The following is a 1,026,389-nucleotide window of genomic DNA, read 5'->3' as shown; positions in this document are numbered from 1 at the left end:
AAGCAAGTCATAAGTCTGGCTAAATGCAAGAAAGAAGGGAATTATGCAAATCTATGACTGTCAGGAGGCAAGATCTTGGGAGCTTAAAATTTACCTGCCAAGCATGGTAAGTTCACCCCAAGCTGGACCCAAATAGTTCCCCATATTGGCATTCCTTTGCCTCATTTCATTTCAAAACCTTTTAAGGACTTCTTGCCTAGTCTTGTCTTTAGGCCTCTGAAAATTGCTCTGTTTAATTTCATCTGCCTTGTTTCAGGAGATTTTGTCTGACCTCTCATTGGTGACCATTAGCATTTGGTTAGGCTCAGGCAGATGAAGTTACCCAAACACTAGCACTACCTTCTTCTTCTTCTTTTTTTTTTTTAATGTATTTACTTGAGAGAACAGTGGCTGGGAGAGGAGCAGACAGAGAGAAAAAAACCTTAAACAGACTACTTGCTGAACATGGAACCCGACATGGGGCTTGATCTTAGGACTCTGAGCTCATGACCTGAGCTAGACACTCCACCAACTGAGTTACCCAGGTGCCCCTACCACTACTTTTGAGGACCATACCAGTTCTGGGGCATCTGGGTGGCTTGGTGGTTGAGCATCTGCCTTTGGCTCAGGTCATGATCAAGTCCTGGGGTAAGTGCCACATCAGGCTCCTTGCATGGAGCCTGCTTCTCCCTCTGCCTATGTCTCTGCCTCTCCCTCTGTGTCCCTCATGAATAAATAAATAAATTAATTAAATAAAATAAAAAAAGACCCTACCAGTTCTCACAAGATCTCAATCTAAAACTGTGCTTTTTCCAGGAGTATCTTTTCTCTACAATACAAATACTGTAACTGGCACAGTTTCACCAAGAACAATTTGGAATTGCACTGACCTTTTGGGGGGGCTTTTAACATGAACAAAGTTGTGCATTTAGGAAGAACCTAAAACAAAAAGTGAAGAAATCTTATGAGGAGATTCTTTGTCTTGTTTTTCTAAAAAAGAAATATCTTAATATAGGTGGTATCCTGTTGTTCCTTCCCATACTTCAAAGAATAGCAAGTATGGGCTTTTTTTTTTTCTTTTTTAAGATTTATTTATTTATGATAGAGAGAGGCAGAGACACAGGAGGAGGGAGAAGCAGGCTCCGTGTTGGGAGCCCGACATGGGACTCGAACCCGGGACTCCAGGATCATGCCCTGGGCCAAAGGCAGGCGCCAAACCGCTGAGCCACCCAGGGATCCCCAAGTATGGGCTTTTTTTTTTTATTAGCTAGCTTGATAAAATTTTAAAGCCTCAAGTTGCTGTCTAAATCATCTGTCCTTCTTTATAAGTGTATACATGTCAAAATTTGTTAACTGCATTTAAATTTTTCTCTCAATTGATCTTATGTAAATAAGTTAATAAAGAATCTTTGGAAATCTAGACAGTTTCTAAATAACGCCTAAATAGACAAGGCGTTAGTCACTAAAATTTTTACTTTTATTTCTTAAAATGTCAATCAATTAACAAACACTACCTTTGGATAATATCTGTTTATTTTTGCCTCAAAATTAGAGAAATGATATGAAATAAGTGTTATGGAGAAAAAATAGCTAATCATTTCACTTTCTGTTCTCTAATTTTCTTTATTGTGTGGAGAAAAGAAAATTCCTTTGATCACTAAAGTTAAAGCTAATATAAACAGTGTTAACAATGTTACATAATGGAGGAGCTAAGATGGCAGAGTAGTAGGAGGACTGTAGGCTTGCCTCATCCGTTCGTTGAACACAGCTAGATAGATACCAAATCATTTTGAATACCCAGGAAATCAGTATAAGGACTGACAGAACAAACTGCACAACTAGGAGAGAGATGGCCACATTGTGGAAGGTAGGTGGGGCAGAGATGTGGTTTGGGGAAAAAGATGCTTGTGGGTGCTTTGAAGGGGAGGAGTCAAGATGGCAAAAAGAAAACACTTTCCCCAAAGCCACTGGCTGAGAGAACTCAAGGGACAACCAGCAGGACTGAAGTTTTAGATGTCTGCAGCATGGCAGCTGTGAAGACCTGAGGGTACTTCAGTGTTCCTATTGAGAAGGAGGGCAAGGGCCTAGGGATAGATGGGCCAATCTGAGGATTCTCCTGGGACACACTGGGAAAGACAGGAGCGGATCTGAGACCAGCAGCATTGCCTCTCTGGGGACAAAGGAGCTGATGGGCACCATTATCTTCCCCCACCCCTCAGCATTGGTACAGATACCTGCTGAGGACAGCTAACCTGGACACTGGCTCTTTAGTGCTTTTTGCTCCAGACCCCACGCTCCTGCACTCTAGTACAACTGCCATACAGAGTCAAGCCTGTATCCATCCCAGTGCAGGGAGACCCTTCCCCAGAGGATCAGCGTGGGTCCCCACCATGCCAGGTCCCTAAAGTTAGGAGTTTTAAAGCACTCAGCCAGCCTGGCTGGGATAGAGCCCAAAGTGCACTGTCCTGCTCCAGGTGAGCAAGCAACTCAGACACAGTGAAAACAGCAATCTGAAAAACACCTATGATACATAAGGATAAATTATTTGCTCAATGAGGGCTTCCCTGACAGTAGCAAGCATGAACTCCTCTCTCCAGGGACAAAAGAGCTGGCTAGTACCATCTTCCCTGCTCCTAAGTAAACAACACAGCACCAACACTGGCTGTTTTGGCTTACACCAAAACCTGCTGTGCTGTGCTCTGCTGGCACAGCTTTCCTTGAGCAGGTGTGCCTGAGAACCAACACAGTGGACCCCTCCCTCTGAAGACCAGCACAAACCTCCACATACACAAGTCTACCGGCCATAGAGTGCTGCAGAGCTTCAGCTCTAGTGGAAATTGCTTCAAGTCTATTCTAACAACAACAACAACAAAAAGTCTATTCTAACAAGCAGACCAGAGCATACCTAATTAAAACTTGCCACACTCTGGCCAAAGTCTAATCACTCCCACTGCAGGCAAGGAGAAACCCTGCAGAGGACCGACCTGAGGAAGAGAGGAGCCATAACACAGCTGCAGAGTGCACACAGCATATACCAGAGACATTTCCTGAAGCACCACATCCTGGACAGTGTATGACCTCATTGATAAAACCATTACCTTCAGGAGCAGGAAACAAGAGGTTTCCTAACACCTCTTGTTAGAGGTGAAAAGAAGACAGAGACCTAGACAAAATGCCAAGATGGAGGAATTCATCCCAAAAGAAAGAACAAGAATAGGTCATGGCCAGAGATCTAACGGAAACATAAAAGTAATATGCCTGATCCAGAACCTAAAACAATTATAAGGATACTAGCTTAGCTTGAGAAAAGCATGGAAGACATCAAAAGATCAAGGTGTCCCTTACAAAGATTAAAAAAAAAAAAAAAAAAAAAAACTGAAGACCAATCAGACCAAAATTAAAAATGCAGTATCTTAGATTCAAAACTGACTGGATGCAATCATCACAAGGATGGAAGAAGCAGAAGAATGAATAAATGATATAGAAGATAGAATTATGGAAAATAATGAAGCTGATCAAAAGAGGGTAAGAAAAATCTCAGATCAGAAAGTAGAATTAGGGAACTCCATGATTCCATGAAACATAATAACATTCCTATCATAGGAGACCCAGAAAAAGAAAATAGAAAAAAGGACAGAATGTTTATTTGAGGAAATTATAGCTGAAAATTTCCCCTAATGTGTGTGTGTGAGGGAGGGGGAGGCAGGGAGAAGGGAGACAGACTTCCAAATCCAGGAAGCACAGAGAACTCCCATCAAAATCAACAAAAGTAAGCCAATGCCAAGACATATTATCGTTCAATTTGCAAAATGTAGAGATAAAAAATCCTAAAAGATGCAAGACAAAACAAATCCCTAACTTACAAGGGAAGACAAAGGTAGCAGCAGGGCATCCCTGGTGGCCCAGCGGTTTAGCACTGCCTTCAGCCCGGAGTGTGATTCTGGAGCCTCAGGCTCGAGTCCCATGTTGGGTTCCATGCATGGAGCCTGCTTCTCCCTCTGCCTGTGTCTCTGCCTCTCTCTCTGTCTCTTTCTCTCTATGAATAAATAAAGTTTTTTTAAAAAAAAGAAAAATAAAAAAATAAAGGTAGCAGCAGATTTCTCCACAGAAACTTGGCAGGCCAGAGAGGAGTAGCATGATATGTTCGAGGTGCTGAATAGGAAAAATCTACAGCCAAGAATACTCTATCTAGGAAGCTATCATTCACGATTGAGGGAGAGATAAAGAGTTTCTCAAACTAAAACTAAAGGAGTTTTTGTGCACTAAAGAAGCCCTGCAGGAAATATTAAGGGGTAAAAGACTAGAAAGAAACAAAATCTACAGAAAAAAAATGACAAAATAAGCAATAAAATGGTAGTAAATTCATATCTATTAATAATTACCCTGAATGTAAATGGCCTAATACTCTGATAAAAAAAACTTAAGGAGTCAAATGGATTAAAAAACAAGAGCCATCTATATGCTGCCTATAACAGACTCATCTTAGACCTAAAGACACCTCTAGATTGGAAGTGAGGAGAAGGAGAAATATTTTTCATGGTGATGGATGTCAAAAGAAATCCAGATAGGAATACTTGTTATCAGACAAACAAGATTTTAAACCAAAGACTAACAAGAGGCATTACTTAGTTCAGGGCCTTGCAGCAACTCGGTTTTTCCTTCTGCACGGGAGACCTCTGCCGCAACCATGTTATGCCAGATCATCAGTCAGGCCAAGAAACATCCAAGCCTGATCCCCCTCTTCATATTTATTGGGGCAGGAGGTACTGGAGCAGCGCTGTATGTGTTGCACTTGGCATTGTTCAATCCAGATGTTAATTGGGATAGGAAGAATAACCCAGAACCTTGGAACAAACTGGGTCCCAATGATCAATACAAGTTCTACTCAGTTAATGTAGATTACAGCAAACTGAAGAAAGAAGGTCCAGACTTCTAAATGAAATGTTTCACTATAAAGCTGCTTAGAATGAAGGTCTTCCAGAAACCATCTGCACAATTTTCCACTTATCCAGGAAATATTTACCCTCTAAATGCACGAAATCATGCTGGTGTATGTGTTGGGGTTTACACTGAATAATAAATATCTGAAACTTGAGGGGGAAAAAAAAAGACTGTAACAAGAGATAAAGAAGGGCACTATATCATAATAAAGGGGTCTATCCAACAAGAAGATCTAATAATTGTAAATATGCCCCCAACTTGGGAGCAGCCAAGTATATAAAATAAGAACAAACAAGTAATTCATTGATAATGATACAATAATAGGGGATGTTAACACCCCATTTACATCAATGAACAGATCATCTAAGCAGAAAATCAACAAGGAAACAATGGCTTTGAATGACACACTAGCCCAGATGGACTTAATAGATTTATTCAGATCATTTCATCCTAAAGCAGTAGAATACACATTCTTTTCAAGTGCACATGGGACATTCTCCAGAATAGATCACATATTAGGTCACAAATCAGGTCTCAACAAGTACAAAAATATTAAGATCATACCATGCATATTTTCCAAACCACAACACTATGAATCTTGAAGTTAACTGCAAGAAAAAGTTTGGAAAGACCACAAATACATGAAGGCTAAAGAATATCCTACTAAAAAATAAATGAGTCAACCAGGAAATTAAAGAAGAAATAAAAAAAATACATGGAATCAAAGGAATGAGACACAATAATCCAAAACCTTTGGGATGCAGCAAACACAGTCCTAAGAGAGAGTGTATAGCAATACAGGCCTAGCTCCAGAAACAAGAAAAATCTCATATACGTAATCAACCTTACACCTAAAGGAGCTAGAAAAAGAACAACAAATGAAACCTAAAGCCAGCAAAGAAAGGAAAAGCAAAGCTGCAAGCATCACAATTCTGGACTTCAAGTTATATTACAAAGCTACAGTTATCAAGACAGAATGGTATCAGCACAAAAACAGACACATAGATCAATGGAACAGAATAGAAAACATAGAAGTAGACACACAACTATACAATCAGCCAATCTTAAAAAAAAAAAAAACAATCAGCTAATCTTTGACAAAGTAGGAAAAAATATCCAATGGAAAAATAAATTCAAAATGAATGAAAGACCTAAATGTGACATAAAAAACCATTAAAATCCTAGAAGAGAACACAGGCAATAATCTCTTTGACATCAGCCATAGCAACTTCTTACTAAGTCCCCTGAGGCAAGGGAAACAAAAGCAAAAATGAAGATAAAGGTCAAAAGCTTCTGCACAGTGAAGGAAACAATCAACAAAACTGAAAGGCAACACTCAGAATAGGAGAAGATATTTGCAAGTGACATATCTGGTAGAGGATGGGTATCCAAAATGTATAAAGAACTTAACCAAATTCAACACCCCCAAAAAATAAATAATCCAGTTAAAAAATCGGCAGAAGACACGAGTAGACATCTTTCTGAAGATGACATCCAGATGGTTAATAGACACACGAAGAGATACTCAACATCACTCATCATCAGGGGAATACAAATCAAAACTACAATGAGATATCACCTCACACCAGGCAGAAAGGCTAAAATTAACAATACAGTAAAGAGATGTTGGCAAAGATGCAGAGAATGGGGAACGCTTGTGCATTGTTGATGGGAATGCTAACTGGAACAGTCACTCTGAAAAAGTGTTGAGGTTCCTCAAAAAAATTAAAAATAGAACTACCCTCTGATCTAGCAATTGTACTACTAGATTTACCTGGAGGATACAAAAATATTGATTCAAAGGGATATGTGGACCCCAATGTTTATAGGAACATCATCAACAAAAGCCAAATTATGGGAAGAACCCAAATACCCATTAGGAGATAAAAGGAAAAGAAGTAGTATGTATATTCAAAGGAATATTACTCAGCCATAAAGAAGTATGAAATCTTCCCATTTGCAATGACATGGATGGAGCTAGAGAGTATTGTGCAAAACAAAATAAGTCAATCAGAGGAAGACAAATACTATGGTGTTTCACTCATATGTGGTATTTAAGAAACAAAATAGATGAACATGGGAGCGGGGGCAAGGAGAGACAGGCAAACGAGAAAATAGACTCTATGGAAAACAAACTGAAGGTTGCTGAAGGGGAGGTGAGCAGGGGAATGGGATAAATGGGTGATGGGTATTAAGGAGGGCATTTGTGATGAGCACCGGGTGTGGTATGTATGCAATAAATCACTAAATTCTACACTGTACTAATATTACACTATATATTAACTAACTGCGATTTAAGCAAAAACTTGAAACTAAAACAAAAAACAAACCCAGGGATGCCTGGGTGGCTCAGCAGTTGAGCATCTGCCTTTGGCTCAGGGCATGATCCCGGAGTCCTGGGATCGAGTACTGCATCAGGCTCTCTGCATGGAGCCTGCTTCTCCCTCTTCCTACGTCTCTGCCTCTCTCTGTGTGTCTCTCATGAATAAATAAATAAATTCTTTAAACCCCCCCACAATGTTATATACTGTTCTACTAACTGTTAACACTATTTATATATTATTAACAATTTAAACCAGATATCATAATTACAGAGAAACAAAAATGTATACAGCATAATGAATATGATTTTTGATTATTGAGATGGTAAATTTAGTACGATATATACATCTTCTAATATACTGATAAATTCTATTTTAGTGCTATAGATATAAGCTTTAAGTTCATTAAGTATAGATCATGCCTAAATACATACAAAAGCATATTAATAAATTACCACAATCTGTGCATCAGTAATGTAAAATAAAGGTAAAAATAGAATTTGAATAGACCAAGGTATTCTTGCCTAGAGACTCATCATTTCCTATTTTGGATACTTATCTCATATCTTGTCTTCTCTAAAAACTATTTTTAACTGCCTTTCTCAAGATCATACCCAAATTTGAAAGAGTAAAATTATTTATATTTTATTCTTAATCTATGGGTTTTCTAAAATGACTATCAGATAACAAAGATTTGCTATTCACCACATAAAAGCATAGGAATGGGAATGACTGATTGTCTAAAAATTCTCCAACCATTAATTCAAAATAATTATAAACATTTTTGTCTACCAAACTTAATCAGACAACCCCAAAAGAAGAATGTTTTAAATTATGCTGGGAATTTCCAAGGTAGCAGAATGAAGTTGGAGGACAAGGTTTTTGGAGGTAATAAAAACTAGTTTTTTAAGTTTTACTTTTTATTATAGTTAGTTAACATACACTGTTATATTAGTTTCAGATGTACCATATAGTGATTCAATTATTCCATACATCACCTGGTTAAGCTGTTGTATTTTGCATTTCAAAATTAGCTACAACATTGTACATGTGTGAAAATGAGTAGGGGTTTTTTGTTTGTTTTAACATACAAAGTATGGGGCATATAAGGGAGGGAAACTTCAGAGAAGGAGATAATTTCCAATTAACATTTGATTGATACCTTGCCTTGCTGCAGACCCTTTAATCAACTATATACCTTATGAGGTCAACTAGAAATTCCAAGGGAAAAGGTAGGAAGCGGCAAATTCAAGATGCAGACAGAATGTTACTATTGCACACACAGGGCATTATAGAGATTAGGGGCACATGCTCTAAATCCTAGCCCTGTTACTAGCTATGGGACTTTGGCAAATAATTTAACCTCTCTGGGTTTCAGTTTTCTCATCCATACGATGAAGATGATAAGTAGCACCTTTATCATAGGAATTGAATAAGAAAATAAATATAAAGTAACTGATCTAGTGCCTAGAACACAGTAACTATCATTGCTTTTATTAGTAGTATGGTAGTAGTATGTTTCCTTCAGAAAGAAGCATGATCATTATCCTTTTTATATCATTTCACCTCTGCCCCCCAACATACTAAGGCCTAAGGCTATCAAGAACACCAGCCTACCGGAGAGAATCTTAGGCCCCTACTTTGGCCAAAGTTTTGAAGGAAGGAGGTAAATTTTGAGGTTCCTTGAAGTTCTAGCTTAGGATGTCAGCCTTTTCATTCTCCAGATAATTAGAACCTGCTAGCACTGCACTTGTCTCCAGAGTAGGGGTCATTTCCTAAGTGTTTATGTGATTGAGTTCCATAACCCTGCCATGTCCATAAGAATTTGAGTTCATAGGACAGAATTGGTTTGAAATTTTTGAAAAGTAGATTCATATTTATGTGCTGATGTGAGAATGTCCAGTGCCTAAAATGTGTATGCCCTTTTTAGACATGGTAGTTACTATGCTTACCTGGGATCATCAGTGCCTCTGGGAGGTTATCAGTAAAGCTTACATGTAGGTAGGTCAACAAAACACCCATGCAGTTTCCTCCTTCTTAAAACACGATCTGAAAATGAGGTTTGTATGAGGGCAGAGAAATGAGAATGTTGGCCAGGACAGAGTTGCTATTATCAAAGGGCTGAACTTGCCTTTTGGAAATTCTGGCAAAGTGGTCATGTGGACATATCCACCCAGTTCCTCATTCCCACATTGTACCAGAGGGAATGAGCAAAATCTGCTGTTAAGGCCTGGCCTGGAAAAGGAAAAAGCAACATATGAAACAAAGAGCTTCTAAGGGAAATGGTCCATATTGTATCTATGATGACTATGGATCAATTTTCTTCATTATCTTGAGTTCTAATAATTGAATATACTTTGACATTATGGAAATCTTCCATCATTCTCCCTTCAATAAACAGCTTTGTATGCAAAAGGATCTTATTAGTAAAGGTACTCAGACAGATCTATTTATTGACTCTTCATCAATGTTGGCAAATTAATCTTATTCTCTATAATGAACTCCATACTCTGATTCAATCCATGTCCTTCTGACCACCTTCCCCTCTAGTACTGTGCAACCTCCCATAGAGCACTCACTCAGGTATACCTTCACCTTTTTTGTCTTCTTTTATAAGAATACTTCTCTCAGACCATCCACCATATTCTGAAGATATCTGTGGCTCTCACAACCTCCCCCCCACCCCCCAGCTCCACTGTCACTTTAGGTATGGGACCTGGCCTCAGGGACTTACAGAGGGTTTCACTGGTAAGGACAATGAAGACTCAGCTGAAAACCACCAAGACCCAGAAACATCAGAGAAGCCACAGCCTCAGGATGCTGAGAATATGAGACAAAATGAGAATAGGACCTATCTCTTAGCACCATTCTATAAGTATATAAGCACTGCACATAGAGCAAATGTTTGCAAGCATGGTATTGAACAGTTATGAGGAAAGTAGTATTTCTCCACCTTATAAACAACACAGCATTCAAACTGTATTGAGTTTAAGTTGCATCTTTCCTTAAGGTACTCTGACCAACATTCTAGAATCCACAACAATCTCAAGTTCAGTTAATTATACTCTTACCAAAAAATCAAAGTAAAAATGTGTGTACATAAAATATAACTTTAATTTTTATGTTTTTAGGACTTTTAATAAAGTATAAAGTCACATATTGGAACAAATTTCTTATCTGATTGTTTTGAGCATGGGCACAAAGCTCAAAGGACAGCTGAGCATAGAACTCTTTATTTAAAAAAACTCCAAAAAATCCTCAGAGATATAAATGATATAGAATTAATGTATTCTTTACTAAGATGTGCTAATCCAGACTCTCTGGCTCCAATTACTTAAGTTTGAAATAACACGTGATAAAAATACCTCCACTGAGTTCACTTTGTAAAAGTCTTTGTTTTACAGTTCAGGGAAGAAGCAGGAAGTAGGGACAGAAGAGCTGGGAAATGGAGGAAAGGGGATGCCAAACCCATGACAGACTCTTAGCAAAGGGAGGAGGTTCGTGCAGATCCAAGGATTCAGGAGGGGAAGATGATGTGGGGAACAGATGGTAGAGCATAGATCCTGGAGAGGGAAGGCCATGTGTGTGAGATATGGAGTGAAGGACATGGTGGGAAAGAGAATTATGCTGGAGAGGAGAGGATGCGTATATATAGAGAACTGAGGAAGCCAAACACAGCTTTCATGGCATTGACTTGGGATGATCAAACAGCTAAAATGTGATGCTCACAGTCATGACTCTTCGAACATTCCATACATTTTTGCTAGTTTCAAATTACAACAAATAGCCTACAGTGACTTATTTCATTCTTTAAAAATTAGAAAAGCTATTTGGAGTAGATTTGGCAAAGCTAAGCCCTAGTTGGGGTGGTTATTCTTTGTGGATATTCGAGTTCATTCCCAGAAAACCAACAAAGAAAGTAAAACAAGTGGAAGAGAAATGAAGAGCAAATACATCATTATCCAGATTTCAATAACTCTGTGTGTGTGCAGCTCTTCTTAGGATGCTGGAGCTTGCAGGTCCTTATAAAGTATTCAAACACTCCGCCATCAAAGGCACAATTAGTAACCACATCCTCTCTCATCCCTTTCTTCATTTCACTTTTTTCAAAGCTTCATTCATGTTTTAGTCTTTTATCTTCTTAAAAGTAAACAACTTAGCTTTTTTGAGGAACATATTAAATGAACCCAAACAACATGTTCATGTGGCATGATAATTTAAGACTCTAATCTCTGTTTTGTCCCTTATTGACCAGGACTTTGTGTTCCTTTGATTGAGGTCACCCTCTATTCCAGGTATCTGTTTTTCAAAACATGAAGTTATTAAGGGGCATTAGACTAAAAGGAAGGGAGAGACATATTTTGGAGGATTGAAAGAAATGAAATTCTGCATCCTGCGTCTAAGTAGGGACTCAGAGCGACAGAGCCCAGAGAGGAACATCTCCAAAGCACCTCAAACAAGTCTGACTCCAGGCACAGGAGGTGTCAGACTTTTACAGAGAATCCTGTGTGCTAGCTGGACCCTGAAGCAGCTGAGCTGTTTGTTCTAGAGGGGCCTTGGAGATTTTAATTTATTTTGGCTAGGACCACTAGTAATTATTGGTATTTGAGTCTTGCTTTTAAAAATCCAATCTAATAATTCTGTCTTCTAATTATAGTGTTCTGTCCACTTACATTTAGTATAATTGCTAATGTGGTTGGATTTAGATCTGCTATTTTACGTATCTTTTATATTTTTCTTGTCTGTGTTTAATTTTTTAAAACTCTAGTTTTTTTTATGCCTTCTTTTTTGGTTAATTTTTTTTAGCATTTTGTTTTTTATTTTTCTATTGACTGTATTTCTTTTTTTTTTTAATTTATTTATTTATGATAGTCACACAGAGAGAGAGAGAGAGAGAGAGGGGCAGAGACATAGGCAGAGGGAGAAGCAGGCTCCATGCACCGGAAGCCCGACGTGGGATTCGATCCCGGATCTCCAGGATCGCGCCCTGGGCCAAAGGCAGGCGCTAAACCGCTGCGCCACCCAGGGATCCCCTATTGACTGTATTTCTTACATTATTTTTAAATGGTTGTCTTAGGATTACAATGCACTTTAACTTACTCCAAACTGCTTGGAGATAATACTTCATAATGAATATAGAAACATTGCAATAGTATAATTCCATTCACACCCCACATTCATTCTGATATTATTGCCATGTATAATAAACATACCTGGTAAACTCCACAATACATTATTATAAATATTGCTTTGACCATTCATATATCTTTTAAAGAACTAAAAGAAAAAATATAGTCATATATTCACAATTTCTGATAATATTTTTTTTTCCTGTAAATTTGAGTACTGCGTGGTTACTCAGTGTCATTTCCCTTCAGCCTGAAGAAGTTCCTTTAGGATTTCTTGAGTACAGGTCAATTTTCTCAGGTTTTGTGTATCTTAAAATAATTTTTATTTAGTATTTTATTTTATCTTATTTTTTGGAAGTTAGTTTCCTGGACATAGCATCTTAAATTGTTTTTTGTGGTTTTTTAAATTTCAGCACTTTTTTTAAAAAGATTTTATTTATTTATTTATTTACTTATTTATTTGAGAAAGAGAGAGCAATAGAGAGACAGAGCAAGCACAAGTTGGGGGCCAAAGGGGAAGGAGAAGCAGGGTCCCCACTGAACAAGGAGACTGATGTGGGCTTCCAAGCCAAACGCAGATGCCCAACCGACTGAGCCACCCAGGCACCTCTAAAGCACTTTAAAGGTATCATATAATTTGTCTTCTGGCCTCCAGAAGTGCAAAGTTCACAATCTTTAAGTAGTTCTCCTGTATCTGATGTTTCATTTTTCTCTTGTTGCTTTAATATCTGCTGCATCTCTGGATTTCAGCAGGTTGTTCTATGCCTGTTTTGGTTTTCTTTATATTTTTGCTATTTGGGGTCCATTGACCTTCTACAATCTATAAGTCAATGTCTTTCAGTACCTTTGCTGAGTACATTACATCCATCATCTCATTGTGCTACTTATATAGCACTCAAAATCTCACTTAATTCTCATGACATTATGATTTAATATAAACTATTTTATCCATTTTTTTTATAGAAAAGCAAGCTAATGTTCAGAGTGAAGAAGAAACTTGCCCAAGACCAAAGATCTGTTTAATGATAAAGTAAGATTTTAACCTACATCAGTCTGACCACATTCAGAGGCCTTGTTTGGTGTTGGTGAAGTCCAGCATTAAAAATGACTAATTCTGCTTAAGAGGTCCATGAAGATTTCAAAGGTAGAGCAGCTCTTTTTTTTTTTTTTTTAAAGATTTTATTTATTTATTCATGAGAGACACAGAGGGAGAGAGGCAGAGACACAAGCAGAGGGAGAAGCAGGCTCCTCACAGGGAGCCTGATGTGGGACTCTATCCCAGGGCTCCAAGATCATGCCCTGAGCCAAAGGCAGACACCCAACTGCTGAGCCACCCAGGCGTCCCGGTAGGGCAGCTCTAAATCTGAGTTTTGAAGTATGAGTAGAGAGAGGGGGGAGAAAAGAGCATGTTTTTTTCTACTTTATCCCCTGTTTAATCTTTCTTTTCCTCCTTTCCTCAGTTATATTCCTTCTGATCCACCCCCCAACTTGGAGTTGCTTGTTTAGCAAAATAACCTGTTTGACCATTTCCTTTAGTCTTACTTCCTTTCTTCCTCAACCTCTTCTTCCTTTAGTATTACCTCTTTTTGGATGGCTCTCAAGCTTTATAATAGCCACTTCTCTAGGAAGTAGGAGTTCCTTGAAGTTCTATAACTTGTCCATTTTAAAAAAATATTTTATTTATTCATTTATGAGAGACACAGAGAGAGGTAGAGACATAGGCAGAGGGAGAAGCAGGCTCCATGCAGGAAGCCCAATGTGGGACTAGATCCCAGAACTCCAGGATCATGCCTTGAGCCAAAAGCCAGGCCACCCAGGTGTCCTGCTTCTTGTCTATTTTGGATGGGAATTCCAGCAGAGGTAAGAAACACTTTTTGTCTCCACAGCATTCCAAAGCTATGTACTACTCTAAAAGCATACTTGCTATCTGTAATATGTTTACTCCCTAGGCTTTGGATAGTTGATACACTCTCATTGGTATAATACGTTTTGCTGATTTTACCTGATGAGGCATTATTTTCTGAAGGAGAGCTTACATTAGTTGTAACATACCTTGTTTAATGACTTCCAGTGTTGGTTGAGGTGAGATCAATCAACAAATCATAATGGGTCAATGTTCTCAATGGGAGTAAGATACAGGAAGTTTCCTAACTGGAAAAGGACTATCATGAGATTCCTCTTCTGATTGGGGCAAAAAAGTGGCAGCATTAGAGGGGTTGTAGTGCTAAATAGTAATGTGAGAGGGAGAAAGTAACAATCTCAATAGAAGTTGATCAACTGGCTGGAATGTGTTTTGTTTTCTCAGCCAGATGTAATTATACTGCAAGCAAGCCATGAGCTTAAGCAAGCAATTTAGAATTAGTTCAGCAAAACATCAAGTTTTTCAGTGACAGCTATTGCCGTAAGATAAAGAAAATAAGCCTTCGAAACTAAGAGTGAGACTTTAGTAAGAGATGATGTGATAGTTCCCATGAAATTGAGTTAAAACCTCATGGGGTTGTTCAGATAACTAACACACATATAAACAAAAGAACTTTTTGTAGTTGGGGATAGGTAGGGAAGAGGGAGAGAAGAGTCCTCTTATAAGAGAATTTTGGCATCCATTGTTGGCAATACCAATACCAACTTGGCAATACCAAGTTAAAGCTAGAAATCCTTTCAACTGTCATTTTGTAAGTGGTCTAGGTACATTTAGATGGTCTTTAGTGAATCAGGAGAGAACTTTTTTGTCCCCTTAATAGGTCATGCCCCACACATACTGTGGTTTCACAAAATTGTAAATTATCTTTTGAAAATTTATGCCTCCTTCCTGTTAATTCTGAGAGGAAGTAAAGGGAATCTTTTTTTGTAAGCTTCCTTGTTCTCTGAAGAAAGTGAAGGGGTTTCAGTGAACCCCTGGGACATGACTGTCCAGGTATATTGTTGATCTCTGCAAGTCAAGGCAAGAACGTACTGGCTTTTCTGATCTAGAGGCACACTGAAAGAGGCAGAGTAAGATCCAGTATTGTAAAGGAAGTAGCTTCAGCCAGAAGTGATGACAGGATATTTGGATTAGGTACTACTGTGAAGTAAGGAATAAAATTTTTGTTGATTGTCTTGAGGTTTTTAAATATTTTTAAATTGAAGTATAATTGACATATAACATTGTATAATTTTAAGGTGTATAATGTGTTGATTTGATACATTTATATATTGTCATATGATTACCACTGTAGCCTTAGCTAACACCTATGTTATGTCACATAAGTATCATTTTTTTAAAAAGATTTTATCTATTTATTCATGAGAAACAGAGAGACAGAGAGGTAGAGACACAGGCAGAGGGAGAAGCTGACTCCATGCAGGGAGCCCAACATGGGATTCGATCCTAGGTCTCCAGGATCATGCCCTGGGCCAAAGGCAGCACTAAACCACTGAGCCACTCAGGCTGCCCATTTTGTGTGTGTGGTGAGAACAATAAAGATCTAGAACTCTAAGCAACTTTGAAGTTTATAACACAATATTGTTGACTCTAATTCCCTAGGCTGTGCATTTGTTCTTCAGAATTTACTCATCTGTTTCCAGTTTGTATGCTTACATAATATATTCCCAACTCCTCCACCACCCCCAGCATGTAACCATCATGCTACACTCTGTTCTTATGAGTTTGGCTTTTTTAGGTTTCACATATAAAAGATAGTATTTGTCTTTCCTGCCTGACTTATCTCACTTAGTATAATGCCCCCAGGGTCCATCCTTGTTGTTGTAAATGGCAGGATTTCCTTTTTTTCCCCTCATGGCTGAATAATATTCCATCACATATATACACCACAAATTCTTTATCCACTCATCTGTTGATAAACAATTAGGTTGTTTACATATCTTGACTACTGTGATTCATGCTACACTAAACAGAAGAGTGCATATATCTTTGATATCCTGCTTCCAGTTCCTCTGGATACATATTCAGAAGTGGGATTTATGGTAGTTTTATTTTTAACTTTTTTTAGGAACATCCATATCATTTTCCATAGTAGCTGAACAATTTACATTCCCCTTTCTTGAGTAATAAGGTGCGTTGTCAATGAGTAGTAATATTTTGTGGGATTTTTAAAAGATTTTATTTTTAAATAATCTCTACAGCCAATGTGGGGCTCAAACAACCCCAAGATAAAGAGTCGCATGCTCTACAGACTGAAGCAGGCAGGATCCCCAGTAGTTAGATTTTGAAAGGAATCTTTTTTTTCCCAACCAGTAGGTCTCAATAGTGGGCTTAGTATATTCAGTAAACTGTATTGTAAACAGATGCACTGTCATTCAGGCTTTGTTGCTCCATTTATAGAGCATAGGAAGAGTAGATTTAGCATAATTCCTAAGGGCCCTTAAGAACTTCAGATTTTCAGAATGATAAATATTAGCAAGTAAAATCCAACAATGTATAAAAAGAATTGTACACCATAACCAGGTAGGATTTATCCAGGTACACAAGGCTGGTTCAACATTTCAAAACTGATTGATGTAATTCATCACATCACAAGTTAAAGAAGAAAAACCACACAATCATATTGATAGATGCAACAAAATCCAACAGCAACAACAACAACAACAAAAACCATCCAATAAAATCTAACACTCATCATGATAAAGATTCTCAGCAAACTAGGAATAGAGGGAAACTTTCTCAATTTGATAAAGAACATCCACGAAAAAACCTACATGCTTAAAAAAAAAACCCTACATGCTTAATGTTAAATCTAAAAAAATATGTATCATATATTTATGAGAAAAACTACAAAAAGCTGGTTAAAACAGAGAGGACCTAAATTAGTGAAGAGATATTTCATGTCTATCAATGGGAGACTCAGTTTGTCAAGATGTCAGTTCTTCTCAATTTGATTTATAGATTCAAAGCAATCCCAATCAAAATCCCAGCAAATGATTTATTGTATATCAACAAATTGATTCTAAAGTTTAAATGAAGAGGCAAACAGACAGAATGGTCAACTGAACAAAGAACAAAGGCCAAACTACCAAGAACAAAGTTGGAGGGATTGGTATTACCTGGCTATGATACTCAAGACAATGTGGTATTTGAGAAAGAATAGACAAATAGATCAATGGAACAGTATAAATAGCCCAGAAATGGACAAATACAAAAATAGTCATTTGATCTTTGACAAAGAAACATAGACAATACAATGGAGCAAAGATCATGTCTTCAACTGGTGCTGAACAACTGGATATCCACAACCAAATAAATAAATAAATAAATAATTCTAGACACAGACCATATACTCTTCATAAAAATTAAGTCCAAATGAATCTATACCTAATTTCAAAATGCAAAACTAAAACTCCCAGAAATAACATAGGAAAAGACTACATGACCTTAGGTATGTTGGTGACTTTTTAGATACAACATCAAAGACACAATCCATGAAATAAAAAAATGGTAAGAAAGATTTCATTAAAACTAAAAACTTCTGCTCTGTGAAAGATAGTGTCAAGAGAATGAGAGGACAAAGAGCAGTCTGGGAGAAAATATTTGTAAGATACACGTCAGATAAAGAACTATTATCCAAAATACACAAAGAATTCTTAAAACTCAACAACAGGAAAACAACCTGATTAAAAGATAGATCAAAGGAGATATACGATGGCAAGTAAACATCTGAAAAGATGTCCAACATTATATGTCATTATGGAATTGCAAGTTAAAATGACAAGGTCTCTGTATACATATTAGAATGGCTTAAATCCAGAACACTAACAATTCCAAATGCTGACAAAGAGCAACAACAACAAAAAAATCTCATTTATTGCTAATGGGGAGAAAATGGTACAGCCAGCCACTTTAGAAGATAGTGTGGTGGTTTCTTACAAAACTTACATTTCTTTCTATGTGATCCATCAATCATGTTCCTGGTATTTACCCAGATAAATTGAAAACTACGTCCACACGAAAACCTGCACACAGATGTTTATAACAGCTCTATTCATAATTGCCAAAAATTGGGAGCCACCAAGATGTCTTCAGCAGTTGATTGAAAAATGAATTGTGGTGTTTTCAGATAATGCAGTATTATTCAGTGCTAAAAAGAAATGAGTTATAAAGCCTTGAAAAGGTATGGAGGAAACTTAAATGCATACTAGTAAGTGAAAGAAGCCAATCTGAAAAGACTACACACTATATGATTCTAAGTATGTGACATTCAGGAAAATGCAAAGCTGTTGAAAAAGTGAAATGATCAGTGGCTGGGGGAAGAGGGAAGGGATGAGTAGGCTGAGCTCAGAAGGTTTTTAGGATAGTGAAACTATTTTGTATGATACTCTAATGATGGATATATGTCATTATACATTTGTCAAAACCCATAAAATGTACAACATGAACCCTAATATAAACTATGGGCTTCAGATGAAAATGATGTGTCAATGTAGGTTCATTGATTATAACAAATATACCACTGTGGTATTGGATATCGATACTGGGGGAGGCTGTGAATATGTGGAGATAGGGAGTATATGGGAACTCTTGGTACTTTTTCTGCTCAATTTTGTTGTGAATCTAAAAGTTCTCTGAAAGCTGAAGTTTTTTAATTAAAAAAAAAACTTAACTGCTATTTTTTGCGGAACTTGACAAGCTAATTGAAAGTTTATATAAAAAATGCAAGGAGAAAAACAAAGTTGTAGGATTTGCTTTACCAGGAATCAAGACTCACAATAAAGCTATACTAAATCAGATAGTTTGGTTTGGTAGAAATAAGTAAACAATGAGCAGAAGAGAGATCAGAAATAGAGATGACACTGCAGGGCAGTGAGGGAAAGATGATCTTTACAATAAATGTTTTTGAGACAATTTTAGGTATCCATACAGAAAAACATTTAATTGGATCTCTATACCACGCCACACCAAAAATCCAGTGCTTCATCAACCCACATGTGAAATACAAAACAATAAGACATTTGGAAGTAATGTAGGAGAATAGCTTCATAATCTGATGATGGAAAATATTCCTTATCTCATTCATTTGGGGAATATAAAAAGTAGTGAAAGGGAATAAAGGGAAAGGAGATAAAATGAGTGAATATATCAGTGAGGGTGACAAAACATGAGAGACACCTAACTCTGGGAAATGAACAAGGGGTAGTGGAAGGGGAGGTGGGCGTGGGGTTGGGGTGACTGGGTAATGGGCACTGAGGGGAGTACTTGGCGGGATGAGCACTGGGTGTTATGGTATATGTTGGCAAAATAAAAAAAAATTTTAAAAAGGAAAATATTCCTTAAATGAGGCATGAGAAACATTAAGAATAAGGTAATATTTACAGAAGGTACTTAGATTAGTCAAAATTATAGAGACAGAAAACAGAATGGTAGTTGCCAGGGGCTGGGCAGGTCGGAGGGAGGAATAGGGTTATTACTTAATGAGTATAGATTTTATAAGATGAAACGAATTATGGAATTGGATGGTGGTAACAAATGCACAACATTATGAGTGTTATTAATACCACTGAGCTGTACACTTAAAAATGGTTACAATGATGAATTTTGTGTTATATATTTTACCAAAATTTAAAAATTGAAGAAAAATTCAAAGAAAAAATTATGCAGCACAATAAATGCATAACTTAGCAATATAAATTGTAGGGGTTTTTTTCTTCATAAGACTTGGAATAAAATATTAATAAAACTTCATCAAAAAGTTTATAAAAATTAATTAAAATACCACTTTAGGTCCCCAAGAAAGGGAATAGATCAAGGCATTAGACCACAATATTTACTTATTTGTTGAAATGTCTTTTCCTGTTCTGTGACTAGTCTTTTTTGACATTGTTAATAGTTTATTTTCTAAACAGTTTTCTTACTACGTGTACTTTTCTGTATGTGTATTTTTTCACAATTTAAAAAAACTTTTTTAAAGAGGGTATTTTAGGGGCACCTGGATAATACAGTTTAGTGTTTGACTCTTGGTTTTAGCTCAGGTCATGATCTCAGGTTTGTGAGATTGAGCCCAAGTGTTGGGCACTATGCCCAGCGTGGAGTCTGCTTGAGATTCTCTCCCTCTCCTTCTGCCCCTCCCACTTGTGTCTATGCTCGCTCTCTCTAAAATAAATAAATCTTTAAAAAAATAAACAGTGTATTTTAAATTCAATGCAAATAAATATTGAGATGGCAACTAAAAAGAAGGTGAGAGATAACTCCACTCCCTTTTGTATTCACCAGGCAGACAAACTAAGGGCTGCTTCAAAGGCTACACCCAATGGGGCAGGCAAGGAGGTGTATTGCAGTCACTTTACCTTTACAGTCTTTTAGCTTTCAGAGCTCTCACTCTCCCAGGAATCCTGTGTCCTTGTGAGCCCCCAGATTTGCAGTCTCTCACTCTGGAGATGCTGCCACCACACCACCACCAATGATTGCTTAGTAATTTCTCAAGTACATTTTCCTTTAGTCTCTACAATACCCAAGATTGGTCTTCTCATTGTAGTTCTTTAGCATTATGCAGAAGAAGTAAGGGAATGAAGTGCTTCCATATCTGTGACCTCTAACAATGTTCTCAGCACTGATGCTGAAAGTCCTGTGAGGTATTGATTGCCAAGAAAGAGAAAGGATGAGAATGTAACCATGAACAAGTCCAGCTCAGGAAATAGTTTTAGATTTTTTTATTGTTGTTGCTTTCAAAACTATTTATAAGACAAACTTTCTTCATTTTCCAAAGAGAGCTTAGTTTTTAGACAACAAAAAGAGGTGACATTGTACACACCTAAACATGGAGCCATTCATTATCCCTGAAGAGGACACAGGCAAAAAAAAAAAAAAAGAAAGAAAGAAAAGAAGAAGAAAGAAAGAAAGAAAGAAAGAAAGAAAGAAAGAAAGAAAGAAAATTGGAGATTATTGAAAGAATAATGGAGTCACATTTGAGTCTAACATCTTTAATATTGTTCTCAATATCAACTGGAAAAATAGAGTGAGACAGTTCTATCATTTCTAATTAGTAATTCTAATAGATTATGGAAGAACTTGGCCTGGAAATCATGAGGAATAATGAGGCTTGTATTTATTTCCATATTCTTAATGTGTTGTTGGGTCATGGAGGAAAGCAAACAGTATTGGAGAGATTTCCTCAACCTCCAGGTATACCTAAGCTTTGTGAAGTGATGCTGTCAGTGCCCTTCCCATATCCCTAGACATTCCGGGATTCTCAAGTGATTTCCAGCTGCTAGTATCTGCATCTGTGCCTACAATCTCCTTTCCTTGGAACTGCAGAAAAGTGTGCTGCCTATTTGCATGGCAGAGCAGAGGAGCACAGAAGTAACAGGCTCTCCCCAGCCCCCAACAGGAAGATCCCTCAATTAATGGCTCTTAAAGTAGATGTATAAATGCCCCAGCTCCTTATCCCATGTGTAGATAATTCTGACTTGTGCATTTTGTACCATTCCTTAATGTTTGCTTGGGGGGTGGGGGTGAGCTCCAGTGCCCATCATGTTAGCTGGTTTAATGACACACATTTTGCTGGCTTTCTTCCTTTCCCGGTATCACCAAGCCAGTTCATACCAGTGTTCCTTGTACCTCTCAAATAAGCTACCTGGACCCGACTCCTTGTCTCAGGGTCTGTTTCTATGGGAACCAAACTAAGACACCTTAAATATGGACTTTCCTATAGAACATCACCTTTGGTATCCCAGTCATAAAGAGACTACTGGGGGAATCAATTCAGAATCTAAGTCAGCAAACTATTTGTTGTTTTTCAAATTACTTGAAAATTATCTTACCTGACATACTTTATTGCTTCAGGTAGTGACATTGAAGGGGCTGGCAATTAAGTGGAGTACATGCTTTTGGGGGAACCCGGAAGAAATCATTCTTAAGTAAACATCTAAAGAACATTCTGGATTGCCCACATGCAGGGCTGATAATCAAAATATTTAACAACTGGTACAGTATGGTTTTCAACCAATTATAAAGGATGCTGGACTGTATGCTGCTGGGCTGCCATCATAGCTGACCATTGGCTCCGCCCAGTGAAACACAGGGTCCCAGTTCTGCCTGGGTCAAATCTTCAGGCTAGGGTAAGGGGTTGTTGGGCAGAGAAGGGTTTACCTGGCTTTCTCCAGGGGCACTCAGAGATAGATGTGTTTAATTTTGATTCCTTCTCATAAAGAGAAGTAATGGGTAGAAACTTTTATCAAATATTCCCCTCAAAAAAAAAATATTCCCCTCAAAAGCTAAAGGCCCAGCAGGAGCCATGTCAGTAGGGACTTTGAGGGCTTTATACTCTGACATTATTATTTGTGTTCTCTCCTGAGGATGACTGTAAAGCTACAAACTATACCAGGCTTTTCATTCTAGGGATCTCTTTTCCATTATGGGTGGTCTGAACCAGACCAAAGAGCAAAGTAGCCAAGGAGTAAGAATGTATATATAACCCAAGATAAGCTCATCAGAATATCTCTTATGGAACTATGAAAGTGAAGCAGAATGATAAAAGGATGGATGAAAAATATCTGGAGTACATTTATGCAAGGAGAGTGCTAATTCATTCATGCAGTGGGAATGCTATCAAGAATGGTCAACTGGTTCCTGCTGCACAGAGCTGCCTGGTTTCTCTTTATGTCCTTGACCTAGTTTCTATGAGCCTTTTGACAGCCTTCTTCTCATAATTGCTTTTGTTCCTTAAATTTTCCAGAATTGGTTACTTTTGCTCGCAACTGAAGAACCATATCTCATTCAGGTCCTATATGCTTATCTTCTGCCATGTTTTGTGGAGAGTGGACTCTTTGAACATATATGTGGCAGGAATTACTGAAAGTAGAAGCCAGTCCCTGGATCTTCAGCAAACAAAAGGAAGAATACACAGAAGGTTGGTGTGAGCCAGGGACATAGTATATAACACTTTTAGAAGATCAGCTTCACCACAGTCAGCTCTCAGTTACTTGTGAAACTAGAATTCCATCTCTAGCTTCTCCATTGTCCCACAGGTTGACTGGCTTTTGAGTTAAGCATATCTCACAATCAAAGCCTTAGTGGCTTGGACAGATACTTGGAAAGGGAGAAAGGTTCAGATCAGGCTCTCTTGTTAACAATTCTGGTAAAACAGAGGGTCAGTGGGCTTTGAAATCATGGAATAAAATAAGGCCTCACTGAAATATGTAGATGTCACTTACCATGATAATCAAGTTTACTATGAAATAATTATGCATATATGTCTGTGAACATTTCATGGGAATTATATTATGAACTGAGTGGGTTTCCTTTTCCTTTTCTTTTGTAATGCTTATTTGCATTAAGAAAACTGAGAAATGAATTTTCTGTCATAATTGCAACCATTTCTTTGTGTTGAGTACAACACATCAATATCAAACTCTCTATGAGGGGCCATCTGAACACCTGCCAACCCAGCCCACCCACAGAGCTTTGCCTAGAAGCCATGTCTTTTATAGAATTTAGCTCGAGCGAGAAGATCATTGACCAAGTCATTGTCTATATCCACTGGGGTGACAATGGCATCGATTCCTGACTTATAGGCCGAGAGACCACCTGAAATGAAACAGAGGTTCAGATTGAAATATTAACTTTCAGCAGAAATAAGATATGAGCATTCCCAGGATGTAAGCCCTCTAGGCAAATGTTCCAAAGCAGACAGTCCCAGATTCTCTTTCCCCCTTCCTCCCCTCCTGAAAGGAACAATTACCCTAAGAATCTCTGGAAAAATTCCAGATTGCTTTCCTTCTCTCTTCCTTCAAAAAACTTTGGGTTTTTGTTGTTGTTGTTGTTGTTGTTGTTGCAAAAGCCATATTTGCTTCTTATGTAGCCCAGGACTACATAGTCCAAAACTTGATCCCCAGCAAATCTTCAGTCTGGCAATATTTATAGCATTCTCCCAGTCACTAACTTATTCATTTTTTAAAAAGTTTACTTATTTATTCACTCCCTCATTCAGTCATTCAATAAATGTTTTTACACACCTACTATGTGCCAGGATGGGTGCCATACTGAATGCTGGATGCACAGTGATACCCAAGACATAATTATTTCTTTGTAGGGATATGTGTGTGTATGCATGTGTGTGTATGGTATTTTACCCAAGAATTTTAATCTTCAGGAGTTATTTATGTGTTTAACATAACTGTGCTCTGCTCTGATATGTAGAGAAAAAGACCCCAGTCCTGATCCCTGACTTCAGGGACCCTGAAATAGAAAACAGAAATTGTTTATTCTAAAATAAGGACATTAAAATGTGGGAGGAGAAAGGTATATGCACACCATAGGTCTATAAAAGGTAGACTCGATAGGACTTGATGTGGTTGGATGTGAAAACAGAAGGACCAGAGAACCTAAGAAAACAATCTGATGTTCTGGCTGGAATGACTAGACATATTATGGGGCCTTTCATGAAGACAGAAAAAAAGAGAAGAGACAGAAAAACAGAAGAAAGAGCAAATTTTTGGTGGGAGGCTAGTTATTTAATTCAGCCTAGAAGATGCTGAACTTAAGGAGATCTGGGATCAACTAAGCAGAGATCTCCACTTAAATATAGTATCTAAGCCCTAATGTCACTGAGAATGCTCAGAGTAAACATTTGTTCAAACAAAGAAAATGGTTAAGTTTCTTGCATTAAGAAAAAGCCTATCAGAAGAAGGCAAACATATTCTTTTAAACTATTGCATTAATCCTTATGGCATCACTCAATGGCTCAGTTACCAATAAGACATGTAATATGAACACCAACATATGGCAGAAGAGGAAAAGGAAGTTGGGAAGAAAGACTATTCAAAGTAACTCAGTGGTTCAGAGACCACTAGTGAAACCTTTTGGCAGATCCTCCCAGGCCCACTGCTGACTCCAGGAGAATGCTCCCAGAGAGGCCCAGGGCACATATGGCCTTCAGAGGTCTCACTCACTGCTCTTTTAAACAAGCTCCACAAATATGGCCTACCTTTGAGGTGTTGAGCCACATTCCACGTGGGGAATTTTTTCTGGATTGCCTTAATTTTGTCTGTGAGAATCCCAACAGCCTGCAGAAGGTGTTCTTTGCTGTCCCAGGTACCAACAGGGTGATGAATTTTTTTATCAAGCTAGAAAAATCAGATAATCATGTCAGCATCTGGATGAAGCAACACATTTTTCAGCTATTCCCAATATCTCTTCCTTGTGTTCAAGGACACAGACGCTGCCATCAGCCCCCTTACTTTATCCCCACAGAATCCATTCTACCTTCTCTCACAGAAAAGAGAGTCAGAGAAATAAAGTATGATTTGAGAGATGTGGATGTGGCATAGTTTTAGTTAAGATCTCAAATATAAATAAACATATGAAAAAGTTGTTTCAAAATAAATAATTAGTACTCAATGTCTAGACATTTACAGTAAAAAAAATTGTTTCTAACTGGGACAGTTTGAAGCTTGGATTTCTATAGAGAATTTAAAATAAAGATTGGATACAAACATTCAGATAATTTGGGTCCCCTTCCTCCAATTTGCCTAAAGAACAATTTAGGTCAAGTAGAGCTTAATCCTAGTGTTTTGAACTACATGGATAAAACTACTTTATAAATCCCAAATGGGTACCTCTAATAGTGCCCTTTATAAGGTTTTCTCAATTGAAGTGCATTGCCCATTATTAATTACAAATTGTAGTTATAAAACTCATAAAATCCTTTTTCTAAAGATACCCCAAAACTGATAAATCTGGAATGAAATACCAAAGGTGTGTTACAGAAATACCTAAGTCCAAATTATGCTGAAATACCAAGGTGTGTTGAAGCCTGGAAGTACTGCAAATGGCCATCCAGTTTGGATCGAGCTCCCATAAAGAAAGATACAGTGAGGAAAACTGAAAGCATCTTGCCAAGTACCTGCATCAAGCCAAATTTAAGTCCCCTGTGGTCCCAACCATCTTTCAGGACGGCTCCACCATGGCTTTCTCTGGAGATGATGGCAGCAATGAGTGCAGGGTCTACACAATGCCTCAGCCCAACTTCTTTGATCAGAATCTGGTAAGTCTTTAAGGCTCTCAAATCCATCTCAGCAAACATTTCAGAACCACGGATCCCTATGTCAATAAAAAATAAACTATTTACTTCAAAAGAGAACCCTTTTCCAAGTTTAATAAGTTAATCACAGCCCCTGACCACAACCTGCAGCCCAGGAATAACTATTCTAGGACTTTTGTTTTAAATCTCTAATTGCATAAACCCTGAAATGTCCATAAGCCCAGGCAGATACCACTTCTGCTGTCTTTCTTGGTCTTCTGTTACCTGCCACATTGGTGCAATGGGAAGACTCTTGGACTAGAAGTCAGCCAACCTAAATTTGAGTCTGGTTCTGCCACTACCTAGCTCTAGGGCCATGAGAAGTCTCTTCTTGCTGAGCCTCAGTTTTCAGATCTATAAATTGGGGAGGCAGGATTAGATTGACTTTGTAGTTGCATCCAGCACTGGTGTTCTAATACTGGGATAACATGAAGAAGGCTTTGGAACAGGATTACAAAAGACAGGATGTACAAAGAGCAAGAGACTTGCTTAAAATGCTCATGCTGTAATATAAAGTAAACACATAACAAAAAAAAGATAGAATTTAATATTTTATGTAAGCAATCATTTCATTATGTAGAAAAAAACATGTGGATAAGGTTTGGAAAGAATAGGGGGAAAATGAAAAGAAGCAGTTTGTTAGGATGGTTGGGATTCTGCTTTCTTCTAATTTTTAATTTTGATCTTATTGCTATAACATTGATTATGCTTTTTCAAAATTAAGCTACTTCCTAAAAAAGAATATGAAAATGCCAAAGGGGAAAGCCAAATGTTTACATTGCTTCTCACTTACCACAGTTCATCAACCTGGTTATATCACAGGCGGCACCAGAGGTCTCCATGGTCATGATGTCACCATAGCAGCCATGGTATAGGCGGGGATGCAGGTGGGGCTTCATTGAGTGAGTGAAAGGGTACGAGCCCCTAGAAGTGCCTGGGGGACAGAATGATAATTCTCATGAAACCTGTGAGAAATATTGCTCAAGTTACTATAATGAGCATACTAAACCAAAGAGGAAGCCATATACCTACTTTTTCCCAATTCTCTCCCCAAGACCCCTAGAATGGCTCATCAGACAAAAAAGAAGATTCCCCCTTTCCACTTTACTCCAACCTTAAAATTTTTGTCCATATCCAACGTGAGGCTTAAACTCACGACCTAGAGATCAAAAATCACATGTTCTACTAACTGCGCCAGCCAGGTGCTCCCTGCCACCCTACCAAATTTTAATGAAGTACTTAATTCTAAACATGTACAAAGTATTATGAAAATCAGTTTTTATAGGTCTCAAAAATATTTGCTACAATCTTGATCAGAATTAAAATTGCCACTAGAGTTTTAAGCAGGAACTTTGAGAGAAATTTTCAGATACTTCTGACACAAATACTTCTGGGGATGTAAATATCTGGATTAACAATTACCTCTGTTTAAGAAAACAAGAAAGAAGGGTACCAATACCACTTAAGATAAAAAGGAAGGGTACCATTAACTTAAAATATTCATTTTCTATCATGTTCCTGTGGCATTTCTAAGTATAATTAGTAAAATTGGAAATAAAATTAAACTTTCCATAGAAACTTAAGTTATATCCTATTCCTATACTTTTTTATTTTGTCATTATGAAGTGACTTCCTGTCCAAGTCTATTTACTAAAGGAGATAAAGAGTTTTTCTCTAAGTTGAAAAGTTTGTTTTAATAGTTCCTAGGACTGTTGGCTTATATTTTAAGACTACAAATACTTGTTCTAAGAAATTATATTTGTTGTTTCACTTAGTGTTGTAAATGGTGTTTTTTAATAGAGACATGGATTTTACCCATTCACTATAGATCTAGTTCTGATTAACTTAATAATATAAAGAGACTCTTAGAATTAGGCACACTACCAATGGAACTATTCCTTATAAATATTTATTTTAAAAGGAAAACAAAGCAGCTCTAAATATTAACTTTTTAAAAAGCAATACTCATCAAAACAAATAAAATACAGGCATAATCTACTCTCTCCCAACTACAAACAGGCCAAAAAAAAAGGTATTATAAATGTACCAAAAAGTCAGACAGTGAAACTATCAAGTAAACTCAGAATACATAGAAAGCCTATTTAGATAATAAAAACCAATAGAAACCAGTAAAGCCATTAAGCTTCTCTAAGCAGTGGTGCATTTTCATGTGATGCAAAGGGCATGGTATTGGCACTCTCCATGGCCCTCAGTGTAGAATTTTGTGCCTACAATATGTGTAGGAAATACACACAAGTGAATGAATGGATGAATTTTCATGACACAGATCATATGTGAGACAGAGGTGTAGAAGCAGTGACTGAGGGTGCAGACCAACAACATATACCATATTTGACCACTCTTCACCACCAGGTCCAAACCACCACTAGTGCTCATCTAGATTATTTTAAGAGCCTCCTAACTGACCTCCCTTCTCTGCCCTTGCAGTCTATTCCCCAGAAGCCAGAGTGGTTTGTGGAAACATGCATGGGGTCATATCAGTCTTTTCTCTTAATCTTCCAGTGCCTTTCCAATCATTTGATTGTGACCTTCAAGCCCTACCTGATCTAGCCTTTGCTCACTTTCTGACTTCTCTTTCCCTTCCCTCCCTCTTCTATAGTCACATTCTTCTCCTCGCTTATCCTCCAACATGCCAGGCAGGTTCCTGCCTCAAGACCTTTATATTAAGAAAAAAAAAAAAAAAGACCTTTATATTTATAGATCCTTTTGCCTAGAATGCCTCTTCTCCAGGTATCTACATGATTTGCTGCTTCACTGCCTTCAGGACTGTTCAAATCCCACCTTATCAAGCAAAAGATATGAATAAATAGTTTATAAACAAAGAAAAGAAAAGAATACTTAAATATATAAAAAAGTGCTCACACACACTCAAAAGAGAACGCCACTGAGACACTATTTTTTACATATTTAATTGGCAAGAATCCAAAAGCTTGACAATGTATTCTGATGATGAGGCTGTGAGGGAATAAGCAGTTTTATACATTGCTGTGGAAGGAAATTTTGCAATAGGCTGTTGCTTAACAGCAAAGATCTGGGAACAATTCAAGTGTCATTCATATAGAGATTGAATAAGCTAAGCCACTTCCACACAACAGATTACTATGTAGCTGTAAAAAAGGAAAGAGGAAGAACTCTATATGATTCTATAACATTATCTCCAGGTAAAGAATAGTATTTATAGAATTGTATTCTTTGTTTGAAAAAGGGAAAAATATGATTTTGTGTTTGTGTGTGTGTGATTTCCTTATATAACCATAAAAAACAATACAAGGATGAACCAAAAACTAATAAAAATTGTTAGTTATCAGGGAAGGGAAGGAGAGGTAAAAGGGACAGGGATAGAGGCTAGACTTCTCTAAATGTACTTTTTTTATAGTTTTTATTTTGGAGCCATGTAAATGTTTCTACAATTAAAAATAAATAAATCAAATAGAAAAAAATCCTAAAAAGTGAAAGACAAATATTATGTCAAATTAAAAATTTAATTAACACATAGAAGAGAATTATTTCTAGTGACTTAAAAACAGGTCAATGTAAGTAAATACAACTAGTGAAATACACCCTATGAACATAAAGAATCATAAGAAAATCTTAATCTATATGCACAGGATTGTTGTTGTTTGGTAATACTGCCATAGTTATTTTGAAACTATTATATATAAATAAGTAATCATGTTAATGTTTTTAGGAACCAGGATTTTTAATAAATACTTTGTATTCATAAATACTAATATGAAATATCAGTATGAATGCATAATTATTTTTCTCTTAAAAAAATACTTTCTAAGTTCTCTCCACTGAGAAGAACTGGAAGGAATAATGGCCTAATAGCAATGGAGAACCCCTGGTACTCATCTTGTGATCTCCAAACACTATTTTCCACTCAGAGGAATCAGCGCTTCTCAGAAAAAAGGCTCATTCCTGGTCTAGGGCAGGAAATGTTTAAGGTGAGCTAGGAACATTTTGCCAGAGCTGGTCCTTATACATTTTAAATGCATACTAAGACATTTACAGGTAAAATGGTTTGATGTTTTGGGTTGCTTTACAATATTTTAGCCTCCCCCTCTACCCAAAAAATGCAAAGATGAGGGATAGATAAAATAAGAATAGTAAAGTGTTGAAAACCATATAGATGCTTGATGAAGGGTACATGGGAGTTATTTACATTATTCCCTCCCCCATTTTATGTGTTTGGAATATTCTACAACAATTTTTTTAAAATTACCTTATTAAAGAGTCTTTTTATCCTACTTATATTAAAAAGGCAACACAGTCATGCCTCATTCCTTATCATCCATTACCTTACATTATTTTATTTATATCAGTTATCACCACCTAACATGTCTTCCTTCTTTCCTTATTTTATTTGTTCCTCTCCTTTTTTCTGTCTATTCCTCTCATAGAACATTTTTTCCCCTCTACTATATCCTCCTCAGCACCTAGAACAATGCCTGGCACAAAGTGGACAGTCAGTAAATATTTGTGAACGGATACATGAATGGATGGGTGAATGGATGAATGAGTGAATAAATGAAAAGTAAAGGAATTATCTAAATTATCTGGATCAAGTGTCCATATGTCAAAAATTTCAATTTCTTCTGACTGGAGAGCCAGCCTTTGCTATGCTCAATGTGTGGACCACAGACCACAGGTATCAAAGCGATCTGGATGCCTATTAAAAATGCATATTTCTGGGCAGTCCGGGTGGCTCAGCGGTTTAGCGTCACCTTCAGCCCAGGGCCTGATTCTGGAGTCCTGGGATCGAGTCCCACATCGGGCTCCCAGCATGGAGCCTGCTTCTCCCTCTGCCTGTGTCTCTGCCTCTCTCTCTCTCTCTCTCTCTCTCTCTCTGTCTCTCATGAATAAACAGTAAAATAAAACATTTTTTTAAAAAATGCTTATTTCTGGGCTTCTCATACTAGGTCTATTGAACCTAGTATGACTCTATTGAGTTTGAGTCTTTAGGTCTAAGGTCAAAGAATCTGCACTTTAACCAGGATTCCCAGCAGGCTCATGCATCCCTAAAATTGCTTTAAGAGGATTAGAATATGACCAAAACTTTACACTACTTGTGTTGACATCATAAACACACAGGTCCTTCTTAATTATAGTTACCTTTCAGTCAAACATAGCTAGTAGAGTAGCTCATAATTAGTCTACTGGCTATAGAACTCTGCTCCCACCTGGACATTAAAGAAGGAATAAAAATTTAAAACTATGTTCCCCTACCTTTGACCATATAAATAATTGGAAATTATCACTTTTCTGTAGCTTCACTTTTCACATTTAGAATTAAACATTTTAGAAACATTTTTTTCCTCAATTCTCAATCTTCACTCTATTCTTTTTATTTTTTTTAAGATTTTATTTATTTATTTATTTATTTATTTATTTATTTATTTATTTATTTATGAGAGAGAGGCAGAGGGAGAAGCAGGCTCCATGCAGGGAGCCCAATGTGGGACTCGATCCTGAGACTGCGGAATCACGCCCTGAACCAAGGTTCAACCACTGAGCCACCCTGGCACCCCACTTCACTCTATTCTTAAAGACAACTCAAACATGGTTTACAAGGGCTTTACATTTTTCCTAAGCCAAATTTTCTATCTTTTCTTATTCAAAGTCCCTCACCATCTCACCAGCTTACCTTTCTAGGAGTCCCCTCAGAAATCCTCACTTCTGTTCTGGTCACACTGATCTGTTTACTATACCCCCAATACTTTCCATGCATTTCTGCCTTGCTATATATACTAAAGGCATTCAACCATCCAGCATAGACTCTTTTCTTCTCTTATCAAAACACAAACATTCTTCAAGTATCACATCCTCCAAGAAAACCTTTCTGGTCTCAACATCCTGACTAGATGTGAACTCTATTCTAAACCTCTCCTAGACTAGTGTCTTTTTCTGACTATACTCCTTTAACTCTTATTTACTACCTGGTATTAATAATTTTATCTTTATATGTCTTGCCTCCCAAGGTACTGTTCCATAAATTCCCACTGATAGTGACTTCACATGCTTGGCAAGCAGAATACACTTAATTAGAGATGTAAGCAGTTGATTGACAGCCAAGCTGATTAGAAGAAGAGCCCACCCCTCCATTACATGTGATCATTGCTTTTTTTGATTCACAACTATGCTAAATGTTTTTGTGGACACCCTGCAAACAATGCTACATGTCAATCAATGACTTACCAATGAGGGCAATAAGTCCCCAAAGCAGGATAGAGGATAGCATGGTGGTGAATCTTATCCTACAACACCTATTATGATTTGAAAGAGAAACTGGTTAATTTTAAAACTTGAAAGTTTCCTTAAGGAAATTTGTTTTAATTAAAAGCAAGTTTAGAATCATTTCCAGTATAATACTTTTTTGCCACTTCCAAGATATTATTCTCATAGGCTTAGTATTATGGGTCATTGGATCACTCCCCTTCATGAGTATAACTTCCCAACTCATTTTTTTTTAAAAGATTTTATTTATTTATTCATGAGAGACACAGAGAGAGAGACAGAGACATAGGCAGAGGAAGAAGCAGGCTCCATGCAAGGAGCCAAAGTGGGATTCGAACCCGGGAATCCAGGATTACGCTCTGAGCCAAAGGCAGGCGTTCAACCTCTGAGCCACTTAGGCGTCCCCCCAACTCATTTTAATCCAATTTAATTTTGACATGAGCCTACAAATATTTTAAATATGTTACGCCAACACACTCCCATTTCGTCTCCAAGTTTGCTCATATTATAATTTTGTTCCCATTCTTCTATTATAGTCTCCTTAGAAAACCAAAAGAAGCCACTGAGAGGAGCATTAGAGATCATGACTCAGAATAGGTTTGCTGTGCTCCCTACGTTCCTCCATCAACTCTATTTTTGGCTTCATTCAAAAGACAGCTTAAGTATTCTACAAGATACAAGAAGACAGGCACTAACCTGGTTTGTGACCTTGCAGAGAAAGTCTCTCCTCTTGGTTTGGGAAGGTCCCCCGTCCTCAGCACTACCCTGTATGCCAGGATTTAACAAAGCAGTGGCCCTTGTCCTAAAAGACAGGTTAAACAATTTTAGAATCCTTTAGTTGATAGATCTATGATTACCTGGCTTCAATCCAAGTAGACTTCATTGTGACTCTGCCACTGTGGAGGAGGTCCTAAACGCCAGCATGTAGACTCACCTGTCTCTTCTTACCTTCATCCTGTACCACTGATAGTTGGGGGAGCTTTATATATGGTTTAAAACCCTCTCTTTAAATCACTGACCTCCTTAGACCTGATTATAATAATACTTTGGACTTAGGTGGCCCTTTTAATAAAAAGATTTCAAAGCATTTATTAACCACTATTAATTAATTAATCTAATGAACCCCCAAGTTATATTGGAGGCATATATTTGGTGGATAGTTTCTGGGTATCTAAAATTGAGCTAGGTCAACAGCTTCTAAATCTGAGAACAAGAAACAGATAATTAGCATTAAAAAGATAAATAAACAAGAGATACTAGCAGGTCTCATTCCTGGATTGGTCATTTGCCTGAAGGTTGAGCCTCCTGCTCTTTGTTCCTCATTCCATTGTCACATGATCTGCATACCAATATGTCACATGGCTCCTTGCTCCAATTCTACTCTGACCAAAAGAGCCAAGAATAGCTACCTGCTCTGAGATCAGTACAAAACCAGAGTAGCAACCTGGCTGTTCATTTTCCAAACTATATGAGGAAATAGGAAAAAAAAAAGATTTGGCCAGGAATGAAAATTTTTTTGAGGATAGGATATCTTTCTTCACACTTATGTCCGAAGGAAGAGATAAAGCACTTTGTGCAGCCCCGGGAATAGGAAATGTTAGGGACATTCTTGAAATGGGCAAAGCTCAATTTCCAAAGAGGAGCAAGTCTGACACAGGTCCTTCCACAAGTGTGAGAAGTTTCTAAGACTGTATACAATCCTTCCATAAAGCCACCAGGTGAACACAGGTGTGAGAGAGACTGAAAAGGAGATGGGGAAGGCTAATACCCTAAGTCAAACAACTTGTCAGGCTCCCTGGCAATGAATAAACTACAACTTTTAGGAGATCATGCCCTCACAAAGCTGATCTCTGCACTACCTCATTGCATTTACTTTTGCCCTGCCTTCCTGGGCAGGGCATTTAAGTGGCTTCCATTTAAGTGGCTTCCAGCCTCCCATTCCAGGGAAGAAGGGCGGGGATATTCTGAACCAATGATGATTCCTGCCTTGGCTATCATGAAAATGATTCATGGCAGGGACCAGCTTTACTAGCACAATCAATGCTTGCAGTCAGGGCTACTCTTTAATAAGGGGTTTTGCATGGGTCCAGCTTCTCTAGCATGGCCCTTAGGAACATATGGGCTATCACCAATGCAGGGTAAGGTGGAAGAAAGAAGAAAGGAAGAAGAACGAGTGGAGGAAGAATTAAAAGTTAGGTAAAAGATTCTAGGTAGAGGCTGAAGCTGTCTCTAGATGCCCCCAGAAAACAAAAGTAAAAACAAAACATTGAAAGTACAGTTAAATGTGAAGCCTATTTTATTCCTCTCCCTGTTTTCCTATTGTGGAGCTATAAGTCCTTATAGGTATGAAACTCTCAATGTCTAGGCCCTTGGAAATTTAAGTAAATGCTTTCAAACTGAGGTGGATTACTAAGTTTTGCTCAAAGTGTGAAAATACAAATAAACATTTATTTGACAGCCATGATACGTTAGGTTCCTATGTACATTATATCATCCAATCCTCCAAGGTTTGGATAATATACCTATAAGGTATGATAATACCTGTAAGATAGGTATTATCCCTATTTTAGGGATGAGGAAACTGAGACTCAGAGAAGTTAAGCAACTTGCCAACACTGGCATAGTCAGGACATGGCAAAGCTGGGATTTGAGCCCGGATCTATAAGATTACAAAATCCATACTCTTCTACTATGTCTGAAGTACTAGTGCTGTAGAGCAATGACCCTGCAGAATAATTATTACAACAGTTTCAAATCAATCAATTGGCACACAAAGCATTGTCTGTGGTCTGAATAAATCATTCCAGTTGCAGATATTTAGCAGTCATTTGTAGATGCTGTTGTAATTTTGGGTGTTTTGTTTTTGTTTTTTTTTTAAGAGAGAGAAGGGAAGGGTGAGGAGGGCTGAGGGAGAGAGAAAGAGAGAGAGAATTTTAAGCAGGCTCCACCCTCAGAGCAGAACCCCAGGCAGGGCTTGATCTCTCAACCCTAAAGTCATGCTCTGAGCCAAAATCAAGAGCTGAATGCTTCCCCAACTGAGCCACCAGGTGCCCCTAGGCTGTTGTAATTTTTAAACACAAATATGAGTCAACTGAATCCACAGTGACTTTTTGTCTCTTTGTATCTTCTCCACCAATAGCATGCATTGAGTCTCTATAGCAGGCCTGGCAGAGCAGTAGTAAGGGGCGTGGCCTAGGGCTGCACTCAGGTTTGTTGCCCCCTAAGGCCTAGATTTTAACTACTTTAATCTACAACCCAGTAGATGGTTAAGTATGGGTGCTATCCAAAAAAAATTTTGACATAAAAAAGTAATTTACTAAGTGATTCCCCATCTCTTCCCAAGGGTGCCAACAGTGACTATGCATGTGAGTTGTAGTAATGATGCCAGGAGGAGCTTGAGAGGACCAGTCACCTGCTATAATCTCCACCAGCCCCCTGGTTTCCCAAAGTAAAAATATCATCCATTTACAAAAAATGTCCTTGCTGTCCTTGCTAGGGCCACCTGGGTGGCTCAGTCTGTTTTGATTCTTGTCATGATCTCAGGTCATGGGACCAAGCCCAGCATCTGACTCTGCACTCCACATGAAGTCTGCTTGGGAGTCTCTCTCTCTCTCTCTCTTCCCCTCACCACCCCTCTCATAGTCTCTCTCTTTAAATGAATAAATAAAATCTTATTTTAAAATGTCCTTGGGGCACCTGAGTGGAGTCGGTTAAGCATCACTCAGCTCATGTCATGATCTCAGGGTAGAGCGATCAAGACTCACATCAGGCTCTGCACTCAGCTGGGAGTCTGCTTGAGATTCTCTCTCCCTCTCCCTTTGCCCCTCCTGCTCTTTCTTTCTTTCAAAATAAACAAATAAATAGGTTTTTTTTTTTTTAATGTGGAACCCTGTGACCAGTCCCCTGACCTCCTGCAACCTCCCAGTTGTCTACCTTTAAGACTTTTCAATCTAGCAATATTCTGGTAATATATTTGTGGTTCCTAGCCTTAGGGGTGAGGGCTCCAATCAACCCTAACATTGAAATGACCTCATCAAGAGACCTTAAACCAAAATTTATGTAGTTTCCACAAAAACAACTGGTTTCCATCAAAGTACGTTGTGGCAGGAAGAGCTCTGGCCAGGAAGTCTAGAGATCCAGCTTGCAGTCTCAGATCTGCCTCCCAAAAGCTGAGAATCCTTTGGTAGGTCACCAAGCTAGACATCATTTTCCCATTTATAGAGACAGCAGATGATCTCCAAGCCCTTCTCTGGCTCCAACAATCTACTGGATTCAGAAGAGGGAATAAATGTGGGAGGTCAGGCAGAGTGGCTTAAATATGAATTATGTCTATATTACACTTTTTACTGGTTTTCAGAGAAACTTAGACTGCATTTTAGTTCTTTTTTAAATTTAATTTAATTTATTTATTTATAGAGACACAGAGAGGGAGAGAGGCAGAGACACAGGTAGAGGGAGAAGCAGACTCCCCGCGGGGAGCCAGTGCGGTACTTGGTCCCCAGGTCCTCGGGATCACACCATGAACCCAAGGCAGATGCTCAACCTCTGAGCCATTCAGGCATCACATTAGGTCTCATCAAAATCACAAGTCCCATGCAAGTCATTCTGTGTCTTAGGGTGACTTTCAAAGTAAATTTTCTTCTCAATCTTGCAACTGACAAATAGTAAAACTTTATCATATGAAGGTCCAGAAATCAAGTTCAGGATCCTGATCATCAGCCTTATTCATATTAAGAGCAGTAAGAAAGAGGTGTTGTTTGTTTGCTTGCTTGCTTGCTTGCTAGTCTCAGCCACAGTTACAGATTTCCCTGTCAGGCTGGGTGAGTTGCAGAAGATATGAGCAAGGCTAATGAAAGTTTTAACTTTACATATGTCAAGAGTAGCCTCAAAATTGCCCAAAATGATGTAATGATTGAAAAGTATAGTTAATTGAAAAATCAAGATTCTTTTTTGTCATAATTGTCAAGAGACTCTTAGATCTAGGCTCTGATTGCTGTTGCTCATAGTTTGAGCTAGGCGAGAATCACAGTCTGGGGAATCATTATTCCTGTCACAATGCCTATCACTGTGACATTGAGGCCCAAGACAAGAATCAAATCCTCCAACAATTCCACAGGATTTTTAATCTTTTTGCTGTTTCTCTACTTCCTAAGCCAATATCCTGCTCCCCCTTAGGTTAATCTGATAACAGAGTTGTATTAATTAATAACAGAAACTTAAAGGAATATCATTTTCAGGTGCAATCTAATTTTAAATTTTAACCAGGGTTTTAAATACTTGAAGTCTTGTTTTTTCAGAGTAAGAAATGAGTCAGTCTGCCAAGGGGATACAGAAACCAGAGGGCAGTCATCACACACACACACACACACGTCTCTCTTTGCAAAAGGATCATTATTTTCATAATAAAATACATGCATTTTTAAGATACACACCTTTATTGTGAGGAAAAATGTGAAATCTGCATTAATTTTTAAGATAAAACACTAAATTCAGAAAGGTCTCTCTTTCAACTCCCACTTGGAACTCTGTTCCAAACCACCACCTACCCAGGGTAGCCTTTATGCGTCTCTGCCATAGAGAGAGCTTCAGTGGAAAAGTTTAAGAAGTACTGTCCTAACAATAGAAGGAGAGGAATGATGTTGGAATCTGAAACACTGTGCATGCCCAAGGAAGTAGTTTTTTTTTTTAAGATTTTATTTATTTATTCACAAGAATACACACAGAGAGAGAGAGAGACAGAGACAGAGACAAAGGCAGAGGGAGAAGCAGGCTCCATGCAGGGAGCCCAACAGGGGACTCGATCCTGGGTCTCCAGGATCACCCCTCGGCTGCAGGAGGCGCTAAACTGCTGAGCCACCGGGGCTGCCCAGGAAGTAGGTTTTGGTGACAGTTCCTTTGGGGACTCCTCAGAACACATCATAGAAAAAGCTGCACTTGTACCCTGAGCTAGCCTCGGACAGCACCTTTGGGGTGCTGTCAATATCTCAAGCTGACTTGGTCCCCTTTACTTCTTCATCCCCATCTACCTCCCTCCCAGCATTGGTCTGTGGTTTTAAAGAGTAGGTTGCCTCCACCATGTTGCCATTTGGAAATCCCAGTCACAGCTCTCCTTCCTCAAGAACAACCAAGGATGATTACCATGGGCAACTCATTTAACCCCTCTGAGCCTTAGTTTGCCTCATCTGTAAAATGGAGATGATAATGATGCCCCACAACTGTTTTGAAGATAAAAATAAATTATATATGTGAAAACATGTTATAACCTGCAATGCTTCATATACATCCCAATTATTACTATGATGGCGTTGCACACAAATCCTGATGGTTTAGCTTCTTGTTGATTTATTCATTTGTTTGTTTATTTGTCTATGGGACACAAGGAAACATAATGAAGAGTTGACTTATAGGACAGGAAGTAACAAGTGAAGCTTCACTTCAACCAGGAAGGACATATGGCAAGGCAAGCAAAGGCTATTGCTGGGACTCTACAGCCAGCCTGGTGGGACTGAAGGAATGACAATATCAGAAATAGTCATGTACAGCCTAAGCACCCACTGCACAGCTTAGAAACTGCAGAATGAAAGGGCTGCCCAAGAACACATGGCATCGGTACTTTGGAAACAATGGCTGGTGGGAAGGCAGAAGGAGAACCATTATACAAAATTTCTCTAAAAAGCTGAATTTAAGGGGATCCCTGGGTGGCCCAGCAGTTTAGCGCCTGCCTTTGGCCCAGGTCGTGATCCTGGAGTCCTGGGATCAAGTCCCATGTCGGGCTCCCTGCATGGAGTCTGCTTCTCGCTCTGCCTGTGTCTCTGCCTTTCTCTCTCTCTCTCTCTCTCTCTCTGTCTCTCATGAATAAATAAATAAAATCTTAAAAAAAAAAAAAAGCTCAATTTAACCTCAAGATATTTCAATGCCTGGCCTGAACTGCTGAGTGCTTTTCTTCCCCCCCTCCTTTTTTTTTTGCCTTGAGTTTATTCTACTCTATGGTAAATAAAATACCATACCCTGCTGAAGGTACAGGTCTTCCAGTGTCAAATATTTGACCAGTAGTTCAGAAAAGCTATAAAATTGGTCAAAGGGTCATGAAAAGGTGCTCAAGATCATTAGGCATCAGGAAAATACAATTAAGACCACAATGTGATAGCATTTCACACACTTAAAAAGGCTAACATAAGAGTGGTTATATCAAATATTGGTGGAAATATGAAGCAAATGGAACTCTTGTACACTCCTGGTTAGAATGTAAAATGGTAGGATTGCTTTGGAGAACTGTTTAGCAGTTTTGTATAAAGCTAAACATATGTAAAGTCAGAAAATTTTTTTCTCCATCCTTCAGAGTTATTCTAGCTATCTAAGAATTATATTGACATAAAACAGATTAACAGAAGAAAAAAATAAAGTTTAATTATGTGAACGAGGAGACCCCATAATGAAAATGAGACCTGAAGAACTGACCAAGGCAGGCAGTTTTTATATTTTTTAGACAAAGAGACAATAACTGTGAGGAATTGATAGGACAAAGATAATTTATGTTCAGGAGCTTTAGTTAGTAAGGAATTCTGAACAGAATTTGGGTTGGGGTAGGAAATTAGTAAAAAGTACAAGGTTTGTTGATACAGCCTTCTTAGCCTGAATTCCCAATCTCTGTTGATAAGGAGGTCTCTTGGAACAGAGAGGGTACCTTTCACATGGGAGATTTCTCTCCTGCTTTCTGAAGACAACGGGGAGCCAGAATGTTCTTCTTGCACTGGCTTCTTTTAACTATCTTTAATTTAAAATAATTAATAAGCCAAAGTGGCACACTTTGGGATGGCCTGCTTTTGGCTTCTATACATACATCTAATATATGACCCAGCAATTCTATTCCTGGGTATTTATCTAAGAGAAATGGAAACAAATGTCTCCCAAAAGACTTGCACTAGAATGTTCATAGTAGCTTTATTTATAACAGCCCAAATACTGGAAACATTCCAAAAATTCAACAAGGGAATGAATTAACAATCATGGAATAGCCATATAATAGAATAATATCCAGATTAATAAACAAACAAATTAGGGAAGAACTCCAATTAACCTAGATTGGGTGAAGTGCCCAACTCTAGACTATTCAACTACATCTAGGAGTAGATTTGTTTGAAAAAGAGAAAGGAGAAGTCTGATTTTTTTTTTTAATGTGCCATAGTTGTTCACTATACCTGTGTTGGAGAGAAGAGCTATGGCAGTATGTGGAGGAAGGCTTGAACCAAGGCCACTTCACTATGGTTTATCCTGGGAATGACTTGAAATATTTAAGTGCTATAGAAAATATTGAGGATATGGAAATAGAAGCATTATGTGATCCAGTAAAATTAAAGGTATGAGTTCAAAAGCCTATGTAGGAATAGACATTGGCCTGAGGCAGGAGTGGGAACACTTCTTCTCTTGAAACAAAGAAAAGAGAACAGAATCAGATAGTAATGCAGTTCAATTTATAGAGTCGATTGGAGAAAATCATTATCTCATGATTCCTAATTCCCCAGTGAAATAGAAGATCAGATCATGTGCTGAGAGTAAAAATTATGTAGAATTAGAGACTTAAGGAAATGGAGAAAATGGAGAAAAGCTACTCTGGAGAATTAAAAGACCTGACAAGAGAGCCAAAAAGATTAGTAGAGTCTGGATATGGACTGGTTGATGTCAGATGTCATAAATGTTTTAGAAGCACCAAAATGCTAGCCATCCCCAAAGTGCAGAGAGAGGAAGCATGGGTTAGGTGCCTTTGCTGGAGGCTTTTTAATAATAAGTTTTCTTGTTTAACGACAGAAAAATGTTCGTGATATATCTTTAAGCTCTTAACCAGGTTATTAAATAGTATTAATGAATGGTTCCAATTTTATTTTAAGTGTATGTATATGCAGTCATGGAAAATAAGCTGAATTGCATCTTCACCTGTACCAGATGTTAAGGAATTTTCTTCAAAGAGACTACACCACACTTACCCTCTAAAGTAGGATATGAATGTTCCTGATGTCCCACATCTCCACCAAACTTTACTATTATTGAACTTTTTAACTGGGTGGGAAAAGTCTCATTGCCCTGATTTTTTTTTAAAGATTTTATTTATTTATTCATAGAGATGCAGAGAGAGAGAGAAAGAGGCAGAGACAGAAGCAGGCTCCATGCAGAGAGCCCGACGTGGGACCCAATCCAGGGTCTCCAGATCACGCCCTGGGCTGCAGGCAGCGCTAAACCGCCGCACCACGGGGCTGCCCTCATTGCCCTGATTGATACTGGGTGTCTTTTCATCTATGCATATTCACCATTCCACTTACAGCTTCTCTAAACTATCTGCTTATATCTTTTATAATCTTTTACTGGATCTTTTGCTTTTTTTCTTATTTTTAAAAGTAGGAATCCTTAGTACATTCTAGTCTAGGTCCAAAACTTTTGTTTTTATTTTGGGGTAGGGTCTTTTTTTCCTTTTATTAATTATATGAAATATAAAGAGAGGAATTACAGAACATAAAGCAAAATAATAATTTATGGGGTTGTAATCACAGTACCTTACAGTAACTTCCAAGTATTCTACAAAGAATATGTTTTAATTTAGTTATCAGAAAGAAGCACTATTTTAAAATCTTAGAATTTTAAAGAGTCCTATGTGTTCTCAAGGGTGTAGTTAAGTCTAATCCTACAGGTGAATACTGTGTAGGTATTTCCTTTAGATGGCCCTGGGCCCCTGGGGTTTTATGAAAACTGCAAGGGCACCTTCCAGAATTCCAGCCCCTGGGGCCTTACCTCAAAAGGTGACTGGGGAGGTGGAATCGTCAGAGGTCATTTACATTTGTCCACTGTTCTTAGTGTCAAATTAAGGGCTGTGGGAATAGAGCCTGAGTTTTAGTTCCAGATGTGTACAACAACAGAGAGGCCCAGGAGAACATTGACCTCCCTGAGGGTCCAGTACAGCAACAAGCAATGTCTGAGGAGTCAAAGCTGTCAGCAGTCACCCTTCAGGTTGACCCAACCTCAGCCAGTATTCCTGAGTCTGGCACAGAAGTGAGAATGCCTCAGGTATCCCTGGCTTCTCCTGGCTCCTCTGACAAGCCTGGGGCTGGGGAACTGACTGTTCAAGAAAAATAGGGAAATGGCCCTAGCTGGTCATGCCACACTGTTAACAACAGAGCGCAGCATTGTGCTGCCTTTGCTTCTGAAAAGAGCCAACCCTGGAAGGGGCCAGCTTGGGCAGAGTAGCTCAGCCCAAAACGTCATCCTACAGCAACTTGTTCTATTCATTATCTCAGCCTGATTTACTTGATTTTGCCAGGTTCCAGAATTCTCATCCAAAATTCCTTAGGGATTTGTAACTATGATAGAAAAAAGAAGAAGGAAAAAATGGGAGTCACTGTCTTTCTTCATCTTTGCTTCTTTTTGCTTCTCTGCGTAGATATAAGCATGAACACACCAATATGTTCAGTGCCAAATTGTGTTTAAAGTAAATATCCACTTTGAAAATTATCTACAACTCTCTACAGCTGGACTGAGCCAGGATTCTAACATAGGCAATGTCTTTTTAATATCATATTTGCACAGTGCTTCAGAAATTTAAATGGACTTTTGAATAAGTTAAGATACCTGAATTAACCCTCTGAGAAAGGTCAAGCAGATTTATCTCCTTCATTATACATACAAGAAAAGAGATTAAATGATTTTCCCAAGATCTCCTAGCTAATAAATGGTGGAGCTGAGACTGGAACCCAAACATTCAGACACCGAGTTCAAGGCATTTCCTTCCCATCATTTCCTGGACCAGATGACCCACAAGGCACTTATTTCTTAAATCATGAAATGTCAAGATTCCGTGATTTATTTGTCATTTCCCAAAACCAAGCATTAATGACTTCAATTACCACTAGCTGCACAAAGACCTCTGTTCAGAGCCATCTACATCCATCTTAATTTCAACACTGCCCAGCACCTGTCTACCGTCTCTGATATACTCACTCCCATTGGAAAATATGCCTCCCATTGGAAAAATATGGAGTTCTATAAGCAGAAATTTTCCAGACCAGCACTGTCCAATAGGAATGGGCCATGAATTTGATTTTAAATTTTCAATTAGCCACATTGAGAAAGGGAAAAAGAAAGTGATAGGATTAATTTTAATAGTATATTTTATTTAACATTTTAATACATCTAAAATATGATTTCAGTATAAATATTGAGATATTTTACGATCTTCTTTTTCATCCTAAGTCTGTGTATTTTAGAATCACAGCACAGACTTGTTCAACTAAACCACATTTGAAGTGCTCAGTAGTCACATACAGTTAGTGGTTACCATATCAGATGACACAGTTCTAAATGATGACTGTTTATATGAGCTGTGATGCCCTAAGACAAATGAGTTCAGAATTTTTTACATCTATAGAGGAGATATTTTGAGGTATTTCAAGTTGCACTGTACAGGTCATGCCAGCCCCAGGCTTCCTTGAAGTATTTATAGTGATAAAGTCTTGGACCTTAGATCAAACCCTGATCTGCCCTTACTGACCATTCCACCTTGAAAAACTAATTTAATCTCCCTGGTTAACTAACTTAACCAGAATATTATTATTTAATTATGGTGTTGTAAGAATTATATTTTATTCTATATAAAGCACCTATTATGATGCCTATCATACAGAGCAATCATTCAACCAATGGTAATTTTTTACCATTATTACCATTATTGCTTCTCCTATGCTGCTGCTCAGTTGTGTTGGACTTTCTATGATTAGATCGGGTCAGTAGATCAGAGAGAAGGGGAGTAAGTGTCCTCCTTGGAGCATTCTACTCCCCCAACCAATGTAGTCTTTACCATCCATGCTTGAACAGGATCATCCATTATTGAATAGGATCACCTCAAAATTCACATCCACCAAGAACCAGTGAATGAATGTAATCTTATTTAGAAATAGGATCCTCACAGGGCACCTGGGTGGCTCAGTTGGTTAAATGTCTGCCTTCAGCACAGGTCATGATCCCAGGGTCTCAGAATTAAGCCCCACATCAGGCTACCCACTCAGTGGGGAGTCTGCCTCTCCCTTTGACCCTCCCCCATCTGGTGCTCTCTCTGCCACTCTCCCTCTCAAATAAATAAATAAAATCTTAAAAAAAAAAAAGAAATAGGATCTTTTCAGATGTGATCCTATTAGATTAGGGTGCATCCTAAATCCAATGACTAGTGTCTCTAAAGGAAGGCCATGTGAAGACACAGAGGGATATGCAGGGAGTACACCATGTGAAATCTGAGGCAGAGATTGGAGTGATATGTCTACAAACCAAGTATTGCCAAGGATTGCAGGCAACCACCATAAGCTAGGGGGAGCATGGCCCCACTGACACCTTGATTTTAGACTTCTAGCCTCCAGAACTGTTAGAGATTAATTTCTGTTGTTTTAAGCCACCGATTTTGTGGCAATTTGTCACAGCAATCCCAGAAAACACATACATCACTGAATTTATTTTTCTTTTTTTTTTCAAGATTTTATTTATTTATTCATGAGAGACACACAGAGAGAGGCAGAGACATAGGCAGAGGGAGAAGCAGGCTCCCCGCGGGGGAGCCAGATGCAGGACTCGATCCCAGGACCCCGGGATCACGATCTGAGCCAGAAGTAGATGCTCAACCCCTGAGCCACCCAGGTGCCACAACATCACTGAATTTCAATTGTCTCTTTTCTGGGTTGTCTCTCTCATAGTCTGTTAATTCATCTTCTATCATCTTGCTCTCCTCAGTACTTGGCATAGTATTTGTCTTATCATAGGTACTCTATACATGTTTGTGGACCAGGAGTGAAGTAAGAACGCACATGGGGAAAACCAAGTCTGATAAACAGGTGTCATTCTACTCCTGATAAATCTCTAAGAACTATTAACATGAGCCAGGGGAAAAGGCAAGTTTGGAAAAATCTGTGGGTAATTGTACTGGAGAGCAATCAATGAAACTCTGATTGGAGAGTTTTTGCTGTGAGGCACAGAGAGTAGGGTAGCAAGAAGCAGAAAAATCCACAGAAAAAAGGCAGGAAGCAGAAGCCATGAGACAGGAGAAGCCTTAAGTGAGCAGATGGAGACCAGAGATTAATCAGAAAAATCACTTTGGTGTCAGAAGTAGTAGCTGTTGATACAGAGATGGAGGGTTCCTGAATCCCAAGAACAGACCACCAAGAGCTGCTACTGGGCAACTAGGAGGCTGTGGTCTTCTGGAGAACATTCTAGTTCTCCATGCCACCTACTCATCCTCTGCTGAACCAGCTTCCTCTGCTTTCTACTTTGTTACTTCCCTGTGAATTTCTGCAACAGAGCACCATCATCTGAAGTAACCTGAGCATTTTCCTCAACTGCAGGCCTAAATACATATATATGTGTACATATATGTGTCCATATATATATTTAAAGATTTGTTTATTTATTAGAGAGAGAGAGTGTGGGAGCATGAGTCGGGGAAGGAATAGAGGGAGAGGGAAAGAATCTCCAGCAGACTTCTCGCTGAGCACAGAGCAAGACCAGGACTCTGGGCTCAATCCCAGGACCCTGAGACTGTGATCTGAGCTGAAATTATAAGTCAGATGCTTAACCGACTGAGCACCCCAGGCCTAAATATATTCCAATTCAGTTTGACTGTTTCTGGCATTATTTTTACTTTATACATGAGGACATTGCAACTTATATGAGCACATTGATGGGTTTAAATCTGCCTCCTTCTCTTTCTCCCTTCTCTCTCCTGCTATCTTTCCTACTCTCTTTAATTAGTTAGAAAGCAAAGACCAAGAGATAGAGAAGATAGGCAATAGGAGAAGTACATTTTGATGAAACAAGGTAGGGGTTCATATGAGAAATCATTAGGGGGCTAACTGATTCTTGGGTGGAGGCAGCAGGGTAGCAGGTCACCCACAGGAAAGAAATTCCTGAGGATTAACTTCCAAGTTTTGCTTAGGAATAAATTTTTTAAAAATCATGGACTATAAACTATTTCCCACAGAAGTCAAAGAGAACATCAGAGTAACAAAGGCCTTTTAAAAAAATATTTTAATTTAAATGTTTAAATGTTTCATCACTGTATTTACACTCTGCTGAGCTTCAAAGGTCATCTTATAGAAGCAACTCTGAGCAGAGTCCTGTTTACTTGCCATGCTCTAATCAGTGTTGCTACCTTAAGCTATAAGGAAGCTTTCTCTCTTGGGATGTTTCAAATAATGTCCCACTGCAGCTTCATCAGATAAGGCAGCAAGCAGACTCTGAGACCATGTAAACACTGTTTTTTGGAAGATTAGGTTGCATAATTCCAGAGCCTTGGACATCTGTGGTCTCAGGGAGATGAAAGAACAAGAGATGACGTTATATGGCAATGAGCAAAGAGGAGGCGGCAGGTGGTAGAGACAATCTTTCAGCTGAGGAACAAAGAAAAAAAAAAAAAAGCTTGCCTTCAGGACTGACACATTGTGCACCCTGCTCCCCAAGAAATGGAAACCACAGCTGCAGCTCTGAGAGTAAGTTGGGCTGGGAGCGGAGCGATCTCCCTGATAAACAAGCTTCCCAAGGGCAGGGCAGGCATTTTACTCTTTATACAACTTTAGGGTTTTTATTTTCTTTCAGAACATAGAAATGAAATCACAGCAGTGCTAGCAAAAACAATTGTCTTTATTTCCACCCTTCCCCAACCCCCTCAAACTCTTAGTAAATAATGCCATCCCAAGTCCTAGGTAATGATTTCTGTATGACAGCATTCAACCCAAGAGGAAAACCTGTCTGGGGTTACAGTGCCATAGTTGATCAGTGCAGACTTGGGCATTCATATTGATCTCATTAAAATGAGAGCCTAAGAATATCCTATTTCCCCCAAGAGCTCTGCTCTGACTTCCTCGGACAGGCTTCTATGTGAATGAATACATGTGAACTCCAACACGTTCAATCTTGACTTCTTGTTACCAGGGAGTTAATGCACATCTATCATATATAATAATACTTATTTTTGTCATTAATTGAATCCTACCTGTGCCAGGAACTGTAATCAGCTTTTTACCACATTATTTCCTTTAATTCTCATTCCACAGATGGGGAAATTCATGCACAGACATGGAGTGCCTTCCAAAGGTCTTATGTGAAGACACCTCTCTCTCTCTCTCTCTCTCTCTTAAAGATGTGTTTATTTATTTTAGAGAGGCAGAGAGCATGGGGGTGGGGCAGAGGCAGAGGAAGAGAGAATCTCAAACAGACTCCTCACTGAGCATGGAGCCCAATACTGGGCTTCATCTCATAGCTCTGTGATCATGACCTGAGCCAAAAATCAAGAGTCAGGCGCTTAACCAGATGAGTCACCCAGGCACCCGATATCTCTGTTGCTGCTTAAGGGCCGCTGCCTTTGTTAAACTGGCATCCAAAAGAATTTCCCAATATACATTAAGTTTAGCTGAAATGGCTATGCCATATGAGCAAATATTTAGCATAACAGTCAGTGAAAACAATTACCTGGAAACAGTATAATTATATTAAAAGACATGGGGATCCCTGGGTGGCTCAGCGGTTTGGCGCCTGCCTTTGGCCCAGGGCGCGATCCTGGAGTCCCGGGATCGAGTCGCACGTCGGGCTCCCGGCATAGAGCCTGCTTCTCCCTCTGCCTGTGTCTCTGCCTCTCTCTCATTCTCACTCTCTGTGTCTATCATAAATAAATAAATAAATAAATAAATAAATAAATAAATAAATAAATAAAATAATTAATTAAAAAATAAAAAATAAAAGACATTCACACCTGGTGGGAAATATAGAGCATCAACCTGTCAAAGCTCCATAATTTATAAATAAGGAAGCTGAGGCTCAGAAAATTTAAATTACTATAAAAGTGTACACAATAAATAGAAGCAGAGTCTAGACTTCTGACCTAAGGTACATTGTGACCATCTACCTTCTTCCTTTAAGACAAAATACACCTCCCTCTTCCTGTCAGCTTCCTTATCAGCTCAGGGCTGATAAGAGGCAGGGAGCTTTGGTGCTAAGAATTCATCACTGCTTTGCACATAAGCTGCATGACACCATGTCAGTCACTGAGCTTTCATGTTTCTTTTTTGTAAGATGGGAATAGCATGATTCTACCTGTCTCACAGAGCTTCTATAGAATATGAAGGCATTTGAAAAAGGAAAATGTTGTATTGGATGTATGACACAATTACCATCAGTGATTCAACAAAGTAGAAGTTTATTTCTCTCTCACGAATCAGATCCTTCTCCTATGTTGCTGCTCCACCATCTATAAGTGTTTGCCTTTTCCTCATGGTCCAAGTTGGGTTATTTCCATGCTCAGGAAGATGAAAAGGCAATCCACAAAATGGGAGAAAATACTTATCAATCATAAACCTGATCAGGAGCTTGTACCTAGAATATGTAAAGAATCCTTACAACTTAAAAATGAGACAAGAAACTCAATGAAAAATAAGCAAGGTATTTGAATAGACATTTCATATCCAAAGAAGATACACAAAAGGCCAATAAGAGGATGCTCAGTATTATTAGTCATCAGGAAAGGCAAATCAAAACCACAATGAGCTACCACTTCACCCTTATTAGATGGCTAAAATCACAAAGATGGACAATAATAAGGACTGATAGGGATGTGGAGACAGGAACTCTCACTCATTTTTGGTGGGAATGTAAAATGGTATAGCCCATTTAGAAAACTGTCATCACCTCCAAAAGTTATCCATAAAGTAACCATATGACCCAGGACCACCACTCCTAGGTGTACACCAAGGAGAACTGAAAATATATATGTCCATGCAAAAAGCCCTGTACATAATTTTTTATAACACTATTATTCACAGTAGCCAAACGTAGGAAACACTCAAAATGTCCCTCACCTGAGGAATAGATAAAATGTATATATCCATATAATGGACTATTATCCAGCTACAAAAAGAAATTAAGTGCTGATACACACTCAGCAGGAATGTACCTGAAAACATTATGCTGGGTGAAAAAAAATCCAGACACAAAAACCACATATTATTTTTTTAAAGATTTTATTTTTATTTTTATTCATTTATTTTAGAGATACAGAGAGAATGTGCATGCATGGCCTGAGGGGAGGCACAAGGGGCAGGGAAAGGGAGACAGAATCTTGAGCTGACTCCAGGCTGGCAGGGAGTCCAACTCAGAGCTTATTCCCATGACCCCAAGACCATGATCTAAGCCTAAACCAAGAATCAGATGCCCAACTGACTGACCCAGGGGCTCTACAAAAAACACATATTATTTAATTTCATTTATGTGAAATGCCCATTAGGCAAATCCATAAGGAAAAAAGTAGATTAGTGGCAGCTGGGGTGGGGCATTTGGGGGAATGAGGAGTGACTGCTTAATAAATATAGGGTTTATTTGGAGGATAATGAAAATGTTCTGGAATTATTTTTTTAATTAATTAATTATTTATTTATAAATACATTTATTTATTTATATGAGAGACACAGACTGAGAGAGAGAGGGAGAGACAAAGGCAGAGGGAGAAGCAGGTTCCTCACAGGGAGCCTGATGCAGGACTCGATCCCAGATGCCGGGGATCACAACCTGATCTGAAGGCAGGCGCCCAACCGCTGAGCCACCCAAGTGTCCCAATGTTCTGGAATTAGATAGTGGTGATGGTCACACATGAATATGCTAAAAATCACTAATTCTATATTTTAAAAGAGTAAATTCTATGATTTGTGAATTATATCTCAATAAAGCTGCTATTAAAAATAAAGCTGCTATTAAAAAAGACTAAGCAATACACATATCATACATTATGTATAAGACTAAGCATATACAGTATATTGATAAGAAAGGAATTATGAATATAAAATACAGGAAAATGGGGGAAAGCAGAGGATGGAATAGGAGAAGAACACATAGGTTGCTGTCAAGTTTTGGGGTTGATGCAGGTCCACAGTGTTCATCATATTTTTTACATAAACAAATAATAAAAGAAGGTCATGAAAGGACTAATGATAATGTGTCAGAGACCAAGATTTATGATTCATCTGATTTTATACATCTGATGTCAATGGAAAATATATACAAGTTAATTATATTTGCTAACTGCAGCAACAACAAAATGTAATTCTAAAATGCTATTTGGGTTTTGCTTCTTACTCAGACTGCATGAGTTCAATACAGCATATCTCACCCCCAGATTACCAGAAAAACTCTGAACAAATGCTGCCAGATAGCATTTCCTTAATAACTATTTTGGATTGTTGTGATGTAGGAGAATGTCCTTGTTTGTAAAAACAACACACAGAAGTATTCATAGGTTAAAAAAAAAAAAAAAGAAGTATTCATAGGTAATGGGACATCATATTGGCAGCTTACTCTCAAGGGGAAAATTTATTTGTAGTATACAAGTAAACTTTTTTTTAAAGATTTATTTATTTTTTATTCAGAGAGAGAGAGAGACTGAAAGGCAGACACAGGCAGAGGGAGAAGCAGGCTCCATTCAGGGAGCCCGACGTGGGACTCAGTCCCGGGACTCCAGGATCAGGCCCTGGGCTGAAGGCGGTGCTAAACCCCTGAGCCCCTGGGGCTTCCCTATACAAGTAAACTTTTTTGTAACAGAGATTTTTCTGTAACTTTGAGTTTGCCTCAAAACCAAAGGTTTTCACTAAAAAGAGTGAAAAAAAGTAAGTTATAAGCCAAAAAAGATATTTGCATGACACATAAATGATAGTATTCAGTATAAATAATTCCTATCAATCAATAAAAAAGAGATACATTGAAATAGGGAATGAGAGAGCCATAAGGAAAACACAGAAGAAAAAATATAAGTGAACATATGACAAAATGTCAAATGACATATTTATCCATTCCTAGAACAGATAAAGAAGATGTGGTACACACACACACACACACACACACACACACACACACACGAATATTACACAGCAATAAAAAAGGACAAGATCTTGCCATTTGCAACATGGATGGGCCTAGAGGGTATTATGCTAGGTGAAATAAATTAGACTGATAAAAACAAATATCATATGATTTCACTCATATTTGGAATCTAAGAAACAAAACAAATGAATAAACAACAAAAAGCAGAATCACACCTTTAAAGACAGAAGACAAACTGATGGTTGCCAGAGGGGAGGTGGGTAGTGGGATGGGAAAAATGGATGAGGGGGGTCGGAGATGCAGGCTTCTGGTTACAGAATGAGTAAGTCACAGGGATGAAAGGCACAGCATAGGGAATATAGTCAGAGCTATTGTCATAGCAATGTATGGTGACAGATGACAGCTACACTTGTGGTGAGCAGAGCATAACATATAGAGATGTTGAATCACTACGTTGTACACCCAAAACTAATGTAACATCGTGTGTCAATTATACTTAAGTAAAAACCAACTTTTTAAATATTGTATTTATTTGTTTGAGAGAGAGAGCATGAGCAGAGAGAGAGGGAGAAGCAGACTCCCCACTGAGCAGGTAACCTGACACAAGGCCAATATCCCAGGACCCTGGGATGGTGACCTGAGCTGAAGGCAGATACTTAATTGACTGAGCCACCGAGGTATCATAAAAACAAATTTTTTAAAGATCTATTTATTTATTCATGAAAGACATAGGGAGAGAGGCAGAAACACAGACAGAGGGAGAAGCAGGCTCCCTGCAGGAGCCCGATGTGGGACTCGATCTAGGAACTCCAGGATCACACCCTAAGCTGAAGGCAGATTCTCAACTGCTGAGCCACCCGGGCATCCCTAAGAACAATTTTTTAAAGTCACGTATGGCACTCAGCCTAGTGCCTGAAAAAAAAAATTCTCAACATTTTTAGTAATGAGGTAAATGTACATTGCAAACCACAGTGCAATAACGTTCAACATCTACCAGATTGGCAAAAATTTTAAATCTGGGCAATGCTGATGGGTATGGCAAGAGGAGCATTCATATGTTGCTAGTAAAAGTGTAAAGGTTATAACCACTTTGCAAAACACTTAGGTGTTACCAAATATTAGACCCAATAATTCCACAATGAGGTACTTTATTGAACAGCACTGTCTTATGGAAATAGAATGCAAGCTGTATGTGTACTTTTAAATTTTCTTTTTTTTTTACTTTTAAATTTTCTAATAGCTCATTTAAAAAAAGTAAAAAGAATTAGTGAAATTAATTTTAATAATATTTTAACTTACACCAATGTATCTAAAGTTTTTCATTTCAATATATATTAAATATAAAAACATTGATAGTGAGATATTTTACATTTCTTTTTCATACTAAGTCTTCAAAATTCAGTCTATATTCTAGACTTGCTGCACTTGGACTGGCTATATTTTAGGTGCTCAATAGCCACATATGGCTAATGGCTACTGTATTGGACAGCATAGCTCCTGAAACTTGGTGACGTGGGTGACGGGAGGCTTGCACAACCAACTCTATAACAGCATTGTTGACAGTAGCAAAATCAGTGACAATTCAAAAGTCAATCAACAGTGGAATTGATAAATACACTGTGTCACTGGAGTGCCTGTGTGGCTCAGTCAGTTGAGCATCTGCCTTCAACTCGGGTCATGGTCCCAGGTTCCTGGAATCAAGCCCCACATTGGGCTCCCTACTTGGCAGGGAGCCTGCTTCTCCCTTTCCCTTTGCCTGCAGCTCCTCCTGCTTGTGCTCTCTCTCTGTCCAATAAACAAATAAAATCTTAAAAAAAAAACAAACCTGTGTTACATACATACAAAATGGGATATCAGACACCAGTGAAAATAAATGCATTACAATTATAGGCATCAACTGTTTGTTCCTCAAAAACAATATTGAGTAAAAGAAACAACTTACTAATTAACATATGCAAAATGACTCCATTGATATAAATTTCATAAATAGGCCCAGCTAAATGCTATATTATTTAAGAATACATGTATAGTTGGTAAACATGAAAAGCTAAGCAAAATATGGTTAAGGCAAAAATTCAGTCCAGGTTTCCCCTGGTGGTGATGGAGGAGAAGCACCTTGCCGATATCTCAGGGTAGCAGTGATGTTCTAGTTCTTAACCTGAGAGATGGGTGTATGGGTGTTCATTTTAGTGTTCTTTAAACTGTACATAAACATTTTATATATAAGTCATATTTAAATATAAATAATGTGCATAAAAATGTGTATAGTATGCCTCTGTGGAGGAAGTAGTAAAGCACAAGAATATTACACGCATATTTATTCATTTGTGGACCATATCTCTGGAAAAAAAAACAAAAACAAAATGACTGGTGAAATTAGTTGCCCCTAGAGAAACAAGCTGACTGGCTAGAGGACATAAAAGGGAAGGAAAATGTCATGGCATACCCTTTTTTTTTTTTAAGATTTTATTTATTCATGGGAGACACAGAGAGAGGCAGAGACAGAGGCAGAGGGAGAAGCAGGCTCCCTGTGGGGAGCCTGATGCAGGACTCGATCTCAGGACCCCAGGATCACGACCTGAGCCAAAGGCAGACACTTAACCACTGAGTCACCCAGATGCCCCAACATATCTTTTGTATCTTTTGGATCCTGAAGCTCTTGAATATATTACCTAGTCAATTAATCAATCAATTTCTATAATTCTATTGCTTGGATCCCATCCCTGGAAATCTGATTTAATAGGTCAGGGTTGAGGGCCTGAGAACTGCAGGGAGACAGGGCATTGTGAGGCTGTAGGTCAAAGGACTACACTTTAAAAATCACCATGGTGGGCTTATTTATTCACAAATACTCATTGCATGTTTATTATGTGTTGGTCACTGTTCACCCATAAAGATAAAATTAACCTGGGCACAGTTGCCTATAGGAGCTTTTAGAGATTCTCTTCTGATTGCTTCTATTTTCTCATAGAAATGAGGAGTCAATTCAGACTGTTTTGAGGACTGAGAAATAACATATAACATGGATGCACCTTGAAAACACTGTTGGTAAGTGAAAGAAGCCAGTCACAGAGGACCACATAGTGTATGATTCCATTTATATGGAATGTCTAGACTAGGCAGATAGAGATAGAAAGTAGATCAATGGTTGCCAGGGGCTGAGATTAGTGAAGTAATGAGGGAGGGGGGGGTCACTGCCAATGTTTACCAAGTTTCTTTTGGGGGTGTTGGAAATTTTCTGAAATTAGTTGGTAGTGGTTATACAACTCTATTGAGTATATCAGAAAACCACCAAATTGTGCACTTTAACTGGGTGATTTTTACGGTATTGAAAATAAATCTCAGTAAAGCTATTTTGGAAGAAAGAACATAAAATTCCCAGTACAGGTTGGAGCCTAATACCAACTGTTATTATTTTTGTCAATAGCAGTTGTGGGATCTCTAAGATATCAATATTATCATGTTGTGTAGTAACTACTTGTCAAGTTCACCCCTCTAGCAGGCTATTTTCCAAAGATGGACATACCATTGTATATCCCATCTCAAGGGCTCATCTTATTTTGTGACATTGACACTCCTGCACTGAGAGGTCAGGTCTATGCTTTCTGTCTTCAAAGCTGAGTGGACCCCCTGTAACTGCCTCAACCAACAGAATGCAGCAGAAGGGATGCCATGTGGTTTCCAAGGCTAGTGCATGAATAGCAATATAGCTACCTCTTGGCTCATCTCTTGGGATGCTTGGCATTAGACCCCAGCCACCTCGTTGTGAGGAAGCTCAGACCACACAGAGAAGCTACATGTGGGTATTTCAGTGGCAGCTAGCCCCTCAGCCTAGAGCAAACAGCCTAGATCAACCACCAGACATGTGAATGGACAAGACTTCAAATGTCTCAGCTGTTTTCAGGAAGAGCAGGTATTAAAGGAAGGGCAAGTGTGTTTTTTTACAGTGCCTGAATGATGAGCTAGCTCATTGGTGCCCAGGGTGTTCCAGCCAGGACTCATTCTCTTCTACACGACCTGAACACATGGTGATATTTGAAGTTTTGCTTGTTTATGATCTCACACACTGGAGCAAAACATTTGTAAGGCCTAGTTCTTACTGCTTTTTCAAAGAGCTTTTACTCAGAGTCTTAAGAATTCTCCTTTTTAATTCCCCACGAGAAATGTAAATATATTATTGGAAGTATAAAGTGTCTATTATGCCTGTGCTAGAAAAATAGATTCGGGTCACATAGGGAAGTTGAACATAAGGGAAATTAAATTGCTTTGATCTGACATTGCCTCTATATCTGTTTGGTAAAGAAACTCATGAGTCTGTGTTACCAGAAGACCAAGCAAGCCTCTGGGCCCAGGGGTCCCAAACAGACCAGGTTCGGCCACTCACCACTGATAAAGTCCAAAGGCAGAGAGACTTGTGGTGAAACAAGAAAGGAATTTATTCCAGTGAGGCCAACACTGGGAAGATAGCAGACTAGTGCCTCAAAGCCTGTCTCCAAAGTGCTGAAAATACCTTTAGGTTTATCTAAGGGAAAATGTGGGACAAAGGTCATTAGGTACATACAGGCAGGTGGGTAGTAAAGGTCAGGTCAATCATTCTCTTGGGGTCAATCACTCAGGGTCTTGCTGGCATTAGGAGGTCCCTATTGTTCCAAGGGGTAGTTTCCATTTCCATCACAGGATGCTTTGTCCACAGGATGCTTTTGCTTGAGTTAAAAGATAAGCTGGAAAGAAGAACTTAATCAGAAAATACAGACTGAGGTCAAAATGAAGGCAATAATAAGTGGGTCATGTTTCAGTTGTCTAAGGCAGCATGGGAAAGAGATTGGAGAAGGATGCAGGAGAAGCTGACAGAGCAGGAGGTAACGTGGACTCACAATGGCTGGATAGGCTATCTCAGCAAGTCAAAAAGTGCTTTGGTTCCATCTGCCAGCTAAGCTAGAAGCTTTGCACATATAGTTGAGGAATCTGGATTTTGAATAGTCCTGAAAAACAAGAAAAGGCTTTAGAGTGTGCAGATAGCCATATAAAACTGCTCATCAACTTTCTATTTATTCCAGGGGATGCTGAAGAATTTGAAAGGCAATAATTCTCAACTGTGGCTACACATCAGAATCACTTGGGAATGGAATCTGGTTTTTTAAAAACACCCATACTCCGGCCACACCCCAAACCAATTACATCAGAAATCTCAGGGTGGGATGCCAGCAGTTTGAAAGCTTACCAAGGTGGTCCATTGTGTAGCCAGAGTGGAGAACTCTGGTGTAAGGGAAGACAATCTTTTTTTTTTTTTTTTTTTTTAAGATTTTATCCATTTATTCATGAAAGACACAGGGAGAGAGGCAGAGACATAAGCAGAGAGAGAAGCGGGCTCCCTGCGGGGAACCCAATGCAGCACTCAATCCCAGGGTCCTGGAATCACACCCTGAGCCAAAGGCAGACGCTCAAACACGAGCCACCCAGGTGCCCCAGTGGAGAAATTTTAATATGAAGAAGGAACAATGATAATTGGAGTCTCAAGGCCTCCTTCAGCCCAATCCCCTCTTCCACAAATCTTTCACCTCCTGCTCACACAGCTCACACAGCTCACTCCCAGCCCTAAAGACCTGAGCCCTGGGGTCTTTACACAGGAGACTATGAGCACTGTTTAATAATTACTCCATAGGGACTCCTGTGTGGCTCAGTGGTTGAGCATCCGCCTTTGGCTCAGAGCATGATCCTGGGATCCTAGGACTGAGTCCCACATCAGGCTCCCTTTGGGGAGCCTGCTTCTCCCTTTGCCTATGTCTCTGCCTCTCTCTGTGTGTGTCTCATGAATAAATAAAACCTTTAAAAAAGTCTTTTAAAAAATCATTACTCCATAAATTGATTTGAGATCACTGGCCTTATTTTTAATCATTAAGAACAGATTGAGTCCTTTCCAGTGGCCAGTGGCAGGAAACCTCTGAAAAGTAAGCGCAGTGAGGAAGAACCAGACTACAAGAAAATAAAATATAGTGTTAAAGAACAAAAACTCAACCAATTAAATTTGAAGACTTAATTTGCTTTATTATGTTATTCATGAATCAGGCAGCCCCCTCATCTGGCAGATAGAGAAGAGCTCCAAGGAGTTGTACAAAATGGAAGGTTTTTATAGGAAGGAGGGTGGGGCAAGAAAGTTATTTACAGAAGAAAAGAAAGGATTGTTCCAGGCAAAGTCAAGTTCACTTTCCCTTCAGGAGAAGGATAGGGAGGCAGTCGTTTTAGGTAGATTACCCCATCTTCCCTTGTGGGATGAAAAGGGCCCATGTGACAGATGACATCATTGGTATTTACCAGAAATTTTCTGATTGACAAGTTAAGGCTTTTATTTCTAGGGGAGTTTGAAACTACATTTAGGTTAGATATTATTAGCTAATTTGACCTGGCCTAAGTGATGCCATTTTAGGCCTATGGATTTCTTCTTAAAAATAATATGAAGATTCAATAGTTAAAACAAGTTAGTATTGCCCCATGTGTAGCTAGACAACTGATGGGAAACGACAGTCCAAAACCAGACCAAAAATATGGGAATTTAGATTGTGATAATGTGACACTTCAAACCAATGGAAAAACTATGGACTATTTTATAAATGATGTTGGGACAACCAGGTAGCCAACTAGGAAAAATTAAGTTTGACCAATACCTTATACTGTAACTGGAACAAACTCTAAGTAAAAAAAAAAAAAATTAAATGTAAGACATGAACTAAAAAAATAATTTTCTACATAGTGAAAAAAATTAACATGAGACAAGTGAAACTCAAGATAAAATGGTCAAAATTCGTGTTCAGAGGGCTAACCTACAGATTTATAAAAAGCTTCTACAAATTACCTAGATAAGAAAAATGGACAAAAATATAAGCAATTTCCAGAAAATAAATGGAATTGGATTTTAGACATGAAAAGATGTTCAACCTCATTTAAAATAAAAAAAAAATAATAAAAGTAAATTGGAGTACAACTTTCCACTAACATTGAATTAGTGAAAAAATTAGAAAATTGTCTGTGGGAAAATAAACTCATATATTGCTGGTAAGAATGAAATTCACACAATCATTATAGAGAAAGTGCATTAATATCTTTCAATATCATAAAATCATGAATCATACCATAAAGAATATCCATCAATAAAAAGTAATGAAGTACTGATGCATGCATGCTATAATATGGATGAAACTTGAAGGCATTATGGTAGTGAAAGAAGCTAGTCTTGAAAACCACATTATGTGATTCCAATTATGTGAAATGTCCACAATAGGGAAATCTATAGAGACAGAAGGTAGATTACTGGTTGCCTATGGCTAGGGAATAGGAAGAAAATGAGAGAATGTTAGTAGGTATAGGGTTTCTTTTGGGGTGATGTAAATGCTCTGGATTTAAATAGTGGCGATGGTTGCACAACTTTGGGAACATAGTGAGATGATGAATATAAAAATGGACAATGGCCTGACTGTATATAAAAATAGAATTCTGGGGTGCCTTGGTAGCTCAGTGGTTGAGCATCTGCCTTTGGCTCAGGCCATGATCCCAGAGTCCTGGGATTGAGTCCTGCCTCAGGTTGCTGCAGGGAGCCTGCTTCTCTCTCTCTGTCTCTACCTCTCTCTGTGTCTGTCATGAATAAATAAATAAAATCTTAAAAAAAAAAAAAAAAAGAATTCGGACCTGCTATTTGCAGCAATCAGCCCAGGAAACCAACCCATTATCTGCAGTAACCAGCCCAGGAAGCCAGCTTGCTATGTGTAAGTCAGACTTGTAAGAAGTCAGACCACTATCTCTCTAACAACTGGTTCAAGAAGCCAAATGAAAATACTTGTAAAAACCGGTCCCAAATAGCCAGCATTTGATTAATAACTGGTACCTTCTCTAGTTTTTGTCTCTGCTATCAGCTTAGGACCAACCAGAGAAAGACAAATGTGCATTCCTAACTTCTGGAGATGAAATTCCTCTGTGAGAAAGGTTTTCCCTTGTCAAGATAACCCTTCTTTCTGCTGGCTATGGGAGCTGCCAGGAGTGGTGCGTGCAAGAGCTCCCCCTTTAGGGCTTCCTGGCTCCATTTTCAATGAGATTTCTTTTAATTTTACAAGGATCTCTTCTCATAATAGTGAGGAAAGGAGAAATAACAGGATTAACATAGTTTTATTTATTTTTAAAGATTTTATTTATTTATTCATGAGAGACACAGAAAGAGAGAGGCAGAGACACAGGCAGAGGGAGAAGCAGGCTCCACGCAGGGAGCCTGACATGGGACTTGATCCCAGGTCTCCAGGATCACAATCTGAGCTGAAGGCAGCGCTAAACTGCTGAGCCACCTGGGCTGCCCAACATAGTTTTAAAGTTACAGAGATATCATGGTATAATAGAAAATATATATATATTGGTCTCTGCCCCCAGGTCCTGATGCAGAGTTCCTACAACTCTTGTAATTTCTAAGTGATGAGAACACTAGGAGCATCTTTTGTTCTAATGATGTGAGTCTGGGTGAGTTCCTGGACAGCTTCTGGATGGGGGACCTGGTCACCATGAAGACCTGAGACCAAGCCATGATTAGAAACTTAGAATTTTCAGCTCCACCTCCTCCCCATACTCCTGAGAGGGCAGAGGCGCTAGAAATGTACTTAACACTTGATCATGCCTCCATGAGGAAGCTTTCAAAAAAATCCTGATATAAAAGGGTGCAGAGAGCTTTCAGACAGATGAACACTTCCACACTGGGAGGGTGAGGCATGGCACCCCTACAGGGACAGAAACTTCCATACTTGGGACCCTCCCAGGCTTCACCCTATGTAGCTCTTCATCTGGCTGTTCATCTTTCATCCTTTAAAAAACTGGTAAATATAAGTATTTCCCCGAGTTCTGTGAGCTGCTCTCACAAATTAACAGAACCCAACGAGAGGGTTGTTGGAATCTCTGATCTAGAGCTGGCTGGTCAGAAGCACAGGTGACAACCTGGACTTTCCATTGTTATCTGAGGTTTGTGGGCACTGTCAGGGGTAGTGGGACAGTCTTGTGGGACTAACCTGCAGGATCTAACTCAGAATTGAGTTAAATTGTAGGACGCTCATCTGGAATCAAGGAGAATTGCTTGGTGTGGGGAGAAAACCTCCACAAACATTTGGTGATCAGATGTATGGCACATGCAGATAGCTAGTTTGTGCAAACATGCCCCACATGTTTGCTATCTTAAAGAGGTAGAGATCCTGTCTATCCTCCCTCTATATTCCCATCAAGCGGAATGTGCAGCAGAATGTGTTGCTTAGAGTTCAAAGTTAGGGCTTCTAGGGGTGGCCAACCCAGAGTGGCAGGACTTGATCTCCTTAGAAATGCTGGCCTTGCAAGGAGAGGGAGGGCCACTGATAGTTACTACGTTAAGTTGCTATGATATAAAAACTTGCTGCACATACATGCCAGCAGCAGATGCTTTGACCAGTTGGCTGCCCCTGGAGTTCCTATACGTAAGTTCCCCTCAATAAATCCATGTCTCAGTTACTGTCTCAGGTCTTGTCTTCAGCCTCACTGGACCATTACCCACCCAAGGCTTAGAGTCTGCTGGGGTGCAGCTGCACACTTGAAGTAACATGTTCTGTGTGAGTAGTAAAGTTGACTCCCGGAGAGCAAACAGTAGGGAAGAGTTGGGTTCTCCCTAGTAGGAGGGAAAAGGAAAGAGTTCTTCTCTTACAGGATTCCTTCAGGAAAGCTATAAAAAGAAAGGATTAAAGTACTCCCAGGAAGTGTGACTGGGAAAGGGGTGGGGTAGAGCGGAAGGCCCTGCTTTTTATTATAAATTCTAGTCTCTTTTTTTAACCACATATGTGTAATTGATTCTTTAAAGAGTAGGGGCTACAAAACATATATGACAGAGACACTCTCCAGGGTCCCCCTCCAGGGTCAAGTATGATCCCCCCAGGTGAAGTGGGACTGTTTTTAATTGTTATATGTTCAGGTGCGGCCTGTACTGGAGACAGCCACGCTGATTGGAGAGTAACATAGGAGGGAACTATTGGAGTTTTGATCTTGCTTCAGGCCCATTCTGTGTTACGGTGGAAAAAAAACAGGGCCTGCTAATACCTGCAGCCTAGTTCAGGTGTCCCCAGGTATCAAATTAAGCCAGCACAGAATCCCTGGGCTTTGGAGGAAGAGAAGCAGGTGGAGACCAACTAACTAACTTTCCCTTACCCTCTTCCTCCTGGAGCAAATGGTGTCCAGGGCTCTCTCCTCAGGCCCATTCCCACCTCTTGCCTTCCTTAGCCTCAGTGTCAATTGGGGCAAACTCTGTGCTTCTGCAGCTGCCTGCAGAGACAATACCCCAGGGCAAACGGATTCACAAGCTAGGATTACTAGACCTTTGAGGAAGCATTTCAAAAGGAAAATAAAGGGATCCCTGGGTGGTGCAGCGGTTTGGCGCCTGCCTTTGGCCCAGGGCGCGATCCTGGAGTCCGGGGATCGAATCCCACGTCAGGCTCCTGGTGCATGGAGCCTGCTTCTCCCTCTGCCTCTGTCTCTGCCTCTCTCTCTCTCTGTATGACTATCATAAATAAATAAAAAAATTTAAAAAAAAGGAAAATAAACACATAGATTCCATAAAAAGTGAAAATATTAACAGAGACCAACAAATAATTTTAAATTAGCCTAATTTTAAATTTAGGGAAAAGTGAAAGATATGATGTATAGAAACAGAAGTATTACCCAAATATTAAATCTATATAGCAGGTATCCTAGAAAGAGAAAAAATTAAAATGAAGAAGAGGGGGCACCTGGCTTGCTCAGTTAACAATTTTTGCCTTAAAAGGGCAGGGAGGGGTAAAAATAAATCCATAATAACTCAAAACTGAAAATCTAGAAAATGTCAACTTGACAAGGTTGCAATAGGGAGAGACCAATGAATGTGAGGGCCTTCTAGTTTCTTGTGTCATTTAAGGAGAGATCTAAATATCAATTTTTTAATTTTTTTGAATTATAAGAGAATATAAAGAAATGTAAAATGAGTAGGCAAATCAAAATAATAAGATGGTAAAAGTAGATCCAAATTCATGATTAATTATACTAAGCATAAATAGAATAAACTTACTATTCATTGAATTTGTTGACAAATTAGACTTTAAAAAAGGTCCAGATATATTGTTTACAAGAGCTATATCTAAAACTCTAAGGATATATGAAGATTGAGGTTAAAGGAATGAAAATGACAGTTATGGCAAATATTAGCTAAATAAAACTGGTTAGGTTAGATAGTTCATCTTGATTTACTGACTTGGGGCTTTAACCTATATGATGCCAATTTTGGCCTGTGGTTTTCTTTTTAACAATGATTTATAAGCCATCTATATATATCCTTCTTTGGAGCAATGTCTATACAAGTCCTTGGTCCATTTTTTAAATTGGATTGCTTTTTGTTCTTTATTGTTGATTTTCTAAGTCACTATAATGGGTATGAGGTGGTGCCTCATTGTGATTTTGCTTTGCATTTCCCTAATGACTAGTGAAGATGAACATCTTTTCATATGCTTAGTGGGGTTGTTTGTTTTTTTGTTGTTGAGTTTTGGGAGTTCTCTAAATATTCTGGATATTAATCTCTTACCAGATATGTGATTCGAAAATATTTTCTCCCATTCTGTGAATTGCATTTCTACTTTTTTGACTGTGTCTTTTGATGCACGATTTTAAAAATTTTTAAAGGATTTTTTTAAATTATTTATTTATTTATTTTGGAGGGAGAGAAAGAGAGTGAGCATGCACAGGTTTGTGAGCAGGAGGAGGGGCAGAAGCAGAGGGAGGGAGAGAATCTCAAGCAGCCTCCACTCTGAGCACAGAGCCCAAGTCGGGGTTCCATCTCACGAGCCTGAGATCATGACCTGAGCCAAAATGAAGAGTCAGATGCTCAACTAACTGAGCCACCTAAACATCCCATAATTTTCAAAATTTTGATGAAGTCCAATTTATCTATTTTTCTTTTGTTTCCTGGCATTTGACAAGAAAGCATTGCCAAATCCAATTATCATCAAGATTTCTTCCTATCTTCTGAGAGTTTTATGGTTTTATCTCTTGATCACAGAACCCCAGGATCATGACCTGAGCCGAAGGCAGACACTTAAATAAGCCACTTAGATGCTCCCAATTTTCTTCTTTTTCAATATTATTTTGACTATCCAGGGTCCCTTGAGATTCCATTTGATTTTTTAAATGGGTTTTTCATTTCTGCAAGAAAAAAAAGTCTTTGGGATTTTGATAAGGATTTCATTAAATCTGTAGATCACTTTGGATAGTATTGACATCCTAACAGTATTAAGTTTCCTAATCTATGAACATGGGATGTTGCTCCATTTATTTGTATTTTCTTTCATTTCAATGATGTTTTATAGCTTTCAGTGTTTTTCCTACTTGGCTAAGTTCCTTAGCATTTTATTCCTTTTGATGCCGTTACAAATGGAATTGTTTTCTTAATTTCCTTTTTGGATTGTTTATATATTATTTGGATTGTTTATTGTTGGTGCATAGAAATAAAACTGATTCTTAGGTGTTGATTTTGTAACCTGCAACTTTACTGAATTCATTTATTAGTTCTAACAGGTTTTATGCATATGTGTGCATGTGAGTATATGTATAATCTTTAGGGTTTTCAACATATAAGATCATATCATCTGCAAACAGAGATAATTTTATTTCTTCCTTTACAATTTGAATGTCTTTCATTTCCTTTTCTGATTGCTGCAACTAAGACTTCTAGTACTTTGTTGAACATATGTGGCAAAAGTAGGCACACTTGTTTTGTTCCTGATCTTAGAGGAAAAGCTTTCAGGTTTTTATCACTGAGTATATTGATAGCTGTGGGTTTTTCATATATGGCTTTAATTATGTTGAGCTTGTGGATCCTGGGTGGCTCAGTGGTTTAGCACCTGCCTTTGGTTCAGGGTGTGATCCTGGAGTCCCAGGATCGAGTCCCACATCAGGCTCCCTGCATGGGGCCTGCTTCTCCCTCTGCCTGTGTCTCTGTGTGCCTCTCATGAATAAGTAAATAAAATCTTTTTAAAAAATTATGTTGAGCTAATTTTCTTTTGTTCCTAGTTTGTTGAGCGTTCTTATCATAAAAGGGTATTGAATTTTGTCAAACTGTTTTTCTGTATCAATTAAGAAGCTCATGTGGCTTTTTCCCCCATCATATCCTTTTTATAATGCTAAAAACTAAAATAAGAATGAGAAACTATATATAAAGGAAAGCAAGGGGGATGCCTAGGTGGCTTAGTCTGTTAAGCATATGCCTTAGGCTCAGGTCATGATCTCAGGGTCCTGGGATAGAGCCCTGTGTTAGGCTCCCTGCTCAGCGAGGAGTCTGCTTCTCCCTCTCCCTCTGCACCTCCCCCTGCTCATGCTTTCTCTCTCAAATAAACAAATAAAATCTTAAAGAAAAAAGAAAAGGAAAGCAAGAGTATGATGAACACAGGATTCATGTTGATAGTTACCCTGGGTGGAGAGCTGCAAGGAGATAGGATGGTGAAGGACAAGGAACAATATATTTAAATGTATCTTATTAGAATCCTAGGTTTTATTTGGGTGTCAGGGTGAGCCTGTGTGATTATTGAATTGCTAAAAACATCTAACTGTATAATCAACTATATCTAACTGTAATAATAAAATAAAGCCATATTTGGGCTATTTGATAAGAGAGTGTCATTAACCAGTATTTATGAATTACTATAATTCTGTTTCCTGAGGTCTGGGAAAAATTATAATTAAAAGTGATAGATAATGAGAAATGCATATTATTTAGCATTAAGAAGTTTACCACAAGGACTATAAAGGAAAGAATTAAAAGTGTTTGCTTTGACTAAAAATTCTACTCTTGGGAGCACCTGGGTGGCTTAGTCAGTTAAGCGTCCAATTTCTTGATTTCACCTCCGGTCATGATCTCAGGGTTGTGAGATTGAGCCCCATGTTGGGCTCCTCACTGGATGTGCAGCCTGCTTAGGATTCACTCTCTCCCCTTCTCCCTCGGCTCCTCCCCGAGGAGGATTTTTTTTCTCAAAAAAAAATCCACTCTTAGGTATTTACTTAAAAAATGTGAAGAAGATATGCTCGCAAAAAGAGTTGTACAAGAATATTCATGGCAACTTTATTCCATAATAGCCCAAAACTAGAAACAACCCAGGTGCCCATCGACAGGAGCATGCATAAACATAGTGTGACAGTTATACAACAGAATACTAGACAACAAGGAAAAGGTAAGAATTACTGGTAAATGCAATGATGTAGATGAACTTCAAAAACATTTTACTGAGTGAAAGAAACCTTATAGGAAAAGAACACGTGCTATTTATTCCACTTAAGTGAAATTCTAAAGCAGGAAAAATTATGGTTGTGAAGACTGAGCAGTAGTTGCCTTTGTGGGAGGAAATTGGTAAAGATCATGAGAGGGTTTTTGGAGTGATGGCAGTGTTCCATACTTGGATCAGGATATAGGTTGTATAGGAGTAAGCATTTGCTGTAACTCATCAAATGGTGCCCTTAAGATTTGTGTATGTAAATCTTACCTCAAAAGAATAACAGCAAAAAAGAATCATGGACAAATGGTGAACTCCTGTTAATTTTATACTGACTGAAGCATCTGGGAAGAAGTATAAATAATATCTCTAAATTAGTCTGAAATGCATCCAAAAAAATAGGTGGATTGATGGGTGGGTAGAAGATGGATAGTTGAAGAGATATGTAATAAAGCGAGTACAGAATTACATTCAGGCATATAATCTAGGTAGTGGGAAGATGAGTGCCCACTATAAAAGTTTCCAACCTTCCTATTTGTTTGAAAATTTCTACAATAAAATTTAGGCATGGAGAAAGATGTCAATGATCCAAACTTCCATTAGGAAATTTATTAAGTAATGGTACATCCACATAATGGAATGAAATAAATAATAATAAAAAAGAATTTTGTTGCTTTGAGACTGTCTGAGGAGGGATGGAGTGGGGCTACTTCTGCTTTTTAGTATTTGCACAATTCTATATTTTTCTACATGTTTATATTGCACTGATAAAAATCAAAAGGGAGCAACATGGAAACTTTTCAAAATGAAAGATAATTGATTTTTTTTGTTTGAGAAGCAATCATATTTCCTAATATTTATCTAATTATGTAAGTTTCTTGATTCTGCACTGATTACCCTTCCAAAATATAACCAGGTCTTGTTTGGCGATAGGGCAGACCAGCCATTATTTTGATAGTGGTGGTATTAGTTGCTGCCTGACACATGACCACAAACTTAGTGGCTTAAAAAATGCATTTATTGTCTCCGTTTCTGTGGAATCCAGGCACAGCTCAGCTAGATCCTTTGCTTCAGTATCTCTCATAAGGCTGTAATCAACCAGGGCTAGACTCTCATCTGAAAGCTCAACTATGGAAGGACCCACTGCAAAGCTCACTCATATGGTTGTTGGTAGGATTCAGTTCCTTTGGGTTGTTGAAACAAGGTCCTTAGTACCTTGCTGACTATTAGCCAGAGGCCACCCTCAGTTCTATCCCACTTTGGCTTCCCTAACATGGCAACTTGCTTCATCAAGGCTGGCTAAACAGAGAGTTTGCTAACAGATGGAAGTTACAATCTTATGTAATGTCATCACAGAAGTAACATCCCATCTTCTTTGCCATATTTTATTTGTTAGAAGCAAGTCCCAGTTACCACTCAGAGTGAAGGGAAGGGAATTTCACAAGAGCATGAACAGCAGGAGGAGGGGACCATAGGGGGCATCTTAGAGTCTGTGACACTGCCACAGTAATCTACTTGGATCTACCACAGCATAAATCCACAGCATGAGGAATCTACAAACTTTTTGCTCTAAGTGTGATATAGAGAAAGTGCAGAAATTCTGGTTGAAAACCCCTAGTCTTTGGAGACATTCCTAGACTCTGATAGATAAAAGCATCAAAATTGTGAAAGCTGGAAAACATTTGGAAAAATGGTCACTGATAAAATAAGTGTAAGAAGTAAAATCCTAGCCTGGCAGTGGGGAAGCAAAAAACCAATGTGATTTATGTTGAAAATCCTCAGAAGATTCAGAAATTGATGGCATTGACCACTTCTGGAAGTGAGGGAAACTTGGGATAAGAAAAGATGTTTATGTTTGAAAGATGATTAAGTAGCAGCTGAAACCCTGGATCTCTTCCCTGATCCCAGCAGAGATTTTTGTCTCTGGAAAGGGAAATACAGACTGTCTCTGGGTAGGAAAATATCTGGCATACCTGGGAAGGGGTTCACATAGAATAGAGGAAAACTAAGTGAAATGCACATTTTAAAAAAGATTTTTAAAATTTATTTGACACAGAGAGAGAGAGTACAAGCAGGGGGAGTGGCAGGCAGAGGGAGAGGGACAAGCTGGCTCCCTGCTGAGCAGGGAGCCTGACTTAGGGCTTGATCCTAGGACCCCTGAGATCATGACCTGAGCTGAAGGCAGATGTTCAACTGACTGAACCACCCAGGCACCCCTGAAATGCATATTGAATGCTGAGTTCCTCAGTTTGCTACCTCCATTTGGATTCCAGAACACTGGCAGCCAGGTCTTTACTCTAGAGAAGTCTAAAATCTATATGGTTTTTTCTTCCAGGCATAAGAACAGCCAAAAGAAATATGTAAAGATATACGAATATAGAGGATTTCCCAACAAATAGCCCAGGAGGATCACTTTATGGAGTTGCTCACATAAGCCCCATCCATATGCTCAGAGTTTCTGACAAACTTTCTAGTTCCTGCATTCTTAAGTATGTCCAGATAACAAATAATTCCTGATATTTGAAGAAAGCCTCCAACAGGAAATAGAGATGTCAGAGCAAATGAAAAAAAGGCACCCAGGAAGAAATAGAGATTGTGCAAGAAGAAGACTTGGGGGAGTGGGGAGGACTCTCAATAATACACCCAAAGAAATAAGAGAAAACATTGCATTGATGTTGATAAAGAGAAACACTTGGAGGACAGAAAGGAAACAAACAAAACAAAACAAAAGATAAAAACGTGATAGCAGAAATGAAAACCTTATTGGAAACTTTAGGAGAGAAAGAAAATTTCTAGAAAGCAAAAGGACAGAAGTTAAAATTAGGAGAGAAATACATCAGAAATTTAGAAGACCAGTCCGGGAGCTTCATGCTGAATAAAAGAAGAGAGGATGGAGAACAATTGAGGGAAGGAAAATATCAGCAAAATTTTTTAATTTTGAAATTAAATTTGAAAGGACTGACTGAATGCCTAGCACTCAGATTCTGGATAAAGCCAGAATCTTACTAAAGCACATCATTGTGAAATGTCAAACATGTGACAAGAAAAAATTCTCCAATCTTCTAGAAGGAAGGAGGGGATATATTATATTACAAAAGATTAAAATTGAAATGACCTCAGGCTTCTCAAGAGCAACCCCAGAAGCCAGAAGGCCAAGGGAGCAACGCTTTCAGAATTTTAAAGGAAAATTATCTCCAAACTATAATTTTTTACCAGGCCAAATCACCAATTCACATGACAGTAGAAAAAAATGGTATTTTGGACATGAGAGATCTCAAAAAATTTTACCTTCCACTCAGTTTTCTCAGAAAGCTGATGGAGAATGTGTTCCATCAAAACAAAGGAGTAAGCTAAGAAGGATGCAAAAAATAGAAGGGGAACATAGGACAGCTGCAAAGGGCTGATGGTGGAGGGGATCCCCGGATGCTCTCAGAGCTTTCTGACTTACTTCTGAGAGCAGTAGGTCAGAAGCCTTCAGAAAAGATTTCCTGAGAGATTTAGAATTCATGAATAAAAATAAACTGGAGCATGGACATGGTTGATCATCCGCAAAGAGATGATAAAGTTAAAAATTCTATCCTATTTATGCAGCCAAGAAGTTATAATCCTTTCATGCTGCTCTATTTTTTGCCATTACATACATACAAGAAAACAGCACAATTTGCTGCATATTCTTTAGTAGTTTGCCCTAAATTCACCTTTATCAGAAGAAGTAATAAAATTTTTCTTATTTTTTTGATAAGCAAATGCCTAGAGGCTAAACTATCACAGTGACAGGAACAAAAAGGTAAGCTATCTTCCTGGATGTTTACATTTCCAAGAGATGTCTTCCAGACCTCTTAAAAAAAATTCTGAGTTATGAAGTTGATAAAAGGCTAACTCAGAAAGAAGTTTTTAAAAAATGTACACACACACACATACGTATACACACCCCTTCATTTATATACATTCGTTACTGGAGGGGACCATCCTACTCAGTGTGAACTGCAAAATGTTTAGCATCCTTTTGCATCACTATGAAACACCAGCAATGTCCAATCCCCCTTCCCTCTCCCCACCCTAAGTACTGTGGCAATAACAAAACAAAGAGTATGAGGAGGAGGGCGGGAAGAAGAAAACTGCTCTTACACATTTTCAAATACCTCCTGCAAGGGATAAGGCCATACCGAGGTGACCAACTCATCTGGATTTGCCTGGGACCTTTCTTCTTTAACCTTCCCTTTTTTAGCACAGATGGTTGGCACCCGAAAACCCCACCACACAGACAGACACACACACATCATACATATTAATAATCATCTAATTACAGGGGCACCTGGTTGACTCAGTCAGTTAAGTGTCCAACTCTTAGTTTTGGCTCAGGTCATGATCTCAGGGTCATGGGATCCAAGCTCAGAGTGGAATCTGCTTGAGATTCTCTTTCTCAAATACATAAATAAATAGTCTTTAAAAATATAATCATCCGATTACGTGCACGTGTCACTTAGGGAAAAATAAAAAGGCCTTAAATGGAAGAAATCTGGGTTTGAATTCTGCTTTTGTAACTAAGACAAGTGCCTTAACAGTTCCAGTGGGTAGTTCTTTCTGTTCGGTTGAATAAAAATGGTGTATCCTGTCAGGGCCAGTGTGAGAATTCAGCATCTAATAAACAGCTTAACCACTTGTTTGAATTCAGGCCTCAGTTCTTCACCAAAATTCCCACATCAATTTTTATTTATTTCTTTTTTAGAGAAATTTTTACTGTGTCTCAAGTGTTAGTATATCTGTATCCCAACTAGAACAGGAGCCTTTGTGAGCATGGATTTCACCTTTACAGTTTTTAAGACAGTGATTGGCAGATAGAAGTTTTTGTTCTACGAATTCGTTAATGGCTATATGATGAATACCCTATACTTTTACCAACCATTCCCACAGTGGCACCTTTTACAGAGCTCCTATTGTCACATCATGGTGCTCCGTGTTGGCTTTGTTGGGCTGGATATTTCCTTAGGAAAGACACTATCATCAGCATGTACATGAGTTATCCCCACTTACTGGGCATATGTGTCTGTAGTGGGGGCTGCATGAGGCTGCCCTGGTGGTATGACTTCAGGAAGATTTCATTCACCCAAATGTTTCCCCTGTGGGCCCATCACTAGTGCCTCACAATCTATTTTCCTTGTGCCAGTGCAATGTGAATCCACAAAGAGGGTATGTTCAAGAGGTTTCCTTAGTCATTTTTCTGTGGTGGGAATCCCTTAAGTGCAGTCAGCCTTGACAGTAGGTCTGGGAAAGCTCAAGGGGTGGGGAGACTAAGAAGGAAGTGGCCTGGAGGAAGTCAAGGGCACCAACGGTCATGAGCAGGTTCCACAGGCCCCCAATGCAGAAGATGAGCACCTCCTTCTGCTACCTGAAACCAGCCCTGAGTCTGTACCTTGTGCACACATGTGGTGGGCTATTATCCCCAGCTAAATTTTATGACTGAACAGTTTCTGAGGCCACAGACTCTGATACATAGTGCTTCATGCAGTGCTGAGCACACAGCAGTTGCTTAAAAACACTTCTGCTTAAAATGATGATTATTGTTCTAAAATGACACCCTGCAGAGTGTTGACAGCATACAATTGATAGAATGGGACAGACATTTATTACATTTATAGAACATACAACCCCTCGAATTAAATAATTTACCAGTATAATGCTGGTCGATGTCCTTGAGGTCAATTCGGATAGATGACTCACTATCCTACACCCTGGCCAAACCAGGGAATAATTTAGCTGAGCTGGGGGGAGTACGGGTGCAGGAGAAGGTTCTGTGGCCCAGGGTCCAAGAAAGGAGGAGGTAAAATTAGAAACAGGGAGACCGTCCTAGGGCTAAGCTAATGCTACAGAGTTAATAGGTGACTCTCTGGGATGTCTGGGTGGCTCAGGCAGGTAAGCAGCGGCCTCCAGCTCAGGTCATGATCTCAGGGTCCTGGGATGGAGCCTCACATTGGGCTCCCTGCCCAGCGGGGTATCTGCTTCTCCCTCTCCTTCTATTCCCCCCAACACACACACACACACACACACACACTCATGCTCTCTCTCACTCTCACTCTCTCAAATAAATAAATAAAATATTTTTCAAACTTTTTAATTAAAATTTGAAACTATGATTCTTATTTTAAAAAATCAGTGATGGAGTTTGCCAGATAAAATACCAGGTACTCAGATAAATTTGAATTTCAGATAAACTATGAATAATTTTTTAGGATAATGTGTTCTAAATATTGCATGGGATTTACATTAAAAATTCATTCATCATTTACCTGGAATTCAAATTTAACTGGGCCTCCTGTGTTTTTATTTGCCAAATCTGACAGTGCTAGTCAATGAGGTATAGGAAATCCACATTAGAGCTAACTTCCATGGAAGTACCTTTAAGGGGACACAGTTTTTCATTTACATACTCAACCAAACCACAAAATGCAGACAATTCCTCCTTTAATGTGATTCAATTATTTTGGTGACCTTCAGGTCAAATTCAGATTCACAGTTACAAGCCCCATTGGCTAGTTTTTTCTGTGTTACAGTTGAGGTCTCCTGTGTTTGGTAATGATCTTAGGTTTGCTCCGATGTGTTAGAAGCCATGTCTCTTGAAGTATTTGGCTCGTGCAAGGACGTCATTGCAGAAGTCACAGCTCAGGTCCTGGCTGCTTCTGATGTAGCCAGGACCTCCAGCATAGGCACAGAGTCCACCTGGAATTTGTGAGATGGGTTAATGCTGACCTTACAGTCCCTCATTGCTTCAGGGTCTCCGCAGTTGACTTAGATTCTCTTTCCTGATGGCTCAACAGCAGGTTGAGTAATCTTGGGGAATCTTGTGCAATGTCTTATATTTGTTCTTATTAATTCCATGCCCTGAAACCCCAATCCAGGGTTACACTTACCTTTCAGGTGCTGGTCAGAGGTCCAAGTTGGAAACCTCCTTTGAATTTCTTTGATCCTAACAGTAAGGACCTCAGTTATCTGAGAAACTTGAGACTCGCTGATCCAGGATGTGGGAGCATAAAAACCAGGGTCCTAGAGGGAGAGAGGCAGAGGAAAAACTAGGTAAGCCATGTGGGAGGGTGACAGGACTTCATGGGACCAGTGCTGCTTTTTCATTTCCTTCCTTTTTCTCTCCTCCTCCTTTGGGCGAACTAATTAATGCCACCTTTGATCTCTCTGAGGATAAACAGTAAAGCTATAAGGTTTGGTCAAAGAAAGAATGAGCAGACATTTCACAGCTGCCTCATTGTAATAGTGAAAGGCAGAGCTGGGTGCCCAAGGTGACAGAGGTAGTGGAGGTACCAGTCCCTCCTTCAGTGGTGCAAACACAAGCCTTCCAAACAGATCAAAAAGGGTTTTTCTATCTGTACCTGTAATCCTCCTTCCAAATAATCTTCTCTTTTTTTTTTTTAAGATTTTATTTGTTTATTCATGAGAGACACGAAAGAGAGGCAAAGACACAGGCAGAAGGAGAAGCAGGCTCCCTGCAGTGAGCTCAGTGTGGGACTCATTCCAAGACCCCAAGATCACACCCTGAGCCAAAGGTGGATGCTCAACCGCTGAGCCACCCAGGCGTCCCTTCTTCCAGGTAATCTGAATGTCTAAAAGTACTTCTAATTTTTCTTATAGACCTTAGGTTACCGTTTCACATGATTTTCAACATGTTTAGGAGAAATGTCTGGATCTAGAGAATTCTTTCATCTTCAAAGAAGATGGACACATGCTTTTCCCAAGAGCAAGATTTTACAAAGGAGGCAGAGCAGAATATTAGAGTTGACGCTGACCCTAACATCACCCATGTTGTTCTTGGTCTTGGTTCTTCATTTTCCAACTGCCGTGTGACTTTGCAGCATTGACCCTCTCTTTGTAAAACCACTTCCTCACCAGGAAAGGATGTATTATATGCCTTCCCCTTCACCCCATCCTCATTAGATTTTCGGATGGGTCCCCAGATCAAAATAAGATAAAGTATTTGAAAGTACTTTTAAATTGCAAAGTGTCGTTCCAAGTACTAATGGGAAGCCAGTTTCAAGATCACTGAGGAATACATTTTCCTAAAAGCTTAAAAAGTGACTGCACTACGTAAAGGCTTCTCAACAACTACAACAACAACGTGAAATGCAATAGAAAAGAAATTACAGCTCCATTGTCTCCTTGCCATCACCGATTCCCCCAGTGTGCAATTAATTCGATTGTGGAGTTAATGGCCAGTTCCCTGGGAGACTCTGAGACAAGTGAAACCAGGAAAAATTCGTGCAAAAATAAAACTGGATCTTCAGAACTAAGAATTGTGTAGAAAGAAGACAAAAGAGAAGGAGTCCAGTATTTGCTGAAAATCTGCCAGATATTAAGCATATTTTCACATCATTGCATTGAGTCTTCATAATAATTCTGAGGCTGGTGTTTTATAGATGAGGAAACAGAGTCATAGGGAGATTGAATGAGGTCATGTGGCTACAAAATAACAGAGCAAAGGTCCAGAATAGAGTACAATGGATGATATCCTGGAAACACAGCACAGTTGATTTTGAAAGGAAACCATGGCTCACAATGAAGCAGTGATGTTGCCGCTTGTATCAGGCAGAGAGCTGTGGCTCTCACAGCTCCAGGGAGCACCTTTCACTCGGTGTCCCATGGAGCTGTGCTCCAGGGTGTCAACAACAACAAATGTGACGATGCCCCCTTAGTGTTGTGCCATGCAGCACAACAGCCATATGTCATAACTGACGAGGGTTACCTGCACAACCCCGATGCCGTTGCCCGTGTTGCCCACATTGACCATAGCGTTGCTGCCATGAGACTCCCTGGACAAGACACCAGCGATCACTGCAGGATCCACACAGTACTTCTGGCCAACAGTGTGAATCACCGGCTGGTATCTCAGGAGGTAGGGCATGTCTATTTCAGCCAGCCTTTCAGAAGCACGAACTCCTAACGCAAACACAGAAGGAAGGATGTGGTTTGTGTGACTTATGCTGATGTGGGGGCTCAAAAGGAGAGAAATCACACTCCAAGGATCTGGGCAGTGGTCTAGTACTGAGAAGCCCATGTCTCAGTCTGAACTCCCTAGCTGCCATTTCTAGACCTGAGAGTATGATTCTCTTCCTTTGAGCTTGAGTTGGCATCCACTGAGGCAATGTCCTTTGTGGCTTCCAGCACCCCCTCGCTGGGCTCTCAGGGGCTGCTCTGGCCCACGGAGGATGATTCTCCGAGCATAGCACACTGGCTCCATCCTAAGCACCCCAAACAGAGGTACCCAGTAAAATGCGCCTGTCCATCAGCTACAATGAGCACCAGATATGAAAGAGTCTCCCAACCCCTTCAAGAAGTCCATGGAGAGTTTCCCTAACAGATTTGTTCACTCTTGCCCACCTTTCCACCCTAAAGTGACACCCAGAAATTGCTATGAGCTTAAACCTTTATAAAAATAACAATGATGCTGGGAAAAATGAAAACCAGTATTAATGTACCTGGCTAGCCGGCTTACTTTGTAAGCATTTTTAGTGATTTCAAATGCACTCTCATTCACATTCTATTGACCAGAGTTTACAGCAAAATTATAAAGTGAGTACTTTTAACCCCTTTCAGTGGAGGCAGAGGGGAACTAAGTGACTTGAAGAATCAGAGCCCACATTCAGACAAGATCTTTGGACTCCATGTCCAGCACTCATCCTGCCACCTGGTAGTGTAGGGCTATGGGAAATAGCGGGAACCAAACAGATATGTTGAGAGGATCAAAATTTGTGGGGAAGGACAAGGAGATGTGGGTGCGGGGTATCAAGGGAAAGGACAAAATCCTGTTGAAGCCACCCCTGCCAAAAAGAGGCACTTTCTGAGATAAAGCAGAAGAGCGGAGGTGGACAATGAGCTCGTAACCTACCACAGTAGTTCAGGCCATGACGCTTGCCAATCCCACAGGACGCCCCAGGGGTCTCAACGTTTCGGATGTTTCCATAGCATCCCCAGTTGCTGCTTTCAGATGAATCTACAAATTTGAGAAATTTTCAGCTTTAGGCATTGAATTAGACTACTTTTGATCATCTTTTGTCCACGAATGAAACGCCATCAAAGCAATTTACCAAAATCCATAAGAACAAGAACTTCATTCTAACTGAAACACTTTTAAAATTTATGGTACAGTGAGTAGGAAATTATCATAGAAACCTCCTCCAAACTAAGTTGTCACCTCCTATCCTGAAGATATGAGCACTGTTGGAGCAGCTATACTCCTCACAGAGCCCTGGGCTGTCCAGTATCATTGAGTTGATGTCTTAGAATCAAACTAGATTATCTGTTCCATATAACTAGTCTTCATCCTTTATCTTGATAAAGGAACTCTTGATATTGAACTCTTGATATTTGAACTCTTGATATTTCTCCCTCAAATATTTCTGCCTGGCTGGTCTGGTGAGATATTTATGGTTATTCTGGAGAAACATGTATAAAGCTTGGGCCTCCATGGGGTCTCAACCCAGACTCAAAGTAAAGATACTTGGACTTAGACGTGGCTTTATGTGGTGTTCTGGATGGTATGCTCTTCTAGGTGGGGGGTCTCTATGACAACAAAGAGGGGAAGACATGTAGTGGGACACAGGACCAGGTCTCCATGTGCAGGCTCCCTCTTTCTACTTCTTCCCTTTTTGTCTTTGCCTCTCTCTCTCTCTCTCTCTCTCTCTCTACCTACTGCCTACCAGTGTGTCCTTTTTTATTTTTTAATCAGTACAGTTTTTTTCTTTATAATTAGTAACAAATACCCTTAATATTGTAATGGGTTATGTCATTCATTGCTCCCTGCCCTGTAGCCACTCCCTGAGTCACATTAAATGCTCCTTAAAGTTCCTTATATTCCCCCAAATATCTTTTAGAAATTTAAAAATACTTCTTAAATAAATGGATCAATCAGTGAATGAATGTAAGACCTCATCTTAGAAATTGTTAAAATTTAGAGCCAGGGGATCCCTGGGTGGCTCAGCCGCTTGGCGCCTGCCTTTGGCCCAGGACATGATCCCGGAGTCCCAGGATCGAGTCCAACGTCGGGCTCCCTGCATGGAGCCTGCTTCTCCGTCTGCTTCTGTCTCTGCTTCTCTCTCTCTGTGTCTCTCATGAATAAATAAATAAAATCTTAAAAAAAAAAAAAAAAAAAAGGGCAGCGCCGGTGGCGCAGCGATTTAACGCCACCTGCAGCCCAGGGCATGATCCTGGGGACCCTGGATGGAGTCCCACCTCAGGCTCTCTGTATGGAGCCTGCTTCTCCCTCTGCCTGTGTCTCTGCCTCTCTCTCTTTCTCTCTCTCTCTCTCTCTCTCTCTCTCTGTCTCTATGAATAAATAAATAAAATCTTTAAAAAAAAAAGAATTTAGAACCAGGAAAATGTTTTCTTCTTTTATTTATCAAAAAACATGTACTTTTCCCTTTTGGTCTGCAAGAAACCTTAAAACCAAATCTGAAATTCAAGCATAGCAACTATCTCAGTCTCAGTGGCTGGCTTCATCACATATCCTTGATCCCCTCCATGCTAGTTTCCTATTTGAAATTACATTAGTCTTTTTTTTACATAGTAAAACATCTCAATCCTCCTCCGGAAATACATGATCTATTAATAGCTTCAATAATTACTTTTGGTGAGATGGTTCTTATAGAGGTAAAATAAGTACTTATTGATGATGTATATTTAAAGTTCAGCCTCCAGCAATGCTGGTATAAGGCCACTCCGCATTCTGGAGAGCCCCCTCCTTTTGTGGGGCATCTGGAAAAAGGCCATTTGTCAGTGGCTGTTACTAAATCCAGTATTTATTGGCCAACATAGAAGAAAAACAACATTTTTATACCACAGTCTTTTTTTTTAATTTTTATTTATTTATGATAGTTACAGAGAGAGAGAGGGAGGCAGAGACACAGGCAGAGGGAGAAGCAGGCTCCATGCACCGGGAGCCCGACGTGGGATTCGATCCTGGGTCTCCGGGATCACGCCCTGGGCCAAAGGCAGGCGCCAAACCTCTGCGCCACCCAGGGATCCCTATACCACAGTCTTAAGTACCAGAAATATCATTCTGTTCCTATGCTTATCCTTCCCATCTCCAAGGTCATGTGGAAAAAATTAAACACTCACCAGTAAGGGCCAGAAGCCCCAGAAGCAGCCACAGCACAGACATACTGATAAGCTGGCTCTATGGGTCCTAAAATGATGTTAGAATAAGTATTAGCTCAAAGATGTGAGAACACCAATTATCATCATAACAATATTCAATATTTCTATGGAAAGAGGTTAAAAAAAGAAAGGAATAAGTTTTCCCATGGCTGAATGAAGAAAAGATAGTGATTTGAATCATAAGGAAGAAAGCAAAAGTAAGCCTTTGGCTCCATCCATCCTTTCAATTAATTTTAAAATGACGAGACTTCTGCTTGGCCCACAGGGACACACCATACCATCGAATTACCGGATAGTAATTAGTTCAGGAAGCCAGGATACTTTGATTCTCAACACTGAGAAACATAGTGACCTGAGTCCAGATCCTGAAAAGCAAATTTTTGATGCCTATGCCTTATCTCAGTAATAGCCTTTTCATTATCAAAAGATAATGTGGAAAAGGAGAATATTGTGTTACTGTTTATCTTCATTTGGGTTCTTTTTCTTTCACTGTAGGGAAGTCCAAGCTCCTTGGGGCTGGGTCATCTGCTCACAATCCAAATTCAGGAAACATAACATTTTTGCAGACCATCTAACTCGGCCGAAGAGTGAGTTCAGAAGGAGCCTTACATTTGAAGCTAAAAAGTGAGATTCTTCTCCAGAAAATATGATCATAGTGGCAGAAACATTTGATATCTGTGACTGTCACTGCTACTATTTTAATTTAGGGCCTGTTGGTGCATAGCCATTGGCAGGACAATGGGTGGGGTATTGCTGTGTGCGAGGAAAGAAGGAAGGGACAGGCAGCAAGAGGGTGGATGACTAAGACGAGATGCTGCTGGAAAGGCCTATCAGCCCCCAGGGAGCAAGCAGATGGAGAGACCAGTTATCTGTAAAAGCCGAGTGGCCAGACAGTGAGGAGTGAAGAGACCTGTCTAACTGCACGTGTAGAGCAGCCCTCAGTTTTCCAGGATCCAGTAGGAGGCCATGATAGGGCAGGACACCTTCCTGGCCGGCACCTCAGGGTGCTACTACAGCACATCTTCCAGGCTGGTTGGAGGGCCCCAAGGATGTGGATTGGCTGTAGTTTAAGAGTTCTGGTGAAGACCTGGGAGAGCATTCCCAGGAAGGGAACAGGAGTTCTGTGGTGAGAGAACTGCAAAGACCAAAAAAGACCTTTATTTCCACTTTTTCCAGGAAAATGGTTTAAGGGATGAGTAAACAGTCTATTATGTCTTATAAATCTAAACAATGCTTTGGGAATTACGAAGCACTCGGTGGAGGGAAGATAGGTAGAGACCTCCAGGAACTTGAACTGGCCCCAAGGGATGCTCGGGTTGTCTATTTCCCTGTGCCCTGCCAGCAGGCTACTGCTCCAGCTTGTTGGCACCCCTGTGCTGCTTGTCACTGCTTTGCTCTCCAGGAAGGGAGAAGGGGGATGCCACCAAAGATACTGCGCTTGGCATTATGAGCACTGCACTGTCTAGGCCTTGACATTCCTTTTTAAAAAAATTTTTTTAAATTAATTAATTAATTAATTTATTTATTTATTTAAGACACACACAGAGAGAGAGGCAGAGACATGGGCAGAGGGAGAAGCAGACTCCCTCTTGGGAGCCTGACGCGGGACTCGATCCCAGTACCCTGGGATCACGACCTGAGCCAAAGGCAGATGCTCAGCCACTGAGCTACCCAGGTGCCCCTTGGCCTTGACATTCTAATAGTGGTTTAGAGTGCACAGAGCCACAGGGGCATTAAGATTAATCATAGGTAACCAATGGACGCTCCCTGACCACACTCCCGCAATGCCTCAACGGTCCCTTCTAATCACAAATGTTTTGTGGCATCTATAAAGTTGGGTCACAGAGTTGGAGTTGCTTCAATGTGCTGTGTCTATTTCCACTGTCACTTAATGCTTTTTTCCCCGATGTAACTAAAACATGACAAAAAGTAACTCTGCTTTTCTAATTAATTACACAGACTCTTTTCAACCAAACTTTTAGTTCCCTAGTTGGAACCACGAGGTAGCTTTCATGTTGCAATGAAAACAGAGTCCTTTTCCCCTGGAAGTTTCCAAGAGGAAGTATTTTTGTTCCCTAGAAAAGCAGGAGCGGAGTGAAAGACCCTCGGTTTAGCATCTGGATGCCAGTCATGCTCTTTTCTGCAGGGCTTTTCCCCTAAAGCCAGTAAGAAGCCTCCATAAAGATAAACTTTCTTGAGACTATATGAGAGTTTCCTGTACCTACATGGCTCTTTCTCCAGTCTTTTTCCTGGGCCTGAGCATCCCAGTGTAGGGGGGTTGGGGGGGTGGCGCTCAGTAGACGTTGAATAAATTATTCCTCTCCGGTGCCTGAACCTGAGAATGTCTGCAGACCCAGCTACAACTCCACGTTCCTGTACCTTTCAGGTGTTGGCACTGAGCCTGTCATTTTCTGCTCAACTAAGGGAAACCACCTCACGTTGTAGGGAAGGAAAACAAAAAACATCACCATATCCGTGGAGCATGTGACTGCTTGGTAGAAGACACAATTAAATGACATCCTTAACATCTCTCCTTTATCTTGAGACATAATCTTTTCCTGGGTGTTTGAAAGGAAACACTCAAGAATAACCCAGAAGCAAAAGAGATGAGAAAGTGTCAAGTCTCCTATTTATATGCAAACTCCTACTTATAATGATAGTAATAATTTAAAATGACAGGTAGCCAGGCTCATTGGACCCAGAGAAAGGATGGGAACACCCTGCAGAGGGTTGGGGGTGGAGGCCTTGGGGGCAGGAGACCAGGTCCTCCAGCATTGCCTGAGGTCAACTGCGACCTATTCTAGGAGGCATTTGTGTATTTACTTGGTAGCTAGTGGGAGAACCAAGCCTCTTTGTACCAGTGGAAGGTGGTTAGAGGAATGGTTGGATAAGAAAGTGGGTGAGCTCAAGAGCATATTGATAACCAGTTACCACTTCTCCCATCTAGTGAGCAACATATGTGTTTAATACTGCCCAGGACCTGGCTTTTAGGGATTTGACTTGGTTTTCTCTCTTACACAGGAGTTTGGCACAAAGGTAATGGGGAGCATGGCTCAAGGTGGCTAAAGGGTTCTGAGATTCCCAGGCTTCAAGGTTAGAGTAGTGGAAAAGGTGTACTAGTCCTTCCTCCAACCAAAGCAGAGTATGTTCCAAGGCTCACTGAGGAATGTGTAATATCTCTACCTCTCTGTGTGTGTGTCTCAAATAAATAAATAAATAAATAAATAAATAAATAAATAAATAAAATATTTTTTTTAAAAAGGAATGTCAAGGCCTTGACAGTGCAGTGCTCATAATGCCAAGCGCAGTATCTTTGGTGGCATCCCCCTTCTCCCTTCCTGGAGAGCAAAGCAGTGACAAGCAGCACAGGGGTGCCAACAAGCTGGAGCAGTAGCCTGCTGGCAGGGCAAAGGGAAATAGACAACCCGAGCATCCCTTGGGGCCAGTTCAAGTTCCTGATGGTCTCTACCCATCTTCCCTCCACCGAGTGCTTCGTAATTCCCAAAGCATTGTTTAGATTTATAAGACATAATAGACTATTTACTCATCCCTTAAACCATTTTCCTGGAAAAAGTGGAAATAAAGGTCTTTGGTCTTTGCAGTTCTCTCACCACAGAACTCCTGTTCCCTTCCTGGGAATGCTCTCCCAGGTCTTCACCAGAACTCTTAAACTACAGCCAATCCACATCCTTGGGGCCCTCCAACCAGCCTGGAAGATGTGCTGTAGTAGCACCCTGAGGTGCCGGCCAGGAAGGTGTCCTGCCCTATCATGGCCTCCTACTGGATCCTGGAAAACTGAGGGCTGCTCTACACGTGCAGTTAGACAGGTCTCTTCACTCCTCACTGTCTGGCCACTCGGCTTTTACAGATAACTGGTCTCTCCATCTGCTTGCTCCCTGGGGGCTGATAGGCCTTTCCAGCAGCATCTCGTCTTAGTCATCCACCCTCTTGCTGCCTGTCCCTTCCTTCTTTCCTCGCACACAGCAATACCCCACCCATTGTCCTGCCAATGGCTATGCACCAACAGGCCCTAAATTAAAATAGTAGCAGTGACAGTCACAGATATCAAATGTTTCTGCCACTATGATCATATTTTCTGGAGAAGAATCTCACTTTTTAGCTTCAAATGTAAGGCTCCTTCTGAACTCACTCTTCGGCCGAGTTAGATGGTCTGCAAAAATGTTATGTTTCCTGAATTTGGATTGTGAGCAGATGACCAGCCCCAAGGAGCTTGGAGTTGTGATGGCTTCTCTTGACTTTCTGCAGGCAAATCCTTTCCTTCTGTCCATAAGGTCTCTGTGCCCATCTGGGATTCCAGAGTTGAGAACTCCAGGAAGTCTCCTTTTCTAATGCTAGGACCTATCCTGGGAATATCCCATTATAAACAAAGATCAAATCAAAGAGATCATGGCCTCTGTGTTCCAGCCAAGACTCCTGAAGCTCTCTACGCTTTTACTCTGTCAGGCTTCAGCCTAATCAGTTAGACCATTGGCCTTTGTCCTTTCACAGCTTCCAGAGAAAATAGGGCTCTGTTATACAGCCATCATGCAATGTATATGGGGTTAATGTAACGCTGGCAGGAGGGTAAGGCTGGGGGACAGATTGCTATCTGACAAAATGTCAACATCTCAATCCTTTGGCTCTGGATTCACAGCAAAGACATCCCATTCAGCCTATCACAGCTTCTGTTAAATGCACATATAGTTCTGTTCTTTTGCACTTGCTCACAAATCCAAAAGTAACTATACACTTGCATTACCAGAAATCTAGGTTTTTATAAGAATTACAATGAACAGGGGGGAAAAGTCATCCCACCATCTACATAATCTTTTATAACTTGGGCTGTCCTTGCAAAGTCCTTAAGTTTTATCCTACTCCAAACTGTCTTGTTTACTTAGCAGCAAAGTGACGCAATCATTACCAATCCATCACCATAGACTGGATCTTTCCTTCTAAATAAGTCTGAATGTAAGGGCCTCTAGTCCGACATATACTCACCTGTCTTCTGTTACCTCTTGTCCTTAGAGGCAGGCAGTCCATGACGCTTTATATAGAGTCTCTGTCCTGCTTCTTCTTTTTAAAAGTGTTGACTTCATCCTCTTATGAAAATATTTATGGCTAAGTCTCACAAGTTATAGTAATAATCACAATAATTACAAATACTTTGAACTTATATAGGGCCTTTTATTCAAGAATGTCCTGCCATTTTGCAGACATTAACCAATTAGTTCCCTACCATACCTCAGAAGGCGGATCATAGTATGTGGATTTATATTGGTACTTTCAGGCCAACACTTGCTTTTATTTGCACCAGCTTCTAGGAATAAAGGCAAATAAGAAAAGAAGAGGGAAAGAAGGGAAGGAGGGAGGGAAGAAAGGAAGGAGGGAAGGAGGGAAACAAGGGAAGAAGGAAAGAGGAAAAGAAAGAAGGAAAGAAGAAATTGAATTTGGAATGTCAAAAATTCATTCTTGATCTTTATTTCAGTCAAGCAGAATCACACCTTAGACAGGCTGAATGATGCCCTTTTATATACGTCTAGTACATAGAGTTTGTTCCCAAATGTCTACCTCAATAAATACTTTAAAAGGTTTTATATGAAGTTTCCAGGAAGGACTCTTTGGCCTAGATTGCCCAAGGGATGAGTTTCATAACTAAAAGAGGGAACCCTTTCTATCACCAACCACACCCTTTGCCCCATCTCTACTGAATGACTTGATTTTCCTCCAACACAGCCCAGCATTTGCTGTATGCCTTCTTCTTACAGGCTCTTCCCCCCATCTGATATGCCCTTAGAGACAGGGACTGTGTCTCATTTGTCTTTATAACCCCACCACCTGGGGCATCTGGGTGGTTCAGTCAGTTAAGCGTCTGCCTTTCATGATCCCAGGCTCCTGGGATCAAACCCCATGTCTGTAACTGCCCCTTCCCCCGGCTTGTGCTCTCTTGTGTGCTCTCTCTCTCAAGTAAATAAATATAACCCTACCACCTAACACTGTACCTGACACATAGGAGATAATAAAACCTGTGGAATAAATGGCTTGCTCATTACTAACTTGTTTATCATCTGTGTCCTCTGCATCTCCTGCCTTCTCCCCTAGCCACCACCCTGCCACAACCAGAATGTAAGCCCTGGGCAATGACCTCAGCTGTTTCATTATGACTGAGTCTGCAGAGCTCAGATCAGAGCCTGGCACATTATGGGTGTTCGGTAAATATCTGTTGAATCAGTCAGGGCATGAAGAATTCCCACAAACTCACCCAGCAAGATTCAGATTGGGCCCCCAGTGCTGGATCCCAGGGTAAGCTTGCGTTGCTCATGTCTCATGCAGCCCTGTGAATATTTCTATCAGTGGGCCCATGACACTTTTTGTTTGCTTGTTTGGTTAGCCTGGAAACAGCTTGAGAGCAAAGATTGGGTCTTTTCCAGTATCCCCCAAATGGAATGTAGGAGATAGCCAATAAAAGTATATGGAAAGAATAAACAAATGAATTAAAGGATACTTATGAGTTGGGAAATAGCAGACTGGGCATTTGCAGCTCAGATTTGGGGGATTAGGATTTTGTTGTTCTCTATCAATGGCTGAGATGATGATCCAGACCTGGACTCCCAGGGAGTTCCTGACATTTAAGTCTAGGGAGGAGAATATGAGGATGCTGGTCTCCTCTCTGTTGTTGGCAGAGTTGCAATAAAAAACAGAGCAATAATGAACCCTGTTAAGAACCATATCCCTACCAACAACTGAAACCCTTTCTCTTTATTTTGTCTAGCACACACCAACAACTAAAATGTATTATAGCATGAGGAAATGTGGGAATGTCCTGACACCATGTGCAAAAGCACCAAGTCACCAAGGCTGATCTCACCCAGTACCCACGTTCCTGTGCTAAAAGGTTCTCCCTGGTGGGTAGCCAGCATGTTGCCAAGCCACAGCTCCTCAGACATGACGCCCACCTAAGCCTCAGGGTTGTTCAGTCCTCAGCCAGTCCCCATATGAACACTTCCTTCCGAAAGCCTGTATATCAAGAGAGAAGGCAGTGGGGTATCAGAAAAGCTTACTGCACTTAGACTTAAGTGAGACTAAATGGAAACAGCTCAAAATATTCCATGTCCTGCCCCCAGACCCAGGTGAGCAATGAGTGCCCTTACAGTTCTGATGCCAGCTATGACCTGCCTTTTTTCTTTCCCATACCAGGCAATTCTTTGACACCAGCTGTGTGTTCTATGGTTCAACTCAATTCTGACACTACCTACCCAGAGACAACATCAGATCTCAGGTTAATGTCTCAGTCCTACAATACTGCCCCTACCCCACATCAGACACCAATCGCAAGACCAGGTTGTCACCTGTGTTTCTAATCAATAGGCTTTAAATCTGAGGATCTGAAGACCTCTCCTTAGGGTCAATTTGCTCACAGAACTCAGAGAAACATTTTATAGTGACTACGTTACTGGTTTGTTACAAAAGGATATAACTCAGGAACAGCCAGATGGAAGAGATTCACAGGGCAAGGTATGGGTACATGGTATAGACCTTCTATATTCTCTCCAGATGCACTACTGTCTCTGAATCTCCATGTTCACCAACCTGGAAGCTCTCCCAACCTCCTCCTCTTGGGTTCTTACGGAAGCATTACTTAACCACAACTGATTAAATCACTGGCCATGTAGCTTGAACTCAAGCTCAATCTCTCTCTCCTCCCCAGAGGTTGAAAATTCCAACGCTTTAATCACAAATTAGTGTCTTCCACTCCCCAACGCAGGCCCTATCCTCCATCCTCTGGAGCATCTAAAAGCCACTTCATTAACATAATAAAAGTCACCTTTATTGTCCTTATCCCTATGAAATTCCAAGGATTTTAGAAGCTCTGTACCAGGAATAGAGATAAAGACCAAATAGATATTTGTTGTTGTTGTTGTTTTAATAATCCAATGGTGTCTTTATAAGAATTGGAAGAGATACCAAGATGCATCCGCATAGAGAAAAGACCATTTGAGGACACAGCAAGAGGGTAGCCATCTGCAAGCCGGGAAGCAAGGGCTCCAGAGAATCCCAACCAGCCAACACCTCGATCTTAGACTTTCACCTTCCAAAATGTGACAAATAAATGTATGTTCCAACAACATATGGAACCCAAATATATATTTCTTATTACATATCACAATAGCTGACTCCCTCACCTCACTTCCACCCCAGCCTACTTCACAGACACAAGATCTTCCCAGCTTGAGTTTGTGTCTTAAATGAATTTAGCTTTCTTACTCTTACCTTAAGGCTGGGTTCTGCATAGTATCCCTCCAAAGGAACACAAATCATTGACAAAATCCCCCAAAACAAATAGATAGCTTTACAGAAAATTATATTGAGAGGTACCAAGACAAGAATCATTCTGCACATCATCAAACTTCCTAAAAATCCTCTTTGCCCATCTATCTCTCCAAAGTTTCAGAAAGTATCTGCTCCCAACCACATTATTTCTTATCTAAAATGTCTCCTAAACAATATCTTTTCCCCCATCCTTCTCTCCTCCTGGTACCCCTTGGCATTTCCTAATACCTCCCTAAAGTAATAAATATTACAAGATTCTGCTACATATAGGTTGAAAGCATTTATTGAGCATATTGTGGAGATGTCCTGATTAAGTGCAGGCCAGCAGTGTGGACAGTAAAAGAATTCACTCAAGGTAGAACAAAGGAGATACAAATTTATTGAATACACTGCAAGGGAGCTCAGGGAGGACAGCAAAGAAGAGACTGTCTGCCGGGAGGAGGTGGTTGGGGGCCACAGTTTAGGACGGGGTGAGGAGGTATGAGGGCATATGGAATTTCTCCTTTTTTGATAATCTTAGGAACTGTGCCTTGTTGTAATTGACCACTTACGGCCTCTGGCTATTCCGAGGTTGCATCAGTTCCGTCACTGTGGGGCCTTTTGCCTTGATTAGGTTTCCATTGCTCAAGTCTTTTGCCTAAAAGTGGCCTCTAAACATCCCAGAATCTGTTGCAAATGTCATCTCTTTTACAACTTATTTAAACATCTGAGTTGACAGATGAGGAAAGTATCTTGCTTGGGAATAGAGGAGCTGAATTAAGAACCCAGCTTCTCTCTTCCCCTGGATGCTGGCAAAGGAGCATTAGCTCTTAAATTCTGGGCTGTTTCTTTTAGGCAGGTGCTTCCTGGACTACAGTTTTTTCAGCCTCCTGCCCTACTCAACCTTTCAACCACTGTCAGTCCTGAGTGGAGTTACTGTTTTTGGTTGCTATTAGTGTCTCTGAGAAATGGCTTCTCATGGACCCTGTAGATCCTATGATGAACTTTCAACTCCTCTCCACTGTACCTGCTTCCTCTAATCCTTTTTTTTTTTTAAGATTTATTTATTTATTTATGATAGAGAGAGAGAGAAGCAGAGACACAGGAGGAGGGAGAAGCAGGCTCCATGCCAGGAGCCTGACATGGGACTCGATCCCGGGACTCCAGGATTGCATCCTGGGCCAAAGGCAGGCACTAAACCGCTGAGCCACCCAGGGATCCCCTAATCCTAAGAATCCTAGTGGTCTAAGGGGACATTGTCCATAAAGCCTCCGGGACACTGCAGAAAAATGACAGTTATGTTTTATTTTATTTATTTTATTTATTTTTTAATTTTTATTTACTTATTATAGTCAGAGAGAGAGAGAGAGGCAGAGACACAGGCAGAGGGAGAAGCAGGCTCCATGCACCAGGAGCCCGACGTGGGACTCGATCCTGGGTCTCCAGGATCATGCCCTGGGCCAAAGGCAGGCGCCAAACCGCTGCGCCACCCAGGGATCCCGACAGTTATGTTTTAAAAGCATCCTCTGGCTGGCAATTAGATTGGAGGTGAACAAGAGTTGAGATATTGCAGAAGACCAAGTGAGAGATGGTGGTTGCACGAGGATGTGAGTAAGAGACACGACTAGATGAAGGAGATGAGGGAAAGAGAGAGGGCATAAGCAACAAGCAGAATGGTGCTGAGTCTGGAATGTTAGAGGTGGAGAAGTTCTGCAAAAGAAAACTAAGAATTGGGTTTTAGATACTGGAATATTGCAGCATGACTTTTCCCAGGAACTGCCTCCATCTTCAATTCTCCTAAAACACAAGGGAGTAGCATGAGAGTAGTCATCTGCAACTTGACCCTGCCTCTTAGCCATAGTCTCTTGGGCCAGGGATGGGAAGATAATCTGAGCTGGACCAGGAGACACATGGAACCAATTTCTCTCCTAATTACTGAAACAAAAGACATGTAGATTTGATTATCTGTTGGTAGTTGACATCTAACTTGATATCAGATTTGATATCTGTTAGTAGACCAGGAGTGGGTAAACAGCAGCCCAAGGGCTATCACTTGTTTTGTGAATAATATTTTATTGGAATATAGCCATGGACATTCATTTGCATATTGTCTATGACTGTTTTTTTTTTTAAGATTTTATTTATTTATTCATGACAGAGAGAGAGAGAGAGAGAGGCAGAGACAAAGGCAGAGGGAGAAGCAGGCTCCATGCTGGGAGCCCGACGTGGGACTCGATCCCGGGTCTCTAGGATCGTACCCCGGGCTTAAGGTGGCACCAAACTGCTGGACCATCAGGGCTGCCCTCTATGACTGTTTTCACACTACAAGGTAGAGGTATTTGTGATAGAGACCACATGGTCACAAGTCTACCTGAGCCTTTAAGAAAAAGCTTACTGGGATCCCTGGGTGGCTCAGCAGTTTAGCGCCTGCCTTTGGCCCAGGGCATGATCCTGGAGACCCGGGATCGAGTCCCACATTGGGCTCCCTGCATGGAGCCTGCTTCTCCCTCTGCCTGTGTCTCTGCCTCTCTCTCTCTCTGTGTCTCTCATGAATAAATAAATAGAATCTTTAAAAAAAGAAAAAGCTTACCAACCCCTGTTCTAAAGTCTCCATTTTGTCTGAGGAATTAAAACAAGAAAAGCAGCTAGAGAGAAAAATGAAGTAGCTAGCTGCATAGGAGGAATGAAGAAGTAATAATTGAAGAGAGTTCTGACCACATCCTAACCACAGTTCCAAATGACCTTGAGGTCTAACCACATTTCTGTTCTCAAGTTCAGTAGAGACACTTCAATTGAATTATATTAAGTTCCTCTTATTATTTAAAATAATTTGAGTTAAGATAATGATATCTGCAAATAACAGTACTATCATTTAATTTACCCACTTATTAATCTCTCATTCATTCATTCATTTACAAATTTTAGAAAAAGCTTATTCTGTGTCAGGCACAATGCTAGGAATGGGCCATACAGGGGTGAGCAGCACAGCTATGGCCCTAGCCCTTGTGGAGCTTATATTCTAATATAATGAGTTAGGTTTCAGGTGGCTGTGAGACATCCTAGCAGACATGTCACAGTGGCATTTGAAGCTCAGAAGCGAGGTCTGGATTGATGACTATAAATTTGGGAGTCAGTGCTATACAGAGGGAAGTAAAGGCGGGAAAATAGAAGGCATTGCCTAGGAAGAAAGTGTCAGGTGAGAATTGAAGTATGCTCTTTAGCAGTCCCTGAGGAACCTCAATATTTAGGGATTAAGTAGAGGAAAAACAGCTGGAAAAGAAGCCCAAATAAGAGAGACTATAAAGGAGGGGAAAACCAGTAGAATATCATTAAAAAGAAACAACAGTTCCAAAATGAAGTCACTTATGTTAAGCTCCCCCAGCATTTACCACCTAACCTAACCACTCCATTCCCAGGAGTGGAGTTTTAAACCAAGCAGTCAGGAACTTCCCTGATCAGCACTAGCAAGGTCATTTGCTATTTTTCATCAGGGAAAGTAACATGGCTTCCCCCCCCCCCCTTTTGCTTGTAATCTCCTTGTCCCATGCCTTTCTGCCTATAAAAGCCTTTCATTTTAGGCAACTCCTCAGAGCATCCTTCTGTTGTCAGAGGGAACATTGCCAGATTCACGAATTGTTGAATAAAGCCAGTTAGATCTTTAAATTTACTCAGTTGAATTTTTGTTCAACAGTATGATATCACAGAAGCCAAGGAGTTAGTGTTATCTTTGTCAAATGCTGTTGAGAAGATGAGACTGAAAAGAGATTAATTGCATTTAGCTACACAGAATTCACTCAATACCAGGCAGGAGTAATCGTGATACAGGAGTATCAGGATTCATTCTATTGTAAGTAACTGATAATTTGACTCAATAAATATTTATTAATTTACATACGAGGACGCTCAGAGGTAGGCTAAGTTTCAGAGATGGTTTTTTTTTTCAGAGATGGTTTGATTCAACAATTCAACAATGTCGTTGTGCACCTTAGAATTCTTTTGCTCCTTCATTCTGCTTTCTTTCCTTTTTTTTTATTGCAATAGAGTTGACAATAATGTTACATTAGTGTCAAGTGTACAACATAGTGATTCTCTACGTGATGCTCTGCTCACCACAAGTGCACCTACCATTGTCACCACACAACACTATTACAATGTTAATGACTATATTCCCTATGCTGTGCTTTCAACCCTGTGACTCACTCATTCCATAGTTGGAAGCCTGTACCTCCCACTCTTCTTCACCCATTTTGCGCATCCCTCCACTCCCCTCCCTTCTGACAACCACCAGTTTTTTCTCTCTATTTATGGTTCTGTTTCTGCATTTTTGTTTGTTCATTTGTTTTGTTTTTTAGATTCCACATGTAAGTGAAATCATACAGTATTTTTCTTTCTCTGTCTGACTTATTTCACTTAGCATAATACCCTCTAGATCCACCCATGTTGTCACAAATGGCAAGATCTCGTTCTTGTTATGGCTCAGTAATACTCCATTGTGTGTGTATACACACACACAAATACACACACCACGTCTTCTTTTTCCATTCATTTATCAGTGAACACTTAGGTTGCTTTCATGTCTTGGCTATTATAAATAATGCATATCTTTACAAATTAGTGTTTCATTTTCTTTGGGCAAATACCCAGTACTCCACTCTGCTTTAAGTATCAACCTTATCCTAATGCTTTCTGCCCCCTATTCATCACTTAAGATGGCTTCCAACAATTCCCAGGGTTTATACTTTCTTATTCAAATCTAGAGGAGAGAGAGAATCACTTTTGCAACTTTCTCAGGAAAGTGAGATGAGGTGCTAACTAGACTGAGAGGCAAGGAGGAGTATTTATTATTTACTTGTACAGCAGAGACTATGAAGACATCTCTGAACAGTAGTAGGAGGAATCCAGCAGAGGAAATGCTTGAAAATGCATCAAGGGAGTAAAAAATGGAGCAGTTGCCTCAAAGATGACAAAGGATCAGGTCCTGAGTTCATGCCTGGAGTTGGTTGGTTTTTGCTGGGAAAGGAAAGCAGAGTGGCTGAGAGCAAGGACTTTGAGATCCCAGGGATCTGGGTGACCTTTGGACAGTTGATCTCTTTGAGCCTGTATCCTTGGCTATAAAAATGGTGGTAACCTCACAGGGAAGTTTTAAGGATTAAATGAGAAAATGCTTGTAAATGACCATGGTATTTTTAGCATTCTTCAGACCTTCTCCTTTCCAGCTCCAATCAACATTATCAACTAATTTTAAGCTAGGGGCAAACATTTAGACACAGCAACCCACTAAAGGAAAGGAGGAGGAAAGAGTAGGAAAGCCTGATATAAACTTATATTTGTAAAGCCTTTTCATCTAAGAGCCTCCAAATTACTTACCAAAGAATCTTCAGCTAAGTCCTGTGGAACTTTTCAAGGTGGCAATTAAACAAGCCATACTCACAAGGAGATTGCTGCCAGCAATGCTGTCAGCAGCGTCCTCTTCCCAGATAAAGGAAGGGTGAAGATGCCATTATTCTTCAATCATTTTTGACAGCTTTACTAGACCGCGGGCAGTTTTGGCCACAGATGCCAGGGAAGAAAGACGCCAGACAGAAGAAACAAAATCAGAAAAAAGGAACTGAAAAAGGGCCATTAGAGCTGGCTTTGGACACAACTGACTTGCTATAGTTTATTGTGGAAATCACAAAACTTTTTGCATACTTAGGTTTCTTTTGGTAAAACAAGAAAAAAACCTACAAAACAAGACAAATGAACCAAAACCTTCCTCCTACTTAGCTCACTGAAATGAGCTAAATTGTTTTTAAGTAGGAGTATATGGAAATATGGTGTGGTATTTTTTTAGTTATCTCAGGTCTAGGGTGTTTCTACTGGCATTCAGTGCCCCCCTGAGAAATGCTGTTGACTTCATTCAGTAGGAGCTTCAGCTGTACCAGTCCTTTTGAGTTTTATGCTACTGTACATGTTCAAGTCCAGGAATGCTCCTGGTGGCCTTCTATAATAAGTAGCTTGATGGGGCAGATGCTGCGGTGTGTTCTGCTGCTTCCTAGGGAAAAATTGGCAGCTCTTCTTGCCCTCCCCTGAGGCTGGTCCTAGACATAGGCTTGGGGTGCAGTCTCACAGCATGTGCTCAGTACATACAATATGACATACACTCACTTGGTAGGCAGGCTCAAGAGGGCTTTTCTGTTTCCATATCCTGGAAACATATTGTAGTATTTTAATGAGAACAAAGAACAAAACTCATCTGATTTGATATGTACCTATAGAACCTTTATATTCATTTGAAGGGACCTTAGGATCATATGAACCTTACCATTGCTCCTGACCATAGATTAGCTGAAACATCAGGAACAATAAAGCTATGCAATTTCTTTTCATACATTGAATACAGAATTTATGGATTTTTTAAAATTTTTATTTATGATAGTCACACAGTGAGAGAGAGAGAGAGGCAGAGACACAGGCAGAGGGAGAAGCAGGCTCCATGCACCGGGAGCCCGACGTGGGATTCGATCCCGGGTCTCTAGGATCACGCCCCGGGCCAAAGGCAGGCTCTAAACCGCTGCGCCACCCAGGGATCCCTATGGATTTTTTTCTATTTCTTTTCACATTGTATGATGCCACCCTTAGAAACCAAGGTCTATATGTCACACCAAGCATTTTCATTGCAAAAGACCACATCTTCCAGTTTTCATTAAAGTCAGTGAAGGGGGGTGGGCACATGGGTGGCTAAGTCAGTTAAGTACCTGCCTTTGGCTCAGGTCATGATCTCAGGGTCCTGGGATCAAGCCCCATGTAGGGCTCCTTGCTCAGTGGGGAGTCTGCTTCTCCCTCTCCCTTTGCCCTTCCCCCATTGCTCATGCTCTCTCTCTCTCTCTCTCAAATAAATAAAATCTTTAAAATAAATTAAGTCAATGAAGGAAAACAATGATTGAAATTTCAGTGTAAGAGAAGTTTGACTACCTAAAACTGTCTGGTGGGAAAAAGGTGCCATGTCTAAATACACTGCTGGTTGCTGCAAAGACCTATTAAAAATCTTGCTGCTATTCTTGTGTGGGATTGTTCGAGGAGTAGATTGATAACTCCTGCTCATGAGAAACCTCCTGCCAGATCTGGGCTTCAGAGAATGTTGACTGGTTCTTAATAGTCAAACCCCAATTCATTGAGAGATTCTATCTTGTTTGTCTTTTTGTGGGGAAAAAAATCCTCTATTTTGCACTCCTATTTTTTATCTTTGGCTTGGCACATTCCTAAAATTGTGAAATTCCCTTATGTATTGAGAGCAATGATCAAATGCCAATTTATAAATGTGTGATTAATTATACAAATTGAGACATGTAAACACACATTTTTTTATTGGATTTCCCCTTACAACTAATAAAATCTCTAACAGAAATACTTTTCAGTTGTCACATGAGCCTGAAACTACTTTTGCCCAAAAGCATCGGGGAGATCATCTGTGAATGAAGGGTGGCTCTTTAATGTGTTTTTCGTTTCTTCTGGTTTATGAAGAAAAAGAATGGACATTTGAATTATGAACCTGATACGAGTTTTTTGTGTATTTTCAGTTTATCTAATAAGTCTGAAATAAAATATTGACCCCATGTAACAACAACAAAATGCAACACAAAATCACGGCAAAAGATAAATGCCTAGGCTAGCTTTGGAGATAGGCAATTCCAGGAAGCAAGTGACAACCTTATTCCTTCCAAAATAATTCTGTCCATGGATTAAATAAATGTTTACTTAGTGCTCGCAATGTGCCAACCACTGGGCTACCTGCCAGGAATAGAAATAAGACAGCCCCTGCCCTCAAGAAGCTCACTGATGGATAATTAACATTCATTTTTCTGATTTCTGTTGTGCAAAGGGACTAAATTGATGGTTCCTTCAGAAGCCACATTAAACCTTTCATGTGCTGATCATAAAACTCCAGAGAACCCATCAACCAGCCGGCAACAAAATGATGAGGTAATGCTAAGTAAATTCTTTATTGTCCACAAGCATGGAAGAGTGAGACAAATTGTCTTATCCAGGAACCAATAAAACTCTTAGATGCTATGACTCATGCAATTTGTTTAAAATATCCCAAATAGGGGGAAATGCCCAAGGGATCATTCAGTCATACCTCACAGTTGTGGATTACTTCCCAGGGTATACAGTACTTTCACATGTGCAGGCCTGACAATTACCCATATTTTACAGATGAGCAAACTATGAAATTCAGCAACTAAATGACTTACCCAAGTTACCATATTAGCAAGGGGTCAATGGTCTATTAAGATAGACTTGTTTGCCTTCAGTCTTTTTGTCCTGTATCTCCCCAGAGAACATAGGGTTCCTCTCTTAAATTTAGTGCGATCTCCAGGGAGTGCCATGATTTGGGAACCAGCATCAGTCAAGGCCACAAAAGGTTGCCTTTTGGCAAAAAAGGCTCACCATGATATAGAGGTGATTGTCCTCAGGTGGTGACTAGGATCCCAGAATAGGATGCATCCCTAACAAGGCTGGAGAAATTGCCATTGCCTCAGGTCAGAAAATGTAGCTGTGTGTCCCATAACTTGGCGATTTGCATTCAGGACTGGAGCAGATTGGATGCTCTGTACAGCTTCTGTAGAAGAGTATGGTGCTTCTATGGTTATTAACCAAAATCAGATGATGAGAGAAGCCTAGATCATCAATTTCCAGGTCATGGATGACTCTGGAAATTCTGAAATGGAGGCTTAACTCAGTAGTTGCCTTGGGAAGCAAAAGCCTGAGTCTCAGGAGCTCATTAGCAGCCAATAATTCCAAGCCATTTAGGGCCTCCTTAATAACGGACACTTGACTAATCAAAAGGAATAAGGAAATCCAATAATTCATAGATAGTCCTTTGAGAAATAACTGCCTGATGTCTATGTCAGAAGGAGCCTGTTCAAGGCTGGTTAGGGGTCCTATCCCACCGGCTCTGAAATAACTTTAATTTAGGATGAGACGTGCCAATTGGCCATTATGTCTTATGATCCTCAAATTAATAATTTATTATGGGATCCACTACACTTGTGATAATGAGTGTAATTATGTTGCTTAATTCTATTTGGCTCCCCTTTATTTTATTTTTTTAAGATTTTATTTATTTATTCATGACAGACACACATAGAGAGAGAGAGAGGCAGAGACACAGGCAGAGGGAGAAGCAGGCTCCATGCAGGGAGCCCAACATGGGACTGGATCCCGGGTCTCCAGGATCACACCCCAGGCCAAAGGCGGTGCTAAACTGCTGAGCCACCGGGGCTGCCCTTGGCTCCCCTTTATATGTTTTTTTTTTTCTTTTGCTGAGACTCTTCATTTTTTTTAAGTAGGTTCCATGCCCAGCATGGAGCTCAACATGGAACTTGAACTCAAAACCCTGAGATCAAGATGCTTAACTGATTGAGCCACCCAGGTGCCCTAGACTCTGTATTTGTTTTAGATGTGTTTGTAATTGGTGAAGCGTTTAGAAATCTTTGTCAGAGAAATCTAACATCTCTACTGTATATTGGCATCAGTTGATTGTCTTTTTGCATTGGAGATATTACTGGTTCTTGGACTCATGAGTGGTTTTCAAATTAAACCTGGACATTTGAGGTACTATGGATGAGACTGGATTTTATTTAAACCTGTTTTTTTTTTTTTAAAGATTTTATTTATTTATTCGTGAGAGACAGAAAGAGAGAGAGGCAGAGACAGGCAGAGGGAGAAGCAGGCTCCATGCAGGGAGCCTGATGTGGGACTCGATCCCAGGTCTCCAGGATCACGCCCTGGGCTGCAGAGACAGAAAGAGAGAGAGAGAGAGGCAGAGACACAGGCAGAGGGAGAAGCAGGCTCCATGCAGGGAGCCTGATGTGGGACTCGATCCCAGGTGTCCAGGATCACGCCCTGGACGCTAAACCACTGCGCCACCGGGGCTCCTTTAAACCTGTTTTAACTGGCTTCCTCTGACATTGCTCCAAAAGGCAAAGGGGGAGGTGCCATGTTATTACCAGTAGGTGGTAATAGATGTCTAGGCCCCCACTGTCAGCTTAAGGTTGTGAAGTCTTGTTAGCCAATTACGTTGCTCAGCGCTCACACCCATGTGCCCTCTAGAGATGATCCATGACCACACAGTACAATTCCCATTGGTGGTATTTGTGTGGTCACTCATTCCCCCAATACTCGCAAAGATGGAAATCCAGGGAACTTTAGGTGCCAAAAAATAAAGTTTGTAGTAAGTCACAAATGTGGTCATGGAGGTGTTTAGAAATCACTTAGAAGAGGTTGGGGCTTCCCTGTAAGGCTTAGAGAATCTTCCTAATTCCTTACAAGAAAACTGCCAAAAGCCAATGAGTGGTGCTTGACTGGGAGATTATGCTATGTTTGGCTGACTTTATGATATGAATCCCTAGCAAAAATCAGATGTTCTGTTTAAAAACTATATATATATATAGTTTCATTTTAAATGCACAAAAAAATTAGTTAACCTCTATATTGGCTTATAAATCATGAAATGTAGCCTGTGCCACACAAACTAAAGACCATTTTAAAGTTCCTGGTTATGATCTTAGTACTACTACTCTAAACATTGACTCCCTGTACTGGAACTCCCCAAGCCAAAGCTACAGCTTCTAGCGCTCATCATAGTTTATATTCCTTCTGGAATTTAGACATTAAATATCTAATTAAGGGGCACCTGGGTGACTCAGCTAAGCGTCAGCTCAGGTCATGATCCTAGATTCCTGGGATCCAGCCTCACGTGGGGCTCCTTGCTCAGCGGGGAGTCTGCTTCTCTCTCTCTCTGCCTCTGCTCCTCCCCCTACCTGTGCTCTCTCTCATTCTCCGTCAAATAAATAAACAAACAAAATCTTTTAAAAATATATATCTAATTAACACCTCTTTTGCTTCTAAGTCTAAACTCTAAATGCTCTTGTAGCTCTACTATCAAGAAGCAAAGAACCAGTATCTTTTTTTAACAGCTTACCACACATGATCTTGGGCAAATTTCTGATTCTCTTCCCTTTTCTGTAAAATAGGAATAAAAACAGCACCTATTGCACAGAATTGTTGTGGGAATTACTTGAGAGAAAATACTTGTAAAATGTCAGCACAATATTAGCACAGTTAACTTATCACAATGCCTGGCATAACTAACATTTGCTAGTTGTATTTGAAAAAATAAGAAAAAAAAAGAATCTAACAATCGTAAGTTTTGCAAAGATCTAATTGGCTTTATTCAGCAATTCATGAATCAGGCAGCATGCAATCTAACAGATGGGAAAGGAAGGGGTGCCAGAGAGCTGTACCAGATGAGAGATTTTTATGGACCAAAGTGAGTAGAAACAAGGAAGTTATATTGGGTATTTGCTGGCTGATTAAAGCAGGGTTATACCTTGCGTGGAGGAAAGGGAAGTCTTGGATCTGGGTCCAGTAACTTGTGCCAAGCAGGCACTCTGTGGTTGATCAATACCTACCTTTCCTGTGTGAGCTGAGCATAGAAACTTAGTTAAGTTGTTTTTTTTTTTTAATTTATTTTCTTATTTATTTATTCATGAGAGACACACACACACAGAGGCAGAGACATAGGCAGAGACAGAATCAGGCTCCCTGAGGAGAACCTGATGCGGGACTTGATCCCAGGACCTCAGGACCCCAGGATCATGCCTGGAGTCAAAGGCAGATCCTCAACCACTGAGCCACCCCGGTGCCCCAAAAACTTAGCTTTGACTTGCTGATATTGGGCTTAGCATGAGTGATTCCATCTTGGACCTAATCTAATTACTTTAACAATTGTTATGTAAAATACATTGTTGGAAAGGCTAAATGGTATGTAGATAATAAAAGCAGAGCAGGGCACAATATATATATTCTATTTCTTTACAACAGTGGTTTTCAGCAGCTGCTCATTAGAATAGCCTGGAGAGCTTAACATCTGGATGCCCCTGCCACATTCTAGGTCAATGACATGGGCCCAGGCATCAGGACATTTTGAAGTTCCCCAGCTGTGGTAGGCAGAATAATGGTCTCCCAAAGAGGTCCAGGTCCTCATCCCCGGAACCTGGAACCTGTTTTTGGCAGGTGTGTTACACAGCAGAAGGCATCAAGGTAGCAGATGGAATTAAGGTTGCTAATCAACTGACCTTAAAATAGGTAGATGATCCTGAATTATCCAGGTGGGCCCAATGTCATCACAAAGCCCTTTTAACGTGGAAGAGGGAGGGGGAAGGTGTCAGAGCACTGTGATATGAGGCTCCACAGGCTATGGATGCTTTAGAAGATGGAGGAAGGGTCCATGAATGAGTCAATCTTGAGATGCTGGAATAGGCAAGAAAATGGATTCTTTATAGGGCCCCCAGAAGGGCCTGGTCGACACTTGGCTTGTAGCTCAGTGAGTGCCATCTCTAACTTCTGACCTCCAGAACAGGAAGGGAATAAACTTGTTGTTTTAGGTCACCATGTCTGGGATAACATTTACAGCAACAACAGAAGCAGATACGTGCCGTCAAGGGTAAGACCCACAGCTGCAGGTTCTGTGGCTTTCTGCCATCATTGGCCAAAATCTTTCCTCCAATCTTTATAGATGTGGCTTTGTCTAAGCAAAAGGGACTTGTGTCAGCTGTTTCCAGTTCTCCTTTTCTTTCTTTTGTTTGTTTCTAAATTTTTAAAATTGAGATCTAATTTACGCATGACATTGTCCAAGCTCGGGTATAGGTGTTGATAGGTGTATAGATAGCCGTATGGTTGCCACCAGAGTTTTAGTTAAAATTGCTGTGATGTCACATACTTATCACTTCTTTTTGTGGTGAGAATAATTAAGGTCTAGTCTCTTAGCAATGTTGAAATATATAATATAATATAATATATTAGTGACTATAATTGCTATGCTGTGCATTGGATCTTCAAACGTACTCATCTTCTGGTTGCAGGTTTGTCCCCATTAACGACATCTCTCAAATTCCCCTGCCCCCTAGTCCTGGTAACCACCATTCTATTCTCTGTTTCTAGGAGTTTGGGGTTTTTTTTTTAGATTCCATGTATAAGTGATATCAGACAATATCTGATATGTCTTTGTCTGACTTATTTCAGTAAGCATAATGTGTTCAAGATATCCACGTTGTCCAAATGGCAGAATTTCCTTCTTTCTAATAGCTAAATAGTATTTGTGTGTGTGTGATATCTAATTTATCCATTTATCTATTGACAGAACTTAGGTTGTTTCTGTATCTTGGCTATTGTGAATAATTTTGCAATAAACATGGAAGTCTTTCTTTTATTTACTCTGCCTCCTTTTAAAATGGATTGTTTTTTGTTACTGAGTTGTATGAGTTTTTAAAACCTATTTTGGATGTTAACCCCTTGTCCAATATATTTGCAAATATTTTCTCCCATTCCATAAGTTGCCTTTTCATCTTATTGATAATTGTCTTTGCTGTGCAGAAGCCTTTGAATTTGATGTGATCCCACTTGTTGACTTTTGCTTTTGTTGCTTCTATTTTTGGTGTCCTATTCAAATAAATTATTGTCAAGACCAAGGTCAAGACATTTTTTTCCTATTTTCTTGGAGTTTATAGTACCAGGTCTTACATTTAAGACTTTAATCTGTTTTGGGTGTGGGGTTTTTGTTTTGTTTTGTTTGTTTGTTTGTTTGTTTGTGGGTTTTTTGGTGTGTGATATAAGATAAGGGTGCAGTTTCCTTTTTCTGCATATGGTTGTCTAGTTTTCCCAATACCAATTGTTGAAGAGCTTGTTCTTTTCCCCACTGAGCATTCTTGGCTCTTATGTCCAATATTTGATCACACACGCAGGGTTTTACTTCTTGGCTTTCTATTTGGTTCTTTTCTATTTGGTTCTATTGGTCCAGTTGTTTATTTTTATGCCAGTACCATACTGATGTAATTACTAAAGCTTTGTAGTATAGTTTGAAATAAGGAAATATGATGCATTTAGCTTTGTTCTTCTTTCTCAAGATTGCTTTGCCTATGTGGAGCCTTTGTGGCTTCATACAAATTTTAAGGTTTTTTTTTTTTTCTGTTTCTGTGAAATATGCCATTGGTATTTTGATAGGAATTGCATTAATTGCAATTAACTAATTACAATTAGATGGTATGAACATTTTTAAAAAGTAATCTCTACACTCAATATGGGGCTCAAACTCATGATCCTAAGATTAAGAATCAACGTGCTTTACTAATTGAGCCCACCAGGTGCCCTGGGTGGTATGACTATTTTGACAATTCTCCTAATTCATGAACATGGGATATCTTTTCATCTGTTCATATCTCCAGTTTTTCTCATCAAAGTCTTGTAGTTTTCATTGTATAGATTTTTCACTTCCCTGGTTAAATTTATTCCTAATGTATTTGTTTTTGATGCTATTGTGATGGGATAATTTTGTTTTTCAGAAATTTCATTGTTACAGAAACATAACTAATGTCTCTGTTGGTTTTTTTTTTTTATATCCTGCTATGTTACTGAATTCATTGCATAGTTACAATAGTTTTTTGATTGACTTCAGGATTTTTTAAAAATAAGAGATAGTATCACCTATAAATGATAATAATTTTGCTTATTCCTTTCTGAATAGATGTTTTTTATTTCTTTACCTTGCCTAATTGTTCTAGCTAGGACTTCCAGTATTAAGTTAAATAAGAGTGGTGATAGTGGGCATCTTTGTCTCGTTCCTAATGTTAGAGGAAAAACCTTAAATCTTTCACTGTTGAGTATGTTAGCCATAGGATTGTCAAAAATGGCTTTTATTAAAATGTTGAGATACATTCCTTCTGTAGACAATTTGTTAAGAGTTCTTATCTTGAAAGATGTTGTGTTCTATCCAATGTCTTTTCTCATCTATTGAGATGATCATATGATTTTTATTCATTCCATTAATGTAATGTGTCACATTTATTGATCTGCATATGTTGACCAATCCTTAGTTCCCTGAGATAAATTCCATTTAATCATGGTGTATGATCCTTTTAATGTGTTATTGAATTAGATTTGTTAATATTTTGTTGAGAATTTTTTTTTTTTTTTTTTTTTTGCAAGTACATTCATCAGGGATGTTGGTCTATAGTTTCCTTATAATGCCCTAATTGGGCTTTGGTGTGAGTTTGGTAGTATTCTCTCTTAAATTTTTTGAAAGAGTTTGAGAAGGATCGGCTTTAATTAATTTTTCAAATATTTGATAGAATTTACCAGTGAAGCTAGGCTTTTCTGGTTGGAATGTTTTTGATTAGAGTCATTCTCTTTATTTGTTTATTGGTCTGTTCAGATCTTTTATTTCTCTTGATTGTCTTGCTAAGTTGTATGTTTCTAGGAATTTATCCATTTTTCTAAGTTACCCAATTTGTTATCAAGTGTTCATAAGCCTTATGACCATATGTATTTCTATAGTAGTGTTTGTAATGCATCCTCTCTTATCTGATTTTACTGATTTGACTATTTTTTTTAGTCTAGCTAAAAGTTTATCAGATTTGCTTTTTGAAAAAAAAAAAAAAGCTCTTAGTTTTGTTGACCTCTTCTATTATTTTTCTGGTCTCTATTTCATTTATTTCCACTCTGATCTTTCTTACTTCCTTTGTTCTGCTAACTTTGGGCTTCATCTGCTCTTCTTTTTCTAGTTCCTTGAGGTATAAAGTTAAGTTGTTTGAGATCTTCGTATTTTCTTTTTTTTTTTTTTTTAAGGTTTTATTTATTTATTCATGAGCGACACAGAGAAAGGCAGAGACATAGGCAGAGAGAGAAACAGGCTCCTTGCAGGGAGCCTGATGTGGGACTCGATCCCAGGACCCTGGGATCATGCCCTGAGCCAAAGGCAGATACTCAACCACTGAGCCACCCAGGCATCCCAGAGATCTTCGTATTTTCTTAATACATCTTACTATAAACTTTTTATACCATTGTTGTTGGAAAAGATACTTGGTATGATTTTAATCTTCTTAAATTTTCTAAGATTTGTTTTGTGGCCTAATATATGATCTATCCTGGACAATATTCCTTGCACCCTTGAGAAGAATATGTATTCTTTTGCTGTTGGATGAGATGTTCCATAAATGTCTTATAGGCCCATTAGTCTAATATATGGCTAGAGTCCAATGTTTTCTTGTTGATTTTTCTGTGTGGATGATCTAGCTGCTGCTGAAAATGGGGTACCGAAGTTCTCTACTATTATTATATAGTTGCCTATTTCTCCCTGAAGATTTGTTAATATTTGCATAATATATTTCGGTGTTCCAGTGTTGGGTCCATATATACTTATGATCTTTATGAGTTGATCCCCTTATTATATAATAACACTCTTTATCTCATGTTACCTTTTTTGGATTAAAATCTATTTTGTGTAATACAAATACAGCTATCCTTGTCTTCTTTTGGTTTCCACTTTAACGGAATATCTTTTTCCATGTCTTTATTTCAAGTCTATGCATGTTCTTAAATCTGAAGTCTCTTATAGATAGCATGTAGTTAGGTCTTGTTTTGTGTTTTTGTTTTTTGTTTTTTGTTTATTTTTTTTTTTACATATCCAGATTTTTGATCAGTGAATTCAATCCATTTAAATCTGGAGTAATTACTGACATGTAAGGACTTTTGAATACCATCTTATTAATTGATTTATAGCTGTCTTGTAGTTTCATTGAATCTTTTTTTTTCCCCCCTCTTGTTTCTGCCTATCTTTGTAAACCGAAGATTCCATGGCGGTATATTGTTTCTCCTTTTTTTTTTTTTTTTTTTTAATCTTTAATGAATCTACTCTAGGTTTTCGTTTTGTGGTTACTATTATTAATCTTAAAAATAAAACTTCCAGTTACTTTACTAGCAAAAAGAGGTTTATTGGGGAGTAGAAGAAAATCACAATCTAGGACAAGCAAACTATAGTAATCCATAGGCAAGCCCACAGAACAAAGTAGAGAAAATGCTCTTGTAGACATAAGGGGGAAGCTTGGAGTGCTGTTATAAAAATAAAAAGTCCATTGGAGTAAACTGGGAACGTGAAATATCGTGGTTTTTCAAAGGCTGAGTTGGGATTGGCTGGCGTATTGCTGTGGGAGGAGAACATTTCTTCCTCAGGCTAGAATACAGTAGTATCTGAAATAAATCTCTGGGAGGTCTACAATGAGTGGTAGGGTGTGAGAGCTCCCCCTGCTGGCCTCCCTACTACTTTTTTTTTTTTTTTTTTTTTTTTTTTTAAGATTTTTAAAATTTATTTATTCATGAGAGAGAGGGACAGGCAGAGGGAGAAGCAGGCTCCATGCCGAGATCCTGATGTGGGACTCGATCCCGGGACCCAGGATGACGCCCTGGGCCGAAGACAGGCGCTAAACCACAGAGCCACCCAGGGATCCCCCTTAACAAGGTATCTTAATTTTCACACTGTGAGGCTTACATAAAACATCCTACAAGTAACCATCTATTTTAAGCTGATAGTAACTTAACTTTAATTACATATGAAAGGTCCACCCTTTTATTTCCCCTCTATACATTTTTTATGTCACAATCTATCTTTTTGTATTGTGTATTTGTTAACTAGTAATAGTAGCTACAGTACTTTCTTAAAAGATTTATTTATTTATTTTAGAGACAGCATAAGCACAGGTAGGGTGGGGGGTGGGTGGAGCAGAGGGAGAGAAAGTCTTAAGCAGAGTCCTAGCTGAACCCCGAGCCTGATGCTGGGCTAGATCTCCCAACCCCAAGATCATAACCTAAGCAGAAACCGAGAGTCAGAGGCTTACCTGATTGTACCACCCAGGTGCCCCAATTATAGTCCTTTAATATTCTTTTGCTTTAACCTCTAAACTGTTGGAAACTTGTTATCACATGATCCTATCACAAAATTAGTTTTCTAAATATGACTGCATATTTACTTTTACCAGTGTGTTGTGTATATTCATGTTTTCATGTCACTAGAATCTTTTCATTTCAGCTTAAAGAACTTTCAGCATTTCTTGTAAAACAGGTCTAATAGTGATGAACTGCTTTAATTTTTGTTTGGGAAAGGCCATCATTTTTTCTTATTGAAGTAGCTGACCTATGATGTTATATTAGTTTCAGGTATACAACATAGTGATTAAATAATTCTATATATTACTCAGTGCTCAATAAGTGTAGTCCCCACCATCTGTCACCATATAAAGTTATTACAATATTTTCAACTATATTCCTGGTGTGGCACTTTTTCATCCCTGTGACCTTTTTTCTAACTGGAAGTTTGTATCTCTTACTTTCTTTCACCTATTTGGCCCATTTGCCCATTCCGCTCCCCTCTGGCAACCACCAATTTGTTCTTCATATCTAGAAGTCTGTTTTTGTTGTTTGTTCATTTGCTTTGTTTTGTTTTTAGGTTCCATGTATAAATGAAATTATATATTTGGGGATCCCTGGGTGGCGCAGTGGTTTGGCGCCTGCCTTTGGCCCAGGGCGCGATCCTGGAGACCCGGGATCGAATCCCACGTCGGGCTCCCGGTGCATGGAGCCTGCTTCTCCCTCTGCCTGTGTCTCTGCCTCTCTCTCTCTCACTGTGTGCCTATCATAAATAAATTTAAAAAATTAAAAAAAAAAGAAATCATATATTTGTTCCTCTCTGAGTTTTTTCAATTAGCATAATCCCTTTAGGTCCATTCATATTATCACAAATGTTGGCCAATGTCCAAGGGATTAGTGTCTGTTTTCTTCTAGAAGTCTTATGGTTTCAGACTTCACAGGTAGGTGTTTAATCCATTTTGAGTTTATGTTTGTGTATGGTATAAGAAAGTAGTCCAGTTTTTTTCTTCTGCATGTAGCTGTCCAGTTTTCCTATCACCATTTATTGAAAAGACTGTCTTTTCCTCATTGTATATTCTTTCCTCCTTTATCATAGATTAATTGACCATATAAGTGCAGGTTCATTTCTGGGCTCTCTATCCTCTTTCATTGTGTGTATTTTTGTGTTAGTGCCATATTTTTATTGCTATAACTTTGTATTATAGCTTCAAATCAGGAATTTTGATACTTCAGATTTGTTCTTTCTTAAGAATGCTTTGGCTATTTTAAGGGTCTTTTGTAGTTCCATACAAATTTTAGGATTATATGCTGTAGTTCTGCAAAAAATGCTATTGGTATTTTGATGGAAATTGCATTGAACCTGTAGATTGCTTTGAGTAGTATATCCATTTTAACAATATTCTTCCAATCTGTGAGTGTGGTCTATCTTTTCATTTGTTTTTGTCATCTTCCATTTCTTTCATCGATGTCTTAGGGTTTTCAGGGTATAGGTTTTTCACCTTCTTGGTTAAATTTATTCCTAGGTATTTTAGTCTTGTACAATTTTAAATGGGATAGTTTTAATTTCTCTTTCTGTTATTAATGTATAGAAGTGCAAGAGAGGTCTGCATACAAATTTTGTATCCTCCAACTTTTCTGAATTCTTTTGGTCTAATAATTTTTTGGTGGAGTCTTTAGCTTTTCTACATATAGTATCCTGTCATGCACAAATAGTGACAGTTTTACCTCTTCCTTACCAGTTTGGATGCTTTTTATTTCTTGTCTGATTGCTGTGGCCAGGACTTCCTGTGCTATGTTGAATAAAAGTAGGAAGAGTATACATTCTTGCCTTGTTGTTGATCTTAGAGGAGAAGCTCACTGTGTTTGAATAATGAGTATGATATTAACTGTGGGTTTGTCATATATGTTTTTACTATCTTGAGGTATGTTCTGTCAACACCTACACGTTGAGGGGTTGTGTGTGTGTGTGTGTGTGTGTGTGTGTTTGTTTTGTTTTTGTTTTAAGAGAGAAAGAGAGAGCTGGGGAGGGGATTTTAGGGAAGATAGAGGGAGAGAGACAATCTTAAGCAGACTCCCTGCCCAATGTGGAGCCTGTCAAAAGGCTCAATCTCACAACTCTGAGATCATGACCTTAGCCAAAATCAAGAGTCAGATGCCTAACTGACTGAGCCACCCAGGCACCCCAAGAGAGTTTTTTAAAATCATGAATGGATATTTAATTTTGTCAAATGCTTTTTCTGTATAAAATGAGTTTAGAAGATTTTTTTTTTTCTATTTTGGGGGGGAGGGGATAGTTTGAGAAGGATAGGTATTAATTTTTTAAAAAAATATTTTATTATTTGAGAGAGTAAAAGAATGGGAGAGCACAGAGGGAGAGGGAGAAGCAGACTTCTCACCAAGCAGGGAGCCTGATGCGGAGCTCGATCCCAGGGCCCTGAGATCATGACCTGAGCCAAAGGCAGATGCTTAACCAACTGAGCCACCCAGGTGCCTCTTAACTCTTCTTTAATGTTTGGTAGAATTCACCTGTGAAGACATCTGGTTCTGAACTTTTGTTCATTGGAAGTATATTACCAATTCAGTTTTTTTTACCAGTAATCAATCTGTTTCTATTTTTTAAAGATTTTATTTATTTACTCATGAGAGATGCAGAGAGAGAGAGGGAGACGGAGACATAGGCAGAGACAGAGGCAGAGGGAGAAGCAGGCTCCGTGCAAGGAGCCCAATGCAGGACTCGATCCCGGGACTCCAGGATCACACCCTGGGCTAAAGGCAGGCGCCAAACCACTGAGCCACCCAGGGATTCCCTGTTTCAATTTTCTATTTATTCCTAATTCTGTCTTGGAAGATTGTATGTTTCTAATTTATCTATTTCTTCTAGATTGTCCAATTTGTTAGCAAACAATTTTTTGTGGTATTGGTTGTTCTCCTCTTTCATTTCTGACTTTGTTTGAATCTTCTCTTTGAGTGTTGCTAAGGGTTTATCATTTTGTTTATCTTGTTTTTTTATCTTTTGAAACCAGCTCTTGGTTTCATTGATCTTTTCTATTGTTTTTAGCCTTTACTTCATTTATTTCTACTTTGGTTTCTATTTTTCCCCCTTCTACTAATTTGGGGCTTTGTTTGTTCTTTTCCAGTTCCTTTAGGCAGAGAGTTAGATTGTTGAGGTTTCTCTTGTTGCCTTAGGAAGGCCTATATCAATATAAACTTCCCTATTAGCACTGCTTTTGCTGTGGTCCAAAGATTTTGGACTATTGTTTCCATTTTAATTAATCTCCAGATATTTTTTTAATTTCCTCTTTTGATTTCTTTGACTTACTGGTCGTTTAGTAGCCTGTTTTTTTGTTTTTAGTAACCTGGTGTTTAGCCTTCACATGTTTGTGTTTTTTTTTTTTTTTTTTTCCAAGTTCTTTTTTCCTGTAATTGATTTCTAGTTTCATACCACTGTGGGCAGAAGAGCTGTTGGATATGATTTCAGTCTTATATTTATTGAGATTGGTTTTGTGGTCTGCCATGTGATCTGTCTTAGAAGCATTCCATGTACACTTGAAAAGAATGTGTTTTCTGTGTTTGGGTAAAATATTCTGTATGTATCTGTGAAATCCTTCTACTCTAATGTGTTATTCAAAGGCACGGTTTCCTTTTTTTTTTTTTCTAAAGATTTTATTTATTCATGAGAGACACAGAGAGAATGGCAGAGACACAGGCAGAGGGAGAAGCAGGCTTCATGCAGGGAGCCCGATGTGGGACTTGATCCTGGGGCTCCATGATCGCACCCTGGGCTGAAGGCAGGCGCTAAACCGCTGAGCCACCCTGGGATCCCCAAAGGCACTGTTTCTTTACTTATTTTCTGTCCTGATGATTTATCCATTGATATATGTAGGGTGTAAAATTATCCTACTGTTACTGTCAAGTTCTCCTTTTATGTCTGTTAATATTTGTTTTGTATATCTAAGTACTTCTATGCTAGTGCATAAATACTTACAATTATTATACCCTCTTGTTGGATTAATCCCTTTATCCTTATGTAATAAACTTTTTGTCTCTTGTTGCAGCCTTTGTCTTAAAGTCTATTTTGTCCGATATAAGTATTACTATCCTGGCTTTTTTTTTTTTTTTTTCACATCCATTTGCATGGAATATTTTTCTCCATCCTTTCTCTTTTAATCTCTTTTGTGTCCTTAGGTCTGAAATAAGTCTCTTGTAGTCAGCATATAGATGGGACTTGGTTTTTTGTTTTTGTTCAATCCATTCAGTTACTGTGTGTCTTTTGATGGGAGTGTTTAGTCTCTTTACACTTTAATTATTGATAAGTATGTGCTTATTGCCATTTTTTAAATTGTTTTCTAATTTTTGGAGCTCTCTTCCTTATTTTGCTCTTTTCCTTTGCAACTGATGCCTTCCTTTGGTATTTATACTTGGATTCCTTTCTCTTGATTTTCTGTGCATCTATTATAGGTTTTGGGTTTCTAGTTACCATGAGGCTTATCTATAACATCTTAAGTATAATATTTTAGATATAACTGATTTTACTACATATGCCTTTTAAATATTTTTTTTTAATTTTTATTTATTTATGATAGTCACAGAGAGAGAGAGAGAAGCAGAGACACAGGCCGAGGGAGAAGCAGGCTCCATGCACCGGGAGCCTGACGTGGGATTCGATCCCGGGTCTCCAGGATCGCGCCCTGGGCCAAAGGCAGGCGCCAAACCGCTGCGCCACCCAGGGATCCCTACATATGCCTTTTAATCCTCATACTAGCTTTATAAGTGATTGATCTACTACCTTTACTATAGGTTTACTTTTACCCAAGAACCTTTTGTCTTTCACAGTTTTCTTCTAATAATGGCCTTTTCTACTTAAAGAAGTCCCTTTTTGAGTTTTTCTTGTTTGAGGCTCTCTTTGCTTTCTGCACCTGAGTATCTGTTTCCTTCCCAGGTTAGGGGAGTTTTCACCTATTGTTTCTTCAAATAGGTTTATTGTCCCTTTCTCTCTCCCTTCTTCTGCGTCCCTTATAATGCAAATGTTACATTAGTATGCTTGAAGAAAAGCCTTTATTTCTCCATATAGAAAGATAACTTTGCTGGATACATTATTCTTGGTTGGCAATTTTCTTTCAACACTTTGAGTAGTTATTTCATTCTCTCTTGCTCTGTAGAGTTTCTGCTGAAAAATATGTTGATGGTCTAATTGGGGGTTCCTTTTTAGGTTACAATCTTTTCTCCCTACCCTTTCCCCTGGCTCTGGTTGCTTTTAGCATTTTCTGTTTATCTTTGATTTTTGACATGTTCATTATAATTAGAGTAGGTCTCTCTTTTAAGTTTTCAGTTAAATTTGTTAGTGTTAATATACAGTGAATATTAGTTTCAGGTGTACAACGTAGTGATTCAACGCTTCCATAGAATATACAGTGCTCATCACAACAAGAGCACTCTATAATCTCCATCACCTATTTAACCCATTCCCCAACCCACTCTCCTTCTGGTAACCATCAGTTTAACTTAACAACCTTTTAAGAGCAAAAATGCCTTTATTAGCTGTCAAAATCCCTGCAGAGGTTTCAGTACTCCAAACAAGCACAAAGCAGAAAAGAACAACATTGAATTGGGTTATAAGATCTGGTGAACTTTGCTCTTATCTGCCTTTAACCCTAGCCAGCACCACTCAGTGCCAAGAATACACTAGTCTGTGATTTTTTTTTTTTTTTTTCCTTCAAGAAGAAAAAAATAGCATGGTATGCCTTTAATATTCTGAACTTTTAGTATGCTTCTCTATAGATTGGGTTTTTTCTTTTTTCAAGTTTTTCTTTAAATTCCAGTTAACAATCAGGAACAAGACAGGGATGTCCACTCTCACCACTGCTATTCAACATAGTACTGGAAGTCCTAGCCTCAGCAATCAGACAACAAAAAGACATTAAAGGCATTCAAATTGGCAAAGAAGAAGTCAAACTCTCCCTCTTCGCCGATGACATGATACTCTACATAGAAAACCCAAAAGTCTCCACCCCAAGATTGCTAGAACTCATACAGCAATTCGGTAGCGTGGCAGGATACAAAATCAATGCCCAGAAGTCAGTGGCATTTCTATACACTAACAATGAGACTGAAGAAAGAGAAATTAAGGAGTCAATCCCATTTACAATTGCACCCAAAAGCATAAGATACCTAGGAATAAACCTCACCAAAGATGTAAAGGATCTATACCCTCAAAACTATAGAACACTTCTGATAGAAATTGAGGAAGACACAAAGAGATGGAAAAATATTCCATGCTCATGGATTGGCAGAATTAATATTGTGAAAATGTCAATGTTACCCAGGGCAATATACACGTTTAATGCAATCCCTATCAAAATACCATGGACTTTCTTCAGAGAGTTAGAACAAATTATTTTAAGATTTGTGTGGAATCAGAAAAGACCCCGAATAGCCAGGGGAATTTTAAAAAAGAAAACCATATCTGGGGGCATCACAATGCCAGATTTCAGGTTGTACTACAAAGCTGTGGTCATCAAGACAGTGTGGTACTGGCACAAAAACAGACACATAGATCAGTGGAACAGAATAGAGAATCCAGAAGTGGACCCTGAACTTTATGGGCAACTAATATTCGATAAAGGAGGAAAGACTATCCATTGGAAGAAAGACAGTCTCTTCAATAAATGGTGCTGGGAAAATTGGACATCCACATGCAGAAGAATGAAACTAGACCACTCTCTTTCACCATACACAAAGATAAACTCAAAATGGATGAAAGATCTAAATGTGAGACAAGATTCCATCAAAATCCTAGAGAAGAACACAGGCAACACCCTTTTTGAACTCGGCCATAGTAACTTCTTGCAAGATACATCCACGAAGGCAAAAGAAACAAAAGCAAAAATGAACTATTGGGACTTCATCAAGATAAGAAGCTTTTGCACAGCAAAGGATACAGTCAACAAAACTCAAAGACAACCTACAGAATGGGAGAAGATATTTGCAAATGACATATCAGATAAAGGGCTAGTTTCCAAGATCTATAAAGAACTTCTTAAACTCAACACCAAAGAAACAAACAATCCAATCATGAAATGGGCAAAAGACATGAACAGAAATCTCACAGAGGAAGACATAGACATGGCCAACATGCATATGAGAAAATGCTCTGCATCACTTGCCATCAGGGAAATACAAATGAAAACTACAATGAGATACCACCTCACACCAGTGAGAATGGGGAAAATTAACAAGGCAGGAAACAACAAATGTTGGAGAGGATGCGGAGAAAAGGGAACCCTCTTACACTGTTGGTGGGAATGTGAACTGGTGCAGCCACTCTGGAAAACTGTGTGGAGGTTCCTCAAACAGTTAAAAATATACCTGCCCTACGACCCAGCAATTGCACTGTTGGGGATTTACCCCAAAGATACAAATGCAATGAAACGCCGGGACACCTGCACCCCAATGTTTCTAGCAGCAATGGCCACGATAGCCAAACTGTGGAAGGAGCCTCGGTGTCCAACGAAAGATGAATGGATAAAGAAGATGTGGTTTATGTATACAATGGAATATTACTCGGCTATTAGAAATGACAAATACCCACCATTTGCTTCAACGTGGATGGAACTGGAGGGTATTATGCTGAGTGAAGTAAGTCAGTCGGAGAAGGACAAACATTATATGTTCTCATTCATTTGGGGAATATAAATAATAGTGAAAGGGAAAATAAGGGAAGGGAGAAGAAATGTGTGGGAAATATCAGAAAGGGAGACAGAACGTAAAGACTGCTAACTCTGGGAAATGAACTAGGGGTGGTAGAAGGGGAGGAGGGCGGGGGGTGGGAGTGAATGGGTGACGGGCACTGGGTGTTATTCTGTATGTTAGTAAATTGAACACCAATAAAAAAATAAAAATAAAATAAAATAAAAAATAAATAAATTCCAGTTAACATATAGTGTATTGGTCTCAGGTGTAGAATTTATTTATTTATTTATTTATTTATTTATTTATTTATTTATTTATTTAAAAGATTTTATTTATTCATGAAAGACACACACACACATAGAGAGGCATAGACACACAGAGAGAGAAGCAGGCTCCATGCAGGGAGGCCAACGTGGGACTCGGTCCCAGGAATCCAGGATCATGCCCTGGGCCAAAGGCAGGCGATAAATCACTGAGCCACCCAGGGATCTCCCTCAGGTGTAAAATTTAGCTATTCATCACTTACATAAAAGACCTACTGCTTATCACAAATGCCTTCCTTATTACCTATTACCCATTTAACCCATCCCACTGCCCTCATTTTGTTCTCTATAGTTGAGAGTCTGTTCTCTGGTTTGCCTCTCTTTCCCGTCACCCCATATTCTATGTGTTTTGTTTCTTAGATTCCACATATGAGTGAAATAATATGGTATTTAGCTTTCTCTGACTTATTTCACTTAGCATAATACTTCCTAGATCCAACCATGTCACTGCAAATAGGAAGATTTCAATCTTTTTTATGGCTAAGTAATTATATATATATACACACACACATATACACACACACACACACACACACACACACACAAAATCACATCTTTATCCATTCATCAGTTGATAGACATTTGGGCTCTTCCTATAATTTGGCTATTTGCTGATAATGCGCTATAAACATCCAGATGCATGTATCCCTTTGAATCAGTATTTGTGTATCCTTTGGGTAAATATCTAGTAGTGTGATTCCTGGATTGTAGGATAGTTCTATTTTTAACTTTCTGAGGAACCTCCATACTGTTTTCCAGAGTGGCTGTACCAGTTTGCATTCCCACCAACAGTGCATGAAGGTTCCTTCTGCTCCACATCCTTGCCTGTTTCCTGTGTTGTTAATTTTAGCCATTCTGACAGGTGTGAGGTGATCTCTCATTGTTGTTTTTATTTGTATTTCCCTGATGGTAAGTTATGTTGAGCATCTTTTCATGTGTCTTTTAGCCATCTGGATGTCTTCTTTGGAAATAATGTTTTCTGCCCATTTTTAAACTGGATTATTTGTTTTTCAGGTGCTGAGTTTGAATAGTTCTTTTTTTTTAATAATAAATTTATTTTTTATTGGTGTTCAATTTGCCAACATACAGAATAACACCCAGTGCTCATCCCGTCAAGTGCCCACCTCAGTGCCTGCCACCCAGTCACGCCCACCCCCCACTCTCTTCCCCTTCCACCACCCCTAGTTCATTTCCCAGAGTTAGGAGTCTTCCATGTTCTGTCTCCCTTTCTGATATTTGAATAGTTCTTTATAGATTTTTGAATACTAACCCTTTATCAGATATGTCATTTGCAAATATCTTCTCCCATTCCATAGGTTACCCATTAGTTTTGTTGACTGTTTCATTTTCAGTGCAGAAACTTTTTATCTTTATGATATCCCAATAGTTTATTTTTATTTTTGTTTCCCTTTCCTCAGGAGATATATCTATAAGAAGTTGCTGCAGCCAATGTCAGAGGTTACTGCCTGTGTTCTCCTCTAGGATTTTGATGTTTCCTATCTCACATTTAGGTCTTTGATCCATTTTGAATTTATTTTTGCGTATGTTGTAAGAAAGAGGTCTAGTTTCATCCTTTTTACATGTTCAGTTTTCCCAACACCATTTGTTGAAGAAATGGTCTTTTTTTTCCTTTGGATATTCCTTCCTGCTTTGTCAATGACTAGTTGACCCTATGGTTACAGAGTAGGTCTCTTTTTTTCATTGAGAATATAGAGTGATCTATTAGCTTGGTAAACTTGGATATCTAAGTCTTTCCCAGGTTTGGGAAATTTTTAGCTATATAAGGAAACTCCTGTACTTTTTTCCCTTTCTTCTCCCTCTCTAGTACTAATTACTCTAATGTCTGTGTGGTTGATGGATTCCCATAGATCACCTGGGCTTTCTTTGCTCTTTTTCATTCTTTTCTTTGCTTTCCTCTGATTTGGTTATTTGGAAGTTCCTATCCTCTTGCTTATTTATTCTGTTATCCTATTTTGTTTTTGTTTTTTGTTTTTTTTAAATTTTTATTTATTTACGATAGTCAGAGAGAGAGAGAGAGAGAGAGAGAGAGAGAGAGAGAGAGAGAGGCAGAGACATAGGCAGAGGGAGAAGCAGGCTCCATGCACCGGGAGCCCGACGTGGGATTTGATCCCGGGTCTCCAGGATTGCGCCCTGAGCCAAAGGCAGGCGCTAAACCGTTGCGCCACCCAGGGATCCTCTCTGTTATCCTTTTTGTTTTTTGAAAATTTTTCCCATTTCATTCATTGAATTCTTCAACTCTAGATTTTCTATTCGGTCCTTTTTTTTTTTTTTTTTTTATGATTCCTCTTTATTAAATGCCTCATTCTGTTTATGTATTCCTGATTTCATTAGGTTATTTTTCTGAGTTTTCTTATAGCTCATAGAATATCTCAAAACAGCTATTTTGAATTATTTATGAGCTAGATTATGAAATTCTATGTCACTGAGTTCTTTTATTAGAGGATTATTATCTTTATATGATGACTTGTTTCCCTCATTTATCATGCCCTTCAGAGCTTTGCATTGATGTTTTTACAATTGAAGTAGCAGAAGTCCTCAAATCTTTACTAGTTAGCTTCAGAAGGGATATATTGTCTGTTGAACCTGTTATACCTGGAATTTTCTCTAACCTTGTTTGAATACACCTGCTCTATACTTCTTAGTCCCACTTATAGCAGAATTCTTAAGCTTTTTGGTCTTCTCTGGTTCTTAAAACTCACCAGGTTAGCTGTTGGAAACCTCCCCTGTGTTTGCCAGAAGGTGGCACTACCACTCAAGTTTGTGGTTTTTCCCTTGTCCACAAAATGGTCTTATTTTTCTGAGTCTCCATTTACTGGAGCTCACTCTGATGACTGCACTCAGGAGTACACACAAAGAGCTGGCTTCAGAGTGAAGTTTAGCACTCTGGGTGTTGGGGGTTGCCTGTGGACTGAGTTGGAAATCCTCAAGTGAGATTCTTCCGGAGGGTTATTCTCTTTTTAGCCTCCTTTGATGTCCTTTTCAAAGAACATCTGGATACAAAGAGTCTCTTTCTTGATCTCTTGCTTTCCCCCAATTATGGAGGTTGCATCTCAGTACTCTTGGTGCTGCTGGAGAGAAATGGGTTTTTCCATCAGTGTGCTGCCCAGCTAGGGTACCTGGACACTCCCCACTCTCCTTTACAGTTGACGGAGAAGTCACCACTAGCTAGTTTAGCCCCATGCTGTATTGCCTTGGGAGGCCTGCACTGGCAAAATTCTTATCTTCTTCAGCTCATTCAAATTTATAATTAAAAAAAAATCCAGTAGTATGTTAGAATCTTACCCTTAGGAAAGCTGGACTTCTACAGAGTCTCTTGCCTGAGGGCATCTGTCCTGCCAGCACTCTCCAAATTTTACCTGAGAGGAGTTGGGGGCAGTTTCTCCAGCTCCTGCTGGCACCACAGCCTATACTGATCCTGCGGGTTCCACAGCCTGTACAAAATAGCTTGTTTGTCTATTACCAGATGGAATGAGATTTCTCCCAGGTCCTTTGGCATTTGGTGCCAGATCCTACAACTTGCAAATGGCACTTTTGTTCACAGATGGATGCCTAATTAGTTGTTTTTAAAAGGACAAAGGTGAGGGACCTCTTATACCACTACATTGCTGATGTCACTCCTGTTTCCAGTTTTGTGGGTTTTTTTTTTTTTTTAAGATTTTATTATTCATGAGAGACACAGAGAGAGAGGCAGAAACACAGGCAGAGGGAGAAGCAGGCTCCCTCCAGGGAGCCTGATGCAGGATTTGATCTCAAGGCCCTGGGATCAGGATCTGGGCCAAAGGCAGATGCACAACCATTGAGCCCCTCAGGTGCCCCCCTGTTTCTAGTTTTCTTGATCAGGATTTTCCCCTTATGAGAGTCAGCCTGCTTTATTTTTAGTTTTGTTTTTATAAGAGATTAAATTTTTATTTTTGTGTAATTTAAAACATAGAAAACAATCTTAAAAGGAATTTCACAAGGAAGCTAAGAACTAGCACAAATTTAAGTCAGTTGGTTTAAACATACATGAAAAAGAATTTATATCATGAATAAGAAAAAAGGGCAAAAGAACACTCTCCCCCAATACATTTAATGGAAGAAAAGTAGATAGTTTCATGAAAGAGGTATCTTAACTCATTTGCTTGGAGGGACCTGGGAGGAGGAGGCTAAGGAGTGTGGCGCCACTCCGAAGGAGTGAAAAGTAGAGAGGAAAGACCCTGTCAGTGGTCTCTGAGGGAAGGGAAGCCACCTGAAAGATCTGCACCACCAAAGAAATAGCAAAGGGAGCCATATGTCCTCTCTAGCCTAGCCAACTCCTTCCCACCAAGCAAAGTCATATCCTTTATTCTGTGGGATGGCTTCCCAATTAATCCTTTTACTTGGAACATACTTTAAAACTGGAAGCACTGAAGAATTTTTATCCCTAGCCTCAGACATTTCAGTGGGAGTGATATATTCAGTGATATTTTTTATCATACAATTAAATTTAAGAGAGCTCTTCAAGCCATTTCCTAATGTGTAATATATGCTTTACATTTTATGATCACACAAAATCTGGTACTTGTTCAAGATTTTTTTTTTTCTTTACCCAGAGATCTTTATTTAGAGACTTGGCCACCTCCTCTTTTGTGAAAGAGAAGAAAGGCATTGCCAAGCTTGCTAGCTCAGAGCAGTCCACATTTTACTTCTGTGGAGCCGAAAACACAGGACAAGTTCTTCATAAAATATTTGAGGTATGCTAAAAAGAAAAGTCCAGAGACTTTTCTCCTTCACACTTGCCTTATTAGGAAATATTTTTCTTTTTTTTTTTTAAACATTTTATTTATTTATTCATGAGAGAGAGAGAGAGAGAGAGAGAGAGAGAATGAGAGAGGAAGAGACACAGGCAGAGGGAGAAGCAGGCTCCATGCAGGGAGTCCGACATGGGACTCGACCCTGGGTCTCCAGGATCAAGCCCTGGGCCAAAGGCAGGCACTAAACCGCTGAGCCACCCAGGGATCCCCAGGAAATATTTTTCATACATAGTAGCAGTACAATAAAATACTTCGCAATCATTAGAGAGGTAGCTCTACAGATACTGATGTGGAAAAATGTGCAAGCTATATAGCTAAATGGGGTGAAATGAGAGTTGCAAAATAGAATGTACTGAAGTATCCCATTTTTATATAAACTTAGTTTATGTTTAGATAATAAAAATTGGGGGGAAATGCACCAAATCTTGAAAGAGGTAATCACTGAAAGATGAGATTACATGACATTCCTACTTGTCATGTTTCCTATTTTTATGATTGACTGTTACTTACCTTTTTCTTAAAACCAGAAAAATAACAATAAAAATAGCCAATCAAGTCTTCCTCCCACTGTCTACTTTCCCCTAGCTCTTTAGGATATAGTAATCAGGTCATAGAAATTCAATCATTTCAATATTACCTTCAAATGTCTATTTTCAAAACCATATTCCCTCAGCAGATCAACCATCAAAATCATTGTTAGTCTGATGAAAAGTATGCAGTTTATTTATTAACAGCATATTCCATTAAAAAAAAAAAAATCCAGAGACTGTCCTGGTCTCTGCAGGGTACCTCAGATCCTCCTCAGCAAGAGCAGTTCCAGCCTGCCTCTGACAACCTAAGCAGTGGTTTCTCCTGTCCCTTCTAAATTTCTCTGAAATTATTCATATCCCTTACCTATTCCCTTCTTATGCCTCAGTTCATTCCTATAACCATCCAATATTTGGTTTCTCTCCCAAAGACCATCATGACAGTACATGATGGGTTTTCCGGAGCAGTTCCATTTTATTATATATTTTTATTCAATAATGGTGATTCATCAAACAGGTGATTTACTTTTGGACCATTAAAAGACTGCATATAAATAAGTTCATAACTCAACCAAAATCCATCATATGATTGTGTTTTTCAATTACAGGTAATGAAAGTAGGGTTTTAGTACTGAGGGCACTATGGAATTGGTTCCCTTGATAATTGTTAATGACCTTTGCATTGTCTCTTCTTATCTTCATTCACCTTTAACTCCTTTACAGCATTTAGAACTGCTAATATTTTTTTTTCTTAATTCCTCTTGTATTCTCTTCTCTCCATCATCCCCCCCCCCCACACACACACACACACTACCACTTCTTTCCTTGGATCTCCTAGATTGGTTAAGGAAAGGTACTCAGGTTAGTTATTTTCAACTACCCCTTCTACCCACCTCCAGCACCTGAGCACCACATCCAGTCAATCCTCAAACCCTACCCTTTCCCCAAATATGTCTAGCAACTTTCTTTGCTTTCTTCCATCTTATCTGGTACTGCCCTTGCTCAGACCCACATTCCTTGCCACTGTGCCTCCAGTCTTTCTTTGGTGAGTCCTAAAATTGTGTCATTCAATAAGTCAGAATAGTTATTTAACACTCAGAGAAAGTGGTACCTCTCATCTAGAGCTGAACAGAGTAAGTAGAAAGACAGTCAAGTAGACAGGTGAGTTATCCAATCTCAACAATTATATAAAGATTGAAGATTTGGGTCAATAGGCAGAACTGGTTTGAGCAGTAAGGAATATATGACAAGTTTCCCAGAGGCCGGTTCCAGAACCTCACAGCAACCAGCCTTTCTGGCGTGCTAATTGGACTGACCCATGAGGTACCCCCCCCTCTTTTTTTTTTTTTCAATGGATATGACTGAACAAGTTAGAGTTAAGTCATTATTAGAACTGTCCTATGGCCTTTGTTTGGACTGAGAAGCAACTCTTGTTTCCTCAGAATTGGGTAATACTCTTACGAAACATATTTAGAAAATAATATTTTAGATGGCAATACATACTGTCTCCACAATTGTAGCAAACATTGTCCAACTGTCTCTGTCAGTGTCATTCAGACAGGACACTTAACATAAACAAACTGGGGTAAGGGTTGAGGTGCAGGGGAACAATGTGCATTTCCTCATCTGGTCTGTGAAAGGTTCACTAGTCAGTTGTCTGCATTCTCAGTATGCTACTTTCTTTTATTTAGCCACACCGTTAATTGAGTTGGTCATGAGGGGAGTAGGGAATAACTTCTCTACCCTATAACTTCTCTACCCTCTACCCTGCGTTCCACAATACACAGGACAGTCAACTCCCATATAACAAAGGATTATCTAATCCAAAATATAAATAGTGACAACGTTGAAAAACCCTGACTCAAGCGTTAATTAGTAATCCTGTATCTAAAACTGTATGAACACTTCTCTAAGGTTGCTCTGGCATCGAGTAAATTTTGATCTGCATGGCTACTTTGAATATTGGAGTAGAATAACTAAACCCTAACATCTTAATTTTTTTAAACCTTAACATATTTAAAGGAAAGAAGCTTAAAGATCATAGAACTTCCACCCTGCCACCCACCTGCTTATAGATGAGCAACCCTATAGGGTAAAAAGATTTAATTTCTTGGCACTTCAGTTTTCTCATTTGCAAAATGGGGGTGCTAACTTTTGCACTAATTACGCAACACTTTTTGAGGCCCAAACAGGAAAACTTAGGTGAAAGTATTTTTTTTTATTTTTTTAAATTTATTTATGATAGTCACACACACACAGAGAGAGAGAGAGAGAGAGAGAGAGAGAGAGAGGCAGAGACACCGGCAGAGGGAGAAGCAGGCTCCATGCACCGGGAGCCCGACGTGGGATTTGATCCCGGGTCTCCAGGATCGCGCCCCGGGCCAAAGGCAGGCGCCAAACCGCTGTGCCACCCAGGGATCCCAGGTGAAAGTATTTTGTAAAATGAAAAGATATCTAGATATCTATATCTATATATGTATGTAGGGTTTATTACTCTGACCACAAAGACGCATATCAAGCCAAGATTAAATTCATTATTGGAATAGGTTTTCTGTTTTTGTTGTTGCTGTTGTTGTTTTACTCAAATTCCATACAAATCTTTTAAGCTCTTTTTTAACCTAAATACCAGGCTACACAGTAAGAAGGAAATTGAAAACCTGAAGAAAACTTAGTCCCCACCCTCAAGGTGTTCACAGTCAAGTTGATACAATATAGAGTAATTAACTCATTCTATTCAAAATATATACTGAAGTAAAAAGAAGTTCTACAACCATAAAGACGGTAATTTTATCACAATAATCTTAAATATGAGGATAGCCTATATTTGCACAATCCAAAATGAACAATTAACAAAATCATCTTTAATAATATGCAGAGATAATTAGTGTTCATAGTAATGACCAAAGGAACAAAAATCCCAAACTCTTGGAATTATAAATGTAAACATTAGATGATCAGTATAATTTTGGTATAGTCTCTTCATTGATTTCTGAAATAGTTGAAAATGGGAATCTAACAATTAAATGGGTCAGTTCATTTTCAGAAGAAAATAGATGATCATCTCAAAAGGGTAGATGTTCTTTTTCTTAGCACAAGGCTAAATCCTTTCATAACTGCTTCCATTACAACTCGTGGCATATAGTACAATCTCTTGGAAGCATTGTTGAAATTCAGAATGCCATCTCCTTGAAATTTGGATTCAGTAAGTCTATGGTGGGGCTTGAGCATTTGTATTTCTAACAAGCTCGCAAGTGATGCTGATGCTGCCTGTCTTGGCTCACACTGAGTAGCGGCATTGGCTTAAATCACTTGACAAAACCAGAGAGCCAGGACAAAGGCAAATATTGTGTAAAAATAGTTCCAAACCCAAAATAGCATGCAATTACATCATGTTCTTAGAGTGCAGTTACCAAGGAACAGAATGGAAATATTTATCCTCGGAGAGCAGAAACCTATCACAAAAGCAAATGAGTCCCTTTCTAAGCAAGAAAAATAGAAGGAGGAAGTTTAAAAGTAGAACTGAGCTGTGGCAAACCTGAAGCATGGCCTTTAAATGTTACAATGAGACAGAAGATGTACTATAATTTCATTTTGTTACCTGTTAGATGTCTGAATTTTTAGATAGTTTCTGCATAGCTTTTTTCCTTTGAGTCCTATCACTCTTTTGATGAAGTTTCTCTGAAAATGTCCCCCATTGGCCCTTTATCAAAGATTAAAATGCTAGAGCTTAATCAATTGGTCTTTTTAAATCTTAGCTTACTTTTTATTAAGGAGGAAGTGGTTAGCTACATTATGAAATGACATGAATACAACTTTCAGGAACGCAGAGGACTCTGTTCATAGGAATTAATTAGAATCGAGTTTGGGGCATCCCCGGTGGCCCAGCGGTTTAGCGCCACCTTCAGCCCGGGGTGTGATCCTGGAGACCCAGGATCTAGTCTCACATTGGGCTCTCTGCATGGGACCTGCTTCTCCCTCTGCCTGTGTCTGTCTCTCATTAATAAATAAATAAAATCTTTAAAAGAAAAAAATTGAGTTTGTGCCATAGGCATTAGAGGCTGCTTAGTTCAGAAAATCATGTTTTGACTTCATATTCTATAACTTACACACAAAATGACACAGGAACACCCTGCTGGGGCTAATGAGCTGGGGAAATGGAACACTGATGGAGATTTTCTGAGATCACCGAGAGTGACCAAAAGAGAAACAAGCTCTTGCTCTGAGCAAGGATTCTCACCAGATAGAGGTGGAGATGGGGAAGATAAGAATTGCCCTATTGTTGAGTTTTTCAATCTCAACTTCTAAGCCTAAAATGATGTCCTAGGCAGTGGTTCTCAAACTTGAGCTTGAAGACCGAGGGCTATTGTTAAAGGGATTGACTCCCTGGTTTCAACCCTACGGACTGATCCAGTACATTTGAGGGGAGGCCTTAAGTCTTTGAACAATTGAGTGCAATACTGTCCAAAGGCTTGTCTAAGATTCTACTGCATGTAAGCATCAGTAGAACACACCTTGAGAAACTGGGAGCTTGCGATTAAGAATCCCTGTAACAGCAAATGTGCTGACAGATGTGGCACATCGCTCAGATGTGTGGGAATTGAGAACTATAGCTGTTAAGAGAAAATAGAGCTCGAAAATAGGAAAGGTGTTAGATTTAACATTTTTTTCAACTGAGATCAAGTAAAAGTCTGGACTACTAGTCTGTGTTAAATAGTTAGGCCTGTTCCTGGCTGCATTCCTCACTACACACTTCAGTACTATGAAAGGCCTTCGACACTTGGTGTTAAGATTTATCCTGGACACCATTAGGTAGTGATATAGGAGACAGTGAAGAAGGGACTTTAGCTGTTGTGGAGGTATCAGTACTTAAATCAAGTCGGCTCATTGTTCCCCAGCTGAGTGTTACAATTAATCTACCTAGTATGATTATTATTTTTATTTTTAAAAATCTGAACTAAGCACAAAACCAACTTATCTTGGCTTCATTCATCTATAGTGCAAATAGAATGTTATAAATGGGTACGATAAAACACACATGATCCAAAATTTTAAAGATTTGGGACACCTGGGTGGACCAGTCAGTTAAGTGTTTGACACTTGACCTCAGCTCAGGTCTTGATCTCAGGGTAGTAAGTTCAGGCCTCATGTTTGGCTCCACAGAGGGTGTGCAGCCTACTAAAAAAAATATCTTAAATGCCTTAAAAAATTTTTTTATAGAAATGAAGATTATGCAGCAGCATCTTTTGGGAATGACTTGCACACAGGACCTCTGTATGTCATGTAGGAAAATGCCTAGCATGGGTGGCAAAACATCTGGTGGGAAAACCCAACCACCCTGGCGTCACCCTGACTTAGTCTGCTACCAGAAAGATGTGGAAGAGGCAAAGGGTGAATGACACACTGAAACTGTGTGCAGGAGGCAAAGCAACCTGGGCCAGAGACTCTGTATTGTCCCACCATGAGGGACACTAATCTCTTATGGCTGGGAGAATGGAAAGTGAAAATATGTCCTTCACACATACCATCCTGTGTTGTAAGGGATTTCCTGCTAGCCTGAAACCCAGTACTAGCCTCTTCCAAAACTCCTGCAAAGGACAATTTCAAGAATAATTCTTCTCATTTAAAAGTAATTGTTGAAAAAATAAATAAATAAATAAAATTAAAAATTAAAAAATAAAAATAAATAAAAAGTAATTGTTGGTCAGAAAGGAATCAACAGTTTCAAAAAAAGATAAAAGAAAAAAAGCATGAACAACAAATCACAGATGAAGATCTCTCATCAGAAAAAAGTCACCCAAAACATAAAAATTTAGGGGCATCCTATTCTCACATATTTTAAATATTTTAATAAGTTATTAGAACTTGGTTACAAGTTACTACTTATTCTCACATATTTTAAATATTTTAATAAGTTATTAGAACTTGGTTACAAGTTACTACTCACAAAACAAGTGGCCAAAACAGAGAAAGGCTCAGGAACATAAGTTCTGGTTTAAAAAAAATGAGATCTCTGTCAAAAGTGAGGTGACACACAGAAGAGCAAAATCAAAGAAGGGTGTTTCAGCTGTTTCTGTAGGACAAAGCAACCCAAATCTCTGAAGCTTAGAACCACAACAAAATAATGCTTTTGTGAATCTGCAGTTTTGGCTGGGCTCAAGAGAGATGGCTTCTCTCTTCTCAATGAGGCTCAGACACTCGAACTGGAGAATCCACCTCCAAGTGGGTCACTCACTCACGTGGCTGGCAAGCTGGTACTAGCTGGAGGTAGAAAACTAAGCCAGGGCTGTTGGCTGTTGGCTGCATGTGTCTCTCCACAGGACTGCTCGGACCTACAGACTACAGGTGTCCACCTCTGAGTAGCCATGTTCTAAAGGCAAGTACTTGGATGCCTGGGTGGCTCAGTGGTTGCGTGTCTGCCTTTGGGTCAGGTTGTGATCCCAAGGTCCTAGGATGGAGTCCTGCATTGGGCTCCCCACAGGGAGCCTGCTTCTCCCTCTGCTTATGTCTCTGCCTCTCTGTGTCTCTCATGAATAAATGAATGAAATTAAAAAAAATAAAATTTAAAAATAATAACAAAAATTTTTAAAATAAAAGCAAGTAGTTGAGGGTCAGAAAGTGGAAGCTGTTGGTCGCTTAAGGCAGGGTCCTAAAACTTGCAGTGTTACTTCTTAATCTTTTATTGGTCAAAATACAGCTACCCCATGAACAGCAGGGGTTTGGACTACATGGGTCCATTTACATGTGGATTTTTTTGATACAGTATAGTATTGTAAATGCATTTTCTCCCACTCATGAATTTTTTTTAAATATTTTATTTATTTATTCACAAGAGACATAGAGGGAGAAGCAGACTCCATGCAGGGAGCCTGAGGTGGGACTCGATCCTGGGTCTCCAGGATAACTCCCTGGGCTAAAGGCGCTAAACCGCTGAGCCACGTGGGCTACCCCACTTATGAGTTTTTAAATATTTTCTTTCCTCTAGCTTACTTTGTCATAAGAATACAGGATATAGTACAAATACGTTATTGGTAAGGAGCCTGATAAAGAGTAGGCTGTTAGTAGTTAAGTTTTGGGGGAGTCAAGAGTAACATGTGAATCTTCTACTGTGTGGGAGGTTGGTGTCAGAGCATGTAATTATTATAAACTATTCTGTAACCCTTATTTCCACAACTTGAATTTACATTTTTTTAAAATTCAAGTGAAATTCAGATAACATAAAAATGATTTTAAAGTATATGAGTTAGTAACATTGAGTACATTCAAAATGTTGTACAACCAACTCCTCTATCTAGTTCTTTTTTTTTTTATTTTAAAGATTTTATTTATTCATTAGAGACCCACACAGAGAGAGAGGCAGAGATACAGGCAGAGGGAGAAGCAAGCTCCCTGCAGGGAGCCCGACGTGGGTCACGTCCTGAGCTGAAGGTGGTGCTAAACCGCTGAGCCACTTGGGCTGCCCTCTATCTAGTTCTAATATGTTTTCATCACCCCAAAAGGAAACCCTGTACTCACGACACACACCGTCTTCCCCCAGCCCTCTGCAACCACCAGTCTGCTCTATGGATTTACCTATTCTGGATATTTCCTGTAAAAGGAATCCTACAGTATGTGACCTTTGTGTCTGCTTTCATGTGGAATAATGCTTTTGAGATTCATTCATGCTGTAGTTTGTATTAGTACTTCATTATTTTCTGTTACTGAATAATATTCTACTGTATATCACAATGTTTATCCATTCATCCATTGATGGATTTTTAGTTGTTTCCATCTTTTGGCTATTATGAATAATGCTGCTGTGAACATGCATATACACACTTGTCTGAGTAGCTGTTTTCAGTTAGAATTCAATTGCTGAGTCACATGGTAATTCTATGTTTAACTCTTTAAGGAACTACCCAATTATTTTCCACCGCAGCTGTACCATTTTACGTTTCACCAATAATGTACAAGCAATGTAATGTAATCTACATTCATACTAACACTTGTTCTTTGCTTTTTTAAAAAAATGTATAGTCATTCTAGTGGGAATGAAGTGGTACCTCACTGTGATTTTGATTTGCATTTACCTATGACTAATGCTGTTAAGCGTCTTTCATATGATTGTTGGCTATCACGTACCTTCTTTGAGAAAATAGCTATTCAAGTCATTTGCTCATTTTTGTTGTTGAATTGTAATTCATATGGATTATATTGAGGATTAGTTTTTCCCATTTTTGCCAAAAAAGGGGCATTGGAATTTTGATAGGGATTGTATTGAGTCTGTAGATTGTTTTTCACAGTACTGCTATCCTAAAAGATTATATCTGCCAATTCATGAATATAATTTCAATTTTTTTGTCTTCATTTCAGTGATGTTGTATAGTTTTCAGTGTACAAATATTTCATTTAAGTTTATTCCTAGGTATTCTATTCTTTGGATGCTATTGTACATTTAATTGTTTTCTTAATTTTCTTTTCTGATTGTTCTTTACTAGTGTATTGTCAGCACACGGCAGATTTCTTTTTGTGTTAATCTTATACACTGCAACTTTGCTAAATTTATTTATTAGTTCTAATACTAATTTTTTTCTGGCTGTTTGTGTATTCTTTGGGATTTTCCATTCATAGGATCATGTCATCTGCAAATAGAGATAAATTGATTCTTCCCAATTTGGATGCCTTTCCACTCTTTTTCTTGCCTAATTGTTCTTGGCAAGAACTACCAGTACAATGTTGAATAACAGTGGTGAAATCATGCATCCTTGTCTTGTTCCTGATCTTAGGGGGAAACTTCAGTCTTTGACCATTGAGTATGAATAGCTTTGATGTTTTACATAAATCATCATGAGGAAGTTCTTTCCCATCCCAGTTTTCTGAGTGTTATTATGCAAGTGCATTAGATATGTTCAAAAGCTTTTTCTGCACCAATTGAGATGATTGTGTTAGGTAATTTTTTTCTACTAAATTGATTTTTTTTTTTTTTTGTAATGTTGAACCATCTTTGCATCCTGGAATAAATCCTATTTGGTACTGCAAAATCCTTTTATTATGCTGTTGGATTACTGTGCAAGTACTTCGTGGAGAATTTGTGCATCTATACTTTATTATTTATTTATTTATTTATTTATTTATTTATTTATTTATTTATTAAAAGATTTTTGTTTATTCATGAGAGACACAGAGAGAGGGAGAGGCAGAGACACAGGCAGAGGGAGAAGCAGGCTCCATGCAGGGAGCCCGATGTGGGACTCAATCCCAGATCTCCAGTATCACATCCTGGGCTGAAGGCGGCGCTAAACCGCTGAGCCACCCGGGCTGCCCTGCATCTATACTTTAAAAGAAAAAGATTTTATTTATTTATTTATTTATTTATTTATTTATTTATTTATTTGAGAGAGAGAGAGAGCACATGAGTGGGGACGGGGCAAAGGAAGGAGAAGCAGGCTCCTCTTGGAGCAGGGGGCTGGACCCAGGACCATGGGATCATGACCTGAGCCATAAGCAGATGCTTAACTGACTGAGCCACCCAGGTGCCCCCATATACCTATAAGTGACATTGGTTTCTTGTTCTTACTGTGTCTGGCTTTGTACCTGGGTAATATGGCCTCATAGAATATATTAGAAGTTGTTTCCTTCTTTTCTATTTTTTGGAAGGGTTTTTGAAGGATTAGTTCTTTAAATGTTTGATAGAATTCACTGGTAAACCAGATGGTGCTGGATTTTTTTGCTGTTGTTGGAAGATTTTATTACTAATTCAATCTGTCTCTTTTTTAAAATGGACTAACTCAATCTCTACCCAATTCAGGTCTGTTTAGATTTTCCAGACCTTCTTGAGTCAGTTTTGGTAAGTTGTATATTTTCTAGGAATTTGTCCATTTCATCTGTGTTACCTTGTCTCTTGGTGTATAATTCATAATATTCTCTTATAATATTGCTTTTAATTTCAGTAATGTCCTAATGTTCATTTCTGATATTATTTATTCACATCTTTTCTCTTTCTTTATTGGTCTAGCTATCAGTTCACCAATTTCGTTGATCTTTTCAACGAACCACTTTCGGTTTCATCAATATCAATTTCTATTTCATTTATCTCTGCTTTAATATTTAGTATCTCCTGCTAGATTTCAGTTTCATTTGCTCTTCCTTTATGACTTAACATGTAATGTTAGCTTATTAATTTGAGATACTCTCTTTTTAAAAAATATAAGTTATTTTTTAAAGATTTACTTATTTATTTTAATAGAGAGAGACACGGAGAGGGGCAGAGGGACAGGGGGACAGGCTTAAGCGACTCCAAACTGAGCATGGAGCCAGATGTGGGGTTTGATCTCATGACCCTGAGATCACAACCTGAGCTGAAACTTAGAGTCAGACGTTTAATTAACTGTACCACCCAGGCACCCCCAAAATAGAAATTATTATTTTTAAAGATTTTATTTATTTATTTATTTATTTATTTATTTATTTATTTATTTGAGAGAGAGAGTATATGTGTACAAGTAGAGGTAGGGGCAGAAGGAGGAGGAGAGGGATAAGCAGACTCCCTGCTGAGTGCAAAGCCCCATTCAGGGCTTGATCCCAGGACCTTGAGATGCTCAACTGACTGAACCATCTAGGCACCTCAGAAATTATTTTTTAGAGTAGTTTTAAATGTTACAGGAAAATTGAGTGGAAGGTACATATTCTATGTTCCCACTTATGCACAGCCTCCCCCATTATTAGCACTCTCTACCAGAGTAGTACATTTGTTACAACTGATGACCTACATTGACACATCATTATTACCCAAAATCCATAATTTATATTAGGGCTCATTCTTGGTGTTGACTTTTCTATGGGTTTGGACAAGTGTATAATGACATGTATTCATTATTGTAGTATCATACAGAGTAGTTTCACTGCCCTAAAAATCCTCTCTGCTGTACCTTTTCATACCTCCCTCTCCTTTAGCCCCTGGTAATCACTCTTCTTATTGTCTCCATCATACTGTCTTTTCCAGAATGTCCTGTAGTTGTAGCCTTTTCAGACTAGTTTCTTTCACTTTGTAATATGCACTTAAATTTCCTTCATGTTTTTTTATTGCTCAATAGCTCATTTCTCCAATGTAAAAAAAAAAAAAAAAAAAAAAAAAAAAAGGTCATTTCTTTCTGGGACTGAATACTACTTGTTGTCTGGATATACCACAGTTTTTATTCATTCACTTACTAAAGACATTCATGACAGCTCATAAGTTTTAGCAAGTATGAATAAAGCTGCTGTAAATATTCATGTGTTAGATTTTGTATGGAAATAAGTTTTCAGCTCCTTTTGGTAAATAGTGAGCTCCTTTTGGTAAATTCCTGGGTTGTATGGCAAGAGCATGTATAGTTTTCTAAAAAGTTGCTGGGCTGTCGCCTAAGCTGGCTGTACCAATTTGCATTCTTACCAGCAATGAATGCATGTTCCTGTTGCTCCACCTCCTCACCAGAGTTTGGTGTTGTGTTTTGGATTTTGGCCATTCTAATAAGGATGTAGTGGTTTATCACTGTTTCAATTTGCATTTCCCTGATGACACTTGAGGAGCAACATCTTTTCATGTGCTTATTTATCATATGTATATGTTTTTTGGTGAGGTGCCTGTTCAGCTCTTTGGCCCATCTTTTAATTGGGTTGTTTGTTTTCTTATTGCTGAGTTTTAAGAGTTTTTGTATATTTTGGATAATGGTCTTTTGTCAGATGTGTATTTTTGAAAAATTTTCTCCCAGTTTTAATTTGTCTCCTCATTCTCTTGACATTTGTTTTCACAGAGCAGAAACTTTTAATTGTGGGGCACCTGGGTGGCTCAGTGGTTGAGTGTCTGCCTTTTAACTCAAGTCGTGATCCCGGGGTCCTGGGATTGAGTCCTACATCGGGCTCTATGCAGGGAGCCTGCTTCTCCTTCTGCCTATGTCTCTGCCCCTCCTCTTTGTGTCTCTCATGAATAAATAAATTTTTTAAAAAAATAAACTTTTAATTGTAATGAAGTCCAGCTTATTAATTCTTTCATTCATGGACTCTTTGATGGCATGTCTAAAAACTCATCACCATACCCAAGGTCATCTGATTTTCTCTTACATTATCTTTTAGGAGTTTTATAGTTTTGTGTTTTGCCTTTAGTTCTGTGATACATTTTGAGTTAATTTTTGTGAAGGGTGTGAAGTCTGGTCTAGATTTTTTTCTTTTCTTTTTTTCTTTTCTTTTCTTTTCTTTTCTTTTCTTTTCTTTTCTTTTCTTTTTTCTTTTCCTTTCTTTTCTTTTCTTTTTGTTTTTGCATGTAGATATCCAGTTTTTCCAGCATCATTTATTGAAGAGCCCTATCTTTGCTCCACTGTATTGCCTTTGCTCCTTTGTTGAGATCAGTGGACTAAACTTATGTGGGTTCATTTCTGGGCTTTTCATTCTGTTCCATTGATCTATTTGTCTATTCTTTATCCAACACTACACTATCTTGATTACTGTGGCTCTATCATAGGTCTTGAAGTTGGGTAGTGTCATTCTTCCAACTTAGTAATGAACAGCCTTAGACCTTTAAGAATGTGCTAAGATGTGGGAGGAGGCAAAGTGTTTTGTTCCTATGGTTATTTCTCTAAGTTCTAGTGAGACTGTACTTCTGGACTGTGAACATCACACATGCTTCCCCCCTCTCTGAGGTGGGACGAGATGGCAAGAGGGAGCTGGAGTTGAGGATATCCTTTTCCCAGGGCCATTAAGCCCTGATAAAAGCCCAGCAGGTTAGGCTTTGGTAATAGTTTTTCCTGAGGGCAAGTCTTGTTAAGAACAGAATGCTCGGGATCGCTGGGTGGCGCAGCGGTTTGGCGCCTGCCTTTGGCCCAGGGCGTGATCCTGGAGACCCAGGATCGAATCCCACGTCGGGCTCCCGGTGCATGGAGCCTGCTTCTCCCTCTGCCTGTGTCTCTACCTGTGTCTCTGCCTCTCTCTCTCACTGTGTGCCTATCATAAAAAAAATAAAATAAAATAAAAAGAAAAAAAAGAACAGAATGCTCTAGAGCCCCCGGGTGGCTCAGGGGTTTAGCGCAGCCTTCAGCTCAGGGCATGATCCTGGAGACCCCAGTCCAGTCCCATGTCGGGCTCCCTGCATGGAGCCATGGAGCCGGTTTCTCCCTCTGCCTGTGTCTCTGCCCGCCCCCCCCCCCCCCATGAATAAATAAATAAAATCTTAAAAAAATAAAGTTATCCCAAATATAAACTTCCTTCCTTGTTGATATTTTTTCTGTCATTACTTTAAAAATGTCACTCCACTTTGTCTCCATGGTTTTTTAGGAGAAATTTGTTAACATTATTGAGGATTCCTTGTACATGGTAAGTTGATTCTCTGACTGCTTTCAAGTTTCTCTCTTTGTCCTTGGTTTTCAACAATTCGATTGTAATGGGGATTTCTTTGTGTTTATCCTTCTTGAAGGTGTTAAGTTTCTTAAATATAGATTTGTGTCTTTTATCAAAATTGGGACCAGCCACTGTTTTTTTTTTTTTTTTTTCCCCCAGCCACTGTTTAAATTTTTTTTGTTCTTCTTTGGAATTCTCATTTTGCATATCATGGTGGGGTTGAACTAGGTGCCACGGGTCTTTTAGGCTCTGTTCATTTTTCTTCATTGTTTTTTCCTGTTACTCAGACTTGATAATAGAAATTGACTCATCTTTACATCCACCAGTTCGTTCTTCTGCTTGCTAAAATCTGCAATGGAAACACTCTGGTGAATTTTTCATTTTAGTTATTGTACTTTTCAGCTGCAGAATTTCCTACATAGTTCCTTTTTATAATTTTTATCATTTAAAAAAAATTTATTTATTTATGAGAGACAGAGAGAGAGAGAGAGAGAGAGAGAGGCAGAGACACACACAGGCAGAGGGAGAAGCAGGCTCCATTCAGGAAGCCTGACGTGGGACTCAATCCCAGGTCTCCAGGATCGCGCCCTGAGCTGAAGGTAGCACTGAACTGCCCTATTTTTTTTTATCTTTTTATTGATATCCTGTTTATAATTTGTTCTTCTGGTTTCCTATAGCTTTTGTCCATGTTTTTCGTAAAAGCATTTTAATATATTTAAAACAGTTGACTTAAAGTTTGTCTAGCTAGTCCAATGTGTGTGTTCCTCATAGAGAGTTTCTGTTAATTTCTGCTGTGAATGGGCCAGTCATATGTTGTTTACATGCTTCATTATTTTTTGTTGTTGTTGTACACTGGATATTTTTATATTATAATGTGTTAACTCAGGAAACCAGGTTCTTTACCCTCCCTACAGCCTTTCTTTTTTTTATTTATTTTTTTATTGAATGATGTTGGTATAGCTGTTCAGTGACTTTTTTGAACAATTTTTGTAAAGTCTGTATTTTCTTGTCCTTCATGCTTTGAAGTGTCTGTACATTTAGCTTGTGTTCAGCTTTTAATAGAAATTTCCTTGAACACCAAAAGAGAGAGAGGGAGGAGGGAAATAGGCAGAATAAAAGCCCCTGTCACTCTGGACTGGGATACTTGGTCAGGGTATCTACACCTCTGCCTTCACCTTCATTTCTTGCTTTCACTGAACATAGAGATCAGCTTGAAGTGAAAGCTTCGAGTCTTCTCTGATCGTTTCAGACCATGCATCCTATCTTGGATATTCACGTAACTTTTGAAATTCCTCAGTGTAAAAGTGTCGCTTTGAATATAGCAAAGAAACTCTCTCCCCAGGTTATCCTCACAGGCTCTGGTGCTCTATTGTATACTTTAACCATAATCTTTTGCCCCGAGTGGCTGCATGTTGCTTATTGACCTTAAAAAGTTTTTAAGGAATGCCTGCTGCTTTTCTTCTTAGGCAAAACAGAAATGAATTCCCTGTTTCAGTTCTTCAAGTAATGCCCAGACAGGTAAGAACAAACAGTTCTCTGCAAATAGTCTATTCTGCTCTCTCCAGTATCTGAGAGTAGGATTCCTCCACTGGGAAAGCAGGCTGCTGTTTTTAAGACTACCACACACTCAGGAAGGGGGCAGGACAAAGGCAAATAAAAATGGCAAAAAGATTTCCTACTGTTCTTAAATTCTTTTCTTGATTCAGTATTTCCTTGGTTGTTAACTTTTGACTTTTCCATAATTTTCCATAATTATGAAAAAGTTGACAGTTTATGCTTGATTTTTTTTTTTTTTTCCAATTGTGTGTGTAGGGGATGGCGGGGGTTGCAGAATGTGCCCTTGGAACTGCCTATTCTATAATTTTTTTTGCTGACCAGAATTGGATTTAGTTTTTTTTTTTTTTTTAAAGATTTATTTTTATTTATGATAGCGAGAGAGAGAGAGAGACAGGCAGAGGGAGAAGCAGGCTCCACGCCAGGAGCCCAACGCGGGACTCAATCCCAGGACTCCAGGATCGCGCCCTGGGCCAAAGGCAGGCGCGAAACCGCTGAGCCACCCAGGGATCTCCTGGATTTAGTTTTAAGGGTAAATATATTACATACTTCCAAAAGCCTCATATTGGAAATTCTCCAATCATTTCCTGGTGTATGCAGCTTGTTGTTCAATAGATTACTCATTACAATATTCTCTAATATTTTACATAATCATAACTTTATATATAGTCTTATTTCTGGAAGTTCAGTTGGCTGAATATAAAATCCTTGGTTCACATTTCCACTCTTTAAATATATTAAATACACCACTTCATTTCTTCATTTCTTCTTCATTATCCACAAAGTGTAATGGATAAAATCCCAATACTACCTCAATTTTCTTTCCCATACAGATGACCTGGAGTTTTTGCCTGAATGACCAAAACCTTACTTTCTTCTTCTCCTTTAAAAGTCAGTAGTTTAAATAGAGTATTTCTCAGTAGTGGCTATTACGGGTCAATTGTACAAGTATTTGGGATGCCTCTCCAATATGTAAGTTCAAATCTTATTATTTCAGTAGTTGTATTGAATTATCACTTTAGGACTATCTTCCTATTCAATTCCTTTGGTTTTATTCTTCACAGATTCTTATTATAAATATACTGGATCTTCTTTGCCTAGCTTCCCATAGTTAACATTTTTTTTCCTAAAGAGTCCTTTTAACTCTTCCTGTTGTCTCTTTCCTCCTGTAATTTTTTTCTCCTTTAAACTTCATTTGTGAAATGTTTCTATTATTTCTTTCCTGAGCTCTATTGGCTTTTTCATATTCCTATTGTCTTGTTATTTACTTTTATATTTGTTGTTCCTTTATAGATGATAGAAATACCATCTATAAAATGCTTTATTGAGATGTATACTTTAAATGGATAAATTGTATATTTTGTGAATTATAATTTAGTATATTCACTGAGTTCTGCAACCATCACCAAATCAAGTTTAGGACATTTTCACCATACCAAAAGAAACCCCGTACAAACATCTATCACTCCCAGTCCCTGGAAACATTCTGTCTTATCCAACCACTAATTTACTTTCTGTTCCTATAGATAGAAGTTTTCTGGACATTTCATATATAAATATGAATATCATACATGCAGTCTTTTGTGACTGGCTTCTTTAACTTAGCATAATGTTTTTAAGGTTCATCCATATTATAGCACACATCAGTTACCTTATTCAGTACCATAGAGGTCTCTGATCCCTGTTAAGTTAAATTTTGTATATTGTGCAAGATAGAGGTTCAACTTCCTTTCAAACCATATTTAGTTGTTCCAGTGCCATTTGTTGAAGAGATTCTTTCCCATTTGAATTCTCTTCACACCTCTGCCAAACATTAATTGACCACAAGTTGTTATTTTTGGACCCAATCAATTACGTTGATTTATGTTTGTCTTTTATGTCTGCTGCGGCACAGTCTAGATTATTGTGGCTTTAAAAAGTTTTACCTCTCCTGCTTGTTTCAGGTTTATTCTTTTCCCAAGGTTTTAAGGTGAAGTTTGATTTCTTTGTATCTTTCACAGGGGTGTTTACTGCTATGATTTCCCTTTAAGTACTGCTTTAGTCGCATTCCATAAGCTTTGGTATGTTGCATTTTTATTTTCAAATATCTCTACAGATTTCCTAATTTATCTTGTGATTTTCTCTTTGATCCATTGGTCAAATTTTGGTGTGCATTAATTTCTATACATTTTTGAATTTTCCAGATTTCTGTTACTTATTTGAAATTTCATTCCATTGTGACCAGAGAACAGATTTTTTTATTTCAATAACTTTTGCATTTACTGAGGCTTGTTTTGTGTTCTGGCATATGATCTGTCTTGGAGAATGTTCCATGTGGTCTTGAGAATTGTGCTGTTGGTATATGAATGCTCTGTAGATATGTTAGGTGTAGTTGGTTTATAGTGCTGTTCATGTCTTCTATTTCCTTGTTGACTCTGCCTTTTTCTATTCATTGTTGAAAGTTGGGTCATGTCTCTATTATTGTTGAATTGTCTACTTTCCTGTCACTTCTGTCAAGTTTTGCTTCAGAATTCTGACAGCAAAATACAGAGTTGTTAAGAATTTATGGGCTGTGTTGTGAGGTGCAGAATGTTTACTATTGTTAATAGCTTCTTGATGGATTCTCTTTTATCTCACTATAAAATGAGCCTCTTTCTGTAGGAAGTTTTTATTTTCAAATCTTTGTTTAGCCACTTCAGCTCTCTGATGGTTGCTGTTTGCATGGTAGTTTTTTCATTGTATTTTCATTTTTGAATCCAAAATGTGTCTCCCATGGACAGTATATATTTAAATCTTGTTTTGGTAATCCACTCTGATAATATTTGTTTAATCCACTCACATGTAATGTTGCTGTTTATATGGTTGGATTTATGTGTTTTGCTTTGTTTCCTATATATGTCATACACCTTTTTTTTTTCCCTTTGTTCAACTGTTTTATTTTTAATTAAAAAAAAATTAAATGTAGGCTTTACACCCAGTTGGGGCCTAACACAGGGCTTGAACTCATGACCCTGAAATCAAGACCTGCGCTGAAATTAAAAGACACCTAACCGAGTCACCCAGGTGCCCCACAACTGAATACTTTCTAGTGTAATATTTTGATTCCTTTTATTAATCATTTTTTGTATTTTAAAAATTTTCTCAGTGGTTACTATAGGCCTTACAAGTATATAGCTTGTCAAAATCTACTTTAGCTTTATAGTAACTCAATTCCAGTGAAATACAGAAATGTTACTCCTATAAAGCTTTTTTTTTGTTATACATGTTGTATCTCTCTATATTAAAAATTTATCAATACATTGTTGTAATATTTTTAATTTTGTTTTAAAAGTTGGGAGAATGGGTATATATTTATAGTTTTTATATTAACCTTTTAATTTACCTTTTCATGTTCTCATTTCTTCCTGTGGCTTCATTATTGAAATACAGCTTTACGGGCAGCCTGGGTGGCTCAGTGGTTTAGTGACACCTTCAGCCCAGGGCCTGATCCTGGAGACCTGGGATCAAGTCCCATGTCAGGCTTCCTGCATGGAGCCTGCTTCTCCCTCTGCCTGTTTCTGCCTCTCTCTCTCTCATGAATAAATAAATAAAATCTTAAAAAAGAAATACAGCTTTGCTTCTACCACCTGCTTTATGGTGTCACAAATATATATTTCTATGCTATAGATAATGTCACAATTATATATTGTCTTATAGAATGTTTTTAAATCAGCTGAGGGAAGAATAGGACATTACAATGCCTTTTGTAATTTCTTACATAATTACCTTTATTGGAAGTTTTTTTCATTAGGACTTAAATTATTGTATTGTCTCATTTCCTTTCAGCCTGAAAAAACTTCAGTATTTCTTCTAAGATTGGCTTCCTAGGAATTCTTAAAATGTGGGAATTTCATTTCCTCATTGCCTTCATTTCTGAAGGATAGTTTAGATAGAAAATTCTTGGTTGATAGTTTTTTCCTTTCCAGCACTCTACATGTTATCCTACTGCCTTCAAGTCTCATATTTCTGATAAATCAGTTGTTAATGGGGTTTTCTTGTACATGATGGTATTTTTTTCAAGATCTTTCAACATTTGTAGTCTGACATGTGTGTGAATGTAGACCATTCTACTTTATGTAAGAACTTACTCTTTTCAGATTTTTCCCCCCAAAATTTGGTATTTTTAAGCATTATTTCTTCTAACAATTTTTCCGCTTCTCTTCTCCTCTAGGTACTTTCCTTACACGTATTTGAGGATTCATGTTTCTCTGAAGCTATTTTTCATTTCCTTTTCTCCTACTCTCCAGATTGTATTATTTGCATTATTTAGTTCTTTTAAAATACTTCCTTTGATCTTTTTTTTTTTGATAGATTTTATTTATTCATGAGACACAGAGAGAGAGAGAGAGAGAGAGAGAGAGAGAGAGAGAGAAGCAGAGATACAGGCAGAGGGAGCAGGCTCCATGCAGGGAATCTGACATGGGACTCGATCCTGGGTCTCCAGGATCACACTCTGGGCTGAAGGTGGCACTAAACCACTGAGCCACCTGGGCTGCCCCTTTGTTCTCTATTTGATGGAATATTATATACCTTTACTTCCAAGCATGGTTTCTTTCAGTTTTTTTTTTTTTTTTTTTTTTTAATATGAAAGCTGGTTTGAAGTCTTTTTTCTGCTTCCAACATCTGGTTCCACTAAAAGTTTCTTTTTACTGTTTTCAAATCTTGTTTATGGACACCCTTTACTGTTTCTCCACAGATTTTTTAAGTTTTTGTTGAAAAGTGGACAGTTTAGATAATATAGCAGCTCTGGAGACTCATCTTCCCAGCACTTACTTGTTTAGTGACTTCGCTGGACTATTTAATTTACCCTGCACTGTATAGCCTCTGATGCTCCTCTGCAGATTTCCTCATGCTGCCATTCCAGTTGTGCTTAATTATTATTATTATTATTTTTAAAGAGTGCACATGAAGGGGAGCGGGCTGCAGAGGGAGAGAATCTTAAGTAGATCATCCACTGAGCACAGAGCCAGATGCAGGGCTCAATCCCAAGGGCCTGAGCTCCTGATCTGAGCTGAAATCAAGAGTCGGACATTTAACTGACTGAGCCACCCGGCTGCCCCTTCCTATTTTTAAATGCATGTCTTAAAATACAAGCAATCAGAACCCTTTAAATAAGGCAATGTGCTCAAAACCCGAAAAAGCTTTCTGCTGCCATTAGTTGATTCATCATCAACACACAGCCTACAGAATAAATAAGCAGTTCTTTAATAGTTAAATATATTCCAGAAGAGTGTTTATAATTCATTTACAAGTGAGTCTGTTACACCAGTAAATGTTGTTTGACCTGTTGTATAAAGTAAATAGTGCTGTGTTAAGAATTAGTCCTGGAATAGTCTGTTGAGTTCCTATTTCCAATGTAGTAGATTAAAAACACAACTGTGAATGGTATAAAGACTTAAGAATCATATTGTGATAAAATCAATCTCAAAAATAGAGAATCCAGACTCTTGTTGGATAATTTAAGAACGCAGACGTTGTCTTCAACTTAAACATGTGTGCCACACAGAAAATACTGAAGATGTCTTTCAATGTGATGAAACTGTACAAAACCCTAGAACATGACCATCAAATGACCAATGTATCAAAACCAACGGGATTTAGAAAACACATAAATTCTGAAGTAAGCAGAAATAAAAAGACAATTTACAAAGAATTACAACTAATTTCTAATCATCATCAGAGTCTGAATCATATTTCTTCCCTCGGATAGTTTTCTTTTCCAGCTTTGTGAAGTTTGTTCCAAATTTCTTTTGGCTCTGAAATGGTGGCTCCATTAAATTTCCACTAAAAATAAAACAAATTTGAAAAGCATTTATTCTTTATGATTTAGTATAGTTGGTATGTTAACTTACACAAAAATCTCTTTTCTTACTAACCTATTTTAAAGAAAATCCTGGTGTCAAGGAAGATATATACATATTATTTACACTGCTGGTTAAGAGTTTTAAACCTTATTTTGTATTATTAAATGTTTTAGATCAATGTTTTCTTTTATCATTAATCACTGACTAATTATCTCATAGGATGTACCTACTGAATTTTGACTGAAAAGCACAGAAAGAAATGAAACAGTTTTTCCACCTGTTTTGGATGTGTTCAACTTGGATTAGATTCTTTTCACTGTAAGAATGACATAGGAAAATGATGCTCTATTTTTGACAACTTATTATGGCTGGTATGATCCTGTTTCACATCTTTCAATGTTTAGACAAACATCAATAAAACTTATGGAACTCTTTATCATTAACCTGTAATTGGTATAAAAATTTTCAATGATGCTTAAGAAATAAATGAGACAACTTCTTCTTTAAAAATATCTAGGAAGATTCCTGGCACCTAGATTCTGGTTTTGAAATATCATTTGCTACGGAAAGGAACCTTGGTTCCTTGGAGAAATAGCCAATCTTAGGGAGAGTTCCTCTAAGACTACTTATTTGCATCAGAAAGAGTGCTTGGGCAGCCCAGGTGGCTCAGTGGTTTAGCACCGCCTTCAGCGGAGTGATCCTAGAGACCGGGTTGAGTCCCACCCATTGGGCTCCCTGCATGGCGCCTGCTTCTCCCTGTGCCTGTGTCTCTGCCTCTCTCTCTCTCCTGTGTATTCTCATGAATAAATAAATAAAATCTTAAAAAAAAAAAAGTGCTTAAAGAACTACGGGGCCATGTAAAAAGAACACTGAAGTCTGCATGAGAGGGCCTCTCACTGGCCAAATCTGGGGCAATTTAGGTTTCAAAATAAGTATTAGTAACTAACTACAACCCATTGGCTAAGATAAGCCGCTGCCCATTCTAATAGAAATAAATGAAAAAGGAAATTAATGTGGGATATGGAAAAGACGTTCTTAAATCACCATATGGCTTGGTAGATAACTTATTAACCAGGGCTCAGTTATCAGCAGAAATAAAACATCCTATACCTCTTGCTGTGGTATACTGAGAAGAATACAACATCGCTTTTATTATGTACCCATGAGAACATGCATAGTCTACACCTAATCTTGAAACAGTAGACAAACCCAAATTGAAGGATGCTCTACAAAATAACTAGCTTGTACTCTTCAGAAATGTCAAAGTACTGAAAAATAAGACAAGGTTAGTGGAAACTAAAAATACATGGTAACTACATGCAACATTTTAGTATGTAGGACATTATTTGGGACAGTGGTAGAATTTGAAATATATAATATTACATAATATTATGATATAATAACTTAACAACTGTACTATGGTTACATAAGAAAAAGCCCTTATTGTTGGAAAATACACAAGGAGATATTTAGCAGTAAAGGGATAATACATCTCCACTTAAATGGTTTAAAAAAAAATCGTGTATTCAGGAAAAGAATGATAAAGCAAATGTAAAATGTTTAGAACTGAGACATATGGGCAATAGGTATATGAGAATTCTTTGTGCTAGTTTCCAGCTTGTTTAAAGTTTGAAATTATTTCAAAATTCATTTAATAGATATTAATATTTTATTTGTTATTAAGTAAAACCTAAAACTCCGAAATCAAGTTCTACAATATAGGGGAGATTCAGAGAAAAAGGGACAGGGAAAAGAGGAGAGAACTTTCTACTTACTGAAAGGTGCTATGACAATAGAATAATTGTATAATTTTATCTGTTAATTCTATAAATCAAAAACAGGCACAGATGACAAGATGATATGCTCTGATTTGTGGGATCAGGTAAACTATCTGGCAAAGTGGACAAGGAGATGAATGAAAAATGGAAATTGGATTTTAGATTGTTTTCAAATTAAGACTGTTTCCACAGTAAGTAATTTAAGCTGATTACATGACTGAGATTATACATTTTACCAGATTCTACAAAACAGGAATAGCTACATTAAAAAAATCTGATGTTCAAAGATAACTCATTATCAATTTGAGTAATCTGGTCTAAATCAGGGAAGAGTCAATTCTGAAGTGTCATTTTGGGTTTCCAGACTATTAGAAAATTAGATTCAATAGTATCTGTTAGGATGAAAGTTTTTATAATAGCTAGGTATACTCCAAAACTCAATTTTATCTGTAACTCTGATTTTGTTGTAAGATCATGCTTAATGTACACTTTAAGAAATATGCTTTTCATTTGTGAAACATTTTCTACATCTCAGCCAGAAGACCTTACTTAGCTTCATAAAATGAATGTTAACATAAAAAAATTCTCTACAAATATCAACTGAATATGGAATTAAAATCAATTGTTTTGCTAAAAATTACCTGTAATTGAGAATATCGGAACAACCCAGCCTCCATTCTAAAGTTTCTGTGGTGAAGTCATCTGTATTTCCTAGGTCAGTAAATCCAACAACATAATCTTGTGTTTTTCCATCTTTTACCAGTGCTAGTGTGGGAATGACTTTGATACGTAGTCTCTCACAAAGGAAAGGTGCTTTTTCCACATTCAGCTTCAGAAATTTGGTCTCAAGATGTTTCTTAGACAGTATCACCAAATGTCGGTCTAATATTTTACACCTGTAAATAATAGCATATAGAGAATCAAAAGCTAAAAAACAGATATTTCATTTTAAAAATAAGTATCCTAAAGATACATCTAATTTTCTGTTTGAGTCTCATAATTTGGCAGCCAACCCATGCTTGCATTGGATGACCTCATTTCATTTCACAGGTTAGCTAAACTGATTATAAGAGGCAGGAAAATAATCCAATATTCTAGAAAGTCAGTTGTGCCTCATGATACTTACACTAAATATATGCTTTCAGTCCTAAGTAGTTCATGAAGTTGTCATGTTCATGGTAAGAACAAAAAAAACTGGGCAGCCTCAGGTGGCTCAGTGGTTTGGCGCTGCCTTCAGCCCAGGGCGTGATCCTGGAGACCCGGGATCGAGTCCCAAGTCAGGCTCCCTGTGTGGAGCCTGCTTCTCCCTCTGCCTGTGCTCTGCCTCTCTCTCTCTGGGTCTCATGAATAAATAAAAAAAATCTTAAAAAAAAAAAACTATCATTTCTCTTATGTATGTTTGTTTCCTGTTGTCTCATACACGGAGCTTGAAGGGTGACCAATCTGATAGAACTCAGAAGTGACTTTTCAGAATTAGAAATGTATACACAATGCCATATTTGGAAGTCATTAAGACCAAAGGACGTCACCAAGAAGGAACTCTTCTAATTGTGCAACTATCATTAAGAAGCATAAGGGTAAGGATTATAAATATACTCATATGGTTCTGAAGAAATGAAAAATACCAGTAGTACATTAAGTCACTTTCTATTGAAAAGAAATATGGAAATGGCATTTTCTGTAAGTTAAAATGTACTTTAAACTGGTTGATCCTTTAGTGTTCCTGAAACCGACTACTGTAATAATCTTTTTGACTTCTTCATCACAGTGTTCATTAAAGTCAGCTTTTATTTATTTATTTTTTAAATTTTATTTATTTATTCATGAGAGACAGAGGGTGAGAGAGAGAGAGAGAGAGAGAGAGGGAGAGGCAAAGACACATGCAGAGGGAGAAGCAGGCTCCCCCTAGGGAGCCAGATGTGGGACTTGATCCTGGGACTCCAGTATCACGCCCTGGGCTGAAGGCAGGCACTGAATCGCTGGTACAAGAAAAAATGAATGGTACAAGAGAACAAACTAACAAATGGTTCCTGAATGAAGCTAAAACAAATGATAGATGAGCCATTATGAGAGAAATATGTTCTCAAAAACCAGTAGATAAATCAACTCCATGTTTCACTGGAGTTGTATGCAACCTATTTTAAGTGAATCTATGATTGTACCATTTGTTAATTAATCCACTTTTTTAAAACCCAGAAGCAGCAGTCGCAGTGTAGTTCAAACAGCTTAGGCTTAAATTCTGGTTTTGAATCCTCTTCTATCATTTACTAGATGAATGACATTAGGTGAGACACCTAATCTCTCCAAGTCTTGGTCGACCATCCATACATGAAGCACTGGAATTATATCTACCTCAAAGGGTCATTATGAATGTTCCAGGGTTTGTTTTTTTTTTTTTAAAGATTTTTTTTTAATTGTCTATACTTTCATTTACCAAGAAATTATCAAATAGAGTATAATAAAGTTTACTTACTTTGGATACTTTAAGGCTTATGAAGAAAAAAATCATTAATAATAACATGTGCAAACAACCTGCAAGGCCAAAATATAGAGAGATGGAAATCAAGTAGGCAGGGGAGAGCAGGTTGTCAGTTCACTTTAGGCTGCAGGCTCATTGCTAGATAACTTCCTCCCTTTGCAATATACCTGTGACTTCAGGAGTTGATGGAAATGATCATCTATGTCTGTGTTTTCTGTTGGAAGGTGTTTGATGGTTGGATTCTGAAGGGGGAGAAATTCCCCAGTTCCTAGGATCATCCTCTCCCCACCACAATAATTAAAAGATGTAATTATTTATTCAGTCATGAGAGACACAGAGAGAGAGGCAGAGACACAGGCAGAGGAAGAAGCAGGCTCCATGCAGGGAGCCCAATGTGGGACTTGATCCCAGGACTCCAGGATCACACCCTGGGCTGAAGGTAGTGCTAAACTGCTGAGCCACCCGGGCTGCCCTGTTCCAGGGTTTTATACACGGAATATCCAGTCTACTATATGCCAAGAATTCTGAAATCTGTATTAGACTTGTATATGAAATTTTCTAATGATTTTTTTTGTTTTCCTTTTTTCTATTTTTTAAGCAATCCCTATACCCAACAAGGGGCTCAAGAGTCAGATGTTCTACTGGCTGAGCCAGCCAGGTACCTCTTGAGTTTTCATTTTTGCTTGAAGGTAAGTATTCCTGGAGTTGCACTGTTTTGCACTGTTTATACATCCATCAAATATATTTACTGAGCACCTACTATGTGTCAGCCATTGCTGCTCCTGGGAGCATGGTGAACCATGATACAGGCAAATTCTCTGCTGTCACAAAACTATCTAGTGGTCAAAAACATCTAATAAACATCAAATGGTATCAATCTTAGAGACTAATAGTAACGTATCACCTCACCATGTATGTCAGAAGTTGGCAACTTGAGAAATGTGTGCCAATAGGAGAGGATAGAGTACCACAGTGACAGAGGGTTTCTCTAATACCCTTTTCTTCCCTTTTAAAGATTTATTTATTCATTGGGGGGGGAGGGGAGAGGCAGAGGGAGAAGCAGGCTCCATGCGGGGACCCTGACGTGGGACTCGATCCTGGGTCTCCAGGATCAGGCCCTGGACTGAAGACGGCGCTAAACTGCTGAGCCACCCAGGCTGCCCCTACCCTTTTCTTTCCTAATCCATTCCCATACCTTCCTTTACAGGGATTTCACCATCTCAACATTTTCTTTCATTTAAAAAAAATTTTTTTTAAATTGTTTTTTCTTCTTTCATTTATATTACCTTAATCAGTAAATCTCAGGCAGGCAATCCTTGAAAGATGTTAATTAGTAACCATGTTACTGGATGGTGAGTTAAAGACAAAGGCTGAGCAGGTTATGGAAATGGGAGGAGAGGGCAGGGTGGAGACAACAGTGAATGATGGAGACTCTACACTGGAATATGTGTCTGTCTAGGGAGGCAGCTACTATTCAGTATCAGCAAACTGCTTTCCTACTGAATTCTAGGCCTCCTATTAAGTTATTTGATTTTTTAAAAAATCTGAAATCTGGATTTTTTTTTTTAATTGTATCTCTCAATTTTTCAAAGTTGGCAACTAATCAAATTTGAGAGTTAAAGAAAGGGTTGAGTTAAGATATAACCTTTTCTAGGGGTATTTTTATTTTACAAGGACTCTGCCTCCATAGAGAGGCTTGTAGATCTGGGCTATCCAAAAGAAATCACTTTTCTCTCCTCCAGCCAAGTCTGGCACTCCCAACGATGCTTCTAATGAAAGGCTTGGCCAAACTATGGTCTCCCCATGAGCTGCATGCTGAGAAAGAGTGTAATGGGTTTTAAGTTAATCTTCAACATAGCAACTGTTTAACAGACTTTTACAGAAGTACCAAGAAACAACTTAAAAAGTAGTCCCTCTAATTTCTGAAAATTTTCTATTAAATTAGTGTATTTCTACTCAAAGATCTCATCATTTTAAACAACTCACTGGTGGAAACAAAGTTACCTGAATGTGGAGTCTCTGTAGAAATGGCAAACCACTTTTTTACTCTCCTTGACTTCTTGAAAAAAGTCTCTCTCACTAGGGATTTCTCTGTATTCCCCATGTCCTTTTGAAAGCCATTCCTAATTTGGAGAAAAGGGAAATATTACATACTTGACATATTTTTCAGTACTTTACATTTTGTCTCTAAATCACTATAATATCCTGTAATGAAGTTGATTTTATCTTGTAGAGAAATCAATTCCTCTTATTTACTCTCCTATGCCTCTACTGTCAAGTGCAAACAGTCTCTGAGCAGGGACTATCTCTCAGCATGGTTTGTGTTTAAGACAATCCATGGTAACTTCATACATGTTTTCTTAGAACTTTAAAAATTTAGATTCAGGAGACTTAAAATGTAAATATCCATTTAATTTCTCTGCACTCAACTAAAGTCAGAAGCATTAGGTCTAAGTTACTGCAAAGCTTTGAAAAATTATGCTCATCAGATAAAGCTACTTGGTCTTTGTAGGGGAGAAGGGGGGTTGGTTACTGCAGCTCTGCAGCTCAAAAGCCCTGTTTGCTCAGAGCAGTAGGAGCTTCTATTCTGGCCACCAATGGGATAGTATCATAGGAAGAAAATATTGTCTTCTCACATGATGTCCAGAAACAATACAGATCCCATGAGTCATCTAACTCAACTTCTCAACCCAATGTACCAACCATGCCTGACAGACCTTTGATTCTCAAGCTTCCTGCTACTGGAAAGGTTCATCATCTCAATTGGAAGCTTGCTTCCTTTTTTTTAGGCAGCTGGTTTTAATAAAAAGAGCATTGGGCTTGCAGGTAGAAGGCATGGGTTTGAGTAATTATTCTACCACTTATTAGGCTAAGAATTTTAATAGTCTTTTGAGTCTCCATTTCCTCATTTGTAAAGTGGAGATCACAAAGCAACTATCTCACTGAGTTGTGAAAGTAAGACTGTCTACATGAAAATATCTCTAACAGTGTCTGGCACAGGTGCTTCAAAACCAGTTGCATGTATACTCTCTCATTTTTTGAAGGGTCTTCTCACACTGAACTGCAATATATCTGTAACTTTGGTCTGTGGATGCCAGCTTGGACCTAAGATTAGAGAGAAAAGTTCTAATGTCTTTTATATGTTAGCCCTTCAGACATTCTGTCTCACCTATGTCCTTTCTTTTCTACCTCTCCATTTTCTTTTGGCTGTTTCTCGTATGAAATGATTGCTACATCTCTTACTCTTTTTTTTTTTTTTTTTACATCTCTTACTCTTATTGATTATCCTCCTCTGAACTAATTTCCCACTTTCCCTTTAAAAGGTGGCAGAAGTCTATAGGCAGCCCTCCAGAAATGGTCCACCGAGAAGGTGGCAGGAGTGCCATCTCCTTTCTTCCTCTGGACTTAAGCTAATACAGGCTGTATTAAGAACTTTGGAATCCCTTTCACATGGACTTATGCTAAGCTGATGCTCACAGGAAGCCCTGGTGTTTTCTCCTTATGTGACATTTCTTTGGTCAAGCTTTTATAAACAATTTAAACTCTCAAATACAATTCGTTAATGGCATGTAATATTTCATGACTTTTCTTGACTTACCAATAACATTACCCTTAAAAAAAAAAGAGTGTTTCTTTGTTTTTTAAAAAGCTCTTTTTATTAATTCTCATATGTTTAACCAACAGGTGGAAAACTTGAACCTTTTGAAGTTCCCTCGGAGGCAAGCCTACTCTGAACCTCCAACACAGGGCATCTTTCCCAAGACACTCAGCACACCCCTGTACTCTTTTAAAGAGTTCATGCAAAAAAAAAAAAAAAAAAAGAGTTCATGCTCCACAGGGCATCTGCCGAATGGAATTTAGCAGGATGAGCAGAGATCACAGTGCAGACTGAAGCTACCCAAGGGCTGGCAGCTGAGCATCTAGCTCTCACTTAGTGGCTATAACCCAAGCTTTTGGATAGGCTCTTCCTATATCTCACCTGTCCTTCTGCTCACTACCTAAGTCCTATGTCACAAGCTGCCATAACAGTAAGAGGGTGCTTGGTTGAGGAATATTGATTGGCACAGGCCTATTAAGTAGTGTTACTTAACTGTGATCATGAAATAGGAGTTTGTAGCAGAATCTCATCATACATTACCTTAATTATTAGCATTATATTTAAAAAAGTCTCCTGGCTTCAAAACCATATATAGACACACACACAACCCCTATTCTAGAAAACTCAAGATATAAAAATAGAAACTCAGGCACACTATAGACGATTCTTTCCTTTTAGCAATTCTTATAAATACCGAGTATAAACATTATCAAACAGATGCTACAGGGAGCACAAAGAAGCCCTGTTTCTTTAGAAAAGTTAGAAAGTTTTTTTATTCACAGCCAACTGAAGAGGAATAAGAACTGATAATAATCTATTACAGTGTAACATAAAGCAATGCAAACATTTTTAAATCAAAAACAGAATTTAACCCAATGTTTTGATTAGAGTCTTTTCCACACTCATACTCTAAGAGACCAACAAGAATAGAGTTGTGGCCACCCTTCTTTGGTGACCCAGCATGCATTCTTTTGAACAAATAAGCCATGTAAATGTTACAATGGAAATGCCTGAAATAATTTCCACCATGTCAATGGCCTTACAGCTCTCGCCTCACTTACAATGAGTACAGCTAAATTATAACTGGCTTTACAATTAATCACCTAAAAGGAAAACCACTGACAGTGCTTCCTATGCTCTACCTAGGCCACTCTCTCCTCAACCAACCAATCTGAGCTCAAAACACGATCTTGGGTGCATGTTTCTTTTACTCGACTGTAGATTAACATACTGAACAAACTAATTTTTAATGCGCTTTAAAACTATTTTTTTTCCCAGCACATTTTTAACAGTGATAGTACTCTGAAGCAAAAAATGAAAACAACTCTAGAAATGAGGACTGAAATATAAAAGTACTTCAGCACATGTATATATAAGTTGTTAGGAGCATACTGTTAAAGTAATTTCAGAAAGCAGGGCAGAGAGGTTACTTGTTTCTGCTGTTGAGCTTTCCTTAACGCCTCAAGTCTCTTTTCTTTGAGGCGTTCCAATTCATCCTCGTCCATCTGATCCAGTTTCTGAATTTCAGAATCCAAATGTTCTTCTACTAGTTTGGTGGTCTGAAGCAATTGATTTTCCAGGACTTTTGAAAACATGTCAACAGATGCATTAGCTTCCATTCTTCTAAATGGTACAGTTCAGCCTTGGTGCTAGGGAGAAAGTTTGCAAAGTTGGGGGGAGAAAAAAGGTAAAGTTTCTTCTCTCATTTTAAAAAATTCTAGCAAGTGTATAATTTGTACTCTACAAAGAGTTCTGACAACCAAACATTTTGTGTTACACTTAAGAATTTTTACTTAAGGCAGCCCTGGTGGCTTAGCGGTTTGGTGCTGCCTTCAGCCCACGCGTGATCCTAGAGACCGGGGATTGAGTCCCACATCGGTCTCCCTGCATGGAGCCTGCTTCTCCCTCTGCCTCTCTGTCTCTAATAAATTAAATCTTTAAAAAAAAAAGAATTTTTACTTAAATGTTTTTATTGATTGATTGATTGAGGGAGGGAGGGGAGGGGATGGCAGAGAGGGAGAATATTAAGCAGGCTGTGTGTTCGGTGAGAGCCCGACTCAGGGCTCTGTCTCACAATCCTGGGATCATAAACCTGGGCTGAAATCAAGAGTTGGACGTTTTAACTGACTAAGCCACCAAGACATCCCTTATTGAAATCTTTTAAAATTGAATTTTCAATAGGTTATAGTCACACCACTCAAATATTACTTAGAACAAAGGTTAGGTGCTTCTGATTTAGTTTGTGCTTCACTACAACAAAGCAAAAACAAGTTTAAGACCAGAGAGTAATGAGTAGTTGGAGTTCTACCTAGTGACATAAATTGATAGTGCTTCTTTGTTTAAACCAGAAGAGAAATAAAGCAGGAACGACTGAATAATGATGTGGTAAAGTTTAAGTGCAGTGAGGTTTTACATATACATCTACAAAACAAACTTTGCTTCAGTATAGAACAGAGTTGAGCCAACAACGTATTTTTCAAGGTCTCTACCTAAATGATTTTCATTTAACCTCTGAGAAACTGCATCACAATTTATGTACAAATTAGGTAAAGAACAATTTACGCCTGGTGTTCCCCAAACTTTAGTTTCACTACTTTTCTCCAATGCCCTAACAAAAGATCAATACTGGTACGGATCTACTGACAGTGTTCTTAACTTTGATGTGAAACAGTATCACTCCAAGTGTTAAAAATACTGATTTTTTAACACTCCTTTATGTAAGGTAGGAGTTTAAAAACAATCTAATTCAGATAGGAAAGGAAATTCTATCTTAATTACACATTCTATAAGATGTAATATTTTCTGTCAGCAACAGATGGAAATTTTATGTGTACCCATGGGTTATTACCACAGAAATATAATTTATAACTTGCTTATGAAAGCAGGAAGCTGTTGATCTCAACTATGACACGATTGCAAATACTACTGAAGAAAATCTTAATAAACCGTGAACTCACTGACCAAGTTACTGACATATAGCCTGGCCCACGCAAACTCTCTACAACTGTTGAAATCAAAAGTAGTAGTCTTGCAAACTTCACTTTTCTTTTTTCTTCGCAGGAAAAGCAGATGAAAAGCACAATTGATTTCATTTTTGTATCCCCAGAGCTAGCAATGCTTGGAACACAGCTGGTGCTCAAAAAAAACTTTTGAATGAACATGTGCCTACTTTTTGTTCAAATTATCCTTAAGTTTCAAAAGTATCTGACTTAAAAAAAACCAAACTGGGCAGCCTGCGTGGCTTAACGGTTTAGCGCCGCCTTCAGTCCAAGGCCTGATCCTGGAGACCCGGGATCGAGTCCTACGTCGGGCTCCCTGCATGGAGCCTGCTTCTCCCTCTGCCTGTGTCTCTGCCTCTCTCTCTCTCTCTCGTGAATAAATAAAATAAAAAAAAAATAAACAAACTGTAAGCTCCTCATAAATGCTATGTATTTTTAAGGAATTGCATTTCAAATATGGTAAAAATAATCTCACACTTCCTACCTCCAAAGAAAAACGTCAGTACGACTGTTTCCCTTAGGGCTGGGGCCGGATGAGGCAGAAAACTGGTTATCAAAACACTAAGTTATATGTCAGAACCTGTTCTTACTAAAGCTACAGCGGATGCTTATCCCTGAAGTTTTAGGAGACTGAACTCAGAATTTAATTCTGGGATAACTGGGGACAGAAGCCAGTAACACGAGCTGTTCTGGGGACAGGTGACGGTGGTCACCACATTCACAAAAGGGAAGGGAGATGGTGTAGCGATCCTGATGACTTTTCATCCTTCAAACCACAAACCCGATTCCTTTTTACTGTTCATCGGGAACGGTCGGAAGGGGCTTGTCTTCAAATCACCTAACCGTTTCCTTGACTCCCTTACACGCACCCGTCCAAACAACCTTCACTGCACCCGAGGAACCGCCCCCCCCCGAGGCTTCCCCGCCACTCCCAGAGCCCCAGGGACAGCCGAAGGCTGAGGGCAGGTGGCCCCGACTTCAACACCTCCCGCGGCGCATGCGCCGAAGCCGCCTCCGCCTCACCGACACCGACGTCTGGGCCGCGCCCCTCCCCCGCCCGGGCCGGATGTTGAGTGGCGAAGTGTCCATCAGCACGGGGAGGCGGTGGCCGGTTTTTTTTAACACCATCCTCTGCCTCACCTGAGCTCTCGGTGACACCGGAGAAGTGAGGAACCAGCCGCTCCAGGAAGGCAGTCCAGTCTGGCTTCACCCTCGCAGCAGCTGCCCGTGACTGCGAACCGGCCGTCACTTCCGCCTCCCCTTTGGCTGCGGCCCTCACGCGATACAACCTGAGACGCCCGAGGAAGTGGGGCGGGGGAGGAGGGCGTGCGTGCGGGGAGCGCCTCTGCGCGTGCGCAGCTCCCTTCCTCCCCTCCCCCCGCCCCGGAGGTTTCCGATTTTTAGCCTGGCTCTTGGTCTACCGCCCACGCGCCGGGGAGCAAAGTATGCTGGAGGTTGTAGTTCGTCAGTGCTCAGCCTGGCCGCGTCGGACTTTCTTAGGCTCGGAGCCTCAGGACACGTCATGTTACATCAGAAACGGGATGGCTACGATCTTGCTCCGGAGTGACATCCCAACTTCACTTCCTTTGTGTTTAATGAACTTTTTTTTTTTTTTTTTTTAAGTTGAGGTATAACTTCCAGAGCACGGTTAGTTTTTACATAGTTAACACCGTCCAGATCCAGACATTGAACGTGTTTTCTATCCTAGTAGGTTCCCTTTTGACTTCCCTAACAAATTCTTAGATATTGCTGTCGCTTTGAGCGTTAAGACTAAGATCTAGTTCGGGGAACTAACGGTGTGTCCTTGTTTCGTTCGCGGTCATTGTTTTTTAGTGACCGAACGGACTTGATAATTCATGGACGTTATCGAGAGGCCCAATGTGTCCTCGATGTATGACCTAGAGTGCCTATCACCGGCTCATCGCGGTTCTTTAGTGACCCGCGTGCGGTTGAGAATACGAAGATAGAGAGGTGGAAGCAAAGCGCAAGGCTGACTTCGGAACAGAGCTCCAAACTCCAAGTCTGCGTTCCGCCGCTGAGCTGGAGCTAACGAGGGGGATTTTCAGCCTCATTGTCTCCGAGTTCTAGAACCAGGAGACGCAGCTGTTACCCGCGCGCGGCGGACGCTTGCGGAAAGGGGGCGCTCGGGTCCCGCCTGGCGGCGGGTCTGCCGGAGACGCTCTACCCGAAGCGCAGCTCTCGATGAGCCGCGCCCTGCGTCCCCACGCCGAGGCGGCGGGGCGATGCGCTTGCGCACTGAGCGCTCACACCATATGTGCCCTGTCCCAGTGCGCGGGGCTGTGGAGAGCCGGGTGCGAGAGGCGGCAGCGCGAGGGGAGCCGAGCCGCGGAGCGACCGAAGTCGGCTGGGGGACAGCGGGTCTGTGAGAGACCGAAGAGAGGGGCTGGGGCCGCGAGCGCCGCTGACACACGATGGGGAAGAAGCAGAAAAACAAGAGCGAAGACAGGTAGCCAGTGACTGGGTCCGCACGGCGGCGTCCGGCGCAGCTCAGGGGTTCGCGCGGGTTCCGCCGGCGCGGGGCGGCCGGGGGGCGAGGCTCGCGCCCGGCCCCGCGGGGCCCCGGGCCTGGGTCCCGCATGGGCGGCACGGGGCCGCGACCGCAGTTGCGGACGGGCGCGGAGGGCCTCGGCGGCGGCGGCGGGTTCTTCAGTCGAGACTCGGTCCGGTCGCTGCTCCTCGTCCGGCCTGGAGGGAGGGATCTGGTACCTCAGGGGCGGGGCGGTGGTCTGGGGGGTCCCCTGCCCCGCGGGGAGGGGCTCCGGTGGCCTCGCTGGCCCAGGGACTGCCCGGCCAGCGTGGCCGCGGCCAGCCTCAGAGTTGTTTTTGCGGCGCTACTACTGGCGAGGGTCAGGAAGAGTTCTTTCCGTGCCTTTGTACCGGCGAATACTTGAGGAGAGGCGAGTTGGAGTGTGGCTGTACCTTCAGCCAGGTTGGTAAAGTCTGAGCCGCTCAGGTGAGTTGGGGTTACAGGGAGGTGTTTAACAGGTAACTCCCTCCTAACTTCCTATCATTTGGTTATAGTTCTCAGTTACTTAACGTCTAGTTGTGCAGACTCCATGCTTTTCGCTTTCCTTCTTCCGGCCTGTCTTTTGGTGATTTCTTTGCTCTTTAGCACCTCCCCCTAAGAAAGGAGGAGGAGACAAAACCAACCAACCGGGGTCTCTCCTTTCTAACCAGTTAAAAGGCTTTTTTTGGGGGGGGGGGGATGGGGTGGGAGGGGAGGGGGTGGAGGGAGTGTAAGGGCGTATGGAGAGTTACGTACCCCGAGACTTTTGCAACATTTCTGCGTGTCGCATTCGATTGAATTCTTTGACTCTTACTCAGAGTTTACTAGCTGGGGGGGGGGGGGGGGCGGTGAACGTCTGTTATATTTCACCTTTTATACCACTGACCAAATTTAGTTCGGATACTAAGGGGAGAGTAAAGTTAAAAAAAAGAAAAAAACAACCCACCAAAAGCAACAACTTCTGGTAGTTCGTTTTGACTCAAAGTGGGTATCAGGTCTTGAGGTTAAAATAAGATTACTAATGATAAATTCCTGTATTGTTTGCTCACCTGGCACTCACCTAGCTGATGAGTAGAATTAAAAGACAGCAAGATGAATCTTGTATTTCAGCTACAGGTCTGTTGGAGGCGTTAATTGGCTTGCAGACTAGAACTTGTTAATCAGGTAAATGAGAGAAAATAAGCAGAATTCTGGGTGATTTAGTGGGACGAAAATTTCTCTTTTGACTGACGTTTTGACGCATAGGTTACATTTTTTTTCCTTCAACTGTGTACAAAAAATAGATTAATATAATGAAGCTTCGTATAGCAATTAGCCAGCTTCAGTCATAGTTCTCACATGATTATTCCTGTTCTATCTACTAGACATTTTTTTTTAAGATTTTTTATTTATTTATTCATAGAGACACACACACACAGAGAGAGAGACAGAGACACAGGCAGAGGGAGAAGCAGGCTCCATGCAGGGAGCCCGATGTGGGACTCTATCCCTGGTCTCCAGGATCACACCCCAGGCTGCAGGCGGCGCTAAACCGCTGCGGCACGGGGGCTGCCCTGTACTAGATATTTTAAAGCCATCTCAATTTTCATGTGTTAATCCTTTAGGTGTATCTGAAAGATAAATACTTGAGGAAAGAAAGAACTGTAATGCTATCATTAAGCCCAAGGAATAGTAAGAAGGACTTCTTAAATATTATTGAGTATTCGCTCAGTTTAATTTCATTATTTAAAAAAAATTTTTTTTTGTGCTTCCATTTGTTTGGTTCAGAATTACAGAACTCCATTCTGTAGATTAAAAAAATACATATCTGTGTTATTTCTTTATTTACATCTTTTACTTTCTAAGCTCTTTCATAATGGAAAAAAGCTGTTCAGAGGGTAGAAACTTATTGTTTATTTTTAGGAAAAAGTGTTTCTTACTGATTAATAAAGTTTTTGATAAGTGATATAAAGTGCAGACGCTGGAGCCTGTTGAATGATTGATTTGGTAGTGTAGAAATAATGCTGCTACTGATTTTCCTCCCTCAGACTAATCTGTGGTCTTATATTTTGGCTCATTTTTAAGGGAAAGTGGTGGCAATGTAATTGAAAAACTTATTTTCTCATATGCCAGTATCAAGTTTTGGTGGTTTTCAAATGCTAAATGGACTCCTTTGCTTGAATGCTTTTCAAATATCTAAGAAATCCCAGGTTTTGCAGAGGTCCTCCTTTGACTTGGAACTACTTGGCCTTTTTACTTTGGCATGCTTTGTAAGGTATTTTGGAGGGAAGGAGAACAGCGAAGATACGCGGCAGGGGTTGGACAGGGAAGTTCCACTACTTGTGAATTAGATTGCTTTGACCTGTTTGTTTAAATACAGTTTTCTTCAAGGATATTTTGCATATTTGTAAAAGAAACAAAGACCTAGTTTGGGAAGAAAGTCTAGGAGAGAGCTCTATTTTAGGATTAATATTTTTGTTTGTGTAAAATAAGATACTTCTCTGGTTTTACTCTCTTGAATAAAGATCCCCACATTTCGTTTTTAAAGATTTATTTATTTATTCATGAGAGAGAGACAGAGAGAGGCAGAGACATAGGCAGAGGGAGAAGCAGGCTCTTCGCAGGAGCCGCATGCGGGTCTCGATCCTGGATCCCGGGATCATGACCTGAACCGAAGGCAGCCGACCAACCGCTGAGCCACGCAGGTGTCCCAAGATCCCCACTTTAAAGATTTTGCATTCATCCTACCACCCCTTCCCTTTCAAGCTGTGCTAAGTTGAGCATATTTCTGGGTAGAAACTAGGTGAGAAATGAGCAGCTGCTTATTAGTTACCAAGATAGGGCATCGAGTCACTTTTCGGATTGGAAAGAACAAAAAATACTTTGTTTTAATCCTTAAATTTAATCCTTATTTTACCTTCTCAACCACTTGGAGTTCATTTAAAATTAGGCTTTATTTCATCTGAGTATCTAATTTTATTTGAGGAACATATGTTTTGTTATATCAGTGACTTTTGTTTAAAGACTGAATTCTCGGGATGCCTGGATGGCTCAGTGGTTGAGCCTCTGCCTTTGGCTCAGGGCGTGATCCTGGAGTCCCAAGATTGAGTCCCACATCGGGCTTCCTGCATGGAACCCGTTTCTCCCTCTGCCTATGTCTCTGCCTCTCTTTCTGTGTGTCTCGTGAATAAATAAAAAAAATTCTCAAATTTACTCCAGCTTGTGTAATCTGAGAATGAGATTTTATTATTTATTTATTTATTTATTTATTTATTTTTAAAGGTTTTATTTTTTCATGAGAGATACAGAGAAGAGAAAGAGAGAGGCAGAGACACAAGCAGAGGGAGAAGCAGGCTCCATGCAGAGAGCCTGATGTGGGACTCGATCCTGCGACTCCAGGATCACGTCCTGGGCAGAAGGCAGGCACTAAACCGCTGAACCACCCAGGCATTCCCCACAAATGAGATTTTTTTTTTTTTTTTTTTTTTTTTTTTTTTTTTTTTATTTATGATAGTCAGAGAGAGAGAGAGAGGCAGAGACATAGGCAGAGGGAGAAGCAGGCTCCATGTACCGGGAGCCCGACATGGGATTCGATCCCGGGTCTCCAGGATCACGCCCTGGGCCAAAGGCAGGCGCCAAACCACTGCGCCACCCAGGGATCCCCACGAATGAGATTTTTAATAAGATATTCTGCAAGTTTTCTTGACCTCTCAGTAGACTGGAGAAACTCTTGGTGAAATAAGGGCTAAGATTCAATATCTATAGATCGTATAAAATATATGTATGGCCAATATACGTTATGAGGTCTTGTATGTTCTAGTGATGTTCTCTTTCTGTTTGCACAGTATGACTGACGTTCTCTTATCAGGATCTAGGTTAGTTTTTCACAGCCTCCAGTTCTTTATTCTGGTCCCTTTTTTGTTTGATCCCCTAAGTGTGGTAGTTATATTTTTCAGACTATAAGGAAGTTGGTATGTCACCTTTATAGGATTAATACCCCCCAAAAGGATACAGGAGGAAGATAATTATTTCATTTGTCTCACCATCAGATATGAAGGTGGGAATGTTACTCAGGAACTACAAGGCCTTGAAGTATTTCATAGAGTTCTAGGGTATGTTCAGCATCTGGTTATTTCTTGCTGTGGTTCTGTACACTAGCAGTGAACCAATATAGTGACTCCTCTATTTGTTTTAACTTAGTGTTCTTATCATTACTGGCAAATTAAATTCCCTGGTTTCTTGAGTGCTAGCTATCTATGAAACAGTTGCCTAACCTTTATTTTATTTTTATTTTTTAAAGATTTGTATTTATTTATTCATGAGAGAGACACAGAGAGAGGCAGAGACACAGGCAGAGGGAGAAGCAAGCTCCATTCAGAGAGTCCGACGCGGGACTCGATCCTGGGTCCCCAGGATCACGCCCTGGGCCAAAGGCAGCGGCGCTAAACCGCTGAGCCACCCAGGCTGCCCAGTTGCCTAACCTTTAGATGGTTGCCCTAATGGTAGACATTTATTCTAGTCAGGTATGATTGGGGTACCAGGGTCCCTCCCCTGTGATTAAAAAAAAAAAAAAAAAAAAGACATGGTGCTCTACTTAAAGAACCTCCCCAGAAGGATCTCTGAGTATAGCTGGTAGTCAAGAGCTTTCCAGAGAGGGAGTCGGCCAAGTGGCAAACAGTCCAAATGGTCTAGCTCAACAAAGAAATTTATTTCTCATTTGTATATACCTGAATTAATAATAAAAAAAAATCCCTCTACATATCAGATCAAAAAAGAAAAAAAGATCTATAATCCAAGAGTTTTCTTGGCTTAACTTGTACTGATACTTTAGGAAATTGCTATGTGGAAGGAGAAGTCCTACTTTGCCATAAATGCATAAGAAAGCAGATGACAGGGAATCCCTGGGTGGCTCAGCGGTTTAGCGCCTGCCTTTGGCCCAGGGCGCGATCCTGGAGTCCCGGGATCGAGTCCCACGTCGGGCTCCTGGCATGGAGCCTGCTTCTCCCTCCTCCTGTGTCTCTTCCTCTCTCTCTCTCTCTCTGTCTACAATAAATAAATAAATAAATAAATAAATAAATAAACAAATAAATAAATAGAAAGCAGATGACAAACTTTCATTGTTAGCTTATAGTAACTTTAGCCTTCTTTAATGGTGATCTCTGGGGAACTGATGCAGCTGTTTTTGATGTTGCTTGCCCACTAATTGTGCTTTATTTATCTAAGTTTCTTCCATTCTTGGATTTGATCTCTAAGGTAAGCAAAACATTGTTTAACTGAAGAACTGAGTGTCAGTGGTTGGGTTAGAACAGCAGTTCTCAAACTTTTTGGTCCTTGTACCCCTCTAACCTCTTAAGTTACTAAGGACCTGAAAAGATTTTTGCTATGTAGGTAAGTTATATGGAATACTTACTATATTACAAGTTAAAAGGTCTTAGAATAGTTATACATTTATTATTTTTTAAAAATGTTTTATTTATTTATTCATGAGAGACACAGAAAGAGAGAGGCAGAGACCTAGGCAGAGGGAGAAGCAGGCTCCATGCAGGAAGCCTGATGTGGGACTCGATCCTGGGACTCTGGGATCACGCCCTGAGCCAAAGGCAGAGGCTCAACTGCTGAGCCACCCAGGCGTCCCAAATAGTTATAAATTTAAAAATAAAATGAGGTGGCGCCTGGCTGGTTAAGTTGTTAGAGCGTGCAACTCTTGATCTTGGGGTTGTAAGTTCAGGCCCCACCTTGGGCAAAGAGTTTACTAAAAAAAAAAAACAAAAACATAATAGACACATTACATATTAACGTAAGTAGCATTGTTAAGTAATTGTTTTCAAAAAATAATGAGAAGACTGATATTGAACATTTTTGCAAACCACCTGTCTGGCTTAGTAGTAGAAGAGAGCTTGGTTATCATCTGCTCCTGCATTCAGTGTTGTAGCAATATTGCACATCATGTGACCTCTGGAAAACTCCACTGTACACTTGTGAAAAAATGAGAATGAAAAAGACTAATAGCCTCTTAGTATTATTTCGAAAATACTTTTGATCTCTTGAATTAGTTTAAACCCCCTGAACAGATCTTGGGGACTACTTTAAGGACAGCTGATTTGGGGATTCCTAAACTATATTTGGGGCTTTGTGAGACATTTTCCAAGCTTTTTGACCATCATTAATGTTTGTCTAACAGAAAATAAAAATGCTTAAGAATTACTCAAGGGCAACTTAAGACATCTGTAGTCAAGTTCATACTCTTGAAAGTTCACCCATTTATGATTTTTCTTTTTTAATGTAATAGGTGAATTTATCAAGTTCTATTAAAAATCTGTTGGGATTGGTTTTAATTGAGAGTCCCATTATGTTTTTAGAATATTTAGTACACTTGACATCTTTTTGGTATTAAATCATCTCATTCAAGAAATTGTCTAATTAATTACTTAAGTGCCAAGTGTTCTAGGTGCTCCAAATATAGTGGTAAACAAATTACTAGTAAGACATGCTTCTCTATTTGGTTAATTGTATACCAGTAAAAAAAAATTTTTTTTAAAATATGAGTCTTTAGACTATTTCTTGTTTGGCTTATTTCTAGATATCCTATGATTTGATGGCTGTTAATGTAGTAATTTTTTTATTCTTTTTTTTTTTTTTAATTTTTTTATTCTTAATAAGAAAACTTTTAAGATGGTTATCTTGTGTTTGACCAGCCTACTGGCCGGCCAATTAATTAGAATTAATTCTAATTCTATTAGACTTAGCTTTGTAAAGGGTGAGGACTACATTGTGATTAGGTTATTACTTTGTGATAATAGGTAAATAGTAAAGAAGGGGAGGAGTAGAGAGTTAAAGACAGTACAGCAGCTTTCAAATGTTTTAGTCACCCCCAAATGACTCCTTTTCTCACCCTTTCTAATTTATGCTCTGTGACAAATAAGAACTATTGAAAAGTTATAGTACAAAATACATGGGTATTTTGAACCTTATTAAACAGTATTAATCACAATAATGCAGCTTGTCCTAGCAATAACCACAGTATTTATGTAATTTTAATGAAAGTATTTAATGTAGAACCAATAACCATGTTATAACAAGTTTGAGAATCTGGGAGGAATGGAGAAATACAGAGATTTAAAAGCTATTATATATAGATTTAAGAGCTATATAATATACAGAAGAGGAAAGTGAAATTTAATATAATAATGTGCTAGAGGTTTATAACCTCAGCTATTAAGCCAAATCTGACTCCAGAACCTGTAGCTTTTTACTGTGGTGTGGTAGCTGATTTAAGAAATCTTGATATTCCGAAATATAGACTCTCCAAAGAAAAATTAATATCTGCGTAGGATCTTTACTGGTGAAACAACTATTAAAGATTAAGAACTCAAAAAGAAGGGCAAAGAGAAAAATGACAGCCATTGTCTGTAGGTCAATCAGTGCCAAAATCTCTTTAAAGAATTTCTTTCTCCTGTAACCAATTTAATTATGTAACTGCTTCTCTTGTTGTCTATATGTTTAAAGTGAAAGCAATGACAATTTAATGTTTTAGTTCTTCCCATTTCAGATATGTTCTTTCAGAGGAATCCCTATTTTTCACTGGGTAGCAGTTATTTTTTGGAATAATGGATTTTCAGTCCTCCTTTTGGTGATAGAAACATACTTTTCTCCTGAGGTTTAAAATCTTGGTTTGGCTTTTCTATTTCTGAAGCTTTATTCAAACTGTAAACTTTATATAGTAGTCCTTAAAAATACAATTGAGTACTGTTTTAACTCAAATTTATATCATTAGGCTTCAGGTACTGAGCTTTGGTGAAGCTAATAGATATGACTGATGATAACTGTAGTTGGCATTTCTTCTGAGTCTAGAATCACATTCTAAGATTATATGAATAGACTGCATTTGATTTACCCATTCATCTGTTGATGGACATTGGGGTTCCACATTTGGGGCTATTATGAATCATACTGCTATAAAAATACCTATACAAGTTTTTGTGTGGACATATGTCTTCAGTTTGGGGGTTTATACCTAGGAGTGAAATTGTTGGGTGATAGGTAACTGTGTTTAACTTCTTCAGAAACTGCTAGGCAGTTAACTTTTTTCAGGAGCTGCCAAAGTTCCTGCTCGATTTTACATTCCAATCAACAGTGTATTAAAATTCCAATTTCTCTGCATCTTCATCAATACTTGTTATCAGCTGACTTTGTGATTTATAGCCATTCTAGTGGGTGTTAAGTGGTGTCTTACTGGGATTTTAGTTTGCATTCCATGATGGCTTAAGATGTTGAGTATGTCCTCATGCACTTATTGGACACTGGTAAACTGGTTTGGAGAATTGTCTATTCAGATTCTTTGCCTGTTTTTAAATTATCTTCTTTATTCTTGAAGAATATGAGTTCATATATTTTAGATACAGATCCTTTATCAGATATGGTTTGCAAATATTTTATCCCATTCTGTGGAGTATTTTCTCCTTTAGGAGGTTGTCGTTCCCACCCCCCTTTTTAAAAAGATTTTAAGTAATATTTACACACAGTGTGGGGCTCAGACTCAACCCTGAGATCAAGAGTTGCATACTCTACTGATTCAATCAGCCACGTGCCCCTGTCCTTTCACATTCTCTCTCTCTCTCTCTCTTTTTTTTTTTTTTTTTAAGATTTTATTTATTCATGAGAGAGAGAGAGGCAGAGATATAGACAGAGGGAGAAGCAGGCTCCATGCTGGAAGCCTGGGACCCTGGGATCACGCTCAGAGGCAGGCAGACGCTCAGCCGGTGAGCCACCCAGGCGTCCCTGTCCTTTCACATTCTTGATGGTGGTCTTTGTAGCACAAAGGTTAATTTTGATGAAGTCTGATTTATCTACTTTTTCTTTGGTTGCATGTGCTTTTTGTGTTAGAGCTAAGAAACTATCACCAAATCCTAAGTCATGCAGACTATGTTTTCTTTCCAGTAGCTTTATAGTTTTAGCTTTTATGTTTAGATGTTTGAGTATTCTAATTCCTTGTCGAAATCAACCATGTGTAGGGGTTTATTTCTGGACTCAATATTGTTCCATAGGTCTTTTGTCTTTATGGCAGTACCACACTGTCTTGATTGCTGTAGTTTTGTAGTAAGTTTACAAATTGGAAATTGTGATTTTTCTAACTTCTTTTTGAAATGGTTTTGGCTATTCTGTGTCCCTTACATTTCCATACAAACGTTAGGAATAACATTTCAACAAAATGTTGACTTCAGTTTCTGCAACAAAAAAGAAGGCATCTAGAATTTTGACTGGATTGATTGCATATCCTTAGTAGATTAATTTTGAGAGTATTGCCAATATTATGCCTTCTGATCCATGAACCAAGGATGTCTTTCCACCTATTTAGGTCTTCAGTTTCAGTGATTGATTTTTAGTTTTCAGAGTACAACATTTGCCGTTCTTTTAAAAAATTATTCCTAAGCATTTAGTTCATTTTTTACACTATTGCTAATGGAATTATTTTAAGTTCATTTTCAGATTGTTCATTACTAGTGCCTAACTTAAATACAATTAATTTTAGTATATTGATCTTCTATCCTCCAGTCATACTGAGCTCATTTATTAGCTCAAATGGTCTTGTGTGTGTGTGGATTCTATGCACGTGGTCATGTCATCTGCAAGTTCAAATAGTTTCTACTTTTTCTAGTCTAAGTGTCTTTTGCTTCTCTGTCTTGCTTAATGCTTTGGCTAGATTCTGCAGTACAATGTCGACTAGAAGTGGGGAGAGTAGACATCCTTGTCTTGTTTCTGATCTTAAGGGGGAAAAGCTTTCAGTATTTACTCATTAGGTATGATGTTAACTGTGTTTTGCATGGATGCCCTTTTCCAGGTTGAGGAATTTCCATTCTATTCCTAGCTCGTAGGATGTTTTTACCATGAAAAAGTGTTGGATTTTGTTAAATGCTGTTTCTTCATTTGAGATGATCATGTACTTTTCTCTCTCTCTCTCTCTCTCTTTTTTTTTTTAACATGTTCTACCCATTCTTCTGTCCTTTCCCCTCTGGCAATCGTCAGTTTGGTCTCCATGTTTATAGATCTAATTCTGCTTTTTATTTATTCATGGTTATTTTTTTAGATTCCACATGGGTGAAATTATATGGTATTTGTCTTTGTAAATCTCACTTTTTTCACTTACCATAATACCTTCTCAGTCTATTCATGTCATAAATGGTAAGATCTCGTCCTTTTTTATGGCTGCATGATATTTCATTTTAAACACATACCACATTTTCCTAATTAATTTGTCTATCGTTGGGACACTTGGATTACTTCCATATCTTGACTATTATAAAGTTGCAGTAAATATTGGGGTGCATATATCTTTTTGAATTCGTGTTTTCATTTAGCTTGAGTAAGTAGCTAGTGAAATTACTGGATCATATCGTATTTCTATTTTTTTTAAAGATTTATTTATTCATGATAGACACACAGAGAGAGAGAGAGGCAGACACATAAGCAGAGGGAGAAGCAGGCTCCTCGCAGGGAGTCCATGTGGGACTCGATCCTGCATCCTGGGATCAGACCTGAACCGAAGGCAGGTGCCCAACCGCTGAGCCACCCAGGTGTCCCATCATATTTCTGTTTTTAAGTTTTTGAGGAACCTCCATACTGTTTTCCACAGTGGCTGCACCGATTTACTTTCCCACTAACAATGCACGAGGGTTCTTTTTTCCTCTACATCCTCACCAACACTTCATGTGTTTTTGATACTATCCATTTTGACAGTTGTAAGGTGATAACTCCTTGTGCTTTTGATTTGCATTTCCCTGATGATGAATGATGTTGAGCATTTTTTCCTATGTCTGTTTGCCATCTAGATGTCTTTGGAAAAAAGTCTATTCAGGTCCTCTGCCTATTTTTAATCATTATTTGGGGTTTTTTTTTGCATTGGATTGTAGAAGTTCTGTATTCATTTTGAATATTAATTCCTTATTGGATATATCATTTGCAGATATTTTCTTCCATTCAATAGGTTTTCTTTAGGTTATGTTGATGGTTTCCTTCACTGCACAAAAGTTTATTTCAATATAGTCCAATATATTCTTGCCTTAGGAGACATCTAGAAAAATGTTGCTACAGCTGATGTCAGGGAAATTACTACCTGTGTTCTCTTCTAGGAATTTTATGGTTTCAGGTCTTACATTTAGGTCTTTAATCTGTTTTGAGTTTATTTTTGTGTGTGATGTTAGAAAGTGGTCCAGTTTTGTTCTTTACATGTCCAGGTTTCCCAGGACTATTGAATAGACTGTCTTTTCCCCATTTTATATCTTGCCTGCTTTGTCATAGATTAATTAATCATATAATTCAATTAATTTAGGGCTCTCTGTTCTGTATGCCTATTTTTGTGCCAGTATCGTACTGTTTTGATTACTACAGCTTTGTATGTCATGAAATCAGGGATTGTGAATACTATAGCTTTTTCCCCCCTTTCAAGCTTGCTTTGGCTAGTTGTAGTCTTTTGTGGTTCCATTTAAGTTTCAGTATTATTTGTTCTAGTTTTGTGAAAAATGTTGTTGGAAGAATCACCAGACTTCTTACAATGGCAACACCATTTTACATTTCCACCAGCAATGTAAAAGGGTTCTTATTTCTTCATACCTTTGCCAGTGCATTTGTCCCGCTCCCTTTTTTTAATAGCCATCCTAGTAATTGTGAAGCGGTATTGATTTGCATTTCCCTGGTTACTAATGATGAACATTTTTTTAATGTATTCACTAACAATTTGTATGTCTTGTTTGGACAAATTCTGTGTAAGTTGTTTACTCATTTTTAAGTTGTATTTTTAAGGTTGAGTTTTAAGAATTCTTTGTATATTCTGGATACTTGACCCTTATTAGATGTGGGGCTGGATCCCAGGACCCTGGGATCATGACCTGAGCCTAAAGCAGATGCTTAACTGACTGAGCCACCCAGGATCCCCTGAACAATTATTTTAGAGCATAAATTATGTCCTTTCTTAAGATACTAATTCAGAGTGTTAGCCTAAATTATCAATAGCATCTATATATAACTACAGGCATAATGCTAAATATAAACTTGTATTTCTTATGCAAATGTGAGACCTCAAATACTCGTATCAAATAGTAAGAACTATAAGTTTTTTTTTAAGTTTAAATTTGCAGCATTGACATGAAAGACGATTCCGTTATGTTGTTCTTTTTTTTAAGATTTTATTTATTTATTTGACAGAGCACAACCAGGGGGAGCAGCAGGCAGAGGGAGAGGGAGAAGCAGGCTCTCCACTGAGCAGAGCGTCTTATTTGGGGCTCTGATCCCAGGACGCTGGGATCATGGTCCTAGCTGATGGCAGATGTTTAACTTACTGAGACACCCAGGCGCCCTTGTGTTACTGCTTTAAATTAGTGCTTCGCAAACTTTAATGTGATTCACTTGTGGATCTCGTTAAAATGGATATTTTGATTCATTGAGTCTGGGGTGGGACCTGAGGTTTTGGATTTCTAATGAGATGATATTGTTGCTGCTTATCATGGAGTAATTTTTTGAGTAGCAGGATCTAAATTGACCATTTTATTGTGAATATACTGCCTCCTGTAATGGACTTCTTTTGAGTTCAGCAAGCACTCAATTTTTCTAATAACTTTTTCAATTCGAACTAATGATTTTAAGTTTTGTTTTATAACCTCTTTTGTTGGTAAAATGTTTACATATTAAGTTTGCTCCTGATCTCTTTCATCTTAAGTCAAGTGGAGGTTTGCAAACAGAAGCTTGGGTTGATATTCTGTGACAGTACAGTGTGATAAATTGGCATCTGTATGGTTTGTGGTATGTTTATCTTAAATCTTTAATAATCAAATTGAAATTAACAGATAAAACAAGAGAATTTTTAGACTTCTGAAATTATCCATAATCCTGCATCCCATTTCTCCCCTTGTACTCCCTCACTCACATTGAGAGTACTCCAGTTTGAAAAAAAAAAAAATGCCTTAGAGTGATTTTTATAGTTAGACATGTTAGAATCTATACTATGAATGAACTTACTAGGTTATGTGTATTTGAGGGTCTGCAATATTATACTTGTGCTTGTTCTTGCACTGTCACTTTAACATAGGTATTTAGAAAGTGATGAATTAGGCTGAATTTTGTGGAAGGCAGTAAGATACATTCTGTTTGCATTGTACAATGAAAGTAGCAGTATGGTTTCCTATACCTTTTAAAGATGTCAGAACTTAGTTCATAAAAAAAATAGTAAGCTGGGAGGGCTTTTTTCCCCCTTCCTAAGGTATGTATAGGTAGCTCTGAATTAATGGGTTGTATAAGATAGAACTCCATTGAGGGAGTAGGAAGTGAGTACTTCTGGTAGTTACTGGTTATGCCAGTGATGGGAGCTAGTGAGGAGCAATGATTATTGAGGCTTTTCCTTCTTTTGTCTTATTTTCCTTCTTTGCACATGTAACTGTTGATGATCAAGGAATGCTGGGTAAGAAGAGATGGAGATTGGAGAAATACTAAAAGGCATATAGGCAGGTCTGTTTCTTTGCTTCCCTTATTGTTACTAATATTAGTAGGATAGAGTTAGGAGTAAAGAATGGGATTTCTCATTATGCTTTTCCTCTTGTTTGTTACTGTTGGTAAGAGTTGGGGAGATGAGGGGCACCCAGGTGGTTTAGTCAGTTAAGTATGTCAGACCCTTGATTTCAGCTCAGGTCATGATTTTAGGGTCCTGGAGTCAAGCCTGAGTTGGGCTCTGCCCTCAGCCAAAGTCTGTTTCAGATTTTCTCTCTCTCCCTCTTTCCCCTCTGCTCCTCCACCCCAAACCTGCTCATGTGTATGCACATGCACTGTCTTTCTCTCAAATAAAAAAAAAAAAAAAATATATATATATATATTTAAGATTTTATTTATTTATGAGAGAGAGAGAGAGGCAGAGACACAGGCAAAGGGAGAAGCAGGCTCCATGCAAGGAGCCCGATGTGGGACTCGATCCTGGGACTCCGGGATCATTCCCTGAGCCGAAGGCAGACGCTCAACCACGGAGCCACCCAGGCATCCCAAAATCTTAATAAAAGTTAGGGGGATGAGTGGAAACCGAAGTAAAGTGAAAAGAGGTAGTAACAGGGTTATCCATGACTGTTCTTTCTCTCAGTGCTTTGAGATTATGGTTAATTTATATTTTTCATCATGGGTGAGTAGAGAGGAAGGAGTGTTGTGTTTTGGATTTTATCTCTTTCTGTAGAAGTGCTTTCCATTTTTTATAGGCCTTGGTATTGATTAGGAATAGGAAGAAATATATAGGTGCTCCATTTATTTTTACATCATAAGTCATTCTAAACTAAGTGGCTTAAAATAATAAAAATCATTATCTCTTGGTTCTGACTGGGCTCAGGTGCATCTCACTTGGGGTCTCTCATGTGATTGCAGATAAATGGTGGCTGTAAGGGAGTCATCTTAAAGACTACCTCATTTGGCACTTCACTTCCGGTGTATGATGATAGTAACTCTTGGTTGGGACTTCAGCTGGAACATCTTTGATCTCTCTGTGGTCTGGACATCTTCATTAATTTGTCAGTGAATATCTCAAAAGTCGTGAAGTAGATGCTGCCAGGGAAAGGTGTGGGTCCAGGAACTGTAACATCATTTATGCCATAGTCTATAGATCATTTACACAGCTCCATGTTAAAGTGAAGGTGACAGACCCCCATTTCTCAGTGTCAGAGACCTTTTGAGCCAGATTGTAAAAGATCCACAGGGGGTAGTGAGGCACTGGAGAAGGGGGTTGATAGGGGAAAGTCTTAGGAAGCTTGAAGACTTTTTATGGAATAGTTTGGCAAGAGTTGCATTTTCTATGTTCTTGTCTAACTTTATATTAGACTTTTTAGTGGAAAATGCCTGTCATTATTAAATTTGCCAAATTTGGAATTGAGAGGAGATTTGCACATAGGTTAATTTTTCTTTTACTTGTTTTCAGTGAACTTTTTTTTGGGTAAAGTTTTGTGTCTTCAAAAGGCTTTACTCTGTTGATCTGAAAATGAAGTATGTTTTTATCTATGATTTTTATTTAATTCTGAGAAGCCCAAAACAAAGTTGAGTATATGCCTGAATACAGTTAATAAAGAAATAGCCTGTTTTTAAAGATTTATTTTAGAGAGAGAAAATGAGTGAGCATGAGCAAGAAGGACAAGGGAGAGAGAATCTCAGGCAGACTGTGCTGAGTGCAGAGTCCAGTGCCCGGCTTGATCTCATAACTCTGAGATCATGACATGAGCCAAAACCAAGAGTCAGACACTTAACCGACTGAGCCACCCAGGAACCCCAAGAAATACCATGTTTGTAAAAGATTACTTCATAGTAAGATTATTTTAGTTATACATTATATCATGTTAATAGAAATTAAGGTGTTAGGAGATACAGGTTTATATTTATTTTTCATAACTTATAAAAATGGGATAAAAAATTTGGTTTTACATGCTTTTAACCATAAGTGTTTAAACTGATAAAAATGCACTCTGTAACTTCTCAGCTGTTTTTATAGTATTACTAGAAATTCAAATTAACACTTTTTTTTTGAGGTGTAATTGACATAAAATTCACGAATTTTAAGGGTGCAGTTGATAAGTTTTGATAAATGTGTACAGTTCTGTATCCCTCACTGTAGTCATGATACAGGAATATTTCCATTAGCCCAAAAAGTTTCTTTATGATCCTTTGTAGGCGGTTCTTTTTCCCCTACAACTGGCTTTTGGCCAGAAGTCACTGGAGTTTTTTGCTTTTGTATTGTTGTTGTTGTTGTTGTTGTTCTCCTCTTTTTTTTGGGGGGGGGGGGGTTCACCATAGTTTTCCCTTTTCCAGAAATCCATAAAAGTAGAATCAGTATATAGCCTTTATTGGCTGGCAGAGTTTCACTTAATGTAATACTTCTGAGATTATCCATGTTGGTATATGTAACACTAATTCTTTTATTGTTAAGTAGTAGTGCAGTATGTGGATAGATGACAATTTGTTTATAATTATCTGGTAGATATTTGCGTTGTTTGCAGCTTCTTGTGATTATGAATAAACCTGTGAATATTTAAGTACAAGTCTTTGTGTGGACATATGTTTTCATTTCTCTTAGGTAAATACCTAGGAGTGGGATTGCTGGGTCATATGGTAAGTGTGTATGTTTAACTTTAAAAAACTGCCAAACTGTCTCTTCCAAAGTAGCTGTGCCAATTTTGCATTCCCTCTAAGGATGTGTTCCAGTTGCTTCACATCCTCTCTCAATACTAGTATTATCAGTCTTTTTTTAGTCATCTTGTTGGCTGTGTAGTGGCATCTCATTGTGGCTTTAATTGACATTTTCTTACGTTGACCATCTTGTTATGTGCTTATTTGCCATTTTTGAATCTCATTTGGTTAACTGTTCAAATCATTCATCCATTTAAAAAATTACATTGTTTCATATTGGCTTGTAGTTTTTTTTTATGTATTACAGACAAATCCTGTATCAGGTTTATGTATTGCAAAAATTTTTTCCTCAATTTGACTTGCCATTTTAATACTGTATTTTTTAAATGAAACTTTTAAGATAATTATAGATTCACATGTAGTTGTAAAAAGATAATACAGAGAGATCTTTATACCTTTTACCCAGTTTCCCCACCATGGTAACATCTTGCAAGACTATATTACAATACTGGAACTTGGATATTAACATTGATACAATTCACTGACCATATTCAAATTGCTCAGCTTCATTTGTGTTTAGTGCTATACAGTATTTTCACCTGTGTATTTGTGTATTCACTACCCTAGTCAAAATACAGAACATCACTGTAGGAATCCCTCATGTTGTTCATGCGTGACTGTATTCATCTCCTTCCTATGTGCCTCCCCTTCCTTGCCCATCCCAACCTTTGGTAACCTCGAATCTGTTCTACATTTGTAAAATTTTTTCTTTTTAAAATGTTGTATAAATGGAATCTTGTATATACGTGACCTTTGGGGATTGGCTTCTTTCCAGTCAGCCTAATTCTTTTGTGATTTCATCCAAGTTGTTGCATGTACTGATAGTTTTTTACATTTTATTGCTTAATGGTATTCCATGGAATGGGGATGAGCCACAGTTTATTTAACCAGTCACTCATTAAAGGACATTTGAATTATTTTTTATTTTTGGCTATTGCAAATAAAACCACTACAAACATTTGTGTACAAGATTCTGCATGAGATAAGTTTTCATTGCTAAGGGATAAATGCACAAGAGTACAGTTGCTGGGTCATATGGTAAGTACATTTTTAGTTTTATAAGAACATTACAGACTATTTTTCAAAGTGGCTGTATACCAGTTTACATTTCCACCAACAATGTGTGAATAATTCAGATCCTGTATATCCTCACCAACATTGGTTATTATCACTTTTTTGTCAAGAGGTGTGTAGTGATATCATTTTGTATTTCCCAAATGCCTGATGATGTGGAACATTTTTATTTGCCATATGTAAGTGCTCTTCAGTGAAATGTCTTTTCATGCCTTTGCCCATTTTCTAAATCACATTGTTAGTTTTTTTACTGTTGAGTTTTATTTATGTATTCTAGATACCAGTCCTTTTCTAGAATGTGGCTCACAAATATTTTCTCCTTCTCTGTGGTTTGTTTTCTCATTCTCTTCAGATGGTCTCGTGCATATCCAAAGTTTATTTATTTTTATTTTTTATTTTTTTAAATATTTCATTTTTTAATTAGAGAGGAGCTAGCATGAACAGGGGCGAGGAATAGAGGGAGAGGGAGAAGCAGATTCCCTGCTCAGGAGAAAGCAAGATGTGGTGGACCCTGGGATCATGACCTGAGCTGAAGGCAGATGCTTAAGTGACTGAGCCACTGAGGCACCCTAAAGTTTTTGATTTTGATAAGGCCCCAGGTTTGTTTTTTTTGTTTGTTTGTTTTTTTTTTTTTTTTTTTTTTTTTTTGATGAGGTCCCAGTTTATTTTGGATTGTACCTTTAATTTCAGGAAGTCTTAAAAACTGCTTAGTGCTGATCCCAAATGTTGTGTCATCCCTGTCCCCATCTCACTTCTACCCCCACCCCCACCCCACTAAATTATACTTTTTGTGTTTTACATTTAGGTCTGTTCTGTATCTTGAGTTCATTTTTGTATAAGTACTGAGATTAGAGTTAATTTTTTTTTTGTATGAATAGATGTCCATTTGCTCCAGCATCATTTGTTGAAAGGCTGTCATTCTTCATTTGCTTTCTGCACCTTTTTCAGTTGAGATTCCCTCTTCTGTTCTGTTGATACTTGTTTCTTTACGTCTGAAAAACCACTGTCTTGGTTATTCTAGCTATAGATTTAGTCTCAAAATTTGCTGAAGTCATCTTTTATTTAGCCCTTTTCCAAAATGTTTTAGCAATTCTGGTTGTTTTAGTTTTCCATATAAATTTTATGGTAGTCTTGTGTATATTGGCAATGTCCCACAAATCTTGTTGAGATTTTTGTTGGAATTGCTAAAACTTGAATGTCATTTTTGGGCAGAACTGACATCTTGATATCTTTACTGTGTTGAGTCTCCTAGTTCATGAACTTGGTGTATCTCTTCATTTTAGTAAGATTGTCTTGAATTTCTTTTATTAACATTTTGTAATTTTCAGCATACAAATTCTGTACATGTTTTCTTAGATTTACAGCAAAATATTTTCTGTGGAGTGTTTGTAAATGATTGTCATTTTTCCTTGGACCCTCTTATCTTTGAGAAGATGTCAACATATTACTATTCTGACCTTGATCGTTTGGCTGTATTTGTCAGGCTTTTCAGTTGTAAGTTACTCTTTTCTTCCTTTTTCCATACGGTACTCTTTGGAAGTAAACCACTGTATGTTGCTTATACTTAGGTGGGAAACTATCCATTTCCTTGATGATGGTATGACTTAGAATTCTTCTGCATCGGAGACTTGTCTCTCCACTTATTCATTTACCTCTTAATAGTATGGACTTGGGGATAATATTTTATACTTTGGCTTATAATCTAATGCTATATTTGTTGCTCTAATTAAGAAATTAATTTTTTCCTCTTGTTGGCCATCTCGTGCTCTTTCACTTGGTTTCTACATTCCTTTGGTTACACACTCATTGTTTTTGGTAGGGATGGGAGGGGTAGGTAGGGAGGAGATGTTAATCACTTACTTTCTGGTATTACAAGATGCTCCATGCTCACCCGAAGCCTAGAATCAGCTATTTTGCATTGTCACCAGCAATTGATACTGCCAGTTTCTTGGATTTCAGTCATTCTGGTAGGTATGAAGTGCTATCTCTTTGTTTTAATTTGCATTTCCTAATGACAAATGATGAGCATTTTATCTCTTTTTTTCTTTTGCCACTTATGTATCTTTTTTGTCAAGTGACTATGAAGATCTTTATTCATATTTTAATTGGGTTCTTTTTTTTATTGTTTTAAAAATTTCCCCCCCCACATTTTGGATACAAGTACTTCAGCCAGTAGTGTTCTGCAAATACAGGCATACCTCAGAGAGATTACAAATTTGATTCTAGACCAATAAACCAAGTCAAATCAGTTCTCTGGTTTCCTAGTGCATAAGAAAATTATGTTTATAATATACTGTAGTCTAACTGTGGTCTATTGTGTGCAAAAAATAATTATGTCTAAAAGGATGTACATTAACATAAAAGTACTTTATTGCTAGAAAATGCTAAGCAGTTCATAATTGTTGGAGTAGGGTCTTGCCTCAGTATTAATGACTGCTGATTGATCACACTGGTTGCTAGTTTCTGAAGTTGGAGTGGCTGTGGCAGTTTCTTAAAAGAGGACAGCAATAAACTTTATCAGTTGACTTTTTCATGAATATTTCTGTGGCGTGCGATGCTGTTTGATAGCATTTGTGTTTTTACTCACAGCAGAACTTCTTTGAAAATTGCAACAAATCCCATTGCTGCTTTATCAGTTAAGTTTATGTAATATTTTAAATCCATTGTCATTTCAACAGTCTTCACAGCATTTTCACCTAGAGTAAATTCCATCTCAAGAAATCATTTCTTTGCTCATCCATAAGCAGCAACTCCATCTGTTAAAATTTTATCATGAGATTGCATTTCAGTTATATCTTCAGGTTCCACTTCTAATTTTCTTGCTGTTTCCAACCACATCTACAGTTACTTCCTCCACTGAAGTCTTGAACCCCTCAAAATGACCCATGAGGGTTTGAATCAACTGACTTCCAAATTTTTGTTAATGTTGATATTTTTGATCCCTACACGTGAATCATAAATGTTTTTATGATACCTAGAATGGTGAATCCTTTCCAGAAGGTTTTCAGTTTTCTGTGCTCAGATCCATCAGAGGAATCACTATCTATGGCAGCTATAGCCTAACAAAATATATTTCTTACATAATGAGACTTGGTAAACCAAAATTACTTTCATCCATGAGCTGCTATGAAAGTTGTATATGGCATCTTCCATTGTGAGGCTGTTCTGTCTACACTTGAAAACCTGTTGTTCACTGTAGCCACTTTCAGTCATGGTTTGAGCTAGATCTCCTGGATGACTTGCCAGTTTCTACATCTTCTCACCCTGTATCTCGATGTTATGGAATGTTATGGAAGATGGCTTCTTTCCTTCATCCTCATGAACCAAACCTCTGCTAGCTTCATACTTCTCTTTTGCAGTTTCCTCACTTCTCTGAGCCTTCATTGAATTGAAGAGAGTTAGGGCATTCTTGATTAGTCTTTGGCTTAAGGAAATGTGTGGCTGATTTGATCATCTATCTAGGCCACTAAAACTTTCTCCATAAGATAAGGTTGTTTCACTTTATTATTTGTGTGTTCACTGGAGAAGCACTTTTAATTTTCTTTAAGAGCTTATCCTTTGCATTCACAGTTAGGCTGGCTGGTTGGTAAAAGGGGCCTAATTTTCAGCCTGTCTCAGCTTTCAACATACTTTTTTTCACTGAGCTTACTCATTTCCAGCTTTCGATTTAAAGTGAGAGGTGTATAACACTTCCTTGAACACCTAAGAGGCCAGTGTAGGGTTATCAGTTGGCTTAATTTCAATACTGATGCATCTCAGAATAGGGAGTCCTGAGGAGAAGGAGATACATGGTGGAAATGGCTGGTTGGTGGGACAGTCTGAACACACACAACATTTATTAAGTTTGCTGTCTTATGTGGGTGTGATTTGTGGTGCTTGAAAGCAATTACAATAGTGACATCAAAGATCACTGATCACAGATCACCATAACGAGTATAATAATGTAAACATTTGTGACCTTTACCAAAATGTGACACAGAGGCGCAATATGAGCAAGTGCTCTTGGAAAAATACCCCATGCAGGCTTGCCACAAATCTTTAGTTTGTAAACAGAGTATCCATGAAGCACAATAAAGGAAGGTATGCCTGTGTTTTCTCTTTCTCTTACTGTGCAGTTTGTTTTCATTTTCTTATCAGTATTCTTCTCAGGAAAAGTTTTAAATAGAGTTCAGATTACCATTTTTTCTCTTAAGGGTTCTGCTTTTGGTTTATATTTTATCTTAAACCTCATTGCCAAACCCATTGTCAACAGAATTTGCTTCTTTTTTACTCCATTGTCTTGATAATAAGCTTTGTAGTAAGTCTTGAAATAGGGTGGAGTCCTCCAACTTTGTTTTGAAGTATTGTTTTGACTATTCAGAGTCTTTTGCTTTTTCATTTAATGTGTCAAATCAGTTTGTTGATATTTGCAAAGTGTTGAATAGATCATGAGAGCAAGAATTGACAACTATATTATCTTCAGTTCATGATCATGGAATATCCTTCTGTTTAGGTCTTGATCTCTATTATTTGCTGAGTATTTTTATATGAATAGGTGTTGGTTTTATAAAATTTATAAAATTGGTTGGTTTTTATAAAATTTTGTGTGGCAGTTAGTATAATTATAGGTTTGTTTTTTTTCCCCATAGCCTGTTGATGTGGTTGGTAGTACTGCTTTTATGTATATTAAATCCAACCTTACATTCCTGAATTCTGCTTGTTTGTGATATGTTGTCTTTTTTTTATGTGGCTGGATTTGGTTTGGTAGTATTTGGTTGAGAATATTTGTACATACCAATACTCATCTGTACCTTATGTCTTTGTCTAGTTTTGTTATCTGGATAATATTGACCTCAGTGTTCTCTTTTCCCTCCCACCTCCTCCCCCCTTCTCTTTTTCTCTGAGCAAAAAGAGTTTGTGAAGGATCGAAGTTAATTCTTTAATGTACCCTAGAATTCACCAGTGAAGCTATCTGGGCCTGGGCTTTTCTTAGTAGGAAACTTTTAGATTAATGATTCAGTTATTTGTTAAGGTTTATTCAGATTTTTTCTTTTCTTTTTTCTTTTCTTTTCTTTTTTTTTTACTTATTTATTCACGAGAGGCAGAGAGAGAGAGAGAGAGAGAGAGGCAGAGACAGGCAGAGGGAGAAGCAGGCTCCATGCAGGGAGCCCAACGTGGGACTCGACCCCGGGTCCTCAGGATCACACCCCAGGCTGCAGGAGATGCTAAACTGCTGTACCACCGGGGCTGCCCTTATTCAGATTTTCTGCTTTTTTGAATCTATTTTAGTAGTTTGTCTAGGAATTGGTCCATTTCCTCTTAAGTTATTGAATCTGTTGGTATATAGTAGTTCACAGTATTTCTTGTATTTAAATCTTGCATATCTGAAATAAATTCCAGTTGGTCGTAGTGTAAAATTCATTTTATACATTGTGGGTTTCAGTTTCCTAATTTTTTTGAGGGCGTTGACATCTTTGTTGTTCAGTGATATTTGTAGTTTTCCTTACCCTGTTTTTGATTTTGGTATTGGGTAATGCCTCCCAGAATGAGTTAAGACTGCTTTTATTTTTTTCAAGTGCTATAATTCACCAGTAAAATTACTTGGGCCTAGAGCTTTCTTTTGGAAGGTTACAAATTAGTGACTCAACTTGTTTACTAGATACAGGCCTTTAAGGATGAAATAGGGGATGGTATTATAGCCACACATCAAAAGGATTAAAAAAAAAAAAAAGGTACTTTGAATAACTCTATACACATGACTTTGATAACTTTGATGAAATAGATTAACTTCTCAAACTATTGAAACTCACCAAAATGAAATAGACAAGTTGTTGTTGTTGTTTTAAACATTGTATTTATTCATTCATTCATGAGAGACAGAGAGAGAGAGGCAGAGAACACAGGCAGAGGGAAAAGCAGGCTCCATCCAGGGAGCCTGATGTGGGACTCGATCCCGGACTCCAGGATCACGCCCTGGGTGGAAGGCAGGCGCTAAACTGCTGAGCCACCCAGGTGTCCCGAAATAGACAATATGAAGAGCCTTATGCATTTTAAGGAAGTTGAATACATAATTTAAAATGTTCTGAGAAACATATCTCCAGAGTGTGGCTGTTTTACTGGGGATTTCTACCAAATGTTTAAAGAATTAATATCAATTCTATACAATCATTTCTGGAAAATGGGAGAGGAGACCCTTCCAAGATCTTTTTATGAAACTAGTATTACCCTGATACAAAAGCCAGTCAAGTGGTATGCACAAAAAGAAAACTACAAGCTGATATCCTTATAAATCTAGATCGCAAAAGTTGCTAGTGATATTATATTAACAAATAGAATTGAGTATAAATATATCTTGGCATTATATAAGAAGAAATACCATGAACAAGTGAATTCAATTGATGCAAGACTGGTTCATTATTCAGAAACCAATCAACATAAACATGCCCCATTGACAGGTTAAAGAAGAAAAATTATTTATGATTATACTAATCCAGAAAACTTTAAAAAATTCTTTTGTTTTTGATACAGAAAGTTTTAGCCAAAATATATCACCCATTCATAATAAACTCAGAAAACTAGAAATGGAGGGAAACCTTTTTATATTGAAAAAGAATATGAAAAACCTGTAGCTCACATATTTAGAGGTGAAAAACTTGTTTTTCTCTGAGATTGGGAACAAGGCAAGGATGTTTGCTTTCACCACTGTCAACATAGCACTAGTTCTAGTCAGTGCAATAAAGAAAGAAAAATAAAGAGTGCAGATCAGAAAGGATTAAAACTGTTCTTATATGCAAATGAATGATGTTTCTAGAAAATCTCAATCCATTTTAAAACTCTTAGAACTAATATGTGAGTTCAGCAAGGTTGCAGTATACCAGATCAACATAAGGATCTAATCATATTTTTACACATTCGTAATGTGTACGTAGAAATTGAATTTTAAAATTTCCCATTATTTAAAAAAATACTAGCTTTGTGAAAATGTTAAAACACTGATGAAAGAAATCAATGATCTAAATTAATGGAGAAACCTATTGTCTTCCACTGTATAAACTTAACGAAGATGTTCTCTTCAGATCTTTGTATATAGTTAACACAATTTCTATTAAAATTTTAGCAAGATTGTGTATATATATTGTGTATATATATATATATACACACACACACACAAGATTATTCTAAACTATATTTGAAAAGTTAAAGTTGAAAATAGATAAAACACAGTTCTTACAGTGAATAATAAAGGGAGGGAGTCATTCCACCTGATTTCAAAACTTACTGTGTAGTTCCATTAATCATGACTGTTGATGTCAGAGGGAGAGAGACACATAGATCAGTAGAGCAGAATAAAGAGCTCAGGAATAGCCCTGTACAAATACAGCTAAGCGATTTTTGACAAAAGTGCAAAAGCAGTTCAGTATAGGATGGATAATTTAAAATGTTGCTGGAATAACTTGAGTACCCATGGGTACTAGATTAAAATGGATCCTAGATTTAAATATAAAACATTAAGGTACACAACTTTTTGAAGATAACAGGTTTTAAGACCTAGGGCATAGTGAAACATTCTTAGTTATGACACCGAAAGCATGATTCATAAAGGGAATTTTGTTAAAGGATGTCTCATGAAAATTAAAATTTTTTTGCTTTGATAAAAATTTTACCCTGTTGAAAGATGAGCTACAGGCTGGAAGAAAATATATATAAACCATATTTAACCAATGACTCAGAACATAAAAAGAGTTCTCAAAACTCAACATTAAATCAGCCCAAGTCCAATTACAAAATAGGCAAAAGATATGAACAGACAATTCATTGACTAGTATGTATAAATGATAACACATGATGAGATGTTTAATTACCCTAGCCTTTAAGGAAATGCAACTGAAAACTATGAGGAGGTATCACCATATAATCTATTAGAGTATCTTAAAGGAATAGTAGCCATAATATCAAATACTGATTGGGATGTTCAAAAAGAATGGAAATCTCCACACAGTGCTGATGTGAATATTAAATGATAAACCCACTTTAGAAAATACTTTGTTTCTTGAAAATCTACACATAACTTTTTAATAACTTTATTTTTTAAGGCCACTAAGTTTAACATTTTTATTGTCTTAGTGGAGGAATGTGGCCTGTGAAAACATGAGTACAGTAGGAAATTGCCTTTTATTTCTTTTTTTTTCTTTCTTTTTTTTTTTTTAAAGGGTTATTTATTTATGATAGACATAGAGAGAGAGAGAGGCAGAGACACAGGAGGAGGGAGAAGCAGGCTCCATGCTGGGAGCCCGACGTGGGACTCAATCCCGGGACTCCAGGATCACATCCTGGGCCAAAGGCAGGCGCTAAACCTCTGAGCCACCCAGGGATCCCCCTTGTCTTTTATTTCTGTGAAACAGTGGTAAATTTAGAGTAAAGAATTGAGGGCTGTCACAGGAAACAATAGAAATGTTACAGCTTTGTTAAGGGGGAAAATAAGTGGTTTGCAGAAAGACATACCTACAGAAAAATGCTTTTACAGAATTCTTAAAGGTTTTAAAGCTTTTATTATCAACATGACTGGATTTTAGATTTGACTCTCTAAGTTTATTGAAATCTTAAAGCTGTAGTTTGTAGTGGGTGGATATAGGAGTATCACTGAAAATGTAGGTATACAGTTTCAACTTATATCACTGATATGATACGTATGTCACTTTCATGTCCAGTCATTGTAGTATGGTTGACTTTTTAGGACCTCTTCCTGAGACTGGGGCAGAAAGTTCAGTGCATATTGAAGGAACACTTTAGAAACCATCGTGGTTAAGACTTAAGTTGTGTTGTGTATTACTGATGTATTTTGTAGCTATGTTTGAATTTTTCAAACAATTTCAGAAACTTGATATATCCCCTCTTTTTAAAATTATTTATTTATTTATTCATGAGAGACAGAGAGAAGGTCAGAAACCTAGGGAGAGAAAGATTCCCTGTGGGGAACCCGATACAGGACTCAATCCCAGGACCCCAAGATCACGACCTGAGCCGAAGGCAGACACTCAACCGCTGAGCCACCTAGGTGCCTCATGATTTCCCATTTTTTTTATAGTCCCCCCACCCCACCCCCAGGCTGGCTGGCCAGCCTCCTGATTTCCCATTTTTAAGGAAGGTAGTACAATTCTGGTGTCAGACTTGTGCTTGAGTTCTTGGTTTGCTATTTTCTATCCTTGTGTAAGTTCTAGCATCTTTAAGCTTTAACTTCATAAAGTTGGAGTAAATGATATATAGTATATCTAGCAGTTGATCAGCACAATGCTTTAGTATACGATAAGCACTCAAAAACTGTCAGTCTTTCATTACTAGGCAGAGGAAGCCTTTCAGACTCAACAGCATACAACGGTAGTCCTATATACTGTTACTCTGGAGATGTTTGTTTCAGTAATACTTGTCATAAAGCTAAATTATACCAAGTAAATGCTCTGGAAATATAGCTTAGTCACAAGCTATTCTGATAAGATGAATGTAGTTCAGCTGAGATCTGGCAAATTTTTGGAGGTGAGGTGTCAAGCTTTAGTCATTAACCATCTTCCCATCTCACCCTATTTTTAGAAGGTTTTATGGTATGAAATACTGACAGAAATGCCTTTGAGATACTGCTGGTTGATGCTTGGCCAGGCTTAAGTTTCTGTTACTTAATGAGACCTAAGGATGGTTCTTGATTTTTTTTTTCTTCTGTATACAGTCCATCCAGTTGGTTGCTTACATGCTGATTGATCCCCTCAATAGTTATCTTACATCATCTTGCCTGCTACTGCTGCAGGTCTGGTGTTCATTATTTCTCATTATAATTAACTATAAAAACTCCATAACTGGTCTTCCTGCTTCCTAACTAGTTGGGATTCTACGTCATACTAGAGGTAGCTTTCTAAAATGCGAATTTGGTTATGTAAGCAGAGTTCAGACTCTTACTGTGGAGTCAGAACTTCTGGGTTCAAATCTCCTCTCTGCCTTGATCCTGGGTGAATTCTCTGTGCCTTGGTTTTTATATTTATTAAAAAAGAAGAATAACTATTTATATTGGGCCCATTATTATCTGGGAAGATTGCTAAATATAACTTGTCTAGTTCCCACCCTTTTACTGGATCTCTTGATCTTGGGTCAAGAAATATATAACTTATGAGAAACATTTCAGTTGGTTCAGGTACTCTTTTATGAATCTTCTTAAGACATCATGCACTTTGTCTTTAGGTTTTTGTACTTCTTGTGTCTGATACGCACATCTGCTTTGTCCAGCCAACTCTTGTTACTCTTTCAGTACTTGGTTCTAGGCCTGTCCTCTGCCAGGAAATGTCTGACTTTCTGATTGTGGATTTCATGCTTCAGGAAGATGACTTCCAATGCAGCAGTTCAGTGTTATATAATCTTCCTCAAACACATTGTCTAAAATATAGGAAAGAAGAGAATATATTTCAGTCTGGACAACTATTATGAAAGCATAAATTCCATCACTTGGCATTTGGCCTTTTGCAATTCCTGGTTTATTGATTTGCTATCTGTCTCTTCCAAGATCCTTGAAAGTAAATTTTATATCCTCAATGTCTTATTAATCTTAAATTATAATTATTGATAGAGCTAAAACTTATTCTTAAGAAATTTTCTTTGCTGAAATGAAGCACTTTTATAATAAGGTGTGTAAAAGTAGGGGGTCATGTTGCATGAAGTCTTTGTTTTCTTATTGTATCGTTTATTTGGATTCATCTACCTTTCATATTTGTAGGTCTCAGGCTGACTGACCTCCTTAGTTTTTTGTAGTTTTTAATGGAAACTTAGTTTGATTTATTCCAATATTTGTAGGTGAGGACATTGTGGGACAGAACCAGAAATGAAACCAAGAATGTAAAAGATTGTGAGCAGATTTGGTTCTGGGTTTTTGGATGTTACATGTTTTATTTAGTAAACCATTCCTAATTCATTTAGATTAGATGTATGGTCACGTTTTGCTCAAGGCATTCAGACTTTGTGCATCTTAGTTTTTTTGTTTGTAAAATGAGATAATAGACTAGATGGTCTCTAAAGTTCTTTCCAGTGCTAAAATAACTGTTCAAATAGTTAGGTGTTGTTATTAGTAAAGTAATAAGACTCATTTTATCTTTTAAGCTCTCTATTTTATAAATAATTCGTTTCAGACACACATTAAAAAAATTTGGTATCAACCAAAGTTTATTTCCTTCTCTTGTTACCTAGATTTACTTGGAGCTATTTATTATAGTTCTGAGTGTAACCATATTGAAACAGACACAGGGAGGCTGATTGATAAGTAGATACTACTCAAGTATTGTCTTGAAAGAACTTGCTGAGTGATTTAAAAGTTCACTGTTAATGTGATAGATTATTTTGCTCTCGAGTAACATTTTGGTCTTTTTTGTTTTCATTTAAGTGCCAAGGATGACATTGATCTTGATGCCTTGGCTGCAGAAATAGAAGGAGCTGGTGCTGCCAAGGAACAGGAACCTCAAAAATCAAAGGGGAAAAAGAAAAAGGAGAAAAAAAGGCAAGACTTTGAGTAAGTATATATTTCAAAGTTTCAAGACTTTGATTTTTATTAGCTTTGGTACTAGATTGACTGATTAAACTAAATCTGTGCCTCAAAATATATTTTAATCATTTTCTAGTGAAGATGATATCCTGAAAGAACTGGAAGAATTGTCTTGGGAAGCTCAAGGCATCAAAGCTGACAGAGAAAGTGCTGCAGTAAAGGTGAAAAACAGACCATTGTTACCTATTCTGTGTGCTAGTGCCAGTTTTAGGGAGCTGTTTTTGAAGCTTTTGAGCAGTGTGAATATGTTAGTTAAAGGTTTCTATAAATTCTGATGCCAAAGAGGGAAAACAATTTTTAGGGAAGAAATAATGTGTTTTAAAACCTTTCACAGATACAATATTTGGAGATAGAACATTTCCCATATCCAATAGTCTTTATTTTCATTCTTTGAATTTGGATAGCTTCAAAGTAAAGGGAAAGTGATAGGCATATTTTTTTTTTCTTTTAATTTCCTCATAGGTTTTGTATGCCATTTGAAGAAGGTAGTAAATGCAGAGTCATGAGTCTTGCTTCATAGCACCTGGATTCTGAAATTTACAGTGAATATGAAATGTGCCTGAGGCCTAGGCTAGCTTCTGGTGCTTAGTCTGGGCAAGTTTTATATTCTTATAAAAAGGACCTTATTTTGAAGTTATTTTGAGAATATTTTCTCTGTGTACTTAGTAAAGTACATGATTGAGGAGTCTCAGTTATCTTAAAAAAATAAAATATGACATAATTTTTAACAATGGAATTTTTTTAGCCAACAGAAAATAATGAAGAAGAGTCCACCTCAAAACAAGATAAAAAAAAGAAAGGACAAAAAGGCAAAAAACAAAGTTTTGATGATAATGATAGTGAAGAATGGGAAGATAAAGATTCAAAATCAAAAAAGACTGCAAAGTCAAAAGTGGAAATGTACTCTGGGAGTGATGATGATGATGATGATTTTAATAAACTTTCTAAAAAAACTAAAGGGAAAGTGCAGAAATCAAATAAAAGGGGGGATGGGTCAGAAGAAGATGAGGATAACAGTAAAAGAGTTAAAGAGCGTTCCCGAGTAAATTCTTCAGGTGAAAGTGGTGATGAATCAGATGAATTTTTACAGTCCAGAAAAGGACAGAAAAAAAATCAAAAAAATAAGCCAAGTCCTAATGTGGAGAGTGGGAATGAAGATGATGATTCCTCCTTCAAAATTAAGACGGTGGCCCAAAAGAAGGCAGAAAAGAAAGAGCGTGAAAGAAAAAAGAGAGATGAAGAAAAAGCAAAACTACGGAAGCTGAAAGAAAAAGAAGAGCTAGAGACTGGGAAAAAGGATCAGATTAAACAATCTCAAAAGAAATCTGAAGAAGAAGCTGTAAAATCCAAAGTGACTCTTGATACCGGAGCAGTCCCTGCCTCTGAAGAGAAAGGAGAGACTCCCACAGCTGCTGAAGGTTGGTAATATTATCGAGGAAAGGGCTGAAGGCCTGAGTTTTACCCCAGACTATGAATCCAAGTCATGTTGGTTTCTGTCCTTGGCTGTAAAGAGACTTAAATTTTAAGAAGAGGACTTTTAAAAATTACATCTAAGTACTTTTGACTTTCATTGTTAAACGTTTAAATAGCATAAAATATCTTCAAATGGTTTGTGTACATTAGGATTTTTATAGAATTTCACTGTGAAAATAATTTTGTTGATGATAAGGACTGGAAGTTGCTTATTTATAAATTTATTCCTTTTGATATATCTGTCAAATAATTACTTTCCTATTAAAATTTTTTTCTTATTTTTGCAAATTTTTTCTGATTTTAAATACCCATTTTGATTTATGAAGTAGAAGTCTTAAAATTAGTTAACATTTTTAAACCAACAGTGAGAAGTTTTCGTGCCAGAACCAATTAACAAAAAAAAAGCTTTCTAGCTAAAATTCTCCTCCTGAGTCTCAGAAGGAGAATAAAGACCAAATGATTCACACGAAGTTTTTTCTTTTTTTTCTTTCTTTTCTTTTCTTTTTTTTTTTTAAATTGACCTATCTTTTTTAACCAAATTTTTATTATCTGGACATCTTTGAGGAGTAAAATAACAAAAGTAGCATAAAATTTAATGCTGTAGAGCTCTTAGAATATAATTATATATTTTATTTTGTCCTCCTAATATCCCCTTAAGGTAGGCATCATTCCTATCCCTATCCTAGAGAGGAAAAATTAGCTACAGAATTTGGGCAGGAATTCAGGTATACCATGAATTAAGAGATACATTACATATAGACTATATCTTCTTCCTGCTGTAAGGATCCTCCTGTTTTTTGGATCCCCCAGGACCATTTAAAGTAACACCAGCTTGTGGGCTTCTAAAGGAGGCTACTGCGCAGTTCTGAGCTATTCTGGGTACCCTTTGATACAGCTACCGATCTTACCTTGTTGCTGGCATCAGCCTTAGGCCAATATGGTCCTTGAATTCTGGGGTTTGCTTATCACTGCTTCAGGAAACAACTTTTTAAAAAACACTTTGCCTCTGTTCTTTTTTGAAGATGACAATGAAGGAGACAAAAAGAAAAAAGATAAGAAGAAAAAGAAAGGAGAAAAGGAAGAAAAAGAGAAAGAGAAGAAAAAAGGACCTAGCAAAGCAACAGTAAAAGCTATGCAAGAAGCTCTGGCTAAGCTTAAAGAAGAAGAAGAACGGCAGAAGAGAGAAGAGGAGGAACGCATAAAACGACTTGAAGAGTTAGAAGCCAAGCGTAAAGAAGAGGTATGTTTTCATGAAGTTTAACTTAGAAGTGTTTAATTTAAAAGTCTCTGCTCTGTAAGATACCTTATTCTAATATCTAATACTATTCTGATATTCTGTTACTAATTCTAAAAATGTCGTAGTTATATAGTAATTATGTTAATATTCTGATATAACAAGGTGAAGCAATACAAAAAATCCTACCTTTATTTCCTCAGATGCAGAAATTGGTTATGTATCCTTGCCAATACCTAGTCTACTTTCATGTGATATTAATAATTATTATGTACAACTGTTAAAGTATTTTCTTTTGGGTATTCCAATGTAATACTTTGTGTGTATCTTCAGAGCTTTACATTTGAGTGTGCGTTCTTTACATTTAAATTTTATAATTATGCCAATACAATTTTTATCTTATTTATGTACTCTAATGCAGGAAAGACTAGAACAAGAAAAGAGAGAAAGGAAAAAGCAAAAAGAGAAAGAAAGAAAAGAACGCTTAAAAAAAGAAGGGAAACTTTTAACTAAATCCCAGAGAGAAGCCAGAGCCAGAGCTGAAGCTACCCTTAAACTTCTACAAGCTCAGGGTAAGTAGTAAGTTAATTTTTAATTAACTGAACAGTATGGAAGCTTCTGTCATACAGTTAATAGATCTGTAATGATTGAAAGGAGAACTGAATTAAGTCATAAAATTCCTATGAAAGTGCTGTGGAAAAAGTAAAATACAAATGTAAAGCATAGGGTCATCTGGCTGGCTCAGTTGGTAGTACATGTAACTCTTGGTTTCAGGGTCATGAGTTCAAGTCCCACGCTGGGTGTAGGGCTTACTTTAAAAAAATAATAAATAAATATGTAAGATAATTACATTATTCTGGGCAATGACTTCTATGTAATGATGAAAATTTATGTGTAAATGATAGTATGTCTATAAGTTTTTTTGTCCCCCAAAATAAAAATAGAGAACATGGTAAAATGAAACCCAAGTACCTGTCACTCAGTTTCAACAGTTGCCAACATTGATGGGTTTTTTGTTTGTTTGTTTGTTTTTAAAGATTTTATTTATTTATTTATTCGTGAGAGACAGAGAGAGAGAGAGAGAGAGAGGCAGAGACACAGGCAGAGAGAGAAGCAGGCTCCACGTAGGGAGCCTGATGTGGGACTCGATCCCAGGTCTCCAGGATCAGGCCCTGGGCCGAAGGTGGCACTAAACCACTGAGCCACCAGGGCTGCCCCATTTATGGTTTTTGTTTGCTCTCTCTCAATTCACACCATTTTTTTTTTCCTGGAGTATTTTAAAGTGAATTCTAAACACCATAGTGTTTTTCTTGTATTTTCCTTTAGTATATATCTTTAACAAGTAAGGATTTTTTTTAACATTAAGTAGAATTCATATTATTACATAGAACAAAATTAATTCCTTGACAGCATCTAATTTTCTATGTTTTGCCCCTTATCTCCAGAATGTTTTTAATAATTGATTTGTTCAAATCAGGATCCAGATTAGATCCACCCCATTGCATTTGGTTGATATGTCTGTCTCTCACTGATACCACTACCCATCCTTGTTTTTAGCAGGCCATTTGTTAGTCGCAGATACTGGATTATTCTTTAGAATTTCTCGTATTCTGGATTTATCTAATGGCATTCTCCTGTTGTTGACTGATATACTTCTCTGTCCCTTATAATTTCTTAGGTCTAGCAACCTAGCTTTTTTCGAATGGTATTATGTACTTCTTTTGCCTCATGTCAGTAGGCATGCAATCTGTTTGTCTCACTTCTAGTGAGGTCAAGACTGATCATTGGGTTTAGGTATTGGCAGCTTTGTCCATTATATAAGTATTGCACTGACTTCTCCTAATAATAATTTAATATCTAGCCTAATAATTTAATATCCACCTGGTGATCATTGCCTATATCCAGTATTTCCCTGAGAATTGCAGAGTTGTGATAGTTATTCCTTCTGAATTTATTAGCTACAATCTTCCCTTTTTTTTTTTTTTGGATTTTATTTATTTATTCGAGAGAGAGAGAGGCAGAGACACAGGCAGAGGGAGAAGCAGGCTCCATGCAGGGAGCTTGACACGGGACTTGTCCCGGGTCTCCAGGATCACGTCCTGGGCTGAAGGCGGCGCTAAACCGCTGAGCCACCTAGGCTGCCCTACAATCTTCCTTTTAAAGAAAAGCTTTCCCCGAAAGGTAGTTCATGCAGGAAAGCCAGAATAACTGCTTAACTCTTTTCCTTTATTAATTTTCAGAATAGTAAATTTGTGTCTTAGCAGCTTCCAAAGGTGATCAAGAGTGTAATTTTGTTTTTCAGATGTGTATCATTTTCTTTTAGTGGGGTTTTAGATAATATGTTTATATCTCATGAAGTTATGTTTTTTATATTCAAATTGTCCCATCTTTGGCCAGCAGGGGACTAGTGGGCTCATTTAGGTTGGTCCCTGTGAGTTTTTCCACAAGACCACAGTATTCTTTGACCTCTTTCTCTCTTTCTTTCTTTTTATTTTTTTTTTAAAGAATTTATTTATTTATTCATGAGAGACACACAGAGAGAGGCAAAGACACTGGAAGAGGGAGGAGAAGCAGGCTCCATGCAGAGAGCCCGATATGGAACTTGATCCTGGTACCCCAGAATCACACCCTGAGCCAAAAGGCAGACACTCCACCATAGAGCTTATGCTATAATTACAGTAATAGGTCCTATATATTGTGTATTTATTATGTAACTGATGCTGTCATAAACCTTTAACGTCTATTTCCTCATAAAAATTTTTTTTTTAAAGATTTGATTTATTTATTCATGAGAGCCACAGAGAAAAAGAGAATGGGAGAGACATAGGCAGAGAGAGAAGCAGGCTCCCCAAAAGGAGCCTGATGCGGAACTTGAGCCTGGATCCCAGGGATCCACCCTGAGCCAAAGGCAGATGCTCAACCGCTGAGCCACCCAGGCATCCCTCCTCATAAAAATATTATAGATATTTTCATTCCCATGATATAAATGAAGAAATGAAGACTCCTCTGAGTTGTAACAGTTTGCCCAAAATTGTGGAGCTGTGATTTAAACTGATCTGTGTGATCACCTTTTAACTATACATTGTATGTTCAGCTGAGAGTAGTAAATATAGAGAAACACAGTACTTAGATTTCAGATAGTTTTATTCTTAATTGGGGATATAATATTAAGATGAAATTAGAGAACAATTATGAGTATAACTAGCATCCAGTTATTAGATTTGACTGGTGACTATCTGGAAAGCTAAAAGCAGTCATGAAGAAATTGGTATGAGAGTAATTTGCCAGTCTTAGTAATGTTTTATGTAGTAGTTTGACTTGTACTTATGAGATTAGATGAAAATTATTTAAGTAAAAACTACCCCCCCCAGTGAAGTGTTTGGACTCAGGACTCCAAGATCAGCAGATGCATGTTCCACCAACTGAGCCAGTCAGGTGCTGCCCTCCCCTATAATTTAAAATGATGATCATTAGGACAGGCTTGGAAGAGATAGTCTCTCTAGTGGCATCTCTGCTCTTAATCTCTTCTTGTTTTTTCATAGTGTTGCTCAGTGTTTACTCTCTGATTCCCTATTGTCCATTGATAAGAAGTCCAAACTTCTTAGCTTTATATTAAAGGCCCTCTACAGTCTGCTCATTGAATCATCTTATAAAATGAAGTTAGATTGTTCTGTTTCATCATATGTTTCAAAGCTACCTTGTTGGATAAAGATCAGGTGCCACATTCATTACCTAGGATAATATAAAACTTGTTTATTGAGCCCAGAATGTGTTCTTTGAGAGTGTAGGTTTCTGCAGTTGTTTTCAGGTAATTAATGTGAATTGTATAGCAGATTACCTTTTCAGTTAGTTCTGTAACCTTTATTTAGCCTATAGCTACTCAGCGTATAGAAAGTACTTTACAAATAATTTGAAATCAACTCATTTCAGGCAAAGAGTTTCTATGTGAATTTTTTTTCTATGAGAATTTGATTGTAATGTCTCAGTTGGCGAAGTGAATGGTGAATCAGAACACACAAGTCTTGGTATTGACTGTAAATACAAGAGTTTATTAAACATCCCTAACTAGAGCAATTTAAGTCTGCAGTGTTGTTGGGACCACCCTTCTCAGGTCATCTAGCCTATAGTTTCCATCCAAGGTCCATACTTTGACTTAGTAGGTAGAGGCTACTGGGCAGGGAAAACTCTGGTCAACTTGATTATCTCCACATTGTCAGCTGGCTTTATGTTTTTACTTTAGTTTGTCTTACCAGACTGATAGCTCTAGTTTTATAATTCTAACCAATCTCAGTTCTCACATATATACATACGTACATACATACGTTCATGCTTTATTTTTATTTTTTTAAAATAATTTATTTATTCATGAGAGACACACAGAGAGAGGCAGGGACACAGGCAGAGGGAGAAGCAGGCTCCATGCAGGGAGCCCAACGTGGGACTCGATCCTGGATCTCCAGGATCAGGCCCTTGGTTGGAGGCGGCACTAAACTGCTGAGCCAGCCGGGCTGCCCACATTCATACTTTAAAGTTAAGAACATTTTAAGTAATTTCTGTCTAGTAACAATGTCATTCAAACCCCATAGTAAATAGTTTTTACTGTTGTCTTATAAAATTTCTGCCCTGTGAGAAACTGTCAGTAATTCAGCAGGTGGTGGGGAACCTCTCTTAAGAGTTTGTTATAGGAATGGAGAGGAAGGATTGTAATAGGGAACCATTCTATTTCTGGGATTCACTACTAACTGTTGATAGATAAAGATGTATTCTCTTCAGACTCAATAAGTTTATTTGCAAATCAGATTTGACATTGATTTTTACTACCATGTCTTAATTTGATAAAATTTGTTTGCTTTAAGAGAAAATGTGAAATGTTCAAAACTGGATAGTAAGAACCATGGATTCAGACAAAAACAAATTAGTGATCTGATACTAACCTTTTCATTTTGGATAAGTCAGTTTGTAATTGAATCTTACTTTACTTGCTTTTAACCAGCTATGAAGCTGGCCTTAGTTGAAAAAAAGTAGACATTAACTTTGTTTTGTAGTGGTAATGGAAACTTGTTACACTTAATATAAGTTTTCTATTTGTGCTGTAACAAATTACCACAAATTTAGTGGTTTAAAGAAAATTATTACTTTAGAATTCTCTGGATCAGAAGTCTGACATAGGTGTCATTGGGTTAAGTAAGGTTTTGGTAGGCCTGCATTCCTTTCTGGAGTTTCTAGGATAGAATTCATTCCCTTGTCTTCTAGAAGCATTCACGTTACTTGGCTCATGACCCCTTCTTTGATCTTTAGAGCTGTCAGTGTTGCATAGGCTGTTTTTCCATAGGTACATCTTCCTCTGACCTCAGCCTGTACTTTAGTGAAAAGTTCTTCACTTTTAAGGGACTCATGTGATTAGGCTGGGTTCACCTGGGTAATCCAGAATAATCTCTCTAATCTCAGGATCCTTAGCCTTATTCACATCTTTTTTGGCATGTTAGGTAACATATTCACATGTTTTGTAGATTAGGACATGGATGGCAGGGGGCTGGGGGAGGCATTATTTACTACATAATTTCATTTTAGAGTTCACTACAAAGATAACATTTTGTGAATGTCATGTTTTCATTTTATCTTTCAAAGACTAAAACCTCTTGTTTAAATACAGATCAGGGCAGCCCCGGTGGCTCAGCCATTTAGCGCCGCCTTCGGCCCAGGGCGTGATCCTGGAGACCCGGGATCGAGTCCCACACATCGGGCTCCCTGCATGGAGCCTGCTTCTCCCTCTGTGTCTCTGCCTCTCTCTCTCTCTGTCTCTCATAAATAAATAAAAATCTTTCAAGAAAAATATCAGTGACCATATTACTCTGAAATGTGCAGATTACCTGATGCTGTTTATTTGCTATGTCATGCCACTTTCATGTTTAAATTTGCGAGTTCAATTTAAACATGGCTGATAAATTATAATTATGATCAAAAGATATATAAATAGTGACAAATTTTTCATTACTATTAAAGTATTAGGAAGAATAGGTGTTAAATTAAGATCTACTTTTAAATTTCTGCTGTTCCTGTCAGATTGCTAGAGGCATTTATTATAAAGTGAAAAGGATAGGTTAAAGGTAGAATTTACCTTCTTTCAACTGTGGCTTCTTTTTGGCTTTTCTACTTTTTTTGTTTTCTGTTTCAGTTCATAGCCCAATATGTATGGAATAAATAGAGATAGTGGAAGTTTTGTGGACCTTTTGGGGGATGTGGGAAAAAGAATTCCAAAATTTCTGCCCTTTCAAATGTAAATGTAAAGTTCTTATTCTGTTTATTTTGAATTGAATACATTGTTCATTGATGTTTTAATAACAGAATGGCGCACTCATATGGTTACTTCTTTTTGACCAGAAGAATCAGGGAAGGGGGTCTGTGATGTCTGAGGAGTTTGAAAGGACTACCTATTATTTTTTCCCTTTTTTCTCTTGGGGCCAAATTGCAGCTCCACTTACGTGGAATATGATGACATATAAAGGATAAAATTCCTGAAGGAATTCCTCTTTTTGGCCCCCAGAGAAGGGGGCTCCTGGGAGTTGGAGAGCATAGAGGAAACTGGAGAGGTGAGAAGTGGTTGAAGAATCTTATAATCTTACTGATAAATAAATATAAATCCCAGGGTTTTATAATATAGCTCTGTGTGTTTAGAACAGACCCAAAAAAGGATAGTACTTTAAGGACTGAACCATAATATAAACCACTGCCCAAGACCCAGATATACCTCTGAATGACTCCTGTACCACGTAAAATACTCATTCGAAGCATACTGTGGAAAGTAATAATATGTTGTAATTTCTGCAGCAGCCATTAAATAAAATTAAACCTCAAAATCAGTAGATGAGAGGAATTTTTTTTTTTTAAGATTTTATTTACTTTTTTATTCATGAGAAACACAGTGAGAGAGTCAGAGACATAGGCAGAGGGAGAAGCAGACTCCTCGCAGGGAGCCTGATGTGAGATTTGATCCCAGGACCATGCCCTGAGCTGAAGGCAGACACTCAACAGCTGAGCCACCCAGGCATCCCTTATAATCCAGAAGAAAGCGGGAGAAGGTGAAAAGGGAAGTGGAAAACAGGGAACAAACCAATCAAATAATAAAATGATAGGGCTAAAACTAACCATAATAATTAAAATATAGTAATCTAAATATGTCAGTTAAAACAGATTGTCGGAAAACAAGAGCCAGCTTGCTATGTGTTATCTACAATGAATCCACTTTAAGTATACTGATTTTTTTAAATATTTTATTTATTTGAGAGAACATGTGAGAGAGAGAGAGAGAGAACATGAGTTGAGGGGAGAAGCAGGCTCCCTGCTGAACAGGGAGTCCAATGTGGGGCTCAGTCTCAAGACTGGGATCATGTCTGGGCCTAGGGCAGATACTTAGCCAACTGAGCTCCCCAATTGCCCTTTAAGTATACTGTTTTTTTTTTTTTTTTAAGATTTTATTTATTTATTCATGACAGACACACACACACAGAGAGGCAGAGACACACACACAGGGAGAAGCAGGCTCCATGCAGGGAGCCTGATGTGGGACTTGATCCCAGGTCTCCAGGATCACAGCCCAGGCCGAAGGCGGCACTAAACCGCTGAGCCACCAGGGCTGCCCAAGTATACTGATTTAGACAGAATGGTAAAAACAGATGTCAGATGAAAACTGGAGTTGTTACATTAGTCTGAAGTACTTCAGAACAAGTAAAATTACCAAAAATAGCTGTATTGCATAATAAAAAGTGAATTCATCAAAAAATAAAACAGTCCTGAAGCACCTGGGTGGCTTAGTCAGTTAAGCTTCTGAGTCTTGATTTTGGCTCAGGTCATGATCTCAGAATTGTAGGATCCGTGCTGAGCTTGGAGCCTGCTTAAGATTCTCTCTGCCTGGGGATCCCTGGGTGGCTCAGCGGTTTCGCGCCTGCCTTTGGCCCAGGGTGTGCGGTCCTGGAGTCCCAGGATCGAGTCCCGCGTCGGGCTCCTGGCATGGAGCCTGCTTCTCCCTCTGCCTGTCTCTATCATAAAATAAAAATAAATCTTAAAAAAAAAAAAAAAAAAAGATTCTCTGTCTTTTCCTTTGCCGCTCCACCACTGCTCCTATTCTCCCTTTCTCTTGAAAGAAAGGAAGGGGGGAAGAGAGAGAGAGAGAGAGAGAGAGAACGAACACCTAACCACAAGTTCACAAACATTCACCAAGATAAGCCATTTTGGGGGCCATAAAATAAACATTAAAAGATTTAAAAGAATTGAAATCACACAGTACTTTTTTTGGGGGCGGGGGGGACCAAAAAGAATTAAACTAGAAGTGAATAATAGAAATATGTCTAAAAAATCAATAACTATTTGGAAATTAAATGACACTTCTTACTAAGCTATGAGTCCAGGAGGAAGTCTTAGTGAAAATTAGAAAATATCTTGAATTCGGCGGGTAAATACAGCATATCAAAGTTTGTGGGCTGTAGCTAAAGCAGTGCTTAGAGTGGAATTCATAGTAATTCTTGCTTTAGAAATAGTAATGCTTGCTTTAGAAAAAGTCAAATCGATAGTCTAAGCTTCCATCTTAAACTAAAAAAATAGAAGAGCATAGTCAGTGGAAAGAAACAAAATGCAGAAAGCAACAGAATGTAAAACAAGACTAAGAGAATCATTGAAGCCAGAAGTTAGTACTTTGAAAATATCAATAAAATTAATAAACTTCTAGAATGCCTGAGAAAAAAAAGACACAAATTACTGATACCAGGAGAGTAGCATGGGGAGGGATATCGTTACAGATCTAAGATATTAAAATGATAAGGCAATACTATGAACAACTCTATGCTAATAGATTCAAAAGCTTAGGTAATGGGCCGCCCCAATGACTCAGCGGTTTAGCACCGCCTTCAGCGTGGGTATGATCCTGGAGACCCAGGATCGAGTCCCACGTCAGGCTCCCTGCATGGAGCCTGCCTCTCCCTCTGCCTGTGTCTCTGCCTCTCTGTCTGTGTCTCTCATGAATAAATAAACAACAACAACAACAAAAAACTCTTAAATTAAAAGAAAAAAAAAGCTTAGGTAAAAATAGGGGTATTCTTTAAAAGATAAAAAGTATCAAAACTCATATAATTTATCATGATGAGCTGGGTTTTACCCTGGGAATGAAGTCTGGTTCAGTTTTGAAAATCAGTAAATGTATTTAAAGAAGAAAAACTACATGGTCATCTTATGAATGGAGAAAAATCATCTGACAATTCAATATCCATGTATTCTAGGAATTCACAAACTGGAAATAGAAAAGTTTCTTATTTTGCTAAAAGAGATCTACAAAAAAGTATACAACCATTGCACTTAAGGATGAATTGTAGCTGCTAAACTCTAATACTGTAATTAAGGCAAGGATGTCAACTCTTAACCACAATCATGGGCAGCCTGGGTGGCTCAGTGGTTTAGCACCTGCCTTCAGCCCAGGGTGTGATCTTGGAGACCCGGGATCGAGTCCCACATCAGGCTCCCTGCATGAAGCCTGCTTCTCCCTCTGCCTGTGTTTCTGCCTCTTTCTCTCTCTGTGTCTGTCTCAAATAAATAAATAAATAAATAAAGACAATCTAAAAAAAAAACCCACAATCATTCCATGTTGTACTAGAACATCTTAGCGTAGGCAATTAGAGAAAAAAAAAAAAAAAACAAGTGAAAGGTATACAGATTGGAAGAAGTAAAACTCTATTCACACATAATAGGGGTCTACCTAGAAAATACCACTAAATCTAGAACTGAAAAAACACAAAACCTACAACTAATAAGTGAGATTAACAAGGTTACAGATAGGGCCAATATGCAAATACCAATTGTATATCTGTATGCTAGTAATTAACAGCTGAAAATCAAGACAGTATTATTTGTAGTAGCATCCACCCAAATAAATTTTGAAATCCTTCCTTACAATTCTAATATTTGTGGGATCTATATGCTGAAAACTCTAAAATATTGATGAAAATAATCAAAAGCCTTTGTGAATGGAGAAATGTTGCATTCACAATTGGAAAACTTAGTACTGTTGAGATTATCAGTTCTCCAAAGTGATCTCTAAATTCAGTGTAGTCCCAGTCAAATTTGCAGCAGGATATTTTGTATCTATAAGCTGTTTCTAAAATGTGTATGAAAAGGTGAAGGAGTTAGAATGGCCAGAATATTTTTGAAAATAATATACATGGAGGACTCAAAATACCTGATTTCAAGACTTACTATAAAGCTGTGGTAATCAGTGCAATGTGATAATGCCAAAAGCAGCAATAAAGCAGATCAGTAGAGTCATCAGAATATGGTCAGTTTGGGTATTTTGTTTTTAATTTTTCTGTCATAGGTAAAAGGCAATTTAGTAAGTAAAGTATGATATTTGCAACAACTGATGCTGGAACCTTTGGGTATCTAGATGCAAAAACAAAAACTCAAGCGCAAAAGCCTCGTCCTAAATATTACACATTGTATAAAAATTAACTCAAAGATTGTAAACCTAAATATGAAATGTACAACTATAAAATTAGAGGGGAAAACTTAGTAGAAAATCTTTGTGATCTTGTGTCAGTGCTTAATTTAACTTCAAAGCATAATTCATAAAAGTAACAAATTTGGGAAAATCCAGTCAAAAATTTGCTCTGCCTGCAAAAGTCACCACTGAGAGAATTCAAAGACAATACCTGAAAATCACTTATCTGACAAGGATTAATATGCAAAATATGTGAAGATAAATGAATCTTCAACAATAAGAAAAGTAACTCCATTTAAAAATGGGCAAAAGATTTGAACAGACGCTTCAAGAAAATATAAGCAATGAAAAGAATGTTTAACAGTCATTAGGGAAATTCAAATTAAGACCACAATGAGGGCAGCCCTGGTGGCTCAGTGGTTTAGCGCCACTTTCGGTCCAGTGTGTGATCCTGGAGACGCAGGATCGAGTCCCATGTCGGGCTCCCTGCATGGAGCCTGCTTCTCCTTCTGCCTGTGTCTCTGCCTCTCACCTTCTCTCGCTCGCTCGCTCTCTCTGTCTGTCTCTCATGAATAAATAAATAAAATCTTAAAAAAAAAAGAGACCACAATGAGATAGCACTACATATTTATTGAAATACATGAATTTAAATATGCTCTTTTTCTGGCAAGCGGGCAAAACAGTTGGAACTCACCTGTCGTACTGGTTGGAATGCAAAGCTGTAAAGTCAATTTGGAAAACAGTTGGCAGTTTCTTTTTTTTTTTTTTTAAGATTTTTAAAATTTTTATTATTTTTTATTTATTCATGAGGGACACAGAGAGAGGCAGAGACACACGCAGAAGGAGAAGCAGGCTCCATGCAGAGAGCCTGATGTGGGCCTTGATCCTGGGTCTCCAGGATCATGCCCTGGGCTGAAGGTGGCGCTAAACTGCTGAGCCACTGGGGCTTCCCCAGTTGACAGTTTCTTACAAAACTAAATACATATTTATCTAATGTCCCATCGTTCTCCAAAATATTTACTCCAGAGAAATGTTTACACAGAAACCTGCATATAAATGTTCATAGCAGCTTTATTCATAATTGTCAAAAACTGGAAATGATTCCGATGTCCTTCAGTTGTCTACAGAATAATGGAACTATAGTATATCCATACAGTGGAATGCAATAAAAAGAAATGAAGTGGTAGTAAATACAATAATTAGTACATACAACCATGAGGATTACTCTAAAATCCATCATGGTGACAACAGCCCAGACTGTAAGGTTTTGTTTCTGTGACATTTGTAAAAAGCAAATCTTTGGAGGTAGAGAACAGGTAAGTGTTTGCCAGGGCCTAAGGATGTGAGTAGGGTTTGACTACATAGAACAACACAGGGCGATGGAACGGTTTTGCATCTTTGTTGCGTATAATAACTCGATACATTAGTCAAAAGTCCTAGAATTGGACATTAAGAAAGTAGAATTTAAGTTTGTGTAAATTTAAAAACTTTATATAGAAAAGAGATTTTTCTATCAATGTGCATTTATATTTCAGGGTATGTATCTCTGAGGTAAATGTTACCTTAAAGTATTTCTTAGATGATACACAAATAGCATAAATCTAGAGTTTTTTGTTCTTATCCCTTAGGTGTTGAAGTGCCATCAAAAGACTCTTTGCCAAAGAAAAGGCCAATTTATGAAGATAAAAAGAAGAAAAAAACATTACAGCAGCTAGAAAATAAAGAAGGTTTGTATACAAAATGACCTGTGATTTAAAAACAGTTTTGTTTGCCTTTTTTCTACAACCTTCAAAACAATCTTTTAAAAAGAAAAATCACAAATCCGAATTACATGTTAAAACTTATTTCCTGTACCTTATTTTCTTTTGTTAATCATTCTCAACTGATTTAAATGACAGGTTAAAGGAAAAGTGCTTTTGTTTGTAAAACCTAGATCCTACCCAGAAACAACTGTTCTTCCCTATCATTATTTTTCTTGTTTCCATTGAGCCTTTTGTAATTTTACATTGTTCTTTGAGCAGAAAGAAAAATTGCTATTTCCTGTGAAATATATGACTGGTATTTAAACAGTTTTTAAACTTGCTAAAGAACTTAGGTTTGTATTACTGGATTTTACTCATGACTTAACAAAGTATCCTAACAGAAATTATGCACTGAAAAAGTATTAACTTGGTTTCTGCCATTTTTTTCAGTATCTGAACCAATAGAATTAAGTGCTGCTGTAGAAGTTGTGGAACAAGGAGTTCCAGAAAAGGAAGAGACACCACCTCCTGTTGAACCAGGCCAGTAGCACTAATTGTTTCCTATTAAATAGCACTGATATGTCAGAAATTGTCTTAGTCCTCATTAATTTAAGGAAAGCAAATATCTAGCAGGATGGTATTCTTCATACTCTAAACCATTTCTTTCCATTTCCATTTTGAAAAAGTGTAGGGGCACCTGGGAGGCTCAGTTGGTTGAGTATTTGACTCTGGTCATGGCTCAGGTTATGATCTCATGATTGTGAGTTTGAGCGCTCGTGAGTTTCAGACTCCATGCTGGGCTCCACTTAAAAAGAAAAAGTGTAGGAGTGAGACTTGAGTTCGTTTTTAGTAGTGTCAGTAAAATGTAGAGAAGGATAGTAGAAGTTTTTGAAATTTTTTTTCTGATGCTTTTATTTATGGGCCAGAAGTCTTAGGTGGTGCCAAGAAGATTTAAAGTTCTTCTTCTTCTTCTTCTTTTTCTTTTTTTTTAAGATTTTATTTTTTTGAGAGAGATCGAGCACATGTGCTCAAGAGCAGGGCAGAGGGAGAGGGACAAGCCTGCGCAGGCCCAGTATGGGTCTTGATCCCATGACCTGAGCCAAAGGCAGACACTTGAGCCATCCAGACGCCCCCTGATGTTCTTTATTTAATCCTTTGGAAACTGGAAACGTTTTATTTTATTTATTTATTTATTTATTATTTTTTTTATTTATTTATGATAGTCACACAGAGAGAGAGAGAGAGAGAGGCAGAGACATAGGCAGAGGGAGAAGCAGGCTCTATGCACCGGGAGCCCGACGTGGGATTCGATCCCGGGTCTCCAGGATTGCGCCCTGGGCCAAAGGCAGGCGCTAAACCGCTGCACCACCCAGGGACCCCTGGAAACGTTTTAATGAGAACTTTTTAAGAGTGCTGTAAAATTTGGCATTTTTAAACCTCATTAGAGGTCAGCTTCTATTTACTAAATCAGCAAGAGGATTCAGTTTATTCAGTTTGTGTGTATGTGTTTTGAAGTTGGAGAAAGTCTTTGGCTTTTTTTTTTTTTTTTTTTTAAAGATAAACATTGTTTTAACTCATTGGACTAGATATTGACAGGCGAGCCAGTGGCTAGCTAATTTTGGTAACAAAATCAAGAGAATCTCCACTGTTTAAAGTTCGGAGTGAGAATAAATAGCAAGAGAATATCAAGACTGACCCACACTGGTGAAAGGTATCATTGATAGTTCCTTTCCTTCTTTCTCCCCTTCTATTCTTAGTGTAAAAAGGATGGTTCACCTGGCACAACTCAGCTTAACATGATGTCATTAGAGAAATTCAGGTTGATAGCTTGATGGCAGTCCATGATTTTAGAGGACATTTGTAGCAGTAAAAAGAATTGCTAATGTGGAAAGATATTTTGGGTACATGTACCTGCCTCATTTCCTCAAGATGACTTATCCAAATTTGTTGGCAAATAATAATTAGTACAGGGAAGTAAATACCACTTGTGGCACCTTCATCTTTAATTTGAGAATAGTTTTGCTTTATTGGATGTCAGTAAAATGAGCCATTAATGTTGAGTATTAAGTTTTAAATATTCAAAATTATACCTTTCTGGATATTTTTGGATTGTCAGCAAATACTCTTGTTCTTATTTTCAACTGGAGTAGAGGTGTAGCTTTGTACCTACAACTATGTGATTTAAGTAGTACTTGTATGTATCTGTAGAAGTTAAAGCAATAAAATAAGTAGTGAATTCTTAGGTGTGAGGTATGAGTTTGAAAGACCAAAATGAAGATATGGTAAATAGTCCTCTCTTCTCTTTCAGGCATCCAGTGGCTGCCTGAAACTGCATATAGTTCTAACTCTTTATACTGCTTTTTCCTATATATACATAATTATGATAGTTTAACTTACAAATTCAGCACAGTAGGAGATGAACAGCAATAAATAATAATATGAACATTTAGAACAACATACTATAAGAAGTTATGTGAATATAGTCTCTGTTAAAATACCTTATTTTACTATACTCTTCTTGTTATGATGTGAGATGATACATATCCCTATGACAAGATGAAGTAAGATGAATGATGTAGGCAATGTGATGTAATGTTAGACTACCATTGACCTGATGATATGTTGGAAGGAAAGGCTTCCAGACCATAGTTCATTTTGGGTAACAAACTGCAGAAAGCAAGACCATAGATGAGGTTAGGAGGACTATTGTGAAATTTCATTTCTCCTCAAGAACTGAGTGTAATCGTCTATCCTTTTCAAATCTAACAGAACATTTCAGTGTCTGAGTTTCTAATACTTTAATTATGTCAAATATGAAATCTGAGTTGAGTTTTAATTTGGTATATTCCAAATTCTAAAAAACTATATAGCATTTGGTAATACTAAATTATAACATGCTAGCTATATTAAGAAAATAGTTCCAAAGATGACAAAATAGTATATATTTTTGCATAATTAAAACATTTTTAATGTCAGCATAATTTTCTACTTTTATCTAAAAGTAAACCCGGGATCCCTGGGTGGCGCAGTGGGTTTGGCGCCTGCCTTTGGCCCAGGGCGTGATCCTGGAGACTCAGGATCAAATCCCACATCGGGCTCCCGGTGCATGGAGCCTGCTTCTCCCTCTGCCTGTGTCTCTGCCTCTCTCTCTCTCTCTCTCTCTCTGTGTGACTATCATGAATAAATAAATTTAAAAAAAATAAAAAAATAAAAAAATAAAAGTAAACCCAATTTCTGGATGATTTCTATGTCTTTAACACAAACCTTTATTTACAGAAGAGGAAGAAGAAACTGAAGATACTGGATTGGATGATTGGGAAGCTATGGCCAGTGATGAAGAGAGAGAAAAAGGTGAATAGCTCATAAGTACACGTTGATATATCTAATAGTTATTAGAGGTGGTTTTTTTTTAATTATTAAGATTTTATTTACTTGAGAGAGAGAGTGTGAGAAAGAGAGCATGAGCCAGAGGTGGGAGGGCAGAGGGAAAGGGAGAAGCCAACTCCTAACTGAGCATATGCTTAACCGACTGAGCCACCCAGGTGCCTCTAGACATTTGTATAATTAAAGGAAGTGTCTTCTGATTATGAAAGCTCTGTGAACGTTTCTGGGAATAAAAATTAGTCTTGGATCTCTCCACTGCCATGCTTCCCAAATCCTCATGTGGATCCTCATTTCATGAATAAATGATTTTTTAGGGACTCCTAGGATTTAAAATACATTTTTTGAAGCAGATGGCTTCAGCTGCAGTCATGATCCCAGGGGTCTGGGATCAAGCCCTGCATCTGGCTTCCTGCTTGGTGGGGAGTCTGCTTTTCTTTTCCCTCTGCCCTTTCCTTCAGCTTGTGCTCTCTGTTGTTATCTCTCTCAAATTAATAAACAAAATCTTTTTAAAAATACATTTTTTTCAGAATGATGTTGTAGATGGGATTGGATTATTAAAGCTAGCCTATAAGAAGCACTTTAACTTAAAATATAATACAAAGGCAATACAAGTAAATAGTGCCTAATCTATATGAATAAGTAATTTTTGTCTTTTCTTTATGTCCTATATTAAATCTACTTTCTTTGGTTTTAACTTGCTTGGGGTTTTCCAAGCATCTTGAGGTAGATATTTGTTTTTTTTTTGTTTGTTTTTTCAGGTTTTTTTCCTAATATATATTTTTTCTTCTAAGTTTTAATTGTTAACATGCAATGTTATGTTAGTTTCAGGTGTATGATATAGTGATTCAACAATTCCATGTATTTCCCTGTGCTCATCAGAACAACTATACTCTTTAATTCCCATCACCCATTTAACCCACCCCCACCCCCCACCCCCCCTCCGCCACCATTACCCCAGGCCCTACCTTGCCCCAGACTTCTATCCTGTGGTAACCATCAGTTTGTTCTCTGTAGTTAAGAGTCCATTTCTTAATATGTCTCTTTCTGGTTTTTTTGCCCTTTGCTCATTTGATTTGTTTCTTAAATCCCATGAGTGAAATCATGTATTTGTCTTTCTCTGACAGATGTATTTCGTTTAGCATTATACTCTCTAGCTTCATGCCTGTTGTTGCAAGTGACTGGATTTCATTCTTTTTTATGGCTGCATAGTATTCCATTGCATACATACACCACATCTTGTCTATCCATTCATCTGTCACTGGACATTTGAGTTGCTTCCATATCTTGGTTATTATAAGTAATGCTACTATAAACATTGGGGTGCATGTATTAGTGTTTTTGTATTTTTTGAATAGATACCTGGTAATGTGTTTTGAATTAGTGTTTTTGTATTTTTTGAATAAATACCTGGTAATGTGACTACTACGTCATAAGGTAGTTCTATTTTTAATTTTTTTTTAAAGATTTTCTTTATGAGAGAGAGAGAGAGAAGAAAAGACATAGGCGGAGAGAGAAGCAGGCTCCATGGAGGGAGCCCGATGCAGGACCCGATCCCAGGACTCTAGGATCACTTCCTGGGCTGAAGGCAGGTGCTCAACTGCTGGGCCACCCAGGTGTCCTCTATTTTTAATTTTTTGAAGAACCTCCATACTGTTTCCACAGTGGCTGCACCAGGTTGCATTCCCACCACTAGCACAAGGGGGTTCCTTTTCTTCCATATCCTGGTCCCTAAAACATTTTTTAAAAACTAAATTTTTCTTTTTAGTATTGCTTTAGCAAAATTTCACAAATTCTGATGTTACTTTTTAATTTCCATTTTAATATATATTACTTGATTAATGGAAGTGTAGTTCTTAATTTATAAAAGTGGGATTTTCTAATTATTTTCTTGTTACTTCATTGAGATCAGAAAACCTACATGGTTCTATATTTTGAAATACGTCGAGACTTAATTTACAACCCAACACATGGTTAGTTATTGTGTTTAATATCTGCTTGGAAGGAATTTATATTCTGTGGTAGTTGTGTGCCTTGTTCTCTGTAGAGGTAACCCTTGAACAACATGGATTTCAAATGCAGGAGTCAAGGCACCTGGGTAGCGTAGTGCTTGAATGTCTGCCTTTGGCTCAGGTTGTGATCCCTGGGTCCTGGGATTGAGTCCCACATCAGGCTTCCCCAGAGAGCCCGTTTCTCCCTCTGCCTGTGTCTCTTCCTCTCTCTGTGTGTGTCTCATGGATAAACAAATAAAATCTTAAAAAAAAAAAAAAAACTGCAGGAGTCTATTTACATGCAGATTTTTTTAAAAATACAGTGCTATAAATTTTTCTTTAAGATTTTCTTTACAACATTTTAATTTGCTTGGTTTCATTTATTATAAGAATACAGTGTGTAATACACATACAAAATATGTATCAGTCAACTGTTTATGTTATTAAAAAGTATTATGGTCAGTAATAGGCTGTTAGTAGTTCGTTTTCGAGGAGTCAAAAATTATACATGGATTTCTGACTGCACAGGGGGGCATCAACATGCCTAATCCCCATATTGTTAAAGGGTAAACTGTATTTCATCCATGTTGCTCATCATTTTGTTCAACTCTTTTTTATTCTGAGATTTTTTTTTTTTATTCTGGGCTACCTTTTCTTTCTGTTACTGAGAGTAGTGGGTTAAAATATACGATAAAGTAGATTGTCCATTTCTCCCTGAGTTCTGTTAATTTTGTTTGATACATTTTAGTCCTATATTATTGGGCAAATACATTCTCATATTTTTTTGATGAAGTGACTCATTGATTTGTTACTCTGTTGTTTTATTTATGTTTTATTTTTAGCAGTGCTTTTTGCCTTATAGCTTACTTCATCTGATACTGATCTAGCGATATAGCTTTGATTTACATGATCTTTTTTTTTTTCTGTATTTATTACTTTCTCTGTCTCCTTAAATCACACATAGTTGAGAGTTTTAAATCTAGTTTATCAATCGTATTTTACCTAGGCTACTTAGCCCATTACATTTAACTCTTGATGTGATTAATGAAAAATATTTATCTTTATTTTTTTTTGTCCTGTATAACCATCTTTGAGACTGTTGTTTTGTTTTATAAATTCCATGTTTTCCTCCTTTCATGAGCTTGGAAGTGGTATACTTTTCTGCTTACTTTTAGTTGTTACTCTAGAGACTTTTAACGTGGATCTTTAACTATCACTTTTTTTTTTTAATTAATTTATTTATTTATGATAGTCACACAGAGAGAGAGAGAGAGAGGCAGAGACATAGGCAGAGGGAGAAGCAGGCTCCATGCACCGGGAGCCCGATGTGGGATTCGATCCTGGGTCTCCAGGATCGCGCCCTGGGCCAAAGGCAGGCGCTAAACCGCAGCGCCACCCAGGGATCCCTTTAACTATCACTGTTTAATGTTACCCTCTTTCTGTACAATTCAAAGACCACAGAATACATGAATAAATTTATGCACTTCTCAGTTTTTTTTGTTTGTTTGTTTGTTTTTTTTAATTTTTATTTATTTATGATAGTCACACAGAGAGAGAGAGAGAGGCAGAGACATAGGCAGAGGGAGAAGCAGGCTCCATGCACCGGGAGCCCGATGTGGGATTCGATCCTGGGTCTCCAGGATCGCGCCCTGGGCCAAAGGCAGGCGCTAAACCGCTGCGCCACCCAGGGATCCCCACTTCTCAGTTTATATATCATCATTCCCATATTTTAATTCTTTATTAAATCCAATCATAGGTTAAGTTTACTCATATTGTCTGTTCTTTGTTGTAGTTCATTTCTTTTTGCATCTCTCATCTTCCATTTGAAATCATTTGTCTTTGTCTGAAGAATACCTTTTAGAGTTTCCTTTAGTATGAATCTGTTAGTGAGGCATTCCATTTTTGCTTTTCTAAAAAATACCTTTATCTCATCTTTATTCTTGAAGGGTGTATTTACTGAGTGAGGAATTTTTTGTTGAAATTCTGTTTAACATTTTGAAGGTACTATTCCCTTGTGTTAGCTTTCATTGTTTCTGTTGAGAAGTCAACCTAACGTTAGGTATCAACCTAAAGTTTTCATGTGTCTTTGGTTTTCAGCAGTTTTAGTATGAGGTGGCCTAGGTCAATTCTCTTTTACTAATTCTGCCTGTAGAGATTTATCAGTGTATGGTTTTATAATGTTATGAGCCATTATTTCTCCTCAGGAATTCTAGTTATTCCTATTATGTACCTTCTTGTATCAATGTATCATTTCTGTTTTATCCACCTAATTGAGTGTCCATGGTTCATTCTAGAGTGTTTCTTATCTGTCTTCTGGTTCACTAATTTTCTCTTTCGCTGTTTACACTCCTGTTAAATCCATCTTTTGGGTTCTTACTTTTGTCCCCAGTACCTTCTAGTTTTAGATAATCCATTTAACTATTTTTATAGTTTTTTTACTTTCTATATTTTTTTAATCTTCTGCTTCCTAGATGATAGAGTCATGAAAAAAAATATTTTTTAAAGATTTTATTTATTTATTCATGACAGACAGAGAGAGAGAGAGAGGCAGAGTCCCAGGGAGAGGGAGAAAGCAGGCTCCATGCAGGGAGCCCGATGTGGGACTTGATCCCGGGTGTCCAGGATCACACTACGGGCTTAAGGCACCAAACTGCTAGGCCACTGGGGCTACCTAATTTTTAAAATTTTTGAATAGGTTTATTCATTTATTTTAGAGAGTGAAAGCAGGGCAGGGGCAGAGAGAGCCTGTCAAGCAGCCCCACCATGAGGCTCAATCTCATGACCTGAGCCAAAACCAAGAGTTGGACGCTCAACCAACTGAGCCACCCAGGTGCCCCTCAATTTTGGTTTTATAACTTTGGCATATAGAAGTCCTCTGAGTTTGTGTATGCTAGCTTCTATTGTGTGAAATGTTTTTTTCACATGGCTTGTTATTTTCATATATCGTGTTGGACATTATACTTGTAAAGCTGTAGGAATAATTTGACATCAAGGACAGTATTTTTCTCCAGAGAAAATTTATGTGTACATTCACCAGGAGTCTAAATGAATTAGCAATATGGAATCATTTTATTCCAGATTTAGAATTGATAAGAATAGAATCTGAAGGTGATTGGCCAATAACAGGGAAGTCCTATTTATTTCCTATTCATTCTGTTAGTGTTCAGTTCTCCGAGATTTCATTCCATAAAAAGAGTATTTACCCAATGTCTGTCCACCTTGTGCACCGCCCCTCATTAATAGGCTAAGCACTGTTTAGCTTTTAAGTTGCCTCCTCCAGAATCAACAAATGACCATTGCTTCTTTGCCTTTTGGCTAAGATCAAGGACAGAATCGGTAGATGACCCCAACAGAAAGAATAAGCGTTGTGTTCCCTTCCCTTCATTTTTTTTTTTAAAGATTATTTATTCATGAGAGACACAGAGAGGCAGAGATGTAGATAGATGGAGAAGCATGCTTCCCTGTGGGGAACCTGATGCAGAACTCGATTCCAGGACCCTGGGATCATGCCCTGAGCCAAAGGTAGATAGATGCTCAACCCCTGAGCCACCCAGGCACCCCTGCTCCCTTGATTCTTATTCTGCTTATAGTCTGGCTCAGTAACATTAAGTTTTTACTGTTAAATGGCAGTCTTCATTGTAGCAAATGTGTGATCAGTACTTTGAATTTATGATGCATAAAAACAAGTTAGCATTCATGATGTTTTATAATGTTACTGCCAGATTTAGTGCACCCTTACTAGTATTTTCCCTTTAAGGTTTATAATGTTGATCTCCATTTTTAACTTTCGTTTATTTTAAAATCTTTGTTTCCTGAAAGAAGAAAATACTGTGCATATAGAAGTAAAAGAAAACCCTGAGGAGGAAGAGGAAGAGGAGGAAGAAGAGAGTGAAGAAGAAGAGAGTGAAGAGGAAGAGGAAGAGGAAGGAGAAAGTGAAGGCAGTGAAGGTGATGAAGAAGATGAAAAGGTGTCCGATGAGAAGGATGCAGGGAAAATGTTAGATAAAAAACCAAGTAAAGAAATGAGTTCAGAATCTGAATACGACTCTGATGATGATCGAACTAAAGAAGAACGGGCTTATGACAAAGCCAAACGGAGGATTGAGGTATTTATTTTCCCCTTTCTCTTATTTCCTTTCCTCACTGTTCCTCATCTGGGATCATCAGAATTGTTCTCTGAACTAAAGAGAGTGTGGTACTAGCATAAGAACAGAAAATACACATGAGTGAAACAGAACTGAGAGTCCAGAAATAGATCCTCCTATTTCTGACCTGTTGATTTGTCAAAGATGCCAGATCAATTCAGTGGGAAAAGGATAGCTTTTTCAACCAATGGTGCTAGTTAAATTAATAAAAAATGAGTTTGTCTCTGACTCCAAATCATATATAAAAGTTATTAAAACAGATCAGGGAGAGCTAAAGATTTGACAAACTAAAGATATATAATTAGAAAAAAACAAGACAAAATATTCATGACTGTGGGTTAGACAGTGGGTCTCTGACAGTGATCTAACCCAAGAACCTTACTCCCTCACCTAATCCAGAATGGTATACTGTTTCATCGTTTTTTTTTTTTCTTGTTCTCTCCAAAATTTGATGTGCTCTTTAAATGATGGCTTAAAGGTGTACAGGGATACTCTGATCATATACCCTCTAGTCATAAACACTAGTTAGACTAGTATTTGCCTTGCCTATTTTAGGTTAGTCACTGTGGGGGCATCTGCTCATGTTAATTGTTGAAATTTGGTGAGTTAATGAGGCATCTATTTATTAAAGTGCACATTACCTAGCAGGCTTACTCTATTTTTCCACTTATACAATAGACTTGAGAGTTTTTGTTAATTATGTCAGCTTAGCATAAGCTTAGCATAAACAATATACTAAAAACTAGTTTGCTTGAGGATGCTAAAGAATTTTAAAGCTAAACACAATTTTAGCTTTTTAAAATTTTCATTTATAATTTTAATTTTCCAGTTTTGTAATTAGATTTTTAAAAAATAACTTGTATATCAGTATTTGCCTCATCCTTCTATAAAGTCTATTAAAGGGATACATTTTTTGAATTTCTGAGGGACTAAGGTCTGTTATTGTAAGTTGGGATTTCTCACCCCTGTCACTATTGACATCATTAGGCCATATAATTCTGTTGTGGGGGACAGACTTCTTAATTTAGAATGTTAAGCAGCATCCCTGCCCTCCATCCACTAGATACTAGTGGCGTTCCCCTCCCTTCGCACTTATAATTGCTGCTTCTCATAGCACCTACTCAAGCCAATTCCTTTGCTCTGTACCCATGTGTGAGAGACAGTTTGTAATGTGTTTGATGATTTAAAGACCATGGATATAAGCAGAAAAAAAAGGTTTCTCCATTATCTCACTTCCAGACTTGTTCATAGTTCTGTACTTGAGGTTCAAGTTTTTAAAAATGTTTAATTAAAGCTAAAATAATAAATTTTATAGATATATCTTTGTTTCACATATCAATATGCTATGGACCTCTTCACCCAACAATTTTTTAAGCACTTTTGTTGAGATATGATTTATATACCAAAGAATTGATCCATTCTAAGTGTACAGTTTAATGATATTTTGTAAATTTGTAGAATTGTGCATCTGTTATCGTAAGTCAACTTCAGAATATTTTCATCACCCTAAAAAGATTTCATGTGCCAATTTGTAATCATTCCTTATTCCTCACTCCCACCTTTGGAGTCCCACCATCCAGTTTTGCTTTACATGGTTTCAGTTACCTGTGGTCAACTGCACTCTGGAAGCAGATGATACTCCTTCTCATGTATTGTCAGAAAGTCAGTAGTAGCCTAACACTGTCATTCACCTCACTTCATCTCATTATGTACGCATTTTATAATCTTATATCAGAAGGGTGAGTACAGTTACTTTGAGAGAGATCATATTCACATAACTTTTTTCCAGTATATTCTGTTTTATTACTAGTTACTGGTAATCTCTTACTGTGCCTAATTTATAAATTTAATTTATTTTGGGGGGGGAGGGGAGCACACAGGGAGGGGGGGGAGAGAGAATGTTAAGCAGGTTCCATGCCCACCACAGAGCCTGATGCACGGCTCCATCTCACAACCCTGAGATCATGACCCGATCTGAAATTAAGAGTCAGATGCTTAACCAACTGAGCCACCAGGCATCCCTAAATTTAACTTCATCATAGATATATATATGAGAAAACATAGTACGTATGGGGTTTGGTACTATCCACAGTTTCAGGCATCCATTGGGGGTCTTGGAATGTATCACCCCCTGCATAAGGAGGGACTACTATAAATTCAATCATATAATATGTGATATTTTGTTGTCTAGCTTATTTCACTTACCCTGTTTATTTATGTGGTAGCTGTATCAGTTTTGTTAATTTTTATTGCCAAATAGTGCTCTATAAGTATACCATATTCTCTATTCACTAATAACAGAACATTTGAGTTTCCAGTTTTTTAGCTATTATAAATGGTATACATTTGCATGTAAGTCTTTATATAGAAATGTGTCTTGTCTTTTTTCCTTTCTTTCTTTGATATATTCCTAATAATAAAATTGCTAGATCATAAATTTGCATTTAACTTTTTCAGAAACTATTTTCTAGAGTGGCTGCACAATTACAGATTCCTACCAGTTGAAGGTTCTAGTAGTTTCTCTCCATCCTAATACTTTTTAATATCTGTCTTTTCAATTATAGCCATTCTAGTGGATATGAAATAGTATATCTTATTGTGATTTTAATTTGTATTTCTGTGATGTTTAACATTTCTCAATGTGCTTATTGACCATTACTGTATCTTCATTGGTGAAACATTCAAATTTTTGTTCATTTTTAAAAGTTTTATAATTTGTCTTTTTATTATTGAGTTGTAAGAGTTTTAAGTTTCTTTTGAGGTGAATAAGTTTTTAATTTTGTTAACATCTAGTTTATCAAAATTTCCTTCTAGTGTTGTTTTAGATAAATCATTGTCTGACTCAAGGTCATGAATATTTTGTCCTATTTTTTCCCTAAATTTATGCCTTTAGTTTCTTCTGTCTTTAGCTCTATCTCTGATCTGTTTTAAGATCAGTTTTATGTATGATGGGTCAGAGACTAAACTCATTTTTTTATTAATTTAACTAGCACTATTGGTTGAAAAAGCAATCCTTTTCCTATTGAATTGTTTTGGCCATCTTTGACAAGTCAATGGGTCAGAAATATGAGGATTTATTTCTGGACTTTCAGTTCTGTTTCACTCATGTGTATTATCTGTTCTTATGCCAGTACCACACTGTCTTGATTACTGTAGTTTTATAGTAAGTTTTGAGGTAGGGAAATGTAACTCTTCCAATATTATTATTCCTTTTTAAGATTGTTTTGGCTATTGTAACTTGCTTTTCAATACAAATTTTGTGGTCACCTTGTCAATTCCTGCAGAAGGCTTGCTCAGATTTAGATGGAGATTGTGTTGAAATTATAGATCGATTTTAGGGAGAATTATCATCTATTTTAACAATATTGAATCTTCCAGTCTATGTAAATAGGCTGATTCTCTATTCATTTGGATCTTTTACAGTTTCTTCCAGTAGTGTCTTATACTTTTCACAGTTTAAGATTTGCGATTCTTTTATTAAATTTATTACTAGGTATTTTATTGTTTTCAATGCTATTGCAAATGGGTTCACAATTTTAAAAAAATACTTAAATTAAAAAAAAAAATTAAATTCAGTTTGCCAGCATATAGTATAACACCCAGTGCATAGCTCATCTTTTGCCTTCCTTAGTGCCTATCACCAATTACCCCATCCCCCACCCACCTCCCCTTCCACAACCCTTTGTTTGTTTCCCAGAGTTAGGAGTCTCTCATGGTTTGCCTTTCTCTCTAATTTTTTCCCCACTCAGTTTCTCTCCTTTCCTTATGGTCCCTTTCACCATGTCTTACGTTCCACGTATGAGTAAAACCATATGATAATTGTCTTTCTCTGATTGACTTATTTCACTCAGCATAATATCCTTCAGTTCCATCCACGTCGAAATAAATGGTATATATTCATCCTTTGTGATGGCTGAGAAATATTCCATTCTCTGTCTGTGTGTACCACATCTTCTTTATCCATTCATCTAAGGACATTGTGGCTTGTTCCACAGTTTGGCTATTGTGGACATTGCTGCTATGAACATTGGGGTGCAGGTGTCCTGTTGGTTTCACTACATCTGTATCTTTGGGGTGAATACCCAGTAGTGCAGTTGCTGGGCCTTAGAGTAGCTCTATTTTTAACTTCTTAAGGAACCTCTACACTGCTTTCCAGAGTGGTTGCACCAGCTTGCATTCCCACCAACAGTGCTAGAGGGTTCCCCTTTCTCTACATGCTCGCCAACATTTGTTGTTTCCGGTCTTGTTAGCCACTCTCACTGGTGTAAAGGGGTATCTCATTGTGGTTTTGATTTATATTTCCCTGGTGGCAAGTGATGTGAAGCATTTTTTAATGTGCTTGTTGGCCGTGTATAGGTCTTCTTTGGAGAAATGTCTGTTCATGTCTTCTGCCCATTTCATGCCTGGATTATTTGTTTCTTGGGTGTTAAGTTTGATACATTCTTTATAGATCTTGGATACTAGCCCTTTATCTGATATGTCATTTGCAATTATCTTCTATTCTGTAGGTTACCTTTTAGTTTTTTTTACTGTTTCTTTTGTTGTGCAGAAGCTTTTTATCTTGAAGTCCCAATAGTCCATTTTTGATTTTGTTTCCCTTGCTTTCATAGATATGTCTTGCAAGAAGTTGGCTGTGGCCAAGTTCAAAGAGGTTGTTGCCGGTGTTCTCCTCTAGGATTTTGATGGAATCTTGTCTCACATTTAGATTTTTCAACCATTTTGAGTTTCTTTGTGTATGGTGTAAGAGAATGGTCCGGTTTCATTCATCTGCATGTGGCTGTCCAATTGCCCAATACCATTTATTGAAGAGACGTCTTTTTTCCATTGGATATTCTTTCCTGCTGTGTTGAAGATGAGTTGATCAGGGATCCCCGGGTGGCGCAGCGGTTTGGCACCTGCCTTTGGCCCAGGGCGCGATCCTGGAGACCCGGGATCGACTCCCACGTCGGGCTCCCGGTGCATGGAGCCTGCTTCTCCCTCTGCCTGTGTCTCTGCCTCTCTCTCTCTCTGTGTGTGTGTGACTATCATAAATAAATAAAAATTTATAAAAAAAAAAAAGATGAGTTGATCATAGAGTTGAGGCTTCATTTCTGGGTTTTCTGTTCCATTGATCTTTGCATCTGTTTTTGTGCCAGTACCATACAGCTTTGTATGATCTTGATCACAGCTTTGTAATACAGTGTGAAGTCAGGTATAGTAATGCCCCCAGCTTTAGTTTTCTTTTTCAACATTCCTCTGTCTATTCGGGGTCTTTTCTGGTTCCATATAAATCTTAGGCTTATTTGTTTCAGCTCTGTGAAGAAAGTCCATGGTATTTTGATAGGGATTGCATTGAATAAGTAAATTGCTCTGGTAGCATAGACATTTTCACAGTATTTATTCTTCCAGTCCATGAACATGGAATGTTTTTCCATCTCTTTGTGTCTTTTTCGATTTCTTTCATAAGTGTTCTGTAGATTTGGGAGAATAGATCCTTTACCTCTTTGGTTAGGTTTATTCGTAAGTATCTTATGGTTTTGAGTGCAATTGTAAATGGAATTGATTCCCTAATTTCTCTTTCTTTAGTCTCGTTGTTAATGTATAGAAATGTAACTGATTTCTGTGCACTGATTTCTGTGATCTTGCCACCTTACTAAATTGCTATATGAGTTGTAGCAATTTTGGGGTAGAGTCTTTTGTGTTTTCTATATACAGTATCATGTCATCTGCAAGAGGGAGAGTTTGAGGACTTCTTTGCCCATTTGAATGCCTTTTCTTTCTTTCTGCTGTCTGATTGCTGAGGCTAGGACTTTTTAGTACTATGTTGAATAACAGTGGCGAGAGTGGGCATCCCTGTCATGTTCCTGACCTTAGGGGAAAAGCTCTGTTTTTCCCCATTGAGAATGATACTCACTGTGGGCTTTTCATAAATGGTTTTATGATCTTGAGATATGTTCCCTCTGTCTTTACACTTTGAAGAATTTTAATCAGGAATGCATACTGTATTTTGTCAGATGCTTTAGAGAAAGCATCTGTTGAGAGGATCATATGGTTCTTTTCTTTTATTGATGTGATCTACCATACTGATTGTTTTACAAATGTCGAACCCACCCTTTCATCCCAGGGATAAGTCCCACTTGGTCTTGGTGAATCTTAATGTACTGTTGGATCCTATTGGTTGGTATCTTGGTGAGAATTTTTGCATCCATTTTCATCAGGGATACTGGTTTGTAATTCTCCTTTTTGGTGAGGTCTTTGGTTTTGGGATTAAGGTAATGGCTGCCTCAATAGAAAGAGCTTGGAAGTATTCCTTCCATTTCTATCCTTTTGAAATAGCTTTAGTAGGATAGGTATTATTTCTTCTTTAAATGTTTGGTAGAATCCCCCTGGGAAGACATCTGACCCTGGACTTTTGTTTCTTAGGTTTTTGATGATTGCTTCAGTTTCCTCACTTTAGATTTTCTATTTCTTCCTGTTTCAGTTTTGATAATTTGTAGGTTTTGAGGAATGCATCCGTTTCTTCCAGATTGCCAAATTTGTTGGCATATAGTTGCTCATAATACATTTTTAAAATTGTTTGTATTTCTTTGGCATTGGTTGTGATCGCTCCTCTTTCATTCATGATTTTAATTTGAGTCTTTTTTCTTTTTTTTTTTTAATATTTTATTTATTTATTCACGAGAGATACAGAGAGGCAGAGACATAGGCAGAGAGAGAAGCAGGCTCCTTGTAGGAAGCCTGATGGGGCACTCGATCCCAGGAACCCAGTATCACAACCTGAGCCGAAGGCAGACACTCCGTCACTGAGCCACCCAGGTGTTCCTCTCTTTTCTTTTTAATAAATCTGGCTAGAGGTTTATCTAATTAATTCATCCAGAGACCAGCTGATGCTTTCATTGATCTGTTCTACATTTCTCTTGGTCTCTAATTCGTTGAGTTATGCTCTAATCTTTATTATTTCTCTTCTTCTGTTTGGTTTAGAATTTGTTTGCTCTTCTTTGTACAGTTCCTTTAGGTATAAGGTTAGCTTGTGTATTTGAAATTTTTCCTGTTTTTCGATGAGGCTTGTATTGAGATATATTTCTCTCTTACATGACTGCCTTTGCTGTATCCCAAAGATTTTGAACAGTTGTGCTTTCATTTTCATTAGTTCCATGAATCTTTTTAATTCTTCTCTAATTTCTTGGTTGATCTATTCATCTTTTAGTAGGATGCTCTTTAAACTCCAAGTAAAAAAAAAATAAAAATAAAAAAAAAAATAAACTCCAAGTAAGTGTTTGAATTCATTCCAGATTTCTTCCTGTGATTGAGTTCTAGTTTCAAAGCATTGTGCTCTGAAAATATGCGGGGAATAATCCCAGTCTTTTGGTATTGGTTGAGACCTGTTTTGTGACCCAGTATGTGGTGTATTCTGGAGAAAGTTCCCTGTGCACTTGAGAAGAATGTCTATTCAGTTGCATTAGGATGGAATGTTCTGTGAAATGCATTTGGTCCAGTGTGTCATTCAGAGCCCTTGTTTCTTTGGTGATGTTCTGCTTAGAAGCTCTGTCCTTTGCCTAGAGTATCATGTTGAAATTTCCTACTTAATGTATTATTATCTATGCATCTCTTAACTTTATTAGTTGGTTGATATACTTGGCTGCTCCCACATTAGGGGCATAAATATTCCTCATTTTTAGGTCTTCTTGTTGGATAGACCTGTTTAGTATGATACAATGTCTCTCTTCATCTCTTATTACAGTATTTGGTTTACAATCTAATTTATCTAATCTGAGGATTGCTACCCCAGCTTTCTTTTGAAAACCATTTGAATGGTAAATGGTTCTCTACCCCTTCATTTTCTGTCTGTGTGTGTCCTTAGGTCTAAAATTAGTCTCTTGTAGACAGCATTTGGATGGGTCTTACTTTTTTATCCAGTCTAATACCCTGTGTCTTTTGTTTGGATCATTTAGCCCATTTAAGTTCAGAGTAACTATTGAAAGATATGAATTTAGTGTCATAGTATTACTTATACAGCCCCTGTTTTTGCAGATTGTTTCCTTGGCCTTCCTCCTTCACTTATAGGGTCCCCCTTAATATTTCTTGCAGAGCTTGTTTGGTGATCACATATTCTTTCAGTTTCTGTCTATCCTGGAAGCTCCCTATCTCTCCTTTTATTCTGAATGACAGCCTTTCTGGATAAAGTATTCTTGGCTACATGTTTTTATTATTTAGTACCCTGAATATATCATGCTAGCCCTTTCTGGCCTGCCAGGTTTCTGTGGATAGGTCTGCTGTTAATCTGATATTTCTCCCCATATAAGTTAGGAATCTTGTCTCGAGCTGCTTTTAGGATTTTCTCTTTATTTCTGATATTTGCAAGCTTCACTATTATATGTCATGGTGTTGATCAGTTTTTGTTGATTTTGTGTGTCGAGGGGGTCTTCTCTATCTCTTAGATATGAATGCCTCTTTTCTTCCTCAGATTAGGGAAGTTCTTAGCTGTGATTTGTTCAAATACACTTTGTGGACCTCTCTCTCTCTCTCTCTCTCTCTCTCTCTCCACATACTCTGGAATCCAAGAAGACGAATATTATTCCTTCTCAAACTGTCACTTATTTTCCAGAATCTCTCCTCATGGGCTCTTAATTGTTTTTCCCTTTTTCCTCAGCATCCTTCCTTTCCATCAATTTGTCTTCTATGTCGCTCACTCTCTTTTAGTTCATTAACTTTGGCTGTAAGAGCATCCAGGTTTTTTATTTTTATTAAAAAAATTTTTTTTTAAGATTTTATTTATTCATAAGAGACACACAGAGGCCGAGATAGAGCCAGAGGGAGAAGCAGGCTCCCTGCAAGGAGCCCGATTTGGGACTTGATCCTGGACCCCGGAATCATGCCCTGAGCTGAAGGCAGATACTCAATCACTGAGATACACAGGCATCCCTAGAGTATCCAGGTTAGACTGAATTTCAGTTAAAGTATTTTTAATTTTGGTCTGATTAGATCTCAGTTCTGCAGTAAGAGAATCTCTAGAGTCATGCATTTTCCAAGAGCACCAATAATTTTATAATTGTAATCCTGAATTATATCTCTGACATTTTACATAAATCCATATCCATTAGATCTGTGGCAGAGACTATTACTTCTGGTTCTTTCTTTTGTGGTAAATTCTTCCTTCTAGTCATTTTGTTCAGTACAGAATGGCTGTAGGAATGGGCAGAGTCAAGAGCATCAGCCATGACCTAAGTAAAATACACCCTAGAAAATTCCAAAGAGGTCAAGGACCAGAAAACAAAAAGGCCATGAAAGTGAAAAACAAACAAAAAAAGTAAAAATTTAAAAAGGGGAAGGAAGTGGTGGGGGAGAGAATATAGTCTCAAGTAGGCCAAGAAGGTGATCTACTTGGTTTTGAGTGTATTTTGTTCCATATTTTAGACAGTACTAAATTCCGAAGTTATAAAGCAAAACACAATAAAACCCCAAAACTTTTATATCTACAAAGATTAAATTGAATACATTGAAAGGAAGCCAAAAATGAAGGATGTATCCTTGACATGAATGTCAAAAAGGGAAAAACTTAAAAGGGAAGAATTGATAAAATATTACAGTTAAGACAGGAAAAAAGAAAATAATGGAAATTTTTAACCTGAAAGATAAGTGAATTATAAGGAAAAAACCTTGAAATCTGTATAATACTATTTTCCCTCAGTCCTGGAGTTTCCCAGTGCTGCTTGATCAGTAGACTTGATATTCCCCTGTTCTTCCAGCTGTTCTTTTGGGGGATGGGCCTGCTATGCTAATTCTTAAGTGTCTGTGCCTGGGCAGAGATGCCCCACCCCTTGCCAGGTGGCTGGGCTCCTCATGAGCTGTTTATCCTATGAGACCTTTGTTCTCTAGAAGCCGTGCCTCTCCAGGGTGAAAGAAAAAAAGCTGGCGGTTGACAGATCTCCAGCCGGCAGTCTCTTAGTGCACACTGGCTCAGATCCTCCTTGGAAAGCTTGTGGGCACTGATTCCTACAATTTGGAGAGTTCTGGGAGAGGTATTGCCATCTTGTGCACTCCCCAGCTCTGCCTCTCCCAGAGGGAACGTGGATAGCCCACTTCTGTCTGCTGCCAGACCCTGGGGCAGAGAGCACTCACCCATTGGAGTGTGCATCTGCTCTGCCTCTCCCAGGTGCCCGTGGAGGGTTGCTGCGTTCCAGTCCTTTACTGGGACTTAGGACAACATCAGTCCCACCATCTGACCTCAGTTTATGGTTTATGGCACAAGTTGAGCTTTCTCCCTGGCACCTCCATTCATTCTGTGTCTCTGGGAATATTGAGACTTCACTGCCCCTCCTGCGATTCTGCTCTCTTTCACTACTGAGCATTTTTTCAGGCAGGAAGACTTGGGAACAAATTTCTAAAGGTCCTGATTGTGCACTGTATGGCTGTCCTGCAGCCAGCTTATAAAGGCTCCCCTTCTGCTTTTCTCCACACTCCTACCTTGTAAGAAGGAATCACTTTTTTTCTTTCTGTAGCATTCCAGCTGTTCTTTTTTTACATCTCAGGTTTATAGAATGTTATAGATGTTTATAGAATGTTATAGAATTATAGAATTTATAGATGTTCAGGATGGTTTGAAGGTTATCTAGCTAAATTTGGTGGACCAGATGAAACTTAGATCCTTACTCTTCTGCCATCTTGCCTCCTCTCTAGGTTCACAGTTTTTAAATTTTTTTTCATTTCTAGTATAAAGAAATACAGTTGAATTTTATAAATCCCATGTTCTGTAACTGTATTGAAATAGTTTTTCTAATAATTTTTTTGTGAATTCCTTAGTATTTCCTATATCAGTGGCATGTTCTCTATCAAGGACAATTTTAATTCTTCCAGTCTCATTGTACTTTTTCTTGCCTGATTTCACTAGCTAGAACAATACATTATTGAATAGAAGTGGTGAGAGCAATACTTGCCTTGTTTTTAGTCTTTGTGGGGAAAGCATTCAGATTTTCATCATTAACTATGATGTTAATGGTAGTGCCCTTTATCAGTTTGAGGATCTTCCCTTTTCCTAATTTGTTAAAAGTTCATATCATGAGTGGAGATGGGTACCTTTTCTATGTTTATTGAGATTCTTTTTTCTTTTTTGTATTAATATATATTATGTTGTTTTTCAAATTTAATCCCAACCTTGCATTCCTAGAATAAATCCCACTTGATCCTGGTATATAATCCTCTGTAATATGTTACTGGATTTGGTTTGTAATATTTTGTTGACGTTTTTGTGATCTCTACCCATGAGGGATGTTAATTAGTAGGTTTCTTTTCGTACGATTTGTCTGGCTTTGGTGTCAGTTTAAAATTAGCTTCCTAGGATTAGTCAGGATGTGTTCCTTCTTCCTCTTTTCTGCAAGAATTTGTGAAAGATTGTTTTTCCTGTTTTAAGTGTTTGGCAAAATTTACTAACAAAAAGTTTTTCTTTGGGAAGACTTTTTTTTTTTTTAAGATTTTATTTATATTTATTCATGAGACACAGAGAGAGAGAGGCAGATACCTGGGCAGAGGGTGAAGCAGACTCCCTGTGGGTAGCCTGATGCAGGACTGGATCCCAGGACCCAGTGATCACAACCTGAGCCAAAGGCAGATGTTCAACCCCTGAGCTACCCTGGTGCCCCACGACTAGATTTCTGATTCAGTTTTCTTTACATGTTACGTTTTTACCTTTTTGTCATATTTTCTTTTTCATCTTGAGTCGTTCTCAGTAATTTTTGTCTTTTTCACTATTGTGTTTCATCTAAGTTGTGAGCGTAAAGTTGTTTATGTTATCCTTTTATAATCCTTTGTGTAAAGTTAGTAATCGTGTCTTTTGACTCTGATTTTCGTGATTTGTGTCTCTTTTTTTTTTCTTTGCTTCCTCGTCAAACTAGTGAAAGGTTTCTATCTTTTTGATCTTCTTGGACTAGGTGCCTTCAACCTAGTTGAAAAATTCTGAGCACTCTTGAGGCTAAAAATTCAAGATGAAAGGGTCAGCAGGGTTTTTTCCTGGTGAAAGCTCTCTTCTTGGTTTGTGATGGATGCCTTCTCACTGAGTGATATGGTCTTTATTCTGAGCATGTGCAGAGAGATTTTTCTTGTTTCTTCTCTTGTTAAGGATACCTGTTTTATTGGATTAGGACTCTACCCATTTAACTTTAATTACTCCTTAAAGGGCCTGTCTCTAAATGCAGTCACATTGGTAGTTAGGGATTGGATGTATGAATTTGGAAGAGATAAAATTAAGTCTATAATAAATTTCATGGTTCCAAAACATTTCTACATATAATTTTCTAAAATCTATACCAGATGTCCTAAGAATCTCCATTGTTGATAGGAATTTCTAAGGTTTTTTTTTTTTTTTTTTTTTTTGGATTTTATTTATTTATTCATGAGAGAGAGAGACACAGGCAGAGGGAGAAGCAGGCTCCATGCAAGGAGCCCGATGTGGGACTCAAACCCGGGAATCCGGGATCATACCCTCAGCCAAAGGCAGATGCTCAACTGCTGAGCCACCCAGGCATCCCTGTAAGTGATTCTATGCAGCCAGATAGGGTTCAGCCCTGGGATTGAGGAAACACTCATTAAGAAATCCCCCCCCCCCAAAAAAAAAAATCCCCAGCTACAGATGATTAAGTGCTTATTAATTTTTGCTGTTACAGACAATGCTGCAGTGAACAAACACTGTTGTACACATGTATTTCTCTATGCTTATGTCATTGCTTCAGGACAAATACTTATAGATATAATTTTTGAGTTAAAGTCTATACTGCACTGTGCTTCAGAAAATTTTAATGCTATACCAAGTGTGGGAGAAAAAGGTAAACCATATCAAATTCTAACTAAAGTTATGATGTTTGCATTTGAGTCATAGAGAGTATAAAACTCTTGTGTAGTATTCCTTGTTAGTAAATGCATCTGATTTTTGACATTCCAAAATCTTTTTTCATTCTATTTTCTATAGAAATATCCAGTGTTAAGTGGTAGAAATGAAAATAAAGAACTTTTACAAAAATGGTTTTTAGATGGAAAATGTTTTGTAAATTACTTCATATTTTTTTATACTTCATAATTTTGATGAAAGTCTTATCTTACTCATTTGAATGTCAGCTTTACTGTACATGAAAGTTGGCATTTCAAAGAGCTGCTGTCATGTGTGTTTTTGTTTGGTTCTTTGAAAGCTGAAGTATCTAGGTAAATGCTACAAGAGAAATACATTGTGATGCAAGGACATGGTTCTCATGCCTAATGAGTGGTATCTTAGGAAGGTAGGAAATACCATTGGACATCTTAGGCTGAAGATGAAATCAACCCTCTCAATTGAAAGGTTTTATCGGGTTTGTACACTGGATGGATAAAGTTTAAAAATAAATTGCTTTAAGATATTTTATAGTTTTGAAGTTCTCATGAAATTGTTTGAATGCAAAAATATATCACCTTTTATGTAAACCCCCACGTAAGCTAGAGTGAGTACTGTATGTATACTGAATTGAATATAAGATCAATTTCTTGTATTCTATTAAATAAGCAATGTATAAAAGTGTTCAGAGTTTCGGAGCCAAAATTTTACATTATTTCTACTCATATTTGACAGTGTTGCCCTGAAATTTATTTAAACAGGTTTTTCTTTGTCCAGAGGTACTGTGATGGGAATTAAATTGAAAAGTTTATAAGTGAAAAGCAATAATTATGTGTAGTTAAATAAACGAAGAACTTGGATGAAGGTTGTGGCATCCCCTTGCTAAGACCAACATAGTTTAAAGAACAGTAATGATAGGGTTTGAAATAATAATTTTGTGATTTTTTTTTTTTCATTCCTAGAAACGGCGACTTGAACATAGTAAAAATGTAAATACAGAAAAGCTAAGAGCTCCTGTTATTTGTGTACTTGGACATGTGGACACAGGGAAGACAAAGATTCTAGATAAAGTAAGAAAGTATTGTTAGCCTCGATATAACTTTTTAAGTTAAGTGAATTATACCTTGTAAAAAACTAATAGAAACCAAAGCACATACAGGTAGTTCTTTTACATTAAATAGGTTGCTACTTTCTTAATGCTTTTGCTGCTTTTTATATTTTGAAATACAATTCTCAATCTGCTGTCTTATCCTAGCTTCGTCACACACATGTACAAGATGGTGAAGCAGGTGGCATTACTCAACAAATTGGGGCCACCAATGTTCCCCTTGAAGCTATTAATGAACAGACTAAGATGATTAAAAATGTAAGTATACTCTATTTGGTGTGTTTTAATCTCTAACAGAAATTAAGGAATAAATTATTTCAGATGTAGAAAAGAAAGAATATTATAAAGATCCATATGTTTCCTATTCATAATTAACACTTGTGCCACTTTGTTGGATTTTCCTTTAGGTTTTTTTTTTTTAACAAAAAACATTAGATGTTATAGGAGCCCTCACTTTTCATTTCCTTTCCTCTTGCTCCCAAAGGCAATTGCTATTTTTGAAGTTAGAGTATATTGTACCCCTGCATGTTTTAACGCTTTTACTGTAGATTTCCATGTTGAAAAACTTTTCTTCCTCCACCCTTTTTTCTTCTATCAAATTGATTGTATTTTCTTTATCTCTCTAATGTTTTCTACTTTGAAGATACTCAGTTTAAATATCCAAAATATAACACAATAAAGAAAATCCTATAAGCTTAAGGTAAAGCTTAATGAATCATAAAGCAAACACTTTTATGGTCACCTATGTTAGGAGATAGAACCTTGGCCTTTACCTCAGAAGACCTCTATTACGTCCCTTTCCAATCAAAACACTCTTCTTCTACTTAGGAGGAGCTTTTAAAGTATCTCTACCTTTTAATGTGTTAGAGGTTGCAAGCCCATCATCCATATTTATTTATTGAATTATATCTACAGAGAAACTACTTAGTCTATTGTTAGGTTACTCAGGACAGTATGTATAGTGAAGGTAGAATAAATGCCTGATCCTCTACTTTTATTTACCAGCTTTAAAATAAAGAATGGTTTGGTTTTGTCTTATTATAAGCTCCTGGGTTTAAACATACTTACTGTTTTAATTCACTTATTCATCTGGTGAGATAGTCTCCTCTTTGTCCAGGGATTGACTCCTGAGTCTTTTTTGATTCAGTTTTAGTAGTCTTTGGCTGCATCCATGCTGTTTGATAGAGCAGGATATTTTAGGCTCATCTTCTACACACCTTGCCTCTAGGCTTGGAACTGAGCCTTGTAAAACTTCCCTAGTTCCATTATCACAGAGCAGGTGAAATAAGCAAATTTGGAACTGAGAAGTAACAAAACAGTTAACTGACACCCAGAGCATAAATAATTACATACTGATGCCTCCCTCTTCTTTCTTTGTTTTTAATTATTATAAGAGAAAGGGTCTACAAGTTTGTCTCTAGTTTGTGGAGGGTTTTGTTTTTTTGTTTGAGATTTATGTTTTATGAAGCTTGTTTTCTGGTAGATTCCTATGGAAAGAAGAAGAGGAATAATATTCTTTGAGTTTTTGAATATCCCATAGTTACTTTGTGGCTTTCTTCCTGGAAAGTCAGTTGGCTACATAGAAAATCCTTATTCACGTTTTCTTTCCTTAAATGTCTCAACTGTTACTCTAGTTTCTTCTCACATAAAATATTGCCTTTCAAGTTTGATCTTAAGTTGGTTTTCATCTTTTAGAAGTAGTGTGGTCTTTCTGCATCTTGGCTTTGATTGATTTGGATTATTTTTCCAATTATATGGAAATTTTCCAGTTCCATTTCAGTATGTTTAAAAATCTTTATTTTAGGACAGTTTTCTTGAATTAGTTTTTCAAATTCATAATTTAAAATTTATCTTCTAAATTTATAATTTATCTGGTATTTCTATGAGTTAGTCATTGGGGATTTTATATCAGCTTTTTCTGCCGCTTGCCAGAATTTGAAATCTGGTGTTACTTTAGGTTTGTATTAAAGTTTTCAGGATAACTTTTATATGAGAATTATATTGTTTGTATTCCAGACACTGAAGTGGAAGTAATTACAGTGATCAGTGAATTCATTGATTTAAGATCACCAGAATACAAATATGAGATGTTTTACATTTGAATCATTTTGACCTAGATCAGGAGATAAGATTTTGAAAAACCATTTGAAGATTGAGAAAAAGTATAGATAAGCAAGTAAAAAAAATGTGTGTAAGAATTTTGTTGGTCAGTAGAGAAAGAGAAAGAGAAAGTCCTTATTGGGCATGTTATAATTTTTTTTCCATTCATTAAAGAACTTTGTCCAGAAAATCAAATGCTTATGATGTTATTTAAATAAAGCAGTCTTTCTTTAATATTTTAGGTTGATGTAGCAAATTTTCTTTAAAACATACTTTGAGATACTTTTCAAAGTTAGAATTGCTTTAAAGTTGGACCAGATATATTTTTCAGGTAGTCAGAATTTCTTCTTGCTTGTCACCTTTTTTTTTTTTTTTTTTTTTTTTTAAGATTTTATTTATTTATTGGAGAAAGAGAGAGAGAGAGAGAAAGAAACACAGGCAGAGGGAGAAGCAGGCTCCATGCAGGGAGCCTGACGTTGGACTCGATCGCGGGTCTCCAGGATCATGCCCTGGGCTGAAGGTGGCGCTAAACTGCTAAGCCACCGGGGCTGCACGCCTGTCACCTTTATATAGATAAGCCACTCCTGCATGGCTGCTGTCATTTGTTACTTATTGATAATCTGCTCAAAATTAGAATACACCATGGTTTTATGACCTTAACAAAGAGAATGTTTTCTCATTTCATATTTTCCCCCTGCAAACTCCTTTTGATTAATGAAAATACTGTTGTGCTTTGCTGGTTGATTCGCTGACTGTTAAAACCATTTATTTAGAGAAGGAAGTGGTGATGTTTTTCAGTTTCCATGGCAGAATAATTGTTTTTATAAAGAAACTGCCATTGTTTTGACTTCCTTAATTAAGCTCTCCACTTTTCCCCATCTTTCCTAGTTTGATAGAGAGAACGTACGAATTCCAGGAATGCTCATTATTGATACTCCTGGGCATGAGTCTTTCAGGTAAGAGCAACTTGGGTTATTTGTTGTCAAGCAGACTGCTAGAAACCATTAAGTCTTAAAGTTTAGTGAGTGAGAAAGTCTGATTAGTTAATTTTAGGGTAGTATTTTAAAATCTGTAGTCCCTAAACTACCAATCATTATATGTGCCTTACTGAATAAGTAGTAACTTATTTGGATACTTGTTTTTTATGGATATCTTTTCTCTTTTGAAAGACTAAGTCCTAATAAATACTTGGTCTGTCTTCTGTGAAATCCATTATATGTGGAACTTATTCTGTTGTCTCTTGGCTATATTCCTTAGCACAAAAAACTTGGCCAGTACAATTTGCAGAAATAGTGGAGTAACTTCTGGAACTAACTTATTCCAGCTGATGTCAGTTCACTGTCTGATAAGCATTTGACAAGTTAAGGACTAACAGCATTTAAATTTTAATGCATGCACTTCATTTTGCTTTTTTGATTCAGATTTTACAAAAAATTAATTACTTGTTTCTTTAGGTAAAAATAATTTCAAGATTTTCTATTTATGCATTTTTTTCCCTCTTTTCAACAGTAATCTGAGAAACAGAGGAAGCTCTCTTTGTGATATTGCTATTTTAGTTGTTGACATTATGCATGGTTTGGAGCCTCAGACAATTGAATCTATTAATCTTCTGAAATCTAAAAAATGCCCCTTCATTGTTGCACTCAATAAGGTAAGCCCCCCTGAAGAATTAAATGTGAATACATGCTTCTTAAATTTTTGTGATTAAACAAATGTGTCATAGTATAACTTTTTTTTTTTTAATTTTTATTTATTTATGATAGTCACAGAGAGAGAAAGAGAGAGAGGCAGAGACATAGGAAGAGGGAGAAGCAGGCTCCATGCACCGGGAGCCCGATGTGGGATTCGATCCCGGGTCTCCAGGATCGCACCCTGGGCCAAAGGCAGGCGCCAAACCACTGCGCCACCCAGGGATCCCATAGTATAACTTTCATATAAGAATATGTACTCAGGCTAAGTTCAATGTATTTTAACTAATTTATACATACATATAACCACCACCATCAGAATATAGATCATCTCCATATTCCCAGAATGTTCATTCATGTTCCTTATTAGTAAGCCTACCCCCTTTTCAACTCCAAGAACTGATCTATTACTATAGACTAATTTTGTCTGTTTTATATTTTCATAATAATGAAATTATGTAGCGTGTACTCTTTTGGGTCTGGCATTTTCTTCTACTCTTGTTATTTTATATTTATCCATGTTGCATATACTATTGGTGGTTCCTTTTCACTGATGAGTGATAGTTCATCATCTTGATTAATACTACACTTCATTTACACACTGAAGAATATTTGGGTTGATTCTACTTTAGGTTATTAACAAAGCAGCTATCAACATTCCTACACATCTTTGGGTTGAAATTTCTTACTTACTTTGAGTAAATATTTAAAAAGAAAGTTGGTGGTTCAAGTAAGTTGTATATGTTCCATTTAATGAGAAAATGACATTTTCTCAAAGAGTTTATACGATTTTATATTTTAAGATTTCAATTCTGCACATTCTTGGCAACATCTGTTTTACATACAGCAAGTGTAATAAGTGTGTAATACTAAATTTTATTGTGGTTTAATTTGCATTTCTTTGATGCCTAATGGCCTCAAAAATCTTTTCATGCATTTACCACTTTTTGTGAAGTAACTATTTTAAAATCTTTGCTCATTTTTTTTACTGGATTGTTGTCTTACTATTGAATTTAAGAGTTCTTTATTGTTGATATAAGTCCTTTGTCAGTGGTTTGTATTGTGGGTACATACTTGTAGTCAAGGACTTGGTTTTTCATTTTCTTAGTGATGTGTTTTGAAAAGCACAGATTTCTAATTTTGGTGAAGTCCAGTGTATGAGAAATTTTTTTTATAATTTGTGTTTTTTAGATTCTCTGTAAGTAATCTTTAACCACCCCAATTTATGAAAAAAATTTCAGTGTTTCTAGATATTTAACAATTAAGTCTGTGGTATTTTCAGTTAATTTTTGTTCATGGTAGAAATGTGATAACCAACACTTTGTTCTGTTTATGAACTGTTTCTACTTGTTTGCTTGTTTTAGTTTTGTTTTCTTTTTAATTCCACATTATTAGTGAAATCATATAGTATTTGTCTTTCTCTGTCAGGCTAATTTCACTTAGCATAATATCCTCTGGGTCTATCAATATTGTAAATGACAAGCTCTCATTCATTTTTATGGCTGAGTGTGTGTGTGTGTGTACACATATGTACCACATCTTTATCCATTTAACTATCAGTGATCACTTAGGTTGCTTCCATATCTTGGCTGTTGTAAATAATGATGCAATAAACATAGGGGTGCATCTTCTTTTTTAATTAATGTTTTCATTTTCTTTAGATAAATATCTAGTAGTGGGATTACTCGATCATGATGGTATTTCTATTTTTAATATTTTGAGGAGTCTCCATACTGTTTTTTCACATTGATTGGTTGCACCAATTTACATTCCCACCAATAGTGCACCAGAGTTCCCTTTTCTGCACATCCTCACCAACACTTGTTATTTATTGTCTTTTTTAAACTAGCCACTCTGACTTTATAATAAGGTGACGTTTCATTGTGGTTTTATTTCCCTGATGATTAGTGACATTGAGCATCTTTTCATGTGTCCGTTAGCCATCTCTATGTCTTTGGAGAAATGTCTAGGTTCTCTGCCCATTGTTTTATTTGGATCATTTGTGTTTTGAGATGTTGCTGTGTATATGTTCTTTATATATGTCTGATATTAACTCTTTATTGGATATATCCTTTGCAAATATCTTCTGTCATTCAGTAGATTATGTTTTTGGTTTGTTGATGGGTTTCCATCACTTTACAAAACGTTTTTATTTCGGTGTAGTCCCAATGGTTTATTTCTGTTTACCTTGCCTTTGGAGACACTTGGGTGTCTGACTTTTGGTTTCAGCCTAGGTTGTGATTTCAGGGTTGTGAAATTGAGCCCCACATCAGGCTCTGTGCCCCTCTGCCCCTCCTGCTCATTTATTTATTTATTTCAAATAAATAAATAAATGAATCTTAAAACAAAAAAAGGAAACGAAAAATATTGATATAGTCAACGTCAGAAATTACTGTGTTCTTTTCTAGGAGTTTTATGGTTTCAGGTCTTACATTTAGGTCTTTATTGCATTTTGAGTTTATTTTGTGTATGATGTTAGAAAGTGGTTCAGTTTTACTCTTTTACATGTAGTTGTCCAGATTTCCTAGCATCATTTATTTAAGAGACTGTCTTTTCCCCATTGTATATTCCTTTCTCCTTTGTAATAGATAGACCCTATAAGCATTGGTTTATTTCTGGGCTCTCCGTTCCGTTGAATTGTGTCTGTTTTTTGTGCCAGTATCACTGTTTTCATTGCTGTAGTTTTGTAACATTGCTTGAAATCCAAGATTGTGCTAACTCCAGCTTTGTTTGTTTGTTTGTTTGTTTTCCAAGAATGCTTTAGCTATTTGGAGCCTTTCTGATTCTGTATACATTTTTAGTATTATTGGTTGCAGTTCTGTGAAAATGGCTATTGGTACTTTGATAGGGATTGCATTGAATCTGTAAATTGCTTTGGGTAGAATGAACATTATAACAGTATTCTTCCATCCATGAGTGTGGTATATCTTTCCATTTGTTTGTGTCATTTTCCCTTTATAAGTGTCCTAGAGTTTTCAGAGTACCAGTTTTTCACCTTCTGGGTTAAATTTGTTCCTAGATACTTTATTCTTTCTGGTACAACTGTAAATGGGATGATTTTCTTGCCTTTCTCCTACTTGATTATTAGTGTATAGAAATGTAAGAGATTTTTGTATGTTAATTTTGTATTCCCCAACTTTACTGAATTCATGCATTCTAATAATTTGTTTTAGCAGAATCTCTGTATATTATCCTGTCGTGCACTAACAGTGATGGTTTTATCCCTTTCTTACCAACTTGGGTGCCTTTTATTTCTTGTGTGTCTGCTACTATTGGGACTTCCTGTGTTATATTGAATAAAAGTGGCAAGAATGGACATTCTTGCTCTGTTCCTGATCTTAGAGGAAAAGCTTTCAGTTTTTCACCATTGAATATGATGTTAGCTGTGGGTTTGTTATATATGGCCTTTATCATGTTGAGGTATGTTCCCTCTAAACCCACTTTGTTGAGTTTTTATCATGAACAGATGTTGGTGTTTGTCAGATGTATTTTCTGAACCTGTTGAGATTTTATGATTTTTGTCCTTTATTTTGTTCATGTGGTATATCACCTTGACTGATTTTGGATATTGAACCATCTTTGCATCCCCAGAATAAATCCCACTTGATTGTGGTGAATGATCATTTTCAGTGTATTGTTGAATTTGGCTTGCTAATATCTTGTTGAGGACTTTTGCATCTGTGTTCATCAGAGGCATTAGCCTGCAGTTTTCTTTTCTTTTTTCTTTTCTTTTCTTTTCTTTTCTTTTCTTTTCTTTTCTTTTCTTTTCTTTTCTTTTCTTTCTTTCTTTCTTTCTTTCTTTCTTTTTTTTTTTTTTGTAGTGTCTTTGTCTTGTTTTGGAATTGGGTTAATACTGGCATCATGGAATGTATTTGGAAATTATCCTTCCTTATCTGTTTTTGGAATAGTACAAGAGGAAAATTGGTATTAACTATTCTTTAAATGTTAGGTAGAGGGATCTCTTGGTAGCTTAGCGGTTTAGCACCTGTGTTTGGCCCAGGGCGTGATCCTGGAGACCCGGGATCGAGTCCCACATCGGGCTCCCTGCATGGAGCTGCTTCACCCTCTGCCTGTGTCTCTGCCTCTCTGTGTGTGTCTCTCATGAATAAATAAATAAATAAAATCTTTTAAAAATAAAATAAATAAATGTTAGGTAGAATTCACCTGTGAAGCCATTTGGTTTCAGAAGTCCTGGACTTTTGTTTGTTGGGATCGTTTTGATTATTGGTTCAATTTTGTTACTGGTAACTGGTCTGTTTGGGTTTTGTTTTATTGATTTTCTGGTTTATTCATTTCTTCTAAGTTGTTAAAGTTGTTGGCATATAATTTTTTTTGAAGATTTGTGAGAGAGAGAGAGAGAGAGAGAGCACCAGCAGGGGGAGGGGCAGAGGGAGAAGTAGACTCTCCACTAAGCAGGGGCCTTGATCCCAGGATTCGGGGATCATGACCTGAGCTGAAGGCAGATGCTTAATGGACTAAGTCATCCAGTTGCTCCTGCATATCATTTTTATGTAACAGATTCATGGTCCTTTGTATTTCTGTGGTGTCAGTTACTTGTTTCTGATTTTGAGTCCTCTTTTTTTCTCAAAGAGTCTAAAGGTTTATTAATTTTTATTTCTTTGCAAAAAACTGTCTCTTGGTTCCACTGATCTATTGTTTTTATAGTCTCTTTCATTTATTTCTTCTCTGATGTGTATTATTCTCTTCCTTTTACTAACTTTAGGCTTTTTTGTTGTTGTTGTTTTCCCCCAGTCCCTTTAAGTATAAGGTTAGATTGTTTATTTGAGATTTTTCTTTCTTGAGATAAGCCTGAATTGCTATGAGTTTTTTCTTATAACTGTTTTCACTGTATCACAAAGATTTTGGATTGTTGTATTTTCATTTTTATTTGTCTCAAGGTGTTTTTTTAAATTTCCTCTTTGAATACTTCATTGACCCACTGGTTGTTCAGTACCATGTTGTTTAGCCCTCACGTTTTTTCCGGTTTTTCTCTTGTCATTTATTTATTTTTTATTCTGTTTTGGTTGGAAAGGATTGATGTGATTTCATTCTTAAGTTTATTGAAACTTGTTTTGTGACCTAATGATCTTTCCTGAAGAATGTTCATGTGCGCTTGAAAAGAATGTATTCTTTTGTTTCACGGCATGTACTGTTAAGTCCATTTGGTCAGATGTGTCATTCAGTTACACTTTATTTTTATTGATTTTTTTTTTTTTATACCTGGATGATCTATCCATAGAGATAAATGGGGTATTAAAGCCCCTTACTATTCTCGTATTACTTGCAGTTTTTCCCTTTATGTCTGTTAATAATGGCTTTATGTATTTAGGTGCTCTTTTAGGTGCGTAAGTATTTACAGTTGTATCATCTTATTGGATTGATTTCTTTATTATGTAGCACCGTTCTTTGTCTCTTGTAATAATCTTTGTGTGGTGGGTTTTTTTTTTGTTTTTTTGTTTTTTTTTTTAAAGATTTAGTTATTCATGAGAGACACAGGCAGAGGGAAGAGCAGGTTCCCCACAGGGAGCCCAATGTGATACTCAATCCCAGGTCCCTAGAACCATGTGCTGAGTTTTACAAAGGCAGACACTTAACCGCTGAGCCACCCAGGCACCCCAGTAGTCTTTGTTTTAAAGTCCTTTGTCTGATTTAAGCATTGCTGCCCCGTGTTTTGTTTTGTTGTTGTTGTTGTTGTTGTTTTCATTTCCACTTCCATTCACGTTGTATAGCTTTTTCTTTCCCTTCTCTTTCACTCTGCATGTGTTTTTAGGGCTAAAGTGGGTTTCTGGTAAGCAGCAAATAAATGGGTTCTATTTTCTTAACCATTGTGTCACCCTTTGTTTTTTTGAAAGGAGCATTCAGACCATTTACATTTAAAGTAATTATGAATAGGTATGTACTTATTGCCATTTTGTCAATTGTTTTCTGGTTGTTTTTGTAGTTCTCTTTTCCTTTCTTCTCTTGCTCTTTTTTTTTGTGATTAATGATTTTCTTTAGTGTCACAATTGGAGCTCTTTTGTATGTCTATTACGGTTTTGGTTTGTTGTTACCATGAGTTTCATCTATAACATCCAAAGTATATAGTAGTCTATATTAATTTGGTGGTCACACTCATTCGAACATAGTCCAGAAGAACTTCATTTTTATTTTATTTGAGAGAGAGACAGAGACAGAGAGATTGAAGCAGGCTCCATGCTGGCAGCCCGACGTGGGACTCGATCCCGGGTCTCCAGGATCACACCCCGGGCTGAAGGCGGCGCTAAACCACCAAGCCACCGTGGCTGCCCGCCTTTTCTTTTCCACCTACAGAAATCTCTTTGGCATTTCTTGTAAGGCTGGTATAGTGGTGAAGAAGTCCTTTAACTTTTCTTTTGCCTGGAAAACTTTTTTTTTCTTTGTAAGATTTTATTTACTTCGGAGAAAGAGTGCAAGCATGATGGTGGGAGGGGCAGAGGGAGAAGCAAGGAGCCCAACATGGGGCTGGATCCCAGGAACCTGAGATCTTGACCTGAGCCAAAGAGAGATGCTTAACCAGCACTTAACCAGCCTAGCCACCCAGGCACCTCTGTCTGGGAAACTCTGTCCTTCAGTTCTGAATGATCTTGCTGGGTATAATGTTCTTGGTTGTAGTTCTTTTCTGCTCCTTTGTGGCCTGCAAATTTCTGCTGAAAAATCAGCTGATAGTAGTAGCCTTATAAGATTCTTTTGCATATAACTAGTTGTTTCATTTGTTGCTTTTAAAATTCCTTCTTTTTCATCTTTTATATTTTAACTATGTGTTACAATATGGACCTCCTTGGGGTCATCTTGTTTGGAACTTTGAGTGTTTCCTGGACCTGGATGTTTGTTTCCTTCCAAGGGCTAGGGAAGTTTTCAGGTATTACTTCCTGAAGTAAGTTTTCTGTCCCTTTCTGTCCTCTCCTTATGGGATCGCTATAAAGAGAATGTTTGTTTGCCTGATAGTAGATAGATCTCTCATCTATCCTCATTTTTTAATTCTTTGTTTTTTTCTGTTCAGCTTTGGTGCTTTCCATTTCCCTGTTTTCTAGATCACTAAACAATTCTTATGCATCCTTAAATCTGTTGATTCTCTCTAATGTATTTTTTAAAATATTTATTTATTTAAGAGGGAGAGAGACTGTGCACACAAGCAGGGAGGAGGGGCAGAGGGAGAGGGAAAAGCAGACCCCTTGCTGAGTAGGGAGCCTGATGCAGGACTCAGTCCTAGGGCTCTGGGATCGTGACCTGAGCCAAAGGCATATGGCTAACCAACTGAGCCATCTAGGTGCCCTTCTATTGTATTTTCATTCTAGTTACTATATTTTTCAACTCTGATTTTTTAAAAAAATATTTTCTATGTCTTTTTTGAAATTCTGAGTTCATTCATGGTTCTCTTCAGTACGGTTAGCATCTTCATTACCATTAATTGGAACTCTTTATCAGGCATATTGCTCACCTCCATTTCATTTAATTCTTTCTGAGGTTTTTGTCTTGTTCTTTTGTTTTGCATATATTCTTTTGTCATTTTGTTTTGATTTCTTCCTCTGTTTGTATGAATTAGGTGGAACAGCTAACTAGAGGGAATGATCTTGTGTATGGGTTCCTGTGCTTATTGAGTTTGGGTGGCTGGCTAGAACTGTGGTGTTCGTGAGCTGTGGGTCTTGGCACACTCCCATGTTGGGGCTACCCCGGTATGATAATCAGAACTGAAGTGCATTCAAGCTAGGTATTCCTGCAGCTCTCCACCCAGAGGACAGCACAACTGGAGGTGAAATGGGTGAAAGCTAGGGTGTCCCAGGACTATCTTCTCAGAGGGTTCCCTAGCATCACAGAGCTGAAGTGGATGTTAGACACAGGATTCTGGGGCTCTATGCAGAGAGTACTCTGATGGGACAGCTGAAACTGAGTGGGCACAGGCTGGGACAGTCCTGCACTAACGGCACCCAGGGAGTACAGCTGAACTTGAAGTACATGCAAGCTAGGGGTCTTCCACGGCTCTCCATGTGGGGGCACCCCAGTAGGGTGGCTGAAGCCAAGGTGGGAGTGGGCAAGGGTGGTTCTTGGGTATTCTGTGCAGGAGGTTCTCTGGCGATTTGTCTGGAGTCTAAGCTGATAACGGGGTGGGAGCATGTTACCGGGTTCTGACATGCTCTATACCAGAGGTGCCCTGGCAAGTTGTCTGGATCTGAGGTGGTGTGGTCTTGGAGTGTTCTAGGGTGTTTTGTTTGTGTCACCTTGACAAGACTGCTGGAGCTGTAGTGTGGGCTGGCCAAGCATGTCCTGGTATGCATTGCACTGTAGCTACCTTGATGGGATGGCTTGGGCTAGTGTGGGCTAGGGATTCTGGGCTCACTGAGGTGTTAGGCCAGCTAGAATGCCTGGACCATGCCCCTGTTTGTGCTGTCAGGGTGGAGGGGAATGTAGACTGGCACTAGAAAGTTCCTCTTGACAGTACTGGGAGAGGGTTTCAGCAGTTCCTCTGCTGTTAGGCAAGGTTCTAGAACTGATTTATGTTCTAATTGTCCTTTCAAGCCATAGCTTTTTTTTTCTGTACCTCAGGGTAGACAAACCTGCTCACAGTCCCTCAATACTGTCCCTCCATTCAGCAGTTCGCAGTGTTGTGGATGGGGGTTCTCTTTGTTTAGTGTCTTGGTCTGTTTTGCCGTTCTCCTTGTGGTCTTTGTTTGTAGAAGCTGTTTAGTCAGCTCTTAGTTCTTCAGGATGAATTGCTCTGTAAATAGGTTAGATTTGGTGTATCCATTGAGGTGGTGAGTTCATTGTCTTCCTATATCTTGTCATCTTGGACCAGAAGTTCTCCATTGAATTATTTTTGAATCTTTGTTGAAAATTAATTAAGCCATGCATATAATATATGTCCCTTTTTGGTATTTATCTTCTCTCTCCCACTGACCTTATGCCACTACTACCCTATCTTGATTATTATAGTTTTATAGTAATGTCTTGGAAGCAGATAGTGGTCATTTAACTTTTTGTTTCTCAAAATTGTTTTGGTTATTTTAGGGTCCTTGAATTTTCATATAAAGTTTGGGATCTTCCTCTTAGTTTTTACAGAAAGCCTTCTAGAATTTTGATTTGAATTGTAGATAAATTCTGTAAGAACTGACATTTTATCAAAATTGAGTCCTCTGATAAGTGAACATATTTCTACATCTACTTAATTATTTTCTTTTGGTGATATTTGGTGTCCATGTGTTAGACATATTTTTCTAAATTTATCTCATAGTATGCCATGGTTTTGGTGCTATTGTAAATACCATTTTAAAATTTTAGATTTCTAGTTTTAAATTTATATAGGAACATATTTGAGTTTTATGTATTCATTTTTAATTTTGTGATCTTATTGAATTCACTGATTAGGCCTACTAGCTTCTTTTGTAGATCATGTGGGATTTTCCATCTATACAATTATATTATCTGCAAATAGCTATTTTATTTTTTCCCTTCATGTGTGTGCTCTGTAAATTTTCCCCTTTCTTACTGCTCTAACTTCTAGAACAATGTTGAAGAGAAATAATGACAGACACTTTGCTTTCTGCTCCATCTTGGGGGAAGTCCTTGGTCTTCCACCAATTATATATAATGTCAGCCGTAGGTTGTTTAAAGTGCTATTTGTGGTTTTTTTAAGTCATGAGTTTTGATTTTTTGTCAGATGGCTCTTCTCCATCTCTTGAGATATTTATGTGGCTTTTCCTCTTCCATAAGATGAACTAATGTTGCTGTTTTGAGGGGACTTTACTTTTTATTATCAAGACTTTATTATTTTTAGAGCCATTTAACATATACAGCAATTTTGAAGAGAAGGTACAGAGATTTCCCACATACCTTTCCTCCCCCAGAAACAGTCTCCCCCATTTTCTGTACACTCCCTCCCACACCAGGGTGTGATATGTTATAATTGATGAAAATTCATTGACTTATAATCAACCAAAGTCCATAGTTTACTTCTTGGTGTTGTACGTTCTATGGGTTTAGACAAATGTATAATGACCTGTATCCATCATTTTGGTGTCATAAAGTATTACCACGACCTTGAAAATCTTACTGCTCTGCTGTTTGTTCTCCCACCTCCCAGTCCCCCCGCTAAAGATCCTTGATCTTTTTACTATCTGCATAGTTTTGCCTTTTCCAGAGTGTCATATAGTTGGGATTGTACAGCGTTCTGGAATAAGCTTTATCAGATCACCTTCTTTCACTTAAAAATAGGAATTAAACTTTCCTCTATGTATTTTCATGGCCTCATGGCTCTTTTTTTTTTTTTTTTTTTTTTTTTTTTACTTTTAGCTCATTCATTTTGTTTAATAATTCCATTGTCTGGATGCACTACAGTTTTATTCATTCATCCATTGAAGGGCATCTTGGTTGCTTGCAAGTTTGGCAGTTAGTAATGAAGCTGCTGTAAACCTCTGTTTACAGAGGTGCGGATTTGTGCATGGACATGTTTTTTAGCTCCTCTGGGTAAATACCCAGGAGTGTGATGGTGGATTGTATGGTAAGCATGTTTAGTTTTGCAAGCAACTGCTGAACTCTTCTCAAGTGATTGTAAGTGTAATTGCAAGCCTACCAGCAACGAATAAGAATTCCTGTTGCTCTACATCTTGACCAGCATTTGGTATTGTGTTTTGGACTACATCTAATAGGTATATAGTGGTATTCATTGTTGTTTTAATATGTTTCCTGAAGATGTTCTCTGAGATGTGGAATGTCTTTTCACGTGCTTATTTGCCATTTCTGAGGTGTCAAATTCATTGGTACATTTTTTTAAAAGATGTATTTATTTATTCAGGAGAGACACAGAGAGAGAGAGGGGCAGACACACAGGCAGAAGGAGAAGCAGGCTCCATGGAGGGAGCCTGACATGGCACTCGATCCCGGGTCTCCAGGATCATGTCCTGGGCTGAAGGCAGGTGCCAAACTGCTGAGCCAACCAGGCGTCCGTCCCATTGGTGCATTTTTAAATTGGATTCTTTGTTTTCTTACTTTTGAGTTTTAAGAGTTAATATATTTTGGAAACAGTTTCTTTATCAGATGACTTTTGCACATGTTTTCTCCCAGTCTGGCTTCTTATTTCACTTTCTAGACTCACTCTCTGTTTCACAGAAGTTTTTAATTTTAATAAAGTTTAGCTTATCTTTCTTTCATGGATCATGCCTTTAGTGTAGTATCTAAAGAGTCAAGGCCATCACATTTTCTTCTGTGTTTTGTAGGAGTTTGAGTTTTGTAGGTTACATTTAGGTCTGTGATTATTCTGAGTTAATTTTTGTTACATGGAAGACCTGTGTTGTGTCCAGATTGTTTTTTTTGCATGTGGATGATACTCAGTTATTCCAGCACTATTTTTAAATGTTAAACCAACCTTATATCACTAGAATAAACCTACTTGGTCATGATGTAGTATCCCTTTCATATATTGCCAGGTTTGATTTGATAAGTTGTTGCTGATCATTTTTGTGTCCATATTCATGAATGATTTTGCTATATAATTTTCCTTTCCTGTAGTGTCTTTTGTCTGATTTTGATATCAGAGTAATGTTGCTTTGTAAGATGAATTGAGAAATATTTCCTCCTTCATTTTCTGAAAGAGTTTGTGTGTGTGTGTGTGTGTGTATAAATGATAAAATGTTTGGTAGAATTCACCAGGAACCAGATCTGCATAGAATCTCTTTAAACAAGTACAGGTTATTTTAGTTTTTATTTTTCTCTAATTAGTATAGAAATTTGTTTCCAAGAACCAGCTCATTGTTTTTTAATCTCCTTGATTTCCAGTGTTAATTTCATCATTTTTCTTTCTTTCTGTTTTAGTTGTCATGTCTTCTTCTAACTTCTTAAGGTAGAATCTTAGATTTTTGATTTCAGATATTTTTTCTTGTCTAATAGAAGTATTGAAGGGTATGTTTTACACACTGTTAAAAGCATTGCTGAGAGGTTCCTGGGTGACTCAGTCGGTTAAGCATCCAACTATTGATTTTGACTCAGGTTGTGCTCTCAGGGTCATGGGATTGAGCACCGTATTGGGTTCTGTGCTAAGGGCAGAGTCCATTTGTCCATTTCCCTTTGCTCCTCCCCTCACTTGTGCTTACTCGCTATCTCTAGGAATAAATAAAATCTTAAAAAAAAAAAAAAAAAACACTGCTTAGGTGTATTGTGCTTTTATTATCATTTGAATCAAATTATTTCCTGAATATTTTTACTTGATACAGACTTCTAGGTTTAAAATTTTTTTCCTTCTATAAAAAAAAATTTTCCTTCATCATTGCTTTATGGTTTTTATGTCTAGTTGTCTTTGTTTCCCTGTATGTAATATGTCTTCCTTTTTCTTTGATTGCTTTTAAGAACCTTTAATGGTTCACAATTGAGATTATGTAATAATTTGTTTTTCCTACTTTGGTTTGTTTTTCTTAGATCTACGAACTTGTAGTCTTCATCAGTTAAAAAATTTTTTGGTTATATATTTTTCATAAGTGAGGTTTTCTTTCATCTTTTTTCATATGCTTCAGTTGGGATAGTATTTATTGCTACATCTTCAAGGCCTCCAGTCTTTTGTATCAGTAGTTTGCTATTAAGCTTATCCAGTGAATTTTTATTTTAAATTATATATATATTTTTAGGTCCACAGGTTTCATGTTTTTCCTTTAAAGTCACATATTTTATAATAACTATTTTAAGGACCTCATATGCTAATTACAACATCTTTGTCATTTCTGGGGCTATTTCTACTTACTAATTTTTCTCTTCTGTAGCATTCAGATTTGGGCAGACTCTTGTGGTTCTAGACTGAGGAAATAGATTTTGTTTTTACTACTAAATAGTTTTTCTTCTCTATACCCATTTATCACACTTGAAAAGTGAAGGAAAATACGTGATTTTTTTAACAGCAAATATAATTTGAGCAATAAAAATTCAGATGGGCTGTTCTCTAAAATAGGATGTAATTATCTTTTATTTTCTATTTTTTTTGGTGTATAATTTTCCTGATGATACTTGCTATTATTCTGACTACTAAACAAAGCCATTTTGGAATTCTAAAAAAAAATACACTAATAAGTATATTATCCTAAGATAATTCTAGGATCTCATCTTTTGCAAACAAATGACAGCCTTTCATAAATTGGTTTGGAAGCTGATGGGCAGCATGTTACCTCAGAAGTTTCTAATTTAAGAGGGGATGCAGTTAAGCAGGTTATTATACAGGCTTTTTGGTATAATAAAATATTTGAGTAATTCACACTCTCCTGAATATATTTAATATACATTAGGAATTTTTAGAAGCTTTAGCCTTAATTAAATTCCTAAGTGTTTTGAATGTTTTAAAGATGTTTCTCATGAAATATTTTTTTTTTTCCAGATTGATAGGTTGTATGATTGGAAAAAGAGCCCTGACTCTGATGTGGCTGCTACTTTAAAGAAGCAGAAAAAGAATACAAAAGATGAATTTGAGGAGCGAGCAAAGGCTATTATTGTGGAATTTGCACAGCAGGTAAGAAAACTTTTCCTTCTTGATGAAGAGTCTATATCATAGAATATTTTTACTTTTGTTCTATTGTCCTTATACTAAAGCCAACATTTTCACTAATGTTGGTTCTGTTCCCTTATCAATGCCAAGGAGTGTTCTCCATTCTTTTCCCTATCCCTTTTTCTTTTTAAATTAGCTAATACTTCAAAGATCTATTTTTATAATCTGAATGTTTATTTTTAAAAATAAAGTTGATTTGAAGGGGTGCCTGGATCACTCTGTTAAGTGTCTGTCTCTAGATTTCAGTTCAGGTCAATGATCTCAGGGTTGTGAGATCAAGCCCTGCATCTGGCTTTTTGCTTGAGATTCATTCTCTCTCTCTCTCTCTCTCTCCCCCCCCCTCCCTCCCTCCCTCCCTCCCTCTCCCCCCCCTTTCCTCCTCTCTTTCCCCTTCCCTCTCCCTCCGCCTCCCCTTCTGCTCTTCCCTCCCAATCGATCAAAAAAAAAAAAAAAAAAGAAAGAAAGAAAACCTGGAAAGAAATTACTTTTTTGTGAAAGAACTACATAATATGCATGATCTCTTGAGTGTTTTTGAGGAATTTCAGAAAGACGAGCTACTTGCCTGTCATCTAATCAGTCATACTGTTCTGGATGTTTCCTTCCACAGCTTGGCCTTTTGGAATGATTTTTGCTTTTTATGTTTCTAGGGTTTGAATGCAGCTTTGTTTTATGAGAATAAGGATCCCCGTACTTTTGTGTCCTTGGTACCTACCTCTGCGCATACTGGTGATGGTATGGGAAGTCTGATCTACCTTCTTGTTGAGTTAACTCAGACCATGTTAAGCAAGAGACTTGCACACTGTGAGGAGCTAAGAGCACAGGTTATGGAGGTACTGATGAGTTTTTCAGTTTATTTTCTTTTATTCCTTTAACAGTGAGTTCTTGGGTGGGGATGTCTTCTGCTTTTAGATTCAGTCAGCATAGTATATCATATCTCATTCCCTTTACACTTATGTCTCTCAGGTTAAGGCTCTACCAGGAATGGGCACCACTATAGATGTGATACTGATCAATGGGCGTTTGAAGGAAGGAGATACAATTATTGTTCCTGGAGTAGAAGGGCCCATTGTAACTCAGATTCGAGGCCTCCTATTACCTCCTCCTATGAAGGAATTAAGGGTGAAGGTAAGCCTAGGTGGTAAATGTTGACACATGGGGGACATATACAGTGTAAGTTCTGTTGAGGTCACTTCCTCACTTCAAGAGCTGCCTGGCCTAATATGCCCTCGCTCCTTGTCCTATATTAGGTATCTTCATGCGGAAGGGATCATCCATCAGGATGGAGATGTATGCATGTTCTTATTTTTCATCTGAGCTTTCCATGAGAACTGAAGTATATTGTTTTGGTTCTACCCTGACTAGTTTTTAAACATTTTTTATCATGAAATAAATACAGAAAACTACACAAAACATAGAAAAGTTCAACAGATTTTTAAAAAGCAGACAAACAGATGAAGAATAGATCATTGCTGACACCCTGGAAGCCTGTGTGCCTCTCATGGGTGTTAGCCACCCCCACACCTTCCTAAAAGTTAACCATGTTTCCATTTTTATGGTAGTAATTAATAGCCTTTAAAAATAGTTTTTTAATACCTGAGTGTGTGCCCCTAAAAATTGTGTATGGACTTCATATAAGTGGGATCATTCTCATTTCCATTGTATCTGGCTTCTTCTAGTCAAAGAACCAAAACAAAACACCTGTAAGATTTACCCATGTTTTTGCATATAACTATAGGTCATTTTTTTGTGGGATATTCTACTGCATAAATATATCATGGTTGGGACGCCTGGCTGACTTAGCGGTTAATCGTCTGCCTCTTGCTCAGGGCATGATCCTGGAGACCCGGGATCGAGTCCCGCATTGGGCTCCCTGCATGGAGCCTGCTTCTTCCTCTGCCTGTGTCTCTGCTCTCTCTGTGTCTCTCATGAATAAATAAATAAAATCTTTAAAAAAAATGTGTATGTATGTATGTGTGTATATATATATAAAATCATGGTTTATTTATCTGTCCTCCTGTTGGTGGCAACTGTAGGCTATCTCCAGGTTTTAAATTTTTGCTATTACAAACAGTATTGTTGCTACAAACATAATTGTATTATCTCTTGGTGCAACTGTGCAAGATTCTGCAGGGTATATGCCTAGGAGTGAATTGCTGAGTCCTCACTTATGCTCAGCTCCAGTTTTACTGGATAAGGCCACACTGTTGTCTACAGTGAGTCCAACAAGTTGCACTTTCATCTGCAGTATATTAGAGTTTTCATTATTTCACTTCTGTCAGCTCTTTGATGCTGTCAGATTTTTAAATGTTCACTTCTGGTAGCTTGTTGTTTCATTTGGTACTTGCCTGATTGAAATATGGTTGGGCATTTTGTATGTTTATTAACCATTGAAGTTCATTCCTTTGTGAAATGTCTCTGTGCTCCAGCATTGTCTGACTTGATTAATTAGGGAATAGTCTGTATAGTCAGGAGACTAGTTTGTTAGTGGCTTGTATGCATCACAGCATCTTCTCCTACTCTGTGACTTGTCTTTTCACCTTTTCTATGGTATCTTAAGAAACAGAAATCTTTCATTTTAGTGTGAATTTATCAATCTTTTGTGTTTATTGCTTTCTGTGTCTAAGAAAAATTTCCCTACCCCATGATCCTAAAAATATTATCTCTCACATCATCTCCTACTGCCAGCCACTTTGCAAATAAATGTGGTAACAAATGTTTTGATCTCTACAGAACCAGTATGAAAAGCATAAAGAAGTAGAAGCAGCTCAGGGGGTAAAGATTCTTGGAAAAGACCTAGAGAAGACATTGGCTGGTTTACCCCTCCTGGTGGCTTATAAAGAAGATGAAATCCCAGTTCTTAAAGTAAGTTACTTAAAAATTTTTTTCCCCCCTAGAGTTATTGGAGTCCTGCTGGTGTGTCCGCAGGACACATCCTAGTAATGATGGATGAAGTGGGCACCTTTGTCTTTGTGAAGCTTTACCTGGAGGCTCATAGCAAATAGTTGATGCTTTTAGATTACTTCAGTTTGCACAGTCCTGTGAATTAACATAAGTAATATTTATATACACTAGAATTCTAAAATATACACTTTATTTAAATAAAAAATGAATCTAAGACCAGAAGTAGTTATTCATGTTTTTAGATGTCAGAATACGCAGACAAAACTCAAAATATTACAAGGAAGTAGGAGTCGTTTTAAAGCTTGTGTATGTGTCTGTAGGAGTAGATGCCCACTGGAGTCTAGCATAGTTTCCCAAAAGCAAACTTTGAGTTGATATACTCACTTGCCAAAGAGAAGATGGCTCTCTGTTCCTAGCATATTGGCTTATCTTGTGTCCTGGCAGCATCAAGTCACCGCCATCAGGGAATCAGTCCACCTTAGGGCCAGTGAGAAGAGGGCCAGCCTTCCTCTGCGGCCAGTCCCAGCTGTGGCATGGACTGCTGCATCCTTCATGGCTTGGATGTGACTGTCCTTATTCCTGGGGAAAATCTCTAAAGGAGCAGTGACAGAGGAAGAGGATGCTGAGGCATTTCAGGAAAGACATTCAAGCAGACTCTGTGGGCTTCCATAACACATTATATTTATAAAGTGCTTTTAACTTTGAAAAGATTATTTTTGTTTCATTCTGCTCACCTAGTCTACCTTATTTGCGAAGCACAGCAGAAGCTCAATAGATCTCAGTACTAGGAAGTGTAAGATAAAGGTGAAGTGTGGGACACAGCTCAGATTTGGCCCCCGAATCGCTGCCTCTTTTCTAGCACAGGTTCTGCTACGTCTTACTTTTTCTTAGCTTTGGTTTCCTATTTTCAGGTGAATACTTAATTTAAAAAAACAGAAATGTGGGCAGCCTGAGTGGCTCAGCAGTTTAGCGCCACCTTGGGCCCAGGGCGTGATTCTGGAGACCCGGGATCGAGTCCCACGTCGGGCTCCCTGCATGGAGCCTGCTTCTCCCTCTGCCTGTGTCTCTGCCTCTCTCTCTCTCTCTCCAATGAATAAATAAATAAAATCTTTAAAAAAAATGCAGCTTAATTCTAAGGCATTGCTGATAGAGATGCATTCACAACCTTGTCAAATTTAATTTCTTTTCAAGGATGAGTTGATCCATGAGTTAAAGCAGACGCTAAATGCTATCAAGTTGGAAGAAAAAGGAGTCTATGTTCAAGCATCTACACTGGGATCTTTGGAAGCTCTACTTGAATTTCTAAAAACATCAGAAGTGCCCGTAAGTAATCCTACCTGACTCTATAGGAGTCTGTGGTGGTTGTGGTTGGTGGTTCTGTTTCTTTTACTGGACACAGGCATTTAAGCTCAGAAATTCCCTTTCTACAGTATGCAGGAATTAACATTGGTCCAGTCCATAAAAAAGATGTTATGAAGGCTTCAGTGATGCTAGAACATGATCCCCAGTAAGTAATTTCTCTTCTGCTGTGAAGGCTTTCATATTACTCGTTGTCTTCAAACAGTCCTTCGTGACATACTCTGTGTTTCACCAAATGATCTTTATTGTGTTTGAACCTTTCAGGTATGCAGTAATTTTGGCCTTTGATGTGAGAATTGAACGGGATGCACAAGAAATGGCTGATAGTTTAGGAGTTAGAATTTTTAGTGCAGAAATTATTTATCATTTATTTGATGCCTTTACGAAATATAGACAAGACTACAAGAAACAGAAACAAGAAGAATTTAAGTAAGTTGGTGATTTTACTTACTTTGGGTCTTTGGCAATGAAGTGGTTAAGAATTACCAAATGCAGGCTGCTTCCACTATCCTGAAAGAGCATTCCTGTGAAACCTTCCATAAGCCAAAATGGCATAAAGGGAAGAAGCAATTACCATTAATTCATATGGGAAATTTTTGAACACTCCTAGGCTCAAACTATAATCTCTCTCATGCTTTTCTGCTATCTTAGGACACATCTTGATAGCAGATTTAAAAAAAAAAATTGAGGTGAAGGCCAATTGCTCATAGACAGACACAGCTCCGGCAGCATGATAGTGAGATGCTGAGTGTGGTCCCTGTGAACAAGCTCAGCGGGGCCACTCTCTTTGGGGTACCCACTGACTCTTAATGGCTCACTGTAAAACAAATGCTAAGTGTTTTTGCTTTTTGCCTTTTTTCATAAAAGCAAAATTCTTCTCAGAGGTTAGAGAAAGCAGGTACTAATGTAGGTCTTAAAAGCAAGGTGGCAATAGGCAAACTTCAGACCCGTGGGGGACATCTGTGCAAGAAAGGTACGTGGACAGTAGAAGCGCATGGCATTTGCTCAAACAGAAGAGGCTGCATCCTGATGGAATGTATTAAAAATCATAAATTCTGCCCATCTGAGGCATTCCAGCAGTGTGTTAACAAAGCTCTGTAGCCTTTAAGTTTTTAGTTTTCAAATTGGCAGACGTGGGTCTCATCAATTGGTGAGTAGTTGCTAAAATCCTCTTGTTTGGAGTTCCTTATTTGGTATTACACAGGAAGGAAGGAACAATATGAGAATGTGGAAGGTGAGGGACTGAACTGAAGGGAAGTATTCTATCGGAAGAGAGCTTGCTTCTCCAGCTGACCTCACAGCTTGCCCCATGTAACATGGTGGCTCACTGCAGGTGCTGGACGAGTCAGCAGTGACCCTGACCAGGTCCCCCCCTCCTCTTGCAGCTCAGGGGATACAAGTAGTGAACACATGAGAAGTAGGGTAAGTGCCAAAGAGGGGAGGAGGAAAACCCTAATTCAGGGAAGAGACGTGACCAGCAGTGTGGCAGGGGGCAGCAGCTCAGCTCTGTAGGTCTCCCCTTCAAATAGGGATCTGGAGGGAATGAAGTGAGGTGTCCAGGCAGCAGGGCAGCCCTTGGGAGCAGCCACGTTGAGAATGATGGGGAGCAGTAGGAGATGGGGTCAGAGAAGTTGGTGGGACTCTGTATGGCCTTTAAGGAGGATCTCAGCGAGTCCATGAAGGCCCTTGTTGAGCTCCCAGTGTTCCAAGTAAGACAGAGGGTGGCTCAATTTGGGCTACATATTTAAAGTAGAATTGCCAGGTGAGTGTTAGGAGATTGAGATATGCTCACTTGAAATCATGAAACTGGGACACCTGGGTGGCTCAGCGGTTGAGCGTTTGCCTTCGGCTCGGGGTATGATCCTAGAGTACCAGGATAGAGTCCCACATCGGGCTTCCTGCATGGGGCCTGCTTCTCCCTCTGCCTCTCTTTGGGGTGTATCTCATGAATAAATAAAATCTTTAAAAAAAAATCATGAAACTGGAAACGAAAAGACTTGGTTAGAGAAGACTGCTAGACACTGAAAGTATTCTGAGCACATGCTTGCTAATAAGCAGGAAAATAGTGGCCTTTTGGATCACCTGATTGGGGGACATGGTATGGAGAAAGTGCTGTTGTCTGTGGTCCCCAGGAGACTGCCTGTGGGTTCCATCAAGGTCTAAACTCCCATCTAAATTTAGGGGCAGGGCTCAGTGCTCCAGGGAGGCAGCTTTTTTAAGACTTGGGAAGCAACAGCATGGAGGGAGGGAAGGGAAGAAGATGGTGAGGGGATGAAGCATTCCAGGCAGGTGGCCTGGACCAGAACAGACACCACTGACCACTGTCAGCAGCGTCTTTCTTGCTCCTCTGGCACCCCCTGGGGGGTATTGCTTTTATCCAACAGAAGCCTCATACTTACTTGTATTTGTTTTTAATGTTTAAGTGGTTTTGTCAGCTTCATAATTTTTGGGTTTTCTTTTTTCCTTTTAGGCATATAGCAGTATTTCCCTGCAAGATGAAAATCCTCCCCCAGTATATTTTTAATTCTCGAGACCCAATAGTGATGGGAGTGACTGTGGAAGCAGGTCAGGTGAAACAGGGGACACCCATGTGCGTCCCTAGCAAAAATGTAAGTTCTCATTGTACTTTGAAAACAAGTATGGTCTCTTAAAGGCGTAAAACGGGGAGTCCAGGATTGGCGACAAGCTCAGCTTGTCACCGTCTGTTTTATACCTCAGTACAAGTGCCACTGTTGATTCCTAGCACCAAGTATTATTGCTTCAGCAAATGAAAGTTGCAAGGTACTTTGAATTATTGCCCTTGTAAAAAATGTTTTAAAGTTTCAAGCCTGGGGAAAAGTTTATAGAATAACCAACACTCATTCCTTCCCTTGAGATTAGCGTCATACCTAAGAAAAATTGAGTTAATGTCCTGTAGTTTATAGTTCTCACATTTCCCCAGTTGTCCCAAATGTCTTTCCTAATGCCACCTGCCCATCTGGTCCCAGATCCCTTCAAGGGGCTTTGCTTTTGGTTATTACAGGTTTTAGTCCCAGGTTTTAGTCCCAACTGTAGAGTCCAGTTGTTTTGCAGATTATTTCTCAACTTGGATTTGTCTGATGGTTTCCTCCTCACTAGACAGAAGTTACAGTTGTTGGAACAGATACTGTATGCGCAGGTGTTCCCAAGCACCTCCTGCCCTGTCACACAGGCTTTCTTACTGTGGTGATGCCATCTTCCTTTCCTGGGGAAGGTGCTGTTGCCTCAGCACTGCCAATAGAAACACATCTGTCTCCCTTTGTAATCACTAAGTAATCTCTGGGGCACTTTGAGTACCTGTGAATATCCTGTTTCAACAGTCTGTATCCTGGTAGATTTAGTGATTGGTAATCCTTGCCTAAGGCAGTTATACAATGTTTGTAACATTGTGATCCCCACCCTCCACCTCCACCCCCACCCCCAACTTTTCATTAGGTACCTTATACACAGTCACTTTTTAAAAATAAAATTTGATGTTACCATCCAGTACTAGTATTTTTGAAACCCCAGTTCTCCATTCTGGTCAGCGGGAGCCCATTCAAGCTGGTTACTTCAGCACTTAACACACAGCACGTGGAGCATCTTCCTTTATGGTGCAAGCTGTTCTGGGCTCATCTAGTACTTTCACTGCCCCACACCTGGTTCCTTTAGTGGGAAATGGCACTTAGAAGTCATCTGAGCACTAGGACTTACTTCCAGGAGCCATTGCTTTTATACCATTTCAGTGGACTAAGGACATTTGCTTGCAGCAATTATTTGTGGCTTTGTCCACATCAAAGCTCTTGGTTTCACTCTTACTCTCCTTTATCTCTTCACAAGGCAGGCAATGGAGTGGTTTTCTCCTGCATGGTCACTAAGCTCAGACCACTCACAACTTTGATCCTCTAACCTCAGCCTATGGGACCCCATGTGATGTGTCCCTGGCTGCCACCCTGACGTAATCCCCAATCCCCTTGCTCATCATACTGCCCGCTCCAAGTTCATTTCTAATTGAGAAGTGTTGTGCCTGCCATTCTCTCGCAATATGGCACCTGTAGTGTGAAAGGATAGGCAGTAGTAGTAAGCCACACTGGACTGACAGGGCACTTCCCAGGTTGTCTAAAGCACATGATCTTCACAGCCATCTTGTGAAGGCCAGGGGGGATGTGGTGGTGTCATTGCCTAGTTTCCCAGTGAGAAAACTGCAGTGATGAGTGCTAGAGAAGGTCACAGAGCCAGGGCTTTTAAACTGGCTCTTTTGCTCCAGTTTTTATTTCAGCTGTCCAGTTGCAGTGCCTGTGACTGGCAGGATTCCTCTGCTTACACTGCAGTTCTTATTTTACAGTTTGTTGACATTGGAATAGTAACAAGTATTGAAATAAACCATAAACAAGTGGATGTCGCAAAAAAAGGACAAGAAGTCTGTGTCAAAATAGAACCTATCCCTGGTGAATCTCCCAAAATGTATGGAAGACATTTTGAAGCTACAGACATTCTTGTCAGTAAGGTAAGTGTCTTCCTCAAAGTGGCCCATTTTAGGAAAGGGGTGGGGAAGAGGGGGGCGGTCAACTCTTCTCTGGCTACCTTTATGCACTAGCTGTGAGGGCTGGAAGTTTGGACCTGTGCACTCTGAGAGGATTAGCTGCTTGGGGCAGGTCTGTGAGGGGTCCCTGGCTTTGTTGAGGAAGGGGCCGCCTCAGTCCACTACTCCAAATAGGCAGACGAGCACTGCATTTAATCTTAGCTAAGGTTTCTTTTTAATGGGCAGTATCTGGTGACAGGCCCCGTGCTTGTCCTCGGCATGTAACGGTTACCCTGTTCCTGACCCTGTCTGTGCCTCGGGCTTGCAGATCAGCCGGCAGTCCATCGATGCCCTCAAGGACTGGTTCAGAGATGAGATGCAGAAGAGTGACTGGCAGCTTATTGTGGAGCTGAAGAAAGTATTTGAAATCATCTAATTTTTCCACATGGGGCAGGAAATTGGAATAAATGCAATATTATGTTGTAAAATCACCAAGAAAAACAAGACGGATGTATCTGGACACTGACGAACTTAAGTACGGAAGGAAAAAAATAGGTGTATAAAATGTTTTCCATGAGAAACCAAGAAACTTACACTGGTTTGACAGTGGTCGATTACATGTCCCCACAGTTCCAACGTGCCTGTTCACCTGCCCCCTCCTTTCCCGACCCTTCTCTACTGGCTGCTGTTTTAAAGTTTGCCCTAACCCAAATTTGGATTTTTATTACAGATCTAAAGCTCTTTCGATTTTATACTGATTAAATCAGTACTGCAGTATTTGATTAACCAAGCTTCTGCAGATTTTGTGATTCATGGGACTTTTTTGATGTAAGAAATACTTCTTTATTTATGCATATCCCTTCCCACGGTGATTTTTTTTTCCAGCATTCTTCTGCCATATGCCCTTAGGAATTTTTTAAAATAGAAAATTAGGCACTCTGATATCTCTTTATCTGCTTTGTGTGAAACCATGGTGTAAAGCGTAGCTGGCTGCTATTTACTGCTTGTATAGTCCTGAGAGTCCACTGTAATCAGCACAATTCTGAACTACCAATAAAGAAAACAGACATCCACCAGTGAGCTGTTAGGCTTCCATGCTAGCATAGCTTCTCTCCACGAGTCATCAGCTTTGGTGTATGTAATACCTTGTGTGCCAGCACACGTCAGTGTTAGAATTTTTGTACATCAATCTTGGTCTAGTTTGTCCTAGAAAATCCTATCATGCATACGTTCCCTGATGGGGCAGTCAGTAGGGAGCTGATGGGACTGTTGGGGCTTGCTTAGTGCTCCTAAGCTGTTGCGGAGACATCATGATTTGTTGATAGCAGTAATTGGATTTAGCTAGTTTTCCCGAAGAGTGTGGCAAGTCCACATGAAATTTTCCCCACGGCAAGAAATCTGTTAGTGGGGGGATGAATTTTGGTCACAGATCTCTCATATTGGACTACCTATGTATATAGCACAGTGCTAAGGGCAGTGTGGGGTGTTTTGAAGAAATGTCCCCACGTATTCACTGGCACAGGATTATAAATTATATTTTTCAAGTATTATGGTATAGCATAATCTAGAAAATCTGTACCACTCTTCACTACTACTGAAGCTTCTCCAGGGATGGTAGAAGCAGAGATGAGACCGCTCAAACATCTGTGGGACATCATTTTCCCAGGAAAACCTTATTATTCAATTATGTGTGTGTTCTAATTTAAAATGTGTAAATCCCTCCACTTGGAAGAAGTAAAGAAGATTTTCTTAACATGCTCCTGTGTTCATGCTTGGGGACAAGAGTGATAAGATTATTTAGAGGCTTTACCCGGAACAAGTAGAATCCCAGTCTGGGACCTCTCAGGAATTTCAAAGCTTACTACGGAGCCTGTAACAATGGTCTGCTTGTAGGTTTCCTCAGCCTTTAAATAGAATTAGCAGTGCAGGATTTGCTTCCTAAAGGATTCACAAAAAGGAGCCTGTACAAAATATACATACAGTTCTTTATTAAACAACTGTAAACACTTCACTGTAAAAATCCATAAAACTTTATAAACAAACATTTTGTAAATAGAATCTATACTACAGTAAAAGAATTAACACAATTATTTACATGCAATACTGACAAATTTGGCACTTATTGAAAAGAAATGTACAAAACACTTGCTTAAAAACAAAATTTTAAAATTATAAAAACTCCAAGCATTACTATCATGCACTTTGCAAATACCTCACAAGCACTTATGGCACAGCTAGCAGAGAGCACCAGGCTCCCTGGTGATATTTATGTAACTTTTAATGTGCTTCCATAAGTTTGTTGTAAAACCACCTGAACGTTGTCAAGAATAAAGTCAAATGCCATGTTCCAAACCGATTCCACCGACTGCTGCATCAACCTAAAAGGTGGGTTAAGAAAAGACATCAGGTAAGATGATGGATTCCTCCTCCCACAAGAATCAGCTGAACATAAATCTTTAGGGTTTTAATGTTTTTATGTAAGAACCAATTTTGGCCAAACCCCTAGAATGCTCCAAAAGTACCTACTATGGTTTTAAGCCATATAAATCTCCAGGGGAACAATCTTTTGATTGTATTATGGCATTTCTTTGGGATCCAAAACAGAGTATCCCGCCCAGAAGTGTAAAAGCTACTCTGCTTCCCCTCGAGTAGCTGTGTGAGATGCCTGATTTTCTTGTTCTGATAAAAATATCGAATAATTACCTTTTCATGTATTTTATAACTAGGTCCAGTTTTTCCAAATCTTTTTCCTCTATTAGATCAGTACAATATTTCACAACTTGCAGAATGTCTTCTTCCATTGGATCTAGAGAGGGGGGAAAAACTTCAAGTAAGGACCAGCCTCCTTTTAAAGACAGCTAGCTGCAGGCATAAAGGAGACTCGCATTTCTATTAAGCTCTCCCACTGACTTAGAGCCGTCAAACAAATGGTCTATAGTTAAGGCACTTTTCAAAGTCGGCCCCAGAGTTTGAAAGGTTAGAGGGTGGCTGGTTTTAGCCTACCAGATTTAGAAAAATGAGTTCCATTTCTACAGTCGAGTCTGTTCATGTTCTAAAATCTAGAACTGTTGTTATATCTCAGTCTGCGGCTGTCCCGCCGGCCAAGCCAACCTGAAATGGTAGTTATCCATTCTTTGAGCAAGGTCTTCACATCACTGAATTCAACAGCTCCTGCCAGGTTTGGTGCTGGGGGTCTCCCACAGCCAACCGGCTCAGGCTGCAAACCAGAGAGGCCTGGCACACCTGAAGTGGAACCAGAGAGTTCTCCCTGTTAAAGAAAACAAACGATAAAAAGTGCTGTATTTACGTAACAGCAAATACAACATTAAAATCTGGTAAAAGAAGAGGTCAAAGTTTAAAGAGTATGAAAACTATTACCAGAGGTTTCTCAGAAGCAGGACCTTCATGTTTTAGAATCCCATCAATTAACTTCTGAGGACTCCCACAGGCCCCAGGCAGAGTTTTCACAGGACTATTAAGCAACTTGTTTTTCAAAGGACTCTGGATCTTTTTGGGGGGACTGATGGGATTTTTCTTCTTGTTTCGTTTCTTTTCTTTCACTGCTGCCGGTTTTAGCTGACGTAATGGATTCTTTGGCACTGTAAGAATACGAACGTGAGATTGTCAACAAAATATGTTCAGACAATACAAGTTCTTGTTCCTCCTTAAATATAGCCCCTATGCATGCGCGCACACATCCCAACACAGGCCCCTTAGCAAGACTGTGGGATGCAGTACCTGGCGATAAGCGCAGGCTCTAGGGCTCCCACTACCTGTGCTCGTCACCTATTAAAATCTAGTCTACAGAGGGGCCCATCAGGATTAAGTGGAAATTCAACAGGTGAAGGATAACAGTTCAGGCCATACTATAATGCTTGTTCAGACACTTCCACATTTTTTGTTTTAAACCTACACTGCTGGGATCCCTGGGTGGCTCAGCGGTTTAGTGCCTGCCTTTGGCACAGGGCATGATCCTGGAGTCCCGGGATCGAGTCCACGTCGGGCTCCCTGCATGGAGCCTGCTTCTCCCTCTGCCTGTGTCTCTCTGCCTCTCTCTATGTCTATCATGAATAAATTAAAAAAAAAAATTTAAACCTACACTCTTTGATATATCAACCTATTTCTGGTAATAATTCAGACTTTTTCTGAAATGAAGGTGTTTTCCAGTCAAGAAGTTAGATACAAATCCAGCCAGGACTGTGACAACACTTGGCACATCATGTACTCGTTCCCTTCAATACAAAGAGCTCTTAGCTGGACCAGCAGCTCAGACTCCGGCTGTTACCTGCTGCAGTAACCACACCCTATGATCTCTTTTCTTGTCTTCAGTTGTTTCAGGTCCCTTCCCGGGCTTACCTGACGCGGTGGCCGGCTGCTGCTGAGCGGTGTTCTCCCCCTGCCTTTGTCTTTGATCATAAGCTGCCTTCAGCTCCTTCTGAAGCTCTGCAGGAAGTGCCGCAAACACCTCAGGGTCCACCTAGTGAGAAAGAGAAGGTTCAAAGTCAAACTGGAGTCGATGCTCTATTTTTCACAAAACAGATTTTGTTTTCAAATCATATTTCTCTGATCTGTGTGAATTCTTGAAAGGTCCTCAATATTGAAGCTCACTGTATCCTGGTTTTAGGGTGAGAATAAAAAAACTTACAGCTAAGAACTGACTTGAATAAAACCAAACCACAGCAGAACCATCCGGATAAGTAGCATTACTAGAAAACGAAAGGCAAAACACAAGAAGACAGGCTCACGGGCAGTATCTTTTTAAACACTAAACTTAAGACTGTCTTAGTGTCTCTAGTCTACAATTACAGATCTCTACCCAGATATTTCAAGTGTGGCCCAATGGTCACCACTGGGCAAGAAAGTAGAAACAATGTGTTGTACGTCTGGGTGGAGATTGTAAGCATCCACATACCACATGCTCCCTCTTCTCTGCCAGTCTGTCCTTTAGATGATGTAGCAGTGGATATGGTGTAAGCTACGGGGAGTGTAGGATCCAAAGGAAAAGCGGAAGTGAGACAGGTCCTGGGCTGCAGTAGGAAGGGTGAGCATAGTCAGGGTAGAAGGTCTGTAGTTTGACTTACCTGTGAAAATGCTGGAAGGGCTATGACATTAATTCCCGCATCACTGTTAGATTCTTGAGGTTCTGGTATTTGTAACAAAACCGTCCCAACTGGTTGTGGCAAAATTCCTGTATTGCAGCCGTTTACTGGCTCTTTCCTTTTGTCGCCATGCAGCTCTCCTTGCTGAACAGCACAGACCTGCTCTACTTGCTCCCGGAGATCAGGCGGAAGTGCTTCTAGAACAGACTGGTCGAGCTGTAAGATCCCACACGAGTCTGGAGTCACAGCATGCTCAGAGAGGAGGTTAGGACTGAATGCTAGCACATTCTGGATAATAAGCAAGAGGCTCAGCGGAGCAGGCTAGGAAAGCAAACCCTCCAAAGCAGCACACTTTCGGAAGGTTGCTGGCCTCTTGCTATCGCAGCCTGAGTAGTAGCAACACGTGAAGTCTGGGGAGGCAGCACCGCCAATCAGGCAAGTCCACACACAAGCCCAGACCCCACAAACCCGTGTCAACCTCGTATCTTGGACCCCACCCAGGGGGCAAGGGCCAACACCTAGGAGTGGGATCGCGGAGCCGTGGGTGAGAAGTTTACCTCTCACACAGTAGACTATCTGCCCCCAAATACAAATAAATCTGGTTCTGACAATACTGTGTTAGATAAGAGAGATTGTGGAAATCGCCCTTTCTCTAGCCTACATACCAGATTCCTCTGTGCACCTGTGCACTTCCATTTAGAAACCTGGAATCCCATTAAGCTGGCTAGGCCAACGTTCTACTTTGCCAGGAACAACTACTTTCGGATGACTCACTAGCATCCGGGACCCAGTGCAAAAGTATCAAGTGTCCCTTTCTGAGCCTTACAGCCAGCATGTGTGTTTCCTTCAGCCTCCTACTACGAAGTGGAGCAGGGAAATGGACTTTCCCGATATAGCTTAAAGTGCTATCTTACCGTGCAAGAAGCAAAAGTTCCAACAGTGTTCCACACTTACAGCACACACCAACAGAATTACTAGCTTACGTTAGGAAAATCGTTCACCCTACAGACAACCATTTGCAAATGCTGCAAGAAAAACCTTGGGCAGAGGCCCCTACAACTCACCACCAAAGCTGTATTGCTGAATAGAGTTAAATCCACATGATTACTGCCGCTACAAAGAGGTAAAGTGGTTACTGACTGGCAGTCTGCAGAACTGGCTTGCAACCATGTTCTACAACTTCCAAGAGTCACAGATCTTTGCCAAAAGCACCACCTTTCTCCTACCTTGATATTTCTCATTTGGAATTTGGTAACACTGTGATCTGCCCTTGATCTATCCTAACAGGTAGCCCTCTCCCCTTCTTGCCTATACTAACTAAAAATGTCTGCTTTTGCACTTAAATCATACGTAAAACTATAAAAATATACCTGGGAAGGTGACGGAACCTCTATACTCAGGTTAATTCTTGATTTTAAACTGATGGGAGAATGTAGACCATTCCATTTCCCTGAAGACTCGGCTTTGCTAGTAACTGGACTGACACTTGATGTCAGATGTGTAGAAAAAGATGGCAAGAAAGTGCAATTTCTAGAGGCGGAGGATATTTCCAGATCCATAGCAGCCAGAAATACTGAAAGTATAGAAAATACATAAAATAGCTTCCTCAGATCCTTAGGTATGGGATAATATGGATTACTTTAATACACTAAGTAAAATGAACTTATACTATTGATTCATCATAATCCAGAATGTCAATGTGTTCTTTAAGAGTCACATAGAGCCATGCCAGACAACTCTTGAATTAACTTATTAGCCCGCCTAAGGATAAAAGCAGCACCAAAACAAGAACCACACTGATGACCACTGACCTTCTTTGTGCTCCTCTTCGGTAGATTTCTTAGCTTTCTGAACTTGGAAGAGATCCAGGACAGAGTGTGACCCACCAGGAAAGTGGCCTGACTGAACTGATGGGCGACTGGGGCATGCAGAAGGGTTTGGATTGGTGGGAACCAACTGATTGACATGAATCCCAACCTAGAACCAGAAGTGAAAATGTGTTCCAGGAAAAGTGAAGCTAGAATATGAATTCAACTAAGCAAACTTCTCAGCTCTTTTTAAAAAGATCTTCTAGATCCTATTTCTAGAATAAAAGATTAGTGGAAACATTCAAACAGCCTTCTGTAGGATTTTTTACCAAAACTACTAACTAGCTAGTGAGCAGTTATTCACCTCAATCTTGGGGTATCCAATTCTATCCAAGTATATTGCAATCTCTTCAAAATAAAAAATCCAAAAAAGTTTAGTACTTTTATATCCCACTGAAGTTCTAATCAACTACATTTTTAACATTAAAAAAACCACAAGACCTCTATAAGAGGTGGTCTACTTGCAGTCTTCATTTATCATTTTTCTGTTTAAAATACTTTTCAAATAAATGGGTGTGGGTAGGGTGGGATGGGCAGTGCCCCAGGCATAGATAACTGTGCCCCCACACCACCAGAAAGCCTTATTATAACAGTATTTCAGGGAGAAGTTTTAATCGTGTCTGGCTTAGTAATTCTTTAATTCTTCCAAAAATGCCACACCAAGCCAGTGAGTTGATGAAATAACAAATGAAAGCCTTTCATTCACGTACATCTACACACACGGAACCTACTACAAAGGTTCATCCTTAAGAAAATTAAGGTTTTTACATTTTTGATACCCTCTCAACGTGTCCCAAAGGCATGTTTGTGTGCCTGTGGTAAATACTTCCTTCTGGAGCACCAAGAGACATAAGAATGAATTTGATTAAAAAAGACCTTAAAGGTATAAGATTTATTTGTAGTTCTACACTCCTCAGTCCCATCTACTTCTAGGGGAGTGAGAACAGAAAGCAGATAATATATGTAAAATAAGCCCTTGGTTAATTAAAAGATCTGTAAAAGTTCAAGGTACAAAATTATTCTAGGCAGGAAACAAAACGAGCTTTCAGAACAAATTTGAAAAATATCAGGTCAGGGATCCCTGGGTGGCGCAGCGGTTTGGCGCCTGCCTTTGGCCCAGGGCGCGATCCTGGAGACCCGGGATCGAATCCCACATCGGGCTTCCGGTGCATGGAGCCTGCTTCTCCCTCTGCCTATGTCTCTGCCTCTCTCTCTTTCTCTCTCTGTGACTATCATAAATAAATAAAAATTAAAAAAAAAAAAAAAAAAGGTCAGATGATAAAGTCAAGAATTTTTCAGTTTCTATCTTCCTGGTATTACTCTAAAGGAGCTGAAAATATGCACATAAACCGTCTGCCTCCCCCCCCCCCCAGCCATTCTTAGTTCAAGCCCTAAATGAGAAAAACATTATAGAAAGAAAGTCAGAATTTTAAAGTTATATACTTACCCCTCTCATATCCGATATATTTAGTTTCATTGTATGAAACATATTTAGTGTAGCTTTTCCAATTATCTTTGCACTATCTGTGGCCTGGTCAAGAGTTACGGTCCTGTAAGTGATAGAATTCACTTTTTTAAAGGAACAAAAGCTACCTCCTATATATTCACTGGTACCTCACAAGTACTGCATGGTTTAAAGATGTATAGGAAAGTCATAAAGAAAGTAACAAAGTTTAAATAATTAAGTACCAATATATAATCCTTAAAAATGAATGAGATGAGATAGTCTTCCTTCAAGGAAGCCAATAATCACAAATTAACTACACTGACAGCAAGGAGTAAAAGAAAAATCATATAGAACATTGGGACTTTGAAATAGAGACAAAAAAGACCTGGCCAACTAAAAACAAATTGGAAAAAAAGTTTTTAAAAAGATGTAGTTAATGCCTATATATACAAATAACAATATTATGTTGCTACTAAAACATAAATGTAAATAGTGTTTTGAGATTGCTATGAAAGAATGATGAATCCCCCTGTCTTTATTTCACACAAATAAATACAGAAGAACTTTACTGAAAGCAAGATTTTTAGTAGACCATGGTGGTTTAATGCATTTATCTTCATATCCTTTCAGAACACCACTAAACTATCTTAAAATGACTTTTAAATAGCATAAACTCTTAAACAATAAAAATAAATAGCATAAACTCAAAAAATTGATTTAAAAATGGTCTTAAAATACAAGTAGGAGAGGAGACAAGATAGAGGAAAAATGTTAATCATAGTTTACATACTGAAAGCAAATCCGTAAATACTAAGTTACCAAATATGTCTGCTATGCCTAAAGCAAAGAGCCAACTTGAAATAAGCCAATTTATGCTACAGAACCTCAAAAACACTCAGTGATTAGAGATATCAGGTACCAGGGGAGGGATGGAGAATGTGCATGTGTGGCCAACCCCCTCCTTTGTAGGATGCACTATACACTGGATGATGTCGATGCTGAGAGCTAGGAGACCTCATGCGTGGCCAAGGGAGGTGGGAGGCACCTCACTCAAAAGATGTACACTCTTCTCACTCAGACGGCTCTTCCTATTAAGTAACTGGAATGCTAGCTGCCGTCTTCACATCTGCTCACCAACTACAGGCAGCAAATGGGAAGATCCCACAAGGGGCCTATTGATAAGCCTTAACAGCAAAGACCACAGATACAGCTGGTTGTGGTAACCAAAGATCAAGCCCTTCAACCACTCATCTATGATGACGCCCATTGGTCCATGTGTCCCACTGTGAATCTAGAGGTTCCAAATAAAACTTGAGGAGTTCACATATGAACAGTCAGCCACGAACTATCAGACAGATGGTGGAAGAAAAACGGCTAATATAAAAGCAGTCAAAAGAGAAGAATTGGGAGAAAAAATTACACAGGAAATAGAAGAATATTTAAGAGATAAGAGAATGTGGCATCTGTGAAGTAACATATTTAAATGTCCAAAGAATTAAGAAAAAAGTTTAAAATGTTAGAAATAAACTAATATTGACGAAGTTACCTGGCACAGTAAGGCCAAATAAAATTTAAGAGCCCCTGAATTAGAGTTCTGAAAGTTCCAGAAAAAACAATCTGTACAGAATAGGCAATCAAAAGAGCACTAAACGGGCAGCCCGGGTGGCTCAGCGGTTTGGCGCCACCTTCAGCTCGGGGCCTGATCCTGGAGACCCGGGATCCATTCCTGAGTTGGGCTCCTGCGTGGAGCCTGCTTCTCTCTCTGCCTCTGTCTCTGCCTCTCTCTCCCTCATGAATAGATAAATAAAAATCTTAAAAAAAAGAAAAAAAAAAAAGCACTAAGCTTCTCAAGAGTAATCCTGAGAAAAAGGTGACAATGGAGTCTAAGCAAATGTAACTTCAGAACTACTGAGCATGCAGATAGGCAGATTCAAAACAATTCACACCCATGCATTCATTCATTCTCACTAGGTACTAGCAGAATGACACCAGGAATCCAGGAAACAAGGGTCTTGTGGCAATCACAGAAAAGGGATACCCTGTGCCCCCCACTCTGCAGTATGGTTTGAACTAATCTAGATCGCACTGGCATGCTGGGGGCCCCAAGAGAGCAGTCCAAGAATAAAGATCAAGCCAGTTGATTAACTTGTGCTGAAACACAAGAGAAGGGAATGTGGGGACACAGTGGGGAGTTCACAAAAAAGCCAACAAACCAAAACAAGATGCTCAGTAAGTGCAGAACAAACAAGTTCCACAAAGAAGGGAATGTGGTTGTAGCGGACATGTGGTCAGCCCCAGGAGGTGTGCAAACAGGAACAGGCAATGGAAGAGAAGCCGTGCAAGGGACTGTGTGTGTGTGTGTAAAAGAAAACTTTCCCTATGTAATAAGCCACAGATCTCAGTGTACCTGTGGCTCTTTGATAAGCAATTAAAAATGTGTCCTTAAAAAAAAAAAAATGTGTCCTTCCTCTACAGTATTAGAACATCAGAGTCTAGGCAGCACATGACTGCCACGTAGCTTTGACAAGAGGTCACAGAATCATGGAATGTGGAGTACCACTTAATAGGGACTATAGCAGAGGCTTGGAACTTTTTCTGTTAAGGGCCAGGAGTAAACTGCCTATGCTTTATGGTCCCTCTCACAGTCTTCACTTTTCACAAACTACTATAAAAATATCATTCTTGGCTCATGAAAACCACATGAAAAGAGGTCCAAGGCTGGATATGGCCCACAGGAAACAGTGTGTCAACCAGGGAAGTAGAGGAAATATATGGTCAGTGTTAGCATATTTCATAATCCCTCACCTAAAGCATTCCTCATACAGTTAAAACACCACGAAATGTTAGGTTGAAGTTAATGGTTTAACAAATGATCTGTATGTTGGTAACATTTATAAAACTACACCTGTTTTGATTAATCATGTGCTCTTTTTTATCATGTTCTCTAAAGTAAGTATTTTAAGGGCACAGCAAAATGTACACTTGGCCACTAGCTATGCATTGTAGATGGTGAACTGTCCTGTGGTGACTAAACAATGAGTCCTCACCATATTACAGATGAATGCTGAAATATTTATGGAAGAAATAAGATGGGATCAGAGATCTGCTTCAAAATTATCGGGAAAAAGGGGAGGAAGGATGGTATCAGAGAAGCTGACAGCAACTACTGGAATCAAGTGATGGGTTCGTTCAGTCTACTGTTCTTTCTACTATTACATATGTTTTAAATTTTCCTAATAAAACTTTTTAAGTTTAGGACAAAAATGGAACTAATACCAACAACAGCAAGCAGATAATGTGCTTATAAAAAGGCTGAAAATTATCCTTCAACTGGGGGCAGGCAGGATAAAGTATAATTAATTTTAGTTTTTTTTAATGTAAAAATTACATTTTTAGAGTACCTGGATTCTCCAAAAAGGACCAAATGAAGGTTCATTATCTTATTAAGGGTAGAGAGAGAGTGAACCCCCAAAATACACAATGCTAAGTAACTATAAGATATTTAAAAACACATACACAACAAAAAAATAATAATAAAATAAAAATAAATAAAAACACATATACAAAAAGAAGAAACTCTACTGCCAGTTCTCTTTTCAAAGAAAAATCATTTAATTTTTGGATGATCTTTTTCCCATGTACCTTGAACATATCAAGTTCCAGGTTACATTTCCAAAAAAGTATTAATAAAGTAGATCTGATTTTCCAATAGAAACCACGTGTAAAGAGATCATTCTATTCCAGAGTTAGGGCTAACAACCAACTTATTATAGAAATGATCACTAACACAATTTATCACTTGAAATACAGGTATATCAAAATGTTCATTAAAATAGGAAAACAGGGGATCCCTGGGTGGCGCAGCGGTTTGGCGCCTGCCTTTGGCCCAGGGCGCGATCCTGGAGACCCGGGATCGAGTCCCACATCGGGCTCCTGGTGCATGGAGCCTGCTTCTCCCTCTGCCTGTGTCTCTGCCTCTCTCTCTCTGTGACTATCATAAATAAATAAAAGTTAAAAAAAAATAGGAAAATAAACAGTTAAAGATTACCAACTACAGGGGCAGCCTGGGTGGCCCAGTGGTTTAGCGCTGCCTTCAGCCCAGGGCCTGATCCTGGAGTCCTGGGATCGAGTCCCACCATCAGACTTCCTGCATGGAGCCTGCTTCTCCCTCTGCCTGTGTCTGCCCCTCTCTCTCTCTCTCTCTCTCTCTCATGAATAAATAATAAAATCTTAAAAAAAAAAGATTACCAACTACATAAAAACATATTTTATAAATATGTTGTCTCAGGTATAATTTATGAACCTTGTTTTCATGGTGAATACATGCGTGAATGACAAAGCTGGACACTGCCTGTGAACAGTCCTCTTGTGACTGGCCAACAGCACCATACACACAAATATTATTTCCACAGTTGGCATAAGCTACACTTAACAAAACTGGTTTTTTGCTTTTGTTTTTTGGGTTTTTTGTTTTTTTTTTTTTAAATACAATTCCTTACGTGTAGCTTTCAGGGTCAGAAATTTCAAAGCTTTGGTGGATCTGACAGATAAAATACAGTGTACCGTTGGTATATAAAATGGCACGCAAAATTATTTTCATATTGGTCACAAGCTTTACATGAAGTTATTTTCTTTTTTTAAGATTTTATTTATTTGGGATGTCTGGGTGGCTCAGTGGTTGAGCGCCTGCCTTTGGCCTAGGGTGTGATCCCGGGATGCTGGATCGAGTCCCACATTGGGCTCCTTGTGGGGAGCCTGTTTCTCCCTCTGCCTGTGTCTCTGTTTCTCTCTCTCTCTGTGTCTCTCATGAATAAATAAATAAAATCTTTAAAAAAAAAAAGATTTTATTTATTTGAGAGAGAGTGTGAGAGAACACAAGCAGAGGGCACAGAGCATAAGCAGGGGGAAAGGCAGAGGAAAAGAAAGAAGCAGACTCCCCACTGAGCAGGGACGCTGACACAGGGCTTGATCCCAGGACCCTAGGATGTCCTAGGGTCAGATGTCCAACTGACTGAGCCACCCAGGTGCCCTGACATGGGTGGCTCATGGGTGGCTCAGAACATGAAGTTCTGTATTAACAGTCCTCACATTTAAAAAAAAACAAAACAAAACAAAAACAACAAAAAAAAAAACTTTTAAATGCTTTCTACCAGTTTGTAGAGACTATAATAATTATTCATTTCAGAAACAGAAACTATACCTCCCTAAGTAAAGTAAATGTCTCATTAAAATCATTTTCTGAATCACCATACTGTCCTTTCCCTCCAGACCCTGGCGCCACTCACAACTGTTGCCACCCTTTTCTTCTGTCTGTGCACAGAAGTTCACGGCCAAAAGACTCCCTCTGAAGGTCAGGCATACAGGTTCCTATGACTAACGGAACCTGAAGGCAGTGAACAATGGCAATGGCCTTGGGCTAAATATCTGGTAACAGATCTTTTATTCAGACTCTTCCTTGCTTTTCTTCTTTTTCTATTAATTATAATAAACTAACCAAAATATCAATTAGCCAAACTCCTTTTATACATAAGCTTACCTGGTGATGTTGTCACAAATCCCATGGCCTCCAAATTTTGCAGTTTCTACTGGGGCCCCAGACTTTCGCACCATGACCTTGAGCGTCAGGCGTTTACCCTTTACATGGGCAGCCTCAAGTCGTCGCTGAATTTCTTCTGAAAGATTCAGAAGAAAAGCTTCCGCTTCTTTTGGCTATGGAAAGAAAAACAGAAAAACTTCCACGCTATTTTCCTACACACTGAACAATTCTCAAGTACTTTCACTTTCAAAATCAAACATGTATACTATTTAAATCCCACTAGGGGTCTACTAAAAACAAACATTCTGCAAGCTGCAGGAATAACAGAGTAAAGTCTTAACTTCAAGCATCCAGAGTCTATGGGCTGGAGAAATGGGACTATGTGAAAAGATAAATAACAGGAAATAAATAGATAAAACTTGTGAAGAGTTAAGTTTTACCTGGGTAAACCTTATTCCATAGTTGATCTCAGCTGAAATAGATTTTCTTTCCTTTTCCGTTCGAACTGGTCTATCATCCAAACCTCGGCAGAACCGATAAAGCATCTGACCTGTTTTGGGACCAAATTCTTTTTGGAGTTTTGCCATTGTCATATATTGCAAGTCTCCACAAGTTTTAATTCCCAAAGAGTTCAACTTAGATTCCATCGAACGTCCAACTCCTAGAAAAAGGGATACATATAGTTCTTTAATTCTGCACAAAAACCATTAAAAACAATTTAGCAATGTGAAATAATGATCATTCATAGACAAAACAACTAGTTTAAAATAATCTCCCTTAAAATTTTTTTTTTTTTAATATTTTATTTATTTATTTAGGATAGTCACAGAGAGAGAGAGAGAGGCAGAGACACAGGCAGAGGGAGAAGCAGGCTCCATGCACCGGGAGCCTGACGTGGGATTCGATCCTGGGTCTCCAGGATCGCGCCCTGGGCCAAAGGCAGGCGCCAAACCGCTGCGCCACCCAGGGATCCCTCCCTTAAAATTTTTAAGTGACATACTGAAGCAGCTCATAGACTAAAGAATTTTTTAGTGCAAATGCTAGCAAAGTTATTTCTAGGATCTACTCAATTTGAGCTCCACATATAGGTGAACCTTCTCAAATATGTGTAACTGACTTAAGTTCATCAGTTACACTGACTATATACACTGACTATATAATAAAGAATGCCATCTTTATTACTGAGTAATATCAAGATTTCCATCTTATTTGAAAAATCAACTAATGAACTTACAGACTTCTTTAAACGGGCCTACAGTATGACCTACATGTGAGGGGACTCACAACTGTTAGGGATTCTACTACAATTTCGGTGATGGCCAAACTTTACAATAGTTTCAGCCTCATTTTCTATGAATGGAAACTACACAAGAACTTATGACACAGATCCAAACCCAAAAACGTTACTGCTGTCATAACTGGACAAAGTGACCTGGGAATAAAGATTCCTAAGCAGAGGGTGGGTAGAGGGAGCAAGACAGATTCCTTTTATCAATGAAGTTTATCTCCTTGATGAGGTCTCAACCCTCCTACAGCTGGGCCAGCATGCAGCACATTCCCTGTGATCTTCTCTTCCAGATGCCAGGTTTGAGCCTCACCTAGAGGGTACTGATGAGTTCTGTCACCCTCAATTTGCCCAAAATCTTAACAAAGGTACACATATCTAGAAGAGATACTGAAAAGTAACCCAGGGAAACTCAAATTCTTATCAAAATGGTCTTGCACACTATCAAACCAGTAATTTCCACCAATGAGGAAGAGTGTTTCCAGTCTTCCACAGGATCGTGAGAAAGAGCTCAGAGTAAAGTCGGCTATATTCTGCTAATCACTCGATTATCATTCTTCTAATGGCTGTTCTCTGAATGGTCTTCAGTAGAAGGACACTACACTAGTCCAGGTTCTGCCAGGACAACCTCTTGAAGCACTTACGTATGACACAAGGTTGGGAGACTATCAACTTTACACAGAAGATGTATGGCCCTAGAGGTGGACAAGACAAGTTTAAACCAAGAAAAGCTATTCCCTCATGGATCTAGATGAATGGTATTAAGGGCACTGCCTCCCATGTGTGCCATTTTAAAGTTCAAGTAAGAACAGAGAATAAGAAAGAATACCACAGTCGGCTTTAACATCAAAATTGGTCAGAGGAATACCATTTACAAAAAGGTGAAATTCTAAGTGAAATCCATCTGAATATTTTTCAAGGCAGAGAGGAGAAACATAAGGTAAGAAGCAAATCATAGGCTGGCCAAAGTCAGACACTCTACACACTATTTATGTTCAGGAAAGGTGGGGTATTTTTTTTGGGGGGGGGGGGGTCTCTGTTGCCCCACTCTCAAACTGTGATCACGATATCTCCTTTAGAGATCTGGAGAACTCATACATCTCATGGACTTGAAAAATCAGCAAGAGACAACAATCCTGGATTGATTCTATGTGTGCTGGGGTGGGGCAGGAGAAAAACCTAATGTTTTTAAGAGTATCTTCAACACAGTGGAAGAGAATTATTATTTGCTAGTAGGTACAAAAGGCTATCATACTAAATAACACCAAATGAACCTAATCAACCTAATCTAAGTAAACTGTCCCTCTAGGGAGGACAGAAAGACCCCGTCCACTGCAAGCTCACCTAACAAAATGAAATGGGCCTGAAGTCGAGCAGCAGAGGGAGGCACGTGGGCGGAGGGGGGTCTACCTCTAATCCGTACTATGCTGGGGGCGGGGGGGGAGGAAAAATTCATCAGCAGCAAAACAGGGGTCACTGGTTTAACTGACTGCATCATGTAAGCATTTATTAGAGACAGTGGCACCTCTAAAGACAAAGTAACAGGGTCTTTACCGTCAACTTGAGTGCATCGACGGAAAAAGGAAAAAGTGAAGGAAAATATGTTAGCTTAGGACCCAGTCTCTGAGAAGGAGAGGAGGAAAAAAAATAAAAGATGTGGAAGCTCTGGTCAAGCCACTGGGACAGACTTTGTCCTTGAAGGGGAACTATTACACTAAATCAAAAATAGCCAGAAATGTCTCCCCTGGCAAGCAGACTTGACAGTACAGCGGACACAGAAGAATAAAATTTCAAAGAATCAGGTTTTCACCATCTAAATTAGCACTGCCCAGAACTTTCTGTGATGATAAAAATGTTCTCCATCTGTGCTGTCCAATCCAGTAGGCACTTGCTATGTGTGGCTGTTGAGCACCAAAATGGGGCTAGTGCAAATGAGGAACCAAATTTTAATTTTATTTGACTGTAATTAATTTAACTTTAAATTTTACTAGCTTCACTTAAAGATCAAGGCAGATCTTTATGTAGGGCTACATGGCCGTGGTGTTTCTTTGAGATGGCTAAAGAGATGGCAACCACAGGCTAAGAGCCCAAACTCAGGGTTGGCTGAACCAGATGCAGAAGGGCCTCAAGGTAAGGGCATATGCATGAGTTGAAAGGCCAGGCAAAGAACCAAAACTCCCAGGAACAGTTATTGTATTTAAATAGTAGGGAGGATCCTTTCTTTCATTAAACAGATCTCCTCACATAATTTGTTACAATATATAATCATCATTCTGTAGAGTCCCCTAAAACATAAACTTACTAGTAATGCGTTTTCTACTTCTCATGTAGCTACAATCATTGTGAATATTGTCCTAGACACACTGTGTGCCAAGTAAAGATTTATGGGCACAGAGGGCCAGAGAGAGCTTGTAGAGGACAACAGGTCAGGTGTATTCATCCTGAGTTTCTTCTGGCTATTGGTTAGAGAGCAAAATTTCCCTAAAGCATGTTTTACAAGATGTTAACAGGCACTATATATTCATCTTCAAATATTTGGGAAATTGCTACTTTTTAACAAAGATAAATAGGTTACTTTATATTTTAAAAATTCTCAACTTTTACTTTGTGGGCCCTCCACCAGGGATGCTTCCCTTATGCACGTGAAATCTTTTTTTAATGGAACAGCCTGCATTCTATAAGAGCACACTTTGGAAAAAGATGGTTACACTGCCATCTTCAATACAGGCCTAACAATAGCAAAAGGTGACATTGTGTGTGCCTGAAAGGTTCGAAATCTGATTAAGAATTTGGGAATTTGATAAAAGTCAATAGACATCACATGAAGAATTTTGGGGTGATACAATCTGGTTTTGAAGGAGAGAGGAGGCCACACAGGAAGGTGGCTTGCCAGAGGGAACTAATCTGGCTGCCTTCCCACCATATTCCAGGCATCCCTTAGGGAATTCAAGGCTTAAGAATCTGACCAGGACACAGAATTTCACATTTGCCCTTCAAGAAATAAAGCCCCTCTAGCCAGCAAGCAAACTAAAGTGAAAGGTTAAGATTACTAGGTTCAGGAACTAAACACTGTGTGTAAAAACAACAAACACACCACCAAACCAAACAAAAATGATTCAGTTTAAAGACGGGGTTACAGACTGAATTGAGTCTTCTTAAAATTCGTATGTTGAAATTCTAATACTCGATACCTCAGAATGTGACAACTGTAACTAGAGATAGGGCCTTGAAAGAGGTAAGCAAGGTAATGAGGTCATATACAAGTGGGTCCTAATCCAGTCTGACCCTTTAAGAAGAGGTTAGGTCATAGACACATAAAGAAAAAAGACTACGTGACAACACAGGGAGTAGACATACAACCCTGCTGACAGGGCTGGACTTCCAGCTCTAGGAATCTTGAGAAAATAAATTTCTGTTACTTAAGACACCAAGTCGGTGCCATTTTGTTATGGCAGCCTTAGGAAACTAACAGAGATGGCTAGAAGAGGAAGTCTAAATGTGGATTTCACATGCGGCTTTAAATACACTTACTATACTAGTTCCTTCTTACATAAGCCTGCAGTAACATGTGTTATTAAAACAAACTGTACTGTCTAATGAGGCAATTTGCTAGCTTGATTTTATAAGGTTAATTATTCTTCCAATTCAATCTCTATCAAAATGTACTATTTCAGATTTCCAACACTAATACATTTTTTTAAGTTATTTACTAGGGGGTCAGGAAGCTTTCAAAATAATCTACCATAAAGTGGCATTTTGGTCATTTAATATTTGATAGCCTGTAATAGAACCTTCTAGGTTGCTTCAGATATACTTTTATTAAGCTTAAGAATATACATCTAAAAATATCACTAAATCCACTTTTGTAAGCAAATGGATTTAAAAAACATCAAAAATGCATCGTCTTGAACTCTCTCCACCATAAATACACAGGAGCTTTGTGAAACTAACAGTGTGTTTTTAACAAATAGGATTATCTGAAACAGTATCAAGGATTACTGCATGGTTTAGAGAAATTTCCTAGAAAGAGCTATCTACCAGAGCAAATAAATCTAAATATTTAGTAACTGTGACAGGAACTGTCCTATAATTATTGTGAAATGAATTGTACTACACAAAAAACCTGCATCTCTTCAAGGTCCCAAAAGAGCAACTGATTTTCAGTTATAATTAATTAAATTTGATGATTTCTCTATGGAAAGATTTTTACAAGCTAAGTTAGCCATGCAGTAACTACACACGATATAAAATAACAAAGCATCCTGGCCCTTAGCGGAGAAAGGTGAAGATGGACATTTTAATTTTACTTCTACCTCTGAGTTACCAAAATGTAATCACTTCATCTTTAGGTTTTATTCTTCCTGATAGGATTCATATATTTTCTACTTTTAAAGCAATTTGTTTACTAAACTCAGAAACCTGTCACGAGTCCATTAATATAATTTTATAAACAGGGGAACCAATTCTCAAAACTTTCTATTTAACCTAGAAGTACAATTTTAATTATGATTTAAAGGATCAGAAGTCAATTTTATCATATTCTCCTTAAAATGATTTCTAGGAATTCCCTGATCTTGCCACGTGAGAAATATTTAAAGTAAAATACTTGAGAAATAGAAGTAAAAGATAACATTCAGGTCCTAATTAGTCAACTGAGGGGATTAATAATTGAGGAATTTCAAATTCTGTTTCTCTTGGCACTCAATCACGGATAAAAAAAATTGATTCCTGTTGTGGAAAAAAGAATAATGTCATAAAACTATGAAAAGCATTAATAGATGTTTACAATAAACCAAAGTTAAAAAGCAAAGATCTGTATTTACCTGGTAGATTACTAACTAGCTGACCTCTGATAAAATCATCTACCTCTTCTGGTTTTAAGTGGTACTGGCCATCTGGTTTTGCTTTTCTAGTTGCCATTCTAGCAAGGAGAATATTAGAACCTATAAAGTAAAAAAAAAAAAAAGTTTTAAAAAAATATTCACCATTATTTTTTAATTTCTTAACAAAGACATCTACAGATAGGTTACCTATCAAATTTCTTTCAAAAACAATGAAAAATAATTTTGCAATTCTGATCATTTCAAATACAGTAAAACTGGCAGAATTTTGTTAAATATGACAGATTATAGCCCACATGGTTACTGGATAGAGATTTCCCTTGTTCCCAAATAAGTGTCATTTCAATATCTCCTACTCTGGTAAAGGAATGGTAAAAGCAGTCCCTAACTTTATGATGGGAGATGCAGGCAACAAGGATAATGATCAGAAATTTAATCATCCTGCCAATCAGTGAGTCCAGGGTGAGCAGGAAAATAAAGCCAAAGGAATGCTACTGGATAGGGGGGAAAAGTGAGCCTGAAGAACCCAAAGTCTCACTATATAATCAGAACATGTGCAGTGGAAACTGCGGGTGTGAGAGTCTTAAAAACAGATAGTGACAGTATGGTGTGGACATGGAGAAGTAAAGCAGAGCAGAGGAAAAGGGTACAGGAGACAGAGATGGTGTCAGGGGTCTCAGAGAGGAGGATGTTGGAATTTATGGAAGACGTAAAAATGGACATGCCTCAGTTTTATGGGAGCCTTATGTAACAGTGTTTTCCCAGGGTAAATATGTAAATATTCATGAAGAGAAAAAGTTCTGCAAAGTGACACCAAAATGGTAACAGTGGTGAGTCGTGGAGAGGCAAAAGGGGGTGAGGAGTGGAAATATTGTATCACATGGGATTTTCATTTTAATTGCTTGATTGAATCTAAAAGAATGTAGTACTCATATTGTCACACCTATAAATTAAAAAGTATAATTTAAACAACTACACCCATGCCAGATACTGGAAAACAGAAAATAAGCCCTAAATGAATGCTGGGAAGGATGTGAAGGCCAAACAGGGGAGCAGAAAGGTTGCTAGCTAGGAAATAGAGGAATGCTATGAATGTATTAATCATCTATTTTATTTTCTGTATCTTATGTTTTGATATCTTAAAACTCTTGCTGGCTGGGGAGAGATGACCCTCCCAGTGCTAGCTACTTTCTAAGAATAGCAAACAACTAACTCCTTTGGGAGCCCTCCTCGCATATGCAAGCCAGCCACCGTCAACCTTCTCCTTACCAAGGTCACACACAAAGATGGTATTTTCTTGCCCTAACTCATCCAGGCAGGGTACAAGGCAACTACAGATCCCAGCTTACAAAGGCCTAAGGGGAATACAGGATTATCCAAAACAGTGAATCCAAAGCTTTTATTCCACTCAGCCCAACTTTTCCCACAGAAATCCCAATATAGGCTCTGGTCTAGGATTTCCCGTCATTCCTGCTTCTGCCTCCTGACCAAAACTGGGGGTTCCTCACGTGGCCCTGCATGGTGCAGCATGCCTTCTCCTCCCACCTTGGGAAGTGTAAGTAATAAAAATCTTTCCACAGTATTGGCTTCTCTGTGTCATTACTCAGTTCTCTCCAGAAATTAAAACCCCAAGGGTACAAATGACACCAAGAACTTCAGAGGAATAAGAATGGAAGAGGAGTGGTTGGAAATAACAACGACAAGCTAAAAGGAAGTTCTATCTACCTCCCATGCCTGGAACTACAGAATACTGGAGAGAACACGAGTAAAGAGGCATCCTGGTAGGAGCTATTCAATAGAGTATGTTCTGAGAGAAGGAGGGGACTCAGGGAAGCTGAGGTGTCAGAGACGGCTCCACCAAACAAGGACAAACGGTGGAAGTGGCTGAGGAAACTAAGCACAAGGGTTAAAGACAAAACAAGGGGTGGGGAGAGACAGGACAATCATCGAGGGCCAACAGTTGATAAGGATGACTTCTGGAATTGACAGTGAAGACAGGACTGGTGGAGTACTCCAGGAAGCTAAAGTTCATAAAGTAACTTAATTACAACAAGACTCACAATAACACTTAACTCCCAATCACCCCCAACCACATTGCTTTAAAGAAGGCTTTTGGTTCATTTAAAAAGAGTATGTTTACAAATACTGAATTCACTTCTCCCCATTTTTGAAAAACTAGAAATATTCCAACTTGTTTAACCCAAAGACAGTATCATCATCATCCATTTACTTACCTTTCTAACACTTCTACCTCACGTATTGCACAAATGTGACCAATGCTAAGAATGGTCTTAGAAGTCAGAGGCCTATGCAGTACAGTAAAAAAAAAACAACCTGAACAATTACTCCAAAAAATTAAATGATATTCAATGATCATTTAGCAATGCTTTGAGTACAATAAATAATACAAGATAAGCTAGATACTAACCAATTCCAACAGAGGCCGCACATTTGGTCTGGTCTTTGATTTCTGTGCGGACAGCATTTGCAAATTCATCAGGTGTAAGTCTGGTCTCTGCAAGGATTTCAGTGATATCTACCAGTGCTTCATCACAACTGACAGCTTCGATGTTATGTGTGTAGCTGTTGACACAAAGCAAAGGCAATGAATCACCTGGCAGCTTGCCCTCTAGTAGACACAAATGTGGCAGGGTCGAGTCTTCCCCTGGCATCTTTCTTCATTTCCTTTTAAGACTTTTTAAAATGCTAAAAAAAAAAAAGTATTAGCATTTTAGCATTTTAATTAAAGTGGCCTAAGTGCCATTATTTAGTCACCTAATTTTTAACTGCAAAACCTATTGATTAGTATTTTCTCATTTTCCGTATTAACTACCAAAAATGCAGCAGATATTACCATTCCTATTTCTCTATGCTGAGGATACCTTTGTAAAGCTCTGAATAGTTGAAAAGTAGTGTGCAAATTAAAACTATCGTAACATTTAACCTAAGAAGTATTTAAACATGGTTTACCAGAATCCTAAACAGATAGAAAAATCGCATAAATCAAAATAATTGATGATCTCCTAAACAAAAACACCACAACTGAATATCTTTTACTGTAGCAGGCCTAGGATACAGGATATAAAGACCAATCACCCCCAAATACCTGTCTGAAAGGACACAAACTACATTCCCTTAATGTGGAAATACTTTGGGTTTTGGTCATGATCAACTGACACAAAAGACTTGTTTTAATTAGCTAGAGAGGAAGAAAAGAAAAAGCAGAGTTATCCTATGGCTCCAAAGGTAATTAAATATGCAGACCACAAATGGAAAGCAACCAGAAAGGCCTCAAGGTCAAAAACGTACCTTCAATAACTTACTAGTTAACATATACTATGCCTTATCTCACCACCTTACTGCAGGTTACAAATCAGAATTGGCTGTATTCATTTAAGAAATGAGTATTTGGTTTACACCTAAGGGTGAAATCTCCAAGAGCAGAAGGGTATACCTGATAGCAATTCTGCTTCCCAGTGAAAGCTGCCCTGAGGCAGAAATAATATGAAGCCGAGGTAGCATTTCCAAAGGGTGGCAGGAGAATGACACTGTACATTTCCCCCCCCCCCAAGCATAGCCACGTGCCACTGACAATGTCTCCAAAGACTAAAATGATCTCAGAACCAGTATGTGTCACAGCTCTCTTTCAAATCTCCCTGATGTGAGACTCAGGCTGGTAGGTAGGTAGCTGCCTGAATGCCTCAATGCTCATAACACAGAACAGAGGAGTACCACTCCCCAGCTCAATCATCCATTCCCAGCCCTCATCTGGATGCTTCTATCGACCTCAGCGCTGGAACAGGAATTTTTTTTTTAAAGATTTTATTTATTTATTCACGAGAGACAGAGAGAGAGAGAGAGAGAGGCAGAGACACAGGCAGAGGGAGAAGCAGGCTCCATGCAGGGAGCCCGATGTGGGACTCGATCCCGGGACTCCAGGATCACGCCCTGGGATGAAGGTGGCACTAAACCACTGAGCCACCCGGGCTGCCCTGTGGAACCGGATTTAAAAACACACTTTCGGGATCCCTGGGTGGCGCAGCGGTTTGGCGCCTGCCTTTGGCCCAGGGCACGATCCTGGAGACCCGGGATCGAATCCCACATCAGGCTCCCAGTGCATGGAGCCTGCTTCTCCCTCTGCCTATGTCTCTGCTTCTCTCTCTCTCTCTCTCTCTCTCTCTCTGTGTGTGTGACTATCATAAATAAATAAAAAATTTAAAAAAAAAAAAAAAACACACTTTCCCCTGGTAACACCAACATTCCCATATGTGGGATCTTAAAGACAGCTGTGATTATAAATGGCTTATCATTCAGCACTCAGAGCTACAAACTAATGCCAGATAATTTCATCTGGTCCTTTTATTTTCTTTTTCCTGCTCAAGTAGACACTGGATTTCGTTTCTCTATACGGGATCAGCAGTCATCAACAGTTATTTGTATTTAATAGATATTCAATAAATATTCAAAATAATGCAAAGGAGAGAGGAAGAAGTGAAGACAGAGGTGCAAGAATTATCTTTCAGAACATTAATACCCTCCAAAGGTTGATGAACCTTGGCCTACTGTCCAGATGCCTGTTTTGGTAAGTATTTAATGGAACACAGTAACACCCACTCACTAATATATGTGTCTGTGGCTTTCACTTTATACAGCAGAGTTGAGCAGTTGGAACACAGACCTTATCTAGTCCTTTACAGAAAAAATATGCCGACTCCTGCTTTGGAGCATACGTTGCCTGCCATGAACTTATTTTAAATTTTGAGTTTTGAATCAATGTTAAGTATATCTATCTGAGGACACTTGAGTGGGTCAGAGGCTGAGTGTCTGCCTTCAACTCAGGTTGTGATCCTGGATCCCAGGATTGAGTCCTGTATTAGGCTCCTAACAGGGAGCCTGCTTCTCTCTCTGCCTAGGTCTCTGCCTCTTTGTCTCTCTCAAGAATAAAATCTTAAAATCAATCAATCAATCATCCTATACTGTATATAAAAGTTAATCTCCTTTTCTCAAGCCAACTATCAACCACCCTAAAACTATTACTAAAAACTTTTATAAAAACTAACTTTTGGCAAACCTAATGATTTTAGAATATAAATGGTTTTAGAATCTCTACTTGTTAATCCATCAGTTCTGATTATAAACAAAACTATAATTCAAATGTAATAAAAGAAAATAACTAGATTAAAAAAATGCCAATCCTTCATCTGTCTGGTTCCAGAGGAAGAAAACGAGAGCCACTGAGTTGAAGTTATATAGGCAGAGAATCAGTTTACACCGACATCAAGAATCATCTGAACAGTCTGAGCAGTGCAAACATGTATCTTAAGATTGAGCTACTGACTGCTGGAGTTGCTGACGATAGGGTTCCTGAAAGAAAGAAGAGTCCACCAAAAGTGGCCCTGACAACCCTAAAGAACACCAGACTCTCTTCAGTATCAGATACAGAAGCAAAAGAACAGACACGGAAGTGACTGCAGCATACGATGTACCTTGCCAGTGTTTCATACATTGTTCGTGCAACTTCTTTATATGCATGAAAATCATATGGAACGGCCTGAAGATTAGGACAAAGTTGTTTAGCTTGCCCAAAAAACATTCCATTCTTGATGCCAACTTGTCTAGAGAAAGAATAAAACACAAGGGAGGTTATACTAGGAATAACTTTCAAATGCAAAACCAAATACCAAATGTTGACAGTATCTCCCCATGCCACTAATACATAATTTTCACTTAATTCTCATTAGGGATAAACAACAAGCATTAAAAAAAAACTTACAAGTTTGTTTCCCCCCCAAAGGAAAATTGCACAATTGCCTGATTAGTGTAAATGACATGTGTAGATGTGCAAAAATATGTTATTAAAAGACCAGGTTTGGCGCTTGTCTGTCTCTGAAGATTTCTCCTAAGACTCAGACCTCTGGCCCCTTTGCAGAGATGCCAGCATGCCATATGCTGGTGATATCACAACCACCACAGAGCAGGAATGTGCTGTCAAAAAGAGGTTTTCTTCCCCTAACACATGGCACAGTTTGGCCAGGGTTCATCCCCCAAAGACAAAGAATATAAACGAAAGAACTACACAAAACAGTGCTATGTGACAAACAGACAAAATGTACTCATCCTATTACCACCCAATTCCCAATTGACCAATTCCATGCTCCTGAAGTGGCTCCACAGTGGTTGAGATGCCAACAGCATTGTATATGGTAGGACATCACTCTGGGCAGGAGCCAGGGTTCCAGAACTTTGAGGGACCTAATTGAAAATGGTAAATTTTAAATCTTTTGCGTGTCTTAATGCCCCACATTACCTCTGATATTTGGAGCATTCAGCACAAAACTATAATTATGGAATTATACATAATTAAGTAAAATTCCATTTGACCACTCTGCAACGAATCAAGAAAAATACTTTAAAGTAAAAACAAGCAAAATAACAAGCACTAGTTTCACCAGATTACTTATTACTATGTAGATACATCAAATAGTTATTCTAGACATTCATTCAATAAATATTTACCAAGTGCTTACTTAGTATGGGGGTATAGCCACACTAAGTTTGGAGAATCAATATACAAATACTAGGCTTCAATTACTCAGAGGTCTCTGGCACCCTCCCCATCTCAGACCACCACTGAGAGCCAAGAAGGAAAAGAATCTTCCAAGTTACTCAGAAGTAAATGCAAAATCATATCCATTTCTTATGGACACGAAGACAGTAATAAATTATCTGACTGCAAAGTTCCCAGTAGACGAGAAACATCTAATAGGAAGGAAAAGTGACAGTAAAAGAAGCGATGAATAACAAACAGCATGGTAAAGATTTTTTCATTAATTCAACAAAAATTTATGTCTCAGGCATTTTGTGGGATAGTGGGCAAAAAGATGGTAAACAAAACAGATCGCATGATGTTCACAAGGATGATTCTGCACTCACCCAACAAAGGATAGATTATATATAGTCAATGGACCTTGTTCAGTAAGGCAGGGAAGTATAATAGTTCTGAAGTCTATACAGAAGTACATACAATTTAAGACATTTTTAATAATGCTGGTTATATAGCTTCGGCATGCAAAGGCTAAGCTTACAAATTAAAGGTAATTCATTTTTTTAAAAAAATGTGTTATGTAATTGCTATAAATACCATATTCTTTTATTTACAATAATTTCATTTCATTTTTTACGTATTCAAAAATTCTCAGGGACGTATTACTTAGCAAAACATAATATATCTACTTAATGTATTCATGCACATACTTGTCTTGGAGAGAAATGTTTAGGTGCCACTAGACACCATAAGGAAGTTACAAACAAACAAGGAAGACTAAGAGGTTTCCTATATTATTAAAGGAAGCAAAATACTCTGAGTTGGTAGTTGGGAAACTGGATTTGGTTCATATAAAATAAATGAGTAAAGGCAAATACACAACAGTCTGAAGTGACTCTCTGCTACAGTGACTTATCTATTCCTGTCACCAGGTCCCACGCAGGATAAACTATAAACTACCAATACTTCATCAGTGTGTGATGCAAAAAAAGATTATTTGCAGGTTCACACTGCACATGTACGCTGCTGTCCATTCAATATGTTAATAGGTATCCATATCACTAAGAACAGTAAAGCGTCCTTACAAAAACATTCAAAAATGATTTGATCTTAAAAAATACGTGATTCTATTACCCATTCATCCGTGTATCTACCTTCTCACTTATGTATAAAGCTTACGCCTTCTGGTGAATAAAACTACTAACAATAATGCATATTCTAATGCATCCTACCTTTCCAGGATTTCTACCATCTCATGTGCACACACCATCCTTTGCAGACCCATTATTAGTCTGTGTCTACTGGAAACTCACCAATGTATAGAACTGGGATGATCATCCCCACAATCCAGTCCCCACTCCAATCCTAGAAACATTTCTCTGATACAATTGTGAATATATGTATTTTTTTAAAAATCTTTTCACCTAAGGAAAATACAATTATTGGACCACCACAAGAAAAGAATATCAAGAATTGTTTTCTAGACTTTCATTATCAACAGCTTTCTACAAAATGAAAATCACAAGTAAGAAACAAAACCGAATTGCTGTGGATCTTGTGGGCCAATTTCCCAACTTACACTCAAATTCATTTTCATCACTTTATGAATCTCCTTAAAATAATTGCCACCTAAGTGGCTTGCTGCATAGTATTTGGCCCATGTATCGTCACCCCAATTATTTTCTAATACATTCAGCTTGAAATAGCTAATGCAATAGGACTGCAATATCCAAACACCAAAAAAAGCCTAGAGCCTAGACAGGAGTCCAAAGCCAGCAGGAACAGGAAAACACTTTTACCCCCGAAGTAGACTTGCTATCCCCTACTCCCCACATCCAGCCAGAACTCAGCTTGTAGGCAGTACAGAGAGGGTAGGGCTTTCATCTCATCACCAGTTGAGCAGAACTCAAATGCTGACAGAGCATGTCTGAGCTTCACCATACTCTCCACATATGAACACAAATTCAGCTCTAAACTGCCTGGGCTAATAAAAATACGGTAATCCAGAATGCATCTGTATTTGACTTACTGTTTTTATTAAGTTTTTGACTCTTGGGCTACATTATCAACTAACAATTAAAAGATTAAAACATAATTCTGTTGGTAAGAAAGGCAAAGTTAGTCTAGGACTAAAAGTTTCACATGTCGTAAATGAAAAATAATTTAAATATTTTATGATTATGCTTATTTGATTACAAAGTTTTCTTGAATATCTTTTAAATAAAATAATTGGCAAGATTTTAAACTATTTCAGTTAGATGATGTTGAGATATTTTATGTTCCTTTTAGACAATCCCAACTTTTAATCAGCACTGAAAAATGTTAAATATATCAAATCATGATGCTGTACACCTGAAAGTACTGTAATGTATGTCAACTATACCTCAATAAAAAGAAAAGTATGCATGACAAAGCCGTAAGTAAAAAAGACCAAAAAATAGAATTGATAGAGGACTCTGTTTTTAATTAAATACTTGAATACTTGCCAACAACGTGTAAATACCTGCTGTGTTATAAAGGTAAAAATGTCTGCTCAGTTACCAGGAAAGAAAAAAATAGACTGTTCTTTTAAATTAATTCATTACCTCTAGTACAACTAAATTTGTACTAGATTTTGTACTAGATTATCTTACAACTAGTACAACTGATTATTTTTAAATGACTGATTCTTTTTTTAAGTATGACGAACTTGTATATAGGCCTGTTTCTTCTTCTACTGAACCAGCCCACTGTGAAGAGAGTTTATGCTTACTGCAATATAAAGTTATACATACAAAGCTGGTACTAATGAGTTGACAACACTACAATTTTAAGTGTGGAGATTACTGCATATGCCAATATGGAATTATTATCTTATAATTTAATAGGTGATCAGTTTTAACATTATTTTGAATACTATTAGAGTTTTAAATTACAAGGGATTTTTCTTAGCTATAAAAAAGAATGACTAAATCAGAAGACCATGAAGTCCCTTTCCCATGACAAAACATCTAATTCTTTGGGGCACCTGGGTGGCTCATTCATTTGAGCGTCTGACCCTTGGTTTCAGCTCAGGTCATGATCTTGGTGGGGGGGATGGGGGTGGGTCGTGGGATCAAGCCCCATGTAGGGCTCTGCCCTCAGTGTAGAGTTGGCTTGGGATTCTTTCCCTTTCTCTCCCTCCCCCTCTGCCTGCCTCTCTCCTCATGTGTGTACTCTCTCTAATAAATAAATAAAATCTTTTAAATTTTTTAAAAAATATTCAATTCTTTAATTACATGTTTCAAAAGACAATGGTTTAAAAATGACATTGTCTAATTTCTGTTGGTTTCCACTGTCAGACCTACCGATTCATCAGTAAACTGAGGTATTTATTTAAAGTTATCTAGCATTTGTGAAAGGAAAAAAGGAATGAAGGGGATTAAGCCTTGAAATATTTCTTCCCATAACATGTGTAACATAGGCCTGACTGGCACATCTAATCTACTTCAAAAGAATCTCTAGGGGCGCCTGGGTGGCTCAGTTGGGTTAGGTGCCTGCCTTCGGCTTGGGTCATGATCAGGTCCTGGAATCAGGTCCCATGTCGGGCTCCCTGCTCAGCAGGGAGTCTGCTTCTCCCTCTCTCCCTCCCTCATAAATAAATAAACTTTAAAAAAAAAAACCAAAAGAATCTCTAAAAATGATTAAGTTAACTATTCGTAAAGATTACAACACACTTAATTTCCACATACCTGGCTTCATAACTACAAGAGGCAATCTCAGCCTTTGACAAAACAGAATCAATCCCATTTGCTTGTGCAGAATCTTGGTTCTCCCACATTGATGAATCTGGTATCTCTGCTTTAAAAATAACAAAATTTAATGATTATACGTTAAAAATTCATTTTCCTTTTCACTCAAATATATTTTCCATTCCTCTCATACACAAATGTTTAATAAGTTCCGGATATAGTTGTATCCATTAGTACTGGTCTCCTAACTCAATAAAAGAAAAAAACTAGAGTTCTAAAATGGTTTGCTTCCATTCTATACTTCACCATTCTATACTTCATCATATAACACATATAATACATTCAAAGTGTTCCATTTTAGCAAAGATTTGTTTACAAAATGTACCAAAAGATAAATATAAACTATCCCTTTAACAGTCTCTTGAGATGAAAAAGGATGAAAAGTTATCAGGAAGATGAACCCCCTCCTATATTCTTGAAAAGATCACACAGCTCCCTGTAATGGGAAACAGTTAATGGAAAATACACATTTCTCTGAATGTTCTTTGCCGTTTCCTAAATAAACTACCTGCAAAACCGGAGGCTACTTAACAACACACTCAACAAACATCAATTTCCTACAAGTCATTCGATCAAACAATTCATTAGGTCACATATCATAAAGAGGTTTCATCCTACACTTAAGATTTTTTTTCTGAACACACATCAGGAAAAAGAACTTCACAACACTGCCCCCCTTCCAGTAAATTCTACTTAATGGATTAACAATGCATGTTCAATTAAAAACATTAAGTGTGATCAGAATATCAACTGCTTTACAGAAAACAACTCTAGCCTAAACAGTACCACTAACTAGTATCTCTCAATATCCAAACCAAATGTACAGTTTCTCATAAGATTATAAAAGCACATATCTAGAGAGTACTGACTGCATGCCACTTTCCTTCCTTTACCATTAGCTTCACTAGCAATTGAGAAAGATTAAAACACAACTTCAGTTCTTGGTCTCTTGGGATACTACTATGTTCTAAGAATATGCTTTAAAAATATATATTCTTGAAACACAATCTCCTCAGCCATAGTTCTAATGCTATTAACAAAAATACCACTAATTAGTGAAACAAGCCAAGATGGGCCATTTCAATAAAGTCTAGACAAACCTATTTTGAGTACATTGTAATAATATGTAACCAGCAAACCCAGTATTTCCTTTCTGCTTATTTCAGAGACCTAATGTTCCCTGAAAAATCAGTCAAGTTAAAGCACCATGGCAAAGTGTCTGGCTTTGTGGTCTAAAACAACTGTTCCAGGTCTGACTCCAGAAATTGTCAACATCTTTTACCCAACTATGCAACCAAAATAAGCATTTTTGGATTCCAGCACCCATACACACAAAGCATAAATGCAAATCAAGCCATAAGGTATCTTAATGGGCTCAAATCCCACTTGCCTCTAAAATTAAAACAGCAGAGAATATAATTTGAGCCATGACTCCTGATATATTATGATAAACATATGTTATACCATGAAAAATTAAAAACAGAATGAGGAGCAGATTTCCCTGTTTTACTGAAGCATCTCAGAAGGCTAAATATCAGCTTTCATAGTCCTTATTCTACGCTGAAAATCTGCAAGAATTTCAAGATTGTCAGCATCACAGTTCAAGAGAGGCTGCTACTAAACCAAACAACAACAAAGAGAGTTGAAGCTTGAAGAGCCACAACCAGCTGCATTTCACAGGTATCACTATGACCTTATTATGCTTTAAAAGCTGTGGAGTTAGGGGACTTCTATTTGAAGGTGTAGTTAAATAATCTACGATACTTGTCTTGAAAATTACAGAAAAATCATGCTTGGGGTGAGAAAACTGTCTGTAGTCCTTGGGCTCCCAATGCCCTGCCTGAGAGGCACCACCTCATGGTTCTCTTCACTGGGCTGGCTGACCTTTTCCACAGTGCAGCAGAGAGCGTGGATCCCTCCACGAGCGCAGTGAGTTGCTTCAAGGGAGATTCAGGGAAATTCAGGGACACACTGTCCTCAGTGGAGGGCAAAGTAGAGAACTGCTCATCAAAACTTGACAAACTAGACGGGCACATGGAGAATGTGGAGGAACGGTTGGAGAAATCAGAGGCCAGGACCCAAGTCTGTGAAAAAGAAATCGCTGAGAATAAATCTATGACTAACACGATTTTAAAAACTGTTGTTCTTTAGAATGAACACTGAAGTTGTTGAAGGGATAAGAAAACATCTGCATCCTGGAATCCAAGAAGGGGTAAAAGGCCCCAACCACAAAATCTTGAGTATAAATGGATTCCAAATGAGGTCATCAATGAGAAGCATCACTGCTGAGTACAGCTGAGGAAGCAGCTTCCAAAGGAAGTCATGGATGGAGAGCCCCTGGTTATGCTGGTCCGTTTAGACAAAGAGTTCTTGAATATGACGAACAAGAAACTCAAGTTTCTATCTATAAAGGGCTGAAGATGCTATTTGTTCTAATGCTTTGCCTAGACACACAAGCTGAAACATCTGAACTGAGTTTTTTTAAAAGTTAGTGTGCAGAAGCCAAAGACTCTAATTCCTAAATAGATCCTCGATATTTTAAAATTTTTGTGTCATGTCTGATAAGGACCCAGAGAAAGAAAGATCAGGGAATAATAAGGAAAGAAGAAAAAAGGCACTGAAAAAACAAGTTCTAAGTACAAGGTTAGCTGCAACCAAACTTTATAATAAAGGACAATCTGTTCATTTTATGTTACAAATATTTTGTTAAGTTCCTAATGGGTCAAAGGCTTAGGAAATAAAAGTGAATGACATCAAGTTAAAGAAAGAATATAAAATGCAAAGTATCAAATTCACCTTTTCTAGTGACAGAAAACTCTATTTTTGACAGTTTTCAGTGGCAAGTGAATTTTCAATATTTCTCCTAATATTTACCTTCTAATTTACCACCCACATTTAGAGTGGAGGGGATGTGAATTATAAAAGGTCATTACAATGTTATGAAAATCCAGTGGTTAAACTGGTGAAGATAATCAAGTAACCAATGACTGTATTCTGTTAATAAACTGCATATGGTCAGATCACTTGTGAAGGAAGGAAAGATATAAGAGGACTAGTTCTCTACTACTCCTAAGGAACGTACGCTTGCCACGGCCAAACTTCTTGATGGAGACTACCAGACTACAGACGTGTGTAGCAAACACAAGATTCTACCCACTGTAGGAACTGAGTGCTGGGTAACTGACCGACGTTACTGAATGCTAAGTCCACGGTATTTTTCCTTCTTTCAATGTTCATTGATTTTTTTTTTTTTTTTTTTTTTTTTACTGAGTGCCCAATAGGTGACAAGTATTATGCATTTCCTTAAGCTACTTATTTGTTTTCTAGAAACTTAAGATTTCATCTTTTAAATGCCACACCGAAAATACAAAAAGAAAAACCAATCTACCACAAAACCATACTACCAATACTTAAGAAACTACCCATATTGTCACATACCTCAAACAACTAAATATGAACAAACTCAATACTGGCTACTCCAAGATCTTCTCATGACACACAAAATGTTAGAATCTCAAAAATCTCTTAAAAGATTTAAAAACCAAGAAAACCTTTAGGAAATTGGGAAAATACAGATACACATGAAACAAAAATTTATCTCCTATCATTACTGTCTTTTGCACTCACACTATGTAAACAGATAATCACAACCAACAAAAACACTGTAATCCCATAAAGGTCCTCAGAAATGTCCAGTGGTTTTCCTTTTGCCTTAATTTCAGTGAAATCATTTCTAAAATAATCCCAAGTTTTCATAACTGAAAACTAGGAACCAGAAATAATCAGGATGAAATTTCACTGCTTGCCTTCCCATTTCACTGTACCTAAATTTCTGGATACTCTCTGATTAATATTTTTCTGGAAAACTAATTTAAAAAATGTTTTGGCTCTGCAGACAACCATGAGAAAACTGATCAATGACAAAGAATTTAATTTCTAACCAAATATTTCTCAGAGAATTTACTCAGGGGGGAAAACAGATATAAAAATCTTAGTAGTATTGTAAATCATCTAAGTTATGATTTTATTTAATTAATAGCAAAAATATAAAAGCCAGTGAGGCAAGAAAATATTGAAGCAGGTTCAGTAAAGACATGGGGAATGATTTCTGGTATTTATCTTTATTCCAATAAGTGAAATCCTATTGTTTTTTATTCCACTGCTGCATGTAAATCTTTAGCAATATGAACTTTCATTCATGTCTTTACTGTGATCAGTGACCAAACAACTAGTAATTAACTCTCCAGTCTAGAGGCTTCCACAAAATGATGTTCATGATTTTATTTTCATCCCCAATCTAAATGTATACAAAGCAAACTAATCAAACCTTATAACATTCTTCACTCTCTGTCCCAGGAAAATGTCATCATCCAACTCAACAAAGCAGGACTATAAACCAGTCATTTGTACTGCATACAGATTTTTGCCTTAAGATGTCACTGACACCTTTAAAACCCTTGAATGAAAAAGCTAATTATTTCAACTCTTTCATTTCTATAACAACAATACCAGCAGCAAAATCCAGACGTCTTCAACAGGAGCATTATGACTTCAAAGAGAGCTCATTTGTACCTGCTTTGCCTTTCAGGATTTTATTCTGATAATACTGCCACTCCAGCTGGGGGTTAGCACCGGGACGTAAAGGTGCCCTTCCTGTGCCTCTGTTACTTGTAACAGCCACTGGTTTTCCTGGTAGGAAAAGAAAAAAATTATTTTTAAATCGAAGTACATGAATATTAACAACACTGATAACATGTAAGGGAAAATTTTTCACAAGATTTAAAAAATACAGTTTTTCCTTAGGCATTCATCCATAAAGAAGCTTAACATCTCTAAACATTATTAATTACCATGCAAAGATCATCTAAATTTATCAATACCCCCCTAAAAGTAAGCTATTTATGTCAATTTTGATACATGTATTCAACTTAAAAGCAACGCTATCACTTTGCTTCCCCTTGTTTTTGTTTGGCTTTTTGCAGTAGAAAAAAGTCAACTCTGATTCCAGATTTGAATTGGAGAGGTGGGAAAGGAAAAGAAAAACCAACTCTTATCTCAATTTTTTATATTTCATATCAGAAAAGGTAACATTTAAACTAATCTTTCAATTTTACAAAGCAAAAGGAACAAATCAACCACAATCTGACCTACTATGTAACCCAATGTGAGAACACAGTCCCCCTTCAATTTTTGGTTTAGTTATAAAATCTTTCATTTATCATTTCTTTGTATGTGCATTCAATTACAAGAGATTCTTAAAGCAACAGCACAGATAATTAATATATATGTTACTGAATGCATGTGTTGTACGAATAAAAAAAAATAATGCATCAGAGTGACTCATCAGGCTAAGCTCAATTCTTCAACATTCTAAGCTCCTTTCAAAGCTGAAGCAGTAGCTGCTACTGACAAAAATAAAGCCCTGGTATTAACCGAGCAGCTTCTGTGCTTTCCTTAAAGGAAGAACAAACTAGACTCTCAAAAGAAAACACTAATAGTTACATCTTTAAGCACAGAAAGAACTACTGAAAAATCCAGAATAAATATTTTTAAAAGTACTGCCTCACTCACAAATACCTGAAATTCTATTAAAACTAAGATGACAGCATATCTTAGCAATAATCAATAATGTAAAATTATTCTCTAACCAAAAGGTGGGAATGTGCAGTAGCATCAGGACAGTTAATCAAGTTTATTCAAGAGAGAGAAAGCACAGTGACCCAAGTAGCAGCCATATGCTACCACAAAATTTCCATTTAATAACAAAGTAATAGTATATATATAAAAATACAGAAAATGCCCAGTACCAATCTACATTAGTCTTAGAATGACAGATCCTTCAGCTGAAGAATATTATTCCCTAGACCTGAACTCTATAGGAAGAAAAAAATGTTTCTAATTTCCTTTTATCTTTCTTGATAATTGAGTCCAGAAAAGTTGGAAGCAGAAATTTATTTTGCCAAGGAAAACCAGAATAAGTATTTCTTAAAGCAGATTTTTAGATCCTTTAGAACATATATTTACAATAATGTTAATTTTCTTAAAATATAAACAAGAATACAGACCTTTGAGATCTGGTCTATTTCGTATACCCACTGATACAAAGAAGCAATCCATATCAACATGCATTATACAGCTCTGATGCCTGGGTGAACTCAATACTGACATATTTCCTAGAAGGAAAAAGAGAATGTTCAAACCCCAAACTAATTTTTAGTATTCCAAAAAATCAGGTCTAGTTAATTTTAGAAACTGTATTTTTAAAGTGCCTATAATTAGAATGAAGTTTCCAAAAATATATAGACTCTATTACAGATTATTTTCAAGAGAGGTCAAATTTGTTTCTTTGGTTCTAAAAGTAATTCAGAGATAGACAGTTTCCAAACATAATTTGAAACCAATTATGAAGATACCATATTTTCCTAATCTGAATTCTAATAATTAAGTTTTTAATCGAACGTATAGCTAAATACTTATCTTAAAGTTATTTCTGTGTGCTCAATATTTTATTAAAGTGTATAAAGGTGTTTTCATATATTTAGTTACACTTGGAGCTAAGTAACTTTAAATGACCAGTATTCCATGTAGTCTACAAACATTCCTTGATTAAAAACAAAAACAAAAACAAAACAGTATAATTTCCCACTGTTATTGTTTGGTAGGTATCATGCACTGTTTTAAGACGTGTATTTAAATTCCCACACCAATGCTGAGATAAGTAATCTTATTATGCCCATTTCACAGATTACTATTATGATTTGTTAATAATTATGTTATGCAGCCAGTAAGAGGCTGAGCTGGTAATCAACCCCAGGCAGTCTGATTTGAGCTCTCAAGCCATCACACTGATATCCTAGATGTATTTAGAAAAGTCTATAAAACAAAAATCTACATATGAATTTGTATATATACATAATGTATATAAACTTTCCTCCTTAAGCCATTAAACATTATTAAAAGTCAGGTCTGAAGTATATATGCCACTTTCAAGAAGATAAAGGTGAGTGTCCTCTCCTAAGGACCCTACCTTCTAATCAATCACCCTGGGCTGCGTATTTTGATTTAGCAGGGTTATTTTAACCAATCCAGCCACAACTAGAGCTTTCCTCTTTATCAGTTTCATCCTTAGCCCTATTCACTGGCCCTCCAGGGTACACAAGTCTTGGAATTAGAACCCTGAGCTTATATAAAGTTCTAATCTCATAAAGGAATTTTTCGCTGATAAAGAATACTAGTACTGAAGGTAGATCTTCATAATAAGCTTCCAAAAACTTATCCTTACTCCCCAAAGGCCCAGACTATTCCATTTTGACTGTGAAAGCTTTTACCAAGTTCTCACTATGTGCAAGGCACCAAGCCTTTGTTCATGTTATCTTCCCTAAGCTTAGAAGCCCATGAGGTGAGCAGCAGGGACTACCTACCACTCTACCGTGAAGAGGAAACTGAGACCCAGAGAGGTGAACTAACTGGCCCATGGTCCTGCAGGATAAGAGCGGCAGAGCCAGGATTTAGATTCAGGCTATGTTATCAAGCTCCAAAACCATGAACTTCCTTGCTACCCTCTACATTATCTCAAGAAATGATCTGTAAAATAAATCTTATAATTCTTCTGAAGTATTATATACACATAATGTAAACAACCCAAAATAACTGCTTTAAACATTCAAATAGTACAGAACATATATACCATATACCTACTGAATGCTTTCATTCAATATAAAATTAATCACTTTATTCCCACTCATGAAACTAATTTGTAATAGTTCTTTGAAGCTTTCAAAATTAAATGACCTTTACCATGTAAGGTCAAGGGATGATGTGTGGATAATCAAATACCTATAACATCATTCTAAAATATTTCATAAGTAACAAAGCATTTAGGAATACATCAAACACAACAAACATAACAGAAAAACACCACATGGAGAAGATCTATCACTTTCTAGGACAAAACCATGAGCTTCCCTCTGTACCTCAGTTTCCATGGCTGTTAAGGTAAAGGGTAGTATTAGATAATCTCTGAGATCTCTCTCTAAAAAACAAAACAAAACTGTATATTCTGTAAAAAACATCTAAAACCTCAAAGCAGATACTCTTGATAATGACTGCACAGAAATATAGCCTGTCATTGGTTTTGTTCGCTTTTGAAAACAAGTATTAAAAAAAAACCAAAATACAATAACCCATCTACTTTTATGTGAAAATACTTAATCTCACTACAAGTTTACCACTATAATTACAATAGCTATTATGTCAGTTATTTAATAATTTAAAAATCATTAAGATGCCAGCTTCTGGAATTAACAGTTATTCTTGCCAAACCAATTTATTCTTACAGGAGTTTATGCACTGAATATAATACATGTAATACTTCACACATTTCAAAACTTCCACAACTGAAAAGGTCTACATATGAATGCTCAGAATCTCAACCTTGTTACTGTTTAAATTACCTAAAAATATTCAGTTAGCCACATTTAAATCTAAATTTGTAAGAAAATACTTTAATAAGAAAGCTTTCTATAATCTGCTATGCTTACTATAACTTACATAACCCGATATTCCTAAAGACTTATATGAGAGCTTAGTATTGATCAGAATACCAATGACAGCTCAAGAACAAAATGGTCAAGCATGATTGTTTCTTAAGAAAACAATTTTAGTAAGTATCTACCTGTGTCAGTTACAACAAGTGTAGACCTGCCTGTTTTCATTTTTTTTAATTTTTCCCTTCCTGGAAAGACACCACTACTTTGTCTTTGCAGGGTATTGACAAATTCAGTCAATTCACACTTCCACATTGATATGTGATGCAGTCTTGAGCGGGAATAGAAGTCTGAAATAAAATTGCAATCTGAGGGTTTGGATGGCACTAAAGGTGCTGCCTTGCTAAGAGTAGGTACTGAAGAAGTGCTTTTTGTGCTTGAAGGCCCCTGAACAGCAGAGTGGTGAGCACCGTTTATTTTAGTGTTACTGTGCAAAGATGATAAGGAGAAGGAATTAGTTCTGTGTGGATTCCGCACGGTATCTGTGTTTCTAGTGCTTTGTTGGAACTGCTGCACGATGCAGTCTCTGAAGTCAGTGCTATTCTTCTCAGCCTGCTCCTCCTCCTGGGTGAAGTCTGAAGAAAGCCTGCTGGCAACACTGTTGCCCATGGGCACCAAGCAATCCTGCGTCTTTAAGGCACCATTAGAGCTAGGAGTGTGTCCATTAAAAATGGCAGCGCTGTCTCTGTGATGCGGAATTCCATTTTGTTTCCTTCCTGGAAAGATCTGCTCTAGCTCTGTTAAACTAAAATCATTATTTGCATCTTCTTCATTCCAACTGTTCATTCCATTGACTTTGACTTCATTTTCTGTCTCAATCTTCTTAATTATGTGATTTCTACAGCAGGAAAGAAGATTTAATTTCAATTAATGTGTGACTTTCAGGCTAAAACAATTTTTAATGTAAACATGGTCTTAGTGATATGCACTTCAAGATTTCTCTGAAAAATTAAACCATGAATTTTATATTCTTTCTCTTTCAACAAAAGATAATTCTTAGCTAAACCAAAGTAGCAAGGTAACTAGGAAAATTCTAGAATATAAACAGTCTTTTAAGGGTTTACTCCCAAAGAAGAAATACAATGGAATCTTAGACTGAAGAAAAATAAGAACTATTTTTAATTATTTTTCCCACTAAAAATTAAATGGAATCTGTAATCTCTAAATATCCAGTTGGAGGCACAGTGTCTGCCATTTCCTAGGGAGTTAATAAATTATGGGACTCAGTATAAATAGCTCCCATAAAAATGGATTAAGAAACTTTATTTGAATTATTATTCCTAGTTTTAGTTTTATGTAAGGCACTGTTCAACACATTAAATCCAATACTGCTACAATCCTAGGGCCAGTTAAGTTTCATTCAGGAAGACTGACAGACTCTATGTACTAATCCATTAATGGGGCCAATTGTTGCATTAGTAAATAAAAAGTAAGGACCAGGTTAATGTGTATGGGTAATTCAGGAAAAAAAATACCTAGAAAAATGAGGACACTCACTTATTAACCAAGAAAATGGCATTTAATCTCTAAGAAAAGTGTATTCAGATGCTAAGGTGGTCCAAGGCAATCTGGACCAAGATCCCTGATGACAAATTTATAAATGCAGGGCCTATGACAAAATTTAGCTAAATTCACATTGTGACTCCTCTAGATGTTTGCTATAAAGACAAAATTCATTTGCATTCAAAAAAGTCATCTCACAAATACAAAAACCTGATTTACAGAACTGTAATTCAGTCCACTTAGAAAAATACCCACATCATTAATCCAGTTAGTAGTTCAGGCTCCAGAGAAAGTTGCCTGATATATGGTCCCCAGGCATTGGTGAGGTTACCACAGTATTAGCAGGTTTAATCTAAAGTCCAACATGATATATTAGTAATAGCAACCTGAACACACAGAGAAGTCACAAACATGAGTAGAATGCAAAACATTACCACCCATTTCTGGGTTGGCTCTGTCTGTTTGAACCATCTTATGGAATATGACAGCCAACTCTGATTAGGTCCAGTCCTCACAGATGATCATGCCAGTGAAAGGGAAAGAGACGACCAACAGGAAACGATTAAAAGAGGAAGGAAAGAAAACCTAATTTGTTATATGTCTGGCCCTTGAGATAAAGAGAAAACAAGGGAACAAGAAGTCACATAAAAGAATTTCAAAGGAATTTATAAAATGTATTAAATATACCAAACAATAATGATCACAGAGAGCAACAAAAGTGAAGTAAATCAGAAAAGCCTGACATCTAGTTTTCTGTGTCACAAACAGTAAAGATTCTTTCCAAGTATACTAGCAACATATGCAACAGAATTGCATATATTGGCAAGAAACACACTGCTAATATATATTCTTACTGTGTACTGCGGTTCGGTTTTTCAGCCTAGACAAATGGATATTCATAAAGTAGGTGTAGTGGAAATATATCACTGGTAGATACATGTTAATTAGGCAACAGTGTATATGGATTAAAAGTGAAATCTAGGGAAGCCTGGGTCGCTCATTTGGTTGGGCATCTGCCTTTGGCTCTGGTTGTGATTCTGGGATCCTGGGATTGAGCCCTGCATGAGGCTCCTCACTCAGTGGGGAGTCTGCTTCTCCCTCTCCCCCTGCTTGTGCTCACTCTCACTCTCTCTCAAATAAATAACATCTCTTAAAAAAAAAAAAAAAGTACAATCTATCAGGATAAATTCTTGCTAAAACTGGCACAAAGAATTTAAAAAAAAAAAACACACCTACTTTCTATTTTTATTAGTGCAGGTAAGAAAAAAGATATCAAGTACGTTCAGAAACATTTTCTGATATTATTTGTTGTGCATCTTGATGTTACTAAAAAAATCAAAAGTATCATGTAATGTGAAAAATGTGAATATGCTTATAAGTGAACACACGCTAAAAAACAACAACAAAAACTATGGAAGGTGGTGACACTGGATATCCACAGCTTAATTAGACTCCTGGCCTTTTAAAAAATATATATATATCCAACTCCCAAAGCAAGCAATTTAATAAATAAGGGGAAGGCTAATGATAATGAACCACCTGACATATATGTTAAGTCAACACACCAATTAATCATGAAACCACTTTACCCAAGATTATTGCAATTAAAGCTTAATATTTTTTAAAAACCTGTCACATGGACTCAAGTCTAGACTCAAGTCTAAAGTTACCTCTAACTCTCTAACTGTAAATTTTTACCATTATAAAAATATTTACATATGTAAAATGGCTATGAATTTGGAATTTTTCAAAAACCACCTAGAAATGTTAACATTTTCCATATGTTTAGACCACACAACAAAAGTATACCCGGCATAGTTAGTTCAGTTTTTTGAGAAAGCAACATTCCACAGCAAATTACTTCCGTAGAAATAATTACTTTCAGGAAAATCCATGGGAAATTTTACTTCTAATAACTTCAGATTCATTAGTTTATTTTTAAAAAAACTATTTTATTTATTCATAAATAAATAAGAGAGACACAGAGAGAGAAGCAGACACACATGCAGGGGGAGAAGCGGGCTCCTGGCAGGGAGCCCGATGTGGGACTTGATCCCCAGACCCATGATCACGACCTGAGCAGAAGGCAGACGCTCAACTGCTGAGCCACCCAGGCATCCCAAGATTCATTAGTTTACATGGGAATCTACAACAACTGGAAAAGCCTTCTTTTTTTTTTTTTTTTTTTTAAGATTTTATTTATTTATTCATGAGACACACAGAGGGAGAGGCAGAGACACAGGCAGAGGGAGAAGCAGCCTTCCTGTGGGGAACCTGATGCAGGACTCAATCCCGAGACCCTGGGATCACACCCTGAGCCAAAGGCAGATGATCAACCACTGAACCACCCAGGTGCCCCTGGAAAAGCTTTCTTTTTTTTTTTTTTTTAAGATTTTATTTATTTATTCATGAGAGATACAGGGAGAGAGAGAAGCAGAGACACAGGCAGAGGGAGAAGCAGGCTCCATGCAGGGAGCCTGATGTGGGACTCCATCCCAGGTCTCCAGGATCACGCCCTGGGCTGACGGCAGCGCTAACCACTGAGCCACCCAAGGATCCCTGGAAAAGCTTTCTTATTTACATTTTGTTTATGAAACTTTCACAGTAAAAATAATTTTTTGACAAGATACCTACACACATATTTTAAACATGTTTAATACACATGAATGGCCAGGTTTTTGTGTTTGTTTCTATCTCAGCAAAGCAGAGGCTATACCCACTGCTAAAACCCAGCTTTGCAACACTCTCCAATGTAGACAAACTTACACCCTGTTGTTGAGCTGTTTGGCTACACTGCTTGGACCTGGCACAGGTTCCTCAGCTTTGCATGCAGGATTAAAGTTGAGACCTTTCTGCATGTTGGACTGCTTGCTGTACAGCTGATAGGGAATGCAGGACAGCAGTCGTCCAGCCTTGATGCTGAAACAAAAAAGTAACACTAATTTAAGAGTTCAATACTTTGGGAAAATAAGCTTCATGAAAATAATTTTTGTTCTGAATAATAGGAGCTTTTCACCAAAAACGAGCCACCTATTTTCCTAGTTTAGTTCATCGCCCTCCGTGTTTGTGGCTCTAAGAATAAGACATTCTACTCATGCAGAGACATACATGTGAACTTCTAAAAGTTAGTGGCCAAAAATCTGAGGGGAAAATAAGTAACTGCAGAGTAGGATGACAAAACTGCATGCATGGAGTCTTATGACTAGTCAATATTTTAACCATCATGCTTTTAATATTTACCACAGTTCCCAAACAATTCACATAGAATTATCAAGACTTTCTCAAAGCTCATCTTACATACTAAGTATTTCCAGAATAACTAAAATGGATGAGGATTTCCAATTTCTACACTATGAGCTCAGGAAAGGAAATAAACAAGTATGAAAAAATGTATACAACTTCTTGCCCTTTCTCCTACAGAGTATGGAATGTTTGTTTACTATGAAAAAATGTATACAACTTCTTGCCCTTTCTCCTACAGAGTATGGAATGTTTGTTTACTACAGATACTGAGAGTAAACTATTCATTCTTGAGAACCTGAAGACAGAAAATACACTTTCTGATACAGTATTACCTACAAGTAACCTGGGGGAAAGTCTGAAATGTGTCTGTTGGCTAGCTAGTCGAGTAAAAATAGTTTTAGAAGAACTCTATAGCACTGTGAGAGAGAAATGTAAATAACACCAATTTAAAAATAAAAGCCAAATCTATACTAGAAACTAGAATCAAACATATTTTCTATGAAGAATAATTGAGGCAAGATATAAAAAACACAAGAGAAATGAAAAAAAAAAAGAGATGAAATCACAACTTTTACTTAAGTGAGTTGAATAAGCACTGATCTTAGTAGTAAATGTAATTAGAAACAACATTTTAGCCCATATGAAGTATGAGCTCTTTGTAGTATCATAAGTACCTAACAAACGTACTAACATATTATAGTTTGGGAGCTTAAAAAGAAAGGGCAGATCTGATTGGGAACCAGGCACCCCCACCAGGAGATCCCGATGAGCCGGCCATGGAACTGCAACAATCATCAACTCACGCTGCCAATAGACCCGTGTGGGAACCTAACCATAGGAGGCAGGGTCCCCTGCTATAAAACACTCAACACAAAACAAACAAAATCAGCCTTTAATAACTGAGGACAGTGTTTTTAAACTGTGCTCCATGGCATTGCCAGGCTTGATGAGGCAGTGGTGTGAATCACTGCAGCTCCTCATTAACTATTCTATCGTTCAAATGTCATTAAATTATCTGAAGAAAAGGATTATGACAAAAATTTTAAAATCCCTGACTTACAATACACAAGGCAAAATTTTTAGTAAAATAATCCCATACCTAAACCTAATGCACACAGGCTTCTCCCTTAAAGGACTTCCCCCCACATTAACTCTGGTCTAATGATACACAGACAGACATCAGGGAATTCTAATCAAAGCAAAGCTATCACCCTACACACTCAAAAGTGGTATAGCTGCTTTTTAAACTGCTCTAACTAAAAACAGGAAAAACAAAGAAAAGAATGTCATGTATCATCCATTAAGTAACTAAAATAATGTTTATTTTTTAATTTTTTATTTTTTTTAGATTTTATTTATTCATGAGAGACACACAGAGAGAGGCAGAGACATAGGCAGAGGGAGAAGCAGGCTCCATGCAGGGAGCCCGATGTGGGACTCAATCCTGGGACTCCAGGACCTCGCCCTGGGCCAAAGGCAGGCGCTAAACTGCTAACCCACCCAGGCGTCCCTAAAATTTTAAGTATAATAAAATCTCATCAAAACACTACTAAGACAAGATGAACAAGATTGGGATTAGAGTATGAAAGAAAACAGTACTGTGGTTTCCCAAAAGGACTCCATGCTAAGACGTGTAGACATTAGGCATTTGTTTTATATATTAAGATGTATGCCCAGGCTGATCCATTTCCACATAGACCAATTCATCTATAATAAGCTTAATTAAATGGCAAAGAGCAGACCCAAACAGGAGTCAGGAAAATCTGGATTCTGAATCCTGATGTTTCTGGGCAAGTCAGCCTTAGTAGCTTTGCCTTCTCATATATAAAATGAAGCAAACAGGCCATATAATCAGGATGTCCAAAATCACGTCAGTTATTTAAAAATAAATGATTAAGCCTGACTTCAATCTGAAATAAAATCCATTCAGGTAAACTTTAAAACTTATAACTACCTTAAGTTGCTTTTTCAATTGTATTCTCTAATTGCATTCAGGGTAAGAAGGAAAAGCAAGTATTAAAACGAAAAACAAAACAAAACAAAAACAGCTATAATGAAAACTACATTTTCTAAGTAAATCAAGTTCTACCCACCGAGCACCCTTTTCAGTCCACTTTCCTACTATCTTTGAATCTCCACCATTCCCTCCAAAGTCAGATTAATATTTTCAGATCCAATGCTAGCCCTAACATGATGATAGGATTGTCTGTACATGACAATACACACACAGCCCAACTCTGGAATGATACTAACTTCTTATACTGAAAACTGCACACTTCCCTTTTTAAGGAGATACATAGCTAAAAGTCATATTCATTGGTCCTACGTAATGAAAGGATAAATCACAAGAAAACAGCAAAAGGAAATCAGTAAGATGTTCCAGGGATGAACTGTCAACTTAATCCCCCAAGGTTTCAAAAACCCTTAATCTGTAAGATACATTTGGTTTTCTGAAAGCCAAATGCACTTTTTAAAAATGCAGTTTTGTCATTTTGGAATTAATTTTCTAATACTTGATAATGTTCATAGAATAAAAATAAAATTAGAAAAGAACTTCTTATATATTATGTATCTAACAATGTGCCAGGCACTGTGCTGGATAGTTTGTACAAATTAACAGTTCTCACCTAATCACAGCATATCAATATTAAGCCTTCTTTTAAAAATGAGAATTTTAATATCTTCACTTTGAACTTTCGTAAATCTATCAATTACTTATATGTATTATGTATCACTTAAAATATAAATCACTTAAGTTATGGCTCATCAGATGACAAATTAAATTTAGAGAGTTAGTATGAATCACCTCTGATTTATGACATCAGTTCTAAACCAACAACAAAGAACAATAATGTAACTGAAAAACAGATATTAATAATACTGCAAATTGCTCTTCCTCTCTGTCCCTTCTCTTCTAGTACACCAGGTCCAATACCCTGGCTCTTCTTTTTTTCCCTTAGCATGTATTAACTCTTAACATATAATTTACTTATATACTAAGAATATTACTTTATGTTTTCTTCAGTAGTACATAAACTCCAAGAGGTAGGGAAAGGATCTTTATTTACTTTACTGATATTTCCCAAGTACAGAGCCCATCAGAGATGTATAAACATTTTCTGAACGAACACCATGTTTAGCCAATCCCTTCCCATCACTGCTTCCTGCTGCTTACCTGAGTCATCGCCCCTAACTCCTGGTAGCTGAGGATGCAAGAACACTAACATATTAGGTTACCTAAATTATCAATGTGAGGTTAAAGAGTACAACAGTTTAAGACATTATTTTTCAACCTTAAGAGGCAATGTAAGTGAGGTGTTTATAATATAAATAAAAAGCATTCCAATTTTAAAAACTTTTTAAAATTTAATTAAAAAATTAAACTTACCTTTCCACAATCCATTCTGGCCGAATTACTTTTTCCCCCTTTAATTCTTTAATTTTGGCATTGGGAAGATTTGTGGCAATAATGTGTGTTGTTTTGGATCTGGAATAATACACATGGTATTGGCCTCCATGCAACATCATTAGCTTTCTCAATTCCTCAGCAGAAGGATCTGTAAAATTAATATTAAAATAATGTTAAGAGTTTTATATATGTTAAGCCCTAACTGAATAACCCCTTATAAAGCCCAACTTAAAGAATCTATCACTGATCCACTTCCTCCTGGGCTGTGTTCCCAGTAAACAAAATTGAGAGGTAAATCACAAAGTGATAAATAAGGCTATGCTGCTTTAGCACATCCTCTTGCCTGCTAGAGACACTCCACCAACAAAAAAAACCTACTGCTAAGAGATGCCCAGAGCAGACAGGGACCTCAAGTAATGAAACAAATATTAATAACAGAGATGTTTTAAAACTTCTGACCATATTTAGCTACATGACCTAGACATTGGTATCTTATGTTTTAAAAAATTAATTACCATAAAATCATTTATAGATCAGTTTGCAGAGATTCCAATTAATCCTACACCTCCTTCAGAATAATACAATAGTAGATAGATAAACCACTCATAACTTACTATGAACAAACAGACTTACTGTAGGGCTACTAAAAGACTTTACTCTTATGAAGCTTAATAATTTTTATTTTTATTTAAGAAAATATAAGAAAGGGATCCCTGGGTGGCGCAGCGGTTTGGCGCCTGCCTTTGGCCCAGAGCGCGATCCTGGAGACTCGGGATCGAATCCCACGTCGGGCTCCCGGTGCATGGAGCCTGCTTCTCCCTCTGCCTATGTCTCTGCCTCTATCTCTCTCTCTGTGACTATCATAAATATATAAAAATTAAAAAAATAAATTCTTTAAAAAAAAAAAAAAAAGAAAATATAAGAAGATAATCTTACTCAGTTTCTCAATATGAACTTGCACCAAAGCCAAAAAATAAAGTTCACCAATTAAAAAAAAAAAAATCACAGAAAAAGAAACATCTTTTTTGGTTTTGTTTCAAATCATTCCTCCCCCCCCCCCCAAAAAAAATTATTTTTCCCTGCTCCCATCTCTGAAATTATTTTTTAATAAAACTATAGAAAAATATCTTAAACAACAATCAGTATGGTTTATGCTTTTGCATAAAAAGTCTGACTCACTGAAGTTATGACCAGTATTACTAACATCACATTAAACTAATTATTTTCAATAGTTTGTTTCTTCCAACCTAATTATTCTAATGAAAGCTCTAAATTACACCTTCCTCAAAACAGCTATACCCTGGGGGGACATCACAGGAGGATACTTTGTTATCCAACCAACAGATTTATCTTAAGTCTAAGCAATACAGGTCTAAGTATTTAAATAAACACTTTTATTATAGTAACTATGTAACTAGGGGAGTTTTAGTTTTTAGAATCAGAAAAAAAACTAACTATGTAACTAGGGGAGTTTTAGTTTTTAGAATCAGAAAAAAACTAACAAGATATATTTAGAACATTTAGACAATGTTGACAGGTTGGTCGAGTCTTGGTAAATTCTTATGGTATACAATTCATTTGATGTTACTGATTGCACTGGCACTGCTCAATACAAATATAATGTGAACCATAAATACAAGTCACTGTAATTTAAAATTTTCTAGTAAACTCACAAAACAGAATAAAAGGTAAAATTAATTTTAATAATATTTTTAATCTCACAGATCCAAATCATCACTTCAACATCTTCAACATGTAAGCAACACAAAAACCTGGGATATTTCACATTACTCTGTTTATACTCCAGCGTGTATTTTACATTTACAACATTTGTCAATTTAGACCAGCCACATTTCAAGTGCTTATTAACACATGCGGCTAGTGTTTACCAAACTCAACAGTGGACTAAAAAGGGGAATGAAAACAACTTTTAAATAAAATTAACTCAGAATTCATAAGGTTTCCAGGAGTTAGGGAATCACAAAAACTTGAGCATCACAATGATTTAATGTAAAACTGTGGAAATTAAACAGCTAGCCAGTCGAAAATCTATAGTTTACTTATTTTCTTACCCTAAAGATTACAAAATTTGGCTGACACAATAGTATTAAGTACCAATTCAAAGGCTAGATACAACATAATATGAACAGACGCCAAATCCAATAAAAAGCAAGGAAACGCAAAAAAAAGTATTTACAAGTTAATCCACAACTTTCCTCAACCAATTCTAATTGTATTCAATGATTTAAATAGGAAACAGGCTGACAGAAAACATTACCTTTGTTTACGCATACTTGTAAAAGCACTGTCCCCTCTACTACTTGCTCTCTGAAATCAAATTACTGCAGAAATTTGGAACTGGAAAACCTGGACAATTTACTGGCCTACTGGATGAAATTAAGGAGGCTCCTTGAAGTTCACTTTGCAAACTCGTACATATTCTTCAGTGTGAAGTGGACCATAAAAACCAATCTAGTTAAAAGGTAAGATTACATGAAATCTGGTGTCAGACCAACCTGGATTTAATCTTGGCTTTAACATTCTTTGGATGTATTACTTTGAAAAAGGACTTAACTCCTTAAAGCTTTCTCCTCTTTACAAATAAATAAGCCTGGCACATAGAAAGTACTCAATGTAAAAACTGTTGTTATTATAAATTATAATGACAGCAGAACTCCTTTAAAGCATTGTATGACTTGAGGATCCAGCCCTATACAAAAAATGGTAGAAGACAACACATATGCTGACACATGGTAGCCCTAACTTTTCAAACACAGAACTGCCATTTAATGCGCCAAGGACAGCAGCCAGGAACCACTCCACCAGCCCCAACAGCCTGGCGTGCATGGTGGCTGGTGGCTGCCCTCACTTTTATAGCTTTTTGATATTTTTAAAACAGTATTTCTCTCTGGCTCTATTTCTTCAAGCAACAGAACATACTTCCACATTACAAGTTCAAAAGAATATAAACAACAGCTCTGAAGATTTGCACAATAAATTCATTTTTGTGTTTAACACGCTCCTTAAATTCAGCAGATGTGGGCTAAGTAGAGAAAAATGTTTGGGAGACAGTATCCAACCTCATGAAACCTCTATGACACTAAGCTTTGTGTAACCCCATCCCTCCAATCTACTACACCAGGTAATTTTCTTCGTACTACCAGTAACAACTTGAAATTACCCTATTTGTTTGTTGTTAGATTTCCCCCTTGAGCACGTGCTCCTGGAGGGCAGGAACCTTGTCTGTTTTATTCACTTACATTATGTCTGCCACAAAGCAGGTGTTCAGTACACATTTACTGAATTTACTGGTATCTCCCATGCATCAAAGCCTCCTGCCTGGGGTTTTCACCCCTCTAGTAAAAGTGGAGTGTGAGTCGTATTACCATGTCTATTTTCAAAACATTTACTCAGTAACTCAACATATTAGGCCATATAGCACAGGGTCCAGAGCAAGATCGAGGATCGAGTGGGCACAAATCCTAGCTCAATCCCTTGCTAAATTGTGGACCTCAAGCAAGTTACTTAACTTTCCAGGGCCTCACTTTTCTCATATGTAAACTGATAATAATAGTGTCTCAGAGGGCTGTTATGGGATTAAGAGCTAAAATTATAAATTGCTAAGAAAAGTGCCATGCTCAAAGTAAGAATTATGTGTCACCTATTACCAGCATTATTATGTTATCATCTCTTACCCCAAAAGCAGAAAGAAGGTAAAAACTCCATGTCTGAGGCTTTTCTCTACCTATAAATCATTACATTTTTCAATTCATAATCCCACCTTTAAATCATCTTGTTGCCCACCCTCCAGTACCTTTTCCTTCAAGAAAGTCCTTAATGTATTAGCAAGAACAAAAGAAGAAAATGAAAAATCCAACAAAACAAAAAACTATTCAGAGACATTTTATCCCCCAAATCTTTACAACTGATGTTACCCTCTAGAGAATGTCAGAACTAAAAGAGCCTGTAGAGATTTAATAACCATTTCATTTTCCATATTGGTATAAATAAACTTAAACCAACTAGACCAATTCAAACAGTAAATAAATTATCTCTCAACCCTCATTATACATCCTCACTGAACATATTATTTTTAAATACATTAGAATATTTAAAAAGTAACTTAATCACCAACAAAAATCATCACCATAGGTTACCAATGACATCTTGGGGAAGATCCTTTAAGTAAGAGTGTCTCAGAGGCTCAGCGGCTCCCAAAAACAACTTTACCAGAAGAAAAAACAAAAACAAAAGCAGCAGTTCTAACAAAAGATTTTTTTAAAGGTACATGTGCCAATCAAATTATTTCTCTGGAGATTTACTGAATTTTTCAACAAGTAAATTATTATTCATCAATGCACTTAAGGTTTCTTATAAATAACATCAACTTTAGGTAGATTAATTATTAGAAAAACTAAAAGATCAAAGAGAATAAGGTAACTTCCCAAAGTTACATACAGCTAGTGGGATAGCTACAATTCAGGTCCAGGTTTCTGTCTCCAAAAACTCTTGATCAGCCTTAACATGTTGCTAACCGGGATAGAAAAGCATGGTTTTGGGACACTTGGGTGGCTTCAGTGGTTGAGCATCTGCCTTCAGCTCAGGGCTGATCCCAGGGTCTGGGATCAAGTCCTGCATCAGGTTCCCCACAGGAAGGGTGCTTCTCTCTTGCCTAGGTCTCTGCCTCTCTGTGTCTTATGAATTTTTCTTTTCTTAAAAAAAGAAAAAAGCATGGTTTCCAGCTGAAAAGTTGTAATATCCTGAAAAGTTGTAATACCTTGGGCAACTGACCCATCCCATTTAGCCTCAGTTTCCTCTTTACAAAAGGAGAGGCTAAACTAGATGATCCTTAAGATTCTTTACAAAGCTATTTATTATATAATTCTATCTATGTACTAAAACCATTATGTCCAGCAAACAAAACTTGAAGACTATTTTACAAGTTTGTGAGAGAAAAGCAAACCAGGTCACTCAATTTTATGGATGAAGGAACTAAAGCAGAAAAATGTAAATGAGTTAAAAAATACATATATATGTTAGCAAGACATTGGAAAAGGTAGGTCAATAATTCACATATCTTGATTATCTAATAAACACCAATGTCTTGTACACACATGATAGGTATAAAATTCAGTACGTTTAAGGTCGAGTAATACAAAGTACTTAAAAGCAAATACTGTCTTTACAAGATAAAATATGTAGTATAAGGGAAACACAGTGAACTGGAGACCAAAAGTCCTGAGTTCAGTCTAGCTCTGTCAAAATTAACAACTATCTACTATCTTTATGCTTTAGTGTGACAGAGGTCAAATGGGATGACTAGAGCAAATGATTCCTAAGGTTCCTTTCAGACCTAAACTATTATGAATCTGTTTGGCTTCCAGATAAGTTTTCTATCACTGCTTCATATTCAATTACCAACAGCTTCCATCACATTAAATACCATCACAGAAAAAAAAAAAAAGTATTATACAACCAACCTGACTATCCATCAAAAAGTCGGTAATAGGGATCCCTGGGTGGCGCAGCAATTTGGCGCCTGCCTTTGGCCCAGGGCACGATCCTGGAGACCTGGGATCAAATCCCACATCGGGCTCCCAGTGCATGGAGCCTGCTTCTCCCTCTGCCTCTCTCTCTCTCTCTCTGTGATTATCATAAATAAATAAATTAATTAATTAAAAAAATTATTAAAAAAAAAAGTCGGTAATAGTGCTTTGATGACCTGGTTAAAATAAACTATCTTTTATGTGTATTTTACCAGATTCCCTGCTCAACTAAGTTTATCCTCTGTAACTGAAGTTCTATACCTGATCCTATCATATGCTAACAAAATCTGTAAACAGAAGGCAAAATTTATGGGGTCTTCACTTCTAATCTCTCAACAAGCAATACTGTCAGTGCTTTCATTTACTCATATATCCTACAACGTCTATATCAACTCCCAAACTGTCCATTAAAATACAGGCACAGAAGATCCAAGACATTTGAAAAAAAAAGTGAAACTAGTCTACTCTTTTCATCTACAGCTTTCCTACTGAGGAAACACAGCAGTGGTTTGAAACATGATACAGAATCAATATTCTCAGAAAATTTCCTCTATGACAAAACAATCTGACAGCTATTTTTACTAGCAATAATCCTAAATATCCGATACAGAAATTTAAGATTAGATGTCAGTTTCCCTAAGCCATTATATTTAACAAAATATGTTTTTTAAGAGATGCATTAATACTTGGCATATCCTCTTTATAGAGTAAGTGCTATTAATATATTTTTACTAAACAAAATAACAAGTGTAAATTTTTATACATGATAATAAAACTTGAAAATGTCATTTTTTTCCTTTCCCATGGTCAGTAGACACATGTCCATTCTAGTAGCACCAATATATATGTCAAATTTATTAAAAACATCCATCTCTATGCAGAGCAGAATAAAAGTGTCATTAGCTGGTTTATAAACAAAAGCAGGTAAAAAACTGAGGACAGAAAATCAACATGAATTTAGGGCCTATTCTAGTCAGGTCCTTGACATACCTTATCTCACTCCTCACCACCAGTGATTCCAACACTGGAAACTGACAGTTAAGTCTTGGCATCACAAGTCCTGTGTGAGATTATTAAATTCATTTCAATACTATTCTTACCAGAAAACATACATCTGGGGAGGATTATTTGGATAATCATTTCCTAACTAAAGCACTGTCACAAGATGTTAATACCCAGGTTTTGTTATGAAGGTACTAGTGCTGTTGTCATGGACAGCTTTAAATGTTACATACTAATATGGTACATACATACAATGATATATAATTCAGCCTTAAAAAGGAAGGTTCTAATACATGCTACAACCTGAACCTTGAACCTCTTATTACACTAAATAAAATAGTGACCAAAAAAAAAATACTGAATGATTCTACTTCTTTGAGGTATCTCAAATAGTCAAATTCACAGCCAACAGAAAAGTAGAATGGTGGTTGCGGGTGGAGGGGGGGAATGGAGGGTCATTTAATGTGTATAGGGTTTCAGTTCTGTAACATAAAGAAGCTCTAGGGAACAGTTGTATAATAAGGTGGCTATACTTAACACTACCAAACTATACACTTTAAGAATAAAGTGGTAAACTTTGTTATGTATAATATGCCATAATTCAAAAATTTTTTAAAAAAGCAAACCACATTTTGACAGCCATGCTAAACACAAAGGAATATGCTACGTACCAGTTAGTACCACATCTATATTGTAAACAGGAATTTAGTTTCAGCAAAACAACACCATTCATATAATAATATTAACTTGAATTTTATTATGTCTGTCATTTTATCCACATTTAATTTTCAATTCTGCAAAATCAGTAATTGTAAGAGCTTGGGAGAACATTATTATTACTACTAACACTTTAAAGATGCTTGTGAAAATCTCACTGCTCTAAGAGACAGGATTAGCTAATAAGTGAAAAAAATCTAGAATTAAAATCCAAGCCTTGATTTCTGTTCCCATGCTCCTTTTCCAACTTATTGCATCTCAATATATATTCTAAACCTCAGAAAAGTTGCAGAGAAAGATTAATGAAGATAATGGGAGCCACCTGCAGATTAAAAATTTCTATATTAATCCTAGAGTCAGTGCACATGCAATCAACTTTCCGATACTTTTTTAAAAAGATTTATTTACTGGGGGTGAAGGGAGCAGAAGAAGAGTGAATCCTCAAGCTGACTGTCTGCTGAGCGCAAAGCCTGATGTGGAGTGCAATCTCAGGACTCTGAGATCATGACCTGTGCTGAAATCAAGAGTTGGACACTGAACTGACTGAGCCACCCAGGAACCCTCAACTTTTCCAAACTTTTTAAAGCTTTGCCATTTTATTTGGAGAACTGGTACACAAAAACTAGAAATACTTCAACCAAAGCAAAACCATGAAGGTTTCCTATTACATACTTTAAAGCCAAAATTCAACATCTTGAAGGAGGCTCTTTTTTTTTTTTTTTTTTTAAGGAGGCTCTTTTATAAAGCATACAAAATTCAAATAATATTTTCAAGTTTTAATAAATCTAAAAACAGGTTCTAAAACTTATAGCTTAAAAAAATAAAATAAAAAATAAAACTTATAGCTTGAACATACACTCCTTTCTTTTCTATGTGCATTTATATGTCCTTTCTTGACAAAACACAAGATCCATCAAAGAGTAACTGATCAACAAGAGACTTCTTCACCTAAACTGTATTTCTCAGGAATAGGACTGTACAATTTAATAATTTTACAAATATCTTAGAAAGAAAGCTTTGCAAACATATAACAATGTATCTCCTAAGGACAATGTTGGGAACTCAGCAAACAGTACCAAGAGTAGTGACTGTAGAGGCAGTGTTTACCTACAGGAAGATTAATGAGTTCTCAGCTTTATACTGCACAGTATTTCAACTCAGGATGTGACTAAGAACACAGGTGGTGACACTTCTGAGTGACAGAAAGTAGACAGTTAACTTAAGAGACAAAGTAATCTTGGCCAAAAAAATATCTCAATGAGAAAAATTTGACAGTGAAAACTGAGGTTCCACATTTTATTTTAAAACAACAGCACCATTTAGTATGTAGGAGAACTGATACACAACACAGGACAAAGATGTCTCACATGACTAAACCAAGTTAAGTCTCTGCCTTTTTTTAATTAGCTTTACCTCCTCCTCTCCCTCAAAATAATGAACTCAAACAATGCAAACATACAGAGGGCAGACCACGAGTGGGATGGTTCTGCTTTACCTCACTTGGGTCAAACTACATGCCTAGAACACATCTGATTCTATTTATGATACAATATATGCTAGACCCTGACCAACTTCATTAGAGAAGTACAGTAAAACTCAATCAGGAGGAGTCCTCTATAGATCTCAAAATCAAGTCATACTGGCTAATAAGCATTAAGTGATGTTTCAGTCATGTATAAAACACCAAAGGAAACAAATTAAGAAACTGCTTTGCCTTAATTAAGAAGATGGAGACATTTAAATTAGTGATTTTCAATTTTTTATAAATAGCAGAACCCTATTTCAAATGAACCGTTACCAAAAAATCCCCCAATACCAAACAAAGTAGTATTATATAAAACTTTATTTTGAAAGTTCAATTTGTAACATAAACTATTACCATTTTGCCTTTTAACATAGGAGTGAGAAAATCCGGAGTCACACACATTAGAACTATTAGCATTTTCAACTATTTAAAAGAAGTTCTATTCCAAAGCCTATGTAAAAACTACTTAACCTAACAACAAAAGGTAAAAAAACATCCCAAGTAAATAACATATATGTTTCATTTATCTCTTCTTGGTGTACTTAAAAATACATATAATTTTAAGATTGCAAAACCTTTCAGGTATTTTGGAATTTAATAATTCAAAACAACCAGCAGCTTTAATCAGCCATCCAATAGCACTTATGGTATTACTTATAACTTAAGGAGGCAGGAACCTTACTTAATCATGAGTGTATCCTCAGTATCCATATTTTCAAGCATCTCACTTAGACTTCAGTAAGGATTCCACAAATGCTTTTTTTAAACACAAGATATTCTATCAGAAAAAAAGTTCTGTGGGAACAGAGAGCCAATAAACATTTGATTGAGCTGAACCTGGAAACTAAATAGGATTTTGACATTCCAGGAAGCTGAGGAAAAGATGATGAGAAAAGCTGTTAAGGAACTGGAGAGAAGTGTGGCCACAGGGTTGAAAGCACACTTTTAAAGAACTAGGAATAATCGAGTTTAAGAGCTGAGGGGTGAATTAGTATGAAGAGCACACTGAGAGGACATGACACGGTTTGAATTTATGCTCTGGAGTCCTAGAGAAAGAACTACAGGATCCACATTTTGGATGGAAGCTATAGGGATCCACATTTTAGCTCACTGAAACAATCAGACCTACTGGAAAATGAACTTGCTTGCCTCCCAGGACAGTATACCATCACACTGGAGTCACTGCAAGAGGCTGAGTGGTAGCCTGTCAGTAACTAAGCAAGATTGAAGGAGAATTCTCACATAGACAAGGACTAATTTGAAGATTTAAATTTTCCTCTAATCCCAAGATTCTGAGTCTGTGGTCTAAAAAAAAGGTCAGCAAATTAAGGCCCTTGGGCGCACCTGTTTTTGTAAATAAGTGTTTTTTTGGAACACAGCCACTCTCATTCATTTATATATTGTCTATGGCTCTCGGGCTACAACAGCAGAGCTGAGTAGTTCCAAAAGAGAGTTGCATGGCCCACAAAGCTCTGGCCCTTTACAGAAAAAGTTTGCCAACCCCTGATCTAAAATCTAGCCAGAGGAGCACCTGGGTGGCTCAGTTGGTTAAGCAGCCAACTCTTGATTTCAGCTCCAGTCATAATCCCAGGGTGGTGAGATCAAGCCAGTGTTGGGCTTTGTGCTCAGCAGGGAGTCTGCTTGAGATTCTCTCCCTCTCCTCTGCCCCTCCTCTTGCTTGTGTGGGTGCTCTCTCTCTAAAATTAGTAAATAAATCTTTAAAAAATAAAATAAAAAAAGCCAAAGATGACTACTTTAACCTAAAACCTAAAATATAATATTTGTTCTAGATATTTCTCCTATCCACTATTTTAGATACTGCTTAGAGAGGAGAGGGTAGATTATGCTGCATAATACATGACCTCAAAAATCACAGTGACTTAAAACAAAGGTTTATTTTTCACTCATGAAACATGCTTATCCCACGTTCCATTATGTCCATGGAGCTGTGGCTCCAGGTCATCTTTACTCAGATCCAGACTGATGGAGCAACCTCTATTTAGAATGCTGTCAGTCATTGTGGCAAAAGAAAAAGAGGATATAATGAAGCACAAAATAATTTTTAAAGCTTTATCCCCAAGCTGATATATACCATTTCTTCTCACATTTTGTGAACATGACCAAACCTGACTTCATCAAGTAGGGAAGTAAAATCCTCCCCTAGAGTGGGGAAGCAGATTTCAGTGAACAAAAATACAATCCACCATATAGTATATTTGGAAATATTTACATAAATCATTTGTTTTTTGTTTCTATAAACTATCTTATCAGTAACATATTCCTATACCTAAATGTTCAGCCTAAAAGCCAAAAAAAAAAGCAAAGGTACTATAATAATTTCATGCTTCCCAAAATAAATAACATTAAAGTTCAGAATTAAAGATTATTTTCTAGTCTAATAAAATCATGCCTAGAATAAAAAATCTAGAAAAAAGAAGGAAATATACCATTCTTAGTTCTATGCCCAAAGAAAGCTACCACTGTGATGATTTGCTTCTAAAATTTTTTCCTCTGCATTTCTAACAGTTTGATCATCCCCTACTTCTCATTTTATATCCTACCCTTTTTCACTTACCAAAAATTATTCTGTATTATTACAAATTATCCAGTTTTTTAATGAAGTCATCTTATAGATAGTACAATTTATAACTAAATTTCTATTCTTATACAATGCTTTTTGCTTTCAAGCAGAGCTTTTCTTTCAAATAAAAACAAGGTGATAAGATCATCTTTTCTATAAACCTATACTGGGAGGCCAAATCAGGATCATGGGCTTAGAAGAGACTCTTATTTTAAGAATTACTAAGCCAAAGGTTATAAGCATATTAAAGTCCCTTTACGTGTTTCATTATGTCATTTTCCAAAACAAGTCTACCAACTCACACTCTTGCTCCAGCAATGAATGGAGCAGTTATTTTCTTTCATCCATACCTGCACTGCATATATTCACGTAATAATTTTTTAAATTAAATAACTTTGCAGAAACTTATTCTGCTTCATTATACATTTATCTAACAGTAAAGGTGAATATATTTCCATATTTGTGACGCAGGTCTATTTCCTGAAATAAACTGTTTTTGAAACCTGCCTTTAATCTATTGGGATGTTAGTGTTTTATTTCCTATTACTTTGATGTATAAGCTTATTCGCAGTCATCCGATTTGTTGCAACAAATTATACTGAATAATCTGACCCTCTCCTCCACTCATCTGTGAATCTTTCTAACTTAGAATATTTTTTTTTTTAACTTAGAATATTTTAAATAGTGCTGAAGGACTAGGCTGTTTGGTTTAATAAACACAATGCATGTAACTTATAATAAATCATACATATATATGTATAAAGATGATATCTAATTTACATAACATATAATTTCTTTTTCTTTTTAAGTAGGCTCCATGCCCAGTGTGGAGCCCAATGTGGGGCCTGAGCTTACAACCCTGAAATCATAACCTGAGCTGAAATCAAGAGTTGGACACTTAATCAACTTAGCCACCCAGAAGCCCCCACAAAATACATGTCTGAGCAACTCTAAACAACTTATCTGCCTGTTCTTATACCAGTTACACAAAGTTTTAAATGCTTACAGCCTTCTATAATAGTTTTTGAGATGTCAGAGCTAGTTCTTCTCTTCTCATTGTTCTTTTTCATCATTATCTTAAGGTACACTACTGTGGGGTGGGGGTGGGGGAATAAAATGTAAGTCAGGTAATTTGCTGTAGCAGGTCGGCTAAAAGTTAATAGCATTAACAAGGATAAAAGCGTTGGGTTTGAAAAAGTATTGCTACTGCAATAAAAGGATTTCTGGCATTGTAAAAACTCAAACTATTTAGCAGAACTACTTATGTAAAATAATAATGGTTGTTCTTAGTAACAATGAAGGCACTCTAGGATCCTAAAGTATCTTCTCAAAGTTTAAAATTATATTCCACAATACTCCTACAGTTAATTTTAAAGAATATTCTGAATGCAACTAAAGTTTAGAACTAAAACCAACCATAGTAAGAAACAATCACACACAGTAAAGTAAAAGGCATGTATCACAGGACCACAATTTAGGCCTAAAGCTCTGCAGGTGAAATCCCATCACAGCAAATGTCATTACAGAACAGGAAAAGAGCCACATGAAGACCACTTTCATGTTTCTAAGCACAGTTTATAAGAACAGTTTTGATCATCTGGTTAAAACAAATTCTATAAACAAAAACTTAAAATCTTGTACAGAAGTTTTCCTTGATAAATCTCTAATGAGAAAATATTCATTATGCGCACCATTTCATTCTGTATATGCAAAGAACTTGATTAAATGTTGGTTGTGCTACATACATGGTAGAAAGAAGTAAACCAAATGGCTGCTTACACCTCCTTTGGTTCTACAGTAGTAATATCCTTCATTATTTCATTATTTCATTTGAGTCTCACAATCCTACAAATTAGAAAAGATAATTTAGCACAGTTACTGACGAGGAAATAGAAAAAACTTAGGTGATTTGTCCATAATCACACAGCCATTGTGCAGACCCTTTTGTGTTCTGACTCCCACCCACTACTCTTCCTCCAGTAGCCATGCTTATTTCGCCCTTGACTCCTTTCCTCCCTAACTACCTTAGACTTATCACATTCAACTGAAAGCCACATACACTTAACCAAACAAAAACTGAAGAAGTTTCAAACAACTACAGAACAGTTTTGAGTAACTACTAGGTGAAAACACCTATTAGATACTGGCAAAAATACAGTGGGTGGCATAAATTATAAGTCTCTCCCACGTTATAAGTGAAATGCCTACATCTCTGATTTACAAGATTAGAGTCTCACTGAAAATGAAAGAAGATACAAATATACAGGAAGAAAATAATTTCTGGGAAGCATACATTTCTGAAAAACTTGGTTTGTCACCATTAAATGGACTCTTCCTAAACCATGACATTGACATGTTCAGAAAACAATGTAAGGTTGATAAAGTTTTCAAACAAATCCTTATCACTTGAATTCTAAATATGCCATACTTACATACTACCTTGTTCATTTTGCAATTAATGCCAAAGAATCTGCCTGTTCATTTGTTTTTTTTTGTTTTGTTTTGTTTTGTTTTGTTTTGTTTTGTTTTCACAAACTTCAGCAGTACCAAAGCCATTGGACCTGGTCTTTTATCCACATATTGAAAAAAGTTCAAAATAACCAAAACACCTCTTGCCATAGTAACTGTCCTAATCCCACTCCACAGAAGATAACAATTACACTTCACTAGATTTGAAGCACTAGCTCACCTGGGAGCTTTCACCAAAATAAACATATTCAAGACCTATCTCCCAGAGATTATAATTCAGTAAAAGCCTAGGATGTAGCCTATTTCTTAATTAAAACCTAAAGATTTAAGAAGACAATCGAAATAGCATGAGTGAAAATATTTTAACATTCTGATGAACAAATACAAAATCCTGTTGTTCACTCATTTACTTAGCTAATATTTACTGAGCATTTTACAATGTGACAGGCAAGGTTCTAGCCCCTGGGATATGGCAATGATCAAGATTCCTGTCTGTGCTTCATGGTACTTCTATTTCACTGGGCACACAGAAGATTAATAAGATAAATGATACCAGTTCAGGTACAAATAAATTCTATGAAGAGAATAAAGCTGGACAAGGGGTTAGGAAAGAAACTGGAGGGCAAGGTACACTTATCTTAGATAAGGATGGTCAGGGAAAAGTCTCAGAGGAGGTGACATTTGATCAGAGATGAGAATGGTTAAGACCCAAGGACATCAGATGGAATAGCAAATTTAAGGCCCTACAGTGCTACCTCTGATCTACATTTGGCTAGGTGCTATGACATAAAATGAGCTTTCTGATTCCAAAAAACATAATACACAATAAGGCCTGACAACTTAAGACTTAGGTGTCAAATATTTCTAGCAATGATACTATGAAATTTAAATACTATGGACTGGTTTAGCAATGGAGACAAAAATCTAATGTAATCTGAGTCTTAATGGATGAATATAATTTCAATTCACAGAAGTGAGGAAAGAAGCTTATCACAAGAGGCAAAAGCACAAACAGAAGTTCAAAAGCAAGAAAAAATAAAGAAAAAACCAAAAATATCAGAATAAGCCCAATGACCAAAATTAGAGAATATAAAGGGGGAAATGTACGTCAGGATCCTATTTATCCAAGACCCCGCTTAAAGGGTTAATTCCTCTATGAATGACTTAGACTAACTCTCAAAGGCAATAACTTCTCTCCTGTGTTGCCACCTATCTTCCTCTCTACCAAACTCTGAGATTACTTACTCATCACAAAACCCACATTCTCCAGCAATCATCATCTCTGTTTATAGTTCCTAACACACAAGCAGCATAGAAAATACAATTGTTGACAATCAACTAAAGCAGAGTAAAATGGGATGGAGGGTCCACAGATTGGAAAACTCAACATAGTAAACATGTCAATTCTCCTTAAATTGATCTACAGGCTTAATGTAATTCCTATCACAATCTCAGCAAGGTATTTATTTTATAAACACAGACAACCTTATTATAAAATTTATATGGAAAGGCACCGGCCTTAGAATAGTTAAAATAATCCTGCCAAAGAAGAAAATGGAAATAGTCATTCTGCCTGGTATTAAGTCCTATAGGCACAGTAATCAAAACCATGTGGTTGGTATTGGTGAAGAGAGACACATGCACTAATATAATAAAACAGAGAACCAGATAGGTCCAACTGATTTTTGACAAAAGTGCAAAAGTAATCCATTGGAAGAAAATTTTTTAAGAAGCAGAGCTAGAACAACTGGATATCCACAGGCCACCAAAAAAATAAATTTAATAAAAATTAACTGAAAATGCATCATGAACTTATTAAATGTAAAACATAAAACCATGAAAATAAAATAAATAAAATAAAATAAAATAAAATAAAATAAAATAAAATACCATGAAAATATTTTGGGAAAAAATTGGTGAGATCTAGTATTAAACAAAGATTACTGAATTGAAAGCACAAAAAAGAAAAAGAAAAAAAAGCACAATTCATAAAGGTAAAGATAGATAAACTAGATCTCAAGAAAATTAACTTTGTTCTGCAAAAGACCATGAGAAAACGATGAAAGATAAGCAACAGACTGACAAAAAATATCTGACAAAGGAGTAACATGTTGAATATATAAAGAACTCTCAAAACTCTAAAGTATATAAAACAATCCAACTAGAAAATGGGCAAAAGACATGTATAGACATTTCACTGAAGAGGACATACGGATGGCAAATAAACACAGCAAAAGATGTTCAGTATCATTAGACGTTGGGGAAATACAAAATAAAATCACAATGAGACACCACTACACATCTAGGAGAATATATAAATTAATTGAAAAAAAAAACAATTTGTCTTCATCAAATGCTGGTGAAGATGCAGAACAATTACAACACAAAAACCACAATGAGATATCAGAACACATATATCAAAATGTTTTTAAAAACGCTCAAAACAAGAATACAGAGAAACTGGGTCACTCACAAACTGCTAATGGGAATGTACAATAAAATAGTACAGTTATGAAGAAACAGTTTAGCAGTCTCTTAAAAAAAATTAAACAGGAAGGACACCTGGGTGGCTCAGCAGTTGAGCATCTGCCTTCAGCTCAGGGCCTGATCCCAGGATCCGGGATCGAGTCCTGCATCCAGCTCCTTGTGGGGAGCCTGCTGCTCCTCCCTCTGCCTAGGGCTCTGCCTCTCTCTCTCTCTCTCTCTCTCTCATGAATAAATAAATAAAATCTAAAAAAAAAAAAAAAAAAAAAAACTAAACAGGCAAGTACCATATGCATGACCCAACAATAGCACACTTAGGTTCACACAAAACCTATACACAAATGTTCTGAGCCAAAATCGTATGTTTTGAAAATAACCCGTATGTTCTTAAACAGGTAAATGGTTAACAAATTGTGGAACACCGATACAATGGAATACAACTCAGGAATAAAAAGGAAAAAACTACTGATATATACAACTTGGATGACTCTCCAGAATATTACACTGAACTTAAAAAGCCAATCCTAAAATATTATATGCATATATTCTATATATGTAACATTCTTGAAATGAAAAAAGTATAGAAGTGGAGACCAGGTTAGTAGTTAAAGGGATTAAAAAGGGGCTAAGAGCAAAAGGGAAGCAGGTGTGGCTATAAAAGTGTAGCATAAAGAATCTTTGTGGTATGGAAACATTCTCTATCTTGACTGTTTCAAAGTCCATTTCCTGATTGATATCTTACTATGGTTTATAAGATGTTACCAACAAGACAAACCAGGCAAATAGTTCATAGTATGTCTCAGTATTATTTCTTACTATGGCATATGAATTTACAATTATCTTAGAAAAAAAAGTTAAATTAAAAAAACAGGATGGGGGGGGGGCACCTGGATGGTTCAATAAGTTAAGCATCTGTCTTCAGCTCAGTTCATGACCCCCAGGTTCTGAGATTGAACGCCATGTCGGACTCCCTGCTCCTTGTGAGGAGTCTGCTTATCTCTCACCCTCTGCTCCTACCCCACTCATATGCTCTCTCTCTCTCTCTAATAAATTAAATCCTAAAACACACAAATAAACAAAAAACCAGGATGGGGAGCCTGGGTGGCCAAGTCAATTAAGCATCCAACTCTTGATTTCAGCTCAGGTCATGATCGAGCCCCGTGTCAAGCTCCACTCAGCAGAGAGCCTGCCTGAGATTTTCTCTCTGTCCACTTCCTAACATATGCACACACATGCTCTCTCTCAAATTAATAAATGAATCGTAAAACACACACACACACACACACACACACACACACACACACACACACACACACAACGGGATGGAAGGCCAAGAGGTTAACCTTAGCAGGGAAAAGATCTTTTGGGGGGAAAAAAATGGGTTGACAGACACACAATATCCAAAAGATGCAGAATCTTTTCTTAATCTCAAGTTCACTGCTACTTGGGTTGCAAAGGATGGGAGTCACCAAAGAGAAGTTCAGTTGGTAGAACTGGAAACTTTAAAGGAATCAAGAAAACTTGAAGTGTTAAAGTCTATGGGGAGCATGATTAAGAATCAACAATAATATAGCATTTCCACTAGTCTTACTGCATCTAAAGCACTAATTGACTACTGCTAATTCATTACACAGAGGTTGTCAATTCTTTTATCTACAAACTGACAGAATACTCATTAAAACTCAAAATTTTTCCAAAAAAAAAAAAACTGTATCATCACAGTTTGCATGTCCCTATGAAATTCAACAAAATGGAACTTTACTTGTAGAATTATGATGTAAATCCTAAGAGCAAAAATTAGTATTATCCCTATCCTAAAGAAAAGGACAGGGAAAATAATGAAAAGGACAGGGTTAATAATGAAAAGGATGGGGATAAAATGGGTCTGAATAAAATGTGTCCACAGAGAAAATGTCTTATGGTCACACAAAAATTGGTGACAAAAGTAGAATTAGAATTTCAAATTCCCAACCATAGTAGTGATCGCTATTGTTTTTTTCCTCCCTCACACAAGGTTATCTCTCTTTCTTCTTATATGAATAAGTGCACCCCCATTAACTGGGGACTTCCATTACTGGCTAATATAACACACAATGTTTCCTTTCTTTCCTTTTTTTTTTTTTTTTTTAAACACTTTTAATCTTTATAATGCATCTCAGGAAAGTCTGTGAAGCTTGAATATTCCAGGATACCTAAGTAGAAAAGTTGCATTTACCAACTTTCCCAAAGCTGCACCAGCATTCATTTTGAGATAACATTCTTAGATGAAATTCATGGTCAATAATGCCTGAAAAAACTTAACCAGGAAAATGTATCTGTTAATTAAAACTTAACATTAATTCAACAAATATTTCCTGAGTAGTTAATGCCCAGTCACTGAAGAGACACCAAGGATACAACAGTAATGAAAATGAAAATGTAGCTCTTCCTCTTATCTAGTACACAAGCAACTACAATAAGATCCAATAAATGCTAAGATACTAAAGAGCCATTAGCTCCACAGGAGCATTAGAAGTCACCTACACCAGTAGGAAGATAATCAGACAAGTGAGGGGAAGTGATGTAGAAAGAGACCTTAAAGATAAGCAAGTACAGCCAGCTGAGAAGCAGAGAGGGATAAATATAACAGAATGACACAAATACTTACAGCCATTCACTTAAAAAAAAAAAAAAAACCACTACAATGATCTCAAGAGGAAAGGAATTCTCAAGAGAATGAAAATTTTAGTAATAAAAGCTGAGAGCCAACAGACAAGTGATAACTGACTTTATAGATTAGAGAAAGGTAAAATCTAAGCTGGCTATGTGGAAACAAGAAGAGTCAGCTTGGTGCCAGTGAAAGCAAGAGAAACTCAGTGCCCAGAAAAAGCACTGGGCACCTTCAAAAGTGGCCACGTGAAAAGGTCATGAAACAAGGAATTTATGGCTGAAATGTCTAAGAGACAAATCAGAAATCCAGATCTCCACTCCGACTCACAAAGAAGACCATCCTGTCCCTTCCAGAGAATGGACTCAATGACAACAGGTATACAGGAGGGGAGAAGTGGATAGAGGGGATAAAAAATGAAGAGGAATATTAAAGGAAATTCTATTTTCTAAACTGTGAGAACTGTGCCACCATCTCTCCCCCGTGACAACCAAAATGCTGGCAGCTAGGTTTATACCTTCTCTAAGTAAGATTCTGGGAAACCCAACACACTCCCCACCCTCTACCCCAATCAGCTCAAAAAGACCTATGGATAATTACAGTTCACCAATGAAATGGCCCTACCAGACCCCACTATACTGAAGCTTACAGTGTACATGCCTCACACATGTGTGATGAGTTTCCAGTCAGATGATTATGAAAGACGACTACTGTTTTCCATTTTCAACCTCCTTTGGCTTTTTAAAACTATGGTAATTCAAAAAAATTAAAATGAAAAACACAATGGCAGGTACAGGGGGTACAAAAAAGGAAAAGTGAAAGACTTTAAGCAGAGGATTTTATCATTTTTATATAGAAGATAAATAAAAACAGAATTTAAAACAAATCACTCTCAATCCTAATAACACTACATGCCAAAATAGGATACCTAAAAAGTTAAAAGGACTCAACCTGTATATCCATTAACGTAAATGGCGACTCCACTAAAAATCGTAGATGAAGTTCCATCCTTCTGTATAGTAGCATCTGATCGAAATTGTTCTTCCAATTTCTGGACCTTGGCAGCCATATACCCACCCTAGAATTTAAAAAAAGGTAAACCAATCACAAAGGTTATATTTTCTTCAGCCCCTTTCCTTAAGGAAACTTACATTTAAACAAACAAACAAATAAATAAATAAACTGGACCCTATTCTATGCTAGTGACCAAGATATGATGACAACATAAGGTATAATTATAAACATTAACCATAAGGCAAGGCAATAAAACAGGCAGGTCAAGGAAGACTTTCCCCTCTATCAACTCAATTTTTATTTTTTTTCAGTTTTTAATTATTTTATCACATTCTTATAACAGTTACTTTAAAATCAGAGAAAGGTAGGTCAAAAATAATGTTTAATGCCATAAAATCTTGTTCTTATCTACAAAGTCCAGCAGAAGTTACACTGAAATTTAAACCAATTAAAAAGTTGACAAGTGATCAGTAAGAGTACTGGCTTCCACTATCTTCTGAATACAGGAAGCTTAAAATTAGTAACTTAAAGTAAAATGAAACAGTTCAACAAACCAGTACAGCCCTCCATACATGTAGATACTAAAATAAATGATTCAGTGGCCAAATTCTGGAGCTAATCAATCTACTTGGAAAGCTTATTACTATGTCTCAGAATATAGAGGTTTTAGAACAACAGGCTCATATATAATAGTCCTTTATATCATACCTTTTAGTCAAGGCCATCTTGCCATGTTTAAATATAAAGGTAAGGGGCACCTGGGTGGCTCAGTTGGTTAAGCACCCAACTCTTGCTTTCAGCTCAGGTCATGATCTCAGGGTTGTGAGATCAAGCCCCACACTGAGCTCCACACTAGGCATGGAGCCTGCTTAAGATCCTCTCCCTTTCAATCTGCCCCTCACCCCACTCTCTCAGGAAGGAAGGAAAGAGGAAAGGAAGGAAGGGAGGGGGGAGGGGAAGGGGGACGGGAAGGGGAGAGGGAGGGGAAAGGGGAGAGGAAGGGGGAGGAGAGAAAGAAAGAAGAAAAAGCTAAATAATAGTTGAACAAAGGTAATTTATTTGACCAATCCCCTACCTACAATATATCTTATGTTTTCCTGTTTTTCAGTACTACTAGCAATGCTGCAATAAAATTATCAAAATTATTATCTGTGTACCAGAACATTTATTTCCTTAGGATAAAATAAAGTTCAAGTGTTAAAAAGTTTAAACAAACTTTCAATACGTTGTGAAACCTCAGAAGAGTTGATATCTAAAGTGATTTATACTTTTAAAAAATATAATATATAATCTACAAGAAGAATGAAAAATACCTAGACAATTAAATATAAGTATTTTTATTCTTTTAAAACACACCCATTTTTCCCAGCCATCATTTTCAGCTCGCCTCCTCCATCCACCTCGTCTCATGGTGGAGCTTCTGTATTAAGGGAAAAAAACAAAACAAAACTGTAAATTTTATATTATAATGTCTAATTATTGACATTTTATTTCAAATCAAGAAAAATGAGAATTTAAAAGAAACTCAAATATTTCACAAATATTCAATTTGTGAAAGCTAAAACTTTTTCCAAAACATATATTCTCCTGCTTCATACATGAAAATGTTCCTAAAACACTCTGATAGATAAGTATCAGGTTTAAATTATAACTTTTATAAATTTAATTTTATAGTAAAAACTTTTATGTATTCCTAAGCACCAAACCTAATATACATATGCATAAAGAATCACCAAATCAGACTAATGTGGCCATGCTTACTCATTAACATTAATTAGTATTAACAGAACCCAAGAAAACATTTTCCTTCATGAATTGCCCTCTGAAATGGCTATTAAACTGCCTTTGCTATTACATACTAGACACTTAAGAATGCAGTCACATAATAGATGTAATTCATATATTATGCAAAAACCCTTAAAAGAAATCAATTAAAACAACACATCTAGGGGAAATAATGTAGAAAGATTATCACTTATAATAAACTATTAAGTCTGGCATTCTCCTTAAGGCTACACTTGACCCACTATCCTATTAAACCACCAAACTGACCAAATGATGGCTTATCTCCAGTGTCAGCTGGCTTAGTGGTTAGCAAGATATAAATTGTTCAGAAGTCAAAGCAGACACTTAATGACACTCCTTATGGAATTCTTCTAGCTATATGGCTACATCTTGAGACATGACTGCATTGCCCTTCACAAAATTAACATGCCCTCTATTTAGGTTATTTTTCTTCTACTAACAATGTAAAAGTTAGTACCAATTAATAAGCTACTGGAGAAGCTCTGTTACTTTATCCAAGTCAAATCAGATTATAAGAATCTGTTACTGAGTGCACCTTAAAATACGACACTTTAGCCAAAAACAACAGCAGATATTTTCTTTCGAATATTTATTTGATATATTGCATGGTTTATAGTTTTCCCTTGCTGACATTCGTATTAATTATGAATTTTTACTGTCTACTCTTAAAAGAGGCCTAAAAGTTATGTATAGACAGTCTCTTAAAATAAGTCCAATAGAGAGAAAAGGCGCATGAGCAAGAGCTCTGCAAATAGGAGGCAAGGGGATTAACCCAGATTAGGGGTCGTGGATGCTTGTGGAGAGAAGAGACGGTGTTGTTTTCAGTCTGACAAATGTAGGGGCATGGCTATACAATGTGTTCATTTGAGTCCCAGAACTACCATATTTGCTCTGCTAAATAGTTCTGTTTTTAAGAGACTCAAGACTTCTCTAAAAGGAGTCTGGGAAATATGTTAGCACATAGTTCTTGATTCATATAAACTCAATCTATACTTCTCTCCTTACAAGTAAAAAATTTGGGAGTTCTGGCCATTATATGTTAAGGATGCATACTCACAAAAATTAAAGGCAACAATTCACTGGCTAAATGAAGGTAAATTAAAAAATGAAATATATTTTAAAAGTTTAATTCAGTTGGCTAATCACTTATTTAAAAGTGTTATTCAGGGATCCCTGAGTGGCGCAGCGGTTTGGCGCCTGCCTTTGGCCCAAGGCGCAATCCTGAAGACTCGGGATCGAATCCCACGTCGGGCTCCCTGCCTGGAGCCTGCTTCTCCCTCTGCCTGTGTCTCTGCCTCTCTCTCTCTCTGTGACTATCATGAATAAATAAATAAAATCTTAAAAAATAAAATAAAATATTTCCTAATTAAAATCTATTTATAAAAAAAAAAAGTGTTATTCATTTATGATCTACTGGGTAACTATTGCAAAAGGCCAATATGAAAAAAATCCTTAACAGTGGTTTAATGAGGGTAGAAAAGTATGAAACAAACTTGCAATAAATTTTTTTACAAAATAAATAAATTTTAAAGGTTCTTCCTCTATTCCAAAGTAATACAGCTATTCCAGACAAACGTTTAAGCTTTGAAAAGGAAAAGGAATGAGACACTGAAATTAGTAATTTCTTCATTTCCACTAACTTGACCAAGCACAGCAAACTCATATTGGTTCAGGATTCAAATAATAAGACCAAAAAAGGGGGGGAAAAAAAACAAGAAACATATTTTATTTTATACATTCAAATTCTGCTTTTGAGAAATCCCATAACAAATTGTAAACTAGGTTATTTGGATCAACCTTCCTGCTAAGGAAAAGGAAATCTAGACAAAACATTATTTAAAAAAAAAAAAAAAAAAAAAAAGGCATAGAAGGTGCAGAAAATAAAGAAAAATTACTGGGTCAAGATTTAGAAGATGAAAAAGAAAACCTGCCACCTCACCTGGCCTTCCCAGATTGGGACAGCTTTTTCCTCTGAGGGCATGTGGCAATTATAAAAGTGTGGTTGAAAAGCTGGACCAGGTTTTGGGGGAAAAAAACAACAAGGGAACAAAAATAGTAAGGGAACAAAAATTGGAATTTAAGGATCCTCCAAGACTATAAATCTCCACACTTGGGAGTAGGATCCTAGGAGTAAGTAAACTGGAAGTACACCCAATTTTGCCAAAAAACATATCTTGCCTTGGATTATTTCAATCTCTGAAGGTAATTTAAGATGATCCTAAAGAACACAAATATATGGAAGTAACATGCTACTAAACAATGAATGACTCAACCAAGAAACCAAGAAGGAAATAAAAAAATACCTAAAGACAAATGAAAATGAAAACACAATGGCCCGAAATCTTTGGAAGGCACCAAAGCTGTTCTAAGAGGGAAGTTTATACCAATACAGGCCTATCTCAAGAAGAAAAATCTCAAATGAAGAACCTAACCTTACACCTAAAGGATGTAGAAAAAAAAGAAAAAACAAAATCCTAAAGCAGTAGAGAAAGAAGGAAATAATAACGATTATTTATTTAGAAATAAGCAAAACAGAAATTTAAAAAACAACAGAACAGATCAATGAAACCATGAGCTGGTTCTTTGAAACAAAAAAAATCAACGAAACTGATAAACTTTTAGCCAGACTCATTTAAAAAAAATTAAGAAAAAAGAGGATTCAAATCAATAAAATCAGAATAAAAGAGAAGAAATAACAAACACCACCACAGAAATATAAAAGATTATAAGAGAATATATTTTCCTTTTTAGATTTTATGAGAGTATACGCATGCACAAGCAGGGGGGAGGGGCAGAGGGAGACGCCAACTCCCCACTGAGCTGGAACTGGATGCAGGGCTCAATCCCAGGACCCTGGGATCATGACCTGAGCTGAAGGCAGCCACTTAACCAACTGAGCCACCAAGGTACCCCAGATTATAAAAGACTATGAAAAATTATATACCAACAAATTGGACAATCTAGAAGAAATAAATTCCTAGAAAGAATAATTTCCCAAAACTCAATCAGGAAGAAATAGAAAATCTGAACAAACCAATTAATAGCAATGAAATTGAATCAGTAATTAAAAAACTCCCAACAAAACAAAGTCCAGGACCAGATGGCTTCACAGGTGAATTTTAGAACACATTTAAATTAGAGATGACACCTGTTCTTCTCAAACTATCCCAAAAACATGAAGAGGAAGGAAAGCTTTCAAACTCATTCTATGAGCATTACCTGGATATCAAAACCCAGATAAAGACACTACTAAAAAAAGGGAACTACAGGCCATTATCTGATGAACATTAATTCAAAAATCCTCAAAAAAATATTAGCAAACTAAATCCAACAATATACTAAAAAAAATCATTCATTATGATCAAGTGGGATGCAGGTATGCAAGGTGGTTCAATATTCACATCAACAAAAAAAAAAAAGGGAAAAATCCTATGATCATTTCAATAGATGGAGAAAATGCATTTGACAAAGTACAACAGCCACTCATGACAAAAAACCCTCAACAAAATAGGTTTAGAGAGAACATAACAAAGTCATATTCAAAAAACCCACAGGTAACACCATATTCAATGATGAAAAAAAAAAAACTGAGTGCTTTTTTTCCTAAGATCAGGAACAAGACAAGGATGTCCATTCTCACAACTTTTATTTAATAGTACTGGAAGTTCCAGCCACAACAATTAGATAACAGAAAGAATAAAAGGCATCCAAATTGGTAAAGAAGAAAACTTTCATTATTTACAGATGACATGATACTGTATGCAGAAAACCCTAGAGACTCCACCAAAAAACTACTGAAACTGATAAAACGAATTTGTTAAGGTTGCAGGGTAGAAAATCAATATTCAAGAATCTGCTGCATTTCTATACACCAATAATAACGGAACAGAGATATTAATAAAACAATCCCATTTATAATTACACCAAATAAATAACTAAATAACCTAGGAATAAACTTAACCAAGGATGGGAAAAGCCTGTACTCTGAAAACTATAAAACAGGGATGAAAGAAACTGAAGATGAAAAACAAATGGAAAGATATTCCTCGCTTATGGATGGTAGAACCAATATTGTTAAAGCAATACTACCTGAAGCAATATACACATTTGATACAATCTCTATTAAAATACCAACAGCGTATTTCACAGAATTAGAACAAATAACCCTAAAATCTGTATGGAACCACAAAAGATCCCAAAGAGCCAAAGCAATCTTGAAAAAACAAACAAACAAAACAAACAAAACTATCACAATTTCAGGTTTCAAGATACACTATAAAGCTGTAGTAATCAAAACAGTATGGTACTGGCCCAAAAACAGACACAAACATCAATGGAACAGAAGAGAGCCCAGAAATAAGCCCACCATTATATGGTTAATTAATCTTTGGCAAAGAAAGCAAGAATACACAATGGGAAAAAGACAATCTCTTTAACAAATAGTGTTGGGAAAAATAGCTACATGCAAAAGAATGGAACTAGGTCAGTTTCTTAAACCATGTAACAAAAATAAACTGGATTAAGGAACTAAATGTGAGACCTGAAACCATAAAAATCCTAGAAGAGAGCATCAGCTCTGGCAAGATTTTTCTAGATATGTCTCCTGAGGCAAGAAAAAGTAAAGCAAAAATAAACTACTGAGACTACATCAAAATTAAAGGCTTCTGCAGAGCAAAGGAAACAATCAACAAAACAAATGACAACCGACTGAGTGGGAGAATATATCTGCAAATGACATATCTCATAAAGAGCTAGTATCCAAAATATACAAAGAGCTTATAAAACCCAATACCAAAAAAACAAATAATCCAATTAAAAATGGCCAGAAGACACAGACATTCTCCAAAGACATACAGATGGCCAAGAGACACATGAAAAGTTGCCTAACACCACTTGTCATCAGGGAAATGCAAATGAAAACTACAATGAGCTATCACTTCACACCTGCCAGAATGGCTAAAATCAAAAACACAAGAAACAAGTGTTGGTGAGGATATAGAGAAAAAGGAATCCTCTTGCACTGTTGGTGGGAATGCAAACAGGTAGAGCTACTGTGGAAAATATATACAGGTCCTCAAAAAACTAAATGATTTTTAAAATAAATTATATTATTTCTAATAAGTAAATTATATGATCCAGTAATTTCACTCCTGGGTATTTACCCAAAGATATGAAAACACTAATTTGAAAAGATGTTTATTGTAGCATTATTTCCAATAGCCAAATTATGGAAACAGCCCAAGTATTCACTGATAAATGAAAGGATAAAGAGGTGGTGTGTGTGTGTGTGTGTGTACACACTACAATGGAATATTATTCAGCCATTACAAAAATAAAATTTTGCCATTTGCAACAACCTGGATGCATCTAGAGTATAATGCTAAGTGAAATAAGCCAGTTAGAAAAAGACAAATACCATATGATTTCACTCATAAGTGGAATATAAGGAACAAAACAGAGACAAGCCAAAAAACAGACTGAGAACAAACTGATAGTTACTAGAAAGGTGGTGAGAGGGGGGATGGATGAAATAGGTGAAGGGGATAAAAGAGTACACTAATGATGAGCATTGAGTGATGTACAGAATTGCTGAATCACTATATTGTACATCTGAAACTAATACTGTATGTGAACTATACTGGAATTATAATGGAAAAAGAAAATCAAAAAGATGATCCCAGACTCCTCAGTGCTCCAAAGCATCTGGCTGAAGCAATGTATACCTTCTATGGAAGATGACAACATCCCAACCTTCCCATGTTTCTGAAAATCATCTTGAAAATATAAAGTCTGGCATACAAATATAACAAGGCACACTAAGTAGTAAGATCACAAGAGTGAGAACCAACAGAAACAAAACAGACCTACACAGACTCCAGATACTGACTTTAACCCAGATTAAAAATTAAACTATGCTTACTATGTTCAATGAAATAAATAAGTAGCTGTCATGGGTGTGGAAGGCAGAGAATCCATTCAAAATATTCAAAGGAAAAAAAAAAACAAAATATTCAAAGGAGCACCAATTAAACAACAGCTGTCTTTTCAGTAGAAACAATAGTGTCAAAAGACAGGAGTGCTGAAAGAAAAGAATTACTTAGAATTCTATACCCAGAGAAAAGCTGTCAAGAAAGATGAAATAAAGGTATTTTGGGCAAATAAAAACAGAAGCTAATGCCACAAGCACATTTGCAAAAGAACTCTGAAAATACATCCCTCAGGTAGAAGAAAAATTATCTTGGAAGGTCAAAATTACAGGAAAAAATGCAGCAAGGAAAACAATAAATATCTGGATTAACCATTGTTAAATACTGACTGAATGACAGTCAATTTGATTTTTTTTTTTTTGGTACCATAATATAAAGCACAAGTCAATCAAAAGATTATAAATAAAAGAGTAAGGATGTGTATGAGGAACCATTTCTAATCCAGGCTCTGCCACTAACTGGTTTCGTTGATCTCTGGGACATTTCCATTTCTCTGAGTTTCAATTATTATATTGTCTGGGTCTTTTACCGTAAGAGGTTTGGGTAGTTGACTACTAGATTTCTGTCAACCTAAATAAAGAGGAAAACTGAGGAAAGCTCTTATTACCAGAAATTGAATTTATTTGACAAAAGCAGAGGAATTCTAATTTGGGAAATGTATGCTCTACCAAGCTATAGGCAAGTTTGGGATAAGACAAGTTGAGGATTTGGGATGGACTGTATTTATGGGCAAGGACTGCCAAGGGGGGAAGCTCAGCTAGAGTCCAAGCAGTAAGTTCAAAGGCATGAGGATGAGGAGAGATTCTTGGCAGCTCTTCATTGGTCAAGAGAGAAAACTCCATCTTCTGTACATCAGGCATGTACAGGAAATCAGTCCCTAAGTTTTTAAGTTTATTCCTCTGAGGGCATATGCTTAAGATTCTTCATTTCATATCCTCTGGCTCCATTTTAGATTAAAATTATTTCACAATTCCCTTTTGTATTCTATGCAAGACACACTAAAGAACTATTTTCAGAAATCAAATATAAAAAATACTATATCCATATACTTTAGCAACAAATTTTAGAATCTGATTATGTAACAGTTGTGATGCTCTATGTTTATTTATGCACATCTCCTTTACTTACTCCAGAAAAGACTTAAGGTAATTTGTCCTATCAAATTCATTTCAATAATCTACGTATAGACTAAGATGGCCTATGACAGTGGATTGGGATAAAAACCTAACTACAGGGCAGCCCCAGTGACACAGCGGTTTAGCACTGCCTGCAGCCCAGGGTGGGATTCTGGAGACCCAGGACTGAGTCCCACGTCAGGCTTCCTTCATGGAGCCTGCTTCTCCCTCTGCCCCCCCCCCCCCGAATAAATAAATAAATCTTAAAAAAAAAAAAAAACAAAAAAAAAACCTAACTGCAAATCTGGCATATGCTGAATATCAGGAGTGGCAATTTATCACTGTCACTCTTGTATGACATCAGTTGTGTAACTCTCTTCTGTCAAACAATAGATGCTAGATAGTTCAGCAGACAACTATAGATTACTTCTCATAGCATACACAATTATAGCATCTAAGAAATAATTCAGATAATGTGTATAAGGGACATCACATTAAACTACCCATAGATCAAAGCTAATGGAATATTACTGTGTATAAAGCACCATATTATCACAGGCAATACTGAAATAAATAAAATTATAGACATTTTTGTTTGAGTTCAAATATTTTACAATCTAAAAAGAAATGAGCACCAATTAAGGAAATACTAACTAGCTCTACAAATGAACTGAAGGGAAAGATTTTAGGCAAGAAGGGTAGGGAGGAAAAAAAAACTAACTCTGGACGCAAAGAAAACTACATAACCCACATCTATGATGCTGGCAAAGAGTAGTAACAGACCAATCTGGCATGCAGCAAAGCTACCTGACAACCTAAACTGTAAGGTCAATAAAAGAGAAACCCAGATGACAGGAAGCAAGTAATAAGTAGGCTTATCACACTTCTGTTCATATGTACACAGCATCAAAGATTATTCATACTTCACTTACTTCAGTTAGACCCACACTTTTTTCCTTTCTCATACTCGAAACATTATAAAATAAAAATATGAAGAACATACTTTATATATAAAAGTCATTAATTTTGCATATGATAGAAAGTCAATAAATTCTTGCTGAATAAAGAAAATGAATGCATATGAAAGAAATAAAGGAAGGTAGCAAGAGTAATGTCTCAGTACGGTGTACCCCAGTGTATCTGTATTTGAAACTGTACCTTGTATATTTAACCTTACCTATTTTTTAATTTCTCTATTTTCTTTTTTACATCCAATGTGGGGCTCAAACTCACAACCCCGGGCAGCCCCGGTGGCTCACCGGTTTAGTGCCACCTTCTGCCCAGGGCGTGATCCTGGAGTCCCGGGATCGAGTCCCATGTTAGGCTCCCTGCATGGAGCCTGCTTCTCCCTCTGCTTCTCTCTTTGCATCTCTCATGAATAAATAAAATCTTAAAAAACAAACAAAAAAAAAAAAACACCTCACAACCCCAAGATCACGAAGGACGTGCTCACCTGGCTGAGCCAGCAGGGTGCCCCTATTTCTCTTATTTTAAAACAACTTTCCAAAGATTGACACATTCTGTGCTGTTTAATAAACAGAAATAAGATACACTTCCTCCTCCCAAAATGGTACACAGACAAGATTAGTCAATGATACATGCTTTTGATGCTATCAAGAACCACACAACAGGTGGGATTAAGTATAAATCATTTAGGGGGTTCTGAAGACTACAGTGCTTCCTTTGTAGTGTGAAATCAGGAAACAGCTAACATAAAAACCTATTATTCTTACAAAGTGGTAAGTCAAGGTTTATGTTTCTGCAAACCAGTATGGAGCTTCAAAAAAGAGGCTCCCAAGCCATATTCAAGACAAGAGTTCTTCACTCTAGATGACTGGTTTACTTTTTCAAATCGGACTTACCATAGAAGGGAAAAGAGCAGTTAAGTCAGGATACCAAAGCTTGATAGAAATAATCCTCAAAAATAACTCACACAGTTCTCATCTTCTCTGTTCTAAGCAACCTCTGACTTACGTGTCCTCTTGACTAACTCTGCTAACCCTTTATCAACAAGCCATCCAATTATCAGACTTGTAAATAAAAATTGTCTTCTTGATAAAATTCTTGCAGACTGGATTCCCAGTCTAGTCCCACAGTGCTTGATGACCTTGAGGAAAGTGATAAATGTTTCTAAAACCGTAATAAACTACCTAGAATAATCTATGGACATCTTATGCAGCATCGACAGAAGTCAACTGCTAAGGTTTTAAAAAACTAGTTAAAAAATGGATAAAAAATGACTCATCTATGCAAAAGTAACTTTATCCCTAGCATTTAGGTTATACCTTCAATAAACATTAGCTGTTATTATACTAATCTACCCCACCAAGTCACAGAGTGAAAATCAAATGAGACCACATGTGTGGTAACCCTTTGAAGATTATAAAGCACACACAACATTATTTTAAATGCATTATCCATGGTGTACAACATAATGGAAAGAGTAATAGATTTACTGACACAAGATCTGGGCTTTAATCAGTTTTACCATTGCCTAGCTATATGACTTGGGATGAATCCAAGAGCACTGAGCTTCATATCTCTTCACCTACAAAGCAAAGTCTGACTGACTAGTGCTCAGTAGAATCCCTATGGAACCATGAACTCAATATATAGGATGAATGTGGCACAGAGGAAACAGAATTTGGGTAAAGAGCAAGCAGGTAAGAGTCCACTCTCTAAATCCACTTCAATTTTAACAACCTGCTCTGTAAAGTTTTAAGTGATCTGAGGTCTGAATAAGAAAAAGCTCAAATGGGGGACACCTGGGTGGCTCAGTAGTTAAGCATCTGCCTTCGGCTCAGGGCATGATCCCAGAGTCCCAGGATTGAGTCCCATATCGGGCTCCCTGCATGGAGTGTGCTTCTCCCTCTGCCTATGTCTCTGCCCCTCTCTCTCTGTCTCTCATATAAATAAATAAAATCTAAAAAAAAAAAGAAAGAAAGAAAGAAAAAGCTCAATGGAAAAAGACCAAAACCAAAATGAATGAACTAAAAACTTCTGGCTGTGTTCTGTGTTCCCATATATGACTACAAAAGGTGCTGAAAATGGAATAGTTCCACCCCTTGAAAGACTCACCTATTAACCAGTCCTCAAGTAATGAAATTATTAAGACCAACAAAATGAGAAGCTGTCAGTGCAGTCATGCCCAGCCCCCAGTGTCAACAAAGAATAACAGCTAACCAGCTGAGCCCGAACAGGACAGCAGCTGTATTTATGAGCCCAGGGACCCTAAATTCCTTGCAATGCTAAAGACTGCCTCTTTCATTCTCTTAACAGGGATATTCAAAACCCTATGAAGAGTCTTATGAAGGATCTGCTTATTAAAAAGTATATCAAAATTACTTATTCATACTTTTCCCCTAACTTTATTTCATCTTTTGCTGGAGCACACAGTTATCAGTTCCCTCTGGACTTCCAATGTGCTGCTTCTCAAAAGCAGCTACTCAAATCCTACTAAAAAACAAAACAAAACCCACAAAACTTCTGTCTGCTTTATTATGATTAATGGTGGCTTTTAACACCTACCCACCAGGAGGAATAATTTTCATGCAAAAGTGGTATTCCATCTATTTCCTGAAGAATTATTAATATAGGGTTCTAAACAGTTTATACACCAGCAAAACTCCCACTACATATCCAGAAACTGCCCAAATACATATTCATTGGTGTTAATCTGTTAGTTACAGATCTGTAACTCAAAAATATATAGGCTAGGGGTGCCTGGATGGTTCAGTCGGTTAAGTCTGCCTATGGCTCAGGTCATCATCTCAGGGTCCTGGAATAGAGCTCTGTATTGGGCTTCCTTGCTCAGTGGGGAGTCTGTTTCTCCCTCTCCCTCTGCGCCTCCTCCCTGATCATTCTCTCTCACTCAAATAAATAAATTCTTTAAAATAAAATAAAACAAAACAAAATATACTTTCTTTGAATGGCTTTTATGCAGTTTTATTAGTCTAGTTGTGTACATGTACGGGTTTATCTTATCTTCATTTAATAGTTAAGAAACAGCTGCAGAATTGGAATATACAAATGAATATGCAATGGATGAATGAATGTGCATATATTACAGTAATATACTAATTCATGCATATGACACAAATGCAAAGAAAGTAGCCTGTGGCCACCCAGATCATCACTAGGCAAGTCTGAAGTAAAGTAAGTTTACCTTTGGTTCTCTACTATATTGATACTCAACATCTTTCTTTTCTTCTTCAAGGTCTCTTTCTTTACCTTAGCTTGTCAATTCTAACATTTAAGGACCTAGTTATTAATAACTGGTTTATGGTATGATACACCCCAGAGACATGTATTTAAGAAGACTTCCCCATGACCATTCACTGGAGAAAAGCAGTCTTTTTGCCAAAGGAAATGGGAAAACTGGATATCCACATGCAACAGAATTAAGTTGCATCCTTATGATACACCACACAAAAAGTTACCTCAAAATGAATCAAAAACCTAAACAATAAAACTTCTAGAAGAAAATACAGGAGAAAAACTTCATGACATTAACTATGGCATAGGTATGACATCAAAAGCACAGTCAACAAAAAGAAAAACAGATAAACTGGACTATATCAGAATTTAAATTTTTTTTTAATTTTTATTTATATTTATGATAGTCACAGAGAGAGAGAGAGAGGCAGAGACACAGGCAGAGGAAGAAGCAGGCTCCATGCACAGGGAGCCCGATGTGGGATTCAATCCCGGGTCTCCAGGATCGCGCCCTGGACCAAAGGCAGGCGCCAAACCGCTGCGCCACCCAGGGATCCCTATATCAGAATTTAAAACTGTGCAGCAAAAGGACACAATCAACTGAAAAGGCAACCCACAAGAGAAAAGATTTTAGAATCATCAATCTGATAAGAGATTTAATATCCTGAATATATAAAGAACTCCTATAATTTAACAATAAAAACAAACTGGGGCACCTGGGCGGCTCAGTTGGTTGAGCATCCAAATCTTGATTTCAGCTCAGGTCATGATCTCAGGGTCATGAAGTCAAGCTCCATATCAGGTTCCAAGTTGGGCATGGAGCCTGGTTGATAGTCTCTCCCTCCCCCCACCTTCCCACTGCTTACATGCTCTCTCTTAAAAAAAATACGGATTTTAAAATGAGCAAATGATTTCAATGGACATTTCTCTAAAAATATACAAATGGCCAAGCAGCACATGAAAAAATGCTCAATATCACCAATCATTAGGTAAATGCAAATCAGAACCACAGTGTGATATCAGTTCCTATCTATTAGGATGGATACTATCAAAAACCAGAAGAGACCCCTGGGTAGCTGAGTGGTGGAACATCTGGGTGGCTCAGTGGTTGAATGTCTGCCTTTGGCTTAGGGCATGATCCCAGAGTCCCAGGACTGAGTCCCATATCAGGCTCCCTGCATGGAGCCTGCTTCTCCCTCTGCCTGTGTCTCTGCCTCTCTCTGTCTCTCATGAATAAATAAATACAATCTTAAAAAAAAAAAAAGCAGAAAATAAGTGTTGGCAAGGATGTGGAGAAATTGGAACCCTTGTACACTGTTGGTAAGAATGTAAAATGATGTAGCTGTTACAGAAAACAGTATGGTGGTTCCTCAAAAAATTAAAAATAGAATTACCCTAGGATCCAGCAATTACACTTCTGAGTATATACCCCAAACAACTGAAAGCACAGTCTCAAAGAGATATTTGTACACCCATGTTCACAGCAGTATTATTCACAATAGGCAAAAGGTAGAAGTGAGAAGATATTTGCAAATGAGGTATCTGATAAAGTGTTAGTATCCAAAATCTACAAAGAATGTTTCAAACTTAACACCCAGAAACAAATAATCCAGTTAAAAAATGGGCAGAAAACATGAATAGACTTTTTTCCAAAGAAGACATACAGAAGACTAACAGACACATGAAAAGATGCTCAACATCACTCACCATCAAGGAAATACAAATCAAAACCACAATGAGATACCATCTCACACCTGTAAGAACAGCTAAAATTAACAACAGAGCAAACAACAGATGTTGGTGAGGATGAGGAGAAAAGGGAACTCACTTATACTGTTGGTGGGAGTGCAAGCTGGTACACCTACTCTGGAAAACAATATGTAGGTTCCTGAAAAAGCTAAAAATAGAACTACACTATGACCCAGCAACTGCACTACTGGGTATTTAAACAAAAGAGAGAAAAAAAAAATACAGATTTGAAGGGGCACATGCACCCCGATGTTTACAGCAACATTATCAACAATACCCAAACTAAAGATCCCAAATGTCCATTGACTTATGAATGGATAAAGATACACACATACACACATACACACACACAGGAATACTTACTACTCAGCCATCAAAAAGAATGAAATCCTGCCATTTGCAACACTGTGGGGTAGAATTAGAGTATATTACACTAAGTGAAATAAGTCAAAGACAAATACCGTATGATTTCACTCCTGGAATTTAAGAAACAAAATATGAACATATGGGAAGAAAAAAAAAAGGAGAGACGTAAACCATAAGAGACTCTTAACTATAGAGAAAAAAAATGAGGGTTGACGGAGGGAGGTGGGTAAATGAGTGATAAGTATTAAGGAGGGCACTTGTGATGAGCACTGGGTGTTGTATGTAAGTGATGAATCACTAAACTCTACCCCTGTAACCAATATTATTACACTATATGTTAAGTAACTAGAATTCAAATAAAAATTTGAAACAACAACAAAAAAAAGCAACTTAAGTGTCCACTGATGGATAAATGGATAAAGAAAATGTGACATATACATACAATGGAATATAATTCAGCCTTAAAAAGGAAGAAAATTCTGACAAACACTGCAACATGGATGAACCTTGAAGACACTATGCCAGTCATAAAAAGAGAAACACTGCTATGATTCCATTTTTATGAGGTACCTAAAGTAGTCAGACAGAAAGTAAAACAAGAGTAGCCAGGGGCTTTGAGGGGAATGGGAATGGAGAGCTACAGTTTAATGGGTAGAGTTTTAGCTATTGAATGAAAAGCATTCTGGAGATGGATGGTAGTGACAGTTATATAACACAGTGTGAATGTACTAACGCCACTGAATAGTCCACCTAAAGATGGTTAAAAATGGGGTGCCTGGGTGGCTCAGTCGGTTAAGTGTCTGCCTCCGGGTCAGATCATGATCTTGGGGAACCTGGGATGGATCCCATCTCAGCAGGGAGATGCATCTCCCTCTCCCTCCGCCCCTTCCCCTCTACTTGTGCTCTACCTCAAATAAACCTTTAAAAAAAATTTTTTTTTTAGGATTTATTTGACCGAGGAAACTAGAGAGCACAAGTGAGAACAGCAGAGGGCATGGGAGAAGCAGGCTCCCCGCTGAGCAGGGAGCCTGATGTGGGGCTTGATCACAGCACCCTGGGATCTTGACCCGAGCCAAAGGCAGACACCCAATGACTGAGCCACCCGGGTGCCCCTAAAAAGATTTTTTTAATGGTTAAAATGGTAACTTTTACATGTGACTTTCCCTCAATTAAAAATTTAAAAATAAAATTTTAAAAAATAAGCAAAGAAAAAAAGGACTTCTGACCCTAGAAACATTCCATAGGCAGCTGGGATCACAGAGACCAGCAAGCTACAGAGAAGAGGGTAACTGTAATGTTCATTTGGAGTACAACACTGGGAAAAAGGCTATTCCTCCAAGAACCTATATAGCAATATGTAGGACTTTTTTTTTCTTGGAGAAGACAGTGGGAAGCCATTTGCAGAACTAATTTATGAGGACCAAGTACTGCCCACAGAAGTGACTAAGTAAACGAAGTGCTAGCACATAGTCACTAACATGATTGGACAATGACTGCTCCAACATGCTCTTATTTGTCCTTACATGGTAAAGGTTTTAAAATCAGATAAACAAATTTTTATGTAATATTTAAATAGAAAAATACAGCTGTTCTGAGGTTTTAGGTTGATTCAACCATAGAAACCATCATGATCTATATAGTTCCCACACTGCTGAAATTACAAGGGCACAGAGATTCTTGAATTTCATAACCCAGAGAAGTAGAATCTTCTAGACATATCCACACACTAGTCAGGCTTTAACTTTGAAGACTCTCATCAATCTATTAAAAACAAAAATCAGACACCTAGGTGATGGACATTAGGCCCTTGTAACTTTTTTTTTTTAAAGATTTTATTTATTTATTCATGAGAGCCAGAGAGAGAGTATTTATTTATTCATGAGAGAGAGAGAGAGAGAGAGAGAGGCAGAGAGACACAGGCAGAGGGAGAAGCAGGTTCCATGTAGGGAGCCTGATGTGGGACTTGATCCTGGGACTCCAGGATCACACCTTGGGCCAAAGGCAGGCGCTAAACCGCTGAGCCACCCAGGGATCCCCAGGCCCTTGTAACTATTACCAAGAAGCACAAAAAGCAGCTCTAGACTTTACCATGTATTTGCTTTTAGAGATTCAAAACCAAACTGACAGTTTACATCCTAAGAATACTGTATATATTTAAAATACCTTTGAAAAATATATAAAATTTCTAGAGATTTCAACCAAGTATTCTTCCTAACCTAACAGGACTCGTAAAGTTTTTAACCTGGTTCCCTCACCTTCAGTATACTGAGACATTTTCCTATGACCAACTGTTTCTGGTGCAATGAAAGAATCCCTAAACTATAGGAGATAACTTCTTGATCAACACCAAAATACACACAGAAATCAGAGAACTTTAAACCACCAAATAAAAGTGGCTATAGCATACACAGCACTGTCTAAACAACAGCTGATAGACTTGGGTACATAAACCTTTCTAGAAGTGAGTCTGATCTTTCCATCTTTTCTTGAGAAATTTTCTATTATCCACCGATTCATGATTTATCACACAAAGATACACTGCTTTGTCATATTGCCAGTATTTGGTCTTGATGGGGTCCTTTTTTAAAGTTTGCTTCACTCTATTTATAAAAGAACTGCATGTTTACTGCAGAAAATGGAGAAAATACAGGAGAGAAAAAAATGAAAGAGAAAATTACCATATTTCCACCATCTTTTAAAAATTTCACCTTTTGGGAGGGCTGGGTGGCTCAGTCAGTTGAACATCTGCCTTTGGCTCAGGTCATGATCTCAGAGTCTGCTTCTCCTTCTGCCCACCCCCCTACCGTAGGCTCACTTCTGCTCACTCACTCTCTTTCAAATAAATAAAATCTTTAAAAAAATTCACCTTTTGACTGACAGTTTATATTTCCTTCAAGTATGAAATTTTTAACATTTAAGTTCTTTAGATTTAAACATACTAGTAGTATTTTAAACTTTTTTTTTTTTTTTTGTATTTTAAACTTCTCTAGTACTTTTATTTTTTCAAAGAGGTCTTTACATTTACTATTTATGTTCACAAATATCTGTGGAGTATGTAGGCCAAATACTAGTTATTTTGTACCTGGCTGCCTGCTAGAGTAGAAAGACTAAAGGCTTTCAATAAGGCTGCATTGCTGGTTTGTGGTACAAAATCACACTTAACTTGTAACAGTCCCCAATCTTCAGTGGAAAAACTAACAATATTACCAACATAATAAACTTCTGAAAAGTAAGAATATTCATCTTGAATTGAACCAGCCTCACACAATTTATCAAAACAGATGCTTTGAATCTAGCATCTGTGTGCGTCAGATACAGTAGTTCACAGACACGCACGGACAAAGGAAGAAAATAGGTCCTACAGATAAGGTTCCATCTAGACTCCAAATGTAAGAAGTCCATACTCATAAGAAGTTGAGATCCAAATACAGTATCAACTTTGTTAAATGGGTTCTCTGAACTTAAGCAAATCACACAGATTCAGTTCTTTTTGTGGATAGAGTTGAACCTGACAAAACCCAGTCTCTTTCAGTTTTTAAAATGTACATGATTCTATATATCTATTCACTTAAGAAGAAAAAGCTTTTAGAATGAAGGCATATATACTATGCAATGCTGTCTATGCTTCTGGAAAACAAGATGTACCTATCTGCAGAAGCAGCTATCTAGTAAAAAATTAACCTTACTCAAAAAGAGGACTAGCCATTGCCCTTGGTTTCTGGAAGGTGATCTCTAAGCCCCTGGAATGTCCTGCTTCATAAATGTCTTTCTTTACCTAGGGACTATGAGCCACTGCAAACAGTCAAACAATGTGATTTATGGTGGAAGTTTTGGGTCAAGCATCATCAACCTCCTGAAAGACTAGAGACTAAAGGTCAGGCACATAGGTAGCCAACCATAACCACATGACCAAACTCCAATAAAAACTCTGGACAATAAGGCTTGGGTAAGCTTCCCTGGTTAGCAATACTTTGTGTGTACTGTCACTCGCTGCCAGAAGTTAGTGCTGTCCCAGACTCCAGTGAGAGAGGACAAGTGGAAGTTCCACCTGTGCCTTATGTGCCTTTTCCCTTGGCTGGTTTTAATCTATGCCTTTCACTGAATAAATCATAATCATGAGCACAACAGCTTTCAAGAGTTCTGAGTCCTTCTAATGAATTATTGAACCTGGGCACCTGGGTGGCTCAGTGGTTGAGCATCTGCCTTTGGCTCAGGTTGTGATCCTGGGATCCTGAGATGAAGCCCCACATAAGGCTCCCTGCATGGAGCCTGCTTCTCCCTCTGCCTATGTCTCTGCCTCTCTGTGTCTCTATGAATAAATAATTTAAAATTTAAAAAAAAAAGAATTCTTGAACCTGAGTACCTGAGTGAGGGTGGTCCTGAGGATCCCCAAACTTGCACTTGGTACAAGAGTGGTCTTGGTACTCTCAAACTCTGGAGTGGGAGAATGACAACTGTCCTCCAGTATTCATTCTCCTTTTCTTTCTTTTAGTAATAAAACATTTTTCCCCCTCCCTACCCCCAGTGGGAAACACAGTTACCAACTAGAGACTACACTTCCTAAGCTCCTTTAAAATCAGGAGCAACCATGTGACTAAGTTCTGGATAGTGAGATATCAACAGAATAATACTGTTAAAAAAAAAAAATCTGTGCCATCTTCTTAAAGGAAGGGATTTATTTCTCTTTCTGGTATGTAGCTATGAGGTAACTTGGCTTCAACCTGAAAATTAGAACAATACCACAGGGGATGGCTAAGCAAACAGAAGGAACCCAAGACCATGAATAACCTTAAAAATAAAATGCAGTCCCTCATCCACTGTGGACTGCCTACCTACTACTACATGAAAAAGAAAAATTTCATTATTTTTTGCATCATTGTGTTTGTAAGTTTCTGTTATAGCAGGTTACCTTGTACTCTAATGAATAGAAGTACATTTCAGCATTTTAATATTATGTCAGTATTTAATATAGTGACATTAACACAATGTCAGTATTTAAATAAACTACAGAGAAAAATGAGATGTGTAAGAAAAATATTTGGATATATTACAAATAAAAACATATAACAAATGTTTGTAATGTCCCAGTCTGAGGCTGATCTTATTAAAAGAAAAGTTTTTATCCCAAATGATTCAATACAACAAAAAATTTTCTCTCATCTTCTTTGTTGTAACAACAAAAATTAAAAATATGATTGATTTCATAAAATCAGTCATCTGAATACAAGTTGAAAGAGGCATTCTAAAAGAATTACTAAAATTTTCTTCTGTGTAATTACAGACTTCCATAGAAGGGGAAAAAAAAATGAAGACCGCTATTTTAATAAAGTACAAAGAACCGCCTTCTCTGATTCTCCAGGGTACAGTGAAATCAACTAATTTCTAAACACCTTCCCTCAATTTTCCTGACTTTCTGAAAAAAACTCCAAACCATGGACCCAATTGCTTATTAAACATCTCTACGAGGGGCACATGGGTGGCTTAGTTAGTTAAGCATCTGCCTTCAGCTCATGTCATGATGCCAGAGTCCTAGGATTAAGCCCCACGTCTGACTCCTTGTTCAGCAGGGACTCCGGTTTCTCCCTCTCCCTCTGCCTGCTGCACCCATTCCTCCCCCCACACCCGGTAGTTCTTGCTCTGTGTGTCAAATAAGTACATTAAAAAAAAAAAAAAAAAAGAAAGAAATCTCCACCAGGATGTCCCACATGCATCTCAAAGTAAGCATGGCCAAAAGCAGGCTCAAGCTACAAAGTAAAGAAAACAAAGGTATGTTCTTCTGCAGAAGACATGATTTAAAAATGAGTCTAGAAGGAATAAAAAGCCAGTGATCTTCATTAAGAAGTGGTATAGGGATGCCTGGGTGGCTCACTGGTTGAGCATCTGCCTTTGGCTCAGGGCTTTATCCCAGATTCTTGGGATTGAGTCCCACGTCAGGCTCCTTGCATGGAGCCTGCTTCTCCCTCTGCCTGTGTCTCTGCCTCTTTCCGTGTCTCTTGTGAATAAATAAATAAAACCTTAAAAAAAAAAAAAGTGGTATATTCTCACAGGGAAGCCAAATAATTATCCATAGGAAAGTTCAAGGTTGCAGTAAATCAAGGATTCCAAAGGCCACAGAAGTTTAGTAACAAGGACAGAGCATATCTGGAGAATAAAGGAGATAATATCAAAGAAGAGAGGACTGCATCTTCAGTAGTTCGCATACTTGAGCATGTACCACAATATTTTTTAACAAAGATTGCTGAGCCCCAACTCCAAAATTTCTCATTCAGTAGGTCTGGAGTGGAACCAGGCATCTCCATTTCTAAAAAGTAAATGCTGATGTGGCAGGTCTGGGGCACACAATGAGAGAACCACCGATTTTGCCTGCAGTGTATCTAGAGTGGTAATTGCAAACAGAGACAAGTAAAGGAGGAGTTCAGAGGAGATCAAGTATACATCAAATAGAAAGAAGGCTGCAATAATGTACACCAAAGAGAAAGAATTTCAAAATAACAGGAGTAAATGCAACTCACCAGATCAAAATGCTGATTAGATTATAGGTAAGATCTCTTCCATCCAGTGCCTTGCACTCCCTCTCCCCAAATTCCAGGTCTGATCTAACCGTTTACTCCATATTCACAGAACATTTACTATAATTTATTTTCAAAGTGAGTGAAGTAAAGTATAAACCAAAATCCAACGTTATCTATTAGAGCAAAAAGATCTGTGTAAAACTACACTACAAAGGCAGTGACAAGAAGGAATAAACAAACACACAGAGAAAACAGCAACAAATTTCATGTTGGAGAAGCCATCCAAGAGGACTTCACTCAAGAGGCAGATATGCGCCAAGAACAAGGAGTAGGATTTTAATGGGCACAAGAGGGTGAGGCGGGATTTCAGGAAGAAGGAAATTCATGACCAAAAGCAAGAAAGAAAAAAGAAATTCAAGGCAACATTCTGGATTGACACATGGACAGAGGTAGTGATAACTTGTAAGGTAGTTGAGGAAATAAAACTCAAGGCTCTGAATGTCATACTAAGGAGTTTGAACCTTTGTAAAAGTTAGGAAATGAAGAATAAATTTGTGTATGTAAACGCTGGAGGGTGGGGGTGGCTTGCACGTGGACCAGGAGAAGTTCTGTCTCCTGAGCCTAATCTACAAACCTGTCTATAAACCCGTCTTAGCAGAGGTCCTCATCCTGTGTCTTCTATCCCTAAATAAATTAGAACTCCAAACTCAGAAGATAAGGCTGGCACACATAATGACATACAACTAAAAACAAATTCCTCTGAATAACTGAAATTTAAAAATATGGTCAAACTCACTATTTCGTAGATACGCTATCAGTTCCACCTGCTACAAATCTCTTTTCTTGCAAGTCCTTATACTAAATGTACCTGCAACTGAAAATAAAGGAAGTAGAATGTTTAAGAAATCGCCTTTGTTTTAACTTTCTAGCCTCTCTTCCCTTTGTTTTTTGCCAAGAACTCCCTATCAGGTATTCAAAACACCAACAACAGAACTCACTAATTTTTAAGATGATATGACATTCCAAATAGGATACTGCATTCCACAAAAAACATTAGGGGTCTTACTCAATGAAACAGTTTGTTTAGCTAATAGATTATTTCTGAGAAGCATTCAGTGAGTTCCAACAGAATGTAATACAACCTTTAAACATAACAATCAGCAATAAGATTTCCTATTGGGCATAAACAATACGCAAAAGAACATTATCAACCTTCAATACTGTAAACCTGAACAGCTACTAACTTGAGAGCTCAAATTCAAAATGGCAATTAAGTTACTAAAAACACTTTACAACACTAACAACCAATCAATAAATTATCAACACCTCTACCTCACTAACAAAATCTCACCTCATATTTAGATTTATTCTCACTTAACACTAATAACCTAAGTCTAAAATTACAAATTCAAAAATGCCAAAAACGAAACTTTCACAGCCAACATTACTGAGCTTTTGAAACACTAAAAAGTATGTAGTTTATAAACTCACAACACAATTTATGTAAGTATATAACTCAAATGAACATGGACCCAGGTTTTAAACACAATTTTAGCAATAAAAGAAAATGTTACAATTTTCACCAGAAAGCAATCTTTCTACCTACATAAATATATTCAAATGCAACCTGTTATAATTTTTAGTAATGGAGATCACTGGGCTACTACTACAGAAATATGTTCTAGTTTCAACTGTCACAAACTGGGCAAATGTCTGTTCACACTTCTTCAGCTATTATTGTACAATATAAAATTTGGCTGGCATTTGTCCCTGATTCCTGGGATGGTGAATCTAAATCTTTTGAATTTCACAACTGATAGAAGTGTCTTTGTTATCCTTGGTGGGCCCCTAAGATATCTTTTTATATTAACATACAACTCTTAGCGGGCCCTTAGTTTCAAGACAGGGCTAGCCACACTTGAAAGGCCGTCAAGCAAAGGGCACCTGGATGGCTCAAAAACAAACTCTTGGTTTTGGCTCATATCATGAGATCATGATATTGCAGTTGTGTGATCAAGCCCAGAGTGTGGCTCTGTGCTCAGCGCAGAGTTGGCTTCAGATACGCTCTCCCTCGCTCTCAAGTGAATAAATAAAAAATCTTAAGAATGAAAGAAAAAAAAGACCAGTCAAGTGATTGGAGGGCTGAGCCTTTGAGCCACATGGTATCAACCTGACCTCCTGGAAGAGGAAAAGGCTGGAGACTGATTCACCACATGGCCAATAATTCAATTAATCATGCCTATGTAATAAAACTCCAATAAAAACTCTGGACACCAAGGCTTAGGTGAGTTTCCCTGGTTGATAATCACTTTTCAATGTAGCAGGAGGATAACACATCCTGATGACATGGAAGCTTCATATTTGGGACCTTTCTGGACCTCTTTCTAGGGATCTCTTCATTTGGCTTGCCCTGATTTGTATCATTTATAATAAAAATATTATTTCAAGTACAGTTCATGCAAGCACTTTCCTGAGTTCCGAGCCACTCTAGCAAATTATCAAATCTGAAGTAGTGGGAACTCCCAAATTTGTAGCCAGTTGGTCATAAGTACAGGTGGCCTGGAAACCCTTGAGCTTAGAGTGGGTAATCTAATGTCTGCCCTAACCGTGGGTAGTTAATGCCAGAATCATATGGCAGCTGTACAACAGGATACAGTTTCATCTCTCTCCTATACGGACTGAATGAGAAAAAGCCAAGGGAAAGCACTTTTTAAGGCATAAACCATTACAAAGAGTAAAGGACTTTTTTGGTTATGCTCTCAAAAATATTAAGGAAGAGGGACACCTGGGTAGCTGAGCCTTCAGCTCAGGTTGTGATCCCAAGGTCCCAGGATCGAGTCCCACACTGGGCTCCCCACAGGGAGCCTGCTTCTCCCTCTGCCTGTGTCTCTGCCTCTCTGCGTGTCTGTCATGAATAAATAAAATAAAATCTTTTTAAAAATAAAAAAATATTAAGGAAGAAACTTAAAATATTTTTTAAATTCAGGATTGTCCGATTTAATTTTTTGGAAAAATGCTTAAATAGAACTTATTTTAAGATAAAATTCAGAAGTCTGGTGAAAAACATTTAAAAGGGAAAGGAATATAAATAATAAGACAAATGCCTAAATGATAAAAATATATCAAGTTCATTCTTAGTAATCTCAAGTGTAGAAATGATGGAGTTTAGAAAAATATAAGATTCAGCTATTTTCTGACTAAATCTTCAAAAAGTTCATTTTAGCCTTGGTTATAATCAGGAATAACTGAAGCCACTAAGAAACATTTTGGTTACTCAGACACTGGATTCAAATAATCATTCACATGACAATCAACTTTCCCCCACCCTACCTAATCTTTAATTCAACCATAAAGCCACAACACCAGAATGGACTTTTAAAAAGTTACTCAAGGGGGGATCCCTGGATGGCGCAGCGGTTTGGCGCCTGCCTTTGGCCCAGGGCACGATCCTGGAGACCCGGGATCGAATCCCACATCGGGCTCCCGGTGCATGGAGCCTGCTTCTCCCTCTGCCTGTGTCTCTGCCTCTCTGTGTGTGTGTGTGTGACTATCATAAAAAAAAAAAAAAAAAAAAAAAAAAAAAAAAAATTAAAAATTAAAAAAAAATTTAAAAAAAAATTAAAAATTAAAAAAAAATCCACTCAAGGGGATCCCTGGGTGGCTCAGTGGTTTGGCACCTGCCTTTGGCCCAGGGCCTGATCCTGGAGACCCCGGATCAAGTCCCACATCGGGCTCCACATCGGGCAGCATGGAGCCTGCTTCTCCCTCTGCCTGGGCCTGATCCTGGAGACCCCGGATCAAGTCCCACATCAGGCTCCACATCGGGCAGCATGGAGCCTGCTTCTCCCTCTGCCTGTGTCTCTGCCTCCCTCTTTGTGTCTTTCATGAATAAATAAATAAAAATTTTTAAAAAATAAAATTAAAATTAAAAAGTTACTCAAGCTAGGGGTGCCTGGGCGGCTCAGTAAAGTGTTTGCCATGGGCTGAGGTCATGATCCTGGGGTCTTGGGATCAAGCCCGCTCCCCTACCTCAGCAGGGAGTCTGCTTCCTCCTCTGGTTCTTCTCCTCCTCCTGCTCAGCGCCCTAAAACACAGACACTCACTCTTGGTCTCTCAAAATAAGGAAATAAAATATTTTTTAGAAGTTACTCTAACTAGGAGCATCTGTGTGGCTCAGTTAAGCGCATGACTCTTGGTTTCAGCTCACATCATGATCTCAGGGGCCTGAGATAGAGTCCACTTGGGGAATCTGCGCTTAGCTAGAGGTCTGCTGAAGTTCCTCTCTGCCCCTTCCCCTGCTTGTGTGTATGCAAGCTTTCTCTCTCTTAAAACAAACAAACTTAAAAAAATTACTCAAACTATCCTGTGTGCGTAGGCAACTACCTGACTACCTGAGAAAACATATTCTGACTGAATATCCTCCTTATTAAAATGATAAAGATCTACTTCATAATCATTAACTTTACTGTTTACTTGCCATCTGAAATTTTAGCCTTAAGCAAATTGAAAAATATCCATGTTTTCTTAAATCACATCTATTATATGCAAAACTTTTCAAACTATTTATAAAGCTGACCTTCCACAACACAGATGCTTTGACTTGTTTCAGTAACTCTGTAATGAAAAAGAAAATGATTTTGCCTATCAAAACATTCTTCACTTATAATAAAATATATAGGTATTTAAGTATGGGTTAATTTCAAAAACAAAAAAACTTAGCCACAAACAATGAAACTACTTGTAGTTAGAGCAACACCACACACAAACTAACATGATAAAACATAATAACAAGTTTCCAAACAGAAACTTTGTTTTAATATGCTTCAGAAAAAAAAAAGTGCTTCAGAGCAAACTGGTTATGACCCTGGGTTACAGAATGAGGTAGGAATAGATTGATATCCTAGCTCCTTTCTTACCTGTGTGTCTGGCTCCAAGGAACATTGTCTGTTTCTTTGTAACTGTGCCTACCTTAGAGTGGTTATGGATATTAAATGAGACACTGGCTTAGCAAAGGGCCTGACACAATGTTTAGTAACTTAGCAATTATTAAATTTTCGAACAAATGTTACACAGAGAAGCAACATTTTGATTTTTTCCCATAAGTTTAGGGCCCACAGATAGCATCCTACTGGTTAAAGTTCAGACTAAGAAATTAAACATGTTCCTATAAAGAGGCACTTTACTAAAGATATGTGGCCTAAGTAGAAATAACTGGAAGCAAGCAAGTGCGGTTACTACAGGGACACTTAGTTTCTAAGAATTCCGAGTTGCATTAGATCAAAGTATCAATTGTTATATCTAGTGTCTGTCCCCATTAATTCTTTCTTCTCAATTTCTATAAAACATTAAGGAAAAAACTAAATCACATTTTGAAAAGATAAAAAGAAAAGGGGAAAAAAAAAAGATGCAATGTCAGAGCACCTGGGTGGCGCAATTGGTTGAGGTGCCCCTTTTTTGGTTTTGGCTTCAGTCATGACCTCAGGGTTGTGATCTCAGAATCATGAGATTGGGCCCATGTCAGTCTGCTTGGGATTCTCTCTATCCCTCTCCCCCACTCGCACACACTTTCTTTCTCTCAAAATAAATCTTAAATATATATATGTATATATATATATATAAAGTATAGTTGGATCACTATAAGCTCTAATTAAGAACCAAATGCAATTTTGGGGGGAAAACCCATAAAGAAAAATAACAGAAACTGAACACAAAAGATGATAAAACACTTCCCCTTTCCCAAATACTCTGGGACTCATCCTTCAACCGGATCTTCAAGGGTTTTCCATCTTCAGCCTCCAGCAAGTCCTTTCATTGCCACAGTCCTATCTCCAGCAGAACTTCAAAGGGAAATATGTAAAAGCTACTCTGGTGGGCAGCTGCTAAGATAATCTCTCCTAGCATCTTCCACAGATCTGAAAATGAAAAAACTGAGTTCCACATTAAGACCAATACTAGTTGCCATCCTCAACAGTTAATTTTTTTTTTTAAGATTTATTTATTTATTCATGAGAGACACACAGAGAGAGAGGCAGAGACACAGCCAGAGGGAGGAGCAGGCTCCTCGCAGGGAGCCCAATGTGGGACTCAATCCCAGATCCTGGGATCACGCCCTGAGCCAAAGGCAGGCGCTCAACCGCTGAGCCACGCAGGCGTCCCAACAGTTTATTTTTTAATCCATTCTAGGCATCCACAAAATGTTTTTAAATAGGTCCATACATATGACTTTGGTGGCCAAAAATAACACCAAAATACAAATTTCAATGATTATGCCTTTGTCTCCTGCAAAAACACAAAATCCTAAGTGATTCCAAGCTAATTTCAAATACTGTTTCTAAAAACTACAAAATAACCCTGTTCTAAGCACCAAACGTATATTAACTCAATTATTACTCACCACAATCCTAAAAGGTACATATGGTCCCCATCTCACAGAGAAGCAAACCGAAGCACCAAAAGATATTAACTTGCCCAAGACTACAGAATGAGTAAATAGTAGGAGATAGGACGCTGACCCAGCCTGTCTGATTCCATAACAGAGTTTAAACTCTGCATACCATTCTTTCATGTAACAAGCTTTGCTGAGCACCTACTGTGTGCCAGGAAGAATTCTGAGCTTTGGGGACACAACGGTGAGAACAAGTCATACAAGGCCCCCGCCCTCTAGTGGGAGAGAGGCCTTGGAGCAAACAAGTCTATGGGGAAAAGTAGTAAATAAGTAAACAGTGTATCTTCACCTAGCAATAAGTTCTATGAACAAAAATAAAAATGAAAGCATCAAAAGTGGCAGACGAAAGGGATCAGGGAAGGCCTGAGGTGATGACATCTGACCAGAAAACAGAAGATATAAAGGCAAGATAACCACGAGGAGGAAGGGGTAGCTCAACTAAGAGAACAGCCAAGTTTTACACCCCTAATGTAGGAACAGCTTGATAGTTCAAAAAATGGCAAAAGGATCAGGGGGCTGGGGCAGGGTGATTAAAAATCACACAGTAAGAGGTCCACTTAGGATTGGTAGCTGCCAAATCACGTAATGTCCCGAGAGGCTGCAGCAAAGAGTTCTGATTCAATACTTAGGGTACAGGAAGCTTTCAGAGGCTTTTGAGCACAAGAATGACAGTATGATTTATGTAGCTAAAAAAATAGCTGCGGGGGCGCCTGGGTGGCTCCTCAGTTAAGCAGCTGCTTTGGGCTCAGGTTAGGATTTCAGGGTCCTAGGACCCAGCCCTCCCTTTTTCCTTTTCGTGCTCACCGGGAAGTCTGCGTGTCCCTCTCCTTCTCTCTGCCCCTTACCGTGCTCATCCTTGAGGGCACACGTGAGTGCTGTCAAATAAAATAAAAAAACAAATAAATAAATAAATTACTCTTTTATGTGGGGATCAGTCAGGAAGAAAAGCAAGAGAAACGGGGATATCAGGGAGGCACTGTTACAACAGCCTAAGGAAGAAGTACTGGAACTCAGACTAGGATTCATGGTTTTCAAGCAGATGAGACACTAAAAGAAGACCATGGACTCAATTGTTTCTAAAAGAGTGTTTTTAAAATATGCTTCCTCCCGTCATCTTCATCCCCTCTTCCTGACTTGACTGGGAAAAAATCAGATTCTTTTTTAATATCCAAGTTAATGGTTCAGTTGGCGCTTATATATAGGGGGGTAAAGATTAGAACATATTTTCTTCAGGAGGGACTTGGGCGGCTCAGTTAAGTGTCCCACTCTTAATTTCAGCTCAGGTCACAATCTCAGGGTAGTGAGATCAAACCCTGAGTGGAACCTGCTTAATACTCTCTCCCTCTCCCTCTGCTACCCTACCCAGCCCTGCTCACTCTCTAAAAAAAAAAAAAAAAAAAAAAAAAAAAACCACCAGACTTCCTTCATTTATGTGTCCTGTTCAATATTCTATAATGTATAACATGCCACATACATGCCTACATTCTTGAGAAGCAGAAAGAGCTTTACTAATGTTTAGCTTAGAGCTCACTCATTTACCTGGAGACAAGAAGTACCTAGCACCTCTTCTAATCAACTCTCTTCTCATGTTTTGTTTCCAGCATATGCTGGCTCATTCTAGATTGTGAATTGCAGTAAAAAAAAAAGTATACCAAAGGGAATATGTATTTATCGAGCATCACTGTGTACCAAGTACTCATTGGATGCCTTACATTTTTTAAAGACTCGTTTAATCCTTAGCTACTCAAGGTAGAAAATAATGTCTTCATACTACACCTAAGGAAAAAAATCAAATATTAATAACCTAAATTGTCCAAGGTCACACAGCCAATAAACCAGAATTTAAGTCTACGTGTATCTCTAAAGTGATCTTTCCACTACAGCAACTGTCAAAGAACTATCAAATATATGAAGTATTCCCAACTTATTAATGACGAACTTGTTGCTCGTGAGGACGGGGGTTCTTTTTCTTCAGCAAAACGGAGTTTGCATGGAGTGATCCTACCAACTCAAACACATTAATTTGGAAAAATTATTTTCCACTTGGGGTATCATAAGCATTAATCCTAAAAGAGTGATTCCTGTCTTTTTAGGAAAAAAAAAAAATCTTAACCACATTGTTTACTATAAAATGAAAGTTCAATGACAAAAGACGAGTTTGGAATGGATGGAGAGAAAAAGAGGACACCGACAAAAAGATAATCATCACGACATGACACATGTAGAATCTGAGTGGCAGATAAACAAGAGCTGAGTGGAGGTCCTCCTAGGGACTTGGGGTCCTTGCGAGGTGAACCTCCAAGAGTCCAGCATAGGAAACCTAAGGGGGGAACCGCTGCTCGCAGCACCTGCACCGGCTAAGACAAGGCTCGTGGGGAAGCAGAGATGGGAAATCTGGAGAGCAGGTGGACCGGACCGCCGCAGGATGCACCTCTGCGTACTCCCAGCAAGAACCAGCGTCACGGTGTGCCCAATCCTAAAGAAGAAACGGCCAATTCCCCGAGACTGAAGTGGGGAGGCCAGAGAGACCAGACACACAGAATTAAGAACCGTTACATAAAAGTCCTTAAAAGTTAGTTACAGGTCCTTTTACAGGAGGTGCCCGTCTAAACGATACCATTGCCAAATCTCTGTACATGCCCTGCGAAGGTGTAACCGACAGAAATCATAAACTTACACCATCTGTAATTATTTTATTTTAAACAAGGGGCGGGGGGGGGGGGCTCAACTGAGGTGTGATATATTCAGGTATTTTATTTCCTCACAGACCGGGTTTGGGTAGTAAGAGCAGCGAAATACACAGGGAAAGGCCCCCTTGGGTCCACACAGGGGCTCGCTCGGTCATCTCAATGCCGAGGGAAGTGTGGAAAGGGCACTTGTAAGGACAGCTGGGGAAGGGTGCCCTGCACGCTAAGGGAACAGGGAAAACTAAGTGAATAAAAACCGCCGTCGGAGAGTCCAACGCCGAGGTCGGGACCCCCGGGGGGGCGGGGAGGCCCGGCGCGGCGGGCGGCGGGAGGCGGGAGGCGGGAGGCGGGCGGGGGACCCCGGCGACGCTCGACGAACCCGCGGCCGAACGCGCGCACGAATGAATGGCGCGGCGCTCAATGGCCGGCCCAGGCGCCGCCGCAGGGGAAGGAGTTTGCGGCGCGGTGTGAGCGGGGCCGGGGTGGCGTCCGCCGGCGGGGCCCCGGGAGCACCCGGGAAGGGCCGCCGGGCAGCTCGCGGGCGCGGGGCGGCCGCGGGCGGGCGGCGGGCGGCGGGCGGCGGGGTCGGCGGCGCCCGGCCGGCCGCGCCATGGCGGAGGGGGAAGGGGAGGTCACGCGTTACATAACCCGGCGGCTGCCGCGCTCGGGGACGCCGCGGGCCGCCCAGGCCGCGAGAGGACGGCCTGCGGCGCCCGGGCCGGCGCGCCCTCCCCAGCCCCGCCTCGGGCCGTCCGCGCTCGGGCCGCCGCCGGGCGGGTCTGCGGCGCCTCCGGGCGACGCGTGTCCGGTCCCACCCCTCCCCCACCCCGCCGCCGGCCCGGGGGTCGCTCACCTTCCGCGTTGCCCCGGGCCACCATGCCCGGGCACGGCCGCCCGTTGGGCCTCGCGGGCTCCGGCGCCGCTGCGGCCGCCGCACCGCGCCCCCGCCGGGGGCCGAGAAGAGGGTCGCGGGAAGGAGTCACCCAGCCGCGCCGCGGCCCACGCTCGCCCCACGCTCACGGCGGCCGGCCCTGCGCGCGCTCCGCCGCGGCTCCCGCCCCTCCCTCCCTCGGGCGGGCGCGCGCGCCGCAGCCCCGCAGCTCCGCCCCGCCCCTCCCCCTCCGCGCCCGCGCGCCCTGGCTCCGCCCCCTGCCCCGCCCCCCCGCGCGCGCCGGCCGGCCCGAGGCGCGCGGCTGGCGGCCGCTGTCCCCGCCCCGGCTCGCGCTCACCCCGCGCCGCGCCCCGGGCCGCCCTGCCCCGCGGCCGCCGCGCCTCGGAGCTCCGCGGCGGCCGGCCCCGCCCCCCCGGCCCCCCGGCCTCCTGCCCTCCCGCCCTCCCGCCGCCGCCGCCGCCGCCGCCGCCCGCTGGGGGCAGCGCCTCCGCGGCACGTGACCGTCTCGCTCGCGGAGGCGGAGAGGAGCGCGGCGCGGAGGGCGGCCCTGCAACCGCGCAGCCTGCTGGCCTCCCGCTCGGGCCGCCGCGCCCCGGTCGCCTCGGGCCGCCGAGGGGGCGCTGCCTGCGCTTCCGAGGGTCGCCCCCGCCCCCGCCCCGCGAGGCACTCCCCAGCCCGGGAGGAGACCGACCACGCTTAAAACCCTGTAGTGCCTCAAGACGACCTGAAACCCGGTGCCCCTCTCCGCTAGCGACTGATTTGCAGTGACATCTAGCGGAGAAGGGGACGCTCGCGAGCCGACACTTCGCTGTGTCGGGGAGCGACCGAGAACCACGGCCCTCGCAGGTTAGCGGGAACGGACACTGCGCCACGGAGTTGAGGCGGTGTCGCCGGCGCCCGCAGGGACGCCAGCGCGGTCTCTGGCGCTGTGAGTTTCCGCCCGGGACGGCACCTGGGTGTTCGCAGAGCGACGGCGGGTGGCCCAGCCCACGTGCAGCGCGGGGGTGACACTCGAAAGCGATTTTCAACTATCGTTATAAAAAAAATAAAAAGAAGTCGTATGCTGTGTATGCTTAAATACAATCTTAATTGAAGGCCTTGCGGCAAAAGACAATTGTTCCATAAGGACCATTTCCCCCCTTTTTGGCAGTGTCGCTTTGCCAAGAGATCCCACGTTACTATTATAATAGTCTTTATTGTTGTAATGAGCAAAATGAAGCGACCCTCGGTGCAAAGCCCCAACACTTTCTTTCCCTTAGTCCCTTACCTAAGATACTTGAAGAGTTTGAACGTACTTAGGAAACGGTACTCTTTGGAAAACTGATTTTGCGGAGCTGAGACTGATTTATTGGTAATTCAGAGAATATTCGAATGACTTGTTTCTTTTATCCTAGCCTTTTCTGGTTTTGCCATTTTGTAGACTTATAGATGCACTGTAACTCCGGTATTGTCTCTAACCCAGCAAAATCAAGTGGTATGTTTTTCTGAGACGTCATAATTTAGTACAAATTGCGTATTTTCAGCAGGCTCACAATCAATTGCCCACTGCAACTAAGGGTAATCTTCATCTGCTGAGATCTCACAGAAGAACAGTAGTAACCTCTTACTATTTTTTAATGAGTGTCTCTAAATGGCAGCATTGTTCACAAAAAATGGCAAAACTTGATTTTCAAATTGAAAAAAACTTGAGAAATCTACAAGAAATGTACTATTGTATTTCAACTGCAGTTTCCTTTCCCACTCTCTCCTATTAGAGATTTTTTTTTTTCTCAAGAAAGAAACACATTGCGCTAACTGACCTTGGCAACACCTTTATAAAATATGGTAGGATGGTGTGACTGCATTTCAGTGCTAACTAGTAGAAAGCCTCTGCTAAGAAAGAAAAAAAAATCACATTGCTCCTTACATAAAAATAGAATAAAAAGAGAGCCGAAAACTACATTTAAAACAAAATGTATACAAACTCTAGAATCCTTCATATAATTTTGTCAGTTTTATTTTTGCTCATTCTGGAATATTCTGTTACATGCTATCCCATAATATATTAAACAATGTCTGAAGAGCCTTTTATTTCAATTTTGTCCAGTCATCTACATTCATCCTTCATTTACTGCCATGTATTCTCATGAGGACCATCTTTCCCAGTCTGAGGGGAACTGGCCTGACCTTTGGGTAATGCAACTGAGAGAGCCACTCTGGACTCCCACACTTGGGAGATGTTTTGGGGCACTCTACCTTATTACTTTTTTTTTTTTTTGAGCTTCATTAAAATTTATTTTTGAGATTTCTATCATTACTGACATCTCAAAGGGCCTATGAAAGTGCAGACACTTGCAAGGATAGCCCTGGGAAAGGACATGGCTCTTATCCTTTAACCTCTGTATCTGGCAGTAAACTTTCCTTGAAAACATCCACATCTAGTCTCTCAAATACCAAAAACAGAAAATAAGAACATGAAACCATTAAAACAGAGATTTGTACTCAAGTCCCTTGGGTGATATACACACAATAACTCCTGTGATTTACTCATGGGAAAGAACCATCATGCTGATGGTTGTAAGGCATTCAGCACATTATGCTGAAAGATGAAATAATAACAAGGAAGAATGAGCACAAACCCACAGAAACTTAGAAAGGAATTTGGAACCAGAATTGGTTTACCAAGACCTAATTCATCTAAACACATTATCTGTTTTTACAGAGTAAAAAGAGACCATGGACAGGTATATATATTTAAATAACATAGTTCACAAAATTCAGGATGATTCAACAATTAGTAATGATGAGCATTCTGAATGCCACTCACTCTTTGGTTAATAAAGAACAAAATCCACTTCCTGCTTGTGAAAAGTTTCCAGGGTAGAAAGGGAGGCAAATCTTTAAACAGGCACCAGCAGTACAGGTTCAGGACTGCCACTGGAAAGTGTTCTATGGGAACACAGAATGGGTGTCAGGGCGGCTTCCTAGAGGGAGGGACATCTCAGTAAAGACCGAGATACTAGTAGAGTTGGCTATGGGAATGCCACTCTCCATGGAGAGGGCACCATGTGCAAAGGCAAAGAAGAGAAAGAGAACAGGGAAGATTCCAGAAACTGCAAAGTACAGAGGGATATAGGTGGGGGGTATATTGAAAAAAGGTTAGGGAGGCAAGTAGGGGCAAGAGCATAAAGGGCCCCTTACAGTATATGAATGTTTTGACTGTATCCTAAGGGTAATGAATCATTGAAGGGTTTGTTTGGCTTTAAGTTTTTGTTTGGTTTTCGTTTTTGGTTTTTAAAGATTTTATTTATTTGAGTCAGAGCGAGCACAAGTAGGAAGAGGGGGGAAGGACAGAGGTACAGGGAGAAGCAGACTCCTCACTGATCAAGGAGCACAATGCAGGGGCTCCATCCCAGGACCCTGAGATCATGACCTGAGCCCAAGGCAGACACTTAACTGACTGAGCCACCCAGGTGCCACAAGTTTTGTTTGTTTGTTTGTTTTAATTTATTTAAATAATTTCTATACCCAACATGGGGCTTGAACTCAAGACCCCCAAGATCACTTGCTCTTCCAACTGAGCCAGCCAGGCACCTCAAATCATAAAGAGTTTTAGCTGATAAAGTGACTTCACAAAGTCACTCTGGCTCTTGCATGGAAAGTAGGGTTGGAGGCAGTCAGGAAGTCTTGTATTAGGTCCAGGTGCCCAGGTACAGCCACAGGGGAAGCAGTGGGTTGGATTTGACCAGGGTAGGGGTTTTGCAAAGCAAGTATAATACACAGAGAAAAGGCAAAGAAATTGAGGATATATTCAAGGGAGGGATTATATTGATTGATCATGGAACTGAGGCTCATTAATTTTTTTTTCACAGCATTCTTGGGCAAAAGAAATACCTAACAGTTTTATTTATAAAGGAAGTAAGGCCAAACAACTTAATAAGCATTCGTGACATAACAACTTAGTAGACATTTAAAAAAAAATACATGTAAAATGAAGCAAAAATAATACTTGAATTTCATTTTTAAACAACCATTACTACCCAATGGGACCGAGGTGCCATTCTCACACTTCTCAAACTATGGGGTCAGATTGGACACTGCTACCCTCATTTCCCAGTCCACACTGGCAAAAACCATTCATACATATTGCTTCATAGTCCATTATAACAGGTATAGAGGCATGTGACTAGGTCAGTTGGTAAAGCATGCAACTCTTGATCTCAAGGTCATTAGTTCAAGCCCCATACCGGCCATGGAGCCTACTTAAAAACAAAAAAACAGGGACACCTGAGTGGCTCAGCAGCTGAGCATCTGCCTTCGGCTCAGGTCGTGATCCCGGAGTCCCAGGATAGAATTCTGCATTGGGCTCCCTGCATGGAGCCTGCTTCTCCTTCTGCCTATGTCTCTGCCTCTCTCTCTCTGTGTCTCTCACAAATAAATAAAATCTTAAAAAAAAAAAAAACAACAGAAAAACAAAAAAGCAAAACAGGAAGTACAGTTTGTCCCATTACTGCTGATAATAAGTTAAATCCTTGGCTAGGTGCTGACAGCCAGATCTCTCCATTGTAAAAGCACATTTTTTCCCCTGTGCATGCTGTTGAGTACTTTTTAGCAAGTGAATAGTCTCTTCAACAATTTTTTAACCCAATGGTTTCAATATTCGTGGATGATCTTGTACTGAATCAGTTGTTGTATTGGGCTGCAAAGAAGTAATTTTCTAATTCCATATTTTCTCCCACATTGATTAGATGGCATTTTTCTTTAAAAAAATAACTGCCCATATCAACTGGGAATAAACTATCATTTTTCCTTGAAAAGGAAGGCAAATGCTTAATTCTTTCCCTTTAATTACTAATATTCATAGAAAAAGTATTATCTAATAGTTCTCTCCAATGGTGATAAATGAGCTTTTTCTTTCTCTTTTTGTTTTTCCTCCTTTTTCTTGAAAATTTGGACTCATAAATATTTATTTATTGTAATCTTGCAATTAATTATACTCATCCTTTTTGATGTGTAAATTGTTCCAGATTTGGCCAGTTATAGCCCATTCAAGTTGATGCCTATCCCCTAACACACTCAAGTAGTTATTTTTTGTTAAGATTTTATGTATGTATGTATGTATGTATGTATTCATTTAGAGTGCCAGCAGGAGGAGGGGCAGAGGGAGAGGGAAAGAATCTCCAGCAAACTCCCCACTGAGCACAAGGCCCCAATGTGGGGCTCAATCCCACAACCCAGAGATCATGACTTGAGCTAAAATCAAGAGTTGATCAATTAACTGACTGAACCACCCAGGTGCCCCCACCCCATTATTTGTTTAAACTTTTGTTTTGTAATCTAATAAGGCTACCACTATTACTCTTCTCTTTTGGGGCTTTCTTAGCTATTGATGCTTACTAATTTTTTTATTTTAGGATCAACTTATATAGTTCTCTGGGGAGGGGGAACTTGATATCTTTATTGGGATCTCATTAAACTTATATGTAAACTTGGAGATAATTTCTGATGGGGAGTCATTTTATCTAAGGACCTGGGACATCATTCCATTTATTCATTGTCACATTGGAATCTTTCAGAAGTTTCCCAAAATTTGACTGTATAAGTTTATGCACATTTCTATTTTTATGTATTTTATTTATGTGTTTTTGTTCCAATAGTAAATAGTCTCCTTATTTATTATCTTTTTATACTGGTTATTGTTTATATGAAATTTATTGATTTTTATGTTAATTGTATATTCTTCTACTGTACTAAGAGGCCTATTGTTTGAATTGGTATTTTTTCATTGATTTTCTTGGGCTTTTCATATAATTTGCATACAGATATCATTTTAACTCCTTATTTGTCATTTTTATTCCTCCAATCATTTTTCTCTTATTTAATTGCTTTGGTTAATATCTCCAATATATCATAGCTAAAATAGTGGGAAACGGCTTTGTTCCTAATTTTAATGGGAATGGGTTCAATGTTTCACATTAAATAAGACAGTAATTTTGAGATTAAGATATATATTAAGTATGATCCTGAATATAAAAAAGGAATTTGGACTTCCAGTTTCACTTTTGATCTCTAGAGACCTTGGAAGTCATCACTCCCATCCTTATAAGAATCAGTAACTTTTTTTTTTTAGATGTATTAGAGAACTGAGATTACATGACAAACCACCACCCAAAAAATCTAGAGATAAGCATATCCAGAGTATATAGCATAGGATCTGGTTCCCCAGAGCAGAAACTTTTGGATGCCATAAGAAAGTAGGAACACTTACATGGAAATTTTGATAAATTGCTAGAAGCTATTTGGACTAATGTAAGAGTGAGAAACATGGGAGCAGCAGTCATAGACTTTAATTCAAGTATAGTAAGAATCACTTTAGCGACGCCTGGGTGGCTCACTGGTTGAGTGTCTGCCTTCACACCCAGGGCATGATCCTGGAGTCCCGGGATCGAGTCCCACATCAGGCTTCCTGCATAGAGCCTGCCTCTCCCTCTGCCTATGTCTCTGCCTCTCTCTGTGTCTCTCATGAATAAATAAATAAAATATTTTTAAAAAATCACTTTAAATGTTAATGGTCTAAACATACCAGTTAAACAACAGATGTTTTCAGGTTTTTTCTTTTTTTTTTTTTTTAAGATTTTGTTTATCCCTGAGAGACACACAGAGAGGCAGAGACACAGGCAGAAGGAGAAACAGGCTTCCTGCAGCAAGCCTAATGCAAGACAGATTCCCAGGACCCTGGGATCACAACCAACTAAGCCACTTAGGTGCCCCTGAAGTTGGATTTAAAACAAAACAAGACTAGATACTATGTACAACAAAACCCACTTCAAATATAAGGACTCAGTTAAAAGTAGTGGGGTAGAAAAAGGTATACCTTGCTAGCACTAACTCAAAGAAAGTTGGAATGGCTATAATAATTTTAATCCAAGACAGTTCTAAACAAGGAATATTATCAGGGATAAAGAGCATTTACATATTGATAAAAGGGTTAATTTTCTTTTCTTTTTTTTAAAGATTTATTTATTTATTCATGAGAGACACAGACTGAGAGAGAGGCAGAGACATAGAGGGAGAAGCAGGCTCCTCACAGGAAGTCTGATGTGGGACTCGATCCTGGATCCCAGGATCATGACCTGAGCCAAAGGCAGGTGCCCAACCGCTGAGCCACCCAGGCATCCCAAGGGTTAATTTACCAAGAAGATATAACAATCTGTACTTTATGTGTACCTAACAACAGAGTGTCCAACTACACGAAACAAAAGCTGATGGGACTGAAAAGAGAAATAGACAAATCTACTATTATAGTTGAAGGCTTTTACACCCTCTGTCAGTAATTCATAAATCGAGCAGGCACAAAAAATCATAAGGATATGAATGACCTGAACAGCACTATCAATCAACTTGATCTAATTGACATTTATAGGATACTCATCCAACAAGAGCAGAATATACATTCTTCTCAATTGCACATGAAACATTCACCAAGATAGACTGCATTCTGGGCCATGAAATACACCTTAACAAATTTAAAAGAATAGAAATCATACAAAGTATGTTCTGAGACCATGAAATTAAACTAGAAATGAATAACAGAAAGATAGCTGGGAAAATCTCCAAATGTTTGGAGATTAAAACAACACATTTCTAAATAACACAAGAATCAAAAAAGTCTCAAGAAACATTTAAAAATATTTTGAACTAAACTGAAAATGAAAATACAATTTATCAAAATGTGTGGGGTGTGGGATCCCTGGGTGGTGCAGCGGTTTGGCGCCTGCCTTTGGCCCAGGGCGCGATCCTGGAGACCCGGGATCAAATCCCACATCGGGCTCCCGGTGCATGAAGCCTGCTTCTCCCTCTGCCTGTGTCTCTGCCTCTCTCTCTCTCTCTCTCTCTGTGACTATCATAAATAAATAAAAATTAAAAAAAGATGTGTGGGGTGTAGTGAAAGCAGTACTTAGAAATTTTTAATATCAAATACATATATTAGGAAAGAGAAAAGATCTAAAATCAATGATTTTCTACCTTAGGAAAGTTGAAAAATAAGAACAAGTTAAATCAGCAGAAAAAAAGGATATAATATAATTAGAGCCAATATCAGTGAAATTGAAAACAGGGAAACAAGAAAATCAACAAAAACAAAATTTGGTTCTTTTGAAAAGATTAATAACATTGATAAGCCTCTAGGCAGGCTAACCCAGAAAAAAGAAGACATAAATGACCAATATCAGGAATGATATTGGTAATGGCTTAATTCTCCATGGGCGTTAAAAATAGAATAAGGTAATATTATAAACAATTTTGATAGCCAAGATGAATACTTTGAAAGATACAACCTACCAAAACTCACCTAAGGATATAGTCTTTTCAAGATCCAAATCTCTATCTACTAAAGAAATTGAATCAAGTCTTCCCAACAAAGAAAAATGCCAGGCCAACACGGTTTCACTGGTGAATTATACCAAATACTCAAAGATAAAAACATTGATTCTACCCAGGATCTTTCAGAAAATGAAAAAAGAAATACTTCCTGCCTTTTTCTATTATCAAAACCAATTGAAGATGGGACAGCTAAGGAAAAATACAGTCTCTCATTAACCGAGACACAGAAATCCTTAAAATATTAGCAAATTGAATTCAACAATATATAAAATCTATGATCATTACAACCAAATGGAGTTTACTCTAAGAATGCAAAACTGGTTCAATATTCATAAATCATTCAATGTAATTAATCATATTAAGGATTATTAAAACTCACATGATTATGTCAATAGTTGCTGAAAAAATATTAAAAATTTTTAGGCTAGAAATAGTTTTTTAGCTAATGAAGGGTATAAAAAACCTACAGTTTATATTATACTTAATGGTGAGAGACTGAATTCTTTCTCCTAAGAACAGGAACAAAGCAAGTATATTCTTTCTCATAATATTACTCAGTATCATACTGGAAGTCCTAGCCAATGCAATATGACAAGAAAAGGAAATAAAATTATGCAGACTGGACAGGAGGAAATGAAATTGTATTTAAAGATGACATAATTGTCTATGTAGAAAACCTGAAAGAGAATCTATAAAAAATCTCCTATGACAAGTAAGTGAGTATAGCAAGGTCACAGAATACAAGATCAATATACAAAAGGCATTTGCTTTTATATATACCAGCAAAGCATAATTGGAATTTGAAATGAAAATAAGAAATCAATAGTCAATACAAAAGGCATTTGCTTTTATATATACCAGCAAAGCATAATTGGAATTTGAAATGAAAATAAGAAATCAATAGTCATCAATGGGGGCACCTGGCTAGGTCAGTTGATGGAATGTGCAACTCTTGATCTTGGAGTTATGAGTCCAAACCTCATTTTGGCCTTAGATATTACTTAAAAGAATAGTCATCAATGGCATTTTAAATGGAAAGATAATAGCTAATTACTACTAATGTAGCATGTATGTTGAAATCATCCTGTCTTATTTCAAATGGACAGCTTAATTCATGCTGTTTTTAATTTAGCAACAAAAGACAGGAATTTCCTTGTCAAACAAATGAGCTATACATTTATAACTCATAGTTTATATTTATATTCTCTTGTATTTTTATATTCTTCAATTTTTAGTGGCATAAAAATACATAGTTTCCTAACTTCCTTATTTTTAAACTTAATATTATTTTTGTTGAAAACTTATAACTTCTCTCCGCCCCTTAATTTCTGATTTCCAAGTCAACATTGTCAATTTTTTGTAACAATTTATGCTGGCATTTACCTTCATGTTTCTAATAGCATGTATATGTTGCTAATACTTGCTTTTTCAATTTTAGATATTGTCTACTGATTTCTTACTATGAAATATATGTATCTGGCTGCCTTAAGTGAGAATTTATGTGCAAACAGACATACACACAAACATACATTTTCCACTTCATATATTTTCTATTTAGGTATGTCATAAAAGTTGGTTATGTCAGTGCTTATTGTTTACATTATCATGACTATTTAAATTAGCATTCAGGGTGACTCATATATTTATATGACCATAATTTTTTTTTGTAATCATATTATCTATCATTTCATTTTTTTTCTTGGAGTCAGTAATCAAAAACTTCCCAAGGGAAAAAAATAAAAACCCAAGACCTACTGGTTTACTGATGAATTCTATGAAACAATTAAAGAAGAATTAATACCAATCCTCCTCAAACTCAAACTCTTCAAAGAATTGAAGAGAAGGGAACACTTCCAAACTCATTTTATGAAGCTACCATTACCTGATACCAAAGTCAGACGAGGACAGTATAAGAAAACTACAGGTCAGTATCCCTGATGAATATAGATCTAAGTGAGTAGATCTTAATTGTTTCACCACACACACACACACACACACACACACAAAATGGAAACTATGTAAGGTGATGGAAGTGTAAATTAAGTTGATTGTAATAATGATTTCACAAAGCATATATATACATCAAATCATCTATTGTATACTTTAAATATATACAATGTTACTTGCTGATAAACCTCAGTAAAGCTGGAAAAAAATGGTCTCTGTTTTCTGTCTATTTGTTCTACTTTCTGGGAGTTCCCTCAATTTTATATTCTAAATCTTTTTTTTTAGGATTTATTTATTTATTCATGAGAGACACAGACAGAGAGAGAGGTAGAGACATAGGCAGAGGGAGAAGCAGGCTCCTCACAGGGAGCCCGATGTGGTACTTGACCCCGGATTCCAGGATCACAACCTGAGCTGAAGGCTGGTGCCCAACCGCTGAGCCACCCAGGGATCCCTATCTTCTAAATCTTAACTAACTTTAAAACTTCATACTATCAGGGCACCGCGGTGGGCTGAAAAAAACTTCATACTATCGTAGTGTACATTTCTTTTTGTTACATTTCTTTTTGTTTTTTTAAAAGATTTTACTTATTCATGAGAGACAGAGAGAGAGAGACAGAGGGAGAAGCAGGCTCCATGCAGGGAGCCTGATGTGGGACTCGATTCCAGGACTCCAGCATCATGCTCTGGGCCAAAGGTAGGCACTAAACCGCTGAGCCACCCAGGGATCCACCATATTTTACACTTCTAAGAGCTCCTTTTTGTACTACTAGTTTTCCTCATTTGCTTAACAATACCATTTTTGTTCTTATTAAAGAGATCTTATCTCTCTATAAATATTAATGAAAGTAACTACTTCAAAATTTTTCTTCTTTCCTTGATTATCTTCTTATGTCCTTTTATATCATCTCTTTTTTTGTGTCATTTTTCGGTTTGGTTATCTTTCACATTAGACACTATGTTAGTTTGCTCAGGCTGCCATAACAAAATACCACAGACTGGGTGGCTCTCAACAGAAATTTATTTTCTCACAGTTCTGAAAGCTAGAAGCCCAAGATTTGGGTGTCAAAAGAGTTAGATTCTGGTAAGGCCTCTCTCTTTGGCTTGCAGATGGCCACCTTCTTACTATATCCTCACACAACCTCCTTCCTGTGTATATGAATTCTTGGTGTTTCTTCCTCTTCTTATAAGGATGCCAATTCTATTGGATCAGGGCCCCACCTCTGTGGCTTCATTTGACCTTAATTACTCCTATCTTCAAATAAAATCACATTGGGGGGTGGGGATTTAACATATGAATTTGAGGGGAGACAAAATTTAGCCCATTACAGACACCTTCCTCAAATTTGCTAACCATGATTATCTGCTCATGTTTAAGCATGAGACCTTAGAAGAACTGTGTATCTTAGAAGGGTCTGTTGAATGATGAGTTTTCTTACCAGATAATCAGAGGGTCAGCTACCTGCTTGACTGGGGACCCAGAAATATCAGTGACTATTGGTCTTTTAGGAGGGATGATTTATTTTGTCTATAGGGAGATCCTCGGTCCAGTTAAGGGAGATTAGGCCTGACTGAAAATCTCTGTACTACAGAGACTACAAGAGTAGTCTTAAAAAAAATAAATAAATAAAAAGAAAAAAAGAAAAAAAAAGTCTTGTAAGGCAAGATCGGGGTGGGCAGGAACCTGGGACTCTCAACCTCTAATGCATACACTTTCATTTAATCCCGTTTTCATCAAGATATCCCTCCTTCTACTTGCTTTGCATCCTTGAATCCAGAGCTTCTCAGATCAGCATTTCCAGGAGCAAACTTCTTCTCTTATGCTGTGGTTGGGAAATAGATGTCACAGGCTTGGAGGCCAACTAAAGGGTTTAACTGCTTTTTTATAGATTCATTCCAAGTTTGTTCTGGGTGCTGAGTACTTGCAGCAGTCAGCAACCTGGGCGAATTTCCGGTGCTTGTGGCACTTACTTCCCAGTGGGTAAAAGTAATCAATAAATGAAGAAAAAGCTCTGTCAGTAAGACACAGGAAGTGGGGAGTGCTATGGAGGAAAGTAAAACAGGAAAGAAGGGCAGACTGGGGAAGGGTGGGTGTATTTAGAAGTTGGTAAGGAAAGCCCACTTTGACAAGAAGTCTTGAGCAGAGACCAGAAGCAGTGAGGAAAGAAGCCAAGAAGGGAGAAGGGAATTCCAGGTTCAGAGGACAGCAAGGTCAAAGACTCTGAGGGGGGAATATGCTTTAGTATTTAAGGACAGTGAAGCTGGAGCAGAGTGACAAAGGAGGGACCAGCTGGAGATGAAGTCAGGGGTGTGGCAGAAAGCCAGTTAGGTCAGGCCCTGGAGCTACATACGAGTGTGATGGAGCCACTAAAAGGTTTTGACTGGAAGAGTAAGGTGTGATCTGACTTACTTTTAAGGGTAATTCCTGTGGCCTCTGTTGGGCTGGTGGGATCAACTGGGATCAAAATGGCCATCGACCCTCCACCTTGTTGCCCCCACCTCAGAACTTTCCCATCACCAGCAGGTCCTCACCACCTGAGGACACGTCATGGGGGGGGGAGACTGGACCTACGCAGGAAACCTGAACCGTACTTACCCAGACCCCATAAAAGGGCACGGGCAGTTATTGCCCCAGGCCGATGCCACCAGTAATATGCCTAATACCTATCACCCGGGACAGACACAACCCCTTCCCCCTCCCCCCTTAAAAAGCCCGCTTGCCCCTCTCCCCCCCACTGTGCGCCACTTCCCCGCCCCCACCCCCCAACGCTCTCTCCCTCCCCTGCGGGGCCACGGAACCTCACCTGGAACCTTACCTGGAACCTCACCCGCCCAGAGCGCGTCCCATTAAAAGCCTGTTTCCACCAACTTTTGCCTGGCCTCTCTATTCCATTTCACTACCGATCAGATTAAACCTGACACCTCCATGTGAGGAAGGTTAGAGCAAAAGCAGAGCAGGTTTTAGCAGGGGGTGGAGGGCGCGAATCAGGAATTCTGTTTTAGTCCTGTTAGGTCCAAGATGTCCATCAGATACACGAATGGGGATGTTAAAAGGGCAGTTAGATTCAACTGTAGAGTCTGGGAAAATGTCAGGATTGAGGGATCTACATTTTGGAGTTGTTGGTTTATGGATGATGTTTAATTCCATGCAGCTGGATACAATCAGGGAATGAGTATGTAGAGAGATGTTTGGTGACTGAGATTTAGAACACAGGTATTAGGATGTTGTCAGGGCGATAGGGATCCATTAAAGGAAACTGAAAACAATGAGCTGTCAGTGCGGTAGAAGGAAAAGAGAAGAGTGTTCTGAAAGACAAAACAAAAACAAAAACAAAAACAGAGTAAGGTTGTATTTCAAGGATGAAAGAAAGATTGACTGAGTCACATACTGCTGATAATTCAAGTAAAATGACCAAAAATGAACACTGGACTTGGCATATGGAGGTCACTAGTGACTTGGAAAAATCCTGTGGAGAGTTGTGGACAAAGTCTTGGCTGACACAATAGAAAAAGAGGGGAGGAAGAAGATGGATTCAGGCGAGGGATGATGGCAGCCCGATCTAGGCTGGTTGTGGTGGATGTGGTGAGAGGGCCAGACTCTGAAGATGGTTTTAAGATTGAGCCAAGGGCAGCCTGGGCGGCTGAGGGGTTTAGCACCACCTTTGGCCCAGGGCCTGATCCTGGAGACCTGGGATCAAGTCCCACGTCAGGCTCCCTGCATGGAGCCTGCTTCTCCCTCTGCCTATGTCTCTGCCTCTCTCTCTGTGTGTCCCTCATGAATAAATAAATAAAATATTAAAAAAAAAAAGATCGAGCCAATAGGATTTGTTGATGAATTGCCTACGGGGAATAGGGTGTGAAAGGTGAAAGATGATGTAGGTTTTCAGCCTGAACACCAGAAGAACGGGGAAGAAGGAGAGAATCAGACTTTCAACCAATCTTCCTGTTTCCACTCTCTCACCTTCGGCCCTATTTTCCCGTGAACACCTGAGATTTCTCAGATTGCTTTTCCTGCTGCCTCACCAATAGCTCTCCACGTTCAGCTTCTCCTGGGTGGCCATATGAATTGCTATGCATCCTTCCGATTTCCAGCTTCCAAATTTGTTGCTGTCTCTCCTTTCCCATTCTCCTCTTCCTTGTGTGTTTGAGTCCCTTTTATAAAAACAAAAAACCAAGCAAAACCCCTGTATAGTCATTTTTGTGAGATTTGAAAAGGGGCAGAGAAAATATTGTGTGCTTAACCCCAAATTTAACAGAAAGTCTCCTTGTTTATTTTTATTATTTTTTTTAAGATTTTATCTATTTGAAATAATGTCATCTGGGTACACAGGCTGTTTGGGAGAGAGAGAACAAGCGGGCAGGCAGAGGGAGAGGGCGAAGCAGGCTCCCTGCTGAGCAGGGAGCCCAACTCTACTTGGGTTCCATCTCAGGACCCTGGGACCACAACCTGAGCAGAAGACAGATGCTTAACCAACTGAACTACCCAGGCACCCTTGTTTGTTTTTTTTAAATTAACAAATGGTTATTTCTCTAGTTTGGTCAGGTCAGTTGGTCCTTATGTTAGATGTTTCAGAGCCTGTGTTTTCTGACTGAGATAGATTAATTATCTGAGTGATAGATTTTCTTTCTGCCTTCTCCCCGTCCCCCAATTCTTCTCTTGCATGAAGCAATGTATGTTATTCAAAGTTGCCTGGGAACACCACCACCGGGCACCAGCCTGGAAAAAAGCATGCCATACCATTTAAGAATATCAGCGCCAAGTGAACTTATAGGCTGAGGTCAGGAAGCTTATTCTCGCAGATTCTGGCAGTAGATTCCCAGAGCAAAGCAGCTACAGGTGGAGAGAAATACTTAGGTGTGTGTCCTTGGAATGGATTTCTTTCCAGCTTGAGCTGACTTAAATTGGTGTTAGTAACTTGCAGCTAAGGGGCACCTACTAAGATTAAAGATCTGTGCTTTGGGACGTTTGGGTGACTCAGTGGTTGAGCATCTGCCTTTGCCTCAGGTCATGATCCCGGGGTCCTGGGATTGAGTCCCACATCAGGTTCCCTGCCTCTCCCTCTGCCTATGTCTCTGCCTCTCTCTCTGTATCTCTCATGAATAAATTAATAAGATCTGAAAAAAAAAAATCTGTGTTTCGCCAGTCTGGAAGGTTGATCAAACTTACCATGGAGAGTTAGAACAGTCCACCTCTGTCTACTGACATCACAAAGAACGAGCCCAGAATTTAGGACAACACAGCTCTCAAATCAACTTTCCCAGTGGTGAGTCAATTCCCACGACCTCAGGCCAATTGTAGGGCTTTAGCAACACTTGATCCTAGGGGCTGATTCCACCAAATGGAGAAAGCTGCCTAAGGACATAGGCCTAACTTATCAGTGCCTTCCTTTCCCCTTTCACTGGTACAATAAGCAAACCCAAAGAACACTCTAAATTGCCCTGAATCTTGGGCTTGATGGGAGAGGATTAGAAATGAGGGGTTGAGGGGATCCCTGGGCGGCTCAGCGGTTTAGCGCCGCCTTCAGCCCAGGGTGTGATCCTGGAGACCCGGGATCCAGTCCTTCATCGGGCTCCCTGCATGGAGTCTGCTTCTCCCTCTGCCTGTGTCTCTGCCTCTCTCTCTCTCTCTCTCTCTCTGTCTCTCATGAATAAATAAATAAAATCTTAAAAAAAAAAAAAGAAATGCACTTTGAACTAGATGAGAGACATGAGGATCACATTTCTGGACTAAAAGTAAGTATACTCCCCTGAATTTAATACCCTAAATGATGCTGTATGTCTTGTTTTGCGATTGTCTTAGACAAGGTCTTTCAAAGGATCTGTCTATAACTAGAATCCAACACATTAGGAAAGCCCACGGGGGAAATATGCCCAAAGTTATACGCCAAATCAGTGGGAGAACTGAAAATAAACCCGGGGACTTTTACTACTCACTCTATCATTAACGACTACAGGGACCCGCAGAGACCTTGAAGGATGGAGTCTGTTTCTGGATTTTATTGGAAGATTTCCCTTTTGTGGGTGTTCCAAATACAAATACTGAAGGGAAAGAAAGATTAATACACATGCTCTGAGAATGATGACTTATACTGATGGTATTCAAACACAAACAGCACTTTAAATAGAGATGCAGTTCTGTTGCAGAAACAGCATTGGTTTCTGGATCTGACTCTGCCACTAATGAGCTGCTTCATTTGGGACTAGTAGTTTAACTTCTCTGAACCTCAAAGTCCTGGTTTGTCAAATGAAAGGGTTGCAGCAAACAACGTCTCCCCTATTTCTAAAATACTAAGAAACCTTAATTTTAAAGGCTTAGAAACTGGATAAAATAAATTGGAATGATGGTTGTAGTATGCAGTACTGACGTATTCAAAATAATACAATGTGTTTAATACAATTTTAAAAAGCTGCAAAAGTCACAGAAATATATTCAATTAAAGACAGAACAATGGAGAGGCCTTTTGCTTCTGGTCTGTTGTTTTTTCTTTTCTTTCCTTTCTTTTTTCTTTCTTTCTTTCCTTTTTTTTTTTTTTTTTTTTTTTTAGATATGAGGAAACCAGAATAAAAATAAGGGAATTATAAAAGACAAGCAGAATTAATCATTATATGAGTTTAATCAGGGAGAGATTAAAACAATCAAGAGGCTCAATACTGCAAACAGCATTCATAATCATAGGCTTTTAAACCACATACACAAGACATCAAATATTTTCACATGGGGGGAAGAGGGGTTCAGAGAATAAAAGGCATAAAGGAAGACTAGGTTTTGAACACACCATTTTATTACTGACAGGGAGAGAGTGGCAAATTGCCAAAATGAAGAGCCTTATATCCAGGAACCATGGTTGATATTCAGGAGATTGAGTGAAAGGGTGGTGATGGTAGAAATGATTATTAGTAGGCAGAGTGCGTTTCAGCTAAGCAAAGCACCAAGCTCAGATATTATTGTCTCAAAGGTGTTCAGCAAATAGGCAGAGATACAGAATGATACTAAAAAAAAAAAAACAAAAACAAAAAACCAGAGGGGCACCTGGGAGGCTCAGTGGTTGAGCTTCTGCCTTTGGCTCAGGACATGATCCCGGGGTTCCGGGATCGAGCCCCACATCAGGCTCCTTGCGGGGAGCCTGCTTCTCCCTCTGCCTGTGTCTCTGCCTCTCTCTCTCTTATGAATAAATAAAATCCTAAAAACCAACAATAAAAAAACCCAAGAAAGCTGTGGGAAAGTCACTGGGATTTTTAAAAGCACAATTTGGCCTTGTTTTTAGGCACAAGCTAGTCACACTTAACCAAATGGAGGGCATTTCTGCAAGTTGCTACTGTAATTATGAAGGAAAGCTGATGTCCAGGCTGTTCAGCACACAGTTTTAGTAAGGATTATTTGTAAATTCCTGCATGGGAAATGCTGAGTCAGAAGTTAGGAAGTTGCCCCCCTTAAGAACCAGGAAAAGGGAGGAAGGTGGCCTATCAGTGGCCCTGGGATGAGGATACTACTGCTCAGAAAGCCCAGAAAGCAAGAGGGAATTTGGGAAGGACAGCAGGAAAGGAGAGAATGGTGAGGACAGTGGCTTGGGAAGTGAGCAGGGTCTGTGCAGTTTGGCTCCCCGTCCTTAGCAAAATTCTTAGCCTGGCATCCAAGACCCTGTGGTATCTGGTCCTGCTTCCTCACGGGGTGTCTATCTGCTGTGGGCCTCCCACTCTGCAGCCAAATTTAGCTCCTCTCCTTGACTTGGCCTCTGGGTCCTCATGCTTCCCTTGGCCTGAAATGCTCTCTGTTTGGCCAGCTCCTGCTGCCCAATCCCACCTCAGTCATGGCTCAACACTTCAGAGTGACCTTCCTTGAACAGCCTCTGTACAGTTGCCATCACCGTCTTTTTGGTTCATTTTCCACCACCACCCCACCTCTACTGTCTGTTTCCTGTCTTCTTGCCTGCCCACATGATCTCCATTGGGAGAGGGAGTCTTATTGCAACGTGGGTCTGTCTGAGAAGACTCTATTGAACAAAAAGGGAAATTGGCTTATGCTAATCAGGCAACCCAAGGGAGGGGGTTGTTGCAGAGCTTTCTAGGTTTCAGAAGGCTTATTTATCTTCTTAGGTAAGAGTGCAGGGCCTGAGGGCTCAGCTCATGGGAATGGTATCAATGTTGGAGCTCCATGACTTCCATATACAGTCATCGTAAGAATCCCTAGTAGTTGGTCTTGGAAAATTCTGAATTATTTGTAATTTTTACAATATTCCCTAATTAATGAACTTTTTGTTCTTGTTGTCACAGAATTGTGATTTCCTGTTGTCTTTTGTGAACTAAGGTCTTTAATACATACACAGCATCAATCTCAAAAGTTTTGTTCTGTTGTTGAACACAGTGGACAGAATTACAAGGAAATATCAAATCTTCAAGGTCCCAATTAAGCATCTGAGAGACATAAGGGGAGCATCAGTAAATCCTCAAGACAGAACAGTCCAGGTGTATGGTTGCTTTTCTCATGAGAAGGGAATATTGACTGCCTGGAGCTAATGGGTTGCTGAAGAATGTAAGTCCATCATAGTGAAGTAGGTGGCCTCAAGTAGTATTGAGGACAAAACAGAATTTGGGTGGAGGACCAGTGAAAAAAGAGGAATCGTGATCTCATCTATAGTCCTATAGTCTTGCATAAATCAATATCTATGCCCGTGAGGCTTTTTACCAGGCAAACCTAGAGTATTATGAGGGCTGACGTGAAGAATAATGAACCTCTGCTTCATAAAGTCTTTCGTGGTGGGCCTCAATCCTTCCTTAGGTTCGAGCTTTAAAGGATGCGTAGGGTTTAGAAAAGTCAATTTCTATTTTAATGGGTTTACTTATAGAATTATTTGGGACAACTGTTGTTCCAGAGCGAATCAGAGACTTCAAATCATTTCTAAAACTGAGACCAAGTTAAATTTTCAGGGACAGGCAAAGTGCCATCTAGTCACACTATTAAGGACTTATGCATGAGAGAGTCTTCAGGTGTTTGTAGAAAAAGTTCATTTGAGGAACATTTGAGTTGTCAGCTCAATTTACATAAAAGATCTCTCCCAATAAAATTTAACAGCATGGTGTTACAGAGAAGAAATGCAAATGCTTGTTGACTGAGAGAGCCAAGGGGTTGCAGGTTGGGTCATGGGAAGAGTCTGAGCACTGTTTGAAATTCTTGAATTAGGAATTGTTCTGAGGAAGATGGGTAGAGATGATGGTAAAGCTGATAACTGACAGGGTAGTATGCGTATCTAGCAGAAAGGTTTGCCTTTGTCTTTCTATTATAATCCTCCTTATTGAATTAAAAGAATCATTGGAAATTGGGCACCACACTATCCCTCAGAGTCCCTTCATTATTCCTCTGTGGATAACAAGGAGGCTGCATAATTCTGTTTCATTTTAGTTCAGATGGGGCAGTTATTTTTTCAGTGCCTAAGTACCACCTTCCCCACCTTTTTTTCTTTTCCCTTTTTTTTTTTTTTACTGTATTGGCAAGTGTCTTTGTCAAAGGGAAAGTTTTTATTGTCTCTTGAGGGAGAGGAGGAGAGATTTAATTGCTTTAATTATAACATGATGTGCTTTGTTTATTCATTTGTTTTCCTTTGGGGTATCTAAAGCTTCTTCAAAATGTTTAGCCAAAGTTCATAGAATGGGGTATTTGCAAACCAACTTTTTATGTATCATATCTGTAGTTGCTGCCTCTGAAACACTAACAAAGGAAGGTACAAAAGGCATTAGAAATCAGAACATCAAGAGCTAAACCAGAATATTGTCTAAATGTGATTAGTCTGTTGACAAAGCCTCGTTGGATTCATTCCCTTGTTTTTTGCAAGATTGAATCAAGATCCAGGTTTTTGTTGTTGTCCGCTTGTTTGTTTGTTCCTAAGAAAGTCTTGTGTTACAGTTTCCAAAAAGTTCTCACTCATTTCCTGTACTTTAAGGTGTCCTGATTGAATGAAATGCATCTCATTATTTTGTATTAACTTTTTCCTGAGAAAAGGTACATTCACATGCACTTGTAAGAAATAATTCAGAGAGATCCGGTGTATCCTTTACCCAGTTTCTCCCAATTGAAACACCACTACAGTTTCACAAAGATTTGACATTGATGCAATCCGCCAATTTTGTTCAGACAGCTGTATTTGTACTGATTTGTGTGGGTATGTGTATGTAGTTCTGTATGATTCTACACTATGTGTAGGTTTGTGCATTTACCACCCCAGTCAAGATATAGGACATCTTTGCAATGACCCCTCCTGCTACCCCTTGAAAACCACATCCACCTCCCTCCCATTCCTTTCCCGGAGTTCCTAACCCCTAGCAGTCAGTAGTAATCCATTATCCATTTCTAAAATTGTGTCATTTCAAAATGTTACATAAATGTTATATAAATATCATACAACTTTTTTATTCTTTTTTTTTTACTCAGTATAATTGTCTGCAGATTCATTCAATTTTAGTGTGTATCACTAGTTCATTCATTTTTCTTGCTGAATAGCATTCCATTTTCCATTTTCACTTCATTTCCATTCCATTCCATTTTCACCCATTTGCCCATTGAAAGACAGGCTGTTTCCAGGTTTTGGCTATTATGTATAAAGCTGATATGAGCATTTATGTATAGGTTTTTGCATAAACAAGCTTTCATTTATCTGAAATAAATGCTCAAGAGAGCAATTGTTGTGTTGAGTCATATGGTAGTTGCATGTTTAGTTTCATAAGGAACTGCCAAACTGTTTTCCAGAGTGGCCATTCCAGCGACATTCCCACGAACAATACATGAGTGATCCAGTTTCTCTATATTTTTGCCCACACGTGTCATTATTTAGGTGCTCCTGTGTTGGGTGCTGTTCCGATAGGTGTGTAGTGGTATATCACTGTGATTTTATTTTATTTTATTAATTTTTTTAAAGATTTTATTTATTTATTCATAAGGACACAGCTAGAGAGAGAGGCAGAGACATAGGCAGAGGGAGAAGCAGGTTCCATGCAGAGAGCCCGACGTGGGACTCGATCCCGGGTCTCCAGGATCACGCCCTGGGCTGCAGGCGGCGCTAAACCGCTGCGCCACCGGGGCTGCCCTATCACTGTGATTTTAATTTGCAAATCCTTGATGGCTAATGTTGAAACTTTTTTTTTAAATTTCACTTCAGTGAAATGTCTGTCTTTAGCCCATTTTTAAAAATTTTAACTTTATTTTATTGTCTATTTTATTCACAAGTTTTGAGGACTTTATATATTCTAGGTACCAGTCCATTGTCAGATGTATAGTTTGCAAATATTTGCTCCCAGCTTGTAGCTTATATATTTTTTTAAGATTTTATTTATTTATTTGAGAGCGGGAGAGAGAAAGAGAGAGAGAGCATAAGCAGGAGAGAGAGAGAGAGAGGAAGAAGTAGGTTCCCCACTGAGCAGGGAGCTGAACACAGGGCTTGATCCCAGGACCCTGAGATCATGACCTGACCTGAAGGCAGGCGTTTAACCAACTGAGCCGCCCAGGCACCCCTGTAGCTTATCTTTTTATCTTAACAGCATCCTTACAGAGCAAAGGTTTTTAATTTCGATAATATCCAATTTGTCCTCTTAAAACTTATATTTTTTTCTTCAATGTTTGATTATGAAAGATTTCTAGTTTTTCATTTTACATATAAGTCATAACCCACTTTGTGTTAATTTTTGTATAAAGAGTGAAGTTTAGGTTCAATTTTTGGTTGTGCCTGTGGGTTTGTTTGTTTTTTTTTTTAGATTTTATTTATTTTAGAGAGAGAAAGAGAGTGAGAGAGTGCATGTGAGTGGGAAAGAGTGGCAGAGGGAGAGAGAGAATCTCAAGTAGATTCCCTAATGAGCTCAGAGCCCCATGGGCTGGATGCAGGGCTCCACCGGGGGCTTGATCTCACAACCCTGGGATCACGGCCTGAGCCAAAATCAAGAGTCAGGTGCTTAACTTAACTGAGCTGCCCAGGTGCCCCTGCCTGTGGATACCTAATTGTTACAACACTGTTTGCCATAAAAACTATCCTTCTGGGATGCCTGGGTGGCTCAGTTGGTTAGGCATCAGATTCTTGATCTCAGTCTGTGCCTTTTTTTTTTTTTTTTTAAGATTTTTAAAATCTTGAGAGACAGAGAGAGAGAGAGAGAGAGAGAGAGGCAGAGGGAGAAGCAGGCTCCATGCAGGAAGCCCAACGTGGGACTCAATCCTGGGTCTCCAGGACCACTCCCTGGGCTGAACGTGGCGCTAAACCGCTGAGCCACCAGGGCTGCCCAGCCTGTGCCTTTTGAACTCAACGTTGTGAGTTGAAATCCCACCTTGGGCTCCATGGTGGGCATGGAGCTATATATATATATATATGACTATTCTTCCTTTACTGAATTGCTTTTGTACTTTTGTCAAAAATCAGTTGAATATATTTGTATGGATCTATTTCAGGGTTCTCGATTTTGTTCCATTAATCTATATAATAACTCTTCTTTGTTAGTACCACACTGTGTACTATAACTACATAGTAAACCTTAATATTAGATAGAGTTAATATCTAACTCTAGATATTAGAGTTAGATATTCCTTTCTGTTAAGATTGTTTTAGGGATGCCCGGGTGGCTTAGCAGTTGAGTGTCTGCCTTTGGCTTAGGGTGTGATCCCAGTCCCGGGATTGAGTCCTGCATCGGGCTCCCTGCAAGGAGCCTGCTTCTCTCTCTGCCTCTCACTCTGTGTCTCTCAGGAATAAATAAAATCTTAAAAAAAAGATTGTTTTAGCTCATCCTCTTTCCATCTCTCAGACCTCTCCTTTGTTTGCCTCTTGCATTGTTTCCAGGGATTACAGTTGCACTTGGCTGGGGGAGTGAAGATAGAGGAGTCTGTTGCATCTTGTCCATACTGGAAAACTCTATTCTAACTTAAGAGAATTAGAGTTAAAACAGAGGATCCACAATATACATATTATATTAGAAGAAAATGCAACTTTCAGTCAGAAGACCCGAAAGAAGAAATTATTTCCATTAAGAATTATTGTCAAATAACTAGATATGTTCAAACTCTCATCATCTAACATTTTATCCATTTACACTGCTCCCAAATGCATTAAATAAAACCTTAAATGTATCATATAAATAATGCGGAAGTAGTAAAAGACTTTGTATGATCATTCATAAGTCAAGAATGCTGGTTCTGAGCTTATGAGAAGAATCCTCGAGACGTGCAGATGGCGGACATCGCCATTGTCCTCGCCTTTATCCTTTTCTCTCAGATAGCATTGCCCAGTGGAATATAACACAAGCCACATATATAATATAAAGTTTCCTAGGAGCCACATTAAAAAAAGCAAAAAGAGCAGATGAAATTATTTTAAATAATATTTTAACCCAATATATCACAAATCTTATTTCAACATACAATTAAAATTTTAAATGGAATAATTAACTTCTTTTTTAATACTGTCTTCGGAATCTATAGGGCATGTTTTACTTAGCACATTTCAACTGAGTCTAGCCCCAGCTCAAGTGCTCCGTGCCCTGGCTCCCCTTTCAGACAGCCACATCCTTCCCTTGAAGACACTGAGCACAGAATAGCCCGGAGTGCTTGAACGCAGAGGTGTGGCAGGTGATAGGTTGAAAAGAAAGTGGAAACAGGTGGCAAATGCCTGGAAAAATATTATCCCAGTAGAAAAGGAAATGTTTCATTCATTGTAGGTCCTCTGCATGTTCTTCACCTGATTCTTTCTTTCTTTTGGCTTATTCATGACGACTTTCTCATCCCAAGTTCAGGGCCTGAATTTATTTTTATATTGCTTTGTGCTGCTTCACTTCCAGTAGGAAGATGACCCCAGCTTCAGGGAAGCCAGGGGATTAAGTGCCTATTTTCTGCTCAGAAATCCATCAGTTCAGTTGCTTCTAGGAGCCTCCTCAGCAGTTTCTACTTCAGGATCTGGTGAGAGTAAGAGAGAGAAGAGGAACTCCTTTACAGCATTCAAAGGGAATTCGATCACTTACTTGGTGGAGAAAGCAGATGGCCCTAGCAGCTCAGAAATGACTGAATAAACAGAATGGTCCTTGAGCAGAGGGAGAACCTGGGGGTGGGGCATGCTCACCTTGGGAAGCAAGTCTGAAGGGCCTTGGGGGAGTGGCTGGGCACTAGTGGGTCCTACCCCTCCTTCAGAGGCAGCCACTGCCTCTGGGCGCAGCAGGGAAGGAGGGACCACAGAGAAAGGCCAGTGTTTGAACAAGAACCATCTGGAATAAGCAGTCATAATCAGAGGAAGGGTAAAGTACTTTGCCTGGGATTTAAGAAAACAACAACAACCCAGCAACCGATCCTAAAGGCCTGTTTGTTGCCATATATCTTTTTTATGAGGGACCAGCATTTATTTTTATGGCCAAGTTAATGGACTTCTAAAAGTAGAAACTGAATATAGAGAGCGACATTTACTACTCATGTAACATTAGGAAAATCCCTAACAGCCTCTCTTCCTGTCTTCCCCATCTCCCGCTTCTCTGCTTGCCTTCACCTCTCTCCCACCCTCCTTCCCACACCCATTTATTCAGCATCTACTATGTGCTAGACACTTACTGTAGGTACTGTAGGTAAGAGTCCCACCCCAGCCTCACAGTCTAGCTCACCAGGTGGTGCCATCAAAGTCTGCACGCAGGTGATTATCAGGTAGTGAGGAAGGGGTGGGTGGGAGCTGAGCAAGCTGCTTTGGGAGCCCAAAGGTGGGCCCTTCACCCATAAGGTGAGAGGGAAAAAAGCAAAGGGAGGTTGGATTTGGGCATGAGTGGGCTGGACGATGCCTGTGTGAGTGAAGTAGGAGAATGGTGGTCTAGGAAGTGGCAAGAAGGTGTACGCAGGCATGGAGGCATGAGTGTGGCTTAGTTCAAGAACCTCGTGTAGGCTCAGCATGGCCGGAGCCCTGGATGAGAAGTGAGTGGGCTCACAGAAGAGAGGTAAAGGCTGGATTACTGAGGGTCTCATGTATCAAAGCAGCTGGAATTTCTTCAAATGCAGTGGCTCTCAACATGGGGAGATTTTGTCCCTCAGGAGACACTTGCCAAGGTCTGGAGACAACTGTCATTGTCACAATCTGGAGAGGAGCTCTACTGACATCTAGTGGGTAGAGGTCAAGGATCCCATTAACCATCCTACAATGCACAGGACCGTTCCCCAGGGCTGGCCACTTAAATTTGCAAGGTTCAGATGAGAAGATGGCTTTTGACCTAACAGGCACTGATCAGGGTTTCCTTTGGCTATGAACATATCAATTTCCAATTCTTTGTGTCTTTGTTTGCTTTATGTAAATTTCCCCCTTTCAATGTTTGGAGCAAATACAGGCTGTTGGAAAGTTTTGTTTCTTTTTTGAATGAATCAAGAAACCTAGAACTGTTCATCATGGTAAGAAAAATGCACTATTTTTCTAGATATTGAGAATCTGGAGGGTAGGAATTATCGACGAGTTTATCCACTCATCATTCAACAATGAAAGCCAGACTCTACACCCTCTGCAGACCACCTGCCCCGCTCCCCACAGCCTTCCACATTGATTTTGGAGGTCAGGCCAGTTCATGGGATTTCTCAAAGTCTGGGAATTCTTAGCTTCACTGGAATTCTTAGTGTCTCGCAAACCCTCAGAGTGAATAAATCAAAACCACTGAACACCCTGTATTCATATCTTGCACATGTTCTTTGGCATGTGTATTGGCCATTGCTGAACTCAGGGTTTGGAGCTTTCATTTTCATACCCAAACAAAACAGAATAAAACCAAACAACCCATTCAAGATGATTTACAACTTGAAGGCACCCAATAATAATACCTCACATTTCTGGAGAGCTTTTTATCTGCAGAGCACTTCCTAGACGATAACTAATGGATTTTCCAACTCCCCTTAGGAATAGAGACACACGCATTCCCACATGTACCAGCAACTTAATTTACATGAAATTTATAAGAAAAAGACATTCCAAAGTGGCATTCCACTAAATCATAATTACAACCTCAAGCTCAAGATAAACATGTTGAATTCTCCCAGGAAAGCAGCGATGCTCATCCACTGGGGAGTTTCCACTTAGGTTCCAGCACTGGAATCTAATGCACGGGGAGGACAGGTCAGGAATGTTCCTAGAGTCATCCGTCTCTGTGATCGAGGGCCCATTTCAGAGGCAAACGACCTCAGGTAAAGGTCCTGCTGGGAACAGTGCTACAGCAGTGGTTGGATGTGACCATGGGCCTTCTTGCCCCGCTAGGCCTGTCTCCCTTTCTCTGCTTCCAACTTCCTGGCCACCCCCTCCTGGCACCTTTGCCTCCTCATGGTCTCCTCCTGCTGATCAGTGGCAACAGTGTGATAAGATGCCATGGATGTGGGAGGGACTTCCTGTGGGACACCTTATGGGAATGTGGGCTTTTTACAAGAGAAGTCTGGAAGCAGTCTTCTGAGAGTTTTCTGAGGGAGGTCGAACGTTCTTTCCAGTGCTCCAAGAATCCAACAACCTGGCTGTCACCTGCCTCTACCTCCCCAAGGGGTAGGTCCTGTGGTCCTGTGGCAAGGCTCATGTGTCCATCTATATACTCAACACCCTGGATGCTTCATGGATCATGCCCTACTTACTTTGCCTACTTACTTGCTTTGACATGACATCAAGCACCAACTGAGATCTCCACACCCCGCATTAGAAATGTCTTCAGCTAAGTGGCTGAAAGTAGAACCGTTCTCTGGGTCAGCAAGTTAGAGTTGGTGTCGTGAAAAGTATTGACTCCCTTTATTTTCTCTCTACCTCTGAGCCTTTCCCTCCCCACCACTGAGGCCACAGAACCTCCACCTGCAAGCCACCCACCCTGGGCTCTGGACTCTAAACTATCCCAAGTCAGGGCTCACATCTCAGTGTTCAGGCAACTCACGGGCAAGTTTCCTTATTGTTGGTCCAGCTCTTCTGTCCCAGCACTAATCACTGATTTCTGCCGCTGTTCTTGGGATCAGTCCCTGGCTTAGACTCAGGGCATGATGTGCTGTGTTGACCGGCAATGGACTTGGAATCATCTGACTTGGCTTCTGCATGTGGTGCTTTCAAGGCCAGAAGAGAAATGGTCTCAACCTGGCCTGTGATGGAGAAGAACTTTCTGCCTCTAGGGGGCATTTTTTAAGGTTAATTCAGGGATGGATGCCAAAAATCCACTTTATATTGGACTCATGGGTGTGGCAGAGGCAACGAAACAGGCAGCAAGGAGAGACTTCTCAGAGGCACCACTGGATATACTGGAGGCATGGTACAGCAGCAGCAGGAATGAGCAGCAAAGTGGTTTTCAAAGGGCTGAGCAGCAACTGCACCAGAAGGGCCAGGATACCTGCGAGTGAGGCTCCTGGCAATGTGGAGTCTAGAAGTCTAAGGCCAGCTTGGAATGCAAGTTAGATGGAATAAGAAGTGATGCAAACCAGCAACATGCAGATCATCCCATAAAGAAGCCTCAGTTGCATCAAGACTGATTGCTATAGGGCAAATCTCCTGCCACTGGCAAACATTAGGACCTGACTTTATGAAGTTATATCTCTTTGCTGTGACAACAGCAACAACAAATCTGCAAGTGCACTAAAATACAAGAAGGGGTGTCTTCAAAGGCCCAGGAACTTTGAGGCACCTCTGAAGGATGGAAAAAGCCTAGGATCATCAAAAAGAAGAAAAGCACATTCCTGAGGTTGTGCAGAACTAAAAATATACAGGGCCAATCCAGGATTTGTTGAGCTTGGAGATCAAGAATATTGGGAGGTACCCTGGAGGGGGTACCTCTTGGGAGAGGGTATCACTCGGCATACCATCTAGGAGCAGTCTCCTCTCCACCTTCAGGCCAAGAAGCAGGCAACAGGGGTGTTAGCCCCTCAGCGTGGACCAGTGGGTTCAGATGTTGTGATGGGGAGGCCAAATGGGGCCATGGCAAACACCAGGAGGGACAGGCTGCCCTCTTTGTCCAGGAGACTAGATGCAGCAAAAAGAAAGAACATTGGCAGAAAGGCTGATGTGAAGTGTAGCACACAGCCAATAACCCCTAAACATTTGGAAAAGGCCATAAAAGAGAGATACCAACCCCAAAGAATGGAAAAGTTTACATCCAAAGAAGCAGAGTTAATAGAGCAGACAGAACAAGAAAATGGCACATATATAATTAGAATCCTCAGAGAGAAATAAAATGATATTGCACCCATAAAAAGGAATGCTTTAGAAATGTTGGAAATGAAAAAATTGACTATTGAAGTGAAATTCTCAGTAAGTGGGCAGAAGCACTGAAGCTGACAAGAGAATATGTTGAAAGGCTGAGCCAAGGAATTCTCTCAGAATCACAAAAATGGACGAGGACAGAAAGTATTTAAAAACGAGAATCAGAGGAACCTGGAAGTTCCCAACATGCATCGCAGAGATCTGAAGATAAGGACAGAGGGCACGGAGTTCAGAGTACACTGGCAGTAACGGGAGACACCGTCCTAGAGTGAGGACAGGTGTGGACCCAGAGGACAGGTGTGGAACTCATGGATGGATGAGTGGAATCAAGGACAGACACAACGAAAGGAGACATACTCCTACCAAGCAATGTCATGGTGACATTTCAGACACCAAGGATAAAGGGACTACCCTAAATGAGTCCTGGGAGAAGGGAGATGGGGAGAGGAGGGACTCTGTTACTACAAAGATAACATGAGATGCAAGAAGAAACTGGAACAGTATCTTCAACCTTGCAAGGAAAATCCTTTGGAATTAGAATTCCATAATAGGCGAAATCAGGACACAAGGGTGAGGGCACAAAGTGAGATACTCTCAGATGTGCAAAGATGCAAAATGTTACAACTCAGATCTGATCTGAAAGGAGAATTAACTCAAGAAGTAGGATACAAGAAGCAACAAAACAACTGGGAAGCCTTCATGCTAAGTCTAAATAAATATGACTACTTTTGAAATGGAGATGTAATTCACATACCACAAAATTCATCCTTTTAAAGTGTATAATTCCGTGGATTTCAGTATATTCACAATGTTGTGCAACCATAACTTCTATCTAGTTCCAGAACATTTTAATTACCCAAAAAAGAAATCCTGCACTCATCAGCACCCCTCCCCAGGCTCCCCTCAAAAAATGAAACATGGAATTACCCCATGACCCAGCAATTCTCCAAGGTATATACCCAAGAGAACTGGAAACATACATAAAACTTGTGCTATGAATATTTACAGTATCATTATTCATAATAGCCAAAAAGTGAGAACAAGCCAACACCTATTGACTGGTGAATAAGATGTGGTTATGTCCATACAATGGAATCTTGTTGAGCCATAAAAAGGAATAAAGTGCTGACACTTGCTATAATAAGGATGGACCTTGAAAACATTATGCTAAGTGAAAGAAGCCCCCCCCAAAAAGGCCACCTGTTGGATGATTTCATTTATATACAATGTCCAGAATGGGCAAATGCATAGAGATAGCCAGGGGCTGGGGGAAGCGGATATGGGGAGTGACTACTGAGTATGGGGTTTCTTTCTGGGGTAGTGAAAATGTTCTGTGATTAGATAAAGGTGGTGTTTGCACAGCCTTGTGAGCATACTAAAAACAACACACTCTACGTTTTAAAAGGGTGAACTACTGTTGAGCAATCCTTGCCTATTTGTACCACAAACTTTTAAAATTTATTTTTTAGTTTTAATTTTTTAAATATTTTATTTATTTGAGAGAGAGTGCACGTTCTCTCTCTCTCTCTCTCTCTCTCTCTCTCACACACACACACACACACACACACACACACACAGGCGGGCAGGAGGGTGGGGAGGAGCAGAGGGAGAGGGAGAGGCAGACTCCCGCCAAGCAGGGAGCTCCACACGGGCTCGATCCCAGGACTCTGAGATCATGACGTGACCTGAAGGCAGACACTTAACCAACTGAGCCACCCAGGTGCCCCCACATTCTTTTTTTTTTTTTTTTTTTAAGCAAGGCCATATTCTCATATTACTTGTTTGATTGTGGATAAATTTTATAAAAGAAACGGAAAAAGAAATGAACTACAAATGGCAGGAGTGGGTCTCAGCATGGAACATTTTTGTTCCTCAGCTGTGTTCGAACTATGTCACAATGTAACAGCCTCCACTTGGGCATTGCTTTATAGTAAACAAAGCCTGACATATAATAAATCAAAGAAACAAAAATCAAAACCTTGCTTAGCAAGAATATTCCAGGCTCTCTTGTAGATTGTTTTTTCACTCTAAAGTGACACTTAACATTTCCTACCAAGAGCATTCTCAGAGTGGTGTTCCTTTTTGTAAAACGCACTGTCCAGTTTAGTAGTTCAGGTAGGTTCATATTTTTATAGAGGAAAAGATAAGTTTGTGACTAGTTGATTGCATTTATTTATTTATTTTTTCTTTTTTTAATTTATTTATGATAGCACACACACACACACAGAGAGAGAGAGAGAGAGAGAGGCAGAGACACAGGCAGAGGGAGAAGCAGGCTCCACGCACCAGGAGCCCGACGTGGGATTCGATCCCGGGTCTCCAGGATCGCGCCCTGGGCCAAAGGCAGGCGCCAAACCGCTGCGCCACCCAGGGATCCCTAGTTGATTGCATTTAAAACAAAATCCTGTAACACATGGGAAAGCACATTTTACTCAGAAGTTCTAGAAAGAGACAGTAGGATGTTTCTGAGACAGAGAGATGTTGATTTCAAGGTTTATTAAGACATTAAAAAAGTAACTTCACTGATGCATTAATATTTACCTTCAAATATAAAAGTGCTTATTCTTACAAATCCTTAAGGCTCATTCTGTTACAGTATAGTAAGATGTTTCTCCATTCCAGAAACTGTTCTGCATGAGTTTTATGTGACTTATAGACACAGCAAAATCTTCAAACAGTAAAATAATGGTCAATGATTCCATCATCTTTGTACACATAAGTTTAAACTCAGACAAAACATAAGATCTCCCTAGACAACTCCTTAATATTAGATGTACACTCTACTCCTAACACCTTGCCAAAACAATTCATTATTGAATTGTTCATGGCTTGAATGTGGAGTTTTATTTGCAATATGATAAATACTGCTATGCGGGAGAAACTTTTCCTTATGAGAGAGAGAGAGAGAGAGAGAGAGAGAGAGGATTTAGTTATTTGCCCTTCCTTATGCAGACATGAACCAACACCAAAGTGAAGTACTTTAGGTTTCATGCATGCAGACATCTTAGAAGCAGCCTGGGAGATGAGACCCCTCTATAGGAGTAAGAGATCTGGGAAGACTTTATAAGGATGCACTGAATTTCCTTGGAAAAAGTGTTAATGAATTTTGAGAAGAAAAGCCTGAGGAAGTGAACCTTACTAAAGCCACCGGTCTTTATTAATTGCTTGGGTTAAGATTTTTATCACACACTTAAAGACACAGACAAGAGCACATGGTTTCATCAGTAATAGTGTTCATAATGTTGATGCTTAATAGACCATTACAACTACTTGGATTAAAATAGTGACACAGATTCTGGACTTTCTCCATAACCATATTTCAAATGCCCTAACAAGAAATCCCAAAGAAATATCATGTAACAAAAATGAACTTAAGCTATTTTAATATTGAATGACTAGACACAAATGAAAATGGTATTTGACCTTATAAATACAGCACTTTAATCAATGCTACAATGGGTACATGTATACAGCATAAATTACTGTACAGAACTGTCCTGCTTAGCATCCTCTTCAATCCCGGAAACAATTGTCAGACCAGTTCCTGGAAGAGGAGATGACAGTCCTCTAATTTGGTTTTGTGGCTGCTCAAAATAGATCAGTGGGAGAGTCTTGTGGGACATAAGCAGGTTCCTAAGTTGCTGACAGCTTTCCCGAGACCGAGATGCAGAACTTGAAATGGTGTTTCATGTGACATGCTACGCAGGAATATTGAATTAGAGTTGCCAGCTCCATGAATAAACATCCTAGATGATACACTATAAAATGGTGGAATTTTTAAATTCCTGCTCCAATTGAGGCAAACTTACATGGGAGTGACTTTCAACTTGATTCCACAGAACCATACATAGGGTAGGCAGCTATTTATTATGATGTAGTAGGAGTGTGTGTTCCATTATACCTTGGCCAAGAAAATGTAACATCCAAGTGTCTAGCTAGTGTAGCGACACCTCCTCATGCCAATAAAAGTCATATTGCCATTCTAGAATTTTTTTTTTTTATCTAAAAACTCAGAATTCACACTGGATAAGGTGTGGTGCTCCGGGGATAGGGTGTTAGTATCAATTTGGGCCTAAATGAGGATGGATCTTGCAAGATTTTCAGCCACTGCTCTTTTGTATTGGAAAAAGGCTAGGGATTTTCCAGGATGTGTGAAAAGAAAGGGCCCTGTAGGATGAGTATTTCACGATTATTTTGATTGCATCAAGCACTGATTTAGGGACACAAGGAAGCCCTGTGTCTAAATAATACAAATTTTAGATAAAAGCTAAAAAATTTCAATCCAACACTGAAGGCCTTGGTCTCGGTTGTATGAAACATTCAGATTGGTCAGATTTCCAGTTTTTGTTTCGATGTTTAGGGCTAGAACATAAAGTGTCTAGGTGGGCATCACAAAAATCACCAAGTTCTTATGTTGATTTTTCTCTCTCCTGGTACACTGATTAAGGTGCAGCCTGCAATTAAGTGATCATGTTGAGGCAACCTAACCCACAAGAGAAAACATCTATCTATTCTCTCAAGAGAGGTCTCCTCTTTCCTGAAGTTCATGACATACCCATGTCCCTTATGACAGATCTCCTTTCTCAGGGACAAACCTTTCAGAGCAGCTGTCCACCTCCTGGCCCCAAACAAACAAAAACAAACAAACAAAAATACCATCGAAGGCACATGATCCATATCTTGGAACTCAGCCTCCTGGTACTCAAACAAAAACCAAGACAGAAAATGAGACTGTGCTATGTTCTCTGGCTCTATGAAGATATTTGAAACATGGTGTTCAATAGGCACATTATTTTCTCATGGAAGATGGCACATACTGGAAGCTTGGACCCAATGTTCCTTCTTCCCCTTTCCATCTGGACACCCCTGATTTCTTAAGGTCAGGACTCGATGAGAAAGAGGAGGGTGGGACTGTACTACCAACTGGGGTACTTGGCAGCCTTGCTGCTCTTGGCGAGGACAGACTCCCTCACCCCCTCATTGGTCTTAGAGCTCTGCCTACAGGCAGGAGGACTCAAAGTGGTAACAATAAAGGGTGAAGAATCTTATGGAGAAAGGGGGCTCTGGCTACCCACTGTCATCCTCTTAGTCCTCTAAAAACCTGGCAGGGTTGGGACAGAGTAGCGTGCCCCGTATCACACTTTTGTGTACTGGTGTGTGTAGATACGGTATATTTCTGCTGCCTCTGTTCTGACAATCATGGGTTACTCCTGCCAAGTGTGACAATTGGGATCTCGAAATGCTTGCCCAAATCTGTTGATCCTCACACTACCTGAGGTCATGGGTATTCTGAGTTACATTTCGCATACAGGAGACTGAAGGATGCAGAGGAGCTTTATTCAAGGATCAGGCACAGCAGGCGAAGGAGGGAGACGTTTGGGCACTCCAGTTATTTTCCTGACTTCTCATCCCAACATCGATGAGTTCTCTTATTTAATCCTTGTTTCCTCAAAGCTCCCACTGTCTCCAATAACTGTTCTCCTAAAAAGTCAAGATACTAAACCTGACTTATAGAACTTAGAAGGGAAAAATACCCCAAAGGAACAACAACAACAAAAAATCAACCCAGCTCACGGAGAGGGATATTTTGGGGTGAGCTGGTAATCCTAGAACTTCAGGGGATTAATAATCAGAATGCAGATTACTCAAAGAAAAGAGTTTATATTATTTCACCACACAGGCCCCACGGATGGCTGACAATGCTATAAAAGTGTCTATCACTAAAGATTAGTATGTTATATGCTTAGAATTTTTGACATCTCAACTACCTGGCCATACTTGAAGCTTTGTGATCTCTCATTTTGTAGGATGAAGGTAACACAGGAGACTCAAAGAATGTTCTTTAAGAAGTCATATATCTTTGGCTAATGTGGGTACAACGCTGTTCAGTCATGTAGAGTATGTATTTTTCAGCATTAAGTATTTTCTCTTTGTTCATGTGGAGATCTAGAAATCAAGAGATGATAAACACTGGGGAAAAAGTCAGTTTTGTTTTACGGAAAACTGAAGAAGGGCTGAAGAACATGATAGAAAGCAGAATATTGTAATTGTTTTTATCACCAATCAGCATTGTTTGAAAATCCTAAACACTAGTACTCTTTTATTTTACATCATCTTTGGATATAAATATTTTCTGATAAGCTTTTTCTATGTCAGAAATGAATAGTAAACAAATCCTTGATTCAGCTCTCCAGGCCCCATCGTTTCTTCCTGATGCTTAGAGACAAAGGCTGATCCTTGTGCCGACTTGCAATTAGTACTTTGAATTCATCCCTCAGATCAGTGTGTTTAAAACTGCCTCTAAGAGGTGGATTTTCCAAGTAACGCGCATAGGGATTTAATCCCCTGATCCCCATTACCGTAAGAGCTGTGAATCTAAGTGCCCTTGGAGCCAGCCCAAAATTAACCCCTGGTGCCTCAGAATGCCAATTAAATCATAAAAACCAAAACTGTGGTCAGATGTAATTAGTTTGAGAATAGAGTTTTGTGATTTTCCTCATGCCTCATGCAAACAAATTGACCCCTCTGATGACATCTATAGAATAATTCAGTTTGGACAAAAAGAACACAAATCTCAACTCTGAACATTTCTTGTGCTGTTTGTTAGGAAGCTGTATTATTGAAAACTGTGCTTGGAAAATTGTTGGAGATGCAGTTTATGTTGTTAAATTTTCTTTCTTTCATTAAAAAAGTGTCTTTCAAGACTCCTGTTGATCCATGTTTCATTGAAAATGTGTTACTTCTTAAAAAAATAATTCTGATTAGAACAGATTTCAGTAGCAGGCAAACCATATAAGACAAAGACAGTTCTTGAAAGACTGTTGAGTGTTTCTTAGCCCAAACCACTTCTGAAATGAGTATCAAGGTCCCTGGAGCAAGCAAAGCCTGTCCCCCGTCCTGGACATCTGTGGGATGAGACGGTCTCTGTGGTGGCCTGGAGCTAGGGTCCTGCTGCATGACAAGGCAATTTGAATCTAAGGGTATGCGCTAGAATGATCGTTCTGTTTCTGTTGCTGTTTCTGCTTCTTTGGGATGGAATGGACTGAAAAAGTTGTGAGAGAAGAGGAAAAATAAGGTTAACAAAAAACTCTCCCACACAGGGGGATATATATGGCAAGCTGCTGTTCTAACCTTTCCATCTTCGTTAGTTCATCAAAATTCTCAACCAAATATTACTCAACCAAATATTGCAAGCATTGTTCCAACACGTTGGTCTGAGTTGAAAAAACCTGACACATAGAACTTAAGGAATTAACTTGTGTCATTAAGGAATGTTGAGTAAAAAAGTGTCCCAGTGTCCCGGGACTACTGGTTGGACAGGCATCAATGCAGTCATCAATATGAACTCCTTCAAGCTTCCTAGTTAGCATTTTCTGGGCCACTGGGGTGTGTTATTCTGCACGTGTGTACGTGTATATGTGTGCTGGGAAATGGGAAAGACAGATAGTAAACTGTAGTTATAATGAAGAAAAACATGCTTCTGTCTTGCCGGTGGAAAATAGCAGATCTAGTAACGATAATCCATGGGAGCTACATTTAAAAAATTTGTGAAATGACAACGTTGCTTCTGAAGAGATTATTGGACTGGGGACCAGAATACTTATTTGAACGTATTTACGTATTTTGATTCGGAAGTTTCCTTGTAAAAATATTCACAGCAATTGGCGGACATTTTTTTTTTTTTTTTTACATACAACTCGGTTTCTCTCATTTACAACATAAATCATTTAATGTAACATTTGCAACCTTAGAAAGGCAGACATATTTAATCCAAGTCAGTTTATAAATTCCAATTTCACATGGATTAAAAACTGCAGATAAATTAAGTCACAATAATATCCTGTACATGCATTAAGGCTGGTGACTGCTAAAGTCTCTTGGGTATCTACAAACAGGAAATCACACACAGATTACTGGGTCTGAAGAGTGTCTACATCATTAAAAAAATCTTGCTTTTTTTTTTTTTTGGTGATACAGATTTCAACAGTAACTCTGGAAAACTGTGAAAAATGTTATTTAAAAATATATATGTATATACTACTGCACAGTTTCAAAGATGTGATTCATAAATAATGTTGGCTGCACTGATTAATTTTGTAACAATTACTGCACTTCCAAGGTGATGCGAACACGCAGTGACTTATACTCAATATTAGGCACTAGTAATATCCTTCAGGCATACTACAGTTTTATGTTAGCTGTATTGTACATATATATTTTTAAATGTATGCATTTTTATACAAACTGTGTATATTATGTATGAGATGTCAGAAATGTACACATCACTGTTATATAATACACACATCATTGTTTTACATACTAGGGTAAGTTTTAGTGCAGAAAATCTCATTGCATTCCATTCTGGGTGTTCGATCTAGTACACAATTTGTCAACTCTTCAGATTATTTTTCCAGTACATTCTTCTTTAGATAGTGGGTCCAAGTTTCCATTTGCAATTTGAAAGTTTCCAGAAATATCTGTTTTAACCAAACCTCTCTTTCCAGGCACAATCCTGCACATAAGTCTGATCTGTGTAGAGAGTAGTAACAAATCCCAAATTTTGATCAGGAATATATTGGGGTTACTTTCTTTCAAAGATAACTCTAACATTGTGATAAAGGAAGGCATCCACTCAGGTCATGGAAGGATAAGGTCAGTTGAACTCAGTGTTTAACTTCTGAGGAAATAATAAGTCTTCAAATAGAAAAAAAATGATCATAGACATTATATGTTTAAATGGGAGAATCTTTAGAAGAATATACATGAAACTGTGAGCAGTGGTTGTCTTCGGGGGTATGGGACTTACTACTTTCTACTTTATACATTTGCTGTATTGTTTGAATCTTTACAATGAGCATGTATTACTTTTACAATCCAAAAACACAAGAAAGGTATTTCTACTTTGAACAAAGCTAAATAAAAGGAACAAGTTATGAATGACTTTCACGGACAACAATCAGAAGATGGTTCCTTACCAAAATCATCTATGCCAAAGTGAACAAAAACTGCTGCCCTCACATGGTCTATGATGAGATCAAAGACAGGGAGAGGACCTGCATGCTCTGACCATCCCCAAAATGACCAGTTCCAAGTTTTGTTGTGAAACATGAGCCTCCTAAGTGCTAATAAAAATGCTGGGGCATAATCAGCCAGGGGCCACCTGTGTGTTTACATGGGGTTTTGTGGGTGCTTACCCATGTAGCTCCCACAAGACCTGTGACTTTAAGGATGGGCAGGGCCAGAAAGTGACCCAGGGATGCACAATGGACTCTCAGGTTCATCATCCCTTTATGTGAGAGTTTCAACATTTCATCAGAATTCAACAAGAGGAAGTAGAATAAGCCTCAGTCCTCAAAAAAAAAAAAAAAAATCCAAAATTTCCTAAATTATGCTCAAATTTCTAACATACTGTGGGATCACGAACTCTGCCAATGACTAGTGAAAGGGATGTGAGGAGCACCGCAGCTGGATAAATGGAAAGTAGAAATACTGGTAATATTTCCAGATGGTCCAAGGCCAAAGCCAAATGCAAATTTCACAAATCTTTCAGTGGCTTCATTTCCCTTTGAACCCTTCATTTTAAACTCATCTCAAGTCACTGAAGTTGTTCAATCATTTTGAATCAGTGCTTAGAAGTACAGCAATCTTATTTCCCACCTACAGGTCAGGTGACCAAATGGTAACATTACAACCAAACCAGTAAGAGCATCAGGGAAAGCATATCACTATCCATTATAAATGTTTTGTGCCACTGTCACCTTGGAAAACAGAGTGTTCCACATCCCGCATCACCTATCTTTCTCAGACCATTCTGGTGCAATTCTGTTGAATGAGAGGCTTCAAGGACATTGTTTTTGTTTTTAAGGATATGGCAAGGCATATCTTCCTTCCTAAGAATTTTGCTTTTTACCAGTATTTTTATAACTGAGTTTATTTAACAAGAAGACTAAATCTAGGGCACGATAAGAGACTATAAAAAGAAGTAAGTTTCAGACAAAAACTGTAAACAAGATGTCAAAAAACTAAAATGTAAACTTCATTAAAAAAAAAAAAAGAAAGCAGAATCAAGGGCAAGATGTAAACATACCAGGTACTGGGGATGTAGGCATGATGTTCTGGTTGTTGCTACCCCAAACAGATTTGCGGTCCTTGCAAAGATAACTTACCCTGCGCAGTAAGCAGCTCGCTAACCAAAGCCTGAAATGTATCCCCCAGATCGAAATGCAACAAAGGCCTACGTTCTGCACGAAGAGTGAGAGGATTGGACAGTCTTGTGTTAGCAAATAGTTCTTAGCTTGATAAGCAGCAGATACAGACTCCTAGTGAAGAGACATTCTAGGTAATGTCCTAATTTGGCCAAGAAAATTTGTAAGAAAGCTATCGTGGAGAGAAAAAGACTTGAAAAATATTGGCTGACAAATGCCATGTGGCTCTATGGCCACCGTGTCACAGTGGCAGGAAGAAACAACACATGTGCTGGGTGGGCTGGTTGTTGCACGTGCAGAAGGTTGCAGTTCTTGACTGTGCTCTGAGCACAGCTGTCTTTTAATGTCAGTTAGCTTTCAAAGACACTGACTTTTTACCAAATTCCAGTGCCATTTTCATATTCTTTGGGGGGAAGGGCAGGGAAGGCCTGTGGGATTTGATCCGTTTGCTTATGACGCGTTTAGTTGAGTATAAAGTTGGATGGGAGAGGTGGGTATTAGACAAAAGGCAAGGTATTTGGTAACATGCAATCTAGTAAACGTCCAGCACAAAAATAACTGACTTCTTTTCATTATTCAATTACCCATTAATACACACAATCAAAAATTAATTGGGGAATAGTATATTAATACTGAAAGTAATCAATAATATAAGAACTAAGGGTCATCTTAACTGGCAGTCAAGCTTTTGGTGTGCTGTATTGCACCTGGTTAACTAACCCATGAGATTTTGGTTGAATGTTCTAAGAAGTCATGGTTTAGCTTTGAAATAGAAAGTGTGTGTGTGTGTGATTTTGTGTGCGTGTGTGTGTGTGTAAGTGTATATTCTCTTAAGCAGAAACCTCTGATCACTTTGTCTAGCTTGGGTTTATGGAAACTAGACAAAGAAAATGCCTATGGTTCTAAAGAGCCATATATCTTACACACATACAGGCAACTTCTTTTACACCCACACGTACAAACACACATGCCCTGGGAAAAGACCATTGTTCGATGCTGAGGAAATATTCACCGCGGTTTGAGAAATGCTGTGGCTGGGAACTTCAGTGGCGCAGTGTCCAGAAACATCGAGCCATCCACGGAGATGAGAGCACAGTCCGGCTCACGGCCAAGGTCCCTATGACAGGTGGGTGCTGTTCCGCAGCCAGTGCAGACCCTGCTGGGAGTACTGGACCAGGTGCTCCATGCTGCTGTGCAGGGTGACAGGCCCCATGAGCAAATCCAGGTCATTGAAGAATTCTAGGGGACAGAGAGAGTCGTTTGAGTGATGCGCATGCTAAGCGTGCCACCCTGAGAGACCTGAGTGACTTAAGAAAAATATCCCATTCATTGCCTTTATATACATCAAGCATTCTCTAGTCCATTGTGCAACTTTAGCATTCAACTGAACAGAACTCCCAAGTGGAGAACTCATCCTATATCCAAATAATTCTATTGGCCATTTCTCATTTAAATGGATAACATTTACTGAGCCAAAAAGCAAAGAACATTTACTTCCTCAGACTGCATTGTCCTTGTACATTAATGCTTCCTACCCTGGGTGTGGGTTGTGGCTCTGTTGCCCTAACTGTACTCAACTGTAGCAAGTGCTGAACCCCTGGAGTGAGAGCAAGGGAGGAGGCTCCAGGTCCCTGGGGGCAAATCAGGGACGGGTTCTGAAAAATCCTACCGAGGTCACCTTCTAGTTCTGGGACATTCTTTCATTAAATATTGATCATGTGCCAGGGCACTGTGCTGGGTGCGGGGAGGTAGAGGTTGGGGAGTATACCAAGGAGAATAATGTATAGGCTCTGCTCTCTAGAGATCACAGTATAGTGGCTGATAGAGACAAATTCATATGGCTCTTATGCTGTCATAACTGGATCACTGAATAACACTCCTTGAAAGTAAGTCTCTGGGAGAAGTTTTTCAGAGGTGCTCGTGTACATGCTGATCCTGCTGGAGAAGGCAAGGGAGAGGTCAGAGAAGACTCCCAGGTGGCCGGGAGGATAGCCAAGGCAGGAATCTAGGAGCAGAAGAGGGGAGGAGGAGCAGGTCCAGAAAACAATGCCGACTTTGCACTGGACATGCAGCATTGAGCCCCTGGGTACGAGATATCCAGCAGCCAGCTGGCAGTGCCATCTGGAGTGTGGTCTGCTCAGGGTCTCCCAAACTGGCCACGTCAATTTTTATATGTCCTGTCCCTTCTGTTTTGTCCACCTGTGATGCCTACCCTACTCCGTCTTTACCATGCAAATCTTTTTGCTTTTCAAATTTGCTTTTCAAATCCCTGTCCCATGCCAGTTCCTCTCTCAAGCCTCTCCTGGTGGCCTCAATCCCCTGGCATTGACCTCCCTGGCATTCTCATTAGATTTTCATGCACCACCTCTGGGATGCATGTTATGTGCTGTCTGGTTTAATTATCAATTTCATGTATGCAGGCCCCATCTGCTTATCTATACCATTAATCCCTCATCTCACTGTGGACATTCTGTTCTTGTCCTCAGAAGCTTATGCTATCATGGGAACAAAATTCACATTTAAAGGCTTGAAAGTGAGCTCAGATTTGCATTCTCACTGATATTAGAGGGAGAGTAGTAAATTGGCATAGTCTTTTGGGAGAAAGTTAATGATATATGTCAAGATACGTAACAATACATACCTTAAAAGAATCTATACCTTTGACCCCCAAATTCTCCCTCCTATGAAAATAATTAGAATATGGACAATGACTTATATGAAGATATTTATCATAACATTATTTGCAATAATAGAAAAGAATTTGAAGTGACATGTCCAACAAGAAGGGAATGGTTTTGAGAAATCATGATACTTTATGACTGCATAAGCACTATTATGACAGTCTTCTAGAACCATCATAAAAGATGTTTCTGAACAAGTTCATGACATGGGAAAATGCCTGATACAATGTTAAATGGAAGCAGACAGGATATAAGACTGCATATGGATTGCAATTTTATTTTGGTAAGAATCTTGCATATTTGGAGAAGACTAGAAGAAACTTCGGTAAAATGTTAATGGTAATTACTTCTTGGTGATAAGATTACTGATAATTAAAAAATGTTTTTCTCCGTAGTTTTCCATGTATTACAAATTTAGCCACAGTAGACATGTGTCTGTCTTATAATCTGTGAAAACAAACCTTATTTAAACCTTATTTAAACAAACCTTATCTTCTCTTATTTAAAGAGAAAGAGAGCTTACTGCTACCTAGAAGACACTCTATTTTCAGTCAGAAGTAGCTACCACTTACATAGCTAGGGACATTCATCCTCATTAATTAATCAATCAATTCATTCATTCAATGTTTCTGCTCCCCAGCTGTGTTTTAGGCCCTGTAGGTTTTGGGAACAGCAAGCTGAATAGAACGTGACCCCTACCTTCAAGGAGCTCACTGTCTCAAGGGAAAAGCGTACATGTATATATCTATTTCTGTATTGACATCATCTTCATGTATCTGTATTTTTTTGTAAAGATTTTATTTATTCATGAGACACACACACACACACACACACACACACAGAGAGAGAGAGAGAGAGAGAGAGAGAGGCAGAGACACAGGGAGAGGGAGAAGCAGGCTCCTCACTGGGAGCCCGATGTGGGACTCGATCCCTGGATCCAGGCTCATGCCTTGAGCCAAAGGCAGATGCTCAACCACCGAGCCACCCAGGCATCCCCTATGTATCTGTATTATATCTATTTCCATATCTACCTCCATCTCTAATCTCCCACAGTCAAGATTAAGGTCAGTCAAGGCACAGGAGGCCCTGAGTGAGGGGGAGAGGTCAGGAAAATTTTCTCACAGTAGGTGACAATTCCTACTATGTCTTCTTTGGTAAATGATGAAAACTTGCTCGGGGATGCCCAGGGTCAGGCCGGCTCCCTGAGCTGTGGTAGAACCCTGCACACACCCCCTAGAGGCACACACACCTCTGTTTTCCTTGGCCAGGTTGTCTGCCATCTCCCAGTAGTCATAGCTGTGGAGAATGCTGTTGGTGATGCTGACGTGATTGGCTGCCATCTGGTGGATGCGCTGTGGGATGCTGACGATGGTTGAAGGGGACAGGGCGCTGGCGTTGGAGAGGCTCCCCTGAGATCCCACGGAGCTGGTTGGGGAGGGGTTGGGAGACATAGGGGATGGGGTTCCAGTGCTCCTGTTAGGGGAGAGAGTAGGAAAAAAACAAGAGTGGGGAGGTTGGTACCAGGGGAGGTAGAACAGGCCCCCAGGGTAAGCAAAGCAGCACATGGCCCAGCATCATGCAGTGTCTCATTTATCACCTTTCCTTTGGAGAAATGAACTTACTTTCCACTGGCTCCCCATGGAGATGGGGCTTGGGCAGCTTTAGATGAATTCTGCAGGAAAATAAAAACGTTGTCAGTGACTACCATCTGTCTGAGTTTAAACAGCTGACAGTTACATGTTCTCAGGTGACCGTTGGGAGAAGTAATGGCAGAGACTGCAGATAAAGTGAAGACTCACAGAAACTGGATCTGGGAAGCTGAAATCACTAGGCGACTGGTCTCTTTTCTGGAAGCTGGGGGCGGGGGGCAGTTGCATGGCCTGTTGGGTTCCACGGTGGGCTAAAATGGACAACTCGCCCCACAGCCTGGGTTTTCATCCACTGAATTCTATGTACCAAATTAAATCATAATCCTGAGAGTCTGTTGAATCCTGAACCAGCCTAAATTTTTTCAACTAGCTTAGTTTTCTTGAAAAGGAAAAAAGAGTGGGAGTCCCCCCCACTACACTTACTGAGACCATCTTATATTTAAATATAGGGCATATCTGCAGAAACCACTGATATACATTTAATGCCTGAAAAGACATGAGACACCAAATCCTATTGTTTTGACTTACAAGGCTTAAAAATTTCTCTTAAAAGAAATTGCTGTTGAACTTTTCTAAAAGAACAGATTAAAATATATGTCCTTACTGGAGCATTCAAAAACCGGTTTATCTGAATATTTTGATTTAGGATGCTATATAATACATGAGCCAGTTGTTTGCATCAGGCATTGAAAAGAAGTTTTGCCTATGGCAAGGAAAGTTGCTAGATGTACAGACAGATTTCTACTCTGAAAGCCTGATCATGTGTTCTTGCACATAAGTTTAGGGTATTTTTAAATTATTAATAGTCTTTATGATACTGATGTGAATTTGCCCGTCCAGAGACAAGAAAACAGCCTGAGCCTGGTTCCCCAGACACAAGGTGTTTCTTTTGGTTAAAAAGGACTTTATGAAGTGGTGAATGGTTTTTAGTTTTTAGTGGAGGTGTTACCAAAATGGTAAGAAATGGCCTAGCAGGTGGCAATTCTCAATTGCCTTCAGGCCTCTTCTACTACCAGGAAGCCCTGTGACTGTGAAAACACACATGGGGAGCAGGTCTTTTTTTTTTTTTTTCCCAAAAGTAGCTCTATATTGATAAAACACATTCTTTGTGGACAAATTCTCATTGTTACCTGAAGGTTTCATAATCCCTGAACTTTTTTTTTTTTAAAGATTTAATTAATTAACTTAGAGATCGAGAGGAGAGGGAGCAGGAGAGGGAGAAGGGAGGGAGAGAATCCTAAGCCGACTCCATGCTCAGTGCGAGTCTGAGGTGGGCCCCAATTCCATGACCCTGAGATCATGACCTTGAGCCCAAATCAAGATTTGGACACTCAACTGAGCCACCCAGACGCCCCCATAATCTCTAAACTTTAAGTACCATTTAAATAGCTTTTCTTAAATGGTTTTTTTAAATAAAGATTTTATTTATTTATTCACGAGAGACACAGATTGAGAGGCAGAGACATAGGCAGAGGGAGAAACAGGCTTCCTGCAGGAAGCCTGATGTGGGACTTAATCCCGGGACTCCAGGATCACGCCCTGGGCCAAAGGCAGATGCTCAACCCCTGAGCCACCCAGGCATCCCCTTAAATAGCTTTTAATTAAGGGTAACAACCAGTGATCCCTGGAGGGGAAACTGATGTTTGTGTTCTCTGTCTATTCATGGTACATATTCATGGATGGCACACATACACGCTAAGAACTTCTTGTATGCCTTAAAAATTCTGTTATAACCTCCATGGCTTACAGAGTTCAGAGTCCTTTTTATTCAAGCTTTTTAATTTTTTTTGTACTGTAATAATGCTCTTCAGCATTAGCTCTTAGATTCTGACGTTTTAGAAACTACTTCTCTTGACCTTGGTCTTCCAAAGTAAAGGAATAGGCTTAGTGTCTGTTCTTGTCATTATGACACAGAATGGTCAATATGTTAAAAACAGTCATCTCCTTGCCTTAGAACATGTTATTCCATATGCATGACCAGGAAGGAGGTCGCACAGAGCCCCCGGAACCTCCAACACAGCCTGGTCATCAGAAATGATCTCTAAGGTATGGAGGTTGGGGGTTAAAGGATCTAAAATGATGGTGTGTATCTGACAAAGGGTTGGTAGAGGTGAAAATGGTATAATTTCTTGTTTCTATAGACAAATGGACAGCAAAGAGGCCTAGAAATCTCAAATGCATTATAACTTCATGTCTGCTTCACAAGTACAGCAGGGAAGGCTTTCTTTTTTCTCATTCTCCCAGTGAAAATGATTTCACTTCCTGAGATAGGGAGAAGAGCCTGGTTTCCAATTCTACCCTTATCTTTACCCACTACTGTTGTCCTAGTGCCTCTGAGTTCCAACGAGCCATTTCTTATCACTTCAAACAACATCCTTATTAAAAACTAAATTAGCTACTGACTACCCGGAAGTCCTAAGTTGTTACTTCTGAGAGGAAGAAGCTCTAAGCGAACATGAGGAATTTGTTAGCTTTAAAGAAAGGAAATTCTCGAGGACACTCGAGTGGGTAATTGGATCTTTTTTCTCTTGAAGCCATGGACATATGAAGACACAAGGCAGGAGGACGAATCAGGCAGGCTCTCAAGGCCATTCTCTGAGCCTTGAACACCACGAGATTACCATAAAGGGGGTTACTACTGACATCAGAGGGTTCCTGTATTCCTCCCAAAGCCATCGAATCTGCCAGGCTCCGAGAAAATGTCCTTGACCACTGGATACAAGCAGCAATGTCACCCATTAACCAGACAATACCTTGAAATAGTCAATAAGTGCTTTTGAATACTTCACAGCATGGTCCCTTTTGAGTCGAAACATCCGCCAGTACAGGAGAGCCAGGCAGCGGTAACTGTGGCAGAAAGAGAGAAATGGGCCCCGGGGAGTGTAAGTGTGTCCTCTGCCAACAAAACTTACACAAAACTCTTTTTGTTCTAAGGCACTCCATATTTATATCAGGATTACGTATATGAAACATTGTTATGCTTATGTTTATGTCTGTTGAGTATCTGACTTGCCATGTGTTCAAAAGATCTAATTCTAAAGTTCAAGGAGTTACCCCACAAGTGTATGTACCACTAGATGGTGGCTTTAGCACTTCTTTCTTGGGGCCAAGGGAGGCCATTTTCTTCTTCCACCACTAGAGGACAGTCTCTCTCCATGGGAGGAGTGAGGGAGAACTAGCTCACAGCTTTCACGGAGACGGGGAGTCTCCAGGCAGAGCCACCTTCTTTACTCTGATTCCTCACTGGCGCCCCAGACTTCTGCAGTGTTGGCTTTGCTGAAAGAATAGCTCCTCCACCTGTTTGTTTTCTCTTCACTTTTTTTTTTTCTTTCTTCACTTTTAAACTACTGGACTCTGAGTAGTTCAAATAAAGAAACAGATATGAACATCTTATAAACAAGAGGAACTCAGTGCTGAGAGTAGCTATTTTATTGTTTTATATTATTTATAATATATCAGTATTCTATCTTACATAATATTAAGTATTAATCATCATTAATTTGTTAATCCTAATACGGAATTTTCAGTTTGAAAAGTACAGAAAGTACTTCCTGAGACATACTCTCTTTGCATTGATGCTCTTCAGTCATAATTATTTGCTAATAACTCAGATCTGGTGCTGACATGCTGGAATGTCAACATGCCAAGTACAACTTAATAGTCTCTTTTGAGCACATAAAACTGCAGATGATGTAAAAGTACCCGAGGACCCTCTCTTTTGTGTATGTTGCTGCTATTTCCTTTGAGACTTGATTCTCTGACTTGCAGATCAGGTTCTAGAGTAGGGGATGAACCACTAGAGAGCTGAAAATGTTGGATTTCTATAGATAGGTGTCCTGTCATTTGGGAGAATGGGGTGAAGTGTCCCAAGGAGATGTAACGAGGAAGATTATTATACTCACATAATCTGTACCATTATAATCATTACAGATATAGGAAACATCTATTACATGATGGTGAACAGTTTAAAAGAAATACTTCTATTATCACAGTGTAATGAACTGTTCCTTAGTTTGATATGTTGAGAACTTTTGCACATCATCTTGATTCAGTCATACTAATCCCACATATAAGGAGGCAAATGCATTATTTTGATCGTGTCTAACGTGTTAAACACAAGAGAAATGACATTTGGCACAACTCACATTCAAATGATTAAAACACAGGCCTACCTGATTTTAAAATTGTGCACGCATGCAGGTGCACACATGTATGTATGCACACACGCACATGCACACACACACAGAAAAACTACTATCCTTGTGTAATGGACCTGTTGATTCTCAATCACTGTGAATTCACATCATGCATGAAATAGTGTGGGCTCTCTCTGGCCACCATTAGAACTGCATATGGTTTTGCACATCAGAAGTCACTAGAAAAATGTATGCGTTTCAGTACCTTGTTTGCCAATGAACATATAGCAAGGCTGAGGAAGCTATTTTAAGCTTTCTCATCATTCACTCACCATAATGCAGCCAGTTGTTTGTCCTCTGGTGTGGCATTGGGGCCTGAATGAGTTTTTAGTCTCATAGCATACCTAGGGGGAAAAAAGGAAAACCAAAGAAATCTTTTAAAAAAGCTTTCTTATTAACAATAGAACATCTTCAGTGATCGAAGTTTTCTTTGCTTAGTACTTAGTTTTTCATAGCACTTGCTATTCTTTTTTTTTTTTTTTTGGCTTTCTTTCTTTTTCTTTCTTTCTTTCTTTCTTTCTTTCTTTCTTTCTTTCTCTTTCTTTCTTTCTTTCTCTTTCTTTCTTTCTTTCTTTCTTTCTTTCTTTCTTTCTTTCTTTCTTTCTTTCTTTCTTTCTTTCTTTCTTTCTTTCCTTCCTTCCTTCCTTCCTTCCTTCCTTCCTTTCTTTCTTTCTTTCTTTCTTTCTTTCTTTCTTTCTTTCTTTCGAGAGGGGGGATGTGGAGAGGGAGAATCTCAAGCCGACTCCACACTGAGCATGGAGCCTAATGTGAGGCTTGATATCACAACCCTGAGATCATGACCTGAGCTGAAATCAAGACTTGGGATGCACAATCAACTGAGCCACCCAGATGCCCCCCTGTTAATTCTTTCTTAAAAGCTAAGCTGATGCTGCCCCATTTCCCCTAAGCATTATATTACTATGACAGCTAGAACAAAATGACTTTTATGGCCCTCTAGGTACTTACTGCTCCAAGTTCAAATGCTACAGATCGTTGAGAGTGATACCAGTTCAAGCATTATCTAGGTGTATGGTGACACATCCATTTTTCTAATTTGGACTTATGGCTGAATGACTAACAAGATGGAGTGAAGTTCAATCCTTCTAAACTAATTTCCAGAAAAATATTCACTTCCTGTATTCAGATGAATGCTTGGATTTTACCCTTTTCACCGTTCAGGAACTCTTACTTTGATGGCTGTGTAAATGTCCTAGGCGCATAACTAGTGGCTCTTATGAACTTTACTTAATCCCACTTATTTCTCTAAACCAAGGGGACTATGGTCATTCCATTCTCTCAGTAATATACCAAGTTACTTGTAGGCTCTGGGAGAGAGCTCAGACAGAGGTTAAATGATCAGAAAGTCCTGGGTTCAAATCCAAGTTCAGCCTCAATTTCTTTACCGATAAAATAAGACTAATATTGCTGATCATATAGCATTGTTGTATGGAGAGTATTGGTCAAGGTCATTGTAAGTTGCTAAAAAAAATGATACTGTTATTATACTAGCTCCACAGCATGCAGATTTGTAGTGTCTTTGAATATATCTCCACGCATAGTTTTTCTAGTGGTTGCTCTGAGTATTTACAATATACATGTATGTGCCTTACCATAATTCACTGGTGTTAACACGTTTCACTTTGAGTGAAGCATGGAGACTTTATTTCCCTTTCAGTCCCTTTACTTTATTCACTTTTCAAAAACATTGTCTGGTGACAATGATCAGCTGGTGATATGATTCTTGTTTTGATCATTGAGTATGATTTATGAAACTCTTGAGGAGGATAGTTTATTGCATGTTTTTGTACTCTGTTCTTCCGTTGTTCTTCCTTCCTTTCTGATGCTCCAAGATTCCTTCATTTGTCATCTCCTTTCAGTTTGAGGAACTTCTTCTAGCTAATCTTCATAGTTTAAAAACAAATAACTTTGTTTTTCTTAGTCTGAGAATATTTTTATTTCCTTTTCTTTCCTGTATAATGATGTTTCACTGAATCTAAAATTCAGTTTGATGGGTTTTTCTTTCAACACTTGAAAAATGTCATGCCACTCTCTTCCATCCTCCATGGTTTCAGATGAGAAGTCTGCTGTCATATGAATTGGTGCTCCTTTATAAGTAATGCATCATTTCTCTCCAGCTGTCTTCAGGATTCATGTTTGTTTGTTTTTAGTTTTCAGAAACATAGTGCTGATGTGTCTTGTCATGCATTTCTTTGGGTTTATTCTACTTGGGTTTTTCTCAGCTTCTTGTACCTGCATATTTATGTTTTTGCCAAATTTGGCAAATTTCAGCCATTACTTCTTCAAATATTCTTTTAATTCCATTCACTTCCACTCCTGAGACTCCAATGATACACACGTTGGATCTTTTGTCAGTGTGTTTGAAACTCGTGGGGCTCCACCCATTTTTTTTTTCAGTTTATTTTCTCTTTGTTAATCAGATTGGATACATTCCATTTTCTGTTCTCAAGTTCACTAATTCTATCCTCTGTCATTCTGTTGGAGAAGATCTTCAAAAAGCGGTGACTGCCAATTGACCTGTGAGCTGGACCTGGGTGAACAGAGGCTCCTCACCTTCCTTGTTCTTGAAATGTGGGTTCTGGGCAGCCCAGGTGGCTCAGCAGTTTAGTGCCACCTTCAGCCAGAGCCTGATCCTGGAGACCTGGGATTGAGTCCCGCATCAGGCTCCCTGCATGGAGCCTGCTTCTCCCTCTGCCTGTGTCTCTCCGCCTCTCTCTCTCTCTCTCTCTGTGTGTGTCTCTCATGAGTAAATAAATGAAAAATCTTAAAAAAAAAAAAAAAGAAATGTGGGTTCTACTTGCCTCTTCTGCTCCCAGAGGCTACTCCAAGGACAGAGCCTTGAGACAGTAAATACAGTGTTGAGAATATCTGCCTAGTAGACTTGGCTAAACCCAGTTAAAGCCCCTATGTAAACTTTAAGATTTGGTGTGTGTGTGAGTGGATCCATTCACCTTGTGGTCACCCAAGTAAGTTCTCTTTGCTTATTAAACCTGCCACCTAGGAACATGGAGTGGTCTGCCCTTTTCCCCTCATGTCTCCTTACCCCCTTTATCTACAAGGGAGCAGTTTCAGATTACATTTGGGAAGCTCCTGACACAGTGTTATGAACTAACACATCTCCACTCTGCTATTGAGCCTATCCAGTGAGATTTTTGTTACTGTTATATTTTTCATTTCTGTAATTTACATTCAATTCTTTAAAAAAATAACATTTCTTTGTTGAAATTTTTTATTTTTTGTTTCTTTCAAGAGAATTTATCAATTTGTTGAAGCATTTTTGTGATGGCTGCTTTAAAATACTATCAGATAATTCCAACCTTTGATTCGTCTTGGCGATTGGTGTCAAATGGTTGTCTTTTCTCATTTCTTACTGCCATTTTCTTATTCAGTTGTGATTTCTTGTTTCTTGGTATGATAAGTGAGTTTCTACTGTAACTTGAATATTTGGCTATTATGTTAGGAGACTCTGGGTCCTATCTAAATCTTTTATTTTAAAAGGAAGCTGCCTTGTTCAGATTTAGCAGGCAAGTCCTGGCCTACTTCTGGGTTGTAGTTCCAATTACAATTTAATTTTTAGAGTGCTTGTGGTACCATTTTGATTTGTGATGCTTGGTATCCTTTGAGGAGAAAGGAATTCTCCTGCCTATGGTGACAAAGAGGGCATCCTGAGCTGGACAGTCATGGTGAGATCCCCCTTGCCAGTGCTCTCAGCCCCCATTGTCTCTCAGTGGGGGAGGAGAGTCTTAAGTCTGGCAGGCAACATGCCTAGATTTACGTGGTGAATTAATGCTATTTTCTAATTCAGATAAAAATAATTTCTTTTGTCTTAGTTTTCTTAGTAGTTTAAGGGATTCTATTCAGTCTGAATTATCTAGAAGATAGATTGTGTTCTCCATCATGCAATGATACTTGCATTAGTGAATACATTTGAGTCCTAACTCTGGTGCAGAGCAGGTGTAGCACATCAGCATCTCCAGGTGTATTTGACTGGCATCAGGCTTTCATTGTTGTTTGCTTATTTGTCTTTTAAAATTTGAATGCCTTAAAGGGGGCCAGGCCCACTCCAGTTTGCCATAAGACCTCTGACTTATTTGTTCATTCAAATATTTATTGAGCACGTATCATGTTCCAGGAACTATCCTAGGGATTAAGGATACATCAATAAACAAATCAGAACCCCTCCCCTCAACTTCTCTGTGTTGGGGAATGCTAGGACACATCACTTCTTTTGTGTGCCTATCGAGGGTCACCATTTTCTTACCCGTCTGTGGGTCCCTCAGTCTGTGCCTTACTCTGAGGAAGGAATGGGGGAATCTAGGATCTCTTAGAGTAATTTTAAGTATTTTACTATGGTGATTTCTTTTGTTCGCTGACAAAAATAGCATACGATGTAAGAAAACAGTATGAAGGGATCCAATAATACACTGATATAGTAGGGATATTTTAATAAGAAAAATGACTGGGCAGTGTTGACTTTCAAAACATTCTTAAGAGGTACTTTTTAAAGATGATGTATTCTCTGATGCTGGGGTGACAGTTTCAAAGGCTAGAAATTACTTACTGAAGGAGAGTGGTATAAAATACCTCATTGTATCTTTGGGCCAATAAAGATCAAAAAGGTTATAACCGAAGATGACTAGAAATCTTCCATCTGGTATGATGGGGCATGCTAAAGCATTTAATCTTAGGTTGCAAAGAATTCCAGAATTAGGAAAGTCTCTTAAAGTTAGTTTTGGGGAAGAATAATTTTACATATGGGTATTATATATTATCTCAAGCAGTTGAACTAACTAGAGACATAAACTATATGACAAGGTTCTTAGTATGGTTCATGGATGAGATTCCCTTAATGGTTCATTAAAAAGACATTAAAGATGTGCCTTTCTGGGTCTCCGTGATGGAAGACAAGAGTCTCCCATCCAACTCCTTGATGTGGGCATGTCAGAAACTCTACTTCTACTCACATTACATGTCTCAACCCAGGTGGGGGATGGTGCTCCCAGTCAGGTCTAAGAATAAAACATCAGTACCTGTTGAGACAGCATCTCATAGGAGAGAATTTCCTTTCCTAAAATCCTCCCGAATGTTCTTTCCTCTCATCAAATACTCCTGAATCATTTACTGATGGAGTTAGGATTTTTATTATACTAAACTGAATCATATTTTTAAAAAAACAGCATAAAGGTGAAATTAGTTCAAAATCTGCCACTTCCCAGCTGGGTGATGTAGGCATGTCACATTTCACTTGGACTCAGCTTCCTTTCTCCAGCAATCAGGGGTGAGAGGAGCTCTCCTGCTCAGTCACAAAGAGAGCAAAGGAGGCAGGGTATGTGAAAGTACCTTGCAAAATCTTACATTCTTCCTTGTGGGAATGAACAGGAGTTCTTGGTAGCTGACATACATCCCTCATCCCCTCCACTTCCCCAACAAGACACAGTGCTTACCTGATGAGCTCTACTGTTTCCGAATACATTGTATAAGGAGATTTGGATTCCATTGGGCCTTGTTCCATTGCATTTCCACACTCAATAAATGACAAAGCTGCTTCAGCATAGTTCAAAGCCTTTCCAAACTTTTCCACCTGATCAACAGAGTTAATACAGTGTCTTTCTTAAGTATAGTTCTTTAAATGGCATTGTTACATAGTTTATATGCTTTATTTGAGAAACCCGACATTTGAGTCCCCAAATCCTGTGACTGGAGCTGAGAGAAGAAAGAAACAGGATGCTTCCTTCTCTAGTTATTTTCGCAAATTGCTACTGGTTCAGAGTAAGTGAGTGAATAGTTACATACAGAAATGTACCAAAGCCATACAATAGCTGCCAATCAGAATTGGTCAGAACTACATGGTTGCTCTAATTTCTTTTTCTTTCTAACCCCTAATTGCTTGGCAGCTTCCCTCCTTTTTCCTCCATGCTATGCTAAATAAAAAATGATTTGGGAGGATTATCTCAAGTTGTCTAAATTTATGTTAATTTCCCCCCATGTCAGTGAGGATAACTGAGAATTGGCTTCATATTTTTAGACTCTCATAAATCTGAACTCACACATCAAGGCAACCATATATTGTTACTCTCTGTGATAATTACATATTCTAAATTTGGATCGTATCATCTTCCCGGTTTTCACATATTCATTCATCAACCAAAAGAGAATTACACAAAGACTACTGATCTAGGTCCTGCCTCTGAAAACAATTTTCATTCATAATGGATACCTTAGAAAACGTCAATGTAGAGCAAAACTCTCTCTCTTTGGCAAATCAAGTTTTAAAATTTTTAAAAAAGATTTTATTTGTTTATTTGACAGAGATAGAGAAAGAGAGCACAAGCAGGAGGAGTGGCAGAGGGAGAGGAAGAAGTAGGCTCCCCACTGAGCAGGGAGCCCAATGCAGGGCTCAATCCCAGGACCTGAGATCATGACCTGAGCCAAAGGCAGACACTTAACTGACTGAGCCACCCAGGTGTCCTAGTAAATCAAGTTTTTAAACAGTTTATAACCCTAATAGGCTATAGAGAGATACTTCTTGACAGCGCTTTCAGACCAAGGAGGTCACTTCATTCAAGAAGTATTTTCTATAGCACCTAGTTCTGTGCAGTACGCATTTGAGACATAAAACTCCTTCCAGGAACACAGAATGCACCTGGAGAGAGAAAACGTGCACCCACAAGATAGTTCAAAGTGCAAGGCAGTCTGTGATTAACAGAATACAAAGCCAAGAGTCCAATGCTAAGAGATGGTAGGAAGGGAGTAAGTCATGGGGCTGCAGATTGGCTGGGGAGGCCTCAGGGAGACCTGAAAATGAGAATGGGAAGGAATGGTATAATTTGGCTGGATTTGGGGAGGAAGCTGAAGGTGTGAGTAGCTGTGTGTGTGCGCGAGGCTCTGCTGCGGCACAGGCCCACTGGGGCACAGGCCCACTGGCTGGCACGAGTGATGTGTGCTCAGAGACCAGGAAAGCACCAGCCTGGCTGCCGCAGCATGTTGATAGGAAAGGTCAGCTTCTGGTAACCTGACACCGAAGGAACAATCCTTGGAAAGCCTTGGATGATCCAGGCAGAAATTTTCATTCTGCTTTAAAATATGGTGTTCTTTTCCAATAGTGACTATGGCATCAGCTTTTTTGGGTGACCAGAGCTTTCCATCAGACTGTGGGGTGGTAAGGACAAGAACCATACCTTCCATTTCCCTTGTCTATTTTCTGATAACTCTGTTTATTTCCCCCTGCACACTGGTGTACCGAGGCAGAGATATTCATACAAATAAATGTCTGATGGGCAACACTGGTAGCACTGGGAGAGAGGTATGCTATGATCTGAGTACCTTCAGCCCTAGAATACTACCCTGAAGGTCATTTGAAATGCCTTATTCATCTCTGGCACCCTCAGCTCAGGAATGCTGGAGAGGGACAGAACAGGAATTACTAGGTAGGAAGAGTCTCTTTGGATGAGATCTTAAGATGGAACAATCATGTTATCTCCTTTAGAAAAAACCAGAAGTTTTCTACTTCTTGCTTGGAAGAGTCAAGCTTTCCAAAACAGGAGATTTTCCAAGTAAGAAAAGTTATTATTATTATTTTTCAAAACATCAAATCATGGTGACTTTTGGGTCTTATGAGCTGCATAATAGTTTCTGTGTTGTACAGTTTCAGAGGAAGTATTAATTTTGGCAGATACACAGGCAGAACATGAGTCTTTTTGAAAAAGGACTTGATCCTGGGACCAAGCCAAGGGTTGGCCAGGCTAACAAGAAAGAAAAATGCAAACCTAGATTTTTTTTTTTAAAGGAACAAAATACTACCACCCACTGACTCCATTGCCTCTAGTTACTATTCAGACCTTAGAACTAAATTGAAATATTCATTTATCCGGCACTTTCTCCCAGTCAGACATTATTGGTTGAAGTCATAATTTATTGGGCTATGAGCACTTGATTATATAAACATTTCTCCATTTAACAGACCCAGCCATCCTTGTAATAGATTTTATAATTACCCCAGCTATATTGCCCCAGTGATGAAGCTGCAGTACAAACATAATTTGGAGGAACATATCTGGAAAGAAAAGGGTCTTACCATTGCATCTGCTTTATGCTTCATCCGTTTAGCTTCTTGCATAAAATAATCTGCACTGCGTGGCCTACAGGAGAGAATATTAAATGTCATTATTCTGTAAGTGCAGGATCTTTGGAAAATATTCTTCCCTTTTGCTCAAACTTGAATCACAGTTTTCAAAGTTGGTTTAATAGGGAATCAAGCATTTTTGCATTCCCAAATTACTGCCTATCTGTAAAATATCATAATTCCTTTTCTCTTACATTAGCTATTCAAAACACACTCAATATCTGCAGATAGTCTACATCTACAATGATTTTAATTGGGTTCCCCAGTGGTTAATTTGTGAATTAGATTTCTTATTGCATGGCTGAGGAAACAAAAAAACCTTATTTTACATGAAATTTGTATACAATAATTCCTTTTTACTGTAAAGATCATAAATATACCTCATAATAACTGTATAGATATGTATGGGTGAGTACACTTATGTATTCTTAGGAAAGTACATGTCGTTTATATGCATAAATGGCACCTACAGTTGTATCTATCTATATATAATTATTTTAAGGCTTCACAGTGAAACATGAAAAGAGGTAATACTGTATCATTATATTCCAATTATAATGAAGTTAATTGTAAAGTGATGTCTACCTTGTAACAATTCAAAGTAGCATGTATTCTCCAGAGTTCTGATTAGCTGGCTGGTAAACATTAACAGCAGACATGTGCATTATTGAAACAATAGCCCCTGCCAGCACTAACTCTGCTGGGAGATGAAAGTAATTCATACAGAGACCAATCTGAGTGTGTGTAATGACCCCACGTTACGCAAAGCTACTCAGCAGACAGTACCTTTAAATGCTTAGTCTGATAGATTTTTAAAAATCTACATACCGTAGATATCATTAGCCCAAGCTTTTTATATTATGGGTCTTTATGTAATCAATAAACTTGATCTATTCATGAATATCCAATATAAGCCAGGACTCCTCCAATGAGTTAAGATGTAAGAAGTGATGTTAATCACGGACTGACTCACCTATTGTTACATGCTTATTCTGAACTCTCTTCTTTCAGATTCTAATGGGTCTTTTTCCTTACTTCAATATTAGGGGTCAGAGCATCCTTTTATCCAAAGAGGTCAAAATGCTTGGAAAAACCATGTGTACCATGATAATGACATTGCAATCCCAAACTTCTATCCTCATTTTAATGGTTTTAATCAATCAAGCAAATAAACAAACCAGCAGCATAACAAATAATTAGTTTCGAGTATAAATCATGGAGGCAAGAAAAAGACCTTGGTTTTCTGTCTTTGAATTTCCCCGTAAAATATTGTATTCCTGTGGTAATGTGCTGAGAATATTTTACTTTTCCAACAAGGAGATAAGGAACATAGCTGCAGAATTTCCTTAATGCGTAAAATTAAACTCCCCATCTTTGGTTCATCATCCCTCTATCATTCTTACTGCCACTCTGGCCTGAAGCCTTCCATTCATCTCGGTAGGTCTTTGTGGCAGGTGGGACCTGAGGTTTCCTTTAGAGGAAGGCCTTGCTCCTACTGGCTTTGCTTCCTCTAGGTCATTTCCTAGATGTTCACACATCTTCCATTTAAATGGGTTTTGGGTGCCTTTGCATATGGTATTCCCTTCTTTGTCCACACATTGACCTTTGAACACCTTTTGGATATTGGTCTTGGATTCCAAGTCTGACGGTTTACATTTTTATTGTTACTGTCTTTGTTTTTTAATGGATTTTATTTTTCAGAGCAGTCTTAGGTTCACAACAAAATTGAATGGCAAGTATAGAGAGTTTAGAGAGTTGTCATATACCTCCTGCTCCTCTCTCCCCAGCCTCTCTTATATACCTTAACATCCCTCACCAGAGTGGCACATTTGTTACAACTGATGAACCTACACTGACACATCATTATCACCCCAAATCCAGAGTTACATTAGGGTTCACTTCTGGTGTTGTATATTCTGTAAGGCTTAACAAATGTATATTGACATTTATCTACCATTATAGTATCATAGAGCAGAGTTTCATTGCCCTAAAAATCCTTTAGATTATTTTTTGTTCATCTTTTTGCTGAATGTCCCAGCATAGAATACCAGATTCTACCTCTAGTCCAGACCCAGACCTGACTCCTGAGCTTCAGAGGAGTTCCCAGAGCCTATCTGCTCAGGAGAGGAGTTCCAGTATCTTCATCCATTCCTCTTCCCTGTTATCAGATGCTGTGAGTGCATCCTCCTTGTAAACATCCTTTCTTTTCTTGGTTAGCACATCCACTACCCAAACCTAGGCTTTCATCACCTTTCTTGGCTTCTCGTTTTGCTTTGCTCCAACCTGTCCTGAGCTTTAACCCTTGACCAGTGTTCGTAAAACATGGCTTTCATTATGTCACCATCTTACTTACAGGCCTAAAATCAATCTCCAGATCCCACAGGATCAAATCTCAGTTCAGGCCCCCAGTGATCTTGCCTAGCCTCCTTAATGGTATCAGTTAGTCACCAAGGCTCTGAACCACAGCCTGGGGTGGCTTCCTCACTGTGTTGTTCACATGCCATCTCTGTCTTAGAACCTCTCTGCTCCTCCCTTTCCTCTCACCTGGAACACCCTGCTCACTGACTGCACATACAGTGTATGCCTTCTATGAGTCAAATGTTACCTCTCCCTCAAATTCTTATGCTGTGGGGCCTTGCTTGTGAACTCTGGTCCACACTTACCCCTGTCCTTCCTCGATGCACCTTCATCTTTACACTATACTTCTAGGCATTTAATTATCTTCTGAGCTCTAGGGCTACCATCCTTGCACGTGGACAGCTCTGTAGCTGGTACATTTTCAGCAGGGAATATGCCATGGACATCTTTGATCATCCCCACCCTATGGTTTTAGGCACATGGTAGAAGGTACATGAACCCCCCTGGAATAGCACTGAATTCATTTTGAGCTTAGAAGAGAGTGGTGGCTTCGGATGGGGTGCAGCATCACAGCCAATAAGCCAGAGAACGTCTCCATGGCAACTTGAAATTCTCCACATCATTATCCACTCCACACTCTAGTATATGAGTTTGGTCAATTTTTTCTTGCCCGGTTCTGTAGACCTTGTCACTAACAGATCATCATTTCAAATGCATTCATTTTCATGAAAGGATTCTCCTGGCAATCAGCTATGGCATCTGAGTTTTAACTAGCCTTCTAAGTTACCTTTAGGGATGGCAGTGTCTAATTCCTCATATATGTTTCTTGATCAACATTGTTTTCTTTTTAAACAATTTTTATTTAATTTCTGATTAATATTTTTAATTTTTAATTTTTTGGTTTAAATTCAATTTGCCAGCTTATAGTATAACACCCTCAACATTGTTTTCATCTACAGCATGTAAATGTATTTTTAAAATTTGATATGGAGGTTGAGTTACAAACTCTCACAATACTGTACGAGGGTAAGTAACACATCTAATTTTCTGACTGTATCATAGCAGCTGACACTAACCTGAGATGATAGGAAAAAATGTACCATCCGGAGGCCATTTACAAACACATTAGTTAGAATTCTCATATTCGCATGTAATGGAGGGCTCACTATACTGAGTCACTGCAGATTGCCTGATGATTGGCTCATTTTCTCCTTTCAGGTGATTTCTAGTGCCACGCTCCTAGATCAGAACATCATTGAGGCAATGGGGCCAACTGGACGCCACTGAAGACTAGCCAGCAGCACAGTGGATGCATGCTATCATGAAGGCATCACTCTGACAGCAATGTACAAGTCAGGAGGAATGCAGAACTGTTGTCGCTACTGTGGCTGTTACACACTATGACTTGGCCAAGGTACTACAATAAAATCTAATTATTTTGGTGTTCAAACAGATTTGTGATCTAATTTTTTTTTTTACATGAAAAGCCTAAGGTCTTCATTTTTCATTTAGATAATAACATTCCTCATATTGTTTTTTCACAGTGATGGTAATTTTATAACGATATATGAATAAACCTAATACAAGTTCAATTAAACATCATACATGTAACTGTATCTTGGGTGCTTCGGAAATGGGGCTCTTGAGTGATCTTTTTAAAAGCCAAGGCTTAGCCATGTGTAGCTTTGTTGTAAGAGCTCTCTGTAACAACAGCAAAGAAAAAACATCTGAACACTTGATCCAAATAGAATGTTTTCTTTCTTCTCCTCACCCTCCCACTGCCCCACCTAAACACGCAGCCTTAGTTCTGAGCAGCCACAGGGTTTGAGCTACCCCGATATTTCTTCTGGCAGAGGAGTATTAAAGCAACCTTGCTTTTTGTTCTGCTCCGTGGCTGGGATCGAGTTGAATGGTCTCCCATGGAGAGGCTGGCAACCTTCTTTCTGTAATTCCTACCTCAGTGAAATGTGCGCCCCCCCCCCCCCCCCCGCCCCTTCCCCAGCAGAGCCGCCTGTTTTGTGAAAACTGGCAGGGATGGGAGCTCAATGTGTTTGAACAAACAGGTTCCTTGGCACAGCAGAAATCTGGATAATTTTCTTAGGGAAGTTGAAGTCCAAATCAGACAAGTAGGCAACTGCATACCAAATGAACTCATCATCCCATATCCTGTCAGCTTGTCATCTGATAAGCCCCATGGGTGTTACTGTGTCCCTCAGCTTTGAGGTACTCTCTTCACAAAGAAGGAAGCATGATGAGTTAAATACAGGCATCCCCCTGCTTTCTGAAAGTTTGAGGTATGCCACTTTGCTTTTACGAAAGACCTAGAATGTTTTTTGCTAACCTGGAGAGGATTTTCACTCTTCTGAAAAAAGCCTTACTGTGCCGATGGAGGTCTTTCTTAAAAATGGAGTAGTGCAAAGCGATATGTTGGAAAGCCGGGATGCTCTTCGCTTTACACAATTTTGACTTACAGATGGTTTCATAGGAACGCTCTACCCTCGGACAGCGGGAGAACCTGTAATTCTTTTTAATCCACTTCAGAGTCAGGGTTGCTGGTGTGCTGGTGTTGGCCTTATGACTGCTTCTTGAAGGAGGTAGGCAGACTGCATTTAAGCAGCTGTTTTTGTTTCCATTAGCTTGATGCTGGCGGGGACCCCAGAATCTCAAGAACCTGGCTTCTCAGAATCACAAGTGACCACTCATCGTGTCTCGTACAGGCCATGGGCCCTTGTGTGCAACTGCTTCTCTCCTGGTTGTGACAGAGAACAGTGTGTTTTCTAGGACACACAGGCTAAGTGTGGCAGGTTTTTGTCATTCAGTCACAAGCAATTTTCTGTTGAAATAGAAACTCAGCAGTTTGATTGTTGTTCTTCTCTGGGTGTGATATTTCAAATAAAGCATTTTACAAATGATCAGAAAAGTAAGATTTCCACTAGGGAGGTCTGAAAGACCTTGTCTTCCACGACTCCCAATGGCCTCAAGCCTAGTCTGTCTGTCTGTCTCTCTGTTTCAGTTAGAACAAAATAACTTGGCTGAGGGACTGGGATCTCTTAAAAGGGAAAATCCTATGTAAAGAACATAAGTGCTTATGGTTTACCAGGAAAGGTGGGGAAAGTGAGACCCTCAGGAGAAAAACCAATGGCCACAGCACGCTCTCCGTGGGAGCACCTTGTGCCATGTACTATCACCTACTCGAGGATTTCAGTTGGTGTCCTTTGACTAAATCAACACAAGAGATCTGACCTTTAACGTACTAGACTCTTCCCGTCCTCTATAAGATTAAATCCTTTTAGCTATGTGGAGCTAAATTGCTTTTAGCATTGTGGAGCATAATTACATCACAAATGCCAAATCCTTCCTTCCCGGCCAGCCACATTACACACACCATGGCCTTCAGCGCCGTGTAGCTGAGGGAGTCTTTTTTTTTTTTTTTAATAAAGATTTTATTTATGTATTCATGAGAGACATGGAGAGAGAGGCAGAGACATACGCAGAGGGAGAAGCAGGCTCCCCACAGGATGCCTGATGTGGGACTGGATCCCAGGACCCCAGGATCACACCCTGAGCTGGAGGCAGATGCTCAACATTGAGCCACTCAGGTGCCCTGAGGGAGTCTTCTCAATGTTGGGAGGTTTAAAGTAGCTGGGCTCTGGTTACTAGTGCCACGGGGACAGATGGAACGTTTGGTGGTTTTGCTGAATGTGATGATCGTGACCAACTCTTCCTTGTGAAATATGGGCAGGAGACAGTGCATCCTTCTGGGAGCAGCAGGCATTTCTGGCACTCAGGATTCGCTGGCTTCCCAAACCAGCAATATGGCTGGTGGGAAAGGAGACTTGATTTCTCAGCCAAGCATTTCACCACTTAGCTCGGCTCAGGACTTCTGTACTGAGGCCTTCATGACACAGTTGTTCTCTCTCAATTTTCCCAGGCCAAGAACTCCCCTGTCACTAATTATGACACAAAGTAATTTACAGCTCGTGGCTTCGCACTAATAAGATCAGTTTCTAGACTTTGAGTTGAATCAAGTGCTGTCACTCATTGACATAAATTCTTACAGATTTTTTTTTTTTAACAAAAGTTTGGCAATCACACCAGTGTCACCTTAAAACCGTGGCTGTCAAGTAGTGAATGTCGAGCATGGCTAAATGTCGGGGAGGAGGTGCAGTCACACTGCTGCCAATCTGAGCCTGCAAATTCTGCAGAACAAGTTGACCTGGATCACGTTTTTATAAATAAGTGTTATTTCGTTCAGTCCCATCTGCATCCTGAAGACACAAACTGGTGCCTGTTTAATTGGTAAGTAACATAGGAAAAGGGGCTTAGAAGTCCATGAATTTAAATCTACCTGCATGGAGATTCCTTATATTCGTGGGGGAATAAATTGCAGGCATTACTCTCCTGGGAATGTTATTCTAATTCAGCTGTGTTCATTCAGCACTTGTTATTAAGCGCCCACTGAATTCAGCTGTTGTCTGAATTGCATGTTTATTCAACCATTAACCAGTATTTATATACAAAAGGATGAGTTTACTTTTTTCCTAAAAGCTACATGATGCGGCTTTAAAAATTAAATGGCAGGGTGGCATCTGTTCCTTTTTGGATCACTGTAACTGGATTTCCATCAACTCTAAATTACTCCTGGGCTATTTTTCTATCACTTTCTTTCTTTTCTACTGGTGCCCTCTCTGGTTGTTTCACAGCTTGTTGACAAGTGAGAAGTCAAGGAAAGTGACAGGAGCCAGGTCCTTGTCTGTCAACAGAGGCTGCTGGTGGGGAGGTTGGTGCAGAGCAGAGCGGAACAGGAGGAGACTGAAGTTTTGTGGTCCCCAGGCACCTTCCTGGGGAAGCCACTCATGTGCCTCCCCAGCCCCTGCATTAATAACTGAGGATTAATTAATTGCATATCCTAGCTCAGCCAGTGTGCCAGCACATACCAACTGGACCTGGGAGACATTCTGTATAAGTTTAGGTGGCTTTCCTCCTAGCGATCTCTTAAGGGACATGGATTTTTATTGTTTTAAGGAAGAAATAATGCCTGGTTTGGCTTTTCAAGCTTCAAGGATCTTCCCAAGACTTTCTTAGTTCAGGTTGAGTGGCTGTTTGAGTTGCATGTTTATTTTACTGTTATGGATTTCAAGTCAATTGGGACACATGGCAATTGGAACATGACATCTATCTCTCCATATGAGGTATATGTAAGAGTGCTTCTTTATTATATTATATCTATAATGGTAAAAAGAGAAACAGTTTTATTGTAGCTGTCAGCCAGAAAAATTATACATATTGTTAATGGGAAGAACGAATGATAACAGCTTTTTTGTTGACACAGATACTGAAAAAATTATATTAGCAATAGCCCTGGCAGATTGAGAAACATTTCCTCTTGTAAATGGTCCAAGAAACTGCAGATCGAAGTACGGCCATTTAGTTGTTGCTGTTTCTGACTTAGCTTTTTGGTCCATATATTGGAAAATTCCTTACATTTAAATGTTCTATATGTTCTATATATTAAGCATTGATACAATGCTTAATATCATTGTATCAATACATGTGGTACCATTGTATGTATATTAAAATACCATGCCCTTAACAACAACACCTGCTGGAAATGTTGGATGTGTTAAGCACCTCAGAGTCTAATGCACGTTGTGTTTGATCATGTTGTTAGATTATGACTTCTGAATGTAAATTGCCATGTTGTCATCAGACACAGTTCTAATCTCCGGTTTTTACAAATGGCTAGAGCTAGAGCTCACATGAACAATTTATACTATCAAACCTAATTATATATATGTATGGGACTGTCCTCCCACTACATGCACCCTCTCCGGGGATTAATGACCACTTCCCTTGCTGCATTCTTAGGGCAGTGGAGAAACCGAGGAGAGGGGAGGTGGTAAGGGCCAGGAGGAGATTGTGATGGGGCTGAGTGCAGCTGCAGCCGCCATGGGAAGAAGAGAAAAATATATGCCCTCTTGGGCCACCCTTAAACTTTCATAAATCCAATTATCTTGGAATATGTTCAGTAAGTGGAACAAACCAAAAGTGTGGATTTGGCTTTCAACTCCCAAATTCTGTGCCCTTAATTAGCTCACTGAAGTCCCAGTGTAAATTAAGGACTACAACTTAGTCCTCTCATTTCTCAGAGAAGTCTATGGGGTGAATAAATAGAGCACGTCTATACCCTGGGTGAAGTCAGGGCTGGAGAAGAGGATGGGTAGAAGATGAGGATGGAATAGTCATCACTTCTGCACAGATGGTCTCCCTCATGAGATCTCAACTAACTGAGTCTTAGGAGAGCCTCTGGAAGAGAGGTGTCATGATTCATTTTTCCTGATAAGGGAGTTGGAACTTGAAGACATTTGGCACCTTTTATTTTTCCAATTTTGGGTGGGGTTAGTGATTTATAGTCTGTCCCCTCATATAAGCGAGTGGAGGACAGGAGGCTCCGTGCTGGGCACTGTTTCACCCCATGCACTGGATGCTTGAAAACAGGATTCAAGCCAAACTCTTGAAACCATATTTTCTGTCTTCTAGGCTTGTCCTTGACATTTATTTTTTTTCCCCCTAAGAGCCTAAGTAATTTTCAGTATCATTTTATCACTTCTCCTAGAAGGATGATAGGATATTTTTTTCCTGTATAAGTACTGTTTATACTATTATAAAGAATATAGCATTTTAGAAGAAAACAAGCCAGGAGTGAGTCGCTATTATCCTTTGCATGTAATAATTTACAAAACCAACAATGTTTCTCTTTCTGGTTGCATACAACTGCCAACAGTCCAAAATGCAGGTGCTCAGAAATGTTAAGACTCACAGATGCCACTTGCCTTAGCTTCCTGACATCCTGGACACAACCCCAGTAGCTCTGGCTGTTGTAGCCATTCAAAAAGCCCACTAGGACTCAGGGGTGCATTCAAAGTTAAGCTCCAGTTCCCTTTGAGAAGGCAACACTTACCCTAACCAAGTCATGCATATAAAAACCTTCTACCCAAGGAGTTTCTGTTTTACCATGCCCCTCACCATATCAACAAAGAGTCCACACTCACATATCATCGAAGACAAGTTTCTGCCTCTTGCAATCCCTGTGGCCGTTGGAACCTGGAGACCATGGCTCTGTTTGTGGCCGTGGCTTGTGGAGAACGTTTTCGGAATTGTTGTGAGCAGCTTTCTAAACAAAATAACATACCACTCTTTTAAAAACTGGCCACCTGGCTGAAAGAGCAACCCATTGTTCTGTTAGGACTGATGATTTCTTTTGTCTACATAATGAACAAGGAAATACATGCGTTCCAGTTCTTGTGCTGAGGGCTTTTACACGTGTTGTCAAATGTCATTCTTATAACAGTATTGAAAGGGAAGTTCTCAGTTGCCCACTATCATGGGTCCAGAAACTGAGGTTAGCTGAGTTTAAGTAACTTGCCCAAGTTCAAATAGCTATTGTGGGTGACGCCTCGGGCCTAGGACTCAAGCTCCTACTTTTTCCCAGTTGGTCAGACCTATGGCTCTCCAAGGTGAATTCTGCATCAGAATCATTGCGGGGTTGGTAGTGGTGGTGGTGGTCTGTCAACACATAGATGGCTGGACCCCCACCCCTCCAGAGTTGAATTTAGTAGGTGTGGAGTGCGGCCTGAGAACATCACATTTCTAGCAAGTTCCAGGTGATGCTGATCCAGAAACCAAGCTTTCAGAACTGCTGAGTTATACTCCCTTGCAAAAGAAAAGTCATTCAGGTCACAAATGGACTGATTCTCATTAGCTGTCTGTTAAGAATAGGAAAAGGCAAAGGGAATAAATAGAAATTATTTAAAATGTTTTTAAAAGGAACACTATTGATCTGTGAAAAATTAAAAAATCTTATTCCCTGCAGATTCAGATATTTATAGAGCACCTATTGTGTGCTAGACCCACGAATCATAAAGCAATTGTCTTTGGTTATGAAATTCAAATAGATTCCTCTGAAGTAAATAAAATGTGTTGAGTGTGTACAAATGCTTCTTTAAATATGGAATGATTTTTATGTGCAGGTCAAGCCTCTTTGTTGTTAAGAGCCCCTAGGACTCTGCATTTCCTTTTTGGCACTCAGGGCAGTCATTATGGATGTGTGTGGTCTCCTGTCTATGTCATTCTCTTCAGCTAGACTGTGAGCTTCACACAGGCACAGACTGAATCTGTTAGATCATCGCTAGACCTCCATTGCTTGACAGTGCCTGGCACACGGTAAGTACTTGCTCAATAAACATCTGTTTGGTGAAAGAATGACTGAATAAAGACTGTAATTATTTTACAATTCTCTAGACATCATGGTTGCTTTTATATCAGGATCTGGAGGTGAAGAAATGTTTTGTGTTTTAATTTGAATCGGCAGTTTTTTATTCCAGGTTTTTCTTTTTTTTTTTTTTAAGATTTTATTTATTTATTCATGAGAGACACATACACACACACACACACACACACACATACACACAGAGGCAGAGACACAGGCAGAGGGAGAAGCAGGCTCCATGCAGGGAGCCCGACGTGGGACTCGATCCCGGGACTCTAGGATCATGCCCTGGGCTGAAGGCAGGCACTAAACTGCTGAGCCACCCAGGGATCCCCTAGGATTTTCTAGTGGGGTCTTCTAGATTCTGTGAGTCTAGAATTAAAGATAATTGTTCCCAAATAAGGGTGCATCAGTGGGTTATTAATTTCCTGATGTGACAAGATGTCAGCTCTTGCCAGACCTTCTACCAACTATTTTACCTCTAGAACATTAAATGGGCTAGAACATTAAATACTGCCTCCCTCATCTTTCCTTGCAGGGCCCTCTTCTCATGTCTCATTTCTCTCCCTGCCTCACAAAGCCCTGCTGGTACTGATAGCACGGTGGTGACCTGAGAGAATTCGGAAGGAGAGTTTGGAATTAAAGAATGTGTCCCAGAGGATGCATGATCCAGGACCACCAGTGGCCGTAAAGAGGAACTAACATGAAGTATTAGTTGCATAGGTATCCAGAGGCCGTCAGTTCTTCAGATAATAGTAGGTCATTAAAATCTTTTCGCCACTATTTTGCAAATGAAACCAGCTCAGAGAGATGAAGCAACTGGCTTGAAGTCACATTTTGACTAAGATATGAGGCTAGACAGACTGTGGACCCCAGTCTCCTGACCTTTCTGAGGGCAGTGCCGGCAGCTGGAATCATCCCTGGGAAGGGTGCTGGAGAAAGGGTGGTAGCAGGGTCCCACAATTCAGTCACTATAAGCTGGTCACCAAGAGTGGAGTGGGAGTCCCAGATTTAACTCTGCCCTGGGGCAAGGAATATTTCCAAATGAAAAGGTTGGTTGTTGGTCCCAAACTCCCAATTTACAATGCCTTGGGATAGTACTCCTTTGGGGCCATTTCTCTTCAGAGTGGGAAATGCAATCCTGCCAAGAAGTGTGCTAAGCAGAAGAGGCTTGCAATGCTTCCTCTGCTGTCTTCTGGAGCTCTCTGTGGGAGGAGGTAATGGGGCATGCTCGTTCACCAGGTCTTCCCAGGGCAGCATTTAGGGATTCTTGCAGGACCTCAAGCATGTGTTTAGGCTGTGCTGGGCTAGAGACAGATGAGTACAGGGGTGTGTTCAATTTCATTTTTATTTTAACTGGGAAAGGAAGGGAATCAACATACCGTGAGGTCTCCAGCATGAGACTGCAGCTGGCTCTCAGCCTTATGCTTTTTGTTGGAGGAAGCAGAAGTGAAGTTGCCATTTGATCTGCTAGAAGTTAAGTCCTCGCTGGAGTATTTGTGTTTAGATGCATCAGAGAGGGGTGAGATGGGTGACCGGAGCACTTTTTCATTTTTATTTATTGGTATTGCCAAGCTGAAAAAGGAAATCACAGTAATGGAATGTCACACAGTCAGCACAGGGAAAGGTAAATGTTTTATATATGACCCAAACCTCCCATTTAAAACCTATTGGTAGGAAGGTGTTTTTTGAGAATTATTATACCAGGAAACAATTTTATGGCCTTAGGACCATAGCAAACAATAAGTAAATTTTACTCATTGTTTCCTTCCTTGTCTTATCAGGATGAATAATAATTCTGGTGTTAAATGACTAAGACTAATAAGACTTTCATCTTTCTGAGTTTTTCATCCAAGGATCTCAAAATACACAACACTTACTGCTCTCCTAACAAATCTAAGCAGCAAGTAATGGGAAAGTCAATCACATGGTACACGAGTTCTCTACTTCTAAAAGGACTTTTGCTAACACCTGAGCTTGTACTAATTATCATATAGAGAATAATGGAATCACAGAATAATCTGCAAAGTATGAGGCCAACTTTCATTTGTTAGGTTTCTGGGCTAACCAGATAGTGATCAGAACAAACACAGAATAGAAAACTCTAATTAAAAGTTATATTTTCTGAGGGTGCCAGGGTAGCTCAGTGGGTTAAGTGTCCAACTCTTGATTTCAGCTTAGGTCTTCATCTCAGGTCAAGAGATGAAGCCCCACATTGGCCTCTGGGCTGGGTGTGGAGCCTGCTTAAGATTCTCTTTCACCCTTTGCCCCTTCCCCTTCCCTCTCTAAAAAAAAAAGTTATATTTTCTGATTTCTAGTTCCTTTTTTCACCTCCCAAATTAATTGTTTATACCAGAGGAAGACAAATACTGTAAAATTTCACTTATATGTACAACTTAAAAAGCAAAACAAATGAATACACACAAATGTTGAATCACTATGTTATATAACTGAAACTAACATAATATTGTATGTCAACTATACATCAATTAAAACAAAAAACCCCCAAACTAATGAGTAAAACTTTTGTTTATGCGTGAACATAACTCCCCCCAAAATTAACCATCAGAGAAGGGAGTCACATGTATTTGAATCTTTGCAGTGTATGTTATATTGATAGGCCTCTCTCTGTTACTTTACCCTGAAAAAAAAATTGAAGGAAGACATGCAATAACCTGAAATAAACTCCAACATTGCTAATTTGGGATGCTCATAGAAGTCACTTAACAGAGTTAGTTAAAAAAGGGTAAATCCATTTAACAAAAACTTAGTCACTATTCCTGCAGTTATTAATTCTTAATTGCACATGTTGGCTATCACTGCAAACAAGCCATTAAAGTCACTTCAAAAAGCAATTTCCTTAAGTTGGTGGTCACAGTGTAGAAATTACAAACACAGCCCTTTAGAACAGATAATAAAGCCAAGGTTCTTAATGTTAAAGTAACAAGGTTCTTAGTGTCATGCAAATTGATCTGTGTAGGGATAGAGTTTCTGGTGATTGATTTCTGATTCAAAAAGTACTGTGCATCTAACAACCTAGAAGTGAGAAGATGTGTTCTGGAAAACTCCATGAAGCAAATAAAAAATGGCTCAGTTAGTGATGATGAAGACACTGATGTTGAAGATAGATGTGAACAGTCTGTATATAATTGTGTCTTGACATGTGAGTGAAAAAGTCATACTTCTAAACCTCTATTATTTTACATATTATGTTTTTTTAATTTTTAAAATAAGATTTTATTTATTTATTCATGAGAAATACAGAGATGCAGAGACATAGGCAGAGGGGGAAGTAGGCTCCCCACAGGGAGTCCGATGTGGGACTCGATCCCAGGACCCCAGGATCATGACCTGAGCCAAAGGCGGATGCTTAACCATTTAGCCACCAACGTGCCCCATCTTATGTGGTTTTAAATGTTCATAGAAAACTAAATTATTGTATTAAATATTGTTATGGACATAGGACTATTTCTTCATCATTATAAGTTTCCATACTCAAGTTGACCAAAAGAACTTGCTCTGGATCTCATCTTTGGGAGAGGTGTTCCCCTTGTATATGTTCCTGAGGTACATGGACCACCTTTCATAGAAGGAATTCAAAACACTCTTACATGCAAGTGTCACTATGTAACATAAATAAAGCTACTGGAGTTAGACGCTCTGCCAGGCAAAGGCTCTAGAGCAAGAGCTTTTATCCTGCCTGGGGTCTATGAACTTGGGTGGGAAAAAGTTACAACTTCTCATTGAAATGGAGCATTTCCAGAGTAGTGGTTGGGCAGGAGTAGTGTTAGCAATGCGTGATTGTGTCATCAGTAGGAAACCACAGATATCCTTGTGTCATGTCATAGTTGTTGCAGACATCTCAAAATATTGTTTATGTCTATTCATCACTACTTAGAGATTACAGCAGTTACTAGGACCTGCTAGAAAGGCTTTCAATGCACTAACAAGGAAGCACATTTACAACTATATCACACATTTAAAAAAGACATCTTGGAACCAGATTTTTCCTCGTCATGTTTCCCCAGTATTTTGGGAGACCACCTACTAGGCCCAGAGCACTGTGGGCTGGGCCAGCTTGCACACACACTCTCTCGCTCAACCTTCAAGAGCTCTCGCCTTCTTTCCCAAGGTGACTCTCACACTGCAGTGCGCCTGTGCTCATGTATCCTCACTCTCCAATTTCCTCTTTGAGTTTTAGTACTGCTCTACATCTTCTCCTAACCTTTCAGTTTACATTTTTATGTGTTGTGCTGAAACATTAATCTCCCCTTAAAAATTCTATGTACACAGTCAGGGAGAGTGAGGAGTGTCTTAGCAGAGGAAAAGTGGTTTCTGAGCTGTGGTATTTCTAAATGGAAAGAGCTTCTATGACTGATGATAAGCTACTCACTTCTAATAAATATTGGGGACCTTGCCTTGCTAGAAAGCCATTTGTCACAGGGGATTTGGTGCAATGTGGGTCTGTCTGGAACCCCTTTAAAGGAGTAACTGGGTGCCATTTAACCTTGGAGACACAGATCCTGCCTAATGTTACAATTTTAGTCTATAAGCGATTCCCCTCAAAGTTTATATTTCTTCAACCATGTAATAAGCTTAGTGTTCTTACAGGTTTAGTGGCTATTAAAATAAGGGTTTGAAAATTCAGTTACTAAGTTTTCAGAGGGAAGGTGTTGTCTTTGAGAGCACAAGTCTTTGAGAGTAACCGGTCTTTTGTTAGAAAGAAGTACTGACACTGTATCTGGGGTTGTGACACGAGGACACCTCTGGGCATAATTATTAGCCTTAGGTTAGATCAAAGGAAACAAGTCTAGGGACCCAGACCAGAGCAGGCATTAAAAGTTCTGACTCTCCTCCAACATGGTACCTGCCTTTCAGACCCAGAGATCCGTCCGGCTCACCTCTTACCTTCAATGGAACATGCATACCTGTTGATGTTCATGCTGCAATGGTTTGCAGATAAAGTATTATTGGCAGAGGTGGTCAGTCGCGAAGAGCTCTCTTTCTCTCCCTGGGCCTTCTTGACCTCCCTGTAATCATCTTCATTGTCACACTGCATGGAAATAAGCAAAAGCCAATCAGCTTTGGATTTCAAGGGATCATAATGAGCTCCCATCACGACCTTCCACAGAACAGGGCCTCCTGAGAGACCAGCTCACTCAGTTTCTCTGGCAAGGGTCTGGAGCAGCAGTGTGTTTGCTGTTTTCTTCCCCCTGTTCTAGGCTCCCGGACAGCTCCTCGACCATGAAATCTGTCATTTTTACTACTGACAGTTTATTGAGAGGAAAAGCATGACCCTGCGATCACTGTTAGAGAGAGAACACTGTGAATGATGAAAATTGGTCTACCATCAACACATCTGATTTAGCTCTCCAAAGACGACCTGTTCTGAATTCACACTATATGTTCAGTGTCTCTCATTTTGGCATTTCTTCATATCTGAATAAAGTACAACCACCATATCCTAAGCTTAATGCCATAAAGGCAATGACAAGCCTAGACCTTTCTTTTGAAATTTATGGCTTTTATGAATTTCAAGCAAAGGTTGTTACCTCTTGGTGTCTTAATTCTAGTTAACAATAACTATCCTTTGACATCTTATAATCCTTAATGTACCTTTTTATAGAAGAGTATTTCAATGGAATTCTTGTTTCCATGATTGTGGTTACCTTTTACATGTGTATTAGGGTGCAGTGTAAACACACTCAACAAAGTTCTATTGTTGGTGAGAAAGCAGGAACACAGTAACAGTATATCCACGGCTCTCAGCAGTGTTTTCCAGGAGACAAGTGCTGGCTTCAAAGATAAAAAGACTTTGACCTTCTCTCTCTAGCTGGGATTGTCACAGCCTCTGTCACAGGATCCCAGATGCTCACACTGAATAGTGACCCCAAGGAGGTTGCAAACCAAAGCTCCAAATCCCTAGTCTTCTGCTCTGGGGTTCTAGCAGGTTCTAGATTCTGAACCTTTGGCAGCCATGTCTATGGTGTCCCAGTACTGGGTCTTAACACCTCAGATGCTGAGTGAAGACTGGTATGAAAATGTTCTTTCACTTCTCTGTGTCTGTATTTAATGATGATTAATCAGATTTCAGGAGGAGGGGTAGGTGTCAGGCTTAGTATAAATGAAGTTTCATAAGTTGAAAATTTTTTTAAAAGGCCATCATAAATTACTTAAATATAGAATATTATGGAATTTATATGTATGTCTTTCTGCACATCTCTGTATGTATGTTTAGATAGCTACATGTATTTCTAAACAATATTTATAAATTTCTAGTTATGCATATTTTTTATAACTGTTTTTCTCTGTCTCTCTTTCTTTCCAGTAGTCTATCCATTACCCATAAATCTAATAAGTAATGAGGAGGGCAGGGTAGCTAGAGGGAAACAGAAAGAAAGAGGGGTAGAGAAGTAGTAAGCTATGCTGTTTCACTGTACTATATGGTCTGAACCTGACAATACCTCTGCAAGGATATCACCATTTTACAAAGGAAGAAACTGAAGTACAGAGAAGTAAGGTCCCCTGATTAAGGTTATCCAGGAGGGGCCAACTACATAATTTGCAGGGTTCAGCGTAGAATGAAAACACTGAGCCCCTTTGTCAAAACGCAGGAATATATTGGCTCGATATTGGCTTGGTGAAAGTTTTTGAATTTGACACCAAAACCAAAGATAACAAAAGCAAAAATAAACACGTAGGACTATATCAAATCGAAAAGCTTCTGCCCAGCAAAGAAAACCATCAACAAAATGAAAACGCAACCTACTGAATGGGAGACAACATTTGCAAGTATACAATAAGAGGTTAATATCCAAAATATATAAAGAACTCATACAACTCAATAGCAAAAACACAACCCCATTAAACAATGGGGGGGCGGAGAATCTGAACAGATATTTAGATGCCATACAGATAGTCAAAAAATAAATGAGAAGATACTCAACATCACTAATCATCAGGCAAATGCAAATCAAAACCACAATAAGATCATTTCACAACTGTTAGAACTGCTAAAATTTAAAAAAAAATGCAAGAAATAACAAGTGTTGGCGAGGATGAGAAAGTGGACTGATGGTGGGAATGTAAACTGATGCAGCTGCTCTGGAGAACAGTATGGTGGGCGCCCCCCTCATTAAAACTATAATTATCATATGATCTAGCAATTCCAATTTGGGGTATTTAACTGAGGAAAAAGAAAACACTAACTCAAAAAGATATTATGTAACACCATACTCACTGCAACATTAATCACAATAGCCAACACATGAAACAACCTAAATGTCTGTCAATGGATGAATGGATAAAGAAGATGAGGTGTGTGTGTGCATGTGTGTATAAGAGAATATTATTTAGTCATAAAAAATGAAATCCTGCCATTTGCAACAGCGTGGATAGAACTTGAGGACATTTTATTAGGTGAGTCAGACAGAAAAAGATAAATACCATGTGACCTCACTTCCATGTGGAGTCTAAAAACAAAATCCGTATAATGAAAAAAAGCCCAAGCTTGTATATAGTCACTATATTGGTGGTTGCCTGAAGTTGAGGGTAAGGGGTGGGCAAAATGGGTGAAGGGGGTCAAAATGTACAAATTTCCAGTTATAAAATGAGTAAGTCATGGAGCTGTAATGTTACAGCATGGTGATTATAGTTAATACTACCCCATATTTGAAGGTAGCTAGGAGAATGGATCTTGAATGTTCCCATGAGAAAAAAAAAATATAACTACGTATAGTGATGGATATTAACTGGATTTATTGCTCTGATAATTTTGCAATATTTATAAAAACTGAATCGTTATATTGTATACCTGAAACCAATTAATGTCAATTATACCTCAAAAAATAAATTGAAAGAAAAAAAGCAGGGAAAGAGTAGTATTATAAAGTTCTAAAGTAGAAAACATTTTCCTGCCTGTCAAAGTCTCTCTCTTGACTTGTCATGGTGGTGTTTAATTACTATTTCATATTGTGTTCCTTGAGGCATGCGGATATGTGGGGGGCGCAGGCTGACGAGGTGCTGGGGCCAGTCCTGTGACTATGCACACGCACATGGCCCAACAGGGGAGGTTTTCCCCCTGCCTGCCAGTTGTATAGAGGCAGGGAAGTCCAGCCAGGTAATTTCCCCTTTCCATGGCCCACCCCTCAACCCCCAGGCGAATCTGCAACCCCTAGGAGATTGCAGTCCCCTCTCTGAGACCTCTCAGGTCCTGGGTTAGGGTTGGGTGAGATGCCTAGGTCAACCTGCCTTGGCCCCTGGCTTTGGGGAGCAGTGCAGGTGCCTGGAGGGAGATGGGGACCGGAAGGCTGCACAGGGCCTGCTTCTACAATGTGTTGCCAGAAGTGTTTCAGTATGGGATTGATGATGGAGACTTCTCCTGTAAGCCGTTTTGCTAACTTTGGAGTGCTGAGGGGCCAAAGGGCCAGCAGAACCTGTCCTGGGGGAACCAGGCAGGAGGTAGGACCACGTGTATGTCAGAGTTCCACAGGTCCCCTCCATCATGCCACACTGAAAAACACAAGTTCAGAGAGAAAATGACTTTCAAGATGGCAACCACAAGCATTAAATTCCAAGCACAGAGTCCTTCTGGGCAGGGGCCCTGTGGGGAAAGTACTACACAACCCTCAGACTGACTTTTTATTGGAAAGCCTGGAGCCAGACAGGCCAGGTTCACCCCTAGCCCTTGTGTGAACCTGGTGCAAGATGCTTTAGGCTCCCTGGGCTTCAGTTCCCTCATCTGTAAAACCTCTGTGACAAAAATACTTGCCTCATAAAGTCATAAGGACTGAATGATTGAATATGTACAAAGTGCTGAAACAGCATCACTCATGGGTTCATAATATGTATGTCAAGTGTTGTTAATGATTTTCTTCTAAATTTGGAACCATCCACAATACTGCAATCTTTGGTTTGTCACCCCTGATATTTTTCGCTGTGGCCCAACTTACTTTTGAAGGTAACCATAACAGGAGGGGCTCAGACTCCTCAAAATTGGCTTTAATTTATGGTGAAGTTATTCCTGCCCTCAAAAGTCTGCAAACACTGCTGGATATCTGGGTCTGCTTCCAGATGGGTGGCCAGCTCTCTCTGCATTCGGGCCATCTTTCTTACTCCACGCCTTCCCGGTTTGCCCTGGGTTCTCTTTTTTGGTGCCACATCATCCCCGGCTCTCTGATGACTCAATGTTTCTCTTCCTTCTCCTCAGGTCCCTGTTCCCAGGCCCTCTCCACCACTGGGTTCTCCTTGGTAAAGGTTAGCGGGAGCAGCAGGCTGGTGCTCACCCTCCTAGGCCCGTCCACCCACCACCAGGCAGCTGGCACTTATTTCATGCTTTGCCCTAGTCACAGCCTTAAACTCTACAAGGCTCTTGGCTTCTTAGGTCCATGACTGTTCAAGGTCCCCCTGTCCCTTCCAGCAAAGAGTGAGGTGCACCACGTGTTCAGCCTTTCTACTGGTCCAGCAGCCAGCCTGCCTGTGCACACACTTGGTAAGGATTTCTCGTATGCCTATCCACCTGCTGTGGGACTGGGCTTAATGATCTCTACCGATAAAATGGGACCACGAATGGTGTTCGGTCATCAAGCAGTTCTGAGGATTTAATGGAGTTAATCTACGTCAAGTACTTATGTGTGTGGCATATACCTGGTACTACAGGAATGTTTGCTGAGCAAGGACACTCCTGCTGCCTGTCCACTGCGACCAGCAGCCCTCGTGGGCTTCCCCACTTCCCCACGACTTAAGGGAAAGCCAGCCCTCCCTCCCCGCCCGCCTTCAGCCCCAGGCCCACCTTGCGTTTCCTCTTGGATTTTGGCAAAGCCTTTTCGGCAGGAGCGTCAGACGGATGGCTTGGCTGCGTGCTCTCGGCGTCCTTGGCCGCAGGGGCATTCAAGACCCCGGGCTCCTGGGGCAGGTGTTCTGGGATCCTGGACAGCAGGGTCAGGTCAATTTTGACCCAGAGAGACCTGACCTCATCGCTGTCCTTCAAGGGGGAGAGAAGTTCGTTGCGGCCGAAAGGGACGAGCGTGTAGAACTGCTCCTCCAGCTCCTTGGCAATGTCGCTGGTGGTCCTGGCGTTGATGGAGCCTACGGGGGCCCGGGGGCCGCCGCCACTGCTGATGGGGCCCGCAGCCTCCTTCAGCCTCTGGTCACTCGCCGAGGAGGCGGCGGCGGCCACGGCCTGCGCTTTGGACAGAGGGTACTCCTCTTGCTCGGACTCCAGGTCCGAGTCCGAGGAGGAGGAGGAAGAGGAGGATTCTGTGTCTATGAACTCCTTGGATTTGGGGACGATCCTGCTCAGCCCCCGCGTGCGGCGCTTCTCGCAGGTCACCGAGGAGCGCAGCTCCTTGCGGTGGCTCGTTCTGCTGTTGCCGCAGGGCCTGGTCTTGGCGGGCTCCGGGGGGCCCACCACGCTCGCCCCCAGCGCGTCGGCAGCCGCGGGCTCCTCGGGCCGGTGGCAGTTGGTGGCGTCGCCGGCGGCGGTCCTGTCGGTGCGCCGGGTGGGCTTCTTGCCCGCGGCCCTCCGGGCGGGCGCAGGTGTGCTCTCGGCGGGGGGCGCACCGGGCACGGCGGGCGGCTGGGCGGCTGCGCTCACGGCCACGGCCACGGCGGCGGGCGGCGACTTCTGCTTCACTCCCTTGCTCCCCGGGGCCTTGTTCGCAGTCCTTGGCCTCTGCTCCTCCTTGCAGGCGCTCTTGATGTCCTTGTCTCGCAGGCTGGCTTGGCAAACGTCGGCCAGCTTCGCACAGTCCTGCACTTCCTCTTTCGCAGGAGCGTAGTATTGATTGCTCTCTGGCCCGTGGCTCTCATTTTGGATCAGAATAGGCGGCTTGTGGGGATTAACTTTGTTTAGCCATTTGTCCAGCTGCCACTTGTTAGAGGACGCTGGTTCAGCCTAAAAGCAGAAAACCGGCAACAAACAAAACATCTTTTATTAGACTCACTTAAAAGATGCTCGGCTGCTCTGAATCTTCACTTACTCCCCTAAGTGAGGGGCTGCAAGCAACGGCAAAATGGAAGCAGTAGGTGTGTGTGGCCACGGCTGCACTGGCCCACGGGATGCAGGGATGGTGTCCCTTTTCCGTCCCGAGGCACTTATTATCAGCGCAGTAGTATGAAACCTATTTGGAAAAAATAAGAGGCCATCCCTGTGCTTCATGAGAACCGGTTTCCAGCCCTTTTGAGTGTTATACGATGTATATTTTGCATAATCACACATACATAAACTTGAGATTCCAGGATTAACTGGGGGATAGTATGGAGGCGCTGAACGTTAAAGCACACATTTTTTTGTAAGACTGAAAAATTCAGAGGAAATTAAAAGGGGGGAACTAAATAGAACTTGTAATCCCAAACAATTAACATATAATTTCCGTGGTGAAGGCAAGTAGGGTATGGTAATTTAACAGTAGAAGCAGTAACTTTTTTTTTTTAGGGGGGTGGCCTGTTTAGTGGCAGAGAACTCCTATTTCAAAGGGAACCCCATATGCTTTGCCAGCTGGATTTGGTTAGTTCATCCTCAACCTGCTTCCATTCCGCTTTGCTGGAAATGTTTCAGAAGCGGAAATGATGATGGGAACTTTTCCTGCACGCGGTTTTGTTAACTTAGAGCAAATCATGAGGGTATAGGTTTTAAACTCTGCCCCACGGATTGGTTCCAGGGAGTCTGTGAACACCCTGACACAGGGTGCTGTGTAGATGCCTTTTTTCTGAAAGAGGTCCAGAGTTTTCATTCAAGTCTCTAGAGATCTATGGCTCATAAAAAGGCTAAGAATTGATGATTTTACAGAGTGTAAATACTTTTGAGTTCTAATACAAGTCCATTTTTTCCAGCATCTATGATTATTAATAGAAAAGAGGGTGTACTAGTAAATGTAAAACATTAAAGAGTGTTTTTCTATTTGTGACTGCACATGACATGGGGGAAATATTTTGACTTTTTAAAGTGATGTATTTTTCCTTCCCTGTGGCTTCCCACCCTCTGAATTTGTGGCATCCATTGTTTCAGGAGATTAGTTTCCAGTCAATAAAGGAGGCACTGCTTACCTTTTGCATTTAAACTTGATTGGTTCAAGTCTAGAGCAAGTCATGCTCCCTTGGAGGAGAAAATCTTTTTCATACTTTTTCATACAGAATACTTTCCTAAATCTTGTCTGTATGTGTCAAAATTTGTTTTTCAACAGTGAGGTCCAGGTTCAGTGCAGACCTTGGGGGCACAGGCACATGCAGCAAGGATTTGAGGAGAGTGGTGCAGGCAATGTCATGGAGTCAGCTGGGGCTGGACACAGCTTAAGACATGGGAAGCCTCTGATGGGCTAGAGGAGCCTGGGGCCAAGATGAAGAGGCCACAGAGTATGGGCACCAGGCACTGGGGCTGTGGCAGGGACCATGGACATCCTGCTGGTTCCCCCAAAAGAGATGAGGTCAACTGTACTTCAGGGTACACCACATAAAGTGTCCAGTGACTGGGAAGGACAAACGACATTTCAGGGGAGGCCAGCACAAGGATCTGGGGCCCTTCTCCCATGGCAGTGAGGATGGAGAGGCTTTACCCTGGGACATAGGGATGAGGGGAGACCCTCATGGACTCGATGGGGAATGTGGCCTTTGATTGGACTTTGTTTTCATATACCAAAAGGACCAGGGCAAGATGCAAAAGAACAAAAAGTTATCATTTTGCATGTCTAAGTTGTTCTATTTAAGTTCTGACCTCACTTTATTTTGGTTTCTCCAGAGAAAGGGAGCACAGGAACCCTAACAGCACGCCCAGCCCATACTGCAATGGGAGATGCATGCAATAGAGAGAGCAGGACAACAGGGCACAGAATAGCTCTGTGGCCAAGGGGAAGCTCTCACCTTTCCTGGGATTAGCTGAGTGTGAATGAAAGCTAATTTGGTGGCAAACAATGTATGGCTTCTGATAGTATCTCCTCCTTGTCCCACTTCCCTCTCTACATGACCATTGGCAACTTGATGACTTGTGTGCCTCAGCTTCCCTAGTGTAATGGGACATGGCCAATCTGAATGGATGCTGAAGGGGCCTCTTGCAGAAAGGGGGCACATTTGGGGGGAGGGTGCAAACATTTATGGCAGAGCATGCACTCACACTGGCCCTGCCACCATGTTTAACACTAGCTCACCCTCACTCCCACCACACTGAGCTTTCCGTAGCTTACACCTTACGTGAGAGAACACAGCCCAAAACACAGCTGCACACAGGGAGATTTGCACTAAAATTTCCTGATGGGAGCATTAACAGTGAAGGGGAGAATTTAATAAATTTAGTATGAGCCCATTGCCTGATGTGCTTTAGGGTCATTTTTTCCTGCACTTCACAGCTGAAAAAATCAGTCTCAAGTACCATTTTCAACACATCACTAAATCACACTCCCTTTCTTAAGGATCTACGATGACCTCTGATTGCCTCTCAGAAGAAATCCAAATGCCTTGGGCTGGTTTTCAAGGGCATCTTTCATCTTACAGCCATCTCTCATGGCTGAACACCTACAGTGTGCTCCCCACTTTACACATATCATCTAATTTAATCTATACAGATCAGAAATATTATGATCCCTAGTTTGAAGATGAGGCTCAGAGAGGTTAAGTGACATGTCCAAAGCTGCAGAGCTACCAAGACTAAACCCATATCTGTCTGTAATAGGTTAGGGAGGTCAAGTGCTGTGACTGCTCCTAGTAAGAACAACTTACGATGGACTTTTGCTCAAATTATATCACTTATTCCTCAGAACAGCTTTATAGATGAGGCAGGACAGGAATATTTGCCATTGTGGGGAGGAGGCAATTGTGGCCAAGGAAGTTTAAATGGTGAAGACCTAAGAGATGAATTAAACTGACTTTATCCTGACACTCCTCAAAATCATGTGACCAGGCTCTCTTTGTCCCACACAGCACCTATGACTTGTGGAACACTGCTCTAGGGAGCTCTGTGTGCTCATGTGCAGTGCTAGCTGAGGGGGAAGGTGCATCCCCCCCGTGAATGCTCTGACATGAAAGGATGCACCACGCCAGGAAAGATGATGAGACTCAAGTCAAGAAAACTTGGCTGGGACAAGGAAGCAAATATCAGGCTGTAGAGAGGGGATCTGTAGTGAGGAAACAGTTTACAGTGGCTCCATCATGCTAGCTGCAGATATGACATTACCCGCGGCGATTCAGGTTAAATGCAGTAGATTGCTACAACCAGAGCCATGAAGAACAGTTCAGATGAAACTCAGCCGGGCCCAGTGGGTTTCCAGTGCTGGCACGTTGACGGGGAGTATGCAGGTGCCTTGGAACCTCAGGAGCGCCTACTTCTATTCCCACATCAGGATGGTACTGGGAGGAAAGGGAAGGCCAGGAGCATTTTGCTTCAAAGCAGCAGCATGAACTGTCTGTGCTGTGGAATGCGGGGTGTGTGGATATACAGAGTCTGATTGTTTTTTGAGGGTCAGGGGCACGAGTCTCACCGGTCACCTTAAGGTGACCTGGGCCAGCTCAGCCCCAGTAAAACAGATGCTGGGGAGAGTGAGCCATGAAAAGCTACGTCCTGTCTTTGCAATCTTCATTCTGCAAACTCATTTTTGTTCTAAAGGGTGAGTGTCCGTATTAATCTTGGGAAAAACGTTAAAAGAAACCTTACTTTTTACTCCAACGGATACATTCCATTCCAGCGGAAGGAAGTAATGTGCAGCATGGGTAATACATCATACATCGCTTGTCACTTCTGCATTCCCTCTGCACAGTGAAGCAAGAATGAAAAACTCTGTGGCCTCAGGCAACTTAAACTTTAAGGCCGGCTTCACTAGAGCTGCATTCCCTCTCCTAGGAGAGGGGCCTCGGATAGCTGCTAGAAGCTCCCTGGTGAGAGCTTCCTTTCATCACCAAGGAGTTCAAATCTTTGTAATTATCTCAATGACATTTAGAAAGAATGTGCTGCAAGCACTTTTTAACTGTACTTCTCTTAGACTACCTTTAGCCAGTAGCTCCAGGATTCCCAATGCAGCATGAAAATAAGACTCCACATTCATGAATTTCACCTTCAAAGCAGGGTTATTCACAGACATGAATACCTCTTACACCTCTCCATTGGCCCCCTTGGCTCTTGTGATGTCTCTGTTGCCATTATTTCTTATAACGAAATATTCTGGAGTTTCTCAACAAATTCTAGCTTTACAAAGCTGGCTTTCAAGAAGCCCATTTAATGCCTGTATTTTTTTGTTTGTTTCAAATTCTTCCTATTAGAATGTCAGTTCTCTGAAGACGGAGACCTTTCCTGTCAGATAATTACTGTACTCCAGAGCCAAGCACCAAGTCCATGGCCGATGCTTGGTAAATATTTGTCAAATGCACACTAAATAGGTGAATGAATGATTGCAAGTATGAAGAAAGAATAAGAATTTAGTTTCTGGGACGATCAGGGTTATAGCAACTTGTGGCATTTATAGGTTAATGCTGCTAAGGGCCTTCCCCTTCTATGTATAGATACAGAAATAGAGAGAGAGGGAGTGGGGAGGAGGTGAGTGTCATGGAAAGGAGAGAAAAATGGAGGAGATATGGAGAGATGGATGATTTCGGGATGAATGGAGAGCTCTCAGTGCAGAGTAGAAAGGTGCTGAAGAAGGAATATGCAGTGTGGGGACATTCTTGATGCTTCTGCAAAAAGCCTCAGCCTCTTGGGAGGAGACTGGAAGGGGAAAAACCTGAGGGAATTTAAGAGTAGTTCTATGAATTGCAGATAAAAAGACAATTGCTTTGGGTGTGATGATGTCCTGAGGCACAGACCCAAAGCTGGGAATGTGGGTTGTGTAGGCCCTTAATGGTGTTTCCCTCTCACTGCCAGGGTTTGTAAAAGTGGCTTTGGTTTTCAGAGCCTATTTAGAAATTTTTGCCCCAGAGTGGTACAGAGGGGCTGTGGGCAAAAAATGGAAATCCTATAATCTGTGGTAATGTCAAATGTTTATATACCCAAGAAGAAACTGTTTTATGCTTTCTTTAGCAATCAAAGTCTACCTTTACAGATTCAGGGACTTGAGAAGTTTGCTTTCAACTCTCTCCTAAGAATCTCTATGCACTGAATTACTATTTAATTTCCCCCTTTCCCCTTTAAAGTAGAAATAGCAGTGGTTTTTATTGGTACCTTATAATGCTTTTATATGAGGCACCTAAATCTTCCACATAGATACTCATCATAGCCATAAAAGGTTTCATTATTATTTGTAGGTCGATGCTAATTTTTCTTTTTATATTTTCACAAAGAAAACACAGTTAAGAAGGTTTTATTAATATTTATAGCCCTTGTTCTTCTAAACCATGACAAACTGCAAAAAGGTAGGATTCTAACCATGTCTAATCCATAAAACTCCTTTCCCCCTGATTTATGGGTGGGCCACACTTCCCAGGCAGTGAACTGCCCCGTCTAGTTATTGCCTCCACTAACCCTTAGGGAGACCTGATCCAGAGGTTATTTCCAGGCAGTGATGTATATGGCATACTTGGAAATTTCTGGAAGTCAACATAGAGATTTTTGGACAATGAAAGATGAAGTTTCTATACTTCAAAGGGAGCTCTGTAGTTAGGAGAACTGCAAGCAGGGGGCAGAGTGGGGAAAATGATGAGCCCAGACAGACCCTGACCCGCTGCCATGGGTGGTGGCCTCCCAGCCAGTAGGGCCAGTCGCTGTCTGCTGCCCGAGCCCAGGGAGGGGGTGGGGGGAGGGGGTAGGTGTGAGAACCAGACTCCAGGGATTTACTGCGCTCACCTTAGGGAGAGAAGCACAGCTGGCCGCCCCGGGGGGCTCAGGCTAGGAGGCTCTCAGGCTCTTACCTCCGGGCTGGAGTAGTGGGGAGGCTTGCTGCCCTCACTCTCGCTGGAACTGCTCTCGGTCTCCGAGTCAGATCCAGAGCTGCTCTCTGAGTCACTGGAGGAGCTGCTGCCGCTGCTGCTACTGCCACTGCTGCTGCCCTTGCTGGAAGGCACAGAGGCTCTGCAGTTGGCCTGCTGGACCACGGTGCTGCCAGCCCACGAGGCCCCCCGGGAAGAAGAGGGAAGGAAAGCCAAGTGAGCAAACACAAAACGCCGCCACCGAGCAAGCAAGCTGTCATTCGACCAAAGGAGAGAAGCAGCACACTGGCTGCGTGTCTGTCAACCATCACCTGGAGCCTGAAGAGCAATCATCAGGTCAAAGGCATCCTCATGGTTTAAAAAAAAAAAATTATGTATATAAATAAAATTGGGAACGAGAGTTGGTGCCCCTTGCTAGTCGAGCCCTCGCTATCTGGTGGTGCTTTAAGAAGGGGGGCCGGGGGTGTCATTTCAGAATGACTGTTTCTGGGAATGGCTTTGCAAATGCACCCCCGATCCAATCAGCTACAAAAAATGCAGGGAAATCCAAAATGCTTGAAATATTTTGTAGAGACTGAAAATATCTGTTTGCTTTCTTTTAGGAAGTGGGCTGCAAGGAAGGGCACAGCATTCTGCTCTGTGCTTTCATGGCCTGTTGAAAGGTTCTAGAGACTGGAGCATCAACAAAGTTATATAGTCCTACTTCCTACCTCTTCCTGCCCATGGAGTTGAGTGCTGGAGTGTTTGTAGGAGCTGGCTTGCTGTATAAACAGTAACTTTCCTTTTGAGCCCTTCATTAAAGAACTGAAGCTTCAACCTTTACCCATTTTCATATATTCCACACTTTAAAATTTAACCCCAGTGTGGTGGCTTATAGTAACAGCATTTCAAATGTTCAAATGTTTTAAACGTTCAAATGCTTGATGTTCATATCCATGCTGAAATTTGCCAGAAGTCATCATTATATACTCAAAGACAACAGGAAAAGTGGGCAGTTTGTAATGGTAATTAATCACAAAAATGCAAATAGGACACACCAACCCAGAGAGTGTTTGAGCCAAAAAGGAAGTTTCGGTACTCACATACTATACAACATCTTCAGAGTCCTTTATTAACTGCATTGCAACACGCCTGAATCTGTTCTTTTGAGGTCAAATTCTGAACCCAGAAAATGCAGTGGTCACTTTTTAATGTTGAGTCAGCAAATATCTGCTTGCCACTTCCAACTGTGACTACTGTTTCATCAGGACTGGACTTCAGGGAAAGCCAGGGGTGAGCGGAGCTTGTCAGGGTTTATGGCCCTAAGTGCGAAGCAGCCTAGACAAGGTGAACCATCCTTTCACCTACCCCTTAAATCTCTGACAAGTGTCTTTGCCCAAGGACAGATTCTCATAAATCCTCAGTGTGGGGGCAGGGAGGGAGGTTAATATTCATTGAGCCTTACTTCTTCTAGAAGAATGACCAGCCAAGAAGCTATCTTGCAGGATACATCTGAAAATGGAAGCATCGTTTTGAACTACAGGGTTAGATAGAGAAAAGTGGAGCCAGAACATAACCTTCCCTTGTGGGGGAACATTGTTTGGTGGGAACATTTCTCCCACCAAAGTCATGGTCCACTCCTACTGTCTGACAAAATTCTTCAACATCAGACAACACCAGCACATTTATGCCTTGCCTGAGCTGTAGTGGTTTCTTTACCAGGCTACTGTTTGTGTCTGGTGTTCAGAGAGGAATCCCGGATCTTTAGACAGAGGTGGGAAAGGGAATGTTAGTGATCAAAGGGCTGTAATATTTCTTTCTTCCTTTATGAACTAAAATCCATTTTTCCTGTTGGCTGAGTAGAGATGGCTACTATCAATGGAGTCATAAAAAAAAAAAAAAACAACTATTAGATTCTGACCCAACATGAACATCTGAGATCGATAATAGTTTGTCAGGAGACCCCCAAAACACTGGGGAAAAACTCCAAACAACACCTTCTCCTCCAAAACCCCCAAACAGCAAAGCAACACATGGTGGAGGAAAGAGATATGTGTCCCTGCCAAGCTTTGGAATGACATTGCTGAAGACGGGGAAATTATTATGAATAAAGAGTATTTTGATGGATTTCATGTGATGGTCAAAGGCTTTGATCACTGGGCAGGACATTCTACTTGCTTTAATTCAAACCACAAAGGAACATGTGATGCTGGTGCTGTGTGTACCTGGGCATTGTGTGTGCAGCAGAAACAGCAATGTGTGTGCAATTCCCTGGGGCTTGCACCACAAAGTGATTGACTGTCTTTTGAAAAGCGGCACTTTAATTTCTGAGAAAATGTCCATTAAACAGTTACCACGCTGCCTTCCTTTTATGACTGCTGTCCTATAGTAATGAGACATACTAGCCCAAGGAGAGAGAATCTCTGATCTGAATTAGATTGGCAGAAAAGTCTTATACTTTTATGTTTTCCTCCCTTAAATTAAGGGAGGAAATTCACCTAAAATGACAGTTCTACTAGTGTAACTATTATTTGTTTTTAAGACAATTGAGAGAGCCAAGAATTTTAGGTTTTTCTTTAGGCTTTGGTTGTAAGGGCTGTGAGGCTTACCATGCTTCTGTGGGCGGGATTGAATATATTTGTGTTTCAATGGTCTGGGTAGAGAATATGTTGCCAGAAACAATTCATGTTAAGGATGGGAGCCTGGAAAGACTGTCGAGGCTCCAGTTGTGGGATCAAGATAACTATCTCAACCTCCATGGATGCTGTTCCAGTAATTAGTCTTGATGCAGAGGTCCTTGAGGGACAACTAGTCGTTCTGGCTTCGACTCAACAAATGTTGTTGCCATGAGTACAGGCAGTTGCTGTGCCTCCATGGGCCTCTGCAGCAGGGAGGGGAGGGTAGCAGAAGAGATGAGGAAGCCAAGGATGGTCATCACTATAGACTAGTACCAACAGAAGGATGAGATCAGTTAAATCAGGAGGGCTCTTGGGAGTCATGGAATCAAGAAGATGGAAAAAGATGGAAGAAAGATCTTCTGGAAAGAAGACTTTAGACTCAATTTATTTCAAATTGCAGACTGAGCATGTTAGTGTGCCAAGAAGTTGTCATGTTTCCATACCGAAAATATTAAAAAAATATTAATTTAATTAAAAATTAACTTTTTCCTAAAATGATAAAACTGATTAATTGACATGATGACACAGTCTTAGCCAACTTTTAAGAGAGTTTCTGGACCCTATGCCATTTCAGGAACATGGTGCCATGGAGACTACAGATGTGACAACATTAATGAGATAATGGAATGAAAGTCTTCCTGTCATCAAACTTAGCACCATGGCTGGGACATAACGAGCATTTACATGTAACTGCTGAATGAAAAAATCAATAGAGAAAATCTATCACTGGGTTAATGAGTTTTTTTAAAAAATGGATTTAACCTTTCAAAAGGGGTACAACCTCTCTTCTCCAACAAAGAATGTATTTAAGGGGACTTCAGCACCTCCTGTGATCTTCCAATTTTAATACTTTTTCCTTTCAGAGAATATTTCTTTAAATGTGCTCTAAATTTCATCTCCTATAATTTAAGCACAGTTCTCTCTCGGATGGTTTATTTACTTTTTGTATTTTGATTTCATGCAATGTTTTGCTGGTTTTGTGAGTGGTCAGGATCAAACACACCTTTGGGAGGGTCTTGGGTTTATTCTAAATGATCTGCTTACTGTGTCTCTTCCTTTGGCTGCAGTGACACATTTCTTTCAGAATCTGGGCTGGGCAAAGTCTGAATACAGACAGATCTGGAACCTAACTGACAAATCCTGGACCTCACAGTCAAGGGTGCTGGTGTTTGCTAAGTGTATCGTGGAGTCTGGATAAATACCCAAAGTTGTCCACAAGCTTTCAGCTCATAAGTAACTTAGGGGCAGGCTCTTGGCCTGGTTGGCACTGTATGGACAGCTGAGATGCCCAGCAGGAGCCTCACTTCCTGTGGCCACTCCACCCGTACTGGTCTGATGATGATGTTTTAGAAGGGGCGACAGCACCTTCTCACTGAACACCCTGTATTAATTTCCAAACACTTGATTTCTAAAGTGCGATTAGTGCTCCGGCAACAGTATTTCTTTTTTGATATTAATTGATCTAAAACTATATCTACATTATGAGAAGTGAAAGTGGTAAAAGATGGCACAAGGAGGTTCACTGTTGCCAAACTTATCTTCCAAAACACAAAACTGGTAGGATTGTTGGTTCTATATAAAATATTTTGGTTTGCTCTGCTATAGCACCAGGAACAAGTCTTCTGTTAAACATGGCTTTTTGAAGCTCTTCATGGTCTGTCCTCAATCAGATCTCCATCCTCACCTTACTGGGTCTATCCCTAAACCTCAGCCATAATAAATTTCTCATAATTTTGACTATCTCTAACATGCTTTAGAATTATATATATCTATAATTATATATTATATATGTGTATACGTAGATAAGTGCATATATATTTACATATACTCAAACTCACTCTATTTAAACTAAAAAACCAAAACCAGTTCACCCATTTCTCCCACCCTCCCATCCCCCACTTCTGGCAACCACAAGAATAGAATAGAATTATAATAAATAAAAATGGAATTATATTTTGCTTTACTTATAGTGCTTTTGAATTCATCTCTTTGTACAGATTTTAAATTGTTTTTTTCCAGATGCTACATTATATATAACTTATCACAATCTACTGCTGTTGTCATTTTACCAGTTTGAGTGAAGTGTAGAAACCTTACCTCCTTCACTATCTTAAATATATCTTTTTTTAAAAAAGATTTTATTTATTTATCCATGAGAGACAGACAGACAAAGAGAGAAAGAGAGAGAGAGAGAGAGAGAGAGGCAGAGACACAGGCAGAGGGAGAAGCAGGCCCCATGCAGAAGCCTGATGTGGGACTCGATCCCGGGACTTCAGGATTACGCCCTAGGCTGAAGGCAGGTGCTAAACTGCTGAGCTACCCAGGGATTCCCATAAATATATCTTTTATAGGGCAGCCCCGGTGGCCCAGTGGTTTAGCGCCACCTTCAGCCTGGGGTGTGATCCTTCCTGGAGACCCTGGATCGAGTCCCATGTCAGGCTTCCTGCATGGAGCCTGCTTCTTCCTCTGCTTGTGTCTTTACCTCTCTCTCTGTGTATCTGTCATGAATAAATAAATAAAGTTTAAAAAAATATATCTTTTATATACATTGGAGGATCACACCAAACAATGTTTCAAATTTTGCTTCATTTGCCAAATACAATTTAGAAACCCCATGAAGAGAAAAAAAAAAAATTTCTCATATTTTCCCTACTTTTATTGTTTCCACTGTTTTTCTTTCTTTCTTGATATCATTTATTGTATGGAGTTTCCTTCTTCTCTCTTTCTGGGCCTCTAATGATACAAATGATAGGTCTTTTGTTATAGTTCCATAGATTTTTGAGGCTCTGTCTTTTTTTCTCCTTTAGTTTATGCTTCTCTGTTATTCATTTTGGCAATACCTATTATTCTATCTTCAGGTTCACAGATTCTTTCTTATGTTTTCCTCATTCTACTTTTGAATGCATTCATTGAATTTTTAAATTTCAGTTACTGTATTTTTCAGTTTTGCAATTGACATTTAGTTCCTCTTTATATCTTTTATTTCTTTGCTGAGACTCTATATTTTCATTTGTTTCAAGTATGCTCTTAATTGCATGTTGAAGCATTTTATAATGGTTCCTTGATTTATTTTAAAAAAGATTTTATTTATTTATTCATGAGAGTCACACACAGAGAGAGAGAGAGAGGCAGAGACACAGGCAAAGGGAGAAGCAGGCTCCATGCAGGGAGCCTGATGTGGGACCTGATCCCAGGACCCCGGGATCACACCCCGAGCCAAAGGCAGATGCTCAACCACTGAGCCACCCAGGCATCCCAATATAATGGTTCCTTTAAAATCCTTGTCATGTAATTCTCATATTTGTGTCATCCACTACTGGCATCTGTCGTTTGTCTTCTCTCATTCAAGTTGAGATTTTTCCAGGTTCTTGATATGATGAATGATGTTCTATTGTATCCTGAACATTTTCATATTATAAGACTTTGGATTTCAGAAAAAACACTTATTTTAGTAGCTCTCCACTAACACAAAATCAGCAAGGGGACAGAAGAGTACCACTTTATAGTTGGGCAAGGGGAGAAGGAACTCAAGGCTTCTAACTTTGCCTTTCCTAATAAAGGTGGAAATGTGGTTACTCCCCCCCTCCCCCATGGTGTTTGGCTGGAACACCATGAAAGTCACTTTTTGTCTAAAAGTTTTCTTCTTGCTAGGATACTCACTTCCTGGCTCTTTGACTAGCTTTCCTGGGGCTTTTATTTTTATTTTTTAAAATCTGTGCCTGTTGGCATTTCCAGGTTGCTGGCTTTTGCAGCATTCACTCTGAGCTATATGAGGAAAAATGAAAACCCAGTGAACCACCTGCCATGCCTTTCTTGGAACTTATTTGCCTAGCTGATCTGCCTTCTATCTTATAGTCCTATGTTTGTTTTATATATACTATCTAAGCATTTAGTTGTATTTAGCATAAAGGATTTGGAAAAGTACATTAGTATTTTGTCCCAGAATGAGAATGACCTACTTGATATTTATCAAGTAGAAAGGAACTTTCACTCCTTAGTACTTCTAACTTCTGCTCTGGTTAATTGTATCAAGAGTTTATGAATGAAACAACCATGCAGGTGTCTGCTACAGTCTTTGCCTACTTTTATCACTTAGCCATATTAGGCATTAATTCACTTATTTAAAAACCATTTATTGGGGATCCCTGGGTGGCTCAGCGGTTTAGCGCCTGCCTTTGGCCCAGGGCATGATCCTGGAGTCCTGGGATCGAGTCCCACATCAGGTTCCCTGCATGGAGCCTGCTTCTCCCTCCTCCTGTGTCTCTGCCTCTCTCTCTCTCTCTCTCTCTCTGTGTCTATCATAAATAAATAAATAAATAAATAAATAAATAAATCCTAAAAAACAAAAACAAAAACCATTTATTGTGGAAATTAAGCTCAGATTTTAAATGTCTATGTACTAAAGCTAGGCAGATCATGTTATAAAGAATGCCTTTATCATTATGAGAAAAAGGACCCAAACAAAAGGAGGTTGAAAATGTTAAGGATAAAAAGGTGAGTACTCTAAAAGTTATATTTAGAGTAAATGGCATGAGAGCTAGGAATGATATTTGTGTGACATTTGTTAAGAATCCACTTTTTGAGAGGGTGGCCCAAGATGGCAGTGTAGGAAAACTCTGAACTCACCTCCTCCCGTGGACACACTCAATCTATACCTACATATAGAATAATTTTTCCTAAAGAAGAACCGAGGGCTGCTTGAGTTTCCTCACAGCAAACAGTAGAAAGAATACAGAGAAGAGTAGGAGAGACAGAGACCTGGTAATGATGGAAACCCCATCCCCAACATGGTGACCTGCAGTAGGGAGGGTTACCACTGAGGGGCCCATGGGCAGATTCACCCACCTGGGGCAGCAAAAAAACAGTGGTTTAAAGGGAAACTAGATTAAAGTGAAGGAAATCCATTTACTAGCTGTAGAGCATTTGCCAGTGGGCAGAAACTGCTGGAACTCTCTCCAGGGCTGGGGGTGATGGCAAGTACCATTTTTTATGTTCCTCTTCCATCTTGATAGTGTAGGTGGTACAGGGTTGAGGCACTCTAGCCAAATTGCTAGTGCTGCCCACTATGTCCCACACCTCTGGCTTACACTAGCTCTAGCAGTCCTCTCAAGAAGGCACCAGCATGGCATGCCTTGGGACCCCCAGGTTCATGCCTGTTCCAGCGTTCATGCCTGTTCCAGCCCTCCTGCTTGGGCAGCCCCACACAGCATGCCCTGGGATCCTACTAGCTCATGCTTGATTCAGCTTGAGCTATCCACTAAAGCAGCCTTGGCATGGTACATCCAGGGACCTCCTGGTACACACCTGCTCTGCTCCATCCATTCTACCAGGGCAGCCCTGCTAATGCCTACTCCAGCTGTCCTGCCAGGGAGTCCCTGGTGTAGTGCCCCAGGATCTCCTGGCCTACACTGGCTCCTAGAATGGCATGTCCTGGGACTCCTTGGTCTGTGTTCACTCTAACTCTAGCCATCCCAGCAGAACAACTTTGATACAGCATGCCTTGGGAACCCCTGGCCTATACCTGCTCCAGCTCCAGCTCCAGCTGGCCTGCCAAAGCCACCAAACACATGCAGTCAACACAGGAAATGCTCCTATACAAGGCCACTTCTTCAAGGCTGGGAGAGGTAGCTACTCTGCCTAATTGATAGAAACAAACAGAAGGTTAGACAGAATGAAGAGACAGAGAAACATGTTCCAAAAAGAAGAACAAGATAAAATCACAGAAAAACCCTAGTGAAATAGAGATAAGTAATTTACCCGATAAAGAGTTCAAAGTAATGGTCATAAAGACACTCATCAAACTTGGGAGAAGAATGTGGAGGAACATAGAGAGAACTTCAACAAAGAGTCAGAAAATATAAGAAAGAACCAATCAGAACTGAAGAATATACTAATTGAAGTGAAAAACACACTAGAGGGAATTAACAGCAGATTAGATGATACAGAAGAATGAATTAGTGACCTGGAAGACAGAATAGTGGAAGTTACCCCATCAGAACCGCTCCCCCCTGCCCCCCGAAAAGGAAGTTAGTTTAAGGGACCTTCAAGACAACATTAGGCATAATGTATTTCACATTATATGGGTCCCAGAAGAAGAGAGAGAGAGAGAGAGAGAGAGAGAGAGAGAGAGAGAGAAAGGAACAGAAAACTTATCTGAAGAAATAATGGTGGAAAACTTCCCTATCCTGTGGAAGGAAACAGACATCCTGGTCCAGGTAGCACACAGAATCCCACACAAGATGAACCCAAAGAGAGCCACACTAAGACATATTATAATTAACATGACAAAAGTTAAAGATAAAGAGAGATTTTAAAGGCATCAAGAGAAAAATGGTCACATAAAAGGGAAACTCCTTAGGTCTATCAGTTGATTTTCAGCAGAAACTTTGTAGGCCAGAAGGGAGTGTCAGGATATATTTAAAGTGCTGGAAAAAGGGGAAAAATGATAACTGAAACCATTGCCTGTCAAGATTATCACTCAGAATTAAAGGAGAGACTCCCAGATAAGCAAATACTAAAGGAGTTCATCACCACTAATCTTGCCTTACAAGAAATGTTAAAGAGTCTTCTTTGAGTAGAATAGAAAAGGCTATAAGTAGAAAAAAGAAAACATTGAAAGAAAAAACCCACTGGTTAAAAAATAAACTCTCACTGATACTACAAGGCAAATATACAGTAAAGGCAGTGATCAGCTACTTAGAAAGCTAATATGAAGGTTAAAAGCAAAAATAGTGAATCAACTATAACTACAATAAATGTTAAGGGATATACAAAATAAAAGATGTAAAATATAATGTCAAAAACATAAAACATGGTGGAAGACAGTAAAAAGGTAGTGACTTTAGAATGCATTTAAACTTAAGCAATTATCAGTTTAAAATATACTGCTATTTATATAGAAGAGCATAGGCCAATCTATATAAACCTCATGGAAACTAGAAACCAAAAACCTACACTAGATACCCACACAAAACAGAGAAAGGAGCTCAAACATAAAGCTAATGAAAGTTATTAAATCACAGAGGAAGAGAGCAAGAAAAGGAATGAGAACTACCAAAAAAACCCCAGAAAACAATGAACAAAATGGCAATGAATACCTATCATTAATTACTTTAGATGTAAATGACCTAAATGCTCCAATCAAAAGACAATGAATGGTGCAATGGGTAAAAACAAAAACAAAAACAAAAACAAGACCCATGTATATGCTGCTTACAAGAGACTCACAGCAGAACTAAGACATACATAGACTGAAAGTGAAGGGATGGAGAAAGATATTCCACAGAAATAAAAATGAAAAGAAAGCTGAAATAGCAATATTCATATCAGACTAAATAGACTTTAAAACAAAGACTAACAAAACATAAAGACGAGCATTACATAGTGATAATCATGTCAATACAAGAAAAGGATATACCATTCATAAACATTTATTTATTTGGGTGCACCCAACATAAGAGCACTTAAGTACATAAAGAAAATATTAATGGAAATAAAGGAAGAAATTCACAGTAATACAATGGTATTAGGGGACTTTAATACCCTAGTTACATGAATGCATAGATCACCCAGGCAGAAAATCAATGAGGAAACATTGGCTTTAAACAACACATTAGACGAGATGGACTCACATATGGAATTTTTTATCCCCTAACTGCAGAATACATATTCATCTCCAGTGCACATGGGACATTCTCCAGGATAGGTCACATGCTAAGCCACAAAACAAGCCTAAATAAATTCTAGAAGACTGAAATCATATCAAGCATCTTTTGGGACCAGAATGGTGTGAAACTAGAATTACAAGAAGAAAACTGGAAAGAACACAAACACTTGAGACTAACAAAATGTTACTAAAGAACCAATGTATCAATGAAGAAATCAAGAGAAAATAAAAAAAAACACCTTACACAAATGAGATGGAAACACAACTTGCTGAAATCTATGGGCTATAGCAAAAGCAGTTCTAAGAACAACAGAAGCCTACCTCAAGAAACAAGAAAAATCTCAAGTAAACAATCCAACCTTACACCTAAAGAAAGTAGAAAAAGAAGCCTAAAGATAGTACAAGGAAATAATAAAGATTGGAGTGAGAATAAATAAAATACAGACTAAAAATTTTGAAAAAAAAATCAATGAAACTAAAAGCAGTTTTTTTGAAAGATAAACAAAATCAATAAACCTCTAGCCAGACTCATCAAGTAAAAAAGTGGACCCAAATAAATAAAATCAGAAATGAAAGATGGCAAGTTACAACTGACACCCCAGAAATTAAAAAATAAAATCATGAGACTACTATGAAACAGTAAACTGAAACACCTACAAGAAGTGGATACACTTCTGGAAGTACACAATCTTCTAAGATTCAATCATGAAGAATTTAAAATCTGAACAGACCAATTACAAATAAAGAAATTGAATCAGTAATTTAAAAATTCCCAAAAAACAGGGGCATGTGGGTTGCTCAGTTGGTTAAGCATCTGACTTCAGCTCAGGTCATGATCTCAGGGGTCCTGGGATTGAAGCCCAAGTCAGGCTCTCAGAGGAGAGTCTGCTCATCCCTCTGCCCTTCTCCCATCCGTGCACACATGTGTGCATTCATGTGCGTGCTCTCTAATAAATAAATAACATCTTTAAAAAATTCCCCAAAAACAAAAGTCTAGAACCAGATGGCTTCACAGGTAAATTCTACCAAACATTTATTTTATTTTTTTTAAGATTTTATTTATTTATTCATGAAAAAGAGAGAGAGAGAGAGAGAGAGAGAGGCAGAGACACAGGCAGAGGGAGAAACAGGCTCCATGCCAGGAGCCCAATGTGGGACTCGATCCCGGGTCTCCAGGATCACACCCTGGGCTGAAGGTGGCGCTGAACTGCTGAGCCACCAGGGCTGCTCTCTACCAAACATTTAAAGAAGAGTTAGTATCTCTCCTCAAATTACTGGAAAATAAAAAAAAAACAAAAAACACTGCAGAGGAAGGAACACTTCCAAACTCATTTTATGAAGCCAGCATTACCCTGACACTAAAACCAGACATAGACACTACAAAAAGAAAATTATGCCCAATATCCCTGATGAACATAGATAAGAAACTCTCAACAAAATATTAGCAAACAGAATTTAACAACATATTAGAAAAATCACACACCATAGTCAAGTAGGATTTATTCTAGGGATGCAAGGGTGGCTTGGCATCTGCAAATTAATTAACATGGTACACATTACATTAACAAAATGAAGGATAAAAATCCTACAATCACTTCAATAATGCAGAGAAAGCATATGACAAAATTCAACATCCACTTTGATAAAAATCCTCAACAAAGTGGGCATAGGAAGAACATACCTCAACATGATAAAGGCCATATATGACAGACCCACAGCTAACATCACACTTAATGAGGAAAAGCTGAAAACTTTTCCTCTAAGATCAGAAAGAAAATGAGGATGCCCACTCTTGCCACTTTTATTCAACATAGTACTGTAAGTCCTACTCACAACAATCAGGCAAGAAAAAAAAACAAAGAAAGACATCCAGATCAGAAAGAAATAAAAACTGTCCTTATTTGCAGATGATATGATACCATTTATAGAAAACCTGAAGATTCCACGAAAAAGCTATTAGAACTAATAAGTGAATTCAGTGAAGTTGCAAAATATAAAATTAGCATATAGAAATTGGTTGCATTTTTACATGCTAATAAAAAGCTATCAGAGAGAAAAATTAAGGAAACAATCCTATTTATAATAGCATCAAAAGGAATAAAATATCTAGGGATAAATTTAACCAAGTTGGTGGGAGACTGGTACTCTGAGAACTCTGAGAACAAGACATTAGTGAAAGAAATTGAAGGTGAGACAAATAAATGGAAAGATACACGGTGCTCACAGATGGAAGAATTATTATTGCTAAAAATTTCTATACTATCCAAGCAATCTACAGATTCAATGTGATCTCCACCAAAACACCAATTGCATCTTTTACAAAATTAGAACAAAGAATTCTAAAATTTGGATGGAACCAGAAAAGACTGCGAATAGACAAAGCAATCTTGAGAAAGAAGAACAAAGCTGGAAGATCATGTCTCTTTTAAAAAAAAATTTTATTTATATATTCATGAGAGACACCGTGAGAGAGAGGCAGAGACACGGGCAGAGAGAGAAGCAGGCTCCATCCAGGAAGCCAGATGTGGGACTCAATCCCGGGACTCCAGGATCATGCCCTGGGCTGAAGGCGGCGCTAAACCGCTGAGCCACCCAGGTGTCCCAAAGATCAGGTCTATGACTTCAAACTATACTACAAAGACATAGTAATCAAAACAGTATGGCATTGGCATGAAAATGAACTCATAGATTAATGGTCTAGAACAGAGAGTCCAGAAATAAACCTGCACATGTATGGTCAATTAATCTACAACAAAGGAGGCAAGAATATGCAATGGGGGAAAGGACAGTCTCTTCAAATGGTGTTGGGAGAACTGGACAGTTACATGCCACAGAATGAAACTGGAACACTTTCTTACTCCATATACAAAAAATAAACTCAAAGGGATTGAAGACTTGAATGTAAGACCTGAAACCATAAAACTCCTAGAAGAAAATATAGGCAATAAGCTCCTTGACATTGGTCTTAGAAATATTTTTTTTTGGACCAGTATCTTCAGGCAAGGGCAACAAAAGCTAAGATAAACAAATGAAACTACATCAAACTAAAAAGTTTTTGCACAGTGAAGGGAATCATCAACAAAATGAAAAGCCTGAATAGGAGAAGATATTTGCAAATTATGGATTCTATAAGTGGTTAATTTCCAAAATATATAAACAATGTACATGACTTAGTATCAAAAAACCCCACGAAGTACCTGATTAAAAAATGCACAGAGAATCTGAATAGACACTTTTCCAAAGGAGACATACGGATGGCAACAAGTGCATGAAAAAATGTTCAACATCACTAATCATCGGGGAAATGCAAATCAAAACCACAAGGAGACAGCACCTCACACTGGTCAGACTGTCTGTTATCAAAAGGACATGAAATTGTGTTGATGAGGATGTGGAAAAAGAGAACTCTCATGCACTGTTGGTGGCAGTTTAAATTGGTGCAGCCACTATGGAAAACAGTATGGAAATTCCTTAAAAAATTAAAAAGAGAATTGTCATATGATTCAGCAATACCACTTCTGAATGTTTTTTTGAAGACATCCCAAACATCAGTTTGAAGAAATATATGCACCTCTACGTTCACTGCAGCATTATTCACAGCAGCCAAGCTATGGAAGCAGCCTGTGTCCGTCAATAGATAAAAGGATAAAAAAGATGTGAGATACACACACACACACACACACACACACACACACACACACACAAACAGGACTATTATTTAACCATAAAAAAAGAATGAAATCATACCATCTGTGACAACATGAATGGACCCAGAGGGTATAATGCTAAGTGAAACAAGTCAGAGAAAGACAAATATCATATGATTTCACTTACATGTGGAATCTGAAGCAGACATACAGGCAGAGGGAGAAGCAGGCTCCCTGTGGGGAGCCCAGTGTGGGACTCGATCCCAGGACCCCGGGATCACGGCCTGAGCTGAAGCCAGATGCTCAATCACTGAGCCACCCAGGCGCCTCATATACTACTTTTTGACAATGCAAAAACTGCATTTTCATCAGTTTAGAAAAATCAAAGAAAAGCTCTAAAATCAGTCATAAAGGATTAGCCAGTGTCCAGGTGGAGGGAAGTAGTTACCTACATCAACATGAAACAGTGACTCAGGACAGTTGGACAATACTTCCCTCAGGATCCTAGACCCCTGGAGGTTTTGTTTGTTTTGTTACTTTATACCATTGTTGCCTCCTTATAGGTATTATTCTTCTCTTCATAGATGAGGACAAGAAGACCCCTAATAAGAGACAGAGCTGAGATTCTATTTCCAGAAATTTGCCCTATGAAAATAATCAAGAGTGTTTAAAAACATTTATCTAAAGGATATATGCTTTTACATTATTTGCAATAGGAAAGGACTTATAAACAAATGCCTGACAATAGGGGATTGTTAAATAAATAATGATACACCTTTATGAGGGAATATTTTTTAGTATTATACAGTCATTATAAACATATGAGAATACTTCATGAAAAATTCTCACAGTATATTTGTGCAGAAATGGGCTTTCCAGTATGCCTGTCATCTGAGGGCAGAGAAACTGACCAGGAACACACAGGTGTTGATTCTGCTTTTTTTTCCCCCTGGGGGAGGATGGAGTTTTGCCGACCCTGAGTTTTACTTCAGCTTATCAGATGGTCCCATTGTCTATAAACAGGCTCTTCAATGGGATTATTAAGTGTACAGTTTGTGGAAATCTCCTTGACTAGTTATGTGAGGCCCAAGCATAAAGGGACTGAGGTATGAGAATCCTGTTAGAAGCTCTAGGGAGGGCAGCCTAGGTGCTTCAGCGGTTTAACGCCGCCTTCAGCCCAGGGCATGATCCTGGAGATCTGGGATCAAGTCCCACCCGCGTCGGGCTCCCTGCATGGAGCCTGCTTCTCCCTCTGCCTGTGTCTCTGCCTCTCTCTGTGTCTTTCATGAATAAATAAATACATAAAATCTTAAAAAAAAAAAAAGAAGCTCTAGGGATACCTGGGGATCTGTGCCAGTGTGCCTATCCCAGCTCTGTGGGGCCCTCGTGTCTCAGTGGTGTTTCTGTATCCTTTGGCAAATAAACTGAGGACCTAATCTAACCTCCCAGGGTATATGTATGTGGTTTTTCTCAGACAGTCTATTAGCTACAAAGCAGCATGAATATATAGAGAAAATATATATACAGAGAAAAAACACTGGAAGGATATATACTCAAATGTTAACTGTGGATAAATTTGGATGGTGGTATCATGAGGTTTAAATATTTTTTGAACTTTTCTGTATTTTCCAATTTTTAACCAACAGAACATATGCTAGCCTTTTCAAGTCTATTTGATTGATGATTCTCTTAATATATCATTAAAATTAGCCTGCTAGTATTTTATTTAGAATTCTGGGAGGATCTATCTTTATTGGTGAACCTGACATATATTTATATTCATCTATTTTATATTTTGGGGGCAGTTTTTGACAGGTTTGGCATCATGCGGAGTTTAGCTTGGAAGAATAAACTGGATGGTGCTCTAAAAAAGTTTCAATAATATGAGAATTATCTGTTCCTTGAAAGTTTAGTACTTACAGCAGTAAACTATCTAGTCAACAGAGCTTTTTCAGAATGGTGATCCTTTGATACCTTTTATAATTTATTCCTTGGTTACTACTCATTTCTTCTTTTGTTGATTCTGTTAATTTATATTTTGTTTCCAAAAAATTCTATTTAATTTCTATTTTCAAGCTTATTTATTTCACAAAATTTATAGAATATTCTCTTTAAAACCATGGTATCTAGTATATCACTTCTGCTAAATTCTGCTTTCCCATCCCTTTTTCTTCCTTATATTTGTCAAAAATTTGTCTATTTTCTTTTCAAAGGAACAGCTCAATCTGTATTTTCTGGCTTTGCTTCCTTTTATATTTTTCAGGTTTATTTTATAACAGCTTTACACGCTTCTTGAGTTGAAGGCTTATTTCAGCTATTTTAATTCTTTCTTAATAATGGAAGCATTTGGGTTATCACTTTGCTTCTGAATACATCTATGGTTGCAGGTGATCCTCCTCATTATGCTGTGTTTTTATTTACTCTCTAAATAGATGGTTGTAGTAGTTTAAGTTCTCCTTTGATCAAACAGTTATTTAGAAGACAGCTTCCCAATACAAAATATTTAAGAAGGATAAACATTGGGGCGCCTGGGTGCCTCAGCAGTTGAGCATCTGCCTTCAGCCCAGGGTTTGAACCTGGAGACCCTGGATCGAGTCCCATGTTGAGCGCTCTGCATGGAGCCTGCTTCTCCCTCTGCCTATGTCTCTGCCTCTCTCTCTCTCTCTCTGTGTGTCTCATGAATAAATAAATAAAATCTAAAAAAAAAATAAGGATAAACATTACATTTGGGTCCCCAATATAAAAATGGTGGATGTAGCTTAGCATATATCAAAACTTTGAGTGGGATGGTGGCTTCTTAAGGTTCAGGTAAGACAATCTAGTAAAGGAGAGAAGGAAGGGGCCCATTTACTGTGAACTAGAGTGGGATGGTGGCAGGGAATGGCCTGGGGAAGCAATTAAGGTCATAAAGGAAATTTATTCAGCACTAGGTCTATCCCAAAGGTCTTTGAAATCTTCCATTGGCCATAGGGAAGGATAAAAGTAAACAGAACTTGCTACATTTAGCAAGAGAGAAATTCAGTGATACAGAAGGTCAGTCAACTTGGACATAAATTATACCTCATATTTGACTGCTGATGCTATTGTAGCATATGGAATTCTTCTGTTACAAACCAAAGAATCCAGAGATCCTCCTTATCAGCCAAATGGGCCATTTACGTTGTCCTAGAGGAAATGAGGAACTAACGCCCAAATTTCAATTTTATGAAAAGCTTTGGGACACGAGGCTTGATCCTCAGTTTCAGACACCAGAGCACAGATGTCACCTCATGGGGCCTGTGTCATTTCCTGAATTTCCATCTTTTATGATATCAAATGTCCTAGATGACAATAAGCCATTAATTCTTAACCAGCTGTCTGATGCTCTGCTTCCCTTAGATGTGTGCCTTGGCTTGGAGAATCTGCTTGAACAGCACTAAAACAATCTTGAGCTTAGGATTCTTGAGTTTACATAATTACTAGCTGACTAATAATATTTGCTAAGGAATATAAATTCTTTTGTTCTGACGTCAGAATATTCAGTGAAGAATATTCTAGATACACTAAGACAAAAAAAAAAAAAAGCTATGGCTTAGAATGCTGGATCATATTTAGAACAAACTTTTACTTCCAGTTGAACTAAGACCCACATGTGACCCAATCAAACAAACAGGTATTTCACAAAAAAGGAAAAAATACAATAACGCACAAATATACATTGGCTCCTAAATATTCCTGGGTTTGTTGATAGCGTTTGTCTGTTTCTAAAATAATATTTACTTATTTGTAAATAAAGGCCCATCAGAGAACATTTTCCAGCCAGCCACTTTCTCTGGGCTGACGGCTTTGAATAGAGTAGAGCCCTCTGGTCCCTTCTCAGATGCAAGCGTTCTTGGTGGGGGTGGAATGTGTGTGTGTAATATCACTGGGAAGCAGAGAAACATCTGCACATTTTGTTTGTGTAACAGACAAGCATTTAAGCTGGGCGTCCTGATGTGTGAGCATCCTAGAGGATGTTGGGCTAGTCCCCGCAGGGACTGCTTCTCAGAAATGTCCACACTGCCCTGGCTGGGCTACCTCTGCACCGCACTGCTAAGGCTTCGAAGCCCAGTTTGCAGGTGCATTTCTATCCTGTCTTTAGCACTGTGTGAGACACTGTGCCAGGAAGCAGTTGGCTTCTGGCCACACGACTGTGCTTCCTTTATAGTCAGGTGAGTGGTACCACTTGCAACACTGAGTTGAAAAGCCTTTTGGTCTAGAGAATACCTCAAAGCAGGGAATTCAACATCCTTCTCTGCAAATGGGGCTGGGGGCTGCAAAGTGGCAGCAGCTCTGGAGGGCCTGTACCCAAAGGCCAGAGGGCTGGAAAGACTATTGGCACAACTACTCCGCTCGCGGAAGGAGCTGAAACACGGATTAGGTGAAGGCCATCTGGGTGGGATTATGGGGGACAAGGTGGAAAGGGAAGGGCACCAGCCTCCAGAGGCTGAGCTAGCTGACTGATGGGTGCGGCGGGCGCTGCCAGGTGTGGATGTTTGTGCTCCTGCTGCTACGAGCGGGCCGGCCACCCAGATGAATGACCCCCCAGCAGCATTTCATTTGATCTGCTCACAAGACAAATGCAGCTCTTCTGACTTCCTCGGTGTTTTCCCTTGAGCCATGGCTGCTGGATTGTGGGCAGGGAGCCTCCCCACGCAATTGTTTTTCAGCCACTGGATCTACGATGAAATGCTGAGATTCTTAGTGATCCTAATTTAATGTTACCCTGAGCTGCTGTTGCTGCTTGTTTTTTTTTTTTTTTTTGTTTTTTTGTTTTTTTTAGAGATTTTATTTATTTATTCATGAGAGACACACACACAGAGAGAGAGAGAGAGAGAGGCAGAGACACAGGCAGAGGAAGAAGCAGGCTTCATGCAGGGAGCCCGATGTGGGACTCGATCCCAGGTCTCCAGGATCAGACCCTGGGCTGAAGGCGGCGCCAAAGCTGAGCCACCCCGGGCTGCCCTACCCTGAGCTTCTTTCTCACCCTGCCCTCAGGGTTAGGTTGTGCAAGGACTGCTACTAGAGGTGAAATCCTGTCATGGGGACGGGCAGGACAAAGTGCCCCCTACTGAGTCCCATGCTTCAATACGAAAGACCCAGAAGAAAGAAATTCTACTGTGAAGGGTACCTCTTGTACCTTGCAGCACTTAGGAGTATTTTGAAGCAATATAGCACATGAGAAATCCTGCCACTTGTGTACTTGCTCATGTAGTTCTTATGTTTTCTTATATATATATATTTTTTTTCAAAGGCCTCAAGGAAGGCTTTAGACACAGTGCAGCCCCATACTGCTGCCCTCAAGGGAACACTATAATCTATGTGGCAATAAAAATTTACCCGAGCTCCTGGACTACTTAAGGGAACACATCAAAAACAGCTTCCCTGAGATATAATTTACGTACCACCGAGTTCATTGGTTTAAGTAGTATAATTCAATGTGTTTTAGTATTATGTTTACAGGGTTGTGCAACCATCACCACAATCTCATTTTTTGTTCCCTTTAAAGAAATCCTGTACTCATTAGCAGTCAATTGTCATTTCCCTTGTCCCTAGTTCCCCTTGTTCCAGCCCTAAGCAAGCACTGATCTGCTTTCTATTGCTACAGATTTGCCTATTCCAGGACATCTGATATCAATGGAAGCATGGAGTGTTTGGTCTTTGGTGATCAGCTTCTTCCACTTGGCATAACCTCTTTAAGGATCATCCATGTTGTAGCATGTATGAGTACAATATGGTCATTCATTGGTCAATGAACATTGGTTTGTTTCTACTTTTCAGTTATTACGAGCCAAGTTATGAACATTTTTGTTCAAGTTTTGTGTGGACACATGTTTTCATTTCTCTTGGGTTTATACCTAGGAGTGGAATTGCTAGGTCTTCTGGTAACTGTACGTTTGATCTTTTGAGGAACTGTCAGTCTGTTTTCCAAAGGAGGTGTCACATTTTGCATCCCTATGAAGAGTGTATGAGATGTCTGTCCAATTTCTCCACATGCTTGTCAACACTTGTTATTGTTCATCTTTTTGATTGTAGCCATAGTGGTATGTGTGAAGTGGGAGCTCACTGTGGTTTCAGTTTGCATTGCCCTGATGACTAATGATATTGAGCATCTTTTCATATGCTTATTGGCCATGTGTGTTATCTTTCTTTTGAGAATGTCTCCTCCAATCCTTTGCCTTTAAAAAAACTTCATAACTGAGTTGTAATAGTTCTTTATATATTCTGGATATAAATGCCTCATCAGATATGCAATTTGCAAATATTTTCTCCCAGTCTCGATGGTATTCTTGCAGTAAAATAATTTTTTTCATTCAATCATTTATTCAACCATGCAACCAATATCTATTGAACACAAATGCACTAGGCACAGTTCTATAGCAGCAAAATAATTTTTAATTAATTAATTAATTCTATTTTTCTATTTATATTAATTAATTTTTTTATATTAATTAATTAATAGAATTAATCATAGTTTTCTTTGGTCACTTCTCCTTCCTTGACTACTTTTAACTGTAATAGATGCTTAGGTTTATACAATTCTTTAGGAGTTTTCAAAGCATTTTCCTTTCAAGCCTCTCATGTAAGCCTCAGTAAATTTATGAAGTAGGAAATTCAAGTATCATTGCATCCTTTCTATAGAAGGTAAAACAGAGAGGCCAAGTTGCTTACTCAAGATTGCACAAGAGAGGCTGGGATCCAGGTCTTAAGCTCCTAATGTTAACCAGTGCTCTCTGAGGAGCCAAACTTTCCCAGCAAGAGGGTAAATTGTCAGTCAGCCTTTTTTGGCCCCCGCCAGGCACATTTAGAAAATTTTGCCACATGAAGCAGGATGGTGTGTGTATAGGCTTTAGAATCAGACAGGCCCAATGGACATTTTACCTTCTCTGCTTGCTGGCTGTGTGACCTTGGGGAGGTTGTTTAACCTCTCTGAGCTTCAGCTGCCTCACTGGCATTAAGGGGGCAATAATAGTGCCAGCCTCAGAGGGTTGCTAGGTGGTCTAAATGAGAAAATGCAGCTGATATTCTCAATTAGCACAATGCCAAGCATAGAGCAAGTGCTTAATAGATACAGGTTAACGTTATTCATTAATTTTTGATAACTATGACTTCTTCCAACACAGTAGCCTAAACAGGTAAGAATTCCTCCAGTTTACTTGCATTCTTAACTCACATTGCCTATCTGGTCATTTCTTTTTTTAAAAATTGAAAAATGGTTTACTGCTATTTACTATGACAACTGTCTTTTTACACATGAAGGAGGAGGTATATAAGGGTCTTTTTTTTCCTTTTTAATTTTTAAAATTATATTTAAATTCAACTTGCCGACATATAGTATGACACCCAGGGCTCAGCACATCAGATCCATCTGATCATTTCATGGGATTGTAAAATGTTCATCCAGGAAAGAACCTGGGAGATCAGCTAGTCAGATCTCTAGGAAGCAGCATAGTGCAGTGTGTCCAAGATCACATGGCCAATGAGCTTTCCAACACTACTTCGTAGACATCTCCTCTTCAATTTTCCATAAACCTGGTTGTTTTTAGTGCAAAGTTCCAGGCAGCTCTGATCTTGAACAAGGTCAAAGCTGAAAAAGCACCCACGGCAGGCTGGAGGGGCTCAGAGAGATGGCAGCGCCCTAGTCTTAGTCTGGGATAATGTTTGGCTCCTGAAAACCATCCTCCTAACCCAATCTCCGTCTGAATAAACCAATTCCATTTCTCTCCTGTGTTTAAAGCAAATAAAGCGAGCTTCTGAATGTCAGCAGCATGTGGTGTTTAATTTGCATCTCACTGAGGAATACAAGACTTAAGGATGATGAGCAAAAGGGATTTTTATGGAAACCAAATTACAGCATTTGAGACACAGACTCGTGGCCGTATCAGCTCAAGCTGTGATCTTGTTAGCTGTCGTTAACCGAGCCGGATTTGTTTCTTGGGTAAGGACTCTCAGGGCAAATGTGTAAAATATTATTCAGGTGTTTCTGTGGGAAGTGCTGTTCATAAGAGGCCTTTTCAAAGGCTATGTAACAGCGGAGCTGATAGACTGTGTCTGGTGATGGGAAGCTGGGACCTCAACTCAAGGAAATGAAAACACAGTAAGGACGTGCACATATCCTAGTAAGAAGCCCCGGGGAAGGGCATTTCCAGGACTGGCTAATTCAGAGGTTTGGGGGCCTCATCAAGGACCCAGGCTCTTTGCATCTTTTCTCACTGCTGCCATTGGCTCGTCTGCAGACTAACTGTCCTCACTACCCTAAGGTGGCTGTTATAGTCATGTGCAGACAACAATGTCCGGACAAATGGACATTCCTCTCCAGATTCTCTTGCTAAGTAGACCCCTCCTTGCTGGTATCACATGCCCAGGACTAAACCAATTCCACAGCAAGCCTAATAAGGCCATTAAGACCATTAAGTTTGGCTTAGACTAATCAATAGTCACCCCTTAGGGCTGGAGACTGACCAACCTCCCCTGAAGAACGTGCTGTTCAGTGTAGGGTGAACCCACCCTGTAAGGAAGTGGAGAGCGGCTGCTGTACAGGCAATCAATGGTGTCTTCTGCATACGAGAAGCCTGCTCCATTAGTGGGGCATATGCCATAAATGGAAACAAATCCAAACAGCCAGATCTAAAGTTGGCTTGATTGGTCATCCCAGCTAAAATTCAAGCAGAATGCTGTGTAGCCTCAACACCTGCACATGTGCATTCTAGTCACACCTGTGGGCCTCTGCTTTCTCATCTGTTAAGAGACAGGCATGGAGAAGAGGGTGTCTGAGGTTCCTCTGACTTCCAATATTCATAGTTAATTACAAAGAAAACACTAATGACCTTCATTTTAGTTACTTGTCCTTAGAAATGCCTTATATCAGAATTTCTAACTAGAAGCTATGTTAATTTCTATGTGAATTCTTTTCCTTTCCTCCGTTCAGGATGATGAACAGTGGGGAGGCAAAGAAAACAACCCGAGGACATTAGTGCCAGAAGTCAGAGATGATTCTCTACTGGTAGTTAGTCCTGAGTTGACAATAACACGCTGTCTTATGTTTTCTTCCTGAATGTGCACATAGGATTCCTGTGTAACGGTTGAGCGTGTGCCAACCTAGCTTTGTTAGTGCTAGAAGTCTAGGCAATCACAAACATTCCCCTGACAACTATGTACTGAGCCTCTGATATGCCAGGTGCTGTGCTGGGGGCTGGAGATTTCTTATCTTGCTGTGTGTAAAGGGACTTCAAGGATGAGCCAAAGGCATTATCTGCCTGAAGCCAGTTATATCCAGAGCACTTTCCATTTTAGTTTTAGGTCAATGAGGATTTTTCTGCCATTAAGAATTTGTAAGTGCTTCTTGCCCTGAGCTGTTGCTTTGTACACACTCCCTGCCTGGCACTGTTCTGAGTTTGGTGGGGGCAAGCACCATCATGTTAATCTGTATCCTCAAAGTTGGAGGGCCTAGATTAATGTTCAAAAGAAGACAGTATATTTCAAGTGCTAATATCTGTGATTAAATTCTTACTTGTAGGAGCTTAGAGACCAGGAGAATCACTCCAGAAAAAATCCAGGAGGGCTGGAGTTTGCAGGTAGGTGTCCCTGGAGGAGGTGGTACCTGAGTAGGACCCGAAGCATAAGGTAGGATTTAACTAGGAGAATAGAGAAAGCGACAAGCTCTAGGCAAGGCAGGCGGGTTACAGGTGGGAATCCAGAATTTAGCAGGAAACAGAGATTCACAGAGGGCAATTGTCCAAGGCGAAGTCAAAACAGGCTCAGATTGGGGTGGAACTATTTATCTTTCCTTCGAATTTATGGAGTCTGGCACCAAGTAGCCCTTTTATGTAGACACACAGGTGGTGAAGAAAAGAGCTGAAGAAATAGATTGGGATTGACTGATTTTCTGTATTGGGTGAAGCAGAAATTCTGTAAGCATATGGGCGTGACTTAAACTAGCAAGACCAGGGGATCCCTGGGTGGCTCAGCGGTTTAGCGCCTGCCTTCAGCCCAGGGCGTGATCCTGGAGTCCCGGGATCGAGTCTGACGTTGGGTTCCCGGCATGGAGCCTGTTTCTCCCTCTGCCTGTGTCTCTGCCTCTCTCTCTCTCTCTCTCTCTCTCTCTATCATGAATAAATAAATAAGTCTTTAAAAATAAATAAACTAGTAAGACCATTCTGAATGGGAGGCTTATGGGATCGGGGGTCTCCAACCCCACTTTGGTGTGGCCACTGCTGGAGCATAGAGGACACAAACGATTCAGGGAAGTGGTATCTCCTTCAACCACTGATGATGCTTTGTGGAGGCTGTGCACCTGGGAGATGCCCATGACTGTAAGTGACACCCACGTGCAGAAGCTGAGAATGAGCTGATTCTGAGAGGGAAATTACAAGAATGACATTTTATTTGAGGAAAGGAACATTCAAGTCAGGCCTTTGTTTCTTTAAGGTTTGCTGAAAATAGAGAGGTTGTTTTACGGGCAGGCTGAGCAAAGAGGGAGAAAGGAAGGGCGGGGGTGGGTAAGAAACAGAAGGGGCAAGGAAATAAACTGAAATGTGGTCAATATAATTTTATTTGCTTTATTATTCCTGAGGATGGTGCCAATAAGTCTGAGTTCTGTGACTCCCCAGCTCCACCATCACAGAAAATGTGAGTAATCTTGCTTCCAGAAATGAACTTCCCACTAAAAGAAGCATCACCAAGCATCATACAACAGATCAATAAAACTCCCAGCCCAGGGTCGGCCTGACTGGATGGTGTTCTCCCAGCAGGGTCTGAATGGCTCCAGGCATTGCGCCGGTGACAAGCCAGGGCTGCAGGGCTGTAGCCTGTTCTTTCACTGAACACACACCACAGAGTTGGGAAATGCGGTCAGGCCCCAAGTGAGTTCTGGGTAAAAGGAAAGAGCACTGAGATGGGTGCTAGAGACAGTCCTTGTCTTCAGGGAGCTTCCAACTGGCTTGTTTTTGTGATCAGGATATACTTCAAAGCTAGTCTCACTTTTTTTCTAATGAAGGAAAACTGAGAGAGTTCACAGGAGGAAGAGAGGATGGGAGGAAGGCATACAGGCGGCTATCAGAGCACACCTGGCAGTGTGTGCCTCAGTTAATTCCAAGGAGCAACATGCATGTGGGGCCTCAGAGTGCCACAGGAGAGAAAACACTCCATCAGGATCTTAAAACCTGAAAACACAGGCTTTTCCTGATGCTAAACATGAACAGTGGCGGCCCAGCTCCCAAAGCCCTGGGAGCCAGGTCCTGCAACACAGTTTGTAGCGCCCGTTGCATAATAAGTATGTAAGTCCTTTGTTCAAAAGCAGGGAAAAAAGGCATCATGGCAAGTACTAAAATAAAAAACTCTCCCCTTTCTCCATGGTCTCTCAAATGGTCATGGCATTTTTTAAATTTGCTATTTCATGTTGTGCTTTCTGGGTACCAGGGTACTTATGGGGTGGGCACAGACCCTCTCAGGCATCTGGGGAACTTGTCTTCTGGTGTCCTGGATGGGGGCGGGTAGGCAAGATGAGCAGGCATCTTCCCCTTCCACAGCCTGCTGCTCCAACTATGATGGGCAAAGGGTGACACCCAAGGGTATGGTGACCTCTGCATTGGAACATTGGAGGCACCTGCATCAGGGCAGGGGAGAGGCCTGCTCTGGAAGCGTTGCCCTTTGAATGAGCCTGGAGCTGCCAGGCTGGGGCAGATAGGGCCACCATGGTGCCCTAGGCATGTGTGCCCTACCCCCGCCCCCCAGTGCACCCACATTCCCCCTGGGGTGCAGGATGGCAGCAACTGCTGCACAGTGGGGAGAGGGAATGCAGAGTGGGGCCAGGGAACCAGGCGGGGTGGGGGAGCAGGAAGCTCCCTGGGAAGCATGTGACCCAACACTCCAAGCTGCTGCTGTACGCTTCACGGTTTCAATGGACTTTGCTTATGAAACACAGATTCAAAGACTAAACCATTAAGGCTTTCAGGAGAGCAACTGCAGAGCATTAAACTAAGTGTGGACCATTTGATCATAGGGGCCCTTTGAGACCTCACAGTTCACTAGCCCATGAAGCTGGTCCTACCTGGGGCTGTAGGTCCCTTCTACTTTCGTCCTTCTCTAAAACAAAATGCCACAACATACAGAACATCATCTAGACTCCTGGGACTGTGATCTTCGGCGAGCACTCTGTTCCTGCCTGTAATCCACCCTACCACCTGTTTGCATTCCCCGAATTGCTCACTAGTGTAAAGGTGGAAGAAAACTTCACAGACTATCTCCAGGTAACCAAGGTGGTGACAGTTTTGGAAGCTCAAAGGAATTTCTGTGGAGATAGGGTTTTAAATAAGTTGGAGTCCCATGTAATTAAAATAATGAATTAAAACTGCCACTTCAGTAACTGCTTTTGTATTTTAATATTTACTACCATTGCCATTGTGTAACTTAACTCATTAATTACATTTGGAAAAAAGTTAAGCAATGAATAATTAATATGATGTGATAACCAAGGGAGTCATAGTGGTTAAGAAACAGAGCTTAAAAGAAAGTGTCACCCACACGCAGTCTTGTTAATGAGAGTCTCACAGCCTGACAGCCACATGCTCAGAGGTGATGCTCTCAGCCCATCACCTGCTGTTCTTAGAGGTCAACAGAAAACTCTCTTTGGCTTCACTGCATATGTGGAAACAGGTCAGTGGCAGCAAGAAAGTCTCCACTTTATCAAAACAGACAGTCTTTGGCACAAATAACTCAGCAAAATACAAATTAGAAAGGGCACCAAGAGGTCAGCACAGTGCTGGGGCAGCAGCCCATGCCTCACAGAAAGTGGAAGTCTGATGTTTCCATCAGGACACATGTGGTGGGAGGTGGGGGACAGGAGTTCAGCCAGATGCCTCTGACCTGCAAATGCTCCCACCCTTACATGGATTTCCAAATAGGCCCAGCACTTGCAGCAAGTACAGCACCCACTCCACACACATACGAATATACACACTCGTATGGAAAATCAAGAGGAGACACAGCGCACCACTTCTGGCAGGGAGATGCTTATTCTACTGAAAAGAGAAAATTAGTTTTCAAGGAAGCTCTCTTGAAGAGCAAGATAGAATCGTATCCATGGTTTGTATACAGATGGCCTTCCAAGATCTTCACATTTTCTTACATAATTTCCAAGAAAGATCAAATACTTTATAGGAAATTTCTTTTCATAATGGTCTCTTGACCAAAATATGGTTTCTGTAGGGTTGCCAGATCAAATAGAGGGAACGCAATGAAGTCTGAATTTCAGAGAACCAATGCGTAATATGTAATCTGAGGGGCATACTTAAGCTAAGGAATTATTCATTATTCTTGTATTTTTTTAAAGATCTTATTTCTTTATTCATGAGACACACACACACACACACACACACAGAGACAGAGAGAGAGAGACAGAGAGAGAGAGAGAGGCAGAGACACAGCAGAGGGAGAAGCAGGCTCCAAGCAGGGAGCCCGATGTGGGAACCGATCCCGGGTCTCCAGGATCACACCCTGAGCCGAAGGCAGGAGCCAAACCGCTGAGCCACCCAGGGATTCCCTGTTCCTGTATTTTTATTTGCTAACCCTGGCAATCTTAGGTTTGTGATCTTTTTCATCCATCCAACATGAAAACGTCTGGCACCAAGCACTAAGGAGACACTCCTGGAACGTTTGAGGATGACTTACTTAAGAAATTTGCATGACACTTGGCAAACAGCACCACAATTAAATAGTGTGCAGGGATTTCCTGCTTGAAAGTTTGCAAAATCTCTTCTGGGTTCTTGATAAGATGCTAGATGGAACGACGCATGAGAGGATAAATTACAACTAAATCACACAGCTGAAAGTTTGGGGCCTGGGACTTCATCTTTCAGGTTGCCAAAGCTGTATTCTAAGAGTGGTGTCACACAACAGACACTGTGATGGAGGAACTGTTAGATAATATAATAAAGGGGTAATAAAATATCATGAGTCTATTTCAAAGTCACAAAATTCAGGGTTAAATATTGCCTTTTATGCTTCTGAATGAGTTGAGAGGATGAAAAGTGAGGCTCATGTAACCATTTTCTTACTGTAACAAACTTGTTTATATCTCCATGACTGCAACACCTGCCAGCTAGTTGAGAATCCTAAAGTGGCCATGTGAAGAGATTAGTTTTTGGGAAAAGAAATATACTGAATTGCCTTCCAGGGCAGGTGTAGAAAATGTCAACGCTGAAGGATCTTTAGTGCATCCAAACTAGCCACACTCCACCCATCCTAAGCTGTGTGTTGTTTGTTGCATTTTGACAACAGAATATTGGAAGAATGCTTTATTCAACAGAGTAGGCTTGGGCATAATGTTGGGAGTTAATAAGATATGCCCTCGTTGGGGTGTTTCACTGAAAGAAAGTGGCATCTGTAAACCTAGAGCCATGTCTTGGGCTCATGTTTATTCTTATTGCCAGTTTTATTTTCATAATACACAAAAGATAGAAAATTCCTCTGGAAAGCAATTCTCCTTTAGATTCTGTTATTTAGACCTTCCTACTGCACTAGATGCAGCTTACCCTATTTAGAACAGGTGGTAGGATGGAGAGAGAGACGAGGTTGACTACAGGCACAGGTTTCACTCTAGACTCCTCTTTAGGGCAAACTGCTCATGGGGGCAAGTGACCTAACCCCTCAGAAATGTGATTGTCACAAAGGAAAGAGCTCATGAAGACTTTTAGGAGCTCTTGCTTCTACCAGGGTTTTTAGCATTAAGACTTCTAAAAATAAAAAGAGAAGAAAAGAAAAAAAGACTTCCAACAGATGATCTTCATCAAAAGTTTGGAGAAAAAAATAACATTGGAAGCATGATGGGGATACACTGTGTGAAGCCTGGAAAGGAGGATGGGTAAGACAGCAAAGTTAAATACTAACTATAGTTATGGCAATCATGTTAGAAAACAAAAAATGAACAGTCTACAATAGCTCCTGAACACCTGTCAAAGAAATAAGGAGAAGACTTTATGGCTCCATGTTCACACTGCCCACAGGAAGTTTCTCAGCTGCTGAAGGGGATGAAGCCGGTGGGGGAAGTATCACCCTCCTGGGGGAGAATCACTTTCACACAGGTGTGAGGTAGCTAAGGGACCGCACCTTGGGAAAAGAGAAATGCCTGGCAGATCCTGGGCTCATCTTTATGAAGAGTTGGACTCTGAGAGAATACGGGCCTCTGAGTGCAGAGGGCAAAGGAGGCACTTACTAGCTAAGTCTGTTAGACCCAAGTGTTGTGAGCTGTTTCAGGAAAGCTGGCCTGAGCAGAACATGGAAGGGGGCACAGTCCAGTTGGGAAAGCTAGTGAGGGTTCTAGCTCTTGGGAGTGGCCCATCTCGGCCCTAGGACAAGCACTCTAGAAACTTCAGGAGCCTTTCTTTCACAGAGAACCCTAGCTCCGTGTCAATGAAAGGAAGAAGCTGGATTTAGCTGGACTTACCTGCGCTGGTGGCCTGATGCCTGTGTGAACTGCTACCTACCATGCCACCCAAACCAAACCAATGTCCTTCAAACTGCTCCCCATCTGCCTGCTGAGAGGTTAGATTCCTTCATTAGAGCTTTCTATAGTCAAAAAGAAAAGGCTAACACTGAAAATGTTTCCTTGAGTAATACTGACTGATATAAATTTAAAATTAGTTATAATTAGGGTGACCATATAATTTTGGTCTGAGCCGTGATACTTTTTTAAAAAAGTGTGTTAGAATGCACATAACAGGGATGCCTGGGTGGCTCAGTGGTTGAGCATCTGCTTTTGGCTCAGGTCATGATCCTGGGGTCCAGGATCGAGTCCCACATGGGGCTCCTTGTGGGGAGTCTGCTTCTCCCTCTGCCTGTGTCTCTGCCTCTCTGTGTGTGTCTCTAATGAATAAATAAAATCTTAAAAAAAAAGATTTTGTTTACTCATTCATAAGCGACAGAGAGAGAGAGAAGCAGAGACACAGGCAGAGGGAGAAGCAGGCTCCATGCAGGGAGCCTGACATGGGACTCAATCCCCGGTCTCCAGGATCACACGCCGGGCTGCAGGCGGCGCTAAACTGCTGCGCCACTGGGGCTGCCCATAAATAAATAAAATATTAAAAAAATAAAATGCACATAACATAAATCTTAACCATTTTTTTTTGAAAGAGAAAGAGACTGCATGTGTGCACAGGAGACCAGAGGGAGAAGGAGAGAGAATCTTAAGCAGACACCCCCTGCCAAATTGCTGAGCGTGAAGCTGACATGTGGCTCCATCTCATGACCCTGAGATCAGGAGCTGAGCTGAAATCAAGAGCTGGATGCTTAACTGCCTGAGACACCCAGTCGCCCTGTTTTAAGTGTACAGTTTAGTAGCTTTAACTATATCACATTGTTTCACTACCATTACCACCATCCATCTCTGAAACTTTTCATCTTACAGTAAAAACTGAAACTCTATACCCTTTAAACACTAATTTCCCATTCTGCCCTCTCCACAGCTTCTGGCAACCACCCTTTGACTTTCTTTCTGAATTTGACTACTCCAGAGAACCCATATAGTGGAATTACATAGTTATTTATCTTTTTGGAAGCGGTCTTATTTAACTTAGCATAGTGTCCTCAAAATATATTATGCGGCTCACATCAGCATTTCCTTCCTTTCCAAATCTAAATATATCCCAGGGCAGGTATATACCACATTTTGTTTATCTATTCATCCATCTATGGGTTGCTTCTGTCTCTTAGCTATTATGAATAAGGATGCTCTGAACATGGGTGTGCAAGTATCTCTTTGAGATCATGCTTCCATTCCTTGGGGTAATATCCAAAAGTGGAATTGCTGGATCATACAGTAATTCTATCTTTAATTTTCTGAAGAATTATATATTTTTTCTATAGTGTCTATACCATTTTAGAATTCCCACCAACAGTGTATGAGGGTTCCAATTTCTCCACACTTGTTATTTTCTGTTTTTTCATTTTTTAATTTTTACAATAGTAGCCATTTTAATGGGTGTCTCATTGTGGTTTAAATCAGGACACTTTTTTTTTCTTTAAAGATTTTATTTATTTATTCGAAAGAGAGAGGGAGAGAGAATGAGTGTGGTGGGGGAGGGGCAGAGGGAGCTTGTGCGGCCGGGAGCCTGATGCGGAATTTGATCCCAGGACCCTGGGATCATGATCTTGAGCCGGAGGCAGATGCTTAACTGACTGAGCTACTACCCAGGTGCCCTAAATCCGGACACGTCTAAGAGTGAAGAAGGCATTATCTGTGATTATAATGGGGCATGGGCAATCATTGGGTTGTAAGGTCATTGCAGCTATAATCAGCCTAGGGAATCACATAGGGAATGTTGCTTCTGTGGCCATAGATCTACTGGCCCAGAAGCCCAGAATGCAAGGTTTTGTTGTAGAGTGGCATAACAGCCTTCTGAGGGGGCTCTGTTCCTGCCTGTAACCTACCCAGTTACCTGTCTGCTTGCATTCCCCAAGTTTCTCACTAATGTCAAGGTGGAATAAAATTTTGCAGTCTGTCTCTGGGTAGCCAAGGTGGTGATGGTTTTGGAAACTCAAGGAGGCTCTATGGAGCCAGAATTTTAAATAAGTTGCAGTCTCATGTTAATAAAATAATTTTGAATTAAAACTGTCTCTTCAGTAATTGCTTTTATACTATAGTATTTACTACCATTGCCACTGTACAACTTATTTCATTATTTACTGTTGGAGAAAAGTTGCCTGCCATCCTTAGGTTAAGGGTAAAGGCTTAAGTGCCATGGATGGAATGTGGCATTTTTACTTTACCTTCCATTACTCACCAAGGGTGGTAGAAGCCATTCAAGTTTCTCCCTCTCTCCCTTCCTTAGTCCTTCTTAGCAGCTATTTTACTAAAAATGTATACTATTTGTAATAAGTTGTTTTACATAGCTCTTTTGCAAAATATAATCCCATAAGGCCTAACAAATGCTTCGAGGTAGATAGAGCAAGCATCACTCTCTCCACTTAACAGACAAGAAAAAAGAGAAATAAAGTCGGTCAGCTAGTGTTAAGGCCATGCATTAGGGACTACACTAGATACCAAGATCTGACAGGGATAAGACGGAGCCTGTCTTCAGTGGGAAGGCAGGAAATCAAGAAGTTCATTACAACAGTGGTGACTGTCACCAAGAGGCAAGTGGAGGGTGCTGGGGGAACAGATGGCAAAGGGGGGAAGGCCTAACGGGGTAACATCCTGTTACAGGATGTTTAAGCTGCGACCTGGTATTAGACTAGGAGTAGGCTGGGCAACATGAAAGGGGGGAGGGGAGAGGGAGGGAAAGACTGTTCCAGGGAGAAGAAGCAGCATGTGTGCAGGTGTGGGAGAAGTACAATTTCTGTGCTTGGAGATCCAGAGTGAGTCTGTGATAAGCTAGAGCTTGACTGGGCCAGGAAGAGTCATGTTGGTTGGGTCCGTACTGTTCCAGACCTTCTCAAATCTACGGAGTCTATGTGGTATCCACTGTCTGGAGCTTCACTTCCCCTGACTGAGGCAAGGACTCTGGATAACTGATGACTAGTGCCGCCCACAGGAACAATCTAGGGGTAGGGTTCACATTTAAAGACTCATGAGGTACAGAACTGCTATAGAGCTGTGAGCAAAATCTGGCCTTCATTCTGAAGTGTTAGTGAATAACCAGTATTTCTCCAGCCAGCTGGAAGGAAAAAAAAATCTTCAGGAAATATAAGTCTTAGGAAATAATGTTGGCTTGACTCTCCTTTCCTCATCATATAAATCTAAGCACAACTGGAGCACTTTTCAAGTTTTTAGTCATCTTCTGTTTTAAGTGCAGGACACAGAAGGAGGGCTAAAATCCCTAGAACTACTTTCCTGAAGAGAACAGGAGATGAGGTGTGTTCCACCAAGTCAGCTCCCAGCAGAAACCTCCGAGGATGCATGTTCATTCCTGTTTTATGCTCAAATGTGGCAGGAACAGACCACCCTCCGGTCAAGGGCAAGAGCAGCCCTCGGTCCGGTGTGTAATGCTCAAGCCTGTGCTGTGAATGCAGGCTTCCGGCAGGTGGGATTTCATCCTTTTTATAAGGGGATGCGGGGTGGTGGTGGTGGTGGTGGAGCAAGGATGAGGCCCTTGGGCAACAAGGACAATGTGCCTTTGTCACCAACTCAGTGTGCAAAAACATCCCCACACAAGGCCCCACTGCCACCCAAAAACCTGGGCTCCCGCCAGCTCTCCTCCTTCTTCAACCTTGGGCAATGGACTCATCACTTTAGGTATCAGTTTCCCCATGTGTAAAGTGGGGACAAGGGCACCTACTCCCCAGCGCTATCATGGAGATGGAATGGGGTAACGACATCAAGCCCTAGCACAGGGCTCACTGCAGCAGGCAAGCCACTCCAAGAGCAAAGAGGGTAACATGATGTCCTGATGAGAACACGCCTTTGTCAAGGAGAGGTGGGTTATCATTCAACTTTGTGTTCACCTTCCAACAATAGCAAAGGTCCAAGCCTACTGTCCTTTTAGAATTACACTAAATAGCTTAGTGGCTGGAGTGAGGACTCAAAACAAATAGGGACTTCCTTTCACATATTTCCTCAGCAAACTAATAAATACCTTACTTCTCTGTGCTTCAGTAGCATTCATGCCTGCACACACATAATTTGCCTTCTTCTCTCCCAGCAGCAGGACTGGCTGGCTGAATAGGGGTTACTGTCTCCATTGTAAGATGAGGAACTGTGGCCTAACGTGGCCCTGTGACTCACTGGCTGTGAACAGGGCAAACAGGGCCACAGGGAAGCCCCTGGGGAGCTGCTGGGCCTACAAACTCTAGGGCTAGGCTAGGCTTCATGGAGGTCCTGTGCAATTAGTTGGACCAGGGCCAGTAGACAGGCAGAACTGGTCTGTGAAATGGAAAAGGGGCCATGGACTGACACCTAACTGACATACTGAAGACTGCCTCTCTCGCTGGGAGGAGCAATGGGGAGAGGGCAGCCTGAAAACTCCAACCCGAGGCCACAGAGAATTACAGAGGGAAGAGGCGCGGCTGGGGAACCTACTCAGAATCCAGCAGCTCTGACGGCTGTTCAGAATAATGGGTGCAGATGGCCAGGCTCTGATGCTGGCTGGCGAGGGCAGAGTGGGTGCTGCACTCTTCGGGCTGTTGGGAGGATACGGTGTGGCAGCTGGCCTGCCAGTCACTTGCCTGGAAGCTAGCACAGGGAAAGGAATTGGATGAAGTCAGGAAAGGTCAGGCTGCTTCAGTTGACGTGGAGCACATTAACCTTTCAACAGCAGCAGGGGAGCTCACCAGCCTCCAAAACATAGTCATTAAAGGCCAGCCGGGCAGCTCGGCCAATACTGGCCCAAGTCCGCCTCTGGGAGGGCAGTTGGAGGAGTGGGTCACGGGGAGGCCACTGGGGAGTGGAGGAGAGGAGAGGAGGGGCAGGCCTCGTGCCCAGAGTTAGCAGCTGGAGGGGCAACTTGTTCCAGCTGGCTTGGGAAGTCCAAAGTGAAACGACCAGGGTGGGACTGTCTGGGAGGGAATTTATTGGGGGCCTGGACCGGTGAGAGGTGTTAGCCTGAAAGGCTCTTAAAGGAGAGAAGGAAGGCTCCAGGCTTTGGCTAGTTTTCTCCACTAAAAGGAGATTTAACAAAACAAAACAAAACAAAACAAAACAAAACACAATGGTGGTGGCATAAATTAAATAAACTTCCATCAAAAGCAGATAAGTAGCTTGGTTTTAAACAAAACAAAACAAAACAACTCCTCAATCTATCTCTTGGCTTTAAAACTATCTACCTGCCACCAATATTTCTCCAGCTGGCCCCCCACTCCTTAAAGGCACATACGTGAGGGAAATATCTCAAGACAGTGGCATCAGTGTGTTAAGAAATATACATGTAACTAAAATGTACTTCATCTTTTAGAATCTTCTTTTTTTCCCCCCTGTAAGATATATTACTTGTTGCTCTTGGGTTTCTATTATATTCAGTTCTGTTGCCCAGATCTGGGTCAGTGAGAATGGTAAAAGCATGGGTAAGGGGATGGCTTACCCCAGGAAGATACTGGTTGTATCTTCCTGTGTAATCAGTTTAAACATTTTAAAAGAACTGACCACTAATTAACTAATCATCAACATATTCAGTGTAGGATAGTAAATGCTGAATTAAAACTAAGTATTATTCAAGAAGGTACAGGTGTAATTATACCTTAGAAATAGATATTTTCAAAAAGGAGTAGACAGAAAGCAAAAATAAACTATCGGGACTACACAAAAATAAAAAGCTTTTGCACAATAAACTATCATCAAAACAAAAGGCAACCTACTGAATAGGAGAAGATTTTTGCAAATGACAGATCTGATAATGGGTTAATATCCAACATATATAAAGAATTTATACAACTCAACATCAAAAACCCCCAAATAATCTGGTTAAAAAGTAGGCAGAGGGCCTGAATAGACATTTTCCAAAGAAGACACACAAAGGGTAGTAGACATGAAAAGATGCTCAACATCGCTCATGATCAGGGAAATGCAAGTCAAAAGCACAATGAAGTATTGCGTCATATCTGTCAGAATGGCTAGAATCAAAAAGACAAAAAATAATAAGTGTTGGCAAGGATGTGGAGGAAAAGCAACCCTCGTGCACTGTTGGTGGAAATGTAAATTGGTGTAGTCACTGTGGAAAATAGCATGAAAGTTCCTAAAAAAGATAAAAAAATGAAATAACATATGATTCAATAATCCTATTACTGGGTATTTACCCAAAGAAAAAACCCCACTATTTTGAAAAGATATATGCACCCTTATGTTTACTGAAGCTTTATTTATTTATTTGTTTATTTTTCAAAGATTTTATTTATTCATGAGAGACACAGACAGAGAGAGAAGCAGAGACCCAGGCAGAGGGAGAAGCAGGCTCCATGCAGGGAGCCTGATGTGGCACTCAATCCCGGGACTCCAGGACCACGCCCTGGACTGAAGGTGGTGCTAAACTGCTGAGCCACCCAGGCTGCCCTGAAGCATTATTTATAAGAGCTAAGATATAGAAGCAATCTAAGTGCCCATCAATAGATGGATAAAGAAGATATGGCATATATATATATATATATATATATATATATACATATACACACACAAAGAAATATTATTCAGCCACAAAAATGAATGAGATCTTGCCTTTTGCAACAACATGGAGTTAGAGAGTATTATGCTAGATAAAATAAGTTCGACAGAGAAAAGACATATACTATATGATTTCACTTACATGTAGGATCTAAAAAATAAAACAAATAAACAAAAAGCAGAATCAGACCTATAAATGCAGAGAACCAACTGGTGGTTACCAGAGAGAAGGGGGAGATGGGGAGAATGGGTGAAGGGGAGTGGGAGATACAGGCTTCCAGTTATGGAACAAGTTGGTCATAGGAATGAAAGGTATTGGGAAGCATTGGGAAGAGTCAGCGGTATTTTAGTAGTGTTATATGGCAACATATGGTAGCTACCCTTGTGGTGAGTACTGCACAACAAATGGACTTGTTGAATTGCTATGCTGTACATCTGAAACTAATGTAACTGTGTGTGCTACACTGTACTGTACAGTACACTGTAACTGCACTTCAGTTAAAAAAAAAAGAGTGGACAGCAGTGACAAATATTGAAAACTCTGCTAGTTACACAAGAGCTTTATTCCTCTTAATGCCAACTTTGAGATGTTTTGTGTATTGAATATACAAGTAACTTTTCTTGATGTTAAAAATTGGATTACAATCATACACCATTGTCCTTGGTCTAGAACTAAAAGTGATATGGCTTTCAAAGGAGTATGACATAGTGACAAAGACTTAAGTAAAAATAACCTAGAGTTCTGTGATTTAAATATTTCGCCTTCACTAACCTTATCAATTTAGTCTGAGAATGAGTCCAGAAGAGGGGAATACAGTGTGGATGGTAATGGGTCAAAGTTGGTCACTTAAAGTATGGTAATAATAGTTATGTCATGCTTTTTATGGGGTGTCTGGTTCCTTCTGACCCCCTTTTTCAAGGCTCATTAAGTCAGGTGGTATGAACAATCAGCTCTGCTCTTGGGTGATCACAGATCTCCCACTGGTTGCTGGGGCAGGGATGGGATGACAGGTCTCTTCACCACAGGGAGACCAGGTGTGCCCGTGAGAGGCCTTCTCCTCTATCAGAGAAGGAAGGAAGGAATCTCAGGATTAGAACTCCAGCCCCTCAAACCCGGGACAGAAAGAACTACTTCCCACCGGAGACATGTGAGAAAGGAGACCATCCTGAAGAGCTTGGAATATTAGTATGTACATTCATTTTTTTCTTTTTAAAATTATAGTAAAATATATATAACATCATATTAATCATTGTAACCACATGTAAGTATACAATTCAGTGGCATTCCATATATTCACATTGTTGTGTGGCTTTTTTAAAGAGGCCACACACTCCTAAGAAGGCCGCATGCGTTCCTGCAGGCTTACAGGAATTGTGAGCAACGACAGACAGGGGTAAAACTCACTTTCACCCTGAGGCCTATGGTGGCATCCCTTTGCCCAGACATCAGGCAGCAGGTCCCCACTAATCCTCAGGTGTCCCCAAACCCACTAGACCATTTTAAAGGGCAATTAGTGGCTTCACACAATTCATTGTTTATTTACTCAAAAGACTGTTTCTTCTAGGCTGCTCTGTTCTACTGTGTAAAATACATGTTTGGGACCTTTTAAAATGTGTGTTATTTACCTGATAGAACTCAATGGCTTCTCTGGAGCCATTCAGTTTTATTGTGGAAATTAGTAGTAGGGGGGCTTTTTAAAAGCCGAATTTTAGACCTGACAGCCTGCGTTTGCTCACATTGTTAACGCAGTCAATTGAGCTAACAGCTACCAAAGGGAGGTTGGGGACACTTACATGGCCTCTCCAGAAGAAGCAGTAAGGCCAAGGGGGTCCACTTTTGTGAGTATATATGGGTACCATCAGGCCTTGTTAGAGAGGAGAGGGCTGGCTTGGAGACTTAGCAATTTTTCTCCTTCTACAAGGTCCCCCTGAACAGATTTCTACCCGGGATCCCCATAGTATCTAAGAATCACTGTTTGCTTTCAAAATAAAGATTATTTGCTTTAAAATAATAAATGAGACCAATTCTTTGGAGATCTGCCAAAAAGGGTGTCAGGAATTGCCCCAGACTGACTTTTCTATGTGACTGAAGGAGGAAGATGATGCGGTAGAGACAGGCTAGAGCCTCCTTAAAGGCATATGTGAGCCTCATCTAGGACCCACAGATCCACAAGTTTGCTTTTAGGGGAGAATAGGCTAGATTAGAATACATATATTACAAAATAGGGGTCGTAGGAGCAATATAGTAAGGCACAGTTTTCGGGATTTGTTGTTTTATTTTTCTATAAGGTCAATTTAAGAACATGACCTACACTATTAGCTCTCCAGGGTTTCATACATTAAATTCAAACTGTAATACTTCCCTCCCCTGGCTTTTAAGCTTCTTGGTAAGACTTAATCAAGAGTATCTCATGGTATCTTGATGAGTGACTCTTCTTAGGCATACAACAGAGTAATTACTATCATATGGATAGATTTACAAAGCACTTTTCCCATTTATCACCTCGTTTAATCTGGACATAAACCACACAAGGACGGCATTACTATCATCCTGTTTACGCAACTGAGGAAGTTCAAACTCAGATGGATGAATATTTTAGCCAAAGTAAATTCTAGCTCAAGTTCAAGCATTCAAAATCTCGTCCTTCCTGCATGATGAGGAGAGGTGAGGGAGAGCTGGGCCAGAGGTTTGGTATTTTTTCTCAGAGAGTAGAGATAAGAAGGCATAATTGGAATTCTTGGTCTTTATTGTTTGAAAGCCAGTCCTTTGGTATCAAGTACTACCGAATATTTCAGATGGGGTTCCTAGGCTCCAGTCAGCTGTTGAGACCAGACACAAATACATAAGGTGTGCAGAGGACGGAAGCAGACCTAGGTCCACAATTATATGAGGTGCTGATGGAATAGGTGCGTGAGAGCAGGTAAGCTGGTTATTTAGGGTTTCTGTGGAAGATGAAGCTTGATTCCACATTTGAAGGAAGCACTGTGTCACAAAAGGTAACCCCTACCCCTTGTACCAGTGGCTATCTAGAGCTGGCTTTCAGACCCCTTTCTCTTTAGACACCTACATCCTGGCAAAATGAGGGGCCTGTGGCTCCCTGTTTACCCCCACGGCCTTGCATGCTCAGACCAAGGCCATTTGTTCCTCAGAGAAGGCTGGTGCTTCCCTTCTCCATCCCAGTGTCTTCTGATGCGACCCATCCTTTATATGCTACTTCAAACACCTCCCCGCTCCCCACAGCTATCCTCTTTCTTTGTTCTGAGGGTACTTCAAGGTTTTAACTGCATCCCTCCAGTGGCTTTTATTCATAAATTGATGGGGGGCAAGGGTGATTACTAAAGCAGCTAAGAGCATCATCAACCAGAGTCAGAGCCCTCTGAGGCTTTATGTCCATAAGACTTTGGGAAAGTTATGTTATCTCCGGTCACCCAACTCACTAGGATTTTAGGGAGAGTATTTGCAAAATGAAATGAAATAAAACGTCATCGAAAATATCATCTCCTCAGGGACCTTATATTAATTAAATCCCTCCTTCCTAGTCGAGAAGATTGCTGTGAGGAGTAAATGAAGTTATGCATGTGAAGCGCAGAGCCTAGCACCTCCACATGACTGCTGTGCTAATAAGACCCATGGCCAGGTGGGCACATGTCGACGGTTAATGTACACTGTAGTTACACATATGTCTAAGTTTCTTCTACCACCTTGTAAACGCCTGGAGACTGGGATCCACGGGTAATGAATTTCTGTGTCTTCCACAGAGACCAGCACAATGTCTTACGCATAGCAGGGGTTCAGTAATATAAACATGCTTCAAATGAATGAAGGTGAAAATGGAGCTTGAATCACTGGCGGAGAGAATATGGGAGAGTACTGTAAGTGGTGGCAGGAGTATGAATCACAGAAATGAGGAGTGAGGTGGGGAGACTGTGAGGGGTCAGAGGTCATCTAGTCTCGCCCCCTCTCCATGCGGGAAATCTCTCCATGGCATCGTAGAGTTCTCCATTGGTACTGATTTCTAGTTTAATTCCACTTTAATTTAATTGCACTGGATGATTTTAATCCTTTTAAGTTTTTTCCCCAAGTTTTTAATTCCAGTATAATTAACATACAGTGTAGTATTAGTTTCAGTGTACAATATAGCAATTTAACACTTCCATACACCACACTGTGTTCATCATGGCAACTGCATCCTTAATCTCCATCGTCTACTTCATCCATCCCTCCCCCCTCCTCCCTCTGGTAACCATTGGTTTTTTCTCTATAATTAAGAGTCTTTCTTGCTTTCTCTCTCTCTCTCTCTGTCTTTCCTTTCATTTCTTTTGTTTCTTAAATTCACCTATGAGTCAGATCATATGGTATTTGTCTTTTTTTGATGGACTTATTTCACTTAGCATTATACTCTCCTGCTCCATATACGTTGTTGAAAATGGCAAGATTTCATTCTTTTCTATGGCTGAGTAATATTCCATTGTAATATCTGTCTCTCTCATATCTTCTTTACCCATTCATCAATTTCTTGTCTACTTTTGGACTATTCTTTTTTAATTTATTTATGATAGTCACACAGAGAGAGAGAGAGAGGCAGAGACACAGGCAGAGGGAGAAGCAGGCTCCATGCACCGGGAGCCTGACGTGGGACTCAATCCCGGGTCCCCAGGATCGTGCCTTGGGCCAAAGGCAGGCGCCAAACCGCTGTGCCACCCAGGGATCCCTGGACTAATTTTTTAAAAGACTTATTTATTTATTTATTTATTTGAGAGATAGAGAGAGAGAGAGAGAGCAGATGAGAATGAGTGGAGGATGGGCAGAGGGAGAGGAAAAAGTCTCAAGCAGACTTCCCATTGATGTGGGGCTCAATCCTACAGCCCTTTCCAAGCTGAAACCAAGAGTTAGATGCTTAACCAATTGAGCCACCAGCATGCTCTGGACTGATTTTTTTTTTTTTAATCATTCCATTTTTCCCACTCTTTATCTCTGTGGCAATTAATGGTGTTTTTCAATTCTATAGCATCTTACAGGCATGGACACCTGCTTTAACCCCTCAGTGGTGAGTCCTGACCGTCAATGTCTGTCTCCTTGGTGGTCTGCTGCAGTGGCACACAGTCAGTTTCAGAAAGTATTTTCTATTTTCAGCCCAATGTTGCCATCTTTCAACTACAAAACTACACATTGTACTTAGTTCATTCATTTATTTGCTCACTGTTTTCTTTCATTCATCAAGTGACTTACTGTGTCTTCTAATTGTTAGAAATTGTGCTATGTGGTAGGGATAAAAAGATAACCAAGCCAGAAATGTTAAGATTATTATAATTATTAGTAGAGACAAAGTATTAGTACAGACTGAGTTAACTATTTGTTAATGTAAAATGTGGTGAGAGCCACCAGTCTCTGACCCCATCCACACCTGCTTTGTTGCTGTGTGGTGGAGGATGAATCATAATCATTGGGAGTCAGAGGAATTTAGTCCCAGCTCTGCCACATGCTAACTCGGGACCTTGGATGCACCACATCACCTATCTTAGGCTCAGTTTTCTTATCTGTAAAATGAGTCTTTTCTAGTTCATGGGGTTGCTGTGAGGATCACAAAATGAGACGGTCAATGTGATAGTGCCTGTAAACTTTAAAGCTCTTTAAAAAAGTTTTTCATTTACATGATATACCAAAAAGGCTTCATTATAAGTAAGGAATCCCTTGCATTGGAGAGACTGCTGTGGGTTTCAAGGGCAGGGTTGACAGATACCCTCTAGCATGCCATGTTATTATCTTTAAAGTTGGAAATTTAAAGCTTTCTTAAAAAGTTCTGCATTCCCCACTCCACCCCCCACCCCCCACTCCCTTTTTGGGTCCTTTGAGAAGAGACCGACTGTTAGTAGTGCATGGCAGCTGTGACTTTCCTCTCAGGTCATTGTGTAAAATGTCACCCAGAAAGTTACACTTCTGTGCTGGTGGCCACCCCCAGCATGCTCCCTTTGTTTGGTTGGCAAGAGGTCAGGAAGATGAAGTGGAATGCAAACCCCCGACCCTGCAGTGTGATGCCCCCCAACCCTTCTCACCTTGCACTGGGGTCGTTTCCAGTCCTGCCTTTGGAGGAACAACAGCCCCACGTGGAAAGAAAAGCCCTTCCTTTTAGTCTATTTCTCATTTGCTTAATTCCATTACATTCTCCGGAATGGGAAGAGGAGAGTTGATGGGAGAGATTTATTTGAATGAGCCTAAAGAAGCCCTTCTTTTCTGCAAAGCCAACATCCCTGTACACGGTAAAGTCCTGAGCATAGGTGCATGGCCATGTCTGCTCACCACTGTACCCCTGGCCAGCTCTGCGCCTGGCTGAGCACGCGGGATGTGCTCAATAAATGCTTGTGGCATAAGTGAATCAATCAATGGCAGTTGTTTGGATTTCAATATAAATGGATTTTGGACCTGAGATATTGCCAGATGGGCAGACAGGTTACAGTCTGGTGATGCATCTCCAAGGCTATAAAAATGTAGCCATTTCTGGAGTCACATGCTGACATTTCAGAAGATGATTATATGCACAATTTAACCACACGGCCACTTGTGCCCTCCAAGTGCCATCGCTTCAACAACTGTTTGCATGTTAGCTTTCTTGCTCATCCCCCCCCCCCCCTTTTTTAAAGTCAGGCACAGTTTTTTCCCAGTTCCTATTTCCAGATGAATGTGATTTATTCATATGAAATTATGCCCCATTTTTATAAAACCCAAGTTACTGCAAATGATGCTTGAGGTTTCACAGAAAATATTAATTCCTGATCTGCTGCTATAAAGCATCCCCGCTCGCTCTGCAGCAGCTCTGTCGCTCTGAGACAGATGGAAGCAGTCCAAGGGTATGATTAACTTCTTAGTCCTGGCAATTTCCTAGTGCTCCTCTTGCCCTAGATTTCAAGATTGACCTCCAGCTTCTCTGCAAATGCACAGTTGCTCAGCTTGATAAATCACACGAATCCCTTTTTTGATCACAGTTATCTACTATTTACTACTTATGAGGTGAAGTTAATCATATTCAGAGGCACTTCATATGCTGCACACATACCCTTCTTCTCTGAACAGCACTTTGCATATTTTCCACATTACCGGCAATGTGGCAGCTTTCACAGTACAGACAGTCTACACCAAAGACACACCTTTATAAATGGGCCTCATGCCCATTTATCCTTATTCTCCTCTGCCTCTCTCTACTTTGTCCAGTACAATAACCCATAAGGAGAAAAAACCACTTGGGAGGCACGTTATAAGGAGTGATAAGTAAGAAGGAGAGTGTCTCTTTGTAGATTGAGGTTTTCTTATAATTGGCTTGCTTTGCCTTGTTCAGAATTTTGCCATCTCTTCCTGCCCTGGTCTCCTGCTGTTTTTCTCGACTTGGGGAATCAGTGAGCCTCTGGTAGGCCAGCTGACTCTCAAAGGGATAAAACAGATGATAAATTCTGCAGTCAGCAATAGGAAAGAACAACAACAAAAAAGTGCCATTCTACCCTCATGCAACCCTTCTTGTCACTGCAGGGTGGCACAGGTGAGCTGGCCAAAGCCCAAATTTGTCTTGCTAGTATGATCCATCCAGTTTTCGGCACTTTAGCTACTTTGGATGAACCATAAATTAAGCCCATTGCTCGGGCAAAACTGAACAAGGCTACGGGTTTTCTTTGGAGGTGACCACAGAAGACTTTTTACATTTAGGTAACAGAAATATCATAGTTTTAATTTATCAAGGGTGTGTATTGATTGCTTAGGACTCACTGAACTTTAAAGTACCATCTTAACTGTCAGATATTGGATTTCTGCTAGAACGTCTATTTAAACCAGGAAATGGGAGAAATGAAAAGATAGACAGGACTGGCCTTCAAAAGACATCTGGATATTCTCTCATCTGAGAGAAGAAACAAGATTTCTACCTGCCGTTAAAAAGAAAAGGGAAATGTCAACTCTTTTCCTTATAACTAGTCTCATCGGGTCGGGTCTCAAAGACCCGGATGCAGGTTTTCTCAGGGGGAAGCAGAGAACAGTCACTGGCATCCTTCAGTGTGCACTCATACCCACCAACGACCCAAGTCAAGTAAACCCTAGGTCATTGTCAAGTTTACATCTTGAAACAAAATGGCTCTACTCCTGTATCAAATGTCCTTGTGTCCACCATGTACTCAAGGTGACTATAAGGCTAACCAGAAGTTAGACCCACATGTGAACAAACTAACAGGACATGAGATAAGAAATCTGTGGTGGCATAGGCTGGGCCAACTCAGCTGCTCTGTCCAACTGTAGAACTGCAGAACTCATGAAAGCACCTTTTCAGGTCTGAAAAGTGCCTCTATTTTCTAGGAGAAAATGAAAGTGCTGCCTTATCAATGGAATTTTATATCAAGAAGTGCTAATAGACTGAAAACAATATTTTAGGAAAACAGAATAGATTATGTGAAGGAATGCAGAATAGATTCATACCAGGCTCCAAGTAGCCAGAGATACTGGCATTAGATCTCCACCTCGCAAAGGTCACAACTTGGGGGGAATCTTTACTCAATTCCATTTCGACCCTGAGGTGGTTCCTCCAACAGACAGAATATTGGGCAAGAAGACATGCAGTAGTTTGACCCAGAGTCACATTCATCATTTTCTAGAAAATACTGGTTTAGGGGATCCCTGGGTGGCTCAGCAGTTTAGTGCCTGCCTTTGGCCTAGGGCGTGATCTTGGAGACCCGGGATGGAGTCCTGCGTCGGGTTCCCTGCGTGGAGTCTGTTTCTCCCTCTGCCTGTGTCTCTGCCTCTCTCTCTCTCTCTCTCTCTCTCTGTGTCTCTCATGAATAAATAAATAAATAAAAAATCTTTAAAAAAATACTGGTTTATTTAACAGAATAAGTAATGTGCTAGAAAATGACATCTATTACTTGATAAATTAGTATTCCTTAATTTAAGAAAATAGAAAATATTCATCCAATGAACTTAGTAGGGGTTTTAAGTCCTTATTTGTATTTTTAATTTAATTTTATATTTTTAAAAGATTTTATTTATTTATTCATAAAGAGAAAGAGGCAGGAACATAGGCAGGGGGAGAAGCAGGCTCCCTGTAGGGAGTCTGATATTGGACTTGATCCCAGGACCCTGGGATCACAACCTGAGCCAAAGGCAGACGCTCAACCACTGAGCCACCCAGTAAGTTCTTATTTTTAAAAAGGATTTAAAATCATATCTCCAAATGATTACAGATACTTCTCACTTCTGGAAATTCCTCATGTGGCCCTGAATTCATAGAAAACAGAATAGAGAAAGCTCAGAGAAGGTAGCTTTACACAACTGCATTGTTAGAATAGCAAAGTCAACTCATTACTTTAAAATGAGTCAAATTCCTCCAATTTTGAACAGAAAAACCTTTAGACTTAAGGGACATTTAAAGACAGAAATTAATAAGAAGAGAAACTACAATGGGAATCTCTATTTCCTGGGGCTTCTTTTCTCACAGTATTCTGCTGTGAGCAATTATATAATCAATAGAGGCTAAGATGCTAACTTACTAGTTAGTTAACTATTGGTTTTGTTAAGGGTTTTTTTTTTTTTTTTTTGTTATTTTTTTTTTGTTAAGGGGTTTTAGAGAGAATATCAGAAAAAAGTCAAGGGGAATAGTGTTGCTCATCATTAAAATCCACGCACACTTTCTATCCAGAACAGAGTCATGTATCTTTTGGGAAGCAGCCTTAGAATGTATCAGTTCTAGTTTCTGATGACTTGTCTTCGTATTTGCAACCATGTTTTCAAAGGAATTCCATATTTTCCTAAAATTGGTTTTGATTCATTCTACCAAAGGTAATAATGATGTTTTGGGTTTGTACATTTGGCTTTATTGAAATATATTTTATGTACCATAAAGCTCACCCCTTCAAAACATGCAATTTGATGGTTTTTGGTACAGGGTTATGAGATCAGCAGATAATCTAATTTTAGAACATTTTCAATACCCCCCAAAGACATCTTCCAACCATTGGCAATAACATAATATTGTAAACTGAGGGGCTTCACTTGCTTTCCAATGCATTTTGTTGAAGGAAACTTACTTAAGTCAAAGGGAAAAAAGAAATACATAGAGGAAAGGAATTAATGTGTCAGATTTTAAATGTTTCCATCCAGAGTCTCCTACCAACAGACTCAGAAGCAGTACAGTTATCAGCTTTTGTGAAAATCCCAGACATAATACCAGAAGATCATGTGGCGGCCCCTCTTCGAGCACACAAGCTTGTGTGGTTGTCATGGGGAAGGCTTTTCAACTGAAATAAAAATACTCATGCTCAACCTGCCACCATAGAGAAAATGCTTTTCACCCATGTGCACAGATAATTTGCCTAAGTGACAGGTTTTTACCTTGGAGAAGCACTGAACTGAGCTAGTTGACACAGTCAATTATTGTTCATTTAAAAAAAAAAAAAGAAAAAAAAAAGAACTGAGAAGAAAAGGAAGGTGGTGACAGTTAGCTAGATAATGCTGAGGTGTCCACCAGCCAGCCAGGGGAACATCTCCTCCAGTGGGTTCTAACCCAGCAAGAGCCTCCCTTGGGGGCAGAAGCTGGAGTTCCTCTTCTCCTGACAGTTCTTTAAGAAACACACACAGGGCAGCCCAGGTGGCTCAGCGGTTTAGCGCCGCCTTCAGCTCAGGGCGTGATCCTGGAGACCCCGGATCGAGGCCCACGTCGGGCTCCCCGCATGGAGCCTGCTTCTCCCTCTGCCTGTGTCTCTGCCCCTCTCTCTCTCTCTCTCTCAATCTCTCTCTGTGTCTCTCATAAATAAATAAATAATAGATAAAACCTTAAAAAAAAAAGAGAGAAACACACACACACCCTAACCTCAGTAAATGAAAACTCACAAACCAACCAAACAGAAAGGGTCTGGTCTGTTCCCGAAAGTAACTTGGTATGTCTCTGTTCAGCTCTCTTTACATACAGCCTTTTAAAGCAGGGCAGGCCATGAAATACAGTTTGAGTATTTACTGATTAGTTTTCTCTATCTCCTTCAATAACAAAAGTCTGAAAACACAAGCCAAAGCCAGGAGTAAAAAGTCAGGCACTTGGGACCATGAAATGGGTTATGTGCACGAAGTATTTCAAGAGAGAATTTCATCAAGAGACAGACAGATCCTGGTGAAATGCTATGGAAAAAGTCTGAAGAAAACATCTCAGAATAAATGAAGCACTTATGGCTGAAAAATGAGCTTAGATCTCAACCAATTCCAAAGTTCAGAATTTACTGCCCTATTCAGGTCTTTCCCTCTAAGTTTCCCATCTCCTGTTTCATTGCACAACAAGGGATTCTTCATACTTTCTATGAAATACAACAAGGCGATTTTTGCAGTAATAAACTCCACACATGCATGACAAATCCAAGCATGCAAAATGTTTAACATCCCAGTTCACAGATACTTTAGGGACAAAATCCGATTATGAATTATATGCCACAATAAATAGGGCTCAATGTTTCATAAAGCAATTTATAGTTCATAAAAATGACAAAATGTACCTGTCAGACAGAGCGTGGAGAGCAGTTCTCTGGGCTGCCTGCTGGAAGGAAGGACAGAGATGTTTATTTAATATTCTGACTTTAAATTATGTACTCAATCAACACTTTTAAAAAAACAGTGTCACACACATTTTTGCCATGTGGGCAAATATTAAACTACCAGCAACACGGTAGAGAGCCCCATCATGTTAAGAGATGGTTTCCAGAACAGTTGACTGAAGCCCTGCAGTGCACACCTGCCACCAGGGGGCGGGAGGCATGGTGTGCTCGGCAGGGGAGATTATAGATGAGTGCCCACTGCTGATCTACCAGGAGAGGATCAGAGCTGTTTCATTTTTGCTTGCCGAAATCACTTTTCCCATGGTTTTATTCTACTTTCCTCTAAGAAAAAAAGCTGTTTTGGCTCCTTTGTAGCATCTTTCTCAATGAAAGTGTAACTTCGATTCAGTTTTCAGATTTATTGAAAAAGTCACTATCATTGGAAATTGGAAGGCCAACTGGAAATGTGATGATATTATGAGACTATTGATTTGTTTTAGGCAAAGTAATGACATTGGGGCGATTTTTAAAAGTCTTGTAGAGAACCATATTGAAATATTTATGGATACAATTATATGATGTCAAGATTTGCTTTGAAACAATACAGTCGGAGGGAAGGGAGAGTGGGTCGGCGTTTATAAATGTAACAAGATGGCCTTGGGTTGATAACTGTTGAAGCTAGGGGATGAGCACATTGGGATACTATTATATTATTCTTGGCAATTAAAAAAATATTTTATTTATTTATTCATGAGAGCCACACAGAGAGAGGCAGAGACATAAGAAGAGGGAGAAGCAGACTCCCTGCAGGGACTCTAATGTGGGACTTGATCCCAGGACCCTAGGATCATGACCTGAGTCAAAGGCAGATAGATGGGGATCCCTGGGTGGCGCAGCGGTTTGGCGCCTGCCTTTGGCCCAGGGCGCGATCCTGGAGACCCGGGATCGAATCCCACGTCGGGCTCCCGGTGCACGGAGCCTGCTTCTCCCTCTGCCTGTGTCTCTGAGCCTCTCTCTCTCTCTCTGTGACTATCATGAATAAATAAATAAAATCTTAAAAAAAAAAAAAAAAAAAAAAAAAGGCAGATAGATGTTCAACCACTGAGCCACCCAAGTGCCGTTGTTCTGGGCATGTTTGTATGTTTTTGAAACTTTCCCTAATACCAAAACTAAGAGAAAAAGAAAAGAAAAAGGCCACCATTTTTCCATCAGATTTTCTCAGGTTTGTAATCACTTTCTTTTTTTGTCTGCCTTTTCTATATTTTTGTACATTGGCTTTCTATTGCTAAGCACTGTGAAACTTCAGAAGGCCAAGGTCCTACTCCATTCTGTGTCTCAGAAGTTGTAATTGGGAGGGGATCAAAGCATGGCCTCTAAGACCGGGGTTTACTCAGGGTGCAGCAGGAAATAAAGAGTGCACACAGTTTGTTTTCACTGTGTACACTACACATGTCAAGTGTACTGCTTACCAGGGACATGAAACTGTTTCCTAGGCTATTCCTCATTCCATTTAGACAGCAGACAAAATAGAATCTTCAGAATAGAAAAAAAAAAATGACACATCGGCGTCATCAGCCCTATTGCAGAAATGAAATATATCCTGGATGGGAGCTGCATGTCTTTGTATCAGTCAGTCCAACATTACCGAATTACTACCGTGTAGAGACTATTGTGCTAGGCTCCAGGAGGGACAAAAACAAAAGCAGAATTAATCATCGTCTTGGAGAAGCTCCATCTGTAGGTAGAAAGTCACACCGGAGGCACAGGGATGACTTGAGGACATTTAGGAAATCACACACAGATGAAAAGGTTAAGGTAGGACAGCATTAGGAGGGGGCAGGTCTGAGTGACTGCTAAAGGTTGGTGGACCAGTAGCTCCTCAAACAGTGCCTAGAACTGTCAGCAGGTGCTCGGTAAATATCCACTGAGTAAATATTACATGAATGAATCAATGAGGGAATCCTTCCCAACTAAAGTTGGAGCAGAACTTGAAAGACAAGGAGTGTCTGGCTGTGAGTAGGGGTGTTTCTTCCCATTACATGCATGAGGGGGATCACTGCTGGTGTTAGGTGCCTGGGGTCGGGGGTGCAGAAAACTTTCAAAGATCAGGAGGGTCCCTCATACAGTGAGGAAACGTCCCCTTAAAACGACAAGGGTGGCTCTATGGAGAAACACCAGAGCAAAGTAGGAATGCAAGTCAGAATTGAAAGAAGTCAGATTTGCCTCCGGGCCTGGCAAAAGGATTTGAAAATAAACAAATAAGAGGAACTTAGGTAATTCCCACAAATGATATAACCACATTGATTTAAGAAAAAGCACAAAGTTGTAAAACTGGGAATTGAAAGTCTTACGTTCTGTGAGAGGTTTTGTCATTTATTTATATGGCAGCCTAGAGTCTGGCCCCTCAACCTATGTCTGTTTCCAAATTGCGCTTTCCTTCCTTGAAGGGGATGACAAGGGAGCCAGTCAGTTAATACCCAGGCTATTGCAAACAATCTAAAGGGTTACTGCCTCCCCTTTTCTCCTGATTTTTGGTAAATTAAGGCCCAAATGTCCTGGCATTCTAGCATCACAGAATTAGTCCAAGAGAGGAAAGAAGAACATCGCAGAGCTTCTCTTGGTGAGGACACCCAAGGGAGTAGGAAGAGGCATAGGGGAAGAGGTGAGAAGCCTGAGAAAGACCTGGAGCCCAGGAGCCCCCTCGGATACCTCAGAGGACAGGTACTTCCTTCTCTTGTGCTCCTTTCTCTGTGTGCTCCTGGAGAGCCAGCCTAGGAGCATGCCCACGAAAAGTACCCAGCAAGTGACGAGCAGCCATTTCTATTCTCAGGTTTGTCTCCCAAAGGGTTCTCTTCTCACTCATCAAGATGGCTTTCACTTTTGGCAGCTATCCTCAAAAAGAACTTAACTCTCTACCCTTGAGTCTGCCTAAATATACAAAAATAATTTGGAACTCTCCAAAGGAAAGATGGCATGCATTATTAGTACAGCCTCTTAACATTATCTCAGCAGGAGGCAGTGGAGACGGACTCTTCCCAGAAAAACAGAAATCATAAGGGATGTGACTAAAAGTTCATCAGAAACCTCTAACATGGCCTCTGAAGTTTTCCCTTGCCATGGGCATCCATGTTTAAAAAGTCTATGGACTCTTTTCTCTCCTGCCTCCAAATACTCCCTGCTGACTTTTGTGATAAGGAAACAGTGCCCCCCCCCCTTTTTTTTGATGTGCAGCCAATAAGAAAATTATTTAGACAGCAAAAGCAACAAAACCCAAACAGCTCAATTGCTCAAGCACCACTGGAGTGATGTGTCCCAGGCGGTGGCACCTGTGGAGAATAACTGTAGGCCTGATGCAAGCTCTCACATAAGCTTAACTGGAAGCTTGGAGCAGGGGCTGCTTTCTCTTAGCAGATGGATGGGATGCTAGGGCTGAAAGGCTCTGACATAAGTCATAGACATACGAAGGTTTAGACATCGGTCATCCCACCAGTCATTAAGCTGTGTCTTTCTGTGACAGTCACTCTTCAATCTGTCCACACGATGCATGTCACCATCCACTTCCCACCGTGGTATTTAGCACCTCTGATTGCCTGCACTACTATTTTCAATGCCTGGTTTTGATTGTGCTATTTAATTTGCAGTTATTCTACACCATTAAAAACTTTACAGAGGGTGACTCATCATCCATCAAGCAAAGAGATGAGAGTATTTTAAACATTTTAAATAATTCCTTGAGAAAATAAAAGCTTTATGGCCTTAGATTAAAACTGTATGTCATATACCGAGGCAAAGACCACATTTTTTTTTTTTACTGCCTTGTCTCTTAAAAGTAGTTTGATTTTGCATACTATTTCACTTAATGGTTGGAAAATAATAAAATAAATAAACATTGGAATTAAAGAGCAGAGAAAAAATTACTTAGGTGACTCATGATTGAAGCCTGAAAAACTACTCATAGTAAACTAGATGAATTGCCCAATTTCCTTCTTTCAAGAGTTGTACATTACAGCAACCATATTTTTCTCTTCCTAAATTATCAACTCCTCTAGTAACTTTCCTCTTATTCGGTTCTCAGCAAAATAGGTTGAGAAGGTTAAGGGAATGCTTCATTGATCTCTCCGGAGTTCATTACTCATTCATGAATGACTCTGAAGCATAAGTCTACAAGACAAAACAAGTTTTCTACCAGAAATAATCATTTTCCAGGTTCTCTCCAAGAGATGACATCTTTTCTCTGTCTTCATTACAGTAAGCTCGGTGTTTTGGAACATAATCAGTAGACATTCAGGTTTCAATGTATGCTAAATAAATTACCAGTCACAATCTGTTATTGAAGGGAAATCAAAGAGGAAATTAAGTGCCCTTCTTGTAATTGGTTTGTGCACAGAACAAGTTTATGGATGCTGGAGTGGGGAGGAGAATGAAAGGAAGAGGCTGAAATTCAGAGGGGTCTCAGGATAATTCAATTTCTTTTTTACTTGCTAGAAACAGACGAATGTGTGGACAGATGTGTAATTTAATCTGAAGTATCTCCGACGTACAGGTACTAGGCTCAGCTTGGGTGACACGCAAAAGTGGACAAAACTCTCCCCACATTGTACTTAGGATCTAGAGCAAGTCAGGCATGAAAAGCTAAACATACACAAATGTTCTAGATTATAAGGTCTACGACTGAACAGCACAGAGAGGACAGAATTCTAAGGAGATCTCGGTTGGTCAGGGAAGGCTCGCTAAGTAAAGCACAAAAAAGCTCATGCCTGCAGGATAAAGATGTTACTGAACCAGAGAAATGGGAGTGAGTGGGGAAGGAAGGGGTCCAGGCAGGGAAGACAGTTTGGGAGCAAAGGCCTAAGGTAGGCCTAGATCTTTGTTCAGTCGAAGAACTACATGAAGGATAATACGATTGGCATTTTTCAGGTATCACTCTGGCTTCTGTGTGGTGAATGGATTTGAGCAGGAAGGGACCATGTTTGAGGTTGTTGCAACAAAGTAGGCAAGAGAAGTGCTTGGTAGCACCAGACAGGAGAGAGTCTGTGTTACATTCTGGAGGCAGAACCCAGGGAAATGGTGATTGTTAAGATGTGGCACAGACATCTGAGGCATCAGGAATGAGTCCCAGGTTTCTGGCTTGAGGCGCTGGTAAGCATGAAGAGCCACCGATGCATAGAGATACATGGCTGAACTTTCTGGATCTACAGTTTGCTATCCTCAGAGAAGCAGATTCAGGATTCAAGTAGTTAGAACACTTCCTTTATTTTTTCATCCGCATCTGAATAACCTCTATCTTTTCAGGCTTATTATATGACAGTAAAGCAGGTATCTCTGCAGCAGTGATTTTAATCATTTGGCTTCACCTGTGTTAGGATGTTGTATCCATATTCAACAACTTGAATAAATACTATCACAGCTAGCCTTAGTTCTTCTGTTTTGGCACTACTGAAGCACTCTGGGAAATTTAGACTGGAATCACCTACCTTTACAGGACTTCTGTCTGGTGAGGCCTTAGTTTTCTTGCCATTTTTCTGCAAGTTGAGGCTTGTATTTATTAATTAATTTCACGGCTTAATTTCCTTCTACATCTCTTTAACACATCTTATGTTTCATTAACTTAACTTTTATGCTGTTGCTTTTCACTTCAGTCCTAGCTCATGGGTCTCTTAACTTTTTATGCTGGGAGCTTCTGTTTCTTGTTTTCAACCTGGTTAGCAATATTTGTCAGACAACTTTGTCCAGTCTTATGCTCTTCAGTATTTCCTCTGTAATAATAAGTCCTGTGCATTTTCAGATTTCTAGAAATGTTGTCTAGGAAGGATTTTTTCAGTAGCCTTTGACCTTATCCTGTCCTCTGTCAGGGGCTGGGCAGAGTCAGAGATGACAATGTAATTGTGATCCAAATGAGAACATTTGGAGAATGAAAGGGGATGCTACCCAGATGGGTGTTGGGGGCAACAAAGAAAATCTGCTTTTCTGGGCACGCTGGGCTGTATTGTATGGCTGCTCTAATAAAGACAATGCTGCACAAATATAAATAAGATCAGGATGAGAAGATAGAGTTTCAGGGGCTTAGGAGCTTGTCAATAAAGAAAGCAAACAGCGGAATGGGGTCAGCAGCAGACAAATTACCTGCATTCTTGTTTAAGTCAAGCCAATGTTTCTGTCATTTTCCTGTTCTCTTTCCAGCTGCTCTTCCCTTTATTTACATTCTGCCTATCATCTGAGGTCTAGCTCACCCTTTTTATAAGTGCTCCTTGACCAAGGCGTTTGTTGATCTTCCTCTCTCTGAACTCCTAGCCCAGAACACGTGTTAGCACCAGGTTCTTTTCTTTCTTGAGGACTTTGCCATCTGCTTTGCGAGAATTCTAACCTTGGCTCCACCGGTTCCTTGAGGATCACTGAAGGTGGAAACCCTAGCCCTTCTCCCCTCACCAGAAAGGGCTTCCTGGAGACTGACAACGGTGGGTGGGATTCACAGGCAGGATGTGAGTAGGTAACATATGGGGATGATAATATGGATGCTATTTGCCACAGCTCCAATCTAAGTGTTGGAATACATTCCTTTTTCTTAGCTATATATTCTTTCTTCTATTTTGCTTTCTTTAAAAAACTAGGGTACACTTTCCTCTTTGAAGAAAGTTTGTCTCGTTTCCCTGCTGCCACCAGATTGCTTAGATTTGTTTATGTCTACCAGGAATTCTGTAAAGACAATAATAAATATTTATTGAGCACCTGTTATATCCCCTGGAAAATGCTGACTAGAGTTGATATTATACAGGCAGATGAAGACTGCCTTTATAATGGTATCTCATAATTTGGCTCCTGTACCAGCTGACTGATTTGGGGGACTTGTTTGAGGTCAGATTAGCAGTGACAGTCTAATTGGGCCTTTCAAATCTTCGGAGAGGAGTTAAGGGAGACACGCTTGTTTTCACTGAGCATTTTCTGGACATTTTACTCATTGGAGATAAACTACGAAAAATTTGTGACCTCCGCTATGCAAGATGACAAGTTCCTGCCTCTAGGTTCTGGAGGCTTTGGCCTTCACAAATGAAAATTTAGGGGCAGCCACTAGGAGTCAGGGGATAGAAAGGAAAAATGTGAGGACTATGTGAGCACATGCCACGGGGGCTGTCCCCTGTCCATGGTGATGACATCAGACTCCTCCTAGAGGGGCTGGGGCTCCACTGAGGGCCTAGAACATAAAGGGCACCCTAGATAGTAGGCCATACTGAGGCCCAAGGCAAAGGCAGATTATGGGACAGAGGGTCCCAGTGGCTTCCTGGAAGCCTGTGGGGTGGGGAGCTGGTGTGGGAGAGTGTAAGAGGTCAGTGTCAAGTGCAAGAACAATGGTAGGAAGACCTATGGTGGGGCATGAAGCTGTCAGGATTCACCACAATGTCGGGGGTGGTGGTCTGCAGAAGTAAGCTAAGCAATAGCCAGCCCCAAGCCAGGTCAGAGTAATGTGGCATTGCTGTCCATGGCAAGTAGCTGCATCTAGCTGGCCAGCTGGACACTGACCCCATAAAGGGTCAGGCTCAGGGAGGCTAGATACCAGCTCTTTGAGGACAGGGAGTGAACCAAGCAAGTACTTTATTGAACAGCCTTCGGTACAAGGTTTAACCAATGGCACAGAGCACATAAATGGTGATAAGTATACTGCTGCCAGAAGACCAAGTCATACTGGGACCTGTCCTGAATGCTGTGGGGATGATGGGTTAGCTTTTATCTCATTCATTCCATTCACTCTCATTCCACAAATATTTTATGCAGAGGATGAGAACTCAAAATTGGCAACTGGGCTTTAGGTTTTAACATGGATTCTAAAGTTTAAAAAAAATAAAAATAAAGGTTTTCAAGATTCCATTAGGGATGCCGGGGTGGCTCAAGGATTAAGTGTCTGCCTTCGGCTCAGGGTGTGATCCTGGGGACCCAGGATTGAGTCCTACATCGGGCTCCCTGTGTGGAGCCTGCTTCTCCCTCTGCCTGTCTCTCTCTCTTTCTCTCTCTTTTTTTTAAAGATTTTATTTATTTATTCATGAGACAGAGAGAGGCAGATTCCGTCAGTATAATTACAAACTTCGTGTTCCTTTTTGTTTTTGTTTTAAGGAATTAACAAGGCAGTATTTTGCTCTTAAACAGCTACCATCATTCAATTGTCAATTGCCCTCTTGTGTAAAAGGATCTAGCACATCTTTGCTGAACTATTATTTTGTTCAAAACCAATATGACACTCTCTATGAAAATGCTTTCCCTGCAAGAAATTAATTTTTTTTTCCTTGTGGTGTTTTCCCGTAAAACCTTTAGCACTTTCTTTCAAGGTACTAAATTAGGGACTATTTGTGGCCCCTGCTGGACAGGTGGTAAGTTATCAGTCTCTCCCCTTCTGTTCCAAACATAACTACTTTATTGTCCTAAAGAACATGTTCACAAAACTTAATCCCCACTAATTAGGGGCTGGGTTGTCTTGTTATCTATGTTCTCAGAATGTTTCAGTTGTTTAGGAGAGAGATGATAAGAGTCAGATAAATAAAAACTTGTAACATCTAGGCCTACATCTTCAGATTTCACATTTCATCTTCATTGTATGCGTGGCATACATACCTGGGGACTAAGTTTCAACTCTAGGCTTCCAGTTTTTATCATAATTTTCAATTATTAAGTGGTATATGTGCATTATAGGAAAAATGACATGCATACAACAAACAAACACACAACAACAAAACAAAAAACCACCTCCATTTTGCCACTGGGGTGATAGCTACCATTAGCAGCTTGGTGTGAATCTATCCCTATTCTCCATGTAAATGGAGAGTAAAGTAAATCAGGGCTGTCTTGTGGCCAGTCTGAACATAGCATTGCACGAAGACTATGAAAGTCTTGAAAAGTAAGGGAAGTATCAAAGCCTCTTGACAAGAGAGGGTTGGGGAGATAGACTGTAACACACTATAAACCCCATTCTTCTTTATTCAGACATATTTTCCAAGTTCCATGCTGTGTGGCAGTGGCCCTGTCTCTCTTCTCCTTCCCTCCTCCTCTTTCTCTCCCCTAAAGCTCCAGAACTTCTCTCCTCTTCCTCCGGTCTTCCAGATCTTTTCTTCTATGATTAACTCCTTGCCTTTTCTGATATAAATCAATTTTCCTGGCGTCTTCCTCTACTCCTCTCCTTTTATTACTAAATAGCCATTAAAAAAGGTTCCAGAAATACAAATAAAGAACACTCTTGGGGAGAAGGAAGAGAAGTAGAAGGGAGAGGGGAGGATGTTAAAATGTGTACTTTAACAGCTTTACAATAATACATATTTTATATTAATATAAAATGTTTTCTATTAATCTACTTTAGTATTTTTGTCCAGTTACATTAAGATATTGAAACAGGGGGTTCGGTAAGGTTGACTTGCTCATAGTCACAGAGTCAGTAAGTAATGGAACCTCAGGCCACTGAGGTACCACAGAGCACCCAAGTCCTGTCTCTACCTCACTGTGACTATTCTTGTCAGAAGGTGAATTAGGAATTCTTTCAATCTCAGTGCCAAAAGGACTAGTGGGATCCTGTATGGATACTAACACACACACAGGGCAAGCTTCCTGTGGGGATGCTAATGAAGAGGAAGCATAAGAGTCCACCTTTTAGACAGGTGTTTGCAAAGGAGATGGGAGGGTTTTAGGTTTCTGAGACTAAAGTCTTTTTCTCAAGAGGTTTACAGGTAGAAACATATAGTTTATCTCAGAGCTTGACAGAAACTCCTAAGGAGGAAGTATTTTTTTATTTTATTTTATTTTATTTTAATTAATTAATTAATTAATTAATTAATTTACCTCTAGAGCTCACCAGGACAGAATTGCATATATAAAGGAAGTGCTTGCTGCCTGGGTCAAGTCTAGGTAGGTGCAGAGATCGCTGAGGATTCACCAGGCAAATGAGGCAAACCCACCAGTATTGCTGGATGATGATGAAAAATCCAAGCTCAGCTGTAAATTCTCACAATGGTGACAGTGGTGGAAACATCTGGGTTCTGGGACAGAACGCTGGCAAGGTAATAGCCTTCCATGTGAGTGTGTATGTGTGTGTGTGTGTGTGTGTGTGTGCAAGTGGTTATCTAGCATCTGCAATTTCAAACAAGCAAACAAGCAAGAATGATCAACATATCTAAGGATGGCTGAGTAGCTTGGAGATAGTCTACAGGTAGTATGTTGATTTAAATAATTCCTGGTTGTTGAATGGAATAGAAGGTTAAATTTGGAGTGTGGAGGGGATGCAACCTAAGCCCTGCAATTCTACTGTGGCTTTGTGGCCTGCTTGTTAGGGTTGGTCATCCACACACTCTTAGAACTCATCTCACAGAGCAGTTTCACTGCGGGCCAGATCTTGAGCATGGCCAAGACGGTGATGGCCTGTTAACAACTCTCATTTTTGGCACTGCAGGTAGATACTGGGTTCAGTCACTTCCTACTTTGTTGGGTTTGCCAAATGCCTTTTAAATCTTTCAACAAAATCCTTATGCTACCTCAAAATAATGCTTTGGTGGGGACCCATTCACTTCCCACTGACCTTGGTTTGTGTTCAATTATTATGAATGCAACTGGAGCCTAAGTTGTGTGGAATATAAATGTTACTTTGTTATTGTATAAAGATGAGAGTCACATAGATGTTTTGATAGTTTTATTGTAAATGCAACCAAAATCTTAAGTCTGGCTTTACGTTTCACTTAAACATCTTTTTCACTTAGATGACATAGCAATATTTGAAGGTAAAAATAGTTTTGTAATAGTTAAGAGTCTTATGGTTGCACTTTGCAAACCAATTTTTTGACATAAAAGAAAGTTAAATCGATTCTGATTGTGTTCCTATTAGTATTAGCATTTTCACCTCTCAGGAGGCCACTGCCTTAGGGTTTATATGTGAAAATAGTCTCACATATAAGATGTTGTAATCATATATTCTTCTCTGAACTGCTTTGAAGTTTTAAGAATGAATCCCAGTTTGAAAGAAGTGGCACCCAGACACATGTTGTTGAACTGACCTCCCTAGAGAGATAGTCCAGCTAACTTGCACTTTTTGAGCATGAAGACGACCTTTAGGTGGCCTGATGTTTTGGGAACTGTCTGGTCAGCTTCTTAAAGATGGTGTTCTATCACTCAGCACAACCTGTTGGCTGCAAATATGGTCAGGATGGAACTGGCAAGTGCCAAGGGGCGTTGAATTACCACAAATGATTATGCTCCATGTAGAAACAACAGGCTAAGAGAGTCTCCTGAGAAAAGCTGTGCTAGGAGATAACCAGCCCCACTTGGGGAAGATTTGGAAAAACACAAACAAAAATAAAACTTTCCAAGTGTATATCTGGACCAAACACCTGAGTGACTGTAGGTAAATCCCTCACTAAATGAAACCACTCAAGCCTGGATCTGAGTGATAGCACATACTCCGAGGAACATCCATTCTTGAATGGTTACACTTCTGAAGAAGCTATTGAAGATTAAAAACCATTAAACTCACAGGACAAAGGACTATTCCTCTAAGTTAAATAGCTACATCCTCTGGAGGGGGATTTCCACTTCCTCTGCCAACCGGGGGCTCTCCTGGCAGCTGTATTGAGAAGAGGAACATGCCTATCAACTCTTGATGCATGCATGGCCTTTCTTCTGTTCTGCAAATGGAGAGTCTATATTTTGTTGGTACTGATATTCACCATTAACAAACACTTGGCTTAGTTTCAAAAATGAAGGTCCTCTATGAATTCTTGAACTTAAAGCAATGATTCTCTGTTTCTTTTTTTGTGTGTGTGTTAATTATATGTTTACCCAAGTTTCATGGATCATCTTTTAATTTTCATGTAATTTTCTCATTTCCTGGATTTCTGTTCAGGGTCTTCCAGCTGAAGCTAGTCACATCCTATGGTCCAGGCTGGCTGGGCATAACTAAACTGACATAAATCTCAATTGGGTCCTTGGAAGAGGTCTGAGAAAATATTTTAGGAAATAGGGTTCTGGGCCTTTGTGTATCTGTGCTCAGTGACATTTAAGTCAGCTGATAATTTCAGTTTTGGAAATTACTGTTCATTAACTTGAAACAAAGGCCATTACATTTTTGGGTGTCTACCCATGCTCGTGTTTTTCACAAATGTTTTTGAAGAGTGGCATGAGTTAATAAAATTGGCCATATTAAGAGAATTTTGCATTTGCTTCTGGTGACAATAAAATTTTATTTATATAATCTGATTACTTAACTAAGTTTTAGGACTGTTATACAAATAAAAACCTCCTGCTTCACATTTGAGTTTTTACTGACTTCAACAGAAGCTTCGAGTATATGCTTACTTCATACACATGACAAAAACCTGACAGGCAGCAGTTTTCAAATTGACTTACTGCTCTATTCCTATATTAAAAAGAAACCAATTCATCAATATGATTAAATTGGATATTTAGCTTAGTTATAACATTAATTCAAGACTAAACATAAAACCAAACATAAACAACTCTTTTTTTCCCTATTCTATTAATATATGCTATTTTTTTTTTTTTTTTGTACATTGAGGGCAGGGCTTTTCCTGGCATTTAAAATTTACTTTAAATTTTTAAGGCTAAATTATCATAATGAATATCACTAATGTGTCTTGTTTGATGTTCAGCACTTAGTGGGCATTTAAGATATTCTCAGAATGATTCTAATGTAAAAATTTTTTAGCTCTTGTTTGACTACAAATAACATCTACAATACAGTTCATTTCTAATGTAGGAGAAACTTGATTTTGGAATCTTGCCCCTCAAACCTGGTCCTGATTACTGCTTCAACTCCTGTTTATATAATTCTACACAAGTTTGGCAGGATTCAAGAGCACATACCAGGGTGTTGGCTTTTATGAATCTCCTGGGATGTGAATGTCAAGCTGACTGGATGAACTCTGGCCACAAATCCCAGACAAGCACAATGACTCTATTTATTCAGACTTGGCCGCCTGAATGCAGATTGACTCTGTGGGTAATAAATTTTCACAGGCCAAGAACTCCGGCATCAACCAAGCTGATCTTGAGAAGAAAAATGTACCCAGGGAAGTGGAGCTGGGCTGCACAAACCTCCTATGTTTTTATTCCACGTCTGCATATCATTTAGCTAATTCATTTGGTCACTGATAGACATGCACTGCCAATGGCTTCAGAGATTCTTTTCGAAAGCTCTGCTTTCTCTTATGCAATTGTCATATTAAAAAGGAACAAGGGAAAAAATGAACAGCGCCTATTACAATTGGCAATCTGCTTTCAATATTACACCCCAAACTGATGTTAGTTATCTAATGGCCTCTATGGTAAAAAGGAGAGAACTGAGTGGGAATGCTTCTGTGTCTTCCCATAAGAAACCAAAGGCAACAAAAAACAATGAGAACTGCAATTCAGTGCTCAGAGCAATTGCACCTATAATCTTGACATCTTGATGTAGCGAGGCTCTAGATTCATTCCAAGAGGGCTGAGATTCTTTTTGAGAGACATGATTAGCACTCTATGCATTAAAAATAAGAAAAGAACTGGCTCTTTAACTTGAAGATTTATGTTAACTACCTAGATATCTATTAAATTAATTGTGTGCTCTCCAAATATTGATTGGGGATTAAAGGTAACTTTTCTTCATTGTAAGAAGTAAATTATGCCAGAAGGAAAATTTCCCTCTACAGATTATATCCAATGATTAGTGCCTGTAAAATTAAAATTGTCAGTTTGAGTGGATAAACTATGCTCATTTAAAGAGAAAAATTCAGTTATACAATTAAAATGAAAAGACTGCTTGATACGTGTGGATAATGTAATTACTGGAAGCTACAGGCACATACGTAGCCATTCAATTTGGATTCCTGCTTCTTTACTCTTCCTAAGCTTATATATTTGTCATCTCTGAAACACTGTCTGCAGTTGACACTCTCTCAGCTACCCCTTGCTGAAAGTTTAATCATCTGTTCTTCTCCTTAAGCCTTAGCTATAATAATTTCATCTAGATATTTGCCTTGTCCAACTTCCCCAAGCTTTTCCTGACTTGAGAGGCAGAGCTCCTCTTTTTACCAAATTGGAAGACAAGAAATATAATCAATTGCTTCAAGTCCATTAAAAAAAATTCCTCTAGTACTTGGTGACTTTAGGAATAATTTTGTCTTAAATCTTCTAATTTCTTTGCATTCTTACATGAGGATTTTGGCCTTTGGAATGTTAAAGTCAAGAGTTACAGAAAAGGGGATCTAAGCAAATTACTACATGTATCAGCATCTTTCATTTACCCAAACTAGAAAATGGATTCTCATATTATTTGTCCTAGTCCCAGTCTGAACCTTATCAAGTGTGAAAATTATAAGAGCAAACATTGGAATACGCTTCCATTTTAATTACATCCCTTAACTTTCCAGGTAAATTTTGTCATAATCTTAGCTCTAGAGGTCACAGTAAAAATTCTGCTATCATTGAAAGAGAAGGCTATCGAGAAACCCATTCTTTTGGTTTTGGAGGCTTCTGTTTGAGATAAATTCTGAACATCTGTAACTTCAACATGGCTTCGCGGTAACAATATTTAAGAAGTGATTATAGGCATTTCCATGGGGATTGGATAGAACTTTCCTCTTAAATAGGTAGATTATTTGTACATTAATCTACGGCCACCTTATGATTTTGGATCTTATGTTTTTGTCTTCTCTGTCAACTCCTTTGATCTTTGGATAGGATTAACTTGAAAAATTGTAGTGCTCAGTAAAAGAAATAAAGCTAGAGCAAAAGTTACCTTTGATACTGTGTATGTATTCATGTATCCATCCATTCAGCAAGTATTTAGACCCTGCTGCTAGACCCAGTCCCTGCCCTTAGGAAACTTCTAATCTCATTGGTAGAGACAGATATTTTAAAAAGTAAACATAACACATCATTAAAGTTATGATGAGACTTAAGAAGAAAGGTTAAGATGGCTGGGAAAAGGACTAACTAGGGATCCAATTTAGATAATGGGGAGGCCCCTGAGAAACTGAGTTATGTTATGCTTCCAGCATGAGTAGGTGTTGGTCAGACAAAAAAAAAAAAAATGATGGAGAAGCCTCTGGAGGTCCTGAAGCAGCTGAGCATGGCCTGTTGGAGGAGCTGAAAGAAGGCCCATGTGGCTAATGTGTCATGAATGAGCTTAATGTGATGTGAAGGAAAGATGTGAGTGAAGCTGGACTGTGTAGGGTAGTGTTAGTCATGCTATGGGTTCTGGATTTTATCTCAAGTGAAACAGGAAACTTATTTAAGATTTTAGACCAAGGAATGAGTTGATCTGAACTGATATATATATATATATATATATATATATATATATATATATATATATATATATTTTTTTTTTTTTTTTAAAGCTTTTATTTATTTATTCATGAGAGACAGAGAGAGAGGCAGAGACACAGGCAGAGGGAGAAGCAGGCTCCATGCAGGAAGCCCGATACGGGACTTGATCCCAGGACTCCAGGATCACACCCTGAGTCAAAGGCAGACGCTCAACTGCTGAGCCACCCAGGCGTCCCTGATTCATATTTTTAAGATCATTGTGAAGAGGCTGCATTATGGAGAGAAAGAATAGAAATATGCTAGTGTCTCCTAGATTAGTTTATTATTTATTTATTTATTATTTATTATTTATTTATTTATTTATTTAAAGATTTATTTATTTATTTATGATAGACACACACACACAGAGAATGAGAGGCAGAGACATAGGCAGAGGGATAAGCAGGCTTCCTATGGGGAGCCCGATGCGGAACTTGATCCCAGGACTCTGATCATGACCTGAGCCAAAGGTAGATGCTCAACCACTGAGCCACCCAGGTGCCCCTGGTTTAGAATAGCCAGGATGGAAAGAAATGGAAAGGCTAGTATTTAATTTTGGAGGTTGAATTTATAGGCCTTAGAAATGAAATTAACATTCAAGTGGGAAGTGAGAGTTGTCAAGGATAACCCTGGTGTTTTCTAGGCTTAAATATCTGGGTGTCTGGCAGGGCCACTTTCAGAAATGGAAACAATCACAAGAAGAATATATCTGTGTGTGAGTGGGTAAGGGGTGGCAAACACCAGAAGTCCAGTCCGGCACAAATTGAATGTGAAATGCTTGTGATACATCCAAGTGGAAAAGTCAAGTAGGTCTGCAGTTCAGAAAAGAGTTCTGAGCTGAGGATGTAACTTTAGAAACTGTAAGCATAGAAAAAATGAAGGTCATGGGAATGGATGAGATCACCTAGAGAGAGAGAGAAAGAAAAAGGAAGTGGAGAACAGAAATCATGAATAAATGCTGAAAGACTCCAATATGTAAAACTGGGCAGGGGAGGAACAGCCAGCAAAGGAGCCTAAGAAGAAATAGTCAAAATGGTAGGAAACAAACCAGGAGTTTAGTATTAGACACCTCAAGAAAAGTGGGGTGATCAATAGTTTTTTTTTTTTAAGATTTTATTTATTTATTTATTCATGAGAGACACACAGAGAGAGGCAGAGACATAGACAGAGGGAGAAGCAGGCTCCATGCACGGAGCCTGATATGGGACTCAATCCCGGGACTGCAGGATCATGCCCTGGGCCAAAGGCAGGCACTAAACCGCTGAGCCACCCAGGGATCCTAATCAATAGTTTTCAATGCAGTAAGTCTTCTGGTAAGACAAGAGACTAAAAAAAGCCCAGTACGTTTGGCTCTGTGAAGGTCACTGGTGACCCAATGCATAATTCTGATGGGGACACGGGACAGAAAGGAGTCAAAAGAACAAGGTCCCAAGTAACAGAGAGGAAATGGGACAGACTTTTGATAAGAGGAAAGCAGTGTTCTCATATAATAGGAGTAAAGGAGGGGATGAGTGAAGATGAAGGTACTTTTGTGGATCTGGTTATGGAAAGATGAGGCTTTCCTGTTGGAAGCTGGTCAGCCAAGGTATGCACTAGGATGAATAAGAGAACACAAGTCAGCTGCTCACTCAAAAAGTCAGGAAAATAGAGAAGGAAATCCCCGTTATCCATGTATTATCAGTTCTGTGATGGAGGACACTAAGGGAGAAAACCTGTAAAATGCTATCACCAATGAACTGTTAATAAGTTATGTATGTATAATGTAGTTCTTGGAACAGCCACTAGAAAAGCTATACAAAGAGGTACACTAAAAACACTAGAGGTAAATAAAACCTCTATTATCTAGAGGTAAATAAAACCATCCAGAATTCTGCAGGATGCTCAAGAAACCTACAGAAGTCAGGAGAAAGAAAAATGAAAACAGAAAGAAAAGGAAAGTGACGGAAGAGCAAAAATAAAGTGACAGACTTAAGCCCTAATATAACAATAATTACATTAAATGCAAATGTTCTAAATATGTCAATCAAAAGACAGAGATTGGTTGGGATGTCCGGGTGGCTCAGCGGTTCAGCATCTGCCTTTGGAAGATCCTGGAGATCCAGGATCCTGGAGATCCAGGGCCTGATCCTGGAGATCCAGGATCGAGTCCCACATTGGGCTCCCTGCATGGAGCCTGCTGCTCTCTCTGCCTGTGTCTCTGCCTCTATCTCTCTCTGTGTCTCTCATGAATAAATAAATAAAATCTTAAAAAAAGACAGAGATTGGCAAAATAGATAAAAATATGACAACATACTGTAAGAAACTCACTTCAAACACAACAATATAGGTGGGTGGAAAGTTAAAGAATGGAAAAAGTTACATTGTGTAAACATTAGTCAAGAGTGCAGTAGTGGCTAAGTCAGTATCAGATACAGTACACTTCAGAGCAAAGAAAATGACCAGAGATGGAGTGGAACATTACATAATGATAAAAAGTCAATCTACCAAGAAGACATAGCAATCCTAAATGTTATGCACCAAATAACAGAGCTGTAAAATATGTGAGGCAAAAACTGACAGAATGGAAAGGAGCAGTAGACGAATCCACAGTTATAGTTGGAGACTGCAGCACTCCTCTCCCAACGATTAATAAAACAACTAGAGAGAAAGTCAGCGAGGATCTAGAAGAACTCAACACCAACATCAACCAACAGGATCTAATTGACATTTATAGAACACTCCATCCAACCACAGAATATACATTCGTTCAAGTGCCTGTAAGACATTTACCAATACAGACTATATCTTGGGCCATAAAAAATATTCAGTCAATTTACAAGAACTGGAGTCCTACAAATGTGTTCTTTGACCACAACAGGATCAAACCAGAAATCAATAAAAGATTACAGGAAATCGCCAAACATATGGAAACAAAACACCCATTTCTAAATAATCCATGTGCCAGGGGGGAAGTCTTACTGAACTGAAGGACAATGAAAATACAAAATACCAAAATTTGTGGGATGTGGCTACAGCTTGCTGAGAGGGAAATGTACAGCACTATGTGCTTATATTATAAAAGAGGACAAGTCTCAAATCAGTAATCCTTTTTAAAGAAAGATTTTATTTATTTATTCGTGAGAGTCATAAGAGAGAGGCAGAGACACAGGCAGAGGGAGAAGCAGGCTCCCTTTGGGGAACCTCATGTAGGACTTGATCTCAGGATCCCGGGATCATGACCTGAGCCAAAGGCAGATGCTCAACCACTGAGCACCCAGGTGCCCCTCATATCAGTAATCTAAGGTCCCTCAAGAATCCAGAAAAAGAAGATAAAAATGCATGGAAAGCAATGGAAAGAGGGAAATAATAAAGTTAAGAAGTAGATAAAATCGAAAACAGAAAACTTAATAGAGACTATCAATGAAACAAAAACTTGTTTTTCGAAAAGATCAATGAAATTGAGAAACCTCTAGCAAGATGACAAAGACAGAAATAAGATCAATATCAAGATGAAATGGGATATCACTGTAGACCCAGACATTAAAGGGATAATAAAAGAACAGAACATTCTGCACATAAATATGATAACTTAAAAAGACATGATAAACCAATTACTTAAAGAGCATATACTGCCATAACCTACCCAATGTGAAATACTCTTAACAGCCCTTGAACTATTCAGAAAGTAGAATTTGTGTTAAAAATCTTCAGGTTTATGTGGTTTCACTGGAGAAGTCTGACAAGTGTTTAAAGAAAAATTAACTTTAACTTTATATAAACTCTGCAAGAAAAAACAAGTGCAGGGAACACTTCTCAATTTATTTCATAAGCCAGTAAAGTAATGACCTTCTCTCTTTCTTTCTTTTCGTGTTTTTTTTTTTTTTTTGAATGCCCTTATTTCAAAACCAGACAAAGACAATACAAAAAAGACAAACATGGTGAGGATGCGAAGTAACTGCAATTCTCTTACACTCCCGATGAGAGTGTCAATTGGTGAAACTGCTTTGGAAAATGGTTGAAAGTGATCTATCCAACTTGAACATGCACATACCTCCCGGGCCTGATTTCTACTCTTGGGCACAGACCTAACAGAAATGTTTCCATATGTGCACCAGATGACCTGTAGAAAAATGTCAATGACAGTACTACTCTGATATCCCAAATACCCTTGTGCCCATCAGGAGTAGAAAGGGTAAGTAAATTAGGGCATATGCACATGATGAGATACGACTGGGCAATGAAAATGAGTACTTTTCAATTGCTTGCAACATGGGTAAGTCTCACAAATATAACACTGAGTGAAAGAAGCTACAAATGAGAGTACACACTATATGATTCCATTGATATAAAGTTCAAAAACAAGCAAAATTACCCTATGGTGTTAGAAAAACAGGAGAGTGGTTATTCTTCTGGAGGATGGTGACTGGATGGGGATTTGGGAGACCTGAGAGGCTGGTTGTGTCTGTGTGGTGATGACAGGTGTGTGTGGTTTTTGAATGTTCATTACATTGCATTCTTAGGTTCTGTGTACTTTTCTCTTTGTATGGATGTTCATTTGTAAGTTGACTAAAAAGCAAAAAACTAAAGGCCTATTGGATCTGATAACATGAAGATAACAGATGAGCACATGTTCTGAGTAGGCTCTGGGGATCTGACATTAATTTCCCACTACTTTATAAATGGTGACCCTGGAGCAGAGAATAGCTTGTGGACTGGGCCAAGGCTGAAAGCTACTAAGTCACTGGCACTGCAAGGGTTTGAACCCAGGGACCAGGGCTGCTCAGCCTGTGCTTACTCACTAAACTAGCCTGTCTCTTCATCCTTGGGAGCACAGAGACAATGAGGATAAAGGAAACCTTAGAATGTTCAAATCCATGTGAGTCTGAGGCAACCTGAGGAAGGGCAAATGGGCACAGCAATCTGAAGCTCTTGTAGATATCTTTGTCACAGGAAGTGACCAATAATCACAAGGACAGCCAGATGTTGGGTAAGAGAAAGCTAAGGAGTTTAGCATGCTCTGTTTATCGAGGCAGGGAAATATACAATGTATTTTTGAAAGATTTTGGGTTAAGGGACAAATTCTGATGATATCTGGCAAATTCATTTATGTGAAATGTTTAATTATCTCCTGATGCCAGAGAAATGCAGTGTGAGTGTGTGTGTCTACACGCATGCATGTGCATAGGCTCTACTCTTCAGGGTCACAATCACATTTTGGTTTTGGAGGGGAAAAATACCATATCATTAGCCTTTTTTTTAAAGCATGGAAATTATGATTTTGTGATTAGGCCAGGCTATAATTATAGGCCAAAGGAGGATAACTTAATATAATTAGTGTTAGAGCAATCACTTAAACCACCTCATACAATGTCTAGAGTCTTAATTATACTACTGTATAAAAAATCACTCATTCCGTCAGCCACTTTTATTGTAAACAATGGAAAGGTGTACACACATAGGGACCACACGTAAGAAAAAAGGATCTAACCTGTATATTCACAATATATTATCAATGATCACAGATTAGAAAGGAGTGGCTAATAGAGCAAAGTGATTCAACTAAAAGTTCTTACTGCCTTAGAGAATGTGTCTAGTACATCCTTGATAACTAATTTTTTTAATAAATTGAGTTTTCAGTGGAAATATTTCCCAGAAATAACTCTGGAAAAAAATTTTCCAAATTAAGAAAGTTTGCTGAATACAGTACTCTGTGAATTCCTTTTCTAACATAAAGGAGACATAATCTACACATCTGATATGACTTAATCCACAATGTACCTATCTGAACCTTTCACTAGGAAAAAAACATGAAGAGATGAAATCATTAGCTAATAGTCACATAGGTGAGGAATCAAAATCAGGAGTGAGGTCATCTCAGTTCTCAGTATTGCTGTGTTATGGATAGCTGACTGTCCTGGTGTGCACACCTAGAAACAAAGTTGTCAGTCTCTACAAAACCCAAAGCCTGAGCAGCTCACCTTGCTCAGTTAGCTCTCCTTCACTTTGGGTTTTCCTGGCTTGCCCCCTAGTTTCAATTCAAGTTCTATTTCACACCCAGGCTCTGGTTTGCTAATTCACTTTCTTCCTCAAGGTGAACAGGCTCTTTCTCTGTGATCTTACAGCCACATTCTGCTTAGATGCTCTTCCTGGAAATGTTCCTTTGACTTTTATCTCACCTCTGCACACTTTGCGCATTATTTGCATTTGCATGGCTAGACAGCTGAATTGCCTGTATAGTGCTCCATGACACCTTCGTATAAAATTCATGATTCCAAGATCAATTGCATACTACCTTATAGGGCATGTAAAAATAACTTCTGGAGAAACCTATCTGGATTGTCTTTATACCTACCACATTTGTCCAAACTTGACAAAATACCACACGGATAATAAGAAAAACGGAACAGAGGTGTAGGAAAATCTATCTTTTTATATTTTCAAACTTGCTTTAGAATACAAACATTTCCTGAAATGCAGACGTTGAAAGTGATGAATGTAGCGTGGCTATTTTTTCACCTTAACTGACTGATCGGAAGAGTATTTATAAACCCCTGACTGATGTCTTGAGCTGGTAAATCAACACCAGGGGAGAACACGTTAAGCACATTTATCATCTAAGACAAACAGCCTATTCAGAGCATGATTATTTTTTATTCATCGTTTAAGTTTCACCTCTGCGTTTGCTTCTTCTCAATGTTAATAATATCTGTATAAGACTTCTCAATATTTAATGTTACAGCTTGCCCACTGCATGCTGATGAGGTTAGGTCACACACTTGATCTCTAGAAGACTAGTAGTGAGCTTTGCCAGAAAAAAGAAAAAAAGAAAAAGAAGAAGAAAAGCAAAAATAGGGTCTATTTTGTATTGAAGTCCAGTGGGTGCTAGGGGCTTCCTTGTAAGTGCCCATTGTTGGTTTCAAAGACACAGAAATCACACATCACAGTTATAAGGAAAATTAAGGCTAAGATATTTTAATGGACTGGCCCCACAGCATGAAAGCTCATAATTACCAGAGGGCACCCAGCAGCCCAGAGAACCACAATTTCGAATGTGTATGATTCAGTCAATACCCAGGACAGCCTGGGGGGTGAGCGGTGCTGTCACATTCAAAGGACAGCAACACGAAAGAAAATCTTACCTGTTCATTCTCCTCTTCATCACTACTTAGCTTAAGGTCATCTTCTAACATTCTGAAAAAAAAAAAAAAAAAAAAAAAGGAACAAAGAGGTACAGATACTTAGCAAATTCAAAATAATTCAGCATGAAAATATCTTTTCTTTTCTTTTTATTTTTTTTAAGATTTTATTTATTTATTCATGAGACACACACACACACACACACACACACACACACACACACACACAGAGAGGCAGAAGGAGAAGCAGGCTCCATCCTAGGAGCCCGACGTGGGACTCGATCCCAGGTCTCCAGGATCATACCCTGGGCTGAAGGCGGCGCTAAACCACTGATTCATCCGGGCTGCCCCGAAAATATCTTTATTAGAGCAATGTTCCAATAATAAGTATATTTTATTTCCTAATTAATTAAAAAAGAAACCTTTTCTTTTAAGCCTTTTTCTTCTGATGTGCTTAGGAAATAAAAAACTGCCCCATTATGAAGATTAACCCTCACAACAGTCCTTAATAGGGTAAGATGAGTAACAGAATCAAATAGGTGCTTTTGCATGTGAAGTTTGAACTCTATAGTTATTTGCTCGTTTGCCATGTGACAGGTGCTCTGCTATGTCTTCATTACTATTTATGGTCAACAAAGAGAAGGCAGGTAGCACTGTGCTGACAGCAGTAACACAATAAACTGGAGCTGTGAGGGGAAGCTGCTCAGGTCTCCACCAGTCAAAGGTCTGGAGAAGACCTCTGCCCAAAAACCCTGCTGGATGAGGAAGACCACATGGGGGAGAAGATTCTGAAAAGACTCTGAAGGCAACTCTCAAGTGCCCCCTGCCTCTGTCGGATTTGCCTTGGCAGAAGCAATGGGAAAGGATGCTTTCGGGTCTGTAGAAGTTCAAAGCAAAAGCATACAAACAAAAAATCAAACCCTCTTATTTCTGCTGGTGATAAAATTGGATTCTTGGTGGCACTGCTGAATTGTTTATAGGAAAATAGTTTTCAGATTAATTCATTTCAAAAGAAATCTCACTCAGAGGGATACTGTGTAACACAAATGAATGCAGGCAGAGTTGCTCTGTGGGGGTGAGGGTGGGGAAGGGTCCATTTCTGATGGGCTCCAGGAATCAGTCTGAAGGCCACTGAGCCCATGTGCTTGGAGGACCTCATTGTCCTCCTTGAAGTCACCTTCAAAAGACTGTTCCCTAAAATGTGCCTAGTTTCTTTAAAAGCCAATTACAGGCCCATCCATCATCATGATATTCCTCTGAATATTTTTAAAAGTAATTTCAGTGACTTTTGGGGTGAACTTGGGGGAAAGATTTGCCAGGGCAGCACACAGACCCAGTTTTTCCCCAGTTGGCCATTTGTTTGGAGAAAATCACTTAACGCCTTCAATCTCTGGTCCCATTTCCTTATTTGTAAAGTGACAGGTTATGCTGGGCAATCTCTAACATCCAGTCCTGCTTCAGATTCCATGAGTCTAGGGAATAAAGTCACCCCCTCTTCCGTAAAGTAGAAAAACTCTTGTTTTGTTGTAGAGAGCGCAGCTGAGATATTTCTTTTTTTTTTTTTTGCAGCTGAGATATTTCTAAGCAATTGCTGCTGTACCACTTAAGCCATAACCATGAGGACACCAGATCTGTTTCCTCACAGGCTATGGCCATTCTACCAGTATGGAGAGTATCACTCTTATTATTTCAACCACAGGCAAACCAAGAAAGCATCAGCAAAGACTGCCCTTCACATCTTTCAGGCGTGCGGTCCATTCCCTTTGACCTCACAAACTCCTACCCTTAGCTTCAAAGAGAAGAGACATGGTGGTGATTCATTACAGCATTGTTTAGGAAGAACCTAGGAAAGGGACTGTGTTTTCTTTGTCCTCGAGTCCTCAGTGACTAGCACAATGACAGCACAGAGTACAATACCAGTTTGTTGGCTGGGCTGGGGCAATTTCCCCAAGACTATTTTCCTACTAAAAGGCACAAATGCCTTTCTGATGAAAAAACCCAGAGAAGCAAGAAGCAGGACAGCTTCTTGCCTCCATACTTCACTCTCTAGGGGTAAACTGCCAACTGCGATTTGGTTTGATCTCAAGGATTGCCCTGGAAGCATTGGGTGTTCTAAGCGTGGGTGGTCCTGTCAGTGGGTGGCAAGAAGGAGGGGGAAGGATACACATAATCATCACTAACAACCCTTTTGTTGTTGGATAGAGGTCATGTCAAGGGTGACTGAGAAGTTTCATCTTTATATGGGCAACAGCACACACAGACTTGAAGGCCACTGTCAACCAGAACAAGAAACCCCAACGTGCCCCAAAGCAAGGGATCTTAGCTTGGCCGCAAACAAGCCATGTGACTCGCTCACCACACGAGGCTGGCAATGCTGAAAGTAACCACAACAGTAAGAACAGGGTGTAAGGTTCTCTTGTAAGGTAGGGAATACAGCTTATTGTTGTTTATTCTGAGCATGTGCTAAATGTGTAAACACATCACTGGGTGTTGGTTTGAATTTCATACTGTCTCTCACATCCCCTGATCCTGGGTAAGTCACACCTTTGGGCCTCGGCTTCGTCATTTCTGTTTTTGCCATAATTTCTAGAAGAAAAGCAGTCAGAAATCCACCTTGCTTTGTGAACTTTTTATATCTTAAAAAAATGAATTTATTGTGTTTCTGGCTGAGATCTAAAAACAAAGGATCAAATGTAAAAATACTTTGTATTCAAGAAAAATCTCCAGAGAAGTTAGAAGCCAGTTAAATTTCTGAATCCTGAAATATGAGGAAAGGGCATTGAAACACTAAGTCCCTCTGACATGTCCCACAGCAGCTCTGGGACACCGCTGTCGCCAACCCCTGCAGCCACAGGCCCGGAGCAGACAGTCACCACCACTCTGCCCAATCATCAGTAGTCACACACTGAGGTGACGGATGCTCAAGCCCATCAAGGAACACAGTCCAGCCTTCCTACTTTATTCTCATGGTCACAGCAAACCCTCCATGACTCAGCTTCCAAAGCACAGTGCGTGTCCCCATTCCCTGTGTTCTTCCAGCCTGGCTGACCAGACTTAAGGAAGAGGAGCCAAAGGAGATGTCTGAGGTGACAGCTGAACAACAAAGCATAGCTGGAGAAGAAAAATGCTGTAACCCACAAGATCCTAAGAGATGTCAGTGTTTGGCATGTGGCAGGCAGACAGGAGGCTGGGATTAGCTCCCTGTAAACATACAAATGGCACTACTGTGCCCCAGCTCCAATCCTGCCCATTTGAGAACATTTTTATCATCTATTTCTGAAAGGAATAGATTGGCATGGATTAAACATATTAAACATGAACAAACAACAAACAAAGGTTTAAACCAAATGTAAAAGAAAATCCAAACTAAGTGTTGGTGAGGCCCAAGGGCAGAGGTGGAGGTTCTCCAACTCTATTTTCGAAAAAGGAAGGCAAAGCCCCCAATGCTCTGAAGGGCCAAAGGTAGAGTTTCAGATGGGTCATCTGCACATCAGTGCAGGGCCCGTGTTTTGGCATCATGCTGGCTCGTATGGGCACCCTGCTGTACCCCTGCACCCCTACCTCTGACCACCACCAGTGGTCCTCCCTCCAGCCAGTAATGTCTACCCAGCCAGAGCCATTCCCTTAGCCCTCCCCCTTCTAAGGCCCTCCGAGCCCTCCCAGGGGCCTGAACTGTTGATTAGTAGGAGCACTCAGTGTTGAATGGAGGTTCAAGCCAGACCAGCTAAAAGCACTTTCTACATATTACCTTATTCGACCCCACGCACCTCCTCCAAGGTGGGCACTGCTGGGGCAGCACGCTGCACTGGTCAGAGCACGGACTCTGGAGTCAGGCTGCCCAGGATGAATCCTAACTCTACCACTCAACTAGCTGAGTGACCCGATACCTGTCTCAACGGGTTTTCCAGAGAAATCGTTACACAATCATTGGAAAGTGCTTAGCACAGAACCTGGCACAGAACAAGCATTCAATAGATGTTCGTTTTTTATTAATATTCCTCATTTATCTCTGAGGGTAATGCCTTAGAGCATTTAAGGAATTTGCATGGATAAACAGTTTGGGAGAAAAGATGTTTCTATAATAATACCTTAAATCTAAGCCCTTTGCTCTACTTTCTGGACATTCTGAAAACAAAAGAGATTTTCTAGAGGTTGTGGAGGGGTGATGTATTTTAGTTATAACTGCTGCCATGGTTGATTGATTGGACATGGCTTCAGAGGTAGAGTGGACAAAAAACATGCCCATCAGCTTCAGTATATAAGGAGATCTGCCCTCAGGGCCAGGGGTCAGCCACATGGCCAGGAGGCCCCAGCAGGACCCACCGAATTATGACAACAGGGGTGCCGAAATAAAACAGAGAATAAAATTGAACTTCTGGAAGTAAGGCCAGAGAGCAGAGTTGCAGCCAGAGGTGCAGAGAAACCTCGACCCTGTGCCCAGAACACCTGATGGGCTGTCACAAGCCCTCCAAGGTCGTGCCTGACTGTGACTGGCCTGCGAGTCTGAACCAAGTAACTAAAAACTGAGACATTAAAGGATGCAGGCAGGATTTTTAAACATGCAATTAGGTGATTAAGATTCTACCTATTTTCCACTGGGGAACTGCGTTAGACCACGGTTTCTTAAAATGATTGTCCCAGGCTTGTTATCACACGCCGCACGAACACCTGGCGCAAAGGGTCAGAAGGTTCTAAGCTACGGGCTGAAGGTCCCATGCTCTCACGCAGGGAGGGGGCCTCGTGTGGAGGGTCCCCCAGGAAGGCGTGACAGAGTGGCTTCAGAGCTCTGACAAGGGAGGCAGGCACACACAGTTCCCTTTGGGGTTTGCAGGGTTCTCCCTCAGGGGGAGCCCTCTTTCTGCAAGTGAAGGCTGTATGGCACCAGCAGCAGGACTGGCATCCATGATCTCAGCCACGGATGCTTTCCTGTGGTCAGGTGCTAACGGGGAGGGGGAGCACACTGCCTCCCAGGGCCGGCTCCCTCACATATTACATTCACATCAGTGCTGCCACCTTGGCCATTTAAAAAAAGACCTCCAAACTGCAAAGCTCTGCACACACAACTTAACAGAACCCAACTGCCTCATCTGTTGGGAACCTTGGTGGTGCTCAGGAAAGGGAGAAATGAAATAAAACCCTTACGACTTTAATATTTGATTATGGGGACCTTCCCATGTGTGGTATTTATTTGGGCATACAGACACATTTATGTTGTTGCCAGTCCTTACATTTCTGAGGTACACTGCCTCCCAGGGAGCAGGAACAGTAGCCTACCCTAAGCAGATGGCCAACTGCTTCTCATGCGCCCCTATTTCTTCACAGGTATCATGAACAAGCACATTAACTACCTTCAAATGTAATGGCAGTCATTTCACAGAGCAGTGGTTTTTAATTAATAGTATTTCCCCAGAATTACTTTCCATTTGGGGCCCTTAACAGATATGAATCCTTTAGCCCTTTAAAGTTCATTTCATTTTGCTTGATCTTAATGGCTTTTAAGAAATCTGAGTTTTAATTGGGCTGTTTGATTTTCAGATTTGCTTCTGTAGCTGGTGCTACTACTGTCTCCACCTATTTGAGATTTAAAGCCAAAGACAAATGTTTATGACTCCCTATTAAACATATTCATATATGCAAATATCTATTCTAGCAATTAGCTGTGCACCATAGCCTACTCGTTATGCAAGTGCACCCCTCTGCAGGTATTCCCCAAGCCATCGTCTCTACTGCTAGGAACATGGGAAGAAGTTATAAAACACCTTTTATTCTGTCTGAAGTCCACTGTACTGTCAGGGTCAGTGCTACCATCTGCCTGGGTTTATTTTCACAAACAGGTAACCACTTGCCTCTTTTTATAAAAAGATTTTTATTTATTTATTCCTGAGAGTCACAGACTGAGAGAGAGAGAGAGAGAGAGAGAGAGAGAGAGGCAGAGACTCAGGCAGAGGGAGAAGCAGGCTCCATGCAGGGAGCCCGACATGGGACTTGATCCCGGGTCTCCAGGATCACGCTCTGGGCTGAAGGCAGCGCTAAACTACTGGGCCACCGAGGCTGCCCCATTTTTTCAGAAGAATTTGGCTCATGCCATTCCAGTCAATCGGAAGCCAGGAAGGCTCATATAGGCTCACACTGGGGGGTAGTGATTTAGTGCATCCAAGGCACAAATGAAGTAACTTAGTCTGGAAGCAAATAGAGAAATCAGGAGTAAGACAAAGGAGTGGTTTAGATGACCTAAGAGTTTTCAACTCTGATGTTTTCCTATCCAGGGTTTCATATCTACATCTTTTGAAGAATGGGGGTTCATAGGGAGATGGTGTTTGCTCACTTGTATCTCCTTCCTGGACTTCCTCTTCCTCAAGTAACCTTCTGATTCTGCACACTCATCCTGTGGTGGAGGATGGAGGTGCACCATAGCTCTTCTGTTTATAACCTCACTTTTTATTAGGGACAGTATGTTCTATTGGTCCTTTTCTCCCATTTACGAGCTGAGTACACCTGCTACCTTCTACACAGGCCTGTCTTTCCTGGGGGCCAGCATCTCATTTCCTACCATTTAAGACTCTCGCAAAACAAACAATCAAACAATCAAACAAACAAACAAAAAACATCCTCATTTAGAAGACCTGCTAAACCCTGGTGAGATACAAGTGAATGAGTGCCTTTGAAATCTCAATTGAGCAACTGCCTTTCCCAATAGTACCTGTACCTAGTACATTAATATAGAATAAACAATAAAAAAAACTGGAAACCAACACTAATAAGAAAAACATAGTCAATGGTACTAGCGTGTGGGTGGTGAGATGAGTTCTGGAGGCCCGGGGCTCAGGGAAAGCTGCAAGGAGGAGGGAGTACCTGAAGGGCTTCGAGGTCCTAAAGGAGGCAGATGAAATCAGGGACCTCTATCCTGAGAGGGAACTCTATCCATAGAGCAGGGTTGACAGACAAGCACAGAGAGCTTGGGAATGGAGCCAGTTTATTTTCTTTACTCTCATGGTATTTTTTAAGTAATACATATACATAGTTCAGAACTCCCCCGAATAGCATAAGGTATACAGTGAAATGTTTCCATCCTCATCTTGTTTATAACCTCTTACTTGCTACTCTCATCCTCCAAAGTCACCCCTGTTTATAGGTTCTTATATATTATTTCAGAATTTCTTTATGCATTAACAAGTAAATATGAATGCAGCACATTAGATCCATCAGGGTAAGTACCTGACATTAAAGAACAACTATGTGGTGGACAAATACAATGTTAACTAGACCCTAATTACCTGGCTGTGGCAGGCAGCTTCTAAGATGCTTCCATAGATCCTGTCTCCTGGTATTCATGTCCTTTTGTACTCCCCTCCCTGGAGTATGGCTGTACCTAGTGACTGGCTTCTAGTAAACAGAGTAGGGCAAAATGATAGGATGTCACTTGTGAGTTTAGGTGACCTCTGCTTACTGGCATGCATACTCTTTTACTCTTCTTGCCAGCTTACTTGGATGGGAAAAAGCTGCCATGTTGTGAGCTACCGTATGGAGAAATTCCCGTGGCAGGGAAATGAGGGGGACTTTTGGCCAATGGCCAAGGAGGAACTAAGGTCCTCAGTCCAGCGACCCAGGAGGAACTGAATCTTGCCAACAATCACATGAGCAAGCTTGGAACTGGGTCTGTCCCCAGGGAAGCCTTGAGATGATTACAACCCACCCACCCCTTGCTGCCCTGTGAGAGACCCACAGCCAGAGGCCCCAGGTGAGCCATGCTCAGATTCCTGACCAACAGAAACGGTATAGTAATAAATGCTGTTTTAAGCCACTAAGTTTTGGGGTAATTTGTTAGGCATCAATAAGTAATTCTTATGCTGGCAGATGGCATTAAATATTTAGTGTGTCCCTTTTCAAGATCACCCTCAGCTGCTTCAACTAAAAGCATTAACAGACATTATTCAAGCCGTCCAACAGAAGTATAATGTGGACCTAAAGGTAATTAAAAAGTTCTAAAAGTCATGTTAAAAAAGGTAAAAAGAAACAAGTAAAACCAGCTTTAATCGTATATTTTATTTACTCCAACATATCATATACATATCACAACAATATACACATTTCAAGTGGCTAGTGGCTCCTGTGTTGGACAACCCAGGCTGATACTTTTTGTAGAAAGTGAGGGGTGTTCAAATCTCCAGGAGGTTTTTTGCTTTTCCCACCCCTGCTCAGGCCTCAGCCCCCTTTTGCTTCTTTCAGATGTCAATTTCCTCTAACACTTCCTGCTTAACAGGGTAGTTGTAGGAGCCTGTGAAAGAAAAATCCTGGTAACTTAGTGTGTGCAGGAGCTGAGGAAGGAGAAAGGGAAGGCTTTGGTCAGAATCACTGCAAATGTGTACCCTCACTGACTATTCTTCATGGAGACTGGGATCCCAAAGGCCCATTATGTTAAATGTTTCAATGCCCATCTTGCTTCTAATTCTGATGATGGTAATTACATATGGCATGACACTCCACAATGAACACGGGAGCTTCTGGCTTCATGGAAGAGCTGGAAAGCAGAACCTGCACAGAGCTGCAGGTGGCCCACCGGAGGGGTGTGCTCAGGGCAATGTGTTTAGGAGCCATGGCTTACAAAAGCAGAACAATGGACTGACTTACAAATACACCTTGTCAAAGGCTCTCCATACAGGGCAAGTCTGTACACTTGTTGCTCCAACTTATCTCATACCCACTTCTCTTGCATGTAGTAAAGACATATTTGACAAAAGTTATTTCAAATACTCTGTTTTTTTTTTTTTAAAGTTGCATATTTTTAAAAGTGTGCTGGTTGTTTTTTTCCACTTGGAATTGCAATTCTCCCTAGGGGTACTGAGAGGCCCAAGCGAACTCTCTGTCTAGGAGAAATGGAATACCGGGCCCATTTTCCTTGAATATCCCATGGATGGAAAGCACCCAGAAGTATATAAGTGCCACACACAGTTCGTGTGACTATGAAAATATGAAAATGCTCCATATTTCCCATTTAGGGCAGTGTAGTCCACAGTAATAAAGGAGCATTCTCTGAGCACATTAAACTTTAAAATTGCTTCCTCCTGAAAGCATTACAGGAGAAGAGGGCTGTAGGTACTCTATCATTTCTATCAAAAAACAATGGAGGCTTTAGAAATAGCACTTTAATAGGGAATGCTTTCTCTTAAAAAATAGTTTAAAAATTCCTATCCTTGTTTGTTACAAGGACTTCTAGAAAATTAGTTTATGAACTTGATGTTCTTGGTATTAGAGGCTTCAGTTCTGAGTAAATTCAAGTACAGCGTGTGAAAGAATAAGATCCTTTTCCAAGCAGACACCAGAAGAGGGGTCTGAGGACCCTGCCTGGAAATATAAAGTTTTCTTGGCTGCATAGATTCAATGATGGGCATTTCTTTACTAAACCCTCTTTGAAGGGGAATTTATACCTAACTAGAGGGGAAATGAAATATGTACGTATACAGCTGTTTGTGATGTCGAATATTAATTGGTTGTCACTAAATTAGTAAGCTGGTCGCCTATTCTGTTAACTAATGGTTAATTGATAACTTTTGATACTAAGAATGCATTGAACCTATAAGGGTAATACATCCATTAGGTTAAGATTTGTTCTTTGGTTCATGATGCCAGTTTTTGCATTCCTGTGGCTATTGTTATTAATAAGCTAATAAGTTAATTTACAAGAGAGTCCCTAATTGAGATATTTATTTGAACCAATTTATTGTTAGACTGTTAGAAGACTTTCTTAGAATTAGAATCTGACTGTTAGAAGACTTTGTTAGAATCAGAAAAGAGAACCAAGCATAATCTTTTAACTGGCAAATGCATGCACGTTAAGCTATACCAACCTTACAGGTTGCCTGAGATTGGCATAATGCAGTGGTTTCTAAACTTTACTGCACGTCAGAATCACCTGGAATCTTTGAAAAATGTTGATGCCTGGCTCCCGCCCTATCCCCAGATTCTGATGTAATAGGAGTATGATCTGGGGATCCATGTTTTTTAAAAGCCCCTTAGGTGATTTTGATTTACAGCAAAGTTTGCTGTAACCACTATATATGTAGTTGTTATATATATATAACATAGAACAGAGTCAGAAGAGCTGTATGCCTTCAACAGTTCTGGACCTAAACTCTGAAGTTTTATTTTACCCATTAATAAAATAGGATGATAGTTGACTCAAATGATTCAAGTGTAACCCTCATGCACTGTTGGTGGGAAGCAAATTGGTGCAGCCACTGTGGCAAACAGTATGGAGGTTCCTCAAAATTAAAAACAGAATTAGCATATGATCTAGTAACTTCACTACTGGCTATTTACTCAAGGAAAATTAAAACACTAATTAAAAAAGATACAGCACCCCTATGTTTATTGCAGCATTATTTACAATAGCCAAGATATTGAAACAACCTGGTCCATCAATAGATGAATGGATAAAGAAGGTGTGTGTATATATATACATATATATACACACACACAGTGGAATATATATGTGTGTGTATATATATATATATATATATATACACACACACACACACACACATACACAAAGTGGAAGACTTCTCAGCCATAAAAAGAATATCTTGCTATTTGTGACAACAGGGATGGATCTAAAGGGTATAATGCAAATAAGTCAGAGAAGGCAAATACCACATGATTTCACTCATGAAATTTAAGAAACAAAACAAATGAAGAAAAAAAGAGACAAAAGGACAGACTTCTATACGGAGAATAAACCAATGATGGCTGGGGGTAGGTTGGTGAGGAAGATGAGTGAAACAGATAAAGGGGAAAGAAATAAATACTGGTTCATGGGCCTTATCCCCAGAGAATCTGATTTTTAATTGGTCTTGGGTTGGGCATGGGCATCAGTATTTTGACAGGGAGCCTGGATGAATTTACTGCTCAGCCAGGGTTAAAAACCACTGCCTCAATTCCAAGTGAATGATCACCTTCTCATTAAAGCCATCTTCAATCCACAGGTCAGAATTCTTCACATCTTATCTAATTTTGCACAGAATTAAAGGACTACAGAGGGCAGCTTGTCAACTCATCTGGCTCCACTTTTCCCCTCACCTTCCATTTGAATAAGAATGGTTTCCAAGGGAGAGGTGTATTTCTTCAATACCTAGGTAAGGCCCAAACTCATCATCACTAATGAGTTAAGAAGATATTGTTAGTGTTCTAGAATTCTTCAATGGTTGTTTTTCAGAAACCATGGAAAGTGCTGGGGCACCTGAGATTGTTTTCTGGTGTTTTCTGGCTTGTTCTTCAGCCCCCAGGCAGAAATACTGAAGGTTATAGGTTATCTTGCCTTTTAAGTTCTCTAAGGAAGCCCCCAAATTTTCTTCAAGACCAAATAGCACAGCTGACATCTCAGCTCCCCTTTAAAGCACTACCCTGTACCGTAGTGTCTAGAGGCCTGGGAACTGCATTCCTTGCATGCAGGGTTTTTGGCTAGATGTCACCAGTGAGAAGCACTCAATAGGGTTTAGAAGGTCAAAGAGTAATGGAAGCCATTAATGCTTCCAGGGCAGTGAAAGCAGGGGTATAAACTTCAGCAGATGTGCTGTCTGCCAATGGCCTCCAGGCATCCTTCTGTAACACCTGTAGGTGCTGCTGACATCTGAGATGACTGTTAGCAGTTCTCTGTAATTCTAGTTTTACTGATTTCCTAGTGGCTCCATCCTTGTAGCTTCCCTAGCCCTCCTGATGGGTTATGTCCTATGGTAAGTGCCTTTCTACTTAAAATACCAGAGTGGTTTCTCTTTCCCAGATCAAACTCTGACTTACATGTAGAGTAATTAAGAGCATGAGCTCTGGAGTCAGAAAGCCTTATTTATTAATGTACATCTAGGCCCTGCCACCTACTAGCTGTGTCCTTGTGAAAGAACTCAGAATTGCTCTCAGTTTCCTCATCATTAAAACAGAATAATAAGAACGTTTACCTCCCAGGAATATTGTGGAAATTATATGGGGAAAATGCATAAAACATTTTGTACTAGGCCTGATACGCAGTACTCACCCAATAAATATTTAATATTATTATCAGTATTTTATGACCCATTCCATATTGTAACAATCAGCATGTTATAATTTAAGACCATTTCACTTTTTCTAACAGAGAACACAAACTTCTGAATTTATTGACCATCTCCAAAGAGCCAGGGATGTTCTAGTTGCTGGTGAGAGAAAGTTGAAAAAGTCTTTGTCTTCAAGTGTCTCACTGACTTTTAGAGGGAAAGGCAAATAAGTAAACCTAGTAGAGTGATAAAAAAGTGAGAGTGCAAATAATCTCCTTCTCTCTTGGTTGGACAATCCTGGCCCCTTTTATTTTTCTTCATAAGGTTTTATTCTCTAGGCTTTAAAACAGCTCTGTAGTTCTCTTCTGGGTCAACTCTAAGTTCTTTGACTCTTCCCAACATACAGAGTCATGTGAGGGACACAGTCCACTATCTAGGCTCTATCAGTATTAGCTGGAGTGGGAGAAACACCGTCCTACATTGGAAGTCAAGAGTTCCAATAGTTCTCCACCTTGTTCATTTAGTTGCTCCCTCCCTGTCCATCTGCCTTGTTGTTCAGGATACCATAAGTTATGTGAGATTTATCAACAAATTTTAACAACCTTGTCCTGTTTTAAGTGGACCGAAATGACCATTCTGGCTTCTGCAACTGTGGAAGGGACCAAGCCAGAACTGGATACTGTAGAGATCCAGCCAAATCCCCATCCCAAGTTGTCTAGTCCCTGGAATATATGCCTCAGGACTTCTGGCTACCTGTGACTAGCTGTAGGCTTTTGTGCTAAATCCACTAACCCTCTTTGCCACAAACACAATAAACTGACCATTTAAATGTGAAGAGGAGAAGAGGATATCCCATGTTCCATATTAGAAAAAAACTATCCTGTTAGCTATTCATGAAACTGGGAGATTGGTATATGATCCTCAAACTAAGGCATTTCCATAAATTCAGCTAATGCTACAACTTTTGTAGTACTTTGCATATTATCTCTGGTACTTCTAGAATTTTTCATTATAAAACTAATCCAGGTGGTCTGAATATATAAATCAGATAACCCCAATTTTTTTTAAAGATCTCATATATACCAGGACTAATTCACTTCTTTTAAGTGAATGGGTGCAAAATTAGGGCAAATATATTAAATGTTCCATATTCATTTTCAGGTATGCACAACTGGTTTTTGCAATGGGAAACAATTATCCATTCAACATGCATCTCTATCCACCAATTACATCCTTTTGGGGGTTGTTCTGCTCACAGTGATAACAGAATGTATCAAACAACCCATGCACATTAAATCCTACCATACTATTGCAGGGGAGGATTCCATTCACTGGATTGACACGGGGTCACAAACATCAGTCAAAGTCACGCCACAAAAAAAGTTTCAGCATTTCCTCCTGGTTTTTAGATCAGGTGTATTTTGGGGTTAAGTCAAGATGAGTAAAACTGCAGAGTCAAGTTGTTTGTTGCCTAACCAGCTTTTTACATATTCATCTATTTGACTTTCAGGTGGCAGGAAGAAATCTCAAGTGCAAAGAAAATAATGCATGTGAAAAATTTTAAGTGGTAGTGCCTATTTTTGAAACAGAATGTGACTGCAGAGTAGTGTTTGTTCTACTTCTTAAGAAAATAACCAGTAATAATCATGATAAATGTAGTTATTATCCTAGAGGTCATGGTATAAATCCTGCCTATGTGGGTCTGTTCATTGACAGAAGACATGAGTAGAGATGAAGAGAGACAGGACCCCAGTCCAGTGCAGGCTTCCTGAGTTTCCAATTTAAGACGGGTCCACAATTTTTCTTTAAAATCGTAGGAAATCAGTTGAGCTCCAGACCAACACTAGACACATTGCAACGAAGGTGCACTTCATCTTTGGAAATCTCTACCATTTTAGGTGCACCATCTCCCTATTCCAATGTTCATACCTCCTTTCTCATGTAGCATGTTCTTTTTCTGTCCCAGGATCTCATCTGGGATAGATAGATGTGGCATTCGGTTGTAATGTCTTCTTACAGTGCTTCTTGGCTGTGACAATTTCTCAGCCTTGCCTTGTTTTTGATGACTGACCATTTGAGGAGTACTGGCCATGTACTTTGTAGAATGTCCCACAATTTGGGTTGTTTGATGTTTTCCTCATGATGAGATTGGGGTTATGGGTTCTGAGGAGGAAGACCCCAGAGGTAGAGTGCCATTCTTACTCCATCTTATCAAGGGAGCATGTTATCAATATGACTTATGACTTACGATGCTAAGCTTAATCACTTGGCTGACACTGTTAAGTTTATTTACTGTAAAGTTATTCTTTCCCCATCCTTTCCAGACTGCATATGGAAATCACTAAGTACTTAAGGGGTAGGGATTTATATTCCACGTCCTTGATGGACAGTATCCACAGAAATTATTTGATATTATTCTGTATAAGAAATTCATCTATTCACCCCTGTTTATTTATTTATTCAATCACTTATTTATATCTGTATGGATTCTTGCATATACTTTCTATATTGGGTTATAATCCAAGACTAATCAGCTATTTCTTTTTTTCCAAAATATTTTATTTATTTATTAATGAGAGACACACACAGAGAGGCAGAGACATGGGCAGAGGAGAAGCAGACTCCATGCAGGGAGCTCGATATGGGACTCCACCCCGGAACTCCAGGATCATGCCCTGAGCCAAAGGCAGACACTCAACCGCTGAGCCACCCAGGCATCCCTATTTCTTTCTTTTTTTTTCTATTTCTTCTTTTTTAATTTATTAATTCTTTTTAGAGAGACAGCACAAGAGAACATGGCGGGGGGGGGGGGAGCAAATCTTAAGCAGACTCTGCACTAAGTGTGGAGCCTAACGTGGGGTTCCAACTCATGACCCTGAGATCATGACCTGAGCCAAAACCAAGAGTCAGGTGCTCAACCGACTGCGCCACCCAGGCACCCCTCAACTATTTCTTAACCACATAAAAAGTACTAGACAGAGTAGTCCTTCTGACACTCTATAGATAGAGCCAAGGGGCAGAGTCACAATGTGTTGCCCATGGTAGCTGTAGGCATAAATCAAAGGCTTGTCACTCATTACCTGTGAAAAGTTATTAAAATCTGGCCAAAGAGACATTTTAAGTCTCAACAAAGCATTCATATTCTTGATCAGCAAGAACAGAATTCTTTCCAAATGACAGATGTCTGCATATTCATATGTATACACTAAGGCTATCAGAGATATTCAGTTGCCAAATGAGACAGACACCTTTGATTCTTTGTCTGGTTTGCTCATACTGATTTATGTAACATTCATGTAATACTCCTTCCTTAAAATGTTCCTTGCACAGCTTCTCTGGTTCCTAAGGTTCTCTTTATCTTTGACATCCCATTTCCTTTGATGAATCTATCCCTTTTGCCACTCTTCAGAGGTTGATGTTACCCTAGGATCCTGTCCTCAGTTCTCTTCTCTTCTCCCCCTTCTCACCTCCTCACTATTCCTGAAGATGACATTTATGACCTCATCCTCCAAGAGCCAGTTCTGTAGGCCCAAGTGCACCCTGGCATTTCTGTACTATGGCCGTTTAGAGGCCAGAGACTGTATTTTATCCTACTGGGCATCTTTAGTGTCTAGCAAAATGCCTGGCATAGAATAATCCTACAACAAACGTTTGCGGAGAAAATAAATGAATCTCCACTTAGATGGGCCTCCACCTTGATTTGTCTAAAACCAGAACCCCCCCAGTACCCCACCTAATATCCAACAGGCACTCCTGAATTCTGTGCCCAGGTCTGTGGCATTACCATCCACCCGGTATTCTGCATATGGCTGTTGACCTCCTCCCTTTCCTCTTTACAGACACTAAACCTCCTAGAGGTATATGTTCAATTTCCTCAGTTTTCTTTTGAGTCCATCTTCCTCCATCCCTCATGATACTGCTTTAATTCACGATTGTGGTTGTCCTGTAACAACTTACCATCTCCCTCCCTCCAGGTTCTTCTACTGCCCATCACACTGCAGTCCTCCTAAAATCTAAATTCATACTACCTGCTGCTTATCAAGGCCCACAAGGCTCTACATGGCCTGGCCCCAGCTCTTTGCAGTTAGTTGCTCCCCTGTCCTGGCCCTTGGATTCGGTACTGGAACAATGCAAACTATATATAGTTCTACTTGTCTGATTCTCAGCCCTGACCTCTCCTCGTGCCTGAAACGCTCTTCTTTCTGTTTCCCGTTTTCATCAATTACTCACCCTTCAAATGCCAGCCCAAAGGGCACATCGCCTTCATGCTCAGTGACCTTAATTAATTACCCTCTTCTGTACATTTGTCGATTTGCACATTTGCCACCCAAGAGTGTAATTATCTGTCTTCAGAGTCTGTCATCTACCTGACTCATGGTCTCCTTGAAGGAAGTGCCAGCCTCACTCCTTTCTGTGTCCCCGGTGCCAGGGGCACACAAGTATTTACTTAATGAACGGGCATAAGCACACACCCTTCCTTAATAAGAGACAAGACCTGTCACACTGCAGAGAAGAGCTTGATCCATGACTACAAATGGAATGGAATTAAAATACGTCTTTAGAGGGCTGAAAAATAATGAGCTCAAAATAAGTTATATAAAAGTTGAAGAAGCAACTGAATTTATAATAACCACACTTTTTAATCGCCTATTAACTTCAAAAACAAAAAGTGGCTGGGCAGATTTGTCTACTACAGAACCAAAGCAACAACGGGAAGGGCTCAGGCAGCAGCTGGAGAATCCGAGGGCCCCAGGTGACTGTGTAGCTGTTTGTGAAATAAAAGGTGCAAGGCTAATGGCCATGTGCTGCTGCTAGAATTCCTGTAGGACATGACTGGCTATTGTATGCATTTTATCCAGGTCTTTTCCCAGTAACAATCTGGCTTTTGACAAATATATTTTGGTTAAAGGTATCCTGATACAAGGTAATATTTAAAAAAAGATTAGGGGAGCCTGGGTAGCTCAGTAGGTTAAGCAGCTGACTCTTGATTTTGGCTCAGGTCGTGATCTCAGGGTGGAGGGATGAAGCCTGTGTTAGGCTCCCCGCCCCGCAGGGAGTCTGCTTATCTCTCTCTGCTCCTCCCTCTATTCCCACCCCTGCTCGTGCTCTCTCTAAAATAAATACATCTTAAGAATCTTAAAAAAAAAGATTAAATCTGTGTTTTGAAGAATTTCTATGCAGGCATGGTGGAGTTTTTTTTTTTTTTAAGATTTTATTTATTTATCGGAGACAGAGAAAGAACGAGAAAGAGAGAGAGCAAACACGCACACACATGAGCGAGGGTGGTGGGGGAAAGGCAGGGGCAGAGGGAGGAGAAGCAGACTCCTGGTGGGTTGCGGCGCTCGACCCCAGGACCCTGAGATCCTGATCTGAGCCGAAGTCAGACACTTAACTGGGTCACCCAGATGCCCCTGGAGTTTCTTTCTTTTAGTTTCCCTAATGGAGAAGGCAGGATGGGGAGGACCGGGAGGAGCCATATGGGGAAGGACGAAGATGCCAGCATGGATGCAGTGTCAGGCAAACTGGGCACATTCTGTCTGAATGTCTTGGTGCTGGGGACAAAAGGCAGTGATGATGGTATGAAAGGAATACGTGTCAAAGGGACTCACCCTAACTTTGCCTCGATGTTTGGGGCCCAGAGGCTGGTCCCTTAGGAAGCTGAGGGCAAGCAGATAGTTTAAGCCTTATCAGGGGCTCCCTCACTGCCTTTTCTTTTTCTTTATCAAACCAGCCTTGACCAGGATTTCCTCACCTCCCACCTGCAACACACTTCCTGCTCCAGAAAATTCTCAGGTTGCCTGATTACCAAGGCTTGTCTCCACACCAGCTGTGCCCAGTCACTGTGTACTCCTCCCATGCCGACTCGGATGCTCTGGGGGAAATTTGGTCTCATTTGTGCACTAAGAGCTCCGTTTACAATCTTTCAGTGCATCTATGGCCAAATTATTTTCATAAAAAATATAGACACCATAATAAAGCTCTGCCCAAAATGCATGCACCTGCTGAACTTCTGTGGCCTGCAGTTTGGGACAGAGTGTTATTTTGGGGCACCCAGTTTAGCTGATGCTCCTGTGCTCCTGTCCCCAGCTGGTGTCCAAGCTGGGGCATTTCCCTGTTTTCTCTGAGCTGCCTTCCCCAAAGGAATCCCTCACTCGAGACCACAGAGGACTCCAACCATAAACGAGCTTGTGTACCAGGAAAATCCTCTTAAAAAGGATTCTGGAGGTGAAGAGGCTTTTGTGATAATCGGGACCCATGGTTTATAAACTGTTGGTATCAATGGTGGCACCCCAACTCTTTCAGAGGAAAATATGTGCAAGAAAGCAGAGGCCTCAGATAAGTGTTATCAGCCACTTTTCCCTCCTGCAAGGAAATAGCAGTGACAAAGCGAATGGTCACCCTGCCATCAGTGAGAGGCCATGGGATATGGGACAAGCCCAGCAGAGCCTGTGGGAGGGCTGTTGGATAGAAGGTGGAAATTCATTCTGAGGGAGGTCTTGTTTCAGGAGGATATTTAATTAGTGATTAGGGCCTAGGGAAGAACTAAGTTCATGTAACTAATAGGATCTAAAACATGGAAGGTGTTGAGGACCCTTTCGAATAGCCTTCTCGCTCTTCTTGGTGGAGCTTCTGGAGGCTGGTGACCAGTCCCTCCAGGGCTGGCAGCTGAGCTTGCCAGAGTGGCAAGGTCAGGGCTTTGCTGGATCACTGGGAAGGTGTGGCCTTCTGGCCTGGCCTCCACCTCCTACCCTGGGCTGAGCCCTCCTCCTGCCAAATCTGTTAACTCTTTCCCCTGCAGGACTGAGTCTGAAGGCAGAGAACAACCCTAGCTGCTAAATCCAGTTCTGGCCTTTGCTGACATCTCTCATCTGCCAGGTGGCCCTTGCAGCCAGGGAGACAGGACAGAAATTCTGCTTGTCCCTTGTTCCTGGCCCCTTCTGAAGCAGCACTGTTCTTTATTCTTACTCTTTGATCTTACCCAAGCAGTAACAGTGGGAAAGAGGTTACCAAGCTATGGAGGTTGGAGGTAGGGCCTGTGCCTGGGATATGTGGTGGCAGGAGGAAGACTGGTTGACAAAGGTCTTGAAAGAATTTTCTGGGGGAGAAGAGGGAGCATGATCAAATCCCACAGTGCTGTGTGCTGTGTTCTCACCTGCAATGATGGGCCACATTCCTCTGCAATTTGAATCCCATGCATCTATGAGGGTCCATCCCAAGAACGGCTTCTCTAAGAAGTCCACCAGATGATCCTCCTTCCTTGGTGTCCTCTCTTCTCTCTGAACCTCATCAAGAATCTGTTGTCTTGGCTGGGTGCCAGTAGTCCTTTCCCTTTCCCTAGACTTCTGGGACTGAGACAACCTTGAAACTCTTGTGTCCTCTGGAGAGTCAGGTTGTCAGGTACCAGGTTAAATGCAGCAGGGGGAGACTCAGAGTGAAAGCTTCCAGCCGTCTCAGCTTCTTGGGGCCAGAACTGTTCTGGTGGCTGCCGGGGACCTAGCCGTCTGGATGTATGCCTCTATCAGAGCTGCTGTCACCCATGGAAATGCCTTCCTTATATTTCAGCCTCACTCATGCAGGGTGAACTTCTTTTGAGCAGAGGCCATGCCATATTCCCATGTTTATTTTGTTATTTGCAGTGTTGGACCCAGAACAGATCAGGAACTTAAATTAACAGATTCCCGGGTACCTGTGTAGCTTAGTTGGTTAAGCATCTTGACTCTTGGTTTCAGCTCAGGTCATGACCTCGAGGTTGTGGGATCTAGCCCTGCATCAGGCTCTCTGCTCAGCACAGAGTCTGCTTCAGATTCTCTCTCTCCCCCGCTCCCTCCTGCTTGTGCTCTCTTTCTCTCAAAGAAATAAAATCTTAAAAAAACCAAACCTCACACAAATGAACAGATTCCCCAACTGAATCAAATGAAAATGAACAGACCACTATGAGGTTACAGAGAAAAGAAGTAGGTAATGGAGTAAGAGGAAACAGGAATTCCATTATTGACTGCAACTCAAGTCAGTACTGACTAGTAGTAATGTTAACATTATTACTTAGAATGGGAACTTTAAGTGGGATTCTGCAAGACAAATCTTATTTTTCTCTGTGTATGTTTCAGTTGGATTCTCAGATAGAAACAACCGTTCTTTCTATCCCTCAGACACTGCAAACACTGGATATGCCCAAACCGAATTTTCATATGGAGACAGTTTACATGCCACTAGGATTTCTTTTCTAGTATCATCATTTGGGATGGTACATGGTAGCCCAGGTGCTTTGAGTGGGAGTGGAAGAGGTCCTGGCTTTGTTTCTCAGGGTTCATTACTTGCTTGGTGACCTGATGGTAATATTATCAATTTCCTTCTCTATAAAGGGAAAAAGAAAATTCTGTACTCATGGTACTTATCTTAGAAACGATATGGGTACAAAAGCTTTTGTGTTGCCAGGAATAAAAACATCATTAAAAGCTGTCATTTGGTTATATGATATACTGTGGTCTCTTAACTGTGGAATTTATCGAGTAAAGCCTTGCATCTCCCTTTCATTCACCCATAAGAGTGCAGCTCTTTTACCTGATCCAGCACCCTGGGTCGTTTTCGCTACCAATACTCATAAATTGTTTGCTGCCTTTTCACACGGCTGCGTCAACATTTCCTTCACAAATCTAGGGTATTTAGCATGGCTGTTAAGATTTATTCTGGGAAGTGGCTGAATGTTGCCAGTGTTGCTTCGGGAACTGGTAAGACAAGTTCCATGTTTGGGCCAGAAATGGGCATGCATCCATACCTACTCAATGACCTTCAAAGGTGCAACACATCAATTAAAATAAACTTTTTTTTTTTAAAGATTTCATTTATTTATTTGAAAGAGAGAGAAGGGATGCCTGGGTGGCTCGACGGTTGAGCATCTGCCTTTGACTCAGGGTGTGATCCTGGAGTCTCTGGACTGAGTCCCACATTGGGCTCCCGGCAGAGAACCTGCTTCTCCCTCTGCCTGTGTCTTCTCCTCTCTCACTCTCTCTGTCTGTCATGAATATATAAAATCTTAAAAAAAAGAAAAGAGCGAGAGAGAGCACGCACACAGAGAGGGAGAGGGAGAAGCAGATTCTCCACTGAGTAGGGAGCCAGACATGGGGCTTGATCACAGGACCCTCAGATCATGACCTGAGCCGAAGACAGACGCTTGCTTAACCTACTGAGAGACCCAGGTGCTCCTAAAATAAAGCTTTTTACCCCTCAAGTTAGTAAGATATAGGAAATAGGTGACTTCTGTATTGGTAAATGTGCTGGATTTGGAGTTAATTTTTGACTTCTAGCTCTGTCACTTACTAGCTTGCTGGCTCTGAGTAAATTCGTGGGTGTTTTTAGGCCTCCATTTCTGACTGTAAACTGAGAATGAATAATACACATCTCATCAACTTTAAAGGATTATTGGGGAACTGAAAAAGATCATGTAGACAAAAACATTTTGCAAATACTGAAGCACAGAATAAGTATTCTAAGGGACTGAGGGCTCTGGGATTCCGGCATAGGCTCAGAGCCCTGCGAACAGCAGGACCTCAACAAATGAGAACTGTAGGGAAAGGCTACCCAGCAACCACCCCTAATTCCTCTGGCAACTTTACGTGTAGTCCAGAGGTGAGGGAGTGTGGTGAAGAGAGTTGGCAGGTTAATCTGGGCTCAGCATGACGCAGGGATGAAAACAATGAACGTCGACATCTGGTTCTGTGTTTGAGGAATCACTTCGAATGATGAAATGCAGGGAACGCGTTTGATTCTGGAAGGCAGGATCCTTCGGGGGTCCCGTGGGCTCACTGGAAAGGCAGGCAATAGGCCAATCCTCATTAACTATCTGGATAAGACAGACATCCAGGTGGGGGAGCAGGAAACGGCGCTCCCCTTCCACTTCTGCCGTCCAGCCCACCTGGGACTGGAGACCCCATGCTGCTCTGCTCTCCTGATTCTCTCATTCTACCTGCACTTGCAGCTGTTCTCTTGCACTTTTGCATTTAATCTTTCCATTGTTCACTCTGGTTCCTGGTGTTTCATCTCCCCTCTTTCAGTCAGAGGCTGTATTTCAAGTGTCTTGAGGCTCCTCAGGCCCTGTGCCTACCGGTAGCAAGTGATCAGTACCTGCGGATGAGGAGCTGGGACAGCTGTTAAGGAGCTGACACCGGGCCCTGGGGGGCCACAGGACTCCTTACAAGGATGGAAGGGAGGACAGAGACATGGTTAAGCCTGTCTTGCAGGAAGATGATCTTTAAGGCAGCCTAGATGGGTGAGGGAAGCCAGCTTTTAAGGGAGGGAAAAACTTCTGCAGGTCCATCATGCCTTATCTGAAACCTCTCAGGTCTGGATGTGTTTGGGGATTCAAAACTTCTTTTTAGAAAGGCAAACTGATCCCTCCATCACATGGTCTACAACACCTGGGCAGGGTCTGGGGCGGCTGAATGACCAGTCACAGGAAGTGAGATCAAAGCTATAAAATAAATAGCTTGCAGCCAGTTCTGCCAGATGAGGTGGGGTTTTGTTTTGTTTTGTTTTTAATTTCAGACCTTTAGAGCTTTTAAAACATCTGAGCTGAGGGAGAGATTGTGTGTTGATACTTTGAAGGAAAGCCTTCTAAGGAGGATGGGTCTTGTTAACCAAAGACTTTGTTTTGCTGCTGAGCACCTCAAGGGGAGTGAGTGAGAAGTCGGAGAGAGGAATGCTCAGGCCAACAGAACCCTGAGCTGTCTGGAGTGTGAGGCCGTGCTGGAGGGAGGGAGAGGCTCAGGAGGGCGGCAGGCAAGGCGAGGAGAGGGCAGCTGGTCACAGGCTGTGCTGGGTGTGTGCTGAAGCTGTCAAAGGCAGCCAAGGAGAAGACCCTGAGTAGGGCAGCTGAGGGCTGTTAGGACAGGAATGCCTAGTTATCAGTTTGAAATTATTTGCATTGCTTTCCATAAGGCCTCTCCTTGCCCACACCACATGCCAGTGGATTCTCTAGAACAGTGGTAACAGAAATTGAATGTGAGCCTCCTATGTAATTTAAAAAATTTCTAGAAGCTATGTTAAAAGAGTAAAATGGCGAGCTTAATTTTAATACATTTATTTAACCCAATATACCCCAAATATTGTCATTTCAACATAGAATCAATAAAAATTGAGATCTTCTACATTTTTTTTTTTTTGTACCAAATGTGTCCTGTACACTAGGAACCTATCTCAGCCTGGACTCTCCACATTTCCAGTGCTCCAGAGTCACTCGTGCCTGGGGGATCCTGGACTGGGTAAACTCTAGATGCCACAGCTGGGCCAGTTTCATACCTCAGGTGGCTCACGCTTCCCCACAGGTGAGTCTCCCAGGTGGAACCGTAGTACACTCCATACTCCTACCTGAATACATACAGCTTGACTCATTTATTTTTTATTTTTTATTTTTTTAATTTTTATTTATTTATGATAGTCACAGAGAGAGAAAGAGAGAGAGGCAGAGACATAGGCAGAGGGAGAAGCAGGCTCCATGCACCGGGAGCCCGATGTGGGATTCGATCCCGGGTCTCCAGGATCGCGCCCTGGGCCAAAGGCAGGCGCCAAACCGCTGCGCCACCCAGGGATCCCAGCTTGACTCATTTAATTCACCAGTTTACCCACAATCAGGGGATTAATTCCAGGTACCTATATTTATGAACATAATTATACTCCTTTTAGTGAGAGCTCTTGAGATATGTTGGAAGTGTGTCTTTAAATTGCAAAGAAAAAAAATCTGGAAAAGGTACTTTTCTGTAAAAACTCTGAGTTTATATGCATATCCAGAGCTACACAGGATGCAGGAGGCAGGGTTATCCCTGCCTCCACTTTTTTCATTATAAATGACCATGGTTAGTTTCAACAACTTAATAAACACAATATTTCTCAAAGAGAATAGCACTCTATCTTCACTAGAGATCAATAGAATTAAATTTGTAATGTATAATTCTGAGAATTTGTGGGCACATATAAGCACCTGCATGCTATAAAACAGGAGAACTGATGAAGAAGCTGAAATAAAGCGTTTGTAAAAATAAAGACGATCAATCACGTCATTTTCCCTAGCCAAAGAATTCTCCAGAATCTGTGAAAAGATTGCCTGTGTGGGGAAGCACCCCAAACCACTCCAACAGGACACTTACTGCACATCAGTCACCACCTTCCAGGGGCATACTCACTCTTCTCAGCCTGACGGCCTCATACAACAGTTAGCTGTCCAAACCCATTCAAACAAAATCGATTATTATTATTATTATTTTTGGTGAGTTTGCAGATAAAATTCACAAATGAATTGCCCAAGAAATCAATTTGACAGATTATCACATCAAATCTTGGCTGCTTAGAAGAACTGTAAAAAGTTTCATTAATACAGTTTCATTCTCCATCTTCTCATACCAACATCACTGCCTGTTACAGCAGCAAGACTCAAGTGGTTTATGCCCAAGAAGCTAAAATCATTGCATTGCAGCCAAAGAGTATTTAATTTTAAGCCAGTTTATCCTATGTTTCTATTATTTAAACTCTGAATTATATTTAATGTAAAAGGTCTAATCCAGAGCATGCATCCCCACTCTACACAGTTACATCTGCACCCATTTGGTTTGCCACAAAAGAGAATCAAGTTATGTTTATTGTCTTACTATATTGCTTTTTCTTCCTTCTGCTCTAGACATGCAGTATCTGGAAGCCCAGAATTTGGACTAATGAAAGCTCTGCACACTTTATAGCACAGTGTGGGATTTCTATGGACGGTTGGCATTCTTGTTGGCTGTGGAGAGGGTCGTGCTAAGGATCCAGGCTCTGACAACTCCTTTCAGGCTCTGCTGGCTCTGCCAGGTAGTCAGAGCCGAGGTCCCAAGTCCTTCTCCAGGTTCTGACGCTAAGTACTTATAATGGGAAGTATAAAACCACATCTGCCTTCTTCACATATTGTTGCTGAAGACAGTGTGATGTAGAAGAATTGAAAGTGCCTTGAAAAATACTGCCATATGAACATTAATAAGATAGTTAAAAAATATTCGACTTTGTGTATTTATTTGCATGCTGCCAATATATCTACTGCCTGTGTCATGAGGTCTCATCTATGATGTTCTATGATGCCCATGTCTGCTTTTTCCTTCTCTAAAACTACTCTATATATTCCCAGGCTGTTCAAAATAGAATTCCAAGGGTGTATCGTCTGTAGGATTGGGCAGTAGCACAGTGCTATCTTGATCCTGGAGCTAACCCAAAGTTCCAAGAATCAGAACATCTTTAAACTTCCCAGTTTGAAAACTCTGTTCTACGGAACAACATTCTCTAACGAGGCATGCCTAATCTTTGCTTTTGGACTACTGTTACCACTTATTTGTGTTTTTTTAAAGCTTATTTCCTGGCCCCGGGGGCAGCTACGTGTCTTCCGGTACTGTTAACAATGGAGTTTTGGGGCCAATCTGGGCATCTCTTCAGCACTCTCTGACTGTTCAAAAGTCTGCCTGTGACTCATGCCTTGGACTTCCCAGCATTGGGGTGCTGGATGGATGTCACTAAACATTTGAAAATTTGAAAATTCCATCTCAAGCTCAACTCTGAGGCTGTTGACCCTGGCTAACTACATTCATGCAAAACAATCCAAGCACTGACTACTGACTGACTTTGGGAATCTGGGCATTCTTGGGCTTTTGATATTGAGAAATGGAAAACATATCTTTATAGATGATACCAGTAATTTTTATCCATTTAAGCACTTGATCTTTTACATATTTACCCAGAAATGTCCAAGGCTCACCACAGATCAGAGTTAATACTCCTTTGCAAGGAGAGACTGATCCACAGTGCTGACAGACACACGGTTGTAGACACCAAGTGAGAACATTCTAGGCATTTAGGCATCAGTATTCTATAATTTTCATCACAGAGACCCCATATACATGTTGTTAGATTTATATGTATTTTATTTTCTTTGAGGCATTGTAAATGGTACTGTATTTTTATTTTGGTTCTTACATGTCAGTACACAGAAATGCAATTGATTCTTGTGTGTGGATCCTGTGTCCTATAATCTTCCAGAACTCTTTTGTTAGTTCTATTTGATAGGCCCATAAAGACAAACATGTTGTCTCCATATACAGACACGTGGGTTTCTTGTTTTCCAAAAAGTATGCCTTCTGTTTCTTGCCATACTGTAGTGGCTTGAACTTTGAGTGTTACATTGAATATGAGTGGTGTCAATTTTTTAAAAATGCTTTTTTTGGGGCATCAATTCATGTGATTATATGCATTTTCCTTTTTAGTTTGCTGATGGGTTGATTTTCATATATTGAACCAGCCTTGATTACCTGGAATAAATCCTACTTGGTCATGGTATATTATTATTCTTATACACTGTTAGATCCAACTTGCTAAAATTTTTTTGAAAAAAAATTTTTTTAATTTCTAAGTTTTTTTTTTAAAGATTTATTTATTCATGAAAGACACAGAGAGAAAGGCAGAGACATATGCAGAGAGAGGAGAAGCAGGCTCCATGCAGGGAGCCCGACGTGGGACTCGATCCCAGGACTCCAGGACCACGCCCTGAGCCAAAGGCAGACGCTCAACCACTGAGCCACCCAGGCGTCCCTAATTTCTAAGTTTATGAGAGATATTGGTCTATAATATTCTTGTTTGTTTTCGTCTGGTTTTGGTGTCAGGGTAATACTGGACTCATAATTTGGTAATCTTCTCTGGAAATGACTGTACAAAATTAATGTTAATGTTTCTTTCTATATACGATAAAATTCTCCAGTGAAAACATCTGTGCCCAGAGATTTCTTTTTTGAGGGGAGCTTTTAAATTGCGAAGTAAGTTTCTTTCACAGTTATATGGGTATTCAGGTTAGCTATTTCAGCTTGGCTGAGTTCTGATATTTTGTGGATTTTCAAGGATTTGATCCATTTCATGTAAATTGCCAGATTTATGTGCATAGTTATGTTCATAGGATTACCTTATCCTGACACCTGCACAGTCCTACAGTGATATCCTTTGTTTCATCCCTGATATTGGTTATTTGTATTTCTTTTTATCTTCAATCTTGCTGGCATTTTATTAATTTCTTCAAAGAACTAGATTTCTGTTAACTAATTTCTTCTATTGTTTTCCTGTTTTCAGTTTCATCGATTTTAGCTCTTATCCTCATTATTTCCTCTCTTCTGCTTGTCTTGGGTGTATTTTGCTCTTCCTTTTCTAGTTTCTTAAGTCAGGACTTAGATAATTGATTTGAGATCTTTTCTAATTTCTAATGTAAGAATTTAGTACCATAAATTTTCATTTTGACATTGTTTTAGATGTATCTCATAGCACTTTGATACATCCTGTTTTCATTTTCAATCATTTCTATGTATATTACAAATTTCCTTTGAAATTTCCTCTTTGACCTGTGGGTTATTTAGAAGTGAGCTGTTTAATTTCCAAGTGTTTGGAGATTTGCCTTTTGTCTTTGTTATTTTAGTTTGAGTCTGTTATGGTCAGAGATTATACTGTATATGATTTCAATTCTTCTAAATCTGTTAAGGTTTGTTTTACGACCCAGAATAAGGCTTATTTTGGTGAATGTTTCCATGGGTTCTGGAAAATATATGTTCTAACTGTTGTTGGGTAAAGTGTTCTATTAATATCAGTTAGATACTGTTGCTGCTTGATGGTATTGTTCAATTCCTCTGTATTATTGTTGATTTCCTGTCTAGTAGTCTATTAATTGCTGAGGGTGGGGTTTTGAAATCCCTGATTATAACTGCAGATTTGTCTATTTACCTTTTCAGCCCTCTCAGTTTGTGCTTCATGTATTTTGAAGTGGTTTTGTTTCTAAATATACATTTCAGGTTGGTATATCATTTTAGTGGATTGATCCTTTTATCATTATGTATTTTCCCTGCTCTGAAAACTACTTTTAAAATATTAATATAGCCATTCCTAATCTTTAAAATTAACTTTTACATGACATATCTTTCTGATAGCTTTGCTTTTAACCCGGGTGTGCCATTGTGTTTGAAATGAGTTTTTTGTAGACAATAAGTAGTTGGATCATTTTTTAAAAATCCACTCCAATTGGGATGCCTGGCTGGCTCAGTGGTTGAGTGTCTGCCTTCAGCTCAGGGCATGATCCCACGATCCGGGATTGAGCCCCACGTTGGGCTCCCTCTGGGGAGCCTGCTTCTCCTTCTGCTGGTGTCTCTGCCTCTCTCTCTTTGTGTCTCTCATGAATAAATAAATAAATCTTTAAAAAAAAATCCACTCTACCAACCTCTGTATTTTAACTGATATATTTAGACCATTTACATTGAATGTAATTATTGATATGTTAGCGTTTAAGTGTGCCATATTATCAGTTATTTACTATTTTTATCTTTTGTTTCTCATTCTTCTTTTTTCTTGTCTTCATGTGGGTTACTTGAGCATTTTTTAGATTCCACTCTGATTTATTTATAATGTCTTTGAGTATATTGCTTGTATAGTTTTCTTAGGGGTTGTTCTCAGTATTGCCACACACATAGATAACATCACAGCCTACTAGTATCCACTTTGAGTGAAATGTAGAAACTTTAATTCCATTTAAGTTCCTTTATCCTCTCTCCTATGAAAACTATCTTTACAAATTCACTTGGGATTGGAATAATTTTAGAAGTCTGACATCTTCAAGCCCCATGGCCTTGAACTTCCAATGTGACCCTGAGGTCTCAGCCATTACCACATCCAGTAACACCAGTGGGGTCTTGGCCATTAGTGCAATAATACCTTATTAATTATCTGTTTTTAAATGTTAATTTATTTATAAATATAAATTTTATTTTTATTTATTTATAAATGATTACCTTCAGTAATACCTTATCAACATAGGCACCAGGCCTGCAGGCATCTTATAAAACACACCCTCCTTTATGCCCAGAGATGTTAAAAAAAACATAAGAATATAACCCCTGACTCTGGCCCAGACCTCAGATGTAACACAAAAGCCCTAGGCAGAAAGTCAGCATCAATACATAATGTCATGTCTTTGGTTGCAATTAGGTAAAACGAAGTACTGAGTGTTGGAGGTATGGATTTCACCATGGAGAGCCATTCGACTTTCAGAATTTGGTTCCTATACTATCTCTGAATCCTGGAAATTAAAACCAACAAAGCAACCAATCATGCTTTGTGTCCTTTATTTGCTTTTTTAGCCCTTGAGTTTATCTACTCAGTGGATTGATGCATACAGTTCTAGATCATGGCATGTATTTCATTTCTGGGTTACTGTGCTAATGCCTGACTAACCCACATTTCAAAATGTTCAGGCAATAACTAAGGTAAAATTTCATTTTGTAGTGGTTTTACATGCCTATCATATATTTATCACTAGTATATTCATTATATTATGAGAAAATATATTAGGGGCAAAATCAGGTACCCAATACATTTGGTGTAATGGTAGAGAAACAGAGCTAAAATTTGAAACTCATGTAGCATCATCATAGAATTAGGAGAGGATCTCATGTGAGAACCAGAGAGACTCTCAGGAGAATTAGCAAAATGCACTCTCAGCAGAGAGAATGGCATGAAGAAAGGCAGGTAGAAGAAAGATCTTAGAGCATGAAAAAGGAATAGTAAGTACTAGTTTGGATCATGCTTTGGGTGTGTGGGGACTGAGGGTAGGTAGTGGAAGATGAAGTTAGAAAAAAAATGGGGAAGATCACAAAAGATTCTAAAATCCAGGTTTGGAATCTGAATTTAATATTTGGTAGTACATAGTTATCAAATATTTTAGAGCAGAGAAGTAGCATGATCAGAACTTGTTTTTTATATTTATTTATTTGAGGGGGAGGGGCAGAGAGAGAGGGAGAGAGAATCTCAAGTAGACCCCCTACTGAGCTCAGAGCCCAACACAGGGCTTGATTCCATGACCCTGAGATCACTAGCTGAGCCAAAACCAAAAGTGAGACGCTTAGCTTAACTGACTGTGCCACTTAGGCACAGAACTGTATTTTAGATAAATTAAACTGGCAGCTTCTTAGAGATGGTATGAAGAAATGAGAAGCAAGGAGATCAGGATTCTATAGAGGACAGGGAAGAGAGAAGAGAAGGCCTTGACTCGGGTGGCCACAGAGACTTACAGAAAAAGAACTATGTAGGAGAAGCTGTGGGCATAGAACTTAATAGGATATAGCAAGTAACCAACGCTTGGGGCCAAGGAAGGGGAGAGAGGGACCATGGTTTTGAGTTGGGGGGGGTCATTGTTATCAAAAGTAGGTGATATAAAAAAAAGAGCTGGGAGGGAATGAAGAAGAGTATTAGATTCTGAATATATAGGATTTGGGGGTCTCAGAAGATGGCAGGAAAGACTGGTTAGAAGCTCAAGGAAGACATCAGAGTTAGGGATCTTGATTTGAGAGGCATCTGGACAGAGATAAAAAGTTACAGCTATGGGAGTGGACAAGATCACCATGAGAAGGATGTAGAGAAAAAGAAACAAAGACTGAACCCTGGTAGACAAGGAACAGATGGCTCAAGGAGGGTCTGATCAATGAACAGAGTTATAGGCTGCAAAGACATCAAGGGAATTAAAGACTCAGAAAGGGCCACTGGTTGCCCAGTGACAAATAGATCATGGCGGCCCGCAAGACTAGATAGATGCCAAAAGGAGGTAAAAGCAGACAGGTAGCGGACAGGTAGTCAGGAAGAGGACCCTTGAGCACAAAGTAGCTACAATGGTTGATGGCTGTGACTGTTTTTATTTTGTTTGGGAAAATATAAACAGGTTATAGGCCCAGGTAGGAAGAGTAGCTAAGAAAAGGACAAGATAGGAGGGAGGAGATGAGGTCAGCGGCACCAGAGGAGAAAAGCATCAGACATTTCCTCTGCTGAGATGGGAGAGAAGCAGGCAGGGATAAAGCTAGGAAAATATTTAAGGTGAAAAAATGGATACATAGGGTATTGCTCCAAAGGTACTATACACACAACCAGATTATTTTTTTTCTAATTCAAAACCCCACTTTTTTTTTTTTTTTTTTTTTTTTTTGCTGAAATTAATGTGACTCAGGACAAAGGTGGTTTTCTAAATCTGACTAATCATCAAAATTAATTGTGAAACTTTTCAAGAATATGTGTTTCTAGGCCCAAACCCAGCCATACCAAGTTGGAATCTCTGAGGAAGTGGCCTGGGAATTTTCATTTTAAAGCCTTTTCAGTGATTTTGAAGGTTACCTGGGTCTGGGACCTCCTGAGTACAGTTTTCAACTAAGGACATGTATCAGAATCTCAGAGGCCAGCACTGATTAAATGCGACTGTGCAGAGCACAGGTATTCATATTTTGAAAAGCTCCCCAGATGATCTGATGTGCACCCTGGATAAAAACCATAGTAAAGAGATTCGAATGAGAAAAAAAAAAAAACACCAACTGGTTGGATAGAATACTGAAATTCACTGTGCTGACTGGTTCCCTGTTACTTATGTCACCTGACAATTTCCTTTGGACATTTCTCCTGTGGAAACGGCATCTGCTCCTAACCTGGCTGTCACAGGTGGACTGATGTGTTTCTCTGTGGCTCCTCAGCACCTTTCCACAGGCGGCCAGGCCTGTGGGGATGCCATCTGTGGCACTTTGGAGAGAGTCTGGCTTTAAAATTTTTTGAAGTCTCTTTAAGGGAAAACATACAGAATAACATTGTCCACTCTCTGAACTAATGACACAATGTATCTTATAAAGAAACAAAGATGCAGAATGGAGGAAAGTGGATAGGAAAAGCAATGATGGTTCCTATTTCACTAATCGGGAAGAAAAGATTGTCAGGCAGATTCATAATTTGGCCAGAAAATGCCTTGCACCGTTTGGGTTGATTTTTTTTTTTTAAAGCAACAGTAACAGTACAACAATTATAGAAATGAAAGCCTGGCACATACTTGCTTGGCTCTGAGGGAGGCCATAAGCCCAGCCCTTTTAATGCCTCTTAAAGAAATACGAAATTTTCTTTTATCCCACATGATGGTGTGATCCAATTCCTGCTCCAGCAGCCCCAACGTATCATCTGTTGGAGTCTTTAAGTTTACGGCACAGAAGGAAACTGTCAGCTCCTCTCCCTTTCTACAGGACATTCACATTTGCATACTCAACAGACGGTACAAGCCTCAAAGGCCATATTCCCCCAAATGCAATAATCCTACTCTCAAAATACAAAAGATATAATAGTAGCATGAAAATATTCTTACCCCGATGAAGGCTGGCTCCAGCTGTGGCTTAGTAAGTCAAAAACTAGTAAACTTGCTTGTAATAACATCCTAAAAATTCCAAAGGTTATTTTCCCCCATCCACAGTTAAAAAGGCATCTCCTACAGAACAATGTCACATCTGTGAAGTGTCCAGATTAAGGCAAGAGGTTTCTTGCTTCTAGTAATTTGTCTGGTTAGAGATTAAAGAAAAAAATCTGTCTTGAAGCTGTCAGTTAATATTTTGTAACTCAAAAAAAAAAAAAAAAAAAAAGCAAAGCCATCTTCACACTTCACAGCAGAACTGTGTGATTTTTAAACAGAGGTAAATTCTTCTCCATATCAGGTATCTGATAGTTTTTTTTGCATTTTAGCGCGAGGCAAGCAAACAAAAGGTTATCCACGAAGTTTCAAATGCATGTTAGTAACATAAAGTGAAGTTAGCTTTCTTTGATATCAAATTACCTACATATCTCACTGAAAATACAAAATCCTTCTTGCAATTAATAAAGAATTGTGGTATTCTAACAAAGCTGGAAGCGTAGGATCTTCAAATTCCAAATCTTTCCATTCCTGGATGAGCTTTGGTATTCAGATGTTAATAGGATGCCTGCTTTTTTTTGGCCAGTGTTCAGGCTAAAGAGTCTGTGAAACAGACTTTTTCCATCCTATGACCTCAGTTTTAGGATTTCTTTCTTGCAAAATGTTAGTTATTTTACTTGGCAGGTTGCCAGAACGCATTCTTACTTTCTCCTCTTTATCTCTTTTCACTTCTCTTTTCTCTCCCTTCTTCACCTTGTCTATCTTCTATTCTTTGATAAAGTATGGATTTAAATTAAAGTCCAGTCCAAACACCATGAAAGGGTAGGTGTTTGGCAGGGTCCCTAGAATTAGCAAATAAAAATACAGGCTGTCCAGTTAAATTTGAAGTTCAGGTAAAAAATGAATAATTTTTAAAATATAAATATGTCCCAAAAATTGCACAGGACATATGTATGCTAAAAAAATTATTCCCAAATACTGCATGGGATATACTAATACAAAAAATTATTCCTTGTTACTCTGAAATTCAAATTCAACTGTGTGTCTTGTATTTTATCTGGCAATACTAGTTTGGAGGTTAGACAGAAGGGATAAAAAACAACAAAGACATCTATTTACAACTGGAAGATGAGAAATTTCCATTCCTATCCTTCTAAATGCTTTTTGTCCAGGTATAACTCTCTATGGCACTGGTTTATTTTTGGCTCATCCAGTTATACTAGCAGCTCCACTGAGACACCACATCCTGATACTGACTGCAGAAGTCCATAGGGTTTGAGCTCTGGATCACCTGAGTCCAGAACTCACAAAATGAGTCCTGAAGACAGCATGAGACTGTAGTTCAGCCACAAATTCATACAAATACTCAAGTTTTAATCGATCATTCTCTTTTGAAATTTGTACATCAAATTTAATATTTTCAAAGGCACTGAGTTTTCTCTCTGTAGTACCCACTTGGAGGCAATTTAGCATGACTAATAATAGTCATTACTAGGAAAAACAACAGAATTCAATTGTATTTGGAAATGTAGTAAAATGATCGCCTCTTGGACATTTTGAAAGGGAAGATGAAAATACTGATATCCTCCAGACATTTAAAGATAAGATGAAGATCTTAATTACATTAATGATTAATTCAAGTATATTTTCCAACATCTAAGTACACCCAGGGGTGATACGTAATTCAGAAATGCAAAGGCATATCGATAGTCAGTATTTTGAAAATATGTTGAAGTCTGACATCCAGAATGGAGACTATATAGAAGTGTGGTTAGAAGCACGGGTTCAGGAATCAAACTGAGTTCAAATCCCAGCTTTGTCACACACTAGCTGTGTGACGCTGGGCAAGTTACTTACCCTCTCTGTGCATCATTTCCCTTATCTGTAAATGGGGATAACCATTCCAGAGAGCTGTGAGGATGATATGAGTAAAATGCTTAGAACAGTACCCAGCACATAATAAAGTGCTCAGTAAATTTTGGGGGTGAGGATAGTAGTGCAAACTGTCAATAAGAAAAAAACCTCACAAAATCAGAGATTGGCTCCATTTTTACAATTGGCCCAGGATAAAATGATTTTTTTTTTCCTACAGCCGCATGGATAATATATTCATATTTTTAAAATTACAAATGACAGTATTTTATGTATTTATCCATTAAAAAAATCTTCTCTTTGTTTTCAGAGTATACAACTTCTCAGGTTGTGTGAAATTAGCATCAGATTATTTCAAGAAGTGAAGTTATATGGTTAACAGTTCTATCCAACTATTGGTTGTTTTTCTTTCTCACCCTGCTTATTATTCTCTTTACTCTCCCAAACTCCAAAAGCAAATGAATAACATTCTTTCCCCCATTGCTACAAGCCAATTAATCTAACTCAATCCCTAGCTATAGTGTTAAACAGACTTTCAAATGAAATAGTCCCCAGTCACTGGGTTTCCTGCCATCTGGTCACTTTGAACTTCATTTGTTTGTGTTTTGAACCCGGAATGGAGTCCAGCAGTGCTAGGTCTACTCTACAACACAGCTCAGGTGTCTGCAGTCTGAGGCAGTGTCAAAGAAAGAGTGCTTTCAAGTCAGATACCTCTAGGGTAATATCCTGGCTTGGCCATACTACCTGTGGGAGCTCTCTGAGACTCACTTTCTTTATCTATAAAAGGAGAGATTCTAATACTATCTACTTTTTTGGGTTGCTATGAAGATTCAAAGAGTCAATTCATCTACAGGGTGAGCCTATGTTCCAGTTTACACCTGTCATTCCTCCATCACTGTTATATTATATAGTTAGTCCATTTTTATAAGGCATTTAGCATACAGACCAGCTAGTTACTATTCAGTATTTGTTACCTCTTAATCATGATAGACTAACGCCTTTACTATTCTAAAAAAATATTTTAAATCCCACCAAGTCCTCATTTTTAAAGCAGGAATGGCCTTTTTAACATCGAAAGATGAGTGTATGTGTGTGAAAGTTTGGTCACCTGCCCATTTTCCCTACATTCCCTGTCCCTTTTTGTATTTTTCAGCTGTTTAAGAAGCTAAAAGTGGGGGTGGCATTCTCTGTGGTAGAACCTTGAGGGCAGAGGCTTAAATATTTTACATGCTTTGGGGGATCATGTGAGTACTGCTTTAGCAAAATATACTCTGCCAACAGCAGAAGGCCCTCTGAGGTGAGCAGGTGGGCCAGGGCTGGGAAGCTGTCCTTTTACTTCTGCCAGCTATTTGGATTGTCAGATGAATTCCAGGCTCCAGCCCCTGCTCTTTCCAAGATCTCCATCACTGTGCAGTAATGCCATGCTTCCTCATTGTCTATAATCAGGCTTCCTCCAGCCTCCCCCCGCCCCCCTCCTCACCCCAAGCTCTTTGGGACACAATCTATCTGACGATATGAAGGGAGGGCAGGTATTAAAGGGCTTTTAGGTAAATACCAGGCTTTGTGTAGAAACCGATTTCTCCCTTAAAATCACTTCTGCTTCATGTGCCCTCTGCACCAGGTCCCAGATTGAAAGTGGTTCCTGCAAGTGGTTCTGGAGCCAGCCGACTTAGCTAAAATCTAGGCCACTGACAACTGTGAAATCTCTTTGAGCCAACTCGCAGCTCTGAGACCTCGATTTTCTGTTCTATAATATGGGATGTAATAATGTAATAATACACCTCATTGGATTATTGTTAAGAATTAAGTAAGATAACATGTCTAGTACAGCGTCTGGCACAAAATAGGCATTTAATGCCTACAAAGTATCATAATAGTACCAGGCTGCCTGGGAAGGGATCAGCATTAGAGGCAAAGAGAATCTGTGATCTGGGGGTGGGAGGAGGAGGGTTGGGAGAATTCAGTTTGTAAATATAAAAGCTCTGCATTTTGGAGGTTTAGATCTTAATTAAAATCTGTACAAGAGAAAGGACAAATCTCGGTAGTGGTGTTTCTGAAAGAAGATACAGAAAGTGCTCAGCAAATGTATTCCAACCATCCTTTGTGTTATTTCGAATTCATTCATTGATTCGTACCAACAATATCTTATTATGTAGGTATTATGTTCTAAATAGCTGGGCAAAGCTTCAGCACAAAAGCATGAAGAAGCTTTATAAAAGAAAACATTTGGAAGAAGCATAATCAGTCTGTTAATGCCAGGCAATATTTATTGATTACCGACTGCAATCAATAAATATGGTAATATTTATTGATTTACCATGTTCTCGCATGGCCCAAGTGACTCCTCAGAAAAACGCTGCCATCTGCTAAAGCCACTGCGAATACAGAGTAGCTGAAGTTTATTAATTAATGTCTCTGTGGACTGGAATTGCTCATTGCAGAGGTGCCATCTAGAAACTGTGTCCACTTTAATCGTTAAATGAAGGAAGCAGATGCTTATGTGATCTAATTAGGGGTCGCTGAAAAACCTCCTTCTCGTATAACTTACACTCCAACTATCTACCTTCTTAAGCCTCTGAAGGAGTCCTAAAATCTGAGTTGTCAGGCCTTTGAGCTCAAGCTTTCCTTGGCCCTGTGAGAATGCTTATAGGTTCTCTGAGGGCAGTACTGCAGGGTATAAACAAGTCACATTCCAACAGTGTGAGCCTGTGGCAATGCTGAGTGGGATACAGACTCACTGGATACAAATCTCTGGACAAGCTTTTCATACTCTTTCAGTCTCAGGAAGAACTCCCCTTCTGAGGAAGTCATTTACACAGGTGACTGAGCGAGGGTTGGAAGCATGGCGGGGCCAGTACACATTTTCTTCTCCTGCCTCCACCTTCGGCACAGACTATCTCATTAGTTGGTCAGTAGCCTATAGTGTGATATGGATATTGGCTGGCAAAGGTGGATTGGTGTGGCTTGACCTGTATTTTAAAATATTAAATAGGGATAGAAAATGTCAAGAGTAGTTATAGGTAATGTTTTGTGATTCTGTTCTTTCAGTACACACACTTTCATAGGATATGATGTAAAATATACTTCTGATTGTGCAGGGTATGTTCAAAAAGGATGAAATGAGTATATATCCAAAATAACTAAAGGCAGGAATTCGATGAGGTATTCACATACTCATCTTGTAAGCAGCATTATTTGCAACAGGTAAAAAGTAGAAGCAGCCCAGGTGTCCACTGATGGATGAATGGAAACACAAAATGTATATACACACCATGGAATATTATTCCACTATGTATATATGCACCACAGAATGTTATTCAGTGCATAACATTCATTTTATGTTTTCCAGAAAAACAAATTCCTTTTAGAAAGGAAAGAACTGACACACACTACAACATGGACGAAACTTTGAAGACATTATGCTAAGTGAAATAAATCAGACACAAAAGGATAAATACTATGATTCCACCTATGCGAGGTCCCTAGTGTAGTCAAATTCATAGAGACAGGAAGTAGAGTGGTGGTTGCCAGGGACCAGGGGAGGGGGAAATGGGAGTTAATGGCTTTGGCCATTCTTTAATTCAGCATATTAGCAGAGTTTCCATTTGGGAAGATCAAAGGAGTTCTGTGGATGGATAGTAGTAATGATTACACAACAATGTGACTGTGCTTAATGCTACTAACCTGTACACTTAAAAATGGTTAAGATGGTAGATTTTATGTTACATGTATTTTTATCACAGTTCAAATTTTAAAAAGATATTAAGTTATCAAAAAAAAAATACTGAGAAACCCTAACCTAGATAACATTCTGGGAGGAGCCTGGATATAAAGGAAAGAGAAAATGTGAGTCTCTGGGGAACCAAATGGGTCAGGGAATACACTCTCCAGTTTTTCTGAAGAATTCTCTTTTGTGACCTCTGGGACCATGGGCCTTCCAGTCTGGCGTAAGAGCACAAAAGAAAAGGTTTGCAATCTTGTTCTGTGATGGCATAATTTCCAGTCTACATTTTTGGGTTCATTTTGTATTTTAATCTGAGAGTACAAGCAATATGACAGCCACGTCTAGTTTCCCCCTCAGGTAAAACTGATACACACACCTCTTCTCTTTCAACAAGCCTGTCCAGCCTTGGACTCATTGGTATCTGAGGGCTGGGTCAAGGTCTTCCTTCACTGAATAAACCATATGTCTCAAAAGGCCTTCAGCCTAAGTTTGTTCATCTACACAATAAGGGGGTCCAAGGAGCCCTAAAGTCCCTTCCTATCATATTTTTTTATTTTTTGTATCTGAGAGTTGAAGAAACAGAATCTGGCCAATCTTTTCTAGGTAAAGGCTGTACACCAGGTTTCTCATTTTCTTAGCAGACAGAATCCTGGCAAATTACTTAAACAGATACGGAAAGGAAGTCTCTGGGGGCAGACACCTCATAGACTAAAAGAACAGCCACAGTTCATTATTTTAGATATGGAATACTGTGGCCAAAATAAATATCAGGAAGGTTTCAAACTTCTCTGAAAACACACATGCACATGCACACACACACACGCAAACTATAAAACCATCTTTTAGTAACAGTTCTCAAATCAACTTTGATCTCTCAACTTCCAGAACCTATTATACAGTTTGTGTAACCTTATTATTAAAGGCACATGTATAAATGACAGATTTCTTTGTGTTTCAGATACAATTGTTTCTCTGTGTATTTTTCCCTTCATATTTAACATTTTCTAAGACAATGCTCTACAATGAGCATAAGAAATTTTTTTAATAAATATGGTCATGGACTATTTATGTCCCTCCAAAATTTATACGCTGAAATTCTAACCACCAAGTGATGGTATTAGGAGGCCCTCTGGGAAGTAATTAGAATTAATGCTCTTATAAGAAGGAATATAATAAAGCTTGCTTCCTCTCTCTCTCTGCTCTCTGCCATGTGAGGCCACAGCAAGATGGCCATCTGCAAACCAGGAAGCGGGCCCTCATCAGATGTTGGATCTGCCAAGCACCTTGATCCTAGACTTCTTGGCCTCCAGAACTGTGAGAAGTAAATTTCTATTGCTTGTAAACCACACAGACTATAGTAGTTTGTTAGAGCAACCTGAACTGACAAAGACAAATATTTTTTCATTGATATGAATACTTTTCATCTTTAAACTTTTTATCTTTAAAAATGACTCATACACCTGGAATGGATCTTTGGGCATCATCTAGACCCACTCTGTTCTACCAATCAATGGCAGCCACACCTTCCAAGACATTTAAAAACATTAGTCAGTGGTAAATTTTTTAGCCTTCTCCAGGCCATGCATTCTTCAAAGGGAGATGTAAGGCCATGTGCTCCTTGCCTAAGATCCCATTGTCTGAAATTAGAGAAAACTCATACTGGTTAACATCTCTGAAGCAGTCTGACCACTAGCTTTTCTTCTTCACTGCCTCAGCTCTACTAGAAGACCTTTTGAAATCTTTTTTTAAAAATATTATTCATTTATGAGAGAGAGAGAGAGAGAGAGAGAGGCAGAGACACAGGCAGAGAGAAGCAAGCTCCATGCAGGGAGCCCAATGTGGGACTCGATCCTAAGACCGTGGGATCATGCCCTGAGCTGAAGGCAAATGCTCAACTGCTGAGCCAGCCAGGCGTCCCCCTTTTGAAATCTTTATTTTTATCACCCTTCACCTCTTCTCAGTTTACTTTTTTTTAAAGGAAAGATTAAAATTCTAACTGAATTTGATCTGATCATTACCAACTGCTAAGATAGGGTTGTTTTCTACCTTTTATAAGTCATGAATCCTGTTATGATTGCAGTACTAATGTTTATTGGGTGCCTCCCAGGTAACTGGCACTTTCCATATATTAATTTCAACTACTGTATTAACTTTGGAGAAAGAACACTGCATGAGTCATTCTAATCCAGTTTGAGTTTATAATAATTTCTAAGTCTTTTATTGTACCATGTGCACCTGACAGACCATTCTTTTTCTGCTTCATTTGTTTATTTATTTTTTTTCTCCTAGGAAATGAATATTTGGTGTTTGATTCCACTTCATTTATTTTTTTAAGATTTTATTTATTCATGAGACACACACAGAGAGAGAGAGAGAGAGAGAGAGAGAGAGAGAGAGTGAGGCAGGCAGAGACACAGGCAGAGGGAGAAGCAGGCTCCATGTAGGGAGCCTGATGTGGGACTCGATCTCGGGTCTCCAGGATCACACACTGGGCCGAAGGCAGGCACTAAATTGCTGAGCCACCCAGGGATCCCCACTTCTTTCATTTATGAAGGTGCTATCAAATCTTCATGTAGTCTTTAACATCACAGGTGCTTTGTTCAATGAAGGGTCATATACAAATGTAGAAGGGTCTTGCCTCAGGATTCTTCTACAAGTGAATGTCATTGATCTTGTCAAAATATGGCCTTCACAGTATCTTGGGAATCTCCACTTGCTCGTTATTTCTAGAACTTTTCTAGTACAGATGACAACCTGGCAGGATCTGAACCTACTCTTCCTCTGCAGGCACCACCTTACTTGCTTGTTCTTCCTGCCCTGGTTATTGTCTCCAGAGAAACTTCAGAAGAGTTCAAAGATAGGAGTAGAGTGGGACAGAGGTTAAGAGCTTGGTTGCAGGTTCTGAATCTTGGGTTTAAATCCTGGCTTTGGCACTTAAAAGCTATATAGAGCAGAAACCTTATTCTCTTCTTTTTGCCTGTAAGATAAGGTGCTATTGGATTTTTGCTAAAAATTAGAAGTGATAAAACGTAAAGCGTTAAGACTAGTACTTGGTCAAGGTAAAACCTCAAAACAGGTCAATTATTATTATCACCAGGTAGAAAAGCTGCCACATAAATTTATCCTTTCTGTAAATTAATTGTTATTTAATTGAGGTATAATTTATAGACAGTGAAATGCAGAGAACTTAAGTGTAAAATTCAGTGGAGTTTTGTTAAATGTATATTCTTCTCACATAGCCCAAATTAAGATATAGAACTTTTCTATCACTTTAGAAATTTCATCATGACCCCTTCCAGTCAAACTCCAGCCCTTCACAGCAACCACTGGCAATGAATGAGAGTTCTTGTTGCTCCATATCCTTGTCAGCATTTGGTGTTGTCAATGTTCTGGATTTGGGCCATTCTAATGGCCATTCTAGTAGTAGTATTTCATTGTTTAAATTTACATTTTCCTGATGACATATGGAGTAATCTATTCACATGAAGGTCTTTGGCTCATTTTAAAATCGGGTTGTTTTCTTATTGTTGAGTTTTAAGAATTCTTTGTATATTTTGGATACCTGTCCTTTATCAGATGTGTCTTTCACATGTATTTTCTCCCAGTTTTATTCTCTTGACATTGTTTTGTCTCCTTATTCTCATCTTTTCAATCTTTTTCACATTGTTTTTCATGGAGCATATGTTCTTAATTTCAATGAAATCCAGTTTACCAATTATTTATTTCATGGATTATTCCTTTGGTGGTGTATCTAAAAAGTCATCACTATACCCAAGGTCATCTAGGTTTTTTTCCTATAATATCTTCTAGGAGTTTTATAGTTTTGTGTTTTATATATTTAAGTCTGTAATTCATTTTGAGTTAACTTTTGTGAGGGGCAGAAGGTCTGTCTAGATTCAATTTTTTTCTATGGTGTTCCAGCACCATTTGTTGAAAATATTTTGGTACATTGTACTGTCTTTGCTCCTTTGTCAAAGATCAGTCGACTATATTTATGTGGGTCTATTCTGTTCCACTGATCTATTTCTCTATTCTTTTGCCAAAACCACACTGTCTTGATTACTATTGCTTTATAGTAAGTCTTGGGAGTGGGATAGCTTTAGTCCTCCAATGTTGCTTTTCTCTTTCAATATCGTGTTGGCTCTTCTGGGTCTTCTCATATAAACTTTATATCTCTCCATATAAACTTTAGGATCAGCTTGTTGATATTCACAAAATAAATTGCTGGAATTTTTATTGTGATTGCTTTGAATCTACAGATCAAGTCGAGAAGTTTGTGGACTTTTGATTACAAGTATTCCATAGTGTGAATATACCATAGTTATTTATCCATTCACCAGTCGATGGATATTGGGGTTGCTTCCAGTTTTTGACTTTTATGAATAAAGCCATTACAAATACTCTTGTACAAATCTCTTTTTTCCCATTTTTTTTCTGCACGAATGCCCACAAAGGGAATTGCTGGGTCATGTAATAAATGTGTGTCTAGGAAACAGTCAAATGGTTTTCAGAAACAGTTACACCATTTTACTTTTCTATCAGCAATGCATGAGATTTCCAACTGCTCCAGATCCTTGCCACTATTTGGTGTTGTCAGTCCTTTCAATTTTAGCCATTCTAGTGGGTGTTGTGGTATATCATTATGGCTTTAATTTGTATTTCCCTGAAGATGTATGTTATTGAAATAACATCTTTTAAGTCATTAAAGTGAAATGTATCTTTTAAGCTGCTTGCTAGCCATTTGTGTATATTCTTTTGTCTGTTTGAGGAGGTTGCCCATTTGAAACATTTATCATTTTGTTATTGAATTTTCAGAGTTCCCTAGGTATTCTGTATACAAATTATTTGTCAGATATATGTATTGCAAATATATTCTCCCAGTTTGTGTCTTGCCCTGTCATTTTGATGAGAAGATATTTTTAATTTTGAGGAAGTCCAATTCAACAGGATTTTCTTTTTTCTTTTTTTTTTTTTAGGATTTTCTTTTATATTGTATGTTTTTGTGACTTCTGTGAGACATCTTTGCCTATCTCAGGTTTTGAAGATATTCTCCTATGTTTTCCTCTGGAAGCTTTATAGTTTTAGCCTTTATATTGAAGTCTATGATTTTTCTCAATTGTGTGTGGTGTGAGATTCCTATTTTTACCCCCAGCAGTTGCTCCAACACTATTTGTTGAAAGCATTTGGCTTTTGCCACTGAACTGCTTGGGGGTTTTGTGAAAGATCAAGTGACTATATAGGTATGGTTCTATTTCTAGACTCTATTTTGTTCCATTGATTTATTTGTCTGTTCTTATGTTAATGCCACACTATATTACTTCGGTTTTATAAGTCTTAAAATTAGGAACCATAAGGCCTTCAACCTTGTTCTTCAAGACTGTTTTTGACTAATAGATCCTTCACTTTTCTATAAAAATTTTAGAATCAACTTGTCATTTTCTATAAAAGTGTCCTGCTAGCCATCTGATCAAGATGGTGTTGAATCTACAGAACAATATGAAAAGAAGTGACATGTTAACATAATTAATTCCTCCAATTTGTGAACATCTGTCCATTTATTTAGGTCTCAAATTTCTCTCATCAATGTTTTAGTTTTCAGAGTAACAAGTTTTATGTCTTTTGCTAGATTTATTATGTATTTTGTCATTGTAAATAAAATTCCATTTAAAATTTCATTTTCTGGAATGCCTGGATGGTTCAGTGGTTAGGTGTCTGCCTTTAGCTCAGGGGGTGATCCCAGGCTCCTGGGATCGAATTCTGCATGGGCTTCTCACAGGGAGCCTTCTTCTCCCTCTGCCTATGTCTCTGCCTCTATCTCTCTCTGTGTCTTTCATGAATAAATAAAATCTTTAAAAATTTTCATTTTCCAATTCCTTATTGCTAATAAATAAAAGTACAACTGAGTTTTGTAGGGTGACCTTGCTTAATTCATTTACTGATTCTATTAGTTGCTTATTAGATTTCTGAGGATTTTCTCTATAAACAATCATTCTTGTCAATCTTTGTTTTTCAGTTCCTTTTCTTGCCTTATTGCACTGACTAGAAATAGTACAATGTTGAATACACGTGATAAGCGCAAACATCACTGCTATGTTTCCAATCTTAGGAGGAAAGTGTTTGGTGTTTCATTATTAAATATGATGTTAGCAGTAGGTTTTTTATTCTATTTTTAGATTTTATTTATCCATGAGAGACACAGAGAGAGAGGCAGAGACACAGACAGAGGGAGAAGCAGGCTCCTTGTGGGGAGCCTAATGTGGGACTTGATCCCAGAACCCTGGGATCATGATCTGAGCCACCCAGGCAACCCACTAGTAGGGTTTTTCTTTTTTTTAATTGTAGATGCCCTTTACCAGGTTGACTAAGTTTCTTTTTTGTCTTGGCTTGCTGAGATTTTCTAAAAATCATGAGTGTTAATTATGCCAAATGCTTTCTCTTCATCCATTTAAAAGATCAAGGTTTTTCTCCTTTATTCTATTAATATGGTGGATTACAATTAATTTTTCTGTTAAACCAACCATACATCCCTGTGATAAACCCCACTGAGTCATAGTTAATCATATATTTTTTACATATGTCTCTGAGTATACATGCTAACATTTTTTAAAGAAATTTCAGAATGTTTACAAAGGATACTGGATTATTTTCTTTTAAGGTTTATGTCAGATTTTGGTATCAGGGTTTTACTAGCCTGATACAATCAACTGGGTAGTTTTTCTTCCTCTAACTTCTGAAAGAATTTGTGTAAGATTGGTAGCTTATTTGTTGGTATTTCATTGGCATAAACATTTTTTATTTGAAGTTTTGATAGAATTTACCTGTGAAGCCATCTAACCCTGGAAGAATCTTCTTTGTGTAAAAGTTTTTATTACATATTTAGTTTTTTAAAATAGTAATGGGGCCTTCATATTTTCTAATATTCTTGTGAAAGTTACAGTAAATTGCGTATTTTCAAGGAAAGTGACTATTTCATCTAAATTGTCAAATCAATTGACTAAAGTAGCTCATAATATCCAGTTATTATTGTTAAAACTTCTGTAGGCTATATGTTCATGTCCTGTCTTCTCATTGCTAATGTTGGTAGTTTGTGTTCTCACTCTTTTTTTCTTAATTGCTTTCGTCAGTGTTTGTTAATTTTATTAATCTTCTAAAAGAACTAAATTTTGGCTTCATTGATTTTCTATATTATTTGTTAAGCTCTATTCCTAATTTTTATTATGTTCTTTCTAATTATCTTGGGTTTAATTTATTCTTCTTTTGGTGGCTTCTTAGAGTGGGAACGTAAGTTACTGATATTCAACCTTGTTCTTTTAACACAAGCATATGAAGCTACAAATTTCTTTTTTTGCTTTGCTTATTGTTTTAGTGAATCCTATAATTTTCATAAATTGTGCTTTCATTTTCTCCCAGTTAAACTCACTTTCTAATTTCCCTTGTGATTTATTCTTTAACTCAAAGACTATTTAGATGTTATTTATCAAGTATCTAGATTATTTCTTTGCCATTGACATAATTTAATCATGCTGTGATCATAGAATACACTCTGTAAAGATTTTAATACTATGAATTTATTGATATTTCTTTTCTTGCTCCCAACAAGATCTGTCTTGGGTGAATGCTTCATGTATACTTGATGAGATTCTGTAATCTGCACTTGTTGGGGGCAGTGTTCTATAAATGTCAATTAGGCCAAAGTAGTTAATGATGTCCAAATAGTCTACATACTTGCTAATATTTTAAGTTTCCTGCTGATTACTGAAGAAAGAGATGTTAAAAACCTGTAACTATTATTAAAGATCTGTTAATAAATACATAATTATGATTGCTTTTTTTAATAACTAACCTTTTTATCATCAGTTAAAGGTCTTTATCTAAAGGTCTATTTGGCAATATTAATAGTGTCACATTGGTTTTCTTATACTTACTGTTAACACAGTCTATCTTTTCCACCACCTGGCTTCAAACTATTTGTGTTTTTATATTTAAATTGTGTATCTTGTTGACAGCAGAAAGTCTTGATTTATGCCAATTTGATACCCTTTGCCTTTTAACTGGAGTTTTTGGTCCATTTATATTTAATGCAAGTATTGATTGGGCTGGGATAAGATTTACTATTTTTTTTATTTCTTTTATATCCATAACTTCTGCTTTTTATTTCTGTTCTTTCTTTCCTCTCATGTATTGTATTAACCTAAATTTTTTTATTTTAATTCCTCCAATGACTTAACTCTAGCTATTTTTTTTTTGGGGGGGGGTTGCTTTTAGTTGTTTTTCTACGTATTCTACTATGTATACTTATCACCAAACTTAGATTTGATATTATACTAATTCACATAAAATGTAAGAACCTTGTAGTCATGCAATTCCATTAGCTCTTTCTTATTTTTTGTGCTATTTTTGTCATATTTTCCATCCATATACTATTGACCCTTGAACAAGAAAGGTTTGAACTGTGTGGTTCCACTTATATGAGATTTTTTTTTTCAATAAATACAGTACTATAAGTGTATTTTCTCTTCCTTCTTTTTTTTTTTCTTCCTTCTTTTTTAATCATATTTTACTCTATTGTAAGAATACAGTATATAGCAGATAAATGAAATATGTGTCAATTGACTATGTCACCTTTAGAGGCTTACAGTTAACAGCAGGTATTAGTACTTAAGTTTCTGGGGAGTTAAAGGGTTTTTCATTGCATTGTGGGTTTTTCATTGCATTGTGGAGGGGCAGAGTCAGGGCCCCAAGCCCTGCATTGTTCATTGGTCAACTGGACCCTGCAAATCCCAGAAAACAATATTTTAGTTTTTACATTAAACAATCTTTCATGTTTATACATATATTTATTTTTTCCTATATATACTTCCTTCTTATATGGCTAAGTTTCCATCTGATAATATTGCCCTTCAACCTGATTAATTTCCTCTATCATTTGTTGTGGTGTAGGCCTACTGAAATGAATTCTTTCTGATTCTTTTGTATCCAAAAGTCTTTATTTCACCTTCCATTTTGAAGGATATTTTTGCTAGAGTTAAAATTATGGCTTGATAGTTCTCTCTTTAGCTTTTGGTTTTGTTTTTTGTTTTTCAGCACTTTAAAGATGTTTTAGCCTCTGAAGTTTCTAATGGAAATCCTAGTTATATCACTGCTCCTCTGCACATATCATATTTTCTTTCTGTTTCTCTTTATCTTTAGTTTTTAGCAACTTCACAATGTTTTGAGATGAGGTTTTATGTATTTTTTAAATCTTTCTTTGAGTTAGCTGAGTTTCTTGTATTTATAAGTTAATGTTTTTACCCAGTTTAGTAAGCTTTCAGCTATTACTTTTTCAAAAATTTTTTCTGATCTCTTTTTCTGCCCTATCCTTCTGGGACTTCAATTACATGTATATTAGACAATCTGATATTGTCCCATAATGCACTGAGGCTCCATTCATTGTTTTTAAATCTTTATTCTTACTGATCCTCATACTGAATAATTCTTATTGGCTATCTAGTGAAATTTTCATTTCAAATATTGTTCTTTTTATAGTTCCAGAATTTTCATATAGTCCTTCTTTATAGTTTCCATTTCCCTGCTAAGATTTCACTTTTTTCAGTCATTATGATAATTTTTTTCCCTTTACCTCCATGAATATATTATAACAGATGCTTGGAAGTTCTTGTCTGAAAATTCCAACATCTAGGTCATCTCAAAGTCTATTATAGTAACCACTTTTTCTCTTCATTATGGATCACATTTTTCTATTTCTTCACATATCCTTTAATTTTTTATTAGATAGTGAATATTAGATAATGAATGTTAGTCAATGATATGCTATAGAGACTTTAGAGTCTGTTTTAAGACTTTAAGCAATGTTGATATTTTTGTTCTATCACACAAATTATTAGCTGATTGCCTGAAACTTATGCATACTTAGTGTTCCACTTTGTCATATTTCATTTTGGTTTAGTCTTTAGTTTTTAGGATGAGTCCTTTATTCGTAAGGTAGAGCCTCTCTGAGGTTTTAAAAAAAAACACAAAACACAAAAAAACAAAAAAACCTCAAGGTGTTTACCAAGCTGTTATAACTGGATGGGAATCAAAATCCAAACTCTATGGGCAATAGTTGTAGGCATTAGGCAGCAGCTGAAAGCTCTGCTCAGCTTTACAGCTTTCTAAGCTATTGTTTTCCATGGGGCTCAATGGCATCTCCCCCACACTTATGCAGTTTAGTGGTCATCCAAGGATTGAGAGAAATTTATATAAAGAAGTGGAGCTCTATTATATATGGTTCCTTGCTTTCTGGAATTTCCTCCCTTAAAGCTCATCTACTCTGGCAGCCCTGAACTCCACTTTCTAACACTTCAAGCAAATATGAATGTGGCTTTCTCCTTGAATTCCAGTTGCTCTTGGTGGATTGAAGTGCCCTCAGGGGATAAGCTGTATAAATGTAGATCTCAACCAGTCCTTTTCCTTCTTTCAAGGAACAGATATCCAACATTATCTGCCTTCTTTTAGTCAGCCTCTAATGCCTTCAAAAAAACATTTTGTCCAGCATTTATAATAGTTATCTGCAGGAGAGTTAATCTAATATAAGCTCTTCTATTATTGACATAACTGGAACTCTGTCACAGAAATTTTGATTTATGAGTTTGTGTATGTGTGTGTGTATTAAGCATAAATTATACCTTCCATCTTTATGAATACTCATAGGATCTTATTAAATAAGATATCCTAAGGAGATCAAGTATTATCCAGACTACTCTGTCCTGCCAGGCAACGACTATCTTAAACTTGTCATGATTAATCTCCTGTTTTTATTTATTCATTTATTAGTTTCAGGTCTACAGCATAATGATTTGACATACAGTTGACCCTTGAACAATGTGGTCAATGCCTCAATGCCCTTATAGTAAAAAATCCATGTACAACTTTGACTCCCCCCAAAACTTAACTACTAATAGCTTACTGTGACTGGAAACCTAACTGATAAACAACTCAATTAACACATATTTTGTATATTATGTATTATATACTGTATTCATACAATAAAGTAAGGTAGAAAAAAATAAAAAGTTATTAGGAAAATCATAAGGAAGAAAAAATACACTTCCAGTACTATACATATTTTATGGAAAAAGCCCCCGTATGTAAGCAGATCCATGCGTTACAAATCTGTGTTGTTCAGGGGCCAACTACACATAGCTACAGTTTTTTTTGTTTGTTTTTGAGACCTTTTAGATCTATTCTCTTGGCAACTTTCAAATATACAACAGATTACTATCAACTATAGTCACGATGTTGTTCATTACATCCCCAGGACTTATTTATTTTTATAACTGGAGATTTGTACCTTTTGACAGCTTTCCCTCATTTTGCCCATCCCTTACCCCACTCCCCTACCCCTGCCTCTGGAAACCATCAGTCTGTTTGTTTGTTTGCTTGTTAAGATTCTACATCTGTGTGAGATTATATGGCATTTGTCTTTCTCTGTCTGACTTATTTCACTTAGCATAATGCCCTCAAGTTCCAACCTTGTTGAAAATGGCAGGATTTCCTTCTTTTTTATGGTCAAATAATATTCCTGTGTGTGTGTGTGTGTGTCTGCATGTGTGCATGCCTCACATTTTCTTTATCTGTTTATCCATTAGTAATCACTTAGTTTGTTTCCATGTCTTGGCCATTTTAAATAATGCTAATGTCTTGCTTTTAAAAGAGGCCAGGGAGGAAAGATGCTTCTTCAGTAAATGAGTTCCCTGTCTGGAGACTCCCTATTATATACTATAATTTAAATCCATATAATGGCTTTGAATGACTCACAGGGTCATTGAATTATACAGATAGATGCATGAGTAAGCATTACTGAAGCGGAGTTTCTCCCACTAAACCACGAGCAAGAAAAAGATAGCTTTCCTCATGTTTTGTGTGTATGTTATCTTTTCTTTGTGTGTATGTACACTTTTCTTTGCTCTGCTTCTTCACCCCTTCAGCTCCCATGGAGCTTATCATTTTTGGTCCGTTTTACTTAGGTTCTTTCACCTTGTTTCATCTTCTGGCATCTATACACTCTCTCTTCTCCCAACTTGGCTTCTGAATCATTCTGGTTGCTTCTGAACTTCTTTTTTTTCTGAACTTTAATATTATGAGTTGAATAATTTCCCCTCAGAATTCATATATTGAAATTCTGGCTTCCAGGACCTCAGAATGTAACCTTATTTGGAGACAGGGTCTTTATAGGGGTAATAAGGTAAGAATGAAGCCATGAGGGTGGGCCCTAATTCAATATAACTGGTATTTTCATAAAAGGGGGAAATTTGGACACAGACCCACACAGAAGGAAGATTATGTGGAAAAACATAGGGAGAATATGGCCATCTGTAAAACAAAGAACAAAGCCTGGAACAACAGAAGAAACCTTCCTTCACAGAAGAAACCAACCCTACTGACTGCTCTAAGACTTCTAGCCTGCAGAACTGTAAGACAATAAATTTCTCTTATTTAAGGCACACAGTCTGTGGTACTTTGTTATGGCAGCCCTAGCAAACTAATGTACTTACCACTTAGCAAATAATCTGATCACAGTTTTTCCACTTGATTCTAACTTAAGGCTTGCTTTGTCTCCTAATATCTACTCACCCCTCAGCTTGGTAAATGGGCAGAAAAGCAAAATAAATATGTGATCTGTGTCTTAATTTTTTCACTTAAGTCGAATGACTTTTCTGATTCTTAGGTTCCTTGTATATAAAATAAGGATATTCCCTACCTTAACTGTGTACCTAAATAAAGCTCAAATAAAATACCAGAAAGAAAGAAAAAAAAATACCGCAAAGAGCATATAAAATGCTACACAAAACTCAGGCTTCCCGAGTCCTTGCTCTTTGTTCATAATATGCTCCTTCTCTTGCCTAATTACAAGATCGTTAGAGGGCTCAAGTTCAGAATTCTCCACTTAAAAAAAAAAAAGATTTATCTATTTATTTGAGAGAGAGAGAGAGAGAGAGAGAGAGAGAGAAAGGAAGAGCAGGGAGGAAGGGCAGAGAAAGAGGGGGAGAATGTCCCAAGCTAGATTGTGCTGAGCATGGAGCCTGATGTGGGGCTTGATTCCATCACCCCAATATCACAACCTGACCTGAAACCAAGAGTCAGATGCTTAACTGACTGTGCCACACCAGTGCCCCTAGAATTCTCTGCTTTTTAAAGAGAAATTCTTTCAAGCTAAGACTTCATGTAGTGCAAAAGGCAGGATATGAGGCAGATGATGAATGTGAGGTGATGCTTCAAGCTTTTAACATTCTGACATTTCCAGAGGGTTTAAAAGTAATTCCTCAGACTATTTATTTTTATAAGAAACTAACATATGGAAACAAATTCTTTCAGAGAATAGACTTTTAGAAATGCTTAAGAAAAGAAGAACTAGGGATGCCTGGGTGGCTCAGCAGTTGAACATCTGCCTTCGGCACAGGGTGTGATTCTGTCGTCCAGGGATTGAGGCCTGCATCGGGCTCCCTGCAAGGAGCCTGCTTCTCCCTTTGTCTATGTCTCTGCCTTTTCTTTCTCTGTGTGTCTCATGAATAAATAAATAAAATCTTTAAAAAAAAAGAAAAGAAGAACTAATGGTACATCAAACTGCATTAACAAAATTGGAGTATGTATTGAATGTAATTTTAAAATTTGTAAAGTTAAGTGTGGAATGCTAGCAGTGTTTCAACATATTTTATACATTCTTTTGTCTGTTTTAAAAATGATTTTGTTAATGAGAATTTGAAAAATTGTTTCTATAATAATTAGCACTTTTATAAAATTATTCATAAGCATATAATTTATTCCCAAATAGCTTACATTCTAGTTGTATTGATTCTTACCAGTTTCAAATGTTACTCAAAAGAACCAAATTTTTAAATGATTCTACCCTTTTCAATTCTCTAGAATGCCTCCAGATGGCATTAAAACCCTTCTTCCATTATATTTTGCAGCACAAAAATTTAAAAATTAATACTATTTTAACCATTTAAGACTAGTCACATTCATTATATCATCAGAAATCATGACAGTGGGACTATTGAGAACTTTTAGGGCAATATCTTAATAAAGGCAAACATATAATTATATCCTTTATGAAATACATAGCCTCCTATGCAAGCCAAAGGATCTTTCTAGACTGAGAAACAGATCTTGGACAAAATAAGACATTCAATAATATATCACAAAGTGTGATTTCTAACAAACAGCATTGCAGATGCTTAGTAATATAAGCACTGGCCAGCACACAGATAAATTCACATAGCTGTCTTATAATACAAAAACATATCTCACCCCTTAGAGGATAAGCATAAAGATTCTTAAGGAGCCAACCTGTTACTGATTCCTGTGAAGCTAAAGTAATTTGTTAACTTGTGAATTACTTAATTTAAACTTTGGTAGAAAAATCTGGTATCAAATTAATCATTAAAACACGTTCGGATTCTTTGAATACTGAGAGGAAAAAGACAAAATCTAGAGTGAGGAACACATGCTTCCTAAGTTCTTTCTATTATGTTTTTAAAGCTGCATTCGTTAATTCAAAAACATAACAAATTATTGGGATTCCAGAGATATTTATAATCATACTTTTTGCATAATTCAGAGGTGAGGTTGTAGATGGCAGGCTTTTAAAATCACATTGGTACTTCACAGTTATGTAGGACAGAGTATCTCAGGATGTGTGAAAAGTCCTGCGATTATTTATGACAGTGCCGAAAGTCTCCAACAAAATTCTAAAGGTTTGCCTCCTTTCTCCCTGACGACATACACCCTGAAATATTACTACATTTCTATTTCATAAGGAGGAGTATTTGCATTTTGAAGATTACTCTTACTATGATAAAGCATAAGAAAGACCTCAAATTGCATCTGCACCCAAAAGCATTTAAAAAGACATCATTATGAGAAAGAGAACCACAGGCTTCCTTCCATTATTATGATTCCTCTTACAAGATACTTGCACTGCTTCATATTACAGGCATATTATCTGGATAGAAACAGGAAAGAGACTTACGATGTATTCGATGTGCCATTGTCTGGACTCTCTGGCTCAGCATCACCTTTCTCTTAAAAAGGAAGCAGAAAAAAAAAAAAAACCAACATGTGAGTGTTACAGTCTTCAAGATTTAAGAGAGATTAAATATATTTCAATGCTTCTATTAAAAATCTTTCAAAATGTGCAGCAGGAGGCTTTTAAAACATCTTTTTTATTGTCTGAGAACCAGATTTGCAAGTCATTTCTTCTATATATTACAATTGCCCAGGCACAGATCTGTGAGTAGGTACTAAGGAAGCTGTTTGCAAACAACCAGAGGTTCAGAGTGGAGACCTTGCCAAAAGATGAATATCTTACAGATGGAACCTGTTTCCTTCCACTTCATTTTACAGAAAATTTAAGGAAATAAACTCTATTAGCATTCTACGTGCAAGGCATTTTGAACTTTGATCCCTTCTGCTAACACAAGCCAAACCAGGGCAGGCTGTATCAGAACTTGGAAGAGAGAATTTGACAGAACACTAAGGCTGCATCACAGCTTACAAGATCCCCAAGATTTATACCCTATTGAGAGCCCTGCCAGCATCTTTTGGGGACCCTGATTTAATGCAGAATAAGATGTAAGCCAGAAATCCTTCCAGACCATCTGAAAGCTTAGCTAAGAAATGTTTCTGCGGTCTGTGGTCACTGAAGACTTAATAGGTTTTAATTAAGGGAGCCTGGAACCAGTTCACTTTTTGTAGTTTTAAAGGGCAAATTCTTCCAACAATACACATAATGTAATTCTCAGAACCTTAACCACTAAGGGTTTGAAGCACGCATCCTCATTTTGTAAGGGGCTTCTTTTTATTTCCCTGAGCCAGGTAGGGGATAGAAGGAGAAGGGTCAAGACTGCACATGTGAGTTAGCTATGGTTCTGATGGTTGTGTGGTGCTAATAGTTGAGTAAACACTAGGGAAGGTGGTGGGTTGTAAGAAATGGGCCTGATGGTGGCAGCTTGCTTTGCTTTGTTTTTTCAAGTCAGGCCTGAATGTCTCATAGAACCTCAGGCCTATGGCACTGTACGAGCTCCCCTTGTCAGCTGCTGACATTAGCTTGTGATCACCTAGTGTAATCATCAAATTATATGATGAACATATCCCAAAGATATCCAAACTGAACTCCAGAGTAACCTTTACAATTTCTTCTCTTTTTCTTAAAGGAAATTAAATAGTTGTGAGGCAAAGAAGGCACAGTTATATATATAGTTCACACATCTATCTCAGATATAACTCTGGTTAGTATGTCTACACAGCGCCAGAAAAACCACAAGGGATAGTCACTTTGTTAAAAAGCCACAAAACTGATTTAAGTGCCTTGATCACAAACACTGATGAGATGAAGCCCCAGTACAGATAAAACCGTATTGAAATGAAAGCAGAAGCAGCAAATTAAGAGACTTGCTTTAAAGCTCATAGTTTTATACTATATTTTTGTCTTCTAGGCCAGCCCATGGTGCACTTATTATGTAGGAGACATGTTAGGCCTCATCAACTGGCTTTAGTGCTGGAAAATAACCTAATTTAGTACTTTCCTAATCATTTTTTCTGCTAAGTAACCACTATTTGTGCCAGAATCCCAAAATAAGAGCTGCAACACCTGCATTACAAAAGACAAAACTAAATGGAGGTTTAATTTCCCAAACATATTGATATACTTTTTTCCTTTAATTTGGAAAAATTGGTTATTTTCCCAATGCTAGAGCCACCTGTAATAATCCCACATACAATCATAATCAAGAATGTAGAACAGCAGGTTTAGTAGCAGCAAGCAATAGTAAACATTTCTAAACAAATTCTGTCAAAAAACCAGGAAATCAATAATATAAACAGAGACAATTGTTTGCATGTCTGAATAAGTATGTTTTACCTTGACCAACAATGCTGCCAAGCAACCTGCAGGTTGAGAGGGCCCAGGCCTTATTGCACATGGGAACTGGGGGCTGCAGGAATTGTGGGCTGGATCAGTGCAGGGACAAAGCTGCAGCTGATTACCTCTGCTTTAAGCAGCAGTTATGTTGTGGCAACAGGGAAAACAGAATAGGAAGGATACAATGAGGCCAAACAGGGCATTTATGGATGGTCCGAGAGGGAGTGTCCTCAGCAGATTCAATGCTGGTAATGAATTAACTTTCCGGGGTAAAAGTAAGCTCAGAATGGAGAGAGGGATTAAGCTGTGTTCATTGTTCAGAAAAAATAAAATGCAAAAATTTCCCCCAACATCTTGAAATTTTAGGTGATGCAATTTCTGAAGTTAACTTGAAATGCTCAAGTGGGGCAGCCCCGGTGGCACAGCGGTTTGGCGCCGCCTGCAGCCTGGGGTGTGATCCTGGAGACCTGGGATCGAGTCCCACGTCAGGCTTCCTGTAGGGAGCCTGCTTCTCCCTCTGCCTGTGTCTCTGCCTCTCTCTCTCTGTGTCTCTATGAATAAATAAACAAAATCTTAAAAAAAATTAAGATTCATATAAAAAAATTAAATGTTCAAGTGCACAAGCCACTAAGAATCATGGTCTCTTTATCAGGATCCAAGGGAAAACAATAAATGTAGACTAGAAAATTCTCTACAAAAAAATTGTCAGTTGGGTGCTCAGGAGAGGTTTCCCTGCAGCCACCAAAGAAGACTGTTTGGGGTCACCCTGGTTATTTCAGCTGTTTTCATGATAGATACCATACTGATCTCTTTGAGGAAACCTGCACTGACCATTAAGAAATGGGACATAAAAGAATGGCTCAGGAGCAGTGCAGTCATTTTGCATGTGGAAATATAGTTACAAAGAGGAAGAGAGGGAAAAAAAATGAGCCATAGGATATATGTATCTACACACACACGTAAATGTACAGGTTGTGTGTGTGTGTGTGTATATATATATATATATATATTTATATAATGTATAATATGTATAAACAGTCTCACTTCTGAAAAAAGACTAGATATTTAATAATATGTATATTATTAATATATAGTATATATATTACATGTGTACTATCAATTTGATGCTCCGTATTCATCTACTTGAGCCTTCCATAGTACCTAACATATACTACATGCTCAGTACACGTCTTCTGTCTCATGACCTGTCACGAATACAGATTCCCTGCTACCGTGAGAGAAGAGGAGAAAGAGGCACTCACCACTGAGATGAATATACGGTTTGAGGTATAAAACAGCTTGATGGCCCCAACATGCCACTTAAAAAAATTACAGTAGTGACACTTTTAATCCAATAAATGTACTGAGGACTTATACATTGGGCACTCTGGTAAGCATAAAGATAAACAATACCTAATTCATGCTCTTTAAACACGTAACATGACTGCGCTGTTGGAGTTGCCATTCTCCATCAGCAGAGCTACGAGGTGAACTAAGGACTGGTGGAAAAGGAATCAAAACCCACCTATGTATACTATGACTTTCCTTTATAACAATAGTAATCCATGTTCACGGTAATGACTTGGCTTGCATTTTAGTTCTGTTAGCCCTTTAACCACTATGCTAAGTGATATCGTTTCTAGATGTATAATGTAATGATTGCTGATATGAAAGGCGAGAGAGAAGGTACTAAAGATACTACCACCTCTGATTACAATTCTTACTAGTTCTATTATTACTTTTAGTGCCTCTAGCGGGTATTTATAACTTTAAATTTAACCTTCTATTTCTTAATTAATCAACTGCTGACAGTATCTTTTCCTTTATAAGTATGTGGTATGAGGAAATTCACTCATCTATTTTTCCCTTCCTCCACTGCACACAACTCTGCCTGGCTATACCTTTCCTTCTACATAGCCAAGATTTAAAATATTTATATTCTGTTCAGTAATTATTAATGAGTCACCCTCATTAATATTAATCCAATTAATAATTTAAATTTTGGAATTGCCTGTAGGCCCATTAGAAAAATTACAAACCAATAATAGGATTTACAGTATTGTAACGATTAAATACTAGTCACTAAAGAACAAAATAGTAAGACTGGATGTGTACAGAAGAGAATGCCACTAATGCTGGATGAAGGCAAGTGTTACTGGCATTTAGGTCAACTGTATTCCCATTCTTTTTTTTTTTTTAATTTTTATTTATTTATGATAGTCACACAGAGAGAGAGAGAGAGAGGCAGAGACACAGGCAGAGGGAGAAGCAGGTTCCATGCACCGGGAGCCCGACGTGGGATTCGATCCCGGGTCTCCAGGATCACGCCCTGGGCCAAAGGCAGGCGCTAAACTGCTGCGCCACCCAGGGATCCCTATTCCCATTCTTATACTTCATCACACCACATGTTAACCTGTCTCAATGAAAGACTATGCTTTTCCTTAAAAAATGTTAAACAGAGGGATGCCTGTGTGGCTACCACCAGCATCAGGCTCCTGCTCAGCAGGGAGTCTGCTTCTCCTTCTCCCTCTGCCCCTCCCCCTGCTCTCTCTTGCATGCTCTCTCAAATAAATAAAATCTTAAAAAAAAAGTTAAAGAGAGCATGCATTTAAGGCATATAAAATGTATTCATATATGAAAGTGTACATACACAGTTTTAAAAAGTTAAAATGAGTTAACTGTGGAAACACCTTCCAGGCCAGGAAATGGGTATTGCCATGAAGTAACCCAGAAGCCTCCTGGGCTTACATCCTCTTTCTGCCATCCCCATGGCTATCAAGAAATGGAATTTGGTGTTAATCATTCCCTTTCTTTTCTTGATGGTTTCTACTACCCATTTATTTGTTAGTAGATAAAATATTCTTTAGTTTTCCCTGATTTTAAAATTTATATAAATGGAATCAGAGGTCTCGGCCTCGCCGGGCCCACTGGAGAGAGCTGACGCCCAGTCCTATAATCCTTATGAGGGACCAACCTTGTGCCTCCGGGAGATCCATGCTCCCTCCTGGAAACACGCGGGAAACCAGGCCTCCAAAAAAGCACTGCCTCCTAGCACCACGGTGGGATTATCCGGAAGGAACTCCCAACGGAGGTAGTAACCCTCTCCCCTCCGCACCTTCTCCTGCATCACCCGGGCTGAAGTCGCACCCTCCTCCTCCGGAGAAGTAGTAGAATATACTTCTCACATCGCAAACCAGTCTCAGAGGGATTGGAGAATGACTCCATTTCCTTGGTATATTCATAAAATGGTTCACCCAGTGAGGACAATGAAGATTATGGACACTGCTGCCCTGCTTTTTCTGATGTCCTGCACCAGTCTTATGATATAATCAGCATAATTTCATCTCCTGAATTTGGATGAATTCTGGAATATAACCAAGATCAGGTTGTAGACGTCTTAAATTGAAGGCCATGGCCTGGATTCTGGTGAATTCACTAAGGCAAACAACTCCTGTGAGATGGTCCTGCAGCATCCATTGAGTACTATCTTTGGTGACACCCAGTCTTTGTTGTGTAACTTTGAATTCCTATAAATCCTTTAAGGTCCCAATAAATTTTGTTTCTCATTGCTCTGTTAGTTCTGTATGTCTACTATCTAGTAAGTTGTGAGTTTTTAGTAAATGTTTTATACTAACTCCAAATACAAAATATTACAAATTTGATGTTAAAAAAAAAATAAATGGAATCACATTGTATGGATTCTTCTTTTTTTAAAAATCTATTTATTTATTTGAGAGAAAGTGAGAGACAGTACACTAGCAGGAGGAAGGGGCAGAGGGAGAGGGAGAAGCAGACTCCTGGCTGAGCAGGGAGACCAGCTCAGGACTCGATCCCAGAACCCTGAGCTCACGACCTGCGCCAAAGGCAGACCCTTAACCGAATGAGCCATCCGCACACCCCTAAATGCATTCTTCTGAGACTTACTTCTGTCACTCAGTGTTAGGGGTTTTAGATTCAGCCATCATGATGTGCTATAGCATTGGTTCAGTCTTCCTCATTGTCATGCAGCATCTCCTTATAAAAATCCACCATGATTTTCTTATTCATTTGATTCTTGATGGACATTCATGGTTTTTTTTTTTCCCATTATGAATGATGTCATTACAAACATTCATGAACATCCTTCCTTGTGTATATCTTGGAGGAGTTCTGGGACATGGGGCTTACATATTCTCAATGTTGCTAGAGAATCCTAAACTGATTTCCAAATTAGCTTTTGGTTAAACTTTAAACATTTTTTCCAACTTAATAACATAGAGCACAATTTCATTATGGTGTTTGCATTTCTGAGTACCAGTGAAGTGGATATTTTATGCTTGGCCTTTGTGTCACTCCTTGTCAATTCTTAAAAAAAAATTTTAGTATTATTTCTTTTTTTTTTTTAAGTCATAGAAGCATTTTGTGTTCTTGATACAAGTCTTCTGTTCTTTTTTATACATGTACACATACTCCAGGGAATAACTGTTTCCAGTATGAATGAGTCTTTCTACTTTTTTTTCTGGAATCTTTGGATGACTATCAGTTCTCAAATTAATGTACATGAATTGATCAATATTTTCCCTTACTTTTTGTTTTAAGAAATACACCATAAAAAAAATACACCAAAAAGATGTTCTATATTATCTTTTGAAAGTACATAATTTTTGTATCAACATTTAGGTCTCTTAAAAATACAAGGAAGAGGGTCACCTGGGTGGCTCAGTCAGTGGAGCATCTAACTCTTGATTTTGGCTCAGGTCATGATCTCAGGGTCATGAGATTGAGCCCTGTGTCAGGCTCCATGCTCAGTCGGGAGCCTGCTTGAGATTCTCCCCCTCTCCCTCTCCTTCTGCCCCTCTTCTCTCTCTCTCAAATAAATAAATAAATCCTAAAAAAATAAAAATATGAAGAATAGTTTTTGAATATGCTGTAGGGTAGGAATTAATTTCATTTTTCTCTCTATTGATAACCAATTATTCTGGTACTATTTATTAAGAAGCCCATTCTTTTTCCATTGGTCTACATTATCAGCTCTGTAATAAATCTAGTTTTCATACATCTGTGGGTCTGTTCCTGGGTCTTCTGTTTCATTGCTCAATTTCTCTATTACTATCTTCATTACTTAGCTACAAATATGTATTTATTTTAAGTACTGGAAAGGCAAGGTTCCAACCTTTTTCTTCTCCAGGAGTGTCTGAGCTACTCTTGGCCCTTTGTTCTATCAAATAATTTTGAGAATCAGCCTGTCAATTTCCACATATACAAAAGTGAAGTTATAAATTTGCCATCTGCTGGATCCCACTGCTGCTGTTGAGAATTCAACTGGAATTCTAATTGTTGCTTCTCTGAAGGTATTAAAGGTTATTTTAAGAACTTTTATCTTTGTGACTTGCAGTTTAACTATAATGTGTCTAGTGTGGGGGACCTCTTTTTTATTTATCTGCTTAGTATTCATTGAGTTCCTTCAGTCTGTGGGGTAGTGTCTTTCAATCCTGGAAAATTCTCAGCCACTTTCTCCTTTAATTTTTTCTCTGTTCCCTATTTCCTTCTGCAACTGTTAGACCTTCTCACTTTATCCCACATATATTTTTTAAAGATTTTATTTATTTATTCATGAGAGACAAAAAGAGAGGCAGAGACATAGGCAGAATGAGAAGCAGGCTCCCCATAGGGAGACTGATATGGGACTCAATCTCAGGACCCCCGGGTCGTGACCTGAACCAAAGGCAGATATTCAACCACTGAGCCACCCAGGTGTCCCTTTCCACGCTATACTCTTAAGTCCAATTTCCCAATTCATTATTTTTTTCTTCAGTAATGTCCAGTCATCTGCTGTTAAACCTGACCAAAGAAATCTTATTTCCTACTATTATTTTTTCATTTCTAGAGGTTCTGATTAGTACTTCTTCAAGGCTTCTTGTTCTTTACCACATTTTCAATCCTTTCTTTTATTTCAGGGAATTAAGATAAGCAGTCTTATTTTATATTTGCTTGGTAATTCCACTTGATTTTAGCCAAAAGCCCACAAGGCGATGGGCTTGGTAATTACAATCTCTGGAGTCCTTGCAAATCTAACCAATTCTGCTGTTTTTCATTGCTCTTGTTGATGATCTCTCCTTTTCTTGCATGTGACTGGTTTTCTCTTTAAGTTTATTTACTTAAACAATCTTATACCCAATGTGGGGCCTGAACTCATGACCCCAAGATCAAGAGCCATAAGCTAGCCATAAGCTCCACTGACTGAGCCAGCCAGGCACCCCTAATTTTTTTTTTTAAATTTAGTATATGAGTGGTTTTGAGAGTGAGTTGCTCATTTCCCTTAGAATTCTATTTTTATTCTTTTCCATTTATTTTATTTTTCTGGTATTCCTATTAGCTGGATTTTGACCTTTCCATGCTGATTGATTTTCCAAGTATCTTACCTTCCTGTCATATTTTCCATCTGTCTTTTGCTTTATACCCAGAAAAAAATGTTTTCAACCTTATATTTTAGATTCCAGACTTCAGCTATTGCTCATCATTTCTATTAAATTTTTAAATTTTATTGACCATATTTTAAATTCTCAAGTGCTCATTTATTCTGCTACTACTTCTTTTTCATGCCAATCTGTTCTCTTTATATTTAATACAAACAATTTCAAATTTCTCTGAAGACTGATGACACTTGAAATATTTTCTTCTGTTCTTTGAATTAATGGATTGATTCCCTCAGGGCCATTCCTTCTCTTTGGTGCTCTGTTATGCATTCACATTTTTGAATGATAATGGGTTGATTAATGAAGGTAATTGGTGTGAATTTCCTGTATCAGTAATATTGATCTCTTTTCCTAACACACCTCTGCCTTGTAAGGAAGGGCTGATTTAGCACTCTCTGTAAGTGCACAGGGTACGGTGACTGGAAGGCTTCACTGAGGGTTCAGAAGAGAGGCCTCAAGGTAAGCTGGGAGCCCTGACCCCAACACAAGTAGGAACTATTTTACTCTGAGTGTGTAGCATTTTTATTTTCTTCTTGAGAAAATGTGACTCTTATTCTACCACCCATATATGTCTATTTTTAAGGTCTGGTATTATCTCAGAATTTGCTCTGCTTCTCTCTTAGTTATTAGCCTCCTAGCTGGGACTTCTAGTAAGCTGTTCATTTTCTTAGTAAATATTACCTTTTTATTTGTTTGTTTGGGGACAAAAACAAGACAGAATGCTCTCTATAAGAACCACTTAGGATGGAGGTGGAGGTAATCAGGGAAAAATGGTCCAGGTGTACCTATCATTGTACACAATCCATTCCTATATACTCTTTCTTGGGATTGAGTGGAAATATGAAGTCTCTCTGGAGCACCCTAGGATAGTTCCCACCATTACTAGAACTTATTCCTATTTGTTTCATTCTTTTCCTTTTTTTCTTTTTCTGGGCCATGATCTTTCCTGCCAGGATTATCAAACAGTATGGTCCTTTCTGCTTCTGTTTTCCAGAAACTCAACTGAATTTCTGATTTGCTGTTGACATCCTTTCTTATTCTCAGTGCTATTATAGATTTATTTCCATTAATATAGCTTTTGGTTATTTAAATGGGGATCCTGAAGAAACGGGAAGAAGTGCTTATGCTTAGTCTTCCTCTTGAACAGGACACTCTCATAGCTTTCAAAAAACATAGACATACGCCCTCTATTTTAATATTTAAGTTTCACAATGTTTAGTAAGTTTCTATTTTGTGATATTAAATTAACCAGCAATTCAACAAATTGACTAAAGCATCCATCTTTTAAAGACTTGGATTGTAGGGCACCTGGGTTGCTCAGTTGGTTAAGCATCTGCCTCCAGCTCAGGTCATGATACCAGGGTCCTGGTTTCAAGCTCCATGTTGTAGGGCTCCCTGCTCAGTGAGGATCCTGCTTCTCTCTCTCCTTCTGCCACTCCCCCTACCCGTTCATGCTATATCTCTTTCAAATAAATAAATCTTTAAAAAAAAAGACTTGGATTGTAAAGAATTTCTGTTTAATTCACACACTCTTTTCCCTTATTATCTACATGACAGACTTTTTATGATTTCAAAAAGAAAAAAAAGCACTGACCAAAAGTGACAGTTAGTCCATCAATCCACACATACACATTTTGTGTTTGGTGTCTCTGCATTTCAGTTTTTTCTATTTTCTACATATTTATTGGAATCAGACTTTCAAACACATTCCAAACTGTAATTATTCGAAACCAAATACAAGAAATAGCACTGGAAATGCTGGTGGCATCAGCTCTCCTAAAGTTTCAAATGTGCTATAATCTATAGAAAAAGCTCAGATTTTTAAATAGCAATATTACCTTTTTATAGATGTGCTCAGCTTTGGGGGAAATTTTATTTGAAAAAAAACAAAACAAAACAAAAACCTCTCTATCCCTAGAAAAGAGGAAGCCAATCACAAGTTTCCATAGACAATAAAATGCTAGGAAGTATGCCACAGAAGGCAGTTGCTACCTCCTGTTCCATAGAAGATGGGGTCTGCTTTATATAATCTAAATTGCAGTATAAGTGTGACGCACCATAAAAATACACTAGATATGTACAAAAATCACAGTATACAGTTTTTGGACAAGAATTCAAACTCACGTGAAATGACAGAAGCAAGCTTCTAGGGGTCAAGGTAGTGGGATATAATCTGTTGTCTTAGGGGTAGATTCATTTTTTGTTTTACCATGTGACCTTCGGTTAGTTATTAAGCTCAAAAATCTCATTTTTATCATGTGTAAAATGGGGATGGTACTGCCTACCTTAATTGCCTATGGTTAGGATTAAGTGAAATTACATGTCAAGGCACTGGAACATAGAAGAGACTCCTTTGTTCTTTATGTCAAAAACTCAAAGCTCAAGCAAGTACAATGGATGTACATTGATTATATTCTCCCTTTACCCTGAACTGTTTAAATTCAAATGGAAAGAAATAGGAAAGGAATGGCAACTCTTCAGTATGTTCTAGTTTTTTAGTATGTTCTTTAGTATGATCATAAAGCATATGATGCTAATACTGCACACCTCATGGATTTAATCAGGCATTTCTTTTAAGTCCTTTTCTTACCATTGAATTTATCATTTTCTTTAGATTTCAAGTCCCTTGGTCTTTCACTTCTTCACTGTGCCAATGCTCACAGCAAATCTCCAAAGAGGGTGGAATAATTAAGTGATATTGCCTATGCATCATGATGTTACCATCCCCCTACCCTGACTTTTCTCTAGCTGTGCATTAAAAGTCTGGGGCTTTTTAACACATTTGTCTGAATGTCTTTTCTCCTCAAGCCTTCTGCCTCACAGATGCTCAGTGGGTGAGCCTCAGTTCCCAAAGACACATTTACTAGCTCAGAGTGATTTTCATGTTCAAACGTGGCTTTGTAATTGGCAAGGGGTGCTCTCAGCTGACTGGCTGGGCATGAGACTAACAATGCCCAGTCTTTGTGAGTGTGCTTTCATGACATGAATGGGGTAGCATATGCATTTTTAATGCTCAAGAAGATATTAACAGCAATCACTAGTGCCAAAGAAGAGAATTAAAACACTACTTCATGGAATGATAACATTCTATCTTTGACAATGAAGCCCACGTGTTTCATTAGTTACTGGATTCAATAAGAAAATTCCTTCCCAGACACTGTAGCCTATCTCTGGAAGAGAGCATGGTTTCTTCGTGGATTCTAAGGTCATTTATCTTGAAGTCTTCTAATTGGTTCTCTTGGCCCACTCATTTTCTTTCAAATTAAATAACTCACTGGTTGCCTTTAAAGATTTTTTCCTGTCCATGTATACCAGAGACCAATTGTAATAAAGTATAATGTTCCTTCCTCCTAGGATTGCTTTGAAATTCACCATTTTATATTTTGGTTCTCCCTCCCTTTGAATAAAGCTAGAGGAGAACTCTGGATTACCATGAATCTTATCCATTTGGGCAGTACTTGAACAAATTGCCCTCTTTTTCACCACCTGATTTTGTTTCTTAGTGAAATTCTTCTCAACCTACAGTCTATTGTATGCATTGTCCCCTCCTCACCCCCTCTATCTCCCACCCTCCACATACAAAGCTATAGAGAGAAGTCTTTCTTACTTGGATTATTGTGTCCGGAGGAAACAAGCTGAGAGTCCTAAAAGAACAAGAAATATCAATTAATTTTCTTATTTTGACTTTCAAAATCTAAGTTGAATATGAGACATACTATCAGTCATTCAGATCCTATTCACTAATTGTGGTCTCTACCCTCTACCAGATACTGTAATGAGAAATGTGCTTACTAAGCAGTTCTGAAATGTAGCTCACAATCACTTCACTTTTGTACTGTAGACTTTTTATTTATTGAGGTGAAATTCACGTAACATAAAATTAACCACTTTAAAGTGAACAATTCAGGGGTGCTTGGGTGACTCAGTCGGTTAGGGTGTCCAACTCTTGGTTTCAGTTCAGGTCGTGATCTCAGGATTGTGAGATCGAGTCCTGCATCAGGCTCCATGTTCAGCTTGGCATTCTTTCTCCCTCTGCCTCTGTCCTTCCCCACCCCTGTACTCTCTCTCTTTCTAAAATAAAAATGAATAAATAAATCTTAAAAAATGTTTTAAGTGAACAACTCAATGGCACTTAGTACACTCCTAACGTATAACCACTATCTCTATCTGGTTGCAGATATTTCCAACATTCCAAAATAAAACTTCTTACCCTTTAGGCAGTGTCTCCTCATTACTCACTCCTCTCAATCCCTGATAATCACCACTCTGCATCCTGTTTTATGAATTTATTTATTCTGGATATTTAGGGAGTAGAATCATAATACATGTGACATTTTGTGTCTGGCTTCTTTCACTTAGCATAATGTTTCAAAGGTTCACCCATGTCATAGCATGTATCAGTATTTCAGTCCTCTTTAAGGCCAAATAATATTCCATTGTGTGTATATACAACATAATGGAATATCCATTAATGGATATTTCAGCTGTTTTCTACCTTTTGGCTATTGTGAATAGTGCTATTATGAACCCACACATATATGCATTTGTTTCAATCTCTATTTTCAAACCTTTTTGGGTATATACCCACAAATGGAATTGTGGAGTCATAAGGTAATTCTATATGGAACTTTTTGAGGAACTGTCAAACTATTTTTTTTAAACATTTTATTTATTTATTCATGAGAGACACACAGAGAGAGGCAGAGACATAGGCAGAGGGAAAAGAATGCTCCATGCAGAGAGCCTGATGTGGGACTTGATCCTGGAACTCTGGGATCACGCTCTGAGCCCAAGGCAGACGCTCAACCGCTGAGCTACCCAGGCGTCCCTGTCAAACTATTTTTCATAGTGACTGCATCACTTTGCATTTTTACCAGCCACGTATGCAGGTTCAATTTCTCCACATCCTTACCAACACTTGTTATTTTCTTTTAATTTTGAGAAATTTTATGATAGCCATCTTAGTGTGTATATGGTTTCAATTTGTATTTCCCTAACAGCTAATGATGATGAGTATGCTTTTGTTGGGCACTTGTATATGTTCTTTGGGGAAATATCTATTTAAGAACTTGGCCCAGGGGATCCCTGGGTGGCTCAACGGTTTAGCACCTGCCTTTGGACCAGGGCACGATCCTGGAGTCCCAGGATCGAGTCCCACGTCAGGCTCCCGGCATGGATCCTGCTTCTCCCTCCTCCTGTGTCTCTGCCCTCCCCCCTCTCTCTATGTCTATCATAAATAAATAAATCTTAAAAAAAAAAAAAGAACTTGGCCCATTTTAAAGTAGGTTGTTGGCCTTTTTGTTGTTGAAAGAGTTCTTCACATATTCTGGATCTTAGACTCTTATCAGACATGATTTGTAAATATTTCCTCCCATTCTGTTAGCTGTCTTTTCACTTTATTGATAATATCCATTGATCCACAACATTTTTTTAATTTTAATGAAGTCCAACTTATTTTTCTTCTATGGCTCATGCTTTTGGTATATCTGAGAATCTACTGCCAAATCCAAATCATACATTTAATTCTATGTTTTCTCCATGAGGTTTATGATGTTAGTTCATATATTGAGGTTTTATTGTATGACTGACTTTTAATCTAACCTATTTCCCTTTGGGTATATCTTTACTCTCATCACCTTTCTATAGACGATGCTGGCAACCATCCTACCATGGAAAACTCTCCTGAACAACTGTTGTCAGTCTCACATTGGTAGATGGAAAGATTACTACAGATTTCCACTTAACCTGCAATGGTGGAAAGCCAGTACTACATAGTATTTTGAATTTAGTTACTGTTTAGGTAAATAGCAATTGATCATGATTTTATTTGCACTAAAGTGAAATGTTAAATTTTGTTTTGGGAATTCACATCCTTCTTACTTGCGAAATTCTCTTTTAGCATGAAATATAAGGGAGAGTTACAAAAGAATGAATTGATGGAGATGGTAGGAATGTAAAAGAATAGGTAGCAGCAAATAAAATCCAGTGAAACTCCTTTGTAATTTTAGTGCATGGGACAAAAATCTAGTGAAATGTAATTAAATTCTATTATATAGTTTAATGTATTTTACTAGAGTTTTGCTCCATGAATATATTTGTCATGGGACAGGAGATGTCCTTTATGACTTGTAGCATATTCAAATCCATGTGATGTTTTCAAAAGGAATTCCACTGAAACATGATAAAACCAGCCAGACTGCTGGGTAGGGGCTGGTTGGGAAAATAGGGAAGGAAAGGGATTCCTGCTCTATTAAGCAGACTGAGTCACATACAGATGCTTTTCATGCTAATGCTGGTAACGATGAGCTATTCATATGAAGAAAAAGAACAAGCTCAACTCTCAACCTGAGAGTCAGGTTTTGGAAACAGTGTATTAAGATGAAATATTGTTCCTGAAATGATGGGCTAAAGTATAATCCTCATAAATAAATAATTTGGATAGTTGTTATTAAAAAAAGAAGATAACCACAGTTAAGTCCTCCAAATGGATTGGTATGTTTTCCATCTTTTCTAATTAATTTAGAGTTTATATTTGAACGTAAATTAATGTTAGCTTTGATACATGAAAAGTACTTTGAATCCGTGTAGTTGACTTCTCTGCCTACAGATTTTGACATTTTGTAGGTGTCCTGTACTAGAGAGGTAAACACTCAGTCACGATCAAATAGGCAAGAATAGTAATTGAGATAGTTTTTAGCATTAAGTTCATTCTTTTTAATTTTTTTTAAAGTAGGCTCCACAATCAGCATGAAGACCAACACAGGCCTTGAACTCATGACCTTGATATCAAGATCTGAGCTGGAATTAAGAGTTGGATACTTAAACCACTGAGCTACCCCAGGCACCCTGCACTAAGTTCATTCTTAGAAGAAAAAGTAGGTATTTCTGTGAGTCTGCTGGTTGAAACTCTTGGAAAATAGCTCATTTTATTACTTTATGCATACCAGGCATCCTCAAGCTCAGACGATGACTATGGACTGTGACTCTTGAGCAGAGAACAAAAAGTAAGGTCACATATAACCTGAATTATAATTACATACTGCAAGATCATGTATTTCAGAGATTGCAGACTTTGAATTTTACCAAAACATTTGCATAATTAATGATGATGATGATTTCTATTTTGTGTGGGCAGTGAAGAGAGGCAGAAAATGGCTCAAGTAATTGGTTAAAAAAAATTACCATAAAAATCTGCCCTTCCAGAAAGGAGGAGACTTTTGGAGGGGCAAAATACTTTGTCTTAATATGTAATGTCATGTTTGTAACCAATGTCTTCTGGATGGTGCACTGAACCAACAAATATTAGCTTGAAAATAAGGACTCTAACCCCAGTTTCTAGACCATGCCATTCTGGGGGTACGAATGTTATCCCATCATCATTGTCACTGATGTCTGGCCAGCACATAGCCAGTGGGCCGGTGGAGGGTGTGAGTTACCTTATGAGGCTCCTCTCAAGACTACATCCATAGGGCGTTGTCTTTATCCTGACTAGGTCTCTGCTGGCCAACAATAGGGCCAGTGGCTGCTGCTTCTTGAAAGAGTCCTGCCCTGTCCAGGCAGCTGCAAAACCCTGGGGCCACCAGAGAGTGTATAGATCCTTTATCCTTCACTGAGAGGAGCCAGGCTGGATTCAGAGCAGAGGGAAACAAAGCCCCCTCCCTCCAAGGGCCCAGGCACTTAAGTTCTTCCCATTTTGTATTTCCTGTCATCCTACCCAGACACTCTTACCACCTATAGCTTGTCTCAAAGGTCTTCTCTCTCTCTCTTCTCTTCTTTCTCTCAAAGGCCCTTGCTAAGTTTTCTGTAAGTAGATGCTTGGGGAGTTGCTAACCTCATCTGCGTATTCTTATTTTAGCCCCCTCTGGGAGCACTCTATGAGGGCTGCAAAGTTCTGTCAGACATTTTAAGAGTTACAGAGTGAGGGAACAAACTCCCTGCCTACAGGGCCCCGGGGCCTGGCAAGTTAGCAGTGTAGATGATATGTATACAAAATATCATAACCTAGGGCTGAAAGGGATGTCATGGCCGCTCTGCAAGAGTACTTCAAGCCTTTGCAACCTTTCCTTGGCCTTGGGATGCATGCCCTGTCATTTTCTGTTTTCTGCTTGGCAAACTTCATTCTTTCTTCAAGGCTCAGAACAGAAAAGCTCAAGGGTTACCTGCTCTTTGAAATCTTCCTGATCCAGAAAGGGCTCATCTGCTTTATGTTTTCACTGCACTGTGTCACACTGCCACTACAGACATTACCTTTTCAACTATGATTCTTTAAAAGAAGGACAAGCCCAGCTTTATTAAGGTACAAATTCAATGATATAAGCTGCACATATTTCAAGTATACAATTTGATAGGATAGGATAAAAAGATGCTACTATTATTCCTGCCTTGACCCAAAGGTAGCTCTATCTTATTGAGGAGCATTTATTATTTAAAGAAACAAGCAACAGTAATATCTATTCATTAAAAAAAATTCAGAAAAGTAGTAAAAGTAAAGTATATACATTTTTAAAAAGTTGCCTGTCATCCTGTAACAGGACACTGCTAAGGTTAATTGACTGCTTTTGGTTTGCCAGTGTCATTCATCAAGTGAGCATCATTTTGACATGTGCACAAAGGCAAGAGCCACTTCCGGTTATTTACAAGAATATCTATAGATGAGAATTTATGCTTCTCCACCTCCAAGTCCTGAATTCCCAACACCTATTTTTTGGTACACAGGAATCTTAAACCTTCTTTAAATGTAGTGTTTAGTTGGGAAGCAGAGTTTGTACAAATCATTTTGCTGAAGTGTGCTGGTATCTAGAAAGCTCTTCATTGAAGCACTGTAATAAAGACTGTATTTCGTCATATGTACCTTGCCAGCAAAACTGTCTGAAGCTACACTCCCTGCCGTACTATTATGAAAGAAAACTACTGCCAATTAATTTTAAGATGCCATCAATTATAAAACAAATCCTGATTTTTAGGGAACATAAGATGTAAAAAAAACCCCACAAAACTACTTTAGATCAGTAAAATACAGTTTTTCTTAAGCCATATAGCTTAAGGAGGGTCCTTATACTATGAGGGTATTACTTAAAAATGGCTCTTTGGAATCATCTGAGGACTGCTCCACTCAGATCTCTCCTTGTGTTTCTATCAATCCAGTGTTAGAATTATGATAGGCAAGAAATGGAAATATATCTCATATTTTCAGACCCATGTACAAAGCTAGTTACTACAGGAACAAGACACACATGATTTGCAGTCTCCCTTCACACCTATTATTTCTCCTCATTCTTTTCTATAAAGCTTAAAAGAATTGAAATAAGGTAATTTATAATTAATTTAAATGTTTGTTTCCAGATAGTGCTAATCATGGAGTTTTAGTCCAAAAATTTTGTGGTGCAACTTAAAACATGTTAGGAACCCCAAGAACGAGATACAAAATGAACTTCCCAACTGTAAAGCACTTTCCTTCACACTTGCTGCCTTCCTTCTCCTTCTAGTGGACAAAAAGGCAATAATAGGATTATCATTTCTAAAATGATGCTAGAATTCTTCTGTATAATGCTTTAAACACTGATCAGTAAGTATAGTTCCAGACCAGGTTTGATCCCACCAGAGCCAGCATCCATTGCCACACAAAATGTTTGTGAAATGTCATTAGGTTTGCACATATGCCTTCTGAGGATGGAAAAGGTTCAAGCACTCGGAGTCCTTTATTTGCATTTCAAAATTTATGAGACTGTTCCAGAAACGAAGAGAAAGGGAAAATCAAATTCAATTTTTTTTTTCTTGGTTGAAATGCCTGATAATGGCATACAGGTTTTTTGTTGTTGTTGTTGTTTTGTTTTTTTGTTTTTTTTAAAGCAAATTCAATTATTTTTGAGATTTAAAGAATGAGGTGGACATGTCTGGTAGTTTTTATCTAGGGAATTGTGACTCCCAATTAAGATTTTAGGGAACAGAAAAAAAATATCCAAGTTCATTATCAGTGAATTTTACTATACATAATGTCCTTTAACAGTGAGACAAATTGGGGAAATTCTCGGAAATATTCAGCTAATTAATTTAGTGGTAAATCAGAATGCTCAGTTAAAAAGACTTTTCCTTGTGAGGTCAAATTGCTCCTTCAATCTTAATGAGGGCTTAATTTTGTTATTTATGAGTCATTTTGGAGATTTTCCCCCCTCATATTCCATAAATAATTCTAACTCCTCTACACTAGCAATAGTGATAATCTCAAACATTAATCAATTAATGAACTGCACACCTCCAATTGTCAGAATACTAATTAGTTGAGATACAGGTTAAAAGAGATGCGCTGTGTGTGAAAATTAGCAATAGTCTTTGTAGTAGGCAGAGTAAGGGCTCCCCCAAAGATGTCTGTTTCCTAATTACTGGACCCCATGAATATGCTGCTGCTCAGGGCAAAAGGGATTTGCAGATGTGATTAAATAATTCTGAGATGGGAGATTATCCTGGATTATCAGGTAGGCCCACTATAATCACAAAGACCCTTAGGACAGAGATGAGGAGGAAGGAGTCTCAGAGGAGATGTGACAAGGAAGTCTGAGGTCAGAATGATGAGAGCCATGAGCTAAGTAACAAGGGTAGCTTGTAGAAGCTGAGAGCAACAAGAAAACAAATTCTTCCCTAGAGCATTTAGGAGGAATGCAGCCCACTAACACCTTGATTTTAGCTCAGACTTCTGACTTCCAGAATTGTAAGACAATAAATTTATGTTGTCTTAAGTCACTAAGTTTTTGGTAATTTGTTATAGCAGACATAGTACACTAATCCAGTCTTATTTCTTCTGTACAAGATAAATTAATAGTACTTCCAAGCTTTTTGAAGGAAAAACATTATTAAAATCATGCAATGTTCTTACACTTTGTAAAATGACTTAACCTTTCTTTCTTGGGCAAGGCAAAAAGATCTAGGAGTGACATAACTCCACACAAATCCTATAAAAATCCTAAATAACATGCATTTTAAAATTTAAATTTGAAATTCTGTGCCCTATCTGATATTTGATAATGTATCTTTTTGGATGGAAGATAAGATTCTTGTAACTTAATTTCTGCCTTGAAAGATGTATTTTTTATACTAATGACATGAGGTCTCAATTTTACTGTTAAGATAAGTAAAGATAAGTTATTACTTCAACTTAACCATATACATTCAACAAAACAAATTTGTACAGTCCTTTTGGTAAAGTCACAACCAAATGGGCCTTGGGATGTGTGCTATCGGGGGATACCTCTACATTGCCTGGTTGGGGTGGCCAGTGGGGCTTATACTTTTGGGTCCCACAGAACTATAAACAACAGAGAAGAGTTCTTAAGCCACTACTATCCCTGGGTCACAACAAGAAGCAATAGACCTAGAAGCCCAGTCTTTCTGTGAGGGAGGCCTAGGCCTAGTAACTAATCATCATAGCTATGGCCTAAGGGGCAGGCTACTACTTAAACATGCATCTAGGAGCTGACTATATTTCTTTCCAGCAATCTTGGAGGGTAAGTGCTATCTTTGCATTCATCCCAGCTGGGTTCCAGAATGCCACATCTCTTGGAGGGGAGCATTATGTGTACCTGGTGCCTGGTGTTTGCAACAGATGTCCAGGGGATGCCTCTTGATCAGCTGGTTCTGATGGCCTGAAGGGCCTTCTGTTCCTGGGTGCCACAGGACTGTGGCAATTACAGGGAAGGCTATCTTCATAGCCTTCTTGGCAGGCTATCATGTCCAGGGGACTGCACAGACAGTAGACTGAGCCATATTTTTTCCCCCAATCTGTGAAGGAGGCCACTTTGCTTGTCCTAGAGCTTTAGACTGAGAGGTAGTCTTTGGGACTGGCACATACTTTAGTGGCCAATGGAGCTGCTCTCAGGGAAGATATGCTGTAGACACTATCTTTTCATTCTCCCTCTGCCTAGCTCTAGCTTGCTGGTATCTCCCAGAAAGGAGCTTATCCACTCCTCTGGAACCCAATTTTTTTGCAATTGCTATGCAGGGAACACTTCCAGATTCCCTGGCTCTGGTGGTCAGCAGTGCTTATGCCTGTGGTCCCTCAGGACTATATATATTTGCATACTTTTAAAAGCTGCTGTCTGCAGGTCTGGTTTCCAGCTTGAATCTACATGCTGAGATTCTTCCCTTTGGGACACTGACATGTCTTGGCACATTCTGAACTATTAGGGGCTGTTAGAAACATAGCAGATTGCTTGGACAAATACATAGGTTTGAGAAATGACCAAGACGTGAGGAAAGGCTGAATAAAAGGGTTCATTTCCAACATGAGGCCACTCCTTCAAGACTGTGAGAGGTATTCAGCTAATTAATTTACTATATATCTACTATATAGAAACCAACACAGAGAATCAAGCAAAATGAAGATACAGAGGAATATGTTCCAAATGAAGGCAACTTCAGAAAAAAAATCCTTAATGAAACAGAGGTAAGTAATTTATCTAATAAAGAGTTCGAAGTAATGGTCATAAAAATGCTTACTGAAAGGGTGAGAAGAATGGAGGAACACAGTAAGAACTTCCACAAAGAGATGTAAAATATAAGAAAGTACCAAACAGAAGTCACAGAGGTGAAGAATGCAATGACTGAGGTGAAACATACACCACAGGGGTTCAACAACAGAATAAACGAAGCAGAAGAAAGGATCAGTCTACTCAAAGACAAGGTAGTGGAACTCACCAATCAGAGCAGGAAAAAAAAAAAAGAATGAAGTAAGTGAAGACAACTTCAGGACCATACAGGACAACAGACTAACATCTGCAGTATATAGGGCTCCCAGGAGGAAAAGACAAAGAGAAAGGGACAGAAATCTTATCAGAAGAAATAATGACTGAAAATTTCTCTACCTTGAGGAAGGAAATCGGAATCCAAATCCAGGAATCCCAAAGAATTCCAAAGAATATGAATCCAAAGAGACCCATACCAAGACACATTATGATTAAAACATCAAAAGTTTAAGAAAACAAGAGAATATTAAAAGCAGCCAGAGAAAAACAGCTTTTTAAGTGTAAGGGAACCCCTATAAGAGTTTCAGAACAAACTTTACAGGTCAGAAGCGAGTGGTAGGATATATGCAAAGTGCTGAAAGAAAAATCTAGCCAAGAAAATTCATTAAGAATTGAAGGAGAGATCAAGAGTTTTTGACACAGGCAAAAGCTAAAGGATTTCATCACATAATGATGAAGGTACCTCATGAAGCTGAAAAGAAGTGGCCTAATTAGTAACAAGAAAGCATGTGAAAGAGTAAATATCATTGGAAAAGTAAATCTTTAGTAAAGGTAGTGGATTAATTATTATAGAGGTAACATGATGGCTAAAAGACAAAAGTGGTAAAAATAACCATGACTACAATAATTAGTTAGAGGATACACAAGATAAAAAGATGTAAAATGTGACACCAAAATCAAAATGTGGCAGGAGAGTAAAAATGTTCAGCCTTAGAATGGGATCAAAGTTGTTACCAATTTAAAATAGACTGTTATGATATAAATTGTTACATGTAAGCCTCATGGTAACCACAAAGCAAAAAGCTATAGTTAATACTTAGAAAAGATAAAGGAATATAAGCATATCACTAAAGAAAGTCATCAAATCACAAAGGAAGAGAGCAAGAGAAGGATAGGAACAGAAGGAACTACAGAAACAACTAGAAATCAACTAACAAGATAACAATAAACACATACTTATCAATAGTTGCTTCAAATGTAAATGGACTAAATTCTCCAATCAAAAGACACAGAGTGGCTGAATGGATTAAAAAACAAATTCAAAAAAATATTGTTGAGGCTACTGTGTGGAGAATAGATTGTGTATTAGGGTGAATGCTGGGGAACTGTAGTCCAAACTAGATGTGATGATGGCCTGGAATAGAGTGGTAGATAGAGCAAGTGTAGAAACAGGAAGACTAGTTAGGGAGCTACCGCAATAATTAATGCAAGAGGTGATAGTGTAGACCAAGGAGGTAGCTATGATGGTGGGGTTAGCATTTAGATTCGGGATATATTTTAAAAGTGGGGCAGACATGATTTAATGATGAGATGGATGAATGGTATGAGAGAAAGAGGAATCAAAGATGGTGTACTGAGTTGAATAGCATCTTCCAAAACTCATGACTACTCAGATGAGGTCAAGATCACACTAGATTAGGGTGGGCCCTAAATCTAAAGACTGTTGTCTTTATAGAGACACAGAGACACACAGAGGGAAGACAGCCATGTAAATGTAGAGGCAAAAGTGAAAGTGATGCAGCTACAAGCCAAGGAACATGATTAGACCTGACAGTCATTAGAAGCTAGGAAGAGGCAAGAAGGATTCTTCCCTAGAGCCGTCAGAAGGAACATGGCACTGCTGACACCCTGATTTCAGACTTCAGCCTCCAGGACTAAGAGAGAATAAATTCATTTATTTTAAGCTGCCCACTAGTTGTGTATTTTGTTAAAGGTATCTTAGAAAACAAATACAGATGATTCCAAGGTTTTTGGCTTGAAACAGCTGCAAAAATGGAGAAATCACTTACTGAGAAAAACTGAGATAAGGTTTGTGGAGGGGGGTGAAAAATTCAGTTTTTGCTATGCTAAGCTTAAGACGTTAGTTAGGTATCCAAGTGGAGGTATTGAATAAGTAAGTAGAAATACAAGTATGGAGTTTGGGGGATGGAGAAGGGGCTGGAGACACAAACTTAGACGTCATAAGCTTGGCATAGAGAGTTATTTAAAGCAACAGACCAGATGAAATCACCAAAAGACTGAACAAACAGAGAGGAGAAGTGGAAGGATTAAAAGTAAGTGCAAAAAGGGATGGTGGGCAACTTTAATTCAAGTCTGGACTAAAAACCTGCTTAAAAATACACTCTAGTGCAAACAATAAGCACATCTTAAAAAGCAGATTTGATGCACAAGAAACAATGACCAATCAAGAAACTCACAAATAATTGTTATGGTGCAATGCTAAAAAATAGTTATAATAATGACAATTTGAAATATTGTAATCTCAAACTGAGAGACAGTGGTGAGAGAGACCAAACTAAACCTAATTGCTTTATAGCTGGGCATAGAATATGGTTATGAGTTAATTGTAGGTATTGATAAAAATAAGTTTAAATAGGCTAATGTATTAAAAATTTAAAGGCAATTACTATAAAAACAGATTATGTATACATTTGAAAATCTGAAAGGGGAAAAAAAAGAACAAAGAAAGTTTAGTTAATTCAAGAAGAGGTAGAAAATTTCAAAAAGCTAATAGGCATAGAAGAAAATGAAAATACAATTAAAGATTGACTCTTAAAAGAAAACTATGGACAGTACCTTTTATGGTTGAGTTACTCCATGCTTCTAAGAAGGGGGCAATAGGCATATTATATAAACTATATAAACCAGAATACAGAAAAAAGTAGAAAGCTAAAGAATTCATTATAGAAGGCTATTATATTCTTGATGTCATTCCTGATGGTGAACACAGGAACAAAATTATGAAATTAAGTATTGGCATATTGAATCCAAAAGTGTATCAAATGAACAGAACACCATACTCAACGAAACTAATCACAGGAATATACAAGTGATTAAAAAATCAGAGAACCTATTAATATAATTTTCTACATTAGCAGATTAAAGAAAAAAGCTATGAATAGATCAATAAATACTGAATACATTTCAACCAAATTCAAATTTGTTCTATTCATGTATACTCTGGAGAACAGATCAGTAATCGTCAATGACTGGGGGTGCAGGAGGCACTTACTACAAGGTACCAAGGGGGAGTTTTGGGTGGTGATGGAATGCTTCTATATCTTGAGTGTGGTGGTCTCAGGAGTATATGTGTTTTTAAAGACTTGCAGGATACTAAAAAGAGTAAATTTTGCTATTTGAAAATTATACCTTGAGTTTTAAAAATGAAAAAAAGAAACTGTGAAAGTGTTAAAAAACCTAGAAATAGAAGGAGCTACCTGGGCTGGACATATAATACACAATTCTTATACTTATTGATAACAACTACATTCAATGATTAGAATCATCCTTGTTAATGTTACGAATATGGCAAAGATGTATAGATTCCAGTAGACACAAGACGAGTAAAATGGAACACATTTGTTATTTGCAAAACTCTTTAACAGCTTCTCAATTCACTTAGAGTAAAGCCCAAGTCCTTTTAAAGTCCAAGTCCTACTGTCCCATATAATGTGACTGCATTTACTTCACTGTGCCACTTACTGTTTCTTTGCCTGGTTTCACTCTGCCTTGACCCCACTGAGTTCTTGGTGTTTCTCTAGCATCCAGGCAATTTCACTTCCATCTGCCAGAACTCTCTTCCTCCTCTTGCCTATGTGACTTGCTCCTTCTCTTCCTTCAGCTCAAGTGTCACCTCCTCAGGATGGCCTTTCTTAAACTATTTAAAATTCATCCATCCCTATTCACCATCAGCATTCATTATTTTCCTCTCCTTAATTTATCTTCCGTCACTACATATCATAATTTAACATGTTACACATTTTACTGCTACATATTCTGTTTTTCCCCACTTGGAAAATATAAATCCACCAAAAAAACCTCCCAGAACCAAAAGGAGTTCAAAGTAAACACAACCCCCAGTGGCATTCCTTTTCAGTTCTCTTGGGTATATACCTAGGAGTGGAATTGCTGGATTATATAATAACCTGATGTTTAACCTTTTGAGGAACTGTTAAAAGTGTCTTTCAAAGAGGCTGCACCATTTAACCTTAAAATAAGTTATCTTTTTATTGTTGGGTTGTAAGAGTTCTTTATATATTGTGCCACTCACTACCTGTTTCTTTTTTTTTCACTACTTGTTTCAGTAAATAAAATTTTATTTGAACATAGCCACATTCATTCATTTAGATATTCTCTGCAAAGCTTAAACTATTTACATTCTGATCCTTTACAAAAAATGCTTGTTGACCTTTTATTTAAAAATGAGTAATTGGGAAAGAATTAGATAAACATACTAAAAAAAAAAAAAAAGAGGCTGGACAGTCCTGAAGCAAATTCATGTATTTATGAGAAGTTCAATTGTTGATATAGGTGATATTTCAAACCACTGGGCGGAATATGAGCTCATCAGTTGATGGTGTTACAATAATTTACTAACCACTGAAATGAATAAATCTAGAATCCTATGTTACACCATCCACAAAGTTTTTTTTAAAACCTAAAAACAAAACTATAAAAAATGATAATAAAATAGAGAGCATTGTAAGAATGTGGGAGAACAGGAAAAATCATTTTTCCCTGACATAAAATTAAACACTTTGCTAGTATAAAAGGTACATAAATAAGGTTGTAAGAAAATAGTTGCATCATATATAACAGACAAATGAATAAGATATAAGGAGTTCCTACAAATCATTTTTTTAAAAGTGGTAATGGATATGAATGGGCAATTTGTAACGGAAAAATAGTCAATGCTCAAACTCAGAAGTAATTGGAGAAATGCAAATTAAAACAATGGGATATCAATTTTTCACCTGCACTGCAGACACAATGATATAACACCAGATAATGTTAAACACTGGCAAAGAAGCATAAAAAAGTACTGTTGAAACACAGTCAAGGCTAAACTTGGCTTCTCATGCCTCCAGCACCCAATTCCTGTTCTAGGTATTTGTACTAGAAACTTTCAAGAAGCATACAAAGAGGCAATTATAAAAATGTTGGCTGTAATAGTGTTTGTGATAACAACAAGCCAGAAACAATATCAGTGTCCATCAAAATAAGCTTGACCAAATAAACTACAACAAATTCAGACTACAAAGTATTTTGTGGCTATTAAGGAGAATGAAGAACATCTCCATATATTTACTTACAAAGATCTCCAAATACACTTGGTTAAAGGAAATAAATATCAGCTCTTAGAATGAAATTTACCACTGTGATAATAATTATAACAAACTGTTATTTTAACAATTCACTTAAAAAAGTTGTGATGTTAATATTTAGCAATAATACGTATTCACGGTATCTGAAAAAAAATCAACTTTTATAGAAGAAATGCTTTTAGAACCATACCATTTAAGGACTTTAAAAAACTGTATGTGCACATATATGTATATCATGCACAGGGAAAATGAATGGAATAGTATTCACCGAACTCTTGAGAGTAAACTCTGGGTAGGGAAATAAAAATCTGGATGGAGGGTAATGTACATTTTCATATTTTGCTCCTGCTATATGCATAATTTCATTTTTATGAATATGAATATATGTTAGTTGTATGGTTGAAAAACATAAAACCTATTAGACTCATGTATAATTTAAATATATTGTGATGAATTTTTTGAGTGTGTGCTTGTCCTAAGAAAATATGGAAATTTGTTTTTTAAAGTCCTAGAAAACATTTTAAGGTTTATAAAACGTACCCAAGAGGAATTACATACTACATGTCCTCAATTCTAAGACATTGATTTTAAGATACATAATTAATTTAATAACAGCTTTTTAGGAAAAAAAAGACACACAATCACACTAAATGCATAAAATGATTGTATGATGCATTTCAACTTTACAAATGTTTTAGATAAAATGACAAGTATAACATGTATCACATTTTACAGGAAGTATGGAAATGGAAGCGAATTTTCTCCCTTTGATGAATAAATACATGTTTGCAAATTGTTGAAAATCAGAACCCTATGCCTCTGGTAAGACTATTTACAGATGGAAAACAATCAAGGGAAAACCCACTATCCACTAAAAATCTCTATGTGAGTAAAGCATATCGTTCCTGAGTGTTTCAAGATCTCACCTTATTTGGAAATGGAAATTTGCTTGGTTCCACTTTTCCAGGTGCTGGAATAGCAGAAAGTGGTGGGAGCCAGGTCATCTCCTAAGTGGTGGGAAAAAACAAACAGCACTGTAATATGTAGAGTATTTAAAGTCTGTAGCATATAAAATAGCTATACGAGCCTGCCTTAATAACACTGGGAAGGAACAGGAGTAAAGAATGAAAGGGATTTTTAAAAAAAGGATGTGAGACCAGCTTTCATGATCTCTTTTCCTAATTTTACCAATTTTTGGTTCCATGGCTATCCCCATTCTCTCTTTAATCTTAAAAAGAGCTGCAAGGCTGTCCTATTTTTACTTCATTTAAGCTCCTGCATAAAGGGACAACCCAGTAGTAAAAGTTCTATGGAAAATGCCGTACAAAGGGGGCTGCTTCTCTTGGACTTAATCCCACAAAATTTCATAGGGTGTTTCTGAAGGAATGGACAAAGTACTTTTGACTTTAGGGTCATTATTAGAGGACTTCTTTATTTTATTAGAAACTAATATTAGGGTGAGTTTCCAGTAAGCCCCCACACACTGCTTTGGCCTTCATAAAAATTTCCTTCATGGAGAAGTGAAAAAACAAATCATATGTATAAAATAAAGAGAAAGAGAGAGAAAGAGAGAGAGAGAGAGAAGTGTCTTATTTTTCTTTTTTAAGTTTTTTAAAAAAATTTTCTTTATTTATTCATGAGAGATGCAAAGAGAGGGGGGGACGGAGAGGCAGAGACACAGGCAGAGGGAGAAGCAGGCTCCATGCAGGGAGCCTGATGTGGGACTCGATCCCGGGACCCCAGGACCACGGCCTGGGCTGAAGGCAGGCTCTAAACTGCTGAGCCACCCAGGGATCCCCGTGTCTTATTTTTCTAACGCAGTATTAAGAACACAACTTTAGCTCAATACACAATCACCTGTCGTGTGCTTTTTGACACACACTTTCACTAAACTGTGAGAGGGAGCAATGTTTATCCACTTGCAGTTTCCTTCCTCAGTTCTATCTCCTGGAAGGTACCTGCATTCACCGAATGACTGTACAATTCAATGGAGTCAATCAACTTCTGATTACCAGGATACTTACTTTGAGTTTATAGATAGGTTTTGAGCCCTATTTTTTTTTTTTTAATTTCCTTCCACTTTCAAACATAAGCAAACACAGAAGCAGTAGTTGATCCATTTTAAGAAAAGTGAGAAATTCTTTTTAGTTGAAGACATTTTTCTCATTTCTCTTGGGGAAGAGGGATTCTGACAGGTTTTTCAAGTCCAGTAGATTCCTGAGGGGGTCTTGTGCCCTTTTTGGGGGTAACTTTCTTCTTTCAGCACCTCGGATAGTGCAGACCCATTCAGGCAGGGAGCAGAGGGAGTCAAACCCACCCTGGAAGGATTTACTGACCCTACCGTCATCTCTTGCCCTCCATGACACCTGTGCCGTAGGTGGGTTAGGCTCACAGGCATTTGAGATGTCCCTTCTCCATTCCGCTGTTCCTGAGGTCTCTCCAATGGGAGCAAAGGAAGATCCAGTGACCTTCTATGTCCCTCTCCTCTTACCTCTGCTCCCCAAGTATTTGCCCATTCTATCCTGTATCTTTCCCTGCTGTCTCTTTTGAAGAGGCTTGTTAAGCAGGACTCCTGAGTTTGTGTCCAGGAACTGAGTGGGTGGTCAGCATATTTTTGAGTGAATGCCAAACTAAACAGTATTTCTGCAATGTCTCTACCATCCTAATCATACCTTAATTACTTTTAACCTGGATTGCTTTAATAATTCCTGATTGGTTCTCTCTCTTCTGTTATTATTTTTTAAAAAGATTTTATTTATTTGTTTGACACAACTTCACAGAGCGAGCACAAGTAGGGGGAGCAGCAGAGGGAGAGGGAGAAGCAGCTCTCTGCTGAGCAGGAAGCTGAATGTGGGGTTTGATCCTAGGACCACAAGATTGTGACCCGAGTTAAAGGCAGACACTTAACTGACTGAACCACGCAGGCGCCCCTCTTTTGTTATTATTAATCTACCCACTACACTCTTGCCAACTCAATTTTCCTAAATTGTAGATGCACATGAAAAGCTTCACTGCTCCAAAATCTTCACATGCCATTGTATACATAACAATACGATGATGACCACAGCAATGATGCCTCCTGTTGTGCTTTACAATTTTCAGAGTACTTCCATACACATTTTAAAATTTATACTCAACCTTTAATTACTATTACATCCATACTTCAGGTGAGGAAGTCAAAGCTCAAAGAGATAATTGATTTGCTCAAGCTCACTCAATTCATAAATGTCATGCTGAAATTTGTATATATGTCTCATACCTCCAGCCCAGTATTTGTCTTTCACTCCACTGCATTTGCCCTCAAAGACCTCAGCCTAGTATTCAAGACCTTTACAACAAAGTCCTGGTATTCAGCCTTGGGCCTTTTTGTTAATCTACACACATACACTAATATAAGAAAAGCTACGCCTCTGTGTTCAGTTACACGAGACCCTTTGTGTGTGAATGCCCTATTCTCATATGCTTTTTGGATTTCTATCCATTCACTAAGGTGCATCTTAAACATATCCACGTCTTGAGGCCTTTGCTAATTCCCCGTCTATTCCAATGTGATATGACAGTTTCCTTCTGATGCTTCTCCAAAGCATTTACTCATTTTCCTCTCTCATCATAACTGTTAGATTCTTCTTTGTGTTACAGTTTTATGATAGTTGAGTGTACTTCACTCTGCACTCAACCATTTCTCCTTCTTCTGATATCCTCCCCCCCCCAAGTAGAATAGAAATCATACTTCAGAATCTCAAGAATCTCTTTCAATAACATTCAGATATTTTAACATAATCCTGTAAAGAAGCACTGAAAACTTCTTCAGAGAGGGATACTGCTTACTTATCTTTGTGTAGATTGAAGCACATTATATACTAAGCACTCAAAATCAACTTGCTGAATTGAACTGAATGCCCATATTTCAATGCAAAATTGCTCACTAACTTTATTTTAATTCTAGTTAAGTATTTCCATGTGATTTTTCCACTCAATGCATTTTGCTAAATATATGAAGGAATGGTAAATACAGACAACGGGGTTTCTTAAAACATTCCAGAATTTCTAAACACATAAGAATTCTTTACACAAACTATTTAAATGTAGACTTTAAAAATCAATGTGCAAGAATTTTTTTAAGATTGATTACCTAGTATATAAAAATTCTTCACTATGGTTAGATGGGAAAATTAAGAGCAAATAGATTCTTTCTACTTCCTCTTCTGTCACTAGTTTAGTGAGCGTAGGTAAGTCACACCTTCAGTAAACTGTAGTGATTTCAAACCACAGTTAGGAATTAATTAAATCTAAGCTTGTGGTATTCTAGAACCAGAGGAAATAGAGATGTTAACGATCTCATAGTTTAGTCACAAAGACTAAATGAGATAATACATATAAAGGGCATAGAATGGTTCCCTTATGTTTAATCATCCAATAAAAGACAGTACTGATTTATATCAAACTGAGTTTCAGAATTCTTGTCTCTAAAATGAGAAACAGAATTTCTCTCTGAGCTTTAGATATTGGGAAACTGAGAGAATATATGGGGAAGTGTTTTTATTAAAAAAAAATGAGGCATTATGCAAATGTAACCTGTAATTAAGCTAGTAATTATCAATACAAACTATACAGTATTAAAACAGAAAGTTATTTAAGGTGATTATTATGATCCCTAAGTATGATTTGGACGTTACACTGGAGAAGATGTCCCTAAGCTTTTTCATGGGAACACAGCCTTGACATAATAATAGTGAGATAAGATTTGGTTTACAAAATAAAGGGGTGTTTAATTTATATCTTATTCTAGTAATTTAAAATGTAAAAAAATTTTCATAACTGTTAAAATTTCACTTAGTTTATCTCACAGCATTTTCTTCACAGGGAAAGATTCCTATCCATTGCCAGGTCATCAATCCCATGCCACTGTGTCCACTGCTGTCCCCTAACCCCTTCATGCTCCCGACCTCCTTTGCCTCAACCTTCCCCTCATAACTGCCTTGCTCCCTCTTCCCCCACTTGGCTGTCATGTAGCCACTTTCTGGATCATGGTAAGACAGGAAGAAAATACAATGTAAGGTCAATTACTCCAGAGTTTATTAGGAAGCTATCTTCTGATCTTCTAAAGTCCCTTGCCACTTCTTTAATCTGTCTGCCTTCCTTCCTTTTTGATTTTCTTGTCACTTAGGAACGAGGTTACATCCTATTCCTCAGCACTGACAGGGCCTCAGTTTTGAGCTTACTTTGCTTAGCCTACTGGTAGGATTAAGAATAAGACGTATCTGTCTTAACACAGCCTCACCAGTCCCATCTCTTTAAGCAGATGTCTAGTTACCCAAGGGACATATTTCAGGGTGTCTTCTTATTTCTTAGATAGGCTTAAAATGCCAAGTCTCTTTATAGTAAATACACTCACTTTTCTGCTAAATGAAGGAACAGATGGTTAAATGATAACAGTATAGAATACTGCATTTCATTAACTGTCCAACTTTTTTCTATCCTCCATATAGCGGTTTTCAAAAGGCCATAGGGACATGGGCCAGTGTCCATTTTCATGTCTATTGTCCAGCAAGATTGGCCCTGAGTCCCAGGAATCCAGAACCTCAAGGTGAGCAAATGTCCATGTACTCATTTTGCACAATCCTCTCCCTCCACTTTTACTCTGGTGTCACCTGGATCAGCCTGACCTAGCACAACTGGTCAAAGGCACAGGGTATCCATTCATTATGCAGTGTAACTCTTTGTTATTTGAGGTGAGAAGAAACAAAAATGGAATTTTAGCCCAAAATCTCAAGAGTTCAAAATGTACAGTATAAAGAGCTGTGAAGTATACTTAGTTTGCAAACAGAGTAAATTAGAAAAATTTTGAACAACATTTAAATTTTCCTATTAAAATCAGCAAATAGAGAAATACTTTCTCTGGTTTCTCTCCCTGTCTACTGTCTCTGCACTACAATCTATCTTGATCACTGTCAACGAAGTGTTTTATTTAAAATAGTTACTATCCTGCACTTGCTCAAAAGCTTCCAGGGACTCTGGTCCAAGCATTCAAGATGCTCTGTCATATGGTGCCATCAAGAAACGCTGCGGTGTTACTGCTGGTTACTTTTCTATACGGTCCTACCCCTTCCCTGCCAGATGGGCTTACTTCTTGTCCTACCCTACGTTTTCCTGTCCCAACATTTTTTGCTTTTCCCTTCATGGTTTTTTTTTTTTTCTTTTCCCTTCATGCTTTCCCTTCATGACTTCATTTACCTCTTCCTTCTTCTTCTTCTTCTTTAAAGATTTTTTATTTTAGAGAAAGATGGGGAAAGGAGCAGAGGGAGAGGAAGAGTGAGGATCTCAAGCAAATGCCCAGCTTAGTGGGGAGCACAACTCGGAGCTTTATCTCAGGACCCTGAGATCATGACCTGGGCCAAAATCAAGAGTCGGATGCTTAATGACTGAGCCACCCACTCACCCTTACCTCTTCCTTCTTTCTCATCTCATTATGAAAGTCACTGCCCAGTGCAATCCTTAGCAAGCATCATGCCCTCCACTCTCCATTTCACATGACCTGTGTCCTTTACTTAACATTTCCACGTTACCTGGGGATGTGAGTTTACCTTTCATGTGTCATCAGATTACACATTTTTTAAAACCCCTATTAGGTTATAACCTCTTTGAGAGAAGGGATTGTGCTCTTTGAACTCCCAGATTATATAAATTCTACATTTTTAAAACCCGTATTAGGCTATAACCTCTTTGAGGGAAGGGACTGTGTCTTTTAAACTCTCGTAACTCTCTGGAGGCCTACCACAATGAAGAAAAGAATAGGAATTCATTTAATTTCTTTGAGATTCTCTTTTCTCGCCTTTTAAAATGATGGCACCAATAAGCTATACTTGTCCTACCAAATACATATGATGGTTGCCAGAATTGGGAGAGACTGAATTTTCTTTTCTCTTTCAGCAATGTTTCAACATCTGCTGCCAACTCAGAGGTTTGCTAAAAAGGGGTGTCTATCTCCGCAGGCCTGGCAAATGACCACAGCTAACTCCAGAATTCTTTGTGCTCAGAAACTCCCTCTTTTCAAAATAAAACACTGGATTAATTCTGTCACTTGGGAATAAAAATATAAAATGCCAAAGTTGGTTCTTATATGTGGCAAGTAGCTCCTGCAGACCAGAGTGTTGTTTTGTTTTCAGTTTCCATATCAGGATAATCCCTCAGCTTTTCAGTTTTCTCACACATATTATTCATGTTATGATACTCCTATCCGATAAGTGCTGCCAACAACAGGACAGCGTAATTTTTATTACACTGCATACCCTTTAAGTGTGGGGAGCTAACAAGAGCTGTATCCAGCAAAGGGAAACACTCCTGCAGGCCCATATCTGGGAGTCAGAGCACCAGCCCTGGAGGAAGAAAAACCAGGAGAACTCTACTTCTCTAATGGGGCTGAGAGTACATTCTAATTGTCAGTCCATCCCTGGACTTTCCATAGACTCCAACACCAGACTTGAAGGGTGAGCAGATCCTGGCTTTGAACAAGTAGGTTGAAGGTACTCCCTAAATCAACAAAAATTCAAGAGCCTTCTCATTTTGTTGCTATAGTAAGAGGACCTACAGTTTGCAAAATAATAGTAGATATAGTGTATTCATGTCCATGAAGAATAACAACAATCATGATTTTGATGGAAACACTGCTCATGGAAAGCTTTTAGAAAAACAGTAGCTGCTGGAAAAGAAAAGTACCTTCTGTTTTTTTTTTTTTTTTTATAGTCCAGTTAGGCTGCTAAAATTATAAGTAAGCAAATAACCGATAAAAATGTGTCATTGCAGCATTACTAAAAATCATAGTGAGATCTTGTTTCTTTATATTGAAAACCCAGGAATACATCCAATTTGAACAAAAATTGGCTTGAGGAGGGGATTCCCTGGAGCCATGGATGTATTTTCTGGTCTCGTGCATGTCCCCTGGGTGGGAGACTCGCAGATTGGAACACTAACTAATCTAAGCCAGTGCTTTTTAACTCCAGGCTATACCCTCCTCCCCCCTCCGCCATCAGTGAGCTTCTTCAACAAGGGACAGAATGGTGGGTGTACCATGTAGGTAAAGATTAATGGAATCAATTCGAGAAATGGTTTTCAATTCAGCTTTCACTGACTGAGAAAGACAAGGAGAACACATGTGTTAGATAACAATAGGACCCCATGGGCAAGCACTGGGGACGGGAAAGTACAAAAGCCAGCCTTGAAACAAGAGATTCCAAGGGTGCCCTCGGCCTGTGCATCACACTTCCTCCCTGGGCCATAGGATTTTCAGTCCTCTGAGGCACATTATTTCCTTCACATGTAAAGAGTGAGTCCTTGTAAGGAAATCCATCCCGTGCACTACAGACTCTTGTTAAGCTCAGGTGACAACTTCACTCCTTAAAATCCTTATGCCCCTGTTGAGAAACACTAGTTAGTCTAATTTTAAAAGATGCTTTTGAAAAAAATAAAGCATTTGGGGGCAGTAAGAAGATTTCCCAAATTCTGAATGTGGGGCTGGTATTTTCCTCTATCATTTCTAAGAATAAGTCTTAGTAAGTCTAGGTTTATAAGAAGTGAGCCAAATTCCTGACCGGCTCGTGAGAAAGGTCATGTTATTAATGATGCCACTGTCACCTTACTTTTGATCTACCTAACACCTTCCTAATAGATGTATGGATTGTAATTAATCTTGGAACTAGCTGTGGTTTGCAACAATCAAACAGCTCTTTCATGTGTATCTAAGGGTAAAGAAGGTATTATTTGGGGCAGAGAGGAAGACTCGGAAGCCAGAAGGGGAAGAGGGTGATAATTACATTCTTGGCCATGTTTTCCTCTTACCATGTTCCCGAACCCTCTTCCATAGACAATACTCATCTCTCAATTACAGAGAAGTGGAATGTGGAACAGAGATGTTTGAAGTCAGCATCTGAGAAACCACGTGTCATTTTGGCCCTGCCATGAACCATAGATCGACCCTGGGCAAGTTCGCTTTTCTGATTATTGATGACCTAATCTGTAACTTGGTGTTAATAACCCTATCTTACAGCATTACTAAAAGGGTTATCGACAAACACACAAAGTACCTAGCATAATGTCTGGCACCAAGTAGGTGCTCCACAGAAGGTGATTACTGCTGTGTCACTACCTTTATCATTACTGTTGGCAGCTTTTGGCTTGAGCTTTGTGAAGAGATGGGGATGACTATAGGAGAAGACATTTATGAGTTTGTTTTTTAATCTATTTCACTCTGTTAATTATTTAATATTTACCTGGTTAATTATTCATAGTCAAATAGAAGGCATAATGAAAGTGTGCTTATCAAACAATAATTTGCTTCCCTTACTCCCTTTGCCACTAGAGTGCCATGTACACAATGGGGAGAGTGTGCTGTCACATGGTCTGACATTTTTCTTAAATGGGACCATTACTAGTAAGCAGAATGCATTCTCTTTCCAAAAGCTGGTTTGGGGTTCAAAAGAGTTTAGAAGCTTTGTCTTTATGCCTCCAGATCACCCCTGGGGCAACAGTTGGGGCACTTAAGCTGGTACACTGGCCTGAGAGCTCTTCTAAGATGACCTGAAGGAGGCAATGGGGAGATGTGAATATGGAGGTGGAAAGCTACTGTGTCATGGCAGTAGAAGTCAGCCTGGAGGCAGGCAGGACACAGAGCAATGCAGGCAGCCTGGACAAGAGGGGACTCTGTCTTCCCCACTGGGGCTGAGATAAATGTCCCTGGTACAGCAGGACATCTGGTTCCCCAGAGGAAAGGCAAGTCTCAGCAGCTGTGCTGCCCTTAGTGCAACCTTGCAGTTGGGGCACATCTTTCTCCCTTTCAAGCCCTTTCCCAGCTAAGTTCCCTTTGGCCATGCAGCTTTCTGCCTATTAACTTCACCCAAGTATTTCTTCTCAGTTTGAGGGGTGATTTATAGATCACTGAGTGGCACTGCCCGAGTCTCAAGGGGGATGCTTCTTCATCTTAGGGATGAATGTAAAAGACAGGAAATGTCTACTGAAGTACTCCAGATACAGACAGCCAAATCCAGAGAAAGAAGGAAAGCTGGTTAGTCTTGGAGAAACGACCTTTTTTTTTTTTTTTTAAATTTTTAAGCCATGAAGTTAAAATATCTTTAAAATGGAGAAGCAAAAGATCAAAGTATTTCCCCTCAGGAGTTTATAGGTCTATGAGAAAAGAGATGTTAAGGCCAAAATGAAAACAGGACAATAACTACTTTTATTTGAAGAAAAGCAACAAAAAGGACCGGGTTAGTACAGCCTGGCAAAGAGCTTACCCCTCGGGAAAAGGTATTCCTTCAGAACTATAAATGAAGATAAAAGAGGAAGGCACCAAGTGAATGATGTCTAAGAAAGATAAGACCTGAACCCAGATGGTGTGTCTTTAAATGGGGAAAGAAAAGAACTTAAAGAAACGAGGAAGCAAAGATGATCTTACAGATGTCTCTATGGGGAGAAAGTGAGAAGGTTCAGAATGTGCAAAAGCAAATGGACAATCTACAAATTTGAGACAGATGTTTCTACTCCTTGATCCTTGCTGACAATGTCAGACATAGCTTCCTGTCTTGAGAAGGGGTCTGAAATCATGCTGAAGAGTTTATGACTTAGTTAGACTAATCAATTCAGTTTCTACTAGTGCACCCAGATGGACATCCAACTGGACTAATTTTTGAGCATCTACTATGTACCAGGTGTAACAATATGTCCTGGGGATACAACACAGAATATAACAGACATGGCATTGTGAGTGCCAGTGGGACAGATAAGCAATAAACAATGAATGATGTAAATACAATGAACGCATCCATATTCTTTGTGGTTGACACATTTTTGTTTCCGGTTTATTTCTCATGGGGCACCCCTGCCACCAATGCCCATCCTGGCCTTCATAGATGCTGGCTGAGGAATCATTCCTCATGGTTGCTCCCCTGGTCTGATGTGTATAAGCAGTCTGGCAAAAAAGAAGCACAAGTTGTTGTGTCAGACATACAAGGGCCTACCTTGTGGCTTATGGAGACAAGCAGCCACAGTTACAGTCCATTGGTTAAAGTTATCAGGAAGAGTTTGGTTTTTATAAACTTTCTAACAATTTCTGACAATATTCCACAGGTGCTTTGTGCTAAGTCCTGTTTTAGGTGCTGGAGACACAGCTGCCAATATGGTCCCTATCTTCATGGAAACTACATTCTGGCCAAAGTGAGATAGACAGCAAACATGTATATGACTTTATACAGCATCTATAACTACACAATGCAGTTTGAGTTAGCATAATATGATATGACATAAGAACCATTAAAATTACTGAGGGGTAGGGGCACCTGGGTGGCTCAGTGGTTAAGTAAGCATCTGCTTTTGGTTCAGGTAGTGATCCCAGGGTCCTGGGATTGAGTCCCACATCAGTCTCCGCACAGGGAGCTTGCTTCTCCCTCTACCTGTGTCTCTACCTCTCTCTGTGTCTCTCATGAATAAATAAATAAAATCTTAAAAAAAAAAAAAAAGCAAAACTTCTCAGGGGTAAACTGGCCATTTCTTAAAATAGTGAGCTGCTTACCTTGGAAGCATCTGCAATCATAACAGCAAGAGGTTTCTGTCCATCCCAAGTCTGGAATATCTACTTCCTTCTGACTTTGGTGGGAACACATGGGGGATGTGAGGCCACCCCTGCCCTCTCTGTGTGTCTCTATGTATGACTCAGTGAAGTTCTTAACTGCACATGTAATCTCTGTTAGGCTAAGGACACATGATTTCACTTTAATTTTAATTTAATTGAAAAATTATCTTCGTTGAATCTTTCTGTTTACATAAATAATATATGCTTCTTGTTAAAAAGTTAAACACTGCAAAAATACAAAATGCAGGAAAGCAAAGGCCACCCAGGATCTTAACACCTATGGATAATGCCCCCAGTGAACAGTTTTAAGCACTGGGTACTTATCTAGTTTATATATATACACACACACACACACACACACACACACACACACACATACACACACACTAATATGGGGATTATATATATATTTAATGAGGTCATACTGTTTTTCTTTTTTTAAAAAAATATTTTATTTATTTATTCATGAGAGACACACAGAGAGAGAGGCAGAGACATAGGCAGAGGGAGAAGCAGGCTCCATGCAGGGAGCCTGATGTGGGATTCGATCCCAGGACTCCAGGGTCATGCCCTGGGCCAAAGGCAGATGCTCAACCACTGAGCCACCCAGGCATCCCAAGATACTGTTTGATAAGTTAATCTTTTTCATTTTTCATTTCTTCCTTCTCAACACAACATACAAATGTATCTTCTTTTGAAAGACTACATAGACAATCCACTGCCTGGAAGTATCATAGTTTATTTAATCTGCCTGGAAGTATTATAGTTTACTTAATCAAGTAATGGAGAGTTGATTTATTGCCTTTTATCATAACTATAAACCATGCTTTGGCAAAAATCCTTGACCATCGATCTTTTCACGGTTGTGTATTTCTCCCAGAGTATAAATTCCTTGTATAGAATTTCTAGATCAAATGGCATAAATTATTTTAAATGTTAATATATTGTCAAATTATTCTCCAAAAATGGTCTATTAATTTACATATCCTGACTACCTTTATTAATACTCTTTCAAAGTCATATTTGCCATGGCTTTTAGACCAAGATGTAGATATAGGAGGCTATTGAATTTCCCTCCTTTCATGGACACACTGAATATACGTCTACACATAGAACAATATCCTCTCAGAGAAATCGAGGAATTAGATGAGTGAATCCTATATACCAGGTGACAGAGAAAATATCCACATTGAAACAGGGAATAGGCTGAGACTTATGCCATAAATCCCATCCCTGGCATAGTATATAACTGGGAGGGAATCTGCCAAGTTCCAGCTTCTCTCTGAGAAGCAAAAGTTCTAGATCACAAATCTAGCACCACAGATTTGAAGGCTGACACCTTGAGGAATGGGCCTCCATATCACCTAGCTCCAATAGCCAACAGGGCTTCGCATTCATGAGTCCCACAGGATTATAGAAAACAAAGAAGGAGTCATTAAGGGATGAAGGAGCATTTGTGTCTATATACCTGGGCACAGTGCAAAGGTAGCAGGCAAAAATGCCCATCTTCCAGTTTCTCCCTGGAAGGAGTAAAAGGGGACTGCTAGAGGGATTGGCTTCTGGTCAACATGCATGTACGTGCTAACTACAATCCTCTCTTTTGGGATACTGACAAGTCTTGGCATACTCTCAACTACTAAGAGCTATTAAGAGCAAAAATGGTAGCTTGGACAATCACAAATGTTTGAGAAATAATCAGGAGCTTGAGCTGGGCTGGTTGATGGGTCTCATCTCTGATATAAGACCAGTCTGTCAAGCCAAAGATAGTTGGCTATTTTAAATAATGTGCAGAAAGAAACACAGAACATCTCAGAAATGAATGAAGAAACAAGGAAATATGTTCCAGAAAAAAGAACAAGATAAATCTCCAAGAACCAATAGTAATGACATAGAGATAAGTAATTTACCCAAAAGAAAGTTCAGAGTAATGTTCATAAAGATGCTCAATGAAGTCAGGAAATAAATTTATGAACAAAGTGATAATTTCAACAAAGAGACAGGAAATATTAAAAAGTATAAAAAATCTAAGAGCTGAAGAATTTAATAACTGAATTGGAAATTTTAATAGAGGGATTCAATAGCAGACTAAATCAAGAGGAATAAAAAAATCAGGGAACTAGACGACAGGGCAGTGGAATTCATCTACTAAGAGGGGCAAAAAGGATAAAAAAGGGTAAGTTAGCTTAAGGGACTTCTAGGACACCATTATGTGTACTAATATACATCATGGGGGTCCCAGAAGGAGAAAAAAGAGAGAAATGGGCAGAAAATATATTCAAATAAATAATGACTGTAAACTTCCCTAAACTGAAAAAGGGAACAGATACCCAGATCTAGGAATCCCAAAAGGTACTAAAGGAGATGAATCCAAAGCAAATCATGCTGTTACACATTACAATTAAATTGTTAAAGGCTAAAGACAAAGAAGGAACCTTAAAAGCAGCAAGAAAACTTGTTACATACACGGGAAACACCATAAAATTTTAACAGATTTTTCAGCAGAAACCTTGTGGGTCAGATGGAAGTGGGATGACATATTTCAAAGTTCTCACAGTGAAAAAAACCTGCCACCTGAGAATACTCTACCTGACAAAGTCCTTCCATCATCACTAGACCAGCCTTTCAAGAAATGTTAAAGGGAGTTAGTTCTTTAAGCTGAAGTGATGCTAATCAGTAACATAAAAATATATGAAAGTATAAAACTCACTGGCTAAGGTAAATATTATTAAATTCAGAAAACCCTACATTATAGTGGTGTTACATAAATTACTTGTAACTCTTGTATAAAGGTTAAAAGACAAAAGTATTAAAATAACTACAACAATTTGTTAATAAATGCACAATTTAAAAAGATGTTAACTGTGAAACAGAATGGGAGACCTAATATTATAAAACTCCTAGAAGAAAACACAGGGAATAAGCTCCTTGACATTGGTTTTGGCAGTGATCACTCAGTTTTGACACAAAAAGCGAAGGCAATAAAAGCAAAAATAAACAAGTCAGACTCCATCAAACTGAAAGCTTGTACACACAGCAAAGGAAACATCAACAAAATGAAAAGATAACTTCTAGCATAGGTGATTTGCAAACCACATATCTGATTAATACCCAAAATATACTAGAAACTCATAGAACCCCAATGGAAAAAACCCAAATAACCCGATGATCTGAATAGACATTTCCCAAAGAAGACATAGAGACAGAAATGAAAGTCAAAACCACAATGAACATCATCTCACATGTTAGGATATCTATTGTAAAAATGATAAGAGATGACAAATACTGGTAAGGATGTAGAGAAGAGGGAAGTCTTGTACACTATTGGTGGGAATGTAAACTGGGACAGCTACTATGGGAAACACCATGGAGGTTCCTCAAGAAATTAAAATAAAGCTATTTCATGATCCAATAATCTCACATCTGGGATATATCTGAAGGAGACAAAATCATCTCAAAGAAATATTTGTATTTCCATGTTCATTGCAGCATTATTCATAATAGCCAAAGAATGTAAACAACCTAAGTATCCACTGATAGATGAATGGAAAAAGAAATTGTGTTTTGTATTTACACTGGAATATTACTCAGCCTTAAAAAGAGGGAAAATCTTGCCTTTTGTGACAACATGTATGGACTTGAGGAAATTAGGCTAAGTAAAATATTGCAAATAGAGAAAGAAAAATACTGTACAGCATTAATATAGGTGGAATCTAAAAAAAAAAGAAACCCAAGTTGAATTCATAGAAACAGAGAGTAGACTGGTAGTTGCCTGGGGCTGGGATGTGGGGGAAATAAGGAGAGGTTGGTAAAAGGGTATCAACTTTCACTTATAAGATAAATGAAGTCTTAGATCCAAAAGTATAGTTGCTAATAATGTATTATAAATACTGTATCATATAACTGAAATTTGTTGAGAATAGAAATTAAAAAAAAAGTAAATATGTGAAATGATGGAAGTCATTTCATCATTTCCACCTTCATGGTGGAAATCTTTTCATAATGTATATATATATCTCATCATCATGTTGGACTCTAAATATATTACAATTTTATTTGTCAATTATACCTCAACAAACAATCATTTTTTACCTAACTGCCAATTTTACAGGAAAAAAAATATCCTCTGGGTATTTTGGAGATCAGCTCTGTCTCTGTCAGGTTGTCACATGAATGTATTTTCCAATCACATCTTTGTGGAAAGAATTCTTGAAGTAAATATGCATAACAAAAATTGAAAGGAAAATCAACTCTTGGGAAGAAAAGGGGAACAGTAAAAATTTTATCTTTGAAAGTATTCAATGTAATCATCAAAGTATGTGGCAATTTTATTGTATAGCAGCAGACTTGTCTAAGTATTGAAACCTGGTTGCAAAAAAATATTTGTCGTAGTAAAAGTCTAAAAGGAAGAGGATAGTAATATTCTAGTTGATCCAATGGATGTTTGAGTGAGTATACACATGTGAGGGTGTGTGTGAGTCAGCAGGTGTGTGTGTGTGTATGTTTGTGTGTGAATGTTGGCTATAAAATGGGTATGAGGGATCTCACCAGGGTGATGAAATCAAACTATATAATGGTGATCATTGCACAACTCTAGATTTACTATGAACCACTGAATCGCACACTGGAAATGGGCTAGTTTCTTGATATGTAAACTATGCCACAACAACGTCATAAAAGGGAGAATTAGAGTGCTCGATTATGCCCTGCAGATTATGGTAGAATAGCAGTACAGAGAAGATAAGGACCCTTTTGACTTAGGGAAGGAGCCACAGAGGAGTAGGTTTTTGATGGAAGGTCAGAACCCATGTCAGTGATGGTATTGGGAGTGAAGAACCTGGCTTGATGAGGGCAGCATGGAAGGTGGTGCTGGGTGGTAGTGAGTGCTCTGGCAGAGACAGAGATGAACCTGAAATAGGGAACAAGCACCCAGATCATGGAAGCCTGTAATAGAGCAATTCAGTCAGCTAAGAGGTCTAAGCCCAAGTGTCATGACAGGAATGGTTCTGACAAAAAAGAAGGTTGGCACAAGTGGGATACATCAAGAAATTGCTAGAGGTGCAGAATTCCAACTAAACATTTTAAAAATGTTTCCTCGTTTAAAGCATATTTATATTTTAGGGGATCCCTGGGGGGCACAGTGGTTTGGCGCCTGCCTTTGGCCCAGGGCACGATCCTGGAGACCCGGGATCGAATCCCACATCGGGCTCCCGGTGCATGGAGCCTGCTTCTTCCTCTGCCTATGTCTCTGCCTCTCTCTCTCTCTCTCTCTCTCTGTGACTATCATAAATAAATAAAAATTTTAGGGGATCCCTGGGTGGCGCAGCGGTTTGGCGCCTGCCTTTGGCCCAGGGCGCGATCCTGGAGACTCAGGATCGAATCCCACATCGGGCTCCCAGTGCATGGAGCCTGCTTCTCCCTCTGCCTATGTCTCTGCCTCTCTCTCTCTCTGTATGACTATCATAAATAAATAAAAATTTTTAAAAAAATAAAAATATTAAAAAAAGCATATTTATATTTTAAAACTGTGCTTCGGAGCCCCAGAGATGAAGAGAACAGCACTGGGCAAAGAGGTATAGAAAAAGCACTGGACTCAGAATGAGAAGACACTGAGGCTGGTCCCAGAGCCATAGGGAGCCATGGAACCAAGGGGTTGGAAGACGAGAGCACTTGACCCAGAGAAGTTATCTGCTTAAGGCCACCAAGCCATTCTGTGACTCACCTAAAATGTGACACTCTGGCTTCTACATCCTTCAATTTTCATTCAGTTTGTAAAGTAAAGATAAGATCATTTAACCAGGGTTTGGTGATAATAAGGTACTGTATTTGATATTATTTCATAAATATGCTACTTGTGCAGAATAAGGAGCACTGGCAGTATTTCTTTCTTTCTTTTTTTTTTTTTTTTTGTTAAGATTTCACTTATTTGAGAGAGAGAGAGGGACAGAGAGAACAAACAGTGGGGAGGGGCAGAGGGAGAGGGAGAAGCAGACTCCCTGCTGAGGGAGGAGCCTGACTCAGGGCTTGATCCGAGGATCCTGAGATCATGACCTGAGCTGAAGGCAGACAATTCACCGAGTCACCCAGATGCCCCATCATCAGCGGTATTTCTTAAGTGTAAATGTGATCTATACACTATTCTAGCATTATTGGTTCTCTTAATGTTTTTTTTTTCATTTTTTAAATTTTTATTTATTTATGATAGTCACACACAGAGAGAGAGAGAGAGAGAGAGAGGCGGAGACACAGGCAGAGGAAGAAGCAGGCTCCATGCACCGGGAGCCCGATGTGGGATTCGATCCCGGGTCTCCAGGATCGTGCCCTGGGCCAAAGACAGGCGCTAAACCGCTGCGCCACCCAGGGATCCCTCTCTTAATGCTTTTTACTCAATCCTGGTCCCCTCTTTTCCTACCTCTGCTCCCACCAAAAATAAACAAGAAGTGGGACAAAAGAGAAAAAAGGGAAGGGGAAGAAAAAAACAGAGACCAGAACTAAGCAAAGTGGGCAGGTGAAGGCAAGTAGACTAGGAACCGGGACACCTTGCTCTGTCCTTGACCAGGATGTGTGCTTGACTTTGCTGGGCCTTTGGTTTCTTACCTGTGCATACTGTGAGAAGAAACACAATAATCACAGACTTTTCAAAAGTAAGTTGTTAGATGGATCCTACCCCACTCTTACCTCCAGAGCAACTGTGTACACACATAGCAAGATTCTTGCTAAAGTTTACACAGAAATTGCCTGGCTCCATTCAGCTCTATTGAGTGACAGAAATGGAAAGTATTTACTCTGGAAACCTGGTTTCAATACACAGCCAGGGTCTTAATGTTCTCAGATTCTCTGGCATTTGCCTCTTCCCTTTTCTTGTTATTTCTTTTGTATCTCTTCAGGACGATGTGGTGACAATTTTTTAAAAACAATTTATTTTGATCGGTGTCAAGTCATGTGCTTAAGCAAAGCACCATTTTTACTCCAGAGTTAAACAGTCATGCTCTAATTTTCAAATTGCTTCCCCACCCTGGGGAACTTCATGTCCCAATCTCTGACATGTAATTCTAGAACCATCTATCATGGAATGTAGTTGAGCACAAGCAAGTTAGGACAACTGCAGCTAAGGGAAAGGTTATTAATCCTGGCGCCAGATTAATCTTCCCTTAACACCCTTTCTATCATGCCACCTGCCTCCCTAAGAGTCTGCTCCATCGAGAGGGTCCCAGACTTCATCCTTAGATGAAGTCCCACTTCTCAGTCTTGTCTCAGGCCCTGCCTGACTATCTCGGAGTGTTCATCTAGGCCAGCCGGGATCCCCTGCGCTCACAGTAAGGAGGTTCTGTCCTTCTCACCTGCAGGGCTTTGCTGGGTGCTGGCACATCTGCCTTGACTTCCCTGTTCACATCCCTAACCTTCCATCACATATCAGTTCACTACTAACTAAGGAGAGCTATTTTGGATCAGAGCCCAAGTGAGGATGCTGGTTCCTCCCTGCTCATCCTCCTTGCTCTCAAGAAGAAAGTAGTTCTAGGAATGCCTGAGAGATGACATCATTAGAATGAGTATTTAACTTCTCAAAATGACTTTTTGAAGGACAGTGAGTAATGCCTTTGAATGCATTAAAAATACCCCACATGAGTATTTCTTTTAAAGGTGAACCTAGCAAAAAAAATAAAAAATTAAAAAATAAAATAAAGGTGAACCTAGCAACTAAGAACATTAGTAGGAACTAAATCAACACCTATTGATCTAATCTTATTAATGGTTGTAGTTTGGTTCTGTGCAAACATGAACTTCAAAATAAATTTGATGCTTTAAAAATACCAAGTTTCTATAGTAGAACAATAAAACAACACAACAGTAAGAAACACACAAAGATGCATGGCTACCTTTTGGGAGGAAGGAAAGTGTGGGGAACTTTTTTTAAAATTATAATTCTCAGAGGGGTTTCAAATTACATGGAGAAGAAAGGAATGTACTAGATGTTTCTGGGGTTCTTTATAATTGTATCTTTTTGGCTCCAAACAAAGAACCAGCAGCAGAGTCAGGATTATTTTGGACAAATTCCAAGAAATTAAAACAAAGGTTAAAAAAAAAAAAGAAGAACAGAGGTCAGTCTGTTTACCTAGTACAGACAGATGGTTGTATTTATGTAGTTAGACTAGTAATGCAGAAAGACTTCCAAAGTTCCATGAAGCACATTTGCCAAGAGAATGCTTCAGGTTGGCAGAAGGTAAAAAACCCTGTATTGGGTAAATATTTAGCAACATTGGCGAATTTTTAACACTAATATCTCATTTGCAGTGGAATATGCTTTATGGTCTGAAATCTCTTTCCCCATTCTGTTTTATAAGTGATGATAAAAATCAAAACATAATCACCTGTCGAGGATGAATCCTGCACCTGTGAAACTATATTTCAAACAAGCCAGCTTCCTAATTACAATGGAGAGGGAACTGGCATGAGGAAGTATACTTTTTCCACCATTCCTGCAGTGGGCTGCAGACTCCCAGATGAAGGGCTGCTGGTACAATTGCCAAAATCATTTTTTATTATTCCTGTCTATACAAAAAATAGCTTTGTCTGGGGCCCAATGGTAGACTCCAGCCAAAATGAGAGGGCTCAGATCTGAGACACCTAATAGCAGCCCTAAGTAAGGTAGAAACCAGAGGACCAGGAGTGTCATGATCATGATCTACAGAAGTCAGTGGAGAGCTGGCTGGTGCAGGGCACTGGGCTGAGCATGTCAAGGGGCAGGGTAATTGGGAACCACGGGCTCTCCTGTAAAGGAGCTTACAGTGCAGTTGGGAAGGTGGCAATACAGTCCCTTGGGCACTGGGACTGTGTGGCAAGTTCCAAATGTAGGATGGGCAGTGATGCTTGGAACTGAGCAAGGGAGCAGCGCTCTGTGAGCTGGTGTGTTCAGGGGTCTATGAAGGAGGTGAGCAGTGAGCAAGCCAGTGACAGAAGGGGAGATTCCTGGGTAATCCCAGGAATAGGCTGGTGGGGTATTTGAGCAGGGGTGAAGGGATGAGTAGAAGCTGAGGGGAGTAATAAGCATGGTCTCCAAAGGGCTTTGAATGCCAGATTGTGCCATGGAGGGTGAGTTGGTGGTGGCAGGTTATGAGGGTTTAAATGTGGAGGGTCAGACATGCCAGGTGCTGCTTTGGGCAGAGCAACGTGGCGATCCTGAGCCAGACTGTTTGGATGAGGGACAGTGGGAGAGAAGGAAGTCTTCTGGGAAGAAAAATCTTATTAAAACAGAAGAGAAACAGAATTACAATAGGAATGAGGAGGTGATGGGTTCAGGAAAAATCAGATGTTTTAGCAACAGAATAAGGAACTACTTTTAGAGGATACAAAGTCTGCAGGGCTAACTTCTGACCTTAGAGCAGATTTCTTCAAAGGCAGTTTTAAGAGCACACCACACCCAGGCTCAGACGCACAACCATGAGGGGGACATGCAATCATGTCCCACCTCAGCTTCTAGATCACTGCCCAGCCCAGCCCTGCCCTGAGCCCTGCCAGGGCAGGACGAGCTCCCCTCTGCTCTCCTGAGTTCTTGAGTTATTACTGCAGATAGGAATGGACCTGGTCAGTTTGTACTTGAGTTAAACAAACAAGAATGTATACCAGCCTGCCTGATTTATTCAACTGCATTTAGAGGCTTAATAATGGTCTTTGTCTGCCTTCTGGCCATACAGAAGGTTTGTAAACTGCAGACCTTCCCCTAAGAAGACTCACATTAAAATTTGGAGGCCCAGTGAACACACGTCAGTTACTGGGCATCACAAAATGGCATGTAATTTATGACAACCTTATGTATTTTAGATCAGAGCGTGAATGGGACTTTGGAGACATTTAGAATCTATGATCAAATAATTTTAAAAAGCATAAAGAGCCCCCAAAGGAGCAGAGCAGGCTTGCTTAAAGAACTCTGGCTCCTATTGAAGATAAGACTTTAAAACAGAGGAAGGGTTGGGCTTTGAGGAAGAAGGAAAGTATGAATTGATAAACTCAGAGTGAACGCAGTATGAGGAATGGCGAGTGCAATCACCAAGTCATCTTTAACTACAACTGTGATCACAGCGAAAAATCCCAAGTCAAGGGTGAGGTTAGCAAGTTCAGCTCCTTGCGCCATCACTGAGCAGAGCACAGGTATCTAATATATTCTCAAAGGCACTGTGTACTGAGTGGTCACTGTGTGCCAAGAGCCACACCAAACACTTGCTCTACACTTATCTCATGTAATCCTCAGAACTGTGAGGTAAGCAGGATGTGAAAGATGAGGAAACTGAGAATTTGAGAGGTTAAAGAACTTGCCCAGGGTCACGAAGCCAGGAAGTGAAGGAGCAATGCCTCCGTAGGCCTGTGAGCCTCCTGCCAGTGGGGCTGGGACCGTGGCTGCTGACAGTGCTCCCACCACCCTCAAATGTGCCTTCTGTGACTCATCGAGCCCTAGACACAGCTACAGAGCAGAGGATGGGGCAGGGGGCGGGGTGTGTGTCTCTGGGGCTCCACAGTAGCTACTTCCAGAGGGGACACAGGCTCCATGTTGTCACTCACTCTCTGAAACATGGAGAATTTGACTTTTCAGGGAAAATCTACTTTCCACTATTACAATTTTATAAGCATAGAAAGCTCCAGGGAACTTGATACTTTCAGATGGAGACTGTGGTGAGGTGAGGGAGTGTGTGGGGGTAAGGAGAAGTCTGGGCATAAAGTCACCTTGGCCTAGAGAAAGGGACCTGTGATTTTCTGCCATAATCAGGCTTTTCAGGAAGCTGTAGTATCTTTGGTGCTTCTGTTTTTACACTAACATTTGTCAAGAGCCTCACATGTATGAAGCCCCATGCTAAGTTCCTACACAGGCCAGAGGGCCTCTCATTTACCTGCTTCCTTCCTAGGACTGCTTAGGGAGGTGTCCCAAGAGACCTCAGTTCTTTCTGCACAGAGAAATACCTGACTTCATGTCTGACACCTAGGTCTCTTCTCTGTGGGCCTTAATGCAGCTGATGACAGACAGTGGTTGGTGCCACCCTGAGCACTGGCCACTTAGTGTAGCATGCCCCCAGACTGAGTGTCCACAGACTGACCACACCGTGTCCTGGGCTTGAGTGCTGAGTTACAGAAGAGTGGCTGCCAGCTTTTCCTTGAGGTGGGCAGACATGTCACTGGACACCTGTGCCTTCACTCTGCCAGGCTGGGTTGAGTGTTCTCACTGTGTGGCCTTGTGAGCTTCTCCATTCAGGTACAAGCCTCCTCATTCGTAACTCTTAAATCACCTCAGATAAGGATTGCTCTGCTTGACACCTCTAGCATCTGGCAGGCTTTCTACTCTGTTCCTTTCTTTTCTGCAGCCTGAAAATGCCCTGAAGAGCTGGTCGCTGTCAGGCCACCCCCTTCAGGCATGGCCTTTATGTACATGGACAAGTCAACTGCCAACAGGTCCCCATGGCTGCACAGTGGAGACACAATTGTAGGTGGAGCCTGGACCCACGTGGGCCCCAGGAGTACAGACTTGATCTGCACGACAGGAACAAAGCTGGCCCCGGGGTTCTTTCAAAACCAAAACCAAAACCTGGAAAAATGAGTCCCAGCACTGCCAGTTCAAATGGGCAGCTTGCATGTCCGTATGGCCCAGCCTCTGCAAGTCTGACTGTGTAATAAAGACAGGTTTTAATTGGTTGGTTGGAGAGCTGAGAGCCAAATGCAGAGCAGCTTCTGGAGCACCACAGCCAGAGTGATCACTGGACTTGCCACAGCCCCTGTTGGGCTTTCTTGTGTCTCCACTGCCTGAGCCTGTTCCCCTTCCTTCCCCTTCATCTAGTCTCCTTGTGTCCCTCCTCCTTCTTGGCGCGTACCTCCTACAGCTCCATGGCTTTTTTCCTGCATCTTACACAGTACCTGGCACTGAGTGAAGCTTCACAAATGTTTGCTTAATGAATGAAGGAATGTCCCAATGGTACAAGAAAGTGATCAAACAGTGGGTGTCCCAGACAGGCTGTGGCTGGGATGGAAGAAGGGAACAGGGCAGGGGGAGGTTCACAGCAGATGTAGAAAGCAACAGAAGTATTCACATACATATACCCAATGTGATTCTCCCCATCTCTCAACAATAGCTAGCAGGGATAGGGCTGGCACCGCCATCTTTTCTTTTACGTGAGTATCAGCATGATCCATATGGCGGCCCATCTGCCTGTGTATCTGTGTCTCTATCTATATACCTATGTATCTATCTGTCAAGAGTGTTTTGTGAGAGCATCTCTGTGAGTACTAAGTGTGTGTGTGTACATGTGTGTCACATACAAAGAGCTTAGAAAAGCCATCTCCATTTTAGCAGTTCCCCCACAAACATTTCATGCATGGATTGTTGCAAGCATGTAGTTTTTAGGATTTTTGACAAGGAAATGACTAAAAAAATTTTTTTATTACACTCACTATCACCTTTACATGAACATACCACATATAACCATTATGAAAAAATGACATTTAAAACCGTAGAGCCCCTCCTTAGGGACGATTCTGAATTTAGCAATTCCCTCTGGACTCTCACTAATGAAATGGTGGGATGAATTAGGGCCTCTTCTGGTGGCTTACTTCGCATGGCCAGGAGTGATGGTGTTGGGGATCTTAAATCATTTCCAATTCTAATTGCTACAGAAAAACATGTTGATTCCTGACTCCTAGAACTTGGAATTTAAATAGGTTTTAGGGGAAAGAAAAAGATGATAGTGAGGCTCTAAGACATAATTGACCACATATGGTTAGGGCACTAGGCACTTACCACAGAACTTAACTGGATTTCCTATGTGAAAGCTATTTTTTGCTATTTTTTGGTCTTAACTGTCTACCTTCATGATCAAAAGGAAGAAAATAGTAGGAAAGAAAAGACGTTTACGGTTTGTGTGTAGGCATGTGTGTATGTGTTTAAGAGAGGCCCATCCTGGAGAACTTGGCCACTTTCCAATAAAAGATATACTGCAGTTGTATTTTTCTGTCATCTCAGTGTCTGAAATTCCTATTATGTTTCTTTTACTGGGAACTATAAAGTAACTTTTTAGAAATTGAGATAAAAATTCACTATTTTAGCCATTTAAAAATGCACAATTCACTGGATTTATGTTATTCACAATTTTGTGCAACCACCATCCACATCGAAATCCTAGAATATTTCTGTCATCTCACAAAGAAACCGTGTACCTTCCAATTCCACTCTCCTCCCCGCTGGCAACCACTATCTAGCTACTTTCTGTCTTGGTGGATTTGCCTATTCTGGACATTTCCTATAAGTGGAATCATACAATATGTGGACTTTTGTGTGTCTTCTCTCACTTAGCATCATGTTTTCAAGGTTCATCCGTGTTGGAGCATGTGTCAGGTTTTATGGCCAAATAATGCTTCACTACAGCACATTTTTTTAATCTACTCATCAGCTGATAGAAATATTCAGGATGTCTCAGCTTTTTGGCTATTAGGGATAATGCCAGTACTAGTATTCACGTACAAATTTTGGTGTGAATGTGTGTTTTTTTTTTAAAGATTTTATTATTTATTCATGAGAGACACACAAAGAGAGAGGCAGAGACACAGGCAGAGGGAGAAACAGGTTCCATGAAGGGAGCCCAATGTGGGATTCGATCCGGGGTCTCCAGGATCACATCCTGGGCCGAAGGTGGCGCCAAGCTGCTGAGCCACTGGGGCTGCCCCTGAACATATGTTTTTAATTCTCTTGGATATGTATTTCCAAATGGAACTGCTCGGTCATACGGTAACTCTATGTTTAAGTTTTTGAGGAACTGTCACCTGTTTTCCCTAGTCCCTGCAACATTTACATTCATACCAGCAACATATGAGGGTTTGAATTTCTACACATAATTGTCAATTATTGTTCATTTTAGCCATCCTAGTGGTAGGAAGTAGTAGCTCATAATTTTGATCTATTTTCCTAATGACTAATGACAAACTTCTTTTCATGTCCTTATTGGCCACCTTATATGTATCTTCTTTAGAGAACTGTCTATTCAAATCCTTTGCCCCGTTTTGGGTTGAGTTTTCTCTTTATTGTTGAGTTTTAACAAGTTTTTAAAAACATATTCTGGATAATAAACCCTTACTAGATACATAATTTGTAAATATTTTTTCCACTCTGTAGGTTATTTTTCTAATCCTTTGATAGTATAACAGTTCTAAATTTTGATGAGATCTAACTAAGCTATTTTCCCTTTTGTTGCTTGTGCTTTTCATGTCATATTTATGAAAAAACTGCCTAATCTAAATCCACAAAAATCAAAATGATTTCTTCTAAGATTTTTATAGTTTTGGCTCTAAAATTTAGGTCTTTAATCCATCTTGAGTTAATTTTTGTATATGGTGTGAGGTAAGGGTCTGACTTCATTCTTTTGCATGTGGATATCTGCTTGTCCCTGCAACAGACTCTTCTTTCCCCATTGAATGGACTCGATATCCTTGTCAAGGATCACTTGACCATAAACCATTATGGTTTAATTTTGGACTTTCAATTCTATCCTATTGATTATATGTCTATCCTTATGCCAGTACTATACTTTGTTGCTTTGTAGTAAATTTTGAAATCAGAAAGTGTGAATACTTCAATTTTTTCTTTTCAAGATTTTTCTTGGGCTTTGAAGGTCTCTTGAATTTCCAAATAAATTTTAAGATCAGCTTTTTCTTTTTTGCAAAAACAGAGATTGGAATTTTGATAAAGATTGAACCAAATTTTTAGACTAATTTGGGGAATATTGCCATCTTGACAATACTAGCTCTTCCAATCTATGAACCCCAAATGTCTTTACAGTTTTTTAGGCCTTGAACTTCTTTCAACACAGTTTGGGGTGTATAAGTATTGCACTTGTTTAATTTTATTTCTAAGTATTTTATTCTTTTGTTGGTATTGTAATTGGATTTTAAAAAATTTCATTTTCAAATTGTTCATTGTTAGTGTATAGAAGTACTTATTTTAGTATATTAATCTTGTATCCTGCAACTTTGTTGACTTGTTTATTAGTTGTAATAGTTTCGTGTATGAGTTGGAGATGGGGGTTCTTCAGGGCTTTATAAGTGGAAAATGATGTTATCAGTGAGTAGAGATATGTTTTCTTCTTTCTTTCCATCCAATCTGGATGCATTTTTTTTTTTCTTGCCTAACTGCCCTACATAGTACTTCCAATACACGTTGAACAGGAACCATGACAACAGACATCCTTGACTAGTTCTTGACCTTGGCTGGGGGGAAGCTTTCAGTTTTTTACCATTAAATGTGATGTTAGCGGTGGGTTTTCCACAGATATCCTTTTATAGGTTGAAGAAGTTTGCCTCTATTCCTAGTTTGTTGAGCATTTTTATAATGAAAGAGTGCTGGATTTTATCAAATGCTTTTTCTGTATCTATTGAGATAATTTGTGGTTTTATAATTTAGTTATTATATATTATTTGATTCTCATATGTTGAATCAACTTTGAATTACTTAGAGTAAATCCCTCAAAAATAATTCTTAAAACAGCAGGAAGATAATCAATATGCATTTAGCATCACATACCAGTGTGGTGATTCACAGTTTTCATGGAATTTACACAAACAAAAAACTCTGGGAAAGTGACCACATAGTCATTATTATTATTAATCTTCATTTTACGAGTGAAGAAACTGAAGCTTAGAAATTTTCCCAAGGATAGCATAGGCAAATGGTGAAGCCAGGTCCAGGCTCCAGGTCTTTCATTTCCAGTCTGTATATTGCCATACATACATAGAAAGTTTCCTCTAATTATACTGAAAAGATAGCCACAGCATCATGATATGGAAATGTAGGGACATCTCATTCAAAACTAGAATCTCAACATCTTAAGTATCACTGAAACATTTGGTGGTCATCTGTTCATAATCCTTTTCTATGAGTCATTCCTATCGCTATAGAAACAACAAAAAGTATGTCCCAGCTCCACTCTTCCTTAATCTCAGTACATTAGCAGCTGTTCCATTTTTCTGCTCTCCTTTACAGCAAAACTCCGTGGAAGAGCTATCAGTACTCTCTGTCTCCACTTCCCCTCCTCAATCTGCCAATTCCAGTCACACTGAGCTGGCACTGGGCTCTGGCATTCTCAATGCCGATTCTCAGTCTCCATCTCACTGGACCTCTCAGCACTCTGTTTCAGTTGAGAATTCTCTCCTCCACGAATCTCTCTGCACCTAGTCATTGAATCGCCTGCTGTTAGTTCTTCCTCAGCAGCTTCCCTTAGTTCTCCTCCTTCCTTACTTCCTTTGCAAGAGGATTGTGTGAACCAGGGTTCATTCAGCCCTATAATCACTTTTCTTTTCCAAGTATACTTACGTTCAAGGTGATCTCATCCTGGAGGCATTTATCCTGCTAACATATATCCTTCTCCTAATTCCAAACTTGTATATTGAACTGCTTTCCATTGACCACCACTTGAATATCAGAATAGCATCCCAATTTAATACATTTTTTTTTTCCAATTTAATACATTTAAAACTGAGCTCTTGGGCAGCCTGGGTGGCTCAGCAGTTTAGCGCTGCCTTCAGTCCGGGGTGTGATCCTGGAGACCCGGGATCGGGTCCTACGTCGGGCTCCCTGAATGGAGTCGGCTTCTCCCTCTGCCTGTGTCTCCGCCCCCACCCCCTCATTCTCTCTCTCTGTGTGTCTCATGAGTAAATAAATAAAATGTTGAAAATAAATAAATAAATAAATAAATAAATAAATAAATAAATAAATCAAACTGAGCTCTTGATTTCCACCACAGCTCTTCTTTTCCCAAAGCCTTCCCAATCTGAGTTAATGGGAACTTCATTTCTCCAGTTGCTCAGATCAAAACCTTAGAGTCATTTTGATTTTTCTTTTCTCACACTGACCATTTAAGTCTATTAGCAAATCCTGTCAGCTCAACCTTCAAATTGTACCCAGGATGCAATCACTTGTTACTGTCCACTACTATGTCCTGGTATATGCCACTTTTGTTTATCAGTTCTTTTGCTTCCATCTTTGTCCCCTGACAAGTCTCTTCTCCATATATTAACCAGAGGGATGTTTTAGGTGAATGTGGCAAAATTACTACAGAAACAGATCAGAATGAGCTTTAAAAAGCACAAAACCAATCTTGTCCCTCCTCTGATGAAAAACTTCCAATGGTTGCCTATCTTATAGAGAATAAAACACAAGGTTCTTACAATAACATATCATGTCCTATATGATCTGGCATCTGGTTCTCTCTATGACTTAATTTCCATTATTGTCTCCCAGCTTATTCTATTTTAACTACAATGGCCTCCTTGCTGTTCCTCTCAACAAGCCAAACAAGTTCCTACCTCAGGGCCTTTGCACTTACTATAATTGTAGCCTGCCCACTTGACTGCATGATAGCAACACCATTCTCTCATTTGTTACATCTCTGCTCCACTGTCACTTCCACAGAGAGGGCTCCTTGCCTGTCCTATCTTAAATAACACTTGCCGCACTGCTCCCTGTCCTCTTAACCTGCTTCCTTCTTAGCACTTATGGCCTACCTGACATTTATATATATATACACTGGTTTATTTCTTGCCCCCATCTAGTAATATGTAAATTTCATAAGAACAAAGAATCTTCTCTTCATTGCTCTAACATGGAGCAGATGTCAGTAAACGATGACCTCCAGATGAAAGTGACCTGTCACCTGTTTTTGTAAATGAAGTTTTACTGGGACAGAGCTAAATCCATGCATTCACTATGACTTGTATGGCTGCTTTAGTGCTCTAGAAGCACAACTGAGTAGCTGCAATGGAGCCTGTAGGACCCACAAAGCCTAAAAATATTTACTACCCAGCCCTTTATGGAAAAAGTTTGCTAACTCCTGTTTTGAGGCCTAGAATTCTATGCTAGTATATAGTAGAAGGCAATCAACACACTTGTTCAATGAATGAATGAATGAAAGAAGAAATAAAGAAGTGGGGTAAAGTAGTATCATAACAAAAGGACATTTGCATTTGTTACTAGATTAACCAAATATAGCAAATTATAAAGTGATTTGAACTTAAAATCCAAATATATATGAAAAATATTTTATAATTTTGTTTTCTGTACATTGGGAATAATCTCAGTATTTCTGAGAGAAAAATAATGAAAGTATTTTCTCTGATGTGATGTAGGAGAAGTACTGAGATGAATACTGCTAGCTTGCATGACATTTAAGGCCATGTAGGGCTTTATCATCTGGGTGATTTAAGTCCAAACAAGCAAACATCCACACACCAAAAACTATGGCTTCTGAAACCTGGAGGAATGGTTTTTTTTCCCTTTTCTTCTTTAAATTATTCTGGCCAATGTTCTGATTTTCCATTTCCCTTTGGGCATGAAGGCAGTCTTCTTTTGGATTTAGGGTCCTTACATCGTAATACTTATAAACAAAGTGTACTTGAAAGGCTTAACATAGATGTTACCAAAAGCCCAGTAGCCCAAACACCTGTAAATGCTAGTGAACATTATAAAATAAAGAAACAGGATTCCAGGTTTATGATGTTATTTTTTTAAGGCACTAATTCTGCCAGCATGAGAAAGAGGAAGAAAAAGAACCCAAAAAGGAAAGGTCAGCATTAGAATTTATAAGACAGTACAAAGTCCCAACTGAACACTTAGGGGACATACTGCCTAAGCTCTGACCTTTGTTGTCACTGTAGGACAAGGGCCCTAAAATGACCCTGCAAAGGTTTTCTGTGGTAATCCATTTGAAAATACTTCTGAAACTTTTTAAACCTTGACCTGCAACACTAGTTCTCAAAAGATCTAGCTTGAAAAGCATTTGCTTATTTCCTTCTGTGTTCTGCTTTTTTGTGTAACATCAGGGCTCAGACCTCTACCAGTATTTGACCATTTAAACTGGTAATTAGATTAATGGACTAATACTCCTGGCCCTACACACACACAGACACACATAGCACTCATAGTAAATTCAAGAGATAAGACTTCTGAAGATAAAATTAGCACTATACAGCCCCATAAAAAGACTCAAAATACTTTAATGACATTTAGATATCCAGAAGCCAAAAAAAAAAAAAAAAAAAAAGAAAGAAAGAAAGAAAAGAAAAGAAAAAAAGAAAAGAAAAGAAAAGAAAAGAAAAAGACAAAGAAGCCAGAAATGCTTATTTTGGTTTGTGAATATATAGAGGATCTGTTTTCTTAAGTTTGAATATTTTCTAGACGAACCATTTTCAACATCCAAAAGCCTGTTTTGCCTTGTTGTTTTAGACATGTTTCTAGGGTATTTAAGGGTGTTAAATAGGGTATAAAGACCGTGAATGGATGCTTGGAACCGAGGGCCCAGGTTGGCCACCTTTTCTCTTGGTATCTTTTTTTTGCAGAAGACAGTGGAAGATAAAATCCATCACTCACAGAAGGAAAAGAGACAGTGAACAGAGATTTAAGTGACAAAATACTAGTAATTACTCAATTTCACAATGGCAATAAAACCTTTGCTCTCGGAGTCTGGTAACTGCCATGCATTCCCAACTCTCACCTCCCAAATATTCTTTAATATCCTCCTCCAAACTTGAAGGATAGAAATTCCCTCTGCCATTGGACCTAACTGTGGAGGTTCTGAAGAGTGGTCGCAGACTGGGGGTTTTGTGTGCTGTCAGTGTCCAGGGACTCTGGGTAGACAATGTACAAGGGGAGAGTACAGACATAAATGCTGCAGTTCTGTGACAGCAGAACTCACCCTATCTCAGGATGTGTAACTCAGGCCTCTCTCTCAAGGGCACTTGACATATTCTGGCCAATGACACCATGTGACAGCAAGGAATTGAGCAGCCTAACAGGGTTCACTTCAAGCTTATGCTGTCCTAAGGACTAAGTCAAGCTTGGTTACTGACAAAATATGTGTTCTTTTCTCCACCAAACATCTCTGTAATAAATCATTTAGCCTGGCTGTCCTTCTAGAATCCAGGCATGCTTTGTGTTGTGGAGACTGCCATTTTCAGAAATTTTCAGAAAAGCAATGAATGGTTAAAGACCATTCTGAGGATATAAAACCAGCGTCTTTTCTAAGATAGTTTATTCTTGCTCAGATATGTCAAGACAGGGCCCTTATAGAAAAAGTTATTCAAGAGTCTTCAGAGCAGCAAATCAACACTCTCTTGAGCACTTAAAATGTGCTAAGCACAGATACTGCGCCTCATCAATCACATGTCATCCATGGCAAATACTTTTGGGAGTTACATAGACTTTGATTGAAAGTCTACTTTTTAGGTGTACGCCAGCACTTTCCATTAGTCCTCAAAGAAAACACTCAAGGTAGCCTCCACAGATGCCTTACTGAGAAGCACGGATTTAGCTCACCAGCTTCTCTGGCCTGAATGATTAGCAAGGGGTTTATTTAAGCCCCAGGCCCCCCAGAGAAACTGAGGCAGTCCTGAGCATCCACTGGCAGTACCTGTTGATAACAACCAGGCCCACACAGCCTAGACTTCCCAGGACTTTGTCCAAGCATCCTCTTGGGCGCTTCCCTGCCTAGAAGAGAGGCTTGGGTGAGCTGCAATTTCCAGCACCCTGTGGAGGGTCTGAGTTCTGTGTGTGTGTGTGTGTGTGTGTGTGTGTGGTCAAATCTGTCAAACCTCTGTAAGTTCCAAATCTGATAGAATGCAGAGGGTCACACCAAGGGCCCACAGAATAGAGATGATAGGCACAAGGCCTGGGACTTACATCTCTACAGGCACAAGGCACAGACTCTAAGCAAAGGAAGAATGGAAGGCAAATGCGCTGGCAAACAAAACTGTGTGTGCTAACACATTCTACATATCAGTATATGAGAAAAATATAATGCTTTGTGCAATATGAAGATATTCTGCTTCTCAACTTTAAAATCCTAGGCTGTTGGCTTGAAGGGAACAAATTCTATATGCATGGCACTAAATATAAGAGCAATTTTCTTTTAGTGAATTGGAGGACTTCAATTTTCTGAGCCGCTTTTTATTTCAGGATCTGAAGAATACACCAAATGTAATTGCACTGCCCTAAAATTTAGTCCATACCTTTTCAACTACCTTCAGAAGCTGTTTCTGTCATGAGTTCACCTGGAGTTATTAGAGTTGAAAAATTCATAATGACCCGATAAGCCAGTCATGTTCATTTTCCTCGTTGTGGATGTGTTCTCAACGCGCTCGTGTGCTCCCTCGCTCCTCTGAAATGATCTACTAAGGAGACTCTGACTGTAGAATTCTAACCATTTGGATCTTGTTTATGCACAGGGTGATGTTGGAACCCTCCGAGGTTTTATTCTCCTTAGCCCCATCTGCCCCCCCTGCTTGTGTCCCGGTAGCCACAGGCAGAAGAATGAATTAGTTACCGCAGGTCGGCCTGAACTGGCCTGTCTGTTCCTAGTCAAACCCTGGCTAAGTCATTCCAAGTTCTAGTCTACGTGGACCTGTGTAATAGGAAGAGAGTAAAATAGAGAACAGAGAATTACAGTCAGGGAGTCTCTGAGTAATGAAATTATCTATCACTACCCTAGTGCCACACTCACATTAAGTGGCCATTTCTAAATCTAAAATAATAGCGCAGAGGTGGATTCTCCCTGCCTTTAAAAGGACAGCACTAGTTCGAAAATTACATCCCAATCTCTAACAATTACCTGTAAAGGTTACGACTACTAAAGATAGGAAGACTAGCTTAAAAAGAATAAAACTTTACTCTCTCCTCATTCCTTTTCTCTCTTTACAGCAGAATCTTATCAGAAGTTCTATAAGGGCAATAAAAGAGGAACATTTTATTTCACTTCAGGGTCCTAGTAGAGACTTAAATAAAAGTTCTAAAAAGTATCATAGATGAAAGGTTTCTCTGCTATATCTTCTTCCAATCTTTAGAAAACTTCTCTTTCTAACTCCAGGAATTCTGGGAGTTGGGAGTCAGTATAAACTTTTAAGGAGTTATTTAAGAACTTGAGTTCAAAAAAAAAAAAAAAAAAAAAAAAAAACTTGAGTTCACCTAGTGCAATCCACCCCATGCACGTATTCTCTGCGCTCCACTCCACACATCCGTTGAGGATCTATTCTGAGCCTGCTCTGAAACTTTATACTCACCCAGCACAATGTCTAGTGTGTGAGGCAGAGAAACAGTGTGGGGGTGAAGGGGGCATGGGTCCTATAATCTGACTGGTGGGGTTTGAATCCCAGTTCTGCCGACCTCTGCTCTGTGCCCTTTGGAAAGTTATTTCAACTCCAGGTCCTGTTTCTGCATCTCTAAGTTGGGAATGATAACAGTACTTGACTCACGGGTTCAATGGGAGGTTCAAATGAGATGTTAGCACCAAAGCCAGCACCAGCACACTAGTTCCTTTTTGACCTTAGATATTAGTTGTGGCTACAAAGATCAAAGTAATCAAAGTGGAAGATATAATATTGGATATTCAGGTAAAAAATACTGTTTCATCTTCAGAATGACAAATGTTTAAAAATCAAAATCAAGACCTCCCGCATTCGGTCTTACATGATAAAAATGTGTCACCCAGCAATGTGATAAGGAATCAGGCAGGTAAGTGTCTTTGACTGCCCAGGAGGCATGGGTGCGGGAGTCAGTAAATAGAACCAACCCTGGAAAGCATTTGTGATTTTTTTATGTCATAGCGCTATAAAGTAAGATAGTAAAAATATAAATGATAACTTCAAACTTCAAATTAATCCTTTTATGCCAAGTTGCTGTAAAATATTTAGAGGATTCGGGCCGGTTTTAGTGACAGATTCAGTGTGCCATGGAGCTTTGTCCTTTACTGTACTTTTAGCACCAATGGCTGAATTCCCACCACACCATCTGTTCCTGACACTTGGTCTCATTAGCACGACTATTTTTATTGATACACATAGCAATGCTTCTCATACCATCTTAGCTAAGCATTATTTATTGTATCTATATATACAACAATATTAACACAGTCAAGCATCAGGATCGGGACTGGAGGGCATCATTAAAATCAGCCAGTGTTCAGCGAGAGATTTAATGATGGATTTAATAGTATTAAATGGGAAAAAATGCCCTTGGCCTTTACATTCTCATTTAAAAACATATAAAAGAGCAGTAATTCAGGCAGTTATACTTCTCTCAAAGATTTTGCTCTAAATCACAGATGGCAATGGGAGGCCATGGCTGTGTGCTGGCTCACACCCACTCACTCTGACCAAAGCCAGAAGTGCCTCGTTGGGTCATAATTAGCAAACTGCCTGCAAACTCAACTCTCTAAATCAGAGGCCAGTGAGTGCCAGGCTAAAACACAGAAGGCAAAAAACACAAAAATGATGATCTAGGTATTCTCTAGATACTAAATTCTCTGGATGGCTGCAACTCCCATCTCATTACTGGGTACCACTCCTCACTCATGTACTGTGAAGTGGTATACTTTGCTTTCTAAGAAAGCCTAATAGTTTGGCTTTCAGTTTATAGGACTTCAAGGCAATATACTTCCCCCCAACCATCTCCTGCCCACTCTTCGCTCCTTGCCACAGACAGGTCATAAATTTCTGTCTTGGGAACACAACATATAACCAACAAATTATCAATTCCTTATGATGTATATCCTGAAGAGCTCTGATCAGGGCTGCTGGCCTGAAAGGCTAAACATTTTTGGTCAGAGACCATTAGGCTGGGTTTCAAAATTTGATGGAGATAGTTCTGGCAGGGTGAATAAAACCAAAACCAAACCCTTAGTTTTACTCAGAGGCTTGGCTTTGAGTTTGCTGTTATGTAGCAGCCCTGTGATCTAGAGTTAGCCATGCTCTGAATCTGTTCTCTCATCTGTAAAATGCCTCTTAGAGTTGGTATGATGCTTCTCATTCCTGAGGACTCGGGCCACTGGTACTTTCTTTTCTAGGGACGCTAGTGATCACGTATTTGTGACCAGAATGGCAATGTGGCTCTCAGAACTTCCATCAGGCCTCTCTGGATACCAGGGAGATGAACATGCAATAGATAGCAGCCATGCCTCTTCTTGCCTCCAGCGTTAGGAGAGACTTTCAATTGGAAATGTTGAAAATCAGCACTGAGAATGGGTCACAGAGAAGGTAGTGGAGGGAGAGCCCAAGGACTCAGGCTGCTTCCATGGCTAAGTTACAGTGCTGAGTCCTTCCCGTACTTTTTAAAGTCTTGTCAGGAAAAATAAACATCAGTGGCAGAAGCACAAGCTCTGCAAATTAAAATATAGCTACAAAATTATCTTCTTTGCATTTTAAAGCAAATTACAGAATCATTCAACTAATTTCAACAATGAAAGGAATGTAGATCCAGTCAAAATTACACATGCATGGACGCTGGTGATGATACCTAAAATTAGATTCTTGGTGGCAGTTCCTGCAAAAATAAATGCGAAGTGATTGCTCATCAGAAAATACATACGTTTCTGTGTGAAACTCTCTTGCCTGTGATAAATTCTTCCAACAAAGTGACTACTCAAGCATTTACCAACCTGCTTTGGAAAATACTGCAAGCTAATGCTTCTTGTCCAAAAATGTGTATACAGCACAGATAAGGGAAGAAATGGGATCACACCATTAGAATCTTGAACCATCTGAAAAGCCTATACAGTCAATGAAGTGCCACAAGAACTGCCTGAAACACAACTAAGGACCATGTAACTGAGGTAACTACGGTGTCTGCCAATTAGCAAGCATAGCGAAACTACCGAAAATCTAATAAAAGCACCATGTGCTTTTCAATATCTAAACACAATGGAACTAATGCTTTAGAATTTTTGAATGAAATGCACTAAACAGAATCTTCTGTCAATGAATGAGAGATCTAAGATTTGCTTCTCCCCAGTAAAGGGACTGTGAGATATATTCATGCATCTGAAGATAAAATATTTCCTTCAGTGAGCACTGATTGTTTTTACAATGTTGTTATAAATCCCCACTAAGTGGCCACCAAATTCTATAGTGGTTTTCAACCAGGGGCAATGTCTGGAGACATTTTTGGGTGTTACTGGCACCTAGTGGGTAGAGGACAGGGATGCTGCTAAACATCCTCTGCACAATCCCCTCTCCACAATTCCCCAAAGAATTATCTGGTGCAAATTGTCAATAGTGCCAAGTCTGAAAAACCATGATCAACATACAATCCAGCAACTCTACTCCTAGGTACTTACCCAAGATAAGCGAAAATATATATCCATGAATGAAGAGCCAGATGAAGAAATACAGAGGGTTGTGAGGTCCATCAGATTCTGAGCACAGGAACTCCTGTCCCGGTGGAGTTTGGGGTGTGCTACTCTCCCAAGCACATGAATAGGTTCTTATTCACCAACTCGGAAGCTCTCCAAACCCTGCCCTTTTGGATTTTTATGGAGGCTTCATTATATAGGCATGATTGATTAAATCACTGGCCACTGGTGATCACTTCAATCTTTAACCCCTCTCCCCTCCCTGGTAGTCAGGAGGTAAGGCTGAAAGTTCCAACCCTCTAATCACAAGGTTGATTCTCCTGGCAACTAGCCTTCATCTTTAGGTAATCTAGGGACTTTCCAAAAATCACCTCATTAACAAACTCAGATGTGGCTGAAAGAGATTTATTATGGATAACAAAAGGAACCTTTATCTTGCTGATCACTTAGGAAATTCCAAGAATTTTTGGAGCTTTGTGCCAGAAAGTGGGATGAAGACCAAATATATATATTCCTTACTATAAATCACAACACCATAGGACTTGCCCATGAATGTTCAATGCTCACGTTCCTAAGTGAGGTCCAATAAAGGTGATGCTTTGCCTTTTTTCAGCTCTTACACTATAAACAAACATCCTTTTTGTGGTTTATTTAGCCCCATATTTTTTTCATTTTTGTGCTTTTTGTTGATGGTTTCACCATTTAAAATAGCCCCAAGCGTAGAGCTGAAGTGCCATCTAAAGTTCTTAGGTGCAAGAAAGCTGTGATGTGCCTTCCAGAGAAGACATATGTGTTAGATAAACTTCATTCAGTCCTGAGTTAGAGTACTGGCCATGAATTCAATGCTACGGAACCAACAATACCTATTGAATAAGGTGTCTTTAAACAAAAACACACATAAAACAAGGTTATGCACTAATGAGTTGATGAAAGTGTTGTGACCCGAGAGGCTCACAGGAACTTAACACTGTATTTCTCCAGTTTCAATATTTGCAAATTTCATATTCATGGCAACTTTATAGAACATAACTACCATGAATAATGAGAACTGACAGTATACATGGGTCTTTCACTAGACTCTATTACACTTGCCTTTCTTTTTTTTAAAAGATTATTTATTCATGAGAGACACAGAGAGAGAGAGAGAGAAAGAGAGAGAGGCAGAGACACAGGCAGAGGGAGAAGCAGGCTCCATGCTGGGAGCCTGACATGGGACTCGACCCCTGGTCTCCAGGATCAGGCCCTGGGCCGAAGGTGGCGCTAAACCGCTGAGCCACCTGGGCTGCCCTACACTTGCATTTCTATGTCTATTTTCAGTGTCTGCTTCCCAAGTGCTACAGTTTAGCTCTCCATTTACTTAGGCTTTCTTTAATTTCCCTTAGTAATTTTTTATAGCTTTCAGAGTATTATTCTTGGATGTATTTTGCTAAATTTATCAATTACTTTATGATTTTGATGCTACTATGAATGGCATACATATACAAGATTGTTATGTACTTCTGATAACTTGCTAAACGCTTTTTTTTATCCTTTTACTTTACCTATCTCTTTAAATATAAAGGATGTAGACAGCAAATGGTTCCTTTCTGCTTTTATTATATCCATTCTAACAATCTCAGTCTTTTAATTAAGAGTGTGTAGGCCATTTCATTTAATGTAATTATAAAATTATATCAATTTAGTATTAAGTGTACTTTAGGCTTTGGTTTAAGTCTATCGTCTCGATGGTTGTTTTCCTGTCCATTCTATGTTCCTTTTTTTCTCTTGTCCTGCCTTCTTTTGTATTAATTCAATCTTTCTTGTATTTTTTTCCTCCATTATTGCCTTATTTGCTATATATCCATTTAATTTTTAAATAGCTGTTCTTTAGTTTACAATATAGATTATTATTATGGTCTGTCATAAAGTAACCTATCATTCTACTTCTGATGTAAGAGCTTTAAAGCAGTAAGCTCTATTCAGTCTGTTGTACTACTGTTGCGACTTATTTTACATATTGTGAACACTGATAAATTGCTGTATTTTTGCTTTATTTTTTAAAAGATGTTATTTATTTATTTGAGAGAGAGAGAATGTATGCACACACACGCCAGTGCACAAGCCAAGGGAGAGGCAGAGAGAGAGAGAGGAAGAAGCAGACTCCAGGATAAACAGGGAGGCCAACTGGGGGCTTGATCCTAGGACTCCAGGATCATGACCTGAGCCAAAGGCAGATGCTTATTCTACTGAGCCACCCAGGTGCCTCTGTCTTTTTGCTTTAGATTACCAGTTATCTTTAAAATCAGATTAAACTAGAAAAATATTTTATATTTACTAGTATATCTAGCATTCCTGGAGGTTTTCATTCTTTTATGTAGCTCCCAGTTTCCATGTGGCATTATTTTTTTAAGCCTAAAAAACTTTAATATTTGTCCAATTTGTTGGAAATGAATTATCTCACTTTTTATTTGAAAAGCTCTACCATGGGGAAAAAAAAAGCTCTACCATGCATTCATTTTTGAGATATTTTCATTGTACATTAATATCTAGGTTAACATGCTTTTTCTTTCAATACTTTAAAAATGCTGCTCCATTGTGATGGTGTTTGTACTGTTACTGACAGTAAGTTTGCACTGATGTTTTTATGTTTGCTCCCTTGTGTATAATGTTCCTTTTTTTCCCTCTAGTTACCTTAAAATTTTCATTGTTATTCATTTTTAGCAGTTTGAGTATAACCTGCTTTGATATGATGTTTTTTATGTTTATCCTATTTGGGATTTGTTGAACTTCTTGGATCTGTAGGTTTATAGTTTTCATCAAATATAAAGACTTTCATGGGATGCCTGGGTGGCTCAGTTGGTTGAGTGTCTAACTCAAGATTTTGACTCAGGTCAGGCTCTCAGGGTTGTGAGACTGAGTCCTGCATTGGGCCCCACATTCAGCGGGGAGTCTGTTTCTCTCTCCCTCTCCTTCTGCCCCTCCCCTGTTCACACACTCTCTCTCAAATAAATAAATAAATCTTTTAAAAAATATGAAAGCTTTTCAGCCATTATTTCTTCAAAATATTTTTTCTGCCCCTTTCTTTCTCCTCTCCTTCTTAATTGCAAGTATACACATGATAAACACCTAGATATTGTGACACAGACCAGTGTAATTCTGGTTCTTTTTCTCTCTAGACCTAATTTTGGGTAGTTTCTCTATCGTAATGTTTCAGCTTCATTGATTTTTATTTTCTAAAGTGCCAATTAACTGTTAAATCTGTCCAGTGAATTTTAAATTCAAAAAGTGTACTTTTAGCTCTAGAAGTTACATTGCTATATCTTTGGTTTCTTTAATATATTAATCATTTCCTTTAAATCTTCAAGACCATTTGGATTAGCTATTATAAAGCTCTTGTCTGATAATTCTATTAGGTCTTTCATTTCTGGGAATGTTTTCATTAACCTTTTTATTTTCCTTTTGTCGCAAGTCACATTTTGCTGTTTCTTTATATGTTTCATGTTTCTTTGTATTGGATGCTTAACTATGTGAGTGTTCTATTGGTAATCGTTTTCAATTTTTTTATGGAGGTATAATAACATACATTATATTAGTTTCAGATGTTCAACATAATGCTTTGATATTTGTATATATTGCAAAATGATCACCACAAGTCCAGTCAACATCTGTCACTATACATAAAGAATTTTTTTGTGATCAGAACTTTTAAAAGTTGTAAAGAAAAAGTTGTGAATTTAATCTTAAGTGTGTAATGCAGTACTATTAACTACAGTCACCAGGCTATACATTACAACCACCTGAATTACTTATTATTTATTTTATAACTGAAAATTTGTACCTTTTGATTCCTTTCACCCATTTCACCCACTCCCATCTCATCTCTGGCAACCACCAACCTGTTCTCTATATCTATGAGCTTGTTTTTTGGTTTTGTTTTTAAAATTCCACATGTAAGTGAGATCATACAATATTTGTCTTTCTCTGACTTATTTCACTTAGCGTAATGCCCTCCAGGTCCATCCAGGTTGTTGCAAATGGCAAGATTTAATCATTCATTTATGGGTAATATTCATGTGTGCATGTGTGCATGTGTGTGTGTGTGTGTGTGTACAAAACTTCTTCTTTATCCATACATCTGTCAAAGGAGATTTAAGTTGTTTTCACAGCTTGGCTCTTATAAATAATACTGCAGTGAAGTTGGAGGGTGCATGTATCTTTTTGCATTAGGGTTTTCTTTTGAATAAATACTCAGAAGTGGAATTGCTGGATGATATGGTAGTTTTATTTTAATTTTTTAGGAAATACTGTTTACTGTTTTCCATGGTGGCTACACCAATTTACGTTCCCACAGTGTACAAGAGTTTCTTTTTCTCTACATTTTTGTCAACACTTGTTATTTCTTGTCTTTTTGATGACAACAGATGTGTATTGGTAATTGTTTTAACGTTTTTCTTTCTTCAAAGATGAAATTTGTTACTTGTGGATCAGGTTTATCCTTAAAGGCTTAATTTTAAAGTTTGTTAGGTTGGGTCCAAAGTAGCCTTTACTCTGGGGATATTTTAGCCTTATTACTAAGGCATGACTTTTCTGGTGACTCTACTTAATGTTCTGGTTTTTTAATGAGATTTCTCCATTATGGCTTGTGAGAATTCAAATGTACCTCTGCCCTATGAGAGCTCTGGGAATTGTTCAGTTTATAGCTCCATGGAAATTTTTATTTGCATGGCCTTGTGGAGTTTCACATTATGTATGCAAGGATTAGTATTCAGCCAAAGACTCAAGGGGCTCCCTATGCAGATTTCTGGAACTCTTTCTCTGAATGCCTCCACTTTTGTATTCTGCCTTGCAAATTCGAGCTCCCTAGGCCTCTCCAAACACTGTTTCTCTTTCCCCTCATCTCAGTGAGACTTCTAGGTTCTGCCTGAAGCTACCTCTCTGCACCACTGTCTGGAAAGCACCTCTGAATATAAATCTGAAGTGAATATGCAGTAGTCACCTAATTTATTTTCCTTCTTATAAATCCGCAATTCCGAACGGACTATTTTCCAATGTCTGAAAATAGTGATTTTTACCTATTTTGTGCAGTCTTCTATTTGTTTATGGCAGAAGAACAAATTCTGTGCCATTCATTACTTTATCAGAGGAACCAGGTTAATCATTCAAAAATACAAACCTGATGAAGTCACTCTTTAGCTTAAAATCTTTCAAAGCTGACTACATATTTTATTGTCTATATGGTGTATTTTTGAAGTGCTAAAATGTTCATCTGAAGGAGGTATTATAGGGACCTCTGTCATTTTCATACATCTTGGCATAGCTTCTAGGGTCTCACTTGCAGCCCCTCCCCCATCTTCTACCAAGCTTTAATATTTTGACAGTTTGCTTTCCTTTGTTTGTAGTACCTCTCCTATCTTGTCCATTTAGTAAATTCCTCTTCTTTCCTTCAGGTAGTTAAAACATTATCTTGTCTCTATGTCTATGTAGTGCTTTGTACCTCATTTGGCATGTCCCTCATGGAAGTGTGTTAATTTGTTTACATTTTGGCTCTTCTTATAAACTAGCTTTTTGAAAAAGTGCAAAATCAAGAAGTATGTTTTAGAAAAGTAACCAGAAGCAGTATTTGTTAAAAATTGGATAAAAGATATGTGATAAAGGTAATTCAGAGGAGTGTTCAGTATCTCTTATTTTATTTAACCTCATCCTTCAACACTAAGGAAGCCCAATGTCCTTTTAACACCAAATCATCCTACTTTTTCTTGTTACATTCTCAACTACAGTCAAAACCTATTCAGAGGGCAGCCCGGGTGGCTCAGCCGTTTAGCACCACCTTCAGCCCAGGGTGTGATCCTGGAGACCCGGGATTGAGTCCCACATCGGGCTCCCTGCATGGAGCCTGCTTCTCCCTCTGCCTGTGTCTCTGCCTCTCTCTCACTCTCTGTGTCCCTCAGGAATAAATAAAATCTTAAAAAAAAAAAAAACCTATTCAGAAAATCAGAATTTTTAAATGTGATAACCTCAGTATGGAGGTTCTCTGTATTTTATGATCTAAGCAAACCTGCCAAAATTTGGTGAATTTTAATGTTGGGAAAATACCTTTCCTACTTAACTATATTGAATATCCTACTGCAGTACCCATTGCAACTGTCATATATGAACACACCATGCTCACAATCACATTATTTGACTCAAAGCTCTGAAGTTTAATATTATGTCATAATTTCTTTCTCCTTTTTAGGGAGATGCAGGCTTCTAGTTATGGAATGAATGTCATGGGGATAAAAGGTACAGCATAAGGAATACAGTCAATGGTATTGTAATAGTATCATATGGTGACAGATGGTAGCTACACATATAAGCATAGTAGAATTTAGAGACTGTCGAGTCACTATGTGGTACACTGAAGCTAGTGTAACACTGTGCATCAACTACACTTCACTTTAAAACAGAAGAAAAAAACCCCAAGAAGATAAAATTTAAATTAAAAAGTTTCCAATTTGGGATCCCTGGGTGGCGCAGCGGTTTGGCGCCTGCCTTTGGCCCAGGGCACGATCTTGGGGACCCGGAATCGGGTCCCATGTCGGGCTCCCGGTGCATGGAGCCTGCTTCTCCCTCTGCCTGTGTCTCTGCCTCTCTCTCTCTGTGTGACTATCATAAATAAATAAAAATTTTTAAAAAAAGTTTCCAATTTGGGATAAATACATGAAACAAAGGTTTTCAAGATAAATACATGTTAGGCAATCAATGACACTGATTCTCAGGAGATGGAAAACTAATGAGGTAAACTATACTAACACTGCAGCTTATAAAGAGTTGCTAGGCTATGTACAGAAAAGGGAATCCAGGTAGAGCCCAGTGGACACTCTGAGTCTGGAAGAACAACTTGACTAGAGTTTGCAGGACAAAAGATCAGAGAGATTGCTGCACAGAGAGAATCCTAGAGATCTGCAGATGGCCCCCCTTGAGGGCCTTCAACTGAGTTCTGAGTAGCACAAGTATGAGGAGGAAACAGATCAAATCCAGGGAAAGGATCATCTAAAAGGATTAGAAAGAAGACATTGGGTGCTCACCCAAGGCCTGAAACAGTAATTATTTTCAGTAGCTAGAGTAGAAAACCTTGTAAATGTTGAGGCATTGGGTAGAGACTAAAGAGAACCTTGCATCAGTAGTGGGCAACAGACTAAATGCTGCTCTTTTCTCACCTAACAGATTGTCAAAATAACAGATTGACCCCAAATGATCAAGTTGTTTCCAAGCAACTTAAATGCACCCCAAAACAAGGCTCAAGATTTATCAAAATATAAAAAGGGCAGAATTATCACTGTCTAACAATCAACCAAATATTACTAGACCTACAAAAAAGCAATAAAATAGTGAAGAGAACAATCAATCAAAACGAACTCAGAATTGACACAGATGTTAAAGTAAGTATATAAGGATAAATTTAATGGTTATTATAATTGTAATTTATATGCCCAAAAAGATGAGAGACATAGAAGATACACAGATGAACTAAATCAAACTTCTAGAGATGAAAACTACAAGGTATGAGATGAAAATGTACACTGAATGCAATTAATGGCAGAATAGAGATTATAGAAGGAAAGACTAATGAACTTGAAGACACAGCAACAGAAAACACACAAAATAAAACAGAATAATAAAATAAAAAAAGAATATCATTGAACTATAGGATAACATGTGTCCTAATGTACATGAAATCGGAGTCAGTACAGGAGAAGGGGGGGGATATGTTTGAAGAAATAATAAGAGAAAAAAAAGTCAAATTGAATGAAAATGACAAACCTGTAGGTTCAGGAAACTCAATGAACTCTAAGCATGGGAACCATGAAGAAAGCCTTGTATGATGAAAATGGTCAAAATTAGCAATAAAGAAAAAAAAATCGGCCAGAGTAAAATGGAATGAAGATAAAGATTACAAGAAATTTCTTATTGGAAACAACATAAGAGAGAAGACAGTGAAACAACATCTTTAAAATACGGAAAAAAAATAAATACCAGCCCAGTGATACATAACCAGCAAAAATATCTGTAAAAAGCTAGGGTAAAATAATGACATTTTCAAATATGCAAATGCTAAAAAATTCATAATCAGCAGATCTGCACTACAAGAAATGTTAAAGGAAGTCCTTCATGCAGAAGGAAAATGCTAGCAGATGGAAATGTAGATATATTCAAAGGACTAAAGAGAATGGGAAATGATAACCACAGAGGTAAATATAGAAAAATATATTTTATTATTTAAATGCATTTAAAACATAAATGGCTACTTAAACAACAATATTAATTTATGAGAAGTTTATAACATAAAGAAGTAAATATATATGCCAACAGCAGCATACAGGTGGCTAGGAAGGGAAAATGAAACATCCTGTTGCAAAGTTCTCAGACTGTATGGGAAGAGGGATAGTGTCGCTGGAAAGTGGACTGTGATACGTTAAAGGTGTCTACTGTAAACCTGAAAATAACCACTGAAAGAACAAAACAAAGAGTTAGTTACTAAGCCAACAAGTAAATAAATTAGAATAATGAAACAACTCAATACAAAAGAAGGCAGAGAAGGAGGATAGAGAAACAAAGAAAAGATAGGATAGATAGAATATAGCAGGACAAGAGACCTAATCTCAACCATATCAATAATTATATTAAATGTAAACACTTCCAATCCTAATTAAAAAACAAAAATGATGAGACTGCATAAAAAATCAAGACCTGACTATATGCTACTTATAAAAACCACACGTAAAATATAAAAAATCAAATAGATTAAAATAAAATGATAGAAATAGAAATTACATACTAACATGAATTCAAAAATGGGTAGAATGGCTATATTAATATTGAAGTACATCTCAGTGTAACCAGGAATTAAGAGATTATACTATGTTCAAGGAATCAATCCGTCAACAGGACATTACAATCTAAATACTTACACCTCTCATAACAGAGTTTCAAAACCCATGGGATGCGTGAGTGGCTCAGTGGTTTGAGTGTCTGCCTTCAGCTCAGGGCGTGATCCTGGGGTCCTGGGATTGAATCCCACATCGGGCTCCCCGCATAGAACCTGCTTCTCCCTCTGCCTATGTCTCTGCCTCTCTCTCTCTCTGTCTCTCATGAATAAATAAGTAAAATCTTAAAAAAAAAAACCAAACCCCAAAATCCACAAAATCCATGAAGCAAAAACTGACACAAGAGTAAGGAGAAATAGACAAACCCATAATTATCATCAGATTTCAATACCCTTCCCTTAGTAACTGACAGAATAAGTAGGAAGAAAACCAGTTACAGCACAGGCTTGAACAGCAACATTATGACATGATATTTATGTAGAAAATATAATTGAATCCATAAAAAAGCTACTAAAATTAATAAGTTACTTTCACAATACTTTAAGATGTTAAGATCAACAGAGATCAACTGTATACCTCTATGCTTGCAACTGATAAATATAAATTAAAATTAAAAAATAAGTGCCATGTACAGTAGTATAAAAATATAAAATACTTAGGGGTAAATCTGACAAAAGATGTTCATGCCTTATCCATTAAAAATTCTAAACATTGAAGGGAGAAATTAAATAAGATTTAAATGAATGGAGATATATACTGTATTCATGGCTTGGAAGAATCAATACCGTTAAGATATCAGTTCTTTCCAGATTGATCTGTAGATTCAATATAATCCAAATAAAAATCCCAGTAGGTTTTTTTTTTTTTTTTTTTGGTAGAAATTGATGTGCTGATTCTAAAATTCACACGGAAATGCAAAGGTGTGAAAATAACCAAAACAACTTAGGAAAACAAGAACAAAATTGGAGAACTAACACTAGCTGCTAGAAAATCTTATTATAGAGCCATAGTGACCAAGAGAGGTTGATATTGGTGAAAAGATTGATATATAGGGACAAAATAAAGAATCCAGAGATATATCACACATACACAGACAATTGATTTTCAGCAAAAGTGCAAAGGTAAATCAATGGAGAAAGGACAGTGTTTTCAACCATTGGTGATGGAACAATTAGATATTCACGTGCAAAACTGAACTCCATCTATACTTCAAAGTGGATCTTAAACTCAAATGTAAAACCTCAAACTGCAAATGTTTAAAAAAAAGTAGGAAAAAAATCTTTATGATCATAGATTAGGGAAAGATTTTGTAGTACGACACTAAAAATATGATCCATAAAGAAAAACAATTAATAAACTGAACATCACCAAAATTAATTAATAAAAACTAACAGTGTCATCTTTGAATGACACTGTTAAAGTGAATGTAAAGACAAACCCCATGTGAACAGACATATTTGCAAAGGAAGTATCTGCAAAGTATATACAAGATTTGTATATAAAATATATATAAAGAAATTTCAAACTCAGTAATAAAATTAAAAAGGACAAACGTTTTGGATACTTTACCAAAGATGTATGGATGGAAAATAAGTGAGTGAAGAGAAGTTTAAGGTAATTAGCCACTGAGTCAGCACAGATAAAAACCAAAGGATACCATTGCACACATTGGAATGTTTAGAATTAAAAAGACCAGGTATTTGCAAGGGTGTAGAGAAGCTACAATTCTCACATACTGCTGGTAGAGATGAAAATGGTATAAGCACTTTGGAATGCTTATACTGTCTGGAGAACAGTTTGGCAGGTTTTTTTTTTGTTTTTTTTTAATTAAACACACTTCTATCTTTGATTCAAACATTCCACTGCTAGGTATTTATTTCAGAGAAAAGAAAGCATAACTCCATACAAAGACTTTTTGTACATTCTAAAAATGTGCACAAATATTTATAATAGACTTACTTGTACTAGCCAAGAAATGGAAACAAATCAAACGTCCTTTGAAAGTGAATGGATAAACAAGTTGTGGTATATCCATACAATGGAATACTGCTTACCCATAAAAAGGAATGAGAATGAAATATGGATGAATCTCAAAATAATTAGGCAGACTGAAAGAAGACAAGAAAGAGTATATATTATTATATGATTCCATTCATATAAGTGTAAAAAAGGCAAACTCTTCTATACTGACAGAGGCAGATGAGTGGTGGCCTGGGGATAGGTGGGGCATTCAAGGGTAAGGGATGAAAGACAAAGGAATCTAAGAAAAATTTGAGGAGTGATGGATATGTTCATAATCTTGATTATCATGATGTTTTCACAGGTATCTTGAGCTTCATGCACAGTGAAAACTTACCAAACTGCCATTCTAAATATGTGCAATTCATTGTATATCAATTTTACCTCAATGAAGAAAGGCACAACTAACACTTCCTATTTCCTTTCAATACTAAGCAGTTATAGACTTCATAGATCCTCTCTGTAAGCAGAGTCTCTTTCAGCAAAACCAGCTAAATAATTTTGAGAAACTTTTCAGAAATTTCAAAGGCTGTCCACTTCAATTACTTCTTATAATTGTATAGATTAACCTTCTTTTCCAACCTTCATCCATGGGTGCTACAAGGTATTGTCCCATGTTTTCATTAACTTGGTCTTCCATGTCAAAGATTTTACTGACTGTGGATACTTACAGACAAGAAGGTGAAGCCACTGTTAAATGGAAAGGGAGAAGTGGATCCTTAAGTAAGGCAGCTACTAATCCAGTAGCAGACTCATGTCCAGGGAGCAGAAAGTTCCTGTCACCAAAACACAGGGCCTGTGTTTCTTTCCTACAGGAAAATCTAGATGGAGGAGCCATCCAGAGCCTACTCTGTTAAAAAGTTTTCACCAACTATGCTCCTATCCTAACATCTAGTTATAAGATCTCTCATTTTCACTCATCCCCTGAGTTCTAACTTTTCAGTTCATGTGTTTGCCTGTGACCGAAAAAGTAGAAATTGTGAACACAGATGCTACAGCATGAGAACTTCTTCAAAATTGTAGGAGGGGGTCACTTTATTATTCCAAGTCATTAATTAGCCAAGTTCTGTAAGTCAATCCTTTTGCAACTCTTGCCATAATTATCTCGCTCAGAACTATTTCCTTTGTTAAATACATGCTTATACAGGTTTTTACATGTGTATTATGTATCAATTATCATATAATTACATAATTACTGTAATCGGATTTAACTGCATAATTAGAATGTGTAATTACATAATTAAAACATGTAATTACCAAGTTTAAAAAGTTATGGAAATTATTTTTTTCAATGAATAATGTATGTATGAGTAGGCAACTATTGAAGTTCACAACTTAGGACTTCTAAAAATCATTTTAACAGAAAACACAATTTAAAATTCAGTCACCAGTTATTTCACTTGATATGCTGGATATTTTAAATTTTTTAATGGATTTTTATTTTGTTAAAATATTAAAAACCTTCAATAGTTCAGCATTTGAGTGTAGGATAAAGAGACAAAAAAAAATAAAAAAGGCAGCTCTCATTAAGTATACCTGAGGTCTGGCTGCATTATTAACCTATTCCCACACATGTAAGTAAGTTTACTTCATATAATTGACCATAAATAATAAGCAGTGGTAACTCATATGAAAATCATTACCCTGCTGGTGTTTTGGTGAATCCAGGAAACCATGTATTCCATTTTGCACCCTCGCCCCCAAAATCTATGCTTGGTCTCAAAGGTGTAATATGACTTTTAAGATAAATGTCAAGTATATATCTGCTTCAAAATAAGAAAAATCCACCTCTATTTATACCACTTTCACTTGAAGAATAAAAAATTTTTAAAAGTTAGAAGTATATTACATCAGTGGTATTATGATAATAATTCAACTATGCCAGAGATGGAAAGAGGAATCAGAAGTGTTCTCTGGCCTTATATTATTCAGACAGACGCACAAGCCAATAGGTGAAACACAGAGAATGCGGGCCGTAATAGCTTTTGAAAACATTTTTTTAATCTACTAAGTCATAATTTGGTGCCTGAGGAAACAATCTTCATTCTCTAAGCCAGCAACTGATTTTAGATTTTTCTGATCCATATCAACACAACAGTTGATTATTTTCTGTGCAGGAAATTTCTACTCCTCTTTAGGCCCATAACATTCTGTACATACTTCATAATAAAGTACTTATCCTATAATCTCATAATTATGTATACATCTGCTTTTTCTTTAGAATGTAAGTTCCAGGAGGGAAATTGCTCATTGCAGGAAACATTCACATGTGTTAATGCCTGCAAAGAGTATCTTCTGAACACACACATGCGCGTGCACACAGACACATGGGTGTACACACAACAAAGTAACATTTGCCTGCCCTTTTCACAGAAGCAGAATGTGTCTCTTAACACACATAACCAGCATATCTTTCAAAACCCAACAGTTTAACTTGAAAATATTCATAAAGATCACTGTCAAATGATAACTTATTCTTGGACAAAAAAAGGAAACACATGCACTAAATAAAGAACATGCCTCTCAGAGATGGCAGGAAAAAAATCAGAATAGTTAGAGTCAACCACAGCCTCATTTTAAGAGGTGCCCAGTTTCCACAGACTGCTCTGTCACTGACCATCTTATGAGTTCATGTGCTTCAGGTTAATGTTCCATTCTTTAATTAATTACTCCCATCAACATTTATGGAGCTTCTGTCGACTGTATGCAAAGTGGTGTGCTGGTTACAGAAGATGCAATAAAGGGCAAAAAATAACCTCATGGAGTTCACGTTCCAGGGATGGGGCAGACACATGAACAAACATAATGGTGCGTGTGCTCAGCCCTATGATGACAGTGTGGGGACTCAAGGTGTGTGGAGGAGGGTGGGCACTCCTTGACAGATTCAAAGCACTGCACCAGGACTCTAGCTCCCTATATTGTATCTTCTAGAGAGCCACTGCAGATTTAATAAGGGTAATCCAAGCTGAACTCAAATGATAGCGCAAGTAACTCAGGATAACCCTGATGTCCCAGAACTTGGAGTGGATCCACTAGTCTCAGAGGAGTCCCATTCCCTCCAGATCCACCTGTCTCTACCCACCCCACCCTTGTTCCAGATAAAAATTCACAAGCATTATTCTTAATGTATCTTTGCTGGGAAATAAACTGGTAGGCTGGGGTCCAGCACAATTCCAGGTTGAATGTTGAATCCACAAGTTACATGGGTACCACTTATAATCCATGGTATAATACATGTGAGTGGTTTTTTCCAATAATTTTTTTGTTTATCATTTTGGGAGGAAGAGACATACCAATGAGATATAGTAGTACATGGAACCTCTTGATTTATCATGGATCATGAACTTGATCATGACCTCCAGTGTTTAATCAAAGCCATGTTTAAGATCTCAAAGCTCCAATGAGGTTTGGAAAAGGCTTGGGAAGGGGAAATAAGTATTAGCCTAATCCCAAAATGTTCCTTGCTTTGTGTGGTATTACTGGCATCATTAGGCCTACTCCTTGCATCTGTCAGCAAATTTTGATAGAAGGCCACTATTAACATGTGTATGAACTGAAACTTATCACCCATGAATGTAAATTTGGTTCATCAGATTAGTGGGTGTCATCTCAGAAATGAAGAATTAGTATTCTAGGTGGAAGGGGGTAGAGCATTGTATAGGTAATAGAAAATGGCTTCGTTTTTGGATTGCTACGTGGTTGGCTGGTTCTTGAAGTCCTTTAAGATCACAGAATTCCCAGTCTCAGGACTCTGGGCCAGCCATGACCCTAATGTATTAATCCTTACCAAACACCCAGTTTCTGTTCTTCCTAGGATGAGAAACTGTTGTGTTCCCAAATAGACACTTAGTTTTCTGATATCTCAGCTGATAGAAAGGGCTTCCTGATAAGCTGCAAACTGCAAATTCTACTCGTTGGTCCTGTTTTTTTCACCCTGAAGTCAGAAGAACCAACCTACTGACTTGGTTCTAATCATCTACTGCTGTGGTGTAAGGCCTAACATTAAGATTCAATATTATGTGTTGCCTTGACATCTGGTGAAACCAGGGAGCCTCACATGGTCTAGCCACAAATCTGCCACCATTCTACGCCCTGTGGATAAGATCCCCTAGCCAAACAACCCTCCTTATTGAGAGGGACAAGCACACTTTCAGCTCATCCTTGACTGGTGGATATAGCTCCCTGCTAGCCTGCAGAATTATTCAAACAAGCCAATCTCACCCCTGTGGGGACTGGGGGACACCTCACTCTCTTGTTACTATGAAGCCTGCTTCTCACGGCCCCTGCTGGTTCACTTTGTTCCAGGGTGCAGCCCCGTGTAGCCCTGCATCCTCATCTGCCAGGCTGTGAACATATGTGACTAATAAACTGCTGCCAAGCTCATCTGTCCAGTGTCAGGTGTCATGCGTTTGGCTGTCCCTATTTCTCCGGAGGTGGGGGTGGAAATCCCTCCCTCAGCAATGGGGTGAAGTAGAGACAATCAGAGCAGCTGCATGTGAGTAGGAGGGCTTATGTACCTGGGAAGAGTGGGCGAAACAGAGGCCAGAAGAACTCAATTTCATGCAAATTTAAAAATCACATTTCCTCACACTTTCCATCTTCTCTAAATACCACTCCTGAGTTTTCTTAAGTGACTGTGGGGTATGGCTGCTGACGTAGCAAGAGCTTAGGAAACAAGCTGAGTGAAGAGAGGTGGAAACAAGAGTCACAATTGAGGAAAAAGAAAATAAGGAAATATTCTGGGGTCTCAAAACCATCGGTGACTTGAAGTATATTCTAGAAAATGTGTAATTATTCATTCAATTCACCAGCAGATTCCACCCACATCTTAACTCTAGTTCACTGGATATCGCATTTCAGGACACCAAAACTCTACCTGTCTCTGTGTGAAAACAAAGAGTGACGAACAAGAGAATTAGTGATTAGTACTAATGTATGTGTTTGAGTTACAGACGCAAATCTGTCTCCCCTCCCCCACCGCACCCCAAGCTAATGGATGAACCTCAATCAATACACTCAGGAAAGACCACAGAATCAATAACAGGGCTAATTTAACAGAATTAAGAAGTGGCTTTTTTTTTTTTTTTAAAAAGCAGACACATTGGCAATAACCACATTCTTAATGTTGCCTAGCAACAAGATATAAAAATGATGTACAATGTCAGTAACTTATTTTCACGTACAAAAACAGCCCCCTGCCTTGGCAATGCTATAATGTACTTTTCCCCAACTAGAACTCCACCGAGACTATTAACGTTACCATTTTCCATAATATACTCTGTTAAACAATCATGTGTTTTAGTGCATTAAAACACTGAATTTACTTAATGACTACTCAGTGAAGCAGCAGCTACAAAAGGGAAGGAGTTTTTCTGTTTCCATTTTAAGCTTATAGGTTCATTCCCTGGCCAGGGGAGTTCAATAGATAGCAAACGTAATGAATCTAAACACCAGAATTCACACATAAAACTGAACACCAGAATTCATACATAAAAGGGGAGAGAACAGGGCAAGGAGTGGTCTTTTTTTTTTTTAAGATTTTATTTATTTATTCATGAGAGACAGAGACACAGGCAGAGGGAGAAGCAGACCCCATGCAGGGAGCCCGACGTGGAACTCGATCCGGGGTCTCCAGATCATGTCCTGGACTGACAGCGGCACTAAACCACTAGGCCACCCAGGCTGCACAAGGAATGGTTTTATATGTGTTTTAAAGGGAAAGTAGGCAAATGAAACTAAAGTGCAGTATTAGTACTTCTTGGTGATTTTTAATTTTTTTTTTTTTTTAAGATAGTCACACACACAGAGAGAGGCAGAGACACAGGCAGAGGGAGAAGCAGGCTCCATGCACCGGGAGCCCGACGTGGGATTCGATCCCGGGTCTCCAGGATCGCGCCCTGGGCCAAAGGCAGGCGCCAAACCGCTGCACCACCCAGGGATCCCTTCTTGTTAATTTTTAAGTTTCTTCTTTGGATGTGAAAGAAGTTTCTGGAAGGCAGAAAGCCTTGGAGGTTCCAAGGTATGCCTTTGGATATGGGAGTGAAGGTGCAACAGGAAGGGAAAGTGACAGCAGAGAGCTTTATCGGAGGGGCTGGTAGAGAAGACCAGGCAGGGGCTAGAGGGGCTGAGCTCTCAGTGGCCACATGGGCAAGCCCTCAATCAGGGGACCCTCATTCCTAACACAGCTGCTGCTCTGGCAGGTGGGAAGGGGAGCAGATCTGCCCAAGCTGGAGCTTTACATATATTATCTCATTTCATCCTCCTATGAGTTCATTTAATAGAAGCAGAAAATAGGCTCAATGAGATTAAGTGATTTATCCAGAATCACTCAGCTAGTAAGTGGTAAAGCTGGGATTCAAAACCAGATCTGGCCTCAAAGCCACAGTTCATCTTTGCCCCACGTGGCTGTTCCTGAGGTCCTGCTGTGGGGGATGCTCTGGGATCATGTACCAAGGTGTGAAGGAGGAAACCTATTTCCCCTGAAGAAACAAAGAGACAAAAACCAAACTTGCCTGTTGAGCCTCAGATCATACTGCACTATATTCATGTGGACATGTGTTAACTTACATGCTCCCAGGATTTTTTTTTTTTTTTTGCAAATTTCTTATCACTGTTTTGTGGGATCATTAACTCCTTACTTTGGGGCCATGTAATATGTTAGAAGAAAGCCCAACAAACTATTTTCTGCTGAATAGAGCATCTTATTTAGGAGACCTTTGGTAAGTACTGCTGGATAACTTGTGCAACAAAGGACACTCAGTTTTCTGAGATCTTTGCAGAAATGGATCTGTCATATTCATCACTTGTGCTGGAATATAGTAAGTGCTCATAGCTATGTATAAGGTCAACTCTATGCCCTCATGAATTTCAAGGTTTCCCCAGTTAGCTGATTGACCAGTGATTTTTACTCACGATCTTCTGGAGCTTGAATCAATACTGGTAAAACAGCCTGAGATGAGCAAAACGATCCATCATCACTGGATGCTAATCTGAAGTGGACGTATTGTTTACTGGGAAGGCCAGGCGATTATAGGTGAAGACTACTTGAAAGCAGCTGAGCATCCTCCTGGTTGCTATGCAACCCCAGACAAGTTCCTGGTCTTGTCTGGCCTCTCTAACCTCCCCTGTTTCCTGACCTAGGAAATACTTAGAACACACTGTCAGGTAGTCAACAAGCATTTACGGAATACCCACAGGGCACAAAGCAATAAACTTACTGCTTATTTAAGCCAGGAAATAAGGCTAAAGCAAAGCAGAGGATTAGTCCAAATACCTGGGCAAACGAGGCACCAGTAAAAGTATTAGGCTCTGAAATCCTCCAGGTGATTGCGGCCTTATGCAGTTGAGGCTTTGGGGGCATTTTAAAATTAGTATCTGAATAATCTTGTCTACTAACTTTAGTAAGAATGTGTGTGTGTGTGTGTGTGTGTGTATGTGTTTTCCTATTGCTGCTGTAAACAAATCATCCCAAATTTGGTGACTTAAAACAACACAAATTTATGATCTTACAGTTCAGAATTTTAGTAGTCCAGAATGGGCTAAAATCAAGGTGTGAGTGGGGCTGTGTTCTATTCTGGAAGCTCTGGTGGAGAATCTATTCCTTGCCCTCTCCAGTTTTAAGAGACTACCCATATTCCTTAGCTTATGGCTTCTTCTTCCATCTTCCAAGTCAGGCACCTTTTTCATACTCCCATCTCTTCTGCCTCTCTCCTCTACTCAGGAAGGGCCTTAGTGATTACATTGGAGCCACCCAGATAATATAGGATAATCTCCCCATTTCAAGATCAGCTGGTTTGTAACCTTAATTTTCTTTGTAACTTTAATTCCCATTTGCCATATAGCCTAGCACAGTCCCATGTTCTGGGGGTTAGAATATGGACATCTTTGGCGGGGGGGAGGGTGCATTATTCTGCCTACCACAGTGTATGTTTATGAGTAATTATCTATCAAAAGCAATGGTGGGTTATAAATTTTATGGTTACAGCTCTGGGACCTGTATAAGACTATCTATTGCCTTCAAAACTTTATGTTCTAAGGAAGGTAATATATACATAAAATATTCACCCTACAATCAAAAACAACCCTGACATTTATAACATGATTTATAGTTTGCAAAGCACTTTAACACGTACATTTTCTATAAGACCCTCATAACGACTCTGCAAGGTAGATAAGGGAAGCACTGTTATCTCTGATTTACAGATGCATAAACTGAGGCACAGAGGGATTTCCTTAAGGCCACAAAATCAGATTCAAACCCAGATATGCAGAGTTCAGGCCCACTGTTCTATTACCCATACTGCAAGACCCTCATGGCATGTGTCATATCAACATATATTGCCCAGAGAATTGTTGTAAGAGATCTTGCTTCTATTCTATGAAAGGAGAAACAGGTGTGAGGTTATTCAGAAATTTAATGAAGAACGCAAAGCATGCCTCTCATGGAGCTGAGGTGATTCTCTCTGCAACAACTCAGAGCTTATCTCTGATCGATGCCATGGGTAGTGACACAGTAATGGGCTGAGACGACAGGAGGAGCTGCTTGTATAGGCAGAGTTACCATAGCACTGAGGCACAGCAGAGCAATGTGTGTGCCTCACATCCATAGTAAAAGGACTTGCTCACTTTATGGTTCAGAGTTGTGGGTTGTATTTTTGGTGGGCTTTTTTTTTTTTATAGTAATAAAAGAATGCACCTTCAGGACAGCTAAGAGCCTGTGTTCACATTGGCAACTAGGAATATAAACTTGATAGCCAGAGAGGTTGAGGGGTTTTGTTAAAATCTTGCACTCCTGTTTGCCCCTATGAGCGATTTTATTCTCCAAAAAGGTACATCATTTTAATGGAAAATCCAAAATCAGAAACTTGTCCATTTTGATCATGATCTCACAGATTTGTTCTGTTTCATACTTTAAAAACATAAGAGGAATGAATTTCATGTCCCTCTAAAGGGATGTGCTGATGATTAGTGAAATGTGACCACTCCTGATGACTGGCTTAATGCATGGCTAGGGCCAGTCGACAGTGACGGCATGGGGTTGTTATCTTCCACTTTCTCGATTTAGAGGCTGCCCACAGTAGCCTTTCCAAGTCAGATATTACTCTTTCCTTCCTAGTAACCTCTGAAGAAACCTCTCAAGGTGAAACACAAACAGAAGCTGAAAAGTCACAGTCGCCAGCTGGCAGTGCTGGACAAAAGTGCATGGTACATCCTAGCCGAGTGGTATCCTGAGGGAAGACCTTCCAAGCCCCAGAACCCCCAAATGCTCACTGTGCACTACCTCAAGACGTGACTCTAATGGTTAAGCCAGTGAAAGATAAGAAAGATAGTCCCTGGTATAATGCAGGAAAATACATAAATGTAAATGCATAAAGGGAACTCAAGTGTGACTCCCTACCTTAATTGCCTAACACAATTCCCACTAGATGCATAAATTATAGTTCCTATTAACAGCCCTATGAATAATAATCAGTTTACTTTCTGACTTGTATCTAAATATACTTTCTATATGATTTCATCTTTTATTCAGCTGTTTAAAAGCAGAACATCTAATTACAGTTCCTATTAGTCAACATTAATTTTTTTTTTTATTTTTGCTATGGAGCATGTGTGATGACTGATTTTCTAAAAACAGAATTCTTCAGCATATGGAACAAATCGTGTTATTATTAATGCATTCCCAAATGACTCTGCATTTCAATTCCCTTAATTATTTAGTCATTGCTGATTATGTCTTTTTACAATTCATTATCTCATTTCTTGCCATGTGGGCATTTTATTCATTAAGTGTCAAAATGAAGGGTTTGACCTAAAAAAAAAAGATAATCAGGAAATACTGACATATTTTTAAAAGTCCGTGTTTCCCTTCTTCAACATTTTCATGCCATGTGATAACACACTTTAAACAAGTATTTCAAGGACATCTCTGGGTAGCAATGCTAATCTGTGTATTGTGACAGCCACTGTTGGCTCAGGTTAGAGGGGCATCAAGGAGGGGAGGCTATGGAGTTGCTTACAGGAGACATCTCTCAAGATTAGAATGTACCAGTTCCAACTATAGCTCAATCACACTGTGATGTTCTCATTTTAAACAAAGATACTATTTGTGTTAAGTGGATTGTTGTACTAGTTTTCTTCCAATGCTAAAATGATCTTTTAAAAATAGCTCTTTAAGCAGTGCTGGGAAACACAGGATAAGAAACATTTACTAAGTTGAAAGAGAACTAGCTCTTAATGGGAATTAATTTCGTCCTCTGGCTGGTCCTACCAAAGTTCCAAAACCAGATTCTGACTTGGGTATTTACTAAGGCCTGGGCACTGGGATCTTCATGCAGATGTTGGCTTGTGATTTCAGTGAGGTCAGTGAACCTTGTCTGAGACCAAACTCCTTGTCGAAACAAACAAACAAACAAACAAACAAAGGCAAGGGGAAACTATGGAAGGATAAAAAAGGCTGAGGATGTGAGAAAATTAGAAGAGAACATACTTCTTTCTACCTGGCTAAAGCCTGTGTCTGAGATGTCAGGTTTTCTCAACAAAACTGTGTTTTATTTGTAACCTAGATGGTAGATACTACATGCAGTAGCATAGGACAAAACGGTAATCCTCTCAGTCCGTGTATCTTCCAGCTAACCATGTACCTCCTGATCATGCTAAAGTTAAGTACTACTAAACAGGATGTGAAAAAGGAACTGATTTTTGTTTTATAATTCACAACAACAAATGCTATATAATCAAAGGAAGGTGCATCTAGGCAAGACAAAACTTGCAGTAGATGGGCTCTTAGGAGAGTATTATGACTTTTTGCTTAATACTCATCTAAGGCCTAGGAAGAGGATTTCTTTGGAGAAAGATACCTTAAGGTTGGGATGTTTTTCTCCCCCATCTAAAGTGGGGGAGGGGAAGGGAGTTGGTTCCTCATCACCTCAAGCCTAAATGCAAGGGCTTTCTGACACTCACCCACGCACACGTCAACAACCCTGAGAAGACTTTGTATTTGCTCTGGGTGCTTGGGGTTACCTAACTTAAGTTTGAGAAAAATCAACAGGGGAGCAGCCACTGAATGGCTGACAGGGCGGCACAGAAGGCTATGTCATGTGTGGACTGCACGTTGACCTACAGAGAGACAAGATATACCCTGGATGCAGAAGTTGGGTTGCACAAGAACATGGAGAGAAGAGGGGGTCATATGGAAGATGGAAAGAGGCACTACCCTCATCAAAAGAGCTATAGTTGAATGTTCACAATGGGGACAAATCTTTTTAGAACCATCAAAACATCCCACAAAGAACCAGTGCTCTTTCCCAAAGAGAAAGACCCACCAACTTCACAGAACACCAGTGCCAGTTCACAGGGATAACCAAGTATGATTTCCTGGGCCCTTAGTACTTTATTGTCACCCTGGTTCTAGCCGCGGGGGAGCCAGAAACCCCAGCTGAAAAAAGGAATTATGCAAACCAGTGAAATATAGAAGGAACACCTATGTCTCTCCTCCCCTTCTAGGATTCCAGCCTGAAGGAAGTCAAGTTGGGGGTAAGAGAATCTTTAAATTTAAACGAAGTTCAGAGCTTTGATGATGCCCTATAACTGGGCATTTTAGTTACTGAAGTGAGATTTTATTTTTTTGTCATTAAGAGTGACTAGAGGACTTTTGAATCATCTAACAGTGTCTGGGAAAGCCATGGAAACTACTGAGATTTCATTTAAGGGCAGAAGTTGCCCACAAAAAGGATTTCAAGAGATCATGTGATCAAAAACATCGGGCTTTGCAAACCTATTGAGTCTTTGGATGTAACAGTTGCATTTCTTGTTTTCTTTTTCTTTTTTTTTTCCCTGTGGCAAAATATATGTAACACAAAATGTACCATTTTAACCCATTTTTAAGTATACTGTTCAGTGGCATTAAGTACATTTGTATTGTTGTGTAACCACCATCCGTCCGCAAAACCTTTTCATCTTTCCAAACTGAAGCTCTGTTTCCTTTAGATAATATATAATAGTTGCATTTTAAAGCACAAATAAAAGAACTCAGCATAAGGTCTAGCTCTTGGCCTTGGAATTTACTACAACGCTTTTGTTGCTATTTTATTTACTTATTCCATTTCTGATGCTCTTATTTTTGTGTGTGGAGATCGGAGTTTCAGACTGTATCATAGTCCTCCTGCTTATGAATTTCCTCTAACATTTCTTGCAAAGTAGGTCTGCTGGTAATGAATTCCCAAATTTTTGGTTTGTCTATGGAACTCTTAATTTAACTTTTAAGGAATATTTTTTGCTGAGAATTCTGGGCTGACAGCTTTTTCTTCTTTAACTGCTTCAAAGATGTCACTCTATTTATTATCTTATTGCTTGCCTGGCTACTGATGAGAAGTCTTCTGTCATTCTCATCTCAATTCCTCTGTTGGTAATGTGCCTTTTTTCTCTGGCTGGCTGACTTCAAGATTTTCTCTTTGTCTTTGGTCTTCAGCAGTTTTAATATGATACACCTTGGGGCAATGTGTTGGTATTTACACTGCTCAGCATTCTTCGAGCCTGAGCTTCTGGGATATGTGCATTGGGATTGATCACTAATTCTGAAAATTCTTGGCCATTATTTGTTTTGTCTTATTCTCTTTTATTTTCTTCCCCCTCTTCAGATTCCAGTTACGTGAATATTTCACCATTTACTATTATCCTACAGATCTTAGATGCTCTGTGTTTTCTTTTTCTTATAGTTTTGTCTCTTTGTTTTCATTTTGAGCAATTCCTATTGACTTATCCTCATGCTTCTGGACTCTACCTCAATTGTGTCCAGGCCACTGATGAACTCATCAAAGGCATTTTATGTCCCACTGTTTTTTCCATTTTTCCAATTTTTTCATGTGGCTCTCTCTTATAGCTCCCCAAAGAAATTACCTATGATTCTGCAAGCATGATTTTGGGTTCCTAGCTGAGGTAAAAACTAATTTCATAATTTTAGATGTCTTTTCTGTCAGAGACACTAATGTATTGATTACAGACATTTAAATTCTAATGTCTGCGTCACATTGGATTCCAGTTCTGATTGACTGCTTTGTCCCTTCAGACTATGCTTTTCTGAAGCCTTTTCATTGTTCCTCTAAGTTGGTGCTGAAAGTCATACATGTCATATAGGGAGCAGACTCTGAGGTAAGTATGTCCTGTGCTTGTAGATGAGAACACCTTTCTCTCTGTTAGGTCTTTAGTGTGCAGGTTTGTGTTAATCTAGTCAGAAGTTGGTCTGGATATGAAGTTTTGCTCTCTGCTCGGCTTGAGTTCTCCCCACTTGACTTTGGATCTTCCCTATGCATGGCTCTTCCGATTGTATCCCACTGTTATTTTTACTCAATGCTTGCTAGTATGGTGGTTGGAGAATTGGGGAGGGAAAATGGACTCTGATGTTCTGATTAAGACTTAGTGTCAGAAAAAAAAAAAAAAAGACTTGGTGTCAGGTAGGCAGTGTGAACATGAGTCTTGGTGGTGTGGCCGTCCTTAGGTAGCACATATTCCTGTGTTTTCCCCACAGGTAGTGCTGTTTGTTTTCTCTTCCTCAGTACAATGGATCTCCCCCCTAGGGGCCTCAGGATGCATTTTGTTTGTCCTTCCTTCTAGAGATTAAGGCTTTTGTTTCTTAGGAATGAGAGGGAGAGGGGTCTGAGCTCAGTTTTGGAAGTGGTTGCCATTCCTCTGCCCCACCAGGGGGATCCACCAGTGCTCTCAGGCTGCAGTTTCATGCCCTTCTTCCTACGGATGAAGGCTTCCAAGCAGTCGGAGGGATAGAGGAGTTGGGTCAGGATGGAGGTTGAGCTGTGACGGCTATTCCCCTCCCTAGCCAACCACAAGAGAGCCTCCTCAGTATGCTCCCTAGTCTTTCCTATGAGTGCCTGGTGGAGGTAACCACCTCTATGTTTGTGGCACTCTCCTGTGAGCCCACATCTGACTTCAGCAATTCATTACAAATTTCTAAATGAATCTTCTTACTGGTTTACATGGCCTTGGGTGGTGTCCCACATCAGCAAATGTTCAGGTCCTGTTTCTTCCTGAAGGTGCCTGTCTCTCATCACATTTCAGGTTAATTGTTTGCCCTATGATGTCAGTTCTTTCATGGGCTAAATAGTTAATTCGCTGTTTCTCTAGCTCTTTTTTCTCGTTGTGAGAGTGGAAGCAGTACATCGTCCAGCTCTCTTGTCTTCTTTCTGTAGCTCTGAGCTGAAGCACTTCTGTTTTTAATAGCACTTTACCATGTTGTGTATAATCCTTAATCATCTTTGAGCTACACAACAAACCTGGGTCAAGCACATATTACTGCTGCCAAGGCAGATAAGACAACCAGCTAGAAAACTTACTGTTAACAATTCTGAATATATATGGCCAAGTATTGACAGGTATCATTATAAACTCTTAATTCACTCAAGAGTAGATTCTTATCAGAGGTAACACTAAGTTTATAATTTTAGATGCTTCTGAGTTCCCGTGAAGACATGAATTTTCTATGTAAAATTCTAGCTCTTATTCATTTTGGACCCTAGAATTCTCTGGCTTTCATAATAGGAATAGTTCAAGGCACTGAATACAATTTAGCAAGTAATATGTCCCATGCTTGAAAGTATATAAGATGTCTTTAAATACTGAATAAGTCTATTTTTTCATGAAGTTAGATTTTCAATAAACGATTCCAGTACTTATCAGAATGACTGCTGGGTGCTACAAAGTCAAACACAAATGTAGGCAATCTCATTATAATTGAAATTAAGTCTGTACATCTCTGAAAAATATTGAAAAGAAATAATCCTTCATACATGGTATAAAAAATGCCAACCCACTTCCCTTCTCATATCTTCTTTTAAGAGTCTCTATAAAAGCTTAAGATTTTCTGAACCTACCCCTTTGAAGACCTCCACTATTTTAATTCATTGTCCTTTTAAGTCCAAGTATTTCTGAGTTTTACATTGCTCTCCTTGGTTGAATAAGTATATGTGGAAAGGATTTATATTTAAGTAGGAGGGTTCTATGTCATTTGCCAGCTGTTCCAAGCAATGTACCAAGTGTATTTCAATGTGAAAATACTGCTCTAAGTTAGAAGTTTTGCATGATTTTTAATCCTTTGTGAGCTCTCAAAAGGAATCTTTAGGAACATAGTAGACTACAACACATATAAAAATTACTTTGCCCCAGTAATCTGATTTATAATTAGGCATAGTTAGAATAACCATATACTTGTAAAAGCAACTTATAGGCATAAGTTGACACAGTTTTATAATCAACTAAAAAGGCAAAGAAATTTAAATAAGTACTTTAACTGTACTTAATGAGATAAAAAGCTATCAACCACCTATCAAACAAATGTTCCACCAGGGGGTGTAGTCTGCATTTATTCCCGTTGCAGCCACTTTACTTAGTACATGCACCTGAACAGTTGTATTAAAAATTCTATTTTTGTAAAGTGATTTATAATGTCCCACTGGCTTTTGATTTTATTCCACGTTTTATTGTTTGTCAAACTCAATGATTTCCTACACTTTTGTTTTCCTATTAACGCTAAGTTTTAAAGAAACTGTAAACAGACATCCAGGTTCTTTAGGGGGAGTTTGCTGTTGATCCTAGGTCGATCTTTTCCTATAGCTAGGAATCCTTTAGCAAAGATAATCTCACAAATACCCTACAGCTAGACAGTCTAGATTGCCATTTCTTTAAGTGAACTTCATCTCTAATTAATTTGAAAATACTCGATTATCCTAACAAGAATACCAGCAGCTAACAGTCATCAGCTCCAAAATAAAATGTTTATTTCAATCACAGATTTACAAAATTGGTTTACCTCCAAAACTGCATTTGATGAATGAAAATATTTTGTTAGACGCTGACTCACTAAGATGTGTGTATTCACAAATTTACCCAGCAATAGATGTCACAACCATATCAAATAGTGAGAACAATAGCTTTTTTTTTTTTTTTCTGGGCAAAATGTGCACTATCTTGAAATCTGTATTAGCTCAGTGTTACCCAGCCAGTTGGTGGCAGAGCTGTGGCTGAACACAGGAGTATATCTGATGCAAAAGCTCGAGCTCCAGGGCAACTCACACCTGTGCAGTCAGGGGTGCCTGGGTTTGTCACCTGGAATTCTTGATTTCTCTTGAGTCTCCATCTTTAACCATCCCTCTCCTCGGGAGGAGCAGAGCACTGATTGCTGCTGCTCTTACCAAGAGTAATATGGGCAGGAGGTGTCAGTAACGTACAGCTCCATACAAGGCAGCACATAACATAGGCTGATGCAAAGGAACCCACGGTTTCAAAACATATTACTCAGTAACTAGCTTACGCATGAATATGCACTCGAGATCAATTTGTACGGAACTGTCGGCAGTATTTCTAATGCTCACTGTGCATCCCTCATGCCACACAGCACATACCAATCCTCAATCTAACTCCTTCCAGACGCTTTGCAGCTTCTTACCACTGGGAAACAACTGTGGCCATCATGCATCCCTTTGTTTCCTCAAGGCCATAAGAAGAGGTTGGTACAAATGCGAGTCTTGATATGCCCCCACAAGAAGGATGTGCTCAGTCTTATATTTTGAAAATATTCAGAGTTTAAAGGATTGCATCATATTGTGTTTATGAGCTTGGGCTCTGGAGACCTGAGTTTGAACTCAAACTATGTCTCTTAATTGCTCTCTACATTTCCGTTGTCTTTTCTGTAAAATAGGGATGACATCATATAGAGTTACTTCGAGGATTAAAAGAGGTAATAGACGTGAAGGGCACAGCCATCAATACATGTAAAGCAATGGCAATATGATGCTTTCTGATGCTTTAAGTCACATAGTTTGCTCTGGTCCAAGAAGCCTATTCAAATTCCCATACCTTAAAGACAGGGAGGCTAGGAGGCAATATCGATTTGATTAGCTCTTCATCATTTTCAGTGAGAAAGGTCCAGCACCCATCCTGCAAGCTTTCCCAGTGCTCCTAAGATACTGGGGTAGGAGGGAGGAGCAGGGAGGGGAGGGGAATGCATTTTTAAAATGTTCAAATCAAAATTACCGTTCAGCTGATTTCCTAAACATTTGTTCTAATTCGCCAAATAGTTTGCTCACTGCCTTGTCTTTCTATCTTCCTCCATTTGCATGTGCTTTGCTTTTGATGTGGCACACACTTTAAAAATACATTATTAAGCAGACAAGCACGTCACCCCTGGAGCTAGCACTCAGTCCCCTGCTTATTCTTAACAAATCTCCTTTTGTGTTCTATTGTGCTGAAGCGATTAATCATTTCAACTATTCAAGGGCTGCTGCTGATCTTTCTAGATGATGCCAGCTACGATGACCCCTCCTCCCCCACCATCCACACCATTTTAAACATGTTAGGAATCTGCTTTGGAGTCTTTATTCATATCACAGTGGGCTTCTCATTTCATACAACAATAACTGGTGAACCTCCAAAAGAACTCTGTGTTCATTTCTCATCTTTTTCCTGAGTCTAGGGTTGAGATGTGTGTGGAGAGGCTGGTAAGAGGCATTGGTGAAACAAAACAAGGAAACAGAAAGTTAAGAAGTCAGAACGGCAAACGCTTATTTTGCAGATTAGAAGAGAGGTTTTTATCTCATTGTCTGGAGAGAACCTGTTGCACCTCATTGTTTGTGCAATATCATCTTCTTCACTGCACGTGGCTGTATTTTCTTATCCCTCTTGCTTCTTTCTCACTAGTTATTTGCAATGGAATTTTCTTTTCTTTTCTTTTGCAATGGAATTTTCAAATGGCTTTCTTAGTCCAACTTGAGTCTCAGATTTACCAGGTTCTCAATCTGTAATCTGGTTACATAGAAGCAGCCTGGGTAGGTTTTCAGGGATGGTTATTTTTTAGAAGCTGCAACTCTAACATTTTTAGCTAACTTTTAAAGGTTCTGCTTTGAAAAGCCTACTCTTCAACCCCACCCTATCCCCAGATATACACCATTAAGGTGAACGCAAAAGCATGTTTAAAAATTGGCCAAAAATACTGTTAAGTCACAAGTTATTGCTAGGGAAGGGAAGACTAAAATGATTCATTAAGGAAATATGCAGATGCAAGTATTTCAATAATGTTAAATGAATTAATGTAGAATCCCTGGGTAATTTAAAAAGAAATATGTACTTTACATACAGAAATAAATCTATATTTGAGAATATTAAAAAGATATTAACAAGTAGCTGAGGATAGAGTTTTAAATAACTGCATCATATGTCAATAATAAGCATGCCGACCTTAAGAGTTTTAATCAAATTTCAGAAGCCTAATCAATGTTCATAGATACTTTTGTTTAAAAAAATAACATAAAATATTTAATATTTTTTTAAAAGAGGCATAGACATTTTATTTATTTATTTATTTATTTAATTTTTTAAAAAGATTTTATTTATTTATTCATAGAGATGCAGAGAGAGAGAGAGAGAGAGAGGCAGAGACACAGGCAGAGGGAGAAGCAGGCTCCATGCAGTGAGCCTGACATGGGACTCCATCCAGGGTCTCCAGATCACGCCCTGGGCTGCAGGCGGCGCTAAACCGCTGCGCCACCGGGGCTGCCCTATTTATTTTTTAAAAAAGATTTTATTTATTTATTCATGAGAGACACACACACACAGACAGAGAGGCAGAGATACAGGCAGAGGGAGAAGCAGGCTCCATGCAAGGAGCCCGATGTGGGACTCGATCCTGGGTCTCCAGGATCACACCCCAGGCTGCAGGCGGCGCTAAACTGCTGCGCCACTGGGGCTGCCCAATCTTTAATATTTTTAATTCCACAGAGCTGCAGATGTCTAATTATTTAGGATTACAATGCAAAAATAAAGCACTAAAAACATTATGTTGAAAAATCTGTAATAATAAACAGTGAACTGCCCATAGGTCACAACATCTTTAATGTCCTAGGAAAGTCAGGGAAGAAAGATGCCCTAGCTGATGCTAGGTTACCTATTCTGAAATTATGGGCTGTGTGGATAGTTTTCAAAATCAGAACAAAATAAGATGCCCGTAAGTATGGGATCACGTTCTAAAAGTTATGCAAAATGTCTGAGTTCCAACCCCTACATTTAAAATATACTCACATTGCACTGCATCCAATCAACATAAAAACAAAAGAATTTCACATCTACAAATCACATTTCTTCGGACTTATAAGATAACATATAAATGAAATGGAAAGGGAAAATTAGGTTTCTAGGTTTTTTCAGATTATGTTGATTTAAATAATTATGAATATAAGGACTATAGGGACACCTGGGTGGCTCAGCGGTTGAGTGCCTTTGGCTTAGGGCCTGATCCCAGGATCCAGGATCAAGTCCCACATCAGGCTCCCTGCGAGGAGCCTACTTCTCCCTCTGCCTATGTCTCTGCCCCTCTCTTTCTCTGTCTCTCATGAATAAATAAATAAAATCTTTTAAAAAAATAAGGACTATAGAAAATGCAGATTAATATCCATATGGATGGTCTAATTTTTCAAGGCCATTATCTCTTTAATCTGTAAACTATCATCTTCTATTTAAGAAATTATTTTCAGGACACCTGGGTGGCTCAGTGGTTGAGCCTCTGCCTTCAGCTCAGGACATGATCAGGGTCCTGGGATTGAGTCCCACATCGGGCTCCCCACAGGCAGCATGCTTCTCCCTCTGCCTTTGCCTCTGCCTCTTTCTGTGTTTCTCATGAATAAATAAAATCTTAAAAAAAATTATTTTCAACTTTCCTATGTGGGTACAAATTTGTAGCAAATTTGTAATTTCACACCCCTGAATTTAAAAAGTAACAGAGAACACTGTGTGTGGTTTTCATGATAATAAAGATAATTTTAAAATGTATGTCTTGAGCTGATCGCTTTTGGGTAGATGTGTTTTAATTGTTCTAAGAACTGCTTTCCACAGAGCATATTAGCAGTGGAAAGAGCTCTGACTTCTAGCCCTTGATTCTCTGAGCAGCAAAATGGTAATTAACCAAATTATCTCTGCAAATTTATTATCTTGATTTCTTCAACTTGTACATTACACTCATTATCTATCAAAATGAAAAACTCCATCTCCTGAAAGATAATCAGAACACAAATAGCGGATAGAAAGGTCTGAGCTCTCCTGATGTGTACACCAGCCAGAGCTGCTGGACTCCTTTTCATTTCCAATCCTCAGGAGTTAGGAGGTGAATTTTCATCTCTCTTGCATTTGTGCTAATTGTAGGATGTGTCCTATGCTCCCAGGTCACATGACAGTCTTGGCTGTCCTTATAGAGGTATGTTCTAGGGGAATGGCACTTCAACATTTTTCTTTTTTCTTTTTCTTTTTTGCAGGATTAGAAGGACAATAAGGTAGAGAGCAAGAACAGACATTGAGCAAAAGGTCAAAGTCATTCATTCATTATTCTCCATCCATTTATTCAATATTTATTAAACATTCATTATGTGACAGTCATTTTGATAGTCCCTGGGGATAGATGGTAACAGCTTAATGCACGCTAAGAAAGACCATTATGACTCAATGGAACAAGTGGTCTTATAAGAATAAAGGGTATCTTTTCTGCAGAATACAGAAAAGGAGCATCTAACTCAGACTCGGGAATCAGGAAGGCTTCCTGGAGGGAGTGACCTCTCAAGGGAGGCTTGGAAACAGCTGAATTTGGGGTAAGGAGTAGACAGAGCATGTTCTGGGGGTAGAGAAGATCGTGAGGTAAGTCCAGAGGTGAGGCAAAGGTGCTTGAAAGCACTCTTGCAGAATGGAGTATAGAGTGTGAGGAGGGCAGTAGGGAAAGATAAGGCTGGGATGCAATGCAGGGCTAGGACCTGTGTGGCTCTATGGGACCACACCCACTCTGCCTCTGTCCTGAACCCAGACAGGAGCCATGGAAATGTTTTTAGAGCAAACATGCTTTGGAAAGCTGATTTTGCCCACACTGGGAGAGCTGGCTAGAGGCAGCCAGTAGGCAGGTGGCCAAGGAGGAGGTCTCTGGAATAATCTAGGTGAGAAAGGATGGTGGACTGAACAAGGAGGGTAGCAGAGAGATAGAAAGAAGCACACCCATTTGAGGGAGATTCAGGAGACAGAATAACAGACTTGGTTTGGAACTGAATGTGGCAAGTGTGAGGAGAGCAGCTAGGTGAATGAGGACAATCCATGCTGGAGGAAGAGCCAGCAGAGGTGTGAAATGGCACTAGGGTGGAGGTGTCCGAGGCACATATAAATGGAGCAGTTGGGGCCCTGGATGGCTCAGTCAGTTAAGCGTCTGACTTCAGTTTAGGTCATGATTTGAGGGTCTTGGGATTGAGCCCCGTGTTGGGCTCCACACTCAGCAGAGAGTCTGCTTCTCCCCTCTACCCCCGCCACCCCTTCCCCTGCTAGTACTCTCTCTCAAATACATAAACAAAATATTTTTAAAAAGTGGAGCAATTAGAGGGTGGCTGGATAGACGAGCACGAAACTCAGCAAACAGCTGGGCTCAAGAAACACACTGGACCCTCCTCACAGCAAAAATGCCAGCAGAAGCTGGAGAAACTATAGTGAGAAGAAAATAGGACAGAAGTCCAAGGAATCCCAACACATAAGGGGTAGTTACCAGGAAGAGAGGTGCATGGAAGGGAACAAGAAAAATGACCACCAATTAGGAATAAACCCAGGGGCAGCCCTGGTGGCGCAGCGGTTTGGCGCCGCCTGCAGCCCAGGGTGTGATCCTGGAGACCCTGGATGAGTCCCATGTCAGGCTCTCTGTGTGGAGTCTGCTTCTCTCTCTGCCTCTCTCTCTCTCTCTCTCTGTCTCTATGAATAAATAAATAAAAATCTTTAAAAAAAAAAAAAAGGAATAAACCCAGGAGGGTGTGGTGAGAGATGCTAAGGCTCGAGCACTTTAAAGTGGGAAGTGGAGTCAGCACATCGAATGCCCCCCAAGAGATCACACTGGGAATGGTCTCTGTGCTTAGTGAGAAGCCAGCTTGGAGCAATGACCATGGTGAAAGTGGTTTCAGGGGAGCAGAGGAGGAGAAATCGAACAGCAGTGGTTGATGAGAAAGTAGAAGTGAGGGTACACAGGGACTTTGGCCAGGGAAGTCAACCGAGGAAGGGGAAAGAGCCATGAGAAGTGCAGCACTGAAGAAGCTTTTTTCCAAAGATGGAAAGCATGTGTACATGTTTACCCTGAGGATGAGACATTACAGGAGATCCAGGCTGGAGGAGACCTGGAAGAGAGGGCACATGTCAACTCCTGAGTTGGCGTGGGGCCAGCAAGACAGAACATAGGCCTATTTGGTTCACTGCTGTACCCCCAGTACCTAGGACAGAGCCTAGCACATTGGCCAATGAAGCGAGCAGGCCAAAGTGCTCATAACTAATCAGCTATCTCCTCAATATCTAGAAAGGTGAAGCTCCTGCTGAGGCAGGAGGGAGGTGCAGGCACCAGAAGTGTGAACCCTGCAACAGATATGGCTTGGCTAAGCCAGATGAATCTGGTTCTTAGGGATGAAAAAGTTTTACTCTCTGTGTATAAATCACAGATGCAATATACCATACACAGATGTACAGTATATTTGTGGTATCAGAATTTTGTGGGGCAGCAATTAGAAGAGTGTCAAAAGATTCCCTAGAAGGAGATAATGGAAAAGATTGAGAAACACTGACTGGGCAAAGGCAGAAAGCCTACAGGACACCTATAGTAGCAATGCCTGGTGAACACCACGTCGACAGTGAACTCCAGTGGAAGTAAGTCATTGTTTAAGGGGACCAGCACAGGCCAGCTACCGTGATCCTGCCCTGAAAGTGGGATTCCGCATAAACAAGAGGTGACAATTGGCTGGATGCTTGGAGGGGTCCATGATCCTGCTCTCAGAGCTGGCTGCTCAAGAAAAGGTTTCACTGCTCCATCCTAGAAGTCCTGGAAGGACTGAGAGGTGTTGTGGACTCTGAGGGTGGATCAGAGACCAAGCACGATGGTGCCTTGCTAATGTGGGGTGGGGAGAGCATCAACAGAGGACCCACCTCAGAGGAAGGTAATGCTTCACACATGGCCATTCCAGCCACAGGATGAAACTGGCAAGCTTTTTTGGGGAAAAGACGGCCATGCCCTTAGGGAGTTTGATGGGGCAGAAACAGTAGTAAGAGGTCTTCAGTGACTTGTATGCAAGGACCTGTTTACAAGGACGAGCTGCCCGAGAGAATTTCTAGGTTACAGAGAGAAGCAAATAACGTAGGGTAGAGGTGAAGAAGGTCGTGTTATGAGCCTTTTACGCTGGAAGTTTTCTGACACAAAGGTTATATACATGCACACACACATTCACAGTCTGAAAATACTTTTGCAAACAAAGAGAATCTTATTTGTCTGTACATGTTAAATACTAATATCACTGTAGCAAATATTCTAATGTTTTTGTGCTTCTTAATTAGCACTCCCAAATGTTCTTCATTAAATGACTTAACATAATAATTCCATAAATAATTACCAGTTTTGATCTTTGATAAGGTTTCAAAGTCCAAGGAGCACATATGCTTATATTATAACTTAGGTTTAGAAACAGGAAAGAAAAAACAAAATTGCATTTGTTCTGTTAGGTAAATTTAGCAAAGGACATGAAACAAGTTGAGTGCCCAGCACTAAACATTAGCATTTCACTGCTGAAGAATAGCACTCAAGAGGACCCAAGATTAAAAATAAGTATGTTCTATGGGAATTTATACATTTCAAAGTATTATCAGATATTATAATCTCATGTGTATTAACATTTTCTATAAGTAAAATAGAAACCACACTGCAATGATAAACTTTGGTCATAGATAAAGATAAGAATTTGCATGCTTTAGTCTCTGCAATCCAAGGTTAAGTCTTTATTTTTCTGCAAATGAAGACTCACCAAAATACAAAAAAGCAAAATACCATAAGGGTGCTATGAAAACCTGAGAGGCATGCATGGGTGACAAGTAGATTCCTATGGACCACATATGCTCTGACAGTCAGTGACTGTCTCTGCTTCTGTCCCACCCTCCTACACTCTTGTGTTGTTAGGGCAGACTCTGCAAGGCACCTTTCAGAGGAGCGCCATCATTGAAAGGAATGCATCCCTACTTGTGTTCTTCCCCACATTCTCTCTCTTACTCATTCCATAAGGATCTGTCCCTTTTACAGGTCGGCAGGTGTCTTAAGTCCTGGTGTAAATCTACTACTTTTTGAGTTACATTCAATTTCACGCCCCTCACGGCACAAAGATGCCCTTCCCAAGCAGAAACGGAGTCATTTAAGTAGGACTTCTGGTTTCAGCCAAAAGGACTGACATAATAACATCTCTTAAAAATGCATCTATGGTTGTAAAATAAGATACAAATTGTGGTATTTCTGTCTCTATTCATTCAGATGATCAAATGCAGAAAGAGAAATTAAAACAAAACACTATGAGACAATAATTTGTCTTGCACAAGACTTGTAGGTTTTGTCTGGTGAATTTCTCTAGGCCTACATCAGGTTTAGTTTTGCTTTGATTTTATTTCACTACGACAAGTAATGGGATGCATTAATGGAACTCCTCTGCAGCTGTACCTGGATTGATTTTGCCATTTTCGGGCTTCATTTTGTCACTAATAAAACCTTTACTGTTTGAAACAAATGAAGTAATTGGTAAAGGAAAGAGCATGAACTAGAAAAAGCCCGTCTTGGCTGAAACAGGGGAGATATGACCAAGGTCCATCTCTGTAAATGATCCAAACAGGTCACTTAAAACAAGTTGTCTTTTTGTTCTCTATTTTCTCTGTAGACTGGCTAGCATATATTCATTTGGGTTAAAGGAGCATGTAGACATTTAAGCACAAGGTTTACCTTGGCCCATCATGATGGTTTGAATGTGTGTGGGGGGCCATGATAATATGCACTTCAAACGATGGTGTGCTGAAAGCTCTCTTCACTTATTATAGATCTTCCAGAATCACAACCGAAAATCTTGTCCAGCAGTCTCTTTAGTTTCTAGAAAAGGAGTTTCCCTTATTTGCTGGAAGTCTGTTCAATTATAGTTTCAGGAAACTGATTTGGGTCTCCGGAATTTAAATGAGTACCGGTTACCCCCTTCTTATCAACAGAAATGCAACTCTATGTAAATATTCACTATAAATATTTCATAGCAAATTGAAATTAAATTAGTGACTAAAGATGAAAACCAAGAAGATAATCTGCTCAGATGTTACCCTGAAATTGTCTCTAAATTCATCCTTTGAGTCCAAACCAGGATCTCAAACACTGGTCTCTTATTAGGAAGGCTCACTACACTGTGAGTGGTGCCCCTCAACAACTGCCACCTAAAACTGTCTTGCATAAAATTTGTGCATCCTAGATTCTAGCCCTGCACAACCCCATTAAGTTGTAAACGCATTTTATTTGCTGAACAAATGTTAATGCCATTCTACGTTAATGGATAATGCTACAAAAAGCACCTAAGTATTACAGCACTGGAACCTTTAAGAATGAAATATAGTATAACTTACAAAACTGTCTGTTACAAGCATATGTCAGCCAGGAGGGCTCCTAGCTCTTATCGCCCATCTTCATAGAACCCAGTTATAATTTCTCCCTTGGTTAACTGAATTTTGCAATAATACACAGATTTATTAGGTCCCAGGATTAAAATTCTTTGAGTAAGAGTAAAAAATAATTACACTTTAGAATATAATGTAATATTCAAATGACTTGAAAACAGTCACCTCAGCAAAAATAAGAGAAGGGAGAGGAAAAAGAAGTTTAAAGATGAAGTTGATAACATTGGCCGTAAAGCCTCTGTGAGTTCAAGTGCACAAATGCATGATCTGGCATTTCTGAATCATAAACATGGGGAAATGGGAAGCCTCCCTTTCACGACAAAATGCCTGAGTGGTTTCATTATTGAGACAGGGGGACTTCTTCATTTAATAAGAAAGCTTAGTAGAGAAGATAGAGAGGGTGCTGGTGCCAGACGGTGCTCATTAAAACCCCAGCTCTACCACTTTCTAGTTCTGTGACCTTGGGCAAACCCTATTTAAATTTCTTCATCTGTAAAATGGGGGTGTTAACAGCGCCTGCCTCATGGGGCATCTGTGATGGTTAAATGAGCTAATGTAGGCAAGAAACAGAATAGTTCCTCATCCGGAATCCTAACATTCCATAAATGTTAGCTCTCCATCATTTGGTACGTGTTCGTACTATAGGTCTGAATGCAAATAAATGAAAAGGCCCTGGATGGAAACTACAGCCCCTCCCCACTAAAGCTCTCTTGACTCACTGGCTTCATATTCTCAATTTTCTCTTGTTTGGATGCTGCCCCCTCTACAGCACCCAATAAAGGCACTAATGTGCTTTTTGTTGTCCAATCCACAGAGTGGTTTTCAATCCTTGTCTCTCTTGTCCTCTCAGAGGTCCTGTGCACTGTTGAGCTTGAAACTCTTTTCCTGGGTCTAGGACCTTCCATGGCCACCATTCGCCCTCAACTTCCTGAGTCACGCCCTCCCTCTTTCATTTGCCAATGGATCCTACTCTCCCTGGCCCTTAAATTTTGGAGTCTGCCTCTCATTGTTTCTCAATCTCTTGCCTCTCTCCAGGCAAATCTACCCATTTCTATGGTTTTATTTATTACTAACATGCTAATTAGGCCAAAATGTTGGCCTGCTGCTTAGACCTCAGTTCTGAGCCCCAGACCAACATATGCTCATCTACAGTCTCCATGTTTACTGGATTGTCTCAAAGGTACTTCAAACTCAACATGTCAAAAAAGTACTGTATGATTTCATCCCTCCCCCACAAACTAGCATCTCCCTCAATGTTCCCATGCCTACAAATGCCCCACCTTGCATCTCATTTCTGGGCAGCTGCAACACACTCTCACTCCTCTTTTCTTCCTCTCCTCCCCTCAATCCATTCTGTGTAGCAGTCAGAGTAGAGTATCTAAACAGCCAATTCGATCACATCACCCTGGCTCAAATCTTTTGCTGGCCCCCCCATCTTGGACGTGGCTGAGAAGGCACAGCCCTACCTGGCTTGTCCTGTCTAGCTTTTGCCACCTACTCTCTAATCACTCTGGCCTCACTTCTTTCTGGGTCCCTAACTAGCCAAACTCCCCTGTTCCCTCTGCCTGTAGCTTCAATATTTTTCTCCTTAAGACAGTTTCCTATTCATCCTCCAACTATAAGTCCAAATGTTGCTTCTTCAGGGAAGCTGCTCTTGACCTAAAATGAAGTCGTGTGCCTTACAGTGGGCTCTCATAGAATGGTATTTATTACAATTAACATTAGATATTTATTTATAAGATTAAAAATAAAACTTAGTATCTATGTCTTCCAGTACACGGTTGGTTTCTAGAAGGTTATGCCCATTCAGCCCACTATTATTCTCCTGGTACCTCCCACATGGAAAGGGCACACTAACGCTTGTTAAGGGAATAAATAACTCAATTTTCATTATTTTAAGGCATTTCCATGACCTGCTCATTCTCCACAATAAGAGAGAGCCATCGCTTAAGCGTGATGGTTATAAGTAATGAGTGCCTGGATGACTGGTGACCCTGACCACATTAGGTCTACCTGAGCTGATCACAAGGGAGGAGACAGTGATAAGGAAGACTGGACTCCATAAAGACTATCCATGGGAACCCAGTGCTAAAAAGCCCAGTACGTCACGTCCACAGTTTAGAGCAAACGGAATCTGTTTGTGAGCCATCACAAGGATATTCTTCATTCTCCCTTAGAGGATTCCTTCCTTCCTTCCCTCACTCACTCGTTTATTTATTCATTCTACAAAATCATGAATTCGCAGTTCCAGACATCAGGGCCACAGGGTGGGAGGAAAACCAATATGTGGCAGACACATAATAAATCCCACTGGCTGAACAGAGAAGGAGCCCCATGCTTGTGTTTGGAGGAGAGGACTTGCTTAGGACGAGAGGAAGACAACCCTGAAGAATGACTGGTATGAGTGAGTCAGGGGACAACCAGGAAAACCCTGCAGGCAAAAATGAGAACACGATGTGATCCTCTAGGAGCTCCCTACTACTACTACTAAGTACTACTAACTACTGCTACTACTATTAACTACTATTACTACTACTGCTGCTGCTACTACTACTACCTACTACTACTAAGTACGACAATACTACTACTAACTACCACTACTACTATCGCCTCAGGCTGACAGGTAAGGACAGAGAAAAGGCCCACTTGGACACCACCATCCCCTGTTTCTTCTGAGTCTATCCCATTTCCCATTCTGCACCACTCCTCATGGGCTCTAGGAAGACCAGGACTTAGACAGAGCTCAGCTGCCACCTGATGAAATCATTATCTCCATTGTCCTGAACCTTGCAATATGCTTATGAATCAATGATCTGCTTGGTCTAGGCTTTCCCTTTTGTTCTATGCCTAATTCAAAGTGGGCCACAGCAGAGGCAGGACCAGTGGAATATTAGGGCCAATATCAGGAAGCAGAGCAGGGCCAGGGGGTTCCATCAGCCCGCCCTCTTAAGAAAAAAAAAATAATAATGCCTTAAACTCTTGGTGTTCAGTTTTATTTTAGGTGAATTTTATATCACCTCAACTATATCATTTTGGTGTGTGAATTGCTCCAGCCCTTATTCAAACTTTAGGCTCTGCTTGGAATACGGATAAGGAAGGTCAAATGACAGATTTCTACCATATCATCAGAAAAGAGGAGAAAGGATAAGAATGGGTAGGATTTTATAAACAGGGAAACCAAAGAGGGATTGCTGGGTTCTGGTATCACTACTTTGCTGATATAAACACCATAACTAATCAAGGGAAGAAGGCTTAAACACTGAGTATTTAGACTCCAGACATGCAAGTATGTCAAAAGAGAAATAGGAAAGGTATATTAGCACTTTACACTATTTGTTGTTTAATTTGAAACAAGCCCCAGGTTAAAGATAATACACAATATGTATTTTATTTGACACATATTAAATGCCAGAAATGAAGCTCCCCATTTTGACAACTGTTTTCTATACAAATCTCTTCCAGGAAAACAAAAATCATTATGAACTCAACAGATCAACCTTCAATTACTTATATTGGTCAATTTGAGAGTTAAAAGATTTATTTATGAAAGAATGCTTTCCAGGAAGAAAAAAAAACTCTGCCTTCCGAAAACAATTTGATGATTAATGCAAATTTTTAAACCAAATAATTATATTACTGTCATTCACTAGCAATTTGAGATAAAGTGTATAGGATGTCCAAAAGTTAGAAACACATTAAAATAAAGGTTTTTTTCTTTATAGGGAATTGCCATCCCATCTGGTCTAATTTGTCTTGGTGTTTTGCCCAGCGTAATATCAGCTCTCTGAGAATGCAAATTATTAGGTTACTCCCCTGAAAAAAATATGAGTGAAGAAAAAATATGGGTTGAAGATGACATCCTGATTATAAGTTTGAATACTCGGGAAAACACTAATGTGGCAGAAGAGCCAACCTGAGTAAATCTGGGTGTGAAACTGGTTCACAGAGGGCACCAACTAGAGATGAGGAGGAGGAAAGGACAGTCTTACAGACAGTAACAAGCAAGACAATATGGAAGTACATTTTCAGACACTGAGCATTGCCTGTTTGTCAGGGTGCTTGTGCTCCTAATTAAGTTTAGGAGAAAAATAACAAGGCAACCCTTGCCTGGCTGGAGAGGATAGACTATGAAAGGGTGCTTCTAAAGAGGAGGGTGATAAATGGAGCATTCAAATGTGAGCACAAGCATATTTTTCATCTCAACTCTGTTCTTCTGTCTCCCAGCTAATCACTTTAATATACTTCACCTCAGCCTATACAAACGCATCAGGTTGATGTGTAGCTCCTAGATTTCAAAAAGAGGTACTGTTTTTGTAAAGTGGCATGTAGGCAACTTACATGATTGCCCTCAGAAAAGGTACACGTCAAACAAGAAACAGACAAGAGGCTCCTTTGACAATGTGGCCACATGCCTTCTACTCGGCATCTACGTCCAACCAGTGGATGAGATTTGTAAAAAAAAAAAAAGTCCTTACCCGAATTATTTCTTCAACACAGCTGTTTGTGTCTCCAGATCTACTCTCCTGAAAGCAAAGGGAAAAAAAAATTAGGCCTGGTAACATAGATTTATGGTTAAAAGGAAGAGATGACACATAAGCTTCTAAACTTGAGTCTGGCCCGGGGATGCCTTCCTGAGAAGCTCCTTTCCTTAACGGGGTAGCCTGAGTCACGGGTATGACTGTTCCCCTCCCCTCTGCAGCGTAGCAGATGGGCCACCCAGGAGCACCACACACTCCTGCGTTTCAGCTCTGGGTCCTCCAATTGCATCCACGCTAAGAAAGGGCAGGCTCCTAGGAGCACAGGAGCCAACTGGCAGGTGTGAGCTCTGTTCACCCTGGGCTCCACCAACGTGTAGAAACGTGACCTCCACCACAAAAGTGGAACCAGATCACCCACCAAACACGTGCAATGGCTTTGCGGAGCACAATGGTCACAAAGACTTAAGTAAAAGTCTGTCCCCACTTTTTAAGTAAAAGTCTGGTAGTTCCACCATCCTCAAAGCCCAGATTTACTGGTTTGATGAGCCGAAAACTGAAAGACCAAAAGGAGAAACATCCTCTCAACATTCGCACAGCATGCTGGGTGTCATACTCCAGAGCCACTTGTTCTGTGACCCACACTGCCCTGTGCTGTGGAGATGTTAAGGGCTCTGAGGAATGGTGGCTTCAGGTCACAGTCGACACTGGGGAGCATTTTAAGTTCCAGAGATTCTGTGTGGTTACTGCTGGTTCCATAGCTCGGAGCGCAGGAAGTGGTATGGTGGGGACATGAAAGCAGCGTCTGCTGGTAGAAGTGCCCACTGTGGTCTCAGGGAGAAACTTCCTCTGGCCTTTATTTCAATGATGTTGGCTACCACTCAGCATGATGTTCCAGAATGAGGCTGTCTTCACAGTCTTCTCCAAGCCCTCGCTTTTATTCTCTTCACGGTTCTCTCTCCACCAGGGAAGCAAATGGGCCTATTCCAGGTTTCCTGGTTAATGCCAAGTCACCCTGCAGATCACAGGTCAGTCATGACTTTCTCAGAGCAGCTGTCCCTAAGCCTGGAGTCCTCATCCTCAGCAGCATCTACGTCTTCTTCAGAGTACTCGCCACGTTCAATAGTTAACTCTTACATGGTATCTCCTCCCTCTAGAATATACATTCCACAAATTCAGGAGCTCAGTGCTTTCAGCTGTGCCTCACACAGTCCTGAGTATGTGAGGTAGATGTTTGCTAGTGGACACGATATGAAGAAATGAGTAAACCTACTTCCTACAGTCTCAGGAATATGAGCACTGTCACAATTGGCTCCGGGACTTTGGAATATTGCCAAGGCTCTACCAAAGGGCACATCTTTGCACCCTCCCCACTCCCTTGTTCTGGTAGAAGAGTCTGTTTGAAATATCCTACCCTTCACACTGGGTAAGGGGCCAGGGTGCATAAAGGTATGCGAAGTTTCTCAATCCCACACAGATTGAGAAAATTTGTCCAAGTACCCTAACTGAGGCCCAGAAATCTTACATGACTTGTCCCCACACCACATAACAGGAGCTCCTGGACCAAAACACAGGACTCTTGACTTTGGATCATGCACATTTCCACTTCCAGAAGCTTTCCCCAAGCCTAAAGCTATGCTTGAATTATATCTAATTCCTTAGCAGATCTGAGATCGTTTGTCAAAGGTATTTCAACACCAGGGTTTCTACAAGTTTATATAGTTTAGGAACTTCTCATGCGTGTGGTAAAATATACATAACATGAAATTTTCCATCTTAACCATTTTAAAGTGTATAATTTACTGGCATTAAATATAGTCACAATGCCACCATAATCTAGTTCTAGAAGTTTTTCATCACCCTGAATGAAGTTTTCATGCCCCTTGAACAGGAACTTCCCATTCTCTCTCTCTCAAGCCCCTAATAACCACAAATCTACTTTCTGTCTCTCTGGATCTTTTTATTCTGGACATTTCATGTAAATGGAATCATACAAAATGTGGCCTTTTATCTCTGGTGGGCAGGTTTCACTTAGGATAATGTTTTCAAGGTTCCTCCATGTTATAGCATGTATCATATTTCATTCCGTTTTTATGGCCAAATAATATTCCATTGTGTAGATATACCACATTTTGTTTATCCATTCATTAATTGATGGACATTTTGATATTTCCACTTTGGCCTTTGTGATAGTATTTCTATAAACATTCATATACAATGAATGTATATGTTTGTTTGAACGTCTTTCAGTTCTTTTGGGTATATAATTAGGAGGTGAATTAGTGGGTCACGTGGCAATTCTATGCTTAGCTTTGTTGAGGAACTGCCAAACTGTTTTTCACACTGGCTGTACTATTTTACATTCCCATCAGCAATGTATGAAGGTTCTAATTTCTCCATATCCTCACAAGTATTGTTATTTTCGGTTTTGCATTGTTTTGTTTTTGATAGTAGCCTAGTGTAAAAATGATATCTCGTTATGGTTTTGATATTCATTTTCCTAATGACTATGGATGCTGAGCATCTTTACATGTATGTTGGTTATTCGCGTATCTTTTTTGGAAAAATGTCCTCTGCCCACTTTTTTTTCTCCCACTTTTTAATTTATCTTTTTATTGTTTGTTTTAAGAGTTCCTTATATATTCTGAATCCTAGACCCTTATCAGATAAATAATTTACACATATTTTCTTGCATTCTGTGAGCTGTATATTCACTTTCTTGGTAGTTCATGGATGAACAAAATTTTTCATTTTGATTAAGTCCATTTTATCTACTTTCTCTTTTCCTTTGCTTTTGGTGTTATATTTAAGAAACCATTGCTAAATCCAAGGTTCTGGAAGATGTGCCCACGTTCTCTTTTAAGAGCTTTATAGTTTTAGTTTTTATATTTAGGTCTTCAATCCATTAGTTTGAGAACTTTTAGGTAAAGTTTATTTCCTTATTGGTTATTTGGTAACTTTTAGTTAAAATAGAATATTATCTTTGTATAAATCACTCCATGCTGGTCTCATCACGAAAGATTAGTAACAAAATGTTTAAGGCACAGCCACTATTGCTAATGGTGCCTGAATACAACATACATGTCTATCCTTATAAATCAAGAAAAATAGTGTTAAATGGTATGACAGGATTAGGAGACACAAATGCTTTTACTAAAATCTCATTAACCTTTCTTACATCCATCCCTCCTATTTCCCCCAAAAGTTCCAGGTTGGTGACACACATCTAATAAGCCCTTCCTCCCATCCCCAATGCCTTATCCCAGGATCGCTCTAGAAACTTCACAATCCTTTTTATTTTTTTAAGAAAGTGAAAGAGGTAGGGGGAGGGACAAAGGGAGAAAGAATCTTAAGTAAGCTCCTCGCCCAGCATGATCTCACAACCCTGAGATCATGACCTGAGCTGAAATCAGGAGCCTGATGCTTAACCGACTGACCCACCCAGGCGCTCTAGGAAACTTCAGTATTCTGACACTCTAATCAAATTGGATCAGAGAGCTCTTTTTGGAACTTGCCCCAAACCTACTGCCTTTCCAGAGCAGCCTGAGGCAATCATCACAAAGGCTGTATGTTGAAGTCTCGGCCAGGGCACGGCTCAATGATGTTTAGAATCATCTTCTTTGGAGTTCAGTGGTGGGGATGAATAGTCTCAATCGGAAAACATGTCTTCAAACTCATAATCACTTCTCTTACCTTACTTCCAAGTCCCAATTCTTTCCTACTGTATAACATACTGGCAGAGCAAATGCTAAGTTCTCATGTACTTTCTGTTTTCCACCTTAAAACAGTCAATCAATAAAAACTTGACTTCATGTTTGTCTGGTAGTCTCACTCAAGTAAACAACAAACTAAAAAGATACTTCAGATTGAACTTTGGGTTTGATTCCTTAAAACTATATTTCCCCCAAATACAATAATTTCATTTGAAGTGATTTATATAAATAACAGGTTGCTTTTATGAATATCTCTCCCTATAATCCTATACATTTCCACTATTCTACTCTGAAAAGAGAACTCAGAGAGAGGCATATGGTATAGATCCTATTAAAATACTTCCCTTTTCACTGTAGATGGAGGATGTAAGATTATTACATTGGGTCATATTGATGACTGCTCCAACTATGAGTTTTGATGGTCTGGACAGACATCAGGTCATTCCCTACTGGGAGAGACCCTTATAAAGGTGAGAAAGTGTCAGAAGTGAGGCCAAGGACAAAGATTTTCAATAATAGTCTCAGGAAGCCCTGGCCTTACATTATAGTATGGAGAGTACTTGACAACGGAAAATCTTGGGCCTTCTCTGGAACATTTCTTACTCCCGGGGACACCTAAGAACCTAAGAAGGGTACCATGTTGAATCAGAATCCCCAGGACCCCATTTGGATTGAAGTCAGTCCATGAAGCACAGTATTGTAGAAAATTTGAATTGGAAGAAACCGTAGAGCTCATTTTAGGCCAATTCAATGACTTTAACAGATGGAGAAACTGTGGCCTAGAGAAGTGAGACTTTTCCAAAATCATTCTGGCAGTGAATCAAGATAGAACCCATACTCATTTATTCAATACCAGTTCAGTGAATTTTCTGCTATATCATGCTGTCTCTCTAAGATCAACCCTTAGAACTGGCTCAATTTAAAGTCACTGTCATGCCTGAAGTACAGAAATAAAAGAATCCAGAGGGTATTTAGGTAAATTTCCATGCTACAGATCATCCAACACTTAGTCACCCCGTGTCTTACTAACCATTAACATCACATGCATAGACTAAAGGGGGAAGAGATAGGAGAGGAAGTGGAAAGGGTTAAACCCACCTTCCCTCCTTGTGACATTTACAGATTAGAGACAAACATCTGTGCCCCCTGAAGTTGGAAGACAGAATCCCACTTCTTCTTTTCCAAATATGCAAAAGAGGGTAGGCAAGTAGGACTGGAGTGGGCAGGGGATGAGGGTTGGGGGAGACTGAGGGGCATTCCACCTTGTTGAGGTCTTTCTCAAATCTGGTTTTAGCTACACTTGTGTGCTTTGATTTTATTTCGATTTTTAAAACTTTTAGTGTTTACGAACAAGATTAAAACATGCATGTAATTTACATCTCTAAATTTGTGTTTATATTTTTCACAATAAAGTTATTGCTTTCCCTGGAAAGGTACCCACTGAGAAGGAGGACTGCACAATGCAAATTTTAATTACTCTATTTTTTTTGAGGGTTTGTAGCTGTTGTTTCATGCTGAGTTACTGAGTCGTTGCTCCGTATTTACTCTGACTTTGATGAACTCACCCCATTTCCTATCATTACATTTTGAAATCTGTCATAACAGTCTCACCTCATTGAACCTCCAACTAAACTTCAATTAAAAGCTAGCAACCCCAGCTGATTCTCCTGCTCTACAGCCTTGTCTATCACGTTCCTTTTTTCACAGAACTGCTTTCCTCAAATCCTACCACTTAAAAATACACACCACACATTCTGCCAGGGAAATGTGAGGAGCTAAGCTGTGGGAAAGTAGAACTGGAGAAATAGCCAGGAGCATCCTATCACTGAGAGCAGAAGTCCTTAATTACCATGCCAAGCACAGAGCCCTGGAAGAAGCAAGCAAGGCTTAAGGAGAAAAGGCTCGATCAAATCAGTGGGAAATGGCATTTCACTGCATAGATGAAGCTATACACATCCTATTTTCAAAAATAGTTTAACTCTTCATCAGACACATTTAAGGCAGAACTTTCATTCTAAAATAATGGTACTCAGGCACTTGGGTGGCTCAGTCAGTTAAGCATCTGCCTTTGGCTCAGGTCATGATCCCAGGGTCCTGGAATCGAGCCCCGCATGAGGCTCCCTGCTCCATGAGGAGCCTGTTTCTCCACTCCCTCTGCCTGCTTGCTCCCCCTGCTTGTGTGTGCGTGTGCAGTCTCTCTTCTGCTCTGTCAAATAAAATAAAATCTTTAAAAAAATAAAATAATGCTACTTTAAAGTCAGAATACCTTTGTTTGTCTGCAAGCACTCAAAAGGCCCTCAAGCATTTAGCAATTGTTTATCACATGAACACTCTTCAATACTTCTACAGGAGTATTTTTAAATAAGTCTTACTATTCTTGATTCACAGAAAAACTGAGTTTCAAAGAAATCAGGTGTGCCATCAATGCCAGCAAAGCAGTGGGTGAGGACTTAAGCTTGAATTCAGGGATAACTGAATTCTATGTTCAACCCATCCACTGGCTGTATCCCCAGTCTCATCTGAGGCCAGAGTCACCTATGGACAGGGAGGTAGCCAGCCAGCCAGTTCTCCCTCAAATTCAGCCTGTCTTACACCCAACCTAACACCTCCCCTTTTGAAGGCTACACTCTGCTCTCAGTCACCCAAGCTGAAAACCTGCTTCATCCCTCATTAGTCCCCTCTTATCTCTGAATCCCTGATGGAGCTCAGCAAATCAGTGCTCTTTTCCTCTGCTACTCACACCCGCGCCTTCCTCTCTGGTTCCACTGTTACACTATCATCGATAGATTTACACACCGAGAGGAAAAATAAGCAAAAAGAGTAGTAAGAAAAGAAAGATGTTCAAAGATAATATAAAAATGCAAACAGAATTATGACAGGTAGTAGCAATATTAATATCAACTAAAGGATAGTTCATAGCAAAAAAAAAGAACTGGAGAGCAAAAATGAGGAAAAAATAGTTCAGGCATTAATAGAGCATCAAAATAAGTAGGCTAGGAGAAAAGCAGAGACATAGAATTATTATGGTTGGAAACAATTAATTCACCCATATTGTTCCTAAGAAAAGAATGATGCTGCACCCTCCCCCATATAAGGGGTTAGAAAATTTGAAAAATTATGAGATGCCTGGGTGGCTCAGTGTTTAAGCATCTGCCTTCAGCTCAGGGCACGATCCTGGGGTCCCAAGATCAAGTCCGGCATCAGGCTCCCTGCATGGAGCCTGCTTCTCCCTCTGACTATGTCTTTGCCTCTCTCTGTGTGTCTCTCATGAATAAATAAAAACTTAAAAAAAAAAGAAAATTTGAAAAATTAAATAAAATGAAGAAGGCTAACTTGTTAGCTATTATGAACTTAGGGAGGAACCCCAGCTTTTCAAGCATACAAGAGACAGTTACCATAGTGGCAGTCACTGTAGTAGTCATATACCGAGGTATAAGAGGGCTCAAAAAAAAATCCAAAAAAGTAGTTGTTTTATAGCCTAGACTCTTTAACCACAAGTTATCAAAACGATGGAGCTATAAATTAAACACTGTACAGACATAAAAATCTCCTAGAATTCTTGGAATAAAACAAATATCACACACTTATAAATAACTCTTTATAGACACAGAAAAGTAAAATTAAAATACTGCAAAAGAAAACTATGGGATACCCCAAAATATTCTTAGAGAAAAATTCACACACTAAAAAATTTCACTATGCTTTAAAAGAAAGTTTAGGTGCTAGGCAATCAATTAAAAATTTAAAATCAAAGGAGATACAAAAGGGAGGAAATAAGACATAGGGAAAAGCCAATGAAATATAAACTTATAACATGAAAAATCAGTAGAGTTTAGAAAGTCAAAATGTAATTTCTTAAAAACAAAACCCACCACCCAAAACAACAATAGAAAGTCACTTAAAAATCTGTTCAAATAAAAAGAAAGCCCAAATAAACATACTTCAACATAATAAGGAGATAAAATATATGGAAGGAATTATAAGAGGTTATTGATATTAATATTTAAAAAAGAATATAATACTAAGAAATGAAAAACTGTGATGAAATTGGCAACTTTCTGTAAAACAAAACAATGGACTTAAATAAAGGAAAGACTGTATCCATCATCCTGAGAGAGCAGATTACATTAAATTTGAGTGAAGCATTTCAAACTTTCAAAGTAAACTAATTCCATATATTTTTTTCTTCCAGAGTAGACAGTAATGGAAAGCTATGAGTGATTTTATTAAATTAGTATAAAAATCTAACATAAGAGAATAATCAATATCCCTTATGAAGATAAATGGAAAATCCCCAGCATATTATTAGTAAATATAATTCAATAAAATATCACAATAATTAGTGGGGTGCATCCTAGGGACTACAAAATGGTTTAAATATTTAATATTAGGGCACTTCAGATGTACTATATCACTAAGGAAAATATGTAAAGCTGGGATCATCTCAGCTAATAGATGTCTGATCACATACCCAGAAAAATCCAAAAGACTCTACTGTGAGTCTTATTAAAAAGGAAGATTAAAAGGTGCTAGATATAAACCAAAGAGTCAAAGCTCCATCGCTCTTCTGTGTGGCAGCACTAAAGAATTTTAAAATATAAAAAAAAAAATCCCACCCACAATATCAAGAAAAATAAATGAGGAAGAATCTTCAGAAGAAATGCTTAAGACCTGTAAGAAATATCTTCAGAATTCTATTGAAAACCAAAGGGGGAAAAAAAAAAAGCCTTAAAGGGACCAAGCTAGACTTCTCAACTCTAATGTATAATAAAAGCCAAATAAATATATTAAGAGAAACAAACCACAGACTGCATTAACTTAAAAAAGAAAAACTGAGATGAAAGTCACATAACAGAAAATCAATTACATTAAATAAGTGAACAATTTAGTGGCATTTATTACATACATTTAGTGCACAATGTTGTAAATCACAATCACCTCTAATTCCAAAACATCTCTACCAATTCAAAGTAAAATGCAGTACCTACTAAGCAGTTTCATTCCCATTCACATTAGCTTTTTAAATATGATTTTATTGAATGAATACTTTACTGAACTGAAAAGAACAGAATGAGAAAACCATTGATAAGTATCATTTACTTATATGAATAGATTTTACAGTGGAAATGGTATCTTTCATTTATGTTTATGTCTCATTATGTTTATGACCAGTCCCTAGCAGAGTATTTGGCACAATGTCATAGGCGCCTGTTGATATTTGTTGAATGAATGAATAAATAAGAGTCTGATATTTTTAAAAAGAGACTCTTTTAAAAATTAAAAGTCTTGCACTTTATTCATAATACGGCTGGTCATCAACATGACAAAGGGATGTCTTTGCTTTGCCACTCCCATCCCTCCCAAATAAATCACCAGAGTTATCTTAAAAACAAAAACAAATCCTTAGAATATCAACATGTGTTTGCTTCATTAAAATTAAGCTTATATACCTTAAGGCAAAATCCATTAGCATGTTATGTGACTTCCCTAATCTCCATATTGGCATCTATAAATCAGAGGACAAGTATTATTAGCCTGCTATCAACAGACAGTATTATTAAAGAGTTAATAATCGATTTTCTATCAAATTCTTAGTCATAGGACAAGGTCTTTCAATTATGTTATTATTTTTATAATGAAAATTAGTGACCTCAGTCAGAACGTGTAGTTAAAAGTGCATTTGGTTTTCAGAAAGTTAAGTGGTCAGTGCACTGACCTTGTCAAAAATCTATTGATGGCATAAAGAGATTAGAACCAGAGACAGTGGTTTTACATCCTGATCACTGATTGATATTGAGTGCTCTTCCACAGGGTCATGTCTCAATAAAGTGCCTGAGTAGTGCATATTGGAGCCGTCTTCCACTGTCCTGTCAAAGCTCGGTAAAGAAACCACATTAACAGTAATAGTGAACACGTGCCTTCCACCTGTAATCTGACATTGACAAGAATGCTGCAAGACCTCTATGTTCTTTCATCTAAAACTGCACAGTCATTACTTTGAGCGAGAGGAAGACCACACAGGCTCAGGCAAGTGACAATGCTGACGTTATTAACCCTCACGCGACAGGCAGACTTTGGAAATGTACTACTTCCTTTTTAATGTTTTCCTGAATTTTGTCCTGCACCTCATCTACAGTAACAAATTATGTGGGGTTTTTTTTGTAGGTAGCAGAAGGTTTGCTGATAGGGCATCCCTATAATATATCATCTTTTTTTTTCTTAAATGATGGAGGGAAATGTGTAGGAAAAAACACATTTACAGTTATCCTTTACAGTTATCATTTACAGTTGGGAGTATTGTTTTCTTTTCCATTCGTGAAATTCTGGACACAAAAGCCTGCAAGATGGAGAGTGTAATTTGATGTGGCTAAAGAATTTAGCCAATTAAGGATACTTAGGGCTGCTCTACCCTGTGTCCCACAGAAAGATAGATGATCAATGTTCTTTCAGCCATGAATTGAAATGACTATTGTAAATGGCAGAAGTGGCATGACGTATTTAACAATATTCTGTTTGGCACATTCTATTACTTTTACTTATGTACTTAGATAAAAGAAATAAAGGACAGATTCACAAGTAACTCTTAATATGTCATGTTTCTTCATGAATCTTTCTCCATTATCATCTCACCTTTTCACAAAGGTCTCAGGTCTGGCTGTCCCCTAGAAGAGAGTTCATTCTGTCTGTGCCTGACATCAACTGTTTCTATGTATGCTCTCTGAGGAGACAGGCTATAAATAAAAGCTGAATGAAGAAATCCAGCTGAAAATGAGGCTGACCTGAGAGGCTGGAAGCAAGCAGCACTGAAAAGCATGAGTGAGAAATTGGTACGCATTTCTATTGGCTGGTGAGGGTTTTTTAATACTCAGAGTTTTAATATATTTTTAGAAAAAAGCCACCTACAATGCCACACTTAAAGATTTTCTTCTTTTTTGAATGCACATTTACAGCATTTTCATTCTGGACTCTGTTGATGTAGCTTTCTTTAACTGTTAGTCTTGGAAAACACTTGGAGTCTATTGAGAGGGGACCTGTCATAATGGCAATGGATTTTACATTTTGCTTTCACTCCTAGAAAATACTCAGTTCCTTTCTGTATGTTTGCCACAGTGTAAGAGAGTGAGTTTGTTCACCTGTGGAACTTCGTACACCTGGAGCTGAACCTGGGACGTTAGTCCATACATCTGCCCTTTCCAGTATTAAGGCAGGGCCCAGAAGGTCCCTTGGAAGTGCCTGCTGGCATTTGGATTTCCATGTAAAACATCACCAGATTAACTATCCTCTGATGGTCCTTGCTGGGCAATTAAGGAAGAGAAGAGACATATCAGCTCCTGCGACCCTACCATAAAGATGGCAGAGCTGTTTTCTATGCCTATTCCAAAGCTTCTGTGTGAAGCCCAATGAGAAGGCAACCTCTCTGTATCTTCACATCCTCACTGGTATCACAAAACCCCTTGGAGTTGTAATCCAGAGAGAGAAAAACAAAAGATTGCCAAAACAAAAATTTCAATAAGAAATAAATACCACATTCTAAATATGCTGCGATCATGATGGCAAGATTCTGTTTGGCAGAATACAGACATTCCCTCTTCAACATAAGTTAACACCATGAGAAATCCTTTATAGCATGAGATACTGGGAAACTATGGGAAGAAGACTTCGTGCTTAGGTCACTTTTTCATTTCACAGGCTTTGGCTCCTTTGGTTTTCTTAGTAGATTGTTAGAGTATGGAATTGATCCATAAGGCAAATTTCTACATCAACAATGTCTCTCGTTTCAACAGAGAAAATCTGAGCTGTATGTGTGTGTGTATAATAAAAGGCTTGAAATCCAATTAAAACACACCCAAGATTACGTTGGAACAACTTAACCAAAAATGATCATTTTGTCACAAATACCAAAAGCAGTCAAATTAAGTCCAAGTATGAATGGAAATTAGTCACAGTTACTTTCTATTTAACACTAGGGCGTAGAGGCCTACAGAAAAAGCAAAAAGAAGAAAATCATTCAGTTAAGCCCTCCTCTCTAACATAATACCAATAAATAATGTGCCATGTTTGATTATGGACTTGATCTCTAGCACCAGAAAAGTAGATATATTTAGAAATCACTTCCTTTGGGCTATAGAAAAAGGACACCTAGAAACTAAGCAGTTGTAAAGGAATAAAAGATACAGACTGTTTAATGTAACACGCAACCAGAGAGGGACCTGAGAAACCTGTAAGGTAGTGTAAGGAGTCAGAACAGGTGGTGACAGATGGTGACTACACTTATCATGGTGAGCTCTCAGTCATGTATAGAGCTGTTGAATCAATATGTTATACTCCTGAAACTAACACCGTTCATCAATTATACCTCAATAATTTTTTTAGAAAAAGGATGGTCACCGGTTAGGTAGATGGTGTTATGTGAAATAGCACAACATCAACAGATGCCAGCAAAAACATAATTCAGCTTCTGTCTTGCTTCTGCTTTCATACCAAGAACAATCTTCAAAGTGATAAGAAGTAGAACAAAGAGGGAAATTAAGTGCTGGTGAAGAGGTAATACTAGGAGAATGTTTTTAACCACTTCATACTTGTTCCCCCAGAAGTTACCTAACTTCTCCAGACCACATTCATCTCATTTGTAAAACAGGGATAACAGGACCTCCTAAATAGGGCTAAATGAGGCAAGGACTAAATGAGCCAATACATTTGTACAGGTCACTGAGCGGGGTTCCTTCAACAGGAGAGCTGAATAGTACATATGAATAATTATTCTAGGTTATAATTACAAAGAGAGTATTTCCATACTTAGAAAAGAAAGCAATGATTACCAGGAGCCAACATGATTCACAAAGACCAGATGATGTTATCTCTACAATTTCCCCTGGTCTTAAATATAATGTATTAGGATTTCCACAAGGCATCTGTCAAGTCTTACAAAAGCTCCCAGTGGGTAAGATGGAAACATATGAATTGGTTGTAAGTTTAGTTAGATGGACTGGTAGCTAATTGAACAGCCACACCTAAGCAATAAATACTGTTCAATAAATATTTGTTGAGTGCTTGCTGTGTGTCTAGCTTGTTCTAGATGGTAGGGATTCATAACTGAATATAACAGAAAAAATTCCTACCTTCATGGAGTTTAGATTCTACCGAAAGGAGACAGTAAAATAATAAACAAATAAATTATGTAATATACTGGAAGATGCAGTGTCATGGAGGAAAACTAGAACAGGGTAAAAGGATTGGGAATGTGGGATGGGGCATTTTGTGTGTAATCTATTCATCTGGTGTGCATGTTATCTCTATTGACCCAGAGAGGTTTTGAGACTGGGCTAGAAGGTTAGTCCCTTTCCCTACCTCCTTTCCCAGCTACAAATCTGTAGTATTTTTTTCTTCCACTATGAGAATCTCATTACTCTTGGTGTTGTGGATTTAATTTTTCCTTTCATTGTTGAGTTGAAGGCTCTGTGAGTCTGGAAAAGGACAGCAATATTGATGGAGGGTCTGAGCATCTGAGGAATAGCTGAAGAAAGTAGAAATAATCTATCATGGAAAGAGAAGAGTTAAATGAAGATGTCACACTAGACATCTTACATATCTAAAGGGCATTGTTGTGGGAAAGAGTTTAAACATAATCTGGGCCATTCCCTACAGGGGAGTATGGACCAATGGGGTACAGTACAGTGGTGAGTTTAGCTCCATCAGAGTTCTTTTCACAATCAGGGCTGTCCAAAGAGAATGGGTAGGATTCCTCAACTGATTACATGTTCAACCAGAAGTTAAATGACTTTCTGAATGGAAGTTAGTTGCTACCTCACATCTCTCAATGTGAGATTCTTTCCAACTTTAAGACTATAATTACGGTCATTTCTAACCAATTTCTGGTTAATAAAATCTTGAATGGTAAATTTCTATATCTTCTGGTTTAGCATAGCACTCTAGGTCCGTATGACTTAGTGATTTATGAAGAAATCCTCTGAAGAGAATAAAAAGAATATTCTATAAGTACAATCTACAAGTACAGAATCAGAGTTACTACAGTATCTAATAAATTAAATGGATTAATTGGGTAGAGATTTGAGAAATTTTAATTAACAATTAATCAATAAAAGCATTCAACATGAAAATCTATTACAACCCTGTTTACATTATTTAACTTTAAGCACTTCAGTTCTGTGTGCTTATAATTAGCAAGCTATAAAAGATGCCATCCATTGGAACATAATGAGAAGAACTGTTTATAATGATAATTAGTATTCATTTTCACAGACGGGAAGGTCACATGGCCACAGGGCACAGCAAACAAAGAGTTAAACTCGTTATTGAGGAAAATACTACACTTAGGCAGTATCTATTATACACTTAACCCCGTAGTGCAGAGCCTTGCCTTAGGAAATACACCATAAAGCAAGCTTCATGTTAAGACAGGTAAGATCTTCCAAGGTGAGGTGGTGAGTACAGGGAGTCCAGGAAATACTACACCTCCACTGGACTTCACTAATCCTACCGTATGGGGAAAGGCTAAACTGCAGCTGCTTTTATGTTCTCTCTTTGCTTCCTCAAATCTTACCTGTATATATGTTTTATATATATGCCAAACCATTTGGTGTATTGTGAAGGCCAGAAAAAAATATTAAAAAAAATTTTTTTTCATTCCTGCATTGGGGCTGGAGTTTGTTCTCTATGGCACTTTATCTCCTACTCTGAGCACAGTTGGAGGCTTCTCATGGGCTTGCCTGCGGCAAAAATCTAGGTTCAGAAGTGGGAAATATAAACCCACAGTACAAATACCCTCACTTTTAAAATCCTTTTGTAATTCTGGCTTTAGAAAAATCAAAGTTTTCATTCAGCAGAGATGAAGCTCCTGTCCCTTTTCACAGAATCTCTAATATCTATAAAGACCTACTTGATGAAGCCTAAAATGCTTTCTAGACACATGGTTGTACCAATAAAAGTGGTTCTTCACCTCCCACTGTACCTCTGAGCTGATAGACAGAATTTGTTACTCTACTGACAAATAACATGCCAACACTTCGCAATAATCAGAGCAAATGATTCTCTTCTAGATACAGTGTAGTGCAACATTTCATATTAAAATTTTCTCTATTTGTTCTATGTGCAAGGCTAAGACTGAACAAATCTTAGACTAGTTCCTAGCCTGAAGTCACGGAGATATTAAATGCAGGTCTCGGGCTGAGAACAACAATAGCCAAGGGCAAAACCAGAAAAATATGAACCATGAAGCCAACAGTCAGACACAGTATGGCCTGTTGCATTAATCACCCTCTGAGCCAAAGAGGCACCCTCACAGTCCTCATTTAAAAAAAGAAAAATCAAAGAGCCTTAACAGAGATATTAGTGGGCTTATTTTTTATCATCACATGCCTTTAAAAGGAAAGGTGTATAGTCAGCTCTGATCAATACAGCTCCTCCTGCTTCCTGTGTCTTTTCAATCTGTTAAGCAAGAAAATGCCTTTATGCCAGCACTAATCCTGCTGTGCCCCCAAAGTAAAAAAAAACAAAAACAAACAAACAAACAAACAAAAAAAAAATCCCCCACAAACCTCCTATGGGACTACCTGTTTATATGCACATAATCATTAAAAAAAAAAAAAAAAACAAGTAGCAACCATAAAAAACAAGGAAATAAAGACTATCAAGAGAACACTCCTGGAAAAGCCTTCTTAAAAATATAGCTAAATAACATAAAAGTAAACAGATTAGAGAAAGCAATTATGTTCATGGAACTCATATTCTGCTTGTGAAAGAATTTCAGCATCTAGAAAATTACTTATTAATGACTTCATTAACTCATTCATTCATTCACAGATGATTACTGGGCACCAGCGCTGTGCCAATACTAGGGATGAGGTAGTAAACAAAACAGACAGGGACCTAGCTCTCATGGAGCTTACATTCTATAGGTGAGGTGGACAACAAATAAACAGAATAAACAGGACACTTCACATAGTGACAAGCAATTGCTAGAATAGTAAACAGGGTGGCGTGAAAGGGCTGGTATATAATCTTCAAGATTCCTCTTAGTTCTAACATCACCTCACTTTTACTCCTATCACAAAGGTATGATGAGGATGTTCAGTCATTTGGAAGAAAGGGGCTGTTTAGGACGAAAGAGTATACTAATAACGGTAGGTATAAAACCCAAAAATACAACAACGTAAAATTGAAAAGAAGAAGCAATATGCGATCCCAATTTCTACTACATCCTCAAGACTCTGGGAAGAACCTATTTACAGTTTCATTGCAGCCATTCTGAAAAGGTAGAGAAAGAATAACAGGTTTTTGATAAGAAATTTTGCAAATAACATGGCAGTATTGCAAAATGCAAATGTAAATGCTGCTGAGCCATCTGTTCAATATTACGGCAACATTGGGAAAAGGCTCTGAAAGAAATGATGTTTGAAATCATTAAAAAAATAACATGTCAAGTTTAAAATACTCAAGAATCTTAAAACCAGCATCAACACATTCAGCAACCATATGGCCCTACAGCAGGTTAAAAAAAAAATCACCCTGCTTGCATTTTCTACTTCAACCCAATGATTTCCAAAACATGTTTCTTTTTCCTATTTGAATACTTTTTTTTCCTGTTAAATTCCTCGGTGTTTACAGCTTCTTGAATTATGCCTAAAACCATAATATTCATTTCACCCTTCCTGAAGCTGGAGATAATGTAGGGAGGAAGACTGAGTCATCTGTTCCAGGAAAGGACATGTAGGTGACTATATATAACTTGTTGAACACATCTCGTTTTAGGTTTATTGATTTATCCCTACTGATCTCACAGTCTCAGTACTGATAAGCTAACTTCATTGAGTATCGCAGTTTTCCAGGCACGGTGCTAAGTGCTTTACATTCATCGTATCATTCAATTATCACAATTTTACAAAACAGATACTGTTATTATCCACATTTTGTAGAAGAGGAACTTCTTCCAGGTCATACTACGAGCCTGTGGTAGGGCCATAGCCCCAACCCAATTTTGTGGGCCAAGCCCGTATTCTCAACTGCTCTTACATGCAATACTTTATTGTTCAGATGTCTGTATGGGAACAACAGTGTCAACTTTTCAAGGTTCAGGGTAGAAGCAGCTCCCTTGTCTCATTAAGAAGAGACTCTTGGAGAAGTGCCTTAAACTGTAAAGAATAGAGGAAGGGGTCTAAACACAAACTCTTCCAGAAGCACAAGACATAATGACAGTCATAGAGTTGGGAAAATCATGAACAAATGGAGGACAGTGAGTGAGTTAATACTTCAAGTGTGGTTTTTGAGAAGGCAGTTAAAAACAGATTAAGATCAACAAAACTTAGCCTGCCCCACAATAAGTCAGAGATCTAAAATTTCAGGCTAACTTTTAAAATGATATTTACAAAGCCATCGCTTACACTGTTAGCAACAGATGATATGCCCCACTGTATAACCCAAAGCACCCACCACCAGAGGAATTCGGTTATTCAATCACAAAAGCAGAGTTTATGTTAGAGTACATTTTCTAGCATTTGTCCAAGGACAGGTCAATTGCACCTAATACAGTGGCTGACTAGCACTGCAGATCTGTGTCTGGCAAGTCAAGAGCTTGTGATTATTATTTCAATCTGTGAGATGGAAAAGCAACCTGAAGCCCATTGGTTGTATTATAGTTCATAATTCATCTCATAAACCAATTCCAATGTTTGGTCAAATTTACATAATGTACCAAGACTTAGAAAATTACATATTTATAATGGAAATCCCTGGGGCTTCAAATGAATTAAAAACTAACTCCATTCAACTTAACAGCTTCATATAGTGTCTCATGGATACAGTAAGACTCTAAATACAAGATTATTGGATTAGCAGTATTAACTCAGACGTAAAAATCAGTATTACCTCAAATGATCAGTATCTGGCAGATAAATTTTAAAGGCTCAAGTTGTTTTTGTATCTGAAACATAGAAGACTTTTTAAAGTAACAAGGCATATTTAAACAACTTGACGAATAGTTCAGGAAGAACCCAAAGGAAGTCAAGCAGTAGGAACATTTGCCAAACACTTAAGCTCTCTAAATGCAGTGATATAAATTATAAATATAACCCTAACAAATGCAAAAACCATAGTAGGAATAGATTTGCCTGTATTCAGTGATTTCCAATTATCCACAGACCTACATTGCTCTTTAGTTGTGTCTACCAATTGGCCAACAAATGAGTTGCTGATGCATGTGGCCATGGGCATTAGTGTCAGTGGAGAAAAGTATGTGATTTTATAAAATTCTTTCATATCATCTATTGCTTTCAATTTTTTTATTGCTTTCAATTAATGATTTTATCTCTTGACTGATTAGCAATCTTGACTGTCTTTAGTAACCCTTTAAATCCCACTTAGCCAGAATAATAAACAGAATAAAAAGAATAAAATACAAAAACAACAAGTCAGCATGATAAACAGTTGTAGAGTTACAAACTTATTACAGAAAAATCCACACAACCAAATCCACATAAATACATAAACACTAGGTACAGCTCAAAACCTCCCATCACTTCTGCCTTTTGTGCCCTAAATTCAGGACACCTGGTAAATCTCTGGCCTGGAGTGGCATTTTAGTTTTGCAAAGTGGAATATATATAACCAGAATATAGTTGCCTGGAGATAGAACTTGTCCCCTTTCTTCTCCACTAACTAGGGAGTCCCTACAATAAAAATGGTAAGTTTTGGGGTGCCAGAATTGGAAATATAATTATTTTTCTTTCCTAATTGCTCTGGCTAGCACTTCCAATACCATGTTGAATAGAATGGCAAGGGTAGACAACCTTGTCCTATTGTTAATCTTAGAGGAAAAGCTTTCAGCTTTTTTTCACCATTGAGTATACTGTCAGCTGTGGGGCTGTCATATATGGCCTTCATTATGTCAAGATACGTTTTGTCTATACTTAATTCGTTGAGAGTTTTTATCCTAAAAGATGTTGAATTTTGTCAAATGCTTTTTCTGCATCTACTGGGATTACTGTATGATCTTTATTCTTCATTGTACTCACGATGTGTGTATGTTGAACTATCCTTGTATTCCAGGGATAAAATCCTACTTGATCATGGTGAATGATCATGGTGAATGAATCGTACTTGATTTAGGTTTGCTAATACTTTGTTGAGGATTTTTGCACTATACTCATCAGAGATAATGACTTGTAATTTTCTTTTCTTATAGTGTCCTTGTAATCTGGCTTTGGTATCAGGGCAATGTGGGCTTTTTAAAATGAGTTTGGAACTGTACCTTCCTTTTCTTTCTTTTTTTGGGGGCAGGGGGAGAGTCTGAGAATGACTGGTATTAATTCTTATTTAAATGCTTGGTAAAATCTACCAATGATGCCATTTTTGCTTAGCAAGAGGTTTTTGATTACTGACTGACTCTCCTTACTTATTGGTCTGTTCAGATTTTCTATTTCCTCACAATTCAGTCTTGGAAGGGTGTACATTTTTAGGCTTTTTATAATATTAACAAAAATGTTAATGATGTTAAGGAATAGATGGCACATAAATGGTCAAGTTATGTTTTAAGAAAGTAAGGTAATTTGTTAAAAGGTAATTCAATGAGGAAAAGAATCTTTCCAAAAATGGTGCTAGGAAAATTGCATATCCATATACAAATAGATGAGCCTCAAGCCTTGCCACACACCTCACAAATTGTCTCAAAATGGATCTTAGACCTAAATATAAGTGCTAAAATACAAAATTCTAGAACATAAGTGAAAATCTAAATGACCTTGAATGAGGCAAATTATTTCTTAATTAAGACACAAAAAGAATAAACTTCAAGAAAAAAAATAGTTAAACTTTGTTAAAATTAAAAACTATCCTTCTTCAAAAGACATTGTAAAAATGAAAAGATAAAGGGTACAGGGTTTCTTTTGGGGGTGATGAAAATGTTCAAAAATTGACTGACGGTAGTTACAGAATTCTAAATATACTAAAAATTGTACATGTTTAATGAACGAATTGTATGGTATATGAGTTATAGCTCGATAAAGCTATCACAAAATAAAAAAGAAGAGGAAAAGGAGAATCCACAGTCTGGGAGAAAATATTTGTAAAACATTTATCAAATAGAAGACTTATAAGCAAAATAAAGAACTCTTACAGTTCAATAATGAGAAAACAATTCAATAAAACATGGGTAAAATCACAATGATGGAGCTATGTCAAAAGGACAAAGGAGTCAACTGGAAGAGTTCCTAATGGTCAGAGCTGAAACTGGATTGCTGGATTATAACTCAAAGTATGACATAAATACCCATGGTTCCATACTGATTATAAAAAAAGACTGAAAAAATAAATTCATAGGGAAGAACAAGTAAGTCTCCTGTGCACCAGAATTAAAATAAGTTATGTAGCTAATATGCACCCACGGAGATAGAGCATAACCTAGCACTTCTTTAAGTGTGGGCTGTACACAGGGACTTCTCTCCCAAAGGCTGGGATGGAAGAGGGAGAGGAGAGGTAACTTTACAGGGGGGAAATCTGGCAAACACCACTCCAGCAAAATGATCAAGGTCAACATCAACACTGTTAAGTCATGTTGACAGTATGTATCCTATATATCACGTGATGAAACTGGCACTTTACCTCTGGGGTCTTCCTCCCCTAAATCATAACCTCAGTTTAATCATGAGAAAAAGATCAGACAAACCGAAACTGAAGGTTTCCTACAAATGCTGGACTAGTATTTCTCAGTACTGTCGAGGTTATAAAAAACAAGGGAAGTCTAGAAAGTCACAGTTTAGAGAAGCCTAAGAAAATATGACAACTAAATATGTGGTATCCTATATGAGATTCTAGAATAGAAAGGGGATATTAGGTAAAAACTAAGTAAATGTGAATAAAGTATTATTTAGTTAATAATAATGGGTCAATATTAGCTCATAAGTTGTGATGAATGTTCTATACTAATGTAAGATATTAATAATAGTTGAAACTGGATGTCAGGTATAGGGAATGTCAGTACTATCTGCAACATTTTGTAAATATTAACTATACTGAAAGAAAAAGTTAATTTTCTCAAAAAAAATGGGCAAAGATTTGGAAAAACAGTTTGCCAAAGAAGATACCTGTATCTTCTTGCAAATAAGCACATGAAAAGATGCTCAATATCATTGGCTAAAAAGGGAATGCCACAATGAGCTAACATTATACATCCACTAGAAATTCTAGACTGAAGTTAAATAGCCTGACATGTTCACTTCTAGTTCCGGGTGAGATGGAATACGCCGACTTTTATCCTCTCTCTCACACTGAATGCAGCTAAAGAACCTGGACAAATGTATGGAGTAAAAATTAAACAGCAGCAGCTGGCTAGCAAAGAAGACCAGAATCTGAAGTACCAGTGAACCATTTTCTTTTCTCTCTGGTATCTCCCAGTCTGTACTCCAGAAAGCGTGAAACCCACAAGTGAGCATTATTGTGGAGAGAGGAAGACAGGGAGAAAGTACTAGGAGAAGCCTGCTGATATGGCCCAAAGGGAAGTACAAGATGCTACCAATATTCAGAGAATGTGCAGAGAATCCTCCATTTCTCTACTTTTTCACACCCTGGGCTCCAAAAATATCCCTTGGTGATGATGGCTTTTACAGTGGCAGCAAATAGGTGCCAGCAAGAGCCTAGGAATGCCATGGACAAGAACCTTCTTCTCGGGTTAGAAGAACGCCCAGTCAATCTGAGCTAGGTGAACATATAACAATGGTGCACATACAAACACAAATCATAGCTCATATCAGACAGACCTTCCTATGAAGGCGGGCAAACCCCTGGGCAAGGTTGCAGGAAGCGTGTAGAGAGTGCTATAAAGTCCCAGACTCCTGGTGGAATGTCTAAAAAGACAGTCCCAGTGAACCAGAAAGTTCCAGAGAGATTACCAAGAGAAAAAAGACTAGAAAATGAATCCCATAAGGTTTTTAATGATCTCCTGGGCTCACCTCTGAACAGAACATGTTTGGATCTAATTCTAAACAGCAAACCACTGACTTTCAGATCCGAACTCTTGGATTGGCTGGCACATGCGCAGAAATGGCCCAAACAGCAAGTCAATGATTTGAAAACAGAACTGGCACTGAAACTAAAACTCACAGAAGGATTCAACATAAAGCCTGAATCCAACCAGGCTGGCTGATTGCCTTCTATAAAACAAAAATACCAACCTTCTCCATATGATTTAAACAAGAACCAGTCTTAACTGGATCATATTCAAAATGTCCAAGATACAATCCAAAGTTGCTGAGCATATGAAGAACCAAGAAAATCTCAGTTCACACAGGAAAAGACAATAGATGCCAATGGTGAGATGACACAGATGTTGAAATTATCAAAGTTCATTGAATTGTTAATCTTTCATAATTGGTAGATTATATGTAAATTATACCTCGAAAAATGAACAAAACCAGAGTACATTTTATTTATTTATTTATTTTTAAGATTTTATTTATTCATGAGAGACAGAGAGAGAGAGAGAGAGAAAGAGAGAGAGGCAGAGACACAGGCAGAGGGAGAAGCAGGCTCCATACAGGGAGCCCGATGTGGGACTCGATCCCGGGACTCCAGGATCACACCCTGGGCTGAAGGCGGTGCTAAACTAATGGGCCACCGGGGCTGCCCCAGGGTAGTTTTAAAGGAGGACTGATGCAGTTGAAATATTATGTTAGTACTATTTTAGTTACAGTGTGAGATATATTGTTTCCTACAGACTATTCTGGAACTCAACCACTATTCATAACAGTATTTCTTTGAGAAATTATGTTCTAAGTTTCAAATAATCAGATGGCAAAACATCTTTTGGCACGTGGTCCTTTCTTAGACTGGTGACCAAACATTTTAGAAAATGTGGTACAGATCCCATCTTCAGTTCAGGAATGTGAGACTCGTGATTACTTGGGTATCAAATTATACATAAGCATATTAACATCTCTCAAAGGATTTTGGAGATAGCACATTTGGAGCAAGGGTAGTCTTTCAGAAAATTCTCAAATGATGACTCAGTTGTTATCCTGATAGGGGACCCCTTTCCCTCTTCTGGCACTGAAATTCTGTTAGAAATTAGTGAGTTCTGGGAAGCCTGGGTGGCTCAGTGGTTGAGCACCTGCCTTTGGCCCAGGGCATGATCCTGGAGTCCCGGGATTGAGTCCCACATCGGGCTCCCTACATGGAGCCTGCTTCTCCTTCTGCCTATGTCTCAGCTGTTCTCTCTCTCTGTGTCTCTCATGAATAAATAAATAAAATTTTAAAAAAAATTAGTGAGTTCTGTTTTTATAGAGTATCTCTCATTAAATCCTTCAGCTTTTCCTAGAAAGAACCATGGAGACAAATAGTATTCTCATTTTTATCCTTACTTATCACTAAAGGGGCATAGATACATAGGAGTCAAAAGATTGTCCTAAAGAATTTTTTTTTTCTCAAAAGGAAAACATCTGTAAAACTGATCTTCTTTTATTTTAAATATCTATGTTTGGGAGCTTATTTACAAACTGTTCCTATAATTGTGCCACTCATTTAGGGGCACAATTGAGTGAATCAGAACATAATACTGCACCCTACTTATTAGTATTAATTGTGATCAATTGTCACAGTTTGTTTATAAGACTGAATAATTTTTAATCCTAAAATAATTATGCTGATTATAAAATGGTTCTGTATTATTTGTTTTTTTAACATTTAGAAAATGTTTAATATAATCATTGCATTTTTGGATGTTGAAATATAGGGCTTTTATTTCATTGTATTTGCTTTATTCCCAAGAACTTAAAGGTTTTTCCAAGTCATTCTGTCAATAGCTCATTAGAATAATAAGGTAAGGTGAATATATGTTAGGATTTTTCAGGTGCAATGAACAGTAAGGTAGAAAATGTAACACTGGAACACAGACACATGCAAATCCCAGCTTGGATCAGGTCAACTTCCTGTTTCTGATGGTGAAAGAGCCCATCCATTCTACAAACCTCAGTCAATTCAATCTTCCTGGATGATCCTAAAAATAGTTAATGATTCTCTTCTACCTGGGCCTCCACTGTCACGTTTCCCCTAAGCATACCGTTAATTTGGGTAAGTTTTCCTCCACACCTTGACCTTGAACCTATGGCTATCTCCTTAGTTTTTTCTCCTGACATAAATTAAAGAAAAATTCCCTACTGTGCTATGTTAGGTTATTTTCCAGAAAATATCCACTCCCCTTTCTCTCCACTGTGGGTGGAATATGTTTCCCTACCCCTTAATTTTGTTGGCTGAATAACTTGCTTTGGCACATGGGATATAGCGGACATGACACAAACTTCAAATATGCTTGCTCAGCAGGGCTTGCCCTTCTGAACTCCTGATATCACCAGGGAAAGGACATGCCCCAGATAGTATATGGTTGAAAGAAAATTAACTCATAGAAGAGATCTGAACCCAAGTTTCTTTCTTTCTTTAAAGATTTTATTTATTCCTGAGAGACACAGAGAGGGAGGCAGAGACATAGGCAGAGGGAGAAGTAGGCTCCCTGCAGGGAGCCTGATGTGGGACTTGCTCCTGGAACCCTGGGATCATGACCTGAGCCAAAGGTAGACGCTCAACCACTGAGCCACCCAGGCATCCCTGAACCCAACTTTCAACATGGAGCTGGTGCTAGCCAGTTTCAGCCTAGGCTGGATAAAGGAGCAAGAATAAGTGATTTTTGTTTTAAGCCACTGAATTTTGGGATGTTTGCTCCTCAGTAATAACTGACTGATATATTTATTAATGTGGGTTTTTTATCCTCTATGAATATGTTTATGATCTCCAAAATATACTAGCTCTGCTTCTCTTAAGGACAGTGCTAAATTGAGTTTGGATTGCTCTCCACTAATGCCATTTTCTTATACTTTCTTACATTAAAGCTGCTGTTTTTCTTTTCTGCCCAGTCTTTCAAGATCATTTTGTAATTTAGCCTTTACACTTTGGTAAACTGTTCTTCAGAAAAGTTGAGGTTATCTGCAAACATGTCACTCGGCACCCTGTCTTCTAGAATCACATCATTTGTGGTATGGATTTTAGTTTTCTTGAGAAGGGTCAGGAACCATCTGCAGCACAATCACCTAGAACTCTCGTTAAAATTACCAATTTCTGGGCCAGCTCCAAGTCCACTGAGTCAGAACCTTTGGGGTGGGATCCAGGAATTTACATTTTTAACAAACTCCCTAGGAAATTCTTATATTACAACAAAGTTTGCAAAATATTTCAATACTGTGAATATATTAACTAATCAGACCTCAAGCCAATACTGAGTCCTAAAGGATTTTTTAAAGATTTTATTTATTTATTCATGAGAGACACAGAGAGAGGCAGAGACCCAGGCAGAGGGAGAAGCAGGCTCCCTCCCCACAGGAAGCCTGATGCGGACTCAATCCCAGGACTGGGGGATCACACCCTGAGCAGACACTCAACCACTGAGCCACTCAGGCATCCTGATTTAAATGATTATCTATCATTACCCAGAAATGTACCTCTCTATCTCTATCCTTTATTTGTTTTCTATATGTTCATTTTCTATCTACTTCAAAATGTTATTTTTTTCTTCCCTTCACTTTTAATCACATGAAAGCTCAAGTTTTTTTTTTTTTTACTAACCTTTGTACCTAGTATTTTCAAAGACCTTTTGATAAATATACTATTTCAATGGCTTCTGTTAACAAATTTACATTTTCTTTAAAAAATGTAGTACTTGGGTTAGTCAAATATTTTCCCCAAAGAAATCACATGCTCCAGCCCTCAAAGCTTAGTCCTTGCATTTTGCTTTTAATGGAGTTCACTGGCTGGCCTCATAAAGTGGTGACTCACAAATCTTAATTCATTGAGTTCCTTATGGAAAGAAGTCAAATTGGTAGCCAACCAAGTCTTCAGCAATTTGCCAGTTACATGAGGGTTTCAATCAATAGCTCCAAAATTGGTGCAGCCACTGGTTTCATTTCATCTGTGGCTTCCAACCTTTCACACTCAAAAGACAAGTTAATCTTTTCTGTATAAGAACTGATACAAAATTTTATTTAGTCTCCTTAATACTATATGGGTGTGTAGAAAAGTTGCTAACAGCATGGGCTTCAGAGCCAAAGTATCTGGATTTGATCCTGGTCACACTCTGTCTCAGTAACGCCGCTATGTAAATGTGGATGACAATGGCATACTACACAAGCCTGTGCACTACATAAATTATTGCATTTACAAGTGCATGAACAGTACTTGCTTCATTAGAAGTCAAGTTGTGCAAGTTGTTATCGTTACTACACTAAGAACATTGAGTATATTCTTAGCACCATTATAAATCTTTAGCTGGACTCTTGTGCAGTTAACCACTTCTTTCCATTTTCTTAAAGTTTTTTTTTAAAGATTTTATTTTTAAATAATCTCTACACCCAGTGTAGGGCTAGAACTCACAACCCGAGATCAAGAGTCATGTGCTCTAATGACTGAGCCAGCCAGGCATCCCTTAAAGGTTTTGTTTCAAAATATATCATTACACACAGGGGCTCCTGGAGACTCAGTCAGTTAAGCATCTAACTCCTGATTTTGGCTCAGGTCATGATCTTAGGGTCATGAGATCAAGCCCCGCGTCTGGCTCCCCATGTTGGGCATGGAGCCTGCTTACAATTCTCTCTCTTCTTTTCCCTCTTCTCTTCTCCCCAAGCTCACATATTCTCTCTCTCTCTCTAAAAAATTATATATATATATGTATATGTATATATATACACACATATATTTAGGTAATCTCATACATACAAAAGTGTCCATAATGTATATGCATAAAGAATAACAGTAAAATACATATTTGTGTACCTAAACAGCTTAAAATACAGAATCATAAAAACCAAGTTTTGGAATCATTGTGCTCCTTACTTACCAACTTCTCTTCACTATTACCAAATGTTGTCATTTCTTCTTTTCTTTATACGTTTACTACCTATTTGTTTATTACTATTTTTAAAGAAAGTTTGCAAGTCCATAAATTCTTTTATGATCTATTTTCTTGTTAACACTCTCCATCTGCCACCTTTTTAAGACTCTTCTGTTCTCTACAATTGGGAGACTGTCACAGATTTTGAAAAAATGTCTTGTTCACCACAACTGTCATTTTTTTTTCCATTGCTTAGTTTTTGAAGGCTTCCTCTATCTTCCTCAAAACTCCCTCCCCTAATTGTCCAGTGACTATGGTCATGTTTATGGATAATGCCAAGCATCATCCATCTGGTCCGATGCTCCATAGTGTGGTCCTGACACTGGCCTGAATGACTGAGGTAGGAAATTTCCACAGTCTCATCTCATTCCTTATGCTCTTTACTCTGTGGAAGAGCTGAGTAAAAAACAATTAATATTTTACAAACATAAAAGGGATCTTTGAAACCTATTTGATGTGTCAGTATGCCAAAGGCTAAGGCTTCACAAGAGGAACTGAATGAGGTTGTCATTGAACTTACTTAGTTTCTTCTTCTAAATTAAAATCTAGTGCCATACACCAAAAGATTTCCTTTCTCTGTCCTGCAATTAAAAAGACCCCTTTGGTCGTGCTAGGCTATTCTCTATTCCACCCACTTCCTATCATCTAACGATGCCATTTTGGCAAACTAATATTACAAGGATTTTTTTATTAAAATAAATATAGCTTTAAATGGAAACATGCAATAAAATATCTCAACAGATGTTTTTCCTGCAAAGGAAATGGAACCACAGAAATTCAAAACTAATCTATCCACCTTGCTCAATAAAGACTCTACTGTTCGTGTGCTATGACCATCGATTTCTGTATGTAATAACAGAGAAGCTTGAGAAGAAGTAAGCTCTTTTAAAGGTGAATGTTTTTGTCATTCACAAAGAAGCTTCTGCATTGCCCGTTTCAGACAAAAAAGTAAAAATTTATCTTGTGCAAAAGGATAACTATTTCAGAGTAAAAGAACACTTCTGTGCTCTGAAGATAACTATTTCGGTATAAATATACCACTTTCTCATGGGGTATGCAGCCAGATGATGACTGATTTAAACCATACAAACATTCGAGTCAGACTGCTCTATTTATTTTGTCTCTTCTTTTAAGAAAAATTTCAGAAAGGAGTTCACATAACCCCAACCCTAATCCTTTAGCCATCAAATAAAGTATCTTAGATAAATATAAGTATGACTTACAGACACTGGAAAATATTTGGATTCTTCTATTGATTTATGTTTTTTTATGTGCAATGTTGTAGAGAACATTTTTAAAAATCAACTATTAATGTATATATTATGCTTTGGTTCCAAGATACAAAAATATTATGTAATGAGGCTAATTCATCCACAAAGCAGACACTTAATTTTAACAAGGTTACCCAGAAGTTTTGGGGATGAATGTGGTATGAGCATATAAGTCAGATGACAGCATCTTAACTGAGCAGCTTGGAGGCAAATTAGGATAGAAGCATCAAATGAAAGAATATGACAGGTTCATGATCAATTTCTATTTGAAATCCACCTGCCACAAAGATGTTACTTCTTTCACACTGGTGGAGCAAACTCCATGTTAGAAATGACAAAAAAAAAAAAAAAAAAAAAAAAGAGAGAGAGAGAGAGAGACAAAAGAAAGCTATTTTGAGGCCTTGTAAGCCATCAGAGTGTCAGGGAAGTAGGATAGACATCAATTATCTACTTGATACTTCAATACCACAGAATCGCCTTCTCAAGGGAAGCAAAGGAAGTTAGTTGTTGCCATGGCCCTGACAGTTCACTACTGCTGGCAACATCTGAGTAGATGAGCTGTTTCCTAATATGACCTGTTGTGGTCTTGGAGAATTCATTTATATAGTTTTCCTTGCTTTATGATACAAGGAACCCAATGATGGCTGCATAATAGACTGAAAACAGCGGATAAGATAAAGGGCATCTGATATCAGTACTGGACTTGGATTCTGGGAGGTTGGTAAGCTTGCCTACTGATAAAAGTCTACATATGTCTTTAAAAGTTTGTCTAGTCTTTTCCATGGTGATAAGCCCAGGAGCAGCAAAAATGTCCACAGATATTGTCCCCACTGTGCCTGTAGTAGAGCAGAGTTCCACAATAGCTCCCATTTTGTTCAATCTATTTTATGTAGTTCTATTTAAAAGCATAAACAGAGGCCTGTAAACTGATATATCTATGCATCTAGTCCCCTGTGGAATTTCTCGATTTAATAGGTTACAAATGTCATGAAAAGTCCTTACGACCAGCCATATGACCAGTTATTCAAAGGCTGCCTATTCATGACTATTCTGAATGAGCCCACTCTGCATCTACTCTATTGCAAATGTGCCTACAATGAGCAGTGAGAAGCCTGAGGTTAACGCATCACCCTGCAAGTGACCAAAGAACTTCATCAAGGGAAGAACTGAAAGCTTTGCTTGAATTCTGCTTCACACCCCAATGTGTTCACTGAACATGAAATATTAAGTGAGGGCTGATTTGTTTTTTGGGGGAGTGTGATAGGGTTCAGCAACATCAAGGCCCCACCAAACTCCAAATCAAACAAAAGGGCGAAGAGTCATGCCTTCTTTGCAGCTAGAGACCGAGGTGATACTGACGCCACATGTTGCTTCTTAGGCATTTTAATTAGTATCCTCTGTGAACTTTCTTTAGCATTAAATAGAAAGAAAAGAGATTCTTAAACAGAGTCAATCTGACAAGACTACAATAATTTTTGCTGAGCTCATACTGCTGAGAACACGGTGGAGGGAAATCAGACAGTTAAGCAACATTTATGTTAGATGGTGAATGGAACTGAACATAAGCTGTGTGGGTAGATAAAATGCTCTGTGGGCACAATGGCACAGCTTGAGTTGCAGTGGCCCCGCCATCAAGTGCTGGGGGAGACAGCAACAGGGGACCATCCTGGGCAGTGGAAGTGGGCCAGCTTTTCTGAGTAGAGTCTTTGGAACCCTTCAAGGAAAAATGTGGGCAGCTTTGGCCTATGAGCAATAGACTCTGGAAACAGAGAGTAGTTAAAGAGTAAACCAAAGAATTATTTACAAGAGCATGGAAGGTCTTGGCTGTCAAATTGCTTATTTTAGCCACACATACTTCATATGTTTGATGACAGAATTAAATTCAGAATGATCTCAACTAAGCTAGGATGGGTCATTCCAACAAAATGGAATTTAATAGAGATACATGAGAATGAATTATATCTAGACCCAAAGATAAAACTCCAAGAATATATGCATTGCAGCTTAGCAGCCACATGTAGATAAGACTTGGAAGAGTTGTAGTTGGGAGTCAATAGTGCAGCAGAATTAATCAAGTTAATTTGATTAATTATGCACAAAAAAAGGAGCATAACCCTATTTATGGATCAGATGTAGTGCACTGTGTTTCAGATGCATCCATGAGGAAGGTGCCCAAAGAAGAGGAACACATGAAATCATTGAAATGCTTGCTTAAAGGGTATGAGAATTCAAAAATATCAGAAAGCCCTCACATTTTTTAAGGGTTATGATACAGATAAGAGATGGGAGTTATTCTATGAGGGTATTATGGGCAAAATTAGAGCCAGTGATGGACATTACACTTTAATCACTCATTCAGCAAAGATCTGTTGAGCTCCAATCATGCATCAGGCATCATGCTAGGCAGCAGAATTGCAAGGTAGGAGAAATTCCTGCCAATACTCAGAGCTTTCCAGAAACAAAATGGACTGCCTTCTGAAGACAGTACATGTTTGCTGAAGATAAAGGTAAAGCCAGAAGCTACATGTCTGTGTTAGACCACTTGGAAGTAGAAGAGATGAATTTTAAGCTTCCTACCTTTAGTGGCTTATGATCATCCATGTGCTATACCATGCGTTTCTCTTTTTCAGTTCTTTCACATGGTAAGAAAGAGGCTAACTCACTTGACATGGATTTCAGCAGAAAGCAACCAAAACAACACTGGTGAATTTAAGCAGAAATGGCATTTATTGAAGAGGATACTGGGTGTCTCAATGGCTCTCCAGGGGACCTACAGAGCTGGGGCATACCTCTGCCATGATTGATGAGCTCATGTTACTATCAATGGGCACTGGATGGTGCTACAAGAAAACAGCAGCCTGAAAACTGGACCAAACTGCCACCGTTGCCTCCCCTCCCGCCCTCAGTGGAACAGATTCCATGCATTCCCTAAACCCTCACATCACCTGCCTCTAATTTAACATCTGGAGGGGATGAATTGGACAGGCAGAGCTAGGATCATGGGCCTAAGTCCCAGCTTGAAGAGAGGCTGGAGTATCTGGCAAGTACTCCAAGTATCTGGAATTTTCAAGTATCTGGCATTTTCAGCTTCGATAGGTGGGCTCCGCCTCATAAGACACGGGAGTCTATGAGAGTGTTCAGGTGCTGAGAGTCCCAAAATCTAATAATGTTGTAAAAACATTCAAAGGAAATTATAGCAATTCTTCTCAAAATGATACTTTAAGCCAAAAACTGAAACAGAAGGCCAAAAGATGAGAAAATTAAAGTTGGCAAATTAACTCCCCCCCCTTTTTTTAAGATTATTTATTTATTCATAAGACAGAGAGATTGAAAGAGGCAGAGACACAGGCAGAGGGAGAAGCAGGCTCCATGCAGGGAGCCTGACGTGGGACTCGATCCTATCCCGGGTCTCCAGGATCAGGCCCTGGGCTGAAGGCGGCGCTAAACCGCTGAGCCACTGGGCGGCCCTAACTTCCCTAATATTACAGGGAGTATTTGCTTCTCTGAACTCCTTTTTTAAGAAGAATTCTGATAGTCATGGTCCCTCACAAACATGGTTACCAATGATTAAAAATTGCCATAGTGGATTCGAATGGAATTGATAACGGAAGCAAAACCCAAGAGAAACTCGGGAGTTTCAGGTCGTATTATGGCAGATGAGTTTTCAAGTCAGCCTGTTGGAAAACTAATTACCGTAGCAGTGACCAAGAATAACTTACTAGTATCACAGGACTGGAAGAAACCTCCAGCAGTCAAGAAATCCATCACACAGTGTCCCCAGGGCCTGCATTTCCAAAAAGATGGTTGGCAGTTCCCTTTCTCTAAAAGCCTCTAGGGAAGGTCATTTGATAACCTCCCTAGATAAATGAGAACTGCAGATGTCATATATCTCATGGTCAGAATGTTCTTTGATGATGTTCTTTCCATCCATACCCTCCCACCTCAGTAAGGAAAACAGAGAGGAGGGGCTCACCATCTCTTCCAGCAATTTCATTGCGGTTTCCATAGGACAGTGCTGGGGGACAGAGCCAGAGCAACCTCCCACCACCGGGGTGCATCCACTGGGGCATTCCAGACTCTGGGTGACACTTCAGAACACCAGACTTCCTCCAGGAAGTGTGAGCACGCTAATCGTGCCCCTGGGACAGGTGGGCACGTGGAGAGAGAGATTAGCTTTCCCTACAGCTGTCAAGCTGGGGCCTCTCATTAACACCCACGTTTCTCTGTCTTTCTTTTTTCTTTCTTTCTTTCTTTCTTTTTTTCTTTTAGGTCCTTTGAATGTAGCTTATGTACTTGAAGTATGTCATTGAAAACCGCACAGATGGGAGCTACCAGATCATGAGAACGCTTTCACAGCTTTTGAAAGTGTGCTGGGTTTCTTTCCTTAAGAAGAAAAAAACCCTGTATTCTAATTTCTACCCATTCCCCACTCTCTTCCTGCTTCAGAAATAGGCTATCACAGAAGACTATGTTCCAAGTAGTAATAACCAATAGGGCGATAATTAAAATCTAGTTCTTTTTGATTTGTTTTTTAATCCTAAAGCAGCTAATTGTCTCTGCTAATCTTGTCTTCATAGTTCACAGAGAGGGCACAGCATTTGAAATATATTCAACATTAGCCACAACCTACTGAAATTCAATGTCAGGCCAGAAGGGGAGACAGCAGGGCAAGCAAGAGGGGCGTCTGACAGGTGGTACCCTGAGGGGAGATGCGTCCTGAAGCAGGAGGGACTTGGGGGAGGGGTCTTTTATCTTGTTATGAAAGTTCCAGTGAAGGGGTTGGGAGTTTTTGTATGGAAACAGCAAGATAATGAGGAATGGAGGGAGAGTACTGAGAACCATGAGTCTGTCTTGGATGACCTGTGGCTTCCTGAACATTTTAATCAGTTTCATACACGATCCCCTGAACAAAATCAAAGAGGCAAAGAGAATAAAGTCACTATTCTCTGGATGGACACTGTGTTCTCTTTGTATGAGGCTGTCTCTGTATAAAGAAGAAAGGAAGCTATGCGAAGATCCAACAGTCCCATTTTAATTGAAGCTCCTAGTTCTGGACTTCTCGGTGGTCTCCTGCCACACCCACCTGGCCTCAGCCCGCTCAGGGTCTCACTACACTGACCCCAAGCAGAGTGGGCCCCCTGGTAGCAGGTGCAGAGAAGGCTGTAGTCTATTCAACACATGCCCAGGATTTGGAACAGGTGATATTAGCAATCTTCCCAGAAAATACCCAATTTATTTGTAATTGCTTGGTTGATAGACTGATAGTACTTTTTAAATCTCAGAAAAGATCTTCCATAAAAAGAAGGCCTTCCTTCAATAAACATTTACCCGGCACCTACTATGGCTCATGTGTCAGGTATAGGGCTGAAGCAGGAGGTGGGTTGGGGAGAATAAAATATGACCTAAAGAGACCTCCTACTGCATAAAATTCCAGTAATATAGCCTTGAAAATCATGACATATGTCCTGAGGAAGTGTAGTGACTGACATAGGACTTCATCAATTAATAAGAAATGTTGAACAAGAGGTATTCAAACGTGTTCCTCTCTGGCCAGAAGGACCACCACTGTGCCTTTTCAAGAAACATCAGGGTAACAGCTCATCCTTGGTTACCCCAAGTAGCACCCTAAGTGATGTGCCAGACTGCAATCAAAGCCAAAGAATAATGACAGAGGGTCTCTTTTATGGAAAGATATGAGGGTGGAATTATATATTCTTTAAAAGTTGTTACTACAGAATGCACTCAAAATTCTGCTCTTCTATGTGAGCTAATTTCATCCTTTTCCTGAAAGCTCATAAAGAATAGGAATCTTTATGTTTAGTGAGAGATTGGTGGGATAAAGAAAAACCCACATTATGGAGTTTACCACAGCAGAGTGAGTAGGGCACAAAGGCTCAAGAGTGTGGCATCACCCAGGGCTGTGAACTTGCAATTTCCCAGCATATCTTCAGGGATTCCATTAGTAGGTTCTACAGAAAAAGAATTTAGAATCTAGAAATGTAAGCCTGGTGGCCCTATGGGTCTACATCTTATCTTCAACACCAGGGCTTAGACCAAACAGCACTGACCAGCCTCACCCTAGGGACCATCTTCTCAACTCTCCTCTGCCTCTGGGAATAGCAAATACTGACATCTGTGGTTGGCATTGTGCTGCTGACCAGCCATGAGCTCCCAGATTCAAAAGAATTACTCCTTTAGGATAAGATCATAGCCAGCTGTCTGGTCAAACAGCATCAGCCTCCAACTCATATATTCCCTCTGGACTTAAACTTCCACCCCAAGGATGTGGCCTTGGGAAAAATGGGCCCTTTACCCCTAGCTGGTGAAGGACACTCCTGCTCTCTCCTCAGGAAGCTGGCCAGGAAGAATGGACACCCCACCCTGGACATTCTGGCCCTGCAAAGAACCTGCACCAGCCCTCTTAGATGGGCTCACACAGACCCCATCCCTGTGAGTTCCCAGAAAACCACTACGTAGATGAGCTGGGTAACTGCCTGACTCTCTTCTACAGGCCAGAAGGTCCCCACGCGGGCTGTGCAAGGGACCCTGGGAAAGACTAGCCCTCAAAGACTAGGGTCCTCCTGGGTCTCTGAGGGAGTTTTTAACCACTGGGAGCCTTCTAGCGAAGCTATGGGATGAGGAAAACAATAAAGCTTTTGCCGAAGAAAAATGAATTAGCAACCATAAGAAGGAGTGTTTGAAAAATTATTACACAAAGAAACCCCTCTGTCCCTCAAATTGGTTTAAATTCCATAAACTGTATCAAGAATTTGGACTTGGGAAGTAGACTGCTGAGTTTAAACGCTGGCTCTGTCACTTAGTAGTCATCCAACCTCTCTCTATTTCAGTTTCCTCACCTATAAAAATGAGGAATAGAAGATGACCTGCCTCAATGGGATTCTACAAGTAATAGAGGCATAGCAAAGCACCAGGCCCATAGGAGGCGCTCCCTCTCAAGACATATTAGCTATTGTTATTATTATTTAAATACATATTTACATTACAGCACAGTGCATTGTTCTATTTCTCACCTCAGTGAATTCTCTGTGACCCATTAGAAAACAGATTAAAAACCTGGATAAACTGAATAAAATTCCTGATTGCCTTAAGGATAAGGAAATGCTCATAAAATTGTCTTACAGATGTTTCTTCAAAACTGACTCTCAATCAACAATTACGTAAAATGCTGTTGTGAATATTTTGATTACACATGACAAAAATGTTCTGAGAAACAAGTAACAGTAAGTTGCAACGTGAACTCTGAAATCACAGCAATGGACTTTCCAAATTTTAGTTACACTGAAATCCAATGATCTGGCACTATGAATGAACCTTTTGCACATGCACAATTTTGTGACATTACGCACTGGTCATTTTGAAATTACCAACTCACTGCATTATACAGATCTTCCATATGTTAACACATTTCAATATAGAACATCAAAAAAAATCATGTTTGTTTTTATTACCAACAGTCTCACCAAAAAAGTCTTTCAGTGTTTAAGTACTTATCAAGCCCCTGGTGGCAGCCACGTTTTCTGAAATTTTAAGTTTTGCTTGCAAGCTCAAGCTTCGCCATTAGCAACAAACAGTTTTCCTTGAAGTGACAATTTCACTTCATTCACTTTTGAGAAAATGTCTGCCAAATACCCGAGTTTGAGAACCACAGTCTGACTGTCGGCTGTTCTTTAAGGTAAAACACTGTTCCATCTCACTTGAGTGCTTTAGTGTCTTTTCTCCAGAGGACCACTCTACTCGGGTAGGCAGACAAGTAGAAGTATCTTCCATATATTTCCCACTTACAGAGGGTTAGAGAGACATGTACTCAGCTATTGAGATCAAATTCATAATTCTGTGCTTCTTAATCAAGGGCATTCTTAAATGAAATGGACAGTTTATGTTCTGGTTTTTAACTGGGGGTACATGACAATGAAGAATACAACGACTACTAATAAAGTTTGGTGGCCCTGCTATGATTTATACTAAGGCATTTGGGCTTTATCCTCCATTGTTTCCTAGTTGAACGTCAACATGGTGGGGAAAAGAAAAGACAATATAGCATTTTTGTATTACTGTAAAGATAGTTTTGGTGTTGTGTACCCATCCTAAGGGTCTGGGGCCATCAGAGACTACATATGGAGAACTGCTGCCTTAGGGAGATTCCTTCATCTCTCTAGGCCTCAGTTTTCCCATCTGTAAAATGGAGATCATTCACAGCATGTATCCCACAGGGTTGCTGTGATGACCAAACAGAACAAGTCCGGTACAGACCAAAGAACAAAGCTGGCCTGTGGTAAGTGCCATATGAAGATTGGCTAAAAGGGGCCTGGGGATCACTTGAGACTCTTGGTTCATTCAGATATGATAAAAAAAAATAACCACTTCAGTGGTTAAAGCAAAAAAGAACATCTATTGGCCATCTCCACTGAAAAAGTTCTTGTGGGGTATTTCCCAGAGACTGTTAAAAAGATCAACTGGTCAGAGACTCCTTTAAATGCCACAAGAACTACACCACTCTTTAAAAAGCTCTAATCGCTGTAATGGCTCTTGATGTAGCCTGAGAATGTTACCTACTCCACCTCTGTGCAGCTTTCTGAGCATCTCTTCTTAGGGGTTGCCAGGGAATCACTGGAAATACTGGAGGAAAAAAGCTGACATTTATTTATATTTATGCTTTTATATGTGGCTGGGTTCTCAAAATATTGTGACACGAGAGAGAGATGAGAGATGGCCTGGACCCCTGACCCTGCTGTGCAATGTCAGCTCTCTGCAGTTTAGCATGGTTTGTAAAAACGAGCAGACTCAGGACAAAAACATCTGTCCCCCGCCAACAAGATAGGAAGCTGATATGGGTTTGTTTATTCCTGATGGTACTAATGTGGTGTTTTATTTTTATTTTTTGAAGATTTTATTTATTTATTCATGAAACACACAGAGAGACAGAGACACAGACAGAGGGAGAAGCAGGCTCCCTTCGGGGAACTTGATGTGGGATTCGATCCCAGGACCTCAAGATCATGACTGGAGTCAAAGGCAGATGCTCAACCATTGAGCCACCCAGGTGCCCCTAATGTGGCATTTTAAAAGGAAAGCAGACACGAATGTATATTGTAAAATACAAACATGTATGAATTTTTATAGACATTTTTTTGCTTTTGTTGGCAGCGCTTATTAGTGATGGTGCTCACAGGCAATCTTCTCCATGCCACACATATCTCTCTCGGCCTCCTCCTATCCTGCTCAGGGCACTGCAGCCCAGGACTTCCCCTGTGAGCTTCCAACAGTCCCTGATCTGTCCTGCCTGAGGCCTGTTGCTCAGGACGTCCTCCTTCACTGCCTCTCATCTCCCTGCTTTCAGGGCATTGGCGACTTCTGGTTTCTCTCAGACTCTAGCTTTCCTTTACCAGCTCTTCCCAAATCATTTACTATTCTGGAGGTTCCAAAGGACTCAGTCCTGAGCCTCCTTCACTTCCCATGCCACAGTCAGTCCCTATGCTGTGCCATGCACTCTTGTGGCTCCAAATACCATTTGTGTGTTCACTCCCAAACATTCATGTCCAGTCCCGATCTATCATTGAATCCCAAGCTCATTTATCCAACTGTCTAGTTGGTACATCCACTTGAATATCTCAAAGAAATCCCAAAATGTCTATAACTGAACTTTTGGTCTTTTCTACTAAACTTCTTCTGTCCTGGTCACTTCAGGGACTGTCCACCTTGTAAACCTACAGTTACTGTCACATCCACTTTATCAATGTTATGTCGATTCTACCTCCAGGAGATATTTTATATCCATGTACTCTGACCCATCTGTAATGCCATCACCTTAGCTGGAAGTCTTATCACCTCTCACCTCTCTCTTAACCTGTCTCCTAGCTTTCCTCCTTGCCCACCTCCATACTTTATGCAGCAGCCAGGGTATGCTTTGTAAAAGAGGAATCACATCACATCACTTCTATGCTTAAAACCACCCAGTGGCTTTTTATGGCCTTCAGGATAGAAACCAAATCCTTAATGAGCCTACCTGAGGAGTTTGGGACATGCGTTTGGCATGTCAATGAGACATCAGGCAGAAATGTCCGTCACCTGCTGTGATGGGGGCTTTGGAGGGTACTAGCAGGCTGGAACTGCCACTGTGAGAAATGAGAAACGGAGTGGACTAGAAATGTGAAGGAGATGCTGGGGGCCCGTGGGTGGTGAGAGCTGCTATAGTTGTTGGCACCACTGGGAGGGAGCCTCCTTTAAATGGAAATTGTCATTGCACTTTATTAAAGACCATTATTCTGTAGCCATACATTCATTGTATGTTCACAGAACACATGAAGCCAGCATGACTATTTTTGGAATGCAATGAAAATGTCAAGTGAAACATAAAACTATTTTACAAGCATAATATACTAGTTTATTTAGAAGCAAACTAGAACTTTTGTTTGCTCCTAGTAGAGATGTTGCTAAACAGAGACTAGATACTATCATCTAGATACTAGGTGTTAATTTCCTTCCATTCAAAAACTGTGTAATTCTCAAAAAAGTGCATTCCTCATTCATTGAACAAGCCGTTCACAGAGTCCTACTATGTGAGAGACATTATCCAGGTGCTGGAGATGAGGTGGTAAGAAAGATACATATTTATACAACGTGTGATTAATGAATGTGCCAAATCAAATCATATCATAATATCTCATCTCTAACACATCTTCTCAATGCCACACACATGATGCTAGGTAGGGGTGAACCTAGCTTGGTAAGTTATTAAATATTGCAAAAGCACCCAACACTTAAGTTCTACATTAAAATAGACATCCAATAAAATGTAACTCTGTACTAATATGTAGGAGAAAACAGCAGGACGAGAAAGTTCATACAACCTCTTATGGCAATATTCCAGTCAACATGAGTTTGCTTGAGTTGTGAAGAAAAATCAAGGCAGGGTAATTTGACTTCAGAATAAAACTCTGATTGGATTTTAAGTGGCTAAAACACAACTTCTGGGGAGAAATAGTTCTTGTCATGGAATGCCCTTCCCTGTGTGATTAGACTCAGGCTCTTAAGTCAGAATGAAGGGAAATTCCATTCAATAATCATCTCTTTACTGGGAGATTAAGAGGTTTTTGTGTGTGTGTGTGTGTGTGTGTGTGTGTGTGTGTGTTTTCCCATTCATAGCAGATTTTTAAACATTCAGAGCCTTCCAAATTAATCCAAAGTCTCATGATCTCTCCCTTTACTATGTTGCTCTATAATAAGTAAATTTTAGTAAAAACAAAGGAAATAAAATTCTGTTCTGTCAGTACGCACTGACATATTACTTCTAATTCCCATCATGTTCTCTGGAGCTGTACTTTTATGAAAATTGATACAATCTAAAAATAATCAATGATAAGAGTAAATTTAAGACCATGTTAGACATCCAGTCAATTACTTAAGAAAGCTGTCACTAAACTCTTGATTTGGCAACATTAAATCTCTCAAGTGAAAGAGTAGGTGGATGGGTGATTCCTGTTGCCTGCCAACATATCTTGTTTTTGCACTCCTATTCAACAACACCCTGGTCAGTACAGTTCATACAGATTGAAGCAGCAATCCTTTTTACAGCCTTTGATTCTGTAAGCCTATGGAGTATCTTTCAAATACTGAATCTTTCTCTGAATTAAATGTGGACAGAGGTTAAGAAAACTGGACAACCAAAGGCCACAAAATTAGGTCACTTCAGAGATGTCAGATTTTCTTTTTGTGCATGAAGTCAACACTCAGGGCAGCCCAGGAATCTGTTGGATAGAAGCAATGAAGTAATAATTCATAGGGGTTGAAAAAAGTCCCAGAGCTGGTCATGGGGATGGAAACACAGACCATGTAGTTCTAAAACTGTTTTCCAGATTGTATTCTTTAACAAAAATACCTATTATTTATGCTTTTGAAAAAAGTCAGTGACTTCCCCATGCAGTCCATAATGAGTTCTGCAGATTCATGGAATTCCTTTCTTGAAATCATTTCCTTTACCTGAATTTTTATGTTTATACTATCCATCTCCAAGCTTATTTAAATTCAGATTGTGAACAGGGGCTATGTTTATATCTTCTGAGCCATGCTCATCAACTTCCTACTAGCTCCATAAATGTCTGTATCGCAACAATATTAATAACAGTAATGAAGCATTACATAAAAACTATACAGAATGTGTATCAGTTTTTCTTCCATTTCCTTGAGGTGCAGTAAGCCACTTTTATAAAATTTCTCTATCAATTCGAGGTAGGGGAATGGTCAAAAGTTCCCTGTGAAGGTAATTCTGAGATTCTGGATAGTTTACTCAGCGTCAACTGGGCATAAATAATTGGTGTTTATAATCTCTTATATTTTGCAAAAGGTCGAAATTGGTCATCATTTCACACGTGGCCAGGTTTGCAAGCACTCAGGTCTTGCCAATGTGCTCAAGGGCCACATCTGTGTTCTTGTGCAAATACGGAAAACTTGATCTTCGTGTCTTCACCTCTTCTTGAGTTTTTAATGCCCTTTTCAATTATTATTAATGTCCATGGTAACTGCTAAAGTAACTAGTCTTTTAGGTATGGACTATCATCAATTATCACTGTAACTTTCATTAAAATATTAAGGTAGTTAAGGACCAAATAGAAATAGTTTCCTTTATTAATATCATTTAAAATAACAATGAAAGTGGTAAGATGGTTAGATGTTCATTAAATTGCTAATGAAGCCAGACCCATAATTCAAGGCTGGGTTCCCTGCAGAATATCGATTTGAAGTAGCATCAGCCAGGATCATCTGATAAGAGAGATATAAAATTAGTACCAGGATTTTACTTTCCAAGAACTCATCTTTGAAATTTTGTGGCTAGTGGTTTCATTTCTAGCCCGCTAAGAAACAAATGTAAGGTCCCCTGAAGCGAGCAGGCATGAGTCTAGTTGGAGGAATGGAATTATGATGAAACATTTGTACATCATATTAAAGTGGAGAGGAACACACCTCACGCTGTCTGGCTGTATGTCACGCGCCCTGGGAGAGCCCCACTGTGGCTCTGCCGAGGAGGCATCTCCCAGGGCACAGCTCATCCTGAGGCTCTGACTCACAATACCGGGGCTGTTTTCCTCTTGGGAAAGACCAGACACTTGCCCTTTATAAAAACCTCTAGGATGAGTCACCAGTAAAATTAGTTGGCATTCTGAGGTGGCGGGTGGAGATCAGGGTTTGCGAGGGGGGCCCTATGATGAGCTGGATGATCCTGCTGGCTGCTTCCCAAGCAATGTGGGCTGGGTTTTTATGGCTGCACCACATGGAGAATCCCTCACTCTAGGATTCCTGGTGTGGATCTCATCATGCAGCTAGGACTCCTACTCAATTTCAAAAGGGTGCTACCCACCCTGGGGAAAAAAAAAAAAACCCTAGCCCACTGAGGAGATGTGAAAATGCACCGCCAGGGAAACAGATGGCTTAGGAAGAAGCAATCTGGAATAATAGTGAGGGTGTGGGAGTCGAAGTGCAGGCTGGGTGAGGAGATCAGAGAGGAGAGAACGGGCATCAGTATGTGGCGACAGATGACAGCGTGTTGTTTGGGAGGAGCAGTTGGAGGAGGCCAGGGAAATGGAAGTAATGCATAAGGGCTGCAGCATAATTAGGAAAATTGCCCCTTCTGTCGACTCCCGTAAGCCTCTCTTGGTTCAGACGGAGAGAGCACTTGCTTCGCCCAGAAAGCTGAGGTTACATGCTATTCCAACAGGCTTTCTGTTTCTGATCGAAACAAATCCAAACTGAGCTAATTTGTGTACAGCTGCAGGCAATATAAACATGGCTGTTTAGAATTCTTTATAGAGTATGGGCCTTTGTACTCCATACTTCACCGAAGTTAATAAGTAGGTGTCAAACTCTGAATTAAAATTCCCAGAAGAGGACACAGCACAAAGGACAATAAAAATGATTTTTAAATAATCATAGGGATAAATAGCATCCACTTCTGACAAATGTAAGTGCTGGCATAAAATGTTATTAGGCTACAGAGATCGTCTTTTGTTCAGGAAGTATGTTTTATTCTCCAGTCGTGTCATTCATCATCCTAATGAGCCCTCAAAATGTAAATTAAATAGCAAAGACGGATTCCTTCGAAAAGCATCTTTGTGCTAGGTGTTAAACCATTTTTCTACTTTTATGCTATATATTGGTTCATGTTTTCATTGGGAAAAAAATAGGCCCTCAATAATGAACACTTTATGGGGTAAGTTCATGCAATTCATATTTTTAGGAAACAGTTCATTCATTCTCCAGTACTTTGGGTTCTGTGATTTCAAAAAGAAGAAATCCCATTTTAAAATGCTGTGCCCTGTAAATTACGTTTGATCCGGAAAATCTTAGAAACCTGTGCATGCATTTGCTTTGTTGTTTTATTCAGAAGTGATTTGGTCCAGGGAAGCCCTCAATGGGAAGGGATTAGTGAAAATTTCAAACAGCTTTAGTTTACTGAACCGAATGCATTAATGGCTAGGCAAACACCATTTCAACCATTAATGATAAAAGAATAAGGTCATGAGCCAAATTAGTTGCAATTTCTTGTTATGTATTGATAAGAACATTACCTGTTCCAATGATGAATAGAGAAATCAGGGTTTTGTACTTGACCTGAATTTATGCACGAGCACACACACAACACAAGTGACTGAACAGCAATGCCAGGGAGGCATTCAGGAAAAATACACTGAAAAAGTAAAATAGCAGCAAATCATGTCTCATTTCGGCATGATTGGTCCTCATTTGCCTCTCTCTGTCTCTCTCTCTCTCTATATATATATATATCTCCCCTCCCCAACCCATCCTCTCTTATTGCAACATATAAATCATTCTTTGCATTCTTTGGCTGTCCCTGCTTATGTGAGAGCTCAGTGGACCTATGTGTCTCTCCAGCTTTAGTTCTGTGTGAGTGAATGTATATAAAATGAAGATACAAATAATTACACTGTTGAGGTTTACCTGATGTCTAGGGAACAGCCATTATCTGTGCAAGGGGGTTTCTACAGCCCCATTCTGCAGGATAAACTATAATTAGCCAATCTTGGTATTCTAGAGACGTTATATTTTATGAGGTCAAAATGCTGGAGAAATATCCCAGAGCAGAGACTGAAACCACCCAGCTAGAAAAAAGGGAGCCAAGTGAACAGCATTACAAGGAAGCCTGGGTTCTTCAATGACTAGTGACCCACTGCTGGCCTGGCTTGGGGTACACCCCCAAAGCCTGTCTGGTTCATTGGGATTGTTGTCTCTGGGAAGCAGGGTCCAATGACAGCCCATCTCTACATGAGTGGCATCTCTCTTTGAAGCTTTGGCTAACAAAAGAACACATTGACAAGTGGTAAAGTCAACATATTCTACTGAATATCTTGTTTTAATTTATTTATTTGGTTGTTTCCAATGGAGAATTTTCTTTATAACATGACTGCACAAATTCAGTACAAGGCTCAGGACTGTCAAAATGATAGTTGACCTCATAAAGAAACTCTATAGTCCGAACCCAAATCATGGCCACTTTATTTCTGCCTATCGATGTCCTACTAATGCACATTTTGATGGGCACATTGATTCATTTATGATCTAAGAACAACACTAATCAGGGAGGGAGAAGCTAATGCCATGTGTCAAAGAGGCCTTGAGAAGTACTGGTACAAAGGGGATACAAAGCCAGTGAAGGGGTACAATCTGAGAGAGAACTAAAGATTACTTCTGACAAAGAAAAAGAGGTGTTTTTCCATGTAATTTTCAACTCTGAAAAAGCGTTGTCCATTCAGAGACGTATTTTTAAATGAAATTTAAGCCTCACCTGGAGTCTGGGAAGATAAATGGCTAGGATATCAATAAATTGTTTTGTTTTTGACCCCAGGCAGGGAAAACAATGAACAATCCAGGGACTGGAAGGTGCCCTACTGTGAAGAATGTCCCTTTTAACCTTTGCAATATGTTAATAATATAAATTCATACCAATATGGTGCCTTCACAGAAACACAGAACTCACACATAAAACCTTTCAAGTATAGAAGAAATAAGCTGCCCTCTAAATGTTTTCTGAGAAACTTCCCAATGAAGAAGGATCTCACCATCTGAATGCCTAGACTTTCAACCAGATCTGAAATTCCTGCAAATAGGCCCCATGTTAAGTGACTGACGGTATACCACTAGGAGCTCCACAGAATAAAATACATGCTTCATTAGTCCCCCAGCTGAACTCCGAATCCTCCGGCTCAGAATAAATCTCAGCCTTTACAAATAAATTCTCTTCTGAATTAACATCTCAGAATCATTAATCTTTGGAGTGACCCTTCAGTTTCATATGGAAGAGAACCACTGCATTTCACAAAGGTCTTTTTTCTTTTGGCAAATCATGATTTCATGGAGAGAAGAGAAATAACATACATTTTCTTTTATCATTTCTCCAGTCTCGCCCTCAAGGTGGCTTCTTTGTCCTCCACTGAAACATCCTAAATCTAAAATCAACAGATAGCCATCTACTGAATTGGGAAGGGACAAACATTTAGTTTTAGGTATATGCAAAAATTAAAACGAGGCTAGGTGGAATTACTATAAATTTCAGGAAGAAAAAAGCATTGTAGGTAATAAAAACTTGTTAAATTCAAAATGGTTTGGATTTTGTTCTTCATTGCAAAAGGCCTTATGTGTCAGTAGACACAATTCAGCTTGATCATTCCACAAAGCAACCACCAAACATTAATATTGTTGATTTATTTAATAGGACAAATGAAGAGATGAAGTCTGTGTATAGTAAAGATAAATGTTGCCTTATTTCACCCAATGGGTGTGATGCTAAAGATACAGACATCATGGTTTAAATACTTTAGAGTTTGGTCTGTAAAGCAATGCCACCATAATTCCTTCTTCAGCAAAGAACCATTTTGAAAAGCAAATAATTATTCCTTTATTTGCTTATTGATTAATCCAGATGTTAAAAGTTAGATATTTAGATAAAGCAAGATGAGTCTATATTATCTACCAACTTTCAGTGTGAAGACCACACAAGGCAGGTAGCAGAGGAGACACACGGTTGTTTAGGGATTGCTGGCTTCACCGTATTTGCTTCTCCTACCATCCTGGAACCTGTCCTCCCCTCAATCAAGGATATTCACTGGAACAATCCATGTTCTTCATTTTTGGTGTTCTTCAGCCTGAAACAACTCCCTAAAAGCTTGCCTGCCATCCACCCTTTCCAAACAACACCATCCTCTACTACCAGGTTAATCTTAAAATACAGCTCTCACCATTCAGTTCTCCATGCTCCATGTTCCGAGCTTTAATGGCTCCCATTACCTAGAGGATAAATCTGCAGTCCACAGAGCCAAGTGCAGCCCCTTACTAAGCCTTTCTGTTCCTGTCTGGCTCATTTGGGCATTTCCTTCTAAACAATCTTTGTGTTCCTGCTGAGAGCCCCTCCTTTCTCCTCCTCCTCCTCAAATTCTTCCTCCGAAGGTCTGCTCAAACCATACCTCACAATATAAAGACTTTCTCTCATCCTTCTGGTTTTTTAAAAAGATCTTATTAAGTAACCTCTACACCCAACATGAGGCTCGAACTCACAACCCCAAGATCAAGAGTTGCACACTCCACTAACTGAGCCAGGCAGGTGCTCCTCATCTTTCTGCTTAAAACCAATGTCTACAACCCTTATGCTTGATATTTATTCCCTTCTGTCTTACTGAGCTTTTTCTTTCTTTTTTAGAGAGGGATGGGTAGAAGGGCAGAGGGGAAGGGAGAGACAGAATCTTAAGCGGGCTCTATGCCCAGTGGGGAGCCTGATGCTGGGTTCAATCTCACAACCCTGCGATCATGACCTGAGCTGAAATCAGGTGTTGGACAGTTAACTGACTGAGCCTCCCAGACACCCCACTCTCTTACTGAGGTATTTTAATGTTTCACTTACGTTTACAATATGTCTTTGATCTCTGATAGCAGGAATTGTGTCTGGACTGCCAGGCACAAAATCTACATACAACATAGTGCCTTACCCACAGTAAAGACCAAATAAAAATGTAATCATAAGATTATTTTCCTACTCCCATCTTCAATTTGAGAAAATAGGAGTCTCAGAGAGAAACTCCAGGCCTCCAAATAAGTGTTCATGCCCAATGGTTGCTGGTTCCAGGGATGAAGGTACACGGGCCTTTTAAGACCCGAAAATTCCCCCCAACCCCTTGTAAGTTTTGGAGGTAGTAGAAGATACAGAACGCTTCTCCTGTTCAATGACTACTAACTTGTCTGTAGTGAATCTGCTCTTTCGCCATGTCTCAACTTCTGGTTGGGAGAGAAATTCAACCACTCTCTTGGGTCATCTGAACAAGCTCATTTGGAGGGTAGACCATACACAGGGCCAGCTTTGGAGTCTATTATGTGGTAAGGCTTCTCCATCTACCCTCTCTGGCTATTACAGGCAAGGAAGGGCTTCTCTGTTGTCAGTTTTATTTCATCCCCTACTGTCTAAAGATGGAACAGGGAACATAGGAGACAGTGAAAGTTTATTGATCCAGTTTACTCCTAGCAATTGATCTGGAGAAGACAGAACATGGCACGAACCATGTGTACAGCTCTTTCCTAAATCCTCAAAATACATTTAAAAATATCCTCTAAACATACCTCTTACATACCCTCTGTGTGACATCCAAACCTGTTCACATCTTGTTCACTTACATTGTACCTTTTAGATTTATTGTCTCTCTCCCAATTTAAAAAGGTTTCCATGACCCTAAAGATAGGTGCTCAGCTTCACACTAGCTAGGTCTTATTACTTTCCACCCACATTGCCAAACTGGGAGAGCGCTCATCTTATCCCTGGCCAGCTCTTGCTGGGGAATTCTTTTCAGACTGGCCTTAGACTACTCCAACACATGGATACTCCAAGATGGCCACCACTAAATTAAAACTAATGCGCTAGAGTCACTAAGCAATTTTTTTTTTCAGGAATGAAGGTGGGACATGCATGGTCAGACAGCCTCCTTAATACAAGATGGCCGCACTCCCATGACGTCAGGTCTGGAGGCAGAGCTAAAAGCATCTGTAGCCCCTTGCTGTCTCTCCTCCCTGCTGGAGACATGCAAAGGATGCAAGTTTGTCATTAGAAAAAATCTCTTATTGCTTTTGGATTATTTTAACTTCAAGTCCATTGGATTAGAGTCCTTTAAAGAAAGGTCTGACCAGACTCTATGGGAGAAATTTTATTATCCAAAGTGAAAAAAAAAATTGATGACAATAAGGCAGACTGTGGAAGAAATTCCATTCTAACATATGATTTGTAGATTTCTTGAATAGCAAAAGAGCAACAGTAATCATGAAAGCATTTTACTATGTTAATTTGGGATTCTTCCTAAAAGTTTTCTTTTTAAGATCTCAATTGAGAAAAACCATCTTTAAAGTATCAACTTCAACTTGTACCCAATGCTATAGGCAATAGCAAAATTTAATTTCCTTACTTCAACTTCCAGTGACACCTAGGTTTTAGAATTTCATCACTTATCATCTCTCAATAACCCTTAATGGGATGCCTGGACTACCCTCACACCCAAACCCCTATCAGCAGTCAGTGTTTGAAGAGAAATGGTGGAAATCCTGGTTGGCCCTCACAGGTCACAGCTGCCTTCCTGCTCTGGTGGAGAAGGGACCCTAAAAGCAGCAGGTGTGCTGATGGAAGACAGCTGAGCTAATCTGTTCACCTGAACCTCCCTGTCATGTTCAATTTAGCTACACTCTCTAGAATGGAGGCGGGTTTCAGGCAAAGAGCAACTACACCTGCAGCCCTAAACCAGAGAACCAGTCTCTGAGTCCAGAAAAGGTAAAAATTCTTTTTTATTTTTTGAAACACAAAACAAAAGGGAGAAAAACCCCAAACTATTGTTACTAGAATCATTTTTTAGGTAAATAAAAGACTATGAATTCTTCCATGACTCTAAGCCTTTCTTATAACTGATTATTCGGGGCAGGGTTGGCACTATGCTTGTTCATTCAGCATCTGCCTAGTTTATGAAGTTGACTATTTTTTCTGAGCAACACATCATCCCTGTTTGCAAAACATCATAGAGTATATTCAGAGTAATGTGGTTATCACATTACATTATAATTATCACTTAAATATCTGTGCTTTTACCAGAAAATATAAACTCTTTAATGTTGAGGGTTATTTTGTTATTCTTTTTTTTTAATCCAAGTTCATAATACAGTATCTGGAACACAAATAGCATTTAATAAATAGATATCTTTATTATTGTTGCACTTGATGACATGTACTGAGTACTTATTGTAAACGACCCTGTGCCAAACCCTTTCTATGCTTTATCTGCTTGATCCTGCATCATATCCCTGTGAGACAGCCTTACTTCTCCTCATTCACAGATGAGTTAACCAGGCTTAGTAAGGTAGGTATAACTTGTTCCAGATGACCCTGCCATCAGGTCGAGAGACACACTTCCGTCTGGGTCTGTCCAACTCCAAACAGGCACATTACTCCTGGCTGCACCAAATATCCATGAACACACATGATTCTAAGAGCAGCTACCTCTCTGCACTTATTATCTGTAACCCAACTCAGCAAGTGTTATTATTATTATTATTATTTTAATTTTATTTATTTATTCATGAGAGACACAGAGAGAGAGAGAGGCAGAGACACAGGCAGAGTGGGACTCGATCCCAGGTCTCCAGGATCAGGCCCCGGGCTGAAGGTGGCGGTAAACTGCTGAGCCACCCGAGCTGCCCAGCAAGTGTTATTATTAATAACAAACACTGTCATACACAGTCAAGACTTTGCATCAAATGTTTTAGTAATGAACCTATTATAAATACTTTGGATAATTCCAAAGCAAGGGGTGGGAAAGGTATATTCTCAATAAAATACTGGGATGGGAAGACTTCACTCTGACAATGAAATACAATAAAACTTCACTGTAATTTGAGAATAAATGAAGACAGTAGATGATGAAAGTACTGGGATAAATTAAACAGATCTTACCTATAAAGCATAGACATTGAGGACATCATATGTAATTTCAAGTGAATAAAAACTGTCAATTAAGTAGAAGCTTCAGCATGTGTATAATAGTTGAGAGTTGCCATTTTAAGATAGCATGTCATTTTCTGTATTGTATTAAAAACTACACTCAGGATTTCATAGCCACAAGACTAGAAATGTTTATTTAAATTAAATGTTATCATTACTCCAGTGCTTGTAGATAAGTATATTATCTTTTCCTTGATTTCTTCCCACTTCATCAATTTCTTTCTAAAAATTGTATGAGTAGTGTGGTTTTTGCAAATCACCATCTTACAATGACTCTCATTCTTAAGTATTTCAGATAAACATTTAACCCAACGTAACTTTTAGAAGTCTCTCTCTTTATGCATTGTAATCAATCACTCGTACTTCTGGAAAGACTAAAGCATGTATATCAAAACTGTATCTTTTTAAAGCATGCAGCTGTCTTTGTCAAAGCATTGCATCTTTTCAAGGAAATGTCAGCAATGTTATTCTTGGGCCTCCCTCTGCCCAAGAGGCCAATGAGGGCTGAACAATGAAGCCAACAAGACAGTTAATCAATAGCAGTCACAGCACCATTTTTTATCCTCCAGAATCTTCATTTTCAATGAGGTTTACATCATTAAAGTAAGAAAACAGGACCGTCAATATCCATTGGTTTCAAGTGGTAGGTGAAAGAATTAATTTGATGGTCATAAAAATAACGATGCAACTATATACTTTAAGTCTTTAAAAATTCATTTTCAGGTTTAAAACCCAGAAAGACAGACATATTGCTGAGAAATAAAAGTCCTGATTTGTCAATTCTTTCTTTCTCTAGTAGTCCAAATAGGTTTTTAATAGATCTAAACATTGTAAAGAAAAGCAAATGGCTTCAATATAAGTCTGTTAAGATGCAATGAACAGTATATTTGAAATACATTTATTATCATAATACCCATGTCATTGTTTTTGAATGATGTTGACACATGTCGTCTCAACATGTGCTTTCATCATGACAGATTTATATGAAAAGGAGTAAAACCATCACATAACACCCACATAACCACACAACCACATAACCCCTTCCCAGGGACAGACACAAGTTTTGAGGGCCCTAAAGCCTATGGAGTTCTCCTTAAAAAAAAAGAGAGAGAGAATGCAAAATCATGAATGTGAAATAGGTACAGCCTTATAAGAGGACCACACAACCCAGGAGCCCTGAAATTAAAGCTTGGTTAATTTAGTGGTAAATCCACCCCTGCTTCATCTACTGAATACATGAGTATTATCTTGCTTGTACACTGGCAAGTTCTAAATGAGATAGGTATTTCATCTAGTTTTTTCCACAGCAGCCTGCGCTGACCTCCCTCAGACATTCTGTGTTACTGTGGCAGAGCATGCCTTGAGAGAGAAGGCATGGGGCATCAGCTCAGCCCACAGGGTTCTGTGAACATTCTGGAAAACTGCAGGTGGCCACTCCCAGCCAATAAGGCAGTGGTGAGGGAAATGCCACAGCGGGTAAAGGAGTGCTTTTTGATTTTTAAACAATTTAGAGGACCGAGAAGATTATCATTAGGTAAGTTTCAGAGTTTTCAGAATTGGCTTAAGACACTTCCATGTTTTGCTTCTAATCACTTATTTCTAGTATTACTTTTCAGTATATGTGCTGCAGAAGTGAGCACTCTAGCATTAATTTTCAACAGAAAACTCATCAGAAAGAAGAAAGAATGGAGAGGAAGCAGAAGTCAGAAAAAATACAGAAACAGAATGTTCCTGGGTCAGAGTGGGGAGAAGACCTGGAACAGGAGGAGGCACATGGCTGAGTGAAGTAAGTCAGTCAGAGAAGGACAAACATTATATGTTCTCATTCATTTGGGGAATATAAATAATAGTGAAAGGGAATATAAGGGAAGGGAGAAGAAATGTGTGGGAAATATCAGAAAGGGAGACAGAACGTAAAGACTCCTAACTCTGGGAAACGAACTAGGGGTGGTAGAAGGGGAGGAGGGCGGGGGGTGGGAGTGAATGGGTGACGGGCACTGGGGGTTATTCTGTATGTTAGTAAATTGAACACCAATAAAAATAAATTAAAAAAAAAAAGGAGGAGGCACGTGACTTCTAAGAATTCGGCACTTTCTCACAATCCACTTGTTCTCCCTAGGGCACCCTACCTGCCCCTCCCTGCTGTTCTTGTCCTTCAAACAACAGGAGTGTCAGAGATAGGCTTTGGGGCTCAGTTCTGTCTGGATAGAAGTAAATGTCTGCATGCCCCTGGCCTACCAGATGCAGGATCAAGGCCTGTCAGCTGTATCTTCCTCACCATCATGGAGACCCAAGCCAACTGAGTTAGTTTCCTTGCTCAGTGGGATTTGCCATTCCCCACTCCCACCCCTGGTCTCTTCAGAGCTGGTATCTTTTAAACGTAAGTTTATTATTATTCAGGAATGATGACAGAAGGTGATTGATCAGAAGACACCTGCTGTTGAAAAGATAACTTGTTATTCACAGGTCCCAAGGGGAGAGGGCACACCACACCATGGGTGCTAACAGGGAAGCACTGAGGTTGGCCAGAGGAGGCAGAGGGAGCAAGGGGAAAATGTGGGCAAGAGCCTTTACTGTGCTTTACAAGGGAAGGAACAGGAGAGGCAAGGAAAGTGGGGTTATGATTCCTAGTTCGAATAATTTTAGGGGGTTCTACAGTACAGAGACTGGCCCTAGTTGTCTGGTACCTGGGGTGATCAGGGCTGAGGGATAGTAGCCTGATAAAGGAGGTGGTTGGGGGTGTAGACTCTGGATTGGTTGATTTTGTTTTGTTTTTTTAATATTTTATTTATTTGTTCATGAGAGACACAGAGAGAGAGGCAGAAACATAGGCAGAGGGAGAAGCAGGCTCCATGCAGGGAGCCTGATGCGGGGCTAGATCCCAGGATCTGGGATCACGCCCTGAGCTGAAGGTAGATGCTCAACTGCTGAGCCACCCAGGCGTCCCAGGATTGGCTGGTTTTGTATATAAAAGGTGCACTGTCCCCTTTGAAACAGGCCGAGAGTCATTTACATCTCTAAGAATCAGCCAGCCCTTGGGGAAAGGAAGTCCCTCCAGGGTCAGCCAGGCCCCAAGATGTTAAAGCATCAAAATTACAGAATAAAAAGACAAGATTGATACAGGAGGGAAGGAAAGCAGGCAGGTAAGAGTGTCCCCGCCTATAGCAAAGGCAGCCAGAGCCCCATTTAGCTTTCAGGATTCTGAGGCTGGGGAAGAAAGACTGCCCTTGACCCTGTTTCAAGTGCATGCTATGAGGGTTACCAAGCCTTCCACCTGGTCCTTCTGACAAATGAAAGACAGCTGCTGGTAGACATTTCACGCAATGCCAAGAGACCAGACATGACTTCCCTGAGGTAGGCAATATCACCCCCATTTTACAAATGAAGACACTGGGGTTCAAAGTTTGAAAGCGCCTTTCTCAATGTCACACAGCTAGGAGGTGGTAGAGACAGGACTGTATCCAGGACAAATATTTGACACCTGAAGAAGTAAATATCAGGGCTCCAAAATAAAAAGAGAAAACTATAATGTCAAAATTAATAAATGTTTAAATAATATCCAAAAACATTATAACTCATTTTTAATAATTATGTTTAGTATTCATTTTAAAAATCCATTACGCTTGAAAATAATGTGTAGCTTAGACTTTTTTTCATTTTCCAAGAATTTCTGAGTTTGTCTGATTATTACAGAGAAGCCAAATGTAAATTAAATGAATTATAGTCAAATAATTTCAAAAGGAAACCCTTCAAAAATTTTAAGTGGGGTGCCTGAGTGGCTGAGTCGGTTAGGTACCTGACTCTTGATCTCAGCTCAGGTCTTGATCTCAAGGCTGTGAGTTCACACCCTGCATTGGGCCCCATGCTTGGCACTAAAATAAAAAAACAAAAACAAAAACACTTTTTTTTAGTGTTTTAAAGCATTAAAATAAAACATGTTGAAGTTGCTCAACAGGAAAAGGGTATGGCCTCTGAAAGGATGCAAGCCTAATGACCTGGAAGTCTCTTAAAAGGGACCTGCCTGATTCAGCCTTGCTCCTAAATCCAGGCTCCTTCTACTTACATTCCTGCCTTGACCACAGGGGTTGTGGAACGTGGCTTCAGAGCTCCCTGTGGGAATGCGCTTACTATAGAGACTAGTTCAAGGGCTCTGCCCACTGCTCCTTGCAGCATTTGATACCTTAAACTCTGTAGGATGTGATCCCAACTATTACAAAGGAGGTAGAATATTCAAATACGGGGCAGATTCCTAATGGAGTTTGTGGAATGTCTGTCAAGAGCATCAAAGTCTGGGAGTTGTCCTTTCAGTGCTACAGCTCCTTGCGACCTGGGCAATTTAAAAAATTTAGTCCATCAGTCTAGGCAGCTAGGAACTAGGATACTATTATTAAATACACTTGCAAATGACATTGTTTTGCAATAAAAGAAGGGAAGTTCTGTATTATTTTAGGTTATCTATGTAAGTCTCTTTGAAAAGACCCCTGTACTCACGGGAAGTAATCAACCGTTATCTGGCTGTCATAATGATGAGATGACAGAGCACAGGTGCTATTGTCTGTCCCTCATTAGCTCAGTCAACAAGCATTTGTTGTGACCCCTCTCCCTCCCCCGATTCTTCCTAAAGGCTGTATCTTACATCCACATCAACATCTTGAGCGTAAAAGAGAATCCTGTGAGATCAATACAATGGGGGATAACCGCAGGATTGCCTCCAATCTCTGCTGTGGGGCTCTCGGCACTCAGCACTATGTTCTCCCATCCCAGGGGAGCACAGAGGGAAGTCGTGGGCTTGTGGGGTGGCAGATGGGAGTGACAGAGGAGAAGTGGCTCCATCATGGACACCTAATTCTCCTTATCCTGATGCTTACACAGATGGCTCTGTGACTCGGGAAGAAGACAAATGGCACTCTCACTACCTCCATAGACATAGGATGAACCAGTTTTGCACCTCCTCCAAATTTTTTTTTTCTTTATTTTTTTCCAGTTTAAAAAAAAATCCAAATAAATGATCTTTGCTACCCACGGCTGGGCCTGCCTGCCCCCTGGTACTGGTCAAACTTTCTGCTCAGGATGACGATGGGTCCGACATTCCCAACACACCTCCACACTGGAAATGTTTTCTTAGAATTATATCTGAAGTACTTCATAGTACGCTACACAAAGCAAATATTTAATAAATGTTACTACTGGAAGTTTGACAAACTCTTTTTTTTTAATTTAAATTCAATTAGCCAACATATCGTACACCATTAGTTTCAGATGTAGTTTTCAGTAATTCATGAGTTGCGTGTAACACCCAGTGCTCATCCCATCCCATGCCAAGCTCTTTTGCGACAATGTTATAATCTGAACGTTTGTGTCCCACCCCCACCCCCTGCCCAGGTTCACATGTTGAATCCCTAACCTACCATGTGATGGTATTTGGAGGTGGGGCTTCAGGGAGGTAATGAGGTTAGATGGGACCCTCATCACAGCATTAGCGCTCTTATTTGAAGAGACAGTGAAGAGCTTGCTTGCATTCTCTCCACCGCATGAGGACACAACAAGAAGGCATCTCTCTGTAAGCCAGGAAAAGGGTCTCACCAAAACCCAGCCCTGACCTTGGTCTTCCAGCCTCCGGAAACTTGAGAACATAAATTGTGAAGGGAAGAAAAAGGAAGGACAGTGTCTGGTACTTAGTAAACATTTTGATTGTCTGAAGTTTTTTTTTTCTGATGTCAGGAAAATAGTTTTTAAAAACTTAATTACATAATACATAAGTCTGTGCTCTGAAACACTTTATGCGGTGCAAAAGTGCATAGATTTTAAAATGTAAACCCTTCCTTTTCTTCTGCACCCGTCTATATCTCTCTTCAAAAATAACCAATTATTAAGTTCTGTGTGTCATTATTTAGAAATATGTCATTTATTTAGAAATAAAATAATATTACATATTAGTTTTACAACTGCTTTCGATCTAACATTTCTTGATGCTCACCACATATAGATCTGTTTTCATTTTGTGTATCTGACATGTGATAATCTACAAAATATTTACACCACAATTTAACTTCTTCCCTATAGGAAGGCGTTTGGGCAGTTGATACTTCTCCATTACAAGTTCATTGCGCACGTATGTGGGTATTCCTGTTGGAAATGTTCTTAGAAATGAAACCGCCAGCCTGAAGGGCTCATACTTTCAAATGCTCACAGATATTGCCAAGTTGCACTTTGAAAAGACAATGCTAGTTTACAATCCCACAAACAGAACATTTCCCTATACTTCAACAGAAAATTAATATAAGAGCCAATTTGAAGATATAAATGCGTTTTTGAAGTTGAACTGCAATTCAATAAAATGGGATAGAAACATGCCTTTGATTTTAAACAGATGACATGCTGAAATTCAGATATGCTAAGGGCACAGGATATTCTTGGAGCACAAGAATCCTAGCCTTCACTTACATATTATTTAATTACATCTATTCACATAACCTTCTGAAGTTGGTTTTATAAAGAGGCTACCATGCTCACTCCAGAGTGGATCGTTACCCCCCGTAAAGCATGACCTCTGACAGTGGCACATGGAACCCCTCACCTTGGCTGCCTACCAACTGCAGTAAAGGCCTGGGTTGTGCCCTCTCTATATGCTGATGAAAGGATTTAAGGTGACCTGAGTAAAGTAATAAACCATATTTATACACCCTTAGCAGCTGCTTCTACCATAGAAAAAGGCTGTCTTTTTTTCTTTCTTCTCTTCCACTAACCCTTCTACCTCTACCTCTCTGTCTTCTTTTTCTTCTTCCTCCCCTCCTCCCCGTTTCTAAAGTAAATCTCAACTGAGAAATCACCTGGCTACAGAAAATTCTGTTCACCTTCAGTTTCTGGATAAACAACTAGGGAGGGAGTTGGTTGTCTGACAAACACAGAACATATGACATTATGAGTTGATATAAAATGTACAGTAGAATGAACCAAACACCCAGGATCAAGGAGTTTCCCATCAACACCATCCAATGCACGCCTCTATCAACCCAAATTCCAGAAACACAAGAAAGTCTATCCTGACTACTTCCATGCTGTAGCCACCTATCAGCAGTGTCGCCCGGGGCCACTTTGCAGGCTTCCCAGGTGCTAGAAGTATTTTCCTCGGTTAGTACCTGATGCTTTTTACACAGAGCTTCACCCAAGAACCTGTCAGAAGTTTCCTTCTGAAGTGAAGTGGAGTTAAGTCAAAGTACTTAAAATTGCTAGTCAAGATGTTTTCATTTGTTCCTTTTTCCCCCCTGTCAAAAATGCATTCTTCTTCAGTATTTCTCTATCCCAGGAGTAAATAAGCTGTTTTGCAAGTACACCCTATAAATTTTAAAGGAATGATTTATTTTAAAATATTTTTTGTATTTTTTCCTATTTTTTTCAATTGTGAAGATTTATTCAGAAACTGAGTTACAGATGGTTACTTTATCTTGCAAAGTTAAGTGAAACATTTATTATAAAATAATTAGAAGAATAAATTCACCTCATTTACCATAGGTATGATTTCCATTTTAGGACAATAAAGACTAACATTTTAAAAGCTGCATTTCAGAAGTTTTTATCCAGTGCTGAATATAAGACAAATTGCACTGTAATCATATAGTTAATTTAATTTTTCATCATGTGCAATTAACTTATTTTGTCTTAAAAAGCACCCCTATCCCTCCACTACTCCACCAAATCCAACAGATTCTCATGAGAAACTTAGTAATGAAAGAGTGCCAGGAGACCATGGAAATAGGGCGCCTTGAATGGATCCAAAGGATGTCTTTAGCTAGGTGATTGGCTCATCATTCTGTGAAGACTCAGGTCACATGCAAGCCCTCTTCCAACATTCATCTCTCCTCACACTTACTTCCTAGGGCTCACACTTCATTGCCTCCTTGGAGCTCAGCTCATTTTCCTTCATGAAGCCTTTTCCGACTGTTTCGGTTCATAATTCTAACTTCTCTCCATTTCTGGGGTGCTTACTGTCTACACCATTCTTTTTAGTCCTTATTCATTTACTTTCATATATCATCATTTTATAATCTTGTCTTTCTGAAGAGACACCCTTTAGGAGTAAAGTACAAATCTTACATCTTTTAATTTGCCCAGGATAGTGATAAGTATTTGGTTGGGAAATTCAGTAAATGCTGAATTGAAATGTCTAGCAAGAAAAAATGATAGAGGCAGAGCAAATGAATATTGCGTATAAACCACAAAGTACAATGATTATCTGCCAATTTAATAAAAACACACTAACTGTGACTTGATAAGAAAAAACAAAGCCCTTCAAATGACTAACTGCTGGAAAATACTGGAGAACTTAACTGATAAGCTGGGTCAATAAGTCTTAAGACTTTTCTATTTCCTATCCTCTCTGCAATTTCCACTGAGTCCATTACAAAGTTATATGCAGAATACAGACAAAAGTGGATTCTTTTCTCCCTTCCTGTTAATTCAGAAACATGTTTGCATAATAAGAAAATCTATCTTGTCATCTCCCTAGCTTTTGTTTTGGCTTTCCTGAGAGTTAACACTTCCTCTATATGATCTTCTGAATAGTAACAACTCACATATCGAGTACCTGCCCTGTGCCAAGCACGGTGCCCAATGCTTTTCTCATTTTCCCTCACTGAAGCATCCTTCCAGCCCCAAGAGACAAGCATCTGATGAGGCTGCTGAGGCACAGGGAGGGCGGCTCACAGCCTGCGTGCTCAAACCAGCCTCAGATTCCCAAACTTGAGCTCTTGACACTGACTGTAGCACTCCATAACCCGCCTACGGGAGAAACCATCATCTCAAATCTCAAGCACAAGCTCACAATCAGAAGGGGCACCCTCACAAGCAAGCAAATCTTGTGTGTCTTCTCTTGTGCCATGGTTTTTTCTTCCCCAGGTATCATATCACTTTTCTTTTTCTCAGTTCGGCCACTTGCTCGTGCTAATGGTTTGGTCCCCACTCGTGCTGTCTCCAGCCAGGGTGGCTCTACCTGGCTCCTGCTGTAGCTCTGTTCTCTCATGAAAGCCTCTTTCAACCATCCCTTCTGCACACCTCCTATGACTAGACTGGGTTTTCAAGAATACATTTTCATCTCAGTTTAAAATTTTTTTTTTTAATTTATTTACTCACAAGAGACACAGAGAGGGGCAGAGACATAGGCAGAGGGAGAAGCAGGCTCTCTGTGGGGAGCCCAATGAGGGACTTGATCCCAGGATCTGGGATTACACCCTGAGCCAAAGGCAGACACTCAACCACTGAGCTACCCAGGTGCCTCTGTATCAGAATTTTAAACTGATTTTAAATTTTATTTAAATAAAATATTTAAAAATAAATAAATAAATAAAATAAAATAAAATAAAATAAAATAAAATAAAATAAAATAAAATAAAATAAAATTCTGAAACAGCCCCCACCCCCTCCCGGCCTCTAGGCCTAAAGTTCAAGGCCCCATTGACTGGCACCCTCATGCCAGCCAATTGCATCTCCAATGACCACCCCTGCTCCAACAGGGGTGCATCTCTCCCTCATCCTCCCTTACTTCTCCTTCCACACCAGAATCCCAGCCTCCATCCTGCTTCCTGTTTCCACTGCCTTCTCTTCTCTCCACCCTTTGGTTATGCTAACCTCATCTTCAGAACCCAGACCGGTTTGAATGCCATTTTCTCCAGAACCCTCCTCCCAGGGCTAGGCACAAGGATGTGGGCTCTGAACGTCTGGATTTGACAACACAAAAAAATGAGTGCAAAATGTCGACTGTGGAAGAAAACAAAATAGCCCACTGCTAAAGGAAAAAAAAACCTCTCCAAGGTTTCTTTTCTTCCTTTCACCCCACATTCACAAATGTACACAAATATACAGAAGTCCTTCCAACTCCCCTCATCTTGGCAAGTTTAAACTGCAGTTTTCTGAAACAAAGGTCACTTGCTCAGCTACGGATAAATAAAAATTCACAAGCATCTCCAGGAAAATCAATACAGGTACTAAAAAATCTAAGTTGATAATAAATTTTAGTTCCCCTTGCACATAGCTCAGGAATGTCACTATTTACTGGAACTGCTGTAATATCAGATATTTCAGAAGGGTATTGATTTTGCCACTGAAGTGTGACTAAGGGGATAAATAAACTGCTCCTGGGGTCAATCGATCCATTTATCTTCACTGGTATTTTATAAAAAGTCAAAGTAGCATAAACTTTGATAAATAAATGTTATCATGAAAGAAATATTGCTGACATAAGGATCTGAAGGAAGAGAGAACAGGCAGTTTTGCTATTTGAGACACACCATTGGCTTAAGATTTTAGCACTTTTAATAATAGCTGTCCACAAAGAAACATCCTTTTTCACTTGCTCTACATAATCCGTGTGGGACCAAGTAAAATTCTGAGCCACATGGCCGAGAAAAACAGAGGACACAAGTCAAGTCCTCATGAAATAGAAATGCAAGGAAAACAAAGATTTTTTTCCCCCTCTTTATCAGAAAGTAACTGCTAGAGTCCCTAACGTTCACAAGTGTCTTTAGATATTTTGAAGGTATGTTTGGAAGTGGCAGACTTATTGAAACTTTGTCAGAATGGGGTATACTCTGAAGTGGCTTTTTAGGGTTTTATTGTTAAACCTCACTGCACCAAAACCACTTAATTGCACCACAACGATCTTATAAAGGTTTTGATGCAAGGCCACGGAGAACCCATAACATCAAGGCTCTGTAGGATGGTAAGTCTCCTAAAGAATTTTAATTGAAGTGTAGGAGCAGTGGGAACCCTGTGAAGAGGCGATAACTTACCCTGAGAAATTACACTGGCAAGAAGATTTTACTGCAGTTGTGTGAAGGCAGCATGACCATTTTCATCTTGTGATGGGACTGATGATGGAGGTTCCCACGCTGATACTATAATTTCAGCCCAATAATGACTTCAGAAATGACCATACCCCAGGGAGACACATGGCCGTCAGGATGCATGGACTGCTAAAGATTATAAACTTGGTTCAGGCAACTTCTCAAAGGGCTCTCAAACTTAAAAAAAATTTCCAATCCAAATATGTAGTGCTTAGATCCAAGCCCTCCCTGGCTTTCTTTTCGTTAACTACCAGGAGCCCATTCAAGAGTTCCTTATTTTTCTTCTTTTCCTTCACACAGACCACTGCTGCCTTCAAAGACCCCTGCCCAGAGAGACGCTTTTCAAGGTCCTGTTGGAGGAAAGCCTGCTCGGCATTTGGTGAGGCAGCTAAAAGGAGTGTATCTCCTAGGGGCTGGGGTGATGCCCAGCGGGACACAGTGGGCACTGGATACAATGGCATTTTCTGACTGAAAGTGTCTGGGTGGCCAGACCAGGCCTGGGATTCTCTGGGGGTCACAGGATGTTGGCAATGTGGTTCTAACAGCTGCTAAAGCTACTCTGGGCAGGAACAGAGCGGTAGCCATGGGTACAGTCAAAGGGGGAAATGCCCATGACGAAAGGCTGTCTGACAGGCTTGGACAATCTCCATGAAATAGGTCTGGCACATTCCCGTAAAGGCAGGTCACAGGAAACAGTCCAGAGTGTACAATGATACTCATTTTGCTCCTCCTGAGGAGTTGAAAGTGCAGGCTTAGCCACAGATTTGTAGAAATGCATGTCCCCTCTAATGGCAGCATCCCTCCTTGTCACTTGAAGGAACAGAATGTGCATGCATGCATATGTGTATCCATGCATGCATATGTCTGTGCACACATGTCATCAGCTCTGAATTTATTTCAGAAGATCTCTCAGGTATTGAGACACTAAGGAAATAAGGCAACACTTTCCGTAATGTGGGTTTTCTTCTCTCTTTTCTTCCTGCCAGTTATTCTGAGGAACTTGGACTTGTCTTCACAATGCGTTACATCAGGGAGGCTTCTCTCTCTCCATCAGGATGTCATCTACATGTGGGTTATGTAGCATAGCTGGAGAAAACTCTCATCATAACTTGGTAGACAGGGCCTTCACCCTGGTGCTTGGGGTGTGCAGCAATCCGTTTCTCCAGTGAGAAGTCTCCCACTTTCCAACAGATTTTGCCAAACCTTGCGGGGTCTACTAAACCCTTGCTCTTCCCTCTCACTCCATGGCCAATAGGACATCTCCACTTGGACTGAACTCATCATCTTGACCCCCTGCTTGCAATCTGCTTTTCTTCATGTGTTCACTCTCAGAGAGTGGCACCACCATCCTTCCAGCTGCCTGAAATGGGGCTCTGGTCAGCCACAGCTCTGCCCATGTTTTACCCCGCATCCAGGGCATTACCAACTCTTCCTGAAGAGCTCTGTTCTGGGTGCCCCTTCCTTCCTTACAGTCTCTAGCTCATGTTCCATTCTTTCTTCTCAAATTGCTTCTCAAATTGCTGCTTCTCAAATTCTCAAATTGCTTAAGCCACCTCCCGAGAAGTCCCCTGGCATCCAGTACAGCTCTAGTGGGTTCTCTCCCTGTGGCCACAGGGATCTACTAAGGCTCATCTCATCATGTCGCTTCCCTGCTTGAGACACTTTGATGGCTGTGCCCTTAGAAGAGAAGGTCAACTGCTTGTCACAGTTAAGAAGGCATTTTTGGATCTGGCTTGGCTTAACAGTCTTTTACTTCCCTTCACAACTCCCTGTTCACCTACTTTCTGTTCTCACCTACACTGCAAGGTTTTGCAAATATTTCTCCCACTGCCCCAGTGCATCATGGAAGTCTCTGCTTGAATGTAATTTCCTCCTCAAATCTGGAAGAGAGGAACCTCCTCGGTGCTCCTACAGAACCCCGTGTGTGGTGGTCATTAACACTGCTCATGAAATATAGATTTTAGATGTATTTGGAAGTATATTTGCTCATGACTGTTTAAACTGTAAGCTCATGCACTAAAGTCTAAACTTTAATAAACAGTATACATAATTTATAGCCCTATAAATTCTTAAAATCTGGAAGTCACATGGTACAATTAGTACTGACTTGTTATACATGTACAATGGAGGAAATATTTCTTTTTTATGATCAGAGAAATTGAACATTTGTTTAAAATCAATGAGTGATAAATTCTAATTCCCAGTGGGTGACTCTTCTGAATAATGTTTAAATATATATTTAGTATGCTATGTATCTGAGTCTCTTCTGCTGAATTCAATTGTTGATTCAGCTCAACAATTCAGCTCAGGTATACCTGCAATGTGTGCAGGTATACCACATCAGTGCAGGTGTACCTCATTTTACCTGACAGGCATGCTTTTAAAACTACACACAAACTGAATTTCTGTGAATCAAAGTTGATTTTAAATGTCCCATTTGAGCGAATTCTATGGTAATTCCATGTTCAAAGGGAAGAATCACCTCCTAATTCAACTTTCCTGAATAATCCAGACCTTCATAATTGGATTTACTTATAGCAGTATTATAAAGCAATTAAGTGATTTTAGTCACAGAATAAAATAGAAAGAAAAAACAGAAATATAAGATATGTACACGCACACTGCCAACATCCTAGATAATACAAACACTGAGATGATTAAGCTGTTGTAAAGAACTCTCATACATAATGAGAGAAGAAATATAGGAAAATTTAGTATTTATATTTTTCTGAATCCCATTTTATCTATAATTTAAAATATTTTTACTCTCAGTTCACAACTACCGAGGACAATAAAGCTATTTTTTTCCTAAGGCCCAACAACGAAATAATCTTGGAAGAATACTCTCAATTTTCATAATAAGTAAATATGAAGTAGTCGTTTAGGTTCACCAATATGTATAATTGTAATTATATCATTAAACTCTACTTCAACAATTCTAAGATGCTGTCAATTGAGAGATGCACAATAATGTTGTATACCATTTAGGAAGAAAAACTGTCAACCAAATAATGACACATAATAGATTGTGAGACACATTCCAATTTTGGAGATGTTAAAATATGAGAAAATGTGAATCCTATAATCAATGATATAAAGTAACAGATTCTTTCCTGCTTTATTTTCTGTATTTGAAATGGTGTTTGGCAGTAGTTGACTCTCTATAGATATTTGCTGAGTGGCTGAAAAAATAATAACTGAATATTTAAAATATAGTGAAATAAATACCTATATAGAAAAATGAGAAAAGTGGTGGGCATTGATCACAATTTTTTTTGAAGATTTTATTTATTTATTCATGAGAGACCCAGAGAGGGACAGCGGCAGCGACACAGGCAGAGGGAGAAGCAGGCTCCAATCAGGGAGCCCGACGTGGGACTTGATCCCAGGTCTCCAGGATCAGGCTCTGGGCTGAAGGCGGCGCTAAACCACTGAGCCACCCAGGCTGTCCTGATGACAAGTTTTTAAAAGTAGCAGTTGTTTTATTACCAGATTGTCTCTTCTTTGAAATTGCAGCTCAGGAAATTAGAATACAAATAATAACCTCTTTACAAATTTCCATTAAATAGATACCAATCAGGCTTAAGATATACAAAATCATATATAAATTTGATGAGATTATTTTTAATTAGATTTTAAAATGAATGCCCTGCTATGCCTTTCTGGTATGGTTTATAATAGATTTTCCTCTGAGTTTTACTTTACAATCATTACTTATATCAGACTTATCTCAAAAGTCGGGGGGATCTTACTGGGACTGAACAAACACACCTTAGGCTTGTCTGCAATCATGGTAATATGAATGGGAAATGTCCTATTTTACAATTGCCAGCTACCTGCTGATGCTGCCAATTACAAGCTTTCTTCCTAAATAAATCTCATGAATACTCTTCCTTTATTATATTTCTCTTCTTCTGTTGACATCATTTTAAGATACTTCCAGCAGAGAGCAGTTTTAAAAACAAAGAGGAATTCAACAACTTCTCACTTGTTGCTTAAATTTGCTGGATTTTAGTCATTTGCTTTACACATCTTTGTGAATTTTATCCTTCATCTGAAAACTTCCCTTTTCTTCCTCATTTGTTCTGCCTTCGTGGGCTCATGAGTATGAAACCAGAAACTGGTTAGGTCATTTCTGATAGTTCTGACACCTGACACTCCACTGAGAATGGAAGCTACAGCTTCCCTCAGCCTTGATCTTCATGTAGAAAAGCCAGGTCTGCCAGGGCTGAGATAAATCAGTGTCTCCTCTGCACTTTCGATGCACAATGCAAAACAGGGACCTCTGGAGAATAACTAAGCAAGGACATCATGTTCTATCTGTACAATAAAATGCACAACTCCCATTAAATGGCAAATCCTTCATTTCTAAAGGTTGAAGAGGATAGTACTTATAAATGAATTCACTTGGTTAAATTTAGAGTGTAGAAAAAGTCCTATCCAAAAATACACTCTGGCTTGGGGCCCTTTCCATTTGATTTTGAATTAATTTATCTCACACCCTTTCCTCTCAGTATCCGATGAGGCAAACACGAGTTGATCTAGCAATATCAGGCCCAGTTATCTGAAATGCTTTAATACTCTGAGTTGCCTCGTAGAGTTTTCAATTAAATGAGGGCTTTCTCTTTATCAATACATTTGGTGTAAGCAATATCAGTGACAACATTTCCCTAGTTTATTCATTGTTTTGTTCTGTTCCATTTCTTCAATAACTGACTTTGCTTTTGCCTTGTTCTCCAGACTCCCCAGGCATCCTTCTTTCCCTTTGGAGAGGAAAAGGTCTCCAATGAGCATGACCAGTTCTCTAAGCCCATCTGTTTTAAGATTATCCAGAACACCAACATAATCTGGTCCTCCTTCCCAGGTGCCTCTTAGGGTCTAGAGTAACAGCCCCTCCCACACTTCTAGTGCCTTTATCTCTCCTTGTGGCCATGGAGGCCAGCTGCTCAGGGATGATGCACAGATGCCTAGTGCCTCACCATCCTGCCCTCTCTTTCCTCCATCCCCCCCTTGGCTGCTGCAGCTCCTGCCTTCTTCTGTTCCCCTACACCTCCTGGCTTCCTCCTCTGGTTGGTCACACTCCTGAACTCTCCCTCCCATGCTGGCCCCTGTGCTGGGGTGGCCCACAAACCTGGCTACTCCAAGGCCAATATTCAAGGGATGGAATTGTGTTGGCTAAACTTTGCGGGGCATCTTATGATTCTGTGCCATCCAGAAATCTCTGCTGCTCTTTCTCGATGCTGCCACTCAAGTCTTCATGGGGTTGCTCTGAAGATGCTTGTTCAAGTTCCTGCCAGCTTACCTCTGCTAGTTATGGAAAAAGCTTCTAATGAAAACTTAATAGCCCCCTTGGTCTCAGTGACTTCCCCAAATAAAGGCAAGGACAGTGATCTGCCTCACATTCTTGGTCCAAATGCTTCTTGCCTGTCTCCCCATCTTACCTCCCCTTCTCTCAGAAACAGAGATCATATCATTAGTTACAGTTTCTTCTCTTATCATTTTATTTTTTTCTCTTATCATTTTAGACACTGATTATTGTAAACGACAAGGAGAAAGCACTCCAATTAATTGTCCCCCTTTGCTCTCCTGATTCCTAGCCTCAGACCCGCAAAGAGAAAGAGAGGTGCTTCGTGCAGTTCAGTGCATTCGTACAAACAGCAATATAAGGCTTTTGTTTCAATTTTATATTTTAAAAACTATAACAGATATTCATGAGTTTAATTTAACTGTCTACTTACTAGCAGCCACGCTTGTTAAGGGCTGCAATAAACCAACAGAAAAATTAAGCGCTCCACTTCCTCACATCCTAAGTAATACATTATTTTAAGAGTCCCGTCATTATGAATTCAGTTGGTACTCATACCAGCAGCATAGATCCTAATGACTGCATTTGGAATTCATACAGACGTTATCATTTATCATGCCCTCCACTGCCATCAGAGAATCATTCCCATTCACTGGGGTTTTTTTTTATTCCTTATGTTTGATAAATAAGCTGATAATCTCTGCTCTACACAATAAAAGAATATTAAAACCAGGCCTGACTAATGTGTGACTGTAGACATGAGAAGAAACTTTTATAAATCCCAACACTAAAATACTCCAACTTCTTCCATGCCACTCCATCCAGATGATTTTTAGGCATTTTTACATTTCTGGATGCCATTCCAAATAATATGAAGATAAAATTCTCTAAATTGCATCTTAAACCTTAAAACATTACAAACCACAACAGCTACTGTTAACTGTGTACTTTCATCATATCAGAAATTCACCTGATTGTCCTAAGAACCCTGGAAAGTCGGCATTACTACTCCATTTTATATATGAGGGAGCTGAAACAAAGAATGTCAGGAAACATGTTTGGCAGGCTCAAACCAGGATGTGACCAGAGCTGGGCTTCAGACCTACACTTTCCAACTACCAAGTGCGTGCGTTAGGACCAGCATGTTAGCCTGAAACATAACCGTACCCTTATCTATCTGCAACGGTCAGCTGTACGTATCAACTTGGCTAGGCTCAATCACTAAAATAGGTGTTGCTGTGATGTGGTTAACGTCCACAATTAGCTGCCTTTATGTAGAAAAGAGTATTATGGATGACCTCACTGGGCTTGATCCAATCAGTTGAAAGACCTTAAGAGCCCAACTGAGGTCTCCCTAAAGAAGTTGTTCCCCTAGTAGACTACAGACAGCATCAGCTCCTGGCCAAGAGCTTCCAGTCTGTTCTTTCTGATGTCCTGGCCTATGGATTTTGTACTTGCCTAGCCATTTCCTACAACCCATAAGCCAATTCCTTGCTATCTATCTATCTATCTATCTATCTATCTATCTATCTATCTATCTATCACTTATTTACATATATCCATAGATCTGTTTCTGGTTATCTCCTGAACCATGGCTGAGACACCATCTAAGAACTGTGTTGATGCTTAAGGAGCTATCATGTACCAATACTGGGCTAAGCACTCTCACCTGTTACTATCCAGCAAGTCTAGACATACAACATGCCGGGAAAATAGTGAATGCACCACATTCTTGAAGATCACCGCCCCCCCCAAGTCCCTTAATGGTGTAAACAAATGAATTCTAACAATAAGCACAGCTATTCCTCCTTTTGTAATTTAGGGCTCCTTTTATCCTAAATGGAGGTGGAAAACCTTTCCTACTCATCTGTTTGAAGTTACTCATATGTCATTGATATGAAAAATATTAAAATTATGTAATATCTGCATAAGCTAACACTAGCCCAACTCTGTTGCACTGTGTACAATTTTTACCATTTTACATAATTAACAAGTTCATGCAAAACTCAGTCATTCTATGTGCAAGATTAAAGTGAAATATTTCAAGTATTACCAAAATATTATTCCTCAGGCACTAGTTTAGGAAAGCCCATTCTTTTCTTCAGGTTAAATAACCCACTCTCCCTTAATGCTTCACCGTGAATCATGCACCCAGTCTTGCAATTATTGCAAGTCTTGCTTGCCCGTGGAATTTTTACTATTTATTTTTTCTCATCCTAAGAAGCTAACACTAGATTCAGTTTCCTAATAAGAGAGTCTGAGTTGTTGAGGAATGCTGTTCTTACCATGAAAAAAACATTCACCAACCATATTCAGCTTTGGGTTTACTATACCCTTCTCCACACCACTGCAGACCATCCCCTCATTCTCTTCCTGCCAAGCAGAAGGCATCTTGATGCTTTACCCTCCTCCCTCCTCACTGAAATGAATGAGTCCTGGCCTTCTGACCATGTGATTCTCACAGCTAGCTTTTGTCTTTAATAAAAGTGTCTAACAGGGTGGCCCAGTGGTTTGGTGCCGCCTTCGGCCCGGGTGTGATCCTAAAGATCCGGGTTCGAGTCCTGCGTCGGGCTCCCTGCATGGAGCCTGCTTCTCTCCCCCTGCCTGTGTCTCTGCCCCTCTCTCTGTCATGAATAAATAAATAAAATCTTAAAAAAAAAGTGTCTACCCGATACTTATTTCTAATTCAGGTGGCTTACACTTGCCCATCTTCTCTCATCTTAATAATTTTGAATCTTCATTGGCTATTTTACCTTCTGCTTCTTGGTCTAAAGGCAGTAATAGGTCACTTATATGCCACTGAACATAGTTTTCAATCTTTCACTCATGTTTCTTATCAAAAGATGTTTAAAATTCATCATTTAAAAAAAATCACCATTTCATGTATAGCAGCATATTCTCAATTTCAGATGAACTCCAAAATATAAAACGTGCTGATCTGGACTAAAAAAAGCATAACCACAATACTATGCTCTGTCACAGAGAATTCCATTAAATATTAATTGCATTAAAATGACCATTCATGGGGTGCCTGGGTGGCTCAGTAGGTTAAGCATCTGCCTCCAGCTTAGGTCATGATCCCATGATCCTGGGAAGGAGCCCTGCATCAGACTCCACGCTCAGTGGGGAGCCTGCTTCTCCCTTTCCCTCTGTAGCTCCCTGCTGCTTATGTTCTGTCAAATAAATAAATAAAATAAAATAAAGATGACCACTCAAGAGTAAGGCACTCATAATACTTGATTTGGGAATAAATATACTTTTGTTTAGGCAGTGATAGAAAACTATCCTCCCATTATTTATTCACTAAGTACTGTTGGTTAATATTTTTATTGTTCATTTGTTTTCATCCCCAAGCATATTTTTAAAAACTAGACTTGATTAATAATTTAAAATACTGTATTATGCAGTAGCATTTGGATACCGTATTAAAGCATTAAGGAAAAACCTAGATAGGGGAGAGGTAAAATAGCAGTGTATTCATTCTCTATCACCACTGTATTATATTGTAGCATTTTGATCACTATCTGCACAAAGGAATGCAACAAAAACAGCTGGATGAAAATTTCTAGATATTGCAAGAATGTTATAAATAGTCTTTTCTTCTATATCACTACCCTTAAGCTATATAAGGAGAAATGTCTCTTAGACCACAAAATGAGCAAAGTGTCTGCTTGTCCTAAGTGGCTAAGTTTATATTAAAGGATGATGTGATTCCTGAAGCCCTTCAAGTTTCCTTTTTCACTTTGGCCACTCGGGAGCTCAGAGACAATTTATAGGCTACTTTCACTTACTATATGATAATTGTACAAGCTCTGGTAAGTTACCTTAGATCCTTTTCTGAATAAGAGACATACGAGTAATGTTGTGGTTTGATGGAGTAAGTTAAATATGATCACTGAAGGAGCTCTCACTGGCTTTGCTGTTTGGCTACACAAATCACATAATTGCTCCAAATACTGAATTAGGGACTCTACAATTCCTTCCTCCATATCCAAGGCTACTCTGAGGATTGGTGAAGTTTACTGAAGAATCTTGAAAGAAGGCTTTTACATAAATGTTAAGGAAGGCATAAAAAATGCTTTTGATTTGTGCGTACAGTATAATAACCCAGTGCGATGTCTGAGTCAGAGCTGCTGGGGTATGGGCTTCCTGGAGAGAAGCATATTAGTCCATTTATTCTTCCAGCTGTCTGATGCTCTGTCTTTGACGGCGGATTGGCCTGTATTGCAGGAGGTATGGCATCAAGGGTCTATGTGGTTTTGTGTGTGACTATCACATCCGAAGAACTTTCAATCATTGTTTGATCTTTTATTTCTATGTGTTATTTTTTATAAGACTAAGCATGTACCAAGAGTTAGTACAAAAAGATTTTTTTTTATAAGAAAAGGATTCCTCTCAAAAACTCAGTAGAAACTGGAAATTATAAACTAGCTGCCCCAGTAGATCTAACTGGTTTTGTCAAACTTTTGTGCTCATTTAAAGATTTGCACTTTTTATGTTCACTCAGGGCAAAGGATGTGAGTCTGGCTATTATGGTGAGCACTGACCCCTCTGATAGAGCAAAATTCTAAGTACGAAGGTTGAGTGGTCATTAGAGGTTTCCTATGTCCCTGGATTCATACTGCAATTTACTGATCAACACTTGAACTGCATTATGAAAACAGATTGTAAATACAGGTGTTATGTATTATTGCAAATGTTCCTTTAAAAAACAAACTGCCGTACTCAGCAACAGCTGCTTGAAAGGATGCCATGTGGTAACTGAAGGGGGTATACCGGGTTATGGCAGCCAAGAGGCTAGAAAGGAAGATCTGCACCACAGCAACAAAAACCAATACCTGTGCTAGGTGGTGAAGAACCCCATGTTGTTACTTACAGCTGGGATGTGAAATTCTAAGAAGAACTGGGTATTTGAAAGCAATTTAACATTTTAAAAGCTCTAGATGGTAAAGGTTAACTTCCCTGATGATTCATCAGGTCTGTCTTGTTGAAAGTGGCAGAAATTTACAAGCACAAAATAATAGCTGGCAGGAGAAAGTGCCCAAATGAAAGAGAGAAGCAGAATCCATCTACAGCCAGGATACCAAGGCTCAGACACAATATTCCTTGGCATGTGGAAGTAATTCAGAGGTCAATGGGAGTAATATATTGCTCTTTAGCCCAAAGGAGAATAAGGCTACATTCATGGTACTGAGAAATGGTGAGTCTTGATTTCTCCAAGTGATTAGTCTATAAAAGGAAGACTGCTCTATTTATTAATCTAAGAACCTAGCACTGTTAGAGACCTAGGGCAAAAATCCACTGTGACTCATGGGAAAAAAAATCTTCCTAGGACACTAAGGATCAATAGTTCTATATTTACCTAAAGTTTTATGCTTGATGACAAACACAGTCCATAAACGTCATTTGGTAACTTGCATTGGTAAAAATTAATAGCCAAAAGTCACACTTGGGGCGCACATGCTTCCAAATACCACATAACTTGCTATAACACGTCCTCATATTTATAACTATGCTATATGTCTCCATTAAAACCCAATAAATTGCTTCTCTGCACCACTGATTATGAAGATTTTTCTCCATTAGAGTACCTTCCAATCATACAAAGGTTTCCAAAGGTCATATTTTTAACCCTAATAAATATAGTTGTATTTCTCACTGAATAGTCTCAAGATCAGAAATCACTAGGGTATGAAAGAGACATGAGGCTACATATTAACTCAGAAAACTTTAAATTTAATGAGGGACAAAATCTCACAGGGTCATACATTCCCAAATGATAACACAGGGTAACAAATTCTTAGCTTACTGTTTCTGTATCAAAGGACTGATCTTTGCTCTGCCAAAATTGCATATCCATGAGCAAGATAAATTATTATGGTTGTTTTAAGCCACTATCTTTTAAGGTGGTTTGTTTTACAGCAAAAGCTAATCCAAACACTCCCTATGGAGCAGCAGTAACATGCATGTGAAGGGCCATCCTTTTGGCAGATACTACATAGTACCCAAACAGGGAAGAGTAAGGGTAACCTCCATCTGCACCCCCACTAATCCCAACCCCATCATAGCCTGGACTCTGTAGCACTTACTATGTTCTGAAAAACACTGGGGCAAAACCAATTCTATCTGGCTCCTTTCCTTCAGAGAGGAGAAGAAAGAGGAAGAGTTGAAGTAGTTCAGTGACAAGGATAGTCTCCTACTTGGCTATACCTACTATTGTGTCTAATACAATAGGAACCTTATATAAGGAATTATATTAAATAGTAAATTCTTTTTTTATTTTTTTAGCATCAGAAACTAGAGGTTTATTTATTTATTTTTGTATATTTTTTATTGGAGTTTGATTTGCCAACATATAACACCCAGTGCTCACCTCGTCAAGTGCCCCCCTCAGTAGCTGTCACCCAGTCACCCCATCTCCCACCCACCTCCCCTTCCACTACTCCTTGTTCGTTTCCCAGAGTTAGTAGTCTCTCACGTTATATCACCTTCTCTGATTTTTCCCACTCATTTTCTCTTTCCTCTATAATCCCTTTCACTATTTTTTATATTTTTTATGAGTGAAAACATATAACGTTTGTCCTTCTCCGATTGACTTACTTCACTCAGCATAATACCCTCCAGTTCCATCCACGTCAAAGCAAATGGTGGGTATTCATAATTTCTAATGGCTGAGTAATATTCCATTTTATATATAGACCACATCTTCTTTATCCATTCATCTTTTGATGGACACTGAGGTTCCTTCCACAGTTTGGCCACTGTGGACATTGCTGCTATAACACTGGGGTACAGGGGTCTTGGCTTTTCACTGCATCTATATCTTTGGGGTAAATCCTCAGTAATGCAATTGCTGGGTCACAGGGTAGCTCTAAAATAGTGAATTTTTGATAGTATGTTTGTTTTTCACAATTGTATATGTTAGCAATTTTGAATCAATTTTTTGGTGTATTCTAATATTGAACAAATAAGTAAGGGGAGGTTGGTGGGGGCATTGGGTGATGGGAATTAAGGAGGGCACATGAGGAGATGAACACTGGGTGTTATATGATATTTTGGCAAATTGAGTTGAAATAAAAATAAATATATTATGATAATAGGAATAAGACTTTTCAATAGAAGAAAAGGGAATTATAAATGCAGAAAGAGAGAACGCTAGAATGAATCCTGTGGAACTGGATTAGAATTAGAGATGTCAATATGATCTCTGATTTTTGTTGGAGAGAAGGGTAGATAGATATGTGGAAGATAAACATAAGATAGATACCTAGGTATCTAATATTGATAGTATATGTGTTTGTAATGTATATACGTATGTAACATATATACTAGCATATGCACATATGATTTTTTTCTGAATCATTTGAGAATAAGTAGCAGGCATATATACAGAGAGAAAATGTATATGTGTTTACTACCTTTTTCCAATTAAAAAGCCTAGAAGCAACAACATCGAAGTAGCAATGAGCACACATAGTACCCAGATCTTGGTTTCTAAATACCATGACTTCAATAAAAGGAGCCAGGGCTCCCTCCTTAGAGAAATGGCTGATTCCAGAACTAAGGTTGAGGAATTACAAAATTATTTTAGGACATCTTGCTGTACCAGAGAAAAGGAATAATGGAGGGAAAGGGGAATATGCCAAGTGGAAACAAGCCAGCTTCTTGGGAATCTGACTGACCATATCTGGGATAATTTGAGCATTAAAATAATGTGAATAGGGGATCCCTGGGCGCAGCGGTTTGGCACCTGCCTTTGGCCCAGGGCGCAATCCTGGAGACCCGGGATTGAATCCCATGTCGGGCTCCCGGTGCATGGAGCCTGCTTCTCCCTCTGCCTGTGTCTCTGCCTCTCTCTCTCTCTCTCTGTGTGACTATCATAAATAAAAAAAATTTTGAAAAAATCTTAAAATAATGTGAATAATCCATTATAACCTACTGAATAAAATAAAAATCCGTGAGTCCACACTGATTGGATTAATAAATAAGGTAGAAGGGAAAGCTCTTCCTTATATAGGAATGTCAACTAATAAATATAGGAGTAATTACACAATTAGCAAAACCACTGTTTGGCAAACACCACTAAAATAAATGACTCAGGCAAGAATCATCAATGGATGCTAAAACTAGTGAGTGAAAGCTTCATAAGAAATAAAATGTCTACAGAGTCTCGAAGATATTTATTGATAATACTTATTAAAAACTTCAATGGAGAAAACTGACAGGTACTACCTTAACCAAGTGAGCATGTTTACATTATCAGTAATGAGACAAGTCAATATCATGAGCCCCTGAACATGATGTTTTGAGATGAATCAGCATTTCTCTTGTGGCATTCCTGCCAAAAAAAAAAAAAAAAAAAGCAAAACTTGAATCTAATCATTGGAAGACATTAAACAAACCTAAATTGAGAAATAGTTTATAAACTAGGCTCTGGCCCTCAAAAATGTCAAGACTGTAAGAGCAAAAACACAAACAAACAAAAAAAAAGAGCCTAAGAAATAATGCATATTGAAGGAGTCTAAAGAGGCATATCAACTAAATGCAGTGGATGATCTTGAATTGGACCCTGGATCAGGGAAAGAAAAGAGACAGTAACACAATTTGAGAAAGTAAAATAAGGTCTACAGATTATAGTACAGCATTAATGTTAATCTCCTAATTTTGATTAATGTACTATGAATAGGTAAGAGAATGCTCTTGCTTTTTAAGAAAATACACACTAAATTATTTAGAAAAGAAATGAGCTTTGTGTCCGCACTGTTTCCTCAAGTGGTTCAGAAAAATTATATGTATATATGCGAAAGCCATATATTTTATATTATACACACTTACAAGGAGCAAGGAGAAAAGGAAAAGAGAAAAATAATGTGATCAAGTATTAACATTTGAGAAATCCAAATAAAAGGTACAGGGAATACTTTGACTCTCCTCGTAACTTTTCAGCATAAAATTACTTCAAAATAAGTGTATTAAAATTATATAGGTATGAAATGATGAAAAGTATTGGCTTAATGGAACAGATTAATTAAAATATTATATATTAACTTCTAACAGCAATTACACAAAAAAATAGAGCCACATGTATCAGTAGGGATGTATTAAGTGAAAAAGGCAAGTTCACATGTCATGAACAGTACAGTATCATTTATGTAATTTAAAATATATAGGTGAAACATTACTATGTTATTTGAAATTCTTAATTTTTAAACATAGGTACCCACATTTTCATTTTGCACTGAGCCTCGTAAGTTATGCAGCCCCACAAGTTGTTATAACTTTCTTTCATAAAAAATAACTAAAATAAATTAGCTATTTCTGGATGGCATATACCCAGGTGTTTACTGGGTTATTCTATGTACTTCACAGTATTTCAATATTTTTTTCAAGTTAAAAAGAATCTTTTCACAAGTTTATCTTATGACACTAATATAGCTTGTGGTGAAAAAAACACAACAGTAACAACCCTATATTCAGCATTGCAAAGTTGGGTTGCCCTAAAGTTCAGTTTAAAAGAGAAGCTGTCTATAAGAACACTCTTCCTTTGCCCAAATCCTTTGCATTTACTTCTCTGCTTAAATGTTACCACTTCAAGAGTTTTCTTTCACTACTTCATCTACAACTCCTCCTTTCCTTCTTAGTCCATCACTCCATCCCCTCACTCTGTTTTATCATAGCACTTACTCTGAAATCCCATAATTTATTTATGTAGTCATGCTATATTATATTCTCCTTCATTAGAATATAAATCCTAGGAGCTCTGTATTCCTTGTTGCTTCCATATTTCTGACACCTGAAAAAGGACTTGGCACATAGCAAGTGTCTAATGTCCATTAAAAAAGAAACTTAAAATGAGGGGCAGAGACAACGAGAAAGATTTGCAGACATAGAGAAAGACCTAAAAGTATCCATGCTTTTGTAACCAGCCCAGAGTAAGATTTTCTAAGAGCTTGCAGGATGCACTAAGTGTGCAAACACAGACTTGAAGGAAGCTGGGGACACCCTAATCCTTGGAAATCACATTCTCCAATCATGCCCTTAGAAAACATATCCTGGCAACAGTCCTAAACAGAATTATGAACTACCTCTTTAGGGACAGCAGTGTCTCTGGGTCATCAATTCTGGTCACTTCAAATCTTCATCTCAAGGTGGTCTTGCAAGTCTACAAGGCCAAGGCAAAGACTGCAAAGGCAAGGGCCTGACACCTAATGCCACCTCTGCAAGACTAGAAATCTCTAGAACATGTGCACTTCTGTGTGTCTCTGCTCTTGTTCATGCTATATCTAGTTTTTTAGATGCCTGATCTCCAAAGCTTGACTTGAGCTTCCCTTCAGAAAACCTGCCCCAAGGACTGCAGCCCACTGTGTAGTCAGGGTTCTGGAAGATTGGGTAAGCAAGGACCTGGAAGATGAGAGTTTAACACAGGGATTATTTACACACTCCATTGCAGCGGGCTGGAACTGTAGGCTAGTGCAGCACTCTGCCTAAGGTTAGGCACAAAAGGGGTAATGACTGCTCCTTGGCCTGAAAGGTCAGAGCCCAGAGGGTGATAACAGGGGCCAAAGCAGGGAGAGGAGATAGGACCTGACTGTCCTTCCTCCCTCTGATCTCCTCACTGGCTGAGCTCAACCAGAGGCCAGAGGGTAGGAAAGCCTGATGCACTACTTACTAGCACTTCTCTAGCACGAAACGGCTGGGAGAAGAGGTGAGAGTAGATCTGGAACAGGCATATAGAAGAAACTGAATACTGACAATTATTTCTGTGTTCTAGATACTTATAACAAAGGATGTACAATTATATCCTCTCTTGTTAGAGGTCAACCCTTGTTTCTTGTGTGCCAGCCTTGTCTTTTTCAGCTCTTCAGGGGAAGGGATCATATATTATTCTTCCTGCATTCCCTAAAGAGATTATCATATAATCATATATCATACCAAATAATCACAATAATTTAGTGATCCTATGAGAGATTACTAAACAGGCTGTCAGATTTTCTGATATTAAAAATGACCTAAAAGCATCACAATTTATGATACTCTGATTATATGTGATAGCAGTATCTATCTCATTAACAGAAGCCAGAATTCTGGAGCAACTCATACACATTTCTGCATAAGATACAACATAACCTAGTAAGAAAAGTAAATGATGAAGGTAGTTCACTAACAAGAAAACTGCATTATCTGCCTTACAAAAAGCATGAAAAAAATTCTGTTGGTTATTTATTACTTGGTCATTATATGAAAATATTACAGAAATAAAAACCTTAGGAGGAGGAAAAAATCCTAACAAATTCTTATAGGACCGAATAGTAATATGCTAGTGCACAATCAATTCTGATGCAAAAAAAAGGGGAAAGAAAAAACCCCAGCTATTCTCTTTCAGTGTTGTTTTCTAAAGGGAATAAATAATTTACTGTTCCTTCAACCAAGCAATTGTCTCCTATTATCTGAAAAATATATTCTGGTTGCAGTTATAAAAAATAGAGAGCATTTTTTTCCCCCTGGCTTGCCCGTTACATTGCTGTATATCTTTTGATTATGAGCATGATAGCTCAGAAGTCATAAAGAAAAGTTTTTTGAAACACCAACATCTTGCTTTGGTGACAACAAGGAAAAGGCAATCAAGCCAAAGCTTGAAACATCCTGGAAATATCTTGGGCACTTAAGATAATTTAGAATAATTTAAAGTAGATTAGTTATACATTGCATTTCACGTCCTTAAAAATCTACTAATGAACATCACCCTGATCCCCATTCCTCATGCTTTAGACACTCTGGGGGTCAGAATTACTGACCATACATACTCAACGTTCCACTTGTGCCTTTTACAAAAAATGGTACCACTATCCGGGTTTGGAAAGCCAGAGGTATTTTTAATCCTACTCATTATTGTTATTGCTGTATGATATTCATTAGGTTATTGTCGGTTTTTATGAATATAGACAACAATCATTAATTCCCAGTAGCAGTATAAAACCATTTCACTGCACTGTAATGTTTTCCCCCATTAAGGACATGGATGAAAAACATTTGGGGCACCTAATTCTTTTATGGAAGATCCAAGAGCATAACACTATTAATGTTTATCTCTTAAGTATAATTACCATATTTCCCATATCAATGCCCACAGTTGAACGCAGCAATTAAAATGAGATGTATAATTTTCATGTTTTGAATGAATTTAATTGTGTGAAGATCTGTTCTTGCCCTCCTATACATACCTTTCAGGAGGCATTCCTTTGCCAATTCTAGAATGGGTTGTAGAATATGGGATGGTTCCTTCTACAAAATTAGCCAATCCCCTGGGCAGCTGCTACCAAGACCAGACAGCTATTCCTGTTCAAATCATTTTAGATCTAACAGGCAAATTTTACTCATTTTTGAAAACTAGGATCAAGTTCAATTTACCCACAATATATTATAAAACAATTATTCTTTATTTAAAAAGATTTCATACTAATTAATCCCTTTTTTCCCCTTACTAATTGTAATTCCTTTAAGGCAAAGGTTAAAAGTAATAGCATTCCCCAAATTAAGCCCAAAGAAAGTAGAACACAGAAAATAATACAAATTAATGAGACAGAAAACTGACAAAAAAAATTAGCAACGCCAGAATTGGATTCTTTAAGAAGATTGATAAAATTGATAACCACTTACAAATACCAATCAAGATTTGGAAAAAAGAAAAGATAGAAAACAGAAATGATCAATCTTAATAATAAAAGAGTGGACATAATACAGATTGTATAAAAATTAAAAGCATAATGAAAAGATATAAACAATTTTATGCCAACAAATTTGACTATATATGAAATAGACAAGTTTCTAAAACACAACTTACCAAAATTGACACAAGAAGAGATAGAAAATCTAAAGAACTCAATATCCATTAAAGAAATTGAATTTGTAATTAAACAATTTTCTAAAAGAAAACTCCAGGACTAAATCTATCCACTGTTAAATTCTTCCAAGAATTAATAAAAGAGATAATATCAATCATATACAATCTTTTAGAAGACAAAGGAAAGAATACTTCCCAATGTATCCTGTGAAGTCATTATGATTCTGGTATCAAAACCAATCTGAAACTAATGATGTCCTATATGTTGGCTAATTGAATTTAAATTTTGAAAAAAACCAAACACATTATAAGAAAAGAAAGTTACAGAGCAAAATCCCTCATGAACATCAATGTAAAGGAAAAAAAAAAAACTTTAACAAAATGTTATTACATCACCTAGAAACATAAAGAGGAAAATATACCATAATCAAGTAGAGCTTATTCTAGGAATTAATGGTTAGAAATTAATTAATGTAGCTTCTTATACTAACACATTAAGGGGGGATTTATATGGTCATTTCAGCAGATACAGAGAAAGCAGTTGACACATCCATTTACGTTAAATACATACCCTACTTATGCAACATGCATTTATGTAAGAATATTTCAGCAAACTAGGAATAGAAAATAACTTCCTCAGCCTGTAATGGACATCAAAAAAAGGAAAGTCTATAGCTAACCACACTTAACAGTGAAATATTAAATGTTTCTCCCTAAGGTTGGGAACAAGAAAAACAATGTATAATGTATACTCTTACCACTTCTATTCAACATTTACTGAAGGTTCTAGCCATAGAAATCAGACAAGCAAGAGAAATAAAAGGTATATAGACCGAAAAGACAGCAGCAAAACTACCTTTATGCAGCGCTGACATATTATGTATACATAAAAAGTCAGGATAAACCTACAAGAGAACTACTAGATCTGATAAACGAATTTAGCTAAACGAATTCTGCTAAACGAAGTTAGCAATGTTGTAAGATATGAAGTCAAGTATTTACAATAAAAAGGCTAAAAACACTATTTACACAAGTATAAAAAATATCAAGTACTTGGGGATAAATTTAATAAAAGTCATGTAAGATCTTTATACTAAAAAGTCCAAAACACTGCTGAAAGAAGCTAAAGAAGACCTAAATAAGTAAAAATATATACGACAAATGCAGACATTGAAACACTCAATATTGTGAAGAGGTCAATTCTCCTCATATTGATCAAGAAATTCAATACAATTACAGTCAAAGTCTCAGCAGTCTTTTCTTAAAAGAAAAGGCACAAAATTAAAATTTAAATTAAAAAAAATTAAAAGAAAAGGCACAGAATCATGGACCCAACATTAAAGCTACAACAAACAAGTTACTAGAGACTCTGAAAAGAATACACCACCTCTGTTACGGCTCATTCTTCCCAATATTCCATAATCTCAGTCGAATCATGATGAAAATGTCAGATACACCAAATTGAGGGCTACTCTACAAAACCTCTTGAGTAGTCTTCAAAAGTGTCAAGGTCATAAAAGATGAGAAAAGGCTGAGGAATTATCAGAGACCACAGAACACTAAGGAATCACGACAACTAAGGGCAATGTGGTGTCCTGGACTGGATCCTGAACAAAGACAATAAGGGAAAAACTGGTGAGATCTGAACAGAGTCAGTACATCATATATCGTACTGACATTAATTTCTTAATTTTGACAATTGTACAATGGTTGTGAAAGATGTTAACGTCAGGGATAGCTGGGTAAGGGGTACACAGGCACTCAATGCACCATCTTTGCAACTTTCCTGTAAATTTAAAATTACTTCAAAATAAAAAGGTTTTAAAATGTTATTAGAACAAAGTATAAATATATTCGTGAAAGTGAAGTAGACAAAGCTTGTTCAGAATAGGAATTTTTCTTAGCAGTAAACGTAAAAAGAACAAAAATGATAACTGATAACTTGGATTTCATCACAATTAAAAATGTGATGAAAAAAGCATGACAAGAGAATAAACAAGAAAGCCACAGAATGGAAGGAAAAATCTGCAATGCAATCTGAAAAGTGACTTCTATCTAGTACATAAGAAGCACTCTGGTACCTAATAAACAATAATAACAGCATAAGAAAAGGCAAAAGACATGAAGAGAGTCACTTGACGAATGAGGTTTAAACAAATTGTCAATAAGCACGTGGAAGAGTGCTCAACATCATTTCCATTTGGGGAATGCAGATTAAAGCCATAATGAGATACCAACAGTCACCCACTAAAATGATTAAATGAAAAAGACAACCACCGCCAAATGTTGAGGATTGTGCAATACCAAAATTCTTCAGTGTTCTTGGTCAAATATAAGATGGTAAAATCACTCTGGAAATCTCTTGCAGCTTCTTTTTTTTTTTTTTTTTAAGATTTTATTTATTGATTGATGAGAGACACAGAGAGAGAGAGAAAGAGGCAGAGACACAGGCAGAGGGAGAAGCAGGCTCCATGCAGGGATCCCGAGTCTCCAGGATCACGCCCCTGGCTGATGGTGGCACTAAACCTCTGAGCCACTGAGGCTGCCCTCTCTTGCAGCTTCTTAAAGTTAAACATAATCTACTCTACAACTTATCAATTCCACTCCTAGGTGTTTATACAAAAGAAATCAAACCATAGGTCTGTAAAAAGTTCTGTACTACAATGTCCATAGCTGTTTTATTCATAATGACCCAAACCTACAAATAGCCTAGATTTCTATTAAAGTATCAACCTACTGTGATATATTCATATAGTGGATTACTACACAATAAGTGGGGGGGGGGGTGGGGAGGAACACTGATGCAGGCAACAAAATCAATGAATCTCAAAAATACTATGTTGAGGGGGAGAAAGCCAGAAATTAAAAGTACATACTGTATGATCCCATTTCTACAAAATTCTAGAGTGGGTAAAATAATAAGATCAAGGCTTGCTTCTGGGGGCCATGGGAACTGACTGGAAGGGAGGCCTGGAGATGATGCCTTTAGCTTTTGCATTTATCAAAACTGAAAGGTAACTGATCATTCCACTGCATGCGAATTGTACCTCAATTAAAGAAAAAGGTAACACAGTTCCTAAGAATTAAGAACCATTATAGGTTCTTGACTTAACATGTTTTTTTCCTTATGCCTAGAGTCTTTCCTACCTCTGGGGATGAAAGAAGCCGTTTTCGTAGTTCCAGTCCTTTGGCCACTTCTTATGGAATGGTGGTAAATATTTTAGCCCAGCCTGTTGGAGTTTTCAGCTAGGGCAAGTTACTGCTCTACCAGGTGTCCTTGAAACACTTCCCAAATGTAATATAGTATATTCATGCACGTGCTATTCACTCCCAATACACCCATCCAGAGCATCAACCTCATAAATGTTTCATATTTTATAAACTTAAAAAAAAAAAAAAAAAACAGGGTTGCCCTGGTGGCCCAGGGGTTTGGCGCCACCTTCAGCCCGGGGTGTGATCCTGGAGACCTGGGATCGAGTCCCACATCAGGCTCCCTGCATAGAGCCTGCTTCTCTCCCTCTCTCTCTCTGCCTGTGTCTCTGCCTCTCTCTCTTTCTGTCTGTCATGAATAAATAAATAAAATCTTAAAAAAAAACAGAGTTTTACCATCACCCCTCCCTTGGAAGAGGGAAAATACCATGCCAATATAGTATGTTTTAAGCAAACTTTTCTTGTTTAAAACAGTATGTTTTACCATGCCAAATACAGTATGGGTTTTTTTTTTTTAGTTTTTTTCTGAGTTTTTTTTTAAGATTTTATTTATTTATTCTTGAGACATAGGCAGAGAGAGAAGCAGACTTTCCACAGGGAGCCTGATACGGGATTTGATCCCAACACCCCGGGATCACAATCTGAGCCGAAGGCAGATGCTCCACACTGAGCCACCCTGGTGCCCTCAAATACAGTATGTTTAAGCAAACTTTTCTTCATCCCACAGGAAGCATAACAGTAACCTAGCTCCATTTTAGATAGGATAATATAGGGGAAATCTGAAGATAAGATAAAACTGGAGCTGAGTAACCTCCATCTACCAGGATCTTCTCACAGTTGCCATCTCTTCCAAATGCCAAATTGCTCAAAGTTAAATGGCTCCTTAGGGAGTTATAGGATTTTGCATACAAAGGACTTTGGTCTGAACATTTGTGATGCTTACCAGAGTACAGATTGTCAATTTCTAGATATAAGCTTTCAATGCTAAAAAGCATATGGAATATCTGGAAAGAAATATGCTTTGGGCTTAAGAATCAGCAAGTACTTTATTTCACATTCTACCCAAGTATTCTCAAGAGCCACAGCTACGAGTTCTATAAATTTAGAGGTTAACTTGTATTGTTGCAAAAGGAACATTTATTTTATTTTTTTTAAGATTTATTTATTCATGTAGACATAGCGAGAGAGAGAGAGAGAGAGAGAGAGAGAGAGGCAGAGATAGAAGCAGACTCCATGCAGGGAGCCCGACGTGGGACTCAATCCCGGGACTCCAGGATTGCGCCCTGGGCCAAAGGCAGGCGCCAAACCGCTGAGCCACCCAGGGATCCCCAAAAGGAACATTTAAAGATGACTAGCATCTTCTGAATTCTAGTTGGTGGAAAAGTGAGGTCCGATGAATTCATTCAAAAGAGAGAAAGCACGTAGTGACAATAGTTGTTGTATGGCATTTGAGCATATCTACTATGCTGACTGTAAATCATTTGAATCAGATATTTTAAAGGACTTGTTCCATAGTTCTTTTGCAATAAAAACTCAATCTTGCTTTGGGAAAAACATTCCCAAAATAGGAAATTTCTCATCCTTAGTTTCTGAGATTTGTGTGGCTTAAAAAAAAAGGAGGCGGGGATGCTATGATCCACCCCAGTATGCGTGTACTAAGCATATTAAATGTGTTTTTTGCCTCTATAAAATCACACCATAGAATTCACTTTTAATGTTGTACTTCTTAGAGTTACAATTAAACCAAGGTAAAGAATAAAATCAATAACGGCTGCATAGGAAGAGTAAGCAAGTCCTGCTTTAAGAAACATCTCTGCTTTTGGACTATAGAATGGGCAAGAGAGAATTCCAGCAGTCAGCTTCATGTAGGGAGTGTGCTTATCTATGAATCACCTTGCTGGATATGACCCTCATAAGAAAATCAGAATCTTACCCAATTCAGGCTATTCTCTGTAGGTTTGTTATAACATTCTTCCCTTAAGCTTTCCTATCCTGTCCTTCCTCTAACAAGTACCAATGAACAAACCTTTGTGCTCTACATTGGGCTGGGGATTGAGGAAGTTTCTTTCTCCTCATAAGACATGCCTCAGGGACTTAAGATTTTTGGAAAGAAAACACACAGGCATACACAACACACACAGACAACAATGCAATTCCTCCCCCTTCAGCTAGCACAAATCTTACATATTATTCAAGGTTCTACTTGGGCATCGTTTCCTTTGAGTTGCTTTCTTAGAGGTTCCAAAGAAATCAACCTTCCTACTCACATCACAACTTGTTTCTCTCTTATAGCTCTTACTTGATCCTGCTATGATCTATAATATACTGTCCATCTCTATTCCTCTTTGAATTCTTCCCACAGTGCTTACTACAGCACCATGTATGCAGGCAGTGTCACTAAATAAGAGTTGAATTCCTGGCCTTTTCATTTAAGTTGGGAATATGGAAGAAGATGGTCATTACCAGGAAGGTGAAGAGGTGAATATCCTTCTTGCATTACTATCACTGTTCCTCAGTCTGCCATATCATGTAACCCAAACTTCACTCTACTTTAGCTTATTGCTATAAATTTAACATTAATCTGGCAAAAATAGCAACATCAGGAGGTCATTCTATCACATGCTATGTTTCAGATTTAGAAACTATTAAACTGACACATAAAACCCAAAATGCTACTTTATCAACTTAATTTTCCCATGTCCACACACTACAAAAGGGAATTTCTATTTTAGAACTACACCATCAAATGCAAATGGCTAAGGTTTTTATTGTTAATATTATTGTTATTATAGATTTTCTTTCCTTTTGTGCTCATACCGATTCAGTCAAATTTACTTCAGGCTTGGCACAGATGATCAAACTCTGTTTTCTTCAAGCTCAATAATATTTTCCTACAAAATACGTTTTATTAATGTAGAGAAATGTGAGCCATCCCAAGGAGTGATTCTCACTACCCCAGAGCATGATCTAGGAATTTATTTCTGTTGCTTTTGATCTTCTTGAGGTCAAGGACCACATATTAATATCTTGTGTTTTCGGCAGATAGCATTGCACCTGGTACCTAGTCAGCACTCAATCCAAGTTTACAGAATGGATGCCCTACATTTTTTCTTGGGCAGATGAAAAGACAATTGAAAAATGAAGAAAGTGTGCTGGAATCTCAGCCTTCCTTTCTGTGCCTCTCCAGGGGCTCAGTCCCTGCCATCTCCGAGGCTGTGCTGATACACTGAGCAGTTCGTAAGTCAAGCACAGATGGAGGAGGGCAGGGTGCAGGACATGCATAGAACAGGACTGGAAACCCCAGACCCTGGCATCAGCTTAGCAACAGAAGACACACAGTAAACAGCATATATTATTCCAAGGCCACAAGCTGAGCTCCATTCTCAGGGAGCTGCTTTATTATCAGCGAATAAACCAAGGTCTCACAACTATGGATCAGGAGCTGATAATGTCCCTTTTATGCTACAGGCAACCATGGAGTCATTTAATTAATATCTGCCAAGGCTAGATGATGGATGGAAATGAATCACTATATTGTACACCTGAAACTAATATCATACTGCAATGTTAAAAACACGAGAAACTAAACTAAGCCAAACTAAATCAAAATAAACATAAAGACAACCTGAAAAAAATATATCTGCAAAGGTTGCTCATAGGAAAATGAAGTCATCATTTATACATTTGGTAAACATTTATTGGGACCCAATTCAACTGTGTGAGGAGTTGAGGATACAAAAATCAATAATTTGCAGTCCTCAGTCCTCATGGAGTAATCTGCCATGGGGACACAGTCATAACTTAAATCAATAAGTAGGAGACCAGACCCCAAATACATAAGCCTGGAGAAGAAACACAGCCAGTGATAGCAAGACAGCAAAGCTCCAACACATTGGTACCAAGCACAAAAGGAATTTAAACAGCACTACTGAGTCCACCTGCCACTCTCTGCAATAAACACACATGCCCAGAGTGCATGTATAGCCAGAGCCAGAGACTTGCTGCTCCACATTCAGGTGCAAGTTCTTTATGCTTCTCATTTTCTCACTCTGAGCTCATTCTATTATTTAAAGATACATAAGTTTTCATATAGCAAAATCCCTAAAGCCATACCACCCACTTCACACATTATTAATTTACACATACACTCAGGACTAGATACATTAGAACAGGTCTCAACTGTTCTTTGCGGGAGATTTAGGGTTCTCAAGGACAGTTTTTATCTCATACTCCAACTTTGAATCTAGTGGCTCCCCACTGTATGTACAAAGTGCTTCAGACACACAGGACCTGGATGAAGGAGCAAGTGTGATGTGCCTGCAGGGCTGAAGTGGATCAAAAATGATCTACGCTTTTATTATGCAACAACTTGCTTCGAAAACACCACGTACACTTGACAATGCTTCCAACGATCTTTTCCTAGGAACCTGATTTTATTCCTTTGCATATATTAATACATCAACAATTAAGAATGAAATTTTGCCTACAAATGTAAATCTCCAAGTAACCTAAAGAAAAGTGTCACAGCCCATATGCTAATCCTGCTTAATTTCTACTAAGTTTCCTAGCTGCTCCTGTGGTCTCATACAGGCTCAGGGCATAAGCTGATATGCAAGGTGATACTGGAATTCTTTTGAGAGTAGATCCCTGTCTCCTTGAAGGAAAGGTGAAAGCTGTGTCTCTCATCTCTCAACTTCTCATCATGCCCCTACTAGTGCAAAGCAGTGCCTGCTTAGAGGTCAAAAGCTAGAAGGAGATGAGTAATTAAACAATTTTCCAAGGGTCTGCAAATGAGCCAGAAGCAATCCAGCACCTCTCCAGAGCTCTAAACCTTAAAAATACTAACGTGTCCTAATCAGAGAACCATGAATGTATATTGAGAAACCACAAAGCATGTGGGAGGCTATTTCATGCTTCAGAGCCCACAAAGCTATTGTGGGACAGATGTACTAATATGGGAAAGAAAATTAAAGTTTAAGGCTAAATAACTTCATGAAAACCTCAGAATGGTAGCTAAATAGCATTATGTAAGTCCTTTTAATATGCACGACATGAAGCCAGGGATCCTTCTTTGAATATAAGTTTCCGAAGTCTCTTTGTCCTATAAATATTTGCAAGTGGAGGCTGATATTTATAGGTCATCTTCACAGAACATACTCACCTAATTATATTTATATAACGAGAACAAGCTGGACTTTGTTTGCCAGTATGGGCTGGAACTTGAAAGCCACCACCGATAAAAGAATCTTCCTTCAAAAGCTGAGTAATGTATCTGCATAAACTAAGTTGAGTCACTCTTTTTTTTTTTTTTTTTTTGACCATATCACTTCAGGTAAATAAGGCCAGTCCTACTCATTCTTCAATAGGAAACCCAGAAAGAAGCCAGAAAATGAGTTAGAGTTCCACAGGCAGGCCTTGGCGATTTGCTGGGTAAGGTGATATCACCGCTGTGGTTTGTGATGGCTCCAACCTCAATTCATTTGAACAAGGAACTGCATCATCCCAGCTCTAAGGGACCTGTCAAATTAGTGTGCAGTCCATTCAAATCAACTCTCTTGGAGTTGCCACAGTCTTTAACTAGAAGAACTTTCATCACAAAACACCTTGCACAGCAGTGCCTACATATAAATCATATATACGCCGCAGAAACCAAACTTTCAGGACTTGGATTAAATGCTGTATATTAAAGCCAGTTTTTAGAAAAGCACAAAAAATAACTTAGACCAAGTTTAATACGTTTCAGGCTATGATTTACGAAATGAGGGGATCCCTGGGTAGCTCAGCGGTTTGGCGCCTGCCTTCAGCTCAGGGCGTGATCCTGGGGTCCCGAGATCGAATCCCACATCTGCTTCTCCCTCTGCCCGTGTCTCTGCCTCTCTCTCTCTCTCTCTCTCTCATGAATAAATAAATAAAATCTTAAAAAAAGAAGGAGGGACAACTGGGTGGCTCAGTGGTTCAATGTCTGCCTTCGGCCCAGGGCGTGATCCTGGAGACCCGGGATCAAGTCCCACGTCAGGCTCCCTGCATGGAGCCTGCTTCTCCCTCTGCCTGTGTCTCTGCCTCTCTCTCTGTGTCTCTCATGAATAAATAAATAAAATCTTTATAAAAAAAAAAAAAGAAATGGCATGGGTAAATGTCAGTAAAAAGTTTACTAAGGATCACAAAACTCACAACCAACACAGATTACATAATAAAAATTGTCTGTGCATCAACTCCATTTGAGAAGAAAAAAGGACACATTGCTTCATCTCATCATGAAGTATGACCAACTACCTCCTTCAGTATAACTTCATGTTACTTTTGTTGACCTTGGTTATTTTTTTTTTAAGATTTTATTTATTTACTCATGAGAGACACAGAGAAAGAGAGGCAGAGACACAGGCAGAGGGAGAAGCAAGCTCCATGCAGGGAGCCCGATGTGGGACTCAATCCCAGGACTCCAGGATCACACCCTAAGCCAAAGGCAGACACTTAACTGCTGAGCCACCCAGGCATCCCACCTCGGTTATTTTTTTAAAAATAAATTTGGTTTCTTTTTCCCCAGGACTTGTCATATGAATCATCTGAAAAGCCACCTTACTTAAACCATATCTTTTTGCAGAAAAATGTCCTCTTGGAATAAAGCATTTTCTGACATCACATTGCATTGCCCTTACTTGATTTAAACTCATACTATAATAAAGTAAAAAGAAATTCAAAAATGTTAAAATAAATATGTTTTGAGTATAACATTTTTCAACCAAAATAGCTTGAAAATAGCATTTCCAAACAAATGAAAAGGCTGCGATGCCAACAAATATCTGAGAATGAGCATCATTTTAAAATACAGTTTGACATGTTTAGTGAAGGAGAACCAAGGGTAAATTCATTATCATGCATTTAGAATTTTTATTTTATTTAAATGAACATCTGACTTCTTTTTATGTTTCAAATTCAGGAAAGCAGAAAACCCCAAGATATTAAAATATTTTCTGGATTATACAGAGATTGCCATAGACCTGCACACTAGCATCTCTCTAAACTTTAAGAAACTCTTGACTCTAGGTTAAGAGAAAGGCAGAGACATAGGCAGAGGGAGAAGCAGGCTCCATGCAGGGAGCCCAATGTGGGACTCGATCCCGGGACGCCAGGATCACGACCTGGGCCAAAGGTAGGCACTAAACCACTGAGCCACCCAGTCGTCCCTCAAAGTGTTGATTAATGCTCATACTTCCTATGCAAATCCATGAGACGGGGGTGAGGGGGGTGGAAGGGTGGGGGGGCAGTGGGAGGGTGGTGTGTGTGACCAGCCTAAGGGCTTTTATATTTCTTTAAAGCATTTAGCCATTGACAGGTTAAGTTTACCACTGGGACCCAGGAAGTTAGCCCCAAAACACAAGTTCAAATATATGTACTTTCTAATGTATGGTTCTCAAGGACATGTTCCATTTCTACATGGCTTTAATGAGACCTGAGCGCTGTCCATTTATAATGGCTCCCACAGCACATCTGGGGGTGATTTAGTAACTTGCCTAAGCTTTTACAATACTACGGTTCCAACAACCAACAGTTTAAGATTTAGAACTGGAATTTATATGGAAGAGGGTTTAAAGTCACAGTATGACTCTTTGCTTTTTAAGACTTTACGACATCACAGAAGGTTCATGATTTTAAGACAGGGAATAAGCATAGATTATCATGACCTTAGGATCAGTTTCTTTATCACAAAATCAACAACATGGTAAAATAAAAAATAATGGCATACTCCCCGTATCATTATTTTTCGTTGGTTTATGTCTGGGTATGATGAGTCAGGACCTAAGAGAAATATTCACTAACTAGTTGATGACCTTCCAGCACTTGCTGAGATGTTAAGAATAGCAAACCACAGGCTGGCCTCATGGGACTCTTGGTCTCTGTCCACAAGAGAAGCCAAGTGTATATTTCCTTTTTCAGGGACCTGTATGGCCAAGAAACAGAGTGGACCTTTCTGGGTACAAACGAAGAAGGACTTCAGCTTTGTGCACAAGTTGAAGTCTTAGAAGAGCACTGGTGGGTTCTTTTCTTTTTCCATTTCAGTGAGTACTTAAAGCCACAGTTAGTCATAGAGTACTATTTAAAGATTACTATGATAATTTTGTTGTTGTCCTATTTATATAAACATAAGTATAAATAATTTATATCGCAAGGTTTGCTATGTACTGTCTTCAGTCCATGGGGACCCCAAAGAACAAGATGCTAAATAGCACAGTTTTGGCGACTACAGAGATGACATCCATTTATCTTCCCTAATTTAGCACTACAATCAGTGTACAGATGAAACAGCTCACTCTGCTTATTTTTCTCATTGAGAATAAGCATTTCAGAAGATATTCCTCTTCATTCCAGATTTTATGCTGATCAAAAAAAAAAAAAAAACCCCACAAGATTTTGGAAGTTGAGCATTCTCCAGTTATTTCGGGTAAATAACAGCTACCACCAGGAGAACTGTTCTACTCCACAGGTGTCCCATGTCAGTGGCCTCTCTCAACACATCTACCACAGCCCCACTGGCAAACTCTGCAAGGGCCCAGTCAGACTGTGCTGACTTTCCTTGCTTAGGGACAGTACTATACCTGGAACTCTGTGTCACCTTACAAACTAACTGCCTATCTGCCCAGCTAAACTGCAGAAACTAGGTGGGCAGAGACTGCATCTCGCATTAATCTGTGTCTGGCAGGCACAAAATGCTCTTCAATGTTAGTTCCACACTCTTAGGATCAGAGGATGTATTTCCTTGAGTTTAAAAGGCTACACAGAGAGGCAACAAGGTCAGCAGTTTCCATAGGGTCCTTTGGCCTTCTCAGTTAATCATATTTTCCAATTAACTTTTCCACAGTGCTCCATAGATCTTCTTGTTCTATTCCTGATCAAAATGTACAGTTTCAATAATGTGGGGCTTTTTAATTGATATTAAATAAGCTCTGAGAAGCTGCACTGCAATGAAGTAATTCCACAGAAAGCCAAACTAGATTTGCTTGTCAGATAACAAATATATGTATGTTCATAATTAAAAGAGATTTATCTTTCCAGAAAGAAACATAAATGGAATGAAGGTAGTGCAGAAATTCCAAGCTCTACACAACTAGTGATGCATTTCACCTGAGGTCTTTTTCAGAAAAATGCAACATTCTGAATAGTAAAGGCTTGAGATGAGTTGGTTCCCTTGAGGACCTATCAAGAAAGTAGCAAGCTTAAAATAGGGGTGGAAGTACTTAGGTTAAACATTTGGAAGACTCTCAAACACAAGACCTGAGAGCTGGTGGAGCAGATAACTAAAGATGGCTGGAGGTATTTAAGAATCGGGCAAGGGCAGTCCCAGGAGGAAGCAGGCTTCAACTGTAGTATCAACCCCAGCTGAGCAGTACAGCCTTCTCTGGTCCTGTGACCTCCTCGGCACAAACAGCCACTGTGTACTCCCAGCCTAGGGAGAGAGTGTCAGCATCTCTATGACAGCCAGAAATCCCTGTAGATGGGCCTAGAACAACAGCACAAGGAACTGAAAGGGGCCCCGTGGGTGAAGAACAGAACCCTTGCCCAATGTCTCCCCATTCCTCCTGAAGCTTCTAGCCACCACAGCGCCCACGTACCCTCAACAGTGATTGAGATAGTGCTGTCTAGGTCAAGTGCATGGTGTCTTAGTTCCACGGTTTGACAATTGATACTAACCTATCAACTGGGCTTTTTCAGGTCTAGAAGGTGAATATTTTATGTGAGTTTTCATAAAGTTCTGAATGTCCAAAATTTCTGAGAAGACACCTCTGCATATAGATGTGTCCTTAAGTGCCTCACAGGCAGCTCATGACAAAGCTAATCCGCTCTCAGGGAGTAGAGGCGCAGGACAAGGAGAGAGAAGGATGTCTTGCAGACATCCCCCTGGGGATGGGGCACAGGGACAGTGTGGGGCTTAATCCAACAGTGAGGGATGCAGTGAACCTAGACAGAACAAAAAGACAGATCCAGGTGGGCTTTCTGAACAACCTGTATTAGAATAGATGTTTACGTTTAGCTGGTTACTGTGATACTATTCCCTCTTCTCATCTACCCCAGGAGGGAAGGAACTTGCATTCCCTTCCCGAGTTGGGAATAAGTACTTCCAACCTCACTTGGCCTGCTCCCTCATGACTGCCTTCCTGGGCAGGAGTCCCTTTTCCTATCTCTGCCTAAGGAAGAAGGATCCACGTACCTTGGTCATTCTGGTGTTTTGGATCTTTCTGTGACAATAGTACTTTTTTTTTTTTTTAATTACTGAAGTACAGCTCACATACTGTACTTGGAATGTTATATTAGTTTCAGGTTTACAACATATGGATTTGACAATTCTATACATTAGGCTATGCTCACTGCCATTAAGTGTAGTTATCATTCTGTCACCATACAGTGGCATTACATTTTTTTTGCTTTCCTGACATGCAGAAAGCTTAGCAAGGTAGGACCTGCCTCTCAGGAGAAGCTGCAGGTGTCCAGGATTTCCCAAGACCACTGGGATAGGAATGTTTAATTCTGGGGAGAAGAAACACAGATCAAAGGCCACCTTGTGTAATCCACTTTAGCAGCTGAGATTTTGACATACATTTGACTGTCACTGGTGTCTTATTTCCCAATTAGTTCTAGATTCGGTAGGGGACAAAAGGAGTGTGTTTACCTGCCACTTAATACTCTGACACCTTTATGTTTGAAAAGAGGAGGTTACCTAATACTTAGCATTAGCAAGGAGATGGCATATGTCCACTGTCACCTTTGGTACGAGTGACATTCTTTTGTTTTCAGCCATGGAGACACCTTAGAAGCACTCTCGACATGGCGATCATGTTGACAGTCACCACCAATAAACTGCCACTGCAATGTGAAATTATCTATTATCCCAGACCATTGCATATTAGACACTGGTTCTAGTCCTTTCTGAAGAACTTCTTTCTATACTTAGCCAGACAGGTTATCTGTGGTCATCATTCATTCACTCACTGTACAAATATTTAATGAGCAATTTAGAACCCAAATTGGGGAGCAGAGAACAGCTAACTGTCTCTATACAACTTCTTTAAAATAATAAAAGTACTGAGGATAATAAAGTACCATGAACCTTAACGAGAAGACATATTCTTGCTACACTAGAGGGTACAATTTAGAAAGAAAGAGACTGAAAAAGCTCAAACATTCCCAGAGATGGCAGGCCATCCCGCAGGAATGAGTGTGACCATCTTATATTCCATTTAACAGCAGAGAACTTCCTGACACCTCAGCCTCATCATGGGTATTTCTGGGACTCTCTAAATAGTCCCATATCAAAAGGCCTATGGCATGTCCTAAAATTCTAACATCACTTGTCTATTCTGAACACACCACAATTTGAATATACTTCAACATTTTCCATTCCACTTAAGAATGTTAGGGGAGAACTGATCAACATGCAAGTAGGAGCTGTGAACATCTACTTGAAGCAGTGTACCTGCAAATAAACATGCTCTCTGGTAAGTAACCCCACCATTCGTCCCCAGTCTAGGAGCTGCATGATAATCATTCAACAAAAGCAAACGGAAGAAATGGAAGAAAGGGGGAAGAACATGAATTCAAACAAAGCCAAAACCTAAAGCCCTCCATTATTTATACTTCAAAATCAGAAGAGGAAAAACACCTATACTAGTTGGTTGATCTTGGAGCCTAGATAGGTAGGTGGGTAGGTAAGTAGGTAGATATCCATGGCAAAAGCTAGAGAGAGAGAATTTTCCAAGATGGCTTGAAAGGAAAAGTAAATATAACGAACGCACTCCTGTTTTTCATTTTCATTCCCCCCCGCCCCTGCTTCTTCCTTCTATCCCTCAAAGACTCTAGCCTTGGGAGAAACGGAATTGGGTATTAGCTGGCTATTAATTAGAGGATCTAAGTTTGCTGGTACGGAAGGATTAGTGAGAGCTAGCCACACGATGCTCTGCTAATCCCTCACCTGAGGCACCAGGGGCCATCAGGGCCTGGTGGTGCTGTGTGGGCAGGAGTTCCCAGGAAATTGAGAGGATCATTTCCTGACAGCTTCATATGCTGAGTGTCAGCACCTGGCCTGCTTTGATGATGGGTTTTACCCTAATCAGACCACCCAGGAACTGCAGTGACAAGAAAGCCAGCTGAGTTTCAGGGACACACCCACAAAGCTACAGGAGGATTACAAAAAAAAAAAAAAAAAAAAAAAAAAAAAGGCATTCTTGTTATCTGTCAATTCCATATATATTCCTATATAGACAGGAGGAAATGCCATTTGGGGCTGTGTGGTTATGCAGTTAATAGCTCTTAACTTCATCTTCTAAATTGTTTTAGAACAGTAAGGACAAGTTACACAATATTGAGGGAAAAAGTCCAACTTCAAACTCAGAAGTCCTTAGTAAGGAAGAAGGAATTAGGGTATATTCATTTGGCATAAAGATGTTGGCCCCAGTGAGAAATTACTGGACTAGTGAAGTGTGAACACACTTGTTGGAAAGGTGAACACTCTTTAAAGTACTAATGACCTTAGTCAAGAAGTTGTTTCCTCTTTCAGTAACTACTGCATGCATTCTCTAACCTTGGTCCAGACACTAGCCAGAGCTGGATTTATCTGTAGCATCATCTTGTGCCACTGGGATGCAGTCCTCCGACACAGCTTTAATCCAGGGCATCTGTAACTATTTGATGAGTTCCCAAACAGAAAAAGTAACATTCTGGAATGATTATTCATATTTGGGAAGAAAAGAAGAGAAAAGTGCAATGTATTTCATAAGGGACAGGCAAAAGAATCAGTGATATATCCAGGTTGGAAAAGCTGGGAGTGAAAAGAAAAAAGAATAGTACCAGCCACATCTTCAAGGAAATTTTATAGGCAAAGTAGACATGTATACAATGAAATAAAATGAGCTATAGAACTGTGGGCATGTTACTTGACCTCACTGCAACTCTATCATTTATAAAATGGGTAGAGAAAGAGTATGTATCTGATGTGGCTATGATGAGGATCTAGTGAGTTAATACGTGTAAAGTACTTAAAATAGTACCTGGCACAGAATAAATGATAATGATGGTGGTGATGATGTTGCTGCTGTGATAGTTGATTTTTTTTACCTTTTTTATTTTATTTATTTATTTTCTTAAAGATTTATGTATTTATTCATGAGAGATACACAGAGAGAGGCAGGGATATGGGCAGAGGGAGAAGCAGGCTCCTTGCAGGGAACCCGATGTAGGACCTGATCCCAGGACCCGGGGATCATGCCCTGAACCAAAGGTAGACGCTCAACTGCTGAGCCACCCAGGCATCTCAGCCTTTTTTAAATTGAAGTATGGCTGATCTATGTTATATTATGTAATGGTCAACTGGATGTGTCAACTTGGCTAGGCCACAATACCCAGATATTTGATGAAAGACCATTCTAGATGTTGCTATTTTTAGGTATTTTAGATATTTTTAGAAGAAATTAATACTTAGGTCAAGAGATTTTGAGTACAGCAGATTATCCTCTGTAACATGGGTGGGCCTCATCTCATCAGTTGAAGGCTTTAGGAGAAAACAACTGAGGCTCCAGACTGCCTGTAAAGTCAGACAGATTGTACCATCAAGTCTACTCTTTGTCTCCAGCCTGCTGGCCTGCCCTGCAGATTTCAGACTGGTCCGGCCTCATAATCATGGATTCAATTTTTAATCTCCATCTCCATCTCAATTTCTCTCTCTCCATTCATATATATGTATTTTATACATATGCTTTTGCATGGTGTATGTGTATATACTCTTACCATATACTATACTCTTACTATATGTATGGATGTATACACATATGTAGGTAAATGTATATGCACATGCACACATATACTCCATTGGCTCTGTTTCTCTGGAGCACCCGAACACAAATATTATTTATTATTATTATTATTTTATGGCCAAAAACGATGAAAGAAATGCTGGGATCAATATCACAAACAAGATTTCAACCTGATGAACTTTCTGTAAGGACCATCCTATTTGATCTTGTTTCCCTGAAAATGCTGGCTGAATGTCAAGAGGACAATTTACTTAATGCATACCTAGTTGTTTCCTTTCTATTAGAAAATAAATACAAATGTTTAATTAAAATAAAATAAAGTAACATTTAACCTTCCTGATCACACCCAGGGGCAAAGGGCTTCACTCTCAACTCAATCATGTAAACACAACAACTCAGTTCTTGGATTTAGAAGGGAAAAAGGCCTCTCTCTCAATTCCCCTCTCATTAAAGAACACCTAAGCCCTTTCCTACAGAATATATTGTTCCTATCAGTTTAGACTGACACTGTATCTAAGGAACATTTAAATATTTGTAACAAATGCAAATGAATTGCCCAAGAAGAAAAATACAATTCCATGCAGCTTTAGAAAAGCTATAATATATTAAGAGACTAACAGTTTTAATATCTCTTCATTCCAGAGACGGACAAATAGAGCTATTTGTTAAAACTAAGCCTCCTGAAACATCTGATATTCTGACTACTTCTGCTAGATTAATGAAACACTTGAAATATAAAAAGTGAAATCTGTATTTCTTTCATTATCTGTTTATGGCATTAATAAGAACTGCTTTGCTAATTACTCTATTGTCAGTTTTCTTTTGGGACAAATCTAAGGTATTAAGAGTACATAAGAGCTTTATATTTAAGTCTTGTTCCAAATGATGAAGATACTGTTCTGATGGGGCCCATAGCATTGCAATTATAGTTAGATGCTTTATGCTATATTGAGCTAAAAGCGAACTTACAGAGAAAATCAGCCTTCCACAACCACTGAGATCTTAAGATTTTTCACTGAAGCCTATCCCTAAATTTAAACGTCTGATGTGGCAGGAAACTTGTGCTATAATCTTAAACCAGGAGACCCTGATACCCCAGAGTTTCTGTGTATATTTGCATGTAAGTGTGCATGGGGTTTGCCTGTATTGTTACATTTAATCTGCTAGACATCCTGGGGCGCCAGGTGGCTCAGCTGATTAAGTATCTGCCTTCGGCTCAGGTCATGATCCCGGGACTTTGGGACGGAGCCCCGCGTCGGGCTCCCTGTTCAGGAGCTAACGGTCTACTGGCGGAAACATTCAGGTAAGTAGCGGAGTACATGTTGTATTATAGTAAGGCGTGCATTATCAACCCATTCAAAAGATGCCTATTAAGTCCCTACTAAGTTCTAGCACTACTCCCAGGGATATGATAAAGAGTTTATACTCTAAATGGCATGGAGAAGAGCAAGTTGGAGAAATAAAAACAATAATAAGATTAGTGAACAAGACAATGTCAGAAAATATGGGTGTAATGATCATGAGTGACTGCTGGTAGCCTGCAAAGGCCTCTCTGTAAAGGTAATATTTAAAATGAGATCCTAAACAAAGAGGAAAAAGAAAACCACCCTGTGGAGAGCTGGGGGAGGAATGTTTCTGGCAGAAGGCACAGCTAATGCATAGGTCCTGGGCAGGTATAAGTTTAGCATGTTCAAGAGTCGTGCTAATCCGGAGAGAATTAGCCCTGACTTAGGGGGATCGGAGGAAAGTTTTCCGAGTATCCCAAGTTGACCTTGGCTGCAGCCAAGTCTTTCTCCTCTCTAGACCACAGGAGTTCCCAGCAGAGAAAGAATACAGCGAGCAAATCCCCTCTCCCAACCTTACCTGGGGCCCTACTCAGTGATGCCACTGTCTGTGCCTCACTCCCAACAGATTTTCCTTCCCTGAGAAATAATCATGTGAGACTCAGAGGAAAAAACAAACAAACAAACAAACAAACAAGCAGAAGAAATCCATCCTTCCCCTTCTGTATTAGAGGAAAATAATTTTTGGCAGCCCTGCCATTTCAGAAGCAGTTGTCATGATTAAGGTCCAGCCTGTACCCCGATCAATTGCCACATAAAAGTTCACTAACACACAATTCCTGTTCAAAGTTTGCCAGCTACCTCAATTCCAAGATGTCAACTGCATCTTCACTGACCATATGCCAAGCCAGTGTGGACAGAAGCAGCCCATGCCCTCAAAGCCACAGGAGCAACCAATGCAAACTCATGTCCCTTACTCCAAAACCCCAACCTAGTTCTGTATGAGGCCCCAGGAACATGAGCTTGCTGGTAACTGCCTGTCCTGAATACCCTTCAGTGGCTTCACTGCCAAGATGATGAGGATATCCCTAGTCTTTTGGTTTAGGCAGCATTATTTAAAAAGTGGGAAGTAGGGGCAGCCCGAGGGGCTCAGCAGTTGAGTGTCTGCCTTTGGCTCAGGGCCTGATCCTGGGGACCTGGGATCAAGTCCCACATCAGGCTCCCTGCATGGAGCCTGCTTCTCCCTCTGCCTGTGTCTCTGCCTCTCTCTCTGTGTCACTCATGAATAAATAAATAAAATCTTTTTTTAAAAAAAGGTGGGAAGTATAGAAACACACCAGTCCACTGACTTTAGCAGATTCTCAGGTGATATATCCAATTTTTAATAAATGATGATATTATCACATGGACAATGATTCCTTGATCATTAAGAGAAAATGTGGCACTGTCTTCTCCTCAAACCAAAACAAGCTCTTTTCCTCTAGAAAAAAAAAATGAGTTTATCAAGTGAAAAGGTTTTTCTTCATTTTAATGAAGATTCTTCCTCTCTTTTCACAGATATACTGCACTCAATAATTGTCAAGTTATTACCTGGTGATCTATTTCTAATGAAGTCTACTTGGTTAAAAAAGAAGCTGAATGTGGAAAAATAATTTCTCTTTGGTTTCCCATTACCTTCCTGCTGATTGTTCAGTCTCCCATCTAAAAGTGGAACTGATGACATTTTGTGGAGTCTTCTGGTGTCTTCCCTCCTATATGTTTCTCTCAGATTAGTACTTTATGTAAAACTGGGACTAGCAGATCATTCTTTCCACTGGTGCCTCTATTTGCAATCTTTGTCTGGATGATCATCTAGATTAGTTTGAATGTTGGCTTTCAACCTAACCCACGTTGTCTTCTATGAGTTCTCTGTGTTTAAAATAAGCCTACTTATGTTGACTTTTTGTTCTAAGGGCCCAAATTGGGATTGGAGTTGATGATCTTGGGTTGGAGTTGATTATATTTTTTCCATGTTGTCATAGTGTGGATATTTCTCACTATCAAATTAAAGCTGTTTAAACATATTATCTGTTCCCCTATTAGTAATAACATCCACATATAGGAATGTCCTAATAAGTCAAGTGGGATTAATTAGACAAAAACCCAATTTAACGGGACGCCTGGGTGGCTCAGCAGTTAAGCGTCTGCCTTAGGCTCAGGGCTTGATCCTGGAGTCTTGGGACTGAGTCCCACATCGGGCTCCCTGCATGGAGCCTGCTTCTCCCTCTGCCTATGTCTCTGCCTCTCTTTCTCTCTCTCTCTCTCTCTCTCTCATTCTCTCATGAATAAATAAATAAATTCTTAAAAAAAAAAAAAAACTTAAGGCAAAGCAGACTGTGAAAGGCTGATGTTGGAAAACCTAAACTCCTACTTCTTCAAAGTGCAGAGGTTGGTCAAAGCATTCCATCTTCACCAAATTACACCACCTGCCAGGGGCTCTAGCATGGAAAGAAACATAGCAGGAGCCAGCTCTTCTTTCATTGGCAGTCAAGGAGTTTACAGTCTAACGATGAATCAACATGCTATACAACTCTTTGCTTTAAAATTTTTTAACATTTACATGCAGAGAACCATGTTTGACCCTAGAGATACAAAGAAGGAAAAGACAAGGCAGTGAATGACAGAATTGCCAAGTAGGTCCCCTATAGCCAGGACACATAGCCAGTAGCCCATAAGACCCAAGTCCAGAAAGAGCTTTATTTTTCAAGCTAAAATGTAATCATCAGAACCTAAAATATACATTTACATTTAATTAAGAAAGGCGATGGACCTCCAGAAGTTATCTGTTGGGACTTTTAAAACAGAAAAAATGGAGTCAACAGGGAGTTTGCATGACTCTCTGACATAAACTCAGTGACGTGATTCATCCATTTAAGTATTTCGCAGTTAATGGACACCCACTATGTACAAGCTGGAGTTACACAGGCAAGACGTGATCCCTACTCGAGATGACTTGTCCCCAAACATAAGTGAATATATAGAGAGATAGCTTAGAATGTGGGACTTACTGTCTGCTGGCTAATGCAGACACAGGAACCAGGCATGAAAGAACCAGTGACCAAAGAATGGTCTTTAGCTGGTTCTCAAAAGATAAATGTGATTTCTAAGACCTGGTGGAGTTTTATTGGAAATTACTTTGGAATTTCTTCTCTTCCATAATAAAGGGAGAAGTGGCTACTTCTCCCTTTGATCAGACACTATCAAGATCATTTGAATATTTGTATGCAGAAGATACAAATAAATGAGTCTCAACTATATAGCTAGCAAAACACACAGCAAGAAAACAGTTCTTTGACTAGGTAAAACACTAGTCTAAGGGAGCGCTAAAGTAAACTCCAACACTTTCCTTGAAGACTCATGGCAAAGAGGACCTCCTCTCCATTTCCCCAGATGGGTGAAGAGCTGGTGTTGACGAGCACACTGAGCCTCCTCGGTTCCTACCACACCTCCTCATCAGAAGTCATACTGCCCCCGGAGGCAACTCAGTGGACCCTGCCACAGGGCAATCAGTTCTGGACCTTTCTTCTCTTCACGAAGGCAATTGGGAATGGTGAGTTTCCATTTGTCCAATTTCTGTCCCCCAATGTCTAGCCAGGAGAAATGAGAAACTCACCATCCATCTCACCCTCACTAGGGAAACCATATGGGATCTAGGTTATTCAACAATGATTCCTTCAAACAGCTTCTCATTTACTCCCAAACCTAGTCTACGGGTATTTTTAGAGACAGCTCAGCTCTGCATTCTAGAATAAATAATCACTGAGAGTAAACCATACATGGGGAAGATGCTTTTGGGATTAGAAAGCAGAGACTGCCGACAAAAATCTTACTGGCCACTGAGGAAAACTGTGAGGCATGTGACGGGGGTGGGGGTGGGGGATCTATCACACCCCAGCACAGCCTAGATGGCATTCAAAACACACTTGTTGAACAATTAGTACAAATGACAATGTATGTGCAAAGATAGTCAAATTTTTAACAAATAGAAATTCCCCCATTACCTATTTCAGTGATTTTCTAAATGTTTCACAGAAAATTAACTTCAAGAACCAGGTTCCCCATAAAGTCCTCCTTGAGGCTCTAAAAGGCACAGTCCCCACCACCCAAGACACACTTAAATTCTGGGAGATGCCACATGTGGCAAATGTCCCTAAACGATGGTTGATGGTCTACAGAGAGGCTCTGACTGACATCCTGCTGGGGCTTCAGTATGCACCATGTCTTCAGAATTTCTTCATAACATGCCCCAAGCTCAGACATGGAACTTCCCTTGCAGACTGACCATTATCAAGAATAAAGGAAAGAAGAAATTCACTTGGGCCACCCTAATTAGAAGCCAGTAAGGGGTGAATAGGAATTAGGCTAACGTTCACATTGTTTGATGCTTAGGTAAAATGATTTGTTTATGGAGCTAACAATACCAAGAGTTGGTGTGTGGGTGGATCATTGGTAATTTATTTAGGAGACTACAGTATCTAAGGCACCTTTAATCCTCAATTATACACAAATAGCTAACAAACTAACCTCAAATCTTTAGGGTAGTGACTGATATATTTTCATTTGTGTATTACTCAGAGAACCCTGCATTCCCTACATCCTGGATAAAATGATCCTTATTAAAATATGTCACCTTAGGGCCTTCTATTTTTCAACATTTTGTTCTCATGCAAGAGAATGTATTATTTGCTTTAGTCAGTCATTACATAAACATTTATTCAGTACCTATATGTGCAAAGCCCTGTGTAAAGTATTGTAACAGGATGTAAAGATAAACAACACATCTCAGCAAGTGCATGGATATAAAATTAAAACGTGGATTTATATAGACAAACTGCCCAAAGCTTTCATGGGAAGTGGGAGATGCAGGTGAACAAGGAGGGCAAGAGAAAGGCACTTAGGACCAGCTTGGGGGACAAGCATTAAGTAGGCCTGTAGAGAAGGGAGGGCTGGAAATCAGCTCAGTAGTGGCATGGGAGTACACAGGAAATACTAAGACGTTCGGTTTTTTCAATGCACAGAATAAATGAAGGGACTGGTGGGGGAGAAAGATGGGGAGAAAGAATGGGGGCTTAGCATGGATTTTCCTGCAGCCAAGATCAGGCATCTGGTTTGGCCATTAGAAGTGAGTGGCAAAACTCTTTTAAGCAAAGGAAGTCATGGCAGTTGTACTGAAGAGCTATAAAACCACACTTTTTTTTTCTAGTCCTCTATACCTTGGGGTATATGCAGGTTGGCTGACTTCTCTCCCTAACACTAGTCTGCATTAATAGAACGCTGCTGTACAGGTCACCAGTTGGGGTACTGAGAGCTCCACGGTTACCTGGGGCCCACTCCTTCCGGGAGGAAGGCCTGGCTGTCTTCCGCCTGCAGGGCTCAGTTCCGACAGAACTCACCCCTTTATAAAACTGCAGGTGTAGGAGAATCTTACACTAAATGAATCCTGAGACAACTCCCCATGTTGCCCTGCATTCTATCTACCTGTTCCTTTACACGTTTCAGCTTCTGCAGCACACTCTGAGAGTCTTACTTGGCTTTGTATGCAGACAGCAGGAATTTTTCTTTGCTGCTATAGTCTATTGTATTTCATTTGGAATCGAAAAACTCAAAGGAAGAAGGATGATGAATGAGAACGGTGGATAGCAAGGGCCTTGTTGAAAGGACACCTTCACCCCCTGCCCCAAGTCAGCTTCTCCTGCTATCCACAGATGGACCTCCCTGCCTAACTCGGAGAAAGAACTGACATCCTAAAGACACAGCTCCAGAAAGTCCAGGGCAGAGCTAGTAGCATGCATAGCCTCTTCTCATCTTCAACCTGTGATTCATGGAGGAAAACAGCTGAGAATTAAAACCACTGTGTCCAAAAATAAATAAATAATGAAAATAAAAATTGCTAAGTGAAGTAAGCCAGTCAGAGAAAGACAAATATACCATATGATTTCATTCATATGTGGAATTTAAGAAACAAAACATAGAGAAAAAAAGAGACAAAACCAGAAAAACAGACACTTAAGTATAGGGAACCAACAGATAGATGGCTACGGGGGGGTGGGGGGGGGGCAGCGGGGGGCCGGGAATAGGTGATGGGGATTAGGACTGCACTTGTCTTGATGAGTACTGAGTAATATATGGGACTGCAGGATCACTATATTGTACACCGAAAACTAATATAGCACTGTATATGTTAATTCCACTGGGATTAAAATTTGAAATTCATTATGACAGAGCATTCGATATTGAATATGCTCTTTTGTCTAATTTAAAAAATGTTAAATGCAGTATCATATGGACTAAATAAAGAACACATAAGCTAAAGGGGAAAAAAAGCTGTGTCTTCTCTACCACTAGCTCACAACCACACATAATCCTCCCAACTAGAGCAATATGAATCCTGGCAAAGAAATGGGAGGCAAACCTCTGGATGTATCCTCAATTTAACTCCTCCAAAAATTTTTTTAGTTGGAAAAAAACTAAAGGTCACTTTCAAGTTGACTTTGGCATGTTACTCAGGTTTCAGAGTCCTCATCTGTAAAATGGGAAAATAATAGTACCAACCTACTGGGGTAGTCAAGAATTCAATGAAGTAATGCATATAAAAGTATTTAATCCATCCATTTAGGATATCTCATTGCTGCTAATATTCATGTATCCAAACTGTTTTATTTATTTCACTGTTTCCATCTCAAGTGAAACATTTGTTTCCTTTTAGTTTCCCTAAAGGCAGGAGAAAAGATGAACTTTGGGGCAAGTATGTGAACTCCATCTGGTGCATGAATACTCTAAAACACTCACAGGCATTGATATGCATCTTCTACAGCTACTGAAATCATGTTTCAAGTATCAAAAAAATGGAATGGAATAAAACGTCTTTTCACACAATAATCATGAAATGGTATTTTTCACTCTTTCCAAGTACTTAAAAGGAAACCACCTTATTTCTTACACTTTTCCTAGCCATTACAAAGAAATTTTTAAAAACCAAGTCTCTACTAGCAATTTGACTTATAAAAGACGAGAAAGCAGTACTAACAAAGTGATTTTATCGCTAAACCTTAATTACATGTGCAGCTGTGTCAGTTCAGTTTGGACAAATAATTATATGATTAATCGTGCAGTAACATTAAATGTAACAGTAAGATTAAATGGATTATCCCTATATTCTCCTTCTTCAGCCAAGTATTTCTGCATTTGTGGTTAGCTTTCTAGGTTTTGTTTTCTTTTTTAACCCGTAAAAAAAAAAAAAACAAGGGGAAACCAAGTTAAGGAGAGCTGGTGTGTGGGTGAATATGTGACAGATTCCAGGAAAGGAAGAATGGAAATAATTTGCTGAATGTGAATATTCTCTTTGGTAAAAAGAGACATAAAGTTACTGTATTCTGTACCCCGGTGCCTGGGACATGAGAGGCAATTCAGTGTTTGACTTTGAATGAATGATCACAGCAATTCATTATTGCTACTACTAGTGAAAATAATATGGCCAAGTAAAAATTTAGTGAGTTTTTCGTTGTGTGTGCTCAATCAACTTCCATATCCATGAAATCTTTTATTTTACAAAAAAAGATTTAAAAACTAGGTTTAACTATTCTAAATTCATAGATGGAGAATTTATCCATCCATTTAGCAAATGTTTGTGAAGCACCTATTATGCACAATTACAACAGGAGAATCAGACTCGTACATCAATCTGCTACTTAAAACTGTGTATTATGTATATTCTCCATGCTCTAGTGGTACTGTGACAAATTTTTAAGAACTTTGAGACATACTTCATGTTGGGACAGCAAATAAAATCTAGTTTGTAGAAAGAAAACTACTGATCAAGAAATTTGATAATAATGAAAAAATACATGCCTATACCCAAACATGTGCACAGATGTCCCTTATATTCTGACTTAGTGCCCAAAGGGGGTAGGTAAAATAAATCCACCAAAACCAGAGGCTAAGATTCTATACAAAATACTTAAATGAGCTTTTATGATGTTGCCTAAAAAAACTAATGGAGAAAAAAAGAAAAAAAATTGAAAAAAAACTAAATGAGAAAATGTATTTATTTTATAGCTTAACAATTTTTATGTTCTAGTTGTAACTACCCACTCAGTCTTAAGCAAAGAATGAATTGAGTCATAATTATTCTTCGAAATAATTTTTCTGAAAAAATTTGTATGACTTGCCCTCAAGAACACCTTTCTGATTTTTGAACCTGATTTTTTTGTAAAAAATAATCAAGTCTGTAATTCTTACTAGGCTTTCTCTTAAAAAACTTAATAAAATAGGGGATCCCTGAGTGGCTCAGCAGTTTAGTGCCTGCCTTCGGCCCAGGGCATGATCCTGGAGTCTCGGGATCAAGGTACATGTCGGGCTCCCTGCATAGAGCCTGCTTCTCCCTCTGCCTGTGTCCCTGCCTCTCTCTCTCTATGTCTCTCATGAATAAATAAAATCTTTAAAATATATATATGTAATAAAATAAAAACAATTAATAAATAACTACCATGCCATCATCTTGGTTGATCTTCTTTTTAATTACTAACTTGTCTAACTCTGCCAAATGTTGATTTGCCAGTGGTTCTGCCTATGATCTGACTAGTTCTCCAACACCAATTTCATTGGCATCATTGAAATCTCATATTTTGGTAAGGCATGGACATCACAATTCCAAATTGCATTGTATTTGGAATTTATTGTCAGATGTTTATAATAACTCCTTAGGAGGAACAAATAGACTGATGCAAGGTTAGGAAAGAGGAGTAGAAATTCATGTTACAAATGGTCAGCTCATTTGTAATTAGCATGATATTACAATGGCTTGATTTTCTTTTTTTTTAAGATTTATTTATTTATTTTAGAGAGAGGGAGGGAAGGACAGAGGGCGAAGGAGAGAGAGAGAATCTTAAGTGGACTGCACAAAGTTCGACATAGGGTTCAATCTCACGACCCTGAGATCATGACCTGAGCTGAAATCAAGAGTCAGACACTTAACCCACTGAGCCACTCAGGTGCCCTACAATGACTTGATACTTTCTGAAACTCTGAAACTGAGTTAATTCTCTGGGCATGACTACCTGGAAGATGTTAAGTGAGGTGCCAAAGCTGCACCAATTGAGTTCAGCTTCTTTTCCACTGCTTCAGAAAGGTCCTTTGCTTTTCAAACACCCAAGTCCTCACACTGTCCCACTGCTCTCACCCTGAAAATGCTCACCTTGACCTGCCCTCCAGCACCTTGCTTTCCCTCCTTCCGTGATTTTCCAATCCTCTGTATTATTGTTTCAAAACTTCATTAGGAAGGTAACTTCCCAATATAAGAAATGTACCTGAATTATATACTATTTATGATTGAGAAGAACAAACGTGCAGAGGCCCTCTCATTCTACACACTTCCTTTGCCAGGGTCCTTCTGTTCTTTATTCAGAAGACTTACAAATGCAAGGTAGATGCACCCCAGTGGTTAGGAGCATGGGTGCTGAGAACAGGCAGCTGGGTGCAAAACCTGGCTCTAACTTACTATGTGACCTGAAGCAAGTCATTTAACCTTTCTGTACTGTAGTTTCCTTCCTGTAAAATGGAGGTAGAAGAGTGCTGTACTTCACACAGTCAGTAAGATTAAATAAGCTAATATATGTGCAGTGCTTAAAACAGGATCTGGTACTCAGTAAGCGCTAAGTGTGAGTCCTTATTGGGATCTTCAAGTACCCTTCAGTCCTCAGTTAACACCAGGCCCCAGACTAGAGCCTTGGACTACAGAGATAATATGCATTCCCTTGGCCCTGAAATCTGAAAAGAGATCTCTATTGCATGGACTTCAAAGGCATCTTCACATTCACAGGCTGTGTAACTTGGGATGCGGAAGCAGGGACAGACTTTCAAAGCCACCTGCACCCCTTAGCAGCTGTCTGACTCTTGATGGAGTATCTAATGTCTTTAGACTTCTTTCTTCCACTATAAGACATGGAGACAATGCTCCCTAACTCACCCAGGTTTTGGAATGATTATACACAAGACATATGTGAGAAAGCATCTAAAACAGACTCACAGAGATACTCCAGAAATGTTCATTTCCCTTCCCTTCTTTAGAAAAACGAGCATAAATTCAATTTGCAAATACCTAGAAGAAAATGAGCCATTTCAATAAAGTGCACTCTGGTTAATTTTAAATCCTTCTATGTCCAAACTACAAGTCTTCGAAGATTGAGGATCTGTAATAGCTGTAATTTCTCAAATTCATCAAAATGTATTATTTCATCCTGTACGGAGTGGCTAACCAATGAACTGAGAAAGTTGTTTTATAATATCCTTTCTTGGACTGTTTTATTCAGAAGAGGAGGAAAAATGCCAGTTGTTAAAAATAGGCAGGAAAATTATGGGAAAATGAGAAACAAAGTGATGGATGGCAATAATCGTACAGCCAACACAGTCAGCTGCAAATGTGGAGACAGAGGGATCACGGTGCAGGAAGGACCGACCCAAGTGAGGAGTTGGGCTTCCCTCACCCGCTGCAGCTCCTGCTCCCATGATCCTCCCCTCCCTCTCCACAGTAGAAGAGATTCAGCTCTGGCCAGTACAACCGAGACATTGGGACATGTTAAAAAATGATTAATAAGAACACAGAGGGTCTTGTGGGTTTGACAGATTGACCAAGGTTATGGCTTAAGACTTGCCTTGTATACAAAAATGTGTGTGTGTGAGTGGAGTGATGGAGTGCTACAGATAGTACACCACCGCTGTGCACAAACCAACCAAAATCCTCAAAGAATAAGTTCTATGACAGAATCAGCAGACAGTTCTACTGTCAGTGATGTCTTTTCATATACACTTAGCATCATATAAATGTAGGGAGACTAAAATCCTGTGGTACCAAAAAAAAAAAAAAACCCATTTAATTATCAATCTGCCATGCTGATAAATATACATAGAAGGCAATGCTTAGGTACTGTTTTTCTTTTCTTTTCTTTTTTTTTTTTAAGATTTTATTTATTTATTCATGAGAGACACACAGAGAGAGAGGCAGAGACACAGGCAGAGGGATAAAAACAGGCTCCATGCAGGGAGCCCGATGTGGGACTCGATCCTGGGTCTCCAGGATCACACCCCAGGCTGCAGGCGGCACCAAACCGCTGCGCCACGTGGGCTGCCCAGGTGCTGTTTTTCTATCTTTATTCACATTTAAGGGCTACTTTGCCAAATATAGAGGAAATGGGTATCATATTTTTTCCAGTAAATATAAATATCCATATATATTTGTATACATATACACACACATACACACACACCCACATACATCCTGAAACTTTGTGGAAATGTTAACGAGGTGATAGTATATACACATACAAAACACTCTGAGGAAGTAGAGTATTTAGAAATGCTTCAATTATCACCAAGGTGATGTAGTAAAATGAGGATAATAAAATATAATTAAACATTAATTACAGAAACTATCAAAAATAATTGACTTGTACAAAGCACAGCACTCCTATTAAAAAAGAAACTGATGGATAATAAAATATATACAGTATTCTGTTCTCTAGACATAATTACTTCAAGGCAGCAATTAAATTTATAGAAAACTGTTAAGTTTCTTCTGTGACGCTTTACTACTGTGAACTCAAGACATTTTCACTGAGAATTGCCTCCAAAAAATTCTTACAATTGTTTAACATCTTAATGGGAAACACTGCCATAAACTCAAAGATGTGTGTTATAAACAAATAAGAAATTAATTTTAAAGCAGTTAGGACTCTGGTGCACTTGTCCCATTTCTGGTGCACACAGAACAGACTTTTGCTCCCATTAGACATTAGAAATGTCTAATGTTCTTATAGCCAAGGCAGAGGACAGTTTAAACTAAAGGAAGAATTTAATTTAATTTAATTTAATTTAATTTTTATTTTTTAAAGAATTTAATTTTAATGCAAAAATAATATTCTGCAGAAATGCTGGCAGAATATATTTTAACTAAAAATTATCCTGCCAAAGTTTTTACACCAGTTTGTTTCTGTATCATTTAAGGAACTAGGACACCATTCCGTAAAACCATTCCAATGCCCTTATGGGAAGCATTAGGTTTTTAAAAGGGCATAAATATCTCTCCTTTTGGCCTTTGTACAGCATATTCAAAGAGCCCAGAGAATTCTAGGTAGGTAGCTGTAAACATAAACTCCTCTATACTGTTGCAGGGGGCCTGTGGCGGGAGCTAGGATTTCACATGTTTTTACACTGACAAAATTTGTAACCACTCAAGAATGAAGATGGTTCTAGTCAAAATATGTGTGTAGAGCTGTAGGCAAAAAGAAAATCTGAGAATTCTGTATGTATATGTGTGTGTGGAACAGCCTTCAAAAATCCAATCAGTTTTAATTTTTTCCTTGCCATACACTTCTTCGTCCACAAATGATGTTTTTAATAAAATGTTGTTTTAGTCCAGTAACAGTACAGGGACATCAGGTTAAAGGAAGGAGGAAGACATGGCCAGCAGGAATAGGGGCCCTCCCTTGTTGATGTGAGAAAAAAGCCTGAGTCTCCAAAGAATACTTCCTGAAGCAGAACTAAATGGAACTGATAGATATTTAATGTGAACCATGATACTCAAAGCCACTAGATCAGGGGCTGTTTGTTACAACAGCATCAGTAAGGTTAAGCTGATTGACACAAAACTGACATCTAGTTTTTATAAGCAGGTTATGGTTTGAAGAACTGATTTTAAATGAATATGAAAGTTATCCCTCACCTACTATGTCTTGATTTAACATTAAAAGAAACTGGAATGATTTGGCAGTATTCTTTTAATTTGCCTAATTTTGACTAAAATTATGCCATTAAAAGCCACATATGTTCATTACCCATCACTATCCATGACAATACATTTCAGCATCACTAAGCAATAGGCAATAGATTATACCTGGAGTACAGTGGTAAGCAATTGTGGCAAGGAGTTTCTGGGAGGAACAGGAAATAAGGAACTCATCGATGTCATATGCTAATTCACCCTGTTGCCTTTGACTGAAGATGAAATGTGAACTCTGTGCCATAAGAACCACAGCATAAAAGTAGTAGGTTAAGTAGAAAAATAATATAAGCACCTACCCACAGAAATTGCAATTTATGGAAGCTTCAGCAGAAACAGCTGAGAGAAAAAAAAAAAAAAAGCTGAGAGTGGTGCCCAATAAACACCAGGCCCCACATTAGAGCCTTGGGATGAAGAGATAATATGCATTCTATTCTAGTGCCCACAAAATCTGAAAAGGGCCCCGTTGCACAAGAACCACAAAGGCCCCGTCACATTCACAAGCTGCGTGTGTGCGTGTGTGTATATATGTGTGTGTCCCTGCATCATTAGTTACAGACACCTTACTTAATTAAATGTCAACCCCTAGAAATTTGGGAGGTCATTCCAGAGTTATTTTTTAAATTTATCACTCCTTTACAGGAAAGGCAGTAACATTTAACACCTTAGGGTTGCACACAGAAATAGATTAAAATCAAGTGATAGTAATCCACTGTGATATCTCACTTAAATTTATCTCTCCAGACAGCCTGTCAAATAAGAAAATTCATTTATGTATGTGTGTGGGATGTGGAAGGAGGGAGAAAGGAGAAAACAGAAGTGAGCTGGTATATTTCTTTACAGAGAGAAAAAGATACAGCATGGAGTCACAAAACACCAGCACACTTTCCAATTGTTGGCCTCAACAGGGTGTTCAAAGGCAGCACTGTCTCCAAAAGACAGTATGAAGTGTTAACAGGACCAACTGGATCGTCAGGTTGGAGAGATCTTTCAGATAAAGCAGTATGTAATGGGTAATGAAAAGCAAACTCTCAAGATCCGTGGAAGATAAAGTGTGCACATTAAAGCTTTTTGGGGGGGAAGTCTGCTCAGTATGTGGAAACAAAGGGTTGTATCTGTTCTGTTTAATCTTTTTTCAATGTCTACGGCAAGGGAGGCAGGTGAGTCTTTGACAGTAGAAATGTAGTAACAGCTTCGAAGCAGGCATAAGGGGGCTGAATGGCCACAAGGCCTGACAGCATGGCTCACATTCATTATGTGTTCAAAGTATTTTTGGTCCATTTGGACTTTCCCACAATAATTAAAAGAAGATGACTCAGGACGCCTGGGTGGCTCAGCGGTTGAGCGTCTGCCTTTGGCTCAGGGTGTGATCCCAAGGTCCTGGGATTGAGTGCTGCATCAGGCTCCCCACAGGGAGCCTGCTTCTCTCTTGGCCTAGGTCTCTTTCTCTCTCTCTCTCTCTCTCTGTCTCTCATGAATAAATAAATAAAATCCTTAAAAAAGAAGAAGGAAGAAGAAGGAAGAAGGAAGAGAAGGAAGAAGGAAGAGGAGGAAGAGGAGGAAGAAGGAAGAAGGAAGAAGGAAGAAGGAAGAAGGAAGAAGAAGAAGAAGAAGAAGAAGAAGAAGAAGACGACGACGACGACGACGACAACGACTCTCAGAGTGGTGGATTGCTACCCCCCAACCCCCTTCTGAGGAAATTGGTGGTTGTGCTACATTGGGCCCCAATAAGAATACTGTTTTCAGTCCTTCTGTGTCTAGAAAAGAGCAAGTGGAAAGACAAAGGCTTTGGAAATACTGAATCTCAAGAACTGAAGGAGTTAATATAGCCTGGAAAAACTGGTGGAACAGAATAGTTATACTCAAAAATATGAAGGCTCACTATACAATATAATTCAATAAATATTTAGTGAGTAACTTCCATGCAGATCCCTAGAGGGGTATGCAGAGACTGGTAAGAAACAGTCACTGTCCTTAGGGAGTTTGCAATCTAACTTGGGCAGAGGAAAATTGTAAATAAACACATAACCAACCCAAGGCAGGCCCGAGGAAGCATAAAATGTTGTATGGACCTATGGGAGGAAAAGATCATTTTTCACTAAAAGACATTTTGGAGAGATAAAGTTTTGATTGCCAGAGGTTTTTTTTGAGGAGTGGGTAAGAAACAAAGACACTTTCAGGAATAGGATGAACAAAGACGTGCAAGTAGAACATAAAACATATGAGGTTGGGAAAAGAAGTCTAGTTTTGCCTGGAAAATACAATACGATAAAGAAAACAATGTAAGATTGGTATGTGAATTATGTATTTGCAAGGAATATTTGTATTTCATGAAAATTTTTAACATAGAACTACAATATATACCATTTGTAGTTAGGGAAATGAAGCACAAGAATTCTTCCTCACAAACCCTTGGTTCTAAGTCATACTTTTGAGGTCTGTACCTTTTAAACGCTCAATCATGGATTGCGGAACCAAATGAAAACATAAATTGATATTTTTAAAGATAATTTATAGCACATATACATATGAGGTTATTAGCAATTTTCCTAAAAGATCAGTCCTATATTTTTCCCCTTTCTTTCTGTTTGTAAACTCAAACCACTCTTGCTAAATGCATGCTTTTAACTCCCATGCATGGTGTAGGCCCCATTTCAAACTCCATATTAGCTCTCCCTGGTCACCAACACAGTTTATGGCTTCTCCCTACCACACCCAATTACACCTACACCCAAGCAAAGACCACGGATATTTGAATGGTGTCCCGGACAGAACAAACAAGGACAGGGACTTTGTGTGTTTTGTTCACTGTTTATATTCCCAGTGCTTAGAACAGGGACGCGGTCTGTGGTCAATAAATATTTCGTTGTTGGATAACGCAAACAGATGTTTAACTTATGCAGAATATAAAATTATGTGTGGTGTTGTTTGCTTGCTTACTTGCTTCTTAAAAATATCTATCATACTAACGGAGTGGCACAATCAAGATGTTACACTCAATGAAATGGGGAAGTTCATGCTTAAAAAGGGTAAACTCTTCCTTCTTTGGTGGGCACTAGCGTTGGTAACATCTGAGCCATCACTTTGCCAGCACTCTTCTTTAAATTTTGAACTGTATTTAAATAACGACAGTATTACAGCTTTCTCTACTGGGATCTTGAGACTCAACCAGAAATTGCTGGTCATATATAATTTCACATTTTCTTAGCTATTACAGGGAAAGCAGTCATTCTGATGTTTCATTTAATATCACTATTTACAATTAGTTTTTATGTATACTGAAAAAGAAAAACAACAAGCACCATATGGACTAACTCCAAGATATCCTTCTGGGATGTTGCATTTTATAAACAATACGCTAAATGTTATTATCCTTATAATAACCCCTAACATTTTTCCTTCCTTCAAGTGCTGTGTTTCATACAACAGACCTCTTATTAAAAAAATCAGGCTTGCCATCTCTGTCATATTTTTTTTATCCTCTGCCTCCCTGCCCCCTGCCCTTTATGCCTGCAAACCACCTTGTACAGGGACCCTCCAAATAGGACCAGGTGCTTAGAACACCTGCGGAAGGGGCACGGGCAGGTTCTAGAATGGAGTGGGTATCACACACCAGAGAGGTGGGCCTTCCAGGTCCCCCTCTGAGCACTCTGATATGCTAATTAAGGATCTAGCCTCCACCTCTCGCCAGCGACCAGAAAGCTGTGCTGTTTCCTTTGGAGCGGTCTTGACAGAGCTGCCAAACCTGTGACCTACTTTCACATAGTCCTGTGATTCTCGCGTCCCCGCAGTCACATGCCCTTCCACATGGTGGGCTGGCTATCTGTTTTCTCAAAACTGGAAATCACATAGAGCCAGCCATTCAACCTTTTTAGCATTTTAGTCACCGCCTTCAGGGTTTTAGTCACCACGTGTAGGCATTTTGAAAGACATTCTTCCAAAGTCTTCCCCAACGCCTGTCTCCCACTGATAGCTCACCACCCTGCTTCCCTTTCCCCCAGCACCTGGTAAAGCAAGGACGATATGACTTGGGGGAAGACGTCTCATTTAAAAATGTGGCTTTCTAGCTGGCGGTTCTATATTACCAGCTAGGAAACCTCATTAACCTGACGATCATATCCTATGGGTGTCACGACCACTGAAAAACTGTGGTTATTAATTGCTCAGGTCAGGCCAGGAGATATATTGATCTCTCCTCCCTCTGAGTCCCCAGTGTTTCTTGCACATATCACTCACTTGGCAATCAATTACATTTTGCTTTGAGACACCTGCGGTTTCCCTGTTACCATTTTCTTTACACTCTTTGTTTCCAACTAGCCAGTCCACTTGGTGCACAAAGATTATGTAGATTATATGTTTCTGCATTTTCCACAGACTATACAAATGAGGTCTCAGAAATAGGAGGACTGACCTGTGGGCATCAAGTGTGGACAGGATGATAAAGACTTATTTCTTCCTATCCCTGCCAAGCAAAACAATGAACCCTGGAAATAACACAAAGGGCAGCCAAAGGAAATATCTAAAGGTGTCAAGAGGAAGGCATATTGGCTAGGGACCCAAGATCCAAGGGTCTACAGAGTAGCAGGGAACCTTAGGACCTTCCCACCCAACAGAAGAGGGAGTCTCAGACTTGGGGTTTCCCAACCCAAACCTATAGGAACAGAAGGCAGCCCAGGTAGTCTCATTCCTTCTGCGAATTGAATAAGACTCTCACCAACAGTGCCAGGTGAGGTAGAACTGGTAGGGGGATAGACCAGGTGCCCCACTGACAAAAGTCAGCCAGAAGTGTTCTCCTACCCTGCCAGGCCTAAGATTGCCTTTCCTCACCCGGACACAGCAAGCAAGGGGGATCCCATCACAAACATTTTTCATCTATGGCCTCCCCATGAGCCAAATACTCTCCTCCCTGGACTAAAGGCATGCAAATAATCCTTCCTTTTCCTCAAGCAACATGAAGGCCCAGATAAACCAAACAGATCAAAATAGCACTACAAAAGCTCTGAACAGTAAATGTCATTGTAACCACAGTCTACAAAAGTAGCCTGGGTGCTAAACCTAAAAAAGAAAGACTCTTAATATAATAGCCAGAATGTCCAAGATAAAATGGTAAAATCAATCATAACAAGAGCCAGGAAAACCACAAGTTGAAATGAGAGAAGATAGTCAACTAATGCTAACACCAAGATGATCAGATGTTAGCATTATCTGACAAGGACTTGAAAGCAGTTATCATGAAAATGCTTCAACAATCAAATAAACAAATGAAAGAACAGAAAATCTCAGCAAAAAAATAAAAGTTATAAAAATGAACAAAATTTAAATTGTATAATAAAAATATTATAATGAATATAAATTCACTAAATAGGTTCAGTAGTAAAGTAGGGATGACAGAAGATACAATCAATAAAATTTGAAGATGTATCAAAAGAATTTACTCAATCTGAGCAAAAGTGATAAAATGGACAAAAAAAAAAAAAAAACCCCAGAGTCTTAGAGACCTGTGGCACAGTAACAAAAGATCTATTATCTTTTATCATCACAGCACCAGAAGGGGAGAAAAGAATGTGGATGAAAGATTATTAACAAAACAATGACTAAAAACTTCTTAAATTTGGTGAAAGACATGTAACTCACAGATTCAAAAAACTGAGTGAGTTCTAAATAAGAGAAAATCAAAGAAATTCACACCAAGATGCATTACCATTAAATTTCTGAAAAACTAAAGACAAAGAAAAAATCTTGAAAGTGGCCAGAGGGAAAAGTTGTATTATTTATAAGGGAATAACAATCCATACGAAAACAGATTTCTCATCTGAAACCATGGTGGTCAAGTCTTCAAATATTTTTCAAAGAAAAGAACTGTCAACTTTGAATTCTCTATCTGGTAACAATATCCTTCAGAAATGAAAGGGGAAATAAAAACATTCTCAGATGAAGAAAAACTAAGGGGATTAGTATGAGAAATTGTACCCACCCTTAAAAATGGCTAGAAAAGCAAATAACAGAAGAAAGTCCTGGAGCTTTGGAGAAAAAGAATATCAGAATAGGTAAAACTGATGGTTGAAGCAAAAAAAAATTTTTTTTGATGAAGCAAAAATTTTTACACCATCTGACGTGGCACACATGTAAAGAGGAAACACTTAAAACGATTACATTTAGAGAGGGAAGGTAAAGATACCTAAATGACTGTAAGTTTTCTATATTTCAATCAAAATGGTACAACTTTGATACCAGGAGATTACGATGTTTCTTTCATAGGCACATTGTTAATACCTACAGCTATCACTAAGAAAACTATACAAAGTGATATGCTTAAAAAACCATAAATAAATCAAAACAGAATCATTAAAAAAGTGTTCACACAACCTACGGAAATGTAAGAGAAACAGAGAAATGAGAAACAGTGAAAACAAATCAGAGAACAAATAATAAAATGGAAGTAAAATGGAAGACTTACACCCAAACATGTCAAAAATTACCTTAAATGTAAATGGTCTCAATAAACCAACTAAAGCAGATGGTTAGAGTGGATAGAACAACATGAGCCAACAAAGTTGACAGACAGATGTACTGTCTACATGAAACTTTCTTCCTGTACAGCACTACAACTAGGTCAAAATAAAAGGAGGGAAGAAGACCATGCAAACATCAATCAAAAAAATAAAGGGCAGAAGCAGCTGTATTAATATTATTAGACTGATAAAACAGACTTAAAAGAAAAATACCAGAGATGAAAAGGATTATTACATGATTATAAAGCAATCAGTTCACTGGGAAGGCAAAATAGTCCTAAAAGTACATGCATGCACCAAACTACATAAAAACACTTCAAAATGCTTAAAACAAAAACTGATAGAGCTGAAAAGCAAAACAGAGAAATATACAATTATAGCTGGGGACTTAAACACCCCACTTTTAGCAACAGTCAGAACTACTAGGCAGAAAATCAAAAAAGATATAGAATAATTGAACAACACATTCAACCAACAAAATCTACTTGACATATACAGAAAACTACACACAATGACAGCAGAATAAACATTTCTTTCAAGTGCTCATGAACCATTCATCAAGACAGGGAATTTCCTGTGTCATAAACTTCAACAAATGTAAAAGAATTAAAATCATACACAGACCAAAATGGAATCATACTAGAAAACAATAACAGAAAGACAAGAGGAAAATCTCCAAGCCCTTGAAAATTATCAAGACACTTCTAAACATTCCATGGGTCAAAAACAAAACCCCAAAGGAAATGAAAAATTGACAGAATGAAAGAATATGAAAATACAACATATCAAAATATGTGGCACACAGCTAAAGCAGTGCTGAAAGAGAAATTTATAGTACTAAAGAGAAATTTATATACTAAATGCCTGCAAGTAGAAAAGAGAAAAGATCTCAAGTATTAAATGCAAAAATCCTCAATAAAATATTAGCAAACCAAATCTAGCAATGTATGAAAAGCATTATGTACCATGACCAAGTAGAACCAATTTGGGGGGATGCAAGGGCAACACAAAGGATCTCTGTGGTGGTAGAGTTCTTCTGTATCTTGACTCTTCCCATGTCAATATCCTGATTGTGATACTATACCATAGATTGCAAGGTGTTACCACTGGGGAGGAATGGGTAGAGAGTACATGGGATCTTTCTGTATTATTTCTTCTAACTGCGTGTGAATCTACAATGATCTCAAAATAAGAAGTGTGATTAAAACAATCTTTAAGTGATCTTATATTATGGAAGACTGAGGGTATTGTGGTTCTTGGTTCCTAGGGGTTAGACTCCCCCCCAAAACTAGAATTTGAGATTGTTCTCTGAGGTTTCAACTTATGAATAACACAAAATGAATGAAAGATGAAATATAAAAATAAATTTTCAAAAAATGCCCTACGACCCAGCAATTGCACTGTTGGGGATTTACCCCAAAGATACAAATGCAATGAAACGCCGGGACACCTGCACCCCGATGTTTATAGCAGCAATGGCCACGATAGCCAAACTGTGGAAGGAGCCTCGGTGTCCAACGAAAGATGAATGGATAAAGAAGCTGTGGTTTATGTATACAATGGAATATTACTCAGCTATTAGAAATGACAAATACCCACCATTTGCTTCAACGTGGATGGAACTGGAGGGTATTATGCTGAGTGAAGTAAGCCAGTCGGAGAAGGACAAACATTATATGTTCTCATTCATTTGGGGAATATAAATAATAGTGAAAGGGAATATAAGGGAAGGGGGAAGAAATGTGTGGGAAATATCAGAAAGGGAGACAGAACGTAAAGACTGCTAACTCTGGGAAACGAACTAGGGGTGGTAGAAGGGGAGGAGGGCGGGGGGTGGGAGTGAATGGGTGACGGGCACTGGGGGTTATTCTGTATGTTAGTAAATTGAACACCAATAAAAAATAAATTAACTTTAAAAAAAATAAAAATAAAAATAAAAAAATAAAAGCTAAAAAAAAAAAAAATTACTATGAATGCTAGACCAGTAAGACTATACTGTGATCTGACTGAAGCTATCTATCTAAAATAAGGCCATATGGTTCAGAAGGGCAATTGAAGCAACCATGCCAAGCACTAAAGAAAAAAGCCAAGAGTGTAGCATCCATGCCAGGCCTTTCCAGGAAGGAACCAGCCTTAACCAAATCTATTACTGATACCCTGTTTGTAGGCAGGTATTTACACCATTGAGATGGAAGCACAGAATTATACTTACTGGACTTCAAATATTCCAGCCCCTGGAATATTCCCCTCCTGGGGTGCGCAGTAAACAAATCAAAATACTTAGAAATCAATAGTAAAACCTGCATCTGATAACAACTAGCTGAAAGTTTTCATTGTATACTCATTTAGCTTTTCCTTCGTTTCCAAGCCAGCCACATATCAATTCTATATTCTTTCCTAAATTTATAGTTCTCTTCCTACTTGAATGAATAAACTGACATTCTAGATTTGCACATCAATTTCATTAGATTAATATAGAGAGTCCAGTCTTAAAAGTTTGGTGGAAAAATCAGCAAATTTACTACTGAAATGGCACCAAACCATAGGTGGCCTTTTAGGAACTGGGCTGACTCTCATGGTGATGATCATTCCCTCTATATGTTTTGAGGTCCAATGTGACCTTTCTGAACCCACTTCTGGGTTCTTCATTCTTCTGCCAGCAATCTCAAATTGGATACGATGTTTTTTTCTTTGACTGTACTAACACAATTGCCATGTGGTAAGTGGAAATATACATGAGATTTTTATTATATTTTGACTAGCAAATGAAATAATTTTATGTTTTTTAGAGCATTATGAAAACCCAAGATTTTGAAATTATTCTAACAGAGGCAATGAAGTTACTTTCTCCCAGACTTTAAAGCTTTTATTAATTAAGTCTGTTGAATCTAGGATATGGAAGACTAGAGAAAGAGCTTCTCAAACCATGTCATCTTTCTCTGTTAGGGTTCCCATTTTAATGGGACTTTTAATTGCCCTGGGCTTAAGTAAGCTGTCAGGAAAAAGCAACTAACCAGCTAAAACTTAATAGGTTTATGTTTAAAGACAAAATAAAACTTACATGGCTAATAATGACCACAGACTAAAATTTAAGGATATGAAATATTGCCTAAAGGATCATCTGTTCACTGTTAATAGTTAAAAAACAAAAAAGGACCTAGGGAAACTGGCCACAAATGATGACCTCAAAAGAAAATGAATACCAGACGATATAATCAGTAAAACCCAATAGAGACTTTAAAAAGTTATTGATAAATCCAATCTTTACCATGATATTTATGAAGAAAATAACCAATCCTGATTTAAATAATTTTATTAAGATAAATATGAAAACAGAAAAAAATGGAAACAGATTAACAGCACTCTATGGAAAATTGATTATGGGAAGGAATTAAATTGGCTTAATGATGTTCCCTCAGGAACTTCATGAAAATTAATTCATGCTGGGCCAATTCTGATTAAAATGTTATGTTCATAAACCGGGAGTCTAAACATCCCGTCTTCCTGATGACATCATGCTGTTGCTTGAACTCTTTGCTACCTTAGGTGCTGCCATCCTGCCTTCTCCTGATTCTCACCAACCCCCAACCCCCCAAACCCCGCTTTCCTTTCCTCAGGCCTTCGCTTCTGGGTGGTTTTCCTTTCACATTTTGCCCCTTATACATAGGTATTCCCCAAGGTTCCATCCTAAGCCCATTTGTATAAATTCTCTCTCTCCCTCACGCTCCCTTCTTCCAGCCACTTTCCCTCTCCTGCCTCCACCTTCTCCTCACCACCCACCCCCCCACTTTAATGCTGATGATGTCAATCTACGAATCTCACCCTGCCCTTTCTCTTGAGCACCGGTTATGTTCCAGTGGATGTTCCACAGATATATTCAATTCAAACCATTCAAAACTGGACCTCACATAGTTCTATACAATCTATAGGACACAATGCTTCTGGGGCCAGCTCGATCTAGCTTGTATACTGAGTGTGTGCACCTCTTCTCAAACCCATAGTCAGAGGTGGGAATTGACTTTGGTGGGTGTATCTACGTCAGGGACACTGGGAAACAGGATCTCTCTGTATTATTCTTCAGCATGCTACTCAATGACACTGCTTTATTCAAGCCACCAGCAGTGTGTGCCTAGACTATTGCAATAGCTTCCTAACTGGTCTCCTTGGCTTGTCTTTGATTACACAATCAATCTCACATGGCCACAAGATTCCATCCTTTAAAATACAGCCTGGTACATTCAATTCTGCTTCAGTATCTCACCATTTTCTAAGGAATGATGTTCAAAACACAGTACCTCATCCTGTGTTCCCTGATACAATATATGCCTACACATTCCCATCTGTGGCTTCTTCTGTATTCCCTTAACCTTAAATGTCCATACGCACATCCTCCTCTCGAGGCCCACTCAGCTGAGAAGCCCCTTTCCTGATCCCCCAGTAAGAATGAACTCTTCCTTCCTTTATGCCTACGCAACCTTTGTTTGCATCACTACTTGTTCTTCTAACTCTGTGCTTCAGGGTCTCACGTGTACCCAAATTGGCAGGCGATCAACTTCATTTCCATCAGTTTTTAAAACCTCCTTTTGCCTTTAACTGATGGGAGATTCTATTTTCCTTTCAACCACGTATTTCCTTCATTTTGCTTCCCTAACCCAATTTAATTATTCCCAAACCATAAGCATTTACAGAGTTAAGAATGCCTACTCTGTCTGTCACAATCATGCAAGATGAAAGGATATTTAACCTCAGGCTGGGTATTCCAAGGGCCTGCAATTAAAGCAAATCTTTTTTTTTTTTTCCCTTTGGTTGACTCTATGATTAAAAAAGAAAATGATTTCATTAAAGATAATTCAGTTGACATTTCTGCTTTGGTACAACTTGGATTTGAGACTGCCCTGGAATAATTTAGCATGAAGTAACATCAAGAAACAAGGAACAGGAATGCCCTCAACAAATACTAACGGGTAAAACATGAAGTGAGCAGCAAGGAGGGAAGTGGCCTAGAGGATGCTTGGTTTGTCATAAAATACCTATGGGAAGCCAATAGCTCTGGCCAGTCACAGGTTTGTAAAATTTCTTTATCTCTTTTTTCAGCCTTTACTTCCCTCTACTCTTTGTTCCCCACTTCTAAGGCAGCTAAAGCAATATCCTCCTAACTATGTATCAAAATTTAGCAATGTTCCATTGCCAAAGAAGAGATTTGGATGCTTCAGGGTCATAAGTGAAATGAGATGGAAATGAAGCAAAGAGAGAGGAGCAGTAGAAAGAACACAGGCCCTGGAGTTAGGGTGAACTGCTTCCTGCCCTACAGCTGTCACTGTCTTCCTAAGATCCAGAGCAAGAACCGAGCATGGGAGCAGATTTCTGACTTATGGTTCTCTCTTATCCTAGGATACAAAGGTGAGAGGATGGCCACCAGGCAATCTTCAGGTGTGCATGCCACATCTCTTATTCAAGTCCCCATGGATGTCAGTCCACAGGATCACTCCACCCCCTTTACCACCTTCAGAGACAACGCAGACATGCATTTTCTCTCTTGGTGAGCAGTGACCTCAATCTGCCTTGAACAAATGTACTAATTGGTGGAATGACCCATGTTTGGACAACTCCATCTGTAAATTCCCTTGTCTATGAAGACAGATTATATTTTATTAATAGAAAGTTAGCAAGCTAAAAATTTTCTACCAAATAAAGATCCATATTTAAAAATGAATAAACACCTAACAAATCAAATAATTTTAGTATTTTTAAACCTGAATATCTATTTATCATTTTTTAAATAATTAGGATATTTGAAATTATACACAGAACTATCACAATAGCACCATCCATTTCTATATTTTCCACTCAGGAATCACTAAACACTTATCGGTATCATCTACCTCAGTCCCAGTTTTTATACTTCTCATTGGACTGAGAAATAAACAGTGCATAAAAGTCTACAAATGGTACATCTCTGCAAGAAGTGACAAAATTTTCTGAATGGGACGAAATGGAAGAAAATGGCAAAAGGCACAGACATGAACAGATGTGCTCCACACGTTTCCTTTGGGGCACCTACTGTACAGCTGACAATAAACCAGAGTCACACCCTTCCAGTCCCGAAGGAAGAAATGTTCCCACCTTCTGAAAAGCAACCTTGCCCCTGTGACCCAGAGACCATCCCTTCTCTTTCTTGCTCATCATCTTGACTCTTTCTTCTGCCAACACTTCTTCCCTTTCTCTTCTACTTCTTTCCCATCCTTCTAATGATGCACGGTCTTCAACATTGAATTCTTGGCCTCCTACTCTTCTTCCTCTAAATCTCCTTCCCAAAGAGATTCAATTACTGCTTCATTGATTTAATTATCATATTGAGGACTTTAGTCTCAAGCACCTACACTGTATCTCCAAATGCTTCCTCAGCATTCCACTTAAATTTTCCAGCATTAACTCAAACTCAACATATCCAGATGAGAATTTACCACATTCTTGACCAGGTCTCAGAGAATTTAGGCTCCATGCCAGCTTCTCCACTTTATTAGCCATGTACCTTGTTTTTTCTGAGCTCTCTGAGCATCTACCTCTATAATATGAGAGTCAAAAGATCTTCCTTCCCTAGTCCAGAGGGTGGTCATAACAATCAAATGGTCTTCTCATCCACAGAGCGCTGTAAATACCTAACATGCTGTCACAGCAATTTTACCACTCCCATTCGTCTGAACAGCTCTTTCTTTACTAAGTTACCAGATAAACATCTTCTCCAATTTGTTGTCCCTTCCCTCAACAGAAGAGCATCTCCAGGCCCTATTACTTCCTTCAAGACATCTTTTATGTTGTGCTTGTCCACTCCACCCTCAGCCATGTCCTTCATCCACCACTACTTGCTTCCTGCAATAGTTCCTTAATTCAGACACTTCCCATTTCTCCCTCTTCACTCCATTATGCTACCCCCAGACTAATCTTTCTAAGATTTAACTTCCACAACATCTTTTCCCATTTCCTAAACTGATTACAGTTCCCACTCCGCCCAGGAAGATATCCAGACTCAAACTTCTGGCTGACTTTCCAACCCTCTACAATCTAACTTTTTCTTTCCAATCAAAATTATCTCCAACTAATCCAAAACCACAACCCACTACTAAATGTAAATGTCATGTCTCCTCTTGAGGCCAAAAGCTCCTTGAAATATATATATATATATATAAAAAACATGACTTAAATTTATTTTGTGTAATCCACATGGTGTAGACTACTCTTGACTGAACATGTAATGTTTGGTCCATCTTGTACTGAAAACTTTAAGCAGAGTAATATGATCATAAAATATAATTTGAAGGCCATTTTGGTTTAAATAATAACTCATCATCTAGCCCTACACTAGGGAGTCAGGCCCAGGGCCAAACCAAGAAATGAGCAACAAAAATATATTAGTTGGAGGTTTCAACTCAGTATGATTGATCTGGAAACATATCTTGAGGCTCTGTTAACAAAACTTTATGGTAGAAAAAAATGATTTGGGTTGATTTCTCCCATCTAAATCATAAGCAGGAAACTAAAAGAATTCAACATGTCTGTGCATTGTAAAGACAGAAGATGACTAAATCTATTAACAGGTGAAACAACTCAAATGAGATCCACAACAAACCAGTGTCCTTTCCAGTGTCACAAAGTGTCCCACCTTAAAGCCAGCTGACCACTTGCTGGACGCACTGATAAATCTACTGGGCACTAAGCACGTGAGGCCATAATACTGGTATCAACCCAGGATATACCTCAAGCCCCGGGGCTGGAGTCAATGAGGGTCTAGTGCAGAGGCTATAAGGATTGTGCCAGGCTCAGAAGACACAGGCTGGCTCCTTGGTCATCCACACATCTATCGTGCTTAGCCAGAAGAGCTGAGCAGGGGCAAGTCCAAAATAATTACTTATCTCTGCAGGTGCTACAGTTGGTTAGCTCTTGATTCAGGTAAGCCTCAAACAGCATCCTTTCCTATAATTCTATAGAAATCATGGTGGGCAGTGGGGAGGAGGTGTCAGATAAAGACAGACAATGACACCATGCAGAGTTTCATATAGACTATCTATATTACCCTGCTTTTCGTTCTGGATGGTATTTCCATCTATTCAACAAAAGTTATTGGCCTTTTACTATATACCTGGCACTGCTGTAGGTACCCAGGATACAACAGTAAACAAGACAGATAAGGTCCTTAATATATCAAGGAGCAGGCAATAAACCAGAAAATGAGTAAGATAAGTGATAAATTGTAACAAGTTAAAAAGGATTATGAATGATTGCAGACTTTATGCACAGTCAATAAAAAACCAGAAAGAGGCAAAGATGTTCCAAACCTCTTCTCACCACTCCCCACCCAACTCCTAGAGGTCGGAGCTACTCTTTCTAGCTCTGGTGCCAATTAGGCTCAACAGAAATACCGCACTGCTCTTGTTAGGCCTGGCCTCGTCATAACAAAGCTAAACCTCAACACCTACAAATGGTTAAGTGTAAATAAACATGCAAGCTTTTCTCCTTTGGTGATTTTATTTAGTGCAATATTTGTCATACTTGATCTGATCAGAAATGGACCCTAAAACAACACATGATACTTGTAATTTTTCTCCTGATATGCCTTGTATAATTTCCAACTTAAATTCACAGGACCTTTTAGCTCAATATTGAGTGTTCACTATAGAGTTGTTCTTAGCATTCACTAGGAGCACTTAGCTCTCACTCACTGAGGCCCTGTGTTTTGTTATCATGGCACAGATGCAGCTAAAAAGCAGTCCACCCGCTCACTAGAAAAATACTTCTTTGTTAAAATGAGATATGAGGAGGGAAAACATAGCTCCTCAGGACTTCTCAACTGCTGAAATTCTGTTAAGTATAAGGTAGACAATGGAAGCAGATAAGCAAGTTGTTCTACTGGCTCCATTTTCTCACCATTTACATGAGTGCAGAATACTTCCTGACTCTTTTTTGCCCATAGATTCAGACTGACACCTAGACAGATGGCTATACTTTATTCTACTCTATGCATGGGGCGGGTGAGGGGGCAATCACTTAAAATGGACCTAAATTTCTCCTAAGTTTGATACCCCCAAATCTGTGCTGCCTAGAATTGTAATCACAAATTCAGGTCTATCGAAATAATTCTATTTCGACTTGGGTATTCAAAATTGTACTGTATAAGCCCTAATTGCCTAATTCTAATTCTCAATGTTTTCCCCTTTGTAGGTAGTCTTCATTTTTTAAAGAAATGAGACCTTTAATGGAAAATTATTGCTACAGGTACAGGTCTCCAATTTCTATTCTGTCTCTGCAGCTATTGTTTTAATTAGTTTGCCTGCTTGTATGCCGGCCCTTTGTTGTGGCCTGCTCTGGGGCAGGGGTGCCTGCAGAGGGTTCTTCTTCTGGAATGCAAGCAGTAATGAGCCATTTCAATAATAAGAGCCCTGTATTGAGCCAGAAGCCAGAGCACCCGATATACCCCAAGGAGCAAAAATGCTCCTGCATTTCTGAAGCTGCCTTTCTAATTTGCATTTAAACCTAACTCCTGAAGAACAATTTCACCTGTGATTTTTCTGAGCCAGGGAGTAGGTGCGTTTCGATGTTGAATATGTACAAATTATGTTAATACAATGGAGGTAAATGAAAGTCAAAGGCATTGTCATGCAAAATGTATAAGTTTTATCTAAATGCCTATTTTCTACCACAGGTTGTTTGTATTTTTTTCCCTTAGGTGAAATGTGATGGGATTTTTTAAATTAAGTGACTCTTTATAATTCCTATTTGATTAAAACTATCTGATCATTCTTCATTTTCCTGTAACCTAGACTTCAGAAACCCTAGCAAGAGGAGGATTAGTTGGTGTCTGGCCACTTCATACAATGGATTGAAAACAATCTAATTTAACACCTGTGTGCTCATCAATAAGTGTACTCAAGCACAAAAGTGAGCACAGTGTTGAGTGATTTTGACACTGACTGCATGACAACCACAGATTCTGTATCCAAACACTCCCAGACAAGAAGCTAATTGCAGGGATGAAAGGCACACCGCTAAAAGCATGAGTAATCGCTGCCATGATCCAAAGATAACCTGCTCTCTTTACTAGCAAGGCACTTCAGCATTTATGTCAAACCTGTCTCTACCCAGTCTGACCACCTTTTGTCTCTCTGACCAGTGAAAAATGGAAATGATCTTTCACTGCTGCGCCTGCAACTGCGAAGGATCTCTTCCAAGTGTGGCGGTTTCATTCAGCAACTGAGTATAAAATAAATGCAAAAGCTGACAGTTGTCATCACGCTGCAGAAATAAAAGATGAATTAATGCGATTTGTTGGAACACCTTCTCCCCAATCCACCCGTTGGTACCAACGGAGACTATAGACACATGGCCTTTCCAAGTTGTGACACCCCAAACAAACTACCAGGGCCAATGGTGGTGTCTATGAGGATGCAGCCCTGCCATGCTGTGGTGACACAAAGGAATCGTATCATCAGATTGCAGTTCACGATAGTGATAATTAATAACATACTTTCTGAAATATATAACTTCAAATACTAAGAGAATATTAAAATTTTCTACTTGGCTTCACCAAGAGTATGTGAGCCCAACCAAAAAGCCTGCTGAACTGGAAGGCATCTTTAACCTGGGAATCACAGCTGCCTACTCTTATTCCAAGGTAAACTTGGGTTTGTTTCACCAAGTTCTTTGGGTGTTTTCTCTTGACAGCCACTTAGGCTAGTGAGCAATACACATCTGACTTAAAGCTGGAATCCATCCAGGCCTGCCAAATCACTGATGTCTCATTTTAACCAATCAATTGGGATAGAATTGGATATTCTTAAGTATCACACAAAGCAGGAAACATGAAACAATCTATTGAAGTTGTCCAGCTATCTGGACTAAACAATTTCACCTACATAGGGTATCCCTGATCATGAAATACTAGCAATGGCAGCAGGGAGATCTTCCCATTTCGAATCTATAGATGTCAATATTGATCATGGGAATATATGTATAATGTAGTTCTCTTTAAATCAAGTCACTTACTATGGCATTTTGCTAATTTCATGGGACTGAAATTGAGACAGGGAAAATGAAAGGAGTCCATTTTTAGAAAGGCTCCATCTCTGCTGTTTTTCTGCTAGGCCTCATTTATCCACATTCTATATTTTGCATCTGAGTAAAACAAAGAAGCTATGTTCCCAGTTCAAGGGGAAAACAGAAAAGTTCATTATTCTCTGAGTTCTATCCTAAGCCCCCCAAACACCTGATAACATTTAAGAAGAGTCAGATCCCAAACATGTTCCAGGAAATTAGCTGCAACAAAATACCTCGGCTGATGCTGGTATCAATACCCCCCTATTCTGGATGACCAGTTATTCACCTGCCACTTGCCTCTGATCAGACCCTACCCTGGATTGCTCAAAGAAAGATAACCTTCTTTCTTTATAGAAAGAACCCCTATATTGGAACCCCTTTCCAATATAAACTCCTAAACTCCAAGTGACAGAGACACTCATTCTCTTTTCCCGAGTCTCCCAGACACTCCATCTGCTATACTCTATCCCTTACACTATTCAATAAACTCTGCTCTCACTTCCTCCTGTCTCCAGATGGATTTCCATCCTGTGTGAAGCCAAGGATCCTCTTGGCCGGTCCTGCAGGACCTACTCTGGGTCCTTGGACACAGCCTGCATATGTCAAAACGAAGGAAATTGTTCAGGAAATCTGAATTCTCATACATTGTGTATCCTTAAAGTATGTATGTGGGCTAGGAGTGATGAGACTTTGGAGCTTCCATCTTATTCCACAATGTGTGGAGCCCAGGTGGCTGAGACGAAATGAGTGACACATGAGCTCTGGTGAGCAATTATGGTGGCCGCCCATTGTGCCAAGACCTTATTACACTATTTCCTCCACTCATTTTTGCCAAGCCACCTTAACTAAATTATAAAAGTGGTGCATCAAGGAACATCTCACTAAACTCTGGAAAAGCATACCTATGAAGATGTAAGACAAATACAGAAAAATAAAACTAAGTAATAGATTCTGAAAGCAGCATTTTACTGATAAGAAAGCCCAAGAAGGTGACAGATGTACCCAGGTCCATATAACCAGCCAGTGACAGACGCAAGAGAAGAATCCATCATCCTGGTGCCTGTCCAGGGTTTCTTTACACAGTTCACTGCACTGTGAGGAGGAGGTTAACACCAACTCTTACTCAAAATTAAATTCTACTAGATATTATAGATTTCTGGTGGGAATACTTCAGAAATGAAAAAGTATTTTCAATTTAAATTAAATTAAATATCCAATTATGTCACAGAACTATACTTAAAAAGAAATGCTTTACCTTACCCTTTTATAAAAAGAAAAAAATCACTTTTTCCTTTCTTTTTATAAATTAAGAGTTTTATGCAAAATGATTCATTTTCACCTCTGACTAAAATACAACCTATTTTAGGTTTGGGGATTAGAATCTGAGGTCCACGGACTCGACGTAATTTTATGGCATAGTTCCTATATATACATATGTTGTTTTTTTCTAGGAAAGGATTTTTAGCTTTTATCAGATATTCAAATGGGTCTATGGCTCTCCCCAAAGATTAATAACTTTGGTTCCAAAAAGGGCTGAGGTTTTGGCAAAAGTAAGGAATCCTTACTCCACAATCTCATTTCTCTCAACAGTTTCTAAATCTCTTCAATTCACACAACTACTTTTAAATTCACAAAGGAAATCCGTAAGACTTACAAAGAAAAGTAAACTCCAGCTCCCACTGCAAGGGCAATGGACAGCAACTGATTAATTCTGCAGTGATGCAAACTTAATATAAAACTTCATTTCAAGTAGCCTGAACTTTAGATGGACATTATCAGCTTAAAAACCACTTCTTGCTCTTTCTGCCCCCCCCCCTTTCTCTCTTATTTTTCCCCCCTGAAAAGGGCTTATATTTACTTGATTTAAATTTGCCTAGCAAGCTTTTCTTCTGAATTCAAGTGACTGGAACTGAAATTATTCTACCTAGGGAGAAGAGAAAGCTGAAAGCCAATTTAATATTGGTTTCAAATACAAGAAGGGTACTCAGAGAGAAGATGATAGCCAAAGGAAATGGTCAAGAAGAATCTGAGTTTGCTCTAAAGCTAAATTTCCTAACATAAAGATGTCATAACATTAAACTGAAAGAATGAGGGACTGTTTTTGGACAGTATATGACCAGATAGATTCTTAAATGCCTGAGATGGCTTCAATGTGGCAAGGTGAAATTTACCACCAGTGGTCTCCTCCTGGCCTATGACTCTAAGGGCATGACAGGCCTATCAGAAGTTCCACACTAACCCAGGAAGCCCACACTTGTCCCTCTAACAGGGGAGGAGGGTGGCAGCTAACTAATAAATCTCACAGACTCACCACCTTGTGGCTAGCCACCACTGCTATGGTGTAACTGGAGACCTGTTCCTGCCTGAGGCTGGAAAGGGGGTTTCCGAAAAGGAGGAGAGAACTGCTCCCGTAATTCTAGCCCCAGATCCCCCCAATGCCACCGAGATCCTAAATTTCCAAGAAAAAAAATTGATCTCAGGTGCTGTTTAGCAGAAATTACATGAATGTCAGATTTTTTTTAAATCCCTATTAGCCTTGCAAGACACTTTTTTTCTTCTTTTGATGAACAGGTAATAGCCCAGCTCTTCTTTCAAAACAACCATCTATAAGATTGGGCTGGTCTTTGCCTTTTTGCTGGACAATCCTGCCCCAACTTAGAGCGGAGGATATGTCTATAGCCTTATCCCTTCAGATTGGCCTCAAAAGTTTCTGTGTGGGTTCTCAAGGGGAACCCCAGGGGACACTTAAGGAGCTGGAAGGTTCAGCTTCTCCCACCACCTGCCAGTTCTGTCCTCATAGATTCAAGGATGCTGAGTTATTTCGGGATCCCGGAAAACATGTGATCAATCCTTATCAGCAATACATGCCCCTCCATCCCAGCTCCCAACTGATCACCCTATTCCTGCCAGCGCTCCCTCTAGGGGGAAGAACTCATTATCTGCAATCGGCTCATCCCAAAGCTATCCTACTCTAAATGAGAGAAAGAGCTCAGCTGAAACCTGCCTTCCCTCTTGTCTATACATGTCCACTTTACACTAGTTTGTGAAACTTCATCCAAAGATCCAAAAGCAGTACATTCACCTGGGCGATAAAGGTTCAAAGACAGCTGCAGTGTACATTCCTTCAGAGGTTTGGGAACAGAATTCCTGGAAACATTAACAATCTGAAAAGTATGCCTGAATATACTTTACAAATGAAGACTGTTCACAGAACTCAGATCCACAGGAAAATAACAATAGGGTAAACATGTGTATTTGTGGGGGTGCCTACTGTAAAGCTACAAACCCAGCAGAAACTAGAAGAGGCTAATAAGCACAATATGGGAAAAAGATTTAGAAAACACTTGCATTGTAATTTTATTAATACTGCCAATGTCAAAATTACTTATTGGTTAATAAAAAAAAACCCTCAGAGCATCAATGAGAATAATATGAAAGTGGAAGTCATTATTGATTTCTTTCTCTCTGAGAGCACAAGGGCCTATAGCCCACATGACGAATAGAAATGCTGGACATCATCAGAGAATGAAGGCATTCTCTTCCTCCTGGGTGAAGCCACAGTGCTATGTGTATGCATGACAGGGGAAGGAAGAGGTGAACAACTAACATGATCAACGTGGTAAGAGGACTAACTAAATAGGGCTCTTCAACTGGAAGAGACGAATGTACAAAGGGAATGAACATGATATTTAAGTCTATTCAAAATCTGGAAAGCTATAAAGGGGAATATTTCCTTAATAAATACTTTTCCCTATGAGTCTCTTCAAAGACAAGGACCGGGACTAAGTTATCCCTGTGTCACCCAGAGACTCTGAAGGGCCTTGTACACATGAGATGCTTAACACACATTTAAACTGAATCAGACTGCATTTTCTTAAGGTAAAAGTCGGTGCCTGAGAACGAGCTCATTTTAGTAAGAGGTATTCTGTTAGAGATGTCTTTGTAGAAAAAGAGTGAAATGGCTGATAAGCTCAGAACAGCTATGAATCTAAGATTCAGTGGGAATATTTAGATTCAGGGAACAGTCTCCTAAGCCATGAAAAAGGGCCAGAGTCCACACAGAGAAAAAAAAAAACAAAAACCAACTTCTTTTTTAATGTTCCTTTTTTCCTTTATTATATTCTATACCTTTAAAAAAATCACTCCCTAGTTCTATGATCTCTATATTAAACATTTTTTTCCTGCTGCCAATCCACTATTTGAACTCTGAATATCAATAAGAACTTGAATTCCATAAAGTACAAGCAATGTAGATAAGCAAACACTGCTCCGAATATCTTACTGCCTATTTTGCTCACTATCTCTGGTTTTCAAGTACACTTCTTGCCATAATCATGCGTCCTTAATTAAATATAAGTTTCTGGCCAATTTTTTTATAATGTAAAAACTCATGACAACGTCCTTGGGTTTATGGCCTATTACGGTTATAGCCTGCTATTCACCCTCAGCTATTGCTTGACTGAAGTTAATAGAGGATTCTGAGTCTCATATTCATTGCTGTAATGTCACTTATGGAAATAAATACCGTGCTGTTTGCCTTTCCCTGCTGTTCCGCCGTCTCATTTCAGCCTCGAGGGCTGTCTAGCACATTTGTCCCTTGTGCCAGGACAGAAGACACAAGATGAGCCCTAACAGACACGATGTCAATGTTTTCTTTCCTCTCACTGCAGATATAATGACACCAGCACAACTGTGCATGGAGTGGCAATGAGAGATAGGGCACATCGCAGAACAAGTGTTCCAGAAGAAAACGAAGAAAGGCGATGATTTCTCTTGCCCAATATGTGGCAACTTGTAGGTTTCAGAGGCATAATGGATAGACACATTCTATGAAAGGATTTGATTTATAGCAATTGCCTTTCTTTTCCTGATTCCATTAAGGCCAGGCATGCTGACCTTAAGCATGGGGCCAGGTATTTTCTTCTTATTTAGTACTCCCTGGGCAGCTATTACATGTATCAGTTTTCTTTTATCCAGATCAATGCTATAAAAAAATGTGTCTTTCAGTCACTGTATTTTATTTAAACAAAATATATCTTGGCATAACATGTTTTTATCCTCAACCTAAGGGAACTTTAAGTCACAGAGTTACTTTTTAAATACATGAGTTGTTTCTGATGATAAAATTCATGCTCACTGTAAGTAAAAAGAGTAAAAATGTTTTAATGATCTCTAACGCCACCAATCAAAACGGGCTCTGGTAAGAAACTATGTATTTATAAAATTGGGATCATCCTCTAAGTACTGTTTTATAGATTTATTTTTTGTTAACATATCATAAAAACTTTCCCATGACATTAAGTTCTTTACAAAATCGTATTTTAATGTCACACAGGGCAGAGGGATTTTTTTTCCAGTTCCTTGATGTGTTACATGAAACTGTGATACACATCCCTGTAGATAATATTTTAAATTTCTTCATTCACACTCCAAATTGCAATTCAGAAAGTTAACAATGTAGACTTTTATAAGGATACTGCAAGAATGACTGCTCCCAATCCTTCACAGCTTTTAAATCTTTGCCAATTAGATGGGTTAAGGCACTGATATTTTCATGTGTCTTTATGTTTATTTTCCCACATGATTTTTTTGATGGCTGGATATCTTCTTTTTGTGAGCTATCTACTCAGGACCTTTGCCTATTTTTTTTTTAGAGCAAAGATTTGTGGTTTGTTGTTGTTTTTTTTTTTAAATAACACTTAAGAAACTTAAAAGTTTCTTAGGATATTAACAGCCTGTAAATTTTCCTCAGTTTGTCATTTTCCTTTAAATCTGAGATGATCATGTCTTAAAAACTCTAATGTATAGGAACTTATATCTGTGTTGTTTCTCATCTGAACTTCAAAGTGTTATTGAAAATCATACCATTTACAATAATCAGATGTATTTAATGTTCTGAACTTGTCCACTATTTACCACTTAAAATATAAAACCACTAAAACCTTTTGAAAAAGAGAGCCTTTAGCTAACAATTATCAGAAGACCAAAAAAGCCAGTAATTTTCATTGCTCTTTTGCTGTTCACAATGTCAGGATCCAGCAACACCTCAAAGATACTAGCCCCTACAATGCTCTTGCTCAAGCCACATGAGCCACATACAAGCAAAGGCAGCCTAGTACCAAACCACCATCCTTTGGGATTCAGTTTGGAGTTCTAATGTGACCTAACCAGAGAAGCATAAACATAACAGAAAAATGCAGTCCAGCCTATGCAACCACACTCACTGAGTTACTTGAATTTCTGAGTCTCATTCTGGCATGTCAACTATTGGCAGTATATTCCTCATGACTCTCCAGGTCTGATGTTCCAAATTCCCTCACACTGTGGGCCCAGGATATTAAATTTACTAGAAATTTGCAGAAAGTATTAAATATGGAGCATTTAACTCAAAATGAAACTGAAAAACCAAGCAACCAAGTAAAGATAAAAAATAATACAGAAAATCAAAAAGGACAGAGAAGTATTTCCTAATTAAAGAGAAGGGGGGGAATCCTTGGGTGGCTCAGCGGTTTAGCATCTGCCTTTGGCCCAGGGTGCAGTCCTGGAGTCCCGGGATTGAGTCCTGCGTCAGGCTCCCCGCATGGAGCCTGCTTCTCCCTCTGCCTGTGTCTCTCCTCTCTCTCTCTCTCTCTCTCTCTCTCTCTCTCGAATAAATAAATAAAATCTTAAAAAAAAAAATAAAGAGAAGGGGAGGGGCGCTTGGGTGGCTCAGTCGGTGAAGCATCTGCCTTCAGCTCAGGTCATGATCCCAGGGTTTTGGTATTGAGCCCTACATCTGGCTCTCTGCTCAGCAGGGAATCAGCTTTTCCCTCTCCCTCTGCCCCTCCCCCAGCTCATGCTCTCTCTTGTTCACTCACTCTCTCAAATAAATAAAATCTTTAAAAAAGAAAAAGAGAGAAAGAAGGGGAGTCTTTAACCATGGAGGAAAAACATTCCAGGCTTCATGAGCTGTGCTCACTCACTGACAAGTGTTATTGCCACATACGTGTAGTCTCCCTGAGGGACAGAGCATAATCTTTGTCAGAATATGTATATATAATTCATGCAGGGACATAACCAGGGATACATGGGATAATCCACAAATCTTTAATAAAGACAAGAGTCTCAGCCCCTTTAAGAATTACTCACGTGTCTCTGGCTGACTAGACGCAACCATAAGGCATTTAAAATATATTAGATGAAATCTAAGTTCTCCTTAATCAGAAGAGCCTCATACAAGTGTGAGATTAATCCAGTTTTCCTCGAACAGAACGGTCTCATCAAGTCAACAGTCACCATCCATCCCAATGGCAAAGGAACAAAGTTGAATGGGGCCTTCTCTTCATCTGACCCATTTCTTCCTCTCTCCAAAATGGTTTACAAATTTTCAAAATTCATATAAAGGATGATCTCCATATATCTTGATTACCTTTCTGTTTTTTCCTTAATCCAAGATGATATAATTCATTTTTTTGGTGGACCACTTGTGAATTATTTTTAAATGTAATTGTTATTACTATTACCATTCCTGTTTTTAATATATCCTGAAATGATATCAAGTACTTAAAGTATCTGCTAAGGAGGCAGAGACCTGACCTCACGGTCTGGAGTTGTTTGCCATCTGAGAGGGGTGAGGAGGCAGAAAGAGCAATAGGGCCAGTGTCTTTTTATCTATTGACTTCAGAAGGCAAAAACAATTATCTGGACAATTCAGGTGAGAAAAACTCACCTTTCCCTGAATTATTTGTGTAAAAGCAGCATTAATGGACTGAATTACTCAGATAATAGTAATGTGTTGGTCTGTGTTTAATTAAAACAAGAAAGGAAATAATGCTGCCAGGCAAGCACTTTTCAGAAGGTTTAGAGTACTGTGCACTCCAAAGGTTTTGCAGTAGGAATACATGGCTTCAGAAAGTGCCAGCAGAGCAGAAAAATTCATCTAAACAACATTAGTTTTAATTTCACTAATTCCGGGAGAAATCCACTTCACAAAGCTTATAAAAACACTGGTTTTCAAGCATGAGAGAGAAATTCTCTTTCCCCTTTTACATAAAATAAAATGTAAAAGTGTTTTCCTCCCAGCTCGTCAAGAGTGAGCTTTGTTTTTGCATTTTTGTTTTTGTCCTTTATTTTTTAATTTTACAATGTAGTACAAACTGCTCCTAATATTTCAGATGTCAGGCTTGAGGTGTTAAGGTGATTGTGACAAGATTTGAAATAATGTGGAGAGGGAACGAATGTTCAATGCACCTAAGACTGACAGAGGTATCAATCACTTCAACTAAACAATTCGCTGATTTCTGTATATGAAAGGAATCTATGAAGCTTTTAAATTCAGACCTGAGTAGAAAATTTTAATAATGAAAGATCCTCTTCACTCAGCTTCCATATTCAGTTTCATCCAAAGTCCTTATTTTAGTATGCTATGAATATCAACAGAAATTAAATAGGTCCCTTCTGTGAAGGCCTGGGTTTAGCATGAAGATTGCTTATGAAATAATGTGAAAGCTAATCTAAATGTGTTTTTGCTTTGTTTTGGTCACCTAGATGGTCATAAATATGCTATAGCCCTATGGATGGAAAAGTAACTGGATGGAAATGGAAAGAGGTATGTTAATAAATCTACAAAACTAAAAACAAAATAGTATGTTAATACCATCTGTTCCAGTTCTGTACCGTCCAACTTTGCCACCCCCCACCCCATCAGAAGGACCTAGTTAATTCACATGAACTGCTTGCTGCCTGAGATTCTTGCCAGAACACTTAACAGCCCCCTCATTTTTTGGGTGGTTTTATAGGTCTCTGGTGCTGAGCAGAGGTAGGACAGCTTGCAGTGCACGAGGAGGACAGATAAAACCACCCTGCTGTGCAGATTTAGTCCATTTGCACTGGCTCTCATACAGAAAACAAATTGCAACCTCTCACAAAGGGGCCCTTTTCTGCACTAGCAACCCTGAAAAATGCAGGCAAAAATGAGTAAATCAGGCAACTTCACATCAGGAGGAAAAAAAAATGGCTACCACTCCAACAGCTGCTCTCATAATTAAGAACAGATTTCATCACTAAACTCTTGCTGGTTATGTCTGCAGCAAAACAAATACACAGATGTAAGGCATTTACATACTGGATATTTTGTACTGGGTAACCAAACCAAATTTACCTATCTTGCTTTAGGATACTCTCTTAAAAATATCATCTAGCCAATGATGAAGTATAAGGCAACGTCCAAACCTGAAGTACAACTATATTTCTGTCATCATCTTGCAACTAAATTTATTTTGGCATTCTACCAGATTCACTTTCTTTTTACATATTCAAAATTGCAATGCGCTGCCATGGACATGACCTCTTTCAAATAATGAAAATGCGCTACCAGTTTCTTTTACTCGTAAAATTTGCTAAATTTATTGCTGCCTCATTTATCCATGTTTTAAAAGATTGCACGGCACATGCAGTAAAAGGAATCGCATTTGACCTTTTTAAAGGTAAATTGGTGTGCCATTAAATCAGAGAAATAAAATTAATGAAATGATAAAATTATGATAAAAACAGATAGGTAAGGACAAATTAATGGAATGCCACTCCACTACAATGAGAAAGCAGTCTACAGTTCACACATTGATGAAACTCACATACATTAAAAAAACATAAAAAAAGAAAAAAGAACAAAAGAAGCCCATAATATAAAGTACAAAAACAGGAAAAATCCTTTTGCTGTTAGAAGTCAGGATAGTGGTCCCTCCTGGGTAGATAGGGTAGTTGCTGGGAAGGGGCAAAAGAGGGCTTCTGGGGTCTGGTAATGCTCCATTTCTTTCTTTCTTTCTTTTTTTTTTTTTTAATGCTCCATTTCTTAATGTGGGTGCCAGTTATACTACATGCGTTCAATTTGTAAAAATTCCTCAAGCTATATTCTCAGGATCATTTTTCTACATATAAATTGTACTTCCACAAAAAATAAAATAAAATGAAGTAAAGTAAAATGAATAAAAGATAGGCAAGGCATGCACTGAACTTCATGATTTTCAATGTCAACAATAAGTACCTATTCACCGAAGTTACTCCCAACCTCTTCACATGACTCAATCCATGCAGTGTTCATAAGCTTCCTGACACTGTTGTCACAGTGTCTTTATTAACAGTACTTATCAAGTTGTAAGTTTTACTTTTGAATGACTAAATTGGACATTTGAATATTTAAGCTTAAATTAATAGCTCAATGTTTTAGGATAGTCTCTTGTCTAATATGCTCAACAGATTATCCTCCCAAAAGGTATGAATGTTAAATAAATTTTTGTGTGTTTCATTACCAGTGTATAATTTAAAGCAAAGAAGCAGTTCCAAACATGTAATTTTAAGTAAAAAGTGGTTCTAAGAGCATCTTTCAATGATGTACTGTTACACTGCTTTACCTAAGGAACAATAATCCTTACAGAAATCCATAGATTTAAGTAAACCAATTCAAAGGTAGAACGTGCAAGATAATGCCTACTCAAGCTGACATATTTTCTAAGAGCCTGAATATTTAAAATTATCAGGAATATATAACTGGTGGATTAAATAGTGGTGTAATCTTCATTTAGAATTTCAAATTTCAGCATTTACAGATGCAATGAAGCTGGAAACAAGCATTAAGGCATCAGAGTATCTGGAGAAGTAAACTTACTAAACAAGTTGTAGTGGCTGACGACGAGGGTGGTGTTTTCTACACTTTTGTCCCAGCTAGGGCTTTGAACAAAACAGCGGCTGAGTTACAAACATAATCATGTGCCCTTTACTCTAAGTGGCTTCACAGCTGCACTTCTCAAACAGTGACCACCCATGCATGAACCAGGGGTCAAAGGCATAAAGACACTTTCTTAGCCTAAGAGGAGGGTCTCTCTGACCTCTTTCTGCATGTTTGCTCATCTAGTTCAACACTGTTGCAAAGGCTGAATTCTCTCCTGATCGCTTGATCCCACACGATAATTATCATTAAACTATACCTGAAAGACAGGGATATGGAAAACATTATCCACAGTCTTCGTGTTAATCTATTTGGGGTTCACGTTTATAAGTGAAAGCCATAGAGAACTTGTACATAGCACAATGGAACTCCCCACAAACTGGTTGTCTGTTAAATAGCTGAAATAACTTTAGGCTTCACTTTCCCGTGCAATGCTTCCACAAATAGGAGACTTGGAACTGGCGTGTTCAGCTAGTGTTCATTTAGATCCATCTATACAACCTCTCAGACTGTCATCCTGAGATCTAGCTTGTGACCCAGGACCATTCAGGGCTCAATGAATTTTGATTTATGGAGTACTTGATGTTACTTGAACTTTAGCTTATGCCAAACTATGAGTATTTGCTTGTTTTAAAGAACTCCTTTGCAATCATAATTTAAAGGAACTAAATCTGTATCCTTAACGAAATTATGATTTCAAATTCCTACTCACTCTCAGAGTGTGGACACTTCTCTCCTGATCATCGACTATCCCAAATGAAGCTTTTATCTATGAGCTTACTCCTGCACTACCCACACCTTTTAAAAACGTATTCTCTGTCCTTTAAGAATTACATGTCCAGCCAGAATCCTGACAGAATGTAAGATGTAAAGTATATTATTTTCTTAATCTCTAGGCTGGGATAATGCTTGTTTATAAAACACTATGAATCCTTTTTTTAAAAAAAGAACAGCTATGTACTCGATGCCAAGGATGTAAAGACAAATAAAACAGGGCACTAGCCTGACTAGGAGCTCATAGACTAGTGAAAGAGAACTATGTAAACCTAATGAAAACATTATGGGATGGATGGATGGATGGATGGATGGATAATATAGATGGCGGGGAACGGGTAGAGACAAGAAGTTCTGTGAAGACACATAGAAAGCACGTCATCCCACAGGGAGTAGAGGTTTCACAGAGAAGATGATAAAGAGCTTTAGTGACAGTTACCTTGATGGGGTAGGGTGAATGGATGCGGAAGGTGTCTGGTATGGAAAAACTGATGGCAAAGCATCAAGGCATGAAAGCGCATGGTGTGCTGGGGGGTTGGGAGGAGGCTGGGAACACAGCCATCAAGTTCAGAGTCAGTAAAGCATAGTATACCTGGCTCAGTGTTGTGAGGTTAAAGCTAGAGGAGTGAGTTGATATAAGGTTGTGAAGGCTGTATGCTAGGTCTAAGTATTAGATTTTTTACCTCTAGGTTAGTATTTTCTAGAATATGTTTCTGAGAATACTAATTCCCTGAATTGCTTTGCCAAAAAAACCCTCAAAAAACCAAAATGCTTTTTGATCAAGTAAGTTTAGAAAATGCTGCATCCTATAGTCTCCTTTCAGAGATTCATAATACACATTTGGTGTAATAGGGTTGAGAAAGACAGCCGTAAAAACCATCTTAATTGAACAGCATCTTCACATAACTATTGACATCTCTCAAAACTAATGTTCTACAGAATACACATGGAAGATATTAAATGCTGCTTCAGGAAAGTAGGGGAACAAAAAAACTTTTGGAGCAGGAATAGAACATGATCAGATTTATTTGTTCCTTTCCATTTCCCTTCATTAGAAAATTATTTTTTTAGCAGTTCATGTCTGGTAATGAAGTAGATATTGCACTAAATTTGAAAGAGATTACCGGCAAAAAGCCAAGAGGTGACAAAACACAGGGAGGAGGGACTCTACACAAGACACTATCTCAGATTGAAATTACAAAAGTAATTCATAATAGGATAAAAGTAGAATGATGGAAACACAGCAAATGAGAAGGACTTCAAAGATTCTAGCCTAAAGACCCAGTGGAAGGCGCTCCTTTAGCCAAGACAGAATTTCAAAGAAGTCTGCTCTGTAAAAAAAGCAGTATGATCAGTGCTGGTCATTTTACGTATGAGGTACCTACAAAAACATCCACAGAGGCATACTGAGAAAGCAGTTAGACAGTGAGCATAACATAACATCTAGAGAAGTTGAATAGCAATTATGCTATACACCTGAAACTAAGGTAACACTGTGTGTCAACTATACTCCTATTTAAAAAAATTAAAAAGGAAAAAGAAAGCAAGCAGTTAGAAATATGGCTTTCAGTTTAGAAGGAAGGTCAGGACCAGAGATACATACTGTAATCATACAGATGGTATATGAAGTCATTGGAATAGATAAAATGCTCCCCTCCCAACTCTGGGGAAAATGTAGGGCAAAAAGAGTATAGAATCCAGAATACCAACATTTCAGTGTTAAAATACAAAGTTAATTAATATGTTATGTGACATTTTTTATACTGTAATCTTAAGAGTTTTTGTAATCTTAAGGTTTTCTTATAATGTAAAAGGTTCTGTTTTACATTATCCAGAAACAGAATACAGTGTTGAGCCTGACACTGTTTTATATTGTTACTTTGGTCACTGGTACATCACGTAAAGAAATCAAAATATGTTTGGAACAGAACAGAGGCTAATTAAATACACCTGAAGTCCAGAGCGATTCAGAGAATTGACTGAAGTCTTGCAGCAAATTGGTCCTGTTTGCAACTAGCCCAATATCTAAAAATTAATTCAAAATCTGATGTTCTCTTTCCTTTTATTTGTTTCTAAGGCATGTGAGAATATAAATAAAATCATATAATTCACTCAAATAATATCATTAACAGATATTAGAAAAGCATTTTGTAATTTTCACATGTACTCTTTAATTTTAATAGCTATAAAGTGTTAACAATATTAGCTAATTTTTTCTTATGTAGTTGAATTGTGCTTCATTGGAAGGAATATCACAGAATTATGTTCCTGTATTCTTGGAAGGGTGATCTATATGCCTTCTATATAACAATGGTCTTAATATCCCACATAGCCAATCAACAAAAGTTACTAAGTGACTAATGTAAGTGAAGCACATCCTTACTCATGTGAGAAACATCAGAGAAAGAGTTGAGTAGCACAATCATAACTGAAGTAAAAAAATTGAAAAATTTTTTTATCTGTGTTAGAATTTACATTTTTCCTCAGTGAGAGGGGAATAAAACCTTTGAGAGTTATAAAATATTGTTGCACAACAACATGAATATATTTCACATTCCTGAACCAGTTACTTAAAAAATGATGAAGATGATAAATTTATGCTACATGTTTTTTATCACAATTAAAAAATTTTAAAGGAATCATGAAATTAAATCACTTTAACATACTTTTGTCCAGAAGATGTTTTATATCCTACAAGGAATAGGGAGCCGGCCACCATTTTCAGATGGTGAGAAAGAGGTGGAACTGGATCTTTAGGTTAATCAATCAGACAATGTTACTCAGGGCTTGTTAAAGAGATGTGACAAGATGAACATTCAAAAGCTAGAAAAGCTAGTTAACAAAGTGAAACAGTTAAATAGGAAAGTAGCACTAAGGTTTGGAAGATTATGAAAGACTTATGAAAACAGTAATCAACAAGATATGGTATGACTAAAGAAAGAGAATCTAAGATCAAGTTCCAGTAATAACATGGTACATGCTACTACTAATGGTCAACCTGAGCTTTAACCATTAAAACGAAAATACCCAGAAAGCATTTGGTAAAACGAAAATACCCAGAAAGCATTTGGTAAAACAGGGGCAGCTCGGGTGGCTCAGCAGTTTAGGGCCGCCTTCGGCCCAGGGCCTGATCCTGGAGACCCAGGATGGAGTCCCACATTGGGCTCCCTGCATGGAGTCTGCTCCTCCCTCTGCCTGTGTCTCTATCTCTCTCTCTGTGTGTCTCTCATGAATAAATAAATACAATCTTAAAAAAAAAAAAAGCATTTGGTAAAACAAAAACAAAAACACTGTAGCCTGGATGTTCTTTAACCTTTACCACCAAGGTTCAAAGACACCAAATCTGAGATATATGCCAGTAAATTTGAACCAGGAATTTAGATGAAGTCCATCAACCAGTTCAGCCATCAGGTTTTGTCCCAGCGAGGTTACACCACTCACCTGTCCCTGTGCCTTCTTCACTTGAAGTTTACCTGGGAAGGTGAAGGGACTAACAAAGAAAAGTAAAAATCATTTCACTTCCAATTTGATGGAACTAAAAAAACCTCTTGAGAGTGAAACAGTCTCTTTTAAAAATTTGCTGTGCTCTACGAAACAGAATAGAGCTGAAAAAAATTAAACCCTTGATAGACTTTATGCCTTTAGGCAATCTGACAACCACTGTCCAAAAGGACAAATCCTCTCCTTTTGGATCTCAGTACTGCAGGCAACTCAGAAACTCTCCAGCTCTGATCTGTACAAAAGGTCATCTGGTGTTTCCAGATCAATCTCTGTGGTGTTCGAGTCACTACAACAGCAGATTAAATTAGCATCCACAAGAACTGCAGGTCCCTCCTCTCCACACAAACACTTGGAGGAAAAACCAGGTAAATCAGAATGCCATTAGTATATTGGGATTAGAAAATCTTACTGTAATGTATAGGAATAAAAAAAGAAGAAGAAAAGAAAATTCAACTTTTTAATTAAAACCTTCAGAATCTTATCACAAAATGTTTCAGCCTTTGCAGATTAAATGGAATTTTTTTCACTTAAAAAAATACATAGCCAACTTCTAGGGGAAAATAGTACTTAGAAAAATAAAATGAGTTTATTTTCACTAGAATGTATATAGTTAGACTATCTTACTATTTCTGTTCTTTAAATCTAATCTTGAATATTCATTTTTCATTTAAAAAGTGGGCATGTTTTAATTTCTAATCTAAGGATGATATGGCTACAAAAATTTATTTTATTTTTTTACTACTGTTAGCTACTTAATCTGTGAAATACAGCTCAGGAAAAAAATGCTGTCATAAAACCTGTTGGTATAAAGATAAGCAGTTTATTTAATATCTAATTAAATGTGGTCACCAGAGAAATCACAGCTTATGAAACTTTATCAGAAAAAGATTAATCCATTTCAGGCTTAACCCAAATGTCATAAGAGAACTCATGAATTTAGATAGGAATCCACTTATTATCCAAAGACATTTTCATATTGAGTAAGAAGAGCTGATATTACTGGTTATATTTATAGTCACTTCAATCAAATTCATATACTTTGTAACTATCATTGATTTCAGGGACAATTATCAAACTAGAATAATATAACAGGAAGTCCCGTCCTCTTTGTCAAACATTTCTATAATGTTCTAAAAGCACTTTGAGTTTACAGACCTCATTCATTGAGAAATTCAAAAAATTATACAGATTGTGTCATTTTAATGCAAAAACAACTAACAAAGAACTACTGAACAACCTATTATATGTTGGACTCAGGCACTGGGGAAATGAGGATGAAGAACAGGATTCCTTTTTTTGAAGGGCTCACACAAATCATGAGACAAACCCCGAAAGAACCACTGATATAAAGTAATAACTACTACAGGGCAAAGGCTGCTGTTTCCCCCCATATCTATTCATGCCTTTGTCTATAGCAAAATAAATTTATCTGGACACGTGGTGACCCAACATTAAGTCTGGATGCATTTCTCAGCCCTCTTTAAAGCTAAGACAGCCAGGTGACTAATTGGGGTCAATGGGATCTGAAAGAAAGTAGTCTGTGCTCCTTCCAGGTTGAAGCTTTAAAGCAGAGGATATGCCCTCCCCATTCCTATTCCTCTTCCTGAGGGCTCAAAAGGAATCTGGGCCACCTTGGATCAGGTGGACAAGTTGTAGCACTCATTATAGGTGGTAGAGCTATAGAATAAAAGAAGACTGAGTCCATGATAGAATGTCAGAGAACAAAGCCACCGTTCCACCTCAGATTTATAATGTAAGAAAAGCAAGCTTTTGTCTTGTTTTTAAGTTGTTTCTTTGGGAATCCATCACATAAAACAGCATCATGTTCTTTTCTTTTTTTTAAGATTTTTATTTATTTATTCAGAGAGAGAGAGAGAGAGAGGCAGAGACGCAGGCAGAGGGAGAAGCAGGCTCCATACAGGGAGCCCAACGTGGGACTTGATCCCAGGTCTCCAGGATCACACCCCGGGCTGCAGGAGGCGCTAAACCGCTGCACCACTGGGGCTGCCCGAAACAGCACCATGTTCTAATTAAGATTTAATAGACATGGTTCTTTCTCTGAGAATTTTGGTACCAGAAAATGTCCATTAAAAGGAAGAACCAAAATTTTATAGTAAAAGCAAAGGAAAGCTTGAATTATAATTTTTTCATGAAAAATAAAACCCTGAACCATAAAAATAAACTAATCTTACAATACCAAAATAGAAATGAGAATTAAAACTTTACAAATTCCTAGAAGAGAATGACTTAAGTCATTTGGGATAGGGGGCCTAAGTTTTTGTTAAAAAAAACTATATAATCATGTGATAGAGGCAATGAAAAAAAAATCAACCTAGTAAGTAACAGAATAGGTCTCAAAACCTGATCATCAACATGTAAGAAAGACTTAGGAAAATAGTAGTGAATACAGATAAAAAACAAAAAGTACAGGTCAAAGCAATTAGAATGGAACTAATAGATAAGAAAAACAAAGATGATTCAACACAAGAGTAATACGTTTACTTCCTTTAATTTGCCTCTTAAAGGCAAATCAAAAAGCGTGTGTGCACACAATGTGTTTAAACAATACAAAAAAAAACCTCTGAGCTGGAATAATGTATTAATCTGACAAGACTGAAAGACCAATCCATGTTTCAGGAAATGCTCAATACTGAGACACATTTTGATTAAGCTGCAGAAGTTTGAAGAAATAAATACTTAGGATATTCAAGCAAAAAGAGCATCATCTTCAAGATTTAACAGGATAGGCATATTTGAGGAATATAGATACTAAAGCTCAAGAGAGTCTTCAAATTTGGTGAAACTAAAAAAAAAATAGAAAGAGAGAGGTGAAGGAAGAGAGACAATGTTGTCTTGAATGAAATTCATCTTATGTTTGTGGAATTTCTTCTGGATGGCGGGATTTGAGTTGATTTTTAAATTTCATTTTTCTTCATTTTTAGATAATTTGAAGGAACATGTAACATGTTAACAAAAACGATGAGTAAGTAAGCAGAAAAATATCAAGATGGAAAGCAAACATGACAATATATTAACAACAATCAATTCTGGGTGGTGACTCTCTAATTTCCAAATATTATTATCATTTTTTTATAAGAGGAACCAGATTTGAAGGAGGAATTGGGCAGGCAAACTAGGAAAGAATAATACTCCAGGCATAAGCAAAGCCAGAAAATAATGAAAGAAAATGGTGTGCTTAGGAAACAGCAAGAGGTCTGGGTAAGTAGATAAGGATGAAGTCTGGGTCAGATTATATGCTATGATTGAATTTCATTCTAGACTTTATTTTTGTCACTGATATTAACTAACATCATTCAAACCAGTTACAGTATGTTTGTCTCTATTTTTCAGGTATAAAAACACAAAGTGCAGACCTCAGGGACAAGATAATTCAGTACTAGTTCTAAGAGATGGCACAAAGACAGATGAGAAGTAGAGAGTAAACTCAAGGTGCTTACGATACATTGGTGACACCAGACAGACAACAAAGCAGTAAATAATAATATATGGTAATATAACACACACAGACTCTATAGGAATTTAGAAGAAAGGAAATTCTTTGATGGTTGGAGCAGATTGTGGAAGTGGCATGACTTATGCCATGGGCTTGAAGAAAGCCTGGAGCATTTTGAATTAAGATTTTCAGTCTCACAAGAAATTACATTGTAGGATCCCTACCCACAGCTACATCACAATTCCATAAAGATGGAGTATTTATCTTTCTTTCATACTGAACTATAAAGAAAAGATGGACTGAGTCATCGCTTAGGCTGGAATATGACTGTAGGGAAAAATAAACAAGTAAGTAAAGGCTTACCTTATATTAAAATAAATTCCAGATGGCTAACTTTTCATCTAGTTTCCTTTATGGTTTTACACATCAGATTTAACTCTTTAACATAGCTATGGAAATAGCCTTTTTAGCCATAATTACAAAAGAAGAGATCAAAAAGAAGAAAGATACAAAATTTAATTTCTACATTATAAACAAAGGTTAATCAAGAAGCTGGGAGAATTGCTTATAATTTATTTAGAAAAGGTTCATTTCCTTAATTTTAAAAACCCATAACTCAGTAAGAAAGAATACAAAGACTCCAACAGAAAAATGGGTAAAGAGCATGAAAAGAAAATCACAAAAAATTATACATGATCACCTTTGTTCATTTTGAAATTATAAATTAGATGTCTATGCATTTTTCCTTGGAAAATATGATATCTACACAAATTTATATATAAGGCTATTCATTGCAGAATAATTCACAATGGTGAAAAAAATTGAAAACAGTTTAAATGCCCAACAAAAGGATTATGTAACAAATTATGGTATCTGCATAGGATAAAACTATTGAAATTCTCAACTAAATGCGATGCAAAGATCATACACTGAACATTGCCAAAGACTGTTCAGTAACATAGCAAAGCGGTTATGGTATGCAAGGAGAATAATTGGGAAAATAACCATATATGATAGCTTCATCCTGATTCAACAAAGAAGGTCTAAGTATAGAAAAAGACCAAAAGAATCTATACCAAAATGTAAACTGTGACTATTTCCAGACTGCAGCATTACATGTGGGTTTTTTTCTCCTTTATGTTCTTAATGTTACCCAAATTTTTATAATGAAGACATATTACTCTAAAAATCTTTGCTACCCTTTGCAGCAGAACTTCCAGAAAGAGTGGTCTATATGTAACGTCTCTAATTCCTCCTCCTGATTTTCTCTAAAACTTAGACTTTGGCCCCCAAAACACTCTTTGAGGTAACTGATGACCATCATCAGCAGAAATGAAACTGACAATTCCCTTCTCTTCTTGATACCTTCTCTCCTCTCGTTTGCTAGATACTACACTGATTTCTTCCCACCTCCTGATTCTCTGTCTCTCTCGCTGGCACCTTCTCTTCTCACTAATCCCTTGATGTACGAATGCATAAGGGCTTAGCCTTCTTCTTTAGCCACACCCTAAAGGGTCACTCACACCCTAAGTGACCTCATCCAGCCTGAAGGCATTATCAAGGTATGCAGACCACTTCCAAATCTCTATCTTCTAGCCCAGATACGTATTTCTTTCTCTTCCAAATTCCACGCTTATGGCTCCAATGTGTGTGTCTACTTAAGGTGTCCACGTGGATGTCTAACAGACACCCCAAACTCAGTCGGCTCAAATGAATTCCTGCTCTTTTCCTCAAAAATTGGCTTCATATATAACTTCCCATTTCAGTTGAAAGCAACTTTCAGCTACTCAAGTCAAAAATCTGTCTTCAATTCCTCTCCATCTGTCATCCAATCAGTCGATTCTTACCTGACTCTCCTCCAAAATATATCCAGAATCCAACCTTCTCATCATCTTTGCTACCACCTAGCTCCTACAACTACTGTCATCTCTCCCCCAGATTAGGGAAATAATCTGCCAAGTAATCTCCTGCTTCCACGTCTATCCCATTACAGTTTATTCTCAACACAACAGCCAGACAGATTCTTGTAATACTTAAGTCAGACCATGATGCTCTGCGCTCAGAACCCCTCCAGGGTTCCCCATTCTCACTCGCAGTAACACCCCGATCCTTGTGGTAGCTTAAAGGCCTTACGTGATGTGGGTTCCTCTCCTATTTCCCTTCACCTCATGCATTCTCCTCCAGCACACTGTCCCATTGATGTTACAGGGTGAGGAGGTATACTCCCACTCGGGCCTTTGCCCTAGCTATCCACTCTGCTCTAACTAATTCCTCCTTTCTCCAGATACCTTCCTCCTAACTTCCTGCTCAAGTCTCTTTCTTAATGAGGATTACTTTAACTATCCTACTTAATAGAGCAATCTGCTCCCCCTCCTCCCAACCTGTCTGCACTCCTTTACAGGTGTGAAGCTAGTCACTTTGACTCTTTTCTGTAATACTTATCACAAATTATAAAAGGGTAAAATTCAAAATGGTAAAGGAGTTGCTGAGATAGGCTGTGCTGAAGCAAGAAAGGCTCCTCTGAAAGCTCATGTTTAAATTACTATGATGCCAACTGGAAAAGGGTGGCATGACCCTGAGGGAGGGACTGGCCAGAGAACCTAACCTACAGGAATTCATACTAACACACAAACATGAATGAAATAGCCAGTAATGTGAAAGCCCAGTGGGCACAACTACAGCTAAGAAGCGCAAGTTGCTGGAAGGTTGGTTTGTAGGCCAACATAAAGAAAGACTGCTAACTCTGGGAAACGAACTAGGGGTGTTGGAAGGGGAGGAGGGCGGGGGGTGGGAGTGAATGGGTGACGGGCACTGGGTGTTATTCTGTATGTTAGTAAATTGAACACCAATAAAAAAAAAAAAAAAAAAAAAAAAAAAAAAAAAAAAAAGAAGGGTGAGGGCTGTCCAAAGATGGGGAGGCTACGCCAGGAGGTAGGAAGTTCCCTCTTAGCCGTGGGGCTGAACACAGACAGGAAGAGCCTCAGTGGGGATGTCACAGAGAGGAGTCAAGCATCCTGCAGGAGGTCTGGAGGAGACCTTCCATCACCCATGCTCTGTCTGTAAGATTTTCAAGATGTCCAAGAATGAGGGAGAGGGTAGGAGAGCGGCTGATCTATATTTGTTTTCAGGGCTTATGTAGATCACAAACTGAATGTACACATCTTTTTATTTTCTAGTTTAGCCTTCTGTCACACAGATAAGGAGTCAAACATTTACTATGTATTAAAGGCATGCCACTGGCTATGTGGACCCAAATGCTCTGTAACCAGGAATATTTCTGAAGGATATGTCTCCAAGACAACAAATAAACAGAGCTCTGGATAAATAATGTGGATTGTGTTTGCATAAATTATGAAATAATGCATTACTATGAAGGAGTGAAATAGGAATCGTGACAGAAACAAGACCCATGAAGCACAAAATGACATAGAAAGAAAAGGGGAATTCTGGGACTCGGTACCCACTGGAATCAAGGAGTACCTCTAAGAACTCCATGTGTTCCAGGATATTTTAAATCCATTAAAACTTAATTCACATGGCAGAGAGTTTGAAAATGGGGTCGCTTCCCCACTGTCCCTTGTCCCCTTCACCACCCTTCTCATCCCCACATCCTTTTGCTACAGCTCACATCATGTGGCCAGAGAACAGAAGCATCTGCCTGCAGCACATACACAAAACACCGTCCACACTGCCCCCAGGCCAGGGCTTCTGCTCACACAAACCAAACAAAGAAGAACATGAAAAAAGAGACAGAGCACATATCCCTGGCAGAGCCACTGCCTGCTTTGGCTTTTGTTTCTGAGGCCAACATATAGCTCTACGGTTTATTTTACATGGATTGTGTTTACATACATCAGTAAATATGGTTCCCATTTCTCTTTGTAACAGCAGCTATAAATTATATGTTGGAAGTGTTTGGCTTTTCTCTTCCCATAAAAGGTTTGGCAGGAATTACTGAGGCCCCAAGAAGAGGAGGTCAGTGGTTGGAAGGGAGTGACTTCCTTCACCTATATCCTTAAACGAATTAACTAATTCAACAAACACCTATTGAGCACAAACTATGTGTCAGGCACAGTTAGGAAAGCTCAAGGAAGCAACGCAGCAAAAAGCAAAACAAAAATCCTTGTTCTTATGGCATTCATATTCTAGTAAAATTCATCACCTCATCTCAGTTTCCAGGTTCAAAGCTCTCAAACCGTCTAGGGCTGAGCACAGTAGAAGGTAAATGTGAAGAGTTACTATAAATAATTATAATAGTAATTCTGAGTTATTATTATTATTGTGGCTTATTAAGTGCTTACTTTGTGCCAGGCATACTATTCTAAGCACTGTACCAGTATTAACTTACTAAGTAGTCATAAAAAGACTATCAAATGCTATCAAGCACTGTTATATTGAATTGTGTCCCTCACAATTTTAAATTTGAGATAGAGATAGGGACTTTACAGAGGTAATCAAGTTAACAACAAGGTCATTAGGGTGGCCCTAATCCAATATGACTGATGTCCTTACAAAAAAGGAGAAATTTAGATAGACATACATGTAGAGGGAAAACAACGTAAAGACACAAAGAGAAGACAGCTATCTTTGAGCCAGGGAAGGAGGGCTAGAGCAGATTCTCTCTCGCAGCCCTCAGAAGAAATCAACCCTATCAACTCCATGATTTTAGCGTTCCGGCCTCCAGAACCGTGAGACAATTTCTTTGTTCTAAGCCAACCAATTTGTGGTCCTTCGTTATGGCAGCCCTGGCATACTAATAAAGGTACAGTCATGATTCCATGTTGCAGATAAAGCCACTGAGACACAAGGTCATCTGGCTAGCCAACAGACTGGGAGCTGAAGTCAGACAATCTAGCTCAAGAAACCACACTCCTCATTTGGTTCTAAAACCAGGCCAATTACTGCAGAGATGGGTCCCAGTCAGTATTGCTCCTGAAAGTGTCTTTTGATCCTAAAGCCTGACCTTTGGCCAAAATAGAAAACTGCTATGTCTGGGGGTGACCACAGGCTGCTTGTCACACATGCAGCTACAGAATGGAACGTGTGACTAGCAGCAGGGAAACTGCACTCTCCTCTACTATAAAGGCATTGCTAATGCTGGTTAATCATGTGGATAAGTGATCGGCCCAATTAAACATGCTATTTAATACTTTGTAGCTTTAAAAAGATCGATTTCAATGAGTCATTCTAAATACTACCTGAAAATTTTAACACTTTTCTTCAGCCCATATCTTGTTGATTTTATATTTCATTTAACTGGAAATAAAGCTCAAGTGTGATAAGTTCTACTACAGGTAATAGCTCAGGAAAGCCAAATACACAGAAGAAGAGAGAAAATTCGATCCCAGGCTTGGCAATAAAATCTCAGGAGGGGGCTAAGCATTAAATTAGGGAGAATCATGTCACTCAGGCTTTGCTATATTAATCCAGGATAATCTCAGTCTTCAAGATTTCCATTATTTCCAACAAATAAACACAAAAGAACTTTCAGGATTTCATTTTCCTTTTTCTACCCACCTCATATCTCTGCCATTCTCTCTCTCTAGTTCACTCACATGCACACACACAACCACTTCCAATAATACCCTCACTTCTAGATCTTGTTTGCTTTTGTCATTTCAGCGGTATTTCTAATAAGAGTAACATAGCCAATATTTACTGAATGCTTACTATATTGTCACTGCGTTAAGCACATGACATTCTTCAACTCATCGATCAACTCCTTTTTCCAGTAACTCTGCAATGTAGATATTATCATTTTCTCCACTCATAAGAAACCTGAGGCTCGGAGACATTAAACTACTTGCTCTTGGCCACATGGCTAAGTGGCAGAGCCAGGATTTGAACCTATGCCTGGCAGAGCCATCATCATTCCACTGTGTATCCCTGTACATCTGAAAGCTTGCATGGGATTTCCAACCAAGAATGAATGAAATACAAGAGAAGAGGCTTTTGTCATTGGGCTGTACACTGATACGTTTTCCAGGGTGGAAGAGGTTGTTGGATCACACACCCATCTCTTCAAGGGACTCCAAATACAGAGAGCTCAGGCTCTTGATTAGTCCCAGGTTTGGAGTCAACACATGTAAGGTTGCGGTTTAAGGGCAAACAGCCCCGTAATCTGTCCAGATGCTGTCTGGGAAAGGAAACTTTATGAGAACTGAGAAAATATACGGGGAAAGTAAAGTGAGGCTTTCTAATAGCCTCCCCTGGGTCTCACTCTCAACGCCTCCATCACTGGGAGTAGTCTCCTATCTTATGGCTAGAAAATGTGGTTTTATAATATGAACCTAAAGGAGCCCAGAGAGGAAAGGGGACGACGGCAAAAGACATCAGCACCTTTACACGAGGCACATTTTAATATGCTTTCTTCAAAGTTTTCAATAGAGTTATAGAAGCTGAAGTTATTTTAAACTGGCTAAGTGCTTTACCTTTTAGGGCTTCGCTAGCTGAACATAAAAATACCAAAAAGTATGGAAACATTTCCACTTGCCAGCCTTCATTATGACCTTCAGAGTGACCCATCTATAAGATGAGAAACGAGTGCTTTCATCTAGTATCTAAGATCAAAGTTGTGGCTCTTCACTCTTCTAAGTCTAAGGGCTACAAATTGTCTGTGTTCCCACTGAGAGAACACACTGCGTGTAATCAGCTATGCTGTTACTAAGCCCCACTGTCCCACAGGATGCAACCTTATGCTGCAGTGGGTGACGGAGGATGGAGGTTATGGTGATGGGGAGGATAAAACCACAACAGACAGGGAAACTGAGTCTCCAGCCTGGCCACGCACCCTCATTTCATCAATGAGCAATCAGATAGCATACTGTCATTTGAAAACATTATACATCTCAAATGTAATTAAGAAATCTAGACTGGCATGAATATGTAATGTACACATTGCTCTGCAGATGCCTTTCTCGTCCGACAGGCTGGTGCCGACTTTAATTTGGAAGAAATCCATTTTCATACAAAGGTAACCAACAGTGACAGGAAATAGGAAGCCTACATCATTTATCTTCTATGAACTTAGAAAAAAAAATCAGTTAATTGCTTTTCTAGGAAGCTATTTTGTGGAATCATGGTGCTTTATCTTTCTGCTCTTATTTATATATAAATGGTGATTTTAAAATGCCCATTGTGAAAATGCTAATTAATCAATACATCTTAAACTATTTTTAAAAAATATTTTATTTATTTATTCATGAGAGACACACACACACACACACAGAGAGAGGCAGAGACACGGGCAGAGGGAGAAGCAGGCTCCATGCAGGGAGCCCGATGTGGGACTTGATCCTGGGACACTGGGATCACGCCCTGAGCTGAAGGCAGACGCTCAACCACTGAGCCACCCAGGCATCCCCATCTTAAACTACTTAATTGCTTATTTTAACAAATAAAATTCTGACCAACCAAAAATGGTCTCTCTGTTCTTGCAGATGAATTATCAACCACTACAAAAACTCCTAGTATACATACTACAGTCTATTAATTGATATTCAAATTTAAGTGTCTCTTCCCTTATCACTGACTAAGCTGAGAGCAGCAGGCTCTGCTTTCCTTCCTTCCTTCCCTGGCTTTTCAGATATGTTCTATTCTCGGCCATGAGAGCCCCTCTGTAAGTGCGGTCTTAAATCACTGCTACTTATTAAATTAGTAACAGAAACTAAAATGTATATGTTTTGGAATACCACTGAAGCTGAAACTTGCCAAACAAACTGATTTCATGGCCCATGAGACCCATATTCCCATATTTTGTCTCAACAGCACTGCATATTAGGCTTTTTTATAGGATTGTCCCATTTCTGCTTTTCTATATCACCTAGCACATATATGTGTATTTTTAAATTCTATAAAGTTTGAGGCCATATAAAGCACTCTCTTCAAATCTAAAATTATCATTTTAATAATTTCTTATTATTCCATGAGCCAAAGATAGGTACAGCATGAAGCTAATGATGCATAATCTTCAAGACCTCTTAAGCAAAGATTCCTCCAAGGCCCCAGGAGGGGCTCTAGCAATGAGTTAATACATTTTTTTGTAAGAATTTCAAATATAATTTTCTAGTCCTTTTTTCCTGAAGAAAATCCTCAAGATGGTATATACTTTAGGTCCCACAAAACTTGTATCTGCCCCACTAGGTTAACAGCCCCCCGTGTCTGAATCTTGAATTACATGTGAAGGGCAAAACATTTATTTTGTGTGTGTATGTGAAACAAAAAATAATTTGCTTCAACTGGAAATAAGATTTACTGTGCCCTACTCTAGAATGTTCTAGAATGCATGCTGCAGTCCTTCTTATGTCCCTGTCTCTCATCTAACACTAGTCACCTTTCCCAGTGGCACTCCAGGGAAGGCTCACTTAATGAGGGATGGCATCAAGAATAAAAAACTCAGCTATAACAACAAAAATATGTTTTTCATTAAACATAAAACTGAGCAGGGAAAAACCAGCCAAGAGACAGGTGTATCAGTTAAAGAACTCCCTTGAGGTCTTTAACTTCCACATCAAATTGCACTGAATTTCTCCACACTAATTACCTATTATTGAAGACTAAAGAATTATAACAAATAATTTGCCAGGGCAGCAGATAGAGTGCAGATGTTGTAAGAAAAAAAATGAAGAATTTATGAAGAATAAAATCAGGCGAAAGAGATCCACAAATTCTCAATTTTTTAAAACAACAGAATATTTTTCTACTACAAGGATTATGAAGGTGAGGAAATTTTCTACGACTAAAAGGCAAATTTTAAATTTAGTTTGGACTGTATGTCAGAGAAACTGCAAATTAAGGGCTAGAGTCTAATTTATTCAATTCATGTAAATTTCTTGCAGGCAGAGATCATATCGTAGATTTTTTTTTAATTTTGCATATCACATTACACCTAGTCATTGATTTGATTTCTTATGAGGACTATAGCTACACAATGCCATATGGCTATATTTGTATCTCCTTTGTCTTTACGTCATTTTTACCTAACACTTTCTTTACGCCCCCAAATCCCTCACATTGGCATTAAGTTTTGCTGTACAACTAACGTCCTAGGAAACTAGAGTCAAGTCATGCAAAAGTTCCCATCAGGTCATTGCCTCTGTAGATTTCCCTAAAAAAACGCATTCCCTACCTCACTGGGAATTAATATTAGTACTAATCAAGAGGACATTTTCACCTAGGTACTGTGTAAAAAAATATAGGCATTAATATTTCTCATTTGCCATGTTTGTTTTAGTCTCTCTGAAAAATAAAAGCAAATATTCCCTCAAAAATAACATCTAATTAGCCAATAAAATTTAGTTCCTATGCTATGATTGTGGATTTTATAGGGATGCCCTATAAATACTGAATGATATACCTGCAAAAAGGTATTTTTTAATCTCTTGGAGTACTGTAAAACAAACAAACAAAAAAACTCTTTGAAAAGTCTGAAGGATGGGAAATATAACTGATAGATACTACCCTGCTGCTAACTGGGAAAGAATCTATTATAATGAACTTATTATAACACAGTGTGTGTTGCATGATTCAAATTATCATATTTTCCATAATATGGAGTTTTTTGCTAATGTAAAGAGTGTACTATCTTCCCTACCAAAAACAAAAAACCCAAAACAAAAACAAAAAAACAAATCCACCAATTAAAATTTTGTTCTGCAAACAACACTTCTTCCCTCTTTTCTATCAATGCATGATTGGCCTCTTTAAACTATTCAGTACAAAATGTTAGGAAGGGAGCAAGCTCACAGGCTCCATGTCATTACATGGGGGAAATGAAACACTTCCTGTATAAAAGCTCTAATTTTTCTCGGTATGACTTTCTATCTCAGGCATTTCCCTCTTTCTGTGATTACTGAACCGTAGTACAATGTGTCATTCCCAATCTGGGGTCTTGGAAGGGCGTCCTGAAAGTGTCCACGTTATTAATGGCATACCCAAAAGCCTAATGAAAACTGTACAGTTATCTACATAAGGCTGTACTGGCTATGAAAAACTGGCTTTTAACCAGGCTTTATCAGCTCATTGGGTTACAAAGTAAATAAATAAATTACTAATAAATTTGAAGTTTCTTTGGCACATAAAAATCATTTTAACAAGGAATCAATTGGGATTAAAATTATAAAGGATTCCTGGGGATTACAGTCACCTCTGTTCAAGGATAAGCCATGTTTTATTTGCCAGGTCACTGGATGATGATAACACAAATCAAAGGACTTGATAAATTCAATTTTATAAGGTGATATTAATACGTGTTTCCTGCAAATTTTTAAAAACATGAATGCTTGTGGAAGTTATATGTTGCTCCAATTAATTCCTGAGAATACTTTATGGGATCCATCATAAATGAATAATCAAAAGTGAATGTCACTTAATTTCCTCATTAGAACCTGCATAAACATCTTGGATGTATCTTCTCTAAGGGCAATATGTTGATCTCCCAACTGGTGCACTGTGCTTTCTGAGGTAAGAGCTCAGCTCAGAAATTATTAAGTTCAGCCTTGTCAGACTCCCCACAAGAAACATCAAATCATTTGTGTTTTAGTTGGTCATTAAATCAAATTAAGAAACAAAGAATATGCTAGCTACAGTGTTACTCCATCTTTAAAAACAAATGTCAAAAAGAAAAAAAAAACCTGAATATTTCCTAAGTCCAATGTTCTAGAATTCACATTTCATGTTACTTAATATACCACATCACAACAAAACAAAAAAAAATGTGCAGGCATACTTTTTCCTATGCTTTTGACAACTGTCATCAATTTGGAATATAGTATGAAATGTGCTTCTCTAAACCAAGACTTCATTTTCCATCCAGATTTACTGTTCAAGTAGACTAGACTCTTTGCTACCTCTGTGATTATGAGATTTGCTTTATGAATTCTAATATTCCATACATCTAGCCTACACATTTTGTAATGCAATAAATAAATACCTCAGATTAAATTCAAGAGGCAAATCAGAAGAATCTGAACTGAAAGATTTCACACACTTCATACAACCGAAGATCATTTTTACAGGGCAAGAAAAGTTCTTACTTGATTAACATCAATTAATCTGGATTTTAAGTTTATAATATAGATGGGACATACAATACACTCGAATATTCAATATTCACCATATTCAATATTGAGTCATTTAATAATTACTTTAAAAATCATCGAGGTTTACTTTGTAAAGTTTGTCCTGGAATATTTCAAAACTGACAAAAATATTGAACTTCTGAACTCTTTCACATAAAAATTAACCTCTTTATATATGGCCTTTACAATACTTTTATTTCTACTATTTCATGTCAACACCAACTCATTCACACACACACACACACAAAAAAAAACCCTGACCTATACTGAAGGAAACATTCCCTCCAGAACGAACATAGACATGTAACTGCATTATGTTGGAACTTAAAAAAAAAATGGGTGATAATCAATCTGAGATTTTAAGAAATCATTGTTTATCTGTACATTCTCCTTTAGCAATTGCTACAAATCCTACCACATGAATGGTTCACACACTGAAAATAAACATGGTAAGTAAATTTGTATCAAGCTATCACTGAGAATGACTCAGATGGTAGGTGGCATTGAATAGAGACTCACCTCTCCTTGTTTGGGGATGCTTAACTTGGAAAGTTTGGCCTTGGCTCTGGCAGACTCTGGCTTGGTGGCCGGGACTCCCCTGTATGAGGTGCAGTGCACACCCGTTTCTGTGGACGACTTAAGCTTTGGAGACTCGTCGGGAGCTTGATCTTGGCCATCCATCGGCCGCACATATGCAGTTGGTTTCTGCTGGACCAGGCTGGGTTTTGAAGCCAGGGATGGAGGAAAGTTCTGAACACAGTGTCCGCTGCTGCTATGCTTGGCTGCCATAGCAGGTGGCCTTTCCTGGGTCTGAAGACCCACCTCTACATTGCACACTTGTTTGGCTCGTGGCTGCTGTCTGCCAACACCATCTCCAAGCAAGGTCCTGAGAGAGCCTTGTTGTGCTGAGTTGGAAGAAGAAGAAGAAGAGGAAGATGAGGATGAGGGGCTCAACACAGACTGGTTAGGTTTTTTATTATGGTTCTTTGGGTTAGCAGAGCGGTTCAAATCAAGCAACCTGTGTCCGTGCTTACTTGCTCTCTGTTGGCCATCTGATGGCGGATGCCCGGCCTTCTGCCAGCCCATGGTGCCTCTCTTACTCTGCTGCACGGGGACAGCTGCTGGTGTGGAAGAAGCAGTGCTACAGACAGATGAGGGCTGGGCCTGGGCTCTTGAATCTGCAGCAAAATGTTCATCGATCTTGTTCACGGGAGCCTGAGGAACCCCAGGTTTGGGAACGCCAACAAGATGACTCTGATTAGATCGATCAGTTAAAAAGTCTTTCATTTCATCGTAATTGCCTAAAGTATTCTGGATCCGGTTGGAGAGCTCATCCCCCTTGTTAGTCTGGAGAAAGAAAAACACAGTAAGCACCTTGTCGTTAGAGACAAGGGAAATACAGGAAACAATGGAGAGGTGCCTTGATGGCTCATAGAGTCAGGGCTGTCACATTCAGAATGAGAGCTGGGAGGTGAAATCAAAATCGTTGTCTCAGAAATCCATCTACGCTGCATGGCACCAGAACCAGGAAGCCACTAAGAGCCTTAGACTACACCAAAAGGGAATCTATCCTTGGTGGTATGATGCAGCAATGGAAATCAGGATTAAGGCTTTCCAGGATTGGGTTTTCTTTGCTTTTTTAGAGTCCCTTAGAAACTTTTCTTGAAAATTCAAATTGGGCTCAAATTGTTCTGCTGCCAATTTCTAAATATATCATATTCTTGTCAGAAACCCAGAGTGACAGGCAAAAGAAGTCAGCATAAAGCTTAAAAATGAACATGAGCTAAATGTGCAAGAGGCCAACTATCCACAGTTCCGTGCAGGCCTCAGATATTAGTGAAATCTTGGAAGACCTTTCATTTTGGCAGAGTTTGTATCTCTGGCCTTTGGTGTAAATGAGAAACAATCCAGCCATTTTTTTTTTTCTCATTATCTTATCAGGTAGCCTGATCACAGCATAACCTATGTGTGGCAAATATGTTACCCAACCTCTTTTTATTTCCTATAGCTTAGAAGGAAAAACATTACAAGTGGCATTAACTTTGAAAATCAATGCAGAAATGAAATCCATACTATTGATAAAATTCACAGCAAGCAGCTCTCACCATTACGCAAAAGTTACATTTTACTGAGGAAACAGGCAGTCAAGTCATGTGAACTAGACACCAAGATTTGTGGGAAAAGACCTCATTCTGAGAGGCAGAGCTGTCTTCTTGGGCTGAACAGGCAGAGAACAAGCTGGAGTTTGGTTGGTCAACTCTTCAAGGAGAGACTGCCATCACAGGGGTAGAGGTACAAGTCGGGGAGAAGATGAATTGAAAATCATCTACCTTATAAGGTTCACTGAAGAGGGAGTAACTCGAATTAAATGTGCCATCATCCTGCTGTGTTTCCTGATTTCTTCTCTCTCGTTCCTTCCTTCGTAACACATTTCTATCTGGTTCATAGACGCTGCATCAGGAGAAAGAAAAGAGAACAACCACACAGGAAAAAGTTAAAGGCTAAAACCCTGTGGAACATTCCCCTGAGTGCAAAAGTCTGGTTCATGGATAGACGGCCGTGACAAGGAGAACAAGGATCAGATTAGACACCCAGCAGTAGGAGCTTGGGTGTCTGATAATTACATTCTTCAGGGGGAAAAAAAAAAATCCTTAGGGCAAGTTCCAACCAGTACTAGTCCTCTCTGCCTGATATCTAAGACAGGAAATATCTAAGCAGCTTTGACAGAAGACTGAAAGTAATCTTAAGGCAGACAGTAATTACAGTGATGTGTAAATAGAAATTACGAGCATATTTCCTCTTATGACATAGCCTCTGAATGTTCTATGGGAATGCTCCTGTTCTTGTCTTTCTTTTCCTTTTTTTTTTTTTTTTTGTATGGCTGTGTTTCTGTAGTGATTCTTTCATTAACTAGCTCCCTAAAGAGCTGTTAAAACTCCATGCTGCAATGGTTTTCACAGTTATGAGCCTTCTTCTGATCTCTGTTAATCAGTCAAGTCGTCAAACTACTACTGAATCAATTCTTCCTTCTGATATATTTGACACTATCACTCCTCCTAACTATGAAAAATGTGCCAGGAGGAAGGGGTGCAGGCAACGTAGGGAGAGAACGGAAATTGAATTATGGTGTGTCATCAAGGATCTCAGCTTTTTTTGTTAAAGAAAATTAATATCTATTCTCCCAAAATACAATTATGAAGTGACCAGACACCAGATAACTGGGAGGACTAAGGGAGAAATAGTGTTCCTTCCCCCTCATAAGGAGAAAATAGGCTAATTCAACTAATAATAAGGAAGTGACCCATTTACTGAAGGAAGGAAATACACTTGTTTTTTTTCAGCTCAGTATATAAGGAAATCTGGCCTCAGTGGAGAACTGACATGTCCCTCAGAATGTGCACTGTCTTCATTTCCTAGCTGAAGCATTTGGTTTAACTGACCTTGTTTTCCTTTGAGCTCCCACTTGGTCTAATACTCAGATGCCTGAGCTGGGAGCCAGGACAACTACCTACTAACCGGTTCTCCCATAACCAGCGACTCGATGATGGAAGAGCACACAAACTCTCTCACTCCAGTGTCTTCATTATAAAACAGGGATTCTTCATGGCGTGGTAAGGTTTCAATGTGAAGATAATGCACAAAATGGCTTTAGAATAGCTTTAGGTACCCAAACTCCAATGTATTGCTTTTAAGTGTTGTTAATAATGAAAGAATCCATGAGTTTACAGAAACATATGAAAAGAGAGAGATTCTGTTTTGTCTTGTTTTGTTTTAGCCAAATTGCTATCTTGAGTATAAGAGAGAATATTGTGTCATGTGGCTGTAGAGGACACAAATAAAATGATCATAAAATAAATACTGCTTATCCTTCTAGCTATGCCCAGGTGAACAGAATATACTTTAAATTGCTAAGGGGCAATGTTGAATATGCTTCCAGCAAGGCTGTGAGAACACCTAAGGCATTCCATTTAAATTTAAGATTAGGGAATGTTAAAATACCCAGAACGTGTCACCTATTAGCATTTTAATTCATCTTTAGCACGTTACCCAAAGTTATTATATTGGGGAGTCTAACCAGTGACCTTCACATTAACGGAGGCTGCAGCCACAGCCTTACCAACTGAGAGGCTCATTGCTCCAACATAACCATCACTAAGAACTCTCTGGGCAGCTATGGTCATAGTGACTAGTGTAAGATGAAAATGACACTCTTATTCACAGAACCAAGCTTCCAGTTCAAATAAGAGGCTGTGATTGTCCTGCCCTGCTTGTGGATGTTTGCAATATGAAACCCCAGCTTTCACGAACATTCCATGGATTTCAAATGGAGACTGACCCATGCTGTGGATGGAGATGAAGTAAGCTTTAACCACGAAGTGAATCCGAGTTTTACTATGAACTTGCTAACTTTGGGACCAATACCAGCATTTGCAGTCAGAAATACAAGCTTGCATTGCATGCACTGCACTTCTTCCCCTCTCCAGCATGTCCAGACATCTGTGAAGCACCGACTGTGCAGAACTCCATGCACAGAGACTCCCACAAACATGCTTACTGCCCTCAGGGCAAGTCAAACCAACCACACGCATGAGACTGGTGTGATGCATGAAGTGGCCTTATGTGACATGGGGCAGGCAAGTGGTCATTTAGAATGATTTCAGGGCTCCTAAGAGGCCCCCATGCCCAAAATAATACCTCCTGCATCTGCTGGCGGAAGACTGAAATTCCACAACTAGAGAGTCATTCCTCTGGTTTAAGATGTCTTCACCCCTGTAAAAAATGTAGACACCACAAGAAGAGGAAACACTTTAACCCAAGCAGGCCTTGGTATCTGAGTGTGCATGAGTTTCCAAGGGGAAAGGGCAGAGGACATAGAGGCCCAAAGGGGGTCCAAATAGGAGGTATAACAAAAAAGGGAGAGGGACAGCATAGAGTATAGCAATGAAAACAAATTTATAAGCTCTGTCTACTTTGCAACCTAGTTTAGATGTTTATCATTAGGCTAAAAGCCATATTCAATCAGGCAGCTATCAGACTTGCTGCATTCAGGGTCAGGGAGTAAGAATCACTTCAAAATATGGAGAAGCTGGAGGTGAGAGGCAAGCTGCTCCTCTTTAACTAAATCTGCCTATTCCACAATCCATTTAAAGATAACCAAAAGCACTTCAAGATGCACATCTGGGCTGGCTAACGTTCCCTAATGAGGTTCGGCTTGCACACCCAGCCTATGCCTTCTCATACTAAGAAGGACTGAACACCCTCAGGATCACCTACACACAGCCTGCTAATAGAAATGCACTTGCCATCTTTTATGGCACTGCCATGATGCTTGTGCCATGCAGTAACCTCCATGCCACTAGATGAAACCAGAATGACCAAAAAATGACAATCATCCCCACCTTCTCCAGAAGAGCACAAAAGAAATCCAAAAGGAGAGCTAATGCTTCTTCAGTGCCTTCCCTTTGGTTTTTCTTCTCCTTCTTTGGAATGCAGCTCTGTTGCTTCTACTGAGCATTCAACACTTCCTAAAGGTGACCCATCTGACTCCACCTCCTTCACTAGAACCACAACCCCCACCTGTCTTGTCAGGCCTTGGAAGCTAAAATGTCACCTGCTTAAAGCAAATGTCATTGTAGAGAAAGTCTGGACTTGCCACCCCCCATCTTTCTCTAAACGTCTGAACTCTTATCTCTTCTACCAACGCTAAATGTTTTAACTCATAAAGACAGTATCTTCTCAACAGTGAGTCCACCACTCCACTAATTACCAGTGAAATCTGTGCAGGTACTTACAACTCCAGAGAGTGCCTTTCTCTTGATCTCTCACCATTAAAACTGAGTTCTCTTCCCTCCTCTGTCATTCAAGCAATGTAAAGATCATGCCATTTGCTTTAGAAGCAAAGGAACCTTTCCCTTGACATGCTGAAAAGTCAGGTCAGCTTCCCTGGGGAATGGCTGACTAAAGTTGTAGAGAATTCTGATTCCTGGAATGCTGATACATATATTAGACTCAGTAAAAGCCTCATGTTATGAGCTGTGTTGGTTTGTTTTGGAGTTTTTTTTGTTGTTTTTTTGTTGTTTTGTTTTTTGTTTTTTGTTTTTTTTGGTGACTAGCAGATGGTGAAATCTCTGTAAAGTTATTCCTTATTTCCATGAAAATTATAAGAATCACACTCCTCAAATGTATGTCACCAAATGTATTTATTTATTTTGTATGAAAGTGGAGGCAGCCAACTGCTACAATATTATATATTATTTATTGCAGATGCATAACATTCCCAGAAAATGAGCCTTTTTAATCAACTCCTTTTAAAAGACCTATTTATTTTTAGAATTAAAAAACAGCCAATGAAAACTATAGTAAAAACATTTCTGATAATTTCCCTTTATTTGCTTTTAATCTATAAAATGAAGTAAGTAAGTGTAAGGTTCAGGCCAAAGCCAATTATGCTGAGTAGATAGGAATAGAAATTCAAACATGAAATTATCACCATTTCTAAAATTAATGTATTCTTGATCATATGGTAACAGTATGAAACCAAATAATAGTAATACCTTTGAATCTAATGGCTTCTCCCTTCTACTAAGCTCAAAACATCCCACACACAGGTCCCTTACTTATCCTTACAATGTCCCTTGAAGAAAGAAAACGATGGTGTTTATCACTGCTGGGATAACTTTTCTAAAGATCAAGGAACTTACAGTAAGACTTTGATAATCAAAACAATGTCATAAAGAAGACATCATGTAGAAGGAACAGCAGTGTCAATCCATGGATGAGGAGCTACCTGGGAGCAAGAGGTGGACATGCTTCCTAAACCCTGATGTCTACAAGCCAAGTATTGATAAACAGTGAATGTGAACCTCACAAAAGCAAAACAGGGCAAATGAAACATAGGGAAGCTACTTTCCATTCAGAAAGAACTTAAAGGAGAATTCTGGAATAAAGGCTAAGTTGTTAAATTTTTTTATAGTCCACAAAAGACAAAAATCAGTTTCTTTCCATAGTACACGCGATAAAACGATATCCATGTAATACAGAATAGTGGACTAGAGCACAGATGAGCCAATTTAGAAATTATAGACTCTGAAGTAATAAGTCAGCTTGGGCTGCTGGTATCACTATTTGCATCAAATCCTACCCATCCCTTAGCCTGCTCTTGTCTCTGCCTAAGCAGCCCTCCTGGAGGGAGAGGTGGTGGAGCTGGTGGAGCCACCCACTCAGCTGAGCCCAGGTTTGACCCAGAAGGCCCAGCTGGCCAGGAGGGACTGCTCTCCTCCCTCTGGCACTGATTCATATGCAGCCTGTTTATATCTGAACATTTGCTGCAGACAAACTGCATTTCCCATGGAGGATGCTATCAGCCAAGGGCATACATAGCTAATCCCACCCCTCTTTGAGAGTCATCAAACTGTTTTCTTCTTTAAAAAACAAAACAAAACAAACAAAAAAAAAACATTATCTTATCTACTGGTATGTCTCCAGAGTTGAGGGCTGGAAAACAAGTAAATTCAAGGAGAAGAGAGAGAACGACCTCTCACCAATCTTTTGAAGAAAGTTATCATGTTCTCTATGGTTAAAATCTACTGTCCTCTTACACAGCAGAAACACAACTCACTTTAGTCCAAAAGTATTTTTCTGAAAGCCATGGTGCTAGGTCCAAGGGAGACAACTAGGGCTGTGACTGGCCTTTCCTTGTTACTGTGAAGCCAATGGTTCAGGAGACGGGGAGAAGAGGGAAGTGGCCCATTTAAAGCAGAGCATGTTGACATCATGTGTTTGGGGCATCAGAGAAGGAAGCACAGGGAATCTGGAGTGCTTCCTACAAAAGACTGCCTTTGAGCCGGGTCTTGAGAAAAGGGTGGGTAGAGGAGAATGAAGGGAAGAAGGGCTTAAAAGTACATGATACACAAATTACTACTAGGCAGCCTTTGAAAGGATGTGGAGGAGGTGACCTCTGCCCTGCCTACACCATCCTAGTTCTTTAACCTGCTGGAATTCCACATTTAAAGCTTCATTTGTTTGGTGAGCTCCACCGCCACCCTGTTGTTGCTACCTTACCCTAAATGAGTTTAATCTGATCCCTTCCTGGAGCAGGTCTGGTTTGGAGTAAATAAATGAAGGGTGGACACAAGGAAGAATAAAAGACACACTGTCCCTTTCTTTACAGTTTGCATCAGGACTGGCCTTGAACACCTTGACCACAGAGAAGATAACCTTTTCAGTCATGGGACCCTCAAAGCCCTTGCACAACACACTAACCTTCCCCTAGAGTGCACTGGCAGCCACAGGGGCAAACACGAAGAGAAGACACCAAGTAGCGAGAATGTTTTGCAGAAACTCTCCTGTTCTTTGGAGTAGCAATGTCAACAACTTTGTATAATTAAAGAAACTTGGGGATCCATGGGTGGCGCAGCGGTTTGGCGCCTGCCTTTGGCCCAGGGCGCGGTCCTGGAGACCCGGGATCGAGTCCCGCATCGGGCTCCCGGTGCATGGAGCCTGCTTCTCCCTCTGCCTGTGTCTCTGCCTCTCTCTCTCTCTCTATCATGAATAAATAAACAAAAATTAAAAAAAAAACTGGGGGTACTTTAAAAAAAAAAGCCTCAAAAGTTTTTTAAAAAAAAAAAGAAACTTAAACACTGCAAAATTATAACAATTGCTTTAAACTTAATGAGTCAAACTATCATCTCTTGTTATTTATAAAGCAAATGATAAAAGATCAGTAATCCCTTAAGTCAAAGAAAAGCAAGACTGTTAAAGTATACTTGCAAATTCCTTCCTTAATCTACAGACAGAGACTGAGAGACAGGAAGGTGGTCAGAGAATGAGCAGGTGTGAGAAGTGAGTCAGAGAGAAGGTGGGTTGGAATCACAGCTGGGTAAAGAGGCAAAGATTCCCCAACCGGAGTCCTTCAAGGTCCTGAACTGTTGTAGCCATGGTACTGGTGCTGGGGGTGTGGGGTAGGGATGGGGAGGGTAATAGTGGTAGGGATGGTGATGATGGAGGTGGGGGTGGGGATGAGGAGATAGGGGATGGGGGTGATGGAGGTAATGGTGGGGATGATGGAGGTAAGGGTGGGGATGAGGAGCCAGGGGGTAGGGGTGATGGAGGTAATGGTGGGGATGATGAGTGTGGGGTGGGGATGAGGAGGTAGGGGATGGAGGTGATGGAGGTACTGGTGGTGATGATGGAGGTGAGGGTGGGGATGAGGATGTAGGGGGTGGGGGTGATGGTAGTAATGATGGGGGTGGGGTGGGGATGAGAAGGTAGGGAGCGGGGGTGATGGAGGTAATGGCAGTGACGATGGGGATGGGGATGGGGATGAGGACATAGGAGATGGAGGTAATGGTGGTGATGATGGGGCTGAGGATAAGACGGGTGGGGGGTGGTGGCATTAAGAGGAGTTGGGGGAAGTGAGAAGGGGTGGGGTGTTGGCGGGGTTGGTAATGTTTGGGGGGTAATGGAAATGACAGGAGTGATGGTGGTGGTAAGAGTGGTAGTGGTGAAGTGGTGGGAAGAGGGGCTGGAGAGTGGTGGGAAGGGGTGATGGTGATGAGAAGAGTGGTGAGGTTGGTAGTTAAAGATCTGCTGAGGAGTGAGGACTGGTCAACGGCCCATATAACCCTTAAATCCTGAAGAACAGCACTCTGTCCTGCTCACTTATACTAGGCTTTTCTTGGAGAGCCAAGTAATTCCCTTCTCACATCTCTTGATTCCATTTTCCCCCAAGAGCATTACACTACTGGCTTTGCCATCAGCTTTGTAAGTATGATCCCCAAAATCATTTCGACAAGTACCCTGGAAAGGTCAGTCCAACCTTACTTGTTTGTCTTGGATCACAAAGGTGATCTCAATCTTAATTCAATCTTGAAACCCTCTAAGAGCATTTACAGATCTCTGCCTCAGCACTGCCGATCTATTCTACAAGAATGGGAAAAAAATTGAGAGTGGTTTGGGCCATAATCACTTGTCCCATACCACAGCTTTGGTGAAACTAGGAAAACAGAAGGGAGTCACAAAATAATGAACACTCATAGACAAATTGAGCCCACAAATATTCCAAAGAAAAATAGCCTTTTGGGATAATCTGTAACATCTTCCCAAGCCCATCAGGCCCATATTAAATTTTGCTAATAACAGCAACCCTTTACTATTACTGAAGCACTTTACATGCATTATTTCACTGAGTGGTTTTGAAAACCGTAAGAGACATTATCCCCATCTACCAGTGAAGAAACAAGAGGCTCTGAGGTTAACTAACTCATACAAGTCCATAGCCGGTGAGCGACAATGCTGGGGTCTGAAGCCAGGCAGTCTGGCACCAGAAACCGAATTCTTAGACTCTGCTCTGCTGGCTCCCCGGGGAATCTGCTCACTGACAGGCTTTGACAAATGGCATCCCCATCTTTTGCTAGTAAATGCCAGGCAGAAGGGTATTAATTTTCAGATCATGACAATTTCAGTTCATTCTTCTAAGATCTGCTAAGTCTCTTTAGTTGGAAAGTGTTAACTTCAAGAATTCTTCTAAAACTTATATAAGTGGGATAAGCAATTCAACTGAGTCAGCACTAGCAATTAATACTCCAGTATTAAAAAAATACTCCAGTATTAATTCTGTACAGTGAGCTCCTTAAAAATTATGGAATACCATAATTACACTTACAAAGACAAGACACTTCTGCAATATGGTGCTGGACATTTGTCAGTTCTATACTGATCATTTAGTTAGTCCTAACTCCATTTCTCAGTGGAAATGATGACTGTTTCAACTCTCTCTTGTAAATAGCCCCCAGTGAGTTCTTAGAGAGATGACAGATAAATGACAGCTTTGCATTTCCAAGGGTTAAATGCTTTTCCTGAGGGATCTTAAAGTCTTCGTGGCATGAGAACAAGTGTCAGGTTCTAATGGAATTGTTCCATTATAAATAAACCACCAGGTTGTATGACAAGCAGCTTTCCAAGAGGCTTTCCACATAGCATAGTATAAACAGAGAAGTTAATTTGAGTTTCTTAACAGGACCTTTTTTCCTTTACAATATAAAAGTGCCTTGGGATGAAGCAATTACTCTGATTTACCATCTTCTCCTTGTTAGAATATAAAGATGCAGTGGAGCTTCACACAAGCAGTAGTAACTTAACCAAACAAGACCCACCTATATAGTCCCTACTATGCTATTTCAAAGAGCTCACTTCTAGCCAGCAGCAGCACAGAGCTGCCATCAATCACGGTGTCCGTTATTAGAAGGACACTCACTCCCAAGACTTTCAATAAAGTACTTTCCTCCACCAAATACTCAGTTAAATTTCATTTTCACTTTGCAGCATCAGTTTCTAAACTTATATTCCTAGGAATTTTAAAACCATATGCAAGAAGTCATATTTAATAGCGTGCTTATGTTTTAACTATGATGTCCTTCCATACCCTCCCTTTGTGGCCACTCAGGGTCATGGATGTGATACTCTACACTAAACTAGGGGACAGAACGGTAGCCATGTCCTCTCATATAACTTCCTGATATTGGCTGGGTCCACTTTCTGGACACAGAAAAGACCCTGAACATCAGCCATTAAAGAATGGCTCCTGTTCTCCCTGAATCCAACTGTTCAACTTCTTTTCCTCCCAGAACCATTAATGACACACACTATCTGGTTGAAATGGGATTTCTGAAAAGGAGTTAAGAGTTAACTTGAGCTACTTTCATCTGTTGAACTGAATTAATTTACCTGTGAGGTACAGAACTAACCCCAGGCTAGAATGAAAGCAAATACAGCTAACTTAAAGGAAAGAAAGAATTAAAGGAATATGCATGTCCTCAAATACCTTCTGGTGTGGAAGCAATCTGACAGACCAACCATTAGAGTCTTCCACGTAGGAAATACAAATGGCAAAGACTATCATAGACCCAATAATTTATCTGAAAGGGAGAGAGATCCTATTTTGAAATTGAGAATGGCCTATTTTAGTACAGGGCAGTTTATCAGCTAAGCTAGAAGTCTTAGTGGGTAAAGGGAAGAGGGAAGAGGAAAATACGATGGAAATCCTCAGTGTCTGAATAAGAACAGAGAACCACTGAGAGGATGCAGCCTCTATGTCACCAGGATTGCAGGTATGGGGTACGAGACATGGACTCAGTTCCTCGGTCACAGGGAAACAGAAGGTAATGGGCAGATGCTCTCTCAACTTCTCATCCTCCAATCTTTCTCACCTCACCTGCCACCTCAGGCCTCACATCCTTTTCTGGATTCCCCTACTCCTCACTCCTCTTTCCTCCTTCCCAGGCTAATTCTCCCATTTGAACACCGAAGCCTACTGCCCCCAACCTGCCTTCTACAGATGCCACTTTCTCGTACTTAGTCGCCATCTTGGTCTCCCCTGGGATTTTTTCCATCAGCGAATGAACTCATTCAAGTCCCTCCTATCTTCTAAAAAAGAAAATGACAAGTCCTCCCTGACCCTCTGCCCCCTTCTGGCTGTTGCTCTCCATCAGCCACTGTTTTCTGCAGAGCCATCCACACTTGCTCTCTCTCCAATTTTTGGTTTTCCTAAACCCATGTGATTTGGTTCTGTTCTTCACAGCAAGGTCACAACTTCCTCACTAGGCAATCAATGGATACTTTTCACTCTACAACCTCCCACACAGCTACTATTGCCTTTTGAGAAGCTTTCTTCCCTACACTCTATGGAAATATATACTCGTAATTCACCTCCTGCCTTTTGGGCTACTCTTGAATGTGCTATGCTTGTCTCTACTCTTTTGTCACTCCTTTAGAATTTGTTGCCACTTAAGATCTGGGCAAGACCTTTTGTCTAGGCTTGGTCTCTTCTTTCCCAAGACTTACCCAAGTCTCTCTTCTTGGCTCCAGACCCAATTATGCAACTATCCACCTCATCTTCTCAAGTCATATTTCCCACAGTTACACAGAGTGCAGCAAGTGTACACATACCTCATTGCCACTCCCTGACCCAGCCTCTGCCTCCACTCTGTTGCCTATGCTGGTGGATGGCATCACTACCCACATAGTTGGTTGGTCAGAAACAAGAGCATCCAGTCAATCCCCCAGGCCTGTCAGTATCACTCCAATTTGTCCAACTGTCTGTCTCATTCTCCAATGCTATGTCTTCAGTCCAGGCCACCAGAAGCTCTCTCCTAGTCCTTCACAGTGCTTCCTATTGTTCTTCCTGCAATTTGCTCTTCCACAGTGAAGTGGTGTTTCCTAAAATAGCAGTTTGATCACATCACTGTGATGCTCCACCCTCTCTTGGACAGAATCCAAATCTGGTAGCCATGACCCTGTAGGGCCTGGTCCCTGCTTATCTCTCCAATGTCAGCTCAAATCTCCCCCAATCTCTATACTATAGCCTCTCTTTGAGCCGAGGTGTATGCTCTCCACCTGCCTACCTATTCCTGATCCTGAAGGTCTCAATTTAGTGATGCTTCCTTCACAAAAATATCCCCTGATGCTCTCAACAGACCCAAGTCTTGACAAGGGTGCCCTTCATATGTCCTATATAGAACCCTACACTCTCCCTCCAGTCACATGTCTTACATGAATCATCTAAGTCCTCCATGAAATGGTTAGCCCCACAGAAGAGGATCTGTATCTTTTTTCTGTAAAACTATATTCCCAGCAGCTAGAATGCTACCTGGCACAGAGTGGGTACTAAAAATAATACTCAAAGTACTTTAAAATACATGATAAATTATTTTTAAATTTTTTTCTCATTCCTTTTCAAAATTTAGGGATCCCTGGGTGGCGCAGTGGTTTGGCGCCTGCCTTTGGCCCAGGGCGCGATCCTGGAGACCCGGGATCGATTCCCACGTCAGGCTCCCGGTGCATGGAGCCTGCTTCTCCCTCTGCCTGTGTCTCTGCCCCTCTCTCTCTCTCTCTCTCTCTCTCTCTGTGACTATCATAAATAAATAAGAGTTTAAAAAAAAATTTAGCCTATATACATACCACAATTTGAACAAACAGAATAAAAATCCATTCAAATCCTAGGTGGCTCAGTGGTTGAGCATCTGCCTTTGGCTCTGATCATGATCCCAGGGTCTTGGGATCGAGTCCCACATTTGGTGCCCCACAGGGAGCCTGCTTCTCCCTCCACCTATGTCTCTGCCTCTCTCTGTGTGTCTCTCATGAATTAAAAAAAAATCCTGGATCTTAAAATGTTCTTTGTGGTTGTAGAGTATAACAATGGGAATCATATTAACAGTAATACTGAGCAACTGTTTGGTGTCGGACAATTTGTAAAGTAAGTTTTGTTACTTTATTATCCCTCTCAGCAAACTGTTATGTAACCCTTATTTATGAAAAACACAGATTTTAATAAAGGAACATGCAAATATAAAAATGAAAATCTGTGTGCCATAAACATTCTTCTGTTCATTTTACAGATAAATGCCTGTCTTCAATGGAGAAATGAGGCTTAGAAAATTTAAATGAAAAAAAATGAAAAAAAAAAAGAAAATTTAAATGAGTTGCCTAAACAGTAACTGTTAGAATTAAAATTCTAAGTTCCACAGAAGTTCTGGATATTAAAAACAATTGAAGTGTTTAAAATATATATATTTTTATTCAAAAAATTTAATTAGCACTATATACCAAAATGCTAGGTAGATATGAAAAAATACCCATTCTTGGGGACTTCTCTAACTTACCATGGTGAAAGCTCTATAGTCGATTAAGCTTGAGTTAGAGGACGATGTTAAAAATTATGAATTATTTGAACTCTATAGTTCTATAATTCATTAGGTGCTAGCGAAGTAAAGATGATTAATTCTAAATATCCGTATAATGCAGTGTCAGAAAACCAAGGGGTCTTCCTATGGCTGATGTATCATTCACAAGTTCCCAATTTTAAATAGACATCTAATTTATCATAAAAATATTTTATTAGATTCCTAGAACATTAGGAATATTATACATTATGGGGCTGCCTGCACATGATGATAATTTTCACAATTCTTTTAAGAAATGCTGTAAACAGGACACTCATACATATTCTGCCAATATATTTGCTTCATGTTAACTTAAAATACCCCTCCTTCCCCTTCTCTTTTCCTCTCTTCCCTCGCTCCTTACTCTTTCTGTTTCTTTCAATGTGTTCAACATACAACCATTCACAACAAAGTAAATTCAACATCACAGGCAACATAGGCGACTCTGTGGCATTAAAATACATTTATTATGAAGAAAGTCTAGGAAAAAGGTTCTTCTTTCTCAAAATGCTATGTCCAGAACAAGGTTGGGCAGTTAGTGGCACATACTAGAGGGAGAGACCAGAGAAGAAACATTTGACTTCTCACCTTTGATCTCTGGCAATTCAACATTAGCTTTCTGCTGAGTTAGAAGGAGGATTCCATTCTGTGGGCTTCCATCTTAACTGCCCAGCTTTTAGAGTGCCTAAGGTCTCCCTCCATAAGATTTTAGTGTCCACACCTCTCAGAATTAGCTAAGGATAATACCTGGCTTACATTAGGCACTCTGTCACCATTTGTTGAATGAATGGATGGATGGCTGCCAACATTAATTTTCACTCAACCCCTCCTTTCACTGAATAATCAGTAAGGATAAACAATACTATGAGTAGATTTATCTGGTCTTCTCAGGACAGTAAAACATATGCTATGATACATAAAGGCCTTTCAGATACATTCTGAAGGCAGCAGTCTCAAGCAGTTGATAAAGCAAGGTTTTATCAAATAATTCTTTAAATGACTGGCACAAAGAAACATGAAAGTGTCACATTGTCCATTTAGAATTAAAAGTTTATATGCATTAACAGAAGATATTGTAATATATCAATGGGAAACATACCTGAAAATCACTAAACTTAAATCTTTCTTGAATAAAAAGCTAATGATTCAGAGTCAGGTTGAAACGACATAAAAAGAAAAACCTAGCAAACCTCCCCACTGGACAAGAAGAACATTTCCTACCACTGGCCCTATACCTTTCAAGGACACTCCACTATCTTCAAATATATTAATATCAGACCAAGAATGAGGAGACCCAGGTAAGGTCCAGCCATAGACAAGTTAGGAACCACTCCATGCTTTAGCAAGATTAATAAAACAAATCCATACGCTGATCACTTGTAAGAAGCAAATGAAGTCATGAATGTAGAATTCTTTGAAAACGTTAAAGTGCTCTGCCAAGGTAAAATACTTTTAATGCCTGGACAGAGGTGATTAAAATACCCACTATGCAGAAAAATATGCACTTCTTATCCATCTCAGGCTGTCCTTAAATACTGACTTTGACTCAAAGATTTCATATTTAATAATACACCATCCATATTTAGGATGTCACTGTAGCATTATTTAAACTGCAAAACAAATTTAAAGTCAATTACATATCATTCTGAAGAGACTGCTTAATAAATTATGAACTTTCATACAATGGAAGACTATGAAGCCATTGGATGGAGGGGATCTACAGACATAGAAAAATACCAAAAACATACATATTAAAGGAAAAAGAATAAGCTATAGAAGAGCATGGATGATATAATCTCTTTTACATAAAATAACATGTGTGTTTTTACAAACATATGAAAATCTTAAAATACTCATCTCTGAAGTAAACAATGAAGTGGCAGGGGGTGGGAAGGGATTTATATTCTTCTGCCTAGGTTGGACATTTTACAAGCACATTACTTTTTTAATAGAAAGCATTATACTTTTAAAATATTGACAGTGTTAAGTTTCAATTTGTTTCTCCTTCCTGAATTAGCTATAAACATGTAAAATGTAAAATTAAAGCAATGATTAGTAAATATAGCACAGGTTTATATGTGACACTCTATGGGATCCTGGCTCTCCCTACCAGGCCAGGCTCCACGCCTCCTACCCACTCACTCTTCCTCCCCAAGGAAGAACTAAACAGATGTCTCCACAAATGTAACCTGTAGACTTTAATCCAACTAAACTTCATGTTGATCAAAGACTTTCTGAATCTGTCAGTAATTCCCCTGTACTTAAGCATACCAAACAAACATAAAATCACCATGTTCATCCTGTTAGTATCTAATTGCATCTACACTGATATAATCTGGGCTTCAGACAAATAATCTGCATAAACCCTAGGGATAACTCAGAAGACACCAGGTCACATGATACCAAGTCTGGGAAAGTCTCTTTATGAACTCAGCTTGCCTACTTCTCCAGAGAGAAACATAACCCCAATATGACAAACCTGGGTACAGAGGCATCTGAGACTTTCAATTTATAGGAGGATAACAATTTACCTCAAAAAGGGTTTACTAAATTGCCAAAGCCCTCCAGGAACTCTGAATTCTACTCTCCTGGCTACAAATTGGTTAATTGTCCATCCTACTCCCTTGTCTGCACCATTCCCCTCCAAATCTCTCTCCCCTTATAATTTTATCAGTAGTCCTGAGTTTTTGTGTCAGATTGTCTGTCTCCTTCTCTCTCATCTAATCTAATTTTGTTTGCTGTTTGAGTAATAGTATTTACTGTATTAATTATTTATTTTCAGGTTAGTAAGTAATAATGTTGGAATTTAAATAAAAATGAACTCTTCTTCAAATTATAACATGCATCTCCTCTGTTACAAATACTTATATTTTAAGCAGTTGTCTAGTATTTACATCTCATAAAACAAGGAAAGTAGCATTAATAAATGCAACATCTCTTAATATTAGGCATATTATATATTCTTAAACATTAAAGGCTATGACTAATAACATCTTCTTATACTATTCTTACACTAGAAAAATATTGGTAATTCTGCAAATTCAATGTGCCATTTTCTATCCACGTCAACTGTTTTATCAGGCACATAAAATTCACAAGAGAAAGAATAATAAATATGTAACAACTGCACATCCTCACTAATAATTAAAGAAATGCAAGGCAAATCAAAGTGAAACCATTTTTACCTACCCAATTAGAAAAAAAATGTTTAAGTGAGTTGGAAAAATTAATATTCAAGTCTGGTAAGTGTTGGCTGACAGTGGTGTCTTCCATGTAGCTGGAGGGAGTCTAGATCAGAACCAAGTTCCTGACAACAGTTCTGTGTTTTGTAATCCATATTCAGAACCTTTAAAAAGGATCTTTTATCTTGCTCATCTCCTCCTAGGAATCTGTTCAAAGGAAATTGTCAGAAATGCAGAGATTTATACAGATAAATTTTCATCAGAGAATTGTATACAAGGGAAACTAGAAGCAACCTGATGTGCAATAATCAGAAAATAATTAAATCGTAATTTACTGTGGCCATTAAAACTCATGTATTTCAATACTACTTAAGTTCACAGGAAATACTCGTAATGTTAAATGAAAAAAAACAGGATAAAAATTATGTAAGCAAATGATAAAAGTTTTGTTAAAATTATACAAAAGTAAAAAAAATCATACAAAAGTGTATGTGTGTATACATATTTCTGTGTATTCCTGCATACATACACAGGAAAAAAAATCTAAAAGAATACCAAGATGTTAATGCTGGCTATTCCTGAGAAACATTAGAAATAAAACTTTCTTTTTCCTTTGTTTGTATTTGGTATGTTTGAGTCTTCAGACTCTTCCTATACATTAGGATCGCTGCTCTAAGACACAGACAACACCAAGTGTTGGCGAGCATGTATAGAAACTGGAACCCTGTGTGCACGGTTGCTGGGAATGTAAATTGGTGCAGGTGCATTAGAAAACAGTATGGCAGTTCCTCAAAAAGCTAAGAATAGAATTACTGTATGATTTAACAATCTTACTTCTGGCATATTCCCAGAAGACTTGAAAGCAAGGTCTCAAATATATACATCCATGTTCATCTGTACATCCATGTTCAGAGCAGCATTATTCATAACACCCCAAAGGTGGAAGCAACCCAACCAACCAATGAATGGATAAATAAAATGTGCTCTTCACACATGATGGAATGTATTCAGCCTGAAAAGGAAGGAGATTCTGACACATGACATATACTACAATGTTATCAGCTAAACTGTGTCCCTCCTAAAGTCAAATATCGAAGCTCTAACCCCCAGTATCTAGAATGTGACTGTATGTGGAAGCAGGGCCTTGGAAGAGGTGATTCAGTTAAAATGAGTCATGAGGGTGGGTCCTAATTCAATCCAACTGGTGTCCTTCTGAGAAAAGGAAATTTGGCCTCACCAGGGGGACACCAGAGATGTCTATGCAGAGAGAAAAGACCATGTGAAGAGGAGGGATGACAGAAGCCATCTGCAAGCTAAGGAGAGAGGCTTCATAACAAACCAAACCTTCTAACACTTTGATCTGGGAATTCCAGCTGTCAGGACGGTGAAGAAAGAAATCTCTGCTGTTTAAGCCACCCCATCTGTGGCATTTTGTTAAATAATCCTAGCAACCTAATACATACAACATGGATGGACCTTAAGGATATAATGCTAAGTAAATGAGCTGATCATAAAGAGTTTTGGTTTTGTGAGATGAAAACAGTTCTGGAGATTTACTGCATTTAACACTACTGAACTGTATGCTTAAAAATGGTTAAAATGGCAAATTCCAAGTTGCATGTATTTTACTTAATTTAAGAAAGAAAGTGACAATCTGAGTTAAAAGGATTACTTCACAATTATAAATGTTATACATATTTTATTAACATTTAAAATAAAATATTATCTATTTAATTCACGTCATTCAACAATAGGATAACAGTATTCCAGATGTTCACCCCAATTTTGCTCCCATGCAGTCTTTTCCTCTCAATAAATAGCAAATCCATTCTTCTAATTGGCCAAAAACCTTTGGAATCTTCTTCACATAAGACGGTGAGGGGAACCTGGCAGGATCTATGCAATCCATGTAATAATGAGTTAGAGCTCTAGACATCAGCCTGAACTTATGTTCAGCTTAATATATATGCAGATGGATACATATGTAAATATTTATAGTATATATGTATATATATATATGTATATATGCACAGGTTAGTATATACACATATATGTCCTTGCTCTGTCAGCTAAGTGGGCCTAGAAACATCAACACCTCAGTGACAATGAACATGGCTAGCACTCAGATCTTGGTTTCCAACAGCATTCTCCAATGAAAGGAACCAGGGCTTCTTGAAGAAATGGCTTACTTTTAGACTGCCACAGAAAATGTACAAGATAGATCTGACCAACTTGTAGCACCAAAAAGCAATACCACCACCACCAATGATGAGCCTATACCAAGGAGATATAAAAGGCAACTGAAAGAGTTTCTGCTGGCCAAAGCTGGAGCAACCTGAACAAGAAAATGACTAAAATAGTACTGGAATATAATCCAAGGTATCAAAGAAATATCCATGAGTCCATACTAAGTAAACAAATCCAAACAATTTATATAGATACTCCACCTCCATTTAGGGAGGAGAAGCATAACTCCACACTTCTTAAGAACTACAACTATAACCAGCAACATAAATTAATCTCACAAACACAATACTGAGCAAAAGAAGCAAAACAGAGAAGGGTATCTACTATATAATTCCATTTGTATGATGTACAAAAATAAGTAAGCATTAACTTTAGCATCAGAATTCAAGATAATGGTTATCTCTGGAAAAAAAAAAAGGGAAAGAAACAGTGATTGGAAGGATGCCCAGGAGAGATTTCTGAGATGCTGGCAATATTCTATTAAACTTGTTAATGGATATGTTCTATCCATGATCTAATCAAACTCAATGAATTACACTTGACCACTACCACATACTATGCATGAAACCAACGTCAGTTGGGGGGGGGGGGGGGAAGGAACCACCTGAAATTGATTTTGATGTAATATGATGATCGGTTTCATTTTTTTCCACACGGCAAGCCAAATGACCCAGCTCTATTAGTTGGAAAGACCATTATTTTCACATTGCTATACAGTGCCAACTTTCACCATAAATCAGGTCTTCATATAGGTGTGGTTCTGTTGCTGGACTCCTTTTTCAATTCCATTTGTCTATTTGCTTATCCCTGTGCCAACACTATATGTCTTAATTACTACAGCTTTGTAATAAAGTCTTGATATCCAGTAGAGTAAGCCCTACAACCTTATTCTTCTTCCAGACTGTCTTGGTATAGTGACCCCTTTGTATCTGTCATACATATTCTGGAATCAGCTTGCCAATTCCACACACAATTGCTAGGAGCTTGTGTAGGAACAGGTACACACATCCTCTCATATGTCACATCCACATCTCCTCCCTTGCCAAATATAGAAGCATAAAGATATAGTTTTCCTGCACTTGGGTGCCTAAGTAGGGTTGCTGTCACAAAAAACCCCTACTCCCATTGACACATTATGAACATGTAGCATAAGCAAGAAACAGACCTACATTATCAAAAACAATTCTATGGCCTTCGAGAAGGAAGAGGGCTTGTAAGAAAAAGATCCAATATTAATTCTGGATTTATTTTAAATATCTGAGCTACAACAAGCTTATCGCATATAGACTCATACACACATATATGGGATGCATGAATTGTTAATTCTGTATGAAACATCTGAGTTATTTGCAACTCTCTGAAATTAACTCAAACCATTTACCAGATGGTAAATTCTGGAAATAAATTTAAAATATGCAAAAAAATACTATCTGACTTTTATATGAAACACAGAGTACCTAATTATAACCTCATATTTTAATTCTGAAAAAGAGGAAACAACATAGAATTTTTATTTCTAATATCAGCTTTGAATGATAATTCAGATTTGCAAAAAAAATCTATGTTTTGTAAGCAAATCAGTGTTTCCCATTTGGGATTTTTATTGGACAATTAAAAAGCCTTATGGGCTAAAAATTCATCAGGATTAATTTAAAAAGATGCAAATTCTTATAATACGATATGCCCCTCAACTTTTTAAAAATCCCTGCAACTGGGGATCCCGGCGGGGGGGGGGGGGGGCCTCAGTGGTTTGGTACCTGCCTTCGGCCCAAGGCATGATCCTGGAGTCCCAGGATCGAGTCCCACATCGGGGGAATGCATGGAACCTGCCTCTCCCTCTACCTGTGTCTCTGCCTCTCTCTCTCTGTGTCTCTCATGAATAAGTAAATAAAATCTTTTAAAAATAAATAAATAAGCAAACAAATAAATAAAAATAAAAACCCCTGCAACAGCTTTTTGTGTATGTCAAATTAAGATTTATTATATAATAAAATTATGTAATAATATACAACCTTTATCTAAAGTCATATGATTCTTCAACATTTATCCCTGCTACACTGCAACACATAAATCATGCAAGAGAACTCTCAAGATACATATTATATAGGCCTAGAATTATTTTGATTTAATTCTTGATAAGAAGTGAAGCGGTAACTTGTTACTTTAGACTGGCAAATCAATATCAAATGCTTGTTCTAAGATCGGTTATCACTCCAGTCATGCAAGTAGCTTGAAAAACTGAAATATTAGCATTGACAAAAGGATTGCTCTATTTGTTTTCCAAAGGCTTTCCTGTGTGACTCAATACTTAGTTTTACTCCAAAGAAAATCAATTTCTTTATTCAACTTGTCAATCAGAAAACACATATAGAAACAATGACTTTATTGGAGCACATAAAAGAACAATGAATAATAATCTAAGATGAAATGGAAACATAAAGTGGTATTACATACAAAATATACATATGTAACAACAGAATTAATAACTTATATAGACATATAAAAAAAGAATTAAATACGGAAGTAAAAACTAAACTTGACAAAAATAAGTTGCACAAACTCATTCCCATCTTTAGGTTTCAAATATAGCAATCTCTTTTCAATTCAGAATTCAAAAAATTAGGGGCACCTGGGTAGCTCAGTGGTTGAGCGTCTGTCTTTAGCTCAGGACATGATCCCGGAGTCCTAGGATCAAGTCCCACAATAGGCTCCCCACAGGAAGCCTGCTTCTCCCTCTGCCTATGTCTCTGCCTCTCTCTCTGTGTCTCTCATGAATAAATAAATAAAATCTTTTAAAAAAAAGAATTCAAAAAAATTAAATCATTGGAATAACTAACTTTTTCTCTTACAATGAAAGTCCACAGAAATCCAATTTTTTCTTTTTTTTTTTTTATCTGCAAATACTAAACTTTCTAGAGGAATGATAGTGGGACATTTATATCAGAATATCAACAAAGAAAACATTTCTCTTTAAACGAAGAGCCTGAGCGAGTCTAAGTTACACTTTACATAATAAAGAATGAAGAAATTATACAGCTTTTGCTCTAGTACCAATAAAAAGAGTTTTAAAAAGGTATACATTGGATACCGAGGTAGAAAGCAACATAATACATTGATCTAATAATTACCACTCAAGTCCCTCCATTCCTTTAAGACCACTCAAGTTCACCATGTATGAAGTATTCAATGTCACCCACATTAATTGCCTCATGTGAGTTTTATTTTATTTTAATGATTGGGTAGAGCCAAACATCAAATCCTGGCTTTAAAAAGTGAAGTCTGAGCAAGGAAAAGAGACTGCTTCTTCCTTATTTTGATTCAGAACAAGAACCTTCCTTTTTATTCATCCTCAGTACCTAACAATGCTCCGCAAACCATGGGCCCTTGATGAGTATTTTTCCAATGAGAGAACAGGAAAACATATATTCTTTGTGTGACCTTAGGCACCAAATGTCTTTTGGTATAAATTTCCAAATCTTTAAAAACAAGGACATAATAATAATGCATGCATGTCTTCTACACTGGGTTGTTGTGAGAACCAACTGAACGAATAGATATGAAAGTTATCTGTTCCCCATAAAGTATGTTACAGAGGTAACTTTTGAGTAAAGAAGCATTCCTGGAATGGGGGTAGTGGTAGCAATGAGGGATCTTCAAGGAACATAGTTTTCAAAAGTCCTTATTTCTTCTATCCCTTGAACCACTTTACCTATATTTTGGCTCACAAAGATGTTCCATCCACTGAAAGAGATCAATGATATGGTTCTAATCAAAACTGAATATGTGTGCCAGGGCTCTGAAAAATAAAGTGCTGAAGAAAATGTATCAATTTTTTTCCTGCCAATGATCTCCCCCACCATGAATTCCCCATTAAGATAGATGGTGCCACCATCTTCACAATGCCTTAGGTTTGAAGTGTCTGCCACCCACCTGCTGCTACATTCAATTCTTTCTATTTAATAACTCCAGGGTTGCCTCCACATGTTGCTCTAAGCCATTATTATCTTACCAGGTTTTTTTGTTCTTTTGTGTGTTTTGTTTTTTTAAGATTTATTTATTTATTTATTTATTTATTTATTTATTTATTTATGAGAGAGAGAGAGAGAGAGAGAGAGAGAGAGGCAGAGACACAGGAGGAGGGAGAAGCAGGCTCCATGCCAGGAGCCCGACATGGGACTCGATCCCGGGACTCCAGGATCGCACCCTGGGACAAAGGCAGGTGCTAAACCGCTAAGCCAACCAGGGATCCCCTCTTACCAGTTTTTTTTAAAATCTAACGTATTATTACAGATCCACTTTTGGGTTTTAAGATATTAAGTACACTATTTGGGAAAGACACTGTTTTACCCTACTCATACCATATTCAAAAATAAATCCTAACAGTTTGAAGAATAAACTGTTTTAAAATGAAACAACAATTCGGGCGCCTGGATGGCTCAGTTGGTTAGGTGTCTGGTTCTTGAATTCATGGTCATGGTCTCAGGGTCATGAGATCAAGTCCCATGTCAGACTCCATGCTCAGCACAGAGTCTGCTTGTCCTTCTCCCTCTGTTCCTTCTCCAGTTCTCTCTTTCTCTCTCTAATAAAATCTTTAAAAAACAAAAACAAAATGATGCAACAATAATACAACCAAAAGAAAATATAGGTAAATATTTATGTGATCTCAGAAGAGGCTGGCATTCCTAGTCATTAAAGCAATGAAAGAGAATGCAAAAAAAAATGGACAGATTTGATCATGTGGAAATTTTACACTTCTACACATCATTAAATTCCCACAAATTTATCTTCAAAAGATTAAGGATAAACTGAGAAAGGATGTAAAACATATAAGAAAAGGGGTAATAGTTTTATTCTATATATAAAGATTTCTTATAAATATAGGAAATGGTTTTAAAAAATCAGATAAAAGTGAGTGAGGTCATGAACACTGACAAAAAAAAAATAAAAGAGAAGAAGAAACAAAAAATAACCAAAAATGTAAAAAAAAAAAAATAGCAAACAACCATAATCTTTAAAAAAGAAAAAATAAATAATAAAGAAATACCATTTTTCCCTACCAAACAGGCATAGAACTAAGAGTATAATCCTCAATACAGACAACTGTACAGGGCAGCAGGAGGTCTCATATGCTCCTGCTGGTACCAAAACAGGTCAAATCTTTCTAAAGGGAAATTTGGCAATATATCAAAAACTATATAAAAGCTCACATCCTCCAATCAGGAATTATTGGAAATACGGGCAATGACTTCTATACAAGGATGTTTATCATTGTATGTGTTCATGTAACAGCTAAAGTATTAAGAGAAAAAACCTCAATGTCCAATAGGAGGATGGTTAAGCAAGTACGGTAAATCCATATTATTGAGTATTAGGAATCTGTTTTCAAGGAAAATGTAATGATATGTAATGATAAATAGCCACAATATTAATGAAAATGGAACATTCAAAACTATATTGGCTATGATCCAAATGGGGGAAAGGTGCAAATATGAATACACACATTTTATGAATATAAAAGTCAAGAATAGCACCCACAACTTCAACTTGGAGTGTCTTTGGTTTTTTGCTTTGTTTTGTAATTGTTTGATTTGGGTCTCTGTAGACAATGAAATGGTTTGAGTAGAAGAAATACTTTCAAAGTCAGTATTTCAAACGATCAAACTCTAGGCTACATTTCTTCTCAGCCCAAAAAAAAATCCTCAAGTCATTAAGGGAAGACACAGAGAGAAAGAGAACGGGGAGGGTGTTTGCAAATACAATATAGGAGTAATTCTACAGAAGAAGAGAAGGATCACCAGTCCCCCGTATGGTCCTCCAGAGGACATAGGACACAACCAGAGGCACCCATGGACATCTCAGCTGAGCGAGTATGCCTATGCCTGTGGTGCTTTCCCACCATACTAAGTGTGTCATGTGGTCTTACTCTCAAAGATTTCAGCAGAGACCATGTGGCCCCTTATTTCATTCCTCCCAGGATTCCAGCCTTCCAGCATCAGTCAAATTAAGTTTTCCTCATATCAATAACCCCCTCCAAACAATGTAAAAGTATGTACATATCAAAGAGAGAGGAGCTGCAAAAAGCAAAGAGTGTCTTACAGAAAGACACAGAAAAAAGTAAACAAACTCAACCATTTTGTAGATTAATAATACAAAGAGAGCTTTGATGTTGTTTCTCATGTATTTTATAAACCTTGGAGAGAGCAAGTAAAAGACATCACGCGGCTTGCGGTTGGGGGGAAAAGGAGGCTGGGTACCCATCCAAAATCTTCCCATGATTTTACCAGTGCCACATCTATGCATAGAAAAGACCACAATATAACAAAGCATTCAAATGGCTTAATTTTTATAAATGGGTCACGGGATTATGCAACATATCTATTTTCTTCTTTTAGTTTTTCATTTTGAATTTTCCTGAAATTAATCTCTTACTTTTATAAGAGAAAACTATTATAACAATGTTCACATTTTAGTTAAATAAAATACCACCTTCATTATGTCACTTTCCTGCTCAAAAATCTACAGTGGTTTCCTAGTAACCAGGGGCTATCCTATTAAATTCACACGCCTTCAAATATTTTCTATCAGACCTGAGCATGTCCAGAAGCCTCAGCATGACATAAAAGACTCTCCCCACCAGTGCTGACCTACCTGCCTCCCTCCCTAGCTCTACATAACTTACCTTCCTGCACACGCCCATATAGGAGACACACAGGACCTCTCCCCAACACATCGAAGTCCTTTTCACATACACATCTTTGCTAACCTTCTTACTTAACTTGAAATTCCTCTTCTTTCTCTCCCCACCTCTCATTCACTGTCAGCTCTGCTGGAAGGTCCCTCTGCTCTAGGAAGCAGTCCATAACATAACCAACTGCTGCATCTTCCTTGATCCAGGTGCCTTGGGCTCACATCCAGCACAGATTAGTTTCCATTTTCTCTCTTCCCTGGGAGACTGTGACTTCTGGGGCACATACTCATCTCTGTTCTCCCCAGAACCTAGCTCATTACCTAGCTCAAAGGGGCACTGAATAAATGCTTGTTAAATTAAGTTTTCATCTCAACTGTTCTATTTCACAGAAATCTCAAATACAGAGATTTCTAATACTCCAGCCTAGCAAACACCTGCCTCAATGCTACCTCCCATTTCAAACCCACTTACTATATCTGCCATGCTTTCAAAGTGGGATTCCATCTACAGCATGACTCATCACATTCCACCTTCCTCACAATTCTTGTCATTTCCTTCACAGAGTGCTTCCCCTCCCTAACCACATTCCCCTGACCTTCCCCCACGTGCTCCTCTGCCTTTATATTCTCTACCAGACCTCTCTAAAGCTGTTGTCACTCGGACCCTGGGTGCGCAATATTATTAAGCACTCCGCTATTGTTGCTTGCAACCTCCCCCATTTGACTATAATCTCCTTAACGAAAAATAATGTGACAAATTACTTGGAGTCCCTGAATCCCTGATACAGTACTCAACACAAAGAGCTCCACCCCAATGATCACAGCATTCCTTTGCTCTGAGAAAAGAGTTCAATTTAGCTGAGATGCAACCATTTTACTAATATGGCCAATGTACATCACTGAGTTGCAAAAGGTCAAATGCTCCTGGAGACTTCCCTCTCGCCAGTAAAGGAAACCAATATATAACCAGACCCCTTTTGTAGTCACTAGCAGTAGGAGAAAATGTCCTAGTTTTACATTTATCAGTTACACCAGAAGACCACCATGAACCCCTGAGGAGAGCAGGATATTGAGGCAGTGCTTAAAATCGGTGTATCTCCAGGTCTGACACACCTGCCTGGCAAGAGCACTGCAGGGCTCGGGTGCTGAAGCACCTGCTTCATTCACCTGATACTTACAAGGCCTGCCTTTTCTTCAAATGATTTTCTCATGGACAATCACAAGCAAGAGCAGTGTTAGAAAACAGTTTCAGGGCTTGAGAAGTGTCATTTTGCTGGGCCAGCTGGGAAGTCACCCTGAGCGATGATGGGACAAACTCCCCCTGAAAGGAGAGAACCTCACCTAGATAAGATAAACCCTTGAAGGAGGACAAGAAGGGTGAAAACCTCAATTAGTTGGGGAATGTGCTTTATGATAGAATCAGGCCTGTGTTCCAACTGTAGTCTTTTAATACTGTGGCAAGTTTCTTAACTGTGTCAACCCCACCACATACACTTTAGTAGGATTTGTAAAGTAAACAGAAAAGTGGAGAGTTCTCAGTAAGACATAAAAAATGAAGATGTATAAGAAAAAAGCATTCAATTTCTCTCCACCCCTTCCCTCTACTACCATCCAATGCTATACAACCATCTTTCTATGTGTCCTCAATTCAACAGATTATAGCAAGAACCAAATTGGACCAAATCTAGTCTATGAATTCTAAAAAAAAGATAAACTTCAATCTCAACACAAATAGCTGTAATCCTGAAGAGGGCTGTATCCTCTTGATCACTATGAACTTCGTACCTAAAAAAGCAATGCAAAAGAAATCTTAAAACGCTATAGATTAACATTTACTATCCTATGCTTATTTAAACCGGAAAGAGTTAAACTTTGTTGACTTTGGCATTTAGTAATTTCTTCCTGCAAACTGAAATTCAGCGTGGAATGGTGGTGAAAGCACAATGCTTGATGGCTGCACATCTGGGATGGCACACAGTTCTACAACTTGCTGGATGGATAGCTCCCTCAGAAAACACTATCAGTGTCTTTTATCTATAAAGTGGGCATAATAATGCTGATACTCTATATGCTTTGTGTATTTTTGAAAAGACAAAATTAGAAATTGCTCCTGCACTTTAAAACATTATTCAAATAAAAGTGCAGAATATAGTCAAGCAAGGAAAGAAAAACTGGTATTAATAACAAAACATTAAAATCTGTAGGATAGGTCCTGTCAAGGGCTATGAATATTTGTCTCAACAATTACCAAATTTTATTTTTGAGCCTCTTAAAAAGGCACCAACTTTCATGGGTGCACCTGGCTAGCTCAGTTGCTATATCATACAAATCTCAATCTTGGGGTTGCGAGAGTTCGAGCCCCATGCTGGGGGTATAGTTTATTTAAAAGAAAGTCAACAACTTTCTTTTAAAAACATATGAATTTAAAAACATATGAATTAAATCTGAATGTGTGAGTAGTGTCTTAATGGTGGATCTTTCTAATGATGGTTAAAGGGTCTGGATTACCAAATGGGTAAGTCTCAGAGTCCTTATTTCTTTTAATCCCTGGGGGTGAGGAATGGCCAGACTCAACACCAGCTCTTCAGGCCAAGGGCCATGTCATCCTAGGTTAGAATAGCACTCAGGATCACATCAGCTCGGTCAGGGTCTCATCAGAGTCTGGCCTCCCTCGTCATCACCTTGAAAGTTAAGCCAATCGAGGTCTCTGGGTCTTCCAAAATAAGGCCAACACTGAGCTAAACCTATGTGCAAATGCACAATTTCTTGAGGATAAAAGTGTGTGTGGGATGCCTGGGTGGCTCAGTGGTTGAGGATCTGACTTCAGCTCAGGTCGTGATCCCAGGGTCCTGGGATAGAGTCTGCATGAGGCTGCCCACAGGAGGCCTGCATCTCCCTCTGCCTATGTCTCTGCCTCTCTCCTTCTCTGTGTCTCTCAGGAATAAATAAATAAAATCTTAAAAAAAAAAAAAAGTGTTTGTGATTGATGGCTCTACCAGCAAGATGTCAGCAAGGAATTGTTAAGGAAGTGCCTCCTGAGCACATGGCATTCTCTAGTTCCACAAAAGCAGCACACAGGTTCAACGAGAAACTATGAACCAGGCCTCATCTCAAAGATAGGTCTTTGTCTACCCTTGAATTTCAGGGAGCAGAGTATTTTTGAAATATACCTTGGAAAATACCTCACTTGTAAGTAAAAATTATATATTCGGAGTACTGTCAGTGCTTATCCAAAAGACAGTGTAAAGCTAAGCAAAATATTCTGTTAACAGTAAAGGAAGTATCATGATTTTAATTCTGGAGTGCTAAGTCAACTAATCTTCAATGTTTTTTGTTCAGATGACAGGCAGGCAGCAGAACCTAGAGTTTATGCTTGTCCAATTAATCAAATAACCTCCATGCCACTTATCCTTGGAATTGGCATTAGAAAAGCACCCATGTGCCCCCAAATCATATAAATTCCATGGTTTCCTATTCATTAAATCCAGGTTGGCTTATGCTGATATGTCATATTTTGACACGTAGCCACAAGGGATATACAATCAAAATTAAGAGGAGACCCTAGCTAAAATTGGCATGCCCTACTCAAATGAACAATTTATGCCTACACATGGATAAAAATGTATATATCTTCTCCAAATGATGAATATTAAACTGTTAGAAAGACAGAAAGATATAATTTACTTACTCATTTCTTTCTGTTTTCAACCAAACATACTTAGGGAGTGTTCACATCATAGCAAGTACACATGCTATTATTACATGTAATTATATACCCACTATCAATACTACTAACATCATGGTATTTCTTGAATAAAACCTACAGCATTAATAAAATCCTATTTTTCTCCTGCTTTCAACCTGCTTATTACAGCTTCCCTCTGCATTTGGAATAAATGTCCAACTCCTCACTATCGCCTCCAAACCTCCAGCCAGTGCTCACTCTGAGCCCACCTCATGCCACCCCCACCCCATTCCACAACCTCGCAAACCCCCTGGCCCTGTCCCACCATCACTCATCCTACCCCTGGCACACTGGCCTTTTTTCTTTGTTCTTTGTCCCAGAGTGAGCTAGGAGAAAAGCCATCCCTGGCCACCCCAACCCACCCTGACCCTGTAGTTTCCTTTGTTTGAAAAGCTTTTCCCCAAGACCTCTGTGTGGTAAACTTCTCAGATCTCAGGTCAAATGTCATCTCACCAGTAGGGTTTCCCTGGCTATCTTAATTACTGATGTCCTCCACCTGCAAGCACCTCTACCATGTCGCCCATTTTTTTTCTCTATAGCACAAATATATTTTGTTCTGAAAGCTATTTTTTGGCCCACTAAAATGTGAGTTCCAGTAGGTAAGCTGGTTCTTTTTAGTGCAGTGTCTGGAAGCTGTGCCTGGCACACAATAGGTCCACATTACATGTTTGTTACATAATTGAATGCTGGGCTAGAAGCCGGACAAACAAGTTATGGATGTGGCAATCCACATGCCTGAAACTATCTAATGACTGAGAAATAAATGGAAACAGAAAAATATTTAGCAGTTGGACACTAAATTATGATTAAGTAATCAAGTTTAACTGAAGGTATCCAACACAAATAAATTTAACACTATTATACAACATGAATAAATTGTTTAATAAAATAAAGAAGGGTCACGGGGCTCAGTTGGTTAATTGTCTGCCTTTGGCTCAGGTCATGATCCTGGAGTCCTGGGATCGAGTCCCACCCCCCACCCCATGTTGGGCTCCCTCCTCAATGGGGAGTCTGCATCTCCCCTGCCCCTCTCCCTGCTTGTGCTCTCTTGCTCTCTCTCAAATAAATAAATAAGATCTTTTAAAAAAGAAAGAAAGAAAGAAGGGTCACATGGAAATGTGAGTGACCTAGACTGGGAAGGCTTTCTGAAATTTGATAATGAAGAACCTGATGAAATTTCTAATATGATTTTATGGACTGAATATATCTTCCCCAAATTCATATGTTGAAGACCTAACCTCCAATGTGATGGTATTTGTAGGTGGGGCCTTTTGGAAGTAATTAGATTTAAAGAGGTCAAGAGAGTAAAGCCCCTCTGATGGGAACAGTGTCCTTATAAAAAACAAAAGAGAGAACAAACATATCTCCCTCTCCTCCTCCCCTTTCTTCCCAGCTCTCCATGTAAGGACAGCCAGAAGGCAGCCTTCTGTAAGCCAAGACGAGGGACCTCATCAGACACGAAGCCTGCTGATAACCTGATCTTGGACTCCAACCTCCAACTGTGAGATGTAAATGTCTGTTATTGGAATCCCCCCATCTATGGAATATTTGTTACAGTAGTCCAAGCTGACTGATACACATAGTGTCTGCTATGGTACATACTGCCTGGAATATCATAGCTGTTCAATAAATATCACGGAACTGTAAAATATTCAAACTAAGAAAAACTTAAAATGTTATTTTCGTTTTCTCAGTGAATATTTTTAAGGACCACTTCTCTATAATCCCTACTGATGTTCCACTCCAGCATAAATACCAGATTTGTGGATATTAAAATCAGGCAGTAGAAAAACTATCCATGAATCTAGGTAAGATATAACTTGGAAGAAAAAATTTTTTTAAGTAGGGAGGATTTTTTTTTTTTAGCCCTACAAATTTCAAAGAGCCTTTGCAAGTGCAAACAGACTTCAGCTTTTTCACGTTTCTCATGCCCAGAAATTGGGACATTATAAAATGCCAGGAATCCTTTCAATATCTAAAATATGTGATAAATGCAGAAGAAACTCTCAAATGACCAAGATAACTTCTGTGGAGCTGCCAAGAAGCCAGATGCTTATTTCAAAAGAATATCAATTTGGCTTTGAAAGAATCTGTGGCCTTAGCCCCAAACAGGAAGGGCAGGTGGGATGACATGGTGTGCAATGCACATTCCTGTCCCCTCAGCAAGCATCTTCTGACAGCAACACTGTGTTACTACCAGGCTTGGCGTCATGTGCAAAACACATGGCTCTGCTGTAGATGAGGACAGGAATTGGAGGGATTTGGTCTGGGGCCATGCAAAATGAATTCTGTACAATCACATGGGGAGAATGTTATATTGAAAAAGATGCAAAATAGCTTCACCACACTTGAGATTTTTATTTTCAGAGAAACTAAACATGGTTGAAAAAAAATAGCTGCATTCAAAAAAAGTTTCATGATGCAGGATACTAGAAAATACAACTTTTCTTTTTAACCAACACATACCACAAAGAGCAATTGTTTTTACTATTGCCATCTACCAAACTATCAACTGTGTGATCTTTTGCCTAATTATGAACATTTTAAAGGCCCTATTCATGTGCATTTGTTTTTCTACACACACTTGTGAAACTAACATGATGATTTGGCTTGAAATAATGAATCCAAGGGGTTTTTTTTGTAGTTGTTGCCGAGGTCTTTCTGTGTTTTTAAGAAAGCCTAGACTCCATTCCTACATTTGCCACTCCTAGTGGAGTTCATCTGAGTTTAAATTTGCTGCCAAAATTATTTTTTCAGTATCTTTAACACTGGCTGGTCTCATGAGAGTTTGTGTGCCCTGGGCTTTCATAATTAGGCAGCTCACACCTGAGCATGTCTGCCTCTGGTAATTAGATCTCATGGTGGTACTTTCCTCCCCATTCAGCCACTGGGCCAGGACTGAACATATTCAGGAGCTGTGACTGGGAGCAGCACTGCTCTTACCCTTTCTCCGCACCCTCCTCCGCCTCGAGGTGGCCAGGTTCTCAATTATATGGTCAGTGCCTGGAGGGCAGGAATGCATCCTCCACTTCTGCTCTCTCTGGGCACCTAGTAGAATCCTCGCTCATGGAAGACAGCTTATAAACATTCCCTTCCCAGCAGTAATAATACCTACATATTCATAAACGGTTACATGTTTTGAACAAAATAGTTCTTTCTGTATGTATCTGCCCCTGTGCTCTAAATATTGGGGATGGTACAAAGAGAAAATCTCTGGATGAGGCTATTGAATTTAATCTGAATTACTCCTTGTCAATCTCTCCCTTTAGATCTGTCTATATGAGTTAGGGAGTGCAACGAACTTCAACACCATTTTTCAAGATTTTTTTTCATTCTCAACACCCAACCTAAGTTCACTTTCCCGGCCCAATGCAGTAGCCAATAGCGAAAGGGAATTCTCTAAGCAATAAATAGAAATGCATACTGTCTCATTTTTTTTCTCTGTGGGTTGGCCTACTGTCTGCCGGTTCATGGGCTGATGACATTCGGTTTTGGTTGATCTCTGAGATTCAGTCTGGGGGACGTTTATATTCCTTCAAAAATAACCTAGAGATGTGCCAAAGAGGAAAAAAGAAAACGGTAATGTCCTTTCAGGGGCCTGCCAAACCCTTCTGTCCCATGGCTGTCTTGCTGTCCTTCAGGTCAGACCACATCAAGCAATGAGACAGACCTGACCAGATGGACTGGAACAAGGTCAGTTGGAGGATCTAACAAGTACAGGGTGGTAATGTGCTTTGGGAGAAAGAGCCTCAGCCCAAGGGCTCCTAAGCACCTCCCCAGCCATCCTCATCAAATTCAGAGCCATCATATCATCATTGGTCTGAAAGGAGAGGAAAGGGAAGGGAAGGAATACACCGTGGCCATGGGGGCAATGGAGGGGCAAGAATGGGAAGAGGTGGGAAATTGGCAATTTTCTTTCATCAAGTGGCCAGTGGTAGCTATTGAAGACTGTGAAATAACCTCAGGAAAGCAAGCAATTGATGAGTTATGGAGCAGCTACTATCTAGCAGCAGCAATCGTTATTTTTATCAGCGTTCTTGCTCTGCCTCTAAGAAGCAGAGCAAATGGCCAAGCAACTACAGACAAATCTACTTCTTAATAAGAAGAACAGCCACCATTATTGAGTGCTCACTGTATGTCAGCTATTCTGCTAAGAATTGCCTTAAATCTTCCCTTGAAGGGTACCAATAAATATTTATTATTCATATATATATATATATATATATATAAAATTTCTAACCTACTTTACAATCCTGTTATGTTGGTTATTAGTCAGGTTTCTCCAGAGAAATAGAATCAACAAGGGGCATGTGAGTGTGTGTGTGTGTGTGTATGTGTGTATAAACAGATTTATTATAAGGACTTGACTCATGCAATTATGAAGGCTGACAAGGCCCAAGATCTGCAGGGTGAGCTGCAAGCTGGAGATCCAGTCTGAGTCTGAAGACCCGAGGACCAGGAGAGCCCAATGATGTAAAAACACTCACTGTTTTACTTTTCCGTTTCCTCCACAGAACAGTAGGTTTCAGAACTTGTACATACTGAGTCTTAGAATTCTCCAAGTATTATTGAGTACCTGCTGTGGGCCAGGCCTAACGACATAACACAGATTCTGTCCTTACAAACCTTTTTATCCTCTACCTCTAAAATAAACCCCAAAGCAACCTAAATAAAATAAACCAAAAATTAAAAAAAAAAAAACCTCAAAACCAATCCAGAATATATGTCCTTGACAACTTTTTAAAAGATTTTATTTATTTATTCATGAGAGACACAGAGAGAGAGAGAGAGAGGCAGACATATAGGCAGAGGGAGAAGCAGGCTCCATGCAAGGGACCCCGACGTGGGACTCGATCCCGAGTCTCCATGATCACGCCCTGGGCTGAAGGTGACGCTAAACTGCTGAGCCACCCGGGCTGCCCCTCCTTGACAATTTTTTAAATTCAGTTACAGTAATTAAAATCTTGAGTTTTTAAAAAGTCAACTATAAAAAATAAAAACAAACAAAAGTCAACTATAAGATCTAAGCCAATGTAATGCAATAATGCTTAATTCTTCGTTCAATCATTACTGTACTGATGAAATTCTCTGTAAGGAGTAAAACATCATGTCCTTTGTGACAAATTAAGCTACAAAGCTGTTTCCTCTGTTCTCTGGTTTCTAGCTTATATTAACGAGTGCCATAAAAGAAAGCCTTTAAGATAATATTTATTTGCAGAAACAAACATCGATTCAAAGCACTTAGAAGCACATATGTGCACTGAGGGGAAACACTCGAGGGAATCCTAATATTTTATCATGTCGTGTGTATTATTACCGTTGTACCTGCATATCTCCATACTCAAGCCACTCTCAATATTTCATGTCTATCTCTATCCTCGACCAAAGCTGTTCTGGTGGCATACCTGCATATTACCCACAGTAATGACACCAGTAAATATCACATTTTACCCTTTGTCAGAACTGTCTAAGATTACATAAACATGATATATTTTTAAGGAGGAATGCATCTCTCTTGTTTACAATTTAACAAAGATAAAGCTATGACAAATATTATAAGCTATAAATAAAGACATCTACCATTGTACTGTACTTATTCATCTCCGGGTTGAACAAATGTTAATTATACAGAATTTGAAAATGAGACTTGTTAATGTCATTTTTAATTTAGCATGTTACAGTGTAAATGTTTTCCATTGTGTTAATTTACACCTGTTATCACAAGCTTCATTATTAGGTTTATAGTGGAGCAGCTCTCTGTGACTCTGAAATTTGCTTAAAATGGCAGAAACAATTACTAATTAGAAGGGCATGTTTACTTTAATTATATTTATTTCCTAGTCTAGTTTTATATGTAATGTACTATGGAAGTGTATGATTTAATTAGTGAAACCCATTTATCACAAGCAATTTCTCAAATGAGTGCTGCTTAAAAAATACAACAGATTCATTCAGAGTTTCGTAAATTCCTTAGATGATATTTCTACAGTAATAGAGTATGAAGATCTTTCACTCATGCAAACAGAATACTTTCCCACTTTTGGTTCAAATACTGCAATAACAAGAATTCAACCCTAAAATTTTTGATGCAAATTTTAAGAGATGGTGTACAAAATTTAGAAATTTATAAGCTCATGATTTTATTATCTGCACCCAAAATTAACAAAGGCTTTTATTTACTGATATTCACATTCACAAATTTCATTTAAAATTTTTAAATATGGAAAAAGCAAATTATCTTTATTTTTAAAAAAGGATATGCAATTTTTTCTCCCTAGAATCATTCCTCCAGTACCCAAAGTACAGTTGACATTTTCTGTCTCAAAATTGGGGTATGGTAACCATCAATTCAAGAACTGATATTCACATGGTCTCAAAATCACCCCACAAGCTACTAAGTCACAAGAGGAAGAAAATGCCTTCACTGGGGAGAAATCTAGTGGACACGTCACTTTAACCACATGACCAAAGCCAACACTACCACCAAGGGACAGACTGACTCTCTGTGCTTCCTGAGGTATCACCATGAGAAGATAACCCTCCTGAAGTAGCATTCTTCAATCTTTAAGAGGAAACAACTGAACAGACACAGATTGTGGAACATTTCACAAGAACTGGCCTGGACTATTCAATGTCACAACAGACTTTGAAAAAACTGAGAGACTATTTAAAAGAGACTAAGGAGGAGTGCCTGGGTGGCTCAGTTGGTTAAGTGGCCAACTCTTCATTTCGGCTCAGGTCATGAGATAGAGCCCTGAGTAGTGTTCCACACCTACTTAAGATTCTCTCTCTCCATCTCCTTCTGCTCCTCTCCGCTCCCCCCACCCCATGTGCATGTGCTGTTTCAGAAAGAAAGAAAGAAAGAAAGAAAGAAAGAAAGAAAGAAAGCAAGCAAGCAAGCAAGCTAAGGAGATGGGACAACTAAATACAGTATGTGGTCCTTGGTTAGATCCTGGGTTTTGTTTTTTTTTTTTTTTTAATAGCTATAAGGAAAATAACTGACACAACTGGGAAATTTAAATCTGAATTAATACTAGATGATATTATTATGTCAAAGTTGTATTTTCCCGGGTTTTTTTTTAAGATTTTAGTTATTTATTCATGAGAGACACAGAGAGAAAGAGACACAGGCAGGGGAAGAAGCAGGCTCCATGCAGGGAGCCCGACATGGGACTCGATCCCAGGTCTCCAGGATCATGCCCCAAGCTGAAGGCGGCGCTGAGCCACCCAGGCTGCCATTTTCCTGGTGTTTTAATGGTAACAGATTTTGTAAAGGAAAAACTGATTCTTAGGAACCTGAAGTGGGTAGGGATGAATTGTCATGGTCTGCAACATTGTTTCAAATTTTCAGAGAACAGGGATCCCTGGGTGGCGCAGCGGTTTGGCGCCTGCCTTTGGCCTAGGGCACGATCCTGGAGACCCGGGATCGAATCCCACATCGGGCTCCTGGTGCATGGAGCCTGCTTCTCCCTCTGCCTGTGTCTCTGCCTCTCTCTCTGTGACTATCATAAATAAATAAAAATTATACTTAAAAAATTTTTTTTCAGAGAACAGAGTGGGAGCTATGCAGCAAGTGCAGTGAAATGCCTGGTACACAGGGTTGGGGGGCAGGTAAAGAGTTCATCATGTTCATTACACCCTTGTTCCAATTTTTCTGTAACTTTGAAATCAAAAGTTTGGAAATAGGAGTCCTCCAACAGGCAGAATGGGAGACCAAACTAGGAATACTCTCTACAACTTCTTAGATACAGACTTGCAAGAAACATTATTACACTACTCTGAATTTAAACTTTTTAGCATGAATATTAAACCCATTAAAATGGGCAGAGTTACATTTGGAACTCCATATATTGACTCAAAAATTCCCGTGAAGCACATTCTAGTCACCTTATGTTTTTAGACCCCAGAAAGAATCCATGCTATTGAATAGCCGAGACACTTCTTACTAAAGACATGCACCCCACCAGCCTGGGTGAGAAGTATAGTGCTTAGATTGATCAGAAAAGATGTATTTTGGACAGCCCCGGTGGCGCAGCAGTTTGGCGCCGCCTGCAGCCTGGGGTGTGATCCTGGGAACCTGGGATCGAGTTCTGCATCGGGCTCCCTGCATGGAGCCTGCTTCTCCCTCTGTCTGTGTCTCTGCCCCTCTTTCTCTGAGTTTATGAATAAATAAATAAAATCTTTTAAAAAAAGATGCATTTTTTAGAGTTTTATTTGAGGTTTTATTTTTAGAGTTTAAAATGTATTTTTATACATTTTATTTAATTGTAAGACAGTTACTATAAGTTCCCTAACACAGTTTCTACATTCGTAGAAACACACTCTCTTAAGAAAGGAAAACAAACATCAGCATACCCAGGATTTGCCTGGCCAAGAGAAATCCCCCAGAACCCTAAAGTTCAGAGCTTTCCCTGCTCATCCCCAACCAGGCCAGGCTAGTATTTCCTACAAATGCAGATATACTGGACCACGCCCACTAATTCCCTCCTGGCAGGTGAACTAAGGATCTCTTTTAGGAAAATGCCTGTTGCAGTCTGATTAATGTGGATTAACAACCAGTAAGGGGACGTCCCGCTGAAGGAGGACTGGCAAGAAGGGCACTACATTCCAGGATCCCTGTCCCCAATCCTCCCCTATCCAAAGAACTATAGGACACACACTCTGTTACTCCTTGAGCCTGCCACCAAGCTTTCCAGTTACCTATGGCATTTTTAGGCAATACTAGCGAAGTTATTTTTTAATTAAATTTCCGATTTCTCCCCATGGCAGGGCCTTTTGCTTCCAACTCAGTCATTCTGGCAGTCTTCATTAAATGTGGTTATCCTGCTGGTTAGGGAAGATAACAAGCTTCTTGGCCAAGGTTCGGTCCACTCCCAGGCCAGCCCTGTATTTTAACCTGTGGGGGTAGACCAGGCCTAGCTAAGGAAGTAAAAAGACCTGGAAAATCCAAGCTGAGCCACTAACACCTCTCAGGAAGGTACAGAGGGCTGCTAGTGAAGAACAAGTTAAGGCCAGGATAGCCAATCCATGGATAAATTGGCAGCTCAGCAGCTTTTAACAGTCTTCAAACACACTGCATTTACAGATTCTGAAACTGAAAACACATCTTCTATCTCCAGAAACAGAAGTATTGGGATGAGGCAAAGCTCGCTTGGAGAAACAAGAGAGGCTAGTAGTGACCCAGATTAGGCAATAGCGTCTTCCAACTGCCCTTAGCAAGCTGTAAAAAGTCCAAAGGTAAAAGGAAAAAAACTGAAATGGCTTACATTTCTAACCTACCATTTACATAGAGAGTTGAAAGTAAAAGCCAGGGAGCTTTACAGGCATAGATTATTTGTGTGTGTCTGTACCTCTGAGTTTATAGATGTACAACATGCACTGCATGTGTGTTTCAAGAAGGGGAGAGGCCTCTGAAGAGGCTAAATTTCAGCAAAATGTAACCTTCGCCTTAGAAACCAGGAACTGGAGTAATTAGATTACAATCTTTCCAACACTGTGGGAGAGATTTGATCAATTAGAGCCAAGATCAGTTACATTATTTGGTTTACCTAAGTAATGGACCCTTAAATGCAATCAATACTTCTCCAGGCTGTGAGTCCTCAAGACCTAAGATGCATTCAGCAAAAAAAAAAAAAAACACAAATGGATTTTCAAAGGGCCTTAGGATGTTCAATCACAGACTGAGGAAGGGGGCTGGAGAGGGTGGGAAGAAGGAAGGAAACCCAGTTCTAAGCTTACTATATGGAGTCTTCCTTTCCTTCCCTCCTTTGTGTGCTATGTTCACATTTGTTTGTCTTGTAGTTCACGTGATTTAAATGTTTTACCATAACGCCTTAATCCAGGGATGAGTAGCCATGTGATTCAGTTTGTTTAAAATTTCAGTATTGAATCTAATTTGATAGGGGAAACAGTAAGATTTCTAATTATGGTTTAAGAAATTGACAAAACTTACATTGTGAAGTTGTTTTTTTAAATATTTTTTTTTTATTTATTTGAGAGAGAGTGAGCACGAGTTGGGGTTGGGGGAAGGGGGGGCAGGAAGAAGCAGACTCCTCACTAAGCAGGGAACCCCATGTGGGGCTTGATCCCAGAACTCAAGATCATGACCTGAGCTGAACCTTAGCCGACTGAGCCACCCAGGTGCCCCTAAATTGTGAAGTTTTAAAGTAAAATGGCAGAAACAACTCTAGATCTTCTATCTTCCCCACACACACACCATCTCCCCTGCAGGAATGAATTTGGGAAAGGGCAATGGGGATGCCATGCTCATTTTGTCTGGGGACTACCTAGAGCTACCTTCTAGAACTATTCTTGCTGAAAATGATCCAGAAGAGCCCCAAACTTTCCAACTACCTACTCAAGTCCAAGAGCTGGGTTTAGACTGCCCTTCAGAGCGGTGAGTCCACTTACCAACTTAGAGGGTTTAGAGCCTAAAGATAGTGTACTTGTACATCTAGACAGAATACTCCTCAAAGCATCCTAAGTCCATCTACTATCATCCTAAATTCGGGCAGGACAGGGGCAGCAGCACCCGCCAGCATTTTCTCCAGTAGCCCTCTTTGAGTATCTGCTCGGGCATCGGGCACGTGCAACACACAAGCCTCTTACCAGTGATTTGTTTAACACACTTGTAATAATTAGAAAGTTAAGCAACTAATTCCTGACTTCCCCAGGAGTAGGGCTTCTATTAAAAGGTGTGGGGAAATGTGACAAGAGAGGAAGTGGAAGGGGGTAAATTTATACTAAGAGGCTTTTTTGCATAGCTTTTAAGTCTCTGTAGCAATGATGAAGAGAAGCCAGGATAATCTAAAACAACAGGTAATCAAAAAGTCATTTATATCTGCCTTTTATCATCAATTATCTTCCTCTTGGCAGCAGTTGAAAAATTATGTTTTACTCAAAAGTCAGCCTGTTGACTTTATTTATACAACACCTGAACTGTGTTGGGTGTCAGCACGTTAGCCACCACGGAATTTCAAATTCTGCTGTTTGACAGTAACTGGGAGCTGACTCTGAGAGCAATCTTCTGAATAACTGCATTATTATTGTTCCCTAAAATCAGATGGGCTCAGTGCCAGCAGTGTGGAAACATGCAGGGGCATGACATTAGAAGCTTGAATCTAGGCTGTCAATTCAAATAACCTTCTTCCAAAATGAAGAAAATGCATCTGGAGCTCAGTCTTCTTGTCTGTAGGATGGGGATAATAATGTGTGACTTGAAGAGCTAATTTGAACTAGAAAAAAACAATGCATGTGAAGTGCCTAAATAGTATTTGACACCAGGTAGGTGCTTAGCCTGTTTTGATGGCTGTCAGGAACAATGTCCTGGAGGCAGAGCTCCCCCTTTGAGTGTCCTGCATCTTTCTGGCCAATTATCTGCTGGTTCTCCACAAGGTCAGATGCTGAGAACACAAGGGAGCTGCTACCACCCCAGCCCATGGACTGCCACTCACATAATTATGCATGCCAGCACGGTACCCTACCTGGAGATCCCTCTTCCTCCTCCTCTTCAGAGCATTAAAAGATTAACTAGCATTTCAGGCTCCTTGAGAGGCCTGAAAGGGGTTTATGTATAAAATGGAAGTAATTGAGCCTAAGGCTGTCACCTGTTGGTACACTGACCACCTCTGTATCTAGTTGACAGGTGTGCTCCCCAAAACTGCACACTACTTCCAGTGGCTACAGTGCTTGTCCTGGTTATGGTTTCTCACTCCGAGGCATTACTTTTTCATTTCTTCTAACAGAGTCAGTTTAATTCTGTGCATTGGAGAAGATCCTGGAGGTCACCCACACACCATCCACATCTACTGAACAGTCTGGCCAGAGAAGCAAAGGACTGTGGATTAAGGAGACCCAAATCCTAAAGCTGCCTTGGCCACAGGAGCACCTTGGGCAAGTCACATCCTGAGACTGTTTTCTTTTCCACGAAATGAAGACACTTCATTAGAAGGTCACTGTGAGGGCAGCCCCCGTGGCTCAGCGGTTTAGCGCTGCCTTTGGCCCAAGGCCTGATCCTGGACACCTGGGATCAAGTTCCACATTAGGCTCCCTGCATGGAGCCTGCTTCTCCCTCTGCCTGTGTCTCTACCTCTCTATCTCTCTCTCTCTCTCTCTCTCTCTCTCTCATATTAACAAATAAAATCTTTTAAAAAAAAGAAAAAAAGGATCACTGTGATAGTAGCTGATTTGATGTGTTGATCTGGCTAGGCTATGGGTGCCCAGACATTTGGTCAAACATTATTCTGAGTGTGTCTGTGAATGTGTTTCTAGATTGCATTAACAGCTGAGTCAGTAGTCTGAGTAAAGCAGATTGCTCTCCACAGTGTGGGTGAGCTTCATACAATCCAATGAAGGCCTGACTAGAACAAAAAGGCAGTTTCTTCTGAGGAAGAGAGAATTCTTTCTGCCCAAATACCTTCAAAGTGGGACAAGGGCTTCTTCCTGCCCTCATATTTGAACTGAAACATTAACTCTTCTTGGGTTTTGAACCTGCAGGCCTTCTGACTGGAACTGACACCATCGGCTTTTCTGGTTCACAGGCCTTAAGGACTCAGACTAGAACTTACATTATTGGTTCTCCTGGGTCTCCAGTTTGCTGATTGACCCTGCAGATCTTGGGACTTGCTGGCTTCCATAATCACATGAGCAATATATCTTTTTATAAATATATAAATACACAAACATACACACATATATCCTATTGGGTCTGTTTCTCTGAAGAACCCTAATACAATCATCAAGAATATTTTCAACTCTAACCCATACCAAATAGTCATGTAATCTTCCCTTGAACACGTCCTAGAGAGGGGACTTCCTTGCTTCCCATGGCAGCTCATCCTACCCCTGGGCGAGAATCCAAAGCAGAATCAGCCATATCCTCAGCTATAAGGAGCTTAGATCTAACATGTAATCTGACCTAAACAGGGTATAGTATCTTTGCTTTTCATTACAATTAGGTTAACGCAGGCTGAGGCTGCCTTGGTTGTTATTGTTGATTTGGTTTCATTTTGGTTTTCCTGGTTATATCATAATGTTGGCAGTTAACCCTCAGCTCATTTTCACATGAATTACAATGAGGCTAAGTCATCACCCAATACTTATACGGGGACATTTAGTACATAAATGCAGGACTTTGCATTTATTACTATAACCAACATCATTTTCTTACCCTAAGGGCAGAAATTTTGTAATTCTTACCCTGTCATCTAGAGAACTATCTCTTCCTTTCCCTTCTGCATCATCCAGAGATTAATTATATTTCCTTAGCTCTAATAGAAAACATGAGATGGCTCCTGGCCCCTACAGAACTCCTCATTAGTACCCTACCTCTGGGTCAGAGGTCTCCAGCCCTGACTGACTACACATTACATTACATGGGAATCTAAATAAATAACTAAATAAATAAATAAATAAATAAATAAATAAATAAACAAACAAATAAGCAAGCCAGTCCCAGCCTCAGTGTTTCTTATTCAGCTGGGGAGAGTGGGGAGCACAAGCTAGGTATCAGTAAGAACCTAGGTGATTCTAATATATAGTTGGTCTGAAAACCCATGTTTTGTCCAGGCCAGGAGTCAGCAAACTTATTCCATAAAGAGCCAGACAGCAAATATTTTAGGCTATGTGGGCCACATGGTCTCTGTCACACTGCTCACTGTTCCCTTTAGCAGAAAAGGAGCCATAGGAATGAATGGCTTGACTGTGTTCCAATAAAACTTTATTTATAAAAACAAGCAGTGGGCTATACTGGCTCATGGGCCATGTTTGTCAATTCATCCATTCACCACAAGTTTTTAAATGGCTCTCTCTTGCAGCAAAAAGGAAAGTCGTCGAACTGTATTATCACCCACCTCACATCTCTCTATCTTGCCACGTCACAAGAGACTCTCAAATGTCTTGTTAAAATCAATATTCAGTATCTGGCATCCTCTTCCTGTGTCACACTAATGATCCCATCCAAACAGGAACAAACTTGTTCTTAGAGAATCCTTTGTGTCTCCCAGTAATCACTGCTGCCTTTTTATATGTTCACAAACATCTGTTTAATATCGCTTCTAGAATTTCATCAGACACTGACTTAAGCTCACCCATCTGTAGTTTCTAAACTATGCTTTCCCCCCTTGAAAACTGGTACATGTTCACTGAAATCATTTACAATCTTTTGGCATCCTATTTGCCTTGATTCACAAAATATTATCTGAAGTGGTTCCACAATCACATCTGCAAGTTCTTTCAGTGCACAGGAGACCTAAATGCATTTTTAGCAGCATTTATTATCTCTTCTATCTTGGGCTTTAATTTCTTGTAACCATCTTCATTCCTCCCATACCAATTTCAAGATCATTTTTCCTGATAAATAAGATAACATCAAAATAGGAGTAAAGCAGTTCTGCTTTCTCCATGTCATCTGTTTATACTATACCATCATCTGTTCTAAATAAGACTGTCTCTTTTCTTTCGTTTTTTTTTTTTTTTTTTTGCTTCAAATATAATTATTTTAAAACCCCTCCACACAGGTGACCATATGCCTGGGACAGTCTGATATATATCTTTTGCCCTGAGGTAAATGTTAAGAAAGCCCTCTTTACTCCAAAAAACCATCCAGTTTGAACAGCTGGCTCCATAGGAAAGCTAAGGAAATGGAAGTAGACAGCACTTCACAGGCTTGATGAGTTCTCAGGTCCCTCACACTCTCAAGAAAAAGAGAAAAACATCTCTGCTGTCTCTAGCCACACTGGATTCATTTCCTGGATCTGCCATTTACTAGCTGTGTGATCTGTGAATAAGTTCTTTACTCTATTTTAACTCCTGACTGGATTCTGTAGAATCTTCATATCTATTAGATGAACAAATACGTGATCAGAGTCCTTTGCGCACATGTATGACAGAGCAAATACCCAATAAATGTTACCTACTATTACTACTAGTATAATTACCAATATTATTAATTCCTTCAACTCCCTCCATGGGTCACAGTATGTGCAACCCTCTCTTGGTGGCTTCTCCTTCGTCTTCTATTAGTCACGAATTCTTTCTTCTCATTAATCTCTTGCTATTCATTCAAACTCTGCCTTGCCACAGTCTTGTAAAGTCATTCCTATCTTGTTGAAGGAATCTTTGTCTCCACTAGACACAAAGAGAGCTACGATGTGCAGAGGAAGTTTCTCTTCTGGCAAAAAAGCAACCTGCATCTCTAACCTGCATGATTCGAGAGCTGCTCTAGTGGGAATGCACAAACATATTTCATGAATCCCTCAGCATCTATATTTCTTGGAACAAGATAAACTGCTATCCTTTGTGGTTCCCTTGGGAACACATCCCGAAAACTTGGGGGATTTCAATTTTCAAATAGCTAGAGTAAATCACACCAGCTAGATGATATGACTATGTAAACTTTCTAGGAAAAAGTCTGACCTAAGCCATATTCAAGTAAGGGCATTAGAAAAAGGACCACACAGAAAAAAGTTAGTGATAGTTGGTGTTTCCGGGTCAAAAATAGCAGCCGTTTATTGAGTGACTACTATATGCCAAGACATGACATCCTAGGCATTTTAGAAATGTTATATTATGTATTCCTCTCAGAAATTCTGCAGGAAAATGAGGCTCAGGACTCACTCAACCAAGGCGCATAATTGATAAATGGCAGGAATAGCATTCACGCCAGATCTTCTGAACCCAAGTCTAAACTCTTTCAGATATACCAGGCTTTTTTTATAAAGACAATCCAAGCTTGTTTTTAGACACAGTTGAAAAATAAAAAGCCACCATGAAAAAAGCAAAGCTAGTAAGATTTATATACATTTTAGAGAAATGTATACACCTTGATCGTTGAATGGGTGGTTGACTTTAATCAACAATTTTGGATGATGAAAGGCTAGTATCCCAAAGGTGCTTTTTACAGAAGACTTACATAATATATACAAGGCCCATAGTTCAAAGCAGATAACTACAATGAAGTAAAATTCCAAGAGACTCAAGAAAGGTATCACTTTGATTCATCCTGTGTCCCAAAGAGAAAGCGGGACCAAAGAGAAAGTGTCCCAAAGAGAAAGTTGAAGAAATCTTTGTCTCCACTATACACAAAGAGAGCTACGATGTGCAGAGGAAGTTTCTCCTCTGGCAAAAAAGCAACCTGCGCCTCTAACCTGCATGATTCGAGAGCTGCTCTAGTGGGAATGCACAAACATATTTCATGAATCCCTCAGCATCTATATTTCATGTAGTGGCCCAGAGTTGGTTTTAAATTTGGAAGATGGGGTTCTGTTATGAACTGAATGTTTATGTATTCCCAAAATTCCTATGTGTAAGTCCTACTCCCCAATATTATGGTATTTGGAGATAGGGCTTTTAAGAAGTAATAAAGTTTAGAAGAGGTCATGTGATAGGACCCTCCATGATAAAATTAATGCCCATATAAAAAGTAGAAAAGTCCATAATTCCTCCCTCTCTCCACCGTGTGAGGATACAGCAAGAAGGCATATGTCCACAAACCAGAAAGAGAGGCCCTCCTTGGTAATGCAATCAGCTGCCTGTCACCTTATCTTGGACTTTCCAGACCTCAAACTATGAGGAACAGATGTCTATCGTTTAAGCTACCAATCTACGGATACTTTTGTATAGCAGCCTGAACTAAGATAGGCTCCTATCTTAGTCCATATACTTGCTACATGTTTGACCTTGTATAACACATGTGCTGTTCCTGAGCTTTCAGGATTTGAATTTCTCTTTGAAAATATATGTCCTCCTTCAGTAAATAATGCTAGGACAACTAGATATCCAAATGCAAAAGAATGAAGTTGGACGCTGTATTATGGAGCCCTACAACCACCACCATGTTCAGATATTTGCTAGAAAGACTGAGACTCAGTACATAGTTATACTCATTACCAAGATTTGTTACAGTTATGTAGTAAAGATACAAAGCTAGATCACACGGGGAAAAGACACAAGGGAATCTGGAGAAACCCATGTGTAGACTTCCCAGGCTCTCTCCCTCCTATGAGGGGTCACACACAGCACTTTTCTCCCAGCAATAAAAATGCAGCAACATGTGTATGGTGTTTCTACCTAGGGAACCCTATTAGAGACCACACACCCTAGACTTTTACCAAAAGCTGGTCACGTAGGCACCTTCTTCCTAGCCCATACTATAATTACAGACCCTCCGGGATTAAAAAAAAAAAACACACACACACACACACACACACAAGAGATCCCTTCCTCATACCATATATAAAAATTAGCTTGAAATAGATCAGAAACCTCAGTGTAAGATCTAAAATTATAAAAATCCCCGAAAACATAGGAGTAAATCTTCTTGAACTTGATTAGCAAACCTTTCTTAGATAGGACACCAAAGTATAAGCAACAACAACAAAAAATAAAGTAGATTTCAAGGATGCCTGGGTGGCTCAGCAGTTGAGCATCTGCCTTCGGCTCAGGGCGTGATCCTGGAGTCCTGGGATCGAGTCCCACATCGGGCTCCCTGCATGGAGTCTACTTCTCTCTCTGCCTGTGTCTCTGCTGCTCTCTCTCTCTATGTCTCTCATGAATAAATAAATAAAATCTTTAAAAAAATAAAGTGGATTTCATTAACATCAAACCTTTTCTGTTTCAAAGACTATCATCAAAAACATAAAGACACACCGAATGGTAGAAAATATTTGCAAATCACATTTCTGATAAGGGAGTTAGAATATACAAATAATTCTCATAACTGAAAAATAAAGAGAAAATAACTTATTTAAAAATCAGGAAAAATATGAATAGACATTTTTCCAAAGACGGTATATAGATGGCCAATAAGCACATGAAAAGATGGTCATCATCCTTAGTCATTACTGAAATGTCTATCACAACCACAATGAGATGTCACTGCATAAGCAATCGGATGTCTATAATCAAAAAAAGAGAAACAAGCATTGACAAGAATATAAAAAATTAGAACCCAAATAAGCTACTAGTGAAAATATAAAATGATGTAGCCACTTTAGAAAACAGTCTGGTGGTTCCTCAACCACTTAAACATATGAACCAGCAATTCTGAAAATATTCATCCACAACAACAGCATTATTGTAGTAATCAAAAAGTATAAAAAACTCACATGTTCATCAACTGATGAGCAAATACATAAAATGTGGTCTATGTATTCAATGGAATACTATTCATCAATAAAAAGGAACGAATTACTGATATGTGCTACAATATGGATAAAACCTAAAAATGTTATGCTAATAAGCAAAATAAGCCAGATACCAAGGCCACGTATTATATGATTTTACTCATATGAAAGGTCCAGAACAGGAAAATCCACAGAGACAGAAAGCAGATTAGTGGCTTTCTAAGGCTGGAAATAGTGGGGAGTTGGGGGATGAGAGCTAAAGGGTGTGGGATTTCTCTGGGGGTCATGAAGGTACTCCAAAATTGCGTGTTGTATGAGGGTTGTACAACTCTGTGATTGCACTGAAGTCACTGAATTGTACATTCATGGATGAGTGGTACGGTATATGAATTTTATCTCAATAAAGTTATTTTTTAAAGAAAATTATATGTTCTCATTGCTTCTAATCCAATGCAAGCTAACAAAAGGACAATGAGAAAAAGAGGGCTAATTTTGATCCAGAGGCCACTTCAATGCTCCCATCTGGCTAGAGAGTCAGCCAAGAAACCAGATGTCAGGACGAGAAGAAGACGACCCAGAATCTGGCACTGATGCCTTTGAAAGAGGACAATGAAAGCTTATCTGTCATGAAACACAGCAGTGTCCAGAGAATAAGCTTTATGATCCCAGCCATATGATGTGTTTCCTCAAAATCATAAATAAAGTTCTGCAAAACCAAAAACACAAAACGCATATGACTAGATGTATTAATCTGATACATTCGTTAACATTTAGAGTACCCAAAGGATCCAGGATACGCAAGTGATGATATTATTACTAAACAATGTGGGAAACACACCTTCCCCATCCTTGTCCAGTTCAACACTGGCCTCTGAGAACAGACATTTTCACACTAACCTGCCTGGCATCAGGTTATCTACTAACTTGTCTCTGAGTCATTTGAATAGGTAGTAAAGATGTTGGAAAAATAGGGTGAAAGTCCTGGCACTACAGCAGGGATGTAGATTATGACACAGAGCTTTATGTGTGTTATCTCATTAGTCCTCAACCATCCAACGTAGGATAATGATACTGCATGTGGAAATACTAAGGCACAGAAATGCTAACTTGCCTAAGGTCACCCAGCTAGGAGGAATGAAATTGCATTTCAAACCCCATCAGTCTAGCTCCAGTGATGCCCTTCATCACCACGCTAACTGCTATCTGCTCAACTAGGCTATGTGCCTGACCACCACAATTTATCTCTTCTAGAAAATGGTCAAAGGTTCTGCTGAAGTATCGATAACACCACATATAGATAATATTTCTCAGTGCTATTACGAAAAGTATGTAAATACCTATTTTTACTTAAGGATATCTACTTAAAATTTTGAGTAACATTTTTACTTTATGATAGTTTTAGGCATACAGAAAAGTTGTCAAGATAGTGCAAAGATTCCCTCTATACTCCATCATCAGTTCACCCTATTGATATCTCACATTACTCTGTATCTCTTTTATAACTAAGTAACCAACTAATATTAGTACACTACCATTAACTAAGTGCCACACTTTCTTTGGATTTCACCACTTTTTTTTCCTGATGTCCTTCTCCTGTTCCCAGATCTCATCACATTACAGTTTGCAGTAGTGGCTCTTTTGCCTTCTCTCATCCGTGAAAGTTTCTCAGACTTTCCCTATTTTTGATGATACTGACAGTTTGAGGAGTGCTAGTCAGACATTGTGTAGAATGTCCCTCACTTTAGGTTTTACTGGTGTTTTCTCTCATCATTAGACTGAGATTATAGGTTTTTAGCTAAGGCTTCCAGAAGTATAGCAGACCAACTACTCTGGGATCTACAAGTAAAACAATCAGATCCTAAATAAAAATGCAATCATTATTGTTTTCTTAATTTCAGAGGAAGCGAGAAAAATCATCAACAAGCCCAAAGGAAAAAGCAAACGAAAACTGTAGCCAATGAACACAAAAAGGAGAGGGTCGGTCCTACAAGGGACAGCGCTATTTTCAAAGTGGCTTTTGGGAGGGCCTTACATGTGCCATTGGACAGGAGCAATCAACTAAAGCTCTGGAACACCTGGGAGGTGGTGAAATGGTCGCAGGACAGCAGCGCCCCAAGACAACTTGCAGAAGAAAATGCAAATCCTCTCCCAGAAAAGCATCCTTGATGTAGGTCCTAAGGCTTTGTCTACAGATTAGCATCAATCAAATCAAATATGAACTAGCAATCAAGGCTTACTAAGTACACATGGAAACAAAGCACCATGCATGAGAGTCAGAACAGATAACAAACAACAGATTTAGGCTACCATGGACTTCAGAAGTTTCAATTACCAGAGAAAGCCTATAAAATTATTATAGAAACATTTTTTAAAAAAACAAAAAGAATCACAAAAATAAACATGCAATAAGTGACTATCAAAAGTGACCAGTTTTAGTTTTGCAACATGAAAAGAGTGCTGGAGGGGCTCCTGGGTGGCTCAGCTGGTTAAGAGTCTGTCTTCCACTCAGGTCATGATCCCAGGGTCCTGGGATCAAGCACATGTCAATCAGGGAGCCTGCTTCATCCTCTCTTTCTGCCCCTCCTCTCTCCTGCTTGTGTTCTCTCTCTTTCAAATAAGTAAACAAAATCTATTTTTTTAAAAAGTTGAGTGATAAGCTTAATTAAGGAGGGCATGTGATGTGATGAGCACTGGATGTGATACTATATGTTAGCAAACTGAATTTTTAAAAAAATTTTAAAAAGTGTTGGAGACTGGTTGCACAACAATGTGAATGTACTTAATACTAACTGAATTTAATGGAATTGTACAATGTAACAATGCTTAAGATGGTAAATCTTATGTGTGTATGACCATAGCTTCTTTAAATGATCAGCAGATTTAAGAAGAACCAAATAAAACATTTAAAAATAAAAAGTATAATTATTGAGGGCACCTAGCAGGCACAGTCAGTTAAGTGACAATCTCAGCTCAGGTCTTGGTCTCAGGGTCGTGAGTTCAAGCCCCACATCAGACCCCATGCTAGTAGGCCTGGAGCCTACTTTTTAAAAAATTATAACTATTGAAAAAAATGCACTAGAAAGATTATACAGCATATTAGTCAAAGCTGAAAAGGGAATTAATGAGCTGGAAGGAAGAGCTGAAGAAATTGCCTAAAAGGCCATTCAGGGAGGCAAGGAGATAAAAAATATAGAAGAGATGTTAACCTACATGAAGAATATAATGAGAAGGTCTAAAATAAGTCTAATCACAGTCCTGGAAGAAAAAGGATGGAGGACAGGGAATGTTTAAGGCTGTAATAACAGAGACCTTCCTGAAGGTGGTAGGACATGAATCCAATAAATAAAAAGGAATCCAATCTAGACATATTGTAGAGAAATGGAAAAGCCCCAAAGACAAAGGATGTTAAATAGCAACTAAGCCCAGAAAACATAGCTTATGACCAGACCAGTCAAGTAAGAAATCCCATCCATTTCTTAAAATTACCTTCCTTCCCTCAACTTCTTTTCTTCCCCAACACAAACCCAATGAGGAAGACCAGTTAAAATGCAGGGGAAAATGAAAAAGACACCAAATTTTCCCATAATCAGGATAGATGGATGCATACGACCTGGCCTCAGCTGGGCAGGAAAAGTCTCACCTTTGAACAAGTGAAGTTTCTGAGGCTTTCACTAACATAATACTGTAGTTTACTGAGTTTTCTAACTGATACTACAGGGAGACAGTGTGTTTTCAACTTAACACAACTGTCCAGTGTAAAGAGAATAAAAAGAGAACTGTGAGTTAACCTTCCTCAACAGAAGGGAGGTGATAAATTCCTGTTACTTCTATATTGCAAGCTGCCAGCGACCAGGAATATCTCTCACCATTTGTTTTCCCAGGGCCAGACACCACAGTTGGCCTGACAAACATGGTCTGTGTAAATACAAAAATATGTCATTATGCAGCGATAATTTCAGTGCCCGCACTTACCTCCACTCCCAGCTCCAATGTGCAAAGTATTAATCTGCCAATTGTTGTGAAAAGCATCTATGCTGTGCTCTCTTTTATAAATTCTATAGATGCATTATGATTAGATGCTTTCCTTACACACCAGCTAGCCAGAAAAGGGGATGAGATAATGAATAATACCCAAGGGAAGGAAATCCCTTTTTCAGCTGGTTTAAGTCGCACCGACAATGTGCATACAGCATTTTGCGTTTACCATAAAGCTCTTCAATTAGTTCATAGGCAAGTTAACCTTCTAACTCCCAGAAAATATAATTCATGCACATTTTATGCCATGCAGCATCCTGCTAGCTATTATCCATCATTTACAAGTGTTATTTGTCTATAAAAATGACACTAAATTCTTGAAAAATGACACTGCTCTGCTTGCTCCTGGCTGTGTTTTAACAAATGGTACCACTGCAAAAGGCTTCAAGTTGTGTAAGAAGCAATTAGTCAAAGAAGCTATAAATATTTTTTAAAAGGATATAAGTGATTGCTTGTCCAGATAGCCAAATGTCTAAAGGCTGATACACAATAAAACAAGGGTTAACATCAAAGAGTACACTTCATTATTTATGGTTAATAAAGTTAATCAAATTCAATGCTTCTTACTCATGCATGCATTTAAACAGAAACAGGAGTATGATATGCATATTTATGGAAAACAGCCCAAAAGATCATTATCTCCAAAAGAAAATCCAACAAAGAAAGAGATGCATAAAATGTTGCCATTATCCTATTACAACATAAACTGTTTTGCTTAAAACACAAATATTTATTTTAATTTAAACTATTAAAGCTAAATAATATTTTCCACCACTGACAACCATGACTAAAACATACATTCCAAGATTAATATTAAAATCACTTTTGGTCAGAGAAATAGTCAGAGCCCTTCCGTGTTCCTTCTTCCGGTATCTTATCCACCTATCGTAGAGTATTTTTGTTCCTCCATTCAAAAATCTAGTCTTGGGATGCCTGGTGGCTCAGGGGTTGAGCGTCTGCCTTTGGCTCACGGCGTGATCCTGGGTCTGGGGATGGAGTCCTGCATCGGGCTCCCTGTGGGGAGCCTGCTTCTCCCTCTGCCTACGTCTCTGCCTCTCTCTGTTTCTCATGAATAAATAAAATCTTTAAAAAAAAAATCTATTCTCAAAAGATATATTAGGATCTTTTTAAAACAAAATTAGATAAGCATAAGCTCATCAATCAGCAATTTCTAAATGCATTATCTTCAAGTGGCTTGGTCTTTTATGTCACTTATCTGCTCAAAATTAAGTGTAAAAGAATTTCTAAGAAAAGAAGATAGAAAATTAACTTCATTTCATAATACGTTCTCCAATCATGCCAGCAGACAGCTGACATTATTATAGCTCACACTTATAAATCAGTGATTATATACACTAGTTAAGCCAGAAAAGAAATGAAGAAGGCAATTAGGTAGTGGCGAAATTCCCAAGAAGCACAGTTCTAGTCAATGTTGCTAAACAGCAGTTCACTTGTCGTTAAAATAAAAAAAAGAAAACCACCTCCAGGTATTTTGGGGGGTCCTTACATAGTGACTTTTGAAGGGAATAAAGTACAAAATCTATGCAATCAGTCTTATTATATAAGCAGAAAAGCCAACAAAGAAATCAATGGACTCTAATTGTAATTAGTTTTACTATTTTGAGTTTAAATTCTAAAATTTCCATGTTGCTAAACAAAAAAATAGCACTGAATCAAGCTGAGAGCAGAATATTTGGGACGAGGGGGTGATATCTAAATATCTACAGTCACTCCATAAGCCGGTGGAGAATATAAAGACACAAGAAGTGAACTGGGCATGGTTTCCACAGCCTCTTCTGCTCTGTGCCACTTGAATAAAGGCCAAAACACCACTTCTAATCTTATTTTCCATTTCTTAGATGTATTTTATTAACTCCTTTTTTACTGCACAGTTAAGTATTCTAATTGGCACGTTGTAGACCTATAGTACTAGATGTCAAACATACCTGAAATGTGTTTGTAATGGCCTGCAGTAGAAGGGTTCCAGCAGACCCAGTGAGGTCCCATTTATTTCTTAACTTAGAGGGCCTGCACATAATACAACCTAAGTAGTGCACTGAAACAAAGTAGTTCGTGGGCAGCCCGGGGGGGCTCAGTGGTTTAGCACCGCCTTCAGCCCAAGGCATGATCCTGGAGACCTAGGATTGAGTCCCACGTTAGGCTCCCTGCATGGACCCTGCTTCTCCCTCTGCCTGTGTCTCTGCCTCTCTCTCTATCTCTCTGTGTCTCTCATAAATAAATAAATAAATAAACAAACAAATAAATAAATAAATAAATAAATAAATAAAATCTTTTTTTTTTTAAAGTAGTTCGTATTACCACAAGGAGAGGAACATTATTCTCTCTTCTATCTTCTTTAAATTACTTTAAGGAAAGGAGGTATCTTTTCTGCTCACTCCAAATAAGCACCAAACGATGTTTATCATTTCTGAAGTACCTTTTGATTTTCAAAGCATTTGCTAGTTTTCTATTTAATTAACCCCCACAGCATCTCTGCAAGGACAGCTACAGGAAATACTTTCCAAAACTGACATTTGATAGAGTAGAAAACTGGAGACACATATTCAGAAAATTTGACAAGAGTCTGAGGGCTTCTACAAAAGAGGATACCACTTTTATTCATATCTTCAGCGCCAGTGTTCTGCCGTGAAGGAAATACTACTTGTGATCCTGGGCAACTGCAATTCACTCACTTGCATCATCATCCAAACCATCACACTCATAATTATTTCCCTCTCAACTAGCACACTTGAAGATCTGTTCATACTCTTACACTTGCTAAAAAAAGGTGTTGCTCAAAAAGCCAGACAGATAACCTTAAACCCACTGCCCCTGGGGAGATATAAAAAGTTTACTTCTTCCAGTCCAATCTACAGCTAAGGAAAGAGCTGGATAACATGCAGGGGGAAGCGCCTCTTATCTGTTTCCTTCCTGAGAACAAATGGAGCAAGCACACAAATCTAAGGGTGTATGCGTGCACATACGCACGCCCCACTCCAAGCTCATCTGAGATCAATTAAGGGAGTTGTTTCTGAGTGATCAGTCTGTTCCCTGAAAAGTCAGAATTTTCTGGTAAATATTTTTGATAACTCCACCCTGTCTAAATTAACAGCAACAGCAAAACTAAAAAAAAAAAAAAAAAAAAAAAAAACAACAAAAAAAAACCCAGCATGCTAGGAAGAGTCTAAAGTCCACTGATAAGCCAATACTTTCATTTATAGTAATGGCAAATAAATACTCACAATAGCATCACATCATTTTATGTAAACTCATTTCTCTAGACATCTCAGGCCTCTAGGTAGCCAATACATTTAACACCTCTTTCCACTAGATAGGGCAAAGATACTTATTTACCCTATTTCACAAAAGAACTTTGGCCCAGAAAATTAAAAGATTCGTCTAAGCTAGAAACTGGTGACAAGGCAGAGACATGAATTCAGGTCTCCAAACTCTCTGCTAACTAAATAAAGGCCCAGAAGAGTCATAGGAAAGTCAACACAAACAGTGTCAGCTGTTATTTACACTGCCTACAATAAATATTTGTTCCAGAAAAAATAGTTCAAACAAGATGGGAAATAGTTTAAACACAAAAGGCTGAAGGGTTCAGTATAGGAGAAAGATATGTTTGCTTTTACTACAGTGGAGGAGCTGTTCAGGAACAGCCTGTCCTCCTGCAAAGGCTGGCCTGTGCTGCAGAAGGCCACAAGCTCAAGGGAAACATGGCATTGAAATACCTGCTGCTTCAGCACAACTAACTCCTCTCTTAATGTCCCAAGTTCCCATGCTCTTAATTCCACCACATCTTTGATTTGGAATGCAAGCGATCTTTCTCGACAAGCAAAATGTAGATTTGTGTTACAAACAATGACCCAAGTCTCCTAATTCTGACAGAGCTAAGTAATAAAAAAGAAAAAGAAAATTAACTGGGGATTTAGGGAGGCTACAAAATGGTATGATACTAGGGCAAACAGCATAATACATGCCTTCTGAAGATCGGGGGAGATTCCATGGTTGATATCACGGCTGTATGTGGGGGCTGTGGTGGTTTCTTTTTGGAGGGGAGTTGAATTTGGCACCCGATGCAAGTAACCTAGAGTAGGAAAACCACAGAACGAAGGAACCACGTTTCTTTGAATAGCACAAAGGCTGTCATGCAAAAGAAGGGCTGGATTTATTCTGGATAGCTCCAGAGGGCAAACGCAGTAAGTGACAGGCAAGAATATACGTGCCCAGAGCAGAACTTGTGAATAATCTGAACTGCTCAGCAATAGCAGGGCCTGCCCGGAAAAACTAGAGCCTCATCTCTCAACTGCCTGCATCAGAGGCTCAGAAACCCACCGCCAAGGATGTCGGGAAGAGAATCCCATGCTGGGAAAGATGTCAGACAAAATAAAAGCTAGGATTCTTTCTTTCTTTCTTTCTTTCTTTCTTTCTTTCTTTCTTTCTTTCTTTCTTTCTTTTTCTTTCTTTCTCTTTCTTTCTTTCTTTCTTTCTTTCTTTCTTTCTTTCTTTCTTTCTTTCTTTCTTTCTTTCTTTCAAGACTTTATTTATTCATGAGAGACAGAGAGACAGAGAGAGGCAGAGACACAGGCAGAGGGAGAAGCAGGCTCCATGCAGGGAGCCCGACGTGGGACTCGATCTGAGGTCTCCAGGATCACAACCTGAGCCAATGGCAAACCCTCAAGCACTGAGACACCCAGGTGCCCCACTAGGATTCTTTCAAATATTTAGGACTCTATGGTGGTTTTCAAATGTCTCTGGCTCAGGCACCCCATGACATTACTTCCAGATCACATGAACTCTGGAGGCACACAGATCTGAGTTCTAATCTTAACGCTATCATTTCACAACCGTGTGACATGAGATGGCTCTTCCAACCAAGTGTGGCCTCCAAACCTGGGTGGTGTTCATTAGAATCAACTGGGGAAACTACTTAGCCATAAAGACACTCAGACCTATACTCCAGAACTTCTAAATCCTACCCACCAGAAGGTGGTCCAAGAATCTCTATTTTTAAAAAGCTCCCACAGGACTTGCTAGCAGACCAATCTGGGGACCACTGATAAACTTTTTTACCCTACATCTTCATTTGTAAAATGACTTAATGCTACATTTTGCCTGAGTTAAAGAGATAGTTATGATAACATGCAAAATACATAGGTTGGTGTCTATTTCTAATAAACACCGGAATGCCTTAAAAGATGTGTTTTCTACCATACACGATCAAGCTTTACTTAAGAGCATTCACTAATTAAAAATAAGTACAATGCAGTTCATGCAGAGTTAATGTTTGGCCATCTATTTTCTTGTCTGTTTTCTCATCCTGTGTTCTCATGGCAAAAAGAACAAAACCTGATGCAACTAATTTGAATTAGTTGACTAAAATGTCTTATCTGGGTGAATGTTGCCTTAAAATCATTTAACATAAACTTGCATTTAAAAACAGAAAGCAGTAGTATATAAAGCCTATAAATTTTTGCTCTTTTACAACAATCAGAAGCTCAAGATATAAATTCTCTACACAGATGAGTTTAAAACTCATATTTATTCCAGCATACTCAGGTAAAGATAGAAGACCCCATTTCTCATCTTCCCTATATCAAACAGCCACAGTCACTCATTTAAAAATCCTGCAGGGCATTGAAATGGAAGAATTATCCTGTTCTGACATTTATATCAGCACAAATGGCTTCAATTCTTTAATTGTAAAGTTGCTTCTAGACACTAGGGTGAGTGTTAAAAATACCCCCAGACAGAAGGAAAGAAAGGAGGTAATTGAAGCAATTTATATCAAATGGAAAAATGTCTCCTGGATTTCTGCATTCCTAGTTGCAAGTTATTAGACTGTTTCTGTTTGGATGGTTTTGTACAAAAAAATTGTAAAGCGTGGTTGCTTAAGCACATCTAAAGGTTAAACTCCACGCAGCTCATCTGTATGTGAGAACAAGGAACTGTCAAACACTTCACCTTTTGCAGATTAAAACCCTCTGACTAACAGATGTGAAATCATTGTTGCTGTAATTGTTATAAGTAGAAATCTGAGCATTTTTAGAAGATACATCACTTTCTGGAGCAGTCGTTTGATGCCTCGGGTCAACTTTCCTGTTCATGACTGAGATAGAATCACTGCCTTTCATTTATGTTCATACTCTGGTTCCCCTGAATCACTATACAGTGTTCATCATTATTCTACAGATGTGTTCTTGAAAAGTTATAAATTGAATTTTAATCATCAGTTATATTTTCACATTGTTCCACACATCATGATTTTAGAAATGCATTATCTTCATTTCTGACTGCTCCTAATTGGCCACAGCAACTATGATTCTCTGCTCCCTTCCATTTCTGTGCCTACTTCTACCACATAATTACAAGTGTCTGGCTCACAGTACATGTTGATCAAGATTTGGTGAATGAAGTAATTACCTGTAACACCTCAAAGATCTACTCCCTAAAGACAGTTTTTGGTAAATTCTTTCTGTTATTGTAAACTTGCTTGATAGTTTTTAATTTTAATAAATGAGGTTTTTTTTCTTAAAATGGAATATATTGTTTCTGGTTTTCAGTTTTAAAGTTACTGGTAAGAATGAACATTTTATAACCTATGAAAGTACATAATAGAATAAATTATAGTTATATTGTTGTCCAGCACAACATAGGAGTTCAAATATTTGTTTAAAAGGGTTGTGCATGTTAGAAGTAATTGCATTAAAACACTTGACTTGAAACATGTTACAATTTAATAACATAAACTTCTTCTTATCAACAATGGTCTAGAGGAAATGACCTGTTTCCAAAAGAAAAAAAAAAGTAAGTGTGCAAAAGCTTTTAATTCTGGAACTGTCATATAAAATAGAGAACCTTATTAAAAACAAAAATGGCAAAAAAAAAAAAAAATGGCTGACAGGAGAGAAGCCTGAAGTATCTTTTACAGTTGACCCTTGAACAACACGGGACTTCAGGACACCAGTCCCCTGCACAGTCGAAAATCCACATACAATGTTTGACTTCACCAAAACTTAATTAGTAGCCTACCACTGACCGGAAGCATCACCAATAACCTCAACAACACATATCTTGTAGGTTATATGTACTATATGCTGTATTCTTACCCAAAAAGTAAGATAGAGAAAAGAAAACATTACTCAGAAATCACAAGACAAAATATATTTACAGTACTATATGGTATTTATTGGGAAAAAATCCATCTATCAGTGGACCTGTGCAGTTCAAGGGTCAACTGTAAGGAAAGTATAGAAGATATAGGAGGGTTTCAAAGTTTCAAGTTCCAGGGTTTTATGCAAACAGTTTACAAAACACAAATTGTGAAATATACGCTGAGCCATCTGCAACTGAGGTGACTCCAATACTCTACACATGTGGACTCGTGTTTGAAGGAAGAGTTAAAGTGCACAAAAGCATGCATACACAGCTAGAGAGAGGAGATGTGGTTCCTGTGAGGCCCCTGGAAGAAAGAAAACCCTTTTAAAGGGTCTGCCTTTAAAGGGGTTGGTATTTGACATGGGTGTTAGAAGGAACTGAAAAGAAAGAGAACACCGAAAAATGCTTTGAGGAGAGCTGTCCATAAATACCAAATGATGAAGTGAATGGCTGGTGCTTTCTTTAAGAAACCGTAATTGTGTCTTATTTCTCCTTTTTCTGCCTGTGAATCAAGCTGCCTTTTTCCTGTGAAGACATTCTCCATTTCAGAGTCTCAGTGAGTGTATATTCAAGGCACATACTGCAAAGCAGATGTGGTTATCTGCAGGTAGTACAGTCTGTAAATCCAGCTTGCTCAACTAAACAGCATTTATCATGTATTTTTATGCCTTCTGACGTCTGTTACTAAATATAAACAAGGGAAGAGTCACTGACAACTGGAGATTTCTAATCTATGAGATACGGTGGCTAGAAAAATCACCTCTGCTTTAACCGCAAAATGAGATATTTTGGCCTCTTTGTGTCCATGTGCTCAGGCTGTCCTCTAAATGACCCCTTAGCCTTTAAGGGAATATGTGTGGCCCTTGAAGAGCAGGATCCATGGAGGTGACTCACTGGAGCTGGCTTCCTGGTTGGGCCACACCAATCCATCCTATGGGTAAAGGCTGGGACACCCTCCCACCTCCATCCCCACTCCAGGAAAATGCTACTTTCCTCGGAAAAGACTCAGAAGGGGGGTATTAATGAACTGAAACATCTCCAAAATAATGCTGATAACCACATTTTTGCTTTTCTTGTTTATTACACGTAGGATTAAAATCACAAATGCTAAGAACCCATCATATCACAAACACTGACAATTAAGTATGTTTAAAATACTTCACAGATTTTCTGCACCCGGAAAATTCCATGTGAAATATGCTCTGAACATAACCACCATTGCTGTTTCTTATTTGTATTCTTTATTTTTTTATTAAAGTATGATTAACATACAGTGTTATATTAGTTCCAGGTGTACAACATAATGATTCAACAATTCTACACATTTCTCAGTGCTCATTCAGACAAGTATGCGTATTTCCTTTATTTCTGCCATTTTATCTTCATTTCTGTTTCCTGCCATCCCTTTTACTCTAACGGAGTCCTTTTGTTCTCTAGTTCCGTTCTCATATTAACTGATTTGGCTAATTAATCCACAGATTTAAATATGAAGAAATTATTGTCGAACTTTCCTAAATGTCATTTTTCAATGAAGCGTAAGATAAAGTCCTACGCCTGAAGGCCAATGTTGAGGACAGATTCCCTAACCTCAGTCTCAGAGAAATCTTACTTCCTGTAGTCTGTCATGGGTTGAACTTTGTCCCCCAAAATTCGTATGTTGAAGTCCTACTACCTCAGAATGTGACTTATTTGGAAACACAGTCACTGCAGATGTATTAGTTAAAATGAGACCATCCTGGAGTAGGGCGGGCCCCTGATCCACTATGAGTGATGTTCTGATAAAAGGGGGAAATTGCCAAGTGGGCATGAAAGTAGAGATCAGTGTGATGTTTTCCACATGCCCAGGAACACCAAGTATTGCCAGAAAGCCACTAAAAGCTAGGACGCAGTCAGGAAGAAATTCTCCTTCACAATCTTTAAAAGGAGCTGACTGTCAACATCTTGATCTAGAGTTCTAGCCTCCAGAACAGTGAGACAATAGACTTCTGTTGTTAACGCCTTCCGGCCTGTAGTGCTTTGTTATAACAGCTCTCACAAACTAATACACATGCCACGCATTTTCTGTTCGCCCAAGCAGCTCAACAAAATGTGTTATTTGGTCTAATAAAATACAACACAGAGCCACATAAATAAGACACCAATCTCCTTTTCAAATAAAGGCAAGTTCATACATCATGGTCAGAAGTTAAAAATTAAAAGAAAAATTGTTGCCACCTACAATTCAAAGGTTGCCTGACAGTTTCTAGACGGCTACCTCATGGGAATCAGATCTTTCTTTTTTTTTTTTTACTTTACATTTAAAGTGTTACATCGAAGTTAAAATTGTTAACAGGTGGCTTACTGTGCAAAAAGCAGCATATTACTCAATCTATAATATATATCTAATGAGACTTATGAAATGAGAAATTCTTAAATTATGAAAAATGAGAACATGTGGCCTCTATGATAGAGCACTTTGTAAACAAGTCATATCAGAAGAGCCAGTCCCATAAATATGAAGGAGACTGAGTAGAAAGTTCCAGAAGGAAGACTCCTACCAGGCCCTGTCATGGCTCAGCCATGGATCAGACACTTACTCATTCTGAGCACTGGTTTCCTCAGTCAAAAGACTCAGGTATGGTTACTTTCCAGATCTGACTGGGCTGCTAACTCTGTGGCATTTTATTCTGTTGACCCTGACCCTTGATATTTCCTTCCTGGGCTTCTGGACTTTGTTGCCTCCTGGCTCTCCTCCTGCCTCGGTGTCTGTTCCTCTACCTGCCAAGGGCACCTCTCACTCTCTTTCATTCTTGTCACTCTCCCTCCTATACCCTGTATGCCATTCTTGCCACTCTCCCTCCTGTACCCTATATGCCATGACAAGCCTATCCTCTCAGTCCCAACCTCTCACAGTGCCTAAGCAGTCATCTCTGGGGAACAGTTATGCTAATGATCACTGCATGTTACCAACATGCTTGGTACCTACACATACTTAGATTTGCACTTGCTAAACACTGTGTTTTTACAGCTGATCCACCGCAGGATCAACACAACATAAAGTGATAAGGTTACTTGGAAAATGGCCTGTGGATAGATTAGTCCCTCAAAGAAGGTTAACACATCCCAGCACCTTGTTTACATTATTCTTTCATTTAGCAGATGTCTTTATCTCACTTTACCTGGTGGAAAGTTAAAGCCCAATTTGCCTCCAAATTCTGAATCAGAGGGGTACAACATAGGCAATATGCATCTAATAGCGTCCAACACTGAGGATCTGCAGGTCCTCCCTAAGACTGAACAACTAAGAAGAATGAAAGGGCAGAGACCCAACAGAGTGTTAGCCTTGTTTACCCTGAGAACACAAAATCTGACCTTGGAGAATTACAGAATATTTTGGAGATAGTTCCTGCTACTTGGAAGCAAATTAAAGCCCACCTTCGAGCACTGATAGAAAAGAAGGTAAAGAGAGGCAGCAGGAAGCCTAGATAGGTTAAAAAAAATTCTAATTTAAATGTTCAAAAGGACCATTACTGGATCTTAATTCCTGCCAGTAAATAGAGCATTTAATTATATGACAATGAGCTATAAATATAACCCCTCTAGAAAGGAAACATAGAATAGAGTTCTCTGCTCCAGGGAGTATCCTTTGCTTTCAAAAGAATAACCTGAGCTAACTGCTCACATTTCTTGGTGGGTGATCAGATAAGTTTAGAGCAGACCCATTTAGGGGAACAGCAGGCACACAGAAGCTGGCCATGGGCTAAGTTAAATGTCAAGGCTCCCAGGTAAAATATGGCAAATGTCCCTGTCCTCTCAATCAACCTCTTCTAAAACCCTCTTAAGAAACACCATGATCAATGTCTTCCTTCTTCAGTGAATGGAGTCCATAAGAAGCACAACAAAGGTTAGGGCAATAGTTATGCCCATCTAGTGAGCGGGTATTCCTTCTTTCCACTAGAGCTCTGAGAACTGGAGAAAAACAACAGAGTCAGAGCAACAAAAGATGGCCAAGGCTGTCTGCCTCTCTAGGAATACCCATTTCAAGATTCTTCAGTGAAAGTAACTCTTCCTCAGAGCACAACGAAGAGAGATTAAAGAATAAGCACGTATGTTTCCCAGATATTGTCAGCCGAGAACAATCCTATTTCTAAACACAGCAACAACAGTGGCAAAAAGTGTTAATTAGGGTAGGTGGGGGGATGGGTAAAATAAAGGGGATTAATAGGACACTTGTCTCTGTGAACTGAGAAAGTTACAGAATTGTTGAAGTCACTATATTATACACCTGAAACTAATATAACATGGTGTTGATTATACTTCAATAAGAGAAAGTAAATAAAAAAAACAAGCCAAAAAATAAAATAAAGACCTTTTGGCTTGTGGTTTCAATAATTACACTGACTTCTACAATGAAAAAAAAAAAAAAAACCTGTTAATTAGGGAAATAACTAACGAAATTTCACTATAATTAGGGAAAATCTAAAACTGTGGTATTTTATAAATGTTTCCAGCTTTCACTTTTCCCTAGAGGTTCTGGCCAAATTCCCAACATACATTTATCTGATGATGTCTGGTATGATTGCAAAAACAGAATAACATACTCCAGTTGTTCCTGCTGCTGGTACCTCTGTGGGTCCCTCCTCTATAAGATGTTTTATGCCTTGAAGGCATTGTGCTGTCAGGACACCTGGGGGCTCAGGTTATAGAGCCCATACCACCAGGCTGACTGGACACGCCCACACCTGAACGGAGCCCACATCCTTCTTTAATACACCAGTCAGCACTTCTCCACCATTTACCAGGTAGTGTTCGGAGGCAGGTTAGCATGCTTCTATTGAAGCAAATCCAAAAGTCAAGATGGACTGGAGAAATACAAAATTCCTCAGGAACCAAATGAGTTTCTGCCAATGACACGAATGTCTCTGTCAAATCAGAGTATGAATGCAAAGTGGCTGGAGTTTATGGGGGGAAAGATGTGGCTTTAGTGTCACTCATTTGCTCTCCACGCTCTAACTTGTCCTCAGTCAATTACGTCTGTAACTATAAACCGAGATAACTCCTTATCTAATGCAGTGACAATTAAAATGTCACCCTTGAGACACTAAGAACACAGATTCATCGTGGTTTCTGCTGTAGAGAACTATAAACACTGCGATGTCACATTCAGACTCTATGCAGGGGCTTCTTTCCCACCAAAGATTTGACGCCTTTCCAGGCAAAAAGACTTCCCAGAAAAAGCCTCACCTCCAGAAAGTAAACACATGTTATGTCCACCTTGAATGCAAGGTGCACACTGCAGCTGAACTCTCAGAGAACCTACAACCAAATATCTCACCAAATTTCCTAAGAGACAAGTCGCAAAATACCTGTGGTTCTGACCCCTGGAACCTGTTTGCCTTTTTTTTCTGCACAACTGAATCAGAGCATATCGTACACTCTCCTTCCAAAGGCCTTGATGTTGACTCCATTTGAGTTGATAAAACTGCCTCCCAGCTGTGTAGTTCTTTTCCCATTTTCTCCCCTTTTTCCTTTTAATAAACTTCCTGCTGAGGCACAAGAGGCTGGAGCAGTGCAGCTGAAGGTCCCTCGTGAATGCTAAAAATGATTTAATCTGCTAGCAATATTTCTTTCAAGAGAGAGAAGCATGGTCTCCTGGGCCACTGCAATGCTATCAACATTATGTATGTGTGGTAGGTAGAATAATGGCACCCCAAAGATGTCCACCTCCTAACCCCAGAACCTGTGAATATGTTCCCCTTACACGGCAAAAAGGGTTTTGCAGTTGTGATTAAGTTAAGGATCTTGAGCTGAGATTATCTTGGATTATCCTAGAGGGCCCAAAGGTCCTTACAAAGGTCCTTCACAAAGGTCCTTATAAAAGGGAGGCAGGAGAGTTAGAGAAGCAGAGGTCAGCGTGAGATGACTGTTGGCTTTGAAGTTGGAGGAAGGGGCCACAAGTCAAGGACTGTGGAAAGCCTCCAAAAGTTGGAAAACTCAAGGAAACAGATTCTCCCCTAGATCTTCTAGAAAGACACCTTGATTTTAGCCCCATGAAGCCTGTGTCAGACTTCTGACCTTCAGAACTATAAAATAATAAATATGTGCTGCCTTAGGCCAGTAAGGCAGTGCTACTCTATTCCAGCAGCAGAAGAAACTAATACAGGATGTTACTTCCTCCCTCTTAACTAATTCTACCTAGGAGTTTTGAGGAAACAAGTGGCGGAAACACCTAGCTAGTCCCCAAACTTTCTCTACTACTCCAACTCTCGATTATCTGTTCCATCAGTAGAAGCTAACCAGATACAGTCTCCTTTATTAGGAGGACTGCAGAATTCTTAAGGCTAGAGAAGCCATTTAATAAGCCAAACCTGTAATCTTATCCAAGAGGAAAATAAGAATTCAGAGAGGTTCAAGGAACTCCCATGGACTCCCAGTCAACTGCTGCCTTCTTCTGACTTTCTGATCCAGTTGTCTAAATTTCCTGTATCCTGCTTGTATTGTGAACAATTCCACCCTTAGAAATAACATTCTTCCCTCCCTCTGATTCCCTTTACAAATTTTTCCTTTGACATAAATATTTCAATCAGTAAAATATACCTATATTGCATATGCCAGTGAGGAGGCCATACACACAGGCCAGCAAATCCATGACAAACCAGCCTGACAAGGAACCCTCAGTTACGCCCTGAGGGGGATTACCAGATTGCCAGAGACTGACACCTTGAAACCAGGTGAACTGAGCTTCTGCCAAAATGCAGAAGGTGCTGCAAGTCAATGTGCAGGTTTGTCAAAGCTGTAGGTGTTACAAATGCCATCTAAAATACTGAAGAGAAAAAAAAAAAAATACTGAAGAGAGTTTTTACCACTTCAAACTCGCAGCTTTTTACAAGGCTTGTTTGTTTTATTTTGAATCAAAATCATATCTTTAGAGCTGGAAGAGAACTAGAGACTGTTAGTTCAAGCTTTCATCTAGTCAAAGAATCCTCTCTACATGAGAATGTACATATGACTCGGTCCTGACCCAGAAGCACAAATCAATGTCTCAGAGGGCTCCGCTCCCAGGTTCAGCCTCAAGTCTTGCTTTGCAGGTGTAAATGACGACAGAGAGAACAGGCTCACTTGGCTACCACTGAACTGAGTCACATGGACTTCTGAACATCTCCCAATAAAAGAATAAAAAATTAAATTAATAATATGATGTCAGATGGAATTAAGTGTTGTGTGTAGGAGAGTATGCATAACCTAAAAAAATAAAAAGTCCACTAGAAACAAGCAAACTAGCAGACTTCAAGTGTTTCAGTTAACCTGTCAGCTACTCAGGGCAGCCACTCTGTGGACACGCTTCTCCTTCTTGCCTGCCACCCTTGCTTTACGATAGGCACACAATCAGTGCATGTTGAATTCGTCTGGAAATGACCCATCCCTGCTTTGCTCTTAGAGATGGAGAGATCCCCACAGTGTGAATTGCACCTTTTTCCACTGCCTCCCCCTCAATAGAAATTGAAGTTCCCCAGCTTCATAAACACTTGCAGATGCTATCTAAACTTTCTAGTAGTGGTCCATGTTCCCGTACCAGTGTTTGCTCCTTGATTTGAAGTTCATTTTCATCTGGGTCCAAGGTGAGTCTGATGGATACATATGCTGCTTCAGAGCACTGGGTGAATGGGGTGCCACCAGACTCACTGTAAGAATAAGAAGTCAGTCTCCCTTGAGTAGGGTACTCTTGAGCTCCCGGCCAGGTAGACAGAACATCTTGATCTTACTTTTCCCTGCTCTGACTAACCACACACTTCACTGTTACTCTTGTCATTATCACTCAAGTAGTGTATAATCTGTGCTGGTCCTTTAGCATTCAGACACAGCAAATTGACCAAGAACCACAATATACAAAAAAGGGTTAGAAGAGCTGGAATACCCTTTATTTTTTTTTATTTTTTTAAAGATTTTATTTATTTACTCATGAGAGACAGAGACACAGGAAGAGGAAGAAGCCAGTTCCATGCAGGAAGCCCGACGTGGGACTCGATCCCAGGTCTCCAGGATCAAGGTCTGGACTGAAGGCGGTGCTAAACCGCTGAGCCACCCCGGCTGTCCTGCAATACCCTTTAAAGCAACAAGACAGGGCACCTGCTTTGCTTTAAAACCAGGATGGCATAGTCCAATGACATTATGTCCAGTGTCACAACTGGGCATAAACCCCACTGTGCCTTTGTTTCTTCACCTGTTCTCCCTGCTGTGGTTAAGTTATTTTGGTGACTAGAGAGAATGTAGATAGGATTCTATTAATTATTAGCTCTTAACCATTATTGTTACTTGTATAATATTAATGGATGTTTACTGCAATTTTGCTTAGCTTTATCAAAGAATATATTACTTCTAATTAAAACATTCATATAGTCCATCTGAAGGTTTTCTCTTCCCTTACATGTTTTATCCAAGGCTGTGGCTGAAGCTAAAAAAAAAAAGAAAGAAAAAGGTCATATGCATATTTGTCAATAAATTATTGTCCTGAAACCTGCAGACCAGAGGCAAAAGTAAAGCCTATCATCTTGACTACATAAAGAAAGGAAGAGAGAAAAAAAAAAAAAAAAAAAGAAAGGAAGAGAGAAAAGAAAGGGGGGGGGCACATAAATAAATAAATAAATAAATAAATAAATAAATAAATAAATAAAAGTAAAACTGATTTAAAAAAGAAAAATCATAGACATACACTAAGCTCTAACCAGTTTGCCTCAGATGTTCTCCTTGAAGGAAATAATTTGTACTGTTTGGGCTAAATGACCGATTTATACATAAAGATTAAGAATCAATGTATTTAGGAGGCTTCTCAGGCAAATGTCTACTTCAGAGCAGGAGCGCACTGTCCTCTTTTAGGGACAAAGAGAAGAAAAGTCCTCTGCCCTCAGATGGAACAAGGATATAACCCTAACTCCACTATTCATTGGCCACAACACTTAGACATGTATTTAATCCCTCAGAATTCCATTGGCCCCATTTGTCAAATGGGACAGAGTGCCTCCACATAGAGTTGTCTGTGATAAGTATTCAGGTTAACCTGTATCCTATCTGCTGGGCCACTCACCTCTGCCTCTAGGAAAACACATAAATGCTGCTCCCTGCCCCCAGGGGGCTGCCAAAGGATCAGAAGACTGCACTTCTCCAAAAGGGAATGGCTCTAAAGAAATGTACAGTGATGATCAAGACAAGGCTGGGAACCAAAGGTGGGGCTTTTTTTTGGGCTAGGAGCAGATTAAGGGGTATCCAGAAGCTAGTAACAAGGATTGAGCAGGCAGCTAAAAAGTCAGATAACAGTAGACATCTACAGAAACCAGCAAGCAGCCTGAAAGGCAGTCCAAAGGCCATAGAAAGAACAAGTCCTTATACTCAGTCTACTACAGGGAGCGGAGCCAACCACAGAGTAAGTCAAGCCCACCATCTCCAAGGGGAATCAGGTAAACTGCCTTAGGAAGGGGGATAATTAGGTTTTGCTAGAAGAAAAGATCCTGATAATTAGGCCTGCTACCTCTCTAAGCCATGAAGTGATCTCCACACTACAGCCAAGTGGATTCTGCCTCAGAGCAATTTTCTCCCATTCACTCAGATCTAGAGACAGGAAAGTCCCTGGATGGCCACATCAAACAGAGCTAGAAGAACAAAAAAATCCCCACAACTTCAGTGACCACCTGTTCACCTAGTGAGTTCCTCCAACAGATAGGTTCTGTTGAATCCACACTTTGTTCTACCTTCCCAAATTTCCACTGCCCTGCCCTGCCTCCCTCTCACCTGGCTTAGGAAGGGTTTGACCTATATCCCACCCAAGTTCTAAATTCACAGATAAAAGGAGAGGAAACACAACTTTGATTAAGGACCTCCACAGTTGACTCTGATTTGCCTTTTGATTCACAGACTCTTTGGGGGAAAAACAGTTACAATTTATCAGGTGCTGACAGTAAGGCACTGCTCATTCATTTAATACCCGCACAAGCTCACAAACTAGAGAGCACAGTATCATCATCCCAACTTTATAGATACAGAAATAAAAAATCAGATTGTAGGGAATGGCATGGCCAAGAGTTAAGCCCACATTTGACCTTTCATTGATCAGCAGCTCTCCCATAACAATCAACAGGCAACATACAGAACAAAAATAGAGCAAAAATATATATAGAACAAAAATATCTCTATTGGGGTGTAAAATGAACATATAGAACATATAGAACAAAAATATCTCTATTGGGGGGAAAAATGAGATGTAACCTAACAGAAAGATCTTATATTTGTGAGGGTTTTTTTTAAGAATTCATTTTTTTTTAAGAATTCATTTAAAGAAAGAAATTCCTATTGACATTTCTTTCTTTTATTTAGTAATTTTTAATATCTGTTTCCTTGGAAAGCTTTTTAAGAGGGTTTGTGCAAGTATGTAAGTCCTCTAATGTTTTCCTAATTTTAATTTTTCATCATGAGTTTCTCTCAACAAAAATTATTCAGATCCTTGTAAAAAAATGTCCAAAAAGTAAACCTAATGTCAGAAAAAACAGAGACATATTGAAATACGAACTAATAAATGAACAAATTAACAAACTCTAGAACAAACAATGCACCACTGTCCTATATGCCTAAAGTACGTAACTTCAGCAAGAACTGTGACTAGAAACTCCTAACCAATGACAGCCCAATAGTGATTTCTGAATGCTAAATATAGACCAGGCCCAAATGCCCAAAGCCTACCCTGGCTTTATCACACATACTTGGCAAAAGAATGTCAGCCTGATAAAGCCCTCCTGTCTGGCCATGCTTAACTAAATGCCCCCAACACGTCCTGTTTTCCACCTAACTGCCAGGGAAGAAATGGATCACTTCTATACTCCTGATGTCTAGCCAGACTAGATTAAAAAGCCCTTGATCCTACCACTGCAACAAAAAATGCATTGCCATGGGTTATATTAAAGTTGCTATGTGATAAATCTGAATATTGCATAATGAAGGAAAAAAATCTTGAGCTACCTGATAGCTACAAAAGGTGCACATAAAGCTCTTTGGTCACAATTTTATCATTGAGTAGTAAGGTACAGGATAACCCAAACAACAATTAACTTGAAAAGCCCTTGGGATATATGATATGCATTCTTGTAAAATGGTTCTTATAACATCATAATGCATTTGAATTCCTAAGTCCTTACACACAACATTGGTCCATTAATTGTATTTGAGACACAAAACAGAATTTTTCCTTTAGCAGTTATGCATCATTGTGAGAAAGCTCAGGTCAATCAGCTCATTTGCAAGGAAGGCAAATTTAAGCCACTTGACTCCCACCTTGCCATAACAAAGTAACAGAAGAAGAGAGGGACCTGCTGGCTCTTAGATCTTCTGGGGCTTAGTTTCCAATCCATGGCCTGCATTGTCTTTATGTTCTGGCTGTAAAATTCCAAGCCTCCCACGTGTTCACACAGTCAAGAAGAGATTCGGCAGTGTCTTCATGATAAAATCACTTGTGCCTGGCACAATGGCTCTGCCCAGCAGCCCTATTAGTGCCCACTCCTTCCTCTGCAGCTGAAAACACTAACAAAGGAATACGGTTCTTATACTTCTCCAGCACCACCTCAGCTTCTGCTCATAATGGACTCTGTCTGCTACTAGAGATGCTTCCACTCTGGTCACAGTTGCTTCAGGAGTCTAATGAAAGTTGTAGGCTCTCTTCTCAGAAAAGACAAAGAGAAAAAGAAAAATGTGCATATGATGTTTGGAGCTTCCCAAACCTCCAGGTTTAGAATCGGGATTTATAAGGCCAAAGAGGAAGAATGGGATAGAGAAGAGAAATGAAGAGCTGGGGTGGGGGGGGGGAGGGGGGGGCGGGAGGGCAGGAATAGGGCCAGAGGGACTCAGTAAAAGAGCCAGACCAAAACACTGAAGTACTTCAGAGAGAAGCAACTTTCTTCCCTTCTCACCTAGCCTGGGAATCAGGTGGTTTGGGTTCTCATCCAGGTTCTCATTTCTTTTATTTATTTATTTTTTTTATTTATGATAGTCATACAGAGAGAGAGAGAGAGAGAGAGAGGCAGAGACACAGGCAGAGGGAGAAGCAGGCTCCATGCACAGGGAGCCCGACGTGGGATTCGATCCCAGGTCTCCAGGATTGTGCCCTGGGCCAAAGGCAGGCGCCAAACCTCTGCGCCACCCAGGGATCCCTAGGTTCTCATTTCTTAATGATCTTGAGTGAGTCCTTAGAATAAGTCCTTGATTCCTCAACATATAAAATGAAGGGCATTAACTAGATAACTTTAAAGCACTTTACATAGATTAACTCATTTAATCATGACGCCAATCCTTTGTGATAGGTATTTGTTTCCAGAGTTCACAGTTGACAAAATAGTTATCCATAGCTAGCAAGCAACAAAAAGGGAAAAAGGGGGGTGGCGTGGAATAAGAACTCAGATCATCTGGTTCGGAGTCCATGGTTTTAATCATTACTATGCCATTACCCCCTTCAACCAATTCATAGGCTAGAGAGAATGGTTATTGTACAAAAACAAACTGTTGAACATTTTGACAGCAAAATGAATGTAACTTTAAAATGCATACAGAATGCATAACTATAAAATTATTATATATGTAAATACAAAGTGGACAGACATTTTACAGAAAGGAAATTGTGTGGTGTCAACACTGGTTGAGAACACTTATTTATTTATCATGAAGACTGTATACAGCTTCATGTACCTTAACAATATTTAAAATATCATAAAAATAATTCACTTTCTTGAGATAATAAAATTATTTTCAACAAAGAATAATTTATAAGTGTTCATGTTTCTGCTGGTTGTCTCTAGTACACTTCTTTATCTGGACATATTTATTAGCATACTGCATATCAATTACTTTATTACCAAGAAAAACAGGAAATGAGCATACAAATTTATCAATGTCTATCTCAAAACAATTTGGGGAAGCCAGAGAAGATACTATGATGATATTAATAATAAACTAGAAAAAAAATGCTTAGCCAGATACAATGAATTTAGAATTGTAGAATTACCTGTAATGCAATCAAATACTTTCTCGAAACCTTCTCGAAAAAAGTTCAAGTGACTATCAGGATGTCTTGAGCATGTCACAGCTCGTTTTCAAAGTGAATGTACAAAATCCCCTAAGCACTTTGCTATCCAAGAGAAACTCATGACGTGTAAAACACCATACTCATCACCTTGGCCATGCCAATCCCCAACTCCATGCCCTCACCCAAGGCCTCAGTCATCTCAATCTTACCCACCCATTACTGCAACATTAAAGTTCTCCATTGGGCCCTTTCTTGGCCTTTCAATGAACTCCTTAAACTCTAAGTTCCAAAAACACTAATAACCTGACTGGTACCATTCCTAAATCCATTAAGCATTTCGGTCTGCCGGAATCCTTCAGGACTGTCAATCTTTTGTACTTCAGTATGAACTCTTGGTTCCCCATCCTAGAGACTATATCCCCATGTGATTCTGGGAAGCAGCTAGACTTGAGGATTTGAGAAGACTTGGACTACCTTGTAGCAATTAATATTTAGTGACGGGTATCAGTTTTCTCTGCTGTAAAATGAGGGAAATGGCTGGATAAATGACTTCCAGGGCTCCTTCAAGACAAGCTAATAGTCTATGAGTCCAGATTCTAGAGCTATTTCATGGAAACTGCTTGCTCTCCAACCAGACTTCATGCTTTTTCAAAAGGCCACATTACTTTTCTGTGCTCTCAAGCTAGCATAGTGCTTCAGACTTAGTGGGAATTCAATAAACTTAGGATCATGAGTTTCTAGGACTATGTCCTACTGACTGAGGAGAAGTTAGCTGAGCCACAGATACCACTGAATGGCTATTTGGCAAATTTTATGCAGATGCTGGTTTACATCTTGCTCCAAAAGAACCTCTTACAGAGGCTTCAAGATAGCAGCACTTGATTGGCTGCAGTCAGAAAATTGCAAAATTAACTTTTTCTAATCTCAGGGTACTGAGACTTTATTTGTTAAGGAAACCACAGAAAGTCCTTATAACTAATATAACTGGTTTTTAAGAATTATGAAGCCTATAGTACTGTCATAATACTTCACATTTCTAATAGCAAGTAATGGGGAGAAAAACAAGACAATGGTTCTTTTTGCCATAATGATAGTGGTATGATTCAGGTAACAATTCAAGTCAGGAAAATACATTAAACGGGCTTACATTTATTACCAGCTTCATTCTATCTTTTCTAGCTAGCCTTTTGGAGTTTCCCAATGTCTGGCTACAAAACCTTCTTAACAAGGAAAGTGTCATCTTTGGAGAGCTAAGATTTGCAAAAACTAAGAAACAACAATATTTCTTACATGGATACGGGCTTGAATAGTTTTTGAGTCATTTTCACATATTATTCCCCTTCAGCCTCTCACAATAGCCCCTGGAGACAGGCAAGGCATATCATCAACATTTTATGACTGAGAAGAAGAGGACTAGGAGAGATTAAGAATTTCTTCAATGGTGGAACTGGAATGAGACCCTGGAATGAGACCCTGGTCTATACATTCTGTCACTGAATCAGGGTGTCACACAGGGGAGGGAGAAATGTGATGTCTGGCCAGAACAATGGGGATTTAAGTTTGCTTTGTTCATTTTATTTTGTTTGTTTTCCTTTGAATTTGAATGTACTGAAGCAAGGTTGCAAGGTTTCCAACTGGCCACAGGCCCCATCATATCCAATTACGTAACTGCTTCAGACATTTACTTTGTCTCTTTGGCTCTTGAACTTATTTTAACTTATGCCCCTGTGCTAAGCAATTATATTTACCTGCTTATATAAACAATTGTATCTTACCATATTATGTAATATGAGCACATTTAAACACCATATTTTATTCACTCCTCATAATTCTATTTACTGATTAGGAAACTAAGCTAAGAAGAAAAATTAAGTGATTTCCACAGGGTCAGGATCTAAAATCTGAACGTGTCACATAAGAAATAACATTATGTGGGAATTTTTCAGCATACGCCAAGGTAAAATTCTTTAAATAACTATTACATAAGTTTCTGAACTTGAGTACTCGGGTAGGCATATTTTGAAGTCTGATTATCACTTAAAGGACAGTCACTCAGAGCATGTACAGAAATGAAGTTTCCATATTTCCATGGGGCCAAGTCCTGGGAAAGTCATGTTTACTTTTCTCTCCAGTGTTCCTGAGTTTCTATTTTCAAAGAATAAATTGACAGTCTTTTCAAAAAAGGAAGCTATTCATCAAAATACTGGTAAAATGAATCCAGCAACATATGAAAGGATTATATACCATGACCAAGTGAAATATTCCAGGCATGCAAGGTTGGTACAACATACGAGGATCAGTCAACATAACACATTACATAAATAGAATAAAGAACAAAACACACAATTGCCTCCATAGACGCCTAAAGCCTTCGACAAAATCAAACATTCTTTTATGATAAAAACACTTAACAAACTAGAAATAGAAAGAGGAACTTCTTCAACCTGATAAAAGGCATCTATGAAAACCCACAAACAATATCATACTTAATACTGAATGACTGATGCTTTCCCCCTAAGATAGGAATAAGCCGAGAAAAAATGTCTGCTCTCACCATTGCTGGTCAACATAGTACTGAACATTCTAACGTACCGACTAGGCAAGAAAATGGAATAAAAGATACCCACATTAGAAAAAACGAAGTAAAACTATCTCTATTCACAGATAACATGATCTTGCACATATAAAATCCTAAGAAATACACACACATACACATTCATTCCCACACGCACATACACACTTACTAGAACTAATGAATACATTCATCAAGGTTGCAGGATACAAGATCAATATACAAGAAAGACAGTAAAAATAACAGGGACTCACAATCCCATCACTAAATACTAACAACTAAAAAGTCTGGTCTTCTAATTTCATATAATCTCAACCTGAGATGCAGAATATAAAATTCAGAATTTATTTTGGCTTTCAATACTATCTATGATATTTGGTTAAGAGACATGTTTCCTGGTATACACACAGTTCTGGAAAACGTGGAGGGAAGGATACTTTTGTTTATAGAGCCAAGAAATTTAAGTGATACGAAAAATTTTGAAGCAACAAAAGAAATTCTGCCTGGCTCACTAAAGAACACTAATCTGTTCAGGTTTTACTTTTTCTCTAATGGGTTTTCTTCTAAGTACTTTATAGCAGTTGCAATTAGTTCAAAATATTGCATCCTGGTGCTCATACAAACTAGAAAGTAATGACTACATTTTCAGTTATTTCATTTATATTCTTACTTTGGCCTAGTCTCCCAGAGATTTTAACTCCATTAAACACTTCACAATATTGGGTTTCCTTCTTCAATTTCATTAGAATTAACATAGAAGTGGTATCTTATTCCAATAATATTGAATACACTTCTTAGGTAACACAAACTGAACATACATAGGAAGGAAAGTTGTTCATTATTTCAGAAAAGCATTACATTTGAGTACAGACCCAGGCTATCCTAAAATCCACAAAGTGTAAAGTGAACCAAGAGTAAGCCTGACTCTGAAAGGTCCTGCCAGATTCCAAGAAAATCCTTTCATAGCCCTTACCCTCAAGACTTCAATAAACATGCATGCATTCATTCACTCACATCAACAGTTAATTATCATTCCCTCTATATTTGTAGTTTACCACATCTTTTGTCTAAATGTCTAAATTTGTTTTAAACAAAAATCATGTCTAAATTTGTTCTAAACAAAAATCAAGATGAGGCTCAAGTCATAAGCAAAGCTTCAGTTAAAGAAAACATTAATGTGGCTTTTTCCCAGATAGTTTATTGCCTGATTCCCTTACAATTTATATATGGATTTTACTCCTCATTCACAATTTGATTCCAATTAGTGACTGGCAAGCAAAGTCTGATTATTAATTTAAGAACCTGGACATTATAATTGAATAATAGTATTCTACTATATATGATAAAGGCACATTGCTTAAAAATGAAATATTAAATAAACACATAGTTTCAAAAATAACTTCCCTAATATTGTAAAGCTGACAACATGGAAACTTTGGCTCTTTGGATGAACATATTTCACCAACTTTTTTCATCAGCTACCCTTTCTGCCATGAAAATTCAAAAAAGGTGATAAATTCCAGTAAAAAGAAAACCACGGGCCAAAAGACAAAAAATTCTATAATATAAAAGAACACACTACTAGACATTCTGGAAGCTCTTTTTCAAAGCTTACTAGTTTCCTTTCATTTAAAAACATTGATTAACAATAACAATAAAATACTGATGAATTGCTTAGTAGACTATATGTATCATTGTTTTCAGTTTTTCATTGCCTTCCTTTAGGAGGATATGCATCCCTGCTGATCACCATGTGACTGGCACTACTGCTTCATAAAAGGAGGATATTTGTCCTTCCTACTGATGTCAGGTTTGGGCTTATGATTAATTAGGCCAATGAAATGGGAGCCATGTGATAGTATGCCATATACAGCAAAAGCTCTTTCATTCTCTCCACCAAGAGGATGGCATGTTCCAAAAAAGGTATATACTCTATCAGCCTTAGTCACACGAGGGTACAGTTGACCTTCAAGTGCCGCATAATGTGGGTAAGAGTTACACTTTGAGATTGTAAACCACTGAGATCTAGGGGTTATTACCACAGCAATGCCTGACAAAAGCTGACTAATGCAAACTACAATTCTAGCATTTAACCCACTTTGTCATTTTAATTTATCTGTTAGTAGACAAACCTGATGGATGTCATAAACAACCTTTAGGGAATGTTGATTTCACAATTCAGTATGAAAGAAATGTGTAATGACTCATCTTCTTGGTTTGCCAGAATAAAGCAATTTGATATAAAGCTATCCTATGTTCTTCAGCAGCAATTAATGCAGTGACAAGAGAAGGGAATCAAGAGAATAGAAAGCACCCAAATCTGAAGTCTATGGAAACAATGAATACATCACTTGGGTTCACTCTATAGACTACAATAGGCTGTCATCCAGCTGGAGAATCTGAGGTCATTCTAAGTCTGAAAATGGGGAGCAATCATATGGATAAGGATCAAAGTAGAGATATGAGGTAAAGGTACAATCATCCATCTGAAATAGTGGAAAGACCTCAGTTTGGTACTGATGAAAAATTACTAGAAATTTTGTCATTGGGGCTATCCAAAGTCATTGCTCTGAAGTCCACCGAAACAATTCCATAATATAATTATATTATATATCATAATTATAACAATTATAATTGTTCAAGTTCTCTTAGTTTTTATTGTAATTGAAATGTATATAGTTTTTTTTTTTTTAAATAGGCACATACAATGCATAGGGATCTTTATACCAACACCGAAGAGGATTGTGAAGTCACAAGAAAATATTTCTGCTCTCTATAGAAGAAAGTATTAGACTATCTTCTATTCTTATCTGCTGTAGTTATTAAATAAACACAGCCCAGAGTTGAAAAAAAATACCAATTTTTTAAAAAGATACAAACTGAGTGATTCACATAAATGCTTCTAAATATGTTTTAATCAACAGAATGGATACAACAATTAAATACAATTGCTAATAAAAATAGTAAGTAACCAAGAGAAGTGAATAAAGAATAATAAAGTTACCATTCTAAGGATCTACTATGTGCCAGGTTATCTGTGTATATTATCTCATTTAATCTTCATGATACATCAGCGGCACAGGCATTATCTCCATTTGATACATAAGGAAACAGGCACAAGAAGGTTAAGTTATTTGCTCAACTAGAGAATGGCACAGTCATAATTTGAACCCACTGCATGCTGGCTCCAAACCCCTTGCCCTTCCCATTATCAGACGCAAAATTCTTTCTGGAATTTTGTCACCATGTGGATTTTTAACCTACCTTAAAGTCTAATTTGTCTTATACTCAAAGATTTTTACATATTTAAAATCATTTTTGTCATCTGTTCCAGTATGTCACAATTCCTTATGCCAAGAATCTATTAATTTTACTTCCCCTGAAGTGCTAGTGACATAAATTAATCCCATTTATTCTTTCAATGTCATCAAAGCAACACTTTTTATAGAATCAATTGTATAGCTAGAAGAGATAGTATTTCTGTAGAAACTAAAAAGAAATTATAAGATAATCTACACAGAAAAGAATCACTTCACACACAATTTCAGATTACCTTTCTAAGGTGGTTGTATTTTATTGTTGCACCATCATTATTATTAATAAAGTTACATTTAGGTGTTATGATAGATTTGACCAGCTGTGGTGAACAGTTGTTATCATTTTCTTCATCCATTAAACTTGTCAAATTAGTGGTTTTATGAGTATACAAATAATTAAGAGAGAAAACAGATATAGACAACGTATTTTTATGTTTTAAACACTGACCAAAAAAACTGGTAGCTAAAATGGCAATGAATTATGATCTTTGCATAGTAAAACCTGTTTAATTGGAATTCTTGTCCAAAATACACAGTAACTTGGACACAATATATTATTCCTTCTGAGTTAAAAAGTTCAAACAAAATCTTAAGATGTTTTTCCGTATGTATTTCACTGTACCTGTTGGAGACTATAAAGATATACATATGAAATCACAAATATTTTAAAGTTGGAAAGGACCTTGGAATTCATGCCCTATGATTCTGTCACTGAGATACTTTTTGTATGCTGGTGGCTACCTGTGAGGACTGGAGCCAGACTGTCTGGACTGAAGCTCTAGCTCTGTACACACTAGTTGTGGGGGCTTTGGATTAAGTTACTTTGCACCTTTGTTTCCCACTCTTGATATAAAATAAAGAATAAAAGAACCTCCTCACGGGTGATGAAGATTAAATGAGATACGATGCACATAACGCGCTCACTACACTTCCTTACATGTAAGAAAAACTAAGAATCTCTGACGCCAGATGGGCTAAGTGCCCTTCCAAGGAGATTATGGCCGTTAAATGTCGGAACACCATTCTGGGGCACCTCATTCTGTCAGTCTTGTGTGTTTGAAAACACTTTTTAAAAATCCATTTTAAACAGTCCTCAATTAGAAAAGTCTACAAATTTTTTCCTGGCTACAGAGCTTCATCCAATTACTTCCAAATCAAAATTACTTTTAAAAAAACACTCTAATTAAATTACAGATGGTGTGACATAAATTTATGCTCAAGTGGTGTATGCAGACTTTTCATTCATTAGTCACTTATTCAAAACTATCTATGAAACATTTATTATTTACATTTTAGAGTCTAATATTTGATACTACCTTCTTCTCTATGGTTCCATGTCCCAAAACTTCCATTTCTCAGATTTTTTTTTAAAGTCTCCACCACCCTCAACTCATCTACATCTATAACCACCCACTTGCTCTTCCTCTTATTCTGGGCCTGACCTAGCCCATCCACTTCCTTCTCTGAGACATGCCACCATCCATTTGCTCCATCTTTCCCCTCAAGAGGAGACCATTCATAATCTCCACTTCCCCACCTCCCATTCATTCTTGCACCCCCACTGCCAATTCCATCAACCACTTCAACCTTCTCGTGTTAAGCAACTACTCTAAAGCAGTTGACCTGGGCCCCACTTTCTCATGGTTCCTTACATCTCCAACCATTTGTTTTCAACCCTCTTCAAGGGCTGCTTTCCAAACCAATGTCCCTCTGTGCCCTCAGCTTAATTCTCATCCTCTCCTTTCTTCCTGGATCATCTTGTCCAATTTCACAGGTCTCATCAGTATCTGTATGCAGATAACTCCCAAATCTTTATTTCTGTTCTAACCTTAACTGTCATTATCATACAATAAACTTTCTATGGGCAATTCTACCTGGAGGGCTTAAGGCACTTCAACTGCAATATATTTATATCCAACCACTTCATCTTTCCCCATTCAATTTGCTCTTCCTCTTATATTCCCTACCTCATCACACAAGCTAAATATTCTAAAAGCATCTCTGGTCCCAGTCACCAAGTTCTTCCTGTATAATCGCTGAACACCTCTCCACTGCCTCCTCCCCTCTCCATCCGCATTGGCCTCATCTTGGCAGCCATCACTCCCTGAACTGACGTTCCCATCCTCACAGCCACCAGACTCATCCATGGACAATGCCTTTTAGAAATAATGATAAAATGCAAATGTGGCCATTTTGTTCCTCACCTCAAAGCCCTCAATAGCAGGCTATTACCTACTAGAAAACATTCGAGCTCCTTGGAATGCCAAGCAAGGCCCTTGGAAGTCTGGCTTCTGGGGCTCTTTTCCCCCACTCCTCTCCTGCTACTCCTTATCTTGAATGCTTCAGACCTGCAACTTACCTGCATTCATCATTGTTCACAACACACTCTTTTTCATCTTTTTGTCTTTGCTTATCTATTGTAACTATTGCATTATTTTACACCTTTGTACCTACCCACATTTCCCCTATTCCCAGCCTCACTAACTCCTATTCATCCTGTAAAACTCAAATTAGGTCTCATTTTCTCCAAGAATCTTCCCTAAAACTCCACACTGAGAAGAGTACCTTTTTATGTACTCCCCAGGATTCCTTATTACAGCATATAAAAACTCTACTGAGATTATTTGAAATAATCTGCTCCAGGCTAAAGTATAAACACATCAAGGGCTGGAAAAGTGGTCTATTCACTTCTGTGTCTGGTTCAATAAATGGTTGTTCATCTCAACCCAGAAACCTATAAATCCAGAGGAAGAAAGTTACAAAGAGCGGTTTAAAGCATCCATACTGTGTTACATTATTGTATACGATATTTTAGGACTTTAAAATATTACTTTTGTCCTGCTGAGGGATAAGAGTAAAAAAAAAAGAATAGAAACTAATTTATGTAACTAATTATCTACCTAAATATTAGAAACTGAAATACCATACTTCCTTTCTAGACTATAAATATTTAATTTCCATACTGAGAACTTGTTAACTCAGCCTTGGAGTATTCATTTGAGTTGAGGAGAGGGAGGGGGAGGGTAGCTGGATAGCAGGTAAAATACACCAGCTTTCCCACAGAATATCTTTCTCAGGTATTCTGCTCATACTAAAAGAATAAACTCTACTTATTAAAAACAAACCAAAACAAAAAGCACTCTAAAGGAAAGTCATCTAAAAGATTTAGTTCTCCGGAGAAGTCATGCCATATTCTGGAGAAAGACCTATCTTCAATGAAATGAACAGAAATAGGAGAGTCCGTATGGTACCAGCTGAGCAGCCCTGTCCTACACTTCTGAGGACTCAGCAGGCTTTGCACACAACATCTGTCCTGAGCTCTGAATATCCTACCACAGCAGATGCGTCTGGTGCTCAGACACAGCATGGACTTTATCTGCGTCACTCTAACCTGAGCCCAGACAATATAGGCCAGGTCAAAGGCTTCATCCTACAGAGTTACACAGCCAGAGGTACAACTGGTATACCACAGTAAAATATTAAACCATTTGATTTTATATCAAATAGAGGCTATTACATATGGATGTCAGTTGGGATAGCATGGTTTTCCCGTTACTGCTGATGCTACTATCTATTTCCTCTGGACAACAGATGACTCACATATTTTGCTCAAAGGGTCCCACACTCCATTCCACTACCACTGCAGACCATGAGGAGAGCTGGCAGGACATCGGAGTAAGTGGAAGGACCAAAACACTCCCCATCCCGACCCTCTATTTCAGTGAGCTGCAGTGTCCACGGCCTGTGAAGATACATGTCTCTTAGCCTGAGGTAAAGTCCACAAACTCCAACAGCATTTTCCTGCTCAGCAATTCTGAAAATTGACACCAGTGGGCTCCCCGTCATGGAATATGGTTGGTATAAAAGGGAGCAACGAGGGAGGGTTGTGCTGATGGCCTGTCTTCTCAGTCAAAACTCTGAATAATGTAACCTAAGTTCAGAATTTAGTTGACCGTGATCAGTTGCTTCTTTGTTCTTAAGCAACTCTTGGGTGTTTCTTCTTAGGAGCAACCTCTGACTCTGAGAGTCCTTTTTTTTTTTACCCCTGAGAGTTGTCTAAATCGCCTGACTATTCTGCTGTTTGTACTGTATGTTGATGGCCTATAAACAGTGTTTTCTGTCTTGTAAAAGAAAATATATTAATTTGATAATACTAGGACAAAACAAAGCCATACTCACAAACACCCACCTTCCTTATTATGGGCCTGACCTATCTTCTTGAGGGAAATATTTTCCCTCCCCTCCTCCCAATCTGAAAGAAAAGTTAAATTGGTGGAATAATTACAAGAAATTATTAAACACTATTAGACAGCATAATGAATTATGATGTATAAGGCAGCATCACAACTAGAAGTATAAATGAGGAGTCTTGCCACAAACAATGGGCTGAAAGCTATTGGAAGCACTTCCTCTGTGGGTTCACATGTGTCCCAAGACTGCAAGATTTGAACTGGTCACTACTATTCCTGCAAAGTCAGCTTTCTTTTTCAAATCTGAAATGGTCACAATTGTTTAACCCAATGTGGCTTGCTCTTACCAGCAACAGTCTTCTATGCCATTTCAGAAAATGGAAATGTGCATGTGTGCACGCACACACACAAATCCTCATTAAGAAGATAAAGTAAATAAATTTCCTGTCCGTCTCAACAGCACATTCAAAGTCAACTGCACTATATTTGCTTATATAATCATTCCTATCTGCACTTATTTTTCTAATGAAATAGGATTGGAAATTCAACCCAGAAACTGCAGCTATGTGTGAGCACCTGATGGATTCAGGGCACTCTGTGGTCAGAGCTGAGGGATAGGGCAGCTGGCAGTGCTGGGTTAGGCCCCCACCTGAGGTGTCTGAAGACTTGCCCTTGGCTCCACTTGGAGCTTGAGTTTTGATTTCTCCCAGGACTTGAGGAAAGTTGCAATTTGCAGCTATGGCCACAGGGTAGTGCAGTCAATCTGCAAATAGCTACCCCTCTCCCCCACCACTGCCACCTCCCTTCCCCTCAGCACCCTACCTCCCCAATTCCCTCCCAGAGAGGGAATGGCTAGGAGAGAATGCAGACATTTGGTCTGAGCCCTGGGCAGCTCTAGGAAAGACTGTGAGATTCCCCGACAAATCCAGGAGTGTCTATAAGACTTGGCACCCAGTTACTCTGAGCATTCACTGCTGACACAGGAAAACCTGGCCTTTGAAGGACTGACAAGAACTGTAAAGTTGTAAAAAGTGATTAGCCTATTTATTACAAACTTCATTTACTTCGGCTTTTATGTTTATTCGCCACTGTGTCCCCACTAGGATACAATTAACCACCCCCTCACTCATCAAAATTGTATTCGAGGGATGCCCGGGTGGCTCAATGGTTGAGTGTCTGCCTTTGGCTCAGGGCCTGATCCAGGGTCCTGGGATTGAGTCCCGCATCAGAGGAGCCTGCTTCTCCCTCTGCCTAGGTCTCTGCCTCTCTCTCTGGGTCTCTCATGAATAAATAAATAAAAATAAAGTCGTTTAAAAAACTGTATTAGAAAGACCCACGAAAGTAAAATAAATGCTGCTCTAAACGTACCTTCCTGGCATCATGGAATTATAATGTTATTATGCAACCCCTTCTTCCCCCAAAATCAGGAGAAGAAAGTGCAGTATTTTAAAAGAACTTCTTTTTAAAGTAATTTTCACCTTTTAGTTCTCCCTACTCAAAGTTTGGTCTGTGGACCAGCAGTTTACCAGGAAGCTAGTTAGATATGCAGAATCATAGCCTCACCCTGAACCTATTAAATCATAATGTATATTTTATCAAGTTCCCTAAGTTACCCGAAGGCAAGTTAATGTCTGAGAAGCACCTCCTGGATGACAGTTAAGTACACTGACTTATGTTCTCAAAATATTATAAGCCCTGGATCTTTTCTTTCTCAAGATACAGTTTATAGAAAAACAAACATACCTTGAAATTAGAAAATAAAAACAGGTTATTTCCTAGAACTGGTGATGATCCACTGAAGTCAAAGCTTTTTTCTATCTAAACTACCAGACAACTAACTAACATTTCAATGAACACTGACAGAAAAAGTGTGGTCACTTCATAACTTAGATACAGTACAGGTATGACAACCAAAATGTAACCAAGACCAACAGACTCATATTACAGCACTCCAGAGGGTTTCTGACAATTAATTTCCTGTTCATAAAAAGGAAAATTAAAATTATTTTCAGCATCAAGTTAACACATAACTCTAAACAGAGTTGTTATGTTAGTGGTCTTCAAATTACAGTTCTTTTTGTTTACCTCAGCTAACAATGAGCCCCCTGGGAAGAAATTATGTGAAGAAGTTTAAGTACCCTCTATGCCATCCTCCACATGTGAGTGGGGAAATTACAAAGGGGAAAAATACACAAGAGAAAATTAATGACTTCTGCACTCTTTGATTCCTGCTCTCCTACGATGGGAATGATCATAGATTTTGAAGTTGGAAGAACTCAGATAACTTACTGCTGCTGGCCCACTTCCCCAGGAATCTTTTGTAAGAAGTAGCTGGCAGGGCATCTGCAGCCTCCTACAGACAGGTAATTGTTACCCTCCAACATAGCAGGGTCACATCCCCTTTAGATACTCTCACACCCCCTGATCTCACCAGTGCCCTTAAATAACCCAAAACAGCTCCAGGCCCCCTTCCCAGTGAAACTGCTTCAACCCCTTCAGGGGCTCTATCATGTCTCCAGGGGTTAGTTTCTGTAGACTAAACCCATTTAGTTTCTTGGATGGTGTGGTGTCCTCTTACCCTGGTAATAACTGTGTATTTTGTTTCTATTGAAACTAAATTATGATTAGCCTGACATAATTTAATGAGACCCACAGTGCCAAATGAAGTCATTTGATGTAATGGGTGGTAATTCAATACATTCTCAGTGAAACATCAAAGATTATGTAATGGTTAATATATCTACATACGTTAGTAGCACAACCACAAGTAAGGGTGTATTTGTCTGCTAGAGTATGATATACAACTAAGAAAAACTACCAGCCTCCACTCTAAAATGTCCCTGGATCCCACTGCCAGGGACAGAACTCTGTACCAGATGGATGACCTGACCCAACGTGGCCTTTCTGTATCCTTCCTTGTTTATGATAAAGAGACTTTTTAAGGAAGCGAAGGGTATTAAAAGAACTACATTTGGCATTCACAAAGCAATTGACACTTTTATTACTTAACATCACAACCTTATGAGGTAGGCCACTATAAGTGCTGTCATTTTATAAGTGATTAAACCAAGACTGAGAATAGGAAATGAGAAAAATCGTGAGCTGCCCAGGGCCAAACAGAAAGCAAGGCTGGAGCCAACTGAATTCAGAAACCTCAATTAAATTCCCAGACAAAAGAGAATGGGCAACATTTAAAGTAAGTTTTATGGATTTCACTTTGAAATAAAACAAGGAAACATTATGTTACCATTAAATGATATTAAAATTGTCTTTTATGGCCTTGATTTTGCTACCAAGGCTTTATTTTCAAAATAAAGAAAATTTAAACAGGCAAACTTATACCAGGTTAAAAATCCCATTTATACAGAAAAAAATCTTGCATTCCTTTTGAGACTTTTTTCCTTCAATTCGACTGCTATGCTAACCAATATTATGCCAAAGGGCCTCGTACCAGTTGCTACATCTAAAGTGTCATTGATTAGACCCATTCTGGTTCACAGGGACATTCTCCCAAAATAGATCCCTAGCATTTTATAACCCTCCTACATTTTCACAAAAGAGAATCTGGAACACAGGAAGGAATCACTTCCCCACACACAATACTCATCTTCATCGTCATCAGAAGGCATGTGGTTAAAATTCATCTGCACACCCAGTGCTCACCGTCTCTGTAACGCTGTGGCCCCCAGCCAAGCCTGAGTCCTCAACTTTAACACCGTGCATTACCCAGTCTTCCCACCTGGTTTTCTCCAAGACACACCTACCCACAGCCAGGCTCATGCTCTTCACAGATGGGAGCGGCACTCAGCTTCTTGCCCCCAGCACTCCATAGCTTCCCATGGATATCTCCTTGCCTCTTGCACCCAGGCAACCAGCCCCCTTCAATACTGCAGCCCACAGGTCCTAGCCCTGAAATCCACTTGTAGAAATATTTTCATCCCCACACATGCTAAGTAAGGCCTTTCCTAAGCTCTGGATATGCTCTAGGGCTCTCAACCAAAGAGAACCACTGTTGCCAACCATACAGCCACCTTGGGCCAGTCACCTGCAGTAACCCTGCAGAAAGCATGTGGAGGGTCCCTGTGTGCACCTCTCCTTCTGCCTTCTGTGTTCTACTGAACTGCTTTGACCCCAAGAGCCAACAAGAGGCATAGTGGTAGGCCTTAAAATGTTTGCTTTGCCGGGGCTACAGGAAAGGGTCAAGGCACCTGAGGGTCAAGGTCAGGAATCTGGAGCAGTTTTCTGACACTATACTGGGCCTGGGAAGCCAAACTAACAAGGAATGAAAGAAGCCATGGTCTGGCCATGTCCATTGGTAGTTGACTTGAAGAGAACCAAATGTGACAGTAGGTACTACTGGGAAGCACTCCAGTACTATCAGTGGCTCTTCTTCACTGTTTTCAACCTATGGGTAGATGGAAAATTTGAAAAAAATAGAGTGGAAATAGAATAGAAAATATCAAAATGCATCACACATAGTAAGGATAAGCATTACCTTGTGACAGTTGTTTCAGTTATGTGTATGGATACTCACAGGGGTCGAAATGTTAAATGATTTACTGTGAGTCATGGTCTAAAGTGCTTGAAAGCCACTGGTTCTATAGTACCTATCACAGAATAATGCTTAATACTCTATGAATACTTGCTAAATGAACAAATTGATAAGTATGAAACAATCCATTTATCATACTTCAAAAGTTCTAATTTGAAAGAATATAAAGTATAATGCCTATTTGAACAAAAGTAAACGGATTCTGGCCTATGTGAATCTATGGGGTGGGGGGAGTGTGGTGAGGGAAATAGTAGAGAGAAATATGAATATTTCTATTGTATTTCGATAGTCTTTCTCTCCAATAACTGAAAAGTTTTATATTTAAGACAATTTTGACTAAGTTCATTTGGAAAACTTTTCCCACTCCCTGAAACTGCCTCCTGATTACAGAAGTTCTGCATCTTTAAAATACTTGGTATAGGTAATTCCACCATGATTCATAAAAGGATCTTTCAGAAACACCATGAAAGCCTTTGTTCAAGTTCTTTCTTTGCCCAAGATGCCTCTATGTCCTCTCAATACCCCGACCCCCACCATCTGTAAAAATCCCATTCATCTTCCAAGGCTTAGTTCAAAGGCCACCTTTTCCATGGAAGCGTTTTGGTTTTTTTTAACTCAATTTTTCCTCTTTCCTTCCTTTACCACCCACCCCAGTCCCAAATATGGTCTTTTTCTCTTCTGAATCACCAGTGTTGAAAACTTCCTTTTTTATTTGTATACTCATCTCATTCCCCTACTAGATAATCACATGCACAACCCACAGTTTACTCATCTTAGTACTCCTTATAGCAATCAGCACAAGGTCTTAGACTAAAGAAATGATCAATTAATATTTAAATGAATAAATGAAAGTAATGTTAGATTGTTAAAAGGGAGGGTCATTATTTTAAAGGCCCTGAGGAATGGCTATGTCCAGCAGCTGATCAAAAGGTGATGGAGAACAGGAAGGAGCAGATGGGAAGAGGGTGGGAGGCTGGTAAGAGTGCTGTTCCTCAGGATACCTGCCTCTGCAAACTTACAGAATCCCCAACTCTCCAGGGATCCAACTCTACCCAGTGAAGCTATGGAGCTGGGGGCAGGATGAGTGCCTTCACCCTGTTCCAAGCTCTCTATTCTCTTTAAACCAGAAATGGGAAGTGAAATTAGAAAAAAAAAAAATTAAAAAAAAAAGTAGAAATTAGGGCTACTCTTTTCAACTTTAAATAAGGCTGAAAGGAAAAGTTTAAACAAGCTATCTGGACCATTTAGACTCAAAAGGCCTCCTTTGAAAAATAAGAATGAGGGTTTTGGCAGAATGTGGGGGAGGTACAAGGAGGTGGAGGAGATGGCTCTTGAATTCCTTGATTTTTTTCAATAATACTGAGCTTTCCTCTTCATATTGTCTATACGGTCATTTGGGGACATTTTTTGTGACCGGCAGACTAAGCTAGCTCAGGTTCAAAGCCACAGTCACAATTAATAAATTTGTTTTATTGGAAAACAATGCCCACCAATTAGGAAGAACTATTAGGGATTAAAATACCATTCTCCTTTGTCATTAACCTGTACCTTCCCCCACCATCTCCAAAGAAACATGTTTTTCTAAGATGAATGAAAAGAATAAGTTTTTAGTGGTGTTTATTTTAAATGTATAGATATTTATAAGTTAATTCATGTAAGGCAGGCATAATTTCCTAAATCCTGGTATTTATTTTTCAGATTTTTAATTTTAGATCAGTATCTTCTAGGGTTCTGACCTTCTCTTTCTTTGGTATTTTAACAGAACCTTAACTTCCAGTCCATCATGGTTTTGTTTCATAATTAACTTTAGAGCCACCCTCATACACTGGGAGACATCTGCAATATTGTAGAAAACCCACTGGATTTAGAGTCAGAAACCTGAGTGTTGAGAAGTTAATGGCTGGTTCAAATACAGCTCCTCCACTTCTAGATGTGTGACCTTGGGCAGGTTACCTGGCCTTCCCCACCCTCAATTTCTCAATCTGTAAAATGGGAACGGTAACAGATAATGCAATGGGAACGATAACAGATAATGCTTCCTGAGGCAGTTGTGAGGGCTAACTGAGCTAAAACATATAACGTACTTAGAACTGTGCCTGGTAAATGGTGAGTGTTCAGTCAATGTTAGTGTGAAAATTCTGCCCTCATTTGTTTTACCGGCTCAGTTGAGTCCTTTTACAATTCAAAGCCTCCATTTCCTTATCTATAAAATAAGACTCCTACTGCTTGCCACCAAGATTGTTGTCAGATTCAAATAAGCAAACAATGGATAAGAAAACATTTGACACACAAAGTACTCAAATGTTATTTTGGATCACTTATGAATTTAAAAATAAACCGTAAAACTGAGTGAGAAAATACCATGCAAAAATTCGTCCATAAACTGAGAAAATGCCTACGTTAGAAATGCATATTCAAGAAGTATGATTTATCTTTAACTTATCAGAAATACACAAGCTTTTGTAAAACGTAAGTTTTACGTCTGCAAACTAGAAACACCCCCTCGCTCAAGCCAAACTGTCCCACTATACTACAAGCAAGAAACCCTCCACATTTTTATAAGCCAAAGATAAACCGATGCACTGATTCAATGCTGACTGCGTATACAGCAACTTTTCAAAAATGCTTAAATTTTTTCATTTTTGAAAGGAATAAATGTACTCTAGATAACGTAAATTTCAAGTCAATACAACAGACATTGTATAACTGTGCTCCATCCAGGTAACCCAGCTGGAAACTAAGGATGAAAAGAGAAATAAAGCTTAGATCCTGTGCTGGAAAAGCCCACAGATTATAGCTGGTAATTTCAAACTATTACTTGTAAAAGTCATGAGGGGGCTTCGGTTTGAGTCAGCAAGCTGATGAGCACCATAAAAACATGCCAAAACAGTAAGTTCTTCCCTTTGATTGAAAAACTGTCTTTTAAAAGCAAAAGTCATTTTTAAAGCACAGTCTCTATCTAGAAAACTACTGAATTTGTGCCAGAAACCAACATTTCTAAATGTAAACCTGTAAAATAACAGGTATCTGTAAATGAAAGGCTGAAATAACCCCAGGAGCAACAAGACAGTAATTAGCAACTTTTATAGAGTAATAACATGTTTCATATTCTTTCTACACTGGCTCTTTGAAGTTTCCAGTGTAATATATAAAAGTTTTATTACATTAGGGCCCATCCTTGTGTATTTTATAAGCACCAGCATTATGCAGAGCAAGCTGCAGTTACTCATCATCAGATCTTTTATAAGAAACTGCTCAATAATGCACTAGCTCTGCGTCCAGTTTAGTTTGTTACACCTGGCTTTAGAAAGATAAAAGTGACTAGAAGCCTAAATCACTGAAAATAATCCACATTATCATCTATATAATCTATAAATCTCAAAGCAGTTTAGCTTTAAAATTGTACACTGCATATTCATGTGCACACCACTTGCAGTTCTAGACACATGCGAACTCTTTACTGAATTAAAGCAGAAAAAAAAAAATTTACCAGAGGCAGAACAGAGTGCAGTTAATATGCTCGTTCCAGCAGATGTTCATTCCCGTAAATATTAAACATAACACAAGTTCCTCCAGGAATATGCGGGCAGTAATTTTACCACCTGAATAGGGTTGGTTGGAAACATTTAGGAGATAGGGGTGGAAGGGAGGGTAGGAAATCAGAGGGATGCCGAGGCAGCCAATGGGATTTTTAAGAAACCCGCAACGAGAATTAAACTGCTTCTAGCGGCGATTCGCCTACAGCAGCTCCTCAACGTGAGGACACGGAGCAGCAGATCCCGGAGGGCTCCCGCGGCCGCCCGCCGCCCGCCGCCCGCCGCCCAGGCTGGGAGCCGGAGCGTGGAATAAAGGGGCGCGCGGGGCGCCCGGGTGGGGGGAGCGGGGAGAGGAGGAGGACAACTGTAGCGAGGTGTGAAGAAAGGGCCCAGAGGGACCGTGAACCTCGAGGAAACGAGCCTCCCCGGGCCAAGGCCTCCGGAATTCCCGCACGGAGAAATCGTCGCCCCCTGCCCCCGGCGTCCACTTTCCCTCTCGGGTGGGAGCGGGCAGGAGGCGGCAGCGATGCCCCGGGCGGGAGGCTGGAGCATCCTCTAGGGGCACTTCCAGCAGCACAACTCCGGGGGTCGCTGGGGTGAACGCAGGGCGCAGACGAAGCGCAGGGAGCCGAGAGGCGCTGGGGCCGGGGCCGGGGCCGGGGCCGAGGGGTGGATCCCCGGGCACTGGGGACACGTTCTGGAAATCGGGGCTTTTCCTCTCCGTGGCTGCGCTCTGCCCCCCGGCTCCCCCGCTCCCCGGCCCTGGGCTGGGGCGGGCAGCACCGAGGGGAGAGGACGCGAAAGGGGGGCCGGGGGGCGGCGGGCGCCCCGACCCACCCCACCCCCACGGCGGCCGGCCGCTCCGAGCCCCCCGCCCAGGTGAGCGCGCGGCCGCCCCCGCCCCCGCCCCGCGCCCGCGCCCGCCCCCGCCCCGCGCCCGGGCGGCCGGCCCCGGCCCCGGCACTCACCACAGCGACTCGAGGTCCCATTCCTGGAGCAGGGCTAAGTCGAAGCTGTCCATGGTGGGAGGTGTCAGCGCCGCCGCCGCCGCCGCCGCCGCCGCCGCCGCCGAGGCTCGGGCCGCCCGCGCGCTGCAACGAAAGGCGCCGCTCAAGGTGCATCCCGGCCGCGCCGGAGCCGCCGCCCGCCCCCGCCCCCCGCCCCCGGGTCGGGCTTCCCCGCGCCCCCCGCCCCCGACGCCCGGCCCGCGCGGCGGGAGGCAGCGGCCGGCGACTCACCCGCTCCCCGGCTCGCGCGCAGGCACACTCAGCACAGAGCGGCGAGCTCCCCGCGCCAACGCCGCCGCCGCCGCCTCGCCCCCCTCCCGCCCCGCGCCCGCCCCTCCTCCCCTCCCTCCCCGCGGCCCGGCCCGCTGCAGCCGCCGCCGCCGCCGCCGCCGCCGCGGAGCTCTGCGCCCGCCCGCCCGCCTCTTTCTCCTCGGGGAGGCGCGTGTGCGCGGGCGAGGCCGAGGCGCGCGCGCGCCGTGAGCCCCGCGCCGCGCCCGCCCCGCGCGCCCCTGCGCTCCCCGCGCCGCTCCCCGGGGCCCCGCCGCCCCCGCGCCCCGCGCCCCCGCCGCCCGCCTGCCCCGGGGCCGCCCCGAGAGCGGGGGCGGGGGCCGGCGGGCGGCCGTGCGGAGCGCCGGGGGATGCTGAGCCGGGCCGGGCCTGCCGCATCTCCTGCCCCTCGCCCTCGCCCTCGCCCTCGCCCTCGCCCTCGCCCTCGCCCTCGCCCTCGCCCTCGCCCGGCCCCGCCCGGCCCTGCCCGGGCCGCACGCACTTCTCCTGCGGCCCAGAATTGCCCCGACCGTGCCGCGCGCTCCGGGCGCTGTGCCGCCTGCAGCCCGGGGCGGGGGGGGGGGGGCTGGGGGCTGGGAATTCCCTGGCCGCCCCAGGCACGGGGAGAGTGAACGGAGCAGCCTGCAGTCGCGCTGTAAACAAATCCTTTAAAATATCTGGAGTCAGTAAGTTAAGTGAAAGGGAGGAAACCTCTACTGACAGGACCCGCAGTTTGGCCTACAGTGGGGGTCCCACCGTCCTCCGGCTGGCCGTCCCTGGAAACTAACCTCCTTTCTTTTTATTCCTTACAGGGAGGGGGGGCAGGCCCCTGGGTGTAGACTGCTAACTTCTCGCCCCATCTGTCTGGAAAGTGACATACTGTCAGCTGGAGGATGATAGAGTATCATTGTGGCTCCTAAAAAAAAACCAGGTCCTTTTTACCATTACTTCCTAGATCGTAGAGAACATCCCCCACCCCCCTCCTTACTTCTGCAGACATGCCAAGAAGTCCATGCCTAGATCAGGGCCGTGGCTCTGTTTCCCCACAGCTGGCCAAAATCAGAACCCCTCCTCAGTTCCCTGACTCCCCTGTCCTCTTGGCCACAGCTCTGGGGATCCAGAGCTCAGGATCCCAGAGAACTCCTAGAGAGTGGTACAGAGCGATGTGGTTATATCCCTCCCATCATTTGCACCAAACCCCCAATTCCTGCAGGCCGAGAGGCCTTTTCCATGCTCTCCCCTTTGTTCATTCTCACAGAAGGACCACTGACTGGAACCACCAGAAATCTAGACCCTTGCGAAAAAGTCACAGGATCCCTCCATCAAGCCTCCTCACCTCTCTGACCTCTGAATGAGGATTAACAAACTGAGTCTGGAGAACATGCAGAAGAAGAAAAGACTGATGAGAATTCTTACTTATTTGGGATCCGATTACAAAACACTCAGCCCCCCCACCCCCTTTTTCCCCCAGCTCTGAAGTAGTCCTTCCTTCATTAGCATCCATAACTGGTTGCAAAATGTAAAACACTAAACTAAGACAGAGTATCAACATAGTTTCAGAAAATGGAATTGTTATTTTACAAGCTGACAACTCCCAGCCCCTAAAAATCTCCCTCATTAGTTGAAGGTAGTAAAGAGGCTGCAAAAGAACAAAGAGAATGTGAATAGAGGAGAAAGTACAGGTGTGAAGGGCTGTCTTCCCAAATCCCAGTCTACAGGACATCTGGAAAGTAAAGGGGAAAAAAAAAATCTGTCTTCCTAATATCTCCTTAGCATAAGCCTTGTTGGAAATGTTTGCTCTGGCAAAAGTGAGATGCAGGAGACATCCAGACAGTATTCCCAGGAACAAAGGATGGGGGTGGAGGGTGGAGGAGAGTGAGAAGAACAGCCCCTCTCTGGAAGAACTGCAAGTTCCCCTGCCTGAACAAGAAATGCATCCTGTCCCTGTGCTAATGGCTGCAGCCTGAAGCTTCTCCAGAAAGAAGACCTCCCACCCCTCACAGAGATCTGGCTTTCCTTCCCTTCCCACCACATCTGTTTATACAAAGGAGGGCTGCTGGAGAACAAACAGAACCATGTTTACTGGGAGTCCCATCCTAAGCTTGAAGCTTAAGATACAGATTTGCCCTCACCACAGAGGCTGAAGATAAATAGATGGCCCCGGAAAAGGAAAGCGAGAAAGCAGTTGGGGGGTATAAAGCCAGTGGAGTGGTTTACTCATAAAAGGTCTCTCTCCCCAAAAGCCTCGTAGTAGTGGGTAGACTTATATTTGAATTTAAATGCAGTGCCTCATATTACTACATGAAGGTACTTGAGCCTAAAGCAATTTCAGTGTGGGTATCCAAATATTTTTCTTCAGGAATCATCGTTATTTTCTGTTCGGGGGCTCCGAACATAGGGGAAGTTGCATTAACACTTTTATTTCCAATTATATTTTTGTGTCTAGTGTCCAGTTGGAAAATATGGTCTTTTGAAGAAACCCGAATCATACTTGTAGATACCGTATTTACTAAGTCGTCATGGAAATAAATCTAAATTAATAGTATTTACAAGTGAAATGTAGAAGAGTTAATGAGAACCTTTATAAGGTGACCTTTTTATTATTTTTATTTATCTGGTATATTAAGATGTTGCCATAATATGCCAGCCCCTAGATACACGTACCAAAACAAGCGCTTCATCCAGGTGTCAAAATTTTAAATCTTGAATAAAAAAAAAAAAAAAAAAAAAAGATTTGGACTTTCTGGGATTTAGAATGCCAGAAGTAAAAGGGAGGTTTGGGGGTGTTTGGGTTTTTGGTTTGGTTTGGTTTGTAAAGGAATAAGAGACTACCTAAATTAAAAATAAAAATAAAAACTGGTGTTTCTTCTGAAACAGATGTAGTTTCTGTGCATACTAACGACCTGGAGACTTGAGGGACTCTTTTCCTGGAGTAGATGCAGATAATACTCCAGAGAGCTGGTTGAAACCACCCAGCTCTGGAGAGCCACTGTGAGGAGTTAGCTAAGGCCTCCCTGGGTCAGGGGTGTTTTTTTGAGTTAAATCTGTGAATGGAAGGAACTGAGAAATGAATCCTACTCAGTCTGGGGCAGGCTGACAAGCACACTCAGCAAGAGCCCCACTCACATTCCACCAGCCTGGAATTGAAAGCCTCTAAAACAGACCCAGAAGCAAATCTGTAACATCCAACTAAAATCTCCTGGATCCAAGCTGAGAGAAGAGAAAGCTTGCCTGGCTTTATTAATCCATGCCTTATTCTGAAGATGTGGCTGCAACTCAAGTCACAATTGTGACCGGGTAGGTATTTTCCTTTTATATTCCCACCATTCCCCTAGAAAATATGCCTGGCTAAAAGCCAGCTGTGCAGGCGATCTTGCTGGAAGGTCAGGGGAGCCCCCACCCCACATCCTGCAGCATTGTTTGTCACTGCACCTTCTCTCATGTTCCAGCAAGGCTGCAGTCACATCACAGTCTGCTTCTCCTTCCAGAGGCTTCTTGAGTGTTCGTAACTATATCTAGGGATTGCAGGATAAGCCCTCTAGGCTTTCTGCTTGCAAATGACATGCTAATATGTCGAGCCCCAGGACAGCTTGGATTTTAATCCACCCAGGAGTTGTAGTGTCTTCAGGCCTTTCCCTCTGCCTTGGTATCTCAGAGTGGTTCTAGCCTGGGATCTGAGGTGCCTCTCTTTTTCTATTTTTTTTCATCATTCACCAGGTCCCGAGCAGATGGTGTGGCTGTGCTGGCTGTCATCACTCCTCCTATGTTTCCATGGAAACATGGGGCATAGGGACCATCTCTGCCTTGGGCTCTCTGACAGTATCCTCTGGCAGAGAACTTCAGCACTCTGGCCCCCTCCCCCTTGCTTGCCCACATCCTGGAGAGTTTGAGAAAGACTTGTGGCCCTGGTAGCCAGGTCATTTCAGAGATCATCTAAGGACATGCTCCCCACAAGTGGTTGTGAACTGGCTGCAAAAAGAAGGGGGAGGGGAAAGAGTGCTGATAACCTAGTTGTGCGGCAGTTGTGTTGCAGTAGTGGCATATCTGGATTACCTGTCCCCTCAGCCAGATTCTGTAATGGCTGATTATTGCCCAGATGTCAAAAGAGATGCTCCTAAGGTTGCATCTGCTCATCAGGCAGGAGATACTTAATGAGCTTAAGCATGTTACTGATGTTTTACGCTTTACTGACGTTCCATCTCCTCCAAGTGCATTCCTTTTTTTTTTTTTTTTCCTTTGTACAAAACCAGGTTTTCCCCCAAGGAATGTATGTACCTTCCTCAAACTTTCCAACATCCTCCTGCCTACATAATTCACTTATATAGCCACTGAGACGTTAATTAGATTCAGAAGTCCATGGAAACAGCAGAGTTTGGCAGGGTCAGAGGCCAGGCAGGGCAGAGAAAAGAGCGGGGAAAATGACCCCTTAGGAGAGGAGTAGGGAAGCAGAGGGAAATTTTTCATGCCATTCAAGTACCAAACAAGACAAAGATAATTTCAAAAGGTGGTCAACTACCATAACATTGTTTAGAGAATTAAAGTATTGTCCAATTAAAGAGTTCTTTAAAAAAAAAAAAAAAAACTGATTTGGTATAAGAATCCCATGCATGTCTTTGGTGTTAGTTGCTCCTTATATAGCTGGTACAAAAGACTAGTGTGTGAAGCTCACCACATTTTAAAAAAGAAAAGAAACAAAGCAGGCATATCTACTGAAAATGAAAATACTGGCAGAAAATGCATAGGCTAGTCATAAAAGTAGATCAGAAAAGTATTCCTTATCATAGATCATGTATTTCATGCCATGCTGACCTACTTGGGGGATAATCCCATTATTTGTGATTTGAGATTCCCTTGGTGTTGGTAACAAGAACCAACCATCCTGACTTAAAAGTTAATATTCCCACTGGCTCTTTGTTGTGCTTCTTCAAGATGTGCACTGGCCATCGTGCAAGATTCAAAGACTATTAATCTGCTGAGAATAGGAGACAACTAATCATAATGAAAGCAAACATTTCTATATTATAATATTTTCATATTATAACTGGGTACTGTTCAAAGTGGCAACTCCGTTTTATTCCTCCTAAAACCACACGGGGTACGTTACCATTGTTTTTACAGGTGAGCAAACTTAAGGAACAGATAAGCATCACAAACCAAAGCATGGAGAAAGGGGATTAGATTTAGCAGCCACAATATCACACCACATCCCATAACTTTTGCCTTGATTGTCTATAGCTTTGGAGCATTCCTATGCCTGCAGGTGCTTAAATAATGAATGCAGCACAAACCTACTCAGAAAGTGAAAGAGAGCCCTCTACCTCTCTTCCTGTAGTCTTCCTTCCCCTAGGTTTTGACCTCTGAGTTGTGCCATGCCACACCTGGAGTAAAGACCCGCACTCTCTCAAGTCTCAGTGTCTTCTTTTGCAACATGAGAGGGCTGAGTTGGCCATCCTTTGTCAGTTTCTGTCTCTGACGGTTACAGAATGTTACAATTCTGCTTTCAGTTGTCCCTCCTGAGCACTGCCAGACAGGAATCCCTGGAGTATGTCAAGAGAGCCATAAATCTTTTTTGTTGTTGTTTAAAGGTAGGACCTCCTTCTTGGCTTAAACAAATCTCAAGGTGTTGATCTGTTCTAAACAGGAGAGCTTGCTGTTCTGTTAAGTGTTAACAGACAGCAAGACCAGCATGTCCAAGAGGAAGAGACTTGGTTTAGGTCTGGGGGGAAGTGTGAGAAAGAAGTCAGAACATGACTATAGGTGTCAGACTCTTTTCTCTATGGCACCAGAAAATATTCAAGTATGGAGCTGACGGTCCCCCCAAGCTCCTGGAGGACACTGGAGCTGCAAATGGATGGACTAAGGCTCATAGCCGGAAGACAGAGAAATTTCAAAATTATGTGTGGATGGGTTAAATATTGGCGTGGGCAAAGGGCATCAGTATAAGAGCCTTACAAGGTCTTTCAGATAGTGGCACCTCCTATAGCTCAAAGTCTATATGGAAAGTCCTCCATCCAGAAAAAAAGAAATAGAGAGCAGAGTCTACCTCACCAGGAGACAGACGAGTTATGACACTCACTGCTGTTTGCCTACTCAATATGCCTCCTCCTCTTATTTACTAATTAAACCTAAGTTTTGTTTGGGGAGCTAATATACCCAACTGAAAGAACTATATTTTCCAGGCTCTGTTACAGCAAGAACATATAACAGCATATAACACAGCTTGGGTCAATGACGCCTAAGTTCAAGTTGGCTGGAATTTCTTGGAAAATTTCGCTTTCCTGAAATAGGTTACCATCTCTTCCTCTAAGTCACTTCCTTCTTCATGTCCAAAATGTATTTAAAGGCCTGAGGGGGAACAGCCATCATAGACCTCGAGGGCAAAAAAACTACAGACTAGAGTTTGTAGATCTGAAGTTAAAAGGAAGCTACATCCTTGGTGGTTTCCTCACACAACTATACCATCTTTGAACCATCTACCTGTCTCTGGACTTTTGGGGACAAAGTAAGACTCTATTTGGCTAAGTCATTAGAGTCCTGTCTTGATTATTACAGCTAACTAATAGAGAAAGTCATGGTCCCTCCAGGGTACCTGACACACTGCCACATACAGTCAGGTCTTCCAGATGTCCCAGCCTATGTGCCCCAGCAGGGGCAGGTCTATGAGAGGACCAACTGTGCTTTGGAGAAGCCTACATTTGCTGTTTCTTTTTTTTTTTTTTTTTAAGATTTTATTTATTTATTCATGAGAGACACAGAGAGAGAGGCAGAGACATAGGCAGAGGGAGAAGCAGGCTCCCTGTGAGGAGCCTGATACAGGTTGTGATCCCAGGGCTCCAGGATCACACCCTGAGCCAAAGGCAGATGCTCAACCACTGAGCCACCCAGGTGCCCCCTGTGTTTGCTTTCTTAAGTATAATCTTACCAGAATCTTCTGGGTTCACTCCTGTTATAAGAAACTATGCTCAATTGTCTGAAAACTGATTCATCTGGCTTCAGCACTTTTTAAATATTCCATATTAATAGTTGTTTCTTTATTTTCATGTTATTTATTAACTTGGTTAAGTTACTATTACATCTTCACGAGGATGCTAGAAAATCTCATTTCTGGAAAATAGTGCAATAATAATAATAGTCAGCCTTTCTTGTGTCCTTGCCACATACATAAAAATATGCATGCTTCAGACTCAGTCATTGTTTCTACCAATAAACTAATTACCACTGTATGAAGCTGATTTACTTCAGAAGGAGTTTAGAAAAACAACTAATTAAGTACAGTATTTTGAAATACAAACTACATTATAGGGTTAGAACCCTATAATAAAATTGCAGAAGCTTGAAATTTGGAAGAAACCATAGAGGCTCTCTCTAGCTAACCTTCTACCCATACAGGAATTACTTCCAGATCAGCCCTGGTATGTTCAGCCTGTGCATGAGCATTTTTTTAAAGATTTTATTTACTTATTCATGAGAGACACACAGAGGCAGAGACATAGGCAGAGGGAGAAGCAGGCTCCCTGTGGGGAGCCTGATGCAGGACTCAATCCCAGGAGCCACCCAGGCACCCTGCATTTCCATTTTTTTTTTAAGATTTTATTCATTTGTTTATTTGACACACAGAGAGAGAAAGCACAAGCAAGGGGAGACAACAGAGGGAAGGGGAGAAGCAGACTCCCTGTTTAGTAGGGAGCCCAAGGTGATGTGCAAGGCTCTATCACAAGACTCCCAGGACTCTAGGATCATGACCTGAGGTGAGGGCAGATGCTCAACCGACAGAGCCCCACCCAGGCTCCCGGAGCATTTCTAATGATAGGTAGCTCACTCTGTTGAAAGGCTTCCTATTCCATTTTAAAACAGCTCAGCTCTAACTGCAACAACATTCCTCCTTATATTTATGAATCCCAAATTGATTTCCTGTAACTGTCTAGCACATTACTAACTTGCAGTAAGTACTCAAATAGAGCTCAGATTCACTAAATTCCTTCTCTTGATGCTCCATAGATTGAGACTTGGGGGCTCAAGTAATTTCGTTGGCACCTTTGGAAGAGAGACTTCCCTGTCCAGTTGGGAATGCTGTGCAGAGGAGAGCCAGACTCTTAAAAGGAGCACTTGGACAGAGGAATGAGAGAAACCCCACCTCCTTCCAACTGATAGGGGGTTTCTTGGAAGAGGGGAGCTTCAAAAAGAACTTGAGCTGGCCAGGGCACCTGGGTCGCTCAGTGGTTGAGTGTCTACCTTCGGCTCAGGTCATGATCCCGGGGTCCTGGAATCGAGTCCCACATCAGGCTTCCCATAAGGAGCCTGCTTCTCCCTCTGTCTATGTCTCTGCCTCTTTCTGTGTGTCTCATGAATAAATAAATAAAATCTTCTAGAAAAAAAAAAAGAACTTGAGCTGGTCACAACAATGAAAATGCATGCTACAAGATACAGGGGTTGGGGGTGGGGGCAGGAAACTCCTCAAAAGAAAGGTACCTCTCTGCTGGATCTCAAGGAAGAAGTTACACATTGGGAGGTAGAAAATGGGAGCCCAAGATCATAGGAGGAGGAGGACAATGAGGACAGGAAGGAGCCCTGATGAAAGCTATTAGTCTAAGGGTCAGGCCCACCCTTGAATAAAGACAGCAGCTCTTTCGGCGGTTGGTTCCCAGTGTTTTTCCAAAGCCCCAACTCTCCTGTGAGGCTTATTATAATTCTATATACTTAGCACAGTTACATTTTTATGAATTTAGCATTACTTTCTGTCACTCTCTAGACAACAATATGAGGTTTATTACAACATAAAGGGAGATTCTTCCTCTTGGTCCTCAGTGAGTATCGCCAGATCCCCGTGCTGTCATCCCTGCCATCCTCCTCTAAAGAATACAACCTCAAGTCAAGGATGAAGTCACTGCGGATACTTACCCACACCCAGGCCTTGGTGTCAGGCTCCATGATCACCTAAGTCCTTCAGACATTTGTTTACCTAACAAACACATTGAATAGCTAATACATGCCAATCAGTGGGTTAAGAAATAAGGAGAGAGAGGGAGAAGTTTAAGAAAAAAGTTATAAAACCCACAGTCTAGATGATAATGTACATATATCGTCCTTTACTTACTCATTCTCAAATTGAACAAGTATTTATCGAGCCAGTTACGTGCCCAAAACTATGCTAGGCACTCTGGTTACCACCCTAAGTGAAACAGACCTGGTTTCACTTGAGGAGGGGTACCAATTATGTTACAATGTGATTAGTGCTATAATGAGGTACTCAGGAAGAACTTTCTAGAAAGAATGACTGACTTGTATTCCAAGTCATGAATGGACTTCTCCAGAATAAGGTGGGTGGGAGAGGATGAAAGAGAAGAACCACCTCTGTATGCCATTCTGTTTTACCTGCTACGACAGAGGTGTGCCTTCAAAGCTTTGGGAGCAAGAGCAAGTGGGTAACGCCTTCTGCCTGAGGCATTCAGGTGGGGTCTAAAAAATGAGAGCCAAAGTGGGGTAGGTGGTAGCAATGGAAGAGCATTCCAAGCAGAAGGAAAAGCACATGGCAGAGTGCAGAGGTGAGAAGCATGTCATGTTCCACTGACAGAGAAGGTTCTGTGTGGTCAAAGCCCTGCCTTGGACTGGAGAGGAGGGGGCGTTACAGTAGTCATTGGGTCATGCTCAGGTGGGAGCAGAAGAAGAATGAAGGGAGAAGGGAAAAGGAGCCGAGATTGGGGCCAGGTGGTGAAAAACCCAATTTTGCCATTGTGAAAATATTTTAAGGGAGCAGGAAACAAACATCAGAGATTCAGTAAAGCAGCAAGTGAACAGCAGCTGCCAAACCCAGGGGGACAACTGAGAGCTGAAAAGAGGAAATGGTTTCTGAGAAACCAGAGAAAGTATTTCACAAAGCACTCAGCCCAGAGGTTTTTCTTTTTTTGTTGTAAAATCAAGCAAAACTATAAACCCCTTCCCTCAGCACAGGGCTGACCACATCATTTGCAGAGCCCAGAGCAAAATGAGAGTGAGGAGCCCCTTGTGCATAAATTAGTAAGAATTTCAAATAACGACAAGCACAGCACCCTTCTAAGTGTGGGGCCCCGTGTGCTTGCCTGTGTCACATGTTCACAAAGCTGGGGCCGCCGAGGTACTTTTGTGCCATGGGGCACCTTTTCACTAACAGGGTGAGTGGCTGCTGGCTCCTCGGGGCCTGTCACCAGGCCGGGCTGAGCAGCACATCTAGAGCACAGCGCTGTCACCCATTCAGTCTGCACCATGCAAGTCCCCTGCACTTGAGTTCACTCCAAAATGAAAAGCTTCTTTTTTTCCTGAGAGTATTGAAAATATACACAAAGGAAGACAATGCAAGCCCTGCCCAGCTGTACGTGGCAGGGGGAAACATTAAATTAGAAGTACTTTCAATCTTTCTCTCCCTTTTATTAGATCAAGTCCTCAACAAGACTTTTGTTTGCTAAGCAAGGTGATGATAGAGATGGAGGAGAGGGAAACTGAGGGAAGGCAAAAATTGTTCTGTGAAATAAACCAAAAAATAACAGGAGGAATGCAGGAAGAAATGAAGAACTTGGCTAGAAGAGAAAGGGAAAGGAGAGGGCAGCAACTGAAGGGAGTAGAAATTTGGGAAAAGACAAATATCTAAATGGGATTTCAGAAAGTTTTGGAATATGATGTAATTGCATTCTCCAGCCTCCTAATGAGCCTCAAATAAAAAACTGCATTGCTTATCAAAGTTTAGAAGACAGAGGTGAGTTGTGTGTGTGTGTGTGTGTGTGTGTGAGAGAGAGAGAGAGAGAGAGAGAGAGAGAGTGTGTGTTGGGGGGATGTGGTTTTCAAACAGCTGCAGATTAGAATTATCTAGGGGAACATTCCAATGGTCCAATGGCCCGACCTGCCCCAAGACAGTGTGAAGATTAACTGGTGTGAAGCAGCTTGGAGAGGCCCTGACTCGGGGGAAGCTATCACACCACTGGCCAGGAGAAGGTGGCTCTCTTGGTCCTAGTCCAGGTCCCTTTCTTTGGCGATCCTGTCATTTCCATTGGTCTATTTGTCTCTCCTTGGCTCAGTTCCACACTTCAGCTACTGTTGCTTTAGAAAAGACTCGGATGGATGGTAGAGTCTGTTACTCCCACCTTGTTCCTCTTCTTTTTTTTTTTTTTATTTTATCGAAATTCAATTAATTAACATATCAGGTATTATTGGTTTTAGAGGTAGAGTTCGGTGACTCATCAGTCTTAGTTAATATCCACTGCTCGTTATATCATGTGCCCTCCTTAACGTCCATCATCCAGTTACCCGCCTCCCTGAGCCCCTTCCCTTCCAGCCCCTTCCCTTCCCATGTTTCCTATGATTAAGAGTCTCTTATAGTTTGTCCCCCTCTCTGATTTCACTGTTTTATTTTTTTCCTCTCCTCCCCTATGATCTTCTGATTTGTTTCTTAAATTCCACATATGAATGAGATCATATGATAATTGTCTTTCTCTGATTTACTGCGCTTAATGTAATACCCTCTGTCTAGTTCCATCCATGTCATTGCAAATGGCAAGATTTTTTTCTTTTTTTTTTTTTTTCTGATGGCTGACCACCTTGTTCTTCTATAAGATAATCTTTGGGGCGCCTGGCTGGCTTGGTTGGAAGAGCATGCAACTCTTGATCTTGGGGTCCTGAGTTGGGTTTAGAGATTATGTAAATAAAAACTTCTTTTAAAAAAGAAAATCTTCTATTCCTAGCCCTCTGTTTTTCAATAATATTTTGGAATCAGCTTGTCATTTTACACACACACATACATGCACAGAAAAGAAAACATATTAGCATTTTGACAGGAATAGCTTTGGATACATAGATCTATTTGGGGAGAACTAATATTTCAACAATATTGAGTCTTCTATACCTGAACATGCTAGTTCCTTTGTTTATTTAGATTTCCTTTCACTTATATTAATTTTTCACATCTTTCTGTGTAGAGATCTTGCATATTATTTGTTAGACTTTTTTCTCCAGATGTCTGATTAGTCTATTCATTCTAATTATTTTTCTGTAGTTTTATTATTTCCTATGTACACAATAATTCAACAATATCATCATATGAATGATGGCTGTTTTTCCCCCTCTCTGCAATCTTGAGGCCTTAACTTACCAGCTGGAACTTCAAATGCAATGTTGAGTAGAAGCAGTAATGATGGGCACCATTGTCTTATTCCTGGTTTCAAAACAGGATTCTTTGTAGACCTTTTTATCAGATTAAGAAATTTCCTTTCTGCTCCTGGTTTGTCAGCTTTATAGCTATTATTGTTTATTGAAATCATGAATTGATGCTGCATTAAAAAGATATATTTTCTGTGGCCTGTTGAAATGATTCCACTGTTTGACTCCTTTTTTTTCTAGTAATGGTTAATGCAATTAATTACATTTATTAATTTTCAAAAGTTAAACCAGCCTTGTGTTCTGGAATAAATACAACTCAGTGGTGAAGCATTGCTTGTTATATATTTATTGTTAGAATTAATGTGCTATCTGGCCAGGGTGGGGAAATTTCTACATCAATGGTCATGAGTAAGTGAACAAATTTTCCTATTTTGAAGTGACCTTGTTAGCTTTTGCCAAGAAAGTACTTGAAAATGAATTGGATTTACCTCTTTTTCTTTGTATTGTCTGGGAGAGTTTTTGTACTATTGCCTTAATTACTTCTTTAAGAACTTGGTGGCTTTCACCAGTAAAGTCATCTGAACTCCTGAGTTTTCTTTAAAGGAAATTTTTAAATTACAGATTCAGTTTTTAATCATTTTATGTCTATTTCCTGTCCATTTTGGCAAGTTGTATTCTTCTAGAAAGATGTCTAAGTCATGAAAATTTTCAAGTTGACTCCATAAGATATGATATTTACTTAATGGCTCTTTAATATCAATCAGATATCTGGTTAGCCCCTTTTCACTTCTTCATCACATTTTATGGCTTCTCTCCCTCTATCTCTAAACTGACCTCCCTAGCACTTTATCAATTTTATCAGTATTTTCAAAGAATTACCTTTTTGTCTTTGATCCCTAATATCATATATTTGTTTTTTATTTCACTCATTTCTGTGACCATCTTTATCGTGTCCTTCATTTGAATTTATTTGCTTGTGATTTGCTCTTCTTTTTCAAATTTCCAGAGTTGGATGCTTGGTTCTTTGATATCTGGCCTTTCTTCTTTTCTAATATATGCATTTAGTGCTATACATTTTTTAGTCTAAACACAACTTTAGCTGCATTTTTTAAATATTTTATTTATTTATTCATGAGAGACACAGAGAGAGAGGCAGAGACACAGCCAGAGGGAGAAGCAGGCTCCATGCAGGGAGCCCGATGTGGGACTCCATCCTGAGACTCCAGGATCATGCCCTGGGCCAAAGGCAGGCACTAAACCACTGAGCCACCCAAGGATCCTTTAGCTGCATTCTATAAGTTTTGATATACAGAATTTTCATTATCTTTTTAAAATTTGCATGCCTTTTCTTTCATTTTCTTGCCTAATTGCTCTAGCTAGGAACACCAATACTATGTTAAAGAAAACTGGTAAGAGTGGACATCCTTGTCTTCTTCTTGATGTTAGAGGAAACACTTTCAGCTTTTCAACACTGAGTGTGATGTTAGCTGTGGGCTTCTCATATATGGCCTTATTATATTGAGGTACATTCCCATTATAACCAGTTTGTTGAGAGTTTTTATCATGAGAAGATGTTGAATGTTGTCAAATGATTTTTCTACATATATTGAGATAATCATATGTTTTTTATCCTTCATTTTGTTAATGTGATTATCACATTGATTTGCGAATGTTCAACTACCTTGGCATCCTGATAATAAATTTTCACTTGACCATGGTGTATGATCTGTCTAATGTGCTCCTGCACTTGGTTTGCTAATATTTTGTTGAGAATTTTTTAATCTGTTCTCACCAGAGATATTGGTCTATAATTTTCTTAGAGTATCCTTATCTGGCTTTGGTATCAGCATGATGCTGGCCCAAAAAAATGAGTTTGAAAGTGTTCCTTCCTCTTCTATTTTTTGGAAGAACTTGAGAAGGATTGGTATTAAATCTTTAAAGTGTTGATAGAATTCACCAATGAAGACTGAGGTTTTCTTCATTGAGAGGTTTTTGATTACTGATTCACTCTCCTTATTAGAAATTGATCTATTCAAATTTTCTATTTATTCATGATTCAATCTTATTAGGTTGTAGGTTTCTAGGAATTTGTCTATTTCTTCTACATTATCTAATTTGTTGGCATATAATAGTACATAGTGGTCTCTTATAATCAATTGTATTTATATGGCATTCATTGTAAAAGCTCCTTTTTCATTTATAGTTTTATTTGAGTCCTCTTTTTTTCTTGGTATGTCTAACTAAAGGTTTGCCTGTTTTGTTTTGTTTATCTTTTTAAAAACAGTTCTTACTTTCATCATTCTTTTCTCTTTTTAGTCTCCATCATTTTTTGCCATTCCTTGGTTTTCTGCCATTCTAATTTTGGGCTTGGTTTGTTTTTCTTTTACTAGTTCCTTGAGGTATGAAGTTAGGTTGTGTATTTGAGATCTTTTCTTTTTTCTCAATGTATTTTTCTCAATTTTTGCATCTCATCAGCTTTGGTGTATTGTGCTTTCAATTTTATTTGTCTCAAGATTTTTTTAAATTTCCCTTTTGATTTCTTCTTTGATCCACTGGTTGTTCAGTAGCATGTGTTTATAGCCAAATATATGTGAATTTTCCAGTTTTCTTTTTGTAACTGACTTCTAGTTTTATACCACTGGGGTTGGAAAAGACACTTGATACAATTTCAATCTTCTTAAATTTATTAAGACTTATTTTGTGGCCTCACAATTGACCTATCCTGGGGAATGTTCCAAGTGAACTTGAAAAAAATATATATTCTTTTGCTGTTGGATGAAATGTTCTATAAATGTCTATTAGGTCCATTTGATCCCATGTGTAGTTTCAATCAGATTTTTCCATATTGATTTTCTGTCTGGATGATTTATCCATTATTGAAAGAGGAGTATTGAAGTCCTCTTCTATTATTGTATTGCTATTTCTCCTTTCAAATGTATTAATATTTACTTTATATATTTAGGTGTTCCTATGTTGGGTACATAAGTATCTACTGTTATAACACCTTGATAAATTGACCCCTCTATCATTATATAGTGACTTTCTTTGTCACTTGTTACTTTTTGGCTTAATATCTATTATGTCTGACAAAAGTATAGCTATTCCGGTTTTCTTTTGGTTTCCATTTGCATGGAATACCTTTTCCCATCCCTTTACTTTTAGTACATTTAGTCCTTAAAGCTAAAGTAAGTCCCTTGCAGGAGACAGCATATAGCTCGGCCTTGTTTGGTAAATCCATTTAGCCACTCTACATCTCCCCCCCACCACCACATATTTTGATTGAAAAAATTAGTCCATTTACATTTGAAGTAATTACTGATAAGTATGGTCTTATTCCTGCCATTTTATTAATTACTTTCTGGTTGCTTTGTGATATCTTTTTTCCTTTATTCCTTGCTCACTCTCAGTCTTTGTGATTCAATGATTTTCTATAGTGGTATGCTTTGATTCCTTTCTCTTTATGTTTTGTGTATTTACTACAGGCTCTTTCTTTAAGGTTACCATGAGCCTTCCTTTAAGGCTACTAGGTCACATAAAACATCTTATATTATGGCAGTCTACTTTAAGCTGATAAGAGCTTCACTTTGAATACAAACAAAAGCTCTACATTTTCACTCTCCCCTAATCTTATGTTGATACCACAATTTACATCTTTTTACATTGTGTAGCCATTAACTGATCACTGTAATTATAGGTATTTTAATACTTTTATGTTTTAATCTTCATTGTAGAGTTATAAGTGATTTACTCACCACCATTACAACATTAGAGTACTCTTAATTCAACTATATATTTTCTTTTGCCAGTGAGTTTTATACTTTCTTAAGTTTTCCTGTTACTATTTAGTGCCCTTCTATTTCAGCTTCAAAAACTCTAATGAACAGCTTGTAGAGCCTATCTAGTGGTGATGAACTCCTTCTGCTTCTGTTTGCCTAGAAAACTCTTTATCTCTCTTTTAATTCTGAAGAACAGCTCTGCTGGGTAGAGTATTCTTGGTTGACAGTGTTTTTCTTTCAGCACGTTGAATATATTATTCCACTTCTTTCTGGCCTACAGGATTTATGCTGAAAAATCTGCTTATAGTCTTATGTGGGTTCTCTTATATGTAACGGGTTGCCTTTCTCTTGCTGTTTTTAAGATGTTCTCCTTGTCTTTAACTTTTGACGCTTTATTTATAATGTGCTGGTGAAAAAAAGTTTTTTTGTTTTTGTTTTTTTTTTTTAATTCATCTTACTTGGCACTGTTTTGTCTTCCTTCATCTGGATCTCTGTTTCTTTCCCCAGGTCAGGAAATTTTTCAGTCACTATTTCTTTGAACAAACTGTCCTCCTTCTGGGACCCCTATAGTGTGTATATTGGTTTTTTTTTTTTTTTTTTTTTTTTTTAATGGTTTTCCCTACTCCTGTAAGCTGTCTTCAATGTTTTTCATTCTTTTTCTTTCTGGTCTTTTGATTGAATGTTATTGCCTGTTTTCATGCTCTCTTATCCTTTCTTCCACATGATCTAGTTTATTGTTTAACTCCTTTAATGATTTTTTTCAATTCTTCAGCAATGTGACTTCTGTTTGGTAATTGTTTATATTTTCTATCTCTTTATTGAAATTTTCACTTTGTTCATATGTTGTTCTTCTGACCTCTGAGAGCATCTTTGACTGTTATTTTGAACTCTCTGTCAGATAAATCACTTATTTCCACTTCACTAAGATGTGTTTCTGAAGATTTATCTTGAACTTTCGTTTGAAGAATTTTCCTCTATTAATTTTTCTTGACTTTTCATGTTGGTTTTTGTACATTAGATAAAACAATCACTCTCCTAGTCTTGACGGAGTAGTCTTGCTAGAAGATGAAACTTGTCAATCAGCCTGGCCTGAGCTCCTGGTTGCCTCTCAAACCTCTGTGATTGTCCAACCTGCTTGTTTTATTCTAAGTGCCTTTCAAATAGTATTTGAGGGTGTGCCAAGACCTGTCAGTGTCCCTAAAGAAGAACTGCATTCAGCAGCTAGATACAGTATAATTGGAAGCTAGACCTTCAAACAGCTTTGGGAAATTCGGTATATAAGCCTCTTCCAGGGAGAAACTGGTAGATAGTGTTTTTGCCTACTCCCTTTGCACTGGGCCCAGGTATATAGCTGCAGTGGTGTTTTTGTGGGACTTGTGAATGGAAGCCCAGTTGGCTATCAGAGCTGCGTGATCTGGGGACACATTCCTCAGGCAGTAGAGCAAAAGCTGGATGCACATGTGTGTGCAAACTCTTTCCAAGGAGATACTAGTGATTTTTAGTATGCCAAAGGGAGAGAAAGGGAGTTGTCTGCTGGTTTTTCTAGTTTCAAGAACAGATCCCAGCTAGCTTCAATATGTATGCTAAATTAGAAGTCTGATCCTAAGGCGACAGCTTTCAAAATTTGCAGATTGTCTTCTTTAGGAAGACCTAAAGATGGGTGATTTTCCCTGTTCCCTCTATGCTGAGCCCTAGGGAGACAGCCACAGCAAGTGCCTTCATGCCCATTAATGATTGCTTCTTTGTTTGCTATTCTCTTACTGGTCTCATGAACACAAGGCACATTGGTTTTCAGAGCTAGGTGTTTGTGGGACTGTCCTTCAGGTGGGAGTCTTAAAAATTGGGGGCTAAATGTGGGGTTCAAACCATTCACTCCTTGGGAATAATATGGGAATTTGGAGTTCCCTCCCAATTGATGGTTCTGCATCAGTGGTGGGGTTTATGTCTCACATTTCCTACCCATTCCAATATGAGTATTTTCTCATTTGTCCAATGTATAGAAGTCTCTCAGATACTTTCTGTATTTCCTTCAGAGGTAATTTCTGTGTTTATCTGTACATTTGGTGTTGCCATGGGAAGAGGAAAGAAGCCTTCACTCTCTCCATTGTGATTGACTTCTCTATTTTACTTTTATTATTGAAGGATATTTTTGCTAGGCTTAAAATTCTGGCTTGAGAGGGTTTTTTTTTTTTCTCCAGAAATTTAAGGATATTATATCACTGTCTTCTGGTTTCTATTATATCCATTAAAAAGTCAGCTATCAATTATATATTTGTTCCTGTGTAGGTAAAGCCTCTTTTTCCCTCTGCCTCATTTTAAGATAATATGTTTTATTTTTGGCTTTCAGAGGTTTTACTATGATGTGCCTAGATGTAGTTTATTTTTTCTTTATCCTACTTGAGATCCATAAGGCTTCTTATCTGAGTTTGGTATCTTTCAGCAGTTTTGGTAAGTTCTTAGCTATTATCTAGTTACTGAGTTTGACTCATTCTCTCTTTCCTCTCCTGAGACTTCAATTTTATGCATGTTAGAATTTCTGTCTTCTCTATCTTTTACTCTGTCTTTTGAAATTTTAATCCTCTTGCCTTTCTAAACCTTCTTTCTAATTATTTTCTTTGAATATGTTTTCCAGTTAACTGTTTCTTGAGCTATATGTAATCTGCTGTTAAGCCCATTGCTGAGTTCTTAATTTGTAGTATCATGTTTTTTTATAATACAATTCCCATTTGATTCCTTTTGTAGTTTCTCTTTTTCTGCTAAGATTCTCTATCTTACCTTTTTTCAATTTAGACTTTATAAACATAGTTATTTTAAAGTTTATGTCTCATGGCTCCTTTATCTGGAGCTCCATGAGTATATTTCCACAGTCTATTTTTCTACTGAGAACATGTCATTCATATTGTCTTACTTCCTTATGTCCAGTTATTCCTTTAAATTATATGGTGGGCACTGCATTTGCAAAATGATTTTTGGAAATAGTTTGAGGGTTATAGTAATATTATCTTTCTCCAAAGAAGTATGTCCATTTCTGCCAGATTCTTAGAAGCATTAGCAATCAAGGATTATCTTTATAAAGTTTCACAATTTGGGGGGAATTTATAATGAATTTATACTCTAGGGGCATGTCTGCTTTCAAGTCTCCATTTTTTTTAGGGTTCATTCTTCATGATTCCAGTCCAAAAAATAGGAATTCACTATTGTTTTTCCTTTGTGAACTCCGACTTCATTGTAATCACTTGAGCCCCAGAAAACTGTCAACAGTTTGTGTCAAGCTCCCAATCAGTGCCTCCAAAATTGGGTTTGGCCTCCAGGGAAAACACCAGCCTCACTTTCTTTGATCTCTTTCTCCTTCTGGAGCTTGACTCTGCAATTCTTCACTCAATTTTTATATCTCTAATGCCTTTATATCCTAATTATTCAAAAACTTTTTAGATTAATTGAGTAGATGCATATGGGCTATGAAAAATAAAATTTTATTTGGATTTGGGTAACTTGCTCTGACAATGACATTCACAGGATGGATGTAAGCTATCCTCCATATTGGTTAACAGCACAGGATTTGGATCTAGCAAATCTGGTTCAAATCCTTGTTTTGCTTCTAGTAGCAGTGTGATTTTAGGTAGCTTACTTAAACTTTCTGATTCCCACTTCTCTCACTGGTAAAATGTAAATGATGATTATGGATTCTTTGTTGACAAATAAATAGAATATTGCAAAAATATAATACAGAGTTGGCATCTAGTGTAAGCACAATCAAATGGCAGCTATTGTTATTCAATATGAACTATTTAAATATTTAATAACTTCTGCCAAAGATAACTATTTCAGATTTAAAATGATTATAGTTATGAGGTTTTTTTCTGGTGTTGTATTTTAGAAAGGAACTCTTAGGTCATGGCTTTGGGGTCCTGGCAGTACCTGCTTTGTAATTTTTCCATACCCAAATCTTAGCATTGTTTATGCTATAGAAGTCAGGGACCCAGTGGAATACTTCCTTGCATTCTGGGGTCAATTAAAAACTTCAATTAGGGAAAATTCTGGCTCTGCCCACATGTAGCCTTAAAGCATGCTTCCGTGCATAGATGTGTAAGACTTCATGTGTTTGAATTTCTACAATTACCCTAATTGTTTTAATGCCTTTATTACCTCCCTCTTTACACACAGGTAAAGCCAAAGGTGCACTAGCAAAAAGTCCCTGTGATTACCCTTAGGACTCCCATTGTTCTAGCCCTAGTTTAAACCACTTGGCCTTGTTTTTACACATCTAGAGATTATCCTCTTCAGGAGACTATTCCTGCCAATTCTGCCTGTTGGGCACTTGAAAGCAGGTTCATTTAAACATCAATAACTAGGAGTCTTCATTGACCTCATGCTGCTTAAGTCCTAACCTAGTCATGACCCTAGAGTCAAAACTTTGTGAAAAGTCAATAAAAGTAGTAAACAATGTTATATTATTCTTGGCAGACTTGGCACAACAATGAGAGGGTTTAACAATAGTTAATTATGGTTCAATAGTTGCTTGTTAGCAAGTATTGAGTGTTTACAATGTAGCAGGCAATATGCACACATGCTCTAATTTGATTCATATAACAACCAAATGAAAAAAAAAAAAAGACAACAACAACCAAATGAGGTAGGCACTGTCATTACCCCTGCTTTAAAGGGGAGGAACTGTAGTTTACAGGGGCAAAGTACTTAACCTGAAGCCACAAACGAGCAACAGGGTTCATGTCAGCCAATCCTGGAATCTGTGTGCTCTCCACATAAAATATTAGGTAGAGAAATTTTAGACTCACTTTATTATGGAGAAGGTTGTTGTGAAGCTTTGAAAGAACATCCAGCAAATTAATAGGCCTGTAGTTATTCCACAGAATTGCTCTGTTAAAATGAGGCAGATTATGCTTTCAAAGACTATCCTGGTAAGAATAAAGACTAAAGATCTAATTAAAACAATTAGGTTAGCAAGCATCAAAACCAACCCGTCGGAACAGGAGCAGAAGAGTCTGCCAGCAAAGGGATAGCACCTGGTCGTGTCAGTGATGATGTTCAATAAATCATCCAGAAAAGGAGGCACTACCAGGTATTGAGAACTTCTTACAGAAGCTTATAATTGAGAAAATGAAAGGTAACACTCCTGCAAGTGTAAGACTGTGAAAAGTTAACCTTCTAGGCCCAAATAGAATATGTGTTTCCACAAAATCTCTGACTAGACACACTTAGTGGGTAACCATGTTACAGAATTGACCCTCATTAAAGATTCTAACAACCCAACCAAGGCCTTCCACACAAATCATTACACTTGAGGCTCTTTTATGGAGTAGAAATGAAATTAAATAAGAATAAAATTTATTAAGTTACTTAATGGTCCTGCTGCCTAGACTACTAAGACAAGGTTTTGATTTTGATTTTGGTTTTTCCCTGTGAATACTTAACCAAGGAGAAACCCAAAGTCTGAAGGGTTAGGCCCACATTTACCCAAGTAGTTCTGGTTACCCTCACTTACCTGAGGGATGGAAATAAATCCCCTGTTAAATTTCTTGAAACAATTAAAATGTAGCTTCGGAAGATATTATGAGATTAAACAATCCTTCACTTCATTTACTTTAGCCTTTTAATGTAATCTGACCAGTCTGTGTAGAAATTGATGCAAGGACTGCTAATACCAATGTTTAAGTGTGAAGGTAAAGTGGTGTAAAATACCCATTCCAAAGATGATGGTGATGAAGGAGGAGGGATCATATCATCTATAGCAGTGCTTTCCCATAGTGAAGGTATATAAATGAAGTTCTTATATATTTGCTCTGCACACTACCAGTTGGCAAGCCTGGATAATGCCTGGCATATGAAATTCTCAAATGCTTGTTGGGTGAATATATTTGTTTAGAAAGTGAGCTGGTAAAGGCTTTGAACTCAATATTAAAGGATGAAATTAGCCAGTTGAGGAAGAGATTCGCTCAAATCAGAGAAGTAAGCAAAGGGATGAGGATGGCTTTGAAGTTCCCACTATGGCAGATTAATGGGCAGTGGTGCCATAAACTAAACAAGGTGATGGATGGAAGAGGAGGCATCAGTCAAATTACTAACAAACACATGATATTTTGTCACAAATTGGGGAAATTCATTTTCAAGAGATTGGTGCATCTTGTTACTGTCTCATATTACCTTTTCTGTATTTACACAACTGGAATCCTCTTATAACCTTTTCTGTTGGACATTCTGTGATTATCCTAGATCTTGAGTCTTTGTATAGTTTTGATTTTGTTGTCTACCAAAATGGGGTATTATTTACTAAAGGCTAAGGTGGCCATGAGAGAACTCTCTAAAAGCAGAAACTTTATTTCAGTGATTTTATTGTCACCTTCATGTAATAGGTAGGCTGTCATTTTTCTTTTTCATTTCTCACTAAAGCCTAATGTGTTTGTGTGTTGATATTTTCCAGATGAGGGAATTGTATTAAAATACAACATCACTCAAGGAAGGGTGTTTGGGAGGGAGGCTGGCTGCAAATTAAAGATGGTCATAGCACAAAAGCAAAGAATGAAGATGAATATAGTAGTGAGGTTACCCAATCCAAAGTAGTGAAAACTGAATATTATTCTGGAATGAAATGCCACATGGCTGGGAGACATGGCCCAAACATGTGTAATTGAGAATATGTCTCTGGAGAGGAGAGGAAAGCAAAATGGCTCTTTAATAAATTAAGTTAATGTCTCTCAAAATGTGTGTTTTCTAAATTAAGCATTTCCCAAAATGTGCATTTCCCAAATTGTGAATCTCCAAGAGATTCACAATGCTAAGTATTAGCAATGAAAGACTCCGAGAAGACCAGCAGCAAAAGAAAACTAACTTTATTTAATCCAAATTTGATCAAACTTATTTGACCTTGAAATGCATTTGTCATGGAACATCTAGTACCACCTCCCAGAAAGGTGTGGGGAATATTGAATTAAGAAATCATGTTTAATTTCATAGTGTCTAGTACATACTAAGTGATAAATACTTACTTTTGATCTTTTATAAGTAATTTTCTAATAACAAAATCATTATTTGTTGTCAACAGTTTTTTCAAAAAATGGATTTTTTAAAAAGTGAAGTAGCCATGACCTTCAGAATCAGGGCAGAATCTTAGAAAGAATGTGGCTTTCTTAACATCTAGTAAAAATAATTAAAGAAATTTCTACCATCTCGGGGCCTGCCCAATTCAGGGATAAATTATTCCCTCCAGTTCCATAGCACATAGTTCCTCTGAAACTGTTAATTCTGCTTAGATGCCTTCTGAGTGTGAGTGAAATTTAATTATCTTATTTTCTTTAATAGCAGAGAGTAGATTAATTGTTTAAGAGAAAAAGAAGGTTTGTTACATAGATGGAAAGGTGCAGAGTCCCTGGTATGCCACTGTAGATATGACCATCAAGGCAGAAGTTTGACATAGATAGCACATGAAAGTGTATATTCATACAGAAGATAGAACTAATTATTCATTTAATACTAATTTTCAATTTACACTGAAATTTATTTGGTTTCGTCAAATGATAATAAATGTGTTCATCAGGCAAACTGCAGTTCAGATTTTGACTTAATCACTTTCTAGCTATTTAAGCACAGGCAAGCCTCTGAGCTTCAGTTTCCTCTTTGTAAAGTGGCATTAATATTTGGAGTACTAGGATAAAGCCTTGCTCATTTCAGCATTTGGAAGTCTTCAGGATGATTCTTGCTCACTGTCATGCCACCCTAAAGCAAATCTTCCTAGCAGACACACCCTACTCCATCCTACTTACAGTTCTAAAGTAGAGAGATCTAGCCAGAAAACAGACCTACAAAAGATAAATACCAGAAATATACAAGTCACTTAATTCTTCTCCCTTAAATGGAAATGCAAAACTAAGGATTACCAGGCATACAAGGAGAACTGTCATGAAAAAGACAAAAAACAAAAACCAAAAAACCCAGAACACACACACACACACACACCAATAAAAAAGACAAAAACTAACCCAGAAAGGGGGAGAAAGACAATTAGGAAATAGAAAACAATATTAAAAACACTCTAATTAACATGCCAGGGGGATTTTGGAGAAAATATGATATCCTTAAAATTGGGACAAAATGCTAAGAAAAAGAAACAATTAGAGAATGAAAGAGAATGCTTGCAGATTAAAAAAAACAATACTCCTACAAAAAAATTAATTACAGAAGACTAAAAAATAAACCCAAAGACTTTCTCTACTCTCTTAAAATATAGGGAGAAAAAGACAAAGAATTGAAAACTATGAAACAAAAGATCAGTCTAGAAACCAGAAGTTCAGCCTAGGAGGTCTCACATGCAATGTTGGAGATAAAAAAAATTATCACAAAAAAATACTTGAAGAAAAAAGTTCCAAAGCTGAAGGACAAAATTCTTCAGAATTAAAAAAGCTTCTGAATACCCAGAACAATTAAAGAAAAGAGAGCCATACCTAGAAACATTTTTGATGTATCAGAACACCAAGGATAAAAAGAAACTTCTAAGGCTTCTATACCCAGCCAGATACCAATCAAGTATAAGGGCAGAATAATATTTTCAAACAAAAAGATCCCAGAAAGTTTATCTACCATACATTCTCTCCTTGAAAAGTATTTGAAGATATGCCAAGAGAAATGAAAGAGTAGAATAAGAAGAAGGTTTTGGGGTCCAGGAAACTGTAGTTAAAATCCAGACTCCTGAGAGCAGTGGGGAAAATTTGCACTATGACAATTGAATAAAAGGCTCAGAGGGCGACCAGTACAGATTGGAACAGAAGGAAGCTGGGGAGATGGGGGGATGGAGGTGTCCAGGAGTAAAGGGGGACCTGACAGAAAAGACAGGCTTGGGGAAAACTAATCACAAAGACAAGTAATGCAAAAGAACCCCAATTGCTCCCATTGGGAACTCCAGGGATCACTGGTAGGATAAGGAATGTATAATAAAATGAATGTTTAATAAAATCATAATTAACACACAAAGCAAACTAAAATGTGGCAATATTGGAAGATAAAAACAAAGCGAGAGAAATTCCACTGAACCATGATGGGAACATCCTCTCTCAATTGACCCAGGGGTTACAATATTAGGCTTCTCAAAAAGAATATACTCCTAACACATGACATGATCAATCTATGGATGAATCATGGAGATTTGGTTGCAACTTTAGGACAAAATGTAAGGTATATGTTTATCTGACAAAAGGAGATTTGAAAGGTCAATAAAAGGGCAGAGGCAGGGCAGCCTGGGAGGCTCAGCGGTTTGGCACGGACTTTGGCCCAGGGTGTGATCCTGGGGGCCAAGGATCGAGTCCCACATCGGGCTCCCTGCATGGAGCCTGCTTCTCCCTTTGCCTGTGTCTCTGCTTCGTGCTCTATCTCTCTCTCTGTGTCTCTCATGAATAAATAAAATCTTAAAAAAAAAAGGGGCAGAGGCATCAATAATTTTACTTTTCAAAGTGAGAAATCAAGAGATACAACATTATCAAAAGTTAATGAAATAAGAAATAGATTAATTATAATACTTTATATTACAAGTATAAACATGGGAAGAACAATAGATAATAAATATAACAAAAGATTGCAATACAAATGTCAGACACGGAGAACAGCCAGGATTGGGAAGGTAGGGAGGGTGGTAGGACTGGACTAAATGATCAGCTTTCATACTGAAGAGTGTGCAAATAATATCCTTTATTGATACATTTTTAAAAAGAGAGAGTTGATGGCATATTGTTTATAGGGAGGAAAGAATAGAAGAAATGAAAATGGAAACAACCTCTTAGAATGGGACCTTGTCTATCTCCTTTGTCCAACATTGTACCCTTGTGCCTCGAATGGTACTGGCACACCTGCTGTTGGTAAGTGAAAAGAAGGTGACTCTGAGAAATAATACACGAGTGCAGAGCAGAAGGGCCAGAGGCTGTCTCTTCCAACATTGAATGATTACCAGATAAAGGTACTACTTTGATGAAAAATATTATAATATTGAAAGGACATAGGAGAATGGAGCATGTCATGAAAGGGGGTGCTCCTTGGAGAAGTAAAAGAGAAGATGAGACCTGGAAGAGGCATCAACCAGGTGTGGAAAGAGAGTTCCAGACTGAAGGAACACATGTGCAGACTTCAGGTGGAGAAACGATCCGGGTGGCTGGGGCGGACTGCCAAGCCGGGGTAGGCTCCGTGCGAGCCTGTGGAAGTAGGCAGGGGCCAAGTCTAACAGGGTTTAGCAGGCCACATAAGGATGCTGATGAATTGCTCAGGAAACACAAAGTGAGGACTCTGACTTCTCTGTGTTTCCTTATCACCAGTGAGGCTGGGTTCTCCAGGCTCTAGGCCCTCACACTTGAGATCGCAGCTTGCTTATAACTCTGTTGTTGGCCTTTCGGGAATGGACTGGGCTTCTGGATTGGATTTCCAGTATCTAATAACTCTGAACCCCCAAAGAAGAAGAGGATACTACATATTAAGTGACTGAGTAGACTATGGTCAACTTACTGCACACTTTGTGTATTCATTGCATAAGTTGAAGGGGATGTGCAGAGAATGCTGGGGGAAAGAGCTGGATTTTCTCATCAAAGTATTGGTGCCTGTCAGGAAGTTGTGATACTCTTTTAGCAGGGAGGCAGAGAAACATTATCAGGGCAATTTAGGCATTGATCAGTGGCAAGGCACATTCTTCTCAAGAAGCCAGAGGAGTGTGTACTGGGCTCTCAGAAGCATGGGGCCGGGCCAGACACCAATTATAATTGTAAAGATATGGGCTCTACCCTGAAGGAGTGCCTATTCTTAGAAGATAGAAATAGATGTGGATGAACACAGATCCAGATTCTCTCAGAGCACAAATGCTGCACGGGGATTAGGCTTGGTGCTCTGGGAAGCTGAATGAACTCTTCCAATCCACTAGGGTCCTTGTTAGTGCATCGAAGCAGTAATTTACTCAATGACAAGAGTTCACGTCGCTTCCTAAGGCACTTAACTTACTCCCGGGATGTTGGTTGCACACCAGGGGAATCTGGCGCACTAATCTTTAACACTTGTCATAATTATTTTTCCTTCAATAATACTATTTTCCCCCTGAGAAACTCAAAATTATTACATAAGAAATGTAGAAATATAAGTGTGTGATATTTTTTAATAAAATGTAGTCAGTGGCCCTGGGGAATTTTTGTAGCAAAAACCTCTCAAATCAATTATATTTTCTCATTTCTAGTTCCAATAATTGAATATTTTATTTCTGTATTTATTTAAGTTCTTTCAAAATGAAAAGGTGGAGTTGTGTTGACACTCTGGGAAAGGAGGGTATTATTAATTAAAGTTGCTTAAAGTATAAGATGAAAACAGTGCTGATGCATATAAATTTGCTTCAATGAGCTGCCAGCTGCTTGCGAGGTTATAGGAATACTGTCGGCAATGCTGGGTGGTGGCACAGCAGTGCATCATTCCGTCATCTCTAGGAGGTAAGTCTGCAATTACAATTCATCTAGAGGAAAAGTAAATGATGCAGCCAGGTGTTTGATGCCCATGATTCGGCTGTTTAGAAAATCCAGGATTACTGACCTGCATTTCTCACATTTCAATCAGAATGTTCAGTTCTGATCCCTCTGTCACCTCAGCTGGGCACTCATTGTCATTTACTTCTGTTGTCTTGTCTGATTCTCAGATCATTGCTATGGTGTAGGTGGGATGGTGGTGGTGGTGGTTATTTATTTGCCTTTAGTACATAAGAAACATCTCAGCACAAAAACGTTGAGGATGCTTGCCCAAGGTCACATAGCTGCTGGGTGGTAAAGCCGGAACCAGACTGGAAGTCTTTTGATTCCTTGCAGTTACTTCTTGCTGACTCACAGAACTCAGGTGACCCTCAGCCCTATTTTGCCTGACCTCTGAGCTTCAACCACTGCATCCCACCCCTGCCATAAGAGTGCTTTGAATGTCTGAATAAACAAGACTTGGGAAGAGCAGCCCTGAGAAAGTTCCTGCTCCCAGCTAGATGCTGATAAGTTACGTAGAGGCATGGGAACTCTTGGGATGGCATACATCCCACGGAGGAGTTGGCATTAGAGACAATCGTGAACCAGGTAGATCTTTGACCCTCTCTGCTAGTTGCCTTAGTACGAACAATACTGCCTCTCTCTCTCTCTCTCTCTCTCTCTCCCTTTCTCTCTCCCTCCCCCCACCTCCCCACACTCTTCCTCCCTGCCTTGCTCATTCTCATAGGAAAAACTCTCAAGGGGCTTCTGATGTTTTTCATGGTGGGTTAAGGATGACCAGAGTGACCCACTCGAGGCAGGTTAATTTCAGAGTTCAAGCAATGAGTTTTCCAGAGCCTACTTCTTCTAACCCATGCCACTAGAGATTAATAAATGTTGGTTATTGTTATTTGGCTCAGAGGATGCTTGGAATACAGAGAATTATGATCTGTTTGCCTAAGTCAGTCTCATATTCTTGTATTTATTCACTGTGACACCAGAAGGCAAAATGAGAAACAAGAGTCAAAATGACAAAGAGACTGATCTCACTTTGAAATGAAGGACTTTCAAGTAATTGGAACTCTTTGAAAAAAAAAAATGACCATGCCAAGGGGCCATGAGGTTTTTGTTGCCAGAGGTAGTTAAACTGAATCGATGACCACTTACTGAAATGTGTTGGAAAGAGTATGGTTAGAATAGATGACCTCTAAGGTTCAATACTGAGATATTTAATCTGTTTATCTTTCCCATAGACACATTTCTGGAGTACAGACAGAGGGAATTGGGTCAGAGGTCAGGGTAAACGGTCAGGCATCTTCAGTCCATCTGTCGCCTTTGCTAACCCAAGCTACTCATCCACTAAGTCCAGCGAGGAATGTGGTACCAGGAGAGCAGCTGGGCAAAATACCGGCCTGTAGCTAATAGGTCAGAGGCTCCCCGGTTTCAGCTACATTCCCACCATCGACAAACTTCGCAGCAGCAACCACTTAACTAAACCAAAGGATCTATTTTGATGAGATTCTGAAACAAGAATCCCTAATGATTTTCTCCCCAGAATCATAGGAAAATGTAGCAGAGATATCATCATATCATTTGAATGTGTACCCACTTGCCAATTACTCTGGATTGATGCTTCCTGATGTAAATAATCAGCTGAACATAAAATCTAAATCATATACAGTTATTTGACACTTTATTCAAGACAAAAAAAGATTGGCTATTTAGGCAAAAACATCCGCCTAGTAGTTTTCCTGGCAAATGTGCTATAACTAAGTATATATATAAAACAGTCCGCATTATGAGCAAGTAATGGTCAGGCCATTCCAATGGGCAATTTACTCTCCAGGAAACCAACAGGGCCTGTGCTACATGCATGCTCTTTCCCAAGTTGCTCAGAGCCATTTAGAAAATTACTATTGTTATTCACAAAATGCTCCACCAATCTCAGGAATTAACCCTCCTCCCAACATGTCTAATTTACTTGTTCTTCAAGTAATAGGCACGTTAACGTTGATACGGGTCCAGTGTCCAAATAAGAAAAAATAGCTACTTTTTACTGAAGACTCCGTGTGTTCCAGGTACTCTGAATGCATTGCATACGGCCTCATTAAATCCTCACAGCAACCCACGTGTATTATTACCCCTATTTGAACTGAAGAGTAAACCAAGACTCAGAGAAGGAAGCAATTTGCCCACAGTTACACAGCTCCTAGTGCCTGGTGCACAGGAAGTGCTGAATGAGTGATCCTTAATGTTAGTTTATACTAGGAGGCACAGCTGGGATTTGAGTTGAGATCTAACACTCATCAAAGCCTTTCAATGGCCTCTATGTGGTTCTGCCCCATACAAATTACACTGCCCATGAGAAGGAGGTGTGTCATGGCTGAGTGTCACCGACATGAATCTTTGTCCTAAGGGAGCCATGTTGTGTTGGTCACACTTTCAGTAGCTCCCTCTTAGTTAAGGCACGTGGCATGTAAAACATAACAATTAACACAGAAGTCTCCAAACTTGGGTAGGGTATGCAACGAATTTTCTAGAAGTTTCTAGAAGCTGCATGATACAGTCAGAAGCTGCATGATACCGCTTCTTTTTGTGGATGTCATCCTTCCTAAAGCTGATTTGCTCCAGACTGCTCTGTGGGCAAGGCTCCATGCCAGCTCCCCATTCCTGCCTTTCCTATACCACAGATTTCTGCCACACAGGACACTTCTCTCACCCAGGCCTGTCCTATGTATATGCATAAGAGACACTCACTCTCAAGAGTGCAGCCCTGTGGGCCCAGAGCTTATTAAGACGCTAGTGCCTTTGTGACAATAGAGAAAAAGCATCCCTTCCTCTGGGCAAATGGAGTGTGGGCTGGACCTCAGTCCCTACTCACACAGTGGGCAGTGTGCCCCTGTGCAACTCATTGCCTGCACCAATCTTACTACATCCCTCAGAATTATTCATTGTCCTGAAATAAAAGCCCTGTGGCCCTTTGTTTCTTAAGAGGCAGTTTCAACTTGATCATATGAAAAAAAAAAAAAAAAGAGGCAGTTTCAAAAGCTGATTTCCAGGAAGCCTTGAAGTACGAAGTTTTCTGGGGTCCTTTCAGAAGGTTCATGAGTGAAATCATTTCATGTAGTTTGAAAAGACGAGATCACTGGGCTGCCTCACAGGATAACCCAACTGAGGCATCGTCAATACTCAAAGATCTCAGTTGAGTCAGCAGAAGGGCATTTACCAGTCAGGAAGGTTAACTGCTCATTCTTTATTTCTAAACAAAGACTGTGGAGCATCTCCTAAAGCACAAAAATATAATTGCAGGCCAGACGACAATGAAGATTGAATAACAGACTCATAAAATTAATGGCCAGAAATTCCACAGGAACATTTTCAGCCCAGAGCTTCTCTGACCTCAGACTGTAAATATTCTATTTGAAAAACAAAAAGATGGACTCAACAATCCAGTTCCCCAATAGCTCCAACATCTTTAAGAGCAGGGCAGCGCACTACTCCTGTGAAATTCAGACCCCACAGACACACTTAATTATGATTATTATTATTTTTTAACCAAACAGAGGAGAGGAAGTGTCCGTTCAATGTATGACACGGTGCTTTCTCGGCCCTTAACTACTCAAATGAGTGTGATTTTCACGGTCAGTATTATTGATATGATATAAATGCAGTTTTCTTGGGGGAACCTGCCTTTTAAAATAGAGTTCTCAAGAACTACTTCTTGCTTCTACTTCACCTTCTTTTTATTATATTTTTGAGTCAATGGGGGAAGAAAGCAGAGTGCTGCCTCTGAAGTGATCTAACAGGTACACCCCAAGGAATGAAAGAATGAAATAATTAATAAACACTTAGAGGTTCCATCTATGCGTCATGCGTTGCATTAGGAGATAACAATAATATTAAAGGCCAGTGGTTATTAAGCACCTACTATATGCCAAGTGTTATTCTAAGAAAGGTACAGATATTTGCTCACTGAAGCCACATGGCATCCACTTTTATAGAACTGAGTGGCTTGCCCGCTACCACACAGCTGGTAGAATTTTTCTTCCCAAATGCTTATTAGGCATTTATATATATTTTTCTCTTTTGAGTTTATTTGACAGAGCTTTTTATGTATTAATGATAGCATCACACATTATATATCAAAGTATTCCAAGTTTGCTGTTCATTTTTTGTGAGTGGTGTCTTTGACAGAGACAAATCTATCCTTATTTTTGTTTATATTTCATTTATTTAGTATAGACTTACAAAAACCTTGCTCACCTCAAGATTACTTAGTCTGTACCTAAATTTTCTCTAGTAATTTTCAAGCTTTATTATAATACATTGAAATCTTTCTAGAACTTATTTTAGCTTAGTATGCATCTAATTTTACTCTACTTCCAACCACTCCCAACAATTAGGCAGTGTCCTAATATTGTTTACTGGAAAGTTACTTTTCTAATCATACATTAATTCAACAAATCCTTATCTGGAGCCTATGATGAGCAGACGTTTTTCTAGGTCCTGGAGATATGTTACATTATAATGAGGAGAGGCAATTAGGACAATTAAACATGTAGTATGTTAGGTGGTGCTTAATGCAATGGATGAGGAGAGGCTGGAATGGCTATTTTACCTAGAGTGGTCAAGGTCAAGGAAGTTCTCTTTGAAATGGTGGTATTAGGGTAGAGAGCTGAAGGAAGTGAGAGGCAATCTGTGTACCCAAGGAAGGGCATTCCAGGCAGAGGGAACAGTAGGTGCTAGGCCATGAGGTCAGATTATAGTTGATGTGTTTGAAGAATGGCAGAGACATCTAGCTGAAGTAACATCACAAATTAGGGGAAATGGGACCAGGAGTCAGAGGGGTGGCAGGAGTCAGATCATGGAGGACCTAATGGGTTATGGTAAGCATTTGGGATTTTGGCACTGGATGAGCATAGCAGATTACATTCCCCAAAGATGGCCACAGCCACATCCCATGTGCTTGTTTGCAATAAGGGATTGCCATACCATCAACCTCTTTGAATCTCAGCAGGCCTAGTAACTGCTTTGTTTTTTTAATTTTTTAAAAAAGATTTTATTTATTTATTCATGAGACACAGAAAGAGAAAGGCAGAGATGTAGGCAGAGGGAGAAGTGGGCTCCATGCAGGGAGCCCAATTCAAGACTCGATCCCGGGACCGTGGGATCACACCCTGAGCCAAAGGCAGACACTCAACTGCTGAGCCACCCAGGCGTTCCTAGTAACTGCTTTGGCCAAGAAAATATGGTAGAATAGATGCTATAATGGTTTTGGGGGTAGCCCCTAACTGGTGTGGCAGCTTCTTCTTCCTGACTCTTAGAAGACAATCACAATGGAAAAAATGCAACCACTCCAAAGCCACCACTCTGTGAGAAGCCCAAGCCACATAGAGAGCACTGGAAGAAGGGATGCCACCTGAAGAGACAGAAGGTACAAAGATCCACAAGGCACCAGGCTCCAGGTAAAGAAGCAGAAGGAGATCCCCCAGACCGTTCAACACCTAAATGTCCCAATTCCTGATCCATAGTATCTTGAGAAAAATTGAAATGCTGTCTTAAGCCACCATGTTTTGGGATGGTTGGTTATGCAGCAACAGATAACTGGAACAGCGAGGAAGGAGGCTTTTAGAGGGGTTTGAGCAATCACATGATTTGACCTGTTCTATAAGAATTCCTCTGGGTCTGTGCTGAGAACAGAGTACGGAACGTAGACAGGAAAGCAGCATGCAGAGCAGCTAAGACACCAGAGCGGTAGAGGCTGAACAGGTGAGAAGTGATTCAGTTCTAGATGTATTTCAAAGGACACATGGATGGGATTTGCTGATGGATTAGATGTGTGTGGTGAAAGCAAGACGTGAAGGATGGAGTTGGCCTGACACTGGAAGAACAGAGGGGGCTGTTAGTGACAAGAAAGGAAACTACAGGAGGAGAAGCTTGGAGGCAGGGAAATCAGGAATTCTGTTTTGGACATGTTAAGATTAGGAGGCTAAATATACATTCAAATAGAGACATTGAGTGTTTCTGGGTAGCCTTGTATCTAGTCAGAAAAGAGATCAGGGCTGGGAGAAGTAAGTGTGGGCATTGTTGGTGTTTCCAAGGTCATATCAGACCAGATGTCCCAGGAAATGAGCACAAATGGAGGAGAGAAGTTGGAGGACTGAGCCCTGGGCACTCTACCATCTAGAGATGTACAAGAGTTGGAGAAGGAACACAAAAAGGAGGTGGTGACAGAGTGCCCAGTGAGATAGGAAGAGAAGTAAGAAAATGATGCTCTGGAGGCAGAGATGGAAGTTGCTTTGGTAAAGAAAGAGCAAAAAACTGTGTCAGATCTGCCAAAGAATCAAGTCAAATGAGGACTGACCATTCCCGATATTATTGTCCTCATTCTTGGTATTACCAATTCAATACATTTATCATTTACTAAATTTGCATGTGTGAGTGTACATGTGTGTGAACTTTCTCTTCTCTCCTATTGATCTGTTTATCCACCTGGAACCATGTGACCACTGAAACTTTCATACCCCCCAAGGCAAGCACTATGCCTGCCCACCCCCACACCTTTTCTTCTTTTTTCTCCCCAAGAATATCCTGGTTATTCTAATCTAAAATTCATCAGAATTTTAGATTGGAATTTTATCAGGTCCCCTTCTTCCCCAACTGTACTGGAAATTTTATTTTATATATTTTTGGCATACAAATTAGTTTGGTGAGAGTATATACTGAGTCTGCTTATCTAGTCTCCACATATTATGCATTTTCATTTATGTTTCACAAACCTAAGTAGATTTTTTTTTCATATAGTCTCATGTGTTTTCTCTTAGGTTCTTTTCTAGGTATTTAAATTGCAGTGGTTTTTGTGAATTATATCCCCTTTTTCTCATTATATTTTCTTACTGGTTATTTTTGCCATAAGAAATCTATTTATTTTTGTATAAAGAATTCTCTTATTATTTCTAATGATTTTACAGGTGATGTAAACAGATTTCACACCTTTGTTATTTTCATGAGCAAGAAGTTTCACAGCTATGGAACCAAATAGCCAATATATCCAACAGTCCTCATTTTAGCTGATAAAATTATTCCTAGTTTGGAGAATGGGATTTAATATGCCACTATTTCAAAGTGTTTCAAAAAGAACTCCATGATTTCCAGGTGCTCTGAGAATGATTGTAGCCACACATCTCAAATTGTGCCAGATATTTCCAATTTCAAATATTTTTCCCTTTGTCAACCCATGAGTCAGACCATATGTCCTTTGATCTTTGCTTCAAAAAATATTGTCACGGTATTTAGAAACAGGGACAGCCCAGGCAAAGTTATAACATATGGGATGTTTTTTCTCTGAGCCCCTAACTTTCCTCTCAGCATTTTTCCTGGTTATGTGTGCCTATAGCACATACATGCATGCACATGTACACACACACACAACACACAGTGTGGTGTCCTGGAGGAAAAGGGGTTTTATTCAAATACTGCCATGTGTACTGCTGCTGCACAGCCTAGACTCAGGACCATCTTAAGGCTGGCTGGGATGGAGGCCTCGGTTTGAACCTCCCTCTAACTGTATGTACTTGGGCAGGTCACTTAACCTTAGAACCTCTATTCTCTACATGTGAATATCTACTTTGTAGAGTGGTTATGAGGACTCAGAAAAGGACTTGGCATAGGTAAGAGCTGAGGAAACAGTACTTAGATTTAAAGGGAAAAGATTTAGAAGGAAGTTCCATATTATTGCTCAGATCTTCAAGAAAATTCCTGGGTCTCATGCTATAGAAGCCAAGTAAAGCTATAGATGCAAAGTGGCCAGAATGAGAATGTGGGAAGCAGTGGGGTCTGTCTCCTAGTTCCCCCTTTTGTGCACCTATCTATGGAAACAAACCACCAATGGCTGATCTCTCTCATTTATAACTAACCAGCCTCCACTCAGAGGCTGCAGTGCAGTAACTATGGGGCAGACATTTGCCATTTTTTGCTGTCACCTTCCAACTATCCACCCCTTCCTGTTGTCACTGCATTCTTCCTTTTGAGGATGCCTTCCTGTACATAGCCCTGGGAAGTAGAACCTGAAGTCAAATGGACAGACCTGACCCTTCTCTGGGAACAGGCATGTGACCTAGAAGCAGCTCATCACACTCTCCCTTCTCTGAGATTCTGTATTTTACCTAAGTAATGCCCCAAAGTGGGGACAACTGAGGTCATATCTGTCACAGTGGTGGCCACCTTACATGGCGCAAACTGTGTTCAAGTTCCTATTACTGTTGTTCTTAATGGTGTTCGTACTGGTTCTGGGTGCTTGGCCTTCAGACCCCTTCACTTGCTACTCTACTTTATACCTACCTGGTCAGCGCCACCCCTCCCCCCCCCCCCATTGTTCCAAAAGATTGCCCTTTTGTTTAGCACAACGCAATTCGGTTTCTATCTCTTGCAACAGTGCACTGACAGGCTACAGCCCGATTCCAAGACAAAAATAAGAAAAGAAGTTCATCCCACTTACCAAGAATTCTTCTACCGCTGTCAACAGCTGGTGCTTGGGAGAAAGGTGAACTCATAAAACACGCGACTAAATGGGACATCAAGACTGAGTTGAAGTTCTACATTATCACATTAGAGAGGATTTGGGAGTAGAATGCCTCTCAGTTTGCAAATTTATCCTCAGAGGAAGCAAGAGCATGGAGGGTTGGAAGAGGGATAGCGAGTATCAGCAGATACAACTACCAACTCAAACCCAACTCTTCGTACACTTTCGGGAGAACCTGAAACAACTTCTTTTTTCAGAATGGGGAGAAGTAAATGCTAGACTTGCCCTTACTCTCTTCATTTTCCATTGCTTCAGCACTGCACCCTGGGCCTGAGAAAGCTGCCGCAAAGCATTTTACTAGTTATCTGATTGTCATCCTACTTAACATGTTCCGTGGTCTGCTGGCTGATGGTAGTTTAAGCAGGATCTAATTGGTAACATATTGTCGATTGAATTAAGTGCCATATGATAGAGATTTAAACCATGGTAATTTTTCCATAAAGAAAAATCTGTCAACAGACTACAGTGGAGGACCATTAATAAATCAAATTGTCATGTTTATTAGTTATTGCAGGAGTCTCGTTGTCTCGTCTTCATGATAACCCCCCCCCCATTCTTTGCACTGATAATAGGTATAAGGAGAAATCTCTGGCAAGGTGCTTTTCAGTGGGTTCACATTTGTACACACATACCTGTTTGTATTTCAATTATGAGAAAAATGGTGCTACTTCACTTTAAAAGGAACATGGATTTGGGCTGTTTTTTGGATGAGGGATAATGTTTTTATTTTCTTGCAGTTATGTTTTAAAACACCGGGAATCAACACATTGATAATCAGAGAAGAGCCAATGAAAACAAAAATGAGAACACCATTTGCTGATCAGATTTGCAAAAAATAAAAGAACTTGTAGAATGTGCTACAGGATTTGTGGAAGAACAGTCGCTGCCATTTGATTTGTAATATCATAAAAATTGGCAATAAATTAATTTTCCATGTATGGGAATGACTCAACAGATTTATGGAACATCAGTACCAGAGAGCAAAACAGCTATTTGAAAAAATGAGCTAAATCCTACCTAATGATGCATCATTAAGAACCAATATCATTTATATTTTCCCTTTCACTTTTCCTATAACTGCCTGTACTGAAAGTCACTTTCTCACATTTTTCTCCTACATGAATAAGAAAGAATAGTAAATGTACCCTCACTGGAATCTCCTAAAACTCTGTGATCTATGTAGGACAGGTTATTATACCCATTTTACAGATAAAGAAGCTGAAGTATGGAAGAAAAAGTGAGTTATTGAGGGAGGCCCATAGCTGTCAACATCAGGAGGCAGGCAAGTTCTTTCTCTGAACTGATGTGTAGAATAAAGAGTCTAGAAATCAGACACCAGCATCCAGCTCCTCCCCAGACTGTTAAATCTCAGCGAGACTTTCAACTTGTTTCTGAATTCTCTGGGACCTGGCTTTCTCATCACTCACATTTCAATATCACTCAGTACTGGAAAGGTGACACTGGCAGCTTAGGTGCACAGAGTCCGGAGATGGTCAGACCCTCAGACCCCAACACTGCCCGGTCCCACCCAGCTCTGCACCCTTGGGCCAGCTACCAGCTATCTTCTAAAATAGGCACAATCACAAGCAATCTGATGCAACAGCATGAGAAGGAATGTGACATGTACATGCAAGTGACAGACACTGGGCCCATGCCATGTACTGTCATATGGATGCTGGTTACAGGTATCTGCTGCCCAGGTTGCTGTGTACATGGACACACGGATGTGTATGAACTCATGTCATCAAATCCACCAAGCTCTGGAGCTTGCTCCCATCACCAGCAGGACTCATGGGAAGCTCTGCCCTGGGCTCCTTTCCCAGCACCCCCTCTCTACTACATCTTGCAGGGTTTGCACTGCATGTGTTGGGTATCCTTGCTTTGACCTCCTCCGTATCCCCTCATACGCTCATTTACCTACTCTACCTCCCATCTTCAATCTTTCCCACTCTCCTACCATTTCCCTTAAAGTCTGACAGTTTTTTTTTTTAAGATTTTATTTATTTGAGAGAGAGAGAGAGAGTGTGTGTGTGAATGAGTGAAAAAGAGCGTGAATGGAGAGGAGAGGAAGAAGCAGACTCCCTATGGGCAAGGAGCTCAACCTGCAGCTCAATCCCAGGACCCTGGGATCGTGACCTGAGCTGAAGGCAGACACTAAAGTGACCACTCAGCAGCCCCAAGTCTAACAGCCTAATTGCAGAGAAGGGGGTGATGACGATTAATAATAATAATAATAAATTATGATGTTCACTAATACTTAGCTATTTCAGTGTGCCAGGAACTCTCCTAAGCACTTTACATGTATTAGCTCTGCTAAACCTTACATTAGAGGTAGGGACTATTGTACCCACTTTACAGATGGCAGGACCCTGATGCAGAGAGGTATAATGAATGACTTGCCCGAAGTCACAGCAAGTGTTAGAGTTAAGATTTGAGCCCAGAAATCCAGTGAACAAGCAATGTATTTTTTTTCATTTTCTAAATGCAAATAAATAAAAATATGCATGACAACTAAACACTAAATGCAGGTGATACTTGGAGAAAGAGAACCACAGTAGACAGAAGCAAAACCAAAACCTTAGCATGTTGAGTGTTGTGTTACTTTCACTGTAGTAATCTCACATCAGCAGTGAGATGAGAAACCCCAACAGACCTACGTAAAGGAAGAAACTCTCCCTCACTTTGCACTAAGGGGCAAATACTTCTGAGAAAAGCAGACACCATAATTTTTTTAATGGATTATTTAGTTGTACAATCAAGACTCGAACGAGTTTACTGCCACTTCTCTGCTCTTGTGGGTACTGGTTAACAGTTGGCTTATGTTATCTTTGTTGCAGTAACAGGTCGCAGAATTCCTGAATGCTCTACCTCGTGAATATTCAACGCTTTGAAAAAAAAGGGATTATGAACTGCATATCTAAACATGATTTTACTTTTACATTTGTAAGAGCTTCAATTGCAAGGAATTCACATATTAAGAAACAAAATCCTTTGTCACACCATCAGATCTCTGGTTTCAGAAATATTGTCACTATTGTTATTTTGTATTAGATGTGTGTCTATGTGTATATTGTGTGTGTGTGTGTGGATAGTGCTATACATATATATGTATGATATCTGCACACCCAAGCATATGTGCATGCATAGTATATAATGTGCTATCCAAAGAATATGGGATAGAGCTGTCAGACCCTGTTGTTGAGGTCATTTGTTCTGAGTTATTTATGCAGAAGCAGTGGTGGCCTTCGGGTAAAACACACATATTCTCCCTTTCCTGTGACCAGGCCTCTGGGACGTTATTCTCTATGACCATTCACTGAGGTCTAGTCTGTGCCATGTCATAACCTCTTTTTTAGGGGTACACCTAATGGTCTAAATAAGGTACAGACATACTGTTCATAAGGCCCATAGGCCCAGCTACCCTCGGTATCAACACGTCCACATGAAGGCTGTATATATTCTTCACATGCTGCATCCATATGAATTCTGTGGCTTTTTCTGATAATGTTCCAAATCTGCCTTCTTAGTCTGCCCAGCCATTTACCCAAAGCTGAATTATCTCTATGGTGTGTAATGGGGGTGCTCTGTGCTGCCCAGTCCTGAAGAGGAAGGCCAGGCTACCCTGATGCACCCCTGAACAAGGGTACCAAGGCAAGGGTTATTTTTTCCCACCCATGGCAGCCCAGAAGACCCAGACATTCTACAGCTTAATCTTACCTCTCAACTCAGAGGCTCCTTTTCTTTCTCTCTCAAATAAGTTGTTCAGCTTCTTTCTTCTGAGGCTGTGTGTGGAGCTCCCATCTCCCTGGCAAGCTTTCTGAATGGCACTTTCTATATAAACAGGAAGAGTGTGTGTGGTCACGACTGAACTGTGCAGGTGCTGATAGAGGATGTGAAAGTGTGGAGGCGAGTAACTAAACCAGCCAATGGCGTTTCCCCACCAGATACCCAATTGCCCTCCTGTTACTCACTGCAGGGCAAGGTCTACCAGAAGGCTGAAAGCAAGAGCCTGGGCCCCACTCTTGGGGACCACCTGACATGAACCAAAGGAATGTAGTTGGTTGTGGAGGCCAAGGAAGTTCTCTATTGCTCTGCCTCTCCCTAACTCTATGTAGACTCCTTAGAAGAATCCCAGGAACATTTTTGGAACCCTTTAAATACATCCTTATCCTCAAGTACACGGATTTAAATGGCCTACTACTTGTCTGAAATTCTGCTGGCTTCCCAAACTGCCCATATATAGAAGACCAGAAACAAAAGCCTTATGCTGCCCATGGTCTGTAATCAGTCTTCTAGAACTTTCTAGAATAAGATGCAGCAGGAGAGAAGGTGCTCTAGATCAGTAATCAGATGACCCAAAGCTGCCCTATTTGTAGGATTTCTACCAACTCATCTCCATTCACTAGTCAACCCACAACAGTAGGACTTCTTGCTCCACATCCTTCCATTCTATCCCATTCATCTCTGGAATTACTTTCTGTCACCAGCTAGCTTACTGAGGGACACTTCTTCAGTTCCTGTCTTACCTGTCCCTCTGCAGTATTTGACACCCGGGACCATGTCTTTCATTCTGGAACTTCCCTCTTGGCCTCCATGACTCCACATTCTCCTGGTTTGGGTCAGGCAATCTCTTTCATGTCAGGCTTCCATTCCTCTGCCAACATCTTAATTTTTGTCCCTCCCTAGGGCTCCATTCTTAGTCTAGTGGTTCATGTTCTCCATGGGTGGCCTCTTTCCAAGCCCATATCCATATATTCACAAGTCTTTGCTGCTCTCCCAACATGTCCCCCAGGCACTCTGGCTCAACTGGCCAAGATTAAACCCTGGTCTCTCACTCCCCTGCCTTTCCATGAAACCTGTGAAATCCTTCCTGCTTTGTTCCCAACTTGCTCCTGCTTCCCACTCCTGAGCTTGCCTACTTCTGGATTCACTTCTGAACATACCTAGAAACTGCCCCACTCAAGCCTATGCCAACCACTGGGAAATTATCCAAGTATTGACCACTTTAGTTCCTGGGCACAGGGAAAACCTTTCTTTTATAGTCCAATATTCAAATCAGAAACGGGGCGTCTTCCTGCCTTCTTTCCTTTCTCACATACTCCTCCACCTTTAATTACCAAGCCCTGTCAGTTCTACCTCTTAAATCACACCTCAAATTCTTTCTCTCTTCTCTTTTCCTATAGCCAGGCCCTTACATCAGGCTTCATCATCAATGCCCCACACCCCAAAAGGGCATGTGTACCCAAGGTATGCCAGAAAATTCAGAGTTGGGGGAGAAAAGTTTTGAATTTTGCTCATGCTTGCTTGTTTTTTATTTGTGTTGAGGTTAGATTCACATCACATAATATAAAATTAACCATTAACCATTTTAAAATGCATAATCCAGTGACATTGAATATATTCATAATATTGTGCTGGTGGTTACCAGCTCCATCTAGTCCCAAGCCTCACATTTATTTTTATGTCACATCTTTAGTGTCTACTTTTTTGTGTACATTTTAATGCACGCAATGTTTGAATACAGTTGTATTATGATCATTTGTGAATAAACATACATCTACCGGAAATCTGCTGAAGACTTTTTTACTGAGAAGGATACATGATCAGAAATGTGGACACATAGTCTCTAAACTCATCTCCCAGGTGACGGCTCTAGAGTGTTTTCCAAACTGCCTCTAAATTTTCTTTGGAAATGCCTGCAAAAAATGTTAATGTTACAAGCTCCTACCCCAAACCCAGTCCTTAAACTCTTCAATGCCTCCTTGCATAACCACCCCGCCCCCATCACCTATGAGAAAATCCCAAAGTCCTGACCCTGCCCTCTCCAACATGATCTCTTGTCATGCTCACTACCACCCTCCTTCCTCACCACCCAACAATACCATGCCCCTGGGGATTTCCTGAACATCTAGGCTACTTTAGGTTGATGTTTTTCCCATGCTATTCCTCTGTGAAGGATCCCTTTACACCCACTGGCTAACTGGAAAATCCCCACAGACACTAAAATTCCTTCCTCATTGTTCCTCTTTGAGGCATAATTCATGACACCTGCCAGCCACCACTGCAGCCATGGGTCTCCATGTTGGAAGATACCATGGGCGATTTGGTAGTTAGGAGGGTGAGCGCTGATGTCAGAAAGACTTGGGTTCGAATCCTGCCTCTACCATTTACTGGCTGTGGAAACTCAGACACATTTCTTAAGTTCAACCTCCTCATCTCTTACAATACCCATGTCAGAGCGATTGCCTAAATTAAACAACATCACGATGCCCAGGGTAAGTATTCAGCAAGTTGTGGGGAACATCCTATTTTTTTGTTTCCCTTACTATTCTGAAAACTCCTTGAAATTTGTATGAATTTGATGTGAAATTTGTAAATTTCATACCAAGGAGAGCTATTCCCAGTGAAGCAGAATGCCTTTATTTAAAAAAAAAAAAAAAAAAAAAAAAAAGATTCTTTGGTGTGCGTTTGTAACAGAAATTCAGAGAAGGCATTTTCCGCCAGCTGTCCTACCTACATGCTGACATCTGCGGACTCCCAGGCCACACCTCCTCCACCTTTCCCCTCCAGGCTCCTCTCACCACCCACACAGCAATAACCCACCACTAGCAGATCGCTCAACACTCAGGGCTGCTCTTGCCACTGTGCTTCTTCGTGAGGTTGCTGACCTTGGCAGGGAGCCTGTGTTCCTCTCAGAGATCAGCCCTGGGTACCCCCTACAGAGGGCCCTGCCCTGGGTGAACAGCTGGACAGATGAGAGGGCAGACATGGGATGTGAGCAGCAACAGGTCCCTGGAGGTAGGGCTGGTCACAGATGCATTCATGGAAACTTCTTTGCAGCCTCTGGCAAGATCTCCCGCACAATGTTCAGTAAGTGTCCTTCCTCTGCCACAACACCCAACACACTTAGTTACAATCAGTTACTGACTCATGCATTTTCTCCAGGAGACCAGAGGCTTTGCCAGGTACAGTTGGCACTGGCCCTGCCTACACCTGTCTCTGTCACACATAGTAGGCCCTCGATAAATTTCGTTGAGTGAGTACGTAAATGAAAATAAACTGTAGTTGAGTAAAACCAATGTCGACCTTAAACTCTGTCATGTATAACCTTGTCATGCTGTGCGGCCTTGAGCAAATTGTAATGTCTCAGAGCTCAGTTTCCTTATAAAATGGGAAGCACAAAACACTGCCTCCCATAAGAACAGGGCAGTTACCAAAGCAGGTCATAAATGGCAAAGCCTGACCTTTACAAGACAGACGCCACAGGCTGTATTTGGAGTTGAGGGGAGAGAGGTGATGAGAAAGGGTGGCAGGAAAGATGGGGATGAATGTGCCCAAGCAGGTTAGAGGCAGAATGTCCCTCTCTAAATACATCCTGCTTCTCCAGCTTGAGAAAGTCCAGGTTTCACCTCTGAGCCCAGGAAGGGCTATGTTTATGGGGCTGCTGTTCCCCTGAGCCCCTCTCAGTTTGCTGTGCAAAATTCTGAGGCCTCCCTGGAGGGAAATGGCGTGTGCTGTGTGATAGGGAACAAGAGCACAGGAAACACGGCTTGTCCTGTCTGCCAGGACCTGGAAAGCAGCCCACGCTGGCTGCACTCACTGGACACTGAGGGGCCTCGTGGGTGAGTCTCTCCATGAAACTGGGATGGAGAAGAGTGTTTGAGAATCTTACAATTCCTTTTTGGTCAAATGCAACAGCTAGAAGAGTGGTGGGCAAGGAAGGCCTGGTTATTGCTGCCTGGGGCCTTTATCATACTTCCCACCCAGAATGGGTGCAGGCAGCCTTGGTATTGAGGACAGACTGAGGGAGGAGGCCCATGAGGGTCCACAATGGGGAGGACTGGGGAAGATCATGGATGTACATCCAACTGGGGAGGATCATGGATGTACATCCAAGAGCAGAGACTCTCCATCCTTGCACCTCCGAGCTTTCTTGCATGGTGTCTGGCACTCTGGTGCTGTAAATTTTGGCTGAGTGAGTATGGAGGATCCAATCTCATCAATGTCTGTATGTGTATGTCTATATTATTTATCCTGTGTGATAAAGAAACAGCTGACAGGATTGTTGAATGCTTATAATGTACCAAGAAGAACTCTATATTTATTAATTAATTTATTTCTCACAAAACCCTATGAGATAGATATTATCCCTTATCCTTATTTTACCAATGAGGAAAATGAAGTCCAGAAGTTTAAGAAATTGCCCAAGGTCACACCGATAATTAATGATTGATGTAAGGTTCAAACATAGGTCTTACTGTTTCAGAACACAATCTCTCTCCCTACACACACACACACACACACACACACACACATACACACACACACACTTCATTCCCATACACTTACATGCATATGTAGAAGCAGGTATACATATTATGTATTAGATACGTAAATCTATCCGCATAGTGTTTATTCCTGGTATGGCTGTCCCATGTGGAATTTTCATTAGATTTCTTGGCCCTAGTGAGGAACCCCAAAATACATGTGTATATAAAATAATTTCACCTCATATTTCAGTATCACACAAATCAAACCAAGGGAGGGCGAGGAAAGGGGCTATATTAGTAAGTTGAACAAATTATCTCTCTTAGAACCAAAAGGCTTCTAGTTAGAAAATAAATAAGAAACAGAAGGAGACAACCAGAAGGAAGACAGAACAAGCCTCGCACATTTGGTCTTGAAAGTAAGGGTAAGCGGGTAACGCCTTAAGGAAAAGGAGGTAGAGCGGCCCATCACCCATAAGAAAATGACTGTTGGAGCCACTCTGTAATTCATGACTGGAACACGAAGCAGGGACTGCCACAGTGATATAATAAGAAACAAATAGGGTAGACAAGGATGGAACATAATTACGGAGACACTCAATCCGCTGGTTGCATTTACCAGAGAGTAAGTTGCATGCAAGAGAATTTGCATACAAATGAGATGCTGAAAGCGCAGGAACAGGACAGTGATAAGACCTCATACATGTTATTAAAGCATGTCAGTGGGAAAAAAAATCATTAAATTGATACCATGCAGGTTTAACTACATTACATTACCAAAATAAATTTCAAATGGCCTCCTGAGCTTTAAAACAGGTATGTGGCTCTCAATTCAGAAAGTTAACTGATATTTTGTGTGTGTCTGTCTTGTTATTTGTGTTCCTTGGCCTTATTATTTTAGAAACTAATATTTTAAAATAAATACTAAATTATTAGTTCTCCTATAGGTTAAAGGTAATCATTCTTTTTTTTTTTTAACTTTTACAAACACTGTTTTTTATTCTCTTGTTATATGCTGTGTGCAGTTCTTAGACAAGACTTTTAAAGAATAACGTCTTCAAAATACTTCATCATTATCATGGATGCAAAATTCATTTTCATGAATAGGTAAGAAAAACTTGAACTTTTATAAATAATCATTCAAAACTTCTACAACAGTTAAAATGGTATTTAAGGAGTCCAACAGTCTTCTTTTGCTTTTTCTTGGAAGCTGCTTTGTTGGAATAAATTGTGAAGAGGGAATGAATTTTGTATCAAATGAAACTTCATATCAATCTTTTAAAATAGTGATGAAGCTCTCATTTTCTATTTGTGTATATAATGCTAGAGGAGTCACTCTGCTGCAAGCCCTGAAAGGCAAATGTAGGGGCACCTGGATGGCTCCTTGGTTAAACGTCTGCTTTAAGCTCAGGTCATGATCCCTGGGGTCCTGGGATCAAGCCCCATGTTGGGCTCCCTGCTCAGCCAGGAGCCTACTTCTACCTCTTTCTCTGCCTGCCGCTCCCCTTGTTTGTGCTCTTTCTCTCTCTTAAGTAAGTAAGTAAGTAAGTAAGTAAGTAAATAAATAATCTTTAAAAAAAAAATCTACCAAAAGGGACAGAAGTATCCAAGAGATTTAGGGCCGAGGCCTGGATATGTTCCTGCTCATCTTCCCTAATTACTAGTCACGTCCTTGTTGGACAGCTTGCTCCTTGCTACTTGGGCATCCCACCTGAACTTACTTGCTCCACAACAGGCAACTGCAGGTGCCTGTGGAATCACATGCCCGGGTGGTGGACACTTCCTTGCCCATGCACAGTGTATTTCTGTGCACTGGAGAGAGCCAGATGTAATTCCTTGTATTCTTTCTCTGGTCTCAGGTACTGAGACCCCATTCAACTCCCATCTGCTCAAGTAGTTCTCCTCAGAGTCCTAGGAAAAGCTGCTCAAGACTGGAGGTGGCTAACCTGAAGTTTTCAGCTCCCTAATCTCTGTAGATGACTTAAAGTCTCAGAAGGACCTATGGCACAAGAGAGCTTATTGGTTGGGAAACTCTGTTCTAAAACTTGGGAGTTAAGAGTTGGCTATTACTTTTGTACTCAACATGCCATTGGCTGATACATGCTATGAAAATTAATAAAGGGACATCTCATTAACGTGAAGTCGGAGGCTAAACAGGGGAACCTTAATATTCAACATCAATTACAGGAAGAATTGTCAATTACAGACCCTAAGGAAAGAATAATCAACAGGAAAGAATCAGTTACAGGCCTCACCAAGGAAAGTTGTACACTGCATCTCCTACAAGAAACTTCAGTCAATGAGAAACTATCATCACCCTGCACTCTTGATTTTCCAATGGATTTTTGTTCAGAACAACCCCTCCAAACTTCCTCCTTCTTCTCCATTAAATTAGCTTTCCTTCCTTTTGTTTGCTGGGCTTGTGTATGGTTTTGCCATAGCTTACATGTCCTTAATCGCAATTCCCTGTTACTCCTAAATAACCCCAATTTTTGCTGCTAAGATAACTGAATGCTTTATTTTTAAGGATAGCATTGTATGTTACTGTATCCCTGCATTTGGACTTTGCTAATTACTCCTTGATCACCTCAAAATATTTGCTTTCTATGTATTTTTATTGACATGTAATTGACATACAATGTTAGTTTCAGGTGCACAACATAGTGATTCGACAACTCTATACATTGTTATGATCACCATAAGTGTAGCTCCCATCTGCCACTATACAATGATATTAAAGGACAATTGAATATGCTCCCTCATCCTAGCCAATGCCAAGGGGTTAGCAGTAGATGAAGCTAGAATCTAAACCCTTGGCTGTGTGACTACAGAGGCCAATCCCAAATCCAAAGGGATGCCTTAGAAATCTTTTCAAGGAACCGATGTCCTCCCCGCCCCCACGAGTGACCTGCTACAACTCCTCTGAGAATGTTCAAAGAGCCTCTTAGCCAAAGATAATTGGTCCTGGAAAAAAGCCACTTAGAGTGACTCCATTTAAAGTGGAGGCCAAAATTTGATTCTCAGTAGAGAAGAAGTTCCACTGTAACTTCATCTTTAAAAATTAAAGTGAAAAACTGTGAAAGTAAGTTTATTTTACATGTAGTAAAATGTAGGTTATAAGGGTGCCTGGGTGGCTTAGTTGGTTAAGCATCTGCCTTTGGCTTGGGTCATGATGGGATGGAGTCCCACATCCGGCTCCCTGCTCAGCAGGAAGTCGGCTTTTCCCTCTGACCCTTCCCCTGATCATGCTCTCTCTCGCAAAATAAATAACAATCTTTTTAAAAAATAAAATGTAGGTTATAATTGTAATTATATGCTAATTCTTAAGACAAAGAAAAAGTAAACTGAGTATTATTTGGTGGCTTTTTCTATTTGGGTACAACACTCCTGACAAAAGAGTAGGGTAATATCTAAGGACACCCTTTACTTCATATAGTTTTATGGTACAAATAAATATAAATAAAACATCTCTTTTATTGAAGAAGAAGAAGAAGAAGAAGAAGAAGAAGAAGAAGAAGAAGAAGAAGAAAGAAGAAGAAAAAGAAGATGAATCAAATAATTCATATATTTGCCTAATGCTTCTTTTAATTCTTTGACATTAAAATCATTCTCTTTTGAAATGGCTAAGTGCTAATTTTCTCCTCCATTTTCCACTGGAGAAACTTTGCTAACCTGCATTAGATAAATAGTTTTATATGTGATTCAAACAGTTCTCCAACACTACTTTCATCTGCTCCGTAAAATTTTACCATCTTTTGCAAAATGTATAATTTCACTCTGCAATGGACTTACATCATATATCCATTGTATTGCATTGTGTTGCACTGCTTACTTGTGATAGGGAGGGTCAAACTGTACCAGTCTTGGTCCCTATAGAAGCAGATGGCATACTCAGTCAGACTGTGTAATTGAGGATAGTTTACTAAAGAAACCTTAAAATACGTTGTTGGGCAGAATTGGAGAAACCAGGAAAGGATATTGAAGGATATGTGGATAGGAAGAAGGCCATTGCCAACCACCTCTAAACCCCAAACTCCCACTTGTGACCCAAAGCACATAGCTATAGCCAGAGCAGAGGGCTGTAACAAAGGAGTTGTGATTTAGGTAGAGGGATTCAGGCCATTCATAGTAATCCAGTTGAGAAGGAGCTGGGAGAGTAATTATCCTGATATTATTCTTCTATTGTTTTCTGGTCTCCTGCCAATGACATCCACTGGCTAAAGCCAAATGGAATCCAGAGAGGAAGGGAGCCCATTTAATACATTTATGGAATTCAGCCTCTCAGCAGAAAGGGAGGTGGAAAGGGAGAAATTGATCTAGGGAGACAAAAATCTCTATCATACTGACCAGAAACATGTTGATTTGTTGACTCAGTAGATTCTGATATTAAGTAGAGAGTGATATTTGAATGAGGACAAACCCTACAGCTGCTCAATTCATTATGGATCTTCTAGTTTTATAACTTGTCTCTACCATATTGCATCATAACTGGAGCAATCTGCCTGACAAATACTGGGTTAATGTGATCTCCTGAAGTTTCCTTTCTAAAGGAATATAGAAGAAAGTTTCCTTTCTACTTTGAAGAGGGAAGAAATTGAACAAGGGGTAAACTGAACACATGTGTTTTGGGGACATATTTGTACATATGTACACATTACACAGAAAAATGTTCCCATATCGCATGGATGAATTTATTGAGTCAGCTAACAATAATGGATATTTCAATCACTAAAAAATGCTTCCTGGTATTTTGAATCCAAGAGGCCATATTTAAACTTTCAAGCCTTTACTTAACTACCAGTTTCATGATTTCACCTGATTTATAAAGTTTAATGAACAAAATGAAAGTTTCAGAAAGAAATGAAGTTGGATTCTTAATTTGAACAATACAAAAAGGCTAGGAAACCACTGAAAAAAACAGCAGGAAAACAGCAGAAGTTTTTACTGGTCACGTATATGTGGAGAAATGAGAATTAGAACCCACTATTCTCTAAGTTCTAGCAAACACTCAAGCTCTAAGTGAGAGTCTGGAGTATATACTGAAGGTAGGTTTGAATCATAGACTCAATCTTACAAAGGCTGTAACATAACTTTGAACCAAGGATTAAGGTCAGCTGCCCATATTTGAGCTGTCTGGTGGAGGGTAGCATTAATCCTCTCTGAAGATGAAAAAATTACTCTCAACCTTTTCATTTTTCTTATATAATGTTTGACATTCAGTTAAACATATCCATGTATATAGGAAACAGGGTCAAGAGGAAAATAGGCAATAAAAAGACAAAAAGGTGATCTAGATATTTCAGTTATATGCGTTCATGCATCTGATTGATATGTTTATGAAACTAGATGCGAAGAGAATAATTTCAACAGAGCACTGTAATACATTAAAGGGAAATTCTAGAAATTTAAAATATAGCTGAAATTTAAAAAGAGCTCAATAAATAGGTATGGCAGCAGATTGAAAATAATATAGTACCTGGGATTTCAGAAGAAGATAGAGAGATTGGGGCAAAAGCAATATTTAAAAGAGAATATCTGGCAGCTTTCCAAGACATACAGAAGACACATAAAAGACATCATGCTACAGATACAGGATCACCCTGACCCTCAAATAAGTATAAAGAAACTAAGAGAAAAAAAACACTTATCCCTACTACATCATAGGAAAAATGAAGAAACTTAAAAGCAAAGGGGAAATATTAAAAGCAGCAAAAGAAAAAAGATAGAGCACTTTCAAATAGTCAATGAACAATAAGGCTAATATCTGACTTCTCAATAAAAACTTCAAAAGCCAGAAAACAGTGGAAAGATACCTTCAGGTATTAAAAGGAAGTAATCTCCAAACTAGAATTTTATACTAAAAAAATATATTCTTTAAAAATTAAAGAAAAATAAAGATACTTTTGGATAAATACAGAAAATTTATTGCCAGGGGTTCCCATAGAAGAACATGAAATTGGGCTTTTCAGGCAGAAGGAAAATGATACCAGATTGAAATATAGAAAGGAATAAATAAAAGAGATACACACAAATGAATAAGATGTCAACAACAATTCATGTGATTTAATGTGTATGCACAATTAAAGTTCATAACCATCATACCAAAAAAAAAGTTAAAAATGGAGTTAAAAAAATTCTGGCCTGAGAAGTAGTAAAAGAACTAATTTATATTGAACCTTAAGAAGTAAAAAGCACAGATAGTAGTCTCTAGGGTAACCATTTGAAGAATAGTATAGGAACGCACAACTAAAAGCAAGATGAAAATTATAGAATAATTAAATATTTTTATTATCTAAAAAAGGTTAAAAAAGATAAATAGAAGGTCTACAAAACAGGCAGGGTGGCAGCTACTCAAGCAAATTAGTATGGACTGGATTTCAAAAAAAAAAAACAAACACCAACTATGTGGCTAACAAGACACGCATTTTAATATAACAAAACAAAAGGGATGACAATTAGAAGATACAGAAAAGTGTACCACGCAAACACAAAGCAGAAGCAAGCTGACTGATGTAGCTGTGCTAATCTAATGAGTTTTAGTCAAATGATAAGGTAGACTTTAAGGTAAGAAACAGCACTAGAAATGAGAAACTTTCATAATAACAAAAGATTGAAGCTTCAAGAAATGTATAAAAAGTATAAATTTGTATGCACTTAATTACGTAGTTAAAAATACTTAAAATAAAACTTGACAGATCTGAAAGTGGAAATAACCAAATCTGGGACATTTAAACATGCATTTCTCAGTAACTGACAGAACAAGTCAACAAGAAATTCATAAGGGTATAAAAGACTTGAACAACATGATTAATAAACTTGACCTGATTATTCTATACAGAGCACTGCATCCAAAAATGACAGGACAGCTATCCTTTTCAAATGCACATTGATACTTACCAAAATTTAACATATTCTGGTCCATAAAACAAGGAATAAGGTCATTCAAAGTTATTTTCAGGCAGAAAATATTTGTTCGTGAAATTAAGCCGTATATCAGTAACAAAAGATAACTTGAAAATTCTCAAATATTTGGAAATTTTAAGAATTTCTAAATAACTTATGGGACAAAGAATCATAATGGAAAGTGAATAATAAGAGGTTCTATTTCCAGTAATGGTGGAGAAGCTTATATTGGATTAACTAACTCTCCGACGGATAAAAATGATAAACTCTGGGCAAAATACTAGCAACCCCTGGACAACAACAACACAAAAACAAATGACTATTTGTTAATCAGTCACATCACAATCAAATTGCTTAAAATAATTGCATGTACTCACTGCGTGTGTGTGTGTGTGTGTGTGTGTGTGTGTGTGTTCTGTGCAATTTCATTACATGGGTGGCTCTCTGACTACCGCCACAATCAAAATAAACAGTTCACTTGCAAAAAGCCCTCAAGCTACCCTTGTATAACCATAGTCACTTCTCTCTTACTACTATCCCCCTGCTCCAATATAACCCTTAGCAGCAACTATTCTATACTCTATAATCTTGTTGTTTCAACAAAATCTTATAAAGGGAATCAGGCAGTGATTGAATTTTTTTTCACTCAGTACAATTCCCTGGAGACCTACCCAAGTTGTTGCACATATTAATAGTTCACTACTATTTACTGTTATGTAGTATTTATGAAATGGGTGTATCACAGTTTGCTAAAATACCTGTTGAAAGAAATCTGGGCTCTTACCAGTTTTTGTTCTGTTTTTTTTTTTTTTTTTAAGATTTTATTTATTTATTCATGAGAGAGAGAGAGGCAGAGACAGAGACCGAGAGAGGCAGAGGCAGAGGTAGAAGCAGGCGCCATGCAGGGAGCCCAACGTGGGACTCGATCCCAGGTCTCCAGGATCACGCCCTGGGCTGAAGGCGCGCTAAACCGCTGGGCCACCGGGGCTGCCCTCTTACCAGTTTTTGGCTGTTGTGGATAAAGCTGCTCTAAACATTCATATACAGATTTTTGTACGGACGGAAGTTTTCATTTCTCTGGGATAAAAGTCCAACAGTGCAAATCATGGACCATATGGTAGTGGCACGTTTACTTCTATAAGAAGCTGCCGAACTGCCAAAAAAAAAAAAAAAAAAAAAAAAAACCCAGAACAAAAAAATCACAAAATGGATCATACACCTAAATGTAAAACCTAAAACTATAAATTTATAGAGGAAAACATACAGAAGGTGTTTGTGACCTTAGGTTAGGCAATAATTTTTTTAGTACAACATCAAAAGCAAGCTGTGTTAAAAGAAAATATTGAGAAATTATACATTATCAAAATTGAAAACTTTTACTTTTCAAAATATACTTTAAGAGAAAGAAAAGGTAAACCACAGACTGGGAGAAAATATTTGCAAACCCCGTATTTGATTAAGAACTTGGATCTAGAATAAAGAACTCTTCAAATTCAGTAATAAGGCAACAAACAACCCAATATAAAATAGGCAAAATACTTTAACAGACACTTTAGCAAAGATTATATACAAATGGTGCACATGATTAAATCATCAGGGCAATGAATTAAAATCACAATGAGATACCACTACCTATAGATTAGAATTTTTTTTTAGATTAGAATTTTTAAAATTAAAATGTCTGATCATACCAAGTATTGGAGATGATGGAGAGGAACTGAAATTCTTGCGCACTGCTGGTAAGAATGTAAAATGGCACAACTATTTTGTTAAACAGTTTGGCAGACTCTTTTAAAGGTAAACTTACACCTACCATGACCTAGCCATTCTGCTCCTAGGTAGAAAAGAAAGCATATGTCCATGCAGAGGCTTGTCCACAAATAGATATAGCCACTTTAATTGTGATAGCCCCAGATTGGAAACACCTAAATATACATCAGTGGGTAGTTGGTTAACTGAACTGTAATATGTACATACAATGGAATACTGCTCATCTTTCAAGAAAAAACGAGTTAAAACATGGCACAACTTGGATAAACCTCAAAATAATTATGCTGAGCATAAGAAGAAAGACAAGAAAAAGAAACCCCATAATTTACATCTATAAAATTTGAGAACAGGTAAATAATCTAAAGTGACATAAAGCTGATCATTAGTTGCTGGAGGATGAGGATGGGGAGTGACAAAAAGGAAGCAATACAAAGGACTTCAAGGAATCTTTTGGAAATAATGGATATTTCCATTATTTTGATTGTGGTGACTGTGTGACAGTTTCAAGTATGGGAACCTATATTCAAATGTATCAAATAATTCACTTTATGTACATACAGTTTCTTGCCTGTCAATTATATCTCAAAAAAAACCTGTTTCAAATTTAATTAAAAAGTTTTCCTACAAAGAAATGTTTAGGCCCAGATGTATTTGCTCGCAGATACTTCTAAACATTAAGGAAGAAATAGCACCAATTCTATGCAAACGCTTTCAGAGAGCAGATAAAAAAGGAAATACTTTCTAATTTGTTCTATGATGCCAACATATCCTTAATACCAAAATCATGCAAAAGAAGGCAATACGAAAAAAATAAATTGCCAGCCAAATTCTTTTTTAATTTTTTTTTTTTTTTTAATTTATGATAGTCACAGAGAGAGAGAAAGAGGCAGAGACACAGGCAGAGGGAGAAGCAGGCTCCATGCACCGGGAGCCCGATGTGGGATTCAATCCCGGGTCTCCAGGATCGCGCCCTGGGCCAAAGGCAGGCGCCAAACCGCTGCGCCACCCAGGGATCCCCAGCCAAATTCTTATAATGCAGAATCCTAAAAGAATTTTAGCAAACCATATCCTGCAATTTATATTATATATTTATATTTATAAAAAGTGTAACGTCACAAAGTTAGGCTTATTCCAGTAATGATTTATAAAAATCATTCAGTGTAATTCACCAATTATCAAAATAAGTGTGAAAAATCTGATTATTATCTGAACAGATCTATAAAAAATATTTTACCAAGTCCAACATCTATGTATTTATTAAAAAGAAAAAAACACTTAGGAAACTAGAAGTAAAGGGGAACTTCTTAACACAATAGAGATTTACAAAAATTCTATAGTAAACATGCTTAATGGTGAAATAATGAAAGCTTTTCCTCTGTGATCGGGAATAAAATAAGGATGTTTAGTATCACTATTTCTATTCAATATTATACAGTATAATATAGTCAGCAAAACAAGGTAAGAAAGATAAGTTTTAAGAAATGAAAAGTAAATAATAAAACTTATTATTAACAGCAACATGGTTAAAACAGAAACATGAAAGACAAAAGGTTCTACAAACTCTTAGAATTAATAATAATTTTAGCAAGATCACTGAATACAGGACCAATGTACAGCAACCAATTATGTTTCTATACATCAGGAAACATCACAAAATAAAACTTGAAGAAGAAAATCATTTATAATAGCATCAACAAACATCTTAGAACTAAAAATAAAGTAATAAGTTATATAGTTCATTTGCATTGAAAATTACAAAATAGCATACAGAAAAATTAAAGAAACCTAAATAAATGGAAGGATATATCATCTTCATTTTTATACTATAAAATTGCATTTTCCTCTTCAATTCAATGAATTTAAATGGGAATGGAGAGGGCCAAGAAGAGACAAGACAATCTTGAAGAAGAAAACTTAAGTTCTTACTGAACCTTAGATGAGTTCATATAGAAGACATTACTGAGCCCAGAACCAGACCTGCATATATACTGTACCTGATTTATGATGAAGGTGACACTCCAGTTATAAAGGAAAAATGATAATTTTTTCCAAAAGTAGTGCTGGACCAACTGGATCCCACAAGGGACAACAATCCATCTTGATATCCTACCTCACACCATGCAAAGAAACTTAGGTGAATTTTAGATATGATTGTAAAAGGTAATAACACTTGTAGAAGAGAACACTGGAGAATATTTTGATGACACAATGGTAGGCAAAGATTTCTTTTTTTTTTTATATCATTGTGGTTTTGATTTGTATTTCCCTGATGGCAAGTGATATGGAGCATTTTCTCATGTGCTTGTTGGCCATGTGTAGGTCTTCCTCTGTGAGATTTCTGTTCATGTCTTTTGCCCACTTCATGATTGGATTGTTTCTTTGCTGTTGGGTTTAATAAGTTCTTTATAGATCTTGGATACTAGCCCTTAATCTGATATTTCATTTGCAAATATCTTCTCCTATTCTGTAGGTTGTCTTCTAGTTTTGTAGACTGTTTCTTTTGCTGTGCAGGAGATTTTTTATCTTGATTAAGTCTCAGTAGTTCATTTTTGCTTTTGTTTCCCTTGTCTTTATAGATGTACCTTACGAGAAGTTGCTGTGGCCAAGTTCAAAAAGGGTGTTGATAGGCAAAGTTTTCTTAAATAGGACTCGAAAAGCACTGACCACAATGAAAACCAGCAAAATTAGATCATGTTAAACTTAAAGATTTCTGTCTATCAAGGGATACCCTCAGGAAAGTTAAATACAAATCATCGAATAGAACATGGTATTTGCAACTCATTGCTAACAAAGAATTTGATACTCTAATCCATCAAAAAGGGAAATACAGATGCACCATGGAAAAAATGTGTGAGCAGTTATGTCACAAAAAGAATAAGCAAATATTCAATAAACACATGAAAAAGTACTTACATCATGAGGCGTCAGGTGAGTAAAAACCCAAAGCACAAGGGGATACTATTATAGATACACCAAAATGATTAAAATTAAAAAGAAAAATAATACCAAGTTTGGCAAGGATGTGGAACAACTGGAATTGTCAATCACTGCTGCTCAAATGTGTTGATTTGTACGACTGTTGGGCAGTATTTACTAACACTGAATATCTTCATACCTTACGCCCCAATACTTCCACCTCTAGGTTTATCCTGAGCAGACATGTGTATACATGTCCACCGAAAGGCATGTGTAAGAATGTTTATGGCAGCACTCTTCATGACGGCGAAAAACTGAAAATAACACAAATATCCCTTGGCAGTGGAATTAAGCCATAATAAGTTGTAGTATATTCACACAACACAGTACTCTATAGCGAGTAAATATTGTAGGTTTTACAAGTCACATATTGTCTTCGTTGCATATTCACGTCATTTGTTCACAACTTTTTTTTATTAAAGATTTTATTTATTTAATCATAGAGACAGAGAGAGAGGCACAGAGACACAAGCAGAGGGAGAAGCAGGCTCCAGGCAGAGAGCCTGACGTGGGACTTGATCCAGGGTCTCCAGGATCACACCTTGGGCTGCAGGCGGTGCTAAACCACTGCACCACCAGGGCTGCCCTGTTCACAACTCTTGAGAAATGTTAAAGCCATTCTTAGCTGGTGGGCTGTACAAGAACAGTTATATTATGCTGCAGTTGGCCATCATTGTTCTAGACCAGGAACAAGTATGTTACTGCTAAATGCAATAACATTAATGAATTTCACCAATGCAATTTTACACGAGGGAACCCATTCACCCAAGAATGCATACTCACAATCTAGGCAAAACCCCCAAAAACTAAGAAGTTTTGATAGTGGGGTTTTTGCAGGTAATAGCAGTAATAAAAGGGGCACAAATTGGGTTTCGAAGGGGCCAGCAATATTATTTCTTGATCTGGATGGTGGTTACACATGATTCATTCGGTGAAAATTCATTGTATTACATACTTATGATTTGCATCATTTCCTGTATATTATAATTCAAATGTAATTTTACTTTAAATATTGAAAGTCCAGTTTTCCCCTCAACAATTTAATTATTTTCTTCTCACTGCTGTTTTACACCAGCCTCTTTTCAGCTATCCTAATTAGTAAAAACTTAGCCCACGCCTAGAAGACTGTGTTGTGACTTATATCACTATAGTTATTAAATAAGAATAACAAAACAGTGATTTTCTCTGTCATGAGTGAGAGGGAAGGGGGCAGGGATAGAGGGCAGGGGGAGGGAGGGGACAGGGGGAGAGAAAGTGAGACAGTTAGAAACAGAGAGCATAACATCTAGAGGAGAAGTCACCCCAAGTACAGCAGGACAATGGTTTCACCATCTGGTCTGCGGTCTTGGTCCTGCTCATAACACTGATATTTCAGCAGAAGAGAATTAAGAACACAGTTAGCTAAAATATAAGAGCCTAGTTGAACATGGTTTTCTCATTTGTGCTTTATCCTAAACATGTGTAAAGATTTAGCAGCTCACCCCAGCAAGCATTTTTAATCCACATTCCAGTAATAGAGATTTCATAAATGCTTCTCAAGGATATTTTATTTCCAGGCTTCAACAGATCCAAGTTATTTCATTCATAGGTGGCTTGGTGAAACCTTGAGATGATGACCAACACGACAGAGCAAAGGTGATTCCTTTTTAAAGGTCAGAGATAAGGGCACTTGGGTGGCTCAGTGGCTGAGCATCTACCTTTGGCTCAGATCATGATCCTGGGGTCTTAGGATCAAGTCCCGCATCAGGCTCCCCGCAGGGAGCCTGCTTCTCCATCTGCCTATGTCTCTGCCTCTCTCTCTTTCTGTCTCTCATAAATAAATAAATTAAATTAATTAAATATTAAAAAAATAAAAGTCAGAGATATTGGTATGTGTGGCAACTTATTGGGTTTTCTGATCTCAATGAGAACTTGAAGATTTAGAAGCCAAATAGTGTTTAACTTTCACACCAAGATAGGTGCAATGATTACAACAAACAACAGAGCTAGAACTGTTATCAGAATGTTTTCACCTGCATATGTAAGAGGAGGTCCCTTGGGTCCCTGGAAATGAAATAGACGGACAATTTCCTAGGATACTACTTGACATATATAGGTGAAAAAATTCTAGGTCTGATGAGTAGAAACCTAATGTAAGTTGCTATAGTAGAAATTCAAGGTCTCATGCACAGGTCTCAGACATAGATCAGTTCACAGACCAAGAACTTCTCAATTCAAGGGGGTGACTGGGGCTCTTTGAAGAAGGATCTAGCAATATGTACACAGAAGTACAGCATACTGTGAATATTCTTCCAAGCCTTTCCCAGAGAGCTCTGAGGTCATTTTCCAGGACTATGCCCCAAGATAACCAGACTTTTCTAGGAGTTTTTTAGATAGTGGTTCTGAAGTGGTGCTAATCCCTGGAGAACCAAAAAGCCACAGTGGGGACATTGTGAAGTAAGTGATAGATAAAATTTTTAATCTGTCTCACTGTGGGTCCACTCTTCTTGTGGTTAATTTCCCCACCATCAGAAGTAGAGCAAGACTAGATATACTCAGTAACTAGCCAAATCTTGACATTGGTTCCCTGACCTATAAAGTGAAGATAATTATGATAGGAAGAGCCAAGTAGAAGTCCCTGAAAATGCCCCCAACCCCATCATTAAGAAAGTAAACTAAGGGATTGCTACGTCTCTGGGAACTGCAGAGATTAATGCTGCTATCAAAGATCTGACACACGCGGGGGTGGAGACTCCAGCCATATCTCTATTTAAATCACCTGGTGAAACAGCCTGATAGCTCCTGGAGAATAACTGAGATGATCACAAACCTAACCAGATGGCGATGATGATCACAGCTGTGGTTAGGGTTGTGGTATAATTACTAAAACAAATCAACATGGTCCCTAATATCTGGTATGTAGCTATAGTCCAGAAAATCCTTTTCTCATTCACATCAACAGGATAATCAGAAGCAGTTGCACATACAGATAGTCCATCACTGTTCTGCCTGAGTTATGTCAGGTCTCCCAATTCCCATCAAAATATAATCCCTGAGAGGACTGTTGCGGATATCAATTATTTCCCACAAAATAAAAGCGAAGAGGCTAAGAGGCAAAGAGGGTAAAGTCTTTTAGATATTTCCCATTGTCCCTTCAGATCCACTCTCCACCCTTCTCCTCCCTACTCTGTGCCTATATGGAGTATAGAAACAGATATACTTGTCTTCTGCCTTTTGGTTGATTTGGCCAATGGCAGGCACCAGCAAAGGATCAGAGGTTGGGAGAAAAATAAGGTGGAGGTATTTTTCTACCATACTGAATTGTCTTGGGTTGGTTGCATCCCTCCATGGAAGGCCACAGTTTCTCAGGCAGCCATCTCCTTATACTGCTACTCTCTCTGAGTTCTACTCTCTGAGTTCTACTCAGGCTTAACGGGTGGTAATCACTGTTTCTAGTGATGAGGACTACTCTCTTGTTGCTTTCTCTACACTCTGCCTATACTTTTATTAAGTAGCTTTTCTTAAACTTTTTTTTTTTTTGGTATAGTTAACACACGATGTTACATTAGCTTCAGGTGCACCACTCAGTGATTTGACAAGTTCATACATTATGCCATATTCACCACAAGTATAACCACTATCTGTTCCCATTACACTGCTATCACAATATCACTGACTGCACTCCTCGTGTTCTGCTCTTCATTCCTATGACTTACTCTTTTCATAACTGGAGGTCTGCACACCCCTTCAGCTATCCTTCCCAATCCTCTAATCATCCCCCTGGCAACCATCAGTTTGTTTTCTGTATTTATAGTTCTGGTTCTGCTTTCTATTTATTCATTTTTTCAGATTTCATTTATGAGTGAAATCATACAGGATTTGTCTTTCTCAATCTTATTTCACTTAGCATAATACCCTCTAGGTCCATCCATGTTATCCCAAACGGCACAATTTCATCTTTTTTATGGCTATGTAATATTCCATTGTGTGAATATTTGTGTGTGTGTGTGTGTGTACCATGTTTGCCTTATCCATTCATCTATTGTCGGACACTTAGGTTGCTTCTATGCCTTAGCTATTGTAAATAATGCTGCAATAAATATAGGAGTGCATATATTTTTTTGAGCTACTATTTTTGTTTTTCCTGGGTAAATACCCAGTAGTGGAATTACTGGATCATATGGTATTTCTATTCTTAATTTCTTGAGGAGCTTCTATACTATTTTCCATAGTGGCTGTACCAATTTACATTCCCACCAATAGTGCTTGAAGGTTCCTTTCATTCCACATTCTCGCCAACACTTGTTTCTTATCTTCTTGATTTTGGCCATTCTTTTTTTTAATTTTATTTATTGATTTGATAGAGGGAGAGAGCATGAGTGGGTAGAGGGGCAGAGGAAGAGGGAGAAGGACAAGTAGACTTCCCACTGAGCACACAGCATGATGCATGACTTGATCCCAGGATTGTGAGATCATGACTTGAGTTAAAGTCAGATGCTCAACCAATTGAACCATCCAGGCACCCCTTGATTTTAGCCATTCTAACAGGTGTAAGGTGATATTTCACCATGGTTTTGATTTGCATTTCTCTGATGATGAGTAATGTTAACCATCTTTTCATGTATCTCTTAGCCATATGTATACCTTCTTGGAACAATGTCTATTCAGGTCCTCTTCCCCTTTTTAAAATCAGATTGTTTGGGGTTTCTTGGTGTTAGTTGTAGAAGTTCTTTTTATATTTTAGCTACTAATCCTTTATTAGATATATCATTTGCAAATATCTTCTCCCATGCAGTAGGTTGTCTTTTCATTTTCTTGATCATTTCCTTTGCTGTGCTGTACAAAAGCTTTTTATTTTGATGCATTCCCAATAGTTTATTTTTGTTTTTGTTTCCCTTGCCTTAAAAGACCTATCTAGAAAAATGTTGCTAAGGCTGATGACAGAGAAATTACTGCCTGTGTTCTTTTATAGGATTTTTATAGTTTCAGGTCTCATGTTTTGGTCTTTAATCCATCTTGAGTTTATTTTTGTGTATGTTATTAGAAAGTCCTGTTTCATTCTTTTGCATGTAGCTGTCCAGGTTTTCTCAGCACCATGTATTGAAAAGACTGTCTTTTCCACTGTATGTTCTTCCCTTCTTTGTCATAGATTAATGGACTGTATAAATATGGGTTTTTTTTTTCTGGGGTCTGTATTCTAGCCCATTGATTTTTGTGTCTGTTTTTGTGCCTAGTACCATACAACTTTAATTGCTACAGCTTTAGTATATCTTGATATCTTGAGTTGTGATATCTCCAGTTCTGTTCCCCTTTCTCAGGATTGCTTTGGCTATATGGGGTCTTCTGTGGTTCCATAAAAATGTTAGCATCACTGTCCTAGTTTTATGAAAAATGCTGTTGGTATTTTGACAGGGACTGAATTGAATCTGTAGATTGTTTTGGGTAATATGGACATTTTGACGATATTAGTTGAGCATGGACTATCTTTCCATTTGCTTGTGTCATCTTCAATCTCTTTAATCACTGTTTTATAGTTTTCTGAGTATAGGTCTTTCACTTTCTTGGTTAAGTTTATTCCTAGGTATTCTATTCTCTTTGGTACAATTACAAATGTGGGGTTTTAAAAAAATTTCTCTCTCTGTAACTTTGTTGTTAGCGTATGGGAATGCTACTGATTTCTCAGTATTAATTTTGTACCCTGCCACTTTACTGAACTCATTTGTTACTTTCAGTAGTTTTTTGGTAGAATCTTTAGGATTTTCTATATATAACAAACATCAATGTCATTGGCAAATAATGACAGTTTAACTTTTCTTTGCCAACATGGATGGCTCATTTCTTTTTCTTGTCTGATTGTCATAGGTAAGACTTCCAGGACTATGCTGAACAAAAGCGGCAAGCATGGACATTCTTGTTCCTGAACTTAGAGGGAAAGCTCTCAGTTTTTCACTACAAGTGTTTTGTTGTTGTTGTTGTTGTTGTTTGTTTTTTGTTTTTATTAAACTGCCTATCATGTGCTGTGTCCTGACTAATATTTAGATTGATAGTTTCCAGCCCCCATCTGGGGATGTTTGGGCCTGAGATAAAGTAGATGGGGGCTGCAGCCATAAATGCCATTGCCATTCTGTATGTCCCCCTCCTTTCTTTCCAATCAGATAAGGATTTGGAGAACCAGAAATATCTACCCAATCTGTATATCCCCTACCTCCCATCTGGTCTAGAGCTTCTTTTTGTGGCTCTCTCCTTCCTGATTTCCCTCTATAGTTGGTGTCTTGCCCTGAAATAGCCTACCTAGCTATTAGACCGGGCTACCTTTCACCATGTTCATCCCCATGGCTTAAGGTTCTCAAATCTCCTTCTCTAGATACCATGGCAGGTCTATAGGAGCCAGGACTCAGTTTTCCTCTGCTTTCCCTCAGCTGCCTGATTGGCCACTTAGAACTAATCATTTCTAAAATCAGAGCCAGTGTACCCAGGCTTACATGATGCCTGACTGCCAACTGTACTTTCTGAACTACATCAGCTTTCATTCCTTCTACTTCCAGTACGTATTACTTGGCCTCTACCTAGCCATAAATGTTTCCCATTTGAGCTGCCCCAGAGCACACATCCTCACTCCAAGGCCAGGCAATTTGACAGCATTACATGAAATGCCTTGCCTGTAGAAGTTCCTCATTAAATGAAATGACATGTCAGAAAGCATTTTGTAAACAATAAAGTGCTACAGACAACGAAATTGTGATTACCTGTTGACCAAAGTCAATGACCAGCATGTATACAAAAGTTTGGATATTTGCAATAGTCTTTTACATAATTGATATTTGTAAAGTGACAGTGAAGAAAAGCACATATAACTTCCTTTTGTGTCAGGTTTTTTTCCTTCCTAAGATTCATTAGGAAAAGATCTGCCTTTACATACATATGGAAATGGTAAAAATATTCTGCTATGCTCTCTGAGAATGAGCTGGAGTCCGCAGCACACTAGGAATGCAGTATACAATGTTGTGTGGGGATGTATGTATGCATGTGTGTGTATATATATATATATGTATATATATGCATGTGATGTGTGTATGTGCATGTGATATGTGTATGTGTGCACATAGAGTGTGTGTGTGTGTGTGTGTGTGTGTGTGTGTGAAAGAAGAGGCAGCTAGAGCCCTAGAACAGAGATGTAAGACAGCAGGTTAAGGAGTAAGCTTTGGCAGAAAGGCTGTTAGGAACCTAATTGATGCTTTTCTCCAAGCAGGATGAAACAAATGCAGCCAAACAATATGGAAAGGTTCCAGGCCAGCGTAGAGTCAAGAAGAAAAAAGATCACATTCTTAGGTCTCAAAGAAGACAATGTTGAATGACATACAGACTATAATAGTTAAGGAATTACATGAAGGCTTAATGAGTACTTAGGAGTTGTTTATTTTAACACTTGCTATATTTGGTGGTAATTCAGGGCTTATGAAAAGAGACATAAGAATAATAATGATAATGATAATCAATATGTATTAACCACTGACTATGTACCAGGTGCTGTTCTAAGCCTCCTACATGTATTAGTTCACTTAATTCAGATAGCAACCCTCTGAAATATGCCCTATTATCCCCACTTTGCAGATAAAGAAACTGGGGCACAAAGGGTTTGAATGGTAACTAGCCAGTATTCATACAGCCAGTAAGTGTTAGAGCCAAGATTCAAGTCCCTGTTGCCTGACTTTAGAATCACTGGGGTTTCCATGCTAAGTTGACTCACAGAGGGTTTTCTCAATACATTTACTTCTGGAAATAAAAGTAAAGGAATGAACTGCTAGATTTTTGTTATCCAGGTCTGAATAAACTTCTAAACCTAAACCTTCCTAAACCTTCTAAAACCTAAAACCTTTTAAACTTCTATCCTAAACCAGCTACTCTGATATTAAATAAAATTAGAGTGACCAACTACCTCAGTTTGACCAGAAGCAGATACTGGGAACATCCCAGGATGTTTTTCACTGGGAAAACCAGGATGGAAAAAAAAAAAAAGAAAAAGAAAAAAGAAAACCAGGATGGCTGGTCATCCTAAAAGGAATCCTATTTAAAATGAATAAATTTACCTCTATGGACTTCTTCCAGTTTGTTTTGGCAACAAAATCATCAGCAGAGTAATTTCTACATTTTGTCTCTGGCATTAATTAATAACTATCATATAGTAAAATGGCCCTCATTGATTTTTCATTAAGCAGTGGCTCCCATCCTGAGATGATTTTGTTTTAATGTTGAGTGGAGAGTGTAGGCAAGCAGATCCTACAGGTCTCTAACCCATGCAGGCATAGCTGGGCAGATGGAGAGTTCTCCCATGGAAGAGAAAGGTCTTTAGGAATGGCAGACATTGTCCAGAAGGTCCAACCTCTCTGGCCCCACAGGAGCTTCCCCTGTGGCTCTCTCAATACAGGCCTGGCAGAGGACAGATGAGTCAAGGCCCAGAGGATGCCCACATGCACCACCTGTATCTGTCAGACAATGCACACTGGGCTAGCCTTTCTGTTCTGCAAGCCACTCAAAAATTCAGTGCCAGGTACACAGCGCCTTTCCTTTCTTTTTAGTAATTGGTCCATTGTCAATGTCTTTCTCACCTCTTCACAGTCTGGCTTCAGAGGGTATTTCCCATTGTGCCTTTAGCTTTCTTTGTCACTTGGCTTCCTGCCATCCGCTAGAATCTTTTCCTTGAGTGACTGGGGACAGGCACATTTATGCCAGCCTCTCTCGTGAGATCTTACTGCCTTAGCCCAGCACACTGTCTCATGTTCAATGTCTCAGCTGGAAGAAAAGTCCCACTTGCTGCCTTGTTCCATTTTATCAGACCAGGCAACAGTCAAGTGAAGTGACAAGTGCTGGAGGGTGCTCATTTCCTAAACCTCAATTTACACCCACTAATGATCTGCAATATCTGGGCTGAGGCATGTAGATTTGCAGAGATAAACCCTAATGGCTGCTAATTTTAAGCGGCATCAACAAAGTCACTCAGGCAGAAAGAGCGTATGCAGGTGGCATGAATTGTATGTACAGTCTATAACTAGGATGCTTTTGAACTCAATTGCTTAAAAGTGAAAAATAAACAATTGAGAAATGAATAACCTGGGATTTGGGATCATTTGTGTAAAATTCTATTTGCATAAAAAGAACCTATGTACCAGAACCAGAAACTCTGGTCATTATGGCTGACTAAATCATCCCAAGTGGTGATCACTAAAATGGAACTCTGCATAATTTCCTGACATTTCCATGTCTCTTCTGCATAAGAAATCGGTTCTGAAATCCAAACAACTCAGAAAAAAGGTTATAAATATGAAACTAAGTATTATTTTCTCCCTATCCCTAAAGATAAAGTAGCGCCTCTTCAAGAGAGACACAAATCATTTAAAACTCCAATCTTAATCTAGCATAAAACCATAATAGTATAATTCTTCCTGGGGGTAAACTAAAGCCTGCTTCAAGGTCCCTGCTTATAATTATTTTACCATTAGAAGCATAACCATATTTCTAAAACTCGGTGTTTACTGTTCTGATCTATTTGCTTCACTCCCAACCATCAGCTGGTTCCCAGTTATAAAGATGAGCCTAGAAGGAAATTAAGGCCTTTCTAAGAACTAATAAAAGACCATCTCTTCTGCAAGTGGTGTTTGTATTATGTTTGTCATCATTTGGCTGGTAGAGACTGTAGGAAATGGGAAGGAGATTATTACACAAGAATGCATATTGTAGAGAGAAAGGAAGATGTGCCCATCGATTCTGTGTCCTATCCCAGAAATTGGGTGATGCAGTTCCAAGATGCTCGGCGATGTTCATTAATTTGCTTTGGCGAGAAAGAGACAGACAGAGACAGAGAGATATAGATAGAAGGCCTCTCAGCCCTGAGAAGCCAGCACTATTAGGCTGAATCCTGGCATGACTGTGAGGACAATGATTTTAGAGCTCACAATTAATTTATCATTAAAAATACGATGAAAAAGAATCCTGGCATTGGTGGTTTTGGCAGACTCCCCAATCCAAAAAGGAGAGGGAGATTTCCTTTCTGTCAAGTTTTGCTTAATGGACTAAGAGAAATCACGCTACTGGTCCAAATTTAAGAAGTACTTAAAGAATATTATCTAATAATGTATTCACCTGTGGGTTTATTTATTCCCTACTTACTCTTCTTTCATGAACTCTTCATAGCTTTGCTTTGAACGGCAAAGTTCTGGGATAGCTTTGGCTGATGTGAGGATGCCGTGGTGGCCAGGGGTGGAAGTTGATGGAGTAGTCCCTCCTTGTCTCAATTCTCCCCCCAAAACCAGGGCAAGATCTCAGATAAGCCCTGCTCCCAGTGCAGCCTCTGAGCATTCTGTCTATAGAGGGCTTCGTCACCCCAGAACTGGCTTATTTCCCACTGCAGCTTCCCAGTCCCATGTTAATTCCCCCTGTTCTGTCCTGACCTGTGTACTTTGTTAGCTGAAATCTCTTCCCCTGCCATATTTCGTTGACACTTCTCCCACTCAAAAACCCAGAATGTTGACTTACTGGCTAGCACGTTAGGGAAGTCCAAATTCAATACCATTTTTAATCCTAATATCAGACTGCAGTGTTGGAAACCTACCCTCTGGCTCCGCCTCCCCATAGCTGGGCAAAATATCAATTGTTGATTACCATTCTCTGATGTTCCAGATCTTCCTCAACACAGCCCTCCAAATGGTCACTAATTACTGATGTGAGTTAGCAAGCAAGATAGCTCAGCAAGAAAGAATTTGTTGAACCCTGTTACGTTCCAGCCACCTCTTGTAGGCCCTGGAGACACAGCAGAAAACACAACAAAGGCCATGCACAGACAGAAGACAGATAAATAAATAAAGGATTTAATGCCAGATAGGGGGAAAAAATGTCATGAAAGAAAACTTAATCAGAGTGAGGAGATGGCCTAATTGGTCAGAGAGTAGAGAAAAGAGAGAAATGAGGGAGTCAGCCATGCAAATACCAATGGGGAAGATTCTTCCAGACAAAGGGAGTAGCAAGTGCAAAGCCTGCAGCTGTAAGGCTGCTAGGGATCTGTTTGCCATCTCCCCCATCCAGCCTGATCCCCATCTACCACCCCATCCTATTTTCCACTCTTGGTCAAAGCCAATCATTGCACAATCATGACTCACCTGTGCAAGTACTGCCAATTCTCATTATCATCTCTGGGCTAAGGTTATAATCAAGTGTTCAGATGGCTGAAATCCCTCCTAGAAACTGCCAGAATTTAGAAGCTTCTGAATAGATGAAGAGAAACTAACTTTGTTGCCTTCTGTCTAGATGTTGACTCTTCTTACTAATATAAGGAGATCATCTGATCATAGAGAAGGAGCCAAAAAACCTTGAACCATGTAGGAAGGGTCTTCTTATTTAAGACTCTTAACAAGCTTTCTCCTACCAAGTCAAGTCAATTCTTCTTTACTAACTTCCCCCCTCCATTCCTTTCCTTCTTCTTCCCACTCCTCCTTTCCCTCTCTCCCTCCCTCCCCGCTTCCCTCCTCCTCTATTTTGCCACCCACTCTCTACCTGGTGCCCTGGGATGAAACCCGTGACCTTGCTTTGGGGTGTTGGGTCCTCAAGGCAAGGCTTGGTGGATGTGATTTCTCTTCCTCGGTGCCAACACTACCTATTAACTACACAGTGGAGGTCATAGAGATCCTTCTCATCTCCTTCATGGGAAGACCCCTAGCAAGATGCACCTTTGGCATTTCATCTACTCCAACTAGTCCCTGTTTGGCTTACTCTTCTCAGTCTGGGATTGCTGGCTTATACTATTGAAAATTGATCTCAAATGAGCCATATCAGCATCTGCACAGTTAATACACCAGGTTGTACATGGCCTTGGCTTCTTTACAGTGATTCATATTTTGTTTCTACATTTCAGGATCCATTCAGAGTCATTTGCATACTTTTTGATGATACTATTGGATGATGGAGATCTTTGAATGTGTGTGTATGGTAGAGGAAGGGACATGGAGGGAGGTAGATTAGTACATCAACCATTCATCTCTAGCTCTCAGAACAAACCACATCCAAATCCCCAGATTTTGAATCCTGTTTCTGCCAAGGCTAGAACATCTCCTTTTCCCTTTTTGACTGTGCCTTCAGGGCTGGTGTCAATGTCACTTCTCTGATCTTTCCTAAATCGTAAGAATTCTTATTGAACTCCTAGGTCACTTTTTGTTTTATTCAAAGTGGGTTAACTTTTCAAATAAATAAAACAAAACAAAATCTGAGTAGCTAAAATTATGATGATGTAATTCCTGCTTGCAGTACAGTCCATGTGGGTTAGGTAGCACCTCTCCAAATAATGACCCAGAATGAAGTGCCTTCCATCACAGCAGAGCCATCTTCAACCCATGGCATTTGAGGGCACCACAGGAAAACATAGAGAGTGGAGGTCTCAATGTGATGTTTCATATGCCAGACCAGAGAGGGGCATATGTAATATCTGACTATGCTCCCTTGGCCATAAATGAGTCACGTGGCCGTACTTATCTGCTGGGACACTGGGAGATGTCATTGTGCTACCTGCCCAGGAGGAGCCATTCAGGAGGCACATAAAGCATGGTCTCTGCTACATTCTTTGCTGCTTCACTTTGATTATATTTTGTTTAATTATTCCCACAGATGCAGAAAAGTAATAAGGAAGCTCAGAGGTTTAATACGAACACTGCCTTTTACAGATGAGGCCCAGAGAAGCAAAGTGACTTGTCCAGTGCAGAGTTTAGACTAGAACTCTTCTCTTCCAATTCCTGCTCCAGAGCTTACAATTCTGCCTAAGTGTTTTATATTTTTTTTTACCTGACAAGTCCATACACTCATTGGAGTCAAGAATAGGTCTCTAGTCCCATCTCCTACCATGGGACTGAACATAGAGAAAATCTTAACAATTGAACAGAGGTGAAGTCGCAGGGCACAACTTTTCCTTTTCAGGGATGACCCTCTCACATGGGTCTTTTTAATATGGAGAAAGGAGGTGAAGGAAAGCACATGGCCATATTTCACAAATCTAGGATGCCAATGATGAAAGATGTATCATTATTTTATTTACTACTAAAAAAGAAAAAAAATGCTGTTAATTACCTTGGGCAAAACACTTGATCACTTAAAATTATTATTTTATACTTACCAATAGAATGTGTATACATTTCTTAAGACATAGATTTTTTTATCGTACTAAATATCTGTAACAAAAGTTACCATTTTAACCATTTTTAAGTGTATTGTTCTATGGCATCAAAAACATTCACATTGTTGTGTAACCAGCCCAGAACTTTTGCATCTTCCCAGTCTGAAACTATGTACTATTAATCAGAAATCCCCATGCCCCTCCCCTTAACAGAGCCCCCTGATAACTACTATTCCACTTCCCTTCTCTATGAATTTGGTTACTGGGGACCTCATGGACCTCATGTATGTGGATTCATATAATATTTGTCCTTTTGTGACTGACTTATTCCACTGAGCATAATGTCCTTAAGGGTAATCCCTATTGGAACATGTGTCCTAATTTCATTACTATTTACAGATGAATTATAGTCCATTGTCTATACATATACCACATTTTGTTTACCTATTCCTCAAAGGACACTTGGTTTGCTTCCACCTGTTGACTGTTGTGAATGATATTGCTACATACCTGGGTGTACAAATATCTGTTTGAGTCTCTGCTTTGAATAATTTGGGGCATATGCCCACAGTGTAATTGTTGGATCATATGGTGGTAATTCTGTACTTAATTTTTCTGAAGACCCACTATACTCTTATCCAGAGAGGCTGCACCATTTTACATTCCCACCAGCCATCTACAAGGGTTGTAATTTCTCTACATCCTAGTCATGCTTATTATTTTTGGTTTGCTTTTCTTTTTATGACAACCATCCTAATTAGACATAGACATTTTTAAAAAATCATATATCACTCTTGTGCATCCATAAAAAGGGAAATACAAGAAAAGTCAATAGTTTCAGACTTTCTTAGAACTTTTTCATATTGTCTGACTTTCCTGAGTCATTTAGTGACTCAGAGATGATGATGTTTTCCCATGAAATGTCACAGTCTATGCTGTAGGATCATCAAGCTCATTGGTGATGCAGCATTTTTTTAACAGGCCCAAAAAACAACTGGTACTGGGCTCCTCAGCTAATGTTGCTTTTCTGTGGAGTCAGCCTATTTGTGACTCCTGCTTTGAGAATGTTGCTAACTAGTCTGGTTTACCTCCTCCCCCACCGTGTCCTGGTAGCCACTTGGCTCATAGGAATGCAGTGCTCCACTGTGATCTGGGGATTTTCTTCCAAGCCACTGATCTTCAATTTGCAAGTTCTGATGCTGGTGTTTTCAATCAATGCCTGTCCAGGCAACGGCAACTATGTCATGACCACTGCCAAATAATGTAAGATGTCACTGATTGCAAGGCTTAATTTCCGAAAAGTTAAAATAAAAATAAAAAAGAATGTGTGTTGTCAAAATGATGACAAATATTAAGTGTGACAGGTAAGTATGTTTGTACATGAATCACTTGATATGAAGACTCTAAGTCCAGCCCCCTTGAAATTATCATTTAATAACTCAAGAGGGCAATGAGCACACAACCTCACCCTCTCCCCCATCATATAAGACTAGAGTCCCTTTTATCCTGAACCCATAGGACAAAAATAATAGTGTCCCCCACAAACGGAGGAGGTCCATTTACACCAGTTGAAGTGGAGGGTGGGGATGTACAACCTTCTGTTGGATGACTGCTGATCCTGTTACTCTAAGACAGGGAGGTCATTCTAGGCTTCCATTGAAAAACAAGGTCTATATGGAAGAAACGCTGAAGGTCTCTTTTGGCCATGAGGGGGCAGAATGGACATTGTTTGTGCACTAAAGAGATTTGGTTGAGCTCTCTGGTGTGTGATACAGTTCTTCCTTGGTCTGGCAATGCTTCTGGAAAAGGTTAACCCCTTAATCCCTCCCTGTACTTCCTTCTGGATTTACTTATTGTAGTGCAGGATCATAAAGAAATGTGCAACCTGGGGCTTATCAGTCCAAATTACTCCTGAGAAGCTGGAAGGGAATGAATGAGAAGGTAGAAAGACCCAAAACGATCACGGAAACAAAGAGAAAGACCCCAGGAGAGGGAAATTCAGAAAACTCATTAGACTCATAATGAATTTATCTTTGTCATTCATTTTAAATTTTTATAATTGGAAAATACAATACATATAAATAGAAGTGCATAAAAAATAAATTTGCAGTAAACTGTAATTATAAAGCCACTTACATCACTAACAAGAAGGTAGTTGGCACCCTGGAGACCCACCTCTGTGTGCCTTCTCCATTACCTACCCCCCTTATCTCACAGTGTACCTCACAGCTGAGGCAGCACTGGCTTCATGGGGGCAAGAGCTGAGCCATCTACAGTGCCCCACGCTCAGGTTGGGGATCTAATGCTCTGCTCTCACCATCTTTAAATTCTCAGTAATTTTCTGAACTTGTGTTTTATAAGTGGAGTCCAATGGCAGGTATGCTCATATGCTCGAGCAGAGGAGATACATATAAGAAAGGAAAAGCTTATACATTGTAGTACTTTGAATGATACTTTTTCTTCCTTTTTGACAAAAGGCCTGATAATATTCAGTTTGCATTGGGCTCCATAAATTATGTGTTGCTTTAGGCTATAAGAATATTGCATACTGGGCAGGGGTGGGGGGTTGGGGTGACTGGGTGATGGGCACTGAGGGGGATAGTTGGCGGGATGAGCACTGGGTGTTATGCTATATGTTGGCAAATTGAACTCCAATAAAAAAATAATAAAAAAGAATATTGCATACCTTAAAAGGAAAAAGAGAGAACTATATTCAAATAAAAATAATTTAAATAATTAAATTTAATTTAAAAATAAAGAAATACCAAAAGAGAAAGAAGAAAGAAAGAAAGAAAGAAAGAAAGAAAGAAAGAAAGAAAGAAAGAAAGAAAAAGAAAGAACGAACAAATTTAAAAAGTTAACTGGCAACTCTTGACAAGAAACCTGTAGGTATTTTCTATGTGACCCAGCTAGGGGTCAGCCTCCAGCTGTTCTCACAGTAAAGGAAGGGATACACACACACCATTCAGTAACTGACCTCCTTCACTGAACAAACACTGAGAGCCAACCATATGAAAAGCACTTTGACAGACTAATGAAACCCAATTCTTACCCTCAAGGAATCTAGAGTTTCCTGGGCCAAATGAAACATGCATGTTCCTCCTGGAATCTAGTATTGCCTGTCTCCAATCATTTATCTTCACTGCTGCAAGGGTGATCCTTCTAAAACTTAGATTTGAATATAACACTTGTCTCCTAAAGACCCTTCAGTGGCTTCCTACTGCCCTCAGAATAAAGTTCAAACTCACTGACTTGGTGATTCACTTCATACACTTCCTGCAGTAATTATTAAACAACTCAAAAGAGTCAACAATAAGAAAATGTGCTACCTCACATAACCAGAAGTCCCAGGCAGAGAAGCTTCAGACCTGGTTAATTCATCAGCCCAATGACTTCATCATGAATGTGGGTTCCCTCTATCTGGCTACTCTTGTCTTTCCAGCATATTGATTTGTCTTCTGGGGTTAGTTTTCTTTTTGAACTAGGATATATCCACAGAGGAAAAGGGGAGTGGTATGTTTGCCTCTATGTGACTCTCTGAATGAGCATTCTTCCCATGCTATCTCATTGGCAAGAACTGCAGTCTTGCCAATGCTAAACCAATTCTTAGGAAGGTAACAGAATTACCATGACCAGCTTAGACCCTGGTCTATGGAGGGGCTTTCACCCCTCTCAATCACATGCTGCTTAGTAGCTAAACAACATAGAGATTCCCAAGGCAAAGAAGGATGGCTAGTAGTAAGGCAATCAGCAGTGCCCACCCACCAGGCCCATGAGGCTCTGCATCATCTGACCCTGCTTATGTATCTGGCCTTCTCTATTGCCACATCTCTCTCACATTCTATTCTTCAGCTACACTAAATTTCTCAACCTACTAGACTGACTCTGTTTTGGGTATCTACTCATGCTGGTCTTCTTACCTGGAACTCTCTTTCTACTGAAGCATCCGCCTCCTGCCCCAGAACACACACACATACACACACACACACACACACACACACGCACACAACATATTTTTACCTGGTTAACTCTTGATGATTCTTTTGACCAGTGGTTTAAGCCAGAGTGGAAAGCTGGCAGCACCTGATCTATTTATGTATTCTATTTGTTTCCCTTAGTATTTTTATATTTTTTTAATTCGGTTGGGACATTTAAAAATAAAGGTCCAGCTTTTGACTTCCCTTAAAAATTGGGAAGAGATATTGACGCCACATAGCCACAAGACTCCACTCACTCAAGCTGAGGGCCATGGCAACTGTAAACAGGGAATGCTCTCTCCAGTTCATTCAGCTCCCACCTGACTGGATTAACTCATTTATATAGACTGCCTGGCCCTGTAGGCATTGGAGGTTGCCAACCCTGGTTTAGACTGTCCCTGAAGACCTGTTTCCAATTTAGATTGTTTTTTTTTCTTGGCTGTTTACAAAGACTTCCCTCCTGTAGTCAAAACACTTATCACATTATTGTAACCACCCATTTTCTGGTCAGCTCCCTCAATACTCAGATTATAAAGTCCTTGAGGGTCATAAGTGTTTCTGTCTTGTTCGTGGTTCTGTCCCAATCACCCAGCCCAGGGCCTGGCATGTAGCAGGTACTTAGTGCATGTACAGATGAAAGTGAAAAGTAAAATGTATGTTGTTTGTCTCAGAAGAGCATTTAGGCCCTATTTGTTTAACCTACAATTACATGTTCATTGAAGCAATATCAATTAACTGCCCATTATAGGCCTGATAGTGTGCTAGATGTTGAGGGTAAAAGGCAAATAAGTCAGCCTCAGCTCTCAGTGAGGCCGTAGTCTAATGGGGAGACCAACAGAAACACAATGATTGCAGTGGAGGTGATAAATGGGATCAGAGAAGAATGTGGAGGGGCACTGGAGGGTAGTTGACTGATTTACCTTGAGTGGTAAAGAGAATCTATGTCTGAGTCCCAGCAGAATACAAAATTCATGCCAGATGGCTCAAGCAAAGAGTCTGGTGAAGGCACCAGACACAGAACTGTGGGGAAGTTAAGGAACTAAGAAGGGCTGTTGTCATGATACTGGGAAGCCATTACTTCTCCTGGGGCTAGAGGGCTAGAAGAGGAAACGGTGCTGTTGGACCTAATAAGAGCTAGAATTGGGAGACCTGGCCAAAATCAGAGACCTGGTACCCATATATGGGGTAAACAAGGAAGAAATACCCCAATATCTCTCTCTCTCTCTCTCTCTCTCTCTTCCTGCCTTCCCATTTCCTGCCAGTCTCTCCCACTGGCTCAAGACAACCAGAAAGCCATCAGGTAGGGTGTCAGAGTGATTTACTCTACAGAGGTCAGCCTCCTGGGGCACAACAGGATAGAAGTGAGAGAGAAGGGATCTGGTGGTGGGGGGTGGGGGGGTGGTGGCGGGTAGAGAGAAGGCAGCTAATGCAAGAGTCTTTCCAAGAAGAGGTCACCCTGGAGCTGAGGCTGAAGAAGGGAGGAAAAACACTCTTTTCAAGATTTTTTGTTTCACTTAGTTTATTGATTTGGATTATCTATATCTATCCGTTATTTTATGTGTGTCTGTGTGTGTTTCTGCTTTGCTTGCAGCTATTATCACATGTAAATGTGTTTGCTGAGGCAGCTACCTTTTGCAGACCACAGTTAACGTGTTCATTCACTAAGGCAGAAGATCTCCACTTAAACAATTGGTCTTGGGAATAAAAATCTAAATAAAAGTACTCAGTAATTTTCGAGTTTTGTTTCTTTGGGCACCAGGTACAGTAGCTAGAGGGCAGACATCAGCAATGGCATATGTATGTAACATGTGTTGTTTTTAATACTATAGGAAAGGTTGGAAACTACTTTCACGATCAATCTAGATTTCTCTGTAGCTCTGAATTAACAGAAAATGTGCCTAAATGTCCTCATCTCAAAATTTAATTCCATAAAAAGTGAGATCTGGATTGATTAGGTTCTTCTATTTGCTCATATAAAAAAGGAACATTTGCGAAAGATATGGTTCTTCCATCCTCATAGGAGGAACAGAAGGTCGATTTATGCCCTTAAGGGAATGAAGATGGCGGTAGATTGGGAGGGATTCAGGTGCTCGTAATTATTCAAATTGTGCAAGTTTAGATGTAAAATTCGGAGCATGTTCCTTACGGTGATTCAGTTTGAAAAATCTCAAAGCCTATATCTACTCTACATGAACAAAAATATCTGGCTGATAATGAGACCAGACAACAGTTGTGCACTGTGTTGCCTCCTCAGTAAAAATTCAAGGGTGTTGTGTGAGTTCCCAGCCATGGCTAGACCAGCAGACACACCTGGTGACCACATCAAAAGTGCTCAGGGTGGTGCTTTTTACACTTAAGGTGCAGTGAGAAGACAAAGGTATTTAAAGATCTTGAAGATAGTAGCAAAGGTAGCAAAGGTCCTTTTTAAAGGGCTTTAATGGGAGTTTATGCTAAAGTGTTTTGACCTGGCAAATTGATTGATTTCCAATTCCCTGTTGGCTTGTGTTGTCACTACCAGGCAGTCTCAGGGAGGATAGTCTCTGTATTTTATAATCTTTACATTTATGGAGATTTTTAAAAAATTAATTTCTTATCCTTGCTAGGTACATTTCAAAAGGATATTCTTAAAGTCACTCCAACAGGATACCTCTGTCCCAGGGGTCAAGGTGGGGCCATGGAAAATCCATCAGAGAGATGTCTGGGTGGCTCAGTGGTTGAGCGTCTGCCTTCCAGCTCAGGGCGTGATCCCAAAGTTGCGGAATTGAGTCCCACATTGGGCTCCCTGAGAGGAGCTTGCTTCTCCCTCTCTGTGTCTCTCATGAATAAATAAATAAATAAAAATCTTTTAAAAAAAGAAAAAAAAAATCCATCAGAAAGGGAGAGAACAACCTATGCTCTACTGAAAGGTTTTTGCTCTTGGACAAGTGGTTGAGCCTCTTTGTGGCTTGACTGCTCAGTAAATAAACTAAGATGAATATCTCTGCCTCATTTGCCTCATCTAGAGCCAATAGGGACAGAACGAGAACAGAGCATCACAAGATGGCACAGCTCATCTGTTTGCCAGGCATAGAGTAGTAGAACATGATTTGGTTCCTGGGGGTGGAAGGGAGTGGGATGGGACTGTTTTTGCAAGGAGCGTTTGCTGCATGTATCACACAGCCTGTTAGACTGGATGTTGGGGAGGTGAGCTGCTGGCATACTCTCCAGCTAGTGATGTAAACATCTTCTGGGTCTGAGACACTCTGGACTCTGCTTATCACTAAATCCAGCACACGTGAGGAGACCTCTGGACTACAGACAACCTGAGCTGCAATGCTTTTCTTCCATTCCAATTTTGGCGCCCTGATGCAGAAATATATGGGTGGAGCTCTCAAACCACAGTAACCTGAGGGTATCGTCAAGGGGATGTGGGTCTACTGAACCCTCAGTCTATTTCCTCTTCTTTCCCCCAACACATATGCAAAGTCTTTCTAGATTCTTGGCTGGATTCTGTGGTTCCTCATAATGTGTGTCCTTTGGAAACTTTCACCTCTGAAGTCAGGAGCCTTCCTCTTCCCTGGTCACTTTCTCCCGCCCCATGCCTCTGCCCACTGGGGGGCCAGTGACATGGTGTGGCCCTTGTGCAACTTTAGATTTTACCATGACTTGACCTCCCTTGTTAGTGAAGTCTACGTAGTCACACCTCTGACTGCCAGTGTTGGGCGCACCTCCTTTACTCTACCTGATCCCGGCCATACCACTTGATAAGGCAAGGGCTCTCCATCTAATTGACTGATTAAAAAAAAAAAATTAATCCTTAAATAGGAAGACTTAGAGCTTTTCGGTGACTGACTCTTGTGCTACAGCTCTCCTTTATCTTCCATATCAGTATTGTTATCTCCCTTCCCCACCACTTGGGCCTTCTTTAAATTCTTTATGGGCTGAGTTCAAGATGATCTCTCATCTGTGCTGACTGGGTATCAAAATTGGCCTTTTCAGGCCCTCAATGGGCACTTTGCTGCCATCCCACCTCTCCCAGGAAAGCTGGGGGGGAAGCCCTTTCCTTCCCATCCCATCTGTGCCCGAGGACCTCAGTTCTAGGGTTGCCATGACACCCAGGCTCCTATAAACCTCTTTCTACTTGGGGAACCTCGATACATTGTGTTGGACAAATATGCTGTCCTTTAAACTTATCCTGTAGATTTAACTTCAGACCAAGAAAAACATGGAGTTTTGAGCTCAAATGTATTAAAGGGATTTATGCGTGACTAAAAATAGAGAAAAATTCATTACATTCTTTTCTTGTAAGAAGCTGGATTTACTTTGCCAAATGTGTCTCAGAAAGTGCATGGTGTTTTTTTTTTTTTTTTTTTTTTTTTCCTGTCAATAGTTATATTTGCTGCCATTCCCAGCAGGGCAGACTGTCCATTAAATAATCACAATATAAGGGAATCCTCAATAAAATACAATTTTAGCTCAGGGGGACATAGGTATGCCTTGCTTTAAAGAATAGAGATGTTCTTCAAAGTGACTTTTCGGTAAAGCAACTAAGAAATACCAGAAATGCACCAGAAGGGAAATAAAAAATGTGGCTCAGACTCCAGACAAGGAGGGGGGTTGCTGGCGGGAGGCAGGAGCAGGAGCCCGGGGGATGGGCACAGCTTGGCCTCAGCCCTGCTGGGGAAGGAAGTCTGCTACTCCTTGGCTGGAACTGCCTGTGGCCCCGGGAAGCCGAGACCACGCCTGCCCACGGGGGCCACTGCCAGCAAAGCCAGGAGCTCTCAGCTCCTTCCCCCTCCTCCGCCTGCCTGCTTTGCACCATTATCAGCCCCAGGCAGAAACAGTGAGATGGGAGTCCGCCCTGCAGATGATCCTGGAGCCAATAGGAAAACAGCCTTTGCTTCATGGACAATTTACGGCAGCTGTCTGAAGCACGGTTGCTTCTGTGATGCAAGGTACAATGGGTACAGCTCCGAGGAAGGCATTTTATGTACTCGAGATGTTCTGTGCCTAGTTTGAAAAGCACACAAATTGCTTATATAACCCAGATGTCAGCTGGGATCTCACTAACCTTGGAGTTGAGGTCACCTTAGCTCCCAAATCCTCCACGGCCTGCCTCTGACTCCTGAACACCCCCAGATTTTCTCTCGGTCTGGGTCCTAAATGCCTCATCTGCATGTTCTCAGTCTTCGAGTGGGGTCAGATGGAAGCTCCTGGTGGGTCCCCCAGTGGAATCCACTTATGCAGAAGTAACATGAGCTGCCAAGAGGGACTGACTGGAGGTAGGGGTTGGAACACAGTTGGGGGTTATATCATACACTTCACTGCTCACAATTTCAAAACCTCCCCTTACAAGATGTCCTTCGAGGGTAATGAAAATGTTCTGGAATAGATACAGGCAATGGTTTCACAACATTGTGTACTAAATGCTACTTTAAAGCAGTTCGTGGTCTGTTCTGCGTATTTCACCCCACTAGAAAACAAAAACTCCTGTCCAGACCTCTCCTCCTGCAGAGCCCAGGCTCCCTCCCCTCAGTCCTTTGCCCCCCTCCCAGGCTGGCTAGCCCTCCCCTCTGTCTGGGGTGCCCACACTTGCCTGCACAAATGCCTCAAGGGCTTCAGCTTTATGGGCCTGGCCATAAACTGATCCACCTTCTGTAAAGGTCAGAGGAAAAGTGATATTTCTGTCTGTTCCATGGACTCAAGTGAGGAGGGGTGAGGAGCAGGTGACGTGCACAGGAAGACTTCTATTTTATTTTTTTTTCCTTTTTAAAAATTTATTCACTCATGAGAGACACACGCACACACACACACACACACAGAGGCAGACACACAGGCAGAGGGAGAAGCAGGCTCCATGCAGGAAGCCTGACGTGGGACTTGATCCTGGGCCTCCAGGATCACGCCCTGGGCTGAAGGTGGTGCTAAACCGCTGAGCCCCCTAGGCTGCCCAAGACTTCTATTTTAATGAGACAGTAGCAACTGTGGCATCCCATCCCCTATATAACTGGGTCCTCATGAATAGGATATACAGGTCCCCCTGCCCTACATAATTCCTCAAGCTTTCAGAGAGTAGACATAGGTCAGTGGTCAGGTGCAGGGACTCTGGAACTAGACTATACTGATCAGGAGACTGCCTTTGCCTCTTCCTTGCTCCACGGCCTTGGCTGACTGCTCAGCCTCTGTGCGCTTTAGTCCCTTCACCTCTAAATGGGGATCATAACAGTATTTGCTGTTTCCTTTGCTTCCTTGCTCCACGGCCTTGGCTGAATGCTCAGCCTCTGTGCACTTTAGTCCCTTCACCTCTAAATGGGGATCATAACAGTATTTGCCTCATCAGGCCATTGAAAGTGCTAGGTCATGAGAAGTGGACAGCATGCAGTGACAGTAACAGTGAATGTGAGAGATCACAGTTCATGCCATCTCAGAGTATGGCCAGTAGACTTAGTCGTGTGGCCTTTTGGCTTGGCATTCCTGTAGTATTCGAAGCATATCGATCTTTATTCTTAGCATTCCCAGGGAACCTGCTTAATGTGGGCTCAGAAATCAGGGTTCCTGGGACTGGAAAGAGTAGGTGGAGAGTAGGTGGCTTGAGGTCCCTGTGCCTAGGCAAAAGTGTGTTACAATTCAACTGGAATTTGCATGCTTATATTTATATTAATTACAGTTTACAAAACACTTCCACAATAATTTTCTCACTTGTTTTCACAACCACCACAGGAAGCAGATTTCATCCCCATCTTTAGAGATGAGAAAGCTGAGATTTGAAAAGGTTAGGTGACTTGTCTATTGTCACACAGCAAAGAGTGGAACCAAGAGTCAAAAGCAAGGGTTCTGATTCCTGTGTGATCTCCCAGGCAGGAGCTCTGTCCACAAAACCAAGGTCTTCCCCAGCTGATCACTGCCTCATGGCCAGCACTGGGAATAATAAAAGGAAGAGAGACACATATCCTGCCCCAGGGAGCTTAGTTTACTTGGGGACAAAGTGCTGCAGTTCCTTATCCAAATGGCCACCAACATGTCTTTCTTAAAGCTCCATGGCATTTTGGAATGAATTATTTTCTTCAAAACAAAATAATTCACAAATTATTGAACAAAATTGTTCTCTTCAAGGGCATGTTGTGATGTTGAACTGTGCCCTCTGGTGAGCAGCATATGTCTACAGTGAGAAAAAGGCTATGGCCGACTCTCAGCGTGATGAGGGAGGGAGCCCAGTAGAGAGGAGCCTTGTCCTTGGAGAGTCAGGGGACCGGTCTCTGAACCACAGCTCAGTTTCCTCATCTGTGAAATGGGAATTGCCAGGGTACCTACCTCATGGGGTTCTTTTGAAAATTAGAAGAGAAGATGACAGATATTTAGTGCAGTGACCATCATTATCATCCCTTCAAACAAGCCCTGTGCTACACATTGACCATCTTCAGTAATAGGCAAATTTAACATTAGCTGATCCTATATGTTTTGTGCGATGACTGTGTCCCACGGGATTAACTGTGAGTCACTCCCCAGAGCTGAATGTCCTTTATTCTTTTGTATGCATCTTTACACAGACTAGAAATCTACAGAGCACTAAAAACCCCACCATAATGAATGGCAGATATAAAAATTATACCCTGAGAGTGTTTTTCAACCTCAGCCACAGAAGAAATTCGGGTGAGAAAAATTCAATCACAAGACTTGTTTTTTTTAACATCTACTATTTCAGGTAAATGTCAGATTGGGGAATAGACTTTAATTATAGTTTTTAATAAGTTTTCCTGACCTCTGTTTCATATACATGTATAGGAAGTTTTTATAAAAGCTACTAGAATACAATAAAATAGATGAAGAATGACATATTTCTTTTAAGAAAGGTTTTGAAGATTATATAAGGAGTGACAATCTCCTCACATCATTTTATTTATTATCCATATGTTTTCCAAAAACAAAAAAACAAAAACAAAAACAACTGAAATAAGAAGATACCCATTAGTGGGTGCTCCTCAAACAAACACTGCAGGTAAACCACTTTTATGTGCAACGGCAAGTTAGATCAGTCACCATTTCCAATAAAACTGATTAACAACTAAGTGTGAGCAAAATAGGGAAGTGAGTAATCAGGTGGAATTTATGTTATTCTAAAGCTGGAATAAAAGTCTATGGCATGGAAAAAAAGCCTTTGGGGGCTTGGCCAAGTCCTTAAATAATCGGAAGGCTGAGCAGAGTGGCTGCTCTCAGGCATCAGTGTCCAGTTGCACAGACAGACGCTATTAAAAATTAACAAAATAGTTTGAGATTACTATTTTAAGCATTATGATTCGGCAAACGGCAAATACCTAGCTGAACAGATGACTGGTTTTGGTTCTTAATAGCCAGTTGTAAAGGAAATGGACCACAACAGGCTCTCAGGCATAGACGCAGCAGTCAGTGCAGGGACCGAGGCTGGAGGTCCATGTACGTGAAAGGATCAACTATTCCCTGGGAGCAAGTGGGAAAAGTCAAGTCTTATTCCCCATCAATTGTTGATCATTTTCTAGCAAATTAAGGATAAGTCTGGATGGAACTGGGTGGGTTGGAGTGGGTGGGAATGGGGATGGTCTCCATTGGAGTGGGTCTTAGGCATTCAGGAAGCTAACAGGAGACTATTTAAGGCATTATTCAATAGTTTGAGGATGTGGGGGCAGGGCTTAAGACCATTGTATTAATCATGCTTTTTTTTTTAAGATTTTATTTATTTAGTCATGAGAGACACCTAGAGAGAAGCAGAGACACAGGCAGAGGGAAGCAGGCTCCATGCAGGGAGCCCGATGCAGGGCTCAATCCCAGGACCCCAGGATCACAACCTTAGCCAAAGGCAGATGCTCAACCACTAAGCCACCCAGATACCCCTAATCATGTTTTTTCTGTATTTCAGATGCTTTGATACCCTGGAACCTGGATGAGTCTGGAAAGAATGCCCTTCCTCAGGGTGAGACAATTCCTGGGTCTGTGGTCTAACCTATCCAGAGCCTTTACCTCCAACCACCTCCTCTTACAGGCTCTTACACTTAGGATCACTAACCCCTTGCCCAAACAATAATAGGGCCAACTCCCAGACAACTAGAATATAGCCCCGATGGCCAAGAGCCTCTTGAAATTATTCAAACAACCAATCCAAAACTTGCTTATTCTGTTTACCTTGCCTCACCTGTTCCTTCTTATAGGAACCACAATAAAGGCTCTTGCCCACCTACATTTTCCCCCTCACTCCCTCCTCCTCCTGACCCACTCAGGCTTCCTCATGTGGTCCTGCATAGCATGGCATGCCCCCTCCTCTCAGGAACAGTAATGAACTACCTTTTCAAGGGGTCTCCTGATATGTTGGCCTCACCATACCTGAATAATAATAAAATCTTCATTTTAGAACAGTCCTGTCAAAAATCTCTGACATCAGAGTAGCCCCACAAAATGTCACATACCCAGAAAAGGCAAGGGCTAAGAAAGTGAGTTTGAGTTTCATAATGCAGAGCCTCACATGCCTGTGTGAGTAATGATTCCATCAGTCCATTGGCAGTGGGGAACCTCAGCAAACGCCTGAGCAAAAGGGAATGATCGTAGCTATACCTGAGACAGATCAATCTGGCCTCAGACTGCCGGACTCACTGTGGAGGCAGGGAGACTGGTGAGGATCCCGGAGCAGTTGCCTAGACAAAAGGGCTGGGCCCAGGGAGGGAGTAAAAAGGACGCCATAGATCAGAAAGGGCAAGATTTGCCAGCTAATGGAACATGGTGAGTAGAAGAACATGACCCAGAGCTTCCAAATGTTGGCCTCTCAACACAGAGGTTAACAAAAGCAGAGGAGGAGTGATGAAAAGATGTGAAGTTTGGAAGTAGGAGATCACTGACTTTTCAAAAAGATTTTTAAGGCAGCCCAGGGGGCTGGGCGGTTTAGCGCCGCCTTCAGTCCAGGGCCTGATCCTGGAGACCGGGGATTGAGTCCCATGTCAGGCTCCTGGCATGGAGCCTGCTTCTCCCTCTGCCTGTGTCTCTGCCTCTCTCTCTCTCTCTCTCTCTGTGTCTCTCATGAATAAATAAATAAAATCTTAAAAAAAAATAAAAATAAAAAGATTTTAAAAATTTATTTTAGAGAGAGAGAGAGAAAGAGAGAGAGAGAGAGCATGAGCAAGGGGGTGGGGCAGGAAGAATGTAAAGTAGCATCTTGCTGAGCATGGAGCCCAACATGGGGCTCCTGGAGAGGGCCTCAATCTCACAATCCTGAGATCATGACCTGGGCCAAAATCAAGAGTCAGATGCTTAACCAACTGAGTCAGCCAGGTGCCCAGATAACTGGCTTCTTCATTCCTTCTTCATTCAGGGCGCTAGTAATCATCACGGGTGCCTTCACCCAAGAAGTATTTATTTGCTGAGTGCCTCCCACACCCTGTCCTAAGTGCTGAGAGGGAAGGTGCAAACACGCAGGACCTGCACAGAGCTTGTATCCCAGTGGGGAAGATGTTTCAAAGCACCTTGTTTTTTCTTTAAAGGGCCTTATAACTCAGGACTTGCAGGCCAAAGACTCACCCACGAGCCCTTCCCAGGCACTTGCTGTTCACTTCATCCCCTGAACACATGCTCATCTTCCTCATCCATGTCATTCACGTGGACATGAAGATGGCATCAGGGCTTTTATGGGACAACCCGGAGTCAGTTACAACTAACTTGAAAATCCACATTTATTTATTTTTCTCTTCGGCTAATCAAATAAGTGTTAAGAAAAAGAGATGGAGTCACGTGGGTACCAGATGTGTGTGAGTGAGTGGCCTGGCACAGGGAGAGCAAGTCCTCAGTGGTCCCCCCCTTTCCTGGCCCAGAGCCATCTCACCTAACCGGAGGACCCCTCCCCTCATTCACAGGGCGCATACTCTTGCTTTTGTTTCCCTTCTGCCTATGGAATCATCATTTTGTTTCTGATTCCTTCTCTGACCCAGAACCTGGTGGTACAGACCAATCACAGCAAAACCGCAGGTTAGGAACAGAGAATTGCACTCAGGCAAAACCACGCAAAGCAGGCCGACAATAGCATGAGAGCTCTTCCAACTGTCCATCTCACCTCTGCTTTCTGATGTCTTCCACCAGCTGTGGATAAAAACTGCAGTATTTGTCTGTCTTACTCAGCCTGGGCTGCTATAACTAATAGCAGTTTAAACAACAGACATTTATTTCTCAGTTTGGGAAGCTGACAAGTCCAAGATCAAGACGCCTAGCTGGCCAGTTTGTTTCCTGGCGACTACCTATTTCCTGGCTTGCAGATGGCTGCCTTCTTGTTGTGTTGGATCCTCACAGGACAGAGAGGGAGAGATTGTCTCCCTCCTTTGTCTTATAAAGCACTAATCCTATCATGAGGGCTCCACCCTGGTGACCTACTCACCTCCTAAAGGCTCCACCTCCTAATACCATCACACTGGGTATTAGGGCTTTGACATAGGAATTTTGGAAAGACATGAACATTGAGTCCATACTACCTTCATTGGCCAAAGTGACATAAATGGGTCTTCCAGATTCTCTCATTAGAAATGAATTTGGGTAGATTAAAGATTAAAAAAAAAAAGCCAAGGAGAACATAAAAGGTTTTCATCACTTAATAATGCCAATTTTATCATCACTTAGCATAACTCCTTTCTGACAATTTTATCATCACTTACAATAACTTCCATTAGGGTAATAAGGCATTAAGTAGATGTTGATTGCAAGTAATCTGGTTACATTCACTAATTATATGGAGACTGATTTTTTTTCCTGTTTAAAATGTAATTTTATAACATCACTATTTCCTAAAAACAAGACATATGAAAGTAAGGAGACACACAGGCTGTAGAGATAGAAAATGAGATTTTTGTGTATTTGGCAAGTGCCTGATGATAAGATGAACATAAATGAAGGGTTCCTCTTCAGAAATAAAGAATGTAAATGGCTTGCTCTAGTTGATTTACTCTCACCTTCTTTCCCTTGGGGTCAAATTAATTTGTTTACTGTGGATAAGCCATTTTCTACAGCTGAATATGTTGATGCTCAAATGCCATCTCATGGAATGCGGATCTCCCCTGAACACAGAATCTTTATAGAGATTAAGTATAAATTGCCAGGCTCTGAATTTTATGAGTCTTCCATAGCTGGAGTGCTAGTTTAAGTAAGGGGTAGAGAGGCTTTGGATATATTCTATTATTATTTAGGGCTGCTATAAAGTTTTGTAAGGCTGTCCATTATAACTCTGGCTTTCAGGGGGCTGTTGTAACTCAATAGAAATACTGATACTACCATTCTACTGCTACCCCTACTCCAACAACTACTAGCAAATTGTTACTTCAATCTTGGCATGTATGAACTAGATTAAATTATTTGTTTCCAATTGATAAAGCATTCTTTGGTTATTTTCAGATTTATAACATTATAAATGTCTATAAATGTCCTGAGCATCCAAACAAGAGCTGAATTGTCAGAGCTGTGCATTTTGGTTCTTTTGGAACTGAACATGATTTTCTTTACTTCACAGACATTTTTTGAACCTATTTCTCATTAATATGTTTAGGTCTTTTTAGCTTAGAAAGAGTAAGAAACAACTCAGATTTCAATTTAAAAAATTGCAATGACAGTTTGTTCTGTGCAGTGTTTTCAACTACTTAAAAACAATTTTATTTTCTTATTCTCTCTTTAAGAGATTAGGAGACCATGTGTTGTTACACTTTGTAGATTAGGCAGCTATTTGCCCCATTTTACAGATAAGGAAGTGAGGTTTAGAGAGACCACATGGCTTGTTCAAGGTCATGTGTCTACAATAAGATTAGAAGGATCCAGGTGTCCTAAACAACAACCTTTGAACCAGAAGCATGAAATGACTATAATGGAAAGTGTACATTATTCTAGTCACGAATTAAAACAAAACAAAACAAAACAAAAAAACCCAACACTTTCATCACAATCTCTCTGAGAACTAGTCTTACATAAGCCCACAATGATTAGTGCTAGATCTGGCCAGCTTGGGCCAAAGCAAAGGGCTTAGCTCATTGTACGGTGTCTATTTTTTGCGTAGTTACCATCTGATGAATGTGAAGAGATGACTGAGACAGGCAAACTGTGCTGCCCCAATGCTTGGTGCATGGGACACCAGCTCTACCCCCGCCCTCCAATGTTTTGAAGGCCATCTACTCACTGAATCTGAGCCAAGAGGTACCTTTCAAAAAGTTTAGTCACTCTGGTTTTCTTTTCTAAAAGCAGTTAAAGGTGGGCATAAGTTCTGTCTCACAGAATGCTTCCAAAAAGCAAGTAAATAGTCTAGAACAATTCAAAACCTAAAGTCCACTAAGATCTGAGCTCATATATATCTTTTTCAGATTTTATTTATTTATTTTGAAAGAGAGTGAGAGATAGCATGAGAGTGGGGTGAGGGGCAAAGGGAGAAACAGACTACCCACTGAGCAGGGAGCCCGTTGCAGGGCTTGGTCCTGGGACTCTAGGATCATGACCTGAGCCACAGGCAGACACCTAACGGACTGAGCCACCAAGGCACCCCGAGCTCATATATTCTGATTACAAACTGCTACCCCAAGGACATATTAATTTCCCATCAACATGCTGCTCCTACACTTGATATTTTATTTGGGGAAGAAAAGGTCAAGAAAATTTAGGTCCAAAAGTTTCTAGTCCAAGAAGGTCAAGAAACGAAATAGGGTTTTTCTTTAATTGCAGTCTCTTCCATCTATATGTACACCTTACAATTAGAATCCTAGAAACCTAAGTCCCCAGGCAGATCCAGAGCCTAAAGAAGCAAAATTTCTTTATATATTGCTAGGAAGAATGCTCTTGGTCTGAATTTTAAGATGCTTTCTGCCATAATATTCTCTTCCTTTAGAATGCAATTCTCATTTCTTAAACTATATAGATAGGAACCGCTTGGCTTCCTTAAGGGTAAAATCACTCAGGTGAGTTCTTTTTTCTTGCTACATGTTGTCTTTGGTAGTTTAAAGGTTGTGGCAACACCCCCACCATCGTATTTATTGGGTGTCCTTTGCAAGGGTTCATATGAACCAATATGAACCCTGCAGTCCCAACACTGATGACAATCTTTATATTAACAAGAACATGGGTCTAATTATTCTAAATTCTGCTAAAATAAAGCCCAAATGTTCAATTTTCCATGTGTTCCTCTTAATTAAAAATGAAATGAAAGAGAAAAAGAAACCATCAAAATTATATAAATAAAAGCAGATGGAATGCAGCATTGGAAGCTCTCTTCTATAATAACATTCCTTTTAATAAAATTCATTGGTTAATTTGGTTGATAAAAGCAGCGTTAAAATTAAATAAGAATTAACATACACTCGGGTAAATATTTGTAGTTTCCTTCGTGTGCTACCATGATAAAGGTAATTTAGCTTAAAAGCAGTCATCATCTTTCTTCATAACTGATAAAGCATTACTAATTGTGTGTGTTAATATGGTACAATATGGGATTGAATAGAGATTTTATCTTAATAACATCTCCATTAAATTAAAGACAGTGTTGTATGACAGGAAAGATAAGCCTGTTTATTCTGAACTAGCACATCAAAAGAACAACTGTGGGAGCTGGTGCAGTAGCTCACATTTTCTATACAATTCAAACTGGCAACGTTACATTTATAGTCACTGTCGTAAACATCGTGTTTTCTTTTTTTTTTTTTTTTTTGAGGAATAATCTACAGATAATGTTTCATTGAGAAAAGTAATATGTTAATTATGGTGCAAAAGATATCTATCTTTTCCTTCCTGTGTCTGATAGGATATTTCTATAAACAAAATGCTAGGTAGAAAATGACCCAATTCTGTTGCGATGAAATAATCTTCCTTTTCAGATATTTCACCAATCCTGAGCCCCTGTTAGCATGACATGAGTGGCCAGGGTTTGCTACAAAGAGAACTCTCAAGATTGTAAGGAGTGAATAGTAGTGATTTAATTGTAAGAATGCTAGTGTCATGGTTCTAGTTCTTTCCTCCAGACCCCTAGAGGGCTGTCACTGATGTGGTTAGAATGTGCAAGACTGCACTTTTGTTCCATGGTACTCTTAGCTGTGTCCCTGCCAGGTTGGAAGGGCAGGATGCCCTGGAGACTGCTAGCCAGCTCAAAGCCCCAGGCCTGAGAAGGCCAGCATCCTTTTCCACATGGGCCTAAGCAGCTTCACCCTGATAAACACATCATTGCCACATCACTGCCTGCCCTGGAGGACCAGTAGACATTTTGAATCTCGGCTATTTTGTCTGTTAATGTGTTTGTTTTCAAAAGCACATGCCACAAACTGTCGACTCAGAGGCTATGGATTTGCTATGGAAGGTGAGACCTTGTACTCTGCTTTGTGGACATGCTCCCATGTCACCTAGTTGCTTCTGGGGGCAGATAACCTAGCCTCCAACACCTGTGCAGAGCCTTGGAAGATATATCTTTTTACTGCTGAATTTGAGGACACACATCACACAGACGAGTCTCATGCGAGATGGCATGAGTGTGAACAGCCAGAGTAGATATCAAGTACTGGCTAAGGAAGTAAGCAGTTTGGGAATAATTACAAACCTCTTCCAAAATATGCTGTTCAAAAAATCAGTCTGCAAAGTAGATGCCAACCCTATTTTTATACCAACCCGGCTGAATTCTTAAAGCCCAGCAAAAAAGAAAATCATAGTTTAACATAAAGTGGGAGATGTAATAAATAATGAACTGCACTAACAGCTTAGCATCATAAGGAGACAGATGGAAAACTTCTCTCCCGAGATCGCTGCTTCCAGAATTAGAGAAAAGGGCTTCTGGACGTGTTCAGGGTGGATAGTTCAAGCCAGAATTTCAATGAAGTGAGAATACTTTTTAGTATAAACGCAAGATTTTCATATCTCCCTTTCAGAAAACACAGAAATTATGGCATTCATCTGCTTCACCCAGGACATGAAAGGCAAAACAGTGAATCTCAGGCTTTTCTAGAATGTTGGATTCAATTAAACACAGGAAGATGCTGCTGGGCTTTGTTTCCTACAGAAGTGTTACGATGCCATCATCTGTCCAGGAAAAGAAAGGAACACCCATCCATATGTAAAAGTTATCAGAAAACTGGTGCATTGGGAATAAAAGAATTATTTCCATGAGAAAAGCACAGCCAGCCATTGGCTTATAATGGGCTAAAAGGCCAATGACCCTTTCTCAGAGACTCCCAAGCCCTGGTGTCCAAGACCCACAGCTGCAGCTGAGTCAGCACAGTGCAGATCAAAGAGCAGGGGTGAGGCTGGGCAATGTTGACCAGCTATTTCTGCTCTGGATCACCTGCGAGTGCCACAGATTCAGTTCATTTTCATCGCCTTCCTAGGAAACAGGCCCATGCACATATGGACACACCAATGCACAAGTAATCTTGGGGAAGCTCATTTACCACAAATCCTGGTCTATCCAGCTCTCTAGAATCCCTCCTTCCCTAGACACCATCTTCACTGAGGTTATTTGACTATACTTCTTTTTGAAAGGCGCACAAGGTATGCCTGGGTGGCCCAGCAGTTGGGCTTCTGCCTTTGGCTCAGGGCGTGATCCTGGGATGACTGGACTGAGTCCCACATTGAGCTCTCTGCATGGAGCCTGCTTCACCCTCTGCCTGTGTCTCTCTGCCTCTCTCTGTGTCTCTCATGAATAAAATAAAATCGAGGGGCCTGCCAAAAAAAGGAAGGGTGCACAAGTGCCTATGGCATCCTGTCTACTGGTCAGGAAACTCTATGTCTGGGCTCATCTCCCTTTGCCTCAATTCCAATGACAAAAGGGATTCTTCTTAGATTTTCACTTCTCAGTTGTTTCAAATGACCTCTGCTGGTATCATCATCATCTTGCCAATAAGGCTTTCCTATTAGAATGGCTCTAAGAAGTCTTTAAGAGCAAAATTTCCATAATAGTATATCAAAAAATACTCTGATTGGTGTTTGGGGACCATCCAGAGCATGTCTGGCAGAAGATGGCTTCCCCTGGGAGACCTGAGCCAGTAGGTGGCCTGAACCTTCCCCATAATTATAGGCCATTGCATTAAATAGCCCAATTCTGCAAAACCCAACTGACTCTTTATAAAAACCATGCATTTAAAAACAATGAATGAATACTCTTTTCTCTTTGAAACATTGAAAATAATGGGGTGTTCCAGCCTCAGATGAACTTTTCAACCCGTGACCCTTAAACACAAATGAATAGTAGCATGGACAGTCAAGGAAAACTCAAGTTCAAAATGTCAGAAAATAGGAAATCAGAATAAGATTAATTTACCTCTTAATTGCAGGAAAGGATAGGAAATGATGAGATCAAAGGCATGTTTTTCAAAACCATGGCAGCTTGCTTCTTCAAAACCGGCAAGGGAGTGCAAGACTCCAGCAAGATGGGGCTACAGTCCTATGTAATGCAACTGTGTGATCATGGGCCTGTAATCATGGACCTCTAGTCACCTTTATTATATGGTGGTGGTTAGAAATAGGTCATAGGTCCTGCTCAATCTCAAGAGAAGACTATCATAAAAAGCAAGAACATAAGTAAGAATCATGGGGACCACCTTATGTGTCTGTCTGCCATAAGATACCATTACCAAATTCAGGAAGTTTAGTATTGCTACTGTCCTGCTCAGTGTCAGTTTATCCCATTGGTGGTGATATGAACTCTGATCATTTGGTGGAGAAAGCATCTTCTAGATTTCTCATCTGTAGTACATTTACCAATGTTCCCTCTGTAATTATTAAGTCACCCAATAATTTTAACAAAATTGGTGATTCTTTGCCTGCATCAATAATTACCGTGATTTTTGCAAGATGGTGGCTTTGTAAATTCCATCATTCTTTCCACTTTTATTAGTTGGCATTATTCTGCTGTAAGAAAGAACTTTCCCTCTTCCCTATATGTATGTGGATAGGTATGTAGGTTTGTATGTGGTTATGTATTTATATAGGTACAGACTCATGGATTCCAATTATTTTAAGGGTTTAAAATTTATTACTGTCCTTACTTATTCTGATGCTCAAACTATCCAAGATTTAGTCAGCCTTTGAACACTTTCAAGGTGGCTCCTGTTTCCTGAGTCCTTTTAACATGTCCCCTTACTTTTTGGCATAACAAGATGATGGTTCATTGTGTTCTTTCCTGCCTGAGCCCTGGAATCAGTCATTTTTCCAAGGAGTCTTGGTTCCTTGTGTCAGAGAATGGCATTTAGAAACCAAGACCAGTGTGTATGAGAGTCTTTAAACAAAGATGTGGGCAACAGAACTTAGGCCACTGCAGTGGATGGGACAATGTATGGCAGCTGTATTGTAGGTTCTTTAGAGGCTGAGAGGCCAACTGTAGGCAGAGTTTCTCCTAAATGCCTGGTGTTTAAAACTATCCTAGACCCTTAATAGTTCCTCTATAAATACCTAGTTGGTTGATTCATTCACTCATTGACATATTTATTGTTCTATAATAAAGCCAAAGTTAGCTTATTAGATGCCTTTTCACGGACCTTTCTAATAGGTAAAATAAAGTGCAAGCACAGCTTGGAGATCATACAGGCCATTTGGTTAATGAGGTCTCTTCGACTTCAGCGAGGGGCCTGCCATCTCGGGTTCACACACTTGGCCAGCAGCAGAGCCAGGCCTGGACTCCAGCCCTCACAGCTCAGAGCCCACTACATCATATAGCTTTCACCAGGACCATTTGTAATAAGATGCCAAAAAGAATCCTTGCCTCTTAACAGAAGAGGCTTTCCAAAGCTTTACTCATGACTTCCCTAGTGTGGCTTGGCCTGGGAACCATGCATTCCGCCCAAGCCCACACCAGCATGCTTTCCCAGGACCACGACTCGCAGGTTTTACTACAAGCATTTCAGCTCCATGTTGCCAGATGGTGGCTCTGGGTTAGCAGTCACACCCTGCTACAGGCTCTGTAAATTCTGAGCATGCACACTACTGACTCCAGGCCAATCTGTAAGCTTCTTGACCGTTGAGACTATCAGCAGGACACTATGTTCTAGAGGCTGTAGTGATGCAGGGAGGGGCAAGGTCCCCATCCTCTAGGTCCCCTGAAGTCCTCAGTGTCTATTTCCCAGTAAGGTAAGCAGCCTTACTCCTTGCTCATTAAAAAAATAATAAATACAATGTCCTAAAGAGCTCATTGCAAGTGTAGCTGATGGGTTACTGAAACCTTGCTCAATGCCCAATCTCTTGCACACTTCCTTTATAATCATCACAACCACCTTGCAAAGAAGCTATAGTTATCTTCCATTTTTCAGTGGGAAATCATGGCACGAAAGAGATAAGCAGCGTTACCTCAAATCTCACTCAGGGTGTGGAAGTGAGAGAGCTAGAGCTGCACCCCAACCCACTGACTCTGAAGAAAGAATTTCTCCTCTGCTGGGACGCCAAGGATATTGACAGACCAAAAGGCTGAGGGGAAGGGGGTTGTGCACTCCTTCTGCTCCCATCATCCCATTGTTTTCCTGCTCCCATCACTTGGGTTGGCGTGTGTTCTTAGGGTAGGGGCATTCTCCTGGCCCTGCCCCCCTGGGCCCTTCACAGACTTCCTTCCTTCCCCAGCAGCCAGCCCTGGACGGCTCCTCAGGCAGGGCCTTGGGCTCCCCGCTGGCCAGCAGAGGCATCTTCACTGGCTTCTTGCCTCCCTAAAAGGACTTAGTTCCAGTTCTCAGCTTTTAAATCCCAGAAAATCTTCTGGCAGGGCTAGCTCGTAAGTGTCCCTAGCTTGGCTGGAGGCAACAGTAAGCCACACCAGAGGTTTCCCTCTGCACGCTTTGCTTTGGAGTTTTGCCTGGGGCTGCTTTCTAAAGGAAGGCTTTAGAGTGTAGACATGAGCTTTGCGCTGTAGCAGATGTTTTTTGGCGTCTTTCCTGGGAAACACCTCTGGGACTATACCTAGGGTGGAAATAGAAATTACAACTCGGGACTTAACTCAGGAACGTTCATCTGAAACTCTGTGAACAGGCAATAATTTCCACTTGTGGGACCAACAGTCATATAAGAACATTTCAATGATTCAAAATAGGGCAGACACCAGTGTTTCCAATTGTGATTACAAGGTTATGGAGTTAGATCTGGAATCCCACGCCAGTTCTACTCATTAGTAGACCTAGGACCTCGGGCAGTTACTTAGCCTGATGAGAAACTAAATGTTATCCCCTCCCAAGGGCTAGTCTTTCCTGAATTAGTGAAGCTTAAGGTTTTACAAGTTTTGTGTATCATTTATTTGCAAAGGCACCCTCAAATTGCATGAGGTCCAAAGATGTGGATTTTTTTTCTGCTCCTTTTTATGGGCCAGTTACTTGTTTGAAGGGACAGTCCCTTCTTCCTCCCTGAAGATGAAGTGCTAGCAGTGGAATTGAAAGCACTCTGGAACCTGAAGCCCAGGGCAGAGGCCCAGACTCTTTGGAATGGAAACACCACTGACAGACTGGCCTTCAGGCCTTTGTTCCAGCTCCTGCCTCTCTGTCTATCTGTCTGGGGCTCTTGAAACCATGTAGGTGAAAGTGCTTGGAATAGAAAAGGCCTATTCAAATGTCAGAGGTAAACAGGCCCTGCCTTTTCCAGACCCTGAGCCTTAACATAGCAGATCCCCACCTCGTACACATTGGAATCAGGGGAGATCTTTGGAGAAATACAAATAAATATCTGGGCTCTACCCCAAGCCAGTTAAGTCAGAGTCCCTGGGGGTGTGGCTAAGATATTGGCACTCTTTTTAGGTTCCTCAGATGATGCTACTGTGGGAACCACTGCCTTAGGAAGCCCATCCTGGGCTCCCACGTCTTGTGCTTCTAGAATATTAATCCTGGAATACTAATCTTTGCCATTCATTCAATGCTAAGCATTTGCTTTCTTGTAATGTCATTTGCTGTTTTACTTCTCCTTCCCAGGGTAGGTGGTGAGTACCTTCACACCCTCTCTATCTACCCCCAAAGAGCACTCCTCTGGCTCTGGACATTTAAGCAAATTGTGGGCAGGAGCCGGTGGCTAACTGCCTACTGTACACGCAGGTACAGCTAATCTCACTGGAAGATAGGAGAATAGTAACTACTTGTTCAGCCTTTTGTGTGCTAGGAGCTTCCATGCTAGGAGCCCCACAAGAAATCTGCCAAGGAAAGAGCTTTTAAGCCCCATTTTTACAGGCAAGCAGGGGTGAGAATCAGAGAGGGGCAACACCTGGCCTGGGGTCACAGGGCTACCCAGTGCTGGACCTGGATGCCTGCACTGGTCTGTGTGCTTTTCTCTGAGCATGTACCCTGACTATGGTCTCACTGAAGTAAGGACAGATCAGAGAGATGTTTGGGTGCAAGCCTGCAGGGCAGCTCAAGAGGTGACTAAGAGAACTGTAAAACTGACATTTGAATTTTTCACTGTTCAAGTTCCTGATATGATTCATACTCATTTTGTGTGGCCAGGCTTAGAACTGAATGACTAGCTCAGCTATAAAATTTGGGTGCTTTCCTGAGTTCCTGCTGAAATAAATTAATAATAAGGTGACCTATAAATATTTAATAGTCGATTAGAGGTTTTTCCTTTTTTGGATCGGAATCAACATCCTTTGATAATTGCATTTGAATGTTGCAAATAATCTCTGACCCTCATGCTTTTCAATATAACCTGTGTAAATTACCTCTTCAAAAAAAAATCTATTTGGAGTAAAAGCCTGGCAGGAAATATGAACAGCAAAACCATTCAAATCTGGAGGTCATTTCATTCTGATGATGTGAGGACAGCCTGCTGGGCCAAAAAAGAGGTAAGCTGTGGGTGCTGACATTCCTTTAAACAAGGGTTGAATTTGTGAAAGGTTTATGTCCAGGCTGGTCCCTGTCATTTTTCTTTATGCCCAGAAAGGCAACCACCAAATTCCACACTGGCCTCAGACAACTCGGCACTTTCTGCCTTTTCATACATGTTGCTGGATCCAGGAATATAAGGTCCACCTTCTAAGGCAGTTGTTCTCCCTCATGGTTGGAAGGATAATCCTGGAGCTTGTTAAAAATGCAGTCCAGTGGGTCTGATTCAGTGGGTCTGAGCAGGGGCCAAGGCAGGGCTCAGGAGCCTGCCATATTAGTGAGCATCCCACACTACTCAGGGCTGGGAATCATGTTTTGTGAACTGCAGACTCACTGTCACAGATTTAGGACACCTCCAAAGTCATTCAATCCAGCCTCCTCCTTTTTGTCTGATCCCCCATCCCAGCCCCCTATCAAAGATCCTCTGTGCTCTTCTCTGGGCTCCTAGGATCAATACCTGTGTGGAAGGGCAAAGCAGGGCAGAGCAGGGCAGGGCAGGAAAAAGGACTGAGTAGGGTGGGGCTGGGCTCCGAGGCAGTCTCAATGAAGGCCTTAGCCAGCCCCACAGGGACCCCTGGAGCAGGGATGGCCCTTTTGAGGTGTCCCAGGTCTGAGTGAACAGACCTGAACCTTTGTAGTGCTGCACTAATTAGTTGTTATTCCTAAAGAGGGCTGACAGCCCAGGGCCGTCTTCCAGCAGCGCTCTGGCACTTTGTTCCTGAAGAGGATCTGTGTGGCCCCTCACGGTACCCACCAAAGTTCTCATGACAACCAGCTCACATCCCCGTCCACAACTCTTCACAACTAAATGCTAGAACCTCTTCTGTGTGCAAGGGACCATTCAGCTGAGGAAACCCATAGCCCTTCCCCTGGCGTCATATCTGCACTGAAGGCATACAGGTGTCCAAGCCGGGTCCTGTCATTTTCCTTTATGCCCACAAAAGCAAGCTCCAAATCCCACACTGGCCTCAGATGACTCAGCACTTTCCACCATGTTGTACCTGTTGCTGGAGCCAAGAGCCTAAAGGCCACCGTTAAGGTTCTCCCATGTAATGGTCACCCAAATGTTTGAAGGCAGTGACCTTCGTACAAGGCCAAAGCTACAGTGTGCCACATGTAGTCCTGTGGGCTTCTCCAAGGTCGCTGTTATGACTATCATCCACTGAAAAAATTTCCATATGTCAGGCCCTCTGCTTAGAAAGTTTCCAGGTACTTAACCCTCATTGCAAACCCACGAAGTAGAATCTACAAAATCTTTATTCTTGTTTTACAGATAAAGAGATTTTGAAAAAAAAAAAAAGATTTTGAGTTGCTCAGAGAAACGAAGTAAGTTGCCTGATGGCCCCATGCAGTGGGTGGTGGAGCCTGAAGGCAAACTTGGGCCCATCTGACCTGCTGCTCATCAGCGCTAGAAGTATTCACTTGGAAAGCTGGGTCTTGGGTCCCTTCTGTGTAAGGGAGACCAGGTACAGAGAAGCAAGCACTCCTTCTGGAACTGGCCTTAGAGGAACCCTGTCTCAGCCATCCTGATGTCAGAGAGTCTGCTAACATGCAGAGTCCTCTCCGTAATCTTACATACATCTTCATTGTAAGAGTTTGGCCATTCCCCCCCTGACATCCTCACACACCAGGCTTTCCTAAGCAGAAGAGGGTTTTCAGGGAATCTTCCAGATATTACATCAACCAGCCTAAATCTTCCTCATTTTACTGATGAAGAAATTGAGGAAATGAAGTCACAAAGCCAAGATTACATGATTTGTTCTTTTCCACCCCTTGGAAGTCTGACTCTTTTAAGGTATATATTTTAAAAATACCCAGATGCTTCAATAAAAACAATGCCATACATATCTCTTTGTTTTCCAGAACAGCTTTCCTCTAACTTGAAAATTTTAATAAAGGCAGACAGGAAACCCCAAGATCACAGAAATCCTAATTAGCAGGCACGGAGGGGACATCCTTCCCCTCCATCTGGTATCTTCATCACCAGAGTCCTAACTGGGACTAACCTGAGTCCACCCAGGTTTCACCTCGGGGCTCCAATGTACAGAGGTGTAGGGATTCTAAATTGCATTGCTAAATGACCACAGTGCCCAGTTCATCCCTTAGTGGCACACCTCAAACTCAATGCACTCCTCTCTAGGTTCAGAGGCCCCCTGGAGGCCACCCTGCCCCCTTGCCAGCCAAAGGAAAAGGATGGAGGTGACCAGGGACTCCTGAGATGAGAGTGTGGTTCGTATTTGCTCATGAAGGCTTGGGAGGTTCTGTTTTATCCAAGTGCCTGTGCTGGGGACCCTGTGTGTCTCAAGGCTGCTGCTTATCAGGAGGAGGACCTGGACAGGCATGCACTTCCTTCTTTTATTTCTCCCATCCTATGCCACTGCATGCCACCCACTACAACAAATGCAGTTGCTTGCTCAGCCACCAAACCCCTGTGTAACAGAAGCACACACAATTCTGATTCTTGCAGCTTCAATATCAACTGAGCCCTTAGGTAGGCAATGACCTACATAGTGTTTAATATGGAAATATAAGAAAGTTTATCTTAAAAAAAATCCCTGACCCACTTTCAGGCCACCGACACAGGTACTCCTGGGTAAGCCAGATTCCTGTTGACTCTGAATAGCACAAATGCTAATATCATTAGCGTTTCTCCTAGGACTGATAGTAATTCAATCAAAGCCCCTCCCAGCAAGGGCCAGTTCTGAAACATGCCTTAATTCAGAACATGGCTCTGCTACATCTAGGGCCTGAATTAAACAGCAAATTCTCGAACACAGGCTCGTGGCATAACGATTTTATACATCCTTCACAGGATGTGGTCTTTTGGGGCAAAAAGTGGCTGAAGCATTCTAGTGATGAATTTATAGAAGGAATACTGTCGTTTTTCTTTCCCTTCATTTTCCAGTCGATCTAAGAAACTCCTTTAAAAGTATTTTTTTTAAAGAACTATTAAGCTCTATTAAGGAGTACTAGCTATAATTTAAAATCTTTGGAGAACAGTAGAGTAGGCTCTTTCCACATCACTGTAGTTGAAAGAGCACATGATCTCGAGTTCAGAGACCTGGGTTTAAGTCCTGACTCTGCCCTCAATGGCAGGGTGGCTTTGGGTGGCCATTACATTTTATGTTCTACTTTCGTCCCCTGAAAATGGGAATCACATTCATGCTTCTTTACTGACTTATTTATAAAGACCAAATGAGATCAAGCACATACTTTATCAACTATAAAACTTTATCCAAGGATAAGGGATCTTCCTTTATTTTTTATTCATTAGAAAGGTCAAAGTATCAGTAAACTGAGTATCAAGTTTGTTTTTATCATACTTTGCTTCCCAGTTTATTTTTTGGTCCTTGGAGACAGCCAATCTCTTTCCATTTTCATCTCTGCATTTAAGCATAAAATGAATCATAAATTCATTCATACGAAGGTATAAATGTCTTTAAAAAAACATTTTTCGGGGATCCCTGGGTGGCTTAGCAGTTTAGCGCCTGCCTTTGGCCCAGGGCACGATCCTGGAGTCCCGGGATCGAGTCCTGTGTCAGGCTCCCTGAGTGGAGCCTGCTTCTCCCTCTGCCTGTGTCTCTGCCTCTCTCTCTCTCTCATGAATAAATAAATAAAATCTTTAAAAATAAATAAATAAAATAAAATAATAAATAAATATTTTTCTTAGTCACAGGAATCAAGACTTTATACTGGTAAAATAATTTGGGGGTAGTGAGGCATACTGGATTCCCCAAATTCTACTGATAGGTAATTGCATGCTTGTGAATATTTAAGGACATACCTATGGGTGACAAGATTATGATCTGAAAGTTTTCACAAGAACACAGAGTAACTCTCACAATCTTTGAACCTATTCCACCTCACACCCGCTGAAAATATCACCTTCTGGGACCACTTGCAGCTGTGGTCTTGACTGAGGCTCATGACCCTAATGTTAACATTCAAACTCTGAAAAAACATTTGGAAGCTTTTCTTTTTGATGCTACTACAAATGGAATTATTTTCAGAATTTTAGTTTTAGGTTGTTTATTGCAAGTGTCTACAAATAACAACTGATTTTTACAGATTGATCTTTTATCCTGCAACCTTGCTGAACTCATTAGCTTTCATGACCTTTTAGTGGACTCCTTAGGGTTTCCTATATACAACATCATGTCATCTACAAATAGACATGTTTAACTTCTTCCTTTCCAATCTGATGCCTTTTATTTCTTTTTCTTGCCCGATTGTCTTGACTAGAACCTCTAGTACAATGTTGAATAGAAGTGGTATAAGCGAGCATCCTTGTCTTTCTCCCTGATCTCAGGGGGAGATCATTCAGTCTTTTACCAACTAAGTATGATGTTTGTGGGGGTTTCTTATAGATGCCCTTCATCAGGTTGAAGAAGTTCTCCTCTTATTCTGGTTTGCCAAATGTTTTTATAGTAAAAGGGTGTTGAATTTCGTCAGATGTATTCCTCACCTCCATTGATATGTCATGTGGTTTTGTCCTTTATTCTATTAATACGATATATGACATCAATTAAATTTTGGATGATAAATCAACCTTGCATTCCTATGATAAGTCATAGTATAGAATCCTTTTTATATGTTGCTGGATTTGATCAGCCAGTATTTTGTTGAAGACTTTTGCATCTGTATTCTGAAGATGTATTGATCTGTAACTTTCTTTTCTTGTGATATCTCAGTCTGGTTTTGATATTAGGATTATACAGGCCTCATAGAATGAGTTGGGAAGTGTTCCTTCCTTTTCTGCTTTTTGGAAGAGCTTATTAAGAATTGGCATTAATTCTTCTTCAAATGTTTGGTAGAATTTATTTTACCAGGGAAGCCATTTGGGCATGGGTAGTTTTCTAATCCAATCCTTCTGTGTGTCATAGCTCTGAATATTCAGGTTTCCTTGTTCCTTTTTTCTCAATTTGGGAGCTCTTAAAAAAAATCAAGTCATCCCTCAGAGACCTCACAGAGTTGATACTTGCAAATGAGTCCTTTTCTTTCTTCAAAGTAACTAGATTGTAGTCTCAGCATCTAGAAACTTTTCAACTTAAAATAGTTCTTTTTTTTTCTTCAGCAAGTTTAACTCCTTGAACCATTTGATCCAAAATATAGGCTTGTGAATGAGCATGTGCATATCTTTTCCGATTCGTTTACAATGAGCATGTATTTCTTCTGTCTCAACTAAATAAACACATAAAGAAAAGCACCACCAGTTCTCTGAGGCTTCATTTGCATACATTTGCATGCCATTCCATCAATGCCATCCACCTTTTCTTTTAAAAAGTATGATGAAATTAATTCCCATTATTTTGTAGCCCAATATGAAATGTAGCAGGTGTTAACTGAAACACCCTTATAGCTCTCCTTTAAATCTGGAAAGGCTGGGTGACATTACATGGCTCAGCCCTTGGGAAAAGCATATAGAAATGCTCTTATTTTCTATTCCTCTTGGATAGCTCAGCAGTCCCTGGAGAGTTATCATCAACAAAAAGAACCCCTCCTAACCCATAGCCCCAGAGCCCTTCAGAGTCATCACTATGGACCCAGTTCCTTGCAATTTTTTTTTCCAGTCCAGCTTGGCTGCAAGGAAGTTACAGTTTCCTTGACTTCTTCATTTTTTTTTGCCCTGAGAGGCATTTTAATTTTTATTACTAATCATCACCTGGAAATGGAATGAAGGCATAAAGCCAATACATATGGAGAAGTTGCAAGATTCAAGAAATCCAACCAAGTTGGATTGACTTCCTTCCTTCCCGGGGCCCAGGGGCTTTTAGTTTTTATTTGTTTTCCATCTTTATTCCTGAGAGAAGAGCTTGTCAAACTGCCCCAAATAATTAGATTCCCCTTGTCGTTCGGGCATAATGCCTCTTCCTTCATGCAGTCTGCAAAGGTAGAAAGAGAACTGCACAAGAGGAGTAAACAGCTGTCATGTCTTCCTCCCTGGGCAGAGCCACCATCACCTCCAGTCTGGGGGTCTCCAGGAGCTTTCTTGCTGCTTAACCTGCTTCTGCCCTCACCCCCTACACCTATCTTCATCACAAGAGCCAGTGCTCTTGTTAAAATATAAGTCAGATCCTGTTGTTGCTCTGCTAAGATTAGCCCAACTGCTTCCTGTCTCAGAATAAAAGCCAGCCTTTACTGTGTTCTATGAGGCTCTCCCTGATGTGGCTCCCCACCTGTCTTTCTGCTCTCACATCTTTCCACTCTCTAACCTCTCCACCTGCTTCAATTTCTCCCTAAACATATCACACCATTTGCTATTCTCTCTGCCTGGAATAGTCTTCTTCCAGATAGTCACAGGTTCACCTTGTCTTCAAGTTTTTAGACAAACATTACATTCAAAGCGAGTCTGTTCTCAACCACTCTATTTAAAATTTAACTTTCACTCTTACCCCTAAAACTTCTGGCCTCTTAATTTCTTTACATTTTACTTATCAATTCTGTTATTGTTTTTTTCCCCTGTAGACTGTGAGCTATATGAGGGCAGAAGTTTTGCTCTTTGTTCACTGAAGGGGTCAGGCGTTGAGTGACATCTTTTACCACTGCCTGACATGCTGCCACTCAGTCATACCTAAAGACCTGGTTAACCCTGTAACGGTTTCTCCTGGGTTTATTTAACTAGCTGCGTGAGGCCAGGGCCACCATATTGGCCAGACAACTTCAAGGGAAAATTTTTCTCCTTATTTCCAAGAGTAGGGAAATAACAAAATTCCCTGCTCAGACTATTACCACCTTTCCTTTTAAAAAGCAGGATTCCCGAAAGATGCTTTAGCAAAGTTCAGGCTTTCCTAAACCAAGTTAATAAATTACTTTGGAGTTAACCGTTAAGGTCATTCATTTTCCAAATTATCTCCCTTCTTAAAATTTCCTAGGGCTTAAGCTTCTTTAAAGGGATTGCTCTGATTCACCTAAAAATGGGAATATGGAAGAAGCAATGTTCATGAAGATCACAATAGATCCTTTATATTTTTGCCTCTTTCTTGACCAGGCTTAGATTCTCATGGGATCTATCATTTCCTTTGCCTATATCTCTCCACTGACAGCTCTAGTTAAGGTCCCTACTGACATCCCCAACCAAACCTAACTCTCAGTACCCAGCCCTCATCTTATTCACCATCTCTTCCTTGAAACATTTTATTTACCTAGTTTCCAGAACACCAACCTCTCTCCTTCCTCCTTTTGCTTCAATGTGCCTTCTTGGACTCTTTGTTGATTTTTTTTTTTACCAATCCGACCTGGAATGCCCAAAGCTTGGTTCTCAGGTCTCTGCTCCCCTCTTTCTACACCCACTCCCTATTAGGAATCATTACTTCTAATTGTTCATGACCACTGAATTTATACTTCCTGCCCAGGACTCTTCCAGGAGTGGCAGACTCATGGCCAACTGCCTACTTGATATCTGCCTCTAGATGACACAGTCTCAGTCTTACCCATCCAAATAGAACTCTTGACAGTTTTTTGAATCATCCTTGACTTCTCTCTTTCTCTCACATGTCACAATCAACCATCAGTCAATGCTCCAGATTGTCTAAAACCCAACTAGTTTTTTCACCATTACATCATAGCCTAACCCAGAATATTGCAATGGCCTGACTTGTCTCTTCTTGCTTCTTCTTTGTCTGTCTATAATTTATTCTCTATTCAGTAGCCAGAGTGGACCTTTACAAAATATAAAAGGTATATCATATACATCATTCACTTCTATGCTCCAGGTCCTACAATGGCTTTCCATATTATTTATAGTAAAATCTGGTTGCTGGCACTCTCTATGACTTCATCTCTCCTCATCCTCTCCTTACATGCTACATACCAGCCATGTTTGCCTCCTTGACCTTTTTCTAATACCTGCCTCAGGTCCTTTGCATTTGCTATACCTTCTAACTGGTATACTTTCTGCCAGACATCTGCCGGGCTGCTCCCCTACTTCTTCCTGTCTCATCAGTCAGAACTTCTCTAAAACACAATAAAATAGCATAATTCCACCTACCTAACCCCCCTCTATTCCTCTTACCCTGTTTACTTTTCTTCATAGTACTTTGGTCCTGCTGACATATCATATGCTTATCTGTTTAGAGTCTCTCTTATGTACCTGTAGGGGAATGTAAGCTCCTTGAAAGTAATCCCTTTGTCTGACTGGTGCACTGCTATATGAACAGTGACTAACAACATAGAAGCCACCCTTTTAACATCTTCTGTATGAATAAAATAATTAATTTATAATAGACATAAATAACTTGTGTCCAACAGCAGAAAAATGATTACGTAAATTACAGTTTCACTTCTCAATGGAATTTTACATAGTCAATAAAATTGATGGAATCACTCACAGGTATTACCCAAAAGACATGAACAATTTTCAGAAAGACTCCAAATTGTTAACAGACACACAGGGGAAAAGTATTATCCACCTAGCAAGCAAGGAAAAGCAATTTAAAAGAACTACAGGATACCATTTTCCCGTTACTAAATTAACACATGTTTCTCTTTAAACGAATACCGCCAGATTCTGGAAAGGCTTTCCGGTGCTCTTCTAGGGAATATAAATTTAAAGAACACCTTTGGAAAAAAAATTGTACAAAAATGCATAATATTACATCAAGATGTTCATTCTTTTTCATCTGGTAATTCTGTTGGGAGTATTGCATAGGAACATAATAAATACTATGGAAATATATGTATTTATCAAATAATATATATCAGATAACATGTCAGATAATATATCAGATATATGTATCAGATAGTCTGCATGTCTCATGGTTAAGAAAATGATGTATCTACTCTATTGAACATTATAAAGCTGCTAAAATGATATTTAATAAGGGCTTTTATTGACTTGGAAAAATGTTTACAATATAATATGATACTAAATTTTAAAACATCAGCCCTGGAGAAGACATTAGGTTATCTAGATAAGGAGCGAAATCATCCACAGAGACTCTATAGGAAACTGGAGAATTTTTACTTTTGCTCTAAATTACTGATTTGATATTTTCTATTTGTGTTTCCAAAAGCTAAATTAGGGATGCCTGAGTGGCTCAATGGTTGAGCATCTGCCTTCAGCTCAGGGCGCAATCCTGGGGTCCCGGGATTGAGTCCCGGGATTGAGTCCCACATCGTGCTTCCTGCATGGACCCTATGTCTCTGCCTCTCTCTGTGTGTCTCTCATGAGTAAATAAATAAAATCCTTTTAAAAAAAAGTTAAGTGTATATTCACATAATGTTTTGGCTGAGCTCTTTTTAGTTACAAATAAAAGATAAAGATTCCACTATGCACTCCCTACTGCTATGCTTCTCCATTAGTACTACATATATATATTTGTTAATCATGTCAGAGGTTTCATGCTTAATTTTTAAATTGTAAAGAATTATTAGCACTTTAGTAAGTAATAATATTTCACATCTATAAATGAACATTGAAATATATAAACTTTGATTTTTTTATAATATACCTATTTAAACTATTACCTCCAGGAAAAGCCTCATCTAGAACAAGTTCTCTCTTTTTAGGATTGATAACTGATTGTTGTGTGTATGGGCTGTTGGAATCAGTGGTATTTGGAAGGCAGCTATGCCTACCACTATACCACCAACGCTGGAATCAATCGTATTTGGAAGGGGAGGAGTGACAAAGACATGTTTTATCATATGTTCTTATTTCTTACCACTTAGAATCCAGCAGGAATTGAAGGGACAACAGAGTTGCCGGGTAACCAGAAGGAATCCCAAAATTATAGATACTAAACTTTGTTTAGTTTGTTCTCTATTGTTTGTTCTTTGTTCTCTGTTGCACACATACACCCCTGTACACCAAGCCCGGCTTCAGTTCATCCAAAAAAGTGAATGGATCACTGACTTTTAAAAAAACAATTTTAAAATTTTGACATAATTTTAGATTCACTTCAAAGTCACACAGAGAGATGCCTTCATTGAGTTTCCTCCAGTGGTAAATTCTGCAATACTATAGTACAATGCCACAGTCAAGGTATTGATGTTGATACACTTCAATCTTATTCAGATTGCCCAGTTTTACATGTACTTGTGTGTTTTGTGTGTGTGTTGAGTTCTATGCAATTTTATCAAACATGTAGGTTCATGTTTCCACTACCAAAGTCAAGACACAGAACAGCTCCCTCACCACAAGGATCCCATTATTGATCTTTTATAGACACACCCACTTCCTTCCCCTGATTCAACTGTCCCTAACCTCTAGCAACCACTAGTCTGTTTTCCATTTCTAATTTTTTTCTTTTCAACAAAATTCTATAAATGGAATTATATAATGTGTAACATTTTGAGATTTGCTTTTTTTTTTTTCACTCAGATCCAAGGGATTCATCTGAGTTCCTGTATTTATCAATATTTGGGTACTATTTATGTAGTAGTATTTTATGGCATGGATGCACCATGGTTTATTTAACCACTCACCCACTGAAGGGCTTTGGGTTATTTTTAGTACTTGGCTGTTATAAAGAAAGCTGCTACAAACATCCATGAGAAGGTTCCTCTTTGAGCATAAATTTTCATTTTGCTGGGGTAAATGTCTGAGTGCAATTGCTAGATCATATAGTAACTGCATGTTTAGTTGTATAAGAAACTGACAAACTATTTTCTAGCATGACTGGACCATTTTATATTCCCACCAGCAATGTATGAATGATCCAGTTTCTCCACATTCTTACTGGCATTTGGCGGTGTTACTATCTTTAATTTTAGCCATTTGGATAGGTTTATAGTAGTGTTAATTTGCATTTTCCTGAAAGTCAATGATGTTGAACATCTTTTCATGTTTTTTTGGTTTTTTTCATCTGTATATCTTTTGGTGAAATATCTTTTCAGGTCTTTTACTCACTTTCTGATTGAATTTACTTATTTATTGCTATTGAAGGTTTTGGTGTTTTTTTGTTTGTTTTAGCAGACCTAATTTTTTCAGAGCAGTTTTAGGTTCATAGAAGTTTGAGCAGAAAGTACATAGTTCCCATATACCTCTGTCCCTACAGACTCACAGACTCCCTCACTATCACCCTCCACTGCAGTGGTACATTTGTTACAGTCCATGAGCCTACATTGACACATCATCATCCAAAATCCATGGCTTACATTAGAGATCACTCTTGGTGTTGTACATTCTATGGATTTGAATAAATTTATACTGACCTGTATCTACCACTGTAGTATCATACAGAAAAATTTCACTGCCCTAAAAATCTTCTTGAGCTCTGCCTATCAACCCCTCGTCTACCTTAACTTCTGGCAACTGCTGATCTTTCTACTATCTCCACAGTTGTACCTTTTTAGAATGCCATATAGTTGGAATCATACACTATGTAGCCTTTCCAAATTGGTTCCTTTCACTTAGTAATATGCATCTAGAGGTTCCTCCATGTCTTTTCATGATTTGATAGTTCATTGCTTTTTATTTTTTTTTAAGATTTTATTTATTTATTCATGAGAGCCAGAGAGAGAGAGAGAGAGAGAGAGAGAGAGAGAGAGGCAGAGACACAGGCAGAGGGAGAAGCAGGCTCCATCCAGGGAGCCCGACAGGGGACTGGATCCTGGGACTCCAGGATCGCGTCCTGGACCAAAGGCAGGCACTAAACTGCTGAGCCACCCAGGGATCCCCAGTTCATTGCTTTTTAGTGCTGAATACTATTCCATTGTCTGGTTGCGCCATATTTTATTTATCTATTAACCTACTAAAGAACTATTTGGTTGTTTCCAAGTTTTGGCAATTATCAATGAAGCTCCTATAAACATATGTATGCAAGTTTTTGCATGTATGTAAGTTTCCAATTCATTTGGGTAAATACCAAGGAGTAGGATTGCTGGAACATATGGTAAGAGTATGTTTAACTTTCTAAGAAGTTGCTAAGCTGTCTTCTAAGGTGGCTGTACCAGTTTGCATTCCCATCAACAATGAATGATAGTTCTGTCATTCTACTTCCTCACCAGCATTTGGAATAGTCAATGATTTGGGTTTTGACCATTCTATAGGTATGTGATAATATCTCACTATTGTTTTAATTTGCAATTCTCTGATGACATATTATGTAGAGCATCTTTTCATATGCTTACTTGCCTTCTGTGTATTTTCTTTGGTGAGGTGTCTGTTCAGGTCTTTGCCCATTTTTTATTCAGTTGCTTATTTTCTTATCATTAGGTTTTAAGAGTTCTTTGTATGTTTTGGATAATGGTCTTTTATCAAATGTGAATTTCACAAATATTCTCTCCCAGTCTGTGGCTTGTCTTCTCACTCTCTTGACACTATTGAATTTTGAGATACTACTGTTTCATTGGATGTGTGGTTTGGAAATATTTTCTCCCAGTCTGTAGTTGTTTTTTTTTTTTTTTTTTCATCCTCTTCACTGGGTCTTTCATAGAACAAAAGTTTCTAATTTTGATGACTCACCTTATCAATTGGACTATACTTTTGGTGTCAAGTCTAAAGAACCCTGCTTGGCCTAGGTCCCAAATATTTTCTCTTCAATGTCAGAGGCAACCAAAGAAGAGCATGGAAAAAAAGAAAAGTAAACTGAAAGGTAGAAAGAGAAAGATGAACTTATTAGAGACTGAGAACTGAGAGAGCAACAGGCTATGTATTTTCTTTTTTTTTCCACATCCCTCCACCCACTAGGAAAAAATGACTCAAGTCCCATGTTTCAGATCCCAACTCTACAAGAGAACCCAGGTAGCTCATTCTTCCCTTGGACTGAAGAAAAGACCTAACTGTGCTGAGAGGGAGGGTCAGGAGCCCTGGTGACAAAACATGGCCAGAAGAAGTGCTTTTTCCCCTACAGACTTGAGAAGCAACTCCTCTATTGAAAGACGCTGGGAAGCTTAACCGTACTGGCAAGAGGGATCTTGCTATAGGAAGGCTTGAGTCCAGGAAGTCTCTCTATCTTCAGGGTTTGAGATTCCTTTCTCTCACCCAGAATCACCAGGTGGCAGGGTAGCAACAGTGAGGGGTATCCTGCCCAGAAAGCATGCTTTATTTCTAGGGTTTGGAGGTTCCTTCTGTAATCTAGAGGCATTTAGTGAAATATTCCCTCTGGCAGCACCACGAGGGACCACTGAGAGCCTCAACAGCATCAGAGAAACCAAATAGATCAAAATAGCACCATGAAGACTGCAAAAATTAAATGGTCTTTTTAATCACAGACCACAAAAAGTAGCCTGGATGCTAAACATAAAATGATAGTCTGCAAATAATATCTAAAAATTCCAAGATACAATAAAAAAAATTACCAGGTACACCACAAGCCAGGAAAATCACAACCTGAGTAAAAAGAGACAATCAACTGATGCCAATACTAAGAATCAGATGTTGGAATTATTTAACAAGGATTTCAAAGCAGTCATTATAAAAACGCTTCAGCAATCAATTACAAATTCTGTTGACACAAATGAAAAAATAAAAATAGCAAAGAAACAGAAGCTATGAAAAAGAACCAGTAAGAAATTACAGAACTGAAAAATCCAATATTTAACCCAAATGCATATAAATAAATATAAATCCAAAATAATTTTTTAAAGTAGTAGAGCTTAATAGTAGAGTGAAGATGCAAGAAGATATAATCAGTAAACTTGAGAAAATATAGATTTTTTTCAACAGAGAGAAAATTAATCGAAAAAGAAGGAACAAGTGAAGCTTCAAAGACCTGTATGACAATAACAAAAGATCCAAAATTTGTAACATCAGAGTCCCAGAGAAGAGGAGAAATATCATGGCTGAAAGATAATTCAAAGAAACAATGGAGGAAAACTCCCCAAATTTGGCAAAGGACATCAACCTACAAATTCAAAAAGCTGAGTGAATTTCCAAACAGGACATATCCAAAAAGATCCATGCTAAGACATACTATAATTAAGCTTTTGAAAAATAAAGACAAAAAAAATCTTGAAAACAGCCAGAGATGACATATTACCTACAGGGGAACACGTTTGTATGATATATTGTGGATTTGTTTTCATCTGAAACCATAGAAAAAAGTGGCAAATTTTTCAAGTGCTGAAAAAAAAAAAAAGAATTGCCAACCACAAATTCTCTATCTGGCAAAGTATACTTCAGGAATAAAGAGAAAATAAACATAAAATCTGACACTAGAATACAAAAAGTATTTGCAGTTAGCTTACCTACCCTTAAAGAATGGTTGAAGCAAGGTACCTGGGTGGCTCAGTCAGTTAAGTGACCAACTCTTGATTTTGGCTCAGGTCATGATCTCAGGGTAGTGAGATTAAGTCCCATGTTAGGCTCCACACTCAGTGTGGAGCCTCCCCAGGATTCTACCCTTCTTTCCCTCCTCCCCCAGTTTGCAGGTGTTCTCTTTGACTCTAAAATAAATAAATAAATCTTTTAAAAAGATGGTTGAAGCAATTTCTTAAAACAGAAAGGTAAAAATAAAAGAAAGAACTTGGAATATCAGGAAGGCAGAAAAAGCAATGGAAAGAGAACATATAAGGGTATATAAGATAGACTACCCTTCTCCATATGAGTTTCATAAATCATAGTTGATTATGGAAATAAAAATGACACCATCTGATACTTAAGTCAATATGGGGAAGATAGGGACCTCAATGGAAGTAGGGTTTCCACATTGCACTTTGAATAGTAAAATGTTGATAATAGTACACTACGATAAGTCACATACGCTTCACCAGAAGCAAAGAGGCACATTACACTACAATAAAAGGATCAGTCTACTGGGAAAAAAATAATGATTCTAAAGAGTACACACACAACAAATAACAGAGATCCATGAAGCAAGTGCTGAAGGGAAAAATAGACAAATCCACAGCCATAGTTGGAGACTTCAACACTTTCCTCTCAGTAACTGATAGAATTTCTAGAATGCAAATCAGCAAGAATAGAGAAGATCTAAACTATGCAGTCAGCCAATGTAACCTAATTGACACATATAGAATATTCCATTTCATGACAGCAAACTTTTTTTTTTCATGTGCTCATGGAACATTTACCAAGACCTACCATATCCTGGGCCAAAAACAAACCTCAAAAAATTTAAAGGCATTAAAATTTTACAGGTTACATTCTCTGACCATAATGGAATCAAATTAGAACTCAATAAGATAAAGAAAACAGGAAAAATATCTAAACAGTTGTAAATTAAACAACATACTTTTAAATAATTTATTGGTCAAAAAAGAAGCCTCACAGAAAAATTTAAGATATACATAGATCTGCATGAAAGCACCTCTTGTGTTGGTAAATTGAACACCAATAAAAAATAAATTTATTATAAAAAAATAAATAAAGAAATAGAGATCCCTGGGTGGCGCAGTGGTTTGGCCCCTGCCTTTGGCCCAGGGCGCGATCCTGGAGACCCAGGATCGAATCCCACATCGGGCTCCCGGAGCATGGAGCCTGCTTCTCCCTCTGCCTGTGTCTCTGCCTCTCTCTCTCTCTCTCTCTGTGTGACTATCATAAATAAATAAAAATAAAATAAAATAAAATAAAATAAAAGCACCTCTTGAAAATAGTTTTTATTATGTAGTTATAAAATAAGTTCAATATATTTTATTATGTAATTTAAACACTAGATTGTCAGTACATACCCCATTATCTTTTTAAATCAAAGTTGTAGAATACTGCTTTGACTCCCACACTTTTAGGAGGATCTAGGTTGGTTTTGCAATGTATTTCTTCAAAAAAAATATAGGATAACTGATAAGAGAACCGATCTCCTATTTCACATATCCTCCAGACTGTCAGTATGGGCCAGGGAGCATGTGGTTGGAGAAAGAAGCAAGAAGCTCCTCTTCTGCTCAGTTTCTAAAAGTTAAGGTAACTTCTTGCAGGGCCTTTCTCTTCTCCGTGTCATACTCTCTCCTCAAGTGATGTCATCCAGTTCCACAACTATAAACATTGTCCCTGTGACAATAATTCTCAATTAGGCAACTCTGGCTCTAGACTCGACTCATTCATCAAACCGCAAACCTGCCATGTCCACCTTGATGTCTAGTTGTCACCTTGCCCATCTCTAACAGGACTCTTGACTTTACTTCAAATCTGCTTTCCTCAAGTCTTCTCCCGAAATCAGCACCCTCATTCACCCATTCAAGTCAGAACCCCAGCAGCCAATCTGGGCTCCTCCTTTTTCCTCATACCCCTAATATACATCCATGACCCACATCAGCAAGCTCCACAGACCCAACTGCCTGAACATTCCTCTCCTCTCCACCTCTGCCACCATCTTGCTCATCTAGATGACTGCAACGACTTCCTACCTGCTCTCTTTGTTTCTGGTCTTCTCTCACTATGATTCATTCTCCACGTGGAAGGGAATCATTTTTAAAAATATAAATCAGATTATGCTACCCCCTGCTCACAAATTTCTAGTGACTTACCATCACCCTTAACATTTGTTTGCTTATCTACAGCATCTCCTCCAAATAGGATATGTATTTTATGGGAGACAAAAATCTCTCTGTCTTATTCACTGCAGTGTTTTCAAGACCTAACAAGGGACTCCATAAATATCTGTTGAATGAACAAATAAATGAAGAGTTTGAAGACGGCAACAGCAGCCATAATCATGAAACAAATTGTCTTGGGAATCTAGATCAGAGAACACAGATATGACTCTGTTATAAATGCATATTATCTGATCACAACAATGCAAAAAGCATGTGTGTACAGAAGACTAGTTGAAACAAAGAAAAATGTTAAAATGTCATCTTTAGGTGGTGGTTCATGGATACTTTTCTTCCTCCTTCAAATTTTCTTCTCTAAAATTAGCATGAATAATTATATACTGGAGAGAACTTAAATGAGCATTATTTGCTTAAGTCACCCATTGGGGCCTTTCTTCCTCAAGTTTAATTATTCAGTGTCTCACCATTTTATCTTCTTACCCCTCAATCATCTTTTAGGCCCTTTGCAACACACTCTCTCCTAACCAATCACAATCCTCAACAAGTTCTCATTCATATTATAGTTCACAATATTTTTCTGTAGGCATGAAAATTTAAGGAAAGGAATTTTTCCTTTCCTAGAAGGTGTCAGAGAGCCAGTGTGCTCAAAAATGTTAATAAAGTCCTCATTTTAGGAATGGCTTCTAAAGAGAGCTGCAACGGTTCTAATGGGGTATAAAATCTGGCAATTAATTCCTGAAAGAATGCCTGAGAAACTCTAATGAGCTTTGCATATGTTTCCTCTTTTTATAAGTGGGATTGAATGAGTTATGTTATTCACACTTTTCAAGTGTGAATCTTAGCTAAAGTAGGTTTAATTATGTTTAGCCCAAGTACTATGAAAGCAACATGGAACTTAAAAACTAATCTTCACAAATTAAAGAAATATACGTGGTGCAATAAATGTGAACATTTTTCTTTTTTTTAAAAAAAGTCAGATATAGTTGCAAGTACCTGAGTATATCCAGTTTTGTCTTCCATCAGGCAGTGACCCTAATGAGAGTGGTGACATGCTAATTTCAGGAATATGTGTCTGAGATAAGAAACATAGAACATGTTTCATAAAAAGTTTCACTTGGGGGCAGAGGTCTAAGCTGGCTTTGGGGGTGGTCTTATGGCCACCTGGACAAGTCAGGTTTCTTGCCATTTCTGGAACTGGCTCATTTCCAGGCTTCATTAGATGAGGTTAAATTAGAGCCAGTGAGAGGGAGGGCAGATCAAACTGTCTGGGGAATCTGGACAGAGTGGGCCCCCAAGCACACCAGAGCCCTCAGATCCAAAATAGAGTTAGAACTCATCCACCCCACAGCTTCTTTGTCATCACCACCGGTACCGGTATCCACCACAGGTGAAGTTTGCTGGGATTGGCTAGCTGCTGACTGAAGATAAGATCTGGTCTCTGCTCTCAAGAATTTTAGTCTTCTTGTGGAGGTAGGACCCACAGCTGACAAAGGAAACAAGTCAGCACATGCCGAACGCTGAGATGAGAAGTCATTCAATAGGTCGGAGGTGGGGAACGAACTGTACAGGACACTTGGCAGTGGTCTAGCAGGGCTGACTCTCCATGCCCATGCTCCTTCCCACTAGTTTGACCTGATATGGGACATCATGCTTTGAATGCTGTTGGAACGGCTGCCTGACTGGCTGGAGAAAAGACACCTTCATATGAAACAGAAGCACCCTTAGTGCTCCCATCCCCTCTACTGTCATTCCCATTTGTGTCAAAGCACCAGAAAGCGTCTCAGTGATGAGCTATAAAGCTGGTTTAGTGTCTTGTAGCTGGGCTAACAGAAGCAGGAGATAGTACCTCTAGCCTGAGAGTCATTTAATCTCTGTTTTGGACTGTAGGGTATTAATTTGAATCAGATTTGCCTTTCTGATGAGGCTTTGCTGAAGTTTCTATTAAAAATTCACAGGCAGTTCCCATATATGTTCCCAACATTCACATATATATGTTAAGGGATGAGAGAAGAGGTACTCTTTTTCCCTCAAGAAGCAGGTACTGGCCAGGAGGAAGAAACCAGCCCTCGCCTGGGAAGCCCCTGCCACAGTTTTCCTGAGGAGATAATCCAGATATGCAAATTAAGCTACAATGACATTGTTTCATTTATCAGATTGGCTCTGCTAAATATGGGCTGATGAAGTTCGCATTGGTGAGGGTGTAGGAAATAAATGGGTGCTTTGGGCACTTTGGTGGTACAAGTGTAAATCCGTATATCTTTTTGTCTTGCAACTTAGCAGTATCTATTGAAATGTTTAAAGTTGATGCTTTTTTTTTTATAAATTAATTTTTTATTGGTGTTCAATTTACCAACATACAGAATAACACCCAGTGCTCATCCCGTCAAGTGTCCCCCTCAGTGCCTGTCACCCACTCACCCCCACCCCCTGCCCTCCTCCCCTTCCACCACCCCTAGTTCGTTTCCCAGAGTTAGGAGTCTTTATGTTCTGTCTCCCTTTCTGATATTTCCCACACATTTCTTCTCCCTTCCCTTATATTCCCTTTCACTATTATTTATATTCCCCAAATAAAGGATCCCTGGGTGGTTCAGCGGTTTAGCGCCTGCCTTTGGCCCAGGGCCCGATCCTGGAGTCCCGGGATCGAGTCCCGCATCGGGATCCCGGCATGGAGCCTGCTTCTCCCTCCTCCTGTGTCTCTGCCTCTCTCTCTCTATGTCTATCATAAATAAATAAATAAATCTTTTTTTAAAAAAAAGTTGATGCTTTTTTTAAAAGATTTTACTTATTAACTTGAGAGAGAGAGTGAGTGAGAAAGTGAGAGAGCATGAGCAGTGCGGGGGGAGTCGAGGGAGAAACAGACTCCCTGCTGAGCAGGGAGTCCCAGGCCCGTATGGTCCCAGGACTCTGGGTTTGTGACCTGAACCAAAGGCAGATGCTTAACCAATTGAGCCACCCAGGGGCCCCTAAAGTTGATACTTTTGAACCACTTTTTCTACTTCTAAGATTTATGCCTCCAAAACCCTTCTGTAAGTGCTCAAAGTACTCAATATGTTCCTTATGACTTTGTCTAAAAATGCAAAAGTATTACAAACATGTAAATAACCCAAATGAACTCCAAAGAAGATTAAATAAATATTGGGACATCCACATAGTGGAATACTATACATGACTTAAGAATGCATTAGATTTCTCTGTACTGATGTGGAAAGTGAAACATGCAAGCTCCAGGGCAGCATTAATGATATGAGTTCATATCCAAAATAATCAACATCAAGAGTTAATATTAGTGTAAAAAAGAAGATGGAGAATTTTGTACCAATTTTTGACAGCATGTCTCTAGAAGTGAGATTATGTACCTTCTGTTACAGTTTGGAATTTTACATAAATATGCCCATTTATTCAGAAAAGAAAGAAGTGAAGCCCATCTTAGGGTAGTTCTGAAACTTAGTTCCATTCAATGAATATTTGCAGGAATTATTCATAACATTTGTAAACATGTGGGCATATGAAGTGATACTTCATAGAGGCTTTAGGACACTAATTTCCAGTGTGAATAAACAAGGAGAGATATGGGCAAGTCTATGTAGCAAGGTTTATTTAGATCCCCACATCAAGAATTGCACTTGTTGTGGGTCTTTGAACAAGTAATTTTGAAGTCTCTTGAAGTCTTAGTTTCCTTATCGGTAACTTGCAGATGGGCAAAGTGTCCTTTAAAGGTCTAGTTGAGAAGGACTCAGCAGACAGGTAAGTGGAGGGTGGGCAAATGATTCCTCCTAGCAATAGCAGCTACGTGCTGCTCATGTTAGCTCAGACCAGTGAGAGCTGAGAGACCTCCTCTAAGTTAGCTAAACACAGAGCTTTCTAGCATAACCTCAGTGGCCTTTCCCACTCCAGTACTTTCTCTCTTATTCATCCCAGGCCTTCTGATTCCCCATCTACTCTGAAAATTCAAGAGACAGAAACACACCACACACACACGCACAGAGACAGAGAGAAACAGAGAGAAATGTGTTAGGAAGAAAAAATATAAAGGAGAAAGGAATTGAGTCATTAGGAAGGAGGGCAGTTAAGATGAGTTACTAGAGGCGTAAATCACACAAACAAAAGTTTGTAAAACAAACCAAGGCCCAACGAGGTGATGACTGACACACAGCTCCAGAGCCCCACGTTCCAGGCCACCCTGGAGGGCCTACTCCACAACGTGGCCATTGATGCAGCCCAGGTGTGCACAGCCTTGGCCACTCTCATTTCCCCTTCCTGCCCATGGCCCCCCTGTTGTTCAGGAAGCTGTGCGGTCCTGGTTGTGCATGCAGAACTCCACAGCAGCTCAGGAGCCCTGGGAGCCAGGGGCTCCAGACCCATTCTCACTGTAAGAACAGCATTTGTAGCAGAGACAAGTTCACAGCCACTGAGTGAACCTGGAACAGTCTTGCAGAGCTTACACTTTTACTGCCAGCCAGGGCTGGACACAGAGAGTGATGCAGTCAACGACATTAGAGCCGTTGTAATGGATGTTGTAGGCATTCTGTGCTAGCCTGACCCTCATCACAACTCCATGAGGCAGGCATTACAATGTGCATTGAATGGATGAGGAGGTCATGGCTGGTCAGAGAGATCAGATGTCCAAAGTCATCCAGCCAGAAAGAAACTGGGTCAGGGCTCAAACTCAGATCCACCTGGCTCCTCTTGCTCTCATATTGCTGCCTTTGATTTTTGGCTCTTTCCAGGCATGTCTCCCATCCCTTCCTGTGTCCCACATCATTCTCTTATACTTATGAGCCAACCACTAAGAAAGCTGGACCTGCCCAAAGCAGGCTTTCTCCATCTATCTCTGTTTGTGATGTCCTTTTGCATACGTTAGAAGGCTAATCTTAATTAGTATTCAAAAATCAATTAGAAACCTAAGCGATAATTATAAAGCAATCACACTACAATGTCACACTGTTTCCCAAAACCTAAAAGAGCATCTCTGATCATGTCAGATTCAGCCCCACATCCCTGTGTGAATGGGACCATCCACACTCCAAGCTCCCTCAGTCTACACTGAGGAAGTGGAGCCTGCCTAACCTTACCTCCTACATCTCAGCCCTTACTCACTGCAGATGATGCTGTCTCTCAGCACAGCTCATGGTCCCACCACAGAACCCCTTTTGAGACACAGCAGGGTGATAGAATGAACGCATAGTTTTGTAAAAATCCACACACTGGGGGTGCATGAGTGGCTCAATCAGTTAAGTGTTTGCTTTTGGCTCAGGTTATGATCCCAGGGAGTCTGCTTCTCCCTCTCTGCCTCTCCTCCCACTTTCACTCACTCTCTTTCTCAAATAAATTTTTTAAAAATCTTTTTAATTTTTTTAAAAATATTTTATTTATTTATTCATGAGAGACATGGAGAGAGAGGCAGAGATGTAGGCCAAGGGAGAAGCAGGCTCCCTGTGGGGAGCCCGATGTAGAACTTGATTCCAGGACCCCGGGATCACACCCTAAGTCAAAGACACTCAACCACTGAACCTCTGGCCCACCACCCCCCGCCAAAATCTTTTTTAAAAATCCACATGCTGGTCAGAATTTGGCAATGAAGGTTTTAGCCACATAATTTGAGAGTCAATGTGCTAAAGAGTTAAATGAGAGCAATTTTTTCTACCTCTCTTGGGCATAACTACCTCTGGGTGAGATCCCTGAAGATGAAGTCATCTTCAAGACGTAAATGAACAAGACTCTAAGACTGTTTCAGACACCCATGGGGAAAGGCTTGGGATCAAGCAAGGAGAGGCCATGGAGAAGAGGGGGTGGGTGGAGGGGGCTTCTCAGTCACTTAAATCATGTGGCATAGGCAGACCTCTTCATAACCCTTATAAGTTGAAGTGTGCCGCCCCCATTCATGGTAAAGCCCCCAGTTCCTAAGAATGTGAATTTATTTGGAAATAGATTCCTTGCTGACATAATTACTTTAGATGAAGACATACTGGAGTACAATGGGCCTTAGTCCAATATTACTGGTGTTCCTATAAAATAGGGGAAATTGGAAACAGACACAGATACAAGGAGAACGTCATGTGAACATGAAGATGGTCACCTACAAGCCAAGGAGAGGCCTGGAGCAGATACTTCCCTCAGAGTCTCAGAAAGTATCAACCCTGCAGACACCTAGATTTCAGACTTCCAGGCTCCACAGCTGTGAGAGAACATATTTCTCTGGTTTGACCAGCCCAGTTTGGGGTAATTTGTTCCGGCAGTCCTACAAACTAAAATACAACAGCTCAATTTCAAAGCTCTGCTAAGAAAACCTACACTGTAGACCACAATTCTCAGGTATAAAGCTACACACTAAAATACACCAAAGGCAGGGGCACCTGGGTGGCTCAGTTGGTTAAGTGTCTGATTCTTGATTTTGCCTCAGGTCAGGATCCCAGATTTGTGAGACCAATCCCCAAGTTGGGATCCATGCTTAGTGGGGAGTCGGCTTGATATTCTCTCTCTCCCTCTCCCTCTGCTCATGCTTTCTCTCTCTCTCTTTCTCTCTCTCTAATAAATAAATCTTTAAAATACAATAAAGGCAGAGTTATGTGCTTTCAACCCAAAATAGGACCATGGGCCTTCCATGACATTTCCCTCACTTCTTAGGAAGGCTTCCAAGAACCATCTATACATCAAGAGTAGCATTATGTCACCTACAGGATAGATCTGAGTCTTAAGTGATATTTTAAATAAAAACAAAAAGACAGGTTGCTGATTCCTGAAGCATAAAGTCTCAAATATTAGATGATAATTAGATTGAGTGTATATTGGTCATAGTTAGCCATGTTTTGGTCCTCCATATAAATGCCAATTAAAAATCTATACATCTGGCAAAATGATCTAATTTTTCCACTTACCGTTCTTACGTTTTTATACCATACTGAAAACAATAATTCTTTAGAAAATGGGCTTCAAAACAAATGGAATCAAACCAAGATGTTCTTTGTTTAAGGAATGCATCCTGAATTAGGGCCATGAGAACATTCACAATTTTGTGGCCATTTTGTACAATAGGATTTACCTTGATGACTTCATAAAACTTTGTGCTATAATTTTACCCAGAGACATTTTAATTCTTCTGCAATCTGATATGCATGTTGCTGGCTGAAAGGATAAACATGAATTCCTTTTTTGTATTTTTTCCATCACTGGTACATGTTATCCAACACCTGACAGGCTGTCAGGACACGAGCTCACTAAAAGTTGAGGCTAGTGTTTAATTTGCTTCATGAAGCACAAGCATGGCACAGAGCCACACACATGGACACCGCATATTTCATTCATTCATTCAACAAACAAGCTCTCTGTTACTGGGCTGGGCACTCTGTATGATGAAGAATCCTGCAGGACCGAATAAACAAATCCAAGAAGTAGAGCTATTTTTCTATCTATGCAGATGTAGTCTACATATGTGTAGATTCACCACCTCACTTAAGATTATTTGGGACACACCCCACAGGCCAGTTTTCTTGTTGTTCTTTGAGAGCCCTGCAAGGTCTGGTACGATGGCCATGGTACACAATCAGGGCTTGTCGGCTCTTTCATCAGGCTCCTGACCCTAGGACAGAAAGAACTGTAATACAGAACGTCTTTCCTAGTTTACTGCTTTTGACTAAAATAATAATATTCGCTCTGACATAATGACTGTACCAATTAGACTTAGGCAAAGAAAAAACTCTGATGGAATAAATTTAGATGTGGGAATGGAAACCTCTCCAGAGGTCCCCGCAGTAATCATCTGTATTCTTCCGGGGGCTGGGAGACAGGCATAGGGCAGGCCTGAAGTCCATGGGGAGGCCCCAGCTTCACTGAGGAGAGGGCCTCCAAACTCCTCGCTGGGCAATCCACCTCCCTTCCTGTTTGCACCCCCAGCACAACCTGCTGGGGAGGGGAGGTTAACAAGGGTTACTGAATGCCAGGACCTGGGCAGCAAGAAGCACCCGAATGACCTTCAGGCTGAAGCTTCCAGACTCTTGCCTTGAATCGGAAGCCCCGAGGGCAGGGTCTCAATCCATCCAGGTGTGCACACAGCAAATATATACTGAATGAAAGAATGGCTAGATCTAATTTCACGGACATTAAAACAAAACCATCCTTACAACAGCTCAGGTCCTTTCTCCAGGTGTTTGCACACACTGGAGTTTCCTCCAGTGCAATGCCCTTTGTCTATTAGACCTAGAGTGGGATACAGGGCTGTTGTCACAGTCTCTTAGGGCACTGAGTTACAAATCAATAGAGGTCAGGCATTTTCTGGGGTGACTTTAAAAGCAAACAAAATAAAAATGGAGACTCCATAGAAAGTAATCTTGAGTAATTGCTTAAAAAAATACAAACGTCATTCCACTATGTCCAACAGAAACAAGTGCTTATTCTGTTTTGTTTTTCCAAATGAAATTCCCAGCCCCACTGAAAAATCCTTTTTATCCCAGCTGCTGCCTATGAGGATGAGCAAGGCAAGCTGTGCATCTGTGGCGGACACTTGGAAAACTGTAGCCCCTCCCTGGGGATGTTATTAGTGTCTGGGGTTCTTGTAAAGACAGGGAGACATGAGAATCTGATTACTATTCAGATCAGCAGCGAGGCCCAGGCTGTCTGGAACTGACATCTCCAGGTAAATAAAAGGGCATTTACTGTAGACTATGCATGTTCTTGTGTCCCGCCTTAGAAAAAGTGCATGCCTGCACCCACAGCATTCATAGCCATCTTGTGGAAAATGTCTCTAGCCCCCCAGATGCAGGGGTACACTTTGTGCACAATGCAATTTATTATTTTGTGTCACTTAGCACTTCTTCTACCCCCAACACCAGACACCTGGCCCATTTGGACTCTAGCACTAGGTGGGGATTGGTACCTGCCTGGGGTCTCTTTCTTGGTTCCTCTCTTCATATCCAAGTATGTGACACTGTCCACTTGTCAAAACTGACTCGTATCAAACAACAACAGTAAAGCCATTGGCCTTGTGGCTTGAATGAGTTGACGACTTCATTGTAATTGCTAACAGTCATTGACATCTTCCTCTGTGCCAGGCACTGTGCTTAATATCCACTATGTTACAACAATCCCATAACATTATTATCCTCATCTTCGGGGTTAAGGAAACCTGAGCACAGGAAGGGTAAGTCACCTACCCCAGGTCACACAGCCAGTAACTGAGGTAGCCAGGACTCCAGTCTGGTTTGTTTCTGACTCCAAGGCCAAGCTTGTCACTGGTCTAGCATTGGGGAGGACAAAGCATCTGAAACTGCAGGCTGCAGGTTGGGTTCTTTCATCCCTCCTCCACCCCCACCCCCCATAAGGGTTCGAGCAATCCATCAAGCTGTATAAAGTGGTTTCTCAATCACACACAAATTTGATTTTCCGTAAGTATCAACCCAACTTTATCTAAAAACCCATCTTAAAGTTAACTTGCAGCCGAGGGGCTGGGGTGACGCGGGTGTTCAGGGCCTCTCGGGAACGTCTGTGGTAAGTCTACACCCGCCATATAAATCTTGTCCAGGAAAAGAAAAGAAGCTGGGTTGTGCAGGGTAGAGTTACTCCAGCTGCCTGGACCCCCTGCTCCCAGACTGGGGAGATCAGAAGGGAGCCAGGCCAATTTGATTGCAGGCCCAGAAAGCCGTGTTTGAAGCGAACCCTCTCAAGTTTCCAAGGAGGGAAGGTTTGCTGGGGAGCTGGGAGCGTGGACCGAGGAAGGAATTCCAGGCTCTGTGGCTCCTTAGAGAAGCCGAGGACGGCACACTGGATAAGGAACCAGTCTCCTTTCTACCTCAGATAAGATCGACGCCTCTGTCTCTGAAGGTGTATGAATACTCTGCCCGGTTCTAAAGGAGCTAGTGCTGTTCTTTTCCTACAGGGAGAGTCAGAAGAGACAGGGACTTCCCCAAGGCAGGATGACCCCAAGGTTATAAACCCAAGGAGGGAGGTCCCACGGGGGCCTCTGGGGAGATGGGTCGGGCTCCAGCTCTGCAGCAAGGCTGCTAGAGCAGCTCTCTTACTCACTATGTAATCACATTTAATAAAAAATGACTATTGTACAATAAAGACTGCATTTTCATAAATCTGTTTGTGAGATCAAGCGGTATGCCTGAAAATATGAAATATGCATCAAAATCTATTACAGCCTCCTCTGGGCACTTTATATAAATCTTTACCTGTGAGAACATTTCAGAGATAGAATCTAGACTCTACGGAACACCCAAAGCTTTTCTTCTGCTGCAGTGAGATATCAGCATCACGTTTTTAAAAATTCAAGTTAACCTTTGGGATTCACATGCCCTGCACCGTCCCCCTAAGAAACAGGTTTCCGTTCACATGAACAATGACTGCACTTGCCCTGCCTCACCTGGCAGGCACCAGCCAAGCTTTCCTGCGCCCACAGCGCCCCCTAGCACCAGTGACTACAGCTGGCTCCTCACTGCTTCCCTGCTTCCTTGGGGTGGGGTGGGGGGTCCATATACACCACACACCTCTCTCCACTGTGGTCCTTGGGTCTTTAAGCATACAGTAAATAATTATCTAGAACTAGTTAACTTCTCATGGACATTCTCCATCTCACATGCCCATCCATCTTCTCTAGAACCTCTTCCTCCTCATTCTCTTGCAACTCCGAGTTTCTGTATTAGAAAATCTCTATCCATTTTCTAATCCTCTCTCCCTTCTATTTGGGAACCAAATAGTAACCAAAATTAGGGGAGAACGACATAAAAGTAGTGTTGATAATCCAAGTGCATCCAGGAAAGGGACACATCTACATTTGCCATGGAGGTAAATGCAGTGATGCACTAGTGCTGTTTCTAAAGCTCTGAAAAGTACCCAGAAGCACCTGTCAATCTCCATGAGTCTCTAACTACCTCATTCTATCTCACCAAGGAAACCTGCTTTCCTCAAGCACTAACATGCCAAACAACTTTAAAAATACTATTTTACTCACTATGATTATTTTTCTGTTGTCTTCCATAGTAAAAGCCTTGATGTTACATTTCCCTGTGCAATGAGTTCATCCAGATTGCAGTTTGTTTGTGAGCTGGCCCACAGGGTCAGGCCACCACTTATTTGTAATGCTTTCAATGGAGAAGTGTGGTCAGAATGCCACCGATCACCCTATACTGATCAGGCCCGTGGCTATGAGGGGGCCACCTTTTGTGCATCACCTCTCCTCCCGTCAGCCTCACCTCTTACAGCCACTGCTGTAGAAACCAGGACCCCGCAGGTTGCAACCAGTTGCCCACAGGTCTGAACTGCCAGCTTCTTCCCTTACCACACATTACATTACATGGAGAACCAGGTAGGGATGTGGCTTCTTAGAACGACATTTTATAAGCATGACTGGTGGCTCCTCTGGATGCTCGAACCAAAGACATATTTGTGACAAATCCCATAAGAGCTTCAATGAACATGGGTTCCATAAGGACTCTAAAGGACCAGCTGCTCTTTGCTCTAGAAGTGCATTAGTTTCTTACACAGTTAACTTAAACATAGTCACATAAAACTATCTGTAGGTAATATAAAAAGATTCTGATATTAATTTTCAATTCCTCATGCATGAGAACCTCTTTAGCCTCATGTGGAGAAAATACTGTATCTGCTCTGGGCTTGTCCAGATTTCTTGGCTTTTTTCATTGGCCAGTCCTGTATTTTCTCTTTTCTGGATTTTGCTTGTCCTACAAAGTTTGTGTTAGGATGTCATTTCTAGGATCTGGTACAAAGCTGAGCCACAGTGGTTTTATTGGCAGGACTGTAAAAAAAGGCTTCATTCTATGCAGTACTCTGCAAAGTGCCTTCCTCTGTTTGGAGTGTCCATGCTGGTACCCTCTCTACAGGCTGTAGAGCCCTGGGCTTGCCCAGAGTCTGATGATCTCTGGTCCCTGCTCTGTAAGCTGACCTGTTGCTGAGACTAGAGGGGAGAGCCATCCTTTGTCTCTGCAGAGAAGAGGCACTTCCTGACGGGTATGAGCTGAAAGGGGGCTCACAGGGCAGAAAGAGTGTCCTCTCACTTCCTGAACTCAAAACACCCTTCCCTGAGCACACTGTGGGCTCACTAACTACTTCCTGTCTGAAGCAGTGTGAGCTACAGGAAGGTGGAGCACCCCAGTCGGCTGTGTGTGGTTGGGTGCTCAGACCTCTGGGAAGCAGGTGAATGTGACCTGTTGGAAAGGATGTGAGGTGCCGACAGAAGGGAATAAAATAGGGAGGAAGCTGGCAATCCTTCCTGGCTCTGGAAAGAGCCTTTTGCCCAGGTGTTAGAAAATGTGACAGGGTGGGAAAACGAAAGCAAATGCTGGACAGGCTTGGCCCTGTTATAAATGTTTTAGTTCCTCTGGCTAGAAAAGAGTGTAAGATGTGAATTATTTTACTTCAGGAAGAGAAAACCCCAAAGGCAAAACTTCAGTCAGAGACCCTGCCTGGAGGAGGCAGGATGCCTTCCTACCCTCTTCTCTCCTCACTTCTGGAAAGCACGGCTTGGAGTTTGCTAATAGCTACAGGACTGGCTTAGCCCCCAGGTTCTCTGGGAGACCCTGTCTGAGGCCTGACGGGGATCACCAGGCCACTTCCCACGTAGAGGCAGGATGGTGGCTGCAGAGTGCCACCTAGAGGCAGCAGTGGCTAAATATTCAGAGGGACTCGGGCCACAGCAAGCACCAAGCCAAATGCGGTCCACTCTCCCCACCTTCATTCCCCAGCCTTGAACCCTCAGCCCTCAATCCCCAGCCCTGGACAGGCTCAGGCACAGCCAGGGCCTCTCGCTCGCAAGGCCCCAAGGGCAATCTGGACCCAGGGAGAGGCCAGCAGATGCCAGAGCTCTGTCAGCTTCCCTTGGATTTGAGGGTTTTGTTCTTTTCTTCACATTTAGTCTCACCAAATGTATTCTAACCCTACAGACTCAAAGAACTCAGAGGGAATGTTTATTTTTATAAACTAAGTCAGCTCAGAAGACGTGTAAAGCACATACTTCCTGGCCCAAACGCTGTTCCTTCCCTTGATTCTTCTTTTAAAGAATCTACTTTGTACCCAGCTAGGAGTGTGTCTTATTTGTTCCCACCGTAACCGGGGCTGGCTTAGAAAACACTGTTTTTAAAATCTGAAACACCACCCCTGCTTCTTAGAGTTCCCAGACTCCTTTTAAATCTGGTGGGCCCTCTGCCCAGAAGACATTTAATGCACCCGTACCCAAGCTAATTTAGCCATAGTCTCTAGGGGTGTGTGAATCACTCCTCTCCCCAGTCCATCCATGGATGGATTAAAAATCCCTCTGTATCTGTCCTATGCCTGGGGACGAATCTCATACTGCAACTGGTCCTGCAGGGGTGCTTCTAAGATTTTTTAAAATGCCTTATTCTCCTCTGAAAGTCTAAGGCCACAGAGTCTTGGCCTTTTCACATGCTATTCCTCTGCCCAGAACTCCCCACCACCCCTAGTATCCAGCTATCCATAGCTGCATAACAAATCACCCCAAAACTCAATGGGTTAAATCAATAGCTTGTTAGTATTTTTCACAATTCTATGGGTGACCGAACTCTTATGGGCAATTCTTACTCCGTTACAGTCAGATAATGGCTGAGGCTAGAATCATCAAAAGGCTCCTTTACTCACGTGCCTAGGACTGCTGGGATGGCTGGAAAAGCCA

At 39.3% G+C, this 1,026,389-nt stretch overlaps 7 protein-coding genes, 5 long non-coding RNA genes and 1 pseudogene across 35 annotated transcripts; 7 read left to right on the top strand and 6 right to left on the bottom strand.

Annotated features, from left to right (window-relative positions):
- The first annotated feature begins 4,599 nt into the window (after positions 1 to 4,599).
- Positions 4,600 to 5,072, top strand: LOC140600093 (cytochrome c oxidase subunit NDUFA4 pseudogene; annotated as a pseudogene).
- Positions 5,073 to 21,224: 16,152 nt separating this feature from the next.
- Positions 21,225 to 32,638, bottom strand: LYG2 (lysozyme g2). Its single transcript, XM_072842697.1, has 5 exons — positions 32,596 to 32,638; positions 27,170 to 27,310; positions 26,200 to 26,396; positions 25,282 to 25,420; positions 21,225 to 23,882 (listed from the first exon to the last, which is right to left on the bottom strand). Exons 1-5 carry the CDS (start codon positions 32,636 to 32,638, stop codon positions 23,764 to 23,766), a joined length of 639 nt encoding a protein of 212 aa, XP_072698798.1. The 3' UTR covers positions 21,225 to 23,763.
- Positions 32,639 to 56,281: 23,643 nt separating this feature from the next.
- Positions 56,282 to 91,773, bottom strand: LYG1 (lysozyme g1). 10 transcript variants are annotated; one of them, XM_072768022.1, is made up of 8 exons: positions 83,997 to 84,081; positions 83,184 to 83,256; positions 82,941 to 83,041; positions 77,904 to 77,970; positions 75,676 to 75,780; positions 74,533 to 74,726; positions 72,695 to 72,827; positions 72,232 to 72,503 (listed from the first exon to the last, which is right to left on the bottom strand). In XM_072768022.1, exons 4-8 carry the CDS (start codon positions 77,944 to 77,946, stop codon positions 72,385 to 72,387), a joined length of 594 nt encoding a protein of 197 aa, XP_072624123.1. In that variant the 5' UTR covers positions 77,947 to 77,970; positions 82,941 to 83,041; positions 83,184 to 83,256; positions 83,997 to 84,081; the 3' UTR covers positions 72,232 to 72,384. The 10 variants fall into 10 exon arrangements, with proteins under 10 accessions (XP_072624126.1, XP_072624123.1, XP_072624124.1 ...); XM_072768023.1 differs by having other exon boundaries at positions 83,184 to 83,259; positions 83,997 to 84,038; XM_072768025.1 differs by lacking the exons at positions 72,232 to 72,503; positions 82,941 to 83,041 and adding an exon at positions 56,282 to 56,498.
- Positions 91,774 to 137,415: 45,642 nt separating this feature from the next.
- TXNDC9 (thioredoxin domain containing 9) lies at positions 137,416 to 150,442 on the bottom strand. Its single transcript, XM_072768014.1, has 5 exons — positions 150,032 to 150,442; positions 147,323 to 147,541; positions 144,299 to 144,417; positions 140,457 to 140,711; positions 137,416 to 138,017 (listed from the first exon to the last, which is right to left on the bottom strand). The coding sequence occupies exons 2-5, from the start codon at positions 147,509 to 147,511 to the stop codon at positions 137,900 to 137,902; spliced, it is 681 nt and encodes a 226-aa protein (XP_072624115.1). The 5' UTR covers positions 147,512 to 147,541; positions 150,032 to 150,442; the 3' UTR covers positions 137,416 to 137,899.
- On the top strand, positions 150,385 to 246,453 carry EIF5B (eukaryotic translation initiation factor 5B). 3 transcript variants are annotated; one of them, XM_072767998.1, is made up of 25 exons: positions 151,127 to 151,358; positions 167,479 to 167,513; positions 180,058 to 180,183; positions 180,293 to 180,377; positions 180,962 to 181,634; positions 182,712 to 182,929; positions 183,345 to 183,495; positions 195,032 to 195,130; positions 195,596 to 195,685; positions 198,422 to 198,496; positions 204,337 to 204,623; positions 218,457 to 218,564; positions 218,750 to 218,860; positions 221,591 to 221,658; positions 222,212 to 222,353; positions 235,754 to 235,885; positions 236,569 to 236,751; positions 236,885 to 237,046; positions 238,652 to 238,783; positions 240,014 to 240,145; positions 240,253 to 240,329; positions 240,446 to 240,610; positions 242,652 to 242,790; positions 244,524 to 244,685; positions 245,029 to 246,453. In XM_072767998.1, exons 5-25 carry the CDS (start codon positions 181,115 to 181,117, stop codon positions 245,134 to 245,136), a joined length of 3,261 nt encoding a protein of 1,086 aa, XP_072624099.1. In that variant the 5' UTR covers positions 151,127 to 151,358; positions 167,479 to 167,513; positions 180,058 to 180,183; positions 180,293 to 180,377; positions 180,962 to 181,114; the 3' UTR covers positions 245,137 to 246,453. The 3 variants fall into 3 exon arrangements, with proteins under 3 accessions (XP_072624098.1, XP_072624097.1, XP_072624099.1); XM_072767997.1 differs by lacking the exon at positions 167,479 to 167,513 and having other exon boundaries at positions 150,385 to 151,358; positions 204,340 to 204,623; XM_072767996.1 differs by lacking the exon at positions 167,479 to 167,513 and having other exon boundaries at positions 150,385 to 151,358.
- A 220-nt stretch (positions 246,454 to 246,673) lies between these two features.
- On the bottom strand, positions 246,674 to 343,653 carry REV1 (REV1 DNA directed polymerase). 9 transcript variants are annotated; one of them, XM_072767988.1, is made up of 23 exons: positions 343,512 to 343,653; positions 313,133 to 313,196; positions 311,714 to 311,840; positions 291,771 to 291,939; positions 287,906 to 288,058; positions 283,765 to 284,474; positions 281,156 to 281,263; positions 279,663 to 279,779; positions 275,031 to 275,139; positions 270,263 to 270,391; positions 267,205 to 267,359; positions 264,759 to 264,878; positions 259,091 to 259,311; positions 258,651 to 258,823; positions 253,115 to 253,217; positions 251,611 to 251,776; positions 251,170 to 251,372; positions 249,782 to 250,015; positions 249,057 to 249,177; positions 248,079 to 248,299; positions 247,812 to 247,968; positions 247,404 to 247,506; positions 246,674 to 247,078 (listed from the first exon to the last, which is right to left on the bottom strand). In XM_072767988.1, the coding sequence occupies exons 2-23, from the start codon at positions 313,184 to 313,186 to the stop codon at positions 246,967 to 246,969; spliced, it is 3,765 nt and encodes a 1,254-aa protein (XP_072624089.1). In that variant the 5' UTR covers positions 313,187 to 313,196; positions 343,512 to 343,653; the 3' UTR covers positions 246,674 to 246,966. The 9 variants fall into 9 exon arrangements, with proteins under 9 accessions (XP_072624089.1, XP_072624088.1, XP_072624091.1 ...); XM_072767987.1 differs by lacking the exon at positions 343,512 to 343,653 and having other exon boundaries at positions 275,031 to 275,136; XM_072767990.1 differs by lacking the exons at positions 313,133 to 313,196; positions 343,512 to 343,653 and adding an exon at positions 304,908 to 305,007.
- A 13,004-nt stretch (positions 343,654 to 356,657) lies between these two features.
- LOC140643103 (uncharacterized) lies at positions 356,658 to 359,051 on the bottom strand. Of its 2 annotated transcripts, none has more exons than XR_012039502.1 (3): positions 359,026 to 359,051; positions 357,820 to 358,010; positions 356,658 to 357,164 (listed from the first exon to the last, which is right to left on the bottom strand). It is a non-coding gene; the product is annotated as an uncharacterized lncRNA (long non-coding RNA). The 2 variants fall into 2 exon arrangements; XR_012039503.1 differs by lacking the exon at positions 359,026 to 359,051 and adding an exon at positions 358,597 to 358,909.
- Positions 359,052 to 359,076: 25 nt separating this feature from the next.
- Positions 359,077 to 366,951, top strand: LOC140643104 (uncharacterized). The gene is made up of 3 exons (XR_012003274.1): positions 359,077 to 359,122; positions 359,539 to 359,591; positions 366,665 to 366,951. It is a non-coding gene; the product is annotated as an uncharacterized lncRNA (long non-coding RNA).
- A 12,805-nt stretch (positions 366,952 to 379,756) lies between these two features.
- On the bottom strand, positions 379,757 to 901,423 carry AFF3 (ALF transcription elongation factor 3). Of its 4 annotated transcripts, XM_072844517.1 has the most exons (25): positions 901,316 to 901,418; positions 900,302 to 900,413; positions 813,944 to 814,018; positions 811,579 to 811,699; positions 810,283 to 810,595; positions 809,768 to 810,153; positions 653,087 to 653,134; positions 576,411 to 576,491; positions 561,253 to 561,289; positions 549,301 to 549,352; positions 530,552 to 530,605; positions 496,445 to 496,496; positions 473,961 to 474,001; positions 426,366 to 426,552; positions 419,335 to 420,438; positions 414,473 to 414,597; positions 410,927 to 411,119; positions 408,328 to 408,449; positions 398,870 to 398,933; positions 396,240 to 396,376; positions 391,050 to 391,121; positions 389,335 to 389,428; positions 386,555 to 386,604; positions 386,182 to 386,405; positions 379,757 to 383,490 (listed from the first exon to the last, which is right to left on the bottom strand). In XM_072844517.1, the coding sequence occupies exons 2-25, from the start codon at positions 900,349 to 900,351 to the stop codon at positions 383,369 to 383,371; spliced, it is 3,804 nt and encodes a 1,267-aa protein (XP_072700618.1). In that variant the 5' UTR covers positions 900,352 to 900,413; positions 901,316 to 901,418; the 3' UTR covers positions 379,757 to 383,368. The 4 variants fall into 4 exon arrangements, with proteins under 4 accessions (XP_072700618.1, XP_072700621.1, XP_072700620.1 ...); XM_072844520.1 differs by lacking the exons at positions 813,944 to 814,018; positions 900,302 to 900,413 and adding an exon at positions 827,155 to 827,354 and having other exon boundaries at positions 901,316 to 901,423; XM_072844519.1 differs by lacking the exon at positions 813,944 to 814,018.
- LOC140643102 (uncharacterized) lies at positions 384,143 to 428,752 on the top strand. The gene is made up of 8 exons (XR_012039501.1): positions 384,143 to 385,215; positions 402,494 to 402,689; positions 405,357 to 405,574; positions 410,083 to 410,299; positions 424,785 to 424,871; positions 425,835 to 425,870; positions 426,437 to 426,719; positions 426,986 to 428,752. It is a non-coding gene; the product is annotated as an uncharacterized lncRNA (long non-coding RNA).
- On the top strand, positions 554,096 to 554,770 carry LOC140643101 (negative regulator of P-body association-like). The gene has a single exon (XM_072844521.1). The coding sequence runs from the start codon at positions 554,152 to 554,154 to the stop codon at positions 554,356 to 554,358; it is 207 nt and encodes a 68-aa protein (XP_072700622.1). The 5' UTR covers positions 554,096 to 554,151; the 3' UTR covers positions 554,359 to 554,770.
- An 843-nt stretch (positions 901,424 to 902,266) lies between the features above and the next one.
- LOC140643099 (uncharacterized) lies at positions 902,267 to 903,373 on the top strand. Its single transcript, XR_012039500.1, has 2 exons — positions 902,267 to 902,552; positions 902,880 to 903,373. It is a non-coding gene; the product is annotated as an uncharacterized lncRNA (long non-coding RNA).
- A 3,694-nt stretch (positions 903,374 to 907,067) lies between these two features.
- Positions 907,068 to 938,511, top strand: LOC140643098 (uncharacterized). The gene is made up of 3 exons (XR_012039499.1): positions 907,068 to 907,206; positions 927,263 to 927,380; positions 938,310 to 938,511. It is a non-coding gene; the product is annotated as an uncharacterized lncRNA (long non-coding RNA).
- The last annotated feature ends 87,878 nt before the right edge of the window (positions 938,512 to 1,026,389 follow it).

This window comes from Canis lupus, chromosome 11 (assembly GCF_048164855.1).
Source record: "Canis lupus baileyi chromosome 11, mCanLup2.hap1, whole genome shotgun sequence".
NCBI lineage: Eukaryota > Metazoa > Chordata > Mammalia > Carnivora > Canidae > Canis > Canis lupus.
This window is presented reverse-complemented; position numbering and strand designations above follow the sequence as displayed.

Excerpts from the sequence above, each read along its gene's own strand:
- LYG2 (XM_072842697.1), bottom strand. The coding sequence starts at position 32,638 with ATGCTATCCTCTATCCTGCTTTGGGGACTTATTGCCCTCATTG. Across the intron at positions 27,311-32,595 it reads GGGACTTATTGCCCTCATTG|GCACTTCTAGGGGCTCGTAC; the intron begins GTAAGTCATTGA and ends TCTGTCCCCCAG. Across the intron at positions 25,421-26,199 it reads TTAAATTTGGCTTGATGCAG|CTTGATAAAAAAATTCATCA; the intron begins GTACTTGGCAAG and ends TGATTTTTCTAG.
- LYG1 (XM_072768024.1), bottom strand. The coding sequence starts at position 77,946 with ATGTCTGTGCTGTGGCTGCTTCTGGGGCTTCTGGCCCTTACTG. Across the intron at positions 75,781-77,903 it reads GGGGCTTCTGGCCCTTACTG|ATTCATCTGAAAGCAGCAAC; the intron begins GTGAGTGTTTAA and ends TCAAATTTGTAG. Across the intron at positions 72,504-72,694 it reads CTCTGACCAGCACCTGAAAG|GTGGACTCTGTGCCTATGCT; the intron begins GTAAGTGTAACC and ends CACAAATTCCAG.
- TXNDC9 (XM_072768014.1), bottom strand. The coding sequence starts at position 147,511 with ATGGAAGCTAATGCATCTGTTGACATGTTTTCAAAAGTCCTGGAAAAT. Across the intron at positions 140,712-144,298 it reads TACAGAGACTCCACATTCAG|GTGTAAAATATTAGACCGAC; the intron begins GTAACTTTGTTT and ends TATTATTTACAG. Across the intron at positions 138,018-140,456 it reads TCCGATATTCTCAATTACAG|TGGAAATTTAATGGAGCCAC; the intron begins GTAATTTTTAGC and ends TTTTATTTTTAG.
- EIF5B (XM_072767996.1), top strand. The coding sequence starts at position 151,324 with ATGGGGAAGAAGCAGAAAAACAAGAGCGAAGACAG. Across the intron at positions 240,330-240,445 it reads ATGCTAGAACATGATCCCCA|GTATGCAGTAATTTTGGCCT; the intron begins GTAAGTAATTTC and ends TGAACCTTTCAG. Across the intron at positions 240,611-242,651 it reads CAGAAACAAGAAGAATTTAA|GCATATAGCAGTATTTCCCT; the intron begins GTAAGTTGGTGA and ends TTTTCCTTTTAG.
- REV1 (XM_072767988.1), bottom strand. The coding sequence starts at position 313,186 with ATGAGACGAGGTGGATGGAGGAGGCGAGCTGAAAATGATGGCTGGGAA. Across the intron at positions 291,940-311,713 it reads TTACGTTAATGGATATACAG|ATCCTTCTGCTGAGGAATTG; the intron begins GTTGAGTCCTTT and ends TTAATTTTACAG. Across the intron at positions 281,264-283,764 it reads ACTTGTTGTAACTGACACAG|GAAATATGTCAGTATTGAGT; the intron begins GTAGATACTTAC and ends TTTTCCTTCTAG.
- LOC140643101 (XM_072844521.1), top strand. The coding sequence starts at position 554,152 with ATGAGGGACCAACCTTGTGCCTCCGGGAGATCCATGCTCCCTCCTGGA.
- AFF3 (XM_072844517.1), bottom strand. The coding sequence starts at position 900,351 with ATGAACATCTGCTGGAACGAGCATATTAACTGCACTCTGTTCTGCCTC. Across the intron at positions 496,497-530,551 it reads GGAAATGATGCACAGAGAGG|AATGTTAGAAGATGACCTTA; the intron begins GTAAGTAACTTG and ends TTTTTTTTTCAG. Across the intron at positions 408,450-410,926 it reads CTCATGCTGGAGACCTCACG|AAAGCTGCTCACAACAATTC; the intron begins GTATGTTGATTC and ends TATTTTGTTTAG.